This window comes from Heteronotia binoei, chromosome 6 (genome assembly GCF_032191835.1).
Source record: "Heteronotia binoei isolate CCM8104 ecotype False Entrance Well chromosome 6, APGP_CSIRO_Hbin_v1, whole genome shotgun sequence".
Classification (NCBI taxonomy): domain Eukaryota; kingdom Metazoa; phylum Chordata; class Lepidosauria; order Squamata; family Gekkonidae; genus Heteronotia; species Heteronotia binoei.
The window spans coordinates 5146831-6300263 of NC_083228.1; the positions used below are offsets into that span (position 1 = coordinate 5146831).

The following is a 1153433-nucleotide window of genomic DNA, read 5'->3' on the forward strand; positions in this document are numbered from 1 at the left end:
CAAGAGCTACTGTTTGCTGATGATGCTGCACTCGTCTCCCACTCGGTATCAGCTCTGCAGCATATGACGTCCTGCTTTGCAGAGGCTGCCAAGCTATTCGGCCTAGAAGTTAGTCTGAAGAAGACAGAAGTTCTCCACCAGCCTGCACCCCAGGAAGATTATCACCCTCCTTGCATCACTGTGGGTGAATCCGTTTTGAAGACAGTCCAGCAGTTCAGCTACCTGGGGTGCATCATCTCCTCAGACGCCAAGATGGACAAGGAGATTGACAATAGGCTGGCAAAGGCAAACCGTGCATTTGGCCGACTGCACAAAAGAGTGTGGAGCAACAAGCATCTGAAAAAAGGCACAAAGATCAATGTTTACAAAGCGGTTGTGATGACAACCCTCATCTACGGCTCCGAATCGTGGGTTTTATACTGTCATCACCTGCGACTCCTTGAGCGCTTTCATCAGCGCTGCCTTCGCACCATCCTCAACATCCACTGGAGTGACTTTCTGACCAACACTGAAGTCCTCAAGCGGGCGGAGGTTACCAGCATCGAGGCATTGCTGTTGAAGACGCAGCTGCGCTGGGCAGGGCATATCTCCAGGATGGAAAACCACCGCCTTCCCAAGATTGCCCTGTATGGCGAACTTTCCACCGTCCATCGAAATACAGGGGCACCAAAGAAGAAGTACAAGGACTCCTTGAAGAAATCCCTTGGTACCTGTTGCATTAACCATCACCAGTGGTCTGACCTAGCCTCAGATCGCAAAGCATGGAGGCACACCATCCACCAGGCTGTCTCTTCCTTTGAGAACGCACGCATAGCTGGTCTTGAGGACAAAAGGAGATTGCTGAAGAATCGTACTGCTACAGCACCAACCCCAAATCAGACTTTTCCCTGCAGCCACTGTGGCCGGACCTGCCTGTCCCGCATTGGTCTTGTCAGCCACCACCGAACCTGCAGCAGACGTGGACTACTGCACCTTTCTTAAATCTTCGTTCGCGAAGTCAAGCCGAGAGAGAGAGAGGTGTTGTTGTTATCTCCTTTGTTGCCAGACCAGAGGAGTGCATTCCAAAATACCATTCTGATTCATTGCATTACAATTACAATCAGTATTATGCTATTTCAAATAAGAAATACACTAAAACAAAGAGGATGTATAGCCCTTTGTGACACAGCCGGGCCTAGCAGGGCCTTCTACTGACTGCCACCACTCTGGTAGAGGTCTGCATGGGAGGGCCCAAAGCACCCAACCACCCTTGTCTTCCTTATTAATAAATACCTCTTAACTGTGACCAAGGAGATGTGAGAACTTAGGCAGTCTAACAACAAAAGAAGTTTATTATTAGTGTTCTAAACACAATGTGGGTGATAAAGATTGAATATGAAACAGTAAAGGTAAACAAAAGCCCGGATGCATTTAGTTATACAGTCCATACTCTAGTACCAAAACTCACCACCTCCCTTGGGTGAGGGATCTTTTTTCTTTAAATTAACCAGATTTTTATTAACAGATTTTCAGTTTACAATAAAGAACACTGTAATCTATCACCTCAAATAATGCAGCCTTAGTGAGGATATAATAAACAAAAGTTAAAAAAAAAACAAGAAAAGGAAAGAGTAATCCATAAAATAGAGAATCATGGAGTAGTCATACAATTATACTGAAGAGCATCCAGTGAAAATACATTCTACTGACTGATTCTACTGTAGGAATGTACAAACAACTGTCCCAATATTCTATTAAGAAATCCAGTTAATCAAACGCAACTAATTAGAGCTCACAGGTTTTGTATTCAGATCAGAGGAGAGAAAGTGAGCCCAGAATATATTAGAAATAGAGCATATCATGATAAAAAACATTTTTTTGGGAGAATATTATGTTTGGTGAGATATTCCACTATTTGGAACCAGAACTCAGTAAATTTTTCTTGAGTACGTTCTGTCAGAGCATCAGCACTATAAATTGAGATTTTGCTTAGTAGGAAATAATCCCACAGTCGGGTTCTCCAAGCATGTATTGAAGGCAGAGCCTTGTCTTTCCAGTGTGCAGCAACCTCCAATTTTGCTACTGCCAGAAAGAGAGCAATCTTGTCTCCAGAAATTTTGTTTGATGGTACATTGGGCCACCAGCCTAACAGAACAGTCTCTGGATGAAAGGGGAGAGATTCTCCAGTGATTTCCTTAATTTCTTTTAATGTAAGAACCCCAAAATTATGAATTTTAGGGCAGGACCACCACAGATGTATGAAGTCACCACCTTGTCCACAATCTTTCCAGCAGAAAAGGCTACTAATAGCTTTCATGCTATAGAGTTGTTTAGGAGTATAATACCCATTTTTAGAGCCTGTTTAGGAGTATAATACCCATTTTTAGAGCCTGTTTAGGAGTATAATACCCATTTTTAGAGCCTGGAATTGTATGTTAAAAATTTTTGAAGTGAGCCCTGCACGTGGAACAGGTAGCACTTCTGAGAAGGCTACCTTGGAGGTCCTGGCCTTAAGTCTCCTGCCTAGCAGCCTAATTTTTTCCTCTAGGACCTCACGACTGCATTTCCCACATCATTGGTGCCAACATGCACCACGACCACTGGCTCCTCCCCAGCACTGTCTATCAGCCTATCTACAACACGCGTAATGTCCACTACCTTCGCACCAGGCAGGCAAATCACCATAGGTCAGTACATGGTTTTGCCACCCAGCTGTCTACTTGCCTAAGGATCGAATCACCAACTACCAAGACCCCCCCTCCCTCCCTGCCCAGGGATGGTTCCTTGGCGCGAAAGGATACCCGCTCACCAACTGAAGAAGAGGTCCCTTCTGAGGGCGCATTCCCCTTATCCTCAGCTCTATTCCCTCTCGAACCTCATGCTCCCTGGCAGCAATGGAGCTGCCATGTCCAGAGCGGGGCTCATCTAATACGTCCCCAAGAGTCTTCGAGTGCCTAACTGACTGTCTCTGCTTCTCCAGGTCAGTCACCTCCGCCTCAAGGGTATGAACGCGTTCCCTGAGGACCAGGAGCTCCTTGCATCGAGCACAAACCCAAGACTTTTGTCCTGTGGGCAGATAGTCATACATGTGGGCAGAGAAGGGTTGGGAGGGATTGGGAGCATAAAAATTGCACATCTGCCATCTTGCTTCCTGAGGCCCCGCCCCCCTTCCTCTCCCCACAACAGACACCCTGTGAAATCAGTCTACATCACTTCTGATATGACCTGGAAGTGACATCATCAAACAGTGAAGTTCGAATGGCATTCTGGTGTTTGGGAAAAAACTCTGATAAATTTGATGTCATGTCAATGTTGCCAACATGATGACATCACTTTAGGGTTGCCAAGTCCAATTAAAGAAAACTCTGGGGACTTTGGGGGTGGAGCCAGGAGACATTGGGGGTGGAGCCAAGAACAAGGATGTGACAAGCATAATTGAACTCCAAGGGAGTTCTTGCCATCACATTTAAAGAGACAGCACACCTTTTAAAATGCCTTTCTTCCATAGGAAATAATTAAGGATAGGGGCACCATATTTTGGGGCTCATAGAATTGGACCCTCTGGTCCAATCGTTTTGAAACTTTGGGGGTATTTTGGGGAGAGGCACTAGATGCTATACTAAAAATTTGGTGCCTCTACCTCAAAAAATAGCCCTCCCAGAGCCCCCAATACCCACGGATCAATTTCCTATTATTCCCTATGGGAATCGTTCTCCATAGGGAATAATAGAGTGCCTAGTAGACATTTCCCTCCCCCCACACGCTTTCTAAAGGGGAGGAGAGCCTCCAAACTAGGGAATCCCCTGCCCCCTCCCTCACACACACACACACTTACCAGATCTTCCTCCGGACAACTCTACTTCCTGTGAAAACGAAAGCAAAAGAAAGGGAGGGGCCGTTCTCAGAAGCCCTTTCTGCTTCCTGCCCAGCCTTAAAGGGGCAGACATTTTGCAAACGGCTCAGGAGCTCTACAACATGAAGCCTAAAGGTATGTTCTCCCCCCCCTCCACCCCCGCTTCCAGAGTTTTGAAGAGCGGGAGATGAGGCTGCGAACCCAGAAGTCTCCTGCCAGAGCGGGAGGTTTGGGAAGCCTACATCACTTCCAGGTCATGTCAGAAATGATGTAGACACATTGCTGCGATATCAACTGGGCCTCTCTCTTGGGGGGGGGGGTAAGTTCCCCCAGCTGGCCAGATGATTGGCAGTGGGGTCTGGAGGCAGGGAGGCCTAGGCTGGGCGTGGAGATCTCCCAGAATTACAACAGATTTCCTGACTACAGAGATCAGTTCCCTAGGAGAAAATGGCTGCTTTGGAGAGTGGACTGCATGTCATTTTACTGTCAGTCCCTGAATGATCCTCAATAATCAGCCTTTCTGGGATTCAGAAAAGGTTTACTTTATTGATAGACATATCACAGCGGTATGACTCTTTGTGTCACATCTGGCTATTACAGTTGGGGCCAGTTTGCTAGGCTGTTATGAGCCCACCAAAATTCACAGTAAAAACCAAGGGTGAGCATTTTTCACCCAGCCTCCCATTGCATGTTATCAGGTGCTAAGACAGCCTCTGAGAAAGCCAGACACAGGTCTCTCTCCACAAGGGCAGAGCGATTACTTTGTAAGGTGCAGACTAAAGCAAAGGAAGCCAAGCACAACTCCCCCATACATTGCAGTATAGTTACAGAGATTCACAGAAGCTTAGAGCAGCATCACTCATGGCATTTACCCTGCTGAGGCCTCGTCTTCCCCGAACCCCACCTGGCTGAGACTCTATCCCCAACTTGACTGGAATTTCCCAACCTGGAGCTGGCTGCTTTAAGGGAAAGTGGGCAGGATATGGGGATGCCAGGGAAGGGAAAGAGGAAGTAGTCAGAAGGGGGATACAGGGGAAATTGAAACCCCCCCCCTCCCCCCAAAAAAGTTCTTTTGGGTTTCCTGCTTGTAATTGTATAAACACAGATACAAGTATCAGATGTGAAAAAAAATACTGGAAATGCTTGGTGAGCTGGATACTGGAGGGTAAAAGGTTTCTATGTTCCTGAGCAGGGTGTGTTTACTTCCTTGAGTCTAGAATCTCTAACATTTCCCTTTTCTGGTGGCATGTTGGAACTCATTATTATAATTTGATGATGATTACCCTGCCAGCAATGTCATTGTAAAAAACAACAACCAATCACTAAACATCTGGTGACACCCAACAGACTGCATATCAGAGAACAACAAAGTCCCAAATAGTGGTTAAGAACATAAGAGAAGCCATGTTAGATCAGGCCAATGGCCCATCCAGTCCAACATTCTGTGTCACACAGCGGCCAAATATATATATATATATATATATATATATATATATATATATATATATATATATATATACACACACACACACACATACACACACACACACACACACACACTGTGGCTAATAGCCACTGATGGACCTCTGCTCCATATTTTTATCTAACCCCCTCTTGAAGGTGGCTATGCTTGTGGCCGCCACCACCTCCTGTGGCAGTGAATTCCACATGTTAATCACCCTTTGGGTGAAGAAGTACTTCCTTTCATCCGCTTTAACCTGTCTGCTCAGCAATTTCATCGAATGCCCACGAGTTCTTGTATTGTGAGAAAGGGAGAAAAGTACTTCTTTCTCTACTTTCTCCATCCCATGCATTATCTTGTAAACCTCTATCATGTCACCCCTCAGTCGACGTTTCTCCAAGCTAAAGAGCCCTAAGCGTTTCAACCTTTCTTCATAGGGAAGGTGTTCCAGCCCTTTAATCATTCTAGTTGCCCTTTTCTGAACTTTCTCCAATGCTATAATATCCTTTTTGAGGTGCGGCGACCAGAACTGCACACAGTACTCCAAATGAGACCGCACCATCGATTTATACAGGGGCATTATGATACTGGCTGATTTGTTTTCAATTCCCTTCCTAATTCCCAATTCCCTTCCCTTACCCTTGAGGTAACCCAGTAACCACTCAAGAGGAAACAGTCTGACAAGGGAATTTAGAAGTACCAGGATTTTAGAAGTACCAGAATTCTGAGAGAGCCCAGTGGTGAGGGGGAACAACTGCAAAATGGCTGCCACAGAAGGTGGAGCCAACAACACAACCTGATGAGTTCATACATGTGAGCTTATAAGTGGCCTGCATACTGCATACTGTGGCTTATCCAAAAAACTTCAAGGATAGGGTTTCCTGGCCTTTGAGAATCTGCAGACACAGCATAGTGGGTGCAGTCACAAAATGACTGCCACAGCATAACTTCAGCCACACAGTGAAGATCTTTGCGCTGTGGCAGCAGCTGCAGCTGAAACAGCCTTTAAACAAAAATCTGCACAGCCAATCAAATCTCCAACAGCTAATCTGAAGTCTTGCTGGCAAAAGCCCCACCTGGGCCACCCACTTTCTAAAAACACTTGGTGGGTTCCAGAAGAGGTATTTGCAGGTGCCGTGGGATCAGCAGGCACCATGTTGGCAACTGCTGTTTTAAGAAGAAGCCACCTGCTGGTTGTCGTCCTAGTTGTAATGAGTATTGCATCTTCACTCTCTCCAAATTGCCATCGGAGGAAATTAATTTTGCACCTTGCAAAAGTTTCAAACAAAAGACTTTGCCTCAGTTTCCAGAAGATGAACTCAGGACAGGGTGTTCATAGCAATTAATTCTCATGCCAATTACCTGCTGAGTCGTGTGGGCAAAACCCTGCCCTCCCACATGGCTTTCCCGCTTCTGACATTTGCATTTTCGTTTCGGACGGAAACCTGTCATTTGCTTGGAATCCAGGCTATAAGTGGCCTTGCATACTGCATAACAACTCAGTGCTGGTTTCAGTGGGGGCCACCCCATCTGTTGGCAGTGTTTCTCATCTTATGAAGTATATGCCAAACATTCAGAGATGAGAGAGAAGGCTGAAGCCTCAGCCACACCGAATGCAAGAGAATTCAAGCCAGTGGGGTTAATATTCACAAATCCATTTGGTAATTTCTTCAGCAGGCTCCTGTGCCTTTAACAAAAACTATAATAACACAAATCTAGGGTTGCCAAGTCCGACTCAGGAAGTATCTAGGGACTTTGGGGGTGGAGGCAGGAGCAAGGGTGTGACAAGCATGATTGAACTCTGAAGGGAGTTCTGGCCTTCACATTTAAAGGGACCACACACCTTTTAGATGCCTTCTGTCCAATGGAAATAATGGAGGATGGGAGCACCTTCTTTTGGGGCTCATAGAATACCATGGTCCAATCTTTTTGAAACTTGGGTGTGTGTGTGTGTTTTGAGAAGAGGCCCCAGATATCCATGGATCAATTCTCCATGATATCCTATGGGGACCAGTCTTCATAGGGAATAACAGAGTGCCCAGCAGACATTTCCCTCCCTTTGCTTTCTGCTAACCCGGAAGTGGGGGGAGGGCCTCCAAACAAGGGGATTCCCTGCCCCCAACTGGGGATTGGCCACGGTACATGAATCACGACCCACAATTTTGCTTGGCTGAACCAGGTCTGTCCCAGGGTTCATCCCCTTCAACTGTTACTACAATAAATGCTAACCTTTTCAAGCCCCTGGGCATCTTTGGAATTCTGAGGGAGCCCAGTGGTGAGGGGGAACAACTACAAAATGGCTGCCACAGGAGGTGGAGCCAACAACACAATATCCGGTGAGCTCATACATAACAGTAGAAAAAGCTCTACAGGAACTCATTTGCATATTAGACCACACCACCAGACACTAAGCCAGCTAGAACTGCGTTCCTGTGCATTCTTGTTCAAAAAAAGCCCTGACTGACAGGAACTTCAACTTTTCAGATAAAAGCTGCTTTTAACAGGATGCTTTTTAAAAATAAGCATGCGGTTTTAAAGTATTTTCTTGAATGGCGGTGGTGGTGGAAGATGCGGTCAAGTCATAGCTGACTTATGGAGGCCCCATGGGGAAGAGATATTTAGAGGTGGCTTGTTTATTGCCTGCCTCTGCAACTCAGATCTGGTGTTCCTTGGAGGTCTCCCTTCCAAGTACCTGCCAGGGTCGGCCCTGCTTAGCTTCTGAGTATGGTTGCCAAGTCCAGTTCAAGAAATATCTGGGGACTTTGGGGGTGGAGCCAGGAACAAGGGTGTGACAAGCATAATAGAACTCCAAGGGAGTTCTGGCCATCACATTTAAAGGGACTGCACACCTTTTTTAAATGCCTTCCTTCCATAGGAAATAATGGATAGGGGCACCTTCTTTTGGGGCTCATAGAATTGGATCCCCTGGTCCAATCATTTTGAAACTTGGGGGGGGGTACTTTGGGGAGAGGCACTAGATGCTATACTGAAAATTTGGTGCCTCTACCTCAAAAAACAGCTCCCCCAGAGCCTCCGATACCTCCAGATCAATTCCCCATTATACCCTATGAGAATCCATTTCCGCATAGGGAATAATGAAGTGCCCAGCAGACATTTCCTTCCCTCTCCCCCACCCCCACCCCCCACTCTGACATCTCTACTCACAAGTTGCAGCCAACTTCTTCAAAGTGACACAGACACACCGTCCCAAGAGGAAGCCTTAACAATCGGAGACTGAAGCCTCCGGAGGTGGAAAGTCACATGGTGGCTTTGGGGGCGGCCAGCTGACTGGGGGTGGGAAGGAGCCTGGGAAAGCAGAACAACTGCCGTTGGGGACCAAGATCTGTCAAGATTGGCTTACCTGGGCTTTCCAAGTCTGGTATTTTCTTGTACACAAGCAGCTTATTTTGAATCATACAGAGAAGATCCTTGTGCTGTGGTAGCATCTCCAGTGGACAATCAGAAAGCCCTGCTGAGCACAAGGCCACCTTGGCCTCACCCACTTGGCAAGAAAGCTGTAATTGGGTGCCCTGCGGCTTCCGGGCACAATGCTGGGCACCAACTCAAATCTTTGCCTGTTTATTTTAACCAGACGGGGGATGGTGTACATATTTTCAGGTCATCATTCAACTGGGTAGGTCTTCCATGTGGAATTACTGCTTGTGTTAGAGGACAGCATTTGCAACCAGGGATAAAGAAAATAATGAAGAGAAATAAAGGCCAGCAAAGGCCAAATGTCTCTCAAAAGCCCATCAGGAAGCATGGTTATTTCTGAGAACAGAAGGAATCACTTGGTGGCCTTTATATTAACAGGGGTTGAGACAGATTTAAGCTCATATGCAAGAGATAGTCAGTGGAAGTCAAATTGAATTGGTCTTTTCCTGGGCTTGTTTCCATCCAGTTGATAAATCCCTCTCTTTCTTGGCTGAAAGGAGGCAGCCATAAAGTTGAAGCTAGCTGTCTCTCTGGTGGTTATTACTGCCATGGGGAAGCTGGATCAAAAAGGGTTCAGAAGGAACTGGAGCTAACAGCATGCAGTGAGTGTCCCATGCTAATTCATGAGCAGGAAGGTGGTATGGAATTTTCTGACTTTCAGTTATTGGCTCCTGGCTGCATTGAATTTTTCTGACCGAGCAAGGAAAGGAAAGGTCCCCTGTGCAAGCACCAGTTGTTTCCGACTCTGGGGTGACGTTGCTTTCACAGCGTTTTCACAGCAGACTTTTTACGGGGTGCTTTGCCATTGCCTTCCCCAGTCATCTACACTTTCCCCCCCAGCAAGCTGGGGACTCCTTTGACCGACCTCGGAAGGATGGAAGGCTGAGTCAACCTTGAGCCGGCTACCTGAACCAGCTTCTGCAGGGATCGAACTTAGGTCATGAGCAGAGAGCTTGGACTGCAGTACTGCAGCTTTACCGCTCTGCGCCACGGGGCTCTCTTATTGTAATCTACTTTGTAAGAAATATATGCATATTTTTTATATCTGTAATTAATGTTTTTAATTTGACTAGCAGAATTTTCTGCCCCAGGATCAATGGATTGAGGGACATGACCAGCCTCATGTCCAGCAACGTTTTGCTCAGGGGGCCCAAGTGGGGCCTGCTATTCTATGACTGTGTGCAGCTGTCACACCATGCTCATAAATAACCAATAAATACAAGTGGTTTATTGCATAAAATGTTTCAGGGTTATTATTATTATTATTATTATTGTTACAAATAAAAGTGGTTTATTGCACAAGAATATTTCAGATTTGTTATAATTTATTACAGTAGTAGTCAACTCCAAAGTAAGGTCTGGACCACCGTATATCACAGGGGTGGCCAAACTGTGGCTCAGGAGCCGCATATGGCTCTTTCACACATCTTTCACACATATTATGTGGCTCTCGAAGCCCACACTGTCCCGTCCGCCAACTTGGAGAAGGCATTTCTCTTTTTAAAACACTTCCCCAAGCTAGGGTTGCCAAGTCCAATTCAAGAAATATCTGGGGACTTTGGGGGTGGAGCCAGGAGACGTTGGGGGTGGAGCCAGGAGCAAGGGTGTGACAAGCATAATTGAACTCCAAGGGAGTTCTGGCCATCGCATTTAAAGGGACCGCACACCTTTTAAAATGCCTTCCTTCCATAGAAAATAACGAAGGATAGGGGCACCTTCTTTTGGGGCTCATAGAATTGGACCCCCTGGTCCAATCCTTTTGAAACTTGGGAGGTATTTTGGGGAGACATACTAGATGCTATACTGAAAATTTGGCAACTCTACCTCAAAAAACAGCCCCCACAGAGCCCCCGATACCTGCAGATCAATTCCCCATCATTCCCTATGGGAATCGTTCCTGGAGGTGCATAATGGCTGTGCGGGACGGGCTTCCCCCGCCGGCCAGCTGGCTGGGGGAGGGGGGAAGCCTGTAAAACCGGGGGATCCCCTGCTGGGACCTGGGGATTGGGAAGCCTACCCCAAGCCAACCAAGCTGGCAGCTCGGAGAATGCATTTAAAGTTGCTTTCTTTCCACCTTCACCTCCCCCCAATCTATTTGCCTTCCTTCCTCCCTTTTCTCCCTCCCTCCCTGCGGCTCTCAAATATCTGACATTCATGTCTTGTGGCTCTCAAACATACGACATTTATTGCATGTGGCTCTTATGTTGGCCAACCCTGATATATGCCCCCACATTCAAGGGATTCTCTCCTTCCAGGGAACATGTGCTGGGTCCTTGTTCAAACAGCAGTTTTTGTGCCTGCTGCTCAAAAACCAAGTGTCCCCAGGACAATCACACAGGCAGAAACAGAACATCACTATGCTCTGGCACCTTTAAGACCAACAAAGCATTGTTCAAAATAGAAACTTTTGTGTGCAAGCACACTTCCTCAGATATAAACAATCAAATAAAATATCCTCAAGTCCTATTGAAAGCACACTGCAACTTTGCATCTTGACTTCTTTATTTTAAATAGTCCTTGTATGCTTTTATATGGATATAACAAAAATTTCTGTCTGGACAGACAAGCTTTGACAGTTGAAACCTCAGATTCCTAAAACCTAGACAAATTGTCAAGCATGCGGGTTCAATGACGAGTCTAAGTTGATACAAAGACTACGTTTATTGATAGACCGATACTTTGGTAACAGGTTCTTGAGAGTAATGCTGAACACACATTGATACAATACTTTTAAGGCCTACTTCGAAGGGATTCCAAGGGATGGGGTTGCGGGGTAGCATTCACACATAAACTATCATAAATGTCTACATTCCCATAGTGTTATCAGGACTGGGTCCTTGCTTTTCCCAGATGTCTCTTACTCCCTTACAGGAATGTATGGGAAGGTGCTGATTACTTGGTTTCAGTTTTCACTACTTCTAATTATGAGCCATAAAGCAAGACGGGGGAAGGGAAAGAATAACAAGCTAGCAAAGTTGGATCCTCCATGATACTTCACAGACCAGGTTAGGCAGGACTCCTAAACAATCAATTATCAATGGAATTTCACCATGCTTGACACAAATCAGTCACTGGACACACCAAGATATGCTTCAACATTGTATATTAAATGCCAGCAATTCCTTTCTGATTCAGTAGTAGAAGAAGATATTGGATTTATATCCTGCCCTATTACTCTGAATCTCAGAGCAGTCACAATCTCCTTTATCTTCCTCCCCACAACAGACACCCTGTGAGGTAGGTGGGGCTGGAGAGCACTCTCACATAAGGCAGCTTCATGTGTTTTCATGTGTGTGAGTGAGCTGGCGTACCCTTCAAAGAAGTTATTATTAGACATTTTACATAGTGAACTCCTTGAATTTAGGGGTTGTAGATGCACTGTAGGCAATAAGGGGAGCTCATTTTTAATGCAGTTTTCTCATTTTAAAAATACTTTTTTCTTTTTCAGTGTGGCCTCACAAGGAGGCTTGGGGAAAAAAAAAAGAGACAAGATTTACATTCCCCCCACCCCCCAGGCAGCTTTTACAATAGATGAAATGTAGGCCAAGCAGAGGCCTGAAAACAAAACAAGCAATTGATCCGGCAAATGGTCAGTTTTTTAGCCATGAAGGTGTGAGCAAATGTTAATTTCAGGGAGACAGGATAGCCAGCTGGAATTCTGAGTATCTCAGTCATTGAAGTGTGTAATTGTTACAGGGAAATCTCTGCAAATAGTTTGGCATGGACCAATGGAATGGAATGTGCAGTCAAGTCCAACTGACTCAACAAAGACCCCGGGGGCTATGGGTTTCTCAAAGCAAGAGGCAATCAGAGGTGGTGTGCTGTTGCTTGCCGCTCTGTAGGACTTCCTTGGTGGTCTTCCATCCAAGTACTAACCAAGGGCTAATCTAGGCCAATTCTTTAGCATTAGCTGTCACAGATACTTCCCTGATGAGACTGTAGTGGAGGAAGTGTGGTGAGCAGGCTTCCCAATCCCCAGGTCCCAGCATCCAGTATAGCAACCCCCGGTTTTACAGGCTTCCCCCCACCCCCAGCCAGCACTTACCTCTAGATCTCTGGCAGGTTTAGAAACCTGCAAACAGGTCCCCTTTCAAAATGCCTCTATGTGTGTGTGTGTGTGTGCCTTTAAAGTTAAGCAGGAAGCAGGAAGTATTCCATGGGGAAAGGTCAGTAGCAGAAGCTTTTCAAAGCACAGCCCCTTCGTTTGTTTTGCTTTTGTTTTAGAGCAAGTAAGTGGGTGAATATGAGTGTGTGTGTGTGTGTGTGAGAGAGAGAGCAGCATAGCAGCTGCCAATCCCCAGGTGGGGGCAGGGGATCCCCTGGTTTGAAGGCCCTCCCCCCCTTCAGGGTCATCAGAAAGCGAGGGGAGGGGAGGGAAATGTCTGCTGGGAAGTCCGTATGGAGTATTATTCCCATAGGAAATAATGGAGAATTGATCCGTGGGTATCTGGGGCTCTGGGGGAGGGCCCTCTTTTTTGAGGCAGAGGCACCACATTTTCAGTATAGCATCCAGTGCCTCTCCCCAAAATACCCCCCAAGTTTCAAAAAGATTGGACCAGAGGGGCAAATTCTATGAGCCCCCAAAGAAGGTGCCCCTATCCTTCTATATTTCCTATGGGAAGGGGGATGTACTAAAACGAATGACAAGATTGCCCATAGGAAACAATGGGAGAGCCTGGATTGCCCATTGGATATAATGGGAGAGAAGATTGCCAATTGACTTGCATGGGCGCCATTGAAATTCACTGAAGTACAGAAACGGCTGCAAGAAAAACCTGGAATGGATTTTCCAGGAAAGTCAAAACAACCGACAAATGTCCTGGAATGGGATTGCCAGCCCCTGGGACTGGCACAGATATTCTGGATTTCAATTGAGAGGGGGGAGGGTGGGTTGCCACCCTCTGGGACTGCATTGCCAGGGGAAAAGGTAGTTTGCCAACCTCTAGGACTGGATTGTCAGGAAAAAAAGTAGTTTGCCAGCCTCCAGAACTGGATTGTCAGGAGAAAAGGTCATTTGCCAACCTTAAGGACTGGATTGTCAGGGGAAAAGGTAATTTGCCAACCTCTGGTACTGGATTGCCTGGGGAAATAGTAATTTGCCAGTCTCCAGGATTGGATTCCCAGGAGAAAAGGTAGTTTGCCAGCCTCCAGGACTGGTTTGTCAGGGGAAACCTTCAGGACTGGATTGCCAGAGGAAAAGGTCGTTTGCCAGTCTCTGGCACTGGATTGTCAGGGGAAATGGTAGTTTGCCAGCTTCCAGGACTGGATTGCCAGGTAGTCTGCCAGCCTCCAGTAGTAGTCTGGATTGCCGGAGGAAAAGGTAGCCTGCCAATCTCTAGGACTGGATTGCCAGGGAAAAAGGTAGTTTGCCAGTTTCCCGGATTGGATTGCTAGGGGAAATGGTAGTTTGCCAGCCTCCAGGACTGGATTGCCAGGTAGTCTGCCAGCTTCCAGTAGTAGTCTGGATTGCCAGAGGAAAAGGTAGTCTGCCAACCTCTAGGACTGGATTGCCAGGGGAAAAGATAGTTTGCCATCGTCCAGGACTGGATTATCAGAGGAAAAGGTAGTTTGCCAGTTTCCTGGATTGGATTGCTAGGGGAAATGGTAGTTTGCCAACCTCCAGAACTGGATTGTCAGGGGAAAAGGTAGTTTGCCAACCTCCAGGACTGGATTGCCAGAAGAAAAGGTAGTCTGCCAGCTTCCAGGACTGGATTGCTAGGGGAAATGGTAGTCTGCCAACCTCCAGGACTGGATTGCTGGAAGAAAAGGTAGTCTGCCACCCTCTGGGACTGGATTGCCAGGGGAAAAGGTAGTCTGGCAACCTTCAATCCACTCCCGTAGGTTGGCAGACTAGCTTTTCCCCTGGCAATTCAGTCCCGGAGGTTGGCAGATGAACCAGTTTGGTGTAGTGGTTAAGTGCGAGGACTCTTATCTGGGAGAACCGGGTTTGATTCCCCACTCCTCCACTTGAAACTGCTGGAATGGCCTTGGGTGAGCCATGGTTCTCACAGGAGTTGTCCTTGAAATGGCAGCTTCTGTGAGAGCCCTCTCAGCCTCACCCCCCTCATAGGGTGTCTGTTGTGGAAGGAGAAGATATAGGAGATTGTAAGCTGCTCTGAGTCTCTGATTCAGAGAGAAGGGCAGGGTATAAATCTTCCTTTTCCCCTGGCAATCCAGTCCTGGAGGCTGGCAAAGCACCTTTTCCTTTGGCAATCCAATGTCAGAGGCTGGCAGAGAAGCTTTCCCCCTGGCAATTCAGTCCTAGAGCTGGCAAAGTACATTTTCCCCCTTGCAATCCAGTCCTGGAGGTTGGCAGACTACCTTTTCCCCTGGCAATCCAGTCCAACCTCCAGAACTGGATTGTCAGGGTAAAAAAATAGTCTGACAGCCTTTGGCACTGGATTGCCAAAGGAAAAGGTACTTTGCCAGTCTCTGGGATTGGATTGCCAGGGGAAAAGCTAGTCTGCCAGCCTCCAGGACTACCTTTTCCTTTGGCAATCCAGTCCTAGAGGCTGGCAGACTAGCTTTTCCCCTGGCAATCCAGTCCTGGAGGTTGGCAACGTACTCCCCCCCCCAACAATCCAGTTCTGAAGGCTGGCAGACCACCTTTTCTCCTGACAATCCAGTACCAGAGGCTGGCATTGTCCTCTGTCCTCTTGCAATCCAGTTCCAGAGGGTGGCAACCTACTCTCCCCCCCTGGGAATTCATATGCAGAACACCTGTGCCAGTCCTGGGGGGCTAGAAATGTCCCCCCCCCCCACAATCCCATTCCAAGGCACTTGTAAATTGTTTTGTCCTTCCTGGAAGAAAGAGCCATTCCAGATTTTTATTGCAGCCGTTTCTGTACTTCAGTGTATTTCAATGGAGCCCATGCAAGTCAACTGGCAATCTCTCCCATTATATCCAATGGGTTATCCAGGTTCTCCCATTATTTCCTATGGGCAATCTTGTCATTTGTTTTAGTACGTCCCTATGGAAGGAAGGCATTGAAAAGGTGTGCAGTCCCTTTAAATGTGATGGCCAGAACTCCCTTGGAGTTCTATTATGCTTGTCACACCCTTGCTTCTGGCTCCACCCCCAATATCTCCTGGCTCCACCCCGAAGTCCCCAGATATTTCTTGAATTGGACTTGGCAACCCTAGTGGTGAGAGAGCTGCATTTTAGGTACGTATTTGAAGCTCTGCGGCACGTGCCAATTACACCTGGGTACATGGTGGTTTAACTAGTTTTCCTGGTACTCCTCGCTGTGTGTAGATTAGAACTGGAAGTTCTAGAACAATGCGTGAATTAGTGAGCAAGCCACTATATGTTAACCCTCGTGCATTCACAGGTCATGGGTCATTTCTCTTGGTACATCCAGGATGTGGTTAAAGAAAGTTAACTATATTATAATAAATAAAACCAAGTGGGGGACCTACAAAGACTCATGAGGGGATCTCATTTCCCCATTCCCTCTCACTTTTCCATTCTGTCTCCACCTCGCAGTGCCTGCAGCCTCTCCCCTTTCTTTCTTTCCTTCCCATGAACTTACTTATCTCTCTCTTACTATTTCTCTCCCCCCTCAAGCAGCCTCTGGCCCTGTCTCTCCCCCCCCTTTCTTCTTCTCCTCCATCACCAGTTTCCCCTTTATTTTGTCTCTCTCCTTTCCAGTGTGATCATCTCTTCCTCCTCTCTTTTATGTTTTGTTTCTCTATCCTCCTTCCCCCCACATCCAAGGCATGGAATCCTCAGCAACAGGCTGCCAATCTCCAGGTAGGGCCTGGAGATTGGGAATTATAACTGATCTTTAGACATTGTTTCTACGTGTAACCCTTTTAGGCTTGAAAAGGTCAAGTAAGTAGTCATACTGTTGTGGATGTTCCCCAATGAAGGCTATGGTCACACACACTAAATAATGTACTTCCAATCCACTTCCAATGCACTTTCCAATTTGGTTTTGCCAGTTCACACAGTTGGAAAGTGTACTGAAAGTGGATTGGAAGTACATTATTTAGTGTGTGTGTGATTGCAACCAAATAGTTTCCATTAAAACTCAAACAAAGCAGGGGGTAAAGAACTGAGAGCATCAACAAAATAGAGTAATAGTAAAAGAGACTTAGGATGGGTGAGAAATAGCTCTCTGGCTCCAACCTACAAAGCCCTGGGAAGGTCTGGAAAAGTCTCCCTTTCTTTGCAACCTGGGAAACAGTTCTTTTTTCCTCACAGCTGAAGTCCCTCCTCTGCTTGGAGCCAGTTTGGTGTAGTAGTTAAGAGTGTGGACTCTAATCTGGGAGAACCAGTTTGATTCCCAACTCCTCCACTTGCAGCTGCTGGAGTGACTTTCTTGTGTCAGTCATAACCAATTCTACAGCTTAGAGGGAATATTGGTTGTGACTGACCCAAGAAGGTTACTTGTGAGCAAAAAATCTACTTTGTGAGCTGCTGGCATTAAAGTTAAGAGCTAGTGCATGAATTAATTTGCTCTGGGGTCATTCTTCCTAAGGAAAAAATGTGTGAGCTGGACGCTGAAAAACTGAGCTAGTTAACTCAGTTTAGAGAGAACACTGGCCAAAACTCTTTCAAAACTGTTCTCTCAAGAGCAATTCTCTCAACCCCACCTACCTCATAGTGTGAATGACAAAAAAAATCTCCTGTCTGAAGACTGGCAACCCCTCCCTGTGTGTGTACTCACTAGGACAAGATAGAATGGCAAACAAAGACCAACAGACTTGTGTATTCTTGCAAGTTTCAGGAAGTTGCTTCTCCTGGAGATAAGCAGCTGAGACACACAAGAATGTTAGGGAAAGATATAATGGGAAAGGGGGTTAAGAAATCAACACGTCCGTAGGTAGGTGCTTGCAGTAACAAGTAATAATTAATGGGGCAGGGCAATTAGATTGGGAGCAGAACCACTGGATATTCATTATGTATATAAGTGCTTGTATTACTTTTCTGTGGGTCTTCTGTATTGCTTGATTGCTGGGGGCCCTTTTACTATAGTAAAAAAAAGGTTATTGCTTTCCTAGCCACTTTGGATCTTTGTCATTGGCAGGGGTCTGAACCAGAGGTTTCTAACGAGGCTCCATCCACAACAGGAAGGGAAAGGAGATTGTAAGCTGCTCTGAGACTCTGAGTAGGTGTATAAATCCAATTTCCTCCTCCTCCACAAGTTTTTCTTTCCCAAGAAGAGCTTCTTTCACCCAGATTCTCCACTCCTTCCTGAGTGAATGCCTTACGTTCCTGTGAGAGTTGGAAAAACTGTTGTTCCTTGAAGTGTTCCTAGACCAGCATCCACTAAACATGGCAAAAGAGGCCATAACCCCTCCAGTGAAAGAAGTTCACTGGAGGGAAAAAGACAGGTTGCTTACCTGTAACCGTAGATCTTCGAGTGGTCATCTGTGCATTCACACCCATGGGATAGTGCGCCTGCGCTGATCCCCGAATCGGTACCTGAAAAGCCCGGGATTTTTCCATGCTCGGCGCCAATGGGCATGTGCAGGCGTCACTACGTATGCTCACCGGCGCCAGCGCGGGGATCCCGCCAGTTCCTTCCTGACCGGTGGAAGCCCCTACTGGAGGGAGATCGTCAGCAGTGGGGAAGGAGGGCGGGTAGTGTGAATGCACAGATGACCACTCGAAGATCTACAGTTACAGGTAAGCAACCTGTCTATCTTATTTATTTATCTATTTATTTATTTGTTCGATTTATATCCCGCCCTACCCCACCAAGGCGGGCTCAGGGCGGCTTCGTGGTCTCTGTGCTTCACACCCATGGGAGACTAGCAAGCAAAGCATACCTGGAGGCGGGAAGACGGTCAACCGGAAGAAACAGCTTGCAGCACCGCAGTTCCCAACCGAGTCCTCTGCTGAGCATGCACGTCCAGCGCGTAGTGCTTCATGAAGGCATGCGGAGAAGACCAGGTAGCAGCCTTGCAGACATCGGAAAGGTACACACCTCTCAGGAATGCCACCGACGTGGCCATCGCTCTTGTGGAGTGTCCACGAACAGGCCCAGGTAAAGGCTTCTTTGCCAACAAATAACAGAGCTTAATCGTCTCAGTGAGCCATTTTGAGAGCCTCTGAGACGAAATCCTGGAACCTAACTTGGGAGCAGCATATGAAACAAAACAGCTGCTTGTCCTTACGAAAAGCCCTTGAACGATTCAAGTAAAACAGTAAAGCACGCTTAACGTCCAGAGCATGCAACCTACGTTCCTCGTCCGAGGAAGGGCTAGGGTAAAAAGTGGGCAACCAAACTTCTAAATTAAGGTGGAACTGGGAGACCACCTTTGGAAGAAAACTAATGTCCGGAGCCATGGAAACCCCAGCCTCTCTAAACACAAGATAAGGGTAATCACAACGCATCGCCGTGAGCTCCCCAACACGGCGAGGTGATGTGATGGCAACCAAAAATGCAGTCTTCCATGACAAAAGCTGCAAAGAGCACGTGGCCATCGGCTCAAAGGGGCGATGGGTTAGTTTGTCCAGCACCAAAGTCAAGTCCCACAACTGTGGGGGCGATCTTGATGGTGGGTGCAGCCTAAACAACCCCTTCAAAAATTTCTTGGACTGAGGGTGTGCAAAAACGGAGTACCCCTCCACCGGATCATGGAAGGCAGATATTGCCGCCAAATAAACTTTGATGGAGGAGAAAACCAGGCCTGCATCCACTAGGGACAACAAAAAATCAAAAATGGCCGACAATCCCGCCCTATTAGGCGAGACTAAAGGGTCAACCAAAAACTTAGTAAACTTCTGCCACTTCCTGTCATAGGAAGCACGGGTGGACGGCTTTCTACTGTTCATAAGAACCTGCTGGACTCTGTCAGAGAACCCTACTGGTCGATGAACCACGCTGTCAGCTTCAGGTGCGCTACGTTGTGATGCAGAACAGACCCTCCCTGAGCTGACAGAAGATCCGGCTCTGCTGGGAACTGGTAGAAGACCCCCCCCCCGACAATTGGAGCAGGATCGAGAACCAGTTCTGGCGGGGCCACCAAGGAGTCACCAGGATGCAGCGTGGCCTCTCCCTTGCAATTTTGTTGACCACTTTCGTCAACAATGGCAGGGGTGGGAACATGTAGAGGAATCGACCCTCCCATGGAAGCAGGAGTCCGTCTCCTAGAGAGGCTGGATCTGCCCCCCCCCCCCCCCGGAGCAGAACATGGGGCACTTTGTGTTCTCTGCCGTGGCGAAGACATCCAGCTGTGGGTACCCCCAATGCTGAAATACTGGCTTCAGGAAGCGCCACTGCAGTTCCCACTCATGTGGGGAAGCCCCCTCCCCCCCCCGCTGAGGGAGTCTGCCTGGAGGTTGAGGACCCCCGGAAGGTGTGCTGCCTTTACAAAGATGTTGTACTGCAGACACTCCGACCAGAGATCCATCGCCAGTGCGCAGAGCCGACGAGACACTGTCCCACCCTGCCTGTTGATGTAGCACAGGGCAGTGGTATTGTCTGTGAGCAGTGCTACACTCTTTCCCGCCACTAGGGGGCAGAAAGAACACAGGGCAAAGTGAACCACCAGAAGCTCCAGATAGTTTATATGGAACTGAGTCAGTTTTGGCGGCCACTGGCCCCCCACACACAAACCTTCCATGTGGGCCCCCAGCCCCACAAAGAAGCATCTGTGGTGATGGTCACAGCAGGAGTCAGAAGGTGGAAGGGAGCCCCTTGGCAGATGTTGTTCTCCGACTCCCATCACTGTAGCGTTTGGAGTGTCTCGGATGGAATGGTGAACCTCTTCCGAGGTGAGTTTCTGAGCAGGCGAAACTGGCGAAGAAACCACAACTGTAGGCCTCTCATTCTCAGTTTCGCGAACAGAAGCATGCTTGTCATCACCGCCATCAGCCCCAGCATCCGCTGAAGCTGCTGCGCTATGCCCCACTTTCGCCTTTGAAGGAGTTGTACCAGACTGACAATGTCCTTTGCCCTCTGCGAAGGCAGGAATGCACGATGCTGATTTGTATCCAGCAAAGCCCCTATGAACTGCACTGTCCTTGATGGAGTGAGATGGGATTTCTCCAAATTGACCTGCAGCCCCAGGGTGTCGAGAAGACGCAGAGTGATGGCAATGTGTGTTGACAAACTTTCCCTCGACTTCGCCACAAGGAGCCAGTCGTCGATGTATGGGAAAACGACAACTCCCTGGAGACGAAGATGGGCAGCCACAACGCTCATCATCTTCGTAAACACCCGAGGTGCAGTAGACAGGCTGAACGGAAGGGCTTTGAACTGGAAGTGCAAACCTGAGGAAACATCTGAATGCCGGATGGATGCTGACATGGAAGTAGGCACCCTTGAGGTCCAGGGTTGCCATCCAGTCCCCTTGATGAGGGGCAGGATTGTTTGCAGCGTGGACATTTATTCTGGTACAGAATAAATTTGTTCAGATTCCAAAGATTCATAATTGGTCTTAAGCCCCCGTCCCTCTTGGGGACCAGGAAGTAGCGAGAGTAAAAACCTCCCATCCTGGCCTCCGTCGGAACTCTCTCTATGGCTTGTTTCTGTAGGAGGTTGTTCACCTCCGCCAGGAGAGGTGGGGAAGGGGGAGTGGTGATCACCACGGATTGGTTCGGAATCTGCACAAACTCTATTTTGTACCCTCTTTTATGATGGACAGAGCCCACCTGTCTAAGGAGATCAACTCCCAGGCAGGCAGGAAAGGGCGGAGGCGGATAGATGTACCAGTGGGGGCGATGACGCGTGCCACAAGAAAGTCAAAGGCCCTGCTTCTGAGGGCGGGCACCCTTGGACTTGGCTGTGGACTGAGAACTGTAGCGGTTCCTGTTGTTGCTCGAGTAGGATGGTCTGTCAGGCTGAGTGGAGTGGGGACGCCATTGCTTATCTGGCGAAAACTTTTGATAGGGCTTCTTGGCCCAAGGTTTGTGCCACTGCTTCGTCCTGGGTGTTCTAGAAGTGGCCTGCACACCCAGGTTCCTGGAGGTCTTGAGGCTTTTATCAAACTCCTGCAGTGCACTGTCCGTAGTAGTACTGAAGAGGCCATCTCCCTCAAAAGGCAAGTCCTCTACAAATGCCTTGGTGTCTTGTTGCAGGGCAGTCGATCTCAGCCAGGAGTGACGGCAGATACACATAGCAGATGTGATGGCCTTAGCCGACACATCTACCATGTGCTTTGCTGCAGCCAGTTGTTGCTTGGCCACAGCAAAGCCTTCCTTCTGCAACTTTCTAGCAGCAGCCTTCTTATCCTCGCTCAGGGAGGAGAGGAGAGGGGTGAGCTGTTCCCAAACAGAGTATTGGTATCTAGCCATGCAAGCCGCATAGTTAGATACCTTTACTCCGAGGGCCCCTGCTGAGTAAACCTTCCTTCCCATACCATCAAGCTTCTTCCCCTCCTTATCCGGTGGGGAGGAGTGGACCTTGTGAGCCTTGGATGAGGATGAGACAGCAACTGAGTTCGGTTTCATGTGGGTGAAAAGGAACTCAGCCCCCGTCTCCTGGACCCTGTACATGTGGTCCAGCCTTCTGGAAGACACCGGTGTTGTAGATGGTTTCTTCCAGGGTTCCTTGACTGCCTGCAGAATCACTTTGGTGACCGGCAAAATGATTGCAGTGGATGTGTCCCTCTGCATGATGTCGAAGACGTTATCGTCCACGACAGGTTGTGGCTGAGTCACAGGCAGAGAGAGGGTGGCAGCCATTCTCCTCACTAGGTCTCCATAAGACTTCAGATCCTCAGACAGTGAAATTGAAAGATCTTCGGCCGTCTGGAAACCTGGCGAGGGCTCCAAGGCACCTTCCTGGATGTCACTCTCTGAGTCCGACGAGGAAGACTCCTGATGAGCGGAGTGCTCCGACAGGATCGGTGTCGATTCCGCAACGGTGACCGAATCGCTGTCAATGGGCGCCGAGGAGGTTCAATCGGTATGATGCGCCTCTCCGGAGGGATCGATGCCGATGGCTTTTGGGAGTGATGCGAGACCCTGGACATGCAGGACACCTCCGACTGCTGCTCCCACTCCGGAAACTCCCTCAGCGGGTACCATTGGTACAAAGGGTAGGGGTACGAGTAGGGCTGCCAACGACGCTGCTCGCATGGTGGCAGTGGTGGGAAACGGCGTGGTTTGAAAGGAGGCTCAGGCTCCCGTCTGCCTCTAGGTCTCATCAGCGTATCTGGGTCCATCAGTGCCGATGCCTCCAACTCCGAGATCGACTCGCTGCCACTACGCCGTCACGACGCTGATGACGAGGATCGCTGGGTAAGGTCGATCTCCTGCTCCGACGTCGGGAGACGGGGCTGTAGAGTACTGCCTCTCGATGTCGATGGGCTACGGCGCGGGGAAGCCAGGATCTTCCTCGGCAGCTCGGAGGTCGTCGGTGCCGAAGCGTCTGGTGAAGGCGATGGAGTGTGAAGCCTCTTCCACTTCTCCTTCGACTTGGCCTTTTTAGAAGTAGATGCTCGGGTCCCCGAATCATCTCGATGCTTCTTGGCAGGCGTGTCCACTGATCCGTCATGGGACCGTTTGGTGGAGGAGCCTCGCTCTACCGGCACTTCGGTCGCAATCGGGGTCACATCGGCCGATATGACCGCCGAGGCATCCGCCATTGTCGATACCGACGGGCCCGGTGCCGACCTCTGAGGGCGGAGTGCTGACTCAGTTAAGGCTTCCGAGAGCCGCGCCGCCCGGTTCTTCCGCGTTTGCTTGGAGAAGCGGAGACAGTGTGGGCAGGCCTCCACATGGTGCGCTTCACCCAAGCAGAGAAGACACAAAGAATGGCCGTCTGGGGGGGCAATCTTCTTCCCGCAGGAACGACACCGCTTGAAAAACCCCCAGCGACAGTCCATAGACACCAGCTGCCAAAAACCCGCTCAGAGTCCTCTGAGGGGAAAAAACTGGGGGAAAACAGACGGAGAGAAAACCCCAAAGGGCAGTCCGACAAACACACACGGAAAAACTTTTTTTTTAAAACTATCTATCTATCTATCTATCTATCTATCTATCTATCTATCTATCTATCTATCTATCTATCTATCTATCTATCTATCTATCTACACTAACAAAAACAACAAACGGGCTATATACACGAGAAAGGCAAAGGCCAAAAAACTCTCACTGACCGGGGACACGAGAAGGGAAACCTCTCCGCTCGGCGGTCAGAAAGGAACGTGCTGGCGCCGGTGAGCATGCATACTGGGACGCCTGCGCATGCCCATTGGCGCCGAGCGCGGAAAAATCCCGGGCTTTTCAGGTATCGATTTGGGGATCGGCGCAGGTGCACTATCCCATGGGTGTGAAGCACAGAGACCACGAAGAAGATCTTGCTGGGGGGGGGGGGGGGCTGGGAGGAAAGCATAAATAGGCCAAGCTGCAGACAGGCTTGTTCTCTCTGGAGAGGTTGCAAACAGGGAGGGTGGTTCTCTCTGGAAAAGGTTGGACTGGAGGCAGATTGCAGCTGGGGAGAGAGCCCCTCACCCAAATGGGGTGGTGAGTCTTCGGCATTAGAAGAACGGGACATTTACGGTAGAAGTGTTGGGGGTTTTATTTCTTTGCACCAATCTTTACTGTTTCTTTATTCACTATTGCACTAAAAAGTCAACTTATTGTTTTTGAGCACTTAAACCTGTTGTTATGGTTAAACTGCCTGCGTCCTCGTGTGTCTTTGGTCACGGTTAAAAGGTACTTGCTAATTGGGAAGATGCAAGGGTCAGGTGGGTGCCCTGGGCCTTCTTTGTATGGTGGTGGCAGCCGGCAGAAGGCCCTTCCTGGTCTCCTGCTGTATGACAGGGCCGGGTCAGAATTAGATTCAATGATGTTGGGATGTTTTAATGTTTCGAACCCCTAAGATTCAGTGGGTTGGCATATGAAGTGACTCCAATTGTGTGATAGCTGCTGCTTTGTCATTCCCGAGGTTCTTGAACTAGAAGGATAGCGCAATTCTGAGCAGAGTTAGCAAAGTCAATGGACTTAGAATGTTGCAACTCTGTTTAGGATTGCAGAGTTAAATCACTGTAGCAGCTGTTAGCCCAGTAGGAACTCATTTGCATATTATGCCACACCCCCTGATGCCAAGCCAGCTGGAACTGCATTCCTGTTCAAGAAAAGCCCTGGGTGTAGGGCAGAAAATTGCCATATATGAAAATGTAGTTAATCTAATTTCCTGTGGAGAAATGTTCAGTGCTGCTTTGATTTGGTACTCAAATGCCTATCAGTTAAGCATACCAGTACTAGGTACACTCCAAAGCAGGACTCAGACGAAGATCCTCTCTTCCCAATTTCAAAGAAGTATAATAATTTATTTATTTATTACTTTCAATTTATATCCCGCCCTCTCTGCAAGCGGACTCAGGGCGGCTTACAACATCATAAAATACAATCAATCCAATAAAACATATAAAACCATAATTTATGTATATCAGCTTTAAAACCATTCTATGGCGCTATATCAGTACTGTATAGGCGGTATTAGATTCTCGACTGTGATCGCCAGCATTCTGTAAGATGTCCGGTGGCAGCCCTTTTTCAAACCACAAAAGCCTGTTTAAACAATTCGGTCTTACAGGCCCTGCGGAACGCAGACAAATCCCGCAGGGCCCTTATGGCTTCTGGAAAGGTGTTCCAAAGTTCTGGTGCTGCCACCAAAAAAGCCCTGGATCTCATCACACACAGCCTGGCTTCTTTTGGGCCGGGGCAGACAGCAGATTTTTTGTCCCTGATCGCAGTGCTCTCTGGCGGATATATGGGGAAAGGCGGTCCCGTAGATAGGCAGGTCCCTGACCATAAAGGGCTTTGAAGGCTAATACCAACACCTTGAAGCGAACTCGGAACACAACAGGCAACCAGTGAAGCTCCCTCAGCACTGGCTGAATGTGCTCCCATCGCGGCAGCCCCATTAGCAGCTGTGCCGCAGCATTCTGCACTAGTTGTAGTCTCCGGGTTAGCACCAAGGGTAGCCCCATGTAGAGAGCATTACAGTGATCTATTCTTGAGGTGACCGTGGCATGGATTACCGTTGCTAAGTCGTTGCGTTCCAGGTAAGGGGCCAGCTGCCGCGCCTGCCGAAGATAAATAAATAATAAATAAATAAATTCCAAAGAAGTATAATAAATTTCTGATACCAACCCTCCAGGTCCTTTCCTCTCTCTCTCTTTTCCGTAACTAGAAAATTCAGATTTACAAAAGAGCTGTTCACTAGACCATCTGTAATTTTTCCAAATTTATTTAGGAAAAAAAATAATAACATGAGCAAAAATGAGAGTACTTTCAGTGTTACAAGAAAGTATATAAATGTCTAGCAATAGTCAATCTGATTTATTTATTTTAAATACAAAATAACCACATGAACACCTAATATACAGGTTTCATTTGAATACATATTTATTAGATAAATATTAGGTTGTCACATCATCTAACTACATACAGTTTTGCAAGACTAAAAATCACAATTATTTTTTCTGACCAGTTTTAAAGTATGAAATGATTGCGTTGTACTGTACATACAATGTACAAACAAGAACAATGGCCATTTTTGCATGGTAACTTCAGATTGTACTTTTTTTTTTTAAATTCTCCTCTGATCACAATATTAAAAAATTGTACAAAGTATGAATTTGGTTACAATCTTTTTTTTTATTTAATCCCCTTATCTTCTTCATTATTTTTTGTAGCACCCTAAAAATACACAGGTGATAAGACTAGTACACATTAAGCTAATTATTACATGAAGGTAAAACAAAAACAAACAAAAAATGCAAGAAAAAAATTCTTTCCACAAAGGATTTCCAGAGTATATTACAAGAAATGAAACAAACGTGGAGACTTCACAAACGCTAACGAACAGGATTCATTTCCCACATAAGATGGATCTTCAAGCTTCATTTTTTTTTGTCTCTGCAAAATAAAAACAAATGCACATTCCAAGGAAAATGAATGCATTTCTGTTAACATGTCTCTATTTGCCATTTACATATGTACAGATGTCCCTGGAGCCTCCACTGCAGACATTGTGTTTTCATTATCCCGTAATAATAATAATATTATGTCTTGGCAGTAGAATTATAAATCTCTGAGGGTTCTTTTCCAGGTGGGCATCTAGAGGGAAACAATAAAAAAGACCAAACCAAAATGCCTCCAAAACAAAGGAATAATAAAAATAATAGTAATAAAATGCTTTGGGAATAGAATTCTGCCACTCAACACAACAGAACTCTAAATTGTCTCATAGGGTTTCACCTCATTCTAAGGTTATGGCAGTGAGCAAATTACAAACGAACCATCTCAAATTCTCTGAAACAGACCGTGGGTTTCATGACCTGATGGTGAGTAACTGCTTATGGGAAGGGGCCATTCTGGGCTGATTTTTTAGGTCTGCTCCTTAGATAAATATACCCTTTAATACAACACAAAAGGGCTCGGCTGGACCCTTGCAAATGCTCTAACTTGATGTTAACCCAGCTACGTTAGCCCTTAAATTTGGTCGGTATCATGCTCCCTTGCTACAGATCTAATCATTATACATAAAATCTACAGTTTTTAAAATAAGCACTGATTTTGGTTACTGTGGGGAAAAAACTTCACCGCTAAGACCAGGGTGGTTTTTTTTTTTTTGAGCTGAAACGCACAGGAATGCAGTTCCGGCTAGCGTGGCATCAGGGGGTGTGGCCTAATATGCAAATAAGTTCCTGCCGGGCTTCTGCAAAAGCCCTGTTATGTCAGGGGGTATGGCCAAATATGCAAATGAGTGCCTGCTGGGCTTTTTCTACCAAAAAAGAGAGCCCCGGATGGGACTTTCCCGAAAGACAGCCAGTGTGGTGTAGTGGTTGGAGCCTCTCGCTGGAGCTGTGGGGAAGCCAGGGGACCCATTCTGCCGTGAAGCTCAGCCTGTGGATGGAAGAACTTTGTGGAGGACAGGCAGGATCGCACAAGCCTAACAATGGGGGCAGCGGAAAGGGCCGTCAAGGGACAGCCGACTTATGGCAGCCCTGCAAGGCTTTCAGGGCAAGAGACGTGCAGAGGTGGTTTGCCATTGCCCGCCTCTCTGTCCAGACCCTGGACGTGTTCAGCTTAGTTTAGCTTCTGAGATCTGATGAGATCAGGCTAGCCTGGGCCAGCCAGGTCAAGGCTAACAATAGATGCTCAACGGGGGCATCTCTTCTCCGGCCTCCTCAGCAGGGCCCTGCATACGGTGCCTTCACATTCACCCGACCTCAACACATCCGATTGGAAATGGTTCTGTTTCCTAATCTGGATGCCTGCGCAATAGCAAAGGATCGGCTTTATAAAATGGGTGCTGAACTCTGAACAGGCAAAATACAATATATGGCTTAAAACAGGCCTCGACAACTTGCTAGAAGCAATGGTTAACGTGCCTGTTTTTGGAGAGGCAGATGTGAAAACAGCTGGCTTTCGAGCCCCTGACAACTGTGATTGCTTTAGCTGGTTGCCGGTTGGCTTAAAGCAAATGAGAATAATGGAACAACGCAAGGTCAACTGACCCTTCATTGCTCACATAAATGGAGCAAATGCTTATATGATGGAGACAGAATGGGGAAGCTACTATGGGGGGGGGGGGGAGACCCAGAATGCACTTGAAATAAAAGGAAGCTCTGAACTTCAGTTTCCCCTGGTATCCCACCACCACTATGACACTGCGTTATTCCTTGGGTGTTCAGTAACCAAGATCCTATGTAGTGTGCCGCCTATTGGACTGCCGTCTCCTCACCTACGTACGAGGCAATGCCATTTTCAAAGGATTTTTTTAAAATTACCTTTTTTGTTGTCTGACTAAAGAAAAGAATCTCAAAAGAAAAGAATCTCAAGGTGATATCGTGGCTCGTAACAATTTATTTTCTGGGCAGTTCAGGACATCGGCCAGATCCATTAAACTGGACTAAGAAATGGAGGGGGACTAATTTGTCAAAAGGAAAAAAAACTCCATCAATCCAAGACCCCTTAAAAAAAAAAAACAGAAGAGGACCTATGCTCCCCCCACAAAGACTATGCATTTTAAAACACAAGTATAACCAGATCAGGAAAATGTTGAATATTGTTATCAAAGACGATACTAAAATATTCACAAAAGGTATTTACAATAGCAATTCTTAAAATAATTGATTTTTGCATAATGAACAGCGCTTCTTATGAAACAAACAAAAAGAAAACCTCAATAAAAGGGAGATTGGGGAGAAAAGTAAGTGTCGAAACATCTCTACATAAAATGTTTTACAAATTCAACACTCCTACTGGAAAATAGAGGAACTAAAACTGCCATTTCCTGTAATATCTACAGCAAAGTGCTGCGAACTAGTATATATATCACAAGATGCATATACAGCTGTGGCGGTAGATGCTAAAAACAAAATGCGCAAAGAATTTACAAGCATGACTTTGGTGACGAGAGCAAGTTGGGAATGGAATGCACAGGCCATGCCATTCACAGGGGGCAAAGTGGGCGGAGCTTACACACAGAAACCGACAAGCACGAGTTCCATTGGGCACAAAATGGAAAGCCTACTACTGAAAATCAAATATGGGATATATTTGATCTGATTTATGGACGGGAAAGGAAGCCATCAAGGTCTTTTCTTTTTCTTCACAAAGAAAGCAAGATTTGCACACGGTGGGCAGAAGACGAAATGTTGGCCCGCCAGGGCGGAGTTGGCACACATGCACGTCTTGACAGACAGACACTATACATCATTTATACGAGAGCATGACCAAGAGCGCAGAAACGGGCCTGGGAGCAACGGGAAGCTCATGCAGGGGGGGGGGGGGAGGCAACCTGATGAGAAGCACAAGACCACGGAAGGAAGCACTGCATGTGACAAGGAAGGCCATGGGGCTGGGGCACCAGAGGGATTGACACTTCCCATGCCCATTGTCCTTGGGGAAATAATATATATATATATTTATATTTAGAAAACAGTCCTGGCAGCTAAAAAAAACCCATCAAAAAAAGAAAAGGAAAAGGGTGAATTCCATGTCACAATCTGAAAAACAGAAAGAAAGAAAAACCGGGGAGGTGTAGGACAGCTAAAGTTGAGTTCCGGAGCACCTGAGGGACCAACGAGGTTTGCAGGGTAGAAACCTTTGAGAGTCAAAGTTCCCTTTTGTCAGTTACCAGGCCCAGGGTGTCTCTTCCTCCCACTGCAACCACATAAACTCCTGCTGGGAGCAGATATTTTGCCATCTGGCTGCTCTACTTTCGTGTCTTCCCAGTTCTTCTCCCTGGCCAAGACTCTCCTACTGCACAGGTTAAGAAAAACTCTTGGTGAAATCCAACATTTTAGAGTCTCATGTGGGAACGTGACTTAAATCCCTCCCTCCCATTTCATGGTTGGCCTGCTAACGTGATGGCAAGCAAGTTGATCCTTTGAAAACAAACCCCTTAAGAAAGAAAAGGGGGAAAGAGAAAGACAGAAGAAAACAAGTCTCTGTGTTAGAGCAAAGAGGCTACCTGGCCTGCAAGGTTTAAAAATTGCTACAATTTAGAAAAAACGCACAGTTGCCGCAGCCCAGAGATCCACAGGACTCCTCCCATCACACAGAAATGACCGTCTGACGAACAGACGCCTCCCTTTGATGTGTTTTGCATTTTTATCTTAGTTGTGATATCATTATGGGTTTTTTTGTGCTTTTTTGGCATGTGTTACGTGGTTTGAGTTTGTTTGGCTAATCTGAAGGCATTGCCAAATAAATTCTGTCCGACCCAAATGTACAGACGGGGAGAGAGAGAACAAACACAGTGGAACAGACACCACACCATAAAGGAAAAAGAAACCAAACAAAACGCATGGAAGAACACAGTTGGAAGGGCATTCTGAAACAGAATAGTTCTGTTGCCTTTTCTTCCCTTGGTGAGACTGACTTCTGCCAAGATACTTCATGCTGCGCCATCTCCCAAGCGAATTCTCTTCTCTCTCTGCAGAGCTACGCAAACAATCTGTGATGTGGAGTGTCGCGGGGTCTGGAGGCCTTCCGCCTTCTCATCCTCTTTCTTTCTACCCCACAATTTGTGAAGCTTGACACGAGCAAGCGAGTTCTGAGATGAAGAACGTGTCCATCGTCTCCTCCAGCTGCAAGGTTCATCCTCGTGGGGGGGAAAAGGGCGGTGTGGGATTCCACACTGTGAAGCTACAGACGTGTCGAACGAGTGACAGGTGTCGGGGACAGAACACAAAAGGCTTCAGTTGTTCTCAAAGAGAGAGAGAAGGTCATCATTGCTATTGCTCGGTAAGTCAGGGGGATCCAGGTACGAAAGCAGCTCATCTGGATTTGTAAGTTCTGGAAGCAGCTGCGGAATAAAGACAGAGGAAATCTGAAAATAGTAAAAACGCATTGGCAATTTAGGTGCAAGAGCCCACCTTTGTGGCAGCATCTGAAGATATACTTGGTGGGTTGAGAAAATATCACCCCAACTGCATGGAGCAACACTGCATGGCTGCTGGAATGGAGCATGAGTCGTGGCCAAGCCCAAGTACATACAAAATCCTACAGCGTTCAGACTTGCTATAGGCAGGTGATTTGTGGTTGAAGCTGTAACACTAAAGCAGTCAGGATGGGTTGGGACATTTGAAAAGGCCTGGAGAGAGCTAAGCCCAACTCTGTGGCACTGTCAGCCATTGCTGAGGTTATTTTGCTCGACTTGCTCCTGGTGGTCAAGGCTCTCTGGGAACTCTCCCAGGAAGTGGAAACGTCAGTCTATCCCTGGTGGTTGGGACTGCGCAGGGTTTGTGTAGAGGAGGAGTGACATCAGCAGGAGATATCTGCCACAGAGTCCATCGTTCAAAGCAGTTGTCATTCCAGGAGATCCCCTGTTCTCCCCAGAGGTTGGCAATTCAACTATGTGTAGGAAGCAGTGTGGCCAGGGGAACTGTCTACAATGTGCTGCCCGTTACGCTAATTTATTATGTCAAGGAACTTTGTATATGGTAGAGATGTATGAAATGGTAGTAACTTTTGCTGCTCTTGAACCTTGACTATGGTCATCTTTGGAAGCTCACTTTTGGGCACCCCCACCAATGGAGGCTAGGTGAGTGGCAACCTGAGAAAGGGCCTTCTCCGTCATGGCACCAAGATTATGGAATTCCCTTGCCAGGGAGATTCATCTATCTCCACTTGTCACTGTCTTTCACCCGCAACTTTTCAGTTTTGGTCTGGCATTCCCTCACTGATACTCATTATTCACACTTTGGAGATTTTTAGGGGTGAAGTTTCTCACACTTGACTTGACTTCTTCCCACAGCTGTTTTTTCTGCAGCCTTGACATAGTTGGGCCCACCCCACCACAGGTAACGATGGCAGGAACGGCTTCTTTGCAAGGATCAGATCTGATCACAGGACCAGAGTTGGAAGGGGCCATCTTGTCCCACCCCCTGCTCAATGCAGGATCAGCCTGGACTAGCATCCCCAACAAGTGTTTGTCCAGCTGCTTCCTCTAGTGGTCAATTTGATATTACGTCACTTTGTCTGGCATAAAAACCCTGCAGTTTAAATCCGGACATAAACTGGTGTAATATCAAATTCACCACTAGAAGAAGTAAAACATGTGCGGAACAGGAACCCTCCCCCCCCCCCCCCCCCATGCACAAGCGAGGAAAAAGAGAATGCAGATAAGCTTTTGGTGTCACATCACAACACTATTGAGGAACAGAGATCCACAGTATTCTTAAAATAAATTTTAAAGCATGCTTAAAAACAGAGAGCCCAGTCCCATCTAGAACATTTAAAAATAGAATCCATGCTTGTTTGCTCCCAGACTAAGCTAGCCAACTTCAGAATGTATATCCAAACATTTCAGCTGTGCAGGTAATTCATGCTTATTTTAATCCTGCTCTGAGGAAGGATATCTTAAAGCTTTCTCTTCAAGCTTTTAACAACTAGTCAGGGTGAGAATAGTTAATGACAATTTCCCTTGAAAACCAAGGCAGATGACATACAAAGGATATTCCAGGGATAGTCATCTGTCCTCTTCCTACACCATCTTCCCCCAGCAGCTGAAGACTTTTTTGTTTAGCCTGGCATCTCCTCAATGGCTTTGTGTTTTTATATATGGATTTTACTTTTGGTTTTGCTTTAACAAAGGGTTGCTATTCCCCTGATGGGGACGAAGTTTCCCCCACTTTCAGGGCCTCCAATCCGCCACCACGGAGCTGGCTGGCGTGGTGGGTGGAGCTCTGCCCCTGAACATCTGCAGCGTGCCTGTTGTGATGACATCACGAGGAGATGATGTCATCATGCCAGCATGTTGTATAGGGGATGCTCTAGCATTTGGGTAAAAGCTCTGTGGTGACCCCAAATGATAGAGCGTTTCTTGCGTGACATGCTGATGACGTCACTTCCAGGTGACATCATTACATTGTATAGGGGACGCTCTAGCGTTTGCGTAAAAGCTTTGTGGTGACCCCCAAATGATAGAGTGTTTCCTGCATGATGTCATGCCTGCCCCTGCTGACTCGGAGCAGGTGCCTGCTTCAGACCCAGCCCCTGCTGTGCAGATGCCTTTACCAACATCGGACGTAAGTCCCGAAGGAGCAAGCCAGCAGCAGGGGCCACCTGGAACCGATCAGGCTACACCAAGCACTAGCTCATCCCCTCCTGAATCACCACCACCTGGAGACCGGCTACGCGAGAGGAGACGGCTGGAGTTCAGGAACAGGCGTAGAGAGGCACGCAGGCGTGCTAGGAGGGATCTGAGCCCAGAATACTAACAAGCTAATTAGCCAGCACAGTATATCTGGAATCCTGGCCTCAGTACAAACTGTGCTGGCAACAAATGATCACCCTCGGACGTGACCGCGCCCTGCACCCTCTTGCCTGCTGAGCAAACCTGTCTGTTCCCGACCCGGCTTGACTTTTGGACTGGACACTGGACCCTGCTTTGACTCTGCGACTTGGCTAAGTACTTTGGATATATTCGGCTTGCTTTCCCCGGTTATTGACCCTTTGCATTCCTGACACCGTGCTTTGCTACTCCCTTCGGCTGGACTGATTTATGGTGAAGACCAATTAGGACTGTTAAGATAACGCTTGAGCTCCCTTCGCAAGCACTACAGACGGCAGCCCGCGTCCTGGCCGATTGCCAGGGCAACAGAAGCTGCCCGTCGCTGCCTGCAGGTCTGGGTCGTGACACATGACATGTGATGATGTCACTTCTGGCTGACATCCTGCATTGCTTTGTGCATGTGCTGAACACTCTTGGAAAGAATACTGGGGACCGCTGCTGGCAGCCAGGGAAGGCCTGGCAACTCTCCTTCCACATGAGGCACTTTATAATGTTGAGAGCCCCTGACTGTGGCATGGTGGTTAAGGCAGAGACTCCAGTTCAAATCTCCACTCTTGCCATGGAAACTTGCTGGATCACCTTGAGCTCATCACACTCAGCCTCACCTACCTCACAGGGTTGTTGTGAGCTTACAGTGGAGGAGAGGAGAACAATGCAAGTTCCTTTGGGTCCCCGTCAGGGAAGAAATATTTTGCTTTTACTTGTTAATTGCCTCACGACCAGGATTGGGCAGAAGAGTGAGATGTACATTTTATAAATAAATAACAAATGCTCTACTGGAAAGTCCCCCCCCCCATGTCTCCCGTATCTGCTGCTTTCACTGAATTCTATATGGCCTATGGGGCTGAGTCAACTCACATGTGGAAATCCCCTGAAGAACTTGATCACAGCACCTCAATCAGCCTGTCGGTCACACCAGGGGACAGAACTTGGCTTTGCCTCAAAGGATTATCTTGGACTTCACTAACCATATGGAGGAGCACCCCCCCCCCCCCCACGCTGTGTCCCTGTCCCTCTTCTCTGCACAATCACTGAGTGGTCTTTGAGGGGCAAATGTGTGGAAGAGATGCCCGTGAGCACACCTGCTCTCCAATGTCTTCACTGACCATGGGGTTATGCATGGGCACTTTCTTTGCATGTTCAACATAGGCCATATCTCTACATTGCTTTTGGAAGTGACAACAGGTAGCTCTAGAGATGACCAGAAATTCTATGGTGCAGTGACATCAGCAATATTGCTTTAATTTTTTTTTTGCCCTGCCACCACTCTGAGAGGCAGTGGGCAACAGGGCTATGGTAAGCCTAGGTCACCCTGTGAAGACCACTTAACACTTGCACAGAGGCTGGGGGGCAGGCCAGAGTGCTCTTGCCCATTCTATCCCTCTCTCTCTCTGCATGGCAAGGGGTCCACAAAGGTCCTGCTCATGAGGCAGAAAGGAACACAGAAATAAATAATCACATATTTCTTTTCTTTCCCTCTCTTCCTCTTGTCTTCCCCACTGCTCCCAAACTCGAATGTAGATACTTTCCCTTAAAACCCCCCCACGTTTCTCTGTAAAGCGCCAGGCACGAAAACTCAGGATTGCGCTACAAGTATCAACCAGTAGTTACTGAATGGCAATATTCAAAGCCTGGACCCCCCTCCCCTGGCCTCCCTCAAGGCACCCTTCCACCCTTTCTTCAGTGAGGCCAGAGTTTTGCTTTGTCTGCTCCAACGATTCAATGTCAACCGTGCCCCAAATAATGAGGGAGAAGCTGCTTCTCCCACCCCTTCAGCAAGTCCAAGCCAGCACAAGCCTGACCAAATGACCCCAACTTACATCCAGCGAAGGCTCCGGCATGTCGGACGCGCCCTGCCCACCAGCCTGGCCCTCTAAGGCTGAGGAGGGGTTAAAGGCCAGGTCATTGTGTGGATGGTTGCTGGGAGCGGCCGGTGGTGGCTGCCGGCTCTGCTGGGTAGGCGGACCGCTGTGATGTAACGGCTGCCCTGACTGGCTGCTGGGATGAGGTACGTGCAAACCTTGCTGCATGGAACTATGGGATTGATCAGTGCTGCCGGGATGAGGGATCTGCGGAGGAGGAAAAGAAGCAGGGAAGGACAAGTGAGGCAACGAGCTGGCATGTGGTGGTGGGAGGCAATCAACATCAAGCTGCTTTGCTGTGAATTGCTCAACAAGCCATCATGATGTGAAACCAGTACTGTAAAAGCATCCATATGGATGGTCATCGGCCCCCAGAGGGAAAAAATGCAGGGGAGCCGGTGGGCTGGCTTTTTGATCTGCGGAGGGTAGCAACAAGGCAACGGATACATTTTTAAAAACCCCTGGGATGTTCTGGTTAGCCAGATTTGCCCTTCATTGTTAGAGAAAGCCTAACAAACTGATTTTGGTGCCGTAAGAAAACAAACAGTGCACAAGTATCCCAAGGTTAGGGTTTGTAGAATCTTTCGGTATCAAGTGCCGTGTTCTACTGGAGAAAGTTTTCCTTCCAGACGTTTCGTTCTCAGCTGCGGAGAACATCCTCAGTGGCGTTGCAGCCGGAGCAGGCGCTCTGACCTTCTTGGCTGCTGTGCATTGAGTGGGGCCAGGGCTGCTGGAGAGCTGCTATTTCTAGGCTGGAGGGTGTGTGATGAAAGGGCAGTTGGTTTGTGGATGTGCCCATTGTTTGGTGGGGCTTCCTGGAAGGGTAGTGATAAGGAAACTGGCTGTTGAATGTGACCATTGTTCTGTGTTAACTGCTGGGAGGGTTGGAAGGGGTTTGAAGATAAGGAAGATGGTTGTTGACTGTGCACAGTCAACAACCATCTTCCTTATCTTCAAACCCCTTCCAAACAATGGGCACATCCACAAACCAATTGCCCTTTCATCACACCCCCTCCAGCCTAGAAATAGCAGCTCTCCAGCAGCCCTGGCCCCACTCAATGCACAGCAGCCAAGAAGGTCTGAGCGCCTGCTCCGGCTGCAACGCCACTGAGGATGTTCTCCGCAGCTGAGAACGAAACGTCTGGAAGGAAAACTTTCTCCAGTAGAACACGGCACTTGATCCCGAAAGATTATACAAACCCTAATGATGTTACCAGCCGTGAAAACCTGAAATCTTTGATATCCCAAGGTTAATGATTGTGTTCCTCACTCAGCTGGTTAGGCTACTGAGCCTGGCACCAAACCCCTCCGGGTGCCACATTTGTGGCAGCCGTTTGCTGATCATACTCACGCAGACGCTAGCAGTCTGCAAAGCAGACAAATCTCAGTAAATAACATTTTATTGCAAAGGGGGCATAACAGCGTTACAGCCACGGACAGACCATCTATGCAAGATCCTGATGAGCCTTTCTGCAGAAGCTGGCCTTCTAAGGGGTTCCCTAATTCTTCCTCTGCCTTCTGACTGCCCAGTCTCTCTTTCTCTGAACAAACTCTGAACTGCTAGAGGAGAGATGCTGAAAATAATGGCCACTACGTGTGATAATTTCAGCGGGTAGCTCTGCTGGTCTACAAAAGAACAACTAGTTTCTATGTGACCAAACCAGAGTCCAATAGCATCAGATGCTTTGACTCTGGAAAGCTTCTACCCTGAAAATCTTGGTGGTCTCTTAGGTGCTGCTAGGCTCCTATTTAGTTGTGATGTAGGAGGCTGAATTGCAGAGTGAAAATACACACATATATATATGAACATATATGAAGCTGCCTTCTACTGAATCAGACCCTCAGTCCATCAAAGTCAGTATTGTCTACTCAGACTGGCAGCGGCTCTCCAGGGTCTCAAGCTGAGGTTTTTCACGCTTATTTGCCTGGACCCTTTTTAGTTGGAGATGCCGGGGATTGAACCTGGGACCTTCTGCTTACCAAGCAGATGCTCTACCACTGAGCCACCGTCCCTCCCCTGCTCTCCAGAGTCTCAAGCTGAGGTTTTTCACGCCTATTTGCCTGGACCCTTTTGGGTTGGAGATGCCGGGGATTGAACCTGGGACCTTCTGCTTCCCAAGCAGATGCTCTACCACTGAGCCACCGTCCCTCCCAATGGAGGACAACCATTTGCCCAGTAGTCAAGCCAGTCATATATGGACATATGAAGCTGCCTTCTACTGAATCAGACCCTCAGTCTATCAAAGTCAGTCTTGTCTAGTCAGACTGGCAGCGGCTCTCCAGGGTCTCAAGCTGAGGTTTTTCATGCCTACTTGCCTGGACCCTTTTTAGTTGGAGATGCCAGGGATTGAACCTGAGACCTTCTGCTTACCAAGCAGATGCTCTACCACTGAGCCACCGTCCCTCCCCTGCTCTCCAGAGTCTCAAGCTGAGGTTTTTCACGCCTATTTGCCTGGACCCTTTTGAGTTGGAGATGCCAGGGATTGAACCTGGGACCTTTTGCTTACCAAGCAGATGCTCTACCACTGAGCATCTCCCTCCCCTACATCTTTGCTTATAAAGTGATAATCTCAATGAATGAAGTTGCCATGGTAAATTTCAACAATCAAGTATAAATTCAGCGTAAAAAAAAATGCAAAGTGTGTGTCTTGGCCTCTGACTGTTGTTGCATTGTACTCCCTGAGCACGCAAGTGAGGCCTGAACCAACAGCATGAGACCAGTTGTGGAAAAATTCAACTTTTGTACCACCAACCAACCAGGTCACTGATGAACCCTACATGCCAACCAGCCGAGACCAATACAGAATGGGAGACCAAACCAGGTCGCGTGATAAGGATGAATCCCTTCATATTCAGCTTGCTCTCTGATGGATCCTGACCCAGCAGTATTGCTGGTCAGAAAGATTCAGGTGGGTGGCCATTTGGGTCTGAAGAAGCAGAACAAACTGCAAGTTCAGGGGCGCTTTTCAGACTAACAATGTTTTATACAAGATATAAGCTCTTGTGTACTTATGCACACTTTTTCAGATGCCACGAAATGGAAATTATCAATCCATGCGTATAGGATGAGCAGTAAATTAGCAAACAGCACAACAAAGATGTTTAACCAGATTCAACGACCAAACAGTAATAACAACCTTTAGTTTATATGGTTACCATTTGTTTGGGTTTAATTTCAGGGGGAAACATGGTGAAGGAAAAAAAATATGTCAAAATTAGAGGTTGATGGCCAGATGTATGCTTCACTGTGGAATGCTGAGAGTAAGAGCTGAATGAAGTTAATGAACGTAGTGAGAAAAGAAACTAATAACTGCATTAAGTCCTGGGGATTCAATTGCTCTGAGTGCTGCAATAACCTGCCACTCAGCAATTTCCTTTTCTTGTCTGTTCCTGAAGTTTTTTGGCAATAAAACAGCTACTTATATCAGTATTCTCACTAATCTCTCAGAAGGGCCACATGTCCTCTTTATTTTATTTCTTTTTTGGATTAATGGATTATAATAGTAGATTGTAATGTAACGTAATGAATGTAATGTAACTTAGAATGGTAGATTGGAATGTCCTTCTCTGGTCTGGGGACGAGGGAGGTAACACTACACAGCCAATCGTCCCACTTCAAAGAAGAAAGTGCCTCCATGCTTGAGAGGAGATAGATGGGAAATTAAACCCCCCCAAATGATAACCGTATAAAATAAGCTTGTTATTCTTGTTTGGTCCTTGAATCTGGTTTGGTTGTGGGATTCAGGGAAGTCCCTAACCGAACCCTGAACTGAGCCCCAAATCCTCAAACCGAACCAGCTGGTTTGGATCTCTCTTTTCCCCGGTGATGTTAAGCTGTGGCCAGGAAAAAGGGGGGGATTGCCTGGGAAGGGTTAAATGGCTGGCAGCTTTTTAACCTGTCCATTTCGCTTTGAAGCAGTGGGCAGGGGGAAGCAAATCAAATCAGTGAATTGGCCTGCAGCCATGTCACCCTAACAGTGGACATGCACATCTGCCCTGCAGTTACGTTTAAATAGCTGTAAACAGGGCTTTTTGGGGTAGAAAATGCTCAGCTCATTAGCATATTAGGCCACACCCCTTGGCATTGCCAGTTCAGTGGCAGCTTCATGCCTGCGTTTGTGTGAGGCATCAATTAGTCGGCTGCCGGGTTGGGCCAGCCGGAACCCTGGCCAGCCCAGGTGGAGCTCCGCTCCTGTGGGCTTCTGCAGGGAAAAAGCCTTGGCTAGAAGCCAATTCAGAAATCCGTTTTGCTCTGAAAAATTGGAGCTCTGAAATGGCTTGCAGCCATCTAAACCTAACGCTTAGGTTTAAATGGCCCAAACAGCCGAACCAGGCAGAAGTTTGGTTAAATGTCCAGGGGCTGCAAACCGGGCCAAATTCATGATGGCTCATGAACCATCCCTAGAATGGACCGGTAATTTCCTTTTCATTGTATCTGAAAAAGTGTGCCTGCACATCAAAGCTTATACCTTGAATAAACTTGGTTTGTCTTAATGGTGCCACTTTGCTTAACTAGTCAGAATGAAAGATACATCATCTGGAGAAAAAATGAAAACAAAACCAAGACGTGGTTCAACTTACGGGGTCCTGCATGGAGTGACTGAGGGGTTTGTCGAGGGCTGCCATACTACTGGGCATGTCGGGAGGGTGCGACAGTTGAGGCCCGTGCATGAAGTCGTTCATAGATGTTCCACCGGGATTTCCATGCGGAAAATCAAAATTGCTGTGACCTTGGTAACTGTTGCCTGGATGGGCAAAGAAAAAGAAAAGGAAGGGTTATTCAGAAAGCGTGCTAAGAAAGAACACTCTCCCATGCTGTGCAAACTTTGTAAAGACTGGACATCTTAATGTAGAAGTTACCTGCAAGAATTTATATGTACTCTGGACCATGGCTTACGCTTTTGAGATGGTGGTCTTCTATTGGGAGATGGTTTAACCTTACGGCGGTAGGGAAAAGGGTGTTTGGTAACAGCCTTGCTAACCTAATAAGGAGGGCTTTAAACTAAATTGTATGGGTTAGCGAGACAATAATTCAAAGCCTCGTACGATGCCAGATACTGGGGATAAGAACATTAAAGATTTGCAAAGAGTGGTGCATACCCTAGGTAATGTTAACTTGCAGGCTTGTATGGAAACTAAACCCTCGGGATGCATAAAAAGTGGATTCCGACGTTTCTACACTAATGCACAGAGTATGGGAAACAAACAGGAGGAACTGCAAGTCCTACCTAATAAAGGAAGGAGAGTATGACATAATAGGCCTTACTGAAACTTGGTGGGATGACACTCACAACTGGAATATTAGGATTCAGGGGTACAACTTATTTAAAAGAGACAGGCAAATGAGAAAGGGCGGAGGTATATACTTGTGAGGAAATATGTGAATCTGAGCACGGCAGCTCAGTTGAGGGTCTCTGGGTAAAAATAAAAGGAGTAAGAAATAACAGTGATATTATTGTGGGGGTCTGCTATAGACCACCAAGTCAGGCAGAGGACTTGGATGAGATACTTCTACAGCAGATTGCAAAGTTCTCCAAGAAGGGATACAGTGATAATGGGAGATTTCAATTACCCAGACATCTGTTGGAAGTTCAACTCTGCTAAAAATGAAAAGTCAAATAAATTCCTGACTTGTCTTGCTGACAACTTTCTTTTCCAGAAAGTGAAGAAGGAAACAAAGGGATCTGCTATCTTGGATTTGATTCTCACCAACAAGGAAGAATTGATTGAAGAAGTGGAAATAATGGGCACCCTGGGCAGTAGTGACCATGTGATCTTGGAATTTACAGTCTTAGGGAAGGGAAAAGCTATACATAGTCAGACTTATAGGTTGGACTTTGGAAAAGCAAACTTTGATAAACTTAAAACTATGCTGGGTAAAACCCCATGGTCAGAAATACTTAGGAGGAAGGGGGTTCAGGAGGGCTGGGAGTTTATTAAAAGTGAAATACTAAAAGCGCAATCACAGACTATTCGTATGAGAAGAAAAAATGGAAAAAGCCTAAAGAAGTCGAAGTGGCTCCATAAACAGCTCTCTAAAGACTTGAGAAATAAAAAAGACTCCTTTAGGAATTGGAAGGAGAATATAAACAAATCACCAGTGCTTGTAGAGAAAAAGTTAGGAAAGCTAAAGCTCAGTATGAGCTTAGGCTGGCCAAAGATGCTAAAAACAACAAAAAAGGATTCTTTTCTTATGTTCAGAGTAAAAAAAAAGACATGGTAGGCCCATTGTGAGGGCAAGAAAATGAAATTGTAACAGGAAATGAAGAGAGGGCGGAAGTGCTCAATTCCTACTTTTCCTCAGTCTTCTCTTCTGAGGGAAACGGTGCTCAATATGGCAAAAACAGAACATCTAAGGAGGGTATGAAGTTCCAACCTAGGATCAGCATAGGAGTAGTACATAAACACCTAGTTTCTTTAAATGAAACTAAGTCATCAGGGCCAGATGAATTGCATCCAAGGGTTCTGAAAGAGCTTGCGGATGTAATTTCTGAGCCTCTGGCTATTATTTTTGAGAATTCTTGGAGAACAGGAGAGGTGCCGAAAGATTGGAGGCGAGCGAATGTTGTCTCCATCTTCAAGAAGGGGAAAAAAGACGATTTGGGTAACTAATGTCCTGTCAGCTTGACGTCTATACCTGGAAAAGTTTTAGAACAAATCATCAAACAGTCAGTCCTGGAACATTTAGAAAGAATAGATGTGATTACTAAGAACCAGCATGGGTTTCTCAAGAACAAGTCATGTCAGACTAACCTGATCTCTTTTTTTGAGAAAGTGACTACCTTGCTGAATCAGGGGAATGATGTAGACATCGTTTACTTGGATTTCAGTAAGGCTTCTGATAAGGTTCCACATACTATCCTTGTTGACAAGTTGTTAAAATATGGTTTGGATCCTGTTATCGTTAGGTGGATCTGTAACTGGTTGACAGATCACACCCAAAGAGTGCTTGTGAATGGTTCCTCATCCTCTTGGAGAGGAGTGACAAGTGGAGTGCCTCAAGGATCTGTCCTGGGACCTGTTTTGTTCAACATCTTTATCAATGATTTGGATGAAGAAATAGAGGGAATGCTTATTAAATTTGCAGATGATATGAAATTGGGAGGAGTCGCAAACACATAAGAAGACAGAAACAGGATACAGGATGACCTTGACGGGCTGGAAAACTGGGCTAAAATCAATAAAATGAATTTTAACAGGGATAAATATAAAGTTCTGCATTTAGGTAGGAAAAATCCAATGCATGGTTATAGGATGGGAGAGACTTGTCTTATCAGTAATGTGTGCGAAAAGGATCTAGGGGTCTTAGTGGATCATACGCTGAACATGAGTCAACAGTGTGATGTGATGGCTAAAAAGGCAAATGCAATTTTGGGCTGTATCAACAGAAGTATAGTGTCCAGATCACGTGATATGATGGCATCGCTTTACTCTGCTCTGGTAAGACCTCACCTGGAGTACTGTGTTAAACTTTGGGCACCATATTTTAAGAAGGATATAGACAAGCTGGAACGAGTCCAGAAGAGGGCGACGAAGATGGTGAGGGTTCTGGAGACCAAGTCCTATGAGGAAAGGTTGAAGGAGCTGGGGATGTTTTGCCTGGAGAGGAGGCAGCTGAGAGGTGATAGGATCACCATCTTCATGTACTTGAAGGGCTGTCCTATAGAGGATGGTGTGGAATTGTTTTCTGTGGCCCGGAAGGTAGGATCAGAACCAACGTGTTGAAATTAAATTAACAGAGTTTCCGGCTCAACATCAGGAAGAACTTCCTGACAGAGTGATTCCTCAGTGGAACAAGCTTCCTCAGGAGGTGGTGGGCTCTCCTTCCTTGGACATTTTTAAACAGAGGCTGGATGGCCACCTGATAGCAATGAAGATCCTGTGAATTTAGGGGGAGGTGTTTGTGAGTTTCTTGCACTGTGCAGGGGGTTGGACTAGATGACCCTGGAGGTCTCTTCCAACTCTATAACCGTTTTCCCACACAGTTTACCTTGGAGTGATGTCCCTCTTCACCGCACAGCGTCTGCTCGGATTTCCCACCATCTGCTCCGCAGAAGCAGGAAGAGCCGCGGCTTTTGCGTCGCTAACGTAAACTGGGTTTTAGCGATTTACATTTGCGACGCAGAAGCCCCGGCACTTCCTGCTTCTGTGGAGCCGATGGTGAGAAATCCGAGCAGATGCTGCGCGGTGAAGAGGGACGTCACTTCGAGGTAAGCTGTGTGGGAAAACGGTTTATGATTCTACTCTGACACACTTTTTACAGACATAACCACGGAAAACACATTAAGCCTTCTAAGCAATCAGGGGCTTTTTTGACCCAGGAAGTCATGGAAAAATTGGTTTACGTATTTAAAACTTTCTACAGGCACCGAACTCCTGTTGAGCCTTCCCCTCAATGAACTGCCCTACCCTGAAATCCCTCTTCCATCCCTCCCTTCTGCCTTTCCTTTTTTAATTGTTCGTTTCATCAAAATGGGATCCATCTGGCCCCTAATAGACTTGGCTTGAAAATGAATGAAAACACTACAATATGCATCATCATTCCTGCGGTTTCTGTTTTCCCCCACAAGTACTGAAAAAAAAATGTTCCCATGTTTAAATAGATGGACCAACACCTAATGCCTCCTTTTATTGAAAGGTGGAGCAAGCAGTGAAAATAACCCCCCCCCCCCTCATAATTTATATCTATAGACATTTTTTGGCTTTGAGGTTTTACACTACTTTTGGGTTTGGGGGTTGCAATGACCCCCAAGGAAACCAGACTTTGCAACATGAATTGTTGAGTACATAGCAGGAGCAGGTAAAAGCCCTGAGTTTGTGCTCTGTCAAAGCTTCCCTCATGCCCAGAGCCACATGGAAGACTCAAATTGAACTGTACCACAGTTTAGGAAATGGGGTCCTTCTATCTCCCAGCAGGATAAGCCAGGACATGTCTTCAGGCATCCTCTGAACTTCACATTTTCCAGACTTGAAGGACCCATGAAGCCTGGTCCTCAACCTCCAGGCTGCAGACCGGTACTGGTCCACAGGCTGTTAGCAACAGGGCCATGGAGTGAGGGAGAGACCTTCACCTACTCCTCATTTAAAGACTCCCCCATGGAGGGGCAGAGACAGGGTGTAGGCCTGGGGGCAGCCTGGGGCAGCAAAAAACCCATCCCATCCCCACTGGTCCGTGGAAAAATTGTCTTTCACGAAACTGGTCCCTAGTGCCAAAAAGGTTGGAGGCCACTGCTCTAGATGACCCCTGGCCACCTGTTTTCGGAGCTAATGGCTTCCCCTGTCCTTCAAATTTGGCAAGCTTCAGAGTGATCTCCTCAACTTTACATATCGAAGGTGGGGGAAGTACTTCAGATAGCACCAGCCACCTGCCCACTGTGCTGACCTTTGCACTGAACTGTTCACCTTTAGATTTCCCAAACCTCTGATTTGACTATCTCAGCTTTACAAGGGGAAGTTACCTGTGACCCCTGGTCACCTGTCTTCTGAGCTAATTGCTTCTCTTTGTCCTTATTTGTTGTTCCACTATTATCTTGTTATGTTTCTATGCTGTAACAGTTAAAAATGACTGTTTTCTTAAAAATAAACAGTTTTATAGATTCCCAACCATGTCTTTGGCTTTAAAAATGGTAGGGTCAATTTGACCCCATTTACGTTTTTGTGGAGTTTTGACGTTTTCAATGAGGGGTATTTTTGACCCCAATTCCAAATTTTACTTTCCTTTGGCCTGCATTTCTGCTGGAAGTTATTCTTGAGCCCTGATTTTTTTTTCTTAATAGCTAATGCCATGACCGAGAGAGCTATCTGGTTTCCATTGCTTTTTGCTGTAATGTGGGGTCACTTTGACCCCCTATGCCAAAGTAGTATAGTTGGATTTTTTTCCCTTGGGAGAGTTAATGGGGAGGCAGCTGTGACAGACGGCTCTGGCCTGGCCACTGAGCTCCAGGATTCCACCCAAATCCAGCTTCACTCAGTCATCTGGAAAACTGAATACTAGTGACCTGCTGGCTGCATCCCAGTGGCAGCATCAGACTCCTTCCTTTCAGAGCACTTTTTGACCAACTATACCGTTTATTATTAGTGCAGGATTGGTCAGATAGCAAAACTACGCAACAAACCCCTGCAAAGATACTGAGAGGTCAACTTGCTGAAGCTCTCCAAAGCAGGGGGGCCAGAACTGCTCCTGGCAACGGCAGGATGTGGGGGGTGGCATTGCACAGAGGCACCTTCTCTTACCTTTTGCCCCTGCCACTCCACTGGGATGCCTGACACATCTTGAAGATAACAGTTTCGGAGGGCAGCCATGTTTGTCTGCAGTAGAACAGCTAGATTTGAGTCCATAGTGCCTCAGAGACCAAGATTTTTGGGGTAGCTCACCACCCCAAAGTCTCGTTGGTCTCTAAGGAGCTACTGGACTTGGATCTAGCTGCTCAAGTGTAGTACAACTCTTTATCAGAGGCCATTACAAAAATAATTTCAAATGTATCATTACAAACTTAATCCTTTATCCACTTTTGAAAACTTAATCCTGTTACCTTCTTAAAACCACAAATCCATCAATATGTACTGACACGCTTCCTACTCCATACCACACCATACCAAACCTTTAATGGCATAATAGATTCAGATAAAAATACACAGAATATAAAAATTTAAACATTGGAGATAAAATCAAAATGAAACTGAGCTTACAGATGCATTCAAACATGGTCAGAATTAAATTTAAGGATGTCAGCCAGAAATTTTGCCACAGCCTCACTAACCACCCCCTCAGTATCACTCAATAAATCATAACAGGGTGGCAGAATAGGCAAATATGGGGAAAAAGAAAGCTTGCCAAATAAATCTTTGCGGAGGTTATGGTAAAAAGAACAATCAAGCAATATATGCTGAATTGAGTCAGGAGTATTCGCTCCACAGGAGCAAAGTCTGTCGGTTAAAGGGACTCGCTGATATCTCCCCTTGTAAAACTTTGGAGGAAACGCATTTAATCTAGCCAACATAAATGCCCTGCGATGACTTGGAGTGGTTAAGTCTGATAGATAATTGGGCATTTTGCCACAGAAAGCATAGAGACGTAAGGAAGCTGGAGAGCAAATATAAGGGTCAGTTGGCCGTAATTTCGTTTCCTCCGATTCCCACAGTCTCAATTTAATATATCTAAAGATATATGACTCATCAGAGGTAGAAAAATCATCTACCTCTAACCCCAATTGATTTAGACAGAAGCACTGCTGTCCAGGATTAAATATATGGGTCTCTTTTCATACAATCAAGAAGGCTGTTAGGATCTGTTCTAAAGTGAATTTTGAGCCAGAATTTAAACACTGCAATCCAGGCTTTTGTCTCCACCAAAGACTGACCCACTTCAGAGCAGAGAGCAAAGTAGGACACACATTTTGGCAAACCAAGAATTTGTCTAAAGAATGAGGCTTGAATGCCCTCCACTTTCCTGGTAAAAGCTGAGATCCAAATAGGGATACCATAGAGAATTTGGGCAAGCGTTTTGGCTTTGAACACTTTAATAGCTGCTGGAACTAATTGGTTGCCCCTTGCAAAGAAAAACTGTTTAATTTGAGCAGCTGAACATTTAGTCAAGTTGACGGTGTTGTTACAATGTGAAACCCAGCTTAACTTGTGATTAAAAGTGATCCCCAAGTATTTAAAATTTTTTGTTTGCTCGATTGTTGAGTTGCCAATAAACCATCTCTGTGGGCGCCAGCAATTTGAAAAGACAACTACTTTAGATTTGGCATAATTGATAGAAAGTGAATTACAATTACAGTAGTCATAAAAGGCATTCGAATACCTTTGCAGGCCCACTCTTGTACAAGAGAGGATGGTAGTGTCATCGGCATAAAGTTATAAGGGGACTGCTCGGCCTGCAAGTTTAGGCGGATGACCGTTAATAGGGTTCAAAAATTGTGCCAGGTCAGTTAAAAATAAATTAAAAAGATGCGGGGCCAGCACACAACCTTGTTTAACCCCCTTTAACACTGGGATTTTACTAGTCAAGTCACCGCTAGAAGAAAATTTCACTTGGCAAAAGGTATTAGAATGAAGTTTCCTCAAGAGAAACAGCAGACGAGGGTCCATTCCCAGGTAACCTAGCTTGATCCATAGTTGGGCTCTATCTATTGAATCAAAAGCACCCTTCAAATCGATGAAGGCAGCGTATAATTTTTTTCACCCGGTAGGCATATATTTTTCAGCAAGGAAGGCCAGAGTGCAGCAGTGATCCATAGCAGATTTGCCTTTGGAGAAGCCAATCTGTTCAGGACCTATGATGTTGCCTAGGCGCATCCAGTCAGTTAATCGGAGTTCTAAACGTTTTGCATACAATTTGCCCACTATAGATAATAAACTAATGGGGTGGAAATTTTCTGGTAACTCCAACCCCCCCCCCCCTTTTGTATATTGGGATAATTATAGAATCAAGCCAAGAGTCCTACTCCTGATGGAGACGAGGGGTATGTCTCAGTTCAAAGGAGTGGGTGGAGCCAATATGGCCGCCCTACAGGCCCTCCGTTCAAAATACGTTACATTAATTAGGTTGGCTTTGTTGCAGGCTTTGGCACTCCTGTGCTAATTTTTTTTTTTGTCACCCATTCAACTACCTAGCACACACATTTTTCTAATAGCTTGTCTGAAATACACAATTTCCAAGGAAAAATGTGCCTATGGTGTCTTTGTTCACAAGGCTTGAAATCCTTACTGTACTCCTGAGAACATATTGCTATGGACCAGCCATTCCTAAATATTCTTAATTGTTTTATAAAGAAGCAATTAGTATTTTCTCCTTCCACGCAGGTATATCCTTCAGCACATGCCAAGTCTGATTAATACTTCTCTTTAACATCATACTTAGAGGGTCAGGCTACACATCACCCCGTCTGCTATAGTTTTTCTGCTGACCTTAAGTAAATTTATTTTTGGCTGACTCCACAAATCCCTGCTGGATATGCTCTGTCAATTAAATTGTCTGGCGCTCTAAATGCTTTCCAGCTTGAAAACAGAGCTATTGGCACCGTTTTTTTCTGAAGTGTAAAAAACTGGCCACAAGGTAAATAGTTAACTGATGTTCTGCAGATGTGACCTGGCACAATTTCAGTTTGCATTACTCGGCCTAGCAAGACATCCTGTCCATGTATCCACTCACTGGGGAGAGAGGCAGAATGGGTGCCACCTCTTTGGCCCTCTGATCACTGAGTGGTCCGTATGGGGTAAAAGTGTGATGGAAGGAACCACCCCCCCCAGGCACACCCTCACCAAAACAAATGTCACATGCTTAATAACTGTTTCGCTATTTCTAGGGTTACCGATCCCTGGTTGGGGGGCAGGGGATCTTCTGGTTTGGAGGTCCTCCATTAGCTTCAGGGTTTTCAGAAAGGGGGGGTGTCCACTGGGCACTCCAATATAACCCCCCCCCCCCCCAATTTTTTAAAAAGATTGGACCAGGGGGTCCAATTCTATGAATGGCAAAAGAAGGTGCCCCACTCCTTCATTATTTCCGGTGGAAGGAAGGCATTTAAAAGGAGTGTGGTCTCTTGAAATGTGATGGCTAGAATTCCCTTCGGAGTTCAATTGTGCTTCTCAGAGCCTTGCATCTGGGTCCACCCACAAGGTCTCCTGGCTCCACCCTGAAAGTCCCCGGATATTTCCTGGCAACCCCCACTAAATAGTACTTTTGTTCCTCATCTAGATAGGGAAGTCTGGAATGAATCTCTTCAGCATTCTGGAACTCTCCTCATTTCCCAGCTCCCTTCTCCAGAATGGTAACTAGTTATTTAGTCAATCTGTTGGACACTGCATTTCCATACGTTACTCTCAGTCTTGAAATGATCTCTGTAATATTTTTGTAAAGAACAGTAAGGAATCCCAAGACACACCCTAAGAGGTATAATATAGAAGTATAATAGGGCGGGGGATTCACTGAGCCAATGCCAGGGGTGGGGCACTTGGGCATGATGCCTTGTGTCATTCCCCTTCAAATATGAGAGCTGCAGAAGGACCGGTCATGGGCGCAGACAGTTCATAAGGCACCAACCCTTCTCATAGCAGCAGCTGTTCCTCTTCCTCACTTACCAAAGGCCAGCCATTTCCCCAGTTCCCCTGGAGAGCCGGTTTGGTGTAGTGGTTAAGTGTGCGGACTCTTATCTGGAAGAACCGGGTTTGATTCCCCACTCTTCCACTTGCACCTGCTAGCATGGCCTTGGGTCAGCCATAGCTCTGGCAGAGGTTGTCCTTGAAAGGGCAGCTGCTGTCAGATCCCTCTCCAGCCCCACCCACCTCACAGGGTGTCTGCTGTGGGGGAGGGAGATAAAGGAGATTGTGAGCTGCTCTGAGACTCTTCGGAGTGGAGGGCGGGATATAAATCCAATATCTTCTTCTTCTTTAAACAGGCAGTATTGGATGGAGGAGCCAATAAGACATAACTATAGCTTGGGGGCTATGTCGCACCCAGTTCCTAAGGGTGACTTTAGCTCCTGGGAACCCTTTGCCAGGTCAGGCTAACATCCCACCACACCTGTCCCCTGGCTTCCTTCCTTCCTTCCTTCCTTCCTTCCTTCCTTCCTCGCCAGAGACATCCAGGGCCTGAACAGCAGGAGGAGGATGGAGTTCTTTACCTGGAGGCTGAAGCTCTGGTATGGATGAGCATAAGACAAAGGAGATGTTAACATTACACAGTTTGCAGAACAGAATTTCATAAAAATCTTTTCAGATAAGGGGTTGAACATTTATTGACATCTACTTTCTGTAAGGGTTTAAGTGCAGTGCAGCTTTTCTTAAGGAACAATTAGTTCACTCCTTGTTTCCCCGTCTTTAAGAGGCAGCACATCTATTCTAATTTTATTAGCTGATATTTCACCCTCTCTCCTTAAGTCGTGTTGTGGCGCATGGTGATAAATGATGCAACAGGAAGACGCAGAAGAATGACTCAGTAAGCACTCGCCTGCCAAGTTAGTGGGGATAAATATTTAAGCTCTATTATGCAATCTCTTTCTACGTGAAATTTGTCTCATCGCACTTTCATGGACTCGTAACAAACGGTTTAGAATGTGCATTATGAGATTTTAAGCAAGATACATCCGAAAGGGCTGCCTTTGATCAAGTTAAACGACAGTCACACCACAGTGCAGTGACAGCAGCCTCACTTTCTCAAATCGTGGCTCCCCTTCTTCCTTTCTTTTTTTTAAAGTTTACAAAAGCAAATGTCAAATCTAGGCTGGTTTAGAAACTCATCCTTAAGTGGATTTTCAGAGTCACCAGTGTCGGAAAGAAATAGTTCCCAGCTGGTTATCTTGTACCTTCATTCTTTAAAGATTCAGCCAGCATGTGGACCAACCGCCAAATGATATTTTTCCTTGGGGGGGGGGGGGGGGGGCGGGGCGGGGAACACGGCACTCCACTGGCAGAAAACTCTGGCCATGTAACACATTTGCCATTAACCGTTGTCTCTGTATGGGCTACAACCGCTTCCCCTGAGAGTGATTAAAACATGGGATTTGCTGCCAGAGGAATAAGCAGCTTTCAAAAGGGATGAGATAGATTCATGGAGGACAAGTCTATCAGCGACTACCAGCCAGGGTGACTGAGAGGAACTTCCCAGAGACAGGTGGTGTCACACCGGCCTTCTACTGGCTGCCATTTTGGTAAGGGTCTGTCTGGGATGATGTCACGGGACACTTTAGGAATTTGGTTGAAACTATGGTTTCGTGCTGGGATGCTCTAGCAAATTGCTAGAAAAAGTTCCCTGCTGGCAGCCACGGGGGACTTGGCAATCCTACGGCAACTTCTCAAGCTCAGCCTTTTTAGAGAGAACACACTTCCCTCTCTAGCTGGCCTTTTATTGTTTCCTCCTAGGTCCCACCATTCTGGCTAAGTTTTCCTTCCTAAATCTCTGCCACCCAATCAGAGGGACAGAAAGGATCCTGGGAAATGTAGGTCCTGTAGCTACTCTGTTACAGGCTTCCCTGGAGCCTGTAGGGCTCACTAGGGCCTAGAATCGTGACAGGAAGGAATATCAGGGGAAGGCTCTATGCCTTATCGTTGACCCTCCAGAGGAAGTGGTTGGCCACTGTGGGAGACAGGATGCTGGACTAGATGGACCCACACTGGTTTGATGCAGCAGGGCTCTCCTGATGTTCTTACTAAAGCCACATGTGCCAGTGCAACATCTACAGCTCTGCCAACCCTACATGGTACCTTTTTCATTCTCCTTTCTACTGTAAAAAGAAAACTGGCTCATGCAGGTAAGGAGGGCTATCTGCCAGTGGATATAACCAGAGAAGCTGAATTTGGAGGCTGTATGTGGAGCTCTTCTCATCCACCCTTCCAGATGTGGTGGTGGAAAGTGCTGTCAAGGCACAGAGAATTTATGGCAACCCTGTAGGGCTTTCTGGGCAAGAGATGAACAGAAGGTTTTGCCATTGCCAGACTCTGCATAGCGATGCTGGATGTTCTTGGCAGCCAACCAGGCGAATCCTGCCTCACTTCTGAGATCTGACCCGATCAGGCTAGCCTGGGCTACCTACATAAGGGCCTCCCAGACTTACGGTGTATGCATATTAACAGGGCCAGATCTGGGGGGGGGGGGACGGGGGACAGAGCGGGGTGCTTGCCCCGGGTGCTGACGGAGGGGGGGGGGGCACCAAATTGGGTATGGAGTCCACTGTATTCTATGGGACCATAAGATATAATGGCCCATTTTTTTAATTTCATGCCCCCCCTCAAAAAACATGTAGATCTGGTCCTGCATATTAATATGTGAAGCTACTTTATACTGAGGCAGAGCACTGATCTAATCAAGGATGGTCTTCTGTGACTGGGGGCATCTCTCTAGGGCCTCAGGTAGACATCAAATCACTACAACATAATCCTGTTAACTGGTGATGCCAAGGATGGAATCTGTGACCTTCTGCATGCAAAGTGGATGCTCTACCCCAAGCCACGGCCCTTAGTCTAAGATTGGCATCTCGTTCCTGCTCAATACATCCCCTCCAGGATCCAAGCTGGGTGAGAAGATGATTTGAAGTCCGACTGATAAATCCTGACTGCAAGGTTTTAGATTTAGAACAAAATACAACACACGTACACATTTTAAAACACAGGTGTTGAGTCCATTGGTTATGAGGGCCGGGCCGTGTGTGTCATAAAATGTAATGCCAGGTAATGGAGACAGAAACTTTATAAAGGGCACAAACAAACTCGAAGTTTTTTTTTAAAACTTAAAATAGAACATGCTTAAAACATTAGCACTCTTGCAATATTTTGGTTATCTAACAGTCTCTGTTAACTGACACCTCTTGCTCTGAATTATTAACTGGAGACGATGCCTGCGCTGTAGCAATCTTAAGCATGCTTTTCAGGTGTTGTTTAGGTGTGCATCTGTAAGTTGCAAACTTACTTTTGATTTATTGACATTCATTACAGAAAACTCATGGTCAATGCTTTGAGCCTAAGACCCAGACGAAAACATGAAATGGCTGGGCATTGGGAGCTTTTGTACATAAGTGGCTTTGTGTGCTGGTCAAGAACATGTGAAGGCACCACGACACAGACTGAGGGCTGTGTGTTTGTCTACAAAACTATAGTCTTCCCCAGAGAAATAACTACAACTCCTAGGAAGCAGTGCAAGAATGGAGGTCAGTATCAACCTACCTACTAAGTCTAAGTTCAAAATCCTCAATCAATCAAAGAAAATCAAAGGAAAATGTGAAATGTGAAATGTGAAAGAAATATCAAAGGAAATGTGCTGGGTGAACTTAATCTGGATATACTCTTAGCCTAATCCTGATTGTTGATATTCTTCTTCTTGATTGTGACACCCATGAATACAGTGGAAAGGGAGAGACAAATTCAGTTGCACTCTGGAGAGCCCTGGCATGATGAACCAACAAAACACACACACTCACTCTCTCTGCATAGCAAGGCCAAAAGCTCATCCCTTGAATAAAACATTGTTGGTCTTAAAAGTGCTTTTGTTATATCTCTCCCATGTGATCAATGGAGGGAGGCCCCTCTTTCCCTTCCTCCCTCCCCAGGGTATGAGGAGGGGGAGGAGCCTCAGCCAACAGAAGGAAGAGAGGTTTGGTTCAGTAGCTCTGCAGTATGATTGAAAGAGCCTGTCACCCCAGGCTATCTCAATCACAGCAGAGATACAGAGTCAAGGCTGAGGTTCCTCCTTCCTTTGGGAAGAGGGAGGGGGGAACAGAGAAAAAGTGAGAGGCTGCTTTGCTTAACTGTCTCATCACAGAGGAGAAATAAAATGGCAACCAAAGGAAGCAGGAGAAGGAGAAGGAAGCAGGTGATGGCCAGTTTCTGGCAGGCCTGATTGGAGCCCTCTAGGGGGCAGATTAGCCCTGCAAGCTGCACATCTGACACCCGTTTTAAAACTTCGATTCTGTTCCTACCCAAGAGGTCTCTGTAAGTGAGAATACTATTCTGTATTACAGAACAGTCGGCATTTGCTCCCTACACAAGACAACTGGCCCCAATCCTGTTCCAAAAAGTGGGCATTCTTTTCCCCTTTATTGCCATTCTCTCTTGAGCACCTCACTGAAGACCCTACCTTCAGGAGCGCCAGCTCTTGTGGCTTAAATGATGCAAACGAGGATCAGAAGCAAAACTGGCAAGCTATTTCACGAAAACATCTGAAGGGGATCATGTGGAGCTTTGAAGTAATAGAGCGGCTTTGGCACTTGTCTGGAGGGGAATCCAGCTTTGTCAGCTGAAGAGCAGCAAGCTTTACAGTGCTCAAGCCAAGTCAAATGGGACCCAAATCACCTGCCCCATCGACTCTCCAGCACAACCTCATTTGGAGAAGCAGTTTAATTCCTGGGGGAGAAGACGTCATTAGCTGCATAATGCTGCCGTTTTGATTTGTTGTGCCAATTTTGCCAAGCCTGGCAAATTCTTAGTTTACTAATGACTAGCCCTACGCAAGACAACCGGCCCCAATCCTGTTGCAAAAAGTGGTCATTCTTTCCCCCTTTATTGCCATTCTGCCTGCTCTGGCGGGGAGGGCGGGATATAAATCAAATCAAATCAATGAAAATAAACAAATTCTCTCTTGAGCACCTCACTGAAGTCCCCAACTGTGGCACCAGCTCTTGCTGCTGAAATGATGCAAACTAGCAAAACAGAAGTAACTGGCAAAATAGTGCTTAAATCAGTCAGAAATCATGTAATTCAATCACAAATAGACATGCATGTCTGTCCAGCAGCAGTTGAGTCGTTCAATGCTGAACCAAGCAGATCTGGTGAGGGCCAGTTTTGTTTATTTATTTAATTCGCTATTTAGCCTGCCCTTCCCGTAGGACCAGGCTCAGGGTGGGTTACATCATAAAAACAACAGTAACAGACCAATTGAAAATATATAGAATCTAAAATTACAGAGAACAAATAGGTACCAAAATGGCAAATTCTGCCTCCCAGACAAGGCCTGTTGTCCAGATCCAGCAGGTCTTATAGCACTGGGAGGGAATGAAGGGGGGAGGCTGATAACAAGTGACGTCCGCTGCCTTAACTAAAAGCCTGGCGAAAGAGGCCCTGTGGATTTTACAGGCCCTGTGGAAGTGAAGTAGATCCCGCAGACTGTCCAACATGTTCCCCAAGACATTCGCAGCATCCCTGCTCTTCACCAAGTGCAGCAACTGTAATGAATTTCCAACACTGTTGATATACCAGCCTGGATCCTAACCTCCTCCTTTATGCTCCCAAAAAGAGGAAGAGGGCAATTTTTGCCAATTCCTCCCTTTACTGAATGCTTCCCTCTGGGATCACAATGGAGATACAATTCTGGAGGCTCAGAAGGCTGTAATGGAAGGAGCCAGAGAGAAAAGTTGCTGCACCAGATCCAGATCAATGTCTATTTAGTACATTATTGTTCCCTCAGGGAAAGTATCCAGAATTTCCTCCTCCTCCTCCATGTTATCCACACAACAACCCTGTGAGGTAGGTGAGGTTGAGAGCGTGTGACTAGCTTAAGGTCATCCAGTGAGCTTCCAAGGCACAGCAAAGATTTGAACCTGGGCCTCCCATATACAAGTCTGACATCTTAATCACTACACAACACTGGCTCCATGACTACCTTGTCTTTTTCTCTACTCTCAGCCTTGTAAGAGTTCTGCATGTTCTGTTTGGTGTTAGACAAGGGGCTCTTCTGCACTCTCACTTTCCTTGTTTGTGCACCCATATTTCTTCAGGGGGTGCGGCTTTCCTTTTTTGCATATGTATTGCAAAAAAGGTATGTCAGACCAACCTGATCTCTTTTTTTGAGAAAGTGACTACCTTGCTGGATCAGGGGAATGCTTTAGACATCATTTATCTTGATTTCAGTAAGGCTTTTGAAAAGGTTCCACATACTATTCTTGTTGACAAGTTGGTAAAATGTGGTTTGGATCCTGTTACCGTTAGGTGGATCTGTAAGTAGCTGACAGATCGAACCCAAAGAGTGCTTGTGAATGGTTCCTCATCCTCTTGGAGAGGAGTGACAAGTGGAGTGCCCCAAGGTCCTGGGACCTGTTTTGTTCAACATCTTTATCAATAATTTGAATGAAGGAATAGAGGAAATGCTTATTAAATTTGCAGATGATACAAAATTGGGAGGAGTTGAAAACATAGAAGATGACAGAAACAGGATATAGGATGACCTTGACAGGCTGGAAAACTGAGCTAAAATCAATAAAATGAATTTTAACAGGGATAAATGTAAAGTTCTGCATTTAGGTAGGAAAAATCCAATGCATGGTTATAAGATGGGGGAGACTTGTCTTAACAATAGTATGTGCGAAAAGGATCTAGGGGTCTTAGAGGATCATACGCTGAACATGAGTCGACAGTGTGATGCGGTGGCTAAAAAGGCAAATGCAATTTTGGGCTGTATCAACAGAAGTATAGTGTCCAGATCACGTGATGTGATGGTATCACTTTACTCTGCTCTGGTAAGACCTCACCTGGAGTATTGTGTTCAGTTTTGAGCACCACATTTTAAGAAGGATATAGACAAGCTGGAACGGGTCCAGAGGAGGGTGACAAAGATGGTGAGGAGACCAAGTCCTATGAGGAAAGGTTGAGGAGCTGGGGATGTTTAGCCTGGAGAGGAGGCGGCTGAGAGGTGATAGGATCACCATCTTCAAGTACTTGAAGGGCTGTCCTATAGAGGATGGTGTGGAATTGTTTTCTGTGGCTCTGGGAGGCAGGACCAGAACCAATGGGTTGAAATTAAATCAAAAGAGTTTCCGGCTCAACGTTAGGAAGAACTTCCTGACCGCTAGAGTGATTCCTCAGTGGAACAGGCTTCCTTGGGAGGTGGTGGGTTCTCCTTCCTTGGAGGTTTTAAACAGAGGCTAGATGGCCATCTGACAGCAATGAAGATCCTGTGAATTTAGGGGGAGGTGTTTGTGAGTTTCCTGCATTGTGTAGAGGTTGGACTAGATGACCCTAGAGATCCCTTCCAACTCTATGATTCTGTTGCTCCCCCTAATGGCCAATTCGATATTACATCGCTGTATGTCTAACGCATCTCCCTGCAGGTTTAAACTGCAGGTTTTTATATTTCCTCCTAGTGATGTAATATCAAGCTGACTGCTAGGGGGAGCAAAATATGTGCGGAAGAGAAAAAAAAGAACTAATTGACACACAAGTGATGAAAATGAGAAAGCGAAAAATCCCACTGATCAACTTCTGGCTTGCGTATTCTGAATTGCATGCTTTCATTTTGGCTTCCTCTTCCCTGAAGACCAGGGAGAAAATCCAATACCAGCTAACTCAAAATCGGTTTGCCTGCAAAACAGTATACAGAATGTGAAGCTTTGCTAGAACTCTCCCCTCTTTGGCTTTGGTCAGCAGCTGAAGGGTATGAAGGACAAGCCTCCCCTGCAATTCATCTGGGGAGGAGAGGAGAATAAACAGCCCTTTGCTGAGGTGTTATAGTGGGAGAATCAAAGCGAGGGGGGGCTTCTGGAGTTTGGGGCTATACTGAGGGCCAGAGGAGAAGATGGAACACATGAAGCTTTCTTATACTGAATATAAGTCCATCAAAGTCAGCCTACTCAGACTGGCAGCAGCTCTCCATGGTCTCAGGAGGAGGTCTTTATATCACCTACTGCCTTGTCCTTTCAACTGGAGATGCCGGGGATTGAACCTGGGACCTGCATGCCAAGCAGATATTCTACCACTGAGCCACGGCTCCTTTCAATGCTTTTGGGAGGCCAGTTGCTTATCCTTCGTCTAAGATGTCTCTTAAAAGACAGCTGGAAAATCAACCCAGAACGACTGGCACTCAGTCTTGAGTGTTAAATGTTTTCCTTCTATGTGAATCAGCCTGGCAAAACTATTCTCCCGAGTCCAATATTGCATTTACTCATTCACTTGCAAAATTGGTCTCTGAGACGCTGATAATTGCTGATCTACTTCATTAGAGAATTTTCCACCTAAATAACAGAATTTCCCCCTAAATGCTTCACAGGTCTACAACCTTAGCAGTTGTATTTTAAACTCCACTTCAAACAAGTGTGTTTGCCACTCTTATACCAATGCATGTGAGATGTGCCGAGGTCTATTCACTGTATGTATGTGCTATGCGAATAAGCCCATCAGTATTTACACAGCCAGTGTACAAGACACATGTAAGTGGGCCGTGTAGGAAATCCAGTAGGAGCCAGGCCTGGCCAAATTAGCTGAAAGGTTGGAATTGCATGCGTCCCGGGAACACACAGGTGGGAGCAATACAGACACCCATAATGTGATTGATCTGCAGAGCCAGATCTGTATAGCATTACCTTTGCCTGTTTTAAACCAGGAAATCTGACTTTAGATTGGTGATCATGGTTGGAGTTGGGGCCGGGGGAGGGGCAGGATTATAAAAGCAGCAGCCCCCACCTCCCAAAGCCAGCTTTTCCCATTGGGGGGCGGGTTTCTAGATGCACGTTTGTCCCTCCCCTTGCTTTTGAGGTGCAAAGCTCCCTACAAAATTATTAGTCAATTGCATGTTTTCAACAAACCATGGTTTCCTGTTACATTTGACCTGGTAAACTACAGTTTGCACTCTGGCACACTGTGATTCCACAGAGTAGCGTCTTCCTAGTGTCTTGTAGTTCTGCTGTACAGAAAAAAGCAAAACATATATTTCTGGCTTGGATAGGATGGCAAAATACCGTTTGCTGTGAAAAGTGGAAGTAACTAATTAGCTGGCTGTGTGGAAAGCAAAGAGGACAAAAGTGGAAGTGGAGGATTTATTGTCCTCATTTCACATAGGGGTTTGCCCCGAAATTTGTTGGCTATTCCAGAAGGTGTTTTCTTGCACAGTGTTGTTGCTTTGGGTTTGCTTGCACTCAACATTTCAACTCACCTTGGTTACTGTATTCGCTGGAGTTGGTGCTCCCTGGCGGAGGTGGGATCGATGGGTAAGGTGAAGGGCCAGGCCCCAGAGCTGCAATCATCTCCATCACATTGGGCATGATCATCTGGCTGGGACTCATGGTCTTAAACCTCTTGGAAGGCATCCCGTCAGGATCGTCTTTGATGTGAATGTCGGATTTGATTGGCACCGGCCTCCAGCTGCACGTCGGGTCGATGGTGACTTCCTCAAACTCCGAGCTGTAAAAAGCAAAAATGCTCCACAATGTTGCTTGGGTTTTTATACGCATTAGAAGCTGCCTGCCTTATATCAAGTTAAAAGCAAAAAAGAAGGAAACGTTCCTCAAAGACAAGACAAGAGAGGCAAAGCCAACACAGACGGGTGGGTGTGCTGCCAGCTTACGGCGACCCCAGCAAAGGGCTTTCGAGGCAAGTGGTTTGCCACTGCCGTCCTCTGCGGAAGCTTCCTCAGTGGTCCCCCTTCCAAGCACTGACCCTGCTTAGCTTCCGAGATTGGGCTCTCCCATGCTGCCTTCTCTCCTCCTTATGAATTAATGACCTCCAAAACGTCCTATCATTAACTGCCTTGCTGAGATCTTGCAAAGTGAAGGCTGAGGCTTCCTTTTTGGAGTCAGTTTCAAAAGGTCTCCAGTAGAACAGCTAGATTCCAGTCCAGTGGCACCTTAGAGACCAACAAAATTTGTTGCGGTATAAGCTTTAGAGGGTCAAAGCTCCCTTTTTGGTTATAGGCTCTCTCTTTACACCACCAAGAATCTTGTTGATCTCTATGATTTTACCAAACTTGAATCTTGCTGTTTTACTGAGTCAATCCATCTCACGTTGGGTCTTCCTCTCCTACTGCCTTCAACTTTTCCTAGCATGAGATTGTCTTTTCCAGTGTCTAAAAGGAAAATCCCAATATTCTTTATGTAAGATGGAGGAGATATTGAGACAATTAAAATGAGTACATGAGATCTCATAATCGTTCCATTTCTCACGATTTATAGCTTGCATGTAGTCAGCCGAGGAAAGATCATTTGTCTGCACCACTCATTATTTCATGCATTTGCCAATATGCTTTCCTGATTTTACTCCTGTGTAACTTATTCCAAGGTGTTGTGTTGTTAAGCCATATATTCCAGACACAGTTGGTTATGATTCTGCTTTTTATGCGCATTAGGCCTTTGTTATCTTTTCTTATATCAGGCCTACAGTCTCTTTGAAAGATTCCACTTGCAAAAAGTCAGACTAGGAGACTCTTATTTATTCAGCAACTTCAGACAAATAGACAGCAGCGCAGGCTTCTTGCTACGGCCTTGCTAAGGTGGCTAACTCTTTCACCAGGACGCCTGTTCTCCCCTTGTTAATCCGACTGGTCTGGTTGTCAAAACCAGGGCAAAGACAAGCTCTTTTGGCTGGAGCCATCGTATAAGTGGTGAGCATAACTGGTGGTATACTGCTTTAGAAAGGAACCTGCCACTGTTTTAACCCTTGAATGTTTTAACCCTTCTCCTTCCTTGCTACCAACTCAAAGAACCCTCACAAGCTAAGCCTCGAAAAGATATTCGCTTCTTATGTAGAAGGTTGTGAGCACCAGAAAGAAAGGGATATTCTTACTTTCTTAACAGCAGAGACCCACTTACTTTTGTATGGCGTTCAGAATGCCCCACATGTACTGGTCAACTTCGAGGCCTTCCAGCAGAGCTGTTTTACTGGAAGAAGAGGCACACAGATATTTATTATTCTCTTAAGAACAACTGTCATGGCACTTTATGCAGGCAAAAGGAGGGAGGGGCCCCTGCCCTTCAGGGAAAGCGGCCTGCATCCGAGCAATGCCATTTTATGTCACTACTGATCTTCTCCCCTGAGGGATTTCTGCAAGTTTCTAGCAGTGCAGAATTTGTTGTTCTCCACTGAAATCCGGGGGCTGAAACTGGAGCAACTCTGCACAGGGCCGCACTGCAGCAGAATCTTTGCTTCAAAACCCACCGGTTTAGGCAGGGCTGTTGACCCCTTTATAACTCACTACGATGGCTGCAGCAATGACAGCTGGAGTTTGGATGGAAATTTCATTTATTTACTTGTTGTTTCCATAAGTCTTTTAATTTCACAGCAAATTAAGCAACAGGAAAGACACAACCCAGCTAAGACTGCCTCTATTCCAATATCTTCACTTGAGATGTTTCCTCAAGAAGGCTGGAACAGAAGATTAAGGCGGCTTTTATCTACAATTTAACTTGTCTTTTATTTATATATTTATTTACCTCATTTATTCCTCCCCAAGGGGGACCCAAAGTTGCTTACAGCATCCTCCTTTCCTCCATTTTATCCCCACAACAACCCTGTGAGGTAGGCTAGGCGGAGAGTGTGTGAGAGTGGCCCAAGGTCACCCAGCAGGCTTCCATGGCACAGCAGGAATTTGAACCTGCATCCCGTGCATCTCACTCTGACACAACCAACACTACAACCACACAGGGTCTCTTTTGGATATTATTATGCTTTTTTGCCTCATCCACACTTTGCAGCCGTTCCCCACAGATTACAACTTGCCGGAAAGAAAGGAAAAAAGTTATCCATTCCAAACCTGCACTTTAAAGATCCTGAGACTTCTCTTTCAAAGAGGAAAGAAATGAAATGTTCAACATGGACGCTCTCCTGTTTTTCATTACATTTCCACACGGTCTTTGTGTGTTGCAAGGTTTTGTTGTCCAAATAAAATAAATCGGCTAGTGCAAATTTTAAACTTTCAAGGCATCCAGTGGCAGACCCCCCCCCCCAAAAAAAACAAAAAAACCCCAAACACCCCAGTTGCACTCACTTGCATACGGGACACCGCCACGTCCCCCTTTCACAGTTCAGCTGCAAGTAGGATTCCAGATCAAAGCACTGCAAGAGAGTTAGAGGGGAGAGAGTTAGAGACCATGGCAAAGAACATGAAAAAAACAGATGATGGAAACTATCCCTCCTTTGCTAAATGAATATATGAAATATTTTTCCTGAATGAATGTATGGAAATGTATGTGTCCGTTTCACCGGGCAATTAATAAAGGAATTAATGGAAACACTATTTCTTTAAACACATTGATCTTCGTTGCATCCTCTCATTTCACTCAACTGCCCAATTTTAAATATCTTAAATGTTGTCTTTATGCCCGGTTTTAGTTGTTTTAGTGATGTCTTATTCTTCTTTTGGTTGGTTTGAATGGTCTTAAAATGCAATTTTGTTATGTGTGTTTTAATTTGTTAGCTGCTTTGGCGGGCCTGGTAAGGACAGAAAGATGGGATATAAATTTGGTAAAATAAAATGAATAAATAAATCTTCTTCTGAAGGAAATCTTCTAGTAGTAGAAGAAAGTTCCATGTTAAGCTGAGCACAGTGAATGGCTACAAGTCCTGATTTTGAGCCCAAGCCCCTGTCTGGATACCCTATTCTAACCCCCCCTCCCCATTTTGCTGATAAAAGGCACAGCAATGCAAAGGAGCACGCAGGTAAGTGAGGCTAAATTTCAAATAAACCTTCTGCATGTTTTCAAGGATTTCCGGAGGTTTTATACACATTACAATGTATATAAACCATTGCAATGACTGAGTGCTAGTATACCGACAGAAGGAAAGTTAGTTTCAAATATCCCAAGAGGAGCCCAAATAGGTAATCTCTCTTGTTTTGAACTGATTTTAGATTACATGACAGTGGTATATTTCTACTCTCCTACATGTCACCTGACAGATGGTGGTTCTGTGGTACCTTGGATGAGTTTAGGTTTGAGACATTATGGTGAGCAATCTCCTGCCGCTGCTCTCCAGCCCCTGCTTGAATAAGTGGTGGTGGAGGGGGGAGACCTACATTTTTTTCCTCCGAGTTCCTCCCCCCACCCATGCGAGGCCTCCATGAGCCTGGCAACTCTGCATTCGTGACAGACTGACAAGAACTGGCAAGTGTTCAAAATTAAACAATATGCCTATAAAAATGGTAATAATAAGATATTTCAGTATGATGCACGTGAAGCTGTTGAATTTTACCTGGAACCTCAAATGGAGGGATAGCTCCCTAACTGACTTTGCAGTTCTTAGGAGACTTGTTATACTTTTTTGCCTCAGCCACACCTACAAAATCCACTGCATTGTCTTTCCAAAATGGCGGCCTTCACTCTGCAGAAACTCTCTGGAGGGATATTGACAGGGCACAGGACAGACATGCGGAACCAGCTCCCGGAGGAGGTGCGGGCCCTGCGGAACCTCGACCAGTTCCGCAGGGCCTGCAAGACTGCCCTTTTTAGACGCGCCTATAATGATACGGACTGCTGAGTTGCAATGAATGAAGAACCGCCATCTTTAACACCATTTAAATTGGCAGAATCAGCGCCAGAACAGCTATTACTGCCAGATATATATATAATGTAATGTAAATTAAGTATTTTAATTGAATTAACGGGTTTTTATGTGTAATTTTAATTGTTAATCTAATGTTTTACTATTTATGTTAATATATTATTTACTGTTAGCCGCCCTGAGCCGCTTTGCGGGGAGGGCGGGGTAGAAATAAAATTTATTATTATTATTATTATTATGCCACTGTTGGCCTGCTCAACATGTCGGCCCCTCTCCCCTCAACCAACGGCAGTCCCAGACAGAAGAGTCAACAAGCACCGTGCGGGATGCATTCAGTGTGGTGCGTTACCTACCTCTTGTGTAGGCCTGGCATTCATGAAACAAAGGGGGGCGCTCACCTGTACATGTTTGCAGTCGTGGCCTCTTGCTGGTAGCTGAATCCGCCGGAATGTGATTGGACACTTCAGAGACACCTTAATGGCTGTCTGCTCCACCCCGTCCTCTCCATTGAGGGTTGCGTTGCCTGAGGAGGCTGCCACGCTGCTAAAATTCCTCTTGACTGTTTTGGAAAGATGGCACAGGTTTGCACCAGTGAGTTAAGAATGCCATCTCAACAACAATGCATGCAATATAAAATTTCCAGGAGAAGCCCGACAAAACAGACCAGGGTACAGCTGAGTGACATGTCAAAGGACACAGGTTCAGTCCCTGGCATCTTCACCTTGGTCCATCAAGGTCAGTATTGTCCACTCAGACTAGCAGCAGGTCTCAGTCAGAGGCCTTTTGTATTACCTCCTGCCAGATCTTTTAAATGGAGATGTTGGGGATTGAACCTGGGACCTTCTGCAAGTAAAGCCGAGGCTCTTCCACTCAGCCATAGCCCATTACAGTGACCTAAGAGGGCTGGGAAAGCCCCTACCTGAGACAGTGAGGGGCTAACTGTCTCATTCAGTGCTCTGGATCCTATGACAGGAGCACACTGGCATGCATGGAAGGCAGCTTTCTGACACCCTTCCTCCTGTTGCACTCCTGAAATCTTGCCCAGGGGAGGGGAAGGTTGATGGGTGTCTCAGAGCAGGATGAGGGCGAGTGGGTGAAGTGGAGGCCTGCAGGGAGAGGGGCAAAGAGGCAACACTCCTCTCATCCCAGAAGCAGAAAAGGCAGTTAGGTACGAACCAAACCACAAAGTAAAATTCATGATGAATTTCACCCTGTTCATGATTTGAGAACAGAATTTGGTGAATTTTTCATGAACTTTTAGAGTAGTTTGTGCGATTCATGGATGCAGCTGAAAGCAAGCGTTTAAAGGGACTGCCTCCTCACCATGCAGCTGTTTTTCGGGCTGTCTTCTGCAGCCCCTGTGAACTTTAAAGGGGCTGCACAAGATAGCCTGAAGCAGCTGAACTACTTTTTGGGGGTGGGTGGGGGTGGGTGGGTTCCACTCAACTGTTTTTTGGACTTTCTACAAACTCTGTTTAAAGGTATGCGGTCACTTTCGACAGTTTGCAGGGCCACGAACCCAACTGCATTTTCCTGGTTTGTGACCATCCTTAGATAGGATCTAAGCCGCACTCATGCAGCGCTGTAGGAGCACGGTCACAGAAATCAGACACGTTGCTCGACTCACTTTTGGTGATACAGTGCTCAGCCGGAAGGAGACGTTTCTTTAGCAAGCCCTGGAGGACAGAGCGGACTGATGGCCGGTGTACTAGTTGCAATACGAACAAGTGTGACTGGAACAGAAGAAGAAAAAGAAATCAGAACAAACCTACGCAGGACATATTTGCCATTGGACTGATGGATGTCCGTGCCCTTTGGGTGTTCTATATTGTAGAGCCAGTTTTATAGACATACTCAGTCCACGCAGCAGCTGAATTAGGGCCACTGGAGAAAGGCCTGTCCTTGCAAAGCATCATCAACAGAGGGAAGATGCAGGGTCTGCACAGTGGTGATCCCAGTTCTCCAGAACCTTCTTCTCTGGGAAGACCATCCCTAGTTGCTCTTAGGAAATCTTTGGTTCTGCTTGCTGAAAGACTTGCAATGTGTTTTGGCTGGAGAACTGGGAAGCACAGAAGGACCCAATTGTCTGTGTGGACTTGGCATCTCAAGCTCTGAAAATGCGTTTTTGTACAAGTAGATTTGCTGGGGAGCTCTTTATGATTTGCTATGCTAGCTAGAGCAACGATAGCTAGAATTCATATGGAAGTTTTATTTATTTAGTTGTTGTCTTGAATAGGTTCATTGATTTCACAGCAAGCAGGACAACAGGAAAGACACAAGCCTCTTCTGTGCCAGCATTTTCAATGGAGATGCTCTGATTCACCGAGTAAGGCAAGAATAGATTAATGAGCCTTTTATCTACAATTTGTTTCATTTATTTATACATACTCTGCCTTTCTTCCCAATAAGAACCCAAAGTGGTTCACTTCATTTCCCTTTCCTCCCTATTATCCTCACAACCGTCCTGTGAGGTAGGTTAGGATGAGAATGTGTCACTGGCCCATGGTCACCCAGCAAGCTTCTATGGCAGAGTAGGGGATTTGAACCTGGGTCTCCAAGTCCTAGTGCAGACAGACAGTGAAATCCTATGCAGAATTATTCCAGTCTAAACCCACTAAATTCAATGGGCTTACATTAGAACAACTGTTCATAGGAAGTTTACTGGAGATAGCAATAAGAGGAACAAATAATTGAGAGAAAGCATGCTTTTAGAAATTAGATTTTTGATGGGATGGTCGCTAGGTCTGAGGCAAAATCATTTCCTTGTTTAATATAAATGATATCCTGATCAACAGAATAATGGTAGTGGAGCAATTCCTGTCTCTACCCATGTGGTGCCCCTTTCACAAAATCCAGGACTTTGGGAAAGAACTAGTTGAAATGATTACAGATGCCACCTCAATCGTATTTACCTTTCCTGCCATTAAAGATGCTTTTGGGGTATGTGGTTGATCTGCCATGGAACAGTCCTGAAGATAATTTTAGAAGAGGTAACATGGCTGTCTCCCCTGATTTGACTGGTGTAGGCCAACAGCTAGGTTATCACGTTCAGTCATTAATTTCATAGAGCTAGGATTTCTCCAATCCAAATTTAGCTAACTGATGGATAATTCAGTTCTTCACACAACCACAAGCAGCTCTGGAATTTGCTACTCACGGTGCATGAAAAGACCAAGCCTGCATTTTAAAACTTTTCCCTGGAAGTGGAAACTATAGGGCCTGGTTGAAGTACCAGGAAACAGAACCTTCCAGACAGGTGGTGCAAAGACACTTTAGTGTCCAAAGCAAAGCAAACAAACAAACCAATATATATTTAAAACATCGAATGGCTACCTTTATTCCTTATGGAGTTCATAAATCAAATGCATTCAAACCAAAATTTTAAAATCACAGTTTGGGGGTTGGACTAGATGACCCTGGAGGTCCCTTCCAACTCTATGATGCTATGACTCCTAGTAAACTGAATGAAATGCGGCCCTAAATCAACCTTGCCCCTGGCTCCACCCCCAAAGTCTCCTGGCTCAATGTCCCCAGATATTTCCGGAATGGGACCCGACAACCCTACTGGGCACAAAGATCTCAAAGGCAGCCCTGGGTGGGCAGCTGTCAGCAGGCAGAGCGGCTCCTGGGTCAGGATGAGCCTCCGGAGGGAGGGCCAGAAAGGTTATACAGGGCCTGGATGGTCAGGAGAAATGCGATAATAACCTAAATGATTAACTGTTCATGGGCTCCTAACTGAATGTCACAATCTGCTACCTCGTTCTATCACATGGGCTCTCTCATTCTACCTCATGGCTGCGACGACCTTGCTTGAAGTCTATCCCTACACTGCTAGACCATATTTTACCCACTTCTGGCACTGAATTTAATCCTTCTGGGCTCTGACAGTACCTCAGACTTGAACCTGAAGTGGAGTTCATTGGCTTCCAAATTGTGCCTTTTGCACATAAGCAGAGCTTTGAAAAGATCAGCTAAGACTGTGGAGTGCAGTGGAACGGAGACAGTCCAGCAGGCTGCCTTCCCCACACTAGGCTCAGTCAGCCAAGACTTCAAAGCAAACAGCTGAGGCAGGCCTAATATACTTACACAACAGCATGCTGTGACGGTAATTTGAATGGTGTTTCTTCCCGGCTGGCAGACGTGCTTGAGGTGCAGGGGTTTATGCGATGTCTTGTTGTCACCCCGCTCGATGGTGAGTGGCGTGGCATTGACGCTGACCTGGACTGACGCTGGCCAGTTGGTGTTCATCTGCCGGTCCTCATGATGGTAGCACTTGAACTGGAGCTCCAAGTCTGACCTGTGGAGCAAGCCTCGTGTTTAGTTGGCGCGAAAGAGCCTGCTTGGTCAAGCAGGAGGGGAAAATCCTGACCTGGACGGCTCAGGCTAACCTGATCTCATCAGATCTTGAAAGCTAAAAAGGGACCGTCTTGGAGGGGAGACCATCTCATCCAGGCTCAGTGTCCTGACATCATTCATATCAGTTGAGCTGACAGAGAAATTAAAGGCCAAAAGCTGTGCTACAACAAACATAAGAACATAAGAGAAGCCATGTTGGATCAGGCCAGTGGCCCACCCAGTCCAACACTCTGTGTCACTTAAGAGAAGCCATGTTGGATCAGGCCAGTGGCCCACCCAGTCCAACACTCTGTGTCACACAGTGGCCAATAAAAAAAGGAGGTTCACAAGTGGGGCTAGAAGCCCTTCCATTTTGCCCCCCCCTCTAAGCGCCAAGAATACAGAGCTTCACTGCCCCAGACAGTTCCAATAATATGCTGTGGCTAATAGCCACTGGTGGACCTCTGCTCCATATTTTTATCCAATCCCCTCTTGAAGCTGGCTATCTTTGTAGCCGCCACCACCTCCTGTGGCAGTGAATTCCACATGTTAATCGCCCTTTGGGTGAAGAAGTACTTCCTTTTATCCGTTTTAACCTGACTGCTCAGCAATTTCATCGAATGCCCACGAGTTCTTGTATTGTGAGAAAGGGAGAAAAGGACTTCTTTCTCTACTTTCTCCATCCCATGCATAATCTTGTAAACCTCTATCATGTCACCCCGCAGTCGACGTTTCTCCAAGCTAAAGGCAAAGGAAGAGGTGGGTCTCCAGTCCTTCTCTGACTGCATGGAAGTACAACTGTTTAAACACTCACCTGCCATTCCCAATGAACTGTTCCATACATATATTTTCACATGCGAACATGGGTACTTTTTGCACTGAAGTCCCCCCCCCCCCCCCACACACACACAAAAAAAGGAAAATACAGATTGGATCTCAAAAGGCTGCTCAATACTACCCGTTCCCAGTGCTGATTTCTCCATGCCGACTACCTCTCTGCATGTCACAACTAACCCAATCATGCCTGCTGTTGTCATGCACCTGCTATTGCCATTGGGCATCTGAAATGCCTCCACTCTCCAAGGCTGAAGGACAGACGGACTCACCTTCTAGCTGTATCTGAAGGAGCGAGCAGGAACTCAGGAAAGCTCACCCCCTGCCACAAATCTGGTTAGTCTTTCAGGTGTTCCTGGACTCTGGCTCTTTTCTGCTGTGACAGACGAACACCCAGGCTAACCCAATCTTGCCAGATCTTGGAAGCTAAACAGGCTGAGCCCTGGTCAGTACTTGGATGGGAGCCCACTAAGGAAGTCCAGCATTGCTACACATTGGCAGGCAATGGCAAACCGCCTCTGAACATCTCTTGCCTTGAAAACCTTACTGGGTTGTCATAAGTCACTGCACGGTGCAGGGGTTCGACTACATGACCCTGGGGGTCCTTTCCAGCTCTCTGATTCTAAGTCGGCTGTGACTAGATAGTGCTTCTCACCACCACCGACGAACACACAAAAAGTTTAATGGCATTTCAGGTGGCCTGCATCTTACTCACACTCCTCAGCAAAGTCTTCAGATTGAGGAAAGCTTTAAACTTTGCTGAACAGAGTGATGGGATGCAAATCCATTTTCTTTGAACAGAAGTGGGTCCTGAAGAAGAAGAAGAAGATAGAAGATATTGGATTTATATCCCACCCTCCACTCTGAAGAGTCTCAGAGCGGCTCACAATCTCCTTTACCTTCCTCCCCCACAACAGACACCCTGTGAGTTAGATGAAGATATTGGATTTATATCCCGCACTCCACTCCGAAGAGTCTCAGAGCGGCTCACAATCTCCTTTCCCTTCCTCCCCCCACAACAGACACCCTGTGAGGTAGATGAAGATATTGGATTTATATCCCGCCCTCCACTCCGAGGAGTCTCAGAGCGGCTCACAATCTCCTTTCCCTTCCTCCCCCACAACAGACACCCTGTGAGGTAGATGAAGATATTGGATTTATATCCCGCCCTCCACTCCGAAGAGTCTCAGAGCGGCTCACAATCTCCTTTCCCTTCCTCCCCCACAACAGACACCCTGTGAGGTAGATGAAGATATTGGATTTATATCCCGCCCTCCAGTCCGAAGAGTCTCAGAGCGGCTCACAATCTCCTTTCCCTTCCTCCCCCACAACAGACACCCTGTGAGGTCGATGAAGATATTGGATTTATATCCCGCCCTCCAGTCCGAAGAGTCTCAGAGCGGCTCACAATCTCCTTTACCTCCCCCCCCCCCAACAGACCCCCTGTGAGGTAGATGAAGATATTGGATTGATATCCCGCCCTCCACTCCGAAGAGTCTCAGAGCGGCTCACAATCTCCTTTCCCTTCGTCCCCCACAACAGACACCCTGTGAGGTAGATGAAGATATTGGATTTATATCCCGCACTCCACTCCGAAGAGTCTCAGAGCGGCTCACAATCTCATTTCCCTTCCTCCCCCACAACAGACCCCCTGTGAGGTGGGTGGGGCTGGAGAGGGCTCTCACAGCAGCTGCCCTTTCAAGGACAACCTCTGCCAGAGCTATGGCTGACCCAAGGCCATGCTAGCAGGTGCAAGTGAAGGAGTGGGGAATCAAACCCGGTTCTCCCAGATAAGAGTCCACACGCTTAACCGCTACACCAGACTGGCTCTTTCAAGGACAACTCCTACGAGAGCTATAGCTGACCCAAGGCCATTCCAGCAGGTGCAAGTGGAGGAGTGGGGAATCAAACCCGGTTCTCCCAGATAAGAGAGCTATAGCTGACCAAAGGCCATTCCAGCAGGTGCAAGTGGAGGAGTGGGGAATCAAACCCGGTTCTCCCAGATAAGAGAGCTATAGCTGACCCAAGGCCATTCCAGCAGGTGCAAGTGGAGGAGTGGGGAATCAAACCCGGTTCTCCCAGAAAAGAGAGCTATGGATGACCCAAGGCCATTCCAGCAGGTGCAAGTGGAGGAGTGGGGAATCAAACCCGGTTCTCCCAGAAAAGAGAGCTATAGCTGAACCAAGGCCATTCCAGCAGGTGCAAGTGGAGGAGTGGGGAATCAAACCCGGTTCTCCCAGATAAGAGAGCTATAGCTGACCCAAGGCCATTCCAGCAGGTGCAAGTGGAGGAGTGGGGAATCAAACCCGGTTCTCCCAGATAAGAGAGGTATAGCTGACACAAGGCCATTCCAGCAGGTGCAAGTGGAGGAGTGGGGAATCAAACCCGGTTCTCCCAGATAAGAGAGCTATAGCTGACCCAAGGCCATTCCAGCAGGTGCAAGTGGAGGAGTGGGGAATCAAACCCGGTTCTCCCAGATAAGAGAGCTATAGCTGACCCAAGGCCATTCCAGCAGGTGCAAGTGGAGGAGTGGGGAATCAAACCCGGTTCTCCCAGATAAGAGAGCTATGGCTGACCCAAGGCCATTCCAGCAGGTTCAAGTGGAGGAGTGGGGAATCAAACCCGGCTCTCCCAGATAAGAGAGGTATGGCTGACCCCAGGCCATTCCAGCAGGTGCAAGTGGAGGAGTGGGGAATCCAACCCGGTTCTCCCAGATAAGAGAGCTATGGCTGACCCAAGGCCATTCCAGGAGCTGCAAGTGGAGGAGTGGGGAATCAAACCCGGTTCTCCCAGATAAGAGAGCTATAGCTGACCCAAGGCCATTCCAGCAGGTGCAAGTGGAGGAGTGGGGAATCAAACCCGGTTCTCCCAGATAAGAGAGCTATAGCTAACCCAAGGCCATTCCAGCAGGTGCAAGTGGAGGAGTGGGGAATCAAACCCGGTTCTCCCAGATAAGAGAGCTATAGCTGACCGCAGGCCATTCCAGCAGGTGCAAGTGGAGGAGTGGGGAATCAAACCCGGTTCTCCCAGATAAGAGAGCTATAGCTGACCCAAGGCCATTCCAGCAGGTGCAAGTGGAGGAGTGGGGAATCAAACCCGGTTCTCCCAGATAAGAGAGCTATAGCTGACCCAAGGCCATTCCAGCAGGTGCAAGTGGAGGAGTGGGGAATCAAACCCGGCTCTCTCAGATAAGAGAGCTATGGCTGACCCCAGGCCATTCCAGCAGGTGCAAGTGGAGGAGTGGGGAATCCAACCTGGTTCTCCCAGATAAGAGAGCTATGGCTGACCCAAGGCCATTCCAGGAGCTGCAAGTGGAGGAGTGGGGAATCAAACCCGGTTCTCCCAGATAAGAGAGCTATAGCTGACCCAAGGCCATTCCAGCAGGTGCAAGTGGAGGAGTGGGGAATCAAACCCGGTTCTCCCAGATGAGAGCTATAGCTGACCCAAGGCCATTCCAGGAGCTGCAAGTGGAGGAGTGGGGAATCAAACCCGGTTCTCCCAGATAAGAGAGCTATAGCTGACCCAAGGCCATTCCAGCAGGTGCGAGTGGAGGAGTGGGGAATCAAACCCGGTTCTCCCAGATAAGAGAGCTCTGGCTGACCGAAGGCCATTCCAGCAGCTGCAAGTGGAGGAGGGGGGAATCAAACCCGGTTCTCCCAGATAAGAGAGCTCTGGCTGACCCAAGGCCATTCCAGCAGCTGCGAGTGGAGGAGTGGGGAATCAAACCCGGTTCTCCCAGATAAGAGAGCTCTGGCTGACCCAAGGCCATTCCAGCAGCTGCCAGTGGAGGAGTGGGGAATCAAACCCGGTTCTCCCAGATAAGAGTCCGCACACTTAACCACTACACCAAACTGGCTCTCCTGAAGCATGCAGCATAGACTCAAGCTCTCTGCCGGGAGCCCTTGGAAGCAGCTGAAGTTAGCCTGTTCCTACAGAGTGTGAACAGCATCACCTCCAAGACAGCACCATGGATGGCTCCATAATCCCCAAGATAAGCCAAGCAGGGGCAGCCCCGGTTGGTACTAGGATGGGAGCCCCCCAGGGAAGCCCAGGGCTGTGATGCAGAGGCAAGCCACCTAGAAAGGCATGAGGGTTTTCCATTAGTCCGCTGTGACTTGATGCCACTTTCAACCACACAGTCCGTGGCAAGAGAACAGCTAGTGTGCTAAGTGTATTAATTATACTAGATTAGGGTTGCAGGCAACGGCAAACCACCTTTGTTTGTCTCTTGCCTTGGAAACTCCAGAAGGGGCTGCCTCAAGTGGGCTGCGGTTTGATAGGTCTGCCCACCACCACGGGTGAACTTTAACAAGGGGCCACCTGGGCTAATAGGGTTGCCAGACTCCAGGCGCTCCAGGGCAGAATTACAGCTGCTCTCCAGATGACAGAGATCAGTTCCTGGGAGAAAACGGCTGCTCCTTCCTAACCCCCACCACTGTTCCCAGGCTCCGCCCCCAGATCTCAGCTCGACCTGCCAACAAACCGGGAAGGCAAAACTAGAGCACCACAGTGAAAGACAAATCATACAAACTCCAAAAAGCTGTGGGAAATGAACGAAAAAAAAATCTAAATATATGTTTATAAATTTTACGAATGTAGACAGTATTATTCTGAATCGCCTCATACAAAAATCTCGATTTTTCTCCAGGGCTAGTGCTGAGTGAAGTGTCTCAGGATGTTCTTTGATAAAGGTGTATTCGGAAACGGTAACACAGGCGAGCTTTACCGTCGGAGGCTGTCGGCTGCCCACTTTTAAAAAGCTTTTTATAAACAGCGAAGCTTCGAGTTTGGCAACTTTGAAAAAAAGGAACTGAAGAAATACCAGCGAAAAATAAGAACGGGTTGCACGCGGAATTCTTATAGCACTAGCGCTTTCATTTACCTGCGGATGTGGGCAAATGGTTTACAAGCGCCTGAAGCTGGAGCCTGACATGATGAATGGAAAAATAACTGTCACTTTATTCTGCTCACAACCGACTTATGAATCTGTGATATTTGGCATGTTGCTCAGTGATATGTATTTTTGTAGAAGGCGATTCAGAATAATAAAATTTATAAACATCTATTTGGCCTTTTCCCCATTTTTTTGGAGCTTGTATAATAACCTGGGAAGAGCAGGGCCTCCTTGACTCATTTTGCTGCCCAAGCAGGAAGGGGTAGAGTTGCCAAGTCCAATTCAAGAAATATCTGGGGACTTTGGGGGTGGAGCCAGGAGACTTTGGGGGTGGAGCCAGGAGACTTTGGGGGTGGAGCCAGGAGACTTTGGGGTGGAGCCAAGAGCAAGGGTGTGACAAGCATAATTGAACTTCAAGGGAGTTCTGGCCATCACATTTACAGGAACTGCACATCTTTTTAAATGCCTTTCTTCCATAGGAAATAATGAAGGATAGGGGCACCTTCTTTTGGGGCTCATAAAATTGGACCACCTGGTCCAATCTTTTTGAAACTTGGCAGGTATTTTGGGGAGAGGCACTAGATGCTATACTGAAAATTTGGTGCCTCTATCTCAAAAAACAGCCCCCCTAGAGCCTCCGATACCCGCAGATCAATTCCCCATCATTCCCTATGGGAATTGTTCATGGAGGTGCATGATGGCTGTGGGGGTGGGGCTTCCCCCGCCGGCCAGCTTGCTGGGGGAGGGGGGAAGCCTGTAAAACCGGGGGATCCCCCTCTGGGACCTGGGGATTGGGAAGCCTAGGAAGGGGCCTAGCACGGGTTGGGGATGTGCCCGCTCTCACCCACTCCAGTGGTTCTAGTAGACAGTGGGACAAGCTGGGAAGCAGCACACATGACCTTCTTGCTTCTGCTGCCCAGCTCCTACCGGCTGCAGACAGCTGTGGTCCACTGGAACTAGGTGGCAGCGACATCTGTGGAAAGCCCCTTCCTCTCTGCTTGGGTCACCTGACGCCAGTCTGCTTCAAACCAACCCCCCCCCCCCTTTCACCAGGCACAGGAAGACCCCAGCAAGACCCGACCTTGCGAGCAGAAGAGGTTAGGCAGGGATGGCCAGTGATGTTTTCTCTACTCTAGAGAGTTAACACTGAAACCCACTCCTAAACCATATCGAGCCATTTAAACGTAGTGCTTGCTTAACCTTGTTTAACCCAGGAAAGCAAACCACTACCAAAGCATCATGCCTGAGTAACCTCTATGTCCTTTTATTTCTCGAATGCAGCCGCGAACAAGGACTGGGAATGGGTGCTGCCTTTCATAGCGTAAAGACCACTCTCGTAAAGCACGCTTTTTGAAGGGAAATTCTTGAGGGTGCATTATATTGTGAAGCGCTTGGAATTCATTTAAGCACACGTCTGTATGCTTTGGTTTGCTAAGCTTTCTCTGTTTTGTTTTTGTTTGGCTGCCTTGAAAAGCATTAAGAACCAGCCCCACGCCCGAGTGCGGCTCCATAAATCTACAAAATGAGCCTGCGCAGTCCCAGGGGTGATTACTTATTAATCAGAATCAGCAAATAACCACACAGGCTCCCTCTGCTGCGGTTACTCCGAGATAATGAAAGGCAAGTCAGCTATAAGGATCTCAAATTTAGAGCATTAACTCTCGGACATGACCTGTGGAAAACTGCTGTCCGTTTCAAATTAAAGGAGACAAAGTGGTCGCGGCCAATTTGCCATGTCCCCCAGCTGGTGCCACAACACTCGGGTGGTTCGGCCCGCAGACTGATGCAGGCTAACAGCTGCTTGTCCCTTGATCGTGCTTAAGGGCCTGGGGTCATACGAATCATGGCAAAGGTCAGTAGTGATGTCACCTTTAACCACAGCTAATGCAAAATGGAAAGCGTTTGCAACCAGGGACAGGTCAGGGCAGGAAGCATGTAGTTCCACAATTAGGGTTGCCAGCCCATGCCCGGCAACCCAGCCAGAAGTTCAGGAGTGGAGACACAAGGGTCCAACGTCATGCTTGCTGTGGGATTGGATAATGCTGGGGGATTGGATAAACATATGGAGCAAAGGGCCATCAGTGTCCAGCATAGTGTATTCAATCTATATTAAAGAAGCCAGATCTTAGAATTGTTACCTTTACATTACATAATTCGGATTGTAGAGTTGTTACTGACCCGAAGTTAAAAATGTGAGCACATCAAAGTAGCAGCCCCCACCTTTCTTCTTTCGCTTTTACAAACAGATGCAGGAATGTCCTCTTTGAAGATAAGACCTCCTGGGACTTGTTCCCAGGCCCAGCCAGGCCTGAACCCAGGATGCGCTAGCCGCAATATAGATAAGGAGCCCAGAGTGTGAATTTCACACGTGAATGTAGAATTGTTTATAGAACCTTTGATGTGCCATTTTAAAGCATGTATTCTAGTGCTACAAAGTATCAGTTCCAATCTTCAGCTCGAATGAGCCGCATGGATTATCAATAAACCTAACTTTGTTTCAAAAACCAAGGACTGGTTATTTTGAAATCTCATGCTTGACATCAGTGGCTATTAGCCACAGCGTATTGTTGGAACTCTCTGTCGGGGCAAGTGATGCTCTGTATTCTTGGTGTTTGGGAGGGCAACAGTATGAGGACTTCTAGTGTCCTGGCCTCACTGATGGACCTCCTGATGGCACCTGAATTTTTTGGCCACTTTGTGATACAGAGTGTTAGAATGGATGGGCCATTGCCCTGATCCAGCATAGCTTCTCTTATGTTCTTATGTTTTTATGTCACTTCTGGGGCAAACCAGAAAGCAGCAAGCCAAGATTTTTTGGGGGTGGGGGAGCTGGAGTGCTTGGTGTTCAATGACAATTTAGAGATAGTGGGTGTCTCAGAAACAGGGTGGGATGAGGAAAATCGATGGGTACAGTCATCTCTGGTTATAAGCTCTATAGGCAGGACAGGGTTGGGGGAGGTTTTGCGTTGTATATCAAACAAGTGGCAAGCAGCATTTATCTAGGCGTGTAAGAAGGGGCCACAAGAACTAAGCACTGATGCAACCCTTCCTGCCCTCCTCCTCATGATCTGTCCATGTTCACAGAATCAGCATTCTTGTCAGATGGCCATCTAGCCTCTGTTTAAAAACTTCCAAAGCAGGAGAGCCCACCACCTCCCGAGGAAGCCTGTTCTACTGAGGAACCGCTCTCACTGTCAGGAAGTTCTTCCTAATGTTTAACTGAAAACTCTTTTGATTTAATTTCAACCCATTGGTTCTGGCCTGACCTTCTGGGGCAACAGAAAACAACTCTGCACCTTCCTTTAGTGCTTGAAGATGGTGATCATACTACCTCTCAGTTGTCTCCTCTCCAAGCTAAACATTCCCAGCTCCTTCAGCTTTTCCTTATAGGACTTGGGTTTGCAGACCCCTCACCATCTTCACTGCCCTCCTCTGGACACATTCCAGCTTGTCTATATGCTTCTTAAATTGTGGTGCCCAAAACTGAACACAATACTCTAGGTGAGGTTTAACCTGAGCAGAGTAAAGCAATACCACCACTTTGCATGATCTGGTCACTATATTTCTATTGACACAGCCCAAAATTGCATTGGTCTTTTTAACTACTGCATCATACTGCTAACTCATGTGACATGAGCTACTAAGACCCTTAGATCCTTTTTGCACATACTACTGCCAAGACAAGTTTCCCCCGTTCTATAATTATGCATTGGATTTTTCCTACCTAAATACACTTATTCCCATTAAAATTCATTTTATTTTTTTCAGCTCAGTTTTCCAGTCTGTAAAGATCATTCTGTGTTCTACCATATTTATTACCCTCCCAATTTAGTATCATCTTGAAATTTAATAAGCATTCCTTCTATACCTTCATCCAAATCTTTTATAAAGATGTTGAACAAAACAGTCCCAGGACAGAACCTTGAGGCACTCCACTTGTCAATCCTCTCCAAAAGGATGAGAGATCATTAACAAGCATTCCTTGGGTGAAATCTGTCAACCAGCTACAGATCCAGAAAACAGTAATCCACCACAATTCACCAACTTGTCAACAAGAATATTACGTGGAACCTCATTAAAAACCTTACTGAAATCACAACAAACTATGTCTAAGCATTCCTGGATCCAGCAAGGTAGTAACTTTCTTGAAAAAAGGGATAAGGTTAGTCTGAAATTACTTGTCCTTGAGAAACCCATGCTGGCTCTTAGTCATCCTTTCTAATTACTCAAAGACTAACTGACTAATGATTTGTTCTAAAAATTTTCCCTGGTTGTCAAGTTGATGGGTCAGTAGTTACCCGGATCCTCCTTTTCCCCCTCCTTGAAGATGGGGACATTTGCCCAGTCTTTTGGTGCCTCATCTGTTCTCCAAGAATTCTCAAAAATAATGGCCAGAAGCTCAGGAATTACATCCGTAAGTTCTTTTAGCACCTATCAATGTAGTTCATTTGGCCCTGAGGACTTAGTTTCATTTAAAGAAACTAGGTGCTTATGTACTACTCCATGCTGATCCTAGGCTGCAACTCCCTTCCCTCATTCATGCGTTTGCTTTTGCCATGTTGAACACCATTTCCCTTGCAAGAGAAAACTGAGGAAAAGTTGGAATTGAGCAGTTCTGCCCTCTCTTCATCACCCGTTACAAAAACCTGTCCCCGCAAGGGGCCTATTTGCTCTTGTTCTTTTTCTTGTTGTGAACATCAGAAAAGAACCCTTTTTGGTTGTTTTTAGCATCTCTCACTAGCCTAAGCTCATACTGAGCTTTAGCTTTCTTTCTCTACAAGCACTGGTGATTTGCTTATACTCATCTTTGGTTATAAGGCCCTCCTTTTGGGTTGCCAGCCTCCAGGTGTGGCTGGAGATATTCTGCTTTTACAACTGATCTTCAGCTGGCAGAGATCAGCTCTCCTGGAGAAAATGGCTGCTTTGAAGGTTGGGCTCTGTGGCATTGTTCCATGCTGAGGCCCCTCACCTCTCCAAACTTTGCCTTCTCCACTCCCAAAGTCTCCAGGTATTTTCCAACCTGGGAACCCTACCCTCCTTCCACTTCCTAAGTGAGTCTTTTTGATTTCTCAAGTCCTCAGAAAGTTGTTTATGGAGTCACCTTGGCTTCTTCAGATTCCTCTCATTTCCCCTTATCATAGGAATTGCTTCTGGTTGTGCCCTCTTGAAGCGGGCTATGCTTGTGGCCGCCACCACCTCCTGTGGCAGTGAATTCCACATGTTAATCACCCTTTGGGTGAAGAAGTACTTCCTTTTATCCGTTTTAACCTGTCTGCTCAGCAATTTCATCGAATGCCCACGAGTTCTTGTATTGTGAGAAAGAAAGTAGAGAAAGAAGTGCTCACAATACAAGAACTCACAATACAAGAACTCGTGGGCATTCGATGAAATTGCTGAGCAGACAGGTTAAAACGGATAAAAGAAGTACTTCTTCACCCAAAGGGTGATTAACATGTGGAATTCACTGCCACAGGAGGTGGTGGCGGCCACAAGCATAGCCACCTTCAAGAGGGGTTTAGATAAAAATATGGAGCAGAGGTCCATCAGTGGCTATTAGCCACAGTGTGTGTGTATATATAAAATTTTTTTGCCACTGTGTGACACAGAGTGTTGGACTGGATGGGCCATTGGCCTGATCTAACATGGCTTCTCTTATGTTCTTATGTTCTTCAATTTTTCCCTTTTAAGAAACTCCCACCTCTTTTCAACTTCCTTCTGTTTAAGTGTTTCTGGCTGTGGGATTCAACCCTGTATAACTTTTAAGTTTGTCAAAATGTGCTTTCCTGCAGACCAACCTATATGTCTAACTACATGCAGCTTTTCTCTTTCCCAAGACTCTAAATTCCAAAATTACATGTAATTACTACCCAGGGTGCCCACTACTTTCATCTCATCAACCAGTTCTTCTCTGTTGGTGAGAATCAAGTCCAAGATAGCAGACCCTCTTGTTTCCCTCTCTACCTTCTGGAAAATGAAGTTGTCAGCAAGACAAGTTAGGAATTCATTTGACCTTTCATTTTTAGCAGAGTTGGATTTCTAACAGATATCTGGGTAATTAAAATCTCCCATGATATGACTACTGTGTCCCGTCTCTTTGTGAACTTTGTAATCTGTTCTAGGAGTGTCTCATCCAAGTCCTCTGCCTGATTTAGTGGTATATTGCAGACTCCCACCATAATATCGCTGTTATTTCTTACTCCTTTTATTTTTATCCAGAGAATCTCAACTGAACTTCCATGCTCAGATTCATGAATTTCCTCACAACTATATCTCTTCTTTTCATATGCTACTTCTCCCCCCTTCCTTAATTTTAAGCAAGTTGTACCCCTCAATTCTAATATTCCAATTGTGAGTATCATCTGACCAAGTTTCAATAATGTCTATCTTGAGATGGAGAAAGAAATAAAGGAGGTGACTAAAGCAGATGTCATTATATTTGGAGACACACACTGACTATGTAAACAAGTGTTCGAGTCTTGCTGTAGAAACGAGATTCCTAGACATCATAAATAACTGTGCACAGTCGTTCTGTCACGGAGCCAACCAGAACAGTAGTGATCCTGGACTTGGTTCTGAGTGGGTCTCAAGGTCTGATGAAAGCTATAGCGGGTTGTCACATCAGCTGGGAGCAATGACCACAATGCTATTAAGATCAGCTTTCAGATCAATGGGAAGTTACCCCTGAAGTCCAAAACTGCCGCGTTTGATTTCAAAAGAGGGACCTTTACAAAAACAAGGAGAATAGTGAAAAGGAAGCTGAAGGGGAAACACAAAAGAGTCAGATCCACAGAGGATGCTGGAAGCTACTTAAAACCATCCTAACTGAGGCCCAAATAGAATGCATCCCACAGATTAGGAAAGGCCTGCACGGTTAACAATGCAAGTGAGGGAAGAGTAAAAAGTAAGGACAGGCTTCTTTTAAAAAATGGAAGGTCTGTCCCAATGAATTGAACAGGAAGGATCATGGGGCCTGGCAAAAGCAATGTAAGTAAATTATTGACTTACAAATCTCTTTTTGTATGCTTAATTATTGACAAAAAGAGATTTTGAGGAATGGGGTGCTAAGATGCATCAAGACAAACAATAAACTTAAAAATATATATATATCTGGAGCTGGAACCAGTCAGAGAAGCAGCGGGGCCTGTGAATGACAAATGAATAAAGGAAGACGGAGAGGGCAGAAAGGCTCAATGACTTCTTTGCTTCTGTGTTCGCTACGGACAGTGTGGGGCACGTATCCTTGCCACAGCCTAGAATTTAATTTCCTACTGGGGAAATTAAATCGTCTCCAGGTCCTGATGGCATACATTTGAGAGTTCTTAAGGAACTCAGATGTGAGACAGTTGATTTGTTAACCTGAATATGTAACCTATCACTAGATTCAGCCACTGTACCAGATGACTGGAGAGTAGCAAATGGGACATCAATTTTTAAAAAGGGATCCAGAGGGGAATCAGGAAGTAACAGGCAGTCAGCCTAATGCCTGTCCGTGGCAAATTAGCGGAAGTTGTGATCAAAGACAGAACTGATAGGCACCTGGATAAAGCCTGCTGAGGGAAAATCAGAACGACTTCTGCAAAAGGAAGTCTTGCACCACCAATCTTTTGGAGTTCTTTGAGAAAATGAACAGTGGTGACCTGGTAGACATTATATACTTGGACCTTCAAAAGGCTTTGACCTCACCAAAGCCTAATGAGTAAACTTAGCAGTCATGGGAAAAGAGGACAGGTTCTCTTGTGGAATAAAAACTGGTTACATGAGAAGGAATAAATGGACAGTTCTTACAGTGGAGGAAAGTAAGCAATGGGGTCCCCAAATGATAAGCATTGGGGCTGGTACTATTTAATTTATTCATAAATGATCTGGAACTAGCAGGGCTTTTTTGTAGCAGGAACTCCTTTGCATATTAGGCTACACCCCCCTGATGAGACCAGTCCTCCAAGAGCTTACAGGGCTCTTCTTATAGGGCCTACTGTAAGCTCCAGGAGGACTGGCTACATCAGGGGTGTGTGGCCTAATATGCAAAGGAGTTCCTGCTACAAAAAAGCCCTGGAAAGCCTTGGTGAAGAGCACCAAGAGGACCTCCACAAAGTGGGTGAGTGGGTGACAATGGGGCAAATGAAGTTCAACCTGTAAAGTGAAGTACACTGCGACAGAAAAAGCCCAACTTCAAGTATAGCCTAACAGGGTCTGAACTTGCTGAGAATAAGAGGGAAAAAGATCTTGGGTTGTAATGGATAGTTCAATGAAAGCGTTCATTGTGCTGCAGCAGTGAGAAAGGCAAACTCTGCGTTAGAAATATTAGGAAAGGGATTGCAAATTAAACAGCCAATAGTACAATGCCTCTGTATAGATCTATGGTGTGGCCACATTCACTATGAAAAGTTCTGAGCACCAAATCTCAAAAAGGACATTGCAGATCTGGGAAAAAAATACAGAGGAGGGAAACCAAATTATTAGGGAGTTTGAGCCCCTTCCTTATGAGGAAAGGTTGAAGAGTCTGGGACTTTTCAGTTTAGAAAAGAGATGACTGGGGGGGGGGGGGGCATGACAGAGGTTTATAAAACCTCTGTCATGGGGTGAAGAGAGTTGACAAAGAGAAGTTTTTCTCCCTCTTCTAAAAGACTAGAACCCCAAGGGCATCCTGTGAAGCTGATGGGCAGAAGGTTCAGGATGGACAAAAGGAAATACTATTTTACACGGAGAGTGATTAAAAGGTGGAATTCCCTGCCAGAGGATGTAGTGAGGGCCTCAGGAATAAACATCTTTAAAAGGGGATCAGATAGATTCATGGAGGAGAGGACTATCAATGGCTACTAGCCATGGTGACTGAGGGGATCCTCCATATTCAGTGACACTAAACCCCTGAACCCCAGAGCCAGGAGGCAGCCTTCAGGGGAAGGCCTCGGCCTCTCTGCCCTGTTGCCGGGCTCCCAGAGGAACTGGATGGCCACTATGTGAGGCAGGATGCTGGCCTAGATGGGCCACTGGTGTGATCCAGCAGGGCTCTTCTTATGTTCACATACGCTATTTCTAGGAAACACCAGGAACTGTGTGGTTTTATCATAGAGTTTCTGGCAACTCCCAGAGGTACCTTGTGTCACTTCAAGATTTTTGCTGGAAGTGATGTAACTCCTCAGCTGCCATCACAGCCCATCCCCCTCCACTTCCCCACCCACTACTTGCCAGCAGCACTGCTTGGCAACCCTATCTGCCCATGATCTTGCCAATTCCGCGTGCAGAAATATGCTAGCCCTAACTGGCCCCCCAGTGTACGTGACATAACATTAAGGATACAGATTGCTTGTCTGTTCTCTAAGGAGAACGCACTTATGTCCCCGCGGCAATCTTGATTTCTGCTTAAAGTGCGGAGCCCCTCTCAGCTGTTCCCCATCCTAGCATTCAGATTCTGGGGCTAGTCCAACCTTAGTCACTGAGCTGCTGCTATGATGACTGTTTGATAACATTGTTTTATCGCCAACCCGATGGATAGCAGGTTATGTGACAAGTGAGATTACAGCAGCTGTCACGGAAGCCATTAGAAGCCAGAGTCATCCTTTAGATGAAACTTAATTTGGAAACCTTCGCTGCTCTTTTGTTTCTCTAGTGGTTACTCAAAGGATTGTGACACCAGAGAGGGGATTTGCAGATCATTATGCCTTGTGCTTCTGGGCAGGGGGGAGGGTCCATGCACCTTTCAAGAGAATTGAATACTACGTGTGTTGCTAAATGTCCTTATTACAATGTGAAACACATGACTGCCTTCCACCCTCCCTGCCATGGAAAGAGAATATTTTGCCTTAAATCCCCCCCGCCATGGCATACTGAGAAACCTACCTCCACATTAGCGTCTGGTGGACGGTGGGCCGTAGGTGGAAAACGTGGTTGCTGACTGCCAGGTTGTGTTCCAGCCGGAAGGGCTCTAAGACAACCCCGTCTCTCACAGGGAACGTCAGGCGCAGCTCATCGTTGTGGTTGGCTGGGATCGAAGAGGGAGAGAAAGTGTGAACTTTCCCTTTAGCATCTGCAGTGTGATAACAATGCATAGATTTGTACCAGACAAGGGTCATATGGTTCGCGGGTCTTTGGCTGGGCTGATTTTAGGGCGGCCAGATCCAGTTTCCTTCATACACTTTTGTAGGGGATGTGGAGAACACCGCTAGCCCTTTTGGGCAGAATGCTATGCATGGAAATGACTTCCAGAGGATGGCATTCAGCTGTTGGGTCTACCAAGAAGTGAATCTACTGTGATAACTTTTGAGAGAGCTAAAAACAGTAAGCAAAGACCACTGCATTCAAAGCATAACCAAGGGTCGCGTCTGAGTTCCTCATCTCTGTCAGTTATCTACAAACTGTTCTATAGAGTGCCATGCAGGGATATTTTTCCCACATCCTTCAGATACTGAAAAAAAGTACGCTTATTAAAAAAGGCCACCCTGTCCGAAACAATCTTGACATTTATCCTTTTCTTGGTCATTCATCCTTTTCTGGAATATAAAGTTCTCCTAAATGCATCACAGAGGGTAAACCCGCATTTCTGTACTGATCAGAGATGTACACCCAGTCCTAAAGCCCTGTTGTCTACTAGATTTTTATTTTAAATTTTCAGTAAGGGTACAGAAGGGAAAAAAGGGGAGTAGGGAAAAGGGGAGAAACATATATTAAATAAGCTTTGTTATAATTACCCAGAAACACAATATATGGGCAGTTTTACTAATATGAACACTGAAGATATTAGCATAGTGTATGGAAGATATTAGCATAGTAACATGAATATATTTCATGAGAAAATGTGTGTGTGTGTATAATGTAACATATCATGTATAAAATATGTATAGTGTAATATGCCATGGCTATTTAAAAGTCCAATATAACCTCCTATTAAAGCCTTTATCTATAGTCTATAATATTCTCTTACTTTCTTAACTTTGTTATCCTATCTTAACCTCATAATGGCCATTATAAAGTTTTCATATTAGCATTTGTTATATTTTTTTTAAATAGTCACAACTAGAACCCATGAGATTTAGAACTACCAAGCTACTTACCCAATCCTAAACCCGTTGAATGTAGCTGTATGATAGCTGTGTCTTTTGGAAACACATGCTTTGCATTCACAGCTTACATTAGGGGCAGAGCTTTTTTTTGAGCAGGGAGGCCCAGGAACGCAGTTCTGGCTGGCTGGGCATCAGGGGGTGTGGCTAAATATGCCAAGTGTGTTCCTGCTGGGCTTTTTCTACAAAAAAGCCCTATGTGAAACAATGGTAACATCAGGGGGTGTGGCCTGCTATTCAAATGAGTTCCTGTTGTTTTTTTCCTACAAAAAAAGGCCCTGACTAGGGGTCTCCAACACAGTGACAACATCTCTGATCTTTCGTGGTGCCCACCAAGTGCTCTTAGAAAATGTGTGTGGCTAGGTGAAGTTTTAGCCCAGCTGGCCTTCTGATTGGCTATGCAGATTAAGAGGCATTCTGTTAAACAGAGCTTCTGCTTCAAATGTTGACATGTCACCTCCCATAGCAGACATTTTGTGGCTGCACCCACCACCCTGTGTTAGAATTCCAAAGGTGCCCACAGGCTCAAAAAGATTAGGGACTCTTGCCTTAGATTTTAACATAAACACTAAAATATCTTAGATGCACCCTAGAGATGTTATGTACGAAGACCCAAATGCTGAAACTGTTGTTTGCATGTAAATAAATAAATACAAATACTCATAATCTGCTATCTGTACACAAGTGGACCACAGGTACATAAAGCTAATCTACCAGAAATAATGGCGTGAGGGAGTATTTTCTACTCTTCCATAAATTGTAGAGTTTATTGTTGATCAGCTCCAGAGCTGGCTGGCGATGGATCACTGGGCCTGAGCCTCAAAGGGAGTTAATTGCTTGAACTTCTATCTCACATCTCCTTTTTATGATGTGCACAGTGCGTTGCTATATTTTGCTTTTATTGCCGCTAGGGGTGTCAAAGCTAGAAGAGGACCTAGACCTCTCTGGAAGAGACAAATCAGCATTCATGAACATCACAGATTAGAACACAGGGCACAAGCACTAGCTCCCCCCTCCCCCTCACAAAGCAACAGCCAAACAGAACTGTGAGGCAGCTGAGTGGCGGGAAAGCAGCTGCCAGCTTCCAGGACACCTGTGGATTCAGGTGGGCAGCCACGGTGCTCTGAAGCAGCAGAACAAAGTTTGATTCCAGGGGCACCTTTAAGGCCAACAGAGTTTAATTCTGGGTTCATGTGCAGGCACGCTTCCGTTGATTGAAGAAGTGGCACACACACAAAAGCTTATACCCAGAATTAAACTTGGCTGGCCTTAAAGCTGCCCCTGGACTCAAATTTCATTCTGCTTCTGCGTCTGTTTCACATGGAGCTTACTCAATTTCACCAGCTCTTCACTTCACAGGCAAAAGTGAACAGCCATTCCACAATTATTCAGATGTGTGATCCCTCAGGGCCAGGGAAGCTCCAAATAATGGTGAGATCTCCCAGCCTGATTATTTACTTCCCTGAAGAGTGAAGAACAGACAGGGCAAGAGAGAAGTAGTCAGCAAGTCTTTCTGAGCACAAAAATAACATCTGGAGAGGTCTGTTTCATTCACTGAAAGCAAACACAGGCATCTATTTAGGGAACGGGAAAGAACTTAAGACTCAAAGCGTGCCATCCTGCCAATGAAGGACACTTGGGGATATTATAAAAAAATGTTTACAGTGCACGCTTCCTAATTCTGATTAGCTCTACCCAGCTAAGCCTCACTGATTTCAGTGAGACTTCTATCCAGGTAAGTATGACTCTGCTTTTCCAGTTCTGTCAAAATTTCATAGATTTGCTGGTCACTCCAGGCCTCAATTGGCAATCAGCACTTCTGTCAAGGATGCAGCAATCAAGGAGCTATTTAAAAAGTGTCATTTTTATGACACGCAATTTGTGAAGAAGAGAAAGCTGGGCCAGTAAAGGACTTCAAGGACACTTCATGCGTTACTCACTTGGAGGTGGCGGTAAAGCGTTGATATTTGGCTTAATGTCAGGCGGGAATGGCGGTTTGACATCCTGATTAGGGGACAGGTATGGAGGAATACTGCTCCCTGGAGTCATAGGCGGTGTGGGGTTTCCCGGAACAGGTGAGTGAGGGTAGTTTGCCACAGGAACAGGCCTTGATGGCTGCAAAAGAGGAATCACAGTTCAGAAGACACGAGAGAAAAAAGAGGTCCTGCAAATGTCCTGCCACTGTAGAAGATGGGCTAAAACTCTGAACAGCCTCCACACAAAACAGCTCTGCTGACAGGGGGCGGGAGGGTTACAGCTTTTCCCTTCACCTGCAGCAGACCTCCGACTTCCTTCTTATGCTGTTCCTGGAGTCCTCTGTTCTCCTGAGGCAACCTTTCGGGGCATTTCGGGCTGCCAGGCAGCTGGAGAAATCCCAGTCTGCTCATGGAACTTCCTTCCATCAGGAGAAACCTTTGTGCAGGATGCAACTCACAATAACAACAGATGAAGTCGGGCAGACTTGTATGACTTGTGCTTCACCAAGCCAGACAGACTATCGACGGTGTATGGCAGCTCAGATTCCTGACTCGGGTATCTACCTGGATCTCCAACAATAGGAGGATGGTGGAAGTTACCAGTCACTTGTTACCATGTGTGGCTGGTGGGCTGTCTTTAGCCTGGAGCATCATTTGTAAAAGGCTAATGCATGAGGTTTACTGTTGTGAACTCTGGGTTTGGAAATTCTTGGCGATTTGGAGGTGGAGCCTAGAGATGGTGGGATTTCGGAAGGACCTCAACTGGGTAGAATGCCATAGAATGTCACTATCAACCATTATCTCCATGGGAACTGATCTCTATAGCCTGGAGATCAATTATAATTCTGAGAGATATCCAGGCCTCACTTGAAGATTGAGAACCCTGCTGGAATTCTATAATGTGAGAACACTGCAAGTTCCTTCCAAGAAAGCATTAAAATTGCTTGGAATGTTATTGCAAATCACCCATTCACATTTTCTACAAATCATTTAGGAAACAGGAAGGGAAAGAAACAAAGCCAGTCTGATGGAAGAGCAACATAGGATATGGAATGTGAGGCTGCCACAGAAAATGGTGGCCCTGTGTTAAGTTCTCCCCTTTCCCCTTGTGATTGAAATTTGCCTTGATCTTGTTACCCTGAGCATTTTTCACCCCATCAGCATCATCCAACAACGTTGACCAAGGTAAGGAAATATTAATATATAACCCAATTATGTCAGAAAGTGGGGGTATGTTGTAATAACATGCAACAGAGAGGAGAACCGAACACAGGGCTACCATTTTTAGCAAGAGCACCGTTCCCTTTATATCGTGACTCTGTCCTGGGTGGTCTCCAACGGAGTTCTTGCTTAATCTCTGTTAAATTAGCAATTTCCTTTGTAGTACAGGCTTCATTGATGTGCACTACTGTAGCTAACTGCACAAACGGAGAGGGAACCCCTCCTTAAGCATTGTGGGGGGGAGGGGCTAGCCTCATCAGCTCTTTGTGGATAATTCTAGAGTCTACCCCTGATGGCAACAGTGTGAGGGACCCTCTGGCAGTGACCCCTGCCTTGCTCAGCACGGCCCTCTCATGGGAGTCTGCCATCACTACCTGGACACAGCTGGGAGGGGCTCTCTCCCACCTTGTATGCTCTATTTTGCAGGGGTCACAATGTCAAGTGGAGCACCCCAGCACGGCAACAGGTTCTGTTCCTTGATCAAGATAGGCCCTGGTAAGGAAGTGGAATGCATGGACTACTTTTTGATATCCTCAAGGCAAGCAATGGGAGGAAGACTCTCATGTGACCACACCCTATCTCCCAGGGTCTGTGGCTGCAGCACAGCTAGGGCATCTGCAGTGTGATCCCAATGCACAGATTTATACTGGACAACGGTCACATGGTTCACGAGTCTTTGGCTGGGCTGATTTTACATCTTATTCTAGCAACACGTTTCCTCATGAATCTTGGCCTCCCTGCCCCTTTTTCGTTTTGCTCATTGCGCTTTTAACACAACAAGAACTGTGTCTCTCTGAAGACACAAGAGGCTCCTTGCCCCGCTTGGGAAGGAGGGGCACAGGACTCTTCACGCCACGCACAGAGATGGAGGTGCGGGGGAGGCATCATTCTAACAAGCCTTGAATGACTTCTACTCCAACCAAGGCAGGTAACTTGACAGCCACAGCGTGATGCCTGTGACGTGCCACCAGAGGTAAAACACTCCTTCAGCCAGTTAATCACATCCAGTCACGCTGTGGCATGACACTTCATCTGCATACCGCTCAGCCTACATAGTAGGGGCTACTGTGTATTCTCCTAGCTTAATCTGAGATTCTCCTGTTATTGCTATATGCAGGCCTCAGATGCAGCAGGAGCTCACAAGAGCACAGCTCTTGAACCTTTCTGAGGGTTCCCCCTCCTCCTCCCCACCTACCTTCCTTGTCCATTGAATAGCAGGTGCAGCTGCATAACAATCCCTGGATTAGGAGAGAGGGCAGCCAGCCAGCCAGCCACCAGGGGCTTTGCCACGCCCCCAACAGCCCTCGTTAACCACTGGAGAAGCCCCCCCCCCTTTCTCCACTTCTTATGTGATTTCCGGCAGCAGGTGGCTTGCTGGCCTTCTGACCCACACATGGATCTCTAGCCAGCCCAAGCAGGCCTTGCTCACCTGGGGCTCTCCTTTTTTGCATGGGATTGCATTTGGTTAATGAGTTATGCTAATGAGCCCCACCACCTATTTTTCTACAAAACGACCCCTGGTTATATGCCTTTAAAACATTACTGAGCTGAGACTGTATGGCCGTCAGTACATTTAATGGACCCACAATGGGCAACATACAGTTAATGCTGAAGCAATACTTCCCTTTTGCAAACTGCAACAGAGCCAGCTATGCAAGTGGGGTTTAACTACAAGTTCTCTTTTCGGTTCAACTTTAATGGATCCATCCTACATATTTAAAGTCCTCAGAAGGGAGGATGCATACTTTGACGTAATTAATTCTCCTGGCCTTAAGAGATGGCCAGCGACACAAGATGCCACTCACCTTATAATACTGTCCCATGTTGACCGTTGGAGGAGGATATTGCCCTGTGTTTTGTTGGTTTGGCATCCTTTGTCCAGGGTAGTTGGGAGATGTGAGGGGTCTTGGAGGGTTGGGAGCTGGATACTGACCAGGCTGGGATGGAAACTGGCTATTTGGTCCATACTGCTGGTTTCCATAATTTGGCTGTTCGTAAATGAAATAAATACAATTTTAACATGCTGCCTCTAGTTGAATGCAACTGACCTTTAAATAGCATAAGAGACATTTTTTTTCAAACACAAGACCGAGAGTACAGCTAAAGGCAAGGGGGAGTTCCATTTATGACAATGCAAGGTATTGGAAAATATCCTTAAATCTCACCCATGAAACCTCTGGGGAGGATCTTAAGCTGAACCCTATCCTACTAAAGGCTGAAGCCCTTCTTCAGCACCAGGAAACTTCTTTCAGTTTGTAGCTGTTCCACTGGAAAAAGTCTCTGAATCAGCAGCACCTTTAAGACCAACAAAATTTTATTCAAAGTATTAGCTTTCATGCGCAAACACACTTCTCCAGTACGCTGGAGCGTTTTACCTCTGCTGGCCCATCTGAAATATGACATCGCTGACTTCCCGGCCAGCTGGAAGCTGCAGGACAGGACATGACATGACAGACTTTGTCTCTTGCTCTGCAATTGGGAGGTCTACATCATTTCAACATACTGTTGAAATACAATAAAGCAATTAGGATGGATACGTTGAAACCAATAGTTTCAACGTATCCATCCTAATTGCTTTATTGTTGATAATGTTGTAATCCGCCTTGAGCCCATTCATGGGACAGGCCAGAATACAAATCTATTTTTTTTAAGGAAAGCTTATTCCTTGGACAAAATCTTGTTTTAAAGGCGCTGCCGGACGCAAACTTTGTTCTGCTGCTGCAGACCAACACGGCTGCCCACCTGAATCTCTCCTTGGAGGATGGCTGGATTTACTACCAGGATTTAAATGTGCTTAGCTCTGACTGGAATGTTCCCATTAGAAATATGCAAGCATACCCTAACCGGGATAGCCCAGGCAAGCCGACTCTCTTCAGATCTTGGAAGCTAAGCAGGGCCGACTCTAGCAAGTACCTGGAGGGGAGACCTTCACGGAATACCAGGCCCAGGATGCAGAGGCAGGCAACAGAGCCCTCTCTGTCCAAGCCCCTGGAAGGGTTGCCAGAAGTCAACCATGACTTTCAGGCGTACACACACACACAAAATATCCAAAAAAGAGATAAAATAAATATGCAAGCATAACCTACTCAGCATTCATTATTCATTTTCAAATGCTGCAGGAAGAATGATTTCCACTGTAAAACGCATGTGCCTCTGAACAGCAGATCACATTCTGCAGACCTAAAGAACTGCAGTATTCAGTATTATGCTTATGGTGCCATCCCAGGCTGGGGTCCTCAGAATCCTACTCGCACTGATTCAGTGGGGCTCACTCCCAGGAAACTGTTCTTAGGACAGTTCTGTTAGTAATCCACAAAATGGAGTTCAAGCTAAAAATGCAACATTGCTGGGGAGTAGTTATCCAGTGTGCCAATCCAAATTTCTTTGATTTCCTTCCTTGGATATTTCTTGCGGTTCACAAAGTCTTGGAGAGTTAGGTTCCTCCTCTTCTAGCATTAAAGGGATAACCTGATTCGATAAAGGATGTTTTGTGGTGGAATAAACACACATGAAACTGCCTTCTACTGAATCAGGCCCTTGATCTGGTGAGAACCAGAGAGGATTGTGAGGAACTCCAAAGGGATCTGTTGAGGCTGGGTGAGTGGGCGTCAACGTGGCAGATGCGGTTCAATGTGGCCAAGTGCAAAGTAATGCACATTGGGGCCAAGAATCCCAGCTACAAATACAAGTTGATGGGGTGTGAACTGGCAGAGACTGACCATGAGAAAGATCTTGGGGTCGTGGTAGATAATTCACTGAAAATGTCAAGACAGTGTGCGTTTGCAATAAAAAAGGCCAACGCCATGCTGGGAATTATTAGGAAGGGAATTGAAAACAAATCAGCCAGTATCATAATGCCCCTGTATAAATCGATGGTGCGGTCTCATTTGGAGTACTGTGTGCAGTTCTGGTCGCCGCACCTCAAAAAGGATATTATAGCATTGGAGAAAGTCCAGAGAAGGGCAACTAGAATGATTAAAGGGCTGGAGCACTTTCCCTATGAAGAAAGGTTGAAACGCTTGGGACTTTTTAGCTTGGAGAAACGTCGACTGTGGGGTGACATGATAGAGGTTTACAAGATAATGCATGGGATGGAGAAAGTAGAGAAAGAAGTACTTTTCTCCCTTTCTCACAATACAAGAACTTGTGGGCATTCGATTAAATTGCTGAGCAGACAGGTTAAAACGGATAAAAGGAAGTACTTCTTCACCCAAAGGGTGATTAACATGTGGAATTCACTGCCACAGGAGGTGGTGGCGGCCACAAGTATAGCCACCTTCAAGAGGGGTTTAGATAAAAATATGGAACACAGGTCCATCAGTGGCTATTAGCCACAGTGTGTATATATAAAATTCTTTGCCACTGTGTGACACAGAGTGTTGGACTGGATGGGCCGTTGGCCTGATCCAACATGGCTTCTCTTATGTTCTTATGATCCATTGAAGTCAGTATTGCCTACTCAGTTAGCTGTCCAGAGACTCAGGCAGAGGTCTTTCACATCTGATCTTTTAATTGAAGATGCCTGGGATTAAACCTGGGATGTTCTCCCTGCAAAGCACCACTGAGCCACAGCTGGTTGCCACATGTCCATTTTACAAAGTCTATGGTCACTCCTGTTCGCAGAATCCTGCGGCTACTCACCTCTCCCGGATACGGTCTCTTCATGCCCTGCATGGGTAAAGACTGGGAGCGTGGGCCAGGGTAGGCTTGCTGGGGCATCCTTTGCCCATGGGTGAAGGGACTCATTCCAGGTGGCCTGGGCTGGTTCATGCCCATAGGGGGCCCGCTCATACTGGAAGGCGTCATGCCCGCTCCCATGGTGGCTGGGTTCATGCTGCCCGGCATGGAAGGCGGCCCACGAGGGCCAGGCTGGTTCATGAACTGGCTGTTGTACGCTTGAGTTGGACCCATCTGGAAAGAGGAACAAACCTTCAACAGAAGAAAAAAAAAGAATAAAATGCGACATGCATTTAAATGGGAGGGGGGACCAAGTTGATGGGGGGGGGGGCAGAGTTCAGATGAATCCCCCTTTGAATCAAGAGTCCGGAAACATCTGTGAAGTTCTCCCCTCCTCTCTCTCTCTTCTTTACATTGGCTTAAGAGAATTAGAAATGGTACTCTAAAGGAGAACGGGAAAGTAGGGAATCATTTTTATGTCACCCGTTTTCTGAGAAGCCCTGAAAAATCCTATATGAAGTGAGTGCCTGAAGCTTCTGAACAATAATGGGGCCAAATTAACTCATGCATTGCTTATGTTTGTGCGTTTCGTGCCCCACGGCACAAAAGTCAGAGAACCACCACCACGGCGGCTGATTTCATCAAAAGACATTAAAATGCAGCCATTTCTATTTCTGTGAGGTGGGCAGCCGGGAGAACAGCAGGCATGGAGAGCACGATACACCTGAAGGGTGAACCAAATTGGAGTAAGATTCTATTTATCTATGCGGATATTTGCACTCCACTTTTCATCATCACAACACATCTCACAACATCGTTCTCCTCTCCTCCATTCTATCCGCAGAACCCCGTGGAAAAGAGAGACGGAATAACTGGCCTTCCTTTGCCAGGCTGCCAGCAAAGTCTTGCTGTGGATAAGCTACCCCGGTGCAGACAACCCCTACACATGGGAGAGGGGGCATGAATGTACTGGCCTGGCACCACCCCGTCTCCTCCTGATTGCCTGGTTGTCTGCAGAGCATGGATGTGCAGAGAAAATGGCCATGCGACGCCCCCTCCCTGGGACCAGCAAGGTTCTGAAAGAAATGTAGCCGATCATGGGAGAAGGGATCAGTCCACAGCCTGTATGTGCAGTTACACTCTGCAGCCAGCCAGCCAGTTACGCCAACGTGCTTGCGCCTGATCTCGCTCCCCATGTGGTGAGTCAGTGTGGATGTGTGTATGCGTGGGATATCAATACAGGGTCATTCAGGCGGGTAGCCATGTTGATCTGAAGCAGCGGAACAAAGCTTGCGTTCGGTGGCGTCTTTAAGACCAACGAAGTTTTATTCTGGATAGAAGCTTTTAAAGAAGAGTGCATGCAGAATTAAGCTTTGCAGGTCACTACAATATTATAGCAGCATCATTCATATTTATACCCTTGAGCTCTTAACTAATTACTCATAGCGCAAAGTCTGAGTCCAGTGGCACCTTTAAGACCAACAAAGTGTGCATGCACACAGAAGCTTCTGCCCGGAATTAAAACTTTGTTGCTCTTAAAGCTGCTCCTGGACTTAATGTCAAGAACGGTTCTTGCCATGAGCACATCCATTTTGGTCCAGGCTGCTGTAACCACGATGATTTGCTTTGTTTAGTTGGCTTGCTTGCTAATCTGCTGTGCTATGTCTGTAACTCTGCACAAGTAACTTCCCACCCTGGGAATGTGGTACAACTAGCCGGTGAAGGTCAGCCGCCCAGAGACTTCTGCTTTTGAGACAAACCTGCTTCAGCCTGCACTGATAACAGAGGGGGGATGCTCTCATTGGTAGCGGGAAAGGTGCTCTGAGTTTCAGCTTGTAACCGTCTGGACCCAAGGTTATATCCGGATGGCTGAGCCTGGGGAGGTCCGTTTCACCAAGACTCAGTCTTGGAACTGTAACCTCTTCGTTTAACGAATAAACCTTATTTGATTACATCATGGAGGTGATCATAGATGGGGATTGTGCAGCACTTGACACTTAAACGTTGTTCTGTTGCCTCAGAACAACACGGGGCCTCATCTGAATCTAATCACTCATAGACATTTTCCTGGGCTGTACTGTGGGGGCTGAAGGGAAAGCAGCTGTGGCGGGAGCTGAGTTGTGAACTGGTCTTGACAGCAACATTTTTTTTTTCTGTGGTGCAGTTTTGTATACTGTGTGATCTGAAACCGAATAAAAGTGTTTGGTTAAATCAGATCTTTAAACCCATTGCCTTTTAAATCCCCCCTCCCCCCTCAGGTGATGCTGAAGTCAGTGAAGCACATTCCTCCTTTGTGAGGCATCAGCTGTATGAAGGAGGGGCATGGAGAGAAGGGAGGAGGAAGTGACTTGAAAACGCACCACTCTAGCTAAATGTAGCCGGAGCAGCTGGATGTTCTGTTGCTCTGTGCTTCTGCCTGCTTATGCCAGAGGCTAGGGAGAGGGGGTGGCACTACTGAACAACTGGGAATTGACATTTGACATCGTGGCAAACTGGCCAGTTTGAAACCACAGTTGAGCATCCACCAACACATCATAGTTTCAGAGAGTTGATCAACGAATGTTGATTTGCAGGACATCCGCTGGATTTGAGTCCTGTAAACACCTTAGAGACCCACAAGATCTTTGGGATAGAAGCTTTCCAGGATCAAAGCTCTCTTGAAAGCTTATCCTCTGCATTTATTTTTTTTATTGCATTTCTTCACATTTCTATCCCGCCCTCCCCAAATAGGCTCAGGGTGGGTCACATAAAAAAAAAAAACAAATTATATATTTGTAAAACAACTAACTAAACATAAAACTGAACAAACCAATTTACTAATTGAAATCCGCTAATTTAAAAATTCAGATGGTGACCATTTCAAAAACCTAATTCCTGGCTACAGTAGTCATAGGTAGTCTCTAAACGACTACTGGATTTGAATAATAGTTTGTTGGACAGATCCAGGCAGGCAGCCGCGTTGGTCCGAAGCAATAGAACAAAGTTGGAGTCCAGTCGCACCTTTAAGACCAACAAAGTTTTATTCAGGATATAAGCTTCCCTGATGAAGTGTGCATTTAGCACATGAAAGCCTACATCCTGAACGAAACTTTGTTGGTCTTTAAGGTGCTACTGAACATATGAACATCTGAAGCTGCCTTCTACTGAATCAGACCCTGGGTCCATCAAAGTCAGTATTGTCTACTCAGACTGGCAGCGGCTCCAGGATCTCAAGCTGAGGTTTTTCACACCTATTTGCCTGGACCCTTTTTAGTTGGGAGATGCCGGGGATTGAACCTGGGACCTTCTGCTTACCAAACGGATGCTCTACCTCTGAGCCACGATCCCTCCCATACATATGAACATCTGAAGCTGCCTTCTACTGAATCACACATTGGGTCCATCAAAGTCAGTACTGTCCACTCAGACTGGCAGCTCCAGGATCTCAAGCTGAGACCCTTTTTAGTTGCCTGGACCCTTTTCAGTTGGGAGATGCCGGGGATTGAACCTGGGACCTTCTGCTTACCAAGCAGATGCTCTACCATTGAGCCACTATCCCGCCTACTGGACTCCAACTTTGTTGGACAGCCTTCCCTTCAGACATCATCCTAAAGTGGAATTTAATCAGACCACTGATTACAAACTGAGGTTTACTGGGCTATCCAAATGGAGTCAGTTTTCAAAAATCCTTTATATTTATTTATAAAGCATCACTAATGCTTTATAGTAACAAAAGCCAAATCATGTACCCGCTCGAAGGAGCTTCCAATATAAAAACAGTCTAAATTTGCACACAAGGATATGCAAGGAAACACTAATGCAACTTGGGAAAAAATAAAATTAATTTTGGGCGTGAATTTCAGTAAAAAAAATAAATCTATGGAGCTAGAAGGTACTTCACACTCTTTCCAATAGTGTCCTTTCTATGCTCCAAACTGCTACCCGGCGCTTATGCCTGTGAGAGTCCAAATGTCTGTGTACCCAGGGTTTGAAACCCAGAGAGGGAGTGATTTAGGGGACATAAATATTGGATGGGGAAAGGGTTAAGCACCTTCCACTGCTACTTCTCTACTCGTAACCCTGCCTGAAACTACTTTTCATATACAAAAAAAATGTAGAGGTTTATTAAGAACATAAGAGAAGCCATGTTGGATCAGGCCAACGGCCCATCCAGTCCAACACTCGGTGTCACACAGTGGCAAAAAATAAATTATATATACACACACACTGTGGCTAATAGCCACTGATGGACCTCTGCTCCATATTTTTATCTAAACCCCTCTTGAAAGTGGCTATACTTGTGGCCACCACCACCTCCTGTGGCAGTGAATTCCACATGTTAATCACCCTTTGGGTGAAGAAGTACTTCCTTTTATCCGTTTTAACCTGTCTGCTCAGCAATTTCATCGAATGCCCACAAGTTCTTGTATTGTGAGAAAGGGAGAAAAGTACTTCTTTCTCTACTTTCTCCATCCCATGCATTATCTTGTAAACCTCTATCATGTCACCCCGCAATCGACGTTTCTCCAAGCTAAAGAGTCCCAAGCATTTCAACCTTTCTTCGTAGGGAAAGTGCTCCAGCCCTTTAATCATTCTAGTTGCCCTTTTCTGGACTTTCTCCAATGCTATAATATCCTTTTTGAGGTGCGGCGGCCAGAACTGCACCCAGTACTCCAAATGAGACCGCACCATCGATTTATACAGGGGCATTATGATACTGGCTGATTTGTTTTCAATTCCCTTCCTAATAATTCGTAGCATGGCGTTGGCCTTTTTTATTGCAAACGCACACTGTCTTGACATTTTCAGTGAGTTCTCTACCACGACCCCAAGATCTCTCTCTTGGTCAGTCTCTGCCAGTTCACACCCCATCAACTTGTATTTGTAGCTGGGATTCTTGGCCCCAATGTGCATTACTTTGCACTTGGCCACATTGAACCGCATCTGCCACGTTGACGCCCACTCACCCAGCCTCAACAGATCCCTTAGGAGTTCCTCACAATCCTCTCTGGTTCTCACCACCCTGAACAATTTAGTGTCATCCGCAAACTTGGCCACTTCACTGCTCACTCCCAACTTTAAATCATTTATGAACAAGTAAAGAGCATGGGACCCAGTACCGAGCCCTGTGGCACCCCACTGCTTACCGTCCACTGCGAAGACTGCCCATTTAATACATTTATTAAATGTATGTGTGCATGGGCTTCATAGTTAGCCCCTTAGGCATCTAGTTTTCCAGTTCCCAATCTCAGGTCCTGTTCTTGAAGCTTCATCGTTCAGTTTGCATTTCTCTTTAGAAAAAGTCCCGAGAGAGCCCTTGTACTTAGTTCAAAGGAATATTTGTAACTAGGTAACTTGTTAAAGGCCCAGTATTATTACGGAGCAAATGGGTTGCAAATGCATACTTCTGATTCACAGAAAAGAAGTGGAAAGATCATTTACCGTAACGATTCCCAGACTGTGTTTTGGGCTCAGCCAAGAGCTGCTGAACGCCAGAAGCCACCCTGCCAAGCCAGACCGCGAAGGGGACCAAGGGTAGGAACACATTTCCTTTCCTGTTCCAGAGTTAGAACCGGGAGGGAGGAGATTCCTCCTGGGAGCTGTTGATTTATGTCCTCATATATAAACCCATTTCCCTAGAAATATGTTGTCCTTGTTTATGAAGTCTAAATTACATTGGGAGTAATCTCTCTAAAATCAGAAGCAGGTCTATTGCTAGGAGCAAGGCCGGGTGAATGTGCCACGAAGATATTGTACAGAAGCCAAACAAGGTTCTCCCCAGCTTGCTCTAGGGTGGAAAGACGACAAAGTACAAACTGATTGCTTGATGAGAGACCATAATTTCACACAAAATGGGCTCAAGCTGCAGACTGACCTCTTTGAACTGCAAATCTGCTTGCAGAGAGCAGACAGCGGGAACTTGTAAAGAGAGATTTATTGACTAACTGGTAAGATAAATATGTGCATCCGTGTGAGTGTTCACAAAACACACACATACACACACAGAGGGTAAGCAGATGCTGCTGTTTCCCTTTTTCTCATGCGTATCTATAAAGAAAGCAGAATTTATTCCAGAAGCTGTGTGCAATTAGCAGTTACGGTCCACAGGTCCCGGCAGGGGTTTCCCTACTTTTGGGGGCTTTCGTTCACCACCGGCTGGCCAGCAGGGGAAATCCCACACATAAGCAGTGACATCGTTGTTCAAGGTCCCCAATGCAATGATGTCACTTCTGGGTGACATCACTGCACCAGAGACTTCATGCAATGATGCTCTGGTTTTGGGGCAAACTCTACAGTTTTGAAGCCAATAAAGCCATAGTTTTGCCCCAAAACCAGAGTATCGTCTCTGACACAATGATGTCTCTTCTGGGTAACATTATTGCATTGAGGATGTCTCATGTGCATCCCCCGCCCACCCTCGGAACGCTCCCCAAATCCCTCCGCTGTGACGAAGAAGGGCCCTGGCTGCCCTATGAACAGTCCTGAGAGGAAGTCTTGCCAGGACACAAAAATGGCATTTTCATAGAAGGGAAAAGCTTTCAAGTATTTCTGCAGCCACCTGAAACTGACCTAAACCACCACGGAGAGGGCAAAGGACAGTGCAGTTTTGAACAAAGTTACATCTCTCTGCTTAGGATTGCATTGACAGTTAGCTAAAGCTGGTGTCGCAGCAAGGCTAAGAGGGAGCGAGGAAGACCCTGGCCTCAATTAGGACTTCACTGGAAATCAGGCAAGTTTTAGGTCCATAATAGGGGGATTAGAATACTGGTCTACCTTGCAGGGCTCTTGTGGACCATGGAGTGTTTTGGATGTGTTACAGCTCACCGTGGTTGGTTTGGACATAACCTTGTTTTCCCGCTGTATGAAAGAGCCTTGAAGGAACTTTAGGATCAGACAGAAGATCCCTGCTCCCTTTTCTTTCCCACTCCACAGTGACTTCTGCTGGTTTGCCACTATTTCCAAATAAGCTAGATGGCCATCTGACAGCGATGAAGGTCCTGTGAATTTAGGGGGAGATGTTTGTGAGTTTCCTGCATTGTGCAGGGGGTTGGACTAGATGACCCTTGGAGGTACCTTCCAACTCTAGGATTCTAAGCAAAAGTGTCCTCCAAAGTGGGGACCACCCCAGTGTTTGGAACCTTGGGCTGGCAGCAAACAAAGGTTAGCCGTGGAAGTGGAAGCAATGCATCTCCTCAGGAGACAAGCTGAAGGGTGAAAAGAAAGCAGGGGTCACATGACCAAGCCTGAAGACCCTTCAGTTCTCGTTCATAGGCAACAAACTGCAGTTTGCCAGGATTGAATCTTTGCTCATAAATGGTCATTACCATCTTCATGTCTGAATCAAGCCTACAAAAACTGCCCAGAAGCCCAGTAAGGCTCACCCAAAAGATCATAGAATCACAGAGTTGGGAGGGACCTCCAGGGTCATCTAGTCCAACCCCCTGCATTTCCACAATGCAGGAAACTTACAAATACCTACCCCTAAATCCACAGGATCTTCATTGCTGTCAGATGGCTATCCAGCCTCAATTTAAAAACCTCCAAGGAAGGAGAGCCTACCAAGGAAGGAGAGCCATTGGCCTGATCTAACATGGCTTCTCTTATGTTCTTATGTTCTTACCTCCCGAGGAAGCCTGTTCCACTGAGGAATCGCTCTAACGGTCAGGAAGTTCTTCTTAATGTTCAGCCAGAAACTCTTTTGATTTAATTTCAACCCATTGGTTCTGGTCCTACCTTCTGGGGCCACAGAAAACAATTCCACACCATCCTCTAGATGACAGCCCTTCAAGTACTTGAAGATGGTGAGCCTATCACCTCTCAGCCGCCTCCTCTCCAGGCTAAACATCCTCAGCTCCTTCAACCTTTCCTCATAGGACTTAGTCTCCAGACCCCTCCCCATCTTCGTCGCCCTCCTCTGGACCTGTTCCAGCTGTCTATATCCTTTTTAAAATGTGGTGCCCAAAACTGAACACAAGGTGAGGTCTTACCAGAGCAAAGCGATACCATCAGATCACGTGATCTGGACTCTAGACTTCTGTTGATACAGCCCAATATTGCATTTGCCTTTTTAGCCACCGCATCACACTGTTGACTCATGTTCAGCATATGATCCACTAAGACCCCTAGATCCTTTTCGCACAGACTACTGCTAAGACAAGTCTCTCCTATAACTATGCATGGGATTTTTCCCACCGAAATGCAGCACTTTACACTTATCCCTGTTAAAATTCATTGTATTGGTTTAAGGCCAGTTTTCCAGCCTGTGTTGTTGTGCCTTGCCTGCCCCTCAAAGGGCCTATGTCAGAATCCACAGGTCTTCTGCCATGCTCTGAATTATAATTGCTTCTGCATTTATTTCAATGTAATTGTCTTTCACCATGTTTTGCTGAGTGACTGCCTTTCCCCCCACCCCCCTTTCCCGCTCTCCTGTTCCCCCCCCCGTACTCAACTGCATGGGAATTGTATAATGTCCTGGAGATTAGAGATGTAACATGAAAGCATTCCCAAGTGAATTGCCCTGGGCCTGGGAACACTCTGGTGCTAACGACTCCTCGGCATACTATCCTGGGAGGAAACAGAGCAGTGGCCTTCAAGGTAACATCCCGTACCCTTTGAACTATGTTGTTTAGCCCATCGAATAACTGCTTTTTGGTCCTTTATGTTAGAATGGCTAGTGGGGTGGGGAGAGGGAATAATGGGGCTATTTTAGAGTTGTATTGTATTGATACTTTTCATTCCTAGCAATGCCTTTGTGTGGCAAGAAGGTGTGTACTTGCAACATCTCCGTAATAAATCTTCACCTATCTAAACCCAGGAGACGTCTACCTGAGTGTTTCTGGCAAACCTTAACAGTCTACCACTCTCTGCCATTGTTCTCACAATCCCTGGAAGTAGCTGGAGATCTCAGAATATGGAGGGGAAGCACCACCTTCCTCCTCTGCTGTTCTTGCAAGCTCTCAGAATGGCTGGAAGTCACCGGATATGGAGGGGACAGGGTTCAATCACTCCTCCTCTCTTCTGGGTTGTGTCTGGTATAGCCTCCAGAGCCCAGTTTGTCTTCTTCCCCAGCCTCCCCGACTGCTCCCTTTTATCCTCCCATCTCCCCATCTTCTGCGCTCTGCCCTTGTTGCTCTCTCATGAGCCTGCATCCACCTGTCCTGCGCGACAGAGCAGCAGGAGGTCCTGAAGCTCAGAGAGGCCACCTTGTCATGAGGAGTCAGGTCATTTGCTTGAGACTTCCATAGTGTGACAATGCATCTTGCAAGTTGCTGTGGTTTTTAACCAACTACTGTTTTTACTGTGATGTGGTGCTTAGGGTTTTCATTCTGTCCATTGCCTTGGACACCTTGAGGCAAAAAAAGCAATGAATCCCTTTCACAAACCAACCATGTGGGGGTTTTGTGCCTGTCTCGGGAGGCCTCCGTCTCCATCTGAGTGATATTTCCCCCCCCCCTGCCCACTTCCACTTTTCCTGTCTGGGCACAGGAGCCAGCCAGGGCCCCCCTTGGAGGAGCCTCTTTCCTCCAAATCTTGCAAGATCTCCTGAGATGATTTGACCCTGGTGTGAGGAAAAAAGCCCCCTACTTCTCATACATATGGACATCGTGATCACCAGTATGGTTGCCAGGGTGCCTGGAGTTTTGACTCTCACCCATCTGCTCTAAGAAGTGGACTTTGCTTACAGTTTCTAAGGCTTATGTGGATACTATAAGCCTCAGCTTTGCAGCAGCATTCTACAAATGAGCTGCCGGCTACTCCTTGTGTGCCCAGTCTTGGCCACTGCAGTGGCAGTAGCCACACCACCATGAACTGTACAGGCAAGCAGTTTCTAGCCTGTTTTCCATGAACCAAGGGCTAACACCACTCGTAGCCATCTTCCTGCCAGACTGGACTTCATTCCTTCATAGTGGAAGGCTCACGTACACACCCTGTGTCACCCTTGGCTCGCAAGCAACCCATCTGCCCCATGAATGGATTAACAGCTCAACTAATGTTCCTGATTGCCGGGCAATACCCTAAACAATAACTCCTGCCCAGAAGATGATGAGAAAAGAGGAAGAACATCTCCTGTCACAACTAAGTCTTTTGTCCACACCGGGGATACCTAGGTCAATATTTGATTCCCTATTGTCACCTTCCCAGATAAGCCCGCTTAATCCCAAGTACCTAGCCATTTCCATACTGACACCCTTGGAGCCGCCCCAGGCCTTCTTGCAACTTGGAAATTTCCAGGTTCACAGGACTAAGGTGAAGTTCACTGGTTAAAGCTGACACCCAATTGGATGTCACCAAAGGACTCACCATTGGCTGTGCTAATGACCAGCCTTCATGGTCATCACAGAGCCTCCCATCTCTCCTCCCCGTCACCTCCCACCCCCTAAGGGGCCGAAGGGAGCCTATTTAACCTCTGACCCAACTCCACTCATGTGTGCATCTAACAGTATCCCAGGTCCGCTGTCTAGATCCATCCCCAATTCTGGCCACAGTTTTGGGTCCATTTCCCCTGTCCTCTTATGTCGCCATTGGAACCTTCCTCGAAGACTACGATGGTAAATATTACCCTGTCTGTTTACCCTTATATGTTCCCCTATCAATCTATCTGTGTTTCTTTGGCCTGTGTGAATGTGTGATTGTATTGTATTTTTATCTTGTGTGGAAGAACTATTATTCTAAATAAATTACAATTGGTTTTTATTAAATTAGAGTCCTTTTTATTGAGCATTTTACCCTCTGGATGGTTGAGCCTGGTATAAATTGGTAAAAAGATTCCTAGTGAGCCAGGTGCCCACCTAACTAATTCCCCAACCTCGTTTTGAGGGCATTTTGGCTAACACTGGCTGGCCCAGCGAATGGCCCAGTACTTCAGAGGATTTCCCCGCCATCTTCTGGAGATGAGATAGTTCCATGGGGAACAGACTTGAGTCCTGGCATGGGTACACAGTCTAGAGTTCTTCATTCAGGCATCTCCCTTCCAGTGTGGGGTTCTCTGGCCCTTGCCAAATGGGTGGAGCTCTATCACCCATCTGATAGAACAAGGACCCCCAATGTGGTGCCCATGGACCTCCTGGGTAGCCCACCAACAACTTTTTGGTGCCCAAATGTTTTTAGGAAGTAGGTTTTTTGATGGGAGACCTGCTGGCTTTCCTGCATCTCTGTTGAAAAACATTTCAAAGACAACCAACATATTGGGGGATTTTCAAAGTCCAGCTTTCCAGACAAGAAACAAAACCTAATATTCTCTAGGAAGCAGACTTATTAAAAAGACTAACCTACTTTACTTTTAAAATGAAATCAAAGAACTGTAAACTTGCTTTTTCTTCCCCTAGTAACGACCAATCGCTTCTCATCTAGGCGGGGTCTTCCGGAAATAGGCTAGTTCTGTAGTCACCACATCACAAAGCAACATAATATAGAAAGGAGATGAGACCTGAGAGGGGGAGAGCGATTCTCTTACCGGTCCATACTGGTTCATTTCCTTGTTCTGCGTTTCTTGAAGGGCTGCGACGGTCGCCGTGGCTGTGGCAGTGGCAGTAGCTGCTGCAGCTGCAACGGCTGCTGCAGCAGCGGCAGCCGCTGGCTGAGTAAAATCAGCAGGCGGCCTGGTGTGGGGTGGGATCCCCATTCCTGCAGGGTTATTAGGGCCTCCTGGGTAGCTAAGAGGTAAGACAGAAGAGTAAAGTTAAACACCACTGGTGCAGTTCAGGGCGATAACTGCCAGCATGGAGAATGAAGACGCAGAGAACGGAAGTCAGAGATTAGACAATTAGCAACAATTTGAGAAAGGGGACTTTTTACCAATACATCATCCAGGAGCCACCAAAAACTACCAACAACCAGGGATGCATTTGCAGACTAGGATCCATTGCAGGATTTTCATGGATGGAGGATAGCGGTGGTGGTAATTTCATCAAAATCCCCTCCTACCCCAGACCTGTTTGTGTGTGTGTGTGTGTTGTTCTCTGTTCTCCAGAATTCTTTTGAAATACAAGTGGGCTCTAGCAAAATCCATCGAACACCCTATTATCCAAGGTGAAGGGTCTATGGAGAAAGAGACTTCTTCGGTGGGCAGTAGCCTGTGAAGGTGCTCTCGTTTATTGATAGACCGGTACTTTAGCCGAAGCCATTTCTTGAGAGTAATGAAACTGATACATTGATACAATACTTTTAAGGCATACTTCAAAGGGATTCCAAGGGAGGGGGCCGCGGGGAAGCGTTCACACCTAAACTATCAGACTGTCTACTTTCCCAGGACGTTTATCAGAACTTTGTCCTTGCTTTCGCCAGATGTCTCATCCTCCCTCCGGAGGATATATGGGAAGGCGATGATTACTTTGTTCCCTTCACACTACTCTAAATTAACATCCATAAAGCCGGGAAAGGAAAAGGGAAAGAATAACAACAAATAGACTTGGATCCTCCATGACAATTCACAGATCGGATTTAGGCAGGACCCTAAAACAATCAATTGACAATATATTCAACCATGCTTGACATACTGCCCCCCCACCCCACCCTAAGGTCAACCCCGGGGTTTGTTTGGGAATGCTCGATGAAATTTATTAACCAACTCTGGAGCCAATACAATTCTGCATCAACATCCATGACCTTAGTCAGAACTGACCAAGGTAACCAGGGGTGCGCAAGCCCCAGCACACAAGCTGCACAGTAGCACAACAGACCACTTTGCGCAGCATATGGGACTGTTTCTCCACCTAAGCAGCTGGCAGCGCGGGGGAAAGCAAAAGGCATCCTCTATACAATTTGAACCCCTCCATCTATTATGCACTGCCTCCCATCCTCATGGGCTAGCCCCAACTCATCAGATCTGGGAGGTCAAACAGGGTTGTGCCCTGGTTAGTACTTGGATGGGAGACTACCAAGGAAGTGTGGGGTTGCTACATGGAGGCAGGCTATGGCAAACCACTTCTGAATGTCTCTTGCCTTGGAAACCTTTATGGAGCTGTAATGTCAGCTGTGACTTGGCGGCATTTTGCAGCAACACTGTCATACTGGCTTAAACAAAGACTTGGGTTTCCTCACTCACTACAGTTTCTAATACCACTACAGATCCACTTTTTAGGAACTTTAATCGGCTGCTGCTAAGATGTTTTATCAGATTATAACCTTATATTGATATAATTTAATTTTCTTAAAACTTCAGCATGTGTTTTCCTGATCGGCTGTACTTTATTGCATTGTTTGTTTGTACCCCAAAAGAGGATGGAGTGTAAGCGCTAAGCCCATTTTCAACACAGAGAATTACACTTGAGAAATCTATGACAGGATTCACTCCAAACCTCTCTCTGCCTCAGCTGCTATTGCTTTTCTCTGCTGGTTAGACCTCCCATAAAGTACTGTGTTCAGTTTTGGACTATAGACTATAGACAAGCTGCAACATGTCCAGAGAAGGGCAATGAAGATGGTAAGGGTGTCTGGAGAACAAGTCCTTTGAGGAGGAAGCTGGGTATGTTTAGCCTGGAGAGGAGGCGGCGGAGAGGTTATGATCACCATCTTCAAGTACTTGAAAGGCTGTCATATAGAGGAGGGTGTGGAGTTGTTTTTTGCCCCCAGAAGGTCAGACCAAAACCAACAGGATGACATTAAATCAAAAGAGTTTCTGGATCAACATCAGGAAGAACTTCCTGACAGTTAGAACAGTTCCTCAGTGGAACAGGCTTCCTAATAGGATTTTTAACTGTCCCCAAATATTCTTTACTAAGGCCAGATCAAATGCTTAACCTGTCAAGCATTGTTTATTTCTTTCTGATGGTAGCTATCAAAATATAGAAATGTTACTAACCATGAATGAGACTCAGGCACATCAAAGGAGAGAACTCTTTTGCTTTTACTAACAAATGCAGGAATGTACTCTTTGAAGATAAAACCTCCTGGGACCAATTCCCAGGCCAGCCAGGCTTGGACCCAGGAAGCCTAGCCATAATAGAGATAAGAAAGTTACAGTGTGAAGTTTCACACGTGAATGTAGAATGGTTTAGAGAATGTAGAATTGTTTATAGTAGCTTTTGATGTGCCATCTTTAAGTAGGCATCTCACTGTTATAATGTATCAGTTCCAATACCCAACTCGGCTGAGCCACATGGATTATCAATGAACCAAACTTTGTTTCAAAATCCAAGGACTGGTTATTTTGAAATCTTATGCTTGACATAACCATTTAGGGAGTCAGCAGGCAGATTCCTAGGGATTCCATTTTCTGATTTTGGGACTTTAAATCAGGAAATCTGGACGGTATTTGGCATCTCATTGATTGTAAGAAGAATGAACTCACTTTATTTATTTATTTATTTATTTGGGATTTATATCCCGCCCTTCCCACAAGTGGCTCAGGGCGGCTTCCAGTGATAGATCCAACAAAATTACAGTACGTAAACATATAAAGGGATCAACATATAAAGGGATCAACATATAAAGGGATCACTAGAGATTAATGGATTCCAGGATATATTCAGAAGTGAGGACACATCTCTAAACAAGATGTAGTTACAACTTTTGGTTGATACTTTTTCAAGTGAAACTCTTGCTGTGGCAAAGTTTTTATCTATGGTTTTAAATTACTCCTTAATGGAATATTTTATACTTTACGATTAGCATTTCTGGTTGTTTGGTTATTTTCTGTACTACTGAACTATATTACTCTGTATCATTAGATTGTACTATATCAAATTTGTTTGCTTGTGAGCCACTGGTCTGGGAGCATGAAGTATAGAATAAAGGTTGAGCTTCCTCGTGAGATGGTGAGCTCCCTTCTTTAGTGGTTTTCATACAGAAGCAAGATGGCCATCTGACAGCACTGCGAATTCTGTGAAGGTATTTGTGAGTTTCCTGCATAGTGCAGGGGGTTGGAATAGATGACCCTCAAGATACCTTCCAACTCTATGATTCTCCCCTGCCTATAATTTCCCTCTACAGGAGTTCCCAAAGTCTGATGGTCGCTGCGTTGATCTGCAGTAAAAAAAACTAGATTCGAATCAGAGTAGCACTTGAGAGACCAACATGAATCCCAGGGCAGAAGCTTCCCAGAGTCAGAGCTTCCTTTGATGGTCAGCATCTCATGCCCTGAGGACACTGTCAGTCTCTAAGGCGCTTTTGAACTTGAATCTAAAAATTCCCCAATTGACTCATGAAAGCTCATGTTGAAATAAATGCCATTCAGTTTCAGTTTATTATTGTTATAGCCCATGGCCAGCATAGAACAAAACAAACTAATTTACATAAAATACAGAAAGTGCACGGCCGATGAGAGTATTACAGTGCAATAAACAAGGACTTAAGCAGGAGGTATTTAAGGGGAGAGGGGATCTTATAGCATTCTTGACTGGGGGTGGGAAGGAAGAAAATAAAGAAAGAAGAATGCAAAGCCCTCCAAGTCTTTGCAGGTTCTCAACCACCCAGCTGGGCTTGACTCTATAGTCAACATGTCCAGTCTCTGATAAACGCTAAGGAGTTTTAAATACTTTCAAGGTTTTTAAGCTGCTTTTTTAGCCCTTCTGTGTTTGACTTGATGATTTCTTGTTATTTTTAAGTACTACCGAGGAGTCTTCTTTGCAGTCCAGTCACGGCGATCACCTGGCCAGGCACAGCCAACTAATTTACAATTGGCCTTGAAGACCCGGAGTTAGGGTTGCCAAGCCCAATTCAAGAAACATCTGGAAACTTTGGGGGCGGAGCCAGGAGCAAGGGTGTAACAAGCAGAATTGAACTCCAAGGGAGTTCTGGCCATCACTGACACTGACTCCCATCTGAACAGGGACTCCCATCTGGACTGGAGGAGATCGGGCTGACGTAACTGGCATCTTTGGACACCTAGGTTAAGTGCCTACCTTTTCCACATTGCCTTGATTTGCACTTAAATTGAGCTATTGGCTCAAATTTTAACTTTTAAAATAATAATAATAATAAACTTTTATTTATACCCCGCCCTCCCCGCCTAGGCAGGCTCAGGGCGGCTAACAGGACATGGTAGAAACCATGATACAAATAAACAATAGATAATACAGTTAATAATTTAAAGAATAAAACCAAAAAACAGTAAGACATTAAAATACAGTCAAATGGCATATAAGATGGCTCGGTATTATTGATCTTATCAAGAGTTCTGTCTTAAAAAGCTAGCCAGAAGAGGGCAGTTTTGCAGGCCCTATGGAACTGGTTAAGATCCCGTAGGGCCCGCACCTCTTCCGGCAATTGGTTCCACCATTGGGGGGCCTTTGTAGAGAATGCCTGTTCTCTAGTAGCTTTTAATTTAGTTTCTTTTGGCCTAGGGATTTCAAGAAGATTTTTTGAGCTTGATCACAGTGCTCTCTGGAGAACGTATGGAGAGAGGCGGTCCCTAAGGTAGGCAGGTCCTCGGCCATATAGGGCTTTAAAGGTAATGACCAGCACCTTGTAACGAACCCGGTAAACAATTGGCAGCCAGTGCAGCTCCCACAGCCCAGACTGCACATGTTCCCACCGAGGCAGTCCCAGTAGCAGCCTGGCTGCTGCATTTTGCACTAGCTGCAAAATGCCTTAACTGTTTAATTGTTTTATTTATCTATTGATGTACTGTTGGTTTTAATTGTGTGATATGTTGGAATCCACCCTGAGCCCTTATGGGAAAGGGCGGAATAGAAATCCACTGAAAAAGAAACATTTAAAGGGACAGGCACCTTTTAAAATGCCTTCCTTGCATAGGAAATAATGAAGGATAGGGGCACCTTCTTTTGGGGCTCATAGAATTGGACCCCCTGGTCCAATTGTTTTGAAACTTGGGGGGTATTTTGGGGAGAGGCACTAGATGCTATGCTGAAAATGTGGTGCCTCTACCTCAAAAAACAGCCCCCCCCCAAAGCCCCCGATACCTCCAGATCAATTCCCCATTATACCCTATGAGAATCGATCTCCACATAGAGAATAATGAAGCGCCCAGCAGACATTTCCCTCCCCCGCATTTTTGGCAACTCTGAAGTGAGGGATTGGCCCCTCTACTCACAAGTTGCTGCCAACTTCTTCTAAGTAACACAGACACACCATCCCAAGAGGAAGCCTTTCAATCGGAGACTAAGGCCTCTGGAGGTGAAAAGTCACATGGTGGCTGTGGGGGTGGGACTCCCCCCCCTCCCGTCGGCCAGCTGACTGGGGGTGGGAAGGAACCTGGGAAAGCAGGAGAACCCCCACTGGGACCTGGGGATTGGCAAGCCTACCCGGAGTCTTTCTTTGTTGTTGCTAACTTTCTATGTGGAGCTTTTCCCCGTACAGAGAATTTGGGAACCTCTTCAAGTTGCAAAAGGTTATTCTACTTCTGCTGCTCTTTCCTCTTGGAAAAGGAGTTTTGGAGCAAAGAATATTTTTTGCATGTATCATTCCAACTAATTAGCTCCATCTTCGCTTGAACATTGCTTCACTTTGGCTCCTTTTTTTTGATTTTCTTGCTATCTACGGGGGCGAAAAGGACATACCCATTTGAGGAAAAGGCCACCACTCCCTTGCTTTAGCCATCTACACTGGAGGACTTTTACACATCGATTCCGCTGCAAAATAGATCTGAGTGCTTGGAGGCAGACGTTGAGGGAGATGGGCACCCAAGTCAACAAACTATTGCAGGCAATGAAGAAACTTCACCCAGCTCTTCAGTCCCTAGCAGCAAACAGACTCCTAGTTCTTGGGAGGGGCTGGAGCTACTTGCTCAACAAGCATTCCTGGTGGCGGAATCCCTAAAGAAAATATTTTTCCAACAAGAGAGGATGCTGGCTCTGCTTCATGAACAGACTTGGTCCCCTCCCCGCAAGAAGCCAAACAGCACTCCAGATAATGGAGAACTCCCTATTGTACATTCTTTAAGCTGCCATTGGCCTTTTGTTTGATATGGCCAATGCCCGCTATAATTTTACATATCTGTGCAGCCCCCGTCTGCCCCCACGGCACTAGCAGCATTGCTCAGGCTCAGCTTGGCCAGTCTTTTCGCCCACACTCTCCCTTCATCTCCCAGTAGACCAACTTTGTCCCAGGCCTGTGATTCTTTTTTTTGGCGGGTGGGGCACTAGGGCCCAAGAAGGGGACCTACCCATGCAAAACTCTGTCATATAATTTTACTTGCAAATGTCTTAAAATTCCCATGATTACCCAGCTGCATTTAAAGCAAGCATAACACTGGTGTGATTGAGCTGCACCGGCCGGGGTTCGTTCTTCCCACGCAAAACGGCAGCCCTTTGATCCGTCAGTATCCTTCACACACCAGCTTAGCAAAATGTTAATCATGGTTAAACCTGTGGTTTGTGTCACAATTTTCAATGTTAATTAAAACTTTTATTTTAGGTGTTTATTAGAGCTAATTGATTGACCCTGAGTCACTTGCAAATCATTTCCTGCTACTGCGATTAGTTTCCTTTTAAGCCTGAGCAGACTTTTTTTTAAAGCACTGATGTAATTTTACTAGGCAGGGCTGCAGCGACCCCGTGGGCTTTTTAAATAATCTGGGAAAAGCTTGCAATGAGGGCCTGATTATCCACTACGCCAAGTATGCTATACTTAAGGCCCCAGCCAATTTGCTGTCCCTCTTCGGGTCTCAGGATCCTTCCTTCTACGTCCAATCATCCTCCTTGCTTATTTTAAAGAACGCCCTGATGATGAGGCAAAGTTTTTATTCTCTTACAACATACACGGGCAACTACCAGTTGTCCTAGTCTGGGTGGGGGTGCTGCAGATTCTATAGGGGGCACCACCCCTGTGCCCCTCCTGCTGGCAGGCCCCCGATATGCCGGCTCCTTTTCTCACCAAGGAAGGAGAAGAATTCAGTCCAATTTATAGTCTGCCTTTCTCACTGGGAATTGCATAGTGTAGGGCAAATGCAGTCAACAGAACGGGACATCCCATAAACAGTGCAAGAGGGTTTGGACTGAAGAAATCTGAAACAAGCAGAAACGTGAAGCACCTGATAACGAAGCATAAGCATTTAAACATGACCATGTTAAATGATGCAGAAATTAGAAAGTAGCTCCACAATTATTTGAAAGGTCTCCTTGACCTTACAAAATAGGACCTGCTATAAATTGGAGTGTTTTATTGTAAGGTCAGGAGTCAAATAAATGTGGGTTCTTCCCTGCTTGATGCTATTTATACTATTTCTCCTCCAAAGTGAGGAGGAATTCGGGGGTGGGGGTGGGGGAGAATGAACCTAACATTTGTTTTCTAACCTGCCATAATACAAAATACTTCCTAACAGGAAGCACTGGCTACTTCTGCAAACATCTACTTGAGTATGGAAGTCACTATGCAAAAAGAGGAAACAACTATGGTTTTAATTAGGTTGAAGAGGAAGTTAAAATCTAGTGGATAGGTTTGTCATTGGCTATTACCAATTATAGCTGAGTGGAACCTCCATGGACAGAGAGCGTATACCACTGAATTCCAGATAATAGGAACAAATAACAGAGGAAGGTTATCCTGACCTGTCTGAGAACTTCCCAGGTATCTGGATGGTCCCTGTTAGAAAGAGAACATGAGGACAGATGGGCCTGGGTCTGAATACAGTAGAGCAGCCCTGACATGCATACGCTATTAAGAAGAATTATGCCACGGCGGCGGCGGCGGTGGAAATGCTACCATGTTGCAGACCCCTTATGGCAACCCTTTAATTTTCAAGGCAAGAGATGAAGCGAGGCAGTTTACTGTTGCTTGCCTCTGCATAGGGACACTGAGCTTCCGTAAAGGTCTTTCATCCAGGTGCTAAACAGGGCTGACTCTGCTTACCTTCGAGATCTGATGAGATGAGGCTGGCCCATACAGGTCATGTGACCTGGTTTCTGTCCTACCAGCCTCCTCTGCCCCCACCTGAGGCTTTCCCAGCTGACTCGTTTCAGTCTTACCTTCCTGCGAAACCTCCACTCCCTGGATAGTTGGGACGCCCGTACATGCTCTGCTGTATATAGGGCTGGTTGGAGCCTGCCTTGGCTGAGAACTGCTGCTGCTGCCCTGCAAACTGCGGCGAATTCATGCCAGGATTGCTGGTAGTCATCCCAGAAGCCATGGGGTTTCCTCCTGGGTTCATGGGATTGTTTGCGTTGGCCATGGGGTTGCCCAGCACCTGAGCGGGAGACAGAAAGGAGGAAAACAGATCAGATCTTTTACCTGGGCAAGGATGAGGCTTGAAGAAGGGCTTCTGCTTTACACATTAGCCAAGGAAATCTTAGTGGGAAGAACTCCTTTAGGTGAGAGATTTGGGGAGAGTGCAGCTGCCCCAACTCCTTACACCACTACTGGTCCACCTGGGAGGAATGCAAACAGATCAGACAGTGAGGACCCAGAGAAAGAAGGTCCCCATGGATCACAAAGGGTGGGATGCTCTGAAAGGGGGCTGCAGTGTTCATCGGAGGGGGGCGGTTATTGTTGCACCAATTGGAACATACTCTCCAGCTGTATTGACTTTCCACAGATAGTAACAGGACTCTATAACAAGTCTCTCAAGCCTGCCTATGTAGACCAGGCTTTCCCATGGTCCAATGGGGAAATCTAGGAGAATCATCCAATACTCTTGTTAGCTAGAATTTAAATGAGGACAAGACTTCAGTTAGTATCTTGGGACGAACCACGATTTCTTCCACAGTACCCTGGGAACTTTAGTTTTTTAGGGTACTGGAGTCTGTCTGAAAGAAATTCAATATCTGCCCCCAGGATTGCCAATCCAAGGTTTTAAAAGCAGGGCCAAACCATCACAGTGCAGCCATGTGGGCTGTATGGTGAGGGAAAGAATTCTCTTTTTTTGTAAATAGCCATTGGCCCCATTTCTTCGCAAGCAGAAGCCGTGGAGGTAAGTGAGTTTCTTGGGCTGTGCTCCTTCAGGTGGGGGCCTGCACAATGTAAAAAGACATTCCCCCCCCCAAAAAAAAATTCTTACACAGAGAAGGCTAGCAGGATGTAGGCCAGGTTAGAATCCTTTTTTGGGGGGAGATGTTACAGTGTGGAACAAAAGTCTATGCTGTTTGTTGTTAGCTGTGCTGCCTCTGAAGGAGGATAGCAAGAGCAACTGAATTATGTTCACTTTGAAAGGTTTGCCCTGATTGCCAGTTTGTATCCAGACGCAGTTCAAGCCCTGGATTCGACTAAGGCCTTAGAGTGAAGGTATCCAAAAGCATCTCTTCTCCTCTATGCTTCCAAATATTAAGAATGTTAAAGAAAGCTCCAGTAGGACTTCTTTTGCAGAAGCATGAGTGAGAGTGGCCGGATCTGGAATCTGAGTTTTGGTGGGCGCCTCTCTTTGGAACAGCCTTTCCAGAAAAGCATGGCAGGCTGAACTCCCTTGCAAATTTCAGGAGATCAACCCACACCTTCCCCTTTTGTGGAGGCAGACAAAGCTTACTGGGTTAGCGATAACTTGGGCGAATTCTAATACATGAACAGCAGACACCAAAGAAAGAGCATCTGACCTGGGAATTGTGCCACAGTGTCTTCTGCAACATCACACAGGGGTTTGGAGCACAGCTTCTGGCTGCCACAGCATGCTGACCAATGCACTGCCTCTAACAGAGCTGGTGCTCCAAGGAACTGTTTGTGATGCTTGTAATATCTGCACCAGCGCTACTCTTATCACTGCTGGTGGAGGGGGGGGGGGCGGAATGGGACCGGAGGTTCATGCCCACGTAAGATTGCCTGATGATGCAAACATGCACAGGAGCAAAATTTTTTTAAAAAAAATTGAAACTGCTGCAAATGTCTCACAGCTTCTTTGAAGCTAAGGAGGGAAGAGCCCTATGGCAGAGCCAAAAAACAATTAAGGCGCAATAAAATAACAGGCAAAACATCCAGGACAACCATCTTTAAATCAACTAGATCAGGGGCGGCCAACGGTAGCTCTCCAGATGTTTTTTGCCTACAACTCCCATCGGTCCCAGTCAGCATGGCCAACTCCCATCAGCCCCACCCCTGAATTAGATCATCCAAATACACTGGGGTTTCCTCCACATAAACCCCATTAGCACTTGAGCGTTTCCACCTCATTGCAAGAAGGCAGTCACTGAAATCCCACCAGTTGACGAATAGGGCTGCAATGGAATGCCTCACAATCTAGTGAAAAAAGTATCAATTTGCAGCTCTTATGAACATATTATTTTTGCTTTTGTGCCATTTCCCTCCTCTTTGGCTTTTTCCTCCTCTTTCGTCCGGGCCTCTTGGCCCACCTAATGGGCGGAGCTGCCATGCCCAAAGCTATGTGGGTCACTACACCCAATCCAATGGCAATGTAGGCAACTGTAGCCAAAGAGCCTGAAGGAAGGAAAACAGTGATGAGAAAAAGCAGCCACTGGTGCAAATGTTCATCAAAGTGACCTTTTCTTTTTTTTTTAATATTAATTTGTTCAGCTGCATTGAATGTGTGATTTTCAAGCAAAAATTGAACTACTTGGTGTCTCGTTGTCTTAGAATCATACAGTTGGAAAGAACCTCTACTAGTCCAACCCATTTGGACAATGCAGGAAATTCACAAAATCCCTCTCCCCAAACACCCCCAGTGACACCTGCTCCATGCCCAGAAGATGGCAAAAAACAAAACACAACTCCAGGATCTCTGGCAAAACTGGCCTGGAGAAAAACTACTGCCTGTCTTCTCACGCTTCTGATTTTTACTTTTTTGGGTCACTTGTTTTTAAGCAGCTTTCTGCTCCAGTCTCCGAGTCTGACCTGAAAGAGGGTGACGATGGACAGTGTGTGCCCAATGGAGCTTACCTGGCTCTGGGATGTATTAGTCACACCCCATACTGTAGTGACCACTGACAGGGAACCTGGTGGCTGATTGGCGTTCTGCTGCCACGGAACAGAATCGTAAGGGAAAGACCCATCACTGTGGGAAGAAAAAGAAGAGACCAACATGGAAGATCAAATAATGCTGTACAACTTAAATGAGCGCGGGGGGCGGGGGGGGGGGAGAGATGGGGTGGTGAGTGGGAAGAGCCATCTTTTAATTTTTTCATGGAATCACCCCAAAACACTTGGTGAAGTACCCAGCAAGTGATAACATTCATGAAGTGAATCGTTTTCTGTCTGGTTGCAAGCAGAACAATTGCTTTTTGCATCAGCCAAGAAAAGAAACACATTTGTTGGTGGAGCACAAAGACGCATGATTGTGATTATGGAGGGGAATGACAATGAAATTAGTTGAAGCATGGCACGTTCCCCGTTTGGAACTAGACCACCTGTAGAGATGGCAACATTCTTGAATATTTTTTAGCATGAGAGGTAACACGTGAAGCAAAGTGGGAGCTTGCACCATGGCTTCTACTCTCCTCCCCAGTACAATCCAGTCTCAGCTCTGGTCCTTTTGACCTGCACTGGTTAATGGATCCCTTGCAACAACCAGTGACTTGAATTCAAGTTCAGCTGGGCATCTGATCACACATCAGATGAGAGTAAATGTTGTATATAGTGGATCAGACCCTTATAGTGGATCAGACTCTCAGCGAATCAAGGTCAGTCTTTTCTACGTGAACGGGCAGTGGCTCTCCAAAGTCTTTCACATCACATCCTACCCGATCCTTAACTGGAGATGCCAGGAATTGAACAGGAGGCTTTTGGCATTCCAAGCAGCTGATATACCACTGAGCCATGGCCCTTCTCTAATGGCTAAAGCTGAGCTGAGAAGTAGGAAGCATCCCATTCAAATTCAGAAAGTCGCCTTGGGCAGGTCACTGTCTCTCATCCCTGGGCCCCTGAACCTGCCAGATGGAGATTGAGATGACAGCAGTGACCTGTCTCAGCATCCTAACGCCAGGTACTTTGAATGCCTGTAGCCTCTTGGTGTGTCTGTCTTTCTCTCTTGCTCTCTTCATTGCTGATGAAATAAAACTAGAGGTTTTCTGATTGGTTTCCCCTCCCCCAATTATGCCCATGTAAACACAATCCAGTCCCCACTTCCATATCTCTTGCTCAAAGGTGATACTGATTCAGAGATTTAAAAAAAAAAAATCCTGGCTATACAGCGATCAAACGTGTTAGAAAAAAATCGACAAATTATGGGCACGAGCCAGACTTGGGCTGCAGGTGAAGCTCTTGTGCTTGGAGGATTCTGAAGGGACTCAAAAGAGCACCCAGACCTCCACTTGCACAGATGGGACGTGTGGTATGTGATGCCTCTCATATGCCTTACATTTCCTTTGCCTGCAAGATACCTGAGTTCAGACAGAAAGCCTGGACTGGTTGGGGATGATGGGACTAACAGGTGCCACGGGGCTCAAGCCAAGGGCCTTCTGGGTCAGGCTCACTATGCTTGTCAGAGGCAGGAACTACCAGCCATCCCACTAGAAGGTTGACAACACAGGGTGCCCCTCCTGGTTCAGAAAACCAGCTGATTTTGAAGAGCCATCATGAAGGAAGATCCTCCCTCCACACTCCAGACTTCTGGGTATCAGCCAATTTGTCAGTCTCCACCCACTCTACCTCCAGCTTGGCAGCCTACCTGGTTCTAAGGCACTCCTGGCCGCCCTGGTCTGGGCAGAACGACACCTGGATCTTCCTTTCCCTCTAATATCCCATCATGTTTCCTACTCACAGAGAGCGGGGTGGGGGCGGGGGCAGAGGGGGGAGCCTGGTTCTGGTGAGCTCAGTTGAAAACCATCATGCACGAACAACGTGTCACTGGTGGGTGCAATCATGCCCGTAGCAGCTACCCCAGCTCCCGATTGTTCATTTTCTTTCGTTTGTGTCTGTGTTAAAATGACAGACTTGGATGCTGCATTTTTGTTTGCTGGGACAGATGCGAGGCACCCACTTTGTGGTGCCAGCAAGTCCAAGCTGTCTTACGGCAATCCCGCATGAGGTTTTCAAGGCAAAAGAGGAATGGAGGTGGTTTGCCATTGCCTGCCTCTGGACTTCCTGGGTGGTCTCTCATCCATGTACTAACCAGGGCCCACCCTGCCTTAGCTTCTGAGATTTGACGAGGTTTGGCTAGCCTGGGTCATCCAGATCAGGGCAAGAACCATTTGAAAACATGGGCATTTAGTGCCAAAGGCTGGCCAGTACAGCTTTGTTGCGACATCTGACTTTGGCTAACTTTGGCTGCTATAACTTCCAGCACTGAAGCAGTTGAGGGCTCTTGAATTGTACATTTCATTCAAGACTGTGACAGGGCACACCCATAACGGAAATACCCCAAGTGCAAAAGCTCCCCTTTGAGCATTGCTCTAAAGCATGGGGGTTGGGATGGGTAGCACCACTTAAAAACCTGCACTGCAGCAGTGTATTGTAGTGGGTATCCAAATGTAACAACAGGACAAAATCAAAACTGACCCAACAGGTAAGGCCTGTTGAAAATGAGTGCCGTACAGAATGTTAACAATACATCAAATGAAACATCTAAGCCCTTAGCAATGAGGTCTATTTGATCCAGAAATGGTTACTGGGATTTGCAATGGATACTGTGCATGACTGAGGGAAATGATCCACAAGATGCAATGGGAACAGAAACTCAATCCAATGGGTATTTTAGAGACTCCCCCCCTCCCCCAGTTATTCACCTTACAGTGGGTAGAATAGATTATTTAAGAGCAAATGTGGGGAAATTCTAGCTTAGGAGGAGAATGTCCTAAAGGCAATTCCTTGGACAATTTCCTAAGCCATGAATGCATTAGCTTTCAACTGGTGAATATCATTGGGGCCCTATCACCAAATACTTGTTATTATGTAGGGGGTTTGTTTTTAAGAGACGGGGGAAAGAAGCCAAACATACCAAAAGAGAGAGGGAGGGATTGCTATACGTGTGAAAAAGGGGGAACTAAACCTAGACCTAAGGGCGAGTCTCAAAAAGTTGAAGACCAATGCATCCTAAGACATTTGATTAGGTCTACTGACAATCTACTGACTCAAGATACCAAGGCCTGAAAATGCTCCCTTGGTGTCTCTATTCTTAAATAATGATCCCCTAACTAACGATGGGAGAGAAGCCTCCATTCTTGTGTTCCTTGGCACAATTCAAGGAAACGAGTCCCACTCTGAACACTGAGACACACAGAGGATTAGGATGTCACCTTCAGTGAGGTACTATGAAAACATGACATGCAAAAGCCCTCCAGTAAATGAATACACAATACCAAACAATGAAATTAACTGCAGAGCTCAAGAATGTAGCACTGGGATCCTACTTTCCTACACTGGCTGGAAGCCCACAGATAACACACCCAACTTGCAACCCCAAACTGCTTTGCTTGAAGCAAGCAGTGCTTGAAGGGGAGCGGGGGGCGGGCATGACAACACGGAGGAAGCCTGAGGTGGGGATGGGGTTGTTTGATCTTTCCTGACTTCTCTCTCCCCTGCTGCTTCTGTCCAGCCAGCGGCTGCAACCACACCTTGGAAGATACTGCACTATCATTGCCCCAACCCAACTCATTAAAAAGGGCAATGGAGTGGATCCATCCATTTTCCAAGTAGCCTCCCCTCAGCCTACAGAGCTATCCCTCAACTTACGTGGCTTTTCTTTCAAAGGACTGTAGGAAGACCGTCATCTTTGCCCAGTGAGGCGGTAATGCTGAATTTGGCCCTCACAGCTGTGTAACTTGGGTTTCCCAATTAATGTCTCGTGCATTATCAATGTCTACAATGTCTCTTCTCAGACTCTGCCATTCCACTCATTGGGCCATGTTGGTTGAACCTCTGCTCCTTAGTTTCATAGGGTAGCTGTGCTGGTCTGCACCAGAAGAGCTAGATTCGAGTCCAGTAGGACCCTAGAGACCAACAAGATTTCAGGGTATGGGTTTTTACTCCCTTTTACTCTTGAAAGATCATACCCGCGAATCTAGCTGCTCTGTTCCTTAATATCTCAAATCCCATTATAACTTACTAAGTAGCATCTTGCCAGTGGGAGCTTTGGTAGGATCTCAAACACCAATAAGTTAACACTGCAGGTGGGGAGGAGGCATACCTCCTATTATTTGAAAAACCTACTATGAATATTCCCATGAGCCTTTCCTTTTATTTGTTAGCTTCTTTGACCAATGGTGTTCCCATGAGCCAAAGACTTGCACCCAGGCGAGTTCAAACCCTTGATCAGCCTTGGATTGGCTGAAGAATCTTGAAAAGTCTCTCTTGCTCTTGGGTTCTGATCCCCATAGATGAAGAACAAATAATGTGGAAGTGTCTCATCACTGAGTTACTGTGTGAATGAGGTATGAAAAGTGATTCTACCCATCCTTAGCAACAGGGAAGGTTAGAAATTGGAATGATTAATTCATTATCTAGCTCTCCCTGAAGCATCCTAGGGATATTTCCTCTCAACTTTGGGTACAAACACTGCAACCCTTTCCTGTTAAATCTCTACCTTGCCTCCATATTTGACATTTCCCTTGATCCAAGACACTGCTCTTCTACTGTCCTCAACAAATCTTCACCTCTCCCCTCACGAAGGAATGAAAACGCCTTTGTTTGTGAGTTGCCTCAGCAGTGAGACTAGAGGTGGGGATTTGGTGGTCCAAAGGGGGAGTGACCAAAGGACAGAAATCAGGCCCATGGCGAGAATAATCTGTTGTGGGTGGGAATGCACAGCACAATGGATGCTATCCCTGATCTACTAAAGACAAGAAAGGGGTGGGGGGAACCTGGTGACTATCAGCTTCAAGTGAACCTCTGTATTTATGAAGTCCCCCCTCTCCGTGGCTGGCCCACAGAGGACAAGGGAGCCTTTCACAGCCTATTTCAGAGCCTGGCTCTTTAGCGCAAGCTGCAGAGACTCACGCTTTCAGCTCTGGAGGTCCCCGTTTCAATCTCTGGGGTCTGTCAAGATGGCAGCCGTCACATATGCACCTATGAATTAGAAGGGAAAGTGTAGGTCCAGAATCAAAATTGAAAGCCCTAAAAATATACATAGATCACCTTGCTTGATACCTGGGCTTTATAATTAGTTTATTTCACTCCCAAGGCTAAGTTATGCTTATAACTCATCCAGGCAGCTGACAAGTGGACTCACATACACATGTACACAAACACAGCCTGTCTCTCCTCCCTTGGAACCTGCACAATTTGGTTTAGGTTACATCCCTATTTTCAAACAGCAAAATGGCAATATTAGTTAATGGAGCTCTGTTATTACTCCATCAGCGATGAAAACAATCTCATTGTCTGATCACAAAGGGAATTAAACTACTAATATTTCATTATATAATAACTGATGCTGAAGAAGAAGCTACAGAGAGTCCAGATATGGCCTAATGGTGGACCTGGGGATGCCAGAGAAAGCAGCATCTTCATGTCAAATTCTCCGCCATAAGATAAAGCAGGGCTTCCCAGCCTTTTCCAGTCTGTGGGCACCTTTGGAATTCTGACACAAGGTGGTGGGCTCAACCACAAAAATGGCTGCCATGAGAGGCAGAGCCAGTCACAAAAATGGCTTCTGCGGGAGGAGGAGCCAACCACAAAATATCAGGGAGTGAAGTGGTCATGCAGAACTCTAAGTACCGTAACTCTTCAACATTTCAGGCAGAAGCTCTGTTTAACAGGATGCCTTTCAAAATGAAGACATTAAAAATACTTTCTTGCACATACAAACACGCAGTAATGCAGAGAAGATTCTTATGCTGCAGTGGCAGCTGTTGCTCAGGCAACTTTTAGGCATTCTGCACAGCCAATCAACTCTCCAATGGCCCTGCTGGGCAGAAGCCCTACCCGGCTACATCCACTTTCTAAAAACATCTGGCAGCTTCCAGGAAAGGAGCCAGAGGACACCATGTTGGAGATCCCTGATGTATAGGATCACTAAGTGCATGCCGTGACAATATTGGCCCTCCAGGGAATAATGCAGCGTTGAAGAAGTACATAACATTAAGACAATGCAACATGCGGTAATTATTTCTACATGCTATGCAGATAAAGATAAGAGCTCAACCCAAGGATGCCATTTTTGGTAGCATCCTTGTGTTGGCCAACACCTATGCACTAAAACACAAGCCTCAAAATAAAGCATGGATTTGATGTTGGAGACTGCAGATTATGTAAACTGTACATGTGGTTTCTGAAAAGATACCTGCTCCTATTAAAAACCCTATTAATTTCACAGTTTTTAGGCCACTGTGCTGGACTAAGTAACGGCTCTGACATGGAAATATGTCCCCCCTAGACTGATTCAAGCAGCAGAACCATTGACAAATCTGCAACTTTGTGAAGATTCAGCTCCAGGACCAGTGCCAGAGGTTAGCTCAGTTGGGGATGCAGTCCAGAATACCATAAGGACACTAAGCAAGCTGACTCTACAGCCATTGATACTCTGTTTTGGGTGCCCAGGAAGGTTGGAAGTTATGTGAATCTCTTGCAGGAGCAAAAGTGAGCCATGGTGCATGTCACAGAGGACTTGAAGTGAGAGACCTAGTGAGTACTGGCTGGAAGGAAGAAGAAGGTAAACGGCTATAAGGGAGAGAGAGAACCAAGAGAGATAAGAGGCAAGGGGAGGGAGAGCCACGTGAGCACTGGGTTGGAGAAAGAATAAAGTGAGGGGCTGGGAGGGAAGGGTACAGAATGATCCCTTTAGTTTATATGCTCTCCCCTTTCTCCTTCTCTTGCCTATGGTTGGTCTCTTTGTCGGTAGGCTCCAAAAGCCATGGAGGGAAGCCATGAACATGGCTGCCAGATCCATAAGGCTACAGGTTGCCGGGACGACGGAGGAACAACTATGAGGAAAAACACTGATTCCTCTCTGTGCATGCACAAAATATAACAAATATATGCGTTTACTAGCAAATCCAAATCACTGAAAACACTACGATATTTGTTAGAATTTGTGTTTACACGGAGAAGATCCATAAGGCTGTCAGGGATGGCCAAAGAGAGAACTAACCTCTCGTTTCCTTTGTGGACTGAAACTGGAACAGGGACCACGGAGATCTGGTGAGCTAACCATGGCACCTCAGAAAGGCCAAACCATTCCAGATGGAGGTTGAATCATTCTTTTAGATGGCTTTATCCCACAAAATTTTTTAAAGACATTATGTTTGGGGTATTCAACTGCACGTGCAGGAGTGGCAGACCACCTGTAATCCTCCTGATGTGAGAGGTGTCCCCTTCCAAATGACCTGATGTAACTTTAAACATAGGGAGGCTTGTGGAAAGTCTGAGCTCCCACAATTGTACATATGTTTGGATATCTCCCCCAAAGTCTGAAAAACTTAAAATAAGCTCATGTTCTAAACCATCTTCTGCCTGGATCAGGCAAAACCAATTGCAGTCCAATTCACAGAGTCCTCCCTATACCCGCCATTGTTCTCCAAGCAACTACTGCAAACTGCCAAGGTAAAATGTTATCTGCCAAGATAAAATTCTATGGCCAAAAAAGAATATTATGAAGTTATAGACTTGCAGAACATATTTCAACCACAAAATTCAACAAATAGATCTCTATTTTGTGAGATATTTTTAAAGGCAGTTTCAAAGTAATTCTGGGGATTCTCCACAGTCTCTTCTCCACAGGTAAACTACATCACAAAGTCTCATAGATGGAGCTTACCACTGGATAAAGCTTCACTCAAGGAAATGTAATTCCATTCCTTGGAACTGAAACTATGAATGTCCTACTACTGGACAAAAATCAAACCTTCTACCATCCCACGGGGCCTGCAAAATGGAGCTGTTTCACCAAACTTTTGGGTAGGGCAGTGGGCATCCATTTTAGTTGGCCTTCCTTCTCTAATTTCCAACTTGTTAAAGGATTTATTAATTCCATCTCTATGGCCCTAACAGGGCATTCTACTGCTGCTACCTTGTGATCTATCATTTTAAACTGAAGTAATTTTAAATTGATGAAATTTTAAACTGATGTAATTTATTGTGATGAATTTGTTCCTGTTGAGATCTGCCCTGAGCCTGCTTGGGGACGGAAGAACAGAAATCTGAATATATATATATATATATGGCTGAAAATAAGTTTTAAAAATTACAAACCAACAGCCTGCTTTGGCAGGGACGGCAGGATACAAATCCAATAAATCTAACGTTTCTTTCAGCCTGGAACAAAATGGCCAACTGACACTGTAGCTGCACCAAATGGATTGAAAATGATGCGATGCAGTTTGGCCCTGAAATGATACGATTACCACATGATGGTTGTCCCTGACATTGACTGAATGACAATTTGGAAAAAGCAAAACAAAAGCCTGTTAATTTTCTCCCTCATTAATTCATCTTTTGGTGTGCCTAAAACATCGAGAAAGTTCCAAGGAGCCCAAGTTCATTGTGGTGTCCTTTGCTGGGCTGTTCTGGCTTCCAGTCCGCCCCTGATTTGCTTAATATAATCCCAGTATTTGCCTTCCACTTCCTTCCTCGGTATTTGTTCTTCCCACACGGGCAACACTTAAACAGTAAGCTCCTCAGAGCAGGGGATTGTCATTTCCCCTACAGATATTTTGAAAAGGGCATTGAGGAACCGACATTCATTTGGTGGTGGAAAGCGCCATTAAATGCAGGTGACCCCTTATGTTTTTTTTTTAAGGTTATGATAAAATATTTTTATTAGAATTTTTGTACAATAATAAAAAAGAAAAAGAAAAACCAGACAGAAACCCACCTACACCCCAAAAAGAAATAACTACGGTTTACGGGGTTTCCAAGGCAAGAGATGCCCAGAGGTGATGTGCCACTGCCCTGCCCCTTTGCAGAGACCCTGGACGTCCTCGAAGATCTCCCTTCCAAGTGTTAACGAGGGCTGACTCTCTTTAGCTTCTGAGATCGGACAAGATTGGGCTAATGTCCATTTACTCATCTAAAATACTTTTCCCTTGCCTTTTCCCAAAGCAGACTCAAGGAGGTTTACGTTACTTACTGTTAGCTATCCATAAAAACAGCCATTAATAAAGCTAGACCATAAACCCAATACTGCAAATTAAGGGGGAGAAACACCCCTCCAGCTTGAAAAGCCTGGGAAAACAGCACCAATTTGTACCTTTCTAAATACCTGTAAAGAGGGAGGCTTCCTTGCCTTTCTTAGTAATAACAACTAATAACACCCACAGTTTGTTATGGTGAGCACTGATTTTTTTCATTTCAAAAATATGTGTGTGTGCGGAGGGGGTAACTTAGTTCTAAAACTACGGTATGTTTCTGTGGGTTATATACACAAGAACTGTACTATGGGAGCCACAAACTCATGCAAGATTGCACTTCTCCTTCCAGAAATGTACACTGAGAGTTCCAATTTTTCTTTTCAAAGAAGGGATGCAATAACGTTACGTGAGCTCATGGCTTTTATGTTATCTTGGAAGCAGACAGTTAACTTGAGACTCCCTGGGCCCTTTCAATGGCCAACGGTGGCTAACTCGAAGAGCTGGTTTGCATGACTGAATTTCTTCAAGAGTTGGATACACAGATCCACGCCTGTCAGCCAGTTCTGTGATCGACACCCGACAGGAAAAAGGGCAGCTGCTTTCACAAAGATGATGGTTGGTCCATCCCATGAATCCTCCCCCCCCCCACCACCCCCAGTTTACACCAACCTGTCTCCAAAGAATGAAGTACCCAGGATGGATGATTGTGGGGAGAAACTCAACCGTGTGAGCCTATCCTCAGAGGCTGACTTTGGTCATACGAAACATTACCCATGGACATGATCACAGTATTGGCTTTATTTCTTGCTGTGCCATACACGATCTGCAGGCTATGCCATTGTCCCACTCAAAACAGAAACTCAGGAAGACAGGGCGTCACTCAAGCAGAGACACGCATTAGTTCCCAGCGGACTGGGGAAAAATAACCCCAACATGCTCATGGGACACGAAAATGATGGAAGTGGGTGTATTGACAAATGAATTAACAGGTATTTTTAAAATATGGCTGGTTTCCCACAAACTGCAACAAAATTTGCTGCCAACCTGCAGATCACAGCACAGATTGGAGCGACAGGAAGTCTTAATCACATGATTTATTTTATTCGAGGCAGAGCCTATTTACTACAAAATCCAAATCTGAGTAAAAAAAAACCTAATGAGGGGACTACCCAGCACATCCAAAGATTGACTTTTCATTAATGGCAGCAGTGATCAATATGACAAATGGCCAGGGGGAGCAATAAGAAGGTAGCACAGAGATCAGATCTGCTCAAATATTCCTAGTTAATGTGCAGGATGAACCGTGGTTGAGGGATCACACCATGCTCAGAATCTTGACACAGCAGCGTTGTGAGAGCAGCCATAAAATGCCTGCCAGAGGAGGCAGAGCCAGCCTCCAAATGTCTACCGCAGCTGACCTTCAGTCACACAGTGAAGCTCCTTGGGCTGTGGTAGCAGCTGTTGCCAAAGCACAGCTGCATAGGGGTCAATATGAAGCCTTGCTGGCCAACAGTCCTCACGCACTCCCAAAAGACACTGGGTGGGCCCCAGGAAAGGTGCTGGTGGGTGCGAGGGCATCGACTGGCACCAAGTTGGGGACCCTGCCATACACAGCGCTGGGTGATACGCAGAGTAAAAATTTGCAACAAACAGAAGGCTTAAGACTCCGTCCCATAAGTCTGGAAAGAACGCGGATTTAAAGAAATAACCGTCAGGGGCCAGTAGGAAATTTTTAAAGAAAGAAACTCTGATCCCCAGAGACCTGCTGATTCTGTGACTTGGCTTCTGCCACATCAGGAGGCCATGTTCTAGGGACAGGAAGAGGAAATGCTACAAGTGAAGCCTCCTTTTTGCTCTCGGAGACAGCAACGGTCTTAGGTCTAGTACTTAAAAAAAAAAACTTTAATACTATTAGTATTAATAACATATTAATATATATACCAGCAAAGAATATTATAAAAATCAATAGTTATACTAATCATCAGGTGCCAAAAGCCATAAAATGTTTTCCAAACACTTGGGGAGGGGGGGGGGGAAGAGATGTTATTTGGCCCTTTAATCTGTAGGTCTATTTGCTTTCACAGGATGGTTAAGTGTTTTGCATTTTGCCAAGATTTTGCAATTACAATTTTCACAGCCCCAAGCAATTCTGAAGTCTTGTTGGGGGGGGGGGGGTTGGGGTTGGGGGGAGGTATTTCCAGTAGGTACATAACCTCTCAGTCAAGCCAGCAAAAGACACTGGGGGATCATAAGCTTTATAATGAGTCAGACACTCTGTTTCAGCTGCCACCTCCACCCATAATTTCTTAACAATTTGCTACGTTGACTGACCTGTTTGGCTGCAAAAAGAGCCCCTCAGTCTTCTGGAGAGATGAATGAATGCCCAAAATATCAAGATTTATTCCTTTATCAAATTTATATCCCACTCCCAATGGGACTCCAGGAGGCTAACAGTATATACAATACACCCAATAAAAACAATACAAAAACACAAGAAATCATCTTAAAAATATAAAATCCCCATTAAATTCTATCCAATGTGAAGCAGGGTAGGATGTGTGGCTGGTGAAGACACCGCTGGAGCAGACCAGCTGCCTGGTGGGTCACCATCGCCTTGCAAGGCCTCGGGAGATGGAGATGGAACAAAATGTCCCAACTGGCACCCTGGAGAGCTCCTTCCACTCACGGGGAGGTTTTACCACAGCCTCCTTTCCCTGAACCTGGGGTGAGGGAATCACCTTCTCCTGTCCCACATGATTTGGTTTCTTTGCACAAATTACCTGCTGCTATTACAGTTCTGCAGTGCACACAGAGCTGATTTGGCCAGCCCTGCCTTTGCGGGTTTGGCTGGCTGCAGCGAGGGTCAAAGACATTTGGGTGTCCTAGCTGAACAATCCAAATGCCCCTCCCCCCCCCCCCCCCCGCACACAACTGAAGTTCTCCAGAGCCTCATTGAAACAAACAGGAGCTGCTCTGGTGGACTGTGGAGCCTCTTGAGGAAAATCTGCCCATTCCCCCAGTCTGCTACTCTTAGTGCTGGGTGGCCAACTCACATGGCCTTTGAGTGGAATGCAGACCCCTGAGCCCTTCCCTCCCAATTAGGAGGTGGGAGGGGGTGCTATAGAGAAGGATGCAAAGGTACAACGCAAAGTACAATCAGCTGGATTAAAGTCCACTTGCGGAGAGAACTGTCCTGAGCCCGACAGGGGAGGGTGAGATATAAATATAATAAAATAAATTAAATAAAAATAAATTTAAAGTAAATAAAAATAAAGTGAGGGAGAAATGCTTGCAGACCACCTATCCGAGTTGCTGCCAACTGCAAAAGATCTCTGATCACACCAAGCACAAACTGGGGAAAAGAGGCCCTGCCCACGCTTCCCTACTTGCTGGCCCACAGCGTAGATGGTACTGTTATTCTGCAGAGGGGAATTTCCAACATTCACTTTCTATACAGCCATTGAGTCCTCTTTTTTCTTCCTTTAGAAAAGGGATTTCTCTTTCTAGAGGAATCAGTGCCCTCTTTTTGTATGTTCATCCCGTGAAGATGTTTTATGTTACATATTACTGGGGGTGGTCTAACAGGAGGACAGGAAGGTTTGGGATGCTGTTGATTGCCTCTGAGCATCTACAGAGTGAAATTCTGAGATTTTGCAGAACTTTCATTTCTGCTCCATCCCTTTCAGCAAAACAGAACAGATTAGAAATGGACTCCAAACTCCTAAAAAAGCAGAAAAGAAATGGACTCTTGGATTTCAGGGAGAAATTGGGTAAGGAGAATTTCTCTGTACAACCCTAACTTGATGGCTCTCAAAGACATGCCTTTTGCCAGTACTAGTTTTCTTCTCCTCTCAAATCTTTACTGTTTTAACAACCAGCCTAAAAAAAGAGCGCCGTGGAACTCAAACACGAGCTTTCAATACATAGACTTGCTCCCAAAGCAAGTATTTTGCTACAGACTGCCTGAATAGGAACAGGAGGCAGGGAGGAAACAGGAATCCGGACAATCAGGATCTGACAACTGAAAAGAAAAAAAAGAGAGAGGGAATCTTGCTTTGATGTATGAGAGCAGCTTAGGAGCCTATAAACGTAAATTTGTAAATCACAATTACAGCAGTACTCTTGCATACGTCTTGTACATTCCTTTTCAATCTTCATGAAACAGATTTCTGTGCCTCTAGGTTCGACATTCATTATTTCTATTGCGCCTGCCACTTTATAAAGTTCTTATTTCTCTTATTCCCACAGCAGTCCTCTGAACTCTAATTAGGTTGAGTCACTTGCTCAAAACCATACCAGTGGGGAGCAGCTGGGGAGACCAGGGTTAAAATCTCTCCTTAACCAAGCAAATCAGCCTACCTTGCAGGGTTCTTGTGATAATAAAAGGGTGGAAGAGAAACCTTTAGGTCAAAATGGGTATACCTGGAGGATACAAATGTTTAAAAAAGCCCCTCCAAAAGCAAAGTTGTGACGGAGGAGAAATCTAAAAGAAGTTGTACACCTCTTTCCTTTAAATCAGGCATGTTCAGGCAAAGCCTACAAAGTTCAAACGTAACACTGAATGAAAAAGTAGTAAACTTGCTGTGAGATTTACTTGCAAATATCACACTATATATTTTATTAGTTCCAGAGAAGAAACACATGGAAAAAGGTAGTACCAATCGTGCATCAAGACGGCAGAACATTTTGCTTGTTTGCCGAATGCATTTCTCTACTGCCTTTCTCCCCAATCACCCCCCCCCCCAAATTACATCCTTCTCTTCTCCATTTTATTCTCACAACTGCAGGGCTCCCATTCTCCTGCTAGGAGTGGGTTCCCTCCTGATTTTGTAGCTTCCAACCTGCCAGCCAGTGGTGGAGCCCCGCCCCCAAAGAGCTCCATAGGTGCCCAATGTGCCCAGCATGATGATGTCACCCAGAAATGACATAATCACACTGGATACATTGTGCAGGGATGCTCTAGCACAGAGTTTTTTTGGGTAAAAAACTCTATGACATCATAGAATTTCTCACCAAAATGCTAGAGCATGCATTCCTGTGCAATGCACATGGCGCAATCACAGCATTTCCTGGTGACATCACTGCATTGTGCATGCAAAGGTGAGACCTGGGAGCCCTACACAATGTCCCTGTGAGGGAAGTTAGGCTGAGTAAGTGCGTGACTGGCCCAAGATTTCCCAGCAAGCTTCCATGGCATCAGTGGGGATTCAAACCTGCGTCTCCCAAGATACTAGTCTGACACTCTAATCCAGAGGTCTTCAACCCATTTGCTAGGTACTTTTGGCATTCTGGCACAGGGTGGTAGGTGCAGCCACAAAATGGCCACCACAGGAGATGGAACCGCATATACAGAGGAAGCTGAAGTGCAAGGGAGAAGAGGGGTAATTAAAAATACAGAGGGAAAGATGGAGAGAGACTAAAACAACCACTGGGGTGGCAGCTGCGGCTGAAACCGTGTTATTTTAATCTGCCTAGCCAATCAGGTCCTCAGCAGCCAATCAGAAGCCCTGCTGGGTAAGAGTCATACCTGGTCCCGCCCACTTTCTAAAAACACTTCCTGAGCATAAAGAAAGGTGTCAGTGGGCACACTGGTGGTGTGATCCTCCCCAAGTCAGATTATGAACCAGACGCAAAGTTTTCATCTGAATCTTAATTTGCCCACTTCTCAATTTGGAAACGAAACAACTGGGGCCCACAGAAGAGCACTAGGAACTTCCAAGCACCAACAGGCTGTTTACTGGAATGGAAGCCTCAAGTTTTGAAAGTGGGGAAAGGATGGCGTTTCAGAAACAGTTTGTGATGTGGCATGGTGGTGGTGGGGGGGGGGATCCCTACTGAAAGACCACATGCTCCAACCCTTTGGATTCCAGGCTGAACATGCAACAGAGTGCAATTCCACTTGCAATGTGCCCTTGAAAACTATGCAGGCACAAATGCATACTGCGTGCCCAAGAAAACAACACCAAAGCTATGCTGGAAAAGTGGAGATGGAATTATTAAGCCTTTCACATTATAGGACAGAGACCATCTATTACTGTTAATGACAATTTAAAGAAAAACACTCCCCCCCCCCCCAGATTCCGGCTATCATCACACACACAAAAAACTAGGGCACTCGAATACACTCTTACAGCCACAAAAAACCCACCTGTTATCAACATTCCACCTGTTACCTGCATTTTGCAGTTCAGCACAGAGGAGGCAATTCAATCTTTATTGCATTTCACAGCCCTGTTTGCACCCATGACTTATTGTAACCCACGTGCTGGCATTTGAAACACCATTCCTTAGTTTATTCCCTCCCTATTAAAGTAGCAAGACATTCGCTATTATTTTATTTTAAAAAACTTGTACTTCTCGATATACCTAGGATCCCACATCCGGCTAATCCTTCAATAACGATAACCATAATAAGAAAAACAAGAATTTAAAAAACCAAGACACCCACCCGGCATTTCCACCCTTGCCTGTTGCCTTGGCAATCCAAACGCCCGGAAACGCGCTGTTTCTCGGTGAATGGGGATGGCATTGTTCACACCGCAGTGCCTCTGCTATGTTAATGGGAGATAATGGCAGCACGGAGAATCCTTTTGTTTCCAGCTTTGCTGTTTATTCATAGTGCCCGGAGGTCAGTCAGCGATTGCTACAACAATCAGGGAAGGAGCCACTGAAACAGATCCCATGGCTGGTTTGGAGTGTGTGTGTGTGTGTGTGGAAGGTTGGTTTCTTTTTTTGCCTTCCAGACAAGGGAAAGAGGAGAAGGAGGAGAAGAAAGGGCTCTGCACGGAAACCAGAAGGACGGTCTTTGGGGAGAGGGAGTCGGAGAGAGGTGTTAGCAGGCAGCGTGCATGAAAGGAGATGATATGCTCTTGGAGGTTACGGATCATGCTCCTGCGCGGGTCCAAAGAGGGGCAAAAAGTGCATTCCTTCCAAAATAGAGGTGATTTCTGCTTATAACTTTTGCCAAAGTATACATCCACGCTCACACACTGCTGGAGCTGTGCCAAGATCATAAAATGTGCCTGTGGCTTATTGATGTGCAGTTCAACGCTCTCCGTGTGTAGAAGAGCCAGGGAAAGGCAGTGTGGCATAGTGGTTAGAGTCTCAGACCAGGCTGTGGGAGTCTCAGGTCTGAGTCCCCACAATGCTATTGAAGCTCACTGGGTGACCTTGGGCCAGTCACACACTCAGCCTAGCCTGCCTCACAAGGGTGTTGTGTGGATAAAATGGAGGGGAGAAGGATGGAAGCTGCCCTGTGTCCCCACTGGTAGAAATGAAGTAATGACCAGTGCTGATACCATTATTTGACAAGATGGAATAGAATGGGCTCTTTAAGGAAAATTTTCAATATACTCCCCTCCCTTTAATGTATATGGGGGGTATTAGCTTTAACTGGGATAGTCAACTTTATTTGCCTACTTGCCAAATGTACAAACAGAAACTAAAATTCCCAAATGCATTCTTTTGTCGGTTAATCATCAATGCCTGTATGTTGCTTAAGTGCAGAATTCAGCCCCCTTCCCTTAAAGCAGACATGTTCCAATTCCACTACGCGGACTGTGATTCAGGCTCACTGAGGCTGACAGTTGTTAAATTCCATTGTTTTTTGTGGTTCTGAGCCAGGACGAATTTACCTGGACAGTGGCTTCATGTTTTTTTTTTTTTTTAAGATTATGAAGATAGGCTTGAGTGTCTAAGCCATGGCTGGGTGAAATCAGGGAGATTTCTGCACAGCCTCCTGGGCTTCTCTGAGGTGTGCCAAAGCAGACTGTGCCAGTGTGGTATAATGGTTAAAGTTCGGACTGGGAGCTGGGTAAACCCAACTTCGAATCCCCGCGCTGCCACAGAAGCTTCCTGGGTAACCTTGGGCCAGTCACATTCTCAGCCCAACCTATCTTAAAGGGTCGTTGTGAGGATAAAATGGAGGAGAGGGGAACAATGAAATAAATAAATAAATAAAATTAAAAAGCAACCACATGGCACAGCAATGTATTATACACATTGCATCATTTTAATGGTGCAGACACTGGATTAACTTGGTACAGAAGTTTCTTCTTTTTGGGGAGCCCCGTGGCGCAGAGTGGTAAAGCTGCAGTACTGCAGTCCTAAATTCTGCTCATGACCTGAGTTCAATCCCAACGGAAGTTGGGTTCAGGTAGCCGGCTGAAGGTTGACTCAGCCTTCCATCCTTCCAAGGTCAGCAAAGTGAGTACCCAGCTTGCTGGGGGGAAAGTGGAGATGACTGGGAAAGGCAATGGCAAACCACCCCATAAAAAGTCTGCTGTGAAAACGTCGTGATGCGACGTCACCCCAGAGTCAGAAACGACTGGTGCTTGCACAGGGGAGGGGACCTTTCCTTTTGCTTTATTGTTTTTTTTCAAATATCATTTTTTAAAAAATAAATTAAAAATCCCTTTTGGCCAAATTGCAAACTTCACACCAGTGAAAAGAAATGAAACATATTTTTATAAAACATGTTGGTAAGTCCTTTGCACTTTATACAGAGATATATTCAGGTTGGGCGATTATATCAGTTAACTCCAATATTTTGGGGGGATGAAGCAGATCACCCCAAAGTATGTTTTTAAGCACAGACTCCCCGCGGCCCTGTCTGTAGCTCTGGTGTGCTGGACAGGTGGGCTACAAGACTTTCCTTGAGTGCTGGGGAAGGGTTGGCACCATATGAGAGACAACCATCGCTAAGGGGCACCTCCACGTTCCTAGGCAGTCTCATGGCACAAGCAACAAGAGAAAGGCCGTCACCACCACAGCCTCCTTGCGGATGCCAAAGACATTCAGCTGGCAGCTCCAAGACAGGCAGGGCTAGAAAAGATGAGCTCTGGGCTGACCCTGAGAAACAAGTTGTTTTGTTTTTCTCATTGTTAAGTGTTTAAATTTAACTTCATCGGGCAAATTAAACCATTTGTCCACTCCTTACAACGATCTTCTCTTTCTGGACATCTCTGAATACATCTGAAAGCCAGCAACGTGTATTTCAAGTTCTTCCTCTTAAATAATACTTGAAATGAGACACAGAGATCTTCTTGTCTCCCTTCCCCTCAAGCAAGGCTTTTTTGCCTTCTCAGCCTCTGTGTCCTCTCTCGTCCTTTGGACTCAGTAGCACGCAGCTAATGCTTTTTTGAGCGGCCCTGGACACAATGCTGCTTTTAACACAATACACTGCCCTGACCTTTAGTGCGAACAGCATCTTGTGTGAAGATCCAAGGTCAGGTTTTTTTGTATCTCTTTCCCACAAATTGTCATTAGATCCAGGTGGGTAGCTGTGTTGGTCTGAGGCAACAAAACAAAGTTTGAGCTCAGCAGCACTTAATGTTGCTGACACTTCTCTTCCTTAGAGGAGCAGGGAGACCTTCCGCTTCCTTTTTCTTTCAGAGCCATGAGCATTCCATGCAAAGCGCCTGCTCGTCCAGAGCTAAAGAGAGCAATGGGCAAAGCCACAAGTGAATTTCCCAAACATTGACCAGGTCTGATTTTCACCTCAAAAGCAGTAATTTCAGAGGGAGGGAAACATTCATGTTTTTGTAGCTGTTCACAGCCACTGCCTTCCCTGTCTACTACTGCTTGGGCATTTTGTCTGTTTCACCTCAATTGATCCTAGCCAAGAAGGGATCGCATGTTAGACATGGTAACAACACAACACTACATATCCAGTCAGGCTTAGCTACATGCAGATGTCAAGAGGAACCCAACAGAAGTGCAAGATTTCCTGCACTTGCTCCATGGTCAATCCCGAGACAATCAGTGATCCCTTTAAATATCAAATAGTTCCACAGCATGAAAAATTCGCAAAACAAAGCTTTCCCTCTTTATTCTGATGTAGCTTTTTCAGACCGGTGCCTGTGCAAGTGGGTTGGGTGCACTGGAATTTACATCCAATCCTAAATCTACACCACTGTCTCCATCTCCTCTAAGAGTTTTATAAGGTTTGTGGGACTGGCACAGCAGCCACAGCTTAAACAAGCCATCCACAAAGCATGATATGAATGTGTGGCTAAGCAAAGTTCTCATCCCCAAAGCCAGAGAGACCATCCGCAGCCAGTGAAACAAAAAAACTGAGGGCTGCTGGCAGCATTAAATATGCACATCGAAAGGAAGTCCGCTTCAAAATGATGGCATGCAAACTGCCTCAGAGTTAGAAAGAACCATGAATCTTAAAAAACAAACCCACAATCATGTCAATGAAGGAAAGGTATTATAAATATATATTTTTAAAAATCTTTGAGTACAGAATAACTGGGAAACAATCTGGTAATATATCCAGGGTCATTATTAGAAAGATACCTGCTTGTAAATGTATAATACACACACTGAGCTAAAAGGCCACGAGGCAAATACGATACACACTCCCAAAACAATATTTTCAGAAGGTGGCTGTGTTGGTTGGCAGCAGAACAGCCAGCTTTGAGTCCAGGGTTCACTTTAGAGTCAACTCTCCTTTTAACTTTAACTGAAAGGAGTTCTGACTCTCAAATGCTTATTACCTCCCAAATCTTGTGGGCCTCTAAGGTGCTCTCAGACTTGTGTCTAGTTGTCCCAAAACTATATGGCTGAAAGCAGTGATGGCCCTACATATTTGAGGTCTACTTTGCTCTCCAGAGGATCACCCAGTGCCTGAAATGGATTTTGCTAAAAAAGTGAGACCTTTTCAGATGTTAACTTTGGGGGCACCCAACTGCACATATTGGAAGTGCCCACTCCACTTGACTCTCCCAGTGTGCACAGTTACTATTTCATCTGAAACCGATTACACGAAGACTGCATGTATCATGAGGATTGCAGGTAGCCCATGTTTCCAGCATGTGCAGCTGGGGAGCCCCAAATCTAATGTCAGAAAAGGACTACTGACTTCCTTACAGGCAGCTGGGCTTCTAGGCAAATATTCTCAGGCAGAGGGTTAAACATATGTACAGGTGCCAGTTTGGTGTAATGGTTAAGTGTGCAGACTCTTATCTGGAAGAACCGGGTTTGATTCCCCACTCCTCCACTTGCGGCTGCTGGAATGGCCTTGGGTCAGCCATAGCTCTGGCAGAGGTTGTCCTTGAAAGGGTAGCTGCTGGGAGAGCCCCCTCAGCCCCACCCATCTCACAGGATGTCTGTTGTTGGGGGAGAAGGTATAGAAGAAGAAGATGATATTGGATTTATATCCCGCCCTCCACTCCAAAGAGTCTCAGAGCGGCTCACCATCTCCTTTACCTTCCTCCCCCCACAACAGACACCCTGTGAGGTAGATGAAGATATTGGATTTATATCCCGCCCTCCACTCCGAAGAGTCTCAGAGCGGCTCACCATCTCCTTTACCTTCCTCCCCCCACAACAGACACCCTGTGAGGTAGATGAAGATATTGGATTTATATCCCGCCCTCCACTCCGAAGAGTCTCAGAGCGGCTCACCATCTCCTTTACCTTCCTCCCCCCACAACAGACACCCTGTGAGGTAGATGAAGATATTGGATTTATATCCCGCCCTCCACTCCGAAGAGTCTCAGAGCGGCTCACCATCTCCTTTACCTTCCTCCCCCCACAACAGACACCCTGTGAGGTAGATGAAGAGATTGGATTTATATCCCGCCCTCCACTCCGAAGAGTCTCAGAGCGGCTCACCATCTCCTTTACCTTCCTCCCCCCACAACAGACACCCTGTGAGGTAGATGAAGATATTGGATTTATATCCCGCCCTCCACTCCGAAGAGTCTCAGAGCGGCTCACCATCTCCTTTACCTTCCTCCCCCCCACAACAGACACCCTGTGAGGTAGATGAAGATATTGGATTTATATCCCGCCCTCCACTCCGAAGAGTCTCAGAGCGGCTCACCATCTCCTTTACCTTCCTCCCCCCACAACAGACACCCTGTGAGGTAGATGAAGATATTGGATTTATATCCCGCCCTCCACTCCGAAGAGTCTCAGAGCGGCTCACCATCTCCTTTCCCTTCCTCCCCCACAACAGACACCCTGTGAGGTAGATGAAGATATTGGATTTATATCCCGCCCTCCACTCCGAAGAGTCTCAGAGCGGCTCACAATCTCCTTTACCTTCCCCCCCCCCCACAACAGACACCCTGTGAGGTAGATGAAGATATTGGATTTATATCCCGCCCTCCACTCCGAAGAGTCTCAGAGCGGCTCACCATCTCCTTTCCCTTCCTCCCCCCACAACAGACACCCTGTGAGGTAGATGAAGATATTGGATTTATATCCCGCCCTCCACTCCGAAGAGTCTCAGAGCGGCTCACAATCTCCTTTCTCTCCGTCCCCCACAACAGACACCCTGTGAGGTAGATGAAGATAATGGATTTATATCCCGCCCTCCACTCCGAAGAGTCTCAGAGCGGCTCACAATCTCCTTTCTCTCCGTCCCCCACAACAGACACCCTGTGAGGTAGATGAAGATAATGGATTTATATCCCGCCCTCCACTCCAAAGAGTCTCAGAGCGGCTCACAATCTCCTTTCTCTCCGTCCCCCACAACAGACACCCTGTGAGGTAGATGAAGATAATGGATTTATATCCCGCCCTCCACTCCGAAGAGTCTCAGAGCGGCTCACCATCTCCTTTACCTTCCTCCCCCCCACAACAGACACCCTGTGAGGTAGATGAAGATATTGGATTTATATCCCGCCCTCCACTCCGAAGAGTCTCAGAGCGGCTCACCATCTCCTTTACCTTCCTCCCCCCCACAACAGACACCCTGTGAGGTAGATGAAGATAATGGATTTATATCCCGCCCTCCACTCCGAAGAGTCTCAGAGCGGCTCACCATCTCCTTTACCTTCCTCCCCCCACAACAGACACCCTGTGAGGTAGATGAAGATATTGGATTTATATCCCGCCCTCCACTCCGAAGAGTCTCAGAGCGGCTCACAATCTCCTTTCTCTCCGTCCCCCACAACAGACACCCTGTGAGGTAGATGAAGATAATGGATTTATATCCCGCCCTCCACTCCGAAGAGTCTCAGAGCGGCTCACAATCTCCTTTCTCTCCGTCCCCCACAACAGACACCCTGTGAGGTAGATGAAGATAATGGATTTATATCCCGCCCTCCACTCCAAAGAGTCTCAGAGCGGCTCACAATCTCCTTTCTCTCCGTCCCCCACAACAGACACCCTGTGAGGTAGATGAAGATAATGGATTTATATCCCGCCCTCCACTCCGAAGAGTCTCAGAGCGGCTCACCATCTCCTTTACCTTCCTCCCCCCCACAACAGACACCCTGTGAGGTAGATGAAGATATTGGATTTATATCCCGCCCTCCACTCCGAAGAGTCTCAGAGCGGCTCACCATCTCCTTTTCCTTCCTCCCCCCACAACAGACACCCTGTGAGGTAGATGAAGATATTGGATTTATATCCCGCCCTCCACTCCGAAGAGTCTCAGAGCGGCTCACCATCTCCTTTACCTTCCTCCCCCCACAACAGACACCCTGTGAGGTAGATGAAGAGATTGGATTTATATCCCGCCCTCCACTCCGAAGAGTCTCAGAGCGGCTCACCATCTCCTTTACCTTCCTCCCCCCACAACAGACACCCTGTGAGGTAGATGAAGATATTGGATTTATATCCCGCCCTCCACTCCGAAGAGTCTCAGAGCGGCTCACCATCTCCTTTACCTTCCTCCCCCCCACAACAGACACCCTGTGAGGTAGATGAAGATATTGGATTTATATCCCGCCCTCCACTCCGAAGAGTCTCAGAGCGGCTCACCATCTCCTTTACCTTCCTCCCCCCACAACAGACACCCTGTGAGGTAGATGAAGATATTGGATTTATATCCCGCCCTCCACTCCGAAGAGTCTCAGAGCGGCTCACCATCTCCTTTCCCTTCCTCCCCCACAACAGACACCCTGTGAGGTAGATGAAGATATTGGATTTATATCCCGCCCTCCACTCCGAAGAGTCTCAGAGCGGCTCACAATCTCCTTTACCTTCCCCCCCCCCACAACAGACACCCTGTGAGGTAGATGAAGATATTGGATTTATATCCCGCCCTCCACTCCGAAGAGTCTCAGAGCGGCTCACCATCTCCTTTCCCTTCCTCCCCCCACAACAGACACCCTGTGAGGTAGATGAAGATATTGGATTTATATCCCGCCCTCCACTCCGAAGAGTCTCAGAGCGGCTCACAATCTCCTTTCTCTCCGTCCCCCACAACAGACACCCTGTGAGGTAGATGAAGATAATGGATTTATATCCCGCCCTCCACTCCGAAGAGTCTCAGAGCGGCTCACAATCTCCTTTCTCTCCGTCCCCCACAACAGACACCCTGTGAGGTAGATGAAGATAATGGATTTATATCCCGCCCTCCACTCCAAAGAGTCTCAGAGCGGCTCACAATCTCCTTTCTCTCCGTCCCCCACAACAGACACCCTGTGAGGTAGATGAAGATAATGGATTTATATCCCGCCCTCCACTCCGAAGAGTCTCAGAGCGGCTCACCATCTCCTTTACCTTCCTCCCCCCCACAACAGACACCCTGTGAGGTAGATGAAGATATTGGATTTATATCCCGCCCTCCACTCCGAAGAGTCTCAGAGCGGCTCACCATCTCCTTTACCTTCCTCCCCCCCACAACAGACACCCTGTGAGGTAGATGAAGATAATGGATTTATATCCCGCCCTCCACTCCGAAGAGTCTCAGAGCGGCTCACCATCTCCTTTACCTTCCTCCCCCCCACAACAGACACCCTGTGAGGTAGATGAAGATATTGGATTTATATCCCGCCCTCCACTCCGAAGAGTCTCAGAGCGGCTCACAATCTCCTTTCTCTCCGTCCCCCACAACAGACACCCTGTGAGGTAGATGAAGATAATGGATTTATATCCCGCCCTCCACTCCGAAGAGTCTCAGAGCGGCTCACAATCTCCTTTCTCTCCGTCCCCCACAACAGACACCCTGTGAGGTAGATGAAGATAATGGATTTATATCCCGCCCTCCACTCCAAAGAGTCTCAGAGCGGCTCACAATCTCCTTTCTCTCCGTCCCCCACAACAGACACCCTGTGAGGTAGATGAAGATAATGGATTTATATCCCGCCCTCCACTCCGAAGAGTCTCAGAGCGGCTCACAATCTCCTTTCTCTCCGTCCCCCACAACAGACACCCTGTGAGGTAGATGAAGATAATGGATTTATATCCCGCCCTCCACTCCGAAGAGTCTCAGAGCGGCTCACCATCTCCTTTACCTTCCTCCCCCCCACAACAGACACCCTGTGAGGTAGATGAAGATATTGGATTTATATCCCGCCCTCCACTCCGAAGAGTCTCAGAGTGGCTCACAATCTCCTTTATCTCCCTCCCCCACAACAGACGCCCTGTGAGGTGGGTGGGGCTAAGAGGGGTCTCACAGCAGAGCTGCCCTTTCAAGGACAACCTCACCCTAGGAGATTGTAAGCCGCTCTGAGTCTCTGATTCGGAGAGAAGGGCGGGGTATAAATCTGCAATTCTTCTTCATCCCATACATGTAAGATGCAACATTGAAAAGGGTTCCCAGGTTTTCCATTCTGCTGTGAGGCTTCCAGCCCTGCAGCCCTGGTTCTCTGCTGTCACTCAGCGGTGTGTGTGTGTGTGGGGGGGGGGGGGGATTGCCATTGCTCTGATCATTTGATTTCTGGAGCACAAACTTGGATGTGACATCATTGCTATAGGGTGATATTCTAGGTAAAATTTAAGTAAAGCCCTATCGTTCCAGGGGAATCCTAAAACTCTGCCCTGACAAGATGGTGTCACATTCGGGTTCACTCCAGAAGTGCCATCATGCCAGTGGAGTGATGTCGATTAACATCTCTCCCCCCACACTCTGTCTCCCAACAAACTACACCACATTTGTCTCTTTAAAAAATGATTCTCCCCTCTGAATAAAACTTTTTTATTTTTAAATCTCAACTAGATCAAATTTTTGCAGGATCTACAAGTTCAGATAATATTGCCTCTGGCACCAGATTCAGCCCACAAGTCACCAACTGGCCTTTCTCCTGCTAAAAAAAAAAGGTAAAAGGTAGTCCCCTGTGCAAGCACCGGTCGTTTTCAACTCTGACACTGCTTTCACAACGTTTTCACGGCAGACTTTTTATGGGGTGGTTTGCCATTGCCTTCCCCAGTCCTCTACGCTTTCCCCCCAGCAAGCTGGGTCCTCATTTAACCGACCTCGGAAGGATGGAAGGCTGAGTCAACCTGGAGCCGGCTACCTGAACTCAGCTTCTGCCAGGATCGAATCCAGGTTGTGAGCAGAGCTTAGGACTGCAGGACTGCAGCTTGACCACTCTGCGCCACGGGGCTCTTCTTTTTCCCCTGCTAGGCAGCTGCAAATGTCACAGTGCAGTCCCAAACACATTTAAATCTATTTACAATCATAGAAGAATATAAGAACATGAGAAGAGCCCTGCTGGATCAGACCAGGGAGGGTCCTTCTAGTACAGCATCGTGCCTCTCCCACAGTGGCCAACCAATTCCTCTGGAGGGCCAACAACAGGGCCGAGGCCTTCCCCTGATGCTCCTGCTGGCTCTGGGATTCAGAGGCTTCGTGCTGCAGAATGTGCAGGTCCCCCTCCGTCACCAGGGCTGGCAGACCCCTTCTCCACAAATCTATCCAATCCCCTCTGAAAGCTGATTATTCTTCTGGTAACGTGTTGAAGAGTGCACTGTAATTGTTCCATCCATTTCTGAACACATGAGCTTAGATTTCGGATATTACTCAATGGGAGACATTCTTTGAAATGATGTGAAGGGAAACGGCAGGACGTGGGTTATCAGGCCTGATGGACACGTCACATTAATTAGTAAGACTGAAAGGAAATGCCATGGGAACTGTAATCTATTGAAGGAAGCCACAAGGGCCCCCCAGTTCGCAAGACCACGGAAAGGCTGTCAATGATCGATTGATTTCGTGGTCATTAATTTGCAGGATCACCCTAAGTCAGAAGCCAACTTGAGGGCACATAACGCAATGATGATTTAACGTGGAGTCTTCTAAACTGAAAATTAAAACACAGGCCGCCAGAGACAGAACTGTGAACTGAAATTCAACTCTAACTACAAATGTTATGTTTCACACTGTGGTTATGAATTTAGTTCATGAACTGCAAAATCTGATCCCAGCTATGATAAGCATCTTATTATTAGGGTTTGGGGGGGGGATAATTTTAACGGATGTTCTAGCTGTAACCCCGCATATCTCTCAATCTTCGGGATTCCTCTTTTTCCTCTAGTGCAAATAATAATAAATAAATGGGAAGCCCCACAATCTTTCTATCGTTAGAGCTTGTAAGCACCCTTCCCCCAGTGCTGTTGCTTGGATGTCAAACAATACTAATAATGCTAATTAATAATAAAGTCCCATTCAACGAACTGAATTACTAGTTAATTTGATATTCTGTTTAATTTTATCAAACCTCTGGAACCAAATCACTTCTATTATATTTTTCAAAAAGACTTCATCTCTTTATTTTAATTAATTTTGATTGCTCCAAGAAAGCATCCTAGTACAACCATTGGCAGTAAGGAAATTGCGGCTTAATTAATACTGAAGACCCCAAAAAACTGGGATAAGATGCAGCAGAAAAAAAGGACTTATGATACCGGGGGAGGGGGGGCGGTGAGCATGCTGCAAAGAGCAGCTGTGTGTTTGCAGACATTGTTATTGACATGGCAAAGCATTAACATGCGCTAAGTAAGCTGCAACAAGCACTTTTAATAAGGGGGGGAGCACAAGAACAGAGCAAGGAAACAGTTGTGTTTAAAATAAATTCAGAGTGAGCTTTGTCTGCAGATGAAAACATCGCCTCCCTCGCTAAGATGACTGTTAGTAAAACAGGCTATAATGACCAGCTAATGATTAATTCTACATCATCATACGCTTTCTCCACTCTTTCTCCACCACTCTTTCTCTTGACTTCCCGCTGCCCTGATGACATATGTGGGGAGACATGAGGCTAGTCGGGGTTGCTTAGGGGCAGGAGTCGTTTTGTAGAAAAATAGGTGCCAGAGCTCATTAGCATATGCCCCCCCAGCCAAAGCAACCTGACACAAGAAAGGAGAGCCCTAGGTGAGCGAGGCCTCCTTGGGCTGGCTAGAGATCCAGCCAGCCCAAGCAGGCTTCGCTCACCTGGGGCTCTCCTTGGCCACCACCTCTCCACAGTCAAAAGGCCAGCAAGCCACCTGCCACCCAAAATCACATAAGAAGTGGAGAAAGGGTGGGGCAGTGTTCTCCAGAGGTTAATGAGGGCTGCTGGGGGCATGGCAAAGCCCCTGGTGGCTGGCTGGCTGCCCTCTCTCCTAATCCAGTGATTGTTATGCAGCTGCACCTACTATTCAATAGACAAGGTAGGTGGGGAGGCGGAGGGGGAACCCTCAGAAAGGTTCAGGAGCTGTGCTCCTGTGAGCTCCTGCTGAATCCAAGGCCTGTGTGTGAGCCATCAGGACCCTTGTTCAAATCTCATTTCAGCCACAAACACCATCATTTAGGGAGGCTGCTTTTACTTTAGGTCTGCATAACTATAGTTTAGGAACGGTCTGCCTCACAGGCGTGTTGTAAAAGCTTGCTTAGACCCAGACTTCCAGCCTTTTTGGAGCCTGCAGGGGTGGCGGTGGTGAGCTCCATCCCAAAATGGCTGCCACAGTGGGAGGAACTAAACAAAGATGGCTGCCACAGGAGGCAGAGCTGAATAAATACCTCCCTCCACATGCCTCCTGGGAAGAAGGAAACCTTGGAAGAGGAAATGGAATGACACACTCACTAAAGAAAGCCCAGTCTTCCTGGCCCTCCAGTGGAAAACCTTTTCATTTGAGTAAGGGCAGCGATAACAAACCCTGCTCCACCCAATATCTGAAAAGCTCAGCAGGTGCCAAGGGAAGGAAGTCCTGGCAGGAATCATGGTGCCCGGGGGCACCACGCTGGGGAATGCGGACTTAGTCCATGGATGTGAAATGCTTTGGGGGCTTTCAGTGTACTATAAAAATACAAAGTATGAACACAAAAGCTGCCTTTGTTTGTTTGTGGTGCAGCTGCACAAGGTTTTGCTTTCAGGTCACCACAGATCCTCCCTGGAAACCTCCTGCTTCCTTGAGGGCTCCATCGAGGAGGGGAAGAGGTTTCTGCCCCCGAGTCCTTTGCCTGCACTCCCTGGCCTGCCTGGGGGGCTGGCAGGGGAGTCTTCCTTGGCCAAGCCCTGCCAGGGTTTCAACACCCCTGAATAGGTGCTTTGGGCTCTGCTGCCTTTCTCAAACCCTCACAAGGCTTCTGGGTTCCTCACTCCTCCAAGATCTGCCCCCATCACCCTGGCAGCTAGACCACCCCATATGCTTGGGGCAAGGCAGCCATGACACCCAGGGCTGCTTGAGAGCCATGAGCTGCCCTGGGCCAAGGGAGGCCAGATTGAAGACCACCTGGGATCGGGCCTTCTCCATTGTGGCCCCACTGCTGTGGAATCAACTCCCAGAGGAGGTACGGGCCCTGCGATGTTTAGACCAATTCCACAGGGCCTGTAAGACCTACCTCTTCAAAACAGCCTTCACCCATACTGAGCTAAGATAGTGTCGCTGTATATGTTTTTCCCACTGAACTTATGAAAGACCTATTATAGCACCTTAATGTTAATTTTAATGTAATTTGTAAATTGATTTATGATGATTTTATTGCTATGTATGATTTTATTGTATTGCATTTATACGTTGTGAGCCGCCCTGAGCCTGCTTGTGCGGGGAGGGCGGGATATAAATAAAAAGTATTATTATTATTATTATATCAGAGGAACACACACCGGATGCTTGATGACACCCAACACACTGCCACTATTCTGTAGCAGCACATGGCCCAGCTCTGTGCGCCCCTGGAATCCTGCACCCCCTACCTAGCCACCCCCCCCACTCTTGGCAGCTCTGATGACCCCAGATGGGGCAAGAGGTGACCTCTCTGACACAGCATGCCCACTTGGCCAAGCCCCTTTCCTAAAGGAGTTGCACACCCTGGGCTGCTTTGGCAAACATCAGGGCTCCATTCTCAGGGTCTGCGAAATAAACAGAAGGCTTTGCTAGTCTTGATGCAGCAAGGCGAACACGAGCACACCTTTGTGTTCTCAAGTCCATTTCCTTCTCTCAAGCTCAAGACAATAACCCACAAACAACTGTTCCAACTTTAAAAAGGCAGTCTAGAGCAGTTGTCAAACATGCTCCACCCAATATCCGGAGGGTCCTATCAGGCTCCCAAGCAGCTGGCTATCTTCTGCTTCCTTCTCCCTCCTTCTTGCTTCCTTCTTGCTTTGCCAGGCTTGCTCAATCGCACAGGAGCTATAGAGCAAAGCCTCTATTTTCTCCATTGGCTGAGGCTCCTCCCTCGGGCAGGAACAGCGTGCTTTGTCACGGTCCCTCTCAATCGAACAGCAGAGCTACTGATTCAAGCCTCTCTTCCTTCTACTGGCTGAGGCTCCTCCCCTTCCTGGTCCCCTGGCGAAGGAAGGAAAGAGCCAGAGCTTCCTTTGCCCAGTTCCCTGGATCGCACAGGAGAGGTACAAAGAAAGCACCTTTAAAACCAATGAGTGCTAATGTTTTAAGCGTGTTTTATTTTAAGCTTTTTAACAAATCTTTGTGTTTGTCTGCATCCTTTATAAAGCTTATATCTCTGCTACCTGGCATGACATTTTATGACACACACGGCCCGGCCCAACAAAGTCTCATTTATGTCAGCTCTGGTCCATTTATGTGTCACCTCTGGGAGGGTCTCCTTTTGTGCAATCCAAAGACCTTGCAACATACCTTTGTAAAGCCTGGGAATGGATTCAATAAAGAAGTGGGGGGGGGGGGGGAGTTCAGTCTTTTAAGCAGCTGCTTCCAGCACTTAAATCTTGCCTGAGCACCATTAAAATACTTCAGGGACAAAACAGGGTGAATTTTGCTTTCTTGCCGAATTTAAATAATAGCAACTAATTCAGCCACAGTATATGGAAATCTAATCTGAGCAGTTTATAGCTGTCAAGGGTACATTTTACAAACAATTTCTTTTTAAATGATGGAGTGTTGTCACTTTCTATTTCTGCAGTACTGGGGGTGCAGCCCTGTGGGTCACGCAAACATAACCTGTGGTGCCACTCCAGTGAAGTGAGCAGGACCCTTTCTTGCTGCAACGCTGTGTCTAGCCCAGATGCTCCACGATCAGGCCCTTCCATGCCTTCCTGGGAAGCGTTCCACAGCAGAACCTTCTCCAGGGCTTGAGTGTGTGAGCCTATTCCTGAATTCCGTTTCCTCCCCAAACACCCAAAATGTGGTGAACGTTTGCCTTCTCTCAGGAATTCTGATAATCCCAGAGAAATTCTGCAAAGGTCCAAAAGCCAGATATATTTCCCATCATATTTTGTACTTCAGTGAATGTAGAGTAGGCCCTACATTTGCCATTCGCTTTTAGTCTTCGAGTGTAATCACACAGCAAATTTGGCCTGACCTAGCCACACCTCCCATCTGGATTTAATGTCTGCAACCACACCTGCACATCTGCCCCCGAGTCCCGCCCATACCTACCTCATCTTAGGACAGGCTGGGACTGGATTAAATAGCTACCAGGAACTTCCAAAGAGCAAACACAAGTAGGGCGTGTTTCTTGAACATCCAGGCACGTGCTTCACCTGCCCGGCAAGTGCATGAGAAGTCTAAATGCTCCTCTTGAACATGTGCCGCCCGTGCCACTCCTGGTAGCAGGACGGGGCTGTGTGAATGCCGCAGCATGGATCAAAGTGAACAGGCTTTCTCAGAGCCAGATCTCTCATGTGATCTTACCCTTACTCTACATTGTTTTAGTTTTTAGAGCTTTGCTGAATTTGTCTGGCATTTCCCACCATCTGGGGCATTTGCTGTAATGTATCAGTAAGATTTAACTTCTGCAGCCTCGTCTAAGTGAAAACTTGAATGCATTTGTCACTTTCACTAACAGAACAGGGGCCATAACTGACCTTTGACTCAGTCCCTGACCCTCTTGCCTTCCAGAATCCCTCCTATCCAACATTTGTATATGCAATCTTGGCCTCTTGTTCTTGCTAGCTTCGTCTATCCCGTTATCGCAATTCCCTGATCTTGGGCCCACAATCACATTACAACAACTTATGAGGGTCCTTGCATTTTTCCTGTCACGTTTGATGGGGATTGAGGTACATGAACCTATGGGAGAAGGATCCCCCCGGGTAATCGGTTACTCTTTTAAACTTTCCATTTACCACTCGAAGATGCAAGCCAGATAGGAAAGGGGGTGGGATGGAGAGGGAAGACAGCCTTTGACTGCACTTGAGATAAAAAGGTACACTGCTCCCATCATTCTTCTGTAACTGCGATAACGGCACATCTCAGAAATTTCCTGGAGAAATCTTGTAACAAAGATTTGTAGAACCTTGGTTGTGGGAGGAAACTGTACATGTTTGGCTCTCACAATTGTGTCTGAGGTATTCAAATGGCTCCTCGAGGGTCCGCCTCCTCACCTGGCCATAAGCTGAGGCACAGGGTTAGGTGGACAGAACGGCCAAGGGTGAACGACCAGGAGATAGGGCTGCCAACCCCCCCGGTCTGGGCGGGGAATCTCCCGGCCGGGAGGTTCTCTCAACCCGCCAACCCACATTGGGCCGGCAGGGGGAACCTCCCCCTGCGATGATGTCACCCGGAAGTGACATCATCAAAAATGGCAGCGCCCGTGCAGGGCCGCTCTAGCCGTTTCCGGGAAAACTCTATCCCAGGCGCTCTAGCCATTTGGGAGGTTAAAACTCCCCCGTTGGGGGATGAAGAGGACTTGGCAACCCTACCAGGAGAGAGCCAGGTCACCTTAGGAAAATGTCAGGAAATGTGGCCAAAGCCCAGCTGGAGGAAGGACTGGAACAGAAAGGAAGGGAGAAATGAGCAAGGGAGGGACAGAGAGGGAAAGGTCAGTGAGGAAACCAGCCAAAGTGTGGGGGGGAGGATGGTGTCTTTCCTTGCAGGGAAACTCCCTTAGAGCAAGGATTCCCTGGGAAACACCCCAGGGAACCAGCAGCCACCACTTACGACCTCTAAACTGACCCACTGAAAAAGGTTCCCTTCTGGTGTAGCAATAAAGAAGTGTGTGGGGCGGGGGGGGGGTAGAAACCTTATAAAACACCTTATGGCAAACCAGGTAGGGCCTGTGCAGTACAGCACATGGGGAAGAGATTCAGAGAAACACCCAAGAGACAGATCCAGGTTGGGAAACCTCTGGAAATTTGGAGATGGATCCTGGAGAGGACCGAGACCTCAGTGGGGGTACAGTGCCTGAGAGTCCGCCCTCCGAAGCATCCATTTTCTCCAGGGGAACTGATGTCTCTCTAGTCTGGAGATGAGCTGTAATTCCAGTGGATCCCCAGGTCCCACCTGAAGGCTGGCATCCCTACATCATTGTTTGGGGTCATGGGAACAGAATCAAAGCCAAGCTGTCACCTCTCTTCCACAAAATAAATGTGGCTATTACAGGGGTGTCAAAGATGCAGCCTGGGGGGCTGAATCAGGCCCCTGGACGGCTCCTATCGGGCCCGCAATCAACTCACTGTCATCTGCTTCCTTCTGCATCACTGCTTGCTTTGCCTTGCTCAATTGCACAGGAGCTACAGAGCAAAGCCTCTATTTTCTTGAGGCTTGTCCTTTAGGGAGAAAGGGGGTGGGGAGAGACAGCTTGCTTCAAAGGAAGCTCTGGCTCTTTCTTTCCTTCCCCAGGGGGCCAGGAAGGGAAGGAGCCTCAGCCAATAGGCTTGGCTCAGGAGCTCTGCTGTTCAACTGAGAGAGCCTAGATTGCACAGGAGAGCTACAAAGAAAGCACCTTTAAGACCCCAAAAGTGCTAATGTTATAAGTATGTTTTAGTTTAAGTTTTAAAAAAATCTTTGTGTTTGTGTGTGTCCTTTATAAAGTTTATCTCTCTGCTACCTGGCATTACATTTTATGACACACACGGCCCGGCCCAACAAGGTCTTATTTATGTCCGATCTGGCCCCTCAGAACACAAGAGTTTGACACCCCTGATCTGTTACCCTACTTGGTCGCAAGCAGTCCAGTTACATGCTTTTGTGGGCTTTTTAGCGGGGCTGAGGGGCCAAATGGGCTACCGTGCGCAGGGCCAAGTGCTGGCGGAGGACTCACCTATGAGAAAGGGAGGGTTTCATGGAGCTCATGGAGTTCATGGGCGGCTGCATGGGGAGCTTCCCTGGGGGGTCGTTCTGCCGGCTCTTCTGGTGGCGCAGCAGTAAGAGCCGTCCCAGCTCCTCACACCACGACGAGAGCAGCGCTAGAAACGAAACAGAACAAAAAAAGGTCATTGGAGGAGGGAGGGAATGGAACAAAAGAAGAGACAATCAAGGATGGTTCCCCCTTCCCTTGTTTTGCCCTGCACCCAAATGCTCGAGCAACTGAATTAATTAATCCAGCATCTGATCCCCCTGATTCTAATGCTTAGGATGGATTGTATGCAGAGGCTAAGGAACATTAATAAGAGGCCACTAGGAAACAAACAAACAGCTACCTGAGAATTGTCAACAGGCTACTTAGTCGCCAATCTGTGAGGGAGAGGTGGTTATTCATAGGCTTCCAGGGACAGGAGTAATGGGACAAGCCCATCTCTTCAAATACCTCCTTCAAGGTAGTCCTCCTGTAAAACGAGGGTGGCTCCAGTAGGAAATCTCCCACTGGTAGGTTGTTTTTATTTATTATTTGGTTTCTAGCCCTCTGTCCCCTGCCTATAAGGCTCAGGGCAGGTTACAATGAAAGAGTAAGACAAATACAGTAACACACACTCATTAAAACCCTCTGTGATACCAGAGTACTACACCATTAGATGGCAATCCTGTAGCACAGGTGGACAGTCTCTCCCAGAAAGTTCTACAAGGGTGCACCCACAGATGGTAAAGTCTTTTAAAAGGTGGGTAACACCTGAGGAAACAAATGGGGCAGAATAAAGAAGAGCAGGGAAGAATAGGGCAGGGGAGGCCAACGCAGAGAGAATCCCGCTGCTTCAACCACAGGCCTGACAGAACATCTCCATTTTACAAATCCTGTGGAACTGTATTGAATCCGGCAGGGCCCTGATCTGGCTGGCCCCAGGGCTGAAAAAGCCCCGACTGGATGAAGCTAAGCGGATGTCCTTTGGGCCAGGGGTCACCAAGAGATGTTGGTCCACAGAGCATAGAGCTCTCTGGGAGGACATACTGGGAGAGACAGTCCTGCAAGTATGTTGGTCCCAGACCGTATAGGGCTTTGAAGATTAATACCAATACCTTGAACTTGATCCGGTATTCAACTGAAAGCCAGTGCAGGTTGTATATGTGCTCTTGCCGGTGCCCCAGTACGGACCCAAACCACTGCATTCTGGATCAGTTGACATTTCCAGATCAGTCTCAAGGGCAGCCCTGTGTAAAATGAGTTACAGTAGTCTAGCCTACAGGTGACCATTGCATGGATCACTCTAGTTGTGGGGGGGGGGAGATAGGGGGCCAGTTGCTTGACCGGCAGTAGGTGGAAATATACTGATCTAACAACACCCATGCAGGGCCACTGCTGGGTTTTCTGGCCCCCTGGGCGAGTCACCCACCAGCGCCCCCCTCCCCGGTTATAAAAATGAAGAGCGCCAAACTTGAAAATTTAATCTCCTGATATTTAATTTTAATTTTTTTTTTAAAAAAATGTGATAAGTTATAAAAAATTGTGAGAATAAGTGCTTGCTGACCAGGCCAGGAAGGAGAGTGGCAGGAACGGACAAGATGGAAGCCCAAGTCACGCATGAGGGAGAGGGGGCAGCTTTCCTTTGGTGGTGGGAGAGGATGAGGCAGCAGCAGTCAGGAACCTGAATCACATGTCAGGGAGGGGGTGTCCAGCAGCGCCCCTAGGACAGGTGGCGCCCTAGGTGGTTGCCTACTTTGCCTACTCCCACGCACCGGCCCTGCACCCATGACCTGGGCCACCATTGAAAGCAAGGCACCCAGGATCATGCCCAAACTCCTCACCATGGGCATGGGTGTCAGTAATGCCCATGTACAGGACCTCCATCTTCGATGGATTTAGTTTCAGTCAACTTTGCTTTAACAAGTCAACCATGGCCTTCAAAACCTTGGCTAGAATATCTGAGACTGTATCGGGCTGGCTACCTGTCAGCAGATATAGCATACTGATGACTAGCGGTGGCCACAGATTGGTTCACAGACCAAATTTTTCCACAGACTGGGGCCTGGTTCATGGTCTGTGAGCCCAGTCTGTGCATCCACTGACACAGACCTCCATGGACCATTCCAGGGTGGGGCTTGCAAAGTTGCATCGCTTGTGAGTGAAGTCTGAGCAGTGACTTCACCCACTTCCTGGTGAATAAATAAAGCAAAAATCCCCAGTGTATTGCAGGCATGATGTCATTTCCAGGGCAAACCCAGAAGTGGTATCATGCCACTCTAGGAATCAGAGGGGACTCTGTAAGTAAAACATAGTATCACTTCCAGGTTTGCCCTGGAAATGACACCATGCAGTTGATAGGATGGTTTCCCCCCTTGTGCCTGCTTCTCTGGTCTCCTGCTGGCAACCCAATGTAAAACTAATGCCTGAGCAGGCTCACAGGTCAGTGTTAACGATGCCTTGTCTCTTTTCCTTAGAAACAGCCACCCCCCCCAAAAAATTACGATGATGAAAGGAAAGACTATGATACGATGGTTCCCAGCAGGTAAGGAAATGTAACGGTGGAAGAGAGAAATTCAGAAACAGAAGCCATGTATTGCTTTTTCATGCTTTTCTGTGACACAATTCAAGATGCAAGCTTTTGAGTTCTTCACAATTTCTTGCCGCATTGGGGGCAGGAGGGGGGCAGAAGAGAGGGGGGGAATGTTGAGTCATGACCCCGAGGCTTTGGGGCTGCCTCCTGCGGATTTACTAGGCAATAATGATTTCACAGGGCATTAAAGTTTCCACCAAGGATGCATTGCTGGGGCCCTCATTAGTTTCTCAAACGCAAACACGGCACACACATTCCAAGGCTGTCCTCCCGCACCATGAGATCTAGAAACGCATTTTAGAAAGATAAAAACTACTGAGATTTAGTGCTCCTATAGAAAAGGAGAAGAAGAAGAAGAAGATATTGGATTTATATCCTGCCCTCCACTCCAAAAAGTCTCAGAGCGGCTCACAATCTCCTTTCCCTTCCTCCCCCACAACAGACACCCTGTGAGGTGGGTGGGGCTGAGAGGGCTCTCACAGCAGCTGCCCTTTCAAGGACAACCTCTGCCAGAGCTATGGCTGACCCAAGACCATGCCAGCAGGTGCAAGTGGAGGAGTGGGGAATCAAACCCGGTTCTCCCAGATAAGAGTCCGCGCACTTCACCACTACACCAAACTGGCGCTCCGGTGTCTTGGCAGTTTGCTATGACCCAACATGAGTGGAAACAGACAGACACTAGAAGGACTGATCTGAGCAGTATTACTTGTTCATACACACACAGACCACCCCCCCCCCCTCCCCCCAAAAAACTGGGTGACAATCAGGACTTTTTTGGCAGAAAAAGGCCAGCAGGAACTCATTTGCATATTAGGCCACACCCCTTTGTGCCAAGCCAGCTGGAACTGCATTCCTGTACATTTCTGCTTTTTTTTTTTTTTTTAAATAAAGTCCTGGTGACAATGGGCCCCAGTTTTAGCCAAGCCCTTTTTAGCCAAGACAATGGGCCCCAGTTTTAGGTCTCCTGCTAGAGTAGCTGGATACTTGACCTGCTCGTAGAGATGATATAACTTCTTCATAACCTTGGTTGATCTTGGTGGGGGGAGGGGGGGAAAGAGTAGATCTGGCCCAGGTCTCTTCAGTGTTTTGAGAAGCAAAACAAAATAATGTTATTCAGTTTCTGAAAGTTCTTGTTGATGGGCGGGGGGGGCTCACTTGTGGTGGGAAGTGCTGGCAAGTCCCAGCCAGCTTATTAGGAGTCAGACCCCCTCCCCCCCCCAACCAGGGTTTTCAAGGTAAGAAACAAACCAGTCTTAGCTTTTGAAATCTGACCAGATCAGGCTAGCGTGGGCCAGCCAGATCAGGAGAAAATTTTAAGAACTGTTCCTGTCCTTTAAAACCATCATCATTACATTAGGGAATTTAACAGGGATCCCTCTGAATCCGCTTGACATTCATCTGCCTAAAAGGTGCCGTCCCCATCACACTATGCCCAGAGCCCCTAGGGTGAGCGGCTTCCCTGTTCACCAAGGAATCTGTCAACAAGTGTTTGATCAAGCTGCACTCACCTTTTTTATCCCTGGCATTTTGTTACTAATGTGCCAGGCACAAAAGGAAATCCACCTCTCCCTCCCTCTCTCTTTTATGTTGCCTGGAGATAAAAATCACTGCCTAATGTTACACCGTGGCCACTTGAGTTCTGAGGGGGAAAGAGTGGTGATGAGGTGGTGGATGAACAAAGTGTTCAGGCAAAACTGCAAATGCAGCCGCACACGCCGGAATAATAGCGGATGCAGAGCGAGCTGAGCATAATTACAACGGTGGTGTTCGAATGGAAACCATCCATCTTAAGTGGGGCTTTGATGCAAAGGAGGGAGCTGTTCGTCACCCGCCAGCGCAGAAGGCTCTCGACAAATAAAGATAAAAGGGAGAAGCAGGCTAATGTTTCTAGGCCATGTCTGCAGATGAATGCCAGGAACCTGCTATGGCAGGGGGGGGGGGAGAGGAGGAGGAGAGGGCAGGTGGGAAAGAGGAGGGTAAAAGCAGGTGAGGGGCGGGGTGGGGATCAGGGGGAACATGGTAAGATCACCCTGGCTGATGATCCTGTCACAGAACCCAAGCAAGTGAATATCCAGTCTATGTTTTGTGACTGTAAGAAGGCAAATTGTAGCTCCCCTTTTAGGAGATATCTGTAGAAAACTTTTTTTTCGGCGGGGGGAGAGACTTTCAGGCAATGCAGTGACTAATCTGCCCACTGTATAGTTCATCAAGGAGTGGCATGCTTTTTTGACATTCGTACATAGGGCTATCCAAAGACATTTTGGTGTCTCAAAAGAGGCTCAGAGTCAGCTCTCCACACACAAATCAACACGGGGTCTGCACATCTGCAGACACTATCCTGCTAAGTGCGCCAAGCTACAGGCAGGGCTCCTCCTTGAGTTCTCCCAGAATTACAAGAGATCTCCAGACCGCAAAGAAAATGGCTGCTCCAGAGGGCAAACCACAGGTTGTAGGTGAAATCTGTCCCCAAATTCCCCCCTCAGCAGACACCGCCTCCAAATCTCAAGGAATGTTCCAGGCCACAGTTGGCAATCCTATCTCCTGCAGAAGCCTCGCTGAAATGAATTGTAAACTGAGCCAGAACATGTTTTGTACAAGTGGACTGTGCTGTCCAGTGGATTGTGCCTACTAAGCTAAAATTTGCCCATCTCCCATTCTGCTGCTTCTAATGACAGCTATCATTTGCTACCCAAAGCACTTGCCATTCACTTTGCCTTGAGAAGTCAAAACTTTATGAACTTCAAAAATCAGATAGATCCAAGTGTGCAGCCGTGTTGGTCTGCAGCGACAGAACAAAGCAGTAGACAAGTGGTACCTTTAAGACCAACTACGTTTTATTCAGAATGTCTTCTCTTATCTGGTTATTCAACATCTCTAAGCATAAAATAAAAAGGAGTGGTGACAATGGGCAACCTTGTCTTGTACCTTTTTGGATATCAATTGCTTTTGTTAATTCCCCATTACTCTTGCTCTTTGGGAGGAGTAGATTGATTCAATTGCTCTCAAGACATTTTCACCACATTCACTACATTCCACCCTTCAATTGTTGCAGCATAAATTGCCAATGGACATTATCAAAAGCCTTCTCAGCATCCAAACAGATTAATGCCAATTGTTTCTCTGGATGAGTCTCATAATAGTCCAATATATTACAGACTGTTCTAACATTGTCTTTCAAATACCTTTTAGGAAGAAATCCAGCCTGGTCTTGATGTATTGTGGACTGTAGGACTTTCTTCTGCCGTTGTGACAATATTGCAGCAAAAATTTTATAGTCCACATTCAAAAGAGAGATTGGACGATAATTTTTAATATCTTTCAAATCTGCACCTTCTTTTGGAATTAAGGATATTGTGGCTTCTTGCCAAGAATTTGGTATTTGGGCTTCATCTTGAATCCTTTCAAGGAGACGTTTGAATGGTAACAATACGAATCCATCTGGACCCGGGGCTTTCCCATTCTTTTGCGATGCCATTGCGTCTCCCAGTTCCCTTATTGTTATTGGTTCATTTAAAAATTTTTGTTCTTCTTCTGTAAATTTATTAAGATTATTTGGAGTAATATATTCTTCTAAATTTGCCTTATGGACTTGTTTATCTTCATATAATTTTCTGTAAAATTGTTCCACAATTTGACATATTTCCTGTCTTTGAACTTTCTCTTTGTTATTCTTGTCTTTCAGAACCGGTATTATTCTTTTGGCATTCTCTTTTCTCATTCTATAGGCCAACCACCTTCCAGGTTTATTAGTATGTTCAAAAAAGTTTTGTCTTACAAATCTCAATTTTATCTCCATCTCCTCTATAAGTAATAAATTGTTTTGATGTTGTGTTTCTTTGACCTTATTTTGAAACTCCTGCCTTGTCTGTTGTGGTTTTAAATTCTTTTCAGCTTGTCCTGTTTGCAACATTAATTTCTGGAAATCTTCAGTTCTTTCTTTCTTCTTCTTTGCACTATATCTAATTGCAAGGCCCCTGTAAGTATACTTTAGCTGTATCCCAAACTACTTGCATCTTTACATCTTGAGTTATGTTCTGTTTAAAAAAAGATTCCATTTCAACCTTAGATTCTTTAAGAAAGTCTTTACTTTCAAGATAGAAATATTTAACTTCCACGATCTTCTCATTTGTGTACCTTTGAGTTTCAGCATTACAGGACTATGGTCTGGTATAACTCTTGTTTGAATTTCTGTCTCAACTAAATCTTTAAACAGATTTGCTGAGAACCAGCACATGTCTATTCTTGACCATGTTTGATGACTGGCAGAGTAGTAGGTAAAATCTTTCGAATTTGGATATCTTGTTCTCCGTACATCAATCAGATCCAGTTGGTAGTTGAGGACTTTTGCTTTTAGCATGTTTATGTATTTTTTTGTCCAATTGTCTGTCAGAAACTGCATTGAAGTCTCCTACTATGCAATGTTCTGCATAGTCTAGATTTGATAACTTAAAATGTAAGTCTTGAAAAAAATTCTCTTGGTGGTCATTTTGAGCATAAATATTTGCCAGTAGAATTTTTTTATTGTCCACTGTGACTTCCACTAAAAGAATTCTTCCATCTTCCGAAGGATACTGTAGTTGTGAGTTGAATTTATCCTTAACATAAATTGCTACTCCCCTTTTCTTTTTTATTCATGTCTGTTGCTATAAACGAACTGCCAAGTTTTTTGTTTTTCAGAAGGTGTTGATCTTTAGCTAAAATATGGGTTTCTTGTAAGCAAATTATGTCCATTTCCAATTTTGTCAGGTATCTAAAAGCCTTCCTCCTTTGGACAGGAGAATTAAGTCCATTAACGTTAATAGAAATTATTGATGCCATTATGAATTTTTCTTATCACTACCTTTTTTATCTTTTTTAGTCTGTAATCTTGACGAGTACTTCCTTGGTTCATTTGGGTCTTCTTCACCAGAGCTTTCTTCTTCCTCTTCATCATCCTTCTTTTCTTTCCCCTCTTTTTCCTTCACACTATCCAGAAAATTCTGAGCTTTGAAAATAGAATTTATCCTATACCTGTTCTCTTAATAAGTAAAGAGGAGGCTTTCCAGCATTAGCCATGTATAGAGTATTTCTCTTTCCCTCAGAAAACTTGTCAAAGTTTGGTATTCTCTCCTCTTTTGTCTCACTGGCCATGGTACATCTCTCAAGATTTTCACTGTATTTCCTGCTATGATCATTTGTTTATCTCTTGCTTGCTTCAAAATATCATCTCTGGTCCTCTTTCTTCTAAGTTTCAAGTGGATTTCGCTAGGCAGTTTGTTCCGTCTCGTAAAGCTTGATGGTACTCTCTTGACTTGATCAAACTCTTCTTCCATCCTTTGGGGAGTCACCTTTAGAATTTCAGCCAGGGCCTCACTTAGTGTTTTCTGTAAATCTTCATTTTTCTCTCCTGGGACATTTTGAAACCTCAGCATATAGGCAGATCTATTTCCAGTTGTAGAAGTCTGGTATCATGAATATTCTGTTCTTTTCCCAATTGTTCCACCTTTTGAGTAATGTCTGTCACCTGGGCATCCAATACCTTTAAGGCTTTGTTGGTCTCTGCTGTCTGTTTTCTGTTCTCTAGAAGTTCTTGTTTGATCTCTGCCATCTGCTCCCCTATATTATCTACTTTACCAGTCAGCTGTGCTATGGCAGTTAGTAGAGTATTTTGCATCTCTTTCATATCTCCCTGCATGGTCGTAAATTTCCCTGGACCAGATGCAGAACTGGGTGACGGGATTGGTGGTTTACCTTCTCGATTGTCTTTTTTTAAATAGTTTCTTTAAAGCCAATCATTTATTTATTTATTTATTTATTTAATTATTTAGATCCCGCCCTTCCCAACAAGTGGCTCAGGGCGGCTTTATTTTTCATCCTTATTAATATATTTACACTCACAACCACAGGGACCTTATACTGCCTCTTGAAGATTTGTTTTGAAACTCAATATTTCTGTGTATATTAGATAAACTAGTATTTGCCAAACAATACCAGTGTTATACAATAATTTTAGGAGAACAGCCTTCTAGCTAGTATCAACAATTCACCAGACCCAAAACAATGATAAAACTTATAATAAACAAGTTCTTTTTAACACAACATCCTTAGTGCCACCTAGTCAAAATAATTCCACTCACTGAAACAACAGCAGTTCACTATAACGTCTCTTCTAACAATAATAGTTCAACAAAATCCAAGTCTTAGCATGTTCATCCAACTGCTCCAGGTCATAAATTGTAATCCAGGGCTGGGTACCCCATTTGTAATCCACAGGTGAAATCAAAAATTAAAAATTAACCAAATAGCCCAAGAGAAAAAATAAAAAAATAAAATAAACCAGAGCAAAATAATCCAGATATTCCCAGAAACAGAAAAGAAAAAACTCCAAATATGATATGAAAAACAAGGAAAAAATGGGAAAAATGAATATAAAAATAAAACCCCCCAAAATATTCAAACCATATGGAAAATAGAACCAGATTGTATCCATAACATCCACCATCAGAGGTTTATAACCCACTTCAAAGGTTTGCACAGGTATTCTTCCTTCAGCCAAAAATCTAATTAAATTTTATAGTCTGATTTGCACAGTCCACAAAGGTTTAAATGTCTGTTTGAAGCTCACACAAATTAGTTCAACACAACCTTCAGATTGCTTCTTATGCCAGCTGTCCTTCTTATCCATATATATTAACAGGGAATTTTCCCAAAGCCAAGTCTTTCTCCAGAAGGAAATTTAAAACCAATAAGTTCAATTCAGCCATCAAGTATTTTCTATATTCGTAACTGGTGTGCTTCATACTTCTCATGCAAGGGTTATAAGCATACCGGATTAGGCAGGAACTTTTGGAAGCCTCGGAGGAGAAGGAGAGAGAGTCCCGCCCCCCTTCTCAGCCTTTGCCTCTGCCGAAGTTTCTCTTCAATCCCAACTCTCCACTTTCCCTGCTTAGAGAAGCTATACCTCAGTGCAGCTTGTTCAATTCATGCAGTGTCGCTAGATAGAAAGAAGAAAAGTAGAAGTCCAGCAGTCAACCCCTGTGCCATTTAAAAATGGCGATCGGAACAGTGAGGCTTATAGCGAGCCAGGATCAGGAGGCAGCTGCCGCTGTCACCCCTGTCCCACAGTTCAAGCCGTCTGCCTTACAGGACCCCTTCTGGGTCCCAGAATCAAGTCTCCCAAGCCAGGGAGACCCCTCTACTGCTTGATTTAGGAGCGGCTCTGGACGTGCTGCTCCGAGCCGCTCCTAACGTCGGTTCGTCGAAACCGGAAGTCTCGTTTTATTCAGAATGTAAGCTTTCGTATGCTCTAAGCAGACTTCATCAGACAAAATTGGCATGGCTACTTAGTTGGTCTTAAAGGTGCACCTTGTCTACTGCTTTGTTCAAAAACCAGAATGCTCCAATTAAACCCAGCAGCAACTGCAAATATCATTTTGTTTACTTCTTTGGCTTACAAATTTCTCCCTTCCTCCATTTTATCTGTGAAGGAGGTTAGGCTGAAAGCATGGGCCTGGCCTAAGGTCATCCAGGGGGACTTCAACACATCTCCTTTGTATTACCTAACCTTGGTAAAGAAGGTATACGAGGAAGTAATTTCAGGACAAGCAAAGGAAAACTAACTAACATTCCAAGAGGCCCTATTCTGAAGCTTCACTGGCAGGCCTACCTCAGTTTGTGGAGGGGTGTTGGAAAGTCCCACTGAGTTGCAATTGACTGATGGTGACCCCATACAGAGGGAGTTTGCCACCACCTGCTTCTGTGCAACAACCCTGGATTTCCTTGGTGGTCCCCCATCCAAGTGCTAACCCTGTCCAGTCTTCATAGGGTTGCCAATCCCCAGTCGGGGGCAGGGGAAGTTAGTTTGGAGGCCCTCCCCCCACTTCAGGGTTATCAGAAAGCAGGGGGTGGGGAGGAAAATGTCTGCTGGGCACACCATTATACCTTATGGAGACTGGTTCTCATAGGGTGTAATGGAGAATCAATTGGTTGGTATCTGGGGCTCTGAGAGGGTCTGTTTTTTGAGACAGAGGGACAAAATGTTCAGCATAGTATGCTTCATTATTTCCAAATGGAGGGAAAGCATTTAAAAGGCATGCAGTCCCTTTGAATGTGATGGCCAGAACTCCCTTTGGAGTTCAGTCGTGCTTGTCACAACCCAGAGGGTACTCAGATCTGGATCGCAGAACTTATTGTCAATCTCCGGGCCGAGGGAGGCAAGACTGAAGGCTACCAGAGAAAGAGCCTTCTCAATTGTGGCCCCCCACTGGTGGAACCAACTTCCAGACGAAGTGAGGGCCTTTAGCTGAATTATAGTATAAGTAGATGCCCAACATCGCTGAACTTAATGAAATCAACACTAGCACCAAAATTGTTTTAAAATTATTTAATTGGTATTAATCGTTAACATTTTAATTGTTTATTTACTGTTTTATTGTTTTAGTTTGACTGTTGCTAGCCTCCCTGAGCCTACTTTGGCGGGAGGGCAGGATATAAATCTGAGAAATAAACAAATAAACCATGCTCCTGGCTCCACCTCCAAAGTGGATATTTTTTGAGTTGAAACTGGCCACCCTACTTTAACCCTATTTAGGGGGAGGTATTTGTGAGTTTTCTGCATTGTGCAGGGGGGGGGGGGTGGACTAGATGACCCTGGAGGGTCCCTTCCGACTTTATGATTCTAAGATCAGATAAGGAGCAAATACAATTTAGACAGGATGGAGGGAGAGCATTGTCCCTTCCACTTTTCAGATTGCATCAGTTATTTCTCAGGAACATTTTCTACTCTGGCCAATTCACAGGTTCTTTGGCTACTATTTATAAACAATGTAATGGATTCATACATGAAATGCAGATGTCGTGGGGCAGAGGGGGGGGGGAAATCACTTTTTAAAAAGTACCGATAACATTCCTGAGGAGTCGCAAAAGCAGCACCTGAGAATTTTATATACCAGCTGCCACAGAAAGTGCTGATAATTCACCGCTGACCTGCTTCTGCGTGATAGTGCTGGACTCCCTTGGAGGTCTCCCATCCAAATACTAGCCAGGGCCAACTCTGCTTGGCTTCTATCATCTGAGGAGACCAGACTACTCGGGGTTATCCAGGTCAAGGCTTGCCATACTTATGGGGTATAAAATATATCCCATAAGATTTGCTGCTTTTTTGGTAATTTTATCTTGAACAGGCTCCGCAGAAGGCCTTTCAACCTTTAGGACAATTTTGCTCCCTCCACTACGTGAAATCTGAAACGGTGCTCCTAATTTGTACACAGTGCTGATCTCTCCCTACACCTCTGTCCTCCCTACACCTCTGTCCCTCGATCTGGCCTGCAGGGGTCGCTGTGCTGTGGTGGCCTCCCCAGGGCTGGCTGGTGGGGGTCATGGGGCCTGGCTTTGCTGCGTGGAGCAAAGGGCCTGGTGGGCCAGCCAGGATTGCTGCAGGGCGTGGAAGATTCACTGTGGCATCTCAAGTAAGTTTCCCCCTCATTTCTTTATTTCCCTTTCTTTCTATTTCTTCTCCCCCTTTTTATTTCCCCCTTTCTTTATTCTCAATTCTTTATTTCCGTTTATTTCGATTTCTTCTCACCATTTCTTCTTCCCCTTTCTTCCCCTCATTTATTTCCCTTTTCCCCCTTTCTTCCCCACATTTCTTTATTCTCCATTCTTCCCCCCAATTCTCCCTCCCTCCCACTCTCTCTCTCTCTCTCACCTGAGTGGTAGGCATTGTGAAAGGGGGCTGGTGGGGTCTGTGGGTGCCTTGAGTCTGGTGGGAGGAGCTGCAGTTTCTGCATGAAGGGAGGGAGGGAAGGGTGGCAGGTGGGGGGGGGGGAGCCAGCTACCACCAGTCCAGCTTGCACTTGATTATCCCAGATGGTGTGGCCTACTATGATAATATTAGGGGGAGTGGCCTAATATGCTAATGAGTTCCTGCTGGCCCGCAAATGATGTTATACATTTCTAAATGGCCCTTGGCAGAAAAAAGGTTCCCCAACCCTGCCCTACACCCATGATAGCTGTGTTTGAGCATGGAACATATGTAGACAAGAAATGTTACCTTTTGAGTTCCCATTGAGACCAACCAAATGACAAGGAGGAAGCCAAAGAGTTTCTGGGCCCTTCTGTGTCCAAAATGCTGCAGCAGCCTGCCTCACCACTCCCCAGTTTGCACGTGGCACAGGGAGGCTGAATATGGGGCCACCCACCGACCCATCTGCAGCAGCTGGATTCTAAAGAACTCAGCCGCCCTCCGGTCCATTCAAGTACGACAAAACCAACAGAAAAGTAATTTACAGATTACGCTATTCATCTTCCAGTGTGCTTAGCTGCTGCTTTTTAGACCTTGGCTGCATTTAGCCACAGCTCGACTCATTGAAACTCCGAGCACGAGAAACTCAGCATCACACGATAATGAACAGATAAAGCGGCGCTCACAAAAGACGGTTGCAGATGGTGCCAACAGTCACTCTCTCCTTCTCACACAGAGCAGCCAAGCAGCTGTGTCCCCCCCCCCCCGCCCTCTCCCCACCACAGATTTTGCAGATGGACCATCTTGGACTTGCTTTCTGCCACAGTTTAATGATTGGATTTCAGCCACGTCTCTATGCTGCCATGGCCTGTGCCATTGCAAAATGGAAAATTAAGAAAAGAAGCGTTGCTTTTGTGTCTTCCCTCCACACCAAATTAAGGCAGTTGTCCTACGGGCTCCAACTTGCAAAGACCCTTCACACATCGCACACGAAGCTGCCTTGTATCAGATCAGACCCTTGGTCCATCAAGGCCACTGTTGTCTACTCAAAGTGTCAAAGTATTTTATTGCTTCAGCCATAAGCCATAACAACCCAACAAAACCCCCAAAATATACAATATGCTTCTAACCATTAAAACCCCCCATTAAAACGCATAGCAAAATACAAAACTATGAACAGAATTTAAAATGTATATCTATCTATCTATCTATCTATCTATCTATCTATCTATCTATCTATCTATCTATCTATCTATCTATCTATCTATCATCTATCTATCTATCTATCTATCTATCTATCTATCTATCTATCTATCTATCTATCTATCTATCTATCTATCTGTCTGATATTTATATCCCGCCCTTCCCACCAGGTGGCTCAGGGCGGCTTACAACATGTAAAACTAACATAAAAATATAAAATTAAGCATTAAAATGAACATTTCATAATTTATAGTTAAAAATCTAGGCATTTGTTATGTACATAAACGTTAAAATCATGCAGCGGTCTTAAAGCTACACTCAATTCAAATTCAATTTCAATTTCAGGTTCAGTATTCGTTGTTCAGTGTTCAGTGCCGGTTAGTTGTGGGCCAGCCGGAAGAGGGCTGTCTTACAGGCCCTGCGGAATTGGGTAAGGTCCCGCAGGGCCCTTACCTCTTCCGGCAGCTGGTTCCACCAGGATGGAGCCATTACGGAGAAGGCCCTTTCCCTTGTAGCTTTCAAACGGGCTTCCTTTGGCCCGGGGTCAACCAGAAGGTTTGAGTTCCCGATCTCAGTGCTCTCTGGGGAACGTGTGGGAAGAGACGGTCCCTCAGGTAGGCAGGTCCTAGGCCATATAGGGCTTTAAAGGTAATAACCTTTAATAATAAAGGTATAGAATGGCAGTGGCTCTTCAGGGTCTCACGTAAAGACCTTTAAGCTGGAGATGCCAGGGATTGAACCCAGGACCTGTTGAATGCCAAGGAGATGCTCTGCTACTGAGTCACAACACCTTAGTCCCGACCCACCATAGAATGTTCTGTGCACACTGCAAGAGCTAAGTGGGAGGGGTGGAAGTTCTTAAAGAGACACAAGAAGAATCGTCCATACAAGTTATGAACAACATTTCTTTGTTTCACACACACACACACACACACACAAACAGGCCGAACCTTCGGATGCTAACTGGTCCCTGGCTGGGTGTTCGAGTTTCATTTTTACTATCATTTTGAGTTCTGCTTCAGGGTGTTGGTGGTGGGGGTGGGAGAGCTAGTTTATGAAACAATCCACCAGGAGCCAATATCTGGAGAGGTGGGAATATAAATTCTCTGAATAAATAAAATCCATGCATCTTAGCTACACGTTATTCATTACTGCTGTGAAAACTGCTTCATTTGCCGATCTATTTTGTGCGCCAAGATATCAAGCAGCAAGAACCCAGCACAACGAGGTTCACAACCAATTCAGCGACATAAACAGCTGAAACAGACAGTGCAGCTACTACCAGGTTATACCACTGTGGATGAAATGCCATTTCCATATCTGAATGACCCACCACCCATCATTACTCCCTGAACGTCGTAAAAGGATCAATGGAGGGAGAAAGCTAGAGTTAGAACCCCCCGAGTATATAGTTTACAACATCCAAGGCATTCAGATGTCTAACTCCTCCATGGAATAGCATAAGCCCAGAAAGAACTGGACCATGAAGGTATCACACAAGCTTCTGTTCTTTTAGTATTTGCATTCTTGGGAATACTGGATATATACTCCTGAAATTCTGGAAATATTCAAAAATATCTGAAAAAAAATCAGGGCTGCTATTTTAAGACTTCCAGGGCTGTTTTTCTTCACTTTTACAGTTTTGGGGGTTTTTTGCAATAGAAGCGAGGGTGGAAGGAGGTAGCAATAGGACCATATGTTAAGGGGAGCATGTCAGAGCAGAAAATAAATACTATGCCAAAAATGTTGTTCTTACCACTCCCATAAAAACAACACACCCCACAAATATCACTGGAAAACGAGAAGTTAGAAAACAAGATTAACATCTCAATTTAAAACAAGCACAAGACCCCACAATAACCCTTAAAATGAAGCTCATACATGCTGTACTGCTGTTGTGTGCCTTGTCTACAGGAGTGGGAGGGAACTGGAGAGCCAGTGATGAAGGGCTGTTGGTTCTGCTGTGCTTGCCCATTGGTCTTGCGTTCTGCTGGGCTTGTTATTGGTTGTGGTGAGCTTGCCACATTGGTTTGTTGCTGTGCTGGGATTCTCTGATCTACTGCAGGTTCTGTTTGGATTTGTAGGCTTCTGGCCAGTGGTTGCTCTTGAGAGTTTAGTTATTGGCTTTGTTGAATCCCCCCCCCCCCAAAAAAAAACCTAGTGGAGACCAGTAGGGTGGCTGGGGGTGCCTCATTCAGGAATCCACAGAATTGGGGTCCTTGGTCCAATTTGCTTGAAACTTGGGAAGGCTTTCATGGACAGACATCATTAATCTCCTAGAATGTTGGTGACATTTGGCTGAAAAACAGCCATTCTAGTCCCCCGTTCCGCCTCCCCCCCCCGGCAAAAAAAATTCTCCATAAGGACTCAAATAATCCTGGAGTAATAAAAAAAGAACCCTGAAGCAGTATTCGCAGACCCCTGAATACCGGCACTTAGGCCCTTCCTGAAATCAAAATCGGAAAAACCCTGATTAACCAACTGAGTCCTGATTAAAGGGTAAAAACCTTGGTTTCTACAGATCCTGAGAAAAGGGTGTGGCTCCATGGAGCACATTCAGAATTAAGACTAGCCTCCTGCGGTTGTTTTAATGCTACTTCCGAGATACTTTCTGCAAGATAAAAAAGATCAGGGCACAGTATTTAACTGAGGGGATTAATAACAGATTGAACTCATCAGTCCCCCTTGCGGGTGGGGGGCAGGACCCGAGATGGAAAACGGTGCAGCTCAGTGATCAATGTTAACGACTAAATTTGTTAGCACAGGCTGCTGTCGATTTCAGAGCTGTCCCCACACAAACCCGCCATGTTGCAAAATGCTGTGGTAAGTATCTAACAACAGGCTAAACGCAGCACAAGTGAAACACCAAAGCTCGTGGTGCTAATCTGTTTATCCATTATGATACCCTAGTATTAGTTACAGTTTATCACCTCAGTAAATCACCCCCTCTTGTTAGGAAATGCGCTTCAAGGTGCGGCACACTGCTATTTATCGGCAGGCACTATATTTATGGAGAGAAAGGCAGGTGAGAAAGGGGCAGGACAACAGCTCAGTCATTTCGATGCCGCCTGCGTCCCAGGAGACAACAGGGAAAGCACAATAGGATGACAGCATCTTGCTGCAGCGGGAGTTCAGGAGGCGACAGAGCCCTGTTTCCTCCCAACTGCTATAGGGAATCTTAAGAATAACAGCAACCCAAACCAAGGTAAGGTTACAGCTTGGATGAAGGCGTCCGTCCACTGACTGCTTCTTAGCGGTGGTGAGTAGGGCTGTTTTGTGCTAATGCTGGTAGCGCTGTGGGAAACCAAGGGATTTGTGCACAAGCCGACGGCTCCGTGACCTTTTGTTTTGTTTTAAAAGTGGCACCCTTCACAGACGATGCCGCCCACTGCAGTTTAGTCCTCGGCTAAGGGGACGATGAGCAAAAGCCGTTCTCTGGGAGGTTTCCTGCATCTCTGCAGAAGCTCCCTTCTTTATCAGTGATCCTAAGAGCAAAAGGAGGGGAGAGGTTGTTTGGGATAAAAGGGCATTTTCGTAGCCTTGTATTAAATGGGATGCTGGGGCCATTCAGCAGGCACAGTAAGCCACACTTTAAACCACTGCAGAGAAAGACCTTATTCCATTCTCTATCACATTATGTGCCCTCCCCTTCCCTCCAAGGATCCAGACAAACATAAATAGGACTATTTGTTTTATCTTCACAACAACCCTGTGAGGCAGTGAAGCTAAGAGACACTGGCTGGCCCAAAGTTACTTAGGGAGATCCATGGCTGAACAAAATCTTAACTCTAGATCTCTCAAGGTCTACATGTTCTGGGGATTTGCTTTGGGTAAATTCACACGAGGCGTTTGTTTTACGTCTTCTCAAACTGATGCACAAAGAAGACAACAAGGAACCGTCTGTTATAAAATGTTCTACGAAACTCTTGGCTCCCAAGCAGGGGAAATGGATGGAAATTCTTTCGGAAAACTGATGCTCCTTCCATGTTAGTTGTTGCTAAAGCACGTGTGAGAGAAAAATGCATGTTTTTATATGTCCATGCACTGCCATAAATGATTTATTTCTATCTCACCTGTCTCTCCTGTGTTTTCTCCTCCTGGCCACCCGGTGAGGTGGGTCTGGCAGAGAGTCTGCACCTGGCCCCAAGGTCAGTCAGCAACCTTCCAGGGCAGGCAGCACATTTGAACCCAGGCCTTCCAGACTCAGCACTCGAAGCACTGTAATGTGCTGGATCTCAGGGACATGCAAATGACATACAGATTTGCCAAAGGAACTGCAGTGGTTTCAAGAACGTCTTTAAGAACTGACTTTTAAGACTCACACTCCTCACCTGACCAATTCTATAATAAAACAAGGAGTATGGTTTTCTCTTAAAAGCCTTGCATCATTCAAAGCAAGCACTGTTGAAAACCCCAGAAGAGCGTTTCTATGTGTAAACCAAATGTGTGCCGGCCCCACCTACCTTTTCCTCTATTTCCCTTCCCTTCTGGGTTGCCTCCTCCCCATTACTGAATTTCCAGCTGCAAAATTCCTCCAGACAGGCCTTTATTTGTTATTCGGGAAAACACCATGCATGCCAGTTGCACTCTTAAGTTGTTCTGCTAAGGGAAGATTGGTGAGCTCTGGAGACCAAACACTATTACTTAAAAGCAAACCAACAATTTCAAGGCATTTCTCTCTCCACCAGCTTCTGTGCTTCTGTGCCCTTAAGAGGCACAGGGAAGGCAAAAATGGGTTCTCTTCCGGCAAAATACAGTCAGTAAAAATTCCTTAAACTCTGGCTTGAAAACCAGGATGTTTTACCAAAAGATACAGCACTATTTGTGAGCACAGGAACAGAAGAACCGCCCTCCTGCCCCAGAACAACTGACCATGCTGTTAAGAGTTACAAACAGGACAAAATATTTGTTCTATTTGTTATCTTTCATCCTCGTCTGGACGTTTCACTTCCAGCTATCATTTCAGTTTGCACTTGATGTATAGACTCCATTTTTGTATCTGTCTAATATTTTTTAAGTCAATTTCGCTAGGGGCCATTACAATATTCTGTGGCAATGTCACTATTTAATTCGTTTGTACTCTGCCTTTCTCCCCAGAGGGAACCCCAAACAGCTCATGTTGTTCTTCTTTCCTCTGTTTTATCCTCACAACAACCCTGTAAGGTTAGGTTAGGTCGAGAGCTTGTGAATGGCCCAAGGTCACCCAGTGAACTTTCATGGCACGAGTGGGGATTCAAATCTGCATCTGGGAGACACTGCCCTTCACTCTTAAAGCAGCTGTGCTTTTGGGGTATTTTCTGTGATCTCTGTAAGTTTTAACATGCACACAGATCTTACAAAGAAAGGAACCCCACACAATTTTTTAAAAAAATAACGCAATGCCGCTTAATCACCTACAGGATGGATGGGTGAAGACAAGGAACCAAGGCAGTTGAGATTTTCTTCGTTTCATTTTAAAATATGGCGAACAAACTCTCCAAGTGCCAACAAAATAATTGAGACTGTTTTTGAAAATGTCCAGGTGTCAGTCTTATGTGCTATGTCCATAACTGAATCACAGGTAAGGATACTGAAGATGCAATACATGAAACTGCCTTGTACCAGAGTACCCCCCCCGCCGCAAAAAAAAAAAATTGCTAGAGCTTCTGGGAAAACCATAGAGTTTTCCTGGAAACTCCTAGAGCGGCTGGAATGTGACATCACCAGTGTGATGATGTCATTGTGAGTGCCGTCATCGCGCCAGCAACATTGAGGGCAGATCCCCCCGCCAGCCCAATGTGGGCCAGTGGGTTGGGAACCTCCCAGATGGGGAACCACCGCCTGGACCGGGAACTTGGCAGCCCTAATTCTGCCCCACTTAATCTACCCGGCACATACCCAGGGGAATGGTGTGGTGTAGAGTTCAGACATCTGTTCTGAAGACCTCAGTCTTGCAATGGAGTTTGCTGAGTGACCTTGGGCCCATGATCAGTTTGGGGATGGGGGAGGGGAAGAAAACCATTTGGCCTGGACCTCAAATTTGGATGCTTCTTAATTTTTTGACATATCTGAAATGTCAACAGTTTGCTTTTACGTGCACCCGTTTGACCAGAATGTGACACATCCTCTCAGCTTTGAGCTGAAACTCTAAGCAAATTAAAAAAAAAAATGATTTGGTGAAAGACATTTTTTTGTTAACCTATATGGATTTTGTTACCCTTTTTTGGTGCCTTAGTCTGTAGTTTTTAAGTAAGAAACTCAAGACAACCTTACAGATAAGGTTGCTATAAACAAAACTATGCAGTGATATAACAGAAGTATACAATAACATACCTTACTTGAGTTTTACGCCTGATTTTGTGTCACTATTTTCAATTTGATTAGGGGCCTCAAAAGCTGGAGGTTGCTAGAGCCTCCCTGGACCCATCATTCTCTCTCAGCCTAAGGTGCCTCTGCAGACATAAGTAGGATTACCATTTGCCAGGCCCTCCTGCCTACACTGCCCTTCCCTGTCAGTGCTCAAAGGACTGGCAGGGAGAAAAGGAACATCATGGCATTCTTTGATTCCCCCAAAACCTTATGGCAAAACCATAATTTTGGGGGGAATTCCTAGGGTGTTATAGTATCGATTGACACTTCCCCTTCCTGTGCCTTGGTCTCCCAAAACTCATGGGGATTGAGGGCAAAGGCCCAGAAACCCTATATGAACAAATTATGCATGTTGCCCTGACCTCCTAGGAGGAAGAACATAAGAACATAAGAGAAGCCATGTTGGATCAGGCCAACGGCCCATCCAGTCCAACACTCTGTGTCACACAGTGGCAAAAATTTTTATATATACACACACACTGTGGCTAAGAGCCACTGATGGACCTGTGTTCCATATTTTTATCTAAACCCCTCTTGAAGGTGGCCATGCTTGTGGACGCCACCACCTCCTGTGGCAGTGAATTCCACATGTTAATCACCCTTTGGGTGAAGAAGTACTTCCTTTTATCCGTTTTAACCTGTCTGCTCAGCAATTTCATCGAATGCCCACGAGTTCTTGTATTGTGAGAAAGGGAGAAAAGTATCTCTTTCTCTACTTTCTCCATCCCATGCATTATCTTGTAAACCTCTATCATGTCACCCCGCAGTCGACGTTTCTCCAAGCTAAAGAGTCCCAAGCGTTTTAACCTTTCTTCATAGGGAAAGTGCTCCAGCCCTTTAATCATTCTAGTTGCCCTTCTCTGGACTTTCTCCAATGCTATAATATCCTTTTTGAGATGCGGCAACCAGAACTGCGCACAGTACTCCAGATGATGCGGTCTCATTTGGAGTACTGTGTGCAGTTCTGGTTGCCGCATCTCAAAAAGGATATTATAGCATTGGAGAAAGTCCAGAGAAGGGCAACTAGAATGATTAAAGGGCTGGAGCACTTTCTCTATGAAGAAAGGAAAGACAGGGCCACAGTGTTCTAGAAGGTTAGGTACACAGAGACAGACAGATCAGTCACAGAGAGAAGGGCAGAAGCCATTTCACTCTGCTTCCTCATCTCTCTCTCTATATATATATACCCTGACTGCTATGAGTTTAGGCTTCCCAGCCTCCCACTGGGGGCAGGGTTTTTCCTGGTTTTGGGCCCCCAACCCACCGGCAGAGAGCTGGCCAGTGGGGGGACCCCAACCCTCAAAGAGCTCTGTCATGCACAACGTGACTGATGTAATGACGGCACTTCTGGGTGACATCATCGCGCTGGGCATATTGTGCAGGGATGCTCTAGCAATATAGGCAAAAACTTTATGGCATCATACATAGAGTTTTTACCCAGATTGCTAGAGCATCCCCACACAATGTGCCTGGTGTGATGACGTCACTTCTGGGTGACGTCACTGTGCTGTGTGAGCTTCAGAGATTCTCCCCACTGGGAGACCTGGCAACGCCAGGGCTTTTTTTGTAGAAAAAGCCCAGCAGGAACACACTGCATATTAGGCCACACTCCTGATGTCACCAGAAGTGACGTCATCCGTTCAGTAGGTTACTTTCCACATAATGACATAGAATAGTGCCGTGTCATTAACTGCATTTCATAGATGCGTGTTCTCATATAACCCAGTGAGAGACCTTGTCCCCCCTCCCCCCAAAACATGGCCAGAGAGAGAGCACCACGCGTGGTGGAGCGGGCAGCAGTGGGCCCAGCTTCTCCTGGGAGGGGGTGCTTGTGGGTGGCTCTGCAGCTCTCACTCTCTTTGCAAGCCCCTTGGAGGCTGAAGGCAGCAGAGAGGATGGAGCGAGTGGCTGCCTTGCCCCTTCCCTTGAGCCAGAGCCCCGGCCAAGCCAGCTGGAACTGTGTTCCTGTGTTTTTGCTCAAAAAATGAAAAAGCCCTGGCAACCCTGTATGGATTTGTCAGCAACCTGACAGCCCAGCCTGATAGCCCTGGTCTTGCCAGAGCTCACAAGCTAAGGAGGGTTGACCACAATCAGTGCTTGGACAGGAGACCACCAAGGATGACCTGCGGCTGCTGTGTAGAGGAATGCAACAGCAAACCGCTTCTGCTCATCTCTTGCCTTGAAAGGCCCTTGAGGGGCACTATGAATCAGCTGGGACTTGATGGGACCTAATTATTAGGTAGGGTGGCCTCCTCTTGATCCAGGCTTCTCTCTCTTCCCCAGTAGGCTCTACTGACCCTTTACGCAGCCATTATCCAAGTGAGCTGATGCTTGGCTCCCCCAGACAGAACTCAGAGTCTAAAGTCAGATTTTGAAGCCTACGTTTAAACCTCTAAGCAAAGCACTGTGGGGAGTGCCTTCAAGAGACACCAAGCAACCAAACTCCAACTGTGCTTGAAGTGAATGAATGGCAGGTGCTCAGCACCTTTCAGCCACAGGCCAATGTTCTGCCAGCACTGATATGGATTTAAGAGCTTAGCTGCAGACTCTTGGATCTGAAAATTTGCTCTGTGTCTTCAAGGGATTACTTGCATTTATTCCAGCAATAAAAACAAGCTGGCTGGTATAAGGGGAAAGGAGGGTGTAAAAAATAATCATGGCTTTTGATATGTAATAAGCAAACTGAACTGAATTTTTTTTAAAAAATACGGCTACATTTCAAATGTGAAAATATGATTAACGTCGGGGTCCTAACTATCCAAACGTGGCACTGACAAAAGACTCAGGTTTCTGAATCAGCCATGTCCCCATCCTGGAACAAACCCATGCCTCAAATCCAGTTAAAAATACAAGCTGTCCTGAGAGAGACTTTCTGCTCTTCGGGTCATATTCTGGAATATTCCTGAAAATCAGCACCAGGTTTTGAAAGAAAAACTGAGCGTCACCTGCTTTTCCCCATTGGGACTAGGGGTCCAGTCTCCAACTACCAATTACTGTCTCATTCCTCAGGCTTGTTTTTTTGGAGAGTTGTCTGTCTGTCTCTTTCTCAATAACTGATCTGCTAAGGGACAAAGCCGATTAGTTGGTCCTCAGAATGAGAGTCTTTTAATAAGGCCAGTTTCGTGCCAAAAGACAGCGCTATCCCCTTGCTATTTTAAGCATCAGGGCCCAACGAATGGGATAAGCGAGCCGCTATTTGGACAAGCAAACAAATGTAACAAATCTTGCCAAAAGATATGCTTCAGTGTTGCAGATTCCACTGGGGACCACAGCAGAGAGGCTCCCTCATTTCTGACTCCTTCCCTTTGAAGCTGCTGACGAGAGCATTAAGCCGGGTATTGTGCAAAATCTCATCATGCGCTGCTTCACACACAGCTGGAACAGAAAGGAAGACAAGAATCGATTTCTCGGGCAGCTCTCTCTAGCCTCCCTCCCCTCTAATTGACATGGCATCTCAATCATTGTAAAAGGAAGATGGTCTGAGAGGGAGAGAGGGAGGGAGGGAGGGAAAGAGGGTGGTACTGGGCAGGGGAGCACCAAAATGCAGAAGGGGTGCCACATGATTATGCCATTTTGCTGCCTTGTATGAACTGCGGCACCCACATTTCCCCCCTTCTTCACATTTTGAGTGGGGGGGCGGGGGGGTTAAACAAAACATGGAAACAAATAAACCCCAGAAAGCCATGAAATATTCATCAAGGCACATCATTCCATGGATGGACCAGTTTCCATCCCATTGACATGAAGGCAGCAAAAGAGGAGAATCAAAGTCTGACTTAAGGAAACAAAACATGAAGAAAAAACAACTGCTGTTCACATATTTTTAAAATGCGCATATATTTGGCTTGGTTAAGGCATCCAGTAGCATCGGCAGTCACTACCCCTTTCCTTCGGATGAAATACCACCACAACCCTATTCTCTTTCATTTTCAATTCCTTTTTTTACTTAACCCCCCCCCCCTCCCCCCCCAAAAAAATACTTCTTCCCACCCCAGTTTAGGAGCGTTGATTTACCAGTGCAGGTGGTGGCCCCACTTTAATCATCTAAACATTTGGTGAAGGTGACACACAATTTGACAGCACGCACAAGGGTGGGGGAGAAGGGCTGTGCTTTCAAGCTGCTGACATTTCTCTTGAAGTCAGCCAGTGACTTAAGAGTCACGGGAGAAAGTACAACAGGTAAATATGCCCCCCAGAGTGCCGATTTGCCCTTTAGAAGCTTATTGATGAGCACCCTGGGGCCGTACCTGTAACAACAACGCTGCATGGCTTGTTTACAGCTGCAGTTTACAAACTTCCTCCCTTTGTGGAGGCCTCTTCCCATTGATTTGTTTGCGGAGGATCTTCCCCACACGGAGGATTCCGAGGTGCTTTCAAAGAAGCCGCTGCTTGATTCACAAGGGGGCCTACCTGTTGCCTGCAGTAACTAAGTGCACAGGACAGAATGTGTCCTTCTGGCTGCATGAGCGTCATGGGTCAGTGAGGACCCCTCAGGAGACAAGGAGTTAGCAGAAGCCAGCAAGCAGGAGGACAAACGGCGGGCTGTTCAGGACTCACAGCCAACAGCTGGAGCAGAGCTCAGCCTACAGATGAAACTAAGCTGATTGTTCCCAGCCCTCCAGCATCACCCACACCCTTTGAGTGCCGCAGACAGAGGTTACGACCAGAACTACAGGAGAGAGGGCAGAATCCTTGCCTCCTGGCCCGATGCCAGCTGCTTGAGTAGTTGCAGAATTACTCCAGAGTAGCTAGCTGCAAATTGGGTCCTTAGGCACATGCCTATGAAAACCAGCCAAAGGAGCCTGTTGGCTACGGAAGCCACAAGTAATTCTATCACTGATTCTGTGATCACAGCCTTGAATCTGGCCTTGCCCCGTGTGACCCTTGTGTCAAGCGCACTCATTTCTGTACTGCATTTTTCTAGATAGAGAGCAGATCACCAGCTCTCCATTTCTCCCCACTTATTTACAGCCAGTGGGCAAGTAATAAATCCATCTGGCGCTGGGATGTTTATGCTACAAGACTGGCTGACATTACCTTCAAGTTGCCTCTCCCACAGTTTCACACAGACAACCCTTATCTCTTCCCAAAGATGTGTGAGAAGGTTTGATGTTTCCAATAGCCTTAAATTCCTTAGTAATAAAATAGATAGTTACTTAGTAACCTTTGAACCTGTGACTCAAGTATGCATCTGTATTGTAACCTTTGATGATATCCTACCTCATTACTCCCAAGGCTTGTGTCCTTGGCAAAGCTCCTGAGTTTCTAATAATAAACCTACTTTTGATTTGAAACAAAGGACTTGGTTATTGAGAAATATCGGCGCTTGACACCTTGGACTGGCTTCTGCTTGTCAGAAACCCTTGGGCTGCTTGACTGTGCCTCTTGGACAAGCCCTCAGCAATGGCTCTCTTGGACTGGACCCATCCTTGGCTCTGCCTGACCTGTGAAACATGTTGCCAAGCTGCTGAAATGTGGCTTGCAAAACACCACCTGTCCTCTCCCCCTGAAGAACTCCTGCAGCTGTTAGTTTGTACTGAAGATTATGTGGCCCTCTTTGCACACATCTTTATAAGTGGAGGACATGCCAGGGGCTGGAAGGGAGAAGCATCTCATGTTCACCTTTCTGTCAAGCATCGATATTTCTCAATCATCAGTCTTTTGTTATTGAATCAAAAGTTGCTTTATTGTAGAAACTCCATAGCTTTGCCAAGGACAGAATCCTTGGAAGTAATGACGGATACAGACTTACATAGTTACTTTATAGGATACCATTATTTCTTCTGTTCCTTCCCTGAAAGCCCCTATAGCCAATCTCCCTTTTCCTGCTTTCTTTTCTCCATCTGACCCCTCAGTCAATTTACCTTTATTTGCCCCTCTGCCTTCTAGCTTTCCTTCCTTCTCGCCTGCTAGCAATCACACCATCATAGAGTTGGGCCCCACCTGCTCAATGCAGGCTCAGCCTAAAGCATCCCTGACAAGTGTTTGTCCAGCCGTTGCTTCAAGTCTGCCAGCGAGAGGGAGCTCACCGCCCCTCCCCCCGTAGCTGATCCCACCGTTGAACAACTCTTACTGTAAATACGTTTTCCCTAATATCCAGCCAGTACCTTCTTGCCCATAGTTATGAGTCCTCTCCTCTGCTCCCTGCCCCGCTCTAAGTGACAGCCTTTCAAATACTTCATGAGAGCAATCAGGTCCCAGACTGAACATTGCCAAGTCCCTCAGCCTTTCCTCACAGAGCTTGGTCTCCAGGAAAGCTCTGCTGCTTGGTGCAAGGCCACTGGTCAGGGCTGTGCCAGGCCCAGCTGTGAGGTGCTAGCTGCCAGTTTGGGCCAGGCTCAGTTGTGCAGTGAGGAATCCACAAGGATTTGGAGGGTGCCTCTAACTTTCTCCTGTGTCCCCTTCCTAGGGTTCCCAAGACCAACCCCCAAAATATCTGGGGACTTTGGGGGTGGAGCCAGGAGACTTTGGGGGTGGAGCTAGGAGACAATGGGGTGGAGCTAGGGGGGAGGGGGGGAAAACGGCGAGCCGCCCCTGCGCAGCTGACGCCTCTTCTCCGCTTGCCGTGGTTGCTCCTCCGAGATGGGCTCAGGCTGAGCCCATCTCGGAGGAGCAGCCACGGTGAGCGGAGAAGAGGCCGCCGCGCCGCTGCCACCTCGCCCGCTCCGCCTCTGGGGTGGAATCGGAGGGGGGGTGAAGGCGGGCCGGGGGTGTGGCGAGCTGCGAGTCCGGGTCCTAGAAGGGCCCAGATTCGCGGCTCGCCATGCTCCTGGCCTGCCTCGCCCTCCCCTGCGCTGCTGCCGCCTCTTGGCTGCTCCTCTGAGATGGGCTCAGCCTGGGCTCATCTTGGAGGAGCAGCTGCGGTGGGAGGGGAGGGGGCAGCAGCGGCGCGGCGGCCTCGCTGGCTCCGGGATGCGGCGGCTGGCCATGCTCCCCGGCACCGTTTCCACCCCCTCCCCCGCTTCCGTTTTTTGGGGGAGCGGGGGAAGAGGGTGGAAATCCTGGAGTCCCCCGCCAGGGCGGGAGGGTTGGGAAGCCTACCCCTTCCCCACACTATTTTCTCTTTTCCTCCTCTGGCAGCCCCCATATCCTCACCTTTCCATGCTTCCTTCTTTCCTTCCCACCCTCACACCACCCTACTAGTTCCCCTGCTCCCATCTTCAGCTACATTTTATTATTTATTCACTTCATTTATACCCTGTCTTTTCCCCCCCAGGGGGAACCCAGAACAACTCTCACCATTCTCCCCTCTTCCACAAGGCTTGCAAGACGATACTATTTCAGTTAGCATTTAACTGAAATGCTGACCATCACTGAGATACTAGATCTAAATGGATGCTTAAGATCACTGAGCGCCATCTTTAAACTGTATTGAAAATTAGCACCAAATTATTTTTAAATTGTCTTAATTTAATGTTTTAATGTAAATGTTTTGATTGTATTCTACTACGTACTGTGAGCCACCCTGAGCCTGCTTTGGCAGGGAGGGCGGGATATAAATCCAATAAATTCTTCCAATTTATCCTCACAAGAAGCCTGGGAGTTCGGTCAGGGTGAGTGCGGGGGTGCCTGGCACAAGTTCACCCAGCAAGCTTCCATGGCAGAGGACTGAAACCTTGGTTGCCCAGATTCTGAACATCTAACAATGACTCCACACTGGCTTTCACGGGGTTGCCTAGCAGCAGCCACTGAGAGCACTCATTTCTTAAAGCTACAGGTGCTGTTTCTATTATTGGGGGGTTACCCCCCGATGTTTTTGGTGTTTTGAATTTTTTTCCTGCAAACATGTGGCTTTCCTCAGGTTTATAAAAAATCCATCTTGTTCCAATCTTTGAATCGAAGCATCCACTGGAAATGAAATTTATTGATGCTCCCCAAAATGTATTCTTGCTGTAACGTAAGGGGTAAATGCCTTCTTTCTGCTCCTGGATTATTGGTTTTATATCTAAACATCAAATTAATTGCCTACTTTATTTTAACTTATTCTAATACGTTTTGAGCTACCTGGCTGTGCATTGGGCAGGATACAAACCGGGGGGGGGGGGATCCTGAACATACTAAGCCGTCAGATGGGACCATACAGTCTGGTATTAGATTTGTGAAGGGCCATGTAAGGCCTTAGGCTGAAACCTTTCCTGGCCCTGTTTTCCAAACTCCCTTTTCATTGCAGTTGCCAAGAACGGAACCTGGGACTTTATTCATGTGCAGCACATGCTTGACCATTGATCTATGGCTCTTCACAAAAACATGAACACCCTCCAAATGGCAGAAGCCAAGCAGCAGAAGATGCGCTCCAGTCATTCAAAGAAAGGCAGGCCGCGGGAAATGAGGGCTATTCTTCATGGGCAGCGTTGCCTGGCAATCGGCATTAGGAATCTGGCATTCCACTCAGTTCGTGAGGGACAGACAGTGTCCAAATTAGCCAGGCTGGATATTTAGAAAGAGACAGGCTGTTGGCAGCGAATGAGGCACACATACTGAAGTTTCAAAGCACGCCTAATTAGGAGGCAGAGCAGATAATGAGAGACGCAACTCAGCCAAGAACAGGATCTTAGATAATTATTTGATCTAACAAAAAAAGGCAACCAATGGGAGGAGAACAGACATGCATGCATTTGTATTTGCCGAAGTTGCAAGGAGAAAAATCCAAGACAGCAGGATGGAGAGGAACCTGCAAAATGTGACTAGCAAGAGCAGTCCACGGTGAAAAGCCCATTCTTGGCTTGAAGATACACTTTGCTCGAAGAGACACAATTGTGCCATGATGCAAACAACACAGCCAACACTCAAGTTTCCATTTGGAAGGCTGCTCCGCATACCAAAAGAATGGAAACAAACAGTTAAAACAAAGGGAAAATAGAGGGTGAAACCAGGACGGGGGTGGGGGGGTGGGAGTGGGGAGCGGGATGGAAGGATATGAATTTAAGACTTTTATCCCAAAGTAGCAGCCTAAATAGCCGAATGTAGCCTGATCTCATCAGAACTTGCAAGCAGGACTGAGTACTTGGATGGGAGACCCCCAGGAAAGACTGGTGCTGCCATCTCTGCTCATCTGTTTCTGACAGAAATGTCCTCTACAGCTCAGGTAGAAGAAGGGTTTCAGCCCAACCGCAAAATGCCCCATCACCTTGACAATCCCCCTCTCCAGGTCAGAACGCAGGAATTCTCCATCCTCAACCATCTCCCTGTAGCACAGGATTGGGCCTTGGTGGCAAGCTGCCTTCTTCTGACAAGACTTAGGGAAAAGCTACCAGACTTCATGGCCTTCCCCTGTCCTCGCCCAACGGGCACTCTTCACGACTCTTCTGTCCCCCTTCTGTTGATGGCCTCACCCTGGCAACAGCACCCCACCCTCATGCTCCAGAAGCCAGGAGAAGCATCATCACAATGGCCTCCTCCTTGGAATGGGCAACGCGGGCAACTGCCCTCCAGCTCCCTGAGCAGACTCACAGATCTCGCATCAGAGGCTGTCCTGCCGCTGCCCTTTGCTCCAGGACAGGCATATTACAAGTAAGGATGATGACATTGGATTTATATCCTGCCCTCCACTCAGGATCTCAGAGTCTCAGAGCGGCTCACAATCTCCTTTCCCTTCCTCCCCCACAATAGACCCCCTGTGAGGTGAGTGGGGCTGAGAGGGCTCTCCCAGCAGCTGCCCTTTCAAGGACAGAGTCTCAGAGTGGCTCACCATCTCCTTTCTCTTCCTTCCCCACAACAGACCCCCTGTGAAGTGGGTGGGGCTGAGAGTACTCTCACAGCAGCTGCCCTTTCAAGGACAGAGTCTCAAAGCGGCTCACCATCTCCTTTCCCTTCCTCCCCCACAACAGACACCCTGTGAGGTGGGTGGGGCTGAGAGGGCTCTCCCAGCAGCTGCCCTTTCAAGGACAACCTCTTCCAGAGCTCTGGCTGACCCAAGGCCATGCCAGCAGGTGCCAGTGGAGGAGTGGGGAATCAAACCCGGTTCTCCACACACTTAACCACTACATCAAACTGGCTCTCTCGTAAGGTGTCCTTCAAGACCGCAGAGCTCAGGAGAGAGAAGGAGGCAGCAATTCAGTCCTGTGGCCACCTGACAGCATGGGAGAGGATGCCCTGCCATCCTACAACCAGCCATACAAACAGCGACATCACCCATTATTAGTCGGTGGCCTGAATAGGCCTGACTAGCTTGATCTCATCAGAGTGTGGAAGTGAAGCAGAGTGGGCCCTGATTAGTACCTGGATGGGAGACTACTGAGGAAGACCAGGGTTGCTATGCAGAAGCAGGCAATGGCAAAATGGCCTTGAAAAGCTCATGGCCCTGGGGTCACCGTGAGTTGGCCGCAGCCTGACAGCCCACATTATTGAGCCATCCAGGCCAGGGCTCCAAGTTAATACAAGAGTTTAAAAACTGGACTGCTGGTTTTTCTGCTCAGCTGCAGCCCACAGACAATCAACTTATCCTAGTCTTCATAATGAGGCTACCCTTGAAAGCAATATGGAAGCGTCAGTTGGCCAAGAATGTGGCACTTAGACTGCTGACAGGGATGAAGCATTCTGCACATGTTACCCCAAGTCCCATATCAGTGAATTTACTGTCTGTTCAAGTCGAGGCGCTTTCAAAGCCCTTTGTAACCCGGAGGGGTGGTGGTGGTGGCATCCTTCCTATGCACGTCTGTATGACAACTCAGATCTTCAAACTGGGGGTTGTTTTCTGTTCCTCCACTTGCGACACTCAGAATTCTGCTCTACTTTTCTCAGTAGTTACTTTTGTTCTATGGAAGAGACTCCCCAAGAATGTTAGGAAAGTACCCTCTCTGGTGGGATTTTAGTGACCCTTGCGAGGAGGTCAGTGAGATGACTGGAGTGCTGTTTCTATTTTTTATCTGTCTTGTATCTCTCGATCTGCGGTTTTTAGATTTAAGGTGGGTTTTTTTGCCATAAGTTGCACTGAGTTTCCATAAATCAGTAGAAAAGTGGGCTATCAATATTTTAAACAGTCTATAATTATTCATACACACATTTTAATAAAGTATACAGTACTGGTCATAAATACACACTAGCGGAGCAAGGTATTAAGGATGACGCTAGCACACAGGCTTGCCAAATACTTTATGAACTATGGAACAATGCATATATAATGGGCTATATTTCCAGAATCCCTAGTGAAATCCAAGGGACTACCTTTGATGCTTATCATGAGGATCTTCTCTTTGATTTAAGGGTGAGAGGGAATTTATAACTGTGGATCAGAAATTGCCTAACATCTAGAAAACTATACATGCAAAGAAAATGACCAGCAGTCTTCACGACTGACAAAGATTATAATTTGTTCCCAAGCTGTATTCTGGAAGTGACATTTCCATTTATAACCCACCTCCAGAAGATTTATGATGGGTAACAATATACTGTGCACACAGACACTTCCTCTCTTGTGAATAAAACAGACAAATCATACAGATATTAAAAATTCCATGCTAATGCCACCTAATCTGCAGCTATGAAAACAATACTAAGAAAAGGTTGTGCTAGATAAACTGCTTGCCTGTTGAGACCAGGTGAAAGCAAGCAGTGGGGAATTTCTTCCCCAAGGACAGGCCATTTAATCTATTAGGGTGTTTTGAAGATTTAACACAGCAGGTTGCTCCAGTGACCAAAGAGGTTCTTCTGGTTTAACAGAATTCTTCACAGTGCTGGGTAGAGGCTGCAGTATGATCTGGCTTGAGAGACCCTGGCTGAAATCCCCACTATGCCATCAAAGCCCACTGTGTGACCTTGGGTCAGTCACGCATGGACAGCTTAACCTACCTCACCAGGTCAGCAGAGGAATAGCTGCTCTAAGGAAGCAAGAAAGGAAGTAGAGAAAGAAGTACTTTTCTCCCTTTCTCACAATACAAGAACTCGTGGGCATTCAATGAAATTGCCGAGCAGACAGGTTAAATCGGGTAGAAGGAAGTACTTCTTCACCCAAAGGGTGATGAACACGTGCAATTCACTGCCACAGGAGGTGGTGGCGGCCACAAGCATAGCCACCTTCAAGAGGGGTTTAGATAAAAATATGGGGCACAGGTCCATCAGTGGCTATTAGCCACAGTGTGTGTGTATATATAATTTTTTTTGCCACTGTGTGACACAGAGTGTTGGACTGGATGGGCCATTGGCCTGATCCAACATGGCTTCTCTTATGTTCTTAAAGGGGGTGGGGGTGCTATGGTACAGCCAGATCTTGGAAACTGAGCAGGGTCAGAACTTGGATGGGAGACCTCCAGAAAGGCTCTGCAGAAGAAGGTAATGGCCAGCCACCTCTGCTTCTTGTTTGCCTTGAAAGCCCCTTGTTGGCAGAAGAAGAAGAAGATATTGGATTTATATTCCGCCCTCCACTCCGAAGAGTCTCAGAGCGGCTCACAATCTCCTTTCCCTTCCTCCCCCACAACAGACACCCTGTGAGGTAGATGAAGATATTGGATTTATATCCCGCCCTCCACTCTGAAGAGTCTCAGAGCGGCTCACAATCTCCTTTACCTTCCTCCCCCACAACAGACACCCTGTGAAGTGGGTGGGGCTGGAGAGGGCTCTCACAGCAGCTGCCCTTTCAAGGACAACCTCTGCCAGAGCTCTGGCTGACCCAAGGCCATGCTAGCAGGTGCAAGTGGAGGAGTGGGGATCGAACCCAGTTCTCCCAGATAAGAGTCCACACACTTAACCACTTACGACCAAACTGGCATCGACTTTAAGTCAGTTGGGACTTGATGGAACCTGCACACATCATACTCCTGTATTATTTTATTTTCAGATTCTCTGTAACTATCAATGCTTCCAAGGAGACACTTTCATTATGCAAAAGGAAATATATCAAGAGAAGGGATACCGGTATCATATATCACACACTTCTATTGAGTTAACTTAGTTAGGATTGCAGTGGGGGGAAAGCTGAAACGTTAGAGGTCTTGAAAAGACAAGAGAACCAACAGGATGGGGCTATTTAATCCAAGGCTGGAATAACGAGGCTATCATGAGGCATAAAATCATTTCACGAAAGGTTAAATTGGCCTTTCCTGTGCATGCAATCACACAACAGAAGAATTAACTGGCAAAAACCTATCGCTGTGCAAAGTTAAAAGAATTTAGCAGAACTAAAAAAAATTTGAAAGAGTCATCTAATCGATGAGCAACCAAATTATTAACGATGCAACAAGCAACTGGTTTTGGAGTGGGGAGGGGGGACCCCTGTGCCTGTGTCTGTTTTTGCACATTTGGGGACCAGAAGCCCTAAACTTCCATTGCTTTTTGTTCCATGACAATGAAAACCAGGCTGATGGAAAAGAAGAGCCAGACAACGGTGCCCCTTGACTACACAATCTTGACCCAAAATGAAATCGGTGGCCCATCATGTGCCACAAAACTCTTGGGTTCTGGTGCAACAGACTCACATGCCTCCTCTTCCAGAACAGGATATTCGCATGGAGATCAACTCATTGCTAGGCAGCACCTCACCTTGATGTTCTACTGTAGTTCTTGGGGTAGGATATATTTTGCAAGTTGACCACTAGAGGGCTCAGGAGACACAGCCTCTACTGGGCTCCTTTTAGTCCCACTCGGGGTTGGCTGGGATACAAAACTGGGAATCTTCTAGTCTATGTACTGGTACCCCTTGAGCAAAGATTCTGCAGTGTGGTGTGCAAGAAGGTGGCAGTGTTTTGTTCTCCCAGGGTACAGCGCTTTCCCCACCAGTTCACTAATTCCTTCTGGCTTGGCTAGACAATGCTTCCAGGTCATACAGGACTTGGCATGCATGCATTTATTTTCATTTATACATTTACCGTATATCCCACTTCTCTCCTCATCCAGAGGAGCAGCTTTTAGAACACTGTTCTCTGCTCCTCCATTTTCCCCACTGCAACAACCCTCAGCAGCAAACAACAGACCCACCTTGCTTAAAGAATCCTGAATCTCAAAGCTCGATTCAAGGCCACAAGAACCTTACAGACTGACCAGATATTCCGTGGATGAGCTTTTAAGAACATAAGAACATAAGAGAAGCCATGCTGGATCAGGCCAATGGCCCATCCAGTCCAACACTCTGTATCACACAGTGGCCTATATATATATACACACGCGCACCCACACATACTGTGGTTAATAGCCACTGATGGACCTCTGCTCCATATTTTTATCCAATCCCCTCTTGAAGCTGGCTATGCTTGTAGCCGCCGCCACCTCCTGTGGCAGTGAATTCCACATGTTAATCACCCTTTGGGTGAAGAAGTACTTCCTTTTATCCATTTTAACCTGACTGCTCAGCAATTTCATTGAATGCCCACGAGTTTTTGTATTGTGAGAAAGGGAGAAAAGTACTTTTTTCTCTACTTACTCCATCGCATGCATAATCTTGTAAACCTCTGTCATGTCACCCCACAGTCGACGTTTCTCCAAGCTAAAGAGCCCCAAGCGTTTTAACCTTTCTTCACAGGGAAAGTGTTCCAGCCCTTTAATCATTCTAGTTGCCCTTTTCTGCACTTTTTCCAATGCTATAATATCCTTTTTGAGGTGCGGTGACCAGAATTGCACACAGTATTCCAAATGAGGCCGCACCATCGATTTATACAGGTTCAATGATACTGCCTGATTTGTTTTCAATTCCCTTCCTAAGAATCCCAGTATGGCGTTGGCCTTTTTTTATTGCAGTCGCACACTGTCTTGACATTTTCAGTGAGTTATCTACCACAACCCCAAGATCTCTCTCTTGGTCAGTCTCTGCCAGTTCACACCCCATCAACTTGTATTTGTAGCTGGGATTCTTGGCCCCAATGTGCATTGCTTTGCACTTGGTCACATTGAACCTCATCTGCCATGTTGCTTCCAGGTCATACTTGGCATGCATGCATTTATTTGCATTTATACATTTATGCACTTGAGAGTCAAAACTTCCTTTGCCAGATATGAACTGGCATCCTGGCCTCTTGATGACCGCAGCTACAGAGTCATTGTTTCCAGAGGACAATGGGGGCATCTAAGGACAAAGTTTAGTGGGACAGGTGAAAATGCAAGCTCCACTTTGGGAGATTCCTTTAGGGGTGGAGCCTGGCGGTGGCTGGATTTGGGGAGGAGAGGGAGCTCAGCTGGGTATAATGCCATAGAGTCTATCCCGAGGGTGACCAAACTGCGGCTCAGGAGCCACATGTGGCTCTTTTACACATATTGTGTGGCTCTCAGTTTGCCAGTCTGGTGTAGTGGATAACTGCGTGGACTCTTATCTGGGAGAATCGGGTTTGATTCCCCACTCCTCCACCTGCACCTGCTGATGTCACCTTGAGTCAGTCATAACTGTCTCAGAGCTGTTCTCTCAAGAGCAGTTCTCTCAGACCTCTCTCATCCCCTCCTACCTCACAGGGTGTCGGTTGGGGGGAGGGGAGGGGAAGGAAAAGGAGATTGTAAGCCACTCTTCCTTTGGGCAGTGAAGGGCGGGGTATAAATCCAATCTCTTCTCTTCTTCTCTCTCAAAGCCCAACCCCTGGTCATTTGGCTTGGAGAATGCATTTAAAGTTGCTTTCGTTCCACCTCTCCCTCCCCCATCTTCCTTCCTTCCTTGTGGCTCTCAAACATCTGATGTTTATTCTACGTGGCTCTTACGTTAAGCAAGTTTGGCCACCCCCAGGCTATCCCCTGTCATTTCTCCAGGGGAATCGATCTCTGTCATCTGAAGAGCAGAGGATCTCCATGCAACCTGAAGGCTTTGCAAGAGTATCAGATGCTAAAAGGATTCAGCTGCACCAGCATTTCCTTTGGAAGCTTCAACAGCAGCTTCTGCGACAGTCCACCCACCCTGCCACTGGTAAAAGGAAGCAAAGAGCAGGGAGATCAATTAACAAACACCCCACCCTTGCTGTGAGGACCTGCGGGCTCTTAGAAACGCGACAGCTGCTTGGTTCACAAGTTCATGTCACCCCTCGATGCTGCAGTTCTTCAGCAGGAGTGAAGCCTGCGTGAACCTGCCTTCTGTCTTTCTCTGCTGCTTTCAAATGTCAGCAGCCACGCATGGGAGGCAGCCCTAAGAGTGCAGCCATAACTAGGGGTGACATCGGAAGCTGCCCTCAGAGAGAAAATGAGAGCGAGGAGAGAAATACCGAATGGTTTCCCTCTGAAAAGCATAGCAGAGAATAGCCCATGACATCAGGATTTATATGGATTTTTAACATTTGCTAACTCAGTCTATTTTTTTAAAAAAAGTGTATATGTATCAATTAATTCCTCACTGTGAGTTTATGCAGGTCAAAGATGATCCATTTAGAAATGTGATTATTCTCGGGGTTAACATTTAAAACATGCCCTGGAAAGTCACTGATCCGTCAGTCATTTCCTTTGGTTGCAGGGAAGAAAAAGAGGGAGGAAAATCACTTGCAGTGCATAGAATGGATTCCTGGGCAGTCATAAGGTAAGAAAGGGAGTTTTTAAGACGGAAACAAACGTGGGAGCCTGAAGAGAACAGGGTTCCTTCTTGAGCAGTCGAGTTAGTGCTCAAACAACAGAACTCGAGCATTTCAGATCCTTGTCATGAAAAATCCCAACGCGGCGCCCACTGACACATTTCCTGGCATCCACACTGCAAGAGGGTGTGGTGATGGGGGGCTCTTCTAATTGGCCACTGGGGACTGGGCTGGCTGCGCAGGTTACAATAATGTTGTTTCAGCAGGCGCTGCCACCACCATATTAGTTTGTAGCCTCCCCTGCTCCGCTTAGCCCTCGTCTCCCCTGCACCTGGGCTTCCTATGGGGCTGCACCTTCTGCTTCAGCCTACCTCCTTGTATGAAAACTCCCAAGGTGCCCACAGGCTCAAAAAGGTTGGGGACCCTGTGTTTGACACTTAAGAAACCTACTATGCTTTCCTAAGTGTGTGTGTGTGTGGGGGGGGGGCACTCTCTTAACTGTATGTTTTTAGCTCACCTGCCCTAGTCATTCTAACGGTTTTGACATGTCTCAAATGAATTTGCTATATAATTCCACAGTAAATTGTAACAATTGTTCTTAGATTTATGGCTGTATTTTTCTTGTCTACATGATTATATCTTTGGCTGATGCTTCTCGGCTGTAATTGTATGGTAATTCCCTGTGTTTATGACTGGTGCTTGTAATATCTTTGTTTTCCAAGGCAGTGTTGTTTAACAAACAAGAACATAATTCTGTGTGTGTGTGTGTGTTTTTAAAGACACAATAAAACAAACGAAGCCCAAACCAGTAGGTGCAAAGTTAAAACGTAAGGTTAGTAGGATTAAACCTTTAAACATCAAGAAAAACATAAAACTGAGACTATTCTTTTTTTGAAAACCTCGTCATAATTTGGACAGCATGACAGTTTGAACTCTGCAGCGTAAACACACAGCACAATACTTCCCTGGGTCTAGGCTCCACTGAACGGGCCTCAGTAGGATTCTGAGTAGACGTATTTAGGAGACCTATTTGCTACCTCTGGGTTGGGAAATTCCTGGATATTTTGAGGTGGGGTCTGGGGAGGCCAGGGACTTCATTGGGGTCTAATGCCATAGATTTCACCTGCCAAAGCAGCCATTTCCTCCAGGGAAACTGATCTTTGTCAGAATTCTGGGAGATCTCCGGGCCCCATCCGGAGGCTGAGAAAAACAAGAGAACCACAGTAAAGGTTGATAGCGAACAGGTAAATGACTGTGGAAAAATCACGAAATACAATAAATGGTAATTTTGGTTTAAGCATTTGGAATGACCATTTATTGTATTTCGTGATTTTCCACAGTCATTTACCTGTTTGCTACCCACCTGGAGGCTGTCAACTTCATCTGGTGCAAATCCACGGTGCAAGCTACCTGCTCTATCAGCTAGACTCTTGGACTCCAGGTCCGGATTCAGAAATGAACAACTTCAGTCCTAGCTTGACGTTCCCAAATTAAACACAAATACAACCTCCTTCCCTCCCCCCGAAAGTGAAGTCCAGGCCGGAAGGAAGTTCGTATTTAAAATACGGCATTGTTGGGAGCAAGATAGCACCACAGGAAAGGGTGTTTTGTGTGCCATTTGTGAGCCTCAGTGGAGGCTCCTTTCCAGAGCGGTTGCCCATCATTAAGTGGGAGCTTGGAATTGTCACTGGGGGAAAAGAGGGATATAAATAAAATAAATGTAAAAAGGCATTGCCCTCCTCTTTGGAGTCTCCATCGGGGAAAGAAGAGCAAGGAGACAAACCCCAAATAGCTCCCCACAGTCAATTTTCAGCATGTTGGTCATTCACTAGATTAATGTTTTATAGTTTGGATTCACTTAAATGTGTCATCAGTAGGAAACTGTGGTGAGGATTAATGAAGTATGAAAACCGGCTAAACATGAAATTTCAGGAAGAGATTATAAAACTGCAAGTAGTGAGAGACTGAGTTGAATTGCACCTCCAAAACAAAGTAAAACTTTCTATTTCATGTATTTCCCATCAGGTTAAAACCAGAAACTGGACTAACTGTTAGAAGAGCGAGAGTTCTGACACTATGGTTTGTGGGCAAACTCTATGGTTTTTGAAGGCAAAAAACCGTAGAGTTCTGCCCAAAAACAAGAACGTCGCACACAATGTCACCAACGCAATGACATCACTTCTGAGTGATGTCAACACATTGGGAACGTCGCATGCAACATCCCGCCCACCCATGGAACGCCCCCAAATCCCCCCAACTGCAGTGGCAAGGGGACCTGGCAACCCCATATGCAACTCCTTGACTGGACCTAAGTGGACTAGGCTTCCCAACCCTCCCGCCCTGGCTGGGGACTCCCGAATTTTCAGCCTCCTCCCCCGCTCTTAAAAAGTCTGGGGGCGGGGGAGAGAGAACATACCTGCAAGCATCATGTTTTACAGCTTGGGATACGTTTTTAAGGCTGCACAGGAAACAGGAACGGCCCTTTAAGGCTGCACAGGAAACAGGAACGGCCCCTCCCTTTCTTTTCCTGTGCAGTCTTACTTTCTTTTTCACAGCCAGCAAATTCTGCTGGAAGAAGACCAAGTAAGGTAAGTGTTTGTGTGTGTGTGTGTGTGAGAGAGGGAGGGGGCAGGGAGGGGGGAATTCCCTGGTATGGAGGCCCACCCCCCCCTTTAGAAAGCGTGGGGGGGGGAAGGAAATGTCTACTAGGCACTCTATTATTCCCTATGGAGAACAATTCCCATAGAGAATAATAGGGAATTGATCCATGGGTATTGGGGGCTCTGAGGGGGCTATTTTTTGAGGTAGAGGCACCAGATTTTTAGTATAGCAGCTAGTGCCTCTCCCCAGAATACCCCCCAAGTTTCAAAAATATTGGACCAGAGGGTCCAATTCTATGAGCCCCAAAAGATGGTGCCCCTATCCTTAATTATTTCCTATGGAAGAAAGGCATTTAAAAAGGCGTGCTGTCCCTTTAAATGTGATGGCCAGAACTCCCTTGGAGTTCAATTATGCTTGTCACATCCTTGTTCCTGGCTCCACCCCCAATGTCTCCTGGCTCCACCCCCAAAGTCTCCTGGCTCCATCCCCAAATCCCCCAGATTTTTCTTTGATTGGACTTGGCAACCCTGAAGTGGACTCTCATGTGAAAGTATGGCATTCCCAGGGCCCACACATGACTTCATCAGGGCTTGGCCCACGAAATAAATTGCAAAAATAAGGCAGCCAGTCAGCAGGGGAGGCTGCTCCCTTCGTTCCCTGTTATGTGGCTGGGCATTGCTGGCTGGCTGAAGATGGACCTTCCAGCCAAGGCAACACAGCTTGTTTTACATTCTCCATGTGTTGGTTTTCTTCCTTATCCACTCCACCCCTAGTTGCAATTACAAATTTAAGCCGCTTGGTGCATAGTTCTATCTTTTGTTTAAGTTACTATATAAGTTACCACCATCACCACCACTAGCACTACTACTACTATTAGTGGCAATAATAATAATGACAACCAGCGTGGTGTAGTGATTAGAGTGCTAGTCATACCGTGAGAGCCAGTCTGGTGTAGTGGTTAAGTGCGTGGACTCTTATCTGGGAGAACCGGGTTGGATTCCCCACTCCTCCACTTGCAGCTGCTGCAATGGCCTTGGGTCAGCCAGAGCTCTCTTATCTGGGAGAACTGGGTTTGATTCCCCACTCCTCCACTTGCAGCTGCTGGAACGGCCTTGGGTCAGCCAGAGCTCTCTTATCTGGGAGAACCGGGTTGGATTCCCCCCTCCTCCACTTGCAGCTGCTGGAACGGCCTTGGGTCAGCCAGAGCTCTCTTATCTGGGAGAACCGGGTTGGATTCCCCACTCCTCCACTTGCAGCTGCTGGAATGGCCTTGGGTCAGCCATAGCTCTCTTATCTGGGAGAAATGGGTTTGATTCCCCCCTCCTCCACTTGCAGCTGCTGGAATGGCCTTGGGTCAGCCAGAGCTCTCTTATCTGGGAGAACTGGGTTTGATTCCCCCCTCCTCCACTTGCAGCTGCTGCAATGGCCTTGGGTCAGCCAGAGCTCTCTTATCTGGGAGAACTGGGTTTGATTCCCCACTCCTCCACTTGCAGCTGCTGGAACGGCCTTGGGTCAGCCAGAGCTCTCTTATCTGGGAGAACCGGGTTGGATTCCCCACTCCTCCACTTGCAGCTGCTGGAATGGCCTTGGGTCAGCCATAGCTCTCTTATCTGGGAGAAATGGGTTTGATTCCCCACTCCTCCACTTGCAGCTGCTGCAATGGCCTTGGGTCAGCCATAGCTCTCGCAGAGTTGTCCTTGAAAGGGGAGCTGCTGTGAGGGCCCTCTCAGTCCCACCCACCTCACAGGGTGTCTGTGGTGGGGGGAGAAGATATGGGAGATTGTAAGCTGCTCTGAGTCTCTGATTCAGAGAGAAGGGCGGGGTATAAATCCGCAGTTCTTCTTCTTCTAAGAAGCACATGAAAGCTTACACTCAGAATAAAAGTTTGATGGTCTAAAATGTGTCCCTGCACTCCAACATTGTCATTTAGGCCAGTCACACACTCTCAGCCCAAACCTACCCCACAGGGATGCCGTGAGCATTACATGCAGGCAGGGGTTGCTTTGTAGAAAAATAGGTGGTGGAGCTAGGGTTGCCAAGTCCAATTTATGAAATATCTGGGGACTTTGGGGGTGGAGCTAGGAGACATTAGGGGTGGAGCCAAGATCAAGGCTGTGACAAGCATAATTGAATTCCAAAGGGAGTTCTGGCCATCACATTTAAAGGGACGGCACACCTTTTCAATTCCTTCCTTCCATAGGAAATAATGGATAGGAGCACCTTCTTTTGGCGCTCACAGAATTGGACCCCCTGGTCCAGTCTTTTTGAAACTTGGGGGGTATTTTGTGGAGAGGCAGTAGATGCTATACTGAAAATTTGGTGCCCCCGCTGGATTGGACCTGGGACCTTCTGCTTACCAAGCAGGTGCTCTACCACTGAGCCACCATCCCTCCCCATAGTTTATGATATAACCAAATTTATAACAATGATATAACAAAAGTCTGCTTAGAGCATACGAAAGCTTACATTCTGAATAAAATTTAGTTAAAAGTGCAACTTGTCTGCTGATTTGTTCTATTGCTTCAGACCAACACAGCTGCCCACTTGGATCTATCGGCAGAAATAGTTACGAGACAAGGCGGGTCGTAGTTCAGAATGTGTGTACTGGTGGGGTAACATATGCAAATTCCTCCAGTGGGGCAAACAGCAGCTCACGGGGGCCATTTTCAGGTTGAGGAAATGGTGCAAGGGGGAATAATCTGTTCACCTGGGAGTTGGGCTCCCCAGTGAAGAAATTGCAGCTGACATCTGATAGAAGGTCCTTCTTGCAAACCTTGGCATGATGACCTGAGAACTTTGTAATAACATGGAGTCTTCAAACTGTGTCTGCACAGGGAGCCAATACAGTCTTCCAGCAGAGTAGGGCTTGAGAGACTCATGTTTGAATCTTCCCTATCCCATGGCAGCTTGCCGGGTGAGCTTGGACCACTCAGTCGCTCTCTCTCAGCCTAACCCAAGGGTCCCCAACCTTGTTGAGCCTGCTGGCATCTTTGGAATTCTGACACAGCATGGTGGGTGCAGCCTCAGGTTGCCAAGTCCAATTCAAGAAATATCTGGGGACTTTGGGGATGGAGCCAGGAGACTTTGGGGGTGGAGCCAGGAGACATTAGGGTTGGAGCCAAGATCAAGGCTGTGACCAGCATAATTGAACTCCAAAGGGAGTTCTGGCCATCACATTTAAAGGGACGGCACACCTTTTCAATTCCTTCCTTCCACAGGAAATAATGAAGGATAGGGGCACCTTATTTTGGGGCTCATAGAATTGGACCCCCTGGTCCAATCTTTTTGAAACTTGGGGGGTATTTTGGGGAGAGGGACTAGATGCTATACCAAAAATTTGGTGCCTCTACCCCAAAAAACAGCCCCTCAAGAGCCCCAGATACCCATGGATCAATTCTCCATGATTTTCTATGGGAATAGATCTCCATAGGGAATAATAGAGTTCCCAGAAGACATTTCCCTCCCTTCCCCCCGCTTTCTGATGACCCTGAAGCGGGGGGAGGGCCTCCAAACCGGGGGATCCCCTGCCCCCACCTGGGGATTGGCAACCCTAGTGCAGCCACAAAGTGCCCCGATGGCAGGCAATCACATTTCCAGGACTTGATCAGAAACCCCACCTGGCCACACCCACTTTCTAACATCACTTGCATCACCCTTTCATGGAAAACGTAGAGGCCTCGATTACAGGAAAATGGAGAAGATCAATTTCCCATGAGGCTTTGCTATGCAGAAACATCACATCACTATGACATCCAACGCCCCCTGGAATCCGACAGTTTCATTGATATGATATCTGCATCTGGCAACACGTGAGCCCAGTTGCGGGCATGTGTGTGACTGACACAACCCAGGTAATAGAGAAGACCAATACATTTCTCTTTGGCAATATTCTTAAATAGCGCTTACCCCTGATTTGGTAAAGGAGGGTGTTCCTTAAGAGATAGAAATAAGAAGACTTCTCCTGAAGCTTTAAGTGGCCGGTTGCAAAATAGTAGCAAACAGGCACAGAAAAAGTCTTTGGTTAGGTAAGAAATACATTTACATAAAAGGTGCAAAACCACTTCATGGTCTTAAACAGAGGGATTATAATTCCCTTTGACAGACCTTGATTATTTTTAAAACCCTAATTTCATTACTGTTTCCGGCAGCTGCAAGGGCATGTTTTACTAGCTGCAGGTCGGGAGGGCCTGAGAGATGTCGACAAAAGCACATTAAAGGTTAAATAGATGCATGGCTATAAAACATTTCAAGCCGCCACACCGCTGAGAGCGGGCACTCAACTGGCAAGCAGTAAGCAATTCCAGACAGGGCAATGGTACTTTCCTGCATTATGCACACACCAGCAGAAAAGAGCAAGATTCCAGTTGCACCTTCAAGCCTAACAGCACTGCTGGCTGCAGGCGAGGAGCTTTCGGGAGTCACTGCTCACTTCTTCAGCGCCTCATGAAAGCTCCTGCCCTGCTACAAATGTTGTAGTCTTTCTGGTGTTACTGGACCCTTGCTCTTTTCTACTGCTACAGACAAAGCTACCCATCTCAATCTACACATCTAGAACTGGCATTCCCCACCCTCCACCCCACCCAAGGATTTGTAGAGACTCGTAGTACAGGCTGAAATACAAATTGAAAGGACAGTTTGGGCACAAGCTTAAACACAACCAGCGCACGCTATTTCAAGTGATCCAACTCAAATGCAGATGAAGCAAGCCGGTGGCTTATTTGGTAAATAGTAGAGGATTAAGCAAACAGTGACTCTAAAGCTCAGGTCTTCCTCTGCGAAATTCTCGGAGGCTAAGAGCGCTCTTTTGCCTACAACGAGCAAGAGCCTGCAGAGCAAACAAAAAGCATTCTTGGGGTTGTATTTGCTGTCAATATGCATTCTAGGGAATTTGCACAAACAGAATGAACCCCATTTGTATGATGACTGAATGAACCCTCCTAATAATGTCACCCTCGACACAGTTGTACCTTTCTAACCCCACAGTGGTTCAGAAGGGTGTAACTCTGCTTCGGATGGCGCAATATGAAGAGTTCTTTTGCCATCCACTCTAAACCACCACCGCAACAAAGCAACGGTACCACTATGTTAGGTCTGCCTAACACAAAGGAGTACAAGATGCTTAGTGGGGTGCGTGTGTGTGTGTGGGGGGGTGGGGGGCTTAGTTAAAGCTCTGCTTTCCTACTGACTGTGCCAGGAATGGCTGACATCTTTTTTCTTTTTTTCTTAAGGGGTAAACAAAGACAGATCTGGTGGCGGTGGAGGATGCTAACCTCAGTGCTCACTCTGGAAGGCCTTGTCCACTCCGCAGAGAACAAACACTGACTTCCAGACTGATTTCATAAATTAAAAAAACCAAACTCCCCACCAACTTTAAATGCATTCCCCAAGCTACTGGCTGGCTTGGCGAATTTATTTGAAGAGACGAATGCCTTCTCCAAGCCGGCTAATGGGGTGGGGGTGGGGGGCTTCGGGAATCACACGACATGCATGAAAAGAGCCACACGTGGCTCCTGAGCGGCAGTTTGGCCACCCCTGCGCTATACCATGCTGGCTTTCGTCTTTGGTGGATCCCTCAAATAATTCCCTGCTAAGTTGCCTGCTTTCCTGCCCTCTCTCTTTCTTTGCAGCCCCCCCCCCCCCAATGCCTCTTCCCTGCTGGCCCCTGACACGCGTCACATGTCTTCGAAGAGCCCGGGACAGACTTCATCTGCTGAAGGCTGAAAGTGGCTATCAGGATCCCTGGGAGGGCTCTGCAAAGGAGCAATCAAAGAATGAGTCGCCTGAGGAAAACAATTGCAAAGGATCTCAAAATATCAGTCTTGGATGAGCAGATGCATTTTGGACTGTGGAGGGCAGACTCAGCTGCAACTATTCTGGTCTGGTCTGGTCTGGTGTGGTCAGACCAGGGCTCTGCAATCCGATTGCCTAAGGAAGAAGAGGCCATTGAACTCCAGGGGCACCTAAAAGAGTTGCAGCTCTTATTTCACCCCAGGCTTCAACAGACTGGCCCTGACCTGGATAGCCCAGGCAGCCCAATCTAGTCAGATCTCAGAACTTAAGAAGGGTCGGCCCTGGTTAGTCCTTGGATGGGAGACCACTGAGGAAGGCGAGGGCTGCTCTGCAGTGGCAAACCACCTCTTAGAATAATAGTCTCACAGAGTTGGAAGGGACCTCCAGAGTCATCTAGCCCAACCCCCTGCACAATGCAGGAACTCCACAAATACCTTCCACTCCCCCCATACACCCTTCTTGCCCTTTTTCACAGAATCAGCATCACTGTCAGATGGCTTTAAAAAAGAAAGGAGAGCCCACCACCTCCCGAGGAAGCCTGTTCCACTGAGGAACCGCTCTAACTGTCTGGAAGTTCTTCCTAATGTTGTGTTTTAACAATTTATTGATAACATATGGTTACAAAACTTAATTATAAATTTTCGGTACTAACCCATATGGTATTTCAATCCCCCCTCCCTCCAATGCTGACTTCCCCGAAGTTATAAATTTAAGTTCAATACTAAAGGTACTACTAACCGATCAAAGTTCAATATTTTTTTTTCATTAATACTAAAAAATTGTCCAATGTCTTTTTACATTCCACTCTTTCTCCATATAGCCTTTAAATTTCTTCCACTCCTTTTTGAATATATCTAAATCATAGTCTCTTAGAGTTCTAGTTAGTTTGCCCATCTCACTCCACGATAAAACTTTCACAATCCAGTCCCATTTCTCTGGTATTTTTTCTTGTTTCCACAGCTGCGCATACAATGTCCTAGCAGCTAGGAAATTCTTCCTAACGTTGAGCCGGAAATTCTTTTGATTTAATTTCAGTCCACTGGTTCTGGACAATATTATCCTGTTTAATATCTTGCCTTGAACATGGCATGATAGGTAACCATGAGTTGGCTGCCCCTTGAAAACACTCTGTATCACCAATCAAACAAGCCCCCCCCCCACACCAACTCTTTTAATTGGCTGCGTGTTCAACTTTTCTTGACCTGTCAGGGACATACCAGAGGCTCACACGCCTCTTCAGTGGAGCAGAAGGAGAAAGCAGCTAATTCTCTTGTATTTAAAGTCCACCTCACAGCATTTTATTAATTAAATGTTTCTGGAGTGCATCCCTGTGCACCTTTATGATTGGTGCGCCGGCTTGTCATTAACCTCTGCTGCTTGGTGGCAACAGTTTGGTTCGTGGAAACTCTGCTGCTATGCGCATCCATTGCAGAACAGTACTGCAAAAGCAAATAACTCCTTATCTGGCATAATTATAGCCACTCATTTGTTTCCTTCCAGTCTCCGCCTCCCCCCACCCTTCTGCAACAAAACCCAGGCAACATTTGCTCTTAAACACTGATCTAATCTTCTGCCTAATCTCTCCAGCGCACGACCATCGTGTATAACAAGAGATATGGCATTAAACAGACAATACAATCACCAAACCATTTGTAGGCAATAAGTTTGCAGATAGCAGGGAGGGCATTCATCAGAGGCAAAAGGACAGGTGCCAATCAGGAAAAGCAGCATATTGCTCCAGGAAATTAAAAATTATAAACCGTGACTGATACTTTGCTATCTTGCCTCCAAACCCAGAGAAAATGTGTGTGAGGGAATTGCAAACTCTTCATTTTATTTTATTGTTGTTATTATTCTTGCTGCAATGCAGAGATATCGTCACCCGTGCAAAGAGTTCTGTGAACACTTGATAGCGCGTGTGTGTGAGCGAGTCATCTGCCATGTGCCACGTTTCCTATGGATGGGCATGAGCCACGGAAATTCAGAACGTCCAGTATTCCATGGAGATGACTGCACTGCAGAAATGCTAACTTCTTCCCCTGACCAAAGAAAATAGTCACAACCAATATTTGCAGTCTTTTTGGGGGGAGGAAGGAGGAGGTGTCAATGTCCGTGCACACTGAACATAATTCTGCTTTGGTGTTCTGTGTTTATTTGTAAAATATCCAGCATTTTAAGAGCCAAATGCAAAAAAAAGAAAAGAAAGAAAGAAAGAAAGAAAGAAAAGAGAAAAAAAGGAAGAGCCACATGTACTGTCCAGAACACCTAGGCAGAAGGGGAAAATTAAAATGTGAGAATTTTAAACGTCCGTTGCATGTATGCAGTTTGTTAAAGGATACTCAGTAGAAATAACAGGCAATGATTGTTTACCAAAATACTAATAAATTCTTAGAAGTTTTGCTGGAACAATGCATTTCTGGAATTGGGGGGGGGGGGGTAGGGTTGCCAGGAAATATCTGGCCATCACATTTAAAGGGACCACACTCCTTTTAAATGCTTTCTCTCCATTGGAAATAATGGAGGCACCTTCTTTTGGGGCTCATAGAACTGCACACTCTGGTCCACACTTATGAAACTGGGGGGGGGGGGGGGGGGAGGTTGAGAAGACACACCAGATGCTATGCTGAAAATTTGGCACCTCTGCCTGTCCCCCTGAGCCCCAGATACCTACAGATCGATTCTCTATTATACCCTATGGGGAGTGGTCTCCATAGGCTATAATGGCGTGCTCAGCGGACATTTCACCCCCCCCCCTTTCTGATAACCCAGAAGTGGGGGGAGGGCCTCCAAACCAGGGGATCCCCTGCCCCAACTGGGGGTTGGCAACCCTAGGGAAAGGTTTTTCAAACATAACATGGCGGCAAACCAACGTGCGACAGGAAGCCAATGTCTTTCCCTGCAACGGTCCCAGCCCTGCAGAATGGGCTGCCAACGGAAGGAGCTGCCATTCCTTCCAGTGTTCTGAAAAAGTGCACAGTGGAATTGCTTAACAGGGCTTCTGATTAAGTTACTATGGTTTCACCCTGACCTGGATGGCCCAGGCTAGACTGATCTTGTCAGATCTCAGAAGCCAGGCATGGCGGGCCCGGATGAGAGACCAGCAAGGAAGTCCGGAAGCTCCTGTGCAAAAAGAAGCAAGAGCAACCACTGCGGCTTGTCTCTCGCTTTAAAAACCCTGCAGGGTCATCATTGTTGGCTGTGGCTTGAGCGCACGTTTTACTGCCGGTTTGATTTGGACCCTACTTGGCAGTGTGGTGATTTTCTGGAACGACTAAAATCTGGAACTGGGACAGTTTCTGGATCATTCATAGAAAATGCTTTGAGCAAAATGGAAAAGCGGGACGTAAACATTTTAAACAAATCACAATTCGGTGTAAATCTAAAGAAAAATCAAATGTGAAAACTGGTCTCATGCTGCAGTGTTCCAAGATTTCTTATATATTTACACACGTTCACACCTCAGTCACATTTATTTACTTTCCCTAATTTTCCAATGGATTAGCATGATGTATTAGTCAATTTGCCCCTGCCTGGTTGCTGTCCTCTGGGCGACACTATTCCCCACTTCCCCTGCCTGCTAAAAGCTCACAGTCCCAGGGCCAGACAGCCAAGCGAGTGCTGCGTGTCCCACAGTGCTGACAACAGACACCGTTACAGACATACTGCAAATGGTTTCTGGCAGGATGCCGTCATGCTGCCAAAGGTAAGCCCCTTTCTGTCTCTTTGATGTCAACAGGAGAAACATTAGTCTGTGTGGTTCACCTTAATTTTGGCTGGGTTGTGCCCTTCCTCATTAGGTCAATCAGCAGGTTATTCTGCAAGAGTTCAGCACAGGACACAACAACGACCGGCAGATAAAAATAGAACAAGCAAACCAACCACCATACTTGGGCAGAGGCTGCACTGCATAGCTTGAACATTTTCCAAAAGATAACCGACGGAGTCGCTTATTCCTGAAGAGGATCTTTTCAAAATTGCAAAGGGAAGATGTGGAAGAGAAGAGCCAGATTCAGAGTACAGATCAAAAGCACAGTCTGGAGTATAGTCAAGATTAAATTGCACTGCACTTTTAACAGCATTTTGTTGTCTCAAAATAACTGAAGCAACATTTTCAATGAACAAACAATTGTATATACCCCTTTCCCCCCTTAAACACAACGATATGTGTCTTTAATGTGCACCCCTAGAATACAGGCCTTTCTGGGTGTAAAGTGCTGTCAAGCTGCAGCTGATTTATGGTGACCCCAGCAAGGGGCATTCAAGGCAAGTGAGGAGCAGAGGGGGTTGGCCATGGCCTTTCTCTGCAGAGTCTTCCTTGGTGGCCTTCCCTCCAAGTACTGACCCTGCTTAGCTCCCAAGATCTGACAAGATTGGACCACGCCATACTGCCTTCCCTCTCAGAATATAGACCTATAGAACTGTTATAGCAGCACTCACTCAAGCCTGGGCCCAACGGCTCATCCTTCAGGTAGTCCAGGTTTTCCTGGCACCACATGAATTGCACCATGTGTAAACTAGGCAGATCTTGTATCCTAGGCAAGATTCACTCAACATGCAGAATCCTTTGTGTCCCAGACATGGATAGAAAGATTATACTTTGCATGATTTGCATGTATGTTCTAGAGGCAAATCATCTGGTTTGTGCAAGAGGTGATTCATATAGATGCAGACACATTCCCAACCAGTCCTCACCATGCAAAAGGACAACACCACAGCCCCAACCCCCTGCATTGGCTGGGCCTTGTTGAATCGGTTGGAGTTATGGGAATTCTCATCCAGGACTTGATGCAAGGGATGAAGGGCAGAACGCCCCCTCTTGATTTCTCTGAATGGAACTTAAGAGCAACAAGGAACCCAAAGCCTAAAGCATGAATGTTTTATTACGGTCAAGAATTAAAAGGGTACTTAACATTTAAGAGCAGGTATACCTGCAGGTAGGAGCAAGCATTCTCTAAACTGGTGGATGGGTGGGTTTAAACACATAGATTAAGCTAGCTGTAACGTATTAGTCATAACCAGAGCCCTGGGACTCAGAGTGGTAAGCTGCAGTACTGCAGTCCAAGCTCTACTCACAACCTGAGTTCAATCCTGGCAGAATCTGGGTTCAGGGAGCCGACTCAAGGTTGCCTCATAGAATCATAGAGTTGGAAGGTACCTCCAGATTCATCTAGTTCAGCCCCTTGCACAATGCAGTAAACTCACAAACACTGTCCCCTAAATTCACAGGATCCTCATTGCTGTCAGATGGCCATCTAGCCTTTGTTTTAAAACCTCCAAGGAAGGAGAGCCCACCACCTCCTGAGGAAGCCTGTCCCACTGAGGAACCCGCTCTAACAGTCAGGAAGTTCTTCCTAATGTTGACCCGGAAACTCTTTTGATTTAATTTCAACCCATCGTTTCTGGTCCTACCTTCTGGGGCCACAGAAAACAATTCCACACCATCCTCTATACGACAGCCCTTCAAGTAATTGAAGATGGTGATAATCATATCCCCAGCTCCTTCAACCTTTTCTCATAGGACTTGTTCTCCAGACCCCTCACCATCTTCGTTGCCCTCCTCTGGACCCGTTCCAGCTTGTCTATATCCTTCTTAAAATGTGGTGCCCAAAACTGAACACAATACTCCAGGCGAGGTCTCACCAGAGCAGAGTAAAGCGATACCATCACTTCACGTGATCTGGACACTATACTTCTGTTGAAGTATAGACTCGGCCTTCCATCCTTCTGAGGTCAGTAAATTGAGTACCCAGCTTGCTGGGGGTAAAGTGTAGATGACTGAGGAATGGCAAAACACCCTGTGAAAAAGTCTGCCGTGAAAACGTCGCGACGTCGCCCCAGAGTCGGAAATGACTGGTGCTTGCATAGGTCCTTTGCTAACATATTATAGTTCTGATGCTTACTCTGCGTATCATGATATTTACTAAACAGTCCAAAGTCTGATGCCACCCTCCACTCCCCCCCCCCCCCCCGCTAGCTTGTATGGTGAAAGGATCAGAGACAGGACTATTGACAGCAACAAAATGAGAAAGCAGAAAAATATCAGAAGTGAACTCCATTAACAGGCCTTGGAGACAGGCAAGGTGCTCCAGGCAGACAAATAACGTCCCTGTGATCGATAGCATCAAATGCTGCTGACGGATCGCGCAATATCAAGGCTCTGCGAGGCAGAAGAGGCAGTGGGAATAAGGCAACCTTTGCAATCTGTTCCAGGAAGTCCTGGCAACCCGCTCATCTCCAAGAGAGGAGGAAACGTGACAGAGACACACTGTGGGAACTGCGACCAAAACCGGGAGAAGAATCCAGGACTGCCAGCTGAGAATCAGGGAATAGCTGGGGACTTTGGGGGTGGAGCCAGCAGCAGGGCTGCAACAAGCAAGATGGAAGGGAGTTCTGGCCATCGCATTTAAAGGGACAGCACTCCTTTTAGGTGCTTTCCCTCCACTGGGAATAATGTAGGATTGGGGCACCTTCTTTTGGGGCTCATAGAATTGGACCCCCTGGTCCTATCTTTTTGAAACTTGGGTTGTTGTTTTTTTTAGGAGAGGCATGAGATGCTATGCTGAACATTTGGCACCTCTACCTCAAGAAAGAGGGGGAGGGTCTCCAAACCAGGGGATCTCCTGCCCCAACTGGGGATTCCCATGTGGCAGTTACAACATATATATATATATATATATATATGAAGCTGCCTTATACTGAATCAGACACTTGGTCCATCAAAGTCAGTATTGTCTTCTCAGACTGGCAGCGGCTCTCCAGGGTCTCAAGCCGAGGTTTTTCACACCTATTTGCCTGGAACCTTTTTTCAGTGGAGATGCCAGGGATTGAACCTGGGACCTTCTGCTTCCCAAGCAGATGCTCTACCACTGAGCCACCGTCCATCCCCTAAGTTAGACATCCTACAGGCTATGAAGAACTCAGGTTCTCCCTCAGTCTTCCTCTGTCTAGATGGTAGGATTGCCAGGTGAGGCCTGGAGATCTCCCAGAATTACAGCTGGATGACAGAAATCAGTTACTCTGGAGAAAATGGCTACTTTGGAGAGTGGACTCTATGGTATTATATCCCACTGTGGTCCATCCCACCCTCCACCTCCAGAATCCCTATACATTTCTGAACATGGACTCTACTAGATGGTGAAACTCTATAACAGAAAATGTGTCTCCATTTCTAAAGAGGTTTGCCATGGTATGTGGTTTTGGGACTGGCACTCCAAAGCCTGTGCAGAGTGATGTAAAGCTTCTGCAGAGATCCAGCTAAGTATTTTGGGGGATCCTAGATTAAATATCTAGAGCTGGGTAGTTTACGATACCTTAACGGGTCTTGTAATATGTTTGTAAGAATCTGGTCCCTGAAATTAAAGCCGATTTCGTACACTGTTACATTTACTATGTGAATACCTGCAAGATATTAAGTGACCAACTGAAAAAGGAGAGGGTAAATGCAGCAAACTGGATTGGCAAACTAGTGCATCACACAATTCCAATTAATGAGAAAACTGCCTATGGAAGATACACTCAGTGGTACACCCAGGTTTCCTTTTATGCAACGTAAGGAATGGCACAATGGAAAACACAGGTTAATCTCAAAAGATCCAGTCCTACCATTATGCAGAATGAGGTGGCCCACATTTGGCAAGATTTGGGGGATGCTGACAAAGGGCAGAGAACTGACAATTTTTTAGTTAATTATTTTTGTTACTCTGCAGATGCCATTTGGACTTTCTGCCTTAGACACCAAAAGGTCTTAGGTCATGTCTGATAAAACATTCGCACTTCCCAAGATATGAATACCAGGACAACCAGCCTGTGGCAGCGATATATGTGGGACATCATTATTACATGGAGGAGAGGTCTATCAGTGGCCACTAGCCATGGTGACTAAACCTCCGCATTCAGAGAAAGTAAACCTCTGAATAGCAGTGCCAAGACTCAACATCAGGAGAAACCTTGGCCTCTATGTCTTGTTGTTGACCCTCCAGAGGAACTGGTCGGCCACTGTGTGAGACAGGAGGCTGGACTAGATGGACCCTCCCTGGTCTGACCCAGCAGGGCTCTTCTGATGTTCTTCTCAGGGGAAGGCCTCCGCCTCTCTGCCCTGTTGATGGCCCTCCAGAGGAACTGGTCGGCCACTGTGTGAGACAGGAGGCTGGACTAGATGGACCCTCCCTGGTCTGACCCAGCAGGGCTCTTCTGATGTTCTTCTCAGGGGAAGGCCTCCGCCTCTCTGCCCTGTTGATGGCCCTCCAGAGGAACTGGTCGGCCACTGTGTGAGACAGGAGGCTGGACTAGATGGACCCTCCCTGGTCTGACCCAGCAGGGCTCTTCTGATGTTCTTCTCAGGGGAAGGCCTCCGCCTCTCTGCCCTGTTGATGGCCCTCCAGAGGAACTGGTCGGCCACTGTGTGAGACAGGAGGCTGGACTAGATGGACCCTCCCTGGTCTGACCCAGCAGGGCTCTTCTGATGTTCTTCTCAGGGGAAGGCCTCCGCCTCTCTGCCCTGTTGATGGCCCTCCAGAGGAACTTACTGTCCACTGTGTGAGACAGGAGGCTGGACTAGATGAACCCTCAGTGGTCTGGTCCAGCAGGGCTCTTCTTATAAAGTAGTCCAAATATGGTTTTTCCAGGGAGCTGTTCCCTAGCTGTGCTGGATCTTATACCTAATGGCCTTGGGCCCATATTGTTGATTTCATCAGAAAAAAGGTATTTTGGAACTCTAGCTGGGTGTTCTACCCATTGCAAACACAGCACGGCAGTCCTTATGTGGGGTGGCTAGCAAAAGATATGTTTATTTATTTAGAACATTTCTATCCTGTCTTTCTACCCAAATAGCATATCCAAAGTGCAGAACAAAACATTAAAACATGTCAATCTCAATAAGCATTTAAAAATAAGTATATATAAAATAACTAAACAAAGACATATAAACACACACACAACACACCAAAAACAGAGAGGAGGGTCAATCACAGTGAAGAAGGACAAAAAGCCTTCCCATGCCTGGGGAAGAGGATTGATGGACAGATGGCTCACCCAGGTGAGGGAGCGCCAAAGGTTTGGCCCTGTGACTGAGAAGGCCATTACTCAGGTTTTAATGTTTTGTTCTGCACCTTGGAGATGCTACTTGGGTGGAAAGGCAGCACAGAAATGTTCTAAACTCAGATGGAAAAAAGAATCACATAAGACACTGAAAATGTCCTCATGCCCAAAAGTGTTTTGCCACTTCGCTCGCCTGAATCTGAGGAGGACCTCTGCAGGGGCTGCAGACGAGGTGAAAAGGGCTGCAACAACTATGAGATGTTAACACAGAGGCAGGAGTTCTGCCATCAGCTTAGCGCACTTTTACGCATTATAGTTCTTGGGTACACCAATGATGTTTTAGGAGTACACTTATGACAGGAACATCTCTTCAAAACTGACACAAAACACAAAGAAGACAGCCAAGACAGGCTGCAGTTCTCTGACTAGACTGAGGGAGTCTCTAGGTTTGCAGGATGTGTGCAGCAGCCAGAGACGGTGAGAAAGAGAAATCTTTACACACAGGGCTAGGGGTCCCAGACCTGCACGGGTGGCAGGGGATCCCCTACTCTGCCCCCTAGCATTGATCAGCTAGCCCGTGAAGGGATTTACCAGCAGCAATCTGAGGACAAGGCCTCTGTTGCCAGGAATGCAGCAACATCACTTCCGGCACACACCGGAATTGATGTCATCATGTTGCTGGCAATGTAGGGATGCTCTGGTATTTGGGTAAAACCTCTATGGCAAAAATGGCTTCTGCCATAGAGTTTTTGTCCAAATGCCAGAGTGCTCTCAGCAACATGATGATGTCATTTCTGGTGAATGGCAGATGTGACACTGCCGCATCACCAGCCACTCCACCCTCCCCTGGTTGCCAGGGGTTACCAGGCAACCCTACACGGGCAACCCTGCGCATACCTCTAACTCAGCAACTGGTGATCATCTTCCTGGGTTGGCTTCAGCCACTCACCAACGGCTGGAAAGTGTTGAACGGGGAGGGACGGTGGCTCAGTGGTAGAGCATCTGCTTGGTAAGCCGAAGGTCCCAGGTTCAATCCCTGGCATCTCCAAAAAAGGGTCCAGGCAAGTAGGTGTGAAAAACCTCAGCTGGAGACCCTGGAGAGCCGCTGCCTGTCTGAGAAGACAATACTGACTTTGATGGACCGAGGGTCTGATTCAGTATAAGGCAGCTTCATATGTTCATATGTCTCCAGGCAAGCAGGTAGGGAAAGTCATTTTGTACACTGGAAAACATGTTCTTTTTTTCAGGCACAAATGAACTACTTGGGTATGGCCGGGCAGATGATCAAGTAGCACAGGGGATGGAGGAGAGTGAAGTTATTTGCAAGGCTGATCTAACTGCTGTGCGAATCTTTAGCACATAAAGAATTCCTTTATTGCAGGGGGCCTTTCTGAAATGGTAGTGGAAAGTGTGATCAAGTAACACGAGGCTGAAAAGACATTTAGAGTTGGTTCTCCATTGCCTTCCTCTTGGTAGCAGCCCTGGACTTTTGGTGGTCTCCCATCCAAGCACTAACCAGGGCTGACCCTACTTAGCTTCTGAGATCTGAGGAGACCAGGCTAGCCTGAGCCATCCAAGTCAGAGCTCTGAAGCACAATTGCCACATTCTGCCAAATGGCTCTTTAGAACTTCCTTCCCAAGTGTTCCTCTCCAATGCAAACCAACCATCAAGGCTGTGTGAAAACTATGGGGAAATTGGACACAGGTGAGTGGGGGCTCCACCTTTGCAACCAGAATTTCCATGCTCATAATATCATTAGCCAAGTGCAGTTTCCGTTATTTCTAAGAGGAGGACAGCCAATGCAGTCATCTCTTCAGAACAGTGTCAACAAGACAGCTGGTGGTTTTGTAACACCTTTCCCCAGTCCTCCAATGGAAGCAGAGGATCTCCCATCCCCCAGATCCTGAAAAGGACAGCCTTGTCTACTTACAAGAAGTTCTTACCATGGAATTCCTGATGATTCCTAGAGCTATGCAGATGTAACAAAAGGTAACCATAGAACTAAGCAGTATTTATTTATTTATGATTTGTATCCCGCCCTTCCCACAAGTGGCTCAGGGCGGCTTCCAACAACTAGTCAAACATAAAAATTAAACTAAAATTAAATATAAACAGTTAAACATTTAAAACAATTAAAACCTTAAAAACCAGTAAACATTCCAAATATATAAAAACAGGAGTCAGGCAAGCTACATTGAGTTCTCATCTCAGCTAGGTGTAAGCTAGCCAGAAGAGGGTCGTCTTACAGGCCCTGCGGAACTGAACAAGGTCCCGCAGGGCCCTCACCTCCTCCGGCAGCTGATTCCACCATGTAGGTGCCATAACAGAGAAAACCCTTTCTCTGGTGGATTTCAAGCGGGCTTCTTTCGACCCAGGGATAGTGAGGAGATTTTGTGTTCCCGACCTCAGTACTCTCTGGGGAACATGTGGGGAGAGACGGTCCTTCAGGTAGGCAGGTCCCAGGCCATATAGGGCTTTAAAGGTAATAACCAGCACCTTGTACCAGACTCGGTATATCACTGGAAGCCAGTGCAGGGTCCGAAGACCCGGCCGAATGTGTCCCCACTTTGGGAGACCCAGTAACAGCCGGGCCGCGGCATTCTGCACCAGCTGCAATTTCCGAGTTTGGGACAGGGGCAGCCCCATGTAGAGGACATTGCAGTAGTCCAACCTCGAGGTGACCGTAGCATGGATCACTGTTGCTAGGTCGTCGCGCTCCAGGAAGGGGGCCAACTGCCTTGCCCGCCTAAGGTGAAAGAACGCGGACTTGGCAGCGGCTGCTATCTGAGCCTCCATCTTTAGAGAAGGCTCCAATAGTACCCCCAAGCTCCTGACCTTGTCCGCCGCTACCAGCGGCGCACTGTCAAAAACTGGTAGGGGGATTCCCCCTCTCGGCCCGCGGCGACCCAAGCAAAGGACCTCTGTCTTCGCAGGATTTAGCCTCAGTCCACTAAGACCAACTAAGTTTTATTCAGAATGCAAGTCTTAAAAGGTGCACTTGTCTACTGTTTTTGCTTCACTGCTTCAGACCAACACGGCTGCCTACTGAGATCTATCTAAAACGTAACCATAGGTACTGCTGGAAACTCTTTGGGAAGAACTTCCTGCGTGTCGAGTAACTAAACCCTGTGAATCATCCCTTATAAAAATAACAATGAAATCTGAGGGGTCCTTGGACACGTCATAATCAGATGAATGAAATAATCCTCGTAATCCTCATAACATCTATCAAAAGGAATGCTGTGGCAATGTGGGGATGGATAGTTCCAGAAGCACTTTCAGAAGTGCTCATAATATACATGGAGATATGAAGCTGGTGTCCGCTGAGTCAGGCCCTGGCTGCTGAAGGTCACGACTGCCAGTGGCTCTCTGGGGGTCTCAGGCGGAGGGAGGCCTCACATGTCACCTGTTCCCTGACACTTCTACCTGGAGCCGTCGAGGGCCTGCTGCATGCATGCGTGTGTGTGTTGGGGAGGGGGTTCAATAACACCTGACAGTTAGCACGTGTGCCCCAGGCTCAGCCAGCCAGGGCCCAGGCACATCTGTCCTGACATTGAGAACTCTGGCAAGCACTGTGTGTGTGTGTGTGGGGGGGGGGGAGACTCATAGCGCATTTGTCATCAGGCCACACAAAGATGTGGTAGGCCCACAAGAGCCTTTGCTGAGTACAATCCTCCCCGGCCGGCACACACGCCCCTCACACCAATGGGCTTTGTCAGTGATGGGGATGGGGGTGGAAATTTCCCCCCAAAGCTATGTTTTCCCTGTCAAAAATATTCCTCCCCGCAGATGTAAATACAGCCTGTTCATCCATAATTGGTCAGGGCTGCTGCACTGCAACTCAATCATATTAGATGGGCTCGATGTGGGATATGATGCACTGAGAGGCCCCGGTGCATGCACAGAGTACATTTGCTTTCTTATAGTTTGAGAGGGCTAGTCTGCAGCACCAGATTCGAATCCTGTAGCACCTTAGAGGCCAACGAGAGGCTTTTCAAGAGATCTGAATCTAGCTGTTTTCTTACGCAAACATTACTTAATTTTTGCTATTTCTAATTTTTTAAATTTAAATTTGAATTCCATTCTTTTTTCCTGGGACAATTTTGTTCGTTGTCACTCTGCTTCACGCTAGCAATTTAAAGACCTGTTATGCGGACGGTCCTTGGAAAAAGGCTGTATTCACAGTGCTCAGAGCAGCTGGCGGATTGTCCAGTCCAACCCCCACCTTGTACAGCAAAAACCTTCCATACACCAACCCATGCATGTTCACACCACACAAAAACCTCCTTTTCAGATTATTATTTACTCTATTCAGATCCAGCTTTCCTTTTTCTTTTTGGAGAAAAAAAAATCAAGGGGGTTAACAAAAGAAGTATGAAATTGCACGCGGATGAAAACAGCCATCTGGCTGTCTCCTGGAAAGCATTCTGCTGATGTCAGAGAGAGGCTGGTGGGGGTGGGGGGAAGCTGGGCCAGGCAGACCAGTGGAAAGACCCTTCCTCTCCTGCTGGGATGCAGGGAAAATGGGCCACTAACATTGTCTGGTTGCTACATGCTGCGTCGTGAGGTGGTAGAAGGTGGAGGTGGTTGAAGCATCGCTTCAGACCGGGGAGGGGTGGGGGATGTATATTCCATTTTGAATGAACCTATTCCTTACAAAAACAAAAGCACTCCCCAAAATGAGACAGTTAGCATAGCCGGGAGAATGTGCAGGTTTTCTACTTGCAGGGAATTTTTGTAACGCAGGAGAGCCTCTAAAGAGAAGTTATACCTGCAGCCACCTCATTCTCTTGCATGCATAAATCAAGCCTACGGTAGGATTGCCCGGTAGCCCCTGGCAATCAGTGGGGGGCAGAGGGGATATCATCAGCGGGAGGGAGGCTTAGCCTGCTGTCAGCGGTGATGTGGCAACGTCACTTTTGGCATGCGCCAGAATTGGCATTATCACATTGCCAGCACCACACAGATGTCATGGTATCGCCATCCACAGTGGCCTAGACTTCCCTCTGCCAGCTGATTGGGCTGAGGAGGTGGAGGGCAGCATTACCAGCTCCAGCTTGAGAATCATAATTAATAATTACCGCACGGCATTTTGTGTAAAATGGTCAGGAGAGCCTAAGAGGCAGTCCAAGCTCTGTTAGCATTATGCACCATGAGTGTGAGCTGGACTTGTCCTTAAGGCAAGAGATGGTCTGTCATCACCTGTTGCCGCATCACACCCCTGGTATAAAAATTCTAGCCAAGGCTGCCCCTGCTTGTCTTCTGAGATCAGCCAAGATCCGGCTAGCCTAGTTATAATTCCTGGAGATTCAGGGGTAGAGCCCAGGCAATGTGGAGCTGGAGAGGGGAGGGGAGGGAAGGGAACTTGGGGGGTGGGATGTGATGCTACCGAGCCTGCCTGCTGAAGCTGCCATTTCCTCCTGGAGAGATGGGCCTTGCAGTTTGGATCTCACTTGTAATTCTGTGGGCCCCACCAGAACTTTGGCTGTCCTTCCTAAGAGAGGGGCAGTCAGGCGATGGGTTCTATCTGCAGACATGGCCAGTCACTAATGGATCCCAGGGAGGGGGGAGACTGTCCCACATCACCTCAGTATAGGGCTGCCAACCCCCAGGTGCTGGCTAGAGATCTCCTGCAATCAATCTCAAAGGGACAGAGATCAGTTAGCCCAGAGAAAAGAAGGTGAACTCTACGGAAGCCCCTCCCCTCCCCCAACCCTGCCCTTCTCAGGTTCCATCTCCAAAATCTCCAGGTATTGCCCAACCTGGAGCTGGAAGTTACCACACCCTGCAAACAGCAGGCCCAGATAAGTTAGTTCTTGCATGGAAGTGTTTGCAGGATTCAAGGAAAACAGATGTTGCAAGAAAGCGAGGGCAGTGACATCCCAAAAGGAAAGGCAAAAATGGTGAGAGCAAAATACCATCCCCCCCGCCCCTCCGCAGGCAGGACACAGGCTAAAAATTCTTTCCTCAACCACCATGTGGTGGCTGATCAGACCGAAAAGCAAAGCCATGGTCTCTCTTCCCCCATCCTGTCAGAACAGAAGGTAGGGGAGGGGATGCATTAGAAAAACACAGAGCTAAAAGTCTTTCTTGCACACAGCAAGGATTCTAACTCCTGGAATGGGGATAATCCCTATTAATGTATCATCTGAAGTTCCCCGAAAGCCAATTTTGGATAAGATTCTCAGCCAAAAAACATTCAGCGCAACAGGTTTTGCATCAGGGCCCTGCCTGGCTTCAGTTCAACTATGGATCGGATACTCCTATTTGCCTGCCCCCACCCCACAACTATGGAACAGTGTCACAGAATCATAGAGTTGGAAGGGACCCTGCACAATGCAGGAAACTCACAAATACCACCCCCTAAATTCACAGGATCTTCATTGCTGATAGATGGCCATCTAGCCTCTGTTTAAAAATCTCCAAGGAAGGAGAGCCCACCACCTCCCAAGGAGGAAGCCTGTTCCACTGAGGAATCGCTCTAATGGTCAGGAAGTTCTTCCTAATGTTGAGCTGGAAACTCTTTTGATTGAATTTCAATCCATTGGTTTTGGTCCTACCTTCTGGGGCCACAGAAAACAATTCCACCCCATCCTCTATATGACAGCCCTTCAGGTACTTGAAGATGGTGATCATATCACCTCTCAGCCGCCTCCTCTCCTGGCTAAACATCCCCAGCTCCTTCAGCCTTTCTTCATAGGACTTGGTTTCCAGACCCCTCACAATTTTCATTGCCCTCCTCTGGACCTGTTTCAGGTTGTCTATATTCTTCTTAAAACGTGGTGCCCAAAACTGAACACAAGACTCCAGGTGAGGTCTTTCCAGAGCAGAGTAAAGGCAAACCACCACTTCATGTGATCTGGACAGTATACTTCTGTTGATACAGCCCAAAATTGCATTTGCCTTTTTAGCCACCACATTTATTTATTATTTATTACTTTAAATTTCTATCCCGCCCTCTCTGCAAGCGGACTCAGGGCACACCACATCACACTGTTGACTCATGTGCAGCGTATGATCCACTAAGACTCTGAGATCTTTTTCGCACATACTACTGCTAAGACAAGTCTCCCTCATCCTATAACAATACATGGGATTTTTTCCTACCTAAATGCAGAACTTTACATTTATCCCTGTTAAAATTAATTTTATTTGTTTCAGCCCAGTTTTCCAGCCTGTCAAGGTCATCCTGTATCCTGCTTCTGACTTCTACTGTACTTGCAAGTTGCAACCCCTCTCAATTTAGTATCATCGGCAAATTTAATAAGCATTCCCTCTATTCCTTCATCCAAATCATTGATAAAGATGTTGAACAAAACAGGTCCCAGGACAGATCCCTGAGGCACTCCACTTGTCACTCCTCTCCAGGAGGATGAGGAACCATTCACAAGCACTCTTTGGGTGTGATCTGTCAACCAGTTACAGATCCACCTAACAGTAACAGGATCCAAACCACATTTTACCAACTTGTCAACAAGGATAGTATGTGGAACCTTATCAAAAGCCTTACTGAAATCAAGATAAATGATGTCTACAGCATTCCCCTGACGCAGTAAGGTAGTCACTTTCTCAAAAAAAAAAAAAAAGAGAGATCAGGTTAGTCTGACATGACTTGTTCTTCAGAAAACCATGCTGGCTCTTAGTAATCACATCCATTCTTTCTAAATGTTCCAGGACTGACTGACTGATGATTTGTTCTAAAACTGTTCCAGGTATAGACGTCAAGCTGATGGATTGGTAGTCAGCCAGGAAGGAATAAGAGGCCAAAGGCCGCAGGAGCTCCCCAATCGAGGCTCCTCCTTCCAGGCCACACCTCCTGTGCTTGGGAAAGCAATTGATGGGATGGACAGTGGAAGAGCTAAAATTCCCCCTCCATGAACTACGCTAAGTCACTCAGGGTCATCCCCCCACAAATGGACAGGGAATAGGGTTGACAGTCTCCAGATAAGGCCTGGAGATGTCCCAGAATTACAACTAGTCTCCAGACTACAGAGATCAGTTCCCCTGGAGACAATGGCTGCTTTGGGAGGGTGCTCTGTGGCGCTGTGCCCTTCCTTCTCCAAACTCTGTCCTCTCCAGGCTCCACCCTTAAATCTTCTGGAATTCCCCAGCCCAGAGTTGGCAACCCTGGCAGGGCATCCCTAACCATCTTTTTGCAGCCATTGATTCTACTTGCTCAACCGCAACCAAAACGCCTGAATGGCCATTTCTGGATTCTTTTTAACAACTGATTTTAAACTCATGTTTCAATATATTCAGTTTTAAGCAAATGAACAAACAAAAACAAAAAAATGCAAGACAACTAGTAGGACCTGACTAGAATTCCACTGCATCTTGACTTGGGTTTACCAAATGCATGTACTAAAAGTCGTTCACACAATCACAAGGAAGAGCACGAAACTTTAAGGGGGGAAAATCCACTCTAGATTGACATGGTGGATATTTCATGCCACCACCACCAACCAAAATCCTTTAATGAATGCGTTCCAGGGCCTGTTCTTCATGCAAGGGAGGTGAAAGAGAGATTCCTTTAAGCGAGGGATTTATTTCTGAAATAATGCAAGTGTAAAATCATCAAGGCACAATTACAACTGCTAACGCTCTTAACAGCTTTGGGAGATCTCGAAATTTTGGGCAATGCAGGCATGCCAGCAATTCAGGGAAGGCCATTGTCACTTTACACACACCAACCGTTCACCATGGTTACTGGTCAACTAAATAGGTAAGTCAACGAAGAAAGAATAAAAGAAGTATAAACATTGGGTCAAATCCTTGGGGGCTATTGAGGATAAGATTTCTCCCCTTATCACAAAAACTATCCTAAAGCCAGAATAGCCTTATACACATGCATACCAAAAGTCAGAATGCCTTAACACACCAAAAAAAAAAAAGGGCAACACAGTCAAGTGCAAACTACGCATAATCCTGCCCCAGCATGATGGTCTTTCATCCCCATGCACTGCCTTTGCCAGTTGACAACACACTGCTACCCACAATGCTCTCCCTCTCACGCACGCGCATGCACACACTGCCAAGCACCCGTGAGCACACACACACACACAGAGGAGGGCTGGCGCAAAGACACACACACCCTGACCCCCCCCCCCCCTTCCCCTGCAAGGAAGCCAACTTACCCACAAGTTATGTTTCATTCACAACTAGCCAGTCCTCTGTTCTCCCCCTCCCCAACCTCAGCCAGGGAGGGTGGGCTCTCTCTCCTCTCTTCTGGGGCGGGGAGGGAATAAAGGCCCCATGGATCTAAAAACACTGCGAGGCAGAACCCGTGGAGTGCAGAACAAAGAAAAAAAAACTGGGGCTACCTTAATCTCTGCACAAGGCAGCCAGGAGCTATTTTCAAGCTGGTTCTCTCTCCTCCCTCTGAGGGCATCCTGCTCTCTCTCTCTCTCTGTTTCTCTCTCTCTCTCTTTTCCTTTGCCTGTCCGGCTGCTGCACAACACACATCAATTATTCATTGCTTGTCTCCCCGTTTCCAGGCAAAACCAATCACAGATGGAGCCTCTGCTAATGGGCTCCCGCCGTACACGCCAACAGGCTATTTGTGCTCCCAGCGACAGCCCTCCAGAGACAATAAAAAAAGAGAGAGGGGAAAAGAGAGAGAGAGAGAGAGAGAGAATCAGCTTCAGAACTTCACACTGTAGATCTGGAATGAGCCAGAGAAGGGGCACACACTGGCACTGGCATGACATGGGGTGGGGGGGTGGGCAGAGCATGTGGGTATGCGCTTGTGTGGCTGGCGGCACCATCATTATGAAAGGTGGCGCCTTTAACCCTCCCCTGCTAAATAAGAGACTGGGGGGGGGGGGGGATAAGGTGGGAGGGAAGAACGAAACACTAAGGAAAATGCTCACCTCGGCTTGCACATTCACAGGGATGATTGGTTTTCCTTGTGCTGTCTCTAGTGGGTACATCCCTTCGGCTCTCCCATCATATCCATCTATCACTTACGTGAGCACGCACACACTCAGATACACACACACACACACACACACAAGCAGAGACAGCCACTTTGCCAGAAGGAAGAGAAAAAAGAGGAGGGGGGGAAGGTTAGAGAGAAAATACAGGCTTCTCGCATTTCAAACTTGCAAGGAGGCATGGGGAACTGGGAATATCAGGACAAAGGCTTGTGTTTCTGGGGCGCAGCCAAAAAGCTAAAACCAACCCCCCCCCCCCCTCTCCACCATCATCAATGAATCAGAAGCAACACTTGTTTGAGTATGTCTAACAAACCTTTACGGTTGCCTGACTGGAACAAAAAAAAAAAAGGGGGGGGGAGGCTTTTCTGGGAGAGAAAGCCACCCAGGGGGTCTCCCTCCTGTCCTGGTGTGGAAATAGTGTTGACTGCATCCATGGCTAATTAAGAGTCCAGAAAGAAAGACGCTTCTGCTTTTTAGGTGGTATCAATGACATTGATGGCTTCCTGTGCAAGCCGCCCCTCCAAAAAAGGAACAGACCCCACCTGTACCAGAATACAACATACGTGGACAAAATTTTGGCATGAATTGCTGTCTGGGAGACCAAACAAAAAGAAAAGCCCCCTCTTCTTCCCATGTCATTGATCACCATGGCAGAATATGTCAGGCTGGGTGGACCTGGGGCTGAGGTTTAATTTGGCTGCCTCTGTCATGCCAGGCAGGGAACCCTAATGGGGATATGCCCATTTTTTCCTTTTTTTGCAAACTTTCACGTAGTCGAGGCTGAGTTCAAAAACCCCCAAACAAGTAAATACAACGGGAAGCAATTGCCACCTAATTATTTGTTGCTCATTCACATGTGTTTGGGAAAGTATGGCAGAAAAGGGCAAAACATGCGTAACTAGATTGCAGAAAAACACTGTTGCTTCTATAGCTAAATTCCAGATAATTGTGCCTTTCCTGGACCTACATCCTCTCCACGTTCTTACGCTAGCGGATTGTAATGTGGAAACTAGACAAAGACAGCAGAACTTTTAGGAATACACACCAAGTTGTGTGTATGTTGTTGTTCTGGGGGAGGGAAGGAAAGGCACAGAATATGGGACTAGGCACTGAATTCAGCTTCCTGAGATTCTGTTACACAAAGGGCCACCTGTCTAATCCCCAAGGCAGCAAAGATAACATTTGGTAGTGTGGACAAAGTCTGCTGAGCAGTCAGAGGGGCAGAGAAGAGCTCATAGTGCTGGAAGGGCAAAGTTCCTTGTCCCTCTACCTGACTAGCCACCCATGAAGAGAGCTTTCCTAAGGAGAGTCACGCCCTCTTAAGCCCACTGAGGTTAATGGGCTTGGAAAGACGTAACTGCTGAGGATGGCACTGGTGAAAAGTGTCCTCAAGTTGCAAAGGAGTTATAACAACCTCATAAGATTCTGAAGGCAAGAGACGTTCAGGGATGGTTTGCCTCTGCCTGCCTCTGCATAGCAACCCTGGGCTCCCACGGTGGCCTCCCCTCCGAGTACCCGCCAGGGCCAACCTTGCTTGATGAGATCTGCCTGGCCTGGGCCATTATATAAGAAAAGATGAAGGCAGTCCCCTGCGCAAGCACCAGTCGCTTCCGACTCTGGGGTGACGTCACATCACGTTTTCATGGCAGACTTTTTACAGGGTGGTTTGCCATTGCCTTCCCCAGTCATCTCCACTTTCCCCCCTGCAAGCTGGGGACTCATTTGACTGACCTCGGAAGGATGGAAGGCTGAGTCAACCTGGAGCCAACCACCTGAACCCAGCTTCTGCTGGGATCAAACTCAGGTCGTGAGCAGAGCTTAGGACTGCAGCTTGACCACTCTGCGCCACGGGGCTGCTGGTCATTCTATACAGCAGCACAAAGTGTAGACCATAGTGTGGAAAATAAATAATGCAAATCCATTTGATTTGCATAATATTTAAAAAGCGAGAGCGTTGTTTTTTTTTTTCAAGTGCAGAATTTGGACAGCCTGAATACAGAATTCTGTGACACAGCTAGACAGATCCCTAACAGCTTTTGAAAATACTATTCATAAGAACATAAGAGAAGCCATGTTGGATCAGGCCAACGGCCCATCCAGTCCAACACTCTGTGTCACACAGTGGCAAAAAAATTTATATACACACACACACTGATGGACCTGTGCTCCATATTTTTATCTAAACCCCTCTTGAAGGTGGCTATACTTGTGGCCGCCACCACCTCCTGTGGCAGTGAATTCCACATGTTAATCACCCTTTGGGTGAAGAAGTACTTCCTTTTATCCGTTTTAACCTGTCTGCTCAGCAATTTCATCGAATGCCCACGAGTTCTTGTATTGTGAGAAAGGGAGAAAAGTACTTCTTTCTCTACTTTCTCCATCCCATGCATTATCTTGTAAACCTCTATCATGTCACCCCACAGTCGACGTTTCTCCAAGCTAAAGAGCCCCAAGCGTTTCAACCTTTCTTCATAGGGAAAGTGCTCCAGCCCTTTAATCATTCTAGTTGCCCTTCTCTGGACTTTCTCCAGAGAAAGGTAATCCGACAGAGACTTTCTTTCTCTTTCTGGTCGCCGCACCTCAAAAAGGATATTATCCAATGCTATAATATCCTTTTTGAGGTGCGGCGACCAGAACTGCACACAGTACTCCAAATTCATAAGGACTACCAACAGCAAAAAGGGGTGGTATCTATTATTTATAAAATCTTAAAATTTTAAGAACTGGCAACAAGCTTCTTCCCAACAAAGTGCTTGGAGGAAGGATTGCCTGAGGGATATCTCAGAAGAACAATGGGCCACTATATGGACAGGTACTCACAAGGCTTGTTCCAGTCTCGGAGCCCTTTTCCCCCGGCGCTTCTTCTTCTTTTTTGTTTATTTTAAGCATAACATTACTAGAATCATAAAATCACAGAGTTGGAAGGGACCTCCAGGGTCATCTAGTCCAACCCCCTGCACAATGCAGGAAACCCACAAATACCTACCCCAAATTCGCAGGATCTTCATTGCTACTGTAACCAATCAATACAGAGTAAAAGAATTACAACAGTTAAACAAAGCATAATTAACAACTGTGCCATCTAGGGGTCATATACTTATTTATAAATACATATAGATTAATATAAGTATTAAATTTCTCCTTTCTAATCAATAAAACATACAATTTTTTTGTATTTTTCATGTACTTTACAATATTCTTTATTAGAGTTTTCTATATATTCGAAAAAAGAAAATAAACGCTCTCTAAAAGTATTTTTGCATAGTGGAACTTCTTGTTGGATGATCTGAAAAGCTAATTTATCAATCACTAGTACATCCCAAATTTTCAGGAGCCATTGTGACTGAGTAGGTTTAGAAGGGTTTTTCCATTTTGAAGCTATCAATAATTTGGGGGCCAATATGAGTAAACAAGCCAGATCCCTTTTTTCCTGAGCAAACTTAAAATTAGAACAGTCATTTAGTAGATCAAACTCTGGTTTTTTTTGGAATACTAACTTTAAGTATATCATCGATAACAGATAACACATCGTCTCAAAACTGTCGGATTACCGGGCAACTCCACCAGCAATGGTAAAAAGAAGCAATTAGCTGACATTCCTTCCAACAAAGAGGATCTGATTTGTGTTTAAGATGGAATAGTCTAAGAGGCATAAGGTACCATCTAGCCCATAACTTAAATTGTAATATCCTCAAATTATTGGCTGGGGTTTGAAAAAGAGTACCTGTCCATATATTGGCCCATTGTTCTTCTGAGAGACCCCTCAGGCAATCCTCCCTCCAACACTTTCTTGGGAAGAAGCTTGTTGCCAGTTCTTAAAATTTAAGATTTTATAAATAATAGATACCACCCCTTTTTGCTGTTGGTAGTCCTTATGAATAATATTTCCAAAAGCTGTTAGGGGTCTGTCTAGCTGTGTGTTCAAAGAGTTGCTATGTAGAAGATGGTATAGTTGTTGCAACTGCGTCCATTGGACTTGTGTGTAAAGTTTTTGGGAAAGGGTTTTTTTGGAACATAGTTGACCTTTATCACATATGTCAGAAAATCGAAACATATTTTTCTTTCACCAGTTTGCGTAGTCTGACTCACTTCTGCCTGCAGGGAACCAGGACTGTCCCCAAAAAATGCCACTGGGGAAACCCCCGGCCCTTCTGCCCGATTTCGCACAAGGCTGCGACTTGCCCCGCCTCTTTCCCATGGCAAGCAGAAACCAGTTTTCAGAGGATCTTGCTTGCCGCAGGAAAGGTGGGGCAAGTCACAGCCCTGCGGCAACTTGTGTGAAATTGGACAGAAGCACTGGGGGGGGGGGGGCTCAGAGACCAGAACAAGCCTAGTGAGAAATTTGTCTGCGTGTCTGTGCACTCATTTAAAGCATACAATGTGCATCGTTTTGATCATAAGCCATTTAATATACCACACAGTATTTTTTTTGTTTATTATTTATTTACTTCTTTTATACCCTGCTTTTCTTCCCAGTGGACACCTTCAATGGCTTGTCATTCTCCTCTCTTCTGTTTCATTCTCACAAAAAACCAGTGAGAGAGGTTTGGCTGTAAGTATGTGACTGGCCCAAGGTTACTCAGCAAGCTTCCATGGAAAAGTGCAAGATTTGAACCTGGATCTCCCAGATCCTAATCCAACACTCTAACCACTGCACCCCACTGGGTCTTTATATCCTGCCTTTCTCCCTAAAGGATAATCACCTCCTAGAAGTCATTCTAATGCAACTGCTAGAAGAAACACATTTATTATATACCCAGGGATATGGAGCTTAATTTCAGGACTGGCCTTACTGACAGATGATTCCAGGCCAGCTGAGTTCTGCAGAGGAAATACCCACGGCCTCTGATTCACAGGCACAAAACAGCAAGTAGAAAAGCCCTGACCTGGATAGCTCAGAAAAGCCTAATCTTGTCAGATCTTGGAAACTAAGCAGGGTTGACTCTGGCAAGTACTTGGATGGGAGACCTCCTTGAAATACCAGAGGTGGGAGGCGGGGGCAGGCTTTATTCAGCTGCCTCCCTTAATATCCATCAAGTCCCCAGTAGTAGGGGTCAGTCACCAGAGGTCCCCATGACTTCCAGGTCCCCCATGACTTCCAGACACATGCACACACGCACGCACACGTGCACATATAAGAATACAAAAAAGGGAGAAGGATGAGAGACCAGGAAGGGCACAAGAGTCAATCAACGCATGCCCAGTCTGACCTTTAGGTCGCTGTTCGTACAATATGTGCCAATAACCTACTAAAAATATTTAGATTGTTAAATTTACCCCAGAGGTACTGTCTTGGGATAGCTTTAAGATTAATGAATGCAACATACAGCTGCCTAGATAGTCCAATCACGTGTTGATAAATAATTTGTAGTAAAAAGCAGTGGTCTAAAGTTGAATGTTCTGACCTAAATCCGATTTGTTTTGGAATCAATGAAGTGTTTTCAGACGCCCACTCCCGCAGAATCCTACAGCGTTCCCCCGATGTGATGACGTCAGTTCTGGGTGCCTGATAGAAATGACACTGCACTGTTGGAGTGACAATGCCCCCCCGATCCACCCCCCCCCCATTTCCCCTTTCCTGCTCTTCTGGATAGCAGTGGGGGAACCAAGGCTTCTGGGCTGGCGGCCTACTGCCAGAGTGGGAGAGCTGGCAGGCCTAGTGGGAAGACCGGCTGTCAGACCACACTGCCTTTTTCATGGGGGCCACCAGCCCCAGCACCTCCATCGTTAATACGTGGGGTTGCCAGGCAGTGTTTGGCAACCCAGGAGAGGATGGGGGTGGGGCATCATCCTTGGGGGGCGGGGAATGAGTCCTTCTCTACTCACAGGGCTTTCTGGCCAAAGAGTTTATAGAGCTACCCTTTCACTTCTGGGTAGCTCTAGGTACCCCAGGAACACTATGGTCAGAACTTCCTGTGAACAGATGAAGCCTTATTAATTTTTTTCAAAAAAAAGTTCTCCTCAGGGTGATCACCCCCCTGGCCCCAGTTGCCACCTGCCGATCAGGTGAGCCTAGGCTGGCAAGGGCCTCGGTTGCCTGGAGGCAGTTTTGCCAGACCCCTGCTCTGGGTGGGTGTTTCTCACTTTTTGGGGCTCCAATTCACTGCTGGCCGGTGGGGGAAGCCCCATCCCCAAACAGCCCCGCCCGCATCAATGTTACCTGCTCTGAGCTTGTTTGCAGGAAGTGCGTGATATGAATAAAAATAAATAAATAACGCTGTCAGTGCAATGATGTTGCGCCAAAGTGAAGCCATCACGCTGGGCACGTTGCACGGCGACACTCTAGCATTTTGGTCATATGCCCCTCCCCCCCACCCCCCCGCTCCTGGAAGGCTCCCTCCCACCCCCTGGCAGCAGGGTCAGTAGACCAGGCAGCCCTACCTGGAGGGATCCTGCCATAAACAGACAAAAGGGGAACCCCACTAATATGAGGTAGTTTACTTTGTAGGGCTGTTTATCAGAATCACAGAAATTCTTTGCACACTTAGGAAAAAACATGCAATGCCTTTTCCTTTGAGTAGCACATTCAGAATGGAAGCTGGGGCTTTTGGGATATTTTTTTTCTACCAGGCACATTTGGGCTATTTTAAAATTCATTGTCTTGCAGATCCTGTGAATTGAGGGGAGATATCTGTGAATCTCCTGCATTGTGCAGGGGGTTGGACTCGATGACAAGACAAAAACGATTTTCAGTCCACTGACCTCCATTTTCTTCTCTGCTTATTTACAAGTTTTTAAAAGTAAACTTCTTAAAAGTTTGTTTTGGCCTTTAAAACTGATGATTAAAGGGGGTGTTCAGATTAAAAGGAGTAGTGTCTTCTGTATGGAACTAATAATGATACACTATATAAACAGGAAGCCATGACTCTTTCCCCCTTCTCTGAGGGAAAAGTGGCCGTTTAAGTTGTGGCCAGACAAAAACCAGCTTTTTCCTGACACGACATCCTGTGGTAAAAGCCGCTTCCTTTCCAAGCACAACCTTCATAAACCTTACAGAGCCTTCCTACTGAGAAATTTGCTGGGGTTTTATCTGGCTGACTTCAATTTAAGAATAAGTGGAAAATGTCACAAAAAGATAATTTGCCAACACTTCTTTTTGCAAGTAGTTATTGTACAATGCATAATGTGAACATTTATGGCAAAAGAAAACAACATCCATGGCATGACCCTGTAGATGGATGACATTTTGGGCTATCACTTTTTTATCCCAGAAGATGCACAACAAAACTCTCTCACACAACTTCTACACATTAGGATGTGCAGCTGCAGTTTGGTGTAGTGGTTAAGTGTTCAGACTCTTATCTGGGAGAACCAGGTTTGATTCCCCACTCCTCCACCTGCACCTGCTGGAATGGCCATGGGTCAGCTGTAGCTCTGGCAGAGGTTGTCCTTGAAAAGGCAGCTGCTGTGAGAGCCCTCTCAGCCCCACCCACCTCACCGGGTGTCTGTTGTGGGGGGAGAAGACATAGGAGATTGTGAGCCACTCTGAGTCTCTGATTCAGGGAGAAGGGCAGGGTATAAATCTGCAATTCTTCTTCTACGTTGCAAACTGGAGTGTGAGGCTGACCACTGGATACTTTGGCCTGGATTAGAATACTGCCCCAGACAGGTAAGTTCAGCATCCTTCCCCCCAACACTGGCATCCAGTCTTTTATGATTCTGTTAGATCAGAGTCCCCCTGCTGAATGGCCAGTGGAGACTCAATTGGCTAGGCAGATTTTTAAACTGTTCGTTGGCAGCAGTTGCATCCCAACACAAGGATCTTCATGGTGTGACTGAAAGAAAGCTGCACCAACCATTTTGTGGCTGGCTCCACCTCCTGCCGCAGTCATTTCGCGGCTGTACCCACCAGATTTTTGAAAAAAATGTAGCTATGCCCTGAGCCTCTTCTCTAACCAGATGCAAAATCTCTTAAATTAATACATGGATCGAGAGCATTTTGCCATCAGAATTCCGACGAGAAGAGGCTCAGGCATAGCTAATAGAAAAACCGAGGCCTTTTTTTTATTATTATCGGAGAGGGAACACACAGGAATGCAGTTCCGGCTGGCTTGGCAACAGGGGGTGTGGTGTAATATGCAAGTGAGTTCCTGCTGGGCCTTTTCTACAAAAAAGCCCTGTGTGAAACAATGGTGCCATCAATGCTGCTGTCCCCCTCCCCGGGCGCTTGGCAGCTCTAGAGGGATGGTCTCCTCCGCTGCTAGGACCACAGCTGCACACTGGCTTACTGTTTCGAGCCCCACCCCAGCCCCGCTCTGCCCTGCTCGACAGTTTGGGAATCACTGTGCTGAATTTACCTACAGGGAAATCACAGAACCAACATTTTAAAGGGTTACATGATGCTGGATTGCCATGACCACCAAACCCCTTGCACATTCAGACACCCTCCTACTGGGTCTCTCTCTCTCTCTCTCTCGGCTTGGCTTCGCGAACGAAGATTTAAGAAGGGTGCAGTAGTCCACGTCTGCTGCAGGCTCGCTGGTGGCTGACAAGACCAATGCGGGACAGGCAGGTCCGGCCACAGCGGCTGCAGGGAAAACTCTGATTTGGGGTTGGTGCTGTAGCAGTGCGATTCTTCCTCAATCTCCTTTTGTCCTCAAGACCAGCTATGCGTGCGTTCTCAAAGGAAGAGACAGCCTGGTGGATGGTGTGCCTCCATGCTTTGCGATCTGAGGCTAGGTCAGACCACTGGTGATGGTTGATGCGACAGGTGCCAAGGGATTTCTTCAAGGAGTCCTTGTACCTCTTCTTTGGTGCCCCTCTATTTCGATGGCTGGTGGAAAGTTCGCCATACAGAGCAATCTTGGGAAGGCGGTGGTTTTCCATCCTAGAAATATGCCCTGCCCAGCGCAGCTGCGTCTTCAGCAGCAGTGCCTCGATGCTGGTAACCTCCGCCCTCTTGAGGACTTCAGTGTTGGTCACAAAGTCACTCCAGTGGATGTTGAGGATGGTGCGAAGGCAGCGCTGATGAAAGCGCTCAAGGAGTCGCAGGTGATGATGGTATAAAACCTACGATTCGGAGCCGTAGATGAGGGTTGTCATCACAACCGCTTTGTTAGTGGGAGAAAAAAGGCACAAGCCCTTGCGTTCTTGCACGTCCACCTGACATGTGCGTTTCAGGGGAATCTGAATTCTTCAATACATACAATTTCCACCGGGGTGTTGTTGACACTTTTCAGGATTACTTTAAAAGGGTCTTTTCTCAGCTGGCCCTGCAGTTATATCCCCTTTCCTAGGCGAGAGTTCAGGGCTTCTGTTTAAAAAAAAAAATCCCCTCTCCCTCTCTCTTGGAACAGAAGTGGTTTAGAGTAGACAAATCACTTATCTAGAAATTATGTACTTACTTTTCCCTTTGACAAATCTTCCGCAGGTTTCTAATCCCACCCTGCCACTCGAAATATCACTTTCTGTGATGACATTTGAGTCATAGTTGTCAAGCGCTGTGGTTAAATGGATTCAATCACACTTCATAGCATGCGGCATTCTGGGCAAGGAGGGGTTTATCACTGGGAGAAATTAATCATAACAGGCCTTTCCCCCACCCCCCTCCGGGCCAAATGCCCAATCATTTTCAAAGATTACTGTGTTTAAGCCCCAATGACGGCTGTGTGTCAAATTACATCACAGGAAAGGTTGTCTCACGGGGATAGCTATTTAAAAGGCCCTCTGAAATCTTTTAATAGCAGGGTGGAGATAGGGGAGAGACTGTCCATCTTGCAGCTGGCAGAAGCAAGAAGAATGGGCTCAGAATCGAAGCTCTGTCCAATCATCTATAAGAGAGATCTTATCATTTATTTCCTCCTTCTTAAAACTTTTAAACAAAACATGTGCCTTTTTCATATGTCATGAAAGGTCATGTGATGATGATCATAATCAGAGCCCTGCAAGATCAGACCAGTGAGGGCCCATCTAGTCCAGCCTCCTGTCTCACCCAGTTCCTCTGGAACCACAGGACACAGAGGCTGAGACCTTCCCCGGTGGTTGCCTCCTGGCTCTGGGATTCAGATGCTTAATTTCTCTGAATGCGGAGGTTCCCACCACGGTTCAGCCACTGATAGACTTCTCCTCCAAGCATCTATCTAATCCCCTTTAAAGCTGTTTCTTCCTGGGGCCATCACTGCATCTTCTGGCAGCCATTTCCACACTTCAGTCATCCTCTGTGTCAAGTAATATTTCCTTTTGTCCATCCGGAACCTACCAGCTTCATTGGATACCCTCGAGTTCTAGCAATTCGGGAAAGGGAGGAAAAGCTCTCTTTGTCAGCTCCATCACATGCAGAATTTTATAAACATCTATCATGCCCCCCACCCTTCGCCATCTCTTTTCTTGTGCTATTATTTTCAAACTTTTTTTTAATCTTAAAAATGTATCCTTATTGTGGAAATAACATTTGTCGCATACTACTTATTTATTTTTCTATTTTCATTGAGGCTGCCTTTAAGGGAACCGGCGACTTAGTTTTCAGGTTAGATTTTTGTTTCTTTTTCAGCTGTTTTGCAAAAGGCACTGAGAACCAGTGGTTACAGATTATGCAAATAAACAATAAATAAATCAACATTATAGCAAAACCACAGGAGTTGCAAAGTTTCCGGTTCAAATCAAATTTCCATCATAAACTCCATAAGGCAGGGGTCCTCAAACTTTTTAAATAGGGGGCCAGTTCACTGTCCCTCAGACTGTTGGAATGCCGGACTGCCGTTACTGTACAAAGCCGCGGGCCGTCAGTTCTCCGTCTTCTGCATCTCTCTCCCTTCCCCACACCACACACCCCGGCCTGGGAACTCACCTCACCTCGGTATCACCTCACACTCTGTCTCCGCCGCCTCAGCCCAGTGCCGGAAGTGTGCGTTGCGAACGCGAGTTTAGGTCGAACGTCACTTCTGGTGTGATTTTGCCATAACCCGGCGGGCCGCATAAATGTCCTCAGCGGGCCGCATCTGGCCTGCGGGCCGCAGTTTGAGGACCCCTGCCATAAGGTGTCCTTAGCAGCAGAGAAGGACAAGAGTCCAGGAGCACATGAAAGACTAACAACATCTGGACGGGGCTGGAGCTTTCATGACTCAGTGAAGTGAGCAGGGACTCACAAAAGCTTCTACCCTGACACAGATGTTGTGAGTTAGTCCTTCAGGGGCTCCTGGACTCTTGTCCTTTTCTACTGCTGCAGACAGACTAACCCGGCTACCCATCTTGAAGATATTCTAAGGTGAGCCACTGTTTTCCCAGCTATGCCCCCTCCAAATCTGGACTATGTGGCTAATAACACTGGCCTACCTCACAAGGCTGTTGTAATGAGGAAGTGTACACAAAGCACTTTGAACACTAAACATTTATGAAGAATTGCTAATAATTATAGCTTTTAAAAATTGTCTGAATATGGTAACGTTAGCTTAGCGGCATACCTATTTCTGAGGTGGAAAGTGCCATCAAGTCACAGTCGACTTAGGCTGATTCCTCATGGGGGGAGCAAGAGGTGGTTTGCCTTTGCCTGCCTCTGCTTTGTGATCCTGCTTAGCTTCTGAGATCTGACAAGACTGGGTCATTCAGGTCAGGGCCATTGATGGACATTTGATATGCTGGATTTCCCAACAGAGATCGGGGCCCTCTCTCACAATTCCGCAGGCCTGTAAAACGGACCTCTCCCGCCAGGCTTTCAGTTGAGGCTGCAGGCCTCTGGTATTATTCGGCCCCTCCTGCTCAAACTCCCTGCTATACCCGCAAACTGCTTCTAACGGTGGTGGGTGGGAGTTTGTAACCCCCGAGCTGGCCATACCATCAGAACATTCACACATTTAGAAACGGAGACAGCATGGCATGTTTCTTTGGTTGCCATCTTGCTGTGTCATATTCTTTTTGTGATTGTAAACGGGATGTTTTTAAAGGGTTTTTTTGAGGCAATTATTGTAATCTTGTGTTGCAACCTGTAATGATGATGATGATGATGATGTACATTTCCTTCTGTATACACGAGGCAACGTGAGATACGCGCTGAACCAACTAACCCAAAGCACACAAAATGCAGCCTTATCTTTGTGCAAGGTGTGTTCGATGAATGCCGTACCATCTGAAATCTCCATAAGGAACTTTGCAGAAGATAAACACAGCCTCAAAACGGCTCTCCCCTGCAGCGAGCAGCACAAATGGCAACTGGCTCCCCCCACCCCACGAGGGACCCCCATTATGACACTCTCAGTGACCAAAACAATCCCTCTTGTTTCTCTAGTTGATCATTTGCCTGCTTAGAGACCACTGGCCGGAATACCTCCCGAGTTCTTAGAACAGCACATATGCTTGAATATCCCACATTTCCACATATACCATGAATGCTGCAGAAAGGGAAGGGGAAGCGAGGCAGCATTTTCTCTTTATTGCCAAGGGCATGGAGACGTAACCTGGAGGTGGTTTCATTGTTTTTCTTTGATCTTTGTCAACCAGTTGCTCCTTAAAATTGCTTAAAGTGAGTGATTAAAATAGTTTCATAACAAAATCATCACCATGTTAAACCTAAAAGTAGAACCAAAAACAGAACCTCAAAGCAGCTCCATTCTAATAGCCCAGGGCTGGCCAAGGGTAGCTCTCCAGATGTTTATTTTGCCTACAACTCCCATCAGCCCCAGCCAGCATGGCCAATGGCTGGGGCTGATGGGAGCTGTAGGCAAAAAACATCTGGAGAGCTACCCTTGGCCAACCCTGTAATAGCCCATTCTAATAAGTCCATTTTAATCTAATAAACCTGCTCAAATTCCAGTGAGGTGAAGCCATACAGAGAAATCTCTCTGAACAGCACATTCCTCCTCGGCCCTGCCTGAACTAGGGGACAGATTGGCCACTACAGATGCCAGGACTGGGGGGGGGGGGTCTCCTTCTCCTCAGTCCCCCTTGGTTGGTTTTGGTCAGTCCAGTGGGCATCACACAGCCAAGGCATGCACAGCATGGGAAGCGTGGCCTGTCCGAGTTGTGGTCACGTGGGGCTGGCTTGGCAGGCAGAGAAGGCCCCCACAACACCCTCTTCCTTCCAGCGGCCCCTTCCATCTTCCCTCTGTCAGGGGAGTGGGGTCCTATTCCAGGACCACCTTGGCCTCCCATTCCACCCCTGCCCTGAGCCATCGTGGACAGGAATTGGCCCACAGAGCAGGACTTTCTAGGAGGCTGTAAGTGTTGTGGGGACTCGTAGAGCCATTGTTTGGTGGGGGGTGTCTTGGGTCTCGTTTTCACTGGTGTGGGAAAGTACCAAGAAGACGCAGCTGACTTCTGGCAACCTCTCATGGGGTTTCCCAGCAAAGAGATGCCAAGGTCTGCCATTGCTGTGTCATCATGGCCACGGACTTCTCTGGCAGTCTCCCATCCAAATATTAACCCGAGGCAGCTCTGCTGAGCGTCCAAGATCTGCTGAGCCTGGACTAGCCTAGGACTTCCCATGACCAGGGTTACATCAGAATAAACAGGCGGTATTGGCAGATCCAATTAACTGGAAATAGTTGGAGAATAAGGTAGAAAGTGGAGCTGACTGTAGATAGGATAACACAACCCTTCCTAAAATTACCCCCTCCACACACAGATTTATATCCTGCTTTTACAAAAAGCCCCCATTGGTCTCCCATCCAATTCACACCCGCTCAATTCCAACTCTTCTGCAGTAGCTGGGGTTCCTAGTCTATTCAATGCCCTTTATTGCTCAGGCTGCGGTGCAAATAAACTTTTATGGGGGATCAGCGGCCACCTCTTGACCTTGCTGGTGCAGCTGGCCTCCCAGGTTTTCCTCTTCATTGGCCAGAACCACCACAGGCTAGCCCAGGTCTGGATGGCCTGGGCTAGCTGGATCTCACCAGATCTTGGAAACTAAGTATGGTTGGCCCTAGTTAGTACTTGGATGGGAGACCACCAAGGAAATCCAGGGTCACTATGCAGAGGCAGGCAAAGCCAAAGCCACCTCTGAACATTCTCCTGCCTTGAGAATCTACAGCAGGGGTCTTCAAACTACGGCCCGCGGGCCAGATGCGGCCCGCTGAGGACGTTTATGCGGCCCGCCGGGTTATGGCAAAACCAGACCGGAAATGACGGTTCGACCTAAACTCGCGTTAGCAACGCACACTTCCGGCACTGGGCTGAGGCGGCGGAGACAGAGTGTGAGGTGATTACCGAGGTGAGGTGAGTTCCCAGGCCGGGGTGTGTGGTGTGGGGAAGGGAGAGAGATGCAGAAGACGGAGAACTGACGGCCCGCAGCCTTGTACAGTAATGGCAGTCCGGCCCTCCAACAGTCTGAGGGACAGTGAACTGGCCCCCTATTTAAAAAGTTTGAGGACCCCTGATCTACAGGCTCGGCTGTAACTTTTTAAAAAATTAAAGTTACAACCAGGCCTCGGATTCAGTGGGAGCTCACAGGAGTGCAGCTCCTGAACCTTTCTGAGAGCTCCTCCCCCTCCTTCTGAGTTTCACCTCCTTGTCCATTGAATAGTAGGTGCAGCTGCATAACAATCCCTGGATGAGCTCCACCACCTTTTTTTTTTTTTTTTTTTTACAAAACAACCCCTGGCTACAACAATAACAATTATAACAAAGCAGCATGTCAATATATAATTTTACAGCGCAGATTACAGTCGATATCACTTTACAATGGAAATCAGTAAGAATGCAGTTTGTTAATCAATGTTCTTACATAATCTAAGATATAAACGTTCACACACAGTTATAATACGAAACCTTCGTGGCTGCTTTGGAGGTGGACTGTATGGCATTATACACTGCTGTGGTACCTCCCTTCCCAACGCTCTACCCCCCAGGCTCCATCTACAAATCTCCAGGAATTTTCCAAACTCTCTAAGTAATTCACTAAGTGTGTGTGTGTGAGAGAGAGAGAGCAAGAGAGAGATCAAACTTTTTCCAGAGGAGGCTTGCAGAAAATATTTTAAAAGAATCCACAGTGCTGTGTATTCCTGACTAACTTCACATGTGGCCAGCACCCTTCCCCTAGTTGTTTCTCTTTGATTCTGTTTATCCTCTTGGAGTTGAGTCTCTGGTAAAGAGAAAAGCACAGGCCTCATTTGTGAGCAACCAGAAAAAAAATATATATATAGCTAAATTTCTCTTTCTTTACAATCACCTGGTCTTGGGGTGACAAGAGAGAGCTCTGGAGACAGCCGATTATTCAGACTCCACTAATGGAAGAACTGCTTGGGAACCCATATCACAAATGGGAGGAGGAAGGTGTGGGGGAACAGAGAAAGCCTTGGTATGAAAGCCGTACCTGTGTTGTGAAGAAGATCAGAAGAATAAAAAGGGGGGGGGGGGGGAAGCAAAAAAAACAACAACCCAGAGGAAGTCTGTTGGCACTGCAAGACTAGTTGGGGTTTTCTCTTGACTGTTATCTGCGATGTGCTTGCAGAAGATAAAAAGCTTTGGGAAAGCCTGGCCAGTCCAGATTAGAGGTTCCATATCCGTAGTTCATGTTGCTCAAACATTCTTCCAGCCCTCTTTTATCAAAGACAGGACCCGCGTCTCCTCTCCATCCCAGGACCAAAGGAGTAGAACTGAATATGGAGAGGGTCACAGGATCTCCCCCTTCAGCAAGCTGTGCCATCTCCACGAAGCTGCCAAAGATCCAGCTGCAGACAGTCCTATTCTCCAGTGATATATTGGGGACTATGTCGGGTTGTCAGGTCTGGGTTGGAAAACACTTGGGTTACTTTGGGGGTGGAGCTGGGAGAGGCAGGGTTTGGGGAGGGGGCCTCAGCATGGTACAGTGCCATAGGGTCCACCCTTCAAAGCTGCCATTTTCTCCAGGGGAGCTGATCTCTGCCAGAATGAGATGAGTTGTGAAAGCGGGGAGATCTCCAGGAACCACCTGGAGGCTGGCAACCCCATTATCCAGAAGAATAGTTGCCCCCCAAACAGATTTCTGAAAAGGAAGAAGAAGATGAAGAAGATATTGGATTTATATCCCGCCCTCCACTCCAAAGAGTCTCAGAGCGGCTCACAATCTCCTTTACCTTCCTCCCCCCACAACAGACACCCTGTGAGGTAGATGAAGATATTGGACTTATATCCCGCCCTCCACTCTGAAGAGTCTCAGAGCGGCTCACAATCTCCTTTATCTCCCTCCCCCCACAACAGACACCCCTGTGAGGTAGATGAAGATATTGGATTTATATCCCGCCCTCCACTCCGAAGAGTCTCAGAGCGGCTCACAATCTCCTTTACCTTCCTCGCCCGCCCACAACATACACCCTGTGAGGTAGATGAAGATATTGGATTTATATCCCGCCCTCCACTCCAAAGAGTCTCAGAGCGGCTCACAATCTCCTTTACCTTCCTCCCCCACAACAGACACCCTGTGAGGTGGGTGGGGCTGGAGAGGGCCCTCACAGCAGCTGCCCTTTCAAGGACAACCTCTGCCAGAGCTATGGCTGACCCAAGGCCATTCCAGCTGGTGCAAGTGGAGGAGTGGGGAATCAAACCCGGTTCTCCCAGATAAGAGTCTGTACACTTAACCACTACACCAAACTGGCCAAACCAAACCACTATACCAAACTGGCCAAACAGGGGGGCCAAACAGAGGGGCGTATAAACTTGTTAAAACCAATATGGCCTCCATAATACCTATATTAACAGAGGATTAAATATTCTTGTTGACAAGTTGGTAAAATGTGGTTCAGATCATATTACTGTTAGATGGATCTGTGACCGGTTGACAGATCAATCCAGGCGGTCAGCCATGTTGGTCTGAAGAGACAGAACAAACTGGGAGTCCAGTCGCACCTTTAAGGCCAACAAAGTTTTATTCAGCGTGTGAGCTCTCATGTGCATGCACACTTCCTCAGATGTAGTGAGATGAAACTTACTAGTCCATACATGTAAGGCAGAGGATACAAGCATACAATATAGTGAAATGTTTTAACAGATGCAAACAGGACTAACAAGCTAAATATGTATAGCCTGGAGAGGAGATGACTGAGAAGTGATATGATCGCTATTTCAAGTACCTGAAGGACTGTCATATCGGGCATGGTGCAGATTGGTTTTCTGGACCAGAACCAACGGGTTGAAATTAAATCAAAAGAGTTTTCAGCTAAACACGAGGAAGGCCTTCCTGACAGTGAGAGCGGTTCCTCAGTGGAACAGGCTTCTTCCTCGGGAGGTGGGGGGCTCTCCTTCCTTGGAGGTTTTGAAACAGAGGAGATTCTGACAGCAATGGTGATTCTGTGAATTTAGGCAGATCCTGAGAAGGAGGGCAGGAAGGGCTGCATCAGGGCTTCGTTCTTTCTGACATGTCCAGGGAAATGCTGTTTGCCACTTTGGGGTCAGGCAGCAATTTTTCTCCAGGCCAGTTTGGTCAGGGAGCCTGGAGGGTTTTTGCTAACTTCTGGGCATGGAACGGGGTCATGGGGTTTTTTTGGAGGTATTTGTGAATTTCCTGCACTGTGCAGGGGGTTAGACTAGATGACCCTAGAGGTCCCTTCCTACCCTATGATTGTATGATTCTAGGAGTTAACTTTGGTTTTAGCCAAAGCCCCCTGGAGTTTAGCCCTGAAAGGCCTGAAGAAGTCTGTCATCAAGTTCTGGAACCTCTCTCATATGAATTGTGGCTTCTCCTTCCAATCCAACAGCAACTGTAGTAGGGACACCAACCTCCCAGTGGGGCCTGGAGATCTCAAGACTGCAGAAAAATGGCTGCTTTGGAGGGTGGACTCTATGGCATTATACCCCGCTGAGGTCCCTTCTCTTTCCAAACTGCACCTTCCTCAGGCTCCCCTCTGAAATCTCCAGGAATTTCCCAAATCGGAGTTGGCAACCCTATCCTGTAGACTGGCTGCACAGCACTGCATCCCTGAGCATCCCCAAATTCACTTGCCCACAAATTAAAGGTTCATCACCAGGGCTCATGTCTTCAAGACCAGAAGTCGTAGTCCCAGCTTCCAGAACAGAACAACGAAAGTCAAATGCTTGGTTTACTTTCCATCCTAAAACAAGAATTATTACAAAACAGCATCTTCATACAGTGATATCGCCGATGCAATGACTTCACATGGAAGTGACAGCATCATGCTCTAACATTTTGGGGGAAACTCTATGGTAACCATAGAGTTCTGCCTCAAATGCCAGTGTCGCTGTGTGATGTCGATGGCGTGATGACGTCACGTCGTGTGATGTCATCTTGTTGGTGACACTGCACATGGTGATGTCTCCCCCACCCATGGTACTCCTGGAATGCTCCCTCCGACCTCCTGTTGGCAGGTTAAATCAACCTGGCAACCCTATGGCTAGAGATCTCCTGAGATTACAACAGATCTCCTGGAGACAGTTCACCTGGAGAATCTCTTGCCTTACACCCCAGCTGAGGTCCTTCCCCTCCTCAGGCTCCATCCCCCCAAATCTCCAGGTATTTCCCATCTGGAGTTGGCAACCTTAGCTGCAGTGGGTCACAAGCTGAGGGAACACTTGGTATATATAAATTTTAACTTTACACTTTATATACCTAAGAATGTTTGGGCTGTTCCGTCTCCTCTGCATGGGGGAACAGAGAGAAAGCAAGCCCTAGCAACAGCCAAACCAAATGAATAAGTTTTTGAATGGTTTCCACGGTTTGAAAAGGCGAAACACACAGGCGTTCCAAAAATAGCTCAAGGAAGAAACAAAAGGGGGGGGATATTAACTCCGTGGGGCACCAACCAGAAACTAACTTTGTTGAGAACTTGAGTACAGAGCCACGAACCAGTTCCAGGAAATAAGTGACAGTTATTTGTATGTGTATTTTTCTCCCACTGGTCTCTTAAAAGTAAATGGTTCTTGGGCAAATGGAGGACAAAAGACTCTCACAGAAAAAAAAAATATTGTTTGTAAAAGGCCGCACTTAACTTGGCATTGAAGTTTACTTCTGTTTGTGCCGAAGACATCTTGGTTCTGAAATAGTCCTACAAGCTAGGGGTTGCCAACTTCAGTTCACAAAATTCATATCGATTTGGGTGTGGAGCCAGGGGAGGACAGCTGGCAACCCTAAATCACTCGACCATAAAGATGGGTGATTTGGGGACAATCATCATCTGTCAACCTAGCCAACCCCACATAATTGTTGTATGGGACAAAATAAGAGAACCTCAGGGATGCATCGCAAAGCTGATACAAGGAGTAGCGGCTTATATGTGTGCAACATACAGCTATATATATATATATGACAGCAATGCCACATACGAGAGTGAGTGTGTAAAGTACTGTCCAGTGGCAGCCGGCTTTCAAGGTGTGAGCAGCCGAGGTGGCATTCCACTGCCTTCCTCTGCAGTCTCCCACCTCAGTACTAATCAGGAGTGAGTCTGCTTAGCTGAATCTAAGGTCTGATGAGATTGCCCCCCCCCCCCAGGCCACCTCCCATCTGAGGGTGATGAATACATCTCAACAAACAAAGATGACATGCTCAGGAATCTCCAGAAGACACTGATGGAAGCTTTTTGGGTTTTAACCCCCCCTCGCATTTATCTAAGAATTTATGAGAATAAGATTAAAAACAGCAATTAACCCAGGCCTGGCTTGTCAGTAATTATTCATATACCTGTTTAGTCGATAATAACTCCTAGCTCCAGGCTGTCTGCCGGCAGTGCTCGGGCACAGACAGGCACCTCGGCTAAATTGACTTCTCTGGCTACCCGAGTGCTGGCTGGAGCTCTTTTCAAGGGCAGATGTACAATGTTATATGGACAAGAGGGACAAGCAAATTAAGGATGGGTGTTTTGTCAGGGGGGAAAAAAGGACAGAAGGCCTTGTGTCAGCATTTCGCTCCACTTATCAGACCTCTTGGGTTTTAACTCTTTGCTTTCTACTAAAAGGCTACCAAAACAGAAGAAGAAGAGATTGGACTTTTACCCCACTCATCACCACTTGAAGGAGTCTCAGAGGGGCTTACAATCTCTGTCTCCACCCCACAACAGACACCCTGTTAAGTAGGTGAGGCTGAGAGAGCTCTTGTGAGAAACAGCGCAGAGAGAACTTGTGACTGACCCAAAGTCACTCCAGCAGTTGCATGTGGAAAAGTGGGGAATCAAACCCGGTTCTCCCAGATTAGAGTCCCTGCACACCACCACTACACCAAACTGGCTCTCTGGCTCACCATATGTTTCTAACTTACCAGATGTCAATCAGATTTCTGTTCTGGCTCAAAATGTCTAGTCCTGAAGAAGGAGCAAATGTGCCAATGCAACCTTTGTGGATGGTCAAAGATTGGGGGGGCTTCTGTCTAACTCCCTTTGAAATATTATCTGGTTCCATATGAGTTTTGGCAATGTAAGATCTTCCGTTAGGGACAGACTATTGAGCTTGTGAGTTCCCCAAAATTCTTCATCAGGCTGGATGGTTTTTGGAAAAGATATTCCAGAGCACAGGAAAGCCTGGTTTGGAATTTGCTCTGGGGTCTCTTGCACTGCACACTACTTGACTATTTTTTTTTTTAAAAAAACATTAATAAAGAACCATTTCACACAGTACACAGCAGCAACTTGAGGCCTGTCACATTAAACAATGAAGCTGCTGTATACTGAATCAGACTCTTGGTCCAACAAAGTCAATACTTAGGGTTTGTAGAATCTTTCGGGATCAAGTGCCGTGTTCTACTGGAGAAAGTTTTCCTTCCAGACGTTTCGTTCTCAGCTGCGGAGAACATCCTCAGTGGCGTTGCAATGCACTCAATGCACAGCAATGCACAGCAGCCAAGAAGGTCTGAGCGCCTGCTCCGGCTGCAACGCCACAGCTGAGAACGAAACGTCTGGAAGGAAAACTTTCTCCAGTAGAACACGGCACTTGATCCCGAAAGATTCTACAAACCCTAATGATGTTACCAGCCGTGAAAACCTGGAATCTTTGATAAAGTCAATACTGTCTATTCAGACTAGCAGTGGCTCCCCAGGATCTCAGATTGAGGTCTTTCGCTTTAGCTGCTACCTGATCTTTGTCAGTAGAGATGCCAGAGATTGAACCTGGGACCTCTGCATGCCGAACAGATGCTCTGCCACTGAGCCACAGCCACTTCCCCGTCCATCACAACTCCTAGACAAGTGGACTGGTACGATACACGGGCTTGCAAAGATAGTACTTTTCAGCTGTATCTTTGAAGGCAGAAGCATCCATCTGTGTATATCCAGGGAACCCTGCCAAACTGCGTGGTCGCCGCCGGAATAAGGGCCTATTTTCAGCTTCGCTGTCCGCCACACAATCCCTGCTTTGTCAAAGTTCTTAGTGTGCCTAATTATTGCCCCCCTTTTGTGAGCCCACCAAAGGCCACTGACAGCCCAGAGTCCTTTTGCTTCCTGCTCCTTGTCAAATAAATAATACAAATTCTCATAGGGCACAACCCAACAAGACGCTCTCCTGGGGGAATGGCTGCAAGTGTCTTTCCCCCGAGGGGCTTGTGCGAGGTACTTACTGTTTAGGCACCACTAAAAAGGGCTGCTTGGAACATTTCATTGTGCAGTTTGCATGGAAATCATACATACCTCAACAAGCCCAAATGCCGTGAGCTTCTGATTTTAGAGAGGGAAATGAAAACGCTTCTGAAGAGCTCAGCTGCCCCGAAAAGTTAGCAGGTATGCAGCGAAATACGCATCAAACATTCTCCATTTTGAAGGGTTGGCATTTGGGTGTTCTGTCATTCATGCCCATCATGAACGCACGTTAATCATCAAATGATTGTAAATATACATTGCTCTGTGATAGGAACCGTCAATCAGGTGGAGGGGTATTGTTGAAGGATTACATCAGCTTCTTTCCACAGGCACGAGAGGGAAAAGGCAACCCTTCATGTGGTTTTTAAGGCAAGAGATGAGTAAAAGGCAGTAAAAGGCAGTTTGCCATTGCCTGCTTCTGCATAACAACCTGGACTTCCTCCGAATTGCTGTATAGAATCTAAAGCATGACCCCCCCCCCCCCCCCGCTAAGGTCCTTCCCTCCTAGGGCTGCCAGTCCCCAGGTTCTCAGGGTTTGTCCTCACTGCTGGCCCCTGCCCCCAAAGAGCAACATTGCTCTGTCATCAATGTTTAAAGCCAAATATGGCCTGGGACCTGCCTACCTGAAGGACCGTCTCTCCCCACATGTCCCCCCAGAGAGTACTGGGGTCTGGGACTCAAAACCTTCTCACCATCCCCGGGCCTAAGGAAGTCCGTCTTAAGACAACCAGAGACAGAGCCTTTTCCATAATGGCCCCTACATGGTGGAACCAGCTGCTGGAAGAGGTGAGGGCCCTGCGGGACCTTGCTCAGTTCCGCAGGGCCTGCAAGACAACCCTCTTCCCGTTAGCCTACACCTGACTGGGAAATAAATGTAGCTTATTAGACTTCTGTGAACCATACTGTATAGATTTGATGTTAAGATTTTAAGGTTTTTAGGTTTTTAAATGTTCTGACTTTTTAAAATGTTTATATATGTAATAATAATCTAAACTCTGTTTTATTATTTGCTGTGAGCCGCCCTGAGCCATTTTTATGGGAAGGGCGGGATATAAGTCATAGAATAAATAAATAAATAAATAAATAAATAAATCAATCAATCAATCAGCTGAAAGTGATGTCATCTCAATGGGGCATTATACGGTGATGCTCTGGTCTGAGGGTAAAACTTTCTGGCTTGAAGCCAGTGTTACCATAGTTCCACTAAAAACCCAGAGTGTCACCACATGACATCATGTTGGGGACATCCCAGTATGCCTTCCCCAAATCCCCTTGCTGGAGTGATGAGGGAACCTGGCAACCCTATTCCCTCCCCAAAACCTGCCCTTCTCAGACTCCACCCCCAGATCTCCAGAAATTTCCCAAACTGGAGCTGGCAACTATACAACCTTCTGTGTTACTCCAAAATTCCATCTAATCCAACACGCTCTTTCAAACCATTGCTGGCCAGATCATTTTTCAATACCCTCCGATCTTCCCTTTTACTCTGAAGCGGCTTCTAGTGACACAATTGTCTTTTTATCAGCCTGATTTCTTCCCTTTGAGTGGTCCAGGGAGCATCCCGGGAAAGACTGAAATGTTAGTCATGCTGTAATATCCTCCCTCCCTCTTTGAACTAAAAGGAGGGCTTAGTGTGGATACAGGTGGGCAGCATGTTTTTTTTTAGAGCTGGCACTTCTTCAGCCCACTAATGAAACAGACCAGAGGGCTAATCAGCTCCAGAGATCCACTGTTAGATAAAATTGCACCAGGAATGTGGGGTTGGGGGTTCTGAACAAAATCTGCAACACTCAAGAGGAAAAAAAGAAGCAAACACACCTGAGAAGAAGCAACAGGTGGATCAGTTACAGGAAAATGTATGGCTAGACCTCCACACAGGAATACAGAATACACATAAAAGAATATAATTTAATTTTTAACATCATCATCATCATCTGGATTCACTTTCACCAACCGCTTCCCCTCAGTTTGTCTCAAGTTGCATTTCCCAAAAGCCAAGGGATTAGGGCTTGGGTTCCCTGAATTTTGTGACTCGGGCAGTTCCCTGTGGCTTCTTCCCACGCTGCCGTGGCAAAAATGTGGAAACTCGGATCAATGTGGGTGGAGCTCCTCCCATCTGCTAAGTGGTAGCCTTGCGGGGGAGGAACCCCCAAATGTGGGATGGCAGTACCAGGGAGGCATTTGGGTGTCCCCCAAAGTTAAAATGAGACCAACATCTGTTGGTGGAAAGTGCCGTCGACTTGCTCCTGACTTATGGTGACCCCATAGGATTTCAAAGGCAAGAAATGAACAGAGGTGGTTTTCCATTGCCAGCCTCTATATACCAACCCTGGGCTTCCTTGGTGATCTCCCATCCAAGTACTAATCAGGACTGATTTTGCTTAGCTTCCAAGACCGGATGAGATCAGGCTAGCCTGGGCCATACAAGGTCGATCAAGATGGGTAGCCATGTTAGTCTGTCCGCAGCAGTAGAAAATAGCATGAGTCCCCACAGCACCTTCAAGATTAACAAAATCTGTGGCAGGGTATGAGCGTTCGTGAGTCTCTGCTCACTTCTTCAATTATCTTCAGGTGACTCATGAAAGCTGCGACCCTGCCACAAATTCGGTTAGTCTTGAACGTGCTACTGGACTCTTACCCTTTTCTACTGGGCCATACAAGGTTAGGCTATGCAAAAGAAGCCAAAATTGGAACTTTTGGATGAACTTCAATCCACTTCCTGGTGCTCACCAAAGGGTGCTATGGCATTTTGTTGCTAGTGCAATAAAGATTGAGTGATTGACTGGCTGCCATTTCAAACAGTGGGAACAAGTGAGTTCTGGATCTGTGTTTGGGAGCAAAGGCACATGGACAAATCCTAGGTGACAAGTCTTGACCCCACCAAATGGCATTGGAAGGAGACAATTAACAGAACAACAGTGGAAACTGGGAAGGCGCCCGGGATGGAGGGCTGGTTAAATTAAATACTCCATACAGGGCTTTTTTTGAGCAGGAACACAGTTCTGGCTGGCTTGGTGCCAAGAGGTGTGGCCTAATATGCAAATGAGTTCCTGCTGGGCTTTTTCTACACCCCCCCCCCCCCCGAAAAAGCCCTGACTCTATATATCCACTTTTCCTTTACAACTTTATTGGTGAGGCTTTAGATCAATGTTTGCTATGGAAGCACGGATCTGCAACCCCAGCTGAGGACCCATCAGTTGGAGTTGGAGGGGGAGACTGAGTAAGAGTTCTTCCCCCGCCCCTACTACACATCCTCTGTAAAAGGCATCATTCCTGATGCCACTTGGTGGAGATGCAGCAGAGCTCCACATGACTTGGCTGTTGAATGGATAGTTCTAGTCAGAGCAGCCCTGGGAAAAGAAAGGAGACAGACAGCACCCCTATCACCAGGACACAGAAGAAAGCCGAAAGAGAATGTTACTAAAGTAGTGGAAGTCACATCACCATTTCTCCCCCACAGAGGCCAATAAATTTCTCATCATCTGTGCATTTAGTGGCAAGGCAGAAGGGAAAGTTTCCATTTGAGCTCACACACCCACCCACATTGAGAAAAAGCCTTATTGGCCCCTTCAGACATATGCCACCCAAAGCTTTGGTCGTTTCTTAGCAGATGTTTCTCTGGGAAGGAAGCACTTTTTGAACATCTGCAGACAACACACAAGGAAGTTGTTTGAAGATGTCATGGAGCCAAGAAAGGAAATTAAATGGCTTGCATTTATGTCACATCTGAGACTGGGAGTTTAGGAGACAGGAGGAAAATAGAGAAGAAACTCAGCAGTAAACCATCTACTGTCCCCTGTATCCCATCCTCAGATGACAAGGAGAGAGTGTGCCAATTTGAGAGAGAGAGACAACTGCCTTTGCATCAACCAGTAGCTGACCAATGGAAGCTACATGAGTTATATGCACATTAAAAGCCTCTCTTTCACCACAATTTCAGCAGGATTTATAGAGGGGATCAAAACATGGGGGGAGAGTGTGTGTCTGAGTAGCCTTCTCTGACTTAAGCATCTCCAACAGAACAACTACTTAAACCAGAGCGAGTCTCCTTAGGCTGAAGGTAGGCTTCAGACTTGAGCCAAAGGAAAAGGTTAACATATGAATGAATGAATGAATGAATGAATGAATGAATGAATGAATACAACTGGCTAATCTAGTGTGGCCAGAAAGGTGGGGGATCCACTCCATAGAAGTTAAGTGACGAGAAGCTCTTACAGTAAAAGAAACATGATGTGAAACTGCAGTTTGACAATTCCATATTACTAACAGCCTGGGCAGGGTTGAGAAATTCCTGGAGATCTTGAGGTGGAGTCTGAGGAAGGCAGCATTTGGGAAGGGGAGGGACTTCAGAGTCTGCCATTTATAGCAGCCATTTTATCCAGAACTGATCTCTCCAGCTTGGAGCTCAGTTGCAATTCCTGGAGATTTGGAGGCTGGGAACTATAACTAGGATTGGGGGCGGGGGGAGGGAGGGGTTCTTGAACCAGGAGGTACTTTCAGTATGCATGCGTATTCTGAAAGAGGTAGGGATATAGAAGAGGAGAGCATCTTTAAGAAATTACAGACCAGTTTGCCTAATGTTCATTCCAGATAAATAGGTGGAATGTATTGTTAAAAACAGAAGCATACAGAATAGGGTTGCCAAGTCCAATTCAAGAAATATCTGGGGACTTTGGGGGTGGAGCCAGGAGAGTTTGGGGGTGGAGCCAGGAGACATTGGGGTGGAGCCAGGAGCAAGGTTGTGACAAGCATAATTGAACTCCAAAGGAAGTTCTGTCCATCACATTGAAAAGGACCACACCTTTTCAATGCCTTCCCTCCTTGGAATTAATAAAAGATAGGGGCACCTTATTTGGGGGCTCATAGCATTGGACTCCGCGGTCAGATCTTTTTGAATCTTGGAGGGTCTTTTGAGGAGAGGCATCGGATGCTATGCTGAAAATCTGGTGCCTCTACCTCAAAAAACAGCCCCCCCCCAGAGTACCAGATACCCGCTGATCAATTCTCCATTCCCTTTGGGAATCGGTTTCCATAGGGAATAATGAATGCCCAGCATTCCTTATTCCTCCCCAGTCTGGTAAGTCACATGCTCTCTCTCGCTAGGGAGGCAGTCTTGCCTGGCTGGTTGCGATGCCTTGCTGGCCTTTTTTTCCACCGCATAATGTGCTTTTAAAATTATTTACCCAGACCTTGCGTATTTGAGGTGTGCGTGCCGTGCACACGAAAGCTCATACCTTGAATAGCACTTTGCTGGTCTTAAAGGAGCCGCTGGACTCTCTAACTTTACCCGGACCTTGCAAGCGTTAAGAAAGTGGACGGCTTCCTTCTCACTCAGGAAGAAAGCAAAGAGTGCAGGCAGGCGCGGGCTTCCTCATGCCGGTTTTAGCTTTTCTTCGGGGTCGAGTTGGAAAACGGCCTGTAATTGGCAGCCTCAGACGGGGGGGGGGGGGGCTTGCATGGGGTTGTTGTTTTTCTGTTTTACCTTTCCTCCCTTTGACTTTCCTGATCGCTCCTTCCCAGCTACAGCCGCTCCTCGGAAGGAAGGGCAATTGGTATTTATTGTAAAAAAAAATCTCGCAAGTCCCTCCCAGAAGGCAGGATCAAAGGGGGGGGGGGAGAGGAGACCCTCTGCCGCTCTCCTCAGGCACTGGCAGCCTGTAGCTCGGGCCGCAGCCGCGGTGATGGGCCTGGGCCAGCAGCGCTTGTGGTGGCGGCGCTGCGCTGGTGTTGCTGCGGCGGCGGTGGCCCGGCGCTGTGAGGGAGAAGCATCGTCCCCCCTCCCGCTTCCGAATATTTGCAGACCGGGGGAGGAGGCTCAAAATCCAGTGTTCTTCCGCCAGGGCGGGAGATTTGGGACGCCTAATACAGAAGAACAAGCCTTTCTGAGGAAGAATGAGCATGGCCTCTATAAATGAGCATTTTTTTCCTTACCAACCCTTTGGACATCTTCAAGAGATTAACAGACATGCAGATGGCACGATCCAGGAGTCATTTTGCATTTGGACTTCTAAAAAACTCTGATAAAATCCTTCAAAAAAGGTACCTGAGTAAATTTAGTAATCACAGAGTAAGAGAATAGACTCTTGTACAAACAGGAAGCAGAGTGCAGGAGTAAACAGAGTTCTTAAAACTGAGGAAATTAAGCAACTGGATCTACCAGGTATCTGCAGTGGGACCAGAGCTTAAACATTTGTTGGGGAGACCAGATTATTCTGAATACAGAAAACCCAAGTAGACTGCAAATATCGGGGGGAAATGCATTATTTATAGATTGGATGTATTGTCAAGACCAGTCCTTCATTCAGCACAACAGGTCTCCAGGAAGAGGTGTTTCCAAGCTATCCTTTTTTCTGCACACATGGTGACAGAGCCTCAGGCATGCAAAGTATGTGCTCACTGGCACCTCCTTGTGCACTGGGAAGCTCATAACCTAAGCACATTTGCACATGAGTCATTACTACACTCAAGCATTCAAAGCCAGAGAACCAAAAGTGAACATTCCATATATGATTTTCTTAAACATGCACCCCCCCCCCCCAATAAAATCCCGTTTCACTTCCTTACAGAGCCTGAAGTATTCCACCTACAGCGTGGCACCTGCCAGGCAAAGATCAGAAGACATGTGTAAATGATCAGGATGTTAAAAGATGTTCTTTTAAACATAAAAGCCATGCTTTGTTTAGCATCCTTACCTGGTTTTCCCTATTTGAATTAATTGCTGTTGATAACTTTATTAGCTTCCCCAGCAGCCTATCAATCCCGACGGCATGAATTTTGCAAGCGGAAGAAAGCTGATAGTTTGCAGAGTTCCCTTTCTGCTTAATCCCCAAGGCCAGTACATCAGGGCAAATTTACTGTGTTATTTAAGCAGTGAACAACGCTTAAAAGCTTAACAATGTCCCAACTCATTTAGGAGGCCTTACAGAAAGCCCCTTGAGAAGGCTTCTCATATAAGGAGACAATCATATTGTCTTTCACATCTCCCCCTTGAGCAGGAAAAAAAAAATCACTACCGGTGCCTTAACAAGCTAAAGCTGGGAAGAGCTCAATTTATTTATTTATGCAATATTAAAAGAGGAAAAGCAGGATAAGTGTCTTGTTTAAGATGGCTAGCCCTCTTTAAATCATTTTTTCCTTAACATTTTCTCTCCTACAGTTGCTACAGTTGAGGGAGATGGCCGCTCAGAGTACTGGCTGACCTCACCAAGGCCCACAGTTTAGTCACTTCTCATCGAGGAAGGAAAAGTAGCTAGAATTGCCAATCAATTGCAAGGAAAATAGCAGAGGTAAGAATTGCCATCTGATGAGATTGTGGGGAAATTAGGGTTGCCAGCCCCCAAGTCCCAGCACGGGATCTCCCAGATTTGCAGGCTCTTCCCCGCCACTGGCTGGCGGAAGCCCCACTCCATCAGCTCCAATGTGCCTTTAAATTTTGGCAGGACATTACAGAAGAAGCTTGCAAATGAACTGTTTGTGTTTGAGAATGTGTGCGTGCCTTTAAATTTCAGCAGGGTAAAAGCTGCATGGGGGTGAGCAGGCAGAGCCATGGGGCCTGTGTGAGAGAGAAGAGATCCCAATTCTTCTGTTTGTTTTGCATTTGTTCCAGAAGGCATGTGTATATAACTGAAACCTGATTATGGGATGGAGGAAAACTCCACCCCCTAGATTGCTCTCTTCCTTATTTTTATTCTTCTGTGTTAGTCTGAGGAAGCCGGTTGAAATAAAGTAGATTTTTACATTCAGCAACTCCCATGAGTAAAGCATACCACTGACCCAGTGAGATCACAAAAGTACCTAGCTAGCTAGATGATATTTGGAAGTGTTGGCTAAGGGTTGAAGAGATTGAGAGTGATTGCTGCTGATTGCTGAGGAGTGCCTCTGCTCCACCCTCTTTGCATTTTAAACTGTGCCTTGCCAAAGGCTGAGCACATCTCACAGAGGTCTGAGAGGAGCAGAGCAGCTCTGATAGCTGAGACAGCTGGAGAAATTGCTGAGAATTTCTTAGTTGCTCTGCTCCTTCTGCCCACCCCCAGAATGCCCCCCAAATCCCCCTGCTGCGAGGGGGCCTGGCAACCCTAGGAAGGATCATTACACCCACGATTCTTAGAGGTTTCATTTGTGGCCTTCTCTTTTCCCACTCTGCAAGGATTTTAACTAGTTGGCATAAACTCAGCTCAGGGAGTGCATGGCCTAGGTGCCCTAGATTGTGGTCTCAGCCTGAAGACGATCACATCACTTACTACCTCTGTTCATTTTAACTTGAGATGCTGAGGGTTGAACCTGGGACCTCCTGCATGCAAAGCAGATGCTCTACTAAGTCTGTCATATTTAGGTATAAATAAGAAGATACTCGCAAAAACCATCAGGTGTGCTTTGTGTTTGCTATACCTTCTTGCTGCCTGTTTCCTAATGACTCTGTCACACTGCTGACACAACCATGGCCTGCCACTCCTATTTCCCCAGTAGTTTATTCTACCACTGCTATGGTGCTGTTGCCTTTGTATTCTGCATCCCTTCCCACCTTAGGCCTAGAGTTGGTCTGGGGTTATTTGTTTTTTAAATGGTTGCAATTTTTATACATTCAAGGGCCCCGTGGCGCAGAGTGGTAAAGCTGCAGAGTGGCGCAGAGTGTCCTGTGGCGCAGAGTGGTAAAGCTGCAGTACTGCAATCAGAACCCTCTGCTCATGACCTGAGTTCAATCCCAGCGGAAGCTGGTTCAGGTAGCCAGCTCCAGGTTGACTCAGCCTTCCATCCTTCTGAGGTTGGTAAAATGAGTACTTAGCTTGCTGGGGGGGGAAGTGTAGATGACTGGAAAAGGCAATGGCAAACCACCCCGTAAAAAGTCTGCTGTGAAAACGGTGTGAAAGCAAACGTCACCCCAGAGTCGAAAACGACTGGTGCTTGCACAGGGGACTACCTTTACCTTTTTAATGTTTATACTTTGTCATAATGCGATTGTTTCAGTCAACAGCTGTGGAAGTTCAAATATTGTAGCCTGCATTTACACTGGGCTGTTGTGGCGAGGTGGCCTTTGTCAAATTTCTCTAATTTAAGAGTGGGGCAGATGGTGGATCACAGCAAAAAGACAACCCATTCAGCTATCTGATAAGCAAACTATTATGTAAGAGACACAATGGGTTGCAACAGTAAAAACAGTTCTATTACTATAAGCAGATCTTCATCATTTAATCAAGTACAAAAACCAATGAAGCAGAATGATATCATTTGCATGGTAATGGAAGAGTGATATTCGTCTGGGAATACCTCTGTGATCCAGGCTGTCTCCATGATCTAATCATCCATATATAATCAGTGCAGCTGAGGAGGTTTAGGGATGCTAAGCGACCGCTATAGCGGCAGACCTCCTGAAAATATCTTTCATCAACACCTTGGGTGCTGATGAGGTGAAATGCATGTGTGTGTGTGGGGGGGGGATGCCTACTGGCGCTGCTCTGGCACATTCATGTCACTTCCAGTGAAAAAAAAGAAGTGACATAGAGGACCCTCTAGCATTTCACAAAAACTCTATGATAAAACCATAGAGTTTTTGCAGAATGCTAGAGTGTCCTCTATATAATTTCTAGTTTTAACCAGAAGTGATGTGAGCATGCCAGGGCATCATGTCTTGACTCCCAATTCCTCTCAGGGATTGCTGGCTACAACCTGGCAACCCTAATTATACACTTTGTCATCATGGGATTGTTTCAATGAATGGATATTGCTTTTGGGATCTGCTTTCAGGATCTGCGCTCCCAGTGGGCTTCAAGGCCCAGTCAAGACCCCCCTGACTCAGTACAAATTGGGTCTGTCAAAGTGATACACAGTGTGGGCAAGCCACTCCGGAAGCTACGGGGCCTTCACAAGCAGTCATTATTGGGAGAAAGTTCCATTTTGGATAGCAACATTCTAAAGAAACCCCAGCTGTCTTTTAAAAATATTCTTTTCGCATTGCTGTTTTGTATTTCAAGGCCACACAGCCTGTTCAATATTTCCCAGTGGGAAGCAACAACCGTTACAAATTCCCAACAATTTACATCTACCGATCTCATTTTAGAACAGCAGCAAATCATTTTGTTCATACGGAGATCCTAGAAACTGCTATGGTAATTTTTTTTGTCTTAATGGAATTGCTTCTGCAGTGAACACATTAAATAATACAATTTGTTTCCCCCCCCCCCCCCCCTATGACAGAAAGGGCAGGATATCTGAAGAGAATCAGACAAATTTGATTCCGGAGCGCTCATCATGCAGGAAGCCGACTGTCCTGCTTTTTTGCTCAGGTATTCAATATTCAGGATAAAGTCCCCAAGGAGCAGCCTGGTATGCCGAAGACTCTCCAAAATGAAGTCGGAAATGAATAAAAAATGGGTTCTTATACATTTTAGATGCAGGGAGACTGGTGGGGCTTGCATTAGATCAATTGGCCCTTTAAACTAGGTCTTAGATTAACTGATAGAAATTCATGGCGGTGACTTGAAAACATGTTAACATCTGACTTCGGAAAACATTCTCCAAGCAACTTGTCTCTTCTTATGTGAAATTAATGCAGCAACCATTTCTTTCTTTCCTTCTGACACAGGGGAAGCACTTTTGTATGTATCTCCCTGGCCTGTGAATGTTTCTTTGTGGCAGTGGGACTCTGGTAAAGCAATGGACTTGCTGATCAAGTGCTGGGATTCGGGAAGCGTGTTCTCAGTTTTACTAAATGGGACAGGAATTTCTATATCAGTGGTCCCCACCCTCCCAATGTGGTGCCCTTGGGCACTATGGCAGCCATCAACAACTTTCCTGGTGCCTGCTGTGTGGTAGAAAGTGGGTGGGGCCAGGTGGGGCTTTTCCACTACAAGCTTTCAGATTGGCTGTGCAATTTTTAAAAACATTGTTTTGGCAAGCAGCCGCCACCACAACACAAGGATCCTCACTGTGTGGCTGGACATGAGCTGCTGCAGCTATTTTGTGGTTGGCTCCGCCTTCTGCAGCAGCCATTTTGTGGCTGTGCCCACTACACTGTGCCAGAATCCCAAAGGTGCCTGCAGGATGAAAAGGTTGGGGACCCCTGCTCTACACAAATTCTGTGCAATTTGGATGCCGTATACATTGACTTTTGCCACCCAAATTATTAAATGTCCTTCTCCTTCCTGAGAAATTTCCCACCAAGTCAAATCACTCCAAACCCCGCCCCCACAGCTTCATCTTTAGCAGGGACAGCCAAACTTGCTTAGTGCAAGAGCCACATAGAATAAATGTCAGATGTCTGAGAGCCACAAGACAGGAACGTGGCTGGGGACAGCATCAGGTAGACATTAAGGGCCAAAAATCAAACCTCTAATTAATAGTAAGAGACCTGTGGAGTAGCACAAATTTGGACGTGTTCTTTGGAAGAGCATCAAAATGTATGGGTTGGGGTTGCATGTGCATGTGTCATGTATGGGTCAAGTTCTGTCGTAATATTTACTCACATGCAATTGTAGCGGTGGAGATGGAAAGGGCTGTCACGTCACAGCCAAATTACAGTGACCCCTTTAGGCTTTTCAAGGAAAGAGACGGGCAGAGGAGGTTTGCCACTGTCTGCCTTTGCATAGCAACCCCAGTCTTCCTTGGCGACTTCCCATCCAAGCAGTAACCAAGGCTGACTGATCTTAGCTCCTGAGATCTGATGAGACTGGTTAGCCTGGACTGTCCTTTGTAACAACGGCCATCAAACCTCCCACGGCATAAACAGCTGCAAACTGAGGAATGAATGATGAATAATACTAATTCTAGTATTACTTGTGACTTAAAATGCTACATAAAACTGTTTTTTTCCCCATATTCATTGGAGGCAATTAGTCTTCACAAGTCCTTTTTGTCTAGCCACTTAATAACCCTTGTTTCCTAATATTGATAGAGAAGAGGCACAAAGGGGTTAAATGACATCTCCATAGTTACAGGCCACAGGTCAAAGGGGAAGAGAGCCAATAGAACTCAATAGTTATTGGCTTTCTGTGCATTAGGACTTGATGCTTGGGATTGTAATCGTTTTTCCTTGACTACATCTATGGGTTTCAAGTCAATGATAAATGCTCAGTTGGCTCTTCTAGAGCCAGGACCACATCTATAACCACATCTATAATCCACCCGAGTGCCTCCAGGAACAAGCATGGCATTCAAATCTGGATTCAGACAAAACTTGAGCATCTCTGTACCGAATCTATCTCTGTCACAATTCAGTATTTTGGTCAAAAACCAGTGTTGGTTCTTTCATGTCTTCCTCTGTCTGAATCCCACCTTCAGGCTGCATACGCCCCTCCTTTTTTGCAGTCAAAATTTCAGCATATTAAAAGTGGGACGTGTTATAAAATTAATATGCCAAACAAAAAGCATAAAACCCACAGAGACCTAGTCAAACACCAAGAAAGGAGATTCTGTTCTTGACGCCACATCCCCGAGCATGCTCAAAGTAGCTTAGGAACCAAACAACTTGAATAAACAAAGCAACCCAGTTGCAATATTTGATTTATCTTTTTAAAAAAAAAAAAAACCTCAAGTTTCATTCCACTGAGAACAGGTTTGATATGCTGAAAGGGCAGCAAGCAGTCCTGACATATTACATGTCAGTGGCTGATGTACATGTATAGCAATAAACAGAGGCTGTTCCTGGAGTTTGCCGTTTCGTATAACAGGCGGAAAGAGGGTCACACATTTGAAAGTAGATACAGTTCTTTGGCACACAGAAACCTCTTTCACTGGAGAGAAAGCTAGACTAAAACGGTTCTCCCTCCCATGGCAGCTTCCTAACCGCAAAGAAGAGGGATAGATTTCTTTTAAAAAATGATTCAACATTCAAACAGGTGATTTCCCCACTTAGAGCAGTCCAGTCCAGAAAGGGCTATGCCTGGCGTTGGCAGCCTCTAGGTGGTGGCTGGAGATCTCCCGGGATTACAACTGGGATGACAGAGATCAGTTCACCTGGGGAAAAGGGCCACTTTGGAAGGTGGACTCTCTGGCATCACACCTGGCTGAAGGCCCTCCTCTCCCCAAACCCTGCCCTCCTCAGGCTCCACCCCCCAAATCTCCAGGTATTTCCTAAACTGGAGCAGGCATCCCTAGCTGTACCACATACCACCAATACACATTTTAATTAGTAGGTAATTTTCTCGCCCTCAGTGCTACTGAAAATAAGGGATAATAAATTTACTTTGTTGAATCTTGAGTAATTTATATCTATATAAATAAATTAGGCTGATATCTCTGTTAGGATTGAAAGAAACAACAGGACTGCACTTGTTCCCACTACCACAGTTTTTGCATTGCATCACCTATCCAGGTGGTCTGGAAAATTAATTTGCTGCAGTATTTGCAAAGGTACTTTCTTTCAGCAGCTCCTTGTCCACCGCCCCCCCCGGCCCCCCTTTCACCTTCTGCCTGCAGAGATATCGAACGATGTCTTTTCCCTGACTAAGCTTTCCTTGTGATTTTACCCAAGAGACCCTCCCTGCGTCTGCTCCTCCCTCCACCCCCCCCCCCTCAGACTCCTGCCAAGAGCAAAGCAGAGCAGAGTCCCACTCAACTATTTGGTACAAACACTTCAATTTTCCCAAGAGTTTTTTCTTTCCTGTAACACTCTCAAATGCACGCCTTAGACACAAATTCCAAAAGGAAGGTGGCGCTATCACCTGATAGGTGTGCAATTTCTATTTACAAAGATGCCTCAGCATACTTGAGAAACTGAAAGCAAGGAGTGCTTCTGTGCACTGCAAGGTTGCCAGTGGAAGCCAGTTCTTGTACTCCCTGACCCTTCATCCCGAAATCAGTGGTGCTGAGCAGCCGCCAAAACTTTACATTACTAAGGAAGGAAAAAACACAAAACATGCAAGCAAGTCATGTTTTTATAGTCATCATGTCTTTTGCGTGACATGTTCTCAGTGTTAGGCTGCATGATCCAGGACTAGTGTGAGTCCTGGTAGGACAGGACCTAGATCTAAAAGATGACCTGGATGAAACCCCACACAAGGCCCTGTTCCAAGGCGCAGTGCCATGAAGCTGCCTTATACTGAATTAGACCCCGGCTCCTTTAGAGTTAATGCAGTCTACTTGGACTGGCAGTAGTGTCAGGTTCCCCGTCATGATTTCTAACGTACATAAAACTGTAATGGTTGTATGCAAACACGCTTTATTCAAGATGGAGCAGGAGGAAGCAAGGTGGATAGAGAACTATATGTGCTGGGAGCTTATTTTAACGGGCCAGTTTGGCTGGTGACTTTAACTCTGACCTTGGAGATGCCTGGGAAGATGTGTTATGATGTCTGGTACCAACTCCAATGGACATTGGGGGTGGAGAGGCTTTTGCATGCACCTTTTGTTATCTATAATAGTATACAATGCCTTCAATGAGCCATTCTTGGCAATGGCTTTCTAAGCAGAAGGTCATGCTCTGTATCTGACTTCTAATAAATCTTAACCATATTCATATGTGCATGGATTTGTTGGGTCAATAACTGGCAAAACCTCACAAGCAGCTCTCCAGGGTCTCTAGCAGAGGCCTTTCAAATCACCTACTGCCAGAGCCGTTTAACTGGAGGTACTGGGGATTGAACCTGGGACCTTTTGTATGCCAAGCAGACACTCTACCACTGAACCATGGTCCCTGCCCAATGGCAGACTAGGGATGAGCTGAAGACTGCAGGGGCAAGTGAGAAGCAGCGGGGCGGGGGGGGGCAGACAGAGATACCCAGAACAAGTTGAGAGTCTGGAAGTTACCCAGACAAAGACTTACATTTGGATCAGAAACCTTTTTAGCCAGTCTAGAGGGTATCAGTGGGCAACAGGGAAGATGGATGTGGGAGGATACAGTTCTCCTCCTTCACTCTGCTCCATGGCGGTACTGGGGATTGAACCTGGGACCTTTTGTATGCCAAGCAGACACTCTACCACTGAACCATGGTCCCTGCCCAATGGCAGACTAGGGATGAGCTGAAGACTGCAGGGGCAAGTGAGAAGCAGCGGGGCGGGGGGGGGGGCAGACAGAGATACCCAGAACAAGTTGAGAGTCTGGAAGTTACCCAGGCAAAGACTTACATTTGGATCAGAAACCTTTTTAGCCAGTCTAGAGGGTATCAGTGGGCAACAGGGAAGATGGATGTGGGAGGATACAGTTCTCCTCCTTCACTCTGCTCCATGGCGGCTTATCTCAAGACGACACCAGCACACAGGCTGAGAGGCTCCAGCCATCAGTCTGATTCGGAACTGCTGAGAAGCCCCTTGGTTAACCCAGCCTCAGGAATAATCAGCACCAGAGAGTCTAAGGCTGTGCTAAAGGAGGAGGGGGAAACAGCACGGATTCTGCAGCCCAGAAACAAACAAGCCTGTGACCTACTTGAAAAGCCATCTCAAGTCAACAGCACTCCCTAACAAATGTTTCGGGAGCAGATGCTGTGTGCAGTCAAAAACAAAAGCCAACTGTGCCTCCCTGGTCTCCAGGGGAGGAGTGCTGCATCTGATCCCCTGCAGAAGAGGAGGGCAGAGAGAAAGAGAGAGCAACAGAGACAGAGAGAGTGTCTCCCAGGTCCTAGAGTGACCACATTATGACAGTGCAGGTGAAACAAGGGGAGGGAAGGTAACAGCAAGAAGGGGTGATTGTGAGCAATCCGTACTTATCATCTGCAGCCACTTCAGACAACACACACATGCCTGTATTTGCATCCATTCATTTATATCCTGTTCTTCTTACCAATGGGGACCCAGTCCTGGAACAGAAGATGTAGAAAGGGCTGCCCCCCACTTTAGATAGTAGGTTCAGGATTCCATTTTTCAAAAGCTCTACAGACATAAATACTCTATGTAAGTGGGAAAATAACACAGTATGGGTTGCCAGCTCCAGGTTGAGGAATACCTGGAGATTTGGGGGTGGAACCTGAAGGGTTGGGGGAGGGAATGGGTTTCAGTGGGGTATAATGTCTTAGAGTCCACTTTCCAAAGCAGTCATTTTCTCCAGGGGACTGATCTTTAGTGCTTTGAGATCAGTTGTAATTAACCAGCAGGCGTTAGGGGAGACTTACTTGGAGCAGGAGAGAGGTCCAGTTGACATGTTTACATCACTGCCCACATGACCTGGAAGTGACATCATCACATCGAGATGACACTGTTATTTAGGCAAAAACTCTATGGTAAATTTATCTTCTACCATAGAGTTTATGTCCAAATACCAGAACATCACCCCAAAGTCAAGATGTCAATTCTAGGTCACAGAGACAGTGTTGTAGACATGTCACTGTACGTTGGCTGGGCTTCTTTCTTTTTCGGGGTAAGTTTCCCAGCTTGCCAGCTGATTGGTGGAGGGCCGGTAGGTCTGGCAGTGGTGGACCCCCACCTTGCGCCACCATCTGGAGGTTGGCAACCCTAGATTAGAGCCTCTCTCCTTGTTGAACTAAGTAGTTTTTTTTTTTTAATTGCAGGGCATCTTTACATGGGGGACAGTCGAAAGTGGAGTAACCCATTCTGCTGCTTCAGGATTGCACCGCCTCATTCTGCTGCATAAGTAGACCAGGCCTGATTTAAACGTGAAGCAAGAGTTACCTATTGCAGTCTGGCACAGGGTCAAGATCTTGCTTAAGGCTCTTGTGCTGCAGTCTGAGTATGGACAACTCTTTAGCTCTTGTGGTCACTGGTGCTAATAAGTGTAAGTTTACTAAGAAAGCACAATATTTTCAACTCTGCGCAGGTTGCAACATAGCTTAAAAGAGCTCCAGAGCACAAAGGAAGCTCTTTCCCTCATCAGTTCAGTCAAGATTTCAAGCTTGTCAAAGACCAAGAATCAGAATGGAGTCTTCACCTACTTGTGCTAATGGCTAGCCTGGAGATCTCCTGGAATTTCTTGTGATCGCCAGATCACAGTTCCCCTGGAGGAAATGCTTGTTTTGGAGGGTGAACTCTGTGGCATAAAACCCTGCTGAAGTCCCTCCCCTCCCCAAAATCTCTAGGAATGTCTCAATCCGCAACCCTAGCCATTGATGAGATAGTCATGTGATTTGGTCTTTTTTGAGTGGCTGGACTGATTCTGGGTGGTGTTGAGGAGGAATGGTGGCTGTCAACAGCTTGGCTGGGAAGTCCTTAATCAGATTTCACCTCTGAACTCACCCAAGCATCATTATTCTTCAATAATAATTCTTCCCCCTCATGCAATACAGAAATGGTCAAATCCTACCTTACCAGGCTGTTTCAAGGAGTATATACATATATATTATATGCATATATACACACATACACACACGCGAGACATACATTCTAGATATAATTTTTATTAATGAAGGAGGCAGCGCTAATAATGCATAAGAGGCAGGTCGTATGGAACAGGAGAAAAAGGGGGTGCAATGTTACACCAGCATTGTTATTATATGATTGTGCTCCAGCTTCCAAACACTTGGTCACATCACTTGACTCCTGCTTTGCAGTCTCTTCAAAACAATTCAAATTAGCCACAGGGATAGCAGAGGATTAGCTAGACTAAACAAAGAAGACTTAAAAGCATCTCTTCAAAAAACCCATATTAGCTGCACAGATGGCCTCAAAAGGGAATTGTTGCTCTGAGGAGATAAAAGAGAGGAGTGCCGTAAAACATGAAGGCCTTTAAATCAAAATGTGGGAGAATGAATTCTTCAGGAAGGGCCTATGGCCACACTGACACACATCCACTCCATGGGGAGGGGATCTTCACCCTGGAGGAGAGGAAACCAGTCAGACCAGCAGGAGTCCAGTGCACCTACCCTGCAGAGCAGTGGGAATGGCTTCCCAAAACACACCTGAGAAGCCTGTCCCAAATAAAAGGACCTGGAGAACTGACTAGGGATGGGCATGAACCGAACCACAACTTGGGCTGGTTCGTGCTCCCTGAACCAGGGGTTCAGAAGAACGTGCCTCTCACAAACCCTCCTTGAACCTCAAGAACCTCCACTGGAGGTTCATGAGGAGGGTTCTTTCGGGTGGCACTGAAGGCATTTAAATATCTTTGGAGCTGGCCCAAAGTGAGCCCTGAAGGCATTTAAATGCTGTCAGAGCCCACCCACCAGCCCTTGGCCTGACCCAAATGAGCTCCAAAGGCACAGGCTCTCTCAATCGCACAGCAGAGCCAAGCTCCTCCATTGGATGAGGCTTCTCCTAACTCTTCCTCTCTTCCCCAAAGGGAAGAGGGAAAGAGCGAGAAGCTGTTCTGCTCAGCTGCATTGAACAGGAGAAACACAAAAAGCACTGCCAAAGCAAGCTGTGATGAAGGAAGCAGGAGAGAGTGAGAAGGAAGCATCGATAGCCAGTTGTTCATGGGCTGCGAACAAGCCCTGTAAGGGGTAGATCAGGCCCATGGGCCACACGTTTGAAACCCCTGCCTAATCATAGAAGAACATGGAGCTCAAAACTCACCAGACAAATGCTAAGAATCATGACCACCTTTCTGCCTGAAGGAGAGTTCTATGAAATGCAAAAAAGCTGCTGTCATTTATAGTTTAAATCTTTGTTTTCAACTTTGGGGGCAATGTAACCTAACCTATAAAATGCTATTCAATCATAGCTTTCTTCATCGTAATCATCACCACCACTATCTCCTACCAATACAGTACATCATTCAAAAGTACCTGTTCAGGATTCTACTCTACAATTAATTTTAATTGTTTAAGACTGTCTTTCTCAGCTGATGCTCCTAAGGAAGCTAACAATACCAGTTAAAAACAATCACCGGCACCTACAATTATTTAAAAACAACAACACATGTCATAAACAGAGATCACATTTTATAAATTCACTACGTCTTATTTTTTATGCCTGCAACTCATCAGTCACAATTTGCAACTGACTTCTTAACAGCATACTTTGCAGCCGAAACCCTATAAACGTAACTACCAAAATATGAAACCATACATTAAAAAGTTACCCAATGACCCAGTTTTCAAGATTCCAAAATGTAAAGAGTTCTGAAACGACCACATGAACACAGTTCGAGTTCTTTTCTGCCAAACTCACAGACCAAAACACATGATTCATTCAAAATTTTGTTACGATAATCAGTAATGAGATTTTTGCTCTCACAAAGAAAGGTCTTACACCCATCAAGGCTGGCTGATGATTCAAAGAATGTTAATGGTTTTGATAGCATTTCTTTTTAAAGAAATGCTTCAAAATCTACAGAGGGAGAGTATTGTGGATGACAAATTAATATTCGCTGTGATTGTGGCACCTTTTAACCAGTCATTGTTTAAAATATGACTAGAATGCACAAGGAAAACTAGAACTTGCCTATTTAGACGGCATGGAAATTATGTAAGACAAAATAGGAGTCGATTGCACCTTTAAGACCAACTTAGTTTTATTCAGAACGGAAGCTTTCGTGTGCAGGCACACTTCTTTAGACGAGGAATGAGGAACAGTAAGCAGACCCACATATAGCTGGTGGTCTCTGCTTACTGTACTTCATTCCTCGTCTGAAGAAGTGTGCATGCCCACGAAAGCTTCCGTTCTGAATAAAACTAAGTTGGTCTTAAAGGTGCAATAGACTTCTATTTTGTTCTACTACTTCAGATCAACACGGCTGTCTATTTGGATCTATCATTATGTAAGACAGATTCACTTCCAGGGTTTTGTTTTGAATTGAGGTCCCTTGAAGTCTCCATCATGCTAAATGCAAGGTTATGTGACCAATGCAAGCAAGACATGCTCTTGACGGAGGAAGAGTTTTCCCAACCGACAGCCAACCCTTTTAACCATAAAAAAAGCAACTGAATCTAATAATGAGACCTAAGCCGTCAAAGTAAGAGTTCTGCTACTGCTAAGTCACTGATGTCAAAGGGAAAAAGGTCTGATTTTGTTGAAGGCAAGGTGGGCTCTTTGGGGTTGTTGTTTTTTTTTATTGCTATCTAGTATGCTACACAGTAAATAATCAAGATGGCAGAGAATAGGAAAACAGTTCTAAAAATGTTTCAAGTGATCCTGTTTAATTTCAATTGTACCCATGTTAAAAGATGTTTGTTTAAAGTCTCATTTTTCCCCCCTGGCTACCACGGGTACAAAGCTGAGCTCAAGACTATTATAATTATGAAAATGAGGAGAAATTAAGCAGCTACAACTGATGACTTGAATGCAACTTAACTTGTTTTCCCTTCGAGAACTAAAAGTTCAACCACACTGTATGATCCTTTCCATGATTACTTTAAGCAACTTATTCTCTTTTGCAGATGGTGCCTCTAGGACTAGGAGAAGAAGAAAAAGGGAGAAAGGAAGACTTTAAACCCTTAATTCCTCCCGAGTAAATTTCTTGTGTGTGGGGGGTCACCCCAGGATGCTTTTATCCCTGCTGAGGGAGGGGAAAAAAAGTTTTGCATTTCAGGTTTGCCAGGCAAACTGAAGAAGCAAAGTCAGAGTAGCAATATGGATCTATCAGACAAGGCATGCAGCGTGGATTCACAAGAAGGAAGTCAATCCCTAGAAGAGAGAACAGTTAAAGCCCTGACTCAAATTTTTGTCACACATCAGTTAGAGAGGAAAATGTTCCCAAGAGTTTCACTGACCTTTCTTTTGTAGCCTGAGCTGCTTTGTTATAAGATTCTGAGTGTGACCAGAATTGAAAGAAATTCATGCCAGTTATCTAAGTTGGAAAGTAAGAGTTTGCTGATAATACGGACTGCTAGATACAGTCACTTCAGTGAAGGCTTCCCTATAATGCAAAAACAAGGCACACCCCCAAAACCCAACACTTACTGCTTAACTTTACTAAAGGGTGGAGTTGGGAGGCATTCCTGACTGTATCAACCACAGCCCCTCTCTTGGCCATTCCCCCTTGAGTTGCTAGCCTTCAGGAGGGCTCAAATGATTTACCAGAATCACCATTGATCTCCAGGCTGCAGGAATCAGTTCCCCTCTAGACTGTGGCAGCTTTGGAGGGTGGGCTAAATCCCTGCTCCTCCCCCCCAAACTCCACCCTCCCCAAGCATCCTCCTCAAATCTCCAGAACATCTGAACCCCAAACTAGCAACCTTATTCTCATCCTACAATTACAAGGGGGAAAGATTTTCAGGGGAGAATCAGCGGAAGGTAGAAAGGCCAAGCACCCGGCCTGCATATCAATTCAGAATAATGACAATACGCTTCTGAGGACACTCATGCACGATCCTTAATATCCCAAAGTTCATAGTTCCAGAGCACTGCCAGACCACTGGATGATGCTACACCAATGGGCAGAGGAGACCTAAACATGCCCAATGGGAGGTTCACCTGAAAGCCACTCCCACAGCTGAAAAAAGCTTATGACCATCTCTTTGTTCCCAAACGGGAACAAAATGCACCGTTTTACTCCTGCAGATATTTCTGCCTTTCTGCCTGCTGGCATGGCATGGTTATCTACAAAAATGCATACAGCTTTGGCAATGCAAAAATCCAGATCATTGGGTGGGATCTTGCAGAAAAGCCTGCAGTCAGAATTCAAAGCGAGGGTATTTCTCCTCCTCTGACAAGCCAACTGTCAGTACTGAAAAGAAGGGGATACCTCCCAATCCCTTGACCAAAATTGCACCACTGTCTGGGGGAGAAAAATTGGGTGAAATCGCTTCCCTATCTTTCTCTCCATTTGGCCTGGCTCCGACATTCCCTTCTAAACTACCCCTGTATGGCTTTTCACTGAGCTGCCAGCATGGAAAATAAATGGAAGAGAAGAGGACAAGGAGTGTTAGGTATCCTCGTTTCAGTGCAGCTTGCACAGGTCATATTAAAACATACAGCAGGAGTCTCTCCATCCCTACCAAAGAACAAAGCTCACTGCAAGCCCTGCCCAGATCTTTGCCACCACAGAGCCAGTGCTTAGAAAGAAAACCAGCATTTCCTACCAGCTGATTTTGGCGTGAATTTGTCCCTGTTTGCCGCACAAACGGCCAGCAGCCGATATCCAAGGTCCAAATCAAAGCCTTGCTGCGCTGCCACTCGACTCACGACCTGAGAAGAGAGAAAAAGAGATGTCATTCATTGAGAGGTATGTTGCAGACCAAAAACATGTCCTCAGCAGCACTCCCCTGGGGTGCCTACAGTAGTGCCTACTGTGCAAGTCAGGAAGGCCCATCCTTAGCGTTTTTGTAACTACTGTTCATTACGGAACATCCCTAACCTGACTACGGCACTCTTGTGAATCAGGTCATTGCTGTTGCCATCTAGAGATGCCAGAGCTGAAGCTCAGAGACGAACTGAACATGGGACATCAGCTCCAGTCCAAACCCCAAACAACGTATCCACCAAGACTCCTCATCTCTCATAGCTCCCTTGGCACACCATACGCTGCATCCAAGAGCTGCTGCTGCTGCTGCTTCTGCTTGGACTTTTTGATGCTCCCCTAAACCTAGAGATGACTGCGCGAACTCTGAAAGCGAACAAGCTATTAAAGGAACTTTAAATAGAGACAGCTGTTGCATGTTTTACTACATTTGAAACTTGGGCTCGAGGCCTTAAATGCCAGGCAGAACAGGATGGCCCTGCTTCGACGCACGCTTCTCTGCTCAGTATCGAGAGGACAGACTCTGGAGGATGGGGGCAGTCAGCAGGTTCAGCTGGGTGCATACAAACTTGGAACCACACCAGGCCATGCATGCCTTTCTCTCCAGGGATAGGAAGGGGTGTTTGCTTCCCTCCACTACTCAGTAGAGAAATGCATGTGCATGCTCAGTGTAATTCATACATCATTAATGATAGATATACAAGTAGGTAGGCAGGTAGACAGGCAGATAGACAAAGAGAGAGACAGACAGACAGACAGACAGATAGATAGATAGATAGATAGATAGATAGATAGATAGATAGATAGATAGATAGATAGATAGATAGACAGACAGACAGACAGAGAGAGAGAGAAAGATAAAGAGAGAGAGAGAGAGATAGACAGAGATAGATAGATAGATAGATAGATAGATAGATAGATAGATAGATAGATAGATAGATAGACAGACAGACAGACAGACAGACAGAGATGATAGATAGATAGATAGACAGACAGAGATAGATAGATAGATAGATGATAGATAGATAGACAGAGAGATAGATAGATAGATAGATAGATAGATAGATAGATAGATAGATAGATAGATAGATAGATAGATAGATAGATAGATAGACAGAGAGAGAGAGAGATAGACAGAGAGAGAGAGATGATAGATAGATAGATAGATAGATAGATAGATAGATAGATAGATAGATAGATAGATAGATAGATAGACAGACAGAGATAGATAGATAGATAGATAGATAGATAGATAGATAGATAGATAGATAGATAGATAGATAGATAGATAGATGATAGATAGATAGATGATAGATGATAGATAGATAGACAGACAGAGAGAGAGATAAAGAGAGAGATAGACAGAGATAGATAGATAGATAGATAGATAGACAGACAGACAGACAGACACACAGAGAGAGAGAGAGAGAGAGAGAGATAGATAGATAGATAGATAGATAGATAGATAGATAGATAGACAGACAGACAGACAGACAGACAGACAGACAGACAGACAGACAGACAGATCATCAAGTCACAGTGGACTTAGGGCGACCTTACAGAGTTTTCAAGGCAAGAGACCTTCAGAGGTGGTTTGCTGTTGTCTGCCTCTGCATTGCAACCATGGACTTCCTTGGTGGTCTCTCATCCAAGCACTATCCCTGTTTAGCCTCCAAGATCTGATGAGATTGGTCTAGCTGGAGCAATCAAGGTCATATGTGTTTGTTTGTGTGTGTGTCTGTCTGTTTACCTAGGGATGGAGGGGGACCAAGGCACTGCAATTTAGAATAAAAAAAACATGCCAAATCATCACATTTGTGCAAAACTCTGAGTGAATTTGTCCACTTTCTGCTGAACAACGCTGAAACAATGGCAGTGCCTTCATGGGAGGAGGAAGGGATTGGATTTATACTCCTCCCTTTACTTGGCGTCTCAGAGTGGCTTGCAATCTCCTTCCCTTCCCCTCCCCACAACAGACACCCTGTGAGGTAGGTGGGGCGGAAGACAGCTCTTTTGACAACTGCTCTTGACAGAACTTATGACTGATCCAAGGTCATACCAGCAGGTCTCATGTGAAGGAGGAGTGGGGAATCAAACCCAGTTCTCCCGGACCTTTGTGTTCCACATCAAAGTGAGCCTTGATGCCACCACAGCTGTGGATCAGATCAGCAGAGCCTTCATAGTCCAGAAGGGACCTCATTCAATACTCACTATATTAGAAGATTATCATTTCTGAGTTGTACTAACATCACTTTAAAGCAAAAAGCGAAGGACAAACACAGTGGGATATTACTACTGAGTGGTTCTTTTCCAACCATTTAACACTAACACTTGTTTTCTTGTTATGCCCTACATCAAAGAGCTTACAATTCAATAAATAAATGGGGGTTTGTCACCTTTGCTTTGGTACAAAAGCTGCTTTGATGAATTAAAGAAGGCACCCATTAGCATGCAATTATCTGTTGTCTGACAATGGCTTGGAAGGAAGAAAAAACATTACAGAAGAGCACTGGAAAGAAAGATATGTGATAATCTATAAATGGTAATGAAATGTTCCCACTCTGCAGTCAGCACAATTGTGGGGATCTTATTAATCCTAACTGCCCTCCAGTACCCACTTTTCTCATTAACAATAAAGAATCACAACATGAGCAATACGGAGGGCGACGGATGGAGGGCGTGCTGCAGTTGCAGTCTGAAAACCAAGAGCACTCCTAGAATCTACAGGAGAGAAAAGGGGGCCGGAAATGATTCTGTTACCACAAGAGAATTATTTCTTGCTTAAGCTGCCACTGGTGGCATATCGGCCACTGTAGCATTCCCACTTACTTATTCGAAGACACACCTGATTGTGAAAAGATAACACCTTTTACTAGCAGCCAGAATCAGTCAGATTAGCCTGAGCTCACCAGAGCTTGGAAGCTGAGCAAGGTTGGCCACGGTTAGTACTTGGATGGGAGACTACCAAAGGAAAACCAGGGCTGTTATGCAATGAAGTCACGGGGAGTCTCATGAAGTTTGCCTTACACTGAATCAAGCCTAAGGTCAATGAAAGTCAGTCTTATCTGCTCAGATAGGCAGCAGCTCTCCAGGGTCTCAGGTAGAGGTCTCTCACATCACTTACTACCTGATCCCTTTAACAGGAGATGCTAGGGATTGAACCCAGGACCTTCTGCATGCCAAGCAGATGCCCTACCGTTGAGCCACAGGCCCTCCAGACTGCAGGTGGCAAACCACCTCTGCTCAGCTCTTCCCTTGAAAATCCCATGAAGGGTCACCATGTCAGTTGTGACTCGATGGCACTTAATCTTTTAGTAATAATTCTCCTGTCGTGGTGGCAAATCTGACCATCCTGATTGGTTGGGGCTTCGTGGGACTGTGGAGTATCAGCCTTTGGCCCATCAAACTATCAATCAAGAGTACTTGTGTCCCATTGGTTGAGTCTGCGCCTGTCTCCCATCCAAGTGGCTGTTACTACCCAGCAAAGCTGGTTCTGTCAGTGAAAGGCAAACAGTTCTGGCAGTTATTGGCTCTCCCTACTCTCCCATTGGCTGAGCTGCCTGTCACGCTGACTCACAGAGGACAGAAAGAAAACCTTCCTTTGATTGGCTGAGGGAGGGAGAAGGAGGGAGACAGCTAAATAAAGTCCAAGAGAGACTTTAGATATGAAAGGTATCACGACAGGCTTGCGAAGCAGGCCTCATTGGGGCCAGTCCTGACTATGGCTGCCAGTTCCAGGTTGGTAGGAAATTCCTGGAGATTCTAAATCAAAAAATGTAATAACAGAAGGATCTTCTGATTGATAGGAACCCTATGGTTATAAAATTAGCTAAATTTGGTTGGCTTGCCACCAGAACTAGAAAGTCATTTGTAGCTCAGAAGGGTAATAGCTAGGCTTTTTCTTTCCTTCTCTCCTAGTTGGTAGCTTTTAAAATGTTTAATCCCATTATAAACTGTATGTATGTTTTATAATTGATTGTAGCAATTTTACCTCTGTTCTCTCAGCATAATTTATATGGGTTACTGTACCTGGCATTGGCTTTATCTGTATTGTTTTTGCTGGCTTTTGGTGTGAATAAACTTGACTGACTGACCTGGAGATTCAGTAGGGCATGGGAGTTAAGCCTTCAGAGTGGGATCTGCCAGGCCCAGGCTCTTGCTGGATGATTTTGGGCCAGTCACCCACTTCCAGCCTAACCCACTTTACAGGGTTGTGAGAGGAGAACGATGCAAGCTGCGTTGGTCCCCCCTCTGCCAATTGTGGAGAAAGACAGCCCAGGTGGAGGCTGCAGAGAGGGGGGAGGTAATGGAAAGCTGAAGTCTCTCTCTCTTGGCTTGGCTTCGCGAACGAAGATTTAAGAAGGGTGCAATAGTCCACGTCTGCTGCAGGCTCGCTGGTGGCTGACAAGACCAATGCGGGACAGGCAGGTCCGGCCACAGTGGCTGCAGGGAAAAGTCTGATTTAGGGTTTGTGCTGTAGCAGTGCGATTCTTCCTCAATCTCCTTTTGTCCTCAAGACCAGCTATGCGTGCGTTCTCAAAGGAAGAGACAGCCTGGTGGATGGTGTGAAGTCAGAGGGGCAAATAAAGGGAAGGAGATAGGGTTGCCAACTCCAGGTTAGGAAATTCCTGGAGATTTAAGGGATTGGGGCCTGGAGACACTGGGGCTTGAGGAGGGATGGGGCCTCAGGTACAATGCCAGTTCCTTCCAAGGGAACCACTGTTGCCAATCTCCAGGTGAGGGCTGGAGATCACTCAGAATTATAACTGCTCTCCAGATGGCAGAGATCAGCTCCCCTTGAGGAGGGGGAGTGAATGCCTTCACTTGGGTGGGTGGAAAGACAGCAAGGGGGGGGGGGCACTTGCCCAGAACCTCCTTCTAGAGCCCATTGTATTTTTCTTCATAACGGGCCATACTCCTAGTTCTTATTATAAATAACTTTTACTAGAACCAATTAAAACATGACAAAGCTGTATGTAACACACATCAGCCATGTGCAACGTCTGGAGTTCCCTGGAGTTCATCAGAGTGGGTGACCAGTGACCCTCCCCTTAAAAATGTGGGTGAGGAGAGAAGCCCAAAAGTCTGCAGTTGTAGTCTGGAAAATGGAAAACACGGTGTGCTGCAGATGAAATTGGATTTGTTTAAAGGGTGCTGGGTCATCAGGAGACCTAGCCATCCTTCTGAACATCCTGGTGGAAACAGCATAGAAGGGGAAGCATGTCTGACTTTTCATCTCAGGCTGGGTTCTGCTCAATGTTCCCTCTAAGTTGCAGAATCTTGTGAGCAAAAATTCTACTTTGTGAGCGACTGGTATGAAAGTTTTTAGCTACCGGCATTAAAGTTGTGAACTGCTGCATAAATTAGTGTGCTCTGGGGTCATCCTTCCTGAGCTAAGACAAAAATGTGTGAGCTGGAGGCTAAAAATCTGTGAGCTAGCTCATTCTAACTCAGCTTAGAGGGAACACTGATTCTGCTGTCCCCTGGACAGAAACAGTTTGAGAAAACATTCTTCCCAAGTGCTAGATCTTTTTAAAATCTGCAAGAGAATACCAACATTTTTCACACCATGCATGCACTTCAGGCAAACCAGGGGGAAAAGAGCCATGATTTTGGCTCACCAAGGTTATATTACGAGAAGGGAATAGTTTATTTGGGTATCTTCAGGGCTCTTTTTCTAGCAGCAGGTCCTCTGCATATTATGCCACGCCCCCTGATGTAACCAATCCTCCTCAAGCTTACAGTAGGCCCTGTACTAAGAGCCCTCTAAGCTCTTGGAGGATTGGCTACATCAGGGGTGTGTGGCCTAATATGCAGAGGACCTCCTGCTAGAAAAAGAGCCCTTGGGTATCTTCTCTTTCCATGACAGTAACATTAAAGTGACCAGGAATGCACTACTGGCGGGACATAACCTGTCTATCAAAAGCTGCTCCACTGCAAAATTCACTTGCTTGCCTGCTTCTATAGGGCAAAACTGCATGAGACTTTTAAAGGGAGATGGGTCCCGCCTTCTCAGAGGCAGTCAGTTTAAAACTCCGTGGGATTTTGCCGCAGGGGGGAGAAGCCCCTCTTCCCTGCCCTGCGGTTCTAAGCTCAATCAGGGCTGTGCACAGAGGTACCCCAAAACTTTCTGTTGAGTCTGGGTTCGTTATTATGTGTCTTGTTGGAGCACCTTCCCTATGAGGAAAGACTCTCCTCTTCTCTGTGGGGCTTCTGTTGGATTTCATGCTATCTGCCCAGGGGCTACAGCTTGCTCCGCCTCTTTCGCACACCAAACAAGATCCTCTAGAAACCGGTTTCCGTTTGCCGTGTGAAAAAGGCAGAGCGAGATGCAGCCCCGGGGCAGATAGTGTGAAGTCCAACAGAAGCCCCGCAGAGAAGAGGAACTTGGGAGCGCCATAAGGCTAGTGCGGAATCGGTCTGGGACTTTTAAGTTTAGAAAAGAGATAACTAAGGGGGGGCATGATAGAAGTTTATAAAAGTATATATGGAGTGGAGAGAGTTGACAAAGGGAAATTTTTCTCCCTCTCCCAAAGGACTAGAACTCAAGGGCATCCAATGAAGCAGAAGGTCCTAGGTTCAATCCCCGGCATCTCCAAAAAAGGGTCCAGGCAAATAGGTGTGAAAAACCTCAGCTTGAGACCCTGGAGAGCCGCTGCCAGTCTGAGAAGGCAAGACTGACTTTGATGGACCAAGGGTCTGAATCAGTATAAGGCAGCTTCATATGTTCATCTGTTCATAAACATTAAATGGAGAGTGTTTAAAAGGTGGAATTTACTGCTTGAAGATGTAGGAATGGCCTCGGGAATAACCACTTTCAAAGATAGATTAACGGAGGCTGAGGGGAACCTCCCAGTTGCTCAGAGGCACTACACTTCTGAATCCCAGGGCCAGAAGACAACATCAGGCGAAGGCCTCTATGTCTTGTCGTTGGCGCTCCAGAGGAACTGGTTGTCCACTGTGTGAGACAGGATGCTGCCGGACTAGATGGTCTGATCCAGCAGGGATCTTCTTATGTCTTTTGTCATTTGGCCTAAAGAGACATGTAAGCCACTTGTAGCCTAACAAATAAACAAAGCTTGGAGAGTATTCTTACCACTGGAGTCCAGGCAAGTGGCTATCTACAAGCTTTACTATTGGTGTACATAGCATGACATGAATTTATGTACAACTTACAATTGTTGAAATACAGAAATCTGAGTTGAATTTTGACGTTAGTTACTCAGAAAATTTGTTGTGCTTTTTTTTTTTTTTGAGAAACCCAAGTCCAAAATATCATCAATCTGGTAAAACTGCCCTTCAAATTATTCCCTCCGCTCCAGTATTCCAGCAGTAGTGCTGAATTTGGCCATCCTAAGTTACATTTCAGTTTCTGTAGCAATCTACCTAAGAAGACTCGTCAAAGGCAGAGATGATAGAATGGGAGGGAAGGTATCTGTGAACTCTCCCCTTTTCATTTTCACAGTAACCGTCCTCCAAAGGAATCAGGAAACCCGCAGGCATTTCATGATAAAAATAAAGATATGGATGGCACAATGAAAGCTCAGACACAAGGGCTTTCATAACTGAATGTTCAAAATAGTCAGAACAATTCATTGAGGGCTAAGTCCATGCTTCCGACAAGATCCTGCTGATGGTCAACCTGTCCCACCAGCATGGGCCTCTTTTAGGGATGCAATACTGTGGTGTCACGATGTCTGTTAGCCCAAGCCTGCACTTTGCAAAGCTGTAGGATGTCACAGTGCACAAAAATGAAGCAAGGAAGCAGAGGGGGCCACCTCAGATGGTAGATTCCAGGTGATGTCATCGTGCTCCATGAGCACAAGGATCCTCCCCCACCTGCAGCCAGGTAAAACCTGGCAACCCTACAAACAGCACTTCCCTGATTGTAAAAGAAAGGGTCACAAGAACTAAGCACTGATGAAACCTTCCTGCCCTCCTTCTCCTGATCTGCCTAAGTTCACAGGATCCGCATTGCTGCCAGGTGGCCATGTAGCCTCTGTTTAAAAGCCTCCAAAGGAGCCCACCACCTCCCAAGGAGGAACCCTGTTCCACTGAGGAACTGCTCTAACGGTCAGGAAGCTCTTCCCAGGACTTATTTTTTAGCAGGAACACACAGGAATGCAGTTCCAGTTGGCTTGGCATCAGGAGGTGTGGTCTAATATGCAAATGAGTTCCTGCTGGGCTTTTTCTACAAAAAAGCCCTGTGTGAAACAATGGTGCTATCAGGAGGTGTGGTCTAATATGCAAATGAGTTCCTGCTGGGCTTTTTCTACAAAAGAAGGCCTGGCTCTTTCTAATTGTTTAGCTGCAGAATCTTTTGATTTGATTTCAACAGTTTGGTTCGGGTCCAACCTTTTAGGGCAACAAAAATCGACTCTGTACCATCCTCTATATGGTCCCACTTCAAGTACTCACTCTCTCAACTCACTATATTTCCCTTTTCTGAACAGCGGTTCTTTCCTTCTCCTTCCTTTATTGAAAACTGTATGAAGGGATTACTTTCTGCCACTCATGCAGCATCCTCAGCTAGCCCATCCCACTGCTAAGACCACATCTCCCTCTTAGCCCCAATACCGCTGCTAAGCAAGAGCTTCATAACTGCTCTTCCCAAAATTCCTTTTGAACGACAGTGCTGCTTCTTGGGGAATCTCTTAACTGGCAGAAAGAGACAAATGCACACCCCCTCCTGCTGGCATCCAAATGTATTCCCCACCTCCCACCCGATTCAATTTTGCTAGCTTCTTGGTTACTGAAAAAAAGTCAACTGATTGCAAAGTCTGAGTGTTCTGTGTTCCAGCATTTGGTGCACTTGAAATTACCCCAAACAGGGCTCGGAGATGGGAGCATTAATATTCGCAATTAAAATTCTGCAGACTGGATGGTAACTTCCTTTTCCTTTTTGGCAATGGATAAGGGGAAAAAAATCAATTAGATCAAAGTAACAAAAAGGAAACTTTTTCCAAAGAAAATGAGCTGAAGAGAGAATCGGTAACCCCCCAATACTTAGAAAATCACTCGACTTGAGTGTTGAAGGTTTAATGGGGACGCTTTGGCTACTGGGGCAGAAAAGGGAGTTAAGTGGCACGCATTCCATTTTTTAAATGAGGTTCTGAAAGAGCAGTGGTGGAGAGGACCTTTCATTCCTGTTCCTCGAAGTATACCTCCTCCTCCACAGTCATGAGAAATAAACTTGGTCCTCAAAAAGTGAAGAACTGCTAACAACCTGTTCAAGCCTGCCTTCCCTGTTATCATTTCTTATCAAAGAGAGAACATTGTATAGTGGTTAGAGCATCACAGCCTAGGATCTGGGAGACCCAGGTTCAAAACCCCACTGTGCCATTGGAAGTCTGCCAGGTGACTGAGGATAAATGTAAAGTTCCACAGGAAAAACCCAATGCATCACTGTAGGATGGGGGGTACTTGTCTTGGCAGTAGTATGGGTGAAAAGGATCTAGGGGTCTTAGTTGACCATACAGTGAACATGAGTCAGCAGTGTGATGCAGCAGCTAAAAAGGCCAATGTGATTTTGGGCAGTATCAACAGAAGTATAGTGTCCAGATCATGCTACGTGATGATTATCACTTTACTCTGCTCTGGCTAGACCTCAGTTGGAGTACTGTGTTCAGTTTAAAAAGGATAAAGACAAGCTGGAACATGTCCAGAGGAGGGCATTGAAAATAGTGAGGGGTTTGGAGACCAAGTCTTACAAGGAAAATCTGAAAGAGCTAGGTATGTTTAGCCTGGAGAGGAGATGACTGAGAGGTGGTATGAGAACCATCTTCAAGTACTTGAAGGGTTGCCATATAGAGGATGGTGCAGAGTTGTTTTCTGTTGCCCCAGAAGGTCAGGCCAGAATCAACGGTTGAAATTATATCAAGAGAGTTGTCCACTAAACATTAGGAAGAACTTCCTGGCAGTTAGAGCGGTTCCTCAGTGGAACAGGCTTTCTCCTTGTGAGGTGGTGGGCTCTCCTTCCTTGGAGGTTTTTAAGCAGAGGCTAGATGGCCATCTCACAGCAAGACTGGTTCTGTGAATTAGGCAGATCAGGAGAAGGAGGGCAGGAAGGGTTGCTTCGTTCTCATGGCCTTTTCTTATGCACCCAGGGAAATGCTGTTCGCCACTTTGGGGTAAGGCAGCCATTTTTCTCCAGGCCAGTTTGGCCAGGGATCCTGGAGGGTCCCCCCCACCCTCTTCTGGGCATGCAGCAGGGGTCACTGTGTGTGTGTGTGTGTGTGTGTGTAGGAAGGTATTTGCAAATTGCCTGCACTGTGCGAGGGGTTGGACTAGATGGCCCAGGAGGTCCCTTCCAACTCTAGGCTTCTATGACCTTGGGCCCGGCACACACACTTGCAACCTAGCCAACTTCAGGGCTTTTGTGAGGATAAAATGGAGAAGAGAACCATGTAGGCCACTTTGGGTCTCCACTGGGGAGAGATGCAGGATATAAACTATTTATTAAACAAACAAACGTCGCTCCAAACAAGTCACTTTTCTCCTACAAACAGTACTATTAAGCAATACTGGAGAAGCGAATGACAGATGGGGGTGAAGCTAAAGAACGGTCTGCCTCATTTGCCTTCATCCCTTAGTCTTATTCATCTCCTGTTCATGTTGCATGTGACCAAGAAAAGCTTTGATTTTTTTTAAAAAAAGATACATGATGTAATATTGGTACTACTTTATTCATTTACTTCATTTATAGTAATTTATTTATATGCCATCCCTTTCCTATTGGGATTGCAATAAGACAACTTCATAGATGGAAAGGTATCACACCACTGTGATAGATGCTCAGTGGTAGAGCATCTGCTTGGGAAGCAGAAGGTCCCAGGTTCAATCCCCGGCAACTCCAAAAAAGGATCCAGGCAAATAGGTGTGAAAAACCTCAGCTTGAGACCCTGGAGAGCCGCTGCCAGTCTGAGAAGACAATACTGACTTTGATGGATCCCGGGTCTGATTCAGTATAAGGCAGCTTCATATGTTCATAGTCCACCCTCCTCCCCAAATGGGGACCCCAAAGAGACTTGCATCATTCTCCTCTACTCCATTTTATCCTCACACCAGCCCTGTGAGATAGTTCAGGCTGCGTGACTGGCCCGAGGTCACCCAGAAAGCTCCCATGGCAGCATGGGGATTCGAATACGGTTCTCCCAGATTTGACACACTAACCACTATACCACACTTGGCCTACTTGCAATAGACACTTAGGGAAAGCAGAGCGTTTTATCACCTTTCCCTCTGGGGCACTCTGACTATCATATAATAGGCCCTGAGAAACAGATACAAACGTTTTCACTTGCTGAGATTGTAAATTCTAAGAAGCACTGCCAGGCCTCACTAAAGGAACATCAACCGTGCGCTCTCCAGGTATTACCTCACAAGTGAGAAACTTTTTCCAACTATCAGAATCCAGATCACAGTAATGTAGAAGACCTGCCTGGCTTGTAGGCGGCCAAAGGTGAAATCCAACCAAAAACAATTATATATTCAACAGTCAAAATTATTATTAGAGTTGCAGAAAGTAACATGATCCTTCATTGCGGGATTCAAAAGAAAATGCTTGTGATTAACTCCATGTCTATGCCAGTTGTTTTCAAACTTGGTGCCTTCACAGATCCATCCCTATATCAACTTGTGCAAACCCCTGGATCTTAGAACTCTGGCAAGTGGCTGAGGCACAAGGAGCATCTTGTAGGGTGGGAAGATCCCCACCAAATGCAGGCAGGTCCCCTCTACCTCCCTTGTATGATTGGTCCCTGCCTCTTGGATGCCTCAAAAGCCCATTCGCAGGGTAAGGCAGAATATAAATGCCATAAATAAACAAACTGGGCATCTGCAAAGAGATACTGGGTTGGGTAAGCAGTGGACATACCGTCAAACATCCCATCAGGCTCTGTTCGAAGGGCCTCTGGAACGCTCTTGGGTCACCGCACCAGTCCAGGAGCTCCGTAGCTGCATTGTGGAAGTTGGCAGGATTCTGTAAGTGCTGGAAGAGAGGAAATCGAACACAGTTAGATAATGACTTGCTCTCCAAGGTGCAGTCTTTTATTGGGTATTTTATAAGCATGGCTGGCATAAACGACAGCTGCACAAGCATATACTTTCCTCTCTTATTGAGAGAAACCAAAATCAAAGCAACCTGCCCAACTCCAGCTATTTGGAATAATATCAGTCTTTTTTGCTCTGGGCAACTGGACCTGTGTTGCTGATGTAAACAGAGCTGGGAAGTTCTAAGAATTCTCACTGGAACTTTCCCTCCCTCCCTTGTGAGCCTGAAAGTGACCTTCCCTTCCACTCCCCACAGCAGCTACATTTGTGACAGGTGGGGCTGAGAGAATTCTGAGAGAACTGTGACTGACTTAAGGCCACCCAGCTGGCTTCACGTGGAAGAGCAGTGGGGAATCAAACCCGGTTGCCCAGATGCGAGCCTGCCACTCAAAACCACTACACCATGTTATCACCAGATTTTGCTTTCCAGTCCGCACACAACGTGATGGTCTTTCACTGGAAATCCCTGCTCAGGTGTGACGCTTACGGGGTCCCTTTCACTACGTCTCAGCCCAATCTTAATGGGGCTGTTTAGAAGATAAAATTAGATGGTGAAGGAAAAGAGTCTAGAAGATGGCTAACTTGATCTTCTTATAGGGAGAACAGATATCTAAGTGAAAAGTGAAACCAGGGAAGAAAAATGGAAAACAACATGAAACAAAGGGCAATTATTGCACAAAGATATGGAAATAGAATACGGTATAGAGATGAATGAAGCTTTGACTTTCCAAAGCTCATATCCCTCCTCCCCGCAAAAACCTTGTTTCTCTCAAAGGGGCTACTGGGCTTGACTCTAGCAGACCAACATGGCTACCCTCTGAAAGTACAGAAGAGAGAGTTCATGGCTCTTCTACCCTAGTAGGAAGGAGATTTTTTTTTATTTCCTATTATGCCTTGTGGGATGAACTGAATTCTGCTGGGAACCTGCAGAGTTAATGCCCTCTTCGCTATCTCATTCTCCACGGGACCAACCAAATCACATCCCTGTTCTGAGACCAATTTCCACCCTTTTACATCAAAGTATTCTTAATATGAAAATGATCAAGAAAAGGAGCGAATGCTTTCCGAACTCTACATAATTTGCCTTAAAACACTGTGAGAAAAAGATACCAGGATTATTACATTCTAAACGACATAGACATTTTCTACAAAGATACTTCATCTCAGTTGCCAAACATCTCTTTATTCCTTTGGCACACACACCTTACATTTAAACACATCGGTATTGCACGTCTATCTAGCCCCATATAAAAATGGGCTATCTACGTCACAGGTCTAAAATTGGTTTATCAATCATTCTATCAATGGAAACGCAGGGACTTAAATTTCTAGATAACACAGAATTCTTGGCATCCTTATTCAACTATGATTCTGAAGATACTTTGGGGGAAATGATAACTCCTCCTCCCCCCCGCCATCAAGTCACAGCTGACTTATTGAGACCTTGTGGAGTTTTCAAGGCAAGAGAATCTCAGAGGAAGTTTGAAATTGCCTACCTCTGCATAGCGACACAGGTGTTCCTTGGTGGTCTCCCATTCAAATACTAACCAGGGCTGACCCTTGTGAGTTTCCGAGACCTGAGCTAGCCAGGACAGGTAATGATAACTAAACTACAATAAAAAGTTACACAAGTTTCTAGGGAAGATACACACTATGTTGGCATTTGTTACACAGCTATATGAACAATACATCCTCACCACCAACAAACTAAAATGAACAGATAAAGGGAGGGCAGCTACAATAAGTGGATTAATATATCTTTGTATGATCATTCTAAAGTTCTGACCCGGGAATGTTCTGTGATACTCACAATACTGCTTATTTTGCGTGAGCATTTTGCATGTTGTTCTTGAGTCTTATTTAAATAACCTGTAACTTTTTGGGAGGGCCAAAGTATGGACGAGAAATGTACACTAGAAATGCATAAGAAGTTTGCCTCTCTAGTTGGGAGAGTAAAGTGGCTAGGGGTGTTGAGTTGAAATTCAGAAAAATCTTTATTAATCACAAACCTGCTAGGCTACCTTAGGCAACCCCCTATCATCCCAGCAGGCAGTATGATGATACCAGTACTGGCCTACTTCACAGGGAGGGTGTAGAGATTATGGAAACAATGTGTGCGACAGGCTTGGAATGTCTGGAATAGGCTACAGAAATGTTATTGCTATACATTGCAGGGTGTGGATGCTTCTGGATGAAGCGCCTCCTCACAGTCAACACAGAAAGCTTCTTGCTCCCAAACCTGGCCTGACTCGCTGGCTCCCTCCCAACACCTACCTGGCATTAAAGCTGCCTGCCTCCCCCCCCTGTCCCTGGGGGGAGGGCTGGCAGTCCCAGTTTGGGAAACTCCTGATGATTTGGCGATGGAGCCTGGGGAGGACGGGAGCTCAGTGGAGCGCAGTGCCGCAGAGTCCGCCCTCCAAAGCAGCCATTTTCTCCAGGGGAAACTGATCTCTGCAGTCTGGAGATGAGCTGGAATTCCAGGATCCCCAGGTGGAGGATGGCACTCTACCTGCTATTTATTTTAATTTATTCATTTTAGTTTATTTATATTTCACCCTCCCCAGAAACGGGCTCAGGGAGGATTACAACCAAAGTTTTTTTCTGAACACCAAGCTTTTCTGACCAGAGAACACAGCCCAGGCTCTACTACTTTGCTGTATACATCCCAGGGAGTGTTGTCGCAGCACGCCGTGTTGGAACTCTAATACTTACATTTACGGACTGCTGAAAAACTGTACTTTCCCCACTCTGCACACCAAAGCCAGTGTGTGTACAAAAGAGCTATGTAGGGCCTGAGCATATCAAGGACACCCACTGGCTAGTGATTGTGATGTCACAAGAGGCTAGCAGCATGGCTCCTCCCACTCATCGGCTAGGATTGCCAATCACCAGGTGGGAAAAGGTGATCACCCAGGGGGGAGGGAGGGAAATGTCTGCTGGGCACTCCATTATTCCCTATGGAGACTGTTCCCCATGGAGTATAATGGAGAATTGATCCACGGGTATCTGAGGCGGGGGGGGGGCTGTTTTTTGAGGTAGAGGCACCAAATTCACAGCATAGCATCCAATGCCTTTCCTCAAAAACACCCTCCAGGTTTCAAAATGATTGGTCAAGGGGGTCCAATTCGATGAGCCCCCAAAGAAGGTGCCCCTATCCTTCATTATTTCCAGTGCAGGGAAAGCATTTAAAAGGTGTGCGGCCCCTTTAAATGTGATGGCCAGAATTCCCTTTGGAGTTCAGTGATGCTTGTCACAGCCTTGTTCCTGGCTCCACCCCCGAAGTCTCCCCGATCCACCCCCCAAAGCCCCCAGATGTTTCTTGAATTGGATATCACAATCACTACCATCAGTCCCTTGAGGTCAGCCTCGACTACTGGCAGCAGCTCTCCAGAGGTCTTTCCCATCACCTGTCGCTTGATCTTTTTTAACTGGAGATGCTGAGGATTGAACTGGGGACCTTCTGCATAATGAGCTGATGCTCTAGCACCGAGCCATGCCCCCTCTCTACAAACCCCTCTCAGTGACTTTTTTCATTCTGGGCATTTTGCCGAGCCCTTCAAGAATTTTTACTTCAAGAGGTGTCTGCAGAGTCACCTTTTCCAGCAGTGAGTCAGGCTTTCTATGGAGTTACAATGGTTTGATATGGTTGTTTTTCATCATGTAGATCTATTGCATTTGAGTGCCTGATTGGTAAACCACTTTGAGTTCTTGAGAAAGGCAGGATACACACACAATAAACAGAAAATGTGAAATATAGTTAAGAAGTTTATTTATTTGTTTAAAACATTTATTACCCACCTTTCTACCTTATAAGAACTCAAGGTGGCTTAGTGTAAATAATAATAAAATACAATATACAAAATACGTAAGAGAACATAAGAAGAAGCCTGCGGGATCATACCAGGAGTCCACACCATGGCCAACCAGTTCCTCTGGATGGCCAACAACTGGGCATAGAGGCTCAGCAAGGCTTTCCCCTGAGGTTGCAACCTGGCTCCAGGATCTAGAATGGAACCCATCCATCATGACTCTGTCTAATCCCCTTTTAAAACTATCTATGTCTGTGGCCAAGAGCCCTGTGGTGCAGAGTGGTAAAGCTGCAGTACTGCAGTCCTAAGCTCTGTTCACGACCTGAGTTCTATCCCTGGTGGAAGCTGGGTTTTCAGGTAGCCGGCTCTAGGTTGACTCAGTCTTCCATCCTTCCAAGGTCAGTAAAATGAATATCCAGCTTGCTGGGGGGGGGGGGGGAGTGTAGATGACTGGGGAAGGCAATGGCAAACCACCCCGTAAAAAAGTCTGCCATGAAAACATGAAAGCAAGATCATCCGAGAGTCGGAAATGACTGGTGTTTGCACAGGGGACTACCTTTACCTTTATGTCTGTGGCCATCACTACATCCTCCAGCAGAGAATTCCAATTTTTTTATCACTCCCTGTGTAAAAGAAGTATTTCTTTTTGTCCCATCCCAAATCTACCGCCCAACAACTTCAGTTCTAACATCTAGTATAAAACCACCAGTTAAAATCAATAATCTAACACTGCCGGTAGGCAGAAGACCTAATCAAATACAATCATGGGTAAACAGAAGAGTTCAGGGCATGTGAATAGTACAGATCGGAAGCATGTTGGAGAACGATACTGAAAGGAAGCCTCATGTAGCTGTACTTTTAAGTGAGGGGCTAGGAGAGAAGAAAACAATAAGAACACACTTTCAATACCTCTCCAAACTAAATTCCGAAAGCACTACATGCAGAACTCCATAGAAGTGACACTTTTGCCGGCGAAATCTGAAGGGTACACACAAGCGCCTCATTATATTGTAGATTAAAGTTTAAGCCGTGCAGCGAGAGGCACTTCTCCAAGTCGAGAAGACAATGCAGATATCATCACCAAATGCTAACATGCTTTGGAATCCACACAACAGCAATAGTGATTCTCCCTGAAGAGCATTCACAGTTCAGAAGTCGTCTCATTGCGGCATGCGAGGCTGACAGGAACAATATGGAAACAAAACCATCTCAGCACAGGCCCTCTGTCTAGCTTGAGATGCCGCTAGAGACAGTAAGTGCAGGCTCTTAAATAAGGTATTGCATATTTTGTGTGTGAGGGTGGGGGTGCAGACAGAACAAAGAGAATGCTATCTTCTTCTCTGAAATGTGTCAGGCTCCAGAAGACATCAAGCTAATTTGCCACATCTTAATTCTTCCTCAAAAGGAATGTCATGCAAGCAGCGAACTACTGTTTAGAGCAGCGAACTACTTAACTATGCTAAGCAAGTTACTGCATTTATTTATGGGATGTCTTGCCAAATTATGAAGGCTGACTCAAGCTGCCTGTTTGTTTTGCCCAGTTACATCTGCTCTGCTTCTTGCTTTAATTGAACTGCTAAACAGCAACACATCTAATGATGAGGGTGCTGAATGAGTGCCGTTGCGCTTACGTCAATCAAAGGGTGCTGAGGGGCCTGTTGTATATCTGCAGAGGCAGGGAAGCGGCTTACAGTGGCTTCCTGCCACACAGCTAGTCATGCTTAGGAATGCAAAACCATGTGGGTGGAGTAAATTGTGCTGCATGGGAAGGACCACATGATCAGTCCCACATATGGGGCTCCACCCCCATGAATTCACTGCATTCACAGTGAAGGTGAGAAAAGATGTTCTGCAGCAGTGGTTTCCATGATGTTGCAGTGACACACAAAAGGACCCCCTATACTCAGAGGATGTCATACAGAGCCAGTCGCTGCTACGTTGTGTTGTAAGTGGCAAGAGGATCCTGGGGAGTAATGGCAACAGGGCGGATCCTACACCTATTCTACCACTCAGCTGAGCACAATGTGAAGCTTAAGTGTGGAAGAAGAGCCGTTTAACTCAAGGAAGGAAGATTCCTTAGCCTGGAGGAAGGTTTCTTCAAGAGCAGCTGGATCTACCCCAGTGTTTTCCGCAATAGTTTATTCTGGAGAAAAATCTTGTTACGTGCCCCTCTGATTATTCATGCTGCAGCAGAAGCCATCATGGTGACCTGGGGCTACATTTGTTAGGTGATTCATAAAGATATAAAGAGTCCAGCCTTGCCCACCGATTCATAATCTAATTGCAAATAATGGCGCAGCCTCAGCAGTTCGAGCTTGAAAGCTAAGCAGAAGCGCCCCTAGTTAGCACTTGAGTGGGAGACCACCAAAGAGGTCCAAGGTTGCTAAACAGAGGAAGCCAATGGCAAACCCCCTCTGCTCATCTCTTGCCGTGAAAACCCATGAGACATCGCCATAAGTTAGTTGAGATGTGATGACAATTATTATTAGGGAAGGGAAGTTTAAAAAAAAAAATGAAAGGAGGGACAGTCTGGGAAAAAGAGAGTGAAGCAATGCAAATTCAGCAGCCGCTTCAAAGTACTGTAATAGTCAAATGCCTGGTGCAAAGCCATTCTGGTGACCTCAGGTATTTTCAACTCAACTCTTTCTTTCTGCACCTTTTCTTTCTCAGTTCATGTCCCCCATTTCCAGCCCTGACTACGCCGCTGGGTTTAGGAGAGACAACGATCTGTGAGCTTCAGTGGATCCTAGGAGAATGAAAGGCTGAGAGGATCAAAAGAGGAGACATCAGACAGAAAGAGTGTAGTGTATGGAAAATGCCATTTAGAAGTCACAAACCTGATAAAGAGGTGGCCCAGGAATAAAAAGCTTTGGACCACAGAGTTATCTTTGAAGACTTTTCCAGAAACTGTAGCTGTTGCTACTCCTGCAACTCTCCCAGCAGTGCAAGAACCCAGGTGCTCACAGTATCTGCATTCACAGAATCAGAGTTGAAAGAGACTTCTAGGGTCATCTAGTCCAACCACCTGTACAATGCAGGAAATTCACAATATCTCACGCGCACCCAGTGACCCCTGCAGGCCCCATGCCCAGAAGATGGCAAAAAACAAACAAAAACCTCCAGACTCCCTGGCCAAACTGGCCTAGAGAAAAACCGCTGCCTGACCCCAAAGTGGCAAACAGCATTTCCCAGGGTGTGTAAGGAAGGGCTGCGAGAACTAATTCAAGTATCTGCAGTGGACATGGCTAAGGTATGTTCTTGAGTGTGTTCTTTACTTAGAAGTCTTTGCCAGCAAGCAACTGGTGTGATCTGATTTATTTTTGTGCGTTGTGTGATTTACGCTTGTAATGCGTTGTTATTAGACTTGAATTTAATAGCTTCCTCAGGACCAAGCCGTAAATGGCTTGCAAATCACCTACGCGATCATTCATTGTAATTTTTAATGCACCTCTTTTATTACTCCAAAGCCCTGGACATTAAGAGGCTGACAGCCATCAGAGCACAGTGACCCTTTCCTCTGCATGCGCAGGAAGCACTTTCACAATTCTCACAGTTCCCTGGCCCTCTGCACTAGATGGGAACTGCAGGATGAGGCATGAATGGCTTTCAAAATGCAAAGACGGGACCTTTGAGAAGAGGGGAGGCGCTCAATAAACGTGACTGTGTGTAGTATTTCTCAGGAAGTGAAACAAAAATCAAAATGTGGCATTTTCCCCTTGTAGGAGGTTAAGAGGGCGAAGGTAGTGGTTTTGCAATGAATGGCTCTCTCACAGGTGGACTGCAAAGCTATAAAAGGCAGAGAGGAGAGAGAGGAAGTTCTGGGAGGCCTGAGGGCAAATTTGGGTTTGCCTCCCTGGGGACAAGAAATCCAGCCTCCCACTTAGTAGTGCTACAGATCAGGGGTGGCCAACGGTAGCTCTCCAGATGTTTTTTTGCCTAAAACTCCCATCAGCCATAAGAACATAAGAGAAGCCATGTTGGATCAGGCCAATGGCCCATCCAGCCCAACATTCTGTGTCACACAGTGGCCAATACACACACACACACACACACACACTGTGGCTAATAGCCACTGATGGACCTCTGCTCCATATTTTTATCCAAACCCCTCTTGAAGCTGGCTATGCTTGTAGCCGCCACCACCTCCTGTGGCAGTGAATTCCACATGTTAATCACCCTTTGGGTGAAGAAGTACTTCCTTCTATTTGTTTTAACCCGTCTGCTCAGCAATTTCATTGAATACCACGAGTTCTTGTATTGTGAGAAAGGGAGAAAAGGACTTCTTTCTCTACTGTCTCCATCCCATGCATAATCTTGTAAACCTCTATCATGTCACCCCGCAGTTGACGTTTCTCCAATGGCTGAGGCTGATGGGAGTTGTAGGCAAAAAACATCTGGAGAGTTAGCATTGGCCACCCCTACTATAGATTTATGATTAATACAGTGGGGGGAAAATAAAATACAGCGATAACTGATGGGAGATTCTTCTTGGAGAAAGGAGGGAAGTAGCATGGAGTTACTTTCCAAGTCGGTCTCAAAAAGTAGAACAAGTTTAGAAACGGGTCACACTTCAAAAAAGGCTGTGAACTGGTGGGTTAAGCTCTACCTCTGTGCACTTTGTGAAGGTGCACACAGCATTTATTTATTTATTTGGAGAGGAAGTTTGGTGTAGTGGTTAGGAACACAGGCTTCAATCTTGGAGAACCAGCTTTGATTCCCCAGTCCTCCACATAGAATCATAGAATTGGGAGGGACCTCAAGGGTCATCTAGTCCAACCCCCTGCATGATGCAGGAACGTCACAAATACCTCTCCCCCACACCCTTCCTGACCTCCTCATGATCAGCCTAATCCACAGAATCAGCATTGCAGTCAGATGGCCATTTAGCCTCCGCTTAAAAATCTCCAAAGAAGGAGAGCCCACCACTTCCTGAGGAAGCCTGTTTCACTGAAGAACCGCTCTTCACTGTCAGGCAGTTCTTCCTAATGTCTACCTGAAAACTACTGATTTAATTTCAGCCCATTGGTTGCAGCTGCTGGAGTGATCTTGGGTCAATCATAACTCTTTGAGAGCTGTTCTGCTCAAGAGCAGTTCTCTCAACGCTTTCTCAGCCTCACCTACCTCACAGGGTGTCTGCTGTGGGGGGGGGGGGGAAGGGAAAGGAGATGGTAAGCCTAGTGAAGGCTGGGGTATAAATCCAGTCTCCTCCTCCTTCTAGCTATGCCCTGCCTTCCTCCCCACTGGGGCCTCAAGGTGGCTTATATAATTTCCCTCTCCTCTATTTAATTCTCACAACAATCCTGAGAGTGTTGTTGTGACTGGCCCCCTAACGAGTTTCCTTGGCAGAGTGGGGATTCGAATCTGAGCCTTCCAGTCTGTAGTCTGATACTCTGTTCATCCACTGGCTGAAGATTTACAATCAAAAAGCACAGGGTGCTGCTGGCATATATTGAATGGAGCAGCGTGTTCCCCTTCCCTCTCTCTTGCTGCAGCCTGGGAGGCCCCCTCCCCATTTTTTTCTGGAGGGGGAAATCAATACAACCCTCAAGAGCAGCACAGAGTGAAAGTGGGGCTCCACAGTGGGAGGGGGAGTTGGTGGAAATAGCCAGTGGCAAAAGAGCTCTTCTGTGGCCAAAAATTAGCCTTTACTTCAATAACGCCATTTTTATCTATGGACTAATCATTGGCTCAGTCAAAGAAGGAAAGGAAAGGTCTCCTGGGCAAGCACCAATCGTTTCCAACTCTGGGGTGACGTTGCTTTCACAACGTTTTCATGGCAGACTTTTTTTTATGGGGTGGTTTGCCATTGCCTTCCCCAGTCATCTACACGTCCCCCACAGCAAGCTGGATACTCATTTGACCGACCTTGGAAGGATGGAAGGCTGAGTCAGCCTCGAGCCAGCTACCTGAAAGCCCAGCTTCCGCCGGGGATCGAACTCAGGTCGTGAGCAGAGCTTAGGACTGCAGTACTGCAGCTTTAACACTCTGCGCCATGGGGCTCTTCAGTCAAAGAAGGCCTTTGGTTTAAATTCAGCATCCCACTTGTTAACAGGAGTTAGACGTCTCATATATCCCTTTGCATTGGAGATAACACAAGCATTTAATATAGGCCAACAGGACAAAATATATTTTAGAACCTCCTCTATCATTAGCCTTGCTCCCCTCTCTGGCCTTTGGCAACTTCTTTTCCACCTGCTCATTCCACTGCCTTCATTCGGCCACCATGCCTCTGGGCTGCTTTTCCTCCCCTACAGGAAGGCCTTTCTTTAGCTCTTAGTCCGCTCCACAAAACTATCCCTAGTCCTACGGCTTCAAGGATATTTTATTCTAATCCACAGTTTTCCTTCACTCACAGAAGCGGACTGCAAACATCCTGACAGCTATATTCTCGGAAACATGCGTGAGCATTCCCTGACATCATACTGGATCTTTCGAAAAATACTACTCGAGACTTCACGGTCATGAGTGCAATACAATTTTGAGCGCACCTTTACTTGGAAACAAACATGCCGTTTGCACCACCACATTCTAGAACTTCAGGAAGAATTAAGCAAGTGTAGAATTTTAGAAGTACTGTTCAGAATACAAGAGAACTTACGGAGGCTGTGGCCAATGCATACTCAGCCCCATTCCTGTGACACCCCTAAGCTTGTTAGAAAAAAAGTCACGTAGAGAGAACAAGAGAAGCATTCCCACCCCACTGTTCAGGTCACTGGCTACTATTGCTCAACCATTCTTGGTACTATCAACTATAAAAGCAACCTTCGCACAAACTCTTGAAATAAACTCTTTTTTTGCAGCTTAACCCTGCATATGCCCAAGAACCTTCCCATCGCCAGCTATGAAATCTCTTTGGCTTCATGTGCTTCCCTAAAATCCCATGAAATGGCGCTCTTCAGAACTGTCTCATTCTCAGACAGGACAAGCTGCTTCAGTCGTTGACAAAGATCCTACGTGGACCTGCCCTCTCACCACTGTTAAGAGGCCAATACCTCATTCCTCCAGTCTCTGTCCCCCGCAACCCATGTAGCCTTTTCCCAACAGACAGCCAACTTAATCTGGAGAAGGGATAACGGTTAAATGAAATGTTTACATTTCATGTACACAAAAAGTTAAGAGGCTCGGTTTTTCAGATTCTCTTGGATTCCAAGGATCCGTTTGGTGCTTGAAAACTGCCCCATGTCCATTTGAGGGCCCCACTTGGAAGGGCGATCTTTTAAAACCCAGGTTTCTTGCTTCTTCCATTGAGCAGCTTTGGGCACAAGGTGAAGTGTGGAGATAAGTATGAGCCACTCATGCTTCCTCTCTGCATCATGTGCACATCTTACCCATGGATCCTACTCTCCCAGAAATGTGACTGTGATGCTACAGCAAAGCTGGTGGGTGGGAGTAGGCAGGGTAGGTGGCTGCTTAGAGTGCTACCCTGCCCGGGGGGCGCCAGCAGGTGCCCCCTTACTCTCTCTTGCCCATGCAGAGTGCTCCTATTGGCTTGCCTTCAAGGCAGGCTCGGAGGAGCAATGCATTGTGCAGTCCGCTGTTTGGAGCCTCGTCAGTGCAATGGCAAGGCTTCCCAGGAAGCCTCCAAAGAGCACACTGCAGGAGAAAGCGGTGGCACGGCAGCACTCTCGTGTGCCGCCCGTCACCCCCTTGGCCCCTGCTCACCCGGCGCGATGATGTCACTTTCAGTGACATCATCGTGCCACATGCGCGCTTTGCATGCATGCAACGATAGCCCCAAGGCTGTGTTGCAGATGGCTTCAGCCGCAGCTTCACACCTCTCCTCTCCTCTGGCTTCTGTGTAAAAAAAAAAGGCCACTAAAAGGACGCCTACCTGTCCAAGGCTCTCCTCCAACACACGGATTGTGTGCAGACTTTCCTGCTCCTCAGGGTTTCTTTGTGCTAGGGAAGCCATGAATGGATAATCCAGTGCCACCACACTTCTGGCCCCGGGCATGTGCCCAGTCTGCTCTGGCAGCTGAAGGAACAAGTTTGAACTTGAAAGGACAGCCAACGTTTCATGCTGGTCATGTTGCCGACAAGCCCTATTGTCTCTCTTCTTTGGAGCCATACTGTTTTTTCATACAAAGTAAAACCAGAGAAGGCCTTTATCTGATGCAAAAGTGGAGCCCAAGATTCCAGGGGAAATGCCAGAATGTCACGGCCTGCAAAATAATCAGCCACTCAGAGCAATCATACCAGGGAAGGGAAGAGAAAATGTATCGCTGAACAGCGAGAGAACCTCTTCTTTGCCGCTTTTCTGAAAGTAATTTATCCAAACAGGAAGCGCCCAACCAACCACCCCTGCCTGCCCTGGTGAAATGGCACTATTTAATTCTCTGGGTTTCTGAGCATTTCAGTGGGGGAGGTCACTGCGTCCTCTCAGCTTCTGTGTCAGTTAGAAACCAATGCCTTAAAAGCAGCAAGCATGAGGCAAGATTTCTGGCAGCCTAGACTCTAACCTGCTCAAGAGGAAATGCTCCATTATGTCACAAGAGACCAGGCCTTCCTATCAAGACCACCACATACCCGCTGGAGAACATGCTGTTGTGCTCAGCCTGCAGACTAGCAAAAGGCACAATGGAAACAGCTTGGCTGAGCACAACAAAGATCAGCTACATTCAACTCTGTTAGCACCTTAAAGACCAACAAGATTTTCAGGGTGTAAGTTCTGATGAAGGGAGCTTTGACTCATGGAAGTTCATACCCAGATAATTTTGCTGATATCTAAGGAGCCACCAGATTGGAATCTAGCTGTTGTATTGCACAACAACCCAGCTATCTGTCAAGCATCGGTATTTCGAATAATCGAGCTATTGTTTGAATCAAAGACTCATTTTATTGATAATCCAACACTTGCCCAAGGAACGATACCTTGGAAGTGATACAGAATGTTACCTAGCATGGCATCTTAAAGGCTACTTCAAATACAAAGTTCAAATAGCTTCAAAACATAACATACAGATGTGAATTGCATAGAAGCATACTACCAACTAACCATTTGGATACTATAACATCTCTCGGTTTCCACACATTCCTGACTCGCTGATATGTATGGGAACTCGTGGGAGGTACTTCTACTTTACAATAGGAAGATTGCTTGCATATCCTGCATCCTTGAGAGTCCACAGGTGGGGGAGCTTTGAAGAGAGATCTTTATTCAGAAAAGAGGGATAGTAGGAAGGAGGAGGGGGGAAGCTTCAAAACATAACACTACCATTTGAAACCACAAAGAAGAAAACACTCTTCCAAGCAGGGCTGGTGTGATCCAATAGGCCAGGTAGGCGGCCGCCTAGGGCGCCACTTGGTCGCTGGGGTGGGCACCTCCTCCCCACTTGTGCCCTGCCACTCCCTGTGCACTTGCCTTAGAGACACTCAGCGTGCTCAGAACACCTCCACGCACACACACTGCACTATCATCCCTACTCAGGCTGAGTGGGGGTGGTGCGTTTACTGCCCTCAGAGGCAGCAAACACCTCTTAGGCGAGCAAACACACCACACCGGCATCGCCGCCTAGCCCCTTCTGGGTCTGTGCCAAAGCACACACCCGGGAAGGTTGAGCAGGGGCATGGAAAACCCTGGTGCCAGCCCTGCTTCCAAGTAGAATCTGAGGTTCATGATGGTTTCTGTGAGGCCACCAAATGTGGGGTGTTTTTTGCAAATTCAAACAACCGGAGGGAAAAAGAGGCATCTTTGAAGGCATCATCGAACAAAGTTTAGGCAGCAAATCTAGGGAGAGGACACGGCTCAGTGGTAGAGCACCTGGCTTGGCATGGAGAAGGTCCTGGGTTCAATCCCCAGCATCTTCAGTTTAAAGGATGAGGTAGCAGGTGATCTGAAAGACCTCAACCAAAGACCCGGGAAAGCTGCTGCCAGTCTGAGTAGACAATACAGCCTGTGATGGATCAAGGGTCTGATTCAGTATCAGGCCCATCACTGAAAGATTCCCTCTTGTCCCCAGGAGACTCAGCACCATTCATTGGGGCCCACAACAACTTTGCAACTCCTCAATGTGCAATCCCATGAATGAACACTGTTCCATTCTGTTTCTGAAGGGGACCAAACCGTAATAATGGGCCTGGATGCTGAGCCAGGCCCTCCTATAGTTGGGCACGTTCCCCCTCCTTCTCCGGCGCTTTTGTCCTCGCATGTCCTTTTCAACTGCTTGTTTTGAATTAGCAGACTTAAAAGCCATATCCCAATGGAGCCCAAACAAACTAAGAATGTGAATTATTGTTTGAGGATGATGCAGAAGAGCCCCAACAGGAGGGAGGGGCTGTGGCTCAGTGGTAGAGCGTCTGCTCGGCATGCAGAAGGTCCAGGATCAGTCCTCAGCATCTCTAGCAGAAAGAAGCACGTAGTGGGTGAAGTGAAGGACCTCATCCCGAGTCTCTGGAGAGCATGGTTCAGTGGTAGTATCGTCTGAGTGGACAATACTGACCTTGATGGACCATTGCTTTGAGTCAGCAGAAGGTAGCTTCATATTTTTATAAGCCAATCACAGCCCACCAGGCATGGTGTCAGGAGTTCCCGCCATGACCTCTACTGGTAGATAATTTAGTGCCTGTTGAAGGGCGGGGGTGGGGGATCAGGAACTTCTGTACTTTCACGTTGCCAGGTACCTTCCAAGGAGACCTTCCTAGCTTTAGCGACCTTGGACTGAACCGATGAGAGTGGTGGGAATATGTCTGAATGCCTTGAAGACAGGAAGAATGAGTGCCAGAATTAACCTGCACAACTCTCCCATATCTACCCCATTGTAACCATTACTACTTATTGTAAAAGGAGCTCAGTAAGCTCTTAAGTAAGCAGCAACACTTAGTCAAGAAGAAAGTCACAAACAGCACAGACAACTCCACTCAATGTATACACTGCGGTTGAGTTAAACACGTCCCCTTTAGTCAATAGGAATCCCTCCTATTGGTCTCTCCAGGATCCTTCATTTGCAATTCCTGGAAGAAATGCCCCATTTCCCAATTGGCCAGTTCTAAGAGAACGGCCAATCGGAATGCAGGCATCAGGATCCTGGAGAGTAATGGAAGCAGGCTTCAAGCTCAGGCCTACTAACGGTGAACACACCAAATGCATAACACGGCAAATACATACCATTACTCCTTCCTGGCAATGCTGGTCGTGTACAGACTAGCGCTGGCCTTTCGGTACTAATAAACTTTATCTATGGTTTCATCAGAGAAGTCTGTTTGACTGATACCTGGCTGATCCTGACAGTGGCCTGGCCGATGTGTGGAGGCTGGATTGAAGGAGGCAGGATTACCAGCTCCGGGTTGGGAACTACCTGGAGATTTTGGGGAGTGGAGCCACAGGAGGATGGGGTTTATGGAGAGGAGGGACTTCAGTTGGGCATAATGCCACAGAGTCACCTTCTAAAGCAGCCATTTTTTTCAGGGGAACTGATTTCTGTTGCTTGGAGATCAGCTGTAATAGTGGGAGATCTCCAGTCACCACCTGGAAATTGGAGCCCTACAAGAAGGTCTGGCTATTTGGGGGCAAGGAAGTTGACGCTGGGAGGGGGAAGTTTCAGTTTCTGTTCAAAGATTGAATTACTGAAGGAGTTTCCTTCCATCACCCTTCTCAGGGCCAGGAAAAAAGCTAAAAGGCTTGTCCCAGGCTTCCCCTCTTAGTAACAGAAAATGGCTGCCTGCTTTTGAGTAAGATGGAAGGAGAGTGAAATGGGCATGTGTAAACTTGCCCCCCAGCAGGGCTGCTTTGTAGAAAAAGCCCAGAAGGAACTCATTTGCATATCAGACCACACCCCCTGATGTCACCATTGTTTCACGCGGGACTTTTTGTGGGGAAGTGCAGCAGGAACTCATTTGCATATCAGGCCACACCCCCTGACGTCACCATTGTTTCACACGGGGTTTTTTGTAGACAAAGCCCAGCAGGGACTCATTTGCATATCTGGCCACACCTCCTGACGCCTGTATTCCTGTGCATTCCTGCTCAAAAAAAGCCTTGCCCACAGGTATACTTTGAATGCAGTCTGTTGAATGGGCCTGATTCCAAATAAAGCCAGTATGCAAGTTCATTGGGGCTTTGGTAGCTATCCAGGAGAGAAGTCCTGACTAGTCCTGGTTCATTGTGCCCTAGCTGATGGCTGCCTGTTTTACTTTTGTATTTTAACTGTTTTTAATCCTTTGGCTAATTATGTATTTTATCTGATGGAATCTGCCCTGAGCCCGCTTGCAGAGTGGGTGGAAAAGAAGTCATCAAACATAAATAAATATAATAAAAACAAATACATTTCTTCCCCTCCCTCCTCCCTAGAAAAGAAGAAAGATCAACATCCCTTTTTTAAAATTAAAATTTATTTAACAAGACTAAAAATTACAACATATATGACATATATAGGGCTTTTTTGTAGCAAGATTAGGCCGCACCCCTCGATGCAGCCAATCCCCCTGGAGTTTACAGTATGCCCTGGACTAAGAGTCCTGCAAATTAGAGGATTGGCTACATCAGGGTGTGCGACTTACCTAGCAGGAACTCAGGGAGCCTTGAGGAATGTCAAGGGCCAATTCAGATTGGACTCTGTCAGCACGCTCAAACTCACACTTGTAACCCTTCCTGCTTTCATTATTTATTTATTGCGTTTACCATTTTGGCTGGAACCTTCTTCTGCTCTCCGCATTCCCTTTACCTCTTTCCCCTCTGCTCGTTAAGCGGCTGGCAGTCTGAGACTGAAATGTTCCGAACTCGCCATCTGACTTTTTACTAATGTTATTTTAATTGCCTATTTATAGTTGATATTTTTATTGTTACTGTACATCACCCAGAGCCCTGCAGTAGCGGAGATGGAACCATTCATAAATCTAATAATAAATATCAAAGATTTCAGGTTTTCACGGCTGGTAACATCATTAGGGTTTGTAGAATCTTTCGGGCTCAAGTGCCGTGTTCTACTGGAGAAAGTTTTCCTTCCAGACGTTTCGTTCTCAGCTGCGGAGAACATCCTCAGTAGCGTTGCAGCCGGAGCAGGCGCTCAGACCTTCTTGGCTGCCCATTGTTTGGTGGGGCTTCCTGGAAGGGCACATCCACAAAGCAATTGCCCTTTCATCACCTCCAGCCTACAAACAGCAGCTCTCCAGCAGCCCTGGCCCCACTCAATGCACAGCAGCCAAGAAGGTCTGAGCGCCTGCTCCGGCTGCAATGCCACTGAGGATGTTCTCCGCAGCTGAGAATGAAACGTCTGGAAGGAAAACTTTCTCCAGTAGAACTCGGCACTTGATCCCGAAAGATTCTACAAACCCTAATAATAATAAATAAATGCCAAACCATGAACAAGTGCCCGAGGGAACATATGACCAAAATATCAAGAACACACATACCCCTGGGATTTTTTTTTTAAAGAAAAGATTGCAATAGTTCACTTTTGAATTTCCAGACACTCGTATGGTTTTACTCTAGAGTAAGGTTGCCAGCCCCCCAGTCTGGGCAGGGGTTCCTCTGCTTTTGTGGGCTCCTCCCCATGTACAACTGCCTTGAAATTTGGCACAATGACATCCCTGGAAGTGACGTCACTACACTGCTGCTCTAGTTTCTTGGGCAAAACTATGGTAAAATCAGGCTCCAACCATAGAGTTTTGCCCAAGAACTAAAGTGTCACCACACGATGTCAGCAGTGTGATGACGTCACTTCTGGGTGATGTCACCACGCTGCCCATGCCCAGCAGAAGTTCCTGGAAAGGCCCACTGATTCCCCCTGTTGGCAGAAAGGTGAGACCCAGCAACTCTACTATAGAGCTTTTGAAAATCCTAGAGCGTACAGGGATATCACATCTGGTTTTTACTGGAAGTGACATCAGCGCACCAGGCCTCATCTCCTTTTTGCTCCCAGAAGTGGCTAATGCGGCTAATTGATGGCTTAAATTACATGCTCTGGATGGGTTTTTTTGCTAGATTATGCACTCTCGCGTTTTCTTCCTTTCAGTCAGGGGCTCTATTTGGTCTCCCTCCCCCATGGTAAGATGGTTCCCAAGTTGTGGCCTTTGGGAGAGGAAAGACCTTCAACGTAGGCTACCAGAATCTATGATGGACAGCTATTCTGTTTTATCATCTTGCTTCCAGGAGGGATGGCTCTTTACTAAACATGACATATTTTTGAAGAACAGTGTCACTGCAGTACAGCCTTTCATGGACTATAGCCCTAACCCCACACCTTAGGGGCCCCAGGCCAGTTTGCCTCTCCCCTGCAACTTTGTCAAAGGGACTTTTGAGAAGGTGCCTGCAAAAGATAGGAGATAATTTGCGAGGCGGCCCCCAAGATTTTGACTGCCTATGGGCCTCCACAGGGTTTAATCCAGCACTGATCAAGCTTGAGGGCAGAAATTTGTCTGTAATGTTAGTCATGAACAGATAAGTGGCTCGTATGACTGGGGAGGAGTGAGATGAGATGCGTTTGGCCTTTAATAAACTCAAAGCATTTCTCAAGTACACAAAGCCTTGCTGTCTTCCACTTCCTGGCTGCCCATCCAAACAGAAGTGGTCGACACTGGGTGTAATGTCAATTGGGCGTGCCTGGGACCAGATTGGGAAGCCAAGAATGGCTGGCTGTTATCTGTGCAGCTTTCCTGAAACACATTTCACTCTGAAAGATCTGCATTCCAACAGATAGGCAGGCATGGAAGGAGACAAAAGAATCTGAGGCTGAAGAGGTCTCCTAAAACTAGACACTGGGGTATTTGGATGAATCTGATGCACAAACCAGCTTAAGGGCTTCAGTTATCTTTTGGTTTCAAATGGAGGCCCTCAACTGAGACTGTGGCAAGCGATTCCATTCCTTTCCTAAGACAGCCATTTCAATGGAGAGAGATGTGGCCATGTCTCAGGGCTATTTTAGTGTCTCAAAAGGAAACAACACACCTCAAACACACCAACAGGGGTAAACACCATGTTCAATGGAAAAGGCAAATATCTATAAAAACCCACAAGGTGGAAGACCACAACAAAACTACAAAGACCTAATGGCATTTGTTACATTTGCAAGGCTTTCAGTCCTTCAGTATTTTCCCTCATCATATTTTAAACTTATAATGGTAGTACAAGCTACAATTTATTATCATGATCCTGCAAGAAGATTACGAACATAAGAGAAGCCATGTTGGATCAGGCCAATGGCCCATCCAGTCCAACACTCTGTGTCACACAGTGGCAACCCCTCCCCCCCCCGAAAAACAGGTGCAATCGGGAGGTCCATCAGTGGGGCCAGGACACTAGAAGCCCTCCCACTGTTGCCCCCTCCAGCACCAAGAATTCCTTTTTTATGCTCCCTTGATCCAACATGCCCTCTAAAATAAGGCTGCCAGCTCTGAACTGGGATATTTCTGGGGGTGGAGCCTATGAAGGGTGGGGTTTGAGGAAGGTAGGAACATCAGTGGGGTAAAACTCCACAGCTGTTACTCCGCTGTACCAACAATCCCAATGAATTTTATACTGAAACTGCAAGAAAGAAAACGCCATTAACTTTTGAATCGGGAGAAAAGTGAAGAAAAGGAGGGGAGGAGTGACATCATTAATCCCCCTCAACCCCCGCCTCCCTTTCAGTGTTAAAAGACCTAAAAGTCTAAAAACAGGCTTGACATTGAAGAAAAATAAAAATCTTTGTTGGTGACTGAAGGAAAAATTAAGAGGCACACTGGATTTTGATTGGAGAATATAAAATGGGCTGATTTAAAGATTTAAACTGAAATAAAAGTGAAAGGTGGGAATATTGTAAAAGAGAAGAATTGGCATAAGGTTTTTTGATTGGTACAAACTCTCACAGCTCTTTTTCTTTATTGAATGGACACGATGGGGTCGAAGGTAGAATCTGATTGGGATATAAATGTGTCTTTGCATGAATGCTTCAATCCGATGCATGACCCGACAGCTAGCGATATTACTGAAAGTATAAATGAGCCACAGGATGCAGCAAACCAGATAATATCAGGAGACCAGAAGACAGAGATGATGGGAAAAGAAGAAGCCCAGCAATATGAGAATCTTTTTAAAATGGAGTCGGAGGTGAAGGAGAAAGAACACCTTATCAGAAAGGAAGAAGAGGAGCGTCCCTCAAAGATCCCAAAAACAGAACGGAAAGGAGAAAATGATGCCAGCACATCAAACGATGATGAGAGAGAGGAAATGGAAGTCCAACTGTCTGTAGCAGCAGTAGGAGTGAAACAAACACAGGGGTGCGCAGCAGCTGCAGAAGAGGAAAAGAAACACAACAGCCCGGGAAATTTTGACAGACGTATGTTATTAGGACTGGCTAAAAATCGGAAGACCCTTCAAAAGAAAAAAGAGACGAATAAATTTTGAATTGTCAGAAATGGAGAAGAAATTAATATAACCTTGGACTTTGTGAGCAATGGCATATTAGAGATGCAGTTAAAATTTGTAAGCATTGGTTAAAAATTGGACAGTTTGGGGAAAGGAAGAAAAGATTGTGATATTGGGAGGGATTTATTTAGATTATTTAGCTGGTGGCGAGGGGAAAATATATAAAAGCGTGGTTAAAAATAAAAAAGGAATGAATAACAAAGATATTGTTGGGGTAGAATTGTTGGAATGGTAGAAAAGAAGAATTTGGAATTCTTAGAGGTATAATTGGGAAGAGACTCGGATTAAAATTGTAGTTAAGAAATAAATCCTGGATTGAAATCTTGGTGATAAGAGGTACTAAAATTAAATGTGGAGGAAGTTTAAACTTATTGGGAGATAGGTATGTAATAGATTTATTGAAAAAAAAACATTATATCTTTGAGATACTTCTGGGGTGATTTTTAGAATGTGCATAACTTGTTGAAGACATTTAGTAAATAGTTCAAATTGAGAAATATATTGAGTTAATAAGATCAAGATAAGAATATGATTTATTAGACTTGGAGAAAAGAAGTAATACTTTATTACTGAATTATTTTTAAGGACCAGTATGCCTAGATTTTATAATATAAAGTTTGTAACAGAAATAAAATATATATTGTCTGAAAAAGTGTTGGAGGTCCAGAAGAAATATTAGAACTTGAGATAGAGATATTTTACTAAATATTGAAAATGTGTGCAAAATTTATAATGACATGATTAAGACTTACTGGTGATGATTCTGAGAGAAAAGGTAATTATATGTAGAATTTATAATGTACTTGTCCTATCCTGTATCCCACAACCCTTTCCCTTATTGTTTGTATTATGTAGAAAAAAATTAATAAAACTTGTTATCTTAAAAAAAAAGAATTTTATACAGAAACAAGAACATCAGAGAAATTAGAAATGTACATCTAGGTTTTAGGACTGTAAATTGTATGAATGATTTTATTATGTATCTTGTTTTTAATGTTTATGTGGCTTAATTTGTTGTTGTTAACAGCCCTGAGCCCATTAGCGGAGGGCAAGATATAAATTTGAGAAAAATAAATGAATGAATGAATGAATGAATGAATGAACGAACGAACGAACGACACCATGGACTTCACCTTCCAAAGCAGCCATTTTCTCCAGGGGAACTGATCTCTATAATATAGAGACGACTCATAATTCCAGGAGATCTCCAGCTGCCAACCGGAGACTGGCAACTGTGTTCTGAAACCAACAGGGCACAGTTGTCCTCCCTGCTCATTGGACTGTGTCCTTCCTGATTTGTTTTTCTTAACAGGAAATGGGATTCTCCGGATTCCAACTTTTTCTGGCCAGTAGCAGAGAAGTACGTGTGGAGCTGAATCCTGATTTACCATACCTTTGCTGAATGTCTTGTGGTCTTTTCGATGTTTTTAAATAATTGTGGTTTTATTTACATTGTAAGTCACCTTATGTTTTGCAAGGTGGCTAATAAATAGTTTTTAAAAAACAAACAAAGCCATGTATGCAGTTTTGGTTACAATTCTTCTTGGAAGAAGAAGAAGAAGAAGATATTGGATTTATATCCCGCCCTCCACTCTGAAGAGTCTCAGAGCGGCTCACAATTTCCTTTATCTTCCTCCCCCACAACAGACACCCTGTGAGGTGGGTGGGGCTGGAGAGGGCTCTTCCAGCAGCTGCCCTTTCAAGGACAACCTCTGCCAGAGCTATGGCTGACCCAAGGCCATGCCAGCAGGTGCAAGTGGAGGAGTGGGGAATCAAACCCGGTTCTCCCAGATAACAGCCTGCACACCTAACCACTACACCAAACTGGCTCTCCAGAAGAAAGGAAGGGCAGATTTGATCGACTGCTAGAATTGGCAGAGCTTCAAATGGTATTGCACATTAAACTGTTGCCCAACGTCTGTATCATCACATGATTTAGGCAGCAGAAAATGGACCTCTTGGTTCCTCACACTGGCAAGAAATTTGCCTTGCTGTTTCCATACAGCTTCAGCATTCTCCAGGGAGGTGGTCTTCGCATGATAACCATTGGAAAGAAGGAAGCATTAATACTTTATACACAGCTTTTCCAGAGTGTTCAAAGTGCTGCCCCTATGCAGCTGAGAAATCCTTCTAAAGCTGCTGTAAGGTAGCTTAGCATTACCATCATCCCCGTATGAGGGAGGAGAGTGCCCAGGCTGGCAGCTTGCCTGAGACCACCTAGCAAGTGGCTGGCTGAGATTTGAATCAGGGATTTTAATTCCCAATCCCCCCCCCCTTTGGCTCACAGCCACATTTCCTAGCTATTATACTAGCTCTGCAACTTTCATATAGGAAAACAGAGAGAGGGACAGACAGACAGAGTTTATTTCAAGGCTCATTCAAGGGCCATTTAAACACACACAAAATTTGTCTAAGCATAAATCAACAAATTCTTAGTAGGAACTCAGAACCACCCTACTGAAAAGGACGCAACAAGGATAGTAGCCCGCAGTCTTCCCAGATCTCACTCATTTGGTACTTCAGGTCTCTTATTTATTTGAGCATTCAGGGTGCATACAAAACCTGTCACCTACCAAATTCTTTCTGGGGTTCAAGGTCCATAATACTGGAAATATAGAGCAGAGAGAAATTCTTACTGTAGGCATCCAAGATTCATCCAAAGCTGTATTTCCAAAATGCATTCCCCCATAGAAGGGGGGGGGGGGAGAATAAACCTCCCCAGAGCTAACTTCATTCTGTAAATGAAAAGGAATAACTACAGAATGATTAGGCCCTGCAAAACATGAGTTTTGCAAGTTTTCTTTGGGTTGCTCTTTTTATGTTGCTTTAAGTGCAATGTTGAACTTTCTTAGAATATAAAACATGCTTTAAAATCTTCTTCAAAAATAGACAGCTGCGCTCCACAGCTATTAAAACATACAACAAAACCTATATTTAATGCATCATACTTAGTTTTGAAGGGCTTTGTCTTTTGCACAGGTGCTGTTGTTATGTTGTATGTCTTTGAAAAGACAACAAAAACCAGCACCTGTTGAACTTAAAAAGAAACCCTTAAAGGAATATGTATCTTCTTGGGCAAAACATCATATCTCACATCCCCAAATTCTCCTCTGTAAAACAACTGCCACAGAAACCAAGCCAAAATGGAGCCACAGTGTAAGAATTCCGTAGAATGAAAGGAATATAAATATTCCTGCTTTAGATCGCCAGGCCTTGCCTAGCAGGGGGACACATGAGAGCCACTGTCAGTAGTAGGGTGACATCAGCCCTGAGGAAAACCTGGAAATTACATCATAATCCTCTAGGAACTGATGGGAACTCTCCTGTATTATAAATTCTATGACAATCTTCATGCTGTATTTTGAAGCCCTTTTTGCAGCCCTTGGAATGTCGATCTGAGGACTGTCTTTTCACTATTAGCCTCCAACAAGAGTGAAACCATTCAATCTCTAGCAAAATTCTTTTACCATGCTTCCAGAAGGAGATGTTCTTTTTGACCACGGACTCTATTGTTATCCATATAGTGTTGTCTTGTTATGCCAATAAAGGTTTTGTGAAGTGGAAGCTCTATGGTAAAGCCACAATGTTTCTGGTGATTCCTAGGGAGGTCTAATGTTACTTCTGGGCCTTCTCTAGAAATGACAACATCAGAGTGTCGGCCGGCCAGTCGTGTTTTTCTCCCAGCTGCCAGGGGATCATCCACCCCCACCAGGGTGCTGTGTTTCATTTCTCCCTTACTGATTACTGTACGCATTACAGTGGACTTTATTATATCATTTTAGAATTTTGCAATCCACCTCGAGTCCCAGTTAAGAAGACAGACGATAAACAGAATAATTTAAAATACGTGAAGTTCTGGCCCTTTCATTTAAAGGGGCTGCGCTCCTTTTAAATACCTTTCCTTCATTAGAAATAATGGAGGATGGGACACTTTCTTTTGGGGCTCACAGAATTGAAACCCCTGGTCCGAACTTTTTGAAACTGGGGGGGGGGGGGGGGTTGAAGAAAGGTGCCAGATGCTGTGCTGAAAATTTGGTGCCTCTACCTCATAAAACAGCCCCCCCCCCAGTCCCAGATACTCACAGATCAATTGTCCATTATATCCTATGGGGAGTGGCCTCCATAGGGTATAATTGTGTGCTCAGCAGACATTCCACCCCCCCTGCTTTCCGATAACCCTGAAGCGGGGGGACGGCCTCCAAATCAGGGGATCCCCTGCCCCTCAACTGGGGACTGGCAACCCTAAGCTTCTGTTTCTCTCCCTGGGGCTTGTGCAAGAAACCTTTCCAAAGGATCCTGGCCCAGGAATTGCAGCCACCTGTCTCTCTCCTTAGCCAGAATCCACTACTTGAGGAAGCTGCCTCCGAAGAGCCTACTGCACGAAACAAGCCCTCTCCTGTGAGCAGCAGCTTGCCTAACGCACACAGCAAAGGCGAAAATGCCACAAATGGGGGACTAAAAAGATTTCCACTGAGAAGAAACCCACAACTTCAGGGCAGCTTCATTGTCACAGCACGCATTCCCAAGAGGCAGACCACACAAGCTGCTTTCAGGAGGTGGCCCAGGCCTAGAAGATTTCTCAAAGGCCGCTCATTCCATTATGAAGCTACACTTGCATTCTTCTCAACCCCTGGGTTAAAGATTTGGGTTTATTTATATTTAATCAGAAACTGGAAGGGGGGGGGGGAGTGAGTTGCAGCTTCTGAAAGCCTTATGGGATGGGAGAGACCCTGTTAGCACAGCAGTGCCCTCTGAGGTAAAAAGAAAACAACCTTCCTAGACCCTCAGGACGAAACCTGATCCTCTTCAAGCAGAATGCAGATTATCTGTAGCTTTATTTGTAGGAGAGAAAAGGCTGGCTTCTGAGAGCACCAGCTACTGCCAGAAAGGTTATGAAATGAGTATTTGCTGAAAGCCAAACACTTGCCTTTTGGGCTCGCTTTCGACTACTTGTTTAATATATTTCCAGCAGAATCTTACACCAAGGCACACCCTTCTAATCTCTCCAGTTTCAACGGATGTGGAAGGGAGTTATAACTCTGTTTAGGATTTCACTGCGAATGGTAGAGAAAATTTAGCCTCCTTTCAGGAAAAGAAACAGGCTGTTTAAAAATTTTCAAGTGAATTAAAAAGGAAGAGTCGGGAGATTGCTCGAGACAACGCTGAATATGAGTTTTCCAAAGGAAAGACAGGCTCCCTCCGAGTACACGATGGGGTGGGGATGCAAACCCAGCATCCATTTCCTTATGCAATATGAGGAGTCAGGGCTGCCAGCTCTGGGCTGAGAAATTCCTGGACATTTTGGAGTGGTGGAGCCTGGGGAAGGGAGGGGATGTAGCGGGGCATAACGCCACCGAGCCCCTCCTCTGAAGAAGCGGCTTTCTCTAGAGGAACTGACTAGCTGTAATTCTGGAGATCTCCTGGACCCCCTGAAGGAGAGTGAACCTATGAAAACTCTGCTCCACAGCTACTCTAAATACCTTTTGGATGCTGTGCTGGCAGGGTTGCCATCTCCAGGTGATATTAGGCAGAATGCCAAAGGTATCGTAACTACAAACAACAAAAAAATTACTAAAACAATTTTTTCCGTAAATTATACTCAGAATGTGATCAAAGGTGTTAATAGAAAAGTTCACAAAATTCATTTGCAAAATCCATACAAAACAAGCATCAGTTCTTAAAGCAAATATCCTCTCTTCCAATATAATTTGAGAAATCCATGTATTGTATCCATACACCCCATGGGAAAAAAAATATCTGCATTTGTTAGCAGCTTCGTTGAATCTTATCTGGACACTGAACAGCTATGATCACTGGCACCATTTCTACTTGGGGACTCTCTGGCCCGTAACCAGGGGACTTCCAGGGGCAATGCCTCCGGGGCACAACCTGCCTCTCCCCCCCTTTTTTTTTTGCCATGGCTGAGCTTGCAAAGTGTAATCAGCAGCAGCAGCAGCTGTAAGAGCTGAGCAGGGCACAGTGCAGTGCAGCAGCAGAAGCAGAAGGCGGAGAGGAGGGCGGCAGAAGAAGGCACATGGAATGGGTCAGAGGGAGACGGATGGAGTGGCTGCCTGCAAAGTGCCGGGTGGGGGAGAGAGGGAGGTGGAAGAAACCCCCCCACTGCTTGCACACAAGGTGCAGACCCTTCTTGACTCCAGAGTTTAAGGGTTAGCTACCTCGACTTGGCCACTTTCAGAGCCTCTAGCTTTTTTCCCTACCCAGAAAACTTCTGAGAAGCAGCAAGCCCCACAGTGGATGGGAAAGGGAGCCCCCACCTTTTAAAACCCTGGCTATGCCCCTGGGGGGCACCAATGCCCACTTCATAACAACAGAGACTCTTTTGTGCTCAGTTTCAAACCCTTAGTGCTTCATGGTTTACACGCAACTGCAGGTATTTCTGCCCCCAATATTCACATAAATACTGCTTTCACCTTCCAGGTGGGTGGCTGGATATCTGCTGGAACTACAGATGGTCTCTTGAGTGACAGGGCTTTTTGTGTAGCAGGAACGCCTTTGCATATTAGGCCACACACCCCTGATGTAGCCAATCCTCCTGGAGCTTACAGTAGGCCCTGTACTAAGAGCTCTCTAAGCTTTTGGAGGATTGGCTGCATCGGCAGGGTGTGGCCTAATATGCAAAGGAGCTCTGCTACAAAAAAAGCCCTGGTGACAGAGATCTGGGGAAAATGGCTGTGATGGAGGGTGCACTCTCTGGCATTACACCTGCTGAGGTCCCTCACCAGGCTCCACTCCCAAATCTCCAAAACTCCTGACCTAGAACTGGCAACTGTAAACGTAAAGCAGGCATATAGTCAGTCACATGGTCTGGAGAGCCACCCCTAGACACAGACCCCTCCTCCTGCTGAAGTCCTCTTCTTTCTAAAAACGCAGGTCTTCTCTTTCATACTTTATGCCCTTGCTAAACTCTGATGTGGCGTGGTGAGGGGGACAGATTAAAGCAGAGGGTCCCTAACCTTTTCAATCTTGTGGGCATGTTTGGAAGTTTGACACACGGTGGTGGGCATAAGCACGGGTGTGTGCGTGTGTGTTTGTGTGTGCGCGTGTGTCTAACTGCTATGCAGTAGGTGCCTATGCCTGCTTAGTTTTTATAATAATAATAATAATTTTTAATTTATATCCCACCCTCCCCGCCGAAGCAGACTCAGGGCGGCTCACATAGTATAAATACAAGTTTTATGTTATTTATAGTCTGCTTTTCCCACTGAGACTCAAAACAGATCACACAGCATGATCCAATGCAACCAGTAGGATGAGATATCTAATAAGCCAAGGCTCTGCACCCTTTCTGAGCTTGTGAGCACCTCTGAAATTCTGATACATGGTGGTGATCGCAAAAAACTGCATGGCTGCCGTAGGAGGCAGAACAACACACGCAGGGGAATCACAGAAACATAGGTCGTTTTCGCACTCACCTTAATCAGCAGCGACGACCCTCTTCACCGCGCAGGATCTGCGCGGATTTCGCACTAATTGCCGCGGAGCGCCCAGAAGAGCCGGAAAGTCCCGGCGCTTTTGCGGCGCAAATGGAAACTGGTTTTTGGCGGTTTCCGTTTGCGCCGCAAAAGCACCGGGACTTTCCGGCTCTTCTGGGTGCTCCGCGGCAATTAGTGCGAAGTCCGCGCAGATCCTGCGCGGTGAAGAGGGTCATCGCTGCTGATTAAGGTGAGTGCGAAAATGACCATAGAGTTGGAAGGGACTTCCTGGGTCATCTCGCCCAACCCCTTGAACAATGCAGGAAACTCACAAACATTTCCCCATAAATTCACAGGATCTTCATTGCTGTCAGATGGCTGTCTAGTCTCTGTTTAAAAACCTCCAAGGAAGGAGAGACCTCAAAGGAAAGAGAGCCCACCACCTCCCAAGGAAGCCTGTTCCACTGAGAAATCGCTCTGTCAGGAAGTTCTTCCTAATGTTGAGCCAGAAACTCTTTTGATTTAATTTCAACCCACTGGTTCTGGTCCTACCTTCTGGGGCCACAGAAAACAATTCCACACCATCCTCTAGATGACAGCCCTTCAAGCACTTGAAGATGGTGATCATATCACCTCTCAGCCGCCTCCTCTCCAGGCTAAACATCTCCAGCTCCTTCAACCTTTCCTCATAGGACTTGGTTTCCAGACCCAACATCTTTGTCACCCTCCTCTGGATCCGTTCCAGCTTGTCTATATCCTTCTTAAAATGTGGTGCCCAAAACTGAACACAATACTACAGGTGAGGTCTTACCAGAGCAGAGTAAAGCCATACCATCACTTCATGTGATCTGGACACTATACTTTTGTTGATACAGCCCAAAATTGCTGGAGGCTCTGAATGTGGCTCAAAACTGCATTTGCCTTTTTAGCCACCACATCACACTGTCGACTTATGTTCAGTGTATGATCCACTAAGACCCCGAGATCCTTTTCGCACATACTACTGCTAAGACAAGTCTCCCCCATCCTATAGCCATGCATTGCATTTTTCCTACCTAAATGCAGAAGTTTACATTTATCCTTGTTAAAATTCATTTTATTGGTTTTAGTCCAGTTTTCGAGCCTGTCAAGATCATCCTGTATCCTGTTTCTGTCTTCTACTGTATTTGCAACCCCTCCCAATTTAGGATCATCAGCAAATTTAATAAGCATTCCCTCTATTCCTTTATCCAAATCATTTATAAAGATGTTGAACAAAACAGGTCCCAGAATAGATCCTTGAGGCACTCCACTTGTCACTCCTCTCCAAGAGGATGAGGAACCCTTCACAAGCACTCTTTGGGTGTGATCTGTCAGTCAGTTGCAGATCCACCTAACAGTAACAGGATCCAACAGAACCGTTGGGTGCAATTCATCTGGCCCCGAGGACTTAGTTTCATTTAAAGAAACTAGGTGTTTTTGTACTACCTCTATGCTGATCCTAGGTTGGAACTTCATACCCTCCTTATATGTTCTGTTTTTATTTATTTATTTAATTCCTTGGATTTATATCCTGCCCTCCCCACCGAAACAGGCTCAGGGCGGCTGAACACCGTTGAGCCATGCTGAGCACCGTTTCCCTCAGAAGAGGAGGAAAAGTAGGAATTGAGCAGTTCCGCCCTCTCTTCATTACCTGGTACAATTTCATTTTCTTGCCCTCGCACTGGGCCTACCATATCCTTGCTCTTTTTCTTACTAGTCTGGACATAAGAAAAGAACCCTTTGTTGTTGTTTTTAACATCTTTGGCCAGCCTAAGCTCATACTGAGCTTTAGCTTTCCTAACTTTTTCTCTACAAGCACTGGTGATTTGTTTATATTCATCCTTGGTTATAGGGCCCTCCTTCCAATTCCTAAAGGAATCTTTTTTTTATATTTTTCAAGTCTTTAGAGAGCTGTTTATGGAGTCACTTCGGCTTCTTTAGGCTTTTTCCATTTTTTCTTCTCGTAGGAATCATCTGTGATTGCGCTTTCAGTATTTTGCTTTTAAGAAACTCCCACCCCTCACTCTCTAAAGTGCAGGGCTGAAGAGGAGTAATTCAAAAGAATATACCTGGGTGGGGTGGGGGCGGGGGGAGAAGTGTGAAAGACTAAAATCAACACTGAGGTGGCAGCTGCTGCTGGAACATAATTATTTTAATTGGCTCCTTTGATCAGATCTCCAATGGTCAATCAGAAGCTCAGCTGGGTAAGGGGCCCTGTGTGGCCCACTCACTTTTTAAAAAATGCTTGGTGAACACCAGGAAAGGTGCCTGTGAGTGCCCACGGGGGCACCACGTTGAGGATTCCCGTAATAATGTAACAGGGCTACAAAAATCTGGAACAAAGCATAGAATATGAGACATGATATATTAAACAACACAGAGAACAGCATTACATAAGTATAAAAACAATGTCACGAGAGTAGGACAATATATACCACTGGGTGTGCCATCTGTAATACATGACTGTAGTATACACAGCAAACAGATAATACTTACACTTACACAGTGATAATGGAACCCCGAAAGCCAGCCTAGGTTGAGATGAGAAAGCCCTCGGCTTACCTGTTTTATGCACTGCAGCCGGTCATTGGTCTGCTGTATGTGCCTGTCCATAGAATTCATTTTGATTGTCTCCCACTTGGATTCTACCTGAAAGCCATTAAAATCCTTCAAGCTGCAAGACATAAAAAAAAAAGAGAGAGAACGAGAAAGATCGTTAAAGGAAACAAGGGTCAGAGACCGTCTTGCCAAATCCTCAATGAAACAGAAACCTCTTCGGGACCGTTTTCCGCTTAAAGAGAGTAAGAGCCCAGTCTTCAATGCAAAGGTTTGTCATTTTGTTGGGAACGATAACGTTCCAAAGTCACATAACAGCCGCAATAGGGTTGCTAATCCCCAGCGGGGGGCAGCCCTCCTCCACTTCAGGTTTTCAGGAAGCTGACTGAATGTCTGCTGGCCACTCCATTATACCCATGGAGACTGATTCCCATATAGTATAATGGAGAATCAATCTGGGGGGGGGGGCTGTTTTTTGAGTTAGAGGCACCACATTTTCAACATAGCCATCTGGTGTCTCTCCTCAAAAAATCCCCAAGTTTCAAAAAGATTGGACCAGGGGGTTCCACATCTATGAGCCCTAAAAGAAGGTGCCCTTATCTTTCATTATTCCCAAATGGAAGGAAGGCATCTAAAAGGAGCGCAGTCCTTTTAAATGGGATGGCCTTTGGAGCTCAATCGGGCTTGTCGCAACCTGGCTCCTGGCTCCACCCCCAAAGTTTCCTGGCTCCTCCAAAGTCCCCAGATATCGATGACCTTAAGCTGTAAACCAAGGGGTATCATCATGTAGCAGCCTGGTTCTGAATCTCCTTCCCCTTCACATTTAGGCCATCATTATAATTTACAATGGATCATAATGCTGGGTTTGCCAACCTCTGGGCTGGGCCTGGATCTCCCAGAATTACAACTGATCTCTAGATCTGGAGAGCCGGTTTGGTGTAGTGGTTAAGTGTGCGGACTCTTATCTGGGAGAACCGGGTTTGATTCCCCCCTCCTCCACTTGCACCTGTTGGCATGGCCTTGGGTCAGCCATAGCTCTGGCAGAGGTTGTCCTTGAAAGGGCAGCTGCTGGGAGAGTCCTCTCAGCCCCACCCACCCCACAGGGTATCTGTTGTGGGGGAGGAAGGGAAAGGAGATTGTGAGCCGCTCTGAGACTCTTCGGAGTGGAGGGCGGGATATAAATCCAATATCTTCATCTACCTCACAGGGTGTCTGTCGTGGGGGAGGAAGGGAAAGGAAATTGTGAGCCGCTCTGAGACTCTTTGGAGTGGAGGGCGGGATATAAATCCAATATCTTCATCTACCTCACAGGGTGTCTGTCGTGGGGGAGGAAGGGAAAGGAAATTGTGAGCCGCTCTGAGACTCTTCGGAGTGGAGGGCGGGGTATAAACCCAATATCTTCATCTACCTCACAGGGTGTCTGCTGTGGGGGAGGAAGGTAAAGGAGATTGTGAGCCACTCTGAGACTCTTCGGAGTGGAAGGCAGGATATAAATCCAATATCTTCATCTACCTCACAGGGTGTCTGTTGTGGGGGGAGGAAGGTAAAGGAGATGGTGAGCTGCTCTGAGACTCTTCGGAGTGGAGGGCGGGATATAAATCCAATATCTTCAATATCTTCTTCTAGATGACTGATGACACATGATTTTGTATTTAGAAATATGGTTTTAATATGGTTAAGTGAAAGAAAGAAACACACACACACACCCTGAACATAGAGTACATCGAAAGCTGTCAGGACGGACTGCTTGCACAAGAAATATGAAACAACCCCTCAGAAAACTAAATAAATGTTTCTGTATCAGCAGCAGCTATTAGTGCTCTATACTTTCCAAGCACAAGGTGGAGCACGTCATTTCTCAAATAGCCAGCTGCATTTAAACAAATTCCTACAGAAAAACTCTGGGATAAGAATTCACTCCCTGTTGCAATTTTTATTTTTTTTAGCAAAATACCCACAGAAGCGTCTCTACAGCTTTGCCCTTTTAGGACACTGTCACCTGAAGATCAGTAAATAATGTGCCTCAGTGTACATCCAGCTTACAGATTTTTTTTTCCTTGTGAACGAAAAAAAAGCACTAAAAGCCTGAAATCACTTCTCAAAAGCTTATTTTAAAATGAGGTAAAAAAAAAACACACGCAACAACCTCAAGCAACGTAAAAAACTGATCTATGGAAAGGTGAAGGAAGTGAAACATTACAGTTGTCTGTAAGAGGGTGCTGCTGAGAATGGAGTTCAGTTCACCAGATAACATTTATCTCACCAAAAATATATGTCTGAGGTTGAAAAATATGTTTGATGTTGAAAAATTCCTCAAATACTAAAAAATGTTGTGATTAATAATGATGTAATGTTTGAAATAATGATGTTTGATACAGTCTCTGAGAACTGTGAAACACTTTGTTTCATTACAGTTTTTTTACCCCAAGATACACCACAATTTGGCTTGGTATAGTGAATATATCCAATACAATTTGTGTAAAACAAAAATTCACACTTCTGTCTGTTAAAGACAAAAGCAGACATAACTGGTGGTGGTGGGATCCATGTGTATAAGTTCTGTGCCCACCCTTCACATCTAAAGAGAGTTTTGGGTGTGTTTTTTTAAAAAAATAAAAGCAAAGTGCAGGCAAGTTGAGACAAATCCTTCACTCTCCCTGCTTTGCTGTGTTCATAAGGATTTTTTGTTCGGCCTGTTTCCAGTACCATTACTGAGCCTTCCACTGATGTTGCCTCTTGGTGCTGGTACTCGGAGATTTACTATCTCTGCGTGTGGATGTTCCTTTTAGCCACCATGGCTAGCAGTCTTTGACAGTAGTCCCCTGAATTTGCTTAATTCCCTTTTAAAGCCCCTTTTAAATACTGGAGGCCAGCAGGGAAGGTAGCTTGGTATATAGCTCAGCCTCATCAGATCTCAAAAACTAAGCAGGTTGAGTTCTTGGAAGGCTCTTCAGAGGAAGGCAATGGCCGACCACCTCTGCTTCTCTCTTGCCTTAAAATCCCCTTACCGTGTTCCTATGTATTCCCGCTCAAAAAAGTACTACTTCCCTGGTAGTACTTGCTTTTTGTCCGTCCTGAACCTATAGCCCATCACCTGCCCTGTGTGCCCCAGATTTCAAACATATTGTCTCTTGAGTGTTCAACAATTAAAAAACCTCCCAATTAGAAGGATAATGTTCTTAAAATACACCTGCCTTTCTTAATTCCAGCTGTGACTCAGAGGCAGAGCATCTGCTTGGAATACAAAAGGTCCCAGGTTCAATCCCTGGTATCTCCAATAAGGATCAGGTTGTAGGTAATGTGAGACCCTGGAGAGCTGCTGCCAGTCTGAGGAGACAATACTGACTTTGATGGACCATGGTGGTGGTGGTGGTGGGGGGGGGGGTCTGATTCAGTATAAGGCAGCTTAATGCATCCATATGGTCCATTGCAGCAAACATATACACAGCGATCTTTCACTGCTTTTGGAAAAATTTCACTGCTTTTGGAAAATTCCTACCTGGGTGAGGTTCCAGGGCAGGATTTCCTGTATTTTAAAAGCATTTTCTGTTCTGACACTGCAGGAGAAAGCTTCCCCTTTTTTGTACGATTTTAGTCACCAAAACCCTTTGGGTGGCAGGTTATATTTGGTTCCAGCACTAGTTACTGTTAAAGACTGGAGCCTGGGGAACAGGTTCACATGAACTAGGCAGGTACCCATGATTCTCTGAAACACGCAGGAGCTGGACCAGATGTGAAGTAATTTGTCAAAGAAAAAAAACCAACTTGTTGGAAAACATTCAATGAAAAATTGGAAGTTTGAAAACCACTAAACCATGAAGTAGCAGCACTGTACCAAACCAGGTTTTAAATACTGGGCTAGGAGCATTACATGGTTTTGCCTTAGCCACAGTTAACATCAATGCATAGTGAATCATCCAATCCACCATCCCACTGAAGCCTGTGGCAGGAGAACTACTCAGTAGGCTATGGCTCCTTACCCATCACTCAACCATGGTCAGGTGTGCACCATGGTTGTCTCAGCCAGTCAACATCTGTGCAGATGTTTCAATGACTCATGCATCCCACCGCCACCCTTAAGCATATGAGACGTGGAGTGCTTAGCAGGCTGTGGATCTCCAGCCATCCCTCATCTATGTTCAGCCAGTGAGCATCAGGCATGAAGCAGCGTGACAGCAGTTACACCAGGGAAGGAACTCAGAGAACAGCTTTCTAGGCACATCAAATGCCTCTGGAACGCTTCTTTCCCCCTCACTGGCATTACACAAAGGGAGATGAGGAAACAGCACAAACGTTCCAGTGCTAGAAATGGCTGGAGGTGTTTCATCAATCAGACAAAACTGAAAAATCCGCTCTATGCCTCTAATATACTGAGAGGCATTTAGCAAGGGCTGGCAATTGCTATCTATTAAAGAGCTTTGATTAAGAACAGCTAGACTTCAAACAGGGTGGGAGGAGACTCCGACAACTAATTGATCTGTTCAGTAATCAGGAAAGAACTGGTTCAAGTTAGGGGGCGGAGTTTAATTCTGATGTATCTATTGTAGTATTAACATATCCAGGGGGGCTAAAATGAATTAATTAAGAGGTTTCAAGTGGCATTCCTTCCAGAAGTGGTGGGCAGTAAAATCTGTCCTCTTGCTTGGTTGTAGAATTTTTTAAAAAGTTGCCAGTTTGAAAACTGCATTTAAATGAGTTTTCATCTAGAATTTGTTTCTGGACAAGTCAGAACATGCATTTCTCTTCCTTCTCGCAAAATAAGGTTCACAATATACACAGCTAATACTACTCAAGTTTTGCCTGCAGCATCTCAGTCGGCACACAGAAATACAAAGTTCACAAGTTTACCCAGAGTCTGGCATGCAATGATGAGGAAACGCTGAGTCCTGTGGCTGCCAGGTCCTTTTTGGCCACCAGCAGAGGATCAGGGTAGGGTTGCCAGATCCATGTTGGGAAAGTCCTGGAGATTTGGCAACGGGCCTTGGGGAGGATGGCAGTGGGGTCAAATGCCACAGCATCCATTTCCCCACACATCAGTTTTCTTTAGTGGGGCAGACCTCGGCCATCTGGAGATGAGTTGTAATTCCATAAGATCTCCAGGTTGCACCTGGAGGCTGGCATCCCTAATTGGGTTCTGGTTTTTTCCTCCCTTAAATGAATACTGTTTTAAAATTCAGTTGTGAAGTTTTCCCCAAAGTTCATTTATGCAAGAGCTTACAAAACACTGGATCCTGAGTCAGCATAATTCACATCCTGAGCAATGATAATTCTGAGCCTGAGTCAGCATAATTCAGGTCCACTCACACCAGCATAATCATTTTTTTTTCTTTAACCAGCCAGATTTTGGGGGGATTTTGTGTGGGTTTTTTGTTGATCAGTCTCCATAGGCTGCATTTAGTAAGCACACCCCCTTTAAAAAGGCATGCATTATTTTGGTGTCCCCCCACCACCCAAATGTGCAAAAAAAGGCCTATTTTCAATATGCAAGTAAGTATAAGAAAAGCCTCAGAGTTAAAGAGCACCAGTTCCTTTCAATGCAAAAAGCAGCCCGCTGACATTTGGAGAGGTTGGTGAGTTCAGGCTTTTGCTTATCAGCTTCCCTGGGTAGGAAAGCCCTTCACTCCTTTCCCCAGGCACAGCCGGCAGAGGTCTCTCTTTTCTACCAAAGTGGAAGAGAGACTTTCCTGTCCTACTTTTAAGCCTTTTACAAGTCCCTACAAATCCTTTGCCACTGCTTCCTAACAGGGAGCACTAAAACTGACAGTGTCTGCCTGACCTTGTGGTTATTGATTAACTATCTCCTCGTTTGCTGCCATCTTTCACACCTCCCGGCACTCGCAAATAGAGAGCTAAGGAGTCACAGCCATGCTCCGTGACAGCGATCCTCAAAAAGGACTGCCTTTGGCCGAAAGAGCCATTTGATGAAAAAAAAAAAAAAAAAACCCACCCCACGACATTCTAATGTCAAGACGAAATACCACACGGATCCCGACAAATTGTACGGTTTAATAAATATATATGCTAGGCTGATTCAACACAAATGGGAAAAAAAGAATTAGAGGGGGAAGTAGAGAGGGAGATAATTCTTGTACAAGGTTAGGGTACAAGCAAATATCAAATGCATATTAAAAGGGAAGGATTGAGGGGAAAGATGGAGGGCAATTGCTATATTGATTTTTCTTTTTTGCTACAAGTTTGAATTCACAACATCTGACGGTAGCGTGATGGAAGGCTTTATTGCAAGCAGCCGTCTGTACCACTGAGAAGCCGTAAATATGCAGGAACACTAAAAACTGTTTGCCACAAGCTCAAACAACAACAGCAGAGCTTGTATCATTCTTTTCCTTAGAACAGCCACAGAAACTGAGATGATATTATCTCACAACTAATCTGAACCTGGTAACTACTGTGTAGGTTAAACATCCCCCCTCCCCCCGCACACACATACACAAACACAATGAGGCCAGGCACAGGCTGAGAAGATTCCCTGGGTTTACAAAAATAAAACAAAATAAAGTAATAAAAAAATCTAGAACTATTTTGTTTCATCCTCCCCCCCTAAAATTAAATGCCTGGTTTGCAAAAAGAATCTAAAGCCATTTAATGTTCATCCCCTGCCATTAAATTTAAACGCTGAGATCTCAGGAGCCATCTTAGATTGCCCAGGCAACCACAGGCAAACAGAAGGGATGTTGTGTGCAGTTGCCCGGGCAACATAAAATGGCTCCTGAGATCTCATGAGGTAGCCTCATGAAATTTCAGCGGTCTTTACTCTGCTCTGAAACTGAAAGAGGGTCACAAAGGAGGAAGACAAGAAGTCATGAAGAGAGGGAGGAAGCAGAACAGGAACAGAAAGAGAGAAAAAAGGAGGGAGCCGCAACCTTGATGAATCCAGGAAGAAACTTTTCCCCACTCAAGCATAATGCCACAAATTGTAAGGTTGCACGGGTGGAATGCTCATTTGTAAGGATGAACCCATGAAGCAGTCGGATACCCTGTCAGACTACTGGTCAGTAAAAATCAGCATGGTCTGCACTGACTAGGCTTGCCAATCCCCAGGTCCTAGCGGGGGTTCTCTCGCTTTCCCAGGCTCCCGGCAGGGGAAGCCCCGCCCCCACAGCCGCCATGTGCCTTCAAGCAGTGATGCCCCTCCTGGGTTCTTCGGAAGCATCTTCTGCTCCAGCAAGGAAAGCCAGGAATGGCTCTTTACTTGGAGGAAGAGATGCTTTGTTGAAATAGCAGTGCCAGGAAATCTTCTGGTGGGTGACATGGCACCACCAGGCACCATGTTGGAGAACTGCTGGATGAAGGAATTGGGGAAGGGTGGATCCAACCATCTTCCAAGGAGCTTTCTTGCAGCCCAGTGAGTCCACCCCTAACTTAAGTGTCAAGTTGGCAGATTCAATAATGAGTCTTTGTTGATAACAAAGTAACTAGTTTGTTGATATCATGGTTCTCGACTACAGGGAGATTGAAAGACTAAAGATCATACAGTAGAATGCAATCATATAAGGTATACTTCAAAGGGATTCTTGAGAGAGGGGTACTATGCAGGGCACATTCACACATTGATGTTACAATTTCTTTCTCAGGCCTGGTTTGGCCTTGAGCGTCTCTTGGCTCCAACTTCCCCCCCCCCCATGCCCAGCCTGAGAAGGTCCAATCTCTTTCACATATTCCCATTTCAAAGCACAACTACATAACAAAGGAAAGGAGGGGGGTGAGGAGAGTTCAAGCTAGCAGCATTGGCATACAGTATGGCTTTACCCAGGATGCTTCTCTCCTGAACCAAAGATTGAGTGCAGGCCTGACCAGACTCAAAGCAGACTTGACAAAGACCCCTTACACAGGAGGCAGGATTTAGGAAAGATGGAGGGCAAGCACTATATTGATTGAGGGAAGTGCTAAGAGAAGGGTAGGATTCAGTCCAGCGACCGGTTCAAGTACATTCAGCAAGTATTATTATTATTATTCCTAATCTTGGCAATGTGCAAGGGCACAATGTCATAAAAACAATTCACAAGCTAAAAAACTATTATACAGCTTAATGAATCAAAACTCAAAAATAGGGGGGGAAATCAAAATCCCAGGTGGAGTCCTATGAGTTTTCTGTTCCAGTTCTGGACTACCAGGGCATCTTCTTGGGTGGATGGGGTGGGGAAGGAAACAAAGCGTCATGGGGAGGAAGGAGGGTGCCAGCCAATAAAAGCATTGCTGCCCTTAACCAATAGCTTGGTGGAACATCTCTGCCTTGCAGGCCCTGCAGAACTGCATAAGATTCCATAGGGCCCTGGTCATTTGGCAGAGAGTTCCACCAGGTCGGGGCCAGGACCAAAAAGGCCCTGAGCTTGGTTGAGGATAGCCAGACTTCGCTAGGGCCAGGAATCATCAGTAAGTTATCAGTAGAGCACAAAGCTCTCTCGGTACATACCAGAGGAGATGGTCCCGCACATATGTTGATCCCAGATGGCTGAAGATCTTAAAGGTCAATACCAAGACCTTAAACCTGAGTCAGTACTCCATTGGGAGCCAGTGTAGCCGGTGCAGCACTGGTTCAATATGTGCTGTCCATGGCATTTCCGTCAGGACTCACACTGCTGCATCCTGGACCAGCTGGAGTTTCTGGGTCAGTCTCAAGGGCAGGCCAGTGTAGAGGGAGTTACAGTAATCTAGTATGGAGGTGACTGTTGTTTGGATTACAATGGCTAGGTCAGGGCCTGCCAAGAAAGGAGCCAAGAAGGCACTTGCACCCAGATCTCGCCAATCTAAATCTAAGACCACACTACTGTGAATACTATGTTTCATGTTTGTTTATTTAGTTCGTTTGTGCCCCACCTTTCTCCCCACAGGGGGACCCAAAGCAGCCCACTTTGTTCTCCTCTCCTCCATTTTTATCTTCACAACTCTCCTGCAAGGGAGGACATGCCTGAAAAAGGCAATTGCATCCCCACCATTTACGCAAGAAACAGTTCTTAATCCCCTCAAGAAATACTTCTTTCCAATTAAGAAGAGTTTTCAGAAGATTCTCTCAAAACACCGTTTTCGCCCCCCCAAAACCTGAGGAGCTGCCTGAGGTTTGAACATCCATCTCCTTTTTATCCCTCTTCCTAGATGTGATACTTCAAAAAGCAAAATAAGCAGCCTGGAAATGTCAGGTGAAAGGTCACTTTAATCATTAAACACTTGAGGGGTTTGGGGGGGGGGGAGAGGAAGTCAGCTTCCGGAAAGCTTTATTTACCACAAGTGACTCCACAGCAGCCGCTGTGGCTGGATGCTATTAAGGGTGGCGGTGGGGAGGACCAGATGCATGGCAGAGGAAGGATTTGCCATGCCAGGCGAGGGAAAATAGATATTTGCGCAACGCGGCTTTCCATTGTCACTCTACAAATGGGCAATAATCCCCAGAAGACTTTCTATCATCTTTGGACTCGGAAAGCCAACGAGCCAGGCCGGTGTGTCACTGCGCCTGCCCGCTGCCTCGTGCAAGCCGTGGGGGGCTGGAATGGATTTATTTAATTTATGGTGGCTTGAGCTGCCGGTGAGGGCGGTCATGCTGGGCTGCGGGAATCTTCCTCTAGCCCCGCGCGCTTTCTAATTTCCCCCCTCCCTCCACCCCAGTCCATGTTTATTAGATACCGGCACACACGTACAGCCCTCCCCTCCCCCGCCAGAATGGTGGCACAACCCCATAAGCTTTGAAAAAGAGAAGAGCTGACAGCTTGCATAAGCAGGGCCGCTGGACTCCACTGGGAGCGGGAGCGGCGGTGCGCAGAAATTGTTCAATCATCAAGCACATCTGCAGCCTGATTAGAAAAGCAAAGAGGTGGTGGGGTTGGGCTGTGCGGAGCAGGCAGGCCTGGGATGTGGCCTGTGCTAGGAAGAAGAAGAAGAAGAAGAAGAAGAAGAAGAAGAAGAAGAAGAAGAAGAAGAAGAAGAAGAAGAAGAAGAAGAAGAAGAAGAAGAAGAAGAAGAAGAAGAAGAAGAAGAAGAAGAAGAAGAAGAAGAAGAAGAAGAAGAAGATACGCACACAAAGAGGGAACAGAGCAACACTGGCACCTCTCTAGTCAAGTATGTCAGCGCTGGATACCTGCCTGCTGGCCACTGATCACTACAAGAAGGCTTCTGTCTGGTGCTGCTTAGGTTTTGAATGTACTAAACAGAAACAGTTACATGCCCAGGGGTGGCCAAGCTTGCCTAACATAAGAGCCCCACGGAATCCATGGAATAAGCGTCAGGTGTTTGAGAGCTGCAAGACATTTGCCCCCACAGATGGAAGAAAGACATGGACACAAAGGGCTGAGCAAACTAAACTACAAGAATTGAGTATCAGATATTCAAGAGCTGCAAGGAAGGAAGGCAAATAGATGGGTGAGGGATAAGGGAGAGAGAGGTGGAAAGAAAGCAACTTTAAATGCATTCTCCAAGCTGCCAGCTGGCTTGGCAAAATGATTTAAAGAGAAAAATGCCTTCTCCAAGCCAGCCAGTGAGGTAGTGAGGGCTTCAAGAGCCACACAATATATGCGAAAGAGTCACGTGTGGCTCCCACGCCACAATTTGGCCACTCCTGCCCTAGACCCAGTGTTCCTCCATGAACAGAGAGTTGGTCCTGCTTCCATCTGGGTTTGGTCTGCGGGATTTCCCTGCCTCTTGGATTCAGATAACACAGGCTGGATTAATGCATCATGAACACATAAACAGATGAGCTGCCTTGTACTGAATCAGACCACTGGTCCATCAAGGTCAGTATTGTCCACTCAGCCTGGTAACGGCTCTCCAGAGCCTCAGTCAGGGGTCTTTCATATCACCTACGACCTGGGTTTTTTTAGGAGATGCCAGGGATTGGATTTAGGGACCTTCTGCATGCCAAAGGTAGATGCTCTACCACTGAACCATGGTTTCATCCATAAATCTGAACATAGTGAGTTGACCATGTTCTTTCTTTTCAAAGTTTGCAGCAGCTCTACTTTCCACCTTTTCAGCTCATCAGAGGGGGGAGGAGAGGTGCTGTGACAGAGCACCTGCTTGGCATTCAGAGGCTCCCAGGTTCAATGCCCAGCATCTCCAGTAAGGATCGGGTTGTATGTGATGTGAAAGACCTCTGCCTGAAACCTTGGAGGCCCAGTGCCAATCTGAGTCTCGATGAACCAAATGGTCTGATTCAGTAGAAGGCATTGTCATGTATGTTCTTGTATATATGAAGAGACAATGCATTAAAGGAACATTAAAGAAAAGAACTATATAAATGCTTCCTCATCATTCAAAGGCCAGCACTTCTGATTCTCTTTCTACTTTGCAGGTAGCTGAGCACATGTGGACCTTCCCAGCACTACAAAGACTTATGCCCGACCATTTAACTTCTCTTTGCCAGTGACACTGTGTGCTAAAAGTAGGGTTGTCAACCTCCAAATGGGATCTAAAGATCTTACTACTGATCTCCAGACTACATCGATCAGTTCCCCAAGAGAAAAGGACTACTCTGGAGGGTGGACTCCATGGTATTATAACCTACTCAGGTCCTTCCTCTCCCCAAACCTTCCTCTCCCCAGCTTCTACCACCAAATCTCCAGGAATTTCCCAACCTGGAGTTGGCAACCACTTCCAAAAGCAACAAGGGGCTTTCTTCTAGGCCCACGGATACCATCAGCAAAACTCTGATCCACGGAGGCATACCTTCACATGAGCACATGAAGGACAGGTTTCTTACCTGTAACTGGTGATCTTCGAGTGGTCATCTGTGCAATCACACATATGGGTATTCCTCCAGAATGGCCCTGACCTCGGAGAGTTCAAAGCAATCTTGATCGTAGATCTGGCGCGCCTCCCCCTCGTCCTGGGGCGGAGCCACCGTTTGCGCATGCGCGGACGAGGGGGGAGGCGTCTGGCCACTCAGTTTCTTCCCGCCACCGGACAGGTGGAAGACGTGCTAGGTGAGTGTCCAGCAGCGGGGAAGGCTGGGTGGGTCTGTGTGATTGCACAGATGACCACTCGAAGATCACCAGTTACAGGTAAGAAACCTGTCCATCTTCTTCGTGGTCTCTGTGCATTCACACATATGGGTGATTAGCGAGCTATCCCTTCGGAGGCGGGTGCTGGATCTGTAAAAAGTATGCAAGGTTAGACCAGAATGTAATGAGAGTGGTACTTACGGTGGTCAGTCGAAGATGGAGCGAAGTACAGCCTGTCCGAAGGAGGCATCACGCCGGGCACGAACGTCAAGAGCGTAGTGCGAGGCGAAGGTAGACGTGGAGGACCAGACCGCTGCATCGCAGATGTCCTCTATAGGGATGCCCTTCGTGAAAGCTGACGAGGTGGCGACGGCTCTAGTAGAATGAGCTCGTATGTGTTGCGGGACTGGTTGTTTCGCCAGTTGGTAGCAGAGTTCTATGGTGGCAACGAGCCACTTAGAGAGCCTCTGAGTAGATATTTTGCTACCCTTATTATGGGTGGCGTAGGTGACAAAGAGTCTCGGATCCTTACGGAATTCTCGAGTTCTGTCTATGTAGAAAGCTAGCGCTCTGCGCGCGTCCAAGTTGTGGAGAGCCCTCTGGCCTGCGTCCGAGGGGTGCTGGAAAAAGGCTGGTATGGTTGACTGTTTCCCTAGGTGGAATGGAGAGACGACCTTTGGTAGGAAGGTCGGGTCGGGGCGAAGGACCACCCTGTTACTGTGAAAGATTGTGTAGGGTGGGTCCGCCCTCAGGGCACAGATGTCGCTAGCCCTCTTGCCTGTGGTGAGAGCCGTGAGTAGTGCTGTTTTCCACGATAGCAGGTGTAGTGGAATAGATGCCATGGGCTCAAAGGGTGGTTTCATGAGCTGGCTGAGCACTAGAGAGAGGCTCCAGGTTGGAAGGATTTGTCTGACAGGAGGGTGTAGGCGAATGATGCCCTTGAGGAAGGCCTTCGTGGCATGATGAGAGAAGACTGTTGTTCCCCCGATGTGGGGGTGGAAGGCAGAGATAGCTGCGAGGTGTACCTTCAGGGAGGAGTATGAGAGGCCTGTTCTTGAGAGTGCTAAGGTATAAGTTAATACCTGAGAGATGGTAGCGCAGTTAGGGTCAAAGTTGTGTTGAGAGGCGTAGTGGGTGAAGCGCTTCCATTTTAGTAGATAGGCTTTCCTAGTGGATGGTTTTCTAGAGTTCAGTAGGACTTGGCGAACGTCCGGGGGAAAGTCTAAAAACTGATTCTCCAGGCCGTCAATTTGAGGGATGCCGGGTTGTGGTGTAGGACCTTCCCGTCTTGTTGGGAGAGGAGGTCCTGTGCTTGTGGGAGGATTAGGAATGTCCTGTTGGACAGAGACAGGAGGGTGGTGAACCAGGGTTGGCGTGGCCACCATGGGGTTATGAGGATGCAGTTCGTGCGGTCTGTTTGGATTTTCTGCAGGACCCTTGTGATGAGTGGGATGGGGGGAAACAGGTAGTGTAGTTTTCCCCTTCCAGGTTTGGAGGAATGCATCCCCTCTGGAGAGCTGGGATGGTGGACCTCTCATGTAGAAGTGGGTGCACTGGGCATTTGATGGTGAGGCAAATACATCTATGCTCGGGGTTCCGAAGGTTTTGAAGATTTGTTGGATGTATTGAGCGCTGATAGACCACTCGTGGTTGTTGGTCGAGTGGCGGCTCAGGGCATCCGCCTGGGTATTCTCGGTCCCTGGTAGGTGAACGGCCGTGAGGAAGATGCCCTGGGTGATGCTCCAATGCCACAATGCCAGGGCCCTCTTGCAGAGTCTGATGGAGGCGGTGCCTCCCTGTCTGTTGATGTAGAAGACCGTGGCGATGTTGTCGGAAGTGACCTGGACGTGCTGATTCCGTAGCGATGGGAGAAAGGATCTCAGCGCTTTGTGTACTGCAAGGAGCTCTAGGCAGTTGATGTGGAGGGACCGCTCGTAGTCCGACCATTGGCCTTGGACTGTGAGGGTTCCTAAGTGGGCTCCCCATCCCCACCTGGAGGCGTCCGTGGTGACGATCACTGAGGGGGGGGCTTGTTTGAAAGGCATGCCCGTGCGGAGGTGATGTTCCATCGTCCACCATTTGAGGGATGTTACGATGTGCGATGGAAGGGTCAAGAGTGTAGATTGGTGCTGTGTGTGAGGATGAAAGGTCCTGACAAACCACATCTGCAGGGGTCGCATGTGAAGTTTTGCGAAGCATAGGACTGCGGTGGTTGCTGCCATTAGGCCTAGCATCCTTTGAAACGTTAGGGCTGTCTGGGAGCGCTGGGCAATGATGGTGTTGGCCAGAGATTGTATGCTGAGTACTCTGTCGTGCGGTAGAGAGGCTGTTTGGGAGATTGTGGAGATGTCTGCTCCTATGAACTGAATTCTCTGAGTGGGGGTTAGTTTGGATTTTGATAAGTTGACCTGGAGGCCGAGTGTGGCCAAGAGGGAGAGGGTAGTGGAGACGTCCAGTTGGAGTTGTTCCCTTGAATGGGCGACGATCAGCCAGTCGTCTATATATGGGTATATCGATATGCTCTGTTGTCGTAATGATGCGGCAACCACTGCCATGCATTTGGTGAAGACTCTCGGGGCCGTCGATAGGCCGAATGGGAGAGAGCGGAACTGGAAGTGTTGCTCCCCGACGGCGAATCTGAGAAATCTTCTGTGATGGTGGTTGATTGTGATGTGGAAGTAGGCGTCCTGTAGATCTATGGATGCCATCCATGAGCGTTCTGGGATAAGCGGAAGGATTGCCTGGAGTGTGATCATACGGAATTTCTTGTAGGTGATGTGGAGGTTTAGTTTGCGAAGGTCGAGGATCGGGCGGAGACCTCCGTCCCTTTTCGGCACCAGGAAGTAGCGGGAATAGAACCCGGTGCGATGGTATTGGGGTGGGACTGGTTCTATCGCGTTCTTGTCTAGCAGGGACGCGATTTCTGTCTGTAGCGGTGCGGACGATGGGGTGGTAAGAAATCTGTGATGTTTCTGGGTGGATGTGAATTCTATTAGGTATCCTCTCTGTATGATGGTGAGGACCCAAGCGTCCGATGTTATGTCTCTCCAGGCGGAGTAAAACTGTTGTAGACGGGTGTGGGGGTTTGGCTGAAGGAGGGAAACTGGACGTCTCGTGGCAGGGTGGTCAAAGAGACGGTTTTGAGGTAGCTGCGGTCTTTTTGGAAGTTTGCGTGCGTGGTCTGTATTGAGATGACAGCTTGGACTGGGGGGTTTTCCGTCTCCATGAGGTTTGCTGTCTGGGGGACTTGGTACCCTTATGGTAGGTGGACTTCCAGTTCCTCTGCCTGTTGAACTGGGGTTGTTGTTGGGAGACCCCCAAGCGTTTCGCCCGTTTCCTGCCGTCATCGACTGATGTGAGGATGTCGTCTGTGGCTGCGTTAAACAGTCCAAGGCCGTCGAAGGGTAAGTCCTCAATCTTATATTTAATGTCCGGTTGGAGTGACGAGGACCTAAGCCACGCATGTCTGCGTAAGGCTATAGCTGAGGCCAAGGCTTTGGAGGAGCACTGTGCAGCATGGCGAGCTGTGTTAATCTGCTGCTTGCTCAGTCTTGCTAATTCCTGTAGGGCGTTAGAGGCTGGTTTTCGTGATTCCTCGGGTAAGGAGGGTATCAGGGTGTTGAGATAGGTGGTTAGGTTGTATGCATATGCTGAGAAGCATGCCGTGTAGTTTTGTATCTTTGTTGCAGCTGTAGTGAGCGAGTATATCTTTCGCCCTATAGTATCGAGCTTCTTGCCCTCTCTTTCCGGGGGTACCGGGTGTCTCGTCTGTTTCGATTTCGAGGAGGAGTGAACTATTATGGAGTTGGGAGCCGGGTGGGTGAACAAGAACTTTGCATCCGGCGCGTGGATCTTGTAAAGGGCTTCGACTCTTTTGGAGGTTGGAGGTACCGATGCCGGCTTGTCCCAGGCTTCCTTGAGTGTCTCGAGGAGGACGGGAAGCATAGGGAGAGAGGAGCTTGCTGGGAGGTCTGAATGTACGAGGTCAAAGACGACGTCCGAGACCCTGGGTGCGTCTGTGTTAAGCTTCAGGTTCAGCGAGTTCGCCATATTGGAGACTAAGTCAAGGTAGGATTTCGGACCCTCTGATGGAGACAGGTCCGCCGGTTTAGCTATATCGGAAGCCGGGGATTGTAGGTCCGACCCCGAGGAGCGGTCGGATTCGGAGAGTTCGGCTTCGGAGTCGTCGTCGGATTCGTGCTGTAGGTCTGGTTGGGTTTCTACAGGTGGCAGCTGTTTGTTTGTCGCAGTGTGTATGGAGCCCGGTGGTGAGGGCAGTTTCGGCTCGAGGTCGAGGCGACTGCGTTCGTCATGGAGCTGAGCGAGTGTGTCGTAGTCGAGGTGGTGTGTGCGCGGGGACGCTTCGTAGTGTCGGGTTCGATCGTGTCTGTCCGCGCGGTCTCGGTACCGAGGGGAGTCATGGTAGCTGTGGTAGTGGCGCCCTCTCGAATCCGAGCGGTAGCGGTCGTGAGAGGGGGATCGTCGGTGCCCTCGTCGGGTCCGGGGAGAGCGAGATCTAGATCTCGACGGGGAGTAGTAGGAGTATCTCTCTCTACGGCGGCTGTGGGAACGGTGACTGCGGCGGCTGCGGGAACGTTGGCGGCTGTCCCTACGGCGGCTACGGGAACGTTGCCTACGGTGGCTGCGGGAGCGTCGGCGGCTGCGTGAGCGTTGGCGGCTGTGAGCTCTTGGTGTGGGTTGCCGTGGTAAAAGGACTCTCGGAGTTGAAGGTTCCCTGGTCAGGGATTGGGCTTCCAGCGGCTTAGAGAGATCTACGAAGGCGCGGGGGTCGAGTGGTTGGTGGCTCTTTGCAGGGGAGTGGACCTCGAGTATTTGGTCGGGTGGAGAGGTCGTGATTGACGGCGACTTGGAGGAGATGCGCACAATCTCCAATGGTGTGATGTTCGGCGTCGGCGTCGATTTCACTGTTGGTGTCTTTGGAGCCGAGGCGGAACTCGTGGTCGGGTTCGATGTCGATCTTACTGCGGTCGAGCTCGTGGCCGGGTTCGAGCTCGTGGGTTGCCCAGATTGGTCGGAGGGTCGATGCGCAGACTTGGTTTTCTTTATGCTGGCGGTGCTCGTCGGATCCACGTGGGCGGACTCGGAGCGGTGACGCTTCTTGGTGCCGTCCGACTTTGTGGTATGTTTGCCGGACTTAGGCTTGCAGGGACCTTGAGCCACGGAAGCTGCCGGCTGCGCCGTTCCCACGTGGAGTGGGGAAGATGGCGGAGGCTGGTGTTGCGCGCCATGCGGTCGGAGGGAGGCTTCCATTAGATGGCTCCGGAGTCTCGCGGCGCGATTCTTGCGGGCCTGTTTGCCGAACTGGCTACAGTGGACGCAGGAATCCGTGCGGTGGGTCTCCCCGAGGCAGAAAAGGCAGAGGGAGTGCCCGTCAGACGATGGGATCTTGGCAGAGCAGCGCGTGCAGCGTTTGAAAGTGACCTTGTCCCTTCCTTCCATCCGCTCCCGGGGGGGGGGGTGAGGGAGAAAGTCCGAAAGATAGTGAGGAGGGGTTTTTTTTTTTTATACGATACCAGGTGAAGATGAAAGACTGAAGTAGGTTGAAGAAAGAAGTAGTTTGCTGAAGATTGCAATGAGGAAGTTGGAGATCAACGAGGTAGGTGCGATCGGGTCAGCGGTAAGGAAGAAACTGAGTGGCCAGACGCCTCCCCCCTCGTCCGCGCATGCGCAAACGGTGGCTCCGCCCCAGGACGAGGGGGAGGCGCGCCAGATCTACGATCAAGATTGCTTTGAACTCTCCGAGGTCAGGGCCATTCTGGAGGAATACCCATATGTGTGAATGCACAGAGACCACGAAGAAGATCCAGCCTTTCACTGGATCAGTTCTTTCAACTGAAGGTGCTGAGGGCTGAACCTGCTCTGTCACTGAGCCATGCCACCACTTCTACATTCTACTTTGGCCAAAACATTTCCTATCAGTAGTGATGCCTTTCTGCCACAAAGGGAAGTGCAGATTTTTAACACAAATCTTCCTTATCGGCCTGCTTGAGGAAAGCAGGCATGTAATGAATTCCCAGGGAATGACAGGCCGCAACCCCGGCCTCCCTTTCAATATCCCAATGGTTGCACTTGCTTAATTTGCCACCCGGTTACCAACTGCCATGTTTGTGTTGTCCTTGCATGACGGCTGCTCTCAAGCGGCCCACAATTCATACTGAGGCAGCCCAAGATATATTGGCTGTTAGCTTTGTGCTAATTGCCAACCACTGAGCAATCAAAGGCATTGTTTCTTTTACTTAATTATCCACCCCCTAGAAAAGCAATACTATTAACCAAACTTAGCAGAGCCCACTGAACACAGAGGCTGATCCCTTGCGATTGTTCCTGAAGATGCACAGAATTGTATGTGGCACAAAGGCTGACCACTCCGACACCCTGCGAACCATCGGCGAGAGCAGCCTGTGTAACCCAGGAATCAATGTGTCACTTGCAGAGAGCAGGCGCATTGCGGAAAGATACCGACAGAGCAAATAGATAAATGGATCCCACTCACTGTGGAATCTAGGAAAGGGTTCCCCCGCCCTGCTCTCACATCACAAAGCGATGATTCGAAAATGTTGCCGCTGTAAGGGTTGAAAGTCCTTGCAGTTTGCTAACTGGGGTTCGTAGAAGGCCCAGTTGTAGCCCCTGGTTCTGTACCCCACAGCCTTTATTTATTCCTTTCCATGCCGTCTCTTAACAGAGCACACGAGGCAGCTCACAGCACAACAAAATCAATGCTGCCGACAACCATGTTTAAGTTAAAATAACAATGAAGGGGGAATTCAGTAGCACAACAAATATTTGAGCCTGCAAAGAGAGCAAAGTATGTCTGTGGGGAGTATTACTACGTGTTACAAATCTTCATTCATACCCCAGTTTTCTCCCCAGTGAGGATCCAAAGCGGCTTGCGATATTTTTCCTCTCCTCCATTTCACTTAAACGACATGTGATAGTCACTAACCCACAATGGCTTTTTAAAAAGTTACACTTAATAGTTCCTGGAGCTTTCTGATTGGCCAAGGCTGGAAATCTGGACTTGATGGATTCTTGGTATAACCAAGCAGGGTTGGTCTTGGGAATGCAATCAGGTATGGCTGCCACCCCCCCCCCCCATTGCCCACCCGTGACTTCGGCTAAGGTGTCACATCACTTCGGGGGGTGGGCAGAAGTGACAAAAGGTAGTTCTGGGTATCACCGGAAATAAAAAAATAAAATACCCCCACCACCCCCAGGTTGCAGATGATCCAAAATCTGGATCTCCAGGGCTTTCTCTGGCCTCCCATCTTTGCGGCTGTGTCACTGATCATGCTGTCTTTGCAAAGAAAGGAGATGGATTAGCCTTTGCCAATAAAGGGAGTCAGGACAGGTCACTGCATATAATGGAAAAATTGTTTTTGGACCACGGGTTTTAATCTCCCATTAAGTTTCCACGTTTCAAAGCTTGTTGTGGATTAAGAATGACAGGGAAACTGCTGTCTGCCCGTCCATTGTTAGATCATAACATTATGTGAATCAGTGTCAGGAGTCATTGAAATTACAGAGAGAGGAAATCTGGTTAGAATCTGCTCGTCCTCAGGGGAAGCTTTCAAGGCAGGCCGTCCCCTGGGCTCCCCCAAAAACGTTACTTCCCCCCAGTCATTTGGACCTCTCACATGGGATGCTGTGCTAAAAACACAGTTAGAAGAATCCCGGCACGTGGGTTTGGAATAGCATGGCAGCAATTAGGGAGGCAAAAGCAATTTCCCTGCTCAGGGGCTGTGCAAATTTGGAGTGGGGTCAGTCATCCTTGTACTAAATACAGGAATAAGAATAATAAAAATGCTCCTCTTGGTTGGAACCATGACAGCACGTGCAGTGGCCACAAAGGGCCCCAAGAGAGCTTGTGCCACTGCGTCAAGAAAAAATGGACAGCCTAAGCCGTTGCTGTGGCAAGCGTTGCCTCTTTATGCTGTGTGTCGACAGCCTTCCGCTAACTAACTGGCGGGAGCTGAGCAGCGCGCAACACAATCAGGAATATAGGAAGCTGTGCTATATGCATATGGCCGACACAATGAAGCACAGTGCTATCTAAGCCAACCAGCAGCGGCTTCCCAAAGTCTCAGACTTTGCAACATGAGATGCTATAACTAGAGACATGCAAGGGATGGACATGTTTGCAGATGCAAAAGCTTGTGCTCTTCCCTACGCTTCCAAATCTCTTTCTGCACATTATACGGACACACGTGAATCAGACCCTCAGTCCATCAAAACAAATAATGAGTCCAGTGGTGTCTTTAAGACCAACACGCACATAAACGAATAAAACTTTGTTGGTCTTAAAGGTGCTCTTGGACTCATCATTTGCTCTCCTGCTTTCAGATCAACACAGCTGCCCACTCGGATCTATGTTGGCCCATCAGTCAGTCTTGTCTACTCAGACTGGCAGCTGCTCGCCAGAGTCTCAGGTCTTTCACATCACCTGATCCTTTTAATGGGAGACGCCAGGGACTGAACCAGGGACCTTTTGCATGCCAAGCAGAGGCTCTACCACTAAGCCATGGCCCCTCCCTGAATTTTCTGCTTTTTGCTATCTCCATGAGCGTTTTGCACCAGCAGCCATCTCACCCAGTCTTAGAGTGTAAGTCTTAGATTTTTTTTAAAAAAAATATATCCTTAAAACAATTTTCAGAATCAAGGGCTCGTAGTTACCACTATACTTGCACGTTTCCTTTTTGTTCCTGTTCCTGAAGAACTGACTTCCAGTAATGTGGCACATGCTAAAGACGAGGCTTTGGTTCAACAGGATCTGTGTAGAAACCCGGATTCCGCTTTCTAAGCACCCAATGACTGCACCCTTCCTCATTACTACTAATTAGAATGCTGATAAGCATTAGGTCACCGTTTATGCCAAAAAGCAGAGATGGAACCAGGAGCTGTCCACTAATTACGATTCCCACCCACCCACATCCAGCCTGTGTGAAATATGGTGGGCAAACTAAGGAAGCCCTGACAGATTCCATCTTCCTGAGGAGCCTCCCAAGATAACCATTTGCCTATCATTACGGAGGAGCTCTCGGCTCTCCTTCTCACAAAGGCACCTTGTCTCTGACTCCCCAACTACTGTCACGGTAAAGTGGTTTATGTTATTATCACACTGACTGATTTACCTTGGCGGTACCAAGTGGAGAGTCTCACGCTTCCCCTCCTCATCTCCCCCCACCCCACCCCCTTTTACAAAGAGCTACCCAAAGTCGAAAGAATTGTTTGGATACTTTCTGGAGTGGGATGCAGGGTCTGGTTTAGTTCTCCAGATAACCTCTTGTCAAGAGCGGACACCTTAGATAAGAAAAGACACACAGGCCTCAAACTGAATGCATCTCTCTGTCTCTCTCAAACCACTTATGACAGAGAGGCTGGCCTGCTTCTGAACTCTTGGGATCTCTTTGTCCAATTCCTAAGCAAGTTATTCGTTGTATTCGTTGGTACATGTAGCCAGGGCTCTTTTTGTAGAAAAAGCCCAGCAGGAACTCATTTGCATCGTAGGCCACACACCCTGATATAACCATTGTTTTGCACAGAGCTCTTTTTGTAGAAAAAGCCCAGCAGGAACTTCTTTGTATCTTAGGCCACACCCCCTGATACCAAGCCAGGCGGAGCTGCGTTCCTGCTCAAAAAAAGCCTTGCATGCAGCCATAATGCAGCCACAATAATCAATTCTCAAATTCTGTTATGCCCATAACAGACCACAGCAAACTGGAGCTCAGATCCAGTACAGAGTTTCCATGGGCAGAAAAAGATTCCTATTTGCAAATGCAACTTTCTCCTTTCCCTATAACCTGGAAGGCCCTTGGAACGCTGCTCGGTGGGGAACTTGGAGTTGTCAACTCCAGGTTGGGAAATCCCTGGAGATTTTGAGGTGGAGTCTAGGGAGGGCAGGGTTTGGGGAAGACAGTGACCTCAGCGCAGTATAAGCCTCTAAGGTCATAGAGTACACATTCCAAACCAGCCATTTTCTCCAGAGGAACTGATCTCTATCCAGAGATCCAGTTGTAATAGTGGGAGATCTCCATGTGCCACCTGGTGGCAACCCTACCAGGAAGCCCCATGACCCAGGGCAGCAGTAGTGCCGGGGGGGGGGGGGGGCGCGTTTCCAGGCTACAGGTGAGAGGTGGGAAGCAAGACAATCATTCTTTGTGGGTGCAAATCCCTCCAGCCATGGAAATGCAGTGGGGGATCCAAGCTGAACTGTCTGAAGAGCACAGAAAAGAGACAGGAAAATAGAAAGAGACACTCTTCAGCTCTGCCCAAAATGCTCCGGAGCCTCCTAGTATCTCAGGTACAGTTGCACGACAGCATGATGCATCAAACTTGCTGGAGTTCATAGCTCAGACCTGCTTAACTCCAGCAAGGTTTGGGAATCCTATGTGGGTTGCATCAAGGAAGAAAGGTGAATTATCGATGCCATTAACTAATCAATTAACGGTCATGCATTGGCATAGATATGTCCTTTAAATGTACGAAACCCTTCCACCTCACTACACGGAAGCACAGGCAACAGGCTTCAGTTCGGAGTTACAAGGGTCTCTTGCTACAACAAGCATGCCACAAGGCCTGACAAAAGTTTCCCTGGACCTCCTGTCCAACCTGCTCACACATTATGTTAACGATTCTGCACTTCCAGCATTCATTTACGTCTCTGCTTTATACGTGAAGCCCACCTAAAAACAGTACAATCAGTTTTACTCCAGTGTTGTGGTCTGTTTCTGCTGCTGTTTCTTGCCAATCTTTCAAGTCATTTATCTGAGACAGACCTGGACAAACTATAGGCTGCAAAACAGAAGAGACAGCACAAAATATGCAAGATGGGTAGGGTTGCTACAGTCGGAGGTCCCTTCCAGGCAATCCACGTTGCTTAGTGCTGCTCAGAGAGGGGGGGGGGGGGACACACCAGCATCACACATGGAGGTCAGTTGGAAAAAATAAAATGACTATCCCTGGGCCGAGAGAGGTCAAGCTCCAAAACACCAGAGCACGGGCCTTTTCAGCTGCGGGCCCTGCACTGTGGAACCAGCTTCCGGAGGAAGTGCGGGCCCTGCGGAACCTTGACCAGTTCCGCAGGGCCTGCAAGACCGTCCTTTTTAAACAAGCGTATATTGACACTGACTGCTGAATGCTGTGAACAAAGGAACCGCCGTCTATATTACTTTGGAACTATTTAAACAGGCAGAACCAGCGCCAGAATATCTTTATTGCTGCCAGATATATTTAATTTAACTTAAATTATGTATTTTAATTCTATTAACTGGTTTTTATATGTTTAATTTTTAATTGTTAAATTTGAAGTTTTATCTATCAATGTAAATGCATAAAATGTTGTTAGCCGCCCTGAGCCGCCTAGGCGGGGAGGGCGGGATACAAATAAAATCTATTATTATTATTATTATTATTATTATTATTATTATTATTATTATTATTATTATTATGAATGATGTCACAGGGAAAACATGGAAGTGACATCATATTACTTGCATTTGTGGGAAACTCTACAGTAAAGTTTCTGGCAAGTGCAAGAGTAACTAGATGTCACTTCTGTTTTCTCTTGGATGTGCTCGAATGGGGTCACCACACAGAGGGAGGCGATGGCAAATCACCTCTGCTCATCTCTTGCCTTGAGAGAACAAGACTTGTTTTTAATACCCTGTTTTTCTCCACCCTAAGAAGTCTCAAAAGAGGCTTATGATCGCCTTCCCTTCCTTTTCCCACAACAGTCACCTTGCGGGGTAGGTGGGGCTGAGAGAGCTCTGAGAGAACCGTGTTTTCCCCACATGCTCTCAAAGCCAATTATCTGGAAACCAACGGCAAAAGTTTAGCAAGGCTAGATGGGATTGGAGTTTCTGTTCTGTGGGAAAGAAGAAGTCCCTCTACTGTTTTACTGGCTTCAGAAGAAATGTTTATAGTCACCCAAAGAAATTCTTTTAATTCTGTAAAATCCACCAGCTTGGGAAATGTTTTAATTATTTTTAAAGCACTTTTTAAATTGTTATGATGGTTTTATATGCATCTTTAAAAAAAATGGGTTCCTGTTAGCAAGAACACTTAAGGATTTTAATAGATTTTGCCTGCCTGTTTAATTTTGTCTTGTGAAGCTCTCGGGGAGTAATGTGATGAAGCTCTGTGCTGCTGAGTGGCCCCCAGTCATTTCGGCAGGGCTTGTGTGGCACAATTCCCCAGCGGATTGTGTCCTTAATCTTGCTGACCCTGTATTTGGGTCAATATGCCCTCAATGCCAAGGTGTCAAGACAAATATCATCCAGCATGCTTATTTGCTCTGCATTAAAATTCCATCAGTGGTTTTAGACTACAAAATTCCACCGCTGAATAATAAAGGCGGTGTGTGCATTTCACAGTGCATTTTTAAATTAAACATGTCGAGACAAACGCAATTGGACTTGGCCTTCAGAGCGCCTGGTACAAAACAGGGGAGGAGGAACCGGATCACACACTTCTTGGGCTTGGTTGTCATCTCGAACACACCACAGAGCCTGTACCTTCCCATCCTCCCATGCAATGAAACTGGCTACAGAATTCTCCATATGAATTTATAAAATACATAAGTTGCTTCTGCATTTAAGATAATTTAAGATAATGCTACATCTTTTACGAACTAATTAGAGTTTTAGCCAAATCTAAAGCATACCAAATGGAGTAGCTGCAGCCAAAAGAAAAGCAGGATTCGAATCCAGTGGCAACTTAAGAGACCCATTTCAAGAGTCAAAGCTTCCTTGGTTAAATACCTAAAAGGACTCCCACTGATATTCTCTGCTGCAGTGGTAGGAGAAAAATATTTTTTAAACTTGTTGCCATCGCCTGTGCCTGTATGTAACTTCTTGGTACAACCTGAAAGTGACAATGGGTAGTTCTAGAAATCACTGGAAACTCTATGACCACAGAGTTTCCAGTGATTCCTAGAGATTCCCATTGTCACTTCCAGGTTGTATCCTGAAGTGACATTATGATATATGATGTCACCAACGTCACACACCCCATCCCTCCAACACCCACTGATTGCCAAGCTGAGCCTGCCAACCCTACAGATAGAGAGAATAGTCCATGGAAACAATTTCTTCCCACTAATCAGTGTGACCTTGCTCAAGAAGACACATAAATAGCTGGAAACTATTCATTCCACATGAACATTTCTGTACATCTAAAAGCCAGGATTCAATCTGCAAATGTGTCTACCACCAAAACCTAGGATTCAAACGATAGGATAATTGGGTGTGTGTGTGTGTGGCAAAATCTGCTTATCAGGGCAGGAAATCTGCATTTGTACTAACCAAACAGGCAGATCTGGTGAACTTTCTCTAGAATTAATCACAATCAAATGGAACACAGGAGGAAAAAGAGCTTCAGTTAGGAAACTAGGCCAGCACCATGCCCCCGGCTTATCCCCTCTTCCTTCATAACATATTCTTTTGGGGGGAGGGAAGGAGAGGGGGATGCAACTGTCAAACAGTTCCCGATTGGCGTTTCTATGTGCCAGCTAGAAACGGTGCCTTTGTACATTTAAAATGTTCTGAACTACTTTGCAATTGCTAGAGTTTAGAAGGAGATTACAATGGAACCAGAGAGCCTCACCACTGTTATCCAGGCTTACACAGACAAACCTTAGCAATCTGTTTCTGTACCGTTCAAATATTACCTCCTCCCCACCCCCCCACCCACCCCCAAAAAAAGAAAAGAGAGAAGGATCCTCAATCGGCAGTATGCAACTAGTCTGGAAACTTTTAAAAGACTGCGGTCATTTTTGTTATGCTTTGGTCATGTTTGCCGAATCCTCATCTGTGCTTCTCTTGGTCAAAAGACGTCAGCTAATCTTAACCCTGGTTTGAATGAATAGCGATTGTGTTTCTTTTTGGTTTTTCAAGGTACTGTGTGTGCGTGTGTGTGTTTGTCTATCCCATTCACTGGCCTGAAATCAGCAAGGCCTCAGATGACTGTTGCTATAGCAACCCTGTTCATTCAACACAGAGCCTATAATGAAGACAATGTGTTTTCCATTTAGATGAGTTTTAGAGGAAAAGAGGGGAGACTTCTGCCAAGCGGCTCCATGGAACGCCGGGGAAATATAATCAGGTTTTTCTGTAGTACCAGTTACAGCGTGGTGTGCTCTTGAAGAGGGAGAATGTTACACCCACATTTAGCCATAATTGTGGCACTGGTCCAATTCCTCAACTGTGAGATTGTATTTCTTACGTTTTAAGCCCTGCTCCAAAAGGAAGCGGAGAGAAATGCATTCTCCTTTTTTTTTGTTTTAACATATAGCAAGCAAATAGTCTATTGATAAATTTTGTATTAAACTGACATTTTCAGCCCTGGTCATTTTATTTAGTCATTAAACCATTTCTACCTCGCCCTTCCTCGTGACTCGAGGTGTTATATGGTAATGGCTGAAAAACACTTCCTATGAAACACAAAATAAAATAACAAATCCCAGGTAACAAATTTTCAGGCTTTCCTTTTTAATCCTGCGCCTTCGTCAGCGCTTAAGTGGCAAGCAAAACGACACATTTTTGAACAAAGGCACATAAAAAATTCTTCATCAATTCCGTTCACTTGACCAACTACTGAGGAATTTTTCTGTTCTTTTTTCATCGCTTACAGCTCCACGAGGAACAAGCCTGGCGGGAAAGTGCAAACCTGCTCTTCTGACATCAGCACATGGACAGGGCAACCCTCGATACGGTTACACCCTTCTGGGTCCACTGAATTTTAGGACTGTGTGGGAAGAAACTGATCTACATACCAAACAGAATCCCTAAAGCAGAAGCTCACTCCTGGAAGGCTCTGGGTTGAGAAATTCCTAGAGATCTGGAAAGTACAGCCTGGGTTTCGCAAAGGGAGGGAACCTGAAAGGGCATAATACTATAGCGACCCCCCTCCAGAGCACTCATTTTCTCCAGGGGAACTGATCTCTGTTGTCTGACAACCGACTGTAATTCTGAGAGATCTCCAGACACCGCCTGGAAGTTGGTAACATGCCAGTTTGTGCTTATTTTTATTATTGTATTGTATTATTCATAGCTGTTTATTGGAATGGGACGGAATAGAATACCTCCAGGCCGGCGCTGGAGGTTGGCAACCGTTATCACAAAGAGGGTGGTTTTAATAGGGAGAGAAACCAGTGGTACTTTTACCATCAAAGTTTTATTCAAGGGATGAGGTTTTGTGCGCACGCACACAAAAGCTCATACCTTGAATAAAACTTTGTTGGTCTTAAAGGGGGCACTGGATTCTATCACATTCCAGCGATAACTGAAGAAGTGAGCAGTGATTCCCGAAAGCCCACAGCCTGCTACGCATTTTTTGTTAGTCTTTCAGGCGCTACAGGACTCTTGCTCTTTTCTACTGCTATGTACAGACTAGCACGGCTATCCATCTTGATCTAAGTAAACTACAGTTTAGGGCCTTGGGGTCGAAGAGGCCTATTTAAAAAGGGTAAACATTACTTAATTTTGTGGTAATACTACAAGGCCTAGTTAGGACTGCTAGCCAAATGCTAACAATTGGGTGAGAGGCTTGTTGTTCTGATGGCTTGATCTTAATTTTGAAAATAGTGTCATTGCACTAGGGCAATGCTCTAGGTAGGATTCTACCATAGAGTTCCAGTGGAATTCTAGAGTATTCCTATAATGCTACGGTGTCACTTCTGGTTTTCCCCTGAAAGTGACATTGTGCCACCAGAGCAATGGCAATTTGCCACATATTTCCTGCCTGTTGCCCTACCAATCCATAAAGGGGGGGGGGGGGTCAGGGGATGCCAACAGCAGGTCTGGTCTAGGCCTGGACCCTGACATTTTACTTTTCCCATTAGAGGCCTGGAGAAGCAGGTCATGCTTGGAGAACTGGTAGTTCTCCTAACTGGCCCTGTGCTGCGTGGTGGGGGGGTGAGGAAGAAATACAGGTATTTGGGAAACTGCCACAAGATAAGGATGCCCTTCCTCCAAATGAAGGACTGAGCAAAGGCCTTTTTCAAGATTCGAAAGCTCCGTTTAAAAGATTTAAAAGTTCCGTTCTAAGAGAATACTAAAAGCTCAAAGCGTCTGGTTATATGTCAGAGGTGGTTTTTTTAAAAAAAGGAATTTTAAAATTTGTATGCAACAAAGTCGCTCTACAAAACATCCAATATTTTTTGTATTCTGCACAGCATTACAGAACTCCAGTTTGGCCAGAGTTATGTCAGCCAAACACCCAGGGCACTCTATGGCCCTCCTGCAAACTTCTGTTCAATGGGTTTGACAGTTTTCATTGGCAGACGCACACTCCTGTGTGATCTGTGGAGGTTAGAGGGTTCATGACATTGGGCAGCATTAGTGACGGTTTAATTTCATGTTGTAACACCCTAATAACTTTCAACTCCTATTCCAATTCCAATTGCTATTACCAGTGGTCATTTTGTAGAAAAATAGGTGGTGGAGCTCATCCAGGAATTGTTATGCAGCTGCACCTACTATTCAATGGACAAGGAGGTGGAACTCTCAGAAAGGTTCAGGAGCTGTGCTCCTGTGAGCTCCCACTGAATCTGAGGCCTGGCTATTACCATTTAAACATCTGGGTTATCTGAAAGATGCTCATGAATGGACTCTGGATAAATTTAGTTACATTACAAAAGGCTAATTCAATTAAGGCTCTGCATTTCTCTAACTCTTGTGCTGTTTTGCTCTCCTGGAATCTATTGATAAGAGGTGTCACACCAGGTTGTACTGGTTGATTTATGGTAGATATTTTTGTTTCATGCCATTCACTGACTGTTCAACTTGGTCATCACGCTCCCATGTATAGCTGCAATATACATACAGTGGCATGAGAGTCAGTGTGCTATAGAGTTCCATACTTCCACCAGGGGTTACCCCGCTTTGGGGGGGGGGGGGGCTGGTGCTGTTCAGCTGGCCAATGAGATGACTTACCAGTAGCAAATGCGGCAATGTCATTTCCAGCACACACTGGAAGTGACATTGTCATGTTGCTGGCAACGCATGGATACTCTGGTATTTGGACAAAAGCTCTACCTCTACCATAGGAAAAAGGAAAAAGGAAAGGTCCCCTGTGCAAGCACCAGTCATTTCCGACTCTGCTTTCACTACGTTTTCACGGCAGACTTTTTTACGGGGTGGTTTGCCATTGCCTTCCCCAGTCATCTACACTTCCACCCCAGCAAGCTGGGTACTCATTTTACTAACCTTGGAAGGATGGAAGGCTGAGTCAACCTCGAGCTGGCTACCTGAAAAACCCAGCTTCCACCAGGGATCAAACTCAGGTCGTGAGCCGGCTACCCTGAAAAACCCAGCTTCCACCGAGGATCGAACTCAGGTCGTGAGCAGAGCTTATGACTGCATTACTGCAGCTTTAACACTCTGCGCCACGGGGTTCTACTACAGAGTTTTCCCCCAAATATCAGATCATCCCTACATCAGTGGTGATGTGATGGCATCACTTCTAGTGCATGCACAACAAATAGTGCAATCATTTTTATTTTTTTAATTATTTAGTAATGGCTTATGTTTGCTGAATGGCTGCAATCCACTCGAGCCTGCTCGCAGGAAGGGTGGAATATAAATATAAATCTGAAAAATAAAATAAAAGCCAGCAGTTACATCAGTGCATTGCTGGCAGTTTGCTGCTGGTAAGTCCCCCCCCCCACTTCCTGGTCGCCAGGTGTACCTTGCAACCCTAGTGTGGTCTAATGTTCAAATCCCCATTTTGCCATGGAAGCTCCATGAGCAACCTTGGGCCAGTGGCACACTCTCAGCCTAACCAACTTTGCAAGGATGTTGTTGTGAGGATAAAATGGAAGGGAAGAGAAAGGCAGGGTATAAATGAAGTAAATAAATAAAAAATAAACATTTCAATGATGCAAAAACTCTGGGAAACCAACATAATCGAAACTCCAGTGTATCCTAGTACTAAAATCGAGGTCCGGACAAAAAACTTTCTAGTGCCTTTAAAAGACAACCAAGCTTCAACACCTTTCAGGAGGGTGGGAGTTTTAGAGCCATGGAAAAGTTACCCCAAACGTTTCTTATGACATGAAGCCTGTGTCTAGATGAGCACTTTCAGTTGGTCTCCAACTAGGATTGCCAGATCATACCTGGCTGCCAGTGGGGTAAGCCTTTCACACATACCTCATGTGCAGGACACAATGATGTCACCTGGAAGTGACATCATCATGCCAGGCACATTGTGCACAGGACACTCTAGCATTTGGGTAAAAATCTCTATGGTGCCATAGAGTTTTTAACCTGAATGTGTCCCACATGCAGCATGCCCAGCATGATGATGTCACTTCTGGGTGATGTCATCATGCCAGGCATGCTGGGCATTGACAAAGCTTTTCAGGGATGGGGATCCCCCTGCTGGGCAGCTCCAGGCCAGCAGGTTGGAGGCCCCCAAATTGGGGGGAAACCCATCCCCAGTGGGAGGCTGGGAACCCTATCTCCAACCCATCTGTCAAGGCTTCAGGTAGTGAAGCTATGGGAGGGAATGTGCCAGGAATTAACTTGGTGGATTAAAATACACAGTCACCACTTCCAGCTCCAGTACCAAGCTCTTCACACCTGATAGACTTCTCCCATGTGCTGCCCAGGAATTAGGATCACAGGAGAGGCCCTCCTGGCTGTCCCATCAATCAAACAAGTATGTCTGGCAGGCACACAAGAGAGGGCCTTTTCAGAGGCAGCCCCAAAGTTATGGGAAATCTTTTTAGGAGGGGTGCCTGTCCTGCTAACTTTCAATTTTTACAAAGTGGCTGAAGATGGATTTATTTAGGACTGCATGTGACTAAAGCAATCCTAAATTCTTATTCTGAATTTTGGTTTTTAAGTTTTTAATGTATTTTAGTCTGTGTTTTATCTACATTTGTAAGCCACCATAAGTTCCACAAGGAAGAAAGCTGGCAAGTACAGATTTTAAATAAACAAACTCCTTCCTCCCTGCCCTACCTTTCTTCTGCTTCCTAATTTTACCCTCTACATTCTCTTTCTGTAACAAAAGGGAATGTAAACCATTCCTTTAGTCATTGCTTCTCTTCAAGTTACCAAGACTAATGAAGGACAGCATTTCTTACTGGGATTTTTTTTTTTGGGGGGGGGAGGGGGGATTGTGCCGCCCCTCCCATCCTATGATATAAAAAACAGCAATTTCTCTAACCTCAAAAATTAATAAGAATGTGTTAATCACATTGAGCTGTCTCTGTTTAAAGGCTTCTATTCCCGAAATGTACAAACAGGCACGATTTTCATTTGCACAATGAATGAATTGCACAATAACATTCTGGCCCATAAATTCTTTGAGACTTAAAAAAAAGGTCTGCTCCATCAATTAAAAAAGGAAAGATATACCTGAATATTACTTTGCTGGGCCTGCAGGATCTGAAATAAATTTGCCAGCCTCCAGATGGTGTCCGGAAATCTCCCAGAATGACAAAACCAGTCCCCGGGCCACAGTGACCAGTTCCCCTGGAAAAAAAATGGCTGCTTTGGAAGGGGAAGCTGAGGTCCCGCCCCACCCCAAGCTTCATCCTCCCCAAACTCCATCCCCCAAATCTCCAGGATGCAGATATCAAACTTGATTTAATCAAACAGCACAAAACTTAAATGCATTAAAGCTTTTCAGTCATGCAGTAAAATGATTTTTTCCCCCATTAGCAAAGCCTTCTGCTCTTTGCATCTAGGATCTAGTATTTGGGGATAGGCTGCCCTTGATCATGGAGGTACAATTTAGCTACCACAGTTTAGGGGTGGACTCTCTGAGGCCAATCCTCCATTCATACTAAGAATAGGGCTCGGAAGGGGGGAAGTAGTAGTAGTAGTAAAGATTCAAAGATGCCACATCTCTAAAAGAGCAACATGCCACCAGTTTCTGGCAGAAACGTTGCTGGTTATGTTTAATATAAATAACTGTACGCAGGTTAGCAGTACTATGAGTGAATGCAAAAATAATAATAATAAAAAATCTCATTAAGATTTAGGTCCGTTATAAGACGTAATTAAGAACGACACCGTATTTCCCACCCCTCTTTGAAAGGGAACAGATACTTGCATCCCTTGTGTGTTATAAATGTAAATATCTTTGCCTTGACAGAAGATTCCTCTGCTGACGGGAATCGTAATGAAGTGCCGTTCCTGCGATCTCCACGTAGGAAGCCTTGTTTTCACTTTGGTATCAAGAGACACTTAATGGTTTTCATGTTAAACACTAAAGAAGCTTCTATTCTACACTGCGTTTGGTGTCGTTTTAAGAATGGGTCACCACGAGGGCCAGTGTGCTTGAAGGCAGCCAAACAGAGGCTAAGAAAACTACATGAGAACACTTCAGCAAGCATGAGGATCTATGTGGCACTTCGTGCGAACTCTGTTGGAAGTTCTGCATTACACTCTCTAGGGTTGCCAGCCTTCCAGATGGTAATGACAGAAAAGAGACTCTCCGTGTTACAAAACAATATCAAAATATAATTGCAATACTTTCCACTCACAACACAGTATTACAATGTAAATTTCAGTGACAAATTCAGTGACAAATACCATCTGAAGCACACAATTTCACTACCGTCCATAAGATGATATCAGGTTCTTTCCAAACAATACAGTCCGAGACGCAAAACCTTGAAAGTAGACTGCGAGGGTTGCCAGCCTCCAGGTGGGGCCTGGAGATCTCCCACTTTTACAGCTGATCTTCACCTGGCAGAGATTAGCTCCCCTGGAGAAAATGGCTGCTTTGAAGGGTGAATTCTATAGCATTGCACCATGCTGAAACCTCTCCCTTTCCCAAACCCCGCCCTCTCCCAGATCCACTCCCAAAGTCTCCAGGTATTTTCCAACACAGACCCAGCAATGTTAACTGCTACGGCATTGTATTCCGTTTAAGTCTGTCCTCCTCAAACCCTGCCAGCCCTCACCCCCCAAGCCTCCTGGTATTTCCCGGCTCAGAGCTGGCAATCGTACAAAGCACCCACAGAGGAACAAAAATTCTCAGTGCCACTTTTCAGAAGACAGAATGCATTTTATGCCGCATTATTGGATCTTGGAATTCAATTCCACAACCGCATCATTTCCCTTACCCAGCGCTTATTGGCCTTAATTTGCCAATAATGCTTGCAGGCTGTGGACTGAGATTCATTTGGGTTACGGTTCTCAGCACAGGTTATTCAAACTGCCAAAAGCTCAAATAAACAAAAAAAATGTTAGCCCAATTATTTCTTTAAAAAACAACCTACCTTCCAACCTCCTGCCTCAATTCCCTTTTTGAATGTAGCACTAAAATCCTATATATTATTAATCTGAGGCACACAAAAACCTAATCTTAAAAAAGAGAGGGAGAATAAATTCTCATCTGATTTAACAATTTCAAATACAAGGTTTCCATCTAGGTAAAATGCTTTGAGAGTACAGTCTGTCCTTTTGGGCCCATATAAAATGTCAAATACAACTATTCGGGCAGTGTTCCCAGTCTTGCTTTTCCTACAGTTGGCAAGTTGGATTTTGAGAACTACCGATAAGATAACCCACTAATATTCCGCCATGATTGTGTGGTTGCTTGATTTTCATTACGTGGTTCATAATATCTTACCACAAAACTCCTTAATGAAGTTACATCTATCTTCTATATCAAAAATTACTTGGGGATGGCCAGCCTCCAGGTGCAATTTGGGGATCCCCCAGAATTGCAGCTTATCTCCAGACTACTGAGATCCATTCCCTTGAAGAAAATGGATGCTTTGGAGGGGGGACTCTGTGGACCCACTGAGGTCCTTGTCCTCCAACCACCCATCCCCAAATCTTTAGGAGTTTTCTAACCTGGATCTGGGAACCCCACTCCTCCATTCACCACCAGTGGCCTGGGCAATGTGGCCACCCTACATACCCATAAATATGGAAGCAAGACTCCGTACTTTCCCAATCATCTCTTTCCCCCTCTTCTTTTCCTTTTTTGTACTTAATATATACCCAGATCAACAGTTTTGATGAATTGGAAAGGTTGCTCTCACTATTTTGTGGTATTTTGGCTTGTTCCTAATAAATTGGGATGGCAATACTGTTGTTTGTCGATTTCTTCCATGGGCCAGCACCTATGACTTTGGCTTCTGCTCGCTAAGTGGAACGTGCATTTCAAAAGGCACGTGTGGCGTGCAACTGATGGCAGTGATGCACATATCTTGCTGCTTCGGTTGGGTGCTTTTCGTGCCGGAGTCCAAAAGGTAAAGAGTGACTCACCCCTCAGAATAAATAAAGGCAAGCCTACCCACAGCTGTTTCTGCACCAGTGACGTTTGCTAAGAACAGCAAGCTAATTCTCCAGATGCAAAACAGAAGGGCTACGATGGGAAGTAGATGGATAGAGCCTGATTCCTCTTTGGCAGCTGCAATCTCTGCATGATAGTTGTGTCACACAAAATGGATCAAAAGGAGGCCAAAAGGAGTCATGTCTACATGGTATCCTTACTCCAGAAGGTCTCAAAGAAACATAGTCAACGGTTGGGTAATTAAAAGCCCCTAAACACAAGGCTACAACATATGCTTTATGGGCATGGAAATTACATTATGGGTGGTTACATTTTGCTGACTCAAAATGAATGTCTGAAGGGCAATTCTGTGTGTGTTTGTGTTCAGGGGCGGCTGAAGTAGGACAGTGCCAGGGTCCAGGGCCAGGAATTTGCCTCCCTGGTGCTGACCCTCACTCAAACACCCTGCCATCTGCCTTTACACATGTTCCCAACTGCTCAGACTCACTGAAGAAGGACATCTGGGTGACGCACAGGGTGCCAATGGCAGGTGGTGCAGGAAACGGAGAACCGGCAATAGGGGGGCTTGCAGGCAAAAGAAGGGTGCATGGGCCAGTGGGAGGATGCTGCTCAAAACCCGGAACAGGCCCTCTGGGTGTACGTGTGTGTGTGTTGAGTGCTGTCGTTGCTTTGGACTTCTGGAGACCTTATGAATTAATGACCTCCAACAAACATCCTATTGTCAATAGCCATTCTCAGGTCTTGCAAACTGAGGGCCCTCATGGCTTCCTTGAGTGGGTCAGTCCAACTCATGTTGGGCCTTCCTCTTCCTGCTGCCTTCAGCTCTTCCAACGTGATTGTCTTTTCCATTGAGTATGGAGGGCAACTACTCAGGATTTTTTTTAAAAACATGTTATTTCTGGCTATAATCATTTTTCTTAAGAGCTAATCATGACGTATATTTTCCTTGTGGTTACCCGCCTTGGGGACCAATTTGTTGGGAGATAGGTGGGCCTGCTGAGTTTTCAGACAAAAAACTCACTCACTTCTGGGCCTGCAGTCTCAAGCTATGGAAAAGGCAATTTACAAAAAATATGCCTGGCCCATCAGATTTCCTGTCAAATCTATAGATATTTTATATCGTATTACTTTATATACGGCTCCGAATCGTGGGTTTTATACCGTCATCACCTGCGACTCCTTGAGCGCTTTCATCAGCGCTGCCTTCGCACCATCCTCAACATCCACTGGAGTGACTTTGTGACCAACACTGAAGTCCTCAAGCGGGCGGAGGTTACAAGCATCGAGGCACTACTGCTGAAGACGCAGCTGCGCTGGGCAGGGCATATTTCTAGGATGGAAAACCACCGACTTCCCAAGATTGCCCTGTATGGCGAACTTTCCACCGGCCATCAAAATAGAGGGGCACCAAAGAAGAGGTACAAGGACTCCTTGAAGAAATCCCTTGGCACCTGTCACATCAACCATCACCAGTGGTCTGACCTAGCCTCACATCGCAAAGCATGGAGGCACACCATCCACCAGGCTGTCTCTTCCTTTGAGAACGCACGCATAGCTGGTCTTGAGGACAAAAGGAGATTGAGGAAGAATCGCACTGCTACAGCACCAACCCCGAATCAGACTTTTCCCTGCAGCCACTGTGGCCGGACCTGCCTGTCCCGCATTGGTCTTGTCAGCCACCAGCGAGCCTGCAGCAGACGTGGACTACTGCACCTTTCTTAAATCTTCGTTCGCGAAGTCAAGCTGAGAGACTTTATATAGAGATCAAAACAATTGTTTTGTTTTGACTCAATGTGGAACTTATTTCCAAACTCCACCCCTAAATGGACACTGCCCCAGGCCAGCTCAGTCTCATGGGAAGCTAAGAGGGTCACCTCCAGTTAGTACTTGGATGGGAGATGTCCAGGGCTGCTATGCAGAGGAAAGCAATGGCAAACCACCCCTGAACGTCTCTTGCCTTGAGGTCATCTGGAGCGTGACAGCAATCTGTGTGCGTGCACACACACGCACCCCCCCCCTACCAAGTGGATAGTATTTATTTACACAAAATGCCATTCATGTACATGACATTTTACAGGTAAAATTGCCAACCTGCACGTGGGGGGGGGGGGTGTCTGGAAATCTCCTTGAATTATGGCAGATCACAGAAATCAGTTTCCCTGGGAAAAACAGCTGCTTTTGAGGGTGGTTACTATAGCACTGCGACGCAGAGTGGTAAGCTGCAGTACTGCACTCCAAGCTCTGCTCACACAACCTGAGTTCGATCCCAGCAGAAGCTGGATTCAGGTAGCCGGCTCAAGGTTGACTCAGCCTTCCATCCTTCCAAGGTTGGTAAAATGAGTCCCCAGCTTGCTGGGGGTAAAGTGGAGATGACTGAGGAAGGCAATGGCAAACCACCCTGTAACAAAAAGTCTGCCAAGCAAACATCGTGATGTGATGTCACCCCATGGATCAATGATGACAACCTTTACCTTACTGTAGCATCCTCCCCCCTTCTAAGGTTTCTCCCCAAACCTGCCTCTCCTCAGGTTCCACCCACAAATCCACAGGACCTTCCCAGGCTGGAGCTGCCAACCATATTAGGGAACTGGAGGCAAAAGACACAGGTCTCTGCTGCCAAGAAGCTTCTCATCTGAATATCATCAGAAAAAAAGAAACCAAAGTAGAAGAGGGAGAGGGAGGCCAATTCAATAAGGTGTCCTTGGACCCTGCGTAAATTGGAAACGTAAAGTTATATGAAAGGCCTTAATGAGGAAAACACCTGTGAGGTATGGTCAGAATTAAGAGAATTCAGAGCACCCTGTAAACATTCAGAGAGAGAGAGATTGAAGGAAAATTGCAGGTGCTTTGTTAGGGAAAGACGAGCTCTGAGAAGTTACACTGCAATGCCAAAGTTTAAATGCTACCCTGAAAATAGGGAGAGAGCTGACCCAAATTTGGATTACAGAGCTGAAATGATTCCCAAGATCTGAGCTGCATGCTGCCGACACAGATGCACGCTCAGCACAGCTTTTGGCAACTGCCAGAGCCCTCATTTGCTCACTGCCTACTCTCTAACGTCCTTCTCGTCATCATGAATCCCTCCCCCTTAACAAAGTCCCAATTAGAGCCAAGGCAGACACTGTCTCTCCTCCTGAACGAAAAGGGACTCCCCTCTTACCTATTAAGACTGGATAATATATTTGCACTTAGTGCAGGAAAGGTCAGGATTCCTTCACTGTCAGCAAACTACTGGGAGTCATTTACAATGCAGAGTGTCGGCCTCTCTCCTTTCCTTGCTGGAGTGAGCCAAGCCACTATCTGATCTGCCCCCTTAGCCTTCAGTTAACCTTGTAACAATGCCAGGGCCCTGAAAGCAATCAGAATTGCTTTTCATCGATTTAGGGGGAAGTGGGGGGGGGGGTTGCACAAGGATGCATTATCGTCTCAGCGTGCTTTTTTTTTTTTAAGTCTGTCTAAAATGAAGCTGATAAAAATCAACTCCTAAGAGGCGGCTCGGGAGGGGGAAAAAAATCAAAAGGGTCAGGTTCTGTAAGAGGCAGGCAAACAGACTTTAAATCAGAGGCTTTCTGTGCCGCGGAGAGCCCAGCGCACGGTCAGACTCTGTTCCCCTGGATCCTTTATCCGAGCCTAGCCGGAGCTCTTTCACGGTTCAGCAAGTCCGGCAGGGTCATTACCCACTCTTGTTATGAGGAGTGCTCATGCGCTGGGCTTCATTCCCCAGCAAGGCCCTGACTTGACCACTCTGAGCTCCAACAAATTCACGGGTGGGGGAGAGAGAGTCCGCTCGCAGATCTCCCCGCAGAGAGGCCCAGTGCTGAAAAAATCCTCCACTTGGACTGAAGACGCAGCTGCGGTGAAGGAAGGAGGAACTGCATATATGCTGTAATTTTGAAGGGTGTGTGTGTTAGTAAATATACGTTTGTGTGATTTTGAGATTTGGGGACTATATATGTGGATGGCTAAGGAATGCGTAGGGGCTTGAAAGCCATTGTTACAATTGCACTTATTCCCCTAAGATTTTCCTAGCAGTAGCTTTTAGGAAGCTCCTTTTCTCCTTGACCCCACTGGCAACCCCATTCTTCTCCTCTGCCTGGTTGTGTTTACCATTTAAAATTGCCTCCCAGGCACTTCCCCCCCCCCCCCTAAACACAGTGGGGGGCGTTCAGCAGTTCGGTGACTGCCTCGCTCAGACCTCAGCAGGCGTCAGGCTGCGCCTGGGATCCTGCTCCTTCCTTCGCTGGCGAGGAGAGGGACAGGAGTGGCCACAGAAAACCCAGTTTATTAATCCTCCTTTCACAAAACAGCTTTACTTTCAAAGCGTCTGATACCTTGAGGACAGAAACCACATAACCAGAATTAGCTGATTTCACCAGGGGTCATTTAGAGGCAATGTGTTTGGCAGGTTCCTTCTTTATGTTCCCACGGGCACTTTTCTTCAGTGCTTCTTTACAAGATCCCCTGCAAAGCAGAAAGCCTTTCATAGTGGCAGGCCCTGGATTCAGCAGGAGCTCACAGGAGAGCAGCTCCTGAACCTTTCTGAGGATTCCCCCTCTTCCTCCCCACCTACTTTGTCCATTGAATAGTAGGTGCAGCTGCATAACAATCCCTGAATTAGGAGAGAGGGCAGCCAGCCAGCCACCAGGGCCTATGCCATTACCCCAACAGCCTCATTAACCCCTGGAGAAGACTGCACCACTTAGGGGGCTTGCTGGCCTTTTGACTGGGGGGGTGGGGTGCAGCCCAGGAGAGCCCCAGGCGAGTGAGGCCTGCTTATGCTGACTGGATCTCTAGCCAGCCCAAGCAGGCCTCGCTCACCCAGGGCTCTCCTTTCTTGCATCAGGTTGCTTTAGACGGGGAAGGGGGATATGCTAATGAGCTCTGCCACCTATTTTTCTACCAAACGACCGCTGCATACGGGCAACACCTGGAGTTTTACTGATCTGTCTCATGTCCTGTCCTTTGGATTACAGCTCCGATACAGAGTCAGTACTCATTTGTAAACCCAAATAACAGGCCATTTTCTCTCTGATGATACGGTCTTAATTTCAGAGTAAAATTCAGACTTTGGCTTTAGTTTGTCCTGCCTTTCCTAGAGAAGAACCTCTTCCCCGTTCAACAAGAAAAAACTGATTTCCACCAAAGCAATTTTTAAAAAGAATTCCAACTGAACTACTTTGGCCAGTTGTCTACCCATAGGGTTAGATCAAGAACTTTTTCTTTGAGGGTCTGGTGCAGCTATGCAAGCAAAAATCGGACGCTGGACCTAGTGTCTTCCATGGCGACACTGGGACTCTCCCAATTTGTTACCACTCCCATGCATCAGGCCGGCCACACATTAGACCTGATCTTTGCGTCCGGGATTTTGGTGGACGATATCGCTGTAGAAGCGGTACCATGGTCGGATCACCTGGCCCTCAAGGCTTGTGTGAGTGCGCCGCCTCGACCCTATATGGGCAGCGAGCCTATTTTGGCTCGCCCGCGGAGCCTGATGGACCCTGAGCGGTTCCAAATGGCTCTGCGGGATCCCTGGCCCCCTAGCGATTCCCTTGATGACCTAGTAGAGGCCTGGAATGACAGGCTAACTGGGGCAATCAACAAAATCGCTCCCCGGTGCCCTCTGCGCCCCCGTAATAGGCTGGCTCCGTGGTACACCTCAGAGTTGCGCCAGCTGAAACAGGGACTCAGACGACTAGAGAGGCGGTGGCGGCATACTCATGACGAAGCGACGAGAACATCCTACAGAACGTTTATGAAGTCTTATGAGATGGCAGTCAAAGCCGCAAAGAAAGATTACTTTGCGACTAGGATTGCATCTGCAAACTCGCACCCAGCACAATTATTTAAGATAGTTGAGAATTTGACCACTCTGCCTCAAGGCAGACCAAATATGAGGGAATTGGAAATAGGCTGTGAGGCTTTTGCGAAATTTTTTGCAGATAAAATCTCATCGCTCCGCCAGGACTTTCCCGCCACATTAGATGCAGTACAAGAACCCGAGGCTCCGTGCCTGTCCTCTGGTCTTGCCTTGGACCACTTTGACACACTCAGCCTAGGGGAAGTCGACGGAATTCTCTCTACTGTGCGCCCTACAACTTGCGATCTTGACCCATGTCCCTCCTGGCTAATTAAATCTTGCCAGAGGGAACTTAGATATCCTATATGGGATATCATAAATAGATCCCTCCTGGAAGGGCAATTTCCAACAGCACTGAAAGAGGCTATGGTCCGCCCCCTCCTCCAAAAAAGTACAGCAGACCTGGCCGAATTGGCGAATTACCGACCGGTCTCGAACTTACAATTTTTAGGTGAAATTATTGAGAGGGCAGTGGCGCTACAGTTACAGAGTTTTTTGGATGACACTTCCGCTTTAGACCCCTGCCAGTCCGGCTTTCGCCCAGGCCATGGGACGGAGACAGTGTTGGTCACCTTGGTGGATGACCTCCAGCGGCACCTGGACCGAGGCGGAGTGGCGGTGCTGATGTTGTTAGACCTGTCGGCTGCGTTCGACACGGTCGACCATCGGTTACTGACCCGCCGGCTCGCCGACGCAGGGATTAGGGGGTCGGCCTTACAGTGGCTCTCCTCCTTCCTTAATGGTCGGGGACAAAGGGTGGCAATTGGGGGAGAGCTGTCCCGGAGGCACCCACTTGTGTGTGGAGTGCCACAAGGGGCAGTCCTCTCGCCAATGTTGTTTAACATCTATATGCGCCCCCTTGCCCAGATTGCCCGGAGGTTTGGGCTTGGGTGCCATCAATATGCAGATGACACCCAGCTCTATCTACTAATGGATGGCCGACCTGACTGCGTCCCAGAAAACCTGGACCTTGCATTGCAGGCCGTGGCTGGCTGGCTCAGGCTGAGTGGGCTGAAGCTGAATCAAGCGAAGACAGAGGTCCTTTGCTTGGGTCGCGGTGCCCCAGGAGGGGAAATTCCCTTGCCAGCTCTTGACGGTGTGCCACTGAAAGTGGCCCACAGGGTCAGGAGCTTGGGGGTCCTTCTGGAGTCTTCACTATCTATGGAGGCACAGATAGTGGCCACTGCCAAGTCCATGTTTTTTCATCTTCGGTGGGCAAAGCAGTTGGCCCCCTTCCTGGAGCGCCGGGACCTGGCAATGGTGATTCATGCTACGGTCACCTCCAGACTAGATTACTGTAACGCCCTCTACATGGGGCTGCCCTTGTGCCGAACTTGGCGGTTGCAGCTGGTGCAGAACGCGGCGGCTAGGCTGCTATTGGGGCTTCCAAGATGGGAGCACATACAGCCAGGGTTGCGCGAACTGCACTGGCTACCAGTGGTCTACCGAGTTCGTTACAAGGTGCTGGTCATGACCTTTAAAGCCGTATATGGCCGAGGGCCTGTCTACCTGAGGGACCATCTCTCCCCATATGAGCCCCAGAGAGCACTGAGGTCAGCTGGTAAGCACCAGCTGAATATACCTGGGCCAAGGGAGGCCAGATTAAAGACCACCCGGGATCGGGCCTTCTCCGTTGCGGCCCCACTACTCTGGAACCAACTCCCGGAGGAGGTACGGGCCCTGCAATGTGTAAATCAATTTCGCAGGGCCTGTAAGACAAGCCTCTTCAGAATAGCCTTCGCCCATGCTGAGCTAAGATAACGTCGCTGTGTATGTTTCTTCTTTTCTACTGAATTTAAGATCTATTTAGCACCTTAATGTTAATTTTAAATGTAATTGTACACTGATTAAGATAATTTTATTGTTGTATATGATTTTATTATATTGTATTGCACTTACATGTTGTGAGCCGCCCTGAGCCTGCTTGTGCGGGGAGGGCGGGATACAAATAAAACGTTATTATTATTATTATTATTATTATTATTATAAAAAAAATAATACAGTAAGAAAAGGGAAGGCTGCTAGCATTTTCACTGTTTTAGTGGACACACATTGGTGGACATATGTAAGTTCTCTGAAGAACTCAGTAACCTGTAAGGCCAACAGAGTTTAATTTTGGGTATAAGATTTAAACTTTGTGGGACTTAAAGGTACCACTGGACTCAAACTTCGTTCCATGAATCAAGAAGTTATTTTCCCCTGGACTGACCTCTATATCCCTTGTTAGGAAGTAATTTTATGGAGGTCCAGCCTGACCTCACCACCCCCAGTTGACTGCCAGCAAGTCCTGTTATTCTAGCCTGGACTTCCAAGAGTGAAGGACAACAGAGGTTCCACTTGGAGAGCCAGTTTGGTGTAGTGGTTAAGTGTGTGGACTCTTATCTGGGAGAACCAGGTTTGATTCCCCACTCCTCCACTTGCACCTGCTGGAATGGCCTTGGGTCAGCCATAGCTCTGGCAGAGGTTGTCCTTGAAAGGGCAGCTGCTGTGGGAGCCCTCTCCAGCCCCACCCACCTCACAGGGTGTTTGTTGTGGGGGAGGAAGGTAAAGGAGATTGTGAGCCGCTCTGAGACTCTTCGGAGTGGAGGGCGGGATATAAATCCAATATCTTCTTCTTCTCTTTTAGCTGCTGATCTCTACTCTGTACCTTGTGCGCTTTCCAAATTAATTCACAGTGAGGAGAATTTCTAATACCATGTCTGGCTCCCTCCCTCCACCTTATGACTTCCCATGTAGCTAAACCAATTGGGCAGATAGCTGTGATATTTCAAAAAATCTGCTTTTTGGGTGCCCTGGACAGATGTGCTCAGGTTTTAAAACAACAACCCCGTGCGTCAAGATCTGGACCATGGGGGAAACTAAGCAAGCCTGTAAGACGTTTCATGAATTCTGGGCCTCTTCAGGAACTAATCAAGCCCCCAACTTTGTTTTAACAGTTGCGTAAGTCATACACCCAATGTACACCAAGGCCGCAGTCACACTCACCATTAAATCCATCCCTAATCCATCGCAGCTTTTTTACAACAAATTTCCTGATCAGACATCCCTCCATCCTTCAGTTCTAAGCAGCGTTGGTCCCGTCGCTGGTTGACCAGAGGTCTCAACCGGACCCCATTTTTTGAGATGGCATTCCACACTCGCGCAAGCGCAGTACGTGGGATATTGTGCTTGGCTTTAAAAAAAAAAAAAAGTGCCAGAAAAGGTGGGCGAAATGCCCCCCCCCCCATTTAAACACCCAGAAAGGAAGGGGAAGCCCAGGAGTTCTCTTTGCTGTCTCTCCGCCTGGTGGGGAGATCTGGGTGATCTTCCTCCCCCCCATTTAAACACCCCGCCCTGGTGTTTAAATGGGGGGGGGAGTACGGCAACTCTCTTTGCTGTCTCTCCGCTTGGTGGGGAGACAACAAAGGTGGGCGATCTGCCTCCCCCCCATTTAGGAAAGGTCCCCTGTGCAAGCACCAGTCGTTTTCGACTCTGGGGTGACACTGCTTTCACAAAGTTTTCATGGCAGACCTTTTACGGGGTGGTTTGCCATTGCCTTCCCCAGTCATCTATACTTCTCCCCCCACCCCCAGCAAGCTGTGTACATATTTTACTGACCTCGGAAGGTTGGAAGGCTGAGTCAACAATTGCTGGCGCAATGATATCATTTGGAGTGGGCTCTCGCAGGGAAGCGGATGTGCGCTTGTGACGAATCGGCTACAATGGAGCGTTCAAACTTAGAAAGTACGCGCGGGAGTCGTCGGAAGCATTCTTATTCTGGATTTAATGTACTATCAAAAAAGTCCGCGTCTCAGTCATGGCAGTTCGGGACACGAATGAGCCAACGACCATTGCCAGATGCTGATGTTTGGACAACCGCATAAAATCCGACATGCATCTGGCTTTCATCCATGCCCATCTCGTCAGTTTATGTGCGTCTGACCTCGGCCCAAGAGACACAAACGCTGAAGAAGGGAGCAGTTGGAAGAATAACAAGACTACCCCCTTGACTCAAAATTTAGCTCTCAACCAGCCCTGCACCAAATTTTTTTTTTCAAAACTCTCCAATAGCGTATGTGCATCCTGTTTTTGAAAATTGATTTCATGCAGCTTCTGTCTTCTTAGAGGAGACAAGACATATGCTTTCTGAAGCAACCCCCTCCCCCCATTTATTGCCTTTGTATTCAAAGAAAAAATCTGATCGAGAACACATCAGCCATGCTGGGAAAAGCACAGCTGAACCTGTTCTGCAAATCCAAAACTTGTCTGTGTGTGCTATGGCCACCAGTGGGACTGTCCTTTTATGGAGCAGGGTTCACCCCTCCTTTTCCTAACTGCTCCGCTGTGTTCACTGTACAGGTTTGCCTTCTTCCTCCTGAAAAGTCTTCCCATATTAAACAAGAGAGGGAGTGGATTAGAAAGTGTTACAATTAACGGAGCAAATACTTGCATCTCCAAACCGCGTCTGTGCCCGCAAACGAAGCCAGGCACTCAGAAGAGCACCAGCCACTATAGACCTGGGTTTCTGGTTTCTTGCAGGAGAACAATTTGGAGCAGAGGATTATCCCCTGACTCTTGCGCGAGTGTTGCATGCACCAGGGACAAGCGGGAGTGACATGATTGAATCTGACAGGCCTAGCGTGCTTAGAACTTATTTTTCTTGTCCAGGCTTTGCACATTTTACTCCCCCATGCCCCTAGCCCTTTGGAAACACTGTCTTTCTGGTGGAAATGTGTATGTTTTTTAAAGGTTATTAATCTAAGCACTACCTTCAGGAGGCGAAAGTGGTCTTTTACTAGAGCCGGGTTTCCCAGTAGCTTGAGTATCATGACACACAAAGGGAGGGAAGCAGGAACTGCACAGAAGAGATCCCTTGTACCGTGTCTTTTCCGTAGGGTTGCCAACTTTCTGGGTGTGAGACAGATGCTGGACAAGATAGCCACTACTCTGATCCAGCAGGGCTCTTCTTATGTTCTTATGACTCCTGCAATCAATTCACGGGCTCTTGGACCCTTCTGCAGTCATTCTAGAGTTGCCAGCCAGCCCCTGGACTCCCACCCGATGCTGATCAACTGGCTGGCGGTGGGGGGGTGGGGGGGCAGGGGAAGGAAGGCCTAGGCTGCTGTTGCCAGCAATGCAGCAACGTCACTGCCAATACGTGCTCTGGTATTTGGGCAAAACCTGTATGCTAGAAGCCATTTTCACCACAGAGTTTTTGCTCAAATACCAAAGTGTCGCTGTGATGCCAGTGTTGCAATGACATCACTTCTGATGAGTGCCAGGAGTGGTCCTGACCACGAGGCCTAGGCCCCCCTCCCAGCCCCTGGATGTTTGGCAGGATGGATCTGGCAACCCCAAGTCATTCATTTTCAAGCACTGACTCAATATCTGATGTCTCTGGTGCATGGCAGGTGGCCGAATGCAAGGTATTGTTCAGATGGTGAGCTGCTGTTGAAGAACAGTGACCAGCCGGCGCCTGCCGTTTGAATTGCTTCTTTCTGTGGCATCACTGCTAGAACTAACATCTTCACTAACGATAAACTTTATGGCAAAAGCAAGAAAAGCATTTTGTTTAAATGCTTTCACTGAAATTAATGTTCCCAGAAAGAAAACTAGAATCGGCTGGCAGTATTTCTGCACCAATCAATCTTTTTTTTATTATTATCATCCAACGGTTCTGGTTTCATACAAGATACATTCAGAGGTGCAGAGCCGTGCACTGGGCTTTATCCATTCCCAAGGCCATCCTCACCTGAGCTCAGATACGGGAAGAAGGAAAGGGGATCAATATAAAATTCAACCACAGTGGTAGAAGGTGGTGTTCTTTAACTTTGGAGATATCCTTAAGGCACAGGCCTGCAGCCTTTGGCTCTACAGCCAAAATCTGGCGCAATGAAGAACCAAATACTGCTATTTTAAAAAGTCAAATCTTGTAAGTAAATGTTTATCACTGGTGGTGGAAAATGCTATCAAGTCACAGCTGACTGCATCCCAGCATGCTAGAATTTTTTGTGAATCTCTTTATGATGTTTCTGTCCTCACTTTGTATTCTTTGATGTGTTGGGGTTTTTTTTTTTGCTTTAACGTACTCTACAAAACTGTTCATAAAAATACACTCTACTTGGGCTTATCCAGGCAGACAAAAATTGCATTCAATGGGACCAACTACTGGGGGGAAAAAATGAAATGCCTAGAAATAACAAATGATATGATTGAGAATACTGAAACTAAAGACATTATAAGATAAATTAAAAAGTGTGTAAGGAATCTGGATGCTACAAGTACATCTTCTAGTGTGCACAGGGTATGTTCCCCATTTGGGAACTGCCCTCTCAGTGCAACTGCTAAAATATTTTTATCAATTAACTTTTGATAAATAAAAAATTGCTTAAATGTGCAGGCCCAAGTGTCATGGCTGCTACTGGATACAAATGATCACGTCATCCTCTCAGTGGCAAAATTCATAGGCGCAATAATCAACTATAAGAGAAAAAAATACTGGGGTCTTTTAAAATAATTTTTGTTCTAACTTTCACTTAAGGTGATAACCCAACTTAGCTCTTGAGGAGACAGGGCTATCTTGGGCAATCCAGGACAGGACCAAGGCAGGAATAGGAAGGCCCAATTTCCAGCTTTGGTGGGAGGCCTCTTGACCCCCATTGGCTCTGCCTGCTGCTGGAGAGGGGAAAAGAAATTAAAGGGCTGCAATCAGCATTGTGTCAACACTGTGATATCACTTCTGGTGTGACCAGGAAGTGACATCATCACACCAGTCAACACCTTAACATTTGCTTAGAAGTTCATGGTTATGCCATATAATTTTAGGCAAATGGAAAGTCTGTCACCCTTATGTGATGACATGACTTCCAGGTTGCACCGGACATGAGGTCACTAAATTGCCAGCCATGTCATGATGGCACCGGCAGAGATCTCCCCCCCTCTCCTCGCCATGGTAAGCCACATGCCTGTTGCTTGCCTCATGTAACATCCCTAGATAGGAAGGAAGTTAGAATAATCAGGATGAGACGAGCATGGCTGGCAAAGATCCTTACGGGACTGCAGGGCTTTTTAGAAATGCTTTACAGAAAGGGTAAGGGTAGAGGTGAACACTTAGCAGAAATTAGAGGTGCAAACCATGCACAGATTTATGCGGTGCACTAAAACAATCGTGCAGCATTCTCCTCTCTATATTTATAACTTATGTTGTGTATATTTTACTATACTGTCATTGGATCTTAAATTTGTACCAGTTTGCATTCTGAGCCACTGATTGCAAGCTATGCGTGGCTTTGCTCACTGTACCGGATTCCTCGTCTGATGAAGTGTGCTTAGAGAGCACACGAAAGTTTACGATCTGAATAAAACTAAGTTGGTCTTATAGGTGTTACTTGACTCCTATTTTGTTCTACTACTTCAGACCAACACAGCTGACGACTTGGATCTATTGTGAAACCTTGTCTATGCTGCTTGCTAATAAAGAATTCACAACAACCATTACCGGTTATGCAAATAGGCTTGTTTATACCAGATCTGTATTGATCTCTCGCTATGAATTTTGATGTCATTTGGCACTTTAATTGTTTGAGACTGCAGATCCCTGCCTTTGAGAATCCAGCTCCTCAATCGGTCATTTAGAGATAGCAGCACTGGCCTACTTTGTGGCACTGTTGTGTTATGGAGACAGTGAACTTGAAATGCTTCAAGCACCCAGGAGGGACTCTGTTATTTTTTTTTTAATTAATCAGATTTTTATTAACAGATTTTCAGTTTACGATAAAGAGCACTGTAATATATCACCTCAAATAATGCAGCTTTAGTGAGGATATAATAAACAAATGTTACAAAAAACAAGAAAGAGTAATCCATAAAATAGAGAATCAAGGAGTAGTCATACAATTATACTGAAGAGCATCCAGTTAAAATACATTCTATTGACTGATTCTATTGTAGGAATGTACAAACAACTGTCCTAATATTCTATTAAGAAATCCAGTTAATCAATCGCAACTAATTAGCGCTCACAATTTTTGTATTCAGATCAGAGGAGAGAAAGTGAGCCAGAACATATTAGAAATAGAGCATATCATGATTAAAACGTTTTTTTGGGAGAATATTATGTTTGGTGAGATATTCCACTAGTTGGAACCAGAACTCAGTAAATTTTTCTTGAGTACATTCTGTCAGAGCATCAGCACTATAAATTGAGATTTTACTTAGTAGGAAATAATCCCACAGTCGAGTTCTCCAAGCAGGTATTGAAGTCAGAGCCTCGTCTTTCCAGTGTGCAGCAACCTCCAATCGTGCTCCTGCCAGCAAGAGGGCACTCCTGTCTCCAGAAATTTTGTTTGATGGTGCATTGGGCCATCAGCCTAACAGAACAGTCTCTGGATGAAAGGGGAGAGATTCTCCAGTGATTTCCTTAATTTCTTTTAATGTAAGAACCCCAGAATTACGAATTTTAGGGCAGGACCACCACAGATGTCTGAAGTCACCACCTTGTCCACAATCTTTCCAGCAGGAAGGGCTACTAATAGCTTTCATGCTATAGAGTATAATACCAACGGGTAGCCATTTTTAGACCCTGGAATCGCAAGTTAAAATTTTTTGAAGTGAAACTGAAGGTATTCCAAAGTTGATCCCAATCCTCCTCTGTTATTCTATTTTGACAGTCTTCTTGCCATAATTTTAAATAATGTGGTATTTTTTTTCTTTGGTATCAACTAGGAGTATTTTATACAGTTTTGACACCAGTTCTGATTCATTAGATTTTTGATTCTTTAGCAGGATTTCAAAAGCTGTAAAGTGTCTGATCGAGTTTTTATGAAGAACCGTTGTGATTACCAGATGCCTGAGTTGAAAATAACGGAACCAAGGGATTGGTTCCCCCAATTTGGTCTCAAGATCAGATTTTCCCATTACTTTTCCTTTGTCTAAAAGATCTATAGATCTAGTTATGCCTTTCTGACGCCAGTTCTCAAAAGCCTGTAATTCTGTACCTGGAGGATGCTTGGTTCAAAAAAGGATGAGAATTGTGAAATTCCAGGAAGTAAAAATCTCAATTTTTTGTCCCAGATGTTTAATGGGGACTCCAAAAAAGGATTGGCTATTGGCAGTTTGTGCCTATGCTTAGGAAGATTCCAAAAACAGTCTTCCCAGGAGCATGGGGAAATGTAAGTACCCTCTATTTGTCTCCAACCATCTGGAAAACTCTTGTATAATGTTTGCAATATTGGAGGCCTCGTAGTATAGCATTAAATTAGGCATATCCAATCCCCCCTTCTTTGCTGGTTTATACAGAGTGGTAGCAGAAATTCTGTGTTTCCTATAGGCCCAGAAAAAATCTACGATCAGTTTCTGCCATGAAAGCATTGTAGATTTCAGGATGTGCACTGGAAGGGATCGAAAAAGAAAAAGATATTTGGGCAAGATAAACATTTTTATCAAGTGTAGCTTATCAGCCCAGGAGAAATTCATCTTAGACCATTTTTTCAATTGTGCCTTCACATTCTGTGTTACCTTCTCAAAATTATATTGGATCAGTTTAGAAAGATCTAAGGGAACCTGGACCCCTAAATGACACCAGGAGTCTGTAATCCAATGAAAATTATATTGAGATTTAAGGATGCCAGCAACAGTATCAGAAAGTCCAATTGGAAACAATTCTATTTTTCTTTGGTTAATGTGTAGACCTGAGATCGCTGAAAAGTCAGATACAGTTGATAGTAAAGCTGGAATAGAATCTGTAGGGTTCAGAATATATAATACAAGATCATCTGCATATAGACTAATCTTATGCACAGTATTACCTATCTTGACTCCCTTAATAAGGGAGTTACCCCTTATTGCCTGTGCAAGAGGCTCCATGGCTAGGGCGAAGAGCAGAGGCGACAGGAGGCATCCCTGCCGAGTGCCTCTTTGAAGAACAAATTTATGTGAGGAAGTGCCATTTGTTTTTATTGTGGCCAAAGGGTTAGCATGAATTGCCTCAATGGCATTTAGAAAGTTAGAGCCAAAATTCATCAGCAATGAAAGGGATTTCAGGTAACTTATATCAAGGGAGTCAAAAGCTTTTTCGATGTCCAAGGCTAGTATCATAGCTTCCATTTTATGATTTTTACAATGATTAATCACATTTAAGGTTCTTCTGACATTATCAGTTAGTGATCTCTGAGGAATAAAATCTGTTTGATCTGAGCAGACATAGTCTGGGATTATTTTTCGTAGTCTATTGGCAAGAATTTTTGTACAGATTTTAGCATCTGCATTTAATAAAGTTATTGGGCGATAGGATGTTGGGTTTGTCAGGCCCCTGTGCTCTTTTGGGATCAGTATCAGATTGGCCTCTGACCAAATCTTTATGTTCTAAAATGTTCTAAAATGTAACTGCATAACGATGCCTTTGAATCAGCCAACTCAGAATTGAAAACTTTATAAAATTCAGAACCAAACCCATCATTGCCTGGGGCCGTGTGAGATTTTAATTGCTTTATTGTATCCTGAATTTCTTGTTTAGTTATAGGTTGGTCCAAAAAAAGATTTGTGTGAATCAGATAGTGTTTTGAAACTTGCAGATGAAAGGAGATAATTTTTAATGGACTGGGCATCTATTTGTGTAGCTGCATAAAGGGACTTATAATAATCTGCAAGAACCTTAACAATCTTACTTGTTCCAGTCTGCAGCTTTCCTGAGCTGTCTTTTAGTTGGTGAATATGCCTCATTGATCTTTTTTCCTTCACCTTCTAGGAGAGTATCTTTAAGTTCCTGGGAGTTTTTTTGCCAAAAGTGTTGTTTCATGTAGAGTAAGTTCTTCTGAATGCGAGATGTCTCAAGTGTCTCAAGAACTTTGTGTTCTGCTAGGAGTCTTTTATATATATTTTTTGCTACCAGTCTTCTTGTGAGCTTCCTCCAGTGACTTTATGGATTGTGTTAAGGATTTAACTTTCTACTTCCTATCCTGTTTTAGGTGAGAAGCCAAAGAAACTTACATGCCTCGGAGGATGGCTTTTAGAGCCTCCCATATTATCGATAGAGGAACTTGACAATCAATATTATCAGCCCAATAATTTTTAAGTGGAGAGTTTGTTTTTGTAAGTTTCATAAAATAAAATAGATTTATTAAATACCCAATTGTATTCACGCTGCTGAGTCCCCAATCCTGTTAGTTTGCAGTTCACAGGGGCATGGTCAGACCAAATAGTGATTCCTATGTCAGAGGAAACCAGATTATCCACCAGGGATTATGAGATCAGAACATAATCAATCCTAGTGTAAGTGTTAAAGCGGGAAGACAAAAAAGTGTAGTCTCTGTCTCTCTGGTGTGAATGTCTCCATACATCACAGAGTCTATGGTCGTTTTAGCACTTAGCGTTTGCTCCCCTTATTCCGCGGCGCAATTATGTCCGGATCATTTTTCTCGTTTTCGCACTAGTGACTCTTTGCGGAGTCGCCTTCCCTGAAGCCCCGGCTCAAATCGTTTTCCCACTGGCATCGACTTGAGTTCGATGCCCTGTCAATCATTTTTTTTTTAAGCGCAAGTCTGGTTGCATAAGGACGTACTAACGTACTAACGTAACATCGAGCAGGCACAGCTGTTCCCTCCCCTTCTTTTCGTGGACAAACCGCATCACGTGTGCTGCTGCTGCTTATGGATTGGCTGCAGCTGTAGAATCCTCCACAGCCCTTTATGTATTAACAGAAGTATTCACAGTGGAGAATCCTAGCACTAGATTCCCCCCCCCCAAATTCTGAAGTTGCGAAATATCGCAATAACGAAGAGAGAGAAATCGAGGGGTTTGTGTGTGTGTGTGTGTGTGTGGCAGCTTCTTCCTTTCCCAGCCTCGCTCCCTCCCGGGTGGCGAAGCTGGGATTTCCTCCGCTCTCTTTCCCCTCCCCGGCTGGCGCTTGCAACGGGGACCTGACTGATTCCTGCTGCCAGAGCTCCCCCCCCCCGCCCCATTCTCTCCTTCCCCTTCTGTGGCGCGTGTGAAGAGCGAGCTCGCGTCTATTTTCTAACCGAGCGGAATGTAGCCAGGGAGAAGAATGCAGGACTCCAACTTCCCATTTTATACATGGCGATTTTGTGCAGGTCCAGAAATCCTGGTAGCACAGCTGAGGGAGGCATTCCCTTTTTAAAACACACACACATGAACGCTTTGGCCCGCACCGGCACTAGATTCCCCCCCCCCAACAATGGTCGTTTTCGCATTATCGAGATAACGCAACAGCGAAATAACGCAACTAAAGTCAATAATAATAATAAAAAATTCTAACGAAACCAATTGAAGTGGCAATTGAGGCTATTCCAGGAGGGTTTTTTTTTTCTATTTGTTAATTTCGAAATATCGCTATTACGCAAAACTGTGAAGTTTAAAAAAAAAATGGCCGTGCCGGCACTTTGGGGAAGCGCCGCGAAAGGCTGATGATTGGCCAAGGGGGTGGATGGGGTGGGAGGACGGAAAGGGAGAGGGTGACGCCCACAAAGCAGTCGATCCGGCGTGGATGGATTTCCCACAGCAAACTCCGAGGAGTGGATCCGGTGTGGATCCGGAGGTTTTCAAAAACTCCGGAAGGAGGTGGATCTAGATACTCCGGCGTGAAACCCCTGCAGCGCCGGAGCAAACCGCAGCGCCGGAGCAACAGGTGGGAAAACCAGGAAAAGATCCGGAGGTAAATGGGGTGCTACGCCGGAGTAAACGCTAGTGTGAAAACGGCCTATATTTTTCCAACAGAGCATGCAGTTTAGTTTTGGCATCAGTTTTTTGTTGCTGCCGCCGAATTGGTTTGCCTGACCTGTCCACATGTAAATCTACCAGATAATTTAAATCACCACCTATGATAAGGACCCCTTCTTGAAATTGGCTGAGCTTTTCAAAGGTATCTTCGAAGAATTTTATTTGACCAGAGTTAGGCGCATAGATTGATGCTAGTGTCAAAGTCTGACCATTAATAGAACCTTTGAGAAATAGAAACCTACCATGGTCATCCTGTATTTTATCACAAAGCAGAAAAGGTATTGTTTTGGCAATTAAAATCACAACACCCGGGGCTTTAGATGAGCCAGGAGCTTGATACTGTGCTGTGTACCAAGCAGTTTTGAGAGCTGGCACTACTCAGATCTAATATGCAATTCTTGTATAAATAAAATTTCAGGTTTAGACTTCAAAATGTGCGTGGTCATTCGTTTTTGTTTAATTTTATTATTGAGGCCAGGGACATTCAGAGAAGTTATTTTTAAAGCAGTATCCATGAGTAAGACAGAGTGTATAACAGTTTGAATAAGCAGAAGACAAGGCTGCAAAATATTTTAAGTATAAAGAGGGCCTATGCTCTGAGAAGAACCCTTTAAGATGTAATAGTGTCAAAATTTGGCTAATTTACTCACAAAAATAAGATTTCTGTTCCACTAGCAGTGTTCTGGAGAATGGCAGAGTTAAAGCTGTGAGTCTAAAACCAAAATGTGGAGTCACCAAAGCAGGTAATACTGGATTAGAAGTGTCCTACACGTAGAAAGAGATCAGTTAAATTGTATATCTACTTGCTAGACAACAGAATTAACCCACAGCAGTAATTATTGTAGAAAATTGATTTAAAGCTCCCAACCCAGTTAAACCACCCCCTCCCACCCCATTCACAACAGAAACCCCAATCTCCTTATACCCTTTAATTTTTTTTTTTAAATCTAAATTAAACAAAATTTAGACACATCTTCTACTCCACACACTGACAATCAGCTGTGGATCAACAGTTGCTTTCCTAATAAAACACTAAGTATGTGATCAGCTAGTCAAAACCCAACACTTACAACTTGTAAAAGTGTAAGAATCCCTCAACAAACTAACCGAGGCTATAGTCTCGATAACCCCTCCCCCTCCCCTCCTCCTGCCTAGCCTGAACTGTGAGTAACAACTTAGTAACAGAATCGAATGAAACCTGAAGTTAGAAATAAAGCTACATAGACTCTCCAAAGCCACTCAGTAACATGACCAGAAATTCATAAGAACATAAGAACATAAGAGAAGCCATGTTGGATCAGGCCAACGGCCCATCAAGTCCAACACTCTGTGTCACACAGTGGCAAAAAATTTTATATACACATTATATTCTGAAGCTTGTACAAAGGCAAGTTTATCTGACATGTCTTGTGCTCTTCTGTGATGAAGTGGGTGATGACATCTTGTGTCTCTGCGCTGAGCGCTCTCCTTCTAGCTCAGGGTCCAGACGCAGCACGCGAAGGAGATGCCTGCCACTGTCCTCATCCCAGGCCGAGAGCTGTCGACCCTGGTGCATGACTGAGAGCTTCCATTTGTATCAGATATTTCTTTCTTGTAAACAAGCAGTTTGGAGGAAGTTTGGAGGAAGTTGACAGGATCCTCTTATCTGCACGCCCAACAACTTGTAAATTGGACCCGTGCCCCTCCTGGCTCATTAAATCTTGCCAGAGGGAGCTTAGATATCCTGTACGGGATATCATAAATAGATCCCTCGCGGAAGGGCAATTTCCAACACAGCTTAAAGAAGCGGTGGTCCGCCCCCTCTTAAAAAAAACATCTCTAGATCCGGCCCAATTGGCTCACTATCGGCCGGTTTCGAATTTGCCCTATTTGGGCAAACTTATTGAGAGGGCAGTGGCGATGCAGTTACAGACCTTCCTGGATGACGCTTCCGTCCTTGACCCTCTTCAGTCCGGCTTTCGCCCGGGCCATGGGACGGAGACGGTGCTGGTCGCCTTAGTAGATGACCTGCAACGGCATCTGGATCGGGGCGGCTCGGCAGTACTGATGTTGTTGGACCTATCGGCAGCGTTCGATACGGTCGACCATCAGTTACTTGCCCGCCGCCTCGCCGACGCGGGGATTCAGGGGTTGGCCTTGCAATGGCTTTCCTCTTTCCTTGAAGGTCGGGGACAGAGGGTCGCGATTGGGGATGAGCTGTCCCGGAGGCACTCGCTTGATTGCGGGGTGCCTCAGGGTGCGGTTCTTTCCCCGATGTTATTTAACATCTACATGCATCCCCTCGCCCAGATTGCCCGAAGGTACGGGCTGGGTTGTCACCAGTATGCTGATGACACCCAGCTTTATCTGCTTATGGACGGCCGGCCGGTCTCCGCCCCACAAAATCTGGACCGGGCGCTACAGGCTGTGGCTGGGTGGCTCAAACAGAGCGGGCTGAGGCTAAACCCAGCGAAGACAGAGGTCCTTTGCTTGGGCCGTCGTGGCCCAGGGGGGGAAATACCCCTTCCGGTTTTTGACGGTGCGCCGCTGATGGCGGCGCACAGGGTCAAGAGCCTGGGGGTACTTCTGGAGCCTTCCTTAACTATGGAGGCCCAGATAGCAGCCACTGCCAAGTCCGCATTTTTCCATCTTAGGCGGGCTAGGCAGCTGGCTCCCTTCCTGGAACGCGACGATCTAGCAACGGTGATCCATGCTACGGTCACCTCGAGGTTGGACTACTGCAATGCCCTCTACATGGGGCTGCCCCTGTGTCGAACCCGGAAATTGCAGCTGGTGCAGAACGCCGCCGCCCGGCTGTTATTGGGGCTCCCAAGGTGGGAGCACATTCAGCCGGGACTTCGGGCGCTGCACTGGCTGCCAATATCCTACCGAGTTCGATACAAGGTGCTGGTTATTACCTTTAAAGCCCTATATGGTCTAGGACCTGCCTACCTGAGGGACCGTCTCTCCCCGCATGTTCCCCAGAGAGCACTGAGATCGGGATCTCAAAATCTTTTGGTTGTCCCCGGGCCAAAGGAGGCCCGCTTGAAGATCACAAGAGACCGGGCCTTCTCTGTAATGGCTCCATTTTGGTGGAACCAGCTGCCGGAGGAGGTAAGGGCCCTGCGGGATCTCACCCAATTCCGCAGGGCCTGTAAGACAGTCCTCTTCCGGCTGGCCCACAACTAACGGCCCTGTATACCGACTACCGAATGCTGTATATTGTATACTGAATTTTTACCTGAAGCTGAATGGAGTGTAGCTTTACGACTGCTGGCTGTTTTAATTATGTATAGTTATAACAAATGTTTTATTTTAATTATATATTGTGAATTGTTAATTTAAAGTGTAATTTTATACTTTTATGTTAGTTTTATATATGTTGTAAGCCGCCCTGAGCCACTCGATGGGAAGGGCGGGATATAAATCCCAGATAAATAAATAAATAAATAAATAAGCAGTAGTGGCTTTACGACTGTGGCGAATCATGAGAGCTCCTGCTGGGAAAACTTGGATGTCAGCACCATTGAACTTGAGGGAGCCATTCAGACGGGCAGCATCCAGAATTTCTTCCCTCAGCCGTAGGTCAGGAAGCGTGATCACGATGTCTCTGAGCGTAATTCGCCTTGGATTGTGTGGGCTTGTGCCAGTGACCGTTCTGAGGCGATCCAGGTGCCCATAAAGGAGGTTAGCTCAAATGTGTCATGGGTGCTGGGGACCCTGCAGAAGAAGCCGAGCCTGCGGAAGAAACTGTGCCCCTGCCACCTGCACCAGTGCCCCTGCCTCCTGCTGGAGAAGATCCAAGCCCCCCCGCCTCGCCCTCTCGGGTGGCTCGTGTGCGTGACCACCTTCGTCAGGACCTCAGGGATCGGAGGAGGGCGGCACGTTCACGAGCAAGACGCTCCCTGAGCCCTGAGTTTTGAAAGGATTCTGGCCCTTCTAGGAGTGAGGGTGCTTGAGTCCCAGCAGGATCCTGGCTGCCCTCTGAGCCAGCAATTAGCCCAAATGGGCAACAGCCAGCAGAGGGCTATATAGCTGTGGGCTTTGAGAGAAGGCTTTGTGGAAGCAACTAGTCATCTACCTGACGTCCTAGCATCCACTTCGGTTTTTGACTTTGGACCTCCTGACCTTGGCTTGACTTCTGGACCCCCTGACTACGGCTTCTGAACCTCTGACCTACGATACCTGGACGGCGATTTGGCTTTGGCACCTTGGACACTCTTGCTCACCGGTTACAGACCTTGGGCTGCCCCTGGACTTCGCCTGGCCTGGTCCCAGCTCATGACAAAATGTTCCTTCCAGCCCCTCAGCCGTCCCACGAAATTTCAGGTTTCCTTGTTTAGCTGCTGACTCCAGGAGTAAAAGCCTTTCCTTTGTTTCAGACATATCTTTTTGTAATGATTGGGTCTCATCTTGTACAGCAATACTCCCATATAATAATAATAATAATAATAATAATAATAATAATAATAATAATAATAATAATAATAATAATAATAATAATAATAATAACTATAACTTTATTTTTATATCCCACCCTCCCCTGCCGAGGCGGGCTCAGGGCGGCTAACAGACATGGAGATCCCATGATTCATATTTAAAGCCCTCTCAGCCTTTTGATTTACTTGGCCCAGGGAAACTTTAATTTCCTTCAGTTGTTCTGTCAGTGGGTCCAACAGAGAAGACATTTTAGTCAGGATTTCATTTTCCACCTGGCGAATTGTAGAGAAAAGCTCTGATTTTAGGGTTGTCAGTTCTTGTTTAGTCACAGCATTTGCCTTCATCATCATTTTGTCAAAGGCCCTGCAGTTTCCCGCCTTTTTTAGTCAGCCCGATTAGAGATCAATAGGCAAGCCAAAATGTCATTGAAAAGTCCAGGGCAGTAGAGGAAAATTAGTAGAACTTGTACCTCGGTTCTGGAGAGCCGTGATGAATAGAAAATAGAGGCTTCGGCAGAGAACGATTGGGAACATAAAAATTACACATCTGCCATCTTGCTTCCTGAGGCCCCACCCCATGAGGGGCTCTGTTATAAGAGTTATCACCATTAGTATTGTAAGCTTCAAGCAAAAGATCAGTTAAGAGAAGTTTCGTAGTCACTGGCTGTAGAGCTGCTAATCCTAACCGGAAAATTCCTGGAGGCCAGAGCTGAGGGAAAAGTTTGGGGCGGGACCTGAATGGGGTGTAATGCCGTAGACCCCGCCCTCTGGAGCTGCCATTTTCTCCAGGGGAACTGATCTCTACAGTCTAGAGAACAGTTGTAATTTTGAGAGCGCTCCAGGCCCCACCTGGAGGCTGGCAACCCTACCAATGACAAACAATATGATACAGCGAGCTGAATGCTTTTAAGGGTTGTTTTGATTTTGACGAGGAGAAACAATATGAGACTTTCCTTCTAACAATGAGTGGCAGATTAACATCCTGCACGATTCTCATAAAAGAGACCTGTTTTGAAGTTTGGGGGGGGGGAAGCAAAATTTATTGAGCCAATTAATCAAATAGCCAATTAAAATGGAGATGATCATTTTTCGTCAATTATTGAATCTATCAGAAGCTGCTGCCCCCACTGCTTCTAGTTTCATTCAGGATGCAAAGCAAAATTAAAGACAGGGTGGGTTTTTGGGTTTTGTTTTTATTGCAAATATGTGCATTGTACATCACAGTAGCAGCTTGCAGACTACTGCTGAGAAAGTCTGCCTCTGCCATTCCCATCTAATCCCCTGTGACAGAATGGAGAATTATGGGGTGGCGAGACCAGCTGCTACCTCCAACCCAGGAGAAAGGAGCCAAGGTCCGCAGAAGGGGGAGGGGGGCTGTGCGTGTGTTTAGGGGGGGGGGCAGCAGGCCAGCTTGGTGGAGGAAAAGGTTTGCCAGTTGCTTAGGACAGAAGCACTGCTCATGCAGACATTGTTTTCCTTGAAGGGCTAATGCAGAAGCCTTCGCTTTATTTTTATTTTTTAAAAAACCCCACACCGAATACGAAAAACAAGAGGTCAAATGGTTGTTGCCTTTGTTTCCTGAAATGCCTTCCCCAAAAGCCTTAATGAGAAGAAATCAAGGCTTTACCCCTACTGAGACCCACTCCTGAAGCACCAACCGGTGTGGTGTGGAAAGAGGCAGGATTTTGCACTACTCCATTGTGGTTTAAAATAGACATCATGTCTTCTTTAGTTTCTGAAGAGGTCATTCGTCCTCCCTTCCTTACCAGGAATAACAGAAGTTTGAGGTATGTACATGTTGCGATTTTGCACTGGGAAAACACAGGTAGGTAGGGGTTAACACCCATCCCCGTCAATCCTACTCAGTGGCTACTTTAAATGAAAGCTAAAGATGTCTGGTCTCTGACATGGATGGCCCAGGCTAGCCCCGATCTCAGAAGCTAAGCGAATGAGTAGTTGAATGAGACACCCACAAGAAAGGCACCATGCAAGGGAAGGTCACAGCAAACCACCTCTGAATGTCTCTTGCCTTGAAAACCCAATGGGATCGCCATAAATTGGCTGCGACTTGATCCAAAGGTGTCTAAAACTCCCTTGACTAGCTGAGCCCCAGATCTGTACGTGCCTCACGGCTTTGCATCTTGCTTCTCCTCCGGTATAGCGTTGAGCAAAATGTCAGATCATCTTTGTTTGTTTGAACAGCATTTTCCCTTAACCAAGAAACGTGGAGAATCAGGGATATTGTGAAAAAGCTTCTGTGCTTCCATGGCAAATGAGGGAGGGGCTTTTTTTTTTTTTTTAACATTTAGCCCAATAAAGAACAACAGCCATATCTGAAGAATCAAAAATATTACCCACTATCTCTCCCCACCCCCCATTTACTTCACTTGTAATGTCTGTATTTTTCAATTATGACTTTCATATTAGCAAACGGAGGGTTTCTGGTCTGAGTTTGGTTAGTTATAATACAAAAGCATATCCTTATATGTGAAATGTTTTTTAAAAGAACCCAAATGATACCCAAGGCAAGTGCAACCTGTTCAGAAAATGCCCGCCTCCTCGTTTTCTCCCCCCCCCCCCGTCAGGTGCCACAATCCTCCTTTGAGGTGACGCCAGAGTCCTGCCTGTGGAAACAGGGACCTTTCTAAGCAGACCCAGATTCCTCTCAAGGCGCCAACTCCGCATTCATTCCCAGCAAACCTTAAGCCCAGGAGATTGCTATCTGAAGGAACGGCTTTTGAAATGCCATCAATTTCCTGAAGAATGATCAGTTTATTGAGCAGAGCCCCTTTTTTTGTCCAGGTTCCTCCTATCTTGTTCAATAGGATTAAACTGCACATTTTTTTTATGAGACATAGTTTAAAATACTGATGTGCTTTCAGTGGCACCTATTTTCTCCCTAACAATCTAAACCACTGTTATCTGCTGTGAAGGCTGCCAGAGACTAACTCTGTTACAAAGCTTTATTTTATTGTATTTTAAAGAAGCCACAATACTGCAATAGCAGCAGCAAGGGGAGAAACCTTGGCAATGTGCTAGGTTTAATCCCAGTGGTATATACATGTAAACATCTATTCAAAACACTATGTTTCAAAGACCGTCTGGCCGAGGTCAGACGCACATGAACTGACGAGATGGGCATGGATGAAAGCCAGATGCATGTCGGATTTTATGCGGTTGTCCAAACATCAGCATCTGGCAATGGTCGTTGGCTCGTTCGTGTCCCGAACTGCCACGACTGAGACGCGGACTTTTTTGATAGTACATAAAATCCGGAATAAGAATGCTTCCAACGACTCCCGCGCATACTTTCTATGTTTGAACGCTCCATTGTAGCCGACTTGTCGCAAGCGCACATCTGCTTTCCTGTGAGAGCCCACTCCAAATGATATCATTGCACCAGCAATCGTTGACTCAGCCTTCCAACCTTCCGAGGTCGGTAAAATATGCACCCAGCTTGCTGGGGGGAAAGTATAGATGACTGGGGAAGGCAATGGAAAACCACCCCGTAAAAGGTCTGCCATGAAAACTTTTTGAAAGCAGCGTCACCCCAGAGTTGAAAATGACTGGTGCTTGCACAGGGGACCTTTTCTAAATGGGTGTGTGGGGGGGGGGGAGGCAGATCGCCCACCTTTGCTGTCTCCCTGCCAGGGAAGGAAGATGACCCACCTTTGCCGTCTCCCCGTCAGGCGGAGAGACAGCAAAGAGAGTTGCCATACTCCCCCCCATTTAAACACCACGGCGGGGTGTTTAAAGGGGGGAGGAGGAAGATGACCCACCTTTGCTGTCTCCCCGCCAGGGGAGGAAGATGACCCACCTTTGCCATCTTCCCGCCAGGCGGAGAGACAACAAAGAGAGTTGCTGTGCTCCCCCCTCATTTAAACACCACGGTGGGGTGTTTAAAGGGGGGGGAGGAAGATCACCCACCTTTGCTGTCTCCCCGCCAGGCGGAGAGACAGCAAAGAGAGTTGCCATGCTCCCCCCCATTTAAACACCACGGCGGGGTGTTTAAAGGGGGGGGGAGGAAGATCACCCACCTTTGCTGTCTCCCCGCCAGGCGGAGAGACAGCAAAGAGAGCTCCTGGGCTTCCCTCCCTTTCTGGGTGTTTAAATGGGGGGGGGGGGGGGGGCGGCAGATCGCCCACCTTTTCTGGCACCTTTAAAAAAAAAAAAAAACGCCAAGCACGATATCCCACATACTGCGCTTGCGCGAGTGTGGAATGCCATCTCAAAAAAAGCGGTCCGGTTGAGACCTCTGATCAACCAGTGACAGGACCAACGCTGCTTAGAACTGAAGGATGGAGAGATGTCTGATCAGGAAATTTGTTGTAAAAAATCTGCGGGGTATAATAGCGACGGCTTAGGGATGGATTTAATGGTGAGTGTGACCGCGGCCTCTGTCTGCTTCTTCCATCTCTCCCATAAGATAATGTCCAAACTGAAAGTTCTCCATGTTGAAAGAAAACCTCCCAGAGATTCAGGGGTAGAGCCTGGGGATGCTGAGTCTTGGGAAGGGGAGGAACCTCCAAGCCCTCCATTTCACCTAGGGGAAGTGATCTCTATAGTCTGGAGTTGTAATTCTGAGAGGTCACCAGGCTCCACCAGGAGGTTGGCAACCCCTCCTGCCCTGCCTAGCAAGCACATCTATTTATTGACTTAAATACACATCATAGTCCAGCATTCTGTCTCACAATGTGGCCCGCCAGTTACTCCTGAGGTCCAAAAACAAGGCATGGAGGCCGAGGCCTTCTCCTGGCTCTGGGATGCAGAGGCTTCGTTCCCTTTAGTGACCAGGGCTAGCAGCCACCTTTGTATTCGGCCTCCAGTGACGCACACGCTGAAACCAAATGCTGCCACTTCCTTCAGATCACAGCATAAGGAATCACAATCAGCTCCTCTCTGAGATCTGCTGAAATGGGCGAGGCCAGGTGGGGCTGCCCAGCAAGGTCCCTGTAGATTTGGCGGGATGTGCAGATTTTAAAAAGGTTGTGTGGCAGCCATTTTTGTGGCTGTGCTCACCACACTGTGTCAGAATGCCAAAGGTGCTTGCAGCCTCAGAAAAGCAGTGGACCCCTGGATTACAGTGAGGCAACCGGACGGGACATCAGGCAGTCAGCCGGCACCACCCACTGTCCTGTCTGCTATGCCAAGTGTGGTTAACTGTCTCTTCATCTGCCCATGTAAACGAGCTCTTCCAGGAGGGCAGCTTCATATCTCATCTTTATGAGAGTTCCACAAAAGCAGAGCCATCAGATAAAGATGTCTTAAATCTTCATCACCATCAGCTTAACCTCCAAAGAAGCAGCACCTGGAGTAATATCCCTTCATGAACACGGAAATGGGAAGTTTTTCCTTGGGGACCACTATTCCCTAAGGTACCAGGTTAATAGACAACCGAGGGGAGGTATGCAATCCCATTCTCCAAAATGTAAACAGGTAATTCTTACACTGGCTGGAACCCCAGCAGACTTTTGCCTGTCGGTAACATGAAAACTCTAGCGCTTGGCAACTTGGACCCTGATGACCACTGGAAATAAATACACTTAAAAAAAAAAAAAGTCAACTGCATAACATACAGCTTTTGGAGACAAAACATATCCCAGTTCACTGTTTTCTTTTCGCCCCCCTCGCCCCCCCCCCCCCCCGATCCCAAGCTGCTCAACAAAGTAACCTTAATTTGGTTTAAAAGCTTCACTGAGCTCTATGCTAACCTTCACGAGCCCATGCGTCCAGCGGAATTAAAACCAGACCTGTTACTCATTAGCTTGTGCATTTAATGAACCATAAATCGGCACTCCTATTGCCATTATAGGAGTGTGGTAAATAAACTGCCCAGTGTGGTTAACCCTTCAAAACACTATTGCTAGGTCTCCGTTAGCCACAATTCCCAGTGAAAGCTGGTTTGGTGAGAACGGGAGGTGAATCTCCTTCTCTCTAGTGCATGTGAATCATGTGACCCCCGTTCCTCATAGACCCTTTCAAAATAACAACAATATCCAGTGGGGAGGGGGAATAAATGATTTGTTAGTATTTGTAGCTGATTTCTAATACATGGGGAATAACAGGGAAAGACATCAAAGGGTACGTGTCAAGAAGAAGGGGGGAAAGCTCTATGTAAGCGGTTCCATAAAACAGATGGCATCAAAGGTGATAGAAAAACTGAACTATGATGCTTGTCTTGAGACAACATGAAACTCATAAAGGCTAAAAACGGGAACAAGTCTCTCTTGAATTCATTAGAGCAAAGTTTGACTCCAGCGGCACCTTTAAGACCAATAAGGTTTTATTCTGGGAATGCTCGTGAAGGTTTATGATTCTACCCAGAATAAAACGTGTTGGTTTAAAGGTGCCCCTGGACGCTGACTTTGTTCTGCTGCTTCAGACCAACCCAGCTACCCAAATGAATCTGAATGCATTAGACTATGATCTTTTTCACACAGCCTAAGTATTCCGGTATGGCAGCTGGTCAGTTACTGAACAGTAACGGGTTTCTGTTGGCATTTCAGACAGACCCGATTCAGTAACTGGCTGCTACCGGAATACTCTCACCTTTTCACACAGTCCCGCGGCTGTCCCGGTAGTGAGGCATGCCTGAAGTCGTTACTAACAAAGAGCAGCTTCTTCCACTTTTCAACCCTTCTTCCGGGTTGAAATCGCTATGGGGTGCTGTGTGAAATGTCCAGTATCTAACCCGGGAGCAGTTTTCGCGCCCTTTTTCGCCCGCCGGCGCAATCTCCGGCTTTTTTTTTTGGAACGTCGGGCTAAGATCGCTATAGCGCTATAGCGATGTATCACAATAGCATCACCATAGGGATGCCTGGGCTCCATTAAGATGCCAGATATCGCCGTCGCTGAAACCTGGTAACTTATCTCAATAGAGCCTAGCCATCTCTATGGTGTTGCTGTTGTGATACGTCGCTATAGTGCTATAGTGATCTTTGCCCGACGTTCCAAAAAAATTAAAAGCTGGAGATCGCGAGCCGGCAGGCAAAAACGGCTGGTGCTGGTGGAAGTGAGATAAGAGCAGGACAGTGTGAAATGGCTCGCTTCAATCACGGAACCCTATCGGAAAAAAAAACATGTGTCTGAAAACTCCCATCCCTGTCTCGGATTACTGCAAGGCGGCACAATACCGACTCCCTTCCGGCTTCCACTGGTAAGTGTGAAAAGGGCCTATGTTAAAACAAAGTGGGGGGGGGGGTGATGCTCTTTATGAGAAGAACTGTACACATTCTCTGATTTCGGCTGGACTAAAGAACGGCCAGTGGCCAGTAAGTGGCAGCGATTCGAGAAGCAAAGTCCACATTCAGCATTTTAGTTACACAGCAAGGCAAGAAGAGCACAGACGCCACATAAAAGGCAAGAACCACTGAAAGTCTGTTTCCAGATATTAGGGACATTTTGAGGAAATAATGACGAAAGCTGCCACTTAACGGGAAGCAGATGTGAAGTCTGTGTACAAAAAACCCCCACACTCTAAAAAGCATATTTTGGTTGTCTGAAGAGTTCTGAGTGCAGAAATCACTTCAGTGTTACCCAGCAAGGCAGGCCACGAGGACTGCAGCAGCCAGGGTTGTAACTCTGGGTTGGGAAATTCTTGGAGATTTGGGGAGTGGAGCCTTGGCAGGGCAGGGTTTGAAAAGGAGAAGGAGCAAAGGAGGATGTGAGGCCACAGAGTCTACGCTCCAAAGCAGCCATTTGCTCCAGGAGAACTGATCTCTGTAGCCTGGAGATCGGTCAGAATTCTAGGAAAACTCCAGCTACCACCTGGAGGTTGGCAATCTGCAGAACTCCTTCAAAAAGAACAAAAACAAAGCCCTGTTCTTCATATGTCAACTGGAATGGAAGTCTAGCGTTGCCATCTCTGGGCTGGGAAATTCCTGGAGATGTGGGGGTGGAGCCTAAGAGGGCAGAGTCTGGGAAAGGGAGGAGAAGCAAACTCCACATTCAGCATTTTAATTACACAGCAAGGCAAGAAGAGCACAGACACCCCATAAAGGGCAAGAACCACTGAAAGTGTGTTTCCAGATATCAGGGACATTTTGAGGAAATGATTCAAGCTGTCATTTAATGGGAAGCAGATATGAAGCCTTTGTACAAAAAGCAGATGGTCGTTCAGTATGATTTCATACAGTCCACCCTCCAAAGCAGCCATTTTCTCCAGGGTCTCTGCATTCTGGAGATGAGTTAAAATTCCTTTGGATTTACAGGCCTCACCTGGAGGTTGGCAACCCTGCAGAAGTCTCACTGAGCCAGTTTGCTCTAGGGTTGCCAACCTCCAGGTGGGCCTTCCTTGGAAAAATGGCTCTTTGAAGGGTGAACTCTAGGGCAGGGGTGGCCAATGGTAGCTCTCCATTTGTTTGGGGTTTTTTTTGCCTACAACTCCCATCAGCCCCAACCATTGGCCATGCTGGAGAGCTACCGTTGTCTAGGGCATTGTATCCTGCTGAGGCCCCCCCTGCCCTCTCCTGGCTCCACCCCCAGAGTCTCCAGGTATTTCCCAACACAGATCTGGCAACCCTAGTTTGCTCCACAATGATCCTCTTGCAAAATGAAGGCTATTTGGCTGCTCTGGTGATGTCCTAGCTCTGTTCTTCTAAAGAATGCTCCTTAATCCTGCAGCAGAGATACAGGGAAGCTTCTCAAGTGCCCAAGAGCAAAGCCCAAGCCCCCAATTTTGGGCGATACATTTACAAAGGGAGAAAAACATCCTGAACCATGAACTTGGCAAAACGTATGTGTGCACACACAAACACATCCAGTCTCACACTACAACTGTCGGCTGCGCAACTAGTTGAGCACAGCAGTCAGGCAAGGAAAATGTGGGCTTCCGCCGCAGCAGAGAAGCAACCAATCAGAGCTTGGTTCTGCCCTCAGAATGTAAACTTCAGGGAGCCCATGCCAGCCAGTTGCCCCTGACAATCCCATACCTCAGCGTTCTGCAGCCTCAAGAGCCAAACCAAGCCAGCACTTGGAACCAGAGTTCAACAACGAGGCTGTGTGAGAAAGCCCGGTCCTGTTAATCAAACCATGCATCTTAATGTTACAGATAATCAACATGTGGAATCAGAGTCCATAAAGTTTCCACAGCCCAAACACTGGTTGTTTCAAGTCTTCTACTGGGAAACGGCACCCACAAGGTCTCCCAAGGGTACCCCACACAATTGCTTTAGAAAAGTGGCCTAAATCTTTAACTGGTTCACACTTATATTTCTGGACACCTCAATCTTTTCCCTTTCTGTAAAGCATCTAAGAAGCCCTTTCGTCCCATAACAATCTTTGCCAGCCATTCCCTTTACATACTGCCTATTCTACAAACTGACAACCTAGTCAACAAATTCCACCCAAGCAGCCCAGAAGTCCACGTGCTGAAGCCACGTCTATAGCTCTGCCGAGAAGCATCTAATTGACTCTGTATATAAGGAGCCATCAGAAAGCCTATTAAATAAGACATATAGTTTTAAGATGGGCCTGGTTGCATTAAAGACTGTGTCCGTGCACACGCTTCAGCACTAAGAAAATGGAAAATTCTGCACCCTGCACTCTTTGTTCACATGAGCCTAAGCGTATACGACTTCGCATTTTGACATACTGATTCTGGTTCTATTGCCATAATAGAGAGCAAAGAGTGATACCAGGCACTGAAGCTCCATACTCACCCAGCCCACCCTTCCTCCAAATGAAAGGGCCCCTCCAAAGCTTCAAAGGTGTCCATTTGCTCCATTCCTTCATTCACAGTCCCTAAAATGTATATCTTCCACGGTTTGTTTTTTCCCTCCTCCTGTGCATTTATACCGATACTTATTTAATGATGAAGTTAGCCCAAAGACAGCATAGGATAAGGGAAGCCAGAGAGAAGAGCTGTTACTGCAGAAAGCGTAATTGTTCCTGTAGAGCCTCTAATCTCCCCATTTGGAGAGGGGGGGGGGAAGTAAACACATTAGGAAATTCACCCTTGACTCTCTGCCAAATAACCTCAATCCTCTAAAATGCCTTCTAATGATCTGAATGTGATGGAATAATTTAAATATCTTACAGGCCTCTCCTAGTGGCAGATACCAGCTGGCAATAATGCATGGCGAACAGGATTACGCTGCCGGGGCTAAAATATTTCTCAGGACTGTTGCAGTTTTACATTAAATTCCAGAAGCCAAAAGCTTGTTCCGTTCTGTCCTGATGAGCATCAAGCAGTTCTAAGAAAACCACTTTTTGTTGGTTGTTGGATCAGTAAGAGAAGACTGGAAGTGCCTTTTAGCATATATTTACTAAGCTCCAGATGTTTTATGTAGTACCTACCTCACAGGTAGATCTCTGACTGGCAACCCCTGCTGTCCACAGGTGGGAATAAAATAAACAACAACAACAAAACTGCCACTGGCTCAATGGCATTATGTCATTTCTGGGGGGAACCTGCAAATGACATCCTTTCTAGGAATCACCAACAACTCCAGAGAATTTCCAATGATTCCTAGAGAGGCATGATGTCACTTTCAGTTTTTCCCCAAAACTTACATGACACCATCTAGAAAGTGCTTTGCCCTTTCAACTGTTCTCGACAGCAACACAAAGCATTGGCTCTACCTTCCTCTAGGAGAATGTCCTACAACTCTGTAAGCCAGACCTCTCTCTCTGTTTCAACTCCTTAACCATTTTGCTGTTGTGGGCAAGGAAGAATGAGAGGGGCAGAGGATAACAGATGATCCCAATACCCCTTAAGGAAGCTGGATGCCCCTGTCTGGGTGATGAATGCCACACAATAGGACCACACACCGACAAAGCAGAAATCTCTTCATATGACAGGGACTCTCCAGGCATACAGGAGAACACAACTTTGTAAATTAACCCAAAATGCAAAAAAAAGGCTTTTTTATGAAAGGCCTAATAGGAAATTATAAATTATAAAATATCAAGAGCAGATGGGAGTCAGTTAAGTGGGGGGGGGGGGGAAATCAAGGAATGGAATTTCCAAGTTGCTCCCCATTCTGTGATTTCTGAGGGGTGGGATTTCCAAATGGCCCCCTCACCCAGGATTCCTCATGGTTCCCGTTTGGATTTTGGAATCTACAAGCATTTATCTGGAAAAAGAGTCCTCAAAATTCACTTTCCCCTGCCTAAACAGAAACACCTCTGTGTTGTCAACAGCCCATTACACCAGCTAGCCACCTGCACACAGGTCTCTGATTCAGCAGGAGCTCACAGGACCGCAGCTCCTGAACCTTTCTGAGAGTTCCACCTCCTTCTTCCCGCTTTGTCCAGCTGAATAACAATCATGGATGAGCTCCACCACCTATTCTTCTACAAAATGACCCCTGCCTGCACACTGTACACAAGGGGGGAAGACTGGCATGCTTCTCTGGCCCCAAAGTGCAGCGTATCACATGTGGCTATACGGAGGGGAGAAAGAGAGAGCACAGTTCCTCTACGTATCCCCCCACTATTTGGTGGGCATCTACTACTTGATGGCAATGCAACATCAACAGGGAAAACAATCCATGACATATTATGCCAACTGGCATTGACTTCTGAGAGACATGCAACAAAATACCAAGGACTACTTAGACCTCGTTGATCTGGAGAAAACACTGTGGCGATGAAAAGTCAACACCAGGTTTTGCTGTCCTGTTCACAGAACTAGCCCAGCTGTGGAGCCAATTTTTATGCTTCCAAGCAAGGTTTCCCTTGGCCAAGAGGGCCATGAGAGCATCACGTCCACAATCTCCTGTGCGCCATCCCTTTTGGAACTGCTGAAGCTTGCCGTGTTGGTTATCTCTTGGCTAAAAAAATAAATTAAGCATGTAATACATTCCCACATGAAGATTATTAATTGCTTACAAGGACTAATCTGGTGAAAGGTAGCCTTGAAATCCACAAACAAACAAAGAAACCAGGAAGGGTTCCAGGATTTTCTGTTACTAGAAAATCTAATGCATGTGACTTGGAGTTGCTCGCCTCCAGGAGGGGCCTGGGGAAGCCCTGAAATTGGCAGCCTCCAGGAGGGTAAGGTGATCCAAATAAACCGTGAACACAATTGCTAAAAACTGTGACACAAATGATGGATTATGTCTATATCTTTGGCACAAACACTTTGTTATATTGGGGAAAAGACCAAAGCCAGTATTGCATTGAAACTGGATAAACTTTATTGAATTTTCTCTTAAAATATTGTATAATTGACTATTTGCATCGTAATTTTTAGTAACTGTGTTCACGAATTATTTGGATTACCTTACCTTTTGTTCCTGTATACCTCCTCATAGTTTCCAGGAGGGGCCTGTGGATCCCCTGAAATTACACCTGATCTCCAGATGACAGAGCTCAGTTCCTAGGGATGCCAGCCTCCAGGTGGGACCTGGGGATCCCCCAGAGTTACATTTTAGCTCCAGACTACAGTGATCAGTTCCCCTGGAGAAAATGGATGCTTTGGAGAAAGGACCCTCTATCATATTACCCCAACAAGGTCCCTGTCCTCCCCAGGCTCCATCCCCCAAATCTCCAGGAGTTTCCAGGCCTGGATCTGGGAACCCCATCCGTTCCCCCGGAGAATACTGAAGATTTATCTCACCTACTGTGCATCTTCCTTCTTGGTGGCCTGGGGGTGGGGAGGTCTACACGTCTAGGAGAAGCTCCTCCCTATAGGTAGGCAGCTGTCGTGCTTATTTAAAATGGGTTCTTAGACACAGAACAGATCTCCAGCTCTTTACTGCTCCCCCCTCTCCTTACAACTCTGGGGCAAGTAATAAATCCATCTGGCCCAAGGATGTTTATGCTGGTACCACTTTCAATTCACCTCTCCCACAGGTTCACACAGACAGCTCTTATCTCCTGCTAGAGAAGTGTGAGAATGGGAGATGTTTTTAGTAGCCTAAATTCCTTAGTAAGAAGAGAGATAGTGTTTAGCAACCTTTGAACCCGTGACTCAAGTATGCATCTGTAATGTAGCCTTTGAAGTTATCCTATATAGCAACTGCGTAACTCTGTATACGTTATTACTCCCAAGGCTTGTGTCCTTGGTACAGCTTCTGAGTTTCTTTAATAAAACAGCTTTGATTTAAAACAAAAGACTGCTTATTGAGAAATATTGACGCTTGACATTTTGGGAGTAATCATACTTGGGGACGTAACCAAACTGGAAACTTTCTACCCAAATGGCGGAGAGAGCTCCAGAGAACGGAGAAGCCCTCGAAAACCCAGAACAACCAACTGGGGAGGATCAAAGACCCGACACAGCCCCAAGACAACCTCCGTGGCACGTACTCAACGCCAGGAGGCCGGCAGGGAGAGGGTCTCCGCTGCACATACAGCGACGGTTCATAACCCCAATGGATTGGAGCCCCAGGAGGTCCACTAGCTTAATGGACAAAGCACCCGCTCGGAGAGGGGCGATCTTGGCATTGCCCCCCTTACGCTCAAGGATGGGAGATGACAGCGACCAGGGCGCCTCAGAAGCGAGCGGGGGAGATGGTCGGGAAGAACGATGCCCTGACCCACTCCCAGATGAGGAGCAGGAAGAAGAAGAAGAGCAGAACCCTGACCCGAGGGACTTCCTCCAAACCATGTGTTTAGAAATGGCCAAGGGGCTAAGAGAAGAAATGCAAGCCAGCAATGTATTCATGGCCCAAGAGGTGAGGAGGCATCTAGACCAAGTACTGCAGCCACCGGCACCAAGAGGGGGGCAACCACCACAACACCCCCCCACCACTGCAGCTGGCCCAGAAACCTCAGCCACTATTGCAGCCGCTGCTGCGGGATTATGGGTAAGGCCGGGAGCTGGATGCCACCTTCGATGGAGATCCCGAAGAGATTATTTTTCAATACAAGCCAACAGCTTTATGTTCTACTGGGGGCACACCTTCCCAGATCAACTGAGCAGAGTGGACTACTTGGGCACGAAACTGAAGGGGGCTGCCAAGAGATGGTACGTAAGCCTGTATGAGACTAGGAGTCCCGAACTAGACACGGTAGCGGCGTTCCTACGAGCCCTACTGACGCAGTTTGGAGACCCGAGCTCTGACCACCCTGAGGGACCTACAAATATCAACGCTTGACAGCAGCGTTGCCTTTTTTGTGATTCCTGTAGGGGAGGGGCATCTCCCTTATTCTGCAGTGTAGTCCTGAAGAAATAAAAGCCCTCTCCCAAGCACTAAAACAATAACCAGTGCCACCTCTCTGACATATGTGGAAGGGACAGACAAAAAAGAAGTCCAACATTAGTACTGCTAAAGGGTCACCTACACCCAGCAGTCATTTTGTAGAAAAATAGGTGGTGGAGCTCATCCAGGGATTTTTATGCAGCTGCAATACTATTCAATGGACAAGGAGGTGGAACTCTCAAAAGGAGGAGGTGGAACTCTCAGAAAGGTTCAGGAGCTGCGCTCTTATGATCTCCCACTGAATCTGAGGCCTGGCTACCCCTGTGTCTACTATGAAACCTAGAGAAGTCCCTGTGGCTATTAACAATATCTTCTGCAATGGCCTCTCTGATTACCATATGCATTGATCCAGCCTAGGAGATTAGCCTGAACGTTGTCCACAAAAAGGTCCAAATCGGTAACCCCAGACCAGTCAGACCTGGGTTGGGACCTCCTGAGGTGAGGCCTGCCTGGGAGAGGAAGGAAGCTCTTCCTGCTCCCAAACGGGTCTTGAAGGAGCTGAAAATCCAGCCTGAACAAGGACAGCCCACAACAAACCTGACCCGGCAGACTTGCTGGGAGAAAAAACAAGGAAATAACTTTAAAAACCAAGAATCGCTGTGCTTGGAACAGAGCACTATTGACAGCTCCTATCTGCCTTTAGGGAGGGCCAACAAAAAAAATTCTGGAGAATGAGGGAGAGCTTCTCCCAGACGTGTAGACTGCTCCATCCTAGGACCACTGGAGGATGGATTCTATGGCACTATACCCTCCTAAAATCCCTCTCCTCCCCAAACCTCACTTCCAGGTCACCAGGAATTCCCAAGTCACACTTGGCAACCCAGATGCTGAAATGTAGACTATTGTCAAAGAAGTCCTTTCTCTTTCCTCCAATGTGCTGGGTACATTTTGACCAGGCAAAAGGGCAAACCCCGAGGAGAGCAGTCTGTTCTTCAGCTATTCTACACGGGTGCAGCTCTCTCTCTCTCTCACACATACACACGCACACACACACACACACACCATGTGCTAATGGGTGCAAAATTCAGCTTCCTGAGAACCTTAGCCTTCAATTCCAGAAAAGTACATCTCAAGGCTGTAACCACAGGGTTGAAAGTGTGTGGCACCACATGGTTAAATCTCAGGTGCCAAAGGGGCGTTCAGCAAGAGCTTCGGTGCCCCCAGTTGCTCTTCTCTTTGTGACTAGCAAAACCAGAACAGATTCTATAAGGTAGCCAACCCCACCCCAACCCTCCAGGATTATGAAACCTATGAGAAATTATACAAAACTCCACTTCAGATAGCTGAAGAAGTGTGCAGGTACACCAAAGTATATACTTTGTTGGTTTTAAAGATGCCACTGGACTCAAACTAATAACACAGTTTGTATTACTGTAGTGGTGGTGCAACTGTCCCTAAGCTTTTCCAGCTGATGGCAACATCAAGATTTAGGATTGAGACAAACCATCTATGCAGCCAGTTTGATGTAATGGTTAAGTGCACTGACTCTTATCCGGGAGAACTGGGTTTGATTCCCCACTCCTCCACTTGCTTGCAGCTGCTGGAATGGCCTTGGGTCAGCCAAAGCTCTTGCAGAGTTGTCCTTGAAAGGGCAGTTTCTGTCAGAGCTCTCTTGGCCCCACCTACCTCACAGGCTGCATTCCCTCCAGTGAGAGCTAGATTAGTGAGTCCACAAAAAGGTCCAAATTAGTTAGTGAGAGCTAGATTGCAGGGTTTTTTAGCCTCCAGCTCACACATTTTCATCTTAGCTCAGGAAAAATTGGCCCAGAGTGAACTAAATTATGCAGTAGCTCACAACTTTAATGCCAGTAGCTCACAAAGTAGAATTTTTGCTCACAAGATTCCACAGCTTAGAGGGACTATTGCTCACAGGGTGTCTGTTGTGCGGGAGGAAGGTAAAGGAGATTGTGAGCCACTCTGAGACTCTTCTTCTTTAAATTCTCAAGTAAGGAATGAAGCTGAATCATCCCCTAGTATCTTTCTGTCCAGTTCCATTCATAACCCCAGCATAGCGGCTGGAGGGATTCTTGCCTTCTCCTTTGGCCTCTAATATTATTGTAATTACCCCACAGGAAATTTAATGCCACCAATCTAGATTAAAGGAGGGCCAAGAAACAGATCTCAATCGCACACAAAAGAAGGGAGCCCATGTGAAGATGTGATAGGCATGGTGGCGTGCATTTTGAAGCTAAAAGGAAAAGACATATCTCCGTTTCTTCAGACGGTCGCACAGAAAGCTGTATCATGTGCAATATCAAGGCTTGCTGAAGTGTGTAAAACAACATTAAAAATAATAATACCCCCCCTCCCCCAAGAAAGCTCCAGCCAGAGATTTTAGTAAGGAATAAAGGAAGCCTTGGCCCTATAGATATGAACTGGGAAACCGGCTTGCTGAGATGGGGGGAATTGGTGGGGAAGCCCATGAAGCCAGGCAAATGATGGAATCAGAAGAAGAAGAAGAAGAAGATGATATCGGATTTATATCCCGCCCTCCACTCTGAAGAGTCTCAGAGCGGCTCACAATCTCCTTTCCCTTCCTCCCCCACAACAGACACCCTGTGAGGTGGGTGGGGCTGCAGAGGGCTCTCACAGCAGCTGCCCTTTCAAGGACAACCTCTGCCAGAGCTATGGCTGACCCAAGGCCATGCTAGCAGGTGCAAGTGGAGGAGTGGGGAATCCAACCCGGTTCTCCCAGATAAGAGTCCGCACACTAAACCACTACACCAAACTGGCTCTCCACATTAGGTTTGATCTGGGCAGTGATTAGGAGGGCCTCCCAGTCTTTTAATGTCCTCTTCTCGACACAGTTTTGATTTTGCTGCTAAGACGCCACATAAGAGTCACCGCTCCATCCTATCTAAAACTTTCATCTCTAATTTTCCTGATTGACTGCTGAAGAGCAAGACAACTGCTTTGTAACTCTGAATCAGCTGTGCGGGGAACCTACGGGCACAACCCCTTCGCAGTGCCGCAGTTCAAGCAGCCTGGACGAAGGAAAAACGAAACGCAGCTTGAAAGCAATCCCACAGAGTCGCACGGCAACCATTTCATGCTACCTTTCATATGACGGGGACACAGCACCAGCAACACTTTCTTTTTAATTTGTACACAAAATATTCCATTATGAAAAACAGAAGGTCCCATCAAGTCATAGCTGACTTACAACAGTTTTCAAGGCCAGAGATGTTCAGAGTTGGTTTGCCGTCGCCTGCTTCTGTGTAGCAACCCTGAATTTCATTGGTGGTCTCCCATCCAACCAACTGCCCAGGGTCTGCTTAGCTTCCAAGATCTGATGAGATCCAGCAAGCCTTAACTTCAACAAAAGCCTTAATGCAACAAAAGCCTGAATGAGAGCAGCTTACAGTCTTTTTTATTTTCTTCCTCCACAACTTCTATTTGAATCAGCGGGGACTTTTGAAAAAGTGGCTTATGACTGCGGCACCTTGTACCATTGGTTAGTTTTCATTTTAAGCTTGCTTTTGCTTCAAAAAAAAAATGCTTTGTGCGCTTAGCAAACTCATGAAACAGCTTGGATTTTTTTTTTTTTAAACGGAGGTATGGCAGACTGTGTTATCTAACAAGATTGGGATAGCTCGGGCCATCCAAGAGGACGTCTTGATGGTAACAGGAATTTAAAAAAAAAAAGCTTTAAAAGGAGATTAGATAGATTCATGGAGGATGTCAATCAAAGGCTACTAGCCCTGGTGACGGAAGGGAATCTCCACATTCAGAGGCACTAAATCTCTGAATCCTGGAGGCAGCAGCAGAGGAAGACTTCAGCCTCTGTGCAGTGTTGTTGGCCATCCCGAGGAATGGTTGGCTACTGTGGGAGACAGGATGATGGACTAGAGGGACCACTGGTCTGATGCAGCAGGGCTCTGCTTATGTTCTTATCAGGTGAAGGCCTTGGTCTTCATGCCCTGTTGTTGGACCTCAAGAGGAACTGGCTGGCCCCTGTGTGAATCAGGATGCTGGACTAGATGGACCACTGTTCTGATCCGGCAGGGTTCTTCTTATATTCTTATCCAGATCAGGATAGCTGCACAGATGGACTGCTTTTCTTAGGGAAGAAGAAGAATTGCAGATTTATACCCCACCCTTCTCTCTGAATGAGAGCAGCTTACAATCTTTTTTATTTTCTTCCTCCACAACAGACACCCTGTGAGGTGGGTGGCGCTGAGAGAGCTTTCACAGAAGCTGCCCTTTCAAAGACAACTCTTGCGAGAGCTCTGGCTGACCCAAGGCCATTCCAGCAGGTGCAAGTGGAGGAGTGGGGGATCAAACTCGGTTCTCCCAGATAAGAGTCCTCACACTTGACCTCTACACCAAACTGGCTCTCTGTAGTTTGTTCTCTCTGCTCCCGCCCTGCTGACATACTTGCGTGGACGCCCACAAGCACACCCAGTCATGTGAACCAGACTGCTGTCTGTGTTTTTAGGCAGAGCCTCTGAAGGAATCCATCCTGCCACAGGCTTGAAATGTGAGAGTGCAAGTGTGCATGAATTTTAACGGCAGGCTCCCAGGTGCAAGACGCAGAAGGGATTCCACACTCTTATAATTCGATGGGGAGATTCCGCACGGCAGCAACAGAGCTCAGGAAAAGGGCTCTTCACTCTAACCTCATTTGAGTGATCATCTTTTGTTTGCATTACAGCAGCTCTCAAGATGACAGCTATCAAATCAGATTACTGGATGCCGCTTACGGTGACGCTCACCAAAAATGAACTGCCAGAGAAATCAAAAGCACAGGAGGACTGATCTGGTGTGCTGAGTTTGCGGGGGATGGATTCACGGAAACGGAGGGAGAGCAGCTTTATTTCCTGCATTTCTTTTGTTACCCCGCTATTTCTGGTCAAAGGGTATTTTTTTAACACAGGTTTCTGGGAGGGGGAATTAAAGAAAAACCCTATCAAAATTGCTTGCAGAAGAGGAATGGACAGAGAGCATGAGCCCTGAGCTCTTTTTTCCAGCTTCCTGTTACAATTATCAGTCTGTGATGCAGTCCAAAATGTACATGGTGTGTGTGTGTGTGTGTGTGTGTGTATATATATATATATATTTCAACTGTAATGCTGTAGACCTCACCCTCCCAAGGGAGAAAGGGAGATCTCTGTTGTCAGAAGACCAGTTCTTATTCCAAGAGACCCACCTGGAGGTTGGCAACCCTAATTGTAGAGCCAGTGGACTTCCCATCAGATTTCTTTGATTTGTTAATTTATAGACCGCCCTAGTCCTAATTACAGGAATTATTCAAAACTAGGACAGAAAGTTCCTTCAGAGAGCTCAGCATCTAATTTTGGGAGGGAGCACAAAAACGGGGAAACAAAATACTTCATGTTATGCCCTGTCGAACTCAGTAAGAATTAAGGTTCAGTGATGCAGTCAGGCCATTTCAGACTCCAGGCTGAACCACATCCTCATATATCAAGGGCAAAGCTACAATCCAGTTTGGGGACCCTTCAGCTTAATCCAGGACCAGGGAAACGGGACTTCCACCCCAAACTCCAGCCCTGACTGCGACACCATAAGACTAATGCTGAATTAGCAGGTGTTATACATTTTGAGATTTTTTTTTTGATGGTCTGCTCTCATGTTTTCTATCATGGCAACCAGAAGCAAGCAGAGCCAATCCCCAGAAGGTCCACAAACCCTGCAGGAGTTGCTCAGCTCTGGCCCATCAGCACCAGCAATGCTCACTGCAGGCCATGAGCTGCCTCCTCTCTCGTTGCTGGTGGAGGTTTTGGGTGTGCCAATGCCCATCGGTGGTGCCACTGTCCAGATATGAGCTGAGTGACCCCAGCAGTGCTGAACCTCTGCCAAGGAAGACCTATCCAGTTAGAGCCTTCCCAACATTACAGTTCCCTTCAGCCTCGCAACGAGGATCTGACAATGGAGAGGTTGTCTGCTCCAAAGTCAGTTGCTCAGCTTCACAATACAGGCTGTCTTATAGATGTGGTTGACAACTATCAGCTTAGATGGCTTTTGAATGATGTAAAGTGCTGTTAAGCTGCAGCTGGCTTACGGTGAACCATTAGGATATTCAAGGTAAGAAAAGCTCAGAGGTGGTTTGCCATTGCCTGCCTTTGCATGGGGGCCCTGGACTTCCTGGGTGGTGTCCCATCCAAATACTCACCAGGGCTGGCCCTGCTTGGCTTCCACGACCCCATGAGATTGGGCTAGCCTGGCTCACCCAAGGCAGGGCAGCTTGCAAAACAGTGACACAAAATTCAGTGACGGTTCACCTTAACAGCTAAACGCAAGTGCCTTGCTGGGAGGTCATTTACTTATTTATTTAAAATGTGCATTAGATGGCTTTCTACCTTACAGAACTCAAGGTGGTTTACAGTGTAAACAGAACAAAAATATTTTAAAAATTAAAAAAACACCTAAAAAGCCACATATTCACAATTCAAAACCACCAATAGGCAGAAAAATTAATCAAATGCCATCCTGAACCGAACTGTCTTCAGCTACCTCCTAAAGACTGCAAGTGAGGGGGCCAGGCACATCTCCCTGAGGAGGCTGCTCCAGAGCTGGGGGGGGGGGCTGCCACTGAAAAGGCCCTCTCTTGCGTTCACCCGAACAACAGGCACTTGGGACCAGCAACACAGGGCAATCCCTTGCCTTGAAGCCTTCCTAGAGGCGCCGACTGCCATCCATGTTCGTAAACAGGATGCCCAACCAGATGAGACCTCAGCCAGATCTAGAAGTGTGGATTGAAATCCTGGCCCAACTCCCAACCCCAACCTAGTACGCCAAACTGGGCTTTTCATCAGAATAGTTAAGTGTCTCATAAGAGCGGTGCTAAAAACAAACTGCGCTGTGCGGGCAAACGCCTCTCAATTCCAATCAGTGCATTATGTACATTATAGGTGTATATATGGCTGCCTAATACTAACATCTCTGCACTCCCCTGCGGGAATGTTACGGCTGCAGGCGGGAGTGGAAGGACAAAGCACAATCTTGCGTGCGAGTGCAAATCAGTCTGGGTAGTAATTAAAAACTAAGGACGTGGCTTTCGAGATACTTAAGAAAGGAGGGGGACCACGAGGACTCCCCTCCCCCACTCCCCAGGGCTGAAGCATGACAGTTACCTGCTTCAGGCGCCAAAGGAAATTTCCAACGCTTAAGCATCATGGAGTCTTAGAGAGCAGCATTGGAAGGCAGCAGATACTCTTGCCCTCAGTGATTGCTAGCTTTGGATGCTTCACCTACATTTCTCTGGCACACTCAGCAGTCCCTCCTTGATTCTCGCAGCAAAAAACCTGCAATATGGTTCTTCATCGACTGCATGAAGAATCCTATTTGGATTTGAAGATTGTGGCCTACAGAACTTCCATCTACAGGATATGAGAAATATGGGGCTGCCAGCCACCAATCTGAGCATCTTCGTGGCACTGCCCAGCTCTCTCCCACACCAACATAAAAAGCTGATAATCGACATTCCTCCAAGGTTGGCATGTTGCCCATTTCCCGGCCCATGCCAGCCAATAACGTTAAATAGAAATGCAGATGCAAAAACAGAGTGATGAGGCCAACACGGCATGACCTTAGAAGGACAAAGTGATAACTTTCACCACATATTACAGATCAGAGGAGATAGACAGAATGTGTCACAGGGAGGAAATTTCCATATGGTGGCACTTCAGAAATTGGTCTTTGTGAATGCTTCATAAATGTAAGGAACAGCCAGTAAGCCAGCAAAAAAGCAAGAGTCCTTAACACTATCTGGATTAGTAGATCCAGTCAGAGGTGCTAGAAATCCACCTCTTCTCCATACTATCAAGTACAAACTACATCTGTCTCTCAATAACTTGCCAAACAGTATGAACACACCAGGTACCATTTTGACTGCACTATAGTAAATTTGCGGCTGTATTTCACACTATTTCCATATGAACGTCAGAATGCCAATCAAGGCATTCAGGAATCGAGATATGGAGACACGGGACCACGGAGGACCTCTTTCTTAAACTTCACAGTGATGCATTCAACAGCCCCTTAACTGGTATAGACATATTCAGCTTTTTCTTACTTGCAGTTCTTAGATAAGAGCAGACTATAAATCTAAATACATCAGTAACTTAAAATACTCTACATGTTTAGATCAATTAGTCAAGGGAAATGTTCTTACCTAAGTGTTCCACGATCACCTCCTACCCCACAGGAGCTGATGACTACACCCTTTGTAGCTTCACATAACAAAATGCGTTGTCCTACAGTGACAAACAAGCATGGTGTTACCGAGTGTGATAAGAATCTCCAAGCCTACAGCATTAACACTGAGCAAGACATAAATCTCACAATCCAAAAACTGAGATCTTCCACAGAATCCTGAATACGCTGATCCTGTTTAACACATGGGAAAGTCTAGTACTCATGAGTGGTATTGACCTCATGGGAAGGTATACTTATAGATTTCAGCAGGCAAGGGAGTAGAACATCCTCAACGATCATGAGAAACTGTCTCTTTCCACATGGACACTGCTGGGTTGTCTCACATTCAGAAGATATTTTCTATCTCACCCCCCCCCCCCATGACAACCCACCACCACACATGTCGTAAAAGACTACCACTAACCCCCAAGTTTTCACTCTTCTGATGTGAGACCTAGGGTTGCCAACTCTGGGTGAGGAAAAACCTGGAGGATTTGGGGAGTGGGGCTTGAGGGGAGTGGGGCTTGGGGAGGGTCAGGTCCTCAGCCAGGTACAATGCCATGGAGTCCACCCTCCAAAGCAGCCATTTTCTCCCAAGAAACTGATATCTGTTGTTGAGAGATTGGTAGTAACAGGGGGAGATTTCCAGGTCTCACCTGAAAGTTAGCAACCCTAGGAGATCTCTTATATGTAACCTCTGTAATGGTATCCCTCTGTAGTGTTCTAAGGAGATGCGTGCTATTCTGCCTCCTTGCCTTCTTTGGCATTCCCTCCTTATATTTACCGCCGACAAAGCTTTCAAATTCTTAATTGGACCTAAAGAACAGGACGGCTTAGTTGTACGTGGCAGAGTGACAGAACGGTCAACAGAGGGTGGATGGCTCTGAGGTACAAAAAGGAGATGCTTATTCTAAATAAAGCTGTTGTTTTCTCTTAAATATATATTGAGTTTGTTTAGAAGTATAACACTGTAATGGTTTCAGTATAGTATCCAAAGCGTAAGTTTCAAATAGGCGTACAGTTCTTCTTGTTTCTCTAAAGTTCCTTAAACAGACCTAACCAAAAAAATTTAACCAGCTGCCTTGCCACTTGGGCTCCTAACCTCCACACAGACTGATTTTCCCCGCACTCCACAGACAATGTTCCCTCTAATTTATTTTCCCTACTGAGTGGAGCAGTTCACATCCTGAGCAGAATAGAACTGCTGTCATCTTAAAAGGGGCAATGGGCAGTGCAAAGACCCTGCATAGCTCCAGACTACTGCTGAGCAGTATGGTGTAGTGGTTAAGTGTGTGGGCTTTTACTGGGAGAACCAGGTTTGATTCCCCACTCCTCCACATGCAGCAACTGAAGAGACCTTGGGTCTGTCATAACTCTGTCAGAGCTCTTCTGCTCAAGAGCAGTTTTCTCTCAGAGCTCTCACCTACCTCACAGGGTGTTTGTTGTGGGGAGGGGAAGGGAAAGGAGATTGTAAGCCACTCTGAGACTCCTTCAGGTAGTGAAGGGCAGGATATAAACGCAATCTCTTCTTCTTCCTGTGATAATGAGCGGCTACTCATGCACACACCTTAGATGAAGGTCCACAGCATCTCCGTCCATCATCCACACACACTCTCTCTCCCACAAAGCCTCTCTGTACCAACTAGTCTACTCCGCCCGCCTGGGGTCCAGCTGCCATTGGAGCATAATACACTTCCATCACCCCGCTTCTTACTCTACAGTCCTGCATTTTAAGTTATGAAGGCATATATATAAAACCCCACATTATTAGAAACATAGAAATAAAACCCCCAAAATATTTATATAGTGAAAGCATCACAATATAATAGTCTAAAAAAATCTATAATGGCAAATTTAAACGTTGCAAAGAACAAATTTGAGCAACTCAGCATTCTGGAGAAAGAATGCAAATTAAGACTTATGCTTGCAAATCTTCCCACTGATCGAAAATATTCCAGGAAATAGACAGATACAAGGTCAATTGCTAAAATAATGTGGTTCCTCCAAACGCTACTATAAATGTCATACCCCACAGAAATAGGGTTGCCAATCTCCAAGTGGCAGTTGCAGCACTCCCAAAATTACAACTGGTCTCCGCAGTACGGAGATCAGTTCATTTGGAGAAATGGCCTCTATGGCATCGTACGCCTCTGAAGTCCCTCCCCGGTCAAGAGTGCCTCTTGCCATGGAAGTGGTGGGATGAGAGTTATGCCTGAGGGGAACCTATGTTAACCTTTGGGTCCTGCTTTGCTGTTCTGTCTGCTTTTATTGTAGTCTGTAGTGTCCGCAACCTCTCAAGGATCCATTCCACCCTGCGAACAGAACAGGACACACCGTTGCTCCAAGGCTAACCACTGATCTCTATCCCAGAGACTCTTCATGCTGGGATGCATAGGGTGGCATGCTATTGGTAGATTTTGGCGCTTAAACTTTTGAAGTATGTGAGGGACAGACTCAGGCAGCGGCCACACACCTTAGTTTCAGCAAAGGCCTGCTCGCCTGTAACGACTTTGCTTATTCAATAAGCACCTTTATAAAATGAAGGAGTACTGATTGGTGAGGAACGTGCAGTACTCGAGATCCCCTCTGCAAGCCCCACCCTCCCCAAGCTCCACCCCCCAAATCTCCAGCAGCTTCCCAACCCAGAGCAGGGCCTCCCCACCACCCCCAAAATCTCAGCAGATCTAAGGCATGAACACACCTTGTGCTTTTACATTCTAAATCCGGTTTGGAGCACAAAATTAGCCAAGCTGCTTCACTGAAGTAGCAAAAAGTGTACGTCTCTCAAGATATCAAAATACGGCAATAAAAGGCAATTACTAGGTCAACTGCAGCCCAACAAATAAATCAGTACATAATGCCGATCTATGCACGCTATTATAATTTCTCAAATAGTTATTATTTCACAACCAGCAATGTGGGGTGCAACATTTCCCTGCCTTAATTGTTTCATAAAATTAACAACAATGAATGGATGCCATTGTCAATACAATAGCAGGCAAACTTGGCAGTCGTCAAGTTGTAATTAATGCTTCTCAGGTGATTATCTCTAGGAACTGCCTGAGAACTCAACTCTTTTTTCTTTTTTTTTAAAGCTTTTTAACCAGGGGGTGGGGAGGGGAAGGATAAAGCTACAAATGCATAAAATGATCCAATTTTTAAAAAGCTATGAATTCACCTGGCTGGCTGCGCAGGTCAAATAAAAGCTACCGCTAAAATATAAACAATTGCAACTATATAAAGAGCTCCCCTTGCGTGGTGCAAGGGATACTGTAATCACCCATCCGCTATGGAACTACAAAGTCATGCTACAGAGTATGGCCATCAATTGCACCTGGCTTATGGGGACTCCAGCAAGGGGCTTTCAAGGCAAGTGAGAAGCAAAGATGGTTGGCCATGGCCTTCCTCTGCAGAGCCTTCCTTGAAGGTCTTCCTTCCAAGTACTGACCTTGCTTCGATCATGAGGTCAGGAGCTTGGGGGGAACTATTGGAGTCTTCCTTGACAATGGAGGCTCAAATAGCAGCCACTGCCAAGTCCGCATTCTTTTATCTTAGGCAGGCGAGGCAGTTGGCCTCTTTCTTGGAGCATGACGATCTGGCAATGGTGATCGAGGTTGGACTACTGTAATGCCCTCTACATGGGGCTGCCCCTGTGCCAAACCCGGAAGTTGCAGCTAGTGCAAAATGCCGCTGCTCGGCTGCTATTAGGGCTTCCTAGATGGGAGCACATCCAGCCGGGGCTCCGGGGACTGCACTGGCTGCCAATAATATACCAAGTTCGGTACAAGGTGCTGGTTATTACCTTTAAAGCCCTATATGGCCTAGGACCTGCCTACCTTAGGGACTGTCTCTCCCCACATGTTCCCCAGAGAGTGCTGAGATCGAGTTCTCAAAACCTGCTTGCAACCCCAGGGCCAAATGAGGCCTGACTTAAGTCGACCAGAGACAGGGCCTTTTCAATCACAGCCCCTTGCTGGTGGAACCAGCTACCGGAAGAGGTGAGGGCCCTGCAGGACCTTGGGCAGTTCCGCAGGGCCTGTAAGACAGTCCTCTTCTGGTTGGCATACAACTGATTGGTACTTGAAAATTTCGAATAGAAGGCTGTAGTATGGTACCTTGGTAAATGGCTTTGTTTTACTGTTTTTACTGGTTTGTTTAAATGTTGTAAATTGATGTACTTTAAAACTTAATTCTATGTTAGAACTTTTGTGCTGTGAGCCGCCCTGAGCCGCTTTGGTGGAAAGGGCGAGATATAAACTAAATAAAATGAAAATGAAATGAGATCTGATGAGATTGGGCTATACCAGAGGTGGCCAAACTTTGGCTTGAGAGCCACATGTGGCTCTTTCACACATATTGTTGTGGCTCTCAAAGCCCCCACCACCCTGTCAGCCCACTTGGAGAATGAATTTAAAATTAAAGTTGCTTTATTTCTATCTCTCCCTCCCCCCTCCCTTTCTATTTTCCTTCCTTCCTGCCTCCTCCCTCCCTATTTTTTTCCTTCCTTCCTTCCTTCCTTGCAGCTCTCTAACATGTGAGATGTTTATTCTATGTGGCTCTTACATTAAGCATTTATTCTATGTGGCTCTTACATGATGTTTATTCTATGTGGCTCTTACATTAAGCAAGTCTGGCCACCCCTCAACTAGACTGTGCTGCTGTTCCTCCCCACTAAAGATACTTAACTGGCAGAGGAAACACCTTGATCACTAAAGAGGATACAGAACATGAAAGTGAAACTGTTTGTGAACATAAGAACATAAGAGAAGCCATGTTGGATCAGGCCAATGGCCCATCCAGTCCAACACTCTGAGCGTTTTCGCACTGACCTTTTACTGGCGCGACCACCCTCTTCACACCGGAGGATCTGCGCAGATTTCGCACAAGAAGCGCCGGCGCACCCAAAAGAGCCGGCGACTTCCGTCGCAAAAGACGCTCAAACGTTTTCCTGCTTCTTGGCGGTTTCCGTTTGAGCGGGTTTCGCGACGGAAGTTGCCGGCTCTTTTGGGTGCGCCGGCGCTTCTTGTGCGAAATCCGCGCAGAACCTCCGGTGTGAAGAGGGTGGTCGCGCCAGTAAAAGGTCAGTGCGAAAACGCTCTCTGTGTCACACAGTGGCAAATTTTTTATATATATATACACACACACTGTGGCTAATAGCCACTGATGGACCTGTACTCCATATTTTTATCTAAACCCCTCTTGAAGGTGGCTATACTTGTGGCCGCCACCACCTCCTGTGGCAGTGAATTCCACATGTTAATCACCCTTTGGGTGAAGAAGTACTTCCTTTTATCCGTTTTAACCTGTCTGCTCAGCAATTTCATCGAATGCCCACGAGTTCTTGTATTGTGAGAAAGGGAGAAAAGTACTTCTTTCTCTACTTTCTCCATCCCATGCATTATCTTGTAAACCTCTATCATGTCACCCCGCAGTGAACTTTGTGGAAGAGAATTAAATTCCATGGAAATAGGTGAGTGGACAATAGAGTTAAATCGCAGCGTTTGGGGCAAATGCTAGAAATGCAAGAAATCCATAAAGACCTCCTCCCTCCACACACATTCCCAGTGACCCCTGCTCCAAGCCCAAAAGATGACAAAAACCTGCAAGATCCCTTGCCAAACTGGCCTGGAGAAAAATTTCTGACTGACCCCCAAAGTGTCAATCAGCATTTTCCCCTGGGTGCGTAAGGAAGGGCCACAAGAATTAAGCACTGATGCAACCCTTCCTGCCCTTCTTCTCGCAATCTGCCTAATTCATAGAATTCATAGAATCAGCATTGCTATCAGATGGCCATCTAGCTCTGCATAAGGAAGGAGAGCCCACCACCACTCGAGGAAGCCTGTTCCACTGAGGAACCGCTCCGTCAGGAAGTTCTTCTTAATGTTTAGCCAGAAACTCTTGATTTCATTTCAACCCATTGGTTCTGGGCTGACTTTCTGGCGCCGCAGAAAACAATTCTGCATCATCCTCTAGATGACAGCCCTTCATGTACTTCAAGATGGTGATCATATCACCTCTCAGCTGCCACCTCTCCAGACTAAATATGCCCAGCTCCTTCAACCTTTCCTCATAGGACTTGGTCTCCAGATCCCTCATCATCTCTGTTGTCCTCCCCTGGACCTGTTCAAGCTTGTCTGTATCCTTCTTAAAATGTGGTGCCCAAAACTGCACACAATCCTCCAGGTGAGGTCTTACCAGAGCAGAGTAAAGCGATACAATCACTTCACGTGATCTGGACACTATACTTCTGTTGATGCAGCCCAAGATCACATTGGTTTTTTTAGCCACCGCATCACACCGCTGACTCATGTTCAGTGTGTGTCACCACATCAAGCCATTCCATAGGAATTCCCTCCGTCTTTATGGAGGAACTCCTAGAGCATTGCTCTTTGCAGAGATGTCACTTCCGGACTCACTGCTGCTCCCGCATGCCCATCCCCCCAAAGATCCCAAGATTTTCAGGCCTGGCAAAACTCTTGTAGGTAGATGTTTGGATGCAGAGTGTGAAAACAAGGACAGAGACAGACATTCCAGAGTCTGCCCTCCCCCCCCAAGCCTGCAGTTTGATTTGGGAAAAGTCATGAGTTCTGCTTGGTCTGTCTGCTGGGTGGGGCTGATCCTGCTCCTGGAGGCGGCAGCAGCAGCAAACATGAATGCTGGATGGGGCCAGCCGTGTTTGGCGGTGTGGACTGTAAACCTGGCACCGCAAATGGACTCCCAGGCACAAATGATGCTATGCCGAAGTAAGGTCTTCAAAGAGCTACCCTGTTTGTGGCAAGAGCATGTCTAGAGGTTACTCAGTCGCATCACAGTGACTTCTAGGAAGAGTGGCTGAGTCCTCAAAGGAACGCTATGAAAGGGGCAACAGGCTTGTTGACAGGAAACTTGTGTAATGCGGTGGGGAGGCCACCCAAAAAATTTATGAGCTGTCAGATGGCTGTGAAGTCATGTTGGAATCTTTCACAGGTTTCAGGAGCTGTCTTCTGCAGAGTCTGAGGGATGACTTATCTCCCTCAGAAGGGGGGGGGCACAGAAAACTGCTTTATACTGAGTCAGATCAAGGGTATGTACAGCTTACGACTTTGGGTATATGACCTACTGCTTTCAGCATGTGACAGAAATGCAGTATATAAATGATTTTAAGTAAATGCTACAAGGTTTAGGGCAGAAATCAGGGATGGGATCCGGCACCTTCTGTAGGCTCCGCCCCTGAGTCGTAGCTCTTCCCCAAAGGCACAACATCCCTATTTCTCTTCACTGCTCAGGGGATGAAGTCATGGCTTCTCCTACTTTTCATGCACTGCTATCAGATGGGTCAAAAGAAAAGGCTGAGCAGGTTGTCAGACAGTGGCTGCTTCAGCGCAAGGGCTAAATTTGAGTCCGGCAGTGCCGGAGAGACCAACAAGCTTTCTGAGATAGAAGCTTTCAAGAGTAAACACTCCCCTCGTCAGATAGAAGAGAGTTTAGACTCTCAAAAGCCCATCCTCTGCAAATCGTGTTGGTCTAGTCGTCGTAGTAGTAGTAGTAATCCCTTTCCTTTTGATAGATTTAGCAGTGCTACTACAAATCCTTTGAGCTTTGTGGACAGCATTTCCTTGCTTGTCCAGCAGAGGGAGCAAGCAAACAGCTGGTGGAGGCCAAAGAAGCTGCTAATTTTATTCCTTGTTTATAAGGGATGCTATTTGCCCAGGACAGAATTTCCCCGTTGTCAGAAAGCGGAGGCTGTGCCATTCCTTGACCAAGGAACCGCAGCCTCAGTACATTCTACGCAAGGAAAACGTCTGCCATGCCCTCTCGCCAACTGGCCTGGCTGTTCAGTGAAAAGAGGGAACAGCGGCAGCCAAGGGGTTTCCCCATCAAGCACCAGCCAACAGGAGCGATAACAAGAACGAGGCAAAAGGTCTGCAACGGATGTTGGCACCAATGCAACATCAGTTGTATTGGTGCCAACATCCAGGTGGTGCCTGGAGATCTCTCAAGATTGTAACTGACAGTCCAGTCTGCAGAGATGACTTCCTATGGAGAAAATGGCTGTCTTGGGGGGGAGGGGGTGTACCCTCTGGCATTATACCTTGCTGAAGTCCCTTCCCTCCCCCAAAGCCCACTGTCCCCAGGTTCTGTCCCCCAATCTCCAGGAAGTTCCTAGCCCAGAGATGGCAACTGTACATTGTTGGTGGGCAGCTTTGGGGGGGGGGGGGCGTGCGGGGAACAAGAACAATTGAATAGACCAGAGATCCTGCTCCCATCTGATCCTGGGCGGATAACAGATACGCAGAAGATCTTGTTTGAAAACCCTATAGGGGGTTGCCATAAGCCAGCTAACACTTGACAGCACCTTCCACCCCATAATGCTCAAGATGCTGGATTTTAGACCAGCTGAAAGTTTCTGTGCTGTCTTCAAGGGCAGCCCTGCATACAGCATACTTCAGTAGTCTGGAGGTTACAGAGGCATGGGCCAGCATTAGAGGCTGGATATAACTTGACAACGCCTTCCTCCTCCACCTTCTTGAAGGGGAGGGGGAGCAACAAGAACTCCCCTCTCCACCACAAGGCCTGTGCAAAGCAAGAAAGTCAAGGAGAGTCCCCCTTCTCTCCAGTCACCCCTCATCACAGTCATAAACTTGTTTGGGATTTGTGCAAATGCCCACCAGAGAGCTGCACTATTTGCACATGGATGCCCATAAACAAGGCCTGGGTTCTTGGACATGGGTGAGAATTCTCACGGGGCTGGCAACATGGCTTCCCTTTCCAATCAGGGTTGGCCCTCGATTGAAGGGCTGTAACATCTGGGCCAGATGCTGAGGCTGCCAGCAGGGTTGACCAGGTAGGACATTTCAACTTGGCTAGCTAGCCATTTTGCAGGGGAGGGCAAGTGAAACGTGCTTGATGGCAGCTGTGCAGCAGCAGCCACTGCAGGGTGTAAGCACGGCATGCATGCATGCCAAAATTTAGAATGTTGTGCCCAAGTCATCCAAAATCTAGAGCAGGGAAGCACAGGGGGGGTATGGTTGCCAACCACCAAGTGGGGCCTGGAGTTCTCCTGGAATTACAGCTGATCGCCAGACAACCGAGATCTTACCCTGTCACAGATTTTGTTTGCCTTTAAGGTGCATCTGGACACCTGCTGTTTTCTATTGATAAAGAGTCTGCATATGCCTGCCAGCTAACCTTGCCTTCTTGGCAACTGCCCTCTTTTGATGGGTCTGACGATTCCTATTAAGCTACTTTTGCGATGTTCGCTGCAATGAAGCAGCCGTTTTCATTACCTCCTGCATCCCTAAGAAAGACCAGAGGTCCCATCCTCTTGTCTGGTCTCTGGACCCCTCAGCTCCAACTGTAACCGCATGAGACTTCAGCCTCATCTTTCTGTCCAGAAACAGATCCTGAAAGAGGTGCAGTGCTGAACGGGGAAGAAAGTGTGTCAGAGGTTCCCAGTGAGCACCTATTCATCTTTTTGACAGGCAGTAGCAGCGAAACAGTGAAGCAATCCAGAAGTAAACTTTCTTGTGTGCCTCTGCCTCTCAAGTCATCTACCACCCATACTTAGCGACTGCCACAAAAAAAAAAAAAAAAAAAGAGCTCCCATGTGCTAATGTGGCAGGAGAGAAAGTTTTCAGCACACCGGTGGAACAGGTTTGGTTTTTTTTTTAATGAGCTAGTAAGGTGCTAGTGGGTGTAATTTAAACACACTCAACACAATTCGAATAAGAATATCGGACTTATTTGTCTGCTCCAGCTGAAGAAACAGGCTTCTTTTAAAAAAACAAGCCAGGGGATAGTTCTAGCTCAAGGCAGCAGATAATTTTATATATATATATTGAGCTGAGGCTCCATGTAACATCGGGAGAAGGAGGCTGACGAAGTGATCGAAACCGTGAGGAGTCCTTTCATAAGCAGTTCCCTCCTTACTCTCTCTACATCATTAGGAGTCAGGCACTGAGGAAAAAAAACATTCACCCACAACTGAGTCTAACTCAAAAATGGCTAAAGGACATGGAACCTGATGAAAACAACCTGGCAAACACACCCACAACAAGGGTCACAATGCTTTCTCTTGCCACCCCTACGTGTGTGCCCATGTTATTCAACTGCGGCACAAAGATGCTTTGGAAACAACTTTAGCCCAAGTTATAAGTGCTCCTACCTGATCATGTGCAAACAATTTCTTCGCAGTGTATAAATGACAAGACAAATGGCTTATTTGCAAGACAGGACCCAAAATACACAAAAATGCAACTGAAACTATTAGTAAAATGCTTGCTTGAGGGAGGAGCTGCACAAAGCTGTGGACTCTACCTTCAGATGGGACACAACAAGAGGCAGCATCGCAATCATGTTCCCTCTTTGTTTAGGATCAAGGTTTTCTTTGAAGAAAAAAAAAATGACAGAAAGGAGATGACCAGCTACAAAGAAGGACCAGCCTCCTTTTCCTTGAATAAATTATGTAGAAAAGCGCTCTCTCTCTCTCACACACACATACACATCTGGTCAGCCTAGAGACAAAAACTATAAGTTGGACTTGTGGGGTCAATGTGGGTCTAAAGTTTCTGGATGACTATTATAGTGCATAATGAGGTGAGATGTTTGTAATGCACAACAGAGGATCAAATGTTATTGCTTCCTCCTTATAGAGTTGCCAACCTCCAGGTGGGACCTGCAGATCTCCTGGTATTACAGCTGGTCTCTAGATGACAGAGATCAGTTCCCCTGGAGATAATGGAAATAACGGAAAAACCACCAGAAGCAATGAAATTTACACAGAAATGTGTATAAATACATTTTAGTGCAAGCTTAAACGAAACTTAAAGAAAACAAAACTTAGGAACGGAGCTTTCAACATATGAATTTTCCCACACAGTCTTTCAGCAGCCCTGTAAATTGGCTTCCTTCGAGTAGACTCAGTTGTGGGTGAATGTTTTTTTTCCTCAGTGCCTGACTCCTAATGATGTAGAGAGAGTAAGGAAGGAACCGCTTATGAAAGGACTCCTCACAGTTTCGATCACTTCGTCAGCCTCCTTCTCCCAACGTTACATGGAGCCTCAGCTCAATTTTTTCAACATGGGACTACGCAAGCTCTCATCAGTTGCTGCCGGCTCTCCTGATGAGATCATGCATAGACCCATGTTGAAAAAACTGAGCTGAGGCTACGTGTAACGTCGGGAGGAGGCTGATCGAAACTGTGAGGAGTCCTTTCATAAGCGGTTCCTTCCTTACTCTCTCTACATCGTTAGGAGTCAGGCACTGAGGAAAAAAGTGCTCATGCACAACTGAGTCTACTCGAAAGAAGCCAATTTACAGGGCTGCTGAAAGACTGTGTGGGAAAATTCATATGTTGAAAGCTCAGTGTTCCTTAGTTTTGTTTTGTTTAAGTTCATTTAAGCTTGCACTAAAACGTATTTATACACATTTCTGTGTAAATTTCATTGCTTCCGGTGGTTTTTCCATTGATTACACTGGTTCCAGTTGTTTTGATCATCCCCCGGTGATAATGGCTGCTCTGGAGCATGGACTCTATGGCATTATACCTTGCCGAGGCCCTTCCTCTTCCCAAAACTTTACCCACCCCCAAATCTGCAAGAATTTTCCTGCCATGAGTTGGTAACCCTACCTCAGAGGTGGCCAACAGTAGCTCTCCAGATGTTTTTTGCCTACAACTCCCATCAGCCCCAGGCAGCATGGCCAATGGCTGGGGCTGATGGGAGTTGTAAGCAAAAACATCTGGAGAGCTATCGTTGGCCACCCCTGCCCTACCTCACTGGCAGGCACTGAGAGTTGGACACTAGCTCCTTACTCAGTGCTCATGATGGTATCTGGACTGATGATCAGAGAAAGTTAATGGGAAACCTTTCACGCCAGACTCTGGAGGTGCAGGAAATCCCCAACCCAAGGAGTCAAGAGATCAGGGAAACTGTCTATTTGTTATCAAAGATTTCAGGTTTTCACGGCTGGTAACATCATTAGGGTTTGTAGAGTCTTTCGGGATCAAGTGCCGTGTTCTACTGGAGAAAGTTTTCCTTCCAGACGTTTCGTTCTCAGCTGCGGAGAACATCCTCAGTGGCGCTCTGACCTTCTTGGCTGCTGTGCATTGAGTGGGGCCAGGGCTGCTGGAGAGCTGCTATTTCTAGGCTCCGGCTGCAACGCCACTGAGGATGTCTATTTGTTGTTGCTGTTGCCATAAAGTCACAGCTGACTACTGGTGGCCTCTTGTGGGGTTTTGAAGGTAAGAGACGTTCAGAGGCGGCTGGCCATTGCCCGACTCTGCTGCTTAGTGACCCCAGACTTCCTTGGCGGTCTCACATCCAAGTACTAACTGGGGCCGACCCTGCTTAGCTTCTGAGATCTAACAAGACTGGGCCAGTCTGGGCTGGTACATTACTGTTCTTCAGTCTGCACAGCAGTCCAATCATTGAGAAAGGCCATCTACCTTGCGTCTATCTCATCTGCCATTGGCTTCGGCTCCTGTGATTCCTGTACATTTCCCTGCGCTTTGCAAGATCCCACAAAGACTTTGGCACTGGCAGACTGACTCGTTTTATTTTTAAGCACAGCAGCAGCAAGGAGGGAGATGCCTCAGTTATTAAAGGGCTCTTATTAAAAGTTGGGAGGCCTCAAAGTGCTCTGTCTAGCCACGCAGTCACTGCACCGCCTTCTCTTCCAGAAAGATAAGAGGATTTAAAAATTAAAATCTTAATGGAGTGTTGACATTCTAGCTGGTTTGTGACTCAGGAGCATGACGGAGCTCTTAATAAGTACCTGCATTTGATGATATTCCCCACAACTCCAAAAAAGTAACTGTGGGGCTCTGCTTGGACTAGTTTTGGTGCCACCTGACTCACCTTCCTGGGGAAGAGCCATCAGAATTGTCAGGGTGCCTCATTAAAATCTGGGTTGCCCTGTTTAAGAATATCGATGCTTCCTTTCCCCTCCTCAGTTTTACTCAATTTAATTACCTGGCCCAGGCTCGCCTGATCTTGCCAGATCTCAGCAGCCAAGCGGGGTCACCCTGACGAGTCCTTGGCTGGGAAACCACCACGGCAGTCCAGGGTTGCTACGCAGGCAGTGACCAGCCACCTCTGCTCACCTGCCCTGCCTTGGATAGCCCAGGCAGCCCAATCTAGTCAGATCTCGGAACTTAAGCAGGGTCATCCCTGGTTATTAGTTGGATGGGAGACCACCAAGGAAGTCCAAGGTTGCTACGCAGAGGCAGGCAATCGAAAACCACCTATAGGGTGGCCATAAGTTGGCCGTACCATGTGATGGACAGGGTGGTTCCATCTTTCTCCAGGAGCAACCAATCAGAGCTGAAGGAAAGTTGCAGGGGAAGACTCGAAAACAGCTGAGAAATGACAATTCGGGGGCTAGAAGAGAGAGGGCAGCTTAAGGGCTGAGGAGAAAAGGGTTTTTCCTCACTGAGGGGAATGATATAGAACTGCTACTTGGAACAGGCTGAAAATAGTAAAAATTGTAACTGAAGGATCCCAGTTGTAGGTACAGGACCTCAGTTCAAAAGTTCAGCGGAAGTGAAATATCTCTGTCTAAAAAAAATAAAGGTAGCCCCCTGTGCAAGCACCAGTCATTTCCGACTCGGGGGTGACATCGCATCACGACGTTTTCACGGCAGACTTTTTAGGGGGTGATTTGCCATTGCCTTCCCCAGTCATCTACACTTCACCCCAGCAAGCTGGGGACTCATTTGACCGACCTTGAAAGGATGGAAGGCTGAGTCAACCTTGAACTGGCTACCTGAACCCAGCTTCCTCCGGGATCGAACTCAGGTCATTGAGCAAAGAGTTTGACTGCAGTACTGCAGCTTTACCACTCTTTACATATATATTCCAGGAGAGGAATGAATGGGGGCAGCGAGTGAAGGGAACAGTGTTTGATTGAGCCCCCCACCCCAATAGTTCTGTGTGAGTGAGGGATGGTGATTGAGGGCGCTGGGCTACCCTGTCTGTGGAAGTCTTTGTGAATGAGAGAGAGAGAGGACCCGAGACATGAGATGGTTGTAACTCTCTCTAGATTTCAAAAGAGACAAGAAGGGTGGCAACCAATAACCCCTACCCTGAAGAAGAGAGCCTGGAAGGGGCGGCAGGTACTCTGAGGAAGAAGACTGCAGATTTATACCCCACCCTCAGAGACTCAGAGCGGCTTACAATCTCCTATGTCTTCTCCCCCCACAACAGACACCCTGTGAGGTGGGTGGGGCTGAGAGGGCTCTCACAGCAGCTGCCCTTTCAAGGACAACTCCTACGAGAGCTGTCGCTGACCCAAGGCCATTCCAGCAGGTGCAAGTGGGGGAATCAAACCCAGTCCTCCCAGATACGAGTCCGCGCACTTAATCACTACCCCAAACTGGCTCTCTGTGGGGGTGGACAAGGGGCATCACACACCTTAACATCACTTTTAACCACCACTTGATTTTAAAAAGGTGTTTTTTACATTACTCTAATCCTCTATGGGTTACAGTACTGATGGCCAGACATGAGCCTCTTGAAAGCAGGCAGCTGCCAGACTCCATGCCGTGCGCCACAATTAAGGGGAAGAGGAAGTGACTTCACAATCTGGAGATCTTTCTGTGTTCACGATCCGGGTCACGACTCAAACTGAAGCAAATAAGTCTGTATTTTAGCTGTTTTATTGTAATTTTAATCTTGTTTTTAATTTGTTGTCGGAGGCTTTCAAGGCTGGAGTTTATTAGCAACTTGTTTTTAATCGTTTAACCTCTGATGGAGCTGCCCTGAGCCTGCTTCACGGGAAGGGTGGGATACAAGTCAAACAAGATAAATTAATAAAATAAATAAAGGAACCCTTTCTAAGGAAGGGCTGCTTCCACAGTCTAGGCCTGAAGGGGGCGAAGATGGCCCACCTGCCAGCTCACCTGCCCAAGGGCATCTGGGGTGGATGTGGTAACTATGTCCCTAGCTCTTGCCTTGGGGAAATTATAGGATTATGTCATCTGGGACAAGAGGGAAATCCTCGATAGCAGATGCTTCCCATAAATTGTTCATTTACTTCATTTATATCCCATCTTCCTCCCTGATCGGGCCCCAAAACAGCCAGTGTCCTTCTCCTCTCCTCTATTTTATCTTCACAATGACCCTGTGAGATAGATTGGGCAGGGGGTATGTGACTGTCCCAAGGTGACCCAGCGAGCTTCCAAAGCAGAATGGGGCTTCGAACCTGGGTCTCCCAGCATTGTTTCAGCATGGGAAAATGGCAAAGGGAGAAGGTAGGAGCCCTTTCTGGCCCACAGTGGTGTTCCAAACCCAAACAGGCTCTACCTCATTTTTAAATAAACATGGCTTTTTTTTTTTTTTTTGAGCAGGAACGCACAGGAACGCAGTTCTGGCTGGCTTACTGTCAGGGGGTATGACCTAATATGTAAGTGCATTCCTGCTGGGCTTTTTCTAAAAAAAAAAAAAGCCCTGTAAATAACCATTCCCCATAGCTGGTGTGGCTGTGAGGAACCTGAGTTGGGCCCAGTGAACTTGGACCCAACTCTTGAAAAACTAAACATTTAGTTTGGTCCCCAGATGCCGAAGAAAATGGAAGGAGGAGGAGTGAAGGAGGAGGAGTCCTTCCATATCCACACTTCAAAGCAAAAAACTGCTGATTGCAGGTGAGTGGCAAAGAAGCCAGGCAAATTTTTTTCTTTTGGCTTTGAGAAACCGCTGGATGACCAAGGAAGGAAGCCCCAAATTTGCATGAACAAGATGGAGCTGTTAGGCAAAACAAGGGGAAAGCCAAGCGAGTTTCAGTGTCTCCTTAAGAAGATTATTGCTCCATAACAGCAGTTAACCACCCACCTAAATGTGAGCCTCAATCTTAATTTTCAAATGAAAGGATCACTCATAGGCACATAAATGCTGAGGCAAGATTAGACATGCTTGTTTTTAACCATTCAAATTCTCCCTCTCTGGTGCAATGCTATAAACATTACTTTGACACCAAAATTATTACCCGTCAAAATACAGAGGGTGCTTTTAACATTGCACATAGCAATTATAGGCAATTGTTATTTTAAAGTGTGAAAGAGGACAAAAATATCCAAAAGACAAACTTGTCTGATTGAAGAATTCCACTCTAGGAGAATTTTACCTTCAAACAAACCAATCTCCCTTTTACACACCAATCACTTCTGTCATCATTTTCTAAACCGTTACGTTAAATCCACCTCAGTTTTGAGTACATAAAGTAACGCAGAAGCTCAAGATGAAAAAAAAAACAAAAAACCAGGAAGCCAAGATCCTTACTATTGCAGCAAAAACCAGTTGTCCACAAAAATAAGATGTCAGCTTCGATCAGGAACAGACTATTGAAGGTCCAGTTTGACAAACTTACCATTAACTGACCTTACTTTTTAAAAAATCTTTTTAAAAAACCCCAGAAAACAAAAAGAACAGGAAGGAGAAAACCCCCACAAAACCCAGTAACTGGGGGGGGGGGGGGGCTGTTAAATAAAAATATAACAGCACGAGCACTTCTACTCATAAGCTTCTATAAAAGGCTTCCAGATATCTAAAAATATGTCTGTACACAACTGTCATCTGTGTACCGTGTACTGAAATAATAATACTGTGCTGAATAAAGTTGTAAAGTCCTTGATCCATTGATTTACAGGTGGTGAGCGTTTATCTTTCCAATGTTGTAATACAAGTCTTTTAGCTGTAGTAATAAAGACCTTGGGGGGTCCGTTTTCATCGGCTACTGGTTAGCCTCTAAGAGATGGGCAGAGAGTTTAAAAGCAGATTGATGCTCCTTATTCCCCATCAGAAGGGACATCCAGAGCTCATGTGCCAAACAGGCAGGTTTTTGCATAAACACACAGTCCAACCACTGCCCCACACCAGCCCTCCTCACAAGGAGGTACTAATTGTAACCAGCTCATGAGACAAAAGCTATCCATGGGCAATCAATCCAGTATGATGCACGGCTTCAAATGTACCGGTATTTGGTTAAACCATTCCCATGCTGTTGGGAAACCAGAGCTGCGCATGTGATAGGACACATCTCTCCCCGTCCCCTCAAGGACTCATGCTTTATTTGCGGGGCACAGCATCACTTACTAAACCTGTTCCCTCACTCAGGTCTACAATTCCAAGCCCTGGGTTTGGGTTTATCATCCCCAAAAACTCCATCGCAGAAGAACTAATCACCTGAGTCTCAGAAGGGTAGACCTGAGGACAAGGAACTGAGCGCCACCCCGAAGGGGTAAAAGGCTAGAAGGAAACGCCTCCAGTGCGTAATTTGTCCAATTACAACCGATGATCTTCAGAACTGTCCTCCATGATTTATCAATGGAGAAGCTACACAAGAGAGCTCCTGACCCATCAGCCCTTGATGTTCACTTGGAGGATCAAAAGGAGAAGCTTTAGGATACAACCTGAGGCCACCCATCCTAATGAGAGGCTGTCAATCCACAGAGAGTGAAATTCTGAAGAGCGGACAATGGCTGGCAGGCACAAGAATGCACAGTATTGATGTGGGGAGCTGCAAACACAGTTGAGCAAAGGAACACTTCTCCCTCAAGGCATGGCAATAGTGCATTGGCATCAGGTAGCACGAAATGTGTAGGTGGGTACCATGACACTCAAGAGCACCAAGCTGTAGTGAAGCACTTCTTGGATCAGGGCCCACTTCATTAGATGTAACATATAAATCACGCAACGGAAGTTATCTTGTGACCCCACACTTAAAGGAGTGCAAGAAATAAAAGACGAAGACAACATCCTGGGGGATGGAGTCCCCAAAGGGGGCAAAAACGAGGAAATATCTCAATGGCCCCCATATTCTCACCAACGTACCAGCTGTGGGAATGGTGGAATCCACACGCTAAAGACATGGAAGAACCAGCCTCAGATCGTCAAGAAAAAATTCATTCCAATCAACTTCTCCCTCCCAGGTCCCCCTGGGACACCAACAGAGGAGCACGGCTGACAGTTCCAGGTTGGGAAACTCCTAGAGATTTGGGGATGGAGCCTGGGGAAGAAAGGACCTCAGTGGGGTACAATGTCTGAGAGTCCACCCTCCAAAGCAGCCATTTTCTCCTGGGGAACTGATCTCTGTTGTCTGGAGATGAGCTGTAATTCCAGGGGATCCCCAGGTGCCACCTGGAAGCTGGCATCCATAACCCCCGAGGCCTGAACCTCATTGTTGCAACGGGAGAGTCTTCTCAAGCAGCAGGGTGGCATCTTGAGGGCGCAGAGCCCCTTACAGGAGACCAAATGCTGGGCACACAAAGTAGACCCACTTAATGCAGTGCCAAGATGGCTCCTCAGGGAGGTTTTGCTCGCTCTTGAACAATTACAGCCTCCCGTTCAGAGTTTCTATAAACAAATTCTCCTTTTTTCCTGGCAGCGCTTCTGCGTACCCAAGAGATAAACCGCCCTATATTCCTATGAGCTGTGGATAAAATCAAAGCAAACATACGCCATATATTTTACGGGTGCTGAATATGAGAAGAGAAACGAAGCAGACACACGCAGACGCACACACGCAGACGCACACAAATCACGATCAAGTATTTATACAGGAACGAAATGTTTCATTAAATTACAGAGATGCCATTTGCAACTATTTCCCTTTAAATTCTCAGTCAAACGCACAGCTTTGCAGCACTTTGAACTGCGCCGCGCCAATAATTGTAGATGAATATTTTAAATCAGACTTGAATCGCTGTACTCCATATAGACCAAATGAACTAATAAGTTGCTCATGTGTGGACTACTAATGCATCTCTCCTACCCCTCCCTTCGCCCTGACAGATGGAGAGCAGTTTTGAAAATTAGATGCGTTTGCTACTGGGAATTTTGCAGGAGAGAAACTTTAAAGGTTTTTTTTTTTTAAGCATCCCATTTATATAAAAAAAGCCAAACTACCACAACAGCCTGTGTGTGCTTCAAATAAATGAAAATGTATACAAACTAAAAAGAGATGCTTAAGCAAACATTAGGAAGATGTGAATGAGCACATCTCGAGAAAGGAGTTAGCACATTCTAGGGACCCTGGAAGCGAGACAGAGATCTTTCTGCTGTCACTGCTAAGCAGGAGATATCATCCTGATGCTCCTACCCAGTAAGTACATGTCAAATGATATAACGGCACAGCCCTTTGCACTGGCAGACTCTTGGCTTAGCTGGAAGTGGGTTCTGGAAAGACGAGCCCGGATAATATTGCATATCTTCTTCTTTGCCATTTATTCGAATAAGGGCTCCCTAATATGTACATGCCCTGCCTGGTGACCCGGATTAGCCCAATCTCATCAGATCTGGGAAACTAAACAGAGTCTGCCCTGGTGAGTATTTGGATGGGAGGGCCGCTACACAGACACAGGCAATAGCAAACCTTTACCTCTGTACATCTCTTGCCTTGAGAATCCAATGGAATTGCCATAAGTCTGCCGCAACTTGATAGCGCTTTCCATATGGTTGCCAATCCCCAGGTGGGGACAGGGGATCCCCTGGTTTGGAGGCCCTTCCTCCCCGCTTCAGGGTCAACAAAAAGCAGGGGGGGGGGATATCTGCTGGGCACGCCATTATTCCCTACGGAGACCGATTCCCATAGGGTGTAATAATTGATCCGTGGGTATCTGGAGCTAGGGGTGGGAGGTGCTTTGAGGTAGATGCACCAAGTTTTCAGCATAGCATCCGGTGCCTCTCCTCTCCTCAAAACCAGGGCTTTTTTTGTAGCAGGAACTCCTTTGCATATAAGGTCACACACCCCTGATGTAGCCAATCCTCCAAAAATTTACGGTAGGCCCAGTACTAAGAGTCCTGTAAGCTCTTGGAGGATTGGCTACATCAGGGGTGTGTGGCCTAATATGCGAAGGAGTTCCTGCTACAAAAAAAAGCCCTTCTCAAAACACCTTCCAAGTTTCAAAAAGATTGGACTGGGGGTTCAATTCTATGACCCCCCCAAAAGAAGGAGCCCCTATCCTCCATAATTTCCAAATGGAGGGAAGGCATTTAAAAGGTGTGCAATCCCTTTAAATATGATGGCCAGAACTCCCTTTGGAGTTCAATCATCACACCCTTGCTCCTGACTCCACCCCCAAAGTCCCCAGATATTTCTTGCATTGGACCTGGCAACCCGAGCTTCCATCATCAATATAGGCACTCCCTTCCTTCAGAGGTCTGCAAAAGGCGAGGCATTTGTTATAGGCATCCCAAAAGATGGGCAATCAATAGTTTAGGATTAGCAGGGGATCTTTCTCTGCTGTAGACTTTGAACTACATGTTGGGAATTAGAATGAAATCATGCTAATAAATGATCCCAGTGAAAATGTGTCATAATGTTCGGAGTGAGTTAATTGAGACGGTCGGACGTCTCACTGTGACACTTACTGATCTTTAAGAAGTGGGAGGTACAGCAGCTTCCATTAACTAGAACTTCACTTCCCTAAATAAAGGCTCTTTAGAAATGCACTGATAATTTTCTCCCTTACAGCTTAGAATGCATGAACAACTGAATGAATGAAATGAAACCAACAACTGTTCACACAGGATAACCCTAGCCTGCATGCGCAGCCGTTAGTGTATCAGACCAGAATCTGAGAGACCCTGGTTCGAATCCCCACTCTGCCATGGAAGTTTATGGGGTGACCTTGAGCCAAACCTACCTCGTCAGGTTGTTGTGAGGACAAAATGGAGGACGGGAGCATGCTGAAAGCTGCTTTGGATCCCTACTGGGGCTGACGGATTATAAATGCCAGAAATAAAATGACCAAAAATAAGTACATAAGAGAATGGGGCAGTCCTCTTTTCTATGGAGAAAACGTGTTTGTGCACATGTGGGTGTTTATGGGAGAACATATAATCTGAAAAGTTAGGGCTCCCAACCTCAAGGTAGGGCCTGAACCTCTCTCAAAATTACAACTGATCTCGAGGATTACAGTGATCAGTTTTCCTCAAGGAATTGGCAGCTTCCAAGGGTGGAGTTTGTGGTCTAGGATACAGCAAAGGTCCCCAGACTTTCTGAGCCTATGGGCACCTTTGGAACTCTGACACAAGATGGGGGGCACAACCACAAAATGGCTGCCACAAGAGGCAGAGTCAACAACAAAATGGCTGCTGCAGGGGGTGGAACCACACACAGAGGAAACTTGAGTGGAAAGGAAAAGGTGGCTAATTTTAAAAATACACTGGAAAAGAGGAGTGAGATAACAAAAACACACTGAAGTGACAACTGCTAATGACATGTTATTTTAATCTGCACAGCAAATCGCATCAACCAATCAGAAGCCCTGCTGGGCAAAAGTCCCATGTTGCCCCACCCACTTTCTAAAAACATTTGGTGGTCACCACAAAAAGTGTTAGGGTGTACTGTGGTACCCATAAGCACCACATTAGGGACTTCCACCATAAGTCTCAACCTAGGATCAGCATAGGGGTAGTACATAAACACCTAGTTTCTTTAAATGAAACTAAGTCCTCAGGGCCAGATGAATTGCATCCAAGGGTTCGAAAAGAGTTTATGGATGTAATTTCTGAGATTCTGGCTATTATTTTTGAGAATTCTTGGATAACAGGAGAGGTGACGGAAGACTGGAGGCAGGCGAATGTTGTCCCCATCTTCAAGAAGGGGGAAAAAAAGGATCCGGGTAACTACCAACCCGTCAGCTTGACGTCTATACCTGGAAAAGTTTTAGAATAAATCATCAAACAGTCGGTCCTGGAACATTTAGAAAGAATGGATGTGATTACTAAGAGCCAGCATGGTTTTCTCAAGAACAAGTCATGTCAGACTAACCTGATCTCTTTTTTTGAGAAAGTGACTATCTTGCTGGATTGGGGGAATGCTGTAGACATCATTTATCTTTATTTCAGTAAGGCTTTTGATAAGGTTCCACATACTATCTTTGTTGACAAGTTGGTAAAATGTGATTTGGATCCTGTTACCATTAAGTGAATCTGTAACTGGTTGACAGATCGCACCCAAAGAGTGCTTGTGAATGGTTCCTCATACTCTTGGAGAGGAGTGACAAGTGGAGTGCCTCAAGAATCTGTCTGGGGACTTGTTTTGTTCAACATCTTTATCAATGATTTGGATGAAGGAATAGATGGAATGCTTATTAAATTTGCAGATGATACTAAATTGGGAGGGGTTGCAAACACTGAAGACAGAAACAGGATACAGGATGACCCTGACAGGCTGGAAAACTGGGCTAAAATCAATAAAATGAATTTTAACAGGGATAAATGTAAAGTTCTGCATTTAGGTAGGAAAAATCCAATGCATGGTTATAGGATGGGAGAGACTTGTCTTGGCAGTATGTGCGAAAAGGATCTAGGGGTCTTAGTGGATCATATGCTGAACATGAGTCAACAGTGTGATGCGGTGGCTAAAAAGGCAAACGCAATTTTGGGCTGTATCAACAGAAGTATAGTGTCCAGATCACGTGATGTGATAGTATCGCTTTACTCTGCTCTAGTAAGACCTCACCTGGAGGATTGTGTTCAGTTTTGGGCACCACATTTTAAGAAGGATATAGACAAGCTGGAACGGATCCAGAGGAGGGTGACAAAGATGTTGGGTCTGGAAACCAAGTCCTATGAGGAAAGGTTGAAGGAGCTGGGGATGTTTAGCCTGGAGAGGAGCCGGCTGAGAGGTGATAAGATCACCATCTTCAAGTACTTGAAGGGCTGTCATCTAGAGGATGGTGTGGAATTGTTTTCTGTGGCCCCAGAAGGTAGGACCAGAACAAATTGGTTGAAATTAAATCAAAAGAGTTTCCGGCTCCACATTAGGAAGAGATTCCTGACCATTAGAGCAATTCTTCAGTGGAACAGGATTCCTCGGGAGGTGATGGGCTCTCCTTCCTTGGAGGTTTTTAAACAGAGGCTAGATGGCCATCTGATAGCAATGAAAATCCTGTGAATTTAGGGGGAGATGTTTATGAGTTTCCTGCATTGTGCAGGGGGTTGGACTAGATGACCCTAGAGGTCCCTTCCAACTCTATGATTCTATGACTCTAAGTCCAGGAGAAACTGAAATCCAAGGGCTGCTATAGAAAGTGGGTGACCCAGGACCTCTGTTTCTTCTATGGAACACCACAGAGATTAGAAGAAACTGTTACCTTACCTGTAAAGACACTAAAGGCCATAAGCCAGTTTGGGATTGAAAGAAGATGGGATTGTTGTGGGCAGCATTCTTCCTATGGGCCTTCAGAGTGAGTTTTTCTTGTTAACACTGAGAAAGTAGCTCGCTGACACCCCAGGAACTGGCCTTGGTCTGGTGAGGTGTGCTATGTCATCAGCGCCACTGCCAAGAGAAAAGGAAACACCCCACAAACACACACAAATGCCTCAAAAGTTTGTGTTGTGCACTATTGAGGTCTAAGATGCTTACAAATCCATTGATTTTTCTTGATGTCATTCTCTGCTAAAGGAACCCAAAATGGCCACTGATGGTGTGTCAGCAGAGGCCTCCAGGTGTCACAGCCAGCCTGGCTCTAGCATTACCTGGAGCACTGAAAGGTGTGTTAAGGCGGCCAGATTCAGGTTGGGAAATAAGTGGAGATTTGGGTGTTGAGCCTGGGAGGGAGGGGGAGGGCCTCAGCAGGGTCTAATGCCACAGATTCTACCCTCCAGGGCAACCATTTTCTCTAGGGGCACGGATTTCTGTTAGGGTTTTCAGATCCAGGTGGGGAAACTCCTGAAGGTTTGGGGGTAGAGACTGGGGAGGGATGAGACCTCAGTACAGTACAGTGTGATCAAATCTCCCCCCTGTCCAAGCATCCATGTTCTCCAGGGGTCCTGATCTCTGTAGTCTGGGGATGAGCTGCAAATCTGGAGGCTGGCATTCCTGCCATGTGGAAATCAGCTGGAACTCTCCTGGCCCCGCTCGGAGGCTGGCAACTCTCACTGTTCAAAAGGCCTCCTGCATACATCTCACTGGGGCTGTGAAGTGCCTCTGGAATCCAAACGGGCCACCCACTCAACGCACAGCAGCCAAGAAGGTCAGAGCGCCTGCTCCGGCTGCAGCGTCACTGAGGATGTTCTCCGCAGCTGAGAACGAAACGTCTGGAAGGAAAACTTTCTCCAGTAGAACACGGCACTTGACCCCGAAAGATTCTACAAACCCTAATGATGTTACCAGCCGTGAAAACCTGAAATCTTTGATAACCGTAATTCAGTTGGAAGTTGCACTCAATAAATCATCAAAAAGCTCTCACAACTTAGTCCAAAACTCCTAATAGCAACCTGCAATTCTCTCATTTTCTGCATAAAACCTAAGCAGAAACACCCACTAAGACCTCTTCTAGCAAGAGCATTACTCTTTAGTGCTGGGTGGGGTTACAAAATAAAAATAAACAGCAAAGTGGAAAAGTTGAGAGACCCATTTTTATCGTGGCCAAGTGGAAAACATGCTGCAGGGCTTTTTCCCTGCCACCCCCCTCCCCACAGCAATGAATTTAGCCCAACCTGCCATCTCCTTTCCCTGAAATTATTAGCTAATTACCCTTGGCTAAGAGACAACCGGGTATTTGTGCGGGTGAACTGTGAAAGGAGCACTTAAGAGGGGAAGATCAATGGTGTTTTATTTTGACTTTTTGTCTGGCTTACAAAAAGAAATCTCTTGGCCCGCACGATGCTTTAAACCACCTTTCCTTTTGGCAGAGAAGATGGGATATTGACAGATCAATAGAGTAACTTTCTGAGCGGACTGATGCTTCGGAAGACGGGCAGAATCAGATTAAAGACGAATCATTTTTCAAAACTCAAAAAGTGCATTTGGCCAAAAGTTATCTGAGCTTTGGAAATACTAACACCATCCCTTTTGTTTTAACGAAATCATAATAAAACCATCAAAACAATTATCCAGGAGAGTCGGGGTAAACCCATAGAGCTCAAGTTCATTGTTTAGAGCTAACAAGTGAAGCAAGGAGTAGGGTTGCCAGTCCCCAGGTGGAACCTGGAGATCTCCTGCTTTTACAACTGATCTCCAGCTGGCAGAGATCAGCTTCCCTGGAGGAAATGGATGCTTTGGAGGGTGGACTTTATGGCACTGTACCATGCTGAGGCTCCTTTCCTCTCAAAACCCTCCCAGATTCACCCTCCAAGTCTCGAGGTATTTTCCAGCCCAGACCTGGCACCCCTAGCAGGGCGTTTCAGAGGGCAGTCGTCACCGGGAGCTTACAGCAGGGGTCTCCAACATGGAGTCTCTGCCCTTCATGCTGCCTGCTGTCACCTTTCCTGGTGCCCACCAACTGCCAGAGGTGGTGGGACTTTCCCCCAGCAGGGCTTCTGATCGGCCACTGGAGATCAGATTGGCTTTGCTGATTTTTAAAAACATGGATTTGGCAACAGCACGCCACCACACCACTGCAGGACTGAAGGCAAAGCTGCACGGAAGCAAGAATGTGTTTCTCAAGAACGTGTTCATTTAAAAAGGCAACCTGCCAAGCAGAGCTTCTGCCTCAAATGTAAAGAGCTATGAATAACCTCACTCCCTGACATTTTGTGGCCCAGGCAAATCACACTCCCTATCTGTGTCCCTTAGCTTAGAGCAACGATCCAGAGCCCTCCACTTCCCCTTTCGATCTGGGACGAGAGTGAACATCGACAGCTGCCCTCGTTGGTCCGCTTCCATTAGAGTTGCTCTGATCAGCAAAAAGTCGTTAAAACCAAACCCTGAGCCCTTCCTCTGCCCTCAATAGAACTGGAAGGGCATCAGAGCTGGCTATGGAAAAAGAAGATCTACTTTGGTGAAACACCATGAGGAAAGAGAAATATCTGCAGCCAGGTAAATGTTTCACCTTTTTGCAGTTAACACTGCGCTCAGGAGGGAGCTTTAGGCCCAACCAGCAGCACTTGGTTCCCACCAACAGGCATCCAATACGCAGCGGGGATGGACATTTCCCCAACAGCAGCACCGAAGGGCCATTTCCAGGGAGATTAAATGCACAAGCAGGTAGGGTTGCCAATCCCCAGTTGGGGGCAGGGAATTCCCCAATTATGAGGCTCTCCCCCACTTCAGGGTTATTGGAAATTGGAGGGGGGGGGGGTGATGTCTGCTGGGCACTTCATTAAACCCTATGGAGATCGGTTCCCATAGGGTATAATTGAAAATTGATCCGTGGGTATCTGGGGCTCTAGGGAGGGGCTGTTTTTTGAGGTAGAGGCCCCAAATTTTCAGCATAGCTTCTGGTGCCTCCCCTCAAAATACCCCCCCCTCCCAAGTTTCAAACAGATTGGGCCAGAGGGTCTAATTCTATAAATCCCCAAGGAAGGTGTCCCTATTCATTATTTCCTATGGAAGGAAGGCATTGAAAAGGTGTGCGGTCCCTTTAAATGTGACGGCCAGAACTCCCTTTGGAGTTCAATCATGCTTGTCACAGCCTTGCTCCTGGCTCCATCCCAAAGTTTCCTGGCTCCACCCCCAAAGTCCCCAGATATTTCTTGAGTTGGACCTGGCAACCCTAAGATCACACTGCACACTAGGAGTTTGTGACTGACTGCTGGCTCATAGGTCCAAATACTCTGGTTTCTTGTAATAATTCATGTTATTGTGGTTTCTATTGGCTACAAATTTGTTGGCTTGTTCATTGTTAATGATTTTATACCACTTTTGTTGTTCATTTTTATGATTTGTTTGCTGTCTCAAACAGCTCTCTGCAGCGGCAGCAAATGAGGGTTGTGGGTCCTTGGGGAGCAACTGCCAGGAGGATTGGGGGGAGCAGAGACAGAGGGAGTGGCATTTTGCAACCCTGAAGTGCCATTTCCAGCAAAATACACACACACACACACAGAGAAGAAAATATTGGATTTATATCCCGCCCTCCACCCTGAAGAGTCTCAGAGCGGCTCACAATCTCCTTTCCCTTCCTCCCCCACAACAGACATCCTGTGAGGTAGAAGAAGATATTGGATTTATATCCCGCCCTCCACTCCGAAGAGTCTCAAAGCGGCTCACCATCTCCTTTACCTTCCTCCCCCACAACAGACACCCTGTGAGGTAGAAGAAGATATTGGATTTATATCCTGCCCTCCACTCCGAAGAGTCTCAGAGCGGCTCACCATCTCCTTTAACTTCCTCGCCCACAACAGACACCCTGTGAGGTAAATGAAGATATTGGATTTATATCCCGCCCTCCACTCCAAAGAGTCTCAGAGTGGCTCACCATCTCCTTTACCTTCCTCGCCCACAACAGACACCCTGTGAGGTAGATGAAGATATTGGATTTATATCCCGCCCTCCACTCCGAAGAGTCTCAGAGCGGCTAACAATCTCCTTTACCTTCCTCCCCCACAACAGACACCCTGTGAGGTGGGTGGGGCTGGAGAGGGCTCTCACAGCAGCTGCCCTTTCAAGGACAACCTCTGCCAGAGCTATGGTTGACCCAAGGCCATGCCAACAGGTGCAAGTGGAGGAGTGGGGAATCAAACGCGGTTCTCCCAGATAAGAGTCCACACACTTAACCACTACACCAAACTGGCTCTAACAGAGAGAGAGAAGTGACATCACTGTGCCGTGTGAAGTTCTACGAATTCTCCAGATCTCTGCAGCAAAAAAACCATAGAGATTGGGGGATTCCTAGAGAGTTGCAAGACTTTGAGATATTGCTTCCCGATTTTTGGTGAGAAATGACATCACAGGACCACACAACACTGTTCTCCCCCACCATTTTTCTTCCACCACCCCACCAAGTGCCAGCAGGGGCAAGGGATTAGAGTCAGTGGAGGTCCCCCCGCCTGCAGAGAGAAAATTGTAACCCTCCAGCTTATACATTTTCTAAATAAAGAAAATGTTTTGATTTAGTACATTTCAGTCTAAACATCAGCTGCATGTGAAGAGACGGTGTCTCCTGAACGTTCTTCTAGTATGTTCTCCTGGGTCCCCCCCCCCCCCCCCCCGCAAGGTTTTATCATCTGCCCTGTCTCAGAGTCTGCTTGACATTTATGGAAAGCTTGCAGAGTATTTTCAAGTGCTTCGTATCTTTCATTATCTAAAATTCATTACTTAAAATCTTTCTAATCCACCTTTCTTTCATATGGACAGTAATTTCAGCAAACTTTACAACAACCTTGCAGGGTAGTTTTGTTGATCCATTCCCATATGATGGATAAGAAGAGTCAAAGACATCGAGAGGCGTGCAATGTGCCCTCTAAGCTGCAGAGCCTTGTGCGCAAAAATTCTACTTTATGAGCTACTGGCATTAACGTTGTGAGCTGCAGCATAAATTATTGTGCTCCGGGACCATCCTTCCTGAGCTAAGACAAAAATGTATGAGCTGGAGGCTAAAAGTCTGTGAGCTAGCTCACGCTAACTCAGTTTAGAAGGAACACTGCATGAGACAGGCAAGATTTGAACTAAGGACTTCAACAGTCACCAGTTTGGAGAGCCAGTTTGGTGTAGTGGTTAAGTGTGCGGACTCTTATCTGGGAGAACCGGGTTTGATTCCCCACTCCTCCACTTGCACCTGCTAGCATGGCCTTCGGTCAGCCATAGCTCTGGCAGAGGTTGTCCTTGAAAGGGCAGCCGCTGTGAGAGCCCTCTCCAGCCCCACCCACCTCACAGGGTGTCTGTTGTGGGGGAGGAAGGGAAAGGAGATTGTGAGCCGCTCTGAGACTCTTCGAAGTGGAGGGCGGGATAGAAATCCAGTATCTTCATCTACCTCACAGGGTGTCTGTTGTGGGGGAGGAAGGTAAAGGAGATTGTGAGCCGCTCTGAGACTCTTCGGAGTGGAGGGCGGGATATAAATCCAATATCTTCATCTACCTCACAGGGTGTCTGTTGTGGGGGAGGAAGGGAAAGGAGATTGTGAGCCGCTCTGAGACTCTTCGAAGTGGAGGGCGGGATAGAAATCCAGTATCTTCATCTACCTCACAGGGTGTCTGTTGTGGGGGAGGAAGGTAAAGGAGATTGTGAGCCGCTCTGAGACTCTTCGGAGTGGAGGGCGGGATATAAATCCAATATCTTCATCTACCTCACAGGGTGTCTGTTGTGGGGGAGGAAGGGAAAGGAGATTGTGAGCCGCTCTGAGACTCTTCGAAGTGGAGGGCGGGATAGAAATCCAGTATCTTCATCTACCTCACAGGGTGTCTGTTGTGGGGGGAGAAGGTAAAGGAGATTGTGAGCTGCTCTGAGACTCTTCGGAGTCGAGGGCGGGATAGAAATCCAATATCTTCATCTACCTCACAGGGTGTCTGTTGTGGGGGAGGAAGGGAAAGGAGATTGTGAGCCGCTCTGAGACTCTTCGGAGTGGAGGGCGGGATAGAAATCCAATAACAACTTCTTCTACCAGTAATGCTGCAAGTCCCTATACTACACTAGATCCCTGGCGTTCTACAAAGGTATGCTGTGAACCTCTGGGCATACATGGTCACCATGGGAATATACCCTGTTTGAACTCCCTTGTGTACACGCCCAGTAAGCTCCTGATGAGGCTTGATGTTCCCCGGCAAAATTCATCATGCCCACAAGACCATGCCAAGAGTTTTGTGCCCTCTTGGTAGTTTCCTGGGTTGTTACAGCGTCATGGTTGCTTTTGCCCAATTCAAGAACTAAATCGTTTCACTTGCAATGTCTCCAGGGGACATAATTGTTCAGTCCATTAAATAGACTGAGGTGTGAAAAACATGGACTAGCTGGGAGCTCGTCTCCTCTTTGCCTGGGTGTGGTCTGACGCACTATTTCAGAGACCAACATCGCCGTGTCTGGTTTTTCTTCTTGTATCTGCGTAATCAATGGGATCTTTTTGAGAAGTGAACTGAGTTCATGAACAGCCATCCAAGGCACACTGATGCACTAAGTAGTAAGTGAACTAAAAAAAAAACACCCTCCCCCCATTTTACTATGTATTCAAAAATACAAGACGGGGGTCCACAGGGGGGTAGGAGGGGGGCTGTGGCAGCAAGAAGCTGTAGGCATGAAATAAAACACTGAAATCATGCAAACAGATGTATCTGAACAACTGGATCCCTGCCTGGGATTGATTAGCAGGCTATGAACCAAACCGCCAGGTATTCAGTCATAATAAGCGGTATGAAATGAAGACAAGTCTGTTGCCTCGCTCTGTCCCCCAATTCAGTGCTTCCTAGCCCTGTCCCCCAAATCTCAATCCACTTTTAGATAAAACTTGGTATCTTTAATGCTCCTGGACCAAACGTGCCCAGATTTCATGATCCTATTCAAGCCTTTCTGCAAACTTTCTAAAGAGACTGTTTTCAATTGGACGGTAGTTACAGTAGTTACTAGCGAAACATGTTTCTAGCCCAAGCAAGAAGCAGCTAACAGGCACAAATACCAAGACACTGCTAATCTCAATCCTCACGAGCGTCTGGTGAGCAGAGCCTGACCATCTTTCCCCTGGCTCACCCATCCTAGACGGGAGTCTTTGGAAAGAAGGCTGCCAGCCTCCAGGCGGGACCAGGGGTGCCCCTGCAATTACAGCTCACCTCCAGTCTACAGAAATGAGTCCCCCAGCAGAAAATGGAAGCTTTGGAGGATGGACTCTGTGTCGTTGTACCCCACTGATGTCCCTGTCCCCCCCCCCCCCCCGAAGGCCGGCAACCCTGTTCGGAAAAGAGACGAATGTCTGAAACGGCCCTACTGTGTGCGTCAAGCCATCTTTCCATAAAGGAGAACCCCACTGAAGATTTTATGAAGATTCTGCAATCTCCCCCTTATTTACACCGATATGAAAATATTATTACTCTTTGCTATCATAAAACAAATTAAGTACAATAAACAAACGGCGAGCTAAACAGATTAAGCCGAGCAAGATAGATAAAGACCATAAATCACAGTTTTCAAACGGATGAGACGCAGGCATCGTCTTTATTAAGTGGAGATAAAACGCTCTCCCCTCCTCGCTCTCTAATAGGTTAGTCTTATGTAACCACAGGATATGTTTTCAGGTCAATTTGGGGAGGATTTGGATGCGCTGTGCTAATCCTGGCACCGAAACTTTTAGCAGAGTGAGCACAATTTTTTCCCCAAGTGTTGCACAACCATTTAGGCTAGAGAAAGAGTGCTTGTTAAAGTAGGACAGTGCCCCAAATGGAAACCGTGTATTACCCAGCATCTTTTGCTGGAGATCCAGCCAGAGGGCTGCAATAAATCCTGATAGCATTAAGAATAATTCATTTATAGAAATATATAAATTTACCATGCTAAGCACAGATGAGCAGAACTTTAGGAAAACCTGAACAGATGAGGGAGAGGGAAGCACTTTTAGGGTCCCATGAGCTCTGCCTCTTTCCATCCCACCCACCTCCCGTACACTTGTCAAGAATCTGGCCTCCTTTTAGCTGCTTCTTGGCCATTCACAACCTTTGGTTCAGGGCTTTGGGACCTAGTAAGTTACAGAATGCCCTCTCTGGGAAGCTCATGTCATGATGACCTGCAAGTTCATAGAGAGAGAGCGAGGAGCAGAGATGGACACAGGTGCAAATGAGATCATGGGAACATCAAGGCTGAGAACAAGAGAGCCTTCTGCTCCCGCATTCCATCTCATTAGCTGAAGAAGGGGCAGCGGGAGGGGGGGGGGGTGAGTGCTTGCCTGACCGTGGCCGGGCTCTAGCTACAGAAGTAGGTGGGCAGGCATCTTAGCAACATACTTGATCTGTCAACCCAGATCAGGAGAGCTGCAGGCAGGAAAAAAGGAAAGTCATTCATTCCAGTCTGTACCTTTGGCCTTTTGACAAGGTTTGGGCCTTGCATGGCCGAAAAAACCCGCCTCTTGGGATTTGGGGCTTTGGAATTTGGTCTCGACTCTGTGCCTTCAGGTAACGTTTGGGTCAGGGGACCAAAAAGCCTGTAAAAGGTTAGCTATTTAGATCTTTCCTGTTTTTGCTCTGTTCTAATTTGTTTGCTTCGGCATATTTCTTCTAACGAAAGGTAGTCCCCTGTGCAAACACCAGTCGTTTCCGACATTACGTTGACGTAGCATCACAGACTTTTTACGGGGTGGTTTGCCATTGCCTTCCTCAGTCATCCACACTTTCCCCCCAGCAAGCTGGGGACTCATTTTACCGACCTCGGAAGGATGGAAGGCTGAGTCAACCTTGGGCTGGCTACCTGAACCTAGCTTCTGCCGGGATCGAACTCAGGTCATGAGCAGAGCAGAGACTGCAGTACTGCAGCTTTACTACTCTGCACCATGGGACTCTGTACATTTCTTCTAATAAAACTTATATTTCTGCGCACCATTTGGGTTTGGGGGCTTCAGTCTAAACCCAGTACTTTGGCCTGTTTTTGCTAGGGGTATCAAAGTGATTGTTTTTGGAACTCAAGTTGCAAAGCTGATTTCTTGATTAAGACCTGATAGGGCTGGAGAGCTGGTCCTTCACCCTCTCAGCTGAAGAGATGGCCAGAGGGGCTGGTGGGGGCTCTTTATCCTAGGCAGTGAGGATTCCCCACTTTTGTGGGGTTCCTCCCCTCTGGTCACTTCCTCTCCGCTGCACTTAATTAACCTCCTTCCTCCATTGGTTTTAAATATTGGGACCCCGCCCTCTCTCTTTCCTTCAGCCACTGCTGCTCCAACCAGACAACTCCTGTTGAACCATTGCTCAAGACAGCAATATATGACTAGGCGTTGCCAGACTCCAGCTGGGGTCTAGGGATCACCCAGAATAGCAACTGATCCCCAAATGACAACAATCAGTTGCCCTGGATAAAATGGCAGCTTTAGAAGGTGGCCTCGAGGGCCTTATCCCCCACAAAGTACCCTCCCGTTCCCCAAGCCCCCCCCCCCAGGCTCTGCCCTCAAATCCCCAGGCATTTCCCAGTGGGGTGCTGGCAGCCCTACCAAGCACATTCAAAAAGACATGGGACGCTGAACCAGTAACATGACCCTTACACTCCAGAAGGGGAATTTTCAGTCCACTACACTGAAAATACAGCCTTATACTCAATTTCATGTTTAATTTCCCTTAAAGTACTAAAAATCATCCTTGTTCACAATCTGCCAAGTATTACCCTTACCAGACGACAATGTTTTGATCTCCCCTGATTAAATTCCTGTTAATAGGCCATCAACGGAAGCCATAATCCGCCACCGTCACCAGGTTCCCATTAATCTTGGGGAAATATTCAGGGTGAACTAGCTGCCTATGGATGTAATTTTTTTAAGCGGTGGCTGTAACAACTTTCTCCATCTTAGGACACTGCATAGGGATAAACAAGCCCCCCCCCCCAAAAAAAGACAGCCACTTACTGTTTACTTTTTGTAACAGAATAGCTTGGGAAAACAAAGCACCAGAAATCTATGCATTTTGCCACAGCGGTGGGTTTTTTTTAACCCCACATTATGGCAAAGGAGGTAGAAAAATATCCCAAGATACAGAAGTGTTAGAAAATTAGTGATTTTAGATTGATCAAGATAGGCAGCTATGTCAATCTGTCTGTAAGAGTGGAAAAGAGCCAGAATCTGGTAGAACCTGGAAGACTACTAAGATCTGTGGCAGGGTCCAGATGGAGGAGCTTTTGTGAGTCACTCCTCACTTCTTCGGATTTCAGATGTCTTCCTTTAAAATTCATAGAAGTTTGTTAGATTCCAAACACAGAGTTTTTGTTTCAAGCTGGAAAAAAAGTTATAACTTTGAAAAGGAATCATGTGTAAAAAGGGAGGAGTGAATCCACACCAAGTGCATTTTGAAGGTCTGCATGTGCTGTGGAACACAATGAAATCCGATATTGTTGTGGCAATGGCTCTAGCACAAGATTCATTGGAATTGGTGTAGCGCAAAAATACACTCCACATGCAACATATGGAAAGGTTTTCCCCACAAGGTTTAATGTCTTGCAGGCGTTCGAATTTAACCTCCCATTGTGCGTGCGCGTGTGCCCCCAGCATACAAACACCAATAAGGAAATTCTTGTTAATTCTGAGCTCACAAATGTCCCCCAGTAGCACCTCCTAATGGAGTCATTTCTTTTGGTCAGAGGAGCCTTTCTGCACGTCTTGTGCCATCTGTACTTCCTCCTCTCCGGATTGCTGGCCGTTCCCATTTTATTATTTTTTTTACAAAATGAAACACTGAATTTCCACTGCTACACACACTGCTTGGTGTCGCAGGTCAAAGGAAACCTGCCAGTGGACCAGAAACAAGGAAGTTTGTCCTACTACTTGGATGGCTTTGAGGGATAAAAATCAAGATATCAAGAAGTGTCTTGGGAACAATTAAGAAGGATGATCACTGCTGTTGTTGTTTTTTAATGGGCTAATATGTTCAACACTGAATCACTTTTTGAAGAGCCAAAGAACTAACCATTGTACCATGTAACCATGTACATGCACACACACAAAAAGACAGAGTCTGAATCACAGTCTAAAGAAATCCTCAAGGGGATATTTTTATAATATGAATGTGACTGTCTATCAGTTTGAGACCAATTCCATAACTGGAATGGATTCTTCCCAAGAGATGAGGAGGCTGCATTTTGGTGATGATGCTTCTGAGAATTATGTTAAGTTGTCCTTCTCCCCAGCCAAGCCATCCCCCACCCATCCAAACTATATTTTCCAGAGCTCCCTTTGGCAAGTCTGTTAATACCTGCAGTATCCATGTGTCTTTTCTAAAATTCAAGACTGAACCACAAGTTTGCAAAAGAAGCTAAAATGCAACCTAGACATAAATTGGTAGATAGATAGACAAGAGAGACAGATATTCACACGCATATATAACATACTATTAATTTGTCTGGTGTATAACCATACCATGCTATTTCCCTGAAAGCAAACCGACAAAGTCTCGAAACAGTATACAGTCGAGCACTGGATGGGAACCTAGGCTGACGCTTTCCCCTCAGCCCATGCCCTCCCTTTCAGGACTTGTGGGGGGAAATCCTAAGCCACAACTACAAGCACCCTTTGAGAGGTGAAGTGACAGCTGTCAATCAAGCAAAGATCCTTTGATTTACCACAGACACTGAACTCAGTATTGGAGAATCTGATTGAACCTGATTCAGCAATCCCAGCGTCTTTACCTGTGACCACAGAACTGATCCACTGCCCTGGTCTCAGTTCCAACTAATATTAAACGTGGCTAAATTCTGTGAATGCCTTGCGAAAAGTGTGAGTCTTCCGGTGGAGCCAAGAATGGGCAGTCAGCTCTTAATATTTACATGCCCTCTACTGCTTATCTTACACCCATTTTCTCCTCCTTCCACTGTTCATCCATGGACTCGAGAAACTGGCATTAGTCGTTCTTGTCCAGCAAGCAGTACTCTAACCATCAGTTAAATTAAATTTGAAGCTGATCTCCAGGCTACGGAGATCATTTCCCCTGAAGACGATGGCACCTTTGGGTGGGGGCTGTGCAACATAGGGTTGCCAAGTCCAATTCAAGAAACATCTGGGGACTTTGGGGGTGGAGCCAAGATCAAGGCTGTGACAAGAATAATTGAACTCCAAAGGAAGTTCTGGCCATCACATTTAAAGGGACGGCACACCGCCCTGAGCCTGCCTTTGGCAGGGGAGGGCGGGATATAAAAATAAATTTATTATTATTATTTTCAATGCCTTCCTTCCATAGGAAATAATGAAGGATAGGGGCACCTTCCTTTGAAGCTCACAGAACTGGACCCCCTGGTCCAACCTTTTTGAAACTTGGGGGTTATTTTGGGGAGAGGCACTAGATGCTATACTGAAAATTTGGTGCCTCTATCCCAAAAAACAGCCTCCCCAGAGCCCCAGATATCCACGGATCAATTCTCCATGATTTTCTATGGGAATAAATCTCCCCAGGGAATAACAGAGTTCCCAGCTGACATTTCCTTCCCCTCCCCCTGCTTTCTGATGACCCTGAAGCGGGGGGAGGGTCTGCAAACCGGGGATCCCCTGCCCCCACCTGGGGATTGGCAACCCTAGTGCAGCAGCACATCCCTACTGAGGTCCCTCCCCTCCCCAAACCCCGCCTTCTCCCAGCTCCACCCGCAAATCCCGAGGAATGTCCCAGCCTGGAGCTAACAACTCTGGCCCTCTGGAAAATGCCCCCCCCCAAAAAAATCCTCTAACTGGAGGTGCCAGAGACTGAACCTGGACTGTGTTCATGCAAGGCAGGTGGTCTTCTGCTCTCCCTGGGATAGGTCAACTTATTCCAGACTCAGTACTGTATTCTTTGACAGGTGAGAGCCAGTTCGGCGCAGTGGATGAATGTGCGGACTCTTATCAGGGAGAATTCGGTTTGATTCTCCACTCCTCCACATGGACCTGCTTATGTGACCTTGAGTCTGTCATAAGTTCACACAGAGCTGTTCCTCTCAAGAGCAGTTTCTGTCAGTGTTCTCCCAGCTGCACCTACCTCACAGGGTGTCTGTTGCGGGGAGGGGAAGGGAAAGGGGATTGTAAGCCACTCAGACTCCTTTGGGCAGAGAAGGGCGGGGTATAAATCCAATCTCCTCCCCCCTCTTTGACATAAGGCATGCGGTGTGCTGCCCAGCAAGACACGGAGTGAAAAGTTTCCCAAAACAGAAAAAAAAAATGTCCAGTGCTATCTTCCCATGGGAACATTTTTCGCCACATCTGTAAGCACAGTATGTTTATCTACAGTTTGTCCAGGCTGTTCTGATGCAAGTCAATCGTGTGTGTGTGTAATTGTGGGCTGAGGGATGCGGCTTTCTTGATTGAATCCATCCATCCCATGTTGAGTCCTTCCCTTTTCCTCCTGTCTTCCAATTTTCCTAGCATGATTTTCTTTTCCGGTGACTCTTGTCTTCTCAGAATGAAACCAAAGTATGATAACCTCAGTTTGGTCATTTTCTCTTCTAGGGAAAGTTCGGGTTTCATTTGATCTAGAACCCCCACTGATTTGTCTTTTCAGAGGTCCGCAGGACCCCAGTCTTCTGCTCAGTGTAGTTGCCCCTCCCCCCTCTGCTAACATTTTCCAAAAATTGATTCAGGAAATGTTCGGGGGGGGGGTAGAGATTATATTCACATTTCCCCCAGAAAACTCACATCTACTGGTTCTTACAGAATGTGCAATTATTTTAAGCAAATGTGCAAAGGTTACAAACAAAAATTGTAACATGGAAATGCTACTAGGGACACCCCCTGCTGAGAGTTGCTAATTTGCCTGGGGAAAAGGGCCCTTTCCCTTTTAAACACAGGCTTAATGGTGTCAGTGGGCAGCTGAAGCTTTTTATGGCAGATTAATGACATCTCTTGGCAAATAACATCTCCTGAAGCCTCTGATGTCCCAACCTGCACTTACTTCCAAGGAGACAGAGGCCTCCAGACTCTGCCGGAGCAGCTGCCCAGCTCACCAGGATACCCAGAGATGCCAAGCAGACCAGGGGCTGGTTGGTACCCAACCTCAGAGAGCCAGTAGCAGAGGCACACGGCAACAAGCGTGGCAGAAAAACAGCATAATGGACCACAAGAGAGAGCAGGGGGAGGAGGTGGAGATTGGATTTATACCCTGCCCTTCACTGCCCAAAGGAGTAGCTTATAATCTCCTTTCCCTTCCCTTCCCTGCAATAGGAGCCCTGTGAGCTAGGCGGGGCTGAGAGCTCTGACAGAAACTGCTCTTGAGCAGAACAGCTATGAGAGAGTTATGACTGACCTACAGTCACTCCAGCAGCTGCATGTGAGGAGTGGGGAATCAAAACTGGATCTCACACTTAACTGCTACACCAAACTGGCTCTCCCACTACACCGAACTGGCTCCCAGTGTTGTTCCCAGTGAAGTTCAGTGCTGGTAAATGCTGGGTGATGCCCACTGGGACAAAAAAAATCCCAATTTGAGGTATAGGCTAACGGGGTCTAAACTTGCTGAGACTGAGAGGGGAAAAGATCTTGGGACTGTAGTGGAGAGCTCCATGAAAGTATCAACCCAGCATGCTGCAGGGGTGAAAAAGGCAAACTCTGCTAGAGATTGCTAGGAAAGGGACTAAGAATCAAACAGCCAATAGCGTAATGCCCCTGGATACTTCTATGGTGCAGCCTCATTTGGAATAGTGTACAGTTCACCATATCTCCAAAAGGATATTGCTGGGGAAAGTACAGAGAAGGACAACCAAGATGATGAGGTGGCTGGAGCACTCTCCCGAGGAGAAAAGGCTGAAGAATCTAGGACTTCTCAGTTGAGAAAAGAGGTTACTAAGGGGGGACATGATAGAGGTTTATAAAATGATGCAAAGAGAATTGGCAAAGAGAAAATTGTCTGCCTCTCTCAAGATACTACAACTCAAGGGCATTCAATGAAGCTGAAGGGCAGGAGGTTCCGGACAGAAAAAAAGAAATACTACTCGACACAGAGAGTGATTCAAATGTGGAATTTGCCGCCGGAGGATGTCGTGATGGCCGCAGAAATGAACAGCTTTCAAAGGGGATTAGATGAGGCTACTAGCCATGGTGACTGAGGGGAAACTCCACTTTCAGAGGCACTAAATCTCTCATTTTCCAAAACCAGGAGGCAACATCAGGGGGATATTTTGGCCTCTATGTCCTATTGTTGGCCTTCCAGAGGAACTGGTTGGCCAACTGCAGGAGACAAGGTGCTGGACTAGATGGAGCCACACAGGTCCAATCCACCAGGGCTCTTCTGATGTTCTCATCTGTTGGGAGAGCCAGAAAGGCATCACTGAAAGGGCTAGCAGGCGCCAGAGAAGTCCTATAAGGCTTCCTATGGAGGAGGGGCAGAGGAAATGGGATTCCAGGCAAGCAGCTGCCCATTGGGCATAGGACCTGCCACTCCCATAGGCCACGACAGCGGAAGGCTACGATAGAGGAAGTGGGTGAGGCCAGAGTTGTCCCACCCCCAGCCATCCTTTAAAAGGTGCAATCTTGGAGAAGCAGGGAAGAAGGCCCACACCTCACCAAAAGCAGCCAGGGAGAGGTTACTGGCAGGAGTGGAAGAGGGTGCTGTGAAACCCAACTATTTTCTGAGGTTGGAGAAGCAGACAGCAGCGGACTCCAGCCCATTGCTGGAGTCTGAGAGTATGTTAAAGGGACAAGACATTATTCTCCAGGACAGCTGGCAACCCTAACCCCTAACAAAGTAGTATGCATGCACACACACACACCCCCCCCCATGAGTAGATGGCAATTTATGTTTATGACTTTCTATGCACCTGTGTTATTACTGGCATTCTGACATGTACATGACAACAGTAACTCAGTTGAAATGAATTCAGGTGGGCAGCCGTGTTGGTCTGAAGCAACAGACAAAAGTTTGAGTCCAGTGGCACCTTGAAGACAAACCAAGTTTAATTCTGGGTGTAAGTATGCACTTTGTTCTGTGCTGAAATGGGTCAGGGAATCTTACCCTCGGGGATCTAGCGTAATCTATCAAGGCCCTTGCTGACGGCAGGTTGCGAGAAGCCTTCAGAAATAATTATGAATTAGAACAAGGTGCTATGCTAAGTATGTCAGGAGATTTTTAGCAAAAAAAATATGTGATTACAGGCAGAGGTGAGATTCAATTCTAACAGGAGGGAAAATAAACTCTGCCAATTATGTTATAGCATAGGGTTTTTGTTCCTAGATTGATTTTTCTTTGGCAGTCTCTGAACCCGCTGTGTTGAGTCCATCACCTTTTCATGTTAACCTACCAGAATCCCTTTAAGAAGAGAGCATTTGCACTGGCCTGGGGGGGGGGTCACTCTTTGATTTGCAAATAGTGTGACTTTAAAGCAGATATTCTGGGTTATAAAACGTCCTCACCTAATCTGAGTATTTAAAAAACAAAAAGAAAAAGAAAGGTCAATTGGAAAAAAACAGGTTCCCTTCAGGATTTCCGCCTGCTACTGACAACCCCATGGTACTAATAAATCTTTACATAATCCCTGTGAATCTTGCAGCAAATTGTGAACACTAAAACATAAAAGGGGGGGTGTAAATACCAGATTAAGTTTAATCACAAAATACGGGCCTCCACTCACAGTCTCTTTTTAAATTAACCAAAGGAGAGAGACAGACTTTCAACTTGCTCCCTTTGAATGTTTGTTTCAAAGAGCTGAATTAAATTCCTTCTCAGAGCATTTGAATTATTCTATAATTTTAGTCCAAACCAGAATGCTGGATGTCAGCCAGATAATTTGATAAACAAAACAAATTCATGATCCAAAACCTGGATTTTTTTTAAGGAGGGTAGGAAGACATCTGTGCTGTCCTGGATGGCCCAGGCTAGCCTGATCTTGTCAGATCTCAGGAGCTAAGCAGAGTCATCCCGAGATAGTGTTTTGATGAGAGACCACTAAGGAAGTCCAGGGTCTCAACGCAGAGGCAGGCTACAGCAAACCGCTGAGCACCGTCTGCATCATTATGCATCTCTCTTTGTCTGCACACCAAGGTGAGTAAATTCAGCTCCAACAAGAGCTATGATACTAAGGGGGAACCCTGTGCCGCCCTCCTTAATTCCATCCCTCCTTCCAGTGGCCCCCTCGGCTCTTGCGCTCTCTTTCCCCACTCTAGGTGACCTCTATGGTAGAAGAGAAGAGCTTGCAAGCCTGCCTATTTTCCCCTATGGTCCCACTGGTGGACCTCCTGATGGCACCTGGTTTTTTGGCCACTGTGTGACACAGAGTGTTGGACTGGATGGGCCACTGGCCTGATCCAACTTGGCTTCTCTTATGTCAGCACTCAGAGGCTGACTGAGGTCCAGATGCTAAGCACACTTACTTGAGAGTAAGCCTGCATAAAGTTCCTCTTTGATCTCTGGGAGCCACACAATATGTGTGAAAGAGCCACATGTGGCTCCCAAGCCACAGTTCTACGGCATCACATCCCCACTGAATGACATCCCCAAGCTTCACCCCTACATCTCCAGGAATACCCTGAGCCAGAGTTGGCAAGCCCAACAGCTTTTATATCCCAACTCTTTCCATCTTAAAACAGATCTCCAGGGAGGTCACCATTACAACAAAGACCTATATGCAGTCATGGTATTTAAAAATGACAGTAAAAAGCAACAACAACAACAAACACCAATCAAAGTCTATCGTAAGGGATCAGCATATCATTAATTTCATAGCTTCTCTGAAAAGGTTACAGACCAAAGACAATCCTGCAGGAGACTGGCTTGATTCTTGATTTATGTAAAGCACTTGTAGCCTGGGCTCTCCGTCTATAGACTGCTGAGACAGTCTTCATCACTCTGCAGAATGCTGATAAGGGTGGGACTTGGCAGACGCACGTTGGAAGGGCACCGCAGAATTACATCCCAGTTATAACCCTCCCTCTCTTAGCCACCTATGGCACTTCAGAGCAGGGAACACGTGCAGGAAAACCTCCAATGATGGCCTTAGACGAGCCAAGGCAAGTCTAGATCAGGTCAGGTGATCCTTGAGATACTATGACCTCGAGTAATTCTTTTTACACAATGAAAGAGTGGAACTCAGCATTCTGAAACGGGGGCCCGAACCTCACTGGCCACCACCGTAGACAGAACAAAATGGTAACGTGGCGTTCCCAGCAGCTCCTCCCTGTGAACCGTTTAGCAACTAATTTGGGACAGGTTGGAACTTCCAAACATTCTTCAAAAGGCAGCTACCATGTGCGCCATGACGCCAGGATGGATGCCACTCTGGCATGAGAAATTATGGCCGCATCATCATATATATCCCCCTGCCATAATTTGAAGGCTTCACCTGTCCGCAGGTGACACCTGATCTTCCTGAAGAGGCAATTAATCCAAGAGAATCCCAAGCTGTGGACCTCGCTTAAAGCAGAACACCCACAGGAAATTAGTTGTGTTTCTGACCGTGGAAAGCACCCCCATTTTGTTGGGGTGGAACAAGAGTTCACTCTCAAGATGCAGTGCCCACAGAAAACTGCCTTCCCTGCTGCCTGCTCCCTCCACTGAGAAGTCTTTTATATGGGCTGCAAGCAGAGGTCCCCAAACTTCTTGAACCTGCAGGCAAGCTGGGAATTCTGACATGGCAGGGTGGGTGAAGCTGCAAAATAACTGCCATAAAATGACTGCTGCAGGAGGTAAGCCCAGCCACAAAATGATTGTCACAGCTTCACTTCAGCGATACAGTGCAGATCGTTGTGTTGCGATGGCAGATGCAGCCAAAGCAATATTTTAAAATATCTGCACAGCCAATCAGAACTCTAAAAGTTAACCAGAAGCCTTGCTGGGCAAAAGCTCTACCTGGTCCCAAGTCCCCACACTGCAGCCCCCTGGGCTATAGTGTGACTAATCGTATTCTTTGGTTTTCCACATCCTCGCTCTAGCTTTCTTCCCTGCCTTTTATGACTCCCAGGTTTTCATAAATCCAGATGCTCGAGGCACACCTGAGGTCCAGATACAACAGCATTAGTACTTCTGTCAGAAGGCAATAAAGTTCCCATCCAAGATGGCACTGTCCATCTGGAGGTTTTAGCAAAAAATGTTTTAAGCTGTTCAAGTTTAACAATTGCAATTGCACCAAGTCATTGGGGCGTCGTGAAGAATTAATGACAAGGATTTCCCCTATCAATGTGGCTCAATTTCAACAGGAGCTGATGGACCTGGAAGTGAACTATGCCCACCGAGAAGACACAGTTCCCCTGGAATTTTGGACAGGCACAGAGGAATCCCAGAACTATTCTGAAATTTCTGGCTACGTGGCCAAAGGCTGCCCCACGCTTCCCCCCTCCCCTCAACTATATGGAAGCGAATTCTTTCATGAAACCTCTGAAATGGACACTGAGAGCCACAAACAAACCTGGAGTGAGAATTGCGATGCACAATTGGTTCAAGGTCAGTCTTGTCTACTCAGGTTGGCAGTGTTTCTCCAGGGTCAAGGCCTTCCGTATCACCTTCCACCTGATCCTATTAGCTGGAGTTGCTGGGGATCAAACCTGGAGCCTTCGGCATGCCAAGCAGCTGCTCTACCACTGAGCCACAGCCTTTCCCCCAAAGCTCACCTAGCTTAACTGTTGTACATATTATAGACTCCACTGGACCACTTCCTAAAGTCACTCTTCTCAGTGCCAAACAACAGGCCAACTTTAAGAACTGAGATTACGTAACAATAAACTAGGGCTGCCAACCTCCAGGTGGTGGCTGGAGATCTCCTGGAATTGCAGCTGATCTCCAGGCACCAGAGATCAATTCCCTGGAGAAAATGGCTGCTTTGGAAGGTGGTCTCTATGGCATTATACCCCAATGGAGTTCCTCCCCTCCCCAAACCCCACCTCCCTCAGGCTCCACCCCCAAAATCTCCAGGTATTTCCTGGGCTTTTGGAAGGGAACTTCACATTTATACTAGAGTGCCTTTCATGTAACTGAGGTTTGATATCATGTCAAGAGATGAAGCATGTGGAATGTCTCATGACTATGGAGAAGATTCTTATTGACACGGGTGAAGAGATGGCAACCCATCATGATTTGTTCGAATTTATAATTTTGATCCATATTTGAAATGGATATTAGACTGTGAAATCGACTGGAAGTTTGGATTTAGTATATTCATTGGTATTCGGGGCCCAACAGATACAAATTGGATCATTTGAATGGTTGCAGACTAGGGTCGCCGGGTTTTACCTGGTGGGGGTTATTTTCTCGCGTGTGGCACAATGACATCACCCAGAAGTGACATCATCGCACTGGGCATGTTGCACAGGGACACTCTAGCAAAAAATTCTATAGAGTTGTTATCCAAATCACTAGCGTGTGCCCCACGCAACATGCCTGGTGCGGTGATGGCACTCAGAAGTGATGTCATTGCCTTGGGTGCGTCAGGCATGATGGAGCTCTTTAGGTGAGGAGCTTCCCCCTCTGGGCCAGCTCTGTGCCACCAGGCTGGGGGCCCCAAAACCGGGGGAACCCCCTACCCCCATTGGGAGGCTGGGAAGCCTATTACAGGCTGAGCACTGATCTGTTTGAATATACCTGTCGAATTGTACAGAGTTAAATATTTTTGTTATGGTCAGATTACGTTTGTAATATTATGGTTGCTATATTTAGGGTTGTTAGTGTGATATATGTATACTGATGGTTTATATGAGGGTTTATATAGTGCCATGTTTTTTACCACTTCTTTTGGATGATTTAGATGGAGCTACCATTTTGTGCCTTTAACATTCCCGACTCCTAAGCATGCAGTAGGCGGGGGTAATTTGCAACCACAGACTTCTAATGTGGAAAACTCACCTGTTGGGTTCCCCCCTCAACCTTTCTCGAGCATGTCACTTACCCCAACCAAAGGGAATGAAACACCCCCCCGCCCAATCCTTCCACTTGTGCCAAAGAGACAAAAATAGCACTGTGACAGATGGCTAAATATGTTTGTGACACGTGCCGCTTTCTAAATAGCACCCTTTTTGGTGTCCGAGTGCCCTAGCCACATTCCTCCTGCTCGGCCTTCTCTCTCCGCACTCTCCTCCACTTCAAAAGTTCTCCCTGGCCTTCTTTTGGGAGGGGAGCCATGGGCCTAGTTTGATCCCCTCTCCAACAAGCATTAAGCCAACAAAAGTGACGGCCCTTGCCACAGAGGGCCACTCGCCTCAGTCGTCTCCAGAAGAGCAGTGCCCCACGAGAGACAGCAGGCGGGCTGCTTTCATCTGCACAAAAGGGAATCTCTTCTAGCAGGTCACTCAAAGTACATCACTGTCAGGCAGGCTTTAAAAAAAAAAGTCTGAAAAGGAATTTTGTAAAGAGCCACCACCTGCCTTTCCCTGGCCAACCGTGGTGAGAAAAAAAAATGCATCTAGGTGTCCATATAGAATTCTCTCCCCCACCCCATTTATTCCTGATTAATGTAGGGATATTCCTGAATAATGCAGGGAAGGAAGGAAGGACCCCCCCCCTCCAAAGGTGCCAGTTGTATTAGTGGGTACCACCACCACCACACACAAAAAATCTGAGTGTAATCAATGTATAAATCTTACATGTCTCCCCCGCCGCCCACCCTTACAGTTAATGAGAGACTGAAGAATAAGAACTTGGCAAAGAACTTGGCAAAGTTGTCCTTTGATTCCAGAACTCCAAGCATTGCTGAGTCTTCTCTACCTTTTCTGCTTGAATGATCGACACACTTGTTGGTCAGATATTGAGAGCTACTGCTGCCCTAAACCGTACCCCACCCCCCTTAAACTGGAATGCACATCGTATATACATCCTGCCTGTCCTTCTGATCCATCTGACAGCCATCCCTTGGGATAATTGTTATGTCAGCTTGATGCTAAAAGTTGGCTTGGAGAAGGTGGAGAGAGAGGACTTTTTCCTCCCCTCTCCCAAAATACCAGAACTCAGGGAGGAGGTGCAAAACAAAGTGGACAGACAGAGCAAGTAGTTCACACAAATGGACACAATCCTGGAGCAGGTGAAAAGGAGACTGGATGATTTTGCCCATCAATAAGAAGATAGAAGAAGATATTGGATTTATATCCCGCCCTCCACTCCGAAGAGTCTCAGAGCGGCTCACAATCTCCTTTCCCTTCCTCCCCCACAACAGACACCCCGTGAGGTAGATGAAGATATTGGATTTATATCCCGCCCTCCACTCCGAAGAGTCTCAGAGCGGCTCACAATCTCCTTTCCCTTCCTCCCCCACAACAGACACCCCGTGAGGTAGATGAAGATATTGGATTTATATCCCGCCCTCCACTCCGAAGAGTCTCAGAGCGGCTCACAATCTCCTTTCCCTTCCTCCTCCACAACAGAAACCTCATGAGGTAGATGAAGATATTGGATTTATATCCCGCCCTCCACTCTGAAGAGTCTCAGAGCGGCTCACAATCTCCTTTCCCTTCCTCCCCCACAACAGACACCCTGTGAGGTGGGTGGGGCTGGAGAGGGCTCTCACAGCAGCTGCCCTTTCAAGGACAATCTCTGCCAGAGCTATGGCTGACCCAAGGCCATTCCAGCAGGTGCAAGTGGAGGAGTGGGGAATCAAACCCGGTTCTCCCAGATAAGAGTCCGCACGCTTAACCACTACACCAAACTGGCTCTCCAATAGTCTCTGTAGGGTTGCCAGCTGGAGATGTTAGAGGTGGAGCCTGGGGAGGGCAGAGTTTGGGAAGGGGAAGAACCTCCAGAGGGTTTAATGCCACAGAGTCCATCTTGCAAAGGTGCCATTTTCTCCTTGGGAACTGATCTTGGTTGCCTGGAGATCAATTGTTAAGAGTAGGGGATTTCCAGGTACCACCTGGAGGCTGGCAACCCTAGGCATTAGCCATGATGGCTGGATGGAACCACGGCAGGTTTGCCAGGTTCCCTCACCCATCCAGGGGAACGGCCTTTTGGCGGATGGGTGCGGACATTCTGATATTTGGACAAAACCCTGCTTTTTTCATTCTCAAAACCATAGAGTTTGCCCAAATATCAGAGTGTCCCTGTGCAATGTTCCTCTTTGGGGGTGGGGTTTCCCCCACTGGCCAGCAGCAGATCAACCAGCAGTGTAATCCCTGCTGGGTCCTTGGGGCTGGCAACCTTAAACCACCAGGCCTCTGAATACCAGCGGGAGGGGGAAACACCACTGGCCTCTGTGTTCTGGCTTGTGGGCCTTTTAGGATGCCTGTGGGAAAACATGAGGGATTGCTGGCCGGATCCAGCCAAGACTCCTTTAATTTCTAATGAGCTTTTGCTGTTTACCAGCCCCAGAAACCAGGGCTTAAAACTGGTTTTAAATTAAAGCTAAGCGGGAAAGCCATGGCTAATATTAGCAAAAGGTTTAACCTCCCAGTAACCAGCTTAAAGCTATTGGGAGTGTGATGGGTGGGACATTTCCCACTGCGGAGGGCAGAAGCTGGGAAGTGGGGTCAAGTAACTCTGGACACCTCTCCAGAATTAGATCCACACTGGTTCTTTGTGCCTCCAAGAAATACTGGAAGCCCTCCAGATGAATAAAGTTCTCTTCTGCAATAAAATCAACCTCAGGCTGCTACGTAGGCAGCTCACCAGACATCTTCCCTCCGAGAAGTTTTTTTGTTTAGTACTGCTGCCGAAACCCCTGCCAGGGTGGCTACAGGAAGAGGAGACTCAGAGTTGCATTCCACGGGTCTGTTCAGCTTGCAGTGGTGCTTTCCTGAGGGACAAGGTGCCTCCCCCCCCCCCCCGCCCACCCAACACACACCAGAAGCTCAAAGAGGGAAGGTCCCTTGAGCCACGGCTATAAGAACAGACCCACAAGTTCTAACTTTTACAGTTTTAACGTCTTAAAGAGATGGCATGATGGCAATCTCATTGGCTACTTATCGGCTCTTTGTAGGGTGGTCAGATGTCCCTCAATGGGCTAAAGGCAGAAAGCCTCCTTCTGGCTACCTGGGTTGGAGAAATTTTTAAAAAAACACTGACATTATCTGTGCTGTGATGTCACTCCCAGTGAAAATCCAGAAGGGACGTAGCTCTAGGAATCACCAGAAGTGATGGTTTTGTGACAGAATTTCCAGGGATTCCTAAAGCACGTGACACAAGGCCCCCATGTCCCTGCCCCCTCCGAGTGCCTGACTATTGCAAGGCACAGCCTAGCAACCCTTGTCTCTAGGCACTGTGCCACATACAATTTTTACCTACTCATCCCCTTTTTATTAAGAAGAACGCAAGCGGAGCCCTGCTGGATCAGACCAATGGTCTCACACAGTGGCCAGCCAGTTCCTCTGGACGACCAACCACAGGGCATAGATGCTGAGGCTTCCTCTGGGATCCAGAGGCTTTGTGCCTCTGAGTGTGAAGGTTCCTCTCAATCACCATGGCTAGTTGCCACTGAGAAGACTTACACTCGTGAATCTGTCTAATCCCCTTTTACAGCTGCGTTAAACCATCGCCACATCCTCCGGCAGTGAATTCCACATTTTGAACACTTCCTGTGTAAAGTAGTATTTCCTTTTGTCTGTTAAGTTTATCCTAGTCTAAAGGTAAAGCGATTAACTGGAAGCATTTCTTTAGATGTGTAACTTTTCTAGAAACCATGCTCTACAGCACACGTGTCAGATACGCCGCTCAGGGGCCAAATCAGGTCTCTGGAGGGCTCCTATCAGGCTATCAAGCAACTGGCTGTCATCTGTTTCCTTCTCCCTCTTGCTTCCTTCTGCATCAAAGCTTGCTTAATTACACAGGGCCTACAGAGCAAAGCCTCTGTTCTCCATTGGCTGAGGCTCCTCCCTTGGGAGGAAGGGGGGAGGGATAGGTTGGCTTGCCAGGCCCTCTCAATCACACAGCAGAGCTACTAAGCCGAGCCTCTCTTCCTTCTACTGGCTGAGATTCCTCCCCCTTTCTGGTCTCCTGGGGAAGGAAGGAAAGAGACAGAGCTTCCTTTGCTCAGTTCCCTGGATCACACAGGAGAGATGCAAAGAAAGAACATTTAAGACCAACAAGTGCTAATGTTCTAAGAATGTTTTAAGGTTTTTTTAAAAAAAAAATCTTTAAGAAGATAGAAGAAGATGATATTGGATTTATATCCCGCCCTCCACTCCAAAGAGTCTCAGAGCGGCTCACAATCTCCTTTACCTTCCTCCCCCACAACAGACACCCTGTGAGGTGGGTGGGGCTGGAGAGGGCTCTCACAGCAGCTGCCCTTTCAAGGACAACTTCTGCCAGAACTATGGCTGACCCAAGGCCATGCTAGCAGGTGCAACTGGAGGAGTGGGGAATCAAACCCGGTTCTCCCAGATAACAGTCCGCACACTTAACCACTACAACAAATTATGTTTCTCTTTGTGCTTTATAAAATTTATCTCTCTTCTACCTGGGATTACCTTTTATGACACCCATGGCCCAGCCTGACAAGGTCTCATTTATGTCAGATCCAGCCCTCATAACAAAGTTCGACACGCCTGGCTCTACAGCGAAAGTCCTGACCACTAACAGCACTTGCTTGCTGTTTTAATTGTGTAAGATGTTTTAAATTCAATAATTTTATGTTAGATCTTATGTGCTGTGAGCCGCCCTGAGCCACTTCGGTGGGAAGGGCGGGATGTAAATTGAAATAAACTTGAAATAAACTTGAAACTTGCATCCCTCCCCCCTTTGTTCTTCTCCCTGTACCTCAAGTCCAGATCACAACCCCGTGGCATTATTGAATTTATGCCAATGCTGATTCCTACAAGACCTTGACATCAGCCCCCGCTGCTCGACCACTGCCTTGTAGAAATCAGCACTGGCACAAATTCAGCCATCTCAAGCTGCAGTGAACTTGAAGATCATAACCCAGCGCAGGACTCCTGAATTCCCAGTTCTCCATAGAACATCCTGTGCCGCATTTAAAAATACCAACCAGACAGATTTTTGCTCTCCGACAGCTTAAGTGCCCCAAGGGGAGAATCCAGATGACAGGGCTAATGACCCACGTCACACGTCATTCATTTTAGGGTATCTGCATGAATTGCAGCCTTTTTAAAGGAAAAAACCATATTAATTAATCTCAAACTTATGAGCCAACCCCCTGCTTCTCTTCAGGTGCTTGCCAGGGGAGATTAAAAGGAGTGTTCCACACGGAAGCACGAACTGAAGGATGGACCCGTCGCCATTTTAAACATTCTCGTTATGTATTTAAAAAAGAAAAAAATTCAGTTGAGTTATGGATTACCTACAATGCATGATGTCAGAAATAATTACTAGTTTAGACAGTGGATGATGCCTGATAATGAATAGGTTGGATAACAGTGAGTCTTTATTAACCGGCTGAATTTTAATCAACCAAGCGGGAAGAAATCATGTATGTCGGTCTGGCCATCTTCCCCATTCGAAAATGCATCCACGTGCAGTGCTCTGGGGACTGTGCTGCCCCAAGACGAGATCAGGAGAGCGCTGAGAGAGCGGAGGCACTCACCAAGTCAACTGAACTGCTGTCTTTTTCACAACGTCCGATATTGTTGTGAAATACCCGACTGCCCAATCACAATCGAATGGAGGAAAATTCAAAGCAAACTCAACTGAATGAAATTAACCCAGCCGGCAGGAAGCACGTCTCTTGGGAGGGGCAACAGTGGGAGGGCCTCTAGTGCCCTGTCCCCACTGATGGACCTCCCGATGGCTCCTGGGTTTTTTGGCCACTGTGTGACACAGAGTGTTGAACTGGATAAGCTATGGGCCTGATCCAACATGGCTTCTCTTATGTTCTTATGCACCGGTTCCTCAAGCCCCAATTTTTCTTTTATAGGTTCTGAAATTCTAACAGATGTTCAGACAGAAAAACCCTAAAAGTGCGAGATTCCAGGCCAGCGGCACCTTAAAGACCAACATGATTTTTGAGATTAAAACCTTTTTGAGAGTCAAAGCTCCCTTCATCAGATCTGACAGAGCGACCTTTGCCTCTCTGTGGCTGAATTCAGAAGGGCAGCTCATGGCAGCAGCCTGTCAGCTTAAAAAAAGCCGGCACAATTGGAGGCACCCCACCAAGAGCAGATGGCGCATGCCCAGCTGCTGAGAGAAGCCCCATGCTTCTGACATACCACAAACTATGTAAAAGGAGGAGGAAGAGAGTTGGTTTTATACCCTACCCTTCACTACCTGACGTGTACACTCCTCATGCACATTGCCATTCAGACAGCCCGGAAACATGCCATGCAAGCATGTCAGCAGTTTGCCATCAGGAAGTACCTGGTTTTTCTGAGGTGGAGTAGCGCCATAGGAAGGCATGGTGGGTGTGCTCGAGGCTCATAGCTTAGATGTGCATGTGTAAAAGTGCCTTTCAAATACAGGGGTGTGTGTGGCTGTGTTGGGCCAAACTGCCCATCTGAATGCAGCCTTTGCTTCTACTCTGGGAATCTTCTTGGTTTTTAAGGTGTTACCAGATTCAAATCCAGCTCTTCTGCCACAGACCAAGACAGCTACCCTCCTGAAACATACTTTAAAAGGTGTTAATTATTCTGGATTTAACTTTTTTAAAAAAGGAAATATTGAATGCATGCCATTAGGTGCCAAAGCAGATCAGGAAGGGAGAAAAATCAGGATTATGAGAACATTTTTAGAGTTACATCCTAAGATTATCTGGGCTCTGAGCAAATCCACAGATAAGACTTTTTTGTTTGTTTTCAGATGATTACATTGTGAAATGCTTAACACGGCTTCAGCGTTAGACGTTCGTAAGGTTGCAGAAGTGCCTCAATGTAAAGAGGCCACAAGTATAGCCACCTTCAAGAGGGGTTTAGATAAAAATATGGAGCACAGGTCCATCAGTGGCTATTAGCCACAGTGTGTGTGTATATATAAAAAATTTTTGCCACTGTGTGACAGAGTGTTGGACTGGATGGGCCATTGGCCTGATCCAACATAGCTTCTCTTATGTTCTTATGTGACTCAGAGTGTTGGACTGGATGGGCCGTTGGCCTGATCCAACATGGCTTCTCTTATGTTCTTAAGATGTCAACTTGGCCCCATTCACAAGAACAGTTTATAACAGCCAGAATAAACCACAGGAACATACATGGTTCTCCTGATCTGAACTGGACACAGTTATGGATGCTGTCCCCCCCACCCCACCCAAACAAGCTGACTTGGGGTGACCTTTCATGGGGTTTTCCAGGCAAGAGATGTTCAGAGATGGTTCTCCATTCCCTGCCTCTGCGTTGCAAACATAGACTTCTTAGGTGGTCTCGCATCCAAGGACTAAACAGGGCTTACCCTGCTTAACTTCTGAGATTTGAAGAGGCCTGGACTATCCAAGATCAGGTAAGGTTACCTCCTGATAAATACCTGTGAACAACCTCACAATGAACGAATGCCAGTTCACATGCACCAACAGCACTGAATATTTCAGTGTGTGATTCAGCCTCATACCTTTATTCCATTATGTTTCATTTCTTGCTCATTACTATCATAGGAATCGAGCATTTCTCATCTACACATTGTGCAATTCATCATTATTAAAACAATCCTTGCTTGAATGGAAACCAAATTAATTCATCATAATAGGAAGGCCTCTAATTTCAGGTGAAACCAATGAGAAGAGGGAGAAAACCCCTTAACTACCTCACAGGAGATGACAAATCCAATGGGAATTAATGTGGAGAAAACATAATTAAAAATAAAACTTGATTGAATTTAAACACAATTGACACAACAGTGCAAATTAACTTTGTACAGAAAGTACTCACTGAGAAGGCAATAAAAAGGCATTTCATTAGTAATCTATATTTAAACAATAGAGCTGGCTTAACGTGGGACATAGGAGTTTTAATAGCCACCGTTTACAATGGCTGCCAAGAGGAACGTTAACAATATTTCAGGATAACTCAGTATCGGCGAACGGCAAAGCTGCCGGGTCATATCATCAGAGAACTCTGGCAATGACAGACCAAACTATGGTTGCCAAGCACTGTCTGGCACCTAGCAGGACACTGGAGGTAGGGAGATGGGGGATGCGCCATCCCATCGAGAGCATGACATCATTTCCAGAGTGAACCCAGAAGTGATGTCACATCACTCTAGCATTCAGCAAAAGCTCTATGGTTTTACCACACAGCAGGAGACATGGAAGCCCTAGACCAATCAGACAGCCATTAGTATGGCATTGCCACATACCACTGAGAATGTGTTTTCATGTTTATGGATGAAGCTGTCTTAAATCCAACCATAGCTTTGGCCCAACTCACAGAGTGCAACCATTTATTCCAACTAGGCATGACTCTCCAAGGTCATCAGTAGTATTAGCAGCTAGTCCTGTCCTGTGGATGTACAGTTTGGCATCCACAGAGAAAAGAAGCCCAAACACCTATAATATGATGTCACTCTGAATATCATGAGTCCAACACACTGCCTGGGCCAAAAATGACCTCAAAGGGATGCTGGTCAGAAAACCAGTCTGGGAAACTAGTTGGAAGGGAAGCAAAAGGCTGACTTGTTAAGCAAGCCTCTCCCGCCCTAAAGTAATGCATAATTTACAACAATGGATTTCTCAGGAAAACAACTCCTCACCTTCAATCAACCTCTTTTATCCCTGATCCCACTTCCTCCTTTGGCACATTTACCCTTGTTAGCATTTCCATATCACTTAGAAGTGTCACCCATCCTGTACTTTGGGGGCCATCAAGCACCCATATCCATCAAGCTCTGCTCAGTTCTTTGATCTCCCTCCAGGAGAGCCATCAAACTTGACCAAATTTTTGGGGAAATTCCAGAGAAAACCACATTGAGTTATTGTTTTGGGGGCACACCTGTCATAGTGCCTCAGAGAATATTTTTTCCTATAAACACAAGCACTCAGCTCTAGTGTGTGTGTGTTCTCAATGTCAACATCACACCCCCAATTTAATGAAAACCCCTTTAATAAAACTCTGGTCCTTTCACTCCTCTGTAGACCTAGACCTCCTAGACTGCTAAATATCACTCTTGAAACTCCCTCCCTTTCCCCCACTCCACTATTTTTCTCTTAGCTGACTTGTGTGTTTCCTTATGTGTTTTGTATTTATGTGTTGTTGCTTTATTATTTATCAATAAAAACCTTAAAGGTGGAGATTCTCAGTTACCCCCTCTCTCAGTATCTGCAATTAAGCTAATGTCCCTAGTTAGACTACCAGTTGGGGTAACAGTAGTACCAGGTAAACTTAACTCAACTTGATTGAGAATCCGCTTGGTACTTAAGAGCTTTCTCTGCGAGCTTCTGGAAGATGCACCCTCATCTCCTTTCTTCATGATGCCGGCACAAAGGTGCTGCCAGCATTCCCACATTGCCACCTGTAAACTGTAACTCCTCAGATCCAGAGAGCTGCAATAAAACTCAGTTGCTTCCCCCACTGCCCTACAAACAGACCTTTGCACAAGTTAGGGTTTGGGAACTTAATTGGGGAACCAAAAAGAAAACAAATCCTACATAAAATACTTGCAAGGCACTATTTTATGTATTGAAATATTTACGGCCTGCCATTCCCTTGTGGGCAAAGATGGCCTACAGTTCCAACACTTGAAAAATACAGAATATCAAAAAAGCCCAATAAAACACCTCCCTAAGAAAATGCCTGCAGCTTAAACCTCTTTAGAAGCCATCACAATCAAAATGGCCCTGCAGCATCTCCTTCTAATATGGTGCCCCCACCTCCTCAGGAAGCCTTGTTCCTGAGGCACCCTAGAAAAGGAAAGGGCGCTGAAAGATGCCAAGTTTGCCACCTTATACAGTGGAACAACTAGAAGGTGGCAACCAGAAGATGTCACAATGTAAACGGGACCATGGAGGAGAGACTAAGCCACAACAAGTAGGTGGTCTGCATTGCTGATAAGGATAGCACTTACTATGGCGTTCCCACTATTATGCGTGCTAATTAGAGAAAGCTAGGCATGCCCTGTCTGTTTGTTATGTGGTTATTGTTTTGTAGAATTCTTTTGGCACTACTGGACCTGGGAAATTGTACAACATTTAAAAGAATGGTCCCCGGAAGAAGGGTCTGAGATCCGAAATGGCTTGCAAAGCGGACCGGTTCTCCGTTGGACCACCTACTTTTAACACTGGACTGAATGTTATTTAGTAACGTATGAGGTTTTAACTTGGTGATACATACTGATATTATTCGTTTTGTATTTTTTGATACTTATTATTCACAAGTTAAAATTGCATTTTACACTGAGAGTTTTTTTCTTTTTGTTGTGGCAACCAGAAGACAGCAGTTGGGGCGACTGGGGAGATAGATGGCCCTCCATGTTTGAGAGGGTACAAATGGAATCTAACAATGGAGTTTCAGTAAAACTCTAACATTCCCACAATTAGGAAGGATACTTTTACACATTTGTGAGTTTCCTGCATTGTGCAGGGGGTTGGACTAGATGACCCTGGAGGTCCCTTCCAACTCTAGGATTCTATCATTTATCTCCTATTCTGACATATCTATTGCTTCACTGTTCACCCCCCCCCCCAATTAAATCTAAACAAATGTTGACCTTATAAACATAGCTTGTTGATCATATAAACAAAATGTCATGGCATATCTTAAAACATTTTCATCGTGTTGCATGCTAATCTGCTGGTCAGCCTCTGCTTATATGTTTGAGCTGTTACCTTCCATTTCAATATATCTAAGGAAGTGTGCATGCACGCAAAAGCTGATACTTTGAATAAAACTTTGTTGGTCTTAAAGGTGTCACTGGACTCAAAACTTTGTTCTATTGCTTCACACCAACACATCTGCCCACCTGGATCTGTCTTCATGCTCAGAATCTCTTTTTATATTCCAAGCGGGAGAAGAATATTTTGGGGGAGAGTGGCACACTTTTCATAATACTGCCAATTATCAAGAAGAAGAAGAGCTGTTTTTTATACCCCACTTTTCTCTACCCTAAGGAGTCTCAAAGTGGCTTATGACTGCCTTTCCTTCCTCTTTCCACAACAGACACCTTGTGAGGTTGGTGGGGCTGAGAGAGCTCTGAGATAGAGAACTGTGAGGAGACCAAAGTCACCCAACACTTCATGGGAAGAGATGGGCAAAGTCACATTTCAAACGGGGTAATTCTGACTAGGAATGGGCACGGAACGCAAAAATGGCGGTTCATTTCATTTTATGATTCATTGAGTTGACTGATTCGATGGTTCAGTTTGGTTTATATTTTTTCAATTTCCTGAACAATTCATGGTTCGTTTGGTTCGGGAATGTGTAGAATGGCCGCCAAGTGGGCTAGAGACGCCAGACTTACAGCAAACTCTTCAGAGGACCAAGCTACAGCCCCTCAAAACAGGTACTCCCATCTAGTCAGTTTCTCTGGAAACTGACCACAAGGCACAGGAGGCTAGGGAGAGCAGAGCTACCACTTCTAATCAGAAAAGAAGGCCAGTTCGTTTTCATGTTCACGTGCAGTGGGATCAGATGAGCCAGTTCAGAACAAGCCACAAATCAGCCATTTTTTAGCATGAATCACAATTTGTGGTTCAGTTTGTGCCCATCCTTATTCTTGAACCTTGGAGAACTTCACTGAGCTCATGTAGGAGACCGTCCCCCCCCCCCCCCCAAAAGCCACCATGCTGTAAATAGGGTTTAATTTTGCCCTGCAGGGACATTGTTTGGCTTTACTAATTTGGATGCCCTCACCTGGATCGGCCAGGCTAGCCTGATCTCAGAAGCAAAGCAGTGCCAGCCTTGACCAGTAGTTGGATGGGAGACCACCAGGGTCACGATGCAGGCAGACAATGGCAAACCACCTCTGAATGTCTCTTCCCTTGAAAACCCCATGAGGATCAGCTGTGACTATAAGTCAGCTGTGACTTTCAAAAAAATATATATAAGTGACTGCTCAGATACAGGGCATCCCCTAGGAGTGGTCGTTCTGCAGAGACCATATAGAGGGGTCATTGTGGGACATGGGAAGACCTCAGGTCCAGACAGACAAACCCATCCACCCCCAGGTATGGCCTGTATTCTGGTTGCAGTTCCAGACAGATAATTTTAAAATACATAAGAGGTCACACTCTAAGCGGGCTGAAGTTGAATCCAACGAAGACGGAGGTCCTTTGCTTGGGCCGCGGTGCCCTGGGAAGGGAAATCCCCTTGCCGGTCTTTGACGGTGTGCTGCTGAAAGCAGCCCATAGGGTCAAGAGCTTGGGGGTTCTTCTGGAGCCTTCATTATCAATGAGGCACAGATAGCGGCCACTGCCAAGTCCGCGTTTTTTCATCTTTGACGGGCGAAGCAGTTGGCCCCCTTCCTGGAGCGCCGGGACCTAGCAACAGTGATCCATGCTACGGTCACCTCGAGACTGGATTACTGCAACGCCCTCTACATGGGGCTGCCCTTGTGCCGAACTCGGCGGCTGCAGCTGGTGCAGAACGCGGCGGCTAGGCTGCTGTTGGGGCTCCCAAGATGGGAGCACATACAGCCGGGGCTGCGCGGACTGCACTGGCTGCCAGTGGTATACCGAGTTTGTTACAAAGTGCTGGTTGTTACCTTTAAAGCCCTATATGGCCGAGGACCTGCCTACCTGAGGGACCGTCTCTCCCCATATGAGCCCCAGAGAGCACTGAGGTCAGCTGGAAAGAACCAGCTGAATATCCCTGGGCCAAGAGAGGCCAGATTGAAGACCACCCGGGATCAGGCCTTCTCCATTGCAGCTCCACTGCTGTGGAATCAACTCCCAGAAGAGGTGCGGGCCCTACGATGTTTAGATCAATTCCGCAGGGCCTGTAAGACCAACCTCTTCAAAATAGCCTTCAACTAACGACAAGCTAAGAAAGTGCCGCTAGATATGTTTTTAGCTACTGAACCTTACTGAAGATTTAATGTTTATAGCACCATAATGTTAATTTTAATATAACTTGTAAATTGTTTTAATGATGATTTTATAAGTATAACTGTTGATGTATATTGTGTTTTTATGTTGTGAGCCGCCCTGAGCCTGCCCTGGCGGGGAGGGCGGGATACAAATAAAAAGTATTATTATTATTATTATTAAGAGTGACCTCCAGCCAAATGGGTGGCTAACTTGAGCCCTGTGCCTGATGAGTATTTATTCATTCAGTGGTGTTTTCTCCAGGGAAAGGACATGTAATGCTCCACCTAACCTTTCTTATAATGATGAAGCATCTTAGGGTTGCCAGCATCCAGTCAGCTGTGACTAGAAGTTATTTACACATTAACAGACAAGTGGCTTTTTTCAGTTTAAAAAAAAAAAAAGATTAAACATACAATCATAATCAAAGCTTGTTCCAAAGCTGTTTTAAGTCTTCTCAGTGTAAATCTTCACCTGAGACGCCTGCGCAGGCTTCTTCCAGTTTGGTGTAGTTGCTAAGTGTGCGGACTCTTATCTGGGAGAACCGGGCTTAATTCCCCACTCCTCCACTTGCACCTGCTGGCATGGCCTTGGGGCAGCCATAGAACTTGCAGGAATTGTCCTTGAAAGGGCAGCTGCTGTGAGAGCCCTCTCAGCCCCACCTGTCAAGCATGTGATTTCCAAAAGAACGAGTCAAGTTGATACAAAACTATGTTTATCGCTAAATCGAGATGCTCTCTCTTGGTGCAGGACCTTGAGAGTGATACCAATAATATTTGAGACATACATCAAAGGGTTCTCAAGGGAAGGGATGTGGAATGCCAGCCGGCGCATAAACTATCATAAAAGTCTACATTCTCGATACGTTATCATTATCTCGTCCTTGCTTTGCCCAGATGGTCCACACTCCCATGCAGGAATGTATGGGAAGGTGTTACTCCTTCTCTTCTCTACTAGTTTCCTTTCCTAATTCACTACAAAAGCCATAAAGCAGGAGGGGGGGGTGGAAGAATAACAGAGCCATTTTACTTCGGCTCTCCATGATGTTTTACAGACCAGCTTTATGGAGGGCCCTAAAACCATAGATCGCCATTACATTTTACCATGCTTGACACCACCCACCTCACAGGGTGTCTGTTGTGGGGGGAGAAGATATGGGAGATTGTGAGCTGCTCTGAGACTCTGAGATTTGGAGTGGAGGGCGGGATATAAATCCGGTATCATCTTCTTCTTCTTCTTATTCCCACCTTTGCCCCACCTGGAGAATAGGGATTCCCAGAGCGTTCATTTGTACCTCTCCTAGTGTGGTTTTCTACCACTGGTGAGGCTGCGGTGTTGTCCTCAGAATCACTCTGGAGAGATGAACTCAGGAGAAGGGAAGTGTCATTTGCAGTTCCAGGAAGGAGATCAACCCGCCAGAGAGCAGGCCGCTCGCTCGCAGTCATCTTCTTTTTTTTGTAACACGATGTATTTATACACCAGAGGACTCTGCTCACGTGCACAGACTCTGTAGGTCAGGCAGCGGCCTCAGACCCTTGGAGGAAAAGTCCCGAGATGGAAGGCAGGGCTCTGCTGCAAGAGGAAAGGTCAGCTGAGAATTCAGAGAGAATCTGGGGATTGTATACAAGAGAGATTGTTTTGTTTTCTTTAAGTGCTACTCAAATCCTGGCTACTGCTTCTATGCATATCTGCCAATAGGCTGGCCTCTTCAGGACACACAGCCAGTAAAAGATATTAAGAGTCCTGCACGCAGCTACTCTTTTGTGAGTTAACACCCCCCAATAGCAGGATTCCCTCCACCGGGGTCAGCAACCTATAACCCCTCAGGCAACATTTCGCCTAAATGGACTCGCTGCTGCCAATCCAGGCATTTTCAAAAGTGGGTGGGAGACGGGACCAGCTGGCAAGCTGGCTTGGGAATACCGTTGAGGCTCTTCAACCTAAACCATTCTGTTTAGTTTCCAACCTCCAGGTGGGGCCTGGAGATTTCCTAGAATTACAAGTGATCTTCAAACGACAGAGATCAATGTTGCTGAGGGGAAAATGGTTGTGTTAGAGGGTAAATATGGAATTATGCCCCACTAAGTTACCTCCCCTTGACAAACCCTGCTGTCCTAAGCCTCCATCCTTCAAAGCTCCAGAAATTTCCAGACCCAGAGCTGACAACCTTACCATTCAGATCTCTCTAACAGTGACCCTCCAGCTAAATGGTGGCTAACTTGAGCCCTGTGCTTGATGAGCATTTATTCGTTCAGTGATGTTTTCTCCAGGGAAAGGACATGTAATGCTCCACTTAACCTTTCTTATAATGATGAAGCATCTTAGGGTTGCCAGCATCCAGGTATGGTGTGGAGATTTCCCAAAATTACAACTGCTCTCCAGATGGCAGAGTCCAGTTCCCCTGGAGAAAATGGCTGCTTTGGAGGGGGAATTCGATGGCATCACATCCCTTACTGCACTCCCTCCCTTCTCGAAACTCTGCCCTCTTCAGGCTCCACCCCCAAATCGCCAGGAAATTGCCCAACTCATCTGGACATCCAACAAGCTCTGCCACAAGTGCATCTCACTGCATCTTCTTCTTTCTTTATTTTATTTTAGTATATTTCTATTCCACCCATTCCCCCGTAGGGCTCGGGGTGGAGCATTCTTCCCTCATGCATTCTGACAAACCATTCTAGCCCTCTTCTTCATGGGGTAGGTCTGCCATGTCTGTGTTGGAAAATATCTGGAGACTTTGCGGGGTGGATCTGGGAGAGGGTGGGGCTTGGGGAGGGGAAGGGCCTCAACATGGCCCGATGCCATAGAGTCCATCCTTCCAAGCAGCCATTATCTCCAGGAGTATAGCGAAACTATAGGATCTTAGCGTACAGCTGGGTAAATTAAAAAAACACGCTAAGAGACACCATAAATTTTAAACAAGACAGTGTAATGTAAAGGTCAGTGGTGTTCTGCCAAAGCTTGCACAAAGAATTTCAAATAGAAAAAAGCAGGTAGCAAAAAAATCATTAACAGATGACAGTTCAAAAGCAGTCTTTCCAATCACAAAGGAGTGACAATGTTCCAGTATTTAGTTCATGAAACTAAAAGAAGCCCTTCCAAAGACGTCTGTTCTAGATATCAAATAGTTTCATCCGTCTTTCTTCAGTCTGGAGGCTTATTTATCACTGGAACCCAATCTTTACAATACATTCACAGAAGACTAAAAAGGTTCAGAACATGTCTGTAAGATTTCCAGGTTCTTCAAGGGGAGCTGATCTCTGCCAGCTGGAGATCAGTGGTGAAAGTGGAAGATCTCCAGGGGTCTTTAAGGGTATTTGCAGATGGCTGTCATGACGCCACCCCGTTAATCTGGCTTTTCCCTACCATTAGTGGTCTAGATCAGTGGTCCCCAACCTTTTTGGCACCAAATCGGTTTTGTGGAACACAATTTTCCCATGGACCAGGGCAGGGGGAAATGCTTTTGGGATAATACAATTGTGCACTATTTCTAATTAGTTTGGCGTAGTGGTTGTGGATTCTTATGTGGGATTCTTATGATTTCCCACTCCTCACTTGCAGCTGCTGGAATGGCCTTGGATCAACCATAGTTCTCGTAGGAGTTGTCCTTGAAAGGGCAGTTTCTGGGAGAGCTCTCTCAGCCCCACCTACCTCACAGGGTGTCTCTTGTGGCAGAGGAAGGTAAAGGAGGTTATGAGCTGCTCTGAGACTCTGAAATTCGGAATGGAGGGCAGGATACACATCCAATGTTGTTGCCTTATTATTATTATCATTACTGCATTGTAATATATAATGAAATATGGCCCAGTTGCTAACAGGTCATGGACCAGCACGTCCACAGCCTGGGGGTTGGGGACCCCTGGTTTAGATCTTTCAGATTTTTCTTACAAATCTAAGCCTTGCATTTACTGTACCCTGGTGTCCTTTTATTCTTCCTATACAGAAATGCACATATGAAAACCAGGAACACCACATATCTCAAAATCTTCTTCAGCAGAAAACTGTTGTTTATCTTCCTTGAAGCACAAATTCTACCATAGAAAATTACGAGAGCTGTAGAACCGACAGAATAATTGCATGCTACAAATCACCCGCTAAAATCTAGCTAGCCTAAATCAATAACATGAAATATTTGCTTTACTAAATATCAACATATTAATAAGGAGAGAGGCAATCTGCTACTGGCTTTGAGGAATTTTCCTTCTTTGCTGAGAGGATGTGGCAAATTTATCAGGCAAAAACAGGTTCTGAAAGCTCTGTCTAGAACAAAACGTACATGTTCCAATTCTTACATCTGGAAGTTGTGTCTGAAGGACATTTAGCCATGATCATTTGAGCAATGAAAATTACATCCCATTAAAATTTGGCCTTAAAAAAAGATTACAAAAAGGCAAGCATTCAAGAGATGATGCAGGTCCTAATAATTCTTCAAACAGGCACACCTGCTCCTTACTAAATTACAAAGGAGCTGCAAAATTGGGTTGAAAATTTTCTCGAAGCATCTTCCCATAAATCAAAGCTGCCCAAGATTCTTATAGGCTGATCCAGACAGGCTGGTCGTTCCCGGGTGCTAAACCACCCTAAGATATTTCAGGCATGCACACGTATTCTCATCGTAATTGCTTTCAGACTATGACGGCTTTGTAATCCATTGGAAAGGTACAGATATCCGTACACACACCACCACACCAAGACCAAATCCTTACTAGACATTGCCCTGCCCCGAGGTTCCGCTTTCCTTGCCTCAAGTGATCAATTCCCCACCAGTTGCAGTCCCATTTTCATCCATGGGTCCCTCCAAATTTCCCTTGCGGCTTCTTGCTCTTGTTTTCTAGAGTCCCAGAATCTATGAGGAAAATTGGAGGGAGCAGTGGATCAAAATGCATCCGTGCAGCAAGTGGTAGGGAATTGATCACTTGAGCCAGGGGAAGCAGAAGCTCAGGGGTGGAGCAACCGCTAGAGAAAAATTGGTCAAAAAAACTATTGCATAGCAGAGACCACAACCCTTTTTAAGCCCATGGGTGCCTTGGGAATTTTGACACAGGGTGATAGGCCACAAACTGGCTGTCACTGGAAGTGGAGCCAGCCACAAAACGCCTGCTGCAGGAGGTGAAGCCACATACACAGGGGAAGCCGAGGTGCATAGGAAAAGAGGAATGATTTTAAAAATACACTGGGAAAGAGGAATGAGAGTAAAACCCACACTGTGATGGCAGCTGCTACTGAAACAACCTTATTTTAATCTGCCCAGCCAGTGAGCTTTCCAGTGGCTAATCAGAAGCCCTGTTGGGCAAGTCTGGGCTTGGCTCCACCCACTTGATGGGCACCAGGAAAGGTGTCGGTGGGTGCATGATGCCCTTGGGCACCCTGTTGGGGACCCCTGGCTTCCATCACTAATGCCTGGGGATGAGATCTGGGGTCAAAACAGTCTATAGTTTTCCTAATTTTAGCCCCTATTTCTGCTCAGGCTGGGAGCTGTCAGGAACGTACTAGACAGAGTTTTACACAAAACAAGCCATGCAGAGTCATAACTCTTAAGAACATAAGAAGAGCTCTTGGTCAAAGCTGATAGATAAGAAGCTAGAACTGCCTGGCCTCTCTCTTTCAACTCTCAATAGCATAACTCAACAAGAGGCTTGGAGATTGATTAGATTGAAGGGATCCAATTGGTACAGAGCCAGCACAGCTGCACATGCTAGCCGTGGATGCTTCCCTCTTGCTTTAGGGGACCCTCCTTCAATGAACTTTCCGGCATATCTAAGTTTCCTTACTACTCTCCTCAAAGGTTTGCTTTCGCTCTTGCAAGACCAAATGCCTTCCAATTTGCAGAACTAACAAGATGATTTGCACAAATTTGCACTTGTGCATCTGGTGCAACTGAGACCCTGGTGCACCTTTTATTGTTTTGCTCTCAGTGGTCAGCTTTTAGATCTCATTGGATATACCCAATTTTATCTAAATACCATCTTCCACTGGACCCATGGGTGATCTCTTACTTATTGGTGGACAATGACCTTGAAACGACTGCCTCAGTTGCAATTATAATTTCATTGAAACATAAATTTCACTGAAAAGTAAAATCTGGATTTTTTTTTTTAAAAAAAGGTTAAGACACATTGGAGTTACATTGGAGAAATTTCGTTTTGTTACCTGGAATTAGAAATGCTAAACTTTCAATACAATTCTATTACATTTTAATGCTGAATTTTTTAACTTATGTCTTTTCATTCACTTTCTAACTTTTTTTTGCTCATTTTATAGTTTGTAAAATTGTAGAAATTGTAATGTAATATTATTTGATGGATGTATATTTTTAATCTCTCTTTTAAAAGCTTCAGACTTCTACTCATATAAGCTGAAATAAAACTGATTGAGAAGAGCTCTAGTGGATCAGAGCAGTGGTCCACCAAGTCCAGCATTCTGGCTCACCCTGTGGCCGACCAGTTCCTCTGGAGGTTAAATAACAGGGCGTAGAGGCCGAGGCTTTAACCTGATGTTGCCTCCCTGCTCTGGGATTCATAGCACCTCTGAATGTGGAGGGCTAGTAGCCATTGGTAGACTTGTCTTCCATGAATCTATCTAATTCCCTTTTGAATTCTGTTTCCTTGCCTTCAGATCTGATAGCACCACAAAGCTGGAACAGAGCTTGCAGAACAATAAAAGGGGGACCGATCACATCAGTTGATTCTTAATTCCTAGGGATCCATATTTCTTGAAGGTTCTTGAAGGTCATCTATCATCATCAGAAGCAGCACACATTGAACAATCCATGTAACCTACTCTCGGAGTTCAGGACTCACAAAGGTTTTTGGGGGACTCTTTAAATACCAGCTCATCAATTATCATGTCAGTAGTTGTTATTAATTCATTTAAGGACAAAATCCTCTTCAACACAAAGCAAACGTCGGGTCAATGACACAAATCATGGGTGTCTAATCCTTTTTTAAAATCCAAATTTCATTCCGGTTTGCTGGATAAAACATCAAACAGCTGCCTTGAACTGTACAGAAAGATTAAACGGCTTGCGTAATCCCACTAGAAGTAGTGCTAGGGCTCAGTTTCCTGAGGTTCTAGATGAGAAACTTCAATCCACTACAGGATACTCACATTTTAGTTAACCTGATCCCCGCCTTCTCTTTTGCATGCATTCTCCTTTTCCAAGTAGCTGGCCTCCTAACCATTCCAGGAGAGGAGAAACTGGAGAAGCTAAACGGGCAGTTGTCTAGCAACCACCTGAAGCAACAAAGAAGGAGGGAGCTCTGTAGAAGGGTTGCCTAGCAACCTTTGGTGGGCTCTTATGCATTCTCTCCAGCCAAGCAGGAAGCTGACTCCATACCTCCTACAGGGGGCAGCACTACTTCCCCTGCTGTGTCTCCTTACCAGATTCCATAGAAGGCCATCTTCTCAGAATATACCATTTAGCACCTTAGACCAAGGTTCCTTTGACAGACAGTTTTCGCTTCTTCTTGTTCCAAACCACTTTTAAACATCTATTATTATACCTCCCGACCTGGTGGAATCAGCTCCCTACAGAAATTTGGGCCCTACCAGACTTACTACCATTCCGTAGGGCCTGCAAAACGGAGCTATTCCACCAGGCTTTTGGTTGAGGCAAGCGGGCGTCCTTACCTTATTGCTCATCTCATCTAACAGACCTCCCTGTACTGACCAACTATTCGGACTGCTAGATACAGGGCCTACAGCTATGACGTCTATGACACCTATGATATTTATATCTTAATTTATAAAACGCGCTGTACCATCCATGCTGCACGTTTCGAATGTTCATTGATTGTTTTACGGTTTTCTTGTTGGATTTTTACTGTTTTATCATGCATGTGATCCGCCCTGAGCCCATTATGGGGAAGAGCAGGCTATAAATCTACTAAAATAAATAAATAATGAGGAAATGTGATGGAGGGGAAAAGGAAAGGTCCCCTGTGCAAGCACCAGTCGTTTCCAACTTTAGGGTGACGCTGCTTTCACAACGTTTTCATGGCAGACTTTTAACGGGGTGGTTTGCCATTGCCTTCCCCGGTCATTCTACTTTCCCCCAGCATGCTGGGTATTCATTTGACTGGCCTCAAAAGGATGGAAGGTGGAGTCAACCTCGAGCCGGCTACCTGAACCAGCTTCCACTGGAATCGAACTCACATCGTGAGCAGAAGGCTCCAATTGCAGTACTGCAGCTTTACCACTCTGCGCCACGGGGCAGAGTTATGTTATATGGAGGACACATAACATAAATGGAAGTGAGGAGAAAATTTACGTATTTTTTTTAAAAAAATTGTATCCCACTTTTCTGCTGTTAGGGTCTTTAGAGCTCTTTAAATAGATTTTTTTTAAAAATCTCAGAAAAAATACCAAAAATTCAGTAATTGTCTTTTCATAGGTCTTGACCAACAAAAGCATAAAACTTCTGTCCTCATACCAAGAGTCAATTTCACCTAGCAGATGCTTCCCTTCAGTGACCTACTAGGATGCCGATGAAGACTTGCAAATAGGGATGGGAAATACCTGAAGATTTTGGACATGAAGGCTGGGGAGGCGGGGTTTGGGGAGGGGCTTCCTTGGGGTATGATGCCAAAAAGGGTCCACACTCAGAAGTGGTCATTTTATCACAGTGAACTGTTCTCTTTCTCCTGAAATTGATTTGTCAACTCAGAAGATATCCAGTCACCACCTGGGGGCTTACAAATAAGGAATGAGGGATGATGTACTACTGGCTTGAAAGTCCAAAAAAAAAAAGACTACCTTATTGATAAATGTATCACTAAAAATACACTCCTACACTGTTGAGACCCTCTGCCCATACTCGTGTAGATATGCAACACACTGAATGGTTGACAGCTAAAGAAGACTAACATTAGAACAAATGTTACCCAGAGTCTGATTTTCTTATTAACGATGTGGTAAGTGCTCGTGGTGCAGTACTGGAGTCCAAGCTCTCTGCTCACAACCTGAGTTCAATCCTGGCGGAAACTGGGTTCAGGTAGCTGGCTCAAGGTTGACTCAGCCTTCCATCCTTCCAAGGTTGGTAAAATGAGTACCCAGCTTGCTGGGGGGAAAGTCCCAATGAAAGCAATGAAGATCCTGTGAATTTAGGGGGAAGTGTTTGTGAGTTTCCTGCATTGTGCAGGGGGGTTGAACTAGATGACCCTAGAGGTCCCTTCCAACTCTATGATTCTATGAAAGTATAAAAAGACTGGGGAAGGCAATGGCAGACCACCCCGTAAAAAGTCAGCCGTGAAAACATCATGATGCGACGTCACCCCGGAGTCGGAAATGACTGGTGCTTGCACAGGGGACTACCTTGACCTTTTTAAGTGCTTTGTTGGGAGGGAAGGCTGCTGGGTATAGCCTGATCTCATCAGATCTCAGAAGCGAAGCAGGGTCAGTACTTGGAAGGGAGACCTCTAAGGAAGGCTCTGCAGAGTAAGGCAATGGCCAGCCACCTCTGCTTCTCTCTTGCCTTGAAAGCCCTTTATGGGGGTCCCCATGTCAGCTGCAACTTGATAGCAGTTCACACACACACACACACATACACAAGAGCTTTTTTAATAAACTGTGGACAGTCTGTAGACATTCATCTAACCAGGTTCCTGGGGAGGCAGGAACCACTTAAAATCTACCAGGGACAGGGCCTTCTCTGTTATGGCCCCTTCCTGGTGGAACCAGCTGCCGGAAGAGGTGAGGGCCCTGAGGGACCTTGCTCAGTTCCGCAGGGCCTGTAAGACAACCCTCTTCCGGCTGGCCTATAACTAACCGGCACAAGAAACTAAGTGTGGTTCTATTAGACTTCTGCTGCTCTTAATGCGGGATATAAATCATTAAATAAATAAATAAATAAATAAATAAATAAATAAATAAATAAATAAATAAATAAATAAATAAATAAATAAGGCAGCATAATTATTTTTTTCTAAATAACTAGTAACCACTTGTTATCCTACAGGGAGATTAGCATTCCGCTGTTCACACCCATCATCTGGCGATCTGAAGCGGGCGGCCTTTGTGTATTTGCCCAGCTCCCAGCTTGCCATACTGCTCCCTCCCCCCTGCAAAGCAGTTATTCTCAGTATGCATGGGGCACCTGAGATGGCCAGAGGCTTGTGGACAGCCTCCGTGAATGTGTCCAGTTCAAGTCTGGGTTTAGAGCAGGTGTCACTGGGTGTGTGTGTAGGGGGGGAGGTACTTGTGAATTTCCTGCATCGTGCAGGGGGTTGGACAAGATGACCCGGAAGGTCCCTTCCATGATTGTAGGTCAGGCAGGCACTGTATTTAATTCATTTACACTTTGGCCTCTCTCTCCAGTGAGGACCCAAATTGGCTGAAATCAGTCTCATCTTCTTCACCTTAGCCAACTGAAGTTACACTCAGAGTGCGTGACTGGCTCAAGGTCACCTAGTGAGCTTCCACAGCATGCATGGGGCTTTGAGCCCAGGTTTATCCAGATGCTAGTCTGATACTCTTAACCACTATGTCACACTAACTCTCATATCAGCCAGAGTTTAGCAGTTCAAGATCTTCACTCCCACTTCAAATTGTCGCAGCCCACAGAAACCACAAATAAATGATATTATCGAAGGGTCTGGGAGACAGCAGAGTAGGGTAAGAAACAGCTTGGGGAAAACATTTTCCTGGGAAGCATTATAGGTATTCTTTATTGAGCATCCAGCTTTACTATCACAGCAAGGCATTGCTGGCAATTACTCAATTCCCACCACCACCAAAACATGCAAGCACAGCGGTCACAAAGAGCTCCTCTCTCTTAAAAATTGAAATGGGGGGGGGGGGGTGCGGGGAGAATGGTCACACAACCCATGGAACAACAGAGCCCAATGGATTCCACATTCTGACATCAGTTCTTTATACTACAAGTGAAAATCTTTACCTTCAGGCCATTCACCATTTAGGAAGGAAAACTACTGGTCTGAGTTGAGTCCCACACTCAATACTGCTGGCAAGATGTACAACTTGATGGCAAAAGGGCCTCGCACAGTTAATTTCTTAGGCACTTTCTGAAAAGAAAAAGAACAGAACACATTAAAAATAATTTATTACATTGTGCCCTGTCTGACCCACAAAGAACTCACATCAGTGTTTTATAGTCCAGTCCTAAGTGGAGTTACACCCTTCTAAGTCTACTGAGGTCCGTGGTCTTTAAAAGGTGAAATTCTGTTTAGGACTGCACTGCCAGTCTCACACCAATCCAGCAAGGTAGGATGGGCAGACTTAACCAAGCCCACTATCTTAGCTTTCTAGCCAAGAAGGGATGTGAGCCTCTATTTCAAATACCCAAACCAACCAGTCACTATAACACATTGGCTAAGAATTTATCTATGCTCGGTGACATAAATCTAGAATGCTTTGCAGAAGAGAGAGAAAGATTCCTTTGGCCACAAAGTGGACTTTACTGCTCTCTAACTTAGATGCTGTTGTGCAGTTAAGCATCCATCTTTGGAAAAGACCCTTCGATGGCGATGCCGCCTCTGAGTTGGAAAATTTTTGAAGATTCCTGGGGAAGGCATGGTTTAGGGAGGAGAAGGGCCTCAACCATACAGCCCACGCTCCAAAGCAGCCATTTTCTCCAGGGGAATGGATCTCTGTTGTCTGGGGATTAGTTGTACTTCCAAGAGATCTCCAGGCTCGTCTGGAGGCTGCCAACTTTCCTCAAGCCTATATCTAGGTGGTGCTTTCCAGTAAGTTTTCACCTCCACTCAAACCTTTCCCCCCTCTCCCTTTCCTTCCATCTTGCTGTGTTTGGGGCAGCAGGGGAATATTGGTTTCCCCGCGGATAACTCTAGTGCTGTTGTGTGTCCTCTCCTGAGAAACTGAACAAATAGTTACTTTCACACAAGCTGAAATCCTCAACTCAGTTTGGATCTTACTTCAGACCTGCACATGAAATGGCACTTTCTCTTCCATGCAAAGAAAATCCTACAAGAATTTTTTTAATTGACACAAATATGGCAATGCAAACTCATGCACACTTGCAGTGCATGCTCACTTGCATCACATATCACACAGCTGGCTTGCGGGACCAGTTTGTTTCACTGAAGTCATTGGTCAACATGACTCTCTGAGGGCTGCTGCACACACTACAGAGCGTCAAACCCCGGTTTCCCATCATGCACACATGCAACAGTGACCCCAGGGCAGCATGATCATGAGGCAAACCCAAACAATCGCTAGGGCTCCAGGTATTGAGGTGCACAAAAAGGTAACAGGAGACTCCTCTACTGGCTTGAAGAAAGGCTGGATGTTAACTGGCTTCTAGAATCTCCGCATCTGTTGATTCTGGTCTTAGGGGTGCCAGCCTTCAGGTGGGGCCTGGAGATCTCCCAGAATTACAACTGATCTCCAGACAACAGAGATCAGTTCCCCAGGAGAAAATGGCTGCTTGGCAGGGTGGACTCAATAACGTCACACCTCGCTGAGGTCTCTCCCCTCCCCAAACTCCAAACTTCTCAGGCTGTACCTCCAAATCTCCAGGAATTTCCCATCCTGGAGCTGGCAATGCCGTGGTCTTCTGTGCTGCCATGATGGAACAGGGAGGGCTTTTGAAGAGCTTATCTTTTCTTATTTTTCCACTCTTCATTTTGAATGCCCAGTCAGTAAAACGATCAGTCTAGTCTTCTCACTTTACTCTCTACTGAATGGGAGGGGAGTCGTGGGTGCCCCAAACCCCAGCAGGGACCCACCAACCATAACAACAGCTCTGTATCAAACATGACATACATGACATTCATGATATTCGCATGGTACACCCGAACTTGGAAGCCAAAGGCCCCAAGCTAATTATGCTTCATTGCACAGAACACAACTCACAAGTGACTAATAAGAATCTCACACATGCCTAGCCTTTCAACAAGCCACCTTCTTGAGTGGGCATGTGACTTGAGTTGCATGACATGCAGAAAATACTGTGTTTTCTGTTCCCTGCAATTCAAGACAGAAGTTCTTTTGTGATGGGCTGTGGCTCAGTGGAAGAGGCTCTGCTTGGCACACAGAAGGCCCCAGGTTCAATCCCTAGCATCTCCAGTCAAAAAGACCAGGCGAGTGGTGATGCAAAAGACTTCTGCCTGAGACCCTGGAGAGCCACTTCCCTCTAATGTCCCCTCTAAGTTGCAATGTCTTGTGAGCAAAAATTCTACTTTGTGAGCTACTGGCATTAAAGTTGCGAGTTGCAGCATAAATTAGTGTGCTCTGGGGTCATCCTTCCCGAGCTAGGACAAAAATGTGTGAACTAGAAGCTAAAAATCTGTGAGCTAGCTCACGCTAACTCAGCTTAGAGGGAACACTGGACAGTACTGACCTTGGTGGACCGAGGGTGTGATTTAGTATAAAGCGGCTTCATGTGAGACCCGATTCTTACATATGCGGGGGGGGGGGGGAGAGATGCAGCAGCTGCTCTCCTCCAACTCCCCCTTACCTTACCAAAATAATATAAGAATACAGGAAGTATACAGGAGGAATAGGATTGGGTAGAAAGTGCCACTGCTCCTAGTGTTGCCAGCTCTGGGCTAGGAAATTTGCGAGATTTTGGGGATGGAGAATAGTGGAGTTGGGGCAGGGGAGGGGCTTCAGCAGAGTATAATGCCATAGAGTTCGGCCTCCGAATTGGCCATGTTTTCCAGGAGAACTGATCTCTGGAATCTGGAGATCAATTGTAATTCCAGGGGATCCCCAGGCCCTGGCTGGAGGTTGGCAACCCTAACTGTACCATCAGAATCTGGATGTATGACAGGGTTGGGAATGCAATTTTCCTGGTGCTTGGAAAGAATTCCTGCTTTCTTGCATTATTTCAGTGGTGTCTGGTGGAGCCACAAGGGAACGGGCCATCACACATGTGCCCATCATGACAAGACCTATCCTCCATTAAGTTCTTTCTCAAAGTCCTATGAATGGCAAGAAAACAGAACTTTCAAAATATAATATGACCTGACTCCCAAACTCTCTTGGAAAAACATGAGCAGTCAGCCACAAGTAGGGTTGCCAAGTCCAACCCCAGAAATATCTGGGGACTTTGGGGGTGGAGCTAGGGGGAGGGGGGAAACGGAGCCGGGGAGCGTGGCGAGTCGCCCCGTCTCGGAGCGGGCGATGCCGCTGCGCAGCTGCCACCTCTTCTCCGCTCGCCATGGCTGCTCCTCCGAGATGGGCTCAGCCTGAGCCCATCTTGGAGGAGCAGCCACGGCGAGCAGAGAAGAGGCGGCAGTGGCGCAGCAGCCTCGCCCGCTCCAGGATGCGGCGGCTCGCCATGCTCCCTGGCGCCGTTTCCCCCCTTCCCCCGCTTCCATTTTTTGGGGGAGCAGGGGAAGAAGGTGGAAATCCTGGGGTCCCCAGCCAGGGCGGGAGGGTTGGGAAGCCTAGCCACAAGCCTCGTCTTAGAGAAATGGCCCATCCCAGCATGAGACCCATTTTGGTCAAAGAGACAAGAAGCCTTTTGCCTCTACCAACTCTTATGACACACCAGGGAGTCAGCTACTAGTGACCAGTGGCTCCTTAGCAAAGACTAGTTAAGACTGGTCTTAATAGGAAAAGCAGCTCACCTCCTGCAGAACGATTGCTCTGCACTCGTATTTCACTGATGTTGCCTTTGGTTGAATCAGTCAAACAAAAAAGTTTCCATATGAGAAGGACAAGGCAGATGGGCACCAAAGCAACCTCTCAGCATTGAGGAGATGCCCAGGTTTTTTTTAAAGGGGAGTAAAAAAGTTTTGCACAAACTTTGTGCAAACAGTGCAAAGTTTGAGCTCAGTGGCACCTTTAAAACCAATAAAGTTTTATTCTGAATATAAGTACACAAAAGCTTATACTCAGAATTAAACAGTTAATAAAGTTAAAGATGCCACTGAACTCAAACTTCGTTCTGTTGCTTCAGACCAACATGACTACTCACTTGGTAATAGTTAAATTCTGTCTGATATCCCCAATTCCATGAGTGATTATTCCATAGCACTGTAAACTTTAATTGTTTTAATGGCTAGATTAATCAACTAAACCTTTAGTTAATTAACTGGAGGGATGTTAATCAGTCTAGCTGATAATTAAGTGCACACAATGATTTTTTTTTAAAAGACTATTTTGCATCTGGGGATATAAACCACGGAGGAAATTACGGCCCAACTTTTACAGGTAGCCTCACAAAAAGAGATGTAGGGTTGCTAGGTGCCTACCACAGTCGGCAAACCCTTCTGTTGCATGCCAGGCTCTTGATGCCACTCAGTGGACCAACAGAAGCAAACATAATGGGGGGAGGGAACTGGCAAAACCATGAAACTGTGTACTGAGAAATGACATCATGGTGTCCCACACAACACTCTGGGAATTTCCTGGATCTCTATTGTTCTTCTTACCATAGATTTGGGGGATTCCTAGAGCATCGCTGATGCTCTGACATTACTTCTGGTATGCTACCAGAAGTGAGGTCTATCATGGTGTTAGACGGTGCTGGTTTTCCACAGACTTTTCCCAATGCTCTTTGAAGTTGCCAGCAAAGGACCAGCAAAGCTAAATACATTGTGCTTTTGATAACATTTTGAATTATTGCCTTTTTCTTTCAATATTTCAAAAAATGCACCTATGTTTAGGTTTTAATAACAGACCAACTTATGTGTCATTGATGAATCGATTAAAAGGCATGTGACTGGTCAAGTTAAAAAAAAAATGATTGACAGACTGGGTTCTTTGGCTTGGGGAAAGGCTGCAATCCTAAGAACGTTTTCCTTGCTCCTATATTGACCTTCTTAGGAGTGCTTCCTAAAGGTACTAAGTCAGTGCTAATGCTGAAGAATCTGGAGGACCTGGTACTTGGGGAATGCTCGGTTCAGCAGAATTTCAGGAGGTAAGAATGCCTTTCTGCCTCTCCATGCTCCTGTAGTTCCCTGCCAACTCTCTGCACCACTGACTTTCCACCAGAGAGCCCAAACTACTTGCTCTGGCTGCTGCTATCTCATGGCTGCTTGTGGCAGGGAGTTTTCACAGAGATGTCTCTGGATGGTGATTTCAGTGCAGTTCCATGCACTTTCTAGGAAGGAAATTCCACAAATGTCAGTGAGGCTTATTCCAAGAGAGGCTCTTAGGATCAGCCAGTTCGTCTATCTGAAGCTGTTCTACTACTTGGTAGTTACTTACATGCTTGGAGGAACTGGATGATGAGACCAGGTTTCGACTGGATGGAAACAGTACACCATTCCAGAACTTTCAACTCCCTCATTTGAATCAGCTTCCACGTGTGACATCTGGAAATCAGCCAGACAGATCTCTGGCAATTTGTGATAGATGTAAACCAGGATTGCCAACTCGAGGTTGGGAAATTCCTGGTAGTTTGGGGGTGGAGCCTAGGGAGGGCAGCGTATAATGCTATACAATCTACTTTCTAAAGCAGTGGTCCCCAACCTTTGTGTCCCCAGGAATCGTCCCCGGGGCCAGCCTACCCACCATGGCCTCAGGACCGGTAGGGTGGGGGCACCAAATTTGGCCTCCCTGTGGCTGGCCCTCCTCCTCCCTGCCCCCGAGATGCCTCCTCCTTTTCCCTCTGTTTGTAGAAGTTTAAGGCCGGGGAAGGCAGCAGTGGGCGTGGGAAGGAAGTGGGAAGGAGGCAAGGGCAGTGCGGCTCGCACTGCTGCCATGGTTTCCCTGCCTATCACCTGATTGATGGGGGGAGGCATCAGCTTTTAAAGAGCCGGGAGTGGCGCTTCACCACTGCCTTCCCCAGCCTTAAACTTGTACAAATGGAGAAGGCGCGTGGGGGTGGGCAGGGTGGCAAGGCTGCACGTTGCTGCAGGGGGGCGGGGCTGTGCGGCCCAGGGGTTGGGGACCCCTGCTCTAAAGGAACCCATTTTCTCCAGGGGAACTGGTCTCTGTAGTCTGGAAGGCAGCTGTAATTCCCAGGGATCTCCAGGCCCCACCTGAAGGTTGGCAACAGCAGTCAGACACCTTCCATGTCCTGCTGTGGAGGGAATGAATGGCCAATACGGTGGAAATTTAAAAATTCAGGCAGTTTCATCAAGTGAGAATTCCCTTCCGCCCCCTCCCTCCCGTCACTGCCGATCTTCATCCTCCACCTCAGCAACTCGCAGAAGAGCAGAAAGTGCTGTTTGTTCTAATTGCCCGGAATTCTGGCAGAGCTGATGGGATGCCACTCATGTTTGCCCGCCTGGACATTTATAACCTTGCAGCTGTGCTCTTCAGGTCTCCTCACGCTATGGTAAGCCAATCTGGGACTGGGAAAGTTTAGCTGGCTTTTTTTTTTGGCGGCGGGGGGGGGGGGGTGTCATTGACTGTTTCTTCCCCTCCCCCCACCTTCCAGAGTTTCTAAAAAAAGGAACCTTAGGAGAGCACTGATGTGATGGGGAGGGGAAAGCTTTGTTGTGGTTTGAGTCAAGAGGAACTCTCTGCTCTGAATTCAATATCCCCCCCCCCCAAAACACACACATTGTGGAATAAAATAGTGTGCATCGCTTGGCATTTGTTTAAGATGTACACCAGGGGTCCCCACCCTTTCTGGCTCTGTGGGCACCTTTAAAATTCTGACACAACTACAAAATGGCTGTTGTAGTGGGCAGAACCCACCCACCCAGGAAGTCCAGGTACTGGGGAGAAGAAATATATTGGGAAGGAGGAATGGGAGTGAGAATAAAACCCACACTGCGGTGGCAGCTGCTTTCAAAGCGATGGTATTTTAATCTACACAGCCAATCACATCTCCAGAGGCCAATCAGAAGCCCTGCTGGGCAAAAGCTCTAGCCAGCCCCGCCCACTGCCTATAAACCCCTGGTGTCCTTGAGCACCCTGTTGTGGAGCTCTGATTTAAGCCTTCTTTTTGTTCAAGCAGAAATAAAGTAGCTTGCTAATACATACAATTCTGGCACCATCCAGCTTGTTGAATGAGAGTTTGAACTCTACTGCACAAGGAGAAAACAGCACAGGATCACTAGCAACTACCAATTCTATATTTAAAGAAGTATGAACCTATCCAGAGGAAAACTCGAAGGCATCAAAGATTTAGGTCAAAGGAGCTCAGCGGATTGTCACCAGTGGAAAGCCACTGGCAGGTTCCAGATCTGTTCCAGTGACCCAGACAGTAAATCTTGGCAAACATCTTAAGATGAATGAAGCTATTAGCATCTCCCAACTTAGCATTCCTTTTTTAAAAGATGTCTTGGGAAAGAGCTGTGTGGCTCTTTCAGGAGAAATGCACAAGGGCCAGCAAGAACACACAACATTTTGGCAGATGAAAGTGTGAATGGGAAAACCTCACACCAGTACTTTAAATGGCACAAGGCCTCAATGATCTGGGCAGAGAAACATCAGCCCATTGAGGGCCAGAATAGAAGAGACAGGTCCAGAAGTTGTATATAGCAGTATATAAAGATTAGCCACCTGAATTTTAAAAGGGACAAGAGCCCTTTTTCAAGGGGAGGGGAATCATGGGGGGGGGGGTTTCATGTCTCACAAGCTCTGACCCCAAACATGAAAATGAGATGGTCCCAACTTCATGGGGTGGGGAGGAAAACCTCCACATCTGTATTGCAATGCACACAAACAGACTGGTCCACTGTGATCCCTCATTTTGTTTATCTTATCTGGCCACCCTTAGAATATGTGAAAAAGAGTGGTTATAGGATCAAGGAGAACATGAAGCTCATTTAGTTGCCAACCTCCAGGTGGTGCCTGGAGATCTCCTGGAATTCCAACTGATCTCCAAACACCACCAACCAGTTCCCTGGAGAAAATGGCTGCTTTGAAGGGTGGGTTCTATGGCACAGTAGCCCACAGAGGTTCCTTCCCAGGTTCCAGCCCCCCAAATCTCTAGGGTTTTTCCAGTCCTGAGCTGACAACCTTAAAGATCATTGTGTGATCTCACACTCATCAGCTGAGTCTAGGGTTGATCCCTCATATGCTGTCAGTCCTACCCAGGGCTTATCCACCTAAAACCCACCCTCTCGATTTGGTTTACAGGCACTCCAACATCTTCACAGATTTGGGGTGTTTGGGCCAAAAAGACTGCCTAATCCTGATGCAGTACTATAAGGGCAGGGGCAAAACTAATGGCAGGGACCACCCAGTTCACACATATTAGTGTACATTTTATTCTGCCGGTTGATGACCCTGTTAAAAAAATGGTTTCACTAACTGACCCCCCCCCCCCCCCCCCGAAGTGATGGTATTGTGACTCTCTAGGAACTTCTGCAAGCAGGGGGGAATTCCTAAAGTGTCACTCAATGCAGTGATGTCACTTCCAGGTCTTCACCCAAAAGCTCCATCAATGCATTGTGCAACATCGCTTCCCCCGCCAGCCAGCTGGCCCACGGCAGGCCGAAGCCCCGCCAAAGCGGGGAAGCCCCTGCCCCGTGACCTGGAGGTTAGTAACCCCACTTCAGTGGGTGCTCTATGGCCTCATACCCCACTGAGCCCCCCCCCCCTCAAAGCTCCCAGCATTTCCCAACCCAAAGGTTAGCAACTCTCGCTGAGTTGGAGAAGCCCATGTGGCATCTTCCTCCTTTATGCCCCAGCCTGCCTGCAGAGTAACTGACTGCCATGTTTGCCTTGGCTCATAAAAATAACTAGGAAGAAAGCACCGGAAAGCCTCCTTGGCCTCAGGGCCACCCCAGAAGCAATTTTTGTATTGCAATCTAATATTCTCCTAAAGATGGGTAAGGGCCAATTTCCACTCAGTTAGGACTAGTAAATTTTATGTTTGTAATTTTTGGTTGTCAGGAGGAAAATAACACGGTTCTTCCCCCAAAAGCCCAAGGTAAGGAGTACAAAATAGCAATGGGAGGGAAGTCACTTATGGCAAATGATGCTTCTGCCTGTTTGGCTCTGGATTATACTTCCTCAAAGCCTACAAAAGACACCTTGGTTGAGACGCATCCCTTGGTTCAGACAATGGCTTGAAAGGTACCATAATCTGATCCCTCTCTGAGCTCTTCTGACACCTCTGCCTATCATTTCCCAGTGTTTCCCTAACTACCAATGGTTGAGGCATGCTTTTTCAGGATTTAAACTGGAGACGAAAGTGACTACCTTGCTGGATCAGGGGAATGCTGTAGACGTCATTTATCTTGATTTCAGTAAGGCTTTTGATAAAGTTCCACATACTATCCTTGTTGAAAAGTTGGTAAAATGTGATTTGGATTCTGTTACCGTTAGGTGGATCTGTAACTGGTTGACAGATCGCACCCAAAGAGTGCTTGTGAATGGTTCCTCATCCTCTTGGAGAGGAGTGACAAGTGGAGTGCCTCAAGGATCTGTCTTGGGACCTGTTTTGTTTAACATCTTTATCAGTGATTTGGATGAAGGAAGAGGGAATGCTTATTAAATTTGCAGATGATACTAAATTGGGAAGGGTTGCAAACACAAAAGGACAGAAACAAGATACAGGATGACCTTGACAGGCTGGAAAACTGGGCTAAAACCAATAAAATGAATTTTAACAGGGATAAATGTAAAGTTCTGCATTTAGGTGGAAAAAATCCAATGCATGGTTATAGGATGAGAGAGACTTGTCTTAGCAGTAGTATGTGCGAAAAGGATCTTTGGGTCTTAGTGGATCATACGCTGAACATGAGTCAACAGTGTGATGCAGTGGCTAAAAAGGCAAATCCAATTTTGGGCTGTATCAACAGAAGTATAGTATCCAGATCATGTGATATGATGGTATCACTTTACTCTGCTCTGGTAAAACCTCACCTGGAGTATTGTGTTCAGTTTTGGGCACCACATTTTAAGACAAGCTAGAACGGGTTCAGAGGAGGGCGACAAAGATGGTGAGGGGGCTGGAGACCAAGTCCTATGAAGAAAGGTTGAAGGAGCTGGGGATGCTTAGCCAGGAGAGGAGGCAGCTGAGAGGTGATATGATCACCATCTTCAAGTACTTGAAGGGCTGTCATCTAGAGGATGGTGTGGAATTGTTTTCTGTGGCCCTGGAGGGTAGGACCAGAACCAATGGGATGAAATTAAATCAAAAGAGTTTCTGGCTCCACATTAGGAAGAACTTCCTGACCGTTACAGCGATTCCTCAGTGGAACAGGCTTCCTCGGGAGGTGGTGGATTCTCCTTCCTTGGAGGTTTTTAAACAGAGGCTAGATGGCCATCTGAGAGCAATGAAGATCCTGTGAATTTAGGGGGAAGTGTTTGTGAGTTTCCTGCATTGTGCAGGGGGTTGGACTAGATGACCCTTGAGGTCCCTTCCAACTCTATGATTCTATGAACTTGGGGGTAGTGAATGGGGAGCATCACTAGGTGGCAGCCATCCAGAACCAGGTAAGTGGCAACCCCAGTCCCTGGCCCTATGGGATGACCTCCTGGAGAACATGAGGGAAGTCCCTCCAGCCACCTGGTGCCACAGACGTCACCTGGACAGGCCCCCTTGATGAGAAGAAAGGCCTTATGGTGTGATTGTGAAGGATCTTCTGGGGCATTTTATTGTTGTAACTGACTGTCTTTTTCTAGTATGGAAATGGCTGGGTTGGAGGGTGGCCTTGCCTGAGGCCCTGCCCTTCATCACACCCAACCCTCCCCAGGCTCCACTCTTCAAATCTCCAGGAATTTCCTATCCTGGAGCTGGCAACCTTATCTCCTCAGCCAACCATCCTGGAATGAGGCTGAGGGGAGGAGGGAGACAGGGAGTGAGGAAAGAGGCAGGAAAGAAAGGAAATATGTTCCCTGGCTTATTTTGGCGGCCTTTGGAGGCTGCCTGTATTGGCAGGCTGTCTGTGTGGGCTGTTGATAGGGTGGAAGAGGTCTGTTGCCAGTGGCAGCCATGACACCTTTTGTTAGGCTGCACTACATCAGCAGTCCTTTCTGAGGCCAGTTGACAGAGAGGACACAGAAAAGAGGGGGATATGTGTCTCTCTCTGAGGGTAAGACTGCTTTTGGCAGTTTGTTCAACATTCTTGGGCCTGAGTAGACGGGGGAAAGGGAGTCCACCAGTGGGAGGTGAAAGACTCTGACTGAACTGTGATCAGGTAATAGTTTCTGGAGTGCCTTGCTGTCTTCCTACCCACCCAAATGAAAGCATTAATTCCCACACACACATGCACCCCTCAAGCGGAGGTGACTTGGAGTTGGCAACGCGGGAAAAGGACAGTCTTACTTCAGGGGGGGGGGGGATGCAGCCAAGCACCTGGAGGTTGGCAACAGTGGTTCCCTGGGAGGAAATGGCTGACCCTGTGAGGAAAGCCACTGCAAGCCACCCTTTCACTCCTGAAGTGGCTCCTCCCTGCTGTCAATGAACATTCCTTCTCAGTTGAAGAGAAGTTAACTGCTAGGGGAGGGACGGTGGCTCAGTGGTAGAGCATCTGCTTGGGAAGCAGAAGGTCCCAGGTTCAATCCCTGGCATCTCCAAAAAAGGGTCCAGGCAAATAGGTGTGAAAAACCTCAGCATGAGACCCTGGAGAACTGCTGCCAGTCTGAGAAGACAATACTGACTTTGATGGACCAAAGGTCTGATTCAGTATAAGGCAGCTTCATATGTTCATATGCTACTGTTTGTGTGGATTAAAGGGAGGGAGGCGGACAGACAGAATGAAATAAAAAGACTGAACGATCGAGGAACAGAGAAGAATGAGGGAAAGAACAGAAGGAGGAGGTAGAAAAAAAGAGGGGGGAGAAAGGAGTGAGAGAAAGAAAAATGAGAAGGGAGATAGACAGGGGAGGCAGTAGTAATCAGTAAGCTTCCAGCAGTGGACATCTGATGGTGTTCTTGCCTGAAAGGGCTGGTGGTGGGCAGGGGAGGGCATAGGGCGGGGGACAGGACAGTGAGCCAATGTGAGGCCAGAGGGGTTTGATGGACACGTGATGGGCCAATGACTCATGGAGTGCAGGCTTAGGGACCTGGATTTGGCCTCACCAGAGGACTTTTAGGCTTTTATTATAAAGGATAGAGTAAATGTGAATTATCAGAATTCCACCCAATTCCAACAAGTTATAGAAACAGAGAGGCTGCCAAGTCCAATTCACGAAATATCTGGGGACTTTGGGAGTGGAGCCAGGAGACGCTGGGGGTGGAGCCATAAGCAAAGTTGTGGCAAGCACAATTGAACTCCAAAGGGAGTTCTGGCAATCAGATTTAAAGGAACCACACACCTTTTAAATGCCTTCCCTACATTAGAAATAAGGATAGGGGCACCTTTTTGGGGGGCTCATAGAACTGGACCCCCTGGTCCAATTGATTTGAAACTTGGAGAACATTTTGTGGAGAGTCATTAGATGCTATGCTGAAAATTGGTGCCTCTACTTCAAAAAACAGCCGCTACAGAACTCCATTTACCCTCAGATCAATTCTCCATTATTCCCTGTGGAATCGATCTCCATAGGGAATAATGAAGTGCCCAGCAGACATTTCCCTCCCCCCTCCGACCCATTTCTGACGACTCTGAAGTGGGGGATTGGCATCGCTACTCACGAGTTGCTGAACTTCCCAATTTCTTCAAAGTAACACAAAGCAACCGACCTCTGAAAAGATTATGTGACCAACGGAGGGTCTGAACTCCTTTTACAGCCATGTTATTCTGCCTGCTTTCCCCCCCCCCTTCAGCCTTAAAGACACAGACGCACCATCCCAATTTCACTTTCCAGTGGAGTCTGAAGCCTCCGGAGGTGGAAAGGTACATGGGGGGCTGTGGGGGAGGGGCTCCCCCCCCCCCCGTCGGCCAGCTGACTGGGAGCGAGAAGGAGCCTGGGAAAGCGGGAGAGCCCCTGCTGGGACCTGGGGATTGGCAAGCCTCGAGTGGGGGATGGGACACACACCCAACTCTGATCTATATGTACATTGATTAATTTTACAATATTCTTTAGAAAATTTGACAGCTATGATTTTTTTAAAAAAAATTAAACTCACTTGCTGACACATTTCTCCCTGCTTCAAATTATATTAACATTTTAGAGCACTGACTTGGAGTTGCCATGCCTGAAGTCTATCTGCCACTGTGACTTCATCTGTAACTTTGTTTTATAAATAAACCATATAAATAAGCTCCCTTTGATTGCTCAGAGCACCCACCATTAAGTGCCGGGGCATAGCTTTAGGCATAATTGTACAACTGAATTCATCAGCTGCCTAATTATCATGCATTTTGCATTTATTTCTGCCAATTAAAAAAGGCACAAACTATTAACAACTTTTACATAAATACCATATTTGTTCTCTGCAAAAGACATGAGGCTAATTTGCCAGCGATTAACCGATTATCTAATTTTATAGCTGTCATTCTATAAAATGCCGGTTTGCCCCACAGCAACCAAACAACAACAACCAGAAAAAAACACGGCATTTTTTTTTTCTTAGAAAATCACCACAGTTTTGGCTTTGGAGTCCATCTTAGATCTCTAAGGTTGTGTAATCATGGTTAAGAAACTGGGAATATTCAGCGGGCTTTATGAGTCCCTTCATCCCTTGATAGAGTATCTCCCTCCCTCTGCATCAAATAACCATGGCTGCACACATTCCACATTCACCAATACAAACTACGGTTCTTATAAATCCAGGAATTCAGACTATGCTTTGACAAGGGTATTCCTAGAGATGACTAACATAATTTCCTCCTCAAAAAGGACATCAGTCCTTTAGGAATCAACAAAAGTCTATGGTAATACCATAAAGCTTCTGGTGATTCCTAGAGAGAACTGATATCACTCCACCCACCCCCTCCCTCCCCCAGTCACATAGTGCTGACAGCGATTTTCTTTCTCATACACTCCGGAACACACTACAGTTGCCAGCTCCTACCTCAGTGCCGGTGCTGTGATGTCACCTGTGACATCATCGCATTGCTGATGTCACACATAACACTCTAGGTTTAGGCCAAAAATTCTATAAGATTTTTGCTACAAAACATTGAGTTTGCCCAAAACTGAGCTTGTCATTGTACAGCGTTGGAATGTGATGATGGCACTTCCAAGTGATGTCATCACATCAGGAACATCATCCCTGCTGGCCAGCAGATTAGAGCCCCAAAGGCCAGGGAATCCCCTGGCAAGCATAGTGGACAAAGAGTAATCGGACTACCAGGCGACCTTGGCCCAGTCACTCACTCTTATCCTAACCTACTTCACAGGTTTGTTATGAGAATAAAACAGAGGAAGGAAGAATGATTTTGAACACTGCTTTGGGTCCCTATTTAAGGGAAAGGAGGGGTTATAAATATCTTAAATAAATGAATACATTTCTTTTTGTTCTTTAATTCAGAAACTCCCAGCTATTTATTTCAAACAAGACAATGGTTCTATATTTGAAGAGATGTGTTTACCAGCATGACATAAAAGCTTACAGGCGAAGTCAAGGAAGGCAAGCAAGGTGTTCTCCCCACCTCCCACCTCCCACCCCCGTATTATGCTTTTTAAAGTACTCTGGTTTTTTAACTTTCCCTGTTGAGATTTTTCAAGGACATACTCCGGATGCCTCTGCCTATGTTTTGGGGCACCAATTTTTAGGGAAATAAGAAAAGCAGCAGGGTCTGCACTCCCAAACAAAACAAAACAATAATTACCCTAATTAAAATGGCAACCAGAATATGCAAACTAGCTGCAGCTCTCCAGTTCAGTAACAATTCTCAATTAGGTCCTCCATGCAGAATAGATCACATATTATGCTTGGATTTACATGTTCTGGGTTATTTTATTTTATTTTTTTAAAAACCATTGCTGCAATTTAGATCGCAAATTTTAATGGGTTCAGCAAGGACAGACAGACAGACAGACACACCTCATGGTAACAGAAAAGAAGAAAAGCAGGCAAGGCATGCTTTCAGGCAAATACAAATGGCTTTATGAATAATAACTATATCTAAAAGCATTTTAAAAAGAGTAGTTTTAATTCCTTCCACTTGAAACCTTTCCCCATCTACAACAAATGAAGCAATTATGTCCATTCCACTTAAACAAATCATTGTATATTAAGAAAAGTCAAGGCTAGCCCAATAACTGTAGACTCACCACGTTAGGGACCCCATGACTTCTCCCAGTTGCCCCACCCCATTAATGTTTACCAGCTTGTACTGCCCTGTCAGCCGCGATTCCGTTGGCTGACCTGATGTGATGTAAAAGAAAGGCATGGGAATTCAAGCACACCTAATATGGGAGAGGGGGAAAAATGGCACCCTCCTAAGAATTCATCCTCAACAACAACTTGTTGCACGAAGGCTTCTTTTTCCAGTATGGAGGGAGGCCTCATGCCCTGCCCCCAGCTTGTCTCCACTGCCTCCCCCAATGCCTGTACTGATTGCTTCTTTTAGATTGAGCGAGGAAAACAGTCACGGCTTTGATGGGGGGAGCCCTGACCTGGTCTGATCTAAGCAGGGTCAGCCCTGGCCAGTATTTGGACAGGAGATTTAAAAGATGCTTGGCACAAGAGAAGAACCAAAAAGGCTTCCGAGAAAGGGGATCAGCCACCAAGGACACTTTTACCTGCCCTCGCCATTTCTGTTTGTTCTGCTGGTGGATAGGAGACACACAATCAAATAGGGCCAAAGTCAACCATCTGGATGCCACCTAGACAGATGGAGCCATGGCTCAGTGGTAGAGCATCTGTTTGGCATGCAGAAAGCCTCAGGTTCAGTCCCCATTAGCATCCCCATTTAGAAAAGACCAGGGACCTTGGAGATCTGCTGCCAGCCTGAGTAGACAAGACTGCCCTAAGTGGACAGAGGAACTGATTCAGTATGCAGCAGCTTCCTGGCATCCCCACGACTTTCTGCTTGCATGGCTGAAAGTGGCCAAAATGCCATTCTCGTCTGGAGCTAGTTACTAACACCTGGTTGAGAAATCCCTGGATACTTGTAGGTGGAGGCTGGGGAGGGGAGGGGGGGAGACCTCAACAAGGTAGAATGCCCTGGAGCTGACCCTCTGAACCAGTCATTTTCTCCACTGGAACTGATCTTGATCATCTATAAATCAACTGTAATAGTGGGAGATCTCCAGGCCCCACCAGGAGGTTGGCAAAACCTAACTGGAGCCCTTTGAATCTTCATTCTGTAGCTGTTCTCATTCTCTGTGGATATTTCAACTTCACAGGTGTTTCTCCCCTTTCTTAGCAGAATACCAGACACGCTCATGATCAGAAACTGGGGCTGGAAAAAGCCAAGCGCTGACCCTCACAAGCAAACTGACTATCGCGGCCGCTGCGCAAATGGAGGCTTTTCTCCTTTGCCCGACATTTGTCTCTGGCGACATCACACAGACAAAGATCAAGGAAGAAGAAATCAAAGTTGGCATAAGCCACGCCAATTATTTTCTATTTCGAGTCCACAGAATGTAAACACTAAGGCCAGACTGTCGGGGCAGTCACTGGAGGCCACAGAACTGACCGACATTCCCTCTGAGGATTTGGTTCTCGTTGGTAGAACGGCTGAGGCCTGACCCAGCCCACCAGCTGACTGCTGACCTCAGAACATTCTGTCCGCCCCACAGACACTGGACGGTATATAGTCAGGAGTCCTTAAGAAACTCCAACATGAAATAGTTGACCTTCTAATAAAAGTAGGCCACTGCTGTTGAATATCACTGGAAAGCAGCCAACATCAACTTTAAAGGGGGTGGCTATGAATGATAGGCCAGTTCACCTAATATTTGCCCTAGATAAATTGATGGAAGGCATTACGAAAGCTGCAGTTGTTTTAGATAGAGAAGAACAAACCTTGCTGAGTTAAAGAATCAGCATGGCTTCTTCAAAGGAAGAAGAAAAGAAGAAGAGATTAGATTTATACCCCACCCTTAGCTAGCCAAAGGAGTCTCAGAGTGGTTTACAATCTCTTTCCCTTCACCTCCCCAAAACAGACACCCTGTGAGGTAGGTGGGGCTGAGAGAGCTCTCCCAGAACTGCTCTTGAGCAGAACAGACTTGAGAGAACTTGTGGCTGACCCAAGGTCACATCAGCAGGTATGTATGTGGAGGCCCCCAGTCTGTGTCATGGTGCCTTCGCATGTTCTTGACCAGCACACAAAGCAACTTATATACAAAAGTTCACAGTTGCCAGTCATTTCATAGTTTCCCCTGGGTCCTAGGGCACAGAGCATTGACCATGAGATTTCTGTAATGAATGGCAATAATCAGAAGTAGGAAGGAAAACTTTCTCCAGTAGAACACGGCACTTGATCCCGAAAGATTCTACAAACCCTGATGATGTTACCAGCCGTGAAAACCTGAATTCTTTGATAATCAGAAGTAGGTTTGCAACTTACAGATACACATCTGAGCAACATCTGAACAGCATACTCAAGACTGCTACAGCACAGACGCCGTCTCCAGAGTTTGATGTAATAATTCAGAGCAAGCGATGTCAATTATTAGAGACTGTTAAATAAAAAAAACTTTGCAAGAGTGCTAAACTTTTAAGCATGTTTTATTTTATTTTTTAAATCTTGAATTGTGTTTTTTCTGTGCCCCTTATAAAGTTTAAATCTCTGCTACCTGGAATTCCATTTTATGACACCTATGGCCAGGGTCTCATTTATGTCAGATTTGGCCCTCATTACAAATTAGTTCAACACCCCTGTTCTAAACACTACACCACACCAGCTCCGGTTTGCTTAAGGCTATCTAGTAGATTTGATGAAGACCAAGGGTTGAACTGGTTAACAGGCCCATGTTTTAACCACTATGACTGACTAGCTCAAGAAGGAAGATACTCCTTGCTCTCTTGGGGGATACTTTGGTCACACATGCAACTGAAAGAGCATTTCCCCCCTTGAATTTTAAAAAGAAAGGAATTCCCAGTACTGTGGATTAAGGACTGAGGTTTCTAACACAACTTTATTCCTGAGTTGGCCACTGCTAAATCAGTGCCAAGTGCCGGGTATTTTACAGGGTGAAGCCTTGCAACATCCCAGTTATGAATGCTGACATTATCTGAAGGAAGAAATCCACCCCCCACAACTGTGTTTTGCAACTCCAGTATTTCAGCCACTGCTCCATGGAACCCAGCCTGAAGTAGCAGCAAAACAAAGCAGTTGGGGAAAACAGGAGCTCCCGGCCGGTCCAAATATTTCCAGAGCAGAGCTTATGCAATCTGCAGAACATTAAGTACTCGAGAATTGCACCGTGTTGATAGGTGAAAAGAACACAGCTGAAAGGAGACTCCGTTTGCCAGCCAGCTTTCAACAAATATGTACACAAGCCGTGTCGGTAGGTTCTTATTTCCAAGCCTCTTCCTCGAATCCTTTCATAATGGATGACCTTTCTTTCCCTTCCACTTCATCAACGAGAAGCTGGCACAGGAAAAAGTCTACAATCTCACCCCAATAAAAGGCAGGCCTGATTTCCATGGCATCTGCTTGGAAACCAGATAGGGCTGCCAAACTCCAGGTGGCACCTTGAGATCTCCCCCTATTACAATTTGTCTCTAATGACCAAAATCAGTTCTTCTGTGGCTTTATACCCTGCGGAGGCTCCTCCCTTACCCAAACCCTGGCCTCCCCAGGTTCTACCTCAGGAATTTCCCAACTGAGATTTGCAAGCCTAGGTGGGACTTAAGATGCTTCCCCTTCCCCTTTTGATTTGGCATTTTTTGCACAGTTCAGTTTCTGTCCCCAAAGTGCAGCCAGATGACTTCCTTGAGCACAAGAAATCCTTGCTCCTGACTGAAGCAGATTAGTGGTTTTCAAACAACTGACTGCCAGAGCATGGGCCAAGATTTCATCCCATCTTGGTGTCTGCCCTTAAAAGATCTCAGGTGACCACTTAAAAGATCTCCGGTAGCCCAAGTCTTGCGCAAACAAGTGCTGGTTGCAGTGGACAGTACAGATCAAGGTGGTTTTTTGTGCAAAGCATTGGCTATTTCTTACAAACAGATGTACCTACAGGGTGTGTACCTGTACCCTCATGTACCTGCAGGGTGTGCATGCATTCAATGTAACTTCTGTAGTGCCATTGAGAAGCTCCAGAGACCTCAGTGCTCTTGCATGGAAATAGAACAGTGAATGGTTATGAATGATTATGTCCATGGCAAATCAAGTCCAGTTCTTAGGTGTGTCAAAATCAGCAAGTCCACAGTTTTCTAAACCTCCCCTGTTTTGCCTATTTAAAATTTAAACAACAGTAATCCCTGCAAGATTCAGGTGGGCAGCCATGCTGGTCTGAAGCAACAGAACGAAGTTCTGAGTCCGGTGGCACCTTTAAGGACAACAAAGTTTAATTCTGGGTACAGGCTTTCGTGTGCAGGCACATTCCTTCAGATGCACGCTGTATTGCATATAAATTTTTGCAAGTGTTATTCCAAGAGAAATACTTTCCCCATAAAACTTTGGTTTTCTTTTTCCTAATCCCGTGATTCAGTTCAAGTGTTTGTCAGTACTGGGGCCTAACATTTTAACATGGGGGATACTTTCATGTTTTCTTTACTTGATATGAGTTAACATGCATATGCCAAATTGGATCACCCTATATTTAGGGGAACAGGAAAATTTTCTTAGTATATTTTTTTTCTAAAAAAACCCCTGCATTACTGCTGCTCTGCAGCAGTGACCGCTGGGAGAGATACAATAAAAACTTGGGTTGCCAGCTCTGGGTTGGGAAATGCCTGGGTATTTGGGGGTGGAGCATAGGAAGGGTGGGGTTTGTGACCTGGAAATCATGCAACCCTAATAGAAATCTTTCTCCATCCCACCCCAGTTTCCCCAAACAACCTTTTCTGTCAGCCAGGGTTCTCCCCATGTGGTGGTGGGAGAACAGGGTTGTGATTGGAATAAAAGTCGAGCCTGCCACTTTTTATTCCCACTTGAGCCCCCTCCCTCCAAGCCTGCATTTCAGCTGATCAGTGGTGACCCCCGTTCCCACTCTTACATCCCTACCTCTGAACTAGGATTGCCAGCTTTCCATGTAGTCTCCTGCCCCTGGCTCCCATTGGCCTCTGCTCAGCTTGTCAGGGCAAAATGGCAGGGTGGGGCAATTGACATTCCCAGTGGAATGAAGCGACATCATCACACTGAGTGACTCTGTGGGATTCATCTGAAATTCTGTGGTTTAGCCATGCTAAAGCACCACTGCCAGGTCATGCTGGGAAAGCCAGCTGAGAAATCTCTGCTTCTTTCATTCCTTCTGCCTTTGTCCTGAGTTCAGGGAGATGCAAAAGAATGCAAAAACAGTTGTGGTTCCTTCTCTTCCCCCTCCCCCCATGAGGACTTCCCAGCTCTGGATTGGGAAATATCTAGAAATTTGAGGGGTGGAGCCCGGGGAGAGGAGGAACCTCCGCAGGGCATACAGTCACAGAGTCCACCCTCCAAAGCAGCCATTTGCTCCAGGTGAGGCGATGTCTGTCGCCTGGAGACCAATTGTAATTCCAGCAGCTCTCCGGGACCCACCTGGAGACTCCAACCAAAACAGAGAATCACGGCAAAGAATCCAAAGCATAAAGCTATCATCAAATTCAACCTCCAAATAAACAATTAGACCAATAATACAAACACTACATATAGAGACCAGTTCCTTCGTCTTCAGAAAATCAATGCCTATGGCAGCCAGTAATCCATGAAAGCAACAGGATTGTACTACCATGTTTCCCCGAAAATAAGACACTGTCATATTTATTTTTTCTCAAGACGACACACTAGGGCTTATTTTCAGGGGATGTCTTATTTTTATTAAGTATAATACATTTATTAAGTATAATACAATCTACATTTATTCAAATACAGTTAAGTCATCTTCTTCCGGAACATCGTCATAACTCTCCAAACCCGGAATACCATCCTGAATTTTTGGTGACTCCATTTCCTTTAGAACCATTGGCCCCAATCTTTCATGTTGAGCAACAGAGCTCTCATTAAATGAGCAGCTCTTATCCATGTAACCTGCTCGGAGTGCATTGGTAACAACACTGTCAGTGATTTTATTCCATTAATTCTTCACCCAAATCACAACCTCTTGCAGGCTAGGCTTCAAAAAGTTTCCACGCTGATTTCTTGTCATTCTATTTTCAATGTCGTCATTAATTTCCATACGCAAATGGTCTTTGAATGGCTTGTTTATTGCAATATCAAGAGTCTGCAGATAGGCAGTCATACCTGCGGGAATCATTATTTGATCTATTTTTCTCTCTGCAAGGAAGTTCTTCATGTCTTTAGCACAGTGAGTGCTGGCTGAATCCCAGACTAGCAGACCTCTTTGGCCACCTCGCAAAACAAGTGGCAGCATTAAACCAAGCCACTTCCTTATAACTGCTTGTGTGCACCAGGCTTTTTCTGTTTCAAGAACATCAATGCCAGAAATACGTTCAATCTTATCTTTCTTGCCCTTAGTGATGATACGAGGTGTAGCTTTCTTTCCGTCCAGACGAATGGCCAAAATACAGGTAACACGTGAACTTTCGTGACCAGTGGAGGGAACGTAGCTTGAGGAGGCACCCCTCTGTTCAATTGTTGTTTGGGCTCCTTGACCCATAAACACTGCAGTTTCATCCACAGCAATCATGTTGCAAGGTTGGTATTTAGAAAAGTCGATGCCATCAACAAAGGACTTGAATGCAAGTGCTCGCTTAATAACTTCTGCATCTTCCAACTTAAACAGTGTTGTTGATTTCCTTAGAGACAATTCATATAGCTGAAGGAAGCCATCCAGCCAGCGTTGTGATGTTTTGAATTGTGGGGATATTTCAAACTGTGGTGCCGTTGCAAGGGCAAATGCCTGAATGCCAGCCCTGCGCACAACCAAAGCCTTTGCTCCCCTGTCAGAAATCCATTCACAGATTATGTTTTCCAGCTCAGGAAATAAAGGTTGCCGACCTGAACCACACTTGCGTTTCTTAGCATTTCCCCTGTCCACATGTAGACTGAGGTTATGGTATTCTGCCCGCCATTTTCGGACCATTCGGATATCCAACTTCTTCTCTTTGCAGAAAGCCGTAAGATTCTTGCCCTGGGAGTCCTCGACAATTCCTTTCTGGTACTCAACAGAATAGCTCTTTCTTTTTGCACTCATCTTGTCTAGGGGTACAGATACTCAGGAAAAGCAGAGATAGGCCAGCAAAGCAGATGTGTAAGGGCTGAATTACTTTTTTGGGGATCCAGCGAGCACTGAGTCCAATCTGCACAGTGGAGCTGGGATGATCTCTCTGGGCTCAGTAGCAGACTGCTTGCTGAAGCTTTCCCCCTATCCCCTGGTGTTTGTGGTTGGGGGTGAGAGAGGCCCACAGACTGTTGTTGATCGGTGCTGGGGAGCAGCACCTTTACTGGTGTTTCTGTAGGGTGAGAGAGGCCCACAGACTGTTGCTGGGTAAAAGAGCAGCCACAGCTCTCCTTCTTCCTGTCAAGTCTGAAGATAACTCTGGTTCCACCAGAGAGCATGATGGGTAGAACCAAAGTAGAACCAAATGCTGCCAGTGCCTCTCTACTGTTCCCCCTCCCTTTTCTTAGAAGCTCTCCCTGCTTTGAAATGGTGATGTGTGAAAAGTCTTATCTGAACCTTCTCAGCCCAGGCCTGTGGGAGTCGTAGGAGCCTAGTGAAACATCAAGGCCACTACGCCTAATCAACATGAGAATGTACTGGTAACATCTATGTGTGAATGTCCCCTACACAATTTCCCTGCCCGTAGGAATGCTTTTGAAGTGCTCTTTATATGCAATGTATTTACTATATGGTTTTAGTCGCTAAGGAGATTTTCTCTGTAGAGACCTCCAGTCTCTATGTCTCTGTCTCCACCTGAAGCCTCAGCGTGCATAGGATGGCCGGGACCTGACAGGGGGAGCTGACTTTGTTGGTGGGGCTGGCGCTAGTGATGCGTGAACTCCTTTCCCCTAGCCGTTCGCACATGCTTAATAGGATGCCTGCGACCGCGGTTACTACACGCGTACCCGCGCATGCGTGAATGGCTAGGAGAAAGGAGTTATGTGGTTGCCACCCGCGCACCCGCGCAAGTGCGAAGGGCTCGGAGAAAGGAGTTGTAGCAGATAAAAGGTATTTCAGTCTTCCTTACCACTCCGCGCCGAAATTCATGGTGTGGCTATGCAGATACACTGCATAGCCACGCCCATCACTAGGTCTTATTATCGGGGTAGTGCTTATATTTAACAGATGCATAGAAATCCTGCTAGGGCTTATTTTTTGGGTAGGTCTTATTTTCAGGGAAACACGGTAGTGCCCCTGTTTCGCGTTAGCTTCTTCGAGCTGCAGTTATCTCCATGTTTCCCAGCAAAACTGTGAGATGTTGACCGATGGCTGCGTATATTTAAAATACTGGATCTACTTGGACATTAATCATTTTCACTCAGGACTTTCCCAAACAATTGGCATTGATTTGCTGAAGGAGGAGGAGCTGGTGAATACGTTCCTTGTATGGCTTAAAAGACTGATTGACTTCACTTTTGGGAACAAATAATATATATATTAGTGTTTGCAATAATTTCTTTATTATTGGTGTAATTGTTGGACCAATAATACAAAAATTATACAAATTATATATATATATGTGTGTGTGTGTGTGTGTGTGTAGTGTTTATCTGTTTATCTGGAGGCTGGATTTCACAGTAGCTTTATGCTTTGGATTCCCCTGCCCACCTGCAGGTTAGCAACTGTTTCCCCACCATTGTGCACTTTGGTCATCCAAAGCCATTTCAGCAGCAATTTGCTTTCTAAGAGGGCAAGCTGAATGTCTTATCCATGCCTCAAAAACAAACAAAAGCTATCTTTCCCCTCCAAATTTTCAATCCAAATACATGGAGCAGGGGGTGGCATGCAGGGAAATGCACCTGACCTTCCTAAGGGAAGTTTCCACAAAGAAGCGCTTAAACTCTTAAGGGCTGTGTCAAAGCTTTACAAGGCTTGCATTACTCTGAGGAAATCTTTAACAGCCAGGAATGGGGACAGTGGGTAAACAAAGGATTCCCCCCCCCTTCCTAGTAATTCATTAGCTGTGTTATGTGCCTGATCAGGAGACGGTCCACACAATTTAGCTCCAACAATCTCCTGCCAGCTTCAGCCAGGGGAAGGAAGAAACAGCACTTTAACACCAGCTGGAAACCAGATCATTTTATGCGGTGGCTCAAAAATAATTATTTGTCGGGCAGCATCAGACTGTTTCTCTGGTCTGGGACCCTCCACTGTGTTTTGGTGCATTTACTCCACAAGTGTAGCCATATTTGTCCTACCAGAGGCTACCATGAGACTTGTGACACTTTGCGAACAGACTTACTGCATGGGATACTTCTGTGGTCTTCTACGGACTAAGGTTGCCAGCCCAGTCCTTAGGGGTTGAGGAGCTCCTGGAATTACAACTGAGCCCCAGGTGGCAGAGATCAGCTCCCCCAGAGAAAATGGCTGATTTGAAGAGTAGACTCTATGGCAGGATACCCCACTCTCCCCAAATCTCACCCTCTCCAAGCTCCACCCGCCCCCCCAGTGTTCCAGGAATTTCCTGGAAACTTGACCAATCAGAGCCTTTCATGAGTGACCCTCCAGCAACATGGGTTGCTAACACGGGCCCTGTTCTTGTCATTTGCAAATACATTATAGAGTTTTCAGGTTCTCTTCAGTGCCAATCACGTAGTTCAAGATTCAGCAATCCACCTCACCCCACTTCAACCAGTGAAAACAGAGTTGGATGTGATCCCCACCCTAGAAGAGACTGTTAAAGCCATCAAGCAACTGAAAAGTGGCAAGGCAGCAGGAGTTGATGGAATCCCACCAGAGATCTGGAAGCATTGGGTCATAGTACTACATAGCACACTTCACAAAGTACTTGTCACCTGCTGGGAACAAGGCTTTGGGACTTTCCATGGGACTTTCGCGATGCAATCATCATTACTCTACATAAGAACAAAGGGGAAAAGTCAGACTGCTCCAACTACCGGGGGATAACCCTGCTCTCCATCGCAGGCAAAATCCTTGCTAGAATACTCCTGAACAGACTGGTGCCCACCATTGCAGAAGAACTCCTCCCAGAGAGCCAGTGCGGCTTCAGAGCTAACAGGAGCACCACTGACATGGTTTTTGTTCTCAGGCAGCTCCAAGAGAAATGCAGGGAACAGAAAAAGGGTCTATATGTGACTTTTGTTGACCTTACCAAAACTTTTGATACCATTAGCAGGAACGGCCTGTGGCAAATCTTGGAACGTTTAGGATGTCCCCCAAGGTTCCTCAGCATGATCATCCAGCTACATGAAGACCAGCGAGGCCAAGTCAGACACTGCAACGATCTCTCGGAGCCCTTCCCAATAGGCACAGGTGTAAAGCAAGGCTGTGTTCTCGCGCCAACTCTCTTTTCGATCTTCTTTAGCATGATGCTTCAAAGAGCCGCAGTAGATTTAGATGGTGTCTACATCCGCTATCGCACCGATGGCAGCCTGTTCAACCTGAGGCGACTAAAGGCCCACTCCAAGACAATGGAAAAACTTATCCGAGAGCTACTGTTTGCTGATGATGCTGCACTTGTCTCCCACTCGGTATCAGCTCTGCAGCATATGACGTCCTGCTTTGCAGAGGCTGCCAAACTATTCGGCCTAGAAGTTAGTCTGAAGAAGACAGAAGTTCTCCACCAGCCTGCACCCCAGGAAGATTATCACCCTCCTTGTATCACTGTGGGTGAATCCGTTTTGAAGACAGTCCAGCAGTTCAGCTACCTGGGGTGCATCATCTCCTCAGACGCCAAGATCGACAAGGAGATTGACAATAGGCTGGCAAAGGCAAACCGTGCATTTGGCCAACTGCATAAAAGAGTGTGGAGCAACAAGCATCTCAAAAAAGGCACAAAGATCAATGTTTACAAAGTGGTTGTGATGACAACCCTCATCTACGGCTCCCAATCGTGGGTTTTATACCGTCATCACCTGCGACTCCTTGAGCGCTTTCATCAGCGCTGCCTTCGCACCATCCTCAACATCCACTGGAGTGACTTTGTGACCAACACTGAAGTCCTCAAGCGAGCGGAGGTTACAAGCATCGAGGCATTGCTGTTGAAGACGCAGCTGCACTGGGCAGGGCATATTTCTAGGATGGAAAACCACCGCCTTCCCAAGGTTGCTCTGTATGGCAAACTTTCCACCGGCCATCAAAATAGAGGGGCGCCAAAGAAGAGGTACAAGGACTCCTTGAAGAAATCCCTTGGTACCTGTTGCATTAACCATCACCAGTGGTCTGACCTAGCCTCAGATCGTAAAGCATCTGAGGCACACCATCCACCAGGCTGTCTCTTCCTTTGAGAATGCACGCATAGCTGGCCTTGAGGACAAAAGGAGATCAAGGAAGAATCGTACTGCTACAGCACCAACCCCAAATCAGACTTTTCCCTGCAGCCACTGTGGCCGGACCTGCCTGTCCCGCATTGGTCTTGTCAGCCACCAGCGAGCCTGAAGCAGACGTGGACTACTGCACCTTTCTTAAATCTTCGTTCGCAAAGTCAAGCCGAGAGATAGAGTTGCCTCATGCCCACTTCTAGTGGGAAGATGGCTGCCTGTGCTCTCCGTTCCCCCACCAGCAGTGAATGGACCAATGAGGGAGGGAATGCCATCACCCTCCCTGCTGAGAAGTGGAGGGAGGGAATGCCATCACCGAGAAGTGATGTCATCACGCTGTGTGGTGCTCTAGCAATTTTCCGGATCTATGTAAGAAATCTCGGAGTGTTACACAACACAGTGACATCACTTTCTGGTTCCTTGCCAGCAGCAAAATTACACTACACCATTTTTGCCAGTCCACCCCCATGCTTCCACAGCAGTTGGGAACACGGTGGACAAATTATTTTACCTGCTGAGGCTAACAATTCATGCCCGTAAACAGCTATTCCGAAAGAGCTATTCAAAATACTACTGAATTCTACTCAGTGGGACTTATTGCCAAGAAAGAGTTCTTTGGTTTGCATGGGTAATACACAGTTTATACAAAATAAATCAGTCTTTATGGTGCCACAAGACTCTTCTTTTGCTCACAGTGCATTTGTGACAGTTTTCTTTTCTTTTAATTTAGGGCAATATGCTTAATTACATGTTAAGAGCCAGTTTGGTGTAGTGGTTAAGTGTGCGGACTCTTATCTGGGAGAACCAGTTTTGATTCCCCACTTCTTCACTTGCACCTGCTGGAATGGCCTTGGGTCAGCCATAGCTCTGGCAGAGGTTGTCCTTGAAAGGGCAGCTGCTGTGAGAGCCCTCTCAGCCCCACTCACCTCACAGGGTGTCTGTTGTGGGGGAGGGAGATAAAGGAGATTGTGAGCCGCTCTAAGACTCTTGAGTGGAGGGCGGAATATAAATCCAATGTCGTCTTCTTAACTTAAAAAGTACCTGACTTTAAATGTACATTGCAGTAGAAAGAATGTGCAAATATCATATGCACCCAAAAATGTAACAAAGACCTCTCCATGCTCTGACCTGTCTCCACAAAGTGCTCCCACCAGTTTTATGGTTTGTGCTTGTGGCTATGGGTATTTTGTCACTCACACAAATCCACCATCAGTGCCCAGAATAAATTATGCAGATCCAATTATTATGCATTTAGGTACTTGGGGAAACCTGGGCCTTGATATGAGCAATGGGCACATCTGAAGGTTGTTTGGAAAGTGCTGCCACAGCGGAAAGCGTGGAAAGGAGAGCCAGTGGTGGGGGTAGGGGGAGAGGGCACAGAGATTAAGGTTAAGCGGCCAGTAGGGAAAGAAGGAGAATAAGCCCTAAGAAAAGGTCAAGGAGTTCAGCAGGGCAGTGAAGCTGAGCCTGTTACAATCCTGACTAAGCCCCACTCTGCTTTCTTCAATGCACTGTTGCCCACATGTTTGCAAGATGTGCAATTGCCAAGAAATTTCTTGTAACCAAACGCTTTTGAGTGGGACCATGCCCATGCAGCAGGTGTATTCCTAGAGTGGCCACTGCATATTGCAGTGGGGGGGGGCTTCTCTTGCAGTGGTTGCCAGCCTCCAGGTGGGAAGACCAAGAGAGAGGTCACTCGGGAATATATACAAAAACAACCAGAAGGTTATAGTGACCAAAATTACTATGAATTGTGATATGCTACAAATAATTTTAAAGGTAAGGACAATAATTGCTATGAACAATAATAGATATCACAATTTCACCAAAGCATACAGTGAATTAATATTTATAAATTGTAGAGTCCCAATGGACAGGAAGTCAACTTGATGCTCCTGGTTCAAATATTCTTCCAGCAAGGGATACTCCACTGTCTGTATTTCTATACGAGAAAACTTCAAAGAACTAATTCACAACACTTCTTCAGCAATCCAAAAATGTCAAAACGCTCAGACAAATTGTTGGTACACAATTGACAAGGACGCAAAGTCTCTACCACAGATTTCAAACTGGCATTCGCTCAGGATGGCTCAAGGAATTATTTGCAGCATATCACAATTCATAGTAATTTTGGTCACTATGACCTTCTGGTTGTTTTTGTGTAGCCTCCAGGTGGGACCTGGAGATCTCTCAGAATTTCAACTGAACTCCTGACTACACAGATCATTTTCCCTGGACAAAATGGTTCCTTTGGAGGATGGACTCCATACCCAGCTGGGGATCCGCCCTTCCTCAAGCCCCACCGTCCCCAGGCTTCACCCCCAAATCTCCAGGAATTTCCCAATCCAGAGTTGGCAGCCTTCAAACACTCCACCATGCATGAACCAAAGATCAAAAGCAATTGCTCTGATTGTTCTAACAAAATCTCATAGAATCCTAAAGTTGGAAGGGACCTCCAGGGTCATCTAGTCCAACCCCCTGCACAGTGCAGGAAACCCGCAAACACCTCCCCCCAAATTCACAGGATCTTCATTGCTGTCAGATGGCCGTCTAGCCTCTGTTTAAAAACCACCAATCTCGCCAAAAGTGTTTTAAAAAACTGAGCGAAGCAATTCCAACAAACCCATTAAGGTAGACGGGTGGGGGGTGGGGGGGGTGGGCTGAGGCAATGTGGGTTTCCTCTGGCTCCCTGCAGTAACCATGACCACCACAGCAAAAGCACTGGACACTTCCATCCCCTCCCCCAAAACATTCCCAATCTGCAGAATGCATGTTTCCACTGGACCTTTGGGGCAGAGTAGGGCCTAAAAGACCTCCTGTCATGACAGCTGGTCTTCAGCCTACTGAGATGGCAGCTGGGGGGGGGACTTCTCTGGCATCACAACTTTGCCCATCTCCCTCCCTTCCTCAAGCTCCACCCTCTCCAGGCACGACCTCCAAATCTCCAAGAATTTCCCAAAGCTGGTGACCCCACTTTGGGGCATCATAATACTATCCACTCCTAATACAGGACATTAAGTTTCTCAAAATCTTTTTCGCAGGAGACAGTCAAATCACTGCTTCTAGGAGAAAAGGAGCAGAAAGGGGAGAAAGTTCTGCATGTACACCTAGTGAATAATTGGGAGGGGGGGGGGGAGAGAACTTGAGACTCCCAGTTTTGTGACTTCCTGATGGTGTCCCTTCCATCTCTGTCTCTGGCTTAGGCTGCCAGGTCTGGATTGGGAAACTCCTGGAGGTTTTGTGGGTAGAGCTTGGGCAGGGTGGGATGTGTGGAGGGGAGGGACCTCAGTGGGGTACAAGGCCAAAGAGACCAACCTCCAAAACAGCCATTTTCTCCAGGGGCCCTCATCTTGGTGGTCTGGAGATTAGTTGAAATCCCCGGAGACCTGGAGACTGGTGACCCTTCTCTCTCTCCTGCTGTGAGCTGCCCTTTCAGTGCAAGTCTGTTTCTTTTTTATATATAGGCATGGAACAATGAGAGGCAGGTCATATCCAAAGAGGCATGGTGGTCCGGGGGCCTGAACTGCCATCCACTCTCACCACATACGCTGCTTCCACTGCCAGCACATTTTCTCCACAGCCTGATTCGCTTCAAGCATGGGAACCAAGCTGGGAGAAAAAGATGGCAGAAACGCAGTGAGGTAATGCAGGCAGTTATAACATTTATTGACTGCTTTGGACATATGGGCATATGAAGCCGCCTTATACTGAATCAGACCTTTGGTCCATCAAAGTCAGTCTTGTCTACTCAGACTGGCAGCGGCTCTCCAGGGTCTCAAGCTGAGGTTTTTCATGCCTCCTTGCCTGGACCCTTTTTAGTTGGAGATGCCGGGGATTGAACCTGGGACCTGCTGCTTACCAAGCAGATGCTCTACCACTGAGCCACCATCCCTCCCTTTTTCTACTCAGCAGCTGCTCCCAGAACTTTGACTCTCTGTACCGGAATGCCTCCGTGGATGCAGAACTTTGAGCTGCCTCCACTTTGCATCCCAGCGAGGTAGGCCTGTGAACAAACAGGGATCCCGACACACACACACACACACACACACACACACCGCTTGCCTATCTGCTCTTCAAGCAGCTGGAGGCCCCTGTGAACATCATGCAGAAAAAAAATCTCTTTTTGAGAGAGAGAGAGAGAGAGAGAGAGAGAGAGAGAGAGAGAGAGAGAGAAAGAAAGAGAGAGAGAGAGAGAGAGAGGCTTTCTGAAAACCTGCTTCTAAAAATAGAAGAACGGCCATTAAAAGAGAGGGGGTGGGGCTAGGGCAGATTTAAAAAGCGAAGTAAAAATGATGTGTCGGCTTTTCTAAACTTGCACCGAACCCAAGCATTTTGTCAATATTATGGATTGCGCACTGGCCTCAACTTGTAGTATTCCTGCAGTTGTGTTTAATGCCTATTATCACACTCTTTATCTGGACATCGATTTGCCAGCTTTTTTTCCTTTTTTAAAAAAAGTCACTTTATCCCAAATGATTCCACCACCATGACCCCTTTGCAACATCCACAACTGACGGAGAGGAAGCTGGTGGGTGGGTCTTATTGCCAGCAAATGGAATAAACACTAATGGCAACAGTCACTGCTTGCCAGGTAATTATGATACAGAGGGAAAAGAAAATGCAAAGGAGCCCAGTGAGAGAGGCCCTGATAGGTAAGAGCCTTCACCGGCAGCAATAAATCTCCAAATACACCTACAGGTACCCAATGTCTGCTTCAGTCATACCACCAAACTAGGTCCCCCTCTCCCCAAATACACTTCAAACAACCAAGAACCTGGGCAGACTTTGATTCAAGGACATGTGGTGAGGAGGGGGATTTGTCTTTAGAAGTGTACACTTCAGTTCTCTCCATACAAACTGTGCTCAAACTGATAGCAAATGCACATAGTAGGGGGGAAACGGTGAAAATCCCCTGCAAAGGATCCAATGATAAATCGGCTGGACTTGCTACAGGGACCAGCACAGTCCTCAACATAGTCATACCTCTTAACCCACTGACTTCAGTGGACTTAGAAGGCGGCAGCTCTTTTTTAAGGATTGCATTGTAAGCCTCTCCCTGCACCGAGGTTCCCAGCGGAACAAAATTCCAGGAGAAAGAGAAAGGAGGCAGCACACACAAGGAGCCTTCCTGTGTCTAGCACTGTTACACACAATACTTGGAAGCCAAAGATTAGATGCTTGCAAAATATTGACATTTCCAGAAGTAGAGATAAATGTGCAACATACACTAGTCAGGAATCAGTTCTGGCCAGCGCCCACAATATTATCTACTAGTGTAAGAAAATTCCGGCTGGATCTTTCTGCAAAGAGGTCAAGACAATCTGGCCAGCACCAGAAGTCCTTGTAAGACAAAGTGGAAAATGCAAAATGTACAAATTGTCATAGAAAGCCGTGTGCCAGAGATCTGATCACCTTTGGCTGCCACATCAAAGTCAACCGCTTTTACAAATTCTAAATGCTCATGCCTGGCTGAGGCTCCAAGGTCTGCAACCCCCAAAACCATGCACGTCTGCCATCCTGAACACTCGATGGCATGAAAGAAGCCAACAACCTCATTGACTTTCCAGGCTGACAATGGCATACTGTAAGAACTGCCAGAAACTCTGGTAATTTTGCCCCCTCCATCCCCACCTCGCTACTGTCACCTCCACCCCAGGAGCCAGAGGAATCCGTTCTTCTTCCCCCAAGACTCTCAAAAAGCAACACATTAAGTCATGAGTTTCTTAGATTGCTTCCCAAACTCTTCCTCTTGTGGGAGTCTGGTAAGCAGCCAAGGTCCACCACAACCATGGTCACAAGAGGAAGAAAACCCTTCAAGAATCCAGGAAGTCCTATGAGTGGGGAGAGGCTTTGTTCCTATGGCTCCCAGGAAGGGGCGGAGTTATGGACAAAGGGAGGGGAGGGCCCTCACAGTTGACCCACCCTCAAGGTGGAACTTTGGCTCATCAGGTGAGCGTGGTCTGCATCCAGATCTGTCAGCCTTTGGGAATAACAGTTACCATTTGTGACTGCAGACAGTCCATGTATTCAGTTCATCACATGGTATACAGAGGCTGAAGTGTCCCCTTGCATATCCAACGAAACGTCAATGCACCTCATCTCCAACTAAGCGGTGCCTCGTTAATTCAAGGATCACTGCGCAAGCAGCAGTGCTAGACGCGGCACAGCTCTTGCGCCCTCACGAGTGCTTACCAGTTCCTACTTTGAAATGCCATCATTCTGCTTCATTATTAAATTAAAACTTGCATAACTACCCCCCCCCCACACACACACACACACACTAGACCAACAGTCTAGTGCTGGCATTTTACTCTGTGCAAGTGGGAAAAGCTCTTCGGATACAACAGGGGTGTTCGCTGCACAAAACTGCACAGTTAAAAATATGCTAATGGAATTGCTTTTACACTAACAGACGTTAGGCTTGCCAGACCCCAGAGGGTGCCTGGAGATCTCCTGGCATTACAGCTCATCTCAGATGACTCAGAGCAGTTCCCCTGGAGAAAATGGCTGCTTGGGTGGGGGGAGGTGTCTGTACAGCTGAGGCTCTACTCCCAAATTTCCAGGAATCTCCCAACCCAGGTCTGGCCACTCTTGCAGAAGCAGACTTCAGGATACACATCATCGGCTCCCCAGTGCCCAGTAATCTCTGGAGTTCAATGTCAGTGACCACAAAAATGCATACTCCACCTCCTCTGGACGCATACAGAGCACACAAGGGTTAGGAAAAACTTTGCCTTCAGGAATCTTGGTGTGAATGAGATGAGGACATCCACACAGACTCCAGGCTCTCCAAGGTGGCGTTTGGAAAGAAGCAGCAGCCTCGCCTCGTCTCCTCTTCCCCACAAATGGCACATCTCCTCCCGCCAAGAAGGCAGTTCCTTCCTGTTCTCGCAATGCCAGGGGCTAAAGGCAGGCCTCGTCCAAGCCGCAAGTGCCACAGAACAAAAGCAGGCTTTGCTTATTGCTATTAACGCTGCTCCACTTCATTAAAAAGCCGCGGATAATTTTACGCACTCCTGTTTGATTAATTAACCTCTGGTTTAAAATGAATAAGCTCTTGATTTCAGGAGGCTTCAAACACAAGGCTGGCAAGCCACAGAGCACACACTCCCCACCGTACCCGTTTCTTTCTGCTTTATTATTATTATTATTACTATTACCAGGCTTCTTGGATTTGACCAAGATGGATTTGCAGGCTCCTCTTTCTGCTTCCAGCTTTCCCAAGCCCAGCTGTGGTGGCATGCAAATGCTATTAGGGTGATGAAGGGGAAAGATGCTCTAATCCACAGCTGACCTAAAAATGGAGAAACCCTCTGCAGCAGAGAGCCTGCGCTGTCAGGATAGTTTTTAATACAGATCCCAAGCAGAATGGGAGGAGGGGAGTGAGAAAGCGTCTCAGCCTAGTAAAGCTGAATTATTTGCATATGTAAACTCTAAGGGGTGGGAGAGGATTCCACACAAGGCAGAGCAATCCCTATGCACATTCCAACATATAGAGAGGATTCCACCTGGCCTTTGCATTTGAAGGGGGGGGGAGGTGGAGTCCACATTCCAATGCTAGGGCTTCTCTGCCCCTGCATTTCTAGTCAGAGCTATTAACTCCACACTGGAGAATTCCTGGAGACTGCAGCCGGAGGAGGGCGGGGGATGGGAAGGGTATAATCCCACATTTTCTCCAGGGCTGCCGATCTCTGTCATCTGAAGATAAGTTGTAATACTGGGAGATTATCAGGCCCCGCCTGGAGGTTGGCAAACCTATCTTCAGTTCATAGGCAAAACCAGAGTCGGAAAAAAAATATGCAAAGATTTAACATTAAACATCCTGACTCTGAGTGCATCAGAAGACGGATCCAGTTTTCAGCTCGCTGTCTGGCTGCTCCTTGTTTATCTACCACATCATAGTAAATATTATGTTTACAACATATTGTGAAGATAATTTCATTTCACAGACAGGCATAGGTGTTGACGATCTATTGGGCTAACTACTCTGCTCGGCAACTGGGGATTTTTTTTTTTTATGGAATGCTGCCAGCAGAGAAATAGATCAACTGTGTCCCTTGTGTTCACACCAGAACTGAGGAGCAAGGTCTGTCCAGCATAATGCCCAATTTGCTGTCCTCTGATCTTTTTCTCCGAGGATCAGGCAGTGATTCTCCACCATCAATGCTTGACGTGAAATGGGCAGGAGTTCCAGCCACCTGAGATGCCCTCTGCCAGCTGTGCTCTGCGTGCCAGACCCCATTAAGCAAACTCATTCGAAGCTGTCCGATCCCTTGCAAGGCCGTGCTATTTTGGATGTCTAGCAGAAGCATAAGGATAATCAACGGTCCCACCCCAGTCAAATGCGCAGCGAAAGTAATCATTTGAATATGCTCCTTATAGCCAACTGGTCGATATTCCACTGGAACCTGAAGCACTAAACAAAACCCATCCACCGATTCTCTCCAAAAGCAAACCTTTGCTTTGTAGCACAAATCCAATTCCTGCCCAGAATCATTTATCCAGTTGTGCCACTGCTTCGAAAGTTATAATTATCATTATTTTCTAAAGCACCAATAATAACTAGTTACTCTGGGTTTGTTCGCTCCAGGGTACATAAATTGATCCTTTAACAATCTGTCTTACAATGCTTAGGTTTCCCTTTTTAGTAAATTGTTAATTAGCGATTTTAAGGACACTTGTAACATGCACTGTACTAAAACCAAGGGGCGCTCTAATCTGAACTCCAATCTGACATCGGAGGAGGAGGAGCAACCGGCCAACGGGCTGTTTCAGCGTAGCTAGAAGGTAAGAGGGTTTTTAGCAGTACAACAAACCACAATCACCACTCCAGGTCTTCAGCACATCCATACTGTGCACCTCTGACCCTGAAGCTTCAATGGTATCCCTAGACAGCCTGTACTGTCCCTCTCCAATACGGGAAATCCACAGCTATGCACAACAATAACTCAACCGTTACTAATATGGAAGCTGAAGATATGGAACAGAAATGAAATAGACATGCTGTTTCTGCCACCACTAAATATATCACTATTTTAAGACTGCTGATATAGAACCTGTATTGTTTTTAATGTTTACACTGTGTTATTGTTTATACTTAGAATCATAGAGTTGGAAGAGGCTTCCAGGGTCATCTAGTTCAACCCCCGGCACAATGCAGGAAACTCACAAATACCTCCCCCTAAATTCACAGGATTTTCATTGCTGTCAGATGACCATCTAGCCTCTAAAAACCTCCAAGGAAGGAGAATCCACCACCTCCTGAGGAAGCCTGTTCCACTGAGGAATCGCTCTAACGGTCAGGAAGTTCTTCCTCATGTTGAGCCAGAAACTCTTTTGATTTAATTTCAACCCATTGGTTCTGGTCCTACCTTCTGGGGCCACAGAAAACAATTCCACACCATCCTCTAGACGACAGCCCTTCAAGTACTTGAAGATGGTGATCATATCACCTCTCAGCTGCCTCCTCTCCAGGCTAAACATACCCTGCTCCTTCAACCTTTCCTCATAGGACTTCCAAGTTCTTTTTGGAAACAAAAAGAAAGAATATAATTATGATTCGTCACCCTCCTCTGAACCTGTCCCAGCTTGTCTATATCCTTCTTAAAATGTGGTGCCCAAAACTGAACACAATACTCCAGGTGAGGTCTTACCAGAGCAGAGTGAAGTCATACCATCACATCACGTGATCTGGACACTATACTTCTGTTGATACAGCCCAAAATTGCATTTGCCTTTTTAGTCACCGCATCACACTGTTGAGTCATGTTTAGCGCATGGTCCACTAAGACCCCTAGATCCTTTTTGCGCATACTACTGCTAAAACAAGTCTCCCCCAACCTACAACCATGCATTGGATTTTTCCTACCTAAATGTAGAACTTTGCATTTATCCCCGTTAAAATTCATTTTATTGGTTTTAGCCAAGTTTTCCAGCCTGCCAAGGTCATCCTGTATCCTGCAGCTGTTTTCCCTGGTGGGAAAATGGTAAGCCAAAAGGAAGCCAAAGGATAAGCTCGAAAGGCCCCCATCAGGGACATGGGAGCTCCTACCCCCAGAATGTGCTCCCTTGCTCAGCTGTCCGGTGGGAGAACTTACAGAGGTGGGGGAGGCCTAGCTCTGTGTTACAGTCATCTCACCAGCAACACAGCAATGTCCCTTCCATCGCATGCTGGAAGTGAAGTCACTCTGTCTCCAGTGACGATCTGGAATTTGGGAATATTCTCTATGGTAAAGACAGCTTCTATGGTAAGGACATCGCCACACTGCTGGCAACATGGCTGAGATGCCAGACTAGGCCTCCTCCACTGCTGATAACTCCCCCTCTTCACCAGTTGCCCACCTGGCAACCCTGAAGGTTAGTAAAGAAATGCTTTCCTTCCCTCATTCTGGCAATTGCACACAAAGGGAAGCTGGAGTCCTTCCCACCAGCCAATGCTGAACAGCTACCCACATTCCCCACCCTTCATAGCAATGCTATTTAAAAATGGCACCCCTGGATCCCAGGATGCAGTGAAGAAGGAAGGCCATGGCGGTGGAAGCGTTAGGGGATCTCTGTCTCTGAATCACAGTGCAAGCTAACTAATGCCAGTGTGGAAGAACTGACACCATCTACAAGATGTACACCGCTGGTATATGGCTGCCAATCTCCCGGTGCGGGCTGGAGCTCTCCTAGAATTTCCACTCCAGATGACAGAGATCAGTTGCCCTGGAGAAAAACAGCTGCTTTGGAGGCTGGGCTTTATGCATTATACCCTGCTGAACTTCCTTCCCTTACCCAGGGTTCCACTTCCATAATCTCCAGGAATTTCCCAAGGCAGAGTTGGCAACTGTAACAAAGAGGTCCTCCAAGGCAGAATCAGAGAAATTATGTTTGCCTGTGCTCCCTCCCTGTCCAGCCCACTACAGCCATAGAGCTGGGCGGGGAAAGAGGGGCGAAGGGAGCTGGCAGGCTGTCTGTTATTCGGCCCGTCTGATCACTCTCCTTTGTTCTCCTAGGCAGGCAAGTTAAGCAAGTGAACTTCCGCACACCACGGAGCCAACAGATGGAGTGATGTTTTCACACCACAGGTTCCATCAGGACAGGATATTTACCCTGTACTGGCAAGAAAGAAAATTAGCTAAGCCTTCTCTGGTGATAATTAAAGACAAATCTGGGGTGGGTGGGAGGGAGATCCCACCTATTTCATTATCTGTACAGTTTGCTCTACCCTACTAGACGCTGGTTATGAAACAAGCATTGTCTGAATTACTTCCTTGGTACATAACAGATGCATTTCATCTGCTGCCCAAAGCTACCCTTAGCATTTTCCAGAAGGCAATTGGGCACAACGTGTGCGTTATTTACAATATATATTCCATTAAATCAAGTCCTTTCCAAGGCTTCCACACTCTCCAGGGAGAAGTGCCTGCCTGGCCACCTCACTTTCCATCTCTAGGAGGCAGCTGAAGACGGGTTGTATTTAGGACTGCACCAGTTACTTTTACGCACAGTGCTGAGCTGTGATCTTCAATTGTGGCCAGTGTTCCCCCCAAAGTTGATTTAATGTGAGCTAGCTCACAGTTTTTTAGCCTCCAGCACATACATTCTTGTTTTAGCTCAGGAAGGATGACCCCAGAGCACAATAATTGATGTAGTAGCCAAATCACTCAGTCACTACTTTAATGCCAGTAGTTCACGAAGTAGAATTTTTGCTCACAAGACCCCACAGCTTAGAGAGAGCACTGGGGTTTCTATGTGTTTTATTCATGCTGTATAAACCTTGAGCTTTGTAAGGAAGAAAGGTAGGTAATAAATGTTTTAAATAAATAAATGAGGAATGCAAGCTGCGTGTTGGTATTGAGTTCTGTACTTCAGGCTCCAGAAGAAAGCAAAGGCTCACGTGAGAATTGGAATGAATTGCTCTCTAGTGGCAAAGAGACAAGGATATTTAGTTCACCTATTTGTCTCTTTCCAACTAAAAGTTACTAAGGCCACTTACAAGACAGTACGGTTACCAATAAAATTGAAAAAAAGCTAATAAGGCAGAATAAACATCCAGTTAAGAGACAGTAAAAACAGAAGTCAAAAACACCATAAAAATCAATAAAGGATGAAAAAACCCCACAAAATACCATTGATACAATATCTTTCTCTTGCAGATCATTTTATTGGTTTAATTCAGGGGTGGGAAACCTTTTTTCTGCCAAGGGCCATTTGGGTATTTATAATATCATTCATGGGCCATACAAAATTATCAACTTAAAAAACAGTGCTCCACCGAGAGAGGATGATTCAGGCCAGCAAAATTAATGCAAATAATTGTTTTTCTATTTAAAGTCATGTGGGGAGAGTCTAATTTGGCACACACACACAGTCAGCCAACCATACTAGGCAAATGCCTATGTCCTGTGCTTTTTTTTTTTTGTAGAAAAAGCCCAGCAGGAACTCACTAGCGTATTAGACCACATCCCATAATATTAGCATATTAGACTTTTTTCAGACCCCACAGCCAGCCAGCCAACCAGGTCCAGGGAGGCTGGGTGTTGAAAACCCTGGTTAAGAGGGCAAGAGTCTCAATATGGGCCCGGTTTGGATGTGGGTTATCCCAAACAACCAGGTCTTCTGATGGTTTTTCTTGATCTGTTGGAGAAACTCATCAGTCTTAGAGGAGAAGAAGGACGAGCTTTCAAAAGGTAAGTCCTCTACATGAGAAAATGTCTTCAGTGGGAGCCCTGTTAATCCTAGCCAGGCATGCATGCCTTCTCCTCAGAATTATAGAGGAGGCTACAGTGCATACAAAAGCATCGGCTGTATGTCTGCCAGCATTCAACTGCAGGTTAGACAGCCTGAGGGCTTCTGTTTGCATAACTTTGGCCAGAGATTCCTTGTCACTGGGAAGTTGTTCTAGATAAAGGGTGATCTTCTCCCATAGGCTGAGTTGGGAAACTGCCATAACAGCTTGGTAATTTGCTATCCTGAGGTTTAAAGATGATGAAGAGTAAGGCTTGCGACTCAAGGCATTGATCTTTCTGCCCTTCTTATCAGCTGGGGTTGAATGTGAACCCGTTCTCATTTTAGCCTGCATCTCGTCTGCCGTCAATGAAGATAGGCAGCCTTCTTGCTGAACCCTGTACATATTCTCAACTTTATGAGATGTGCTGGGAATGGAAGAACTTTTTTCCCAAATAGATCTTGACATTTCTAGGATTCCTTTCAGGAATGGAAAGGCTATGATCCCTGATGTGTCAAGGTAGAGTCATCCCAGTATCTTGTCCTTGGGTTTGTTGTTCACTGAAATGACCTGGATGTCCGAAGACTGCACCATCCAAACCATCTGCTCAGAGTAGAGATGCAAGTCTTCATTTGGAGATGCCAGATCATGATCTCCCACTGTATCATTAGAGATGGTTTCAGAACTAGCAACAGACCTGCAATCTTTCTCCTCCTTGGAACCATAGTCTGCCGACCTCAAGCAGGGGAGGGGTCCAGTATGTTGGTGCATGTGGTCTCTCCATTAGCCTTACATTATGCCTTCTTGATGCCATGTGTGGTTCCTGAGGGTCTGGCCATTCTCTGAGCAGGATGGCAACACACACATTTACCTGGACCTGGAGCGCCCATGGAGGTGGTGGGGCCAGAGACATAGCGACACATTCTGAAGGGATGTCACCCAGAGTAGCCAAGTCATATGCCAATGAAGACCATACTGGAGAGTGGCTGCTGGGAGAAGGGGTGGGTGGGGTAGTATGCCCACAGACATCAATAACAGAATTTGGAACCAGTCCTTTTGGTTTCTTTGAAGCTGGCCCTTCTGAGCGAGTTGGATCCGTCGATACTGAGTGCTGGCTTTTGTGTTTAGATTTCAATTTGTGTTTCTTTAGTGGTGGTTCCAAAGAGGACCTGTCTATGGCCCATTCTGGTGTTTAACAACATTTACGGTTTGGATCAAACCTTGAAACCAAATGGTCCAAAATGACAGATGGAGGGCAGGAAATGTGGTGGGCAACAGGTTTGGGAGCTGAAAAGGCAGGCTGCTCAACCGGAGTAATGTTTTGGCTGCCAGTTTAACACGTGGATAAAGCCTTCTCCCATATAAGGCATCCTTGAGTTGGGAGGCCCGGTCCACAAAGGCCTCCAGGGTAAATTGCGGGTAGATCATAGAATCATAGAGTTGGAAGGGACCTTAAGGGTCATCTAGTCCAACCCCCTGCACAATGCAGGAAACTCATAAACACCTCCCCCTAAATTCACAGGATCTTCATTGCTGTCAGATGGCCATCTAGCCTCTGTTTTAAAACCTCCAAGGAAGGAGAGCCCACCACCTCTTGAGGAAGCCTGTTCCACTGAGGAATCGCTGTAACGATCAGGAAGTTCTTCCTAATGTGGAACCGGAAACTCTTTTGATTTAATTTCAACCCATTGGTTCTGGTCCTACCTTCCGGGGCCACGGAAAACAATTCCACACCATCCTCTAGATGACAGCCCTTCAAGTACTTGAAGATGGTGATCATATCACCTCTCAGCTGCCTCCTCTCCAGGCTAAGGATCCCCAGCTCCTCATAGGAGTTGGTCTCCAGACCCCTCATCAAACGCCCTCCTCTGGAGCCGTTCCAGCTTGTCTATATCCTTCTTAAAATGTGGAGCCCAAAACAGAACACAATACTCCAGGTGAGGTCTTACCAGAGCAGAGTAAAGTGATACCATCACATTACGTGATCTGGACACTATACTTCTGTTGATATAGCCCAAAATTGCATTTGCCTTTTTAGCCACTGCATCACACTGTTGACTCATGTTCAGCGTATGATCCACTAAGACCCCTAGATCCTTTTCACACATATTACTGCTAAGACAAGTCTCCTCCATCCTATAACCATGCATTGGATTTTTCCTATCCAAATGCAGAACTTTACATTTATTCCTGCTAAAATTCATTTCATTGGTTTTAGCCCAGTTTTCCAGCCTGTCAAGGTCATCCTGTATCCTGTTTCTGTCTTCATCTGTGTTTGCAACCCCTCCCAACGTAGTGTCATGGGCAAATTTAATAAGCATTCCCTCTATTCCTTCATCCAAATCATTGATAAAGATGATGAACAAAACAAGTCCCAGGACAGATCCTTGAGGCACTCCACTTGTCACTCCTCTCCAAGAGTATGAGGAACCATTCACAAGCACATTTTGGGTGCGATCTATCAACCAGTTACAGATCCACCTAACGGTAACAGGATCCAAACTACATTTTACCAGCTTGTCAACAAAGATAGTATGTGGAACCTTATCAAAAGCCTTATGGAAATCAAGATAAACGATGTCTACAGCATTCTCCTGATCCAGCAAGGTAGTCACTTTCTCAAAAAAAAGAGATCAGGTTAGTCTGACATGACTTGTTCTTGAGAAAACCATACTGGCTCTTAGTAATCACATCCATTCTTTCTAAATGTTCCAGGACCGACTGTTTGATTATTTGTTCTAAAATTTTTCCAGGTATACACGGCAAGCTGACGGGTTGGTAGTTACCCGGATCCTCTTTTTTCCCCTTCTTGAAGATGGGGACAACATTCGCCCGCCTCCAATCTTCTGGTACCTCTCCTGTTCTCCAGGAATTCTCAAAAATAATAGCCAGAGGCTCAGAAATTACATCCACAAGCTCTTTTAGAACCCTTGGATGCAAGTCATCTGGCCCTGAGGACTTAGTTTCATTTAAAGAAACTAGGTGTTTATGTACTTCCCCTATGCTGATCCTAGGTTGGAACTTCATACCCTCCTATGTTCTGTTTCTGCCATGTTGAGCACCGTTTCCCTCAGAAGAGAAGACTGAGGAAAAGTAGGAATTGAGCAGTTCCGCCCTCTCTTCATTACCTGTTACAATTTCAGTTTCTTGCCCTCGCAATGGGCCTACCGTGTCCTTGCTCTTTTTCTTACTCTGAACATAAGAAAAGAAACCCTTTTTGTTGTTTTTAGCATCTTTGGCCTGCCTAAGCTCATACTGAGCTTTAGCTTTCCTAACTTTTTCTCTACAAGCACTGGTGATTTGTTTATATTCATCCTTGGTTATAAGGCCCTCCTTCCAATTCCTAAAGGAGTCTTTTTTATTTCTCAAGTCTTTAGAGAGCTGTTTATGGAGCCACTTCGGCTTCTTTAGGCTTTTTCCATTTTTTCTTCTCATAGGAAGATCTTACAGGCTACATAGATCTGACATAGATCTTACAGGCTGCTACACTGTGGTTTCCCCCAAGGCACAGAAGACAGAATGCTGCCTTCGCCAAATGTCCCAAGTGAAGTATTTTAATTTTCCCACATAGAAATGAATAACACAACCATTCAAGATTATGTTATAAAATAAGGAAGCATTACATACACTTATGGCCTCTGTGTGTGTGCGGGAGGGGGAGCTTTCAAGGCAAGTGGCCTGCCAAGCAGAGGAGGCTGGCCATTGCCCTCCTCTGCAGAGCCTTCCCGGTTGGACTCCCTTCCAAGCACAGACCCTCTTTCGTGTCTGAGATCTGACCAGATTGGGCTCTTCCATGCCACCTTCCCTCCTGTACATCACCTACAACCTGACCCTTTTAACTGGAGATGCCAGGGGTTGAACCTGAGACCTTCTGCGTGCCAAGCAAATGCTCAGCCACTGAGCCACAGTCCCTGGTTTGCCACTTCCTTCCTCTGCAGTCTTTCTTGGTGGCCTCCCATCTAAATTTATTGTATTTATTTATTTATTTAGAATTTATATCCCGCCCTTCCCACGAGTGGCTCAGCTTCCGAGATTCCGAAATACCACACCTGCTCAGCTTCCGAGATTTGACAAGATCAGGCTATACCATGCCATTTAAGACTTCCGGGGATTGAAAATTCAGATCACATTGGCACAACTCCTTCTCTCTATACCTGCATACTTTTCACACTAAAATGCAATTGAATGTTGGGAACCGGCTTTCTATTTGCTGTGGCTAGAGGGGGTCTGGGATATACAGATTTGTCACCATTCTGCTATGGAAGCTCGCTGGGTAACCTTGGGCCAGCCATACAGACGCACTGCCTAACCGACCTCACAGGGTTGTTGTGTGGATAAAATGGAGGAGAGAAGAATGGTGTAAGCTGCACTTGGTTCACTGAGGAGAAAGGCAGGATATAAATTAAGGGAACAAATAAATGAGGGGGAGGGGGCGTGGCTCAATGCATGAGCACCTGCGTAGCATACAGAGGATCCCCAATTCAGTTCCCAGCAGCTCCAGTTAAAAACGGATCAGGAATGCGATTGGAAAGACCCTTGCCTGAAAACCTGGAGAGCTGCTGCCAGTCTGAGTAGACCGCCCTGCCCTTGCCGGACAGAGGCTCTGCTGCAGCAGGAGGTATTGCAGGTGATCCGATAAACCAGCAGTACGCTGCAGGAAGGGTTTGGGCGGAAGAGCCAGGAAGTGAAAAGGGTCTTGTAAGGCAAACCTGCCAAACAGGCACCGGTAGCTGAAATGAAGACAAGAGTCTCACCCATGCAATTCTGCAGCAGCCGTAGGCATGAAAGGATCTGGGAACTGCCAGTGAACTCCACCGGCTACGCTGCCACCCAGCTCACCACATCTGCCCAGACATGAGAACTCGCTTGCCTGGTTACAGGATGCCAGACACGGCTGAGTTTCTCACTCGCCCGGAATGGGGAATCGTCTTCTATTAAGAAAGGGTTTGTGTTTACTTTATTTTTTTTTTTGGGGGGGGGGGGGGAGGATGACTAGTTGGGCAACTGGGTGCTATTTTTAAGAGGGTGAGAAAGGGAGGGGCCGTCCTCTCCTCCTGGGCGGAGAGATTCATGTCCTCTGCATTTGGCAGCCACTTCTGCTGGGAGACAAAGCAAGAGACAGATAATTACACAGGAGAACCTTCAGGGGAAATCCAGTAGGCTCCATCAGAAACCTTCAATTGGTCTGCCCGATTCCAGTGGCTTCTCTTGAGTTTGGGCCAACGTCCCATCATTCGCAGAGAAGATGGCCAAGCCAGCAGCTGCTCTGCCCCCAAACAGAAGGGTCTGAGGAGAGCAGGGGAGTGTCAGACCCCCTCCCCCCCCCCCACACACAGGCCATCTACCCTCCCTCATATCCTAGCTGCAGTTGCGGTTTTATCTGAACCACTTCCACCCTACCTCATCCCTTGACAAAAGTGACTTACGAAGTATTTTTAAAATAAAAGTCAAAAACCAAACTATAGCAAAAAAAAAAAAAAACCCAAAACAATCTCTGAAAAGAGCAGTAAATCAAAATGAGCTCAACATTTGGAATGCTAGTCTTAAATGTTTCCGAGCAGCAGCCACACTGGTCTGCAGCAGAAAACCTAGGATTGAGTCCAGTAGCTCCTTATCTTAGAGGCTGTGGTCCGTCCCCTCTTGAAAAAACCATCTGCAGATCCGGCTGTATTGGCAAACTATCAGCCGGTATCAAACCTTCCCTTTTTTGGTAAGGTTACAGAGCGGGCAGTGGCAACTCAGCTACAGGGATTCCTGGATGACACTTCCACACTGGATCCATTCCAGTCTGGCTTTTGACCAGGTAATGGGACGGAGACAGTTCTAGTTGCCCTCATAGATGACCTCATGAGACATCTGGATCGGGGCAGCTCAGCGGTGCTTGTTATTAGTAGATCTGTCAGCCGCATTTGATACGATTGACCACCAGCTACTGATTAACCACCTTGCCGACCTGGGGATTCAAGGGTCTGCCTTACAGTGGTTAGCCTCCTTTCTCCAAGGTTGGGGACAAAGGGTGGTGATAGGGGAGGAATCATCCCAAAGGCACCCACTTATATGCAGTGTGCCACAGGGTGCGGTTCTGTCCCCGATATTATTTAACATCTTTATGTGCCCCGTTGCCCAGATTGTCAGGAGGTATGGGCTGGGATGTCACCAATATGCAGACGACACCCAGCCGGATGGGTGGCCAGTCCGACTGTACCCCAGAAAATCTAGACCTGGCTCTTCTCTTCAGGCCATAGCATCTTGGCTCAGGCTGAGTCGGTTGAAGCTGAAGCTGATAAAGATGGAGGTTCTGTATCTGAGCCAGGGTGGTCCGGGGGGGGGGGAGATCCATCTGCCAGCTTTTGATGGGGTGCCACTAATACCAGCCCCTAAGGTCAAGAGCTTAGGTGTGCTCCTGGAGTCCTCTCTTACCATGGAGGCCCAGGTAGCAGCCACTACTAGATCCACCTTTTTTCATCTTCAGCGGGTGCAGCAGTTGGCCCCTTTCCTGGAGCATGACGACTTAGCAATGGTGAGCCATGCTACGGTCACCTCAAGAATAGATCATTGTAATGCTCTCTACATGGGGCTACCCTTGATGCTGACTCGGAAACTACATCTAGTGCAGAATGCTGCGGCACAGCTGTTAATGGGGCTCCCTCGATGGGAGCACATTCAGCCAGTGCTGAAAGAGCTGCACTGGCTACCTATTGTGTTCAGAGTCCTTTTCAAGGTGTTGGTATTGACCTTTAAAGCCCTCAATGGCCAGGGGCCTGTCTATTTGCAGGACCGCTTTTCTCCACGTTCCCCAGAGAGCACTGTGTTCAAGGACAAAAAATCTACTGTCCATCCCTGGACCAAAGGAGGCTAGGTTGCATTTGACATGGGCTAGGGCCTTCTCGGTGGCAGCACCAGAACCGTGGAATGCTCTCCTGGAGGCCATAAGGGCCCTGACGGATCTTTCTACTTTCCGCAGGGCCTGTAAGACTGAATTGTTCCAACAGGCCTTTGATATCTAGCGGGGAGAGAACTGCCATCCCACATCATTATAGAATTACTATGTGATCACCATCAGAAAAGAAGAACTCGCGGACTTCCAGGGTTGGAAAATGCCAAGCTGAATTGCTTCTCAGAACGGGAGCAGGCTGGGGCTTCTGTTCGGGGTAGTGGAGGGCAATTTAATGCCTACTGCCTTCTTTTCTCAGTCAGCGATCAGTCCAAGATATGCACAGGAAACTCTGAGGAGATTTACCTTGGCTAAAAGGGAGTCCCCGGGGGGGGGGGGCTCCTTTGAGGGGTCTGCGGAGACGAGTTGCATATACATCATCTGCAGAAGTTTCCAGAGTCATTTATTTGACATAAGCTCGACAGGATCCTAACCTTCTTTGAGACTGCTAAACACCTAAAGCTATACAAGACCGGTGTTGGATCTGGATAACTGCAGAAAAAGGTACTGATGACTACCTTCATTCCAGGACTATTTAAAGTTAAACAAAATAAAATCAGAAGGTGGGAAATAGAGATTCAGAAAGCTTGGAAGAAGAAGGGGAGAAGGGGCGAAATTTGAATTTTGTAAATTTAAAGGACAGTGCTAAAAAGTGGAAAAGAATTTATTGTTTTGTCTACTTGCGGTTTTGGTGAAAAAGCCCCATTGTCACAGATTTGCAGCTCTCACAGTCAACACAGGAAATACGTCAAACATCGCGAGATCTTTTTACCAGTGAAAACGGGATTTGGTGGCAAGAAAAGCAGGAAGTATCGGATGGAAAAGGGAAATCATTGAAACAGCTAGCCTACTCTAGGACTATAATATCATAGAAAAACATCGGCGGCCATTGCTAGGAGGTCAAAATTTAAACAAAGTTTTTAAAGTGTTCGGGACATGAAAAATTGGTGAAGCTGACAGTGGTGACAATTATAAGGTAAATACTATTGGACATTATTGCTGATAATTATTTTAGAAGCCTTTAGAAGGAAAATTTTTTTTAAAGGGAAGCAGAAAGTCGCAACCGCCATTTTGGAAGAAATAAAAACTTTTAATATCTGAGCCCAGGAGGCTCTGAGGACGGCGAAATTAGGCTTATTGAAAAGGGCAAACCTTAGTCTATCAAACCTGATAGTTTAAATTTAATTTGGAGAGGTCAAAATTTTTGGTGTTTTTTTAAATGTCAGAGCATAAGTTAACCCATGCAAGGACTGATTCAATGGAGAAAATGCAAGAGCAATTAGATGGAAGCCAGGATGATGAAAGGAGTGAGAGACATCATCATCATCATTTTATTTGTATCTCGCCCTCCCTGCCGAAGCAGGCTCAGGGCAGCTACATGATAACTGCTTCTAAAAAAGAAATTACAAAAGACATTGAAGAGCTAAGGAAAGATATAGAAGATCTCAGAAATGAGACTGTGGTAACATCAAAGAAAGAACAAGAGATGGAAAAGAGAGTGAAAGTACATGATTCCACCTTGATAAAAAGGCAAGAAAAGGTGGCAATTCATGACTGCAAATTGATGGAAACCCAGATACATCTGAGAGGAGTACCTGAGGATGAAGAGACAGATTTGAAAGGATATATAATAAGAATAATTGCAGAATTTTTGGAGGAAGATCCTGAAGGAACTAGAAGCATGTATGACTATATGTATAGAGTGAACTCACTATATGCCAAGAAAAACAATCTACTAAGAGATGTGGTTATAAGATATATGAAAAAAGAAATGGTGGGAAAAATCTTGAATAAAATTTTGAAAAGACATTGATAGTGGGAGGCAGCAGAGTAAGAATCATGAAAGAATTGTCAAGACAAGTGATAAATGACAGAAAAGCATACAAAAAATTGACAGAAAAACTATGTGACAATGAAATGAGGTATAGATGGATAATACCTGAAGGTCTGAGCTTTGAGCTGCAAGGAAAAAGGATTACAATTACAAGCACACAGGAACTGCGCAGGTTTTATGAAGAACATAAAGAGTTTGCACCATGATGGATTACAAATTATTATCTTGGAATGTAAATGGACTAAATTCACCACAAAAAAGAAAGGCAACGTTTCATTGGATTAAAAAGCAAAATTGTAATATAGTTTGTTTACAAGAAGTGCATATCAAACAAAAGGATTACAATTTTTTATGGAATAAACAACTGGGACAAGAATTTTATTCATTGGCTGAACAGAAGAAAAGAGGAGTGATTTTCTATATTAAACAAGAATTGGAGCCGAAATTAGTGTTTAAAGATAAAGATGGAAGACTTGTAGCGGTAGAAATAATATTAAATGCAAAAAAACTGTTGTTATTGGGACTGTATGCACCAAATGGTGCAAAGGATGCTTTTAAAAAAGACATTATACAACAATTTGATGAACTGACTTATGACCAAATTTTGATAATGGGGGACTTTATTGGAACAATTAAGAACACACTGGATAGGTCTGGGGGAAAAAATAATAAGGAAGGAAAATTGGCGAAGTCTTTTTTTTAATTGGTCAAACAAGAAAATTTGGAGGATATATGGAGGAAATTTAATCTTGAAGTGTGGGACTATACCTTTTTTTCAGCAAGACATAAAACTTTTTCCAGAATTGACATGTTGTGGGGCACTAAAGATTTCGGCCTTATAACAAAGAAAATAGAGATTTTACCTAATATTGGGGCTGATCATAACCCAATAATGTGGATTACAAAATTGTCTAAGAAGTTGAGAAGATGGAGATTGAATGAAGATTGAATAAAGAAATAGTGACATCTCTAGAAAATGAAACTAAAGGTTTCTTCCAAATAAACAATAAAGAGGATATAGAATTTCAGACGGTCTGGGATGCTTATAAAGCAGTAATGAGAGGAATATTGATTACATTGAATAACAAAGATAAGAGGGCAAAAGAAAAACAGATGTTGGACAATCAAAATGAAATAAAGGGGGGGAAAAGGGAACTGAGAAAAAGGCCAGGGAAAAAGAAAATTATAAGGGAGATTACAATATTACAAATGCAAATGAGACATTTGTTAAATAAAGCACTGGAATGGAATCTGAAAAGATTGCAGCAGAAATCTTTCGAAGGAGCAAACAAACTCAAAAAATATTTGGCCTGGCAACTGAAGAAAAAGAGAGAAAGTAAAATTATTAATGAAATTGTGGAGGATGGAAGAGAGGTGGTAGATCAAGAAGGAATAAAAAGAAAATTCTTTAAGTATTATGCCAAGTTATTTAAAGGTGTTAAAATAAGGAAAGGAAAGATGGATGAGTACTTACAAAAGATAAAAATAGCACCCTTAGCAGAAAATATGCAAAAAGTTTTGAACAATCCAATTGAAAAACTAGAAATTGAAGCAGTAATTAATGCAATGAAAAATAGAAAAGCACCCGGGCCAGATGGATATACAGTTAAATTTTTTAAAACACTCAAAGAGGAGTTAATACCGAAACTTCAGAAATTGATGAATGTGATAAGAACAAAAGGAAAAATACCAAATACGTGGAAGGAAGCTGTTATTTCGTTGATTCCAAGATAGAGATGTTACGAACGTAAAAAATTACAGACCAATTTCATTATTAAATAATGACTATAAAATATATACAAGAATCTTGGCAGAACAGTTTAAACAATATTTGATAAATTTTATAAAGGAAGATCAAGCGGGGTTTCTTCCAAAAAGGCAAATAAGAGACAATGTCAGAACTGTTGTAAATATTATAGAATATTATGAAAGATATCCAGAAAAGGAAGTAGCATTATTCTTTGCGGATGCAGAGAAAGCATCTGACAATTTAAATTGGGATTTTATGTTTGCAGTAATGGAGAAAATGGAACTGGGAGAAAGCTTTATAAGAATGATAAAAGCAATATATACTGAACAACGTGCAAGGCTATGTATAAATGCTGATCATACAAAAGACATGATAATCAGTAAAGGTACAAGACAAGGTTGTCCAGTTTCCCCACTGTTGTTTATAATGACTCTTGAAATATTACTGATGCAAATTCAATAAGATAAAGAAATAGAAGGATTAAAAGTAAAAGGATTTACTTACAAATACAGAGCATTTGCAGATGATATAATGTTTATAAATGAAAACCCCAAACAAGTCACACCTTTGTTATTAGCCAAAGTACAAGAATATGGGGAGTTGGCGGGACTTTGTATTAATAAAGACAAATCAAAACTTCTATGTAAAAATATGCAAATAAATAAGCAACAAGAATTACAGAGACTAACGGGCTGTGAAGTTACCTCCAAGGTAAAATATTTGGGTGTGGAGATAACAATGAAGAATATTGATTTGTTCAAAAATAATTATGAGAAGCTATGGCGTAAAATGGATGAAGATATGTTAAAGTGGAATAAACTTAATTGGGTAGAATAGCCACAATCAAAATGAATATTCTACCAATAATGATGTATTTGTTTCAAACTATTCTGATTGTGAAAGTCAGTAAACTATTTAATAGATGGCAAAGAAAAATTTCAGAGTTTGTGTGGGCGGGGAAGAAACTAAGAATTAAAATGAAAATTTTAACAGCTGCAAAAGAGACAGGCGGATTTCAATTACCAGACTTAAAATTATATCATGAAGCAGTTTGCTTAGTATGGATAAAAGAATGGATAATGTTGTTAAACAAAAAACTCTTAGCGTTGGAATGTCATGGAAATAAATTTGGCTGGCACGCTTATATGTATTATGGGGAAAAAAAGATAGACGGCTTTTTCTCTCACCGTTATATAAGAAACAGTTTGCTAAATACATGGATGAAATAGAAGAAATATGGAGATGAGAGAAAACCATTATGGATAGTCCCCGCCGAAGTGATAAAAATAACAGCTGAGACGGGTGAAGAAAAGTGGTTGTCATATAATGAACTATTAAAAATACAAAGTGGCAAAACAGAATTGAAAACTGCTGAAGAGCTGAATAATAAATATGATTGGTTTCAAATGCAACAAATAAAGAGCTTGGTGGAGAATGACAAAACTAAAGGAATAAGAAAAGAGCAAACAGAAAAAGTTCTGCTTGGAGACAATGAAAAATTAATTTCAAAATTATATAAATTACTTTTAAAATGGTCTATGGAAGATGAAGTAGTGAAATCTCAAATGATTAAGTGGGCAATTAATGTAAATAAAGAAATACAGATGGAAACTGGGGAATATTTGTGGAAGAACTCTATGAAGCTTTCGACGTGTCATAGTATTAAAGAGAACTGTTTTAAAATGATGGTATATGACTCCTAAGAAATTGGCAAAGATGAATAATAAGATGCCAGACAGATGTTGGAAATGTAAAAAACATGAAGGTTCTTTCTACCATATGTGGTGGACTTGTGAAAGAGCAAAAAAGTATTGGCAGATGATTCAACAAGAAATTTCTAGGATCTTGGGATATGAATTTTAAAAAGTTGCAGAGACTTTTTTTGGGATTACAAATGGAAAAATTTCCAAAAGAAGATAGAACTATAATTTGGTTCTTGCTTTCAGCTGCTAGGACATTATATGTGCAATTGTGGAAGCAAGAAAAAATACCAGAGAAATGGGATTGGCTTGTAAAAGTTATGACATGGAGTGAAATGGACAAATTAACAAGAATTTTAAGAGACTATGATTTAGAAGTTTTTAAGATGGAGTGGAAAAAGTTCAGAAGATATGTAAAAAAAGAGTGGAAAATAAAAGGACATTGGGCAATTTTTGATAATGATTAAGTCTTAGAAAAAAGAAGAATATTAATTTTTGTTTTTATTAGTTAAGGGTACCTTTAAACATTAGTACTTTAAGTAAATGACACCAGCGGGGGTCAAGTAATGGGGGGAGGGGTGGGTAGAAAGTAATATATGGGATAAAAGATAAAAGAAGTTATTAATGATGCAAGAAATATAATTTGTTACCATATGTTACCAAATAAAATTGTTTTAACCATGAAAAGAAAAGAAGAACTCGCTTATATTGCAGTGGTACAGCACCACGTAATGGTTTTAAATTGTAACTATGTTTTATTAATTTTAACTTGTAAATATGAATGTTGTTAGCCGCCCTGAGTCCACTTGCGGAGAGGGCAGGATAGAAATTTAAACTAAATAAATAAATAAAGTATTTTGAGAATAGAAGCTTTCAAGCACCAAAGCTCCCTACGTCTGATACAAGACGGAAGAAGGGAATGTTGAGTCTTGAAAACTTGTAACCTAGGGTTGCTAGTCTCCAGGTGGGGCCTGGAGATCTCCCACTTTTCCAACTGATTTCTGCCAGCTAGAGATCCCCTGGAGAAAATGGCTGCTTTGCAGAGTGGACTCTATGGCATTGTGTCATGCTGAGGCCCCTCCCCTCCCCATACCCCACCCTCTCCCAAATCAACCCCCAAAGTCTCTGGGAATTTTCAATAAAGACCTGGCAACCTTATATACTGGTCTCTTAAGATGCAACTGGACCCAAACCTAGCTCTCTTTTCTGAAAAAGGTATTTGTTGAACATGAGCAAGGAGGTACCACCACTGAAAGCTTGTTCCAGAGGCTTGGGGGCTACTGCTAAGAAAGCCCTGCAGCCCTGCAAATGCCAGATTCATCTTTTGAGCAAATGGAACTCTTAGCATAGCATCCTCTGCTCACACATCCGTTGGATAAGAACAACCACCTTTGTAAGGTTTCTTTTAGAAGAGGATAAGAGAATAAGAGATCTTAATTTTGTTTTTGTTTTCATTTATAACCCCATTTTTCTCCCCAGTGGCGCCCCCGGAATGGCTTAGATCATTCTCTCCATCATCTTAGCCTCACAACAGCCAGCTCAGGTAGGCCAGGTCCAGAGGATGCAACTGAACACCTAGGAAGCTCCCACTGTGGAGTGCACATTCAAACCTGGGTCCCCCAGATCCCAACCCAACAGGAAGAACTGCAGCACAACAAAACCAAGCAGGCCTCTGTGTGCTCTCCCACAGAAATTGCAACATTCTGTCCTCCTCCTAATGGGCAAAGTAAAGCATGAAGGCTGCGTTAATCGGCTTAAGCAGCTGTGGTAAATCAGCAGCATCACTATGAGCAACTGAGGGGTTGTGCAATATTATCAAAAGGAGCCTCCTTACCTGAAGAAAACTTCCGAACTTCCCTTAACTTGAAGGCAAAGGAAACCAAATCAAAACTGTGCCAACAGGGAAGCCAAGGAGGGCACAGGCCACAGCACACAACCACTGAGAGAGATTCCTGTTTGGTTGCTCGCCAAAAGCCTTTTTTCAACTCATCCCAAGCAAATTTCAGGACTGGTTGCAACCAGTGTTCCCCCTAAGCTGAGTTAGCGTGAGCGAGCTCACAGATTTTTAGCCTCCAGCTCACACATTTTTGTCTTAGCTCAGGAAAAATCACCCCAGAGCACAATAATTTATGCAGGAGCTCACAACCTTAATACCAGTAGCTCACAAAGCAGATTTTTTTGCTCACAAGACTCTGCAGCTTAGAGGGAACATTGGTTTCAACCCACACTAGCCCATGCTAAAATCGTGTGCTTTCCATCCTTTCATGTATTATCAAGAATTTGCAAGTAGTGGTGAGTTAACAGAAGATCTGTGGTACTGGGAAGGTCACCCACAACCCGAAGTTTAGCCAGCTGATCTTTCAAGATAGGGAAAACCAATCGTCCCATCACCAAAACATTTCCTGTTGCTAAGTTTTTAATTCAGAAGTTGATACCAACTATTTTTTAGGGTCTGCTTTTCGCTTGGACACTGTAACACACATTTTTTAAACAGTTTCATTATACTTTTCATGCCCTGGTTGGATTTTTAAGGCAGGATTTTAATTAACAGCTTCCATGGTGTTTTATGCTTTTATTCAGTCTTATTTTCTAAGCTGCCTTAGGGCAAATCCCCTGGTGAGGTGACGTAGAAATTTTCTGACTTAAACAAACGAAAAACCAATGAAAACAGTTTGGAAAGGATCAGGGGAAGGAGAGGGAAATGATCCTGCAACATATCTCCTGTCTCTTGATCGTGGATATGGGCACTTCTGGGATTGTTCCCACATTGGCCTTCAAAAAGAACACCGCTAGTCTAAGAAACACAGAGAGGTATACAAAACGCATTCAGAACTTTCATATCAACATATTATACATTTTAATGCACCAAAGGGAGGGAAGGCGATGGCCGTGAGCTCAGAGATGATATAAGAAGACATATTTCCACACAGACCAATTGAGAGAGGCCTCACCCATCTTTCCCACTTACCCCACAAAGCAGCTTAACAAGCAGAACACCGAAACAGACAAATAATTACCTTTTAACTCTCCGAAGAGGCTTCTGTCAATTAGCTTATGGGAGCTCTCTCTCAATGAGTGGGGAGAGGAGGAGGAGGGAGAAGACAACCAGGAGCTCTGTTCGCATCAACAACACAGAAGGTCTCTCCTAAGAAAGAGGAAAAAACCCAAAATAAAGCAATTAGGTGTCATATCTTTGCCTGAACACATAGGGTCGAACAAGAACTTTCAACATAAGAAACATCTCCGTCTTCCAGGAACGTGGTTCATTCTAATAACAGTTTATTTATACAGAAGACTCTAATGGGATCGATCCTCTAAATGCAGAAGTATCGCCATGAATGTTGGCCCCACATGGTCAGGAGTCACATTTGGCTAATCTGGTATCAAAGTATGAATTTGACATGTGCCCTTCTCAAAGAACGAAAGAGGCAAGCAGGCAGGCTCTGTTCATGCACAGAGATAATGTTTATGCTTTTCTTTTTTTACAAGCAGGTGGTTTGGGGCTATTACCCTGTTTCCTTAAATGTGAGACTAAGTACGCACACACACAAACACACAGAACATGCCATAGAACAAACAAAAAACAATAAAAGGCGGTTGTCTTAAACTGACATACAAGTTAGTTATGTGCAGTAACAACACATGCTTTGTGTATTTTTCTTTTTAAGATGGATGGTCTCACATTCTGGGTTGTCTTCCTCTAAAGTAATATTTTCGCCATTAAGTTATAGCCGTCTGATGGTGATCCGGTAGGGTTTTCAAGGCAAGAGATAAGCAGAGGTGGCTTGCCATGGCCTGCCTTTGCAGAGCAACCCTGGACTTCCTGCGTGGTCTCCCATCCCAGTACTAATCAGGGCTGACCTTGCTTAGAGCTTCTAAGATCTGGTGAGATCCGGCTAGCCTGGGCAATTCAGTGCAAGGCCCTCTCTCTTCTGACAGTTAGTCAACCAGGATCCACCCAGCTTAGCTTCCGAGAGCTGGCCAGATCTGGCTAGCTCCTGCGTAGCAACCCTGCATTTTGTTGGTAGACTCCCATCCAAGATCTGATGAGACTGGGCTTGCCTGGACCATCCAGGTCAAGTTCAACTAAATACAGTATCTGAATTCAACCCAGCAGCTACCTGGAGAGACAGCTCAATATAATTCTGATTTTGCTGGCAGAAACTGAGCAACAGTTGGCTCTTCTGAGGCAAACTGGTGATTCTCCAAGGAAAATGAGGGCCAGTCATCACATGGGACCAAATCCAGTACCCTCATCTGGGAATCCAAATGATAGCATACTAACTCAACATAAAATCAGATCTGGACACTCAAAATGTCCTCTTTTCATTGACATTGGCCAACCAGGACTGCTGGTATTTATATATTTCCTTCATTTATACCCTTTCTCTCTTATATAGCTGCCCTGAGCCTGCTTCGGCAGGGAGGGCGGGATATAAATGCGGAGAATAAATTAATAAATATACCCCTTATATGCCTTTCTCCCCAGCAGGAGTCCATCATTCTCCTCCATTTTTATCCTTACACCAATTTTACAGGCCGATTGAATCATCTACCGTTTTTGCATACAGCTTACCTAGCAGTCACAATCCTGTTCCCTCCGCAGCGTCCGGTCGGATTTCCCACCATCTGCGCCGGAGTTACAGGAAGTGCCGCAGCTTCTGCGTAGCAAACGTAAACTGGGTTTCAGCGGTTTACTTTTGCTACGCAAAAGCCACGGCACTTCCTGTAACTCCGGCGCAGACGGTGGGAAATCTGACCGGACGCTGCGGAGGGAACAGGATTGTGACTGTGAGGTTAGCTGTGTGCGAAAACGGTAATCCTTTGACTTTCTGCACCATATCTTTTTATCAACGTTTACAACGGACTAGGCTGCTAACAGAATTCCACCCCTGAAGCTCAGTGTATCCAAGTATCCCTTTCCCTTCTTCCACGCAAGCCAGCCTACCTCACAAGGTGGTTGTGGCAGGCAATGGATGCTGCTAAACTGGGATTCCTATGCTGATTCAACCCAACCATGCATGCTCTCAATAGAAACCAGGAGAAGCTAGCTGGCTGCAGAAAATAATTGCCCATCAGTAGAGGTACAGGATTCAATTGCTTGTGCTAATTGTGTTACCAGAGGGGATTCTAAGAGGATGATTCTAATAGGATCATTTACTCTTTTGACTGGGTCTTGTTTCCATGTATGGTTAGCAGAGCAAGGCCACATACCTGTCTCCTGCTAACTCTCTCTTGACCTTCCAGCCTTGTTTTGTAATGACTCCTTTTGTTTGCACTTGTTGCCAACTATGGCCTGGGGAATCCTTGAACATCTGAGGGCAGTCCCTATGGAGGGGGGGAATCAGGGGTGGGATTTCATCTAGAATCTCTGGTGTGTCGTAGAGCCTGCCTTCTGAAGCTGCCATTCTTCCCCCAGAGGAACTGGTCTCTCATCTGGAGATCAGTTCTGATTCCAGGAGAACTCCGTGACCCACCTGGAGGCTGGCAACCCTACTCCTGGGCTCTGGCCTGTGAAAGCTTATACCACAAACTGTGGCACCAGTTTTTAAGATGCCGCTACCTCTCTCCATTGTGCAACACATAATAAGGCCACCTCTCTGGGATTTACCACAATACAAACGGAGCGAAAGTGAGAAAGAGAGCGCCTGCATTCAGTGAGATAAATCAACTGTACCTTCCTCATTTTCATTATTATAACTCTGCAACACTTTAGGCGGCGTTATGATGAAGTCTCTCCTGACTTAAAAAAAAATAATAATTACACACAGACCGATACGGCAGAGCCAGTTAATAAAGTGCTGCACTGGTTAAAGCGGAAACACCTGAAAACACTCGCAAGATTTAAGTTTTCATCTTTCCAAGAGGTGGTGGGGAGAAGGGAGGACTGAAACAAAGGAAGTAAGGAACACTGAATACCTCATATTTATGTATCAGGTTTCGGGTATGCAAAGCACAAAGTGTGAATGTTCAGCAGTTCTACCACCACCCTGATAAAGGGTTAGAGATGGTGCACTTGGGGCCTAGGGATGCCAGTCTCCAGGTGGGACCTGGAAATCCCCAGGAATTACAGCTCATCTCCAGAGACCAGTTCCTCTGGAGAAAATGGCTGCTTTGGAGGGTGGACTCTCTGGCACCGCACCCCACTGAGGTCCCGTCCTCCCCAGGCTCCACCCCCAAATCTCCAAGAATTCCTGAATCTTGAGCTGGCTACCCTACCTTCCCCATCCCCCGCCAGTGGCCAGGGGTGGGGCTGGTAAACTTAGAGGGGCCGCTCGCTGATATTGTGTCTGAGGCGAGATTTGAACGAAAGCCTTGCCAGTTGGTTCCACCAGTTCTAAATGCGCCATGATCCTCAACATACTGCCGGTGGGGTACCTGCCTGGGTGCTCCCTAGTGCCCACTTCCTTCTTCCACAAGGCATCTCTTTCTTCAAAGCAAAGAACCAATTCCCAGTCAGTCTTGGCTTTCCTCCAGATCGCTGGAGAAGGAGGCACTTCACAAGAGCCCAAGAAGCATCCCCTTCAGGTCTGCAGGGAGCACTAAGGTTCCCAGCGGCAACCACCAGGAGAAAACCTAAAAGTGCTATCACAGAGCTCTAGGGTTTGTTGCAAGAAGCCACAGAGTTTTCAGTGATTCCTAGAGTGACGTCATGCCTCATCCGGGTATTCTCCCGGAAGTCACGTAACTTCAGACAGCAATTTTTTTTCCCTGAGTCCCAGTTAACAACAAGAGCTGGGGATGGAAGGTCTATATTGGTTTGTGGCAAAGAAATGTTTTGGGGGTACATTTACCACTTCTCCATTTGTGCTCTATCCTGGTTCAGAAGAAAGATGCTTTCACTCAGAGCCACATCGCGGTTGGGAAACTCCTGGAGATTTGCAAGATGGAACCTGGAGAGGACAAGGACTTTGGTGGGGTCCACCTTCCCCACAGAGTCCACCTTCCAAAGCAGCCATTTTCTCCAAGGGAGCTGATCTCTGCAGTCTGGAGATGAGCTGCAATTCCAAGGGGTTCCCAGGTCCCACCTGGAGGTTGGCATTCATAAGCCAAACCCAGATTCAAGTGACCCTGCTACACTGTTTTAAAATAAGTGCCTACAAACAAAATGCCGGTTGATGAGAACAGAACACCGGTCTGCACTGCACCTTATAAGCCAATGCATTTTCACCCCCTTGCAAGGCTGGGAAAAGCTCAACTTAAGCTCAATATGCACTTGCCCACCATGCGTAAGCAAACGGACACTACAGAACAGGGTGTTTGGCATGACAAGAGAACCCAAACGTTCAATCCAATCAAGTTTAAGTGATAATTGAAGGGAAAGCAGCTCTGTTCACCACCTTCCCAGAAAGATCTTGCAACTGTAAATTTTTCCCCTAATGGGTTTACTCCAATCGTTTCTTCCTAAGCCCATGCCATTAGCAAAAAAACGAGCCGGCAGCCAAATCAGCGTGAGCCAGGATTTCATTAGGTCTCCCGCTGAGCAGGGTAATTTCTGGTCAGCGCTTGGACCCAAAGAACCAAAATTAAATCAGGTGCTTCTGAACGAGGTGGGGGTGGGGATCTGGCAGCCTTGAGGATTTACTTATTCAGATTTACGGCCCGCCCCGCTGGCTCGTAAAAGCTTATGAGCCTTTTAGCTTTTAATCTTTCACTATGAAAATATGAAAAATAGATCTATGTAGCAAGAAACCGCCCCTCCCTCCACACGCACACAAATGCTATTTTAAAAAGCATCCACAGAGATGCTCCCATGAAAGTAAGCCTTTCATGGAGGGAACAGCCACTGAGAATATTGTTGTGTATGGGGACTGTCAATGCTATTTGATTCATTTCTACCCGTCTCCTCCATCAAGACCCAAAGCAGCCCACACATCATTCTGCTCCATCCCTTTTATCCTCCCCCGCAACTCTGTGAGGTTTGGTTCGCTTTCCCCCCACCACCACCACCAACATGAGCTTCCATGGCACAGTGGGGATTCGAATCTGGGTCTTCCAGATACTAGTCTGACAGTTAACCCCTGCACCACACTGCTATAACCGCTACAATTCAAAGTTCAAGGCAGAATCCCACCCCCACCCCCAGGAACCAGCCACATGGCAAATTAAGAACGACAATTTGCCGCTGATATTGATGGTGCTTGTAAATGACCACAGTATCTCTCTGGTGCACTGGCCAGGAAAAGCTTGGAGGAAAAACCAGAGTCAAGGCAGGCCCCAGAACAATGGATGTACCACTAAGGCCCTCAAGAGGCAGAGCAGTATAATGATTAAGAGCAGCACACTCTAATCTGGAGTTCCACATGCAGCTGCTGGGCGACCTTGGGTCAGTCACAGTTATCACAGAGCTGTCCTCTCAAGAACAGTTCTCAAAAAAAGTTCTCTCAGCCCCACCTATCTCACAGGGTGTCTGTTGTGGGGAGGGGAAGGGAAGCAGATTGTAAGCTGGGGTGCCATGCCTGTGTTGGGAAAAACCTGGAGACTTTGGGGATGAATCTGGGAGAGGGTAGGGTTTGGGGAGGGGCCTCAGCAGGGCACAATGCCGTAGAGTCTACCCTTCAAAGCAGCCGTTTCCTCCAGGGGAGCTGATCTCTGCCAGCTGGAGATCTGTTGTATAAGTGGGAGAGCTCCAGGCCCCACCTGGCAACCATAACTACTCTGAGACTCCAAATGAAGGGCGGGTTATAAATCCAATCTCCTCTTCTTCTACTCTGGCTTATAAATTTGCTGGTGGTTTAAGGGCAGCGTTGGGGGGCTGGAGTTTGGGGAAAGCTCAGCATGGATTTGATGTCATAGAACCCACTCTTTGAAGCAGCCATTTTCTTCAGAGGAACTGATCTCTGTCCCCACCCCCAAAGAGCTCCATCATTGTGTGCCATGCTTGGCACGATGATGTCAAATGACGTTGTCATGCTAGGGATGCTCTAGCATTCAGGAAAAAAACTCTATGGTACCACAGAGTTTTTACCTGAACTCTAGAGCAGTGTTTCCCAAAGTGGGCGATATTGCCCCCTGGGGGGCGCTGGAACGATCCAGGTGGGTGGAAGTAGCCTTGGGTGCAATTGGGGGGCGGTGAATAAAAATAAAAATAAGGGGGCGGAGGAAGCATAAAGGAAGAAGAGAAGAGAAGAGAAGAGAAGAGAAGAGAAGAGAAGAGAAGAGAAGAGAAGAGAAGAGAAGAGAAGAGAAGAGAAGAGAAGAGGGTGGTAGTTGTCAAAATATCACATTTCTGGGAGGTATCCAGAAATTCTAATGTAGAGAAAAATTTCCATTAACAAAGATAGAGTGTTCCTTTTTGTCTGCTAAAAAAAAAAGAATAAAGGTAGTCTCCTGTGTAAGCACCAGTCATTTTCGACTCTAGGGTGACATTGCTTTCACAACATTTTCACGGCAGACTTTTGACGGGGTGATATGCCATTGCCTTCCCCAGTCATCTGCACTTTTCCCCCAGCAAGCTGGGTACTCATTTTACCAACCTCGGAAGGATGGAAGGCTGAGTCAACCTGGAGCCGGCTACCTGAACCAGCTTCCGCTGGGATCGAACTCAGGTTGTGAGCAGAGGGCTCCAACTGCAGTACTGCAGCTTTACCACTGCGCCACGGGGCTACTTAGTGCTAATTCACCTAATTTGACTAGTAATGAGGACCAGAACTCCTTCCACTTAAAATATAAGAAGGATGCAGTTTATTTAGAGGTGTACAGACAAACAAGAAATACAGAAACAAAAAACCTTGCAAGCCTATCCTAGCCAATACTTGCTACAGCTAGCAGCTTCTCAAGGTTGCTTGCAGTTTCTCCTTCAGCAATACACTTCAAGTCAGGACTGTGGAAGCACTGAGGTAATTGCACAAACTTCTCTGAAGAGTTCCAACCTGCAGCTTTCTTCTCACAAGGTTTTCTGGAGAGCGTCAAGCTTCTTACAGTCCTCTGGTTACCAGGTAGTTGCTTCTGCTGATTTCAGCCAACTGCAGTGCCCCAGACACAAGGGTGTCTTCTGCAGGGGCAGTGCATGGGAGTAGGCAGGGTAGGCACAATCTCACCAGCCAGCAGGCAAGCCAAGAGCCCAGGGCGGCGCTGCCGCTTTTCTTTGCAGGGAAAACGTTGCCTGTGCTTGTCGGAAGCTTCCAAGGAAGCCTCCAAAGAGAGTCCTCTGCTGCCTCTGAGAAGCACAATGTTTGCCTTGTGAAGAAAAGTGGTGGTGCGGCAGCATTTGTGTGTGTGGCCCGGGACTCTCAACTTGCCTGCTGGCTGACGCAATGATGTCATCACCGGTGCATGAAGAATATCCCCCCTTAGGAGCACACGGGGAGGCACGCCTAGGGCGGCAGAACCCCTAGCGCCAGCACTGATCTTCTGCTCCTCTTCTTGAGTTTTGATATTTTACTAATCCACTTATATCCCTGACTGGCTGTCAAAGTGCTAGAATTGTGCAACCAATCATTGGTACAAAACAACCAATGTATCTGGGCCCATCTAGATCTTCTCCTGTCAAATACCTGTCAAACAAGGTGGCCTCCTGTCAGTTGGAATTGACAGGTGTTTATTATTTTACAAGTGTTTGCCATTAAGAACATGGCCTCTAGGCTTACTTAAGCTGATAGCAACTCACACAAACACTTAGAAGTTGGGTATTGTCATTTTCCAGGTAATGATGCAGACAAACACTTACACCCATGGTTGATGAAACACTCAATTTCTTGACAGGAGGCTTCTGTGACATGTGGGTGGGGCACTATGGCAGTCTAGTCTGCCCTCCCAACCCAATCCTGTAACTATGACACAGTCATTAAGAAACTAAGCAATGACCAACTGGCATTACATCAAAGAAGCCTTTCTCTCTCTATCTCCATAGTAGTAAAGCCTCTTCAAAGAAACTTCCTTATTCTTTCATGTCATTCCAGAAGCCGTTAAGTGTTTCCTGAATTGCCTGAAGCCAGGAGCCCACTGCTGGCTGCCTGCTCCATTCATTACTTCATGTTTCCCATGCTCTGACCTTACTTCCCATGGAACTGACTGAGATAAACAGCTGCTGCTTCAAATACTACTCTAATCTCTGTACTGCTGATGGTATGTAATGATTTCAAAATTAAAGAAAATGCAAAAGTGGCTTTTCCCCAACTATTCATGTGGGGGTAGAGTTCCAGAGTCTGACTCAATAAATATCTGGAGATTTTGGGGGTAGAGCCAGGAAACCTTGGGGTGGAGCCAGGAGCAAGGCTGTGACAAGCACAACTAAACTCTGAAGGAAGTTCTGGCAATCACATTTAAAGTGACTACACATTGTTTAAATGCCTTTCTTCCATTTGAAACAATGAAGGATAGGGGTCCTTCTTTGGGGCCTCATAGAAATGGACCCCCTAGTACAACTGTTTTGAAACTTGGTGCTTTGAGTAACGGCACTGGTGAATGCTATGCTGAACATTTGGTGCCTCTGCCTCAAAAAACAGCCCTCCCAGAGTCCCAGTTATCCATGGATCAATTCTCCACTATACCCTACTTTTATTTTAATATTATCCTTTGTTATCTTAATTTTCTGTATGTATATCTGTGTTGGAGACTGCAGGGCTGCCAGTTTGTTGGAACTGAATCTATTTGAAAGAGAAGTGGATGAGCAAGAATGAGAAATAGGACTTAACTGACCACAACGTTTGCAAGCCAGAACTAACTGGTGAATTGAACTCAGACTGCCCGTTGCTTTTCCATTTTACTGCTACATGCATCTCCATTGGTTTTATCTCCATTGGTTTTGCTGCATTGTTCTGTATGACGGAAGTGATGCATTGTATACTATATTTCAATTGTTGTTACTTGCCCTGAGCCCACTTGCAAGGAGGGTGGGATAATAATTATAAAGAAATTCCAAAAGTTCTCTGTGTATGCAAATGTTACTATGGTTGGTTTTATAAAATAATTTTAGAATTTCAAGCTTCAAAGTGTCTTGTTTACAACATCCTTGTTTACCCTGTGTGCAAATATGTCACTGAATCTTTTAGTCCACTTCTTAAAAGTCAATTTCCAGTAGGGCGCCGATCATTTTTTTTTCTGAAAAGGGGGCGTTTGGCTAAATAAGTTTGGGAACCTCTGCCCTAGAGCATCCCTGGGTATGGCATGACATACCCAGTGCAATGGCGTCACTTCCGAAGCCAAGGTAGGGCTTGGCAACCCTAGGGCACAGTGCCATCGTCATGCCGATGTCAATATGGTTCCTCTGACCAGGATGGCCCTGGCTACTCCTGGAAGCTAAGTCGTGTCGGCCTTAGTTAGTACCGGGATGGGTACTAAGGAAGTCCAGGGTCACTACCTGGACAGAGACAGGCAATGGTCCAGGGTCACTACCAGAGGCAGGCAATGGCAGACCATGTTTGAACAGGAATTCGGGGGCTAGCCTTACAGTGGCTTTCCTCCTTCCTTGAAGGCCGGGGACAAAGGGTGGCGGTTGGAGGAGAGATGTCCCAGAGACACCTACTTAACTGTGGGGTGCCTCAAGGGGCAGTTCTCTCCCCGATGCTGTTTAATATCTTTATGCGCCCCCTTGCTCAGATCGCCCGGAGACATGGGCTGGGTTGCCATCAGTACGCTGATGACACTCAGCTCTATTTATTGATGGGCGTCCGGACCGCCTACACCCCTATAAATTTGGACCGGGCGCTGCAAGCCATGGCAGACTGGATTAAGCTGAGTGGGCTGAAGCTGAACCCAGCGAAGACAGAGGTCCTTTGCATGGGTCGCGGCGAGCTAGGGGGGGGAGATCTCCCTACCGGTCTTTGACGGTGCGTCACTGATACCAGTGCACAGGTTCAAGAGCCTGGGAGTGCTACTGGAGCCCTCCCTGACAATGGAGGCACAGATAGCAGCCACTGCTAAATCCGCCTTCTTCCATCTTAGAAGGGCGAGGCAGCTGGCCCCCTTCCTAGAATGTAGCGACCTAGCAACAGTGATCCATGCAACGGTCACCTCGAGATTAGACTACTGTAATGCCCTCTACATGGGGCTGCCCTTGTGCCAAACTCGGAAATTGCAGCTAGTGCAGAATGCGGCGGCCAGGCTGCTAGTGGGACTACCTCGGTGGGAACACGTGCGGCCTGGGCTGAGGGAGCTGCACTGGCTTCCAATTGTATTCCGAGTTCGCTACAAGGTGCTGGTTATTACCTTTAAAGCCCTATATGGCCGAGGACCTGCCTACCTTAGGGACCGCCTCTCTCCATATGTTCCCCAAAGAGCACTGAGATCCAGCTCCCAAAGTCTCCTAAAAACCCCTGGACCAAAGGACGCCAAACTGAAAGTAAGGAGCGAGCAGGCCTTCTCAATAATGGCCCCCCACTGGTGGAATCAGCTACCGGAGGAAGTGCGAGCCCTGCGGGACTTTAACCAGTTCCGCAGGGCTTGCAAAACTACCCTCTTTCAACAAGGCTATAAGGAACCCTGAAAGTGACATCTAGCCATCTGGATATATATCTCACTGAAATGTAGCACCTCTAATTTATTGTGGTTTTTAAATTTTATGTAACTGTTTTTAACTGTATTTATTAACTGTATTTTATCATATGAACTGTATTATAATCATGGTACTTCTTGTTAGCCGCCCTGAGCCTGCCTCGGCAGGGAGGGAGGGATATAAATAAAATTTATTATTATTATTATCATCATCATCTCTGGTCTTGAAAACCCTACAGGGCTGCTATAAATTGGCTGTGACTTGTGACTTGATGGCACTTTCCACCCCACCCCCACTTTCTGTCTAAATCCAGAGAGGCAGCAACAGACTCAACCAGCGTCTGGAGACAGGAAAATTCACTGTCAGGAGACAGGGAAAGGCCTAAGAGTTAATAAATTGAAACTCAATCCAGACAAGTAAAAGTGCTGTAAGCAGCAAATAAAGCTGATTCAGGAACAAGAGCTTCACCTCACCTAGCTGAGGTTAGGTTCACAGCTCAGAGGCACTTCTGGGTTCTTCTACATGGTCATTAGACAAACAGGTTTCAGAGGCTGCCTGGAACTCCTTTTACCAGCTGAAGCCAGTTTGCTGGCCCATCTGTTCCCAGAGAAGGCTAATCTGAATACAGCCACATAGCAGATGACTATATGGCTCTACATATTGGGCTGCCCTTTGGAACTTCAGTTGGTGCAAAATCTGGCCATAAGGAACCTTATGGGGATATGCAAAATCCAGTAGAGCCAGTGCTTCTTCAATAGCGCACATTCACAATTTGTTTCTGGACTCTGTTCAATGTTCTGTTTTTCACCTTTAGGAACCCTAATGGCTTGGCTCCTAAAGGACTGCCTCTACCACCCTACCTGGACTTCGAGATCCATGCACTTTGCCTTCCCCTAAGAACCATCCTTAGCAGAAGTTAGGTTTGGTGGTACCATCCCCGGATTGTAGGCCTCTTTTACCCTTGAGAGATGAAGTTGGCATCATCCTTCCAGGCCTTCTGGATGACCCTGAAGACGCCTTTCCTGGAAGACCTTCAAATCAGACTGAAATTGAGATAGTGCTTGTCTAAGTTTATCCCCCTGAACTTATTTTATGCTAAACTGATAATACATTCTATAAGCAACTGTGTGTGTTTTGTTCTTAAAACACCTGAAGGACCTTTGGGTGGAAAGGCGGTCTCGAAAGAGGCTGACCAAATCAACCAGCCATAATGAAACACTGTGCAATAAGAGTGGCAGGTAAAGGTGACTTGCCCCAACCTGGATAGTACAGCTAGCCTGATCTCATCAGGTATCAGAAGCTAAGCAGGGTTGGCCCTGGCTAATATTTGGCTGGGAAACCAGGATTGCTATGCAGAGGCAGCCAACAGCAAACCACCTCTGTTAGTCTCTGGCCTTGAAGCCCTCTGGGGTTGTCACAAGTCAACTGTGACCTGAGAGCAAAACAAACACCACCATCACCAACAAGAAAGAAGAAGCTGCAGATTTATACCCCGCCCTTCTTTCTGAATCAGAGTCTCAGAGCGGCTTACCATCTCCTTTATCTTCTCCCCCCACAACAGACACTCTGTGAGGTGGGTGGGGCTGAGAGGGCTCTCACAGCAGCTGCCCTTTCAAGGACAACCTCTGTCAGAGCTATGGCTGACCCAAGGCCATTCCAGCAGCTGCAAGTGGAGGAATGGAGAATCAAACCCGGTTCTCCCAGATAAGAGTCCACACACTTAACCTGTACACCACTATAGACTTAACCACTATACACTTAACCACTACACCAAACTGAAACAGATTAACAAAGCCAGAACCATACCCAGAGAAAGCTTTGCCAGTTTTCTTCCATTTCAAAATATTTGAAGACATGTGAGCAGGGCTTTTTTTGTATCAGGAACTCCTTTGCATATTAGGCCATGCCCTCCTGATGTAGCCAATCCTGCAAGAGCCTGCAGGGCTCTTCGTACAGGGCCTACCATAAGCTCCAGAAGGATTGGCTACATCAGAGGGGCATGGCCTAATATGCAAAGGAGTTCCCGCTACAAAAAAAGCCCTCCGTGTGAATACACATGAAAGCTCATACCTTGAATAAAACTTTATTGGTCTTTGTTGGACCCAAACTTTATTCCAGAGAAAGCCTGTTAAGGACAGGCCAAAAGAGATAATAACAGAACACCACTAGTAGTCACATAGAGCTCTCAACTGAAAACAGTTTAATGTAGATATTGATAAATAATGACATATTTCACAAGCACTGGGGGGGGGGGGCAAAACTTTTCTTGCAATGCATACAGACAGCCCCCCGATCTTAAACAACTCCCCAATCTTAAACAACTCCTTCGAGAGCCAGTTTGGTGTAGTGTTTAATTGTGCACATCTATCTGGGAGAACCGGTTTGATTCCCCACTCCTCCACTTGCACCTGCTGGAATGGCCTAGGGTCAGCTATAGCTCTGGCAGAGGTTGTCTTTGAAACGGCGGCTGCTGTGAGAGTCCTCTCAGCCCCACCCAACTCACAGGGTGTCTGTTGTGGGGGGAAAAGATAAAGGAGATTGTGAGCCGCTCTGAGACTCTGAGTGGACGGCAGAATATAAATCCAATGTCATCTTCTTCTTCCCCACAATAATACAGCATCTAACTTGAACACTGATGAGCTTGCAAGAAGCCCAGATGCCAACTTTGCTGCCACGTACACCCAAAGCAATGCAATCACTGAACCTAACAACATCAACTATGCCATCTCAGACCCCTTCACTTGCCCATCTTCTCACGCTGTATGTGTCATTAAGAGCATATGCCGTTAAATCCCAACAATGCCCTTTGGTTCTCACACAGGGCAAACCAGTCAAACCCCGCGCCAAAGGATAAATGGACACAAATATGACATCAAGAATCATAAGACCGTGAAACCTGTAGGAGAACACTTCACTCTTCCAGAACATTCAATGGGTGACCTCAACATAGTTGTTTTGTTGCAAAGGAACTTCAGGAACAGACTAGAAAGAGAAAATGCTGAGTTGCAAGTTATTACAACACTCAGAACAATGGAACCCCCAGGATTTAATAATATATTGGTTTCTTATCTCATGACATATGCTAACCTCGTTCACATGCTCACCTCATTCAACGCTTAGCTCAGTCCTTATCTCTGTATTCCCACAAATCCTCCAGAAGGAGGGATAATTTTAATAATTTTGTTAAGAATGATTTAAGTATATCCATGGTCTTGTGTTCCTTTATATTGTTCACAGAATCATAGAGTTGGAAGGGACCTCCAGGGTCATCTAGTCCAGCCCCCTGCACAATGCAGGAAACTCACAAACACCTCCCCCTAATTTCACAGGATCTTCATTGCTGTCAGATGGCCATTCAGCCTCTGTTTAAAAACCCTCAAGGAAGGAGAACCCACCACCTCCTGAGGAAGCCTGTTCCACTGAGGAATCGCTCTAACGGTCAGGAAGTTCTTCCTAATGTTGAGCCGGAAACTCTTTTGATTTAATTTCAACCCGTTGGTTCTGGTCCTACCTTCCGGGGCATAGAAAACAATTCCACAGCATACGACAGCCCTTCAAGTACTTGAAGATGGTGATCATATCATTGTTGCTTTGCATACTGTGGTGCTCATTTCGTGATAAGCTCCAGATGATGGCTGAAGACCTCCTGCTTTTACAATGGATCCCCAGGTGACAGAGATCAGTTCCCCTGGAGAAAATGCCCACTTTAGAAGGTGGACTCTATGGCATTAGAGACCCTCCCCTCCCCAAATCCCACCCTCCTCAGGCCTTACACCCAAAATCTCCAGGTATTTCCCAACCCAAAGGGGGCAGCAACCTGTTTGTCAAATACAGAAAAGAGTTCCCAATAACACAATGTATACCCCCAAGGAATGGTTAAAGCTCCTCTGAAAGGCAATTTAAAGCATCTGAGATGGAAGCAACCCAATAGGGTTGCCAGGTCTGTGTTGGAAAATACCTGGAGACTTTGGGAGTGGATCCAGGAGAGGGGAGGGTTTGGGGAGGGGAGGGGCCTCAGCTGGGTACAATGCCATAGAGTCCACCATTTTCTCCAGAGGAGCTGATCTCTGCCAGGTGGAGATGAATTGTAAAAGCGGGAGATCTCCAGGCCCCACCTGGAGGCTGGCAGCCCTACAACCCAACGAAACCATCAGAAAAACCTCAAAATGTAAATCGAGATCCTCCGGTTTAACGGTGCTAATCCCAGAAATAACCCCATAAACAAAAATGGAAGGAGCACTGCAATTAGAGAAAAGGGTAAATGCTACACGGGACAGAGAATATTGCAGGAAGTTTAACTGCGTTTATAGTATTTAAATCTTTTTCTTTTACATTTTAAGGAAGGGTAGAAGAGGGATGTTTAAAAATAAGGAAAAGCCAAATATTAAAACAATGGATTTGTTTCATGGGTCTCCGTTAGCTCCTCACTGGGGGAAAGGTTACATCGTTTCACTTTGTTTTTTTTAAGAAAGGGTTAATCTTTCACAGGATCGCTGCCTGTTTTGTGCCTGGCCCAGGTTGTGCCCTGGAAGGGTGCCCCAGCCGCCCCACCCTGCCTTGCGCTACAGAACAGGACTGCCAACTTTGGCATCTGACTGAACGCTGAACTTTGGAAGAACTCAGGAGCAACATTCTTCGGCAAGTTGCAACCTTAATCCAAAGCTCCTCTTGTATTCTGACGGAGGGGCAAAGGATGCTTGTGACCGGTGAACCAACAGCGCAAAGCAGCCAGGTCATGGGGCCATTATTTTGGGGAGGTAAAAAAAGTTCCCATTAGCAGTCGCTGCTTCAAACTTTATATGAACAGGGGAAAGAGAAATCCTTCAAGGACCTCCCAAAGAGCATTTTAATCATTAAATATCTGAGCCTCTTTAAATTCAGAATGGTTTCAAAAACAAAAACAAATCAACCCCAGGTACCATTTCTTAAAAATACGCACAGTAAGTGCATTAAATTATTGATACCCATTAAACTGGGGGGGGGGGGGGGGGGAGAGAGATTAAACCAGCTCTTGGCTTTCGTTAATCATTAATGGAGTTTCCACTGGAGCATTTCACTGGGTAGATATCGCATTGTGCAGTGCGCAGAACACAAAACCTGGGAGGCATGAATTTATTTTTGGCAAAAATAAAAAAATTAAAAGGAGGCAAGCAAACTCTGTGGCGCTAAAAACAACAAGAAGCAGAAGGGGAACTCGGGAGCAACTGATCGAGCCTAAGGTACCAACAAGCTGTATTATGGCTGCTAACAAGCTGGAATAGGAAGATTAATAAACCAGATAAATAATAATCACAATAGCCTCCTGGTGAGGGGCTCAGAATTCTCCCAGAATTACAAGCGATCTCCAGGCTACAGAGATCAGTTTCCCTGGAGAACAAATAGCAGCTTCAGAGAGTAGAAAAATTATTATTTGCCACAGCATTATTCGCTCCCAAACTCCCTTCCCCAAATTCCACCCTCCTCAGTCTTCACCCCCAAATCTCCAAGGATTTCCCAACTCAGAGCTGGCTACCCTATATCAACACTACACTGAATTTTAACTCTTTTCGCCTGTTACACAGCAACAAACTCATCCTTGCTGCCCCCTGCGTACAGAACAAAATACCTCCATGCTACAAAAAGCTTGAGAAACATTGGCTGTATTTAGAAATGCCCATAACAAGGGCCTAGCCATTTGGAGCATTTGTGTGTGTGTGTGAGGCGGTGAGTGTGTACAGGTGTAAGGAATGGTTTAACTCTTGCAGGTTGTTTGAGTACAGGTAGTAATATACCTGCCGTGGTTCTTCACTGCTTTTTGATTGTGTATCACTTTCCTGTAAACTCCTATAAACGTTGAACTGTCAGGATTCCTTTAACTCCTGCCCTGGCGCTCCTTTGGCCATACACCTGCCCTCCAACATCTCTGCCAAGAAAACCGGGCTTGACAAACACTGATGGCTATTGTTGCTTAGCCAGGGAACAAACGCACTTTGGACCTTGCGACAAACCCAAGTGCAATTTCATAAAAGGTTTGGTGCATGTGTGTTTGTGTGCTCACACACTCCCGAAACCTGCTATGTATATGAAAAGAGGCAGAAAGTAGCATTAATGTTTGTAAGTGCATTCCACTGCATTCCCTTGTTGCTTTCAAAGGGCTCCACCATCTTTATGGTTTACTTGTAGCTGGCTGCAAGTCTGCTTAGAACAATCTATTACCCAACATTTTGCTTCCAGCAGGGGACAGCTCACAAAGACTCAAGGATTGTAATCCCCCAGGGCGTTTGTCTCCCCCCCTCTCCCAGCAACACCTTGTATTCAGGGATATACTGCTTCTTTACTTGGGATTTCCATTCCACTATCATGGCAAAAAACACAAGAAGTATTATTATGTTATTTAAGACATTTTCAGGCCTCCTTTCCACCCTAATAGTGTCCCCAGGGTGGCCCATGTGAAAACATTTGAACATGAATGCAGCAGTTCAATACATAAAATAATTCCAATAAAAACATTTGAACACACAACACCCAAACCAGGGAGGACGGCCAATAATAGTTAATGGAGGCGAGGCTTTTTTTGAGCAGTTCTGGCTGGCTGGACATCAGGGGGTGTGGCCTAAGATGCAAATACGTTCTGCTGGACTTTTCCTAACCAAAAGCCCAGCATGAAACAATGGTGGCATCAGGGGGTGTGGCCTGATATGCAAATGAGTTCCTGCTGGGCTTTTTCTACAAATAAAACCCTGAATGAAGCTTTGCCAAAAGGAACAGAAGACAAGGGCAGAGGGAGGCAGAACAAACCTCTCTGGGGAGGGCAACTCAACTGAGAAAACGCTTCTGCCTTTCTTTCTTTTTACCATTTTGCTCCCTCTCTGATATTCTGATTTCTCATACTTCTTGAAGGCCTGTTGATAGAGACCAACTCAAAAGTGGGAAATTGCTGGAGATCTTAGGGGCAAAGTCTCTTAGGGGCAAAATCTTTGTAGTCCAGAGATCAGATGTAACTCTGGGAGATCCCCAGGCAGAAGCATTTTATATTGGGGGGTGGGTTAGAAGGCAAGGCTACAAACAGCTACCTTATTTCAGGGTTTCTAAAGGAACAGCAATTAATGAAAGGCGAGAAAGTAAGATCTGAAGGCATATGCAGACACTAAATGCCTTTTAAGGACACACACACACAGAGCATAGATGTTTCAGAAAAGGAAGAGTTAGCAATATGTGAGAATTAACAATAAAAATTTTAAATGCAACATTTAAAATTGAAACACAGTTCTGCCTAGTTTAGCATGGAAAGAACTTTACTTTCTCTCTTTACCCATATCTGTAATTCTGTACTTTGGTGGCATAAATCTTTTTCAATGAATTACTTAACATGTCATTGATCATTATTGTCCAAAAAGAAAGGGGGGGGAAACCAGAAAGAAAAACAATCATGCTCATACCTATGACTCGTACATTTATGTTTGACCTCCTGGGGATTTTCTATTGTTGGTTTTATCTGCATTAACTTGCCACTGACATATGAGTGCTCTCTGGTTCTTGCAATAGCTGAGCTGTGGTTTTTGTCAATCCCAATTTGACCTAGTTTTCATTGCATGCAATAATTTGCAAAAATGTACTTAGTAATAAGGGGGATGGTGGGAATTCGGAGGATGGTGGAAGACAGGAGAGCCTGGCGTGACTTCGTCCATGAGGTCGCAAAGAGTCGGACTCGACTGTGCGACTGAACAACAATAAAGGGGAAAGGGAGTTTATATTTGATTATATTAATTTCTAAAAATATGTTTCATAAATCGACATTCCTAAACCTCACAATTTGCATTTGTAACCTCATGTTTTTAAAGTACCTTTACCTTTTATGGTTCAATGATTGAACCTCTGTTTGGTATACAAGAAGGTCTGAGGTTCAATCCCCAGCATCTCCAGTTAAAACCATCAGGTGATGCTAAAGACCTACATCTGAGATGCTGGAGATCCTAGGGTTGGCTGGTGCCTCCTGGCAACCAGCAGATGGGAGGCCCATCTGTCATGCAGCATCATGTCTGCATCATAGCCCACGCGACCCGGAAGTGACATCATCATGTCTTGACCATTGGGGTGTCACTCTGGTATTTGAGTGAAAACTCTACGGTAAATTTGGCTTCTACCATAGAGTTTTTGCCCAAATACTGGAGCATCGTCGTGACATTGTAGATGTGATGCCACCAGTTCTGGGTCACATGGGCATCAGATTTATTTCCCTCTTTGGAGGCCACAACTCCTCCCCCCCCCCCGCCAGCCCATCATGTAAGATAATTTTATCATGTAAGATCAGTGGTGAGGAGATGGGCCCTGGCAGTGGGAGATCCCTGCCTCTACCAGAGAAGTCTGGCAATCCTAGGAGAGCCACTGCCTGTCTGAGTAGCCAAGATTTAACATGATGGACTGATTCAGTATAAGGCAGCATCACATCTTCAGTGATAAACAAAGAGGAGAAATACGTTCAGGAGGCTTGGAAGCATCTAGCAGTGGCTGCTCCGTCTTCTGCTGGGTGGGCCTCTTGGAACAGACCACTCTGTTGCGTTCCAGTTTATCCACAGATCACCCAACAAGCCCATTCCTCCAAGCCATGTATCATAGCTACATGCACCGACATGACTGTGCCCATTGATGAGCTGCTGTCCTCATCTGCAGACCTGTCCACAGATGCCTCATCACAGCCATCATGCAAAAGAGACTGGGATTATGTCAAATGGTGTTATCCGAAGGGCGTCCAATGAAACTGATGGGCAGTGGGCTCAGAATGGACAAAAGGAAATACTACTTTACACAAGAGAGTGATTAAAAGGTGGAATTCAGAGAATGTCGTGAAGGCCATAGGAATAAACAGCTTTCAAAGACAGATCCATGGAGAGAAGTCTATCAATGGCCATGGTGACTGAGGGGAACCTCCACATTCAGAGGCAATAAGCCTGTGAATCCCAGAGCCAGAAGGCAACATTAGGGAAAGGCCTCAGTCTCTGTGCCCTGTTATTGGCCCTCCAGAGGAACCAGTGAGACACAATGCTGGACTAGATGGACCCTCACTGGTCTGATCCAGCAAGGCTCTTCTTAACACCCCAAGTGAGAGGTACCCTAGCCCTACCCATTTGGGGAACGACACCGGTCCCCATGAGCCACCATTTCAACAATTTCCAACTGGTGAGTTTGCGACATCATAGCAGCCAAAATTCTGTAGCCCTGTAAGGCCCTGAATCTGATTATCGTTCTACCAAAACCGAACAGCAAAGTCCATTTTTGCAAGGGTTTTATTTGGCTTTACAAACAGAAGCAAGGCAGATCTTCCTCTTATCTTCCTCCTTCTCCCTCCCCCTGTATTCTCCCTCCAGGAAAAAGCTGACCTGAAAAAGCCCGGTTGGCACAGTTATTATACGATTCTTTTGTCTTCCATCTCAACCAGATCAAATCAAATGCAATTCAAGGCTAATTCAATTCCTAATTACCTTAAGATCTTAATGGCCCTGATCTTATATGTTAACATTAATTTTATCATGTAAGATACTTCACGGATGTGCCGTTTCTTGCTAATCTGGATCCGCTCTTTGCTATAATTCTTAATAAGAGCAAATGGGGGGGGGGGGCGGAAGACAGATGTCAAATCAACTCATGTCAACTTCCACAGGCGGCCCAGGGGTGAAAAATAAGTGCCCACAATTCTCAGAGGAAGAGGGGGTGTGCTTCTTTCCCAAACAGAACATCAGGAAGTGCTCTGATACAACATTTGTTGTTTGGCTATATGCCAACTTCTAGAACACATAAAGAAGGAACAAGATAAAATAAAATAAATGTCCAGTTTATGGCTGGAGCAGCCACCCTGTGTGCTTCCTTAGAAAAGATGTGGCACACACATGAGTTGGGGGGAAAGTGCTGAAAACCTTTTTTTTTTTTTAAGTGTGCATTCTCAAGTTCCCATGAAAGCCACCAACTCCTGCAGTGCATGCCACATTCCATGAACTGGTTATGAGCATCTCAAATCCTATGATTATCTAGACCAGGGGTCCCCAACACGGGGCCCACCAACACCATTCCTGGAGCCTGCAAATGGTTTCAGAAAGTGGGTGGGGCTCCTGCCCAGCTGGGTTTCTGATTGGCTGTGTAGATTAAATTAACATGGTTTAACATTAACATGGATTCTATGAACATGGTTTTGGCTGCAGCTGCCACCAGCATTGGTTTTATTCTCTCATGCACTCCTCTTTCACTGTGTTTTTTTTTTTGTTGGTTTGTTTTAATTACTGCACCTTTGGGCTTCTTCTGTGTGTGACTCCGCCTCCCAAAGTAGCCATTTTGCAGCTGCATGCCACCCTGTGTCAGAAGTCCAAAAGTGCCCATAGGGTCAAAAAAGCTGTCGGTCCCTGATCTAGGTCTCAAGAAAATCAAAGTTGCAAGGGTATGGCGAGGAATTTTGCTGGCCAAATTTGTGATGGACTCTTGCAACTGGGAAAATTGATTTCCTCTGATCAGCCCCTGCTTCAAATAACACCACTTTCTCCCAGGGAAGAAGCCCTTCATTTCCACTACCACAAAAACCTTATCATGAGAAGTGTAAACAAATTCTCCCCCCCCCCCCAAAGGATAGCTATTTAATGTCCTCAAGCAAAGTACAATAATTACCTTCATCCCCAGGAGGCGGGGGAGGTATTGTTTGGGAGCTGGAGCTGACCCATGGAAATATATTTCTTTAGCTGCAATTTAATCAGTCGGTTATACAAGCCCACTCCTTGGTTTTGGCACAGCTGACAGACTCGAGGAAAGAAGGAGCCAGGAAGGTAACAACATGGATGTGCCAGCCCACAAAAACGGAGCACTGGTGAAATCCTTGAGGGAAATCTGCCTTGGCTCCAGTTCACGCCTCGTTCTGAGGAGAATTAAAGTTACTCAAAATGGGTTGTGGATGGACTCGGCCAGGGGTTTTTTTTGAGCAGGAACGCACCGGAATGCAGTTCTGGCTGGCTTGGCATCAGGGGAGTGGCCTAATATGCAAATGAGTTCCTGCTGGGCTTTCTCTACAAAAAAAGCCCTGGACTCGGCCATTATTGGCTAAGGCTGAAGAAGCCACGTTAGGACCAGGGCCCATTCCTCACCAGAACACCTCAGCTTCACGACTCATCTGTTCAAATCCATGGAAGACGTAGCCTGCCATGGTGCTCTGTGGGATGGGGATGCATTTCAAATCTGAGGCTGATGAAAACCAAAGTTTCAATGCAGAATCTAAAACATCAGCAAACATCTTGTGCTATGAGCCTAAGAACAACTGAACCTTAGGGTTACCAGCTCTTGGTTGGGAAATATCTGAAAATTGGTGGGTGGGTGCAAAACCTGGCGGGGAAGGAAGGGCTTCAGTAGGGTACAAGGCCCATAGACTCCATCCTCCAAAGCAGCCATTTTCTGTGAGGAAACTATCTCTGGAGTCTACGGATGAATTGTAATAGCAGGAGATTACAATATATGGAGATTACAAAAATATGGAGCACAGGTCCATCAGTGGCTATTAGCCACAGTGTGTGTGTATATATAAAATTTTTTGCCACTGTGTGACACAGAGTGTTGGACTGGATGGGCCGTTGGCCTGATCCAACATGGCTTCTCTTATGTTCTCCTGTGACACAGAGTGTTGGACTGGATGGGCCACTGGCCTGATCCAACATGGTTTCTCTTCTGTTCTTATGTGACACAGAGTGTTGGACTGGATGGGCCATTGGCCTGATCCAACATGGCTTCTCTTATGTTCTTATGTGACACAGAGTGTTGGACTGGATGGGCCATTGGCCTGATCCAGCATGGCTTCTCTTATGTTCTTCTGTGACACAGAGTGTTGAACTGGATGGGCCACTGGCCTGATCCAACATGGCTTCTCTTATGTTCTTATGTGACACAGAGTGTTGGACTGGAGGGGCCACTGGCCTGATCCAGCATGGCTTCTCTTATGTTCTTATGTGACACAGAGTGTTGGAGTGAGTGGGCCATTGGCCTGATCCAACATGGCTTCTCTTATGTTGACATAAGGCTGTCAGGTCCGACTCAGGAAATATCTGGGGACTTCGGGGGTGGAGCCAGGCGACCCTGGGGTGGAGCCAGGAGCAAGGTTGTGGCAAGCACAACTGAACTCCAAAGGGTGTTGTGGCCATCACATTTAAAGGGCCCATGTTCCTTTTAAATGCCTTCCTTCCGTTGGATATAATGGAGGGCGGGGCACTTTCTTTGGGGGCTCATGGAATTAGACCTCCTGCTCCAAGCTTTTAGAAACCTGGGTTGTTGGTTTTTGGAGGAGGGGCACCAGATGTTATGCTGAAAATTTGGTGCTTCTGTCTCAAAAAATAGCCCCTCAGAGCCCCAGATACCCACGGATCAATTTTCTATTATACCCTATGGAGATCAGTCTCCATTGGGAATAATGGGAGTGCCCAGCAGACATTTCCCTCACCCCCCACGCTTTCTGATAACCCTGAAGTGGGGGGAGGGCCTCCAGACTGGGGGATCCCCTGCCCACAATTGGGGATTGGCAACTTTATACTGACACTTCCCTTCCTTCCAACCCTTCCCATTAACTCCTGCTTTCCATTAACTTGAGGCCTCTTCTGCAACACCAGTGGAGCGTAGACACATTATTGCATCCACAGTTATCCCTCCCCAGCCCTCTACATTCTGTCCCCTACTACCATTCCTCCTGGATCTCGGCAGATCCTGGAAACTAAGCAGGGTGGACTCTGGTTCATACTGTCATGTTCTCAGGGTGCAGGCAGGCAGGAGTCCAAAGCCAGTCAAAGTCCAGGAAGTCAAGCAGGATCCAGGTCACCAATGCAGAATCACAAACCGGAATCAGAAGTCAATGTCCAGAAGGTCAGGGTGCCAAGGAAATAAAGCAGGTCAGGATCAGGAAGGAGCGCAGATGCAAGCCAGAGAATAGACTTGTTGCTTCCACAAGGTTACCAGGTCCTGGGTGGGAGCTATATGGGAGTCTCAATCAGCCTGCTCCCTGGGTGGCAGTGACTCTGCTAGAACTCATCCACAGTTGCAGGGCAGAGAGATCTGAAGCATCGGCATGCCTCATGTCTTCGCTCTGAAAGTTCTTTCCGGAGCCTGCTTCGAACTCTTGAGATGGGAGGAGGAGAGCCTGGAGGAGATTGATCGTCAACAGCTGACACTGGTGCCTGGAGAGTGATTGATGGGCCAGCTGCTGTTTGTTCAGCTGAGGAACTGGCTGGCAACTCTTCCCGGTCTGTTAACCCTTCCAGCTCCTCCTCGTCAGGGCCCAAGACACATACTTGGATGGGAGGAAGTCCAAGGTCACAAAGAAGAGGCAGGCAATGGCAAACCACCTCTGACCATCTCTTGCCTTGAAAACTCTATGGAGTTGCCCTATGTCAGCTGTGACTCGATGACACTTTGTACACACCGCTATTGCCATTAATCCCCTGATGGGCCAAGCTAGCCTGATCACATTAGATTTCCAAAGCTCAGCAGAGTTGGCCCTGGTTCATACTATGAATGGGAGACCATCAAGGAAGCCCAGGGTTGCTATGCAGAGGCAAGCAACGGCAATCCACCTCTGCATGTCTCTTGCCTCGGAAACCCCATGAGGGGTCACCAGAAGTCAGCTGTGACTTGACCGGGGCGGGGGGGGGGGGGGTGCGGCATCCATAACTGTCATCTCTTGCCTTGAAAACCCTGCAGGATCGTCACAAGTTGGCTGTGATTTGATGGAACTTCCCATCACCAAGGGCCACAATTTTTAGCTTTTGCGCTTACACTAATCTTTATACATGGATTTGGTAGCATAATATATATATATAAAAAATCAACATTGCTGGCACCAGAAAGTACTTTAATCACTTAAGAAAAGAATCTTAAGTACAGTCGTTTCTTTTAAATTATATCCAGTCCTGCAAGCCTATTTTGGACTAAAACAAATAAAAGGGGTACCCGCACTTGAAGTTGAGTATCCAAACTGGCGCTCTTTCATATCTGCACACACCCCTCCCCACCCCACCCCACCTGCAACTAGAGAAATGTATTTTCCCCTTTATCTGAAACTCATCACCTGCAAAGAATTTAAATGACAGCTTGTGCAGCATTTGTACAATAAACTAAAGGGGCTGTCAAATCTGAGGGCATATTAGTTTGTCACTTCCAACAGATGTAGCTGTGCGGGCAGATTAGCCAAGACTACATAATTTAATAAAAGTTATCACCTATTCTACCTGACACCAACAGATATTCCTCATCAGATTCTTCTGCCTATGGCTGACAGTGACAGATACAGAGGCCGCTGGGCTCCACACAGACACAGCTCCCCCTGGCACACCGAATGGAAACCCACGCAGAAGACCTTCTCTGCCTCGGACGGGATGGGAAGTTCAACATTATTTGCTGATGCCACCGAGGGGTTAAATTGTGAGGACACCTGAGATGTCTTTACAAGACATCCCCACCCATTCCAACCCACAATCGGCAGACTGGCTTTACAGACTGAAGGATTCATCCTGTGACTTTCTGCACCATTTCATCCTATAATTGTTTAGAGTAGGATAGGCAGCTAACATGGCCCAGGCTAGCCCAGCCTTCTCAAATCTCAGAAGCCAAGCAGAGTTGGCTGATTACTAAGTGGATCAGAGACCGCCGAGGAAGTAAAAGCTTTCTCTGCAGAGGAAGGCAGTGGCAAACCACCTGTAAACATCTCTTGCCTTGAAAATCCTACAGGGTCATCCTAAACTGGCTGCAACTCGACAGACATTTCCAGTAAACCAGCCAACCAGACAGCAAACCATCTTGGGGATGAAGTTCTTCTTCACCATCTCTGAAGCTCTGAAGCTGAGAGGAACCGGTTCCTCTCTCATGCAACCTAGCCTACCTTACAAGGTTCTTGAGATGATAAAATGTGTGTGTGTGGGGGGGAGTGTATTGCGTGAAACTCGGCATAGAGATATCAAGGTAACTTTAAAGTAAAATGGAAAGGATAATAAAATAAAGCCAACTTATAGGATAGCTGCTCACATTAGCCAGTGACTGCAGGTGCACTGCCTCGAACACCCCAAAAACATGAAATACAAAGAATTATTATTCATCAAGAACAAATGTACTGTGGTGTCAACAGACGGTTAAGATACAAGCATTAAAACACAATACAGAAATTATTACTATATATACTGTTATGTGGGGAGGGTGGAAGGAAGAGACACTATCCAGCCAAGCCGCTGGCAAGACAGTATTTTATTTGCTTTATGGCTTCATTTCCCAAACACAAATGCCCAATCTGGAGGTTCCAAAGAAACACGAGAACAGATGATGGGTAGATAGATTTATCGGAGGACCCCTGGAGGAGCCAAAATTAATTTGATTAGACTCATTAGACCAGAATTAGCCCGGTCTCCTTGCTACTAAATCTAAAGTTTCCAGCAGGGCAGCTTCTTAATCTCACTTTTTAAAGAGTTTGTGCTGGGATATTTATAGGATGGTCATGGCAACGCTTCCTAGAGCCTTGCTGGAGAGTTTCCGCAGTTCCCTCTTGGTCCTCAATTCCCCTCGCCATCAGGCTTTGGTTTCAATAGAGCAACTAGTAGTCAAAATTGACACTGGGGGAGAGCACTGTCAAGTCGCAACTGACTTATAGCAACCCTGTAAGGTTTCCAGTGCAATCAACCTTCAGAGGTGGCTTGCCATTGCCTGCCTCTGCGGAGCAACCCTGGACTTCTTTGGAGGTCTCCCATCCAAATACTAGCCAGTCTTTGAGGGAGCTTATACCCCCTCCCCACAGTAATCTTGCTGGTTTTCAAGATTTGAGTTCCTACTGGACTCAAAGTTAGCTGATCCCTGAACACTGCTTCTCAAGAGCACAAGAAATGACCACTTAAGGAACTAAAGTTGAGAACAATTGCTGGCGCACTCCAACAGCATCAAGTTCCGTTTCCAGGGGCAATTAAGATCCACTACAATTAAAATTTTACCCCCACCCCAAATTGTGGCTGGAGAAACAAACCAGGTTGGGGCAGGGGATCCCCCCCACCACGACAGGGCACAATGCCACAGAGTATACCCTCCAAAGCAGCCTCCAGGGGAACTAAGCTGTTACCTGCAGATCAAGTACACTAGCTGTGGTCCCTACCTGGAGGTTGGCAACTCATCATCCATGTGCCCCGACAAGACAATATACCAAAGGATTTGGAAGTGGTCTACAGAGCCCTCCAGATGACGGATGCTTTGGAAATGAGCTTGGTTCCTTCAGCTCTTTGCTGCTGTTCATCCTTTGAATCGTTAACCCAGATATTTTTGCTAGTTAATTATTCATTAATGTCAGGGGTCCCCTGTGGGCATCTTTGGAATTCTGACACTGCACGATGGGCACAGCCACAAAATGGCCACCACAAAATAGCTGCTGAAGGAGGTGAAGCCATCCATGAAATAGCTGCTGCAGCTGACCTTCAGTCACACAGTGAAGATCCTTGTGCAGTGGTGGCAGCTGCTGCAAAAGCAACATTTCTAAAAATCTGCACAGCCAAACAAACCTCCCTGGGCAACAACCCCCTGGCACTGCCCACTTAATGAACATAAAAACATGATGGATCAGGCCAATGGCCCATAAGAACATAAGAGAAGCCATGTTGGATCAGGCCAATGGCCCATCTAGTCCAACACTGTGTGTCACACAGTGGCCAAAAAAACCAGGTGCCATCAGGAAGTCCATCAGCGGGGCCAGGACATTAGAAGCCCTTCCACTGTTGCCTGCCCCAAAGTACCAAGAATACAGAGCATCATGTGCCCCAGACAGAGAGTTCCCCTGTGTTGGGGACCACTGATTTAGGGAGAAGATGGTCAGCACAAGGCTTTGCCAGAAGAACTGAATACACCAGTCCCCTAAACTGCATCTACCTGGCCCACGTAGCTTGTAAACGAGTTGTGTTCCAATAACAACCTCCCTTATCCATATTTGCTCTGAACAAACACTTCTATTTATTTTTCCTTAGACCTGCTGATATTTTCTTAACTTTCCATCCATTTATACCCTTCTGACCTAACCTTGCCAAAAAAAAAAAAAAAGGCTGCTGCTTGATCTTCACAATAACCAGTCAAGTGCTAAACTTGGCCAGAAGTAACAAATGGGGCTTCCAGTTCCAACCAACAACCATCGCACTTCTTCCATAACACAGACATGACAACGTGGAAGTTGAACACAACTTTGCACTGGGATCAACACGTCTGCCGGAAAGCTACAATCCTATCCAATCAAACAGCTGTTTGTTGTTAGGGTTCAGCTGGCACCCAAAATTTATCGCAGTATCCTGGTTTATTCAAGGTGCTTCCACACATGCTGAATCATGCGCTTTTAATGCACTTTCGCAACTGTTTTGCAGGTGGATTTTCCATTTCATGCCGCAAATTCCATTTGCAAAGTGGATTGAAAGTGCATCAATCAATGTGTGTGAAAACAACTTCAATCTCATCCTACAGATGTGGAGATGAACCGCAACAGAGCCGGCATGGAAGGGACAATGTGTCTTGGGTAGGCTTTGTGGTTGATTTCTCCTAACAGGATCAAGACAGCTAAAATTCAGGTTGCTTACAAAATCTGTTAGTGGACTTTTCACAAAGGCTGAAGGTGACACACAAAAGGCAGGCAGGAGGGGGGAATAGCTTGATGCAAATGACAAACAGTAAATCTTAAACCCATTAAAGCAGGGGTGTCAAACTCATTTGTTATGAGGGCCGGATCTGACATAAATGAGACCTTGTTGGGCCGGGTCATGTTGGGTTGGGCCAAGCCATGTCGGGCCGGGCCATGCGTGTACCTATTTAAGATTAGGTAGCAGAGATATAAATTTTATAAAGAAAACAAACATATATTTTTTAAAAAAAATTAAAACATGCTTAAAACGTTCGCACTCATTGGTCTTCAAGATGTCGTCTTTATGATTATTAGCTGCCCTGAGTCTGTTTGGAATGGGCGGGATATAAATGGTAAGTAAGTAAAAGTAAGTAAATAAATAAATAAATTTCTTCCATGGGATCAAGAGAACTGGGCAAAGGAAGCTCTGGCTCGTTCCTTCCTTTCCAAGGGACTGTGTGATTGAGAGAGCCTAACAAAACAAGCTCTCTTCCCCTTCCTCCCCAAGGGAGAAGCCTCAGCCAATGGAGAAAATAGAGGTTTTGCTCTGTAGCTCCTGTGCGATTGAGCAAGCCTTGCAAAGCAAGCTGTTATGCAGAAGGAAGCAAGAGGGAGAAGGAAGCAGATGACAGCCAGTTGCTCGGGGGCCCGATAGGAGCCCTCTGGGGGCCTGATTCAGCCCCCAAACTGCATGTTTGACACCCCTGCATTAAAACATTAGCAAACGTTAAAAAGCCCAAAAGCAGCAAGCAATCACTGATGGGTCTAAATCAGAGACGGAAACAGCAACAATTGATTAAATGCAGAAGGAAACAAGTGGGTTTTCCCAACCAGTCCAAGCAATGATAAGCCCTGATGGGCCGCTTTCAGCAAGCGTCCTCCACAACATGGAGGCCAAAATGGACAAGATTCTGCCATGTGCGCTGAAAAACCTTACTTTGGTGGTTGCCAGCCTCCAGGTGGGGCCTGAAGGTCTCCTGACAGCAATGAAGATCCTGTGAATTTAGGGGGAGGTGCTTGCGAGTTTCCTGCATTGTGCAGGGGGTTGGACTAGATGACCCTGGAGGTCCCTTCCAACCCTATGATTCTATGAAGTTATTGCTCACCTGACTACAAAGACCATTTCTCCTAGAGAATACAGCTATGTTGGAGGTCCCTCCCCACACCCCGCCTTCCCCAGGCTCCACCCCCAAATCTCCAGGAATCTCCAAACCTGGAGTTGGAAACCCTACTTACTTCCCTGTAGGGCCTGTCTCTATAGACACCACCCCCTCAACTGCACCAGGACTGCCATCAAGGAATACTAAAGACAGTGCAACGTATTTAGAACATGCGTCACTTCCCTAGACTCCCCTCAGAGACTTATGCAGGGGGCCCACGCACGACACGTGTACTACCGAAATTAAAAACTCTGCCCCAAGTCATCTAAATTCTGGCCACAGAACAACTTATTTTGTTTCTCATAGAACCTCAGAGGTGGAAGGGGCCATAGAGGCCATCTAGTCCAACCCCCTTCTCAATGCAGCATCAGCCTACCGCGTCCCTGCCCAGTTGCTGCTGAAGGTCTGCCAGAGAAGGGGAGCTCACCACTTCCCTAGGCAGCTGAGTCCACTGCTAAATGAATCTTACTGTACAAAAAATGTTCGCCTAATATCCAGCTGGCACCTTTCCACCTGTAAGTTAAACTCATTATTACAAGTCCTCTCCTCTGCTGCCAACAGGAGCAGTTCTCTGCCCTCCTCTAAGTGGCAGCCTTGCAAACATCTCTTCACTAAGCCTTCTCTTCTCTGGAGTGAACATTCCCAAGTCTCTCAGCATTTCCTCACAGGTCTTGGTCTGGAGAGACCCCCGATCATCTTTCATGGCTCTTCTCTGCACCCACTCCATTCTGTCCACATCCTTCTTGAAGTGAGGCTTCCAGAACGGCACACAACACTCAAAGTGTAGCCTGACCAACGCACTGTGCAGCGGAACTATGATATCTTGCAATTTGGATGTCATGGCTCTGTTGATACACACCAAGACCACATTAGCCTTTTTTGCCACTGCATCACGCTGGCTGCTCCGGACAATCACACAAGAGTGTGTGTTCTCTCCTTTTGAATAGTATAACCTGCTTTTGCTAGTTTCGGAAAGAACCAGGGATTTACACTGCGGATGCAAATGTTAGAAATTTTATTCAGTCATCTATTGGGTTTCCACAGTTTCAGAACCTCACACACTTTCAAGTATATATTTGCAACCATTAAGGAGTTTGATTATTCCCCCTCCCCGCGCATGAAAGTAGAGATGCTCAGGAAAGTCTGTGGGTTTATTTTTTTGATTTTTGGCAATCCTGTGGCATATCCAGAGCTTTGGTTTACAGCTTTGAGCAAGGACAGGAGAATCTGCTTAAGCGGATTGCCTTTGTTACATATGGGTACATAACCGCTGCTCATTTTGACACAAACCCATTTGAGTGTCGGGGGGAAACCATTTAAGCAGCCAATCGGAAACACAAACAGCGGCTCTCCCCTTAAAAAATGATATTCCCCACACTAACCATTTTAGAAAGCTCAGTTAGCATGGCAGGCCACCCACAGGAATGGCAAGGCAGGCCACATGTGCAAGCGCGTACGAGAGACAGAAGCGACAGAAATTGATAAAACCTTCATCACATGCCTGACACCACATATATCAAAGCCCTAAATCTCATTCTCTGCTTGCCTCCAATTTCCATCAAAGCGTGCCAGCTGCACATTTATTGAGAAGTTTGTGATCTGACAGCCACTGTATTACCAACATTAATGATGTATCAGTCTCTAGAATTACTGGGGAAACAGTCCAATTGATTTTATTATTATACACAGTTTCTCGCATTTCACTTTCTGGCGGCTTCCTGCAACCATTTTTAGCAATAACCCAAAACAGTTAAAATAGCCGCCGCCGCCACCATGCGATACGTCCAGGCTCAAATTTGCTTACACCATTTTATTTCACCCCTTGTTTCTCAACGTGACAGCAGACGGACACCTCTGTGTTCGCCATGAGGTACTGGCCCCACTGCCGATTTACTGACAAGAAAACAATGGATGTTCATTCATTTGGGGGAGGACTGCAGAAAGGAATGTACTGCAAAGAGACCATTTCATCAAATACTTCCTAACAGAGGTAGCTGAATATTCGGGCTAAGCTCCTTTGCCATATTCAAAGGGGGGTGGGGGGTGGGAGAGAATCTACTGAATTAGGGGAATTAGGTTTGTGGTTTTAGGAGACAGCTAGTCATCCTACACCAGGACTTCTCGACCCAGTGCCAATTGGCACTTGAGCACCCTCTAACACTTTTCCTTGAGCCCACCAAATGCTTTTATAAAATGGGTGGGGCAAGGCAGGCTACAGCCCAGTAGGGCTGCTGATTGGGCACTGGAGCTCCAATTGGCTGTGCAGATTAAAACAATGTTGTTTCAGTGACAGCAAGCACACACTCACGCATACATGGTCCCTGGCAGTTGAGGGAAGAGATTGCTGAACCAACGGAAAAGCTGAGACAAACACCAGGGCGGTTTTGGTAGCAGGAACTCCTTTGCATCTTAGGCCACAACCCCTGATGTAGCCAATCCTCCAAGAGCTTACAGGGCTTTTCGTACAGGGCCTACTGTAAAAACAAACAAACAGCCCTGAAAAGCACCATATTGAAGTCTCCTTGTTTGTCCATCTATCTATCTGTTCTCCCCCTCTCCAGCTTTCTTTCTCGTGCCAGTTTTAGACAGTAGGACAGCCAAACCATGGTCACAGCACCAACGCTGACATAGAATCATAGAACTGGATGGGGCTTCTGGGGTCAAACTCCATGCACAATGCAGGAAATTCACAAATACCTCCCTTAAGGTAATGTCTAAAAACAGTGCCAGCGGTCTCCCACTTACTGGGAGAGCCAGTTTGGTGTAGTGGTTAAGTGTGCGGACTCTTATCTGGGAGAACCGGGTTTGATTCCCCCCTCCTCCACTTGAACCTGCTGGAATGGCCTTGGGTCAGCCATAGCTCTGGCAGAGGTTGTCCTTGAAAGGGCAGCTGCTGTGAGGGCCCTCTCAGCCCCACCCACCTCACAGGGTGTCTGCTGTGGGGGAGGAAGGGAAAGGAGATTGTGAGCCGCTCTGAGACTCTTTGGAGTGGAGGGCAGGATATAAATCCAATATCTTCATCTACCTCACAGGGTGTCTGTTGTGGGGGAGGAAGGTAAAGGAGATTGTGAGCCGCTCTGAGACTCTTCGGACTGGAGGGTGGGATATAAATCCAATATCTTCATCTACCTCACAGGGTGTCTGTTGTGAGGGAGGAAGGTAAAGGAGATTGTGAGCCCCTCTGAGACTCTTTGGAGTGGAGGGCGGGATATAAATCCAATATCTTCATCTACCTCACAGGGTGTCTGTTGTGGGGGAGGAAGGGAAAGGAGATTGTGAGCCGCTCTGAGACTCTTCAGAGTGGAGGGCGGGATATAAATCCAATATCTTCATCTACCTCATAGGGTGTCTGTTGTGGGGGAGGAAGGGAAAGGAGATTGTGAGCCGCTCTGAGACTCGAGTGGAGGGCGGGATCCAATATCTTCTTCTTCTTACTTTATCACGTATAAGCGGACCAAGTGTTCTGGAGTAGCTACTTCACCCTTGGTAACAGTACATTTCAGGTACTTCACTTAAAGCTCTCGTCTCTCTCCTGTACAAAGTCCCAAAGCAACTTACATCCTTCTCCTTTCCTCCATTTTATCCTCACAACCACCCTGTGAGGTAGGTTAGGCTGAGAGAGGGCAACTGACCCAAGGTCCCCCAGCGAGCTTCCATGGCAGAAGTGGGGGATTCAAACCTGGGTCTCCCACATCCTAAGCCACCATTCCAACCACTGGACCCCACCGGAATATTATTTCAGCTAGAAATTAAAACATAAATGCCTCGTTAGACTTTGCCTGAAGTTCTACCAACCAGAGCTACCTAAATCATTGCAAAACACAGAGCTATATTTGGGGTGAAGAAATAATAGTTAGCAGGGCTAAAATAAGGAAATTTAGCGGGTAACTTTGTTCTCCAATATTCAGCACGGGTCAGCATACAAAGTTACCTCAAAGGGGGAAAGCCACTAGTACTTGGAGTATGTTTGTAGCCTGGGTACTTTTCAAATGATAAGAGGTAATTACTTTTTTGTTGGGACACCATGTATCAGATTGGCAGTGAAAGTGCCCTAAAAGGGCAAAAGTGATGAAGCCTCACTTTGAAGTTTGGCAAGAAAAGTACCCTGCAGCCAGTAATTACCCCGGAGGTCCAAGGCTTTCAAAAGCCACATAAATCAGTCTGCAACAGTTACTTTCTCCCAATTTTTACTATTCCACTTAGCCTATTAGAAGAACAAAATTGTCAAGCATGTGGGTCAAAGTTGAGACAAAGACTACGTTTATTGATAGACCGATACTTTCTGTGTAACAGATTCTTGAGAGTAATGCTGCATATACATTGATACAATACTTTTAAGGCTTACTTCAAAAGGATTCCAAAGGATGGGGGTGTGGGGTAGCTCTCACACAAACTATCATAAATGTCTACATTCTCACAGTGTTACTATCATAAATGTCTACATTCTCACAGTGTTATCAGGACTCTGTCCTTGCTTTCCCCAGATGTGTCGCACTCCCTACTAGGAATGTATGGGAAGGTACTGATTACTTCTTCTCAAGTTAGTTTCGTTTCTCACTACTTTTACTTTTCAGGCAATAAAGCAAGAAGGAGGAAGGGAAAGAATAACAAAGCTAGAAAAGCTGGGTCCTCCATGGTACTTCACAGACCAGTGTTAGGCAGAACCCTATAACAATCAATTATCAATGGAATTTCACCATGCTTGACAAAAATAATCAGTGATTCCTGGTGACAGGGAAAGAGAGAGAGGGACTTGAAAAGTTAGGAATCATGAAATACATGTGCTTCTAAGCCTGTACTAAGAACGAGAAGGAGATGCATTTCTCTCTTTGGTTTTTGTATCTTTTGTTGGAAAACAGAGTCACACAATGTCTTTTTGTCTATGTGAAGGAACACAGATGCTGATTCTTAAGGAAGAACATCAGCAGGCTGTGCTCACCAAAATATCTGGCGAGATGCCACAAGTGGTGCCATTAAAACCAGGTTCCTCACGCAACTAGAACGTCAACACCAGGTTCCAAAGTTGGTTAACAAACCCTGGCTAAAAGGAAACTATTGCCAAAGCATCCCCTTAACCTAAGTTTTGGGGATCTACTGTGGAGTGAGTATGCGATATTGTATACAGTGCAAATCCCCGGTTTAAGGACCAGAGACCTTGGGCTGGTTGTTTTTTCTCTACCTCCCTGGGTTGTTGCTGTGAAGTTAAAATGAAGAAGGAAGAAAGGCCTGGCCACCCATGGGGAGGGGGGGGATGGGGAGCATTGGTAATATCAACATAAATGTATATAAAGTGCCTGCACCAGTCAAAGAAGGGAAGAAGCTGTACTACACAGTGCCACCCACCTTCCAAGTAGGCTGTGTTATACCATTTGAATCGCAGTTTCTGAAAAAAGCTGGTCAATGGGATTAATGAAAGAGAAATTCAGGTATCACAAATAAATCACTTTCTCCTGCCCAGTTTCTCGAATGAGAGGATTGTTTTCATCTCCCTCACTGAGACGTAGTGTGCGGCCAAGCCATCCAGAGAGCTTTGCATGGATTTTAAACAGATGTTTCTGATCCAACCCTTTATCCATTGAACGGCTGCTTGGCTCTTGGGTCGCATTAAAGAAGCAGGTTCAAAGAGACATGCCTTGGGGCCCTTGCTCCATGCTCTAGTTGCCAGCCTTTTGGAGACAGTGGGCACCTTTAGAATTCTGAGGCCAGGGGGTGGGGGTGGCGTCTGCAAGAGTCAGAGCCAACCACAAAACAGCTACTGCGGTAAGCAGAGCCAACCAGAAAAGCCCCAGCTGGCAACAGTCACTTTCTAAAAGCATTTGCCAGATAATGTTGGTGCCCGTGGGGTACCATCTTGGGGATCCCTGCTTGACAGGGTAAAGCTAGAGTTAAGGACACCAATGTCACTATGAAGAGACTGAGTTTTCAGCAGCATCTCCACAGCACATACAGCACAGTCAGACTCTGTAAGCCACAATTTCTTCATAAGTATGCAATGGCAGATGCTTTTTGTTCCCCACCCAATGTACTAGTGTTAGCAAACAACATCTATTGTCACTGCGGCAAGGTGGTTCAAGATGACTAATAAGCTGAATGGTCAGAAGAAGAGCCCATGAGTCATCATGAGATACCCATTTCATCCTGGATACATAACTGAACTATGTAAAAGTGTAACCCAGCCAATTGTCTTAGCCAATCTGGGCAGCTCTTAATGCCTGCCTATTGTCAGAATCAAAAGTGCTTGTTATTATTAGACACCAGAAGTCCTTCTAACAAGGGACCTTCTCCAGTCCATCAAAGAGCAGCTGAAGCAACTGATAAAAATCACTCCAAGCAGAATCTTTTATCTCCTCTCTACAGCTGGAGGCTTGGTAGCCGGTTGCCTTATTGCTTTGGATTTTCCTTAAAGACAAACAGAAAGGAGCTAACTGCAAACGTGCTTAATATTCATGAGACCCTGCTAGCATCTGATTAGTTTCTCTCCCCACCCCACATGTTTGATTTATTGGATCTCTACCTAGTTCAAGAAGCAGCTGTGTGGTGCCTTCTGTTACACATTTAGCACACCGAACACCACAGACAAAGGAATTTGAAACAACCCGTCAACAAACCAAGGGCTGAAAAGCACTTGAAGGTTATCCAATCTAATGTGTGCCTTGAGACCTGGCTTCAGCAGATAGCGAGCCCCCAAAAGCCTAGCCTAAGCCATGAGATCAGACCTTATAGAAATGCCACTAAGCACTTACAATAATTATATTTAATTATTATAATTAGTTCTTGGGGGTGGGATATAAATGAAGTAAGCAATAAACACTTTAACAACTTTTCCCATGCTATTCATCACGTTATAAACCTCTGCCACATCTATGATTTCGAGCAACTGGCTTCACCCACAGGGCACCGTGTCGGGGATTCCTGTTTATTATGTTATTATTGCAATTAATTCTTTGGGTCTCAACGAAGTGGGGTATAAACAAAGTAATAATAAACACTTTCCCCACTTTTTCCATGCCATGCATCATCTTCTAAACCTCAGCCATGGGATCTGGTTTCCAGCAACTGGCACCCCCCAGTTTCAAAAACTCACCCACTCCCACTAATTAACTTGGTGACCACAATACAGAAAGAGTGACTGAGACGAGAACATTTGCTCCATGATCCGTTCCAGCCCTGAAGAGCTTTACAAGTTGCTTATGCGTGAAAGAACTGGCTTACTCAGGACTGATCATTCCTTGTCACTCATAACGGCACGAAGAATCAGACCCCTGAGAATGGGCAGGAAAGATGGGAGCTCAACAGGAAAACAAGACCAAGGAGACATCTCATGAACTGATAAAGAGTCCAAGACCCACATCCTCTAAGTCTGCGAGTGCACCATGCTGTCATGACAACCACATGCGGAAGACACTGTGTCAGACAGAAGACGTCTTATTAATGACAGCTTACGTCAAACAAACGGCTTCTTAAGAAAAGCAGCTAATTATCTGAAGACACGAATTCTACAAGGACGTACGCTCGGCGCTACTTCCCATCAGTAGATTAATTTAAATCCATGTGACACTCCTGTTACTCAGCTTAAGTCATGCAATGACACAAACATATTACCGTGTATTCTACACACACGGGGTGGGTGTGCAACGCTGTGAGCTGCAAGAAGCTTGCTGAGCACTCGCTGGACGTCACGGAGAAATCCTGCTTTTTATTCCTGCCCCCACAAAGTTTAAACCCGTGAAAAGAAACAGGCAATGGAACAAATGAACATGCTTATATCCAGCTCCGGACTACCTGCAAAGGGCTTGGTCAGTCCCCCGTGCTGAACTGAAGATCTAAAACTTCGGCTTTGCCACTTCCCATTGAAAGGAGCTGACGTGGATGCCAGTAGGATGCTTGGGATGGGGCAACTGTACTGCAGGCCAGATTAAGCCTTCAAACTGCCAGCTGCTGCTGACCTCTTTTCTAGAGTTTTGGAGCAAACACAGAGTGGAAACCAGCAGAGGATGTAGTCATCTGAGTGTAGATACAGCCACACAGGAAAACCCTTCCCGCCTGTAGCTTCAGCAGTTTTCCCAGGTTAAAGTGTGGGCGGCTGTGACCATTACAGCCCTCCGCAGAAACTAAGAAGTGGTGGTGAAGGAAAGTGCAGCCAAGGCGCAGCTAACTTATGGTGACCTCTTATGGGTTTTGAGACAGACCCTGCGTAGCAACCCTGGACTTCCTGGGTGGTTTCCCATCCAAGCACTAACCAGGACAATGGTTGCCATTCTCTGGGTTGGTGGCTGGAGATCTCCTGGGATTACAACTGGTCTCCAGGTGACAGAGATCAGTTCATCTAAAGAAAATGGCCACTGGGAAGGTGGATTTTATGGCCTTAGCCCCACTGAACTCCCTCTCCTCCTTAAACGACCTCACCTCCCTCAGGCTCCAACCTCAAAATCTCCAGGTGTCTCCCAACCCAAAGCCACAATCCTAATCAGCCCCCCCACACACAGTTAGCTTCTGAGATCAAAGGAGACTGGGATGGGCAAACAGCAACCCAATACGGCCCCGATTCCAAGACCTCCCACCTATTACACAGCTCAGACAACCTCCATTTCTTCTCCCTGCGAAAGCAGTAATTAGTGTATTGGCCAGACCATCTTCTTATTACCTGCCTCCCCCCAGTTGCTTTTTCTGAAGCGTGAAGTCCTTTTTGAAGCCGACAGAAGGCCAAGCAGTGTAGCAGGTGAAGTGCTTCCAGAGTGTTCTGCCAGAACCTCTTTGGTGAGGCTGAAGAGCTCTTTGCTTGTGTCTGAAGCTCGCGCAAGAGAGAGGCTCTAGTGCTAACCCGCCTACGCTTACAACAAGATGTGGTCTCAACTAAGAGTTGTGTGGCAGCAAGGGCTGGCGCCTCTGCACAGCCATTGCTCACCCTGGGAAGTGTCTGCTTCTTCAGAGGGCAGAAGAACCTCTTCAGTGAAGAGTATCATAAGAAGAGAGGTCAGAAACAGGAAGCGAAGACTACAACACTGTGAGTGGGAAGCCCTCTTTTCATTTGAAATGTGGTACTGGAGGAGAGTTTTACAGATACCATCAGTTGGTGGAACATGCCACCAAATTCCACCTGACTTGTTCCAACCCGGTAGGATTTTCAAGGAAAGAGACAAACAGAAGTGATTGCCTGTCTCTGTGTAGTGACCCTGGACTTCCTTGGTGGTCTCCCGTCCAAGTACTAACTGGGATCCACCCTGCATAGCTTCTGAGGTCTGATGAGATGGGTCATGCATCAGGTCATATATGGTTCTTTTTTGTGCATTTGTCATTTTGATGATTTAGGGTTGCCAAGTCCCCTGCAGCTTCCGGCGGGGGACTGTAGGTACCATAGAGTTTTCCCTCCCAAATTGCTAGAGAGACCGGTGAACCACAGAGTTTTTCTGGAAGCTCCTAGACCACTTTGAGTGATGTCAATCGCGCTGGAAACGTTGGGAGAGCATCCCCCTGCCAGCCCAATGAGGGCTGGCAGGTTGGGAACCTCCCAGGCGGGGGAAACCCCTCCCAGTTCAGGAACTTGGCAGCCCTATAATGATTTCATGAGGCTTCATTTGGGCCCCTACTAGATTTTTAGGTTTGTCTAATAAATGTGTGTACTTTTGTCTATAACTACTGACGCTTTTAACTTTTGGTCCCTTACTAGAACTCTAAATTTTCTTCAGGCTTTTTTGCTAGGTTGGTTTAGTGAGCCAGTCTGGTGTAGTGGTTAAGTGTGTGGACTCTTATCTGGGAGAACCGGGTTTGATTCCCCACTCCTCCACTTGCAGCTGCTGGAAAGGCCTTGGGTCAGTCATGGCTCTTGCAAGAGTTGTCCTTGAAAGGGCAGCTGCTGTGAGAGCCCTCTCCAGCCCCACCCACCTCACAGGGTGTCTGTTGTGGGAGAGGGAGATAAAGGAGATTGTGAGTCACTCTGGGCATTTTCACACTCACCTTCAGCCGGCGCGACCCCCCTCTTCACCAGGCAGGATCTGCGCGGATTTCGCACTAAACGCCGCGGAGCAGCCGGAAACTCCCGGCGCTTTTGCGGCGCAAACGGAAACCGCCAAAAAACAGTTTCCGTTTGCGCCGCTTTTGCGCCGGGAGTTTCCGGCTCTTCCGGCTGCTCCGCGGCGTTTAGTGCGAAATCCGCGCAGATCCTGCACGGTGAAGAGGGGGGTCGCGCCGGCTGAAGGTGAGTGCGAAAACACCCTCTGAGATTCGAAGTGGAAGGCGGGATATAAATCCAGTATCATCATCCTCATCTTCTTAGCTTCTTTTCCCCTCTCTTTTGGGCAGATACCACAGACTGCCAAGAAGACAAATAAATGGGTTCTAGAGTAAATCAAGCCTGAACTCTCCCTAGAAGCTAAAATGACTAAATTAAAGCTATTATACTTTGGCCACATTATGAGAAGACAAGAGTCCCTGGAAAAGACAATAATGCTAGGAAAAGTTGAAGGCAGAAGGAAAAGAGGAAGACCCCAACATGGGCTGGATGGACTCACTCAAGGAATCCACGAGGGCCCTCAGTCTGCAAGGCCTGAGCAAGGCTGTGAACAAAAGGACAGTCTGGAGGGCTTCCATTCATAGGGTCAGCATAGGTGAGAAGCAACCTGACAGCACTTAATACACTCAACATGCACACCGGGGGGGGGGGGGGGAGCACAGTTCATCTGTGCATGATCACTAGGTCAAAAGTATTTATTTATTCATTCCATATCCCATCTTTCTCCCCACAGCGGATGCAAAGCGGCTTACATTGTTTTCCTCTCCTCCATTTTATTTTTACAACAACCCTGTTTGGCAGGGTAGGCTGCAGGTGTGTGACTGGCCCAAGGTCACCCACCGAGCTTCTGTGGCGCAGCAGGGATCTGAACCTCAATTTATCCAGATCCCAGCTCAACACTTCAACTGCAACACCGTGCATGGTGCCTCTATGTGTGCGTGAGAGTACTTGGAGAGGCTCTGTCGCCAAGAGCAAGAGCGCTGCTCTCACAAACATCCCTGATCCACGGGGACAAAGCCTGGGAACGGATGGTTTCCTCATGACCCAGCAACTGTGCATCAGCTGGAGAAAGGGCCAGCATGCTCCTTCCTGCTCCCACCCATCATGTGCAGTGAAATTAAAGCACCCAGGGCTTACATTCCCTGAAGTCTTGGTTCATTACGCTGCAGGACAACACGGGGATGGGAAACGCAAGTGCCACATGAGGATTGGGGTGTTCATCTGTCAGACACTTGAGGCCCCCAAACCTCCAAAATAAAATGATGACAGGGTTGCTCACCTGCAGTGATCTTGGCTTTTTCTGGAATTATGGCTACATGGTTAGAATGCTGGTAGCTTGAATAAGGTAAGGAAGAAGAAGAAGAAGAAGAAGAAGAAGAAGAAGAAGAAGAAGAAGAAGAAGAAGAAGAAGAAGAAGAAGAAGAAGAAGAAGAAGAAGAAGAAGATGACGATATTGGATTTATATCCCGCCCTATACTCTGAATCTCAACGTCTCAGAGTGGTCACAATCTCATTTATCTTCTTCCCCCACAACAGACACTCTGTGAGGTGGGTGGGGCTGAGAGAGCTGTGACAGAAACTGCCCTTTCAAGGACAGCTCTGCAAGAACTATGGCTGACCCAAGGCCATTCCAGCAGCTGCAAGTGGAGGAATGGCGTATCAAACCCAGTTCTCCCAGATAAAAGTCTGTGCACTTAACCACTACACCAGACTGGCTCTCTCATACTCATGCTGAACAATGCACTTTCAATCCACTTCTCATGCACTTTGCAAGCAGACTGAAAGTGCAGTGATTGGTACATGTGAAAGTGCCCCTTGGAGTAGCTGTGGACTAAGTAAATCTCACCACCAGGTCTTCCTTTTCCAGAAGTAAACTGACATTCTGCATGAAGAACAGATGTACAAACTTCATCCCGCAGCTTTTACACCAACAATTGTAAACAGAGGCCATAGCTTATGCGAATCACCTATTTAAAACATTTAAGGTCTCCTTTGGCTTTTTCAAGAAACCCTCTAAAGCCTTGCCCCAACCTACAGCTCTGCCCTTATTTCACATGCTATTCCAGGTTCTGACCTTCCCTCCTCTTTACACGCTCCTTCCCTTCCGAGACTTACCTGACCTTGCCCCACTGTGAGATGTCAGATCCTTTCTCCAAACCCAGCTTTGCTCAAAAGCTTTGGGCTTGTCAAGCTTGATTAAATGAAGCCCAAGTACCTCTGTTCGGGCTAGGGTTGCCATCCTTCAAGGGGGGCCTGCAACTCTGCCCTTAAGGCAAAAATGGTTGCTTTGGAGGATGGACTTCATGGCCTTGTACCCTGGCTGTTGAGGTCCCTCCCGCATCTCCACAAATTCCCCAACCTGGAGTTGCCTTCGGTCTCAAAAAGAAAGGCAGGCTATGATTCTCAAGTAGATAAATAATAAAGAAATAAAGCTGCACCTGCTTACCTACATTCCTTCTGACCATCCATTCCTTCCCTTTGGGATGGCAAAAAAGCATAAGACAGGATTTCGCTGAGTACTACAGACAGTGTTCTGATTAGTCTACAATGTAACCTTGATCTTCACCTTCAAAGGCACAGACTGGTTCAGAGGCAAGACTAAAACAGTCTCGGACTGTTTTTTTCCCAAAATAAGACCAGCTTTTGATAAAGCAGAGGACAATGCTTGTTGAATTTACTTTGCTATGAGGCATTTGATTCCTGCAAAGTTCTTCTGCTGTTCTACGACAGTTTGCTCAATATCTTAAATACTATGTTATCTTAATGACTATGTGGCTCTGGGTCAGAAGTTGAAGGAGCTGGGCGCACAGGTTGTGTTCTCATCAGTGCTTCCTGTTGAAGGCCGTGGCTTAGGATGAGAAAGAATACTTCAAATAAACAACTGGCTACATAGACGGTGTCATCAGGAGAAAGAAGAATACTTCAAATAAACAACTGGCTACATAGACGGTGTCATCAGGAAAGATTTGGATTTCTGGACCATGGCTTACACTTTCGAGATGGTGGTCTTCTATCAGGAAATGGTTTGCACCTTACGGCAGTAGGGAAAAGGGTGTTTGGTAACAGCCTTGCTAACCTAATAAGGAGGGCTTTAAACTAAATTGTATGTGGGAGCCTTGTATGCCAGAAACCGGGGATAAGAACATTAAAGATTTGCAGAGAGTGGCGCATATGCTAGGTAATCCTAACTTGCAGGCTTGTACGGAAACCAAACCCTCGGGATGCATAAAACGTGGATTCTGATGTCTCTACGCTAATGCACAGAGTATGGGAAACAAACAGGAGGAACTGGAACTCCTAATAAAGGAAGGAGACTGTGACATAATAGGCCTTACTGAAACATGGTGGGATGACACTCACAACTGGAATATTAGGATTCAGGGGTACAACTTATTTAAAAGGGACAGGCAAATGAAAAAGGGTGGAGGCGTAGCAGTATATGTGAAGGAGGTTGTGAGGAAATATGTGAACCAGACCATGGCAGCTCAGTTGAGAGTCTCTGGGTAAAAATAAAAGGAGTAAGAAATAACAGTGATATTATTGTGGGGGGTCTGCTATAGACCACCAAGCCAGGCAGATACTTCTTCAGCAGGTTGCAAAGTTCTCCAAGAGAAGGGATACAGTGATCGTGGGAGATTTCAATTACCCGGACATCTGTTGGAAGTCCAACTCTGCTAAAAACGAAAAGTCAAATAGATTCCTGACTTGTCTTGCTGACAACTTCCTTTTCCAGAAAGTGAAGAAGGAAACAAGGGGATCTGCTATCTTGGATTTGATTCTCACCAACAAGGAAGAATTGATTGAAGAAGTGGAAATAGTGGGCACCCTGGGCAGTAGTGACCATGTGATTTTGGAATTTACAGTCTTAAGGAAGAGAAAAGCTATATGTAGTCAGACTTACAGATTGGACTTCAAAAAGGCAAACTTTGATAAACTTAGAACTATGCTGAGTAAAATCCCATGGTCAGAGATACTTAGGAGGAAGGGGGTTCAGGAGGGGTGGGAGTTTCTTAAGCAAAATACTGAAAGCACAATCACAGACAATTCCTATGAGAATAAAAAATGGAAAAAGCCTAAAGAAGCCGAAGTGGCTCCATAAACAGCTCTCTAAAGACTTGAGAAATAAAAAAGACTCCTTTAGGAATTGGAAGGAGGGCCTTATAACCAAGGATGAATATAAACAGATCACCAGTGCTTGTAGAGAAAAAGTTAGGAAAGCTAAAGCTCAGTATGAGCTTAGGCTGGCCAAAGATGCTAAAAACAACAAAAAAGGGTTCTTCTCTTATGTTCAGAGTAAGAAAAAGAGCAAGGACATGGTAGGCCCATTGTGAGGGCAAGAAAATGAAATTGTAACAGGTAATGAAGAGAGGGCGGAACTGCTCAATTCCTACTTTTCCTCAGTCGTCTCTTCTGAGGGAAATGGTGCTCAATATGGCAAAAACAGAACATAAGGAGGGTATGAAGTTCCAACCTAGGATCAGCATAGGGGTAATACATAAACACCTAGTTTCTTCAAATGAAACTAAGTCCTCAGGGCCAGATGAATTGCACCCAAGGTTTCTAAAAGAGCATGTGGATGTAATTTCTGAGCCTCCGGCTATTATTTTTGAGAATTCTTGGAGAACAGGAGAGGTGCCGGAAGATTGGAGGCGGGCAAATGTTGTCCCCATCTTCAAGAAGGGGAAAAAACACAATCCGGGTAACTACTGACCTGTCAGCTTGACATTTATACGTGGAAAAGTTTTAGGCAAATCATCAAACAGTCGGTCCTGGAACGTTTAGAAAGAATGGATGTGATTACTAAGAGCCAGCATGGTTTTCTCAAGAAAAAGTCATGTCAGACTAACATGATCTCTTTTTTTGAGAAAGTGACTACCTTGCTGGATTGGGGGAATGCTGTAGACATGGTTTATCTGGATTTCAGTAAGGCTTTTGATAAGGTTCCACATATTATTCTTGTTGACAAGTTGGTAAATTGTGGTTTGGATCCTATTACCGTTAGGTGGATCTGTAACTGGTTGACAGATCGCACCCAAAGAGTGCTTGTGAAGGGTTCCTCAACCTCTTGGAGAGGAGTGACAAGTGGAGTGCCTCAGGGATCTGTCCTGGGACTTGTTTTGTTCAACATCTTTATCAGTGATTTGGATGAAGGAATAGAGGAATGCTTATTAAATTTGCAGATGATACTAAATTGGGAGGGGTTGCAAACACAGAAGATGACAGAAACAGGATACAGGTCTAGGATTGCCATCTTCAAGGTGGGGTCTGGAGATCTCCTATAGATCTTCAGTCTAGAAGATAAGTTTCTCTAGAGAAAATGGCCGCCTTGAAGGGTGGACTGTACAGCAGAGTTCCCTCTCCTCCCTAAGCTCCACCCTCAAATCTCCAGCAATTTCCCAAAGTGGAATTGGAAACCTATTTGGGACTGGAGCAGCGGATTGAACAGGCAGCGCGGAGAGCTGTGTTTCGAGTCATTCAGCATACATTTGAATCCATACAAATCAATTTAGCGGGTGCCAGTGCTGTCGTCTTCGACGGCTCCCGTCCTCTTTCTCAACCATCTGTAGATGGCCATGTGCATTCCCTACATTTTGAGATGAAGAAGCAGGGCTTTTTTCCAGAGCACATGCAATGGGACCCCCAGCACCTCAAATATAAGCATGGCTCTCTTTTCAACAGCATTGAGAGTTTGAAAACTCCCATCCATTTTCAATGTAGACAATTCCTAGTAGGTCACCCACTTCTAACTCTAAGCTTTGGGCCAGTGGACTGCCCTTCTCTGTACTTCCCGCTAGATTTGAGTCCAGGAGCACACCTTAGAGCCCAATAAGATTTTTGAGGTTTAAGCCTTTCAGAGTCCAAATCTGAAAATCACCCCCAGGTATTTTCTTGGTCTCAAAGGTGTTCCTGGACTCCAATCTAGCTGTTCTCTTGCAGACCAAGAGGGCTGCTCCCCTCTGAAACAGTCCTTTCCATTGTTGTTTTGAGCTGACAGAGAGGAACAGAACTTTAACTTCAAAACTTGAACTTCTCCGGGGAGATAAATGCCTGTTGGCCAAGTACACCGCAGTCCTGGCAGAAGAGCTGAGTCTCCCCGAACAATAGGAAAAACACCAGAAACGCAAACATTCAAAACATTATTTAACTTGGAAGGCCTTCTCTGGGACCCGGCCTCTGCTGCCAAACATCGGCTGCACTCTGAAGACCAGGCATTTCCTCTGAGGCATGCACATGACTGCTGGCGTCATAAAGGAAGGGAAATAAGAGAACTGGGTGCTTGAACCAGAGGTGGCGGGTGCGGGAGGTGCGTAAAATGATCGGAGCATTCTTAAAAGCCAGTAAAAGGCTTAATCCTGTCTAATGATTTACAAAGCGACAAGTAAAATAGATTTATGGCGACAGCTTGAAACGAGATCAGCCTAAATAAAAGTTACCCACTCACCCTTTTCACAGCTAAATGCACAATCCAGGAGAGGGCTCTGCTAAACTAATGCCTCTCACAGTTCAGATCAACATGTGACAAGGAAGGAAGGAAGGAAGGAAGGAAGGAAGGAAGGAAGGAAGGAAGGAAGGAAGGAAGGAAGGAAGGAAGGAAGGAAGGAAGGAAGGAAGGAAGGAAGGAAGTAAGTAAGTAAGTACTGGCAGAGTTGCCAACTTCTAGGTGGGGACTGGAGATTTCCTGGAATTTCAATTGACCACAAACCACAGAGATCAGGGGGAAACGGCTGTTTCGAAGAGTTGATTCTATGGCCTTGTCCCTGAGGCCCCTTCCCCAGGCTCCACCCACAAAGCTCCAGGAATTTCCCCAGCCTCAAGTTGGTATCCTTATTTCTACTCCTTAAGAAACAGGATAGAGACCGGGACACGGCTGCCACGCACTGATTGCACAAAAGGCTGAATGTAAGCTCCGCATAGAACACTTCAGTGGAAATACAGGCCACGGAGTACTTACAATTGTATGGCTGAAGGGCCATGACCACAGAACAGTTTTTCTTTGCTCTCCACAAGATCTGATATGTATAGGGGAAGGGAACCCTGTTTTTTCCTTCCTTCCTTCCTTCCTTCCTTCCTTCCTTCCTTCCTTCCTTCCTTCCTTCCTTCCTTCCTTCCTTTATAAAAAAGGATGTGTTTTGCCTAATGTTTACGCCATCTTTTGGCTTTAAGTCAGGAGTGGCCAAACTGCAGCCCGGGAGCCACATGCGGTTCTTTCACACATATTGTGTAGTTCTCAAAGCCCCCACCACTCCGTCAGCCAGTTTGGAGAAGGCATTTCTCTCTTTAAATCACTTCTCCAAACCAAGCCAGCTGGCGGCTTGGAAAATACATTTAAAGTTAAAGTTGCTTTCTTTCTACCTCTCTCTCCCTCCCAATCTATTTGCCTGCCTTCCTTTCTGCTCTCAAACATCCGATGTTAGTCTTGTGGGTCTCAAGCATTTGACATTTAGTCTATGTGGCTCCTGTGTTAAGCAAGTTTGGCCACCCTGACTTTAAGTGAAGCCATGCCACTCCAAAAAACAGATTTTTTTTCCCTCTCAGAATAAGACTCACAAGCATCCGGAGAAGAAACTGGGGTGATAAATTTTCCCGTTTTTGAAACTACTTCAGCTGAAGTCTATATTTATGCCTCTCGCTACCATAGAGAACATTCCAGATTCCCAGCTTTTATGGAAAGACGTATACAAAGTGGCCTTCCAGGAAGGAGTGGCAGAACTTGTTTAGGACACTCTAAGGTCACCAGTCTTCTTCTCCTTCAGGCTCCTCAGATATCTTAGTTCAAATTTTTGCAGCAGACATTTTAAAGAAAATATCGAACCCTGTTTAAAGCTTAGCCATAAAATGGATATATCTAGGACTGCCAGCCTCCTGATGGGGAAGCAACACTACATACGAGGAGAATCACAGAGAGGTTGAGTTCCAAAGCATAAACCGTGACACGTATAGCGAATGCAAAATAATAATTTTAAAATTATCTTTCCTTTTGTCTTTTTTTAATTTATAAACCCAATAAATAATTATTTTTACAATACAATACGTGTACAATTATGATTTCCGGGTGATACACCAACTATAATTTATATCTCTCACACCACACACACTCTCTCACAAAATTCCACCTTCCAAAAATTGAAACATAATCAGTTTCAGATCAATACATTAAATTCATTTGCAAGGATATTCCATATAGGGGAAAAAGGGCTTGTGCAAAAAAGTGCTTGCACAGCAAAAGTGCTAGAGCTATTCTTCAGCTTAATCAGACTCCTTGCGGACATCTCTGACGAAGCCAAAAGCCAGTGCTCCTCTTGACACACCGTTTCCCAGCTGTCTCAAAGAAGGGTCTTTCTCAATTTTCGCTGAGCAGAATTAAATTACAATAAGCAATCAATAAATTTCAATGACATTTAAAACTGGAAAAAGTTCTCAATATTCTTACCAGCACTGAATACAATGGGAACTCAGAACAAGCACTCAAGTCTCTCTAAAGGCGCCCCTTTCACATTACCAGTCTGAACTGGATGTTATTAGTTGTTGGCCCAGTTTCGAGTATAGTGATACAAGGTCGGGGTTTCACACTGCAAATTTCCTTCCGTTAATGAGCCGTCTCTGAAGCGTTATACCTATATCAAACAGTGTTGCTTCCCCCTTGCTCTTTTTTGTTGTGCGAATGTCCCTGAACTTTTTAAACATTCTAAGTGAGCGCTATACTGCTATAGCAGCACCACTGAGATACAATGAAGTCAATGGAGCTATATCACTCACCTTAGAACATTTTTTTTAAGTCTAAGGAAGTTCGCACAGTGAAAAAGCCAGGGGAGGAAGTAGTATTGTAGGAAGCACTATGGTCATTTTAACCAGCACACCACAGTGATTCAGAAGAGCAGCAAAGAGGCAGAAAACAAAAGTAAGTAGTTTCCCTCAAAAGCAGCTCAACCATGCTTTGCTAACCCGATCCAAGAGGGCTTGCATGAACAAGTAAATAACTTACTAAAATAGTTCTGTCTGAAATGACAGTAAAAAAATCAATAGCAGCCAGCTACTAAAATGGAATACAAAGACAATTTGAAAAACGTTTATGGCAGGGGTGGCCAAACTGTGGCTCTTGAAGCCCCCCCACTGCCCAATCGGCCAGCTTGGAGAAGGCATTTCTTTCTTTAAATCACTTTTCCAGCCAAGCCAGACGACAGCTTGGAGAACACATTTAAAGTTAAAGCTGCTTTATTTCAACCTCTCCCTCCCACCCTATCTTCCTTCTTTCCTGTCTCGTGGCTCTCAAACATCTGACATTTTGAAGATCTTGCATTAAGTAAGTTTGGTAACCCCTGCTGGAGAGGGTGAGCTTTGGAGAGGGGAAGGACTTCAGTGTGGCATAAGGCCAGAGAGTCCAGGGCACCCATTTTCTCCAGGGGAATGCATTCCTGTAGTCTGGAGACTGGTTGTAATTTTGGATTTTCAGGTCCCACTTGGAATTAGCCAACCCTACCTTGTTTGAGATAGCTCAGGCTAGCCTGATCTCATCAGATCTCAGAAGCCAAGCCGGGTCAGCCCTGGGTGGTATTTGGGTGGGAGACCACCAAGGAAGTCTGGAGTTGAGACACAGAGGCGGCAATGGCAAACAGCCATTGCCTGGAAAACTCCACAGGGTCACCATAAGTAGGTGGTAACTTGCCATCACTTTCCACCACCCCTACAGATGGTTGAAAACTTTGAGTTAGGAAATATTTATATCCTGCCCTGAGCCTGCCTTTGGTGGGGAGGGCAGGATATAAATTAAATAAATAAATAACTGGAGATTTGAATGTGAAACCAGAGGAGGGAACTCAATGGGGTCTAAGGCCAATTTTAGTCCATTCTCCAAAACAGACCTTTCCTCCAGGGAACGTGATCTCTGTAGTCGTCTGTAGTTCTGGGCGATCGGCTGTGATTCTGGGCAATCTCCAGGCCCCACCTGGAAGTCGGCAGCTCCATTCACATGCCAATGGGCATTCCCCATCCAAGGGAGCTTACTTCTGCAACAGCCACCATCTAATTTATGTTTGATTTACCTGTTGCAAGCCACCCTGAGCCACCTTGGTGGGAAGGGTGGGATATAAATCATAAATAAATAAATAAATAAATAATAAAAATAACCAACAACCAGTGTAAACCGAGACTCCTCTACTCAACAACCCTCCTTGGAAAGTTACATTTTGCTGCTTTGTCAAGGCTGCTGGCTCTCCGGCTGTGTTCACACCAAGGGTTTACACAAGGCTGTGCGGCTAAAAGCCTTTCAAGGCACACTGGCGGAAGACCAGCTGCTCTTCTGGCTGCATGGCATCTCTGTCGGCCACCTCCCTGAACACTTTGGGGTCTCTCTTTTCTCATAGGACCCGGGGGTGCCGCATGGAGATGCCAGGGCCCTTTCACCTTCCATTAACTCTGATTTTTGGCATGCAATGCAATAGCAGCCCAGGACTGAGACCCACTTCTCCCACACACACCCTTCCACGCACTCCTCTCCTCCAACCATCTCCTACACGCTTTCCTTGCCAGAGGGCACCTGGCATCAAGCTGCTTCTGGAAAAAACCAGCTGATGCTAATCACATTTCCATCTCTGTTCAAGAGGCTCTCTCCTCATATATACCCCCTCCCTGAAGAGCAAGCAAGGTTAGAGGAAGAAAAAAGGGAGAACACACACACACCATCCTCTCAGTCAACAACATCAAGCCACACACACACAGAGGAAGCTGCCTTCCACTGAATCAAACCCTCAAGTCCATCAAAGTCCGTGTTGTCTGCTCATGCTGGCAGCAGCTCTCCGGAATCTCAGCTCTCTTCCCCTTCACCTCCTGCCATGTCCTTTAACTAGAGATGCCAGGGAATGAACCTAGGACTTCCTGCATGCCGAACAGATGCTCTTCCACTTAGCCACAGCCCCCCTCCCTAAATGAGCCTGCCCTTGGTCTACTTCATCCTTTAATCGACCTCAACTGGAGATGCTGAGAATTGAACCCGGGTCTTTCTGTGTGCCAAACAGAGCCTTCCATTAAGCCACAACCCCCAACCCCTCCCCCCCCCTTCATGCTGGAAATACACGACAGCAGGATCAAGCCAGAGATCCATCAAGGGACAACTCTGTGGCCAGTCAGATGCCTCCAAAAAGCCTGCCAAAAGGCAGATAACCAGGGGCTCAACATTCACTTCAGAGACTGCAGTGGTAGGCACTCCACAGCTCGTGAAGAGCCATATTTACAAAGTCCATCAACCAAAGTAGCCACACTCTTGGCATGAGGCCTATACCTCACACCTGATCTGGTCCTCTGATGCTGGATGTATCAAGGTGAAAACTACCTGGCAAAAGAAGCCCCAACAGGCGAGAGGGTTTTGCACATACTCTCTTGAAACATGGAGATGGTGGCCCATTGAGAACAGTGCTCAGGAGATCCACAAATGATACATCAAGTGAGCCACACGTGGCTCTTCAGCCACTGAGCGAGGATCACTGTGTTACAGGATAAGAGACACTGACCATTCCAAGCAGCATATGCCAGTTATACACCATTTCACAAGTACCCAAGAAACAAACATTTGCACTTGCACAATGGGCAGTTGAAGAATAGACTGCGAAGTCAGAACAGCTCAAAACATTGCTCCCAGTGCTTTGCTCCCTTACAGGTGTTACTATGCCAGTGTCACTGCCTAGCTAACCAAAGCCAGTGTAGTGTAGTGTAGTGGTTAAGAGCAGCAGGCTCTGATATCTGGAAATCCCAGTCTGATTCCCCACTCCTCCTTCACATGAAGACTGCAGTGCTGAGTGACCTTCTCTCTCTCAGAACTCTCAGTCCCACCTCCCACACAAGGTGCCTGTTGCGGGTATTGAAAAGCAGGGAATAAAAACTTCTCCTCCTCTGAAATTGAACCCAGAGCACCCACATCTGCTTAATATATTTATTATCCCATTAATTTATTTCTGCCCCACTTCTTAGGTCAGGTTCCCATGTGTCCATACGTCACTCCAGGACTTACCCCCGATTACAATGAAAAGCATTGCATGTGGGGGCACATGAACCAGGTTACTAAAAGAAGAGCCATCACAAGTGGACAGAAGAACAAACTACAATTGCTGCCTCCAAAAGTCAACTCACCACGACAGCTACAATATCAGATTTAAGAGTCCAAAGAGATTTCAGAATTCATTTGCAAATGTCAAGTTGAGTCCAACTCACATTTGTTTCATATACTACTTCATTTATGAATGTCTTAAAGCTTATGTGAAGCATCTCTTTACTTGAATGTGCATAACTGAGACAGATACCTTCTTCCCACCTCCTTCGAAATACATTTCCCCCCCACCAAAGCACAGACTGCAAACAGGTCAACAGTTGCCAAGGCCATCTTGTTTGTAATAGAAGAAAAGCAATATGCTAAAACTAAAGCCACCAAGTTAACAATCAATTCTGTACATCAAAATATACACTCACAAAAGACCTTCCAATAATGTCGAGTTTGAATGCAGGGTCTGATATTCATTTGGCTCGACTCCTGTAATTCTGTAACCGTACCTTATTAAGAGATTACATCCTTAAAAAATGTGTAATACATACAATTTTGATCATACACCAGCCTCCTGGACATTTTTGTCTGGACGGCCTATTGCTGAGGGCAATTTCTGATTAAGGGTATGGATTTAATCTCATAATAGCACTAGTAAGCAAGCAGATTTGGTATAGACACAAAGTCATAACAAAATTATAGGGTTCACCGAGGTAACACAATACATTCAATTGTCCATGAAACAAGCCATGACGACGTTTCGAAAATTACTTCTAGGCAGCTGCAATGGTAGATATTTTTTATCATGAATAAACCCAACTTTCTCCCCAGAAACTGAGATCCAAAGGCAGGTAAGACAGCCACAGTTCTAACACTGGCCTTTATTGGTACCAGATAAGACAAATTCAACTGATTATTTTCAAATGTCATCCAGCTAAGATTGCCAAAAGCCGGGTGGGGTGTGGATTAGGGATGGGCATGAATCAAAGTACGGATCGTGATTCATGCATAAAATAGCCAATTCGCAGTTCATTCAGAATCAGTTTGGGTACTCACACTATGCAGGACTTACAAAATGAAGGGGCAGTTCGTCTGTGCTGTTATCGGTGGGGGATCCTCCTCCCGTGCCACAATGTGCCCAGCATGATGACCACCCAGAAGTGAGGCTATCACACCAGACACATCACCCCAACAAACGTGCCCGGTGCAATACCATCACTTCCAGGTGACATCATCACTCTGGGCACGTTTGTGGGGCACTCACTGCCATTCTCTAGGCTTCCCAAACCAAACAAACCAACGAGCCACAATTCGTTCAGAAAATTTTAAAAATGGAACAAAATAAACCACCGAATCGGACAAACTAACGAACCATGAAATGAAATAAACCGCCAGTTTCATGTTTCCTGTCCATCCCTAGTCTGAATGTTTCCAGGAATTACAAATGACCTCCAGAAGACAGAGATCCCTTCCTCCAGAGAAAACAGCAGGTTGGGGGGCAGACTCTGGCATTATACCCCGCTGAGGTTCCTCTTCTCCCCAAACTTGACCCTCCCCCTAGGAATCTCCGGGAATTTCCCAATGCAGAACCAGCAACCCTAGATGATCCAATCCATTCCCACAACTCCTTCAGGGATCAGCCATTTGGCAGAAAGAGAAGGGGAGGAAAAAAGAAAGAGAGAAGTCCTTTCACTAAAACGACAGCTAGAATGGATGGTTCTATGTTCCTTCTGTTATCTTGTCAGATCTTAAAAATGTGGTTTTCTTCTTTTATGACCCGAAGCTGTCCCATGATTTTTTTTTTTTTAACTGAGCCTGCAGAATGTAAATACCTTATATAATACACAAACAGATCTTCTTTTGTGGAGCTGATCAGTAGTGTTTGTAACCTCACCACTTTGGAGAGAAGGACGCTCAGCAAACAAGGTGGGGACTCATTTTCTATCTCCGGTTGCAACTGCAAACACCAACCCTGACAGCAGACAGCAGCCCAAAGCAGACAGAGAAAGCCGCCCATGAGTCTGGCAGATCTTATAAATACGCTGAGAGCTGAACTCGGGCCTCATTTTGGGCAGGAGCTCACAGAAGCAGAGCTCCTGAACCTCTAATCTCTTTTTGTGCTCTTTCTTTCTTAACCACTGTCAAGCATGATATTTCTGAGTATTAATTTAGTATGCATTTTGTGTTCATACTTCCCCCCTCCTCCTTTCTATTATCCCTTTTTTTCTGAATAAAGATCTCTCTTCAAAGTTCTCCCACCTGTGGACTCTCTAGGATGCAGGATATGCAAGTAATCTCCCTATTGTAAAGCAGAAGTACCTCTCCCCTGAGTTCCCATACATATCAGCAAGTCAAGAATGTGTGGGAACTGAGAGATGTTATAGTATCCAAATGGGTAGTTGATAGTATGCTTTGAACTTTCTATGCAATTCACATCTGTATGTTATGTTTTGAAGTTATCTGAACTTTGTCTTTGAAGTAGCCTTTAAGATGCCATGCTATGTAACATTCTGTATCACTTCCAAGGTATCGTTCCTTGGGCAAGTGTTGGATTATCAATAAAATGAGTCTTTGATTCAAACAATAGTTCGATTATTCAAAATACCGATGCTTGACAACCACCCAATACCTGCTTCTGGGCTCCATTGTTCAACCCCCCTGTGAGAATTTTGCTGAACTCCATGATTTGACAAAGGTTCTACTATTTCCCCCCACAAAAATGGGAAAATAAAACATATCAAGCAGATAGATGGAACTCTTCATCATGCCACTGTGGCCACATAGGAGAAAGTAATTTCAAAAGTATTGTGGGAGTAAGGTTTTATTATGACAATTATAGTTCAAAAAGCATTTTAAGGTAGATGCTGAGCTGATGTAATTTAGTACGCCTTCCAGTGATGTCAGGAGTATGTGGCATATGCAAACAAGTTATGCAAATGAACTGTGCTAATGAGCTCCAGCACCTCTTTTTCTACAAAATGACTCCTGGCTGAACTTATCCTATCAAGCTGCCAATTTTACACCTTGGAAAAGACCGCAAGCCCAGCATTATTAGCTGTGCAATTGAATGCAGACCTGCTGTACTCTATTGTTCACTGATTTCATTAGGCTTACACCAGAGTAACTCTGTGTAGGATGCTGGGGTCATTCTCCTTAAATGAGTCACTGTCAGACACATGTAGAATCACAATGGCACATCAGTACATTGGACATTCCTTATTGTCTCTTCCAGGCTATCAATATATCCACATCACTGTCTGTTCACTGGTGCTGGTTGCAAATATGCTTCCATCTTTTCATTGAGGTCACTTAATAGTCTTCCCCCATCCCCTCCTGCTTTATCCTCCCCAAAACAACATGGTGTTCTCATGGATTCCATAGAGCTTCTGTCCCAAAGAAAACCACATGTACAATCACTACAATTGGGTCTGTTGCTGAGAAGAAATGAGAGGACAGTGGATGGACGAGGACCACATTTGGAACTAGCATTATAACTGCATGTGCAAATGATGAGACACATTCCAGAAGCATGGAAATGTCCTTAGACTTAGTCCTTAGAGTGCCCAGGTTCTGAGGTAGTCAAAACAACAGAATGCTATTTGGGTCACCCCAGGAAAGCTCTAAATCTGAATTTCAAGACTCCTCCTCTTGGAAATCCACCTTTGCTCCACAATTCAACTCAACCCAGCAGCCGGAAGAATTTGACTGTCTGATTAACTTGAGAGAACCGGCCAGTTCTTAAGGCTGTCAACTTGTAGCTACTGTACAATTTCCAGGTCTGTTTGTCCTGTTGCCATTAGCTAAGTCTTTGTTCAGGAAAACTGGTGCACGTTCAGAAGAACTGTCAATTATAGCACAGGCTCAGTTTACAAATTAGGCTTGCCAACCTCAGGTTAGCAAATATGTAGAGACATGAGGGTGGGGTTTAGGGAAGGTAGGGGACCCGGGTAAGGTATAATGTCATGCAGTCCACCTTCCAAAGCAGCCATTTTCTGCAGGACAAGTAGAATAAGTAAGTGATTTATGTAGTCTGGATAGAAGTTGTAATTCCAGGAGATCTCCAGCCCCCACCTAGAGGTCGGAAATACATGTAGCCTACAGACACATCCTTGTGGAGTAGGCACTCTGTAGCAAACCCGGGCTTGCCTTTCTATTAAGGTGTGTCGTGTCCCCATTTTATGCCAATGTTTGACTTTCTTCTAGTACCCACAGATTTTCAGAGTCTGCTTTCTCTGGATTTGGAACAAATGCTGCTGCCACAATTATGTTACAGCAGATGTTCATAGCAATTCCTGATTTTTTTAAAAAAAAAAATCTTTTATATGTAAAAAGATTTTAATCACACATTGTGAGAACAAAACCAACATGCTCTTTCCCAACAATAGGGAGATTTTGCTTCATTCAAGATGCGCCGTTCCAATCCAGGCGTTTTCCAAAATATCTTAAAATGAAATTATTTCTCAAAAGCAGGTTATTTCCACTTCTTCTACCAAGGCAGGTGTACCCAGGAGTTAGGTGCTTAAATACAAAGCCTGGTTTTGTCTCCAAGAATGTAACTCATCAAGCCTGGCGCGAGGCGGGGGGAACCCAAGTCTTTCGCACAAAATGACTTTACTATGTCCTTTCAAAAGTAAAGAGAATGAAGTTGTACACCTGAAAAATTGCACCCCACACACTCAAAACGGGGGTTTTAAAGAAATGCAGAAAGATTAACATGCCTCTCCTCAAAATTATTTTTAAACCCACTTAATCCAACACCGTTCTGAAACAACAAACTTTTATGAAAAAGCTAACTCATTCACACCTTCCGAGGGAAGGAGTTCCAAGAAGAATCATCTTGATTTACAACAAATGTTTTCAGACCAAAAGTTTTCGGAACAAGAACATGTATGCTTTTCTAGTACAACGATTAAAATCGTATATTTATTGTAGACATGACAGTTGAAACTGTCTATTTCCCGGAGCCCTGCGGAATTAGGTCTGCTTGTTCACTGAAAGCACAGACAGCCTGAGCTCCCTTCTTCTGCAGCCTGTTGCCCCCATTCCAATATCTTCTTGTTCTGAGCACAAGAGTATGAATCTAAAAGAGTACGAATCTAATAGGAAGCAGAGAGTGAGTATAAATGGGCAGTCTTCGCAGTGGAGGACGGTAAGCAGTGGGGTGCCGCAGGGCTCGGTACTGGGTCCCATGCTCTTTAACTTTAACTTGATTTAGAGTTAGGAGTGAGCAGTGAAGTGGCCAAGTTTGCGGATGTTCAGGGTGGTGAGAACCAGAGAGGATTGCGAGGAACTCCAAGGGATCTGTTGGGGCTGGGTGAGTGGGCGTCAACGTGGCAGATGCGGTTCAATGTGGCCAAGTGCAAAGTAATGCACATTGGGGCCAAGAATCCCAGCTACAAATACAAGTTGATGGGTTCTGAACTAGCAGAGACTGACCAAGAGAGAGATCTTGGGGTTGTGGTAGATAACTCACTGAAAATGTCAAGACAGTGTGTGATTGCAATAAAAAAGGCCAATGCCATGCTGGGAATTAGGGAGTTGAAAACAAATCAGCCAGTATCATAATGCCCCTGTATAAATCGATGGTGCGGTCTCATTTGGAGTACTGTGTGCAATTCTGGTCACCACACCTCAAAAAGGATATTATAGTATTGGAAAAAGTGCAGAAAAGGGCAACTATAATGATCACAGGTTTGGAACACTTTCCCTATGAAGAAAGGTTAAAACGCTTGGGGCTCTTTAGCTTGGAGAAACATCGACTGCAGGGTGACATGATAGAGGTTTACAAGATTATGCATGGGATGGAGAAGGTAAAGAAAGAAGTGCTTTCCTCCCTTTCTCACAATACAAGAACTCATGGGCATTCAATGAAATTGCTGAGCAGTCGGGTTAGAACGGATAAAAGGAGGTACTTCTTCACCCAAAGGGTGATTAACATGTGGAATTCACTGCCACAGGAGGTGGTGGCAGCTACAAGCATAGCCAGCTTCAGGAGGGGGTTAGATAAAAATATGGAGCAGAGGTCCATCAGTGGCTATTAGCCACAGTGCGTATATATATGTGTATATATATATATATATAAATTTTTGGCCACTGTGTGATAGAGTGTTGGACTGGATGGGCCATTGGCCTGATCCAACATGGCTTCTCTTATGTTCTTATGTTCTCTTATGTTCTTATGTAAGCAGGAACCTGACTGAGAGGTACTACAGTTGCCAACCGCCAGGTGGGCCCTGGCAATCCCCTGGAATTACAACTGATCCTCTGATTATTCCAGAAGAACTTCAGGCCCACCTAGAGTTTGGCAGCCCGAAACTACAGCAATTTTAACTGTGACATCTAAGGATGTTTCTTCCTAAATCTGCCCCATTAAATTCAATGGGACATGATGGTGGGGCTGAACTGAACGGTCAAGTCCCAGCCAATTTATCCTAGGGTTTTCAAGGCAACAGACAAACAGAGGTGGTTCACCATTGCCTGCTTTTGCGTGGCAGCCCTAGACTTCCTTGGAACCAAATTGGAGGGCACATACCAGGGGTGTAGCCAGGATATTAAAAGTCAGGGGGCCCCCTTTCCCATCCACTGTGGGGCTGGCTGCTCCTCAGAAGCTTTCTGGGGTAGGGGCAAAAGCTGGAGGCTCTGAAAGTGGCCAGGTCAAGGCAGCCAACCCTAAAACTTTGGAATCAAGAAGGGACTGTGCCTCGCATGCAAGCAGGGGAGTTTCCTTCCTCCTCCCTCTCCTCCAGCTCAGCACTTTGCAGCCAGCAGCTCCATCCATTCCACACACACACACACACACACACCGCCCCCGGTCTATTCCATGCAGCTTCCTCCACCTCCCTCCTCTCCACCTGTTGCTTTTGCTGCTGCACTGCACTGTGCCCTGCTCAGCTCTCCTGGCTCCAGCTGCCACTGATGACACCAGTTCAGCCATGGCAAAAGAAAAAGACAGGGAAAAGCAGGTTGTGCCCTGGAGGGCCCCCCTGGAAGTCAGAGGGCTCCACCTGGAAATTGAGGGCAGGACCCCCCGGCCCTGCCCGCCCCAGTGACGGGCCTGGCACACATTGGCATTGCCCCAGCATGTGATATCACATCCAGGAAAAAACCAGAAAAGACATCATGGGATGCACTAAGATTTGTACACACAAAACCCCCATATAGTTTTACCGGGCGGAGGGGAGGACTGGGGGGAGTGCTTTTTGCAAATGCTAAAGTGACCAATGACATCTTTCTGTTTTGACCAGAAGTGACATCACATGCTGGCACAATGCGGATGTGCCAGTCTGCGCCACCCAAAATGCCCCCAGCGGTACTGGCTATGGCCTTTTCAATTCTACAAAATGACAGAAACACCAGAGCTTATTAGCCAAGAAACTTTCAGGCACTTTGTTGGTCGGTGAGGATACGACTTTATGTTTGGACTGCGGCTATACAAGGCAAGCACAGAACTTGTTTGTGAAATTCCTGAGATAGATGTTTTTAGGGCAGAGGTTCTGAAAATGTCCTCCCACTGAGCTCTGAAACGCAGGAGGAAAAAAAAATATCTCTTGTTAACCTTGAAGAAGTCTCCAAGACAAAACAAAGATGGCCGACACTCAGTCACCAGCAATCACTCTCTCAGGCCTGAGGGCAGGCAGCAGCATAAGAAAAGCAGAAGCCAACAGAACTATTTTGTTATCTGCCCAGGGAGAGACTCAGGGGAAATCAAAGCATCTGGGAATGCGTATGGGATTGCCTTGCAGTCCCTCAGGTCGACAAGTAAGCTAGAACACAGAATCTAGGCCATTTCCAGTTTCAGAATCAGTCCAAGAATGCAGGGGCTGATGATCTGCCAAAATACGTGGGAAGGAATGGTCATCCCCCTTCTTCAACATAAGGAACATATGACAGAAGAACTCCAGATGCAGGTTGATTTGAGCAATTCAGCAATTCTTACTGCCTGAATAAAATGGAACAAAATGAAGAAGGGCCTGCAAATCAAGGCATCTTGCTCATTTTTGTCTGCCACCATACGAAGACGATCCTTAGCCAGGTGAAGGTGTGAATCCAGCCCCTTGGGTAGATGGAGAAAATATCTCCTAGCAACCACCCTTCCTCAACTCTTCCAGGAGGCCGCCTTTACCTTTGAGGTGCCAGCCATGGCTCTAAAGTGCTCCCCAAATGCCTTCCTCTCGACTACAAGAGAAAGCAGTTAGGGTGAGTGACTGCAACAACAAAAACCTTCCGAGCTGGGTTGGAACTCAGAGAATTTTCACATGGGAAATGGACCAAGTCCTGGGAGGGCAACGATCCCAAGGAACCCGAAACACATTCCAAGATGTTATGAAGTCAGAAAGCATGAGTCACAGGTGTGCCACACATGGCCTTTCACCATCTGAATCCTCCAGAGCTGAACTTGGCTACCGGTGAGAAACACCTCAATATCATTATGCGCCCTTCCCCCACAAGAGAGTTCAGAACTGCTGAACCCACTTGGTCGGTACTCCTTTCCTAATCCTCCTGGGGCCCAACTCCTAATTCCTCTTCTGTTTCTCCCTTTCTCCTCTGCTTCCTGGACCCCTGATCTGCTGCTTCTCCAAGCTACATCACACAGCAGCCAGCATTCTGCCATTCACACACATAAAGGAAAAGCTGTGTTCCTGAAGACGCAGCAGAAATACACCAATGAGCAACAACTAATCTTGAATGCCTACTGCATCAATAGAGAAGGTATGCCTTGGGGGGCCAGCAGCATGGTGTAGTGGTTAGAGCACCAGACTAAGACCTGCACAACTTAGGTTCAACGCACCCCTCCCCCTGCCATGGAAGCTCTCTGGGGCACCCTGGGCTAGTCACGGTCTCTTTCAGCCTCAATCACCTCACAGGATGAATGAAGATAAAATGGAGATGGGAGAATGATGACGTCAGCCAATCTGGGTCCCCACTGGGGAGGAAAGCAGAGTATATCTCAATAAATAAATCCACACACTTCACCAAGGTAAACACTAGTGAAACCCAGCTAGGGATGCCAGCTTTCAGCTCTAGGCTTTTCAAGGCATTGGCTCTGGTCCAGCTAAGAGGTTCCCCGAGCGTAAGTCAGATTCCACACATACCGAATCAGGAATCTCAGACATCAAATGGATCTCCATCCAAACACCAAATGCTAAGAACAAACAAGACAAGGCATTCTCTTCAAGGCTTGCTTGTTGACTTCCCTGACTGACCAAGATGGCAAACAAGGCTAGACTAGAAAGACCCAGATGGCCCAGCCTAGCCTGATCTTGTCAGACCTCAGAAGCTAAGCAGAGTCAGTCCTGGTTAGTACTTGGATGGGAGAGATGACCCTGGAAGTCCAGAGTTGCTATGCTTCTCTTGCCTTGTGAACCCTATGGGGTAGACATAAGTAGGCTGGAACTTGGCGGCACTTTCCACCACCACCAGAAAGACCCTTGGTCTAAAAGCAAGAGCATTTTTACATTCTGACCCTGAAGGAGACACACATGACTGGGAAGACAGAGGATTTCTCATCCATTCCGGTGAGAAAAGAACACTGCCCTGACCAATCTGCCACTTTCTCCTCCAGCTTTCCCTTTCTTGTCACTTAGGCAACAAAGAGTTGAGACTGGCAAGACCCTTACCCACCAAACTGAGACAACTCAAGAGGCTAGGCAGAGAAGGAACACTCACAATCCTAACCAATCAGCTCCCTCCCTAAACCACTCTTGGATTCCCCACATCAGAACCTCCATTCCTGTCTGGTCCTGGAGGAAAACCGACTCTAAGCTCCACTATCATGCAAAATCAAGGCAACAAAAAGGTAATTCTGGGCAAACCACAGTTTTGAGGACCTTCCCCTTAGCTCCCCTAACCACCATTCTGTTTGTAAATAACGCAGTATATTTAAGAAGATGAATATCGGCTATACAGTGATTTATCTCCTCCACTCAGCCAAATTTGTCTGACCTATGAGGACTTCCATTAAGAGGACTTCCACTATCAGAAGACAGCTCCCCCAGGCTAGAAGAAGACTTCATTCTTGCACGGGCAAAGTGGTAAAATGCAATCTACTGGGTTGAAACCAGACTACATTTTTTGTCAGCAGAATGTAACCTCCCTTCCTGCCCTCTCCTACTGAAATCTAATGGGTCACCATTCCTGGGGTGTGTGTGTGTGTGTGTGTGTAGGGGACCCTGAAGAACAACACAAGGAGAGTCTACAGCAGGAAAGTGGAAACTGGCAATCTGGTCTAGATCCAACATGTAATTTATGTTAGTATTTATAGTATTTAATGATAATGTGTAGTATTTAATGATAACAAACTTCATTAATAACCACAAATGCCAATTCACTGGATAGACTTGCTATTTGTAAGCCACTAAGTCAAGGGTGAAAAGTTCAATGGGTACATCCTTGTTTGTCCATTCACCTTAAAAATGTGAGCCAGCTGTAGGGCCCAGGGCAGTTTGATCAACCTCCGCTTAGGTTGCCAACTCTAAGTCAGGAAATTCCCGGATATCTGGGAATGGAGCCTAGGGAAGGGCTGGGGCTCAATTAGGGATATGATGCCACACAGTCCACCTTCTGAAGCTGCCATTTTGTTTCCCAGGGAAACTGACCCGTGTGCTCTAGAGATCCATTGTAATTCTGGGAGCACTCCAGATCCCACCTGGCAGAAGGCAATCCTACCCCCAGTACTCCAGTGTGAAATGTCCCCTTATATCCATTCTTCAGAGCACAAGATTAACACCAACTAAATACCTACCCATAAATTAAGGTTGCCAATCCCAGATGGGAGCAGGGGATCCCCTGGTTTGGAGGCCCTCCCCTCCGCCTGTTTCAGGGTTATCAGGAAGTAAGGGGGGAATGTCCACGGAGCACTCCATTATATCCTATGGAGACTGGTCCCCATAGGGTATAATGGAGAAGCAATTTGTGGGTATCTGGAGGGGTTGTTTTTTGAGGTAGAGGTATCAGATTTCCAGCATAGCATCTGGTGCCTCTCCTCAAATCCATCCCCAAGTTTCTAAAGCATTGCACCAGGCGGTCCAATTCTATGAGCCCCAAAAGAAGGTGCCCCCATCCTCTATTATTTCCAATGGAGGGAAGGCATTTAAAAGAAGTATGGCCCCCTTAAATGGGATGGCCAGAACTTCCTTCAAAAGTGCTTGAAACAACCTTGCTCCTGGCTCCACCCCCAAAGTCCCCAGATATTTCTTGAATTGGACCTGACAACCCTACCATAAATCTGTGTTCCATGCATGCTGCCATTCCACTGGAGCCCAGAAAATTGCTCTGAAAGGGCAAAGAACCACAGATGTCTTTTTTAACGGTTGCAAAGATATATACCATAATTTGCAGAGAGAATGTGTCCAGACTTCAGTTTCACTAGGGAGCAAAAACGTAATTACTGTAGAGTAAAATATCCATAGTCCTGAGTAAATCCTGATTAAGTTGGAGTGAGGAATACTAAGCTGTCTCTGTGGCTCCAGTCCAAAGACCACTTTCCTGGGAGTAAAGTCCCATTGAATAAAATGCATCTGACTCTTGGGTTGACTTGCTAACGAGTGCAGCAAAAGTAGCTAGGCAGTAACAAGGCCGTGATCATTGCCACAACAACACTTTGAAGCAATAAGTATGGGGTTATTGCCGAAATGGGAAATTCCTGGACATTTGGGGGGGTGGGGAGAGTGCAGTCTAGGGAGAGTAAAGTCTAGAGTGGGGACGGATGTAATGTTTTCTCCAGAGGGTCTGATCTCTGAAGAATGGATATAAGGGGACATTTCACACTGGAGTACTGGGAGTAGGATTGCCAGCTGTTTTCTCCAGGGGGTCTGATCTCTGCAGTTTGGAGATCAGTTATAATTTTGGGAGACCTGGAGTCTGGCAACCCTGATATTGGGGGGTGGTGAGAGTCACTATGAACACCTTTATGGTCTATTTTTTCCTCGCCATTTCTGCACACAACCTTTTTACACCACCGGTTTTACATTTGGAGTTGTTCTGTGCATTTATGAAGGCCATTTCACTTTACTGTGGCTTGATGCAATATGGACTGTGTCCAAAGGGTTCTCTCTCTCTCTCTCTCTCTGAACAAAGCAAAACTGGAACAAAGCAGTAGGCAAGGGCACCTTTAAGACCAACTAAGTTTTATTCAGAATGTCAGCTTTCGTGTGCTCTTAAGCAGACTTCATCAGACATATGGGAATGGACGCAGTAATTCTTAATATAAGTATGCAGTGTGGAATCATGGGAATGTTTTTAGCAGATAAAACAAATCACAAACAGGATCTGTGTTTGTTAGTGTAGGATAACAAACTGTTTAAAGGCGATAAAAAAAAACTCCAACCGCTGAGTTCTGTTTTCCATAACTTCCTAGACAATTAGGGGAACGTCTGTAAGAGTTTCTGCTTTAAAGGGCATGCCTAATAGAAGGAGAACCCTTCTACTAAGTATGCCGAGAGCGAACAATGAAAGTCCATAATACAGGAGGTTCAACGGAGCCCCGAGCCCCCAAAGTGTCATGAGCCCTAACGAGGAGGAGCTGGATGGGTTAACAGTCCTGGAAGAGTTGCCAGCCAGTTCCTCAGCTGAACAAACAGCAGCTGGCCCATCATAGAGTTTGAAGGGACCTCTATAGAGTTGCCAAGTCCAATCCAAGAAATATCTGGGAACTTTGGGGGTGGAGCCAGGAGACATTGGGGACAGAGCCAGGAGACATTGGGGGTGGAGCCAGGAGCAAGGGTGTGACTAGCATAATTGAACTCTAAAGGGAGTTCCAACCATCACATTTAAAGGGACCGAACACCTTTAACATGCCTTCCTTCCATAGGAAATAATGATGGATGGGGCACCCCCTGGTCCAATCCTTTTGAAACTTGGAGGGGGGGCGGTATTTTGTGGAGAGGCACTGGATGCTATACTACAAATTAGGTGCATCTACCTCAAACACCAACCTCCCCAGAGCCCCAGATACCCACAGATCAGTTCTCCATTATTTCCTATGAGAATAAGTTTCCATAGGGAATAATAAGAGTTCCCAGCAGACATTTCCCTTCCCTCCCCCCGCTTTCCGATGACCCTGAAGTGGGAGGAGTGCCTCCAAACCGGGGGATCCCCTGCCCCCACCTGGGGATTGGCAACCCTAGACCTCTAGGGTCAATCACTCTCCAGGCACTAGAGTCAGTTGTTGACAATCTCCTCCAAGCTCTCCTCCTCCCACCTCAAGAGTTCAAAGCAGGCTCCAGAAAGAACTTCCAGAGCGAAGACATGAGGCACACCGATGCTTCAGATCTCTCAGCCCTGAGTTCTAGCAGAGTCACTGCCATCCAGGGAGCAGGCTGATTGAGACTCCCATACAATTCCCACCCAGGACCTGGTAACCTTGTGGAAGCAACAAGTCTATTCTCTGGCTTGCATCCACGCTCCTTCCGGATTCCTGATCCTGACCTGCTTCATTCCCTTGGCACCCTGACCGTTTGGCTTTAGGACATTGACTTCTGATTCTGGTTTGTGATTCTGCCTTGGTGACTTGGCTCCTGCTTGACTTCCTGGACTTTGACCTTGGACTGGCTTTGGACTCCTGCCTGCATGCACCCGGAGAACGTGACACAAAGCTTCTGCCATTCCCTTAATTGCATTGCTGTAACTGGCCGTGTAGCAGGGAAAGTCACCTCCGTGGGCAGAAAAGGCAGTTTCTGAACAGCTATCAGAAGGCTGAGTGCTGTTTTGCAGCTGCTCCTAGATTTATCAGCATGCTGCTGACTTCTCACCTCCTGATTTATGAGGTTCTATCCAACACTGAGCCTTCTATTACTGCGCTCATTTATTGCGTGCAACTGTCAGTCTCTCACCAGCAATTCCACAGCTGGTCTTGTAGGTGACGTATCCGAAAGGTATTTAGAGTGCACACCTAGAGAGGTGGTTTTAGCCAAACCAATCGGCGGGCCAGATCAAGGAGCTTGCTGAGCACAGTCCCTGAACGTGGACAGATGTGAGATGTAGCCCAGCCGCTCAGAGCACGGCATCGTGAGCCATGGAGGGTTCAAACTCCTCATCGGGTTTCCGGTTAAGATGTGGAGTAATCAGAAGCAACTCCACTCAAAGTCGTCATCAGCCGCAGATTTGCTAGGTACTGTTAGACAAACCACAATTCTTCTTGCTGGACTTTGTCCACAGGCTGGGCTTACCACTTGCCTGCTGGCAGTGAGACATCTTGTCACTTTAGCACCCATTGCTCGCAGGCACACCCAACAGCCATCAGGAGGGATTTCTTTTAACGTGATGGCATTATTTCACTTCTGGGGGAAAACCTGGATATAACATCACAGCTCTCTAGGAATTGCCCGAAACTCTTATGTGTTTACCACAGAGTTGCTGGCAATTTACAGAAAGGCATGACTTCACTTCCCATGTCCCCACCTGGACTCCTGCTAGTAGCAAAACAATGCAAGACTTTCTCTTCTTCTTGACATGGTGGTAGGGTTACTGACCCCCAGGCAGGGACTGGAATTTCCCAGCATTATAATTCACTGCAAGACTAGAGTTCCCCTGGAGGACAAGGTGACTTCGCAGGGCGGATGTTGTGGCATCACATCCCTACTCAGCTTCCCCCCCAAACTCTGCCTTCCCCAGGCAAAGCCCCCAAATCTCTAGGACTTTCCCAAGCTGAAGTGGCAACCCTAGTTTCAAGGACTAGTGAGATAATATGTGCTCAAAGGGCTTTGAACACTTGACATCTGCTATATAAAGGCTATTAAAAATCTTGATCAAAAACACAAGAGCCCTGCTGGATTAGAGCAATGAAATTATATAATGCACGTGGACTGCAATTATAAACTGGATTCAGTATCAATAATGAGTATATATATATATAAATTCAACAACAAGTTTATAATTGCTGTCCACTCAATGGTCTGCATTTTATAATTTTTGTAATAAGCTTTTTTGTAGTTTACATACTTCTATGGGATTCGGCCATTGGTCCATCTAGTTCAGCATCTGGTTTCCCACAGTGGCCAGGCAGTGGTTGTGGAGGGCCAGGAAAGAGGGCAGAGAGGGCAAGACCTTCCATCGCTGCTGCTTAGAGATTAACTCCTTCCAGATGCAGTGATACCTTTTAGTCACCATGCCTAGTAGTAGCTCTAAGAGCCTGCTTTTGCGGGGAGGGAGGGATATAAATCAAATCAAATTAAATTAAAATAAATATGAATCTGTCTAAGCAAGCTGCATGTATGTTTTGATGTGCAAAACGAAGGCGGATCATTATTCCCGAGCACATTTTTCAAACACGCAGTGCTCTCTCCATTTTAAATTTACTGGTATCATGAATAATATGCTGTACTTCTGAGAGAGCTTTGTGTGTGCCATTTTCCCTGCACGGACATGATCTCAGAAACAAATCCCCCCCCCTCCCCCTCATGCCACACGAAAACTGAAAAACGAAAGCTTCTTCCAGAGAACCACAAAAGCTGCAGCAGAAGACACCGGGTCAAGAACCACTGGGCCCACAATGTCCAGGCACAATCAGCATGGCCTGGCGGTTAGAGTGTCAGACTACTATCTAGGGAGATGCAGATTTTAATCCTCACTTGTGCCACAGAAGTGTGCTGGCTAACCTTGAGCCAGCCACACACTCTCAGCCTAACCATCTCACAGGTTGTGACAGAAAACAGAGAAATAAAGACTCCTGGGGTCGCGAATGGAGAGAAAGGCAGGGTATAAATGAACCAAACAAAGAAATAAACAAAATCAATCAATCAAGGCTGCCCTTTTGCCTAACACTTCCATGCTGGCCTGTATCCTGTGTCCAAGGTCAGTAGGTAAGAGGCAAGAGAAAGCCCAAATTTGGGCTGCCTGAGCAGGAGGACACTCACTTGTATATTTTGGACTCTGGAACGATCTGCCTAAGCCCTGCCCTGGATGGCCCACGCTGGTCAGATCTCAGAAGCTAAGCGGGGTTGTCTCTGGCCGGTATTTGAATGGGAGACCTCCAAGGAAGACCTGGGTCAATGTCTCTTGCCTTGGAAACCCTACAGGGTTGCCGTAACTTAGATGTCACTTGACGGCACTTTCCGACAACAACCTGCCTCCCTTTGTGCTCACCCCTAAATCCCTGCTTGACTCTGTTTTGTTTTTAAAAAGGGAGAGAGAGCTAAGACCACTCAAAAACAACCTTCTGGCTGCAAGCTCCTACGGCTAATTGTTGCATTTTGTAATATCATAATTAATTCAAGAGTTATGAATCACTTTGCCCTCCTTCCCAGAAAAAAGAGGATACGTTTTTTAAAAATAACAATGATCAACGTGTGCCAATATTACAAGAAGCATGAATTACTTTCTCTCCCATTGAGCCCTGTTATTTAAATCTGTAATGGATGTAACATTACCATTATTTATGGATACATCTGAACTATATTAGGCACTGGGCATCCATCAAGAACACAGGCCTGTGCCCAGTGATGCATCATCGACATTAAGGCGGAAAACAAAGGGGATGGGAGAGACAACCATTAAGGTCATTAGGGTTGCCAGAACCAGGAGATTTTGGGGGTGGAACCTGGGCAGGGATTGGGAAAAGACCTCAGCAAGGTATAATGCCACAGGGTCCACCCTCCAAAGCAGCCATTTTCTCCAGGGAAACTGATCTTGGTCATTTGGAGGTCAATTATAATGGTGGAGCTCTTCAGATGCCACCTGGAGGGTGGCAGCCCTGCTGATGTATGCTGTTGGCAATTTGCAGGTCTGTGCCCCAAAGAGATCACAGAGGAAGAAGCAATGAAAAGCAGCAGTCTCAAAGCAAAGGGCAGTTCTTCTAGGAAAACCGCCGTGCCACAAACTTTCCTCACAAGACATCCCTTTTTTCCTACCACAGGCACAGCGCATCAAAAACGTCATCAGAATTATCCTGGGAAATTCATTTAGAATGTGTCACATCATGCTCAAGATCAATCTTCATTAGATAATTAACATACTTATTAGGCTGTAAGTGGAGTGGTGATATCACAGCAAAGGAGAGGAAGAAGAACTAGACGGAGCAGCCCAGAGACAGGCAAGAGGGGAGAGGAAGCCTGAGATCCCGAGGAGAGATGCAGAGATCACCCAGTGCTTTTAAAAATGAATTGTAGAGAAGTGGACAAAAAAGTGGCCAGAGATGTAACTCAGTCCCTTCCCCTCCCCCCAAAAAGCAACATCAACTGAATGGGAAAGAAATAGAAAAGATAATTTTCAATTCCCTAGGTCTGAAATGCCCCCACAACTTACATTATCCAACTTACATTATCCAACCTACAAAGTGAGTTTGTAGCCTCACTTTAGCCTGCAAGACCATCTTGTTCCAAACGGCCTTCACCAGCTGAAACTACTAAACTACCAAGTAAACTTGCCAGTGATTATAGCACTAAATGCACTAATGTTTTTAGAATTTTTAATGGATTTTAATTAATTGTAGTTAAATGTTATTTATTGTACAATGTACGTATTGAGTTTTTTGCTGTTAGCCGCCCTGAGCCGCTTGGTCAGGGAGGGCGGGATACAAATAAAATGTGACTGACTGTGACTGACTGACTGACTTTACTCTTCCAAAAACACCCTTTTTTGCCTCAGCTTCTGAACGCTTTCCTCTTCGAGGCTCCCTAACCACCAGGCCTTTCACACCACAAACACCAAGCAGCAGTCAGCCATCTGAGACGTCCGAGAACCAGCATAGGATAGATCTGGGAGACCCAAGTTCAAATTGTATCAAACCCTCACCTTATCAGCAATCTGAAGAGGTAACCCAACCTAGACCACCTCAGAGAAAAGCCTAAGAGAACATCTCCAGAGGAGACAAACCTCATAGTTTTTGGTTCTTAATTTATATGTTCTTCAGCATACACCTTTTAAATATCATCACAATATTCAATAAAATTCTGTCACATCCAGTCTTTTGAACTTGTATTTATATACCTATTATATCTCTTTGATTGATCGTCTCATTTGGTTCACTTTATGTCTTCTGGTCATGGGTCAACTTCCTCTTTGCATTGGGCACGGCACACGGCTCTTTCCAGCTTCACGGCTCTTTCCAACTGGGCTTCAGGTGCTCTTACTTGTGTTCATTTGTATATGTATATGTGTGTTGGACTGGATGGGCCATTGGCCTGATCCAACATGGCTTCTCTTATGTTCTTATTTGCCAGGCCATGACTAAGTTTTAGTAATTATTTATGGATACATCTGAACTATATTAGGCACTGTGCATCCATCAAGAACACAGGCCTGTGCCCAGTGATGCATCATCGACATTAAGGCGGAAAACAAAGGGGATGGGAGAGACAACCATTAAGGTGAGCCAGTTTGGTGTAGTGGTTAAGTGTGCGGACTCTTATCTGGGAGAACCGGGTTTGATTCCCCACTCCTCCACTTGCACCTGCTGGCATGGCCCTGGGTCAGCCATAGCTCTGGCAGAGGTTGTCCTTGAAAGGGCAGCTGCTGTGAGAGCCCTCTCCAGCCCCACCCACCTCACAGGGTGTCTGTTGTGGGGGAGGAAGGTAAAGGAGATTGTGAGCCGCTCTGAGACTCTTCGGAGTGGAGGGCGGGATATAAATCCAATATCTTCATCTACCTCACAGGGTGTCTGTTGTGTGGGGGGGAGGAAGGTAAAGGAGATTGTGAGCCGCTCTGAGACTCTTCGGAGTGGAGGGCGGGATATAAATCCAATATCTTCATCTTCTTCTTCTTCTTCTAATAACAGCAACACAGAGAGAGTGCTAGATTGTTTTGACCCATCCTTTTTTAGGAGCTTCTCAGCATGGGTAAATCACTGTCTTATTGAACTTCTCACAAGGATTCCCTCAGAATGCTGGGGGTGGGTGGGAAGCATTCTCTAGGCAAATTTTAGGCAAATAGGGCAGAAGATTTAGGCAAACATGGTGTAGTGCTTAGCATGCCAAACCAGGATCTGGGAAACCAAGGTTCGAATTCCCACTTTGCTGCAGAAGGCAAAGTGGGCCAGTCACATACTCACAGCCTAACCTACCTCACAGGGTTTCCATGAAGATAAAAAGGAGGAGAGAACAATGTAAGATGCTTTGAGGGGAAAGGCAGGGTATAAAAAGTTAATGAATACCTAAATAAGCAGGCAGAAAGCCAGAGAGCAGCAAGGAATCCTTCCCCTGTGCCTGGGTTCAGTTTCTGCTGATCAGCCTCCCACTTGGTGGTGAAAGGTTCTGCCAAGACGCAGCCACCCTAAGGGGACCACCAGAGGGTTTCAAGGCCAGAGGCATTCAGCCGCCCTGAGACACTTAGGTGAGAAGGGCGGGGTATAAATCCTAATATAAATATAAATAAATAAATAAATAAATAGAAGTGGTTGGTCATTCCCTGCTTCTGCGTAGCAACTCTGGACTTCCTTGGGGGTCTCCCATACAAGGGCTAGCCAAGGCTGACTCTGTGTAGCTTCTCAGTTCTGACAAGAGCAGGCTTGCCTGGAACACCCAAACATTAGTCCTGAGATGTAAGAAAAAGCACCTTGACACTCAGCTCACTGTGCCCCAACCTCACAAAAAACCGCTTCCCCAACTACTTTGAGGGTCCATTTTTATCTATCTATCTCTATTAATTGTCCAGAATTACAATTGATCTCCAGACAACAGAGGTCAGCCCTCCTGGAGTAAATGGTTGCTTTGGAAGGTGGACTCTCTGGCATCACATCCTCGCTGAACTGCCTCCTCAAACTCTATCCTCCCCAATGCTTCAACCCCAAATCTCCAGGAAATCCCAAACCCAGAGTTGGCAACCTTTACAACCAATGTTCCCTCTAAGCTGAGTTAGCATAACCTAGCTCACAGATTTTTGGCCTCCAGCTCACACATTTTTGCCTTAGCTCAGGATGGCCCCAGAACACAATAATTTATGCAGGCTCAGAACTTTAATGCAAGTAGCTCACAAAGTAGAATTTTTGCTCACAAGACTCTGCAGCTTGGAGGGACATTGTTTACAACATATAATGCAGGAGTGGTACAGAGTCTATCACCCTCTTCTTATCCCATCACTGCAAAGAAGCTCTTTTGGCAGCACTTGTATGGACCGTCCTCCCCTTACTGAGATTTTGGCTTGGGTCCATGAGGGTCTTTCTGCATGCAGGAGGATTTCTTCCTCTCCAGCTCTCTGCTCCCACAGCACCCCCAAATGCTGTTCCCAAGGGCCCCCAGTCCCCCAGGGCAGCATTTCAGGAGGGATTTTGTATGCTGTGGGAAAGGGGGAGGCAAGGAAGTCCCCTTCCAAGGACACGGTTCCACCCATCCATGGAAATGCTCTGGTGAATCAAAGCCTTTCTGTAGATTAGGCATATCAAAAGTGTATTTCCCACTCGGGCAGAGCACTGAAATTGATGGATGACCCAGGAGGATGAACTGATTAAAGAACGTGGCAGAGGTTACCTTTTTTTAAAAAAAAAAGTGATTAATTAAATGTTGATATGACTGCATCATCAAAAGTGCAAGATAAATGGTAAGTTATAATAAACAAATGCTGCTACTTATTGTGAAGAGGAACAACCTTCTTTAATGTTGTTCACGTGTTCATTTTTATAGTAACATATCAAAAATTACCTCAAAAACAAACAAGACAATTTGCTCTTACCTTAAAGATCCACCTATTAAAATGTCTACTTCCTCAGCAATTAAATTTGGCCCCCACTGATTACAATTCTCTAAGGCCCGAGGAAGTTCAGCTACCAATTCAACCTCATTAAAGCATGAAGACCCTATTAGGATTGCCGACACCCAGGTGGGACCTCGAGTTGTACTGGAATTACAACTGGCCTCCAGGCTACAGAGTTCCCCTGGAGGAAATGGCTGCTTTGGAAGGTGGACTCTATGGCATACCATAGACACAAGATGAAATCCCTCCCCAAACTCCACTCTCCCAGAGTTCCAGCCTCTCAGACCCTACCCCAATAAAAATGGACACAGACCCCAACACATGGAACCAAAGTAGAATCATTGAATCAGAGTAGGTATTTTAGAGAAAACTGGTTTCTTGTTCTCAGACACCAAATACAAGCCCAATTAAGAGAGATACCAATTTTTATGTGAGGAATTTGAAGTTTGAGTAGGTGGGGTTCCCACACAAAAATCCCAGTTGATGACATTGTCTCCAAGTCCTATATCTGTCATTCTGATTTCTATAAAACAGCCATGATTACAAGACCAAAAAAAAAGCACTCACTTTTCAGCTTGGTCAACTGCCAGAAATATGCCAGGTCTGGTCAGAGCGACAGTAGCCGCCATAATCCCACTATCACAACCATGATTGATTTGAAGAGCTCACCTAAGGGATTTGTCCTTCTCACTCTGAGAAATATGATGTTGTTGGTGCTATGGAGACCGCATGTGTCATAATGGACTTACAAGCCAACATGGCAACAAGAAGGATCCCATTGCCCTTCTTAGGTGGGGAGAGCAGGGAGTCAAAAACAACAATGAAAGGAGCAGTCTTAAAAATGGAGGGACAAGCAGGATTAGTCTTCTAAGGCAAAACTGTGGAAGAACCAGGAGGAGGTCCATGTCTCACTCCTGATTCTTCAGTGAGGTAGGAAAGCAGTGTCTGGCCACTACCATTTCACATTATGCAGGGTGGGGGGCCACATGTAAAATGAGCCCTGCCGTATCAGGCTAGCGGCCCATCTACTCCAGCATCCTGCCTCACACAGTGGCCAACCTGTTCCTCTTAAGATCTGTGAAGGAATATGCCTTCATATTAAAAGGTTCCAACATCTAAAACTTCCCAGTGTCCTACTTCTCTATCCACAGGGACCTTTTTATATGAAGGAATGTTCAACCACGTGAGCAAACATTTATACTCTGAAGACAGTATTGCCAAGTCTGAAGAAGGCCAAAGGCTGGGAGTCTGTTGCATTGTGAAAAAGATGGAGAGAGCACAACATGTTTCTAAGGATGGACCTAGCTAATTTCAGAGCCCTGGTTGGCAACTCTCTCTCTCTCTCTCTCTCTTTGCGAGTGTGTGTGTGTATAAAGTGTCATCATCATAGGCAACTTATGGTGCCTCCTCATGCGATTTTCAAGGCAATCAGTGTTCAGAGGTGGTTTGCCCTTGCCTGTGCAGCAATCCTTGGGGGTCTCCCATCCAAGGACTAACCACAGCTGACCATGCAGAGCTTCTGAGATCTGACAAGATCAAGCTAGCCTGGGTCAGGACAACCACGGCCATTTTTAAAATTGACTGTTAGGGTTCCCAGACTACTGCTGGGGGCAGGGTTTCCCCAGTTGAGGGCTTCCAACCCACCAGCATAGAGCTGGCCAGTGGAGGGGATACCTGCCTCCCAAAAGCTCCATCAACACCCAATGTGCCTGGTGTGATGATGTCACTCAGAAGTGACATCATCACACTGGGCACATCACGTGTGAGACGCTATAGCATTCAGGTTAAAAACTCTATGGCACCAACACAAAACTTGCCTTCAGCAGAGGTTGTATGTCAAGCCTCAGTATGAATTGCTGTTCTGGATCGCCTCCAAGTTAGAAGATATGTTTAGAATAGTGATTCACACAAAACACAGAGGTGAGGTCTTCTAAGGGTACATAGCTCTTACTCTTACACAATTCAGAAGTATACTTTTTCTGGTATAATGATGAAATGTGCCTCCAAAATTGGTTGCCAGAAGAGAGAAAAAACCTTCCTAAAATAAGTGTAGGAAACACCAAGTCACATGAATTCTTTCATCATTCATAGTAGCATCTAGCCAAGGTGTTGGGCAAATACTGAGACTTGAAGAACTGTATCACAGAAGTGACAAGGGATAAAGTTTTATGGCTTTCAAATTTGTCAATTTGTGCTACCAAGTCACTGGGGCCAGATGGCATTTTCCCAGGAGTTCTGGAGGAACTCAAATGAGAAATTGTTGATCTTGTAACTGAAAGTGCAGTTCATCTCCAAAATAAACCTCACTGGAAAGGAGTCAACGTAATACTAATTAAAAAAAAATCTGGAGGGATCCAGGAAATTACACTAAGCGATGAAGTGCAAAGTGATGAAAATTGGGACCAAAACAAGAAAAAGCCCAACTTCAAATAGATGCTGATTGGATCTAAATTGGCTGCAATTACACTTGAAATGGGTCTGGATATGGAAATCCTAGACAGAAATCGTTGCTTAAGAATGAAGCTTGCTGGGTGGCCGTCAGCATCTCTCCCCCCCCCCCCCCCCCTTACACTGGGTACGCTTAGGACTGGGTGCTAGGTGGATAACTGATTTTCCTTTGCCAGCCAAAACGTCTGCCATTCACTGACATGCCAAGGTCTTAAAATCATGATCTGGGAAATCTGCTTTCCCCGCTTTATTTTGTTTCATAACAATTGGACTGATGAAGACCTCTAGGAAACCTGAAAACTAGCACATGGTTACATGTCATTAGGTTGTCCTAAAACAAAGAAGAAGAAGAAGATATTGGATTTCTATCCCGCCCTCCACTCCGAAGAGTCTCAGAGCGGCTCACAATCTCCTTTACCTTCCTCCCCCACAACAGACACCCTGTGAGGTGGGTGGGGCTGGAGAGGGCTCTCACAGCAGCTGCCCTTTCAAGGACAACCTCTGCCAGAGCTATGGCTGACCCAAGGCCATGCTAGCAGGTGCAAGTGGAGGAGTGGGGAATCAAACCCGGTTCTCCCAGATAAGAGTCCGCACACTTAACCACTACACCAAACTGGCTCTCCAGGTATTACATGGATCATGTTCTTGACTGTTGGGGTGTTACTTCTGGGCTGGCACAGCAACGAACAACCTGGCTCAAATGAACTCAACCCTTGCAAGCCACCCTATCCCCGAGTTCCAGGGAAGGAGGACAGACTATCAACAAATTAAAACACCATGTATTTCACAGCAGAAATATCGTCTCGGCAAAATGGTGCAAATTCATTAGTCGGGCATTATTAAGGATTTATAATAAGATACCAGGTACCATAATGGCATTAAATAAAAATACTAGGAATACTAGGCTCTGGTTAGTGGTAGTGGAAAGTGCCCTCAACTTGTAGCTAACTTATGGAAACTCCATATGGCTTTCACGGCAAGAGACTGGCAGAGGTGGTTTGCCATTGGCCTACCTCTGCATAGCGACCCTGGACTTCCCCGGAGGTCTCCCATGCAAACACTGACCAGGGCTGATCCTGCTTAGCTTCTGAGCTAGGCTAGCCTGGGCCTAGAGTTGCAGGGTCCATCACATCTGCTGGTGGGGGATGAACGTACCAGGAAGGAATGCAAAAAATGAACACGGCATATCTGCATGTCCCAGAAGTGACTTAGATGTAGGCTCTGGTTTTTGGGCAAAACTCTATAGTAGAATTAGCTTCTACCATGGAGTTTTGCCTAAAAACCAGAGTGTCACCCTCTAAAGTGCCTACATCACTTCTGGGTCACACAGGCCCATTTGTGGGGCGCGGGTCTAGCATCCCTACCTGGGCCATCCGGATCAAGGCAGATGAACAGAGGTGGGTTGCCATTGCCTGCCTCTGCGTAGCAATCCTGGAATTCTTTAGAAGAAGAAGATGAAGAAGATATTGGATTTATATCCCGCCCTCCACTCCGAAGAGTCTCAGAGCGGCTCACAATCTCCTTTACCTTCCTCCCCCACAACAGACACCCTGTGAGGTGGGTGGGGCTGGAGAGGGCTCTCACAGCAGCTGCCCTTTCAAGGACAACCTCTGCTAGAGCTATGGCTGACCTAGGGCCATGCTAGCAGGTGCAAGTGGAGGAGTGGGGAATCAAACCCGGTTCTCCCAGATAAGAGTCCGCACACTTAACCACTACACCAAACTGGCTCTCCCATTCAAGAACTCCCATTCAAGAACTAACCAGGGTGACCCTACTTAGCTTCCGAGATTTGACGAGATTGGGCTAGGCTGGGCTACCAAGTCATGATAGCTTCTAGTTGCCCGATCTCATAGATATTTTATTGCCTTAAGCAAGGCACAGCTATTACTTCCTGGGCCCACAATGCTGCCCGCGAGGTCCAGACACAGCTGGTGGCAGGGATGCCCGTCAACTCTCGTGCAAGCAGAGCTCCTTCCCACCAGCTGCTTGGAGGAACAGGGGAAGCAAAATTAGGGTGAGTGGGAGGAGCATAAGAATGTCGTGTCTTGACACCACTTTCAATTGCATGCCTGGAAGTAATGTCATGAAATTGCACAACAGTCTAGGAGTACCATAAAGATCTGGGAAATTCCTAGAAGGTCATTTGATGTCACTTCTGAAAGTGATGTTACAGCATCACAAGCACTGGTTTCAGGAGTGTCTGCCCCCCTGAAGCTTCTAGGTCAGAGGTGTTGAACTCATTTGTTATGAGGACCGGATCTGCAGTAAATGAGACTTTGTTGGGCTGGGCCATGTCTGGCCAGGCCATGTGTGTACCTTATTTAAGATTAGGTAGCAGAGATACAAACTTCATAAAGAACACAAACACAAATATGTTTTTAAAAAACAAAAACAAAACATGCTTAAAATGTCAGCGTGCGTTGGTCTTAAAGGTGCTTTCTTTGTATTTCTCCCATGAGAGGGTATAGAAAATACCAACTAAAACAATCAAGAGCCTTCCCTAAGAGAAAAAGGTAGAGAAGTCAGGGGGTTTTTGGTACAAGGAAGCGGGAAATGATAGAGGTTTAGGATTGCCAATCCCCAGGTGGGGGCAGAGGATCCCCTGGTTTGGAGGCCCTCCCCCTGCTTCAGGGTCGTCAGAAAGCGGGGGGAAGGGAGGGAAATGTCTGCTGGGGACTCTGTTATTCCCTATGAAGATTTATTCCCATAGAAAATCATGGAGAATTGATCCGCGGGTATCTGGGGCTCTGGGGGGCTGTTTTTTGAGGTAGAGGCACCAATTTTCAGTACAGCATCTAGTGCCTCTCCCCAAAATATCTCCCAAGTTTCAAAACGATTGGACCAGGGGGTCCAATTCTATGAGCCCCCAAAGAAGGTGCCCCTATCCTTCATTATTTCCTATGGAAGGAAGGCATTGAAAAGGTGTGCCGTCCCTTTAAATGTGATGGCCAGAACTCCCTTTGGAGTTGAATTATGCTTGTCACAGCCTTGATCTTGGCTCCACCTCTAATGTCTCCTGGCTCCACCCCCAAAGTCTCCTGGCTCCACCCCCAAAGTCCCCAGATATTTCTTAAATTGCACTTGGCAACCCTATAGAGGTTTCAAAAATTATGAACTGCAGATCACAAAAAGTTTGCCCTCTCACAGTAGCAGAATTGGGGGCATCCAACAAAACAAATTGTTTGAAGGGTTTAGAAGAGACAAAACAAAGTGCTCGTTTGCACAATGCATAATTAACTTACGGAATTTATCACCACCGGATATGAATGAGGGACGCTAGCTTAGATAGCTTTCAGAAAGGATTAGACAAATTCACTGGGGTGGGGGGAGAGGTCTGTCAAAGGCTGCTAAGTTGGGAGAGCTGAACACAATCGCTGCGTTGGGAGATAGCACAGCTCTGAGATCAGTTGCTTGGAGACTGCCTGCTCACCTGCCTGTGCAGGTCTGGCCACTGGTGGGGAACACAACTACTGCACCAAGTGGACCTTTAGCCCGTTCCATCCAGACAGCTGCAAGGAAGCTTCAGGATTTTCTTATAGCTCCTTTTAGTCATCACCCCAAATCAGTTTAGAGCAACCATAGTTGAGAATCTAAATCACAGCTCGAGTTTGCAAAGATCCAGGCTAAATGCCATGAAAGTGGCTGATCTACCTTTCGTTTTCTGCAGTCGCAACACTCCAACCTGAGGTCGAGAAGCAGAGCATCAGTTGTAACTCTTTGTGGTCAAATCTGGACATCACGCCACTCACAGTCTGCAGACCTACCACAGTTGCCAACAATGGCTTGCTGGCTAATCACAAGCCACAGTTTGTCAATTCAGACATTGTTCCAAGCTACAGTTCAACTTTCAGATCTCTAGGTGAGCTGACCTCTTTAGTCTGAAGACCGTTTGTAACCCCAGGCAGACTCCAGGACCCACTGAGAGGTCAGCCACCCTACCTGCAAGGTCAAATCCTGACACTTGTCAATTTGAAGACACTATTTTTTTTACAACATTTGCAAAAGAATAGCTGAAAATGCTTCACTCATTGCTACCATGTCTGGTCCCAAACAGAAAATTAGAACAGCCTACTCATTTCCAATTCTCTGGACACTTAGGGAACAAACAGTTGGCAGTCCAGCTTCCATGATGGAAAGGAACATTGTCAACTGGAATGGAGAAAACAACTGGGAGAAGGGCTAAGGGACCAAATACCCAGAGCTACAGAGAAACCAGGGAGAAAGTGAGACTGGGGTGACATTACACTGAGGGATCCAAAATAGGCTATGACTACTGGAAGAAAAGAAGTAGGCAAAAAGAGGGGAAAGCAAGGAAGTGAACAACATTAAGCCTAACTCAAGGGATTCTGTCCTACTCTGTGTCCTCAATGGGACAGTGGGGTTTGTGAAAGATTGCGCATATTGATTTGAACAAATCCACCCAGTTCTAGGACTACTAACGATCATATACTTGGTGTATTAGTACAGAACTAGAGCAAGTTATAGTTAAATGGGAGTTAAAGAAGGTGCAGAATTACCAGTAAATGTGACCGTTTGCCAGGGAGAGAGGCTGCACACAGACTGGCAGCACAACTTAACAGGGGATTTCACGCAACACCCAGTCCACATGCATTAACCTCCAAGTGGATGACGCCAGGTGGGTGGTGTGCACCCTGGGGAGTAATGCCTGCATCATCATCTTGGGAACTATGCATAAGGCCAACATAATATAGACAGAGGTTAAGCATTTTAATAAGCAGTATCTTAAATCCCTCTGACAAATTTATATCCTCTAACATCGGATGAAACTCCCACTCCCATTGGTCTACTTACTATTTTAATTTTATTCAGTACACTTTTACCTCGCCCTTCCCTCTAGGAGTTCAGGGCACCATCCATAGTCCTCCCTTCCTCCATTTTATGTTCGCAACAACCCTTTGATATAGGTCAAAGTGAAAGAATGGCTGGCCTGAGGTCAGCCAGGAAGCTTCCTTGGCAGAGTGGGGATTCGAACCCAGGTTCCCAGACCCCAGTCCAAGGCCAGCATGAAGCCTCCCTAGAAGCTAAAATGACCAGGCTGAGGCTATTGTACTTTGGCCACTTTATGAGAAGGCAAGAGTCCCTGGAAAAGACAATCATGCTAGGAAAAGTGGAAGGCAGCAGAGGAAAAGAGGAAGACCCAGAAGTCAAGTCACGGAAGTCACAAGGGCTTTCAGTTTGCAAGACCTGAGCAAGGCCGTTAACAATGAGGTGTTTTGGAGGACATTAATTCATGGGGTCGCCATAAGTCAAAAGCGACACGATGGCACCTCACACACTCAGCCCAACCCTCTAAATGTTAGACAGTGTTGCCACCTTGGCAGGCAGTGGCTCTCCAGGGTCTCTGTTAGAGACCTTTGGCATCACCTCCTGCCTGGTCCTTTTTAACTAGAGATGCCGGGGATTGAAGCTGGGACCTTCAAGTTCTCTACCACCCAGTCCACCCATATCCATCAGTAGTCTATATTGATGAATAAGAGCAAAAAAGATCAATATATTTGCACTACTGCCAACATCCACACATTTTCCATTCATCCCTATATATACACAAACACAGCACTCCCTTTACAAAATTGGTCCAGACCAAGGGTGGCCAAATTGTGGCTTGGGAGCCACATGTGGCTCTTTCACACATGTTGTGTGGCTCTCAAAGCTCCCACTGTGTCAGCCAGATTGGAGAAAGCATTTGGCTCTTCAAACCTCTTTTTCAAGCCAAGTCAGCTGGTGGCTTGGAGAATGCATTTAAAGTTGCTTTCTTTCCACCTCTCCCTCCCTCCTCCATATCCCCATCTATTTGCCTTCCTTCCTTCCTAACATCTGACGTCCATGTCTTCCGGCTTACATTAAGCGAGTTTGGCCACTCCGGTCCAGACATTATTTTAAATCAGGAACGTTAACTGTTTTATTGGAGCGTTAATGTGTCAATATATTTATGTACCCCGTTTTTCCTCAGAATTGGGCTCAAGACCATGCAAACAATGCACTCAGGAAGCATGAGGGCACCAGCAAGCCACTGAAATCCAACGGCAGCTACATTCTAGCAAAACTACCCAACCAAGCAACTAGATCCTGCTCCACCAAAGGCCCTTGGGACGGCACCTTGCGCAACCAACGTTTCAGCATTTGCATGCAGGTGCATATGTGTGTGTGTGTGTGGGGGGGTCCTTCAGGTCCAAGGGACAAACAGTTCAAAGTTGTTTGCCATCAATTTGCAGACAATTACGGTGAACCTGTAGGGTGTTCCTGGCAAGAGGTGGTTTGCCATGGCCTGCGGCCACATAACGACCTTGGACTTGGCCGGTGGTTTCCTACCCAAGTACTAAGCAGGCCCAACCCTGCTGAGCTTGAGGAGAGTGGCCTAGCCTGGGCCATTCAGGTCAAGGCTTTAAAGGAGGTGCTACAAAGTGCCATCATGTTGCAGCCGACTTATGACTGCCCCATAGAGTTTTCAAGGCAAGAGACTATCAGAGGTCATTTGCCGCTGCCTGCCTCTGCGTGGTCTCCCATCCAAATATCAGTAGGCCCAACCCTGCCGAGCTTCCAAGATCGGGCTAGCCTGGGCCACCCAGGTCAGGGCCTAACAGTTCTGCTAAAACATCCCCCCAGCTGACGAAGAGTGATGGAGACCTCAGAAGCCTGCCCGTTGTTATATGCTCTTTGGTCGGTCCTAATAGAAAGGATCAAGCAGGGCTTTTTTTGAGCAAGAACAGGGGTGGCCTAATATGTAAATGAGTTCCTGCTGAGCTTTTTCTCCAAAGAAGCTCTGTGCATAACAATAGTAATGTCAGGAGGTGTGGCCTAATATGCGAATGAGTTCCTGCTGAGCTTTTTCTACATAGAAGCCCCGCGCATGGCAACAGTGATGTCAGGAGGTGTGGCCTAATATGCAAATGAGTTCCTGCTGGGCTTTCTCTACAAAAAATGCCTGGGATCAAGTCCCTGGAATGTGAATGCAAGATTTGCTCAGCTGCTCCCTTCTGCTCTCCTAGAGCAGCAGATTCTACAGGAGTGGCCAAACGGGAAGAGTCACCCTTCCTGATTCAAAACTAAGTCACTTGCTGGCTGCAGTTCCCACAGGGCACTGCAGCTGGTCAAAGCGAGCTCCCCCTCCCCCACACACTGCTTTTCTTCTCCTGGCAGAGGAGGCTAGAAGCCAACAGCAAAATGTCTCTGACCTTGTGTCATCCATACCAAGAGTGGAGGAATTTAACACTGTGGCCTCTGAAGGGGAGATAAAATACCAGTGCTCAGGAGACAGCAAAAAAAATCACAGAACGGGCAGTGTGAGGTTTCAGCAAGGCAGACTAGGAAGAAATGCAGAAAGACGGCCTTGGATCAGGACATCTGTTTTATGAATTGACTCTCCAGCAGCTGCTGACGGAAAAGCAAATCTCAAACTCCGTAGGATTGTCAGTTCAGGGTGGGAAATATGTGGAGATTTGGGGAGTAGAGTCTGGGGAGGGTGGGGTTGGGGAGGGGTCTCAGAAAGCTGTAACGCCGCAGAGCCCACCATTCAATGCAGCCATTTTTTCCAGGTGTTTGGTCATCTGGAAATCCACTGTACTAGCAGGAGATCTCCATGTGCCACCTGGAGGCTGGCAATCCTATAAGAACCCTTTAGACAGCATCACAGAGTTGCTTGGAAATTTCCTGAAATCACAGCTGCTTTTCAAGCATCCTGGAGAAAATGGCCACTTGGTAGGGTAGGACTGTATGGCCATATACACCACTGAGGTTCCTCTTCTCCTAAGGTTGCCAGGTCTTACCAGGTTGCCAGCAAGGGACTTTGTTTTTGCACACGTGTAGTGCACCCGGCGTGATGTCACCCGGAAGTGATGTCATTGCGCTGGGCACATGGAGCAGGGAATACTCTAGCATTTGGGTAAAAAAGTCTACGGCACCATAGAGGGGTTTCTTTCACCCAAATGCTACAGTGTCAGCATGATGATGTCACTTCCAGATGACGTCATCATGTCGCGTGACAACAGAGCTCTTGGGGTGCAGGGCTCCCTGTGCTGACCATTTCCATGCCGGCTGGTTGGAGGCCCTGAATTCAGGGGAACCTCACTGGGGGTGGGGGAATGGAAACCTATCTCCTCCACAGGACCCTGTCTCCCTCAGCCAAATATCCTCGCCCCGCCAAATATCCTGAAATTTCCCTACCTGCAGTTGGCAACCCTAGATAGGCTACATATGAACTCAAACTGAAGGTCTTTCCCCGCACCACTGCATCACTGCCACGAGCCAAAGAAGCCCCTGTTACTTTGTAGACTCTGGTATGTTCCTGACAGCTATTCCCAACCAGCAGTCCAGCTGCAGCGTTCTATGGATCTTAGTCAGAAGCTCCAAGCACTACATCACACTGGTTTTCTGGAACGCACAGGCCAAATCACAGATATCTTCTCACCACATATGGATAGAAAGCAGCACACCGAGACTGCAAACTGGGGCTGTCACATGACCGGTAAAGCCTATAAACAAGACGAGTGTCACAAGGCCGCCCAGTAGTTTTTGAATCAAAGGACCCCAAGCCCCCTCACAGGGGGCTAAGTCTGGCCGTGCTGAAAGAAAAGACAATCACCCTCAAAGGTGAAAAGATGGCGGGCAAGGCCCTTGGGCTCTCCCCAGCTGGGCAGAATTCAACCAGGTGCTGTTTGTCTCACACATGACAAGACACACCTATAAGACACAATCCCAGCATCGGTTTTGTCACGTTCTTGTGCCGTCTACTTTCCCTGCACCCTTCTGCCAAAGTGCTCTGGCTGTCACATGTGAGGCCTCCTCCCAGCAGTGTCACAACAGGCCAGCACAGCATCCCCAGCTTTTGGGAGTCTGGGAGCACCACTGGGATTCGGACACAAGGTGGGGAGCACAAAATGGCTGCCACAGGAGCAGGACCGGATCGACATGTTTTTTGAGGGGGGGGGGCAAAATTCAGAAATGACACCCCCCTTGTAGGTCCATTCTATCTTATGGGGCCAATATGGCACCCTTTCCCTCTGGCAGCGGCCGGGGCAAGAGCCCTCTCTGCCCCTCTCTAGATCCGGCCCCCCACCCCCACCCCGACATGCACACCCAGAGAAATGGCCAAGTGCAGAGGCCGTGTGGAGTAATTTTTTTAAAGAATACTCTGGGGAAGAGAAGAAAACCAACATTGTTGAGGCCACCACCGCCAAAACATTACCTTAATCTGCATAGCCAATGGGAAGGCCCCACCCACTTTCTAAAAGACTTGGGGACCCCTGGCCCAGAAGGTCCTTTAAGCCAAGGGATCACAATTGGACCAAGGCACCCAAGCCAGTCGCACAGATGTGACCCAAGTCTAACACATGAGTGGGTGGGGAGGTAGGTTGGTGCCATTTATAAAAGTTCCAGGAGCCAGCTGTCCTCTTCAGTTTCTTGAAAGAAATATCAGATCTTTCCCTGCTTTAACATCTGAAGCTATGACAAAATCCCTCTTTACAGAAAAAGGCCAAAGAGAAATTCACCTCTCCAGATTTCCCCGATGAAATTATCTTGACAACCCCACCGAAGCCGATTTGCCACGGATTGCAACAGTCACAGAGGGGATTTGGAAATGCCGAAAGAGTCTGGATAGTTTTTTTCCCTTGGTCCCAAATAGTCATGCTAAATTCCCTCCCCCCCCCTTCCCCCCTCCCTGACCCCGTATGCTCCCTCATCTGGCCATGCTGAAAGAAAAGGCAATCAAGTTAGCCGAGGGACACTCACCTTCACACTGGGGTCATATTCTAGATGTCAGAAATGGGGGGAGGGGGAATAGATATATACACATATATACATACATATACAGAGAGAGGCTTGTGAATGTTACGACCCAACACTAGAAAATGCATATATATAATCAAGCCTCAGATTCAGCAGGCGCTCACAGCTCCTGAACCTTTCTGACAGCCCCCCCTCCTCCCTCCCTTGTCCATTGAATAGGAGGTGCAGCTGCATAACAATCCCTGGATTAGGAGAGCGGGCGGGCAGCCAGCCACACCCCCAGCAGCTCTCATTAACCCCTGGAGAAGCCCACACCACTCTTTCTCCACTTCTGATGTGCTTTTGGGGGGGACGGGGGGGGGGGGCTTGCCAGCCTTTTGGCTGTGTCTGTGGGGGGGGGGGGGCTGAATCTCTAGCCAGCCCAAGCAGGCCTCACTAGCCCGGGACTCTCCTTTCTTGTGTTAGGTTGCTTTTGGCTGGTGGGGGGTGGCATATGCTAATGAGTTATGCTAATGAACTCCACCACCTATTTTTCTACAAAATGAACCTTGTATATAATACATTATATACGGGGCTTTTTTTTTTAGCAGGAATGCACAGGAAAGCAGTTCTGTCTGGCTTGGTGTCAGGGGGTGTGGTCTAATGTGCAAATTAATTCCTGCTGGGCTTGTTCTACAAGAAAAGGCCTGTGCGAAACAATGGTGATGTCAGGGGGTGTGGCCTAATATACAAATGAGTTCCCACTGGGCCTTTTCTACAAAAAAGCGTGTGTGTGTGTGTGTGAGACATATTATTTTATATAATATATATAATTGCAATGCATTTTCTAGTGTTGGGCCTCAACATTCACAAGCTTTTTTATTCTGCCCCATTAGCAAGACCCACTAGTTGCAAACTTGACCTCATCTCAATGGACTGAACATATGAAGCTGCCTTACACGGAATCAGACCTTTGGTCCATCAAAGTCAGTATTGTCTTCTCAAACTGGCAGCGGCTCTCCAGGGTCTCTCAAGCTGAGGTTTTTCACACCTATTTGCCTGGACCCTTTTTTGGAGATGCCAGGGATTGAACCTGGGACCTTCTGCTTCCCAAGCAGATGCTCTACCACTGAGCCACCGTCCCTCCCCAAAGGACTGCTTCCTTTCTGAGATCCAACAGACCAAACACTCAGCACTGGGAAAGCCAAATCCTAGCCTTCCACCAGACATCTGATAGGCAATTTCTGCTAGGGTTGCCAACTTCCAGGTAAGGCCTGGAGATCTACTGGAATTGCAACTGGCCCCCTGACTGCAGAGATCAATTTGCAGGCTACAAGCCCTGACATTTTACCCTTGAGGCCCCTCCCTTCCACAAACTGCACCCTCCGCAGATTCCCACCCACCCCTCAAAAAAAAAAAAAAACCCTTACAAGAATTCCCCATCCCAGAGCTGGCTTTGGCTCTTGGCCCTCGGCTGCCCCAAAAGCTTGATGGAGAACCTTGGAGCAACCACAGCCTTTCAGCTGGAAGAACTACTGCCTAGGGCTGCTGTAAGCGCAGAATGGAGGATGTCCCAAAATGCTGGGGAAGAAGCTTCTAGGACAATGGCACTTTATTCAACAATCCCGGGGGGAGGGGGGGAGTTGAGGTGCTGTCTGGACGCCCCCACTCCTCAAACAGCCTTCTGAAGAAACAGCTCTTTACTAAAAGCAAGACCCAATTTTAAAAATGGTCACAATCTCATCTCAGCAGCGAAGTCGGGTGGGCCTGGCTAGTGCTTGGATGGGAAGCAGCCATGGAAGTTTGCATGGGAACACCTTTGGAAGAACTCAATGAAGATATCAACTTGTCAGAGTATAAAAGAGAACTGTTTTAAGATGATGTATAGGTGGTATATGACTCCGAAAAAACTGGCTAAGATGAGCAAGAAAATGTCGGATGTTGGAAATGTAAAAAACATGAAGGTTCTTTCTTCCATATGTGGTGGACTTGTGAAAAAGCGAAAGAATACTGGAAGATGATACAACAAGAAATCTCCCAAATTCTGGGCTATGACTTCAAGAAAACTGCAGAGACGTTTTTGCTTGGATTACAATTAGAAACATTTCCAAAGGAAGACAGGACTCTAATTTGGTACTTGCTATCAGCTGCTAGGACATTGTACGCGCAGCTTTGGAAGCAAGAAAAAATACCAGAGAAATGGGACTGGACCATGAAAGTTTTATCGTGGAGTGAAATGGACACACTAACTAGAACACTAAGAGACTATGATTTGGAGATATTTAAAAAGGAGTGGAGGAAATTTAAAGGATATATGGAGAAAGAGTGGAAAGTAAAAAGACATCGGACAATTTTTTTGTATTATTGAGGGAAAAAGAAAAGAAAAAAAAGAGAATATATATATTGAATTTTGATCAGTTAGTAGTACCTTTAGTATTGAACTTGAATTTATAACCTCGGGGAAGTCAACATTGGAGGGAGGGGGGATTGAAATGTCATATGGGTTAGTACTGAAATAATTAAGAAATAATTAAGTTTTGTAACCATATGCTATCAATAAATTGTTAAAACTCGGAAGCAGCCAGGAAGTCCAGGGTTGCAATGCAGAGGCAGTGCCTCTGAAAACCCCACAAGGGTGGCCGGTACTTGTCACCACCCTCACAGGGAGCCAAGAGCCCATCTCCTTCTAACAGGGAGAAAAAGGAGCTGATCAGTCTGCAAACCCCTGCAGCCCGCAAAGATGCCTCACTCGTCCCAAACTCCACATTCACATTTTGGACTTCCAATTACAACGCAAATCTCAGTGGCGTGGGGGAAAGGTGTGTAGCAAAGGCCAGGTACACCTAAGTAGTTAATTACGAATTAAAAACAAAACACACTGCAGTTAGCAAGTGCCATGCTGACTCCTTAGAAAGGATCCAAGGGCAACGGCAGGGTACCCCAACAGCCCAGTGGCGAAGAAGAGCCCATGTAAGGCTGAAGGAAATTTCACTCTCCAATAAAGGGGCTCAGCCCTCAACAGCAGGAGGACACGACTCAGCACCAACATCAAAAAAGGGGACAAACACAAAGAAATTACTCATTACTTTGTGATGTTTTATTTTGTTCTAAGGCAGACGGGGGCTTCGAAAGTTAAATTCTGTGTTTCTATTTGGGAAGGGGCCAGTTCTGACTGAAGAACGAGCTGCTTCTGCAAAGACTTCCCTTTAGGAACACCAAATCTCAAAGAACGTTTTGGAAGGCCCCAAAAGCCCCCAGCCCTGACCCGGATGGCCCAGGCTAGCCCAGTCTCATCACATCTTGGAAGCTAGGCAGGATCAGTCCCAGTTAGTGCTTGGACTGTCAAGGAAGACAGCTGCTGCACAGACACAGCACAGGCAATGGCAAACCACCTCTTGCCCTGAAAACCCTACAGTGCGGGTGGCCAATCACATGTGGCTCTTTCACACATATTGTGTGGCTCTCAAAGCCCTCCCCCCCATCCCCGTCAGCCAGCTTGGAGAAGACATTTCTCTCTAAATCATTTCTCCAAGCCAAGCCAGTCGGTAGCTTGGAGAATGCATTTAAAGTTGCTTGCTTTCCAGCTATCCTCCCTCCCATCTATTTGTCTGCCTTCCTTCCTGTCTTGCAGCTCTCAAACATCTGATGTTTATTTACGTTAAGCAAGTTTGGCCACCCCCGCCCTGCAGGGTCTCCAGAAGTCAGCTGTGACTTGATGGCACTTTCCACCACAAAAAAGCCTCTTGATTCCAAACCCCTCCCCCCCCCCAAAAAAACCCCACAAACCCACTAGATTATCAAACCTGAGGGTAAATCAATACAAGTTTAGTTGGAGCCCTTTTTTAAAAAAAATATGAAATCCATTATCCTGATATTGTACTCAAAAGAGCTTGCAAAGGAAGCCCATGTGTGTGTGTTTCCCTTTTTTTGCAAAACAAAACAAATCCGCTGTAATCGTTCCATCTCTCCTAACATTTGGGATTGATCCCAGAAGCGCTGGAGACCATGCACTTGCTCAACAGTCCTTCTAGTCACACAGCTTCCCCCCCCCCACTGACACACATGGGGGGGGGAGAGAGATTTGCAGAGAGGGCAAAAGAATGAGCCCTACAGAAGAGGTATTAAATCATGAGAAAATAACCCACAGGAAAGGTTCTGAGTGGAAACATCTGTAGCAGCAGTTTACCACTTAGAATTCCCCAGGAACCTCTCCAGGAGAAAGAAAAACCCTTAGAGAAGCTCTAATATTTTACTGTTCATTGAGGTACAGAAGTTATTCCTTGCAGAAGACCACCCCGAAGTTTGGGTCAGGTTTCGCCCATGAGCACAAGCCCCGCTGAATTCCGTGGCACTTCCTCCCCAGCTCACGCAGGATCACCCCTTTGGTTTCACACACCAATAAACCCACTTTACAGATTCCAAGCCAGTTCTTTTTCTGACACGTGCATCTGCTCATTTGCCACAGAAAGAAGTATTACTGCTGCTGGCTGCTTTTTTTTTTTTTTTAATCAAGTGTTAAGAACCACAAGCCCTGTCTGACCACAAAACATTCCTCTGAATTTCCCTAACTAGTATGATATCCAGTGCCCTGTTACAACGAAAGCAAAAAAACCAAAACAAGACCCATTTCCTTTGGAATTCTGCTCCATCCAACTTTAATTTATTATTAACTTTGGGTTTCGCTAATACAACACTCCAAGCCCAGAAACTAAACACCGGAGTCCCCTTCTCTCCCCCCCTGCCCCCCCCCCTTCCTGCCTTCTGTGATTCCCTGGCAGGTGGAAGAAAGGAACAAAATGGCTAAGAAAGAAGAGGGGAGGGAATCCACATCTAGGTCCAAAGGTCTCCAAAGGATCCACTTCATGGTTCCGGGTTATGAAAACAACTCTTTCATAATTGATCAATCAAGACGGCACCCAAAGCTTTTGAGGACAATCTCCGAAAGGTCCAAGACAACATTTGCACCCATATTATTGGAGTCTTTTGTGCTTCGCCCTCCCACAAAAAAAAATATTGTTAATGTGTGCATAAGTCATCCTATGCCATGCATATTTTATAGGATTTTTTTTTAAAGTCCTCTTTCCTTTTTCTAAAACCTTCCCCTCCACCCCCACCTCCTCCTAAGCTCAGAGAGAGCACAGTAGCAGCTCCCATCTCCACAAGGCGTCTGGCCCTCCTCACACGTGCAGCACCCCAGCGAGACCTCCCTTTCAGTGTCTCTTTTGTCTGATGGGGGCCGGTGTTTCAACATCCTCCACTCGAACAGAAAAAGGTCAGCCCTGGACTCCTGGCATTCATAAACCTGAATCAAGCCCTGCCAGAGGAAGATGGATGCCGTAGTAAATGTGCCTTGATCGGGGGAGAGAGGGAGGGAGAAAGAGACAGAAACCAACTCTGCCAGATGAATCTCAGTTCTGTCCTAAAGAACATGCATTTTAAGCCAGCAAAAACCTCTTTTTTAAAAAAATATTTCTCACATGATCCATACTTATGGGTTTGGAAATCAGGGCCGTTGCTACAGCAGCTTTGCAAACAACTTCAGAGAAGTTCCTTGTTCACAGTTTGTGTTGTGTGAGTGTTGAATAGCCCGCCTGTCATAAATACCTGCATTAATCACGCCTGGACTTAAAAGAGGGAGGTACAAAAAAACTCCCCGCATTTGTAAACAATGACAGTAAGAATAAACTTTTTTTTTCTCAAAGCAACCTTTATTTGGGTGCCGGGAGGGGGAAAGCTGCAGTAACCAAATACTTCTGAGAAGTTCACCAAGTTGCTAGCTTACCAGTTTTTAAAATTACTTTTTGATCCAAGCCTCTCGGTGGTTTGCTGGCTAGAAAGGAAGGGAGCGCCAACTTCTGTAGGGGTTTCCCCTGTTGCCAGTCTGTGCCCCCTTGGTGCATCTGAAAATATCCCACCAGCCAAGCCACTGGGGGTCAGGGGTGGCCTTTCTTCTCATAGTGATAGCATTATCCCACCCCACCCAGCACTTCCTTATACATCCTCCCCAGTCTCTCCGTGCAAAAAAGGCTAGCATTTCACAGACGGAGAAACTGAGGCAGGGAGAAAGAGAGCTCTCTTTGACCTAGCAGACTGAACCTCCTGCTTCAGCTGGGGTCCCTTCACTGCCTCAGAACCAGCTTGGCCCTTCCCCTTGCTCTGATGAAATCTCCTTTGTCACCCCCCCTTCTCCCTCCCCCCAAAAAGGGGGCTCTTCCCTTGCCCAGAAGACAATGGCATCTTTCACCTTTCCAGTTTCTTAAAAGCCAAAGCTGGAAGGAGAGCTAAGAAGGCTTAGAGATTCCTCTCCCCCCCCCACAACCCAACAAAGAAAAAGCACCAACTTTGCTGCTTCAAGAAAGCCAGGAGCCCCCCCCCCCAACTCCAACGGAAGTCTGGAGGAGCTTTGAACCACCACCACCACCACCACCACCATCACCCCCCGCTTTTCATAGTGGAAAGAAAGCCCAGCCAGGTAGCCCTCCAAGATGACAGTCATCCCTTCTCTCGCCCCCCCCCCCCGCCCCTTACTGTCTCCTGGAAACCTTTGAGAGGACTTTTCTTGGAGCTGCAGACTTCACTCCTCCGCTCTCCTATCAGGGCAGGGCATTTGGGGAGGGGGGGAGCAGTCAGACCCCCCCCCCAGCATCACTCAGGCTGGCCTGCTGCACCCCCCCGCCCCTCCCCCCCCGAAGATGCTTCTTTCTTCCTGCATAACCCTGAAGCCCCCGGGCAGATCCCGAAGGAAAGCCCAACCACTCTGCAGCGGGCTCCACTCGCTCAAAATCAGGCGATGACAAGAAGACTTCCCAAACCGCCGCTCCTCCCGTCTCAACTCTCTCGGGGGCCGCAGACGGACTTCCCGGCTCCCCGCCCGTGCTCGGGCAGAAGGGGCAGGCAGCATCCCCCACCCCCCAGCTCCCCTTTCTGACAACCCGACCGAAGTTAGCGGCGGGATGTGCAAGACGGCCCTTCACACGTGCGCACGACACGCGTCCTCCAGCCCGGCAACAAAAGTTCGCAAGCCAGGGACGGGGTTCCGATCTCTGCAACACCCCGGGGCAAAAGAGAAAGCAAGCAAGCAAGACGCGAGCTCCAGCAGCCTGGGCCGGCCCTCCTGCCCCGAACGGAAAGGCGAGAGCGAGAAGTCCGCGGCTCGGCCGGCGGGGCTGCCACCTCCCGGGCCTGCCGTTGCACGTGCATGTTTGGAACTGCAGCTGCTCCCGGGAAAGCCTCCCGCCTTCTCGCCGGCCTCTCTCTCTCCCTGCCTGCGCTCACAATAGCCAAGGAAGCTCTTTGCAGGCAGCCTGGGGGGGGGGGGGGGCTTCCTGGACAGATGCACAAGGGGGAGAGGGTGCGGGGGGGGGGAGCCAGGGCCAGAGAGAGAAGCCTCCCGCCCCCCCCCCGGCTCCCTCCTCCTCGCCCTGCCGGAGAGGCCCCGTCCCGACTGGCTTGCAGAATCCAGACACAAGGAATGTGCAGTCGGCCAGGCAGGCTTCCCAACGCCCGGAAAACAAGCTCTCCCCCCCCCCCCCGCTCTTCGCATCGCCTGCTCGTCCTCCGGCTTTGCAAACCCTCCCCCGGGATCGATGGCTTTGAAAGGAAGGAATCGCCTTTTGCAAAAAGCAGTTTGCAAACAAAAGTAGACGCCGGCCAGGAAGGGGGGGAGGGGGGCGGTGAGAGGAGAGGGAGGAAGGGGGGGGAGAGAGAGAGAGAGAAGCACCCCCCCCCCCTCCCGCACAGCAGCCCCGGCCGGATTATTTTTAAACCTCCTTTGTTTTTATGGCATAAGATCTTCCTCCTTCCCTCCCTCCCTCCCTCCCCCCGGTCAACCGTGCCTAAATGGAAACATTGTTTCGCCTCTCCAAACTTGAAAAAAGAGAGAGAGAGCCGTCCACAAACGCCCGCCCCGAAAAGGCCCCGCCGCCGCCGCCTGCAAGAACCGGGAGCTGCACTTCCTCCAGCCCCCCCCCCCCCCGCGCATTCTCTCCCTCTCGGGAAACCGATCTTTCGAGGCGCTTCCTAACCCCAGGCACGCTGGCTCGGGCGAGCTCTTTCTTTGCAAGCACGAATGGAAGCAATCCGGGGCGCTGCATTCGGTGCATTACCACCGACCCCCCCCCCCCCTTTCGCGGCTTTCCTCGGGATTTCCCCCCAAAGTCTCCCGACCCCCCCCCCCGAGTTGCCACATCCAGAAATCCAGCCTGGCCCTTTAAGAAGTCCTGCGAGCCTTCCTCCGCCGTCGTCCCCGCTTCTACTTTTCACACCGAACATTCCAAGAGGACCTTCCCGTTTTCGCATTTCCCCGGCGTGATTTGGTTTTAATAAAATTATTTTGCAAAGCTCCGCCGCCACTCGCCGCCCCCCCCCCCGCCCGGGTCTAGCAATGAGCCGACTGGCGAAACTTACCTACGGTTTGCCGAGGGGGGCCCGAGAGAGAAAATCGCAAGGATTGCAAAAGCAAGGGACAAAATTCAGAGGGAAGAAAGCAGGCGGCCGAAGGGGGAAAAATATTCCTTTCCTTTCCTCTCCCTCCCTCTCTCTCGCTTTCTTTCTCCGGTGGATTTGCAGGGTCTCGTTCGGGCGGCCTTTTAAAATTTCACGGTTTTTTTAAAAAAAATCTGTTATTATTTCTTATCTTTAAAAACAACAAAAAGAAAAGGCAAGCAATCCCCTCTCGCAGCCAGGGAAAAGGAGCTCGGCGGTAGTGGGGAGAAGAAGTGAATCAACTCGCCGAGCGCCGAGCAAGTTGAAGTGTCAAATTACATTGGCGATTTTATTACCAAAGAGCCCTGCTTCGTGGCTGCCGGCAAAATCTGTCCCAGATTCCTATCTGCCAGGGAGCCGCCGCCGCCGCCGCCGCGTCCCTCTCGCTCTCCTCCCAAGGATGCTTCTCCAGCCCCCCCCTCCCTCCCTCCCTCCGCCTGCCTCTTCCCCCCTCCCCCCTCCCCACCACCTAAAGTAGGAAAAAAAAAAAAGGCAGGATCTTTGAAGAGCCAAAGTTGAACAACGCCAATAAATTGCCTTTCAAGATTCCCCCCCTCCCCTCCCCTCCCCTTCATCAAAGGGAAGAACTTCCTGTCTTGGAGAAGCCGCCGGAGCGCGACCCCCCCACCCCCCCCCGCGGGGACATGATTGTTGATCCAAATTTAAAAGGCGAGGGAGGGGAGGGACCCCCGGGCGTTTGCATCCGCCCCCCCCCCCCCCCCGTTCCCAGCCGCTAGACGGAACCTCCCCCGGTGCCGAAAGGGGACGTACTTTGCAGCGAGCGGGCGAAAGAATCTCCCGGACTCCTGCTCACGTTTCTTGTTTTGATCTTCGGCGCGGATTCTATGAATGGAGCCCCCCCCCCCCCAACCCTGGGACGCGGGTTCGTGGCGCCTCCCCGCCGCCCTTGCCCCGAGATCGCCTCCTTTAATGGGGGGAACCCCCCCCCCCACACACGCATCGTGTTCCCTTGCAGGAGCGAGGAGACCCTGCTGCCCACCCCCCCCTCCCTCCGGGAAGCCTCCCGCGCCGGGGTTTACTCGGAAGGAAAGCGGGGCCAGGTGTGGCGGGAGTGACTGGCAGGTGCGGGGACGTGCGTGCCACATCCCCCGGGCCCGGGCGCCGGGAGAGAGGAGGGGCGCGCCCGGGAGGCTTACTTGCGAGGAACCACGCAGCGGAGGCGGGGCTCGCGGGCAGGGGGTGGGAGAGGCCCGCCCGCCGAGAGGGCCCGAGCTTTGCGAGGGGGGCGGCGTCTCCCGAGGAGCTTCCCCGACGAGGGCGGGCCTGCAGCGAGGCAACCCGGGGGAGGGGAAGCCGGATCGGAAGGCGAGGGCCTGCTCGGGTCGTCTAAACGGCCGGGCGCCGGAGCTGGAGGCCGCGATCCCTTCCTCTAGAGCAGAGCGCCTGCTGCCCTCCCCGAAGGGCTCCCCGGCCGCCCCCAACTCCCCCCGCCCCCCCGGGGCCAGGAGGTGCTCGGGCCTCTGCGGCCCTCCCCGGAAGGCCCGGCCCGGCCCGGCTGCCTTGAAAAGCCGGCGCGACTCGGATCGAGAAAGGCCAGCAGGCGGCCCGTGGGGAAGGGTCTCGGGGACTTTGCAGTGGAGAAAAGAGACGAGGAAACGGCGACAATTCTGCCCGGGGTGGCGAGAGGGCACCGAGAGGCATTTCCCTCCCTCTTCGAAAAGCCTAGACCTGGAGGGAAGACAAAAGAAAACGCTGCTTTACCCAGAGGGCGATAATGGGGGATTTGCAGCCAGAGGCCCTAGTGATGGCCACAGGAAGAGGCAGCTTTGCAAAGGGATTAGAGAGATCCAGGGAAGATCAGGCTGACCTTGGCTACTAGCCCCAGGGACAGAGGGGAGCCTCCCACAGAATCCTCTGGAGTCCCAGAGCCAGGAGGCAACCTCAGGGGAAGGCCTCGGCCTCCCTGCCCTGCTCTTGGCCCTCCGGAGGAACTGGGTGAGACAGGAGGCTGGACTAGGTGGACAATTGGTTTGATCCAGTAGGCTCTGTTGACGTTCCGTCCCCAGCCAAAATATTTCCAGGTGACCAATAGCTTTATGATCAGAGTTAAGACCCTTCTGCACTCCTTCCTTCCAGCAGGGGTTGGTTTAGTTATGCAACACAGTAGAAGGCAATGCCCTCCTTTGCATTTGTGATTGAAGGAAGAGAAATCCATTTGGCACCCCTGTAAAGGGGGTGGGGTGATTACACCCTGGATATTGATTCAGAAGTATATTACCCTCCCCCCCCCCAAGCACAAACACACACCACACTGCACTCATGCCTGGATCAAATGGGGGCACATCTGAAAGCACATACTGCTATAACCCACTTTGTACTAGAGCATAAATTCCAGGGAATACAGCTGAACTCACTTTCCAGAGAATTGCATTTGGGAGTGTTGTGGCCACATCAGGAAGAAATTTCTTCATGCGGAAAATCTGAGCAATTAGGCAAAGCAGTGAGTTGGGTGCACTGACAGCAGCAGCACTGTTTAATTAATTTATTTATATCCCAACTTTCTCCCCTAATATCCCACCTTCTTCCCTCCTCCATTTTATCCTCACAACAGCCCTGTGAGGTAAGTTAGGCTGGGAGGGTGTGACTGGCCCAAGGTCACCCAGCAAGCTTTAGGGCACGTGGGGATTCGAACCTGGGTCTCCCAGATTCTAGCCCAGCACTAGTGTGTGTGGGGGGGGGGAGGGAGTTTGCATGATTTGTTTGGCTGTTTATGCGAGGGTCACAAAGGAAGGAAACTGTATTAGTGTCTGTGACAAAGTGTGCGTGCACACAAAAGCTTATACCGTGAATAAGACTTGCTTGGTCTTAAAGGTGCCCCCGGCCTCAAGCTCTGTTCTGCTGCTTCAGACCATCATGGCTACCCACCTGAATCTGCCTCCTGCCATGTCTTACTTCACCTTCTGGCTGCTCCCTGAACTGTTAGGCACTACTAGAATCCAATTACCCGCATGGATTGTTCTTCTCTTCCTTTCTGTTTTTTTCATTGCTCATGGGACAACATAACCGTGTTGCCAACCTCCAGGTGGAGGGCTGGAGTTCTCCTAGAATTACAGCTGCTCTTTAGCTGACAGAGATCAGTTCCCTCAGAGGAAAAGGCTGCTTTGGACGGCATTATAGACACTGCTGAGGTCTCTCCCATCTTCAAGCCCTCCCCTCCCCTGCTCCACCCCCAAATCTCCAGGAATCTTCCACTCTGGAATTGGCAGTCTTACAAACCACACTCAGTTTAAGCAGGAGCAGTTTGATGCACAACCTGGATTATGTTTGTTCTGAAAGAAGACCCACTGAGACTGCTGGGGTTATTCTGAAGTAAAGTAGTAATTTATTACAGAACAAGAGCTGTGAGCAGCCCACATTATGTTTACTCAGAAGGAAAACCCACCGAGGTTGCTGAGGCTTACTCTAAAATAAGTGAAGACAAGACTGAATTTCTTTGTTAACAAAATCTGTTGGCCTCAGTGGGGGGGTCTATTCAGGAGCAACTCTAACAGGTTTACTCAGAAGTAGGTCTCATTTTAATTCCATGGCACTTACTCCCAGGGAGGCAAGAACATTCTTAGGGTTGTCTTGCAAAACATGTGATCCTGCAATCCATACTTAGTGCCCACAAGATCCCAATGTTGTGGATTAGAACCTGAGCCCCATTTTTTCAGCGCTACCTCCATTTCAGGTTTATATGTCTAGAACGAGGGTGACAATCTGCACATAGTTTGGCATACCTGAAGGCGGAAATTTTTATCGCAGGGTAAAGGAATACAAAAGAACAACAACAGAAAAGGAAGAACTAGAGATCTATTTCACAAGATCCAAGAAATCAAAGGGAATTTTAAACCATGGTTAGGCATGCTGAAAGAGCAACACAAACACTTTAACTGAACAGGACAAAATAAAGAAAATATGCGAACAATACACAGAAGAACTACACAACAGAGATGAAAGGATGACAGATTCCTTCCAAGAAGAATGTTTTGAAGTAGAACCTGCAGTTTTACAAAGTGAAGTGAAAGCTGCACTGAGAACAATCCAGAGAAACAACCAGCATAGAAGATGGGATATCAATAGAGTTATTCCAAGCAACAGAAATTGAGTTATCAAAACCTTAACAAGAATATGACAACAAACATGGAAAACCTATTTCCATATGTTGACCCACAGACTGGTAACACTCAATCTACATTCCAATTCTGAAAAAAGGAGATGTCAAAGACTGCAGCAACTAATGGATCATAACATTAATTTCTTACACAAATAAAGTAATACTCAAAATTGTACAACAAAGACAGTTACCATATATGGAATGAGAAATGCCAGATGTTCAGAAAAGCAAGAGATGCTAGAGATCATATTGCAAATTTATGTTGTTTACTGGAGTATACAAGATAATTTATCTGAAGAAAATCAGTTTGTGTTTTGTAGATAACGGCAAAGCTTTTTGACTATGTGGATCATGAAAAGTTATAGTTGGTTTTAAAAGAAATGGGCGTGTCACAACATTTGATTGTTTTGAAGTGCAGTCTATACTACTGATAGGATAGCTACCGATAGGATAGAATACGGAGAAACAGAATGGTTTCCAGTTGGCAAAGGTGTCACGACGTGGATTTATGTTATCTCCCTAGCTCTTCGTTCTACATGCAAAACATATCATGAGAAAAACTGGATTAGATTTCAATGAAGGTAGAGTGAAAATTGTGAGAAGGAACATTAATGAGCTATGCAGATGACATCACATTACTGGCAGAAAATAGTGAAGACTTGAAAGAACTACTGATGAATGCTGAGGGAGAAAGTGCTAAAGCAGGATTACAGCTGAACAGCAAAAAGACAAAAAAAAGACCACAGATTTATACCCTGCCCTTCTCTCTGAATCAGTCTCAGAGCAGTTTACAATCTCCTTTACCTCCCCACCCCCCACAACAGACACCCTGTGAGGGAGGTGGGGTCGAGAGAGCTCTTACAGCAGCTGGCCTTTCATGGACAACTCCAGCGAGAGCTATGGCTGACCGAAGTCCAGCAGCTGCGAGTGGAGGAGTGGGGAATCAAACCCAGTTCTCCCACTTAACCACTACACCAAACTGGTTGGAAAGAAGCCATGAATTGTACTGAGAAACCGCACAATGTTTAAGACTGACAAAGAAATTGAAATTGTTAAAAGGTTTTCCATTCCTCGGCTCCATCACCAACTAAAAGGGAGACTCTTCCAAGAAATCAGAAGGAGACTGAGACTCAAAAGAGCAGCCGTGAAGGAGCTAGAAAAGATCCTTAAATGGAAGGATGGTGACCAATATTCCCTCTAAGCTGCAGAGTCTTGTGAGCAAAAATTCGACTTTGCGAGCTACTGGCATTAAAGGTGTCAGCTACTGCACGAATTAGACAAAAATGTGTGAGCTGGAGGCTAAAAAACTGTGAGCTAGTTCACACTAACTCAGCTTAGAGAGAACACTGATGGTGATTAAGATCAAGATGATTCATGTGGAGGAAGTTTAAAGAATACATAGAGAAAGAGTCGAATGTAAGAAGACATTGGACAATTTTTTAGTAATAATGGGGGGGGGGAAACGAAGAAGCAAGAAGGGGGGGAAAATATTTATATAACGAATTTTGATTAGTCAGATGTATCTTTAGTATTGAATTAGAATCTATAACCTCGGGGAAGTCTATATTGGAGGGAGGGGGGATTGAAAAGTCATATGGGTTAGTATTGAAGCAACGAAGGGAAATTAAGTTCTGTAACCATATGCTATCAATAAATTGGTTAAAACAAAAGATCAAGATGATTCATGTCGTACATTCCTCATTACTATGTACAGGTATGAAAGCTGGACAATAAAGAAGGCTGCCTGGAAGAAAGTGGATTGATTTGAAATGTGGAGTTGGAGGAGGCTGTTATGGATACTGTGGATTGCCAAAATAACAAATTACTGGGTTCCAGATCAAATCAAGCCAGAATTCTGCCTAGAAACTAAAATGAACAAAGTGAGGCTTTTGTACTTTGAGCATGTTAATGAGAAAACAAGAATCACTGGTGGAGACAATAATGCTAGGAAAAGTTGGAGGCAGCAAGGAAAGAGGGAAACCAAACGTTAGACGGAGGGACTCAACCAAGAAGGCCTTCAGTCTGCAATACCCGAGCCAGGCTGCTAATGAGAGGAAGTTCTGGGGGGTCATTCATTCATAGGGTCACCATAAATCAGAAGCGGCACTTGACAGTACTTCACACACACACACAAACACAGACCTCGCTGAACTGGAGGGGTCTTATATCCAAGCCTGCATACACTCTTCTCGCCCAGTCTTATGGCCCTTACAATTCTGCACAGGCTGGAATCAAATGCTGGCAATATTTAATGGGAGGGATAGGGGTAGGACAAGAGTATTAGCACAGAATGAGTCGGGCCTTACTTCCAAGTTATTTATTTTATACCCCGTCCTCCCAAGCAAAGCGGGCTCAGGGTGGCTGTAGATGTACAGGGCAAAGTAGATGTACACAGGGTCTGTCGGGCTTTTACTTCTAAGCAAACCCATCCATAGGTTCAAGCCTGGTCTTGTCAGATCGCGGAAGTTAAGCAGGGTCAGCCGTGGTTAGGACTTGGATGGGAGGCCCCCAAGGAAGTCCCGGGTTGCTGCACAGAGGCAGGCAACGCAGAACCATCTCTGACCATCTCTTGCCTGGAAAACCCCACAGGATCGCCAAAAGTCCAGTGTGATTTGGCAGCACTTTAAGAACACCTAAGAGAAGTCATGCTGGATCAGGCCAGTGGCCCATGCAATCCAGCACTCTGGTGCTGACTAGTGTTCCCTCTAAGCTGAGTTAGTGTGAGCTAGCTCACAGTTTTTTAGCCTCTGGCTCACACATTTCTGTCTTAGCTCACGAAAAATGGCCCCAGAGCAAGCTAATTTATACCGTAGCTCACAACTTTAATGCTAGTAGCTCACAGCTTTGATGCTGATAGCTCACAAAGTAGAATTTCTGTCCACAAGACTCCACAGTTTAAAGGGAACATTGGTGCCTACTAATACACTTTCAATCCACTTTCAACGCATTTTCATGATGATGATGATGATAATATAATAATAATAATAATAATAATAATAATAATAATAATAATAATAATAATAATAATAATAATAATAATAAACTTTAATTTGTATCCCGCCCTCCCCGCCGAAGCAGGCTCAGGGCGGCTAACAAGACATGGTTTCCCATGATTCACATGATAGCTTGCAAGTGGATTTTGCTATTTCACACAGTGAGATCCAGTTCTAAAGTGCACTGGAAGTATGTGTGATTAGTGCCTCTCCGTGTCGCACAGTGGCCCAAACCCAAGAGCTCCACCAGCAGGGCCAGAACTCTAGAAACCCTCCCACTGTGGCCCCACTCCCAAGGCCGGCCTGCCTTCGGACCAGAGAAAGCTCCCCACCCAGCCACCCGCCCCGGACAATATGCCGATGCGCTTCTTCCCCGGCCCGCCGCCGCCTTTCTCCGGCCAGGAGGTGAAAAAGTTGCCCGATTCTCGGGTTGCAATGTGGCTGGGCTCCGCTCCAGGTGAGAGCCGCCGGCTCCGCAGTCCGCGTTTTGCGAGCAGCCCGGCCGTGTCAGACGGAGAGCGCTGAATAACAAAGACAAGTTTGAGAGCCGCCGCCGCAGCAGCAGCAGCAGGAGCAGCCGCGGCGGCGGAGCTGGCTGAGTGACGTCAGGGAACAATGCCTCTGCCAACACACACACACACACACACACAGGGCCTGGGTCACACCGACTGGGCTCCGCGCTCCGGCGTCTTAAAGGGCCACCCACCCCAAGCCCCCCTCGCGCCTCCAGGGCGGCTCTGCAAAGCGAAGCTCCTTGCTCAGACAGGGGCCTTCTGAACCCGGCTGGTTTCTATTGGACATTGCTGTTTTATTATAGATTATTATTTATTATTATTATTTTATTATTATATTATGGTGATGATGATGCAAGAGTCCAGTAGCGCTTTAAAGACTAACCACATTTGGGGCGGGCAAATCGAGGTGGGTAGCAGGTTGGTCTGTCTGTAGCGGTGGAAACTGGGGAAGGCAATGGCAAACCGCCCAGTAAAAAGTCTGCCTTGAGAGCAACGTTGTGAAAGGAGTGTCACCCCCAGAGTCAAAACTGGTGTTTGCACAGGGGACGACCTTTACCTTTTTTAGCAGTGGAAAAGAGTAGAGTGCAGTTAGTCCTCCAAGTGCTGTTGAACGCTTCCTCTTTTCTAAAATGTGCATGACTTTGCTCCCACCCTACCTGGCTACAAATGCTGCTAGTCTTGAAGGCGCTATTGGATGCTTGCTCTTTTCTGCTGCTACAGACAAAGTACCAGGGCCACCCGTCTTGATCCGTTTCCATGGAAGCACCACATTTACCCATACAGGATGGAAATCTATAACCCTTGTGAAGAAGGGTTCTAAAGAAGTGAGCAGTGACTCACGACAAACTGGGAGCCAGTTTGGTGTAGTGGTTAAGTGCCTGGACTCTTATCTGGGAGAACTGGATATTCTCCCGTTTATTGCCCACTTCTCCACTTGCGGCTGCTGGAATGGCCTTGGGCCAGCCATAGCTCTCTTATCTGGGAGAACTGGGTTTGATTCCCCACTCCTCCACTTGCACCTGCTGGAATGGCCTTGGGTCAGCGATAGCTTTCTTATCTAGGAGAACCGGGTTTGATTCCCCACTCCTCCACTTGCACCTGCTGGAATGGCCTTGGGTCAGCGATAGCTCTCTTATCTGGGAGAACCGGGTTTGATTCCCCACTCCTCCACTTGCACCTGATGGAATGGCCTTGGGTCAGCCATAGCTCTCTTATCTGGGAGAACCGGGTTTGATTCCCCACTCCTCCACTTGCACCTGATGGAATGGCCTTGGGTCAGCCATAGCTCTCTTATCTGGGAGAACCGGGTTTGATTCCACACTTGCACCTGATAAAATGGCCTTGGGTCAGCCATAGCTCTCTTATCTGGGAGAACCGGGTTTGATTCCCCACTCCTCCACTTGTACCTGATGGAATGGCCTTGGATCAGCCATAGCTCTGGCAGAGCTTTCCTTGAAAGGGCAGCTGCTGTGAGAGCCCTCTCAGCCCCACCCACCTCACAGGGTGTCTGTTGTGGGGGGAGAAGATAAAGGAGATTGTAAGCCGCTCTGAGTCTCTGATTCAGGGAGAAGGGCGGGGTATAAATCTGCAATTCTTCTTCTCTTACCCTGACACAGATGTTGTGAGTTAGTCCTTCAGGTGCTCCTGGAATTCTTGCTCTTTTCTACTGCCGCAGACAGACTAACATGGCTTCGCATCTTGATGATGATGATGATTTTTTCACCACACATTCAGGGGGAATGATGAAATTAATGTAAGATACTTAATTTACAGCCAGGGTTTCCATCCTCCAGGTTGCAGTTAGAGGTCTCCGAGACTTCCAAGTGACAGAGATCAGTTCCACTGGGGAAAATGGCTGCTTTAGAAAGTGGGCTCTACGGCGTTATAACATACTATGTTCCCTCCCTTTCTCGAACCCTGCCCTCCTCAGGCTCCACCCCCCAAATCTCCAGGAATTTCCCAACCCAGAGCTGGCAACCCTATGACAATGCCGTGCATAACCACTTTGAAGAGCCAAGATTCCAGGGGCACAACAGCGGTTTTTAAGGAGTGAATCAGTTGTTCAGGGGTGGTGCTGGGAAGAGCTGTCAAGCTGCAGCCCCAGGTGACTCGTAGGGCTTTAAAAGCAAAAGACTAGCAGAGGTAGTTTTCCATTGCCTGCCTCGCATAGCAACCCTCGACTTATTTGGTGGTCTCCCATCCAAGCCCTACCCATGGCCAAGAGACTGGATTTATATCTCACCCTTCACTACCTAAAGGAGTCCCAAAGCAGCTTACAATCTTCTTTTCCTTCCCCTCCCCACAACAGACACCCTGTGAGGGAGGCAGGGCTGAGAGAGCTCTGACAGAAACTGCTTTGAGTGGAACAGCGCTGCGAGAACTTGACTAACTCAAAGTCACATCAGTAGGTGCGTGTGGAGAGTGGGGAATCACACCTGGTTCTCGCAGCTAAGAGTCCATGCACTTAACCCACTACACCACGCTGGCTTAGAATCGTAGAGTTGGGAGGGACCTCCAGGGTCATCTGGTCCTTGCACAATGCAGGAAAATCACAAGTACCTCCCCCTGCCCTCCTTCTCATGTTCTGTTTAAGTTCACAGAATCAGCACTGCTACCAGATGACCATCTAAACATTGCTTGAAGACCTCCAAAGAAGGAGAGCCCACAACCTCCCGAGGAAGCTTCTGAGATGTGATAAGATCAAGGCAGCCTGGGCCATCAGAACATTAAGGAGAACAGCTGCTCCTGTGCGCGTGTAAAGCGCCATCAAGTCATAGGCAAGTTCCAGAAACCCCAGAGGGCTTTCAAAGCAACAGACATTCAGAGGTGGTTTTGCCATTGCCTGCCTCTGGCTAGCAGGTCAGGTGGATGAATAGCATGCTCTTATTTATTCAGTACCATTGTCATCCAAGTGGCGTGTGGGGTTCTCTCTCCATCGCTCCAGTTTACCCTCCTGATTATCTTGTGAGGTCGGTCAAGCTGAGCGTGAGGGAGGGAGAGGCTGAGACGGGCCCACGGCCACCTTGTATGTGTCATGGAAGTGTGCGGATTTGAACCCACAACTCGCAGGTCACATCCAGCTCTCTAACCATTGTGCCACGCTGACTCTTAACCTTGATGCCAGTAATTCTTCCTCAAGTCTTGCAGACAGTGGCTGATTTCCAAGAAATATGTGAAGGAGGGCAACCCCTTCTCCCTATAGCTTATTAATGACAAGTTTCCACAGCCCCTCAGGGTGGCCAGGTTCCTCTAGGCTCCTGCTTCATTGCCTTCTCTGCACACTTCCTGCAGTCCCTCTCTCTTCTTCCCAGCCCTCAGGTGGCTTCTGCGTATTTTAATCAGATTGACTCTTGCCCCTTCTCTCACAGAAACTGGTCTGCCGATGCCTTAGTTTCCTGAGGAATGGTACATTCCATATTGCTGCAAACACACGGAGCAAATCACTGAAGCGCCGCTGCCATAAACATATTATATACAAATATATAAAATCCCTAATTATACTGTTTATTCTAATTGGGAGGTTCCTGGAGGCCTGTGCTGGGTCAGAAAGAAAAAAAACCCCAGACTATTAATGTATAACATGAGAAAATAATACTTCGTTATTTATATATCATTTTATGAATGGCTCAAGGCACTTCAGAAGTATTAACTCTCTAATCCTGGCAACAGCCCTGCAGCGGAAGGGCTACGGCTGACGATGGGGAAAGGAGCTTTGCCCAAGGCCATCCACCGACTTTACAGGAAAGGTGTGTTTCAAACCAGGAACTTTGCGAGTTATGTTCTGAACTCTCGTGCTATAGTGGCTCTCATGGTGCAGCGCCTGCTTTAGACACAAGGAAGTCGTTGCAACACAGGATTTCTTGTTTATTTAATGTATGTAGATATTTATACTCAACAGGGACCAAGCGCAGTTTACGGCAGGGGTGGCCAAACCATGGCTCAGGAGCCACATGTGGCTCTTTCACACATATCGTGTGGCTCTTGAAGCCTCCACAGCCCCATCATCCAATTTGGAGAAGGCATTTGTCTCTTTAAATCACTTCACCAAGCCAAGGCAACTGGTGGCTTAGAGAATGGATTTAAAGTTAATGCTGCTTTCTTTCCAGCTCTCCCTCCTTCCCTCCATCTATTTTCCTTCCTTCCTTCCTTCCTTCCTTCCTTCCTTCCTTCCTTCCTTCCTTCCTTCCTTCCTTCCTTCCTTCCTTCCTTCCTTCCTTCCTTCCTTCCTTCCTTCCTTCCTTCCTTCCTTCCTTCCTTCCTGTTTTGCGGCTCTCAAATATCTGATGTTTATTCTGTGTGGCTCTTATACTAAGCAAATTTGGCCACCCCTGGCTTATGGCATTCTCCTGTTCTACTTCAGCCCTCTGAGGTCAGTTGGGATAATAGTGTGTGACTGGCTCCGTTACCTGGCAAGCTTCTGTGGCAAAATGGAAATTTGAATCTAGGTCCTTTTTCAAACACACTGAAGAATGTACTTTCAATCCACTTTGGAACTGGCTTTTACTGCCTGAAATGGCAAAATCCACTTGCAAATGGACCACGAATGGAGGCACACTCTGCTCTGAAGAAGGGATGGGCATGAACTGGGAAAATGGAGGTTTGTGGTGGTTTGTGAGAAACCATGAATCACAAACCCCCATGAACTTTTCAGTTTCCCAAACTAGTTCATGTCGGTTCATGAGTTAGGGAGACCTCCTGTGGGTCACTGAAGTGGATTAAAATGGCATTATTTAGCATGTGTGAAAAATGCCCTTAGGTCTCCCAGATTCCTGACACTACTAGGCAAATGTTGGGAGATTTGAGGGGGGGAGGACACAGTGCCTTGTAATGGCTGGAGTTTGGAGGGTATGTGATGGCACTTCCTAGTGACACGCTAGGAATTTCCCTTAATATCTATGGTAAAGACCATAGAGACCAGACAAATTCCAGCACATCACCATGGAAGCCATTTTTTTCTCCCAATCATCAGTTTCTCAAGGGCGGGAGTCTGGGGCAGAAGGCGGAGAATTCCAGGCGAGCCAGGGCAATGGGGCAGTCTGGACCTTAATCCAACACTCTAACCACTGCACCACATTGGCTCATACAAAATGAAGTCCTATTTCTTGGGGGGGGGGAATTAAGTGGTCTCTGGCAATATGAGGTAGGCCACATGGGTTAGCAGCCAGCCTTCAAGTTCTCTGAGTGGGGATAATCTTCGCAAAAGTCTGGGAAGTCACCGTTCTTCCAGATGGTAAAGCAAATGCCTCAACAGAGCCTGGGCTGGTGTTCCTTGGGTCAGGTTGCTTACAGAAATGGGCCCTGCGTTAGACAAAACCCTCACCGGTTGCAGAGCCATGCACTGCGGTCCTCGTTCAGACGTTCTCCCTTCCCGCTTTCCATCTCAGAAGACACCCGTTTTGTCCAACCTAAGCAAGCTTGGGTAACCTGGATCCTTGTTTCCCCGGCAGACAGCTACTAGTTCTTTCTCCAGCGCAGTCACTTTCCTCTGGTAAGTGCAAATGGCATTTAGAAGAGCGTGCCATATTAGCATTTTAAAAGCACTTCTTCAGTCCCATAACTTTACAAAGCAGTTATTTAACAAGCTGGTGCTTAGCAACAACTTTCAGTCTGAAAACAAAACCCAATTCTGTGGGTGCCTATTTCCCCCGTACTCATGGCTTTCCACCACCTACGTGCAATTGGTTGATTAGCATCAAAGAAGAAACAAAAGGCCCCTCCCTGCCCGGGGTTCACAGCCCCAGCTGCCAGGAATAGGCAACTCTTGCTCTGGATTAATTAACCAGGAATAACTCCCAGGCTCTGATTCTGTTCTCTCAAATTACTGAAATGACCGAGCTCAAATTACCGAAATGACCTAGCACAATTCGCAAACTCTTTCCCTGGGTGCCCGATGCGGTTCTCAAAAGTCTGTCTTCTCAAAATTGCAGCAGGAAAATGTCAATTTGATCAACAGATGCTGAGCACAAGTTTGCCAACTCTGGGTTGGGAAACTCCTGGAGATTTGTGGGGTTATCCTTCCTGGGGAGGGCAGGGTTTAGGGAGAGGGTGGGCCTCTGTGGAGTGTACTGTCATAAGAATCCACCCTCCAAAACAGAATCTTCCCCAGGAGGAGGTCTGGAGGCCAGCTATAATTCTGGGAGATTTCCAGGGCTCACCTGGAGGTTGGTAACTTTATCGGGACACAGCAACTTTTATAAAGCAACCTATGCCAGTATTCATAATACGTAAGTGTAAATATACCACTAGTAAGGATTTACTTAAAACATGTTGATGGTTGCAAAACTGAGGTGATCGTTGGTCATATATGATCTCATGTTGCAATGTGCTTCTGACAGCCCAAATGAAGGGCCATTTCCTCAAGATACCCTCCGTACCAGTGCTCTTGTTGTGACTGCCCTTTGACAGAGTTCAGCTCATCATCTCAAATTTCCTTCTACTGTCTAAAACATGAAACAGCGAAAGAAAGATTCCTTAGAAAATGGCTGTTGAAATATCCATCTTTTCCCGATACTGTACGATTAAGACTATTTTGAGCAGCTTCTGCCAAAATTGCATTGTAGACGCAGCAAATTTTTGTTTCACAATGTTTTTAAATTCTTGAAATTTTATGACGTATGGCTTATGGAGTATTAAACCGAAATAAACTGAACTGAACTGAAAATAGTAAGGTTTTGGCTTAACGTAGCAGGTCTGCATTAAGGTCTCTAGGGAGAGGACATACATGTACAACCTTTTAGGTTTTAGATGCGACGTATGAGGGAATCATTTGCAATTTCCCTCCCAAAATTCAGAATTCAGGAAGTTGGTTAGCCGCAGGGCCAAATGAGTCATGTTGTAGTTAATTGATCCAGTGTCTTTTAACCCGTGAACATGGCACAGGATCAAAACATCAGCTGGTGCAGTGTAATGTTTAGGGTGTCGGACTAGGACCTGAGGGACCCAGATCCGAATCCCCACTCCACCATTGAAGCTCACTCTCTGCCTAACCTACCCTATAGGGCTGTCCTTGTGGGGATAAGATGGAGAGGGAGGGGGGCTGTAAGCCACTTTGTGTCCCCTTTGGGGAGAAAAGCAGGATCTAAATATCTACAGAAATGAATGCCTACAACAAATATTTGAGGAAGCGTGAAACAATTAACAAATACATTTATAAGTCACTTTTCTTGAAAGCTCAGCATAGTTTCGCAAATAGTTGACCAATCATTGTTGGACGGAAATATCAGGGTTCGTATTCCTCTTTGTCCCTTTCACACCAGACTCAAAACAGCTTTATGCCATTGAGGCTCAGCTCCAGGGAGCAAATACAGTTCATCCCCCGAATAACCAAACCTTTAAGGGTGCAATCCTTCCAGGGCCATAGAGTCCAGAGCAAAGCTACCAAAAAGGAGGCCTCAGAACCTCTCCTCCCCAGATAGGGTTGCCAACCTCCAGATGGGGCCTGGGGGACTCCAAGAATTCCAACCAATCTCTAGAAGACAGAGATGAAGTTTTAGAGAAAACGGCTGCTTTGGAGGGTGGACTCTCTGGCATTATATAATGATGTGATAAAGGAGGGGCAGCCAGTCGTCTGAAAACTGGATCTGTCTCCTGACACACTTGTGTTTGCAGAGACAGCATGTTCAGTGTTGAATCTTTTCATACATTTCTCCCAAACCTTTTCTGGTTTGACCTGTGAACTGGTGTTGCCAGTCTCCTGGTGGGACCTGAAGATCTTCAGGAATTACAACTGAGATGAGCTCCCCTGGAGAAAATGGTTGCTTTGGCAGGTGGACTGAGTGGCATTATACCTGGCTGAGGCCTCTTCCCTCCTCAAATTCCAGCCTTCCCAGACTCTACCCCCCAAATCTCCAGGAATTTTCCAAACCAGAGTTGGCAACCCTCCCTTCCTTGACTGTGCATGGCCTCCTAAGTGTGGCCTCCTGAGCGTGGCCATCAGACCAGAGCAGGTTCTGCCACACTTCCCTTGCGAGACTCCCCAACCTTCTTCCTTTCCAGACTCTGGTACATTCTCAGGGAATGAAGGGGTGTGACTCGAAGAGGTCTGTCTAGGAGCAAATTGCCCGCCGGCAATACAGCCTGCTGGCTCCACCCTGCAGGGCACGCAGGACTTGCCCTGTGGCTGTGGTTTGCTACCCAGCTGGCTAGCAGGAGGAGAGCCCAGGATTTTGCACATCCAGGTGGGCCCCTGCAATGGCGCACTGATTTGCTGTTTTGTTCCGCCTGCCTGGCCTGGCTTCTTCATCAATGTGAGAGGCTGCAGGTGCGCATGGATAATGCTATCGCGGCTGCCAGATCGGACTGCAGCGTGACACATCCCTTCCCTTTTATTTTTCCACTTCATTGCCTTTCCTTGGAGATGAATATAAACCCCAATAATTTTACCCAGCAGTCCAGAGATTAAAAAGATGGATACCGTTTTGTCAAGCGGGGGCCATAAATCACTGCTTTCCTGGTGCCCGTGATGAAAGCGTGGGATGCATAAGCCCGGCCTCCTTAAGCGAGCGAAGATGACATTGTACCCATGCAGTCATTTCATTATAATAACACAGATGATATGCCATTAGCATCTCACCTTAATAGCAGATTAATTTGCAATTAATTTTCTTTTTCTTACTGAACAATCAACTTGCTAACGAGTCGCAACTTTAAAGGGGGCTTGCTCAACATTTCTGCAAAAAAGATCCAACGCTTGGGAGTGGGGTCAGGAATATTTTCGGCTCTAGACAATTTTAATCACGCCACTGCTTATTTTCATGGGGAACCACTTATGTGGCTGCATGGTGTGTGTGTGTGTGGGGGGGGGGCAGAATTCATCCAGAGCATGATCCGGTGCCAAAGGCCATAATTGTATGAACATTTACTTGAAAATGTCTTGCTCCGAGCACAGTGCATCTTACTCCTGAGTAAATGGAGCTGGATCTTGCTGTTTATTGTGACTTCAGTCATATTAACAAGGATGCACAAACTGCCATGGTGGATTGCATCAAGGATCCATCCAGTCTATCTTTCTGTTTGCAACAGCAGCTAGCCAGATGCACATTTGTGCTCACCAGCACAGCTATTCAGAGATACGGGCTGGGTTGCCAGCCTCCAAGGGGGGCCTGGAGACCTCCCAGACTTTCAACTGAGCTGGCTACAGAGGTCATTCCACTGAAGGAAATGGTCCCACTTCTCCCCAGGCTCCACCCACAAATCTCCAGGAATTTCCCACCTGGGAGCCGGCAACCCTGCAGGCGTGCAGAGGTCATTTCATAGAAAAAGAGGTCCTGGAGCTCGTTAGCACAACTCATTTGCATATGCCACACACCTCTGACATCATCAGAGGGTGTACGACATTATATCAGCTCAGCATCTCCCTTCTTGAATTACAAGTCACAGTACTTTCTCTTACGTTGCCACAGTGGCACGATGATTTCCATCTGCTTTATATGTTTTGGTTATTTCTCCTTTTTTTGTGTGGGGGGGAAATATTAGAAAGTTTGTCAGATCTTAAGAGTTCAGCAAAATTCTCACGGGGGGGATTGAACAATGGAGCCCCCAAAAAGAAAAAGTTCCTGTCCAAAACGAGGCCTGCAGGTAGGAGATTGAAATGGCTGCATGGAGTTCTCCACTTTAGACTGCAGATGGCAGATTCCAATTTTGAAAGAATTCCATTGTAAAAACTCCCCACAACTAGAAAACTTAACACCCTTGGAATAAAACATTCCATCCGAACCTTGCAGTGCTAGTTTTCTACTTCCTGGGATGTTTCGTATGTTGGGGAGCATCCCGTCAAGCGATTCCTCACCTGGAGGTATAACCGCTTCCTTCTATCGCATGCAAAGACTCTGCTGTTTTTGTAGTCGTCATCATAACAATCACAGTTTATAACTATTAACAGATCCAAAGCTTCACCTCCACAATGTATACCCACCTGGACTCTCCATTCCACTTGGTACCCAACAGTAGCCAGGCCACAGTATTCTGTGCCAACTAGATTTTCCAAGTTGTCTTTAAGGGCAGACCCATGTGGAGTGCATTGCAGTAGTCTAGCCTCAAAGTAACCATCGCATGGATCCATGTGACCAGATCAGCCCAATCAAGGTGGAGCCATCTTCAAAGCTACACAATGTTGATAGAATGCCCTTTTGGAGAGCTGCATGAGCCAGCTTCTCCAGCAATAATGCTGGACCCTGGATCAGTCCTAGGTTCTTAGCTGGGTTAGCACCAGGAAAGTGCCATCCTGCAAAAAGGTACAATTGGTAGCAGACATACATGTGCCTTCTCTGTGCTAGCTTCCCACATTGTGGCATGGCCTGCCTGAAGCTATTAGGAAGGCCCCTGTGCTTCTATCATTTTGCAGAATGGGCAAGACAGAAAAGTCCAGGAGGGCACTTATATAGAGGAAACAGAACTCTGGCATAGTGGATCACCTCAGAAGGTTGCTTCTAGAAGGGATAGCATTATAGCACCCTGCATTTTAATGTATGAATCACCTCCCTTTTTTACTTCAGTTCATTATCCACTACCTTCAGTATGGCCTGTCAGAGTTTTGACTGGTTTGGTGTCTCTTTGCCTGGATTGCTTTATTTATTCAAAATCTTTGTTGTTTGAATTGTTTGTTTTCCATATTTTGTAATCCACCTTGAGTCTTGGTGAGAAAGGTGGACTATGAATGAAATGAAGAAAAAGAAGGTGACCTTGCAGCCACCCACACTTTCCGTGTCGTGTTGGGCGGGCGCCTTTTCAGTGGCTGCCCCTAGGCTTTGAAACTTCCCCCTTGAGTTGTGTCTGGATGTATAACTACATTAGTTGAAAACTTGTACACTTCAGAAAATATTTTTATTAGAAATTTACTCCTGCTTTTAAGCTGTTGTTTAAATTTTGGATTTTTTTTTCTTGTTTAACGTTGTAATGGAACAAGGTATCAGCAAATCAATTACACACATGATGGATTTCATGTTCCTTAAGTCCCTGCTCCCAATCAGATGTGCAGCACAATCCCTTAAAAAGCAAATCCCAAACAATGAGTGTATTTGTCTCATGAGTGTATTTATGATTTAAGGCTAATTTTTGCCCAGCGACGATAAGAAGGCAACAAAGACAACAGAGAAACATCTGTGTAAAGTTAAGTGCAAAATAGTTCAAAGCTCAAGCTTTTTCAACTTCACTGAAATGCTGGCCTTTCAAGATGGCTGGCATGCAACACCATTAATGTGCAATTATTACTCACTGATAGCAGATGGAGACATCGACCCAGTTGCCTGTATCCTGTCCTTAGTCAATGGAATGGCGGGAAGCCAGGATATCACTTCTGTTTTGGAAAAGGAAGTGATATCATGATGCTTTTCAAGTCTCTTTTCAAATCTCTCTATCAGTTTACCATAGATATTTCAGAACCTAGAGTGTCATAATGTCACTTCCTTTTCCAAAATGGAGATTTTTTTTTTTAAAAAGAGCACTCCATCATGAGTGACTGAACCCAAATCCAGGGCTGTGTTGGAACAAAATCAGGCTGCCTACCAGCTTTGGTGACACACATCTATATCTATCTATCTATCTATCTATCTATCTATCTATCTATCTATCTATCTATCTATCTATCTATCTATCTATCTATCTATCTATCTATCTATCTATCTATCTATCTATCTATCATCATCATCTCTGTTTCTAGATATATAAGGAATCTCTGTTAACTTTCCACAATTAGAAAAGATTCTCTTACACACTTATCTCCTATTTTGACATATTTTGTTGCTGCTTCATATGTTCCCCCTTAATTGGATCCACACAGCTGTTGAGCCTCTACACTTGACTTGTAGTTCCTGTTTTGTCTCAAAATGTCTACATCATGTTATGTGCTAGCTTGTTTTTAGCCCTGTCTATAAATTGCACTATATCTGAAGAAGTGTGCTCCTTCACTTCCATTGAAGAAGTGTGCTTGCGCACGAAAGCTCATCCTTCGAATAAAACTTTGTTGGTCTTAAAGGTGCCCCTGGACTCTTTGTTCTATCTACACACACCCAAGGGAGAAGCAAGTGTAGGTGTCCCCAGCTTCCCATCTGGCCTCCAGCACTGCTCCATTCTGAAAGCCCCTCACTTTCTCTTTCACCTTGCTTTCTCCACTTTGGGCATGCCAAGAGGGTCTTTTAGCCTTGTTTTCCCACGGGAAACTGGCATTCTGGTGGAGTGCACTTTCCCCTCAGGAACCTCAGGGGCCCACATCCATCAGGCTGCTCAAGAAGCGGAGGGGGAGGGGCAGATGAGATGCCACTCCTCCTCAGACGAAGGCACTGCTTTTTAAAAATTCATTTTGTTATTACTGAGTTACTTGCCTTATAACCTGCACCTTCTCCTCAACAGGTGACTCAGGGCAGCTTGCAACATACACAACACAGCATTAAAGCTTAAGAACAAAGTGGCACTTTTAAGACCAACAAAGTTTAATTCTGGGTAGAAGCTTTCATGTGAATGCACCCTTCAGAAGGCTTACACCCAGAGTCAAACTTTCTTGGTCTTAAAGGTGCCACTCAAACTTTGTCCTGCTGCTTCAGAGGAACACGACTAGCACCCACCTGAATCTATTCAGCCTTAAAACAGTTAAAACCGATAAATACAAATAATGCAATAAAACAGATCTGAATTAAAACGCAACGAGTCACCAGCATTTATGAGCGTATATCCTGCCTTATCTTGTGTACAGCAGGACACCCCACACTGCTGGTCCTTCAGCCCTGGATGGATTCCAAAGGAGGTGCAGGAATATTTATTAATCAGGGACAGGTATATTTTGAGACCCAGTTTGGTGTAGTGGTTAAGTGTGCAGACTCTTATCTGGGAGAACTGGGTTTGATTCCCCACTCCTCCACTTGCACCTGCTGGAATGGCCTTGGGTCAGCCATAGCTCTGGCAGAGGTTGTCCTTGAAAGGGCAGCTGCTGTGAGAGCCCTCTCAGCCCCACCCACCTCACAGGGTGTCTGTTGTGGGGAAGGAAGGTAAAGGAGATTGTGAGCCGCTCTTAGACTCTTCGGAGTGGAGGGCAGGATATAAATCCAGTATCTTCTTCTTCTTCTTCTAAAGTATCTTGTAGTCAAAAGGGATAATATTTACGAGGTAGGGACCAATACATCAGAAGAACATCCTCTGGCCCGACACCTTTAGGAAAACAGGCAATCTAGAAGTCCTTGCAATCACCTGATGGCAAATCAGAGATTTTTCTTGTGGAAATGGGACCCTGGCTGGGCCAGATCAGTGGGCTTTTACGAGGAGCAAAGGTCAGCTCTGAAAAGCAGAGCCTTTTGAAAGATGGGAGCCGATATCCATCTCTGTCTCCGCAGTTAGCCTCTGGCCAGACAATGTGCAGCAGCCTTCCCATGAGGCACACCAGGAGCTGAGCAGCATTTGGCGGGTGCAGTCGGAGGAAGGCCTCGCTGCAGTCAGCAGAGACAGACAAGTGGTGCCAAACCAAGCCCTGCTCTGCGGTGGGTCTAGCCACAAGGGGATTCAGGCTGAATCTGCTAAACTCATTTATCTCGTATAACACAAGACAGACTGGAATCCTTCTCTCCTGAGAACGGTGTGCTAACCCCCAGGTTCCTCCTTCCCCATCAACCAGCTGCAGTTATGACTTATTTGTTTGGCTGCTCACATCCTCATTACAAAACCCGGGCTTATCACAGCAGTCTGTAAACCTGACTGCATGACTGAAAGCACCTCAACCGAAGCTCTCTTACTAGAAAGGAAGCCGCACTGCATTCAGTGACGCTCACAGATGAGTAACCAGGGCCTCGGCAATCACAGCAGAAAAGAGCAGGAGTCCAGTAGGATCTCGAAGACTAACAAAAAATTGTGACTGGTAGAGCGGGGGGGGGGGCGGTTTGGGGAGGGGAGGGAGCTCAGCAGGTTGCAGTGCCACAGAGCCCGCCCTCCAATGCAGCCATGGCCTCCAGGGGGACTGGTCTTCGTCATCTGTCAATCAATTGTAATAGTGGGAAATCTCCAGGCACCACCTGGAGGCTGGCAGTGCAGCATTTTCCTGCTGCCCCCAATGTGCATCTGATGTAGGACCTTGTGGGGTCCTAAAACAATCTGCTGAAGAGGCTGGTTGGATCACTTGTTGTGTTAACGATTAGAGCTCTACACAGAAGGAGCACCCTGAAGAGGAGGAGGGAAACATTCATACTGACCGGAAAAATTTTGGGGTGGGGAGCTGGAGACGTGCCTTCACAGACAAAAATTCCATCAGCCCCCTTTGAAGCCATGAACTAGGGTTACCACCCTCCAGGTGGAACCTGGAGATCTCCCAGAATCCCAGCTGATCTCCCTGGAGAGGATGGCTGCTATGGCATCACACCCCACTGAAGTCCCTCCCCTCCCCAAACCCCACCTTTCCCAGGCTCCACCCCCAAATCTCCAGGAGTTTTTTAACCTAGAGTTGGCAACCCTAATCCAAATGACTTGACCTGGTGTCATGGACCCTGTGGGTTGCCGCCTTCCTCTGCCACCACTCTGGATGGATGGTCCCTTGGGAAGGCCCAGATAGAGCCCCGTGGGGCAGAGTGTTAAAGTTGCAGTCCTGCAGTCCGAAGCTCTGCTCATGACCTGAGTTCGATCCCTGGCGGAAGCTGGGTTTTCAGGTAGCCAGCTCGAGGCTGACTCAGCCTTCCATCCTTCTGAGGTCGGTTAAATGAGTACCCAGCTTGCTTGGGGGGTGGAGTGTAGATGACTGGGGAAGGCAATGGAAAAACACCCCGTAAAAAGTCTGCCGTGAAAACATTGTGAAAGCAATGTCATTCCAGAGTCAGAAACGACTGGTGCTTGCACAGGAGACCTTTCCTTTCCTTTCCTGGGAAGGCCCAGAGTACCCTCCCAAGCCCAACCAGAAATGCCCCTTTTAGCAAAGCAAACACAGGCATGAGGACCAGCCAGAGAACATTAAAAAGACAAAGCCTCCGCAGGGCTCTTTTTGTAGCAGGAACTCCTTTGCATATTAGGCCACACACCCTGATGCAGCCAATAGTCCAAGAGCTTACAGGGCTCTTAGTACAAAGCCTACTGTAAACTCTTGGAGGATTGGCTACATCAGGGGGTGTGGCCTAATATGCAAAGGAGCTCCTTCTACAAACAAAAGCCCTGGATGAAGGTTTATTCATACAGGAATGGGTATTTAAAACAAGACAAGGTTATATATATATAATATATAATATATATATATATAATTCCTGTGGCAGTGAATTCCACATGTTAATCACCCTTTGGGTGAAGAAGTACTTCCTTTTATCCGTTTTAACCTCTCTGCTCAGCAATTTCATTGAATGCCCACGAGTTCTTGTATTGTGAGAAAGGGAGAAAAGTACTTCGTTCTCTACTTTCTCCATCCCATGCATAATCTTGTAAACCTCTATCATGTCACCCCGCAGTCGACGTTTCTCCAAGCTAAAGAGTCCCAAGCGTTTTAACCTTTCTTCATAGGGAAAGTGTTCCAAACCTTTAATCATTCTAGTTGCCCTTTTCTGGACTTTTTCCAATGCTATAATATCCTTTTTGAGGTGCGGTGACCAGAATTGCACACAGTACTCCAAATGAGACCGCACCATCGATTTATACAGGGGCATTATGATACTGCCTGATTTGTTTTCAATTCTCTTCCTAATAATTCCCAGCATGGCGTTGGCCTTTTTTATTGCAATTGCATACTGTCTTGACATTTTCAGTGAGTTATCTACCACGACCCCAAGTTCTCTCTCTTGGTCAGTCTCTGTTAGTTCAGAACCCATCAACTTGTATTTGTAGCTGGGATTTTTGGCCCCAATGTGCATTCCTTTGCACTTGGCCACATTGAACCTCATCTGCCACGTTGACAGCCACTCACCCAGACTCAACATATCCCTTTGGAGTGCCTCACAATCCTCTCTGGTTCTCACCACCCTGAATAATCTAGTGTCATCTGCAAACTTGGCCACTTCACTGCTCACTCCCAACTCCAGATCATTCATGAACAAGTTAAAGAGCATGGGACCCAGTACTGAGCCCTGCGGCACCCCACTGCTTACTGTCTTCCACTGTGAAGACTGCCCTTTTATACTCACTCTCTGCTTCCTATTAATTAGCCAGTTTTTGATCCACAAGAGGACCTGTCCTTTTACTCCATGACTGCGGAGCTTACTAAGGAGCCTTTGATGAGGAACTTTATCAAAAGCTTTCTGGAAGTCAAGGTAAACAACATCTATTGGGGCCCCTTTGTCCACATGGTTGTTCACCCCCTCAAAGAAATGTAACAGGTTAGTGAGGCAAGATCTTCCCTTACAGAACCCATGCTGAGTCTTCCTCAATAACTCGTGTTCATCAACGTGCCTACTCATTCTGTCCTTGATAATGGTTTCTACCAACTTTCCCGGTATTGAAGGCAGACTGACTGGCCTGTCATTTCCCGGATCTCCTCTGGAAACCTTTTTAAAGATGGGGGTGACTTTTGCTACCTTCTAGCATTTGTATACAAACATCTATAATTTCCCAGGCAAGTTAGGCCCACAACCTTCCTCCTGCTGCCTCGAGACTTTGGCAGACACTTCATACTGTTTGTCACCATCTCAGTGGACAACTCTGTTCCATTACCCGGTAGAAAAGTAACAGGTAACCCTTCATCTCTTTGAGATGAGTCCTCCCGAACCAGGGACATTTCATTTCCTGTCGGCTTCCCCCCAAGATTTAGTTTAAAAACTGCTCTGCCACCTTTTTGATTTTAAGCGCCAGCAGCCTGGTTCCATCTGGGAACAAGTGGAGCCTGTCTCTTTTGTACAGCTCCCGCTTGTTCCAGAAAGCATCCCAGTGCCTAACAAACTTAAACCCTTCCTCCCTACACCATCGTCTCGTCCACACATTGAGACTTCTAATTTGTGCCTGTCCCTCCAGCCCTGCACGTGGAACAGGTAGCACTTCTGAGAAGGCTACCTTGGAGGTCCTGGCCTTAAGTCTCCCGCCTATCAGCCTAAATTTTTCCTCCAGGACCTCAGGACTGCATTTCCCACATCGTTGGTGCCAACATGCACCACGACTACAGGCTCCTCCCCAGCACTCTCTATCAGCCTATCTACAACACGCTACCTTCGTACCAGGCAGGCAAGTCACCATACGGTCAGTACGCAGTTTTGCCACCCAGCTGTCTACTTGCCTAAGGATCGAATCACCAACTACCAACCCCCCCCCCCCGCCCAGGGATGGTTCCTTGGCGCGAAAGGATACCCACTCACCAACCGAAGAAGAGGTCTCTTCTGAGGGCGCATTCCCCTTATCCTCAGAACAGTGCCCTGTTCCCCCTCAACCCTCATGCTCCCTGGCAGAAACGGGGCTGCCATGTTCAGAGCGGGGCTCATCTAATACGCCCCCGAGAGTCTTCCCCGAGTGCCTAACTGGCTGTCTCTGCTTCTCCAGGTCAGTCACCTCAGCCTCAAGGGTACAAACTTATTCTCTGAGGACCAGGAGCTCCTTGCATCGAGAACACACCCAAGACTTCTGTCCTGTGGGCAGACAGTCATACATGTGACACTCAGTGCAAAACACTGGAAAGCCCCCACCACACTGCTGGCATTCTACCTTCATGATAGCTTTTTAAAATATACAGTCTCCTTTTAAATCCTGTTTGTTTATGTGGCTCTCCTTCTGGATGGTCAACTTATCTTATTGAGAACACAAGGAAAATAGGGATCTGGGTTCCTGGTCCTTACAGAACCCCCATGTGAAGAGCCACAGGCCAAGTGCCCTTTAGCTCTCTGGCAAGGCGCAGCTTAATAATGCAGAGAGGGTGGGGAACACAGCCACTCCTAATCCATCAGCAACAATCACCTTCAGCCACTCCTAATCAATCAGCCTGACTCTGTGAGAGAAAAGAACACAATTCCACAGCCCACAAAGTTTAAATATCAATCTCCTCACACAATCCCCGGACACTGATTGGTTACAGCGGGCGCCAAGCATTGTGGGGATTGTAGGCTACATCTGCTTTCTACTCCCACACTGGTCGCTAGGCCTAGGCCTTGTCTCCCAGGCCTGCACAGATCATGATGGCCCCTGGATGACCACCTGGGTTGATGGCCCCTGGATGACCACAGCCTGTGGGATTTTGTTCCCATGGTCCCTCCTCCAGCGGTGGCCCTGTATATAGCATGGGCATTTGCCAGCAGTCAAATGCTGCAATCTAGAGAACCTAAAAATGTGCTCCAAGTGATTTTATTGCACTAAATATTAACATGATTTAATCTACATTGTATGATCTTATCTTTTGGTAAAGGTAGGCCCAGAGATTCTTCCCCTGGAGAAAACAGCTGCTTTGGAGGGCAGTCTCTATGGCATTAGCCCCACCAAGGTTCCTCTCCTTCTCAAACATGACCTTCCCCAAGAATCTCCAGAGATTCCCCAACCCAGAGCTGGCAACCCTCATTTGGCCCCCATTTTGCATTAGCTGAATTGTCCTCTGGCCCACCATGACTGATCAAGCTCCAAGAGGGCCGTTAGCCTCCAAGGAGCAAGGAAACTGCAGATTTTTGCCACAATAGAACTTTTCTAAGATTTGGAGGAATGCCTTCTTTAAAAACCTGAGATTTTAACAATCACAGGACCTCAGGAGCTTCCATGAGTTGCTCAAGTCAACCGTTTCCACATTTCAGCCCTGTCAAAATCTACAGGCTTGATCAGGAAGGGAGGTTTAACCATCGCATGATGTATGTATAATGTAGTGGTCGGAAGAAGAAGAGGAGGAAGAGGACACTGGATTTATACTTTGCCCTTCACTCGGAGTCTCAGAGTGGTTTACAATCTCCTTTCCTTTCCTCTCTCCATGACAGAGAAACCCTGTGAGGTAGGTAGGGTTGCCAAGTCCAATTTAAGAAATATCTGGGGACTTCGGGGGTGGAGCCAGGAGACTTTGGGGGTGGAGCCAGGAGACATTAGGGGTGGAGCCAAGATCAAGGCTGTGACAAGCATAATTGAACTCCAAAGGGAGTTCTGGCCATCACATTTAAAGGGACGGCACACCTTTTCAATGCCTTCCTTCCATAGGAAATAATGAAGGATAGGGGCACCTTCTTTTGGGGCTCATAGAATTGGACCCCCTGGTCCAATCGTTTTGAAACTTGGGGGATATTTTGGGGAGAGGCACTAGATGCTGTACTGAAAATTTGGTATCTCTACCTCAAAAAACAGCCCCCCAGAGCCCCAGATATCCATGGATCAATTCTCCATTATTTTCTATGGGAATAAATCTCCATAGGGAATAATAGAATTCCCAGCAGACATTTCCCTCCCCTCCCTCCACTTTCTGACGACCCTGAAGTGGGGGGAAGGCCTCCAAACCGGGGGATCCCCTGCCCCCACCTGGGGATTAGCAACCCTAGAGGTAGGTGGGACTGAGAGAGCTCTGAGAGAACTGACTGATCCCTGCTGGCTGTATGTGAAAGAGTGGGGAATCAAACCCAGCTCTCCAGATTAGCGTCCACTGCTCACTTCACCAAAGTAGAGTATTGGTTTGGATCTGAGTAGGGTTGCCATCTCCTGGTTTGGAGATTCCTGGTGGTTTAGGGATGGAGCTGGAAAGGGCATGGTTGCGAAAGGGAAGGCCCTTGGGGGCTAAAATGCCATCAAGCTGCCCTCCAAAGATCTGATCTGGACATCCCGGGAGATCTCCAGGCCTCACCTGGAAGCTGGCAACCCTGGGTCATCTGGGAGACCTCACTCTGTGCTGGAAGCTCTCTGGCTGACCTTGGGCCAGATGCCTGCTCTTTCAGCCTCACCTCCTCACGGAGTTATTGTGAGGATAAATGATGGAGAGGAGAGAGCTAGAGAGAAATGTGGGGTAGAAATGAAAGAAATGAAGACATTTCTCTTACCAGGCCTCCAAGAAGTGCAGTGCTGCAAACACAGTTCTCCCCAGATTTTAGGGGAGAGAGGTGCAAAGGCGCATGCAAGGGCACAAGATGCCTGTGCGTGTCTCTCTTGCCATCCACTCCCCAAATTGCCTGTCTCCAGATAGCCGTGGAATAGGCATGTGGAAAGGAACACCTGGCGGGGAAGCCTCAGCTGACCATGTCACCTTTGGTTGCCATCTCCTGGTTGGGAAATTCCTGGAGAGCTGGGGAGGGCAGGCTGTCAAGTATGGTAAAAGTCCATTGGTAATTGATTGTTTTAGGGTCCTCCATAAAACTGGTCCGTGAAATATCATGGAGGACCAAGGTCTGTTAGCTCTGTTATTCTTTCCCCTCCGCCTTCTTGCTTTATTGCTTGATAAGTAGAAGTAGAGAGAAACGAAACTAACTTGAGAAAAAGTAATCAGCACCTTCCCATACATTCCTGTTAGGGAGTGCGACACATCTGGGGAAAACAAGGACAGAGTTCTGATAACGCCAGGAGAATGTAGACATTTATGATAGTTTATGTGTGAGAGCGCATCCCTTGCCCCCACCTTTTGGAATCCTTTTGAAGTTAGCCTTAAAAGTATTGTATCAATGTATCTTTAGCATCACTCTCAAGAATCTTTTACACTGAAAGTATTGGTCTATCAATAAACGTAGTCTTGTATCAAACCCGACTCGTCATTGAAACCACATGCTTGACACAGGGTTTCAGGAGGGGGAAGAAGCTCAGCTGGTGATAATGTCAAAGAGTTCCCCTCCAAAAACCATCCGTTTCCCACCGGAAACTGATCTCCATAGCCTGGAGATCAGCTATAATTCCAGATCTCCAGGCCTCTCCTGGAGGATAGCAACCCTGGCATCCCAAGTACAGAGACCTGCCCTCAGTGAAACTTTGGAGGGATCGTAAAAATGGCAAGGGATGGGCAGGAAGCTCAGGCAAAGCATCTGTTATGAGGGAACTTTCAGGACCTGATTAACCGATCCCCTCCAGTCTGAAGATACTCTTTGTTAAAGGTAAAGGAGATTGTGAGCCGCTCTGAGACTCTTCGGAGTGGAGGGCGGGATATAAATCCAATATCTTCATCTACCTCACAGGGTGTCTGTTGTGGGGGAGGAAGGGAAAGGAGATTGTGAGCCGCTGAGACTCTTCGGAGTGGAGGGTGGGATATAAAGCCAATATCTTCATCTACCTCACAGGGTGTCTGTTGTGGGGGGGAAGGTAAAGGAGATTGTGAGCCGCTCTGAGACTCTTCAGAGTGGAGGGCAGGATATAAATCCAATATCTTCATCTACCTCACAGGGTGTCTGTTGTGGGGGAGGAAGGGAAAGGAGATTGTGAGCCGCTCTGAGACTCTTTGGAGTGGAGGGCAGGATATAAATCCAATATCTTCATCTACCTCACAGGGTGTCTGTTGTTGGGGAGGAAGGGAGAGGAGATTGTGAGACTCTTTGGAGTGGAGGGCAGGATATAAATCCAATATCTTCATCTACCTCACAGGGTGTCTGTTGTGGGTGGGGGGGAGGTAAATGAGATTGTGAGCTGGTCTGAGACTCTTCGGAGTGGAGGGCGGGATATAAAGCCAATATCTTCATCTACCTCACAGGGTGTCTGTTGTGTGTGTGTGTGTGTGGGGGGGAGGTAAAGGAGATTGTGAGCTGCTCTGAGACTCTTCAGGGTGGAGGGCAGGATGTAAATCCAATCTCTTCATTTTATCTTCTTCTTCGGCACTGGCAAGGGAAGAAAGGGAAGACAGAAGAGGCCCAGGAACCAAGGAGTTTGGCCTCATTCCGCAGAAACCCTCTCCAGAGAGTGACAGAGAAAGCCAAGCAAAACCCAAAGCGCCAGATCCATCCCTGCTCAACATTTTTTTTAAAGGAACTGGGGACTATGGATGATCAATCCCTGTTTAGATGAAAAGTCAGTCAGCCCTTTATCCAAAGGGCTATAGCATCAGAATCACAGGAGGTCATGGCTCCTCTGTATATTGCCCTGGTCAGGCCACACCTGGAATCCTGTGTGCCGTTCTGGAGGCCTCATTTCAAAAAAGATGTGGACACAATCGAGCAGAAGAGAGCAACAAGGATGATCAAAGGCCTGGAGGAAGAACCCTGTGAGGAAAAGCTGAGGGCCTTGGGAATGTTCAGTCTGGAGAAGAGGAGACTGAGGTGGGGACAGCATCGCTCTCTTGAAATATCTGAAAGGCTGTCATATGAACATATTTATGAACATATGACGCTGCCTTATACTGAACCAGACCCTCGGTCCATCCAAGTCAGTATTGTCTTCTCAGACTGGCAGCGGCTCTCCAGGGTCTCAAGCTGAGGTTTTTCACACCTATTTTCCTGGATCCTTTTTTGGAGATGCCAGGGATTGAACCTGGGACCTTCTGCTTCCCAAGCAGATGCTCTACCACTGAGCCACCATTTAGAGGAGCGCAAGGAGCTGTTCCACTTGGCAGCCGAGGATAGGACCTAAAGCAATGGGTTCAAATTACAAGCAGAAAAGTACCAGCTGGATATTAAGAAAAATTTTTTATGGTCAGAGTAGCTCAGAGGTGAAACCAGCTGCCTAGGAAGGTGGTGAGCTCCCCTTCATTGGCAGTCTTCAAAACGAGGCTGGATGATTATTTGTTGACATGCTTTAGGCTGATCCTGCATGGAGCAGGCGGTTGGACTAGATGGCCTGTATGGCCCCTTCCAACTCTAGGATTCTATAAACTAGGTTTACTGGCCAATCTCCTATAGCCAGGGTGGCCAAACTATGGCTCAAGAGCCACATGTGGCTCTTTCACACATATTGTGTGGCTCGAAGCCCCCACCCCATCAGCAGGTTTGGAGAAGGCATTTCTCTCTTTATATCATTTCTCCAAACCAAGCCAGCTGGTGGCTTGGAGAATGCATTTAAAGTTGTTTTCTTTCCACCTCTCCCTCCCTCCTCCATTTATTTCCTTTCTTCCTTTCTTTCTGCTCTCAAACATATGACATTAAGGTCTTGCGACACTCAAACATCTGACATTTATTCTCTGTGGCTCTTGTGTTAAGCCAGTTTGGCCACCCCTGCCCTACAGAATCTGAACCGTGTTCAAACTGAGCATTATTTTCCCCAGGTACGTATAAATCGGACCCTTGTTCCATCAAGGCCAGTCTTGTCTACTCAGACTGGCAGCAGCTTTCCAGGGCCTCTGGTAGAGGTCTTTCAGATCACCTCCTACCTCATCCTTTAAACTGGAGATGCTGGGGGTTGAACCCAGGACCTCCTCCATGCCAAGCAAATGCTCTACCAATGAGCCACAGCCCTTTCCTAAAGACATATTTGAACTCATGAAGCTGCCTTATACTGAATCAGACCACTGGTCCATCAAGGTCAGACGCTCTGCCACGGAGCTGTGCCCTCGTGTTCTGCAAATACAAGTAACGTGCAAAAAGGTTACACCTCTACTGCGAGTGGAACTGGTGTTTCCACTTTGAATCCTTTTTCATTCCTATTGTGTGTGTGTGTATAATGAACGATCTGTGTTCCTGCCTGGCTCATTGGAGCCTTGAGGCCTGAGCTTGGGGACTCAGGAACAAGGGGCAGGAGGATCCAAATCCTTGCTGCCCTGCTCCAATCAGAGGGCCCCTGCTGGTTTGAATGATCCAATGGCATCCTAGCGTGGGAACCTTGAAGTGTATATAGTCGGCCCAGTTCATCAGTTACAGAGTTGAGCCGTTACTATGCTGTACTTAATAAAGGAGCTATGATCCCTGCAACCGCGTCTCCTCCTTGCCTTACAGCTTTAGAAAGAGTGGTCGAAGGCAAAAAATATACTGGAGGTGCTCAGATGTGTAAATGAAATGGCTCGGCAACCTCACACATATGGAGGGAAGGCAACTGGGTATAGCCCCATCTTGTCAGATCTCAGAAGCTAAGCAGGGTCAGTACTTGGAAGGGAGACCACCAAGGAAGGCTCTGCAGAGGAAGGCCATGGCCAACCCCCTCTGCTTCTCACTTGTCTTGGAAACCCCTATGCCAGGATCCCCATAAGTCAGCTGTGATGTGGCAGCATTTCTCACACCCACACACTTCACTTACACCCCACTCTTTTCACCTGTGGAAGACTCAAAGTAGCGTACATTGTTCTGCTCTCCTCCCTTTTATCCTCACAACAACCCTGTAAAGTAGATTAGTCTGAGAGTGTGCGACTGGCCCAAGGTCAGCCAGTGAGCTTCCACGGCACCAGTGGGGATTAGAACCTGGATCTCCCAGATCTTCTCCAACCTCTAGAATTGGCACTAGGTCTTGCATAAATGGAAAGATCTCGCAGGATACAATGAACAAAACAGAGTATGAACTACATCCATCTGAAATCTATGCTTTCCTGCTTGTGGAAATACAGGTCAACGTATGGGAGCATCCTTGTGAGTTTAAGAGATGTCTGACAGGTAGACATGCACTAGGTGAACATATGAACATATGAAGCTGCCTTATACTGAATCAGACCCTTGGTCCATCAAAGTCAGTATTGTCTTCTCAGACTGGCAGCAGCTCTCCAGGGTCTCAAGCTGAGGATTTCCACGCCTACTTGCCTGGACCCTTTTTGGAGATGCCAGGGATTGAACCTGGGACCTTCTGCTTACCAAGCAGATGCTCTACCACTGAGCCACCATCCCTCCCCATGAGGTGCAATCTCTTTCCCTCACAACAGGTCTACGCCAAGAACCTGTGTCTGGCAGACCCTGCTCTGAAGCCCTAACTCTATGCCTTCCTCAAACGCCACCACAGAATCTCCAGGGATTTCCCACCAACCTGGAACTGGCAGCCCTTGTGAGGACTGGTCCCTCAGAAGCCAAGTCTAATTCAAGAAATATCTGGGGACTTTGGGGGTGGAGCCAGGAGACATTGGGGGTGGGGCCAGGAGCAAGAGTGTGGCAAGCATAACTGAACTCCAAAGGGAGTTCTAGCTATCACATTTAAATGGACTGCACACCTTTTCAATTCCTTCCTTCCACAGGAAATAATGAAGGACGGGGGCACCTTTATTTAGGCTCATAGAATTGGACTCCCTGGTCCAATATTTTTGAAACTTGGAGGGTATTTTGGGGAGAGGCACTGGATGCTATGCTGAAAATATGGTGCCTCTATCTAAAAAAACAGCCCTCCCAGAGCCCCAGATACCTGCAGATCAATTCTCTATATCCTATGGGAATCGGTCTCCACAGGGAATAATGCAGTGCCCATGAGACATTTCCCTCCCTCCCCGCTTTCTGATGACCTTGAAGCAGGGTGAGGGCCTCCAAACCGGGGGATCCCCTGCCCCCACCTGGGGATTGGCAACCCAGATGGAATTAGCAGTCCTACATATAAGAGAGAGTGGGCAGTGAATTAGAATGCAAAATAGTGGAAATATTCCCAGCAGATTAAAAGAATCACAAGTTGGGGTCTGGTAACTGTCAGTTTGTGTTGACTGGGCAGAAGCAACAGCAAAGACAATAAACATCAGAATAGGAGATCGATGTCTATGTCATTAGGTTTCCTAATTGTGAAGAGTTTGTTGTAATGTTCCGTTGGACTTCTCTAAAGCATGGGTTAAAATAACATTTCCATGTAGCATGAAGCCAGGGTCTGCTTTCTTCAAATACTAACACAAAAATACACTAGAATACAGTGGATATATACGTCCAAGTATGGATTCAACTAACAACATCCTTTTCTAAGACTAGTTCTGTCAGAGAGATTTCTATTCTGTTATATTGCATAATATCACAGACATTATTCTGATACACTATTCTAAAAGAGGTATACAGTGGATGCGTATCACAGCAACAGTGCCAGCAATGTCACTTTCGGTGCACACAGGTGGGATAGAAATCCCAGAAATAAATAAATACATAAGTGATGGCATCACAGCACCAGTTATGCAGGACACTCTTTACCCAAATACCAAAGTTTCCCAGGTTGCTGATGGTGCGATGGTACTACTTTCAGGGTGTGCCAGAAGTGACGTTCCTGCATTGCTGGTGATGTTGCTGCCACAGTGGGCTTGGCCTCCCCACAACTAGTAAGTTCCCCCGGCAGCCAGCTGGTCAGAAGCAGAGGGGGCTTGGCAACCTTACTTCTGGTGTGGGGGGGGGGGAAACAGAATTTATTGTAGCTCTCTAGGAGTAGTGTCAAAAAACTATTTGGCTGAGCCCTGAGATGGATGAATGAATGAGGCCTTCCTGGCTGCAGTGCCTTGGCCAAGGGACAATTGGCATGGCCTTTTCAGTTGCTGCCCCCATGAACCAAAGTTGCCTCTGTCTCTGTAGGTCTGCCGGAGAATGGAGAAGAGATTCCTCTTTTCCTAAGGCCTTGGAAATAACTGGCTAATTGTTTGGGTCTGTTCCATGACCTCTTTTACTACTGTCCTCTGTGGTTTTATGATGATGTTTAAACATTAATTGTTTTTATGACTGTCGAAAGCAAACATTTAGTGTGCGTGTGGGGACTAAATAGGGCTGAAAGGTGAAGTAGAAATCAGTTACTAATGCAATAAAGATATTCACCATGAGGAGGCAGGAAAATTGTGAAGAGCTGGTTCAATGGCCTGAAAATACAAAAAGTAGCATTTGTGGCTAATGTGAAATTAAAATTAAAAGATTCCAGTGTATTAGAATTCTATGATTGAAAACCTCCCTCCCCCAGATATAGGTACAGATATATAGACATAGGGATATACATTTATTCCTCAGAATTGTAGAGGGCTGTATGAAAAGGATCACAGGAACAACGTATTTGGCTAATCATATGACGTAGTTTGGCTGTTCTTAAGATTTCTGCGGAGCCATCCCATTTGGCGTAGAAAACAGTGAGAGCGGCAGATATTTCTGCAAGGGATGGGATCCATTTCTCTCCCCCTCCTCCCTGTAAAGTTCACTAAAGGATTGTTAGGACATCATTGTCGCTGGTAATTGTGTAGGCACACATGGTAATTGCATGTATTTGCACTAATTATGTAAATGCACAATAATTACAACTTAAGGGCTTTCCATGGTAAATTTTCAGAAACATGCATGGATTTCTCACTGGGGGCAGGAAACTATTGTGAAACTGCAGCCCCCCCCCCCCAAAAATCAAAACATTGTGGGGGGTGGTGGTGGTGTTAAGCTTTTAAGATGCGAATACCACCTTTTAGGCTCTAGATAGCCTAGACTCTTCAGATCTCTGAAGCTATACAGGGTCAGGCCTGGCTAATATTTGAATGAGATTAACAAGGGAGATAGGGTTTCCAGCTCTAGGATGGGAAATTCCTGGGGATTTTTTGGGTGTGGACCCTGGAAAAGGTGGGGTTTAGGGAGGGAAGGGGCATCAGCAGGGTATACTGCCTCACGGTCCACCCTTCAAAGCAGCCATTTTCTCCATGGGAGCTCATCTCCACGAGAGCCAGTTTGGTGTAGTGGTTAAGAGTGCCGACTCTTATCTGGGAGAACCGGGTTTGATTCTCCACTTCTCCACTTACAGCTGCTGGAATGGCCTTGGGTCGGCCATAGCTCTCATAGGAGTTGTCCTTGAAAGGGCAGCTGCTGTAAGAGCTCTCTCAGCCCCACCTACCTCACAGGGTGTCTGTTGTGCGGGGGCGGGGGGGGGGGGAAGAGATTGTGACCGCTCTGAGATTCGGAGTGGAGGGTGGGATATAAATCCAATTTCTTCTTCTTCCAATATCTCTGCCACCTGGAGGTCATTTGAAATCCCAGGAGATCTCCAGCCACCACCTGGAGTCTAGCAACCCTAAAATACCAGGGTCATGACGTGAAGGTAGACAGTGTCAAACTACGGGTGCTTTCACACACTCTAAATAATGTACTTTCCACTTTCAATGCACTTTGCAATTGGATTTTACTGTGTGAAATGGCAGAATCCACTGCAAATGGTCACTGAAGTGGATTGAAACTGCATTATGTAGCATGTGTGAAAGCACCCTTACTCTGACCGTCTCTTGCCTTGAAACCCCCACGGGGGTTACTCTAAATCAGCTGCAACTTGATGGCAAAAATACGAAAGAATCTTTTAAAGTGAGTGTTGTAACTGAACCGACATTCCTTTGCTTCCAGTCCAGTCCATTCTGTGGCACCGGGAAGTCAACCTCTGCCACTTGGCAGTTCCAATCCAATCCCTGGCTACTTGGGAGTCACATCTCTGTCCAAGTGGCTCACGTGGTTTCTGGCCTCTTTCACCCCAGGTGCTTGCCAAGGGTTTATTTCCTCACTGACACACGTTAAAGAATGATGATTGGCCATTAAAGGATGGATTAGAGGCTCTGGGCGCATAGCAGCCACCGGCGGAGATCGAGCTGGTGCTGCGTCATGGTGGAGAGATGTGCATGGGACAAATTCTGACTCTCACATGCTAGACAATTCTGATTCTCACATGCTAGCTGAGAGAATGTATGTTAAATGTTTCGAGAATCAAAGGATATTTTGTATAAATGATAAACAAGATTGGAGCCAGTGTGGTGTTGTGGTTCGGTTCTGGGATTAGGTTTGAATCCAAGCTCTGGCAGCTTGATGGTCCAGACCTTTGGACAGTTGCGCTCTCTCTCTCTCTTTCTGCCTACCTACCTTACAGGGTTGTTATGAGGATAAAATGGAGGGGAGGAAAATGATGTGAGCCACTGTGGGTCCCCCTTAGAGAGAAAGGCAGGATATACATGGAGTAATTTTTTTCCATTTAATCTTTTATAGAAAAACTGAATTATAGATAGAAACTACAATTGTAACTAGCTCAATATCAACACTATTTTTAATTACTATTTGTAACTTTGCTTATAATTATCTATATATCATTAAAAGCTTTTCTCCCTTCCATCTCTTCAGCTCTTCTGTCTTCTTTCATGGAGTAATTAACGATCAAAATGAAACCCTTCTGTCAGAGGTCTCCCACGGTTTGAACCAGTGTGCAGCACTAGGGTTAACAAGTCCCCGGCAGCCACCGGCAGGGAACTTTTTTCATGTGCACATAGTGTGCGTGGTGCAATGACATCACTTGTAAGTGTCGTCATTGTGCTGGCAATGTTGCATGCCAGCCACTCTAGGAGCTTCTGGGAAAACTCTATGGTATCATAGAGTTTCCCTCCCAAATTGTTCGAGCATCTGGGAAAACCATAGAGTTTTTCTGGAAGCTCCTAGAGCGGCCGGCGTGTGACATTGCCAGTGCAATGATGTCACTTGCAAGTGACGTCATTGTGACGGTAAGGTCGGGAAGGTATCCCCCTGCCAGCCCAATGTGGCCTGGCTGGTTGGGGACCTCCTGAGCAAGAGAACCCCTGCTAGGCCCGGGAGCTTGGCAATCTTAGGCAGCACAACAAAATGGCTGTCACAGAGGTGGGACTGATCACAAAATGGCTACCATAAGAACTGGGTCAAATCACGCAATATGTGGCAGTTCCACAAAATGTCAGATGGGTTCTAAGCCAAGCGTCCATTCCAAATGGATGTCCCCTGCAGGTGCAAAGGCGATACCTCCAATCTTTTCAGAAGCACTTTCTGCTGAAAGGTAGGGTAGAAATTCCAAGATTGACATATTGGTTTAAGGAAGAAGAAAAAGAGATTCGCTTTATACCCCACCCTTCACTACCCAAAGGAGTCTCAGAGTGGCTCACAATCTCTTTTCCTTTCCCCTCCCCACAACAGACATCCTGTGAGCAATGTTCCCTCTAAGCTGCAGAGTCTTGTGAGTAAACATTCTACTTTGTGAGCTACTGGTATTAAAGCTGTGAGCTATTGGATAAATTATTGTGCTCTGGGGCCATTTTTCTTGAGCTAAGACAAAAATGTGTGAGCTGGAGGCTGAAAATCTGTGAGCTAGCTCATGCTAACTCAGCTTAGAGGGAACACTGCCTGTGAGGTAGGTGGGACTGAGAGAGTTTGATGTAAACTGCTCTTGAGAGGAACAGCTCTGTGAGAACTTGTAACTGACTTGTAACTGCATGTGCAGGAGTGGGGAATCACTTAACTGCTACATCAAACTGGCTCTCACCAGTGCAAGCAGGCACCAGGTTATGGGAGCATGATACACATGTTACAAATACATTATTTTCATGCACTCATATTTTCTAAAGTATGCTTGTTGACATGACCTTACACATATATCAGCAATTGCAGGATTGCAGTTTATTCACACAAAATCTTAAGTCTCCAACCAGACAAGGAAGAGTCCCCTGAACATGGAGGTGCTTGATATATTATGGTCCAGACCTTATTTTGGGGTTCAGAGCTTTCAAAGTCTCCTCAGTGTTTTTGGTTGAATCTTTTATACATCATTCCCCTTTTGTCTTGGCAAATCTGAGCTCCCTCACTGGTTGGGACTGGGTGGAACTGTGGTGCATCAACCTTTGCCCCATCAAGCCATCAATCAATTGCTCTTCCACCACATTGGCTGGCTCTGCTCTCCCTCACTCACTGGTGGCCCCAGGACAGATGAGGATTAGCCCTCTGGAGAAACTGCTAGGCAGAGGCTGCTGCTAGGCAACTAATCTCGCGTCTCTCAGTAAAAAGCAACCAAGCTTGGTTCTCTCAGCAGAAGCTGGTGGTGGAGGCCCTTTCAAGTCCTGTTTTGGCCTTTGAGGTCAACCAAACTCATTGGTTGACTCTGCTGCTATCTCCCACCCAAGTGGCTGTTGCTAGCCAGCCAAGCTGATTCTGCCATAAAAGGCAATTGACCTTGGTTCTGGCAGTTGCTGCCTCTCCCTCCTCTCCCATTGGCTAAGCTGCCTATCACACTGTTCCCTCGATGGCTGAGGGATGGAGGAGGGAAAAACCCATAGAGAAAGCCTTCCCACGATGGCTGAGGGATGGAGGAGGGAAAAACCCATAGAGAAAGCCTTCCCACGACTGGTTGAGGGAGGGAGGAGGAGGGAAGTCTTTCTCTCGATTGGCTGAAGACTCCTCCCTATCCTCCTCTGGGAAGGAAATATCCAGTGGCAGGGGGAAAATGGTGTCCTCTTGCAGGAGGTCAGATACAGAGAGTGACAGATAAGGAGGGAAAGCAAGAGACAGAGAAAGATTGAAGTCAGCATTATCAGAGAGAGGCGGTTGGTCTGAAAGGCATCACTAAAGGCTTCTGAGGGGCCAGTCCTCACAAGGGCTGTCAGTTCCAGGTTGGTGGGAAATCCCTGGAGATTCTGTGGTGGAGTTTGAGGATAGAGTTAGGGCTTCAGAATGGGGTCTGCCAGACACAGGTTCTTGCTGTGGAACCTGACTGGGTGATTTCAGACCAGTCACACACTTCCAGCCTCACCTACCTTGCAGGGTTTTGGTGCCCCCCCTTGCCACTGTGGAGAAAGACTGTCCTTTTCCTATGAAGAGACTGCAGACAGGGAGAAGGAGGGGAAAGCTGGAGTCAGAGGGGGCAGATAAAGGGAAGGAGATAGGGTTGCCAACTCCAGGTTATTCCTGGAGACTTAAGGGGTGGAACCTAAAGAGGGTGGGGTTTGAAGAGGGGTGGGAACTCAGACAAGTACATGCCACCCTCCAAACCAGCCAGTTCCTCCTGGAGAACCACTGTTGCCAATCTCCAGGTGAGGGCTGGAGATCATTCAGAATTACAGCTGCTCTCCAGATGGCAAAGCTCAGCTCCCCTTGAGAGGGGTGGAGTGAATGCCTTCACTTGGGTGAGTGGGAAGACAGCAAGGAGGGGCACTTGCCCAGAGCCCCTTTCTAGAGCCCATTGTATTTTTCTTCACAGTGTGTCTTATCCCTAGTTAATAAGTTGCCAACAAGGAATGAATAAGGAACCAACTTCAGCCTCCTGACTGAAGAATAGCTCTGGCAGAGGTTGTCCTTGAAAGGGCAGCAGCTGTGAGAGCCCTCTCCAGCCCCACCCACCTCACAGGGTGTTTGTTGTGGGGGAGGAAGGTAAAGGAGATTGTGAGCCGCTCTGAGACTCTTCGGAGTGGAGGGCGGGATATAAATCCAATATCATCTTCTTCTTCTTCTTCTTCTTCTTCTTCTTCTTCTTCTTCTTCTTCTTCTTCTTCTTCTTCTTCTTCTTCTTCTTCTTCTTCTTCTTCTTCTTCTTCTTCTTCTTCTTCTTCTTCTTCTTCTTCTTCTTCTTCTTTGCTCACTATACCTAAGAGGGAGGAATATTTTGACTGGGGTTGGCAGCTCTAAATTGGGAAACTCCTGGAGATTTTGGGATGGAGTCTGGGGAGGACAGGGGAGTAGAATGTCTAGAGTCCACACTCCAAAGCCACCATTTTCTCCAAGAGAACTGATGTCTGTAGGCTGGAGATCAGCTGAAATTCCAGGAGATCTCCATGACCCACCAGTAAGCTGGTGGATATCTGTAATTTACAGACATCACATAATTATGTTTTGGAGGAAGCCTCCCCCTCTTTTAATGAAAAAATCTTGTGAACTTTTTAAAAGCAACTAATGAAGTTGATTTTGTTTTTACACTGACCTCATCTCTGCTCTTGAATGAGTTCTCTAAGGAAATGCTTAAAGGCAGGGGCTCCCAGGACATGTGGCTTGTGCTTAAGTCTTGAACTGGGAATTAGGCATTCTAAGCGGCTGCTGTATGACTTTGGAGGAGAGTCTTCAGTTTCTCAGGGTGCAGGTTTTCAGAGAGATGCTGACCCTCCATCTGCGTTCTGCCATCTCATACTGCAAGAGTTGGTGGAGTGGCACGGGTGTGATTTTCAGTCCAATCCCAAATAAAGTTCTACCCATCCCTTAAGTCCATTGACGCTGCCTAGGATGGCTCTGGAAGTTTCACGTGACTGAATGTTGTTCCCTACTATTGTCTGCTCCCTGCTACGTCAAACACAGATGTGTTCCATGGGTCCCACTTCCGGGTTTCGTTTCCTTTGGATGACAGAGACTTGTGACTTTTTTTTTTTACGGATATACAAGTGGCCTTGAAATTAAGACAATGGGGCTTTCCTAGGAGGCAGACGATCCACTATCAGATTCTCAGAAAGACAAGGAAAGGTATTGTCAAGAGTCACTCCATTTTGTTCCTCTTGCCATAAGTATCCAATTATACAATGCTATGCTTGTGCTTGCTATGATGCCTTTGATGTAACCCGTTGCTTGCTGCTTATCTGAAGGGAGGATGGCATGTCTGGGAGCTGGTTAGTTACCACACAACCAAGGTCGAGAACTGGAGGAGATGCAGCCCAGGAACTGATAACACCACCTGTGGTGATGAGAGCTTAACAGAAACCCTGTGCAAAATTCCCCGCTTTAGTTTGGCAGACTTTGGCTTGAATTATAACGATCAGGGCAAAGGTTTATAAGTACTAGGAACTGGTGGGAAGGTCAGTTCCAACAATGCCCATAAAGCTGGAATAAAGATCTTGAACTCTACTTGTCTTTTCCTTGGTTCTGGGTCTGACATTTTGTCGGAACTCCCAATTACTCTGGCCTAGCCTAATCCCAGACTCACGATGGCTGGTGAACAGGACCAGGCTACAGGGATCACCAAACCAGATGGTGAGGAGGAACCAAAGCCCGAAGGGCTGTGGGTCACTCCTGTCACAGTGACGGTGCGGAGAAAGGACTGGGGCTCCATGGATTTCCGGGAGAGTATTATCGGAGATCTGAGAGAAGACCCCCAACAATACCACCGGCTCTCGAGGCTGCAATGGTCCTACCACCCATGGGGATTCCAGGGTGACGAGAGCCGAGGAGAAGATCCCCGAACCAGCGGGTCCGGGGACGCGGCCGAAGAGTGGGTGCAAGAGGCTCTAGCCAGCCAGAGCAGTCAGCTCCATGAGGAGATGCAAGCCATGCACACCTTTATGATCCAGGAGATACAGAACCTTGCCCAGCAAGTGCGAGAGATGGTAGAGCGGGTCGCAACTGCTCCCCCCAGACAACCAGCCCTGGTGGGGGGGCAAAAGATCACTGATCCCAGCGAGGGGGAACCCCCAACAGGAGGCAATCCACCTGCGAGGGGCCAACCCGTGCCCCAGCCCCAACCCAGACCAGAGGAGTCAGTTCCAGTGCCGGGTGGGGGGGCCGAGTCAGTGAGGCGAGATTCGACGGGGACCCAGCTGAACTGGCCTATTTCATCGTGTCTGTGCAGGGCCACCTCAGTGTCTGGGCCATTAACTTCCCAATGGAACAATCCCAGGTAGTGTACATCAGAAGCTGCCTACGAGAAGCGGCTGCCCAATGGTATGTCACCCTGTTCGAGAGGCGATCCCCTGTACTGAACTCAGTCACTGATCTCTTGAGGGCCCTGTGGCGCCATTTCGAAGACCCCTTGCAGGAAACTAACACCATAGCGGCACTGCAAGATCTGAAACAGGGCGCCAGGTCGGTGCTAGACTACCTCAATGAGTTCAGAGCACTGAATTCTAAGGTCCACTGATGGGACGATGGGGCCAGGATCAAGCAGTTAAAAAGGGGCCTTAATTCCCACATTTACAGGGAGGCTCTGAAGTTGGGAGAACCATGGGACTTGGTCGGGTGGACCCAGCAGGCTTGTGAGATAGAGGATTACAATAAGATGATCGCCCTCCACAAGAAGCAACAAGGAGGGGTGACGAAAGATGCCTGTGAGAAAACGCCCCGACCCAGCTTGCCCAAGAGAGCGCCAGATCAGCTCTCCTGCGAGGAGCGTGACCGGACAGCCAAAGCCAAACTGTGCTTCAAATGTGTGTGGGGGGGAAACATATCACCAGCGAGTGTCCTAGCAAGTCGAGGGAACCTAGGACCTCCATGCCCCTGAATCCGGAGGTGCCAGCGTCCCAACGGCCAAGGCCAAGTCGGTGGTGTTGCAGTTCCGAAAGCCGATCCCCGAGGAATCCGAGGAGGAGGACAGAGGTGCCCAGATGCTGGGAAACGACCAAGACCTGCTGTGAGGAGTGCGCAACAGCAGGTCCAAGCAACGGCCGTGCTGCTATGTGTGAGATTATCCGGGACTTTGTACTATGTACCCATAACCCTAGTAAACCCCGGCACAAAACAGTTTTCCTGCATCAGGGCCCTACTGGACTCGGGATGCTCCAAAGACTTGCTATCCCCTAGCTTGTTGGAAGCATTTGGACTAAAAACTGTGCCCCTTTGAGAATCCTATGTGTTTGAACAGATGGATGAGAGCCCAATAAAGGGGGAGCCGTGTAGAATGGGGACAGAAGTTTGCACCCTGAGGGTGAGGGAGCATTGGGAACCCCGAACTTTTATTATCGCCCCGGCCACCAAATTCCAAGCCGTCCTCAGCCTGGAGTGGCTGGCCGATCATGACCCGCTTGTCCAGTGGAGCGGGAGTGCTATCTACTTCCTGGACCCAGTGTGCGAGAGTCACCGGTGGAATAAAGACTGGGGACCACACACCCCTCCCCAGCTGGAAAAACTTTGTGTCACCAAGGTCGAAGTACCCAGTTTGCCCCCCCAAATACCAAGATCTGCAAAAGGTGTTCGATGCCCAAGAGGCGGATGAGCTCCCCCCACACAGACCCACTGATTATGTCATTGAGCTGGTGGAGGGGGAGCCACTGCCCAAAGCCAAGCTGTACTCAATGAGTTGAGGGGAAAGGGAGGAGTTGCAAAGATTCCTGGATCTCATCCTATGTATGGGGTTCATACAACCCGCCAAGTCCCCCTATGCTGCCCTGGTGCCGTTCAGAAAGAAAAAGGACGGCAGCTTGCGGCTTTGCACTGACTTTCGCGGCTTGAATGCAATTTCCATTAGTAATGCGTACTCTCTTCCCCTTATACGGGACCTCCTAGGAGAGGCGTCCCAAGGGAAAATTTTCACTAAGCTTGACCTCCGAGATGCTTACTTCTGGGTGCGCATCAGGGAAGGGGATGAGTGGAAAACTACATTTAACACGGCACTGGGTCAATACGAATATGAAATTAATCAATGAAGTGTTGCACAAGTACCTATATAAGGAGTGGTCTGTTACCTGGATGATGTTTTGATATATTCTCAAGACCTGTCCTCACATATCCGCTTGGTGAGGGAGGTGCTACAGAGCCTGTATGAACACAAACTGTTTGCCAAACTGTCCAAGTGTGAATTCCATAAGACGGAGCTCGTTTTTTTGGGGTACTGCATCTCCACAGGGGGGCTGGGGATGGACTCAAATAAAATACAAGATGTGGTAGAGTGGGAGCCCCCTCGAACCTGCAAACAGCTCCAAAGTTTCCTTGGATTCGCACATTTCTATAGGGGGTTCATCAATAACTTTGCCAAGGTCACCCTAGCCATTTTGAAAAACCATTATCACTGCTTCCCAGCAGCCACCAGTGGGGTTAGGGTTGCAAGCCTCCAGGTGGGGTCTGGAGATCTCCCACTCTTACAACTGGTCTCCAGCTGGCAGAGATCAGCTCCTCTAGAGAAAATACTACAAGAATAATTGTCAAGAGTCACTCCATCTTTGTTCCTCTTGCCATATGTGTCTAATTTGCTAACAGTTATACAATGCTAATGCTTGTGCTTGCTATGCTTTGATTGCTTTGAAACATTCCCATTGCTTATCTAGAGGGAGGGTGGTATGTCTGGGAACTTGAACGTTACTATGCAACCAAGGTCAAGAGAGCTGGTGGAGATGTGGCCGAGGGGGTAGATAACAAGCACCTGGGGTGATGATAGAATAGGAGGGAACCCGCGCAAAATCCCCGCTGCAGCTTGGCTTGAATTGTAACAGTTAAGGCAAGGAGTTATAAGGGCAGGGAACTGGCGGGAGAGCCAGTTCCGACAACGCCTGTATCTGCCTATGATGCTGGAATAAAGATCTTGAACTTGTCTGTTCCTTGCCTCCGTGTCTGACAATAATCACCGGCAAACAATAATACCTTCACACATTCAGTGTGTACATATGTTCTGTTCAGTGCAATTCAGATAAACATTCATCAAGTACAGGCATAAGATATTTGCAGCCACTCAAATCTGAAGCACAGGGTACTCTTCTCCTCCCCCCTCCCCCCGCAAGTCTTATTTCAAACTGCTACTCAAAGTTCCAGCAGGCAAACGCCTCTATAGAATCAGTTTGTTGGTCTGCAACTTTGGGTGGAGCTTCCCAGTCGTTCAGCTGCAAACGCAATTCCAACTGAGGGAGTAAGGAACCGTATTCCCAGGATTTCCCACGGTTTCATATCCCTGGCCCTTCCTCAGCCTTTTCTCTCAAAGGCGCTGCTTCTCGGAGCCACAGTACATATATTTCAAATATGGATCCACACATGTAATTTAAAACCTCTGTTTCTGGCTCTTCTCAGCTGAAGCTACATGGGTGGAGAGCTGTTGCCAGTCTGAGAAGACAATAGTGATCTCGATGGACCAAGGGCCTGATTCAGTATAAAGCAGCTTCATGTGTTCATGCATTCTACCCTGCTGAAGTTTCTCCCCTCCTCAAGCCCCACCGTTGTGAGACTTCACACCCAAATCTTCCCAACCCAGGACTGGCAACCCCAAACTGATGTTTCTAAAGAGATAAAGATGAGGCCACCAGTTAGCCAGGAAACTGACCCTATGAATCTGTCCTTCAGAACTGCAATGCAGTGTCTGAATGTAGCCTTTAAGCTTCCTGGTGTTGCTAGGGTTACCAGCCTCCAGGTGGGGCCTGAAGATCTCTTGGAATTACAATTAATCTCCAGGCTACAGTGATCAAATCCCCTGGAGAAAATGGCTGCTTTGGAGGGTGGACTCTCTGGCATTATATCCACTCTCACGTTCCTAAGTCATGTCTCCCCTAGGCTCCACCTCCAAATCTCCAAGAATTTTCCAGTCTAAAGTTGGAAACTAACCCTGAAGCAACCTTTCTACCACATGTGCTGGTAGAATGGGATGCACCACTGTAGTGTGTAGACTGTAGTGAGAGAAACACGCATTTAAAATGCTTTCCCGTGTAGAAAAAAGTTAGAATCTAGGAGCACCTTTAAGACCAACAAAGTTTTATTAAAGGTGTGCACTTCTGTGTGCACACACACATCTTTTCCCACGTAAAACTCCTTGCCAGCAAAATATTGCAACATTGAGAAGAAAATTTCAGCCTAACTCTTTACATGCTGAACTAGTTATCCACTGACAAGGAATAATTAATGTTGAGGAACTCGGAAAAATAGTAATCCTGTAACTGTGATCTGATTAAATAGGGTTGCCAACCTCCAGGTGGTAGCTGGAGATTTCTTGGGATTACAACTGATCTCCAGGTGGCAGAGATCAGATCACCTGGAGAAAATGGCTGGCTTGGAAGGTGGACTCAACATTCTACCCCATTGAAGTCCTCCCCCTCCCCAAACTCTGCCTTCTGCAGGCTCCACCCACAAAATCTCCAGGCATTTCCCAACCTGGAGTTGGCAACACTTGGTTTGAGACAGTACAGGGCACCCTACTGCGTCTGACCTCTGCTACCCAATTCCTGCCTCCTTTTGCTGCATAATTTATTTGTTTATTCCACCTTTCTGCCTTTAACAAATAGCCACAAAGGTCGCTGCTAATTTAAAACATATATGATTAAAATCTACCCTCCAATCACACAGCCTTAAATTTTTCTAAAAGAAGTAAAAAGCACCCAGAGTTAAAATGCATACTGTGAAGAAATGAAGTTTTTCTCTTGGGAAGTTTGAGATGAGCCAAGCCTCCACTTTTCATTTTAACAGGTTTTTCCCCCTCTGGGCAGAGAACAGGCTGGGAAGGAGGCAGTCCATCAATGGCTTTCCAGGCTCACCTCAGCTTCAGCTACCTCTTAAGAAATGCTAATGGGTCTAGCTAGAGGGATGGCCAAGCTCTCCCCGCCCCGCCCGTCTCCTAGCAGGGAACAGAGGTTTGGAGGAATGAAATGCTAGATAGTCTTGGTCAAAATTTTATGGACCTCATTTCCCCTCTGTAAAATGGGCAGAAACTGCAAAGCTCAATTGGTACATTCATTTTTTTGCAAAATTTGTGAAGGCTGCAGTAGAATGACTAAAAATTCAAGGGATGTTTAAAACTCTCTAAGGCCAAGCCATTAATGGTTTATGCTGTATTTATGCCCTGGCTAGATTTTTATTGCCAGCTGTTTAATCTTGCATTTAATAGTTTGTTAATTTTTAACCTTTAAAAAAAAAAAAAACGAATAACTTTTACTTGTGAACTGAGCAGTTTTCCTGGAGAGACAGGAGAGAAATGTCCTACATAAATCCATCCGTGCAATGAGGCCATCAGATTGATCAATATTATTTACATTTTATGGACAGAACAACTGAGGTGAAGAGAGATTCAGGGGATGAAAGCCCCTGGCTGGTGGTCCCATGGTTTAATTTGTGCTTCACTCCTAGTGCTTAAGCTTCTAGCATAGAGTTCCCCAACACGGTGCCCACAGAAATTACAGCACCCACAGATACCTTTCATGGCGCCCACCAAGGGTTTTTTTAAAAAGTGGGCAAGTTCAGGTAGGGCTTTTGTCTAGCAGGGCTTCTGATTGGCTGTGCAGATCCTTAAAACGTTGTTTTGGCAGTAGCTGCCACCACAGCACAAAGATCTTCACTGTGTGACTGAAGGTCTGCCGTGTGTATGCAAGAAAATATTTTGAAGCAATATGTTCATTTTAAAAGACAGCCTGTTAAAACAGAGCTTTTTATGTCGAGAGGTATTCTTTGAGTTACAATGGAGAGTTATATTTTCAAATTGGCTACACCTCCTGTTAGGATTGCCAAGTCCAATTCATGAAATATCTGGAGACTTTGGGGGTGGAGCCAAGAGAATTTGGGGGTGGAGCCAGGAGACATTGGGGTGGAGCCAGGAGCAAGGGTGTGGCAAGCATAATTGAACTCCAAGGGAGCTCTGCCCATCACATTTCAAGGGACCGCACACCTTTTCAATGCCTTCCTTCCATAGGAAATAATGAAGGATAGGGGCACCTTTTTGGGGGGCTCATAGAATTGGACCCCCTGGTCCAATCTTTTTGAAACATAGGGAGTATATTGGGGAGAGCCACTGGATGCTATACTGAAAATCTGGTGCCTCTACCTCAAAAAACAAGGCCCCCAGAGCTCCAGATACCCACAGATCAATTCTCCATTATTTTCTATGGGGATAAGCCTCCTTAGGGAATCCAGCAGTTCCCAGCAGACATTTCCCTCCCCTTCCCCCGCTTTCTGATGACCCTGAAGCGGGGGGAGGGTCTCCAAACTGGGGGATCCCCTGCCCCCACCTGGGGATTGGCAACCCTACCTCCTGTGGCAGCCATTTTGCAGCCCGGCCCACCTCTTGTGGCAGCCATTCTGTGGTTGTGCCCACCATCCAGTGTCAGAATTCCAGTGGTCCCCGCAGATTCAAAAAGGTTGGGGACTTCTGATCTAGGAGTTACTTCTCGATTCATTTGCACATTGGGGGCTTCCATTACTGTGGCAGCCGACTTCCAGAAAGGCTTCTTGAAAATGCACATAGCAATTTTCCATATGACTTCTACAAAACTGTCAATGAAGTCACGCCATGTTTCAAGAAGCGAAGGCAAGATTATGTATGTGTTATGGAGAGAGTTCTTGAACTCCTTAATTGGCAGCTGGAAGAACGAAAGGCCGACAACTTGTCTTTAATGATGCATGTTTTCCTTGCTCAAATCTTTCAGAAGCCCGGAGGGAAGCAGATAGATTACGTTCAATGATACCAATATTTGATTTATCAAAACGGTCATATGAGCATGGTGGGCGGACGGGGTGAGGGTGAGGAGTCTATCCAGTTAATCAGAGAAAGTGGGCTCCAGTCATATCTGCCTGATGACAGCCCTCCAACTGCTGCGATACTCAGTCTACATGTAATGGAGGGAATAAAGGGAGCCAGTGTGGTGCAGTGGTGAGAGTGCTGGTCTAGGGGATGCCCATGGATAAATAGTGACCTCACCTTAGGCGAACGTTTGGCTTGAAACCTCCTAATACAGGGGCCTCCGACATGGTGGCTGAGGGCACTGTGGCACCCGCCAACATCTTTCCTGACACTTGCCAAGTGCTTGTAGAAAGTGAGAGGGGTTAGCGGGGGGGGGGGCATTTGCCCAGCAGGGTGTCTGACTAAGGCATCCTGTTCAGCAGCTTCCACATAAAATGTCAAAGTTACTATTAGAGTAAGATTGACAGCTCCTCCGAGGGAGTCTCTCACTTGGGGGGGGGGGACTTTGATCTACTGCTGGCCAGCAGGGGAAACCCCGCCCCTAAACATGGACATTGCATGGTGATTATAATATAGCGGAAGAGGCAAGGTGGTAGTGATTATCAGCTCTTTATTAGTTACAGCATAGTACAGGGCTGACTATAAGACTAACTACTGGGCAAACGGGGCCAACTATATAAACATTCCAGGTTCCCGCGCTAGCATCCTATTGGACCACTCAAACCAGGGGGCCTGTGATTGGAGCAGGGCAGCAGGGATTTGGATCCTCCTGCCCCTTGTTCCTGAGTCCCCAGACTCGGTCCTACAGACTCCAATGAGCCAGGCAAGAACTCCATATAATAGACGCATTACCGATCACATGCTCTGATTTTTTTTAATAACTCTGTGGTTTTGAAGTAAAAAAACCATAAGAATTTTGCCCCCAAAACAGAGCATTGCATGCAACATTACCGACACAACTATGTCACTTCTGGGTGATGTCATCATACCAGGGACGTCACAAGCAATGTCAGGCCCATCCCTGGAACTCCCCTCAACTCTCTGCACTGCAAGGGGACCTGGGAACCCTTAGAGTTATATACAATGTTGTTCCCTGCCATTTTGCGGTTGCCTCCATTTCCTGTGGCAGCCATTTTGTGATTGTGTCCACCACCCTGTGTGAAAATTCCAAAAGGGCCTGCAGGTTTGCAAAGGATGGGGAACCATGTCCTAATATTTTGTCACCCCTCCCCCCCCAGCCATTTTGTGAACTGGATTACGACCCCTTCTGAAAATCCCAGAAGTACACATAGGCCAAACAGGGTTGAAGATCCCTGCCCTAAAGCCAGGGCTTTTTTTGAGCAGGAACATGCGGGAACGCAGTTCCGGCTGGCTTGGTGTCAGGGGGTGTGGCCTGATATGCAAATAAGTTCCTGCTGGGCTTTTTAAACAAAAAAGCCATGTGTGAAGCATAGGGTTGCCAAGTCCAATTCAAGAAATATCTGGGGACTTCGGGGGTGGAGCCAGGAGACTTTGGGGGTGGAGCCAGGAGACATTAGGGGTGGAGCCAAGATCAAGGATGTGACAAGCATAACTGAACTCCAAAGGGAGTTCTGGCCATCACATTTAAAGGGACGGCACATCTTTTCAATTCCTTCCTTCCATAGGAAATAATGAAAGATAGGGGCACCTTCTTTTGGGGCTCGTAGAATTGGACCCCCTGGTCCAATCTTTTTGAAACTTGGGGGGTATTTTGGGGAGAGGCACTAGATGCTATACTGAAAATTTGGTGCCTCTACCCCCCAAAAACAGCCCTCCCAGAGTCCCAAATACCTGCAGATCAATTCTCCATGATTTTCTATGGGAATAAAGCCCCATAGGGAATAAAAGAGTTCCCAGCAGACATTTCCCTCCCCTCCTCCCCCCCTGCTTTCTGACGACCCTGAAGCGGGGGAAGGGTCTCCAAATCGGGGGATCCCCTGCCCCCACCTGGGGATTGGCAACCCTAGTGAAGCAATGGTGTCAGGGGTGTGGCCAAATATGCAAATGAGTTCCTGCTGGGCTTTTTCTACAAAAAGAGCCCTGCTTAAAGTATTATAATCACTCTAATTTATATGTTTCCTCAGATGCCCTTGGGAAAAAAGTGTACTGACAGGTTTCTTTTTTTAAAAAGCAATAATTTCCCCTTTCAATATTTGATTTTATGTCATCTCCCAAATAGGCCAAATATACTTGGTAGCAATGCTTTTATGTTAAAGATCTGGAACAAATGGAGATGGGTCCTTGGATGTCATTATTTTGCCATTTAGTGTCCTTTGTCAATTATTTGAGATTATGACAAGGTCAATTGTATGTTCAGTCTAAATCGTGTATATAGAGTGGACAGATTCATTGGCATTCTCATGGCAAACATGAAAAGAGAAATTAGCAGGGATTAGTGTACCCTGGTATTACAAGTTGCAAATTCAAATTCTCATTCAGCACAGAGAGTAAATGAAAGGGACGAGCCAGTTAATGAGCTGTTGGTTTATTCTTTAAAAAAGCCAAAAACATATCTAAAAATCTCATTTCTTTGCAAAATGTCTCCTAAAATTTATCTCTACGCAATCGAAATATACTATCCTCAAAGATACATCCATCCTTGGACGACTGTTTACAGTCAATAAGTAGATCTGATGCACAGGAATAGTGTACAGAAGACAGGGTTTTATAATTTCAGTTAAGGTCTACTTAATTATCAAACAACTTCTAGGATTCTGACCGGAAGACCTCCTGGAAATTAAAAAATATACAGGAGACAAGCACTCTAGGATTTAAGGTAAACTGAGAACATTATCACTCGAGATGACAGAGATCAATGTGTCGGGTTCGCTGACAATTGGGTCAAAAGGGTTCTGCTGTAGTTGCAGGTTTCCGCTATTCAGTCCTTTTCATTTCTCTATATCGCGTTGCATTGCATACCAGCATAGTCTGAACTATAGTTATTTTACACTTTGCTCAAACGTGTATCTAATTTGCGCATGCTTTGGCATTTCACTTGCTGTAACTTTCTCAATATGCTCAGGAGGAAGACATTGGCAGTGGGTTATCCAGGGCCGGATCTACGTATTTTTTGAGTGGGAGCAAAACCAAAAAAATGGCACCCCCACTCAAAAAATAGGAAGTGGGCAATCTGCCTCTCCCCATTTAAACACCCCAACGGGGAGGGAAGCCACGGGCCTGCCTCGCGGGGAAACAACAAAGGCAGGCAATCCGCCTCCCCCTCCCCATTTAAACACCCCATAGGGGTATTTATATGGGAAGGGAAGCCATGGGGCTGCCTTTGCTGCTTCCCCGCCTTGCAGAAAGTTGACAAAAGCAGCTGATCTTTCTCCCCCTTCCTGCCTAATCTTTCTCCCCCTTCCCTCCCCAAGGCGGCTTCTGGGGCTAGTGCCCCCTCTGTCCCCTTAGATCCAGCCCTGCTGTTATCTGGTAGCCATGACAGCATTAATGAACAAGTTAAAAAGCATTGGACCCAGAACTGAGCCCTGCAGTACCCCACTGCTTACCACCCTCCACTTCAGGGCTCATTCTTGTGGGCACCCCCCAGACACTTCGCGCTCAGGTTGCCAACTCTGGGGCAGCACCTGAGGAAAGCAGCGTCTGGATATGGCGAGAGCTCAGTGGAGATGTGATGCCATTCAGTGCTCCCTTCAAAGGTGCTGCATTCTCCAGGGGAACCGACATCTGCAGTCTGGAGGTCAATGCAATCCCAGGAGAACTTCAGACCCCACCAGGAGGTTGGCAACCCGGCTTTGCTCCCTGCACCTCTGGGGTCAGACCGGTGCTGCATCTTCTGAGGCACTGAAAGCAGCAGTCTTTCCCAAAGGTAGCTAGTTTGACCCAGGGTTGTCAACGTCCAATTGAGGCCTGGAGATCTTGAGGGATAACAATGGACCCAGACTACAGGCCTTAGTTCACCTGCAGAAAATGGGAGCTAGCGGGGGGACGGACTTTATGGCATCCCATCCTTTCTGAGCTACCTCCCCTCCCCAGGCTTTGCCCCTCCCCCAAAGTGTCCTGGAATTTCCTCCAAAATGCCACTGGGAAGAATGGACAGTGCAACTAGTCCTAATGTGGCCACTTTGGGTGTGATCACACAAGAGATTTGGCCTGACCTAGTCATGCCTCCCCTCTGGATTTAATGTGTGCAATCACATGCACACAACTGCCCCTTGAGTCCTGCCCGTACTTACCTTATTTTAGGATGGGCTGGGACTGGATTAAATAGCTACCGAGAACTTCCTGGTAGCAAATCTCTAAAATGCATTTGTTGTTGTTCAGTCACACAGTCGAGTTCGACTCTTTGCGACCCCATGGACCAAGTCATACCAGGCCCTCCTGTCTTCCACCATCCTTCGAAGTCTGCTCAAATTTGTTAGTTAGGCCATGCCCCCCTGATGAAGCCAATCCTCCAAGAGTTTAGGGGGCTTTTCGTACAGGGCCTACTGTAAGCTCCAGGAGGATTGGCTACATCAGGGGTGTGTGGCCTAATATGCAGAGGGGCTCCTGCTAGAAAAAGAGCCCTGTAATACCTGTCCAGCCATCTCATCTTTTGCTGTCCCCTTCTTCTTGTGCCTTCTGTCTTTCCCAGCATCAGGATCTTCTCCAGGGAGTGCTCCCTTCTCATTTGGTGGCCAAAGTATTTGAGCTTCAGCTTCAGCATCTGACCTTCCAGGGAACAGTCTGGGTTGATTTCCCTTAGGACTGACTGATTGGATCTTCTTGCAGTCCAAGGGACTCTCAAGTGTCTTCTCTAGCACCACAGCTCAAAAGCATCTATTCTTCTGTGCTCGGCCTTCCTTATGGTTCAGCTCTCACAGCCATACATTACTACTGGGAATACCATAGCTTTGACTATATGGACTTTTGTTGGCATACAGGGTGCATTTCCCAGTTGTGTGTGATGCAAGTTTCCTGCATGTGCAGGAGTAGTCTGAATGCTCCTCTTGCACGTGTGTGGCCCATGCCTCTCCTGGGAGCAGGGCAGGGGCTGTGTGATTGCCACAGCATGCATCAAAGTGAATTGGCTTTTCCAAAGCTGGGATACTGCCGTGTCAAATTCCCAGTGTGATCCCACCCTTTGGGGGCAATTGATCATTCTCACCGGGTCAATGGAACAGTGCATTCAGTCCCTTTAATCAAAATTGCATTTAATGCCAAGAATGATAGGCTTCCCAATTCCCAGGTTTAGAAACCTGCAAACAGGTCTCTTTCTTAAATGTGTGCCTTTACAGTTGAGCAGGAAACAGGAAGCGCTTCATGGGGAAGGGTCAGCAGCAGTTTTGTCAGAGCACAGACCCTCCATTTGTTTTGCTTTCATTTTCAGAACAAGTAAAGTTGTGGAGAAACCAGACCCAGTAAGTGTGTGTGTGAGAGAGAGAGAGAAAGAGAGGGAGGGGGCAGGAGATTCCCCTGTTTGGAGGCCCTCCCCCTGCTTTAGAAAGCTTTAGAAAGTGGGGCAGGGAGGGAAATGTCTACTGTGCACTCTATTATTCCCTATGGAAAACAATTCCCATAGGAAATAATGGGGAATTGATTCCGTGGGTATCTGGGGCTCTGGGGGGGATGTTCTTTGAGGTAGAGGCACCAAATTTTCAGCATAGCATTTGATGCCTTTCCTCAAAACACCCTCCATGTTTCAAAAGGATTGGACCAGGGGGGGCCAATTCTATGAGCCCCCAAAGAAGGTGCCCCTATCTTTCATTATTTCTAATGGAGGGAAGGCATTGAAAAGGTGTGCTGTCCCTTTAAATGTGATGGCCAGAACTCCCCTTGGAGTTCGACTGTACTTGTTCCAACCTTGCTCATGACTCCACCTCCAATGTCTCCTGGCCCCACCCCCAAAGTCTCCTGGCTCCACTCCCAAAGTCCCCAGATTTTTCTTGAATTGGACTTGGCAACCCTCATTATAAGATACCTGCTGGGGTAAAATGGAGCTCAGTTGTATGGAGCTAAATTGTTTTCACCCAGAGAGCCCTGGGACAGCTAAATACAGGCCTGAGTAGGAATTTCACACAGTATCCTGACATTTCCTGGGAAAACTTCATGTGCCAGCAATGTTGGCAATATGACTTGTTGACATACCCTAAATATTTGAAACTGTGTGCAGCAATAAGTTACTCCTTTCCTTTCAGAAAAGTACAACCCCCCCCCCCAACCACCTGACTGTAAGATGGCTGTTGCCCCCCTTCCTGTTCATTGTGGACCACCTACTTTTGATTTAAGAAGAATAAGGACCCAGTTCCATACACACATGCACATATGCAGGAAAAAAACAACCAGAAAGTTTTGGTTTTTAAGTGCTGGGAAATGAAATATTTGCAAAGCCAAACAGTTTTCCCTCATACCTTTCAGTACTCCCCCCCCCCCACAAACAATACACTAATTTCCAAATACTTGAGGTAAAGGAAATGGCTTCTTAGGAGGACGTGCATGTGGCATAACGGATGAGAAGATCAGAATAGATGTTTTCACCTACAGACCTATCTGCCTTTGTTCTTGAATAATTGTTTAAAATTATCTAAGGTTGCCAACCTCCAAGTGGGGCCAGGAGATATCCTGAAATCATAACAGCTTTCCAGACAAGGTATCAGTTCCCCTGGGAAAAAGTGGCTCCCTTTGGAGGGTGGATTCTAAGGCATGGTATCCCCTGGAGGTCCCTTCCCATCCCAAACCCCTCCTGCCCCAGGCTCCACCCTTAAACCTCTGGGAATGGAATTTCCCCACCCGGAGAAGGCAGTCCTCATTATGGCTTCTTTTGCACAGAGGGCTGAACTTTAAGAAACGTCTGCGATTGGCTCTCCTATGTCTTTAGCCTTTTCCAAATGGGAAGGGTAGATTTGAATCAGGAAATGGGGCCATGTGCCTTTCCCAAGGTAAATGACCCCCTGGAAATGTAATTTGTCCAAGTCAAGTAAACATGATTTCCCAACCAGGGCGAATTGTTTCTTCAGGGGCCAATGGAGATTGAGAAAAGGGCACCAGGCATAGGCTTAAACTGCACGAACTGGCGGAAATGGTGGTTCATTTTGTTTCGTGATTCGTTTGATTTCTGACCTGGTTCATGTTTAATTGGTGTGTTTGGTTTGGGAGTTGTAAAACTCACCTGGAGCCTTCAGCAGGCTCCCCTCCATCCACCTTCCAAGTTTGGTGAAGATTGGATTTGGAATTTCCAAGTCATAGCTCTGCAAAGCAAGTGCCCCCAGGAAAGCTCAGCTTCAGCTCTCATGACGACTCTTCGTGCTGCAGAATGGGAGCGCCATGATTCCCCGAGCTGCCAATCAATCTTTGGACAACTGCTATGGGTGTTTCTTGGATCTGGGAGACCCAGGTTTGGCTCCCCTTTCTACCACTGAAGCTCACTGAGTTGCCTTGAGCCTGCCACATGTCTTAGCCTACTAGGGTTGCTAGCCTCCAGGTGGGGCCTGGAATTCTCCCTCTTTTACAACTGTTCTCCCGTGGAGGAAATGGCTGCTTCGAAGGGTGAACTTTATGGCATTGTACCCTGCTGAGGCTTCTCCCCTCCCCAACCCCTGCCCTCTATGGTCGGGGGCCTATCTATCCATCCTCAAAGATTCCAGTTATTTTCCAACACAGACCTGGCAACCCTATACCTCATATGACTATTGTGAGGAGAAAGTGGAGTAGGAGAAAATTGATGCAAGCTGCTTTGGGGCCCACTGGGGAGAAAGGCAGGTTTTCCTGTATGTATAAAAGCTATTTCATCTTGCCAAAATGGAGCTCCCTCATTGGTTGAGACTGTGCTGCATCAACCTTTGACTCATCAAGTCAAGAGCACTTGCTTGTCATTGGTTGAGTTGACTCCTCTCTCCCACCTGAGTTGCTAGCCAGACAAGCTGATTCTGTCAGCAAAAAGCAATCAACCTTTGTTCTGGCTGCTGCTGGCTTTCCCTACTCTCCCATTGACTGAGCCGCCTGTCACATGGCTTCACAGAGGAGAAAAAGAAACCCTTCCCTTGATTGGCTGGGGCAGGGAGAAGGAGAAAAATAGCTACAGAAAGCCTTTCCTTCAATTGGCTGAGGGAGGAGGAGGCAAAAAGCCAGAGAAAGCCTTCCCTTGATTGGCTGAGAGCTCCTCCCTCTCCTCCTCTGGAAGGGAAACAGCCACAGATAGGGGAAAAAATGGTGTCTCCTGGCAGCAGATCAGATGCAAAGGGGGAGGGAAGGAGGGAAAGCAAGACAGAGTGGGAGAGATTACTTAAGACCAACAACATTATCAGAGAGAGACTGTTGGCCTGAAAAGTATCACTAAAGGCCTCTGAGGGAGAACTCATTGGGGCCAGTCCTGACTACGGCTGCCAGTTCCAGGTTGGTGAGAAATCCCTGGAGATTCTGTGTTGGAGTTTGAGGAGGGCAGGGTTTGGGGAGGGGAGAAACCTCCGCTGAATATAATGCCATAGAACAAAGTTAGAATCCAGTAGCACCTTTAAGACCAACAAAGTTGTATTCAGAATGTAAGCTTTCATGTGCATACGCACTTCATCTGATGATGAAATGGGGTACAATGAGCAGTTCTACGTATAGCTGGCGGGCAGTAGTTAAGCATGCAAAGTAATACAAAGTTAGAATCCAACAGGAAAAATGTTGAAATTAACAAATTGAAGAGCACCAAGTTTGGTCTGGATAGCATTTGCGTGGGACAACAACAAAGGCAGTAAACATGTCAGAATTGGAGAATGACGGTGAGAGTGTCACAAGGCAATAAATGCAGAGTCTGTTAACTGCTCTATTGCTCTTCAAGCCTGGGTTAAACCGAGAACATGTTTTTTTCAGAGGTGTTCCTGTCCACCCAAAGCAGTTATTTTCTCCCGGGGGAAAGAGGTCTGTTGTCTGGAGTTCAGTTGTGATCCCAGGAGGTCTTCAGGCTCCATCTGGAAGTTGGCTACCCTAGGCTTGGCTGCTTGCTCCTGTTCAGCAGCAACCTACTTTTGACAGCCAGTGTGGAATAGGAGTTAAGGGTTCAGAGCAGGGTCTGCGAGACCCAAGTTCTTACTGTGGAAGCTGACTGGGTGATTTCAGACCAGACACAGATTTTCAGCCTAACCTACCTCACAGGGTTGTGGTGTAGATCAAAGGGAGGGAGAGGAGAGGAGAATGATGTAAGCTTTTTTGGTTCCCCTCCCCACACTGTGGAGGAAGACTATAGTTTTCCTATGCAGAGGTTGCAGGGAGGGTGGAAGCAATGGATAAAGGGAAGAAGATAGGGTTGCCATCTCCAGGTTAGGAAATTCCTGGAGATTTAAGGGATGGAACCCGAAGAGGGTGGGGTGGTCAAATTCTGCACAGTTCTCAGTAGGCACACGTCTATGATGTAAATCAAATAAGGTCCTTTATTGAGACATGCTATAGCCCCTGGAGGGTCAGCCCATACAATTATATTATCACCTAAACCATTACTACCTAAGCAAGATTTGGCAGGTTTGCTAAGCAGGAATTAAGGTTCAAAGCATTTTCCCAGGAGAAGAATGAAGCCCCCTCCTATAACCGAAACCTGGGAGACATTGGTACAATAGATGACAGGGGGCCTTCACAGACTAGGGAGGAATGCAAGCTGTCTGAGCAGGCCTTCTGTCGTCCAGGGGAGAACGGTTACAGATACACAAAACAGAGCTATAGCTAAAATTGCACAGCATCAATAGTACATTCATGGGAAGATCTGCTTCTTGACGGGGGTTTGATGAGGGGTGGGACCTCAGGGAGGCACAATGCCACACCCTCCACCAGCCAAACCAGCCATTTCCTCCTGGGGAACCACTGCTGCCAATCTCCAGGTGAGGGCTGGAGATCACTCAGAATTACAGCTGCTCTCCAGATGGCAGAGATCAGCTCAACTTGAGGCCAATGTTCCCTCTAAGCTGCAGAGTCTTGTGAGCAAAAATTCTACTTTGTGAGCTACTGGCATTAAAGTTGAGAGCCACTGCATAAATTATTGTGCTCTGGGGCCAATTTTCCTGAGCTAAGACTAAAATGTGTGAACTGAAGGCTAAAAATCTATGCGCTAGCTCATGCTAATTCAGCTTAGAGGGAACACTGCTTGTGGTGTGTGTGTGGGGGGAATGAATGCCTTCATAAGAACATAAGAGAAGCCATGTTGGATCAGGCCAATGGCCCATCCAGTCCAACACTCTGTATCGCACAGTGGCCAAAATACACACACACACAAACACTGTGGCTAATAGCCACTGATGGACCTCTGCTCCATATTTTTATCCAATCCCCTCTTGAAGCTGGCTATGCTTGTAGCCGCCACTACCTCCTGTGGCAGTGAATTCCATATGTTAATCACCCTTTGGGTGAAGTACTTCCTTTTATCCGTTTTAACCTGACTGCTCAGAAATTTCATCGAATGCCCACAAGTTCTTGTATTGTGAGAAAGGGAGAAAAGGACTTCTTTCTCTACTTTCTCCATCCCATGCATTATCTTGTAAACCTCTATCATGTCACCCCGCAGTCGACGTTTCTCCAAGCTAAAGAGCCCCAAGCATTTTAACCTTTCTTCATAGGGAAAGTGTTCCAAACCTTTAATCATTCTAGTTGCCCTTTTCTGGACTTTTTCCAATGCTATAATATCCTTTTTGAGGTGCGGTGACCAGAATTGCACACAGTACTCCAAATGAGACCGCACCATCGATTTATATAGGGGCATTATGATACTGGCTGATTTGTTTTAAATTCCCTTCCTAATAATTCCCAGCATGGCATTGGCCTTTTTTATTGCAATTGCACACTGTCTTGACATTTTCAGTGAGTTATCTACTTCGACTGCAAGATCTCTCTCTTGGTCAGTCTCTGCCAGTTCACAACCCATCAACTTGTATTTGTAGCTGGGATTCTTGGCCCCAATGTGCATTAATTTGCGCTTGGCCACATTGAACCTAATCTGCCACGTTGATGCCCACTCACCCAGCCTCAACAGATCCCTTTGAGTGCCTCACAATCCTCTCTGGTTCTCATCACCCTGAACAATTTAGTGTCATCTGCAAACTTGGCCACTTCACTGCTTACTCCCAGCTCCAGATCATTAATGAACAAGTTAAAGAGCATGGGTCCCAGTACTGAGCCCTGCGGCACCCCACTGCTTACTGTCTTCCACTGCGAAGACTGCCCATTGATACTCACTCTCTGCTTCCTATTAATTATCCAGTTTTTGATCCACAAGAGGACCTGTCCTTTTACTCTATGACTCTGCACCATGACTCTCCTGCCAGCAGCCAAAATTTTTCCTCCAGGACCTCATGACTGCATTTTCCTACATCGTTGGTGCCAACATGCACACGGATCACTGGCTCCTCCCCAGCACTGTCTATCAGCCTATCTACGACACACATAATGTCCACTACCTTTGCACCAGGCAGGCAAGTCACCATACGGTCAGTACGTGGTTTTGCCACCCAGCTGTCTGCTTGCCTAAGGATCGAATCACCAACTACCAAGACCCCCCCCCCTCTCTCCCTGCCCAGGGATGGTTCCTTGGCGCGAAAGGATACCCGCTCACCAACTGAAGAAGAGGTCCCTACTGAGGGCGCATCCCCCTTATCCTCAGCACGGTGCCCTGTTCCCTCTCAACCCTCATGCTCCCTAGCAGCAACGGGGCTGCCACGTTCAGAGTGGGGCTCATCTAATACGTCCCCGAGAGTCTTTTCTGTGTGCCTCTGCTTCTCCAGGTCAGTCACCTCGGCCTCAAGGATACAAACTCGTTCCCTGAGGACCAGGAGCTCCTTGCATCGAGCACACACCCAAGACTTCTGTCCTGTGGGCAGACAGTCATACATGTGACACTCAGTGCAAAACACTGGAAAGCCCCCACCACACTGCTGGCATTCTACCTTCATGATAGCTTTTTAAAAAATATATAGTCCCCTTTTAAATCCTGTTTGTTTTTGTGGCTCTCCTTCTGGAGGGTCTACTTACCTTATTGGGAACACAAGGAAAATAAGGATCTGGGTGCCTGGTCCTTACACAGCCCCCAGGCGAAGAGCCACAGGCCAAGAGCCCTTTAGCTCTCTGGCAAGGCGCAGCTTAATAATGCAAAGAGGGTGGGGAACACAGCCACTCCTAATCAATCCGCAACAATCACCTTCAGCCCACTCAAACCAAACAAACAGCAGTTCCCCAGCAACCACAAACTCAGAATTTTCAGCAATCACACAATCGCACAAACTCAGAAATTCTCATCAACTTCCCCAGCTGCTTAGAAAGCCAAACCTCACCCTTGTAGCACTTCTTCTCTGCTCTCTCTCTGAGCTCTCTGAAATGAGACCTTCAGTTGGGTAGGTGGGAAGACGGGGTGGGGGGCATTCGCCCAGAGCCTCTTTCTAGAGCCCATTGTATTTTTCTACACAACAGACCTTTTCCCTAGTAAATAAAATATGTACAGGAACAAATCTGTCTCAGGTCAGATTCCTCATGATGACCTGCATGGTGCTCCTCCAAACAAGCAAATATTAGAAGGGTCCCTGGATATAGAAAATGGGCATATCATGGGAAAAGATAACCTAGAAGAACCCATAAGCAAGAATCTTTGCATGTCTATGGAAAGGGAGTTATTTATTTATGAGAGAGTTCAGCCCTCAGCTGCTGTCTTAACTGATAGGAACAAATTTACTGTCTCAGTGCAGAACTTTTCTTAGGCCTTACAATTCAATACACAGTCCATGGGTTGGGTGTGGACCTACCACAAGAGGCATTTCCAAGGTCCTTGCTGGGAACTCATTTCTCAGATGTCTGGAGCCCAATTTGGATCAGGAGCATAACGTGTGAGGAGGAGGGAAGGCATAGGTCCCTTCTCCCCACATGTTATGGTCCTAATCCAAGTGCGTGGTGAGAAGGGACTTACCCCTTCCCTCCTCTGGTGGGTGAAGCTTGGAGAGGGAAGGACCTCAGCAAAGTCTAATGCCAGAGGGTCCACCCTTCAAAGGAGCCATTTCCTCCAGGGTAGCTGATCTCTGATGCCTGGAGATCAGTTGTAATAGTGGGAGATCTCCCGCCACCACTGGCAGGTTGACAACTCTAATTTTATTTTATTTTTGTATTTTATATATTTGTGCGTGTGCGTTTTTGAACCTGGAAGTTATGTTGACCTCTGGCGACTGACCCCTACTGGGGGTCTGGAGGATATTCAGGGAGGTGGCTGACTAAAGCTTGCCCCTGTCCTCCTGACTAAGTATTTCAAGCAGGTCTCCCATCCAAGTACCAACCACAGTTGACCCTGCTTAGCTTCCAAGATCTGACAAGTTCTGGCTTGCCTGGGCTGTTTGGGTCAGGGCGACTACCTTCCTTTGACTCCTTTGCCTTGAAAACCACCACCTCTGAGCTGCCTTATTGCGACTGGGGGACAAATACGGACAAACCCCTACGATTCAAAAAGCCTTCCCCCCTCTTCTTTGTATTATGTCAGGTGAAATCAGTGTGGCGCAGTCTAATGCAGATATGACTTGATTTCCACACGTTAAAGGTTTGTGGAGCAATCCTGGGTAGGCCTACTCAGAAGTAAGCCCCATGTTATGCAGTGGGGCTTACTCCCAGGAAAGTGTCCTTAGCAGGGTTGCAGCCTGTGGTTGGCATCCCGTGAATACTGAAAAACCTTTGTAATGGCATGAAGGAGAAGTATGGCATGGCATCAGTGCAATGCCAACCATCCCCCATGTTTCCTCCACCCCTGCCCCCTACCAGCCCAGCAAGGGGCAGAGGAAAGAGTAGGGCTGTTGGTAGGAAGTCTCCTCCTGGGAGCCCAGGTTCTTTGGATTCCAGTCAAGGTGACCAGATACTGAAGAGGATGGAGCTGTCTTTACAAGTGGTACAGTGGGGGAGACTTGTCTTAGCAGTAGTCTGTGCGAAAAGGATCTAGGGGTCTTAGTGGATCACACGCTGAACATGAGTCAACAGTGTGATGCGGTGGCTAAAAAGTCAAACACAATTTTGGGCTGTATCAACAGAAGTATAGTGTCCAGATCACGTGATGTGATGGTATCACTTTACTCTGCTCTGGTAAGACCTCACCTGGAGTCTTGTGTTTAGCTTTGGCACCACATTTTAAGAAGGATATAGACAAGCTGGAACGGGTCCAGAGGAGGGCGATGAAGATAGTGAGGGGTCTGGAGATTCCTATGAGGAAAGGTTGAAGGAGCTGGGAATGTTTAGCCTGGAGAGGCGGTGGCTGAGAGGTGATATGATCACCATCTTCAAGTACTTGAAGGGCTGTCTCATATAGAGGATGGTGTGGAATTGTTCTCTATGACCCTGAAAGGTAGGACCAGAACCAATGGGTTGAAATTAAATCAAAAGAGATTCCGGCTCAACATTAGGAAGAACTTCCTGACCATTAGAGCGATTCCTCAGTGGAATAGGCTTTCTCAGGAGGTGGTGGGCTCTCCTTCCTTTGGAGGTTTTTAAACAGAGGCTAGATGGCCATCTGACAGCAATGAAGATCCTGTGAATTTAGGGAGAGGTGTTTGTGAGTTTCCTGCATTGTGCAGGGGGTTGGACTAGATGACCCTAGAGGTCCCTTTCAACTCTATGATTCTATGAATTAGGGGCAGCTTCTGACATGTCTTCTTCTGTAGGAAACCATTCAGTAGATGTAGTGGGGAACCTTATAACTATTCTGACCGATCAGTCAGATGGACTTTCGTGGTGCTAAGTGCCATCAAGTTGCAGTGGACTCAGGTTGACTGCATAGGGCAGGGGTGGCCAAACTTGCTTAACATAAAAGCCACATAGAATAAATGTGAAATATCTGAGAGCTGCAAGACATGAACATCAACTGTTTGAAGGAGGGAGGGAAGGAGGAAGGAATAGGTGGGAGAGGGAGGAGGGAGGTGGAGGTAGAAAGAAAGCAACTTTAACTTTAAATACATTCTCCAAGTTCCTGGCTTGGTGAAGTGATTTAAAGAGAGAAATCCCTTCTCCAAGCTGGCTGATGGGCAGTGGCGGCTTCAAGAACCACACAATATGTATGAAAGAGCCACATGTGGCTGCCGAGCCACAGTTTGGCCACACCTGCCACAGGGTTTTCAAGGCAAGAGACCAGTAGAAACTGTTTGCAATTGTGGAGTGAGATGGACAAACTAACTAGAACTCTAAGAGACTATGATTTAGATATATTCAAAAAGGAGTGGAAGAAATTTAAAGGATATATGGAGAAAGAGTGGAACGTAAAAAGACATTGGACAATCTTTTAGTATTGAGAAAAAAATATATATTGAACTTTGATCGGTTAGTAGTACCTTTAGTATTGAACTGAAATCTATAACTTCGGGGAAGTCAACATTGGAGGGAGGGGGGAGTGAAATATCATATGGGGTAGTATAAAAATTTATAATTAAGTTTTGTAACCATATGTTATCAATAAATTGTTAAAACATAGAAACTGTTTGCAATTGTTTGCCTCTGTGTAGTGACCCTGGACTTCCTTGGTGGTCTCCCATCCAGGTACTCACCAGGGCTGACCCTGCTTAACTTCCATGATCTGATGAGACCGAGCCAGGCTGGGTCATCCAGGTCAAGGCAAAAAATGGTCTAGAGAGGAACAAAGGTGTCTCGATGCAAGAGAGAGGCTGCAATGCCTTTTTATGAACTGTGACACGCCCAATGTTCTTTCTTCCTTTGTTGATATGACAGCGAAGGGACAATAATTCTCCCTGCTCTGAGATCTTTGGCAACCCAATCGAGGCATTAACAGGCCAGGTTCTGATTGGCAAACACCTCGGAGACCTAATCCACTGTTAATTCCTGTGGGTATTTTGTGTCCCAAGACCTGTGAGAATTCATGCGTGTCGGGAAGGGTGGATCCGCCAACCTCTTTCATTATTTGAACACTCCCTCTTAAATCAGTAAGACAAAATATTTTCCCTTGCTGTTTGATGCCATGTGTGGGAAGCCGTCATAGAAACCAAGCTGGTTTGGATAATTTTTTACCGACATTTGTACCCTGGATAATCTAGACCTGGCTCTTCAAGCCGTAGCCTCTTGGCTCAGGCAGAGTCGGTTGAAGCTGAATCCAACAAAGATGGAGGTTCTCTATCTGGGTCAGAGTGGCCCAGGAAGGGAGATCCCTTTACCAACTCTTGATGGGGTACCACTGATACCGGCCCCTAAGGTCAAGAGTTTGGGAGTGCTTCCTGAGTTCTCTTTGACAATGGAGGCCCAAGTTGCAGCCACTGCCAAATCCGCCTTTTTCCATCTCCAGCAGGCTCGGCAGTTGGCCCCCTTCCTGGAACATGACGACCTAACAATGGTGATCCATGCCACGGTCACCTCGAGAATAGATCACTGTAATGCTCTCTACATGGGGCTACCCTTGACCCTTACTGCAGCTAGTGCAGAATGCAGCAGCGTGTCTGTTAATGCTCCCTCGATGGGAGCACATTCAGCCGGTGCTGGAGAACTACATTGGTTGCCTATTGTGTTCTGAGTCCGTTTCAAGGTGTTGGTATTGACCTTTAAAGCCCTATATGATCGAGGGCCTATCTATCTTCGGGACCACCTTTCTCCACATGTTCCCCAGAGAGCACTGCGTTCAGGGACACAACATCTACTGTCCATCCCCAGACCAAGAGAGGCCAGGCTGTGTTCTACACGATCCAGGGCCTTCTCAGTGGCAGCACCTGAAATATGGAATGCACTCCTGGAGGCCATAAAGGCCCTGCGGGACTTCTCTCAATTCCTCAGGACCTGCAAAACCGAATTATTCCGACAGGCTTTTGGCACTTAAACTGGGAAGGACTGCCACCTACACTACTGAGAAATTGGAACTGCTACCAGGTTTAACTGTTAGTAAAGGACAATCCCGCCTAGGTAGTTATTTAACAGCACCATAAAATGGTTTTAAAATGTTTTAATAGTATTTATTGTTTGAAGTCTGAATGCTTAATTTGTATTTATTGTCTGAAATTTGGACTGTTAGCCACCCTGAGTCTGCTTGCGGAGAGGGAGGGGTATAAATTAAAGGTAATAAATAAATAAATAAATAATATGCTATTACAGGTAAAATTGTAGAATCATAGAATTGGAAGGGACCTCAAGTGGCATTTAGTCCAACCCCCTGACAATGCAGGAAATTCACAAATGCCTCTCCCCACCCCAAGTGATCCTGTTCCAGAAGATGGCAAAAAAAACACACCCTGAAAGTATAAGAAAGGCCATGAGAATTAAGCACTGATGCAACTCTTCCTGCCTAAGTTCACAGAATCAGCATTGCTGTCAGATGGCCATCTAGCCTTTGTTTGAAACCCTCCGCAGAAGAAGAGACCACCACTTCCCGAGGAAGCCCGTTCCACTGAGGAACCAATGTCACTGTCAGGAAACTCTTTCCTAATGTTTAGCCGAAAATTCTTTTGATTTAATTTCAACCCGCTGGTTCTGGTCTGACCTTCTTGGGCAACAGGTATGAGATGATTAAACATTTATTTGGTTAAGACATGCATTGTGAACAAATGTGCCTATTTCTAAACACTGAAATCTAAGGACACTTTATTTGAAGTAAGTCACATTTAATAACATGGAACTTACTTCTGAGTAGACTTGCTTAGGTGTGCCCTCCAAGGCTGTGGTCAGACTGGCAGCTTGGGTACTTTGGGAGTGGTGCTAAACACTCTGTTGCATTTTGTGATGGAGATATTCCATCAGACTCCAACCCTGATCCAGTCTCACTGCGCACTTCTGAGTTTCCAGCTCAACATTAGGAAAAACTTCCTGACTGTTAGAGCAGTTCCTCAGTGGAACAGGCTTCTTCGGGAGGTGGTGGGCTCTCCTTCCTTGGAGGTTTTTAAACAGAAGCTAGATGGCCATCTGACAGCAATGAAGATTCTGTGAATTTAGGGGGAGGTATTCATGAGTTTCCTGCTTTGTGCAGGGGGTTGGACTAGATGATCCTGGAGGTCCCTTCCAACTCTATGATTCTTTCATGCTTGAGTGTTCATATTAGCACTGCGCGTCAAGCATGGAGCGCACAGTTTGGTGTGTGTGTTTGTTTTTTTTAGAAAAAAAACTTGGACCTTTTTTTGGAAACATTTATTGGATGCATGTGCCCATGCATCTATATGCATATGCTCTACCATTTTAAAAAACAGAACAGTGAAACTAGAACTTCCAAGTTCACACTTCCAAGCTGGTTTGAGCATGCACAGGGGAGTTCAGGCATCCGGAAATGCGGGAGGGATGTGTAGGGATTTGTTAGCACTGGAATCCAACTACAGTCTATTTACTCTGCCTCCACCTCGTCTTCTGATGAGGTGAGAGCGACTGTGGAATGGCTGCCAGATGTGGCTGTGTAACGGAGCCCTTTTAATCCATTAGGGAAAAGCAGCTCTATTTGGCCAAAATGCCCGTCTGATCGCAGCCCAAGTGTCTTTTTGAAAGACAGAAGGATATGGAAAACAACTTAACAAAAGAACATAGATTTTGTTTGATTTACACCCCATTCTGCCTTGTGGGCTCAAAGCAGCTTTGTAACAATTTTTCTAAATGCTACCACTTCTGTCCCCGAGGGGCTCACATTCAGGGAATTAAATAGTTCAGAGGATAAAAGAGGCTAAAATGAAGTAACAATGTCATTTTTTAGAATATGGGAAAAAAACAAACCAAACTTACTTGGCTTGAACAGAAAACAACATACTGATTCCATGACATACGTAACTTGTCCTAAGAGCCAAACAGATGAGTGTTTTCTGCCAACAACTGCCTGACAAACAGGTATTTGAGGGGTAGAGTAAGAGGAAACAGAGCTCAGTATAGGGTTGCCAGCTCCATGCTTGGATATTCCTGGATATCTAGAGCTGAAGCTTGGGGAGGGGAGGGACATCAGCAGGTTGTAATACTGTACAGTCCACCGTCCAAAATTGCTGTTGTTTCCAGGGGAACCGATTGCTGTAATCTGGAGATCAGTTGTAATTCTGAGAGATCTGCAGGCTCCACCTGGAGGCTGGCAACCCTAGCTCAGATCCAAGGCTGCTGGTGATGGTGCCTTTGGAGTTTTGTAAGATAATAAGCCAAGGAAATTGTTAACATCTCCTTCTTCGTTTCTGTGACATGAGAAACAAAACAAAGAACAAATGTTCCTTACTTCATAGGCCTGCAGATTAAAATTTGACTAATCTGTCAAGCATGCGGGTTCAATGACGATTCAAGTTTGATACAAAACTACGTTTATTGATAGACCGATACTTTCTCCTAGAACAGGTTTTGAGAGTGATGCTAAAGATACATTGATACAATACTTTTAAGACCTACTTCAAAGGATTCCAAAGGGTGGGGGCGAAGGATGCGCTCTAACACATAAATCATCATAAATGTCTACATTCTCACAGCGTTATCAGTACTCCGTCCTTGCTTTCCTCAGATGTTCTACACTCCCGTACAGGAATGTATGGGAAGGTGCTGATTACTTTTTCTCAAGTTAGTTTCATTTCTCTCTATTCTACTTCACAAGCAATAAAGCAAAAAGGGGGAGGGGGGAAAGAATAACAGAGCTAATACTCCACGCTTCACTTTTGCATCTAAAATTTCTTCTACTTCATGGTGACTCTGATTCCAAATCTGGATAGGTTGTGGAGCTGGCAGTTGAGGGTGCCAAGGAGTACCACCCGGGTCTCTTCGCAAAAGACTGCAATGAAAAACAGGGTGTATTTTACTAAACATTTTGGGTAACTCCAGCTGTACTGTCACTTTATTGATTACCCTCTTTATTCTGAATGGCCCCAAAAACTGATAAGCCAACTTCCTTGAGGGCTGATTCAACAGGAGGTTTTTGTTGACACAAATACCAAATCACCCACTTTGAAATCCCACACAGGCACATGGGACTTGTCATATTGTCTTTTATAAGCTTCTTTGGCCATTTCCAGATTCTCCTGTATTCCCTTCCAGCTTCCCTCCAACTTTCCCCACTCGAAAGAGATGGGGTCCCTGGCTCGTTGTCCCCCTTGTAGCAATGGGACAGGCTTGCCCTTATATCCATTCACAATTTGGAACGGTGATTCTTTGGTTGAGCTATGCACACTGTTATTGTAACCATAGTCGGCAAATGGCAACAGGTCTACCCAATTGGACTGCTGGTGATTCACATAACATTGTAAATATTGCTCTAAGAGTGCATTTACTTGTTCCGTCTGTCCATCAGTCTGGGGATGATACGCCGAGCTCAAGCCTTGTTCTATACCCATCAGTTAGCAAAACTTCCGCCAGAAGTTGGCAACAAACTGTGGGCCACGGTCACTAATGATCTTATCTGGGAATGAGTGGATTTTTACAATGTGGTGGAAAAACAAATAAGCTAACCTCTTGGCCGTTGGCAATTGCGCACAAGGGATGAAGTGCGCCTGTTTTGAAAAGGTGTCCACTACTACCATAATTACGGTTTTCCCTTGCGAGACCCGTAGTTCAACTATAAAATCCATTGACACTACAAACCAAGGGCGCGAAGCGGTTTCTAGAGGCTTCAACAGTCCAGGGGGTTTTCCTCCCCTTCTTTTAGCCATCAAGCAAATAGGGCAGGAGGCCACAAACTCAGAAACATCCTTTTTCATGGATGGCCACTAAAATTGCCTGTTAATTAGGTGCAGTGTCTTCACATACGCAAAGTGCCATGACAGTTTGTTAGAGTGGCAAAATTGCAGGACTTCTGAGTGAAGACTCTTGGGGACATATAGTTTGCCGTCTTTATACCAAAATCCATCCTCCTCCTTTTGCACCTCACCCGGCCGATCTTCTCCCTCATTTTCGGTTTCTGTGGCCAGGCGTTTCCCTCCCCACTTCTCTGTCTGAAGATTCTGCTTTGATTTGGACCGGGTGGTCACCATGGCCGCTACTTGGGAAGGGGAAATTAAGGAGTATACCACTTCCTCCTTTTGACTCTTGTGCTGGGGAAGGCGTGAAAAGTTTTTTTTGTCCCTGGGATGTGCTTCAGCACAAAGTCGAATTTGGTGAAGAATCCTGTCCACCGAATCTGTTTCTCAGTGAGTTTACGGCGGTGGGTGAGTGCTGCTAAATTTTTGTGCTTGGTCCAAATTTCAAATGGCAGTTTGGCGCCTTCTAGCCAGGACCTCCAGGTCTTTAAAGAATAGGTTACAGCAAAAGCCTCTTTATCCCACACTGACCAATTTCTCTGCTCATGGGAAAATTTCTTAGATATGTAGGCACAGGGTTTTAGCCTCCCTTCCTCATCCCTCTGCATGAGGATGGCTCCGACGGCGACATCAGAAGCAACGCATTGCACAATGAAGGGTTTTAGCTCATTGGGATGACTCAAGACTGGCTCACTGGTGAACAGTCGCTTAAGTTTGTTGAACGCTTCTAGGACTTCCGGGATTTGAGAGGACTTCCGGGATTTGGAGAATGCTGAGCTGACCTGCCTCTCTAAGGGGGGCAGACTGGAACTTCTGTTTGAGGTAGTAAAGGGCAAATTTTTGCCTTCTGCCTACTTTTCTCAGTGAGAGATTAGTCCAAGATATGCACAGGAAACTTTGAGGTGATTTACCTTGGCTAAAAAGGAGTCCCGAGGGGGGGGGGCTTTTTTGAGGCTTTGAGGGATCCCCGGAGAAAAGTTGCATATTCATCATCTGCAGAAGCTTACAGAGTCATTTATTTGACATAAGTTTGACAAGATCCTAATCTTCTTTGAGACTGCTGAACATCTGATGCTGTATGAGACCAGTGTTGATTTGGATAACTTTAGAAAAAGGTACTGATTGCAATCTACTATTCCGGGACTATTTTAAAGCAAACAAAATAATATTAGAAGGTGGGAAAAAATTAATATCTGAGTCTGGGAAGGTCAGAGGATGACGAAATTAGGCTCATTTGAAAGGGCAAGTTCTAATCTATCAAACCTGATAGTTGAAATTTAATTTGGTGATATCAAATTTTTTGCTGTTTTTTTAATGTCAGAGTCAAAGGTAATCTATGCAAGAGCTGCCTCATTGGAGAAGATGCAAGATCAGTTGTAAGCAATGGAAGCTAGGGTGATGAAAGGGGCGGAAAAGATGACAAATGCAAAAAAGAGCTTTAAAAAGATATTGAGGACTTTAAAAAAGAAATGGAAGAGCTTAGAAATGAAACAGTGGTGGTGTCAAAAAAAAGTGCAGGAGGTAGAACGGAAAGTTAAACTCCAGGATTCCACCTTATTAAAAATGCAAGAAAAAATAACAATCCATGACTGTAATTTGATGGAAACACAAATACATCTGAGAGGAGTACCTGAAGAAGGGACAGACTTAAAAGAACATGTAATAAAAATAATTGCTGATTTTTTGGAGGAAGATCCTGAAGGGACTAGAAATATGTATGATTATATGTATAGAGTGAATTACAATATGCCAAGAAAATCAATTTACCAAGATATGTGGTTATAAGATATATGACAAAAGAAATGGTGGGGAAAATCTTGAATAAAAATTTTGAAAAGACATTGATAGTGGGAGGAAGCAGAGTAAGAATAATGAAAGAATTGCCGAGACAAGTGATAAACTTCTTGTAAAGGAGAACATATAAGAAATTAACAGAAAAACTACGTGACAATGGAATGAGTTATAGATGGATAATACCTGAAGGTTTGAGCTTTGAGCTACAAGGAAGAAGGATTACAATCACAGATACACAGGAGCTGTGAAAATTTTATGAAGAAAATAAAGAATTTGCACCATGATGGATTATAAATTATTATTTTGGAATGTAAATGGACTAAATTCACCACAAAAAAGAAAGGCAATATTTCATTGGATTAAAAAACAATAATATAATTTTATTTACAAAAAGTTCATATTAAACAAAAGGATTATAAATTTTTATGGAATAAACAATTGGGACTGGAATTTTTTTCAATGAATGAACAGAAGAAAAGGGGTGTGATTTTTTTTTATATTGAACAAGAATTGGACCCAAAAATAATATTTAAAGATAAAGATGGAAGATTTGTGGCAGTAGAAGTAATAATAAATGCGAAAAAAAAAATCTTATTATTGGGACTGTATGCACCAAATGGTGCAAAAGATGTTTTTTTAAAAGACATTATAAAACAATTTGATGAAGTGACATATGACCAGGTCATGATTATGGGAGACTTCAATGGAACAATTCAGAATACATGGACAGATCTGGGAAAAAAAAATAATAAAGAAGGAAAATTGCCAAAATCCTTCTTTGAACTGGTTAAACAAGAAAACCTGGAAGATATATGGAGAAAATTTAAACCTGAAGTACGAGATTATACATTTTTTTCAGCAAGACATAATACTTTTTCCAGAATTGACATGTTATAGGGTACAAAGGACTTACACCTTATAACTAAGAAAGTAGAGATCTTACCAAAGATAGGTGCAGATCATAACCCAATATTATGTATTACAAAATTGTCTAAAAAAGTGAGAAGATGGAGATTAAATGAAGATTTACTACAAAATAAAGAATTAGTGACATCTCTAGAAAATGAAACTAAAGATTTCTTCCAAATAAATGATAAAGATGATATAGAATTTCAGATGGTATGGGATGCTTATAAAGCCGTAATGAGAGGAATATTGATTACATTAAACAATAAGGACAAAAGGGCAAAAGAAAAACAGATGTTGGACATTCAAAATGAAATAAAGAAAAAAGAAGGGGAACTGAGGAAAAGGCCAGGGAAAAAGAAAATTATAAGAGAGATTACAATACTACAAGCACAAATGAGACATTTGTTAAATAAGGAAATGGAATGGAATTTTAAAAGATTACAACAGAAGTCCTTTGAGGGAGCAATTAAACTTGGAAAGTATTTGGCCTGGCAACTGAAGAAAAAGAGAGGAAGCAAAATTATTAATAAACTTGTGGTTGATGGACGAGAGAGGGTGGATCAAGAAGGAATAAAGAGAGAATTTTTCTAGTACTATGCTAAATTATTTAAAGGTGTTAAGTAAAGAAGGAAAGGATGGAAGCATATTTGCAAAAGATTAAAATAGCGCCCTTAACTGAATATATGAAGAAAAATTGAATGATCCAATTGAAAAAATAGAAATTGAAGCAGTGATTAATGCAATGAAAACTGGAAAAGCCCCTGGGCCATATGGAAATATGGCAAAATTTTTAAATTTTTTTAAAGAAGAATTAGTACCGAAACTTCAAAAATTGATGAATATTAGAAGAATAAAAGGGAAAATACCAAAAACATGGAAGGAAGCTGTAATTTCTTTGATTCCTAAAGAAGATAGAGATGTCATGAATGTAAAGAACTATAGACCAATTTCATTACTAAATAATGACTATAAGATATATACAAGAATTTTGGCAGAACGACTTAAACAATATTTGATAAATTTCATAAAGGAAAGACCAAGTGGGATTTCTCTCTAAAAGGCAAATAAGAGACAATATTAGAACTGTTGTAAATATTGTAGAATATTATGAAAGACATCCAGAGAAGGAAGTTGCATTATTCTTTGCGGATGCAGAGAAAGCTTTTGATAATTTGAACTGGGACTTTATGTTTGCAGTAATGGAGAAAATAGAGTTGGGGGAAAACTTTATAAGAATGATAAAGCCAATATATACTGAACAACGTGCAAAGTTATGTATAAATGCAGATCTTACAGATGAAATGATAATCAGCAAAGATACAAGAAAAAGTTGTCTGCTTTCACCTTTGTTGTTTATAATGACTCTTGAAATTTTATTGATGCAAATACAAGATGATAAAGAAATAGAAGGGTTGAGAGTTAAAGGATTTATTTACAAATATGGAGCTTTTGCAGATGATATAGTGTTTATAAATGAAAATCCTACACAAGTAACACCTTTGTTGTTAGCTAAAATACAAGAATATGGAGAACTGTCGGGATTTTATGTTAATAAAGAAAAATCAAAATTTTTATGTAAAAATATGCAAGTAAACAAACAAAAGGAGTTGCAGAGACTAACAGGATGTGAAGTTACCTCTAAAGTAAAATAACAATGAAGAATATTGACCTGTTCAAAAATAACTATGAAAAGCTATGGCGTAAAATGGATGAAGATATGATAAAATGGAATAAGCTTAACTTGTCATTGCTTGGAAGAATAGCTTCAATTAAGATTAATATTTTGCCGAGAATAATGTATTTGTTTCAAACTATTCCGATAGTGAAAGACGGTAAACAATTTAACAATTGGCAAAGGAAGATTTCGGAATTTGTATGGGCTGGGAAGAAACCAAGGATTAAAATGAAAGTTTTAATAGATGCTAAAGAAAGAGGAGGATTCCAATTACCAGTTTTAAGATTATATCATGAAGCAGTTTGTTTAGTGTGGATAAAAGATTGGGTGATGCTGTTGAATAAAAAACTTTTAGCATTGGAAGGTCGTGGAAATAAATTCGGCTGGCACGCTTATATGTATTATGGGAAGAAAAAGATGGATAGTTTTTTCTCTCACCATTATATAAGAAATAATTTGTTGAATACTTGGATGAAGTATAAGAAATATGGTGATGAAAGAAAACCATTATGGATAGTGCCAGCAGAAGTGATAAAAATAACAGCTGAGACAGGTGAGGAAAAATGGCTGTCATACAAGCAATTATTAAAAATACAAAGTGGCAAAATAGAATTGAAAACTGCTGTGGAGTTGAATAACAAATACGATTGGTTTCAAATGCAACAAATAAAGAGTTTGGTGGAAGAAGATATTAAAACTGAAGGAATAAGACAAGAGCAAACAGAAATGGAAAAAGTTCTGCTTGGAGATAATGAAAAATTAATTTCAAAAACTTATAAGTTAATTTTCAAATGGTCTACAGAAGATGAAGTAGTGATATCTCAAATGATTAAATGGGCGATAAATGTAAATAAAGAAATACAGATAGATACATGGGAATATTTATGGAAGAACTCTATGAAACTTTCAACATGTCAGAGTATTAAAGAGAACTGTTTTAAAATGATGTATAGATGGTATATGACTCCTAAAAAATTGGCAAAGATGAATAACAAGATGCCAGACAGATGTTGGAAATGTAAAAAACATGAAGGTTCTTTCTATGTGGTGGACTTGTGAAAGAGTGAAAAAGTATTGGCAGATGATCCAACAAGAAATTTCTAGAATCTTGGGATATGAATTCAAGAAAGCTGCAGAGACTTTTCTGTTGGGATTACAAATGGAAAAATTTCCAAAAGAAGATAGAACTATAATTTGGTACTTGCTTTCAGCTGCTAGGACACTATATGCGCAGTTATGGAAGCAAGAAAAAATACCAGAAAAATGGGATTGGATTGTAAAAGTTATGACATGGAGTGAGATGGACAAATTAACAAGAACTTTAAGAGACTATGATTTAGAAGATTTTAAAAGGGAGTGGAAAAAATTTAGAAGTTATGTAGAAGACGAGTGGAAAGTAAAAGGACATTGGACAATTTTTGATAATGATTAAACTTTAGAAGAAAGAAGAATATTAATTTTAGATCTTAGGAATTAAGGGTACCTTTTAATGTTAGTATTTTGAGTATATAACACTGGCGGGGGTCAAGTAATGGGGGGAGGGGTGATTAGAAAGAAGCACATTGGATAGATGAAAAGAAGTTATTAATGGAAATTATTACCATATGTTATCAATAAAATTGTTTAAAACTAAAGTTTGTTGAACGCTTCTTGACATTTCGGCGTCAAATTTAACTTTGCCCCCGGTTTTTTAGAGTCAGGACCCTTTCCCTTAGTTTTCAACAATTCAGTGAGGGGCAACATTACTTGAGCAAACCCTGGTATAAAGGTGCGGTAGAAATTGACGAACCCGAGAAACGATTGGAGCTGTCTACATGTCCTCAGGGGAGCCCAATCCAACACCACTTGAACCTTGCTCGGGTCCATGGCCAGCCCCTGCCCGGATACCCTGAAACCTAGGTAGTCGAGTTCGGTTTTGTGGAACTCGCATTTGGACAACTTAGCATACAGTTTGTGCTTTAGTAGAGTCCTGAGAACTTCCCGCACTAACTTCACGTGTGACTGGAGGTCTTCGGAATAGATAATTATGTCATCCAGGTACAGCACCACCCCCTTAAACAAGTATTCTCTCAGCACTTCATTGATAAAGTTCATGAAAACTCCAGGTGCTCCTTGCAACTCAAATGGCATCACTAGGTACTCAAATTGTCCCATAGGTGTATTGAATGCCATTTTCCACTCATCCCCCTCCTTGATGCGCACCCTGAAGTACGCATCCCTCAAGTCCAATTTAGTCAAAATCTTCCCCTCTGACACCATACTGAGTAAGTCCTTGATGAGTGGTATTGGGTACGCATTAGATGTGGAAATCCCATTAATCCCACGGAAGTCAGTGCAAAGTCTAAGTGAGCCGTCCTTCTTTTTCCGGAAGAGGACAGGGGCTGCATGGGGGGCCGTGGCAGGTCATATGAAACCCCTCTTTGAATTCTTATCTAAGAATTTCCTCAGTTCCACCTTTTCAGCCCACCCCATTGAATACAGCTTTGCTTTGAGCAGGGTTTGCCCTGGGATCAGTTCAATAGCACAGTCCGTGTCCCTATGGGGTGGGAGTTCATCAGCCCCCTGTTCACTGAACACCACCCTTAAGTCTCCTCCATCATCAGGCAAACCTCATTTCAGGGCGGTGGACTGGGACCCCATTCCTGGTTCCAATGGTGGGTTCGACACCTCACATCATAGAACTCTATAGTCTGGTCCCCCCAGCGGATGTCTGGTTCGTGCTTTGCTCGCCACCCCACCCCTAGGACTACATCGTAGGAGGAGGAGGGGGCTATTACAAAAGCTTCTTGGTCCCAATGGTCTTTAATGCCCACTGGCACCAGCTGAGTCTCCAACACGCATGGCTCCCCCCTCATCACTGACCCATCCATTTGCTCGAACTGGATGGCATGCGGCAAAGCCGCTGTGGGGAGCCCTAAAGTGTCCACCAGCTTAGGGGTGATTATGTCCCTTGTGCACACTGAGTCAATTAAGGCCTTCACCTGTATGAACCGCCTGAGTCTACTGTTTAACAAAATGGCTGGGACAAAATATAACGACCCTGTTACTCTCACCCTGAGTGGTGCCGGTTCGTCGGCGACCTGCTGATTGGCACCATTTAGAGCAGGTCGTCCTTGTTTCTCGCCCGCTCTTCCTCTTAGGACATCTCACTCAGCTCATCGATCACGATGGTCTCCTCATCCAGCACTGAACTCGCTGCCGCGCTGCTCTTCGCTGCATCCATAGGGAGGCTGGTCTGCTTCTTCAGAGTTGGAGTGCTTGTCTTGGTGGTGGTTGACGCCAGCCTAGGGGGGTTGGGACAGTTGTTGGCCAGGTGGTTCAGGTCCCTGCAACGGAAGCATTTGCAGATTGCCGCGGACTTCCTTGCTCCTCCCCCCACCTGGGTCTTCTTCACTTCCGTCTTCACCCCTGGTTTCTGGTCACGGCCCGTCTTTCCGCTCTGCTGCTGGCGCTGCATGGCCACACTTTTCATGTTGGTCTCCACCTCTCCCGCCAGCTGTATCCACCCCACCAGGGTAGTTGGCCTTGCTTGCTGCAGGGCTCGATCCAGGACGCTCGCATTCAGCCCTTGGGTGAAATGCTCGATCTTTATCAGCTCACTCCATCCCCTCACTTTAGCCGCGTTGGTGCGGAACTTAGCCGCGTACTCACGGATTGACTTAGAACCTTGTTGTATGTCCCTCAAGGCGGCTAATGCATGGGTCTCCTGCAGGGGGTCCTCGTACTGGGTCAGCAACGTTTGAAGGAAGGTGGCCACGTTGTCCAGCTCTGGGTTCATGGTCTTGTACAAACTCACGTACCATCGTTTAGCTGCTCCCTTCAGTTTCGATCCCAGGTAGTCCACTTGGCTGAATTCATTGGGGAAGGTGTTACCTCAATAATGCATGTAGCTGTTGGCCTGGATTGTGAAGTACTCCACCTCTTCAGGGTCCCCGTCGAAGGTGGCGTCCAACTCCCTCCCTCGACCGCTCTCTTGAGGGGGTTGGGATGCCGCCGGTTGTGCCTGGGGCAGTATTGTCGAGGGTCTAGCTGCAGGCGGTTGTGGGGCTCTCCTCAGGTCAGTCGTCCTCAGGATGCGGTCGACTTGCTTGTTGAATTCCCTGGCCATCATGGTGGTCATCGCTTGCATCTCATCCCGCAACCCCTTGGCGACCTCTTTGACTTCCTTTCTCACCATCGCACGGAATTTTCGAGCCATCTCATCTTCCTCGTCCCCAGGGCCCGTTAGTTCCTGGGTTCCAGCCGTCTCCACCTCTAACAAAGGGGGATTGGCTTCCGTGCAGGCCGCTGCCATGCTCCCCTCCTCTCCAGGCTCGGTCGCCTCGTCCGCTCCCATGGTCATCCTCACCCGGCGCATGTGCTTGGTTAGTATGGCATCTCTGCGCGCTGGGGCCTCTTCCATCGTGGTGGTGGAGGTGCGCGGTTGCCACTGGCGTGGGGTGACTGAGAGTTGTTGAATGTGGAGAGGGGAGCCTTTCCCAGCGACTCTCCAGGCATCCAGCACGTGCCACGATGCTGTTGGTGCTCTCGCCCCTTCCTCCGGTTCTGGAAGTTCACTGCTCACTGGAATCTTTTCAGCCATCCGGTTACAAAGTTGCCAGGGTTGTTAAACTTCTTATAGGATCACTCTCAAAATGTCAAGCATGCGGGTTCAATGACGAGTCAAGTTTGATACAAAACTACGTTTATTGATAGACCGATACTTTCTCCTGGAACAGGTTTTGAGAGTGATGCTAAAGATACATTGATACAATACTTTTAAGACCTACTTCAAAGGATTCCAAAAGGGTTGGGGCGAAGGATGCGCTCTACCACATAAACCATCATAAATGTCTACATTCTCACAGCGTTATCAGTACTCTGTCCTTGCTTTCCCCAGATGTTCTACACTCCTGTACAGGAATGTATAGGAAGGCGCTGATTATTCTTTCTCAAGTTAGTTTCGTTTCTCTCTATTCTACTTCACAAGCAATAAAGCAAAAAGGGGGAGGCGGGAAAGAATAACAGAGCTAATAGGCTTTGGTCCGCCATGATACTTCACAGGCCAGCTTTATGGAGGACCCTAAAACAATTAATTACCAGTGGAATTCTACCATGCTTGACATAATCATTTTAATCATGGATTCAATTGGCCTCTCACAAACTACTCAATTAACAGATCTTAGTCCCAGAGCATCTTAGAGAGAGCAAGATTTTCAGGGTAGAAGCTCTGGAGAACCAAAGTTCCCTTCTGATACAAGAGTCAATTAACAGTGCAATTCTAAAGAGCGTCATACCTGATTACATAGAAGCCAATGGGATCAGAAGGGTGTAACTCAGTTTAGGATTGCTCTGTTAATACTCTCATTTATTAAGCTACCTACTAGTTGTCTCAATACGATTAACCCTGGCTAGCAGCTGAATGAGATTCTCTGATAACCGTGCTTATCCAAAAGGACTTCTGTGTGAGTAGGAAAGGAAAGGTCCCCTGTGCAAGCACCAATCGTTTCCGACTCTGGGGTGATGTTGCTTTCACAATGTTTTCACGGCAGATCTTTTACAGGGTGGTTTGCCATTGCCTTCCCCAGTCTTTTTACACTCCCCCCCCAGCAAGCTGAGTACTCATTTTACCGACCTCAGAAGGATGGAAGGCTGAGTCAACCTTGGGCTGGCTACCTGAATCCAGCTTCCGCTGGAATCAAACTCAGGTTGTGAGCAAAGAGTTCAGACCACAGTACTGCAGTACTGCTGCTTTACCACTCTGCGCCTCTGTAGGAGGGGTTACTCCTGTGTGAGTAACCGCATATTAAATTATGGACATTACCTTGAGTGTAATATTCTCTCCAGTTTCATCCTCAGTATCAGGGCTTGAGCTCACAGTGGGTTTTGGTGGAATATCTAGTAGCCTTTGAGCTCCTATCTACTTTAAACAAAGAAATAGACTTCAGGAAGATTTAGGGTTAACAGCCTTCTGCTGGGGCTGGGGTTCGCCTGGTTTTGGGGCCTCCAACCCACTGGCATGGAGCTGGCCGGTGGGGGAATCCCCACTCCCAAAGAGTTTGATTAGCGCTTGACATGCCCACTGTGATGACATCACTCAGAAGTGACATCACACTGGGCACATCATATGCTCTAGCATTTGGGTAAAAACTCTATGGCACCATACAGTTTTTTACCCAAATGCTAGAACATTCTGCACACAACATGCCGGGCATGTGATGTCACTTCCGGGTGATGTCATTGTGTGCGAGAAGCCTTCCCTGCTGGCAGCCAAGTAAGACCTGGCAACCCCAGGAAGATCAGTCAAGGACACCTCCTTCCACCAGTGGGTCAGAGCAGATCAAGAAACACTCTGTGACCTTTATAAAAGCTTCTACTTTATTCATTCATTCATTTATTTAGAATATTTATTAGCTACCATTCTTTCTTATGGAGGCTGTCACCCATCTAGCTTCAGATGTCAGGAGCAGCTGAAGCAGGGCCTCTGAAGACGACCTGGTACGGTTGCCAGCCTCCAGGTTGGGCCTGGAGTTCTCCTGCTTTTACAACTGATCTTCAGCCGGCAGAGATCAGCTCCCCTGGAGAAAATGGCTGCTTGGAAGGTGGGAACTCTGTGGCCTTGTACCCTGCTGAGGCCACTTCCCTCCCCAAACCCTGCCCTCTTCCAGATCCACCCCAAAGTCTCCAGGTATTTTCCAGCACAGACCTGGCAACCCTAATGACCAGCGTGTGCATTACAGAAGGTGATGTAGAAAGACTTCTGCTCCTCCCCTTGGCCATTGGCTTACCCGGTCCAGAAAGGTTACGCCATGTCTCCTTCGTTTTTTAACAACTACGTGAAACCACCATTTACCTGTCCTAGCCCTGTCCCCTTTGCAACTGGGTGCATTGGCCTCATCCTTGCCTATTTTGCTTGGTGTGGCACAGTGATGCACTGAACAAAGTTTAATTCTGGGTAGAAGCTTTTGTGTGTGTGCATAGTTCTTTACACACACTATCTGAAGAAATGTGCATATGCATGAAAACTTATGCCCAGGATTAAAATTTATTGTTCTTAATGGTGCCACTCAAACATTTTTCTGTTGCTTCAAATCAACATGGCTACCCTCCCGAATCTTTTCATACCCTAGCCAGTTTGGTGTAGTGGTTAAGTGCATGGACTCTTATCTGGGAGAACCGTGTTTCATTCCCCAGTCCTCCTCTTGCACCTGCTGGCATGGCCTTGGGTCAGCCATAGCTCTGGCAGAGGTTGTCCTTGAAAGGGCAGCTGCTGTGAGAGACCTCTCCAGCCCCACCTATCTCACAGGGTGTTTGTTATGGGGGGAGAAAATGAGATTGTAAGCCGCTCTGAGTCTCTGATATAGAGAGAAGGGCGGGGTATAAATCTGCAATTCGTCTTCATCTGTAGCTAAGAGCTCTCGGTTCTGTGAGGGACAAACACAAATACATTTGTATCCACGTAGAACCTTTACATACATTTAACTGAACCTTTTATTGAGAGAAGTTATTGTTGCCTTGGTCATGAAGATGGGTGCCACAAGTATTTTCAGTAATTAAATGTATAAATGCCTTCCAGGAAACCCACCTGAGGGCTAGACTTGGCTGCCCCAATATGGCTTCCCCCTGGTCTCCACAGACATATACTGTAAGCAGCACGCCATCTTCAGTGGCCCTCTGTCCTTGCCTCAGTGACTCACAACCTTAGCTCAGGGGTCTCCAACCTTTGGCAAAGAGTAGTGGGCGCAGTAACAAAATGGCACTGCTGCAGGAGGTAGGGTTGCCAAGTCCCATTCAAGAAATATCTGGGGACTTTGGGGGTGGAGCCAGGAGACTGGGGGTGGAGTCAGGAGACATTGGGGTGGAGCCAGGAGCAAGGGTGTGACAAGCATAATTGAACTCCAAGGGAGTTCTGGCCACCACATTTAAAGGGACAGCACACCTTTTAAAATGCCTTTCTTCCATAGGAAATAATGAAGGATAGGGGCAACTTCTTTTGGGGCTCCTAGAATTGGACCCCTTGGTCCAATTGTTTTGAAACTTGGGGAGTATTTTCGGGAGAGGCACTAGATGCTATACTGAAAATATGGTGCCTCTATCTCAAAAACCAGCCTCCCCGAGAGCCCACGATACCCCTGGAACAAATTCCCATTATTCCCTATGGGAATCATTCTCCATAGGGAATAATTGTCCAGTAGACGTTTCCCTCCACGCCCCCCCCCCCGCTGCTTTCTGATGACCTTAAGGCGGGGAGGGGGAGGGCCCCCAAATCTGGGTATTGGCAACCCCCCCCCCCTCTCTCTCTCTCTCTCTCACACACACACACACACACAGACATACTGGGTCTGGTTCCTCCACAATGACATCTGAAAAGAACAGGGGCTACGCTGCTCTCTCTTTCTCTCTCTCTCACACACACTTAGTTCCTCTGAAACGAAAGCAAAACAAACCAAGGGACTGTATTGCTGACCCTTCCCATGAAGTACTTCCTGCTCACCTTTAAAGGCACACACACATTTTGAAACGGACCTGTTTGCAGGTTTCTAAACCTGTCCAAGATCTAGAGGTAAGTGGTGGCTGTGGGGGTGGGGTTTCCCCCGCCGGCCAGCTGGCTGGGGGTGGGGGGAAGCCTGTAAATCTGGGGGATCCCCCGCTGGGACCTGGGGATTGGGAAGCCTATCTCCCACTTTTAGAGTGCCATGAAATGGTAGCAAATTGTCATTTACTGTTGTATTTGTTATCACATTGGGTGCCATTTAGCTTTTCCTTCTCAAATATAGAGATCTCTGGGCACAAAGCAAATGGAAAGACCAGAGGAACAAGAAATGAGGTTGTTCTTGACACAGGGGATGAGGCTTTCAGGATTTCTTGCTTCAGATGGCTGCTTCAGAACTGTAACCTTACGCTCTCTGACTTGTTTTGCTGCTTGGATTCTCTCAGCCTCCGACTCTGTCTCTAGTCCTCCCCCTCAGCCCGGTGACCTCCCTCTGGGAAGATAACCGAGGTAAGAACAGAAGAGTTTTGCTTAGAGGTCAAACTTCTACCAGAACACGAGTTCACTTCATGGAGGGTTTTATGTTTTAAGTTCAAAATTTGCAAAATGTATTATTTATACCAATCCAGCTAAACTGGAGATGCAAGATGCTCAGTGAATACTTCACACTTCTGTCTGAAAACTGTGGGTCACTCCCATCTGACCAGATGTTAAATATCATTAGCCTGTTGGTAGTTGTGCATTATTCTGACACTTTATTTATTGAATTTGTTTATTCCCCACTTTTCTCCACAAGGGGGACCCAGAGTGGCTCACATCCCTTTCCTCTCTTTCCTTTTATCCTCACAACACCCCTGTGAGGTAGGTTGGGCTGCATGGGTGTGAGACTGGCCTCTCCAGGCCACTGCGGAGATTCAAATCTGGGTCTCCCGAATCCCAGTGCAACACTCAAACCAGGACACCACGCAAGAAACGCACTCGAGGCTTCTGCATTATGTGGCTCTTGAAAAACTGCTTCGTCAGGCTGGATTTGGATTCTTTTCTTGCTTTCCATTTACAAATATTTTTCCACATATCCAGGAAGTACCTTTCCACAACACTTTATCTGTATGCATGACAAAACCCTCTTTCTGTAGCGGCTCCACATTTTTTTTTTTTTTAAAAAAGAAGAAAAACGTCTGGAAGGAAAACTTTCTCCAGTAGAACACGGCACTTGATCCCGAAAGATTCTACAAACCCTAATAAAGAAGAAAAACACTTCAGCCACAGAGTCTCTAGCAATTCTTGGAACTGCCCTTCCTCACTGTACACATTTCTATACTTTTTTATAGTTGTACACAGAAGTGATGTCGTGATGTTGGCAATGTAAGGGATGTTGCGCTTCTCATGTTCCTGTTTTCCACCCTCCCTCCTGCTGCCAGTCTTGCCCTGGTCACGTTAGTGCCTGGTCCTCTTTCACCATCCCACTGATAGGAATGGCATCAGCAAATTAATTATTAGATATAATAACAAGGATGGGGCTGGTTCCATTCAAGCAACAGCTTGTGGAGGCAAAAGGTAGAGGGCACCAGTGCTGCCACAACTCAGTAGCAGAGGATCAACTTTGCATGCAGAAGGTCCCGGGTTCAATCCCTGGTATTTCCAGCTAAAAGTATCAAGCAGTAAAAGGTAAAGGTAGTCCCCTGTGCAAGCACCAGTAGTTTCCGACTCTGGGGTGACGTTGCATCACAGCGTTTTCACGGCAGACTTTTAAACACGGTGGTTGGCCATTGCCTTCCCCAGTCTTCTACACTTCCCCCCCCAGCAAGCTGGGTACTTAGTGAGCAGTTCCTCAGTGGAACAGGCTTCCTCGGGAGGTGGTGGGCTCTCCTTCCTTGGAGGTTTTTAAACAGAGGCTAGATAGCCACCTGACAGCAGTGAAGATCCTGTGAATTTAGGGGGAGGTATTTGTGAGTTTCCTGCATTGTGCTAGATGACCCTAGAGGTCCCTTCCAACTCGATGATTCTATGATTCTGCTCATTTTATTGACCTTGGAAGGATGGAAGGCTGAGTCAACCTTGAGCCAGCTACTTGAACCCAGCTTCTGCCAGGATTGAACTCAAGTTGTGAGCAGAGCTTGGACTGCAGTGCTGCAGCTTTACCACTCTGCACCATGGGGCTCTTACTGTGCAGTAGGTGATGTGAAAGGCCTCTGCCTGAGACCCTGGAGACCCACTGCCAGTCTGAGTGGACAACACTCACCTTGATGGACTCCTGGTCTGATTCTGTGTCAGGCAGTTTGGTATGTTCGTCTTGCTCCCAAGCCATCAGCCGCTTAGGCAGGGACTGGTAACCCCTTCTGGAGCCAGACTGTCAGGGTGCTGTCTTGGGCCTACCCGACAACAGCGGTGCAGGTAGAGTTGTCAGTCTCCAGCAGAGGCTGAAGATCTCCCAGCCTCCTGGTAACAGTTCTCCTGGAGGCAATGGCTGCTTTGGAGGGTGGACTCTGTGGCCTTGTGCCCTGCTGAGGTCCTCCCCTTCCCAAACCCCGTCCTCCCCAGGCTCCACCCCCTTCCCCCCTAGAAGGTGGGCTGCCAGGTTGGGAGGAGGACATGTTGAGGGGGAAGGCATGGTGAGCACAGTGGCTTCACTTCCAGGTGCAACCTGAAGAGACAATGCGTGGCTCTAGGAATCTCTATGGCTCATGATGATTGTGAGTTTTTCTAATTTTTAGCTCCCACCAGTACTCCAAGAGGGGGCGGCAATGGGGACTCGGGGCAAGGAAACCCCCCCCCCCATCCTGACCAGGGGCTTGGCAGCCCTCCCAGGTGACAATGGGTGGTACTTTGCTTGAAGCATCCAAAGATTCTGAACCTGTCCTAGAACAAGAACAAATCTCTGCTACTCTTACAAGGACACTCCATCAAAGGAAACGAAACCTTGATCTTTTCCACCCTTGAGTAAGTGGCGGGCACAAGACAATATTTGCATGAAGGCAAACCCTACATGATGAAGAAGACAGCAGATTTATACCCCGCCTTTCTCTCTGAATCAGAGTCTTAGAGTGGCTTACAATCTCCTTTATCTTCTTCCCCACAACAGACACCCTGTGAGGTAGGTGAAGCTGAGAGAGGTCTCCCAGAAGCTGCCCTTTCAAGGACAACTGTGAGAGAGCTTTGGCTGACCCAAGACCAGGTGGGGGGGGAATCAAAACTGACCCAAGGAGGTGTGGGGAATCAAAACTGGTTCTCCCAGATAAGAGTCCGCACACTTAACCGCTACACCATGCTGGCTCTAATTCAAGGTTTAAAAATTGCAATAATTTTAGCTGTCCAGCCAAACTAATCACTGCTTGGATTCTGACAGGTTTCTCCCCCCCCCCCCACACAATTTAACCTTCTCTAATTTGTATTTTCTCATTCCAATGGAGGTCACCTTTCCACTTTTCTGATTTCCATTTCTTTCTGTACATTCATCTAATCTGACCTGGCTGCTGACGATGTGATTGCTGATACAGAGGGGACACTCTCCCCCCCTGGACTCCAGTCACATGGAACATTCTTAAGCATCACATGCTTTGTATTTTATTTACTGGAGCCTCTGCTCTCTGCCCCACAATGAACAATGTAAACCAGATGATCACTCTTGGTCTGGGGTCCCAGCGCAGTCTGTGAGCGCTGTCAGTAAGGCTGCCAGTCTCCAGTTGACGGCTGGAGCTCTCTCACTATTACAACTGATCTCCTAGCGACAGATAGCAGTTCACCTGGAGAAAATGGGTGCTTTGGAAGGTGAACTCTATGGCATTAAGGCCCTTTGAAGTCCTTCTCCCCTAACCCCGCCCACCGCAGGCTTCACACCCCAAATCACCAGGTATTTCTCAACTGGAAACTGGCAACCCTTGCACCATGGCAGCCACCCAGACCTTTGCTGGTGCCTGGGAAATGTTTCTGGAAAGTAGGCTGCGCCAGGATGGGCTTTTGCCCACCAAGGCTTCTGACTGGCCACTGATGGGATCACTTGTGCAGATTTTAAAAATGTTGCTTTTTAAACACTCTGTGTTTCTCTGCTGTAAGGAGTCTCAGAGCATTTTATGATATCCTTCCCTTCCTCTCCCCATGACACCCTGTGAGGTAGGTGGGACTGAGAACTCTTTTGAGAATGGCTCTTGAGAGAACAGCTCTGAGAGAACTCGTGGCTGTCCCAAGATCACCCAGCAGGCTTCATGTGGAGGAGTGGGGATTCAAACTCGGTTCTCCAGATTAGAGTCGACTGCACCCCGCTGGCTCTGCTTTGGCAGCAGCTGCCATCACAGCACACAAATCTTCACTGAGTGAGGTAAGATGTGGCAGCCATTTTGTGGCTGGCTGTCTCCTATGGCAACTATTTTGTGGTGCTTCCACCATGCTGTGTCAGAATTCCAAAGGCACCCACAGGCTCAAACATGTTGGGAACCTATGTGTCATGAGTCAACCAGAGCCCAGTGTAGGGTTGCCAAGTCCCCACCAGCTACTGGTGGGGGACTTTTTGTGTGCGCACGCAGCACATTGATGTCACCCAGAAGTGACATCATCATGCCAGGCACATCACATGGTGCTCTCTAGCAATTTGGGGAGAACTCTATGGTTTCACACAGAAATGCTCCAGCAATCTAAGGGGGAAAACTCTATGGCACCACAGAGTTGCCCTCCAAATTGCTAGAGCATCCCTGTGTGGCATTCCTGGAGCAACACTTCTGGGTGACGTCATTGCACTGTGCGTGTCACACATTACAGAGCTCTTTGGGGGTAGGGATCCCCCAGTGGCCCGCTCTGTACCGGTGGGTTGGGGGCTCCCAAACTGGGGGAACCCCTGTCCCCAGCAGGAGCTTGGGAAGTGTAGCTCAAAATAAGGAGGCTTACTCAGGAGAAAAGGACTCCTTGGGAGAAGAGGAGCCCCAGGGAACCAACCTTGGGTCAACAGAAGCTGACCAGCAGGAAATTCACCCGCAGGCTTGTCAGGTAGCACAGCCAAGAGCCCTGATTCAGCAAGTGAACCTCAGTTGGCCATTCCCAGACCACCAGAATCATGTACACCCTTGGAGCGCTGCTGCATGCACATCAAAGATTATACCTAGAATAAAAACTTGGTTGGTCTTCAAGGTGCTATCTTTGTTCTGTTGCTTCAGACCAACCTGGCTACCTACCCACCTGGATCTGTTAGCTTAAGAGCTGCCAACTTCCATGTTAGGCCTGGCAATCTCCTGAAATGACAACAGATATCCAGACAACTGAGATCAGTTTCCCTGGAGAAAATGGCTGCTTTGAAGGGTGGACTCTGACACTATAACCCATGGAGGTCCCTGCTCTCCCAAACCTCTCCTTCCCCAGGCTCTAGCCCCAAATTTCCAGGGATTTCCCAACCCAGAGTTGGCAAACATAGCTCAGTGGGCTACAGAATATAGGAGGACTAGACAACCATAAAGCTGCATTGCGGAGTGATTGTATTGTTCAAAATCCTCTGCAAACAGCTTGTGTTACTAGGATCATCCATTGGCTTTCTTTGCATGGTAGAAACTGTACTTATTTGTGGGGGATTGGGAGCCTTTCGGGTTGGTTAGCCCTAACTCCGAAGCACTTCTGAAAAATCCAAGGTGCCATCTCGGCAAAGTCCACGGAAACCTGAACTGTCACGCCTCAGAACCTCCGCCGTGTCTCTGCAGCTGGAGGAGAAAAGTGTCAAATCTCTCTTGCGAGCCACACACACAATGGCCTCTTTTCAGCTCCCGTCCCTGGAAAGTGGGCTTGGAAACTCTTGCTGCCTGCTTAGGAAAACAATATGACTCTCCTCAGTTGCTGAGTTCTCAATTTATTTCTCTCATGGGCAAAGGTTTGTCCTCCCTTGACCCCTCTGGCTGGGGGATTCTGGGAGCCTTCAATGGCAGATCAGAAGCAGGCAGCCTCCAGAAACAGGACTCACAAATACACACACACACACACACACACACACACACACAGAGGAAGACTTCCTGCCAGGGATTTTACCAAAGCAGCTCCAGCTTTGACTCCACACAGCCAGTCGCCACCCTCCGGCTTTTTCTGATAGGGAGTGAAAAGGAAGGGCTGCCAAAGAGGTTTGGGCTCCAGGCCTGACTTGGCACTCTCTCTCTCCTTCCACTGATGTTTGGCTCCCTCTCCTCTGCTCCTTTCCCTGCCCAGTTTATAACTGGCTGTGCATTGAATACAGGGTGATGACATCGCTCTGGCTCGTGCTCTTCCTGATCCGCCTCAAGCCGCGGACTCAAAAATCAGGCACAGAAGTCCTCGAAGGGGAATGGGGGACAAAACACCCTCAAAGGACTTTGGACACTTTTGCAAAAACGGTAGATAGAGTGATTCAGCGTTGAGGGAGATCTCCTGGTGTTTTCTATAACTCAGGTGTTCAGCTGTTCCATGTAACTAGAAGCAGGAATGTTTAGAAACAAGACAATTCCTTTTCCTTTTCTGTGTCAGAAGAGCCTGTTTATGAAGCTTGTTTGAAGAAGACTGGCTCCTCTTGAGAGTATAGAGGGCATATTTAGAAGGAGTCAGTTGCCTGAAACATACGCACTGTGAATCAATTGGCAAATTGGATAATCCCAGGCTTTGGTGCTTTTTTTGGTATTTTTAATTAGCAACTGAATATTATTCCTGTTCTCTGAATTCCCAGGAAGTCTCTGTCCTCATTTGATATGGAGATAAAGGTATATCTCTGCTATGAAAGAGGCTAAAAAAAGAACGCCGATTCACTTACGGGCGTATTCATTTATATCCTTCCCTCCTCCATTTTCTCCCAACAAGAGTTATTTATTTATTTATTTGTGATTTATATCCCGCCCTTCCCACTAGGTGGCTCAGGGCGGCTTACAACATGTAAAATCTAACATAAAAATATAAATTATGGATAAAAATTAGTCATTCACAGTTTACCCACTAAAAATCTAAAAATCTAACCAATCACATAGTTATATTGAAAACATTCAAGACATACGGCGGTCTTACATCTCCACTCAGTTTCAGTTTCAGTGCTGGCTAGTTGTAGGCCAGCCGGAAGAGGACTGTCTTACAGGCCCTGCGGAATTGCACAAGGTACCTCAGGGCCCTTACTTCTTCCGGCAGCTGGTTCCACCAGGACGGGGCCATTACAGAGAAGGCCCTGTCCCTTGTGGTTTTCAGCCGAGCTTCCTTTGGCCCGGGGACAACCAGGAGATTTTGAGTTCCCGATCTCAGTACTCTCTGGGGCACATGTGGGGAGAGACGGTCCTTCAGGTAGGCAGGTCCTAGGCCATATAGGGCTTTAAAGGTGATGACCAGCACCTTGTACCGAACTCGGTGAGATATTGGCAGCCAGTGCAGAGCCCGGAACCACGGCTGAATGTGCTCCCATCTTGGGAGCCCCAATAACAGCCGGGCAGCGGCGTTCTGCACTAGCTGCAATTTCCGGGTTCGGCACAGGGGCAGCCCCATGTAGAGGGCATTGCAGTAGTCCAACCTCGAGGTGACCGTTGCATGGATCACCGTTGCTAGGTCACCGCGCTCCAGGAAGGGAGCCAACTGCCTTGCTCGCCTAAGATGGAAAAATGAGGACTTGGCAGTGGCTGCTATCTGGGCCTCCATCATTAATGAAGGCTCCAGTAGTACCCCCAGGCTCCTGACCCTATGCGCCGCAATCAGCGGCGCACCGTCAAAAACCGGTAGGGGTATTTCCCATCCCGGACCCCGGCGGCCCAAGCAAAGGACCTCTGTCTTTGCCGGATTTAGCCTCAGCCCGCTCAGCCTGAGCCACCTAGCCACAGCCTGTAACGCCCGGTCCAGATTTTGTGGAACGCAGACCGGCCGGTCGTCCATAAGCAGATAGAGCTGGGTGTCATCAGCATACTGGTGACAACCCAGCCCGTACCTTCGGGCAATCTGGGCGAGGGGACGCATATAGATGTTAAATAACATCGGGAAGAGAACCGCACCCTGGGGCACTCCGCAATCAAGCGTGTGCCTCTGGGACAGCTCGTCCCCGATGGCGACCCTCTGTCCCCGACCTTCAAGGAAAGAGGAAAGCCACTGCAAGGCCAACCCCTGAATCCCCGCGTCGGTGAGGCGGCGAGCCAGTAGCCGATGGTTGACCGTATTGAACGCTGCCGATAGGTCCAACAGCATCAGCACCACCGAGCCGCCCTGATCCAGATGCCGTTGCAGGTCATCTACTAGGGCAACCAGCACCGTCTCCGTCTCATGGCCTGGGCAGAAGCCGGACTGAAGGGGATCAAGGATGGAAGCATCATCCAGGAAGGTCTGTAGCTGCCTCGCCACTGCCCTCTCGATGAGTTTGCCCAAAAAGGGCAAATTTGAAACCGGCCGATAGTGTGCCAATTGGGCCAGATCTAATGATGTTTTTTTCAAGAGGGGACGGACCACCGCCTCTTTAAGAGTTGGTGATAGGCCCAAGGTCACCCAGCAAGCTTCCATGGAAGAAGTGTGGGTTTGAACCCAGGTCACTCTATCCCCTACAATGCACTGGCTCATCATAAAGTTATAATGCTATAACAACCTCCAAGTTCCAGTTTCAAAAAAGAACTGAAAAATTCCTGGTGGTGCAGAGCGTGTGTGTGGTGGGAATGGCTACTGCCGGGTGATCGGGGCAGGGGAACTATGGGGAAACCTGCCATAGGGAAGCAGCATGGCCAGTGCCCTGTATTAGCAGCTGCAGTGGGGAAAACACACAAGCCTGTCCCCCTGCGGGAAACGCCTTAGTGACACACAACGCATTGTATCCGATGCATGAATAGAAGCTTCAGTCAACAGAATATACAAACAAGAAGGGAGCAGGAACTGTGGCTGATGGTTAAAAGACCAAGAAATGCAGGAGGTATCGCTTGTCTCCTGGCCTGGGTGGCCCCGAGTGTGAGATCTCAGACGCTACGCTGTGTCTGCCATAATCACTACTTGGATGGGAGGCCAACGAGGAAGAGGCAGGCCATGGCAAATGCCTCTGTCTCTCTCTTGCTTGGGAAAACCTGTGGGGGTTGCCTTGCTGGCTGCAATTTGCTAGCACTTTCTTTTCTCAGCAGCCCAAACAGCCCAGATTAGCCTGAGTTTTCCAGAGTTTGGGAGTTAAACTGGGTTGGCCACAGTAAGGCCTTGGAAGGTTGACCACCAAAGAAGTTCAAGGTTGTTCAGTAGGGCCAAGCAGTGGCAAACGACCTCAGTCCATTTCTTGTCTTAAAGACCCTCCAACAGGGGTGGCCGAACTTGCTCAACGTAAGAACCACATAACATGTCGGATGCCTGAGAGCTGCGAGACAGGAAGGGAGGGAGGAAGGGAGAGAGGGAGAGGTGGGAAGAAAACCAACTTTAAATGCATTCTCCAATTTGCCAGCTGGCATGGTTTGGAGAAGTGATTTGAAGAGAGAAATGCCTTCTTCAAGCTAGCTGATGGGGGCAGTGAGGACTTCAAGAGCCGCAAAATATGTGTGAAAGAGCCTCATGTGGCTCTTGAGCCGCAGTTTGGCCACCTTTGCTCTACAACATCACCATGAAGATAGATTCAGGTGGGTAGTCAGGTTGGTCTGAAGCAATAGAACCAAGTCAGAGTCCAGTGGCACCTTTTAAGACCAACAAAGTTTTATTTAGGGACTGGGTGTGAGGTTATGGCAATCCTGCCCTCTAAAAACCCCACCCAGAGGTTTAAACCATCACAAAAGATTTAGCAACCTAAAGTGATCCCTGTAAAATGGTCCTTAGGCTACAAGAAGACTGGCACCTACGAAAGAGTAAGGTAGGGGCCAAGCAAGCCTCAAGGGGGAGGGTTATTTCATAGGTGAGGGGCCACCACTGATAAAGCTCCACCTCTGACTGCTGACTGCCTCCCCTCTGCAGGTGGGAGCACAGAAAGTAGGACTTGTGAGGAAGATCTGGACAGGCATACTGCAGTACCTTCCATGGCAGGGTTTCTTCCACTCTCTTTGTTTTGGGTATGTATGGTGTTATTAATACCAGACAGCCAGTGTGGGGTTCAAGTGTTGGACTAGGATTTGGGACGCCCACATTCAAATCCCCACTCTGCCAAGGAAGCTGGCTGGATGACCCTGAGCTAGTCACACACATGCGGAGCCTGGCCTACCTCACAAAATGGTTGTGAGAATGAAATGGAGGAGAGAAGGAGGTGAGCCGCTCAGGGCCCTTCACTGGGGAGAAAAGCAGAGTATAAATGAAGTGAGTATATCTGTGCCAGTAGACATGGCACTATGCCGGGTAATTTAAGCAAAAGAGGGATCCAGGCTGCACCTGGGGAGATGATACCTAACACTTCTGGAACACAGCATCTCTGAAAGGGGAAAGAAGAAACACGAAGCAGCAGAATGAGCCAGAGTTGAGAAGAGGTCTGAGGGTCTGACTAAGGCCTTCCCCATTCTGCCATGGAACTCACTGGGTGACTTTAGGCCAGCCACTCCATCTCCATCTAGTCTACTCTATAGGATTTCTGTCCCAAGCTCTTTGGCTGAAGAAGGGGATAAAAATGTGCTAGACGGGAAAGGAGAGAAGGGGGGGAGGCGAGAGCAAAAATAACAATGGCACGTCCTCCGATGTCTTTTTTGCAAATCAACGAGAACAGTAATGTTTTTCAAACCTTCTTGTCTTTCTGAAACAAAAGGGCTTCTTTTCTAAAGCAATTCCATGGTTTGGGTTAGCTATTTATGCTTCTAATTACATCATGTGAGGGGGAATAACAGGAGTTTAATTTCTTTAATACAATGGAGGCAAGATGCGGGCACTTTGGAAATGCAATCAAAGCCTAGGTGCTCTGGTTGGTGGTATTTACCATCTATTAAAACTCAGCGGTGTGCTAAGCGCTATTAGGTAAATGAACTTTGTCCAGGAAATTAGGGGTTCCGCTGTAGACTGTGGAAAATTGCTGGCTCCTGAAACAACAATGTGATAAACGGGTATTCCAGTTGTTTTAGGGATCATCTGGACAGGATTCTGATAAGAGCCCGTGCAGTGCGGTGGGAGGGGGGCAAGGGGGGACAGTGGCTTTAACATAACTGTACAGGAACTCTGACTTTTCACCCTGGCAAAGCGAGACACCGTGATTCAATTAGATCTCTTACATTGTTCACTGACTTTTGGTAAATTACACCTTTGATTTCTGGTCCAATGAAAAGGTGCTAATTACCTTTTTAAGTGCTCGTTTAATGTGCTGCGGTGACATAAAGCATTAGTGCAGCAGCCTTCTGCCTGCCTGGGCCTTCCTGAGCGTTCTCCCCCACTGCTTTGTTTAATCAGCCTTTTCCCATTTCTGCTTCCCTTTTTTTCCTCCACTCCCCATTCGAGGCCCCTCCGCACCGCTGGCCCTTCTGCGGATGAATAAATCTACTATATTGTTTGCTGAAATTGGCTGTCTTTTAGCGTAATGAAAACAGAAACAGATTGGTGTAGCCGAAAAAGATTCTCTCTCTTCCTCAGATTCCGTCCACCCCTCCTCTCTATTGTTCTGGACTGTCAGCATTCCTACATTCTTTAACTTCACAAACGCCTGGTGTTTTTTCTTCAGCAAAATCCGGCACCCTTGCTCACAGAGTAGGGGTTATATCCATTGGACTGCACTATACTTTGCCTTGCAGTTCTCTGTTGGACAATGTGGATGCCCACAGATTTTGTTTTCAGAGCTGCTCTATGCCTGACACTTCAGTTCTAAACATTACATTGGATTACAGTTTTAAAAAATAGCCCCGCCTTTCCTCAGTGTCAAGCTCACTATCTCTTATCCTGACAGCAACCTCGTGTGAGAGCCCCATGAGCGATCTAGATTCACCCAAGGATCTGCAAGGCAGAGTGGGGATTTGCACCTGGGTTTTGTCCAGTTTAGTCTGACATTCTAGCCACTAGATCCTTTTGGCTCTGAGTAGGGTTGCCAGCCTCCAGGTGGGACTTGGGAATCTCTCCGGACTACAGAGATCGGTTCCCCTGGAGGAAACGGCTGCTTTGGGAGGTGGACTCTTTGATGGTATAACATCCCCTGCGGATGTCCCCCCCCCTCCCCAAACTCTGCCCTTCCCAGGCTTCACTCCTAAACCTCCAGGAATTTCCCAACCCAGAGATGGCAACTCTACTTTGGGGGCACTGACATTAATCCTAGTAACAGAGAAGACCTGTTCACAAGTTACAGTGAATGCACCTCAGTCCATGCACAGTGCACCCTCCGTTGTTCCTGGTATGTACATTGAGGAATTCTCATGTCACAGTCCATGTCCGTACAGCTGACTGTGAGACGCAAGCCCCACATTTATCCAGGTTCTGGTCCCCAGTTTCATTAGTAAAGAGAGCACTCATTGACACTTCCTTACAAACAGCTGTCTGCCCATAGAGGCAGGGTGCGTCGATTCATCAAGTTGGAAGGGGCCATACAGGTCATCTAGTCCAACCCCCTGCTCCAGACAGGATCACAGTTGTGTGCCTTCACTGTGACATGTGAAGAGGACAAGAGAGGCAGGCTGTTGATGTCCATGCCGCGTACTCAAGTGTCTGAGCAATGCACAAGCCCTTTTTGCATGCATTGCAAGTATTTACAGGAAAACATACAGCAAAGGCTATGCAAGAGGAGGACTTCCCCAGAACAGACTCTGACAGGGAAGGGAAGGGAATGGGGTGGGGTGGGGTAGAGACAGCAACTGCAAACTGTCTGAATCTTAACATTTCTGACACAGCCTCTGCAGCAATGGTCTTCAGCCTTGTCAGACCAAACATGGGATATGTCATCATGGCTGGGGTTTGTATCGGGCGGTTCCACATTAGCTGTTAAGCCTGAAATTGCCAGTATTTGGTGAAGAGGTTTTCATAATCCTTACAACATCAATGATAACCCCATTGTCTTCCCTTGTTTTCGTTTCTGAGCTCTGTGACAATTTTTAATGGCAATTTTTTAAATCAAAAGGCATTTGCACATCACTAGGCTGTCTCACAAGAAGAAGAAGACTGCAGATTTATACCCCGCCCTTCTCTCTGAACCAGAGACTCAGAGTGGCTTACAATCTCTTCTCCCCCCACAACAGACACCCTGTGAGGTGGGTGGGGCTGAGAGGGCTCTCACAGCAGCTGCCCTTTTAAGGACAACTCTTGTGAGAGCTATGACTGACCCAAGGCCATTCCAGCAGCTGTAAGTGGAGGAGTGGGGAATCAAACCCGGTTCTCCCAGATAAGAGTCCGCACACTTAACCACTACACCAAACTGGCACAAGTGGAATGATAGTACTGCTGAGATTATTCAGAGCTACTGTTCTTTTAAATTTTCCTCCCTTTCTTCTCCTTCCAGCTTAAGGACAGAAACAGAGCCCTGCTGGATCAGACCAAAGGTCCATTTAGTCCAGCCTCCTGTTTCACACAGTTGACAGCCAATTCCTCTGGAGGAAGAACAACAGGGCATGGAGGCCAAGGCCTTCCTTTAACGTTGCCTTCTGGCTCTGGGATTCAGAAGCTCAGTACCACCAAACATAGAGGTTCCCCTCAGTCACCAGAACTAGTAGCCGTTGACAGGCTTATCCTCCATGAATCTGTCTAACCCCCTTTTATGGCTGCTCACCTTGACAATTCCCCTCAGAATCCAGGAATTTTCCATCCTGAACCATCTCCTTGTCACACAGGAGTAGGCCTTGTTGGTAAGCTGCCTTCTTCTGACAAGACTTAGGGGAAAGCCACCAGACTGGCTGGCTTCGCCCAACTGGCACACTTCATGACTCTTCTGTCCTCCTTCTGTTGATGGCCGCATCCTGGCAACGGGACCTGCTCTCTGTGTTCCAGAAGGCAAGAGAATCCTTGTCACAATGGCCTCCTCCTTGGAACAGGGAAAGTGGGCAACTCAATTCCAGCTAGCTGAGGAGACTCAAATTTCTAGCATCAGAATCTGTCCTGCTGCCACCCTTTGTTCCAGGGCTGGCGTATTAAAAATAAAGTGTCCTCCAAGACCACAGAGTTCAGGAAAGAAAAGGAGCTCCTCTTTGGAGGCAGCAGTTCAATCCTGTAGCCATCTGACAGGATGGGAGGGGACGCCCTGCCACCCTCCAACCAGCAATACAGGCTGACATCACCCATTATTAGTCGGCGGCATGACAAACTCACTACATCCTCTGGCAGTGAATTCCACATCTCAACCACTCTTTGCATAAAGTGGTATTTCCTCCTGTCTGTCCTGAGTCTATTGCCCATCAGCTGCATTGAATGCCCTCAAGTTCTAGAATTTTGGGAGAGGGAGAAAAAATTCCTATCAAGTCTCTCATAAGAACATCAGAAGAGCCCTGCTGGATCAGACCACGGAGGGTCCATCTAGTCCATCCTGCTTCACACAGCGGCCAAGCAGTTCCTCTGGAGGGCCAACAGCAGATCATAGAGGCTGAGAGCTTTTCTTTGAAGTTGCCTCCTGGCTCTGGCATTCAGAGGTTTACTGCCTCATAATGTGGAAGTTCCCCTCTGTCACCTTGGTTAGTAGCCATTGATAGACTTATTATCAGGGCTTTTTTTGTAGCTGGAACTCCTTTCATATTAGGCCACAACCCCTGATGTAGCTAATCTTCCTGGAGCTTACAGTAGGCCCTGTACTAAAAGCCCTGTAAGCTCTTGGAGGATTGGCCAAATCAAGGGGGTGTGGCCTAATATGCAAAGGAATTCCTGTTACAAAAAAAGCCCTGCTTTAGATATCCATGAACATCTAATCCCCATTTAAAGCTGTTCCTTCCTGCAGCCATCACTACACCCCCTGGCAGCAAATTCCACATTTTTATCACCCTCTGTGTCAAATAATATTTCCTTTGGTCCATTCTGACCTAGAATCCAATGATAAAATAGTGAAATTAACGAATTGAAAGAACGTTTGGTCTGGATAGCATTTTCCTGACAGAGGTTCCCTTTGAGAGAGAGATTAACTCAGCTTCATTGGATGCCACTGAGTTCTAGCATTTTGGAAGAAAAATTTCTCTTTGCCAGCTGCTTACCTTCTCTCACACCATAAAGCACCTTCAGCTGCTGCTGATGCAAGGTTTTAAAAGACGTGCACAGCCAAACAAACCTCCCGTGGCCAATCAGAAAGACTTGCTGGGCAAAATGCTCTCTAGTCCTACCCGCTTTCTAAAGAGCCTCAGCAGGCACCAGGAGAAGTGTCAGTGGGCACCATGGGGCCAATGGATGCCATGCTGGAAACCCCTGATCGAGAATATAATCACTGATCATTGTCTTTGGAGAGTATAGTGTAGATCAGAAGCAATAATAGAACAGCACATTTCTAAACACTGTTCCCAAACATATCCTATTTCTGGCAAAGTAAAAGTTCTCGTTGAAGTTCGGAACATTTTCTTTACTTTGGGGCATTTTGAGTCCTACTCCTCCCACCCTGAAATTGTCAACAATCATTTGCTTGATATTAAAAACAAACAAACATATTTTTACCTCTTATTCATAGAAGAAGAAGAATTGCAGATTTATACCCCGCCCTTCTCCCTGAATCAGAGACTCAGAGCGGCTCACAATCTCCCATATCTTCTCCCCCCACAACAGACACCCTGTGAGGTGGGTGGGGCTGAGAGGACTTTCACAGCAGCTGCCCTTTCAAGGACAACCTCTGCCAGAGCTTTGGCTGACCCAAGGCAGCAGGTGCAAGTGGAGGAGTGGGGAATCAAGCCCAATTCTCCCAGATAAGAGTTCACACACTTAACCACTACACCAAACTCCACTACACTAGAAACAGAGCTGAGCTTCTCCTAGGCATTAAGGTGATTTTGGAACAAGTATGACTTTTCTGCCTGGGACGGGTGTTGGACCCAACAAAAAATTCTCACCAACGTAAGGCAGGGTGGTGTTTTGTGAAATCTCTCAATGCAGACCCTGAATTTCCTGCCTTGTGCCGCTGGAGTGATGGGATATTTCCCCCTTTGGCATAGTGTAGAGCTCTGCTGGGATTTCCAAGCAAACCTGTCCTCTTTTCAGCAGGTGTTACTTGAGAATAGGATTAGTCTGTTCATATTTGACAGTGCTTGATGGATGGCATGAGCGTGGATCAAGCATTTGAGAAATGACAGCATTTGAGATTTTGATTGTTGGCACCCGATGAAATCCATGCCTTGAAGAGAAGCTTTGAAAGGGGTTAGATAAACTGTCACACTCCAAGGGGCAATAGCCAAATGTTATTAATTTGGGGGGGCGTTGATATCCATTCTTGTATCTGGTGGAATGAGTGTCTCAGCATGCCCGGACACTGGGGGGCGCTACATCACTCTAAGAGTGTATAGCAGGGGTGGCCAACGGTAGCTCTCCATATGTTTTTTGCATACAACTCCCATTGGCCATGCTGGCTGGAGCTGATGGGAGTTGTCGGCAAAAAACATCTGGAGAGCTACCGTTGGCCACCCCTGGTGTATAGGGGTTATCTTCTTGAATGAAGTGCCTCTCTTTGTCTTAACGTGGGAGCTCCCCTCTGGCTTCTCTCTCCCTTTGTCCTCTCACTCACTCAACATGCCCTTCCATGGAGACACATGTGTCTGCAGGTCTCTCCTGTAGATACAAAGCCCTCATACTCCCACCCGAGATGTAAAGCTGGCCATTTGTGAGAGAGAAAGTACTCTTTAGATTAGGCTTCTCTTTCTTCTTTTGACTGCAACCTGATTGTGAATAGGATCCACTTGAATAAATGCACATTTACCTTATTTTGCTTATACTTCTTGGGAGATTTATTTACTGCACTCAGTATCATGCTTCTAGGACTGGGCGAAACTCTCCAGTATTAACCAAATGTCCCAACAGTATCATGCTCTTCTGTTCTGGGTCAACAGTCAGAGGACTTAGTTTCCAGGCTTGGGACTTAACCCCAGGATGAACACTAGAGCAGCTGCTCAAATCACAGCGCTGCTGTATATCAGCTCATAGATTTACCAACGCACCAAAGCTCCAATGAAAGTCACCTCGAAAAAGCCACCCACATCCCTGTCATACGAATGTTGTTCCAGTGATTATGAAATAGGCCAGCTTCCCTGCTTTTCTATTCTCTCCTTGCCATTTTGGATATAGAGCAGGGCTCAGCACTCTTTTATCATTCAAGAACGTCAAAATTGAGTGCAAGAGATCAGGACAGAGCCAGCAGGAGAATGTATTGATAAATGACTCATTGAATAAGAATGCATAAAGTTTCCACAGCCCAAATGCTGTTTTCTGGGTGTCTTTTATTAGGAAGCAGCACCTACAAGGTCATAAATATACCAAGGAGCATCTTGCTCAGTGGCCTAAATCTTCGACTGGTTTACACTTGGATTCCTGGCCACATCTATCTGTAAAGCAGCTCAAAAAAGCCCTTTTGTCCCGTAGCATCCTTGCCTGCCACTTGCTTAAAATACTGGTTATTTTAGCATCCTACCTACTATCAGGGTTGCCAGCCTCCAGATGGGGCCTGGAGATCTCCTGCTTTTATAACTGATCTCCAGACAACAGAGATCAGTTCCCCCAGATAATATGGCTGCTTTGGAAGGTGGATTCTATGGTCCTCCATTCCCCAAACCCCACCTTCCACGGGATCCACCTCCAAAATCTCTAATCCAGAGCTGGCAAGATAATATTTTTTTCAAAAGGGCCATATTTAGTTACAGACTGATTTACAGTCGGCTCTGAAACCATAGGATACAGACCCCTGAAACAGAGTCTCTCAAGGCGATTCTCCGGACACATGACATATGATGGGGGTGCGACTGGACTTGCAGTCAGACATGCATCAGGAGAATTCACCTTAAAAATGCTCATTCACTCAGGAATGAAAGGAAGCGCTGCGATGGTGGGGTTGGGGGTGGGGGTGAAGCAGAGAAATAACGAGGTCCGCAGTCATCACTGTGTTGAAACAAATTTTACTTTGGCGCCAAAGCACAACTTAGCTGGCCATAAGCCTCTAAAATGACTAAGTTAAAATTATTCCCATTCAGACCGTTTTTATTCACACCCCAATATAAGCAGGCAAGCCCCCAGGCTTATCTAACATGCCCCACCTTCCTGTAATTTCTAGTATTTTCCCACTCCTCTGTCCCCCTGCTCATCAGCTTTAACAAGAAGCTTCTCAGAGACGCCTGTCTGTTATCCAATACACACCTGTGCATCTGCACCCATTGAAGGCTGTCTGCTTCCAATAGTTACTTCAAACATTGCATTAGACACCCTCTTTTGAAGGCAAAAAAACATATTTTCATTTATTATTGTAGGGGTATTCATTAATTATTCAGGGGTCCCTCTTCATTGGAAGAACTTCCTGTTTCTTTCCCACCTCACTTTTGCCAGCAGAAAGGGCAGTGTGAGTGGGGAGCTTTTGCCCCTTTTTTCAGGCACCAGGTGTCCAGTTGCATCTGGTACAGGACTGCCCATGCTAACCCCTGGAAAGTGCCCAAAAGGGGAGCAATGAATCAGCCACCTCAAAACTTGGAAACTTTATGCATTCTTATTCAATTGGCAGCCTTTTCTTGCTGCTATGGCTTCACAAGAGCCTTGTGCTTTCTAGCTGTCAGCAACCCCTCTGCGCATGAAATCAGGGAGCAGCGCCTAGATTAGGGTTGCCAAATCTTACCTGGCTTCACGTGGGGGATGTCCCTTGGCCGTGCAAAGCATGAACAATGTGATGATGTCACCTGGAAGTGACATCATCATGCCAGGCATCTCATGCAGGGGACACTCTAGCATTTGGGTTAAAATCTCTATGGTAGTCAGGAGCTTGGGAGTACTATTGGAGCCTTCATTGTCAATGGAGGCCCAAATAGCAGCCACTGCCAGGTCGGCGTTTTTTCATCTGAAGCGGGCAAGGCAGCTGGCTCCCCTCCTAGAGCGTCGGGACCTGGCAACAGTGATCCATGCAACGGTCACCTCGAGATTGGATTACTGTAATGCCCTCTACATGGGGCTGCCTCTGTGCCGAACCCGGAAGCTGCAGCTGGTGCAGAACGCGGTGGCTAGGCTGTTATTAGGGCTCCCGAAATGGGAGCACATACAGCCAGGGCTGCGCGGACTGCACTGGCTGCCAGTTATATACCGGGTTAGTTACAAAGTGCTGGTTATTACCTTTAAAGCCCTATATGGTTGAGGACCTGCCTATCTGAAGGATCGTCTCTCCCCATATGAGCCCCAGAGAGCACTGAGGTCAGCTGGGAAGAACCAGCTGACTATGCCCGGACCAAAGGAGGCAAAACTACAAAATACTCGCACACGGGCCTTCTCTATGGCAGCTGCACACCTATGGAACCAGCTCCCGGAAGAAGTGCGGGCCCTGCGGAGCCTTGAACAATTCCGCAAGGCCTGCAAGACCTTCCTTTTTGGGATGGCCTTTACCTGACTGAACGACTGATGATTCTAGGTGACATTATCATGCTGGGCACATCGAGTGCTGCCAGAGCTCTTCAGGGGCAGGGATGCCCCCACTAGCCAGCTCTGTGCTAGCAGGTAGGAGGCCTCCAAACTGGGGGAGCTGGGAGACTGGGACCCCTAACCTGGATAAGAAGCCTTGTCTGTAACATGAGCATTAACACAGATGTGCAGTGCATGCAGGTTGTATGTGTGTTCACTGTAATGTGTGCAAAGGGCTCGGGAGAGTCGGGCAGGGGGGATGGTCTTTTCCAGCTCAGATTCGCCATCTGAGGCAGAGTGGAAAGCAGACTTGCCTCATATTCTGAAGTCCAAAAGGAGTCCAAACTTCTTCTGCATCCCTCAAATTAATCTGACATTGTGATGAAGCCCCTGCGGTTGCCAGTTTCCAGGCGGGGCCTGGAGTTCTTCTGGGATTACAATGAATCTCCTGTTTAGAAATAGAGGGTTGTGGGTCCCCCCTGGCCACTGTTGGGTGATGGAGGGAGGGGTTCGGGGGGCCAGATCCAGGTTGGGAGACCACTGGAGATTAGGGGGTGAAGCCTGGTGATGGAAGGGGCATCAATGGGGCACAAGACCAGACTCCCCCTTCCAAAGCATCCCTTTTCTCCAACGAAACTGATCTCTGTACACTGGAGATACCCAGGTCCCACCAGGAGGCTGGCACCCCTAAGAGTTCCCCAGGAGAAAATGGCAGCTTCAGAGGGCAGGCTCTATGTGAAATTCCCTCTCCACAGACTCTTCCCTCAAGTAGTCAGGAATTTCCCAGGCTAAGGGTGGCAACCCTGCCCCCATAAGACCACGGAGTCTAAAATCATCTGACTGCCCCACTGCAAGAAACCTTGATGCTCTCAGCCCTTCTGTGAAGAAACACATTTCTCAGTCTTCTCTTTTACCAGCGTTCCCCAATATTTGTGTTTCTCCAGAGGCCGAGTTGTCTTTCCAACATAGGGTTGCCAAGTCCAATTTAAGAAATATCTGGGGACTTTGGGGGTGGAGCCAGGAGACTTTGGGGGTGGAGCCAGGAGACATTAGGGGTGGAGCCAAGATCAAGGCTGTGACAAGCATAATTGATCTCCACAGGGAGTTCTGGCCATCACATTTAAAGGGACGGCACACCTTTTCAATTCCTTCCTTCCATAGGAAATAATGGATAGGGGCACCTTCTTTCGGGGCTCATAGAATTGGACCCCCTGGTCCAATCGTTTTGAAACTTGGGGGATATTTTGGGGAGAGGCATTAGATGCTGTACTGAAAATTTTGTGCCTCTACCTCAAAGAACAGCCCCCCCAGAGCCCCAGATACCCGCGGATCAATTCTCCATGATTTTCTATGGGAATAAATCTCCCTAGGGAATAACAGAGTTCCCAGCAGACATTTCCCTCCCCTCCCCCCCGCTTTCTGACGACCCTGAAGCGGGGGGAGGGTGTCCAAACTGGGGGATCCCCTGCCCCCACCTGGGGATTGGCAACCCTATTCCAACATTTGCCCAGGGTTTGTTTTACCATGACTTCCAAAGCAGACTATGCTTGTCCTGGTTTGAATCTAGGGGATTTTTTTTTGTGTTTTTAACTGAGATGCATCCTTCTGTTCTGTTGTGCCCCCCCCCTTTAAAGTTAAAGAATTGTGAAGGGCGGGGCCGGCTACCCTCAGACTTCCTGTCCTTTCAGGCCTCCCTTTCCTTCCCATACATTTCCGCTCTCACTTGTCACAAGGTTTGTTCCTTGCTTGCCAACAAGGGGAAGGGAAAAAAAGAACTACACTATGGTGGAATCTTTTTTTTAAACAGTCCCCCATCAAGCCTTTGATATCTCGAGTGTAGTTCTCCCTCCCCCACCTGCCCCCAATACCCGAGGATTAAGGCACGCTTCACTCCAGAAGAAACATCCATATTTTCTTGATTAGCTTCTGGAACCATAAAAATACCTCTTGCAAATGTGGGATAGCTCATTTCATTTATCTGCTGATTTATAACCCAGCCTTCTCCCAATGTGGAACCAAAGCAGCTTACATTGTTCTCTAGACTTCCATTTTATCTTCACAACAGTCTTCTGAGGTAGATTAGGCTGAGAGCGTGTGACTGGCCCAAGGTCACCCAGCAAACTTTTATGCCAGAGTGGGGATTTGAACCTGGGTTTCCTAGATCCTCGTTTGATGCCATAACCACTACATTATTCTGCCTTTTTAATGCTCTTAATAAGTTAAGTCTTAATACTTTCCCTGGTGTCCTGCCCTTCTGTTGATCCAGCCAAAACCCTGAGATAACAATGTGCTTTTCTGGGGAATGCTGATGCTTCTGGGATCCCCCCAGGCCCAGGGTATAAATCTGAAATTCTTCTTCTTCTTCTTCTTCTTCTTCTTCTTCTTCTTCTTCTTCTTCTTCTTCTTCTTCTTCTTCTTCTTCTTCTTCTTCTTCTTCTTCTTCTTCTTCTTCTTCTTCTTCTTCTTCTTCTTCATCTGCTGTGGAATGGATTGCTTTAGAGAACTGCATATTTCCACTGACATGATGACACTCTTCCTAATGCATTGAATTTCTTACCACAGTTTGGGTAGCTGCCGTTAAGGATCAGGCAATGGAAGGGCCATAGGCTTGCCAATCCCCAGGTCCCAGCGGGGGTTCTTCCACTTTCCCAGGCTTCTTCCTGTCCCCAGTCAGCTGGCCAGCAGGGGAAGCCCCACCCCCACAGCCACCATGTACCTTTCCCCCTCTGGAGGCTTCAGTCTCCGATTGAAAGGCTTCCTCTTGGGATGGGGTGTCTGTGTTACTTTGGAGATTGGCAGCAACTCGTGAGTAGAGATGCCAATCCGTCACTTCAGAGTCACCGGAAACGGGGTGGGGGGGAGGGAAACGTCTGCTGAGCGCTTCATTATTCCCTATGTGGAGATCGATTCTCATAGGGTATAATGGGGAATTGATCTGGAGATTTCGGGGGCTCTGGGGGAGCTGTTTTTTGAGGTAGAGGCACCAAATTTTCAGTATAGTATTTAGTGCCTCTCCCCAAAGTACCCCCCAAGTTTCAAAACGATTGGACCAGGGGGTCCAATTCTATGAGCCCCCCAAAAAGGTGCCCCTATCCTTCATTATTTCCTATGGAAGGAAGACATTTAAAAAGGTGTCCTGTCCCTTTAAATGGGATGGCCAGAACACCCTTGGAGTTCAATTATGCTTGTCACACCCTTGATCCTGGCTCCACCCCTGAAGTCTCCTGGCTCCACCCCCAAAGTCCCCAGATATTTCTTGAATTGGACTTGGCAACCCTAAAGGGCCATTCAAAGATGGTCTATGATCCTTGTGTGTGTGGGGGTGGGGTAGCGTGGGGAACGACCATGCATGCACATATGCACACATTCCTACTGGGTAAAAAACCCACAACAGAGACAGAAGTAACTGTTCTCACTTCCTTTCCGGTATCCATTTGCAAGAGGGGGGTTCAGATGTCAGAAAAAGTGGCGTGGAAATGCTGGCAATTGTTAATACCAGACTTTCCCTTGTGTCAGCCAACTCTGCTTCCAGGATGGGCTGGACCTGGCTGCCAACAACAGGGGCACAGAAGGCAGACGTTGTCTGACTGTGTTCTTTACATCCACAAGGGTGCCATGACACTATCGGCATGAACTGCTCATGTGACCACAGCTACGGAATCCTAAGCAGAATTATATCATTGGTAAGACTGCAGTGGACAGAGAAGTGTTTTGAATTGCACTGATAGTGATCAGGATGAGGCCAAGGTGTGTGTTATTTATCATACACAAGCAGGGGAGGACAGAGAGAAAGCAGCAAGAGAAACAATAGTTAGGGGGTTGGGTTAGACCAGGGGTGGCCAAACTGTGGCTTGGGAGCCACAGGTGGCTCTTCCGCACATATTGTGTGGCTCTTGAAGCTCCCACTGCCCTGTCGGCTGGCTTGGAGAAGGCATTTCTCTCTTTAAATCACTTCTCCAAGCCAAGCCAGCGGGCAGCTTGGAAAATGCATTTAAAGTTAATGTTTCTTTCTTTCTACTTCTCCCTCCCCCATCTATTAGGTTCCTTCCTGTCTTGTGGCTCTCAAGCATCTGATGTTTATTTAAACTTGCTCTTATGTTAAGCAAGTTTTTCTACTCCTGGTTTAGACATCGTGCAAAACCGTACTTTATTTGAACTATGGTTCATTTGGGAGGCCAGGATTCAGCTGACGGGCATCAAAACATGGCGCTTTGTGGTTGGTTCACAAACGACACAATTGCCAGAATTGCAGTTTGCAAACCAATGAACCAGCCCAGTTCATCCCAAACTTTTGTTCATAAGTCAGGTCATGTTCATTCCAAGTAGCCATGATTGGGAGAATGGGTAGGAAAAGCTGGCCCGTGGTTGCCACCGACACATGGGGACATATGGAACGAGAAGACCTTTGAGATATGTGATGATGTCTGGCAGGGGGAGTGACAGCCATCACTGTACCCCACAGAAACCACCAGATGTTCCTTTAAAATAGCCTACTCAGAGCTCCATGGATGGCGTAAATTTAGAACTTGCCAAAGCAAAGCGGAGATGTTGATTTGCTGTCAGAATGATCAAGATGAGCGGCCGCGCTAGTCTGTCCGTAGCAGTACAAGTGAGAAGCAGAAGTGAGCAGTGACTCAGAAGGCTCCTCCTCTGCCACAGATTTTGTCAGTCTTGACTCTGGTTCTTTTCCACTGCTGGCAGCTTGCTTAACATAGGGCGTTTTCGCACTTACCTTAAGCCGGAGCGACGTCCCTCTTCACCGCGCAGCGTCTGCACGGTTTTCGCACTAATTGCTGCGGAGCACCTGGAAGAGCCGCAAAGTCCCGCGGCTTTTGCGGCGCAAATGTAAACCGGTTTTTGGCGGTTTACATTTGCGCCGCAAAAGCCGCGGGGCTTTGCGGCTCTTCCAGGTGCTCCGCAGCAATTAGTGCGAAAACCGTGCAGACGCTGCGCGGTGAAGAGGGACGTCGCTCCGGCTTAAGGTAAGTGCGAAAACGCCCATAGTTATTTGGATGGACGTGATGGATGTTGTAGGCTGGGCTGAGAGTATGGGACTGGCCCAAAGTCATGCAGCAAGCTTCCATAGCAGAGTGGGGATTTAAACCTGGGTTTCCCAGATGCTAATCTGACACTTTAACCGCACTGGCTCTCTAAACAGTAGTCATTTCCACAGCAGAGAGTACAGATTAGTTTTAATACTGGATATTACAACACTATTAGCTAACTCCAACAACAAACCTGCAAGGTAGTCCACGCATCACTGCTTTGGACATGGGGCGGAGATGATGTTAAAAAAATGGCAAGTATTGGAGGGGCTGAAAGGATATTATTGTCACCCTGTTCATGTACGTCTAGTGTGGGGAAATGCAGTCGTGAGGTCCTGGAAGAAACATTTAGACTGTTCGGCAGAGACTCAAGACCAGGACCTCCAAGGTATCCTTCTCAGAAGTGCTACAAGTTCCACGTACAGGGCTGGAGAGAAAGGCACAAATTAGGAGTGTCAGTGTGTGGATGAGATGATGGTGTAGGGAGGAAGGGTTCGTTAGGCACTGGGATGCTTTTTGGAACAAGCAGGAGCTGTACAAAAGAGATGGTCTCGAGAAAGAACCAGGCTGTTGGCGCTTAAAATAAAAAAGGTGGCAGAGCAGCTTTTAAGCTGAATCTTGGGGGAAAGCCGGCAGGAGATGAAATGTGTCTGGTTTGAGATAGCTCATCTTAAAGAGATGACAGGTTACCTGTTACCTTTCTACAGGACAATGGATTAGAGTTGTCCACTGAGACGATGACAAACAATATGGACTGCCTGGCAAGGTCTAGAGGAAGCAGGAGGAAGACTGTGGGCCTAATGTGCCTGCGAAATTATAGAGGTTTATATACAAATGCTAGAAGTGTCCGATGTAAAATCAGGGAGTTTGAATGCTTAACGTTGGGGGGAAATATAGACATTGTGGACATTTCAGAAAATTGGTGGGATGAAAATCAGTGGGACATGGTGATTCCTGAATATAAATTATATCGGAAGGATTGGGAAGGAAGGGTTAGAGGTGGGGTGGTTCTGTATGTCAGACAGTGTATACATTCCAGTTGTATTGAGAAGGTAAAAGAATTAGGTTCACTTCTGAAAATGTTTTGGGTCGAAATAGTGGGCCCAAAAGGAAGCTTAAATCTGTTCTTGCCCACCAGATCAAAAGATAGAGGATGATTATAAACTGACGAAAGAATTAAAGCTAGCAAAAGAAGAAGGGGACGGCAAAAGATGGCTGGACAGCGTTACTGATATAACAAACTCAAATTTGAGCAGACTTCGGAGGATGGTGGAAGACAGGAGGGCCTGGCGTGACTTTGTCTATGGGGTCACAGAGAGCTGGCCTCGACTGTGCGACGGAACAACAAAAATAAAAACCGTGTCATAATAGGTGATTTTAACTACCCACACATTGATTGGGTCAATATGTGTTCAAGTTGGGAGAAAGAGATTGAGTTTCTAGACACTCTCAATGACTGTGCTATAGAGCAGATGGTCACTCTAAGAACATAAGAGAAGCCATGTTGGATCAGGCCAATGACCCATCCAGTCCAATACTCTGTTACACAGTAGCCAAAAAACCCAGGTGCCATCAGGAGGTTCACCAGTGGGCCCAGGACACTAGAAGCCCTCCCACTGTTGCCCCCTAAGCACCAAGAATATAGTGCCCCAGTCAGAGAATTCCATCTATACCTTGTAGCTAAGAGCCACTGCTGGGCCTCTGATCGATATATTTATCCAATCCCCCCTTGAAGCTGTCTATGTTTGTAGCTGCCATAGGGTTGCCAATCCCCAGGTGGGCACAGGGGATCCCCCGGTTTGGAGGCCCTCCCCCCGCTTCAGGGTCGTCAGAAAGCGGGGGGAGGGGAGGGAAATGTCTGCTGGGAACTCTATTATTCCTTATGGAGATTTATTCCCATAGAAAATCATGGAGAATTGATCTGTGGGTATCTGGGGCTCTGGGGGGGCTGCTTTTGGGGTAGAGGCACCAGATTTTCAGTATAGCATCTGTGCATCTCCCCAAAATACCCCCCAAGTTTCAAAACGATTGAACCAGGGGGTCCAATTCTATGAGCCCCAAAAGGAGGTGCCCCTATCCTTCATTATTTCCTATGGAAGGAAGGAATTGAAAAGGTGTGCTGTCCCTTTAAATGTGATGGCCAGAACTCCCTTTGGAGTTCAATTCTGCTTGTCACAGCCTTGATCTTGGCTCCACCCCTACTGTCTCCTGGCTCCACCCCCAAAGTCTCCTGGCTCCACCCCCAAAGTCCCCAGATACATCTCACAGAGTCACATCTCACAGAGGTCTGAGAGGAGCAGAGCAGAGCAGCTCTGATAGCTGAGACAGCTGGAGAAATTGCTGAGAATTTCTGAGTTTTGAAGGACTTCATTCTAAGGTTTGTGGGGCTGCCTAAAATTCTAAGGTGTGATAGCTGGGGAACTGCTCTTTGTTTGGTTGACTGCTCTTTGTTTGGTTGACTGCCTTAAGGGTGAAAGAGATTGAGAGTGATTGCTGCTGATTGAGAGTGATTGCTGAGGAGTGCCTCTGCTCCACCTCTTTGCATTTTAAGCTGCGCCTTGCCAAAGGCGCGAGCCTTTGGCGCGAGCCGAAGGGCGAGAGCTAAAGGGCTCTTGGCCTGTGGCTCTTTGCCTAGGGGCTCCCTAAGGAGCAGGAACCCAGATCCCTGGCTTCCTTGTTCTCCAAATAAGGTAAGTTCCCAATAAGGTAAGTTTAGGTAAGTTGACCCGCCAGAAGGGGAGCCACTTAAACAGCATTTAAAGAGGACTGTATATTTTAATATATATATATACAATGAAGATAGAATGCCAGCAGGGGGTTGGGGGCTTTCCAGTGTTTTGCACTGAGTGTCACATGTATGACTATCTGCCCAAAGGACAGAAGTCTTGGGTGTGTGCTCGATGCAAGGAGCTCCTGGTCCTCAAGGAACGAGTTCGTACCCTTGAGGCCGAGGTGACTGCCCTGGAGAAGCAGAGACGGTCAGTTAGGCACTTGGGGAAGACTCTCGGGGGCGTATTAGATGAGCCCCGCTCTGAATGTAGCAGCCCCGTTGCTGCCAGAGAGCGTGAGGGTCGAGAGGGAACAGGGCACCGTGCTGAGGATAAGGGGAATGCGCCCTCAGAAGGGACCTCTTCTTCGGTTGGTGAGCGGGAATCCTTTCGCGCCAAGGAACCATCCCTGAGCAGGGGGAGAGGGGGGGTATTGGTAGTTGGTGATTCGATCATTAGGCAAGTAGACAGCCGGGTGGCGAAACCGCGTACTGACCGTATGGTGACTTGCCTGCCTGGTGCGAAGGTAGCGGACATTACGCGTGTAGTAGATAGACTGATAGACAGTGCTGGGGAGGAGCCTGTGGTCGTGGTGCATGTTGGCACCAACGATGTGGGGAAATGCAGTCGTGAGGTCCTGGAGGAAAAATTTAGGCTGCTAGGCAGGAGACTTAAGGCCAGGACCTTCAAGGTAGCCTTCTCGGAAGTGCTACCTGTTCCACGTGCAGGGCAGGAGAGACAGGCACAAATTAGAAGTCTCAATGTGTGGATGAGACGATGGTGTAAGGAGGAAGGGTTTAAGTTTGTTAGGCACTGGGATGCTTTCTGGAACAAGCGGGAGCTGTACAAAAGAGACGGTCTCCACTTGTCCCCGGATGGAACCAGGCTGCTGGCGCTTAAAATCAAAAAGGTGGCAGAGCAGTTTTTAAACTAAATCTTGGGGGAAAGCCGACAGGAGATGAAATGTCTCTGGTTCAGGAGGACTCGTCTCAAAGAGATGAAGGGTTAGCTGCTATTTTTCTACCGGGTAACGGACCGGAGTTGTCCACTGTGAAGGTGACAAACAATATGGATTGTCTGCCAGTGTCTCGAGGCGGCAGGAGGAAGGTGGCGGGCCTAGCTCGCCTGGGAAATTATAGATGTTTGTATGCAAATGCTAGAAGTGTTCAAAGTAAAATTGGTGAATTGGAATGTTTAGTGTTGGGAGAAAACATAGACACTGTGGGAATTTCAGAAACTTGGTGGAATGAGGAGAATCAGTGGGACACGGTGATTCCTGGATATAAGCTATATCGGAAGGATAGGGAGGGAAGGGTTGGAGGTGGGGTGGCTCTGTATGTCAGAGAGGATATACGGTCCAGTAAGGCTGAGATCAGAGAATTAGATTCACTTTTAGAAATGCTTTGGGTTGAAATAGAGGGCCCAAAAGGAAATTTAACTATGGGAGTTTGTTATCGCCCACCAAATCAAAAGAGAGAGGACGATTATAATATGATGGAAGGCTTAAAGATAGCGGCTAAACGTAAAAACTGTGTTGTAATAGGTGATTTTAACTACCCGCAGATTGATTGGGTCAATATGTGTTCTGGTCGAGAGAAAGAGATTGAGTTTCTTGATGCTCTCAATGACTGTGCTATGGAGCAGATGGTCTCAGAACCTACTAGGGGTGGGGCGATCCTGGATTTGGTCCTAAGTAATGCCCAAGACTTGGTGAGAGATGTAAAAGTGATTGCGCCGCTTGGGAGCAGTGACCATAATGTTATTGATTTCACCGTTTGTATAAATAGGGAGTTGTCCAAAAAGACCACCACAACCACGTTTAACTTTAAAAGGGGTAAATACACTGAGATGAGGAGGCATGTGAGGAAGAAACTGAAAGGAAAGGTACATACGGTCAAAACCCTTGGGGAAGCTTGGACACTATTTAAAACTATAATCCTAGAAGCTCAGATAAAATACATACCACACGTTAGGAAAGGCACAAACAGGCATAAGAAAAGGCCTGCGTGGTTAACAAACAAAGTATTGGAAGCTGTAAAAGGTAAGAAGGACTCCTTTAAGCGGTGGAAAACCAGTCCAAGTGAGATTAGTAAAAGGGAACACAGGCTGTGGCAAATCAAATGCAAGACTGTGATCAGGCAGGCAAAAAGGGACTATGAGGAGCATATTGCAAAAAACATAAAGACCAACAATAAAACTTTCTTCAAATATATTAGAAGTAGGAAACCAGCCAGGGAGGCAGTGGGGCCCTTGGATGACCATGGGGTAAAAGGATTACTGAAGGAGGATAGGGAAATGGCTGAGAAGCTAAATGAATTTTTTGCCTCCGTCTTCACTGTAGAAGACGAGAACTTTTTGCCTGCCCCAGAACCACTAATTTTGGAAGGGGTGTTGAAAGACCTGAGTCAGATTGAGGTGACAAATGAGGAGGTCCTACAACTGATAGACAAATTAAAAACTAATAAGTCACCGGGTCCGGATGGCATACATCCGAGAGTTCTGAAGGAACTCAAAGTTGAACTTGTGGATCTTCTAACAAAAATCTGTAATCTTTCATTGAAATCTGCCTCCATTCCTGAGGACTGGAAGGTAGCAAATGTCACCCCCATCTTTAAAAAAGGTTCCAGAGGAGATCCGGGAAATTACAGGCCAGTCAGTCTGACTTCAATACCGGGAAAGTTGGTAGAAACCATTATCAAGGACAGAATGAGTAGGCACATTGATGAACACGGGTTATTGAGGAAGACTCAGCATGGGTTCTGTAAGGGAAGATCTTGCCTCACTAACCTGTTGCATTTCTTTGAGGGGGTGAACAAACATGTGGACAAAGGAGACCCGGTAGATGTTGTTTACCTTGACTTCCAGAAAGCTTTTGATAAAGTTCCTCATCAAAGGCTCCTTAGAAAGCTTGAAAATCATGGAGTAAAAGGACAGGTCCTCTTGTGGATCAAAAACTGGCTGAGTAATAGGAAGCAGAGAGTGAGTATAAATGGGCAGTCTTCGCAGTGGAGGACGGTAAGCAGTGGGGTGCCACAGGGCTCGGTACTGGGTCCCATGCTCTTTAACTTGTTCATAAATGATTTAGAGTTGGGAGTGAGCAGAGAAGTGGCCAAGTTTGCGGATGACACTAAATTGTTCAGGGTGGTGAGAACCAGAGAGGATTGTGAGGAACTCCAAAGGGATCTGTTGAGGCTGGGTGAGTGGGCGTCAACGTGGCAGATGCTGTTCAATGTGGCCAAGTGCAAAGTAATGCACATTGGGACTAAGAATCCCTGCTACAAATACAAGTTGATGGGGTGTGAACTGGCAGAGACTGATCAAGAGAGAGATCTTGGGGTCATGATAGATAACTCACTGAAAGTGTCAAGACAGTGTGCGTTTGCAATAAAAAAGGCCAATGCCATGCTGGGAATTATTAGGAAGGGAATTGAAAACAAATCAGCCAGTATCATAATGCCCCTGTATAAATCGATGGTGCGGTCTCATTTGGAGTACTGTGTGCAGTTCTGGTCGCCGCACCTCAAAAAGGATATTATAGCTTTAGAGAAGGTGCAGAGAAGGGCAACTAGAATGATTAAAGGGCTGGAGCACTTTCCCTATGAAGAAAGGTTGAAACGCTTGGGACTCTTTAGCTTGGAGAAACGTCGACTGCGGGGTGACATGATAGAGGTCTACAAGATAATGCATGGAATGGAGAAAGTAGAGAAAGAAGTACTTTTCTCCCTTTCTCACAATACAAGAACTCGTGGGCATTCGATGAAATTGCTGAGCAGACAGGTTAAAACGGATAAAGGGAAGTACTTCTTCACCCAAAGGGTGATTAACATGTGGAATTCACTGCCACAGGAGGTGGTGGCGGCCACAAGTATAGCCACCTTCAAGAGGGGTTTAGATAAAAATATGGAGCAGAGGTCCATCAGTGGCTATTAGCCACACTGTATGTGTGTATATAACATTTTTTGCCACTGTGTGACACAGAGTGTTGGACTTGATGGGCCGTTGGCCTGATCCAACATGGCTTCTCTTATGTTCTTATGTTCTTATGATATTTCTTGAATTGGACTCAGCAATCCTAAGCTGCCACCACCTCTTGTGGCAGTGAATTCCATGTGTTAATCACCTATTGGGTGAAGAAGTACTTCCTTTTATCCATTCCAGAACTCTGTTCCACCGCATTCCCCCAGGGAAAAATCCCTGGGCGTTACCATTCTTTGTCAAAGCAGCCATTTTGTTAAGGGCCTCCACACACTTCAAACATGTCTTTAGGTCAAACTGTAGTGTTACACCCAGCCATAGGAATAGGCCAGCTGTTTTACAAAATGGTATATGCCTTTCTCAGTCCCAATTTTGTCCAGTTGTGGCCCTAGAGCACTTTCCCACACACTAAATAGCACACTTTCAATTCACTTTCAATGCACTTTGTAGCTGGATTTTACTGTGTGAAATGGCAACGTCCACTTGCAAACAGTTGCTGAAGTGGTTTAAAACTGCATTATTTAGCACGTGTGAAAGCATTAAACCACTATAACGAATTCCCAACCTTTTTAAGCCTGTGGGCACCTCCAGAATGCTGACACCATGACCCAAAATGGTTGCCATAAAATGTCTGCCGCAGAAGACAGAGCCACAAAACAGCCGTTTCAAGGGGTTGCGCCAGCAACAAAATGGCTGCCACAGCTTACTTTCAGCCACACAGTGCAGATCCAGAGTGACGTTTTTAAAAAATCTGCAAAACCAATCAAAACTTCAGTGGCCAATCAGAAGCTTTCAAAAACAGTTGGCAGGCACCAAGAAAGGTGTTGGCAGGTGCCATGGTGCTCACAGGCATCATGCTGGGGACTCCTGCGCTATAACTCCATTAATCTTCATAAGTGAAGTCAGCCGCATCAGGTTCTGGTAGGGTTTGGCCCAGGATCTTGGTGGGTGGGTGCCTGGCTCTCCAGCTGAAACAGTCCACTCAAACCACTTCTAGCAATGAATCAGGCAGGGCTTAGCATCTTATCACAGCAGCAACAACAGTCTGCTGGAAGCTTCAGGAAATGGCAGAGGGGAACTACAGAACAAATAGACAGGGACACGCACAGGGACACTAACCGGGGACAACCAGCAGGCCTCTGGGAGTCCGACTGCAAATCCTTTGAGAAAAAAGAATTGGGCAGAAGGGACTCCGTTTTGGATGGAAAGTAAACTAAACACAGGAGTCCCTTTTAAACTGTCTTCCTTCATTTGAGCTGAGCTTCATTTTAAAAACCTTAACTAAAACATCTGGATTGAGGAGAATGTGCTGACCTCTGAAGCAGCTGTTTTCCTTCTCAAAGGGCTGAGCATCAATTTTCCCTGAAAGCAGACCAAAGAAACAGAAAAACTGACAGTGACCAATTACTTTTATCAGCTCGATCCTTAAAGTGTCGATGCATTGGTGTGTCCTGTGGATCCCAACAGTGCTTGCTTGTGAGCAAGCTTGCGGAGTACTCGGTACTTAGGGACCCCGAGTACCAGAACTAACCGGATTGCCACCAAAAAGCTGCGATGGGGCCATGGCTCGGGGGCAGAGCTTCTGCTTGGCATGCAGAAGGTCCCAAGTTCAAGCCCCAAGGATCAGGCAGAAGGTAATGCAGAAGACCTCTGCCTGAGACCCTGGAGAGCTGCTGCCAGTCTGAGTAGGCAATGCTGACTTCGATGGACTGAAGGACTGCTTCAGGATACAGGAGCTTCATACATTATGTGAATGATAACTGTGAATCGGTGTTCACAGAAATGTGTCCGTAGTTGGCTTGGCTTCACCTTCCTTACCTTCTCCCCGTCTGCTGGACCTTTCCCACGTCCTGCTGCCGCAGCTGTGCTCTGAGCTTGGGGGACTTCCTTTTTTTCTGTTTTCGAGAGGGCCTGCACTCATTTTTACCCCATCCCTGATGTCATGTTGGGAGAACAAGCTGTGCCTTTGGTCATGCCAAGCAGTGCCTGCAGTAACAAGCAGTCAGCCCAGCAACAGCTTCAGGTTGGGTTGTTGCCATGGATCAAGCAGGGCTTTGCTTCTTATCACAGCAGTAGAAATCATCCGCTCGAGCAGGGGTGTCAAAGTCATTTGTCATGAGAGCCGGATCTGACATAAATGAGACCTTGTCGGGCCGGGGCATGTGTGTCATAAAATGTCATGCCAGGTAGCGGAGAGATGAACTTTATAAAGGATACAGAGAAACACAATTGAAGGTTTTTTTAAAAAAACTTTAAAATAAAACATGCTTAAAATGTTAGCACTCATTGGTTTTAAAGGTGCTTTCTTTGTATCTCTCCCATGGGATCCAAGGAACTGGGCAAAGGAAGCTCTGGCTCTTTCCTTCCTTCCTTCTCCAGGGGACCAAGAGGGAGAGGAGCGTCACTTTACAGAAGGAAGAGAGGCTTGGCTCCATAGCTCTACTGTGCGATTGAGAGAGCCTGACAAAGCAAGCTATCCCTTCCCCTCTTCCTCCCCAAGGGAGGAGCCTCAACAAATGGAGAAAACAGAGGCTTTGCTCTGTAGCTCGAGTGCGATTGAGAGAGCCTGGCAAAGCAAACTGTGATGCAGAAGGTAGCAAGAGAGAGGGAGAAGGAAGCAGACGACAGCCAGTTGCTCGGGGGCCTGATAGAAAATGGCAGGGGGAAACTACACATATAATCCTCCTGATGTGCTGATGTCACTCCCTGTGCACTTGGAAGTGACATCAGCACGTCGCCAGAGAACAATGGGAGCTCTCTAGCATTTGTGTAAAACTCTATGGTTAAACCATAGAATGTTGCTCAGACACCAGACCATTCCTGGTGTTGCACTAACATCACTAGTTCTGGCATACTCCCACGATATTCAGGACGTGCTCCCCTGAGATCTGGTGAGTTCCCTCTCCCGCTGCTGGGTGCCAGAGTGATCCTAGCAACCCTAACACAGCCTTTTGTTGCTCAGAACTGTGAGCAAGCTTGAACAGGAAATTTTGGGGAGGGGCATAGCGGTACCACATGACCCTCTTTGGCCTATTGCTGTTACGAGTCTTCCCTGCTGGTCTGATTGGTTCTTTCGTAGCTCCTCCCTTTGTCTGGATCTTAGCGATGACGAACAAGTCGCTCTTCCTCAAGTCCGCAGGTCGTGCTGGACTCCTAACACTGAACTCTATGGCCTTGTGTTTTGGATGTGCTCTATTCGTAAAAATAAATCAATGAAATCCAAATGCGCATTCTATGCTCAGTTCAGAAACAACACATCTGATGGACTCCGCAGATCCTGCACCCAGGCACCGATCAGTTTCCCCCATTGTGTTAACACTCAATAAAAGAAGCGCTAATTATTTTAGTAAGTGCAAGAGCCAGCACTTTTTAATTGCTTTCTTGATTATAAAGAGAATCATGACGGCCTATCATTAGAGCGGATGCATTGACTTAGACCAAATTTTATTGCATGGCAAATACATGAAAGAAGACCTTTCCGTTTTGGCCCTGTGTGCGATTACACTCCTATTGATTTACTTTTATTGATCTTTAATAAAAAATGTATAAGTTGAACGTGTTTTCCCAAACAGTATAAATTAATCGGTATCATGCCAGAGAAAACAAGAAACTGCACCGCAGTAATTAACATTTCCTGGCACCAAACAGGAACGAGAGTGTCTGAGGAAGAGGCCTGGAGGTGGTGTGGAATCTTAAGAATTCTGCCAACATAAATGCATCCTCTTCCCCATTCTCAAGCCTGCCAGGTACCAGTTTCTTTGCATACGAGCAAGGCCAGATCAAGAAACTGGGGAGGAGTGTGGGCAGGAAGCATGAGATTTGGCACAAGCTAGGATTGCCAGTCTCCAGTCTTCTGGTGATCTCCCAGAATTGCAACTGACCCCCACATAACAGAGATCAATTGTCCTGGAAAAATGGCTACTTTGGAGGGTGGAGGGAGAGCCAGTTTGGTGTAGTGGTTAAGTGTGCAGACACTTATCTGGGAGAACCGGGTGTGATTCCCCACTCCTCCACTTGCAGCTGCTGGAATGGCCTTGGGTCAGCCATAGCTCTCGCAGGAATTGTCCTTGAAAGGGCAGCTTCTGGGAGAGCTTTCTCAGCCCCACCCATCTCACAGGGTGTCTGTTGTGGGGGAGGAAGATAAAGGAGATTGTGAGCCACTCTGAGATTCAGAGTGGAGGGCAGGATACAAATCCAATGATGTCTTCTTCTTCTTCTTCCTTTGTTTCTCCTACCAGGTCAAATTCTTCCAGGTCTCAGGATTGGGACTTGCCTTCTTCTTCTACTTTGACAGTACTGTATGAATCAATAGATAGCTTGCTTTCCAGCAAGCATGGCTGGGAGGGTGCTGTCAAAGTAATTACTGTATGTTTGACAAAGAAATAATCAAGGTTTCACAGCAAGTCTCGAGGTTCGTAGATAATCCCTCTGAGACGATACAGGATAGCCGTTTACAGCACAAACTGCGGCAAGGCAGAAACAGAGATTAGTTACATCAGGATTCATCAGAAGCAAATATTTGCCAGGGAATTATGCATGCGACCCAAGTCACTTATAAGACCTCCCTGGAAACCGATTATGGCTGCGATACATCTTTGCAGCTCATATATGCCCACTGGGGCTGCTGGCACAGCCATGGCTCTTCCAGCAGTGCGGGCCATGGTGTGTGGCTCAACAAATGTCTTCGGTGTTGAAGCAGGGGATCCAACCCTTTCCCCCATAAATGTACACCATTCCTTATCCAAAAGTACATTTCTTGTGATCTAATGCCTCATGGCCTGTTGGTTCAAAGGTGAGGAATAAACATAGAAATAAACCACAATAATTTTGGATTGCATCCTAAAAACGCTATCCTGGGAGTAAGCCCCATTGACTAAAATGGGGCTTACTTCCAAGCAGAGCAGTTTAGGATTGCCTTGAGTGCAACTAGATGACAGAGAGGAAATGTATGATTTGCAGTGTTGTCCTAAGCAGAGCTCCAGCCTTCTGAATCCACTAAATCCCATGGGCTTGGAAGCGTGGTACTCTGCGTCAGAGATCACTGAGAATCTCTTGGTGTTTTTCATTTTCTTTAAAGGAAGCCGTGGGGGATGGAGGTGGTTTGAAACAGAACCAGTGTTAGGGTAGGGTTTTTTTTTAAAATTTAGAAACCCCACCTCCCCTGAGCCATTTCTCAGGTACAAATCCCCTGCTTCCAAACCAGTGCATGTGTGTGTGTGTGGAGGGGGGGGGGGAGCCATTTTTCTCCTTTGCTGGGACCAATAGTAGTTGAGAGGGGAGAGCAGTTTCAATCTAAAAAGGCTGCATTTAAATTAAAAGTGGATTACTGATCTCCCACACCTCCTAGTTGCATTCTAGATCCCATTTAAAGCAGTATTTTGAGTGAGTTGATCCCTTCATTGACCTGGCTGGCCCAGGATAGCCTGATCTCATCAGATCTTGGAAGCTCATCAGGGTCGGCCCTGGTTAGTCCTTGGATGGGAGACTGTGGGGAGGGACGGTGGCTCAGTGGTAGAGCATCTGCTTGGGAAGCAGAAGGTCCCAGGTTCAATCCCTGGCATCTCCAAAAAAGGGTCCAGGCAAATAGGTGTGGAAAACCTCAGCTTGAGACCCTGGAGAGCCACTGCCAGTCTGAGAAGACAATACTGACTTTGATGGACCAAGGGTCTGATTCAGTATAAGGCAGCTTCATATGTTCATATGTTCATATGACTGCCAAGGAAGTCCAGGGTCGCTCTGCAGAGGGAAGCAATGGCCGGCCACCTCCGCTTGTTTCTTGCCTGGAACGCCCCGTGCATGAGGTTGCCGTGAGTCTACTGTGACTTGATGGTGCATTCTTCTTCTGCCCTGACTTGGATGGCCCAGGCCAGCCCCATCTTGTCAGATTGCTGAAGCTACGCAAGGTCAATCCTGGGAGACCACCGAGGAAGTCCAGAGCCGCTGTGCAGATGGCAAATGACAAAAGACCTCAGTTCTTGTCTTACCCTGAAAAACTGTGACTTGATGGCCCTCTGCATGCACACAGTTGACTCAGTGAAGGATGGCATGGCCTTCACTTTGCAAGGCCTCAGCAAAACGGCCACTCATAAGATGTTTGAAGGCCATTAATCCATTGGGTTGCCAGACAGCAGAAGCAATTTGCCAACACATAGCTAAGGTACATCTCAGTGTGGTCAGTGGGACTGGCAGTGCCATCCTAAGCATGGTTACCCCTGAGGCTGCCGCTTTTCAGGTGGAGCCAGGATCTTCTGACCTCCAGACAGCAGAGTTCAGTTCCCCTGGCGGGAATGGCAGCTTTGGAGGATGGACTCTACAGATTCATATCCCCATGGAGCTCCTCCCCCTCTCCAGACACAGCCCCCAAATCTCCAGGAATTTCCCCAAGATGGAGCTAGCAACCCTCATTGCACTCTTCTGTCCACTGAAGTCAAACTGTAACCTTGTTTAGGGTGGTGGCACCGCCAGCCGCACAATTCATTGCAGCTGGATTAGAGCAAATGAGCGCCACCCACATATCCTGTTTCTAATCATGGTGCAACTTCCATGGCAGTAAATGGAGCTTGGTTGCATTCCAGGTGAGCCCAAGTCCTTTGGCGTGCTATGAAAGCACCCTCCCCCTTGGTGAACTGGAGAAGGAAGAATGATCTCTTACAAAGAGAGAGTAGCAAAATCACTGTGGCCTGGAGATCTTTCTTACTGTTGAAGAAGAAGAAGAAGACTGTAGATTTATACCCCGCCCTTCTTTCTGAATCAGGGTCTCAGAGCGGCTTACAATCTCCTATATCTTCTCCCTCCACAACAGACACCCTGTGAGGTGGGTGGGGCTGAGAGGGCTCTCACAGCAGTTGCCCTTTCAAGGACAACCTCTGCCAGAGCTATGGCTGACCCAAGGCCATTCCAGCAGGTGCAAGTGGAGGAGGGGGGAATCAAACCTGGTTCTCCCAGATAAGAGAGCTCTGGCTGACCCAAGGCTATTCCAGCAGGTGCAAGTGGAGGAGGGGGGAATCAAACCTGGTTCTCCAGATAAGAGAGCTCTTGCTGACCCAAGGCCATTCCAGCAGCTGCAAGTGGAGGAGTGCGGAATCCAACCCGGTTCTCCCAGATAAGAGAGCTATGGCTGACCCAAGGCCATTCCAGCAGCCGCAAATGGAGGAGTGGGGAATCAAACCTGGTTCTCCCAGATAAGAGAGCTCTGGCTGACCCAAGGCTATTCCAGCAGGTGCAAGTGGAGGAGGGGGGAATCAAACCTGGTTCTCCAGATAAGAGAGCTCTGGCTGACCCAAGGCTATTCCAGCAGGTGCAAGTGGAGGAGGGGGGAATCAAACCTGGTTCTCCCAGATAAGAGAGCTCTGGCTGACCCAAGGCCATTCCAGCAGCTGCAAGTGGAGGAGTGCGGAATCCAACCCGGTTCTCCCAGATAAGAGAGCTCTGGCTGACCCAAGGCCATTCCAGCAGCTGCAAGTGGAGGAGTGGGGAATCAAACCTGGTTCTCCCAGATAAGAGAGCTCTGGCTGACCCAAGGCTATTCCAGCAGGTGCAAGTGGAGGAGGGGGGAATCAAACCTGGTTCTCCAGATAAGAGAGCTCTGGCTGACCCAAGGCCATTCCAGCAGCTGCAAGTGGAGGAGGGGGGAATCAAACCTGGTTCTCCCAGATAAGAGAGCTCTGGCTGACCCAAGGCCATTCCAGCAGCTGCGAGTGGAGGAGTGGGGAATCAAACCTGGTTCTCCCAGATAAGAGAGCTCTGGCTGACCCAAGGCTATTCCAGCAGGTGCAAGTGGAGGAGGGGGGAATCAAACCCAGTTCTCCCAGATAAGAGAGCTCTTGCTGACCCAAGGCCATTCCAGCAGCTGCAAGTGGAGGAGTGCGGAATCCAACCCGGTTCTCCCAGATAAGAGAGCTCTGGCTGACCCAAGATCACTCCAGCAGCTGCAAGTGGAGGAGTGGGGAATCAAACCTGGTTCTCCCAGATAAGAGAGCTTTGGCTGACCCAAGGTCACTCCAGCAGCTGCAAGTGGAGGAGTGGGGAATCAAACCCGGTTCTCCCAGATAAGAGAGCTCTGGCTGACCCAAGGCCATGCCAGCAGGTGCAAGTGGAGGAGTGGGGAATCAAACCCGGTTCTCCCAGATAAGAGGCCGCACACTTAACCACTACACCAAACTGGTTCTGTTGAAAGGTTCCAGTCAATGAAAAGCCTCTGGCTATGGACTACAGTCCTCTTTGAAGGCCCTGTTTCGGGTGTTCCATCTTCTGAGATGAGGCAGAACAGGGGCTTCTTGGTTCATGGCACCAAAGCTCTGGGACTCTCATCTCAGGGAGATTCCCCAGTCCCCTTCTGTTGCTGTCTTGTGCCAGCAGGTGAAGATTTTTTTGTTTCACTCGGCATTCTCTTGCTGATTTCTCCTTCCTGGTCAATGGTTTAATTGCTGTTTTTTTTAAACAAAAATGTATTTATATCTTCATCGATACCCCACCTTCCTTCCCCATGAGGACCTAAGGTGGCTTCCATCATTCTCCTCTCCTCCATGACAACTCTGTGCGATAAGTTAGGCTGAGACTGGGTGCCTGGTCCAAGGTCTAGGGTCGCCAGGTCCAATTCAAGAAATATCTGGGGACTTTGGGGGTGGAGCCAGCAGACTTGGGGGTGGAGCCAGGAGACATTGGGGTGGAGCCAGGAGCAAGGTTTTGACAAGCATCATTGAACTCCAAAGGGAGTTCTGGCCATCACATTTAAAGGGACAGCACACCTTTAAAATGCCTCCCCCCATTGGAAATAATGAAGGATAGGGGCACCTTCTTTTGGGGTGCATAGAACTGGACCCTCAGATCCAATCTTTTTGAAACTTGGAGGGTGTTTTGAGGAGAGGCACTGAATACTACGCTGCAAATTTAGTGCCTCTATCTAAAAAAAAGCCCCGCCCCCCCAGCCCCGCCCCCCCAGCCCCAGATACCTGCTGATCAATATTCCATTACAACCGATGGGAATCGGTCTCCATAGGGAATAATGGAGTGCCCAGCAGACATTTCCCTCCCCCACCCCTGCTTTCTGATGACCCTGAAGCGGGGGGAGGGCCTCCAAGCCGGGGGATTCCCTGCCCCCACCTGTTGATTGGCAACCCTACCAAGGCCCCCCAGCAATCCTCCACAGCGGAGCAGGGATTTGGACACTGTTCCCTCAGACCCTCTTCCAGCGCTCTGCCCATTGACCATGCTGGTGTCTTGCATTGATGCTAACTCTGTTTTTTAAATTGGCTTAAGGACGTGTGTTCGGGGTGTGTGTGTGTGTGTTGATTTTAATGATTTTAAATTATGGTTTTATTATGTGTGTTTTAAATTGTTAGCCACCTTGGTGTGGCAGAAAGGTGGCATACAAACGATGATGATGATGATGATGATGGTAGTATCAATCACCAAATTCTGCTAAAGCTTCTGAGAAGCTTGGAAGTGAAACAGTCCCGCAAAGGAAAACATTAGGTCAAAATTCATCCTTGGTGCAAATCAAGAGCTTTCGTCTTCTCTCTCCCCTTAATCCATGTTTTAATGAATGCTCAGCCACTGAGTGACTTGCGTTATCTCTCTCACGTTTTTGTGTCATTAACCAAGAGGAGAGTTTAAGCGGGGGAAGGGGGAGGGGGGAATGTCCCCACAGAAATCTTATTCATATGTTTTATGATATGCTGTAGCATGGGCACCACTTTAGTTTAATGGCGTGTTGGATGATGGTACAAATTTATAGCCGTAGGTTTACATCACAGACAGCTGGAATGAATAACAATAAATTAATTTAAAGTGCTCGAAAAGTGCTCCCTATAGTATATGGTGCCCGCATGCACCAGGCCAATAATTTATAAATGTGTGTCTTTTATAATCCTGATCTAAAAGTCTCAAAAGCAGCTAGTTAAAAAGCAGTCACATGACATAAATTATTTTTTATTCATATTTCAATGGTGCGATGCGGGTGGGCGCCGCCATCATTAGCGCGAGACGGTTCCCCTTTACGCCTGGGACACGAGGAAGCAGGGCACAAAACCAAAAGGTATCAGCAGGAACTGGGCTGCCGTGGCCCTTGGCTAGCCGGAGATAAGGACATAGGAGAAGCCATGCTGGATCAGGCCAATGGCCCATTCAACCCAACACCCTGTGTCACACAGTGGTGCCATCAGGAGGCCCACTGGTGGGGCCAGAACTCCAGAAGCCCTCCCACTGTGCCCCCCCCCCCAAGCACAAAGAATACAGAATATCACTGCCCCAGACAGAGCATTCCATCTATACCTTGTGGCTAATAGCCACTCATGGACCTCTGCTCCAGATGTTTATCCAGTCCCCTCTTGAAGCCGTCTATGCTTGATCAATCCTCTGCAAGGCCCATGGAAATGAACGGCAGCTGTGCAGTGCCATAGACGGTCTTCTACGGGTGTCCTGTGGTTTTAATCCCGACTCAGGGGCTGCGTCAACAGCATGGGCAGCAGGAAGAAGTCACTGGAATCTGGGTATAATAGAGTGGGTTCAACGCAAGGAAGAGGCCGGATGGTAGTGATCATAGCTCTTTATTTCAGTACCGCATAGTATAGGGCTGCACTCTGAGTAACTGGGCCAGCAGGGCCGACTTATATACACTTTAAGGTTCCTGCGCAAGTATGCCATTGGATCATTCAAACCAGCAGGAGGCCCGTGATTGGAGCAGGGCAGCAGGGGTTTGGATCCTACTGCCTATTGTTCCTGAGGCCCCAAGCTCAGTCCTCATGGCTCCAAAGACCCAGGCAGGAACACCCCTAGAAGACTTCACTTTGGTCTGCATACACAACACTGGGGAAGCAACAAGCAAGTCCACTTCTCCCCTCTGCATGGCTGTTCAGTACAGACCCCTGCATATAGGGTTGCCAATCCCCAGGAGGGGGCAGGGGATCCCTTGGTTTGGAAACCCTCCCCCCGCTTCAGGGTCGTCAGAAAGCGGGGGGAGGGGAGGGGAGGGAAATGTCTGCTGGGAACTCTGTTATTCCCTATGGAGATTTATTCCCATAGAAAATTCATGGAGAATTGTTCCGCAGGTATCTGGGGGGGCTGTTTTTTGGGGTAGAGGCACCAAATTTTCAGTATAGCATCCAGTGCCTCTCCCCAAAATACCCCCCAAGTTTCAAAAAGATTGGACCAGGGGGTCCAATTCTATGAGCCCCAAAAGAAGGTGCCCCTATCCTTCATTATTTCCTATGGAAGGAAGGCATTGAAAAGGTGTGCCGTCCCTTAAAATGTGATGGCCAGAATTCCCTTTGGAGTTCAATTCTGCTTGTCACAGCCTTGATCTTGGCTCCACCCCTAATGTCTCCTGGCTCCACCCCCAAAGTTTCCTGGCTCCACCCCCAAAGTCCCCAGATATTTCTTGAATTGGACTTGGCAACCCTACCTGCATATGTGCTGCATGACAAGTTACCACATTATGGAAGCATCTCTGTATGTGCACATCAATGTGCTATCGCAGATTTCACTTCGCACATCACAGAGTACACAGGTAAGGCCTGGGTCCCTGCCCTGTGTCAGATGTCATGCAATATTGGATTTATATCCCGCCCTCCACTCCGAAGAGTCTCAGAGCGGCTCACAATCTCCTTTCCCTTCCTCCCCCCCAACAGACACCCTGTGAGGTAGATGAAGAGATTGGATTTATATCCCGCCCTCCACTCCGAAGAGTCGCAGAGCGGCTCACAATCTCCTTTACCTTCCTCCCCCACAACAGACACCCTGTGAGGTGGGTGGGGCTGGAGAGGGCTCTCACAGCAGCTGCCCTTTCAAGGACAACCTCTGCCAGAGCTATGGCTGACCCAAGGCATTCCAGCAGCTGCAAGTGGAGGAGTGGGGAATCAAACCCGGTTCTTCCACATAAGAGTCCTCACACTTAACCACTACACCAAACTGGCTCTCACACTGCAAAGCAGAGTTTTGAGAGAGCTTTTTAATCACGTTGGATGAACCGATGTAGCTGGCTAGTTGATTAGGTAGTTCATCTTTGTTAATTTTTTTAAAATGGCACACAATACTTTTGCATGGCTAGTGAACGACTTGTTGATTACTATGTAGCATTTCCTAGCCTTTTTATATAGTACAATGTGACCTGGTAAAACCACCTCGAGTCTGAAGGGTGGGAAGAGTGGGTAATTTTTTTTAAAATAAGAAAACAAATGTAAGCGGGCTGTGATTCTGAGCTCTCTTCTGGCCTAATCTTAACCACATCGCCTCAAAGGTAAATCTCGTACGGGGGTTCACGTCCAAGTAAATATGCCTCGGATTGGCTTTTTCTTCAATGATCATTTTTATTAGAAGCAATAGGGTCTTATTTCCATTTCAATAGGTTTGGGGATTGGGGTGTGAATTTTAACATGCAAGCATAACAAGTAGGCTCAGCTTGGCTGAGGGGAAAACCACCGAAAACAAAGGCAATCTGACTTCCTTTGACAGAGGGAGAAAGAAATCGCCATTTTTGGAATTATGTCAGAGGATTAGAGGGAAGTTTCGCCCGCAGGCAAACAAATGCGCAGAGAAGAAAGGCCGAGGCTGAAGCTGGCAGCTTTTCGAATGAGGCTGGATTGGTGGTGGTGGCTTTTCTTATCAGGGTAGCAACCATTTTCTGTCTGGCTTCCCAAGGCTTCATGACACATGATATATTTGAGCTTGCTTGTAAGGGGAAATCATTTGCCAGTCTCTTGCTCTTTATAGAGAGCTGTAGCGGTTAGCGTATTAGACTAGGAGATCTTTCATGAATAAAAGTCTAAACCAGTTATTTGAATAAGATAATTAGGCACAAGGTTTGGACCTCTTTGACTCTTCTTGCCCAGGGCAGAAAAACTGGTGATTTTAAAGGTTCTTTGGGTACAAGGCATTTGAATCCCTCTTCTTTTTTGAACTGACACAGGTGTGGTCAAATTTGTTTAACGTAAGAGCCACATAGAATAAAGAGCTGCAAGACATAAACCTCAGATATCTGAGAGCCAGAAGACAGGAAGGAAGGAAGGAAATAGGTGGGGGAGGGAGATGTGGAAAGAAAGTAGCTTTAACTTTGAATTCATTCTCAAAGCCGCTGGCTTTCTTGGGGTGGAGAAGTGATTTAAAGAGTGAATGCCTTCTCCAAACCAGCCAATGGGGTGATGGGGGCTTTGAAAGCCACATAATATGTGTGAAAGGGCTACATGTAGCTCCTGAGCTGCAGTTTGGCCATCCCTGGGTAAGAGTAGTAGACGAGAGCCTGGGATAGCTGAGTTCAAATCCTTTGCCTGCAAGGGTCAACTCTCTCTCAAACTCCTTCATAAAGTTGTTGTTGTTGAAGGGGTAGGATGGAGGAGGGGCAAATGATGCAATAAGCTGGTCTGCCAGAGGATGTAGTGATGGCCACAGGAACAGACAGCTTCAAAAGGGAGTTAGAAAGATTCATGAAGGAAGAGTTTATCAGTGGCTACCACCCCTGGTGACGGAGGGGAACCTCTATGTTCAGAGGCATGAAGCCTCTGAATCCTAAAGCCAGGAGGCAACATCAGTCAGACAGTTTGGTGTAGTGGTTAAGAGCGGTGGACTCTAAATCTGGACAACCGGATTTGACTCTCTTCTGCTCCACATGCAGCTGCTGGGTGATCATGGGTCAGTCACAGTTCTCTCAGAACTCTCTCAACACCACCTACCTCACAGAGTGTTGTGGGGAAAGGAAAGGAAGGCAATTGTAAGGAGTGGTGTGGGGTCTGCCGCTCAGCTGTTATATTTAAATGGCTGGGTGGCAGCCATTTAACTCTTTGGTTTTGCTCCCGCCTTTGAAGGGGAGGAAAGCAAAACCGAAGGGTTACATGCCTGCCTTCCATTTAACCTTTCGGTTTTGCTTCCCCTCTTCAAAGTGACGGGGAGCAAAACCAAGTGGTTAAATGGCTGCCATCCATTTAACCCTTTTCAGGCAATCCATGCCCCCTTTCTGCCAGCCATAGTGAGCTGTGGCTGGGAGAAAGATGGAAGGGAAGTCCCTTCCAGGGCAGGGAACTGAACTGAACGTGGTGGACTGGTTCAGTTTGGGCAGGGCCTGTTTGGGTTGGTTCATTTTGGGGTTCAGTTCATGGACCATCTCAAACTCTGAACAGCTCTTTTTAGGTTTGTGCTCATCTCTAGTAGTTTATGGCCAAGTCTTTCTTGCTACTTCATGGTTCTACACCAGATGTTGTAAGAAACGCTCACAAGAGTAAGATCTGGCACATTCTGGTGAGGTTCCAAATATTTTGGTGAAAATTTGGAGAATCCAAAGCTCCACTGGTTGGCATTTAAAAAAACCAAATTATGATCTTGTTCCCACCCTATTCTTCTACTATGATGTACATTTGGCCTCATCCTTATGTCCGGACATATCTTTTTAAAAATGGTTCATTTTTTTACCCTTTTGAACAATAACATTAATATCCAGAACTCATTGCCACAAGGCCTGTAAACCACACTCTTCCGGTTAGCCTTTAACTGATCTAGTTGCTGTTATTGTGGGAGAAAATGTAGGAATGCTGAAGCCATCGGATGCGAAACAACTACATATGATAGCGCCAGGTTGTTTTAATGATTATTTAATTATTGAATTTTAAATCGTCATATTAATGTTATGCAATTTTTAAACTGATGGTTTTCATTGTATTGTTGTGAGCCGCCCTGAGCCTGCTCCGGTGGGGAGGGCGGGAGAGAAAATAACTAAATAAATAGCTATCAGATATAATGAGAGCTAGTGATAGAATAGGGTTGCCAGCCTCCAGGTGGGGTCTGGAGATCTTCTACTTTTACAGCTGATCTTCAGCTGGCAGAGATCAGCTCCCCTGGAGAAAATGGAAGGGTGGTCTCTGTGGCATTATCTCATGCTGAGGCCCCTCCCCTCCTCAAACCCCACCCTTACCTGGTTCCACCCCAAAAGTCTCCAGGTATTTTCAAACCCAGACCTGGCAGACCTGAGAATGCCTTTTTTAAAAGCCTGGAAAGATCCCGAAGATTGTTATTGAATGACAACCTGAATGAAGGATCACTTAACCAACACACTTCACACATACTGCATAGGACTAGACTGAATAATAAAACTGGTCTTGGGTTGAGAAATAAAATAGGTGGGTTGAGTCTTGTCAGTTGTTTCACTCAATAACACCCAGTTATCTTCCCTTTTACAGGCCTTGTCTCAAGTATCTTGTGTCCCATTTACATGTACGGGTTTTTGTATATCCTTTTTTTCACCACCCGAAAAATTCTTTGGATCCAAAAGCTGTCATACCCACCTCAGGGTGTAGCAGCAGCTGCCTCCTTGACTTCCTTTCAGGGAAAGAGGCCATGATCCAGGCAGCTGGCCACCGCTGCGCCTCTGTTTCCACTGGCCTTCTGGTGAGGAAAAGAACAGCCTTCTAGGACATCATCGCAGTGGGGAATGTCCCATTCCATTAAATGGCCAATCCACACTTGGTTATTGTCAGGCTATCATCAGTTACACCTCATCGTTGACTGAGGGGTGACATGACGGAGGTTTACAAGATTATGCCTGGGATAGAGAAGGTAGAGAAAGAAGTACTTTTCTCTCTTTCTCACAATGCAAGAACTCGTGGGCACTCAATGAAATTGCTGAGCAGTCGGGTTAGAATGGATAAAAGGAAGTCCTTCTTCACCCAAAGGATGATTAACATGTGAAATTCACTGCCATAGGAGGTGGTGGCGGCTACAAGTATAGGCAGCTTCAAGAGGGGAATGGATAAGCATATGGAGCAGAAGTCAATCATTGGCTATTAGCCATAGTGTATTGTTGGAACTCTCTGTCTGGGGCAGTGATGCTCTGTATTCTTGGTGCTTGGGGGGAGGCACAGTGGGAGATCTTCTAGTGTCCTGGTTCCATTGATGGACCTCCTGACGCCTGGGTTTTTTGGCCACTGTGTGACACAGCATGTTGGAATGGATGGGCCATTGGCTTGATCCAACACGGCTTCTCTTATGCTCTTATGTGACACAGTGTGTTGGACTGGATGGGCCATTGGCCTGATCCAACATGGCTTCTCTTATGTTCTTATATTCTCTTCATGTATACCACTTTGGAGGAAGGGCAGGAGGTCCCAATCACAACTACCTCCTAATTCACCTTCAGGCCTTGCTTGTGAGTTTTCCAGGGGCCCTTGGCTGCATTTGGCTGGTTATTGAGTGAAACAAAATGTTGGATTAGGTAGACCTTTGGTCTGGCCCAGCTGTGGTATGCTAGAGTCTGGGAAATACAGACGTCCTAGAGCAAGGGTTGCCAACCTTTTTTTGATCCTGTGAGTGCGTTTGGTGCTTTGACACAGGGTGGTGATGGGCACAATCCATAATGGCTGCCACAGGAGGTGGAGCTAATCTCCAAATGGAGACAGAGCCAAAATAGGGTTCCCAGCCTCCCACCGGGGGCGGGGTTTCCACCAATTGTGGAACTCCCAACCCACTGGCATGGAGCTGGCCCCCAGGGGGTCTCCCACCCCCAAAGAGCTTCATCATGCGTGATGTGCTCGGTGCAATGATGTCACCTGGAAATGACGTAAATGGGCTGGGCACATCACATGGGGGATGCTCTAGCAATTTGGGCAAAAACTCTATGGTGCCATCATCCCCTGCCTGGAGCCAGGTTGCCCGGCAACCTTGAACCAAATATCGGGGAGTAAGGTTATATACAACTAATAGTAACGCTTCAGCATTTCAGGCTGATGCTCTGTTGACAAGATACCTTTTAGTCTGGACAGCCAATCAGAAGCCCTACTTGGCAAAAGGCCCAGGAAAGGTGTTGGTGACTGGAGTCCTAGTAGAGTGACCTAGCGTTGATGCGATGTCTTCCTCTCCAAACTCTACCCTCCCCAGGCACCCCCAGATCTCCAGGGATTTCCCCAGCTGGAGCTGGCAACCCTTAACTGTGAGTCTGAGTGAAGGGAAACGTAGGCGTGGGAGCTGCAGGAAGGGTGGGATGAATGCTAAGGTGTGAGAGGGCCTGGAGGGGGTTGTGAGGGTGTCAGAGGAAACGGTGAGGAGAGGATTGGAAAGGGGGGAGGGGGAGAGGGAGGATGTCGGAATGCTGGGCTAATAGAATGACAGGCCTGCCACACAAGCATAGTAGGCATCAGGGAAATCAGTTAAAGCCATATTGATTCCCTTTAGAGGTGAGAGAAAACAGATGCTGTCAGCTGCCAAAGGACCGCTCTTGTAGAGGAGCTGTGCAGCTTCTTGAGGGTTTTCTTTTATTAATCATTTTCATTTCTCTACCCCCCCCCCCAAACTTTTTGCTGTTTTTTTTTTTTTAAATAACATCACCACCTGCCCCATCTTGCTACTTTTAGTAAGAGGAGATGCAATCAAAGCAAGGCTCAGGAAAAAGGAAGTGGTGTGTTCAGAAAGCCAACGGCACCCTCGGGCAATGGAGGAAAAGGAGACAGATAAAAAGAGCCGGAGAGAAAGGGGGAGGGGAGGGGAGGGAGGGAAGGAAGGAAGGAAGGAGAGAATCAATGGCTCAAATGGAGCCGGAGGAGTTTTCCAAGCACGGCTCACCTAATCAGATCCAGAGCTTCCAATGCCAGCAAACAGAAGGCATCAAATCCATCCCACTTCCCTGGCTGGAGTCTCATGGCGAGGGGTGTTCATTTCACCAGCACCTAGAAGAAACCATGGTTTATTGCTGCTATTGTTTGTTTGTGTAAGAAGCTGGTTGTACATTCAAGCTCTCACACTGCTAAATGGGAAAGCCAATTTGAGGCTGGGAAATTCTCAGAGATTTGGGGGTGAATTCTGGGAAGAATAGGGCTTGGGAAGGGAGGGTACCTCAGCAGAGTAGAGTGCCACCGCGTTTGCCCTTCAAAGCAGCCGTTTTCTCTAGGGGAACTGATCTCTTTATTATTTATTTTTATTTATTACGTTCAATTTCTATCCCATCCTCTCCGCAAGCGGACTCAGGGTGGCTAACAATCCATAGTATAATACAATTTAAAAAACCAGTAAAATACTCTTTCTTTCTTTCTTTCTTTCTTTCTTTCTTTCTTTCTTTCTTTCTTTCTTTCTTTCTTTCTTTCTTTCTTTCTTTCTTTCTTTCTTTCTTTCTTTCTTTCTTTCTTTCTTTCTTTCTTTCTTTCTTTCTTCTTTCTTTCTCTGTTAGTGATCATATGATGTTAATAACTTCTCAGTGATGTGAGCTGGCAATTCTTCCCAGTTAGGTGTTAAAGGCCTGCCGGAACAATTCAGTTTTGCAGGCCCTGCGGAATTGAGAAAGGTCCCACAGGGCCCTTATGGCCTCCTGTCTCTGTCATTTGGAGTTCAGTTGTAATTCTGGGCAATGCTCAGGCCCCACTTGGAGACTGGCAATCCTAGTATAAGAACATAAGAGAAGCCTATCAGCATTAGATCTCAAAGTAACCAGTCCTTGAATTTTGAAACAAAGTTTGGTTTATTGATAATCCATGCGGCTCAGCCGAGCTAGGTATTGGAACTGATACAGTGTAACAGTAAAATGCATACTTAAAGATGGCACATCAAAGGTTCTCTAAACAATTCTACATTCTCTAAACAATTCTACATTCACGTGTGAAACTTCTCACTGTAACTTTATCTCTACTGCGGTCAGCTCATCCTGGGTTCCAGCCTTGCTGGCATGGGAATTAGCTCCAGGAGGTTTTATCTTCAAAGAGTACATTCCTGCATTTGTTAGTAAAAGCGAAAGGAACAAAGGGGGGGTTCTTGACTTTGATGTGCATAGGCTCAATTCATGGTTAGTAACATTTCTATACTTTGGTAACTATAATAATAAAGAAATAGACAATGCTTGACCAAGCCATGGTGGATCAGGCCAATGGCCAATCCAGTCCAACACTTCGTCACACAATAGCCAAAAAACCAGGTTCCATCAGGCGGTTCACCAGTGGGGCCAGGACACTAGAAGCCCTCCCACTGTGGCCCGCCAAGCACCAAGAATACAGAGTATCACTCCCTCAAACAGAGAGTTCAATCTATACCTTGTGGCTAATAGCCACTGATGGATCTCTGCTGCAGATGTTTATCCAATCCCCTCTTGAAGCTGTCTATGCACATAGCCGCCGCCACCTCCTGTGGCAGCAAATTCCATGTGTTAATCCCTCTTTGGGTGAAGAAGTACTTTCTTGTATCTGTTCTAACCTGACTGCTCAGCAATTTCATAGAATCTTGCCAAAACTCAGAGCACCACCTCCCCAAGGTCACCAGGTGTTGAGCAGGGGCTCTGTTTGGGGGTGGGGAGGGAGCTCATGAAAACTGGGAATCCCCCACTCCCACCTGGGGAATGGTATGACTACCATAGAGTCCACCCTCCAAAGCGGCCATTTTCTCCAGGGAAACTGATGACTGTCATGTGCAGATTAGCTGTAATTCTGGGAGATGCCCAGGCCCCAACTGGAGTTTGGCAACCTATCCTGGATACTACCTGTATAAGTCCTGAGACTTCATAGGAAAAGGGCCCAAACTAAGTCCCTGGGCTGCCAGTAGCCCACCCCCAATCTCAAGCGGAGTTCAAAGACCAGCAAGATCTTCACCGTTTGATCCAATCCTGCATATTTCCAACTGTCTTACTTTTTGCTTTACAGGTACAAACACGAGCAGGAATTTTTATCACCTGTGAAACATTTTTCCCCCCATTTTGGGTGCCAGATTCTAAGAACCAATACCTAATTGTTGGCAATTCTAGTTTCCAAGGCAACTAAACAACTCCTGCAAACACTGGGAGGGATATCCTGTTTGTATGGCAAGATTCCCATTCCCTTTAACAGTAGCAGGATTTGATCCTAGGAAACCAAAGATGCTTGCGTTGGAACACGCTCATTTTCATGATATCACATGCAGATACATTTATACACAGGCAGATTTCCACTAGGAAGAAGCCTTTTGAGAAATGATTCCAGAGTTTTGCTGCTGGAAGAGCATTCCTGCAGTCCTCTCATTCCCCTGCCAATGTTTTTCTCATTTACACTTTCCATCCCTCCAACTGTAGTTAAAAAAAAAAAAAAAAGATAATGCAGAGTCAAGAGGAAAGGCTTCCATTGTTTAAATGTTGAGAAGTGTGAATTACATAGGGGGGGGCAAGGGTCCCCACGTTTTTCAGTCTGTGGGCACTTTTGGAATTCTGACCCAGCACGGTGTGTATAAAATAGCTGCAGTAGGAGGTGCAGTCAGCAACAAAATGGCTGCCCCAGGGGACCTTCAGTCTCACAGTGACTGGAAAGCCAAACAAATCTCTAATGGCCAATCAGAAGCCTTGCTGGGTAAAAGCCTCACCTGGCCCTGCCTAACTTTCTAATAACACTTGGTGGGCACCAGATTTGGGACCCCTGGTCTCTTAACTAAAACTGTTGTTGTTCAGTTGCAGTCCAGTCTGACTCTTTGCGACCCCATGGACCAAGGCATGCCAGGCTCTCCTGTCTTCCATCTCCTCCGAAGTCTGCTCAAATTCATGTCAGTGACATCAGTAATGCTGTCCAGCCATCTCCTCTTTTGCTGTCCCCTTCTTCTTTTGCCTTCTGTCTTTCCCAGCATCAGAGTCTTCTCCAGGGAGGGCTCCCTTCTCATTTGGTGCCAAAGTATTTGAGTTTCAGCTTCAGCATCTGACCTTCCAGGGAACAGTCTGGGTTGATTTCCCTGAGGACTGACTGAGTTGATCTTCTTGCAGTCCAAGGGACCCAAGAGTCTTCTCCAGCACCACAGCATGAAAGCATTTATTCTTCTGAGCTCGGCCTTCCTTATGGTCCAGCTCTCACAGCCATACATTACTACTGGGAACACCATAGCTTTGACTATACAGACTATACAGACTTTTGTTGGCAGGGTGATGTCTCTACTTTTATTATACTGCCTAGGTTCACCATAGCTGTCCTCCCAAGGAGCAAATGTCTTTTAATTTCACCATCTGCAGTGATCTTGGATCCCAGAAATGTGAAGTCTGTCACTACTTCCTTGTCTTCCTCTTCTATTTGCCAAGGAGTGATGGGGCCGGATGCCATAATCTTAGATTTTTTTGATGTTGTGTTTCAAGCCAACTTTTGTGCTCTCCCCTTTCACCCTCAACAAGAGGTTCTTTAGGTCCTCCTCACTTTCTGCCATTAAAGTAGTGTCATCTGCAGATCTGAGGTTGTTGATGTTTTTCCTGGCAATCTTAATTCCGGTTTGTGCTTCACCCAAAACTATACTCTTCTAAATCCATTAGTTACTGGTCTTAGGAGGGTGTCTCTTTACTCATGAGAACATTGCTATTAACTTGCACTATGGAGACCTAGGTTAGTTTAAGACAGTCTCTCCTATGCAACAGTTTGGTTGGCCCAAATAAAAAGGCGTTGCATGGATTTTGGTTTGGATACAGCTTTTTTCAATCTCACCTATTTCATGCAACCCTCCAGGACTTTTGTTTCACTCCAAGTAGACTTTATATGACCCCCATGTTCCCCACTCTTCTTAACCCCTCTCAGAAGGCCAAAAGTACCTTTAGATATCTTCCTGTGTCAATCTGGAGCCCCAAGTTCCACTGACTAGTATAGCCCAGGCAACTCCAATCTTGTCAGATCTCAGAAGCTAAACAGGGTTGACTCTGGGAAGTGCTTGGATGGGAGACCTCCTTGGAATGCCAGCAATCAGGAGTCGAGGCAGGCTTTATTCAACCACCTCCCAGAGTATCCTCGAGGCCCCCAGTAGGGGGTTCAGTCACCAGAGGTTGCCATGACTTCCAGGTGCACACCCATACACATGCACATAAAAATATAACTCCCCCCCCCACAACAAAAATCTGGAGCCCAAAGCTTTGCAGCTTGTTTTTCCTTAAAGATTTTTCTTCTGTCCTCGTACGATCTGTCAGAATAGATACCAGGGTTAGGTATCAGGGGACTCAGATACCAGGGGACTCAGAGCATAATCATTTTGAGATTTATAACTATTTATGGTCACATATTGCATTAATCAATGCAACACTCCAGTTCATTGTTAATTGAAAAATGAGCTCATTACTTACGCTCATTTGCGAGTGAAGCCTGACGGATGCTGCAGTGAGTGAAAGCTTGTTTCTCCCCAGGGATCCCCACAGTTCTCCTGAAGAGCTCCTGGAATTCCATCTGATCTCCAAACACCACAGATCAGTTCCCCTGGAGAAGATGGCTACTTTGGAGGGGGGGGCAGGGCTTTTTTTTGAGCAGGAATGCACAGGAACACAGTTCCTGCTGGCTTGGTGTCAGGGGTGTGTAGCCGAATATGCAAATGAGTTCCTGCTGGGCTTTCCCTACAAAAAGCCCCGCGTGAATAATTGGTGACATAGGGGTGTGTGGCCTAATATGCAAATGAGTTCCTGCTGGGCTTTTTCTATGGAAAAAGCCCTTGGGGGGTGGTTGGAAGATGGACTCTCATGGCATCAAATTCTTCCTCAAGGTTGCCTTATTGTTTTGGGAACAATGCTCTTGATAAAGCCTCACGTGCTAACGAGCTATTCTTTTGTTGTGTTGTGACAAGAATTTGATTATTCGAAACAGTCTTCATATCATTGGGATGGGCCCTTGTCGCTCTGGCTGTAAGAGTTCTCGGAAGAAAACAACCTGTTGGGAAATTGACGATGGACTTTTCACTATATTCTTTAATGGGCTATGGGAATATAGACAATTAATTTGCATTTGTAGTAGGGCATTACAACATTGTGGTCCCTGTTTTTCTTTCCACCTGGAGATGGACAGCCCTAGACACGTCCCAGTCAGCATGATTTACATTGTGAACATAAAGGTCATTTTTCTCTCCTCCCCAACCCCAGTCAACAGGAGTTCCCTTTATCTGGAGTCCTCCCCTTTTTTGTAACTGGTGCAATTCTGGTTTGTGTGCGGCCCCATCTTGGGCCGCGGCCCCATCTTGGGCCGCGGTCAGACGCACCATCAAATCCGTCAGCAAGGCGCTCCTGGTTTTGCCGAGTGCCTGTCCCGTCGTTGGCTGATCAGATGGCCCGGCCTTTGCGCATGTGCATAAACAATGCCACTGATTGGCTCAGCCTACGGACTAAACAATGATCGTGTCACAAAATTCAACCCCACAAAATTAAAAAGAAACATCTGCAGTTGCTCGGAATTCATCTTTTGTGGTGCTTAAAGCACCCAGGAGCCCTTCCGCCTTTTGCTGATCCTTTGTATCGCTAAGATTTAAAAAAAATGGCGCTGATCTGGGATGCAAGTTGAGACGACTCGCTAACGCTGGCATGATCAGAGAGGGGAAATCGGTTTTTGACCAGTCGTCAAGCATTTAGAACCGCATTTTATCCGCTATCAAAAAAGTCCGACAGTAAGTCGCAGCATGACGGGATACCCACAACTCACCGACTACTCCCAGATGTTGTCGTATGGACGTGCACTTTTAATCCGATGAGCATGCGCTGCTGTGTCGGATAAAAATGTACGTCTGACCGCGGCCTTGGAGTTATTGTTATTAATATGAATTGTCACAGTCAAACATTTGATTGGTGGATGTCACGGGCTGGGGCCGGGTCAGGCAAAGTCCAGGGGCAGTCCAAGGTCTGTAGCCGGTGAGCAAAGAGGGTCCAAGGCGCCAAAACCAAATCACAGTCCAGGTATCGCAGGTCAGAGGTTCAGAAGCCAAAGTCAGGGGGTCCAGAAGTCAAAGTCAAAAGCCAAAGTGGCTGCTAGAACATCAGGTAGGTGACTAGTTGCTTCCACAAAGCCTCCTCCCAAAGCCCACAGCTATATAGCCCTCTGCTGTCTGTTGCCCATTTGGGCTAATTGCTGGCTCAGAGAGGCAGCCAGGATCCTGCTGAGACGCAAGCATCCTCACTCCTAGAAGGGCCAGAATCCTTTCAAAACTCAGGGCTCAGGGAGCGTCTTGCTTGTGAGCGTGCCGCCCTCCTCCGATCCCTGAGGTCCTGACGAAGGCGGTCACACACACGAGCCACCCGAGAGGGCGAGGCAGGGGGGCTTGGATCTTCTCCAGCAGGAGGCAGGGGCACTGGTGCAGGTGGCAGGGGCACAGTTTCTTCTGCAGGCTCGGCTTCTTCTGCAGGGTCCCCAGCACCCATGACAGTGGATGGTGTTCCACAATTCAAGATCTAGCCAAATTCCTGGGAATTGCAGAGGTATCTTCACAGGATTGTTACAAGCAACGCGGTCTTCTGGAGCTCATCTGGTGTTATTTGCTCAATGACTGGAATGCCCAGGTGTTTCTTGAGACTTCTAGGCACCGGTCCAAAGGCTCCAATGACAATCGGCATGATGGTCACTTTCTTCTCCCAGAGGTGCTCTCCCTCTGCTCGTAGGTCTTGGTATTTGTGTGGTCTTCTCCTGTTCTTTCTCTTTTATTCTCTTCTGATGTCTCTTGGGCTTGCAGCGCCAATGAACCAAATCCTATTTCTCGTTTTTATCTACAACTGCGATACCAGGGATGTCATGCTCCAGGTGTTTATCTGTTTGCAACTGGAAGTCCCAAAGGATCTTTGTTTCATCATTCTCCATGATTTTGTCTGATTTCTGCTCCCATGAATTTCTGACTGAGGGTAAGCCAGACTTCCCGCCAAGATTCCAGTGCAGCATTGCTGCAACTGTGACATGGCATTCTTTATAGACAGTTTGAGCACTGTTACTGCAGGCACTGACAATGTGGAATCCCCCAGAATTACAGCTCATCTCCAGACTACAGAGCAGCTCCCCTGGAGAAAATGGATGCTTTGTAGGGTGGGCTCGATGGCATCATACCTCTGAGGTCCCTCCCGTCCCTAAACTCTGCCCTCTCCAGTCTCCACTGCCTTCGATCTGCAGTTATTTCCCACTCAGTGGTGGCAACCCTGTGTGTGCCGTCATGTTGCAGCTGACCTCTGGCAACTGCAGCATGAGGAGCAAGTGAAAAGCAGAGGGGGACGGCAACCCTAGCCAGTCACAAAATGGCTGCTACAGCATGCCTCCAGTCACATACTGAAGATCGTTATCCCGTGGTGGCAGCTGCCGCCAAAGCAACATTCTTAAAAATTCCACACAGCCCATCAAACCTCCAATGGCCAATCAAAAGCCTTGCTGGGCAAAAGCCCCACCCACATTCTAAACACACTTGGCAGGTACCAGAAGAAGTGAGGGCTGGTGCCACAGCATCCATAAACACCTTGTAGGGGATCCTTCCCTAGCTCTTGCAGACCCATGAGCCAATTTTATTATTTATTAATCAAATTAAATTTCTAAACTGCCTTCCCTTGTAAACAGGGCTCAGAGCAGCATACATGAAAAGAAGAAGAAGGAGAAGGAGAAAAAGAAGAAGCAGGAGGAGGAGAAGAGGAGGAGGAAGAGGAAGAGGAAGAAGAGATTGGACTTATACCCTGCCCTTTAGTTGAAGTCTCAGAGCAGCTTTCAATCTCCTTTCCGTTCCCCTTCCCGCAACAGACACCCTGTGAGGTAGGTGGGGCTGAGTGCGCTCCAAGAACTGCTCTTGAGAGGAACAGCTCAGAGGGAGTTATGACTGACCCAAGGTCATACCAGCAGGTGCAGGTGGAGGAGTGGGGAATAAAACCCAGTTCTCCTAGATAAAAGTCCATGCACAGCCACTACACCAAACGGGCTCAACTTGGTGCCAAACAAGACACAATCATAAATTAAGTGCACCATTTAAAACAATGCAGCATAGCTCTGGTACTCTGACACCTGCACAGAAGAAGAAGAAGATATTGGATTTATATCCCACCCTCCACTCCGAAGAGTCTCAGAGCGGCTCACAATCTCCTTTACCTTCCTCCCCCACAACAGACACCCTGTGAGGTGGGTGGGGCTGGAGAGGGCTCTCACAGCAGCTGCCCTTTCAAGGACAACCTCTGCCAGAGCTATGGCTGACCCAAGGCCATGCTAGCAGGTGCAAGTGGAGGAGTGGGGAATCAAACCCGGTTCTCCCAGATAAGAGTCCGCACACTTAACCACTACACAGACACAGTGAGACTGTATGATTCCTTGCCAAGAATTCCTCACAGTGTTTCCTGAGAGTCAACAAGCAAACAAGGGACTGCACCGCAAGCCTACATTTTCTGGGCCTCACCCTGGTCTCCCGAGGCTACCCGGGATCATGCTACTCAGATAAAGGTTTGCTCAATTTGTTAATTTTACTGTTCTGTCTTTGGATCTTATATTTGTACCATTTTACATTCTAAACCACTGCCTACCAGACAATCTTACTATTCTGCCATTGGATCTTAAATCTGTACCATTTTATGTTCTGAGCCATTGCCTACCAACTATGTGTGGCTCTGCTCACTGTGCCGGATTCCTCGTCTGATGAAGTGTGCTTAGAGCACACGAAAGCTTACGTTCTGAATAAAACTAAGTTCGTCTTAAAGGTGCGACTTGACTCCTATTTTGTTCTACTCCTTCAGACCAACACGGCTGCCCACTTGGATCTACCTAGTTAGTGGCTGGAGGAATTTTAGACAGAGACAACACTATGCTTACAGTCGACAGCTCGGTTTTCATTTTCTGTCTCGGAAAACACAATTCCTTCTTGCAGGGGGATGCCAGTGTGAGGTTGCGAGAGGATGCAGTGGTCTTTGTTCTCTTCTAGGGTCATCTCTGGCAGAAGCGGGCTCTTTTTGTCTGTAGCGAACATCAGGTCAAGGCGACGAAGTGCCTTCCGGAGGATTCGCTAGTGGAGAGTATTTGTGGAAGGAGAGGACATCCTTCTCCAATAATGACTTGTACGGGGTGGCAGTGGAGAGGGGTCCTTGCCTATGGAAACTCCAGGCATTTGAATTCAAATCAAATAGCATTCTCTCCCCCCCCCCTTCATAATGCACACATTTATTGTTGCCCACAAAGAACAGGAACACTGGAGTGGTAAAAACAAAGCAAAACATCCTTTTCTGTGTCTCAGTGAATTCTGTAGAACCTTCATTCTCTAAGCACACCTGCTTCAGAAGTGCAAATGCAACAAACCCCTCTTTTCCTAGGATATGAAAAGCTGTCACAGAGATCATGTTCTGTTCACATGAATCAGGAGCCCGCCTGCTGTGTGCTCATTGTTTCCTGTGCATTGGGCAGCGCACAGAATTGCTTCCATTCATGCGAACCCAGGTCCCTGCACAACCAAAGTTCTGCTTTGCAGGAATGGAAGCTGTACACACTTGGAAAATCCACGAGTCTCCCATTTTACAGAAAACAGTAACTGTGCATTCCCAATATGTGTGGCTGGTGGCTTCTGAAGTGCACGGAAGTAATGGAATGACATGTCTGTGGAGGGCTGTCGTTCTAAACCAGGGGCCCTCAACTTTCTGAGCCTGTGGACTCATTTGGAGTTCTGACACAGGGTGGTGGGCGCAGCCACAAAACATCTGCTGCAGAAGTTGTAGCTGATCACAAAGTGCCTGCCACAGCAGCCAGTGCTACACACACACACACACACACACACACACCCCGGAAGCCCAAGTGCAAGGGAGAAGAGGGGTCATTAAAATATACCGGGGGAAAGTGCGGTGAGAGAGAATAAAACACATACTGTGGTGGCAGCTGCTACTGAAACAATGTTATTTTAATATGCATAGTCAATTAGGTCAGAGATAGAATCACAGAATCATAGAGTTGGAAGGGATCTCCAGGGTCATCTAGTCCAGCCCCCTGCACAATGCAGGAAACTCACAAACACCTCCCCCCTAAGTTCACAGGATCTTCATTGTTTTCAGATGGCCATCTAGCCTCTGTTTAAAAACCTCCAAGGAAGGAGAGCCCACCACCTCCCGAGGAAGCCTGTTCCACTGAAGAATCGCTCTAATAGTCAGGAAGTTCTTCCTAATGTTGAGCCGGAAACTCTTGATTTAATTTCAACCCGTTGGTTCTGGTCTGACCTGGGGCCACAGAAAACAATTCCACACCATCCTCTAGATGACAGCCCTTCAAAGACTTGAAGATGGTGATCCTATCACCTCTCAGCCGCCTCCTCTCCAGGCTAAACAGGCCCAGCTCATGTCAAACATATGGCCCATGGGCTGGAACTGGCCCACCTGGGGCTCTTATCTGGCCCATGAGCATCACCTTTACTGCCAGATAGCAGAGGCTGTGTGTTATGTCCCAGTATACGGTCCCTGTCCTAATGAGTAATGGGCGGTGGAAGCGAGAGGCTGAGCATCAGGCAAATACTTGAAGGAAACGCTGTAAGAGTGTTCACGTTTTAAGCACGTTCGTATTTGGTGTAAAAATATCATTAGTTGGGTCCTTTATAAAGTTTGTATCTCCTGTACCTGGCATTATATGTTATGGCGCACATGGCTTGGCCCAACAAAGCAACATTTATGTCAGATCTGGCCCTCGTAACAAATGAGTTTGACACCCCTGAATTAGATCAGAAGCCCTGCTGGGCAAGAGGCAGGCAGGGCTCCACCCACTTTCTCAAAACACTTGGTGGGTGCAAAAAGAAAAGTTGTTGGCGAGCATCATGAGGTAGGGTTGCCAAGTCCCCTGCAGCCTTGCAAGAGGTACCATAGAGTTTTCCCACCCAAATTGATAGAGTTTTCCTGGAGCTCCTAGAGTGGCCGGCGTGCGACATTGCTGGCACGAGGATGTCACTGTGAGTGACGGCAGCGTTGGGGGAAGATCCCCCCCCCCCCGCTGGCTCAATGCAGGCTGGCGGGTTCGGAACCTCCCAGGTGGGTAGGGTTGCCAAGTCCAATTCCAGAAATATCTGGGGACTTTGGGGATGGAGCCAGGAGACTTTGGGGATGGAGCCAGGAGACATTGAGAGCAGAGCCAGGAGCAAGGGTGTGACAAGCATCCATGAACTCCAAGGGTGTTCTGGCCATCACATTGAAAGGGACAGCACCTTTTTAGATGCCTTCCTTCCATAGGAAATAATGCAGGATAGGGGCACCTTCTTTGGGGGCTCATAGAATTGGTCCAGTTCTGGTCCAATCGTTTTGAAGTTTGGGGGGTATTTTGAGAAGAGGCACTAGATGCTATACTGAAAATTTGGTGCCTCTACCTCAAAACACAGCCCCCCTAGAGCCCCTGATATCTGCGGATCAATTCCCCATTATTCCCTAAAACGGCTGGAGATCTAGAGCTCTGGGGGCTGGGGCTAGCTGGCTGGGGGGCGGGGGGAAACTTGTAAAACCAGGTGATCCCCCGCTGGGACCTGGGGATTGGGAAGCCTACAGGTGGGGGAATGGCTGCCTGGCCCGGGAACTTGGCAGCGCTACCATGAGGCCATGGGCACCAAACGGGATGGGGAGGCTGTTCTAGATTTCATTTGATAGGAACCTGGATTTGCCACTTCCAGCCAATGATGTCTAGGAGCAAAATCTCTTTTGTACTTAGCTAAATCAAAGATGGGAGGATAGGATGGTTAGAGAACCAGGAGAGCCAGGAGAGCTGGTGTGGTGTCGTGGGTAAGTGTGCGGACTCTTATCTGGGAGAACCAGGTTTGATTCCCCACTCCTCCACTTGCAGCTGCTGGAATGGACTTGGGTCAGCCAGAGCTCTGGCTAGGGTTGCCAATCCCCAGGTGGGGGCAGGGGATCCCCCGGTTTGGAGGCCCTCCCCCTGCTTCAGGATCGTCAGAAAGCGGGGGGAGGGGAGGGAAATGTCTGCTGGGAACCCTATTATTCTTTATGGAGATTTATTCCCATAGAAAATCATGGATAATTGATCTGTGGGTATCTGGGGCTCTGGGGGAGCTGTTTTTTTGGGTAGAGGCACCAAAGTTTCATATAGCATCTTGTGCCTCTCCCCAAAATATCCTCCAAGTTTCAAAAAGATTGGACCAGGGGGTCCAATTCTATGAGCCCCAAAAGAAGGTGCCCCTATCCTTCATTATTTCCTATGGAAGGAAGGAATTGAAAAGGTGTGCTGTCCCTTTAAATGTGATGGCCAGAACTCCCTTTGGAGTTCAATTATGCTTGTCATAGGCTTGATCTTGGCTCCACCCCTAATGCCTCCTGGCTCCACCCCCAAAGTCCCCAGATATTTCTTGAATTGGACTTGGCAACCCTAGCTCTGGCAGAGGTTGTCCTTGAAAGGGCAGCTGCTGGGAGAGCTTTTTCAGCCCCATCCGCCTCACAGGGTTTCTGTTGTGGGGGAGGAAGGGAAAGGAGATTGTAGGCCGCTCTGAGACTCTGTCCTTGAAAGGGCAGCTGCTGGGAGAGCCCTCTCAGCCCCACCCACTTCACAGGGTGTCTGTTGTGGGGGGAGAAGATATGGGAGATTGTAAACCGCTCTGAGTCTTTGATTCAGGGAGAAGGGCGGGGTATAAATCTGCAATTCTTCTTCTTCTTATTGGAACCATGCAGTTTTGCTTCCAGGAGTGACTGAACCAGCCTGCATTTGTTCTCCTTTCTCTGGAACACCTCCTGACCCAGCATCCTGCAGCTTTCTTTCATTACATACCCTGTCGGCTTCTGTGATTAAGATATTTCCTACTAATGATAAATGTTGATGCTGCTGGCACCACTACTTCGGACTTCTGGCTCTGAACTGAATTACCAGGTTGCTGCTCTGCATTAGCAAGATGCTGGTCAAAATCTATCAACCCAGCTGTACGTCCTACTGACAACAGAAACAAGGCCCCGGAGTTTGGAACAGAAGAGAGTTCTAGATCTGGCATCATCAAAAGAGAAGGAAAGAAAATCCATGGAAGGTAATTCGTGGGTTGACAAGCAGCTTGTGGTTCTCTTGCATAAATTTACTCACTTCTGGTGTTGAAGAATGGAGGGGAAATTGGTGGAGGAGGAAAAGAACACCGTGGTCTATGCACAAAATGGCCTTGGAACTCTTGTACGAAATCTGCAAAACTTGTATACAGTACTGTAGCATTGGTCAAACCCATTAAAAAGGTAAGGGTAGTCCCTTGTTCAAGCACCAGTCGTTTCCAACTCTGGGGTGATGTCGCATCACGACGTTTTCACGACAGACTTTTTTATGGGGTGGTTTGCCATTGCCTTCCCCAGTCATCTACCCTTCCCCCCTAGCAAGCTGGGTACTCATTTTACCAACCTCGGAAGGATGGAAGGCTGAGTCAACCTGAGTCAACTTTGAGCCAGCTACCTGAACCTAGCTTCTGCCGGGATCGAACTCAGGTTGTGAGCAGAGTTTAGGACTGTAGTACTGCAGCTTTACCACTTTGCACCACCGGGCTGCTTGTCAAACCCATTGCAGACCTAGAGTTCATAATTTTCAAAGTCTTCTTTTTATGCTTTTGGTTCATCACCAGAACTGCAAGCCATCAGTTTGGAATGGACACCATTCAGGGACACCTTGGGATCCAAAGACATCCGCTACTTCAGGGACATCCAGTTAGATATTACACCCCTTGGCAATCAATTGTAATGATTACACAATCAATTCCTGATTTTTCCATAGAGTTCTGGGCCAAGGCTAGAGCATCCACCCTGTGTGATGTCACTTCTGGGTTGTGCCCCCCAAGATGAGATTCCTGCCAGCCTGCACACGTGACTCTCAGGTGGACATGGATTCCCAGAATGCCATTGTTTCCAAGGATCCCAGGCCTGGTGTGATCAACAATAGCCTCCAAACCTCAAAACAACATGTCTTGGTTTTGCCACACTAATGGATGGTTGCCAGCCTCCAGGTGGGGCCTGGAGAGCTCCCAGAATTACAATTGATCTCCAAACAACAGAGATCAGTTCCCCTGGAGAAAGTAAGAGCTTTGGAGGGTGGAGTCTCAGCTGAGGTCCCTCCCCTCCCCCAAACCCACCCTTTTCAGGCTCTACCCCCAGATCTCTAGCAACTCCCCAACCATATGTAACGGGGCAGTTTGATTCACTCTGGAGAATTCAGCCCGCCTGTCGCTCTTGGCTTCTTTGTCATTTTGTGGCTTCATCACAAGGTGGGAAAAATGCGCACTGCACTGGGGAGAGGTCAGACCCGTTTCAAATGGGAGCTGATTGTCAGCCAAACAGTGGAGCAGACACGACCTCCGCTTCATCATCTGAGGGCCTATTTACATGTCTAAAGTAGGATTAGTGGCTGTCTCAGCTGGTCAGAGAGAGACGAAAGAAACTGAACCCCAAATCAGGTTTGGGAAGATTATGGTTGCAGTGGAGGGAGTGACGGAGTACTGCAGGAACAAGCTGTTCAGTGTTTTCACCCTCTCTGAATCATGTTTGCTGGTTTCTGACACCACAAACTGTTTCCTAATAGCCTGGCTACATCCCTCCCTCGGTCGCTTGACAGGTTTAGGAGATTAGGAGTGAATGAAAGCTTTACTGAGAGTGCTCAGGGAAGCTGCTCTGACTGTGGTGATGTCACCAGCTTCTTTTGTTCACTGCAAGAGAGGAGTTGGCTCAGTGGTAGAGTCTCTGCTTGGCATGCAGAAGGTCCCAGGTTCAATCCCTGGCCTCTCCAGTTAGAAAGCACCAGGCAGTAGGTGATGTGAAAGATCTCCATCAGAGACCCCGGAGATCTGCTGCCAGTCTGAGGAGACAAGGCTGACTATGAAGGACTGATGGTCTGATTCCATAAAAGGCAGCTTCATGACAACCAGGTACCTCCCTCATTGCGCTCTCTTTAAATGTACAACTTAGACCTGGGCAGTTCAGTCAAAAGGAAAGCCGTGAGAAAAAGAGTCAGCCAATTTAGTATGTAAAAAGGTGCCCTCATTCTGAAAAGGGGGAAAAAAAACCCCAGCAGACAAGTCTTTTTAAAGTGAACTATAAAAAAGGCCAAATATGCCTTGTTGAGGTAGCTTAAATGACTTCTGCCAGGAGAGAATATTGGCCCAAATTTTAATTTTCAATTCCAAAGCACTCTTTAGAACAGAAATACATTAAAATGATGTTGCTGTGAGAATATAATCACAGCTGTAAAAGCTTTTTTTAAAAGGTCTATAAGAAGCCTCAAGGACACAAAAACCTGAGAGAGAGAAAGAGAGAGAGAGAGAGAGAGAGGGAGAGGGAGAAGGAGAGAGATTAAAGGGAATACTTCTTTACACAGAGAGTGATTAAAATGTGGAATTCACTGCCAGATGATGTAGTGATGGCCACAGGAACAGACAGCTTCAAAAGGATGTTAGATAGATCCATGGAGGAGAAGTCTAGCCATATAAAGTAGGTAATGCGTTTTAAAAAGAATTCTTCATTGTTAGCAACATCCTGTGCAGATGTTCTGTTCTGTCCAAGCAAGTCAGGCCTCCAGCACATATCTGAAATGCAATATACGAAGTAACCCTATTGTGAACTTAGGGATGCCAACCCCCAGGTGAGGCCTGGAAGTCCTCTGGAGTTGCAGCTCATCCCCAGACTGTAGAGCTCAGTCCCCCTGGAGAAAATGGATGCTTTGGAGGGTGGACTCTGTGACACTGTACCCCACTGAGGTCCCGTCCTCCCCAGGCTCCATCCCCAAATCTTCAGAACTTTCCAAATCTGGACCTGGCAACCCTATTGGAATATCTGGTTAATACTGGAGAGTTTTGCCCAGTCCTAGAAGCATGAGACTGAGGGCAGTAAAGAAATATCTCAATAAGTATATTACAAAAAAAAAAAAGGCAAACTTACATTTATACAAGGAGATCCAGTTCACATTCAGGTTGCAGTCGAGAGGAGAGAGAGAAGCCTAAAGAGGACTTTCCCGGTCACAACTGGCCACTTGTCCGGCATCATGTGTGTGGGAGTATGAGGGCATCGTGTAGGAGAGACCTGCAGAGATGTGTCACCATGGAAGGCCATGTAGAGAGAGAGAGAGGACAAAGCAAGAGAGAGAAGCGGGATCAGAGGGCAGCTCCAGGGTTCGAACAAGAGCCCATTACGGGTTCACATTTTACTGATGATTTTCAGAGCAGTAAGCCTTTAATCTTGACTTCGGATTCTGTGCCCACCTTATGCTCTTTTCTTTTCCCTCCAGTGTATTTATTCTGTAGCTACAATTTTTAAAATGCACTTTTCTTAAATGGGGGGGGTGGGAACGTCACTTGTGACATGTGAAGGGTGGCGTCCAAAGTTTTTTTTTTTTAAAAAATTATGCAATTGAAGAAGAAGATGAAGAAGAAGAAGAAGAAGAAGATATTGGATTTATATCCCGCCCTCCACTCTGAATCTCAGAGTCTCAGAGCGGCTCACAATCTCCTTTCCCTTCCTCCCCCACAACAGACACCCTGTGAGGTGGGTGGGGCTGGAGAGGGCTCTCACAGCAGCTGCCCTTTCAAGGACAACATCTGCCAGGGCTATGGCTGCCCCAAGGCCATGCCAGCAGGTGCAAGTGGAGGAGTGGGGAATCAAACCCGGTTCTCCCAGATAAGAGTCCACACACTTAACCACTACACCAAACTGGCTCTCCATTTGCCCCATCACAGCTGTGCAGTAGTGCCCATCAAGCAACTTCTATTACAGCCTTGCCTGTCATGCTGCTATATCATCTTATCTTAATTTATTATTCCATCTCTGGGTCAATTGCTGTGCTGATATATCGGATGTGCCCAAGGGAAACCACTGCCTGTGACATATGTGCTATTTGTTTTATTGCATTTTACGCTTTTAGTCTGTAGTTTTGCTTTAACTTTTGCTGTTATCTGCCCTGAGCCCGCTTGTGGGAAAGGGTGGAATATAAATTAACAAAAATAAATAAATGAAATATTTAAATTCTTATGGTTCAGTTTTTGTGCGTGCTTTTTAGCATTCATACAATGAAAAGGAACAGAAAAGAACACAGGCAAAGGGGAGACACCCTTCTCCATACTGTGGAGCACTAGGGGATTCTCTGCTGTGTTATCAGTTACTGTGAAAAATGGAGGTCACACAATCTCACAATATGGGGGAACATGTTGGATGTACAGAATGCACAATAGAACCCGCTGGTATTGCAAGTTGTGGTTATTGGCAACGTGTGTGCCTGTGTGCATGTGCATGCCTGTGTAATGTTGGCTACAGCTCCACCACACTTTGCACAGGGCTGCAGTCTGTATGGGGGAGGAGTCGTCCGGCAGAAGTTCTAGAGTTCTTTTTTAGTCTTGTATTACTAAACTGGAAAAGAAATGGCTATGCCCTAGCACACCTGCATAGCAACTCTAATTTCCTGCTCTTTCTTGCAAAATTGCTTCGTTTTCTCTTTGTGATTCACTAATTTGATCTCGCGCATCCTGGCAGTTTTAAAAACCTGACCTGTGCAGACTGCACTCCTCCTCAAATGCAGCCATCCAGGCGACTCTTAACTTTGATGGTTCGCAGAAGGTCCATGCGGCTCAGCCACCATTTTAATGTTACTGAAAGCAAACACCCGGGGGGTCCTGGGGGTAATCAAGCCCAAGCAAAGGAAACCCCCAGTAAATCGTACATTACAGTCTTCACTGATACTTAACCATATATATAATAATATCAGACACACATTTCTCATGTACTTGGGAGTGTGTTTGTATATTTTTGTTGTGTGTAATTTCTAATTGTACTATTGAAAGTTCATTGCTTACTGTGTATTTTGATATTGTATGAGAGGTGTCTGTTTGATATACTATTACATGGTAAAGTATTAGTGAAGACTGTAATGTACGATTTACTGGGGGTTTCCTTTGCTTGAACCATTTTAATGTTAGGCTTCCAGAGATGGCCAAAATGGTTCCCCCTCCCCCCAAAACCTTTGTTCATTAAAGCATTAAGGGGAAAATGTTTACCAAGCATCCCAGTCTTTCTCTTTTTACATCTCATGTCAATTGCATTCCTCACTGACAATCTCCCCCTTTATTTTTTGTATGCAGCACTGAAATCCTATTTTTTTTTTTAAACTGGGGATTCTTCCCTTTGCCTCCACCTCTCCGATCCCCCTTTCAAGTCAATACCAGCAGGGAACCAAGCCTTGTGCAGTTCCTCTTAAACTTTCCCTCATCATTTAAATTTGTTTTATTCTGCAATCTGAGACTAGTGATAGTCTCATATAGCTAGACTCATGCTGCTTGTAAAACAAAATAAAAATGAGAGGGAAGTGGAGTATGTACACCGATGAAGGGGGGAGAATGGCGGAAGGTGCAGAGTGGGCAGGAAGTGACCTTAAGGGGCAGCAAAAGGGCAGGGGGTGGAATCTGAGGAAATCTGTATACTTCTGAATTACCTTCACCTTGGAAGTGAAACAAGGGGGAAATTGGCACAAAAGCAAAACCTGGGGAAAATTTGCTTTTTGGCAAAATGTCACGGTCAGAGAGGTATGTAACAATAGGAAACCATAGCTTCACAAAGGCTTCCTGGGATCTGGTTGTGTGAGCTGGAGAACTGTAAGAGGATATAATCTGATATTTTTCTAAAAGCAGAGACACTCCTTTACTATTGTATTTTAGCTTGTGTATAGAGGGTTTTTTTTGGTTTTGTTTTTTGTTCCCCTTTCCCCTTCCTTTTCTGGGACGTTAGTTCACCCTGTGCATCCCATGCATTATGTAAACTGAGCTCTTCTGAACTCTCTCAGTGTGTTTTCTCTGTTTAGGGAGTTTATTATGCAGCTTTTTATTTTGATCATATTGTCTTGTTGTTGTACCTGCCTCTTGAACTTTGCCAGTCTGAATCTGATCCTGGGATAATGGTATAGATGTGTTATTATAGGTTTTTGTCTGGGGGGGAGGGGGGATTTTAAGGGTTAAGTAGTTTGTGAATTTTGACTGCACTTATGGTATATCATTTTTAAAAGTTTAATTTAAAAAAGAGAATGCAATTACAAAAAAACCCTAAGGAAACAGCGGATGATTCCACACTCACGTTGGTCCGGGGCGGGCTTCCGTTTTGGGGTGGAGCAAGCTGACAATTTTGCACCAGTTGCTCCACGCCGACATTTTGCGCAGGCAAACCCCCGATTTGCCCCGCCACAGTGTAAACCTATTTTTTCAGGTTTACGCTGAGGCGGGGCAAATCATGGGTTTGCCCCACACAAAATGCTGGCGCGGAGCAACTGGTTCAAAATTGCCAGCTTGCTCCACCCCAAAATAGAAGCCTGCCCCAGACCAATGTGAGTGTGGAATCACCCAGTGACTAGAAAGCAAACTGAGTGTTGAAGGGAGGAAAATCAATGCAGAATGATAAAGAAAACCTGATGAACATGCACAGTGAAAGGGAAGGAAGACACCTGTAGCTAAAGAGAGGCATTCTACTCAAGGAGATAAGAAGAAGAAGATATTGGATTTATATCCCGCCCTCCACTCCGAAGAGTCTCAGAGTGGCTCACAATCTCCTTTCCCTTCCTCCCCCACAACAGACACCCTGTGAGGTGGGTGGGGCTGGAGAGGGCTCTCACAGCAGCTGCCCTTTCAAGGACAACCTCTGCCAGAGCTATGGCTGACCCAAGGCCATTCCAGCAGGTGCAAGTGGAGGAGTGGGGAATCAAACCCGGTTCTCACAGATAAGAGTCCACACACTTAACCACTACACCAAACTGGCTCTGGTGTAACACCTATACACACTTGTAGCACCCCCAATTGCATGATGTAGTGCCCCCCAATGTCCAGGCATACTGACTCCAACAAACCTTACACGGATAGGGCAATGCATGGGGAGGGTTTCCATGTGGATACAGCTACCATTCATGGTTCTGGTTTGCACCAATGGAAGTTCTGCCCACCCCCCCCCCCCCCACACACACAAATCCACACATCTCCCTGTTCACATTGTGTGTATTACACTTTCAATGTATGCAGCTTGCGGGCTCCTGGTTTGCAGGAATGAAAAATCTGCGGGATGCTAATTATAAAGACAGGGTGACTATTTACATTGCCAACTGCCATATTGCAAGGCATGGAAGGATGCATTAAAAAACAACCCAGAAACCGGAGATTCTAACTAGCTGTGACGCAGGCGTATCTGTGATTAGGGTCTCCTGCAGTTTTTCACTTTTATTTGTTTTTCTTTGCAGCAGCCACGAGGGGCTAATTTGATCAGGGAAGTGCTCACCGTGGGACAGAGGGCCTTTTCCTCCTGGGTTATCTTCCAGTCTAAATTGCCTCCTCCCAAAAGTGTCATTACCTGTCTATCCCCCCTCCCGCCCCTTTTCTAGGCTTAGCAGAGAATAAGATCAGTAAAACCTCAGTGCCATTTCCCCAGTCAACATAGCAGTTTTGTGTAGCTGCTTTGAAGTAACATTTTAAAAGTTTTTTTTAAAAAATCACATGATCTGAGTTCTGGCTCTCTCCCTTCATATCCAGAGCAGTCATTTATTCATTGCTGCACATTGTATTTGCAAAAAAAAAAAGCCCCAGGAGCTAGTAGGAAAGAAATGCAGTAGTGTGTTTAAAGTATTGTAGACGTAATGAGAGGGGTCCCCAGTGCGGATCTCAGGGGTGCCCAGGTACTCACAGACACCTTTCCTGGTATCCGCCAATTGTTTTTAGAAAGTGGGCATGGCTCAGATGTTTCAGCAGCAGCGGCTGCCACCACCACAGTACAAGGACATTCATGTGTGTATTTCCAAGAAAATACTTTAAAACAATATATTCATTTTAAAAGGCTTCCTGTTAAACAGAGCGTCTGCCTGAATTGTTGAAAGGCTGCTACTACAGTTATGCATATTCTCACTCTCTGATATGGTGCAGTTGATTCCACCTCTTGAAGGAGCCATTTTGCGGCTGGCTCCACCTCCTGTGGCAGCCATTTTGTGCTTTTGCCTACACCTTGTGTCACAGGCAGGGTTCCAATCCCAGGTGGGGCCTGGAGGTATGCTGGAATTACAGCTGACCTCCAAACTACAGAGATCAGCTCCCCTGGCTGGCGGGGGGGGGGGGGGGAATGGCTGTTTCGAAAGGTAGAGTCTATGGCATTGTAGCATGTTCTCATCCCTCCCTTTCCCAAACTCTGTCATCAGATCTGCAGGAATTTCTCAACCTGGAGCTGGCAATCTAGCACAGATGGAATTGCTTTGGATATGGTGGCCCTGCAGGAGCCAAATGTCGTTGTTGTTGTTGTTATCATTATTTTGCAGAAACGCAAAATCATTGCTAAGCGCAACAAAGAGTTAGGCCTTAGGCCAACAGAGGGCTCTCTCTCTCTTTCTCATCTATAGTCAGTAGGTCATGGTTAGCAGTTGGATGGCTGGAAGACCACCATGGAAGACCAGTGTCTATGGCCAAACTCGCTTAATGTAAAATCCACATAGAATAAACATCCAATGTTTGAGAGCCGCAAGACATGACAGTCTAAGAGCAAGAAGGAAGGAAGGAAGGAAGGAAGGAAGGAAGGAAGGAAGGAAGGAAGGAAGGAAGGAAGGAAGGAAGGAAGGAAGGAAGGAAGGAAGGAAGGAAGGAAGGTAGATGTGGAGGGAGGAGAGAGAGCGAACTGGAAAGAAAGCAACTTTAAATACATTCTCCAAGCTGCCAACTGGCTTGGCTTGGAGAAGTGTTTTAAAGAGGCAAATACCTTCTCAAAGCAGGCTGATGGGGAGGTGGGGGCTTTGAGAGTCTCATAATATGTATAAAAGAGCCACATGTGGTTCCTGAGCTAGAGTTTGGCCACCCCTGATCTATGCAGAAGGCAGCAGCAAACTTTTTCTGCTCCTCTTTTGCTCTGATGATGAGTGGTTGTGACTTATCTTTTCCCCCTCCTGGCCTGGAATGCCCTTCTGGCACAGCATTGTAGTGATAAGTGAGCGAAGGATCTGGGAAGGGCTGAGAATGCCTCCAGGCCAAGAGGAGATCTGGAATTCAGTGCAAACTCTCAAGAAGCTCATATGAATTGGCCTGGGCCCAACTGTAGAACCGCTGTGTGAAAGATAGTATCAATATACTCTGCTGATGGACAAATGCTAGTCTAACCAAGGCAGAATCTGTTGCCTAGCTTTAAAACTGTGTAACTGAGGCTGGATCCAGATGGGCAGTTTGGGGCAACACAGGAACCCCCCCCCCCAATCCAAATCCAAATGGCATGTTCATATGAGCACACCTGGGCTCCACCCTTACTTTTCATCCACTGCCTCTCTGCTGCTTCAAAAAGACAGAGGTGCTTTCTAAGTAGTCATTTCATCTTGTCTTAGTGCGCCTGGGAGAGAGGGACGGTGGCTCAGTGATAGAGCATCTGCTTGGGAAGCAGAAGGTCCCAGGTTCAATCCCCGGCATCTCCAACTAAAAAGGGTCCAGGCAAATAGGTGTGAAAAACCTCAGCTTGAGACCCTGGAGAGCCGCTGCCAGTCTGAGAAGACAATACTGACTTTGATGGACCAAGGGTCTGATTCAGTAGAAGGCAGCTTCATATGTTCAAAGCGGCCTTTTGCATTAAGTAGCGCCTTCAGTTCTGTCTTGCCTTGCAGTTGCTTGTAGTTTCTACATTCATTTCGTGCGACCAGAACTCACACCAATTTCAGCTTCGTTTCTCCCTGTGGTTTCCAAAACTCCTTTTGGGGCTCCCTGTTTGATCTGGGCCTCTTTTTAGAAGTAGACTGTCTCTGGTGGATCTTCAAGGCCCACCCATTGCCCTCCCCTGTAATGCCCTCGCTCTCTCTCTCATTAGGCTTATGCTCCCTCCCCGTTCTGTTTTCTTTCCTTCCCTCTCCAAAAACAACAGAGAAAGAAAGGCAAACTTTAAAATAGTCAGAGAGAGCATAAGAACAAATCAGCAAATATAATGGACTAGCCCAGCAGGAACTCGTTTGCCTATTAGGCCACACCCCCTGATGCCACCATTGTTTTGCACCGGGCTTTTTAAAGTGTAGAGGACTGGGGAAGGCAATGGCAAACCATCCCGTAAAAAGTCTGACCTGAAAACGTTGTGAAAGCGGCATCACCCCGGAGTAGGAAACAACTGGTGCTTGCACAGGGGACCTTTCCTTTCCTTTCTTTAAATAGAGAAAGCCCAGCAGGAAATCATTTGTATATTAGGCCACACCCCTGACACCAAGCCAGCCGGAACTGCGCAAAAAAAGCCTTGGACTAGAGGATTTCCCCTCCCCTCCCTTTTTTGTGTGCAGAATCTAGGGGGAGGGGTAGCTGAGAGATGCTTTCTCAGGGCATCAGTGAGGATTTCTGCTTTGGTTTCTCTTAAAGGTATGCTGTCCTATTCTCTCTTCTCATGCTCTGCCAGAGGAAAAGGCCATCAATGTTCAACCAGGATCCTCTTCAGCTCTCCCCTCCCTCATTAATAGCTTTATTGGTGGGTTTTTAAATGGGGGGGCGGGGTTCCCTCTGTCTTCTCTTTCTGTGGTCTTGGCTTTCTATTTACTACCATGGCAGCAGGGACTTTTCCCTCCAGAATAGCCAGCTGCAGATCCCACCACCACGGGCTGGAAATACAGACAGCATCATCTGCAGAGAGCGATCCCAATCCAAAGGCGTAAGGACTTCACTCCTAAGATACTGGAGTGAAAACAGAATGTAGGAAGGCCCAGGGTTAGCCCGGGCCATGCAGACCAGAGCAAACAGCTGCTTGCGGTGGCACATTGAGGAGCCTGCCAGTACGCCTCAGGAGCTTGGCTTGTCCCCAAACGGCAGTGCCAACCATGGGAGATGATATGTGCTGCCTCTTGGATCTCTGCCTGATGGGCTCCGCGTGGCACACTCAGAGGCTTGTCCTGAGTGGTGGTGGTGTAAGAGGAGACAGGACCGGATCGACATGTTTTTCGAGGGAGGGCAAAATAGACTAGAATGGACTCCATACCCAATTTGGCCCCCCTCCAGCGGCACCAGGGGCAAGCCCTTCCCTAGAACCAGCCCTGGGAGCAGATGATGACTGTAAGCCACATCCATTGTTGGCCTCTGAACCGGAGCCCCTGATGTCTGCGTCCAAATTGAGTCATGCTTCCCTTACGGATGAGACAGTGTGGGAGGGGGCACCAAGCATACCAGCCCTGAATGTATGAAGCTACCTTAGAGTGCAACAGACCCTCGGGCCCTCCGGGTCACTGTTGCCTATGAAGACTGGCAATAGCTCTCCAGGGTCTCAGGCAGAGGTCCTGCACTTCACCTACTGCCTGATCTTTTTCACTGGAGGTACCAGGGATTGAACCTGGGAGGGACCTTCAACATGCTAAGAGAGCCAGTTTGGTGTAGTGGTTAAGTGCGCGGACTCTTATCTGGGAGAACCGGGTTTGATTCCCCACTCCTCCACTTGCACCTGCTGGCATGGCCTTGGGTCAGCCGTAGCTCTGGCAGAGGTTGTCCTTGAAAGGGCAGCTGCTGTGAGAGCCCTCTCCAGCCCCACCCACCTCACAGGGTGTCTGTTGTGGGGGAGGAAGGGAAAGGAGATTGTGAGCCGCTCTGAGACTTTTTGGAGTGGAGGGCGGGATATAAATCCAATATCTTCATCTACCTCACAGGGTGTCTGTTGTGGGGGAGGAAGGTAAAGGAGATTGTGAGCCGCTCTGAGACTCTTCGGAGTGGAGGGCGGGATATAAATCCAATATCTTCATCTACCTCACAGGGTGTCTGTTGTGGGGGAGGAAGGGAAAGGAGATTGTGAGCCGCTCTGAGACTCTTCGGAGTGGAGGGCGGGATATAAATCCAATATCTTCTTCTTCTTCGCAAATGTTCAACCACGGAGCCGCAGACCCCCCACTTGGCCTGTTTTGGCTAATATTTTAAAGCTGTATTTGGATGGGGGGAAGAGCCATGTTGGTCTGAGGGAGCAGAATGATGTTTGAGTGCAGTGGCACCTATAAGACCAACAAAGTCATATTCTAGAATCATAGAATTATAGAGTTGGAAGAGACCTCCAGGGTCATCTAGTCCAACCCCCTGCACAATGCAGGAAACCCACAAATACCTACCCCAAATTCACAGGATCTTCATCGCTGTCAGATGGCCATCTAGCCTCTGTTGAAAAACCTCCAAGGAAGGAGAGCCCACCACCTCCAAGGAAGCCTGTTCCACGGAGGAATCGCTCTAACGGTCAGGAAGTTCTTCCTAATGTTGAACCGGAAACTCTCCTGATTTAATTTCAACCCATTGGTTCTGGTCCTACCTTCCAGGGCCACAGAAAACAATTCCAGTGAAAAAGGTCAACTGCTCAGGGCCAGTGATTTTATGGTGAGAAGTGTAGAAATGTATACGTCTCAGACGTAGGAGAGTACCCACCTGCGGTTCAACAAGAATGTTGACAAAATACGGATATTATTAAAGCTGACACAGCTTAGACCGGACAAGATAAACAGAGAGAAGTGAGGAAATTAGGTTCTCACGCAATATATTTTCAGAGTCAAGTTGCCATATATTTTCTGAGTCCCCCACCCAAACAGATATAAACAGAAGCCAAAGCTAGGAGCAAGCTCAACAATACACCCAAAAGAATCTTGACCTTTTAGGACAGTTTGTGGGGTTAAATACTTTTGTCTCACAATTAGCAATATATAAGATCGATCAAATTAGAAGGTGGGAAACGATACCTTGGGAGAGACCAGTTTCCCGGACACGGTTCTGTGAGAACTCTTGTTTTGGCAGCCAGAGCTAGATTCTCCAGCCTGAAGACTGGTAACCTCCCTGTGCTTGCAGAGGACGAGAGGCAGTTTTCATGATCGTCTGAGAACAGGTTGCTGAAGCTGCTAGAAAGATAGGTTTTAATGTTAATAAGAAACTGCAGGTGTTTGCAATTAATAATTAACGGGGCAGTGTTATTAGAATGGGTTGCAGAATTAGTCATGAATGTCTTTGCAACAGTTTCCCCCTGTAAAACACACTGGGTGTTTTCGCACTCACGTTTTACTGGCGCCACGACCCTCCTCACGCCGGCGAATCTGCATGGATTTCGCACCAGAAGCGCCGGCGCACCCAGAAGCGCCGGCTACTTCCGTCGCTAAGCCAGCGCAAACGTTTTCCTGCATCTTTGCGATTTCCGTTTGCCCTGGCTTAGCGACGGAAGTAGCCGGCGCTTCTGGGTGCGCCGGCGCTTCTGGTGCGAAATCCATGCAGATTCGCCGGCGTGAGGAGGGTCGTGGCGCCAGTAAAACGTGAGTGCGAAAACGGCCACTGAGAACATAAGAGCATAAGAGAAGCCATGTTGGATCAGGCCTATGGCCCATCCAATCCAACACTCTGTGTCACACAGTGCCCAATATATGTGTGTGTACGTACACACACACACACATATATAAACTGTGGCTAATAGCCACTGTTGGACCTCTGCTCCATATTTTTATCCAATCCCCTCTTAAAGCGGGCTATGCTTGTAGCTGCCACCACCTCCTGTGGCGGTGAATTCCACATGTTAATCACCACACATTGCCAATCTTAAAAAGGGGTCAAGTAAGTAACAGTGACTTTAAGCGCGCACCAAGTTGTGAAACACAAGTACCAGATCATAATAAGAACATGAGAGAAGCCGTGTTGGATCAGGCCAACACTCTGTATCACACAGTGGCAAACAAAACCAAACCCATGTTCCATCAGAAGGTTCACAAGTGGTTCTAGAAGCCCTTCCACTTTGCCCCCCCACCCATGCACCAAGAATACAGAGCATCACTGCCCCAGACTGTTCCAACAATATGCTGTGGCTAATAGCCGCTGATGGACCTCTGCTCCATATTTTTATCCAGTCCCCTCTTGAAGCTGGCTATGCTTGTAGCCTCCACCACCTCCTGCGGCGATGAATTCCACATGTTAATCACCACACATTACCAATCTTAAAAAGGGATCAAGTAATTAACAGTGACTTTAAGTGTGCACCAAGTTGTGAAACCCAAGTTGCAGATCATAATAAGAACATGAGAGAAGCCGTGTTGGATCAGGCCAACACTGTCACACAGTGGCCTATACACACACACACACACACACACACACACACATTGTGGCTAATAGCCTCTGCTCCATATTTTCATCTCCCCCCCCCCTTGAAGCTGGCTATGCTTGTAGCCTCCACCACCTCCTGTGGCGGTGAATTCCACATGTTAATCACCCTTTGGGTGAAGAAGTACCTCCTTTTATTTGTTTTAACCTGACTGATCAGCAATTTCATTGAATGCCCATGAGTTCTTGTTGTCAGACAGTGGAACTTCAAATTAACAGACTTCCATTTGTTACAATGTTAAGACTTTATTTGATAGTCCAAGGTTTCTGAGCATAGATACATTGGAACTGATACTCTTTCTCTGGAGCATAGATGTTTTCACTAGGAGCACATCAAAGGTTTTCTAAACAAATCTGCATTCCCACACTACAGTGACACATTTCACACATTTGCTTTCCCTTATCTTGTTGTGGTTCCCATTCTCACAGGAACAGCTCTGCTAGCTGCCCCTGAGGCATTTTATCTTCAAAGGGTTGTTGCCTTTGTTAGTACGAAGGACAGGAACTCACAGCGGGGTTAGTAACAGCTTCACTTCTACTTTGATATGCAAGGTTTCTACTTGGGGTTAGTAGCAAATGTTAGAAAATGGAGTCAGGTCAAGCAACTCATTGCAGTTTGAATACAGCGTTATAACATAACTGTAAAGCTTTCCAGTGTCTGACACTTGTATTGTGAGAAAGGGAGAAAAGTACCTCTTTCTCTGCTTTCTCCACCCCATGCATAATCTTGTAAACTTCTATCGTGTCACCCCGCAGTTGACGTCTCTCCGAGCTAAAGAGCCCCAAGCGTTTTAACCTTTCTTCATAGGGAAAGTGTTCCAAACCTTTAATCGTTCTAGTTGCCCTTTTCTAAACTTTTTTCCAATGCTATAATACCCTTTTTGAGCTGCTGTGACCAGAACTGTACACTGTATTCCAAATGAGTCCGCACCATCGGTTTATACAGTGGGGCATTATGATACCGGCTGCTTCAATCCCCTTCCTAATAATTCCCAGCGTGGTGTTGGCCTTTTTTATTGCAATCGCACACTGTCTTGACATTTTTTCAGTGAGATCTAGGGACAGCACTGCTTGCTCCACACGGAGAGGGGCCTAGAAAAGGTGGCCTAAACAAAGCTCGTCTCCCCCACCCCAGTTGGCTAGCCGCGGTCAACGGGCATCCTTACTTGCGGTCGAAAAAAGTTCTCCACCAGCCTGCACCCCAGGAAGATTATCACCCTCCCTGCATCACTGTGGGTGAATCAGTTCTGAAGACAGTCCAGCAGTTCAGCTACCTGGGGTGCATAATCTCCTCAGATGCCAAGATCGACAAGGAGATTGACAACAGGCTGGCAAAGGCAAACCGTGCATTTGGCCGACTGCACAAAAGAGTGTGGAGCAACAAGCATCTGAAAAAAGGCACAAAGATCAATGTTTACAAAGCGGTTGTGATGACAACCCTCATCTATGGCTCCGAATCGTGGGTTTTATACCGTCATCACCTGCGACTCCTTGAGCGCTTTCATCAGCGCTGCCTTCGCACCATCCTCAACATCCACTGGAGTGACTTTGTGACCAACACTGAAGTCCTCAAGCGGGCAGAGGTTACCAGCATCGAGGCACTGCTGTTGAAGACGCAGCTGCGCTGGGCAGGGCATATTTCTAGGATGGAAAACCACCGCCTTCCCAAGATTGCCCTGTATGGCGAACTCTCCACCGGCCATCGAAATAGAGGGGCACCAAAGAAGAGGTACAAGGACTCCTTGAAGAAATCCCTTAGCACCTGTCACATCAACCATCACCAGTGGTCTGACCTAGCCTCAGATCGCAAAGCATGGAGGCACACCATCCACCAGGCTGTCTCTTCCTTTGAGAACACACGCATAGCTGGTCTTGAGGACAAAAGGAGATTGAGGAAGAATCGCACTGCTACAGCACCAACCCTAAATCAGACTTTTCCCTGCAGCCGCTGTGGCCGGACCTGCCTGTCCCACATTGGTCTTGTCAGCCACCAGCGAGCCTGCAACAAACGTGGACTATTGCACCCTTCTTAAATCTTCGTTCGTGAAGCCAAGCCGAGAGAGATCTACCATGACCCCGAGATCTCTCTTTTGGTCAGTCTCTACCAGTTCACACCCCCATCAACTTGTATTTGTAGCTGGGATTCTTGGCCCCAATGTGCATTACTTTGCACTTGGCCACATTGAACCTCATCTGCCACGTTGTCGCCCACTCACCCCGTCTCAACAGACCCCTTTGGAGTGCCTCACAATCCTCTCTGGTTCTCACCACCCTGAACCATTTAGTGTCATCTGCAAACTTGGCCACTTTGCTGCTTACTTCCGACTCCGGATCATTAATGAACAAGTTAAAGAGCATGAGTTGTATCGACACGCAACCTGATGCAACCTGATGTTGAAGGGACGTGTTACACGTATAAGGTTAGCCGTGTTCTATTTTAAAGCCATCATTTTATCCGTTGGCTATGTCTCCTCTTCAAACTATGTCCGCTTAGAACCGTTGCATCTCCACAATTCTCTAAATAACGTCTGTGTTGCAAAACACGCTTTCCCCAAACAATATGAAGCCTGCTACACCTGTGGCTGACCCTCCTTTCCCCCTTAGGAAACATCTGGCATTCCTAGGGGTGGGCGGATCCTTAGCTTCCCACCGGGGACTGTTGCGTCACTCCCCCATCAGAAACATATGGCGTTCGTTTTTTGTGTGTGCACGCGCATGTGTGGGCGGGGCAGCTGTCACTTTGATGATGATAGGGGCCCCCTATCTACTACTAATGGGAATTTGACAAGAGGAGTCGGTAGATTCAGAGAAATTCTAAGAGCTGTTGAAACAAGAATATTCTGGGTACAAGCTTTGGTGTGCATGCACACTTCTTCAGACACATAATGTAAAAGGGAAAGAAGAAACTAAGTAGCAGCAGAAAGTTGTTAAAGGACGTCTGGTTAAAACGGATAAAAGGAAGTACTTCTTCACCCAAAGGGTGATTAACTTGTGGAATTCACTGCCACTGGAGGTGGTGGCAGCTGCAAGCATAGCCACCTTCAAGAGGGGTTTAGATAAAAATATGGCGCACAGGTCCATCAGTGGCTATTAGCCACAGTGTGTGTGTATATATAATTTTTTTTGCCACTCTGTGACACAGTGTTGGACTGGATGGGCCGTTGGCCTGATCCAACATGGCTTCTCTTATGTTCTTATGATTCTTAGGGCTGCCAACCTCCAGGCAGGAGCGGGGGGGGGGAAGGCACAAAACCTCCACGTAAACCAGCCTCAAAACCAAAATAACAGAAATATTTTTTTTATAATAATTATTACAACCAAGACACATCATTACTAGTGCATACAAACAAGAACATCTGTACCCCGCCCCCCTGGTTTCCAATGTCTCTTTATGATGCCGTCAAAGCAATTTCTTCAGGCAGGGGGGTCGGGAGGATACATTCAGAATAAGTATTCTTAAAAGAGTCCAGTGCTCTAATTGAAGAATTCTTTGATTCAATGCAGCTTGGCAAGAAAATCAAGCGACGAGGCTGTACTTATATCCTCATTTCACGTAGGTTTTGATAAGCTGCATATTAAAGCATTCATTATAAAATCACATTTATAGTAACCACAGAGACTGCATCTTGAAGATCCATCTCATTTCCTGCCTAAGAAGCCATTTCGAGATATCCCTCTTTCCATATAGACGCACAGGGGTTAAAAAATGATTGGGACTTGTCTTGTTTTCTCTAGCTACTAGTCAGTGTTTACGATTTAGAGATTGGTACTGGGTGGTCCTTTGTATTCTTCTGTGTTGGAAACTCTAGATTTGTTGCATTTCACTTTAAGGAAATCTGTAATGGATTACACCTGGATATATAGACATGTGATTTGAGATTTTTAGAAACATTGTATTGAGGTGAAAGAGAGCAAGTGTATATACTGCCTGGATATGAAGTGTGTTGGAATTTGATTATAGGAAGGTATGTTGTACACCTGCCTATGTTTCTCAGAAGCAAGTATTGGGGTGGGGGGAGGAAGAAAGAAAGAGCACAATACAATTTAAAGGTTTCGGAGCTCTGCTCCTGTGAGCTCCTGCCCAAAACGAGGCCTGGACCTACCAAACTGTAAATCAGTGGCATCAGATGTGTGGCCTGAAGGCCGAATCAGGCTCCTGGAGGGCTCTTATCAGGCCCGCGAGCAACTCACTGTCATCTGCTTTCTTCTCCCTCTCTTGCTTCCTTCTGCATCCCGGCTTGCTTTGCCAGGCTTGCTCAATCACACAGGAGCAAAGTTTCTATTGTCTCTATTTGCTGAGGTTTCCCATATAAGTAGGCTGATATTGACCACCATACATTGCTATCTTTGTATTCTTGCACTGTCTCAATGGAGTTGTAGTTCTATTTCTTGGGAAGACTATCATTTCATAGATAGTCTGTGTCATGGTGCCTTCACATGTTCTTGACCAGAACAGGAAGCAACAATAGCTTGCAATGCCCAGCCATTTCATGTTTCCCTCTGGGTTTTAGGCTCAAAGCATTGACCATGGGATTTCTTTAATGAATGTCAATAAAACAAAAGTAGCTTTGCAACTTACAGATGCACATCTGAACAACAGCTGAACAGCATATTCAAGATTGCTACAGTACAAACATTGTCTCCAGATTTTGATGCAAAAATTCAGAGCAAGAGGTGTCAGTTATCAGAGACTGTTAAACAGACACAATATTGCAAGAGGGCTAATCTCTTAAGCATGCCTTATTTTAAGTTTTTTTAAAAAAATATTTAAATGTGTCTGTCTGCGTCCTTTTCAAAGTTTATATCTCCACTGCATTGCATTTTATGACACACCTGGCCTGGCCCAACAAGGTCTCATTTACGTCAGATCTGGCCCTCATAACAAATGAGCTCAACACTCTTGCTCGAAACAGTAGGGATTCCATATATGTCGGAATCTTCCTGTTCTATGCCTTGCTGGAATTGGAGCTCCCAGATGTCCTGTGCAAAGTATCAGAAGATTTTGTCCCTGGAAAAGCAGGCTCAGCAAGCGGCACTCTACCTCATTGAATTCCCTTCCTGTGGAGATCCACCAAAATCCATTCCTCGGCATCTTTCATAAGTTTGCTGTTAAGTATGTGAAGGCAGGCCTGGACATGTTGGGTGTTGTGTCCTGAGCTTGAGGCGCAACACTATAGACTGAGAGGATCCAAAGATCTGCATCCCGATTGGCTGTTTAATTCAAAAGGGCCAATCGGGAGACAGTATTAGAGGATCCTTGGATCTGCCAATGAGGATGCATATTCTAATGAAGGATTCAAAAAAGGCACAATCACAGGATGTTTTCTGCTTCCTGGGGGCTGGGTTTCCCCTGACCCAACTGTATATATTGTCTGGTGTAGTGGTTAAGTGCTTGGACTCTTATCTGGGAGAACCGGGTTTGATTCCCCACTCCTCCACTTGCACCTGCTAGCATGGCCTTGGGTCAGCCATAGCTCTCGCAGAGGTTGTCCTTGAAAGGGCAGCTGTTGTGAGAGCCCTCTCCAGCCCCACCCACCTCACAGGGTGTTTGTTGTGGGGGAGGAAGGTAAAGGAGATTGTGAGCCGCTCTGAGACTCTTCGGAGTGGAGGGCGGGATATAAATCCAATATCATCATCATCATCATCATCATCAACATCATCATCTTCATCATCATCATCATCATCATCATCATCTTCTTCTTCTTCTTCTTCTTCTTCTTCTTCTTCTTCTTCTTCTTCTTCTTCTTCTTCTTCTTCTTCTCATCAGCATGTTCTGAGTGCTTCGTTGTAGTTTGTAGTCACTTAAGAAGCAGGCTGTCTCACTAATCAAGAGCTTTAATCACTATGCAACGAGCCTCCCCATGCATCAAACCCAGTATTTAACATGTGCCAAATTCTTTTTGTTTTCTTTTTACTTGGGGGCAGAGCCCGTGTGGTGTAGTGGCTAAGAGTTTTGAACTCATATCTGGGAGACCCAGATTCGAATCCCTACTCCTGCCACGGGAGCTCACAGTGTGACCATAGGGCAATCACACTTTCCCCATCTTATCCTGCCTCACGGGATTACAGTGGTGGAGAGGAAAAGGAAGTAAGCCGCCTGAGGTCCCCATTAGAGGAAAAAGATGAGGTACAAATAAAGATGAGTACAAGTAATTTGTTACTTACAAATACATCTGGTTGGTTCCAGATGTGTGCTTTAAAACCAATTCTTATCTACAAAACAGAAGGGATTACTGATCTAAATAAGTGCAATGAACAAGCAAAACAAAACACTGTCCCCCCCCCCAATAGATTGGAGGTAGCAAAGTAAAGGGTAGACTGCTCCCTCCTAGCTTGATAGAAGCGAATGACCCAACAATTATACTTGGATCTCCCTTTAATAGCTCTCCTTAGGGATGGCTTATGTTGAGTGCCTACTAAGCCCCAATTTCCCATGCTGGAATTACGATTGTTTATTATGATTGCTTGCAATTTATTACTGAAAGCCATTGTCAGGAGATATATCGGCCCTACAGGGCTGTACCAGTCCACAAACCACCCTTCTTCCTGATACGGCGTTCTTGCCAAATCCCAGCACAGCCAAAGGGTGTGTGTCAGATCACAGCAGCAGGAAACAACATGTACTTGCTAGCGAAAGATAACGTACTCACCACTTTAGTTTAAGAGACATTCCTCATCCTAACGCAACAGCTTTTCCCAGGTTTCGGTCTGATCCTAGCAAGGGAAGAGGAAAGCTTGCCAATTTTAAATCTTCCCTTCTGCTTTTTAGGAGAGCGAGAAAAGAAACAGTTGTGTAACGAGGAGGAGATTATAGGGGTCCAGGTGCCAGTCGAAACAGAAGCGTAAAGCTGGCATCAAATCCCGTGTAATTAATTGACAGTCATTACAATGAAGTTAACTCACACAGATCTGCAAAACTAATTGGCCCATATGAAATCTCCACCACAATCAATTCAGCTCCAATGACAACAGGTTCGAGAAGGGGTAGTCTATCCGATTGATGAGACAGGGGAAGTTCAGCAACGATATGTCCAAGGATAAACAAGTGTTCCACAGTTGCTCTGGAGCAGGTTCTTGCCTGAGAGGCAGATAGAAGTGGAATCCTCATCAGCCATAGAAACGAATTACAAAAATACTCATTCCCTAGTCAATGTTGAAGTTCTTGTGGTTAAAACAATTTTATTTGGTAACATATGGTAGTTATATCCAATGCTAATAAGAATATTAATAAACACTTATTACCTTCCCCATACATTACTCTTTTTCATCCTACCCTCCTCCCATATCTTGATCCCCGCCGGTGTCAATTACTTAAAATACTAATATCAAAAGGTAACCTTAAATTTAAAAGAATCCTAATAATAATAATAATAAAAAAATAAAAAAACAAACTATATTTCATTTTTCAAGAAGATATTCATATATAAACCTATCTCAATTATTATACTTCATCTTTATTTTATTTTTTAATTTATGATTTGTATCCCGCTCTTCCCACAAAAGTGGCTCAGGGTGGCTCACAACAGAAAATAAGACATAACTTAGATTAACGTTTAAATATATAAACAATTAAAACAATCAAAACATTTAAAACCTTAAAACATCGAACCTTATAACAATATAAATAGCAAGAGTCTGATAAGCTACATTAGTTCCAGTACCAGTTAAGTGTAAGCTAACCGGAAGAGGGTTGTCTTACAGGCCCTGCGGAACTGTTTTTCTTCTAACATTTAATTATTATCAAAAATCACCCAATGTCCTTTTATTTTCCATTCTTTTTCTATATATCTTCTAAATTTTCCCCAGTCCATTTTAAATCCTTCTAAATCATAGCCTTTTAAGATTCTTGTAAGTCTGTCCATTTCACTCCATGACATCACTTTTACAATCCAATCCCATTTTTCTGGTATTTTATCTTGCTTCCATAACTGCACATCCAATGTCCTTGCAGCCGAAAGCAAGCACCACATATAGTTCTATCTTCTTTTGGAAATTTTTCCATTTGTAATCCCAATAGGAAAGTCTCTGGAACTCTCTTAAATTCATATCCCAAGATTCTAGAAATGTCTTGCTGAATCATTTGCCAAAACTGTTTTGCTCTTTCACAAGTCCACCACATATGGTAGAAAGAACCTTCATGTTTTTTACATTTCCAACATCTATCTGCCATCTTATTATTCATTTTTTGCCAACTTTTTAGGAGTCATATACCATCTATACATCATTTATAACAGTTTTCTTTAATATTATAACATGTCGAGATTTTCATAGAGTTCTTCCACAGGTATCCCCATGTTTCCATCTGTATTTCAATGTTGAAGTTCTTTATTAAGGCAAACTGGTGGTATGGTCAAGTTGCACCCAATCTTTGGTGACCCCATAGGGTTTTCAAGGCAAGAGAAGAACAAGGGTGTGTGTGCCATTGCCTGCCTCGGGGAGGGATGGTGGCTCAGTGGTAGAGCATCTGCTTGGTAAGCAGAAGGTCTCAGGTTCAATCCCCGGCATCTCCAACTACAAAGGGTCCAGGCAAGGAGGCATGAAAAACCTCAGCTTGAGACCCTGGAGAGCTACTGCCAGTCTGAGTAGACAAGACTGACTTTGATGGTCTGATTCAGTAGAAGGCAGTTTCATACGTTCATATGTAGAGACCAATGTTCCCTTTAAGCTGCGGAGCCTTGTGAACAAAAATTCTGCTTTGTGAGCTATTGGCATTAAAGCTGTGAGCTACTGCATAAGTCAGTGTGCTCTGGGGTCATCCTTCCTGAGCGAAGACAAAAATGTGTGAGCTGGAGGCTAAAAATCTGTGTGCTAGCTCACGCTAACTCAGCTTAGAGGGAACACTGGTAGTGACCCTGGACTTCCTTGGTGGTCTCCCAATCAAATACAAACAGAAACTGACCCTGCTGAGAGCTGCTGAGATTGGGCTAGTTGTGCTGTGGCTCAGTGGAAGAGCCTGTGCTTTGCATACAGAAGGTCCCGGATTCAGTCCCAGCATCTCCAAGCAAAAGGGTTACGTGATGTGCAAGACCTCCATGTGAGACACTGGAGAGTCACTGCCAGTCTGAGTGGGCAATACTGACCTTGATGGACCCTGGTCTGATTCAGTAGAAGGCAGCTTCAGGTATGTGTTCTTATGTGTAGCCTGGGCCACCCAAAGTTAGGGCAGGAGAGTGGGTAGGCAGCCAGAATCTGAAAAGAGAACGCTTCCATTATGAGCTTGCTGGTTTGCTATGTGGAAGTACACATTACAGGGAGCATAGGAAGGCAGCCAAGGCAACTTCATATTGAGTGTGCCACTCGGTTAAAGGTCAAGGTAGTCCCCTGTACAAGCTCCAGTCGTTTCTGACTCTGAGGTGATGCCATTTTCATGGCAGACTTTTTTACGGGGTGGTTTGCCATTGCCTTCCCCAGTCATCTACATTTCCCCCCCCCCCCCCAGCAAGTTGAGCACTCGTTTTATCGACCTTAGAAGGATGGAAGGCTGAGTCAACCTTGAGCCGGCTACCTGAACCCAGCTTCTGCTGGGATCGAACTCTGTCGTGAGCAGAGAGCTCGGACTGCAGAACTGCAGCTTACCACTCTGATGTGGTAGGAAGGAAGGAAGGAAGGAAGGAAGGAAGGAAGGAAGGAAGGAAGGAAGGAAGGAAGGAAGGAAGGAAGGAAAGAGGAGTGATTTAATGAGAGAAATGCCTTCTCCAAGCCAGCTGACAGGGTGGTGGGGGCTTCGAGAGCCACACAATATGTGTGAAAGAACCACATGTGGCTTCTGAGCTGCAGTTCAGCCACTCCTGTCTAGAACCTCTGCTCTAACTGCATATACCATTGATGACAATTATACTACAATCGACTGGTATGGAACCAAATCATTGATGCTGCTCTTTTAAGTGGAATGTCACTAAACAAGCTGTGCAGAGTTGAGAGGACTCTCTTCCATCTGGATTCCCCCTCCCCACACATATATACTGTTCTGCAGTCCCCCTGGTTTGGGGTATATAACCACGCACATGAAAGCTTATGCTTCGTTGGTCTTCAAGGTGCCCCTGGACTCAAACATTGTTCTGTCGCTTCAGACCAGCAGAGCTACCCACCTGAACACAACCTCCATATACGTGATCAACCATGAAATGTTCCATATTAGCAATATCCTCATTTTTAAACGAAGCAGCCAGGATGCAATGTCACACACCGATTTCCCACTAGCCTTCTGCTGCTCTCACCCTCCTCTTCCCCGCGGGGCTTCCGTTGGATTTCACACTATCTGCCCCCGTGCAGCAAACAAGATCCTCTTAAAACCGGTTTCTGTCTGCCCCGCGAAAAAGGCGAAGCTAGTTGCAGCCCCGGGACAGATAGTGTGAAATCCAACAGAAGCCCCGCAGAGAAGAGAAGCGTGAGAGCGGCGTAAGGCGAGTGGGAAATCAGTCGCAGTGTAGGGGAAGAGACTAGCGCCACGATCTTGCCGGGAAGGACACACAGCCTTTGTGAGCCATGATTCCAAATGACCTCATGAATTCCAGAACTCCGGTCACAATTCATGGGACTGCCGGCGTTCTCAGATCACACAGTCCTGTGCCTTCACCCATAAGCTGCGGTAGGGTCAGAAGAAATCTGGTGGATCACAACAAGGCCCATCTCATCCAGCGCTGTGTTTCCAGTGGCCACCAGGTACCTCTGGGAAACCCACAGACTCTACACAAATAGCTGCCATCCCCTACTGTGGTAGCTATGGGGTGAGAGAGAAAGAGGGGAGAAGGCTCTGAGGCAGCTGCCTTCCTATAGGTTCTTTATACCTCAGTTGCCCACAATCAAATAAAAAAGAGGGACACAAGCTTTACATTGAAGATCAGTAACATATAAGCGATGTGTTCCCTAAAGGTTATGTGGAAACTTGCCAGGACTATGGCTATACTTGTAAGTGAGGTAAACAGAGGCCTCTGCTTCTTAGATTTTTGACTTGATCGGCAAGACACAGATGGAGACCAAAAACAAAGGAGAAGAGGAGGCTGAGGGGACACACCATTGCTCTCTGAAAGTATTTGAAGGACTCTCACTTAGAGGAGGGCTGTTGGCAGCTGAGGAGATGACTTGTAATAATGGGTTTAAATTAAGGGTGGGAATGTAGCAACTGGATATTAGGAAAAAACATTTTTACAGTAGAATTGTCCCACAGTGGAATCAGCTACCAAGGGAGGTGGTGAGATCCCCCACACTGGCAGTCTTCAAGCAGTGGCTGGATGAACACTTGTCGGGGATGCTCTAAGCTGATCCAGCATTGAGAAGAGGGTTGGATTAGACAGCCTGTATGGCCCCTTCCAACTCTGGGATTCTGTTTAATAAGGGAAATAGGATGAGTGGATAACTTCGCTATATCAAGTCAAGCTGGCTCTCAAATAAAAGAAATAATTCCTGAGGGGAGACTTGATTCCCCTTTCTCTGGACCGTCACCTCAGCAGTTCAAGGCTGCTCTTTTCCGTCACAGAGCACACCTTTCCATAGACCCCTAACTGGACGTCTATTAGTTATATGAAAATATGCTTTCTTCCTAAGCTGATCCCCAAACACACACGCACACACAAAGCCTGAGTAAACCAATGCTCTTATCCGAGCCACCTAAATCCCTGTCCGAAAATTTTAAAAGTTTTCTTTACCTTTCTTAAGCTGAGGCTGGCTCAGCCCTCCCAGCCAGTGGTATATTGGGAGATTTGGTTAATCTAGCAGAATTTGCTCAGTCCTAGAAGTGCTTATACTGAGTGCGGTAAATACATCTCCCAAGAATTATATTACAAAAAAGGTAAATTTATATTTATTCAAGTAGATCCAGTTCACATTCAGGTTGCAGTCAAAAGGAGACAAAGGTGCATAATCTAAAGAGTCCTTTCCCTGTCACAAATGGACAGCTTGTCTGGCATCATGTGTGTGGAAGTATGAGGGTGTTGTCTCTACAGGAGAGACCAGCAGGGACACGTCTCCATGGAAGGCCATGTGTTAGAGGGAGAGGTCAAAGTGAGAGAGAAGAGGGGGCAGAGGGAAGCTCCCAGGTTGCACCCCTGGTGTAGTGTTGCCAGGTCCCCCTGTCCACTGGTGGTGGTGGGGCAGAGTTGCCAGACTCAGGTTGGGAAACTCCTGGAGATTTGGGGGTGGGCAGGGTCCTCAGAGGGGTACAGTGCCATAGATTCCACCCTCCTAAGCACCCTCCAAAGCCAGTGTCATGTAGCAGTTAAGAGCAGCAGACTCTAATCTGAAGAATTAAGTTTGATTCCCCACTCCTCCTCCTCATGAAGTTTGCTGGGTGACTTTGGACGTATCACAGTTCTCTTAGAACTCTCTCAGCTCCACCTGCCTCACAAGATGCCTGTTGTGTGGCGAGGAAAGGAAGGTGATTGTAAGCTGCTTCCAGACTCAAGGTAGAGGAATGCAGGGTATAAAAACTTACTCCTCTTCTTCTTCATTCATTTTCTCCAGAGGAAGTGATCTCTATAGTCTGGAGATGAGCTGCAATTTGGGAGGATCCCCAAGTCCCACCTAAAGGCTGGCATCCCTATTGTGGTGCAATGCTACTAAGTTCATCTTAGGAACAATGAATTCAGTTAAACACAAGGAGAGCACTTGCATATTTCACAGCTGGAGCCCAGTGGATTTTGGATGTGTCTTGGGTATTCATACCCCTGATAATTAAGCACAGCCAACAGTGTAGCCAATTGTCCTGGAGGAGAGTCCTCTTCCTAGTGGAGACACAGACTTTGCCTCTTCCCTTACATGGGGAAACAATCCAAAGAAAAAAGGAAACACAACGAGGCTGAGTGTACTTTAAATAGAGTGCTGCGTTGTAGGACAATCCTCTTAACATAAAATCAAAGGTGTGTAATAACAGAGAGAGAAAGGGGGAAAAAAGCAAAGGATTCTTCCCCGACAGTGACAGCTTCATGTTTATTTATTCCAGCAAACGGAGCAGATACCAAAGCAAAGACGTGCTAATTCTATTCCCAGATCAAATAAAAGAACACGGAGCATGTTCTCATCAAAGTCAGTGATTACTTTAGGGGGAGCTAACACAATGAATGTTATTAAATGAAACAACCCTCTTTAAAGGGCATCACACATTAAGGATTTTAGCATAAGTAATGTTTTGTCGTGAAAGCAGTTGAGAGAGAGAGAGGAAGCGTTTTGCTGAGAGTACGGAGAAGGCAGACAGTGTCGCGAGGCCCCAGGCATCTGAGTAGCATTTGGATTCCGCCCAGTGTTTCCCCACTGTTTACCCTTCACATGTGGAAACATCTGTACAGATGGGCTTTCTGCAACCAACTCTCTGCTGATGGGCAGGGCTTCGAGTTCCTGCTTCCTCCGCAACACACACACATTTCGAAGAATGCTTGGGGAAATGTAATCCCTGGTAAACTCATCTAGACATAATTATACCTATGATGTATCAACAGGGGCATAACATCCAAATTGCAAGGTGTCAAGCCCCACTGTACACTGCGTTGGTCAGGCCGCACCTGGAGTCTTGTGCGCAGTTCTGGAGGCCTCACTTCAAAAAGGATGTGGACTGAATTGGGGGGTGGGGTGCAGAGGAGAGCGACCAGGAGAATCGGGCCTGGAGAAGAAAGGCTGACAGACTTTGGAACGTTCAGTCTTGAGAAGGAGAGGTTCGGGGGGGGACATGACTGAAAAACTGCCACTTGGAGGAGGGCAGGGAGCTGTTCCTATTGGCAGCAGAGGAGAAGACTGGTAATAATGGGTTTAAATTAAGGGTGGGAAGGTCCTGGTCGGATATTAGGATTTTTTAAAACAATTTTTTACAATAGTTCAGTGGTGGAATCAGCTACCTAGGGTGGTGATGAGCTCCCCGTCACTGGCAGTGTGCAAGCAATGGTTGGACAAACACTTGTCATGGATGCTTCAGGTTGATCCTGCATTGAGCAGGGGGTTGGACTAGGTGGCCTCTGTGGCTCTTTCAACTCTGTTATTCCATGAACCAGGGCTATACCCATACTTTGCTGGATACTGCACTATTATTGCACATTAGGGAACCATTCACCGTCCGGATTTTCTTGGGCTCTGCCCATACTTTGTTGGTTATTTCACTATTATCACACAACAGCCATCAGTCACCTCCTGGATTATCTTGGGCTACATCCACACTAGAGATGTGCATTCATCTCTGTCTATATTCAGCTCTATATTTGGCTTTATCACTAGGGGTGTGCATTTGCCTCTATGGTTGACTAAAGGTGTTGAAGAAGAACCATAGCTTTCTTACCAGAGTCAATGTTCTTGAGAAGGTTCCTTACCTCTTTGCCACAATCAACCCTCCTGTCCTAAACAAACAAACAAACAAGCAAGCAAGCAAACACCATGTGGAAATTCCAGATCACAGTACAATGACTGTTTTTGGCTACTAAATGGCCACTTATTTTATGTGGTTCCTAAAAATGTGCCTGTTCAACAGCCATTTCCCTTCTCTTTGTCAGGAACACGTGTCCAAACTATTTTTTTTTTTTTAAACTTCATTTCTCTTCTGCCTTTTTCAGTGAGGGCAGATTATAGAGGAAGAAGACAATAAAATAAAGACGTATAATGGACAGTGCACTAGAACTGTATTACACAGAATAAAGAACGGAAAAAAAAATTAGAAACAGCATAATAGATTGCATATGTTGGCTTTCACAATTAGAGAATCAAGATTCCATAAGTGGGATTTCACAATTACAGGGCTAGATACAAACCACAATGGCTGGAAAGTTAGCAAGCACTTTGAATAAAGGGATAGTGGATTGGTGATGACTAGCAATTGACAGGCAGCAGGTAAACTGGGAGTGGGAATAATCTGGAGCCAGAAAAGGAAGGGGGGTAGACTAGAATCTTTCATGATTGAAACGCTTCCCACAAGGGACTGTAGAGCTTGATCAGCAGCACCGACTCCCTGTCATGCGCAGTCACCTTTGCAACTGGTGGTAGAACGTGCTGTCAAGTCACAGCCAATGTATGGCGACCCCACAGGGTTGTCAAAGCTAGAGCCATTCAGAGGAGGGTTTGCTTTGCCTGTTTCTGTGTAGCAACCCTGGCCTTCCATGGTGGTCTCCCATCAAAGTACCAACCAGAGCTGACCCTACTATGTCAGCGAAGGGGCATTGAAGTTTCAACAATGAACAGCCTTGATTTTGTTTAAAACAAAGTTTCCATTTATTGATTACAGCAATGCTATTCACTACGCAGGTTCATTGATACTAATAACGAGAGGGGTGCAAGCATGAGCATTTATGGATACACATCAAAGCATAGGGGTTTTAAATCACTTCCCATAATAAAACGGGGGCTCCTCTGTGGAGAATAGCCAGTGCGCCTATCTGTTATCTCCCACCTACATACTCTGTCTCTCCTCCCCTGCTGTGGCCTTGCTTGTCTCTGCCAGGCGCCTGGGAACCGGCTAGATGTTTTGCACTTCAAAGGACCTCTGGCACCTCCGCTCCCTCCTTCCGGCCATCTTTCACATTCCTCTACAACCTTAGGGTTAGTATAGCAAAAGTTATAGGGTTAGCTAGCAGTAAATAAACATTTCAGGCAATAAAGCAAACTTCAATGTATACAAGCTGACATACTAGGGTTGCCAGGTCTTTGTGCACAGAGGGCATGTGCAGCGTGATGACATTTCCCGGAAGTGATGTCATCATGCTGGGCATGTCACTCAGGTACGCTCTAGTATTTCAGTATTTCCCCGTGCAATGTGCCCAGCATGATGTCATCACTCCAGACACGTCAGGAGCTCTTTGGGGGCAGGGCGTCCACATTGGCCAGTTCTGTGCTGGTGGGTTGGAGACCTCAAAATCAGGGGAACCTTTGCCCCCAGCAGGAGTCTGGGAACCCTCGACTTTACTTAGCTTCTAAGATCTAATAAGATCAGGCTAGCCTGAGCCATCCAGATCAGGGCACATTTGCGACCAGGGCTTTTTTTGTTTTGAGCAGGAACACACAGGAACGCAGTTCCGACTGGTGTCAAGGGGGTGTGGCCTAATATGCAAATGAGTTCCTGCTGGGCTTTTTCTACAAAAAAGCCCTGTTTGCAACTATCCTCAACTAAAGGAACCACATTTCTACAGTATGCTCCATGTGGCACCCCATCAAAGACATTAAGATGTAAGTATTAATAGTAAGTGTAGAACTATAACGTGTAGAACTATAAGTGTAGAACTCCACCTACTCCTATTGAAACTTTGCCAGCCTTTGGGTATCTGGAGTGAGGAGAAGGGCTACCAAGTCAGACTTATGACACAAAGCAGTGTACCAGCTTCCAGCTTCCTCAGAACTCTTTATTAAGCAGGCTGATAAAAGATAAATGCTTCCCTATGTTAAAAATGCTCCTACCTGGATAGTCCAGGCTAGCTTGATCTCATCAGATCTCAGCAACTAAGCAGGGTCAGTTCTGGTTAGTTCTCAGATGGGAACCCCTCAGGGAAGTCCAAAGTCAAGCAATGTCAAAACTACCCCTGAACACCTCTTGTCTTGAAATTGCTGGAAGTTGGTTGCAAACTGATGGCCAAAAAAGTTAAAAGTACCCTTGGAGCTGAACTTTCATCCATCAACCACAAGCTCCGGAGTGGAACAGCTGTGCCCACTTTCAGTAAAAATGGAGTAGGTGCCTGAAAAGTGCAGACCTCTTAATTGAGGCCTTCCCCACCCCCATAAATTGTTCAAGAATGGTAGTATATAATAAGTGTTTAAACTGCAAATGGTTAATTATATAGACAGATGGCCGTGTACTGTACAGAGGTAAACTGTAGATTGGGGAGAGCAACTTCTGGTTCCTGAGGTAAATTATTCTTCCTCCCTCCTCGCTTCCCGGTGACTCATGCAGGCACCTTTAATTCAACAAAGCGACAATCGGTTTATGGTTGTTTCTGAAGAAGGGTGAGAGAGCTTATTTTGGTTGTCAAATATATCACTCAAACATGTCTCATATATTGACAGCTTGTGTTACATGGCAGTTTCTTTTAGAGTGTGAGTGCCACTGTACGCGTGCCCAGGCCTATACTGAAATGACAGGCTACTTCACCCTGGTGAGAGAGTTCATTTTTAAACTTCAATGAGATCTGCTGTTTTTTTTTTTTAACTGCTACTTCTAACCAGGGGTCCACAGCCTTCTGGAGTCTGGAATTCTGACACAGTGTGGTGGGCACAGCCACAAACATGGCTGCCATAAAATGGCTGCCATGGGAGGTGGAGGCCAGTCACAAAATGGCTGCCATAGCTTCTAGAGGATTCTTGAGTTGTGGTGGCCGCTGATGCTAAAGAAACTATTTTGAAAATCTACACAGCTAATCAAATCTCCAGTGGCGAATCAGAGGCCAGGGGGGCAAACACGCCCCCTGGCCCTGCCCATATTTGAAAGCACTTGGCAGGTGCTAGGAAAGATATCAGTGAGCACCACACTGGGACCCCTGCGTTAACCCAAGAAGAGATGAATGCCAGAAGTGTGGAGTTTATTTTTTCAGTTCCCACACTTCCCCAGTCTAATTAACCTTAGGATTCAGCCCTGGAGATCAGGATAGCTTACTTCTGGATCCTACGCTGATCCAATACCTAAGTCTAACCGTCCGCCTCCCTGGGACAGCATATCTTGGTTAACACAGGATACCTAAACCTATCCTTTCCTTGTTAAGCCTTATATCTATTATATCAGTTTATCACTTCAATTGCCAAGGCCATTTCCCTCCAAAACTCTCCTCCCACCTCAGAGGTTCCACAGCCTCTCATTGGCTGATGTTGCTAAGAATTGGTATAGTCTCCCTTTAGGCAGGGATTTACTGTGGCACCTGGAGGGTGGAGCTACAGACTGTCCATCACAGTGCCACATGGGGGAACAATACTCAGAAGAGGCATACGTGGCATGCCAAAGAGCCATGTGTGGCTTCTGAGCCAGTTAGTGAGTACTGTGGAACTAGATAGTAGGCAGTGGTATCAGATTGGTTTTCCAGGGTCCCTCATCCAAGATCCCCTGATTGGCTTTCCAGGATCCCCTGATTCCTAGGATTGTAAGGGTACTTGTCTGTGGAGTGGGAGGGCTATCCCAGCCTGAGCTGCAGTGTAGAGAGTAGGGAAGAAATCTGACCTATTGGGTTCCTGGTTCTACCCCCTGGCTCCTGAAAGGTCTCAGAAAGAGGAGCTGTTCTTACAACTCAGAATGCCAGTCTATAGTTTGGCCCTGTCTTGGTTCTAGATCATAGAATCATAGAGTTGGTAGGGACCTCTAGAGACCTCCAGTCCAACTCCCCACACAATGCAGAAACTTCACAAACAACCCCCCCCCCAAAAAAACCCCACAACAACCCACATACATCCCCAATGGCTCCTGCTCCATGCCCAGAAGATGGCAAAAACCTCGAGCATCCCTTGCCACACTGGCCAGGAGCATTGTTGACTGACCCCAAAGTGGCGATCAGCATTTCCCTGGGTGTGTAAGAAAAAGCCACAAAAACTAAACACTGATGCAAGCCTTCCTGCCCTCCTTCTCATGATCTGCCTATTTCATGGAATCAGCATTGCTGTCTGATGGCCATCTAGCCTCTGTTTAAAATCCTCTAAAGAAGGAGAGCCCACCACCTCCTGAGGAAGCCTGTTCTACTAAGGAACCACTATAACTGTCAGGAATTTCACCCTAATGTTTAACTGAAAACTCTTTTGATTTAATTTCAACCTGTTGGTTCTGGAGCAATGGAAAACAATTCTGCACCATCCTCTATATGACAGCCCTTCAAGTACTTGAAAATGGTGATCATATCCCCTCTCAGTCATCTCCTCTCCAGTCTAAACATACCAAGTTCCTTCAACCTTCCTCATAGGACTTGGTCTCCAGACCCCTCACCATCTTTGTTGCCTTCCTCTGGAAACATTCCAGCTTGTCTAGATCCTCCTTATATTGTGGGGTCCATAACTGAACACAATACTCTAAGTAAGATCTAAGTCAGGGATGTCAAATATGCAGTTTGAGGGCCGAATCAGGCCCCTGGAAGGCTCCTATCAGGCCCCCAAACAACTGGTGTCATCTGCTTCCTTCTCCCTATATCTTGCTGCCTTCTGCATAACATATTTGTGTTTGCCTGTGTTCTTTATAAAATTTATATATCTGCTACCTAATCTTAAATAGGTACACACACGGCCCGGCCCAACAAGGTCTCATTTATGTCAGATCTGGCCCTCATAACAAATGAGTTTGACACCCCTGATCTAAGTGGAGCAAAGCGATACCATCACCTCATGCAATCTGGACACTATACTTCTGTTGATATAGCCCAAAATCACATTGGCCTTTTTAGTGCTGGCTCATGTTTTGTGTATGGTCCATTAAGACCCCTAGATCCTTTTCTAGGGGTCCAATAAGACCCCTAGAACCCAAGTCTTCCGCATCCTATAATGACGTATTGGATTTTTCCTACCTAAATGCAGAACTTTATATTTGTCCCTGTTAAAATTCATTTTATTGGTTTTAGCCCAGTCTTCAAACGTTGTGAAAGCAACGTCACCCCAGAGTCGGAAACGACTGGTGCTTGCACAGGAGACCTTTCCTTTCCTCCAGTCTGTCAAGATCATCCTGTATCCTGACTCTGTCTTCTACTGTATTTGTGACATCTCCCAATTAATATCATCTGCAAATTTCCTCCATTCCTTCATCCAAATCATTTATAAAGATGTTGAACAAAACAGGTCCCAGAATAGATCCTTGAGGCACTCGACTTGTCACTCCTCTCCAAGAGGATGAGGAACCATTCACAAGCACTCTTGGGGTGTGATCTGTCATATAGACCTCAATGTTAAAATGGAAGGGAAAAAACTCTCATAGGGTGGATGAAACTGATACAAAATATATCTTGTTTGAGTTTAGGCAGCACAGTCTTTGGCAGTGTTCATATTCATGTGTGGTCTGCCATAACAAGAAGGCAAATTTGAAACTGGAAAGAAACTTAGGGTGCCAAACACATACATGAGTCACACTTCCCAAGGAAGCCTCCAATAATTGTATCCCCCAAAGGCTGTGATGTTTTGTTAATGCGTTTAAGACTGGCCATTATTTTTTTGTGTAAACATCATCAACTCTGGGAGATCAGATTGCTCTGCAACCTGGAAGTTCCCAACTCAAATCACAAAACCCTCAATGGAATGCAGCCTGATCTTCCATTATGACTGGTTTGTGGTGGTGTGCTGGCTACAGTGGGTGCAAGTCTCTGACATGCTACAAGCTATAGCCCTGTGCAGGTGAGGGGGAGGAGCTCAGGGTTCAAGCATTTGCTCAGCATGCTGAAAGTCCCAAGTCCACCCCCAGCATCTCCAGTGAAAAGGACCAGATGGGAGGCGATGTGAAAGGTCTCTGCCTGAGACCCTGGAGAGCTGCTGTCAGTCTGAGTAGACAAGACTGACCTTGACAGACCCTTGGTCTGATTCAGTATCAGACAGCTTCGTATTTCTTCATTATCTTAGTTCACATAAGGCTGTACACTTGTGTGGCAATGGTGGGCCCAGGATTGCATCCAATGGCATGTTTCCTACCACTGTCTTATTATGCCATTGAGCAAAGTTGGAAGCCTAAGATTGGACTCAGGTCATTCTACCTGGAATTGTGCTCAACCTTCATCCATTGAATGTGTCAGGCGATGGAGACTCAAGGCCGTATTCATTTGAGACAATGTAATGCTTTATTGGAAACTCATAGCTTGAAACAGAAATTGAGACTAATACCTTGGTAGGGGTGTTTCTGGGTCTTATGGAATCTACACCAAGGAAATATCTGAACAAAGACATTATTCTCAAAACAACAGGGAGTGAAGGTGCAAACTTTCACACGAGAGCCTCTGCTTATCTCCTAGCCTCTGGGAAGATGCTGGCCAGCGGCTGTATCTATTAACGGTCACATTCCTTTGCTCTCTTTACAACCTAAACAAAGTTAACACTTCAAATGTCCCCTTTGATATGCATGGTGACTACAATATCACAAAGGCTAGGGGTTAGTATAGAAAAGTCCATTTGGTTAGTATTTTATAATTTCAGTATGATAGAGTTACAGAGCCTGACAGAATGTCTCATCTACAGAAGGGCTTACATTTGATCAGTGCCCTCCATTTTTTAGGGACTGTGCGTTCAAAGTCTATGAGCACTGGGCCGCTATGCCCATGAGAACTTGAACATGTTCATGTGAACAGCCCACCAGGTAAGATCAGTCTACCACCGCCTCCATTGTTGCTCTGTAGCTCTTTGTAGCTAAAGTTTCTCCAGCCATCATGGCCATCAAATCCCCAGCTGAGCATGCTGCTTCTAGCTGCCAATGCCCATTAAAATAACACCTTTCACTTTTATCTTAGCAAAAGCCCAGACATGGAGATCTCTGCTCTTGAAACCACTCAGCAACATTCCCATTGTTATGCTATTAGCCACAGTGTGTGTATATATATATATATATATGTGTGTGTGTGTGTGTGTATTATATATATATATATATATATATATATATATATATATAATTTTTTTGGCCAAAGTGTGACACAGAGTGTTGGACTGGATAGGCCATTGGCCTGATCCAACATGGCTTCTCTCATGTTCTTATGTTGTTTCATGTTTCTCCCTTCCTTGTAGGGTGTGAAGGGCTAGGGTCTGTTTCCTTGCAATGAAGGAATGCTGCTGTGTTGTGGCATTTTTGTAATATTTGCAAATATACAGGCGGAGCAGGGAGGCGCCCAAGGAGTAACTGCTAGACAACATCAGTCTCCTCAAAGCAACAGACTATTCTTGCTGCTCCCCAAGCTGGCTTTTGGACAACCAGATGCAAAACTCTGGTTTCCCTCATTCCTCAACCATATTGGATGTGCCAAACCTTCAGCTTTAAGCAGCTGGGATAGGACATCTGTGCAACCCTAAACAGAGCTACATCCTTCTAATCCCATTGGCTTCAATGGTTTTAGGGAGGTGTAACTCTGTCTGGGACTGCACAGAGACAGGGCCAGCCCTAGACTGTCTGGCACCCTAGGCAGGGCTAATTTCTGGCATGGCCTCCCTGCACTGATAGCATCACCAAGTCACATGGGGGTGCCCAATTTGGTGCCCCCAGAAGGCCGGTGCCCTAGGCAATCACCTAGGGCCGTCCCTGCACAGAGAAGCCATCAAAGGCCATTAAAGCTAGCATTTGGGGGATCAACCCATACAGAGTCCTTGTAGGGAAGATGTTCTAACATCACACAGATGGATTTATTTTTCATTCCTCCCCTACCTTTTTTCACAAGGAGGATCCAGACTGGCACATCTTGTTCTCATTTCCTCCCATTTTTTGACCACACTGAGCCTTGTGTACTCAGCGGAGGGTGGTCTATAAATTTAAATTATAAATAATTTATCCTTACAGCAATCCTAAGAGGGTGAATGACGGTTGCAGCAAGCTTCCACGGCAAGGTGGAGAATGGGAACTGAACCCGTGTCTCTCAGATTCTGGTTCAACGCTTTAATCTTCCATCACCCTGGCTGTATGTCTCACAGAAGCTTCACATTTATGTCATCCTCTCCCTCTCTCTGTTTCTCTCATCTTCCAAATATAAGGAAGTGCGAAGAAAGAGAGGTTTCCCAACAAATCCCTGGTGAAACTCAGGCAAATCAGAGTCAGACATTTTGCTTTGCTTTTGGCAGCGAACCATGGTGTTATAACCCAAAATGCTTTTAAAAAATCATGAGGTTTGATGGAACCATGATAAAGTTTAGTAATTCCAAAACCTTGGAACCCAGAAAAGAAAAGGATCATGGGAGAAGAAGGAAGGATAAGGAGGGGAGGCCTTGAAGGGGCAGAAGTTATAATAGAATATGCATGATTAAAGACCATGATTAAAGACCACATTCTTAAATTTTATTAAATGTAGAAGTGGTAAGATTATGAACTGAGAAGAGAAGCCTCCAGCAAATGGGATAAGAGAAGCTGTTCTTTTTAGCTGTGATTTATAGCCCCTTCTAACTCTAAGACTCTTTACATGCTACCTAGAGCATTCCGGCCTGATGCTCTCTTCTGTAGCTCCCACACCTTTCCAATAACATGCTTTCTGTTAAATCAACCTGTTGCATACATTCTATAAATGCAAAAGTGACTGAAATGCGCTCCTCTGTGAGACAACAAAGTTAGAGTCCAATGGCACCTTTAAGACCAACATATAAACATCTGAAGCTGCCTTCTACTGAATCAGACTCTGGGTCCATCAAAGTCAGTATTGTCTATTCAGACTGGCAGCGGCTCTCCAGGGTCTCAAGCTGAGGTTTTTCATGCCTACTTGCCTGGACCCTTTTTAGTTGGAGATGCTGGGGATTGAACCTGGAACGTGGCGATGGCGATGAATCTGTCAGGCGATGGAGACTCAAGACAGTATTCATTGAAACAATGTTTACTTTATTGGAAACTCATAGCTGGATACAAAAGTTGAGACTAATCCCTGGGAATGGGTGTCTCTTAGTCTTACGGAATCTACATCAAAGCGATATCTAAACAAAACCACTATTCTCAAAACAACAGGGAGTGAAGGTGCAAACTTTCACACGAGAGTTTCCGCTTATCTCTTTGCCTCTGGGAAGATGCTGGCCAACCGCGGTATCTACTAACGGTCGCATTCCTTTGCTCTTTTCACAACCTAAACAAAGTTAACACTTCAAACGTCCTCTCTTTGATATGCATGCTAGCTACAGTATAACAAAAGGCTGTGGGTTAGTATGGAGAGTCCATTTGGTTAGTATTTTATAAGTTCAGCATGATAGAGTTACAGAGCCTGACACCTTCTGCTTTGCTCTACCACTGAGCCACCGTCCTTCCCCAAATACAAGATATGAGCTTTTGTGTGCAAGCGCACTTTGTCAGACAATAGAAGTGCACTTGCATACAAAAGTTCACACCTTGAATGAAGCTTTGTTGGTCTTAAAAGTGCCACTGCACTCTAACTTCGTTCTATTGCTTCAGACCAACACGACTACTTACTGGATGGGCCACTGGCCTGATCCAACATGGCTTCTCTTATGTTCTTATCTCCCCCTTTCTTGTATGCAACATTTTATATTTATAGACCACTGGTCTCACATCTCTTACATGTAATCCAGCATGGAGCAGTGGTTAAGAGCAGCAGATTGTTACCCGGAGGACAGAGTGTGATTCCCCACTCCTCCTCCACTTGAAGCCTACTGGGCACCCCTAGGCCACTCACTGTTCCCTCAAACTCTCTCAGCCTTACCTGCCTCACAGGGTGCCTGTTGTGGGGAGAGGAAGGGAAGGAGATTGTAAGCTGCTTCGAGACTCCTTAGGGTTGATAAAAGCGGGGTATAAAAAATCTCCCCCTCCTCCTCCTCGCCATCACTTCCTCCTCCTCTTCTTCTTCCATGTTAGCCATGAAGGTAACTATTTTCACATTGTTTGCTGCCCCTGAAAGGGACAGAACAGTGACTTCAGGGCTTGAGGTACACATGATAGAAAATGTGTGTGTGTGGGGGGGAGATACTCAGCTGCCAATATTGATGACAGCCACATGTTTCTGTTAAGGTGCAGTTAGATCTATCTTCTGTGAAAGTTCGCTTCAACAGTCACCATTAGGGTTTAACTCCTTTTCTTGCTATTGAGGTGCAGCTGACTTCTGCAGCCAGCTTATGGTTTTCAAGGCAACGCTTCTTTGGACTTCTTTGGAGCTCTTCCACCCAAATACTGACCGGTATTGACCCTGCTTACCTTCTGAGATCTGATAAGATTGGGCTAGCCTGCGACATCCAAAGCAAGTCAGGGTTTAACTGCACCTTAACAGAAACATGGGGCTGTCATCAATATTGGTAGCTGAGTATCTCCCCGCCACACACATTTTCTATCATGTGTACCTCAAGCCCTGAAGTCACTGCTCTGTCCCTTTCAGGGGCAGCAAACAATGTGAAAATAGTTACCTTCATGACTAACATGGAAGAAGAAGAGGAGGAGGAAGTGATGGGGAGGAGGAGGAGGGGGAGATTTTTTTATACCCTGCTTTTATCAACCCTAAGGAGTCTCGAAGCAGCTTACAATCTCCTTCCCTTCCTCTCCCCACAACAGGCATCCTGTGAGGCAGGTAAGGCTGAGAGAGTTTGAGGGAACAGTGAGTGGCCTAGGGGTGCCCAGTAGGCTTCAAGTGGAGGAGGAGTGGGGAATCACACTCTGTCCTCCGGATAACAATCTGCTGCTCTTAACCACTGCTCCATGCTGGATTACATGTAAGAGATGTGAGACCAGTGGTCTATAAATATAAAACGTTGCATACAAGAAAGGGGGAGATAAGAACATAAGAGAAGCCATGTTGGGTCAGGCCAGTGGCCCATCCAGTCCAACACTCTGTGCCTCATAAGAACATAAGAGAAGCCCTGTTGGGTCAGGCCAGTAGCCCATCCAGTCCAACACTCTGTGTCACATAAGAACATAAGAGAAGCCCTGTTGGATCAGGCCAATGGCCCCTCCAGTCCAACACTCTGCGTCACATAAGAACATAAGAGAAGCCCTGTTGGATCAGGCCAGTGGCCCCTCCAGTCCAACACTCTGTGTCACATAAGAACATAAGAGAAGCCCTGTTGGATCAGGCCAATGGCCCTTCCAATCCAACACTCTGTGTCACATAAGAACATAAGAGAAGCCCTGTTGGATCAGGCCAATGGCCCCTTCAGTCCAACACTCTGTGTCACATAAGAACATAAGAGAAGACATGTTGGATCAGGCCAATGGCCCCTCCAGTCCAACACTCTGTGTCACATAAGAACATAAGAGAAGCCCTGTTGGATCAGGCCAATGGCCCTTCCAATCCAACACTCTGTGTCACATAAGAACATAAGAGAAGCCCTGTTGGATCAGGCCAATGGCCCCTCCAGTCCAACACTCTGTGTCACAGAAGAACATAAGAGAAGCCCTGTTGGATCAGGCCAGTGGCCCATTCAGTCCAACACTCTGTGTCACACAGTGGTCAATATATGTGTGTGTATATATATGTATACATACACACACATATATATATATATATACTGTGGTTAATAGCCACTGATGGACTTCTGCTCCATATTTTTATCCAATCCTCTCTTAAAGCTAGCTATGCTTGTAACCGCCAGCACCTCCTGTGGCAGTGAATTCCACATGTTAATCACCCTTTGGGTGAAGAAGTACTTCCTTTTATCCGTTTTAACCTGACTGCTCAGCAATTTCATCGAATGCCCACGAGTTCTTGTATTGTGAGAAGGGGAGAAAAGTACTTCTTTCTCTACTTTCTCCATCCCATGCATTATCTTGTAAACCTCTATCATGTCACCCCGCAGTCGACGTTTCTCCAAGCTAAAGATTCCCAAGCATTTTAACCTTTCTTCATAGGGAAAGTGTTCCAAACCTTTAATCATTCTAGTTGCCCTTTTCCCAATGCTATAATATCCTTTTTGAGGTGCGGTGACCAGAATTGTACACAGTATTCCAAATGAGACCGCACCATCGATTTATACAGGGGCATTAGGATACACCATCGATTTATACAGGGATGTCTTGACAGGGGGCTGCTTTTTAAGCGGCAGCCCCCTGTCCCCCTTCGCAAGCCTCTCCGCTTATTGTTAGTGATGGATGAATACTGGATTCACCATGACAAGTTCACAATCTGTTACCAAGAGGTAACTTGACCGGGCAAGCTTTCGGCATGCCTTCGGTGCTCCCCCGCCCCTAGCTTTGTTGCTGCCAGTGAAGTCTGCTCTTGCCTACGCCCCGCCTACATGGCACCTTGCATGCCACGTGAGTTTCTGTTCTTCGTGAATGGACTGGAGTATTTGCTCGGTGACTCATGCGTAACAGTAGTGGAAGGACGGGGAAAAGCAACTACAAGAGACCACCCTGTCCTGCAGGAATGTGCTAAAGGGATGGCGAAACCATCTGAGGGGTGGTGGTCTTGTGTTCACTGAAGAACTTCCCACCTGAAGCTGCTGCACTTCCCTTGGCGGGGGGAGGGGGGTGGTCCCTGCAGCTCCTTTAGTGCCTGACAGGAAACTCCTGCTTGGTTTGGCTTTACCATTTGCAAAGTTCTCAAAAACATGTAAGTGCCTTTTAGGAAAACCGCCCCAAATAATTGAAAACATTTAACAAAACTGCCCCAACTAGACTGACGCTCAGGTCTGTGCTTTCACTATCACTCCTGTGTTCCCTTTGGCTTCTTAGTTCACAGCCCTCAAAAGCCTTTTCTTCAGGCCTTGTCCGTTTCTCTCAAATTCTGTTACATCACCATTGCATACTCTGGTCTTTTCTTTCAGCCTCTCTGCTGCTGGAGTTTCTGGCATTTCCCCCATCCTCCCAGTCTTCTGTCTGCTCCAAACATCCTCTATCCAGTTTCCAGAGAAACGGCCAACTTTCCCTTCTCAGAAAAGATGGACAATGTTTTGTGCCTCTCATCTTTGCTCCCCAGATAGAAGGAATGTTCATGGATATTCCATAACCTCACACCATCTCAGTGGAACAGTGACAGAGATTTCCCTGTCTCAAGCACTACTTCACAGAGATTGCGAAATGTCCTCCTCACCAACATCTTCTGGGAATGTATAAGAAATTATTCGTCCCCCCTTTACCATTATGGAGAAGAAGAGTTCTTTAACTAAAGCTTTCGGCTGTTTCAGGGAAAAAAAAAAGAGATTCTTTTTCTTGGCTCGAGAGGGATGTAAAAAGGGCAGATCATGAAATGTAACTGGGAGGGCAGGGCCCCTTAAAAGTATTCAATTGTCTGGGGAAAGGAGGAGGGAAGATACTTCCCTGACCCTGACCACCCAGCCTTTACATTCAAAAAGAATTTCAAACCACTCTCTGGAAGATTTACAGCTGTAAAAGGATCTTTGGAAAGACATGCTCATCACATACGGCGCAAGGAGTATAAAATTCCTCCTGTTTCTCTCCACTACAGCAAACGCCGAAGTTACTGCAGCATTGCGGGAAAATTTATATCTCTCCCTCCCTTTCGTTTTTTTGTTTGCTTCTGCTGGAATCCGAAGAATTCCTGACTCCACAAAGGCAACCTTTCCCCTTAAGATCCTCTCTTGCTCGAAAAGGAGGCTCTGTGTGAACTCCTTGTGAAGGCAATTAACTCAAAACTGCCCACAAATATTGTGAGAAAGTATGTTACAAATGAGCTTATTAACATTAAGCTTGTTTAAAATCAAGATTTTTATTTATTTATTTATTTACATTAGACTTTTATCCCGCCCTCTCCGCAAACTTCATCTTACTTAAAAGAGTTCCAGGGAGCTCAGAGGGGCATTCCCTTTGCCACTTGGTCCACACAACAACTCTGTGATGGAGATTAGGCGGCAAGAGGGAGTGACTTGTGAGTGTGGCTCCACCCTGCCTGTGGAACAAGTGGCAGAAAGTGCCGCCAAGTGGCAGCTGACTCTTGGTTACCCTGGAGGGTTTCCAAGGCAAGAGGTGAACAGAGGTGGCTTGCGACTGACTTCCTCTGCATAGCAACTCTGGACTTCCAGTTTGGTGTAGTGGTTAAGTGTGCGGACTCTTATCTGGGAGAACCGGGTTTGATTCCCCACTCCTCCACTTGCACCTGCTAGCATGGCCTTGGGTCAGCCATAGCTCTGGCAGAGGTTGTCCTTGAAAGGGCAGCTGCTGTGAGAGACCTCTCAGCCCCACCCACCTCACATGGTGTCTGTTGTGGGGGAGGAAGGGAAAGGAGATTGTGAGCCGCTCTGAGACTCTTTGGAGTGGAGGGCGGGATATAAATCCAATATCTTCATCTACCTCACAGGGTGTCTGCTGTGGGGGAGGAAGGGAAAGGAGATTGTGAGCTGCTCTGAGACTCTTTGGAGTGGAGGGCGGGATATAAATCCAATATCTTCATCTACCTCACAGGGTGTCTGTTGTGGGGGAGGAAGGGAAAGGAGATTGTGAGCCGCTCTGAGACTCTTTGGAGTGGAGGGCGGGATATAAATCCAATATTTTCGTCTACCTCACAGGGTGTCTGTTGTGGGGGAGGAAGGGAAAGGAGATTGTGAGCCGCTCTGAGACTCTTCGGAGTGGAGGGCGGGATATAAATCCAATATCTTCATCTACCGCACAGGGTGTCTGTTGTGGGGGTGGGGAGGTAAAGGAGATTGTGAGCCTCTCAGAGACTCTTCGGAGTGGAGGACGGGATATAAGTCCAATATCTTCTTCTTCTTCTTTCCCATCCAGATACTGTCCAGGTTCCAAGTTTTGACTAGATCAGGCTAGCTCGGGCCATCCAGGGCTGCCTCATATGTGAAGGTCAGGGCATGTAAGGTAGGTTAGTAGTATTAAGAACATGAGAATAGCCCTGCTGGATCAGACCAGTGGTCCATCTCGTCCAGCATCCTGTCTCACATGATGGCCAACCAGAGTCTGAGCCCAGTACCAGGTACGGGTAACTTCCATTTCAATGTATCTAAGGAAGTGTGCATGCACACAAAAGCTCATACCTAGAGTAAAACTTTGTTCACCGTAAAGGTCCCATTGGATTCAAACTTTGTTCTACTGTTTCAGACCAACATGGCTGCCCACCTGGATCAGTGGCCAATCAGTTCCTTTGGATGGCTGGCAACAGGAAATAGAGACTGAGGCCTTCCACAACGCTGCCTCCTGGCTCTGGGATTGAGGATTAGTGCCTCTGAGTGTGGAGGCTCCCCTCAGTCACCAGGGCTAGTAGCCACTAATAGTCCTGTCCTCCATGAATTTACCTCATTCCTTTTAAAAACTAGCTAATCCTATGGCTGTCACTACATCACTTTTAAAGCTATTTATTCTTATGGCTATCACTTTGGCAGCCAATTTCACATTTTAATCACTCTCTGTGTAAAGTAGTATTTCCTTTTGTCTGTCCTGGTCCTGAACCTACTGCCCGTCAATTTCATTGAATGTTTTTGACCGATTCCTCACTAGCAGTTGCTCCACCCCGGAGGTTCTGCTTCCCTCGGATCAAATGATCAATGCCCCACCAGTTGCTGCGTGGCTGCATTTTGAACAGCAGCTCCCTCCAATTTCCCTCGCAGCGTCTGGATCTCTAAAATACAAGAGCAGGAAGCCATGAGGGGAATTGGACATAGCCCTGGATCAAAATGGTGGGGCATTGATCGTTTGAACTGGGGAAAGCAGATGCCCGGGGGCAGGGCAACAGCTGCGGATGAATCAGTCTTTGAGTTCTAGTATTTTGGGAGAGGGAGAAAAATTTCCCTTTGTCAGCTCTCTTCATCCATGCATAATTTTCTAAACCTCTGTTATGTCTCCCCTTAGTCATCTCTTTTCTAAACTGAAAACCCCCAGACTCTTTAGGAAGTAGGGTTGCCAGGTCTGTCTCAGGAAATATCTGGGGGCTTTGGGGGTGGAGCCAGGAGTAAGGTTGAGACAAGCATGATTGAACTCTGAAGGGGGGTTCTGGCCATCATATTTAAAGGGACTGAGCTCCTTTTAAATACCCTTTTTCCCACTGGAAATAATGAAGAATGAGGCATCTTCTTTTGGGGCTTATAGAACTGGAGCCCCTTGTCCAATATTTTTGAGGTTCTTATTTGAGGAGAGGCACCAGATGCTATGCTGAAAGTTTGGTACCTCTAGAACAGCCTTCTGGAGAAGGTCTGGAGGACATCTACATTGGCCATTATTTAGGATAGCATTCTAACAGTTTTTTTTAATGGCCCTTTTCTCAGGTTTCCTGATTGTTTGGTTGAGATTTTAACTCAAAGGAACTGACTGTCTGGTTGGCAATATTGTGAGTTCTGTGATTTTATTGCATGATTTCGCCACCTTGAATAGTTTGTTAGCCATTCCACATCTTTTGAGAAAGGCTGGATAGAAATCTTTGAATAAATACTAAGCAAAGGATGGGAGAAAAGGGGCCAATGCTACTCAGAAGGCAGCTCGTAAACAACAAGGAAAAGTGTTCATGTTTGCTAAAAAGAACTGGGCAACAATTGAAACCCGAAGCTCATTTCCAAACTTTTGAAATGTACAGCATGCCCATAAAAGTTAAATACCTGTGAATATGCATAACTTTTTTTTTAACCAAAAGCTATTGCTGCAATAATTTCAGTGACAGCTTTATAGTCTCCTGCTGCTGCATGTCTATCTTGGGATCGGAGGAGTATCCCTGCATTGAAGGGTTTAATAGCCATGTAACAGAAACTGTTCACAGGAAGATGGTGTCCTGTTGCTAGATAAATAGGCTTGATTCATGATGGAGATTTTCTCCTCTGCCTGGGCAACGGAGTGGTTTGTAGCCCTGGTCATTCACACCAGGAGTGGTGAAGAGTGCTGTCAAGTCCCAGTTGACTTGTGCTGACCTTGTGGGGTTTCAAGGCAAGAGATGAACAGAAGTGGTTTGCCATTGCTTGCCTATAAAGAGCAACCATGGGCAAAGTTAGAAGAAGAAGAAGAAGATTTATGCCCTGCCCTTCACTATGTGAAAGAATCTCAGAACAGTTTACAAACTCCACTCCCATCCCCTCCCCACAACAGACACCCTGTGAAGGAGGTGGGACTGAGAGAGCTCTAACAGAAACTGCTGTTGAGCAGAACACCTCTGAGAGAACTTATGGCTGACTCAAGGTCATATCAGCAGGAGTGGGGAATCAAACCCAGTTCTCCGAGATAAGAGCCTGAACTACTACACCAGACAGCCCTGGAGTTCCCTGGTGGTCTCCCATCTAGGGTTGCCCGGTCCAACCCAGAAAAGATCTGGGGACTTTGGAAGTGGAGGCAGGAGACCTTTGGGGGTTAGAGTTCAGTTATAATCTTTGTCTATAAGTTTGAACTGTTTTCTTCAATTTCAATATATCTGAAAGAAGAGTACATGTGTTCAAGAATAGACTCCTTTGTTTTCAATCAAGGTTAAGTCTTTATTAAAACTCCATGGTGCTGACAGGACTTTATCTTTGAGAAGACTACAAAAGATACGATTGCATTCAACTATATAGATACAAACAGACATGTTTGGAATTCAAAGTTCAAAGGGCAAAGCAGTAATTTTCCTCTACCTAACCATAGCCTTCTAACGCCAGCCTATAACCAAGATAAGGCCAAAAGAAGCCTGGGATTCTTAGGGGGAGTGTTAGTACTAAAACAAAGCGAGACACATCAAGTAAACATCCCTCGCCAGATGGCTCCAAGAACATGAGAAGAGGGGGGTTAACATAAGAACATAAGAAAAATTTGCCACTGTGTGACACAGAGTGTTAGACTGGATGGGCCATTGGCCTGATCTAACATGGCTTCTCTTATGTTCTTATACACACACACACACACACACACACTGTGGCTAATAGCCACTGATGGACCTCTGCTCCATATTTTTATCTAAACCCCTCTTGAAGGTGGCTATGCTTGTGGCCGCCACCACCTCCTGTGGCAGTGAATTCCACATGTTAATCACCCTTTGGGTGAAGAAGTACTTCCTTTTATCCGTTTTAACCTGTCTGCTCAGCAATTTCATCGAATGCCCCCGAGTTCTTGTATTGTGAGAAAGGGAGAAAAGGACTTCTTTCTCTACCTTCTCCATCCCATGCATTATCTTGTAAACCTCTATCATGTCACCCCGCAGTCGACGTTTCTCCAAGCTAAAGAGTCCCAAGTGCTTCAATCTTTCTTCATAGAGAACGTGTTCCAGCCCTTTAATCATTCTAGTTGCCCTTTTCTGGACTTTCTCCAATGCTATAATATCCTTTTTGAGGTGCGGCGACCAGAACTGTAAATGAAAAGATACCCAGGGCCATTACTTGACCAAACTGCGACCATTTCCCCCTAATTAGATCAGAGTGCTTGACATACTGCACCCAACCAGGCCCTCACCCGGGGTTTTTTGGGAAACTTACCGTAGAATTGCTTGATTAAGGCTGAGGCCTCTGCATTAAAGTGAGAAACCCATTCTTTGTGGGACTTCGGGAAATGTTTCCAGCGGAAACATTTCCCCCGTTTTATTTTAGCATCGAGGATCTCCTCCAGCTCATGATGATTCTGGTTCCCTTCTAGGATCGGATTTGGGGCTGGTTGTCGAGGGTGCCAATGCATTGACCCAGGGTCTTTCATGAGTAAACTGCAATGGAAAATAGGGTGAATCTTACTAAACATTTTAAGTAATTCCAACTCTACAGTCAGTTTATTTATAATCCGTTTGATCTTGAAAGGACCAATGAATTTATATGCCAGTTTCTTTGAAGTTTGGGTGATTGTAAGTTTTTTGTTGATAAAAACACAGTGTCCCCCACTTTGAAGTCCCAGGCAGGGAAGCAGGATTTGTCATAACGTTTTTTGTAAGTCTCTTTAGCTGCATCCATGTTTTCCTGTATGATTCCCCACACTTTCCCCAAGTCACCCCACAATTGTTCAAATGAAGAGGGGCTGCTCATTACTTTCCCTCCTGGCAGGGTAGGGAAAGGTTTCCCCTCATATCCATTTACCACCAAGAAGGGGGTGGTCTCGGTGGAGCTGTGCACACTGTTATTGTATCCATACTTCGCGAAAGGAAGTAACTCTACCCAGTTGGACAGCTGGTGGTTAATGAAACATCTCAAGTACTGTTCTAGCACCGCGTTGGTACGTTCCGTCTGTCCATCCATCTGAGGGTGATAAGCAGAGCTTAATCCCTGTTCAATACCCGCTAGTTTGCAAAACTCCTGCCAGAAGTTGGCAATGAACTGCACCCCCTGTCACTAATTACCTTCTCTGGGAATGAGTGTAGTCGGACCACGTGTTGAAAGAACAAATGCACTAGCTTTCTAGCGATAGGGAGTTTGGAGCATGGAATGAAATGTGCTTGTTTCGAGAAAGTGTGGCAGGCTTGTAATACTCCTTGGCACATGCTCTCTGGAATGTACAGTTAGCTGTCTTTATACCATAGACCCCCTTCCCCTTGTTTGACCCCCGAGGGCTTATTTTCTCACACATGTTCTGAATTCCTGAGAACTCTTATGAGAGAGGTTAGAGCACTTGTTCCCCAGCATGGTGTCCTTGGTTGGTGCCTGCAGACACCTGTCCTGGTACCTGCCCCATCAACAGGGCAAGGTGGGGCTTTTGCTAAGCAGGGGCTTCTGATTGGTCACTGGAACTTTGATTAGCTGTGCAGATTTTTTTTTTTTAAATTTGCTTTGGCAGCAGTCACGATCATAACACAAGGATCTTCCCCGTGTGACTGAGGATAAGCTGCGTGAAGCAAGAAAAGATTTTAAAACAATATATTAATTATAAAAGGTGCCTTGTTAAACAGAGCTTCTTTCTAAAATACTGAATAGTTATGATTAGAACAAAGCTTGAGTCCAGCGGCACCTTTAAGACCAACGAAGTTTAATTCAAGATATAAGCTTTTGTGTGCACACACCCTTCTTCAAATACAATGAAATGCAAGTTACCAGTCCATAATATAGGTAGAGGGTGAGCAGTAAATTAGCTTAAATGTAAAAAAGGTGCAAGATCAAATAAGAAGAACAAATGTTTAACAGATGCACGATCAAATGAGAATAGCAAGCTTAGTTTATATGGTTACCATTTGTTTGGATTTAATTCCAGGAAAAACAGTGAAGGGAGTAAATATTTCAAAATTGGAGATTTGTGGACAGATGTATCCTTAATTCTGGAATGCTGAGCATAATTAACGGAAAGCCTCCAACTATGCTCCATTATATTACATCCTATTATCATTACTAAAATCTACTAAAGAAAGAGCCTTTTCAGTCGCCGCCCCCTCTTGGTGGAATCGACTGCTGGAGAAGGCCAGAACCTTGCGGGACCTTGCCCAGTTCCGAAAGCCCTGCAAGACTATACCCTTCCAGCTAGCCTTTAATTGATCCTAACATGTCGATACAGTAGCAGGAAGAACATCCATCATCCAACTGAACTGAAAGGATATCCTGATATTAGCACTCCAGACAATAAAAATGTCATCAATGTAACGTAGGTATAAGAGAGGTATGAGCTGGTGGGAGTTGAGGAAGCATTGCTCCAAGTCAGCTATAATACATTAGCATACTTGGGGGGGAGGGGCATGCAGGCACACATGACTGAACCATTGATTTGGAGGGATGTTGTCACCAAATCAGAAGTGGTTATGGCCACTTCTGGATGAGAACAAAATGGCACAATTTGGTGGCAAAGTTAGCTGAGTTGTTATCAGAAACCATATTCCTTATTCCATCTGTGTGGGATATTGGTATACAGAGATTCCACAGCCATGGTGGCTAAAGTAGTTTCTCTGGAAGATTGTTCAGAATTGTATTTTCCTCAGAAAGTCTGTGGTGTCACAAACATAACTAGGAGTGTTGATGGCATTAGGGTCTTAGAACCGAGTCCAAACATCCAGATATCCGTATGCTGGAAATGTCTATGTCTGTGCGGTGTCCTGGGTTGCTGGGTTTGTGTATTTTGGGTAGAAGATAAAAAGTACCTGGTTGATGTTCCTGCAGTGTGCCTGAACGGATTTGTTCCTGAATGTGCAGGAACAAATTTCTGAGATTTTGTGTTTGACTCTGTCTCTTGGAGCAGCCATTTTGTTGTTGGCTCTGCCCTTTGTGGCAGCCATTTTGTGGATATACCCATCATACATTGTTAGAACTTTAAAGATGCCCCAAAATGTAGGGACCTTGGGTTAGAAAATGTGTGTGTGGGGTGGTGGTGGTGGTGGTGGTGGTGGTTTGCCAGCCTCCAGATGGTGGCTGGAGAGGTGGAATTAAAACTGATCTCTCTCTAGACAACAAAGATTAGTTCCCCTAGAGAAAATGACTGCTTCAGAAAGTGGTAGCTATGGTATTATACCCTGATGAGGTCCCTCTCCTCCCTCAAAGTGAACGTTACCCAGGTTCTACTCCTAAAATCTCCAGGAATTTTCTATCCCAGCACTGGCAGCCCTAGCTGAGAGAGAGAGAGAGAGAGACTGACCTGAGATCACCCTGTGAATTACCCTCTGCAGAGGAGTGATTTGAATGAGAGTTTCCCAGGTCCATCTCAGTGATCACTACAGCACATGGACTATCTTTGCTTTATTGTGCCAGAAGGGCTTAGTGTGAGCAGTTTTAGGGCCAGTCTTGTTCTACCAATGGAATCTCTCATTTGGTGTTTTTCCCTTCTCCTAGCTCATGTACCCTGAGGGTATGAAGTGTGGTTTGGGGAGAGGGGGGACATTGACAAGGTATACTGTAATTCCATTGAGCCCACTGGCCAAAGCAGCCATTTTCTTCATGGAACCTGATCTCTGTAATCTGGAGATCAGTTGTAATTCCATGAGATCTCCACGCTCCATCTAGAGGAGAGCCAGTTTGGTGTAGTGGTTAAGTGTGTGGACTCTTATCTGGAAGAAGCAGGTTTGATTCCCCACTCCTCCACTTGCACCTGATGGAATGGCCTTGGGTCAGCCAGAGCTATTGCAGGAGTTGTCCTTGAAAGGGCAGCTGCTGTGAGAGCCCTCTCAGCCCCACCCACCTCACAGGGTGTCTTTTGTGGGGGGAGAAGATATAGGAGATTGTAAGCCTCTCTGAGTCTCTGATTCAGAGAGAAGGGCAGGATATAAATCTGCAATTTTTCTTCTTCTAGTAAGCCTATTTTGCGGCTGAGGAAGGCCCAGGTTCAAATCTTGGTGACTTCCAGCTTGGAAATTTAAAGCTTAGAAAAGTAGTGGTGGTGGAGTATTTCATCCCCTTCACTGTGGTGGAGTATTTCAGAGAGTGTACATACTCTCTGATTAGCTAGATCTCAGTCCAGTAGCACAGAGATCCATAGTGGTTTTTTTTTAGGGGGGTATGATTTTCCAAGAGTCAAGGTCTTTTTTGTCAACATGCTGATATTTATTCTGAAGACCCATCCCCAAATTTATTATTTATTTAGAATACTTCTATGTTGCCTCTTTGGAGTATTCCAGGTAGCTCTCAAGTAAAACAATGCAACTATATATTAAAAAACCATTATAAATAAGTCATCAAACTCAAAACCAAATGCACGATGAAACGATTGCTAGCGCCAGATGCCTTTAGCTATCTATATTTCTTTTGAGATCACCTGGCATTTAGTTTGGACACTTCCTATTATTTAAGTGAGGCTTTCTTTAAAATTTGGGGTTGTAATAACCAGGCATGGCATTTTTACAAGCATACTGCTCTCTTGATATTTGCAGCTCAGACCAAAGGACTAGCTGGTGTTTCTTTGAGCTTTTGGGGTCTCTTTCTTCTCCATTTAATAATCAAAAGTTAAATAGTCTCTTCAGTGATGACCAAGCTTCAGATTTATCTAAAACAGAAGCATAAGGAATATGGCTATGTTGGATATGTTTTCTTTTGTTTTAGGTGTTTTTAATAGTTTCATGGAAGCATAAGGAAGATTGCTACGTTGTATATCTTTTCTTTTGTTTCAGGTTTTTTTAAACAGTTTTGTTTAGGGTTCCCAAATCCAACCCCCAAAATATCTGGGGACTTTGGGGGTGGAGCCAGGAGACTTTGGGGGTGGAGCCAGGAGACAATGTGGTGGAGCTAGGGGGAGAGGGGGAAACGGCGAGCCGCCCCTGCACAGCTGCCGCCTCTTCTCTGCTCGCCGTGGTTGCTCCTCCGAGATGGGCTCAGGCTGAGCCCATCTCGGAGGAGCAGCCACGGCGAGCAGAGAAGAGGCCGCCGCTGCCGCCTTGCCCGCTCCGCCTCTGGGGTGGAAGGAAGCGGAGGGGGGGTGGAGGTGGGCCAGGGGCATGGCGAGCCGCGAGTCTGGGTCCTAGAAGGGCCCGGATTCGCAGCTCGCCATGCTCCTGGCCTGCCTCGCCCTCCCCTGCGCTGCTGCCACCTCTTGGCTGCTCCTCTGAGATGGGCTCAGCCTGGGCTCATCTCGGAGGAGCAGCTGCGGTGGGAGGGGAAGGGGCAGCAGCGGCGCGGCGGCCTTGCTGGCTCCGGGATGCGGCAGCTCGCCATGCTCCCTGGTGCCGTTTCCACCCCCTCTCCCCGCTTCCGTTTTTTGGGGGAGCGGGGGAAGAGGGTGGAAATCCTGGGGTCCCCCGCCAGGGCGGGAGGGTTGGGAAGCCTAGTTTTGTTGTGTATGTGGACTCCAGTGAGGACTGAATTGGGTGCTCCTGCCGGGCTCATTGGAGCCATATGAAAGGAGCTTGGGGACTTGGGAAAAATGGACAGCAGGATCCAAATCCCTGCTGCCCTGCACCAATCACAAGCCCCTGCTGGTTTGAATGGTCCAATAGTGTGCTTGCGTGGAAACCCTGAATTGTATATAGTTGGCCCCATTGGCCCAGTTCTCCAGCCTTTGGAGTGCAGCCATCTACCATGCTGTACTTAACAAAGAACTGATGTTCACTGCCACCTTGCCTCTTCAATGCATAGAACCCACTGTATTATAAGTTGCATGGTATCTCTTGTCTTTTTGCATTCTGGTCATGGACTGCAGTAAGCTATGTGATTTGATTCGAATAGTTTCATGGCTATCAACTCAGTAGTTTTTCAGCATTTTCAGACCCTGGGCCTGCTGAGCCACAACCACATGACATCACAATCACATGACAGGGAAGAGGAGGGGCCAGGGGAAGGGCCCATTCCTCAGTGGCAGGACATCTGTTTGCCATACGGAAGGTCCCAGGTTCAGTCCCCAGCACCTCCAGTTACAAGGGCTAGATAGTAGGCGATGTGAAGATCTCATCCTGAGACCCTGGAAAGCCTCTGCCAGTCTGAGTAGCAGGGCTTTTTTTTGAAGCAGGAACTCTTTTGCAAATATAGGCCACACCCCCCTGATGTAGCCAATCCTCCAAGAGCTTACAGTAAAAGGAGCCCTATAAGCTGTTGGAGGATTGGCCACACCAGGGGGGTGTAGCCTAATATGCAAAGGAGTTCCTGCTACAAAAAAACCCCTGCTGACCTTGATGGTCCGATGGCCTGATTTAATAGAAGGCAGCTTCCTATGTATGTGTGAGCCAGACGTATGATCTCGCCAGCATCAGATCCAGGACTATGGGCAGCAAGCTAGGGGAATTGCAAGTCAACAAGCACCAGGAGGTATACCATAGTGAAGAACACATCCAGGAAGGGAGCCATGGAGGAACTTTCCTCACTGCTGAATGACTTCACTTTCTACATCTTGCTGCTTCTCTTGGAAAGAAAAGTGAAAGTCATGGCGTTCTTGCTGTCTACACATGTGCTAACAGCAGATCTGTCAGCTCTGCAGCTATCCTCAATTCCAGGTGGTCTGGAAAAGTTCCTTTACTGATAGACAGAAACAGACACTTCACAAGGAAGTGTCAGAACTAAGGATCTCAGTGCATGTTACAGGCTATATACCGTATTTTTCAGTCCATAGGAAGCACTGGACCATAAGACGCACCCCCCTCCATTTTGTTTCGCTGCCTCATTTTGGCTCGTTTTGCTGCTTTTGGCTCGTTTTGCTGCCTCTGCCTCCGCCGCCTCTTCTTCCCACCCCCCGAAGAGGCAGAGGCCGGGTGAGGGTGCTGAAGTGGCGCTAGAAGCCACGGAGCCGGCGCTTCCTCTGTCTCCTGGCTTCTCCTTTCTTCCCCCTCGCTGCCAAGGGTGAAGAGCCTTTGCGGCATGGCCTCCGAAGAGGCTCGTTTTGCTGCCTCTGCCTCCGCCGGCTCGTCTTCCCACCCCCCGAAGAGGCGGAGGCCGGGCGAGGGCGCTGAGGTGGCGCTAGAAGCCACGGAGCTGGTGCTTCCTCCGTCTCCTGGCTTCTCCTTTCTTCCCCCTCGCTGCCAAGGGGGAAGAGCCTTTGCGGCATGGCCTCCGAAGAGGCTCGTTTTGCTGCCTCTGCCTCCACCGGCTCTTCTTCCCGCCCCCCGAAGAGGCGGAGGCCGGGCGAGGGCACTGAGGTGGCGCTAGAAGCCATGGAGCCGGGGCTTCGTCTGTCTCCTGGTTCTCCTCCCTGCCTCGCCGCCTTCGCAATGATAGAGGAGGACAAGGGGGCGGCGGCAGACCAGCCGGCGGCGCGACCAGCAGCGGGAGCAGGCGAGGCGAGAGCGAGACCAGCAGGGCCCGGCTGTTGCCTGCCAAGGTGAACTCTTTTTTTCCTTATTCGCTCCATAAGACGCACACACTACCCCCCCTTTTTTGGGGTGAAAATGTGCGTCTTATGGTGCGAAAAATACGGTACCTTATTTGGGACTGTTACAGTGCCCTGCCTAAGTTCAAGCCTCTAAAGCGCACCTTGGCAAAACCAATTAGTTCTTATCGAAAAGTTAGGTACCAACGGTTTGCAATTACTTTGTCTCCACAGTCAGTGATGACCTTGAGAGACAGTCTGTGCTGTCTCAGAGTGTGGGGTGCAGCATTTTTGTTTCTGTTACTGAGCAGACAGTGTACTACAGCAAGCTAGCATAATGAAACAAGCTAGCATAATTTACTGCAAAGGTTATTATATGGGAAGGGCACTTGACAAGGTTCTTCCAAAAGGCAGAAATAATAATCACAGATCTGCAGGGTTCTCCAACCTGTAGGATAGGGCTATGGGAAGGATCTCAGTCCATGTGCTGAAGGTCTCTGACTGATGACATAGAAAAGGTTTTAGCTATTTTGAGGGATTTCCTCTCCCACAAAAAAACCCCCTCTCAGCATCAGATTTCAAGATGAATATCATGAAAGATATCACATGCTTCCCGCTTGCCCATAGAATGCAGCTTGGCTTACTTGCTGGAGCCATTCAGAGGTATCAACTGTCCCACAAAGTACATACTCTCTGATTAGCTAGATCGCAGTACATTAGAACCTTAGAGACCTATAGGATTTTTTTGAGGGGTATGATTTTCAAGAGTCAAAAGTCCTTTTGTCAGACAGCTTTGATTCTCAAAGCTTTGACTCCCCCCAAATCTTGTGGATTTGTAAGGTGTCACTGAACTCTATCTGTTCTATGGTGCAGACTGACTGACTATGCTCTCTTTGGAGCCCACTGTGGTCTCGACTGAGTGGACTGCCTTGTGAACACTGCTGGTGGGACCAGGCCCATGGAAAGGAACCAGTTTCCACTTGTGGCTTTTCTGTGCCCTAAGACATTCTGTCAAGCATAGTAGAATTCCACTGGTAATTGATTGTTTTAGGGTCCCCCATAAAGCTGGCCTGTGAAATATCATGGAGGACCAAGGTCTGTTAACTCTGTTATTCTTTCCCCCTCCCACTTTTTACTTTATTGCTTGCAAAGTAGAAGTAGAGAGAAACGAAACTAACTTGAGAAAGAGTAATCAGTACCTTCCCATACATTCCTGTTAGGGAGTGTGGCACATCTGGGGAAATCAAGGATGGAGTCCTGATAACGCCATGAGAATGTAGACATTTATGATAGTTTACGTGTGAGAGCGCAACCCTCGCCCCCACCTTTTGGAATCCTTTTGAAGTATGCCTTAAAAGTATTGTATCAATGTATCTTTAGCATCACTCTCAAGAATCTGTTACACTGAAAGTATCGGTCTATCAATAAATGTAGTTTTGTATCAAACCTGACTCATCATTGAAACCGCATGCTTGACACATTCTAGGAGACATTTTGGAGGCTGTTCAGCCACTCCCTCCCTCCCGTTTTGCCAGCTTACGTTATTTTTCCAACAGCCCCAATTTCTTTTGTCAGCCTTTTCTCTTGATCAGAGAAATTTCTTTACTACTTGTAGAACTAGGTCCAGGTGGGCAGCGATGTTGGTTGGAAGCACTAGAAGAAATTTTGAGTCCAGTGGGACCTGAAGACTAACAAAAGTTTGTTCTAGATGAGATCTTTTGTGCGGAGGCCCACTTCCTCAGAGCTGCCACTGGACTCAGAATTTGTTCCACTGTGAGGGAATTAGCTGTTCCCAGAGACTCTGGTGGAGCTGTAAATGAAACTTCACTTCACTTTATATTTTGTTATTTCTATTTGTCTATAAGACCTAAATGTCAGAACTTGAAGAACTTCAGACGATTCCCAAACTTGTTACAAAGTATAGGATCTTTATTGAGAACTACAGTGCTAGAGGTACAAGATAACAGTAATGCCAGTACTGGCATTTGGTTACATTTTATGCAGTCAGGAGAGATACCATAAAGTCATCTTTCACACGGATTGCAGACAAGTGTCTCCTTCCCAGGCTCTGTTATCAGGAAGGAGGATATTTCCCTGCTGTGAAGGCCAAGCGGCTTGGCTTCAAAAGGCCACCTGCAGATGTGGACCCTAGGCTATTCGGATACCCTTCAGTGATCACAGAATGTTGCCAGGCTCTGGGATCTGGTGTTAGTTGTTTATACAGCATAGCATGGGTTAGTATCAGGTTACAGCATGGAGTTGGTCTGGCTAATAGCACATAGGAAAGTTACAAGTTCTGACATACTGCCCCCCTAAGCTCTTTGCCTTGGGCTTGTGTGGGTACAGTAGGTGGAATTTCTTGAGCAATTGTGGGGCTGATACATCTTTTGCTTTGACCCACTCGTCACAGCTTGGGGGGAAGTACTTCCACCTAATAAGGTAGTACAACACCCCTCGTCTGACCATGGAGTCCAGGATCTCCTACACCTCATGGTGGCTCTGGCCCTTCACTCGAGTAGGAGGTGGCTCTGGAGGGCGAGGGGAGGGGGACCAAGATGTAGCTCCAGGATCTTTGCGAAGAAGGCTGCAATGAAAAATAGGGTGGATCTTACTCAGTAACTTGGGTAGTTCTAATTCCACGGTCACCTTGTTGATTACTTTTTTGATTTTAAAGGGACCGAGGTATTTAGAGGTTAGCTTGCGACACCCTTGAGGCAGGGGGAGGTTTTTGGTCGATAAGAATACCGTTTCCCCCTCCTTAAGCTCCCATTGGGGGGAGTGCTTTTTATCAAAGTGGCGTTTGTACTCCTCCTTCGCCTCCTCTAGGTTTTCCTGTATCACCTTCCACCCCTCGCGCACCCCTTCCCACCACTGCTGGCAGGACGTTGGTTCGGGTGATCCTGCTGGGAGGGGGAGGTTCGGGAAGGGCTTCCCCTCGTAACCATTCACTATCTGGAAGGGGGAGGTTTTTGTGGAGCTATGGAGGCTGTTGTTGTACCCATACTCTGCGAAGGCTAGCAGTTCGACCCAGTTCGTCTGTTGGTAGTTGACATAGCAGCAGAGGTACTGCTCCAGAAGCCTGTTCACCCTCTCCGTCTGTCCGTCTGTCTGGGGGTGGTAGGCAGAGCTAAGCCCCTGCTCGATGCCTGCAATTTTACAAAACTCCCGCCAGAAGTTGGCAACGAACTGCGGCCCACGGTCACTAATGACCTTGTCCGGAAATGAGTGAAGGCGGACCACGTGGTTAAAAAATAGGTGAGCCAGCTTCTTAGCAGTGGGGAGTTTTTTGCACGGGATGAAGTGCGCTTGTTTTGAGAACGTGTCCACAACCACCAAGATGACGGTTTTCCCTTGGGAGGGCGGTAGCTCTACTATAAAGTCCATAGAGACAACCGCCCAGGGTCTGGCCGCCGTGGGGAGGGGGACCAAGTGACCCGGCGGCTTCCCCCCCCCCCTGCGTTTGGCCATAATGCACGTGGGGCATGAGATGACGAATTCTGACACGTCTCTTTTTAGCTTGGGCCACCAGAATTGCCTACTTACTAAGTTCAGTGTTTTTACGTAACCGAAATGCCCGGCTATGTGACTGGAGTGGCACTGCTCCAGCACGTCTTTCCTCAGGCTTTTGGGAACGTAAATTTTGCCGTTGTGGAGCCAGAGTCCCCCCCTCCCCTTTCTCGAGCCCTTCGGGCCGTTCATCCCCTTCCGCTTCTGCTTCCACTGCGAAGCGCTCTTTTTGTTGGGGTTCGGGGGCTCCCGTTTGTTTCCCGGAGCGGGTGGTGACTCTTCCGGCTACAGTCGAGGGGGGAATAAGGGAGTCTATCACTTCTTCCTTTTGACTGTCGTGCTGGGGCATGCGAGATAGTGCGTCGGCTAAAAAGTTTTTGTTGCCGGGGATGTGTTTCAGCACGAAGTCAAATTTGCCGAAAAAGCCCGCCCAGCGAATCTGCTTTGCAGTTAGTTTGCGGCGGCCGGTCAGGGCTTCTAGGTTTTTGTGGTCAGTCCAGATTTCGAAGGGGACACGGGCTCCCTCTAACCACGACCGCCAAGGTTTTAAGGCAAACGTGACTGCAAAAGCTTCCTTGTGCCATACCGACCAATTTCTTTGTTCATTGGAAAATTTGTGCGAGATATAGGCGCAGGGTCGGAGCCCCCCCTTAATCTTTCTGCATCAGTATGGCCCCCACCGCGACGTCGGAGGCGTCGCATTGCACCACAAAGTGTTTTAGCTCATTGGGGTGGGCTAGGACGGGTTCGGACGTGAACAACCTCTTGAGTTCATCGAATGCTCGTTGGCATTCGGGCGACCACGTTAGGCATGCGCCTGGTTTCTTTGCGTCCTCCCCCCTCCCCTTCGTTTTCAGAAGCTCGGTGAGTGGGAGCATGACTTGGGCGAAGCCCTTGATAAATCCGCGGTAGAAATTTGCGAACCCAACGAAAGATTGCAGCTGCCGTCGGGTTCGGGGTGGCTCCCAGTCTAGTACCGCTTGGATTTTGGCAGGGTCCATGGCTAGTCCCTCCCCCGACACCCTGAATCCCAGGTAGTCTAGTTCCGTTTTGTGGAACTCGCACTTGGACAGTTTAGCATACAGTTTGTTTTGATACAAGGTGGTTAACACTTTTCTCACTAACGGTACATGCGATTCAAGGTCTTTCGAGTAAATAATGATGTCATCCAGGTACACCACCACCCCCTTGTACAGGTATTCTCGCAACACTTCATTGATAAAGTTCATAAACACCCCCGGCGCTCCCTGTAGCCCAAAAGGCATTACTAAGTACTCAAACTGTCCCATGGGCGTGTTGAACGCAGTTTTCCATTCATCACCCTCCTTGATCCGAACGCGGAAGTACGCGTCGCGGAGGTCGAGTTTGGTAAACACCTTGCCATCAGCCACAGTGCTCAACAGGTCCTTTATCAGTGGGATCGGGTAGGCGTTGGACATAGAAATCCCGTTTATCCCGCGAAAATCTGTGCAAAGCCTCAAACTGCCATCCTTTTTCTTGCGGAATAGGATGGGGGCAGCGTGGGGGGCCGTGGCCGGCCGGATGAACCCCCGCTTTAAGTTTTTGACAATAAACTTTTTCAGTTCCTCCTTCTCCGCCCAGACCATCGAGTAGAGTTTAGCTTTTGGCAGTTCCTGCCCTGGTATCAGCTCGATGGCGCAGTCAGTGGGGCGGTGGGGGGGGTAGCTCGTCTGCCTCCCGCTCGCTAAAGGCCTTTCTCAGGTCTCGGTACTCCATAGGGATCGCCCCCACCTCCTCCATAGTGAGGCACAGTCTTTCGTTTTGGGGTGGCGCTTTGGGGCCCCAGTCGGTTCTCCAGTGGTGGTGCTCACATCGCCAGTCAGGAAAGCGCACAATTTGCTCTTCCCACCGTATGTCCGGCTGATGCCTTGCTAGCCACCCCGCCCCCACCACCACGTCGAAAGAGGATGAGGGTGCTATTACAAAAGTTTCTATCCCCCAGTGGTCCTCCGTCTCCATAGGGGTTGCTTGGGTTTCTTGGGTGCAGGGTTCCCCTTTCATCGTCGACCCGTCCATCTGTTCGAATTGGATCGGGTGGGGCAGGGGGGATCGTTTAAGACCCAGCGCCTCAACAAGGCGGGGTGTGATGATGTCCCACGTGCACCCGGAGTCTATCAGGGCGCGGGTGTGCATGAAGCGTTTTAGGCTAGGGTTCAGTAAAGTCACCGCCATGAACAACAACCCCCCGGTAGTTCTCACCGTTACTGGTGCCGGCGTCTCCCGGACCTGCTTTGCGGCACCGATTAAAGCAGGTCGCTGTCGTTTTCCGCCGGCTCTGGGTCCCAGGACTCCTCGCTCGACTCCTCAATGGTGGTAACATCCTCGTCAATCGCCATGGAAGCGGCGACGGTGCCCCGACTGGGCTCCTTGGCGCGGCCTCCCCCTTTCTTCGGGGTGCCCGTGGACGGCTTGGGCTGAGTGGGGGTTGGTGTTTGCTTCCCGGGGCAGTTGGCGGCCAGGTGCCCGGGGTCGCTTCACCTGAAGTACTTCCTGCTGGCTGCAACGGGGGTGGAGGTGGTGGGGGACCGCTTCCCTTCGGTCTTGCCGGCGGCGAGGCCCGATTTTCCCCCTTTCCTGCTCAGTTGTTGCTGGCGGTGCATCCCGACATGTTGCAAGTTGGTCTCCACTTCTCCCGCGAGCTGGATCCACCCCACCAGGGTGTCGGGTCGCCCTTGGCTGTAGCACCGGTCGAGGATGTTCGCGTTCAGCCCGTTTTTGAACGCGGTGTACTTCATCACCTCGCTCCATCCCCTCGCTGCCACGCAGTGCCCCATGAACTCGGTGGCGTATTCACGGGTCGAGCGGTTCCCTTGCTCGATCCTCTGTAGGGCCTCGATGGCTTTCTCCTCTCGTAGGGGGTCCCCGTACTGGCGCAGCATGGCTTGAAGGAAGTCGGCTACCGTGGCTAACTCGGGTTTGCGCTCGGCGTACAACCCCACGTACCATTTCCGCGCGGCCCCCTTCAACCTGGAAGCAATGTGGTCCACCCGGCTCGCCTCCGTGGGGTAGCTTGCTCCCCAGTGTGTGAAAAAATTGTTGCACTGAATAGTGAAGTATTCCACTTCATCCCCGTCTCCATCGAACGTGATTTTCAATTCTTGGGTTCCCCCCCCGTCCGCCCCCCCCGGGGCGGCCGCGCTGCCGGTGGCGGCCCCGCGGGGGCTGGGGCTGCCGGGGCGGCTGGGGCTCCTGGACCCGCCGGGGCGGGTGGCACCGCGGGGGGTCCCGGGGCTACGGGCCTGGCGGGCGGTGGTGCCAGCGGGGCGGCGGTGCCGGCGGGGCGGCGGGTGGTGATGCCGCAGGGCCCCCCTCCTCCGTCACCGGGTCCGACCGGTGCTGGGGCCGGCAGTGGCGCCGCAGGGGCCCCGGGTAAGGCTCCCTGCAGGGTGCGGATCTGGTCGCGGATTGCGCCCAGGTTCTGCTGCATCTCCTCGGCCATCTGCACCCGGGACATGTGGACCTGGTCGTGGATGTCTTTCACCCAGTCGAACAGCTCGTTGCGTAGGGCTCGGATCGGGTCCCCGCCTCCGGAGCTGGCGCCTGGACCTTCTTCTCGGTCGGCGTCCTCCTCGTCTCCCCCCGCACCGGTCACGAGGGCCCGGTACCTCAGGTCCGCGGCCTCCATTGCAGCCGTGGATTTTCTCGGGCTCCAACTCTGCAAGGGGAAGACGTCTGTAGAGAAATGCGCGGGGTCACTGATCTTGCATCTCACCGCGTTTACCCCCGGGTCTAGTGGCCTCTCCTCTGGGGGAGTGTTGGATTCTCCATTGTCTGGAGCCTTTGCTGCCATCCAGCCAGGTTGCCAGTTCGGATAAATCCCGAAAAGAAAAGATTACTGTTATAATGTCAGAACTTGAAGAACTTCAGACGATTCCCAAACTTGTTACAAAGTATAGGATCTTTATTGAGAACTACAGTGCTAGAGGTACGAGATAACAGTAATGCCAGTACTGGCATTTGGTTACATTTTATGCAGTCAGGAGAGATACCATAAAGTCATCTTTCACACGGATTGCAGACAAGTGTCTCCTTCCCAGGCTCTGTTATCAGGAAGGAGGATATTTCCCTGCTGTGAAGGCCAAGCGGCTTGGCTTCAAAAGGCCACCTGCAGATGTGGACCCTAGGCTATTCGGATACCCTTCAGTGATCACAGAATGTTGCCAGGCTCTGGGATCTGGTGTTAGTTGTTTATACAGCATAGCATGGGTTAGTATCAGGTTACAGCATGGAGTTGGTCTGGCTAATAGCACATAGGAAAGTTACAAGTTCTGACACTAAATACACGTTGGCTTTATTGAGCAAGTTTCCTTGCTGTTCACATGGTTTTCATCTGTTCTCATCTGGGGAAGGACTGTGGCTCAGTGGAAGTGCCCCTGCTTGGAATGCAGAAGGTTCCATGGCTCAATCTCTGGTACCCCCATCAAAAAGACCAGGCACTCGGTGATGTGGAAGACTTCAGCCAGAGACCCTGGAGAGCTGCTGCCAGTCCGGGCAGACAATACTGACACTGGTGGACCAGTGGTCTGATAAGGCAGCTTCAAGCATATCTTTTGACTGGTAATGATGGGCATGTTACCTTGTCAATGGTAAAGTTTATATTCTGTGCCCTTAGAATTAGACAGGCATATGTTAAAAATATCTCTGGTATTAGTGGGGCTATTGTTTTATTAATTCTGTCAAGGTGCTTTGGGGCAAGTAGGTGCTCTGATTTTTAAATGGGAGTAGGAATTCTTTCTTTTGACTCTCTGACAAACACAAGTTTCAGAACCATCGTTTATTTGTTTTACAAATTTGTATCTCAACTTTCTGACCTCATGAGGGCCACCAAGGCAGCAAACAAGTTAAAACATACAACATAAAATCGTAAGGTTGCCAGGTCCAAGTCAAGAAATATCTGGGGACTTTGGGGGCAGAGCCAGGAGCAAGGGTGTGACAAACATGATTGAACTCCAAATGGAGTTCTGGCAATCACATTTAAAGGGACCACACTCCTTTTAAATGCCTCCCCTCCATTTGGCAATAATGAAGGATGGGGCACCTTCTTTGGAGGCTCATAAAACTGGACCCCCTGGTCCAATATTTTTGAAATTTGGGGGTGTTTTGAGGAGAGGCACCAGATGCTATGCTGCAAATCTGGTGCCTCTAACTCAAAAAACAGCCCCCCAGAGCCCCTGATACCCACAGATCAATTCTCCATTATACCCGATGGGAATCAGTCTCCATAGGGTATAATGGAGCACCCAGAGGGCATTAACCTCCCCCCCACTTTCTGATGACCCTGAAGTGGGAGCAGGGAGGGCCTCCAAACCGGCGGATCGCCTGCCCCCAACAGGGGATCGGCAACCCTATTAAAATCACATTTTAAAACCAATTTTTTGTTGTTGTTCAGTCGCACAGTCGAGTCCGACTCTTTGTGACCCCATGGACCAATTCACACCATTAGCACCCTCCCAAAAAACCCTCCGTCAACAACACGATTAAACCCTGAATTAAGATACATACAGAACAACACAAAATTTTAAAATGCTGTTCAAGAAAGAGGGATGACTGAGTGAATGCCAAGTAAAACCAGCCTTCACCCGCCGGTGTAAGACGGCAACAGAAGGGGGCAGACATTAGAGTGCTCCGGCTCAGTACAATAATGAAGAGAAAGAAAGAAAAACGGAAGGAAAGAAAAATTCTCCCTGTCGGACACTGCCTAATGGAGACATTCACGACTTGTCAGGGAATTAATATTAGAAAAGATTCTTTCCACGTACTCCAGACAGGTTATTTTAATGCTAGATATATAATAAACCTTTATTAGCTATTAGAGGTCACTGAGGTAATGAAATGTTCAAGGGAGAAAGTGAAATTCCTGTTCACCCTGAACGGAGGCCAGCTTTGTGGGTGTCTTCCACGCTTCAAACTTCTTCTTAGCCGTCTGTTCTGCCAGCAAAAGGTCGGCATAGGTCACATCCATAATGGCAGTCCATCATTCCAATTTATGAGTTTAGAAGTTATTTACTTACTACATTTGTATCTTGTTCTTCCTTAAAGGGAGCTCAGGTTAGCAGACATTTTATTTATTTATTAGCAAACAGTATGAGGACCACCAAGGCAGATAACAAATAAAAAACATCCGTTATAAAATCACATCTTAAAAACTATTAAAACTAACTAAAACACATCATTAAAAGAAACAAAAACAGAAAAACAAATTGAAATATTGGGCAAGAAGGAGGGATCACTGAGAGAATGCCAAATGAAACAAGAAACTCTTCACCTGCTGGGTGAAGGGGACAGACTAGGGTTGCCAAGTTTAATTCAGAAAATATCTGGGGACTTTGGGGGTGGAGCCAGGAGACCTTGGGGCAGAGCCAGACTTTCCCATTTCCAAAATAAATGAATAAAAATAGTGCAGTTCTCCTGAATAATCATCATTTCCTCATCCCCCAATAGCTGCAATTCTAGTAAATGAAAGTGTAAACACACAAAAAGCAGCCAAAATGCACAGAGTTTGCAAGCTCACATTTTTGTGATCTCACTGGGGTTTTACTCATAGGAACTGCTGTTCTTCAGCCTAACACAGGCAAAAGAGAGAGAGAGAGAGAGGTGGAGTTTTCCTTTATCCCAGTGTTTCCCAATTGCAGGGTCGTGACCCGGTACCGGGCCACGGAAGCCTCACTACCGGGTCACAAGAATAGTCAAAGCTAGCCCTGCCCCCAGCATAGCTAGCCTCGCCCCATCTCTGTGTTGTGCAGAGAGGAGCTGGGCTGCCTCTCTTTCCTTCTCCTCTGTTCCCAGTGTTTGGGGCATCCACTGGCACTTTAGACCCATGTAGTGTTCTTCAAGGTATGAGTTTTCATGTGCCTTGCAGTATGTTCTTTTGGGAGATTTCCCTGGGAGGCCTGGGGGAGTGGGCATTTTAGTAGCTATTTTTTTTTTAACCAAATGACCCCTGGGCAGAATTGTTGCTGGCTGGGGTCATCTGATGGTGAGGAAGGCTTTTTTTTCCTTTGCCCCCTCCCTTCTTCCCCCCCCCCCTGCAAGTGATGCTCTGTCTGTATTTTTGGTGCTGGGAGAGGGAAGCAACAGTGGGAGGGCTTCTAGTGCCCTGGCCCCACTGGTGGACATTCTGGTGCTTTTTGGACATTGTATGAGGGAATTTTGGACTAGATAGTTCACTGGCCTGATCCAACATGGCTCCTCTTATGTTTATGTTCTTTCTTTCCATGTCTTTCTTTTCTTTTTCCTTTCCTTTCCTTCCATCTTTCCCTTTCTCTTTCTTTCCTTCCATTTTTACTGGATGAAACTTTTCTGTTCATCATACTGTTGTTGCAGACAAAGGAGCTCTACCAATGAAAAGTTGGCACCCTCAGTTGTAGCCAGCTGGCCTTCTATGAGATTTCTGTGTGAGTGAGTGAGAGTGAGACATGTGGGGCAGAAAGAGATTATTGGAGATTACTGTGGTATATCTCAACAGCACTGGAAGTGATGGTTCTATGAACTTGGCACCATTTTACTGGTCCTGCTTTAAACAGCTGTCTGACACCAAAATTAAACTCCTCCTGTAGATATTAAAAAAGATGAAAGAAGTTCACTGGCTAAGTATCTGCACAACGGGTTGTTTTAAAGGCATGGGAAACACAGCCAGCAAAAAGCTGCAATCCCCTCATAAATATCCTTTTTGGGATAACTGCAGAAAAGCTTGTATGAACATATAACTTAAAATTAATTCATTAATTGCAGTGTAATTCTCTGCTACCTTTCACAGCAATTTCCCAGCATTTCAACCAAAGAAAAGTATGAAAAATAGCTGTCGAAAGATTTTCTTGAAACCAAGCAAGCTTTGTTGTAGCTTGAGGCAGGGTTCCAGTAGCAGCAGCTGAAGGAAGGACCTACTAAATTTGTCAGAATATTTTGAGGTAGAGCAGCTGCCAGGGCCCAGTGTGAGTGGTACACAGTGTTGGCATTCCTGATGGCAATGGCAACAGCACTTCCAACTGCATGCACTGGCCAGTGCTGTTGAGGAAGGGATGTGTAGGTGGTGCAGGCAATTGAACATGGGCATTAGGAGTCCTTGCAAGCTGGAGAAGAACACACAGATAGGTGCATGCAGGTGTGGGGGTGGAAAGAGAGAACCGCCCACTTTCCATCCTCATTTTGGCTCAGCATGAGTTTCAGAGAGATTTTTCTGAAAATGAATTTAAATTAGAAGAAGAGGGAGGTTTGGGGGAGTGCCTTGGAAGTGACATCACAGGAAAAGGTGGAGTTTTGGTTCAGTGTGCCCTGGAAATGACATCACTTGGTCCTTGACACCACAGGAAATGACATAATTCCTGTCTCCCAGCTCCACCCCCAAAGTCTCCTGGCTCCACCCCCAAATTTTAGTGGGCCACAAAGGAGAAGTGTAAAAATAACCGGGCCACGGGAAAGAAAAGTTTGGGAAACCCTGCTCTATCCCATAAACAGGACCCTATACAAAGACTCTGAAAACAATGCAAAACAAGCACAGAGACACACACACACTATCACTACCTCCCCTACAAAGACTTCTGAAAAGTACTCTCTCTCACTGGGTCTGGTTCCTCCACAAGGACATCTGACAATTACAGGGGCTACACTGCTCTCTCTCTCACAGGCATAGGGTTGCCAAGTCCAATTCAAGAAATATTTGGGGACTTTGGGGGTGGAGCCAGGAGACATTAGGGGTGGAGTCAAGATCAAGGCTGTGACAAGCATAATTGAACTCCAAAGGGAGTTCTGGCCATTACATTTAAAGGGACGGCACACCTTTTCCATTCCTTCCTTCCATAGGAAATAATGAAGGATAGGGGCACCTTCTTTTGGGGCTCATAGAATTGAACCCCCTGGTCCAATCTTTTTGAAACTTGGGGGGTATTTTGGGAGAGGCACTAGATGCTATACTGAAAATTTGGTGCCTCTACCCCCAAAAAACAGCCCCCCAGAGCCCCAGATACCTGCGGATCAATTCTTCATGATTTTCTATGGGAATAAATCTCCATAGGGAATAACAGAGTTCCCAGCAGACATTTCCCTCCCCCCCCCCGCTTTCTGATGACCCTGAAGCGGGGGGAGGGCCTCCAAACCGGGAGATCCCCTGCCCCCACCTGGGGATTGGCAACCCTACACAGGCACATACTCCTACTTGTTGTGAAATGAAAGCAAAACAAATGGAGGCTCTGCTTCTGACCCTTTCCCATGAAGTACTTCCTGTTTCCTGCTCAGCTTTAAAGGGGCATACACACAGAAAGAGGCATTTTAAAATGGGATCTATTTTCAGGTTTCTTAATCTGCGGGAGATCTAGAGGTACTGGTGGCTGTGGGGGCATGGCTTCCCCCCCGCCGGCCAGTTGGCTGGAGGTGGGGGGAAGCCTGTAAAACCTGGGGATCCCTCACTGGGACCTGGGGATTGGGAAGCCTAGGACAGACAAGTCTCCTGGAGGAAAGAATTCCAGAGTAGGGTTGCTAATCCCCAAGTGGGAGCAGGGGATCCCCTGGTTTGGAGACCCTCCCCCCCACTTCAGGGTCATCAGAAAGCGAGGGGAGGGGAGGGAAATGTCTGCTGGGAACTCTATTATTCCCAATGGAGATTTATTCCCATAGAAAATCATGGAGAATTGATGCAGGTATTTGGGGCTCTGGGGAGGCTATTTTTTGAGGTAGAGGCACAAAAATTTCAGTAGAGCATCTAGTGCCTCTCCCCAAAATACCCCCCAAGTTTCAAAAAGATTGGACCAGGAGGTCCAATTCTATGAGCCCCAAAAGGAGGTGCCCCTATCCTTCATTATTTCCTATGGAAGGAAGGCATTGAAAAGGTGTGCCATCCCTTTAAATGTGATGGCCAGAACTCTCTTTGGAGTTCAGTTATGGTTGTCACAGCCTTGATCTTGGCTCCACCCCCAAAGTTCCCAAATATTTCTTGAATTGGACTTGGCAACCCTATTCCAGAGTTTTGGCACCATGACCAAGAAGGCCCTCTCCTGAGTTGCCCCCTGCCTAATCACAGATAGCTGGGACATCATGGTCTTGGGAGATGATCACAGTGTTCAGGTAGGCTTATAAGGGAGTAGGTGGACTTTCAGGCATGTTGATCCCAAACTGTCTAGGGTTTTCCATTAAAATTACCACTACAATAGCCATATGAGGGAGGTTCAAGTGGCCCAACGTACAGTGCATGTGGCATAGACAGTAGCCACCAAGCTTCAGTATATATTAAAGAAACGTCTTCTTCCTGTAAGTATCTAATGCGGAAATATATTTAGCTATTAAAGAGTAGGAAAAGGTCCCTTGTCTCATATTGATTTTATTAATATAAAGTAAAATAAAATATTATTTTGATTTGTAGACTCATATGAACATATGAAGCTGCCTTATACTGAATCAGACCTTTGGTCCATCGAAGTCAGTATTGTCTTCTCAGACTGGCAGTGGCTCTCCAGGGTCTCAAGCTGAGGTTTTTCACACCTATTTGCCTGGACCCTTTTTTGGAGATGCCAGGGATTGAACCTGGGACCTTCTCCTTCCCAAGCAGATGCTCTACCACTGAGCCACCGTCCCTCCCCAACTCATACTCTCTCTCACTCTCCTGTTTTCTCCCATGTTTTTATAGGGGGAGGGACTTCCAAAACTTGGTTATGCAACCACATGGAAGCAATTACTTCACAGATGACAATTAATTTAAATAACTAGAGATCTGCGACATTTAGCCTATGGAGAAGAATCAAGGCAGTGGGTTGGGTCCAGTGGAAAAAATCCATGCATGCAAGTTGTGTGTGTATGTGTGTGTGTGAGAGAGAAAGATTTTCATTGATTCCCCCAATCCTGCAACAGCCCTCCAGATACCTCTTCTTGTGGCTCTTGGAGAGTATGCAACATTAATAAAGGGAGAACAGGGCAGAACAGTTGAGAATACATTTGGTCAGCAAGAGGTTAACTCCCTCAGCTCTACCAGATTTACACCTGCTCCATTCTTTTCTTTCCCAGGCAACTAGAACTAAAAATTGCTTGCACATTTCCCATTATACTTCTTTAACAAAAATGGACAGATTCTTAAAAAAAACCCCAAACCACTAGGGTGGTGGCATGATGTAAGTTTAGTGTGGCATTGCTACCAAACAGTTTCCTGTAGCCATGGGCTTACTTGGGTTCTCTTATTCCCCCATCACCACTGTTTTTGTATTCCCTTGTAGATATTTGCATTGCTTCTCCCCTTACCTTCTTTCAGCCTTAGTTAATTCCTGCTTACTTTTCTTGACCCTTTCTGCTGTCCTGATGATAGCTTGTGGCCCCTTTAGCCTCTGTGTGCAAGCACAGACACACACACAGACACACAAACTATAACATACTGAGATACAGTATTACTATAAAATACTGAGACTCAGTATGGTGTAGTGGTTAGACTAGGATCTTGGACATCCTATAGCAAGGGTGGCCAACGGTAGCTCTCCAGATGTTTTTTGCCTACAACTCCCATCAGCCCCAGCCAGCATGGCCAATGGCTGGGGCTGATGGGAGTTGTAGGCAAAAAAATCTGGAGAACTACCGTTGGCCACCCCTGCCCTATAGGCTAGCTGGCCCCTAGATCCAGGCTGGGGTTTCCCCGCTTTGGGAGGTTTGGGCCTGCTGCCGGCTAGTTGACTGCCAGGGAAACCCCACCCCCAAACAGTGATGTCATGTCATGTGACATCCCTGACATGATGATGTCACTTCTGGATGATGCCATTGTGTTGGGGGCATCTCACAGCAATGCTTTGGTTTTTGGACAAACATCATCACATTGGGGATGTTGCATACAATGCCCCACCCACCCCAGAATGCCCCCCAAATCCCACCCCCGTGACCAAGAGGGGACCTGGCAACCCTGGACAGCCAGGAAGCTGGTTGGGTGAACTTGGGCCAGTCACATACTCCCAGTTCCACCTACCTCACAAGATTGTTGTGGGGATGGAATGGAGGAGGGGAGAATGATATAAGCCAGAGGTGGCCAACGGTAGCTCTCCAGATGTTTTTTGCCTACAACTCCCATCAGCCCCAGCCATCAGCCATGCTGGCTGGGGCTGATGGGAGATGTAGGGGAAAAAACATCTGGAGAGCTACCGTTGGCCACCCCCCGATATAAGCTGCTTTGGGGCCCCATCTGGGGAGAAAGCGAAGTAAATAAATACATAAAAACATAAATATTAAAAGGTCCTTTTATTGTTTGGTGAAGCCAGCAGTACAACCCTCCCACTTTGGGGGAATGAATACATTAAGAAACAGACCTGGTGCTGGAGCGGCCGGTGTGACCTTGGCTGAGCTTATCCATGGGCTGGATCGCTTTGTAACATGGACAAGCGCCACCAGACTTTCCTTGTGGCACCTTCTCAGCATCTACTGGCCTATTTGGAAAGGCAAAACATCTTCCCATGGCAACGACAACAAACCCCAAGCCACATCATTATGTTGCTGCGACGGTTGTGTTGGAAATATTCCGCTGCTTCTCTCTCTTTTGCCTTGGAGACCAGCTCTCGTGCAAACCCATTTGAATAAAATATCTTGTTTATCTCCGGGAAGATTCTGCCTCTAGGAATAAAAATTAATGGAAGGCATCAATAATCAGAAGGGCGGGGGATGCGTATGCGCGTGAAAACGTCACCTTTCCCTGTCCCTTTCAGTTGCTATCAGGGGCTGTTGTTCCAGCATCTTCCCATCTGTGGATAATTGAAAGGAAATAGCCGCAATAATGAAATCGCACCCGATAGGTGACAAATCAATTCAATTGTGACGCTTGCATTGCCGCGCTGAGGCATTTGATTGCTTAATGGAAGCCCCTTAAATTAATACAAACAGTTAAATGCATGAAACACCATGTACCTAATAAGGGGGAAGTTGGAATCCTTAACAGACTAGGAAACAAATAAATACCGCCTTCAGGTTGTCCTGGGGAAGAACCTTGCGTTTCAGGAAGACAACACAGGATTGCAATACGCTGCCATATATCCTCAATACATAAAGCAGGCTGTTTGGGAAGAGGGTCAATTTGCATTTGATACACATCGGAAAGGGAAGCGGGGGAAATGCAACGCATTCCCCTCACCCGTCACTTTAGCGATGTTTTGTGGTGCCTTTGCTTTTTTAAATAAAATGTGATTTAATAGCAAGAAATAAAGCTTTTATTGCATCCCCTCCAACATGATTTCATGCAATTAAGATTTTTTCGAAAAGAGCAGGGCTGGTGTACAAAGAAAGCGGATCCGAGAGACTTCCCAATTACATAACACATGAATTCTCCGACCGCCTTACAACAGTCTGTGCATATTAGAACAGCCTTGTTCCTATTGCCCCCTCTGTTGGAATCAGACATTGATGAAGCTGTGATAGCTGGTTATCTTGTCAAAGACAACGGGCAGGCAGCCTCGGCCATTGAATAAAAACAGAAGAGGTCCATAATGACGGCCTTTTGTGTGAAAGGTGGCTCCTCTGTCAGCCACTGAAATCCAGCAAATTGTGGGAGGCTGAAATAAATCACTGGTTTAAATCACAGTGGCTCCCAAATTGACTTCATTATGTTGGGGGGCAAAAGAACAAAATGGATCCAATAGAAGCAACCTCAAAAAGGCTAGCTAGCTCATTAAGATGGCTTCTGCCCTAAGTTCAAAGTTTTTGGAAAGCCTGTTTTTTTTCAGCTTCCCCCCAGTAACATTTGTAACACCTTCAGGGGTTTCCCTAGCTTCACTTTGACCTTTGTCAAACCTGCTTTGCTCTGGAGTTTTGGGAGAGAGGCTGGCTGCTGTGTGGGTGAGGAATTCTGGCCTGAGTGGCATCAATTTCCCCTGACCCTGGGACAGCCCATTTCCTCTCCCTATGCCTCCTCCTCCTTATTATTATTAAAAAGCAACACTAGAATAGTGTTATAGCAATATGCTGTTGTGATTATAGGTTAAGCAGGTTCTCTGAATTCCTAGCTTTTATTTTTTAAACAGAGTAAGTCTCTAGCCTCTTCCCTTGCAGAAATATAAGGAAAAAGGCATATCTCCTTAAAAGAAGAAGCTAGATTTTTTTTTTTTAAAGCTGGGGATTCAGATAACCTGCTACACCAATCATTACAACATTATATTGATACAATGATATTCTAGTGCCTATATACGTATGATATCTCGTGCCTATATATCTAGTGCCTATATATATGATAATTTATTTCATTAGATTTATATCCCGCCCTACCCCACCGAAGCGGGCTCAGAATAATGATATTCTAGTGCCTATATACATATGATATCTAGTGTCTATAAATCTAGCGTCTATATATTTAGTGCCTATATATATGATAATGATATTCTAGTGCCTATATACATATGATATCTAGTGTCTATATATCTAGCGTCTATATATTTAGTGCCTTCATGCGCCCCCTTGCCCAGATTGTACGGAGGTACGGGCTGGGTTGTCATCAATACGCAGATGACACTCAGCTCTATCTATTGATGGATGGCCGGGCTGGCGACGTCCCTATAAATTTGGATTGGGCGTTGCAAGCCGTGGCTGACTGGCTCAGGCTGAGCGGGCTGAAGTTGAATCCGGCGAAGACTGAGGTCCTTTGCGTGGGCCGCAGCGGACCGGGAGGGGAGATTACCCTACCGACTTTTGACGGTGCGCCACTGATACCAGTGCGCAAAGTCAAGAGCCTGGGAGTGCTACTGGAATCCTCCTTATCAATGGAGGCCCAGATAGCTGCCACTGCTAGATCCGCCTTCTTCCATCTCAAGAGGGCGAGGCAGTTGGCTCCCTTCTTGGAGCGCAGCGACCTAGCAACTGTGATCCACGCAACGGTCACCTCGAGACTAGACTACTGCAATGCCCTCTACATGGGGCTGCCCTTATACCGAACACGGAAACTTCAGGTAGTCCAGAACGCGGCGGCCAGGCTGCTAGTGGGACTACCACGGTGGGAACACGTGCGGCCTGGGCTGCGGGATCTGCACTGGCTGCCGGTTGTGTACCGTGTTCGCTATAAAGTGCTGGTCATTACCTTTAAAGCCCTATATGGCCGAGGACCTGCCTACCTAAGGGACCGCCTCTCCCCATATATCCCCCAGAGAGCACTAAGATCCAGTTCTCAAAATCTGCTAACAATCCCTGGGCCAAGAGAGGCTAGACTGAAGACTACCAGGGAGCAAGCCTTCTCCGTAATGGCCCCTCGATGGTGGAACCATCTTCCAGAGATGATACGAGCCCTGCGGGACCTGAACCAATTCCACAGGGCTTGCAAAACATTTCTTTTCCAGCTTGCCTTTGAAATAGAACCCGGCTAAACTGACGTGTAGTTACCTAGCCATCTTGTGGACATCATAACTTATAGTATTTATAGCACCTATTTTATCTATTTTATCTATTTTATTTAATTATTTATGTAACTGATTATATTTAAATTGTTGTGTATATTGTTTTATTTGAATCATGGAATGCCATGTCTGTAAGCCGCCCTGAGCCCGCCTTTGGCGGGGGAGGGCGGGATATAAAAATAAATTTTTTATTATTATTATTATTATTATTATTATTATTATTATTATTATTATTATTATTATTATATGATAATGATATTCTTGTGCCTATATACATATGATAAGAACATAAGAAACATAAGAACATAAGAGAAGCCATGTTGGATCAGGCCAACGGCCCATCAAGTCCAACACTCTGTGTCACACAGTGGTAAAAAATTTTATATACACACATACACTGTGGCTAATAGCCACTGATGGACCTGTGCTCCATATTTTAATCTAAACCCCTCTTGAAGGTGGCTATACTTGTGGCCGCCACCACCTCCTGTGGCAGTGAATTCCACATGTTAATCACCCTTTGGGTGAAGAAGTACTTCCTTTTATCCGTTTTAACCTTTCTGCTCAGCAATTTCATCGAATGCCCACGAGTTCTTGTATTGTGAGAAAGGGAGAAAAGTACTTCTTTCTCTACTTTCTCCATCCCATGCATTATCTTGTAAACCTCTATCATGTCACCCCGCAGTCGACGTTTCTCCAAGCTAAAGAGTCCCAAGCGTTTCAACCTTTCTTCATAGGGAAAGTGCTCCAGCCCTTTAATCATTCTAGTTGCCCTTCTCTGGACTTTCTCCAATGCTATAATATCCTTTTTGAGGTGCGGCGACCAGAACTGCACACAGTACTCCAAATGAGACCGCACCATCGATTTATACAGGGGCATTATGATACTGGCTGATTTGTTTTCAATCCCCTTCCTAATAATTCCCAGCATGGCGTTGGCCTTTTTTATTGCAGATGCACACTGTCTTGACATTTTCAGTGAGTTATCTACCACGACCCCAAGATCTCTCTCTTGGTCAGTCTCTGCCAGTTCACACCCCATCAAATTGTATTTGTAGCTGGGATTCTTGGCCCCAATGTGCATTACTTTGCACTTGGCCACATTGAACCGCATCTGCCACGTTGACGCCCACTCACCCAGCCTCAACAGATCCCTTTGGAGTTCCTCACAATCCTCTCTGGTTCTCACCACCCTGAACAATTTAGTGTCATCCGCAAACTTGGCCACTTCACTGTTCACTCCCAACTCTAAATCATTTATGAACAAGTTAAAGAGCATGGGACCCAGTACCGAGCCCTGAGGCACCCCACTGCTTACCGTCCTCCACTGCGAAGACTGCCCATTTATACTCACTCTCTGCTTCCTATTACTAAGCCAGTTTTTGATCCACAAGAGGACCTGTCCTTTTACTCCATGACTCTCAAGTTTTCTAAGGAGCCTTTGATGAGGAACTTTACCAAAAGCTTTCTGGAAGTCAAGGTAAACAACATCTATTGGGTCTCCTTTGTCCACATGTTTGTTCACCCCCTCAAAGAAATGTAACAGGTTAGTGAGGCAAGATCTTCCCTTGCAGAACCCATGCTGAGTCTTCCTCAATAACCCGTGTTCATCAATGTGCCTACTCATTCTGTCCTTGATAATGGTTTCTACCAACTTTCCCGGTATTGAAGTCAGACTGACTGGCCTGTAATTTCCCGGATCTCCTCTGGAACCTTTTTTAAAGATGGGGGTGACATTTGCTACCTTCCAGTCCTCAGGAACGGAGGCAGATTTCAATGAAAGATTACATATTTTTGTTAGAAGATCCACAAGTTCAACTTTGAGTTCTTTCAGAACTCTCGGATGTATGCCATCCGGACCCGGTGACTTATTAGTTTTTAATTTGTCTATCAGTTGTAGGACCTCCTCTTTTGTCACCTCAATCTGACTCAGGTCTTTCAACACCCCTTCCAAAATTAGTGGTTCTGGGGCGGGCAAAAAGTTCTCGTCTTCCACAGTGAAGACGGAGGCAAAAAATTCATTTAGCTTCTCAGCCATTTCCCTATCCTCCTTCAGTAATCCTTTTACCCCATGGTCATCCAAGGGCCCCACTGCCTCCCTGTATCTAGTGTCTATATATATGATAATGATATTCTAGTGCCTATATACATATGGTATCTAGTGTCTATATATTTAGTGCCTATATATAAGACAATGATATTCTAGTGCCTATATACATATGATATCTAGTGTCTATATATCTAACGTCTATATATTTAGTGCCTATATATATGATAATGATATTCTAGTGCCTATATACATATGATATCTAGCGTCTATATATCTAGTGCCTATATATCTAGCATCTATATATGTAGTGCCTATATATATGATAATGATATTCTAGTGCCTATATACATATGATATCTAGCGTCTATATATTTAGTGCCTATATATATGATTATGATATTCTAGTGCCTATATACATATGATATCTAGTGTCTATATATTTAGTGCCTATATATAAGACAATGATATTCTAGTGCCTATATACATATGATATCTAGTGTCTATATATCTAGCGTCTATATATTTAGTGCCTATATATATGATAATGATATTCTAGTGCCTATATACATATGATATCTAGCGTCTATATATCTAGCGTCTATATATTTGGTTGCCCTGGTAGATGTTGGTTGCCCTGGTAGATGACCTTCAACGGCATCTGGATCGGGGTGGCTCGGCAGTGCTGATGTTGTTGGACCTATCAGCTGCGTTCGATACGGTCGACCATCGGTTACTGACGTGCCGCCTTGCTGACACGGGGATTCAGGGGTTGGCCTTACAGTGGCTTTCCTCTTTCCTTGAAGGTCGGGGACAAAGGGTCGCGATTGGGGGGGAGCTATCCCGGAGGCGCACACTCGACTGTGGTGTGCCCCAAGGGGCGGTTCTCTCCCCGATGTTATTCAACATCTATATGCGACCCCTTGCCCAGATTGCCCGAAGGTATGGGCTGGGATGTCACCAGTACACTGACGACACCCAGCTCTATCTGCTTATGGACGACCGACTGGTCTGCGCCCAGAAAAATCTGGATCGGGCATTACAGGCCGTGGCTGAGTGGCTCAGACTGAGTGGACTGAGGCTAAATCCTGCGAAGACAGAGGTCCTTTGCTTGGGTCGTCGGGGACTTGGGGGGGGGGGAAATCCCCCTGCCAGTTTTTGACGGTGTGCTGCTGATGGCGGTGGACAGGGTCAAGAGCCTGGGGTACTATTGGAGCCTTCCTTAAAGATGGAGGCTCAGATAGCAGCCACTGCCAAGTCCGCATTTTTTCATCTTAGGTGGGCAAGGCAGTTGGCTCCCTTCCTGGATCGCGATGACCTAGCAACAGTGATCCATGCTCCGGTCACCTCGAGATTGGACTACTGCAATGCCCTCTACATGGGGCTGCCCCTGTGCCGAACTCGGAAATTGCAGCTGGTGCAGAATGCCGCAGCCTGGCTGCTATTGGGCCTCCCAAGATGGGGACACATTTGGCTGGGTCTTCGGACTCTGCACTGGCTTCCAGTAATGTACCGAGTTCAGTACAAGGTGCTTTAAAGCCCTATATGGCCTGGGACCTGCCTACCTGAAGGACCGTCTCTCCCCACATGTTCCCCAGAGAGTACTGAGATCGGGAACCCAAAATCTTCCCACTATCCCTGGGCCAAAAGAAGCCCGCCTAAAATCTACTAGGGATAGGGCCTTCTCTGTTATGGCCCCTACATGGTGGAATCAGCTGCCGGAGGAGGTGAGGGCCCTGCGGGACCTTGTTCAGTTCCGCAGGGCCTGTAAGACAACCCTCTTCCGGCTAGCCTACACTTAACTGATATGAAAAACTAAATGTAGCTTTGCCAGACTCCTGTTATACATACTGTTGTAATGTTTAATGTTTTTAAGGTTTTAAATGTTTTAAATGCTTATATATTTAAATACTTGTTTAATTTTGTGTTTGACTATCTGTTGTGAGCCGCCCTGAGCCACTTTTGTGGGAAGGGCGGGATATAAATCATAAATAAATAAAAAATAAATAAAATAAATAAATTTAGTGCCTATATATATGACAATGATATTCTAGTGCCTATATACATATGATACGTAGCATCTATATATTTAGTGCCTATATATATGACAATGATATTCTAGTGCCTATATATATATGATATCTAGTGTCTATCTAGCGTCTATATATCTAGTGCCTATATATATGATAATGATATTCTAGTGCCTATATATATATATATATATATATTTAAAGGCTTGCAAAAGTCCTGTTAACCCAGGGGAGGGGGGAGGCAGCTGCTGCTGGAGGACTGGGGCAGGGAAACTGTGCAGAACTCTGACATGTGGAGGCGCTCTCACTGCTGAACTTTATCTAGGGCTGCACAGCAACAGGGAAATTTTTTAAAAAACCCTGTCCTGCCTGGCAGGCACCCAAGTAGAAATGACATCCTGTATACAGACACTTGTCCTGGCAGTCTGGAGAGCCACTGTGAAACAGAGGAGACAAGATGGACCTTGACAGAGCGCGGTCTGACTCTCGTATTCACACATTACCATGAACGCATGTACATCATCCTGTGCGCATCTGCATGTACCTATTTACAAGAAAGAGCCAATGCATGTTCCCTTTACAAATGAAACCAGGGACCAATATGTGGAGAAACCTGTGGTTTCAGTCACACTTTGACCGTAGCACGAGAATTATATTGCATATGGATTTTTTCTGCATTCACAGTAACTTGGGAAATGGGCTTCTGTATACAGTGTGCACTGGATTCAAAGCAATAAAAAGCAGTTTTCAGAATAAACGGATATGAAGCTAAACGTGTTCTGCCACTTTTATGGGGTGTGTGTGTGTCAACTCACAGCCAACGTATGGAGACCTCGGTAGCATTTTTAAGGCAAGAGGTGTTCAGAGGTGGTTTGCCATTGCCTGCTTCTATGTCACGACCCTAGTATTCCTTGATGGTCTCCCTTTCAAATACTGAGTTCCCAAGACCTGACAAGGGGATCCCCTGGTTTAGAGGCCCTCCCCCCCCACTTTAAAGTTGTCAGAAAATGTGTGTGTGGGTGTGGGAGGGGGTTGAATGTCTGCTGGCACTTCATTATACACTATGGAGATTGGTCTCCATAGGGTATAATAGAGAATCGATGTGGGTATCTAGGGCTCTGGGAGGGGTGTTGTTTGGCAAAGAGGCACCAAATTTTAGCATAGCATCTGGTGCCTCTCCTCAACAAGCCCCCCAAGTTTCAAAAAGATTGGACCAATCTATGAGCCCCCCCCAAAAGTGCCCCCATGCTCCATTATTTCCAATGAAGGGAAGGCATTGGAAAGGAGCGTGGTCCCTTTAAATGTGATGGCCAGAACTCCCTTTGAAGTTGAGTCTTGTTTGTCAAAACCTTGCTCCTGGCTCCACCCTCAAAGTCCCTAGATATTTTCTGAGTTGGACCTGGCAACCCTACCTCTGTGGCAGTGGGAGGTGGGGAGGGGGCAACAGTGGAAGCTTGCTCCTCTCCATGTTGAGCCCAGCAGCCTCAGTGTCAGATGGGCAAGGAGGAAGGGGCTCCCAGACCTCCCACCCCATGAACAGACAGTAGGGGTTCCAAGGCAGTTGGCTGTGCAAGCCCAGCTTTCTCTTTTGGATGTTAGCAGGAGTATGTGTGAAAAGGATCTAGGGGTCATACGCTGAACCTGAGTCAACAGTGTGATGCGGTGGCTAAAAAGGCCAATGCAATTTTGGGCTGTATCAACAGAAGTATAGTGCTCAGATCACGTGATGTGATGGTATCGCTTTACTCTGCTCTAGTAAGACCTCACCTGGAGTCTTGTGTTCAGTTTTGGGCACCACATTTTAAGAAGGATATAGACAAGCTAGAACGGGTCCAGAAGAGGGCGATGAAGATGGTGAGGGGTCTGGAGACCAAGTTCTATGAGGAAAGGTCAAAGGAGCTGGGGATGTTCAGCCTGGAGAGGAGGTGGCTGAGAGGTGATATGATCACCATCTTCAAGTACTTGAAGGGTTGTCATCTATGTAACGTACTCAGACAGGAGACGCGAGTCGGGCAACATTCTTTATTGAGAGCACGTTGCAAGAGAGGGCACACGCGGGCCGGGCCCCGCTTATATACAAAACCCCGGTTCAGCCTACTGGACAGGTCAGGCCAGTAGTGGCCTGTTGAACTTCCCGCCGCTGCTGGTGATGGGCGGGGCTCGTCGTGCCTTGCGCTGGGCGTCCAGCCACCTGGTCGCCGTCGCGCAAGGCCTGACGCGCTGCCGATACACTACACCCCTCCCCTCCTAGTGAATGCACATAGTCTTGAAGATAAGCTGGAGGTCGCCGTTCCCTGGTGGACCGGCGTAGGGTTTCCGGGGGGGCCCCGGCTGTCGGTGGTTCCGTTGGCGGTGGTGTCGGCCGCGGCTGCTGGTCCGTTTCGGCTGGTCTATCGGTCGCTGCCGGCCCGGCCGCTTCCTGTGTCGGGATATTTGGTGGAGGGGATGCGTCCTCCGGTTGAGCCCTGGGCGGCTCCTCCCTGGGTCTCCCTTCTTCCGACCCCACTGGTTCCTCCGGTATTGTGCGGCGGCGTATTTGGTCAATGTGCCGCCTTACTACCTGGCCCCCCTCTGTGGATATGTCGTAGTGGCGGGAACCCGTGACCCTCAGTACTCGTCCCGCCACCCACTCGGGGCCCCTGGCATAGTTTCGTGTGTACACCAGATCGCCCGCAAAGAACCCCCGGGCTGCATCCCTGACCTCGGGGTCCCCGCGAATGTCTGAAGCCCTGTCTGGGTGCAGCCTGTCGAGTCGTGTAATGAGCTTGCGCCCCATTAGGAGTTCTGCGGGACTCACCCCGGTGACGGGGTTGGGAATCACCCGGTTGTTGAATAGGAAGGCCGCCAGCCGGTGTTCCCAATCTCCCTGTACTATCCGGCTTAAGGCCTCCTTTGTAGTGCGCACCATGCGCTCGGCTTGGCCGTTGGTGGCCGGATGGAATGGGGCGGACCATATGTGTTTGATGAGGTACCTCTGGAGGAACGCCTGGAATTCCCCCGAGGTAAACGCCACCCCGTTATCCGAGACGATGGTGTCCGGGATGCCGTGGGTGCATAATGCCCTGCGTAGGGCCCGGATGGCGGAGGCCGAGGATGTGGATGCTACGGGAAAAACCTCCAGCCATTTAGTGTAGGCGTCCACGATAATCAGGAAGATTTGCCCCTGAAAGGGCCCGGCGAAATCGAGGTGAAGCCTCGACCACGGCTTCCTGGAGGGTTCCCAACGTGTGGCGGGCGCGCTAGGCGGATCGGGCCTCGACTCTTGGCAGGCCTGGCACCCCCGCGCCCAGCTCTCGATTTCCCCGTCCATCCCCGGCCACCATACGTAGCTTCTGGCTAGGGCCTTCATGCGGACTATGCCGGGGTGGGTCTCATGTAGGGACTCTAGTACCTGCTTTTGTAACGGGGGCGGCACCACCACCCTGCTTCCCCATAAGAGGCACCCTTTGTGGGCTGTCAGTTCCTCCCTCCTGGTCTTGTAGGGTTTGAATTCCTCCCCCATGTTCCCCTCCGGCCACCCCCTCACCACCCAGTCGAGCACCCGTGCCAGTATCTTGTGTTTCTGAGTGGCCTTGGCGACCTCCGCCGCGTGTAGGGGTTGCTCCGGGAGGCTTTCCACTAGCATGATATGGTGCGCGGGGGCGGGGTCTGGACCCTCCTCGGGTAGCGGCAACCTACTGAGGGCGTCTGCGTGGCCCATGGATTTGCCCGCCCGGTGGACCAGAGTGTACATGTAGGAGTTCAGGAACTGGTTCCACCTCAGTACCCTCTGGGACAGAATTTGGGGGGTCTGGTGGTCCGGCGCTAGAAGACCCAAGAGCGGTTTGTGGTCGGTGGCGATCGTAAACCTACGCCCATAAAGATAATCGTTGAACTTGTGGACCCCCGCTATTATGGCCAGCGCCTCCTTATCGATCTGCGCGTAATTTCGCTCGGCCTGCGTGAGGGTGCGAGAGTAATACGCTACTGGCACCTCCCTCCCGTCCGGGAGTTGGTGCCCGAGGACGGCGCCCACCCCGTATGGCGATGCGTCGCAAGCCAGTATGACCGGAAGGTTCTCATCAAAGTGGTGGAGCACCGCATTGGAGACCAGCGTGTCCTTCACCGCCTGAAACGCGGCGGCTTGGCGTTTGCCCCATACCCAAGGGGCATTTTTGTCTAGCAGCCTGTGTAGGGGTTCCGCCAGGGCTGCCTTGTGTGGGAGGAACGTGTGGTAAAAATTTAATAGGCCCAAGAAGCTTTGGAGTTCGGCCTTGCATTTTGGGGCCGGGGCTTGAACAATGGCTCGTGTTTTCTCCTCCGTTGGGTGGATCCCTGCTGCGTCTACAGCGAACCCCAGGAACTCCACTCGCGGGACGCCCAGTAAGCATTTTTCCCGCTTGACCTTGAGCCCCGCTGACTGGAACCGGCGGAGTACTTCTCGGAGGCGGTTGTTGAATTCCTCTGGGTCCGGGGCGGCGATTAGAACATCGTCAAAAAACGGTTGGACTCCGGGGATTCCTTTAAGGAGAGCATCCATTATGCTTTGGAAAATCCCCGGGGCCACGCTCACCCCGAACTGTAGCCTCCGCACCCTGAAAGCCCCCCTGTGCGTAACTATGGTTTGGGCCTCTGCCGTTTTTTCGTCTACCGGGAGCTGTTGATAGGCCTGTGCCAGGTCCAGCTTCCCGAAGATTGTAGACTCGGCTAGGGCCGCCAGGACGTGGCTTACTACCGGGACTGGGTACGGATTGTCTTGAAGTGCCCTGTTAATGGTGCACTTGTAGTCGGCGCATATGCGCACCTCTCCGTTGGGCTTAACCGGTGTGACTATTGGGGTCTCCCACGTGGCGTAATCTACTGGCTCCAGTACCCCCTGAGCCGTTAATCGGTCCAGTTCTGCCTCAATCTTAGGCTTGAGCGCGAACGGCACCCGCCTGGCCTTGAGCCTAATAGGTCGGACTGTGGGGTCCAGCGGTAGGGAGATGGCCGGCCCCTTGTAACTGCCCAGGGACCCATCGAACACATCGGGGAACTCTCGGCATACGTCCCCGACCCCGCTGGTGGATAGGATTTGCCCCACCCCCTCCAACCGTATTCCCAGGGGTTTAAACCATGCCAGCCCCAGCAGGGTGGTTAGCTGGCGCTTGACCACCAAAATGTCCAACCGCCCCTTGAAGGACCCCCGCTCTACATTCACCCGGGCCCACCCCGCGGTCTGGACCGGGTTCTTCTGGAAGTCTCTTAAAACAAAGTCCGCTGGTCTTGTCTGAAACCACCTCCCGGGGCACAGGTCTCTCAGGGTCTCCTCCGATATAATCGAAATGGAGGAACCCGAGTCCACCTCCATCTTGCATGGAGCGCCCTCGATGCGGACCGCCATTTTGATTTTGTTAGGGACGCATGGGGGCAAGTTCAGTACCTGTAGGGAGGTGGATGCAGTGGAGTGGTAGTCCGCCGACTCTTGGTGTGTGGCTGGCCTTCGACGGCCCGTTCTGGCCCGGCAGGCCCTCGCGATGTGCCCGGTCTTTCCGCAGCTCCGGCAGTCCCAGGTCCTGTATTGGCAGTCCCGCCTGTCGTGGGGGCCCCCGCAACTGGCGCACTTGGGGGCAGGCGGCCTTTCCACCGATGGGGGTCGTTCGGCCGCTCGGGGCCGCTGCGAAGCTCGGTTGGGCGGGCCGACTGGTGGCCGGCGCAGCTGGTGGGCTTCTCCCTCCTCTGGGCGATCCTGGTCCAGGTCCTCGTGGTGCACTGCATCCAACCGACCCCTGGGGAAGGTCTTCGAGGTCCGCTCGAACGCCGCAGCCTCGCTGAAGGCGCTCTGTAGGGTGAGCTCTTCCTTGGCGAAGAGCTTCTGTTGGAGCCTCTCGTCGCGAAGACCCCACGTGAAGCGATCGGCCAGGGTCTCTTCCAACTGGGGGAAGTTGCAGTTCCCGGCGATCTTGCGGAGAGCCGCCAGGTAGTCGGCGGCCGATTCTCCCACTGCCTGGTCCCTTCTGTGGAACAGGAACCGACGGGCCACCTGCGAAGGCTGTGGCAAGAAATGGCCGGTGAGGAGTCTGATGATCTCCTCGTAGGACTTCTCCATGAGGCGGACGGGAGCCGAGAGACCCTTGGCGATCTCGAACGTGGCTGGGCCGCAGACGCTTAGGAGAACGTCCCTCTTCGTGCCGGCATCGGTGATCTTGTTGGCCCTGAGGTAGAACTCGACCCGCTCCGCGTAGGACTCCCAGCCCTCGGGATTGGCGGGGTCGAATGTCTCGATGTAGCCGGTGGTCCCGCTCGGGGTGGGTGGCCATGGCGGCGGTGGTGGCCGGTGGTTGCCCTCGATCTCTGTAGTAGCCGATGAGGCTAGGATCCCACCTTCGTCGCCAGTGTAACGTACTCAGACAGGAGACGCGAGTCGGGCAACATTCTTTATTGAGAGCACGTTGCAAGAGAGGGCACACGCGGGCCGGGCCCCGCTTATATACAAAACCCCGGTTCAGCCTACTGGACAGGTCAGGCCAATAGTGGCCTGTTGAACTTCCCGCCGCTGCTGGTGATGGGCGGGGCTCGTCGTGCCTTGCACTGGGCGTCCAGCCACCTGGTCGCCGTCGCGCAAGGCCTGACGCGCTGCCGATACACTACAATCTAGAGGATGGTGCGGAATTGTTTTCTGTGGCCCCGGAAGGTAGCACCAGAACCATTGAGTTGAAATTAAATCAAATGAGTTTCTGGCTCAATATTAGGAAGAACTTCCTGACCGTTAGAGCGATTCCTCAGTGGAACAGGCTTCCTCGGGAGGTGGTGGGCTCTCCTTCCTTGGAGGTTTTTATACATAGGCTAGAAGGCCATCTGACAGCAATGAAGATCCTGTGAATTTTGGGGGAGGTGTTTGTGAGTTTCCTGCATTGTGCAGGGGGTTGGACTAGATAACCCTGGAGGTCCCTTCCAACTCTATGATTCTATGTTTTATCAGGGCTTTTTTTTAAGCAGGAACGCACAGGAATGCAGTTCCGGCTGGCTTGGTGTCAGAGGTGTGGCCTGATATGCGGATGAGTTCCTGCTGGGCTTTTCTACAAAAAAAGTCCTGTGTTTTTATAATATAGTGGGTTCAATGCAAGGAGAAGACGTGATTGTAGTGATCGTAGCTCCTTTATTAAGTACAGCATAGTAACGGCTCAGCTCTGTAACTGACGAACTGGGCCAATTATATACACATCAAGGTTCCCGTGCAAGGATGCCATTGGATCATTCAAACCAGCAGAGGACCTGTGATTGGAGCAGGGCAGCAGGGATTTGGATCCTATTGCCCCTTGTTCCTGAGTCCACAAGCTCAGTTCTAAAGGCTTCCATGAGCCAGGCAGGAACAATACTAATAACATACACATTAGCCCACATACACAACAGTTTCATATCCTCCCCCCTTTTGTTTTGGAAGTTTCCTACAAATCTGGGAGGTCCCCCTAGGTTGGAGAAAAATCGTCTTTCTTATCAATCCAGCCCCAATCTGTGGCTTTAAGTATCTGCAGAGGGGGCCACAGTGGAACATTAGATATATTGATGACAGGCCTCATTTTGGGCCGGAGCTCACAGGAGAAAAGCTCCAGAACCTCTAAATTTTATTGTGCTCTTTTTTTCTCCCCCCCCCCCCCCAATAATTGTTTCTGGGCTCCATTGTTCAATCCCCCTGTGAGAATTTTACTGAACTCTTTGACAAACTTTCTAATATTTCTCCCACCAAAAATGGGGAAATAACCAAAACCTATAAAGCAGACAGACGGAAATCTTCCTCATGCCACTGTGGCCACACAGGAGAAAGTAATTTAAGAAGTACGATGGGAGTAAGGTTTGATTATGACTATTATAATTCAAGAAGACTTTTAAGGTAGATGCTGAGCTGATATAATTTACAGTCCACCTCCTGGTGATGCCAGGGGTGTGTGGCATATGCAAATGAGCTGTGCTAATGAGCTGTGCTAATGAGCTCTGGCACCTCTTTTTCTATGAAATGACCAGGTTGGTGATGATGCCCAGGGCTCAAATCAGGCTACCAAGAGCGGGGACAGAATTCTGGGGACCCATGCAATGTTATTTGTTTTGTAACTGTTATTTTGGTCGGGTTGGAAGGATGACCTAGAAGGAATCTCTTGGGAGCCATGTGGGCTCCATGCCTACATGCAGTCATCTTTCTGACAATAGACAGTGCTGCAGGAACAGAGAAAAGTGGAGGAAATCTCTGTGTTTCATGCATGGAATGGAATAGGACACACATCTGTATTCTCCACCTTGACCAGGACAAATTTTATCTTGGCAAATCATGGAATCATAGAATCATAGAGTTAGAAGGGACCTCCAGGGTCATCTAGTCCAACCCCTGCACAATGCAGGAAACTCACAAACACCTCCCCCCAAATTCACAGGATCTTCATTGCTGTCAGATGGCCATCTAGCCTCTGTTAAAAAACCTCCAAGGAAGGAGAATCCACCACCTCCTGAGGAAGCCTGTTCCACTGAGGAATTGCTCTAACCGTCAGGAAGTTCTTCCTAATGTGGAGCCGGAAACTCTTTTGATTTAATTTCAACCCATTGGTTCTGGTCCTACCTTCTGGGGCCACAGAAAACAATTCCACACCATCCTCTAGAAGACAGCCCTTCAAGTATTTGAAGATGGTGATCATATCACCATTCAGCCGCCTCCTCTCTAGGCTAGACATGCCCAGCTCCTTCAACCTTTCTTCGTAGGACTTGGTCTCCAAACCCCTCACCATCTTCATTGCCCCCCTCTGTGCCCGTTCCAGTTTGTCTAGATCCTTCTTAAAATGTGGTGCCCAAAACTGAAAACAATACTCTAGGTCTTACCAGAACAGAGTAAAGCGATACCATCACTTCACGTGATCTGGACATGATACTTCTATTGATACAGCCCAATATTGCATTTGCCTTTTTAGCCACCGCATCACACTGTTGACTCATGTTCAGCGTATGGTCCACTAAGATCCCTAGATCCTTTTTGCACATACTACTGCTAAGACAAGTCTCCTCCATCCTATAACCATGCATTATAGTCTAACACCTAGTAATGTCTGTGTTGTTTGATCAGTTTGATGGCCAATCTCAGATTGTAATAAACTATTGCTATTTTCCACCTCCAAAATAAAGCTGAGGCATTACTATGCCCGTAAAGGAGGTAGAGGTTTCCTCCGCTACAGGACAGGATCTGTCCATTTTTGGTTCCCCAATGCCTTCCCCCCCACAATCCAGCTGTCTTTCCTTCTTCTTTGGACTGAGCTACAGCCACAAACAATCTCATATTACATTTTTTTTTGGCAAGGGAGTGACTTACAGTCACACACCTCTAGTACAGAATGCTTAACGAGAGGAACAGAAGCAGGGCAAAAATTAAAGATGCAGTAATATTCATTTTGACAATCTCTGTGGCGGGGATTCCTCGATGCGTTCAAAGCACCCTGTGGAACTGTTTACATCAGGAAGTCTTCTTTTCCTTTATATGTCACTGGTTTGAATTCCTTCAAGTGCTCTTGACAGCTGACGCATGCTGGTTCATGTTGACATGTTGAATGATAAAGATTCTTCAATAGCAGCAGGCAAAGACCTTCAAAAAGCCACACTGCCCCGGAACACGACACCAAGAAATGTTTTCAAGGGGATGCTAAATCCATTAACTGTTCTGTACATGTAAAGAACAAGGGCACAATCAAGTTTCTGTTCTCTCTGAAGCTTTGCACTGATTTATTTTGGGTGTATAGCAGATGTTTTTGCATGAATTACCGAAGGAAAACGAAATACTGTAGCATTCAAGGATGTGGGGAGGACTGAGCAATGAGCGGGAAGGGATGGTCCTATTTAATCCTCGTACGCAAATATCATTGAAAACACTGCTCTGGGTTTAAGTGGGTGGTCAGCTGATGAGTAATTAAATCCTACAGTTCTGAAAGGGGTTGCTGTTTCTGTTGGTTGCTGTTTCAAACAGGCTTGGATGCCACCAAAAATCTCTGCTATCAGCAGAGTGCAACTTCTCTGCCGCTCCTTCTTGTGGGAGCTCCCCCAATAGTCCCTGAAATGTTACTCCTTGGGTACAAGGGACTCCCAGTACCAGCACTGGGGGTATAAAGGTCTGTCACAGGAGGGGAGAATTGGCAGTAGTTGCCCTCCCCTTGCACAATGTAGATCAGGGGTGTCAAACATGCGACCCAGGGGCTGAATCAGGCCCCGAAGGGCTCCTATCAGGCCCCCAAGCAACTGGCTGTCATCTGCTTCCTTCTCCCTCTCTCTTGCTTCCTTCTGCATCCCAGCTTGCTTTGCTAGGCTTGCTCAATCACACAGGAGCTACAGAGCAAAACCTGTTTTCTCCATTGGCTTAGGCTCCTCCCTTGGGGAGGAAGAGGAGGACAGCTTGCTTTGCCAGGCTATTTCAGTTGCGCAGCAAAGCTACTGAGCCAAGCCTCTCTTCCTTCTATTGGTTGAGCCTCCTCCCCTTCCTGGTCCCCGGGGAAAGAAGGAAAGAGCCAGAGCTTCCTTAGACCAGGGGAGAAATACAAAGAAAGCACATTTAAGACTGAGTGCTAATGTTTTAAGTATGTTTTAAGTTTTTTTAAAAAAGAAATCTTTGTGCTTTTCTGTGCTCTTTATACAGTTTATATCTCTGCTACCTAGTCATAAATAGGTATACACATGGCCTGGCCCAACCCAACATGGCTCGGCCCAACAAGGTCTCATTTACGTCAAATTCGGCCCTCATAACAAATGAGTTCGACACCCTTGATTGGCAGAATCCATCCCTTATTCTCCCCTCTCTCAGTACCAACAATCTGGTCTACAGGTGAGCATGTAGGTATTTCCAAGCTGACATGTGTTCAGCCAACATATGAAATTTTGGTTTAGTTGAACTACAGTTCATGAAACCCAGATTCAACACACAGACAATCGTGCAAATCCTGGGTTGACTCAACAAATGCTATTACGATCACTTTCTCTCTATAGTTTGGGAAGGCATCACCAGAGAAAGAAGACAGGTGTGATGCCCAGGTCCAGCTGGGACGTGGCCTGCAGGACTGCAAAAAGGAAGCAGTGTGGACAGTGCTCAGGGGAGACTGGAGAGGTGGCCAGTGGGGCGTGTGTGGGTTTTGCCCTTGGCAGCTCTGACAGGAGAGGTTGTGCCATTAGGCATGTGCGGCCGTGACTGGGTTGGCGGAAGGATGGGAACGATGTTCCAAAGGCAGAGCCAGTTATTGAACTGGACCTTAAAAGCAGTGCTCAGGCACACATAGGGGTGGTTGATGGAGGAAGAGGGCTTGAATACCTTGTAACATGGTGGGTGACATGGCTAGATGGCCACCTGACAGCAATGCCGATTCTGTGAATTAGGCAGATCATGGGAAGGAGAGTAGGAAGGGTTGCATCAGAACTTAGTTTTTGTTGCCCTTTCTTGCATGCCCCGGGAAATGCTGACCACCACTTTGTGGTCAAGTAGTAATTTTTTTCCAGACCAGTTTGGTCAGGGATCCTGGAGGTCCCCCCATTCCTTCTTCAGGGCATAGAGCAGGGGTCACTTGGTGTGTGTGTTGGGGGAGGTGTTTGTGAATTTCCTGCATTGTGCAGGGGGTTGGACTAGATGGCCCTGGAGGTCCCTTCCAACTCTGTGATTCTGTGATTGTAACTATGCTGGTAGGTCACTAATAAACTTAGGGGTTTCCCACACATATTATTTCTATCAGTTGTATGCACATACTGCATGGTTGTCTTTCCTTCATGCACATGTTTTGCTCCCTCTAGTGGTCGCTTTGATCTTTCATAGCTGTTTCTCAGGTTTTTTTTAACAAGTGGTAATAAAGAAGAGAAACAAATGTGAAAGATTCAAGCAACCACTAGAGGGAGCAAAACATATGCAGAAAAGGGGGGGAAGACTCATTATGGGCACACAGCTAAGGCACACAACCAATGGGAATAACACGTGATATCTGATAATGGCCGGCAGCATGTGTGTTTTTCTTGGTGGGTCATGGAAGGATAACCTCTACCCAACCTATTGAGACTGACTACCCTGCAGGCTACACAGGAGGTGCCTTCCCCATGTGACACCAGGACTGAGCCAGGAGGTCTGCCCTGAGATATTATGGAAACCCACAGTTAATCTGCTTCAACTCCTCATTTGCAGAGTGCTAGCTCCTCATAGTGGAATGGCCTACATTCAGAAAAGGAGTATTCACCTGGAGTCTTGTGTTCAGTTTTAGGCACCACATTTTAAGAAGACAAGCTGGAACAGGTCCAGAGGAGGGTGACGAAGATGGTGAGGGGTCTGGAGACCAAGTCCTATGAGGAAAGGTTGAAGGAGCTGGGGATGCTTAGCCTGGAGAGGAGGTGGCTGAGAGGTGATAGGATCACCATCTTCAAGTACTTGAAGCGCTGTCATCTAGAGGATGGTGTGGAATTGTTTTCTGTGGCTCCAGAAGGTAGGACCAGAACCAATGGGTTGAAATTAAATCAAAAGAGTTTCCGACTCAACATTAGGAAGAACTTCCTGACCGTTAGAGCAGTTCCTCAGTGGAACAGGCTTCCTCCTTGGGAGGTGGTGGGGTCTCCTTCCTTGGAGGTTTTTAAACAGAGGCTAGATGGCCATCTGACAGCAATGAGGATCCTGTGAATTTAGGCGGAGGTATTTGTGAATTTCCTATAAATGCAGGGGGTTGGACTAGATGACCCTGGAAGTCCCTTCCAACTCTAGGATTCTATGAGGAGGAGGAAGGTTGGATTTATATCCCACATGAACACGTGAAGCTACAATACCCTGAGTCAGACCTAAGACTGCTGATCTCCAGGTGGAGCCTGGAGTTCTCTTAGAATCACAAGTGATCTTCAGACTAAATAGACCAGTCTCCGTGGAGAAAATGGCAGCTATGGAGGGTGAACTCTGCGGCATCCTACCCCTGCTGAGCCCAATCCCTGCCCTAGATTCCACCCTTCCCAGGCTTCTCCATCAAATCTCCACGAATTTTCTAACCCAGAATTGGTAACCCCAGTCGGATAGTTGGTCTATTAAGGCCAGTGTTGTCTGCTCTGACTGCCACTGGCTCTCCAGGTTCTCCGGCAGAAGCCTTTTACATCCCTTACTATCAGATATTTTAAAACAAGAGATGCTGGGGGTTGAATTTAGGACTCTCTGCAAGCCAAGTGGATGCTCTACCACTGAGCTACAGTCCCTTCTGAGGTTCATGCTTTTCTCATTTATACCACATGAGTTCTCTGTTAGGGAATTCTGCTAATGTAATGGCAATTCATGACTTATGATATGGGTTACCCTTAGTTTGTGTCTGTATCTCTGTCCCCCCCATCCCCTCCCCCCCCCAAAAGAAAGAAATGGAAACTTGGTGCGCTTGTCGTTTGCAGCCGTGATCTGAAGGGGAGGTGGAAAATCCACATATAATGAGACAAGTCGCTCCATACCTGACAATCCGGCGTATAAAAAAAGTGTCAAAAGTATTTGACAGCACAAAACGAGATTCAAATGTTAGCATTAATTGCTAGTCAGTGCTATATTACCAGCCCCATAATCCAAATCAATTATGAGGATTTGCACCAGTTGTGAGACAAAAAAGGAAGAAAGGGGGGGGGAGTTGGAAACCTGTCAGCTGGAGGGTGTCATTACTTAATGGTGATATGACTGTGCAACGGTTCCGACTGGAATACCGAGGGAGTCACAGACGCCCACTTTTGGGGTTGCGAGCGAAAATCGACACAATCGGGATTGCTGCAAAAGGGAAGCTGACAGGTGGAATGCTAAACAACGTGGGCTTGAATAAAAGATGCGCTTCCCGCATCAGATCTCAGTTTGCTCACTTGAAAAAAGAGATCACGCTTAAATGAAAGCTACCTCTGGGTCCTGTCAAAACAGTTATCAGAAATTAGAGAGCAATTTCCCCTACCCCACACAAAAAAGTTTTTTAAAAAGCTATATTTTTGACACCTTGCTTTTTTTCGTGAGAAGAATGATCACCCATGCCAATTTGCTGCCTTGATTAATTTAGACAAGATGTCTACTTACTGGGCTGCTGGTGTCGGAAACTCACTAGCATATCCTGGGCATGGTTTAGCGCGGAGGCAAGCAAGTCCCTCTGAACTCCCTCAGATTTATTCCTGAGCAGGGCCTTTTTTGAGCAGGAATGCAGTTCTGGCTAGCTTGGCACCAGGGGGTGAGGCCTAATATGTAAATGAGTTCCTGCTGGGCTTTTTCTACAAAAAATGCCTTGTTCCTGAGTAAATGCACAAACAATTTTCCTGGAAGTTTATATTGATCCCAACAAAGTAAGTAGTCAGAATTTGATGAGCCTCCTTCCTAATCACAGCAGTGTCTCCCAACCTTTTTGGTATGGTGACCAACACGTCCAGATTTACTTGGTATGATGACCCATCCAGAGCTAACTCAAGGTTTCTAGTGCCCATCTAGTTCAGTATTCCAATCTCTGCAGGGGCTAACCAGAGGTTTGTAAGAAACCAACAAACAACTGCCCCCTCTGTGAACCCAAGTAAGTGGCATTCAGACATATACAGCTGGTCATATTAAGGTTACCACCCTGTCTTTGACCACCCTCTCCTTCTCCATTATGTGTGTGTGTGAAAAGCGCCATGAAGTCACAGCTGACTTATGGTGACCCCCAACAAGTTCCAGGGAACTGAGAAACAGAGGTGGTTTTCCATGGCCTTCTTCTGCAGAGCTCTCCTTGAAGGTCACCCAGCTTAGCTTCAAAGGTCTGGTGAGACTGGCCTATCTCATGCTTCCCTCCCCCTCCTTCTCTATTACTCCATCTAATCCCCCCTGCCTCTAAGAAACTCACTCTAGTAGCCACCATGTTTTACTTGATCAGGGATTATATGCAGTGAAGAAAAAATGCTGACTAATGTGCAACATGGAAGATACTGTTTCCAGGGTCAGATCTTGGTTTCCAAGATACAAAAGAGAGCAATGGAAAGTGCAGGGGGTTGGACAAGATGACCCTGAAGGTCCCTTCCAACTCTATGATTCTATGATCAATTTTAGGGGGCTTCGCTGCAACCCACTTGCACAGGAAACTGGACTAGATGGACCACTGGACCAGATGGACCATCTCCTGATGTTCTTGTCTTGAGCTGCAATCCCTGCTTATCCCTGGACCACCCATCCCAGGGGAAGGACCACCCATCCCATAGTGGAATGAACAATGTTTATGGACTTATTGAGGGGGTTGCCTTCCACTCAAGGACCCGTCTGGTGATTAGACCCCCAAGACTTGATTTCTGCTCTTAGAAGCTTCTAAATAGACTAGCAGAACAAAATATCGATTGCCAGGCCCTGGTGACAGTTAGGCTCAGATTCAACGGCAAACCTTGAGTCCTACTGAAAATTGTTTTTATCGAGCTACATAAAAACCTGATTTAGCAGAGTTCCCAAGTCCTGCTGTTTTGAACCCATTTTTCTTTTCTTCTAAACGTGTCTTTCTGAGGAAATTAATCTCTCAGGAAAGAACAGGCCGTTCACCCTGAGCTGGGAATTTTGTGTAAAGAAAAGGAAGCTAGGGGGAAAAAAAGATTAGAGAAAGTGTGAAAGCTAAAGGGCCTTTCTATTTCAAGAATTACAGGAAGGAAGTGAAGAAATGAGGCAAGGGAAGAAAACACTAATTGGTGAGTTTATAACTTTATGAAAAGACGGATTCACCTCCAACAAGCCTATGTAGCCTCTGGAATAAGGTTGCTAGCCTTCAGGTGGAGCTTGGAGATTTCCCCAGAATTACAACTGATGCCATACTGTTCCCCCAGAGAGAATGGCTGCTTTGGAAGGTGGACTCTGAGGAATTATCCCCTCCCTGGCCCCTCTTCTCTTCCCAAACATCACCTTCCCTAGGCTTTGCCCCCCAAATCTCCAGGAATTTCCCAACCTGGCAATCTTACCCTGCAGAAGCCTGTGAAATCCAAAGCATTCCTGGTGTGTCTATGTATCTAAAAGGGTTGCCATCTCCAGGACTTTCACATCACTTTCTACCTGATCCTTTTAACGGGAGATACCAGGGATTGAACCTGGACCTTCTTCATGCCAAGCAGAGGCTCTTCCCTGCGCCACAGCCCGTTCCTGTAAGACTATAGCAACATTGTGTGGTTTACTGTAGGCTAATTTTGGGAGCCCCACACGATATATGGAAAGAGCACGTGGTCACGTGGAAGACCCCCCAAGCAAAGTTGGACCATGTGTTCCACCTGAGGGAAATCCCTGGGGTGCCCAAGAGCATCTCTCAGAAGAAAGCACATGAAAGTGTGAAGCTGCCTTCTCCTGAATCAGACCCTCTGTCCATCAAGGTCAGAACTGTCTACTCAGACTGGCAGCAGCTCTCCTGATCTGAGGCAGAGGTCTTTCACATCACCCGCTGCCTGGTCCTTTTTAAGTGGAGATGCCAGGGATTGAACCTGGGACCTTCTGCCTGGAAGCAGAGGCGCTCCCACTGAGCCACAGCCCCTCCCATGCTCTTCATGATTAGTTCAAATGGCTCTGGCCGTTTTCCCACTGACCTTACCCCGGAGCGACGTCCCTCTTCACCGCGCAGCGTCTGCGTGGATTTCCCACCAATTGCTGCGCATAACCAGGAAGAGCCGCGGCTTTTGCGTCGCAGATGTAAACTGGTTTTTAGCGGTTTACATCTGCGACGCAAAAGCCGCGGCATTTCCTGGTTCTACGCAGCAGTTGGTGGGAAATCCGCGCAGACGCTGCGTGGTGAAGAGGGACGTCGCTCCGGGGTAAGGTCAGTGGGAAAACGGCCTCTGTTGTTTTGACCTTAAAAAATAAATTAATCTCTGCTTCTGTTTTGCTTCTCCTTTGGGCAAATCTATTCCATAGTCTGTGTGGGTTTTTTTTGCCTACTCTGAACTTTCCCCATTAAATGTATGCATTTTTCAGTGTCATTTGTGTTACGATAATTAAGCATTATAATCAGGCATACAGACAATGCACATTCTACAAATACCATATAAAAGCAATTGAAAGAGATTTCCTCCCAGGTGGGGACCCAAGAACATAAGAAGAGTCCTGCTGGATCAGACCAATAGCCTGTCTAGTATGGTTGCTTTATACTGAATCAGACCCTTGGTCCATCAAAGTCAGTATTGTCTTCTCACACAGGCAGCGGCTCTTTCTCCAGGGTCTCAAGCTGAGGTTTTTCACACCTATTTGCCTGGATCCTTTTTTGGAGATGCCGGGGATTGAACCTGAGACCTTCTGCTTCTCAAGCAGATGCTCTACCACTGAGCCACCATCCCTCCCCTGCTCTCCAGGGTCTCAAGCTGAGGTTTTTCACACCTATTTGCCTGGACCCTTTTTTGGAGATGCCGGGGATTGAACCTGAGACCTTCTGCTTCCCAAGCAGATGCTCTACCACTGAGCCACCGTCCCTCCCCTCACATGGTGGCCACCCAGTTCCTCTGGAGGGCCAGCCACAGGGTGTAGAGCCTTCCCCTGATGTTGCCTCCTGGCTCAGGGATTCAGAGGCTTAGTGCCCCTGAATGTGGAGGTTCCCCTTAGTCACCATTCGGGTTGCCAAGTCCAATTCAAGAAATACCTGGGGACTTTGGGGGCGGAGCCAGGAGCAAGGGTGTGACAAGTATAACTTCAAAGGGAGTTTTGGCTATCACATTTAAAGAGACTGCACACCTTTTAAATGCCTTGTCTCAACTGGAAATAATGAATAGGGGCACCTTCTTTTGGGGCTCACGGAATTGGACCCCCTGGTTCAATCTTTTTGAAACTTGGAAGGTGTTTTGAAGAGAGGCTGTGCTGCAAATGTAGTGCCTCTACCTCAATAAAAGTCCCCCCCCAGAGCACCAGATACCTGCAGATCAATTCTACATTATACCCTATGGGAATCAGTCCTCATAGGGAATAATGGAGTGCCAAGCAGACATTTTCCCTCCTCCCCGCCCGCTTTCTGATGACCCTGAAGTGGGGGGAGGGCCTCCAAACCGGGGGATCCCCTGCCTCACCTGGGGATTGGCAACCCTAATCACCATGGCTAGGTTTGTCCTGTCAGCGAAGGGGCATTGAAGTTTCAACAATGAACAGGCTTAGCTTTGTTGAAAACAAAGTTTTCTTTTATTGATTACAGCAATGCATTTCACTACGCAGGTTCATTGATACTAATAACGAAAGGGGTGCAAGCATGAGCATATATGGATACACATCAAAGCATAAGGGTTTTAAATCATCTCCCATAATAAAACTGGGCTTCTCTGGTGAGAATAGCCAGGGCACCTATCTGTTACCTCCCACCTACATAAACTGTCTCTCCTCCCCTGCTGTGGCCTTGCTAGGTGCCTGGGAACCGGCTAGATGTTTTACACTTCAAAAGGCCTCTTGGCACCTCGGCTCCCCCCTCCCGGCCATCCTTCACATTCCTCTACAATATTGGGGTTAGCACAGCAAAAGGCATAAGGTTAGTGACCAGTAAATAAACAGTGCAGGTAATAAAGTAAACTTCAATGTATACAAGCTGACATGTCCTCTCTGAATTTATCTAATCTAATTTATCTAAAGCTGTTTATTCCTGTGGCCACTGCGACATCCTCCAGCAGTGTATTCCACATATTAATCACTCTCTGTGTCAAGTAGCATTTCCTTTGGCCTGTCTTGAACCCACTCCCATCAGTTTCATCGGATGCTCTCGAGTTCTAGTGTTTTGGGAGAGGAGAAAAAGTTCTTTTTGCCCACTCTCTCCACCCCAAGCATAATGTTCTCAATCTCTATCATGCTTGCCCCCAGTCCTCTTTTCTAAATGGAAAAGTCCCAGACTCTTCAGTCTTTCCTTGTAGGGATGGTGCTCCGACCCCTCAATCATCTCTGTTGCCCTCCTCTGTGTTTTTTCCAGCTCTGTGATGTGGCTTGCAACATTCTCTCCCCCCCGGCCTCCATTTTATGAATGCATCTACACAATCAGCCCCCAAACCAAGAAATGAAACTGCTGGCAAAAACATAAGTTAACATGACAGGAAAGAAAATAGGGAACATTGACTCACCCCTATTCTTGATGTGAATGGGCCTTATACAGGTAATAACCCTAATATGGAGCGACAAGCATAGCAGAATTTAGCTCACCGAACTAAAATTTTGACAACTGAAACAACAACAGAATCTTACAGTTACCTTCAGCACCTTAATATTATGGTTTTAAAAGGAGAACAGAATTACACAGATTTTGCTAGGCAGGTATACACAAAGCACCCATTTATTAAAATCATTGCCATATACGTATAAGTGATTTTTTTCCCACTTCTTAAAAAGTGTGCTACTTTGGGCAGAAAAGCATTGTATTTATCATTGCAGCCATGGAAACCATATTTCCATCTGTCAAGGTATTCATCTGCCACCTGCAAACGATGAACACACAGTACTTGCTAGGTGTGTTAAATAGTTATAGTAGCTGTTCAGTAGTGGGCATTGTGGTTTTGCCCTTTCTAAATTCTTAGAACTCGTTTGATTTACAGACCTCCAAAACCTCTGGAACAAAATAGCAAAAAAATGTTGGAACCTTGCCTGGCTGGCTCGAAAGATTTGCAACACACAAGAAACTCAAGATTCCAGCTGTACAAAGGGTCTGTTTTCATAACCAGGCCCAGCAGTAGTTAGACTTATAATACATGCAAGGGAGACATTTCTTGTATGCCATGACACAAGCCTGCAGTGGGTCTTGACTTGGTGCCCTGAGGGATGTCACCTCGCGATTCAGTGGGCTATCATCCAGCTCCAGGCAGAAGGTTGGCCAGCCAAGGAAGTCTCCTTGCCCCAGGGTCCTCTGTCTTGTTCAGCCAGTGGATACATTTGAATACTCTGAGAAAGGAGAGTGGTTGCTGCCACAAAATGGCTGCCATGGGAGGCAAGTTTGGTCTCAAAATGGCTGCAGATGGATGGCAATTACAAAAGGTCAACAGGCCACAAATTGATAGTCCTCCCATCATGGGGCATCATAGATGCCTTCCCAGATATGTGCCCTATGGAGATTCAGAGGTGATACTTTTTTGTTTGTTTGTTTCTAAAGCATGTCCTGCTTCAGTGAGGTGGAAGATAGCAAGGAATGGCTCATTGCTTTGTACCTGAGGGAAACCAAATACTGATACTGTTATTCTGCTGTTGTTAGGGTTGCCGGGTCCCCTCATTGTTGCAGCAGGGGGGATTTTGGGGACATTCTATGGATGGATGGGACATCACACATGATGTCCCTGATGAGATGATGTCACTCAAAAGTGACATAATTGTGTCAGAGATGACACTCTGTTTTTGCCCAGAGCCCCCCAAAGTGGGGGATACCCCACCTGGACCTGGGGGCTGGCATCTCTAACTTGTTCATGTATGTTTTGAGGGCTGAGAGGCTCAGTAACCTCATTAATTTTCACCTTACTTTCATTCTTTCCGCAATGACATTTGCTCCAGGTGGGCCCTTGAGACTGTCAGACTACGTCATTCTATTACACTGCAAATATAAAATACTAACCAAATTGAACTCTTTACACTAACACCAAGTCTTTCATTAGGTTGTAACCAGCATGCATATCAAAGGGGGAAAGTTGATGTGTAGACTTTGTTTATGTTGCCAAAAAACAAAGGAATGCGACTGTTTATAGATACCGTGGTCGCCCAGTATCTTCCCAGAGGCAAGAAGATAAGCGGAAGGTCTCGTGTGAAAGTTTGCACCTTCACTCCCTTTTGTTTTGATCATAGTGACTGTGTTTATAGAAGCTTTGATGTAGATTCCTTAAAACGAGGAAACGCCTATACGTCGGCATTAGTCTCAACTTTTGTAACCGACTATGAGTTTCCAATAAAGTAAACATTTGTTTCAAATGAATATGGCCTTGAGATTCCATAGCCTGACAGAGACTTTCCAGGATTACAGCTGATATCCAGACAACAGAGAACAGTTCCCCTGGAGAAAATGGCTGCTTTGGAGGGCAGACTCCATGGCATTATCTAGTGTTGCCAGCCTCCAGGTGGGGCCTGGAGATCTCCCACTTTTACAACTGATCTCCGGCTGGCAGAGTTCAGCTGCCCCAGAGAAAATGGCTGCTTTGAAAGGTGGACTCTATGGCATTGTACCCTGGTGAGGCCCCTTCCCTCCCCAAACTCCACCCTCTCCTGGATCCACCCCCAAAATCTCCGGGAATTTTCAACACAGACTTGGCATCCCTAAGGATAGTCTGCTCTCTCTCCTCCCCAAACCTTTGTCTCCCCAGGCTCTAACCATCAAATCTCTCTAGGTATTTCCCAAGCAATAATCAGAGACCTGAACTGTTACATGTCTCTCTCCCTCTCTCTCTGTCAGAGTTGCCAACACGGCCTCAGCAAATGCTGACAGATTTTGTGGGCAGCGCCTGAGAAGGGTAGAGTTTGGGAAGAATGAGATGTCACTTCTGGATGACTCTTTTGATTATTTCCTCTAATCTCTGTGGTAAAGACCTTAGACACATGGGGAAGTTCCTCAAATGTCACTATGGAGGCCATTTGCAGGTCATTATTTTCCTCCTGCTCCTCAGTTTCTTGAGGATGTTGCACTGGGGTCAAAGGTAAGCAAATGATAAGACTAATCTCTCTGTATGAATGGCATGTTGCTTGTAATTCTGCCCTGTATCCACAGGCTACTTCTATCCTGTCTACGGGGCCAGTGTGATCACTTGCAGGGCCGGCCATAGGCTGCCTGGCACCCTAGGCAAGGATAACTTCCGGCACCCCCCCCCTGCACTGATAATGTCACTGAGGCACATGGGGGCAGCCAATTGGCGCCCCTAGAATGCCAGCACCCTAGGTAATTGCCTAGTTTGCCTTGTGGCTGGGCCAGCCCTGAACACTTGATGGCCTCCTTGTGTTTAGTCTGCCAAACTGATGCAGTGAATGGCCAGGAATTTGGAGTATTTTTTTGTCTTTCTTTCCTCTCTAGTTTCCCCACTGGTTCAAGTTACAGTCAGGTGCCTGCCCCAATCTGATTTGAAAAGAATCAGTTTATATGACATTAATTTGGATGGCATTTGCCAGGGAGATCAAATAATTCTGATTTGAAAACTGGACCCGTTCAAAATTGGTGAAGACACTAGACCCCATCATGTTCCCAAATATCATTTTGGGGAATACAATGATGTTATAGCCATCCTTTCACTTAGGGTTGCGAAGTGTGTGTTGGAAAATACCTGGAGACTTGCGGGTGGGGGGGGGGCAGTTAGGGTGCAGGAGCAGGTGAGGTTTGGGGAGGGGAAGGGCCTCAGCACAGTACAATGCCCTAGAGTTCACCCTTCAAAACAGCCATTTTCTCCAAGGGAGCAGATCTCTGCCAGCTGAAGATCAGCGGTAAAAGTGGGAGATCTCCAGGCCCCACTTGGAGTGTGGCAACCCTACTTTTCCTGGTATGAGAGTGTCAAGTCTGTCTATAACTCTGGCTCAACCATTGAGCATTCTGGGTAAAACCAAAGTGTAACCAAATGCTGCTAGCAAACTCCTCACAACCCCCTCTCTTCCAGTAGAGTGTGTTCCTGCTTTGAAATGGAAACGTGTGAAAAGGCTTATCTGTGCCTTCTCAGCTCAGGCTCAAGGAAGGGAGGAAGAAGCCTAGAATCATCAAGGCCATTTGAGCCTCTAATCAACATGAGAATATATTTGTAACATATGTGTGAATGCTCCCTGCACAATCCCCCCTCCCGTAGGAATCCCTTTGAAGTACCCCTTATATGCAATGTATCTACTGTATGGTTTTAGTCTTTTCAAGCCTTGGCTTAGGCCACAAGTATTCAATATCAATAAAATAGTTTCTTTGTACCTACATCGACACATCATTGAATCTGCAGACTTGACAGAGAGGGCGCCTGGCAAGGCCTTCATGAGGACATTGCTGTACTTACCTGCAGCAAGGGGTGGGGACACCAAGAGCCATCATGGGAAGATCCAAAAACCCAGTTTCTCAATCATCTCCTCTCCACTTTCAGAGTTTGCTCTGTCATTGTTAGATGAAACCACTGTAAACAAACTTTCTCAAGGTATTTCTTTCCATTAGTACCATGCCCATCATGAAAAAGTATACATTCCAGTACTTCATAGTTTTCCTATTGCTTGCCTCTGCATAGTGACCTTGTCTCCTGTCCAAGGACTGACCTGGGCTGGGATCTGACCATACTGGGATCTCTCTCTCTCTCTCTCTCTGTACTAAGCTGAAGTACTAGAGGCTATTATTGGCTAAGACACAGAGCTCTTAAATTGGGGATAAAGACAGCTTGTTTGAGAGAAAATCGCCTCAGGATGACTGTTAGCAGCGGCTTTTCTACCGAGAGAAAAGATTTAAACATCTATAACGCGAGGTGGCCAACCTAAGACCCTCTCTCTTAACAACGTCGTGGTGATTTAGTCAAGGGGATTAAATGTAAGACACAGGCATAAAGTTGATGAAGATCTCTCCATTCAAGATGCTTACTGTATACGCCATGCGAAGGCCAAAAGGGTTCAGTATTTCAGGAGAGAGAGAGAGAGAGAGCTTTTCAAGATGGCAAGTGCCTTAGATGAAAAACATCTTTGCAACTTCAGCTTCACAAACTCGCTCTCTTGCAAAGGACTGGGGAAATATTTCCCTGCAAGGTTTAGTGTTGGGTTGCCATCTTTGGGTTGGGAAATACCTGGAAATTTTGGGGGTGGAGCAGGAGGAGGGAGAAGTTGGGAGTGGAGCAAAACATAAATGAAGTATAATGAACAAATGGTCATTTTCTCCGGGGGAACTGATCCTGGCCATCTGGAGAGCAGTCATGATCCCAGGAGATCCCCAGCCACCATCTGGAAGTTGGCAATCATAGTTTAGGAGAAGGACTTGCTTTTTGTGGATGGGGAAATGACGGAACAGAACAACTTGAGCTGGACATGTCAGAATCCCATCCACCTGGGCCAGCTGTCAGAACAGGGAGATGTAAAACCAAAGAGAGCTGGGCATGCAGTCAGTACTTTTGTTGTGTTGTTTGTTTCTAATGAACTTCTTAAAACACACACACACACACTTCCCTATGAAGAAAGGTTAAAACGCTTGGGGCTCTTTAGCTTGGAGAAACATCTACTGCGGGGTGACATGATAGAGGTTTACAAGATTATGCATGGGATGGAGAAAGTAGAGAAAGAAATCCTGTTCTCCCTTTCTCACAATACAAGAACTCATGGGCATTCGATGAAATTCCTGAGCAGTTGGGTTAAAATGGATAAAAGGAAGTACTTCTTCGCCCAATGGGTGATTAACATGTGGAATTCACTGCCACAGGAGGTGGTGGTGGCTACAAACATAGCCAGCTTTAAGAGGGGACTGGATAAAAATATGGAGCAGAGATCCATCAGTAGCTGTTAGCCACAGTGTGTGTATGTATGTATGTATGTATAAATATATATATATATATATATATATATATATATATATATATATATATATATATATATATATATATATGTGTGTGTGTGTGTGTGTGTGTGTGTGTGTGTGTATGCGCACACACACACACATATACTGTGTGTGTGTGTATATATATATATATGTGTGTGTGTATACACATACATACACACACACACATATTGGCCACTGTGTGACACAGAGTGTTGGACTGGATGGGCCATTGGCCTGATCCAACATGGCTTCTGTTATGTTCTTATGTTCAAGATAGCACCCTTGGGGGGCATGTACTCAGAAGTACCCTATCTATATTTCTCTTTTAAAAACCCTACTTCCTGTTAGAAGGAAAAGGCAGTAATCACACCCTCTGAAATAAATTTCCCTCAGGCTTCCCTTATGGCATTGTACCCCATTTATTCCTCTCCTCTTCCAACCCCTCTCTTTTCCTGCTCCACCCCCAAAATCTCCAGATATTTTTTAACCAATGTTCCCTCTAAGCTGCAGAGTCTTGCAAACAAAAATTCTACTTTGTGAGCTACTGGTATTAAAGTTGTGAGCTCCTGCATAAATTATTGTGTTCTGGGGTCCTCCTTCCTGAGCTAAGACAAAACTGTGTGAGCTGGAGGCTAAAAAAACAATAACTCAGCTTAGCGGGAACCCTGTTCCCAACCCGAAGATGGTAACCCAAAATTGAGAGCCAGTTTGGTGTAGTTAGGCTTCCCAATCTCCAGGTCCCAGCGGGGGATCCCCCGGTTTTACAGGCTTCCCCCCTCCCCCAGACAGCTGGCCAGCGGGGGAAGCCCCTCCCCCACGGTCATTATGCACCTCCATGAACGATTCCCATAGGGAATGATGGGAAATTGATCCGTGAGTATCGGGGGCTCTGGGGGGGGCTGTTTTTTGAGCTAGAGGTGCCACATTTTTAGTATAGCATCTATTGTCTTTCCCCAAAATACCTCCCAAGTTTCAAAATGATTGGACCAGGGGGTCCAATTCTATGAGCCCCAAAAGAAGGTGCCCCTATCCATTATTTTCTATGGAAGGAAGGCATTTTAAAAGGTGTGCTGTCCCTTTAAATGTGATGGCCAGACCTCCCTTTGGAGTTCAATTATGCTTGTCACAGCCTTGTTCCTGGCTCCACCCCAAAGTCTCCTGGCTCCACCCCCAAAGTCTCCAGATATTTCTTGAATTGGACTTGGCAACCCTAGGTGTAGTGGTTAAGTGCACCGACTCTGATCTGGGAAACCAGTTTTGATTCCCCACTCCTCCTTCACATGCACCTGCTGGGTGACCTTGAGTCAGCCACAGTTCTTGAAAGAGCTATTTTCTCAAGAGCAGTTCTTGAAAGAGCTCTCTCAGCCCCACCTACCTTACAGGGTGTGTGTTGTGGGGAAAGGAAGGGAAAGGAGATTGTAAATCGCTCTGAGACGCCGAGTAAAAGGTGGGATATAAATCCAATCTCCTCCTCCTCCTCCTTTTCAAGGACCTGAACAAGAACAGAACAACTAGAGTTAGACATGACAGGCTTCCATCCTCTGGGGCCAGCTGTAGGCTTCCCAACCCTCCCGCCCTGGCGGGGGACCCCAGGATTTCCACCCTCTTCCCCCGCTCCCCAAAAAAATGAAAGCGGGGGGAGAGGGGGGAAACAACGCCGGGGAGCATGGTGAGTCGCCCGGAGGCCGCCGCGCCGCACCGCTGCCGCCCCCTCCCCACCCATCGCAGTTGCTCCTCCGAGATGGGCCCAGGCTGAACCCATCTCGGAGGAGCAGCCAAGAGATGGCAGCAGCGCAGGGGAGGGCGAGGCAGGCCAGGAGCATGGCCTGCGGCTCGCCACGCCCACGGCCCGCCTCCACCCCCCCTCCGCTTCCACCCCAGAGGCGGAGAGGGCGAGGCCGCCGCGCCGCTGCCGCCTCTTCTCCGCTCACCGTGGCTGCTCCTCCGAGATGGGCTCAGGCTGAGCCCATCTCGGAGGAGCAGCACGGCGAGCGGAGAAGAGGCGGCAGCTGCGGGGCGGCTCGCCACACTCCCCGGCGCCGTTTCCCCCCTCCCCCTAGCTCCACCCCAGTGTCTCCTGGCTCTACCCCCAAAGTCTCCTGGCTCCACCCCCAAAGTCCCCAGATATTTTTGGGGTTCGACTTGGCAACCCTAGCCAGCTGTCAGTACTTGATGTTTGTGAAATAAAAGAGTTTTTTGTACACCCATAGAGTAGCCAACCTCTACGTGGGACCTGGATATCTCCAGCTATTTCAACTGATCTCCATACAGCTAGGGTTGCCAATTACCCAGTGGAAGCAGGCCATTCCCCATTTTTGCAGGCTCCTGCAATCCCCTCCTCCAAGGGATCGATTTGAAGCTGATTTTAACCATAGAGTTTTGCCCCAAAACCAGAGTGTTGCCCCCAACCTCACCAACGTGCCCATGTCAATTCCAGGTGATGAAGGCACATCGAGTGCAACTTTGCTGTTTGGAAGAGGAAATGGGGGAGAGATCACTTCCTGCTCCCCCCATCCCCCTGCCCACAGGTGGTCCAGACCTTGTAACCCTACATGAAACAGAGGCCCCTCCCCTCCGCAAACCCTCCCCTCTCCCAGATCCACCCCCAAAGTCTCCAGGTATTTCCCAACCCAGACCTGGCAACCTCAGCTAGCAGCCTGCAGGAGTGCAGGGCCTACTAAGAATCTGCAGAGCCAAGCCAGGACAACCTTGGCTGAGAGCTCTAGAAACATCTTAGTTAAGGATAGTTATTCCTTATTCCAAGAGGCAAATTCCAATAGCCCCACAGATACTAATAAAGATGCCTTCAGCCTAAGGGAACGGAGTATTTGTTGCTTTCTCTACTACACAAAAGCAGCTTTGGAGGGTGCGCTCTGTGGCATTGCGCCATGCCAAAATCCCTCTCCTCCCTAAACCCCACCCTCCCCAGGATCCACCCCCATAACGTCAGGTATTCTCCCACCTGGAGCTGGGAACCTTAAAAAATCCTGTATTTTGCATTTTGTGCAGAAAAGTGTCTGGAAAGAGAGAGAGCACATGTGTATGTGTGTGTGAGAGAGAGAGAGCACTTTTTTTTTTTTTTGCAATGGCTCCTGGGAAGGAAGAGGAAGACCTGAAAACTTTGACCTTGCCCACATTGTTTGCCAAGGTGCCTTTCTAGGGGTAATCTGTTCACTCGGTTTAAAGATTTGTGAGCTGACCATGGCTGTGTCGTTGGTAGGTTCTGTGTCATTGGTAGGTTCCGTGAGAGAGGCACAAGAAAACATTGGCCATTGGCTGTAGCCATCAAGTACATCTCAGAAGTTCTTTTTGTTGTGCACTCTCTCCTTCACTGTGAATGAAAAAGTGTTTTTTTTTTTTAAACAAACAGAAACTGTAATCTGTTGACAAACTGCAACTTGTGGCAGTTTATCTGGGGAAGTGCAAAAAATGTATGTAAAACTTCAGAGCTGTTTATCTGGGACTGATCAAAAGTTAAAAGCTAGTGATCTTGAGAACACGTTTAGGAGGTGAAGACACCGTATGGAAAGCTCAGCTTGTCTTTCATCAAATCATGCAAAACAGAAGGGGGCATTTTGATAAAGGTATAATATGATATATATGGTGTGTATGTATGTGTGTGTGTGTATACACACACACACACCATATTATACCTTTATAAGGGTGTAATATGCAATGGTTCAGAAAAGTCCTGTTCACTTGCACAGTTGAGTCTTATACCATTTTTGCACACAGCTTACCACGTGGTCACGTTCCTGCTCTCTCCGCAGCATCTGTCAGATTTCCCACTATCTGCGCTGGAGTTACAGGAAGTGCCGCGGCTTTTGTGTGGCAAATGTAAACTGGGTTTTAGCGGTTTACGTTTGCTACGTAAAAGCCGCGGCACTTCCTGTAACTTCAGCACAGATACTGGGAAATCCGACGGACGCTGCGGAGAGAACAGGAATGTGACCGTGTGGTAAGCTGTGTGTGAAAACGGTCTGACTCTTTGCGACCCTATGGACCAAGTCACACCAGTCCCTCCTATACTACTGCATATATTATCACCGGGTAGCTTCATTGGTCTGCAGTAGAACATTAAGATAAAAGGAACTTTGATTCTTGATAGGTCGCATCTCAAATTTTTATTGGTCTGTAAAGGGATACTGCACTCAAATCTAGCTGTGTATATCTTTGTATAATCTAGCACGATCTCTTGCTGTCTGTAGACCCACATGGGCCGTTGTGTTGGTCTGGAGTAATAGAATAAAGTTGGAGTCCAGTAGCTTAGATTCTCAATAAAACTTTGTTGGTCTTTAAGGTGCTACTGGACTCCAACTTTATTCTGTTGCTGTACATATTATCTAGAGCTTGCGGAATTATGTTTTCACTTATAAAATGCCATTTTCTGCATTGTTTAACATGTCATGTTTAACTTATGCTTTGTTTCAGATTTCTGCAGCCCTAGTCCTACTGAATAGGAGCCTCGTGATGCAGAGTGCAGTGTAAGCTCTGCTCATGACCTGAGCATGATCCCGGCGGAAGCTGGGTTCAGGTAGCTGGCTCAAGGTTGACTCAGCCTTCCAGCCTTCCGAGGTTGGTCAAATGAGTCCCCAGCTTGCTGGGGGGAAAGTGTAGATGACTGGGGAAGGCAATGGCAAACCACCTCATAAAAAGTCTGCCATGAAAATGCCGTGATGCTACGTCACCCCAGAGTCGGAAACGAATGCTTCCAGGATGTCTCATCCTATTGATTTGCCTGCCCCAGCCAGGATGACCAAGGCTCACCTGATCTCATCAGATCTCAGAAGGTAAGCTGCGCTGGCCCCGGTTGGTGCTTGGATGGGAGACTCCTGAGGAAGTCCGGAAGCAGAGGCAGCCTATGGCAAAGCACCTCTCTTCCTCTCTCGCTTTGAGAACCCCACAGGATTGCCATAAGTCGACTGTGATTTGATGGCACTTTACAAACACACACATTGATTGCCTTACGTTGTGCAATCTGCGTTTGAATCGCACCGCAAATGGTAGAATAGAAATAAAACATAAAGTAAATAAATAAACTTTTAAAAATCCCAACAGCTGCTCTCGCTCATGAGCCAAGCTTTGGATCACCTCATCTCGCCTCTGCCTTTGGAAGCCGACTTGAACGTGTTGCTGCGGCACAGTAGCTGCTGTGGAGCCATTTCCTTTTACACCTACTCAATAAGAGAAATAAATTTCCCCCTGGGTTGTGGATGGTTGGATCAAGTAATTAAATGATACCATATGGCTGTGGAAAACTACAGTTCCCAGAGGGCTGTGCAAAAACGTGCTTGTGTGAACTCCCGCAGATCCAGACAGATTGGCAGCTCTGCATATTGATCAGATGGACACAAACAGCAAATGGTATGATGTGAAAAACTTTACACAGTGTTTATATATGAGTGACTCTTGCTCATTCTTCATTGAAACAATTGGTGGCAGAGTGCGGTAGGAACGGTGGGAAGAAGAAAAAGAAGATACTGGATTTACGGTCACGATCTCCTTTACCTCCCCTCCTCAACAGACACCCTGTGAGATGGGTGGGGCTGAGAGGGCTCTCCTGGAAGCTGCCCTTTCAAGGACAACTCCTATGAGAGCTATGGCTGCCCCAAGGCCATTCCAGCAGCTGCAAGTGGAGGAGTGGGGAATCAAACCCAGTTCTCCCAGATAAGAGTCTGCGCACTTAACCACTACACCAAACTGGAGTGGGAAGGTGTCAAGTCTGCTCTTAACTTTGGTCAGGCCTGCACTCAATCTTTGGTTCAGGAGAGAAGCATCCTGGGTAAAGCCATACTGTATGCCAATGCTGCTAGCTTGAACTCTCCTCACCCCCCTCCTTTCCTTTGTTATGTAGTTTTGCTTTGAAATGGGAATATGTGAAAGAGTTTATCGGGCCTTCTCAGGCTGGGCATCGGGGGAGGTTGGAGCCAAGAGACGCTCAAGGCCAAAGCAGGCCTGAGAACAAAATTGTAACATCAATGTGTGAATGTGCCCTGCTTAGTACCCCTCCCTCAAGAATCCCTTTGAAGTATACCTTATATGCTTGCATTCTATTGTATGATCTTTAGTCTTTCAATCTCCCTGTAGTCGAGAACCATGATATCAATAAACTAGCTACTTTGTTACAACAAAGACTCGTTATTGAATCTGCCGACTTGACAGAAGGGTGATGTGCATCATTTGTGCACATAAAGTAATGTGGCAAACAGGCTTGAACTGCTTGCAAGTGGTCTAAACTTCCTACCAAACAACTGGCTGGGTGCTCGTGAAGCAGGACATCAGGTAGACTTGCAGGTGCTCAAGAGTCCCTAGTTCAAACCAGGCTAGTCTGATCTTGCCAGATCTCAGAAGCTAAACAGGGACAGCCCTGGTTAGTGGTTGGATGGGAGACAGCAAGGAAATCCATGGTTGCTATGCAGAGTTAGGCAATGACTAGCCAGTAGCCGCCTCTGTTCCTCTCTGGCCTTAAAAACCCAACAGCTTTCCACCAGCTTTTCCAGTCTTGAGAGCTCAGCAGGGTCAGCCCTGGTTAGTCCTGAGATGAGAGACCACCAAGGACATCCTGGGTTGCTACGCAGAGGTGAGCCATGGCAAACCACTACTGAAGGGATCCCCTGCTACGGGATTTTTTTAGTTTTTAAGGCACTCCTGGACTCTTGCTCTTTTCTGAAACCACTTCTGTACACCTCTTGCCTTGAAAACCCTAGCCTGCTCACCGTAAATAAAAGCTGTGGCTTGATGACACAAAACAAACAGAAAACTTAACTGACATTGCTTCTCTGAAGCTGAGGCAGTGCATCGTTTTAAATGTCAAATCAACCAATATTGCTGTAGCCCAAGTAAATTGAATGCAACTTGCTTTAAAGTTACCCTCTGCGTGATTCACCTGCTCTTTGTAGGTAAAACCTGCAGCTAACTGCTTATCTGCACATTCCATGCTGTTCATACCTTGAAGAAAACTTTGTGGGTCTTAAAGGTGCCACTGAATTCAAACTTCGTTCTGCATATTGTTGGGACTGTGTAATCTACTTAACTTTCAGTTAAACTCTGCTCCTAAAAGGAGGTTGCTGTCCTAATTTCAGCACTAATTTAAGATGGATATTCGGCAGTTTTCCTGCTGAAGAAATTTTTGGTTGATGTACTGATTCAAATAGGCTGCAAGGCATCACTGCTAGTGGGCGGGTTTGGGTTTTTTTTGAGACTGTGTAATTCACATAGGTGTTTTTAGGGGTTTTTTTGTAGCAGGAACTCCTTTGCATATTGGGTCACACACCCCTGATGTAGCCAATCCTCCTGGAGCTTACAGTAGGCCCTGTACTAAGAGCCCTGCAAGCTCTTGGAGGATAGACTACATTATGGGTGTGTGGTCTAATATGCAAAGGAGTTCCTGCTACAAAAAAAGCCCTGGGTGTTTTAGTCCAAGTCTGTAATAATACTGAGTTTGCTGTTTTTTAATCTAACAATGTCTTTCACACGGCGGCTGTTTGCAAGTAGACTTTGGTATTCTTACACAGTAAAAATCCATTTGCAAAGCACATTATTTAGTGTGTGTGAACACACCAATTACTGGTGGTAAGCACAGATGTTGGTATCACTTGGACTAATCATAAGCATTTGGGACAGCTCAAAGATAACCCAGTTTACTTGCCATGTTGATTGAATGTAACTATTGGGGCAAAATACCTGTTGCTTGTGGGGTTTTGATATTGAATCTTCTCAGCAGCCACTCATTTTTCAGTATTGTAATAATTCACTGGAGGTACTCATAACATTATAGACCTGGGACTGAGCATCCCAATTAGAAAGAGCTAAATGTGTTTAAAAGAAATCAGTAGTATCAGTGCATAGCACCCATGGAGGCAGAGTGCTTCAGATGCATATTTGATAAAGATTGCGCCAACAAAGAGGAACAAAAATAAGTCAGAGGAAGAAATGTCTCAAACGGCAGCAGAGCTAGTACAATTGAAGCTCTATTAAGTGAAAGACTTGGTGGCTTAGGCTGCATTGATCTCGTCCAGTCTCAGAAGCTAAGTAGGCCTTGGTTAGGGTTGCCAGCTCTGGGTTGGAAAATACCTAGAGGTTTTGGGGATGGAGTCTGAGGAAAGTAGGGTTTGGAGGGGAGGGACTTCAATAGGGCATTATGCTATACCTTTCAAAGTGGCCATTTGAACATATGAACATATGAAGCTGCCTTCTACTGAATCAGACCCTTGGTCTATCAAAGTCAGTATTGTCTTCTCAGACTGGCAGCGGCTCTCCAGGGTCTCAAGCCGAGGTTTTTCACACCTATTTGCCTGGAACCTTTTTTCAGTGGAGATGCCAGGGATTGAACCTGGGACCTTCTGCTTCCCAAGCAGATGCTCTGCCACTGAGCCACCGTCCCTCCCTATTCAGGTGAACTAATTTCTGCCACCTGGAGATCAGTTGTAATCCCAGGAGATCCCCAGCTACCACCTGGAGGATGGCAACCTTTGCTTGATCAGTATTTGGATGAGAGACCCTCAAGAAAGTCCATGGTTACTCCACGGAGGCAGGCAGTGGCAAATTAGGTGTTTGTCTCTGGCCCTGAAAACCCCAAGAGGTCACTATAAGTCAGCTGTGACTTTACAGTACTTTTCACCACAAAATGAAACATAACTGATGCAAATAGAATCATAAACTCATAGAGCTGGAAGAGACCTCCAGGGTCATCTAGTCCAACCCCCTGTACAATGCAGGAAACTTGTAAATACCTCCCCCTAAATTCATACCTCCCCCCAAATAGTCAAAGATGAAGACGAGAGAAAAGAATTGGAGAAACTGAAAAACTGCTAGAGGAAAGAGGAGGACCTACAGCGGGACAATGCAAACACATCAGGTTGAGGGGTGGGGTGGGTAGAAACCAAGAGGATCAGAATGTGCCTGCTCTGATCTCCTACAGTCTCCCAGCTCCCTGGAGGGCTTTTCTTTGACTCTCAGGGCAGCTTGCCTCCACAACCACCAGGGCTTCCCTTCCAAGTTCAGAGGCCTTCTCAGTGTCTCCCACTGCCCAGTGCCTGGTAACCATGGCGACAGATTACTGCCCTGGGTGCCTTTGGAGGAATAGCCCCTTGCCAACTGCCCACCTGCCCCCCTCCTGTCTCCCCTCTTCAGATGGCATGTTGGAGATGGTGGAGGTCTATGTGGTACGGAGAATCGCTCCCAGCATCCAAAGTTATAAAGTATTTATTAAAAAGAAAAAGTTTACAAGCCTGCTTGTAGCACAGTGCTAGACCGAGCAAGAAATAAAAAATAAATTGATAAAGATGCAAATCTTCTGTCTCTTCAGCTCTCCAGGAAAGCACATGGTCAAAATGGCTGCCTACTCCAGAGGAGAGTTCTGCTTGTACCCATGGTCACAGCACCCAAGGAAAAGGGAATGCCTTCCTCTTTCCAGGAGATTTTGTCATCTCTGGTGCTCCACTCACTTCACCCCAGTCAGCCCAGGTCAAAGAAGCTTTTCCTGTGTCTCAAAAAAAGGTTCCTTTCTCAAGCCTCTCTAGAATTTGACACCCCTAACTTTCTGCTCCCCAACTGAAGAAGGTGGGGAGAAGGTGGGAGCTTGATGATTCCTTTTGTCTAGCCTATTAGCATTTGAATGGAGGTGGGCTAAGCTACAAGCAAACTCTGCCTAAAGAAAAAAAACCCTCTTAAGGTAAATTTAGGTAAAGGTAAATTTATTTTTGTATCCCGCCCTCCCCCGCCAAAGGCAGGCTCAGGGCGGCTTAAAACACAAATACCAGCTTCTAAGGAGAAAATGCATTTCTTCACCTCCATCAAACAACTACTCCATCAAACAACTACTAGTTAAACAAAGACTTCAAGACGATAAAATAGTTAAATTTGAGGGTTGGCATTGAAGAAACAGAGCATGCAATCGGATGCTACAATCTAAAATTAAGTGGCAACCTTGAAAGCAAAGAAAATGCTTATGATTTATAGACCTTTTCCATAGTAGCAGTTGCTCTGCCTGCATCTTCCTGATCTTGTTTTTTAAAGATCAGGAAGACTGGTGTGTGTGGGGGGGAATTGGAGGGAGATGTAAGTCAAAATGTACCTGCACAGCCGCTGGTGGGGAATCGATTGTTTGAGCCAGGGAAAGCAGAAGCCAAAGGGCAGACTACTGCTACTGTGGAAAAGGTCATAGTGTACTGGGAAACGGTTTGGTGACCTATTTGAATTCATGACAAAAAGTACTGCGCATCCAAGGTGCCTGTAGAATTAATTTGTAAGTAGCTGGATGGCTAAACCACCACAGATGTTATTGTACAGTTCCTGAACCGGAAAATTAAAGAAGCTAACTTTGTTAACAGTGAAATACTTTCAAAGTGGAGAGCTCGTATGCAGTTTTCATCTGATTTTATCCATGCAGAGAAACAGATCGTTGAAAAATCCCAGAGAAAACAGAATAACAAAAGTATATGAGCAATACCATTTAAATTACTAATGAATCTGAAAGAAGAGTAGCTGTTAGAAGATACTGTAGAGGAAGCTGGACAGATGTTGGTTGGTTAGAGCTATACTGACATTCATCTCAAGCAAATGTTTAAAAGCCCCGTTCCATTTCTTTTTTTCTCTTCAGATTATTTTTTCCTTGAATTGTTTCCTATTCTTCCCTATGTACTAAGTACAGGACAGAAAGTAGTCTCAGTAAATATTAAAGGAATGTACTCTGGCAGCAGATGGAAGAAACTGAGAATTTTGTTGAGGAGATAAGAGACAAAATTTTATTGCAGGAGATGCATTCAAAGATGAGATAAGCTGTTTGGAGAATCTTCAATTAAGTGAATTTATTCGTTTTGTGGTAAGGAGTAATGATATTGTATAAGAACAAGTCCCCCTTTTGCGATCTGAAGTTGAGTGATATATTTTCTGCAAGGGATCTTTTTCTTTGACTATGAACTCATGATTGCTAGTAGTTCTGTTCTTCATATTATATATTACAAAAAACATTGGATCATATTCTAGAAGTGGAGGTACTTGTTGAAGTGAGTGACTGTGCATGCTTGCATGATGTGTGTGTGTATTACATCACTCTAAGTATGCATAGGTGCTACCTCCTTTAATGGGATGCCTCTCTTTGCCTTGACCTGGGAGCTACCCTCTGATCCCTCTTCTCTTTCTTGCTTTGTCCCCTCCCTCTCTCTACATGGCCTTCCATGGAGACACGTGTCTCCGCAGGTCTCTCCTGCATATGCCCTCATACCCCTGCACACATAATGATGGACAAGTGGTCATTTGTGACAAGGAAAGTCCTCTTCAGATTAGTCCTCTTCTGTCTCTCTCTCTCTGTCTCTCTCCCCTTTTGACTGCAACCAGTCAAATGTGAACTGGGTCTACTAGAATAGACTGTGAATGTGAACTGGGTCTACTAGAATAAATGTCAATTTACCTTTTTGACAATATACTCCTTGAGAGATTTATTTACTGCACTCAGAATCACGCTTCTAGGAGTGGGCAAAACTCTGTTATATTAGCCAACTATTCCAATACTTGGAGGAGAGAATTTGAATCAAGTGGTAAAACATTGACAGAATGTCTGAACATGACGTTAAGCAGATGTCAGGTGACTGATGTATAATGAAGATTATGGGTTAGATCCATGAATTTGGAAAGCACTTTCCATTTATGAAAAGAGTATTTTACATTTGGGGCTGGAACTCTGCATTAGGAAAGTTAAACTAACTTAAAAACTTAAAACTTAAAAAGTCAATGCCACCACATTTTGACTCCTCTGTGCTGTTTGTATTTTTTAATTCATTATTTTATTATGCCATTAAAGGTTTTTTGAAACTTAAACTAAATCCAAAGATACACTTGCATAAGACGCTGCGCAATAGCTTATGCAGCCTTTTGCCAAAACAGAAGTTGGGGAGGGACGGTGGCTCAGTGGTAGAGCATCTGCTTGGTAAGCAGAAGGTCCCAGGTTCAGTCCCTGGCATCTCCAAAAAAGGGTCCAGGCAAATAGGTGTGAAAATCCTCAGCTTGAGCCCCTGGAGAGACGCTGCCAGTCTGAGAAGACAATACTGACTTTGATGGACCAAGGGTCTGATTCAGTATAAGGCAGCTTCATATGTTCATATGTTCATCAAGTAATTTTTAAAAATTTCACCCTTCCTTTAATGAGGTCCAAGTTGTATCTTCAGGAGTTTAGCCTGACAAGAACCCTGACCAATCCAGATCAGGGCAAAGAAACTCTGACAGATTTCTCACTAGCATTGCTCTGCCCTCAGCCCCCCCACCCCACCCCACCGCAAGCGATAGATTTCTCAGCATTTTGACTCGGGGTTCAAACTAACCTAACTAACCAGCATTTTGACTCAGTTCCCTGTGTGGTTTTGTGATGCTGTCTTTAAGGATTTCAGTGCCATGTGCAGAACTGGAAGGAGCCCCATGTCAAAATGCTCCCATAGAGCAACTGGTGGGCAATTGATCCCTTGTGCTGGGGGGGGGGGGACAGAAACGTGGGGGTGGAGCAATGCTAGTGAGAAACTGGTACCTTACTCTGGCTGGATTCAGATGGGCAGGACACAGTGGCTGCCTCTCAGCTTAAAAAAACCCCAAACTGACACAGTTTGAGGGCCACGAGAAGACAGTGCACGCCTGTCTGCTGAGAGAGGCACGGGCGGCACAACACCAGAGGAGCAGTCACACTGCTCATTGCTTGCAAGGCACTTGCATGGTGCGCCCTGGCCATTCAGATGGGCCATGCTTGTACTTCAGCAGTTTTTGACGTGGAGCTGAGGCAGCAGGAGATGAGGTGGGTGAGCTTCCAGCTTGGGGCCTGGATGTGCATATGTAAACACAACTTCTAAATCCAGGTGTGAGGGATGGCTGTGTTGGGCCAAATTCTCTTCTCTTCTCTTCTCCCCTCCCTTCCTTTCCCTTCCCTTCCCTCATTCATCTCCCTCAACCTGCATTTGGTTAATTTTTTCCTGAACAGCATGCGGATGATAATGAATAAGAATCTCATCTATCTCTGCGTCAGAAAGAGTTACACCTGCTATATTTCTGTCTGTTCTTTCTCATTTTATACCCTATAACTTGGGTTGCCAAGTAATAACCTGAAGGTTTCCCCTGTGTGTTTAAAACAGCTCCAGAGTTGGGAGACCAGGCCCCCTGCGACCATCCCCCGCTCTTCTGTCTGCTCCCTCCAGTCATGCTGGCTCTCCTGCTCACTACAACTTGGGCTGGATAAAAGGATCAGGGATTGGGGTGGCAGACATGACCAATGTTCCCTCTAAGCTGCAGAGTCTGGTGAGCAAAAAATTCTACTTTGTGAGCTACTTGTATTAAAGTTGTGAGCTACTGGCAGGCATTAAAGTTGGGACCTCCTGCATAAATTAGTGTGCTCTGGGGTCATACTTCCTGAGATAAGACAAAAATGTGTGAGCTAGAGGATAAAAATCTGTGAGCTAGCTCATGCCAACTCAGCTTAGAGAGAACACTGGACATGACCACTGGTTCATATTCTGATTTTCTAGTAGGCTTCCCAAACCCCTGGGTTCGCAGCCTCATCTCCCGCTCTTCAAAAATTGGGAAGCGGGGGGTGGGGGTGGAGGGGGGGGGAGAACATACCTGTAGGCTTCATGTTATTATAGAGCTCCTGAGCCGTTTGTAAAATGTATGCCCCTTTAAGGCTGGGCAGGAAGCAGGAAAGGCTTGGGAGAACGGCCCCTCCCTCCCTTTCTTTTGCTTTCGTTTTCACAGCAAGAGTTCTCCGGAAGAAGATCTGGTAAGTATTTGTGTGTGAGAGAGAAGGAGGGGGCAGGGGATTCCCTGGCTTGGAGGCCCTCCCCCCTTTAGAAAGCGTGGTGGGGGGAGGGAAATGTCTACTGGGCACTCTATTATTCCCTATGGAGAACGATTCCCATAGGGAATAATAGGGAATTCATCCATGGGTATTGGGGGCTCTGGGGGGGTCTATTTTTGAGGTAGAGGCACCAAATTTTTAGTATAGCATCTAGTGCTTCTCCCCAAAATACCCCCCAAGTTTCAAAATGATTGGACCAGAGGGTCCAATTCTATGAGCCCCAAAAGATGGTGCCCCTATCCTTCATTATTTCCTATGGAAGAAAGGCATTTTAAAAGGTGTGCTGTCCCTTTAAATGTGATGGCCAGAACTCCATTGGAGTTCAATTATGCTTGTCACATCCTTGTTCTTGGCTCCACCCCCAATGTCTCCTGGCTCCACCCCCAAAGTCCCCAGATTTTTCTCTAATTGGACTTGGCAACCCTATTTTCTAGGGATGGCAGCCTCCAGGGGAAGCCTGGGGGTCCCCCAGAATTGCAGCTCCTCTCTGCACTACAGAGATCAGTTTCCTCTGACGACAATGGCTGATTTGGAGGGTTTGGCCTCGTACCCCACTGAGGCCCTGTCCTGCCTCGGCTCCATTCTCAAGCCGGTGGCTAGGGGAAACTTGGCAACCTTATTTTGTAGGTATAGGAAAAATCTCCATTCTTCAATCTAGTAATCCTGACGAGGGGTGGCAACTTTTTTATTCACCCTATTTTTGCATTTTCAGGACCTGTAAAACTGACCTTTTCCGGCAAGCCTACAGTAACTAATGCGGGAGGAGCTGCCGCTGTTATGTTGCTGAATTCTACCATCCATCTATAAGACACCTAATAGAGCAATTACAGAGAACTAAGAACTAAAATGAAGCTGGACCACCTATGTAGGAAATTTTATAGCACCATTGTTAAGTTTAAATTATAAATTGTTTATGTGTTTTGATTTTATAAGTATAAGGTATTGTTATTGCTGCATTATGACTGTGAGCCGCCCAGAGTCCGCATGTGGAGTGAGCGGCATATAAATGTAAAGTATATAAAAGAAATAAATTTTAAAAAGCAATTAAAAATACAAAAATAAGAATATTATAGCATTGGGAAAAAGTGCAGAAAAGGGCAACTAGAATGATTAAAGGTTTGGAACACTTTCCCTATGAAGAAAGATTAAAACGCCTGGGGCTGTTTAGCTTGGAGAAACGTCGACTGCGGGGTGACATGAGAGAGGTTGACAAGATAATGCTTGGGATGGAGAAAGTAGAGAAAGATGTACTTTTCTCCCTTTCTCACAATACAAGAACTCGTGGGCATTCGATGAAATTGCTGAGCAGTCAGGTTAAAATGGATAAAAGGAAGTACTTCTTCATCCAAAGGGTGATTAACATGTGGAATTCACTGCCACAGGAGGTGACGGCAGCTACAAGCATAGCCAGCTTCAAGAGGAGATTGGATAAAAATATGGAGCAGAGGTCCATCAGTGGCTATTAGCCATAGCATATATATATATATGTGTGTGTGTGTGTACACACATACATATATTGGCCACTGTGTGACACAGAGTGTTGGACTGGATGGGCCATTGGCCTGATCCAACATGGCTTCTCTTATGTTCTTAATAAGAAAGGTTAGTTTCCCAATCCCTTTATTTTCTAAGCCAGGCAAAGCAGCGGCTGCTTAATTTTGGGGTATCCTTTGTTCTTAAAAACACTGAAGCAGAGCTGGAAAAACAAAACAAAAATGAGGTCTCTTACCGAGGCATGGTTCTGAAATCTCTGGAGCGTTGGCTCTAAGCAGACTCTGATGTCAGTGTTAGGCTTCCCTTGGCCTGTCTAGTTTTTGTAGCCTCTCTTATTCATAATAGAAAAGCAATGGACCAATAATTGTTTACGGCTGGATTACAGCACTCCTGTGATGAAAACATCATTTCAGAATGTGCCATATTCTCCAGCCGTTTGGAAACTGGTCTCTCTAGTGTGCTTAGAGCATTCTCACACCAAGGATCATTGCCCAGATTTCTCCTCTCCCCCAGGGCTACACCTCCCTAAAATTTCTTCTCTTACAATTGTAAGATGTATTAAATTATTCCCTCAGCAGCCTGTGCTTCTCAACCAGGTGTATGAGGACAGCTGGCCATACCAGGCTCAATTCCAAGGGAGGCGTGATAGAACTGGATGCCACGGGTTGGATTGCTCTTGCTAGAGAAGGGCTAACCACACACACCATAGCCGTGCTCAGAAGTTGCATTTCAGGGCACTGGACTTTTGTGGGCTTCGGCCCTCCGCATTCGGTTTCTTAAAAATCTGGAATGGGATTGCCAGGTCCTGCCTGTCCACCAGTGGGGAATGGGGCAGGCAAGGTTGCCAGACCCAGGCTGGAAAACTCCTGGAGGTTTGGGGATGGAACCTGAGGAGCGGAGGGATCTCTTCAGGGTACAGTGCCACAGAGTCCCCCCCTCCCAAGCATCCATTTTCTCCAGGGGAACTGATCTCTGAAGACTGGAGATGAAGGTGGTATTCCTAATCTGGAATTCCCCAAATGGAAAACTGGTCTTCCAAATGCCTTTTGGGAACAGTTCCGTGGTTTTCAGAATTCTTTGGGATTACAGAATCGCATTCCATAAATAGCCTTGTAGTTTAGGGCGAGTGGGAGGGCTGTGAAAACACAGCCAAGCAAAGGAGGAAGAGTAGGGTTGCCAATTTTGGGTTGGGAGATACCTGATATTTGAGGGCGGAGCCTGGGGAGGGAGGGGCTTGTGGGATGGGCAGGACTTCTGTGGGGTACAATGCAACAGAGTCCACTCTCCGAAGCAGCCATTTTCTTCTGGGGAGCTGATCTGTGTTGCCTGAAGATCAATTCCAGGAGCTCTCCAAGCCTCATCTGGAGGCTAGCAATCCTAGCATGTCACCAGTGTTGCTATGTCACTTTTGAGCACAACCTGGATGCGACTATGAGTAGCTCTAGGAATCACTGGAAACTCTATGGTTTTACTGTAGACTTTCTGGTGATTCCTAGAACTACTTTTTGTCACTTTCTGGTTACATCTGGAAATGCCATAACAAAATCAGCAATGCCATGCCCAGACTGCATGTCCCTGCAATTAGACCTCTTGCCAGGCCTGCCCCAGAACCAGTGGGCCTGGTTCAGAGATGCCATTGGATAACATGGAGGAAAGAGTTGCACATGTGATTGAGCCAAAGACAAAATTACACGTATAGAACTTCTCTATCACCCGGAACACACTGCTTTTCAATGGAGCCCCTTCACAGATGGTGGTATCTAGGGCATACTGAGTTAGTGATCCTTCGCTCTGCACATCAAACTGCCATTCCTAGAGTTCCCCGAGGAGCGGGAATGACTATTAAATCAATTTAAGTCTGTGATATAGATATGGCCACAGAGGAGCAGTAATCAAACTGATTTGGAAGTAAATTGCACAGAAATCAATGGGACACTTCCAAACAAATGTGTTTAGGGTTGCAGAGCATGCCGTCTCTGGCACATAAACCCATCTTAAACAGTTCAGCGTGTGAAATTTAGAAGCCGGTTTTAAATATGAGCGGCAGTAAAACATTTTGCTCCAGGGAGAGGGTGGTCGCTGAGTTATGAGGAGTCACTATAGGATGCCTTAAAAAAGCTTTTATGAAAATTAAATGTTGATATTTATGTCCTTAATATGTTGAAGAATCGTCAAGTTGTTTGACATAGATGTGCCCATTAAGAAAATGTATTGAGAGGGTGAAATCCATCAATGTTCATTTGATACAAGTGTCAATAGTAGATACTCGTAAATTCCTCTCATCTCTGGTCCTGCCGCACAGCAGGCGGCAAATGCAGCATCCAGCATCCTCTTTTCTGGCCTTCGGTTCAGGCAATCAAGGGGCACTCCCCCCCCCTCCACTCATAACAGGCCTTGAGTAATTCTGCCAACTTCAGTGGAATTGTATTGGTGGGTCTCAGATCAATATCTGTCCCCAGAACGGTAGCGAAAGGTGATTTTCCATTGCTAGATGTGCAAAGCGAAAGGGGTCAGGCCGGGAGCAGCGGTCTCCAGAGAGAAAGCAAGGAGCACAAACAAGAGGGGAGAAGTGCTCCATCAAGGCCGGAGCATTTCAGGTGGCAGATCAATTTGCTGAGTGCTGGCGCCATTGGAAGCTGGCAGCAGCTTTAGCCAAGGAGGTGCCTGTTCCGCGGTGTGAACATCAAGACCTTCTCTCCAGACATCTGTGTTTATTGCTCAGGCCAGCTGTTCACAGTCCCAGACAAGAGACGCCTCCATTTTAACCTTAAACTGTGCCCAATATGAAGCAGAAAACCCATACATTTCTGTACTCTCTGGTGGCAAGCCTAAGAATACGTTCCTGGGAGCACGCCCCACTGAATATAATGGGTCTTCCCTCTGAAGAGACCTGCATAGGAGTGTGACCACTGCAGGATTCCCACTCTCCAAGTAGGGCTGGAAAATCTCCCAGTATTATACCTGCTCTCCAAGGGACAGAGCTCAGGTCTGCTGGAGAAAATGGAGGGTGGACTCCAGGGCATGACATTATGGAGGCCCCTCCCCTCACCAGTAAGATTCCCATTCCCCCAATGGGGTGGAATTCTGCCCGCTTTCAGGGCCTCCAATCCACTGGCACGCAGCAGGCAGGCGGGGGAGCCTGTCCTCAAGAGCTCGGTCGCACCTGACATGCCCAGTGCGATGATGTCACCTGGAGGTGACCTCACACCAAGCATGTCATCTGGGGGACACTCTATCATTCAGGAAAAGCTCTATGATGACCATGGAGTTTTCCCTGAGATGATAGAGCATCCCGTGTGATGTGCCCAGTGCAATGACATCACTTCCAGGTGACATCATCGCAGCATGCACACTTTGCGTGCATGTCACAAACACCTGACATTAAAACAATCACCCTCCTCCCCCAAGTCCAGTTCAAGAAATATCTGGGGACTTTGGGGGTGGAGCCAGGAGAAATTAGGGGTGGAGCCAAGATCAAGGCTGTGACAAGCATAATTGAACTCCAAAGGGAGTTCTGGCCATCACATTTAAAGGGACGGCACACCTTTTCAATTCCTTCCTTCCATAGGAAATAATGGATAGGGGCACCTTCTTTTGGGGCTCATAGAATTGTACCCCCTGGTCCATTCCTTTTGAAACTTGGGGGGTATTTTGGGGAGAGGCACTGGATGCTATACTGAAAATTTGGTGCCTCTACCCCAAAAAACAGCCCCCCCCAGAGCCCCAGATACCTGCAGATCAATTCTCCATGATTTTCTATGGGAATAAATCTCCATAGGGAATAACAGAGTTCCCAGTAGACATTTCCCTCCCCTCCCCCCGCTTTCTGTCGACCCTGAAGCGGGGGGAGGGCCTCTAAACTGGGGGATCCCCTGCCCCCACCTGGGGATTGGCAACCCTACTACCAGGTCCAAATGGTGCACAAACAACTAGGGTTGCCAAGTCCAATTCAAGAAATATCTGGGGACTTTGGGGGTGGAGCCAGGAGACATTGGGGCGGAGTCAGGAACAAGGGTGTGACAAGCATAACTGAACTCCAAGGAAGTTCTGGCCATCGCATTTAAAGGGACAGAACACCTTTTAAAATGTCTTCCTTCCATAGGAAATAATGAAGGATGGGGCACCTTCTTTTGGAGCTCATAGAATTGGACCCCCTTGTCCAATCGTTTTGAAACTTGGGGGGTACTTTGGGGAGCAGCACTAGATACTATACTGAAGTTTTGGTGCCTATATCTCAAAAAACAGCTCCCCCAGAGCCCCCAAAACCTCCAGATCAATTCCCCATTATACCTATGAGAATTGATCTCCACATAGGGGATAATGAAGTGCTCAGCAGATGTTTTCCTCCCCCCTCCATTTCTGGCGACTCTGAAATGAGGGATTGGCCTCTCTACTTATGAGATGCTGCTAACTTCTTCAAAGTAATACAGACACACCATCCCAAGAGGAAGCCTTTCAATTGGAGACTGAAGCCTCGGAGGGGGAAAGTCACATGGTCCTCTGGGGGCGGGGCTTCCCCCCGCCAGCCAGCTGACTGGGGGCAGGAAGGAGCCTGGGAAAACGGAAGAACCCCTGCTGGGACCTGGGGATTGGCAAGCCTACAAACAACTTAAGGGCACACTAGAATAGAGGTAGACCACCAATTGACTGGCGACTATGGGCATGGAGACTTGGCATCACCAGAATGCCACTTCCAAGTGTATTGAAACTGTTTCCCATGTATTACTGAACTGTTCTTTTTATGATGATATTTGTTGTATATACTTGAAAGATATCTTAGCAGATATGTTGGGCTGTGCTGATTCAGGCCAAGTCCACAAACTTTTAAATGACACTTGCGCTGAGGTAACTTTAATGGTGGCTAGATTTCTCCCACTGGCCATGGAAATACGACAGAGAATGGTTCTGGAATGACCACATTTTATTTGTTTTAATTATTTAATTTGGCTAAACCCGACTCATATATATTTTACTTATTTTATGTATTTTAGCTCCCTATGTACTCTATAATTAGGCTTTTATATTATTTATATTGCTATTCTACTGCTAAATCTGTTTTATGCCAATAAAGGCTTGCTATCTGCTATTTGCCACTTCAGGCTTTGAAAGGCAAAGCAGTATTACTCATCGATCAACACTCTCTAGTTTCCCTGGGATTCTGTGGTTGAAAACCATAGAGAGCAGGGAAATTCCTGGACACCAAGACTTCACTTCCAGATCCCTAGCTATTTGTGCCTTCATTGAGCATTGGTGGCGGTGGTGGGGACAGCTCTGGCACGAGGGTTTCTGACCCCCAAGGCTTAACCCTGCCCCACTGCCCCCCGGTGGCCTATAATCACGTGATGACATCACCTGAAAGTGACATCATCACAATGCCGTGCAGCACGCCCCCTGGCCAGCAGCCCTCTCCCACTTTGGAGGGAGATGAGCAGGGGCTGCGGGGGGCAGTGTTTCTTCACTCTGATTGCTCAGAGTGAAGAAACAGTGCCGCCCCTCCCCCCGTGACCCCTGCTCAGCTCCCTCTGAAGTGGGAAGAGGGCTGCTGGGCAGCGGGTGGGGTGTTCTTTCCTTGCTCTGAGCTATCAGAGCGAAGAAAGAAAGCCACACAGTATCAGGGTCAGCGCGAGTGGGGGTGGGGAGGGGCACCTGCCTTGCTGTGAGGTGGCGCCCTAGGCGGCCACCTACTTCACCTACTCCCACATGCTGGCCCTGGGTGCAGGGCTGGTGCTACAGTTCCTGGTGCCCTAGACTCTGCCTCCACACCCACCCCAGGCAGACCCAGAAAGGTGAGGGTGGGACAGGGCAGCAGTGGGCTCCAAGGAATGCACACACTTCCACGTCACCCCACTCTCAGCTTCCCGAGTCTGCGCAGACCTGGAAAGATGAGAGCAGTAAGGCGCGGCATGCTCTCCTCCAAGTCCATCTTCCCTTGCAAAGGAAGGTGGGCTTGGAGAAGATCACGTGCTGTTGTGCCGCCCCACCGCTCTTAGCTTCCTGGGCCTGTAGAGACCCGGGAAGCTGAGGGCGTGGGGGAGGAGTGCCTGGCAGCACCCCTGTAGAAGAAGAAGAGTGCAGATTTATACCCCGCCCTTCTCCCTGAATCAGAGACTCAGAGCGGCTTACAATCTCCTCTATCTTCTCCCCCCACAACAGACACCCTGTGAGGTGGGTGGGGCTGAGAGGGCTCTCGCAGCAGCTGCCCTTTCAAGGACAACCTCTGCCAGAGCTATGGTTGACCCAAGGCCATTCCAGCAGCTGCAAGTGGAAGAATGGGGAATCAAACCCGGTTCTCCTAGATATGAGTCCGCGCACTTCACCACTACACCAAACTGGTGGTCCCTAGGCTGCTGCCAAACTGGCCTACTCCCACACACCAGCCCTGTGGTTGGAGCTGCTCCAACGGTGCTCTCCTGCCACTGAGAACACTCTGTTCAAGCTGCCCAGCGGAGGTGGTCACCATGGGTCTGGAGAGAACCATGACAGTCCTTCCTCTGGAGCTGGGCTCTTCTCCACTTAAGTCAAGATGGTTCCATGGGGTGGAAAGGCCCAACAGTAGAGGGAGGCTGACAGTCACCAGGTGTTCTGGTTGCCAGCTTTGGGTTGGAAGATTCCTGGAGATCTGAGCCTTGAGACTGGGAAGGATGGAATTTGGGAAGGGGGTTTGATGTGATGCCGTAGACGCCAGCCAGCCTCCACAGCTAGAGTTTCCTCCAGGGGAACTGATCTCTGCAGTCTGGAGATGAATTGTAATTCTGAGACCTTGAGGTTGGCAACCCATGTCAATCAACCTTCTACTCAGTCATATTTCCCCCTGGGCTCACCTCCTGGGATAGCTGCTTCAGCCAGTTCTCTGATTATTTATTTAGAGACTGTCTAACTTGCTTTTCAGCTGTTGATGCTCTCTGAATGCAGCACATAAAACAAACACCAAAAAATGCATTAAAACAATACAACCGACTTCTGTGAACAGCTAAACTATGACCTCAGCCAGCAATACACTGGGTACCTCGTCGCCTTAGGCCCAGATGAACATGTGAATATGCACCACAGTAACCCAAGCTGGTGATGTCATGTCATTCCCTGACTTGGATAGCTCAGACTAGCCCCATCTTGTCAAGTCTTGTTAGCTAAGTAGGGTCGGTTCTGGCTAGTATTCGGATGGGCAACCTCCAAGGAATACCAGGGGCATAATGCAGAGGCAGCCAATGACAAACCACCTCTGAAAGGTCAAGGAGATAACACCTACACAACCTTAGAGGGATGTTCTGGGTTGGGAAATATCTGGAGATTTTGGAGGTAAAGCTCGGGGGAGGTACCGTTTGGGGAGAGGGACCTCAGCAAAGTATAATGCCATACAGCCTACCCTATGAAACACCCATTTTCTCTCGGAAAACTGTTCTTGGTTATCTGGAAATCAACTAATAACACGATGAGGTGCTACCTGGAGGTTGGCAGCCTTTCACTCTAACACTATATTGTATTGACTCTTGCGTTGCTGGACTACCGTTTCAAATCCCCACTGCTTTGAGTGGCCCCAATCAGAAAGGAGGGCACAAGTCTGGGTAGCATCTCCATTTTTCTTCTCGAGGAAGCTCTGCTCAGACCTCTGCAAGGTAGGAAATCATCTAACTGGTCTCGGTTAAGTATTTATAAGGCATCTCATCACGTGGGTTGTGTAGACATTTGAATCAGCTTTATTTACAGACTTTGCATCTGCAGTCTTGCTGAATGCAACTGTTCTGGCGCGATGCCTCACAGATATCCTGCATCGGGGAATGTTCATAATGTTGGAAGAATGTTTATGGGGGAGAAGCCGCATTTATATCCCACTGCACAAATACTAATATTTTATTAACTCCTCCCAGGAAAGGGAGATTGAAGGAAGTGGAATGACTTGAAATTAAACTAAGTATTACATAAAGAACCAGAGTTTTAAAAGCTTAAATGGTTATCACTGCATAATAAAAGGCAGAAACTGGGTGGGCCATTGGCCTGATCCAACATGGCTTCTCTTATGTTCTTATTTCACTGCCACAGGAGGTGGCAGCGGCTACAAGCATAGCCAGCTTCAAGAGGGGATTGGATCAACATATGGAGCAGAGGTCCATCAGTGGTAGGCTTGCCAATCCCCAGGGCCCAGCGGGGGTTGTTCCACTTTCGCAGACTGCTTTCCGCCCCCAGTCAGCTGGCCAATGGGGGGAAGCCCCGCCCCCAGAGGATCATGTGACTATCCCCCTCTGGAGGCTTCAGTCTCCGCTTGGAAAGGCTTCCTCTTGGGATGGTGTGTCTGTGTTACTTTGGAGAAGTTGGCAGCAACTCGTGAGTAGAGAGGCCAATCCCTCGCTTCAGAGTTGCCAGAAATGGGGTGGGGAGGGGGGGGAGGGGGGAGGGAAACGTCTGCTGAGCACTTCATTATTCCCTATGCGGAGATCGATTCTCATAGGGTATAATGGGGAATTGATCTGGAGGTTTTGGGGGCTCTGGGAGAGCTGTTTTTTGAGGTAGAGGCACCAAATTTTCAGTACAGTATTTAGTGCCTCTCCCAAAAGTACCCCCCAAGTTTCAAAACGATTGGACTATGGGGTCCAATTCTATGAGCCCCAAAAAGTGACTCTATCCTTCATTATTTCCTATGGAAGGAAGACATTTAAAAAGGTGTGCTGTCCCTTTAAATGTGATGGCCAGAACTCCCTTGGGGTTCAATTATGCTTGCCACACCTTTGTTCCTGGCTCTGCCCCCAATGTCTCCTGGCTCCACCCCCAAAGTCCCCAGATATTTCTTGAACTGGATTTTGCAACCCTAATCAGTGGCTATTAGCCACAGTGTGTGTGTGTGTGTATCTATATATCTATCTATATATATATATTGGCCACTGTGTGATACAGAGTGTTGGACTGGATGGGCCACTGGCCTGATCCAACATGGCTTTTCTTATGTTCTTATGTTCTAAACCAGGGGTCCTCAAACTTTTTAAATAGGGGGCCAGTTCACTGTCCCTCAGACTGTTGGAGGGCTGGACTGCCATTACTGTACAAGGCTGCGGGCCGTCAGTTCTCCGTCTTCTGCATTTCTCTCCCTTCCCCACACCACACACCCCGGCCTGGGAACTCACCTCACCTTGGTATCACCTCACACTCTGTCTCCGCCGCCTCAGCCCAGTTCTGGAAGTGTGCGTTGCTAATGCGAGTTTAGGTCGAACGTCACTTCCGGTCTAATTTTGCCATAACCCGGCGGGCCGCATAAACGTCTTCAGCGGGCTGCAGCTGGCCTGCGGGCCGTAGTTTGAGGACCCCTGTTCTAAACTGTTCAGGCCGCTACAGGCCGTGCCAAAGCCTTATGACTTAGAAGCAAGACATATCCACACTAGACATTTGCAGTGGTTCTTGCCTTCCTGCAAAGGATCCTGGGAAGCTAAACTACCGTTCCCAACATTCTTTGTAGGAAGGCAAGTTCTGAGAATTCTGTGCTAGAGAACTACGCTACTTACACACTTTGGTTCCCAGGTTTCCAGTGGAAAAGTGGTGGATTAGGAAACCTGTTTAGTTTTTGGGACAGAAGTGCCTTGGAAGCTGGGGTTAGGAAATTCCTGGAGATTGGGGTTGGGGTGTGTGTGGAGACTGAGATTTGAGGAGGGTAAGGTGAAAATGATATCTATGGCTATAATGCCATACACTCCACTCCACTCTCCAAAAAGTCCTTTTCTCCAGTTGTGTAGAAGAGCAAGATTCGAGCCCTGCCTTGCATGGCCCAGGCCAGCCTGGTCTCATCCTCATCACTCTCATAAGCTCCGCTGGGCCGCCGCTACTACTTGGATGGGAAACTTTGTTCAGATCATCACAGATGCATAGAGTTGGAGAGGGCCATAAAGGCCATCTAGTCCAACCCCCTGCTTAATGCAGGATCAACCTCAAGCCAGTGTTCGTCCAGCCACTGCCAGTGAGGGGAAGCTCAGCAGTGTGGTGTAGTGGTTAAGAACTCTCTCAGCCCAGGGCTGCCAGGTCCTTCCTGTTACAAAGGAGGTTCAGAATCATAGAATCATCGAGTTTGAAGCGACCTCCACGGTCATCTAGTCCGACCCCCTGCACAATGCAGGACATTCACAAACGCCTCCCCCTAAAGGTTCTCTGGATGGTAGAATGATAGATTTTAGAGCATGGGCATGATAGTTTTAGATTTAGGGCATGATAGATTTTAGAGACATCTCCTTATATTTTACACTGTTAAGTTAGTAATCTGTGAACTTGTCCTAAGACTACATCGGGTTGCCAACTCCCTCTTGGGAAATATCTTGAGATTTGGGGATGGAGCCTGAGTAGGACGTGGGTTGAGGAAAAGAAGGGCCTTGGACATAATGCTATAGAATCTACCTTCCAAAGTGGCCATTTTCTTCAGGGAAACTGATCTGTGTCCCCTGGTTGTAATAGTGGGAGCTCTCCAGTCACAGCTGGAAGTTGGCAGCCTTATGCATGGCTTTTAATTATAGGGTTGCCAGACCCTCGGTCCGGCCAGGGGATCCCCCAGTCTTCAGGGCTCCAATCCACCGGCCTGAAGCTGGCCAATGGGGGAACCCTACCCCCAAACAGGGATGCAGTTTTATGACGTCCCGGACACGATGATGTCATTTGGAAGTGACATCATTGCACTGCCGATGTCACACACTGATACTGGGTTTTGACCAATCTGTTTGGTTTTGTAGCAAAAAAAGAGAGAGAGAAAAAGAATTTTTGCCCAGAGTGTCACATATGACATCAGCAATTCGATGATATCACTTCTGAGTGATGTCACTGCACGGCATGTGCTTTGCATGCACGGCAGAAGACTCCAGGACTGGGTTTAGGATCCTCCCCACCAGCCACATGATCTGGCAACCCTACGGAGCAAGGTTGAGAGACTGATCTATATGATTTCGTTGCTGTTCATATCCAAGTTGTCTGAAGCCATTCTTAATTCTGTTAAATCTCTGTCTCCAGACCCAGAAAGAGTATCAGGTGTGTGCCAGTTTCTTTCATCGTAGGAAAGGCAAAGATCTTAACCAAGCCTAGCACAGCTCCATAGCTGCCTACCAAATCTGAAGCTCTGCAGGAGTCAAAAGGAGGAAGTATTTGTAGCTATAAAATTCTTAGATACCTGTCTCCAGTATAATGTGGGGATTTTTACTTCATTCGTTGGCTCACTTTTATGTCAGACTCCTCATTTCTGGAGCCGAGCTACTTTTGCTGACTCACTCTGATAACCACAGACCAGAAGAATACGTTTCTGATAATATTCCCTCTAAATCCAGTGACACAAAAGGCTAAGGTTGCCGTTGCCAGCCTCTAGGGAGGACCTAGAAATCTCCCAGAATTCTCCAGGTGACAGAGATCAGTTTCCCCTGGAGAAAATGGCTGCTTTGGAGTGGCACTGTACCCCACACTGAGCTTCCTGTTCTCCTCAGGTTCCAGCCCCGTTCCCCAACCTGGAGCCGGAAACACCATGCCTAGCCGTGTCAGTGGCTAGAAGGGAACTGGGAACCCTAGTGGGGCTTCAATGGGGTACAAGGCCATAGAGTTCACCCTCCAAAGCAGCCATTTTCTCCAAGGGAACTGATCTCTTTAGTCTGGAGATGAGGAATAATTCTGGGGGATCCCCAAGTCCTACCTGGAGGCTGCATTTTTGGGTCTCTCCTCACTCCCACACCTAGGGTTGCCAAGTTCAATTCAAGAAATAGCTGGGGACTTTCGGGGTGGAACCAGGAGCAAAGTTGTGATATGTATAATTGAAATCCAAAGGGAGTTCTGGCCATCACATATAAAGGGACTACATACCTTTTAAATGCCTTTCCTCCATTGACAAAAAATGAAGGATGGGGCACCTTCTTTTGGGGCTCATAAGAGTTGAACCCCCTAGTCCAATCTTTTTGAAACTTGGAGGGTATTTTGAGGAGAGGCACTGGATGCTATGCTCAAAGCCCCCCAGAACCCCAGATACCTGAGTATCAATTCTCCATTATACCCTGGAGAAAATGGCTGCTTTGGAGGGAGAGCTCTATGGCATTATATTCCAGTGAGCTCCCTCCCCTCCCCAGATCTCACCCTCTCCAGTTTCACCCCCCACATCTCCAGGTATTCCCCAACCTGGAGCTGCAACCCTGGACACTTTCACACACACTAAATAATGCACATTCACTCCACTTTCAATGCACTTTGCAACTGGATTTTACTGGGTGAAATGGCAGGACCCCTTTGCAAACGGTCGCTTGAAGTTGCATTCCTGAGCATGTGTGAAAGTGTCCAAATAATCTCACAGTAGCACGAGGGAGGAGGGCACCAGACTCAGGGATAAGAGAAGCCATGTTGGATCAGGCCAATGGCCCATCCAGTCCAACACTCTGTGTCACACAGTGGCAAAAAATTTATATAAACACACACACACACACTGTGGCTAATAGCCACTGATGGACCTCTGCTCCATATTTTTATCTAAACCCCTCTTGAAGGTGGCTATACTTGTGGCCGCCACCACCTCCTGTGGCAGTGAATTCCACATGTTAATCACCCTTTGGGTGAAGAAGTACTTCCTTTTATCCGTTTTAACCTGTCTGCTCAGCAATTTGCCATTTGCAGCAGCAGCATTGTTCTGTTCTTGCGCTCTCCCATGTATACAGAAATGGGGCCATAGCGGTTCCCATCCCTTCTGTTGTGTGAGGCACATTAAAGCTCAAGAGTCCACTGAGACAAACCAGATTCAGATGTGTTGCTCTTGTCTAGTTAATTAACTGGCTGTGACTATTTCTTCCTTCCTTTCCATTCCTTTGGAGTCTGTGGCCAGGATACCCCAGGCCCAACCCATCCTTTTGATACCCACAGTCATGTCTCTCTCTTTTCTGCCAACTCCCCTCCACCACTCCTTGGGGCTTTGCAAGAAGTGGCGGTTGGAGAAGGGAAGCCCAGCCCATTCTGCTCCCCTCCCTGGCAGTAGTATCTTCTCACCACTTCTTGCCCAACTCCCACTTAGGCTCTTCTTTTAAAGGGGTGGTCCACACATGCTGTCACTTGCTGAGGGAACCTCACCTACCTCTGCCTTGCCCTCCACCTCAATGCTCACTGCCAACGTACAGAGACAGGACTTCTGGAGCAAGATGGCAAGATGAGACAAGCTCTGATGGGCCTCACTCATCTGAGAGGGGCCCACCTACTATCTGGAAAGGTTACTGTCAGCCATACCCTAGCAGTCTTCTTGCCAAGGTGAGGCTGTAACAAGGCCGGTACTCCCAACAGGAGGACATACCTGGTGTTGCTTTATGATGTGAGCCTCACATCTTCCCACCTGGTCTTCCTCCCATTCCTGAACCTCATCCCCATGACTATGTTAGCAAGATGCCAACCACAGTTGCTAAGCAGATAAGCAACACCTTTGTGACATCAGCCATCATAAAACCAACCATTACCTTCAACCTTGACATCTTGCTTCAAATCTCCAAGATGTTATTGTCTGTACAGATCTGGGGTCCCCAGCATGGTTCCAGTGAGCACCGTGGAGCCCACCAACAGCTTTATTGTTGGTGCCCATTAAGTGTTTTTAGGCAGTGGGCGGGGCCAGATAGGGCTTTGGTCCAACTAGGCTTCTTATTACCCACTGAAGATCTGTTTGGCTGTGCAGATTTTTTTTTAAAAAATGTTGCTTTGGCAGCAGCTGCCGCACCAACACAAGGATCTTCACTGTCTGACTGAAGGTCAGCTGTGGCAGCCATTTTGCGGCTGTGTCCACCATGCTGTGTCAGAATTTCAAAGGCGCCCATGGAACAAAAAGGTTGGAGAGCCTGGGTATAGACGTTCATTTTTCTCAACCCATCTAAAATGGCTGGGCCGGGCCTGAGAGGTAGTTAGGATTGCCAACTCTGGGTTGGGAAATCTGGAGATGGGTGTGGGTCCTGTGGAAGGTGGGGTTCAAAGAGGGGAGAACTTCAATGGGGTGTAATGCCATGGAGTCCACCTTCCAAACAGGTCATTTTCCCCCAGGTGAGCTGATCTCTATCAGCTGGAGATCAGTTGTAATCCCAAGAGATCTTCAGCTGCTACTTGGAGGTTGGCTACCCTACCCACATGTACAGGATCACCATTTTTCCAAGTTCCTCTATGATAATTATTCCTCATCAGTGGATAAGTGGTTCAGTATAGAAAGAGTTAGGTTGAATTTTTCTTCTCAACGTTGCAATTTTTCTTGCTGGCAAGGAGTTCTATGTGGGAAAGGAAGTGCGTGTACACATGAAAGCTCATTTGAATAAAACTTTGTTAGTTTTAGAGGTGCCTCTTGGCTCTAACTTTGTTCTACACAGGAAAGCATTTGAAATGAGTATCTCTCTCACTGCGGTCTAAAATGGTGCATCCCATTTTATCAGCACATGTGGTAGAAAGGTTGAGATGTCCCAAACAGGGCTGGTTTCCAACTCCAGGCTGGAAAATTCCTAGAGATTTGGAGATGGAGCCTGGGGGAGGCACAGTTTGAGGAGGTGAGGGTCCCCAGCAGGGTGCAAGGCCAGAGAGTCCACCGTCCAAAGTAGCCATTTTCTCCAAGGGATTTGATCACTGTAGCCTGAAGATTAATTGTAATTCCAGGAGATCTCCAGGCTCCACCTGGATGTTGGCAACCTTAAAGGCAGTAGACGGTGGCAAACAGGAGTCTATGAAAACAAGCAACAGTAGTCATGGGGTGGTGATCCGAGGTGCAGAAAGCAACGAGGTCAGGGTTACCAAACTTCGGGTGGAGCCTGGAAATCCCCAGAATTCCAGCTGCTCTCTAGATCAATCTAGATCTCTCTAGATTGGGGAGGGATGGTGGTTCAGTGATAGAGCATCTGCTTGGTAAGCAAAAGGTCCTAGGTTCAATCCCCGGCATCTCCAACTAAAAAGGGTCCAGGCAAGTAGGTGTGAAAAACCTCAGCTTGAGACCCTGGAGAGCCGCTGCCAGTCTGAGTAGACAAGACTGACTTTGATGGACCCAGGCTCTGATTCAGTAGAAGGCAGCTTCATGTGTTCATATGTTCACAGAGATCAGTGCTCCTGGAGAAAATGGCTGCCTTGGAGGGTGGACTCTATGGAATTATACCTTGGTGGGGTCCCTTCTCTCCCTAAACCTCTTCCTTCTTAGGCTCCACCCTCAAAATATCCAGAAATTTCCCAACCTGGAGTTGACGACTTTCAACAGGGCAGGGGGAAACTCAGAATGGAACATTCTGGTCTGGTCTGGCTCATGGAAACAGCCTCGCCAAAGAACAAAACATCTGTCATGAGTTGAGCTCGACTGAAAACGAAGTCAGATCAGGGAAAGACATTTTCCAGGAAAGCATTAGGAACTGCCAAGGGAGGAAAATATGGTTAAAGACAGTTTTCATTCGTTAAATGGCGATAATTTTCCAGTCCAATCAATAAAGGCATAAACCAAACCGTGGTCTCTTTAGCAGTCTCAGGACCATTCCCAGAGGAGGGTGTGTGTTATGTGCTCCCATGATGTTCTCTTTGACATCCTTGAGACTCTGAGTGGCGGTGAAGGGCCTGCCTGTGTATACTGGAGCCTTCACTCCAGCATGCCATAACCAATGACATTCAGCGTCTAGACTGCCGAGGAAGGACAAAGGTTACGTTGATGTCATAGCGCAGAGTGGGAAAGCAGCAGGAAAACACCTCTCGGTCCCACAGTATTAGGCCTGTCCTTCCCTTCTTATTTTTGAGTGAGTGGTGTGGCGACTTTATAGAAACCTGAGTTTACAAATAGGCAGGACATTGAAACATGGGTAGGCCAGAATTAGTGTTGCCAGGTCTGTGTTGGAAAATACCTGGATACTTTGGGGGTGGAGCCAGGAAAGGGCAGGGTTTTCGGATGGGAGGGGCCTCAGCATAGGGTTGCCAATCCCCAGGTGGGGGCAGGGGATCCCCTGGTTTGGAGGCCCCCCCCCCGCTTCAGGGTCGTCAGAAAGCGGGGGGAGGGGAGGGAAATGTCTGCTGGGAACTCTATTATTCCCTATGGAGATTTATTCCCATAGAAAATCATGGAGAATTGATCTGCAGGTATCTGGGGCTCTGGGGGGGCTGTTTTTTGGGTTATAGGCACCAAATTTTCAGTATAGCATCTAGTGCCTCTCCCCAAAATACCCCCCAAGTTTCAAAAAGATTGGACCAGGGGGTCCAATTCTATGAGCCCCAAAAGAAGGTGCCCCTATCCTTCATTATTTCCTATGGAAGGAAGGCATTGAAAAGGTCCCTTTAAATGTAATGGCCAGAACTCCCTTTGGAGTTCAATTATGCTTGTCACAGCCTTGATCTTGGCTCCACCCCTAATGTCTCCTGGCTCCACCCCCAAAGTCCCCAGATATGTCTTGAATTGGACTTGGCAACCCTACCTCAGCATGGCGCAGTGCCACAGAGTCCACCTTTCAAAGCAGCCATTTTCTCCAGGGGAGCTGATCTCTGCCAGCTGAAGATCAGTTGTAAAAGCAGGAGATCTCCAGGCCCCCACCTGGAGACTGGCCACCCTAGCTGGAATTCCTCTCCTGTACCCGTTTGTTTGTGTGCCAAGCGCTGTCGAATTGCAGCTGACATGGCAACCTCCGTAGAGTTTTCAAGGCAAGAGATGAGCAAAGGAGGTTTGCCATTGCTTGCCTCTGCGTAGCCACCCTGGACTTGCTTGGTGGTCTCCCATCCAAGTACTAACTGGGGCTGACCCTACTTAGCTTCCAAGGTCCACTGAGATGAGGCTCGCCTGGGCCGTCCAGGTGAGGGCCTATCACATATAGCTTTCTTCCAAGAGACACTGGTAAAACATTTTACCACCCCCTGGTTATAAAGTGCTAGGGCCATCAAGGGCCAGAAAACATTATCGGAGGGTTTGTGTGAGAAAAGAGTTACAAAGACTGGCTGAGAAGCTGAGGCTAAAGGGAAGGGCCTGAAGAGCAGGAACCTGAGGAAGCCGTTGGTGGTAGAGGGGTGGAGAAAAGAGCCACCATGGACAAAGGTGCAGGATTGCTAATTTTCCAATTTCCTCAACGTTAATTATTTCTTGCCATTCGAAAACGAGTTCAGCATGGAAAGAGTCGGGTTGCCAGCCTCCAGGTGGGGCAGAGATCAGCTTCACTGAAAATGGCTGCTTTTAAGGGTGGACTCTATGGCATCGCGTACCAAGCTGGGACCCCTCCCCTCCCCAAACCCCGCCCTTTCCTGGATCCCACCCCCAGTCATAGCCAGACTGGCATCTTTGGGGCCAGGGAGTACAAGGAGATTTTGAGATCCTGACTGTAGTACTCTCTGGGGAACATGTGGGGAAAGGCAGTCCTGTAGGAATGCAGGCCCCTTGCCGTATAAGGCTTTATCGGTAAGAACCAGCACCTTGAAGCAAACCTGGTATGCTAAAGGCAACCAGTGCAGCACCTTCACCACAGGCTGAATGTGCTCCCTTAAGGAGACACCCAATAACAGCCTGGCTGCCGCATTCTGCACCAGTTGCAGCTTCCGGATTTGGGCCAAGGGCAGCCCCATGTAGAGAGCATTGCAGTAATCCAGTCTTGAGGTTATTCGATTACATTGCCCTTGCTTGCCCACTGCCTTCACTTGCCCTCACTGACATACAGCCAGGCCTCGGATTCAGTGGGAGCTCACAGTAGGCTTCCCAACCCTCCCGCCCTGGCGGGGGACTCCAGGATTTCCACCCTCTTCCCCCGCTCCCCAAAAAAATGGAAGCGAGGGGAGGGGGGAATGGTGCCGGGGAGCATGGCGAGCCACCCGATCCTGGAGCGGGCGAGGCCGCCGTGCCGCCCCCTCCCCGCCCACTGCAGCTGCTCCTCCGAGATGGGCCCAGGCTGAGCCCATCTCGGAGGAGCAGCCAAGAGCAGCGCAGCCAAAACCAGAGAAGGGGAGGGCGAGGCAGGCCAGGAGCATGGCGAGCCGCGAATCCGGGCCCTTCTAGGACCCGGACTTGCGGCTCACCACGCCCCCGGCCCGCCTCCACCCCCCCTCTGCTTCCACCCCAGAGGCGGAGCGGGGGAGGCCGCCGCGCCGCTGCCGCCTCTTCTCCGCTCACCGTGGCTGCTCCTCCGAGATGGGCTCAGCCTGAGCCCATCTCGGAGGAGCAGCCACGGCAAGCGGAGAAGAGGCAGCAGCTGCGGGGCGGCTCACCACGCTCCCTGGTGCCGTTTCCCCCCTCCCCCCTAGCTCCACCCCAGTGTCTCCTGGCTCCACCCCCAAAGTCTCCTGGCTCCACCCCCAAAGTCCCCAGATATTTCTGGGGTTGGACTTGGCAACCCTAGCTCACAGGAGCACAGCTTCTGAACCTTCCTGAGAGTTCCACCTCCTCCTTCTGAGAGTTCCACCTCCTTGTCCATTGAATAGCATGTGCAGCTGCATAACAATCCCTGGATGAGCTCCACCACCTATTTTTTGTGCAAAATGACCCCTGCATACAGCAAACACTACTTTTGACAGCATCCTTTTAAATGCCTGATCCCTGTGTGAACAATCTAGATAGGAGGGAAGCAGCAGCCGCCGCCAGGGAAATGATCATTCCAGCCGTACAGGAAAAGCAATGACTCTGAACTGGATTGCAAACAGGTAAATATTCAAATTGTCTAGGATCTTTTTTGGGGAGGGGGCTTTCTCCTACCCAAATTACTAGTCCCTCCTGCACAAAGATCAAAACTCGAGGATATTCGGAGCAATTTTAAATGAAAGACACACAGTGCGATTAAGGGTTTGATTTATTTATGTGCTTGAAGCTGGCCAACTGCATTGCTCCTCCTCTCCCCCCCCCCCCGGATTTCTTTATGGCAAGGGTGGGAGGGGGGAAGGAAGGCGCAAGCGAGCTCTGTTTTCAGAGGCAAAAGTGTTTGGCTGTTGGCCAGCTGCTAGACATTCAAGAGGTATCGTGTAATTCATTCAGCAATAACATAAAGTTTTGTTAGCAGATTCTGCGCTGGCTGCATTACTAATGTTCCATTAAATCGGCCAACTCTGTATTAAAAGAAAGATCTATGTGCTCCGAACACCCATGCAACGGTAATGCTCAACAATAATTACAGTGACACCCAAGGGTAGGTGGTCCAGTTGGCACCAACAGTGCAATATTTCTCCTTAACAGGCGCTTGATCAAACATGTTAGCAACGTTTTGCTGAAATGTGGGAGGTTAAGATTATCGCAAAGAGAGCGAGAGAGAAAGAGAGATGTTTGATTGGCTGCTTCTTTTTATTATTATTATTCACGGACAAAAGAACCTTCACAGAGGGAATAAGAAGCCAAGACGTGATGGGAGCAATCCAAAGGAGGTCTACTCAGAAGCAAGGCCCCTTTTCATTCAAATCAGATATGAGACAAAGGCAGCTTTAAGGCCTCTCAAATGCTCCTCCCACAAATCTTGCTGGTCTCCACGGTGCTCCTGGACTTGAATCTAGTTCTGCTGCAGGCCAAACATGGCTGCCCTCTGAAATTGCCCCCGAAAGAAACACGGTTGACTGTGGAATGGGTGTTCAGATCAGTCCAGAGTCCAGCTGTATCAGTTTGATGTAGTGGTTAAGTGTGTGGGCTCTTATCTGGGAGAGTCGGGTTTGATTCCCCACTCCTCTGCTTGCAGCTGCTGGAATGGCTTTGGGTCAGCCATAGCTCTCTTATCTGGGAGAGCCGGGTTTGATTCCCCACTCCTCCACTTGCAGCTGCTGGAATGGCCTTGGGTCAGCCATAGCTCTCTTATCTGGGAGAGCCGGGTTTGATTCCCCACTCCTCTGGAATGGCCTTGGGTCAGCCATAGCTCTCTTATCTGGGAGAACCGGGTTTGATTCCCCACTCCTCCACTTGCAGCTGCTGGAATGGCCTTGGGTCAGCCATAGCTCTCTTATCTGGGAGAGCCGGGTTTGATTCCCCACTCCTCCACTTGCACCTGCTGGAATGGCCTTGGGTCAGCCATAGCTCTCTTATCTGGGAGAGCCGGGTTTGATTCCCCACTCCTCCACTTGCACCTGCTGGAATGGCCTTGGGTCAGCCATAGCTCTTGTTGAAGTTGTCCTTGAAAGGGCAGTTGCTGTGAGAGTCCTCTCAGCCCCACCCACCTCACAGGGTGTCTGTTGTGGGGGAAGAAGATAAAGGAGATGGTAAGCCGCTCTGAGACTCTGATTCATAGAGAAGGGTGGGGTATAAATCTGCGGCCATCGTCTTCTTTTTCTTCTTCTCTGGCTGTCCTTAGTGTATCCCAGTGGCAGGGCTTCTTACAGGGAATTTGGGGTGGCACAGAAGCATGTGATTGTCCTATGTGAGCGTTCACACTCCTACAGCAAATCTACATTTTTTTTTCTTGTGTGCAGGCACATGCTTTCTTCAAGTCCTTTGGAAGCCTACATGGAGTGCTAAAAATGCTCAGGACTTGGGATGTTGACAGTACCAGTGTCTGCTACTAGCCATGATGGTTATCTATGCCTTGCAGTGCCAGAGGCAGTATACTTCTTTGGTCTATTGTGCACGTGTACTTTGCCTTACTTTCACGGTGCATGTCCGTTGGGTTTCCTTTCATTCTGCATTGCTTTTCCTCTCTTCAACATTCAGTACTCTTTCTATTCGCTGTTTCTCCGGGTTTTCTGAGAGTGCTTTTGTGCCAGTTTTTCCCATGCTTCACTTCCAAGCCAAAGGGAATTTCAAAGTATGCAGATTCCCTTAGATTTTCCCCCTGCTATTTTCCTGCCCCTCGTAGGCCACTCCTACACCCATATCCAGGTTGTTCCACTCACACTGTACCTTCCGCCATTCACTGGTGTGTCCGTTGTTGATTTACATTTTTTTTGCAAGCCATATTAAGTCCAGCAAAATGAAACTGTCGCTAATCTCCCCGGGGGGAGAAACGACTCCCGTCTGGGCTGCCCTCTCCTGCCACCGGGTTTAAACATGTAGCGGCCGCATGTAGCCGGAGGGAGGGTTGGCATCCCTAACATGTTCATGTCTGCAGATGGTGCCGTTAAAGGCACCAAACAGGAGCTGGCAAAACGATTTGTAATCTTACTTCCACTTGCAGTTTGTAACATTCAATTCTTTCTGGTTATATTTTTCCACATTGCATGTGAGAAGGTAATATGCATCTTGATGTCTATTGCAGATGTATTTACTTGCTTTCCAAGTTCACAGCCTCAGAGCGTCTGGAAAGAAACCTAATTTGAATCACTTGGCCATTTCTATAACAGAGGGAGGAGCTGGAATGGCCCGCTGGCCCCTTCTAGATGCTCCCCCTCCTGGAGAAATCAATCCCTCAACTCAAATTGGTTGTGCTGTTTGCTTAATGAAATTCTGCCTTCCTTAGTCAATAATGCAGATATGCTGCTTTTAGCGGTTTTTTAAAATCCGAAACAGCTTGAGTTATTAACATCAGGAAAATGGCTGCAGGACTCAAATCAGCAACTAATACTCTTTGTGATGTTTATTGGCACTAAATGTATATTATGGGGTCATTAAGAAAGATGATTGTGTGCATAGTCTCCATAAGTGTGTGTGTGTGCGTGCGCGCACACGTGCACCCACACACCCTTATATATATATATATATATATATATATATATATATATATATATATATATATATATATATATATATATATATTCATAATGCTGGATTGGTAGGCACTGTGTGAAGTTTGAAAACACAGAGAAACACTAGACCTTTCCTGGTGCCTACCAAGTGCTTCTAGAAAGTAGGTGGGGCCAGGTGAGGCTTTTGTCCAGCAAGGCTTCTGATTGGCCATTGAAGATCTGATTGGCTGAGCATAGGATTCCCAGCCTCCAGGTGATGACTGGAGATCTTCTGAGATTACAGCTGATCTTCAGGTGACAGAGATCAATTTGCCTGGAGAAAATGGCCACATTGGAAGGTGGAATCTATGGTATTATACCCTGCTCAGATCACTCCACGCCTGAAATCCTACTCATAGAATCATATTGTTGGAAAGTGACCTCCAGGGTAATCTAGAGAGCCAGTTTGGTATAGAGGTTAAGTACATGGAATCTAATCTGGGAGAACCATGTTCTATTCTCCACTCCTGCACATGAAACTGGCCTTGGGTCAGCCATAGCTCTCACAAGAGTTGTCCTTGAAAGGGCAGCTGCTATGTGAGCCGTCTCAGCCCCACACACCTCAGAGAGTGTCTGTTGTGGGGCGTGAAGATATAGGAGATTGTAAACTGCTCTGAGTCTCTGATTCAGGAAGAAGGGCAGGGTACAAATCTGCAGTCTTCTTCTTCTTCTTCTTCTTCTTCTTCTTCTTCTTCTTCTTCTTCTTCTTCTTCTTCTTCTTCTTCTTCTTCTTCTTCTTCTTCTTCTTCTTCTTCTTCTTCAAAAGTGCTCTGTCAGGAAGTTCTGGCCTGACCTTCTGGAGAAACAGAAAACAATTCTGCACCATCCTTTATATGACAGCCCTTCAAGTACTTGAAGATGTTGATCATATCACCTCTCAGTTGTCTCCTCCTTCAGCCTTTCCTTGTAGGACGGTCTACAGACCCCTCACCATATTTGTTGCCCTCCTTTGGACACATTCCAGCTAGTCTATATCCTTCTTAAATTGTGGTGCCATAAACTGAACACAGTACTACAGGTGGGGTTTAACCAGACAGAGTAAAGCAATACTATCACTTCACATGCTCAGGACACTATACTGTTGTTGATATAGCCCAAAATTGCATTTGCCTTTTTAGCCGCCACATCACACTGCTGACTCATGTTCAGTACACAGTCCACTAAGACCCCTAGATTCTTTTCACAAATACTCCTGCCAAGATAAGTCTCCTTATGCATTGGATTCTTCCTACCTAAATGCAGAACTTTACATTTGTCCCTGTTAAAATTCATTTTATTGGTTTTAGCCCAGTTTTCTAGCCTGTCAAGATCATCCTGTATACTGTCTCTGTCTTCTACCATATTTGCTACCCCTCTCAATTTAATATCATCTGCAAATTTAATAAGTGTCCCCTCTATTTCTTCATACAAATCCTTTATCAAGATGTTGAACAAAACAGGTCCCAGGATAGATCCTTGAGGCACTCCACTTGTCACTCCTCTCCAAGAGGATGAGGAACCCTTCACAAGCACTCTTTGGGTGTGATCTGTCAACCAGTTACAGATCCACCTAATGGTAACAGGATCCAAACCACATTTTACCAACTTGTCAACAAGGATAGTATGTGGAACCTTATCAAAAGCCTCACTGAAATCGAGATAAATGATGTCTACAGCATTCTCCTGATCCGGCAAGATAATCACTTTCTCAAAAGAGATCAAGTTAGTCTGACATTTGTTTTTGAGAAACCATGTAACCATGATTACTAAAAAACCTCTTAGTAATCACAGCCATCCTTTCTAAATGGTCCAGGACTGACTGACTGATGATTTGTTCTAAAACTTTTCCAGGTATAGATGTCAAGCTGATGGGTTGGTAGTTACCTGTATCCTCCTTTTTCCCCTTCTTGATGATGGGGACAACCTTTGCCTGCCTTCAATCTTCTGGCACCTCTCCTGTTCTCCAGGAATTCTCAAAAACAATAGCCAGAGGCTCAGAAAGTACATCCAGAAGCTCTTTTAGAACTCTTGGATGCAGTTCATCTGGCCCTGAGGACTTAGTTTCATTTAAAGAAACTAGGTGTTTATGTACTACCCCTATGTGGAACTCCATACCCTCATTATGTGTTTTGTTTTTGCCATGTTGAGCACTGTTTACCTCAGAAGAGAATGAAGAACGTAGGAATTGAGCAGTTCTCCCCTCTCTTCATTACCTGTTACTATTTCATTTTCTTGCCCTCGCAATGGGCCTACCGTGTCCTTGCTCTTTTTCTTACTCTGAACATAAGAGAAGAACCCTTTTTTGTTGTTTTTAGCATCTTTGGCCAGCCTAAGCTCATACTGAGCTTTAGCTTTCCTAACTTTTTCTCTACAAGCACTGGTGATTTGACAGATCACAAAACTTTTCTAGCTGTTGTCTTGCTGCAACCAACAAGTTTTAAACTATGTATTTTTCCTTTTCTGACAGATTATCCAGTGAAATGTTTAGCAAGACTGTCTCAGGGTCATACAGCAGTTTGCAGTTTAGGATATTAATTTCTGAGTCTGCGAGTATGCCATAGATAGTTGCTACCAGTTGTCTCTGTGGTTCAACTTGGGTTAGAATGTGTTCAAATCTATTTAAGGGGTGATAAATGTTATCCTGTTTTAGTCTGGATTGAATAAACTTCCTTATCTGAAACTTCCTTATACTGATAAAAAGGTATTGGAACTTCACCAGCCTCTTGTAGAAATTCTTCATAATATTTCATGGTTTGGTTTTCAAGAAAGACAAGAATTCTCAGCAGAGCTGTTCTCTCAGAGCTCTGTTAGCCCCACCAACCTCACAGAGTGTGGGGAGAGGAAGGGGAAGGAGACTGTAAGTTGCTCTGCGATGCCAAGTGAAGGGTGGAGTATACATCATCATCATCTTCTTCTTCTCCTGTCCATCTTTCGCACTGAGATTGCAGGCAGATTATCCAATGTAAATCAATGCAATCAATAGGAAGAGGTGTCTCATGAACAATGTAACAGGGATTGCAGAATGTTGATTTTTGTTGTGTGAAGGATGTTAATGAGTCTGGCTGAAGCCACCCATCAAAATCAGCTCATCACTTCCATAAATATTGGTGTGGGGGACTAGTAGCTTTTGTGGTCTTATTTACTGGGCTCTGTTTAGGATAGGCGTTTCTGGGGAATTTGGCCAGGATTATGAATGTTCAAAAAATAGATTGATGGGTAGCTAGAGGACCATGCCTCCTTAATCCTTCTTTGAAACTCATCCTCCCTCCTTTAGCTGGCTTCCCAGGGTAGCAAGGTCAGCCAACTTCCAGAGCCCCAAGTCTTCAGATACCCTATTGTCGTGCCCACACTGCCATTCTGACGTTGCACCCAACATTTGGGAAGGTCATAGACAGCAGACAAGAATTCCACCTCTTCCAGGCTAGGGGCCTCTGTAGGGTTATCAAAGCTAATTTGGGGAATTCGTGGAGATTTGGGGGTGGTGCGTGGGGAGGGTGGAGTTTGGGGGAGGGGAGGGAACTCAGCAGGGGATGTGATGACATAGAGTCTGTCCTCTGAAGCTGCTGTTTCTTCCAGGGAACTGATCTCTGTTGTCTGGAGATCTGATGTAGTCCCAGGAGGACTGCAGGCCCCACCTGGAAGTTGGCAGCCTTAGGCCTTTTGGAGGGCCTTTTGCCCAAGAACCCCCCTCCCAAATTCCCTCACCTGGCATGGTGTCCACCAATGCCCACATATCATTCTCAGGAGCCAAGGAGTAGTATCCTGCACTGTATGGTGGAGTTGAGAAGAAGAAGAGAAGAGAACTAGAGATTGGATTTATACCCCACCCTTTGAGTCTCAGAGTGGCTTACAATTTCCCTCCCCGCAACAGACACCCGGTGAGTCATGGGGCTGATGTGCCTCAGTAGCCACCTCTCCTCCATGAGCTGACCTGGAGTGACCCTGCTTAGCTTATTGGAAATGACAAGGTCACTGCTTGGGGTGATATGACCAACACTGCTTTTGCCTCAGCGGTCTCTTCTCTCCTTATGCTTTACTCTTGGCGTTTTGAGTCTTCCTTAAATAGCATAACTCAAGCTGACAAAATCTGGGAACTTGCAAAAAGAGGCCCTGGCTGTGTCCTCAGATCACCCTTCTGCAGCAAGGCTCAGAGGATCATCTGTGAGATCACCTTCGCAGGGCAAAGACAGATGGCAGAAGCCGGCATGTGGAATTCTGCAGGCCTGATGGGAAAGGCCGCTGCTTGCCGTCTGCACTTCTGAAGCAAGAGCAGTAAGTAGACTGGAGGTATTGAAGCACCCTCTCTAGTAGCAACCTGGAACTGGGTACAAAGCAGGCATCGAGAATCATTCAGTGTACCAGTAGTTGATGCTTTAAAGTTAGCTAATGCTTTGAAGTAAATGTATTAAAGTTTTCTTTTCAGAACAAACCAATAAAGCATGACTTCTAATGGTATTATACCCTGCTGAAGTTCCTCCTTTCCCCAAACCACACCTTCCCCAGACCTCACTCACCAAATCAGGTATTTCCCAACCCAGAGCTGTGAACCCTAAGAGGGACCTCAGCAGGGCAGAATGTAGGGTTGCCAAGCCCAACTCAAGAACTATCTGGGGACTTTGGGGGTGGAGCCAGGAGACTTTGGGGGTGGATCCAGGAGACATTAGGGGTGGAGCCAAGATCAAGGCTGTGACAAGCATAATTGGACTCCAAAGGGAGTTCTGGCCATCACATTTAAAGGGACTTTTTTCAATTCCTTCCTTCCATAGGAAATAATGAAGGATAGGGGCACCTTCTTTTGGGGCTCATAGAATTGGACCCCCTGGTCCAATCTTTTTTAAACTTGGGGGGCATTTTGGGGAAAGGTGCTAGATGCTATACTGAAAATTTGGTGCCTCTAACCCAAAAAACAGCCCCCGCAGAGCCCCAGATACCCGCGGATCAATTCTCCATGATCTCCTATGGGAATAAATCTCCCTAGGGAATAATAGAGTTCCCAGCAGACATTTCCCTCCCATCCCCCTGCTTTCTGACGACCCTGAAGCAGGGGGAGGGCCTCCAAACCGGGGGATCCCCTGCCCCCACCTGGGGATTGGCAACCCTAGTAGAATGCCCAAGAGTCCACCCTCCAAAGCAGCCATTTTCTCCAAGGGAATTGGTCTTGGTTGTCTGGAGATCAGTTGGAAAAGAGAGAAATCTCCAGGCCCCGCCTGGAGGCCGGCAGCCCTAAGAATTTCCCAACCCACATAGGGTTCACTGCAGATGCTCCAAGATTACAATCCAGCACACAGCAGGAGGGGAAAGCGCAACTCTGTTACTTTTAAGCAAATACACATTTGATCCCCCTGCGCATCCCCTTCATGAATGGGACGGACGCGCCTCTTGTTTTCTTGATTTGCATGGGCATGACTAATTCTTTTCAGCTTATTAAGGAAATCTCTACTGGCATGTATTAATAGAGGATTAATAATTCTGAAATAATTAGCAGGGCAGTGAAATTTGAAGGAGGTTTTGAAGGAATAAAAATATTATTTTCCTAGGGACTTTGTTTAAGGTTTGGGGGGAGAGAAATATGTGCAAAATCATCTCACTGGTCTTTACTGAATAAAATTGTGCTTGATCTCAGAAAGAATACAGAAAAAATAGACCTGGCCTGCCTTTTTCATGCCGATAGAAAATAATCATGCATTGGAGAAGTCGTATTATGGAAATTGGCATCAGCAGAAGAGCGGGTTGGTCTGCTCGTGTTCACTGGGTAGAAATATCTGAAAACATCACGTAGGGTTGCTTGGGAAGGGCTGGGCTTGGAGAGTGAAAGGGCCTCAGCAGGTTATAATGCTGTGGAGGCCACCCTTCCAAGAAACCATTTTCTGCAGGGGAACTGATCTTTGTCATCTGCAGATCTGCTTAGGCTTCCCAACCCTCCCGCCCTGGCGGGGGACCCCAGGATTTCCACCCTCTTACCCCGCTCCCCCCAAAAATGGAAGCGGGGGGAGAGGGGGGAAACGGCGCCGAGCCGCTGGATCCTGGAGCCGGTGAGGCCGCCGCGCCGCTGCCGCCCCCTCCCCGCCCACCACAGTTTCTCCTCCGAGATGGGCCCAGGTTGAGCCCATCTCGGAGGAGCAGCCAAGAGGCGGCAGCAGCGCAGGGGAGGGCGAGGCAGGCCAGGAGCATGGCGAGCCGCGAATCCGGGCCCTTCTAGGACCCGGACTTGCGGCTCGCCACGCTCCCGGCCCGCCTCCACCCCCCCTCCGCTTCCATCCCAGAGGTGCAGCGGGAGAGGCCGCCGCGCTGCTGCTGCCTCTACTCTGCTCGCCGTGGCTGCTCCTCCAAGATGGGCTCAGGCTGAGCCTGTCAGCTTGTGTTCAATTGCGTCCTATTGATCCTAACCACATTGCCTATACTGTTTATTTGCTTAGAACTAACCCTAGGGCCCTTTGATAGAATGCTAGGTATGCCAAACGGGGGGGAAGGAAGAGCAGGGCGCCAGAGGCCATAAACGGCGGGAAGACCAGAGGGAGGCGCCGCCGCTTCCCAGCCGCTGCAAGGACATCGGCCGAAGGGGGGAGGATGGATGGCCCAGGAAGGGAGATAGCCAGCGTGTGAATCAAACACCTTAGAAACTGAAAATAACTTTGTTTTGAGAATGATTTAGAGGCCCCTGTCTTTGATGTGCCCCCCTATATGCTAGTGCCTTTTCAATGTATGTTATCACTCTCAAAGACCTTCTGCAGTAGTAACATTGTATACTCAATAAAAGAAACTTATTTCAAAAGAAAGAGTTCTATTATTTGAAGATTCGATGAACCCTGCGCTGACAGAGCCCATCTCGGAGGAGCAGCCACGGCGAGCGGAGAAGAGGTGGCAGCTGCGGGGCGGCTCGCCACGCTCCCTGGCGCCGTTTCCCCCCTCCCCCTAGCTCCACCCCAGTGTCTCCTGGCTCCACCCCCAAAGTCTCCTGGTTCCACCCCCAAAGTCCCCAGATATTTCTGGGGTTGGATTTGGCAACCCTAGATCTGCTGCAACCTGCACCTGGAAGTTGGCAACCCTAACAGTATGGCATCTGCAGTGGTGGTTTCTGACAGCCAGTTTGGTGTAGTGGTTAAGTGCGCGGACTCTTATCTGGGAGAACCGGGTTTGATTCCCCACTCCCCCACTTGCAGCTGCTGGAATGGCCTTGGGTCAGCCATAGCTCTGGCAGAGGTTGTCCTTGAAAGGACAGCTGCTGTGAGAGCTCTCTCAGCCCCACCCACCTCACAGTGTATGGGGAGGGGAAGGGAAAGAGGATTGTAAGCCACTCTGAGACTCCTTCTGGTAGTAAAGGGCAGGATATAAATCCAGTCTCTTCCTCCTCTTCTTCTTCTTCTTTCTATACGCATTACTTCAGGGCATCTCTGCATTGAAGATCTGGGGTGGGGGGAGGGTGATCATTTCACTGCAGAATGCCTTTTCCAAGAAAGACAGTCGATCAATCTCCTTCCAAACTTTCATGAGACTGGTGAAAAACATTTTTTTTATTTTGTACTGCTTTTATCTAATCACAGTGTATTTTAAACAACGTCGGTGTGCTCCCTCCAAGCCGTGAAAGGACATATTGAACTAGAAGTGGTGGTGGTGGGGAATATGGGGGGTGCTGTTGGCAATAGCGTGATGTAACTTCCAGGTTTTCCCCAATGTCCTCTCTAAGTTGCAGAGTATTGTGAGCAAAAATTCTACTTTGTGAGTTACCGCGAGTTAAAAAGCTGTGAACTGCTGGCATTAAAGTTGTGAGTTCCTGCATAAATTATTGTTCTCTGGGGTCATCCTTCTTGAGCTAAGGCAAAAATGTGTGAGCTGAAGGCTAAAAACCTGTGAACTAGCTTACGCTAACTCGGCTTAGAGGGAACACTGGAAGTGATGTCACACTGTCAGCTCACTGGCCATTTTTTTTTAAAAAAATATTTTCTCCACATGGCTTCAGTGGCAGCAGCAGAAAACAGGAGCCAGGGTTGCTTGGAAAGTAGAGGCCTGGTATCCCTGGGTTGCCAACAGCCTGGAGAAAAATTATCTTATGCCTTTAACAGAAACAGAAACAGAGCCCCATGGCAGAGTGGTAAAGCTGCAGTACTGCAATTCGAGCTCTCTGCTCACTGGTGCTTGCACAGGGGACTACCTTTACCTTTTTAGTTTGTGGAAATGGGCAGTCAAAGCTTTTTATGGCCTGGAGGTCAACAACATCACCTGCTAAATAACATCCCATTAAGCCTCTATTAAAAGGACAGCCCATTTTTGTTCTCCAGTCTGTTGGCAACGCTGCACTGATGGCCTTATTGTTTTTTAATTGGTGACTTTAATTCAACTAGTAGGCTTTAATGGTGTTTAATGGGCCCAGTTGTATGTCGTTATTTTATGTAAACTGCCTTGGAAACCCTCCCGGAATGTAAAGTAGCAAAACAAAGTTTATTGCACGAAACTTTTCTCAGAAGGATGTCTAGGTGTGCAAAAGCATTTGCCTCCAAAGCACTAAAAAATAATAAAAGTAGAACAAGGTGAGGTAATTTGCATATGAAAACCAATATTTCATCGTAGGCTTCTTCCTCTGATAATAGGAAATTATCTCTGTGGAGGTACGGTTTCTGTGGAAATCTAATTGGACTTCTTAACACCTTGTGGAAAGGGAACTCTGGGTGTCACTTTTCTATACATGGAAATGTCAGATATTGTTTAAACACAGTCACCTCCCTGTACATGAGCTCAATGTGGTTCGTATCCATGGAGCAGAACGTAAATGGTCCCATTCTCCACTCAATTCATGCATGTAACTCCCATTGGCATAAAAGATGGCTGTGAGCATCTCTGACTGTGCTAACTATAGCGTTAACAAGGCACTCCCAATTAGGCACAATTACCTTGGGCTTTTTGCACCTGGAGCTTTCAAGGTGCCTTTGTTAGCCGGATCCCTCACAGGAGAGTAATCTCTCTCCCCGCCCCCGTGTGACACGCGGCCGTTGCACTCTCTCTGAGCCTGAAAAGTCTTCCAGAAGAAGTCAACATCTTCTCACTGAGATGGCAGATGTGTGTCAAGGCAATATCACTTCAGACATCACAGAGAAAAGTTTGTGTGAGTTCACAGGGTGGGGAAGTCCATCTACATAGAAAGCCAGCATGTCCCTGAAAGGATATAGGCTAGAACCTTGACATTGAGCTTTCTATGTTGGGGATTTTTGAGTTTTGTTGGGGAGTTTTGAGTTTGAAGGACCCCCCATGATAGTGGTCTGAAGTGAGCCACTGGGGCGTGGAGGGTAGATTGAGGGTCCACAAAGTGGTGCCCATGGGTGCTATTGAACCTGCTGACCCCTTTCCTGGTGTCTTCCAAGCATTTTTTTTTAAAGTGTCTGGAGCCAGATAGAGCTTTTGCCCAGCATGGTTTCTGATTGGCCATTGGGAATTTGATTGGCTGTGCAGATGTTTGAAAATGTTGCTTTGGCAGCAGCTGCCATCCCAGCACGAGAATCTTCACTGTGTGACTGAAGCTAAGCTGCGGCAGCCATCGTGTGGTAGCCATTTTGTGGCTGAGGCCTCCATCCTCTCATCCCAAAGGTACTCACTGGCTCAAAAAAGAATGGGGACTCCTGTGTTAGATGACTGGACCAGGACTTGGGAGATCCTGCTTCAAAATCATGGTCACTATGATATTTACTGTATGGCCTCGGGCAGTCCCTTTCTTTCTCCTTAAGCTACTTCACAATAAACAATTAAAGCTAAATATCGCAATATCACCGTGGGTGTGGGTTCAACTGCCTGCCTATCGTTGACATAACACAGGCTCCACTACAGTTTAAAGGCTATAAGTGCTGATTGGAAATTAATCAGGTCACGTTGATCAATCAGTTTCTTTTTTTCATGCCTTCTGGGGAAATAAAAGCCACCCAAGGTGTTGCCAGCAAGAAGGACATACCAAAGCAGTTTGATTTCTTTTTATTAAAAAGGGGGGAGAATGGTATAGGAACCCAAATTCTGGGTGGGGACACTCAGTCTACATGGCCAGAATAATGACAGATTTCGCACTAGGGCTCGTTCCGGGTCCTTTTGCCCCCGGGGCTTCTCTCCGTTTTCACATAACCTGCCCTGGAACTGCTAGTTGGCACGCCGCTTTTCCGCAGCAAGCAGAAACCGCTTGTCAGAGAATCTCACTTGCTGCAGAATAGCGGCGCGTCAACTCACAGCTCTGGGGCAACTTGTGCGAAAATGGAGAGAAGCCCTGGGAGCAAAGGGGCTCTCCATCCAAGAAGAAGAAGAAGAAGATATTGGATTTATATCCCGCCCTCCACTCCGAAGAGTCTCAGAGCGGCTCACAATCTCCTTTACCTTCCTCCCCCACAACAGACACCCTGTGAGGTAGATGAAGAGATTGGATTTATATCCCGCCCTCCACTCCAAAGAGTCTCAGAGCGGCTCACAATCTCCTTTACCTTCCTCCCCCACAACAGACACCCTGTGAGGTGGGTGGGGCTGGAGAGGGCTCTCACAGCAGCTGCCCTTTCAAGGACAACCTCTGCCAGAGCTATGGCTGACCCAAGCCCATGCTAACAGGTGCAAGTGGAGCAGTGGGGAATCAAACCCGGTTCTCCCAGATAAGAGACCGCGCACTTAACCACTACACCAAACTGGCTCTCCCAGAACAAGCCTAGTGCAAAATCGGTCAATATCTTCTGTCACCAAGCGTAGAGGGGAAAAGACAGGAACTGTCTAATAGGAAAAGAAATTCTAGTATGCCTTATGAAGGTGAATCTAAAGCAGGGCTGGCCAAACTTGCTTAATGTAAGAGCCACAAAGAATAAACATCAGATGTTTGAGAGCTGCCAAGACATGAGTGTCAGATGTTTGAGAGCCACGAGGGAGGGAGGCAGGCAGGCAAATAGGCGGGGGGAGAGAGGTGGAAAGAAAGCAACTTTAACTTTAAATGCATTCTCCAGGCTGCCAGCTGGCTTGGCTTGGGCAAGTGATTTAAAAAGAGAAATGCCTTCTCCAAGACAGCTGATGACGCAATGGGGTAGGGTTGCCAATCCCCAGGTGGGGGCAGGGGATCCCCCGGTTTGGAGGCCCTCCCCCCGCTTCAGGGTCGTCAGAAAGCGGGGGGAGGGGAGGGAAATGTCTGCTGGGAACTCTGTTATTCCCTAGGGAGATTTATTCCCATAGAAAATCATAGAGAATTGATCTGCGGGTATCTGGGGCTCTGGGGCCCCCTGTTTTTTGGGGTAGAGGCACCAAATTTTCAGTATAGCATCTAGTGCCTGTCCCCAAAATAACCCCCAAGTTTCAAAAAGATTGGACCAGGGGGTCAAATTCTATGAGCCCCAAAAGTAGGTGCCCCTATCCTTCATTATTTCCTATAGAAGGAAGAAATTGAAAAGGTGTGCCGTCCCTTTAAATGTGATGGCCAGAACTCCCTTTGGAGTTCAATGATGCTTGTCCCAGCCTTGATCTTGGCTCCACCCCCAAAGTCTCCTGGCTCCACCCCCAAAGTCCCCAGATATTTCTTGAATTGGACTTGGCAACCCTACAATGGGGGCTTCAAGAGCCACATCATATGTGTGAAGGAGCCACATGTGGTTCTCGAGACACAGTTTGGCCACCCCTGATCTAAAGGCAAAAATCTGTCCACATCTCCGGGAGGTGGAGAAAGAGAATATTCAGTTCAGACAACGGGAGGTTCTTTTCTCAATGACTTCCCACAAAGGAACGTCTCAAAAACCAAGGGCGAGGGGAGATGGGAAGAAGCGATGTGGGGGGAGCCCGAGTGAACAGGAAGCTGGCGGCAGGGGCAAAAGGAGACAGAGAAAAGGACATCTCCGCAGTGAGTCCTTCTGGGTCCCCTACTTGTACTTAGCAGGAAAGAATAATCTGTTAAAAAAAACAAACATGATGTGGAAGGGTGAATCCAAGCTCCCTAAGCTAACCCCTCAAAAGCTGAACGTTTACAGCTTTGCTCATCTCGTATCCTAAATGTTTGCATTTCCCACTGCTGGTGTTCTGCCTGTTCCAACAGAGACAATACCCCTCTGCTTGCTCCAAATCAGCTTTTATTTTTTCCAGTATCCCATCAACCCCCCCCCCCCCCAAAAAAAAAATGCTCAGCAGACATGTGTGCGCAAACACACGTGACTGCCATTAACACCCACCCTCTTCTCTATTCATGCCCATCAACCCAGGCAAAGGAGAAAGCGCTGAGTGTGCATCAACGGTGGCCACCGGCCAGCTGCTTATGATCAGTGCCACCAGCTGGGCAGATGCAAATAGATTCAAGATATTACGCACTCTCCATTTTGAGCACACGTGAGCATACGAGGAGCTCACCAAAAGAGGAAAAAAGGCATTGTAAGGGTGGGTTTGTTCACAGGAGGTGGTGGCGGCCACAAGTATAGCCACCTTCAAGAGGGGTTTAGATAAAAATGTGGAGCACAGGTCCATCAGTGGCTATTAGCCACAGTGTGTGTGTGTATATAAAATTTTTTGCCACTGTGTGACACAGAGTGTTGGACTGGATGGGCCGTTGGCCTGATCCAACATGGCTTCTCTTATGTTCTTATTCTGTGATTGTGCTGTTGGTGAAGAGCACAGAATCTCTAGCATTTTCTGGATAACAATCAGTTTCGGTAGGGGAACATGGAGGCTGAAGAAGTTTCATTGTGGATGGAGTGAACTGTGCGCTCTGTGGGCAATGCCTTGTGGCAGAATTCTCTGCGGTGCCCTGGGTTTCCATGGTAGAACTTGGAAATTATTCCCTGGAGGATAACTTTTAAAAAATCACTGCATTCACTGGTAGACAATCCAAAAACTAAACATAACATCATTTTTTTTTTTTGCAGGGGGGAGGGAATGCTAGGTCTGGGAATGCTGAGCTCTGCAGGAGGGGTTGGGGAGGAATGGATGAAAGAAAAACAGAGGAGTTGTTTACTTTGGCCTACAAGATTGTTCCTGGAGTAACAGAAACTTCACAGCCTTCCTCTTAACCTTCAAGCCCTCCCCCTCCAATTCCCCTGTGGATCCACCCACACATTCGGGTCTTCAATATACTCGTCACCTTTGAAATTGATACCAGCTAGCCCTTAGAGGTTGTTTGCGAGAATGCACAAAGAATTTCACAGTCGCTTAAAAACAAACAGTTGGACAAATTGCATCCAGGAAGAAGAACAATCTCTCCTGTCATGTTTTTGTTCATGATCTATGTTTGCTCTTATCCAGAGGGTCCATCTTTTGAAAAGACTCTCATATCCAGCAACTTGCATTTGCCCAGTCTGGCTGGGTGTCCTCTGTCCACTTCACAGAGAAACTGAATTCTCTTCATGGACTGGAAATAGGGCCTGCCGGCCATACCTCCTACACCTGCAGGAGAATTTGGAGGGTGTGTGTGTGTGGAAGGGACAAACTCTTTGGTGCCATGCCAACACAATGATGTCATTTCCTGGGTGAAGCCAGAAGTGAAATTTTTCATTGGCATGATGCTGAAGAGCCACCCTCCATCTCCATTTCTCCCTGCCAGCTTCATCAGTGGTGGCGGGGAATGGGGAACCCAGACTTGGAGGTTTCCTGCTGTCCCCCTAATTGGAAACTTTGCATATGTTTGTGGAAATGTTGTTGGACTATGCATCAGCAACGCAGGAAACATAGCATAGAGGGCTATGAGGATATCACTATCAAGCAAAGGAGGGCACGCTTGTTTACTTACAAAGAGCAAGATGGGTAAATGTGTCTGTAGAAGTAGAAAAGAGCAGGAGTCCAGTAACACCTAACAAAATATGTGACTGGGCATGGGCTTTCATGAGTCACTGCTCACTCCTTCAGATAAAGCTAGAATGTGAGTTTCTGTCCTTATATCATGGAAAGTGGAGTGATTTCAGAGGTCGAATAACAACAGCCGGTATGATTGGATTAGGTGTGATATGCAGAGAAGTTAGCAGGCATGGAGAAATCAGCATTGGTAATGAGGCAGGAAACCTAGATCTCGATTCAGTCCAGGAGGATGTATGGTCTCTTGAGCTTCATTATCAGTTGTAATTCAGCAGTCTCTCTTTCTGATCTCCTTTTGAAATCCCTTTGTAAGAGAACTGCTACTCTTAGGTCAGCAACTATTTATTTATTTACATCATTAATACCCAACCTTTCTTCCTAAGGGAGACACAAAGCAGCTTGCGTTGTTCTCCTCTCCACTGTTTTATGCTCCCAGCAACCTTTCTCCCCTATGAACCCACCTGACTACTGTGGTCATCTTCATCAGCTTTCCCTGCCACCTGAGGTTAGACAGGTGGCAACCTGAGAAAGGGACTTTCTCAGTCATGGTGCCGAAACTCTGTAACTCCCTCCTGGGGAAAGTTTCACTTGTCTCCTTTTGTCGTTGTCTCCTGTCCACAGCTGAAGACAGTTTTGTTTCACTTGGCATACCTCCAAACAGTTTTTATTGCCCCCCCCCCTGTGTTTTGGAGTTTATGTGTTTATTGAATTATTTTGTATAGTATTTTAGATGCTGTTTCAACGTATTTAACGTAGAGAGCCAGTTTGGTGTAGTGGTTAAGTGTGCAGACTCTTATCTGGGAGAGCCGGGTTTGATTCCCCACTCCTCCACCTGCAACTGCTGGAATGGCCTTGGGTCAGCCATAGCTCTTGTAGAAGTTGTCCTTGAAAGGGCAGTTGCTGTGAGAGCCCTCTCAGCCCCACCCACCTCACCGAGTGTCTGTTGTGGGGGGAGAAGATATGGGAGATTCTAAGCCGCTCTGAGTCTCTGATTCAGAGAGAAGGGTGGAGTATCAATCTGGAATTCTTCTTCTTCTATTTTCATGTTTTGCCTTTTGGGGTGGAAAGGTGGCAAAGAATCTTTCTAAGGAGGTTCAGGTTTGGGGAGGGGAGGGACCTTAGTGGGGTATAATGTCATCCCAGGGAGGTGGTCAGTGGAGATTAGGGGTGCCAGGTCTTTCTGTTGTGCCTGGAAGTGATGCTATCATGTTGGGGGGGAGTGGGGAGTGTAGCATTTTTGAGAAAACTCTATGATTATCATTGGGTTTTTCCCCAAATGCCAGAGTGTCCCACTGCAACGTGCCCAGCACAATAACATGACTTCCAGGTGACGTCACAGCACCAGGCATGTTGTGGTGTGCCACTGCTCTTCAGGGGTGGGGCTTCCTCCGCCAGCCAATTCCATGGTGGCGGGTTGGAGGCCCCCAAATTGGGGAAAACTCCACCCCCGGCAGGAGGCTGGGGACCCTAGTGGAGATCCGTTTAATTCTGGGAGACCTATTGGCTCAGCTGGAGGTAGGCAACCCTATTACTTAATGTCTATGAGTTGAGTATGTACTCGTAGTCAACTGCAAGACTGCAGGGTCCAATCCAGGCCCAGGCTGCACAGCTGAAAACACTGCCTTGCATCCTTCATGTGAACTTAGGCCCCTGTTGGATGGGTGAGGGGATATCGTATGCTTGTCTGGCTACTTTGTGGTCATCTAATTAACATGTAACCAGCTTTAAACACTTGGGTTTCCCACATGTATGTGGAATAGCTGTTGCTCATTGACACCATGTCCCCGGGGTTTACCGCTTGCATTGAAACGGGTTTTCTTGTTAAACCAATCCCTCTCCATTTACACTTAGGATTTACAAAGCTCTTAAAAGTCTCATTCGGTCCCACTGCATAGGTCCCAATGCGAGGCAGTCTCTGGAGTCTTTTTTATCTAATCAAATATAGAGAATTGGCGGCTTTGGGGTCATCTTCCTTCCTGTGAAAAAGTTGGGGGGGGGACGTGTTTTCCTCTGAGGAATGGAAGGAAAATTTCTCGTCCCAATTGTCTACTCGGTTTTTCTGTCTCCCCCCCCTGCCCCCGTCATGTTATGTGTAGCTGAAATATCTATTCTCTTGGGTAGGTGAAAGAAAGCCCACGTGCACTGGGACTGTATTCCTCTGAGATAGCTGTTTAGGGCTGGCTTTGTCGACATGTTTTAAGGCTTATCGATAATGGCTCCTGAACAGAAATACCTGTCACTGTGCGGCCTGGATTGCCTGTCCTCATGGTATGATCAGCTGCGCTTGAATAGCTAAGGATTTAGTGTCATTTGTACCTAAACAGCTGTGTTTACACTTCAGTTAAGACAGGAGAGCTTATGCACACAGCACACGTTATCCCTCTGCTCTTGCGATTACCCCCACGTAGCCACAAGCCGCCTACCTCTGAGCAGTGGCATAATTAAATGGAGGGCGCTGGTCTACAGCTAGTGGAATGTTACTTTCCCTCAGGTGGGGAAGGGCTGCATTCATTTTTGAGAGGGAGGGAGAGAGAGCAGGAGTAGATAAAACACTATATATAAGTAAGGTTTTTAGATCCCAGGAGATTTGGGGTGAAGTCTGAGTAGGGGAGGGCTGGGGAAAGGTACAGTGCCATAGAGCTCACTTTCCAAAGCAGCCATTTTCTCCAGGGGAACTGGTCACCGCTTCTGGAAGATGTCGTGATCCCTGGAGATTGCCAGCCACCACCTGTAGGATGGCAACCTTATAATATAATACGATAAACAAAACTAAAAAGGTCTATGCTGTAGAAGAGGGGTCCCCAAGCCCTGGGCCGCGGACTGGCCTGTTAGCAACCAGGCTGTGCAGCCTCACTGCCCTGCCCCCATGCCGCGATGCTTCGCAACCCCCCCCCCCCCGTGGCACCTCCCCCCCCTCCGTTTTCATAATTTTAAGGCCCAGGCAGGGGTGGTGAAGTGCCTCTGGGGCTCTTTAAAGGCTGAACCCCTTACCACTGATCAACTGATCGGCAGGGAAAACTGCGGTAGCCGCTGCAAGTGCACCGCTGAAAAAGCTGTGCTGCCCTTGCCTCCTCCCCACTTCCTTCCCATGCCCAGGAAGGAAGTCGGGAGGAAGCAAGGGCAGCACCACTTTTTCAGCGGGTTGCTTGCTGCTGCTGCTGCTGCTGTGGTTTTCCCCACTGATCAGCTGATCGTCGGGAGGGGGGTTGGCCTTTAAAGAGCCTCAGAGGCTCTTCAACACCCTTTTCAAAACACGCGGGGGGGGGGGAGGCCAAATTCAGTGCCCCCACCCTGCCAGCCGCTGATGCCAAAAAGGTTGGGGACCACTGCTGTAGAGGATAAGATAAGTCTTGGATTGGAAGCAGGGAAACCAGGCCTTCCATTCAGTGAGAGCTTTCCTGCCCTCTGCCCATTCTTTTTTGGACTCATCTTCAATTTATAAGGGGACAATTGGGAGGGGATGATTGGATGATCACCCAGTGCTCTAGCATTTGCACCTTAAATCTATAGGTTTAGTTGTCCGATGAAATGTGCATGCACACAAAAGCTTGCATTCTGAATAAAACCTTGTTGGTCTTAAAGGTGTTACTGGACTCCAACTTTGTTCCCTAGAACCATATTGCCTGCAATGTGACAATGTAACTTCTGGGTCACGCTGGAAGCAGTGTCACAGCATCACCAGTGACATCACTGCACTATCAGCAAGGCTGCCCCAATGTGTAAGTCATCCATCATCTGGCAACCCTAGTTGGTTTGAAGACGACTGAACTAAACCGAAACCAGAATCCACCTGCCTCATAAGCTTCATATGGGCAAGAGACAATTGCTGTCAAGCATCAGTATTTTGAATAATTGAGCTATTGTTTAAATCAAAGACTCGTTTTATTGATATTCCAATACTTACTCTAAGGTACAATACCTTGGAAGTGATACAGAATGTTACACAGCATAAATTCTTAAAGGCTACTTCAAAGACACGGTTCAGATAACTTCAAAAGCATAACATACAGATGTGAATTGCATAGAAGATTCAAAGCATACTATCAACTATTCATTTGGGTACTACAACATCTCCTGTTTCCCACACATTCCTGCTTTGCTGATATGTATGGAAATTTGGGGGAGAGGCATTTTGCTTTACAATAGATTACTTGCATATCCTGCATCCTTGAAAGTTAACAGGTGTGGGGGGGAAGTCTTTATTCAGGGAAGACAGAAAGAGGGAAAGGAGGGGGGAGATATGAGCACAGAACACATACTAATTCAATAATCAGAAATATCACGCTTGACATACTGCCCCCTCTAAGATCTTACTCAGGGCTTGGAGGGGTGTAACTTATAAAATTTTCTTATTAAGTCTTTCACTCGCACGTTCGAGTTCTCTACCCATTAGTCATGGCTCGGTGAGAAATGCTTCCATCTAATTAAAAAATACAACACCCCCCATCTTAGCTTAGCATCTAAGATTTCTTTAACTTCATGGTGACTCTGACCCCCAATCTGGATAGGTTGTGGAGCTTGTGGTCGAGGGTGCCAACTGAGTAGACTGCAATGAAAAACAGGGTGTATTATGAAACATTTTCAGTAATTCCAATTAGACTGTCACCTTTAAGGTTTGTAGAATCTTTTGGGCTCAAGTGCCGTGTTCTACTGGAGAAAGTTTTCCTTCCAGACGTTTCGTTCTCAGCTGCGGAGAACATCCTCAGTGGCGTTGCAGCCGGAGCAGGCGCTCTGACCTTCTTGGCTGCTGTGCATTGACAAGACTGTCACCTTGTTGGTTATTCTCTTTATTTTGAAGGGACCAATAAATTTATATGCCAGTTTTTTGGAAGGTTGAGGCAAGGGTAAGTTCTTGGTAGATAAAAAGACCGTATCTCCTACTTTAAAGTCCCACACAGGAGCATGACTTTTATCATAGTGTCTTTTGTAGGTGTCTTTAGCTGCTTCTAGATTCTCTTGTATTACCTTCCATGTTTTCCCCAAATTCCCCCACCAATGTTCGAAGGAGGAAGGCAATTCTGGGATGGTTCCATCCAGTAATAACGGGAAAGGTTTCCCCTCATACCCATTCACCACCAAGAAAGGAGAGGTTTTGGTGGAGCTATGCACACTGTTATTATATCAATATTTTGCAAAAGGTAAGAGTTCCACCCAGTTTGTTTGGTGATTCACAAAACACCGTAAATACTGTTCTAGAAGCGCATTCACCCTTTCTGTCTGTCCGTCAGTTTGAGGGTGATATGCCAAGCTCAGACCTTGCTCTATCCCCGTTAATTTGCAGAACTCCCGCCAAAAGCTGGCAACGAACTGAGGTCCTCTGTCACTAATGACCTTATCTGGGAATGAGTGTAGTTTAACCACATGTTGGAAAAACAAATGGTGGGGAGTTGGGCACAGGGAGTGAAATGCGCCTGTTTCGAAAATGTGTCCACCGCTACCAAAATTACTGTTTTCCCTTGGGACGTCGGGAGTTCAACTATAAAATCCATCGATACCACTGACCATTGTCTGGTAGCAGTTTCCAAAGGTTGCAATAACCCCAGGGCCCCCCCCCTTTTCTTGGCCATTATGCATACTGTGCAAAACGCCATATAATTGGAAATGTCTTTTTTCATGGATGGCCACCAGAACTGCCGATTCACCAAATGCAAAGTTTTCACATACCCAAAATGTACAGACAGCTTACTATTATGGCAAAATTCTAACACTTCTTTCCTCAGGCTTTCGGGTACATAGAGCTTCCCCTCTCGGTACCAGAACCCCCCTTCTCCCTTAGTAACTCCATCAGGTTTCTGGTTGCCTTCTTTTTCTGTTTCTGCAATCACTCTCTCTCCTCTCCATTTCTTTTTGAGGTTTTCTTGTTTTGCTTTGGAGCGGGTAATCATAGTCCCTCCTAAGTGGTTTGGTGAGATAATAGAGTCAATGACTTCTTCCCTTTGACTATTATGTTGGGGAAGTTGAGACAACGCATCTGCTAAAAAGGTTTTAGAACCCGGGATGTGTTTCAGGGTAAAATCAAACTTGGCAAAGAAACCCGCCCAGCGAATCTGCTTTTCGGTCAGCTTCCTCCCTCTCGTGAGTGCCTCTAAATTTTTATGGTCTGTCCAAATTTCAAACGGCACTTTCACCCCTTCTAACCATGAACTCCAGGTTTTCAACACAAAAACCACCACGAATGCCTCTTTATCCCAAATGGACCAATTCCATTGTTCTGAGAAAACTTCAACCCTCCCTCTTCATCGGGCTGCATCAGGATCGCTCCCAGTGACATCGGAGGGGTCACATTGGACCATGAAGGGTTTTAACTCATTTGGGTGAATGAGGATAGGTTCACTGGTGTACAGTCTCTTTAATTTATTAAAGGCTTCTTGGCATTTGGCTGTCCATTCCAATTTAGCCCCTGGTCTTTTAACTTCGGCTCCTTTCCCTTTAGTCTTTAGAAGGTCAGTCAGGGGTAACATCGTTTGCAAAAATCCTTGTATGAAATTATGGTAAAAATTTGCAAAACCGAGGAAAGATTGGAGCTGTCTACATGTCCTTGGGGGTTCCCAATCTAATACTGCTTGGATTTTGGCGAGATCCATGGCTAACCCCTTTTTGGACACTCGATACTCTAAATAGTCAAGCTCTGTTTTGTGGAATTCACACTTCGACAACTTGGCAAACGGTTGGTGTTCATATAGGGTACTTAGTACTTCCCACACTAGTTTCACATGCGATTGTAGATCCTTGGAATAAATAATTATATCATCCAGGTACACCACGACCCCTTTGTACAAGTATTTTTGTAGAACTTCATTTATAAAGTTCATAAATACCCCAGGTGCCCCTTGTAATCCAAATGGCATGACCAAGTATTCAAATTGGCCTTGGGGCGTATTGAAAGCTGTTTTCCATTCATCTCCCTCTTTTATGCGCACCCGAAAGTTTGCATCCCGCAAGTCTAACTTGGTAAAAATCTTCCCCTCTGATACTGTTCTTAACAGATCTTTAATCAGAGGTAAGGAATAAGCATTAAAGGTGGAAATCCCATTAATCCCTCAAAAATCCGTGCAAAGCTGAAGCCTTCTTCTTCCAGAAGAGGACCGGAGCGGCGTGAGGGGCTGTGGCTGGCCAAATAAAACCTCTTTTTAAGTTTTTGTCCAAAAATTTTCTTTGTTCAGCTTTTTCTGCCCACCCCATCGAGTAGAGTTTAGCTCTAGGGAGCTCCTGCCCTGGGATGAGTTCTATAGCACAGTCAGTGTCTTGGTGGGGAGAAAGTTCATTTGCCTACTCTTTACTAAACACTCTTTTCAAATCTCTGTATCCCTTAGGGATGGACCGCACTTCCTCTATTGTCAAACACAGCTTTTCATTCCTAGGGTGGGGCTTGGCTCCTCAGCCTTTGTCCCAGTGATGGTGCTCGCACCTTTTATCAGTAAAGTCTATAGTTTGTTCCCCCCATTTAATGTCAGCTTCATGCTTCGCCAACCACCCTACCCCTAATACAACGTCAAAGGATGAAGAGGGGGCTATTACAAATGGTTCAGTGTCCCAGTGGTTCTCTATTCCCACTGGCACCTCTTGCGTCTGTTCCATACACGGTTCCCCTCTCATTATAGTCCCAGCCATTTGCTCATATTGAATGGGGGTGTAGTAGTAATGTTTTATGGAGGCCCAGGGCTCCCACCAGCTTAGGTGTGATTATGTCTCTTGTACACCCAGAATCGATTAGGGCTCGAACATGGATAAATTGCTTTAAGTTTGGGTTCAACAATGTCAGGGGAACGAAAAATAAATTTCCAGTTATCCTCACCCTTAGTGGTGCCATTAGTTCCGTGACCTGCTGCACGGCACCTCTCAATGCAGGTCATCCCCGTTTCCCGCTGGCTCGTCCTCCCAAGACATCTTACTCAGCTCATCAATGATGATGGTTTCTTCGTCCGCTGAGGTCGCAGCAACGGTGCTCCCTTTCGCGAAGCCTTTCTGGCGTCCCTTGCTCTTCCTCAGCTTTGAGGTGCCGGGCTTTGCTTTGAATTCTGCTGCATACTCACGCACTGATTTCAACCCCTGTTGTAGGTCTTGTAAGGTGGTGAGGGCTCGGGTTTCTTGGAGGGGGTCTTTGTACTGTGTCAGCAAGGCTTGGAGGAAAGTGGCCACGGTACCAATTCGGGGCTCCTGGTTTCATACAGGCTCACGTACCAGCATTTGGCGGGCCATTTCAGTTTTGACCCCAGGTAATCGACTTGGCTGAATTCATCGGGGAAGGTGTTCCCCCAATAGTGCATGTAGCTGTTTGCTTGGATAGAAAAGTATTCTACTTCTTCAGGGTCCCCTTCGAAAGAAGCATCCAACTCCCTCCCCCTGCCATAATCTCGAGGGACTAGGGGCAATGGAGGTTGTGGTGCTGCCGGCTGCCTCCCAGGAGGGGGTGGTTGGCCCCTCTTGGATCTGTTGGTGGTAGTACCTTTTCCAGCTGCCGTCTCATTTTTTACGCCATGAAGGTGGTGTTAGCTTGCATCTCATCTCGTAAGCACTTTGCCATTTCAGCCATCTCGCTCCTCACCATTTGGACGAGTCCCCTACCCTCCGGCTCGGGGTCCTCTTCTTCATCGTCTGGGCATGGAGCGTCAGGGTCCTCATACTCTTCCTCCTCCTCCGGTCAAGGTTCATCTCTGTCTCCACCGCCCCCAGCTCACGTGCTGTCTTGGCCACTCTCGCTCGCCACCCTTGCCCTTCGTGATGGCCACGCCAAGATCGCTTCTCTCCATGCCGGTGCCTCGTCCATTAATGTAGTGGAGGTTCAGGGCGCCCAGTCTTGGGGAATGATGAGGAGTTGTTGGATATGCAGAGGAGACCCTCTCCCTGTAACTCTACGGGCTTCTAGGATGTGCCATGAAAGGGTCCGTACTCCGGCTTCTTCCTCTCTGCATTCTCCTCGTCTCCTCTCAGGGGATGTAGGGAGTCTGCCATTGTCTGGAGTTCTTTCCATGATACGGTTAGAAAGTTGCCAGTTCTATTGAAATCCCAGAAAGGATCACTTCCAAAATGTTAAGCATTGGTATTTTGAATAATTGAGCTATTGTTTAAATCAAAGACTTGTTTTATTGATAATCCAATACTTGCTCCAAGGTACGATATCTTGGAAGTGATACAGAATGTTACACAGCATAACTTCTTAAAGGCTACTCCAAAGACACAGCATAACATACAGATGTGAATTACATAGAAGGTTCAAAGCATACTATCAACTATTCATTTGGGTACTATAACATCTCCTGTTTCCCACACATTCCTGCTTTGCTGATATGTATGAGAATTCGGGGGAGAGGCATTTTGCTTTACAATAGTAAGATTACTTGCATATCCTGCATCCTTGAGAGTTAACAGGTGTGGGGGGGAAACTTTGAAGAGAAGTCTTTATTCAGGGAAGAGAGAAAGAGGGAAAGGAGGGGGGAGATATGAGCACAGAACATATACTAATTCAATAATCAGAAATATCATGCTTGACAATTGCCCTTGTTTAGATTTAGGCTATCTCAGGGCGAATGCTCCAAAATGTGCTACCAATGAAGAAACCTCAAGGATAACATGAAGAGATCTTCTGTCTAGTTGGCTAGGTCTCTTGGGCCACCAGCGTGGAAGGGAGGTGGGTGGGGTTGCCAGAAACCCCTGGAGATTTGGGGATGGAGCCTGGGAGGGCAGGAGCCTCAGAAGGATACAGTGCTATAGAGTTCACCCTCCAAAGCAGCCATTTTCTCCAATGAAACTGATCTCTTTAGTCTGGAGATGAGCTGCAATTCCAGGGGATCCCCAGGTCCTGCCTGAAAAATTCTATCACAGTCCAGTTCAGTCTCTTACTGTGGATTGTCAGTTTATTTTCTTTATGCCTACTATAGTATAGATGAGACTGTTAAAGCCATCAAGCAACTGAAAAGTGGCAAGGCAGCGGGAGTTGATGGAATCCCACCAGAGATCTGGAAGCATGGGGGCACAGTACTACATAGCACACTTCACAAAGTACTTGTCACCTGCTGGGAACAAGGCAAACTACCACAGGACTTTTGCGATGCAATCATCATCACTCTACACAAGAACAAAGGGGAAAAGTCAGACTGCTCCAACTACCGGGGGATAACCCTGCTCTCCATCGCAGGCAAAATCCTTGCCAGAATACTCCTGAACAGACTGGTGCCCACCATTGCAGAAGAACTCCTCCCAGAGAGCCAGTGCGGCTTCAGAGCTAACAGGAGCACCACCGACATGGTATTTGTTCTCAGGCAGCTCCAAGAGAAATGCAGGGAACAGAACAAGGGTCTATATGTGACTTTTGTCGACCTTACCAAAGCTTTCGATACCGTTAGCAGGAAAGGCCTGTGGCAAATCTTGGAACGTTTAGGATGTCCCTCAAGATTCCTCAGCATGATCATCCAGCTACATGAAGACCAGCGAGGCCAAGTCAGACACTGCAACGACCTCTCGGAGCCCTTCCCAATAGGCACAGGTGTAAAGCAAGGCTGCGTTCTCGCGCCAACTCTCTTTACGATCTTCTTTAGCATGATGCTTCAAAGAGCCGCAGTAGATCTAGATGATGACGATGGTGTCTACATCCGCTATCGCACAGATGGCAGCCTGTTCAACCTGAGGCGACTAAAGGCTCACTCCAAGACAATGGAAAAACTTATCCGAGAGCTACTGTTTGCTGATGATGCTGCACTCGTCTCCCACTCGGTATCAGCTCTGCAGCATATGACGTCCTGCTTTGCAGAGGCTGCCAAGCTATTCGGCCTAGAAGTTAGTCTGAAGAAGACAGAAGTTCTCCACCAGCCTGCACCCCAGGAAGATTATCACCCTCCCTGCATCACTGTGGGTGAATCAGTTCTGAAGACAGTCCAGCAGTTCAGCTACCTGGGGTGCATCATCTCCTCAGATGCCAAGATCGACAAGGAGATTGACAACAGGCTGGCAAAGGCAAACTGTGCATTTGGCCGACTGCACAAAAGAGTGTGGAGCAACAAGCATCTGAAAAAAGGCACAAAGATCAATGTTTACAAAGCGGTTGTGATGACAACCCTCATCTACGGCTCCGAATCATGGGTTTTATACCGTCATCACCTGCGACTCCTTGAGCGCTTTCATCAGTGCTGCCTTCGCACCATCCTCAACATCCACTGGAGTGATTTTGTGACCAACACTGAAGTCCTCAAGAGGGCGGAGGTTACAAGCATCGAGGCACTGCTGTTGAAGACGCAGCTGCGCCGGGCAGGGCATATTTCTAGAATGGAAAACCACCGCCTTCCCAAGATTGCTCTGTATGGCGAACTTTCCACCGGCCATCGAAATAGAGGGGCACCAAAGAAGAGGTACAAGGACTCCTTGAAGAAATCCCTTGGCACCTGTCGCATCAACCATCACCAGTGGTCTGACCTAGCCTCAGATCACAAAGCATGGAGGCACACCATCCACCAGGCTGTCTCCTCCTTTGAGAACGCACACATAGCTGGTCTTGAGGACAAAAGGAGATTGAGGAAGAATCGCACTGCTACAGCACCAACCCCAAATCAGACTTTTCCCTGCAGCCACTGTGGCCGGACCTGCCTGTCCCGCATTGGTCTTGTCAGCCACCAGCGAGCCTGCAGCAGACGTGGACTACTGCACCCTTCTTAAATCTTCGTTCGCGAAGTCAAGGCGAGAGAGAAACTATAGTATTTGGTGCAATAAGATGGAACTTCTGTGGTGCTCTCTTCAGTTATAAACTCACTAGGTAGGTCTTAGAAATGCTCCTTCTACAGCCTCTGTGCTTATCTGCAATATGAGGGCAATAACATTAGAGCCAGTTTGGTGTAGTGGTTAAGTGTGCGGACTCTTATCTGGGAGAACCAGGTTTGGTTCCCCACTCCTCCACTTAGAGCTGCTGGAATGGGTTAGCCATACCTATCGCAGGAGTTGTTCTTGAAAGGGCAGTTGCTGTGAGAGCCCTTTTAGCCCCACCCACCTCACAGGGTGTCTGTTGTGGGGGAAGAAGATATAGGAGATTGTAAGCTGCTCTGAGTTTCGGATTCAGAGAGAAGGGTGAGGTATAAATCTGCAGTCTTCTTCTTCTTAGCCTATTTTACAAGGTTGTTGTAAATGTTATTAAAACATTGTATGAAACACTGCTCTCACTCTGCAAATGCTTAATATCACAGTTATTTATGTTTTCAGTATGATCTCCATGTGTGCTGTGTTCAGAAATAAGTCATGACACAGAGTGTTGGACTGGATGGGCCATTGGCCTGATCCAACATGGCTTCTCTTATGTTCTTATATGTGAGGAACATTCAAAATATCCAACTAGGAAGCTGTTTCTGGGGTTTTCTTGATATCTATTATTATCTCCCTCAGAATTTAAGCAGAGTTGCTTTGTGGACTGTCTTTAAAAAAAAAGTGTTCAGAAATGAAAGCATTTACCTGGAAAAAGAGGGGGAGAAAGGTAGCATTTTTGTAGGGCTACCAGCCTCCAGATGGGGCCTGGAAAGCTCTTGGTACTAAAATTGCTCTTCAGACAACAGAGATCAGCTCCCCTGGAGAAAGTGGCTGCTTTGGAGGGGGGGGACCCTCCCTTTCCCCAAACCCTGCCCTCCTGAGGGTCCACCCCTAAACCACCACCATCTCCTCTTCCTTCTCTTCTTCTCCTTCTCCTCCTCGTCGTTCCCCTTCCCCCTCCTCCTCTTCTTCTCCTTCTCCTCCTCTTCGTTCCTCTTCCCCTTCCGCCTCCTCCTCTTCTTCTCCTTCTCCTCCTCATTGTTCCCCTTCCCCCTCCTCCTCTTCTTCTCCTTCTCCTCCTTGTCGTTCCCTTCCCCCTCCTCCTCTTCTTCTCCTTCTCCTCCTCATTGTTCCCCTTCCCCCTCTCCTCCTCCTCCTCCTTGTCGGTCCCCTTTTCCCCTCCTCTTCTTCTTCTCCTTCTCCTCCTCGTCGTTCCCCTTCCCCCTCCTCCTCTTCTCCTTCTCCTCCTCATTGTTCCCCTTCCCCCTCCTCCTCTTCTTCTCCTTCTCCTCCTCATTGTTCCCCTTCCCCCTCCTCCTCTTCTTCTCCTTCTCCTCCTTGTCGTTCCCCTTTCCCCCTCCTCCTCTTCTTCTCCTTCTTGTCGTTGTCATCCTCCTCCTCCTCCTGTTCTTCTTCTTCTCACACAGAAACGTAAAGTTTTTCTGTCATTTTCAGTGTAGGCACAATCTCAACCACACCAGCATTTAGTTTAAATGGCATGCTTCTAGAAGCAGGAGGCAGAAATAGGGAACAGAAACATCTACAGAGGGGGAAAGTGAAGATGGACAAGAGGTGAAGCAGCTTGATCTTCTGTCTAATAATGAAGACAGAACTTGATATGGCTGGATGAATCCCTGCCTGTTTCATCTGAGAAGAGAACTGCTTGGTTGTATTTCTTTCCAGCCAGCTGGAATGGTGGTGCCCAGGCCAAGCAGCTAGTGGGACAGGCCGCTTTGGGTTGAGATAGAGCCAGGGAAAATGGTCTACTTACCTAGAGGTTTGAGACCCGCAGGGTCATTGTCCAGGGTATTTTCTAAAGACTGTAGCCTCACATGGTGCTGAAATGAATTTTGTAAAGAGAACGTTTCCAATCTGGAATCCGCCAAGTTCTGGAGCTCTGTAAAATTGTTTTTGCTTAGCTAAGACTAGATCATTGCTAAGAGAAAGAGTTGAGTGGCCAGCAGACCATCCTCCCTTATTGGAATTACCACCACATTTCATTTGCACCTTATTCCCTCTTCCGTGCTTCAGAAACAATTCCTGTTAGCTGAGAACCACCCTGCCTTCTGAGGAATCTCTTTCAAGTGTATATAATTTTCTCAGCCGTTTTTAATTTTTTTGTCCTTGCAGACAAAGAAAAAATTGCCAATTGTTGTTTGATTGTTTATTTCCCCCTGAGCTATGCGGCATTTTAAACAGGTAATTAGGTAAAAAAAAAAAAACGCAGTCTGCTCATCTGGCTAATGTTGGAAAGCTTATTTATATTCAACCTCATTGAATAACTGCTGAAGGGGGCCATGGCTCAGTGGTAGAGCATCCACCTGGCACGCAGAAGGTCCCAGGTTCAATCCTTGGCATCTCCAGTTAAAACCACCAGGCAGGAGGTAATGTGAAAGACCTCTCTCTGCCTGAAGCCCTGAAGAGCTACTGCCAGTCTGAGTAAACTATACTGACCTTGATGCACCAAGGGACTGATTCAGTATAAGACAGCTTCTAATGGGGAGGGGTCATAGCTCAGTGGCAGAAGAAGAAGAAGATATTGGATTTATACCCCGCCCTCACTCAGAATCTGAGTCTCAGAGCAGCTCACAATCTCCTTTATCTTCCTCCTCCACAACAGACACCCTGTGAGATGGGTGGGGCTGAGAGGACTTTCACAGCAGCTGCCCTTTCAAGGACAACCTCTGCCAGAGCTATGGGTAACCCAAGGCCATTTCAGCTGGTACAAGTGGAGGAGTGGGGAATCAAACTCAGTTCTCCCAGATAGGTGTGCACAATTAACCACTACACCAAACTGGCTCTCTGCTTGGCATGCAAAAGGCCCCAGGTTCAATCTCTGGTATTCCCGTAAAAAGAACAAGTCCGTAGGTGTTGTGAAAGACCCAAGACTCTGGAGAGCTGCTGCCCGCCTGAGTAAACAATACTGACCTTGATGGATTGATGGTCTGATTCAGAAGAAACAGTTTCATGTGTGTTGTATGAAGCTGTGCTTTAGGGGAAAGGCTGTGGTTCAGTGGCAGGCCATCTGTTTTGGGCATGCTGAAGGTCCCAGATTCAACCCCTGGCATCTCCAGTTAAAAAGATCAGGTTTCAGGTGATGGGGAAAGACCTCTACCTGAGACTTCAGATCACTGCCGCTAGTCCGAGTAGACAATTCTGAATCTGATGAACTAAGAATCTGATTCAGTATAAGGCAACTTTGTTTTCAGGGGCTGAAGAACCAGAAACCAAGCTTGTTATTCTTTGTTAAAAACATTGTCATTAGTTTACATGCTAATTCACAGCTCATCCTCTATATGTATTCCCTTCCAGTGTCTGACGAAGTGCGTTTGGCTGTCAAGCATGCATATTTCTGTGTACCATAATGGTCCCTAAGACAAAGAGCAGAACACCAACCTCTCCTGCTCCCCCCTCTTTTGCAACCTAAGGGCAAGTAATAAATTCATCTGGCCCAAGGATGTTTAGGTTAGCCTGGCTGGTAACAGTGCGATGTGCCTCTCCCCCAGATTCACACAGACAGGTCTTATCTACTCTGAGAGAAAGTGTGAGAAATAGTTTTTACTAGCCTACATTCCTTAGTAATAAAAGAGATACTATGTAGTATGTAGTATCTTTGAACCCGTGACTCAAATTGCATCTGTATGGAATCCTTTGAAGCTATCCTATAAAGTAACTATGTAAGTCTGTATACATCATTACTTCCAAGGATTCTGTCCTTGGCAAAGCTATGGAGGTTCTACAATAAAGCAACTTTTGATTCAATATCAAAAGTCTGATGATTGAGCAATATCGATGCTTGACATTGGCACACGGCAGATCACACTCTGAATAAAACTTTGTTGGTTTTAAAGGTGCCACTGGGCTCTAACTTCCACCATGGGTAACAATGCTTAAAGATGTATAATAGAGTGGGTTCTAGGCAATGATGAGGCGAGGTGGTAGCAGCATAACATCAGCTCTTTATTGATTTCAGCATAATCACGGCTAAGCGTAAGACTGCTCGTCTGAGCCAACAGGGCCACCTATATACACACCCGTTTTCCTGCGCAACGTTTGATTGGGCCATTCAAACCAGCAAAGGGGGGGGGAGCGTGATTGGAGCAGGACAGCAGGTTTAGGGTCCTGTTGCCCATTGTTCCCAAGTCCTCAAGCTCTGGTTGTCAGGCTCCATTGAGCCAGGCAGGAACAACCAACTCAGTTCTCCCTTGAGTCCACATGCATTACAAGAATAGATGCCACAAGTCAGCGCCCTGCATGATTTGCAAAGGGAGGAATCCGTAATTCATAAGAACATGTTGGATCAGGCCAATGGCCCATCCAGTCCAACACTCTGTGTCACACAGTGGCAAAAATTTTTATATATACACACACACTGTGGCTAATAGCCACTGATGGACCTCTGCTCCATATTTTTATCTAACCCCCTCTTGAAGCTGGCAATGCTTGTGGCCGCCACCATCTCCTGTGGCAGTGAATTCCACATGTTAATCACCCTTTGGGTGAAGAAGTACTTCCTTTTATCCGTTTTAACCTGTCTGCTCAGCAATTTCCCCCCTCACTGAGCCTGGTGAGGCCTCTGGCCCCACCACCTACCCTGGAGCCGGAGCGACAAGCATCCTCCTCTGCTCTTCCCCGGCCTGCAGTGGCTTCCAGCTTTCACCACCACCTGGCCTGGAGAGGCTGCCAGGGCCCACAGCCGCTGAGCTGGAGCATGTTTGGCACATGCACAGAGAACTCAATCATATTATTTTGGGGAAGGGGGGAATTTAAATTTTATTTTTGATGAAAGGTTTTTCTGCAAACTGGAGGCTGCCTGTTGCTATTAGTATATAGTTATGCAGCAATCATCTGAAAGTGCAGAGGTCTGATTAGACCCTTTGAATACCTTCAACTTAAAAAGGTAAAGGTCGTCCCCTGTGCAAGCACCAGTCGTTTCCGACTCTGGAGTGACGTTGCTTTCACAACGTTTTTACGGCAGACTTTTTACGGGGTAGTTTGCCATTGCCTTCCCCAGTCATCTACACTTTCCCCCCAGCAAGCTGGGTACTCATTTTATCGACCTCAGAAGGATGGAAGGCTAAGCCAACCTGGGGCCAGCTACCTGAACCAGCGTCCGCTGGGATCGAACTCAGGTCGTGAGCAGAGGGCTCCGACTGCAGTACTGCAGCTTTACCACTCTGCGCCACGGGGCTCTTACCTTCAACTTGTGGGAGGGGGGAAGTTATGTGTAATAACCTAAGGTATCTGAATTTCGGAATAGGGTTGCCTGGTGCCATAAAGTTTTTCACCAAAATGCTAGAGCATCCACGGTGTGATGATGTCACTTCCAGGTGACGTCATCGTGTCAGGCACTATCTGAGCTCCTCTGGGGTGGGGTTTCCCCTGCCAGCCAATCCTGTGCTGGCGGGTTGGAAGTCCTCAAATCAGGGGAAAACCCACCCCCAGTTGGAGGTTGGGAAACCTATTTCAGAAATTGTTCTGAGTTTGAGAAAACACTAGTAATGGTGGTAAACATTTAAGCTTTAGAGCCTCTAAATATGAGGCAAGGCAGTGATACATTCTTAGGGTTGCCAGGTCTGTGTCGGAAAATACCTAGAGGCTTTTTTTTGGGGGGGGGGGAATCCGGGAGAGGGTGGGGTTTGAGGAGGGGAGGGGCCTCAGCAGGGTCCAATGCCACAAAGTCCACCCTTCAAAGCAGCCATTTTCTCCAGGGGAACTGATCTCTGCCAGCAGGAGATCAGTCGTAAAAGCAGGAGATCTCCAGGCCCCAACTGGAGGCTGGCAACCCTTTTGTGAAAAGTAGTGTAAGACCCTCTGTTATATGGTCCCAGAGCAAGCTTGGAATTACGTCTTTTCACATGGTCTGTCCTTTTCAGTTTGTACTCAATTAAGAGAAAACATTTTGAAAATGAATCACCTCTCGTATAGGACCTGAAGAAACTTGCTAAAATTGGCAGTTCTTCCAGTAGATGTTAGTTTTGCAGATTTTTTTTACATATGTGGTGGTTTTGCCCACGTACTGTTAAATATTGCTGAACTTGTTGAAAAGCTGCAGTTGGACTTAGGTGTCTGTGTACCTCTTGCTCCTGATATGTTGCTAAACAATATGATGATGATGATGATGATGATGATGATGATGATGATGATGATGATGATATTGGATTTATATCCCACCCTCCACGACTCAGGCAACGGACCTCTGTCTTTGCTGGATTAAGCTTCAATCTATTCAGCCTAAATCATCCAGCCACGGCTTGTAGCACCAGGTCCAAATTTTCTGGGACACAGTCAGGCCAGCTGTCCATCAGTAGATAGAGCCCATTCCTCCGGGCAATCTGGGCAAGGGGGCACATGTAGATATTGAACAACATCGGGGAGAGCACCACCCCCTGAGGCACCCTGCAATCAAGCGTGTGCCTCCGGGACAGTTCACCCCTAATCGCCACCCTTTGTCCTCGACCATCAAGGAAAGAGGAAAGCCATTGCAAGGCCAACCCCTGAATCCCTGTGTCGGCAAGACAGTGGGTCAGAGACTGAATGCCACTGATAGGTCCAACAACATCAGTACCGCCGAGCCGCCTCAATCCAGATGCCGCTGCATTAAAAATTGCATTGATTATTGATTGGGTTGAGGGCTGTGCTGAACAGAAAAAAACCATCATATTCGTTCCTAAAGTTGCCAACCACCAGACGGCACCTGAAGATCTCCTGCTCTTATGATTGATCTCCCAATGACCAAGATTACTTCCCCTGGAGGAAATGGCTGCTTTGGAGGGTGGACTGCATGGTGTGATAGCCTGCTGAGGTCCATCCCCTCCCAAACCCTCCCCTCACCAGACTCCACCCCTCAAATCTCCAGATATTTCCCAGTCTAGAGCTGGCAATTCTAGTTCATTCACCAAGGGTGAGGTCAGACGTTCATAAAATCCCGCTATGAGCATGAGTGGAGTCCGGAAGCATGTCGGATTTTAAGCGGTTGTCCAAATGTCAGCATCTGCAAATGGTGGTTAGCTCGTTCGAGTCCCGCGTTGAGACGACTGGGGCGCGGACTAATTTGATACTGCTTTAAATCAGGAACAAAATCCTTCTGACGGTTCCTGAGCAGAGTTTCCCTGTTTGAACGCTCCATCGTTGGCGACTCGTCGGAAGCACACCACCGCTTCCCTCCCAAAGCCCCTTCAAGTGATATCACTGTGCCAGTGAATGAGCGAGCGAACGTTGGCTCAATAAATTGTTTACCCGCCCTTATGTCTGGAAACAAAAATCACTTTTGAAAGTAGATGTGAACTAGATGTGAACTGATTTGAATTCCTGGGTTCTTTTCTGCACACGTAGTGCTCGTGCTGGAAAAGTAGCGCCAACGGACTAGCAAAACTTTAGTGAACTGACCCATTTAAAAGCGATGCGCTGCAGATAGCGGGCATCACTGCGCCTGCGCTAATGCAGACTGACGTCTCATGAAACGAGGTCCAGTAGAGCAATCTGATCGACCAGCGACGGGACCCACATGGGATAGAACGGGAACCTGGCTGTTGTCTGATCGGAAAATTGTTTGTGCGGATTATAATACAGGCGCGTTGCAGATGGATTTAATGGTGAGTGTGACCGCACCCCAAGAGGCTTTTGAAGCATGTAAAACTAAATGGGCCCTGTTTGCTGGGGGAAAAGTGTAGATGACTGGGGAAGGCAATGGCAAACCACCCCGTAAAAAGTCTGCCATGAAAACATTGTGATGCAACGTCACCCCAGAGTCGGAAATGACTGGTGCTTGCACAGGGGGATTACTTTTACCTTTTTATTTGAGAACAGAAATAGGGAAGAAGGGGTAGGAGAGAACTGTCGGGCTTCATGCTTGCATTAGGTCTTTTTTTGGAATGCAGTTCCAGCTGGATTGGTGCCAGGGGGTGTGGCCTAATATCAAAGGAATATCGTCGCCACGGAAAAACTGTAAGATGCGTAACGTCAAGATTTTAGCACCAAATCAACTTAGATGGTTTTAATGCATGATTTATAATATTTGATTTATAATGTATGATTTATGATATGCATTGTTTTAATTGTGGAAGTTTTTATGTTGTGAGCCGCCCTGAGACTGCTTCGGCGGGAAAGGCAGGATATAAATTGAATATCATCATCATCATCATCATCATCATCATCATCATCATCATCATCATCATCATCATCATCATCATCATCATCATCATCATTATATGCAAATAAGTTCCTGCTGGGTTTTTCTACAAGAAAGCCCTGTGTGAAACAATGGTGTTGTCAGGGGGTGTGACCTAATACACAAATGTGTTCTTGCTGGGCTTTTTCTACAAAAGAAGCCCTGGGTGTAAGAAACCAGGAACTATTAAAGCTGTGAAAACTAGTAGAATTGTTTGAATAGGAAAAAGTTATGTATTTAAAAAACAAACAAACCCACAAATATGCAGTATAGCTTGCCCAAAATCTGCATGTTATGAAACTGAAAACACTCCCTGCAGATATTTTTTGGTCAGCAGATTGGCTCAGTCAGCTGATAAACACTCAGGAATGGTTCAAGTTCAGTTACGTATTCATCTGTTTACCTCCCACAGAAGAGGGCTGGGTTTTGAATGGATGGAATTTGTGCAGCTAATCCAAAGCAATCCACCCTGCCCTTTGCTTCTCTGCCATCTGCCTCCCCCACTCAGAATATCCCATTCCCTCGGCTGGAGCCACTGAACAAAAGCGTGGGAGAAAGTCACGAGACACCAAACTCCCCAGATGAAATTTATCAACCGGGAGAAGGTCACTAAAATAAAACTGTAGCCATTGTTACCCCTTCAGTTTCACAAATGGAACAAAGATTGGCTCCCTGGGCCATACAAAGAGGGTTGCAGGCTCTAGGTGGGGAAATTCCTGGAGATTTGGGTGGTGGAACCTACAGCTGCCAACCTCTAGGTGGTGACTGGAGATCTCCTTGGATTTCAGCTGATCATGTCAGTTTCCTTGAAGAAGATGGCTGCTTTGGAAAGTGGACTCTATGAATTATACCTCACAGATGTCCCTCCATGCCCCAAACTTCACCCTGATAGTTGCCAGCTCTGGATTGGGAAATACTGGGAGATTTTGTGGGTGGAGCCTGGAGAGGCTGGGGTTGGGGGAGTGGAGGAACCTTGACAGGGTAGCCATAGACTCCTCCCTCCAAAGCAGCCATTTTCTCCACAGGAACTGATCTTGGTCATCTGGAGATCAGCTGTGATTCCAGGAGATCTCCAGGCTCCACTTGGAGACTTGGCAACCCTACTTCAAGTCAGGAAAATGGTGTGTGTGAAATCCGTTCTCCATGAGCGCTGTGGTCGTAATCTGAATTGGACCCGTATGTGCCTGGGAAAGAACTCTCAGCACATCCCTGAGCTAAGGGCCTCAAGTGCAGGCAACACTTTTTAAAATACTTACAAAAAATAACCCTTCATGTATTTTTTTAAACATCTTAGATTTTTCTGCAAACCTATGAGACCAATGGAACATTACAACAGGCTCTAATTTATTACTCTTCACCATTAAGACACCTTATTGTGTCTTAAGGACATCAATCTTCAATTCTGGTGTTTATTGACTTTGCTGTTTTTTTCCGCCCAGTCAACCCAAACCGACGATTACCAGACCCCCAACTTGTAATTCTTTTAATCTGTTAAAAACATTTCCACTATTTTGCATACTAATTCACTGCCCACTCTCTCTATATGTAGGACTGCTAATTCCATCCCACATTGTTGTCTGATGAAGGGCGCTTTCAGCACAAAAACTTGCATTCTCAATAAAACTTAGTTGGTCTTAAAGGGGCGACTGGACTCCTACTTTGTTCTGTTGCTTCAGCCCAACATGGCTGCCCACCTGGATCTAGGCAGAAAAACCTGTTTGGACCTGTGTGGTGCTGATCTGTAGATTTAGATATCCGCTGATGGGGGGCAGTCTTGGCTATCAACGTCGACTGCGGGGTGACATGATAGAGGTTTACAGGATAATGCATGGGATGGAGAAAGTAGAGAAAGAAGTACTTTTCTCCCTTTCTCACAATACAAGAACTCGTGGGCATTCGATGAAATTGCTGAGCAGACAGGTTAAAACGGATAAAAGGAAGTACTTCTTCACCCAAAGGGTGATTAACATGTGGAATTCACTGCCACAGGAGGAGGTGGCGGCCACAAGCATAGCCACCTTCAAGAGGGGTTTAGATAAAAATATGGAACACAGGTCCATCAGTGGCTATTAGCCACAGTGTGTGTGTATATATAATTTTTTTTGCCACTGTGTGACACAGAGTGTTGGACTGGATGGGCCATTGGCCTGATCCAACATGGCTTCTCTTATGTTCTTATTTAATATACCTTTATCCCTTGGATTGGAGAATGGAGCAATGTTAAATAGTGAGTTCGATGCAACAGAGTTCAACCACAAACGTACTTTATTGCAACTACATGCTAAAAGACAACACAATGGGGCTGTGACGCTGCTTTTAAAACATGCAAAGGAACCGCCCCCCTCCTCCCAAGTCCCATATCAAATCACTGTGTTCAAGTTTCGTGCCATGACGGCTCATTGGTTCTTGCTTAGAGTTCAAATCAATCAAGGTAACCCGCGGTTTCCCATGGTTACTCAGATGTGCGTGAACCTGTCGCGAAGCATTAAATTCAGTACATAACAGGCAACAATCAGGAAAACTGGTGGACTGGGCATGGGGGCCAGTGACGTAGGAACATCACCTTCCAGTGCCACTTGGCGTGGTGACGGGCAAAGAGAGCTCTTCTACCAGAGCTAGAGGCCTGGCCACCCTACCTGAACAGTTGGACTTGGAAAGGTGAATACTGCCTTCTATAAAGGTTTTATAGAATTTAGTTTCTTAGGAGAAAAGCAATTGGTATCTTTATTTTAAAAAATGCATGAAATAGACCTGATGCTGACGTGAATATGGGCTTGAAATTCTCCCTTCTAACCTTTCTGACGGAGGGGGAAAGAAGTGCTTATTTTGTCTTCAACGATCAAGAGTGTCATAGTAGGGCAGTGAAGCTGCCAAATGTAGGAGCCGCTCCCTTGGGCCCCTGCCAAAGAATGTGAGAGCAATGAACTTCCAAATAAGATGCGTATCCTTACAGGCCAGAGATCATGCTTGCACAAAACAAGTACCTTTCTGTGATCAGTTGACAAATACACTTGGCAGCAAAATGCCAGGGTTAGGTTGACATTGCACAACAACCGGAGGAAATTGAGAATGAGAGAGAGAGAGAGAGAGAGAGAGAGAGAGAGAGAGAGAGAGAGAGAGTACCCACGGAAAAGTACGCATCCATACATGGACTTTGCAAGCTTTCTGGCTGATCTGGTTGATGGCAGCAGTATGACTCTCCTTGGAAGACCCAATTGTCCTAAAGGAATGCTATCATCCATACCCATTGGCACCAGTGCCTGCCTAAATTGGTGGTGTGGCAGTGAATGTTCTACTGCATTGTGGCTCAAAAACACAAAACGTCAAGACGTGGAACTTCAAGTAAAGGCGGATCATAGTGTTGTAACAATTAATCCATTTATTGAGAACAAACAGTCAGCAGAGAGGCAGATTGAGTTTGATACCGGCCCAAGGTTGGGACCAGCCTTTTCTACATTTCTAAAAGTAGGAAACAATACAGCCCTTTTCACACCCCCAGAGACAGTCCGGTCTTCCCAGGGCTTTATCTCTTTCTCAGAGGAAGAGTCCTTGAAGCTGTGGACTTCAAAGCCGCAGATGGCTTTTCGGCTGGGCGTGAGATTTTACTCTTTTACTCTTTGCGGTTACAATATGCTTGGGGAAAGGGTACTTGCTACAGTTCTCAGGGTTAATAAAGCAGAGTTCATGTTAAGGTACAACATGGCGTTAGTCATGTCAAGCATCTCTAATCTACAATTCATTTCCAGTAAATTACACGTCTGACAGATATGCTGAAATCTGTCTGTCTGTCAACAGGGTGTAATCCCATAGAGTCCACCTTCCAAAGCAGCCATTTTATCCAGGGGAGCTGATCTCTGTAAACTGGGAATGAACTGGTGGGGGAGCCTCATGCCCCATCTAGAGGCTGGCAACCTGGCATCAAAGACCAGGAGTTGCCACTCATTCTCTGCCAAGTGGTACCTTCAGGGGCAGACCTATTTGTTGCCACATATGGGGGTCAAATGTAGATGACTGGGGAAGGCAATGGCAAACCACCCCGTAAAAAGTCTGCCATGAAAACATTGTGAAAGCAACGTCACCCCAGAGTTAGAAATGATTGGTGCTTGCAATCTTACCTTTATAAGAGATGAACTGGCCCTTGGTGTAATCAAAATGTTGACATGTTGGGTAGATATTAGAGTTGCCAGGTCCGACTTAGGAAATATCTGGGAACTTTGGGGGTGGAGACGGTAGTAAAGGTGTGACTAGCAGGACTGAACTCCAAAGGGAGCTCTGGCCATCACATTTAAAGGGACTGCACACCTTTTAAATACCTTCCCTCCATTTGCAAATAATGAAGGACAGGGACACCTTTTTTGGGGTTCATAGAATTGGACCCCCTGGCCCAATCTTTTTGAAACTTGGGAGGATTTTTGAGGAGAGGGACCAGATGCTATGCTGGAAAGTTGGTGCCTTTACCTCAAAAGACAGCACCCCTGTAACCCCAGATACCTACAGATTCTCCATTATACCCTATGGGGACCAGTCTTTTTATATGATGCTCACAGTGTGAGACTGCCACTGAAAACAGCAACCATGTCAAGTTTTCAGCAAGTCTATCCCAAAAACTCTCATCAAAATCTATTATCCCATGCCGAGATCACACTGTGGGATTCTCTGGGCTCTGTCACATGAATGCCCACCGCTGGGTGGTTTCAGAAGGTACTGTAGAGCTTCAGGAATGTCAGCCGTCAGGTGGAGCAATGCAAGTACTAGGGTTGCCAAGTCCAATTCAAGAAATATCTGGGGACTTTGGGGGTGGAGCCAGGAGACTTTGGGGGTGGAGCTAGGAGACATTAGGGGTGGAGCCAAGATCAAGTCTGTGACAAGCATAATTGAACTCCAAAGGGAGTTCTGGCCATCACATTTAAAGGGACGGCACACCTTTTCAATGCCTTCCTTCCATAGGAAATAATGAAGGATAGGGGCACCTTCTTTTGGGGCTCATAGAATTTGACCCCCTGGTTCAATCTTTTTGAAACTTGGTGGGTATTTTGGGGAGAGGCACTAGATGCTATACTGAAAATTTGGTGCCTCTACCCCAAAAAACAGCTCCCCCAGAGCCCCAGATACCCATGGATCAATTTTCCATGATTTTCTATGGGAATAAATCTCCATAGGGAATAACAGAGTTCCCAGCAGACATTTCCCTCCCCTCCCCCCGCTTTCTGATGACCCTGAAACGGGGGGAGGGCATCCAAATCGGGAGATCCCCTGCCCCCACCTGGGGATTGGCAACCCTAGAAAGTACTCAAGTTGCATATTGGGAGGAGTGTGTGTAGCTACTGACTGTGGAGGGGGGGTGGGGACCTGGGTAGGGTGTGGCACATGAGGCCTAGTTGTTTTTCCCTGAATTGCTGCAAGGCCTCAGCTGAAGGAATCTTTGTCTCGCGTGGGCCCTTCCTTTATTGAAGTCACTTCTTGAGGAGGAGTAGAAAAGAGCAAGAGGTCATCATAATTGACTGGTACCCACTAGTTCAATCCTCCACACATTTTGTAGAAAAATAGGTGGTGGAGCTCATTAGCATAACTCATTAGCATATGTCGCCCCCACCACCAGCCAAAAGCAACCCAATGCAAGAAAGGAGAGCCCTGGGCAAGCGAGGCCTGCTTGGGCTGGCTAGAGATCCAGCCAGCCCAAGCAGATCTCGCTCTCCTGGGGTTCTCCTGGGTCACCGCCCCCCCCACCCAGTCAAAAGGTGAGCAAGCCACCTGCTGTCGAAAACCACATAAGAAGTGGAAGAAAGGGTGGTGTGGGCTTCTCCAGGGGTTAATGAGGGCTGCTGGGAGTGTGACGAAGCCCCTGGTGGCTGGCTGCCCGCTCTCCTAATTCAGGGATTGTTATGCAGCTGCACCTGCTATTCAATGGACAAGGTAGGAGGGGAGGAAAAGGAGGAGCCCTCAGAAAGGTTCAGGAGCTGTGCTCCTGTGAGCTCCTGCTGAATTGGAGGCCTCCCTCCACAGGGTAGATCGAGGCGGTCGTGTTAGTGCAGGGGTAAGGAGGGATTAGGCTTCCCAACCCTCCCGCCCTGGCGGGGGACCCCAGGATTTCCACTCTCTTCCCCCGCTCCCCCCAAAAATGGAAGCGGGGGGAGAGGGGGGAAACGGCGCCAGGGAGCATGGCGAGCCGCCCGATCCTGGAGCGGGTGAGGCCGCCATGCCGCACCGCTGCCGCCCCCTCCCCGCCCACCGCAGTTGCTCCTCCGAGATGGCCCCAGGCTGAGCCCATCTCGGAGGAGCAGCCAAGAGGCGGCAGCAGCACAGGGGAGGGCGAGGCAGGCCAGGAGCATGGCGAGCCATGAATCCGGGCCCTTCTAGGACCCGGACTTGCGGCTCGCCACACCCCCGGCCCGCCTCCAATCCCCCCTCAGATTCCACCCCAGAGGCGGGGCGGGCGAGGCCACTGCCGCCTCTTCTCCGCTCGGCGTGGCTGCTCCTCCGAGATGGGCTTAGGCTGAGCCCATCTCGGAGGAGCAGCCACGCCGAGCGGAGAAGAGGCGGCAGCTGCGGGGTGGCTCGCCACGCTCCCCGGCGCCGTTTCCCCCCCTCCCCCTAGCTCCACCCCAGTGTCTCCTGGCTCCACCCCCAAAGTCTCCTGGCTCCACCCCCAAAGTCCCCAGATATTTCTGGGGTTGGACTTGGCAACCCTAGGAGGGATCAGTTTTAAAAATGCTCTGAGAAAGAGAATTGACAGAGTAGAAAACCAAAACATTGATGGCAGCTTCAACTGAAACAACATGATGTTACTTTTCCCAGTCAATCAGATCTCTTCCCAATGACCAATTAGAAGCCTGGCTGGGCAATAACCCCGCCCTGCATCGCCCACTTTCTAAAAACAGTGGGCACCGGGAAGGGATGTCTGCGGGCACCGCGTCGAGGATCCCTGCGCTATACAAAAAAGAACAACACTGCTGGACTTGGCCGCATGCTCGTTTGGTTATTAGATATTCAAAATCCTCCCTTAAGCAGCTGTCATTTATTTCACAAGGAAAGTGTGACAAATGGAAGCATTAAGTAAGCTCGCATCATCTTACCCCTCCACATGATTGATATCGGGTTGTTCTGAACCAACGGCTGTAAATAACGTTACCCAATATTGTATTTGTGTCCAATGCTGTATTTATTCTGGATGCCTGGCTGTATGGTTATTGGAACGCTGCTCCTTTCCCCCCCACACACACACAAAAGAAAACAAATCTTAAAAAGAGGGGGGGGGGAAGAGGCATATCGCAAGCTGTTTTCTTTCCATCCTGGCTTATTGCTGTGAAAAAATGTCAGCGAGTTGTTTGTATTCTTTGGATGGGGTGGGGGAACTCTAGACGCATTTAGGTGGTGAGCTCACTCTTTCTGCGTGTCCTGAAAAGACACCAGCTCCAGCTCTTGTTGGGGGCAAACTGGGAAGACCCTCATGCTGCAAGGTCCTTCTGGGAAAGTCCAGTTTCAGGAAAATTATAGTATTTTAAATACGTCTCAACAGCCATTTGAGAAATTCAGGAATATATTAGTATCACGATGAAATGAGTTTTTACATACACACCGAAACTGCGGGCTGCAGTTCTCTGCTCAGGATCTCGCTTCTCCCTAAAAACCAGAATAAATTTTGCTAAACAGTACGAAACCGAGACTAAATTAGGACAAAGTAAAACAATTAAACTTATCCACACCATTCATATTCTTGTTGCAGGAGTGAAAATATCTTTTTTCCCGTTTTTTTTGCTGAGAGTCCCCATTGTCCTGTCCATAAGCAATGATAGTAGGGATGCCAACTCCAGGTCGAGGAAATTCCTGGAGATATTGGAGAAGCCATGTTGGATCAGGCCAATGGCCCATCCAGTCACACAGTGGCAAAAAACAAAACAAAAACCACCCCCCCCCAGGTGCCATCATAGAATCATAGAGTTGGAAGGGACCTCCAGGGTCATCTAGTCCAACCCCCTGAACAATGCAGGAAACCCACAAATGCCTACCTCAAATTCACAGGATCTTCATCACTGTCAGATGGCCATCTAGCCTCTGTTTAAAAACCTCCAAGGAAGGAGAGCTCACCACCTCCCAAGGAAGCCTGTTCCACTGAGGAACCACTCTAATGGTCAGGAAGTTCTTCCTAATGTTGAGCCAGAAACTCTTTTGATTGAATTTCAACCAATTGGTTATAGTCTTACCTTCTAGGGCCACAGAAAACAATTCCACACCATTTTCTATATGACAGCCCTTCAAGTACTTGAAGATGGTGATCATATCACCTCTCAGTCGTCTCCTCTCCAGGCTAAACATGGCCAGCTCCTTCACCCTTTCTTCATAGGACTTGGTCTCCAGACCCCTCACCATCTTTGTTGCCCTCCCCTGGACCTGTTCCAGCTTCTCTATATCCTTCTTAAAATGTGGTGCCCAAAACTGAACACAAGACTCCAGGTGAGGTCTTACCAGAGCAGAGTCAAGCTATGCCATCACTTCATGTAATCTGGACACTAGACTTCTCTTGATACAGCCCAAAATTGCATTGGCCTTTTTAAGCCGCCATGAAGGTTCTTGTGGGGTTAGGGGTGTGCAGGTCTAAAAATGTTTCCATAAGAACTTCTTTGGACAATGCGGGTCTGCTCATCCCTTGGTTATCATTTGGTTTTGTGTAAAGTGAAACTCAAGATGACTTTGTGTGCCATTCCACATCAAGCACATTTGCACTGAAAGAAACAAAAATCTCCAATAACATTTCTGAGAATTCTTTCCAGGGGTTCTGCACCTCTCTAGTTACAGAGGCAAGTTAAAGTAGGCCAGCGCAGTGTGGGCTGCAGTCAGATGTGCATATCTGACATCGTCATGGACGCCTGTTGGATTTAAAGTGCACATCCAGACAGCAACATCTGGGAATGGTCTGTGAGTCGTGGGCAAATCGTCCTAACCCAACTCAGTTCTGGACTTATTTGACATTCATAGAATCCTAGAGTTGGAAGGAACCTCCAGAGTCATCTAGTCCAACCCCCTGCACAATGCAGGAAACTCACAAACACCTCCCCCTAAATTCACAGCCTCTTCATTGCTGTCAGATGGCCATCTAGCCTCTGTTTAAAGACCAAGGAAGGAGAGCCCACCACCTCCCGAGGGAGTCCACTGAGGAACCGCTCTAACGGTCAGGAAGTTCTTCCTAATGTTGAGCCAGAAACTTTTGATTTAATTTCAACCCACTGGTTCTGGTCCTACCTTCTGGGGCCACAAAAAAAAAAATTCCACACCATCCTCTATACTTGAAGTACATTGCATAAAGTCTGGTCTTAAATGTTTGATAATGGGCCATGAATGGATTTTCCCTGTCTGATCGCTCCAGTGTCATCAAGCCGTTGCAACTTCCATCCCCATCAATCCTGGTTTGGCACCATTTTTTTAAAATCTTAGTGATATGCGCATAACCTCATAGTTGGTGAAAGGTGCAGCCCACAGGTGCCTCAAGCACCTCAAGAGATGCATTCTGAGCAACTGCAAACACTTTTTTTTTTAGTTTATTTTTTTAAGGTTGAGATTTGTGAGTATCACAATCATTGTTTAGTCCATTCTCCTAGAAAATAGTCCCTCTGTGGGCGAGCCAATCAGGGGCATTGCTTATGCGCATACGCAAAGGCTGGGCTGTCTGATTGATCAATGACAGGACAGGCACTCGGCGAGGCAGATCATGGCTAGGCTGTCCGATCAGGCGACTGAATTTCAAGTAAGGGCGGACAAAAAGAGGAGCGCCTCACTGGTGGTTTAAATGGTGCATCTGACCGTGGCTGCGGCGTTGGATTCAAATGTGAGGAAATATCAAGTCTTGTGGAGCTGCCAAGTTCACTACTGGGCAATCTTGGACAGGTCATCGCTCCCTCTCTGCCTAGTCAACCTGACAAGGTTGTTGTGAAATGAAAATGCTATTCAAAGTATCTTGAGGGAGAAAATAGGGATACGAATGTAACCAACTGAGGAAGAAAGTAGTCATGTTGCAGCTGGTTTATGGTGCCCCTTAGGTTTTAAAAGCAAGAGATGACGAAGAAGAAGAAGAGCTCAGATTTATACCCTGCCCTTCTCTCTGAATCAGAGTCTCAGAGCAGTTTACAATCTCCTTTACCTCCCCCCCCCACAACAAACACCCTGTGGGGCTGAGAGAGCTCTCACAGCCACTGCCCTTGCAAGGACAACTCCTGTGATAGCTCTGGCTAACCCAAGGCCATTCCAGCAGCTGCAAGTGGAGGAGTGGGGAATCAAACTCGGTTCTCACAGATAAGAGTCTGCACACTTAACCACTACACTAAACTGAACAGAGGTGGTCTTCCTGGTGGTCTCTCATCCAAGTCACCCTGCTTAGCTTCCAACATCTGACAAAATCGGACTGACCCAGGCTGTCCATCAGGGTGCTACAACAAATACATCACATTAAGGCACAGTTTAAGGTTAAACCAGCTCGCCTGATCAAAATCTTTTTGGATTGTGCTTCCTTTGTAAATTCTGCTTTACCGAGTTTCTCCCACTGCGGCGAGTGGCATCAGAGACCGGCCAGCTTCTTGGGAATAGAGGTTGTCGACTTTCAACTTAACAGCACAAAAGCAGCTGAAAATGAGGACAAGCTTATAATGGCCTTGCAGAGACAAAGGCCTGCTCTTCTAATGGACAGCTAGCTGCTCTATCACATAGCGACAGATGTGTGATAGATGTTTTCCAACCATCCACTGATGAAAGGAATCCTGGTACCTGCTCAGGTTTGTTTCCCATTTTGCGGTGATGATTGTCTCCCACTTCCACCCTGGCTGACCCCACCGGCTCTGGCAGCAAGTAGGAAATACATTGCGTTGCAGTCTCTCCCTTAATGAGGAGACTTTTTGTGGCGGCTTTTCTTCTCGGCCTTTTGCAAAATAGTCCGACTGCAGACAGACAATGAAAACTCCCCAGCTTTTAAACTCTTGCTGTGAGCTTTATTGCTTCTCTGTTGCCATCCCAGCGCAGGCTGAGGGAGAAACAGGAGGTCACTGTCTGTTATTCAGAGGCAAGGCAAGGCTTGCCATCGTCAGTCTGTGGAATGACTCCTCCATGGTCCAGAATTTAGGGAAGGCAGAGAAGAAAGAAAAAAGCCATCAAGGAAGGGGACGAAGTATGGCTTTTGCAGGACAGAGTAAGAACAAAGGCTAAATGCAGTCCAGCTTCAAGATACCTGCAGATCACAGATGCTGATGTGCTCATAGAATCATAGAATTGGAAGGGACCTCGAGAGTCATCTAGTCCAACCCCCTGAACGATGCAGGAAACTCACAAAGACCTCCCCCTAAATTCACAGGATCTTCACTGCTGTCAGGTGGCCATCTAGCCTCTGTAGAAAAACCTCCAAGGAAGGAGAGCCCACCTCCTCCCAAAGAATCCTAGAGTTGGAAGGGACCTCCAGGGTCATCTAGTCCAACCCCCTGCACAATGCAGGAAACTCACAAACCCCTCCCCCTAAATTCACAGGATCTTCATTGCTCTCAGATGGCCATCTAGCCTCTGTTGAAAAACCTCCAAGGAAGGAGAGCCCACCACCTCCCGAAGAATCCTAGAGTTGGAAGGGACCTCCAGGGTCATCTAGTCCACACCCCCTGCACAATGCAGGAAACTCACAAACCCCTCCCCCTAAATTCACAGGATCTTCATTGCTCTCAGATGGCCATCTAGCCTCTGTTGAAAAACCTCCAAGGAAGGAGAGCCCACCACCTCCCAAAGAATCCTAGAGTTGGAAGGGACCTCTAGGGTCATCTAGCACAATGCAGGAAACTCACATAAACCACCCCCTAAATTCACAGGATCTTCATTGCTGTCAGATGGCCATCTAGCCTCTGTTGAAAAACCTCCAAGGAAAACATCTTAGAGTTACCAGCCCCCAAGTGGGAGCAGGGGACCCCCCAATTTTCCAGGCTCCTGCCTGCCACCAGTCCCACAGCCACAACCTGGTACAACATCCCCAACATGGTGATGTCATGCGGAAATGACATCACAACACTGGGGGTGTCATGCAGTGATACTCCTGGTTTTTGGGGCAAAAGGCTAACCATAGAGATTTACCCAAAATGCCAGAGTGTTGCCACACAAAGTCCCCGGCATAATGACTTCAGTTCTGCACAGTGTCATCATTAGGCTTCCCGATCCCCAGGTGCCAGAGGGGGATCCCCCGGTTCCCACCCCCAAAGCCATCATGCACCTCTATGAACGATTCCCATAGGGAATGATGGGGAATTGATCTGCGGGTATCGGAGGCTCTGGGGGGAATGTTTTCTGAGATAGAAGCACCAAATTTTCAGTATAGCATCTGCACCCTTCGAAGCTCCAAGGGATTTGATGTCTATAGTCTGGAGATCTGATAGAATGCCAGGCCCCACCTGGAGGTTGGCAGCCTGGAATTTCTCAACTTTGAGTTGGCAAAGTTAACACTCTATGTAGGATTGTCCACCTCCAAGTGAGAAGAAGATATTGGATTCATATCCTGCCTTCCACTCCAAAGAGTCTTAGAGCGGCTCACAATCTTCTTTCCCTTCCTCCCCCACAACAGACACCCTGTGAGGTTGGTGGGGCTGAGAGGGCTCTCCCAGCAGCTGCCCTTTCAAGGACAACCTCTGCCAGAGCTATGGCTGACCCAAGGCCATTCCAGCAGGTGCAAGTGGAGGAGTGGGGAATCAAACCCGGTTCTCCCAGATAAGAGTCCGCGCAATTCACCATGACACCAAACTGGCTCTCCACAAAAGAGCCTGAAGATTTCCCAGAAATACAGCTCCGGATGACAAAGACCTGTTGCCCTAGAGAAAATGGCTGCTTGGGAGGGTAGACTGTTGCATCTGACTGAGCTGCTCCTGTCCTCAAAACCTCCCTTCCCTTCAGTCCATTCCCAAATCTCCAGGAATTTCTGAACCTGGAATTGGCAACTCTGTTCATAGGACAGTAAATTCAACTTGCTGTTTCCAGACTAAGGATGCCAGCGTGCACTGGGAAGCCATGGAAGATGCAGGAAGGGGGTGAAGGCATGGCTCTGATGCCACTGTGTCACTTTCACTGCAGACCTGGAGGTGGCACCACTGAGTCAGCATGTTGTTCTAGGTTCTATCTGAAATTCGATGGTTTTACTAAAAGGCAGAGGCCGGCCTTCAGAAGTCCCCCTGGAGGAAATGGTAACTGAACCCTGTTGTCTGTGGGATCAGTTGTAATTCTGGTAGATCTCCAGGCCCCACTGAGAATCATAGAGTTGGAAGGGATCTCCAGGGTCATCTAGTCCAACCCCCTTCACAAATACCTCCCTCTAAGTTCACAGGATCAGCATTGCTGTCAGATGGCCATCTAACCTCTGTTTAAAAACCTCCAAGGAAGGAGAGCCCACTACCTCCCATGGAAGCCTGTTCCACTGAGGAAGCACTCTGTCAGGAAGTTCTTCCTAGTCTAAAACTCTTCTAATTTAATTTCAACCAACTGGTTCTGGTCCTACTTTCTGAAAAGCCTTACTGAAATCAAGATACACGATGTCTACAGCATTCCCCTGATTCAGCAAGGAAGTCACTTTCTCAAAAAAAGAGATCATGTTAGTCTGACATGACTTGTTCTTGAGAAACCCATGCTGGCTCTCAGTAATCACAGCTATCCTTTCTAAATGTTCCAGGACTGACTGTTTGATGATTTGTTCTAAATCTTTTCCAGGTATAGATATCAAGCTGACGGGTCGGTAGTTACCTGGATCCTCCTTTTTCACCTTCTCGAAGATGGGGACAACATTTGCCCGCCTCCAAACTTCTGGCATCTCTCCTGTTCTCCAAGAATTCTCAAAAATAATAGCCAGAGGCTCAGAAGCTACATCTGCAAGCTCTTTCAATACTCTTGGATGCAGTTCATCTGGCCCTGAGGACTTGGTTCCATTTAAAGAAACAAGGTGTTTATGTACTACTCCTATGCTGATCCTAGGTTGGAACTCCATACTCTGCAGGCTGGCATCTCCTAGATGCAACCCACTTTAGCTTAGGAATACTAGCTGGAATCCTGACATGGCAGTGGAGTAGAAGAAGAAGATATTGGATTTATATCCCATCCTCCACTCCGAAGAGTCTCACAATCTCCTTTCCCTTCCTCCCCCACAACAGACACCCTGTGAGGTGGGTGGGGCTGAGAGGGCTCTCACAGCAGTTGCCCTTTCAAGGACAGAGTCTCGGAGCGGCTCACAATCTCCTTTCCCTTCCTCCCCCACAACAGACACCCTGTGAGGTGGGTGGGGCTGAGAGGGCTCTCACAGAAGCTGCCCTTTCAAGGACAACCTCTGCCAGAGCTATGGCTGACCCAAGGCCATTCCAGCAGGTGCAAATGGAGAAGTGGGGAATCAAACCTGGTTCTCCCAGATAAGAGTCCGCACACTTCACCACTACACCAAACTGGCTCTCCAGTGACATACATGCTGGCAAAATATCCTACACAGCATGAGATGTGGGAAAGTGAGCTAAATGGAATTCAACCATTCTCATTCTCCTTGTCTCTCTAACAGAGTCTCAAAGAAGACCCAGGCATAGCAAATGAGGATATATTTGTTCTCCTGAAGATCGTATCCCTTAATTAAAGCTCCTAGAGAGAGAACTCAACGGATTCTCCTAGATCCTGATCTGGATTATCTGGGCTAGCTCTATCTTATAAAATCACAGAAGCTAAGCAGTTAGATCCAGGTGGGCAGCCGTGTTGGTCTGAAGCAGCAGAACAAAGCAGGAGTCAAGGACCACCTTCAAGACCAACAAAGTTTTATTCAGAATGTAAGCTTTCATGTGCCAGAAGCGCACTTCATTAGACTTCGTCAGTCTGATGAAGCGTGCTTATAGCACACTAAAGCTTCCATTCTGAATAAAGCTGTGTTGGTCTTAAAGAAGCTAAGCAGCGTTTGGCCTGGTTTGTGCATGGATGGGAGACAACCAGGGAAGTCCAGGATAATTCCTTTGCCTTGAAACCCCAATGGGGGGCTATAAATTGGCTGCGTCTTGATGGTGCTTCCCAGCAGCTGAGGTGCAGGGAATGCTGTGAGCTGTTCTTTCTCTAAAATCCAGACACATGGGGTCCCAGTTTGGTGTAATGGTTAAGTGAGCAGACTCTTATCTGGGAGAACCAGGTTTGATTCCCCACTCCTCCATTTGCACCTGCTGAGATGGCCTTGGGTCAGCCATAGCTCTGGCAGGGGTTGTCCTTGGAAGGGCAGCTGCTGGGAGAGCCCTCTCCAGCCCCACCCACCTCACAGGGTGTCTGTTGTGGGGGAGGAAGATAAAGGAGATTGTGAGCCGCTCTGAGACTCTTCGGAGTGGAGGGCGGGATATAAATCCAATATCTTCATCTACCTCACAGGGTGTCTGTTGTGGGGGAGGAAGGTAAAGGAGATTGCGAGCTGCTCTGAGACTCTTCGGAGTGGAGGGCGAGATATAAATCCAATATCTTCATTTACCTCACAGGGTGTCTGTTGTGGAGGGGGGAAGGTAAAGGAGATTGTGAGCTGCTCTGAGACTCTTCGGAGTGGAGGGCGAGATATAAATCCAATATCTTCATCTATCTCACAGGGTGTCTGTTGTGGGGGAGGAAGGGAAAGGAGATTGTAAGCCGCTCTGAGACTCTTTGCAGTGGAGGGCGGGATATAAATCCAATATCATTATCATTATCATCATTTGGATTGGCACTCGCACGAGGGGGCGAGGCTAATCCCTCCCTCCCATGTTGTTTCCCCGCTCATGAAGGTTCTAGAGAGCAACTGTTTGCCCCATTGAGAAAATGCTGAGTACAGCTACGGTTCACTGTATGTTTGGCCCAGTGGTGCAAATTGTTGCTCTCCAGAGTTGCCAACTGTGGCTTGGGAAAACCCTGGACATTTGAGGGTGAAGCCTGAGGATGGCAAGGTTAGGGGAAGGGAGGGACCCCAACAGAGCATAATGCTGTAGTAGAGTCTATCCTTCAGGGGAACGGGTGGGGTTGTTTTGTAGAAAAATAGGTGGTGGAGCTCATTAGCATAACTCATTAGCATATGCCGCCCCCCCACCAGCCAAAAGCAACCCAATGCAAGAAAGGAGGGCCCCAGGCAAGTGAGGCCTGCTTGGGCTGGCTAGAGATCCAGCCAGCCCAAGCAGGCCTTGCTCACCTGGGGCTCTCCTTGCCTCCCTCCCAGTCAAAAGATCAGCAAGCCACTTGCCACCCCAAAATCACGTTAGAAAGTGGAGAAAGGTGGTGCGGGCTTCTCCAGGGGTAAACGAGGGCTGCTGGGGGTATGACAGAGCCCCTGGAAGCTGGCTGGCTGGCTGCTCTCCTAATCCAGGTATTGTTATGCAGCTGCACCTACTATTCTATGGACAAAGTAGGTGGGGAGGAGAAGGGTGGCCATCAGAAAGGTTCAGGAGCTGTGCTCCTGTGAGCTTCTGCTGAATTCAGGGCCTTGGAATGGGTCTCTATAAGTGGGAGAAAGCAGGAGTCAAGTTTGCACCTTTAAGACCAACCAATTTTTATTTAGAACGTAAGTTTTCGTGTGTCTTAAACACACTTCATCAGACGAGGAATCCAGTACAGTGAGCAAAGCCATATATAGCTGAGCAGAGCCATACAGAACTGAAAGGCAGTGGCCCAGAATGCAACATGGTACAGATTTAAGAACCACTGACAGTGAAGTAAAATTATCTGGTTGAGAGGACAGGCCAAGCTTGACCTTGGAAGAAGGATTAACATCCTTCAGGCTGCTCAAATGTCTCGCCAGAAAGGAGTCTGTTGGCAAGATGACTTGCCCAATTTGTTAATTTTACTATTCTGTCATTGTACCATTTTACGTTCTAAACCACTGCCTACCAGATAATTTTACTTCACTGTCATTGGTTCTTAAATCTGTACCATGTTGCATTCTGGGCCACTGCCTACCAGCTCTGTATGGCTCTGCTCAGCTATGTATGGCTTTGCTCACTGTGCTGCATTCCTCGTCTGATGAGGTGTGCTTAAGAGCACCCGAAAGCTTACGTTCTAAATAAAAATGGGTTGGTCTTAAAGGTGCAACTTGACTCCTGCTTTGTTCAGCTGCTTCAGACCAACACGGCTGCCCGCTTGGATCTATAAGTGGGAGAGTCGTAGGCTTCCCAATCCCCAGGTCCCAGAGGGGGATCCCCTGGATTTACAGGCTTCCCCCCTCCCCCAGCCAGCTGGCCGGCGGGGGAAGCCCCGCCCCCACAGCTATCATTCCCTCCATAAATGATTCTCATAGGGAATGATGGGGAATTGATCCGCGGGTATCGGGGGCTCTGGGGGGGCTGTTTTTTGAGATAGAAACACCAAATTTTCAGTACAGCATCTAGTGCCTCTCCGCAAAATACCCCCCAAGTTTCAAAAAGATTGGACCAGGGGGTCCAATTCTATGAGCCCCAAAAGAAGGTGCCCCTAGCCTTCATTATTTCCTATGGAAGGAAGGCATTTAAAAAGGTGTGCTGTCCCTTTAAATGTGATGGCCAGAACTCCCTTAGAGTTCAATTATGCTTGTCACAGCCTTGATCTTGGCTCCACCCCTAATGTCTCCTGGCTCCACCCCCAAAGTCTCCTGGCTCCACCCCCAAAGTCCCCAGATATTTCTCGAATTGGACTTGGCAACCCTAGAGAGTCGTCATAATTCCAGACGATCTCTAGAGCCCATCTGGCAACTCTTAAGTGATCTCTGGAGCCATTTTATATGGGGGGAAATTGTGTCCGGAGGGGTGTGCATCTTAAACCTTGCTCTCTCTCGCTGTGGTCAAGTCCCCATGCCTTGTTCCAAGAGGAGAAACAATCATGATCAGCTCACCAAAATCCCACACGTCGTATTTGTTTGACTCGTTCGAGGACTGGAGATTGGAGAACGACAGAAGTGGCTTTGGGTTCCCGCTGCGGAGAAAAGGTGGGATATGAAGAAAGTAAATAAATTAATTTTATTTATAATAAAATTTATTCAGAAATAAATCTAATAGAATAACAAATGAATACATAATTTCCTGCCTGCCCATGGGGGCCACTCTTTGCCGGCCAGAAAGCAGCTGTCCTGGAACTGGCATCGGTAGCTGTTGAGTGAGGCGAGTAAAACCCTGCAGCTGCTGAAGACAGGAAGTCAATAGAAGGTGATGTTGGGACCTTCCAGCTTGGGAGAATGGCCTCCTTTGAGTGCCACAGCGACGGCTGCATTTGAGGACACAATTGTTTCCAAAAGACGTCAACAGGGAAGCCAAATCTGGAGCGTCAGTTCCATCTGGAATAGCGCCCGGTAAAATGACTAACAGGAGTGGATAGAATAGGCAAAAATCAAAGTATTCACCCTGTCCTTTATTTTATTTTATATTTTGCTTCTTTTGCTGTTGGCTGACGCTTTTTGAGTTATATGTATGCACATTTTGCCACAGTTTAATGTATATTAATCAGATACATATTTACTGGCACCGGCTTCTCAAGCTAGGATTCGTCATCTCGAAAAACCCAGACAAAATTTTTAAAAGGCTCGTGAGAAATTCCTCTCAGTTGTAAGGAGGGTTGCCGGTTCTGGGAAGGAAAATGCACAGGGATATGGGGGATGCAGCCTGGGGAAGGTGGCACAAGGCCATTGAGTCGCTCCCGCCAAAGCAGCCATTTTCTCTACTGAAATTGATCTCAGTAGTCTGAAGATCAACTGTAATTATTGGACATTTCCAGGCCTCACCTGAAGGTTGGCAACCATAGCTGTGAAGAAGAAGATATTGGATTTACATCCCGCCCCCCACTCCGAATCTCAGAGTGACTCATAATCTCCTTTATCTTTCTCCCCAACAACAGACAGCGTGTGAGGTGGGTGGGGCTGAGAGGGCTCTCACAGCAGCTGCCCTTTCAAGGACAACTCTGCGATAGCTGTGGCTGACCCAAGGCCATTCCAGCAGCTGCAAGTGGAGGAGTGGGGTGTCAAACCCGGTTCTCCCAGATAAGAGAGCTCTGGCTGACCCAAGGCCATTCCAGCAGGTGCAAGTGGAGGAGTGGGGAATCCAACCCGGTTCCCCCAGATAAGAGAGCTCTGGCTGACCCAAGGCCATTCCAGCAGGTGCAAGTGGAGGAGTGGGGAATCAAACCCGGTTCTCCCAGATAAGAGAGCTATGGCTGACCCAAGGCCATTCCAGCAGCTGCAAGTGGAGGAGTGGGGAATCAAACCCGGTTCTCCCAGATAAGAGAGCTCTGGCTGACCCAAGGCCATTCCAGCAGGTGAAAGTGGAGGAGTGGGGTGTCAAACCCGGTTCCCTCAGATAAGAGAGCTCTGGCTGACCCAAGGCCATTCCAGCAGCTGCAAGTGGAGGAGTGGGGAATCAAACCCGGTTCTCCCAGATAAGAGAGCTCTGGCTGACCCAAGGCCATGCCAGCAGCTGCAAGTGGAGGAGTGGGGAATCCAACCCGGTTCTCCCAGATAATAGTCCGCACACTTCACCACTACACCAAACTGGCTCTGAGATAATTTACAATGATTTATTTAGCATATTGTTATCCAGCCATTTCTCCAAGGAGCTCAGGGTGACTCGCATTTTCCCCTCTTCTGCCTTGCCCTCACAACTGCAGCTTGGGCCTTCCAAATTCTGGTGCAGTACTCTGCTACGCTATTCACAATGACGCGCCACTGGGATGTTCAGTCTTTACGAGGGCAGCATCAGATGACCAACATTTTCTGTCATCACTGTTGCATGGCGACTGTTTATGTCACTTCTCATGATTATGGCCTCATTGTAATCACCTGTGCAGACAACCCATTTCTATTTCTCACCTTATCACCACTTGGTTGAGATTGAGAGCAAAATGGTGGGGTGCTTGGAATACTCCGAGTCAGTAAAGCTAGGTTTCTCTCTTTATCAAGGGGAACCCCTCTCCCTGTTTCAAGTAAAAAAAAGTGCAGGTTTTTACGGCCTGCTTTTCTCTACAGTAAGGACCTCAGAGTGGCATATAATCACATTCCCTTCTTCAGGCCCCTAGTGAGGTAGGTGGGGCTGAGAGAGTCCAGTGAGAGAACTGTGAATGGCCCAAGATCCTCCACAGGTCACTCAGCTGGCTTCATGTGGAGGAGGAGTGGGGAATCCAACCCAGTTCTCCAGATAAGAGTTGGCCACTTTTGATCACTATACCCCAACATCCCCACTGTGGAATGTTCTTGCGGAGATCTCCATGGGGGAAAGACCTGGGATAGGGCTTCCTCCATCACCTTCCTTCATGGATGCCCCCCCCCCCCACTGACATTTCTGGAGATCAGTGACTTCTCAGAAAACTCCCTCAGAACTTGCCTTCTTGCTTCTGCTGTCATGCCAATCCCAGAGACACCAGCCAACGGAGTTCCCAGCATTTCTGGAGTCTGTGCCTCAGCAGCAAAACTCTGCCCTTTCACCAGAGAATTTAAACTTGAGTCCAAGCATACACATGCTAGGTGGGGTTGCCACCTCTGGGGTGGGAAATTCCTGGAGTTTCTGTGGGTGGAGTCTTGGGAGGGGAGGGACATCAGTGGGCTACAATGCCATAGAGCCATCCTCCAAAGGAGCCATTTCCTCCAGGAGAGCTGATCTCTGTCACCTGGAGACCAGCTGGGTTCCTAGGAGATCTCCAGCCACCACCTGGAGGTCAGAAATTGTAACAGTAGGCCATATCACAACCGAGGATTATCAACTTTGGCTGGGGAAATTTCTGGAGATTTGGGTGGTGGCATCTGGGGAGGGTGAGCTTGGGAGGGGTGGGACCTCAGAAGGTTATGACGCTATAGCAGAGGTGGGAAAACTGCTGCATGGGACCCACGTATGGCTCTTTCATACATATTGTGTGGCTCTTGAAGCCCCCGGTTGGCTGGCTTGGAAAAGGCATCTGTCTCTTTAAACCACTTCTCCAAGTGAAGCCGGCTTCGAGACGCATTGAAAGTTTAAGTTGATTTCTTTCCACCTCTCTCCCTGGAGAGCCAGTCTGGTGGAGTGGTTAAGAGAACAGACTTTATCTGGGAGAACCGGGTTTGATTCCCCACTCCTCCACTTGCGCCTGCTGGAATGGCCTTGGGTCACCATAGCTTTCGTAGGAGTTGTCCTTGAAAGGTCAGCTGCTGTGAGAGCTCTCTCAGCCCCACCTACCTCACAGGGTGTCTGTTGTGGTGGTGGTGGGGGGGGAGATAAAGAAGATTGTGACTACTCTGAGATTCTAAAATTCAAAGTATAGGGCAGGATATAAATCCAATAATTTCTTCTTCTTTCCCTCCCCCATCTGTTTCCTCCCTCCCTCCCTCTCTTCCTCCCTCCCTCCCTCTCTTCCTTCCTTCTTTCCCTCCCTCCTTCCTTCCTTCCTCCCTCCCTCTCTTCCTTCCTTCCTTCCTTCCTTCCTTCCTTCCTCCCTCTCTTCCTTCCTTCCTCCCTCCCTCCCTCTCTTCCTTCCTCCCTCCCTCTCTTCCTTCCTTCTTTCCCTCCCTCCTTCCTTCCTCCTTCCTTCCTTCCTCCCTCCCTCTCTTCCTTCCTTCCTTCCTTCCTTCCTTCCTTCCTTCCTTCCTTCCTTCCTTCCTTCCTTCCTTCCTTCCTTCCTTCCTTCCTTCCTTCCTTCCTTCCTCCCTCCCTCTCTTCCTCCCTCCCTCCCTCTCTCCCTTCCTTCCTTCCTTCCTTGCTGCTCTCAGAGCTGACTGGTTAACCTCCTCCTTACCCGCGACACCCACAGGATCCTCTCCACAGCCCTTGCATTCTGGGTGTTCCTGGAGATGCCGGAGCAGAATACCTCCTGCCAGTCACAGCTGGCTCCCTGCCTGGTTGTCCCCAGACACTGAACACATTGATTCTCTGGGGCTGCAATTGCACTCCACAACCCTGTGTTGGCCGGCAGCTTCTCCGTAGGTTATGAGTATACTACAAGTAGCACAGCACATGTTCCAGCTCCGTGCACACGGTATTATTAGGCGATTAAATATAGCCTTCCCTTTGCAACAGTTGGCATTTGGAACAGTGATGGCTGAACATACCTGGAGCTACAGATAGGGCTTAAACAGGTTTTATCATCGAAATCTGTTTTCTGTGCCAGCACAAGATGCATTCCTGAATTACCCAGGGCCTTTGGGCATTGGCAGAGTGCCTCTGCTTCAGCACTGACGGCCCCAAAAACTAGAATATGGGCTTGAGCTAACCAGCTTTTAAATTCAATCACGCCAAATCCCACTCTTTACTACTGCCCCCCCCCCATACATAGCTTTTGTCCATGCTAGGGTTACCAGGTCCCCTCTGTCCACCAGTGGGGGGGGGGGGATCAGATTGCCAACTCCAGATTGGGGAGCTCCTGGAGTTTTGGGGGTGGAGCCTGGGGAGAACAGCATGGTGCAGTGCCATAAAGTCCACCTTCCAGAACATTATATTCTCCAGGGGAATGGATCTCAGTAGCCTGGAGATGCACTGTAATTCTGGTGGATTCCCAGGTCCCACCTGGAGGCTGGCATCCCTAGGACTCCAGGCAGGTCCCATGATCCCCAGTGTAGGGATGTTTGTTGTTGGGGGGGGGGACTTGTGTGATTATTTAGGATCCCCCATTCTTCCTTTTTTCATCAACAGAACAGCTGGTTGGATCCAACTATATAATGTTTCCTTCCATGGCAGGAAATGGCCTGATCCCAGCTCCAGGTGCCCATCATTGCTTTTCACTCCAGCAGCGGCACCAATGGGGTGGGTGGAAAGTGATGATACTCAGTGTCACAACATGATTTCCAGTTGTACTGGGAAATGAAGTAATGACACTCTAGGAATTCCCCAAATCTCTATGACTTTTATCATAGAGAGTAGGGAGTTCCTAGAACATCACAGCATCACTTCTGGGTACAACCCAGAGTGCAGTTGTGATGTCACTTGGCATTGCTCCATTCCCCTTTTCTATTTCTGCTGGAACAAAGAGACTGGTTGACATCCTTAGTGACAGGGCTTTTTCGGGTCAAAAACTTGCTTTTCAGGCAAGCCTGGGCTATTTTATTCAAAATAATCTAGCATAGGTTTTTCTCACAGAGCTGGAATTTTGTTTCTGCAGAACTAAGGATATCGTTGACGTTGGAAATGGGAGCAGGGAGGAGCTCAGTGAAGGTTCATTGTAGTTTCCAAATAAGCAGACTTGTTATTTGAAACAAAGTTGCATTTATTGTATACTCCAAAGTTACTCCAGCATGATCGGCATTGAAACTGACGGCAAGCAGTTCGAATAATTGGTATTTAACATTCTACATCAAAGCAATTGCATCTACACCCCAATTCCCAAAACAAAGGCTGCTTTTGCATGTGAGACTTTTCACACGGCTCCCCCTTATCTTTTTCAGTCGGTGGTTACATTTCCCGGCGACTTTTTATGAGGTGGTTTGCCATTGCCTTCCTCAGTCTTTTACACTCCCCCCCCCCCCCCAGCAAGCTGGGTACTCATTTTACCAGCCTTGGAAGGATGGAAGTCTGAGTCATCCATGGGCCGGCTACCTGAATCCAGCTTCCGCCGAAATCGAACTCAGGTCGTGAGCAGAGAGTTCAGACCACAGTAATGCTGCTTTACCACTCTGCGCCACAGGGCCGCTATGGAAATGGCAATGGCCAACAACCCTGTCAAAAGTCTGCTGTGAACATTTTGTGAAAGCAACGTTGGAAATGACTGATGCTTGCACAGGGGACCTTTCCTATTATACTGATAGCAAATTCATCAGCACTTTGAAATTTTACTATGAGACTCCTGCATGGAACAAGATATTTCTTCATTGAAGCCTTTTTCAAACTTGGCATTTTGGACTTTCAAGATGGACATTCTTTTATGATGGACTTGCTAGCAATTTTTTAAAATTGAATCTATCTTATTCAAAACATTTGAGGATTCACAATAGCTGTCAACCACATTGCTTCTTCTTACATTTTTTTTCTTTCTGCAAAACGTATTTCCCAGAGGAGCGTTAAAGGCAAAGAAAACTTTATTTGGTTTTACACCAGTTCTCTCTCTACGAATGTCCTTCTGAGAAGATGGTCTTTTGAATGCAGGTGAAGGAGAAAAGCTAAAAGGGAGTGTAACTGCCCTTGGAGATTATACTCTGCTGAGGAATGAATGTTATCCAGAGTACAAGCAATGAGCACAGGAGAGGCTTAGTTCCCACTAGAGTTTCCAAGTCCTCCCTAGCCACTGGTGGATGACAGGGGAGTAAGGTTTGCCAGATCTAAGAAACTCCTGGAGATTTGGGGATTGGCAGTTCAGGGTTCTCACTGGTATACAATGCCAAAACATCCATTAATTTCAGGGGAACTGTCTCAGTAGTTTAGAGAGGAGCTGTAATTCTGGGAAAGCCCCAGGTCCCACCTGGAGGCTGGTATCCCTGTTTCCCACTGAGATGGTAATCCCAGGGTAGACTGACTCAAGGTGGGGTCTGGAATCTCCCAGAATTACAAGTGGTCTCTAGAGGAGAGATAGTACTTTCCCTGGAGAAAATGGCTTTGGAGGTGAATGCCATGGCATTTTATCATGGAGACAGGGAAATGGCTGAGAAGCTGGATGCATTTTTTGCCTCCGTCTTCACTGTGGAAGATTAGAAGTCTTTGCCCACTCCAGAACCGCTGATTTTGGGAGAAGTGCTGAAAGACCTGAGTCAGACTGAGGTGATGAGAGAGGAGGTCCTATGACTGATAGACAATTTAAAAAGAGATAAGTCACCAGGCCTGGATGGCATACATTCAAGAGTTCTGAAAGAATTCAAAGGTGAAATTGTGGATCTCCTGACAAAAATATGTAATCTTTCATGAAAATCTGCTCTGTTCCTGAGGACTGGGAGGTAGCTAATGTAACTCCTGTCAAGTCTGGCAATAACTCTGGCTCAAGTATAGAGCATGCTGGGTAGAACCAAAGTGTAACCAAATGCTGCTAGCAAACCCTCTCCTGTTCCCCCCTCCCCCCTTTAGAGAATATTCCTGCTTTGAAATGGTGATGTGTGAAAAGTCTTATCTGAGCCTTCTCAGCCCAGGCTTGGGGGAGAGGAAGGAGCCTGAGAGCATCAAGGCCAACTGGGCCTCTAATCAACATGAGAATGTATTTGTAACATCTATGTGTGAATGTCCTCTGCACAATTTCCCTACCCATAGGAATCCCTTTGAAGTATACCTTATATGCAATGTATCTACTGTATGTCCTTTAGTCTTTTCAAGCCTTGGCTTAGGCCACAAGTATCCAGTATCAATAAAATAGTTTCTTTGTACCTACATCGACGCATCATTGAATTTGCAGACTTGACAACTCCCATCTTTAAAAAGGGTTCCAGATGAGATCCAGGAAATTACAGGAAAACTGATCTCTGTCATCTGGAAATCAGTTTTAATTCTGGGAGATCTCCTGGCCCCTCCAGAAGGCTGGCAAACCCCAGCAGCACTCTTTCTCATCTGTAATTAAAAAAAAAAATAGAACATATTTTTAGTATGGAAAAACATTTCATCATGGGATCCCCTACCTGTAGCCTCAAGTGGTATATGCAGACGCAGGTTTAGCACTTCAGTGATACATGCAGGCCCCAGGCTTGTGTATCCATCTCCAAAAAAAGGTATAGTATTACACAGAGAACAAAGACACTCCACAGTTCATACACTACTAATCTTTTCTGCCGTATACACGTAACTATAGTCTTGTACAGATTTGGCTAACAGTTGTTTGGCGCTGTTCTCTGTGGCCTCATTCTAATAATTCAAAAAACTGAAAGTTCAGAGGATTAATCTGGCACATGGGCCTGGGATATTCAAGAGTGCTTCACTGTTTGCATTGGGATTAATTTATACGTATAATTCCCAGTCAGGCCAGTGGTCAACTCTGTTCAGAAATGTCTCATTTGATTGGTTGTGGTTTCAAGGTGAGTTCCTTCTCCAACTTACTCTTGGAGATCCTTTAACTATAGATGGCAGTGGGGGACCATCTATACGAAACGTATAGCTCTCGCACTGAGAGCCCGCTGCCGTCCCCGTCCACCCCCTGTGCTGCTGCCGGCTCGGCAAAGTCTGGGTGGGGCATATGGCAGTGACGTCATTATTAAGTCACCGCCATACACAGCCGGTGCGGGGGGTGGGCAGGGATGGCGGAGGGGGGCAGGGGATGGCAGCAGGGGAGGGGAAGTAAATGGCAGTGGCTGGCGGGCAGGCAGCCACATGGCAGGCGGCCGGCCGCAGGGAGGGGAGGGTGGTGGGCAGCTGCAGGGAGACAAATGGCTGTGGGTCGGGAGGCAAATGGGCAGCCGCGGGGATGGGATGATGGCGGGCGGGCATGGGGAGGGGATGGCGGCGGGCCACGGGAGGGCACGGGGAGGTGAACGGTGGCAGGTGGGCAGCCGCGGGGAGAGGGGGCGCTTCATGGAGCCCCCAGGCCAAGTGGCGCCTGAGATGTCTGCCTACTTGGCCTACTCCCACGCTCCGGCCCTGTATATAACCGGGTGTAGAGTTGTTAGCTAAGCACCAGCAACCCGCGAGGGGCTCAGGAGGCAGGGTGATGTAAACCAACATTGCTTATATGACATTGTGATGTTACTTCTGATGTTAACCTAGCTGTGACATTTTGTTGGGGCCGTGCTGTAGGATTTCACTGAAGCTTTGGCTTACCATAGAACAGGGCTGTCAAACGTGCAGCCTGCCGATCTGACCCATCCCCCACAGGACGTTATCAGGCCCGTGAGCAACTGGCCATTGTCTGCTTCCTTCTCCTGCTTCCTTTGTCACCATTTTTGTATTTCTTCCTTGAGATGCAGCCAAGCAAAGCAGCCTCTTTCTTTTCCCCTCCTCCCTCTTCACCAAGGGAGGAGAAGGGGGGGGGGAGGCTCAGCCAGTGGAGGAGCTTGGCCTTGTAGCTTTGCTGTGTGATTGAGAGCGCTTGGCACAGCTAGAGCTCTCTCAATCAAAGTTTTTTCTGTAGGAAAAGCCCAGCAGGAATTCATTTGCATATTAGGTCACATCCCTTGATGCCAGGTCAGCCAGAACTGCGTTCCTGCTCAAAAAAAGCTCTTCCCCTTAATAATCTCTTTTCTAAACTGAAAAGTTGCAGACTTTTCAGACTTTCCCCCGAGGGAATGAGCTCTGACCTGTTGATCGTCTTGCTTGCCCTCTTTGGGACTTTTTTCCAGCTCTGCGATGTCCTTACCGGTGGTGTACCTATTACATTCCCCACAGAAGGGTGAGGGAGCATTCGTGAATGGGAGTATTCCTCATATTGTAATGGGAGTGGCGCCATTTTGTATCGATTGAAGAGATAACCAGCTCCAGGCATTTGCTGCTTTGATAGCTAGTGGCTACTAGTTACTGGATGCACCCCAACTGGGTGGGAGGAGGCTGAGGATGCCTGGCAAACAAAAGTAAGACTGAATTTTGCCAATAATGTGAGTCTGGAAGCAGAGCCACAGGGAATTTCTCTTCACTTTTGAGGGAACTGATGATGTCATGTCCAGCACTGGGTGTACTGGGAGCTGTAGACCTTTTCTGGTGCCCATCAACTGTTCTTAGAAAGTGGGAGGGGCCAGGTGGGGCTTCCACCCAACAGGGCTCCTGATTGGCTGCTAGAAATTGGCCGGGCAGATTAAAACATTGTTCTTTCAACTATAGCTGCCACAATGCCTCTTTCCCAGTGTATTTTTAATACTTTCTTTTCTTCCCTACGCTTGGGGGTCCCTCTAGGCTTCCCAAATCTCCCGCTCTGGCGGGAGACTTCTGGTTTCACAGCCTCACCTCCCGCTTTTCAAAACTCTGGAAGCGGGGGTGGGGGGTGGAGGGGGGGGGAGAACATACCTTTAGGCTTCATGTAGAGCTCCTGAGCCGTTTGCAAAATTTCTGCCCCTTTAAGGCTGGGCAGGAAGCCGGAAGCAGGAAGGGCTTTTGAGAACGGCCCCTCCCTTTCTTTGCTTTCGTTTTCACAGGAAGTAGAGTTGTCCGGAGGAAGATCTGGTAAGTGTATGTGTGTGAGAGGGAGGGGGCAGGGGGCAGGGGATTCCCTAGTTTAGAGGCCCTCCCCCCCTTTAGAAAGCGTGGGGGGGAGGGAAATGTCTACGAGGCACTCTATTATTCCCTGTGGAGAACGATTCCCATAGAGAATAATAGGAAATTGATCTGTGGGTATTGGGGGCTCTGGGGGGCTATTTTTTGAGGTAGAGGCACCAAATTTTTAGTATAGCATCTAGTGCCTCTCCCCAAAATACCCCCCAAGTTTCAAAATGATTGGACCAGAGGGTCCAATTCTATGAGCCCCAAAAGATGGTGCCCCTATCCTTAATCCTTTCCTATGGAAGAAAGGCATTTTAAAAGGTGTGCTGTCTCTTTAAATGTGATGGCCAGCACTCCCTTGGAGTTCAATTATGCTTGTCACATCCTTGTTCCTGGCTCCACCCCCAATGTCTCCTGGCTCCACCCCCAAAGTCTCCTGGCTCCACCCCCAAAGTCCCCAGATTTTTCTTTAATTGGACTTGGCAACCCTAGGTCCCTCTGTTTGTGTGGCTCTGCCTCATGGGGCAGCCATGTTCTGATTAGGGTTGCCAGACGCCTGCTGGGGTCAGGGAAGCTTTCATTTTGCTGGGTGCTTCTCTGCTGTCAGCCAGTTGGCCGGCAGGGGGAAATCCCACCCCCAACTGGCAAAAAAAGAGGAGGAAAAGGAAGAGATTGGATTTATACCCTGCCCTTCACTCTACACAAGGGAGTCTCAGAGGGCCTTACAATCTCCTTTCCCTTCCCCTCCCCACAACAGATACCCTGTGAGGTAGGTGGGGCTGAGAGAGTTCTCACAGAAACTGCTCTTGAGCAGAACAGCTCTGAAAGAGTTATGACTGACCCAAGGTCACTCCAGCAGGTGCATGTTTATTTTTATTTACTTTAAATTTATATGCCACCCACTCCATACAGACTCTGGGGGACTCACAGTCATAATACAATCATAACAACACCTTATAATTATAAAATCAGCAACGCATATAAACAATTTATGATTTAACTTAAAAATGGTGCTATAAAATGTCCTACATAGGCGGTCCAGCTTCATTTCAGTTCTTAATTCTCTGTAATTGCTCTATTAGGTGTCTTGTAGATGGATGGTAGTATTCAGCGACATAATGGTGGCAGCTCCTCCCGCATTAGTTACTGTAGGCCTGCCGGAAAAGATCTGTTTTACAGGCCCTGTGGAATTGGGAGAGATCCCGCAGGGCTCTCATGGCCTCTGGAAGTGCATTCCATAAAACAGGCGATGCCACAGAAAAGGCCCTCCCCCATGTAGAGCATAATCTGGCCTCCCTTGGTCCAGGGATGGATAATAGATGTTGGCTTCCTGAACGCAGTGCTCTCTGGGGTATATATGGGGAACGGCGGTCCCTTAGATAGACAGGTCCTTGGCCATATAGGGCTTTAAAGGTCAATACGAACACTTTGAAGTGGATTTGGTACACAATAGGCAGCCAGTGCAGCTCTTTCAGTACCGGTTGAATGTGCTCCCATCGAGGGAGCCCCATTAACAACTGTGCTGCAGTGTTCTGCACTAGCTGCAGTTTCCGAGTCAGAGTCAAAGGTAGCCCCATGTAGAGGGCATTACAGTAGTCTATCCTCGAGGTATGAAGGAGTGTGGAATCAAACCCAGTTCTCACAGATAAGAGTCCATGCACTTAACCACTACAACCAAACTGGCTACGTGATACTGCCACTGACTTCCTCTGGCAGCCATTTTATAGTTGTGCCTACCAGCTCTTGTCAGAATTCTAACCTTCCCACAGGTTCAAAAATGTTACGGGTTCCTGGTTTAAACATTCATCACAAAAGACCCTGAAAAGCTGGGCCTTTTGGAAAAGCGAATAGCTCAAAATAAGACTTCGAGCTCTCCTGAAGCAGCGCTGACATTTTAGCCAAGAGTACCCAGCCCTCGGCCTGACATTATGTCATCGAGGGCCGTTTTGAAACAAATCAATCTGGAAATGAGCCAGTTTAGCCATAGCCAGGAGGGAAAAGAACAGAATGACAAGTCTGGGAACCTGCCATAATGTCTTTCCCTCCTCACATGGCTGGCATTACCCATAGATATTTCCAGTTGAGATGCTTCAAACTTGCTGAAAAGCAGCCATCTTAAGAGCCTTTATGCTTATTGAAACCAGAAAGCATGTCAAACAATGAGATTACCGCTTAACTAGTAATTTATCTTGTGTGAAGGAAAATACTGCTGTCGCAGCTTGGATTAAAAGGCATTATGAAGTTGCTAGTGATGGTACCTGCTCTTTTTTGAAAAAAATGAATTCTCATTTATTATTATTATTATTATTATTAAAAAAAACACGTTGTAGCCTGGCAGGTAACATTTTTCACAGAAGCCAATTTTTTTTAAAAAACAAGAAACCTTATATTTGCTCTCTTTGTGAAAGTAGAGAAGGCTCACCATTCTGTCATATAGAGGATGGGCTGTCATATAGAGCAGGGTTTCCCAAACTTTCCCCCCATGTGGTCTGTTTTTTTCTCTGTGGTCTGGGTGGAGGATGCTCAGGGGGCAATACAGAGACTGTGTGCTGACCAGGAGTTCCCCGCCCTCTCTGATGTTTCTGAACACCAGAGAGGGATGGGGGAGAGCTTTTGTCCAGCGTGCAGTCTCAGTATCACTCCCTGAGCATCCTCTGGGCAGAGGATGCTCAGGGAGTGATACAGAGACCGCGCGTTGGCCAGGAGCTTTCCCCGCCCTCTCTGATGTTTCTGAACATCAGAGAGGGCGGGGAACTCCTGGTCAGCACACAGTCTCTGTATTGCTCCCTGAGCATCCTCTGTTTCTGAACATCAGAGAGGGGTGGGGGAGGGTTTTTGGCCAGTGCACAGTTTCTGTAGTGCTCTCTGAGCGTCCTCTGCCTGGAGGACATTCAGAGAGTGCTACAGTCATTGTGGACGTGGGGGCAGGGGCTGGAGCGCAGCACCGCACTGTGGCACTGAAGATAAACAGAGAGGGGAGGGGGGCAGAGGTAGTTGGGCTGCCCCTGGTGACCTGGCATTGAGGCTTGTGTAACCCAGTACAGGGTCGCGACTCTGCAAATGGGAAACGCTGATATAGAGGATGGTGTGGAATTGTTTTCTGTGGCCCCGGAAGGTAGGACCAGAACCAGTGGGTTGAAATTTAATCAAAAGAATATCTGGCTCAACATTAGGAAGAACTTCCTGACTGTTAGAGTAGTTCCTCAGCGGAACAGGCTTCCTCAGGAGGTGGTGGGCTCTTTTTTCTTGGAGGTTTTTAAACAGAGGCTAGATGGCCATCTGACAGCAATGAGGATCCTGTGAATTTAGGGGGAGGTATTTTTGAATTTCCTGCATTGTGCAGGGGGCTGGACTAGACCCTGGAGGTCCCTTCCAACTCTATGATTCTATGATAGGGCTGCTAAGCCCCCGTCTGGGCAGGGAATCTGGGAGGTTCTGAACACACCGTCCCACATTGGGCCAGCAGGGGTAACCTCCCTGTGTCACTGCCACAATGATGTCACCCAGAAGTGATATCATCAAAATGGCGGCACCCGTGCAGGGCTCCTCTAGGTGTTTCTGAAAAAACTCCATGTTTTTCCTGGACGCTCTAGCCATTTGGGAGGTAAAACTCTATGGTACAATAGGTAGCATAGAGTTTTAACCTCCCAAATAGCTAGAGTGGCCCTGCACTGGTGCCACCATGTTGATGACATCACTTCCAGGTGATATCATTTCATTGCATGTGCGTGCATCATGCAATGTTCACTGCCAAGATGAAGTGAACTTGGCAACCCTATTCTATGATTCTATTCTGTTCAGAGGAGGGATTGTGTCTCCATGGCAGAGCATCTGCCGGGCATGCAGAAAGTCCCTTGTTGAATCCCTAGCCTTGCCAGCTAAAGGGAGCGGCTTGTAGATGATGTGAAGGACCTCATCTTGAAATGCTGGAGAGCCGCTGCCAGTCTAAATAGACAATACTGACCTTGATGGATTGAGGGTCTGATTCTGTATAAGGCAGCTTCATGCATGCTCATGTATGAAGCCCTGCTTTAGGAGAAAGACTGTGGTTCAGTGGTAGAGCATCTGCTTTTGGCATGCAAAAGGTTCCAGGTTCCACCCCTGGCACTTCCAGTTAAAGGACTAGGTAGCAGGTGATGTGGAAGACCTCTACCTGAGACCCGGGGGAGCTGCTGCCAGTCTGAGTAGGCAATGCTGACCACGAGCAAGTTTGATGTAGTGGTTGTGTGCAGACTCTAATCTGGGAGAACCAGGTTTGATTCCCCATTTCTCCTCCACATGCACCTGCTGAGTGATCTTGGATCAGTCACAGTTCTCGAAAGAGCTCTGTCAGCCCCACCGACCTCACAGGGTGTCTGTTGCAGGGAGAGGAAGGGAAGGAGACTCTGAGTGAAGGGCGGGGGTATAAATCCAATCTCCTCCTTCTCTTGATGTCCTAAGGGTTTGATTTGGGGCAAGGCAGCCTCTTGTGTGTTCATATATGAAGCCCTGCTTTAGGGGAGAGAGTGGTGGCTCAGAGGCAAAGCATCTGCTTGGCATGCAGAAGGTCCCCCAAGAAGAAGAAGATGAAGATATTGGATTTATATCCCACCCTCCAAAGAGTCTCAGAGCGGCTCACAATCTCCTTTATCTTCCTCCCCCACAACAGACACCCTGCGAGGTGGGAGGTGCTAAGAGGGCTCTCACAGCAGCTGCTCTTTCAAGGACAACCTCTGCCAGAGCTGTGGCTGACCCAAGGCCATGCTAGCAGGTGCAAGTGGAGGAGTGGGGAATCAAACCTGGTTCTCCCAGATAAGAGAGCTATGGCTGACCCAAGGCCATTTCAGCAGCTGCAAGCAGAGGAGTGGGGAATCAAACTCGGTTCTCCCAGATAAGAGTCCACACACTTAACCACTACACCAAACTGGCTCTCCAAGTTCCATACTTGGCACCTCTGTTTAAAGGACCTGGCAGTAAGTGATGTGAACGATTCCCATGTGAGACCTTGGAGAGCTGCTGCCAGTCTGAGCAGACAATACTGATCTTGATGGATGGATGGATGAGATAGAGAGCAGATTCATGTGTACATGTGTGTCTGTGCTTACGAAGGAGGCAAATTGCACTTAGTGACTTAGCAGAGTGCCATTGTGCGCTTAACAGCTTGTGGATTGCCAATTACCCTGTCAGCACTCCATTTGTGGATCAAATCCATCCCACACCAGCTTGGCAAAGCTTATATTCCCTGACTCTGTGGCTGCTGCCTCTCTCTGGAGCTGAAAAGTCATTGGGTAGCTCTCCCCTTAACTAGGCAAGAGAAGACTACTTCTGACTACGATTACGTCATCTCCATTGTTTGACAAGCTTTCTGGCTTTAATAAGCATTGATAATGTGAGGTGGCTCCTGGCCAGCAGGTTTTTAAATGCCTCGGCTGGACATTTTTAAGGGTACTTTCAGCCATTTTTAAAGAAGTGATGGCACCTCCCCAGACTTGTGTCATTCTGTTTTCCCCTCTTGGTTCCAGCCCAGCAGGGTTGTTTTCAGGTCAGCCAGAAGATATTTTATTTGCTTAAAAGGGGCCCAAATAAATTAATCTCCTCGTGACCTCTCCGGCAGGAGACTTGAGTATCCCCCCTTCATTTGTCAGCAAGGCTGCCTCTGGGTGGGGCCAGGAGATTTCATGGGATTACAGCGGATCTCCGGACTAGAGAGATCGGTTCCACTGGAAAGCATGGTCGCTTGGGAAGTACACTGGGTGGTGTTATTGGTTTGTTTGTTCCTTGCCCACCTTTCTCCCCAGCTCTCCAGGCAGATGACACAGAATGCATCAATACAATCAACAGAGTGGGGCATCCAATAGACAACATTGTAGGATTTGACTTGAAGAACTGGAGGAACCAACTGGAAGCGTAGAAATCGGGAAACCGGCTGGAAGACAGCTGTCGTCTTAAATGGGAAATGGGAAACGAAAGCAACAATTACAGCATCAGAACATAACGAAGTAGGAGTTCAGTAGCACCTTTAAGACCAACAAAGTTTTATTCAGAATGTAATGTACCATTTTGCATTGTTAACCACTGCCCACCAGCTACACGTAGCTCTGCTCATCGGGACCTTGTCTGAAGAAGTGTGCATGCATACAAAAGCTTACATTCTGAATACAACTTCATAGGTCTTAAAGGTGCCATTGGACTCCTACCTTGTTCTATTGCTTCAGACCACCATGGCTCCCCACCTAGATCTCTCATCGGAACCTAGTTACAGATTGGGAGTGGAATCTGTGGAGGGCGTTATACGTTCCTCCTTCACAGCAGCCTTTTCCTCCAGGGGAACTGAACTCTGTCGTCTGGGGACCAATTGTAATAGCTGGAGATTTCCAGGCCCCATCTGAAGGTTGACAACCCTACTTATTAATCTGTTCCTTACCTGCAACTCTTTCCTCCCTTTCTCATCTGTTGTCCTCTTTGAAGTGGGTCCAGGTAGAGTGGTCAGCCCCCCAGTCTGGGTGGGGGTTCCCCTGCTTTTGTGGGCCCCTCCCTACCAGTGGCCAGCTGGGCATCAGGGAGAACCCCACTCATAAATGCCCCAGAATATAAGCACAATTAGGGGTGGAATTCTAGCAGGGCCTACTGTAAGCTCTTGGAGGATTGGTTACATCAGGGGTGTGTGGCCTAATATGCAAAGGAGCTCCTGTTAGAATTCCATTCCCAGGCACAATTATGTCACCCAGTGATGCTTTAGTTTTGGGGCAAAACACCATGGTACATTTGGGCTCAAAGCAAAGATTTCCCCTCCCTAGGCTTCCCAACCCTCCCGCTCTGGCGGGGGACCCCAGGGTTTCCACCCTCTTCCCCCACTCCCCCCAAAAAAAGAAGCGGGGGGAGGGGGGAAACGGCGCCGGAGAGCATGGCAAGCCGCCCAATCATGGGCGCCGCGCCGCCCCCTCCCCGCCCACCGCAGCTGCTCCTCCAAGATGGGCCCAGGCTGAGCCCATCTCGGAGGAGCAGGCAAAACCAGAGAAGGAGAGGGCGAGGCAGGCCAGGAGCATGGCGAGCCGCGAATTCGGGCCCTTCTAGGACCCGGACTTGCGGCTCGCCATGCCCCTGGCCTGACTCCACTCCTCCCCTCCGCTTCCACCCCAGAGGCGGAGCGGGCGAGGCCGCCGCGCCTCTGCCGCCTCTTCTCCGCTCACTGTGGCTGCTCCTCCGAGATGGGCTCAGCCTGAGCCCATCTTGGAGGAGCAGCCACGGTGAGCAGAGAAGAGGCCACAACGTCGCTGCCGCCTCTTCTCCTCTCGCTGTGGCTGCTCCTCCGAGATGGGCTCAGCCTGAGCCCATCTCGGAGGAGCAGCCACGGTGAGCGGAAAAGAGGCGGCAGCCGCGGGGCGGCTTGCCACGCTCCCTGGCGACGTTTCCCCCCTCCCCCCTAGCTCCACCCCAAAGTCTCCTGGCTCCACCCCCAAAGTCCCCAGATATTTCTGGGGTTGGACTTGGCAACCCTCCCCCTCCCCCCAAAATAGAGCATCTTCATGTGCTGTCTGCAGTGTAAGGACCTCACTTCCAGGAAATGTCATTGTATCATGAACTCTTCACATGCATGGCAGAAGATCCTGGTAAGGCCCAAAGTTCCTCACCCCCACTGGGAAAAGGGGTAGGACCTGGTGATCCTAGGCCCTAGGTCTGCCATCTTTGATCGTTCTTGGCTCTCTTGTCTTCCCTTGCTTTGTCTGCTTTCCCTGCATACGCAACCTGTGTACAGATTGTGGAGGGGGATCTGGTAAAGCAGAACCTGCCCAGTTAGGGTTCCCAGCCTCCAGGTGAACCCTGGATATCTCCCAAAATAAGAACCGATCTCTAATGACAATTCTTCAGATGGGAAAAAATGGCTGCTGTGGAGGGTGGACTTGCTAGCCTTGTGCCCCGCTGAGGCCCCTCCCCAAACCCCGCCCTCCCCAGGCTCCACCCTCAAATCTCCAGGAATATCCCAAGCCAGAGGTTGCGACTGTAGCATGAGCTGGCAACCCGATGCCCAGTCCTTCCTTGCAGGAAACCTCCAATCCCCAACTTAAGATGTCCAGAAGATCCTCAAGGTTCTAACGGAAGTCATTCAGGGGACCTTTGTGAAGGCTGGACGGGGCAGTGGCACATTTGGCTCCTGTCCCACTGACCTCCTCTCAACTGTTCTCACCTTGCTGTTCAGTTCAGACTGAAACAGAAACAGAAATGCAGGGTCAGAATCAGTTCAATATATTTTATGAGGCTGGCAACGCACAGCGCCATTTGGCACGCTCGGCCTCCGCGAGCAGCCGAGAGACACCTATAAAACTCATGCTTTGATTTTCTGCCAAATTCAACTCCCCTGACCTTCTAGAAAAGCAGTAATAATAATAATACTTCTTTTTTTTTGTTAAGGCCGGGGATCTTGTTGTAGAGGAAAACAACCTTGTAATTAGTTGTGGTGCAAACTCAGCCCGGTGAGAGACCAGAAATCTTGCCCATCGGACTGCCTCTTCTAATGACCCGGAGCAAATGAGCTCATTGTCATAATGCAGCTCCCAACAGCGGGGGCTGCTGCCTTCCAAAGCTCCTTGCGCGCAAAGCGGAGAGTGGTCGATGCAGCTGGAAGGGTCTTTGGTGTGCCTACTGCTGGCGCTTGCGGGTTTGAAGAGGAGAGCTCTTTTGTTGTCTTTCAGAATCAGTTTTCCTCCCCTCCCCCCTTCTTGCTGCTGACTTATGGCAAGCCTCCGGGTTTTCAAGGCAAGAGACGTGTGAAGGTGACCTGATGTTGCTGTTTCTGTGTCGCAGCCCTGGCATTCCTTGGGGGTCTCCCATACGACCATGGTGGAGCCCTAGGCTTCCCAACCCCCCCGCCCTGGGGGACCCCCAAAATTGCATCTTCCTCCCCCGCTCTCAAAAAATCTGGGGGTGGGGAGAGAGAACATACCTTTAGGCATCATGTTGTAAAGCTTCTGATCCGTTTTAAAATGTGTCCCTTTAAGGCTGCACAGGAAACAGGAAGGGCTTCGTGGGAAAGTAACCGTTTCCTTGGAGAACAGCCCCTCCCTTTCTTTTCCTGTGCAGCCTTACTTTTGTTTTCACAGCAAGCACATTCTGCTGGAAGAAGACCAAGTACGGTAAGTGTTTGCGTGTGTGTGTGTGTGAGAGAGAGGGAGGGTGCAGGGAGGGGGGATCCCTGGTATGGAGGCCCTCCCCCCTTTAGAAAGCGTGGGGGGGGGGAGGGAAATGTCTACTGGGCACTCTATTATTCCCTATGGAGAACGATTCCCATAGGGAATAATAGGGAATTGATCCGTGGGTATTGGGGGCTCTGCGGGGGGGCTATTTTTTGAGGTAGAGGCACCAGATTTTTAGTACGGCATCTAGTGCCTCTCCCCAAAATACCCCCCAAGTTTCAAAACGATTGGACCAGGGGGTCCAATTCTATGAGCCCCAAAAGATGGTGCCCCTATCCTTCATTATTTCCTATGGAAGAAAGGCATTTTAAAAGGCGTGCTGTCCCTTTATATGTGATGGCCAGAACTCCCTTGGAGTTCAATTATGCTTGTCACATCCTTGTTCCTGGCTCCACCCCCAATGTCTCCTGGTTCCACCCCCAAAGTCTCCTGGCTCCGCCCCCAAAGTCTCCTGGCTCCGCCCCCAAACTCCCCAGATTGTTCTTTAATTGGACTTAGCAACCCTATGGAGCTCGCTTTGCTTCTGAGAACTGAGGAGACAGGGCTGGCCTGGGCTATCCAGGTCACGGCTTTCATAGAATCCCAGAGGTGGAGGGGGCCATACAGGCCATCTAACTCAACCCCCTGCCCAGTGCAGGATCAGCCTAGAGCAGGGGTGTCAAACATGCGGCCTGGGGGCAGAATCAGGCCCCTGGAGGTTTCCTATCAGGCCCCCGAGCAACTGGCTGTCATCTGCTTCCTTTTCCCTCTCTCTTGCTTCCCTCTGCATAACAGCTTGCTTTGCAAGGCTTGCTCAGTCACACAGGAGCTACAGAGCAAAACCTCTATTTTCTCCATTGGCTGAGGCTCCTCCCTTGGGGAGGAAGGGAGGAAGAATAGCTTACTTTGCCAGGCTCTCTCAATCGCACAGCAGAACTACTGAGCCAAGCCTCTCTTCCTTCTATTGGCTGAGGCTCCTCCCCCTCTGATCCCCTGGGGAAGGAAGAAAGGAAAGAGCCAGAGCTTCCTTTGCCCAGTTCCCTGGATGTCACGGGAGAGATACAAAGGAAGCTCCTTTAAGACCAATGAGTGCTAATGTGTTAAGCATGTTTGAAGTTATTTTTTTTAAAAGAAAATCTTTAATTGTGTTTGTCTGTGTCCTTTATAAAGTCTATCTCTCTGCTACCTAATGTTAAATAGGTACACACATGTACCTCTATTTTCTCCATTGGCTGAGGCTCCTCCCAGAGCCGGGCCTGACAAGATAAATGAGACATAACTGTCAGATCCGTCCCTCATAACAAATGAGATCGACACCACTGGCCTAGAGCATTCCTGACAAGTGTTTGTCCAGCAGCTGCTTAAGGATGCCAGTGAGGGGGACTTACTGCCTGCTGAGGTAGCTGATTCCACTGCTGAAGCAACTCTTACTGTGAAAAAAGAAATCCAACCTGTACCTTCCCACCCTTCATTTAAACCCATTCTTGCGAGTCCTCTTCTCTGCTGCCTACAGGAACAGCTCCCTGCCCTCCTCTAAGTGACGGCCCTTCAAAGGCTTCAATTCTGTCCCCCCTCCACCTCCTCTTCTCCAGGCTGAACATCCCCTGGTCCCTCAGCCTTTCCTCACAGGACTTGGTCTCCAGGCCCCTCATCGCTCTCCTCTGCATCCGCTCCATTCTGCCCACATTCTTTTTGAAGAGAGGCCTCCAGAACCACACTTACGACTCCTCCCAGTTTCCTCGAGAACTGCACTCAATTTCCTCCCCAGAGGCTTCCCCATAAAAGGCTATGAGAGGAACTTGGAAGAGAAGGCCTGCGGGATGTGTTGTTCTTTCCTGTGCTTGCACATCATGTTCTAGGACTTCAGCACAGGGGAACACCTTCGTTTCCTGAGGGGGTGGACAGAATGGTTTGTTCTTGTTCATTTGCATCTTCCCCACCTCTGCATCAGTTAGGGCTGCCAGCTCTGGGTTGGAAAATACCTAGAGGTTTGGGGGAGGGGGGAGCCTGAGAAGGGCAGGGTTGGGGGAGGGGAGGGGACCTCAGCACGGCACAGTGTCCTAAAATCCACCCTGCAAAGCAGCCATTCTCTCCGGTGGAATTGGTCTTGGTTGTCTGGAGATCAACTGTAATGAGGGAGATCTCCAGGTGCCACCTGGAGGTTGGCAACCACAGCATCAGACTCCTCCTCTTTTCAACTCTTTTCTGAACATAGTCATTTCAACATCAGTCATGGGGCCTTGGAAGATGATAGCAGTCAGATAGGTTTGTCGGGGAATGTGTAGGAGACTGAACAGAGCTGTCCTCCTGTATCTATCTCCTGGTGGGAGGTCATCCACTAGGGTGACCAAGGGTCAGGGTTGCCATGTTGGGAAATTCCTGGAGCTTGGGGAGAATGGGGTTTGAAGAGGGGAGAGACCTCAATGGGGTACAAGGCCACAGAGCAAATGGGGAGAGACCTCAATGGAGTACAAGACCCTCCAAAGCAGCCATTTTCTCTAGATCTGATCTCTGTTCTCTGGAGATTCATCGTAATTCCAGAAGCAATCCTGTAACTGGTTCCCACAAATTTAGTCCCACTTGTTCTTAAACGGGTTGCACACTTAGTTGTTGGTTGTTGTAGATTTTCCGGGCTGTGTGGCCATGGTCTTGGCATTGTGAGACCTGACGTTTTGCCAGCAACTGTGACTGGCATCCTCAGAGGTAAAACCCAGAAAACTGGAGTTCTCTCTGGGTCAAACGCTGTTAGATGTGGTTACTCTGTTGTATGAACTCAGCTGGTGAACTTTAGGGCTGAGAACTCTGCGAGAACTTGTGACTGACTCAGCAGGTGCATGTGGGGGAATCAAACCTGGTTCTCCCAGATAAGAGTCTGTGCACTTAACCACTACAGCAAACTGGTACTTAACCACTACGCCAAACTGGCTCTGGATGGAGCCGGGAGAGGGTGGAGCTTGGGGAGGGGAAGGGACTTCAGCAAGATCCAATGCCGTGGACTCTACCCTCCAAAGCAGCCATTTTCTTCAGGGAAACTGGTCCCTGTGTCTAGAGAGCAGTTCTAATTCCAGCAAATCTCCAGGAGTCAGCTGGAGGCTGGCCACCCTACCTGTTGCTGTGGCCTGCAAATGAAAGTGGGGGAAATAGTCTCTGAAGGCACAAGGAGGGCTTCAGAGGCAGTGGAGATCAGAATGTCAGTATTGCATGTCATCTGGACGTGACTTGGGTCACGTGGATTTATACCAATTGCAGCCTTGGCAGGCCTCCCAGCTTGCAAGCAGCAAGAGTCAAACATGGCTCAGGATCTGGGAAAGATTTTTTTTCTTAAAATAATTCTGTTGAGACTCTTATCGCTGGATAGGGTTTCTCAGTTATAGTGCCAGAAGATCTCCAGCCACCACCTGGAGCTTGGCAACCCTACCATATGAGTATGAAACCCATAATGCTTTTGTGGTTTGATGGAAAATCGCTTCGTTGCATCATTTACTTAGATTTATTCGGCTGTTGCCTCTTTCCGGTGTGTTCCAGTTTAATGCCATAAAACTATAATATGCCAGAAATTATCTCATTGGAAGAATAATGGACGTCCTCCAAAGAAGGATTGGGAAGAGAAATACGATTCAAAAACATTTCTCCTTCTGCAAGCAAAAAAAAAGAAAAAAGAAAGAAAGGAGAAAAGAGAAGGACTTATATTTTCCAGGCAGTTCCACTTTTTATAACATCCTGCATGAGTAGTAAATTTTATAACAACAGATGTCTGTTATTCCATATTAAATCTGTTTAAGGGAGGAAAACAAGATTGTACATTCTAATTGCTAGTAAGTTTGCAAACACGTTCACAAAGCAAATATCCCCCTCCCTAAATAATAATGGAGAAAACAACATCAGAAATGCTATGCTCTGTTGGATTCCATTAAATTAAAGTTTTCTGCCCCCTCTAGCTATAGGGCTCTTTTCTATACAGGCAGACTTGGTCACATTTCCCACAGTGCACTGCTCCTTATATCTCCAGCAAGCCAAAAACGTGCTGTCCTGTAGCAAAGCTGGTATTTCCAGAATGGCCTAATAACCAAACCTGACTTCCACAAAGACAAGTAACAGTACTAGGTGCCAGCCTCCAGGTGAGACCTGGGGATCCCCTTGAATTCCAGTCTACAGAGTTCAGAATTCCAGACTTCCAGATTACAGAATCCCAGTCTTCCATCTCCAGTCTATAGAGATCAGTTCCCCTGCAGAAAATGGATGCTTTGGAGGGTGGACTCTATGGCATTTTATCCCACTGAGGTCTCTGCGCTCCCCAGGCTCCATTCCTCAGATCTCCAGGAGTTCCTAGTCTGAATCTGGCACCCCCCCCTCCCTCTGCTGGTGGCTGGGGGTGACCTGGCCAACCCTAGGTACGATGGAATGTACTATTCCAGACTGCAGGCAGTAGATGTGTTGCAGGATCGAATGACTCCTCCATCAGAATAGGAACCAAGCATACTAGGGATGCTAGAACCATGAGAGAACTCGTGTGGAACCAGGTGGTGTTTTTGCAAGGCTTCTGATTGGCTACTGGAGATTTGATTAGCTGTGCAATTTAATTTTAAGAAATGTTACTTTGGCAGCGGCCACTGCACTAGAATCTTCACTATGTGACCAAAGGCCAGCTGCAGCAGCCATTTTGTGGATGGCTCTGCCTTTTGCAGCAGCCATTTTGTAGCTTTGCCCACCATGATGTATCAGAATCCAAAGGCGCCCAAAGGCTCCAATAGGTTGGGGAGCCCTGGATTACAAAACACTGCTTCATGCACCACACACTTCACTTCACTTCTGGAATTTGCTGCAGAAGGCGAGATGCCGTTATGTGACCATTACATTAGATAAAACAGCAACAAAACTGAGTTCAAATCCCTGCTGGAATGATGGAAGCCAACGACTTGGACTACTCACCATGGTCTCTCACAGATTTGTTTTGAGGGGCAGGCACACATTCCAACGAGCTCTGTGGTGAAGTTATAACAAACTGATTAAAATAAAAATGAAATGAGGCTCCTTCATGAGGGAAAGGTATCTTGATGGCTGTTAGCCAGTCACAACTGCAAAGTGAAGTTTGCCCCTAGGGTTGGACACCGCTGGAGGATGGCAGCAGGAAGGCCTAGCTGAGGTACAGCGACATGTCTCTGTCACTGCCCATGTGTCACTGCCCATGTGATGTCATCACCTCCAGGACACTGGGGCAATGCTCTGGTATTTCGGTGAAAACTATTGTAAATTTAACTTCTACCATAAAGTTTTTGCCCAAATACCAGAGCATTGCCCAGATGTCTTGGATATGATTATGTCACTCCTATGTCATGTGGGCAGTGATGTAGTAGATGCATCGCTGCACATCAGATAGTTCTTTTTTTGGCGGGGGGGGGGGAGTCCCCTTCCCACGGTGCTGTCCAGCTGATTGGCAGTGGGGAGGCAGGGCCTGGCAGCAAGGAACCCCTGGCTCCACTTGGGGGGGGGGGGGTCTGCCAACCCTCTCTGCCACAGATGAGTGGATCGCATGGGTAAGCAACAGGCATGGCTGCCTGCATTTTCATGAGCTGTTTATGGGCTGGCTTCACAATGTAGGATTAGATAGACCCTTGGTCTGTTTCAAATTGGTCCTGTTTCAAATTGGTTCCCCCGCCTGGAAGATTCCCCACCTGCTGGCCCTACGTCGCTGGCATGATGACGTCACCCGAAAGTGACATCATCGCGCCGGCAACGTCCCCGCATGGCTGGTCTAGCTGTTTCCAGGAAAACTCTATGGTTTTCCTGGATGCGTTAGCCATTTGGGAGGGAAAACTCTATGGTACAATAGGTACCATAGAGTTTTTCCTTCCCAGATGGTTAAAGCGTGCGGGAAAACCATAGAGTTTTCCTGGAAACGCCTAGAGCAGCCATGCGGTGACGTTGCTGGTGTGATGTCACTTCCGGGTCCTCTGCTGTAGGAAGCAGCAGACTTGGCAACCTTAGTCCTGACTTCCTACTGTCTTCTCAAGAAGATTAAAAGACCAAGATTTTCTGAAACTAGTTGTCTGGCAAGCTGGGAGAGGGCCTTCTCAGACATCGCACCAATGCTCTGGAACACCTCCCCAAACACAGTTGCTTAAGCCCTGGTAAGGAGGGTTGCCAGCCTCCAGGTGGTTCCTGGAGATCTCCCACTTTCACAACTATCTCCAACCGGCAGAGATCAGCTCCCCTGGAGAAAATGGCTGCTTTGAAGGGTGGACTCTAGCCGCCCTGAGCCACTTGTGGGAAGGGCGGGATATAAATCCTAAATAAATAAATAAATTGTACCCTTCTGAGACTCCTTCCTTCCTCAAACCCTGCCCTCTCCTGGACCCCCAAAGTCTCTAGGTATTTTCCAACACAGAGTTGGCAACCCTACCCTAGGGAGATTCACCTGCCCCCTCTTGTTACTCTTCTGCCGGCAGGTTAAGACTTTTTTTTGGAGGGGGGAGTCAGGTTTGGCATTCCCTCACTGATCCCTCCTTCCTTACTAACGTTTTAATTGCTACTGTTATGGCTTTGTAATGACTTTTGCTATGTATGCATTTTAGCTCTTTTTTTTTAAAAAAAAAATCTGTTTTTGTAATAGTTTCAATGGTTTTATTTATAACGGATCCATCGTGACATCTTTATCCTGCGTGTATTAAACGGTTAGCCACCTTAGTGGCCCCTGCAAAGGCCGAAAGGCAGGAGACGCATTTTGCAAATAAATAAATACATGCCCGGATGCGACACGCTCTCCGCTTCCTGTGTCAAGAATCTCCACGAAATGATCAAGTGGAAATGCGCAGAAAGGAATGAAGAGAGTGTTTTTCCATGATATTTTATCAGCAAACCTACTGTGAAAAATATTTCCACCTAGCAAGCAAAACAGCCCATAATTGCAAACAGCTTCTCTTAAAAGAACAAGGGGGAGATGGAGGGAACATATGAAAGAACCTGCTGGTCCCAGCAGGGCTGCACTTTCCTGTCTTCCAAGCAACATATTCCGGTAATGTCAAATCAATGTGTGTATCCTCTGGTTCTAACTATGCGCCTCGTCAAGCTATGGCTGTCTCATTCGAAGGCCCTAATTAATTGCCTTTCAACTATGGCTCCTCTGCCAGAGGCATCTCCTTCTCAGGTCAGCCCCGTGGAAAGGTGCTGATGGGCTGATGGGCCCATGCAGGGCTTTTCTTTGTAGCAGGAGCTCCTTTGCATCTGAGGCCACCCACCCCTGATGCAGCCAATCCTGCTGGAGCTTACAGGGGGCCTTGTAATAAGAACCCTGTAAACTCTTGGAGGATTGGCTACATCAGGGGTGGGTGGCCTCAGATGCAAAGGAGCTCCTGCTACAAAAAAAGCCCGAGGCCTGTGAGCTGATGGGCTAAGTCCTCCCCCCCCCCCCCACCGCCTGCACTCGAGGCTTTTTCAAGAGGTGTCCATGTGGTAACTAGGAAGGGGGTGGCAAAAGATGCACGTCACGTATCTGTTGCACCTGCTTGTGCCCAATGCATCCATCCCCCGCAGGGCTCTGACATCTGCTCCCACCATTCTGCACCACAGAGGGGCTGACAATCAGGGCTGGATTAACAATTAGCCCAAGCAGGCACTGGCCTATGGGCCCCCATGCCTTTAGGGGCTCGGGATGGCTCCCTCCCATTTCCCCCCTGCTCGCAGCCCTCCCAGCCTGCACACGCAGCCAGCGACTGAGCCGCTTTTTGTCCGATTTGCCTGTTGAAGCTGCTGCTGGCGTTGTCGCCCAGTTTGCCTCTTTCTGCCTCTCCCCCCCCCCCCGCAAAGGGAAGCCCCTTTGAGAAGGTTCCTGCAGGCTTCAGCAGGGGCCACGGGCTGCGGAGTGGGTGCTTCAACTCTGAGACAATTTGCAAGGGGCCCCCAAGATGACTGCCTAGGGGCCTCCACAGGGTTTAATCCAGCTCTGCTGACAACGAACACCAGATCAGAGCAGCCCCCCCCCCCCCAATTCTGTATGGAAACTGCTCTGCCAGAGCTAGCTGGCTTCAAATGCCATTAGTGCCTGGGCTGGCCCCGTCTCATCAGATCTTGGGGGCTAAGTAGGACAGGGCCGGCTCTTCCACTAGGCAAATTAGGCAGTCGCCTAGGGTGCCAGCCGTGGAGGGTCACCAAATTAGGCACCTCCACATTTTTGTAAAAAAAAAAATTCCTTCCCCTCCTTCCCTGAATCACGTCTTCCCTTCACCACCGCTTCTCCCCGCCCCAAATCACAGCTGCCTTCTTCTCCCTTTGCTGCCGCTTCTGCTGGCCTCCTTTCCCTCCCTCCCTGCCCTGAAGAGGCGGTAGGGAGTGTGTGTGTGTGTGGGGGGGTAGACAGCAAGGCTGCCTGGGGTGCTGCGGGCCCTAGGGCCAGACCTGAAGTAGGGTCAGGTCTTGGGACCTAAGCAGGGGTGGTCCTGGTTAATACCTGAATGGGAGACTAGAAGAAGAAGAAGAGAAGAAGAGATCGGATTTATATCCTTCCTTCACTTGGAGTCTCAAAGAGGCCAGTTTGGTGTAGTGGTTAAGTGTGCAGACTCTTATCTGGGAAAACCAGGTCTGATTCCCCATGCCTCCACCTGCACCTGCTGGAATGGCCTTGGGTCAGCCATAGCTCTCACAGAGTAGTCCTTGAAAGGGCAGCTGCTGTAAGAGCTCTCTCAGCCCCACCTACCTCACAGGGTGTTTGTTGTGGGGGGTGGGCAAGGTAAAGGAGATTGTGACAGCTCTGAGACGCTGAGATTCAGAATATAGGGCAGGATATAAATCCAATATCTTCTTCTTCTTCTTCGAGCCAGTTTGGTGTAGTGGTTAAGTGTGCGGACTCTTATCTGGGAGAACCGGGTTTGATTCCCCACTCCTCCACTTGCACCTGCTGGAATGGCCTTGGGTCAGCCATAGCTCTGGCAGAGGTTGTCCTTGAAAGGGCAGCTGCTGGGAGAGCCCTCTCCAGCCCCACCCACCTCACAGGGTGTCTGTTGTGAGGGGAGAAGACATAGGAGATTGTAAACCGCTCCGAGTCTCTGATTCAGACAGAACGGCGGGGTATAAATCTGCAATTCTTCAATTCTCCTCCTCCTCCTTTCTTCTTGCAATCTCCTTTTCCTTCTTACAATCTCCTTCCTCTTCCCGCAACAGACACCCTGTGAGGTAGGTGGGGTTGAGAGTGCTCTGAGAGAACTGCTCTTGTGAGAACAGCTCTGAGAGAACTTGTGACTGACCCAAGATCACACCAGCAGCTGCAAGTGGAGGCGTGGGGAAAGCAAACCTGGTTCTCCCAGATAAAGAGTCTGCACACTTGACCACTGCACCAAACCCGCAGGGAGAGATCTGTGGAGGAAGGCAATGGCAAACCACCTCGGCTTCTCACTTGCTTTGAAAGCGCCTTGCTGGCCTTCTGGGTCTTGATAACAGAACTCCCTCCCAGAAGTTCATCCACCCCCTTCCTTCACTGTTTTAAAAGCCGGTCAGGCAAGAGAGGTCACTGAGGGGAGAACTGCCAACAGAAACAAAAAAGAGGTCTTCAGTTCCCTTTGGGGTTCCCTTCATGACCTCTCTTTCCTGACCCTCGCTTTATTTGCTGTTTTTAATACATGTTTTATTTGTTTTATGATGTGTTTTACAGTGTTCCACTTCTAATTATTAGCTGCCTTGGTGGCCCTCTTTGGGCGGAAAGGCAGGATGCAGATTAGGTAAATACATAAAAAAGAAGTGTTGTACCTGTCCCTTGGATGCTTTATCCTCATACTCTAAAGAACCCTTAATAGAATCAGAGAATCCTAGAGATGGAAGGGACCTCCAGGGTCATCTTCCTGTAACGTGCTTGTGCAGTCTGACTCCTCCAATAACGTTAATTCAAAATGCAATATAAGAAGTGTCTGTCAATTTCTCAATGAAGTAGAAGCATGGACCTATGGTAATATGCCTCTGATGGTATTGTCTACTAAATCACCATTTCCCAAATGTCTTTATTGAAGAGGCACCATCCAAAGTCCTTCTCAGGACAGCGAAGTCTCAAGCACTCATGCAGAGAAAATTTTGAACTGGGGCCACCCAGATCCTAACCCAGTGCTCTAACCACTCCATCACATTGGCTCCCTTGGCATGTATGATCATGTGATGTGGGCCAGGCTGAGGGCTAAGCTGGATGTTATGGTGTCCATGGGCTGGACCAGTGGATGCTGACACCATTTTACAGAAGAATTTGGCATTTAGAATTGCTGTGAGGGATTAAACCTGATGGGGGCAGTGGCATGGCGGAACCAGGTGATCTTGTCACCCCCACACATCCTTACAAGTTGGGTTGCCAGGGCTGTGTTGGAAAAGAAACCTGGAGACTTTGGGGGGTGGTCCAGGAGAGGGCGGGGTTTGGGGAGGGGAGGGGCCTCAGCATGATATAATGCCACAGAGTCCACCCTTCAAAGCAGCCATTTTCTCCAGGGGAGCTGATCTCTGCCAGCTGGAGATCAGTTGTAAAAGGGAGAGATCTCCAGGCCCCACCTGGAGGATGGCAGCCCTACCTGAGTGTTGAAACAACTGTGTTCAGGGAGGTGTTGGAGGGTGTTTGGCACTAGCAAAGGTGAACAGCGGGGAAATAAGATTGCTTGTCCCACCATGCTGCGACTCTTAGTGCCATTTCAAAATGTCTGAATCCTGCTCTAAGATAGTGTCACTTCCAGCTGTAACTTCTAGCGTGGCTCTGAGAAAAACAGAAGTGGTTCAAAGCTGGTCATAAGGTCTCTGTGCCCAGATAGATAGGGCCCGGAGACCTTGACTGTTTTCGCACACAGCTTACCACGCGGTCACGTTCCTGTTCTCTCCGCAGCGTCCGTCGGATTTCCCATTATCTGTGCCGAAGTTACAGGAAGTGCCATGGCTTTGGCGTAGCAAACATAAACCGCTAAAACCCAGTTTACGTTTGCTATGCAAAAGCTTCCTGTAACGCCAGCGCAGATAATGGGAAATCCAACGGATGCTGCGAAGAGAACAGGAATGTGACCGCGTGGTAAGCTGTGTGCGAAAATGATACTTGATGGAAGATCCACTCCACATTTTCCTTGCAGCTTTTTTGTGCTGCAATGTGTTTCAATGGAGGTATCATTTCACTTTCAGCGTTCCTATATAGACAGCGGAAGCTCAGGCTTCATAGAGTTGTGTCCTTACAGAAAAGGGCCAGTGCTTTGAGCCAACTTGTGTCTGCTCAATGGACCTGATCTAGGAACCTGCAGCCAAAGAGGATATTGCACTGGAGAGCCATTTCCAATCTGAGTAGACCTGGGGTGGTGGTGGTGAGGGGAGAAGTTTGCAATGCCATTTCATTGTTTTCCCAGGCTCAGAGCATTTAATATATTTTTTTGTTTCAGCTGTGATCCTTGTGCTTTTTCTTGATGCTTAAAAAAAAAAAATTGCATTGCCAAATCCCACTATTCCCACAGCTTTCCATTTTAAACAAAACGTTGCAAGAATTTTAAGCATATTTGTATTTTAAGTTTAAAAATATCTTTAATTGTGCTTGTCTGTGTTTCCTTTATAAAGTTTATATCTCTGCCACCTCACCTTACCTTTTATGTCACACCTGGCCTGGCCCCACAAAGTCCCATTTGTGTCAGATCCATCCCTACTAACAAATGAATTTGACGCCCCTGATCTAGAGGTAAGCTGAAATTCTGGGAGATGTCCGGGCTCCACCTGCAAGTTGGTAATCCTACCCAGATCATAGGCTGAGATCATACATGCCAAATAATACAGTTTCGATCCACTTTCAATGCACATTCCAACTGCATTTTGCTGTGTGAATTGGCAAAATCCAGTTTGCATGTGATCACAACCCTAGAGCACTATTCTAACACTGATTCTCTGACACAACACAAAAAAGGTCCAAGGGATAAGTGCGATGGAAAAGATGCCCCCCTCTCCAACAACTTAATTAGCCTTTCCTGTTGTAAAACCAAATTCATCTGCAAATTCTCTGGATAATTGTGCTTTATGTGTTGCTGGTTCTTCGACCAGTTTCCGATGCCCCTTAATCCTGAACACATTGATCAGGCCAGCTGATGCTCAGATGCTGACAGCATCATCAGAACGCTGGCAAATCCTCCCGCTGCAAGAGATTGCTTTGAACTGCCTCGATTGCAGGAAGGGAAAGGCACTCCAACAAACAACAAGTGTGGTGCCTTTAATAGAACAATCAAGTGAGAGAAGAGCAAAGAGAAGAGCCTGCTTCATGCTACACCCCCGCGCTGGCTAGCAATCAGTCTGATTTCTTAGCACAAAGACCTTCCTTGCTGTCCGTATATCTGAACATATAGCTAGAACCGGAGATGCTGAGCTCTGGAACCTCTAAATTTTATTGTGCTCTTTCTTTCTTACCCGCCCCCCCCCCCCCCCAATACTTGCTTCTGGGCTCCATTGTTCAAACCCCCTACGGGAATTTTGCTGAACTCTTAAGATTTGACAAACTGTCAAATATTTTTCCCCTCGAAAAATGGGGAAAGAACCAAAACCTATAAAGCAGACAGATGGAAATCTTCCTCATGCCACTGTGGCCACATAGGAGAAAGTAAAGTATGATGGGAGTCGGGTTTTATTATGACAATTATAATTCAAGAAACATTTGAAGGTAGATGCTGAGGTGACATGATTTAGTACACCTTCCGGTGATGTCAGGGTGTGTGGCCTATGCAAATGAGTTGTGCTCATGAGCTCTGGCACCTCTTTTTCGACAAAATGACCTCCGGATGTAAGTAATTTTGATCTCAGTAGCACACTAATATCCTTCAAGCTGTTGTATTTTTGAGCACCTAAATAATTCCATACTTCCCCTTTAAGCTTAGAATATTATGCCCATCTGGCTTTCGTTATATATCTTGGAGCGGTTGTGGCCTTCTATAGGAGAACCGCAGAATGCTGGAGAAAGTGAAATTGACTAATAGCATCTTTATTGTCAGAGCATTGGGTATGCCGCGTGAAGCTTCTCGACTTTTGTTCTTATATGTAGTAGTTTTACTCTTGTGTGGTTCTCTTGTATGTTATCTGCAGTTCCAGAATTAATTGTGTGTGGTCACAGAAACATAGGGCGTTTTCGCACTGACCTTCAAGTGGCGCGACCACCCTCTTCACACCGGAGGATCTGCGCGGATTTCGCACAAGAAGCGCCGGAGCACCCAAAAGAGCCGGCGACTTCCGTCGCAAAAGCCGCTCAAACGTTTTCCTGCTTCTTGGCGGTTTCCGTTTGAGCGGGTTTCGCGACGGAAGTCGCCGGCTCTTTTGGGTGCTCCGGCGCTTCTTGTGTGAAATCCGCGCAGATCCTCCGGTGTGAAGAGGGTGGTCGCGCCACTTGAAGGTCAGTGCGAAAACGCCCATAGCGTTGGAAGGGACCTCTAGGGTCATCTAGTCCAACCCCCTGCACAATGCAGGAAACTCACAAACACCTCCCCCTAAATTCAAAGGATCTTCATTGCTGTCCGATGGCCATCTAGCATCTGTTTAAAAACCTCCAAGGAAGGAGAGCCCACCACCTCCCGAGGAAGCCTGTTTCACTGAGGAATCGCTCTAACAATCAGGAAGTTCTTCCTAACGTTGAGCCAGAAACTCTTTTGATTTAATTTCAACCCATTGGTTCTGGTCCTACTATCCAGAGCCACAGAAAACAATTCCACACCATCCTCTATATAACAGCCATTCAAGTACTTGAAGATGGTAATCATATCACCTCTCAGACGCCTCCTCTCCAGGCTAAACATGCCCAGCTCCTTCAACCTTTCCTCATAGGACTTGGTCTCCAGACCCTTCACCATCTTTGTCGCCCTCCATTGGACCCATTCCAGTTTGTCTATATCCTTTTTAAAATGTGGTGCTCAAAACTGAACACAGTACTCCAGGTGAGATCTTACCAGAGCAGAGTAAAGCGATACCATCACTTCATGTGATTTGGACACTATACATCTGTTGATACAGCTCAAAACTGCATTTGCCTTTTTAGCCACCACATCACGCTGTTGACTCATGTTCAGCATATGATCCACTAAGACCCCTAGATCCTTTTTGCACATACTACTGCTAAGACAAGTCTCTCCCATCCTATAACCATGCATTGGATTTTTCCTACCTAAATGCAGAACTTTTCATTTATCCCTGTTAAAATTCATTTTATTGATTTTAGACCAGTTTTCCAGCCTGTCAAGGCCATCCTGTATCCTGTTTCTGTCTTCTGTGTTTGCAACCTCTTCCAATTTCATATCATCGGCAAATTTAATAAGCATTCCCTCTATTCCTTCATCTAAATCATTGGTAAAGATGTTGAACAAAACAGTCCCAGGACAAATTCCTGAGGTACTCCCCGTTACTTCTCTCCAAGAGGATGAGGAACCCTTCACAAGTACTCTTTGGGTGCGATCTGTCAACCAGTTACAGATCCACCTAACGGTAATAGAATCCAAACCACATTTTACCAACTTGTCAACAAGGATAGTATGTGGAACTTTATCAAAAGCCTTACTGAAATCAAGATAAACGATGTCTGAAATCAAGATGAGGTCAGACAAAGTTTGCTTTGAAACACGCAAAGATTGAACCTAGAACGTGTGTCACCATGCAACCATCATCACAAAACTTCTTTGAAACGTTATTCAATATTGATCTTCAAACTCAACAGAGACTGTTTGCATATTCATTATAGTCCCAAAGAACAAATATGGATTAGGGCTGCCAATCCCCAGGTGGGGGCAGGGGATCCATTGGTTTGGAGGCCCTCCCCCCACCAGGGTCATCAGAAAGCGGGGAGGGGGGAAATGTCTGCTGGGCACTCCATTATTCCCTATGGAGACCAATTCCCATAGGGTATAATGGAAAATTGATCTATGGGTATCTGGGGTTCTGGGGTGTGTGTGTGTTGTTTTTTGAGATAGAGGCACAACATTATAAGCATAGCTTCCAGTGGCTTCCCCTAAAATACCCTCCAGGTTTCAAAAAGATTGGACCAGGGGTTCTGATTCTATAAGCCCCCAAAGAAGGTGCTCCTATCCTTCATTATTACCAAAGGAGGGAGGGTTTTTTCTTCTTGGACTATAATGAATATGCAAACAGGTTTAAAAGGTGTGTGGTCCCTTGAAATGTGATGACCAGCACTCCCATTGGAGTTCAATTATGCTTGTCACAACTTTGCTCTTGGCTCCACCCCCAAAGTTTCCTGGCTCCACCCCCAAAGTCCCCAGAGATTTCTTGAATTGGACTTGGCAACCCTAATTAGGATTCCTTGCAGTTTGTTCAAAAGTTCTATGGTATTCCGATAAATGTGCATGACAACGAGTCTGTTTTTGGACTGTTACATGTATATTCTTATAGTAAATGTATATGAAGAAGTTTTATTCTGATTTAAGTGGTTGATAAAATTTTCCGAACGTTGTTAAGACTGGCTTTTGTAGCAATTCCATGACGCAGCTGCTTCTTCCTACCTCCTTCCCCTCCCTCCCCGCCCCGAATCGCTGCTGTCTCCCCCCCCTCCGTTGCCGCTGCAATGGCGGGGGTGGCAGTGGGGGGGTGGTGGTGGCAGGGCTGCCTGGGGTGCTGCGAGCCCTAGGGTTGGCCCTGGGCATTGTATGATATCGAAGTCCTCCCCTCTTCAAAGCCCACTCTCCTCGGGCTCCACCCCCCAAATCTCCAGGGATTTCCCAGCCCAGAGCTGCCTGCTTATAGTGGGCAACCCAGCCCCCATTCCTTGGAGCCACGGGGTGGGGGGGGCAGTATGGGTGTTACCACTGAGATTAGGACTGTGATGTCACTTTTGGATTCCTCAGAGTTCTTTCTGCTTGTTGGACTGTAATATAAATGATGCCTGTGTGCAAATTTATCAGCTCAGGCCTGCTGTATGTGGGAGGTTGCATGTATGTACTCAGGTTCTCATTACTGCAATACTGTAACATGTGCAGCACTGGCATTCCAATGCAACGCCTGCCTGGGTTTTTGCTATGCTATAAGTGGCATGCAAAGCAACTGACAAAGATGCTCAAAGACTGCATGGGCGCGGGATCTTCTTGTCCACCAGCGTCATTCTAAATCAAGCCTCAGTGTTCACTCGATGCTGAAGGTGTCTCCCTCAAACCGCAATGCTGCCTCCAAACCTGCTCCATCACCGTTCTGACACCATCAGGCCTCTGGACAGAGTACGGATGCCAACTCCAGCCTGAGAGATTCCTGGAGATGGTGCCTGAAGAGAGGTGGGTAGGTTGGAAAGGAATTGCACCTAGAATTAGGCTTCCTCGGTCTCTCATGACCTTCAGTGATTTGTCTGCTGCCTCAGCTGCATCATGGGAAGACATTGGGGGGGGGGTGTTGGGGGGAGTCATCATGCAGTCATCTCCTACTGCAAAACCAATCCCCCCTTAAACAAACTCTATGGATTCTAGAGCATCATGCCAAGATGGTGACATCACTTCTTGGTCTGTGCTGGAAGTGACATTATGTCATTGGCATATCAGTTCCCTTGCTTTTACCCCCTCCATCTCCCACCTGACCTAAAATCTATGGTATGCCAGAGAGTTTTCTGGAGGTTAGCAACCTTAGGTCAGAGAGACACACCATCTTGTTTAGCAGTTACCGTAGTCATTTTATTGGACAGTGTCTGTAGGAGGGTGGCCAAACTGCAGCTTGAGAACCACATGTGGCCTTTTCACACAAATTGTATGTGTTCAAAGCCCCCCCATCAGCTGGCTTGGAGAATGCATTTAAAGTTGCTTTATTTCCACCTCTCCCTCCCCATCTTTCTTTCTTCCTTCCTTCCTTCCTTCCTTCCTTCCTTCCTTCCTTCCTTCCTTCCTTCCTTCCTTCCTTCCTTCCTTCCTTCCTTCCTTCCTTCCTTCCTTCCTTCCTTCCTTCCTCCCTCCCTCCCTCCCTCCCTCCCTTCCTCCTCTCAAACATCTGATATTCATGACTTGTGGCTCTCCAACATCTGATGTTTAGCCTATGTGGCTCTTACATTAAGCAAGTTTGGCCACTCCTGACACTGCTGAGACAACATAGAATCATAGAGTTGGAAGGGACCTCCAGGGTAATCTAGTCTAACCCCCTGCTCTCTCTCTCTTGGCTTGATTTCGTGAACGAAGATTTAAGAAAGGTTCAATAGTCCACGTCTGCTGCAGGCTCGCTGGTGGCTGAAAAGACCAATGCAGGACAGGCAGGTCCAGCCACAGTGGCTGCAGGGAAAAGTCTGATTTGGGGTTGGTGCTGTAGCAGTACAATTCTTCCTCAATCTCCTTTTGTCCTCAAGACCAGCTATGCGTGCGTTCTCAAAGGAAGAGACAGCCTGGTGGATGGTGCGCCTCCATGCTTTGCGAGCTGAGGCTAGGTCAGACCACTGGTGATGGTTAATGCAACAGGTACCAAGGGATTTCTTCAAGGAGTCCTTGTATCTCTTCTTTGGTGCCCCTCTATTTCGATGGCCGGTGGAAAGTTCACCATACAGGGCAATCCTGCGAAGGCAGTGGTTTTCTATCCTGGAGATATGCCCTGCCCAGCTCAGCTGCGTCTTCAACAGCAATGCCTCGATGCTTGTAACCTCCACCCGCTTGAGGACTTCAGTGTTCGTCACAAAGTCACTCCAGTGGATGTTGAGGATGGTGCGAAGGCAACACTGATGAAAGCGCTCAAGGAGTCGCCAGGATCGCTTGGTGGAGGTCCCGCACGAGGGTGGCTTGAGCTGCCGTCTGCTGTTGGGTGACCTCCCGTAGAAGCTGCGCCTGGTGGTCCGCAAGCCATTGCCCAAATTGGGCCAAATCCATGGGGGCGGGGTTGGTGTCCATAGTGGACGTCAGATCCACTTCTATCACGGAGTCTTCACTCGCTTTGTCAGTCAACGAGTCGCTGGACTCTGGCTCGATGGGTGGGGTCGCTGTTCAACCCGAGTGCCACCCGGGCGGGGCCGGAATGTGGAGGCGTGGCCGTCCTAGGCTTGGGGCAGTGCCCGCATCCTCCACCACGTTGTCGCACCCCGACGCCTTTCCCAGTATCCCGGTGCAGCCGTCGTCCTTCTATCCTGGGCGGCCCCCCTCAGGTACTTTGTGGGTGTTCCCCAGAAGTTTCAGAAACAGGGGTGGGAGCCAGGTTACTTCACCACAGGCCCCTGTTCCCCTTCTGGCTGTGCAGCGGCTCCTGTCCCTCTCACTCTGGAGGCAGCCTCAATAAGCACCGGCCAGCTTCCTCCCTGACCTCCTGCCTCCCTCCCTTTTATCCTCCCATCCCAGTTCTTCCCCCCTCCTGGGTTCTACCTCTCCCTGGCTCCACCCCCCTTCAAAGCCCCGGACGCCCGGGAAAGGCGTGCTGGGGCTGGGCTGCATGGGCGTGCCTCAGGCATCCTGGGCCTCTGCAGCGTGATGGGGTGCGGCGTCTCTCACCGCCGCGGGTCAGGGCAGCTCTCCTCCTCTTTGCCCAGTGCTGGGCTTGGCTTCTCCCTCCTACTCCCCGACGTCTCGCTCTGGCCACGCTCCTCGAACCCGGAGACGAGCATGTCGGCTGTGGGGCGTTGCTCCGGCTGCCGCCGGGTCTCCATCAGCTCAGGTGAGCGGCAGGGCCACCGCGGGGGCTTGGGGAGGTGTGGGAAGCTCTCGGGGCAGTGACGGGGGGAACGGCTGGCGAGCGTAGGGGGGTCCCCCTCGCGCAGTCCTTGCCCAGGCCGGGCGGGACATATACATTGGATTTTTCCTACCTAAATGCAGAACTTTTCATTTATCCCTGTTAAAATTCATTATATTGATTTTAGCCCAGTTTTCCAGCTCGTCAAGGCCATCCTGTATCCTGTTTCTGTCTTCTGTGTTTGCAACCTCTCCCAATTTCATATCATCGGCAAATTTAATAAGCACTCCCTCTATTCCTTCATCTAAATCATTGATAAAGATGTTGAACAAAACAGTCCCAGGACAGATTCCTGAGGTACTCCACTTGTCACTTCTCTCCAAGAGGATGAGGAACCATTCACAAGCACTCTTTGGGTGCGATCTGTTAACCAATTACAGATCCACCTAATGGTAACCGGATCCAAACCACATTTTACCAACTTGTCAACAAGGATAGTATGTGGAACTTTATCAAAAGCTTTACTGAAATCAAGATAAACGATGTCTACAGCATTCCCCTGATCCAGCAAGATAGTCACTTTCTCAAAAAAAGAGATCAGGTTAGTCTGACATGACTTGTTCTTGAGAAAACCATGCTGGCTCTTAGTAATCACATCCGTTCTTTCTAAATGTTTCAGGACCGACTGTTTGATGATTTGTTCTAAAACTTTTACAGGTATAGATGTCAAGCCGACGGGTCGGTAGTTACCCGGATTGTGTTTTTTTCCCCTTCTTGAAGATGGGGCATTCGCCTGCCTCCAATCTTCCAGCACCTCTCCTGTTCTCCAAGAATTCTCAACAATAATAGCCAAAGGCTCAGAAATTACATCTGCAAGTTCTTTTAGAACCCTTGGATGCAGTTCATCTGGCCCTGAGGACTTCGTTTCATTTAAAGAAACTAGCTGTTTATGTACTACCCCTTTGCTGATCCTAGGTTGGAACTTCATTCCCTCCTTATATGTTCTGTTTTTGCCATGTTGAGCACCGTTCCCTTCAGAAGAGAAGACTGAGGAAAAGTAGGAATTGAGCAGCTCTGCCCTCTCTTCATTACCTGTTACAATTTCACTTTCTTGCCCTCGCAATGGGCCTATCGTGTTCTTGCTCTTTTTCTTACTCTGAACATAAGAAAAGAACCCTTTTTTGTTGTTTTAAGCATCTTTGGCCAGCCTAAGCTCATACTGAGCTTTAAGTTTCCTAACTTTTTCTCTACAAGCACTGGCGATTTGTTTATATTCTTCCTTGGTTATAAGGCCCTCCTTCCAATTCCTAAAGGAGTCTTTTTTATTTCTCAAGTCTTTAGAGAGCTGTCCATAGAGCCACTTCCGCTTCTTTAGGCTTTTTCCATTTTTTCTTCTCTTAGGAATCTTCTGTGATTGCACTTTCAGTATTTTGCTTTTAAGAAACTGGACATCTCTTGGAATTACAACTGAGCTCCAGACCAACAGGATCAGTCCCCCTGGAGAAAATGGCTATTTGGAAGGGTTGGGTCTATAGCATTTTGCCCTGTTGAGGTTTCTCCCCTCCCCAAATGTTGCACTTCTCAGCCTTCACCCCCAAATCTCCAGGCATGGACTGAGAACAAAGATGTGGTGCTGATCTCAAGCTGTTCATAAGAATTCTTTCCTCCTTTGCAAAACTCCCTGAGTATTACAGTAGGCATCTCAGAACTTGTGGGATGTGTGAACCAAACAGCCATGGGGGACGTGGATGTTTCTTGCATGACTGGTCTTGTCAAGTATCGATATTTTGCAATAATCAAGCTTTTGTTTTTAATCAAAGACTTGTTTTATTGAAACTCCATGACTTGCTCCAAGGACGGATACCTTGGAAGTAATGATTGATACAATACTGAATAGTATAGACTACTTCAAAAGGCAGGGTTACAGATAACTTTAAAAGAATAACATAGAGATGCAAATGTAGTTGAAGGTTCAAAGACTACTCGCTAGTATCTCGTTCATGACTAAAGAATGTTAACATCTCAATTTCTCATGCATTCTCTGTTAGCTGATAAGACATGGCTGTGTGAATCTGGGGGAGAGGCACTTTACACCGTTAATACAAGGTTACACTAAACATCCTGGATTCAAAGGGATTTATTATGCCTCCACAGGGGGGAAGGGAGAGAAAGGGGGGGAAAGAGAAGAAAGGCATGGAAAAAATTAGCATTCTAAATACTTGACAGGTCTAATAGTTTGATTTTTTTTTTAAAAAAAATCTCTCTATGTATTTGGTTTATTGATAGCCCTATTTCCTCACTGGGAATCAAGGGAGACATAACTGTTAAGAAAGAGAGGAAACAAACGAATGCATAAAGCACCCAACCCAATTGGACTGAGAGTGGCAGAAAGTGGTATCAAGTGCAGGCATCTTATGGCAGCCCCTCATGGGGTTTTCAAGGCCAGAGACATTCAGAGGTGGTTTGCCATTGCCTGCCTCAGCATAGCAATCCTGGACTTCCTTGGTGATCTCCGAAGTACAAGCCAGGGCTGTACAAGACCCACTGACTTTATTAAATGTGGAATTAAAGCGCTTTGTACATGCTCGGGCGCTCATAGACTCAGGGTGCACGCGGGAACGAATAACCCCGCGGTTCGTGGACAAGTTAGGAATTGGGCGCGAGCGCCTACCCCGGCCCCTCGAATTCGAGCAGATGGACGGAACCCGAATGAAGGGGGAGCCCTGCGTCGATAGAACGCAGGAAATACTCATGGGGGTAGAGGACCATTGGGATCCCGAGGTGTTTGTAATTGCACCATCCTGCTCATTCGACATCGTACTGGGGGTGGGGTGGCTGGCGAGGCACCAGCCGGACATTCAGTGGGGGGAGCACACTATTGACTTTTTGGATCGAAGGTGCACCTCCCACTTGTGGCGAGAGTCATGGGGGCCTCAGCCTCCCCCCAAGAATGAAAAGATATGTATGACTGTAGAGGAAGTGAGAACGATCCCGAGGGAATACCGAGACTTGAAAGGGGTCTTTAGCGAGATCGAAGCGGATGAGCTGCCGCCCCATCGGGCCACTGACTGCACTATAGAGCTCATCCCAGGGCAGCCACTCCCAAAAGCCAAACTGTATTCGATGGGCTGGGCAGAGAAAGAGGAATTGCGAAAGTTCCTCGACAAGAACCTCCGGCGGGGGTTCATCCGCCCCGCGACAGCCCCCCACGCAGCCCCCGTCTTATTCTGCAAGAAAAAGGACGGGAGTCTTAGGCTTTGCACAGATTTTCGTGGGATTAATGGGATTTTGATGTCCAACGCCTACCCCATCCCCCTCATCAAAGACTTGCGCAGCAGCGTCTCGGAGGGGTCAATATTTACCAAGTTAGACTTGCGAGACGCCTACTTTAGAGTCAGGATCAAGGAGGGGGATGAGTGGAAGACAGCGTTCAACACGCCAATGGGACAGTTCGAATATTTGGTGATGCCGTTCGGACTGCAAGGGGCCCCTGGGGTCTTCATGAACTTTATCAATGAGGTCCTACGGAAGTACCTGTACAAGGGGGTGGTGGTGTACCCGGATGACATCATTATTTATTCAAAGGACAGGGCATCCCACTTCAAATTAGTCCGGGAGGTACTGACCACCCTCTATGAGAACAAACTATACGCTAAATTGTCCAAGTGCGAGTTCCACAAAGAGGAATTAGACTACCTGGGCTTCCGCGTGTCCGGAAAGGGCTTGGTCATGGACCCAGCCAAGATCCAGGCAGTCTTGGAGTGGGAACCCCCGAGGACACGTAGACAGCTCCAATCATTTCTTGGTTTCGCAAATTTCTACAGAACGTTCATCCAGGGGTTCGCCAAAGTGGCCCTACCCCTCACCAACCTGTTGCAGACCAAGGGGAGGGGGCCTGAAGCGAAAAAACCCGGGGCGAAGCTACACTGGACTAGCCAGTGCCAGGAGGCGTTCGAAACCCTGAAGCGGCTCTTCACGAGTGAGCCAGTGCTAGTGCACCCGAACGAGCTCAAGCCCTTAGTGGTTCAATGCGACGCCTCCGACATGGCCGTAGGAGCCATACTGATGCAGAAAGACGAGGGGGGCTGCCTAAGACCCTGTGCCTACATTTCCAAAAAATTCTCGGGCGAACAACGGAACTGGTCGGTGTGGGACAAAGAAGCCTACGCCGTAACCTTCGCCTTAAAAACCTGGCGATCATGGTTAGAAGGGGCCAGGGTCCTCTTCGAAATTTGGACTGATCATAAAAACCTAGAGGCGCTCACCGGGCGCCGGAAACTGACTGGCAAGCAAATACGGTGGGCTGGGTTCTTTGCCAAATTTGACTTCACCCTCCACCACATTCCCGGGTCAAAGAATTTTCTAGCCGACGCGCTCTCCCGGCTCCCGCAGCACGAGAGCGAGCGCGAGGAAGTCATAGACTCATCCCTCCCGAGGTGGTGGCAGGGGCCGTCCAAACCCGTTCGCAAACAGCGAAGCCCCCAAAGTCCCCGTGGGGGGGGGACAAGTTGATCTCGGAGGCGGAGGCAGAAGGGAAGGATCGCCCGGAGGGAGTGGAGAAAGGAGAAGGGGGGTTCTGGTTCCATGACGGGAAACTTTACGTCCCCAAATCGCTCCGGGTGGAAGTGCTACAACACTGCCACACCAACAAACTGGCCGGCTACTATGGCTATGTGAAAACCCTACATATGGTGCACAGGCAATTCTGGTGGCCCCAAATGAAAAAGGACATTTCTGAATTTGTGCAAACATGTCCGACATGCTTGATGGCCAAAAGAAGGGGGGGAAGGTGCCCGGGCTACTCCAGCCGCTTCCCTCGGCAGCACGGCCCTGGTCGGTGATCTCAATGGACTTTATTGTGGAGCTACCCCCCTCCAAAGGGCGAACGGTAATTCTAGTAGTGGTGGACACATTTTCCAAACAAGCCCATTTCATCCCCTGCAAAAAGCTCCCGACCGCCAAGGAACTAGCCCACTTATTCTTTGTGCACGTGGCCCGGATCCACTCATTCCCCGATAAGGTCATTAGTGACCGCGGGCCACAGTTCGTTGCCAACTTCTGGCGGGAGTTCTGTAAACTGTTAGGGTTGGAACAGGGACTGAGCTCCGCCTATCACCCGCAAACGGACGGTCAGAGTGAGCGGGTGAACGGGCTCCTGGAACAGTACCTCCGATGCTATGTGAACTTTCAACAGACTAACTGGGTGGAGCTGTTACCCTTTGCAGAATACAGTTATAACAACAGCCTGCACGGCTCGATAAAAGTCTCCCCCTTCCAGGCTGTACATGGGTATGAGGGGAAGCTGTTCCCAACTCTACCGGGCGGCGACACCCCCCCCTATCTCGCAAGAGTGTCAGCAATGGTGGAAGCACCTAGAGAGCTCCTGGAAAGTCATTCAGGAGAACTTAGAAGAGGCTAAAAGAGACTACAAAGCCCAGTTCGACAAAAAGCACAGCCCGGGGTGGGATTTCAAGGTTGGAGAGACCGTGTTTTTATCAACTAAGAACCTCCCGCTTCCCCAGACATCTCGGAAGCTAGCCTACCGGTTCCTTGGTCCCTTCAAGATTAAACGGGTGATCAATAAAGTGACTGTTGAATTGGACTTGCCCAAGCTGTTCAGTAAAATACACCCTGTTTTCCATTGCAGTCTTATCCGTCGAGATCCGGGTGGGTCGAAGTGGCACCCTCGGGGCCCCAAGCCGGAACCCACGATGGTCTGGGGCCAGAAGCACCATGAAGTGAAAGAGATTCTCGATTCTAGAGTGCACCGGGGGGTCCTCCAATACTTAGTGCGCTGGCGCTACTTTCCGCCCAGCTGCGACGAGTGGGTCAAGGCCCCAGATCTCAACGCCCCTAAACTGCTTAAACAATTTTACCTACTGCACCCAGACAAGCCCCGAGCAAGAGCTTAGGGGGGGGGCAGTATGTCAGCTTGTGATCAATCGCTTCCTATCGATACTAACCATATTGCCTATGCTGTTTATTTACTAACCCTTTTGCCCTGTAATAGAATGCAAAGTATGTTAGGGAGAAGCAGCAGAGAGGAGGGAGGCCTTGGGCACCAAGGGCCATAAACGGTTAGGGAGGCACCGCGCCATTTCTCAGGCCAGGCAAGGCCGCCAGACGGGAGGGGGAGTGTGGGCAGACTCAGGAAAGACAGATAGCAGGCGTGTGAATCAAACACCTCTGAAGAGAAAGCAGCTTTTGTTTTAATGATGATTTAAAGTGACCTGCCTTTGATGTATCTCAATATATGCTGGCCCCATCCAATGTATGTTATCACTTTCAATGGTCTTCTCCAGTAGAAACATTGTGTATCCAATAAAGAAACTTATTTATAAAGAAAGAGTTCTTTTGTCCTGGAATCTCAATGATCACTACGCTGACATTACTTAGTTTCCAAATTAGTCAGGGCTATTCAGGCTACTGAGTTTGTCAGCTAATAATGGGTGATGTCGCTGACTGTATGGCTGGTTGTAGGATGGCAGGGCATCCTCTCCCATGCTGTCAGGTGGCCACAGGACTGAATTGCTGCCTCCTTCTCTTTCCTGAGCTCTGCGGTCTTGAAGGACACCTTACGAGAGAGCCAGTTTGACGTAGTGGTTAAGTGTGTGGAGAACCGGGTTTGATTCCCCACTCCTCCACTGGCACCTGCTGGAATGGCCTTGGCTCAGCCAGAGCTCTGGCAGAGGTTGTTCTTGAAAGGGCAGCTGCTGGGAGAGCCCTCTCAGCCCCACCCACCTCACGGGGGGTCTATTGTGGGGGAGGAAGGGAAAGGAGATTGTGAGCCGCTCTGAGACTCTGTCCTTGAAAGGGCAGCTGCTGTGAGAGCACTCTCAGCCCCACCCACCTCACAGGGGGTCTGTTGTGGGGGAGGAAGGGAAAGGAGATTGTGAGCCGCTCTGAGACTCTGTCCTTGAAAGGGCAGCTGCTGTGAGAGCACTCTCAGTCCCACCCACCTCACAGGGGGTCTTTTGTGGGGGAGGAAGGGAAAGGAGATTGTGAGCCGCTCTGAGACTCTGTCCTTGAAAGGGCAGCTGCTGTGAGAGCACTCTCAGTCCCACCCACCTCACAGGGGGTCTTTTGTGGGGGAGGAAGGGAAAGGAGATTGTGAGCCGCTCTGAGACTCTGTCCTTGAAAGGGCAGCTGCTGTGAGAGCACTCTCAGTCCCACCCACCTCACAGGGGGTCTTTTGTGGGGGAGGAAGGGAAAGGAGATTGTGAGCCGCTCTGAGACTCTGTCCTTGAAAGGGCAGCTGCTGTGAGAGCACTCTCAGCCCCACCCACCTCACAGGGGGTCTGTTGTGGGGGAGGAAGGGAAAGGAGATGGTGAGCTGCTCTGGGGCTCTGTCCTTGAATGGGCAGCTGCTGTGAGAGCACTCTCAGTCCCACCCACCTCACAGGGAGTCTTTTGTGGGGGAGGAAGGGAAAGGAGATTGTGAGCCGCTCTGAGACTCTGTCCTTGAAAGGGCAGCTGCTGGGAGAGGCCTCTCAGCCCCACCCACCTCACAGGGGGTCTTTTGTGGGGGAGGAAGGGAAAGGAGATTATGAGCCTCTCTGAGACTCTGTCCTTGAAAGGGCAGCTGCAGGGAGAGCCCTCTCAGCCCCACGCACCTCCCGGGGGGGGGTCTGTTGTGGGGCAGGAAGGTAGAGGAGATTGTGAGCCGCTCTGCGACTCTGAGATCCTGAGTGGAGGGCAGGATATAAATCCAATGTCATCATCCTTACTTGTAATATGCCTGTCCTGGAGCAAAGGGCAGTGGCAGGACAGCCTCTGATGCGAGATCTGTGAGTCTGCTCAGGGAGCTGGAAGGCAGTTGCCCATTCCAAGGAGGAGGCCATTGTGATGATGCTTCTCCTGGCTTCTGGAGCATGAGGGTGGGGTGCTGTTGCTAGGGTGAGGCCATCAACAGAAGGGGGACAGAAGAGTCGTGAAGAGTGCCCGTTGGGCGGGGACGGGAAGGCCGTGAAGTCCGGTAGCTTCTCTCTAAGTCTTGTCAGAAGAAGGCCGCTTGCTACCATGGCTCAGTTCTTTGTGACAGAAAGCTGTGTCGGGATGGAGAATTCCTGCATTCTGACCTGGAAAGGGGATTTATCAAGGCGAGCAGTCATAAATGGGGGCATTTCCAAAGCTGGGCTGAAATCCTTCCACCCGAGCTGCCAGGTACATTTCTGTCACAAACGAAGAGATGAGCATGAGCGGAGATGGTTGGCCATTCCCTCCTTTGCCTAACAACCTTGGGCTTCCCATCCATGCACTAGCCAGGACTGCCCTTCCTTTGTTTCTAAGACATGGTGCGACTGGCCTAGCCTGGCTGTCCAGGCACGATTTCAGATGCGTGGCCTGGACAGTCGACAGAACCGACACAGAGGGTGAGATCACACAAGAGACTTGGCAGGGCAGCTCTCTTTGATCCATGCTGCGGCATTCACACAGCCCCAGTCCTGCTGCCGGGAGAGGCATGGGCCACATATGTGCAAGAGGAGCATTCAGACTGCTCACGCGCATGCTGGGTGGGTGTGGGGTGGGTGCAGCGTGCTGCTGGCCATTCAGACAGCCAGGGAATGCACCCTGCGTATGTTTGAGAGGCCATGATTCTCTCAAATGTGGAAGTGACCCATCCTTTCCTTTTATTCACTTAGAAGCTCATTGATTAACAGATCTTGAGCAGTAGAAGAGTCTCATTCCTTGTTTGGTGTAGTGGTGAAGTGTGTGGGCTCTTATCTGGGAGAACCAGGTTTGATTTCCCACTCCTCCACTTGCAGCTGCTGGAATGGTCAGCCATAGAACTTGCAGGAGTTGTCCTTGAAAGGGCAGCTTCTGTGAAAGCTCTCTCAGCCCCACCCACCTCACAGGGTGCCTGTTGTGGGGGGAGAAGATATGGGAGATTGTAAGCCACTCTGAGTCTCTGATTCAGAGAGAAGGGCAGGGTATAAATCTGCAGTCTTCTTCTTTTGGACCCAAGGACTGAAACGATTTTGACTATTGCCAGAATGATCATAGGATCCTTACTGCTAAGGAAAGGAGACAGAGTTTCCAGGGTGTAGGAGAAAGAAAACCATCCATATATCAGTGATATTTTTGTTCCTCATCTCTTCCAAGGTGCTCAGGAACGGCATACATGGTTCTCCTTGACCCTCTTTTAACCTCTCCCAAACCCTCTGAGGTAGGTTTCATTTATTTATCTTTTTAAATATTTGAAGGGCTGTCATTTAGATGAAGGTAGGGTGCTAATTCAGTTGGTAGTGAAGGACAGGAATTACTTTACCTTTCTATCAAATTTCAAGTGTAGGAAAGCATTCACGAAAGCACAATTTGATATTTTCCAACTGGTCATGCTAAGAGGCCTATACAACAGGATTCTATATAACAAATGCCCTTGCAATCAAAAATCTATCGAGGATTTAGGCCATGCAGTTTTTTGCTGTTCAAGATGCTCACTAGAATGTGAACAATATCTTGGAAGTATTTTATCACAATCCCCAGGGTGAGCGGACAACAATATACTAATTGTACTGCTGGCTGATAAAAGGAAATGGGTAACACCACAAACAAAGTTTATTGCAAGGGTGATAAAGCTTTAATCAAAACCATCTACTATTAGTGTGGCCAATGGATAAAATTATGTATTATGCTTTCTGATCAATTGACTTGTTATTCAGTTTTAAACAGTTAACTTGGTCTTAACAATTGCTGTAAATTTTAAATGGATACTAAGAATTTCAATTGGTATTGTATTTTTTTTTGATGCTGTTCTTGGTGCTGTTTGCTGTGGCTATGAGCTAATGCAATAAAGATGATGATGATGAAGAAGAAGAAGAAGAAGAATGGATTTAAATTATGGGTAGGGAAGACAGTGGCAGAACATAGTGTTGCCAACCTCCAGATAGTATATCATTGAAAAACAGAGTATACTTCAATCCTTATATATAATTTATCCTATATACAACTTTAAACCAGTGTATACAAATATCAACATCAATCTCCAACAATTTCTTACACAGACTCAAAGTTCAAAGGAGAACCCACTGATTCTGTTTTAGCTTTGAACTTTGGGTCTGCGTAAGAAATTGTTGAAATCGGGTTCCATTTTAACAGCCTGATTAACTGAAGAAGACCAGTCTTGAAACGTCTTGAAATCTAGAGGAGACGTCCGATGAAGGCTGCAAGGGTTTCCTGGACCTTCCGTTGGAAAGAATTTCACAAGAACTTGTGGACTGCACCATGAACTTGGTCTATTGGAGGAAGGATTTCTGAACATCCCTCTATTGGAAAGTATTGGAACGAATTGTTGTTTGTTAATAATTGTTGTTCGTTAATAAGAAACTGGAAATTGGTGTTGATATTTGTATACACTGGTTTAAAGTTGTATATAGGATAAATCATATATAAGGAATTAAGTATACACATTTTTTTTAGTGGTATTCTATCTGCTTTGACTTTCCACTGAAACCCCTTCTCCTGTGGTATGAACCTCCAGATAGTGGCTGGAGATGTCAAGGAATTACTACTGATCTCCAAGCAACAGGGATAAGTTCCCCTGAAGGAAATGGCAGCTTTGGTGAGTATTGTCATAGTATCAGTACCCATGCTAGGCTTGTGATGCCTTCTGCCGTATTAGAGTTATTTTAGTGCCTTTGTTCCGTATAAGTCCCGTAGCGCCTTTAAGACTGGCGGGCAGTGGTATCTGTAGCTCTATAGAACTATATGTAGCTCTGCTCACTGTATCCCATTCCATTGTCTGATAAAGTCTGCATGCATACGAAAGCTTCCATTCTGAATAAAACTGTTGGTCTTAAAGGTGCCACTGGACTTCTGCTTTATTCTATTGCTTCAGACCCACCCTGCTGCCCACCTGGATCTTTGTTCTGTATAGTAACTGTGGAGAAACGCCATCTTGGTTAATGTTGGTGCTTGGTTGGAGGGGAACATGAAACTACTAGGCAGGCTGTGCGGCCTAGCCTTCCCTTCACTCCCCCCCTCCCTTCCGGAGTTAAACCATCAACTCTAGGGGGAAAGCCTCCTAGAGGGGCAGGAAGTTCTTTAGCCTTCCCCTCATTCCCCCCTCCCTTCTGGAGTTAAACCAGCAAATCTAGGGGGAAAGCCTCCTAGAGGGGCAGGAAGTTCTTTTTTTTTAAAATTTGAGTTAGGCGGGAAAAGGCCAGTTCTCAGCTGGCGCTCAAAGGAAGAGGTTGCCAGTGTGTGGACTCCTGCCTGTGGGAGAGGCCTACTCAAGTGGAAGAGGACCCCAGGCAGTCAGACCGAGTAAGTCATCCACAAGGCAGGGCAAGTTGAGACCAGGGACAGTAGGATGTGTTTAAATCCACCTTTTATTTGTCATGCTGGTTGCTGTGCGGGTGCTGTGCTGTGCTAAACTTTTACATGCAACTGTTTTTGTTTTGTTCTTCTTTTCTTTTCTTTTTCTCTTTTAATTAAATATTTTTACTATTTTGAATGCTGGCAGTCAAACTCTGTACCACATAGATCCCCAACCGCTTTAGACCACGCTTTATGAAGGGGGCCCCGGGGAAAGGGGGAAGGACTGTGGTTGGATAAGGTGCCAATCCTCCAGGGGTTCCCTGAAGAAGTGCTGTGGTCTCTGTGAATCCCAAGTACAGGGTGGCAGAGGACATTGAGGCCTGGCCTCAGAGCTGGAGAAGGGGATTGGGAGTCCTGTTCCTCTCAATCTGAACCCCTAGACTGAGCAGGTGGTGGCAGCGAGCCCAAGTGGCCGAAGGAGAAATAGCTCCCTCCAGGAGTTGGCGACTCAATAGGGAGTTGACGGGACCGGGTCTGAAGGCAGAATCAGGCCGGTTCCGTCACAGTAACATATGTGTTGTCTTTGAGGATGAAGGAGAAGTTAGGTGAAAGCATCCCTGTGTGAACTGGGAACACTCCCTTGTGAATTGCTCCCCCAGGCACCATCTGGGAGGAAAGAGTAGTGACCTTCCAGATAACACCTTGTATCCTGCTCTGTTTATTCTAGACTGTAACTGTTTTTCTAACTGCTCTTCTAATGTTTATGTGATAAGAATCAGCCAAGGTTGGGAGGGGGGAAGTTTGGGGTTATTTAGGACTGCTTGTATCAATCACCTTTATTCCAAGCATCAGCTCTGCAGTAGAGAGAGGAATGTGCCTGTAACATATTGGAAATAAAGCTTCACTTATACTCATGTAAGGAAGTCTATCTGAGTGTTCTTGGCAAACCTCACAGGTGGGTATGCCTGCCAGCACTTCATTGGATTAGGAGGAGATGGAGGAAACCAGTCTCATCCCTCAGGAAGACCTGCTGGACAAGGAGGAGACTTCATTCAGGTGCAGAGGGAGAAACTCAGGTCAAAGTCAGCACACCATACCCTCCATCTCACACCCTAGACCTGAAACAGAAGTCCCACAGCCAGCAGCTTCACCCCCGGGGCCACCAGAGCCTGGTGAACACTGGAGAAGGTGGGCCCAGAGAGAGATGCAGGACCGGCATCATAGCACGCAGCTGGCCGCTCAGCTCCATTCAACCTCTGCCCGTGAGCTTGAGTCACCACAGGATCAGGGCTGACAGCCACATAGGCTGCCACTGATGAGATTCACATGTCCATGAATAACTCCTCAGGGTTTCCTGATAAAAGCAGCTGGAAAAGAGTGAGCCAATGTGGAAGCAATTTGTCCATGACCCTTGTGTGCCTGCTATTGTTTCGTGCCTTATTCTGGACTATGACTGGGCTAGGGGTACATAAGGGGGGAAAAATTGGCTTTATTCGGATTTTGGTGTTTGGGACCCAAAAAATATTCGGTATTCCCAAATAGCCCTGAATATCAGTATGGGTATTGTACTGGTATTTGTACTGGTATTCAGGAAACCCAAATATATTTGGCTCCATTATACCCTATGGGGATCACATTGTACTGGTATTTTGGTTAGTATTTGGGAAACTAGAATATATTCAGCTCCATTATACCCAGTGGGGACTACAAGCTTAAGCACCTTCCCTTCTCCCTGGAGTCATGCTGTTGCTGTGGCCCAACTCCAGGAGAGGAGGGGTTTAAAGTTTAAATCCCTTTGCTTCACTCAAGATGACCAAATAAAAGCTTTTATCCCGGCAGGGCTGCTTTAGTAGCCAAATACAGATCTCTGATATCCCTGCTGAGCCCTCTCTCCTCCCTAAATTTCTTCTTTCTCAAGATCCACTCCAAAGATCTTCAGGAGTTTCTCAAGCTAGAGGTGGGAACCGTAGCAGATAGAAACAATTTAAAAATAATAATAATAGCAGTTCAGGGGTGGAATCAGTAGCTCCGGGACATGTATCAACAGAAGTATGATGTCCAGATCACGTGATTGATGGTATCGCTTTACTAAGCTCTGGTAAGACCTCACCTGGAGTATTGTGCTCAGTTTTGGGCACCACATTTTAAGAAGGATATAGACAAGCTGGAACGGGTCTAGAGGAGGGCAATGAAGATGGTGAGGGGTCTGGAGACCAAGTCCTATGAAGAAAGGTTAAAGGAGCTGGGGATGTATAGCCTGGAGAGGAGGTGGCTGAGAGGTGATGGGATCACCCTCTCCATGTACTTGAAGGGCTGTCATAGAGAGGGTGCTGTGGAATTGTTTTCTGTGGCCCCGGAAAGTAGGACCAGAACCAATGGGTTGCAATTAAATCAAAAGAGTTTGCAGCTCAACATAAGGAAGAACTTCCTGACCGTCAGAGCGGTTCCTCAATGGAACAGGCTTCCTTGGGAGGTGGTGGGCTCTCCTTCCTTGGAGGTTTTTAAACAGAGGCTAGATGGCCATCTGTCAGCAATGAAGATCCTGTGAAGTTAGGGAGAGGTATTTGTGAGTTTCCTGCATTGTGCAAGGAGTTGGACTAATGACCCTGGAGGTCCCTTCCAATTCTATGATTCTATGTAGAGTTGCCAACCTTCAGGTTGTGGTTAGAGATTTCTCGCTTTTACAACTGATCTCTAGGTGACAGAGATAACTTCGTTTGGAGAAAATGGCCACTATACAGTATGGACTTTATGGTATCGAAATCCCTCCCATTCCTAAACCACGCCCTCCTCAGACTTCACCTTCAAAATCTCCAGGTATCTTCCAACCTGGAGCTGGCAACTATAGAGATGTGGATTCTCCCTCCTTAGTGGTGTTTTAAGTGGAGATGGGACATTTATCTGTAAGGGATATTTTAATCCCTCATGGTGCAGAGGATTGGACTGTATGGTTTTTAAGCCTCTTCCAACTTTTAAACTCTATGGTCGTTTTCGCACTTACCTTATTCCGGAGCGACGTCCCTCTTCACCGCGCAGCGTCTGCGCGGATTTCGCACTACTTGCTCCGCAGAACCCGGAAGTCCCGCGGCTTTTGCGTCGCAAATGTAAACCGCCAAAAACCAGTTTACATTTGCGACGCAAAAGCCGCGGGACTTCCGGGTTCTGCGGAGCAAGTAGTGCGAAATCCGCGCAGACGCTGCGCGGTGAAGAGGGACGTCGCTCCGGAATAAGGTAAGTGCGAAAACGACCTATGATTCTGTAAAAGAGTTTAGTCAAAATAATGACAGCAATCCAACACCTCCCTTTTGGAAGAGCTAAATGTCCACCAGACTAACACTGTCTGGAATAAAAGCCAGAGACTAAACATGGTACAGTTGGAATTGTGCTCTCAGCATACCCCCCCTCCCCTCCTTTGTGCAGATAAAGATATTTTTGAGACAGATACTTAAGTATGCTAGGCAAGCGCCTGGAATTTTCCCCAAGGCTCTTTTATTATCAGACATTCTATAACTGTGTAGGTAATAGCATGGTAAATATTGTGCATAACTTTGCTTAACCAACATGCAAGAATTTGTGTACCAGTGGAAGTGGATGTACTTGTAGTAAACAAGCTATTGGGAATAACAAGCTTGGCGCCCAGTAATTATGTTCTGATGAATGACCTCAGGAAAATCAAATTATTATTATTATTTGTTAAAAAGAGCTGGAACAATAGGACTAAAAAAAATCTGACTGGCTCAGTAGTACAGTCCCTTATGACAATCTACACTTGCCATTTTCAACATTCCTCCCCAGTGTTTTGAATTAATTATTGCATATCATTTCCCTCAATACTGGAGATTTTGCCGTTCTGTGCGCTAAATCTCAACATAAACTACCATTTATTCAGCTATTTTGCTGTAAACATAACGGAAGAAGGTGGAAAGAGACATACAGGGGGATCTAGAAACCTGCTAGATGCAATATTTAAATGTATTTTCTTTCTTTCACAATCAAAGTTTAAAGACACGTTAACCATCAATGACTTTATCATCTGTTTAGAGGGTTGTGAGATCCCTCCTGGCAACTGGTGGGGGAGGGGGGACTTACTGGGAGCAGCAAGGAGGCTCATTCAATGTACAGTGATGTGTCTACATCACTCTTGATATGACCGGGATGTGATGTCATCATACCCAGAATGTTGGGGAGATGCTCTGGTGTTTGGGCAAAAACCCTATGGTAAATGTGGCTTCTACCAAAGAGTTTCACCCAAATATCAGGCATCAACCCAGACGTCATGACATCACTTCCAGATCACATGGGCAGTGATGCAGACATATCACTGCATGTCGGATGGATCTCCCTCTTTTTCTGGGTAAGTGCCCTCCTGCCAGCCAGCTGATCAGTGGTGGGGAGGTGGGGCCTGTCGGCAGGGGATCCCCTCCATCTCCACTGGGAGGTCTGGCAACCCTAACCCATTATCAGGTTCCAGGGGTTAGGATTAGGGATGGGCACAAATCAAAGTATGAATTGCAATTTGTGCCTAAAATAGCCAATTCGTGGTTCGTCCTGAATCGGTTCAGGTACTCACATGATGCACAACTTGCAAAATGAAGTGGATTTTTTTTGGGGGGGGGCAGCTTGTTTTTGTCATTATTGGTGGGAGATCCTCCTCACATGCCATGAATGTGTCTGGTGTGATGAAATCACCTGGAAGTGACGCTATTGCACCAGGCGCTTCACCCCAGCAAACATGCCCCATGCAATAGCATCACTTCTGGATGACGTCACCATACCAGGTGTGTTCGCAGGGCACTGGTGCTTTCCAGCCCTCCCGAACCAAATGAACCAACGAAGCATAATTTGTTCAGAATTTTTTTTAAAAAAAAAATGAAATGAACCAAACCACCAAATGAACCAAAATAGCCGTTCCATTTCGTTTTTTGGTTCGTTGGTTTGCCTGAGCTGGTGGTCTCAGGCAAACCAACGAACCAAAAAACGAAATGGAACGGCTATTTTCACGTTCTGTACCCATCCCTAGTCAGGATCCAGATAACGAGGAGGTACTCAGTTCCGTAAGTCCTGGGGGAGCTTTTGGATGACAGACATTACTACAGCAACGGTCTAAGCCCAGGTGAGCACCTCAACTGAAGAAGGAGATAGACTGGGCTTTGTGAGAACACTATCGCTTCATGTCTGTGTGCTCATTTCTGGACTCTCATCTATCGCTGAGGACCTTGGATCCCAACCTGTCTCCCCCTCCTCTCCAAAGGTAGCTCTTCTGCTCATTTCCAGATCCACCCACAATGTGGATCTGTCAAGGGGGACGATTTCTGTTTCATCCTCACCAAGTGACTCCAATTCAGGCATGGAGTGAAAGGGGGTGAATTTACTGATGCGAAAGGCCTATTCTTTACGAATTGGCATTCTGTTTGAAAGATAATATTTGTAGTCTGGATAAACTCTTGAATGCTGCTTCATGCCAGATGTTGCCTCTAGGTTAGGAAATTCCTGGAGATTTTGAAGGGGGGGGCCTTAGGGGGGAACTTGGGGAGAAGGACTTCAGTGGGATACAATGCTCTAGAATCCGACCTCCAAAGCAGCCATGTTCTCCAGGCAACTGATCTCTATGATCTGGAGATCAGGAGCCCTTGACCCTGGTGGAGGCCTAGAGTGCTTTGTTAAAGTTTTGGCAGATTCATCAACAGCACCCTCTACAGGAGGACCAGGTCCTTGTCACTTTCTATTAGACTATTGTCTCAGGATCCTGTCGCTAGGTTTACATCTGCCCTAAGCAGACGGAATTATATCTTCTCAATATTTAAACACTGCTGTCTATTTGTTTCCAAACCAAGTTCAAGGTGCTGGATTTAGCCTTTAAAGCCTACATGGTCTGGGATGTCTAAGAGCCTAGCTATAAGTGTACAGGGCCCTTGTGTCCCCCCTGGGCCCACCTCAATGACTTCTGCTCAGATGTGCCCTGCTTCTCTTCTCAGAACTCTATGCCCAGATGTACAGGTGCCCAATTAGGATTAGGAAAACTGTGCACAGGGTGCAGTGCCTTCCACCTGTGGTGTTTTCTGACTTGAAACAGTTTCAGGGAGTTAACATAAGAACATAAGAGAAGCCATATTGGATCAGGCCAATGGTCCATCCAGTCCAACACAGTGGCCAATACACACACACACACACACACACACACACACTGTGGCTAATAGCCACTAATGGACCTCTGCTCCATATTTTTATCCAATCCCCTCTTGAAGCTGGCTATGCTTGTAGCCGCCGCCACCTCCTGTGGCAGTGAATTCCACATGTTAATCACCCTTTGGGGGAAAAGGACTTTCTTTTATCTGTTTTAACCTGACTGCTCAGCAATTTCATTAAATGCCCATGAGTTCTTGTATTGTGAGAAAGGGAGAAAAGGACTTCTTTCTCTGCTTTCTCCATCCCATGCATAATCTTGTAAACCTCTATCATGTCACCCCGCAGTCGGCGTTTCTCCAAGCTAAAGAGCCACAAGCATTTTAACCTTTCTTCATAGGGAAAGTGTTCCAAACCTTTTAATCATTCTAGTTGCCCTTTTCTGGCAACTAGTTGGTATTTGTCCTGCTAGAGAAACACTGCTGTCCAGCAGCTCCTTGTGACTGTCTCCTCTTGGGAGCTTAAGCTCCTGGCGTGACATGTTCTCAGTCCTCACTGACCCCTACTTGCCTGAGAATTTCTCCAAGCACACAACTCGCAGGACACATCAGAGTGAAAATTCTTGCGGTGGGGGGAACAACCAGATAACGTAACAAGGCCCTTAGATAGGAAGGTACTTCCACACACCCCCTAAGAGACTGGGGGAGGGGTGGGGGTGGACACTTGCCAGAATGGTGTCCCACAAAATCCTGATGGCATTTCCAGCCATGTAATTGTGAAAATCATAGAGTTTTGGGGAATCCTAGAGCATCCCATGACACAGTGATGTCACTCCCAATTATGTGACCATAAACAATGTTGCGATGCTGTTGCACATCATTCAGGCCCTCACATCCCCCCCCCCCTCCAATTGCTGGAGACAGGGTGAGCAATGGGTGGAGATGGGTATGAGAGTTTTTCTGCCCCTCAGGGGCATGTGGGACTGGCAACCCTGATTCTAGGGGTGCCCGGTTTCCAACTACAATGGGAGACTTCCTGAAATTTGAAATTCCTAGAGTGTCATCGTATTATTTCCTGTTTCAAAACAGGAAGTGATTTTCAAGAAGTCTCTGCCCTCCCTGGGCTCCCAGGGATTGTCAACCAAGGGCTGCCATTCCCTAGCACCACTGGGTGTGGTCTGGCAAAACTACAGATTCCAGTTCCTCACACGAGGAATCCCCTAAGACAGGCATCAAACTTTTTTTTTAAAAAAAGTTGCAATCCCATGTTCTTCTAGCAAGACGACCCTTTGGGGCAGCAGCTGCAACTCCAGTTTCTTCCTCAGGACAGACTGCTGGTGGAGACTTATGGTGCTTTAGTAATATTGGTCCAGTTGTTACTGTTTAAGGGGAAGGGGAGGTAAATGCTCCAACACTGCTGCTCTCGTTCCCCCAAAGCAAGGGCATGTAATTGGAGCTCTCTGATCTTCTCCTGCTCACAGCAGGTCTGCGGATCTTGCATTAACAATAGCCTTCTTGCAGAGGTACCATTGTTGTACCATTCACGCAGCATTTTCAGGGTTCTGTTTCTTGGAATGGAAGTAGGGTTGCCAAGTCCAATTTAAGAAATATCTGGGGACTTTGGGGGTGGAGCCAGGAGACTTTGGGGGTGGAGCCAGGAGACATTAGGGGTGGAGTCAAGATCAAGGCTGTGACAAGCATAAATGAACTCCAAAGGGAGTTCTGGCCATCACATTTAAAGGGACGGCACACCTTTTCCATGCCTTCCTTCCATAGGAAATAATGGATAGGGGCACCTTCTTTTGGGGCACATAGAATTGGACCCCCTGGTCCAATCGTTTTGAAACTTGGGGGATATTTTGGGGAGAGGCACTAGATGCTATACTGAAAATTTGATGCCTCTACCTAAAAAAACAGCTCCCCCAGAGCCCCAGATACCCGCAATCAATTCTGCATGATTTTCTATGGGAATAAATCTCTATAGGGAATAACAGAGTTCCCAGCAGACATTTCCCTCCCCCCCCCCCCGCTTTCTGATGATCCTGAAGCGGGGGGAGGGCCTCCAAACCGGGGGATCCCCTGCCCCCACCTGGGGATTGGCAACCCTAAATGGAAGCCTAGAAAAACTTGCGCTCCTGAAATGAATTCATGCTTTGCATGAGATGGGCTCATGCTTTGCGTGAAGGGAACATGAGCATAACATTTGCAGCGGGCTCGAATGCAAAAGGAAGCAACGCCATTGTGCTTTAAAAGGAATCAAGATAAATTTCCAGATAGCCCTGCCAGCCAGTGGCATTTTGCCGATATAGTCCAAAAAACACAACCTCTCTTCCCTGCCTCTCAATATTTATGACATGTGCTTAAAAATGGCACCAGCAAGGGGGGGGGGGGAGAGGGAAATCTTCTTGCCAGGCAGGTTTAAAGTCTCAAACTTCTTTCTACTTTCGATCTGCATTAAAACTTGGAAAACAGTTTGTCTCCTGTCATCCATACAGACAGAATGCTGGTCTTGGCCCTCATGTTGATAAGAGGTGTGATTTACATGTGGATTTTGGAGCATCATTTTGTGTGCAGTCAGCAAAACATCTTCCACTCTCCAGCACCATGACATGACAAAGATGTTGAGAAAGGACAGCTAGAACTTCTGTATTCGTTAGCTAGGAGACCACAGCAAAAGATGCTAGTTCAAGAGAATGCACTACAATTTCATGGTTTTGCCCTTTTCCTCAAGCCAGCTGTGGGCTGAGAAATACCTCAAGCTTTTAGGGGTACAGCCAGAGGTTGAGGAGGGGAGGGACTTTCATGGGGCATAATGCTATAGAACCCACCTTGCAAAGTGGTCTTTTTCTCCCGGTGAATTTATCTCATTCTCCTGGAATCAGTTGCAATGACAGGGGAGACCTCTAGCCGCCTGGAAGTTGGTATGCTTATTCCTTGCCCAATTCCCTTCCCCCTCCGATCCTTGGTTTTTCCATCCATGGCTTACTGTGTTTTCTTTCAGACTTCTTGCCTCCAGGCTCCATTGAGTATCTCTTAAATCTCTTCTGAGCCTGCCCCATAAATCTGCTATCTCAGAGTCTGTGTAAAATTTTATTCCTGGCCAAAATGATTATATTATCTTCTCTCAGTGTTGGGATATTTGAGAATACTCTTTGCCATCACACTAGCTTTGTCACTCCCAGGGGCAGATCTCGCTCACCTAGGGCTCACCTGGCGCTCTCCTTGGCCACCCTCCCACAGTCAAAAGGCCAGCAAGCCACCTGCAACCCAAAATCACATAAGAAGTGGGAAAAGGGTGGGGCGGGTTTCTCCAGGTTTTAATGAGGGCTGCTGGGGGTGTGGCAAAGCCCCTGGTGGCTGGCTGGCTGCCCGCTCTCCTAATCCAGGGATTGTTATGCAGCTGCACCTCCTATTCAATGGACAGGGTAGGTGGCTGAGGGGGAGGTAGAACCCTCAGAAATGTTCAGTATCTGCGCTCCTGTGAGTTCCTGCTGACTTCAAGGCCTGGTGACGTCTTTTCCAGTTAACCGTCGTGTTTATCATGGAGTTCTTCCAGGCATTGCTTAGAACAGGAATCCTCAGTCTTGTTGACCCTGTGAGCATTTATGGAATTTTGAGAAAGGAGAGTGGGCACTACAACAAAATGGTCACCAAAGGGGTGGGGCCAATGACAAAACATTGAGAGGCTCAGTGTAATGCTTGGGTGTTTCAAGGCAGCTCCTTTTGAGTAAGTGCTCGCTGCAGCATAAAGATGATGCCTCTTGGGCTCTTCTGATGCCCTTCTGACTTCAACAAAATGGAGGAGAGCTAGGATCAGTTCTCTGCTATGGGGAAGAAGGCACCAAGAAACAGATTGATGGGGCCCACGGTGCCTATGGACACCATACTGGAAACAATGCTTTCAAACGAAACTTTCACAATAGGTCTGTGGGTGTTCTGGCAACAAAACTCTGAAAGAAAACAGGGTATTTTGAGCTTGAAACAAGGTTTAAATTTCCTGATATCAGTACTAGCTAGAGGCATTAGGCAACTGATTCAAGAAACAAAATCTTTGCTTGGTGCATGATATTTATGAGCAGGGCATTATTTGTCTTCAAAAAGAGAAACTGCAGCACTGAAATGCAGATTTATGAAATGTGTATGTTTTCCATTTAAAAAATTGAAAAAAAAAATATTTTGCAAAAGCGGTATCTGAAGGGTGAAATTTTAACATGATCAGTCCTTTCAGATTTTTTTTTTTAAAAAATGATATTTATGATTTGTGCTTCTTATCCTCTTTGTGATTGCTTGTAATGGCCTTTGGCTGTGTGCAATAAATGTTATCCTATTGTATCGTAATTTTTGCTTCTTTTGATCATGGAAAGTGGCCAACCTCAGAGTCTGTACAGGGAAGTGAACCCCTTCACCCCCTGACCACTGAAAGTCTTACTCAGCAGAAGAGAAGAGAAGATACTGGATTTATACCCTGCCCTTCACTCAGAGTCTCAGAGCAGCTTACAGTCTCTTTCCCTTCCTCTCCCCAAAACAGACCCCCTGTGAGGTAGGTGGGGCTGAGAGAGATCTTTTGAGAACTGCTCTTGAACAGAACAGCTCTCATAGAGTAATGACAGACCTAAGGTCACTCCAGCAGCTGCACGTGGAGGAGTGGGAAGTCAAACCCAGTTGTCCCGTTTAGAGCCTGCCACTCTTAACCACTACACCAAACTGGCTCACAGTTCACCTGCTACAAAGTCTCCATGTCCCATAAAGATAATTCCGGAAGGAAGTCATGTTGGTTTGTAGTAGAACAGCTAGATTTGAGGCCTGTAGAAGTTTAGACACTAACAAGATCTGGAGGAGCCCTGACTCTGGAAAGCTTCTACCTCCCTCCCCTCTCCGCCCACTCGGCAAAAAAATGTATGGGTCCCAAAGGGGCTACTGGACTTGTTCAGGTTTGATCTACCGGATGTAGCCAGGAGTTCTGTGCTTGGAACTTAATTCCAAGGTGTATGCAGTCTCGACTCAGAGAGGCATTGTGCGAACCGAGGATCCATGGAGCTTTCCTTCATATAATTTTCTCAACTGGAAACAGTCCAAGGGAGCCACTATTTGGCTCGGTAGGGAAGCTTTTGTGTACTGATGATGATGATATTGGATTTGGATTTATATCCCGTCCTATACTCTGAATCTCAGAGTGGTCACAATCTCCTTTCCCTTCCCACAACAGACACCCTGTGAGGTGGGTGGGGTGAGAGGGCTCTCACAGCAGCTGCCCTTTCAAGGACAGAATCTCAGAGCAGCTAACAATCTCCTTTACCTTCTTCCCCCACAGCAGACACCCTGTGAGGTAGGTGGGGCTGAGAGAGCTCTTATAGCAGCTGCCCTTTCAAGGACAACTCCTATGAGAGCTATGGCTGATCCAAGGCCATTCCAGCAGCTGCAAGTGGAGGAGTGGGGAATCAAACCTGGTTCTCCTAGCTAAGAGTCTGTGCACTTCACCACTACACCAGACTGGCTATCTGTGCATGTACTGCAGGTAATTTTTTTCAGTGGGTAGGGCTGCCAACTCCAGTTTGGGACATTCCTGGAGTTTTATGGGGTGGAGTTTGGGAAGGGGAGGGACCTTAGCTGGTCACAGTGCTTACAGTCTGCCCTCCTAAGGTGCCGTTTCCACCAGGTAAATCCAGGAGAGCTCCAGGCCCCACCTGGAGGTTGGCAGCATTAGCACAGGAGGTGCATTGGCCCTCAGCCTCTCTGGCTTCTGAGAGTTCACATGTTTAATACTCCCCTAAAATATAAATAATGTCTGCACATAGAATAGTAGGACATCAGGGAGCCGGCTAGGCTAAGATCTTTCTCCTACAATGATAGCATTTTAAAAAGAGTTACTGCACCTGTACCCTGAAAAATTATAGTTTCTTTTCTCAGTTCTGCTGCAAGAGTAGATAAAGCCCCAAATGTAAATTCTGTGAAGTGTTACTTCTTCCTCAATAGCTCCCCAACTGCATAAACATTGAGACAAAAGTCAGCCACAGAAGGAATTAATATTCTAGCCCCAGAACTGACGGCTTGGATCTTTAAGGCTATTATTGTCAACTGGAGACTGTTGTATATTTCGTCGAGCTTAAACCGATATGGCAGGGGAGTTCATAAAAGCATGGGATTTTAGCTAATTCAATTGACCTGATTCTGAAGTTTTATCTGATTGTGGCAGTGGACAGGCCAGCAAACTTCTGGAATCCTCCAAATTCACTGTTCTGCCTATCCTTTCAAGGCCGTGGAAACCATTCCTCCACTTTTAAAACCGTAACACAACTCTCGGCCCTGAGACAAAGCGAATCAAGGGGAATTTCTCAGGGGAGCCAACCTGACAGGTTGCGTAAATACAGGGAAATAACAAGCATATTTACCAAGCAGTGGAAGGCCTGCATGTGCTTAGAGTCTAATTGAAGGCGATTTCCAACATTTTTTTGCAAATTCAAGGGTTTTTTTTTTAAGTGTTCCTCTTAAAAGGGAAAAGAAAGACCAGTCACTCATGTCTCCTCTGGAAGGGACCATCAAAGAGATAAGAAGGCCTCATTCTAAATTGTTAATGTAATATATCACAAAGGTAGACCTTTGGGAAGGAGTGAGAAAGATACGTTTGGACGTATAGGCAAGGTGAGCCTGGCCATAAATATTCATTCCTCTGTATGCAGGAAGCTGAGAGCCACCAGTGTTTTAAGTACTTCTGAGGCAAACCACGTCAGCATCGGTTTGAAGAAACAACTGCACTGGCAGGGGAGGGGCACGCCATGCATCTGGGGCACCCCGAGAACTTCTGTATATGATCCTGCAGATGCTAATGAGCATGCCTTTTGATAACCTGCTACGCAAATGAGGAAGAATGGATCTGTGTTTCGACACAACATCTGAAAAATTCAACAGCTCATGCTGAGATTGCTCAAGGAAATGACAAGAATCCAGAAGGGGTTTTGGAAGAGAGCACGCTTGCCTGCCCTACCCACAGATGGAGGAGCAGAAGAAATTATTTAAGGGCTTTCTATAGATAAGCACGTGCAATTTGGACAATAAGTATGTTGCAGTGAACCACTCAGTATGCCGGGAAATGGGGGGGGGGGGAGGGTTTGTTATATCACTCTAAGTGTGTATCAGTGCCATCTCCTCAAATAGGATCTTTCTCTCTTTGTCTTAACTTGGGAGCTGCCCTCTGACCCTTCCTTTCTCTATATACATTTTATTTCCCCCAATTCTTGTTGTGACTCTTCATGGAGTCACACATCTTATTTAGGTCTCTCTTGAAGAACCAAAGCCCTTATACTTCCACATATGTGACACTGGATTATCTGGCCACTTGTGATAGGGACAGTGTTCAGGGCCGGCCCTCCCACTAGGCAACCTAGGCATTTGCCTAGGTGGCCTTGCTGGGGAGGGTGCCAAAATGGGCCCTCTGGGCCCAGCTCCAAAGGCAAATGCTCAAATTTTGCTACCTGGCTGGCACGCAGTCTCTTTATTGCTCCCTGAGTGTCCTTGCGCTCAGGGAGCGATACAGAGACTGTGCGCTGGCCAGAAGCCTTCTCTGAGGGACAGGGAGAGCTCCTGGCTAGCGAGTACTTTCTGTATCTGTAGTGGGAGTGCAGAAGGCGAGGGGGGCAGCCTGGGGGCAGTGCCTTGGAAGGGGCAGCGGCTGGCAAGTCTGCCTGGGGCGCGTGCACCCTAGGGCTGGCCCTGACAGTGTCTATATATCTAATTCTGGATACCGAGTCCTATGAGGAAAGGTTGAAGGAGCTGGGGATGTTTAGCCTGGAGAAGAGGTGGCTGAGAGGTGACATAATCACCATCTTCAAGTACTTGAAGGGCTGTCCTATAGAGGATGGGGTGGAATTTTTTTCTGTTACCCCGGAAGGTAGGAACAGAACCAATGGGTTGAAATTAAATCAAAAGAGTTTCCGGCTCAACATTAGGAAGAACTTCCTGACTGTTAGAGCGATTCCTCAGTGGAACAGGCTTTCTCGGGAGGTAGTGGGCTCTCCTTCCTTGGAGATTTTTAAACAGAGGCTAGATGGCCATCTGATAGTAATGAAGATGCTGTGAATTTAGGGGGAGGTGTTTATGACTTTCCCGCATTATGCAGGGCGTTGGACTAGATGACGCTAGAGGTCTCTTCCAACTCTATGATTCTAATTCCCAACAGAGCCGCTCTGTGCAGATATCTAAATCTACACCTCAGGGCCATATGGAGGGTAAACATCCCCCAGGTTTGCTGAAAAATCTGAAGCCTAAAAAAAAAAAATTATTGGCAGGTTTAAATTTTTCTCCAAAGTAAAAACTTCTGTCTACACATGCATAGACAATATACTTAATTCTTCTTGGTGGCCAGCTTCCCCTAAGGTTGCCAAGTCCAATTCAAGAAATATCTGGGGATCTTGGGGGTGGAGCCAGGAGACTTTGAGGGTGGAGGCAGGAGCAAGGGTGTGGCAAGCACAATTGAACTCCAAAGGGAGTTCTGGCCATCACAATTAAAGGGACCGTGCACCTTTTAAATGTCTTCCCTCCATTGGAAATAATGAAGAATAGGGGCACCTTTTTGGGGGGCTCATAGAATTGGACCCCCTAGTCCAATCCTTTTGAAACTTGGAGGGTGTTTTGAAGAGAGGCAGCAGATGCTATGCTGCAAATTTGATGCTTCTACCTCAAGAAACAGTCCTTCCAGAGCCCCAGATACCCACAAATCAATTCTCCATTATATCCTATGGGAATCAATCTCCATAGGGAATGATGAAGTGCCCAGCAGACATTCCCCCCCCACCCTTTCTGATGACCCTGAAGCGGGAGGAGGGCCTCCAAACCAGGGGATCCCCTGCCCCCACCTGGGGATTGGCAACCTTATTCCACATGGCCAGCAGGATGCCTCCGGGAGCTGCCTCTACCACCAGGTCCCTGTTGCAGCCTAATGCCCAGGGAGCCATGGTTACTGCTGGGTCCCTCCCGTGGCCACTAGGACACCCTGGGAGCTGCTGCTGGGTCCCCACTGCAGCCTGCAGGACGCCCCAGGAGCTGCCACCACCGTGGCCAGAAGAAGGCCCTGGCAGCTGCTGCTGGCTACACTCCCTCCACCCATTCATGCCTGCTGGCCTCCACTCCAGTTGGCGAAGGGAGGGAGTGGCGAAGGAGGCCTCTCACCCCAGCTGCATCAGGCCTGGCATCTGAGGGGAGGAGCAATGGAACTTAAACAACTACTGTGATATGTTGGCGAACAAAGTTTAATAAAACCATTAAAAAACCTTCATCTATATTTTTTAATACTTCATATTGTAACAGAGGTCCAACTCTAACATTCCCGTATTACAAAAAAAAAGTCCTATGAGCACCCGGATGTAGGCTCATTTTGTCAATAGACTTCCTCGGGAGTAATCCTTTCTATATTTCTTCCGGGGCTAACAGCCTCTAGTACCAACCAAATGTAAATGTCCTTCTGCAACGTCTTCTTTCTCATTCAGTCAATGACACTTAAATGTATATATGTTTTTATATAGGAGCCTGAGCCAGTCCAAACTTATTCATTTAACCAGATGCACCAGCCTTCTGGACTTTGCTGGCCTAAAACTCTCTACAATATATTAAAGGCAAGTGTGATCTTAGACTCTTTATAATTAATTTTACATTTTTAACTTTAATCTCAAGCAAGTCATTCTTTTGACAGCAATTTAGCTCAAAGCCACTTGAGTGTATGATTTTCAGCAGGCCAGCACTGTGCCTATCCTAGGGTTGCCAAGTCCAATTCAAGAAATATCTGGGGACTTTGGAGGTGGAGCCAGGAGACTTTGGGGGTGGAGCCAAGATCAAGGCTGTGACAAGCATCATTGAACTCCAAAGGGAGTTCTGGCCATCACATTTGAAGGGACGGCACACCTTTTCAATGCCTTCCTTCCATAGGAAATAACGAAGGATAGGGGCACCTTCTTTTGGGGCTCATAGAATTGGACCCCCTGGTCCAAACTTTTTGAAACTTGGGGGGTATTTTGGGGAGAGGCACTAGATACTATACTGAAAATTTGGTGCTTCTCCCCAAAAAACAGCCCCCCCCCCCCAGAGCCCCAGATACCCGCGGATCAATTCTCCATGATTTTCTATGGGAATAAATTTCCATAGGGAATCATGAGTACCCAGCAGACATTTCCCTCCCCTCCCCTCCCCCCGCTTTCTGATGACCCTGAAGCGGGGGGAGGGTCTCCAAACCGGGGGATCCCCTGCCCCCACCTGGGGATTGGCAACCCTAGCCTATCCTGCATCCCAAAACCTCTTAGAATTTACTGAGGGGAGGAAGCAGTGGTTCTCTGGGTCTCCTTGTCACTGCCTCCTCCACAGAGGCCCGTGCTGCCATCACTGATGCTTGGTCAAGGCCTACTTCGTTATGGCAGGTGGCCTGGGCTTAGGCTTGCCAATCCCCAGGTCCTAGTGGGGGTTCTCTCACTTTCCCAGGCTCCTTTCCGCTCCCAGTCATCTGGCCAGTTGAGGGAAGCCCCGCCCCCACGGCCCCCATGCCCCGTTCCACCTCTGGAGGCTTCCTCTTGGGATGGTGTGTATGTGTCTTTAAGGCTGAATGGGGGTGGGAGAGCAGGCGGAACAACATGGCTGCTCTCAGTGGCTGTGAAAGGAGCCCAGACCATCCGTTAGTTGCACAATCTTTTCAGAGGTCGTTTTCATAGGATGGGTAAACTTTGGTTGCTCTGTTACTTTGAAGAAATTGGAAGTTCAGCAACTCATGAGTAGAGATGCTAATCCTCTGGTGGGAGCAGGCCCTTCCCCAATTCAGAGTCATCAGAAACGGGGGGTGGGGTGGAGGGGAGAGAAATGTCTGCTGGGCACCTCATTATTCCCTATGGAGATCGATTCCCATAGGGTATAATGGAGAATTGATCTGGGGGTATCTGGGACTCTGGAGGGGCTGTTTTTGGGGTAGAGGCACCAAATGTTCAGCATAGCATCTGATGACTCTCCTCAAAAGGATCCCCAACTTTCAAAACGATTGGACGTGGGGGTCCAATTCTATGAGCCCCAAAAGAAGGTGCCCCTATCCTTCATTATTTCTAATGTAGGGAAGGCGTTTAAAAGGTGTGTGGTCCCTTTAAATGTGATGGCCAGAAGCCCTTTGGAGTTCAATTGTGCTTGTCACAATTTTGCTTATGGCTCCACCCCCAATGTCTCCTGGCTCCACCCCCAAAGTCCCCAGATATTTCTTGAATTAGACTTGGCAACCCTACCTGGGCTGGACTGGCAGGAGGGGAGAGAAAGGGAGCAGGAGAGTAGACCCCCAGAAGGGAAGCACAGATAGGGAAATGCCCACTCCCCACAAAATTTCTTGTGGATCTCCAACTTGTTCTTTAGATTAGGCTTCTCTCTCTCTTTCCTTTCAACTGCAACCTGAATGTGAACTGCATCTACTTGAATAAACGTTAGGTTTCATTTTTGCAATATACTTCTTGGGGGATGCATTTTACTGCACACTTCTATGATTGGATAAGCTCTGCAATATTAACCAAATATTCCAATAAAGTAATCAAACTCTGGGAAGTAGAATGGAGCAGGGCTGGGGTTGCCTGGATCTCTTGCAGTGGCGGGAGATATGCCCGCACCCCTGACTGCCCACCATTGCTCCTTCCCCAGATCCCCAGGAGTTTCCCAGCCTGGTCTGATTCAGTATAAGGCAGCTTCATATGTTCATATATGTTCAAATGCAACAAGCAAACAGAGTTTTCACATGACGCACTGCAGGAGATCAGTTCCGCAGCAACCTCTCTAGCCAGCAGTTTGGGTTCTTAACTTAACCTGCTTGCAATTAGCTTTCTCCACACAGCTGAAGGAAACATATTTTCATCTGTGCTTCCTGTGGATGCTCTCTTTTGTGATTTGACAATTTTCAAAGCACCTTAAAAGAAAAAAGGAAGAAAAAAAAAACCCTGCAAGCAGCTGCCTTTAATTGGATCCACGCTGAAAGTCTCGGGTCAGGCTGTTTTTTCCGCAGCGCTTGTGTACACAGGCAGCCTTTCAGTTTGCAAGTCCAGGGGTTTCCTGTTCTCGGTTGTCAGGTGCAGCTGTTTTGTGTGCAGCTGGTTACCTGGTAACCTTCCTGACTGTGTGGAAGTGCTGACAGTGCACGGGAGGCTCAGCACATGAAAATCAACACTGCTTCTCCTTGCACGGACCTTTTTGCAGTGGAACATATGTTCCAGGTCGGGACACACGGGGTTGCCAACTTCTCAGTGGGGGCCTGGAGATCTCCTGGAATCACAACTGGCCTCCAGATGTTGGAGATCAGTTCCCCTTGAGAAAACGACTGCTTTAGAAGGGGGACTCTATGACATAGCGCCACACTGAGGGCCCTCCTCTCTGCAAAGCCTGACCTGCTGTGCAGAAAAGGGCAACTAGAATGATTAAAGGGCTGGAACACTTTCCCTATGAAGAAAGGTTGAAACGCTTGGGGCTCTTTAGCTTGGAGAAACGACTGTAGGGTGACAATGATAGAGGCTTACAAGATAATGCATGGGATGGAGAAAGAAGAGAAAGAAGTCCTTTTCTCCCTTTCTCACAATACAAGAACTCGTGGGCATTCGATGAAATTGCTGAGCAGTCAGGTTAAAATGGATAAAAGGAAGTACTTCTTCACCCAAAGGGTGATTAACATGTGGAATTCACTGTCACAGGAGATGGTGGCAGATACAATCATAGCCAGCTTTAAGAGGGGACTGGATAAAAATATGCAGAGGTCCATCAGTGGCTATTAGCCACAGTATATATGTGTGTGTGTATACACACGCACATATATTGGCCACTGTGTGACACAGAGTGTTGGACTGGATGGGTCATTGGCCTGATCCAACATGGCTTCTTTATGTTCTTAGGCTCTGCCCTCCACATTTCCAGGCATTTCCCAACTCAGACCTGGCAATGCTAAGATCTCCTGGAATCACAGCTGACCTCCAGCCTTCAGAGATCAGTTCTGCTGGAGAAAATGGCTGCTTTGGAGGATGAACTCTAGGGTATCAAATCCCACTGAGGTTCCTCCACCCCCAAATCTCCAGGAATTTCCCAAGACAGAATTGGCAACTCCACATGCAAGTAGGCAGTGAGTCAGTGGGCTTGTATTTCCCTTACTCAGCCCCATAGCTAAGAGTCACAGGGGAAAGGGACCACAGGGGGATTGTAGGCAGGGGGCCATGGGGATGAGAGCAAGAAGCTGGAGAGGCTGGGGGCAACCCCTCTCCTTCCCCCCTCCAGTGTGATTTAAATGGCATGTCAGCTCCGATTCCCCTTCTACCTTTCCTGGAGCTCAGCATGCAGTGATCAACTTCCAATTCTGAAGTTCAAAAGAAGGCTGATTTGTACCTCTGCGCTCCCTCCCTATTTCCCTGCTTTCCTGTGCCCTTCTCCTACCGGGAGAAGCAGGGAACGCGCAAGGATTGTACGCACTGGCTGGCGGAGACATGTCCTCCCTCCCTCCCTCCCCACCCCAAAAAGACTCTAGCTGCCAGAAGGGCAGAAGGGGTGGGAAGGGAGTAGGGTTGCCAAGTCCAATTCAAGAAATATCTGGGGACTTTGCGGGTGGAACCAGGAGACTTTGGGGGTGGGGCCAGGAGACATTAAGGGTGGAGCCAAGATCAAGGCCATGTGCCCCGTCCTGAACCCGTGTTAGAGCCCCCTTCCTCCCACCTCCCCCACCCAGGAGACTCACTTGAGGTTGTTGAGGGAGCGGACGTTGCGGGCGGCACTGCCGTGCCCGCTGCCCCAGCTGCGCGACCGCCCGAACATGCCGGCGGCTGCCTCGCCTCCGCTCTCTGGCTACGGCCTGGCTCCCCTCATCGAGATCGCCTCTGCCGGCCCCGCACTGCCATTCGGCCGCCACACACAGCTGCCCAGCTGTGGAAGGAGCCATGCGGGACACGCCAGGAAACGTAGTCCCCGAGGAGACGCCACCCGGCAACCGGAGAGGACGCAAGGACTATGAGTCCCAGTGTGCACCTCGCGAAGGTAGGCCGGACTGGAGCAAATAGCAGGCTGGCGGTGGGCGGGTCTTTGTGACCCGGAGGAAGGGAGGAGCCTGAGGCCTGTGAGGGAGGCAGGCAGGCAGGGAAAGAGTGTCTCTGTTTGAGAGAGTGGCACCAAAATTGGCGCTGTTCCCCCCCCCTGCTTCTGGATTTTTGGAGAGCGGGGGAGGAGGCTACTAATTCGGGGGTCCCCCACCAGGGTGGGGGGTTTCGGAAGCCTAGGAGGAGGGAGGGAGGGAGGACATGTCTCCCCCAGCCAGTGTGCGCACCCTTAGTTCTCCTCCCACCCACCCAAGAACTTACTGTTCAGGCTCATGGGGGTGGAAAACAAGGCAGCACATGAAACCCCCAGCTCTTTGTGGCCGGACTGAGGGCTGCTGGGAGCAGGGGGTGGGGCTGGCTGCCCACCTACCCACCCAACTTTCAGAATCTGCCCAGAGTGCTTCAGGGGAGAGCTTGCTGGTGCTGCTATCTGCTTCATGCGCTGAGGCGATCTGGGTGAGAGGTCCTGAGGGGGAGGGGGGAGCGAAGGCTTGGGGAGGGGGCCTGTAAAACCCACAAGGAGGCTGGGCCCTGTGGGCCTGCCCTTGCTTACTTAAAGGCAACCTTTATTGGCATCACTGATATTTCCCTACATCTCCCCAACTCATCTCAGGGTACAGTTCTCCTCCATGGATCAGCAGTATATGATATGGGCAGTAGGACTGCCAATTCTGTGTTGGAAAATACCTGGAGAGGAGACTTTGGGGGCGGAGCCAGGAGGGGGGGTTGGTGCAGGGAGGGGCCTCAGCATGGTACAATGTCATAGAGTCCACCTTTCAAAGCAGTCATTTTCTCCAGGGGAATTGATCTCTGCCAGCTGGATATCAGTTGTAAAAGCAGGAGATCTCCAGGCTCCACCTGGAGGCTGGCAACCCTACTCACCTTTGTCCTCTAATCTTTCACTGCCCATGGCCTTCCATGGAGGTACATGCCCCTGCAATGTCTTTCCTGTAGATACAATGTCCTCATACTCACTTACCCATGATGCTGGACAAGCTGGCCATTCGTGGAAGGGGAAGACCTCTTTAGATCAGACATCTTTCTCTTCTTTAGCCTGCAACCTGAATGTGACCTGGATCTGCTTGAATAAATGTAAGTTTTTACCTTTTACAACAGGGGTCCTCAACCTTTTTAAATAGGGGGCCAGTTCACTGTCCCTCAGACTGTTGGAGGGCTGGACTGCCGTTAATGTACAAGGCCGCGGGCCGTCAGTTCTCCATCTTCTGCATCTGTCTCCCTTCCCCACACCATACACCCCGGCCTGGGAACTCACCTCACCTCGGTATCACCACACTCTGTCTCCGCCGCCTCAGCCCAGTGCCGGAAGTGTGCGTTGCTAACGCGAGTTTAGGTCGAACGTCACTTCCGGTCTGATTTTGCCATAACCCGGAGGGCCGCATAAAAGTCCTCAGCGGGCCGCATCTGGCCCGCGGGCCGTAGGTTGAGGACCCCTGTTTTACAATATCCACTTGGAAGGTTTATTTATTACACTCAGTATCATGTTTCTATGACTGGGCAAGACTCTGCTAATATTAACCAAATGTCCCAATGCAAACTAGGTGTGACTACCATCCTCTGGTCCTCCGTGGGGATACTTGTGTGACATTTTAAAGCAGGGGTGTTAAACGTGCAGTTTGGGGGCCAAATCAGGCCCCTGGAGGGCTCCTATCAGGCCCCCGAGCAACTGGATGTCATCTGCTTCCTTCTGCTTATATCTTGCTTACTTCTGCATAACAGCTTGCTTTGCGAGGCATGTTCAGTTTCACAGGAACTACAGAGCAAAACCTCTGTTTTCTCCATTGGCTGTGGCTCTGTCCTTGGGGAGGAAGGGGGGAGGAATAGCTTGCTTTGCCAGGCTCTCTCAATTTCACGGAGCTACTGAGCCAAGCCTCTCTTCCTTCTATTGGCTGAGGCTCCCCCTCCCCAGTCCCCTGGGGAAGGAAGGAAAGAGCCAGAACTTCCTTTGCCCAGTTCTTTATAAAATGTGTATCTTTATAAAATTTGTATAGATACACACATGGCCTGGCCTAACATGGCTTGGCCCAACCCCACGTTGCCCGGCCCAACAAGGTCTCATTTATGTCCACCTTTTCAAGTGGGAAAACAGCCTCCTTTTACGGTGGACACGAGAATGGCATCACATCTAGTCTGACCCCAAGGAAACTAGAGATTGATAACAGAATTTTCAGCATCCTCACTACAGCTCCATTCCCATGATTTTGTGTGTGTGTGTGTGTGTGTGGTGGTGGAGAGTGATGATGAAGCTCTTAGAAGGGTAATAAAAGCTTGCTGCAGAACACCCAGAGAGCAATTACTTGTCAGCTTAAGTAGGTTGCTGGGTCTGCTAGAAGTACTTAGAGTCATTTGCTGAAGTCTTTTAAGGTAACATAAAAAGCATCAATTAGTGCACACGCCCCTTGTTATCTTTAATGGCTTTTTATTTTGTCCTTTTGAAACTAGGGCAATGCACCGCATGGAAGAGGGATCAATCAAGGGAGTGGTCAGGCCCTCATGGATAGCGATCGCGCGAAGGTGGCCCAGTGCATTTCTGTGCACAGAGAAACACACCCTTTGCAGCTAATCCTTGTAGCTGGAGCAATCCCAGCAGTCACACAGTGACAGATAGTGCCCTTAAGTGGCAGCCAACTTACAGGGACCTTGTAGGGTTTTCAAGACAAGAGACACTCAGAGGTGGTTTGTCATTGCCTACCTGTGTGCAGTTACCCTGGACTTCCTTGGCGGTCTCCCTTCTAAGTATTCATCAGAGTTGACGTTGCTTAGATTCTGAAATCTGTCAAGACTGGGATAACCTGGGTTATCCCAGTGTCTGAAGATGACCATAGTGATTGGGCAAGTTCATGAGGGATTAGAGCAGGGGTGTTAAATGTCCATCCCATGGGCCTGAACTGGCCCACTCAGGGCTTTAATCAGCCCCCCCCCCCCAGGGCTCTTTTCTCTCCGTCCACCTTCTGTCCTCATCATGTGAAGCTCTGAGGCTGACAAAGTTCCCTTCTCTTTCAGTTCCCTGCCTTTTCTGCCTTGTCTTTGCAGGCTGCAGCACAGACAAAGCTGCAAGGAAAATGTGGAATGGACTCTTAATCAAAGCTGCAGGGAGAACTTGGAGTGGATTTTTCATTAAGGTATCTGTGCCCAGATAGATAGGACCCCTAGGGGATGGAAGATATATTCCACATTTTCTTGGCAGCTTTCTCTGTGTTGCAATGTATTTCAGTGGAGTGGAGATTGTTTCAGTGTCAGTATTCCTATATAGAAAGGCTTCCTGGAGTTATGTCCTCGCAAATAAAAGGTTGACGCTTGGAGCCAGTTTGTCTCTGCTGAATGGACCTGAGAACTGGTTAGGGTTGCCAAGTCCAATTCCAGAAATATCTGGGGACTTTGGAGGTGGAGCAGGAGACTTTGGGGGTGGAGCCATAAGGAAAGTTGTGACAAGCACAATTGAACTCCAAAGGAAGTTCTGGCCATCACCTTTAAGGGGACCACGTACCTTTTTAATGCCTTCCCTACATTAGAAATAAGGATAGGGGCACCTTCTTTTGGGGCTCACAGAACTGGACCCCCTGGTCCAATCTTTTTGAAATTTGGAGAGCATTTTGAGGAAACTCATCAGATGCTATGCTGGAAATTTGGTACCTCTACCTCAAAAGACTACCCCTCCACAGCTCCAGATACCTCGGGGTTAATTCCCCATTATACCCTATGGTCCAGCAGACATTTCCCTCCACCCCCCCCCCTGTTTCTGATGACCCTGAAGCTCTGGAGGGCCTCCAAACCGGGGATCCCCTGCCCCCACCTGGGGATTGGCACCTCTGCTCACGAGTTGCTGAACTTTCAAGTTTTTCACAGTACCACAGGGCAACCAAAGGTTCAAGTTTACCTTCACACTATGCAAACGACCTCGCAAGGATTGTGCAACAAATGGAGGGTCTGGGCTGCTGCTTTCACAGCCATGTTGTTCTGCTTCCCCCCCCCCCCCACTCTTGCTTGCCTTCAGCCTTAAAGACGCAGACACACCATCCAAAGAGGAAGGCTTTCTGAAGTAGAGACTGAAGGCACATGGTGGCTGTGGGGGCGGGGCTTCCCCTGCCGGCCAGCTGACTGGGAGCGGGAAGGACCCTGGGAAAGAGGGAGAACCCTGGCTGGGACCTGGGGATTGGCAAGCCTAGAACTGGTGCCTAGTGAGTACTCTAACCTGGGAACCCACAGCCAAAGGGGAATATGAAAATGGAGAGCCATTGCCAATCTTAGTAGACTGGGGGTAGGTGGGTGGGTGGGTGGGAGAAGGTTGCAATGCATTTCATTGTTTTCCCAGGCTCAGAGCATTTTATATTTTTAGTTTCTTGTGCTTTTCTTGATGTTTTATTTTAAACATTGTATTGCCAAATCTCACTGTTCCTCCACCTTTCCATTTTAAACAAAATATTGCAAGAGTTTTAAGCATGTTTGTATTTTAAGTTAAAAATAATATATTTAATTGTGTTTGTCTGTGTCCTTTATAAAGTTTATATCTCTGCTACCTCACATTACATTTTATGACACACACGGCCTGGGTCCACAAAGTCCCATTTGTGTCAGATCTGGCCATCCTAACAAATGAGTTTGACACACCTGGAGAGGGTCCTTTGGCTATGTTGGTCACAAACCATATTTGACTATAAAAGTTAAGGGTTGCTCTTAGACTGTGTCTCTCTTGTTCCTGGAATCTCAGTAAAAACACTTAGAAGTGGCTTGCAAAGTTTCTTGCAAACATCATGAGATCAGGAGGACTCCCATGGGAATTCAAGATAGTTGCTATTCTAAAACTCTGAAAACCATCAGTGACTTATAACTCAACTAGATAATGACAAGTCTCACCCACAAGTATTGTGGGGGGGGGGGCAAACCTTTTCTTGCACACAGACAACTTCCCAATCTTAAACAACTCCTCACAATAATACAGCATTTAACTTGAACACAGACACTGGTACCAGAACTTGCAATAAACACATGCCAACTTTGCTGCCCTGTACACTCGCTTATCTTCTAACACTGTACATACCATTAAATGCCAACATGCCCTTTGGTTCTCTACATAGGACAAACAGGCCAAACCTTATGCCAGAAGATAAATGGACACAAATCTGACATCAAGAATCACAAGACTGAGAAACCTGTAAGATAATACTTCAGCCTTCCAAGACATTCAGTGAGTGACCTCAGGGTAGCTGTTTTATTGCAAAGGAACTTCAGGAACAGAGTAGAAAGGGAAATTGCTGAGTTGCAAGTTATTACAACACTCAGAACAATGGAACCCTCAGGACTTAACATGGATATTGGTTTCTTTTCTCACTACATATGGTAACCTCATTCAGTCCTTATATCTGTATTCTCACCAGTCCCCCAGAAGGGACATAAATCCTCTTTATTTTATTTCTTATTTTGAAGAGTAGATCAGAACAGTAGATTGTAATGTAATATAATGAATGTAATGTGATTTGGAATGGTAGATTGGAATATATTTCTCTGGTCTGGGGACAGGGGAGCTAACTCTACACAGAATTGCCCCACTTCAAAGAAGGTGCTGTAGAAGCCTCCAAGCTTGAAAGGAGATGGATGGAGTGTAACAACAGGGTCTCAGTTAATTACTCTCAGCATTCCACAATTAAGAATACATCTGGCCATCAATCTCCAATTTTGACATAATTGCTTCCTTCATGGTTTTTGCCCCAGAATTGAATAGTAACCATATTTTTAAAAAGGGTGCGATCATATAAGCAGTTTGGCCCGGCATAGCCACCCCTCCCCTCCAGATCAAATGGATGCAATCACACATGCACATCCATGCCCCTATCTTGCGCTAAAATAATTCCCACTCTGATTAAATAGCTGCTAGCAAATTCTAGGGGCTACCTTGAGGAAGCAATTAATGGCAGGTTTCCGGGTGTCTAATCACTTGGGCACACCATGGAAACCTACAAGTGGTATGATTGTTCCATTCTGTTTCCGGCATGCCCTTTCCCCCTAGAATCCCACTCCGACATGTACTACAGTGCTTCCATAGAATGTGAACAGGAGCACATGTGCACTTGTGTGCTTTTGTGCACCCACACTGGGACTTAGAAACAAAAACCACCCAGCCGTGGGTTTGTTGTAGTGGCACATTAGTGATGTGGATGACCAGCAATGAGCCCATGGCACTACTTGGAAAGGCTATGCTCATGTTCTTTAAAGCAGGTGGAGTCTCTGGAGCACATGTTTTTCAGTTGCACACTTTATAACGTGCCATGGTCAGAGATTATTACTCCCTCGTTGGCTAGGCTACCTCCTATCTGACATAAACCCTAAAATCACCTATCGTTGCCAGTTTCTGTGTGTTGATTATGAGGCTGCAGAAGCAGCTACATAAGAGGCTAAAGAAGAGGCTACATTAACCAGGTTTGAATACTGAACCTGAATAATTGTATATTTCATATTTCTCCGCTCTGCTTATATATAAGAATGCAAACTTTTCAACTTTTAATTTTTAACTTTTGTTTTGTATTTTTTCTTTTGTACATGGATGGTCTAATGACTGTAATAAATATGACTGACTGACTGATTGACTACGGTGCCCGGTTAGGGGGTGCTGTCTGACGGACAGAAACTGCCCCAAACTCAAGTGGCTAATTTAAAGCTGAGATACGGCCGCAGCAGCCTGCCTGTCTGACTGCACCCTAAGTTTGTTATGCTGGTTTGGCCCTTGACTTTGTTAAACACCTTCATTATGCTGTATGCTAAATTTACTGCTCGCCTTCTGCCTATACCTGGACTGTTATTTTGTTATGTTTCATTGCACCTGAGGAAGTGTCCGTGCACACAAAAGCTTACACTTTGGATAAAACTCAGTTGGTCTTCAAGGGGCCCTGGGCTTGCATTTTGTTCTGCTGCTTCAGACCAGCTTGGCTGCCCACCTGGATTTATGCCTCACCCTGACTCCTGAGCACCGCTTCCCCTCCCCTGCGGGGCTTCTGAATGGCTTTCCTGGCAGAGTCCAGGCCTAGCCCTGCATAGCGTTAGCAGCACAGGCCTGCCTCATGTGCCTTCTGATAATTCTCTTGGCTCGGAGAGAGGCTGCGGCGGCTGCTATTGTTTCCTCCGCAAGGGCTCTGCTTTTTCGATTCCGTTGCCATAAATCTGGAGTCAGCTGAGCCCCCCCCCCCCACTCAATGCCCTCTCCTCCCATTGATGTCAGACAAAGCTCCTCCGAGGTCTGCAGACGGGCCCCAAGCGAGGGAGTGCTGGCTAAGAGCAGCTTCCCAGGGGACTGTGAATCACACGTTTCCCTGCTAACAAAAGTCCCATTATAGTCTCGAGGGGGGGGGGGGCTTTCTAACCTGGAGAGGGGAGCTCGGTTGCACCTGCTGCAGCAGCCTTTGTTTTTCTTATTGCACTAAATGTGCTCTGGGGCCTTGGGGAAAGATCCCCGTTGAATGCGCTGCCTCCTGCCTGCAGCTTCCTGGGGAAAGTGCTGCGAAAGAAAGACTTTCTGGGGCCTGTCTGCTTTTCTGACTCCTCTTCAGGCCTGCCACTTCACAGTCCCAGAGGCTTGAAGGAAACGCTGCAGAAATGCCCTCACTGCCATGGAGCACCCAAAAGTTGGGTTGCCAAGTCCAATTCAAGAAATATCTGGGGACTTTGGGGGTGAAGCCAGGAGACTTTGGGGTGGAGCCAGGAGACATTGGGGTGGAGCAAGGGTGTGACAAGCATGACTGAACTCCAAAGAGAGTTCTGGCCATTACGTTGAAAAGGACTGCACACCTTTTAAATGCCTTCCCTCCATTAGAAATAATGAAGGATAGGGGCACCTTCTTTGGGGGCTCATAGAATTGGATTCCCTAGTCCAATCCTTTTGAAACATGAAAGGTATTTTGAAGAGAAGCATCAGATGCTATGCTGAAAATCAGGTGCCTCTACCTCAAAAAACAGCCCCCCCCCCAGAGCGCGGGATTCCCGTGAATCAATTATCAATTATTCCCTATGGGAATCAGTCTCCATAGGGAATAATGGAGTGCCCATCAGACATTTCCCTCCCTCCACCCCACTTTCTGACAACCCTGAAGCAGGGGGAGGGCCTCCAAACCGGGGAATCCCCTGCCCCCACCAAGGGATTGGCAACCCTACTCAAAAGAAAAGCTTTTGTTTCCATTTCTTTACTTTGTTCATGGCTCCCTGGCACTGTACCCTCTTGAGGTCCCTCCAGGCACCATCTCCAGATCTCCAGGAATTTCCCAACCTTACCCCGCCCATTCCATGCTGGTGGCCAGGGAAGGACTCAGCAACTCTATGGTAATACCATAAAGCTGACATCACATTTTAGAATCATAGAGTTGGAAGGGCCCTCCAGAGTCATCTAGTCCCACCCCCTGCACAATGCAGGGAAGTCACAAGTACTTCCCCCTAAATTCACAGGATCTGCATTGCTGTCAGGTTTTCACCCAGACTTGATTAGCACAGTATCATTTGCACTCCTCACTGTTCTCTTACAGGCCCTGGAAGGGAGTGGAGGGGGGGTGGGGGTACGAGGGGTATAACGTACTGAGACGGGAGACTAGGGTGACCATAATGTCTGAAGGCCAGCCAGGGACACTGGGGGGTGGGTGGGTGGGTGGGTAGGGGTGCGCGCGCGCGAAGCTGTGATGCCCCCCAATGGCATTATCAGTTTTCCAGGTATGCATCCCTAACGGGCTCAATGTGATGGCCAGAACTCCTTTTGGAGTTCAATGATGCTTGTCACAGCCTTCGTCTTGGCTCCACCCCTAATGTCTCCTGGCTCCACCCCCAAATTCCCCAGATATTTCTTGAATTGGACTTGGCAACTCTAATCCTGTGGCACCTTGAAGATCCACAAAGCTTAATTCTGGGCATAAACTTCAATGGAAACGCACAGTTCTTCAGATACTTTGGAAACGCAAGCCCAGATACCCAGAATAAAACTTAGTGAGAGAGCCAGTTTGGTGTAGTGGTGAAGTGTGCGGACTCTTATCTGGGAGAACCGGGTTTGATTCCCCACTCCGCCGCCGGAAACAGGAAGTGACGTCACTTCCGGTGACGTCATGCCACCACCGGAAACAGGAAGTGGCATCACTTCCTGTGACATCATTTCCCCCCGCGTCACCTGCCGGAAACGGGAAGTGACATCACTTCCTGTGACATCATTTCCCCCAAATGACATCATTTCCCCCAAATGCCACTGCCGGAAACAGGAAGTGACTTCACAGCACTTCCTGTGACGTCCCCAAAAATCCCCCAAATATCACCGCCGGAAACAATTTTGTTCTCAAATCCTGTATATACTTCATCAGTATATGGGATAAGGCACTTTCTCAACTGTGCTGCATAATGCAGCCTATTTATTTTGTCCTGTTGGCTCTGTTGGCTCTATCTGCGCCACCTTCATCACTTTCGGGGTGTGGATCCCCCAGTGGGGTGGTCTCCCGACTCCCTCCGCCGACTGTTTCTGATAGCCCTCTTTCATTTGATATGTGTCCCGTGCGGGTGCCACCCTCCCGCCGGGAGATGCCGCAAAATGAGCCCCCTTGAGGCTTATGGCGGCAGGGCTCGGGGGAAGCGAGCTAGACTGCTGTTCTTTTGAGGGGTTATAGAGTGTTTCGAGCCCGTCCCTGTGGCATCGGTCCCATCGTTGTGGGACCCAGGGGGCCGGCGCAGCGGCACGCCGAAGCAGCCTGTCACTAATAACACCGGTCGAGATGCAGGACAGGAACCTGGAAGTGACCGACAGGCTGCTTCCTAAGGCAATGCTTAGGAAGTAAACTTTTTTGCTAGGCGGGCTGACAAATTATGGGAGAACGGTGGGTATTTTTCAGCAGCGCCAAACGTTCATGAAAAGATGTTTGCATTTCGACTCAGCTGCGATTTAGACATTTGTTTCCTTGGTGGGAAAGAAATTGGAGAATACCCTGACGTTTTTATGTAAGGTTGCCATCCGCCACTATTTTTCTGCTTCGACCAGTTTTAGTTGCAAGCAGCCTGCGGTGGTGACGGAAAGGGCCTTCGAGTCACAGCTGACTTATGGCCACCCCATTGGATTTTCAAAGTGAGAGACGAAGCCCAGTCGTCCTTGTTGGTTTCCCATCCAAGCGCCAACCAGAGCCAACCCTGTTTAGCTTCAGCGAGCTAATGGGATAGAGCCACCATTGGCCATCCAAGTCAGGGCAAGTCGCTGCTTCTGGGGTCCAAAAAGTGAAGTCCCCCCCCTCCACCAGCTCATACTGAGCATCTTACATACCAGTTTCTGCCCCTCATTGGCCACATACTTTCAGGGTCCACCCCTTGACCAGCTTCGTTCTGCCCTGATTCTTCTTACTACTGACCCTCAATCCACCAATGAGAGAGCTTAGAAGGATTCTCACCATATAAGTGAACACGTTCCCCATCCCTCCATTCTGGGGCTAAAATGCAGGGATCTCTTGGAAATTCTGGTTGGTCTGTTTGTCCCATTTCTACAGGCATTCTGTTTAAGCGATGCAACCCCGTTAGGGATGCATACCTGGAAAACTGATAATGCCATTGGGGGGCACACAAAGACTTGTAGGGGGACATCTCCTTTTCCTTTGCACCCCCTTTCCCACTATTTCCCCTTTCTCTTCCCCGGCAGCCCCCAAAGCCTCTCCCTTTCCCCACTTCTTTCTCGCATATATAGGTGATCTTTAACGGCTTTCCCTCCTTCCCCACTCCTGGAAGCCTCTCTCTGGGAAAAGTCTGGACAAGTTGCATGGTAGCCACTAGTCCGGGACTGGATGGTGCAGTAGCCAGGCCCAGTTGCTGAGTTACTTGGGCTTTTTGCTTCCATTAGTCATTGCTAAGCCTGTCCCTGGAGCATTTTCCTCTATCAGAAGACATTGCAGGGAGAAACTTTTTCACAGGCTGTTTTGGCCTCCCAGTCCACTCATTCCCACCCCCACTCCCCAATGGCTTTTCTGTACAAAGCTTTGGAAGGCTTGGCAATATTGTTTTGGTTGCCTAGCAACCCCCAACAGCCACTGTGAGTTCCAGAGTTCCATGGGCATTCTATTCTTAAAGCTACAAGCATAATATTTGCTATTTGGGGGAGTTTTAATCCCCTTATATATTTTTTTAAAAAAAATATTTTAGATTTTTTGGCAACTTTGGTACTTTTTTCAAGTTTGTAGGGAAATCCCACTGGTCTGTTCCTGGCTCTATTCTGCTGCTCTATTGATTACATTCTTTATGGTGAATGTACATGTCTGTCTCTCTGCCTCTGACAGTCATAACTAATCAGAAAATACAGCTAGGAGCCTCAAAATTGTTTGCATGTGGGAGCAGTGTTGCATGCTGTGCCATGACACTTCTGGGGGGGAAAATCCTAAAGTGACAGAGAATAGCTCTAGGAATCACCAGAAACTCTTTGGTAAAACCTGTCACATCCTTCCCCCCACCCCCAGAAGTGATATGACACCACAGCTGGCATCATGCTCCCCCACACCTACCCATAACCCTTCCTCAGGTTCCCAGGGACTTCCTAGCCACCTTGCCTTTAAGGTATATATAATTTATAGGCAGAGAAAGAAAGGAAAACAAGAGAAGTTTCAACAAACTCTAAACAATAGAAGAGATAAATTACAGCTCCCCCTGGAGTTAGAATAGATTAAGTACACTCTGTATCAAGGTGAGGAGCCCTGTTAGTCTGCCTGTTGCAGTAGAAAAGAGCAGGAGTCTAGTTGTAGAACCTGAAAGACTAACATTTGCGGCAGGGTATGAGCTTTTGTGAGTCACCTCTCACTTCTTCTAGCTGCATTTAGAGAAGTCAGCAGTGACTCTGCATCAGTATAGTACCTACTTTAATCAAGTTGGTTATATATGCTGTTGCTAGGGGTCCCAAATCCCCCGCTAGGCCTGGAGACCCCCGATTTGGAGCCTCCTCCCCCCGCTGGCCATAAAAGGGAAAGCGGGGGGGGGGAGGGGGAGAACGGCAGCCCTTCCCACCCAGCCCCGATCCAGCAGCCAGAGCTCTTCCGTTTTCTCAGGCTGCTTCCCGCCCCCAGTCAGCTGGCCGGTGAAGGGAGGGGAGCCCAGCCACGCCCCCAAAGGACCATGTGCCTTTGCACCTCCGGAGGTGAGTGAGTTCTGTCTCCTGCATCAGATTTCCCAGAAAGGGGGGGGGAGGGGGGTGGAGAGGGAAACGTCTTCTCATAGGGTATAATGGGGAATTGATCTGGAGGTTTCGGGGGCTCTGGGGGAGCTGTTTTTTGAGGTAGAGGCACCAAATTTTCAATATAGTATCTAGTGCCTCTCCCCAAAGTATCCCCCAAATTTCAAAACGATTGGACCAGGGGGTCCAATTCTATGAGCCCCAAAAGAAGGTGCCCTTATCCTTCATTATTTCCTATGGAAGGAAGACATTTAAAAAGGTGTGCTGTCCCTTTAAATGTGATGGCCAGAACTCTCTTGGAGTTCAATTATGCTTGTCACACTCTTGTTCCTGGCTCCGCCCCAATGTCTCCTGGCTCCACCCCCAAAGTCTCCTGGCTCCACCCCCAAAGTCCCCAGATATTTCTTGAATTGGACTTGGCAACCCTAGCTGTTGCCACTCTCACAATTGCCAAAGGTCCCAGACTTCTACATTGTACAAGGCAAATATTTAGAAGTCTCTAAATGAGTGCCCATTCTCCATTCTGCTTGGAATCTGGGAATGTTGAAGGAAACAGCCCTTGAGAATTTTATCCTACTTAAATGGATAAAATGAGTCGAGCCTTTGACTTCCTCGAGAATGGTGGTCATTTTTCCTGTCTGCATGAAATGTGGAAGGGTGTCTCCTGGGCAACGGGGTACATCCCTGAGCATTTCATCCCAGTTGGTTGTGTGTGTTTCCTGCTGAAGCCACCGTCTGTGTCACCCAAATACTATAATGACTCTGGGTGTGAGACATTACCATGTGGTGGTGGGAAGTGTCATCAAGTTGTGACCAACCCATAATGATCCTGTAGAGTTTTCAAGGAAGAGATGTCTAGAGGTGGTTGACCATTGCGGGCTTCTGCATAGTAGCCCTGGACTTCCACCCAAGCACCATAAAGGGCTGTCCTAGCTTAGCTTCCTCCCTGTGACAAGGCTGGGCATTAACGACAACAGCTGTCCCTGTGTATATAAAGTGTTGTCAAGTTCCAGCCAATGGTGGGGTGTCCCTGTAGGGTTTTCAAGGCATGGGGCGAGCAGAGGCAGTTTGCCATTGCCTGCCTTTGCACAGCAGCCCTGGACTTCCTTGGTGGTCTCCCATCCAAGTACTAATCAGGGCTGACTCTGTTTAACTTCTGAGACCCAGAGATCAGGTGAGCCCAGGTCAGGGAAGATGAACAAAGGTGTTCAGCCATTGCCTGCCTCTGTGTAGCAGCCCTGGACTTCTCTGGAAGTCTCCCATCCAAATACTAACCAGGGATGACCCTGTTTGGCTTCTGAGGTCTGATGAGATTGGGCTGATCTGGGCTGGATGGCAATACTGGAGTGGAGAACAGAAACTTCTCAGCTATGAAACAGTCCCTTCCCACAACTGAATAAAAAAGCCAGGTGTAAAGTTTGATTTTCAGTATGGCTTTGAAAAACCACAGTTGATGGAGGGAGTTTGGGAGGGGCGGTGGCTCAGTGGTAGAGCACCTGCTTGGGAGGTCCCAGGTTCAATCCCCGGCATCTCCAACTAAAAAGGGTCCAGGCAAGTAGGCGTGAAGAACCTCAGTTTGAGACCCTGGAGAGCCGCTGCCAGTCTGAGTAGACAAGACTGACTTTGATGGACTGAGGGTCTGATTCAGTAGAAGGCAGCTTCATTAAACAGCAGAAAAATCCATACAATTCATTGTAATACATTCTTGGGAAATATGACAGAAAATATGTGTCTTGAAGAGAATGCCTGAAGTTGGGTTTTAAGCAGCTACCAAACACCTGAAATCGGCTGAATTGCCGACAAAAGAGGTGGGAGGGACGAAGGGGAGGGTGGTGAGACTGAGCTGTTGGAAACATCTGGCCATTAATCTTCGCATTGGGGACTTCGGAAGCATTGGTAGGCCTGGATCCAGCTGGCCTGGAGACTGCCGCTTCTACATTAGCAGGTAAATCGGCCAGATGGCCTCCAGTTTTACTACTGTTTCTGATATGGATGATGAGTTCTGATCCCTGATGAGCAATCCGCCTTCCAAAAACTGAACATTTGTATTCACCTTTTGACCACACCAAAACAATGTAATTATTGTAGAAGCCTCGATCATGATGGGAGCGGAGGACAAAAGAAGTGTATTTGCTACGCATCACAAATGGCAGCCAGGAAAGGAGAGAGAGAGAGAGCAAGAGAGAGAGGAGCAAGAGACTGGAATTTGCTTTAGGCAGCTGCAGCTCTGCACATTTTTGGCCATTTACTAAAAGCGGTGTTTTCAGTCTGAAGCTGTGTTGTTCTTCCTTCCCCCCTTAGCAAAGGGCCAGAGCCATACAGAGGATGAATGTAAGTATGGATATGTCAAACAGAAGAATGGAATCCACTTCAGTCATACGCATCAAGCAGTCTCATCATCATAAGGGATGTATCAAATGTCTTATATTTGGGGGCGTGGATGCACGAAGCCTTGTTATGAGAAAATATTTGGCTCAGAATTTTGTCGGCTTCATGCTGAGGAACTTTTTCTTCCCAAGCCTTTATTTATAAATTAAATGCTGCAAATAGCTTTTTCAGCTCCAATATGGAAGCACTTAAAGGTAAATGGGTTTTGTTTTTAAATATCTATATATCTAATTCTGAATCTGGAGCCAGAGTGCACATCAAAAAATTTAACTACAGAAAGAGGAAATATTTCTAAGAATATGGAGGAACCCCCAGATTTGTACAAAACTCTTTAATTTTAAAAATGTTTTGCGGAAGAGAGATTTTTACAGATTTTTACAGTGTTGAGATCTTGTGAAATTACCTCATGAGATCATTTCGGCAGCCATTTTTGTTTGCCTAGGCAACCAGAGTGAGCCTAAGTTAAACTAAAGTGGCTGTTGCATGATGTCTCGTGGGTGGCAAGTCTTTCCTCCACTTCAATGCATTTGGCACTCACTGACTGGAATTTTTCTTGCATAGCAGAAAGTTCAATTTTTAGCTCTCTGATATCAGCCTTATTAACTAGTCGGGTGGATCAATTTGACTCTGCACTGAGGCGCCGTTCTCTCAAGGTACTCGGGTTGATTGGTGTGGAGGCAAGAACCAACGCCGAGTGGGTAGACTTCATGGACCTTTTTTTCAGGCAAGTCTTCAAGTTGGACCAAGCATACCCCTTGGACATTGAAAAAGTAAATAGATTCTTCTCCCCCCATCGTGAGGGGGAGGGAATACAAGTTATTTCAGTCCAATTTCTCAAAATTGCAACCCGAGACGATATTTTGGCTAAGTTTCGACAGTATACTGCTAAGGAGCCTCTGTCCTGGGGGGCAAATGAACGGAAAATTATGATCTTTCCTGATTATGCAAAACATATTGTGGAGGCCAGGAAAAGATTCAAACTAGCGAAGGACATGGCCCGTCAGTTGCGACCGGAATACTATCTGGGCTTCCCAGCAGTCCTATCAATCACACATGCAGAAGAGACTAGGCGCTTCTCCAGTCCTAGAAAAGCAGAAAAGTACCTGCAACAGATTAAGGACCAGTCTTAACATGTCCTTAGTCTAACTAATGAGAGTATTAATTCATTTATTAATCTATTAATTATTTGAGTTTCTGAGTCTCTAGGGATTTGTTATTAAGTGTAAAAACTGTTATATGTATATATATGTGGAGGGCAAATGAATTAAATTAATTAAGCATTTAAGTTGCCGGTTGGGTAAAAGAAAATGGGTATTTATGAAAGCAGATTTCTAATTTAAAATGGAGTGTGGCAGAGCTAGTAGCGGGGAAATATATATATATATGGTGTGAACTGTTTTTCTGTGTATGAGTTGGGCAGCAAAAACAGCTAAACAGCTGGAGGTTTTATAGATACCTCTCTAAGGGGGTAGGGAGTGGCAGAGATCCCGGAAGCACCCCATATAATCGGAAGTCCTTGGGAGTATCACAGGGGTGGGTTAGGGGTGGGGGGGAAAAACACACATGTATTAAACAAAATGAAATTGATAGGCTTAAACACTATATGGTTAGCTTTAAGTTCTAGAAATGGACAGAAACAAGAAAGAAGGCACTCATCTAATATTATAATCTATGGTGTATACAAGATTAAGTTGAAAGTATTGTTTCTTTGTTTACATGTTTCATAATTAAGAATAAGGGTGATTTAAGATGGTAAAGATTCTAACGGTTAATATACATGGCGCTAGGACTACAAAAAAGAGAATGTTGCTCTGGCAAACGTGTAAGTCCATGGGTGTAGGGATAATATTTATTCAAGAAACCCATACCTTAAGTTCGGAATGTAGTTGGTTCTGTCAGGAGAAGGGAACTCAGGTTTTTTCCACCGATTATAATATTAATTCACGTGGCGTGGCAATTCTAATACGCAAGATTGCTAATGTGTCAGTTCAACAAGTCATCTCAGATCCAGAAGGAAGATATATTGTGTTGCATACTCATATGTATGGAAAAAAGGTTTTATTGATTTCAATATATGGTTCAAACCGTGATCAACCTGCTGTTCTTCATAAAATAGGAGAAAGTATCCAGAATATGGAGTGGGATGACATTGTTTTTGGTGGTGACTTCAACGTAACTATGGACCCGCTTCTGGATAGGAGCGACGCTAATATAAATAGACTCCCACAAGTTAGAGCAGTGTTGAGTGGCTATATGAAGGATTTGAGGTTGACTGATATATGGAGATTGTTACATCCTACACTCAGGGAATACACATTTTATTCAAGGGTTCATAACCTGATGTCTAGACTTGATTTCTTCTTGTTATCTCCCGATTTAATTTCAAAGGTGAATACTTGCGAGATAATCCATTCAACAATCTCTGACCACAATATGGTCCTGTTAGATATTCACTTGGCTCTTCAAGAAAAACCAAAAACAGCTTGGTGCTTTAATGCTACTTTGTTAGCGGATGACACATTTGTATCACAAATGCGAAGAGAAATCAATGAGTTCTTTGAGATAAATGAAGGCTCGTCATCTTCTAGATCTATAGAATGGGAAGCATTTAAAGCAGTGATTCGTGGGAAAGTTATTGCCTATACTGCACATAAAAAAAGAACAAGCGAAGAGCGGCTTGTATCTCTGGAGAATGAGTTAACTCAGGCTTGGACAATAATGTATCAAAGCCCAAATGTGCTATCCTATAAATTGATCCAAAATTTGAATTATCAAATTAATTTATTAAAATATCATACACTTGAGCAAATCATGTACAAATCTCGTCATCAGCACTGGGAGTCAGGTGATAGAATAGGAAGAATATTATCAAATAAATTAAAAAGGGAAAAAGCTGATAAAAAAATCATTGCGATTAAAAATAGACAGAATAAGATCTGCATAGATTCACAGGAGATTGTTAACTCCTTCTTTGAGTTCTATCAACAATTATATAATATCCCACAGATAGCAGAAGAGTCACAGATATCTAGCTTTCTGAAATGGGTAGAACTAAGTAAATTAAATAGTGAACAAAAAGTGGATCTTGCGCAAAAAATAACTAGTCTAGAGATTAAGGTCGCAATTGATTCCTTAAAACGCCGTACAGCCCCTGGCCCAGATGGTTTTATATCTGAATGGTACCTTGAATTTCAGGATGTGCTGATTCCTAAGTTACATCAGTTATATAACTCTTGGTATCAAAATGACTCTATACCAGAAGTAATGAATGAGTCTTTGATAATCGTGATCCCGAAACCCAATAAAGATCGGTTGGAATGTACTAGTTACAGACCAATTTCTCTAATTAATCTTGATATAAAAATCTTAGCAATAATTTTGGCTAATCGGGTTAAGAGAGTAGCGGGGTCTTTGATACACAAAGACCAAACAGGATTTATGTACGGCAGAAATGGGCAGGACAATATCCGGTTGGCATTAGACATAATTGATCTGCAAAGAGATTCTATGGAAAACTCAGCGCTAATTTCTTTGGATGCTGAAAAAGCGTTCGATTCAATCCATAAGAACTTTATTTTTTCGGTTTTATCACATTTGAATTTTCCTCAATCATTGATAAAATGGATTAAATTACTATACCATAATCCATCATCTCGATTAAAAATTAATGATAATTTATCACCTCCTATTCGATTAAATCGCGGTGTGAGACAGGGGTGTCCTCTCTCACCTCTTATTTTCAATTTGTGTATTGAACCTTTAGCGGCAGCCATTAGAAAATCTAAGGACGTCATAGGGATTAAATTTAAGAGTTTGGAATATAAACTTGCTTTATACGCAGATGATCTATTGCTGTTTGTGTCGAACCCTGAGCATTCTATCCCAGCTGTAATGACAATAATTGACAATTTCGGCAAGTTAGCTGGGTATAAAATAAACTGGTCTAAATCTGAGCTGATGCCATTAGGGCGTGGAAGTTTAGATTATAGCTCTTTCCAGTTAGCAGTTACAACAGGGCAGGTGAAATATTTAGGCCTTTTTTTGCCCAACGATCTATCGCAGCTAGTTAAGATTAATTTAGATAGGGTATTAACCAATATAACGACAGATCTAGAAAGGTGGAAGGGCTTGACCCTGTCATTATGGGGGAAAATTAATACTTTAAAAATGTGCATATTTCCAAAATTAATTTATATTCTGAGAGGCATTCCTATTCTAATCCCTAAGAAATGGTTCAACAAAATCGATGGGATCCTATCTAAGTTTATTTGGGGCTCCAGTCGACCTAAGATCTCTATGCTTAAGCTTCAGAGAGAGGTGAAGGAAGGTGGTTTTGGGGTTCCGAACCTGTTATTATATCACAGAGCCCTTTTATTAGCTGCAGTTAAATGGTGGAATCTTGTCAGCTTGGATAACGCACCGACCTGGGCATCGCTTGAGGGCGCAATGATATTTCCATTGGAGGGATGCTATGCACTAGGTTCGACGTTCTCTGTGATAAAACATCCACTGAGATCAATTACTTCAGCTAGAAAAGTATGGGAGCTGACACTGAAACTGGTTAACGCTGACCCTTTCTCGCATGAAAAAGCCTCTTTGTGGGGCAATCCTTTAATTAAGATAGGCAATAAGCCGGTTTTTTGGCTTCGGTGGATGCACGCCGGTATTGTTTCTTTGGATCAGTTAAAAAATCAAGAGGATGAGTTTATTGCACACTATGAACTTCCAACTCAAATAACATCTTTACCATTATATCAGTGGAATTTTATGCAAATAAAACAAGCCTTGCGAACTGTGTTCGGGCCTGATGCGTTGGCGGCATCACAGTGCCCGCCATTGTTTGGTCAACTGTCTGAGGCATTTGAGCAGAAGAAATCCAATTTAGTGTTGTATAATATACTGAAGGAGATTACAATACCTGACCTATCTGCACTAAATCAAAAATGGAATCTAGAGGTTCAATGTCACGTGAACTTGGACCAATGGGAAGATTGTTGTAATAAAATTAGGAAGTCCACTCTGGACATCAGGTTGATAACTATACAACAGAAAGTATTGCATAGAGTTTATTGGACCCCACTTCGTATGTTTAAGAGAGCAATGCTATCCTCAGCAGAGTGTTGGAGATGTAAGAGCAGAGAGGCAAATCTCACACATATGCTATTTAACTGTGAGGTGATTCAGAATTTTTGGCAACAGGTGTTATTGAAAATAAAGGATACAATTAAACGTCAACTACCATGGCAAGATAGTCACTTAATATTAAACTTTTTTCCGAAAGAATGGAAATTAAAGAAGGGGCAAAAATTATGGTTAGGAAGGGCTCTGTTGATAGCAAAACGCCAAATTCTTAAACATTGGAAACAAAATGATGTAATTCCAATTCTTCTTTGGGAAGATGACTTATTGAAACTTGCAGCTTTTGAAAAAATATCGTTTTCTGGTCGTAGACAAATGTGTCGTTTTAATGAGATTTGGAGTCCATTTATGCAAATGATGAATGTTTAGCTGATTTGATTTGATATCGTTGTAAACTGTATCGCTTTACTTTTCTTGTATTCACTATATGAAAGTTAGGTTGATGTTCTTCTTTCTGATATCTATTAATGTTTAACTTGAGTAACTATTGTAATTTTATGCACTGGGGTTTCACATGTGGGGTTTTTTAAAACAACAATAAAATAAAAAAAATAAATAAATAATAAAAAAAAAACTAAAGTGGCTGTTGCAATTTCTTTTTGCAATCTGAATCGAGTTGGCGGGGGCAAAGTAGTGGTGGACAGGCTGAAAGAAGGAAGATGGTGTTGGAAGCAAAGCAAAGCAACAGTGGCCAAAAGGAGAAGAGAAAAGGGAGGGAAATTTGGGGAGGTGTACTGGATGGAGGAAACAAAAATGGCAGACGATGTCAGGGCTGTAGGGAAGAGAGAAAGTGGGAATAGCATGGGGTGGAGGACCAGTTGGGGCGGGGATAAGATTCTCCATATGAGTTTTTGCAGATTTTGAAAACGTAAATAAATCTCTGCTAACATCTAATCTGTAGATGGAAGATCTATGGCTTCTAGTGGTAATGGGAAACAAAATTTCTCACAGCAAATTGAAGGAGAAAAGAAACTTGGAAAATCTGGAGCTTGTACATTGAGCAACCATTTGTACTTTTCCAACCTGTACTATAGAGTTTTTGATGAATTCTAAAACAGCATGACATCATATCCAGGTTTGCCCCAGAAATTATGCGATGCTGTTGATATGACTTATCCCTTTACCCTAGTCTCCTGCTAGGTGCCAGCCACTGAATCTCACTGAATTAAACAGCAGAAAAATCCATACAATTCATTGCAATACATTCTTTGGAAATATATTGGAAGAGGCCAGTTTAGCTTTCAATGTTAAAAATGGATGAAATCACAAGGAAAAAATAAAAAGAGGTTTTGCTAACATAAAAGAAGATGTGCAAAATATGTGGTTCTGAAGGTATGTATAGGGAAGTATAATTAATTCAAAATAGATAATAAATCAAATATCTTCATCTACCTCACAGGGTGTCTGTTGTGGGGGAGGAAGGGAAAGGAGATTGTGAGCTGCTTTGAGACTCTTTGGAGCGGAGGGTGGAATATAAAGCCAATATCTTCATCTACCTCCCAGGGTGCCTGTTGTGGGGGGGAAGGTAAAGGAGATTGTGAGCTGCTCTGAGACTCTTCGGAGTGGAGGGCGGGATATAAATCCATTATCTTCATCTACCTCACAGGGTGTCTGTTGTGGGGGACGGAGGGAAAGGAGATTGTGAGCCGCTCTGAGACTCTTCGGAGTGGCGGGAGGGATATAAATCCAATATCTTCATCTACCTCACAGGGTGTCTGTGTGTGGGGGGGGGAGGTAAAGGAGTTTGTGAGCTGCTATGAGACTCTTCAGAGTGGAGAGTGAGATATAAATCCACTATCTTCTTCTTCTTCTGGGCAAAGCAGGAACCTGGGTCTGGCAGACCCTGCCATGCAGTGCTGACTGTCACATTACAGTCGCTGTCAAAGTTATTGTGGGCTGAAACCATATGTAATACTTCCACTTAAATGTACTTTAAATATGATTTCTTTAAGAGATTAACTGGGCTTTATTTCTTACATTTACTAAATAACTGCAGCACCTTCCCCTTCAATGATACATGAATGAAGCATTTAAAACATTTAAAAATCAGACAAGAAACTTATTATTTCTCTGAGGATCTAATGGGACACCATGTATTAATTTTTGCTGTATTATTGAATCAACACTATATCACTGTGTCTTATACGTTTAAGAAGAGGTATCCAAGACACAGCTGCATGGAGTAACCTAGAATAGTTTTCTTTAAGTAGAGTTAGTTTTCAAGCCTTTTGGAGATGGATTTTGCCAGTAAAATTCAGGGCTTTTGCATCTAGTTCAGGAGTGGGGAACCTTTTTTCTGTCAAGGGTCATATGAATATTTATAACATCATTTGTGGGCCATAAACGATTATCAACTTAAAAAACAGTGCTCCGCTGAGGGAGAATGATTCAGGCCAACAAAATTAATGCAAATAATTGTTTTTCTATTTTAAGTCATGTGGGGAGAGCGTAATCTGGCACGCACACACTCACCCACCCAGCCCACCTCCCTGGGCAAATGCATGGTCCAGGGCTTTTTTGTAGAAAAAGCCCAGCAGGAGCTCAGTAGCATATTAGACCACATCCCCTAATATTAGCATATTAGGTCACACACTCATTAGCATATTAGGCCACACTATCTGGGATAATTAGGGTTGCCAAGTCCAATTCAAGAAATATCTGGGGACTTTGTGGGTGGAGCCAGACTTTGGGGGTGGAGCCAGGAGACATTAGGGGTGGAGCCAAGATAAAGGCTGTGACAAGCATAATTGAACTCCAAAGGGAGTTCTGGCCTTCTGGCCATCACATTTAAAGGGACCGCACACCTTTTCAATTCCTTCCTTCCATAGGAAATAATGAAGGATAGGGGCACCTTATTTTGGGGCTCATAGAATTGTACCCCCTGGTCCAATCTTTTTGAAACTTGGGGGGTATTTTGGGGAGAGGCACTAGATGCTATACGGAAATTTGGCACCTCTACCTCAAAAAACAGCCCCCCCCCGGAGCCCCAGATACCCACAGATCAATAATCTATGATTTTCTATGGGAATAAATCTCCATAGGGAATAACAAAGTTCCCAGCAGACATTTCCCTCCCCTCCCCCCAATTTCTGATGACCCTGAAGCGGGGGGGAGGGTCTCCAAACCGGGGGATCCCCTGCCCCCACCTGGGGATTGGCAACCCTAGGGATAATCAAGTGCAAACTGAACTGTGACAGTAACTTTTCCAGGCCCTGCAGCAATTCTGGCTATTCAGCCAGGCCCCAGGGAGGCTGCCGTACAGTACATCTGGGCCCTGTGATCCCTGCCTGGCCCTGGGGAGGCCACGATCCTCACTGGCCAGCCAGGCCCCAGGGAAGCTGCTACATGGCTCGCTTCGGTCCAGCAATCCCCGAAGGCCACACCAAGTGACCTCGAGGGCCGTATACGGCCCTCGGGACAGAGGTTCCCCACCCCTGATCTAGTTAGAGAAGAGGTTCAGGGCTGGCTTGCTTCTAAATTAAACACTTAAGTGCAGGGGTCATTTTGTAGAAAAATAGGTGGTGGAGCTCATCCAGGGATTGTTATGCAGCTGCACATACTATTCAATGTACAAGGAGGTGGAACTCTCAGGAGTTGGTTGAACTCTCAGAAGGAGGAGCTCCCACTGAAGGACGAGCTCCCTGTGAGCTCCCACTGAACCTGAGGCCTGTTTAAGTGCATCCGGTTAGAAAAGAGGTTCAGGAATGGCTTTCTCCTAATAAGTAGTAGAAGAAGAAGATATTGGATTTATATCCCGCCCTCCACTCCGAAGAGTCTCAGAGTGGCTCACAATCTCCTTTACCTTCCTTCCCCACAACAGACACCCTGTGAGGTGGGTGGGGCTGGAGGGGGCTCTCACAGCAGCTGCCCTTTCAAGGACAACCTCTGCCAAAGCTATGGCTGACCCAAGGCCATTCCAGCAGGTGCAAGTGGAGGAGGGGGGAATCAAACCTGGTTCTCCCAGATAAGAGTCCGCACACTTAACCACTACACCAAACTGGCCAGCCAAATCCAGCAAAATCCAGAAGGCTTTTGCGTCTGTTTAGACAAGCACCGATTTCCCACTCACCTTATGCCGCTCTCACGTTCCTCTTCTCAGTGAAGCTTCCTTCTGATTTCACACTATCTGTCCTGGTGCTGCAAGTAATGTCGACATTTTCGCACAGCAAATAGAAACCTCTAAACACCAGTTTCTGTTTGCCTTGTGAAAACACTGATGTTACTTGCAGCCCCAGGGCAGATTAGGCTTGCAAAGTCCAATTCAAGAAATATCTGGGGACTTTGGGGGTGGAGCCAGGAGACTTTGGGGGTGGAGCCAGGAGACATCGGAGCAGAGCCGGGAACAAGGGTGTGACAAGCATAATTGAACTCCAAGGGAGTTCTGGCCATCACATTTAAAGGAACCGCACACCTTTTTAAATGGCTTCCTTCTATAGGAAATAATGAAGGATAGGGGCACCTTCTTTTGGGGCTCATAGAATGTGACCCCCTGGTCCAATTGTTTTGAAACTTGGGAGATACTTTGGAGAGAGTCACTAGATACTATACAGAAAATTTGGTGCCTCTACCTCAAAAAACAGCTCCCCCAGAGCCCCCGAAACCTCCAGATCAATTCCCCATTATACCCTATGAGAATCAATCTCCACATAGAGAATAATGCTCAGCAGACGTGTCCCCCCCCCCCCCCATTTCTGGCGACTCTGAAGGGGATGGGCCTTTCTACTCATGAGTTGCTGCCAACTTCTTCAAAGTAACACAGACACACCATCCCAAGAGGAAGCCTTTCAATCAGTGACTGAAGCCTCCGGAGGTAGAAACACACATGGTCCTCCGGGGGCGGAGCTCCCCTTCCCCGCCGGCCAGACTTCCCGAGGATAGGCCACCCAGCCACCGGAGAGGATGCAAGGACTACAAGTTCCAGCATGCACCTCACAAAGGGAGGTTGGACTGGAGCAAATAGCAGGCCGGCAGTGGGCGGGTCTTTGTGACCCGGAGGAAGGGAGAAGCCTGAAGCCAGGCAGGGAAAGAGACACGGTGCCGTTCCACCCCCACCCCCGCTATCAGATTTTTAGAGAGCGGGGGATTAGGCTGCTAATCCAGGGGTCCCCTGGCAGGACAGGGGGGGGGGGTTGGGAAGCCTAGGGCAGATAGTGTGAAATTGGAAGGAAGCCTCACTGAGAAGAGGAACAGGAGATCAGTGTAAGGTGAGTGGGAAATCTGTCAAGATGTTAAGGCCTAGCTTGCTCCCAGTATTAATACTGAATTGTAATAAGATGTTGATACCTTTGAAGAAAATAGAAATACCCCTGAGGAAGACTTTTGATTAATTGAGCCTACATCCAGGTGCTCATTGGATGGATTTTTCTTTGTAATCTTGTAAAGTTGTACTTCTTTATAATGTATTTAAAAGGACTTCTATGACTTCTATATCTATCTATCTATCTATTTGAACTCCAGACAACAGATCTCTTCCCCCCTGGAGAAAATAATTGCTTTGGAGGGTAGACTCTATGGCATTATATTTAGCTGGGGCTTTCATAGACTGCACCACAAAATCTCCAGAAATTTTCCACCAACCTGGAACTGGCAGTCTTAGGCAGAACCGGCCACAATGAATTCTCCCTCAAAGGCCAAAATAGGCTTGGAAAGGGCCTCCCCCCAGCCTTTTACTGACAGAACCAAGCTTGGCTGTAGGGTTGCCAGATCCAACTCAGAAAATACCTGGGGACTTTGGAGCCAGGAGACTTTCCCATCCCCCCCCCAAAAAAAAATAAAATACAGCAATGCGGTTCCCCTGAATACAGTCTTAATTTCCTCATCCCACAGCCAGTGCTCTTTTTCTAGCACAGGGGTATGGAACATTGGCTCTCCAGATGTTTTTTGCCTACAACTCCCATCAGCCCCAGCCAGCATGGCCAATGGCTGGGGCTGATGGGAGTTGTAGGCAAGAAACATCTGGAGAGCCAATGTTCCCTACCCCTGTTTTAGCAGGAGTTCCTCTGCATATTAGGCCATGCCCCCCTGATGTAGCTAATCCTCCTGGAGCTTACAGTAGGCCCTGTACTAAGAACCCTGTAAGCTCTTGGAGGATTGCCTACATCAGAGGGGCATGGCCTAATATGCAGAGGAGCTCCTGCTAGAAATAGAGCCCTGCCCCCAGCAATTGACTGCACTTCCACTAAATGGAAGTGAACATGCATACACACTCTCTCACAAAACAACCAAAATAAACAGTTTGCAACCGCACACTTTTGTGATCTCACTGGAGCAATTTACTCACTGGATCTGCTAAATGTAACCATCTGCTGTATTTCAACCAACTTCTTCAGACTAACAGGAAAATGAAAGCAGAGCAGCTCCAAATGAAGAGAGGAACTCTGCTTGCTTCTCTTCCCTTTACACACTCACCAGGAAGACCCAGGAGCCCTCAGACAATTGGGAGAAGGCTTTCTGTGGCAGTTTCCCTCTTCTCTCTGTCAGCCAATCCAGGGAGGCTTTCTTTCTCTCCTCTGAAAAGCAGTGCCTCAGTCCTCAACCAATGGAATACAACAGACCTTGAGCGGCATTTGATGGACCACAGGTTCATACAGTGCACACCACAGCCAATGGGAGAGCTGAAAAGTGCCACCACAGGGCAGATAGATAGATAGATAGATAGATAGATAGATAGATAGATAGATAGATAGATAGATAGATAGATAGATAGATAGATAGATAGATAGATAGATAGATAGATTCCATAATAGACGGTTACACTGAACAAACTGACTTGTGTTTTTCTCGCATTTTCTTCAGTACAAAACACTATTGCCATATAATGATTGTGACCAAAGTTCAAAAATCCTTTTGTAAAGTCCACAAGGCAGCTGCAGTTCACTGCTGGAAGTCCTCCAATGTATGCCTGGGAACGCCAAGGCAAGAGGAACGGGTTTCCGTCCTAAGACCTTCAGCTATGGCTTCAGCTGTGCTGAAGAAGTCATCACAAATACCTATGCTCACTTTAAGACCATTGCTAGGAATGAACCAAATCAACACATGTAGTTCTAAATAATTCCGGGGTTCCCAATCTCCCCCTCCCAACCCTTCTTAACATAAACAAGTGAAAAGCAGCTAGCTTCTAATGCGAGCAAAGCAGGGCCTAATTCAAAGACATCACAAAGCGTTATCTTGAATGGGTTATGACTTCAAGAAAACTGCAGAGACTTTTTTACTTGGATTACAACTAGAAAATTTTCCAAAGGAAGATAGGACTTTAATTTGGTATTTGCTCTCAGCTGCTAGGACATTGTATGCGCAGCTTTGGAAACAAGGAACAATATCAGAGAAATGGGATTGGATTGTGAAAGTTTTATCGTGGTGTGAGATGGACAAACTAACTAAAACTTTAAGAGACTATGACTTATTCAAAAAGGAGTGGAAGAAATTCAAAGGATAGATGGAGAAAGAGTGGAAAGTAAAAAGACATTGGACAATTTTTTAGTATTAATCAAAAGTATTATATTTTGATAGATTAGTGGTACCTTTAGAATTAAATGCAAATTTATAACTTCGGGGAAGTCAATATTGGAGGGAGGGGGGGTGAAATATCATATGGTTTAGTATAAGAAAAAAAAAAGATAATTAAATATTGTAACCATGTGTTGTTAATAAATTGTTAAAACACAAAGCGTTATCTTGAAGATCGCATCTCTCCATTCTTCCCTAGTATTCAGGGGAGATGGCATTCCCAGGCATGGGGCCCTGGCAGTATATGCAAGAATGCTTTTCATGTTGGTTCCCAGCATCCCAAGGACAAAAGATGCAGCCCTGTAAAATATAGAAAGCCTAACACTAACATAAAGCTAAAGAATAAGAAGACACGGCATGGGTGCTGATAGCGGGAGGGGGTCTGCAGCAGTAGGTGGCCCCCCGGGGCCTTGAGCCTTGTCAGCTGCTCTACCTTGCAGTGAGCTGATGCTGGTCCTGAAATGTGAGAACACAGATTGATATTTATCATGTAGATGGGGCCTGTTCTGATGCATACTTGAAGATCCCCGAAATGTCCAGGCACAGTGCCGATGCTTTCAGCATTCTTATCAGAAAAGTGCTCACAAGATTCAGATCACATCAGACAAATAGGACGGCGCAGAGACGGTACATTTAGCAGAAGAAGCTGGTGAAAAAAGACTCTTCAAATCAGGTATTCCCTTTGTCATACTCAAAACACCCTCCTCAAACGAGAGCACTTCTACTGTCCAGAAAGCTTCCGTTTTGCATTTAGGACAGGCGTTTTCATCCTTCTTGATTTCAGGGAATTGCCAAAAAGGAATGACTTCCAAAACAATCTCAAGACTCATCAGGCTTTTGATGGAGAATGGGTTTGCAGCAAGTTCACTGCTTGCTTCCTATAGAAAGCACCTTGCAATGCATTTAACAGGGAAAGTCGAGTCAGAGTGAAGCATGTCTGGTGAAGAAAAAGAAGAAGAAGATATTGGATTTATATCCCGCCCTCCACTCCGAAGAGTCTCAGAGCGGCTCACAATCTCCTTTCCCTTCCTCCCCCACAACAGACACCCCGTGAGGTAGATGAAGATATTGGATTTATATCCCACCCTCCACTCCGAAGAGTCTCAGAGCGGCTCACAATCTCCTTTCCCTTCCTCCCCCACAACAGACACCCTGTGAGGTGGGTGGGGCTGGAGAGGACTCTCACAGCAGCTGCCCTTTCAAGGACAACCTCTGCCAGAGCTAAGGCTGACCCAAGGCCATGCTAGCAGGTGGAGGTGTGGGGAATCAAACCCGGTTCTTCCAGATAAGAGTCCGCACACTTAACCACTACACCAAACTGGCTCTGGTGGTGGTGGTGGTGGTGGTGGTAGAAAGAGTTGTCAAGCTGCAGATGACTTAGGGTGACTCCTGTAGGCTTTTCAAGGCAAGAGACGTTCAGAGGTGGTCTGCCCTTGCCTGCCTCTGCACAGCCACCCTGGACTTCCTTGGTGGTCTCCCATCCAAGTATTCACCAGGGCCAGCCTTGCTTAGCTTCCAAGATCTGATGAGATCAGGTTATTTAGGTCAAGACAATCAAAGCTGTTTTGCCATTGCTTGCCTCTGAGTAACAACTCTTGACTTGCTTGGTGGTCTCCCATCCAGATACCAGCCAAGGCTGACTCTGCTTCGCTTCTGAGATCTGATGAGATTGGGCTGTCAACCCAGTTGCATGTCTGCTTTTCAGTGGTAGATGTGCATTTCCTTTGATAGTTTTTGCTGTGAGGTCCTGGAGGTGGGCTGGTCATGTCAGAAACTTGTTTGCTGCCGGCACTGTGGATATGTCTCCAATTGTGCCTGCTATTGGGACTCTTTTTTTTTTTGCCTGTTCATCAACGAAGAGAGAACTACCAATGAAACTAGCAAATTATAGCCATATGGAGGAGCAGGAGGAGGAGGAGGAGGAGAATATTGGATTTATATGTCACCTTCCACTTGGAATCTCAGAACAGCTCTTGGAGCATTGGCTGCGTCGTGGGTGTGTGGCCTAATATGCAAAGGAGCTCCAGCTAGAATTCCACCCCTGCTAGAATTCCACAGCCATTGCACTCACAAGAGTTGTCCTTGAAAGGGCAGCTGCTGTAAGAGCTCTCTCAGCCCCACCTACCTCACAGGGTGTCTGTTGTAGGGGGGTGGGGAGATAAAGGAGATTGTGGCCGCTCTGAGACTCTGAGATTCAGAGTATAGGGTGGGATTAGGGTTGCCAATCCCCAGGTGGGGGCAGGGGATCCCCCAGTTTGGAGGCCCTCCCCCCACTTCAGGGTTGTTAGAAAGCGGGGGGAGGGGAGGGAAATGTCTGCTGGGAACTCTGTTATTCCCTATGGAGATTTATTCCCATAGAAAATCATGGAGAATTGATCCACGGGTATCTGGGGCTCTGGGGGGGCTGTTTTTTGGGGGGATAGAGGCACCAAATTTTCAGTATAGCATCTAGTGCCTCTTCCCAAAATACCCCCCAAGTTTCAAAAAGATTGGACCAGGGGGTCCAATTCTACGAGCCCCAAAAGAAGGTGCCTCTATCCATTATTTTTTATGGAAGGAAGGAATTGAAAAGGTGTGCCGTCCCTTTAAATGTGATGGCCGGAACTCCTGTGGAGTTCAATTATGCTTGTCACAGCCTTGATCTTGGCTCCACCCCTAATGTCTCCTGGTCCCACCCCCAAAGTCTCCTGGCTCCACCCCCAAAGTCTCCAGATATTCTTTGAATTGGACTTTGCAACCCTAAGCGGGATATAAATCCAATATCCTCCTCCTCTTTTTCCTTCTCCTTCTTTTTTCTTTGTATAACTTCTTGTATACAAAGTCAACCAAATTCAGTCGGCAGTGGCTTCTCAAGATTTCTGGCTGTGCTATTTCTCAGCCCTGCTATCTGAGATCCTTTTAGCTGGAGCTGCCTGGGATTCCGTCTTGACCCTCGTGCATGCATTTTTATCATTAGGTTCTCTTTTCATAGAGTTCTCCTTCCATAGGGACCTTCTTTGCCATATTTTTCATAAACATCTGCTGCCTATATCTGAATGGAATTTGTACATCTCTTTCCCTGATCTGAATTTGGATCCCATTATGTTCACATGATCATGTGAAGTGGTGCTGAGTTGTCAGGAGCTGGTACTGAATGGTCAATGGGTCAAGTATTGATTTAGCAAGCTGATTTTAAACTGGCTGCCTTCCATGGGGAAATCTTGCACATCTGACCATGCGGCGAGGGGAAGAAATCTACACACCCTAGAGTTGCCAAACTACAGGTGGCACCTGGTGACCTCCCCCTATTATTTTATAATTAGAATTGATTTCCAGATGACCGAGATCACTTCCCTGCTTAATAGCAGGGGTGGGGAACTCCGTCCCAAGAGCCGTATGCGGCCCTCGAGGTCACTTGGTGTGGCCCTCGGGGATTGCTGGGCCAAACCGAACCATGTGGCAGCCTCCCTGGGGCCTGGCTGGCCAGCCAGAATTGCTGCAGGGCCTGGAAAAGTGACTGTCCCAGTTCAGTTTACACTTGATTATCCCAGAGGGTGTGGCCTAATATGCTAATATTAGGGGATGTGGTCCAATATGCTACTGAGTTCCTGCTGGGCTTTTTCTACAAAAAAACCCTGGAGCTATGCATTTGCCCAGGGCGGTGGGCTGGGTGTGTGAGTGTGTGCGTGCCAGATTAGGCTCTCCCCACATGATTTCAAATAGAAAAACAATAATTTGCATTAATTTTACTGGCCTGAATCATTCTCCCTTGGCGGAGCACTGTTTTTTTAAGTTGATAATTTTGTACGGCCCGCAAATGATGTTATAAATATTCATATGGCCCTTGGCAGAAAAAAGGTTCCTCGCCCCTGCTTTATCGGCCTTGGGAATAGGGTTGCCAATCCCCAGGTGCGGGCAGGGGATCCCCCAGTTTGGAGCCCCCCCCCCACTTCAGGGTCGTCAGAAAGCGGGGGGAGGGGAGGGAAATGTCTGCTGGGAACTCTATTATTCCCTATGGAGATTTATTCCCATAGAAAATCATGAATTGATCTGTGGGTATCTGGGGCTCTGGGGGGGCTGTTTTTTTGGGTAGAGGCACCAAATTTTCAGTATAGCATCTAGTGCCTCTCCCCTAAATACCCCTTAAGTTTCAAAAGGATTGGACTAGGGGGTCCAATTCTGTGAGCCTCAAAAGAAGGTGCCCCTATCCTTCATTATTTCCTATGGAAGGAAGGAATTGAAAAGGTGTGCCGTCCCTTTAAATGTGATGGCCAGAACTCCCTTTGGAGTTCAATTATGCTTGTCACAGCCTTGATCTTGGCTCCACCCCTAATGTCTCCTGGCTCCACCCACAAAGTCTCCTAGCCCCACCCCCAAAGTCCCCAGATATTTCTTGAATTGGACTTGGCATCCCAACTTGGGAATGTTCAGTCTGGAGAAGAGGAGAGTGAGGGGGCACATGATCGCTCTCTTTAAATATCTGAAAGGCTGTCATTTAGAGGAGGGCAAGGAGCTGCTCCACTTGGCAGCCAAGGATAGGACCCGAAGCAATGGGCTCAAATTACACGCAGAAAAGTACCCGCTGTGTCAGAACTTGTAACTTTCCTATATGCTAAGCAATATGTTATTAGCCTAACTGACTCCATATTGGAAATGTACTAACCCTGTAACTTTGCATTTCAAACGAATGCTAACCACTGGAGGGTGACTGATAGCCTCTGGGAACCATCCACAGGTGGCCTTTGAAGCTGGCATACCAGAGAAGAACAGCGGGGTTCCTTCCTCCACGCTGGGAGATAAGGGGCCTGGGAACAGACAACTGTCTCTCTGAGTGTGAGAAAGAGTTTTATTGTTTCTGTTACCAACGCAAAAGAATGTGCCGATAGCCTTGAAAGCTATCAGAGTCAACCTGCTTCTTTCCTGGATACTAAGTTCTCAATAAACGTCTTAACTTTTGAAACAAAGTAATGCGTCTTTCTTGAAGTTCCCAGTTCTGACACGCTGGATATTAGGAATGTTTTTGTTTTTACAGTCAGAGTAGTTCAGGGGTGGAACCGGCTGCCTAGGAAGGTGGTGAGCTCCCCTTCATTGGCAGTCTTCAAAACGCAGCTGGATGATTATTTGTTGGAGATGCTTTAGGCTGATCCTGCATGGAGCGGCGGGTTGGACTAGACGGTCTGTATGGCCCCTTCCAACTCTAGGATTCTATTATTATACCCTGCTGATGTCCCAGAAGATCTTGGCCTCAGCAGCTGCCCCTCCTCAGGGTCTACTGTTGCCCCTCAGTGCTCCTTCAGTAGTGTTTGAAGCACCTCGAAAGGTGCACATCCAATTGCTAAATTAATACATGACCCACTGTTAATTGAAGGCGAGATCTTGGACCAGCAAGTGCAATGTGTGTAGCTGTTTTACATTCCTATGAGAACACAGCGGCATTTTGCTAATATGCTCATAACTTGATTAATTCGTTCTAAATGCATGCGCTTAGCGGCTTTGAGGAAAGATCTGGGGGCCTTTGATGGAAACCAGGCTATTATCAGCAGGGCCAGTGAGATGATTATCCCAAACCTGCTGTTGTTTCCAATGATGACAGAAACAAGCAAATCAATCTGGTTGCGGCTCGTTTTATTTATTTTCAGCTCTCTTTCTTTCAGAAAATGCATAGGTGATAAAACGAAACAAATTTACAAAACTCTGGCTAATAAAGAACAGAGAGTCTTTGGAACCAACATGACCTGTGCAACGATTTCAAATCTTCAGACTGCAGGTACAAATTCCTTCTCAAGGAGAATTGCCTTGACAGAACGCAGACCCCACACTGCATTTTTCGAGCGGTGCCCAATCAGCTAGGCTGCGACGCCGAGGGCAAATCACCCAAACACGTAGCATTTATCAACCCTAACAGGGCAATCACTTTCTCTCTTGTGCCGGAGAACAGGCAGCATAACAAATGGAAATGACTGTGTCTTTTAACTATCGACTTGTGTGTTTACCATTTACTATTACTTCAAAAGCGGCATGACAGACAGGTATTAGGTACAGCTTTTCCTGGCATAGACATACACACAGTGCTGGAAGAGCTGCCCTGTTCTGTATTTGAGTCAAGAAGCTTCCCAAAGCTCAGGAAAAGGTGGCAACTTGTCTGACGGTTTTTCATCTCACCTTTTTTTTTGCCAGGCCTTTCTTCTGTTCCTTGCCTCTGATGTATCTCATCTCCTTCATTTTCTTCCTGCCAACTAGTCTGCCCTGCTTCCTTTAGCTACTTTGGCTCCCAGCCAGACCCTTAAGATCTGGGTATACATTTTAATATCTCTTGGTCTCCTTATTTCCTCCTTTACTCATCTTTTCAGCCTGCTGTTCTCACAGGAACACACACAAAGCCGCCATATACTGAATCAGCCCATTGGTCCGTACATCAAGGTCAGTATTGTCTACTCAGACTGGCAGAGGTCTTTCACATCACCTATTGCCTAGTTCTTTCAACTGGAGATGCTGGGGATTGAACATGAACTTGAGAGCCAGTTTGGTGTAGTGGTTAAGTGTGCGGACTCTTATCTGGGAGAACCGGGTTTGATTCCCCACTCCTCCACTTGCAGCTGCTGGAATGCTCTTGGGTCAGCCATAGCTCTCTTATCTGGAAGAACCGGGTTTGATTCCCCACTCCTCCACTTGCACCTGCTGCAATGGCCTTGGGTCAGCCATAGCTCTCTTATCTGGGTATAAATCTGCAATTTGATGTTGTTAGCCGCCCTGAGCCTGCTTCGGCGGGGAGGGCGGGATATAAATAAAATGATGAATGATTCATGGATGAATGAACCGGGTTTGATTCCCCACTCCTCCACTTGCATCTGCTGTAATGGCCTTGGGTCAGCCATAGATCTGGAGAGGTTGTCCTTGAAAGGGCAGCTGCTGTGAGAGCCCTCTCCAGCCCCACCCACCTCACAGGGTGTCTGTTGTGGGGGAGGAAGGTAAAGGAGATTGTGAGCCGCTCTGAGACTCTTTGGAGTGGAGGGCGGGATATAAATCCAATATCTTCATCTACCTCACAGGGTGTCTGTTGTGGGGGGGAAGGTAAAGGAGATTGTGAGCTGCTCTGAGACACTTTGGAGTGGAGGGCGGGATATAAATCCAATATCTTCATCTACCTCACAGGGTGCCTGTTGTGGGGGAGGAAGGGAAAGGAGATTGTGAGCCGCTCTGAGACTCTCCGGAGTGGAGGGCGGGATATAAATCCAATATCTTCATCTACCTCACAGGGTGTCTGTTGTGGGGGAGGAAGGGAAAGGAGATTGTGAGCCGCTCTGAGACTCTCCGGAGTGGAGGGCGGGATATAAATCCAATATCTTCATCTACCTCACAGGGTGTCTGTTGTGGGGGAGGAAGGGAAAGGAGATTGTGAGCTGCTCTGAGACTCTTCGGAGTGGAGGGCGGGATATAAATCCAATATCTTCATCTACCTCACAGGGTGTCTGTTGTGGGGGAGGAAGGGAAAGGAGATTGTGAACCGCTCTGAGACTCTTCGGAGTGGAGGGCGGGATATAAATCCAATATTTTCATCTACCTCACAGGGTGTCTGTTGTGGGGGAGGAAGGGAAAGGAGATTGTGAGCCGCTCTGAGACTCTTCGGAGTGGAGGGCGGGATATAAATCCAATATCTTCATCTACCTCACAGGGTGTCTGTTGTGGGGGAGGAAGGGAAAGGAGATTGTGAGCCGCTCTGAGACTCTTCGGAGTGGAGGGCGGGATATAAATCCAATATCTTCATCTACCTCACAGGGTGTCTGTTGTGGGGGAGGAAGGGAAAGGAGATTGTGAGCCGCTCTGAGACTCTTCGGAGTGGAGGGTGGGATATAAATCCAATATCTTCATCTACCTCACAAGGTGTCTGTTGTGGGGGAGGAAGGTAAAGGAGATTGTGAGCTGCTCTGAGACTCTTCGGAGTGGAGGGCGGGATATAAATCCAATATCTTCTTCAATATCTTCATCTTCTTCTGCATGCCAAGCAGATGCTTTACCACTGAACCATAGCCCCTCTACCTGTTCATCCCTAGGGTATCTCAGCCGTTATCTCTGCCAGTTCTCTCTTGGTTCCTTGCCCTTTAGCTTCCTTGCCTCCTCTTCCAACTTCTTCTCACTCAGTCTGCTACCTTGGCAACACAGCTACTACTTGTAGGACCAGTATGAGGATTTACTTCCAACCAATCAGAACTCTCACTTCACTGAGAGGAGAATATTTGTGAAGATTCCACACTGCCAGTTCCTTTTCTTGCAATGTTCATAAGAATTCTGAGACATTGTACTAGTTCAGTCCATCTGGGACAGTGGTTTCATTACCACTGCCCAAATCCCTTAAAAGGCCACAATTTCCCCATTTTGCAGAACGGATGTACAAGAATTTAGGTATTTGCCACCATTTCCATTGGTATCGTTGAGTCTCCAGACATTAGCGAACATTGTTTGGTTGTCGAAATGCATCCCAACATTGCACATTCTGCAGAAACTTTCTAAAGCGTACAGCTAGAGTCCATTTAGGACTACTAGCCTCTACCATTAGCAAAAAAGAAAGAAAGAAAGAAAAATGGTGTTCCTGAGAAATAGCAATGACACTTTAACTTACAGTGGACTCGGGCATTGAAAAGGATGGCCTGAGAAGAGGGAAAAGGCAGTTCCAAATGCAAGAGATCAAGAAGGTCAGCCAGAAAGAAAAAGGAAGACATATTTTCCCTGAGGCAAGCAGAACTTTCTATTGTGCAATTGCCAAACACAGAATATAAAAAGGTACATGAAACCATTCACCCGTCAGCTCCAAGGCCATGTAGCGCAAATCTGTGGGCTGGTTCCTCTTCAACTGTGCATCAGTGCGCGAGTGACCTTTGCAGTCTATTGCTTGGCACAAGTTACCTGCACGATGTATGCAGGGCCAAACTATATTATCCACTGCAGATGGCTTATGGGGTGTCTGTACTGTGTCGCTGTCCTCCTCGCAGTGCCAAACTTCTGTCCGCTCACGCAGTATTGCAGATGGACTTTCTGATGTGACAAGTAAACTAGGTGTGTCCCTTTCAGCTGCTTAGTGAAGCCATTTTGTTTGCAGCCTTGATAATGACCATTGTATGGCATTTTGTGTTGCATAGCCAGGAGATCCTAAGTTTGTCTGGCAGCCTGATGATCTAGCACTTTTAGTGATGATATGCACCACTAGGTAGCAAGCTTGACATTGTTTGGGTTGAGAGAGCTCTGGAAGAGATGCAACTGACCCAAAGTCACCCAGCTGGCTTCATGTGGAGGAGGTCAGAATTGAACCTGGTTCTCCTGGTTGGAGTCCATTGCTGTTAACCACTACTGCAAGTTTCAAAACGATTGGAGCAGGGGGTCCAACTCTATGAGCCCCAAAAGAAGGGGCCCCTATTCTTCATTATTTCCTATGGAAGGAAGACATTTAAAAAGGTGCGCTGTCCCTTTAAATGTGAGGGCCAGAACTTTCTTGGAGTTCAATTATGCTTGTTACACCCTTGTTCCCGGCTCTGCCCCAATGTCTCCTGGCTCCACCCCCAATGTCTCCTGGCTCCACCCCCAAAGTCCCCAGATATTTCTTGAATTGGACTTGGCAACCCTACTGCGATCAGATGTGCAGTTTGATCCAGCGTGGTTGGGCTGGCGCCAGGCTTTTTTGGCACCCTAGGCAAGGCCTCCCCACCCCGCCCCACTGGCCTCCCACTCCTCTGAGAGCCCCTCCACCAGCCCCCCGCCCCTGACTTCCTGCCCCACTGCCCCGCCCACCCACCCGCCATGCCATGCCCTTCCTCCCCTCACCTGCAAGCAAAGCCAGGCCAGGGCCTCACCACTGCCACCCTCCTCCCATGTGGCAGCTCCTGGCATCTCCTCCCCTGGCTGCTGTTGCTGCTGCCACACTGGGGCTGGGCGGGTGGAGTGGTCAGCAGTGCACTTGTGAACTGCAGTAGGGCTGGACTGGTGGCACTGCACGGGCCCTGCCCCCACCGCCAGCGAGGGAGCTGAATGGGGCTGGGTGGTCAGAGTGGCTGGTCGTGCCCTCAGCATGCTCCAGTGGGGCTGGGGGCGGTGCTGTGCTGGCCCTGCCCCCCCATGAGTCATGGGGGGCACCCAATTCAGTGCCCCCAAGGGTATTGCCCTAGGGGTGATGGCCTAAAGTCAGCTAGTGGGCATGCTGGCCCTGAATGTGGCCCCGCTTCCAATTGATTCAGGTTTTGGTTTTTTTGTAATGGAGTGTCTTGATCAGACACCCCCCCCCCTTAACCCACTTCAATGCACTTCCACTCTGTGGTTGATTGATCATATGCGGCAGCCACGGAGTGGGGCAGAGGGCCCTTTTAAATCATTCATCTTTTAAGCACTCATGAGAAGCAGTGCTTCAAACTCCTGGCAGAATGGCAGCCCCTGGTGACCGATGGGATTGCTGGAGGAGGCTGCTGGGATATGTAGTTCAGCGTTGGGGAAGTGTTTTTGAATCTGTGTATTTGATAAATCCAACATTTCAAACGTTTCAAAGTTGGGGGGAGGTAATAGGTTTTGGGGAAGTTCCTCTGCGTGTATGAGAGAGAGACAGAGTGTGAATATATCCCGCCCTCGGTGGGGAGGGCGGGATATAAATGGAATAAATAAATAAAGTAAATATGCATTCACGTGTGCCTCTCTAAGGGTTCCCAAATCCCCCGCTAGGCCTGGAGACCCCCGATTTGGAGCCTCCTCCCCCCGCTGGCCATAAAAGGGAAAGCGGGGGGAGGGGAGGGGGAGAACAGCAAACAGATCACTGAACGCTTGAAGTCCACTACGGACTACATTTTCCAAAATGCTTAGCGAGCAGAGGAATACTTGGCGTAGGGCGGTGGAGCGAGCTCGAGTCGTTGCCCGCTATTGGCGGTTGTCTTTGTGCGGAAGAGGCTGCCTGCGTTCCAGAGAGGGGGTGAGTGGCTGCTGACCCTGGAAGGCTTCTAGGATAGGGGCACCGGGGAAAGTGGGGTGCTTCGGATGCGGATTCCTAGCTGCATGTGTCTGTTGGAGACCGCTGCTGAGAGCCCTTTTTCCTTCTGTAGGGTCTGATTGTGCTGGGAATGCATGCTCAGCTGTACTTCTGCTGGTTTGTCTCTTCACAAGTTATAGATATGAATAGGGTTGCCAATCCCCAGGTGGGGGCAGGGGATCCCCTGGTTTGGAGGCCCTCCCCCCACTTCAGGATCATCAGAAAGCGGGGGGAGGGGAGGGAAATATCTGCTGGGAACTTTATTATTCTCTATGGAGAGCTATTCCCATAGGGAATAATGGAGAATGGATCCACAAGTATCTGGGGCTTTGCGGGTGCTGTTTTTTGAGGTAGAGGCCCCAAATTTGCAGCGCAGCATCTGGTGCCTCTCCTTAAAATACCCTCCAAGTTTCAAAAAGATTGGACCAGGGGGTCCAATTCTATATGCCCCAAAAGAAGGTGCCCCTATCCTTCATGATTTCCTATGGAAGGAAGGCATTTAAAAGGTGTTCAGTCCCTTGAAACGTGATGGCCAGAACTCCCTTTGGAGTTCAATTGTGCTTGTCACAACTTGCTCCTGGCCCCACCCCCAATGTCTCCTGGCTCCACCCCCAAAGTCCCCAGATATTTCTTGAATTGGACTTGGCAACCCTACTCAAACTGACCCCCCCCCCCAATACACACACATAGCCGCTTTAGTTCAAGGAAGGACCAGGTGAGATGGTGGTTTGGGAGGGAGGAAGGAGCTCTCCCTGATTCAGCTGGGGGAGAGAGATATGAATGGAGTGGGCAGAGGGAGGGGCAATGGAATGCACAAGTAGTGCACTGCAGCACATAGCCACTTATATGCGCATCAGTAACTTGGGGAGGGGATGGCAGTGAAACAGGAAGTGAGCGACCTGACTTCCCAAAAGTCTTCACCGCACAAGAGAGCAATTAGAGATCATATCATAATGAACAGAATTGCTATTAGCATTCATTTATTCAGTTTTTGAAAATCCAAAAGACCAATTTATGGAGGGTGGGTATATCCACTACCTTTATAGGTCAATGGAACCTCTACGAACGGCCCTCAAAATGGTGCCCTCTTCATTGGCTTCCAGAGATATTTGGCTGGCTGCAATTATGCTAGCCTGGATGGACCTCTTGTCTGACCTTAGTGGGTCCATTCATCTCTCTTCCTGCTCAATAGTGTAAAATATGAAGGAGATGAAATTGTCACACAGTTTAACACAGCAGGTTGATGTCAGTGGGTGCTGCATGAAAGCTCCGGCTGAACGGTAAGAGCTCATTATGGTTCTCAAACAGCCCTCATTAAGACTGGTGGTCAGATCTTTATGTCCACCTGCATTCATTTCATAGAGTCCCATTGCAGATTGACCTCGCTCATATAATTAGCTAAAAAGATATTCCATTAAAAATGGGGGTGGGGGAGGCAGCTGTTATCTATCACTTAGTAAAAGTCCATCAGGGCAACTACAAACCAGCAAAATCCTCACCCAGACTCCACCATTTCACGCTGTAAGTAGGGAGCATGCATTTGCGACCTCCTGCAATCCAGAATGGTACAGCCTTGGCAGAGACAGGGCTGGCCCTAGATTGTCTGGCACCCTATGCAAGACTAATTTCTGGTGCTCCCCACCCTCCACACGCTGAAAAGGATCTCGGGGGCTTAATATGCTGAATATGAATCAACAGTGTGATGCGGTGGCTAAAAAGGCAAATGCAATTTTGGGCTGTATAGTGTCCAGATCACGTGATGTGATGGTATCGCTTTACTCTGCTCTGGTAAGACCTCGCCTGGAGTATTATGTTCAGTTTTGAGCACCAAATTTTAAGAAGGATATAGACAAGCTGGAACAGGTCCAGAGGAGGGCGACGAAGATGGTGAGGGGTCTAGAGACCAAGTCCTATGAAGAAAGGTTGAAGGAGCTGGGGATGTTTAGCCTGGAGAAGAGGTGGCTGAGAGGTGATATGATCACCATCTTCAAGTACTTGAAGGGCTGTCATATAGAAAATGGTGTGGAATTGATTTCTGTGGCCCCGGAAGGTAGGACCAGAACCAGTGGGTTGAAATTAAATCAAAAGAGTTTGTGGCTCAACATTAGGAAGAACTTACTGACCGTTAGAGCGGTTCCTCAGTGGAACAGGCTTCCTCAGGAGGTGGTGGGCTCTCCTTCCTTGGAGGTTTTTCAACAGAGGCTAGATGACCACCTGACAGCAATGAAGATCCTGTGAATTTAGGGGGAGGTGTTTGTGAGTTTCCTGCATTGTGCAGGGGGTTGGAGTAGATGGCCCTGGAGGTCCCTTCCAACACTATGATTCTATGATAATGTCATTGAGTCACATGGGGGTGCCCAATTTGGTACCCGTAGAAGGCTGGCGCCCTAGGCGATTGCCTAGTGGTAGGGCCAGCCCTGGGCAGAGTTGATCCATGTGGCAACCCTACAACTTCATGACCTCCAAAATGTCTCCTCATTAATAGTGTGAAATGAATCCAGTTAGAAGTATGGCATTGGAAGCTGAAAGTTCTGCTCATTCAATTAGGTACCTGTGATGGCTCATTCATACATGCGGTGGATGGTGTGGTTATCAAGTGAAGAATCAGAACCTAGTGGCTATTATGTGTCACAGGCTTATGTATTTATAATGTCCCAGGTGTATTACTCTGGAGTCAGCACCAGGGCTTTGTTTGTAGCAGGAACTCCTTTGCATACTCGGCCATGTACCCCTGATCTAGCTGATCTTCCTGGAGCTTACAGTCGGCCCTGTACTAAAAGCCCTGTAAGCTCTTGGAGGATTGGCTGCATCAGGGGTGTGTGGCCTAATATGCAAAGAAGTTCCTGCTACAAAAAAAGCCCTGGTCAGCATTAGTTTTCTGCTTTATGCAAGCAGGCCGTTTCTCTGTTTTTTTCTTTTAAGATTTGCGTAAAATTTAGGTGTTGCTTTGAAAATGAATGTTCCCTGATTATGTCTTGAGGCACAGAGACAGATTCTGCAGCAATGTGACTCAGAGCCATAGCTACAGGCTGTCAAGTCTGCGCCTAACTTTGGTCAAGCCTGCACTCAATCACTGGTTCAGGAGAAAAGCATCCTGGGTAAAGCCATACTGTATTCCACTGCTGCTAGCTTGAACTCTCCTCACCCCCCTCCTTTCCTTTGTTATGTAGCATTGCTTTGAAATGTGAATATGTGAACAGGTTTATCGTGCCTTCTCAGGCTTGGCATCGGGGGAGGTTGGAGCCAAGAGACGCTCAAGGCCAAACCCGGCCTGAGAAAGAAATTGTAACATCAATGTGTGAATGTGCCCTGCATAGTACCCCTCCCTCAAGAATCCCTTATATGATTGCATTCTACTGTATGCTCTTTAGTCTTTCAATCTTACTGTAGTCAAGAACCATGATATCAATAAACTAGATACTTTGTTTCAATGAAGACTCGTTATTGAATCTGCCGACTTGACACAGGCTGGATGAGGAGTGATTTGCTGTAGTAGCTAACAGCATGTAGTTCACTAACTCAGTGGTCCCCAACTTTTTGGGTACCAGGGACCAGTTTTGCAGAAAACAATTTTTCCACGGACCAGGGGAGGGAGGGGTGATGGTTTTGGGATGATACAATTGTGCACTTTATTTCTGTTAGTTTGGAGTGGTGGTTAAGTGCGCAGACTCTTATCTAGGAGAACCGGGTTTGATTCCACACTCCTCCACTTGCAGCTGCTGGAATGGCCTTGGGTTAGCCATAGCTCTGGCAGAGGTTGTCCTTGAGGGGCAGCTGCTGTGAGAGCCCTCTCAGCCCCACCCACCTCACAGGGTGTCTGTTGTGGGGGAGGAAGATAAAGGAGATTGTGCCGTTCTGAGACTCTGAAATTCGGAGTGGAGGGCAGGATATAAATCCCGTGTTGTCATTGTCTTCTTCTTCCTCTTATGACTACATTGTAATATATCATGAAATGATTATACAACTCACAGCCCGGTTGCTAACAGGCCATGGACCGGTATCATGGTTGAGGACCTCTGCACTACCTCACTCCTCTTCTTAGACCTTCTCAGCCAATCCATAGTAGAGCATCTGCTGGGCATGCAGAAGGTCCCCGCTTCAATCTCGCCCTCTGCAGTTAAAATGATCAGGAAATAGGTAATGCAAAAGACCTCAATCTGAGACTCTGAGGTCACATGAGCCATTCACGCCGATAGAGTTGCATTACCTTTATGGATTTAAAGAGCATGATGAGATAGTGACATCTGCCTTCTATGCTCCAGTTGTTGGCACCCCACTTTGCCTCGCCTTGGAAGTGGCGTAATCAGGCACCAGGGAAAGCCTGGTATTTATAGCTTCCACTCCACATTTCCGGCTGTCTGAACTCCCCTCTTGTGAAGTCCAGTCATTTAGGAAGTCTGAACCCTCCCTTCCATTTCTGCCTCCTTTTTTGTGGATCAGGTAGCAATGTTTGCATAAGCACATATTCATCCCTGGAGTTGTCAGTCACCATGGCCAAGCAATCATTCTGAATTGGGAATCCCCGGGGGGGGGGGGGGGCTTGTTTTTAAGCAACAAATCCCCTACAGCCCCTTGTCTCCTGTTTCTGTGTCAGAGTCTGAGAGCTCCCTATGCTTGATGCAAGGATAAAAGCACTGACATCAATAGGACTACTCTCATGTAAATCTACACTTTAACCCCCCCCCCCTTGTATTCCATGGACGAGAGGAGAAGGGACGGAGGCTGTGAGGGGCCATCGTACTGGGCAGAGAGATTCTGGAGTTGTCAAAAAGGAACTGGAGCTTCAGATACATACTTACGTGCATGAGTGAAAGACAAAAAAAAATGCTGCAACAATCTGAATGTTCAGCCATGGGGTGAGTGTGCAGTGAAGCTGGTTCAGGGTGGGATGTCTGATCGAAACCTCCCGCAACTATTTAAAACCACTGCAAGCAGAGGTGAATCCAGATTGCATCAAGCCTCCTTCTGCATGCAAAGCCTCCAGTGTGTCAAGCATACGTACTTCTGTGTGCCATAAGAGTCCACAAAACATAGAGCAAAACACTACCCTAGCCTGGTCCCCCCTCCTTTACAACTGAAAGGGGCATAATAAAGCCATCTGGCCCAAGGATGTTTAGGTTAGCCTTGAATGTAACGGTGCAATGGGCCTCTCCCCCAGATTCACACAGCCAGGTCTTATCTACTCTCAGAGAGAGTGTGAGAAAGGGAGATGTTTTTATTAGCTTGCATTCCTTAGCAATAGAAGAGATAGAATGTAGTAGCCTTTGAACCCGTGACTCAAATTGCATCTGTATGTTATCCTTTGAAGCTGTCCTATAAAGTAACTATTTGAATCTGTGTACGTCATTACTTCCAAGGATCCTGTCCTTGGCTAAGCTATGGAGTGTCAACAATAAAGCAACTTTTGATTTAATAACAAAAGACTGATTATTGAGAAATATCGATGCTTGACACAGTGTGAAGGCAGCCTCTGGAGAGCCTCTACTAGTCTGAATAGACAGTCGTGCCTTTGTTGAACATAGGAACATATGAGAAGCCATGTTGGATCAGGCCAATGGCCCATCCACTCCAACACTCTGTGTCATACAGTGGCCAAAAAACCAGGGGCCATCAGGAGGTCCATCAGTGGGGCCAGAACACTAGAAGCCCCCACCCCCAAGCACCAAGAACTGTCTGATTCAGTCTATGTCATGTTTATATATGAAGCCCTGATTTTGGAGAAGGGCTGTTCCGTGGCAGAGCATCTGCTTGGTATGCAGAAGGCCCCAGGTTCAATCCCTGGCATTTCCAGTTAAAAGGACTGGGCAGTAGGTGATGCGAAAGACCTCTCTCTGCCTGACGCCTTGGAGAGGTGCTGCCAGTCTGAGTAGGCGATACTAACCTTAATGGCTCAAGGGTCTGATCTGGGATGAGGCAGCTTCCTATGTGTTCATGTATATTTTAAACAATTTTATTGATAACATATAGTAGCAATTTCCATTAATAACTTCTTTTCATCTATCCCATATGCTTCTTTCTAATCACCCCTCCCCCCGTTACTTGACCCCCACCAGTGTTATTTACTCAAAATACTAGCATTAAAAGGTACCCTTAATTCCTAAGAACTAAAATTAATATTCTTCTTTCTTCTAAAGTTTAATCATTATCAAAAATTGTCCAAAGTCCTTTTATTTTCCACTTGTCTTCTACATAACTTCTAATTTTTTTTCCAGTCCCTTTAAAATCTTCTAAATCAAAGTCTCTTAAAGTTCTTGTTAATTTGTCCATCTCACTCCATGTCATAACTTTTACAATCCAATCCCATTTTTCTGGTATTTTTTCTTGCTTCCATAACTGCGCATATAGTGTCCTAGCAGCTGAAAGTAAGTACCAAATTATAATTCTATCTTCTTTTGGACATTTTTCCATTTGTAATCCCAACAGAAAAGTCTCTGCAGCTTTGAACATGAGTTACTGAGGAAGACTCAGCATGGGTTCTGTAAGGGAAGATCTTGCCTCACTAACCTGTTACATTTCTTTGAGGGGGTGAACAAACATGTGGACAAAGGAGACCCAAGAGATTTGTTTACCTTGACTTCCAGAAAGCTTTTGATAAAGTTCCTCATCAAAGGCTCCTTAGAAAGCTTGAGAGTCATGGAGTAAAAGGACAGGTCCTCTTGTGGATCAAAAACTGGCTAATGAATAGGAAGCAGAGAGTGAGTATAAATGGGCAGTCTTCGCAGTGGAGGATGGTAAGCAGTGGGGTGCCGCAGGGCTCGGTACTGGGTCCCATGCTCTTTAACTTGTTCATAAATGATTTGGAGTTGAGAGTGAGCAGTGAAGTGGCCAAGTTTGCAGATGACACTAAATTGTTCAGGGTGGTGAGAACCAGAGAGGATTGTGAGGAACTCCAAAGGGATCTGTTGAGGCTGGGTGAGTGGGCGTCAACGTGGCAGACGAGGTTCAATGTGGCCAAGTGCAAAGTGTATGAAGCACTTATTTGGAGGAAGGGCTGTGGCTGAGTGGTAGAACATCTGCTTGGCATGCAGAAGGCCCCAGGTTCAATCCCCAGCGTCTCCAGTGGAAAATATTAGGTAGTGGTATACAAATTACTTTTACAATGGTCTACAGAAGATGGAGTAGTAAAATCTCAGATGATAAAATGGGCAATCAATGTAAATAAAGAAATAAAGATGGAATCTTGGGAATATTTGTGGAAAAACTCTATGAAACTCGCAACATGTCATAGTATTAAAGAAAACTGCTTTAAGATGATGTATAGATGGTATATGATTCCAAAAAAATTAGCAAAGATGAACAACAAGATGCCAGATAGGTGCTGGAAATGTAAAAAGCATGAAGGTTCTTTCTACCATATGTGGTGGACTTGTGAAAGGGCTAAAATGTTTTGGCAAATGATTCAGCAAGAGATTTCTAAGATTTTGGGATATGAATTCAATAAAGTGGCAGAGACTTTTCTGTTGGGATTACAAATGGAAAAATTTCCAAAAGAAGACAGAACTTTAATATGGTACTTGCTCTCAGCTGCTAGGACATTGTATGCGCAGCTGTGGAAGCAAGAAAAAAATACCAGAGAAATGGGATTGGATTACAAAAGTTATGTTATGGAGTGAAATGGACAAATTAACAAGAAAATTAAGAGACTATGATTTGGAACTTTTTAAGTAGGAGTGGAAGAAGTTCAGAAGATACGTAGAAAAAGAGTGGAAAATAAAAGGACATTGGACAATCTTTGATAATGATTAAGGCTTTTTAAAAATAAGAAGATAACTGTTGGTTTTTTTTTTCTTTAATAGTTAAGTGTACCTTTAATATTTGTTTCCTTTAAGTAAATAACACTGGCGGGGGTCAAGCAACGGGGGGAGAGGAGGGGGAAAAGTAAGATATGGGGTGGAGAGTTATTCCTTTCATTTTAAGTTTTCATAAGTTGTAGAGATAGTTTTGCTACCATATGTTACTAATAAAAATTGTTTATTGATAAAAAAAAAGAAAAGATTAGGTAGTGGTTGGTGTGAAAGACCACTGCCTGAAACCACAGAGAGCTGCTGCCCATCAGAGTAAACAATACTCACCTTGATGGTACGGCTCAGTATAAGGCAGCTTCTTGTGTCCTTGTGTTCAGGATATAAATGGATTTTAGTGTTAAGTTTCCAATGCAAATGCCCTTTCTTGTCCATGTAATCCTGACTGGTGTAATAGCTTGCCTGTCTTGTATGGAGGACGAATGCTGGAAGCAGAGCTGCTTTCCAAACATACAAAAGGACAAAATAGATACTCAGCCAAAGGGATGCCAAAAATAGATAGGATTGGGTGTGTGTGTTGGTGTTGGAAAGAGACCTCCAGCTGCCAATTTCATGACACGCTGGGCATGTGAGGCCACCCTCTCCCACCCCCAAGTTGTCAAAAGAGAAATCCCAGCTCAGAGGATGGCTCATCAGTTCTCATGCATTGCCAAGTACACTTAGTAAGCTTAAACCCCCCAGGATCGCTATTGAACAAATCATTCCAGACCTTAAATAATGTTAATAACGTCCCATTTCCAATATAGCAACCATTGTTTGTGAAGGACCTGATCTCAAAAATTCCATAGTAATGTCAAAAAGGAATAAAACACGGCACATCACCAGACCCCATTAGAGAACATTCACTTTCCCTCCACTTGCGCTTGTTTCAAATGGTTGCAGGCAGGGCTTTTTTTGTAGCAGGAACTCCTTTGCATATAAGGTCACACCCCTCTGATGTAGCCAATCCGCCAAGAGCTTACAGGGCTCTTAGTACAGGGCCTACTGTAAGCTCTAGCAGGATTGGCTACATCAGGGGGCTCCTGGGAACTCTCTGGCCAGAGCCTCCCAGAATCTAGAACTAAATGGTAAATGTGGCCTAATGTGCAAAGGAGGGTAAATGTGGCCTAATGTGCAAAGGAGGGTAAATGTGGTCTAATGTGCAAAGGAGGGCCTGCTACAAAAGAAAGCCCTAGTTGTGGGCATGGGGTAGTCATCTTTTCTTGGTCTGCTGAACAAAGGTCAGCATCAGCATTAGGGATGGGCACAAACCAGATTTTTGTGGTTCAGTTCATGGTTCGTGGCTGAACCATGGATCTAATCACAAATCTATACCAACAAGAATTTCCAACCAAAATGGTTCATGTGGGTTTGTGACCCCTGCTTCATGCTCCCCATCATTTAAACCAAACAGCTGAGTGGTGCTTTGCCCCACAGTTGTTCAGTTTCAATGGGCCAAAACCATTAAAACCATTTGCTTTCTGCTCCCTGTGGAAAGCTGTGGAGAGCAGGAAGAAGCAGCTGAAATGACTTGGAGCTGAATCCACAGAAAGCCCCTTTAAAGAGCTGAGCTGCAGGAGCAGTTTGCAAACTGGTCCTATGGCTCAACTCTTTAAAGTGGCTTCCTTGGGCAGTGAGCCCCAGGCTCAGAGCCATTTAAATCCCTGCTTTCTGCTCCCAGCAGCTTTTCAAGGGGAGCAGGAAGCAGTGGTTTAAATGGTTCCCAGCTAACGAAACCAAACAGCTGATAGGCAAGGAGCTCCTCACCCATCAGCTGTTTTTCATGAGAAACAGGAACCGTGGGTTTAAACCCCTGCTTTCTGATCTTCACAAACCACCACAAACTGTTTACAAAATTCACAAAAGTTCGTGGCAGTTTTTTTTTTGGTTTGCGAACATTGCTTCAAAACCAATGCAACAGCCCAGATTTGTAGGCTTTGCCGTCTGTAGTCCACATACCCTCAGGCGGGGCAACTGCCAGGGCCCACTCTGGCTGACCACCACAACATGCCCTTTCCCTTTCTTGCTCACTTGTGAGTGGCTCGCCACCCATGCGTCCAGCTGCACACACCGTTCAGTGCCATCTGGGAAAGGGCCGCGGGCAGTGCACATATACGGTTGCCAGGTCCCTCCTGACAACCAGTGGAGGATGGAGGGGACTTGCCTAGAGGAAGGCCTCATAGTTGGCATCACATAGGAAGTGATGTAATCATACCAGCAATATCCAGGTGATGCTCTAGCACAGGGTTCCTCAAACCACGGCCCCCGGGCCAGATGCGGCCCACTGAGGACGTTTATGCGGCCCGCCGGGTTATGGCAAAATCAGACCGGAAGTGACGTTCGACCTAAACTCGCGTTATCAATGCACACTTCCGGCACTGGGCTGAGGCGGCAGAGACAGAGTGTGAGGCGATACCGAGGTGAGGTGAGTTCCCAGGCTGGGGTGTGTGGTGTGGGGAAGGGAGAGAGATGCAGAAGACAGAGAACTGATGGCCCGCGGCCTTGTACAGTAACGGCAGCCACCACAACAGTCCAGCCCTCCAACAGTCTGAGGGACAGTGAACTGGCCCCCTATTTAAAAAGTTTGAGGACCCCTGCTCTAGCATTTGTGCGAAAACTGTACAGTAGAACCAGTCTTGTCTGGACATCACTGGTGTGATGTCATCCCTTCCTGTGTGATGCCAACAGTGAGGCCTGGACCTTTCTCTTTCTCCAGATAAGTCCCCCAACCAGCAATCAGATTAGTGGCTGGGGGGCAAGTCCTAGCGGTGGGGGACCGCCACCTCCATGGGGGGGGGGGTCTAGCAACCTTATGCAGGTTGGCTGTGATCATGGACAGTGGGAGGGCTTATGAGCAAGGCAAGGAGGGATGCGTGGGCAGATAGAGACATGGGTGAGTGGGTATGAAGGGGGCTCCTGGGAACTCTCTGCCCAGAGCCTCCCAAAATCTAGAACTAGCCTTGTGGTAAATGTGGACATTGCCATAAGCCAACATAAAAATCTGATGGAACACGTCCAGGATCTCCTGATGCAGCTTGCTGGCATTTGAGTGGGTTTGTGGGCAGCTGTTTCCTTTGTGTAGGTTCTTGATCTCCTTCTGTCCCCATCAAAAACCCTGCTGTAAATTTGGCAACCTACAGATGCACATAACTCCCTCTCTAAGTGTTTGTCTCATCCAAACACTTTTGGCTTCCCTTGCAATCCTTCAGCCATTTGGCTGGAAGCTGGCAGGCCGTGCTTTGCAGTCAGTTCTGGTTAAGGTGCCTTCCAGAAAAGGTTCTGTGTTCTGCTTGGGCAACAACTAAATGATGCTTAATTTGTTAAATATAAGCAATCTGGGGAAAGCAAGTTAGAGAGAACATTTATTCAGTGTAAGACGCTATGGACAGTTTACAAAAAATAATAACATAAGCAGAGCCCTGCTGGATCAGCTCCATCATCCATCTAGTCTAGGGTTGCCAAATCCAACCCCAGAAATATCTGGGGACTTTGGAGGTGGAGCCAGGAGACTTTGGGGGTGGAGCCAGGAGACACTGGGGTGGAGCTAGGGGGGAGGGGGGAAACGTCGCCGGGGAGCGTGGCGAGCCGCCCCGCAGCTGCCGCCTCTTCTCTGCTCACCGTGGCTGCTGAGATGGGCTCAGCCTGAGCCCATCTCGGAGGAGCAGCCACGGCGAGCAGAGAAGAGGCCGCCGTGCCGCTGCCGCCTCACCCGCTCCGCCTCTGGGGTGGAAGTGGAGGGGGGGGGTGGAGGCGGGCCGGGAGCGTGGTGAGCCGCAAGTCCGGGTCCTAGAAGGGCCCGGATTCGCGGTTTACCATGCTCCTGGCCTGCCTTGCCCTCCCCTGCGCTGCTGCCACCTCTTGACTGCTCCTCCAAGATGGGCTCAGCCTGGGCCCATCTCGGAGGAGAAACTGCGGTGGGTGGGGAGGGGGCAGCAGCGGCGCAGCGGCCTCGCCGGCTCCAGGATCCGGCGGCTCAGTGCCGTTTCCCCCCTCTCCCCCCGCTTTCATTTTTGGGGGAGTGGGGGAAGAGGGTGGAAATCCTGGGGTCCCCTGCCAGGGCGGGAGGGTTGGGAAGCCTAATCTAGTCCAGCCTCCTGTCTCCCACAGTGGCCAACCAGTTCCTTTGGTCAGTCAACAAGAGGACACGGAGGCTGAGGCCTTCCTCTGATGTTGCCTCGTGGCTCTGGGATTTAGAGGCTGATTGCTTCAGAATGCAGAGGTTCCTTTTAGATTTATTCTCTATCAGTCTATCTAATCCCCCTTTCAAGCTGTTTCTTCCTATGGCCATCACAACATTCTCTGGGCAGCAAATTCCACATTTTAATCACTGTTTATTTGGAATATTTCTGTGCCATATCTCAGAATCCTGCTCAAGGCAGCTTACAATTAAAAAGATGAACAGCGGAAACACTCTCCGTGAAACAGAAACAAACTAAGAAACAGCTGATAATATAAAAACTTCTAACCAAAGGCCTGGATTTAAATTATTTATTTATTTACTTTTGATTTATCTCCCGCCCATTCCAAACGGACTCAGGGTGGCTAACAATCATAATAAAATCAACATCTCAATTTCAGGCATAAAACCAATAAGACATAAACAATTTACAATTTAATACAATCTAAAACAAAGTATTGGTGCTATGCAGAGTATACAATTTATCTGTTGGTGGCCCTTCTGGTGGAATTGCCCAGCAGCATAAAAGCGGCAGCCTTCTCCCCTAGTTGTTATAGGCCTGTTTTAAAAGTTTGGTTTTACAAGCCCTGCAGAATTGGGAGAGATTCCACAAGGCTTCTATGGCCTCAGGGAGAGCATTCCACAGCATTGGTGCTGCCACTGAGAAGGCCCTGGCCCATATAGAGCCCAGTCTGGCCTCCCTTGGTCCGGAGATGGACAATAGATTTTGAGTTCTCAAATGCAGTGCTCTCTGGGGAACATATGGAGAAAGGTAGTCCCTTAGATAGACAGGTCCTCGGCCATATAGGGCCTTAAAGGTCAATATAGGGTTGCCAATCGCCAGGTGGGGGCAGGGGATCCCCCGATTTGGAGGCCCTCCCCCCGCTTCAGGGTCGTCAGAAAGTGGGGGGAGGGGAGAGAAATGTCTGCTGGGAACTCTGTTATTCCCTATGGAGATTTATTCCCATAGAAAATCATGGAGAATTGATCCACAGGTATCTGGGGCTCCGGGGGGGGCTGTTTTTTGGGGTAGAGGCACCAAGTTTTTAGTATAGCATCTAGTGCCTCTCCCCAAAATACCCCCCAAGTTTCAAAAATATTGGACCAGGGGGTCCAATTCTATGAGCCCCAAAAGAAGGTGCCCCTATCCTTCATTATTTCCTATGGAAGGAAGGAATTGAAAAGGTGTGCCGTCCCTTTAAATGTGAGGGCCAGAACTTTGGAGTTCAATATGCTTGTCACAGCCTTGATCTTGGCTCCACCCCTAATGTCTCCTGGCTCCACCCCCAAAGTCTCCTGGCTCCACCCCCAAAGTCACCAGATATTTCTTGGATTGGACTTGGCAACCCTAGGTCAATACCAGCACTTTGAAACGAACTCAGTACACAATAGGCAGCCAGTGCAGCTGTTTCAACACTGGTTGAATGTGCTCCCATCGTGGGAGTCCCATCAACAGCATTCTGCACTAGCTTCAGTCTCCAAATCAGAGTCAAGGGCAGCCCCATGTTGAGGGCATTATAGTAGTCTATTCTCGATGTGACCGTAGCTAAGCTGCAGTGCTCCAGAAAAGGGGCCAACTGTCGTACCTGCTGCAGATTGAAAAAGGCAGACTTGGCAGTGGTTGCTACCTAAAATATGTGTTTTAACCCGACACCTCAAAGATAGTAAAGCTGGTGCCTGGTGAACCTCAAGGGAGAGGGTGTTCCAAAGGAAAGGTGCCTTCAGATAAAGTGCCCTGTCTGCAGCCAACACCCATCTTGGGGGAACAGAGAGGAGGACTTAAGAGGCAGGTAGTTATCATAAGAGCCCTGTGGCTCAGAGTGGTAAGCTGCAGTATTGCAGCCCAAGCTCTGCTCACGACCTGAGTTCAATCCTGGTGGAAACTGGGTTCAGGAAGCCGGCTCAAGGTTGACTCAGCCTTCCATCTTTCCGAGATCGGTATAATGAGTCCCCAGCTTGCTGGGGGGGGGGGGAGTGGAGATGACTGGGGAAGGCAATGGCAAACCACCCCGTAAAAAAGTCTGCCGTGAAAATGTCCTGATGCAACGTCACCCCAGAGTCAGAAATGACTGGTGCTTGCACAGGGGACTTTTACCTTTTTGAGGACTAAGCACAACATAGTTGGTGACATAGTTGCACAACATGAATTGGTTCCAAAGTTGCTTAGAGTGGTGTAGCAATTAAGACTAGTAACTGGGAATCTCAGGTCTGAATCCCCACTCATGCCCTGGAAGTTTGCTGGGTGACCTTGGGCCAGTCACACTCTCTCCACCTAATCTAACTCACAGGGCTTAAAAAGGTTTAAAAGGTTTAAGGTGAGATTTTAAAAGGATAAAAGTTTAAGCTCTCCTTCCCTACCCTTCCTTTCCACTGCACTCCGTAGCCCTCGAAGCTCACAGCAACGAGGGTGGGTCCTACCGACTTTGAGGCAGCCAGCAGGACTGCGTTTTTTGAAGAGAAAGCTGGAGGAGGCTTCTCTCTCCTTTTCCAGAACCGGAAGTGAGGGGGGAGCGAAACCTCCTCCAGCTTTCTCTTCAAAAAATGCGGTGCTGCCGGCTACCTTGAAGCTGGCAGGGCCCAGCCTCGTCACAGCGAGCTTCTCCAGGTGTGTGTGTGTGTGTGGGGGGACAGGCAGAGAATACGGCATATGGGAAGGAAGGGGGCTGGTGGCGGTGGCAGGGCAGGGAAGGAGAGAGAGGCAAATTTAGGTGGTTGTCTTGAGCATGGGGGGGGGGAGCCCAATTCGGCAGCCTCCTTCCCAGCACCCTAGGCAACTGCCTAGTTTGCCTAGTGGGCGAGCCGGCCCTGCCCATTGTATAGATTCTATACAAGTTCAGTGTAGCACAGGGGCTTAAACCTGCAAAGTGTCCTGTTGAAACCTTGCCTCTGCCACCAATTTAATAGAAATCTGTAGGCCAGCTGCCGTCTCTTATCACTGCCTCTATAAAATTACCCCTGTGGCAGGCAATGTCCTGGCCCTGGCCCCTTAGCCTCTGCTGCCGCTCCCCTCCAGAGGGAGGGTAATTGGAAGGTGGGGTGGGAAGTGACGACATACAATCTTTCAATATGAAATCTGGTTTTACCTGGAAGTGATGTTGTGAATTCCTCTCATCTCTATGGTTTTTTATCATAGACGATTGGAGGATTCCTAGAACACTGTGACATCACTTCCTGCACCTCCATAGGCAAGACGGCCAATGTGGTATAATAATTAAAGCGCCAGGCTAGGATCTAGGAAGGTAAAGGTAGTCCTCTGTGCGAGCACTGAGTCATTACCGACCCACGAGGTGACGTCACATCACAACGTTTTCTTGGCAGACTTTTTGTTACAGGGTGGTTTGCCATTGCTTTCCCCAGTCATCTACCCTTCCCCCCACAGCAAGCTGGGTATTCATTTTACAGACCTCCAAAGGATGGAAGGCTGAGTCAACCTTGAGTCAGCTCCCTGAACCCAGCTTCTGCTGGGATTGAACTCAGGTCATGAGCAGAGCTTGGACTTCAGTACTGCAGCTTACCACTCCTTAGGGTCTAGGAAACCTAGGGGCTCCTTAGGGTCTAGGAAACCCAGGTTCGAATCATACTCTGCCTTGACACTTGCTGGGTGACCATGACTTACTCACTTTCTCAGTCTAACCTACCTCACAATTAGGGTTCCCAGCTCTGAACTAGGAGGTACAGTGTTAGGGTTCCCAGCTCTGCACTAGGAGGTACAGTCCCAGAGTCTGGGATTTGGGGAAGGGAAGGACCTCAACAGGATATAATGCCATACTGTCCACCCTCTAAAGGAGCCATTTTCTTCATCTGGGACTGATCTCTGTCATTTGGAGAATCAGTTGTAATTCCAGAAGCTCTCCAGGCCCTACCTGGAGGTTGGCAAATCCACCATGGTGGTTCTTGTGAGGCTAAAATGGAGGAGAGGAAAATGGCTTAGACTGCTCTGATGTCCTTGGAGGAATGACAGGATACGACGGCACTAGAAAGGTCACCTCACACCTTGCAATGCTGTCGGCCTTCATGACTCAACCGACCATTGATGAATCACGGCGTCTGACTCCAACCTTTAACGTCATTGCATAAAAAGCACAATGTGTGTGTTGTTTGTTTGTCCCCGCCCCATCTGCCCTACAATTAATTTGCTGGGAGGCTGTAGGAAGAGGGACTGTGGTCTTAAATGAGGCCATTACACAAATCACAGCCTGTCTCGAGGTTATGGCATCCTGGCGCATGTCAGCAGGTTTTCAAGAGGGAGGGAAGAATTATTGCCGCCAATAACCCCAGAGACGAGGCACTTCTGGAAGAAGAGGGACAGGCTTCTGCAGGAGATGGGTTGCATTCTCCTTCTGCTTTTTAAAGGCCCTCCTTTGAGGGGTATATTTTTGAGCAACTACAGGTCTGAATAAACAGACCTGGTTTCATTTTAAAAAAAATAAAGAAAGAAAGCCTGAATGGGAAAATGAGTCACACATTTGCAATGATAGGAGAAGATGAATCTGGGGGCAGCCCACCCACTTCCGCTGGCCAGCCAGATATGAAGCCAAACAGCCACCGTTTCCCCTTCAGCATTTGGTTTCAAAAAGCCCACACTTGGGAGGGGCAAACCATCTCACTTATGAATAACACCCTTGTATTCCTTCCTTGGATGAGCTCAGCTTAAAGCCCGCCCAGGGATATGTTAACTGTTTGGAACTTTTAAGATCCCTTCCCCCTCCTTCAATCCTTCAGGTTTTCTGAGGCAAGGGAACAAAGGCGTTGCTTGTGGGATTTACCTACCCCTCATCCAAAAATATATCAGATGGACATTTTTAAATTGTTGTTCTTGTTAGATGGGGATACTCTAATTTTAATTCTGGGTCTCTCTCTTAAAATGAAGCCACTTTGTACAAGCTGGGCTTTGTACTGACATTTCCCAGGGTTTGAACAGTGGTGTCTCTCCAGGCCTCAGTGGCTATTTCCCTCCTCAGAACTGCATAATCTCCCTCTTTAGAGGAAAATGACTCATCCAGGTTGCCAGCAAACTGGTAGGAAAATAACTCTCATTTTTCACCACACTCAATGTGCAACTGGCTTTCTGGATTTGTTGGTGTACTCAGATTCTAAAGCCATTTCCACCCAGTTTATTTAGTCTGGATTTGATTTGATATATTTGGTAGGGCTGCCAGCCCCCTGCTAGGGGCAGGGCATCCCCTCATTCACTGCCGATCATCCTTGGGGGGCGGGGATGGTGTAAAAATGGGCAAGATGCCAGCAGTGTTCCGACACTTCTTGTGCATCCAGCAGTGACGCCTGCACACCACTGGGGATACTCTGGTATTTGAGTCAGGGGGAATCTGGACAAAGGACCCTGAATTAAGCAGCGATAAATGATGCAAAGTGCCCTCAAGTAGCAGCCAAAACAAGGAGAATCACAGCCAATTAGCAAAATGAGATTGCAACAAGAAACTGTGACTGCAAAAACAGGAGCAATAAATTATTATGAAAAATAAAGTGTATTGTAATTATTTAACACTAGGAATAAGGCCCATTGTGAAGGAAAATACAACGGGCTCTAGAATTATGGTGGCACTGGCTCCCTGGCTAATTCTGTGGCCTTCAGAGGCTGCGTGCACTGGGAGGCCATCTGTGTGGGCCTGTTGATGGGATGGCAGAGGCCAGCAATGCCTTTCATGAGGCCGATTGACGAAGAGGACACAGTGAAGAGTTGGCGATGTGTCTGCCTCTGCGGTAAGACTGTTTTGGTGGTTTATTCAACATTCCCAGGCCTGCAGTAGGCAGGGGCAGGGGAGTCAGCCAATGAGAGGCCAGAGATGCTGATTATTCATGATGGGCATGGAATGCACCCCTAAGCCAATAGGAGAGCTCCATTTGGCCACCACCATTAGCTATATATAATATAATCATACTGTCAAGTCCCGATATTCCCAATAATGAGGCCCTTTGTTTTATTTCAAATAGACAAGTTTATTCAGGAATTCAAAGGTACTACACGGAACATGGTCCGTGGAAATACTGAGAAGCCAGAGGTTACGTGCTCACTATATAGAGTATCACAAACCGTTATAAAAGGTGCTTCATTTGAATCTAAGGTTCAGAGGTTAAAGCATTGACTATCTTTTTCACTACAAAAGCATTCTCACACTATATTGCGAACAGATAAGAGAGCCTGTGAATTTAGGGAGTACATCCTTGAAACACAGCAGGCCTTTTCCAGTATCATAAACATTCTTCTGCCAGATGGTGATGCCTACCTGTTCCCCAGGTAGTAAATAATGGAGAAGGGTCAGAGCATTAGTCTGACATTTGACCAGCCGTGGCTAAGCAAAGGATCACGCTCGACACATACAAATATTGTGAGTGTGCGATGAAAATCCACTGCTCTCATAAAGGCAGAAAAGGACTTTAAAGTTCAGAAAGAAAAGAGTCCTGGCAAGAATCTGGACAAAGCCCTGAATAAGGCAGCACTAAATGACGCCAAATGCCACCACGTAGCAGCCAACATGACGGCCCCGTAGGGTTTTCAAGGCGAGAGATGAACAGAGGTGGTTTGCCAGTACCTGCCTTTGCAAGCAGTCCGAGTCTGCTGTGGGCCATCTTGGCATTTTTAAATGGCTGAATTCATCTCTAAGACGGCGTCAGTGTCTATGGGTCAGACTCGCGGGTGCTGTGAAGTCTAGTTTGGTCCAAGTCCAGTGGTAAATGACTGCCAGAGGACAACAGTAGAGCAATTTCCAAAGGTGGGGAAAGGCAGCTATAGATCCATTTCCCTGTCTCTTCTGCAGTTAAGAGCCACTCAGCACACTGAAGTTCTGGAGGCCAAGCCTTTCTGGCAGTGAGATCAGCAGTTGGAAAAGCTTTGGCTTGCTTCATTTCTCTGTCTTTGGCTGCTACCAAAGGAGCATGAGCCAGGCTGGGAGGAAAAAACTGCTGTGAAAATCACACTCCCATAAAACATCACGGATTCATCTGCTCTGCCCAAGATGCACTTTTCTTTTTAGCAAGGAGCTTGGCTAAAATAAGCAAAAGCAAAGAGCTTCAAGAGCTCACGCACCTGTTGTGGTCCTCCAGAGGCCTGTGCATCAGGGACATGAGATACATTTTTGATCCAGGGTTCTTGCAATTAGGTGGGCAGATGCTGCCCTTTAGTCTGCAGAGCCAGGATGCCATGCTTAGTAAAACACGTGTTGAATAACAATAATGACTGTCTAGACTATATTTCTTTGTTTTAAAAAAATGATAATTAATTGTGGCCAGGTGTGCCTCATTAAAGAAGCTGTTTCCTCCAAATGTGGGAAATAGCAGGTTTGATGTCAGCAGGGTATGGAACAGATGTGGAGCTTTGGGTTCGTATGGGGGAAGGCAAAACAGCTGTTTCTGGGTTTCTAACAGAATGCCAACAGTGGCAGGTAGAGCAGTCTGGTTGCCAATGTTGGGTTGGGAAATTCCTGGAGAGGGATGGAGCCTGGGGTAGGTGGAGTTTGGGGAGGAGAGGGACCTGAGCAGAGTCCCCAGGAGTTTCTCAGCCTGGATTTGACTAGCCCAATGGCACTCATTCTTGGGTTAAGAACATAAGAACATCTGAAGAACCCTGTCCAGAAGAGGAAGAAGAAGAAGAAGAAGAAGAAGAAGAAATTGGATTTATATCCCGCCCTCCACTCCGAAGAGTCTCAGAGCGGCTCACAATCTCCTTTATCTTCCTCCCCCACAACAGACACCCTGTGAGGTGGGTGGGGCTGGAGAGGGCTCTCACAGCAGCTGCCCTTTCAAGGACAACCTCTGCCAGAGCTATGGCTGAACCAAGGCCATGCTAGCAGGTGCAAGTGGAGGAGTGGGGAATCAAACCCGGTTCTCCCAGATAAGAGTCCGCACACTTAACCACTACACCAAACTGGCTCTCCAGCTTGCTTATCATGAATGCAGAGCAGATTTTTTGACAATCAGCTAGGCTTGCCAATCCCCAGGTCCCAGTGGGAGTTCTTCCCCTTTCCCAGGCTCCTTCCCATCCCCAGTCAGCTGGACGGTGGGGGGAAGCCCCGCCCCCAGAGGACCGTGCCTTTGCAGCTCCGGAGGCTTCAGTCTCCGATTGAAAGGCTTCCTCTTGGGATGGTGTGTCTGTGTTGCTGTGAAGAAGTTGGCAGCAACTCATGAGTAGAGAGGCCAATCCCTCGCTTCAGACTCACCAGAAATGGGGGCGGGGGGAGGGAAACATCTGCTGAACACTTCATTATTCCCTATGTGGAGATCGATTCTCATAGGGTATAATGGAGAATTGATCTGGAGGTTTTGGGGGCTCTGAGGAAGCTGCTTTTTGAGGTAGAGGCACCAAATTTTCAGTATAGCATCTAATGCCTTTCACCAAAGTACCCTCCAAGTTTCAAAATGATTGGACCAGGGGGTCCAATTCTATGAGCCCAAAAGAAGGTGTGCCTATCCTTCATTATTTCCTATAGAAGGAAGACATTTAAAAAGATGTGCTATCCCTTTAAATGTGATGTCCAGAACTCTCCTGGAGTTCAATTATGCTTGTCACACCCTTGTTCCTGGCTCCGTCCCCAATATCTCCTGGCTCCACCCCCAAAGTCCCCAGATATTTCTTGAATTGGACTAGGCAACCCTACAATCAGCTCAACTGTTCTATGACCTGTTTTTGGCTGTTTGGCAGGTGGCTTCCTTGTTTCCCTTCCCAGCCATGAACGACAGTGCAATTATCTTGTTGAGCATGCACGCTCTCTTTCAGCCTATTACACTCTTCCCTCATCCTTATTCAATTCAGCAGGGAACGGGGAGGGTGTCAAGATGATTCTTGCCATTTTTTTTCTCTGTTCTCTGAACACTTTCCTGCTTCTCTGCTTCGCCTTGCTCCTATCTCTATGTAGGTTCTAGGAAAAAAAACACAAAGGAAAAAAGCACAAAGGAAAAATGCCCAAAGAAAAAACCCCACTGACATAAATGATCACAGGAAAAAAGCCCTCATGGAAACATGCCCACATGGAAATAAACCCACATAGAAAAAAGCCCCCATGGAAAAATATGTAAAGCACCATAGGTTTTTATAATTCTGGATAACCATTAATAATATTTTGTTGTTGAAGTCCAATTCAAGAAATATCTGGGAAAGTGTTGGACTGGATGGGCCATTGGCCTGACCCAACATGGCTTCTCTTAGGTTCTTATGTGTGGCACAAAGTGTTGGACTGGATAGGCCATTGGCCTGACCCAACATGGCTTCTCTTAGGTTCTTATGTGCGGCAAAAAGTGTTGGACTGGATGGACCATTGGCCTGACCCAACATGGCTTCTCTTAGGTTCTTATGTGCGGCACAAAGTGTTGGACTGGATGGGCCATTGGCCTGACCCAACATGGCTTCTCTTAGGTTCTTATGTGCGGCACAAAGTGTTGGACTGGATGGGCCATTGGCCTGACGCAACATGGCTTCTCTTAGGTTCTTATGTGTGGCACAAAGTGTTGGACTGGATGGGCCATTGGCCTGACCCAACATGGCTTCTCTTAGGTTCTTATGTGTGGCACAAAGTGTTGGACTGGATGGGCCATTGGCCTGATCCAACATGGCTTCTCTTAGGTTCTTATGTTCTTAACTTCGGGGGTGGAGCCAGGAGCAAGATTGTGACAAGCACAACTGAACTCCAAAGGGAGCTCTGGCCATCACATCTAAAGGGATCACACTCCTTTTAAATGCATTCCTTCCACAGGAAATAATGAAGGATAGGGGCACCTTCTTTTGGGGCTCAAATAATTGGACCCACTGGTCTAATCCTTTGAAATTTGGACAGTATTTTGGGGAGAGGCACTGGATGCTATGCTGCAAATTTGGTGCATCTACCTCAAAAAACAGCCCCCCCAGAGCCCGAGATACCCGTGGATCAATTCTCCATTATACCATTTTTTAAATTAATTCCAACTATGTTTATTGATTTCTTCCTTCCAGATACTTGCCAGAGTTAGTAATGCTTAGCTTCTTAGATCTATGAGGCCTTAGCTACCTCTGCTATCTAAGAAAGAGAAGCAGGAGAAGGAGGCAGGGGGGAAGCTAAAGGGAAAGGTATCATAATTAACATACGAAGAACCCTGCTGGATCACACTAGTCTCTATAATTGGGGACAGAGATCCAAAAGGATAAGGCTGGCGTGACCCAGGCCATTTACTATCTAGATCCTGAAGAAAGCCAGACTTTTTACTTAGGTAAGTTCACGGTGCTGAGGGGGGGAGATTAGATATTGGGAGGGATTTATTTAGAAGCAGCATGGTTTTGATTTAGTAAAGCATGGTTTTTCAAATTCTGTTTCTCACCCATAGGTTTTGGGGAAAAAATAAAAACCAGTATGTCTGCAGAAAGGTCTTCAAAGCAGCCAGGTATCTTTTTTGTACTTCTTTAGAATGTATTTTGAGAAATGTGTGCTCCACATGGTTGACTTCAGTGGTTCCCAACCTTTTTGACACCAGGGACTGGTTTCTTGGAAGACAATTTCTTCCAGGGACTTGGGGGGCAGCACTGGGGTTCTTGCCACCCCAGGCTGCCTCCCCATCCGTGCCCCCCATGGTGCTCTGTAAATGAGTGTGAGCTCATCAGCAGGGGTCTTTAAATGAGGGGGACGGGAAGGTCACTGCCACGCTGCCCCTTTCGCTGCCCCTGCAAGGTGAGGAAGCCTCAGAGTGAGGCTGCACTGCCTCTTTTGTCTGGGTCTGTAGTCTGTCGGTTGGGGACCTCTGGTTTACTTAATATGATATCTTTGCTGCAATAATTCCTTAGCCAATGAAGCATGTGATCATCAGTACTTCCTCTAAGCTATGGGGTCTTGTGAGCAAGAATTATTCTTTGTGAGCTACTGGCTTTAAAGTTGTGAGCTACTGCGTAAATTAGTTTGCTCTGGGGCCAGGTTGTGAGCTATTGAATAAATTCGTTGGCTCTGGGGCCATTTTTCCTAAGTAAGACAAAAGTGTGTGAGCTGAAAGCTAAAAAACTGTGAGCTAGTTCAAACAAACTCAACTTAGAGGGAACACTGGTGATCATTTGTCTGTGATTTAGTTTCCCCCCCCTAATGCACAGGCAGGTCGCTTAGGGGTGAAAAAGAGGAAATATGAGGCCCTAGGTGACATGATTGCCACTTCTGTGCAGCAATATGAGCAGGCGGAAGATAAACGGGGAGCCCAATTCAGACATAAGTGGCGGTTGGCCATGGCGTAGCTGCTGCGCCGCTAGTAGACTTCCTGAGGACTTCGGCATGCTGGAGCGTGCGGAGGGGTGAGGCGTAGCTTGTTGTGAGGGAGATGGTTGCCATGGCAATGCTGCTGGTGTAGGCATGCAAGGGAGGCAGAGGCAGCTGGAGGGGAGGGCCAGCTCACCCCCCCCCCATTGGCCAGTCCTGGCACATGCACCGCGGCTCATGACAGTCAGGGATGGGGAGAGGCGGCCCCAGAGAGTCTGATAGCCATCCCCAACCCGCCCCCAAACAGAGAACGGAGCCAATGATGGGCAGACCATCACAGGCAAAGGAGAGACAGCCCACCAACACGGGGAGGGAACAGGAGTAAGGCTGGGCATGCGTGCACGAGAAGCCTGGCTTGGTGGCGAGGCGGGGGTGGAGGCAAGACAGGCCCGCACGGGACCACGGAGAAGCCGTCAATTGTCATGAGCCCTGACAAGGAGGAGTTGGAAGGGTTAACAGACCTGGAAGAGTTGCCAGCCAGTTCTTCAGCTGAACAAACAGCAGCTGGCCCATCAATCACTCTCCAGGCACCAGTGTCAGCTGTTGACGATCAATCTCATCCAAGCTCTCCTCCTCCCATCTCAAGAGTTCGAAGCTGGTTCTGGAAAGAACTTTCAGAGAGAAGACATGATGCACGTCGATGCTTCAGATCTCTCAGCCCTGAGTTCTAGCAGAGTCACTGCCACCCAGGGAGCAGGCTGATTGAGACTCCCATATAGCTCCCACCCAGGACCTGGTAACCTTGCGGAAGCAACAAGTCTATTCTCTGGCTTGCATCCATGCTCCTTCCTGATTCCTGATCCTGACTGCTTGATTTCCTTGGCACCCTGATCTTTTGGCTTTTGGACATTGACTTCTGATTCTGGTTTGTGATTCTGCATTGGTGACTTGGCTCCTGCTTGACTTCCTGGACTTTGACCTTGGACTGGCTTTGGATTCCTGCCTGCCTGCACCCTGAGAACATGGCATCAATTCCCTCACACCCTCCTGCTGTCAGAGACTCTGCCAATGGCAGGCAGACAATAAGGAAGTACCAAGTGCAGGAGTTCGCTGTGATAGACAGTGGCTGGAATGTGTGTCTGGGAGTGAGCAGCCCAGCAGCAGTTACCCTCCCACACAGAGACCCCCTGTGTTGCCCTGACGCCCCCTGCCATGTGCGTGGAACACCTCCCCGGGGGTCAACTCAGAGTGCCAGTGCATCAGCCACAGAACTCTGAGTCTACTTCATCAGCCCCCCCTTAATGCCCTGCACACCACAGCCCTGTGGGGTTGGGTAGACTGTCAGCCCAGGTAGGCTGAGGGGTGGCACTCCCCTCCTCTGTCCAGCCACGTGAGGGACAGCGTGGTGGCTCATAGACCGCCCCCCCAAAAAACCCCAAATCTGCCCACCCTCTCAAGCATTCCCTTGGAGAGGCCACTGATGGGGGGAGGGGTTGCCCAGGGAACGTGCAGCAGATGCCAAGCAGGAGAAACAACAGAGGGCACAGCTCAGACCTTATTTTTCTGGAACAGAGTGCAACATTCTCCCTGGCACACACTGGCCAGTCTCACCATGGGCGGGGCTCCATTCAGAGTGGCAGACAGAAACAGCTGAGGGAGTGGGGGGGGGGCGGTGGAGTGACACACGTGGAAGCCTCTGTGTTGGAGTCTCACCTGCAAAACGGAGACAGATATCAAGAGCACCTGCAGGGGCAGCAGCTGGAAGAGCAGACTGCGTTTCAGCTGGGCGCTCTCTTAAAGGGAGTCTCTGACCCATCTCCTCGCAACGGGGCAGCTGTCACACACACACACACACACACCTTTCCCTGCCAGGGGTTGGGAATGTGGCAGAGGGCAGACCAAGGGAAGGGAGCAGGTGGCAGCACAGGGGAGCGGGGTCAGCAAATGCCCCCTGCTGGAGCCCTCTGCCTGGTTCAAGTGCCAGAGACGCTCGCATACCAAGCAGTCGAGAGCAAGAGGAGGCTGGGGGGAAGACAGTGGAAATTACCCAGTCATGGGCGACAGTCCTCACATACAGAGCCAGCCCCAGGAGAGAGACCTCTCTCTCCCCCTCACAAGTCAAAGATACTGTCAAAGCAACTGCGTGGTGCAAAACCCGTCACCAATGTGCCTGCCTGACCCTCACTCTAAGTCTGTATGGCCGGTAGCTCGCCGGCAGAGCTTCCCGCCACGCAAACCTGTCCTAAACAACTGAGTTGTGTGAGGCAGAGAGGAAGTATTTCTAGGGTGGGGGGAGCTGCGATTGGGTGCCAGGGAGGGGGCTTGCCTGTCATGAGCCCTGACGAGGAGGAGCTGGAAGGGTTAACAGACCTGGAAGAGTTGCCAGCCAGTTCCTCAGCTGAACAAACAGCAGCTGGCCCACCAATCATTCTCCAGGCACCAGTATCAGCTGTTGATGATCCATCTCCTCCAAGCTCTCCTCCTCCCATCTTAAGAGTTCGAAGAAGGCTCCTGAAAGAACTTTCAGAGCGAAGACATGAGGCACGCCGATGCTTCAGATCTCTCAGCTCTGAGTTCTAGCAGAGTCACTGCCACCCAGGGAGCAGGCTGATTGAGACTCCTATATAGCTTCCACCCAGAACATGGTAACCTTCTGGAAGCAACAAGTTTATTCTCTGGCTTGCATCCATGCTCCTTCCTGATTTCTGATCCTGACCTGCTTCATTTCCTTGACACCCTGACCTTTTGACATTTAGACATTGACTTTTGATTCCGGTTTGTGATTTTGCATTGGTGACTTGGGGCGTTTTCGCACAGGGCTTACCCCGGAGCGACGTCCCTCTTCACCGCGCAGCGTCTGCGCGGATTTCACACCAACTGCTCCGCAGAACCCGGAAGAGCCGCAAAGTCCCGTGGCTTTTGCGTCACAAATGTAAACTGTTTTTTGGCGGTTTACATTTGCGACGCAAAAGCCGCGGGACTTTGTGGCTCTTCCTGGTTGTGCGCAGCAGTTGGTGGGAAATCCGCGCAGACGCTGCGCGGTGAAGAGGGATGTCGCTCCGAAGTAAGGTCAGTGGGAAAATGGCCTTGGACTTGGCTCCTGCTTGACTTCCTGGACTTTGACCTTGGACTGGCTTTGGACTCCTGCCTGCCTGCACCTTGAGAATGTGACATCACCAGGCCGAGGTGCAAGGGGATTGGTGAGGCAATCACACCGCTCCCTAAGGTGTTTGAGAGCTTCCGCAGTGGCGGAGGTGACCTTTGTTTTGGTTTCAACGAGTGCCTATGGGACATGCCACTATTTTTGCCTGTGTGACATTGTGCCTCTCGGGGGGGGGGGGGCGTGTGTCAGGGGCCAAACTGCTCAGGAAGCAGCCTAAGCCTGGCCATGCCCCCAACTCCACCCCCTCCTCTGCCTGAACGTCGCACTCTGTCTCACTATTGCCCACGTTCAGGCGCAGCCCTCAGGCATCACTGCCCTCAGGCGGAGCAGTGCTCAGGCGGCCCCCCGCCCATGTAACTCCCCTCCATGTCAGCGCACACCCTTCCTGTGCCCACATAGCAGCTCGTCTGCTCCCAAAAGACTTTCCGCCCCCCTCCCCTCTGGATTGTGCTGTTAGTTACTTAAAGAGATTGGCTAAATTGCAATGAATTATATCTGAGTTATTATTGTTGTTGTTAAATAATTGTTACTTTTACTATTAGGGTTAGTCTTTTGTCATGGTCACTGGGTGTACCACAATATATTAACATTAAAAAGTTTGACAAATTGTAAATTGATAAAGTTATTTAATTTTATTTAAATATATTTCTGTGTAGAGCTTAATTTCTGTTATTGTTTTTCCTTCTTAATAAAGTTCATTGATAACAAAATAGTTCCTTTTTGTTGCATGTGAATATGACATACTTTAATCCAAAAATAACAACAAAATATTATTAATGGTTATCCGCAATTATAAAAACCTATGGTTCTTTACATATTTTTCTATGGGGGCTTTTCCCATGTGGGCTTCTTTCCATGGGGGCTTTTTTCCTGTGAGCATTTATGTCTGTGGGGTATTTTCTTTGGGCATTTTTCCTTTGGTTTTTTTTCCAGTTACCCTCCATATAACAGTTACCACATTCCTTTCTGCCTGGTCCCAAGAGTTGCCAAGGTCACTCTTGTTGATTACGTGCACACCTGCAAAGGGGCCTGAGAAAGACTTGGGGGGAGGGACTGCTGATTCCCGCTTTCCTTTGAAAATGTAATGGCTTTAGCCAGGGCTATAAGAGAACTGCTGGGGTCTTGACAGAGAAGTTGTGGCTCACTGGCAGAGCATCTGCTTGGCATGCAGAAGACCCCAAGTTCAATTCCTGGCATCTCCAGTTAAAAGGATCAGGTAGAATGTGATGTGGAAGACAGCCTGGGATCCTGGAGAGCTACAGTTGGTCTGAGTAGATAATACTGACTTTGATGGACCAAGGGTCTGATTCAATTTAAGGCAGTTTCATGTGTTCAAACAGTCAGATCAGTAACAAATCATGTAAATCAGTCCTACTCTAATCTTGCATTTTAATAAAGCCCTGAACTCCAGTATTTATCTAAGTAGTCCCCATTAATGACATTAATGGTGGCCCATTGGTTTGAATTGGCTGCATCTTTGTACACATGTGCAGTTTTGCAAAAACCTGATGCAAATCCGTTTGACAGGCCCCATGGCTGTTTAGCAAAAACTGAACAGATCAGGTGATTGGTCAAATCTGCACTTTTGAACAAATGTAACTTCAACCACTGAACACATTCATGCCAATATTCACATCATTCCTAGACTTGGGTCATTTCAGATGGGACTGAAGGAAATTCTCACACAAAGTCTTTTTTTTTTCTGACTGTGCAAACAGCTGGTTGCAATGGGAAGCGCTGTTAGGAAGCAATTGTCTGAACAGCCATGGATGGGCCAGTCAGTTAAAAAAAAATACAATGAAATAGAAGACAGAAGAATGTCCTACAATGGAGATGTGGGAAGAAAAACTAGCTGCATATACAACCATGGCAAAACTAACCAACTATATAAATAGAAAGAAGAAAGAAGTTCAGCAGAAATGCCAAGCTTACTATGCATGGTATGGGAATAGTTAAATTTCTTGATACTGAAAATTTTTGAAATTATCTGAATATTATATAAAAGGCAATGAAGATACTGATTATAGTTTAAATTTGTGTTAAGTATTCTAACAAGCATTTAAATATTTAGCAAGAACAAGACCTAGAATCTGACAAATGATTAAGATAATATCCAAGTTTTAAGGATGATTTAAAGTTAGCACAAAAATTTGTTTAATTGTTAAAGATGTAACCTTTTTTATTGTTAAAAGATTATTGCTAATATTAAGATTTTTTGTCGTTTTTCAAAACAGAGAATTCATTCCTGAACACTGTAATAAGGATGTTTTATCATCAGCTTCTATATTTGAAAGATGTATTTTACTAATACAGTTGATTTTACCGATATGTAACTATTCATAATATTTGATAATTTTTGATGAATTCATAATTCACCCTACCCCCCCCCCCCCCTTCCCCTTCTGTATCTAGGCTTGCCAATCCCAGGTCCCAGCGAGAGTTCTTCCACTTTCCCAGGCTCCTTCCCTCCCGCAGTGAGCTGGCCAGCAGGGAGAAGCCTCGCCCCCAGAGGACCATGTGCCTTTGCACCTCTGGAGGCTTCAGTCTCCGATTGAAAGGCTTCCTCTTGGGATGGTGTGTCTGTGTTACTTGGAAGAAGTTGGCAGCAACTCGTGAGTAGAGAGGCCATTCCCTAGCTTCAGTGTCGCCAGAAACGGCAAGGGGGGGGGGGAGGGAGGGAAACATCTGCTGAGCACTTCATTATTCCCTATGTGGAGATCGATTCTCATAGGGTATAATGGGGAATTGATCTGGAGGTTTTGGGGGCTCTGGAGGAGCTGTTTTTTGAGGTAGAGGCACTGAATTTTCAGTATAGTATCTAGTGCCTCTCCCCAAAGGACCCTCCCCCCAAGTTTCAAAACGATTGGACCAGGGGGTCCAATTCTATGAGCCCCAAAAGAAGGTGCCTCTATCCTTCATTATTTCCTGTGGAAAGAAGACATTTTAAAAGCTGTGCTGTCCCTTTAAATGTGATGGCCAGAACTTCCTTGGAGTTCAATTATGCTTGTCACACCCTTGTCCCTGGCTCCGCCCCAATGTCTCCTGGCTCCACCCCCAAAGTCCCCAGATATTTCTTGGATTGGACTTGGCAACCCTATCTGTATCCCATTTTTTCTTGAGAAAATTTTAAAAAACCCTTAATCACACACACGCACATAAAATACAGCTCACCTAATTCTAACAGATGGGTGTACTGTGCCCTTGGCCCAAATTGGGAATGTTCTTCTGGCTCTGCTTCTACACCTTTAAGTGGACATCATCAAGGGGAAAAAATTACAGGCAAAAAGTTTCCTCTCTTTGTGTAACAACCCTGGACTTCCTTGGTGGAGCTCCAGCTTCACCCAGGAATTCACCAGGTGTTGTGTCCTAGGCTCAAATGGGAGAACTGTTACTTTTGGAGGGAACTGTTACTTTTGGAGGGAAGCCGAACAAGCCAGAGCTTGAACTCCACACCAGGGTTCCAGAGAAGGCCTAAGCATGCCCAATCAGGGGAAGGATTGAAACATAAGTAGCCAATCAACATCCAGGCTCATACTGTACCCTGATAGGCCCTTAGGGCCCTGTAAATAGCCAATCCGTGTAGATAGTTAAGGACCAATCAGAAGGGGGCAAGAATTGTATAAAGGAGCGGGAAGTTTGAACAGAGCTCAGTGTGTTGTGTGTGTGTTCCTGAAGTAAAGCTTGCTGAAATCACTCTCCGACTCTGGTCTCTTACTGCGCCGACCCCAGTACATTACACCAGGGCTGACCCGAAATCTGACCAGGTCCAAGCAAACAGCCACACCTCTTTTTTGCTATCAAGGCACAGCCAATTTTTGATAATCCTGTAGGGTTTTCGAGATGAGGAAGGGTGTTTTGTTGTTCCCTCCTCTGTACAGTGAGCCTCTACTTCCTTGGTAGTTCCCTATTTAAATACTAACCAGAGCTGACTCTGCTTAATTTCTGAGAACTGTTGTGATCAGATAAGCCAGAACTATCTAGGTTTCTGCTATTTTTTTTTAATGCCAGTCAAATCCTTGCTAAATTCTATTAGGACTGGCTGCTTCAAAGGATCCAGAACTGGGGCCAGTAAAACAGCAATAGCCACCTGAGTCATCTAGGCTGAGGAAGCCCCGGCGCACCCATTTACACAGCTGCCATGGTAAGATCAGGTCCCAAGTCACAAAACCGTCACGACTCCATCCTCCTTAGCTTGAGAAATCTGACACAAATCATTGCCGGAGGCTTCAAAGGCCTCTCCGGCAGGTACGAGAGTGAATTACCTGTTTCAGATCTGAGTGACTGTTGAAAGCCGACACGGTGCCTCTGAAGAAAAGCAAGTAAGATCTGAAATGGTATCTGTCAGCCTCGCAAAATTGTCATGGAAAAGAAAAAGAAAAAGAAACCACCCGTCTCATGAAGATGCAGACAGATTGGGCGGGGGGGGGGGGGAGGAACAGTTATCACACTTCCCTGTCAAACATGCATCTTGCTGTCTATGCAGGCTACATACTGAGTTTTTAAAAAGAAAGACAGAGAGCATATTTGCCGGCGACCAAGCGTGGCATCTTAACTCTCCTATGTATTTTGATCTCAGTGGTGTATAAGCAAAATACTTAGAATGTGCCCCCTTTAACTTCATAGGTTTACCTTGTCAATCCGGCCTCACCCAGTTTGCTTCTGAGTCCAATTTTAGGGTTGCCATTCTCCAGGTGGGGCCTGGAACTCTCTTTAGACTACAGAGATCAGTTCCCCAAGAGCTTTGGAGGGTGGGCTCTATGGCTCTGCCTCTACATCTCCAGGAATTAAGGGTGCTGACGGCGGTGGGAAGTACCAGCACGTTGCAGCCAATTTATGGCGACTCTGTAGGATTTTCAAGGCAAGCAGCGAGCAGAGGTAGTTTGCCCTTGCCTGCCTCTGCAGAGCAACTCCCATTCAAGCACCAACCAGGGCCAATCCTTCTTAGTTTTCAAGAACTGATGAGATCAGGCTAGCCTGGGCCAGCTGACCTTTAAAGTTCTATATAGCTCGGAGCCAGGAGTGACCACCTACTCTCACATGAACCTGCTTGGCCACTATGGTCATCTTCAGAGGCCTTGCTTCAAGTGCCACCAACCATCTGAGAGTAGATGAGTGGCGACCCAAGAAAGGGCATTCTTGGTTGTGGGACCAAACTTATGGAATTCCCACCTCAGAGAAATTTGTCTCTTCCCTTGTACCATTATCTTCTGTCAGCAGGTAAGGTCCCTTTTGTTTAGTATGGTGTTCCCTTACTGATCCTCATGGACCCTGCCTCCCATCCAACTTGATTGTTTCTGTAACAACCGCATAAAATTGTAACCAATGCTAAACCCGTTATCAGAGTTATTCTGTGCCTTCATGAACTCAGTTCTCAATAAACACCTATACTTTGTAACGAAGTACTGGGCCTCGTTTGAAGTTCTTCAAGTTCTGACAAATAGGTGTGAAAAACCTCAGCTTGAGACCCTGGAGAGCCGCTGCCAGTCTGAGAAGACAATTCTGACTTTGATGGACCGAGGGTCTGATTCAGTAGAAGGCAGCTTCATATGTTCATATATGTTCAATTGTGCCCAAGCTCTCAGGCATCTTCATTCTTCATCCTTCATTGGCCCCGAGGATGAGAATGATATTTAAAAATCATAGGACTCCAGGATAATATAAAACAAAATAAAACTTTATTTGTACAATAAGCATATTGATTTAAAGATGTTTATAGCTTAATTATTTAGTGAATAAGAATAACTTCTGACTGAGGTGTCACTCTTTCACTTCACACACTTCTCCCCTCTCAAATCCTCCTTTCTCTTCCTAACTCAACTCTCTGACAGCTTCTTCCTCTCACACTCCTCTAACACTCCATGACAATATTAGCTTTTGGCTCTCTGTGGGTGATTACAGACCAGCACTTAGGACAGGCTCAGAGGCAGCTCTGAAATCGACCCCCAAAAATCCTTCCACACACAAATTTCTGCCACCTGTCCCCGTCCTGTACTCACCCCGCCCTCTGTCCTCTGCAGGCCAGCTCAAAAAATTACCGCTTCCAAAGTGGTAGCAAATTTCTGAGCTGACAACCAGTCACCCAGTTGGCGTCTGGAAGCAGCAGGACGGAGGCAAGGTGACTTGACTGTGTGAAAGCCCCAAGCTGCCCCAAGCTGCTTCCACCTTCCTCCCCCCTTAAAAACTGTTGGGAGCACTTGAGCGCTTGTTAGGCGAAGAAAGAGCGGTCCAGCGTCTGAGGCGCCTCGGCCCCTGGCAGACAGGATGCAGGCGCTTTTCTGGGGAGCGTGTGGATGTCAGAACTTGTAACTTTCTCTCTGCCTGCTTTGACCAAACTGACTCCATGTTGTAACCTAACACTAACACAGAGCCCATAGCCTGAGCAATTAACCCTGCGCCTCATAGCTATTCCAAATATTTAGGGCTCCATGACGGGCGACATGTTCAACATCCACAGGTGCCCTTTTGAAGACAGGCCGTTTGGCCTTCACCACAGGGAAGCATCCTCCCTTCTGATAACGAAGCCTGGGAAAGGAGACACTTGTCTGTAACCCGTGTGAATGATAGCTTTATTGTACTTTACTGATGGCATAAAATGTAACCAACTGCCAGGACTCGGCATTACTGTTATCTCGTAGCTCTAGCACTGTAGTTCTTCAATAAAGATCCTTACTTTGTAACAAGTATTGGAATCGTCTGAAGTTCGTTCCAGTTCTGACAGTGGAGGCTTTGGGCCCGCTCTTTTTGAGCCAGCCCAATTTGGGACGCCTCCCAACCGCCCCAAACTGCCCGTCTGTTATCACCCTATCTAGCCCTAGTATGTCCTCTTAGGTATTCTGCCTTTCCCCCCTAGAATCTTAATGCCTCTCTCCCTCTGCTGAGAGTTCACTGCTGATCCCTCCCCCTCTCTCACCAGCCAATTACCTCACTCACTCATTCCCCCTCTTTCACCCCCCCTTTCTCTACTGCAATTTACCAACAATGAAAGGAACAACACATATATAAATTCAAAATATTACAGTTTTAATCTGAGAGTTTCACTAAGACTCCATTAGAATAAAGTAGACATACACATTGCTTATCCAAGATGCTGGAGAGCAGAATCATCCCAAATGGAGCAAACCCGTCATTTAAAATTGGGGCCCTTTGTGTTGATAGAGAAGATAAGATGCTAACTGTTCAGTTTCACCCCCTCTCCCACACACCCCGCATTCCTGGGGCCGAATCTGAGTGGAAGAAAAAATATGTGAGGTACAGAGAAGTTATGAACTCCCGTAGAAATTTATACCGCTCATCATAATAATTGCTGTTTTTAAAGTATTGTATGTATTTTAACTTTGTTTTTCAATTGAAAGATGTGGGGGGGGGGTTAGGGGAGAGAGGGATGATTTTAATGGTTTTAAAATGTGATTTTTATCAGGTACGTTATAAATTGTTAGCTACCTTAGTTAAGGTTGCCAAGTCTGATTCAGGAACTATCTGGGGACTTTGGGGGTGGGGCCAGGAGACTTTGGGGGTGGAGCCAGGTTGTGTCCAGCACAATTGAACTCTGCAGTGAGTTCTGGCCATCACATTTAAAGGGACCACGCTCCTTTTAAATGCCTTCCCTTCTTTGGAAATAATGGAGGAGTGGGACACCTTGTTTTGGGGCTCATAGAATTGGACCCAATCTTTTTGAAACTTGGGAGGTTTTTTGAGGAGAGGCAGCAGATGCTATGCTGAAAATCTGGTGCCTCTACCTCAAAAAAAAACAGCCCCCCCCAAACCCAAATACTCACAGAGCGCCCAGTGCCCAGTGGACATCTCCCTTCCCCCCGCCCTGCTTTCTGATAGCCCTGAACTGGGGGAATCTCTGCCCCCCATTGGGGACTGGCAACCCTAGCCTGGGTGGCCCTTGTAAGGGCAAAAATGCAGGACACAGATTTTGTACGTTAAATAAAAATTAAAGACCCCAATATTACTTTAGTATAGCTGTACTCTACACAGTTTTCACCCTGGCATGGATGGCTCTAGCTAGCCCAGTCTTGTTAGATCTTGGAATCTCAGCAGGCTTGTATTTGGATAGGAGACCTCCAAGGAATGCCAGGGCCATGTCGTGGATGCAGCAACCATCCCCTGTCTTGAATACCTTACTGGGTTGCCATAGCTCTGACTTGATGGCCTTGCCACCACCACTAGACAAATGAACACATATTGGAGTGACAGTTGTAACAATCAAAAACAAGGAAACCCGACACTAGACAATTTATTATCCCATGCTGTCTCAGCCCAAAAGTCCATACGAAGACCCCATGTTTTATTTACTTCGTTTCAATTATTTTAATCTTTCACAGTGGTGTGAAAAAAGCCCAGCGGGGGCTCATTAGCATATTAGGCCACACCCCCTGATGTCACCACTGTTTCATATAGGGCTTTTGTATTGAAAAAGCCCAGCAGTAATTCATTTGCATATTAGGCCACACCCCTTGACACCAAGCCAGCTGGAACTGCGTTCCTGTGCATTCCTGCTCAAAAAAAGCCCCGGTTATAACAAAGGTTATTATATGTTAATTACATATATATATATATATATATATATATATATATATATAGTATTTAATTATTATTATTTTAACAGGCTGACCTTCAATCAAGTAAATCCGGACTTCCTTGATTGAGGTCAGCCTGTTAAAATAATAATAATTAAATATGATATATATGAATGTATGTAATCAACATGTAATAATGTATGAATTTTGTTATAACCCACACCACTCTGGAAGATTGAAATAATTGGAATTAAGTAAATAAAACGTGGGATCTTTGTATGGACTTTTGGGCTGAGACATACTACAGCTTGCCGCCACCACTACATGATCTTTCAGGTAATTTTGTGTGTTTTTAATAGTAAATTGGACCCACTGTCAAACACATCTAATTAAGAACATAAGAGAAGCCATGTTAGATCAGGCCAATGGCCCATCCAGTCCAACATTCTGTGTCACACAGTATATATATATATATATATATATATATATATATATATATATATATATATATATATATATATATATATATATATATATATATATATATATATATATACACACACACACACACACACACACACACACACACACACACACTCTGTGGCTAATAGCCACTGATGGACCTCTGCTCCATATTTTTAATTTAATTTAATTCTTTAAACTGAGGGAGTATATGACACCTATATCTAATTAGAATATGTATATCTAATTAGAAATGTGTCTCTTAAAGTAAGTATATGCATGCTGTGCACATGGAAATAAACATGGGGTGAACTTCTATTGTTTCCCAGGAGTTACAAATGCCAGAGTGTCGTGGAACGCCAGCTGTGCACCTTCTTTGGTGAATCCCCGGAAGAAGATTTCCGACAGTTTCCCCTTTTGTCCATTTCTAAACAAAAATACAGAATTTTAAAGCCATTTTCTCTTTCCTGTTTTGGGGTGGAGTCATTAGCGGAGATTAGCTGGATAAACAGGGGGAAGTGATTTTTAAACTGTTTGCAAACTTAATGTGAAGAGCCCAGCCTGGCAGATTATCGCATCTAATCAGGGATGCATGCTTCAGTGCTTCGGTAATTGTACTAGTATTAGTCAAATTCTTGTTGTCTTCTCATTAGCCAAGAAAAGGAAACTCAAGATGTACTTCATTAGAGGATCCTAGAAATAAATAGTTAGGAGAAGGGGAGGAAGGAGGAGATGTACTTGAGATGCAAGGAACAATCATCCAGGAGAATAGAAGAACAGGCAGGATTCAATGGTTACGTTGCATTAATCATGAAGCCTGCTTTGTAAACTTGCACATTTTCATCCTCTGATTTTGCTGATTTAATTGTAGAAAGGAATTCTTGTCACATAATTGGCTTGCTTGGAAGGGAAGGAGCCATACTGTAATCCAATCTCTTCAGGTCTCAGAAGCTAAGCAGGGAGGTGCTTGGAAGGGAGACCACCAAGGAGAACTCGGTGGAGGAAGGTAATCGGCCAGTCACCTCTGTTTCTCCCTTTCCTTGAAAGCCCCTTTCTGGTGTTGCTATAACTTGATGGTACTTTACATACACCCTTCATACTGATGGGAGGGAAGGCAACAGGGTATAGCCTGGTCAGAACACAGAAGCTTCTTGGATGGAAGATCACCATAGAAGGCTGTGTGGAGTAAGGCATTTCTTGCCTTGAAAGCTCCTTGCTGATGTCATCATAAGTACATAGAATCATAGAGCTGGAAGGGACCTCCAGTCATCTACTCCAACCCCCTGCACAATGCAGGAAACTCACAAATACCTCCCCCTAAACTCACTGGTTCCGCATTGCCTTCAGATGGCCATCTAGCCTCTGTTTAAAAACCTCCAAGGAAGGAGAGCTCATGACCTCCTGAGGAAGCCTGCTTGATCCTGGAGGTCGCTTCCAACTCTATGATTCTATGAACTGCTCTAACGGTCAAAATTTTCTTCCTAATGTTGAGACAGAAACTCTTTTGATTCAATTTCAACCCATTGGTTCTGGTCCTACCTTCTGGGGCCACAGAAAACAATTCCACACCATCCTCTATATGACAGCCCTTCAAGTACTTGAAGATAGGGTTGCCAAGTCCAATTCAAAAAATATCTGGGGACTTTGGAGGTGGAGCCAGGAGACTTTGGGGTTGGAGCCAGGAACAAGGGTGTGACAAGCATAATTGAACTCCAAAGGGAGTTCTGGCCATCACATTTAAAGGGACGACACACCTTTTCAATTCCTTCCTTCCATAGGAAATAATGAAGGATAGGGGCACCTTCTTTTGGGGCTCATAGAATTGGACCCCATGGTCTAATCTTTTTGAAACTTGGGGGGTATTTTGGGGAGAGGCACTAGATGCTATACTGAAAATGTGGTGCCTCTACCCCAAACAACAGCCCCCCCCCAAGAGCCCCAGATACCTGAGGATCAATTCTCCATGATTTTCTATGGGAATAAATCTCCCTAGGGAATAAAAGAGTTCCCAGCAGACATTTCCCTCCCCCTCTCTCCGCTTTCTGATGACCCTGAAGCGGGGGGAGGGCCTCCAAACCGGGGGATCCCCTGCCCCCACCTGGAGATTGGCAACCCTACTTGAAGATGGTGATCATATCACCTCTCAGCCGCCTCCTCTCCAGGCTAAACATGCCCAGCTCCTTCAACCTTTCTTCATAGGATTTGGTCTCCAAACCCCTCACCATCTTCATGCCAGATGGAGGAAGAGTCTGCTTTGCTTCCTTGCCGACATAGAGTGTTGACACGCCTTCGATGCCGCATGTTGTCCATTGGTGGGACAAAGTTTGAGCGGGACAGAATGCAACACATGTGAGCTCTGATTGCATGACTGAGTTTTGTGCAGAAGTTCAGCCATGCACACCGTGTCAACATGCTTTGGACTGAGGCCCCTTCAACATTTACACTGCCCAGTGGGTGTCTGGGAGTGCTCTGATGTAGCGTGGGGTTGCCAATCTCCAGACGAGACCTGGAGATCTCTTGGAATTACAACTCAGTTTCAGAATACAGAGTTCAGTTCCCCTGGAGGAAATGGCTGCTCTGGTGGTTGGAGTCTGTGGCATTCTACCTGACTGAGGTCCCTCCCCTCTCTAAACCCCTCCTTTCCCAGACTTCATCCTCAGAACTCCAGGACTTTCCTAACCTGGAGATGGCAGCTCCAACTGGGCAGGAAGATAAGGCATGCTGTTCTTCTGCTCAACACAACATGAAGGGGCTTATATTGTTCAAGCTGCCTCTTGTATAAAGATTTAAAAAGGTAAAGTTATCCCCTGTGGAAGCACCAGTCATTTCTGACTCTGGGGTGATGTATCACAAGATTTTCACGGTAGACTTTTTACGGGGTGGTTTGCCATTGCCTTCCCCAGTCATCTCCACTTCCTCCCCAGCAAGCTGGGTACTCATTTTACCGACCTCGGAAGGATGGAAGGCTGAGTCAACCTCGAGCTAGCTACCTGAACCCAGCTTCTGCCGGGATCGAACTCAGGTCGTGAGCAGAGTTTGGAATGCAGTACTGCAGCTTTACCACTTTGTGCCATGGGGCTCCTGTGTATAAATCTTTACCATTGTAATGATTTTGTTTGATACCATTGCTCTTCTCTGATTGCTGCGTCTTTGGTGCTGTTTTTTCCCCTGGGATGGTTTCTCTTTCTCCTTCCTTAATCACGTGGTCCACAGGTAACACGGTCAAAGCGGGAATCACATGGCGAAGGGGATGATGTCACAATAGTACTTCGCTCTGTGATGATGTCACAACATACTTAGCTCTGCGATGATGTCACAATGTTACTTAGCTATGCCACTGCAGGCAAATGTGAGTCGATTGAAAGTACAACTGAACTGTTTTGCACCGAGTACCAAAACACCATCCTATATTTTATGACATTGCTGACCGATATTTGTAAATGGCAGTGAGTAGTTTTATTGTCTTATAAGGGCGGGCTAGACATCTTATAGATAGATAGATAGATAGATAGATAGATAGATAGATAGATAGATAGATAGATAGATAGATAGATAGATAGATAGATTTATTGTCATTGTTCTCAAAAAAGAAAATGAGAGCAACGAAATGAGGTGCTCTTCCACAAACATACCAACACATCAACACCCACAAAAGGACATATACATAGACCATTTAAATACATCTAAAAACACATAACCATTCATAACCCTGCATTTAGCTTAACCACGGCACTTGGATAGAAGCTGCCCTTGAATCTATTTGTCTTTGCCTTCAACACTCTATATTGCCTACCTGACGGTAAAATCTCAAATAGCAAGTGGCCCGGATGTGAAGGGTCCCTTAAGAGCATTTGTATCTTCCTTCTACATCCCATATCATACAGATCCACCAATGAGGGGAGAGAACATCCACAAATCTTCTGTGCTCTCACCATCACTCTTTGGAGCACCCTTCTCTCTGCTTCCGTGCAGCTCCCAAACCACACGCAGAGGCAATAAGATAAAATGCTCTCAATGGAACAATAATAAATAATAAAAATAATACTATTTCAATACTCTCAATAAATAATAAAAATAATACTATTTCCCTGTTATAATTTTAAAAACAGTGTCATTATTCATAGTTTTATATGACATTAGTATGTCCTACATTGCTTTGAAATTTCTGGAGGGTTGGCCCTGACACAGTGTGTCTTCCTTTCCTGTAAGAACGTACCACATTCCCAATCCAGCATGAAAGTTGAGAGGACCCTCCTGGGAGAAGACCAGTGCATCTGTGTGCAAAGAGGGGCCATACATCTCTTCAGAGCTGAGAGATAAGGAGGGTTTACTGCCTTCCAGAAGGCACTGCTTGGTTTCTTCTGGAATGTCAATGCCTGGATTTTTTTAAAAAATCTCACACATTGATAGGGTTGCCAGCCTCCAGGTGGGGCCTGGAGATCTCCTGCTTTTACAACTGATCTCCAGCTGGCAGAGATCAGCTCCCCTGAAGAAATTGGCTGCTTGGAAGGGTGGCCTCTATGACATTGTGCCAAGCTAAGGCCCCTCCCTTCCCCAAACCCTACTGTCTGTGTCCCAAAATGAATATCTCTTGAACTCTTTAGATGAGCACATGGTTAAAATGGCCGCCTCATGAGTCCTGTGTCCTCTCCTAGCTTCGGCATCCAAAGGAAGGAGATTTTATCATATCTCTTTCCCCTCCTAGTCAGCCCAGGCCAAGGAAGTGTTTTCTCCAGCTCATTCCTGGAGATTATCCCAGGGGCTGTTATAGCCTAAAGTCTTCCAAACTCTGTTCTCTTCCTAGAGAAGATGGTGGGGGGGGGGGGACTTGACCATTCCATTCTCTAGATCTATTTGTATTTGTACAAAGGCCCACTGAGGTAAGCTTGTTCTCTGCCCAGAGGGGAAAAAAACCTTGGTTGCAGAAACCACTACAGAATCAAAAGATTTTTTTTTTTTTAAAAGCCCATGATTGTGCATTAGTATTTCAAACTCATTGCTTTGTGGGAATGCACATTAAAAGTTCTGAAACACTGTGGGCTGATGCGTAAAAACTTTTGGATGAAAAAAAAAATCCCCAGAAAGATTTTGATATCTGTAAATGGCACTGATAGAAAACAATGAAAAGTGAGAGTTGGTTTTCAGGGATCTGAAAATGTTCATCAAATCTAGCTCTTGAGTTTGCCATAATAAAAATAATGATAAGCTAAACCTTTAAAAAAAACCAAACAATTTAGACTGTCAATGAACAAGCTTGCCAACTAACTGTGACATGAGTGCAGATAGGAATGTCTTAATTGGACCTTAGCATTTTTCTGTTGTGGGACATGAGACAGTCATCCCTGCCCTTAGCGGATAAACTAATTGTGAATTTGGAGACTCCAGGGGGCTGAATTTTAGATTCCGCGCAATTTCCCCCATAATCTCCAAAGATCTCATTTGTTCCAATCATAACAGCTACTAACAGTTACCATGACAGCCACTAAACAAACCTAGGAAAGCTGAAAGCTCTCTAAAACCAAAACCGTGTGCTAACAAAAGCCCACCCCCCACCCCCCAGCGATAGATACCTCTTTCAGCTCCTCGTGAGGGATAGGAAGTGTCAGGAAAGAGAGACAAAAAAAGGACTTCATCAATTAAAGTGTGGTTGCCTTGTGGAGTTTGCCATGGTGGGGCAGTGGAGGGCAGTGGTTCTGTGGATGTAAAGGGGGCAGGGCTTTTCTTTTTGCGGCAGGAACGCCTTTGCATCTTAGGCCACACACCCCTGGTGTGGCCAATCCTCCAAAAGCTTACAGGGCTCCTAGTACAGGGCCTATTGTAAGCTCCAGGAAGACTAATAATAATAATAATACTTTTTATTTGTATCCCGCCCTCCCCGCAAGGGCAGGCTCAGGGCGGCTCACAACATACGAATATAATACAATAAACTCATACATAGTAATTACACTTATAAATATAAAATCATCATAAATCAGTTTACAAATTGTATTAAAATTAATTTTGGTGCTATAACTTAGATCTTTAATAAATTCAGTGGCTAAAAAACCCCACATCCAGTGGCACTTTCTTGGCTTGCTACATCAGGGGTGTAATATGGCCTAATATGCAAAGGAGTTCCTGCTACAACAAAAGCCCTGAAAGGGGGATTAGACAAAGATGGAGCAGAGGTCCTTCTGTGGCTACTGGCCATGATGACTCAACGAGACCTTCATGTTCAGAGGCAGAAACCCTCTGCTTAATGTTCCTGGAGGGCCACAACAGAAAGTGCCCTGCTGATAGGCCTTCCAGAGACAACAGATTGTCCACTTTATGGAACAAGATGCTGGACTGGGTGGATAGGGTTGCCAAGTCCAATTAGAGAAAAATCTGGGGACTTTGGGGGCGGAGCCAGGAGACTTTGGGGGTGGAGCCAGGAGACATTGGGGGTGGAGCCAAGATCAAGGATGTGACAAGCATAATTGAACTCCAAGGGAGTTCTGGCCATCACATTTAAAGGGACAGCACGCCTTTTAAAATGCCTTTCTTCCTTCCATAGGAAATAATGAAGGATAGGGGCACCATCTTTTGGGGCTCATTGAATTGGACCCTCTGGTCCAATCGTTTTGAAACTTGGGGGGTATTTTGGGGAGAGGCACTAGATGCTATACTAAAAAATTGGTGCCTCTACCTCAAAAAATAGACCCCCCCCAGAGCCCCCAATACCCACGGATGAATTCCCTATTATTCCCTATGGGAATCGTTCTCCATAGGGAATAATAGAGTGCCCCGTAGGCATTTCCCTCCCCCCCACACTTTCTGAGTGAGAAAAGTTTTTTATTTTAAGAAATAACACATACAGAAAAGAAAAAAAAAGAGGAAATACACATGATCACATATACACACAAACATACATACCAAACAAAACACAAAAAATACACTACCACAAAACCCAGTCATACATACTGGGAGAAGGAGAGGTTAATTTGACTATAATTAAAAAATCATAGTTACTCCAATCCAAAACCTTTACTTTTGACCCATTTATAAACAGGGTCCCAGTCCTCTTGACATTTTTGTACATTGCCATTTCTTAATCTTGTGGACATTAAGTCAGATTCCGCAGCATCCAACAATTTGATAATAAATTCATCTCTATTGGGGGTTTTGTCACTCTTCCAATACTTGGCGTACAATATTCTGGCAGTGGTAACTATATATAGTTTCAGTTTTGAAGTAGTCAAATTTTGTCTACAAATGTTTAACAGGTACATTTCCGGCACATGGTTAATTTGAATTTTCAAAATTTTTTGAGTCCAAATGTTAACTTGTGACCAATATTTTCTAGCCTCTTTACATTGCCACCATATATGAAACAGGGAGCCTTTAGCTTCTCCCCCCACACTTTCTAAAGGGGGGAGGGCCTCCAAACCAGGGAATCCCCTGCCCCCTCCCTCTCTCACACACACAAATACTTACCAGATCTTCCTCCGGAGAACTCTTGCTGTGAAAACGAAAGCAAAAGAAAGGGAGGGGCCGTTCTCCCAAGCCCTTCCTGCTTCCTGCTCAGCCTTAAAGGGGCATACATTTTACAAACGGCTCAGGAGCTCTATAATAACATGAAGCCTACAGGTATGTTCTCCCCCCCCTCCACCCCCCACCCCCTGCTTCCCAATTTTTGAAGAGCGGGAGATGAGGCTGCGAACCCAGGGGTCCCCCGCCAGAGCGGGAGGTTTGGGAAGCCTATGGGTGGAACATTGGTCAAGATCCATCATGGCTTCTTATTCTCCTTAAAGCACCTTAGAGATGTGGAGTTTGAACTGTATTTTTATTAAATACTTCAGTACTATGAAATATGCAATACATATGTGAACGCTGCCAGTCTATATTGTCTGTTTTCCCCTGGGATTTCTTCTTCTTATGAGAAATAACTTGCAATATTCAAGCTTATTGGCCAAGTATATGTTTTTCTATATATTTGGAACAGAAACTTCACATTATGAGCAATCCATAAAAATGATGGACAGGTGACAACCACATGGCATTCCCCCGCCACTTGCGACAAATTGCCAAAGTATAGTGCAGGCTTTGAATTTAGGTCAAGTTTCCCACCGAGTGGTAAACCTCCTGTTCCAATCCACTCCCATAGAGATCAGAATTGTTAGCAAGCTTTTTTTTGTGTGAAGGATCAAAGTGTTGGATTGACAACAGTCTACGTTCGGTATGAAAAGGTAGTCCCCTGTGCAAGCACCAGTCGTTTCCGACTCTGGGGTGACGTTGCTTTCACAACGTTTTCACAGCAGACTTTTTATGGGGTGGTTTGCCTAGGTGACCCTGGAGGTCCCTTCCAACTCTATGAAAATAAAACAGAGTATATATCCCCCACTTTTCAACCATAATAGCTCCCCCAAAAGCTGTATCATATTTTTAAAATAAATATGGTTTACTGAGATCAGCTGTTCCACCTCTCCCCCTCCCACACCCTCCAAACAAAGCCTCACCACCAAATATTGCAATATCTTTTGAGTCCTAACCAGGCATGAAGGCAAAATGCTGAGCTGGTAAAGAGTGGTGTGGGTGGAGAGGAAACAGGCCAGATGTTAGTCCTTCACTCTCTTTCTAGCTGCAGATGCCTCCGGATTGCTTGGCCCGAGATCATCCTTATCTGTTGATAAGGGCTTCTCTTCCCTGGCAGCACAGTTGGCTTCCCTCTTACAAAACAGACATTTAATGAAGTTTGAGTTCAGTGGCACCTTTAAGTCCCATGAAGTTTAATTCTAAGGCTTAGAAGCCACTGAACTCAAATTATGTTCTGTTGCTGCAGATCACCACGGACACCCACCTGACCCAAAACAGAAATATAACAGGGACAGAAAATCAATATTGATTGTCAAGTCAATTATGTGATGCCCATTAGGAGCTGGCTTTCCAAGTTTAATAATTAAAATAACTGCAAAGAAGGGGCCCATTCCTCATGCTGGTTCTGTGGTACCAAACCCTGTGATTATGCTACATATTAAAAAGGCTGAGCTATCTATAATTTGGGGGATAAAAGTTGGCAACTGTAACTTGGAATAGTCACACTTAAGCATTTAGCAGTTTCCAAGACCCTTCAACACGTTGCCTTGCAATTCATACGATGACCCCGTACGGTAGGTCAGTACTGTTATTCCCCCCAGTTGCAGGTGAGGGTCTAAGAGAAAGAGAATAGCTTGGCTAAGGCCACTGATGAAGGTCACGGCTGAAACACAATTCTAACTAGGGATTTCCTCAAAGCCCTAACTTGGATTTTGACCAACTTGGATGGTAGAATTGCCAGCTCCAGGTGGGGAAGTCCCTGGAGATTTGGGGGTGGGGCCTGAGGAGAGCAGGGTTTGGGGAGGGGAAGGACTTCGGTGGGGCGTCATGCCTCACAGTCCACCTTCCAAAGCAGCCATGTTCTTCAGGTGAATCGGTTGCAAAGGCGAGAGATCTCCAGCCACAACCTGGAGGTTAGCATTCGCAACCCTGTCGGATGATCCCGGCTACCCTGATCTTGTCAGATCTTGGAAGCTAAGCAGGGTCAGCCCTGGATGGAAGACCACCAAGGAAGTGCAGGGTTGCTGTGCAGAGGCAGGCAATTTAATTTGCTTTTGGATGTATACCCCAGTCTATCCTGCAAACGGGCTCAGGGCGGCTTACAACAGTAAAAGAAGCAGAGTTAAAATAACATCATAAAAACAAACATTACAAAAATAGGAACAGCACAGTAAACAGTCTTACAGACATAGGCGGCAAACCACCCGACAGCATGTGGCTGATGATGAACGGCGTAACGGCAGACCACCTGTTTGTCACTTTCCTTGAAACCCCGCCTCTGGGGTCGCCATAAATTGGCTGTGACATGACGGCACTGGTTTGTTAGTAGCCCGAATACTCCCGTCTCCTCAGATTCTGCAAGCTAAGCAGGGGCAGCCCTAGTGGTCAATACTTGGATGGGAAACCACCAAAGAAATCCGGGGTTACTATCCAGAAGTAGGCAATGTCGAACCACCTCTGTTCATCCTGTTCCTTGAAAACCCTAAGGCATAGCTGGAAGCACTTTCCACCACCACCAGAGAAAGTGTGACAGATTTCCCACTCACCTTACACCGCTCTCACGCGCCTCTTCTCAGTGGGGCTTCCGTCCAATTTCACACTATCTGCCCCGGGGCCGCAACTAGCTTCGGCTTTTTGATGCGGCAAACAGAAACCTTTTTAAAAAAACAGTTTCGCTTGCCTCACGAAAAAAATCGAAGCTAGTTGCAGCCCTGGGGCAGATAGTGTGAAACTGGACGGAAGCCCAGCTGAGAAGACGTGCGTGAGAGTGGCGTAAGGTGAGTGGGAAATCGGTCTGTGTTTCTGTGGGTGGGTGTTTGTGACCTCCATCGCTGTGATTCTCTTTCATATTCATGCACTGCACCACCACCCCTTCACATCCAACCTCCATAGGAAACATGAGTGCTGCCCAGTCTTTTCTTCCCACCAACGGTCCACAGATTCATCTGTCCCCAAGCTTTGGCTGTAGACAATTTGTTTTCCTCCAGCTGGAAATTTCATCAATCACTGAACAGGAACAAGTATTTTCCAGTGTCCGTTCTTGAGCAAACACCGATCAGTTCCACTGGGTAGAAATTTCTTCCATGAATTCCAGACCCTGAGATTGTACAAATATTCCACTTTGTCATTTCTCACCCAACTATCATTATTTCCTTTGGCAGCTGTAAACTCATCATACATAATGTTCCCCCCCCCCGGGTGCTGCTTCTTCCTTTGTCCTGGATTAGTCATGGGTGAGGCCACCCAATCAGGGATCACACACTGAACAAGGTGAGGTCACCATACCAAGCAGTCAATTGGCAAGAAAATGGGAGTGATTCAGAGCGAAAGCAACACGGAGAAGTCAAAATCCTTTTCTGCTCTACCGAACCTGCCCACTTGAATTTACTGGGGAAGTTCCCGGTGGGATAGAGGCCTAAACAGCCTGAGCCAAGTGACTGCTACAGAGCTTTATTGTGCTCCAGGCCCACAAGGTCTGCTCAGTGTGGGCGTGGAGCGCAATAAAGATGGGGGATCCTACCACCTACTGCTACCATTGCCATAGCCTTGGTCTGAGCTGAGGGGAGCCTGTGGATCAGCCAGAATCGTGGGGTCTCTTTGCACCATCTGTTCCAGAGGTGTTTAACATCCAGCCTGCTCCTGTTATCGAAAAAGTCTGACCAATTTCACACTAGACCTTTAATCCTGGTTTAGGCCTGGCCCCAAGCTGACATTCTACACTAAAATCATGAAATCATAGAGTCACAGAGTTGGTTTCTCTGATTCTAGTGTAGAATATCAATTTGGCGACAGAGTTAAACCAGGATTAAAGGTCTTGTGCAAAATTGGTCTCCGACTCATTTTGATTAACTGTAGGCAGGGCTGCCAGCTGGGAAATACCTGGAGATTTTTGGAGGGTGGAGCCTGAGGAGGGGAGGGTGTGGCTCAGGAGGGGCAGCAATGCAATGCGGTTTAACGCCATAGAGTCATGTTCTACATATATATGAAGCTGCCTTACACTGAATCAAACCTTTGATCCATCAAGGTTAGTATTGTCTACTCAGACTAGCAGTGACTCTCCAGGGTCTCAGGTTTGAGTTCTTTCACATCACCGGCTGCCTGGTCCGTGTGACTGGAGATCCTGGGGATTGAACCTGGGACCTTCTGCGTGCAAAGCAGATGCTCTGCCACTGAGCCATGGTCTTGCCAAAGTACATTGTGTTTGGGTGACACTCTTAGAATCCCAGCAGCCTGAATTGCTCAGCTTACCCCAAACTCATTAGAGCTTGGAAGCTAATCAGGGTTGGCCACAGTTGGTGCTTCGATGGGAGGCCACCAGGGAAGCCTGGCGCCACAACAGCAAATCAGATTCAATGGTCTCTTGCCTGGAATACTCTGTGGGCGGAGTCACCATAAATTGGTTGTGATTATAGCTGTTCTTCCTCCTCCTCCTCTCTTTTTTAGGGCCCAGTCATTCAAAACATGGCAATTAAAGATATTTTTAATCCATCTATTTTTTTTTCCCTAGTCCTGATCCTCTCCCTCCCCATTTGAACTGGACTGCAAACAACACCTCATCATTTGAGAAGGAATCCTGGGATGTACTGGCTTTTCTATTGCCTTTTGGATTACTGAAACATCAAGCTGGCATCTTTGAAGCAGTCACAGAGGACAGATACTTCATGAAGGAAAGAAGCCAGCTGGGTGCAACTGGTTGCATAATGCAGGCGAAAAGGAAAAGGGAAGATGTCAGCTCTGAGGCAGAACGTAGATGCGACTGGTACCATGGCCAAACACTTACGCCACAGGCTGCTAGCTGAAAAGAATTCACTGGTCTTTATTGCAGCATTCTTGTTCAGAATGCAGGAGACAAAGCTTTTTCTCCCCCCGCCAATGATATAAGTAGGATTCAGGATTGCCAACTAATGGGAGGCGTATGGGCAGGGACGTGGGGGGCATCACTTGCAGTGGCATCACATCAGTTCTGGTTTAAAACCCCCCCAAAGCCACATAGGGTCACTCTAGGAATAGCTGAAAACTATGACGATTGTCCCTGCTTTGTCTTGAAATCTTCTAAAGGTCAAGGCAGTCCCCTGTGCAAGCACCAGTCGTTTCTGACGTTGGGGTGACGTCACATCACAACGTTTTCACGGCAGACTTTTAACAGGGTGATTTGCCATTGCCTTTCCCATCAACACTTTAACCTCAGCAAGCTGGGTCCTCATTTGACCGACCTCGGAAGGATGGAAGGCTGAGTCAACCTTGAGCCGGCTACCTGAACTCAGCTTTCGCCGGGATCAAACTCAGGTCGTGAGCAGAGAGCTCGGACTGCAGTACTGCAGCTTTACCACTCTGCGCCATGGGGCTGCTCTCAAAATGTTTATATCATGTTATATTGCATATTGCTGCATAATTTTGAACTGTATGTTGTTGAACTGAGTTTTGTTTGAACTTTTTGTATGGAATTCATCTTCCTCCAACTCTGTCTATAAAATTGAATGCTTTTCTCCCATTTCATTGTATCTGAAGAAATCTGTGTGTAACACACGAACGCTCATACCTTAAATAAAACGTTGTTGGACTTAAAGGTGCTACTGGACTCTTACTTTATTCTGTACTGACAGGTGTATGTGATTAATAAGCTTTTCCATTTCTTAATGTTCCTATATAGGCTGAGGCTTTGAAAGTTTTTCTCCATTGGAGAAGTTCATAGAATCATAGAGTTGGAAGGTACATCTAGGGTCATCTAGTCCAACCCCATGCACAATGCAGGAAACTCACAAACACCTCCTCCCCCTAAATGCACAGGATCTTCATTGCTGTCAGATGGCCATCTAGCCTCTGTTTAAAAACCTCCAAGGAAGGAGAGCTCACCACCTCTCAAGGAAGCCTGTTCCACTGAGGAATCGCTCTAACGGTCAGGAAGTTCTTCCTAATGTTGAGCCAAAAACTCTTTTGATTTAATTTAAACACATTGGTTCTGGTCCTATCTTCTGAGGCCACAGAAAACAATTCCACGCCATCCTCTAGATGGCAGCCCTTCAAGTACTTGAAGATGGTGATCATATCACCTCTTGGCTGCCTCTTCTCCAGGCTAAACATGCCCAGCTCCTTTACTCATAGGACTTGGTCACCAGACTCCTCACCGTCTTCGTCGCCCTCCTATGGACCTGTTCCAGCTTGTCTATACCCTTCTTAAAATGCGGTGCCCAAAACTGAACACAATACTCCAGGTGAGGTCTTACCAGAGCAAAGTAAAGAGATACCATCACATCACTTGATCTGGACACTATACTTCTGTTGATACAGTCCAAAATTGCATTTGCCTTTTTAGCCACCGCATCACACTGTTGACTCATGTTCAGCGTATAATCTACTAAGACCCCTAGATCCTTTTCGCACATACTACTGCTAAGACAAGTCTCCCCCATCCTATAACCATGCATTGGATTTTTCCTACCTAAATGCAGAACTTTACATTTATCCCTGTTAAAATTCATTTTATTGATTTTAACCCAGTTTTCCAGCCTGTCAAGGTCATCCTGTATCCTATTTCTGTCTTCTTCTGTGTTTGCAACCCCTCCCAATATAGTATCATCTGCAAAGTTAATAAGCATTCCCTCTATTCCTTCATCCAAATCATTGATACAGATGTTGAACAAAACAGGTCCCAGGACAGATCCTTGAGGTACTCCACTTGTCACTCCTCTCCAAGAAGATTAGGAACCATTCACGAGCACTCTTTGGGTGCGATCTGTCAACCAGTTACAGATCCACCTAACGGTAACAGGATCCAAACCACATTTTACCAACTTGTCAACAAGGACAGTATGTGGAACTTTATCAAAAGCCTTACTGAAATCAAAATAAACAATGTCTACAGCATTCCCCTGATCCAGCAAGGTAGTCAGTTTCTCAAAAAAAAAAAGAGATCAGGTTAGTCTGACATGACTTGTTCTTGAGAAAACCATGCTGGCTCTTAGTAATCACATCCATTCTTTCTAAGTGTACCAGGACTGACTGTTTGATGATTTGTTCTAAAAAGTTTCCAAGTATAGATGTCAAGCTGACGGATCAGTAGTTACCCGGATTGTGTTTTTTCCCCTTCTTGAAGATGGGGACAACATTCGCCCGCCTCCAATCTTCCAGCACCTCTCCTGTTCTCCAAGAATTCTCAAAAATAATAGCCAGAGGCTCAGAAATTACATCCGCAAGCTTTTTTAGAACCCTTGGAAGTAATTCATCTGGCCCTGAGGATTTAGTTTCATTTAAAGAAACTAGGTGTTTATGTATTACCCCTATGCTGGTCCTAGGTTGGAACTTCATACCCTCCTTATATGTTCTGTTTTTGCTATGTTGAGCACCGTTTCCCTCAGAAGAGAAGACTGAGGAAAAGTAGGAATTGAGCAGTTCCACCCTCTCTTCATTACCTGTTACGATTTCACTTTCTTGCCCTCGCAATGGGCCTACCATATCCTTGCTCTTTTTCTTACTCTGAACATAAGAAAAGAACCCTTTTTGTTGTTTTTAGCATCTTTGGCCAGCCTAAGCTCATACTGAGCTTTAGGTTTCCTAACTTTTTCTCTACAAGCACTGGTGATTTGTTTATTTTCATCCTTGGTTATAAGGCCCTCCTTCCAATTCCTAAAGGAGTCTTTTTTATTTTTCAAGTCTTTAGAGAGCTGTTTATGGAGCCACTTCGGCTTCCTTAGGCTTTTTCCATTTTTTCTTCTCATAGGAATCGTCCGTGATTGTGCTTTCAGTATTTCGCTTTTAAGAAACTCCCACCCCTCCTCCCACCCCTCCCACTTCCTCCTAAGTATCTCTGACCATGGGATTTTACCCAGCATACTTCTAAGTTTATCAAAGTTTGCCTTTGCTGAAGTCCAACCTATAAGTCTGACTATGTACAGCTTTTCCCTTCTGTAAGACTGTAAATTCCAAAATCACATGGTCACTACTGCCCAGGGTGCCCGCTATTTCCACTTCTTCAATCAATTCTTCCTTGTGGGTGAGAATCAAATCCAAGATAGCAGATCCCCTTGTTTCCTTCTTCACTTTCTGGAAAAGGAAGTTGTCACCAAGACAAGTCATGAATCTATTTGACTTTTCATTTTTAGCAGAGTTGGACTTCCAACAGATATCCGGGTAATTGAAATCTCCCACGATCACTGTATCCCATCTGTCAAGCATCGATATTTCCCAATAATCAGTCTTTTGTTTTTGAATCAAACGTTGCTTTATTTAAGAAACTCAGCAGCTTTGCCAAGGACACATGCCTTGGAAGTAATGACATACACAAAGTTACACAGTTGCTATATAGGATAACTTCAAAAGGTACCATAAAGATACAGCTTGAGTCACGGGTTCACTGCATACCATCTCTTTTATTACTAAGGAATTTAGGTTATTAAAAACATCTCCCTTTCTCACACTTCTTTTTGCAATCTGCTGTAGAAGTATCTCATCCAAGTCCTCTGCCTGACTTGGTGGTCTATAGCAGACCCCCACAATAATATCACTGTTATTTCTTACCCCTTTCATTTTTACCCAGAGATTCTCAACTGAGCTGCCATGCTCAGATTCACATATTTCCTCATAAGTATATACCTCCTTCACATATACTGCTACACCTCCTTTGCATATTAGGCCACAGCGCCTGATGTAACCAATCCTCCAAGAGCTTACAAGACCCTTTTTTGTAAGACCTTGGAGGATTGGCTACATCAGGCGTGCGTAATATGCAAAGGAGCCTGTTATGTATTGACTTTGAGGGTACCGCATGGCGAGCCCTACAGAAGGCGACCCCAGGGTCCCCGGATGTAGCTCGCCATTCACCCCGCCCACCGGGACCTGTGGCGGGAAGTTTGGATGGACCAGGATTGGCCTGGTCAATCCAGGCGGCAGTTCCGGGCAATGTATATAAGCGGGGCCCAGCCCGCGTGCTCTCTCTCTTGCTTGTAATTGTCAGAACTGGGACGAACTTCAGACGATTCCAAGACTTGTTACAAAGTTAGGATCTTTATTGAAGAACTACAGTACTAGAGCAACGAGATAACAGTAATGCCAATTCTTGGCAGTTGGTTACATTTTATGCCATCAGCAAAGCACAATAAAGCTATCATTCACACGGTCACAGACAAGTGTCTCTTTTCCCAGCATTCGTTATCAGAAGGGAGGATGCTCCCCTGTGGTGAAGGCCAAACGGCCTGTCTTCAAAGGGCACCTGTGGATGTTAAGCAGAGACTATCTGTCGCCTGCTCTGCTGCCCTAAATATTTGGCATAGCTAAGAGGGCAGGGTTAATTACTGAGGCTAGGCACTCTATGTTAGTATTAGGTTACAGCATGGAGTCGGTTTGGTCAAGGCAGATGGAGGGAAAGTTACAAGTTCTGACAGTAATGTGCTTGCAATAAAGAATGTTGCCTTCACACCATCTCGGTTCTCAGCACATTACAGAGCCCCTACTAGAATTCCACCCCTGAAAATTATAAATTTGGAAATAGTTGTTAGTCATTTGACCATGGTCTACTTTTGTATAATAGATTGAAAAGGTTGGCTGGCAGCCGTGGACTAGGTGTTCCTCCAACGATTAACTTTTCTTGTCAAGTCTTTCTTTTCATTTTCATTTCATTTTATTTAGTTTATATCCCACCCTTCCCACCAAAGCGGCTCAGGGCGGCTCACAACACAAAAGTTCTAACATAGGATTAAGTTTTAAAATACATCCATTTATAACATTTAAACAATAAACCAGTAAAAGCAGTAAAACAGTGAAACAAAGCCGTTTGCCAAAATACCATACTACAGCCTTCTAGAGCCTTCCTTATTGCTGAGCTGTACCATTTCGGACTGTACCATTTCAGACTGCTTCCTTGTGTGAAAATCGCTCAGGTTTTCAGCCTGCAGGTTAGAACCTCCTGCTTGATAGAAATTGATTCTACACTGGGAATGTTCTAAACAAATCAGTTGATGCTTTTCTGACATTAGCTGAGAACAGCTGGAACAGTAGAAGAACAGCCACGCCATGTGAAGTGGGCTTCTGTTTCACAAACATGCACACAAAAGGGGTGGGGGGCGGAGCAATCTGTTGGTTTCTGGAAAAACGTGGAGTGCAGCCAGGAATGACTGGTCATTAGCAATGTCTTCTGGAATCATCATTATAACTGCATGCATGACTCATGGCCATTGTGCTACAAGAACTTGGCATGGAACCACCCATATTAACTTGGCCTGGACAACCTGACTGCTGAGAGACAGGGGGAGCCACCTCCTGCAGCATTAGAAATGTAGTCAATACTTGCCCAGCTCAAGTTTTCCTTTTTATTCCAAACTTGATTTATCTATCCCATGGGGATAATTATGGACAAAATATATTTATAGTGGACCACATTTTATTCCGCTTAGAAGTACAGAACTGGCATGGTTTCAAATGTTATATGCTTTAGGCTGTGGTTCCATATCGCCCCTCTCCCCCCTGCAAACCTCCTTAAATGAGCAGCTTGCTATAAGGGTTTTCGTAGTCTCTGGAGTCCTTGAGTTGGAATGGCCTTGTAGGTATGGCTGCAGGTCTTCTGCTATGGTTACTATAGGGATTTGGGGAAAATTTCTAGAGCATCATGGGACACTGTGCTGTCACTTCTATGCAGGGGTGGGTTTCTAGCAGGAGCTCCTTTATATATTAGGCCACCCCCCCCCCAAATATAGCCAATCCTCCAAGAGCTTACAAAACTCTTTTTTGTAAGCTCTTGGAGGATTGGCTACATCAGAGGCGAGCGTCCTAATATGCAAAGGTGCTCCTGCTAGAATTCCACCCCTGCTTCCAGGTATGTAGACAGCAACCTTGATTTGTCCATAATAATATAATATTTTGCATTTTATATACAGCATTGGTGCACAGTTCTTTTGGATTACTGCAGTTCCAGGTATGTAGCTGGAAGTAGCATCTCAGAATTCCATACCATGATGTCATCATGTCCCCCCACAAGCTCATGTGGGTTGCTGGCAGATGACTACTTATAGACCATCTAGTCAAACAAAAGCTCAAAGCAGGATATCCAAGGCTGGAAAATTCGGAGAAATAGCTGCCCAGCTTCTGCTGGAAGACCTCCAGCAGGAGAGAGTTCTCCTTGACAGCTCAATGTCAAATTGCTCTTTTACTGTTAGAAAGTTTAATGCTCAACAGACATCTATCCTCCTGTAATTTAAGCCCGTCTGATCTTGTCCTGTCCTCTGGAATGACAGAGATCAAGTCTTTGCCCTCTTCTGAATGATACTCTTCAAGTATTTGAAGTGAGCAATCATGTTTCCCATCAGTGTTTTCTTCTCCAAGAGAAACATTCTCCGTACTTCAAAGGTAGAGATATCAGGTAGGGCAGGGGTGTCAAACATGTGGCCCAGGGGCCAAATCAGGCCCCCAGAGAGTTCCTATCTGTCACGTTCTCAGGGTGTAGGCAGGCAGGAAAGGTAAATATCTTTACAGGAAAGGTAGACCTGTCTCCCCATGCCCTCTTTCTACCTGCAAGGCTACATCCAACATCCCACAAAATATTAAGCATTCCAAAAAGAAACCTTAGAACAAAGCGGTGCACCTTTTAGACCGACTATGTTTTATTCAGAATGTCAGCTTTCGTGTGCTCTTAAGCAGACTTCATCAGACAAAATGGGAATGGCAAGCAGCAATTCTTAATATAAGTGGGCAGTGAGTTGGTATGTGGAATCATGGGAATGTTTTTAGCAGATTAAAAGAATCACAAATAGGGATCTGTGTGTCAGAACTTGGATGAACTTCAAGAGAGTCCAATACTTGTAGCAAGTTAGGAACCTTTATTGGAAGAACTTCAGTACTATAGCAACGAAATAACAGTAATGGCGAGTCTGGGCAGTTGGTTACATTTTATGCCCACAGCAAAGCATAATAAAACAATAATTCATGGCAGTTCACACGGTTCCAAGCTAGTGTCTCTTTCCCAGCCTTCGTTATCAGTAAAGGAAGATGCCCCCCTATTGCGAAGGCCAAACGGCCTGGCTTCAAAGGCCACCTGTGGATGTTAAGCAGAGACTTTCTGCCGCCTGTCTTACCGCCCTAAATATTTAGCATAGCAAAGAGGCTTGGGTCAATGACCGTTGTCAATATTCTGAGTTACAACATGGAGACAGTTTGGCTAAGCTAAGAAATCACAGTTACAAGTTCTGACATACTGCCCCCCCTAAGCTCGGCGGCCTGGGCTTGTGTGGGTACAGTAGGTGAAACTTTTTCAATAATTGCGGTGCAGATACATCAGTAGATTTTACCCATTCGTCACAGCTAGGAGGAAAATACTTCCATCTAATAAGATAGTACACTGCCCCTCTCCGGACTTTCGAGTCTAGAATGTCTAACACCTCATGGTGACTCTGACCCTTCACTAATGTCGGCGGTGGTTCCAGGGGGCGGGGATGGAATGGCGTAGCTCCAGGATCCTTGCGAAGAAGGCTGCAATGAAAAACAGGGTGGATCTTACTAAGGGATTTGGGCAACTCTAGTTCGACAGTTACTTTATTGATAACCTTCTTTATTTTGAAGGGCCCCAGGTATTTGAGCGCAAGTTTGCGGCACCCTTGCGGGAGAGGCAAGTTCTTTGTGGATAAAAACACTGTGTCCCCCTCTTTCATGTCCCACTGGGGGGCATGCTTTTTGTCAAAATACCTTTTGTATTCCCTTTTTGCCTCCTCGAGGTTTTCCTGGATGATTTTCCACCCTCCTCTTATCCCCTCCCACCACTGGAGGCAGGATGTTGGTTCTTTAGGTCCTGCCGGAAGGGGGAGGTTTGGGAAAGGTTTCCCTTCGTAGCCATTGACTATTTGGAAGGGAGAGGTCTTGGTGGAGCTATGGAGGCTGTTATTGTACCCATACTCTGTAAAAGGCAGCAGTTCCACCCAGTTCGTTTGTTGGTAGTTGATGTAACATCTTAGGTACTGCTCGAGAAGCCCGTTCACCCTCTCTGTCTGTCCGTCCGTCTGTGGGTGATAGGCAGAGCTAAGTCCTTGTTCGATGCCAGCTAGCTTGCAAAACTCCCGCCAGAAGTTGGCAACGAACTGTGGCCCGCGGTCACTAATGACCTTCTCTGGGAATGAGTGTAGGCGGACCACGTGATTGAAGAAAAGTTGGGCTAGTTTCTTAGCAGTTGGTAGTTTTTTACAAGGGATGAAGTGGGCTTGTTTCGAAAAAGTATCAACCACTACCAAGATCACCGTTTTCCCTTGAGAGGGGGGCAGCTCCACTATAAAGTCCATTGATACTACAGCCCAGGGTCGGTTAGCCGTGGGGAGAGGGACCAGGTGCCCGGGGGGCTTTCCCCCTCGGCACTTAGACATGATGCATGTAGGGCAGGCTAACACAAATTCTGACACATCTCTCTTTAACTTTGGCCACCAAAACTGCCTTGAGACTAGGTGGAGCGTTTTCACATACCCAAAGTGGCCAGCCAGGCGGTTAGAATGGCACCTTTCTAGCACTTCTTTTCTCATGGATTTGGGTACATAAATTTTTCCTTTATGGAACCAGAGGCCCCTTTCCCCCTGCTTTAGCCCGTCGGGGCGGTCTGCGCCTTCCAAGTCCGCCTCTGAGGCGAAGCGTTCCGGTTGTGGTATTTCCGGGGCCCCGGTTGTTTTCCCTGAGCGGGTGGTGACTCCCCCCGCAACCGCCGATGGAGGGATGAGAGAATCGATCACCTCTTCCCTTTGGCTTTCGTGCTGTGGCATGCGTGAAAGTGCGTTGGCCAAGAAGTTTTTTGTGCCGGGGATGTGTTTTAGCACAAAATCAAATTTGGCGAAGAAGCCCGCCCACCGGATTTGCTTAGCGGTCAGCTTGCGGCGGCCTGTGAGAGCCTCTAGGTTTTTGTGATCAGTCCAGATTTCAAAGGGGACTCGGGCTCCCTCTAACCATGATCTCCAGGTTTTTAAGGCGAACATCACAGCAAAAGCTTCCTTGTCCCATACCGACCAGTTCCTCTGTTCGTTTGAGAATTTATGTGAAATGTAAGCGCATGGACGCAGTTCCCCCTCCTCGTTCCTCTGCATCAATATGGCTCCCACGGCAACGTCGGAGGCGTCGCATTGCACCAGGAAAGGTTTTAATTCATTGGGGTGAGCCAATATGGGTTCAGAGGTGAAGAGTTGCTTAAGTTCCTGGAACGCCTGATGGCACTCGGGCGTCCAGACTAAGCGCGCCCCGGGTTTTTTCGCTGCTTCCCCCTTCCCTTTCGTTTTAAGCAGCTCCGTGAGGGGGAGCATCACCCGGGCGAACCCCTTAATGAATCCGCGGTAAAAATTTGCGAACCCGATGAAAGATTGTAACTGCCGTCGGGTTCGGGGTGGTTCCCAATCTAGGACAGCTTGGATTTTTGCGGGGTCCATGGCCAATCCCTCCCCCGACACTCTGAAGCCCAGGTAATCTAGTTCCGTCTTGTGGAACTCACATTTCGATAATTTAGCATACAGTTTGTTTTTACAAAGAGTCGCTAATACTTTTCTCACAAGGGGCACATGGGATTCAAGGTCTTTTGAGTAAATAATGATGTCATCAAGGTACACCACCACCCCCTTAAACAGGAATTCTCTCAACACTTCGTTTATAAAGTTCATAAAAACCCCTGGTGCACCCTGGAGTCCAAAGGGCATGACTAGGTACTCAAACTGTCCCATGGGTGTGTTGAACGCGGTCTTCCACTTGTCTCCTTCCTTAATTCGCACGCGGAAGTACGCGTCTCTGAGATCGAGCTTAGTAAAGATCTTGCCCTCGGCCACTGTGTTTAAGAGGTCTCTTATCAGCGGGATCGGATAAGCATTAGACATCGAAATCCCGTTTATCCCGCGAAAATCTGTGCAAAGCCTAAGCCCCCCATCTTTCTTCTTGCGAAATAAAACGGGGGCCGCATGGGGGGCGGTGGCGGGTCGGATGAAACCCCGCTTCAGGTTTTTGTCAATGAATTTTCTCAGTTCCTCTTTTTCCGCCCAGCCCATGGAGTACAGTTTAGCTTTTGGTAGCGCTTGCCCCGGGATGAGTTCGATTGCACAGTCTGTGGGGCGGTGAGGGGGGAGCTCGTCCGCCTCCCTCTCGCTAAAGGCTTTCCGCAAGTCCCTGTACTCTTTGGGGATCGATCCTACTTCCTCAAGGGTGAGACAGAGTCTTTCGTTCTGTGGGGGTGCTTTCGGGCCCCATTCAGGCTTCCAATGGTGGTGCTCGCACCGCCAGTCTGGAAACCGCACTATTTGCTCAGCCCATCGAATGTCTGGTTGGTGCCTCGCCAGCCATCCCGATCCCACCACCACATCGAAGGAGCAAGAGGGGGCTATGACAAAGGCTTCTACCCCCCAGTGTTCCTCGGTTCCTACGGGGATGGCCTGGGTCTCCAGGGTGCAGGGTTCCCCCCGCATTGGTGTCCCGTCCATCTGCTCAAACTGGATAGGGTGTGGGAGGGGAGCGGTGGCGAGCCCCAGCGCTTCTACTAAGCGGGGGGTAATGATGTCCCGCGTGCACCCAGAGTCAATTAGGGCCCGGGCGTGCATGAATCTTTTCAGGTTAGGGTTCAAAAGGGTGACCGCCATAAACAGTAGCCCCCCGGTAACTCTCACCGTTAGTAGTGCCGGCGTTTTGTCGACCTGCCTCGCGGCACTAATTAAAGCAGGTCGCTGTCGTTTCCCGCCGACTCTTGGTCCCAGGACTCCTCACTGGATTCCTCAATGGTGGTAATATCCCCGTCAATCGCCAGGGAAGTGGCGACGGTGCCCCGACTGGGTTCCTTGGTTCGCCCGCCTTTCTTCTTCGGCGCGGTGGGCGTCGATTTAGGCGGTGGCGGAGTTAGGGTCGACTTCCCTGGGCAGTTGGCGGCTAGATGGTTTGGGTCTCCACACTTGAAGCATTTCCGAGCTGCAGTCGAGGGGGTCGAGGTCGCGGGGCCCCGTTTCGCTTCTGCCTTGCTGGGTGAGGGGCTTGGTTTCCCTCCCTTCTTGCTCTGCTGCTGTCGACGCATCCCGACGTGCTGGAGGTCGGTTTCCACTTCCCCGGCCAGTTGGATCCATCCTACCAGGGTGTCTGGCCTTCCCTGGTGGTAGCACCGATCTAGGATGTTCGCGTTCAGGCCATTCTTGAACGCGGTGTACTTCATAACTTCGTTCCACCCCTGGGCGCCGCACAGTAGCCCATGAATTCGGTGGCATACTCTCGAGTAGTGCGGTTGCCCTGCTCGATCCTCTGTAGGGCCGCGACGGCTTTTTCTTCCCGCAGGGGGTCTCCGTACTGCCGGAGCATGGCCTGTAGGAAATCGGCCATGGTGGCTAGTTCAGGCTTCCGTCCCATGTAGAGCCCCACGTACCACTTCTGGGCCGGTCCTCTCAGTCGGGAGGCGATGTGGGCCACGCGGCTTGCTTCTGTGGGGTACCCTGCTCCCCAGTGCGTGAAAAACGTGTTGCACTGGATCGTGAAATACTCCACTGCGTCCCCGTCCCCGTCGAACGTGATTTTCAGTTCTCTGTGCCCCCCCCCGTCCCCTCCGACCGGGGCTACGGGAGCGGGAGCCGCCGGGGCTGCTGGTGCGACCGGCCCGCCGGGTGGCGGGGCCGGCGGTCTGGCTGGTGGCCCGGCTGGCGGCCCCGCTGGCAGTCCAGCCGGGGGTCCTGCTGGCGGTCCAGCCGGGGGACCTGCTGGCGGTCCGGCCGGTGGCCCGGCTGGTGGTCCTGTTGGTGGCCCCGCGGGGGCTCCTCCTGGGGGGCCAGCCGGCGGCCCGGCTGGGGCTCCAGCCGGCGGCCCCACCGGAGCCCCCACCGGGGGTCCGGCCGGCGCGCCTACTGGCGGGCCCGCCGGTCCTCCTCCCGGGGCCTGTCCAGTAGCTACGATCCCTTGGAGCGTTCGGATCTGGTCGCGGACCGCTCCTAGGTTCTGTTGCATCTCTTCCGCCATCAGGACCCGAGACGCATGAACCTCGTCGTGGATCTCTCTCACCCAATCGAACAGCTCGTTGCACAGCGTTCGGATCGGGTCCCCTCCGCCGTACGACCCGAGCCCTTCGTCCCCGGGTTCGTCCTCGTCTCCTTCGCCCTCGCCCGTGGCGATACGCCGGTAACGCTGCTCTGCGGCCTCCATGGCGGCCGTAGACTTCCGCGGGCTCCAGGTTCTCGCAGGGAAGGCGTCGACGGTGAACGGCGCGGGGACTTTAATCTTCCTCCGGGCGCCGGTTACTTTCGGGTCGAGGGGTTCTTCATCTGGTGGAATAGTGGGCTCTCCGTTGTCTGGTGCCAGTGCCGCCATCGGGCCAGGTTGCCAGTTCCGATAAGCCCAAACAAAAGGATTACTGTTATAATGTCAGAACTTGGATGAACTTCAAGAGAGTCCAATACTTGTAGCAAGTTAGGAATCTTTATTGGAAGAACTTCAGTACTATAGCAACGAAATAACAGTAATGGCGAGTCTGGGCAGTTGGTTACATTTTATGCCCACAGCAAAGCATAATAAAACAATAATTCATGGCAGTTCACACGGTTCCAAGCTAGTGTCTCTTTCCCAGCCTTCGTTATCAGTAAAGGAAGATGCCCCCCTATTGCGAAGGCCAAACGGCCTGGCTTCAAAGGCCACCTGTGGATGTTAAGCAGAGACTTTCTGCCGCCTGTCTTACCGCCCTAAATATTTAGCATAGCAAAGAGGCTTGGGTCAATGACCGTTGTCAATATTCTGAGTTACAACATGGAGACAGTTTGGCTAAGCTAAGAAATCACAGTTACAAGTTCTGACACTGTGTTTGTTAGTGTTAGAACAAAGCAGGGCTGAAACAACCCTGGAGGGTGATAAAAAGACAAAAAACCTTGGGAGCATTAGTAACTGAATGCAAGTTTACACACTGGGGCTAGTATCATCTAGAATCAGGGGATCCCCTGCCCCCAACTGGGGATTGGCACCCTCTGATGCCCACCCCGCCGGAACTGCGTTCCTGTGTGTTCCTGCTCAAAAAAAGCCCTGCATTTAAGTGATGTGAAGAGAGGCTTTCAAATAATAATGAGGAAGAGGAGGATATCTGTGTTCTGTTGTCCAAGGTGGGCTATAAAGTTTCCGTCTGTGATATTCAGCCTGTGATGGGATTATTCATACATGCAGGGCTTTTTTTGTACAAAAAGCCCAGCAGGAACTCATTTGCATGTTAGGCCACACCCCCTGACACCAAGCCAGCCGGAACTGTTCCTGCTAAAAAAAAGCCCTGCATACATGCAAGCTGTCACTTGAGGTTGTGACCATTAAAAGATGGAAAGAAAAAACAAAAGGGGAAGAAACCCAACCAGGGGAATGGTGTGGGTACTCAGAAGACAGAGTATAACAACCTTAAAAATAACAAAGTACTTATTACACAGTGTAACAATTGACAATTAAAAGCAAGATAGATACATAGAGATGCTAAAATCCAACTTTATAGAAATCGCACATCAACGGAACATGAATCACATAACAAAATATCCCATAAAAAGCCACTAGGCCAGACCCGTTTTGGCTACAAAAGCCTTCTCCAGTGGCCGAAAACCGAGTAGCCCACACTTAAAAACAAATTATAAAACTTAAGGGTCAGGCAGGTTGGTAGTATTTCCTGGGAATAATGAAAATATATCATTGTTACATTATCATTAATAAAAAAACCTGAAAAGGCTTACAGGAAGTAATAATAAATTACAATATAGAGGTGGGCTTAATAATAATAAATACCTTATTATTTTTAAGTTTGTCATACTTAGCCTTCTGAGTATCCATGCCATTACGTGACAGCCATGCAGATGTGAATCAGCTTGTAGACATTTGGGATAGAGTCCTATGATAAACGATTGACATTTTATCTGGATCTTTATGAATCAAGAACTCAATTGTTTTGGAAACTCGTGTAATTGTTATCAAGTGCTATTATTGAGATTACAATCTGTCATGTCATATGTATACTGTATTTTTTACAAATTAATTGCACATCAGTATTAACTGGCACCGGAATAAAAGATTACAAAACACATTGCTATCCAAAGAGTTTGTCATGATTAACATTATTACTGCCAATGCTGAAGGAATTAATAATGATTGCATTTATTATAAAGTGGTACTGATGTTAGAGGGGGGGAAACTGTTAGCCTAATTAAATTTTGGAAATCACTTAAAGGCTCTTCCACAATTTGAATGCTTGGGTTTAATGGTAATTAATTCTGCAAGAAAAAAGTTGCTGTAGGGGATTTCTTGACGGTAAAAAGACATGCCAAAGACAAATTCCTCTCCTCTAATCTTGCCTTGTGGTCTGTGAGAGGCAACTCTGGAACCGGTAGGCCTGAAAATGCAAAGGTAGGAGGGAAGTAGTGCCCAGCTTTTAGAGTTTTTTTCCAAATTCACATGGTGAGAGCCAGTTTGGTGTAGTGGTTAAGTGTGAGGACTCTTATCTGGGAGAACCGGGTTTGATTCCCCACTCCTCCACTTGCACCTGCTGGAATGGCCTTGGGTCAGCCATAGCTCTGGCAGAGGTTGTCCTTGAAAGGGCAGCGGCTGTGAGAGCCCTCTCAGCCCCACCCACCTCACAGGGTGTCTGTTGTGGGGGAAGAAGGGAAAGGAGATGGTGAGCCACTCTGAGATTCGGAGTGGAGGGTGGAATATAAATCCAATACCTTCTTCTTCATATGTCATTGCTCTCAAGTCACCACCAATTTATGGCACCCCCAGTAAGGGGTTTTCAAGGCAATTGAGAAGCTGAGATGGTTGGCCAATGTATTCTTCTACAGAGCCTTCCTTGGTGGTCTCCCATCCAAGTACCTACCCTGCTTAGCTTCCAGGATCTGACGAGACTGAGCTATACAGTGCCTCCTTCCTGCCCAACCTAGTCATCTACCTGAGATGTATTTCCATGTCCAAATATCAAAATCATACGGAGTGGCAGTTGTCATTAAAATACAAAGACCAGATAGGGAGCAGTTTCAGACTTCACACAGTGAAGGCCTCATTCAAGAAGTATTTTTCATGTGCTGTAATATCTTGGCCTTGGTTTGATCGTAATTGGGCATCAACTGCTCAACAGCAGTTGCTGTTCTGTGACAGGTGGAGCTGTTCCTTGGGGAATGAGATGGCACATGACTCTTCCCAAACAAACTTAGTGTCATTAGGGTTTGTAGAATCTTTCGGGATCAAGTGCCGTGTTCTACTGGAGAAAGTTTTCCTTCCAGACGTTTCGTTCTCAGCTGCGGAGAACATCCTCAGTGGCGTTGCAGCCGGAGCAGGCGCTCTGACCTTCTTGGCTGCTGTGCATTGAGTGAGATGCTGTGAGGTGCTGTGAGGAGCTCACTCAATGCACAGCAGCCAAGAAGGTCAGAGCGCCTGCTCCGGCTGCAACGCCACTGAGGATGTTCTCCTCAGCTGAGAACGAAACGTCTGGAAGGAAAACTTTATCCAGTAGAACACGGCACTTGAGCCCGAAAGATTCTACAAACCCTAATGATGTTACCAGCCGTGAAAACCTGAAATCTTTGAAAACTTAGTGTCCTTTATATATATCCAGGGCTCTTTTTTGTAGAAAAAGCCCAGCAGGAATTCATTTGCATATTAGGCCACACCCCTGACACAAAACCAGCGGGAACTGTGTTCCTGCTCAAGCCCGGTATACGTCAGCCTCAAAACTGAGTTTCTTACTCAAAATGATGAATTAAATTAGGCATTTGCTTCTTCAATGTCATTAAAGGGAAGTTCTGTTGTACAAATTTGCGACCACATTAAATAATTATGTCCACTAACAAGCTGGAATGCACAGGAACGCCGTTCTAGCTGGCTTGGTGTCGGGGGGGGGGGGGGTATGGCCTAATATGCAAATAAGCTCCTGCTGGGCTTTTCCCACAAAAAGCCCTGTGTGAAACAATGGTGACATCAGGGGGTGTGGCCTAACATGCAAATGAGTTCCTGCTGGGATTTCCCTGCAAAAAAAGCCCTGTAAATATGTATGATTATACTGTGGTTAGAGTAAGCGCCATGAAATTTGCCACTCAGAAGCGCCATGAGATTTGCCACTCAGAAGGGACGAAAGACCAGACCATTCAAAATATCTGACATATATCTCTACAGCTCTGAACAAAAGGCCATTTTAAATACCCCCTCCCCGTTCTCTATCCCAGTAATGTATCAGAATCACCACAGGAAATGGTAGCTTTGGAAGGTGGACAACGAGACACCACACCCCCACTCCTTTCCCTCCTAAACTCTTCCTTCCACTACGTCGAATTTCCAGGAATTTCCCAAGCTGGAGTTGGCAAACATAAGTGACAATAAGATGTAGGGGTCTTTATGGAATGCCTGGGTGAGAGACCAGTGAGAAACGGATTTGTCTATTGACTAAAGGTACCTCTTATTTAGCAGCCTGTCTTGCTCTCTTGACGCAAATATGTGCTAGAGAAATATGTCTGCAAAATATTCTATAAATTGAGATGCGACACTGGGTCACTTTAACCCACCTCCTTTCAAAGCAAGGAAATCCAGAAATGAGTGAAGTTGGCAATTGGTAATTGCTAGTGATTCCTCATTTTATACAGGAAAGGGAATCAAGATTTCTGAAGAGCTCCGTGGACCCAAGTCGAACCTTGAGCAGACCCAAGCTGAACAATGGTATGAAACGTGGAAATAAGCTAAGCCTTGTCTATAAGCACTTGACTGGTCACCTGGCGTGTCAGATTCGTTTCCAGGCAACAACCGAAGTGGTGTCTTTGTTCAGTGATGTCACAAATGACCAATACCTCAAAGGCAGAGTTCTAAGAAGGAGGCCGGCCCCCGCAAGGGTTCCTGTGTTGTAGAAGACAGAAATCTGGCAAAGGAGGCAGCCCAGACTGAAGACCATTCTAGAGCTGTCAAACCCCCAGGAAGGGGCAGGCATTCCTTGTCCTGGCTCCCATTTCCTGCTGCTGCTCAAAGCTACTGTTGGAAAAAAAAAACAAGCAGCAACAAAAGTGGACATCCGGCTGATGGTGTGATATCACTTTCAGCGAAAGCTACTACAATCCCAAGGTCTCTTTCCTTTCCCGTGCCTCGAATTCAGATCCCAGTTATAGGGTTGCCAATCCCTTATAAACCAAACAGGGAGAGCACAGTGTGGTTGAAAGCCTGGAGACACCCATGTTCTAAGATTAATCAATATCACTCAAAGAATTCTGTAAGATTACAGAAAACTGCAAAAAGCTTAATTGCAAAGGTCTGTGCGTCAACATTGATTCTCTCTATTTGAAACAGTTCGTCTTGGTGGACTCTCCCAGTGACTAGTGCTTTCTGTACTGTTCAGATCTATTGTACTATGTTTTGTAAGTGGTATAAGCTTGTATTATTGGCTTAGTGCTTTAAATGTACAATACTGTTTGAGATTTAGTCATTAAGTGAATTTATTTTCTGCATTAAGCCTTTGCAATTTTCTGTAATCTTAAAGAATTCTTTGAGTGATATTGATTAATCTTAGAACACATGTATCTCCAGGCTTTCAATCCCCAGTTTGGGCCAGGAGATCCCCTGGTTTGGAAGCCCTCCCTCCACTTCAAGGTTATCAGAACACTGGTGGGAGGTGGAGGGAAATGTCGGCTGAGACTCCATTATTTTCTATGGAGACTGGTCCCCATAGGTTATAATGGAGAATCAATCTGTGGTCCTCTGGGGGGGGCAGGTGTTGTTTTTTGAGGCAGAGGCACAAAATATTCAGCATAGCATCTGGTGCCTCTTCTAAAAAACACATTTAAAAAAGATTGGACCAGGGGGTCCAATTCTATGGGCCCCAAAATATGGGCTCCCCATCCAAAATTATTTCCAATGGAGGGAAGTCCCTTTCAGTGTGATGGCCAGAACTCCCTTCGGAGTTCAATTGTGCTTGTCACAGTCTTGCTCCTGGCTCCACCCCTATGAAATACTAGGTTTGATGCATGAGGAGGCTCTTGGGTAGTGATTAAAGCTCTTTATTAGTGATTCAGCATCTCTACCAAGTGACTACATCCTACTGCTAAACACCAGAACATGTGGCAATATATAGAGTTGGGGCAGGAAAAACCCAGCCCTTGAGAAGCAGAAACTCATGATTGTGCCCTTTTTGGATCCTTCATTAGAATATGCATCCTCATTGGCCAATCCAAGGATTCTCTCGATCTATTGTGATGCGCCTCAAGCTCAGTCCTATAGCTCCAGTGAGCCAGGCAGGAACTTACACCCAACATGTCCAGGCATGCCTTCACATACATAACAACCCCCAAAGTCCCCAGATACTTCAGACAAGGCAGCGCTACCCTATTAGCAGTTTTCCAGCACTGCCTTGTCAAATGCCAGACGATTTTGAGGGTGGGGCCTGAGGAAAGGGAAGTTTGGGGAGGATATGACATCGCTCCCAAGTGATGCTCTAGGGAATTCCCCTAGCGTCTTCGATAACAACCAAGGGACATGGAGAAAGTCCTAGAGTGTCACTGTTTTTCTCATGGACAGGTGATTGGAGCCAAAAGAGAGGGTCTACATTCTGTGTAGGGTTGCCAACCTCCAAGTGTAGATGACTGGGGAAGGGAAGAGCAAACCACCCAGTAAAAAGTCTGCCATGAAAACGTCATGATGTGACGTCACCCCAGAGTCGGAAACAACTGGTGCTTGCACAAGGGACTACCTTTACCTTTTTACAGACTCATTCCAGGCTTCTAGTCCCGGGATTCTTAGATTATATCTGGGACACTTTGAAAAATCATGCTCAGTTGAATAGAAATTAGTGCTATTGACACAGGAGTTTCTGAAAAGGGATTGTGTTTGTGGCCTATAAACATGGTGTCTGATTAACTAAAAGTTTGAGGGAAGTGCCTTATGGTTAAATGCAGATTTTATAAATGGAAATGCAGACTTTCTTCAGCTTGGCATTTGCTTTAATTCTCCATTCAATTATATATATATCATTATTAGCATTATACACACACACACACACCCCCATTCAGAAGGGCCCACAAAAAGTTAAGTGAAAACGTCTCTCTCATGGGGGTGGAAAATGTAAACAGTCAGATTTCTGAGGCAGTTTATTACCCTCTGGTTTGTCCGCCTGATGGGCACGTGATGATCCGAAATGACTGGCTTCCCTGAAGAATGTACCACTGGGAACGCCGCATAATGCATGGAATGGCTCACGGTTTGTGTGTCTGATGGTAAAAATCAATGGTCTTCCTCATTGAAAGGTGCCCTCGGGGGGCCAAAGGCAGTGAATAGCTGATTAGTTTGTGTGCACACGCTGGCAGATGATCAAGCAGCGCCGAAATCGGCCGTATGCCATAATAAAGTACCCAGCCCCATCTTTAAAGCTAGCGTGTACTTATGTCTCAGGGGAATATGCCTCCATTAACCAAAACCATGCAGTAACTCATCTTTAACCACAGTAAGAAAATGCTAATAATGATTTCTGAAGGCTAACAGTGCACAAAAGGAAAAAAAGGGGAGACAGGGGGAGAGACAGCTAGAGAGGAAGCAGAACTGGAGTTGGATTTTGTGTTTGCATTGATTTCTTATATTTCTTCAAATTCCCCTATTCTGTTTTAAACCTGATGGGTGATTTCATATAAATCATTTCAAACCAAGCCTTAAAATTAAAAAAAAAAATCATTAAAAACATAATTAGTGTTGGCTAAAACAGAGATTCTGTAGCACCCAGTGGTGCTAAAACATCATCTCTCAAGAGGAAATAGAGATGAGACACACATTTTCACAACTAGCATGCATCCCTGGGTTGATTTTAAAGTTGCCAACCTCCAGGTGGGCCTGGAGATCTTTTGGCTTTGGAACTGATCTCCAGACGACACAGATCCACTCCTCTGAAGGAACTCTATGACATCACATTCTTGATGAGCTCCCTCCCTCCCTCAGAAATAATCCTTCCCCCCAAATCTCCAGGAATTTCCCAACCCAGTGTTGGCAACCTTAGTTGAAGTATTGGACAGATCAAATAAGACACACCTCACCATAAGACACACCTAGTTTTTAGAGGCGTTTGTGTGAATTTAGAGGCATTTGTGTGAATTTTTTGCAGTATTCGCTCCTTAAGACGCACACACTCCCCCCCCCACACACTTTTTTTTGGGGGGGGAGTGCATCTTATGGAGCAAAAAATACAGTATTTTGTATTTGCCTTCCTGTCTACTATGAGGAGTGTGAGGCAGATTATGATTGAATGGTGCCTTTTTATACTGAAATAACATTTGTCTATTTGGTTTCATATGAGAGATGTTTAAAAATCTCTTTGAGGGAGAGTCTCTGTCAGGAATACAGAATAGTTTGAATGGTTACACCCTTGGGTTGGAAAGGAGAATTATTTTCAATCCACCCTTTAAAGATTCCCTTTGCCTCTTGGCCATACATATCTTGGCATCGATAGCACCAAAGAGACCTTATTCTTCAGGACTCAAAGCCAACAAATGGTGTTATCTTTTGTCCTGAAAAGGGCTGAAAGGATGGCTGTGTCAGGCCAAGAAGATCCTTCAGGTGGAGTAGTGGATGTCTGGGCAATCTCCAAGCAGATGGATAGAGGTCCAGTGAGAAATCCATTTGCAAAAGGTCACAAAGCTGAAATGGAATATACAAATCATAAGATTTTTTTTTTTAAATTCCATTTTTATGCATCTAAACCAGGGGTCCTCAAACTACGGCCCGCGGGCCAGATGCGGCCCGCTGAGGATGTTTATGCGGCCCGCCGGGTTATGGCAAAATCAGACCGGAAGTGACGTTCGACCTAAACTCGCCTTAGCAACGCACACTTCCGGCACCGGGCTGAGATGGCGGAGACAGAGTGTGAGGTGATACCGAGGTGAGGTGAGTTCCCAGGCCGGGGTGTGTGGTATGGGGAAGGGAGAGAGATGCAGAAGACGGAGAACTGACGGCCTGCGGCCTTGTACAGTAACGGCAGTCCGGCCCTCCAACAGTCTGAGGGACAGTGAACTGGCCCCTTATTTAAAAAGTTTGAGGACCCCTGATCTAAACATTCGTCCACTGCACAATATTAGACACAGTGCACAAGTCTTCTACTGGTGTCACGAGCTCAGGGTTGCAAAATTCCTGGAGATTTGGGAATGGAGTCTGGGGAGGGCAGGGTTTAGGGAGGGGAGGAGCTTCAGCAGGGTATGCCTCCACAGAGCCCGCCCTCCACAGCAGCCATTTTCTCCGGAGGAACTGATCTCGATTGTTTGGAGATCAGCTGTAATCTCCAGGACCTCACCTGGAGGTTGGCAACAGTACCTTATACTGATGAACAGAGACTGGATTAAGATATGTTGAGGCTCCAAGTCATGCCAATTTTAGGATCCCACAGCATTGATCAAAAGTGGTAATTTAGGTGTTGTTTTTTAAAAAAAATTATATTAGAAGTCCCTCATAATCTGGTCAACATATAACTTCCAAATATATGAAGGTTTCCTCTCCAAATCTTACAGATATACTGAATCAAACCACTGATTCATCAAAATCCATCAAAGGTACTTGAAGGGCTGTCATGCAGAGGATGGTGCGGGATCATCTTCTGTTGCCCCAGGAGGTCGGACCAGAACCAACGAGTTAAAATTAAATCAAAAGAGTTTTTGGTTAAACATTAGGAAGAACGTCCTGACCATTAGAGCGGTTCCTCAGTGGAACAGGCTTCCTCAGGAGGTGGTGGGCTTTCCTTCTTTGGAGGTTTTAAAACAGAGGCTAGGTGGCCATCTGACAGCAATGAGGATCCTGTGAATTTAGCGGGAGGTATTTGTGAGTTTCCTGCATTGTGCAGGGGTTGGACTAGATGACCCTAGAGGTCCCTTCCAACTCTAGGATTCTTTGGGAGGAGGTGGGCTCTCCTTCCTTGGAGGTTTTTAAACAGAGGCTGGATGGCCATCTGACAGCAATGAGGATTCTGTGAATTTAGGGGGAGGTGGTGCCGGAGGTTGGACTGGATTGTCAGACGAGGAACTTCAAACGGATGTGGATCATAGTATTTCAAAATTAATCCATTTATTTGAGAACAATCAGTCTAGTAAAGAGGCAAGTTGAGTTTGATAACTTTCAAGGCCGGGCCTTGCCTTTTTGTACATTTCAAAGGAAGGAAACAATATTGCATTTTCACACTCTCAGAGACAGTCGGCGCTTCCCATGCCTCCCTTATCTTGCTCCCAGGAAGCTGCCCACTGGTTGCCTTGGGCATGCTAACTTCAAAGGCCCAGATGGCTTCTAGGCCGGGTGTGAAATTCCTCTCCCTGCGGTTTGGGATTGCTCTGGGGAAAGCTACAGGTTGCTGTTCTCACGGTTAGTAAAAAGCAGGGTCACAGCAGAGTACAATATGGCGTTAGTCATGTCAAGCAGCATATTACATATATCATGATACTACAGCTAAGTTACATGTCTGATACGTCTTATGATTTTATGAAAATCAGTTTTGTCTACTCAGACCAGGGGTCACTTTGTAGAAAAATAGGTGGTGGAGCTCATCAAGGGATTGTTATGCAGCTGCACCTACTATTCACTGAACAAGGTGGGAAGGAGGAGGTGGAACTGTCAGAAAGGTTCAGGAGCTGTGCTCCTGTGAGCTCCTGCTGAATCCGAGGCCTGACTCAGACTAACAGCGGCTCTCCAGAAGTTCATCACCTACTACCTTATCATTTAATCTAGAGATGCTGGGAATTGAACCTGGGACCTTCTGCATACCAAGCAGATGCTCTACCCCTGAGCCACAGCTGCTCCCAAATTGGTCCTCCAGGCTACACAACTGGGGCACATAAGTGATTAGAGATGGGGCCAGTAGCTGAGATTCAGGCCACTTTTCATGTGTTCATAGGTAAGGTAAAGGGAGCTGTCAAGCTGCAATAGACTTATGGTGACCCCATCACAGAGTTTTCAAGGCAAGAGAGGAGCAGAGGTGGTTTACCATTGCATCCCTCTGCATAGCATCCTTTGTCTTCTTTGGTGGACTCTCATCCAAGTATTAAATCATGTCCAACCCTGCTTAGCTTCCAAGAGCCAGTATGGTGTAGTGGTTAAGTGTGCGGACTCTTATCTGGGAGAACCGGGTTTGATTCCCCACTCCTCCACTCGCACCTGCTGAAATGGCCTTGGGTCAGCCAGAGCTCTGTTATCTGGGAGAACCGGGTTTGATTCCCCACTCCTCCACTTGCAGCTGCTGGAATGGCCTTGGGTCAGCCATAGCTCTTGTAGGAGTTGTCCTTGAAAGGGCAGCTGCTGTAAGAGCTCTCTCAGCTCCAGCTACCTCACAGGCAATGTTCCCTCTAAGCTGTGGAGTCTTGTGAGCAAAAATTCTGCTTTGTGAGCTACTGGCATTCAAGTTGTGAGCTACTGCATAAATTAGTTTGCTCTGGGGCCATTTTTCCTGAGCTAAGGCAAAAAATGTGTGAGCCAGAAGCCAAAAATCTGTTAGCTAGCTCACACTAACGCAGCTTACAGAGAACACTGCTCACAGGGTATCTGTTGTGGCGGGGAGGGGGAGATAAAAGGAGATTGTGTCCATTCTGAGACTCTGAGATTCAGAGTATAGGGCATGATATAAATCCAATATCTTCCTCCTCCATTTTCTTCTTCTCTTCCTCCTCTTCCTCCTCCTTCTTCTTCAGACTAGCCTGGGTTATCTGAGGTATTCTATGTGTTCATTGTACCTGGCAAAGACTTTAATAGGACTACAGATAGAGTCAAATCCTTATCAGATCTTTGATATTATATTGTCATTGGATATTCCCTCAAGTATTTCAGTATTTGCCATTTATTCTCAGAATATCTGATGTCTGTTTCTTGACATCCAATGAAAATAACAGTGATTTCACAATTTACTATTTGACTGCTTCAAGAGGAATTATCTCACATTCTGTCAAATATCATCATCAGCAAAGTGTTAAAACCAGTCTCAAATATTGAATCAAATATTACTGGATGTTTAAAACAGATTTCAAATAGGAAGTGGCTATGTGCAGTTGAAATGAAAAAGAAATGCAAGAAAGCAAAGTGGCTGTCTGATGAGGCTTTACAAATAGCTGAGGAAAGAAGGAAAGCAAAAGGCAAAGGTGAAAAGGAAAGATTCACCCAACTGAATGCAGATTTCCAGAGAACAGCAAGGAGACATAACGAGACCTTCCTGAAGCAACAATGCAAAGCAATAGAGGAAAATAATAGAATGGGAAGGACAAGAGATCTCTTCAAGAAAATTGGAGAAATCAAAGGAACGTTTCGTGCAAAGATGGCCATGATAAAGGACAAAAATGATAGGGACCTAACAGAAGCAGAAGAGATCAGGAAGAGGTGGCAAGAATACACAGAAGAATTATACAAGAAGGACAACCATGACAGTGAAATCGATGTCCTTGACCCAGACATCCTGGAGTGTGAAGTCAAATGGGCTTTAGAAAGCATTACTAACAACAAAGTGAGTGGAGATGATGGCATCCCAGTTGAGCTATTCAAAGTCCTAAAAGACGATGTTGTTAAAGTGATGCACACATTATGTCAACAAATTTGGAAAACACAACAGTGGCCACAGGATTGGAAAAAATCAGTTTATATTCCAATCCCAAAGAAGGATAATGCCAAGGAACGTTCAAACTATCGCTCCATTGCACTCATTTCACATGCCAGCAAGGTCATGTTAAAGATCCTACAAGCTAGGCTTCAGCAGTATGTAGATCGGGAACTACCAGAAGTTCAAGCTGGGTTTCAGAGAGGTAGAGGAACTAGAGATCAAATTGCCAACATACAATGGATTATGAAGAAAGCACGGGAGTATCAGAAAAACGTCTATTTCTGCTTCATTGACTATGCTGTGTAGACATTGACTATGCTGTGTGGATCACAACAAACCGTGGCAAGTCCTTAAAGAGATGGGAGTACCAGACCACCTCACATGTCTCCTGAGAAACCTGTATAAGGGTCAAGAAGCAACTGTCAGAACGGGATATGGAACAACTGATTGGTTTAGAATAGGAAAAGGAGTTCGACAAGGATGTATATTGTCTCCCTGCTTATTTAATTCATATGCAGAGTACATCATGCGGAATGCTGGCCTGGATGAAGCAGAAGCCAGAATTAAGTTTGCCAGGAAAAACATCAACAACCTCAGATATGCAGATGACACTATTCTAATGGCAGAAAGTGAGGAGTACCTAAAGAACCTTTTGTTGAGGGTGAAAGAGGAGAGCACAAAAGTAATAATAATACCTTTTATTTATATCCCACCATCCCTGCCGAGGCAGGCTCATGGCGGCTCACAACATATAAATACAATGTACATTAAAACCATAATTCACAATAATTACAATTATATAAAACCATCATTAAATCAACTTGTATTAAAATTAACGTTATGGTGCTATGACTCAGATCTTCTATAAAATTCAGTGGCTAAAACATATCCAGCGAATCTTTCTTGGCTCGGTATTAAGTGAAGGCTATTTTAAAGAGGTAGGTCTTGCAGGCCCTGCGGAATTGGTCTAGACACCGCAGGGCCCGCACCTCCTCCGGGAGTTGGTTCCACAATAGTGGAGCTGCAATGGAGAAGGCCCGATCCCGAGTAGTCTTCAAAAGTAGGCTTGAAACTCAGTATCAAAAAAACTAAGATCATGGCATCTGGCCCCAGCACACCTTGGCAAATAGAAGGGGAAGACATGGAAGTAGTGACAGACTTCACATTTCTGGGATCCAAGAACACTTCAGATGGTGACTGCAGCCATGAAATTAAAAGACGTTTGCTCCTTGGGAGGACAGCTGTGGCGAACCTAGGCAGTATTATAAAAAGTAGAGACATCACCCTGCCAACAAAAGTCCGTATAATCAAAGCGATGGTATTCTCAGTAGTAATATATGGCTGTGGGAGCTGGACCATAAGGAAGGCTGAGCGTAGAAGAATAGATGATTTTGAGATGTGGTGCTGGAGAAGACTCTTGAGAGTCCCTTGGACTGCAAGAAGATCAAATAAGTCAGTCCTAAGGGAAATCAACCCATACTGTTCCCTGGAAGATCAGATGCTGAAGCTCAAATCCTTTGGCCATCCAATGAGAAGGGAGCCCTCCCTGGAGAAGATCCTGATGCTGGGAAAGACAGAAGGCAAAAGAAAAAGGGGACGACAAAAGATGAGATGGCTGGACAGTGTTACTGATGTAAAAAACACGAATTTGAGCAGACTTTGGAGGATGGTGGAAGACAGGAGGGCCTGGCGTGACTTTGTCCATGGGGTCGCAAAGAGTCGCACTCGACTGTGCGACTGAACAACAACAATAATGTGCAGTTGAGTATTTGACAAGGTTTGTTTGTTCACAGCATGTTGAACCCATCTTGAACACATGGTGCTAACTTATAATGAGTCAGACCCTTGGACTCCAGGGATGTTCAGATCATCTACTACCTGATCCACTTAACCAGTTGTGCTGGAGACAGGACTTGTAATCGTCTGCATGCAAAACAGATACTCTACCACTGAGCCACGCTCTCCCCAAGAGGTATTATTTCTCTGCATTTGGCTATTGATGTGCAAAAATCTTTAGCATTTGATAGTGTTTTAGTGTTTGATGAGTGATATGGATAGTATTACTATCCAGTAGAGTGGAATTTCCTTATCTTCCTCCTCCTGCGTCACCCCATACCTCCCCATATGCCTCTCCTGGGGGGCTGAGGACTCATTAGGGGGAAGTCAGGAGCACTAGTATGTGAGAAAAGGATCTAGGGGTCTTAGTGGACCATATGCTGAACATGAGTCAACAGTGTGATGCGGTGGCTAAAAAGGCAACTGCAATTTTGGGCTGTATCAACAGAAGTATAGTGTCCAGATCACATGAAGTGATGGTATCACTTTACTCTGCTCTGGTAAGACTTCACCTAGAGTCTTGTGTTCAGTTTTGGGCACCACATTTTAAGAAGGATATGGACAAGCTGGAATGGGTCCAGAGGAGGGTGACAAAGATGGTGAAGGGTCTGGAGATCAAGTCCTATGAGGAAAGGTTGAAGGAGCTGGGGATGTATAACCTGGAGAGGAGGCGGCTGAGAGGTGATATGACCACCATCTTCAAGTACTTGAAAGGCTGTCACAGAAAAGATGGTGTGGAATTGTTTTCTGTGGCCCCAGAAGGTAAGACCAGAACCACTAGCTTGAAATTAAATCAAAAGAATTTCCGGCTCAATTTTAAGAAGAATTTCCTGACAGAGCAATTTCACAGTGGAAAGGCTTCCTCGGGAGGTGGTGGGCTCTCCTTCCTTGGAGGTTTTTAAACAGAGGCTAGATGGCCATCTGACAGCAATGAAGATCCTGTGAATTTAGGGGGGAAGTGTTTGTGAGTTTCCTTCATTGTTCAGGAGGTTGGACTAGATGACCCTAGAGGTCCCTTCCAACTCTGTGATTCGACAGTGAAAGGAGGGAATTTGCAAAAATACCCTCCATCAGCACAATTCCTTGGAAGATTCAGCCCAGTATTGTATATTGTATACTGTGATGTCCTCATACTTATGAAACCAGTGAGGGTTTTTTTTTTTTTTGCTTTTAAATAATGTTTAACTTATCCTCCAAGTAGTGGTAGATAATGGAAATTTGGGGTGGGAGTCACCTGCCCCAATCAGGGTCATGACAGTCCTATTGTCACTATAGGTCAGCTTCTTCTACCCATACTCTTGATTATACTTTTCAGCCTCTGATAATGCACCATAATCTCTATGGGGAATATCATAATATCACCCATTTTTGGCCACCATTCTCCAACACAACTCTGGCTATGCTTGATTTTATGTCTAATCTAAGTTTAATCCTGACTTATTTTGTCCGTCTAAATCTTTTTTTTCTGTATCTTATGCTATGCCATTAAAGGTCTGAAACTAAAATTGAAATTCATAATATCATCCCTTTCCCTTGCTTTGGGGAAGCATCGATACTTTTGCACCCTCTGAAGTCAATCCACCATAGAGGTTTCAGCCCACAGGGTTGCCAATCCCCAGCTGGGGAAGGGGATCCCCTGGTTTGGAGGCCCTCCCCCCACTTCAGGGTTATCATAAAGTGTGTGTGGGAAAAGGAAATGCCTGCCGGGCACTCCATTATTCCCTATGGAGACCGGTTCCCCATACAGGCTAATGGAGAATCAATTAGTAGATATCTGGAGCTCTGGTGGGGGGAGGTTGTTGTTTTTTGAGGTAGAGGCACCACATTTTCAGCATAGTATCTGGTGGCTCTCCTCAAAACACCCTCCAAGGTTCAAAAAGATTGGACCAGGGGGTCCAATTCTATGAGCCCCAAAAGAAGGTGTCCGTATCCATTATTTCCAAATGGAGGGAAGGCATTTAAAAGGTATGTGGTCCCTTTAACCGTGATGGCCAGAACTCCCTTTGGAATTCAATCATGCTTGTCACACCTTGCTCCTGGCTCCACCCCTAAAGCCCACAGATATTTCTTGAATTTGAGCTGGCAACCCTATCTCTAGAGACAAAAGACTCCTGCTAAGGACTGTAGCTGAGACAGTTATGCTTAGCAAACCCAGAAGGCCACATTCCAAAATGAGCATTGCCACCTAGAGATGAGCATCTGCTCCATATGCATCCTCGCCACCATTTGGGGGAACGTCTCCCTCCCAATTGTCAACCCGGCTCCAATGAAGGGCCCCCCTCTCTTGAAGCTCCCCTCGTGCCCAACGGGGAATGAATGAAAGAAATCCATCTCTGGCCTGATTCCAGCCTCATTGTGGCAATTAACTGCCTTCACAAAGGCACGATGAATAATTGAACACCAAGGCAGCCTCTTCCCTCGGAAAACAATAAGGTAAGGCTGAGGCATTTGTAGGGCAATGCGGAAAGCAGACTGCAGCCTCTTCCGTGTTGTTTCCAGGAGGGGCATAAATAAGGGATATTGGCTGCTAGCTCTCCCAGGCTGCGCCGCAGAAACATTCAAGAAGGGAGGAATGTAATTTTTCACCCTATGTTAAATTCATGCATAATTATTTGAAAACCTCTCTCTTTTCTCTCCCCCCTCTCTCTTTCTCTCTCTTTCTCTTTCACTGCATTTCAGAAGAACATTTTGACCAAATATAATATTGGAACCCGTCTTTATCAAACATTCATGTGTTGTGCGGAAGATAAAAAACAGGAATCCATAATTCATATGGCAGAGTGTATTACCAAGTGCGAAGGAGAGGCTGAATTTAAATGAGGGAGGCCCGAACAATATATTTCTGGGAGGCATCATCTTCTATCATCTGCATTATTCACCAGATTTTTCCAGAACGGTAAATCTTAAATATATATATTTGGGTTAGTGGGAATGCGTATGTAAATATAAGGATGCGGGCACAAACACCGAGAGAGAGTGAGAGAGAAAGACAAAGACACACCCAAAGGTAAACCTACCTGCTATTTCAATACCCAGAGAGACATCAAAGATGATCTCACACAGAGAATATATTTCATGTGTGACTGTGGAAGGTCAGCTAAAGATGGGGAAGGCTTCAAAGAGGTTTGGAGTTTCCCCGCCTCTCATCTTCCTAACTGTGGGTGTAGTCTGTGCACAGTAACATAGGCTTATGTGCATCCAATGGGATCCACCAAGGGTTACCAACTTCCAGGTGAGGCCTGGAGATCTCCCAGAATTACTACTGATCTCCAGCTGGCAGAGATCGGTTCCTCTGGAGAAAATGGCTGCTTTGGAGGGTGAATGATGGCATCATATCTCCCCTGAGCAGGGCTGGATTAACAATTAGGCCAAGCATATTAGTACATAAACACCTAGTTTCTTTAAATGAAACCAAGTTCTCAGGGCCAGATGAATTGCATCCAAGGGTTCTAAAAGAGCTTGCAGATGTAATTTCTGAGCTGCTAGCTATTATTTTTGAGAATTCTTGGAGAACAGGAGAGGTGCCGGAAGATTGAAGGTGGGCGAATGTTGTCCCCATCTTCAAGAAGGGGGAAAAAGGTAATCCGGATAGCTACCGACCCATCAGCTTGACATCTATAATTGGAAAAGTTTTAGAACAAATCATCAAACAGTCGGTCCTGGAACATTTAGAAAGAATGGATGTTATTACTAAGAGCCAGCATGGTTTTCTCAAGAACGTCATGTCAGACTAACCTGATCTCTTTTCTTGAGAAAGTGACTACCTTGCTGGAACAGGGGAATGCTGTAGACATTGCTTATCCCGATTTCAGTAAAGCTTTTGATAAAGTTCCACATACTATCCTTGTTGACAAGTTGGTAAATGTGGTTTGGATCCTGTTACCATTAGGTGGATCTGTAACTGGTTGACAGATTGCACCCAAAGAGTGCTTGTGAATGGTTCCTCATCCTCTTGGAGAGGAGTGACAAGTGGAGTGCCTCAAGGATCTGTTCTAGGTGTCAGCTTGTGTTCAATTGCTCCCTATCGAAACTAACCATATTGCCTATACTGTTTATTTGTTCAAGACTAACCCTCTTGCCCTTTAGTAGAATGCAAGGTATGTCGGGGAGAGGCAGTGGAAGGGAGGGAGGCCTTGGGCGCCAGGGGCCATAAACGGCTGGTAACACATAGAGAGACACCACGCCGTTTCCCAGGCCAGGCAAGGCCATCAGGCGAGAGTGGGAGTGTGGGTAGACTCAGGAAAGACAGATAGCAGGCGTGTGAATCTAACACTTCTGAACAGAAAGCAACTTTTGTTTTAAGGATGATTTAAAGTGACCTGCCTTTGATGTACCTCAATATATGCTAGCCCCCATCCAATCTATGTTATCACTTTCAATGGTCTTCTCCAGTAGAAACATTGTGTATCCAATAAAGAAACTTATTTCTAAAGAAAGAGTTCTTTTGTCCTGGAATCTCAATGAACACTACGCTAACATTTTGAAAGTGATCCTTAAAAGGGGGCTTATCGGCGCAAGTTACTTCTAGCGAATGGCTACAGAGTTACCAGACGACCGAGAGCCCTGCATACCAGAACTACCAGGGTCCCCGGCTTGGTACGTTACTGAGAAGCGCAAACCGCGGAAGGTGAGCAGCCAAGTGCTCTTCATCACCCCCCAGAAGTGGAAGCACCGCACCTCCACCACCCTGATGGAAGAAGCCGTGCAGCGCCACGCCAACCTCCTCCGCAACCCCGGGGATCCGGAGGCACCACCCGGCTCGCCCGAACTGACGGATGGACATTGCGGAAGGGGGGAGCCCGAGGACGGCCCTGGGCCCAGCCGAAGGAGGGACAGCTGCGACTCCCGAGATGGTGAGGATGAGGGATCGCGAGCCTCCTCCCCGAAAGCCGCCACCATGGACGAGCTCCGGCGAGAGGTCGAGATCATGGGCTGCGACCTCTGCCGGGAGATGAATCTCACCATGACTCTAATTCTGAAGGAGATGCAGAAGCAAGTGGACCGCGCCATCGCAGGCGCCGGAGGGGCGGCGGTCCCGATCCCGCCGCAGCCTGCCGCGCCGGCCACCCAAGCAGCACCAGCGGTCCCAGTGGTGCCGGCAGCGCCCGCAGCACCGGGTGCCCCCCAAGCACCCGCGCCCTGGGTGAAGACCCGAGAACTGCTCGTCTCGTTCGACGGCAGCCCAGATAAAGTGGAGTACTTCATCATCAAGGCCAACAGCTACATGCACTACTGGGGGGCATCCTTCCACGACGAACGCAGTCGAGTAGCCTACCTGGGGTCGAAGTTGGAGGGGGAGGCCCAGCTGTGGTATGTGACCCTCTTCGAGGCGAACGGGCCGGAGGTGGCCACCGTGGCGGGGTTCCTGCAAGCCCTCCTGTCCCAGTTCGAGGACCCCCTGAGGGAGACCGTGGCCATCGCTGCTCTCGAAGGGCTGCGCCAAGGGGGGAAGTCGATCCGAGAGTACTCCCTCGAATTCCGAAACCACAGCCGCAAAATAAGAGGATGGAGCGAGGCCATGAAGATCCGGGCGTACAAGAAAGGGCTTAACCCGGGCATCCTGGACCGGGCACTGGGGCAGGTCCGCCCAGACACCCTAGTGGGCTGGATCCAGCTGGCGGGAGAGATCGAGAACAACATGAAAGAGGTGGCGATCCAGCGGCAGGGGCTCCAACCGCGCGGCAACCGAGACGGGCGACCGGCGGCGAAGGCAGAGCCCAAGAAGACGGGGGGAGGGGTGAGCCCCAAGGTTGCCCCGGGGCCCCGCAAATGCTACCAATGCGGGGACCCGAACCACCTGGCAGCCAACTGCCCGGACCGGGTGAGGTCCAGTACCCCTGCTACGAAAGGGTCGAGTGGAGGCGCCAAGAAGCCTAGCAAGCCGAAGGAGTCGAGCCGCAGCAGCACCGCCTTGTCGATGGTGCTTGACGAGGATTCTATAATGCTGGAAGAGCTCGGGGACGACACCTGGGAAGCCGAGCCGTCGGGAAACGAGGACGACCTGCACTAGAGGGTGCCCAGCGGCAGATCCCGGAGAAAGCGGCACCATTACGGGTGAGAATCTCGGGGGAACTGATGTTCATCCCACTGACTTTATTAAATATGGAATTAAAGCGCTTTGTACATGCTCGGGCGCTCATAGACTCAGGGTGCACGCGGGAGTTAATAACCCCGCGGTTCGTGGACATGTTAGGAATTGGGCGCGAGCGCCTACCCCGGCCCCTCGAGTTCGAGCAGATGGACGGAACCCGAATGAAGGGGGAGCCCTGCGTCGACAGGACGCAGGAAATCCTCATGGGGGTAGAGGACCATTGGGATCCCGAGGTGTTTGTAATCGCACCCTCCTGCTCGTTCGACATCGTACTGGGGGTAGGGTGGCTGGCAAGGCACCAGCCAGACATTCAATGGGGGGAGCACACTATTGACTTTCTGGATCGGCGGTGCACCTCCCACCTATGGCGAGAGTCCTGGGGACCCCAACCTCCCCCCAAGAATGAAAAAATATGTGTAACTATAGAGGAAGTGAGAATGATCCCGAGAGAATATCGAGACTTGAAGGGGGTTTTTAGCGAGATCGAAGCGGATGAGCTGCCGCCCCATTGGGCCACTGACTGCGCTATAGAGCTCATCCCCGGACAGCCGCTCCCGAAAGCCAAGCTGTATTCGATGGGCTGGGCGGAAAAGGGGGAATTGCGAAAGTTCCTCGACAAAAACCTCCGACGGGGGTTCATTCGCCCCGCGATGGCCCCCCACGCGGCCCCCGTCCTATTCCGCAAGAAGAAGGAGGGGAGTCTTAGGCTTTGCACAGATTTTCGCGGGATTAATGGGATTTCGATGTCTAATGCATACCCCATCCCCCTCATCAAAGACTTACTGAGCAGCGTCTCGGAGGGGTCCATTTTTACCAAGTTGGACTTACGGGACGCCTACTTTAGAGTCAGGATCAAGGAAGGGGATGAGTGGAAGATGGCGTTCAACACGCCGATGGGACAGTTCGAGTATCTGGTGATGCCGTTCGGGCTGCAAGGCGCACCCGGGGTCTTTATGAACTTTATCAATGAGGTCCTGCGGAAGTACCTGTACAAGGGGGTGGTGGTGTACCTGGATGACATCATTATTTATTCAAAAGACAGAGCCTCCCATGTTAAACTTGTCCGGGAGGTGCTAACCACCCTTTATGAGAACAAACTATACGCCAAACTGTCCAAATGCGAGTTCCACAAGGAGGAACTGGACTACCTGGGCTTCCGAGTGTCCGGGAAGGGCCTAGCCATGGACCCGGCCAAAATCCAGGCAGTCCTGGAGCGGGAACCCCCGAGGACACGTAGACAGCTCCAATCTTTTCTCGGGTTCGCAAATTTCTACAGAACGTTCATTCAGGGGTTCGCCAAGGTGGCCCTACCCCTCACTAATCTTCTGCAGACTAAGGGGAAGGGGCCCAAAGCGGAAAAACCCGGGGCGAAGCTTCACTGGACTAACCAGTGTCAGGAGGCGTTCGAAACCCTAAAGCGGCTCTTCACGAGTGAGCCCGTGCTAGTGCACCCGAACGAGCTCAAGCCCTTCGTGGTTCAATGCGACGCCTCCGACACGGCCGTAGGAGCCATATTGATGCAGAAAGACGAGGGGGGCTGCTTAAGACCCTGCGCCTACATTTCCAAAAAATTCTCGGGCGAACAGAGGAACTGGTCGGTGTGGGACAAGGAAGCCTACGCTGTCACTTTCGCTTTAAAGACATGGCAATCGTGGCTAGAGGGGGCTAGGGTTCCCTTCGAGATCTGGACCGACCATAAAAATCTAGAGGCGCTCACCGGGCGCCGAAAACTGACTGGCAAACAAATACGGTGGGCCGGGTTTTTTGCCAAATTCGACTTCACCCTTCGTCACATACCCGGGTCCAAGAATTTTCTTGCCGACGCACTCTCCCAGCTCCCGCAGCACGAGAGTGAGCGCGAGGAAGTCATAGACTCGCTCATTCCCCCCGAAGCGGTGGCGGGGACCGTCCAAACCCGTTCACAAGCAGCAAATGCCCCGAAGTCCCCGTGGGGGGGGGGAACAAATTGGTCGCTGAGGCGGAAGCAGAGGGGAAGAACCGCCCGGAGGGGTTGGTGAGAGGAGACGGGGGATTCTGGTTCCACAATGGAAAACTTTATGTCCCTAAATCGCTCCGGGTGGAAGTGCTACAGCACTGCCACACCAACAAACTGGCCGGCCACTTTAGCTATGTGAAAACCCTGCACATGGTGCATAGGCCCCAAATGAAGAAAGACATTTCTGAATTTGTGCAGACATGCCTGACATGTTTGATGGCAAAAAAGAGGGGGGGGGAAGTGCCCGGGCTACTCCAACCGCTTCCCTCGGCGGAACGGCCCTGGTTGGTGATCTCAATGGACTTTATTGTGGAACTACCACCCTCCAAGGGGCGAACGGTGATCCTGGTAGTGGTGGACACGTTTTCCAAGCAAGCCCATTTCATCCCCTGCAAAAAACTTCCTACAACCAAGGAGCTAGCCCACTTATTCTTTGTGCACGTGGCCCGGATCCACTCGTTCCCCGATAAGGTCATTAGTGACCGCGGGCCACAGTTCGTTGCCAACTTCTGGCGGGAGTTTTGCAAGTTGTTAGGGATGGAGCAGGGACTGAGTTCTGCCTACCACCCGCAAACGGACGGACAGAGTGAGCGGGTGAACGGGCTCCTAGAGCAGTACCTCCGGTGCTATGTGAACTTTCAACAAACTAACTGGGTGGAGCTGTTACCCTTTGCGGAATACATCTACAACAACAGCCTGTATGGCTCCATAAAAGTCTCTCCCTTCCAGGCGGTGCATGGGTACGAGGGGAAGCCGTTCCCAACTCTACTGGGCGGCAGCACCCCTCCTATTTCACCAGAGTGTCAGCAATGGTGGAAGTCCCTTGAAAGCTCCTGGAAAGTCATCCAGGAGAATTTGGAAGAGGCCAAAAGAGACTATAAAGCCCAATTCGACAAAAAGCACAGCCCGGGGTGGGATTTCAAGGTGGGAGAGACTGTGTTTTTATCGACCAAGAACCTCCCGCTTCCCCAGACATCTCGGAAGCTAGCCTACCGGTTCCTTGGCCCCTTCAAGATCAAGCGGGTGATCAATAAAGTGACTGTTGAACTGGACTTGCCCAAGCTGTTCAGTAAAATACACCCTGTTTTCCATTGCAGTCTTATCCGTCGAGATCCGGGTGGGTCGAGGTGGCACCCTCGGGGCCCTGAGCCGGAACCCACGATGGTCCGGGGCCAGAAGCACCACGAAGTGAAAGTGATTGTAGATTCTAGAGTGCACCGGGGGGCCCTCCAATACCTAGTGCGCTGGCGCTACTTTCCGCCCAGCTGCGATGAGTGGGTCAAAGCCCCAGATCTCAACGCCCCTAAACTGCTTAAGCAATTTTACCTACTGCACCCAGACAAGCCCCGAGCAAGAGCTTAGGGGGGGCAGTATGTCAGCTTGTGTTCAATTGCTCCCTATCGAAACTAACCATATTGCCTATACTGTTTATTTGTTCAAGACTAACCCTCTTGCCCTTTAGTAGAATGCAAGGTATGTCGGGGAGAGGCAGTGGAAGGGAGGGAGGCCTTGGGCGCCAGGGGCCATAAACGGCTGGTAACACATAGAGAGACACCACGCCGTTTCCCAGGCCAGGCAAGGCCATCAGGCGAGAGTGGGAGTGTGGGTAGACTCAGGAAAGACAGATAGCAGGCGTGTGAATCTAACACTTCTGAACAGAAAGCAACTTTTGTTTTAAGGATGATTTAAAGTGACCTGCCTTTGATGTACCTCAATATATGCTAGCCCCCATCCAATCTATGTTATCACTTTCAATGGTCTTCTCCAGTAGAAACATTGTGTATCCAATAAAGAAACTTATTTCTAAAGAAAGAGTTCTTTTGTCCTGGAATCTCAATGAACACTACGCTGACACTAGGACCTGTTTTGTTCAACAGCTTTATAAATGATTTGGATGAAGGAATAGAGGGAATGCTTATTAAATTTGCAGATGATTCAAAATTGGGAGGGGTTGCAAACACAGAAGAAGAGAGAAACAGGACACAGGATGACCTTGACAGGCTGGAAAACTGGGCTAAAACCAATAAAATGAATTTTAACAGGGATAAATGTAAAGTTCTGCATTTAGGTAGGAAAAATCCAATGCTTGGTTATAGGATGGGGGAGACTTGTCTTAGCAGTAGTATGTGCAAAAAGAATCTAGGGGTCTTAGTGGATCATACTCTGAACATGAGTCAACAGTGTGATGCAGTGGCTAAAAAGGCAAATAGAATTTTGGGCTGTATCAGCAGAAGTATAGTGTCCAGATCACGTGATATGATGGTATCACTTTACTCTGCTCTGGTAAGACCTCACCTGGAGTATTGTGTTCAGTTTTGGGCACCACATTTTAAGAAGGATATAGACAAGCTGGAACGGGTCCAGAGGAGGACGATGAAGATGGTGAGGGGTCTGGAGACCAAGTTCTATGAGGAAAGGTTGGAGGAGCTGGGGATGTTTAGCCTGGAGAAGAGACGGTTGAGAGGTGATATGATCACCATCTTCAAGTACTTGAAGGGATGTCATCTAGAGGATGGTGTTGAATTGTTTTCTGTGACCCCGAAAGGTAGGACCAGAACCAATGGGTTAAAATTAAATCAAAAGAGTTTCCGACTCAGCATTAGGAAGAACTTCCTGACTGTTAGAGCGATTCCTCAGTGGAACAGACTCCCTCGGGAGGTGGTGGGCTCTCCTTCCTTGGAGGTTTTGAAACAGAGGCTAGATGGCCATCTGACAGCAATGACGATCCTGAGAATTTAGGGGGAGGTGTTTGTGAGTTTCCTGCATTGTGATGATCGTAGATATCCCTTCCAACTCTATGATTCTAAGCAGGCACTAGCCTATGGGCCCCCACGCCTTTCGGGGCTGTAGGCTGGCTCCCCCCTTCAGTTTCCCCCCTGCTTGCAGCCCTCCCAGCCTGCATCCACAGCCAGCAACTGAGCTGCTATTTGCACAACCTGCCTGGTGCGGCTGCTGCTAGCATCATCACCAAGTTTGCCTCTTTCTGCCTTTGCACCGCAGCCCTGCAGGCCTCAGTGGGGGTCGCAGTCAGCGGGGCAGGCGCTCCAACTCTGAGATAATTTGCAAGGGCAGCCCCAAGATTTTGACTGCCTAGGGGCCTCCACAGGGTTTAATCTGGCACTGCCCCTGAGCTCCCTTCACTTCCAAGGCTGTACCGCCGAACATCCAGGAATTCCGCAGCTCAGAATTTACAACCCTCCTTCTGGGTTCCTCTGGGAGCCATGGCACCTGCTGACCCCTTTCTTGGCACTCACCAAGTGTTTTTAGAAAGTGTGTGGGGCTAGTGGTGCTTTCCATTTGCCAAAGAAGACCTGATTGGCCACGCAGATTAAAATACCATTGTTCCAGCAACAGCTGCCACCACAGTACTTATAATGCCAGCATTGTAATGCTCCTGTATAGCTCGATGGCACGGCTTCATTTGAAGTAGTGTGTACAGTTCTGGTCACCGCACCTCGAAAAAGGTATTATAGCATTGGAAAAGGTGCAGAAAAGGGCAACTAGAATGATTCCCTAACACTTTCCCTATGAAGATGCTTGGGGCTCTTTAGCTTGGAGAAAAGTTGGCTGAGGTTTACAAGATTATGCATGGGACAGAGAAGGCAGAGAAAGGGGTGCTCTTCTCCCTTTCTCACAATATGAGAACTCGTGGACATTCAATGAAATTTCTGAGCAGCTGGGTTAGAACGGATAAAAGGAAGTCCGTCTTCACCCAAGGGTGATTAACACATGGCATTCACTGCCACAGGAGGTGGTGGTTTGCTGCAAGCATAGACAGCTTCAAGAGGGTTTTGGATAAACATATGGAGCAGAGGTCCATTAGTGGTCACAGTGTATTGTTGGAATTCTCTGTCTGGGGCACTGATGCTCTGTATTCTTGGTGCTTGGGGGGGCACAGTGGGAGGCTTCTGGTGTCCTGGGTCCACTGATGGACCTCCTGAGGGTGCCTGTTTTTTTAGCCACTGTGCGACACAGAGTGTTGGACTGGATGGGCCATTGGCCTGCTCCAACATGGCTTCTCTTATGTTCTTATGTGACACAGAGTGTTGGACTGGATGGGCCATTGACCTGATCCAACATGGCTTCTCTTATGTTCTTCTGTGACACAGAGTGTTGGACTGGATGGACCATTGGCCTGATCCAACATGGCTTCTCTTATGTTCTTCTGTGACACAGAGTGTTGGACTGGATGGACCATTGGCCTGATCCAACATGGCTTCTCTTATGTTCTTATTTTATTCTCATCCCTCTTTCCAACTGTATTTTAATTACCCCTCTTTTCCCCTGCACTTGATCTTCCTCTGTAGACATGGTTCCTTCTCCTGTGGTAGCCATTTTGTGGCTTCACCAACCACACTTTGTCAGATCGGAGTTCCAAAGGCACCTGCAGGCTCAGAAAAGTTCAGGACCCCTGGAATACAAGAACGTACTGCTCTCTATTGGACTTCTCGTCCAGTAGGCTTCCCAATCCCCAGGTCCCAGCGGGGGATCCCCTGGTTTTACAGGCTTCCCCCCTCCCTCAGCCAGCTGGCCAGCGGGGGAAGCCCCTCCCCCACAGCCATTATGCACCTCCATGAACAATTCCCATAGGGAATGATGGCGAATTGATCTGTGGGTATCGGGGGTCTGGGGGGGCTGTTTTTTGAGGTAGAGGTGCAAAATTTTCATTATAGCATCTAGTGCCTCTCCCCAAAATACCCCCCAAGTTTCAAAAGGATTGGACCAGGGGGTCCAATTCTACGAGCCCCAAAAGAAGGTGCCCCTATCTTTCATTTTTTTCTATGGAAGGAAGGCATTTTAAAAGGTGTGCTGTTCCTTTAAATGTGATGGCCAGAACTCCCTTGGAGTTCAATTCTGCTTATCACACCCTTGCTCCTGGCTCCGCCCCCAATGTCTCCTGGCTCCACCCCCAAAGTCCCCAGATATTTCTTGAATTGGACTTGGCAACCCTATCGTCCAGTCTACTTTTTGCAACAGCAGCCAATCAGATGTTTCAAACAGGGCCTAAAAAGCACCAGCTTTGTATCATTTTTCATCTCCCAGCGTCAGCTGTCCAACTGGAATCCTGTTTCTGAACAGGGCAGTCCCTCAACAGAGACCCATTAATGGATCTCTCCTCCATGAATCCGACTAATTCCTTTTTATTATGCTGTTGTTATTATTAGGTAATTTATGACTTGCTTTGCAGTGGGAAATTCGCAATAGCACAATGAAATATTAAAAACAATAATGCTAGCATAATGTTTGTATAGTCACCGCCGCCTTCTTCAACTATTATATAACACACCATAATCAAGTATCTGAATCAGCAACAAATCAAAGTCACATCTAATTAAATATCACAGGGTTGAGTGAACGTCTTCAAAACCACTTTTAAAAACCATCAAATCCCATTCATAAAGAATAGGTGTAAAATATTCCCTGCGGCTGACACCACAGATGATTGTTATTTATTGTTTAGGACATTTATATGTTGCCTTTCCATTTAAAAAGGAAACCTCATTGCCATGTTCCTCACTGACTGTGGCTTCTCCCAGGGCAGTCCCATGGATGCTTCATTACAGTAGTCCAGTTGGTTTAGTTTACCAGTTCTGTCTAGGCTAGTGGCCACCAACACTGGGGGTGTAACCCACCAAATATTAGCCCCACTGATTAATTCCATGGAATGGAACGGAAGGAGGTTAATTGTGACTTAATGTCTAAGGTTGCATCCTTCTAGTGGTGATTGGTAGGGTTATGAGATGTCCTCTTTTTTAGGTGTGTGTTTTTGGGCTCTTTAAAAAAAAACTGCAGGAAGTGCCCTCTTTTGGGGTTGGGAAGCTGAGTCTGTTTTGCCCTCTAGTCCCGCAGTGGAGGCGAGCTTCAGCTTTGTCATAATGATGAGTTGTTCGAAGTAATCAGTCAGGAAAGATGCCCTCTTTTAAATTTTTCAAAATACAGTATCCCTAATGGCTAGAGATCGCCAGTGTTTACAACTGATCTCCAGGCGACAGAGATCACCCGGAGCAAATAGTGGCTTTGGAGGGTGGAATCTGTGGCATTACACCCCATGGAAGCCCCTCCCCTTCCAAAACCCCACCCTCCTCAAGTTCCACCCCCAAAATCTCCAGGTGCTTCTCTACCTGGAGCTGGCAACTCTATTAATGTCCTCCAGTTCACAATGGGCCTTGCCGGTCTCCAGGTGGAGGAAGAATGCCATAAGGGCACTAGGATCCCTGATGCGCTGCTTCCCTTTGCGGCTCTGTGGCAGAAGGGCACCCACTGGCCTTCCTGCCCCTATCGTGCTCACACCTGGCACCAACAACACTTATAACATGTGGTCCCCCAATCTCCCTATGGAGTCGAGTTTGTATTACAGCAGGCGTTGTCCCATGATCCAGAGCTGGATCAACAATTAGGCCAAGTAGGCACTGGCCTATGGGCCCCCATGCCTCTAGGGGCCCCGGGCTGGCCCGCCCCCATTGCTTTCACCCCACCCCCAGCCTGCAAGCACATCTGGCAACTGAGCTACTCTTTGCCTAGGGTTGCCAAGTCCAATTCAAGAAATATCTGGGGACTTTGGGGGTGGAGCCAGGAGACTTTGGGGGTGGAGCCAAGATCAAGGCTGTGACAAGCATAATCGAACTCCAAAGGGAGTTCTGGCCCTCACATTTAAAGGGACGGCACACCTTTTCAATTCCTTCCTTCCATAGAAAATAATGAAGGATTGGGGCACCTTCTTTTGGGGCTCATAGGATTTGACCCCCTGGTCCAATCTTTTTGAAACTTGGGGGGTATTTTGGGGAGAGGCACTAGATACTATACTGAAAATTTGGTGCCTCTACCCCAGAAAACAGCTCCCCCAGAGCCCCAGATACCCGCGGATCAATTCTCCATGATTTTCTATGGGAATAAATCTCCATAGGGAATAATAAAGCTCCCAGCAGACATTTCTGTCCCCCCCCCCTTCTGACGACCCTGAAGCAGGGGGAGGGTCTCCAAACCGGGGGATCCCCTGCCCCCACCTGGGGAGTGGCAACCCTATCTTTGCCCGACTTGCCTTGTGAGGCTGCTGCTGGTGTTATCGCCAAGTTTTGCTTCTCCCCCACAGCTTTGTGAAAGGGGCTTTTGAGAAGGGGCCTGCAGGCCACGAGCAGCGGGGCGGGCACTCCAACTCCAAGATAATTTGTGAGGCCCCCCTCCCCAAGATTTTGGCTGCCTAGGGACCTCCACAGGGTTCCAGCAAAAAAGCCCTATGTGAATCAATGTTGCCATCAGGGGTGTGGCCTAATATGCAAAAAACAGCCCCCCCCCGGAGCCCCAGATACCCGCGGATCAATTCTCCATGATTTTCTATGGGAATAAATCTCCATAGGGAATAATAGAGCTCCCAGCAGACATTTCTGTCCCTCCCCCCGCTTTCTGACGACCCTGAAGCAGGGGGAGGGTCTCCCCACCTGGGGATTGGCAACCCTGCTGGGCTTTTTCTAGCAAAAAAAGCCCTATGTGAAACAATGTTGCCATCAGGAGTGTGGCCTAATATGCAAATGAGTTCCTGTTGGGCTTTTTCTATGAAAAAAGCCTCGCTTATTATGACTATAGCCTCCAGGTGGAGCCTGGACATGTCCCAGAATTACATTTGATCTCTAGACCCTAGAAAATCAGTTCCCTTGCAGAAAATGGCTGTGTTGAAGTGTGGACTCTAATGACTTTATAGAATCGTAGAATCATAGAGAATCGTAGAATCAAAAAGGATATTATAGCATTGGAGAAAGTTCAGAAAAGGGCAACTAAAATGATTAAAGGGCTGGAACACCTTCCCTATGAAGAAAGGTTGAAACGCTTAGGGCTCTTTAGCTTGGAGAAACGTCGACTGAGGGGTGACATGATAGAAGTTTACAAGATAATGCATGGGATGGAGAAAGTAGAGAAAGAAGTACTTTTCTCCCTTTCTCACAATACAAGAACTCGTGGGCATTCGATGAAATTGCTGAGCAGACAGGTTAAAACGGATAAAAGGAAGTACTTCTTCACCCAAAGGGTGATTAACATGTGGAATTCACTGCCACAGGAGGTGGTGGCGTCCACAAGCATAGCCACCTTCAAGAAGGGGTTAGATAAAAATATGGAGCAGAAGTCCATCAGTGGCTATTAGCCAGTGTGTGTGTGTGTGTGTGTGTGTGTGTGTGTGTATGTGTATATATATATATATATATATATATATATATATATATATATATATATATATATATATTTGGCCGCTGTGTGACACAGAATGTTGGACTGGATGGGCCATTGGCCTGATCTAACATGGCTTCTCTTATGTTCTTATGGAAGGGACCTCTAGGGTCATCTAGTCCAACCCCCTGCACAATGCAGGAAACTCATAAATACCTCCCCCTAAATTCACAGGATCTTCATTGCTGTCAGATGGCCATCTAGCCTCTGATTAAAAACCTCCAAGGAAGGAGAGCCCACCACCTCCCAAGTAGGAAGCCTGTTCCACTGAGGAATCTCTCTAACAGTCAGGAAGTTCCTCCTAATGTTGAGTCGGAAACTCTTTTGATTTAATTTCAACCCATTGGTTCTGGTCCTACCTTCCAGAGTCACAGAAAATAATTCAACACCATCCTCTAGATGACAGCCCTTCAAGTACTTGAAGATGGTGATCCTATCACCTCTCAGCCGCCTTCTCTCCAGGCTAAACATCCCCAGCTCCTTCAACCTTTCCTCATAGGATTTTGTCTCCAAACCCCTCACCATCTTCGTCGCCCTCCTCTGGACCCGTTCCAGCTTGTCTATATCCTTCTTAAAATGTGGTGCCCAAAACTGAACACAATACTCCAGGTGAGGTCTTACCAGAGCAGAGTAAAGTGATACCATCACATCACGTGATCTAGACACTATACTTCTGTTGATACAGCCCAAAATTGCATTTGCCTTTTTAGCCACCGCATCATACTGTTGATTCATGTTCAGCGTATGATCCCCTAAGACTCCTAGATCCTTTTTGCACATACTACTGCTAAGACAAGTCTCCCCCATTCTATAACCATGCATTGGATTTTTCCTATCTAAATGCAGAACTTTACATTTCTCCCTGTTAAATTTCATTTTATTGGTTTTAGTCCAGTTTTCCAGTCTGTCAAGGTCATCCTGTATCCTGTTTCTGTCTTCTTCTGTGTTTGCAACCCCTCCCAATTTCGTATCATCTGCAAATTTAATATGCATTCCCTCTATTCCTTCATCCAAATCATTGATAAAGATGTTGAACAAAACAGGTTCTTGAGGCACTCCACTTGTCACTCCTCTCCAAAACAATGAGGAACCCTCCACAGGCACTCTTTGGGTGTGATCTGTCAACCAGTTACAGATCCACCTAATGGTAACATGATCCAAACCTGTTATATCGTGCTGAGGCCCTAGTCCAGGTTTCAACCCCCAAACTCCAGGAATTTCCCAACCCAACTTTGCTCACACTGAACATCTGGTGAGTTTTTCTTTTTCTCAGGCTGCGAGGGAATTATTTTTCTGCGAGGTGGAAGTGGCGGTTCTATTTTTGACCGAGAAGAAGGCACCCTTCTTGAGTGGAAAGACAATGTTTGCAAATCTGTCTCAAGAATGGAGGGATGAATAATGCAGGGTGAGCTCAATGTGCTCTCGAGTTTTTAATGTATAGGCAGCGGAGGAAATCGGCAGAGGGTGAGGCATGAAATCTAAGCTCTTTAAGAACTCCAACAAGCCAAGGGAATTTTACCTCTCTTTATGGAGACATGCCCTTGTAATGAACAGGACAGAGGCTTTCATCTTCTAATTATCTTCCCACTTCCTTTGATAAGTTATTTCTCTTTGCTCAAAGAAAGGGATGGGGTCTTTTACTACTTGCCTTATGGGTCAAAAAGGAAGGAAGATCCACCAGTTTCACTGCGGCATGTTGTATGCTTATGCTTCAAGATGCTCTGCTAAAGTCTGTTCAGGGAGTGATCACTTCACCTTGGGGTCCAAACCAATGCTCCCTCTAAGCTGTGGAGTTTGCTTGTGAGCAAAAATTCTACTTTGTGAGCTACTGGCACCAAAGTTGTGAGCTACTGCATAAATTATTGTGCTCTGGGGGCATCCTTCCTGAGCTAAGACAAAATGTGTGAGCCAGAAGCTAAAAAAACTGTGAACTAGCTCGCACTAACTCAGCTTAGAGGGAACACTGGTCCAAACCATCAGGTGAACATTGTACTATTTACTATTTGTTTGTTTTAAACATTGTGTAGTGTTTTGCTATGAAAATATTTTGTGTGCTTTATTTCGTGATTGACTGTGGGGTTTTATTTGTATGTTGCTGTGGTTTAAAATCTAAGGCCCCTGAGGTTAAAAAAAAGAGGAGCTGGATGGGTGATTGAAAGGGTTGCCATCTCTGAGTTGGGAAATTTTGGGGGTGGAGGACAGGGCAGGACTGGGGATGGACCTCAGCAGGGTACAATGCCATAGACTCCACCCTCCAAAACTGCTGTTTTCTCCAAGGGAACTGAAATCAGCCATCGGGGGATCATTTGCTATAGTGAGAGATCTGCAGGAGTCACCTGGAGGGTAGCCACCTTTGTGCTTGAAGTGCATTCTTATCAGATGGCAGTGTACCGTAGGGGGAGGGGTTGACCAGTTGGTTCAGAGGAGCTTTGTGTGTGAGAGAGTTCTGTGTTTGTAGGGCTGGGGAGAAGAGAGTTGACTGGGTTAGACTTGCCAGTCCCCAAGTCCCAGCGGGGGTTCTTCTGCTTTCCCAGGCTCCTTCCCGCTCCCAGTTAGCTGGCCGGCAGGGGGAAGCCTCGCCCCCACAGGATCATGTGCCTTTCGACCTCCGGAGGCTTCAGTCTCCAATTGAAAGGCTTCCTCTGGGTGTCTGTGTTACTTGGAAGAAGTTGGCAGCAACTTGTGAGTAGAGAGGCCAATCCGTCGTTCAGAGTCGCCAGAAACGTGGTGGGGGGGGAGGGAAACATCTGCTGAGCACTTCATTATTCCCCATGCGGAGATTGATTCTCATAGGGTATAATGGGGAATTGATTTGGAGGTTTCAGGAGCTCTGGGGGAGCTGTTTTTTTAGGTAGATGCACCAAATTTTCAGCATAGTATCTAGTGCCTCTCCCCAAAGTACCCTCCAAGTTTCAAAATGATTTGACCAGGGGGGGTCCAATTCTATGAGCCCCAAAAGAAGGTGCCCCTATCCTTCATTATTTCCTATGGAAAGGAAGACATTTAAAAAGGTGTGCTGTTTCTTTAAATGTGATGGGCAGAACTCCCTTGGAGTTCAATTATGCTTGTCACACCCTTGTTCCTGGCTCTGCCCTCAATGTCTCCTGGCTCCACCCCCAAAGTCCCCAGATATTTCTTGAATTGGACTTGGCAACCCTGGACTGGGTAAAGAGATTAAGCGAAGTGACATGCAAAGTGAGAGAAATTTGTGTTCTTTGTATAATAAAGTTGCTTTCGTTCATACTGAATAATGCACTTCGAATCCACTTTCCTTCCCCCCTCCACCAATTAAATCCACTTTCAATGCACACTGCAACTGGGATTTAGACCAGGGGTGTCGAACTCATTTGTGACGAGGGCCAGATCTGACATAAATGAGACCTTGCCGGGCTGGGCCATGTCAGGCTGGGCCACGTGTGTACCTTTTTAAAATTAGGTAGCAGAGATATAAACTTTATAAAGGACACAGACAAACACAATTAATATTTTTTTTAAAAAAAAAACCTTAAAACATGCTTAATACATTAGCACTCAGTTTTAAACATAATTTTGTTGTATTTCTCCCATGGGATCCAGAGAACTGGGCAAAGGAAGCTCTGGCTCTTTCCTTCCTTCCCCAGGGGACCACGAGGGGGAGGAGCCTCAGCCTATTGAGAAAATAGAGGCTTTGCTCTGTTGCTCCTGTGCAATTGAGCAAGCCTGGCAAAGCAAGCTGTGATGCAGAAGGGAGCAAGAGAGAGGGAGAAGGAAGCAGATGACAGCCAGTTGCTTGGAGGCCTGATAGGGGCCCTCTGGGGCCTGATGTGGCCCCTGGGCTGCATGTTTGACACCCCTGATTTAGACCTTCCCTGCATCTCAATGTTGCTGCTGTTACCTGGTGAGTTGAATCCCCAGCTGATGCTCTGACTTTGCAGAATCCCTTCCACAAAACAGCCCCGTGGCGCAGAGTGTTAAAGCTGCAGTACTGCAGTCCTAAGCTCTGCTCGCGACCTGAGTTCGATCCCTGGCGGAAGCTGGGTTTTCAGATAGCCGGCTTGAGGTTGACTCAGCCTTCCATCTTTCCGAGGTCGGTCAAATGAGTACCCAGCTTGCTGGGGAGGAAGTGTAGATGACTGGGGAAGGCAAGGGCAAACCACCCATTAAAAAAGTCTGCCGTGAAAACGTTGTGAACGCAACCTCACCCCAGAGTCAGAAACGACTGGTGCTTGCACAGGGGACCTTTCCTTTCCTTCCACAAAAGGACATTTATTTTGGGATTTTTTTTCTTGAATTCAGATCTGACCCTCTCCGTGTGTTCCACACTTCCTTTCAAAAGGGGTTGTGTGGCCACATAATCATGTACTTCATCAATGATGAAACCTCCTCTCTTTTTTGTGGGGTTGTGTGGCCACATCATCATGTACTTCATCAATGAAGGAACCTCCTCCCTTTTTTGCGCATACGCAGTAATGTTATAACCAGGGGTCATTTTGTAGAAAAACGGGAGGTAGAGCTCATTAGCATAGCAACATAATTATACAGCCAAAAGCAACCTGACACAAGAAAGACGAGCCCTGGTTGAGCGAGGCCTGCTTGGGCTGGCTAGAGATCCAGTCAGCCCAAGCAGGCCTCACTCACCTGGGCTGCTCCCCTCAGTCAAAAGGTGAGCAAGCCGCCCACCACCCAAAATCACATAAGAAATGGAGAAAGGGTGGCACGGGCTTCTCCAGGGTTTAATGGAGGCTGCTGGGGGTGTGGCAAAGCCCCTCGTGGCTGGCTGGCTGGCTGGCTGCCCGTTCTCCTAATCCAGGGATTATTATACAGCTGCACCTACTATTCAATGGACAAGGTAGTTGGGGAGGAGGAGAGGGAACTGTTGGAAAGGTTCAGGAGCTGTGCTCCTGTGAGCTCCTGCTGAATCAGAGGCCTGGTTATAAAATCATAATATTGAAAAAAGCCTGGATTTATAGTGGGGAGGAGTATGATTTCTGCCGTTTCAAATGTCCCCTGCTCCTCCTGAGTTACCAACCAAGGAAACAGCTGGCAATTATTGAACTGGAAACACCATTTTATAACACTGTTATTCAGTATTGTTATTCTGTAATTATGAAGCACACTAACAGAACGGCCCTTTCCTTGCACATGCAATAAAGTTATAATGTTATAACCAGTGGTGAAATTCTAGCAGGAGCTCCTTTGCATATTAGGCCACACACCACTAATGTAGCCAGTCCTCCAAGAACTTACAAAAAAGAGCCTTGTAAACTCTTGGAGGATTGGTTGTATCAGGGGTGTGTGGTCTAATATGCAAAGGAGCTCCTGCTAGAATTCCAGCCCTGGTTATTATAACCTATTAAAAAGGCTGGGTGTCTTGTGGGGGAGAACATTAATGGCATGCATTCATGAGACCAGGTCTTGCCAGACTGAAATGAATCAAAAGTTATCATGCAGTCATAGGTTATAAACGGCTCCTCTTTTTCCTGTGCCTGCCAAAAGTCTCTTGGATGAAACACAGGGCCAGATGAACTCAGGGCCAGATGAACTGCATCCAAGGGTTCTAAAAGAGCTTGTGGATGTAATTTCTGAACCTCTACCTATTATTTTTGAGAATTCTTGGAAAACAGGAGAGGAGCCAGAAGATTGGAGGTGGGCGAATGTTGCCCCCATCATCAAGAAGGGGAAAAAGGAGGATCCGGGTAACTACCCACCCGTCAGCTTCACGTCTATACCTGGAAAAGTTTTAGAACAAATCATCAGTCAGTTCGAACATTTAGAACAGATGGCTGTGATTACTAAGAGCCAGCATGGTTTTCTCAAGAACAAGTCATGTCAGACTAACCTGATCTCTTTTTTTGAGAAAGTGACTGCCTTGCTGCATCAGGGGAATGCTGTAGACATCGTTTATCTTGATTTCAGTAAGGCTTTTGATAAGGTTCCACATATTATCCTTGTTGACAAGTTGGTAAAATGTGGTTTGGATCCTGTTACCATTAGGTGGATCTTTAACTGGCTGACAGGTCACACCCAAAGAGTGCTTGCGAATGGTTCTTCATCCTCTTGGAGAGGAGTGATAAGTGGAGTGCCTCAAGGATCTGTCCTGGGACCTGTTTTGTTCAACATCTTTATACATTATTTGGATGAAGGAACAGAGGGAATGCTTATTAAATCTGCCGATGATACTAAATTGGGAGGGGTTGCAAATACAGTAGAAGATAGAAACAGGATACAGGATGACCTTGACAGGCTGGAAAACTGGGCTAAAACTAATAAAATGAATTTTAACAGGGATAAATGTAAAGTTCTGCATTTAGGTAGAAAAAATCCAATCATGGTTATAGGAAGGGGGAGACTTGTCTTTGCAGTAGTCTGTGCGAAAAGGATGTAGGGGTCTTAGTGGATCATACACTGAACATGAGTCAACTGTGTGATGCGGTGGCTAAAAAGGCCAATGCAATTTTGGGCTGTATCAACAGAAGTATAGTGTGCAGATCACGTAAAGTGATAGTATCACTTTACGATGCTCTGGTAAGACCTCATCTGGAGTATTGTGTTCAGTTTCCTAAGAATAAAGTTGATATATAATAATTTTTTTAAAAGTGGCATCCCCATGCACTGACCGTTTTGTTACTCTGCCACTTACAACTCAGCCAAATTTAAAGGCTGCCTTTGGGGGCAGCAAAAATAAGGAGGGGATGCTAAGGCAGGCAAGAAGGCAGCAGAACACACCAAAGGCATGCCATAAAAGTGGCCTTAAAAAGAAGTGAAACGATAACACATTGCTTCCCTGTGTTTGGTTTTGAAGTCCTCTCTAGGGGGAAAAAAGTCACCTTGCATACTAGAGAAAACAGCCACTCTTACTCCCATTTCCAATCATCTCTCCCATGCCGCAGTGGCCAATTTTCTGATTCTATCGATCAGTCTATTCATTTCTCTTGTGTTATTTTCCTTGGGGTTTGGTTGACCTGTGCTTTCTTGTTGAATCCTTTTTTTCAAGCGTATCACCCCCCCCCCCCACCCCGCCTTGTGATGGCAGTGCTGCTTCTATTATTTCCATCGCAGGGTCCCCGACTACACATCTCATCCCTTTCCCTTCTTTGTTACGTTACTTGTTCTTTGAGCATGCATTCTACTTTCCATGCTGGCCTGTAAAGGGAGTTGCCAGGTCCCCCCTGACCACTGTTGGGGGAGGGGTCCTGGGAAGGCTGGGTGAGGTCGGGGGCAGCATGGCATTGGGAGTGTTCAGAGCCAAGCTCCGAGCATGCCCACTGCTGCCCCAACCCTGCTCAGCCTTCCTGAGCTCAGCATTTTATCTTATTGCCTCTGCACGTGGTTTGGGAGCTGCACGGAAGAGAGAGAAGGGTGCTCCAAAGAGCAACGAGAAGAGCACAAAAGATTTGCGGATGTTCTCTCCCCTCATTGGTGGATCTGTATAATATGAGATGTAAAAGGAAGATACAAATGATCCTAAGGGACCCTTCACATCTGGGCCATTTGCTATTTGAGATCTTACCGTCAGGTAGACGATATAGAGTGTTGAAGGCTAGGACAAACAGATTTAAGGACAGTTTCTATCCAAGTGCTGTGGTTAGGTTAAATGCAGGGTTATGAAGGATTATCTGTTTTAGATGTATTTAAATGGTTTTAATGGTTTTATGAATGTTTATCTGTTTTAGATGTATTTAAATGGTTTTAATGGTTTAAATGGTTTTAGATGTATTTAAATGGTATGAATATGAATATGTGTGTTTGATGTGTTGGTATGTTTGTGGAAGAGCACCTCATTTCATTGCTCTCTTTTTGTGGAGAACAATGACAATAAATTTATCTATCTATCTATCTATCCTGGGACCCAGGGAATGCAAAAGCAGCCAAGAAACACCCTGATGCAATAGGGGGGTCTCACCTGCTGCACAGGGGTGTAGCTAGGATATTTTTTTAAGGTGGGGGGCTTTCTAAAAATTCAGAGTGCACTGTGCAGGCGCCACCCATTTTGTTTTTGCGAAAGTGGCCCGGCAGCATGTGGACTCCATGGAGGCTGCACGGTGTCCTCCGAATTTTTAAAAAGCCCCCCACCTTTAAAAAATCCTAGCTATGCCCCTGCGCAGCAGGCGAAACCCCCATCACATCAGGATGCTCCTTAGCGGCCAACTCCTCTTGCCCCTGCCTCACACCTCACCTCCACCCATGAGCAAGCTGGGTAGGTGGGTGAGGAGTGAGTGGACCAGGCAGGCAGGCCTCTTTGCAGTGCACTTGTGCCAAGGAGTCATGTGACACAGGTCACACAACCATGCATATGACTCCTCAGCACCTGAATCCACCCGCTCCTCACTCGCCTGCTCAGCTCGCTTGCTGCCCTGCCCGTAGCCCCGGACGAGCTGGCCTTTTGGGTGGAGCAGTGTGGGGGCAGGGGCGGGGGCAGTGGTGGAGAGCTGGCTGGACGTTATTGGGGTGAGTGTGCATGTGGGTGTTGACTGCTGCTGTGGGAACTGCTGCCCCCTTCCCTCTTTTGCCTGCCTCTGTTCTTCTGGCTTCCCTTCTGGAGGAGGAACGCCCTTTTTATGCAGGATGTCATTCCAATTTTATTTTATTTTTGCGACTCAGTCAATGATGTCATGCTCCCTCTAGTGCCCCCCACAAAAAAAGGTTCCTGGCTGTGGGACTGACCACTCACCAGACTTTTCAGACTCTCATGGAGTCAGACTCTCATGAAGATATCGGAGGTGGCATTCATACCAGCTGCAGCTTCCTCGAAGAGGTATTTGCCAGAAGCTGGGCCGTCCAGCCAACCATTCTGCCTGATGGGTAGGCTTCCCAATTCCCAGATCCCAACAGGGGATCCCCTGGTTTTACAGGCTTCCCCCCACCCCCAGCCAGCTGGCCGGCGGGGGGAAGCCCCGCCCCCACAGCACCACTTACCTCTAGATCTCTGGCAGGTTTAGAAACCTGCAAACAGGTCTGGTTTCAAAATGCCTCTATGTGTGTGTGTGTGTGTGTGTGCCTTTAAAGTTGAGCAGGAAGCAGGAAGTACTTTATGGGGAAGGGTCAGTAATAGAAGCTCTTCAGAAGCAGCCTCTCTGTTTGTTTTGCTTTCGTTTTACAGCAAGTAAGTGGGTGGGTGTGAGTGTGAGAGAGCAGTGTAGCTAGGGCTGCCAATCCACAGGTGGAGGCAGGGGATTCCCCCGTTTGGAGGCCCTCCACCCTTCAGGGTCATCAGAAAGTGGGGGGGGAGGGGAGGGAAATGTCTGCTGGGCACTCTACTATTCCGTATGGAGTATTATTCCCATAGGAAATAATGGAGAATTGATCCGCGGGTATCTGGGGCTCTGGGGGGGGGGCTGTTTATTGAGGTAGAGGCACCAAATTTTCAGTATAGCATCCAGTGCCTCTCCCCAGAATACAACCCCCCCCAAGTTTAAAAAAGATTGAACCAGGGGTTCCACATCTATGAGCCCCAAAAGAAGATGCCCCTATCCTTCATTATTGCCTATGGAAGGAAGGCGTTTTAAAAAGTGTTCTGTCCCTTTAAATATGATGGCCATGACTCCCTTGGAGTTCAATAAGAACATAAGAGAAGCCATGTTGGATCAGGCCAACGGCCCATCCAGTCCAACACTCTGTGTCACACAGTGGCAAAATTTTTTATATATACACACACACTGTGGCTAATAGCCACTGATGGACCTGTGCTCCATATTTTTATCTAAACCCCTCTTGAAGGTGGCTATACTTGTGGCCACCACCACCTCCTGTGGCAGTGAATTCCACATGTTAATCACCCTTTGGGTGAAGAAGTACTTCCTTTTATCCGTTTTAACCTGTCTGCTCAGCAATTTCATCGAATGCCCACGAGTTCTTGTATTGTGAGAAAGGGAGAAAAGTACTTCTTTCTCTACTTTCTCCATCCCATGCATTATCTTGTAAACCTCTATCATGTCACCCCACAGTCGACGTTTCTCCAAGCTAAAGAGTCCCAAGCGTTTCAACCTTTCTTCATAGGGAAAGTGCTCCAGCCCTTTAATCATTCTAGTTGCCCTTTTCTGGACTTTCTCCAATGCTATAATATCCTTTTTGAGGTGCGGCGACCAGAACTGCACACAGTACTCCAAATGAGACCACACCATCGATTTATACAGGGGCATTATGATACTGGCTGATTTGTTTTCAATTCCCTTCCTAATAATTCCCAGCATGGCGTTGGCCTTTTTTATTGCAGACGCACACTGTCTTGACATTTTCAGTGAGTTATTTACCACGACCCCAAGATCTCCCTCTTGGCCAGTCTCTGCCAGTTCACACCCCATCAACTTGTATTTGTAGCTGGGATTCTTGGCCCCAATGTGCATTACTTTGCACTTGGCCACATTGAACCGCATCTGCCACGTTGACGCCCACTCACCCAGCCTCAACAGATCCCTTTGGAGTTCCTCACAATCCTCTCTGGTTCTCACCACCCTGAACAATTTAGTGCCATCCACAAACTTGGCCACTTCACTGCTCACTCCCAACTCTAAATCATTTATGAACAAGTTAAAGAGCATGGGACCCAGTACCGAGCCCTGCGGCACCCCACTGCTTACCGTCCTCCACTGCGAAGACTGCCCATTTATACTCACTCTCTGCTTCCTATTACTCAGAGGCCGTTTTCGCACTAGCGTTTACTCCGGCGTAGCACCCCATTTACCTCCGGATCTTTTCCTGGTTTTCCCACCTGTTGCTCCGGCGCTGCGGTTTGTTCCGGCGCTGCAGGGGTTTCACGCCGGAGTCTCTAGATCCACCTCCTTCCGGAGTTTTTGAAAACCTCCGGATCCACTCCAGATCCACTCCGCGGAGTTTTCTGTGGGAAATCCATCCACGCCGGATCGACTGCTGTGTGGGCGGCACCCTCTCCCTTTCCATCCTCCCACCCCATCCACCCCCTTGGCCAATCATCAGCCTTTCGCGGCGCTTCCCCAAAGTGCCGGCACGGCCATTTTTTTTTTAAACTTCACAGTTTTGCGTAATAGCGATATTTCGAAATTAACAAATAGAAAAAAAAAACCCTCCTGGAATAGCCTCAATTGCCACTTCAATTGGTTTCGTTAGAATTTTTTATTATTATTATTGACTTTAGTTGCGTTATTTCGCTGTTGCGTTATCTCGATAATGCGAAAACGACCATTGTTTTTTGGGGGGGGGAATCTAGTGCCGGTGCGGGCCAAAGCGTTCATGTGTGTGTGTTTTAAAAAGGGAATGCCTCCCTCAGCTGTGCCACCAGGATTTCTGGACCTGCACAAAATCGCCATGTATAAAATGGGAAGTTGGAGTCCTGCATTCTTCTCCCTGGCTACATTCCGCTCGGTTAGAAAATAGACGCGAGCTCGCTCTTCACACGCGCCACAGAAGGGGAAGGAGAGAATGGGGCGGGGGGGGGGGAGCTCTGGCAGCAGGAATCAGTCAGGTCCCCGTTGCAAGCGCCAGCCGGGGAGGGGAAAGAGAGCGGAGGAAATTTGGGGGGGGGGAATCTAGTGCTTCAGAATTTGGGGGGGGGGAATCTAGTGCTAGGATTCTCCACTGTGAATGCTTCTGTTAATACATAAAGGGCTGTGGAGGATTCTACAGCTGCAGCCAATCCATAAGCAGCAGCAGCACACGTGATGCGGTTTGTCCACGAAAAGAAGGGGAGGGAACAGCTCGATGTTACGTTAGTACGTTAGTATGTCATTACGCAACCAGACTTGCGCTTAAAAAAAAAATGATTGACAGGGCATCGAACTCAAGTCGATGCCAGTGGGAAAACGATTTGAGCCGGGGCTTCAGGGAAGGCGACTCCGCAAAGAGTCACTAGTGGGAAAACGAGAAAAATGATCCGGACATAATTGCGCCGCGGAATAAGGGGAGCAAACGCTAAGTGCGAAAACGACCAGACAGTTTTTGATCCACAAGAGGACCTGTCCTTTTACTTCATGACTCTCAAGCTTTCTAAGGAGCCTTTCATGAGGAACTTTATCAAAAGCTTTCTGGAAGTCAAGGTAAACAACATCTATCGGGTCTCCTTTGTCCACATGTTTGTTCACCCCCTCAAAGAAATGTAACAGGTTAGTGAGGCAAGATCTTCCCCTACAGAACCCATGCTGAGTCTTCCTCAATAACCCGTGTTCATCAATGTGCCTACTCATTCTGTCCTTGATAATGGTTTCTATCAAAGATTTCAGGTTTTCACGGCTGGTAACATCATTAGGGTTTGTAGAATCTTTCGGGATCAAGTGCCGTGTTCTACTGGAGAAAGTTTTCCTTCCAGACATTTCGTTCTCAGCTGCGGAGAACATCCTCAGTGGCGTTGCAGCCGGAGCAGGCGCTCAGACCTTCTTGGCACAGCAGCCAAGAAGGTCTGAGCGCCTGCTCCGGCTGCAACGCCACTGAGGATGTTCTCCGCAGCTGAGAACGAAACGTATGGAAGGAAAACTTTCTCCAGTAGAACACGGCACTTGATCCCGAAAGATTCTACAAACCCTAATGGTTTCTATGCTTGTCACACCCTTGCTTTTGGCTCCACCCCCAGTGTCTCCTGGCTCCACCCCCAAAGTCCCCAGATATTCCTTGAATTGGACTTGGCAACCCTACTGATCGGGCTGAGCAGGAATTTTTTGAGGCTCCCTTCCTATTGGCCTAAATCAGAGGTCCCCAACCCCCGGGGCGTGGGCCGATACTGGTCCATGGCCTGTTAGCAACCGGGCCGTGAGTTATATAATTATTTCATTATATATTACAATGTAATAATAATAATAAGACGACATTGATTTATATCCTGCCCTCCACTTTGAATTTCAGAGTCTCAGAGTGGCTCACAATCTCCTTTACCTTCCTCTCCCACAACAGACACCCTGTGAGGTGGGTGAGGCTGAGAGGACTCTCACAGCAGCTGCCCTTTCAAGGACAACTCCTGCGAGAGCTATGGCTGACCCCAGGCCATTCCAGCAGGTGCAAGTGGAGGAGTGGGGAATCAGACCCAGTTCTCCCAGATAAGAGTCTGCACACTTAACCTCCCCCTCCCCCGGCTGTGGAACAACTGTCTTCCACAAAACTGGTCCCTGCTGCCAAAAAGGTTGGGGGACCGCTGGCCTAAATGGTTAAACCATAGAATTTTGCACCATAGATGGAGAGTCATTGGAAGTGGCATCATTGCACTGGGGGATATTGATCACACCCCCCACTATGGCAACCCTATGTATATCTAATGCCACCCTTATTGCTTAAAGGGTGTCCAGCCCCGGGGAAGATTAAGATTTATAGTTAGGGTTGCCAGCTCTGAGTTGAGGAACCCCTGGAAATTTGGAGGTGGAGCCTGAGAAGGGCAGAGTTTGGGAAGGGGAGGGACTTCAACGGGGTATCATGCATGGAAAGACGAGTCCACCTTTCAAAGAGGCCATTTTCTCCAGGTGATCTTTGCCACCTGGAGATCAGTTTAATAGTGGGAAATCTCCCGCCACCACCTGGAGGTTGGCAACTCTATGATGGATGGATGGTTTTGAAAGCCTTTGTGTTTTGAGGGCCTGTTCTCCGGATCCAGCCCTAAGGAGCCAAGTAGCCAGCTTCTGTATTCCAGCTGCATCTAAGCCGGCTTACTGAAGCCTAATAAACCTTTCCCTCCTACATAATTACTGTTGAAATTCAATGTTGTGTTGCCCCAGTCCACGCCCTCCTCCCCGTTACACTCTTGCACACACGTTTTTTTCCCTTTTTGTAATTAAAATGGAGAAATCTGTGCATTTCTTTTCCTTACACATTATACAATAACAGAGAAATTAATTAAGAGGTCTATATTTCTATTTCAAGGTTCAAATGTTTTGAACGAGCCGAATGTGCTCACAAAATTCTGCAACATCAGCAGAGTTGCTTGCTTTCCAGAGGCCCTTTCCCCCTCCTCTCCCTCCCTCCCTCCTTCAAGTGATTGTTATTATTAGACTTTCTAAGGAAAGCTCGCTGGGTGACCTTGGGCCAGTCACGCACTGTCAACCTAACCAACCTCGCAATGTCGTCTTGAGGAGAGGGTGGAGAAAGGGGGGAAAGTTGGGAGCTGCTTTGGAGCTCCACTTAGGAGAAAAGTGGGGAGCAAAGGAAGTAAAGTTAAAATAAAGGAAACAATGTGTCAGCCATATATGAATACTAAGTGCAGGTAGCCTTGACCTGATGGCACCGGTTAGCTTAATCTCAGAAGCTCAACAGGGTCGGCCTTGGTTGGTGCTTGGGTTGGAGACCCCCAAGGAATAGCACGGTTGCTACTCACAGGCAAGCGATGGCAAACCACCTCTGTATGTCGGGTTGCCAGGTCCGACTCAGGAAATGTCTGGGGACTTTGGGGGCGGAGCCAGGTTGTAACAAACATGACTGAACTCTGAAGGGAATTCTGGCCATCACATATAAAGGAACCGGGCCAGTTTGGTGTGGTTGGTAACGGTGCGGACTCTTATCTGGGAAAACCAGGTTTGATTCCCCACTCCTCCACTTGCAGCTGCTGGAATGGCCTTGAAAGGGCAGTTGCTGTGAGAGCTCTCTCAGCCCCACCTACCTCACAGGGTGCCTGTTGTGGGGGAGGAAAACAAAGGAGACTGTGAGCTGCTCTGAGACGCTGAGATTTAGAGTGGAGGGCGGGATATAAATCCAATCTCATCATCGTAGTCGACATCATCGTCGTCTTCTTCTTCTTCTTCTTCTTCTTCTTCTTCTTCTTCTTCTTCTTCTTCTTCTTCTTCTTCTTCTTCTTCTTCTTCTTCTTCTTCTTCTTCTCTTCCCTTCATTGGAAATAATGGAGGATAGGGACACTTTCTTTTGGGCTCATAGAATTGGACCCCCTTGTCCAATCTTTTTGAAATTTGGGAGGGATTTTGAGGAGAGGCACCATCTACCTTAAAAAAACAGCCCCTCCAGATCCCCAGATTGATTCTCCATTATACCCTATGGGGACTGGCCTCCATAGGGTATAATGAAGTGCTCAGTGGATATTCAAAGCTACCTCCCCGCTTTCTGCTAACCCTGAAGAGGGGGTGTGGGCCTCCAAACCATGGGATCCTCTTCCCTCAGCTGGGGATTGGCAACCCTATCTGTATGTCTCTTGATTGAAAGCCCTCTGAGGGATCACCCAAAGTCAGTTGTGACTTGACAGCACTTTCCAACACCAAAGGCAGGTTGTGACTTATTGGTGGACATTGAAAGTGCAGCTAAGTTTTGGAAGGTGGTCCTTAGAAGACTTGGGCTCACATCCCATACATTTAACCTAAAACTGCCAGCAATATTCAATGACCAATAAGGTTGCATGTACAGGGCCAATGACAAGTCGCAGTGGTGTTGTGTGTCTTGGTCCTCTCCCCTTGCCAAACCTCTGAGCTAAAAGGGGACATTTCTACCTTTTAAAAAGTGTGGCTAATTGATCGGGATGAAAAAGTGTCTGGCACATTTGCTGTTTTGACATGGACTTTGATGGCACTCTCACTAGCAAAAATTACATCTGGATTGAGCTTAAGTTTGTTCACCTTCATGACCAGTTCTGGGCATTTATTTCAAGAACCCTTTGGTACGGTGGCTCATAAGGACAAGAGAGGTTTAGTCATCCAACATCTAGCGATGGCACTCCACTCCTTCAGCCCCATTGGTATCACTGTTTGTGTGCATGGAAGAAAAGATGGAACTCTATGACACCCTGGTCATTTTTGCACTCACCTTAATCAGCAGCGACGACCCTCTTCACCGCGCAGGACCTGCGCGGATTTCGCACTAATTGCCGCGGAGCACCCAGAAGAGCCGGAAAGTCCCGGCACTTTTGCGGCGCAAACGGAAACTGGTTTTTGGCGGTTTCCATTTGCGCTGCAAAAGCACCGGGACTTTCCAGCTCTTCTGGGTGCTCCGCGGCAATTAGTGCGAAATCCGCGCAGATCCTGCGCGGTGAAGAGGGTCGTCGCTGCTGATTAAGGTGAGTGCGAAAACGACCCCTGCAAAATAAGCCCCAGGGTCACAGCTGTCTCTCTTCACCACCTTCAGCTGCTGCCTAGATAAGTCATGACAAAACAGCACATCTTACCTCCACAGCAGTACTTCCTGAGGCCCAAATCAATCACACTTCCTTGTCCATTCCCCCCTCCCCTACTTTGAATAGAGTAGGCTTCCCACACCCCAAGCTCCAAGCAGTGCTCCATTCTGCATAGACAGTTTACTTCTGATTTTCACTGAAGTTTAGTCGGTTGGGGTTTACTTTGAATGCTGTGCCTGCATTCTACGTCTTTCTCTCTCCGATTTCTGTTGAGAGTTGCAGTGTATGCATTCTACATACCAATGAGAAAAGCCAGGTAGTATTCTGGGATTGGTTTCTCCTGACTGGTTAGTTTCACACTAGGTGTGCCTTTTGAAATAGGAGACTCTTCCAGCTGAATTGACTGTGGGGTCGCTCTAAGTGCCCCTCCCCCTTTATCAGTAGTCAAGGAGTTTGCTGGAGGAAAAAAAAAAAACTACTTCCAGGCACTGCTTTCAAAATTGAGTGAGCGTCAGTGCTGACCACTTGGCTGGAGAGGAGGCAGAGACATCGGTACTTTGCAGCCCAAGTTCCCCCCCACTGTTATTTAGAAATAACAAAAATGGATGTTGAGATGGTCAAGTAAACAAAGTAAGTTCTACAGCATTCTTCTCACGTGTGAAATGTTTGTGGTCAGAGTCAATTTAAAAGGAAAACTTTCCCTCCCCAAATACAAAACCGTCCAGCATCTAAACTAAGCAATTACTTTCCTCATCACCTATTTCAAAAGACATGTGTGGAGAAACGCCATCTTAGTTAATGGCGGTGCTTGGTTGGGAGGGAACATGAAACCGTTAAGGCAGGCTTTGTGGCCTAGCCTTCCCGTCACTCCCTCCTCACTTCCGGAGTTAAACCATCAACTCTAGGGGGAAAGCCTCCTAGAGGGGCAGGAAGTGCTTTTTTTATTGGAGTGAGGCGGGAAAAGGTCAGTTCTTGGCTGGCCCTCAAGGAGAGAGGTTGTCCGTCTGTGGACTCCTGACTGTGGGAGAGGCCTTCTCAAGAGGCAGAGGAAGAGTGGACAACAGGCAGTCAGACTGAGGAAGGCATCCACAAGGCAGGGCAAGGTTAGACCAGAAGGGAGGATGCATTTAAATCCACCTTTTATTTGTCATTCTGGTTGCTGCTCGGGTGCTAAACTTTTACATGCAACTGCTTTTTTTTCCTTTTTTTTCTTTTTCTCTTCTAATTAAATATTTTTACTGTTTTAAATGCTGGCAGTCAAACTTTGTAACACATAGATCCCCAACCGCTTTATACCACGCTTTATAAAGGGGGAAGGCCTGCAGTTGGATAAGGTGCCAATCCTACAGGGGTTCCCTGAAGAAGTGCTGTGGACTGAGCAGGTGGTGGCAGCGAGCCCAAGTGGCTGGAGGAGAAATAGCTCCCTCCAAAAAGGGGAACGGGGTCTGGTAGGCAAACCAGGGCCATTCCGTCACAACATGCATAGTTCAGACCAATTAGCCTGCCAGGGGAGGGGAACGGGAGATTCTATTCACTTACCGTGAAGTCTTCCTTCTCTGTGGTCCCGGAGTGGTCCAGTCCTCATTCGTGGGATCTCAGCTCCTCCTCTTCCATTGCAGGGCTTAATAAACTTGACCTGAAGGGGAGGCGCTGGATCCTCAGCAGTCAGTTCTTCTGCCAGCTATCCTACCTCCCTAATAACAACTCCAAGAACAATAGGAGAGAACATCTCTGGGGAAAACAAAACCGTCCCCTCCCTCCAGAGCTTATCCTGAACCCTTCCACAAGGGGCTCTAGCGAGGGACCCAGTAACCAACACAGTGCCCACCTCCAACTCCGAAGTCTCCGGACAAAGCTCATATCCCCTCACACAACTGGGTGGGTAGGACTGGACCACTCTGGGACCACAGAGAAGGAAGGCTTCATGGTAAGTGAATAGAATCTTCCGTTCTCCAGTGGTCCCAGGAGTGGGCCAGTCCTCATTCGTGGGACATAAAAAAGCCGAGTCCCTGGGCGGGCACATCAGCTCTGTCCCGAGACCACGTGTTGGAGCACCTTCCTACCGAACACAGCCTCGGCCGAGGCCGTCTTATCGATCCTATAGTGCTTAGTAAAGGAGTGAACTGACTTCCAGGTCGCTGCCTTACACACTACCTCCAAAGAAGGAAAAGCCCTATAGGCTGCTGACGTGGCTGTTCCTCTGAGGGAATGAGCTGTCACCCCTGTCGGGGGCTCCAAACCTCTTGCCTTGTAAGCCTTACAGATGCACCCCCTAATCCACCTACTAATGGTGGAGGCTGACACCTTGCGACCATTGTTTGAAACCCTAAAGGAAACAAACAAAGAGTCGGACTGACGAAACCCCTTGGTCCTGTCCAGATAGAAACTAAGGGCTCTACGGACATCTAGCAATGCCACAGCTTTCTGTCTCATGGACTGGATTGGGGCAAAAGGAAGGTAGCACGATGTCCTCCGCCCTATGAAAGCATGAGTTCACCTTCGGGATGAATGCAGCGTCAGTGCGAAGCACGACTTTGTCCTGATGGAAAACACAGAGATCCTTATGAATCGAGAGAGCCTGAAGCTCCGACACTCTGCGTGCCAAGGTGATGCCCACTAAGAATGCCACCTTAAAGGTCAGCAACTTGAGATTACACGATGCCATGGGTTCAAAAGGCTTGCCGCAAAGCGCTTTTAGTACCGTGTTCAGATTCCAGGAAGGAAACCTATGCACCTGCGGTGGATTAACCAGGGACACCCCCTTCAGGAAGCTCCTGATATGCGGGTGTGTGGAGATAGACCTGCCCTTCCTAGACCCTCTGACCGCTGCTATGGCGGCCACTTGCCTCCGCAGTGTACTAGTGCTAAGGCCTTTTTCTAGCCCCTCCTGCAGAAAGGATAGTACAACGGAAACTGAGGCATGCAAAGGGTCCTCCCCCTTATTCGCACACCAGATACGAAAAACCTGCCAGGTAACATTATAGCTCCTGTTAGTGGAGCTCTTCCTTGAGGACAACATGGTGTCTACCACCTTATCCGAATAACCCAGACTAATCAACTGTTGCCGCTCAATCTCCAGGCAGTGGGCTGCAGCATTTCCGGTCGTGGATGATGCAGTTTGCCTTGAACTAGAAGATTCCCCCTCAACGGAATTCGCCACGGCTCCAGTACTGACAGACTTTGAAGGTCCTGGAACCAGGCTCTCCTGGGCCAAAAGGGGGCCACTGCAATCACCTCCGCTTTCTGCTCCCGAACCCTCTGCAGAAATCTCTGGATGATCTGGAACGGGGGAAAGGCGTATAACAGCTTTCTTGGCCAGTCTGAGTTCAGAGCGTCGACAGCCGCCGCCCCTCTGCTTCTTGTTCTTGAAAAATACTGTGGCACCTGGTGATTGTCGTCCGAGGCGAAGAGATCCACTTCCGGGGTCCCGAATCTTTGGCAGATCTCTTGAAATGACTTGCGATGAAGAGCCCATTCTGACTGGTCCAAGGATTGCCGACTCAGCCAGTCTGCTACCACATTGTCCCTTCCTGCCACATGGATGGCTCTGATGGATCGAAGATGGATTTCCGCCCATCTGAACAGGACCTGAGCTTCGTCCTGAAGTTTCCGGTATCTGGTGCCTCCCTGACGATTCACATAGGCCTTTGCCGTCATATTGTCTGTTTGGACCAGGACGTGAGCTCCTGTTAACTTTTGTCTCCACTGAAGCAAGGCTAGACGTATGGCTCTCAACTCCAGAAGATTTATGCTTTCCTTGGCCTCTTGGACGGTCCACTGACCCTGTGTCACCGCTCCAGTCATGTGCGCTCCCCAGCCAAAAAGGCTGGCATCTGTGGTCAACACCACCCTCTTGGGTTCCCGCAATTCCTGACCCCAGGAAAAGCGGTCGGGCGTCTGCCACCATCCAAGATCCTTCAACAGGCCAGGTGGTAATGTCAGTGAAATCGGACTTTTGGAACCTATTTGCTTTTGGAAGGGCAACAGGAATTTCTGGAGTGGCCTCGTGTGGAACCGTGCCCACTGAACTATGTCCTGACACGACACCAACATCCCCAACAACTTTGCCAGTAACATCAGCTTGACCCGCTTCCGTTGCTGGACTTCCAAAATCAGCTGCGAGATCTTTGACTGTCTTTCTGGCGTCAGAAAAACCCTGTCCAGACTGGAGTTGATCTGAACCCCCAAGTGTGTCAGAGACTGGGACGGCTGAAGCCAGCTCTTCTGAACGTTTATTACGAATCCGTGCAATCTGAGGGTCCTTATGGTCAACTAGAGGTCTAGTTTCGTCTGCTCCTCCGACGGGGCCTTGACCAGAATGTCGTCCAGATACGGAAACAGGGAAACCCCCTGTAGCCAGAGGACCGCCACGAGGGTGACTAATACTTTTGTGAACACTCTGGGCGAGGACTTTAAGCCAAAAGGCAGAGCTCTGTACTGGTAATGATGCCCGTCGTAGGAGAAGCGAAGAAACCTGCGGTGCCCCTTGGCTATAGGAATATGAAGGTAGGCTTCTGACAGATCTATGGAGGCCATGAAGTCTCCCCTTTGAACAGCTAGCAGTATGGACCTCAGAGTCTCCATTCGAAACTTCTTTGTAACGACCGACTTGTTTACCCACTTCAGGTCCAGAATCGCCCGAACATCTCCGTTCTTTTTGGGCACTACAAAGAAGACGGAATATACACCTTGAAACTTCTCCAGCCCCGGTACCGATTCGATGGCTCCTATCTGAACCAGATGATCGATGGCCCTTAGTAGTGTACGATGTTTCTCGAGAGATTGAGCTCTCTGTACCTCCAGGAACCGATGACAAGGAGGAGAAGAAAATTCTAGGGAGTAACCGTTGGTAACTGTGTCCAAAACCCATCTGTCCGAAACCGTTTGATGCCACACGTGGGAGAATCTTTGAAGCCGTCCCCCTATCTGCTCGTGGTCCATTGGGACTGCCCAGTCATGCTGAGGTGGACTTCTTCTGTCCCTTAATTGGTTGACTTTGTTTTCCTCCAAAGGAAGGTCTGCCATCTCTGGCCTTTGGTTGCCACTTTGCCCTGTATTGTTTGAAGGAGGTTTGTCTTGAATCTCTCCTATTTCCACGAAAGGACTGGGACCTCTGCCTTGTCCTGTCTCACGTCTCTTGGAGGGCAGGACTTTTTTCTTATTTCTGTCCTCTATGAGATATCTGTCTAAACCTTCCCCGAAGAGCGAGGCCCCTTTAAAGGGAACTGCAGCCACTTTTGCTCTGGCTGAGGGATCAGCATCCCAATTACGGAGCCAGGTATTCCGCCTAGCTGTAACGCTAGAAGCCATAGCCCTAGCAGAGAGTTGAACTGCTTCAAGGGTCGAATCTGATGCAAAGGCAGTGGCTAGCGTAATTTTCTTAAGTGAGTCCTTAACATCCCTAGGCAGATCCTCTCTCTTAGCTAGGTCGGAAAGCCACATGTACGAAGCCCTACAGAAGAGAGACGTGGTAGCTGACACTTTTAGAGCACTAGCGGAGGCTTCAAAATCGCGACATAAGGCCTGCTCTATGCGCTTGTCTGTTGGATCCCTTGGCATCCCATCCGCATCCATAGGTAGAATGGAATTAGAAGCCAAGCTGTTGACCGGGTCATCAACTACTGGCAACTTAAGCCTCTTGGTCGCCTCTGGGATGAAGGAGAAAAACTTAGAGAAGTTTGACGACACCGTCTTAGGCTTGGCTGGATGTTCCCACTCAGATCTAATTATTGAGAAAAACCCAGAGGGCAACGGGACCTGTAGTGGTTTTGAACCTGACTTGGGTATAATATCCTCCATTGCAACAGGAAACTCAGCATCCTCCTCATCCTTGGATTTTGGAGTATACTGTATCTGCAATGTCCTAATCACTTTTGGCAGTAGGCGTGGATACACGTCTGCTGGAAACAGTTTGGAATGAGTAGAGGCCGGCCCCTCCTCTTCCTCAGAGAGTTCTCCTGAGTCAGGTGATGAAGAGCCCTCAGACAAGTCAGAATCCTCTTCTTCTTGATCAGAGGGAGCTGAATGCAATTCTAACCTACTGCGCTTGGGAGGCTGGGAGGAAACCCCTTCCTTTTCCTTATCTACCTCTCTTATGTTTCTGTTTTTTTTTTTTTTTAATTGTCTCGGGTCAAAGAGCCTCAAAGGGGCTCTAAGCACGTCCTGCTTGGATTGCAGGGCTAACAAAACTGGCTGCTGAGGGTCCAGCACCTCCCCTTCGGGTCAAGTTTGTTAAGCCCTGCAATGGAAGAGGAGGAGCTGAGATCCCACGAATGAAGACTGGCCCACTCCTGGGACCACTGGAGAAGGGGAAAGTCTGAGGAAATTTCTGCTTTTAAAGGCTTGAAAGTGTCAAGCATGCTATTTCTAATTGTTGTTACATCCATACTTTCCCCTTCGCCCTTCCCCCCTCTCTTCCTCTTTCCTCTCTTTCAGTAGATGCATAATAAATCTACATGCCTCAGTAGATGTAAGTAACCTTGTATTAGCAATGTAAAATGCCTCTCCTACAGATTCTCACCAACTCGTCTTATCAGCCAGTAGAGAATGTGTGAGAAATGGAGATGTCCACATTCCTTAGTAACCAAAGAGATAGTTGTTAGTAGCCTTTAATTTGCATCTTTATGTTATTCTTTTGAAGTTATCTGTAACCCTGCCTTTGAAGTAACCTTTAAGATACTCTGCCCTGTGATGATCTGTATTACTTCCAAGGTTTCAGTCCTTAGAACAAGTCATTGAGTTTCAATAAAACAAGACTTTGATTTAAAACAAAAGCTTGATTATTTTGAAATATCGATGCTTGACAGAAAGCAAATTAAGAGGGTGGGGGGGGAGAAATACTGCTCTGAAAAACCACTCTTGGAAACTACGGAGATACAGTGGAGTGACAGCAGAATGCTGGGGAAAGGATGTGGAAGGAATTTCAAAATCCAATGGGAAAGTGAGGGGAGTGCGCATGTCAATATGGAAGCAGGTTTTTAAAGCGACGGAGGTGGGAGGTGAGAGCCGTAGTAAACACAAAAGCAGAAAGGGCTAGTAGGAGGAGGGGGGGAGAGGCAGCATTACTTGCATTGTTATGTCACTTCTAGAGAAAACCCAGAAGTGGCAGTGGGTAGCTTGAAGAATTGCCTGAAAACCACAGAGAAGAAGGAGAAAAAGAAGAAGATATTGGATTTATATCCCGCCCTCCAATCCAAAGAGTCTCAGAGCTGCTCATAATCTCCTTTACCTTCCTCCCCCACAACAGACACCCTGTGAGGTGGGTGGGGCTGAGAAAGCTCACACAGCAGCTGTCCTTTCAAGGACAGAGTCTCAGAGCGGCTCACAATCTCCTTTCCCTTCCTCCCCCACAACAGACACCCTGTGAGGTGGGTGGGGCTGAGAAAGCTCTCACAGCAGCTGCCCTTTCAAGGACAACTCTGCCAGAGCTATGGCTGACCCAAGGCCATTCCAGCAGGTGCAAGTGGAGGAGTGGGGAATCAAACCCAGTTCTCCCAGAGAAGAGTTTGTGCACTTAACCACGACACCAAACTGGCTCTCCACACCAAACTGGCTCTCCAAAGGCAGAGTGTAGTTCTAGGAATTACTGGAAATTCTATGGTGATTCTTAGAACTACTTTCTGCCTCCTCTGAATTATCCCTGGAAGTCAGGTAACCACACACATGACATTGTGCTCCCCCCCCCATCATGTTCCCACCCATAAAACATCTACCAGTTGCCAGGCAACCAAGGAACAGCTTCCTACTCACTTTATGCGGAACATTTTTTTTTAGCCAAGTTTATCACTCAGGGGTTCCATCCTTTTTAAAGTCGTTTCTGTGATCTGCTCATATTTTTTAGGAGTATCATTTTAGGCTGATGAGTGGGATTTTATGACATTTTTTTTATGCCGGTGGCTTGTTTTTAATGACTTGCTTGAATATTGATCATTCATGTTGTTTTTGTGATTTTATTGTAAATGGTTTTTTATTCTGTTAGCTGCCTCCAGCGGCTCAACATATACACGCTATCTAGTCAAGTCAAGAAAATAAACGAAATGAGCTGCTAGGGAGTATCTTTGCTATAGCTGAAGACTGGCAACATCCAAGGCTGCCCCTTAGTCACCCACCCTCGAGAAATCAGTACTTCGGCTACGGGGAGATGATCCAGGCAGGAATCCTAAGTACAACACGTTGTCGAAGGCTTTCATGGCTGGAGTTCATTAGCTGTTGTAGATTTTCCGGGCTGTATAGCTGTGGTCTTGGCATCGTGAAACCTGACGTTTCACCAGCAACTGTGACTGGCATCCTCAGAGGTATAACCCAGAAAACTGGAGTTCTCTGGGTCAAAGTGAGAAGAAGATGGTAGGCAGGTAATTTATATCTATTCAGGAAGGTAGGGGGATACCTCATTATCTTGTAGGAGCTTCCCAGAAATAAGTCCCCAATGAATAAACCCAGGTTTTACTTCTGTATAGCCCAGCTTGGAATTGCTTCCCCAGCCCTTTTCCTAGAATTCTGCAGCTCCCACCAGACTTGTTATGATGTACATGATTTCTAAAGTTGATTCAGGATGATGATGGTGGTGGTGGTGATCAGGGGTGGAATTCTAGCAGGAGCTCCTTTGCATATTAGGCCACACACCCCTAATTTAGCCAATCCTCCAAGAATTTACAGGGCTTTTATTCAGGGCCTACTGTAAGCTCTTGGAGGATTGGCTACATCAGGGGTAATATGCAAAGGAGATCCTGCTAGAATTCCACCCCGGTGGTGGTGGTGATGATGGAGGAGGAGGAGGAGTCATTGTTAGAGTGAACACAGTATCTTGAAGAAGGCAGGTGCGTTGAGCTCTTGACTTCCCACTTCTGTTCCCCCTAATGGCAGTACATTTTTTTAATCTGCTGTGAGAGGGGAGAAAAAGAGGAAAGAAAGATTTTTTTGGCTTCTTAAAAGACTAATCACTTTTGGGGCCAGTCTAAGCAAGCAGCTCGATTTGTGCCGAATCCTTTTACAGCATTGCTCCTGACAGCTAACAACTCAGACTATTAAACATTCATCAATAAAAATTTAACATCCCATCTTCCCTTTGATATCCCCAACTGCTCTGCAACGTAAGACAACAAGCCTTTCCACAGCTCGGCTTGATGGCAAGACATCAAAGCTGCCTCCACCGCTAGCTAGGCTTGTTCGGAACTGTTTCGTGTATTTAGAAAGCAGAATTGTCACTTGGGATCAGAGACAGTAGTAACATGGGAGCTTTTCTTTGGCTTGTGTGCATGTGTGAGATATATATATATACCACCATTCCCAGACATTTGGTATGCTGACATCATGGCTACACCATGCCTTTCAAGACTTGTTTCTCATGCTAAGGATCCTGAAGTCTCTAAGGCAGGAGAATAAAAAATTGCCAACAGTTCAACTCATTGAAGGAAATTCCATGCGGCAATACTCCCAAGAGATTGCTGTCCAGCCTCTTCTTAAGTTCTCCAATGAGAGAGAGCCTGCCCGCCCCCAATTGCTGTTTTCATTGGTGATTTGGAAGTTTTTCCTCATTTTGAGACAGAATATATCCCCTTTTAACTGAAGCCCATTAGATCTAGAGTAGCAGAGAATAAGGCTGCATTCACACTACACTAAATAATGCGTTTTGTAACTGGATTTCTGCCATTCTTACACAGTAAAAACCCAGTTGCAAAACACATTATTTGGTATAGTGTGAACGCACCCCAAATCCTTGGCCTCTTCCAAGTTATAGCCCTTTCATGAATTTGAAGAGAGCAATGACTTCTTTGTGTCTTGTCCAGGTTATATCCAGTTCCTTCAACCATTCCTCAAATGGACATGTTTTCCAGCCCCTCAATCATCTTTTATTTATTTTATTATTATTATTATTAGTTTATTTCTATTCCACCCCTTCCCCCTTTTGCGGGGCTCAGAGCGGAGTACAACAGTTTAAATTAAGATCACAATAAAATCATTATAAAATCAACTCCAGCAATCAGTAAAGTACAATAGGTTAGTTCAGCATGATATGAAGCAAGATAGTATAATAATAATAATAATAATAATAATAATAATAATAATAATAATAATAATAATAATACTTTTTATTTATATCCTGCCCTCCCCGCCGAGGCAGGCTCAGGGTGGCTCACAACATAAAAACACATTATACATCGACAGTTATACTTATAAAATCATGATTAAAAATAGATTACAGGTTATATTAAAATTAACATTAAGGTGCTATAAACATTAAATCTTCAGTAAGATTCAGTAGCTAAAAGCATTTCCAGCGGCACTTTCTTAGCTTGTCATTAGTTGAAAGCTATTTTGAAGAGGTTGGTTTTACAGGCCCTGCGGAATTGATCTAAACATCGTAGGGCCCGTACCTATCATGCAGCGGGCCATGAGGACGTAAGGGGAGGTCAACCAATCTAATAGGTAGATAGACGGCCGCTGCCTCATCCAAAGACTTGGTGGAACAGCTCCATTTTACAGGTCCTACGAAAGGCCAACAAGTCAGGTAGGGCCTGGATCTCCACTGGGAGCTGATTCCACCAGGTTGGGGCCAGGACCAAAAAAGCCTTGGCCCTGGTAGAGGCAAGATGGGCATCCCTTGGGCCAGGAGCTATCAAAAGATCTTGGGGGGCTGAACAAAGTGACTTCCAGGTTTGTTACCTTCCTCAGAACTCTTTGTGATTTGCCCACATAGTTTCTTAAAGTGTGGCCCTCAGAACTGGATACAACTCAAGGGAGCATGGGTTACATTATCACTGCATTACACATTTCCCTACTCCTGATCCACAAAATTAGCTGCCGCATAGTGGCAGTGAGCAGCAAACAAACATAAGAACATAACAGAAGCCATGTTGGATCAGGCCAATGGCTCATCCAGTCCAACACTCTGTGTCACACAGTGGTAAAAAACAAAACAAAACAGGTGCCATCAGGAGGTCCATCAGTGGGGCCAGGACACTAGAAGCCCTCCCACTGTGCCCCCCAAGCACCAAGAATACAGAGCATCACCGCCCCAGACAGAGAGTTCCAACAATACACTCTGGTTGTTTTCGCACTTACCTTATTCCGGAGTGACGTCCCTCTTCACCACGCAGCATCTGCGCAGATTTCGCACTATTTGCTCCGCAGAACCCGGAAGTCCCGCAGCTTTTGCGTTGCAAATGTAAACTGGTTTTTGGCGGTTTACATTTGCGACGCAAAAGCCGCGGGACTTCCGGGTTCTGTGGAGCAAGTAGTGCGAAATCCGCACAGACGCTGCGCGGTGAAGAGGGACGTCGCTCCGGAATAAGGTAAGTGAGAAAACGACCTGTGGCTAATAGCCACTGATGGACCTCTGCTCCATATGTTTATCCAATTCCCTCTTGAAACTGTCTATGTTTGTAGCTGCCACCCCCTCCTGTGGCAGTGAATTCCACGCGTTAATCACCCTTTGGGTGAAGAAGGACTTCCTTTTATCATTTCTAACCCGACTGCTCAGCACCACAATATGTGACATTGTTCTCTCTATGGACGTCATTCATTCTCAGTGATGTCACTGTGCATCCAGAAGGAAATTGGCTGTCTTGCATCATGATGCCATTCCGTTAACTAAATTTTCCTCAGTTGGTTAGGATATGTCTGACTCATGGAGGATCATGGGTGGAAAAGAAAATGCAGCAAATGCAGCGACACGTTAAGAGAGCAAGGGCACCCACCGCGGTTGGAGTAGAAAGGTGAAGATTTCAACAAGGTATCTAAAAAAATACCACCTGGTGAAATAGCTATTTTAAATCCAAAAATTAAAACTGGAGAATATTCAATGGAGCCCTAGTAGTAGTAGTAGTAATCATCATCATCATCATCTTTAATTTGTATCCCGCCCTCCCTGCCGAAGCAGGCTCAGGGTGGCTAGTTATTATGATGTTCTTTTGCTTTAACCTATTACTTGGACATTTCATCCATCAGCCGCTAAAAGATTTCAGAATATCTGTACAGCTTTATGCGCATGATTAATTGGATGGTACATGGGTTGCCGTTTAATTTTTTTTTTTTAAGGTTGCAATTTGACATGCACTTAGCCAGTTAAACCAACCAAGTAATTAATTCTCGTCCTTCGAATCTGTTTAGCCGAAGACTGGAAGCTCCCTTCCCTCAGGAAAAGTTGTGCTCTTTCTCCCTCGCCGGGAGTCTCCCATGATTGCCTTGGCTCTCTCTTTGGTTTGGATTCGCTACACAGAGCAAACCCCTTTCAGCCATTACTGTCTTTACAAAGTGGGAGGCCTGCAGCAACACACAGCTCCTTCTGAGAACTTGTGGCTGCCATGTTGTCTGAAAGGGACCATGTGGGGGGTTTCTAGGCTTCCCAATTCCCAGGTCCCAGCGGGGGAATCCCCTGGTTTTACAGGCTTCCCCCCTCCCTCAGCCATCTGGCCGGCGGGGGAAGCTCCACCCCCACAGCCATTATGCACCTCCAGGAACGAGTCCCATAGGGAATGATGGGGAATTGATCTGCAGGTGTCAGGGGCTCTGGGGGGGTTGTTTTTTGGGGGTAGAGGCACCAAATTTTCAGTATAGCATCTAGTGCCTCTCCCCAAAATACCTCCCAAGTTTCAAAAGGATTGGACCAGGGGGTCCAATTTTATGAGCCCCAAAAGAAGGTACCCCTATCCTTCATTATTTTCTATGGAAGGAAGGCATTCTAAAAGGTGTGCTGTCCCTTTAAATGTGATAGCCAAAACTCCCTTAGTTCAATGATGCTTGTCACACCCTTGCTCCTGGCTCCGCTCCCAATGTCTCCTGGCTCCACCCCCAAAGTCTCCTGGCTCCACCCCCAAAGTCCCCAGATACTTCTTGAATTGGACTTGGCAACCCTAGGGGTTTCAGCATTGGTAGACCTGAACCAGAGCCCAGAAAAACCAGACTTTCATACAGTATATGCGGTGGCTGTATTAGGGTTGCCGTCTGTTGGAGTGAGTGACTCAGGATGCTTGGTCATGGGGGGGGGGGGGGGCGGTGCATTATATCACTCTAAGAGTGTACAGGTGTGAGCTCCTTTAATGGGATGCCTGTCTCATTCAACTCATAGTGCCAGTTACTGTCAAGCACAGCAAGGTCTTCACCAATCAACACCCCTTAGTTTGCTCAAAGGCATTTTTTTGATAAGCAAGACATCGCAATCTGGCAGGGTTGTTCCTCCTTAACTGGATCCATACAGCTGTTGACCCTGAACACTTGGGTCTCTTCCTGTTTTGTCTCAAATCTCTACACCATGTTATACGCATAATTCGTAGTCTCAGGCGGCATTGGGTGAGGCCTGGAGATCTCTTGGAATCACAACTTTTTGCCAGTAAGAAGAAAAGGCTTTGTTTCTGCTTAAAAATGAAGAATGGTGTGGAGAGCCAACTTGGTGTAGTGGTTAAGTGTGCGGACTCTTGTTTCGGAGAACCGAGTTTGATTCCCCACTCCTCCACTTGCAGCTGCTGGAATGGCCTTGGGTCAGCCATAGCTCTGGCAGAGGTTGTCCTTGAAAGGGCAGCTGCTGTGAGAGCCCTCTCCAGCCCCACCCACCTTGCAGGGTGTCTGTTGTGGGGGAGGAAGGGAAAGGAGATTGTAGGCCGCTCTGAGACTCTGTCCTTGAAAGGGCAGCTGCTGGGAGAGCCCTCTCCAGCCCCACCCACCTCACAGGGTGTCTGTTGTGAGGGAGGAAGGGAAAGGAGATTGTGAGCCCCTCTGAGACTCTGAGATTCGGAGTGGAGGGTGGGATATAAATCCAATATCTTCTTCTTCATCATCTTTATCTGAGAAAGCATGCGTGCACAGGGAAGCTCATACCTTGAATAAAACTTGGTTGGTCTTAAAGGTGCCCCTGGACTCAAACTTTATGCTATAGCAAAGAAGACGATCACTCTGCACAGGAGAGATGAAACCCCAGACACAGAGAATGCTGATGAGACCATTTTTCTGCATTATCAGAAGCCCCTGCCACAGAACCAATGGTTCACTACCACTTTCAGCGCTTTCTAGATGTAACATAGGGCTTGCAATAAAAAACAAGAAATATCCTGCTGCTTCTGATGTCCATTACTGGGTGAAACATCACTCCCACACTGCCTGGGGAAGGGGGGTGGGGAAGCAGACGATACATGAGCAATCCTTTTAAACCACATTGTCATGGGCCGGCATAGGCCAGGCTGCACATCTGGGATGACGGATCTTTGTGGTGCTCTGCTAGGATTCAGCCGACAGCTGAGAAAAAGAGTTGATCCTTGCTAGTCTTATTTAGAAATTAAAACAGAGGAGGGGATATTTTCTGATACAAGCTGAGGAATTGTCATAGAGATGGCTACATTTGCTGTGGAAATATCCAAAGTGGTCCACTGGATGAAGAACAAGAATAAAAGCTGAGAGATATGGTTTCCATTTTTGATTTATTTTTATTTTTTTGCCTTGGACATTAAAACCCTCTCGGATTTCTTTGGAATTCCTGGGATGTTTCCTCAAAGTGGGGGCTTTCTAGTTTACTCCCAACTTTCTTTAGGCAAAATTCGACAGTTACTCTAACTGCTACATTAATGTAGGAATTGGGCCTTATGGGCTCTCAGCGGGTACAAGATCTACTGTTTGGATCCACAAGAAGGTTTCTACAGACAGAACAGATGTCATCAAAGATTTCAGGTTTTCATAAGAACATAAGAACATAAGAGAAGCCATGTTGGATCAGGCCAACGGCCCATCAAGTCCAACACTCTGTGTCACACAGTGGCAAAAAATTTTATATACACACATACACTGTGGCTAATAGCCACTGAAGGACCTGTGCTCCATATTTTTATCTAAACCCCTCTTGAAGGTGGCTATACTTGTGGCCGCCACCACCTCCTGTGGCAGTGAATTCCACATGTTAATCACCCTTTGGGTGAAGAAGTACTTCCTTTTATCCGTTTTAACCTTTCTGCTCAGCAATTTCATCGAATGCCCACGAGTTCTTGTATTGTGAGAAAGGGAGAAAAGTACTTCTTTCTCTACTTTCTCCATCCCATGCATTATCTTGTAAACCTCTATCATGTCACCCCGCAGTCGACGTTTCTCCAAGCTAAAGAGAAACGTCGACTGCGGGGTGACATGATAGAGGTTTACAAGATAATGCATGGGATGGAGAAAGTAGAGAAAGAAGTACTTTTCTCCCTTTCTCACAATACAAGAACTCGTGGGCATTCGATGAAATTGCTGAGCACGGCTGGTAACATCATTAGGGTTTGTAGAATCTTTCGGGATCAAGTGCCGTGTTTTACTGGAGAAAGTTTTCCTTCCAGACGTTTCGTTCTC

At 46.9% G+C, this 1153433-nt stretch overlaps 1 protein-coding gene across 4 annotated transcripts; it reads right to left on the bottom strand.

Annotated features, from left to right (window-relative positions):
- Window positions 1-25869: 25869 nt before the first annotated feature.
- On the bottom strand, window positions 25870-591640 carry ZMIZ1 (zinc finger MIZ-type containing 1). 4 transcript variants are annotated; one of them, XM_060241000.1, is made up of 25 exons: window positions 591189-591640; window positions 498764-498891; window positions 444545-444671; window positions 376634-376715; window positions 297147-297258; window positions 266807-266920; window positions 254774-254879; window positions 147873-148017; window positions 119676-119744; window positions 114684-114798; window positions 111833-112050; window positions 103423-103621; window positions 91953-92240; window positions 89117-89299; window positions 86055-86229; window positions 82898-83084; window positions 67084-67294; window positions 64625-64730; window positions 63396-63556; window positions 61487-61554; window positions 60312-60380; window positions 58661-58908; window positions 39892-40055; window positions 35269-35517; window positions 25870-30958 (listed from the first exon to the last, which is right to left on the bottom strand). In XM_060241000.1, the coding sequence occupies exons 5-25, from the start codon at window positions 297204-297206 to the stop codon at window positions 30851-30853; spliced, it is 3243 nt and encodes a 1080-aa protein (XP_060096983.1). In that variant the 5' UTR covers window positions 297207-297258; window positions 376634-376715; window positions 444545-444671; window positions 498764-498891; window positions 591189-591640; the 3' UTR covers window positions 25870-30850. The 4 variants fall into 4 exon arrangements, with proteins under 4 accessions (XP_060096983.1, XP_060096986.1, XP_060096985.1 ...); XM_060241003.1 differs by lacking the exons at window positions 254774-254879; window positions 266807-266920; window positions 297147-297258; ... (2 more) ...; window positions 498764-498891; window positions 591189-591640 and adding an exon at window positions 211450-211474; XM_060241002.1 differs by lacking the exons at window positions 254774-254879; window positions 266807-266920; window positions 297147-297258; ... (2 more) ...; window positions 498764-498891; window positions 591189-591640 and adding an exon at window positions 210901-211028.
- Window positions 591641-1153433: the final 561793 nt, after the last annotated feature.

Bases quoted from the DNA above. Each gene is read 5' to 3' on its own strand.
- ZMIZ1 (XM_060241000.1), bottom strand. From the start codon at position 297,206: ATGAATTCTATGGACAGGCACATACAGCAGACCAATGACCGGCTGCAG. The intron at 83,085-86,054 runs GTGAGTAACGCA...ATCACACTGCAG, and splicing joins CGCTTTACCGCCACCTCCAA to ATGCTAAAGGGAAAGTTCAC. The intron at 35,518-39,891 runs GTAAGTTGAACC...CCTCCTCCGCAG, and splicing joins GTCACTCCATGCAGGACCCC to ATCCCTCATCCCGGCAGCAC.